At 34.5% G+C, this 953,135-nt stretch overlaps 5 protein-coding genes and 1 non-coding gene across 17 annotated transcripts; 2 read left to right on the top strand and 4 right to left on the bottom strand.

Moving 5' to 3' along the window:
• Nucleotides 1-60,431: 60,431 nt before the first annotated feature.
• LOC141482444 (uncharacterized) lies at nucleotides 60,432-130,206 on the bottom strand. Of its 2 annotated transcripts, none has more exons than XM_074175766.1 (5): nucleotides 129,852-130,206; nucleotides 128,513-128,663; nucleotides 124,049-124,294; nucleotides 123,113-123,344; nucleotides 60,432-60,745 (listed from the first exon to the last, which is right to left on the bottom strand). In XM_074175766.1, exons 3-5 carry the CDS (start codon nucleotides 124,237-124,239, stop codon nucleotides 60,707-60,709), a joined length of 462 nt encoding a protein of 153 aa, XP_074031867.1. In that variant the 5' UTR covers nucleotides 124,240-124,294; nucleotides 128,513-128,663; nucleotides 129,852-130,206; the 3' UTR covers nucleotides 60,432-60,706. The 2 variants fall into 2 exon arrangements, with proteins under 2 accessions (XP_074031867.1, XP_074031868.1); XM_074175767.1 differs by lacking the exon at nucleotides 60,432-60,745 and adding an exon at nucleotides 103,275-103,816.
• On the top strand, nucleotides 80,369-942,818 carry heph (polypyrimidine tract-binding protein 1 heph). Of its 11 annotated transcripts, none has more exons than XM_074175760.1 (14): nucleotides 220,768-221,014; nucleotides 352,838-352,881; nucleotides 503,783-503,834; nucleotides 549,796-549,897; nucleotides 871,514-871,606; nucleotides 884,035-884,328; nucleotides 931,524-931,706; nucleotides 932,523-932,574; nucleotides 933,962-934,258; nucleotides 934,995-935,209; nucleotides 936,880-936,913; nucleotides 939,999-940,091; nucleotides 940,221-940,515; nucleotides 941,140-942,818. In XM_074175760.1, the coding sequence occupies exons 3-14, from the start codon at nucleotides 503,823-503,825 to the stop codon at nucleotides 941,270-941,272; spliced, it is 1,803 nt and encodes a 600-aa protein (XP_074031861.1). In that variant the 5' UTR covers nucleotides 220,768-221,014; nucleotides 352,838-352,881; nucleotides 503,783-503,822; the 3' UTR covers nucleotides 941,273-942,818. The 11 variants fall into 11 exon arrangements, with proteins under 11 accessions (XP_074031864.1, XP_074031863.1, XP_074031861.1 ...); XM_074175756.1 differs by lacking the exons at nucleotides 220,768-221,014; nucleotides 503,783-503,834 and adding exons at nucleotides 345,153-345,180; nucleotides 424,698-424,736 and having other exon boundaries at nucleotides 931,539-931,706; XM_074175755.1 differs by lacking the exons at nucleotides 220,768-221,014; nucleotides 503,783-503,834 and adding exons at nucleotides 345,153-345,180; nucleotides 424,698-424,736.
• LOC141482457 (F-box only protein 39-like) lies at nucleotides 144,465-159,364 on the bottom strand. The gene is made up of 5 exons (XM_074175778.1): nucleotides 159,346-159,364; nucleotides 157,589-157,754; nucleotides 150,565-150,810; nucleotides 147,443-147,674; nucleotides 144,465-145,016 (listed from the first exon to the last, which is right to left on the bottom strand). Exons 1-5 carry the CDS (start codon nucleotides 159,362-159,364, stop codon nucleotides 144,756-144,758), a joined length of 924 nt encoding a protein of 307 aa, XP_074031879.1. The 3' UTR covers nucleotides 144,465-144,755.
• On the bottom strand, nucleotides 181,416-192,020 carry LOC141482456 (uncharacterized). Its single transcript, XM_074175777.1, has 5 exons — nucleotides 192,002-192,020; nucleotides 188,924-189,074; nucleotides 187,578-187,823; nucleotides 184,845-185,067; nucleotides 181,416-181,953 (listed from the first exon to the last, which is right to left on the bottom strand). Exons 1-5 carry the CDS (start codon nucleotides 192,018-192,020, stop codon nucleotides 181,594-181,596), a joined length of 999 nt encoding a protein of 332 aa, XP_074031878.1. The 3' UTR covers nucleotides 181,416-181,593.
• On the top strand, nucleotides 740,273-740,345 carry TRNAR-ACG (transfer RNA arginine (anticodon ACG)). Its single transcript has one exon. It is a non-coding gene; the product is annotated as a tRNA-Arg (tRNA).
• LOC141482442 (uncharacterized) lies at nucleotides 785,436-787,437 on the bottom strand. Its single transcript, XM_074175753.1, has 3 exons — nucleotides 786,936-787,437; nucleotides 786,753-786,833; nucleotides 785,436-786,639 (listed from the first exon to the last, which is right to left on the bottom strand). Exons 1-3 carry the CDS (start codon nucleotides 787,162-787,164, stop codon nucleotides 785,585-785,587), a joined length of 1,365 nt encoding a protein of 454 aa, XP_074031854.1. The 5' UTR covers nucleotides 787,165-787,437; the 3' UTR covers nucleotides 785,436-785,584.
• Nucleotides 942,819-953,135: the final 10,317 nt, after the last annotated feature.

Below are 953,135 nucleotides of genomic sequence, written 5' to 3'. Positions count from 1 at the left end.
GTACACAATCGAAAATTCCCATATTAATTCCAAAATTTGATTGATAAAGAAAAATATATTGTTCATTATAGGAATCTACAGGCAAGCTGTCAAAAATGGTTTGATTGTAATGAATACACATAGAGTATTGAAAATTCTAACAATCATGCTGGATGAAACCCTATATAGATCTTATTACTGAAATGCGCTATAATAGGTTCTAACAACAAATCTGTTAAAGATTTCTATAAAACTAATGAATAATGCGGTGTATGGAAAGACAATGGGAATGTAGATAATCGAATTGATGTTAGACTCGTTACACATTGGGAAAATATAAAGAAAAATATAGTGCCAGCACTCTCATAGCCAAACCAATTTCAAAAATTGTTCTTTTTTCACTGATATTTTCGTTGCCATTCAATTGGGTAGAGTGAAGGTTCATTACGATAAACCATTATATTTGGGATTTTCCATATTAGAATTATCTAAAACAGTCATGTATGACTTTTTCTATGGATGCATCAAACAACACTTTGATGAAAATGTCTCTTTACTTTACACAGATACCGACTCGCTCATTCTTAAAGTAAACACAGAAAATTTTTATGAATTCATAAAAACTAACATAAGTAGATTTGATACATCCATTTAGTATATAGTTAACCAATTCAATATTCCAGTAACAAGTTCAGTCTTGGGTAACTTCAAGATGAATTTCCAAATGATCCAATCATGAGTTTTTATGGTACAGGTGCTAAAGCATATTATGTGAAATCTGTTGATGGTGAATTTAAGAAAGCAAAGGGGTTTTAAACGATCTGTAATAAAGAATGAATTGACATGCGAAGATTATCAAAAAAATCGTCGAACAAGGTGGTATGATATTCAGAAAGATGAATTCATTTAGAAGCGTGTTACATGATATGTATACTGAATTAAAAAATAAAGTTGCATTATCATATCACGACGATAAACGATTTAACATTCCGTTCCGACTACACACAACTCTTCCTTGGGGTCATAATGATATTGAATTTTATGGAAAACGATCCAAATGATGAACATTCGTTGGATAAGTAATATTAATATCACAATCACACATCTCAGGAGACTCCATTGGATCAATTGATTAATTTATTATCTGCCGAGATCAATGATTTGATATATATTCAATATCTTCAAAACCGGAAAATTCAATATTGATATTTATGTAGCCATTTATAATTAATAATATTATAGAAGTAATGTGATATTAATGTATTATGTATGTATGTATATGTATTACTGTAATGAATATAAAATGATTAAAATTTTATTTGTATTATTTCTATTTCCCTAATCAATTACTGCAATATATAGTATAATGTAAATGACAGAAATATCAGTTTGAAGAGAATCATCGTAGAGTGCACAATGTCTAAAACAATCGATAAGTTTGGTAGAAAAAGAAAATGGGGTGGTAATGTCATTCGAGGTCCTCCTGGGAATGGTTTTAAATTAACAAAAGATGGTCATTATGACATGCAAAGGAAAATATTGAAAATTACAAGTGAACCAATTGACAAGAGTGATTGTGTAACTGTATCATATCTTGAGGGGGAAATTAATGGAGCAAAGGAAGTTATACTTCTAGCCCTACAAGCTGCAATACAATCCACAATAGGCAATATTGCTCGGGACGCCCGGCAAGCATTTTAACGATAAAATTGCAGAGGCTCGGATAACTTTCACTCGTAAATTTGACAAACTTACAAGTGATGTAGACATAAAAATGTCTGACATAACAGCGTCTACAAATAAAAAATTTGATGCTATGTCAAACATAACAGGGACTACAATGAAAAAGTATGATGTACTGGAAAGAGAGTTGAAGTATTGGAGAAAAAACATAAAGAAGTTTTGGGAGAGAAACTATAAAGTCAGGCCATCATCATCAGGTGGACTGGGATATCCAGGACTGAACATTAATCCAAATCATAGAATAATACAACCAAAACAAAACCAACTGATGATGTATTAATGGAACCAACATGGTGAATGTATTCCCTCGTTAGGTTAGGTTAATAGCTACGTTAGGTTAGCTGCATACTTACGTTAGGTTAGGTGTTAGGTTAGTATTCCCTCGTTAGGTTAGGTTAATAGTTACTGTAGGTTGGTTAGGTTAGGTTTAGGTTAGGTTAGGTTAGGTTAGGTGTTCGGTTGCATAGCGGTAGGTTAGCGTACTAGGTTAGGTTACGTTAATACATACGATAGGTTAGGTGTTCGGTTGCATAGCGGTAGGTTAGCGTACTAGGTTAGGGTACGTTAATACGTTAATAGTTAGGTTAGGTGTTCGGTTGCATATTATGTTACGAACGCGCGCGCGAAGAGGGCGTAGATGATGTCTCTCCAGATGTCCCGCCTACCTGGGGCCGGAGCCCACCCACCTGGGCGGAGCCCAGGCAGTGGGGGCCCGTTAGGGCCCCCACCCCCCCCCCCCCCCCCCCCCCCCCCCCCCCCCCCCCCCCCCCCCCCCCCCCCCCCACCCCCCCCCCCCCCCCCCCCCCCCCCCCCCCCCCCCCCCCCCCCCCCCCAACCCACCCAACTTTTCGGATACCCGCTTTCCGAAGCCCGCCCCTTTCGAAGCCCCTCCCCTCCCCGAAGCCCCGCCCCCCGACTCCCAACATTTGCGCATGTACACCCCTACCCTCATCGCGCATGTGCGCTCCCACCATTTTCCCACCGCTCACGCATCGAAGTCGATACCCTCCGGAGAGCACTCCACAACATTCAGTTCGAGAAGTCATCTCATCGAGAGCAGTCCACTCCACAACAAGGCAGTACGTTCCAACGACCAACTTGATATTTGAGTAAGTAAATTAGGAATGTTATTTTTTATATCAACTAACTTTGTATTATTTCTTCTTTTTCAGAATGGCAACCAATACACAGGAGGTGAATAATGCTGTGGCGTCTATTCTGCGGTGTCCGCTGACCAGGAGGAGGCAGCATCTTCGAGAGCGGTGACGGTTGACCAGCCAACCACTTCGCGTTCGCGAGTTAGGTGCAGATCTTCTAGCCCTGACTTATTCGAGGAGGAGGAGGAAGTCAGGGCTGTGAAGAAGGTTTGCCAACGACCTGCAGCAAAGGTTGGTCCTATTTCAAAGTACCGAGCTACTTGCAATAGGACTAATCCTTATGCAGGTAGTTTTTCGACCTCTCGTAAGAGGGCCTCCACACCAGCAGCAGCACCAGCAGCAGTGGAAATTCCGAGGAGTCCTTCTCCGGAGTTGGTGATATTGTCGCCGTTGGTGACGCGACTACCACCGCTGCCAGCGACACCGGCGGATCCTGAGGTGTTGGTGCCACAGCCTATCGGAGAGGTTAGTGAAAAGATGAGTGTTTTTCTGCAGAGATGCAAGAAAGCAGAACGAGCTGCCCGATCTAGCGAGGCCGAGTTGGTTACCATGAAGCGACAAATGGCTGAAATGGATAACCGACGGAGGGAACTCCAAAAGGAAATGGCCGAAATAGATCGGAATTATGCATCTCTGCAGGAAAGGTGTAAAGCAAAGACCTCTTCGATAGAGCTGTACAAAAAAGTAGTGACAGTTATGGACACTCTTTTTGTAGATGAAGTGTAAATGTAAGATTAGTTTTAGGTTAGTTAGGAGTATTTAATTATGGTAGTTTTAAGTTTATATTTGTTAAGTTTATATTGAATAAAGGAAAAGGAAGTGAAATAAAGGGTGTACACTGTTTTTTGGTTTGGTACACATTGAACAATGCGATGGTTGGAGCATTTTTCTTCACTTCCTCTTATTATCATTATTATTTTTTTTATTTCAATTCCAAGTTCTTCTAGACAAATACCTCACATCAATTTTTGTGTTCTCTAATCACTTGTAAATAATTTCATGTGAAGAAAATTTAAAAAATAAAAAAATAGACATGTTTCATAGTGAAATCGACAAGTATATTTCATTTGTATTTTATCCATTCAAGTATCTCTTTCATTGAATATGTCTTATGTCACTTTGCAATTTACCCCTACTCATTGAATATGTCTTATGTCACACTACAATTTACCCCTACTCAATGTTCCACTCCTCTCCCACTCCCTCTCGAAAGTATAAAAGTAGAAATCATCTGATGAAACATTCAGTTGATCAGCTAGCATCGAGATGGAACCCGATTCAACCTCCGAACCCTATAGCTGCCCGGATCAGGGGTACAACTTCAATTACTGGGATAACAGCCAGGTACAGGTTGTCTCTTCCACCACGGAACCCCACAGTCCGCCATACGAATACCGGGATCACGACATCAGGATGCAAGTTCAGCATGTCACTGGCAGTGACGAAGGACACTTGGATGACTCGGAATATCCAGATCCTGACGGATGGTGGGACCCTGCTTATGATGACATTGTCCCAATGAGTAGCGACGACGACGATGATGACGACGACGACTCTGGTGATGATGCTGATGACGAGCTTGACGTTAGACGTCCTCCACCATCCCCTATCCTCATCGAGGATAGTCCTCCGCCATCCCCAATCCTAATCGATGATGATGTCCTCAATTCCGATGATGACATATAATCATCTACTCGTCCATCATTTCCTTTCCTTTCCTTCCACGGAGTACACACTTTTTGGTTGGTGTACACGAGGCACTGCGAGGCTGGGGCAGTGTCTTCCTCCCTTCCTCTCCCTCTTATTAGTTTTTTTTCCATAATAATCACTAGAATTTCTCCTAATAATCGCTCAGAGTTTCATTCTTGATGTTTTCGAATCTCAAACACTGTTCTACATTTCACCCCCTCCATTTCATTTCTTCCAATATAAATATAGCAACAATCCCAGTTCTATATCATTCTTCCACAATGTCGAGTACAGGACCCATCCAAGTACATGAAATAGATTCAACGTCTGATCATTTGAGTACAACCTTCGCTCAATTTCTGCAGCGAATCTATGATCTTCCTGATGATTTCGCAGAACGAGTGGAACAAGGTATTCAGGACGACATAGATGCTGTTGACGATAATAATGCGGATGATGTGATTAGTATATCATCTGATTCAGCTGATTATGACGACGACGACATCATGAGTATATCATCTGATTCAGATGACTACTATGAGGATGATATCATTAGTATATCATCTGATTCAGATGACGATACCATAATTATTGTTTCTGATGATGAGGAGCGTTAGTCCATATCATTGCATGGATTAATAAAAAAATAACAGCCCTTTTCAGGGCTACAATTAAAGACTGAAACAATAAAAAAAATAGCTCTTTTCAGAGCTACCATTATACTTTCAAACAGAAACAGATTCATACCATTGTTAACATTATGTTAACATTATAATCTCAAACGAAATATATGTATGTGAAAGTATTCATCATTATATGCATATGAATGATTGACAAATGCCAACTTCAACTTTCATTTAAAGTAGTACTCATCATATGCATAGATATTCAATGACTATCAAATTCCAAATTTCGACTTTTCAGTCAAAGTAGTAATTTATTTGTCATAGAATGTATAGATATTCAAAGACTAACAAATTTCCCACTTAGACTTTTATTAATCAAAGTATTCATTTGTCACATAATCTATGAATACTAATACAACTAACTACTGTTTGTGTGAATAATGTAGCCCTGAAAAGGGCTGTTGTTTTTTTTTTGACCAGTAGGTCCACGGTTATTGTGCCACAGGTTGGACATTATTACATATAATACATGTAGATACTCGGGTGAAGTTTGTTAGTGGCCTCTCGCAAGCTTCACACCAATTCTGTCCCATTTCCATAATTGAGACAGTGTTGTGGGTGTTGACATGGGCATACCACCCTCCATTATTGTTTCTATGCGAATAAAACCGAAAGCAGCACCAACATAGTTTTTTGTTCTCTCCATCTATTGTGCTGATCAATACGTATGCATCCAATGCACAATACAAATCCAAGGGATCTTCCAGTGTCTCACTGACATTGAGTGTTCGCATACCGATCCTCATAGCACCATCACCTTCAGTTGTGTCAGCTTCTATCCCTTCATCATCTCCTTCTTCATCCATGACCCTCTCAAACTCCATCACGTCATCATCTTCGTCGCTTTGGTTGGCCTCGTTTTCAACTTCGTCTATCTCATCTTCATCGACTCCAACATCTTCTGCTTCAACTATTACTTCCTCTAGCGGAACATTGACATCCTCATCATCTGATTCGTCTATCCAATTGTTTTCATCAACAGCAGCTATTCTATTTAATGCAGCATTTATTTTTGCAGAATTCATCTTGTTGTTGTTTGCTCACAGTTGTAGAGAGTGAATGAATGAACTCTAGGTTTGCAAGTCAACTTATATAGGAGGTGATGCGACTCCCACTTGACTCGTTTAGAGTGGAATAGTAGGAGAAGTTATCCCACTATACTTCCACATGATGTTGATTTGTATAAATAGAGATCGTAGGTATAGGAGAGAGCATTCAGAGTTTCTGTAAGTCATCTCTTTATATTTCTAATCGAATTAGTAAAATGCCGTTTCCAAAAGAGTGGAATGAAAAACCAAAAGTGTGTGTCTACCCAATGATGATTGCAGGGGCTATTGTGTGCTACTTTTGTCAAATAAGTAGACCTAAGGATTCAATCAATCCATGTACTGGTATGTGTAGTGATTGCGTGTTGCGGATTCAACTATCGCCTCCTTCTCATCCACCGAAGCGAACAAAATCGGATTATCGTCAACAACAGTTACAGTGTCTGAAGTGTTCCGAACCTATAATATTTAACAATATAGGTATCTGTAGAAATATTTGTGGTATCTGTGCTGCCGTTCCAACTCCACTGCAACGTTGTTTGCGTTGTGATACATATTCCATGAATTGTTGGAATCATGTATGCAATGCATGTAGAAGTACTTGGGATCTGTGTGAGAAGGTTGGTCAACTCTACCCCAATAGGAGAATCCATTTTTTTCAATGTTGGTGTTTGACGCACGAGCAACAACTATTGAGGAATAGAGTCAAAGAACGTTCCACATCCACAGAGACATATTAACATTTTTCATTTTTTATTATCGTTATTGTCCTCTATTATTAATAAATATATATATATTTTGAATTTATTTGTATTATTTTCTAACATTTAAAAATACATGCATGCAACACAAAGTTTTCCTCTTAAATGACAAAGATTGTTACATGCGTGAATAGTTTAGTGAGAGAGCGCATGTGCCAGTTGATGAAAGAGCGCATGCGCTAGTTTATTTTCTTCTATAAATGGTGAGGTCTCAGTAACATCATCACCTTTCCTATCCACATTCTATTGCTATCACATATCATTCCTCAGACCTTAATAATCATGAGCTCTATGCCGCTATTGATTGCTGAAGATGGTTCACCACTTGTTGATATCGATCAGACTGATTTTGAAAATATTCCAGTATTACATTTATCGAGTCAAGATTCGATAAATGATTTTGATATTAACGACTTCGTTAACTTTGCAGATGTGCCAGAACCAAATGAGCAAATTATTATTGAAAATCCGATCGTTTCGCAATTATCATCACTCAAACACTCTTCATCTACCCTTCCTCTTGGTGTTGATAAGAAATCTAGAACAATCAAGAGGAAGGTTACTAAGGCATCTTCATCGATTGTCACTGACTTTAAAGAAAAGAAAGAATCCAAAAGTGTTGTGCGACAGAAAAAACCCGCAACGAAAAGTGACAGATCGAAGAGGAAGCCAAAAGGTACTCCTAAAGAAATGAAGAGTGATTTGAAAGCTGAACCGCTATCTTCTTTCAGCCCCCTCCATCGGTTTGGGGAAATGAAAAGGAAAGCAAAATGCCGTCTTGTAAAGGCACAGATGACTATTGCTGAACTTGAAAAGAGTGAGCGAGCTATTAATGCTAATAATGAAACTCTTGAAGCATTAGATGCCAAGATTGCATTAGCGAAGGTTGAATTGGCTAGAATGTCTAAAGATGCTGATGAACTCCGTTCAAAAATTGGTAAAGATAAGCAATTCCATCAACGTTCGAGAATGCAAGCTCAGGCTGAGCTTGAGGAGTCGACTAAGCTTTATGAGACAGCATTATCAGTGAGAGATAATTGGCAAAAAGAGTTGGATACTGCATTTCAAAGTGACGGCGATTAGTTTTGGGAATGATAATGTGTTTTCAATATCGTGAGTTGAAAAATATAAGCGGGAATGGAGTATACAATTAATTTGGTTTGGTATACACAGAACATTGCGAATGGCTGGGGCAATGTTTACCGCTGCAATATTTTTCAGTTCACATACTTATAATTGAAATGAAAACAATAATGAACTTTAATATTACTTTATTCATAAAAGTCACTATTATATACATTTAAACCATATTTGATTCATCAATCCAAGAATTTTGTTCGCTAGGAAGGCCTAACCACTTTACATATACTTTATTTTTTCTTCTCTTCAACACCTTCTCAATCAGATATACGTCAGGATTCTCGGTTCGTAATAACTCTTCTTCGTAAAAACATCCTCTAATCGGCTGTTCATTCATATCTTCAAGATTATAAGTCGTTGGGATGGTTTTATTAATTTTAACAATCTTGAATAGCTCCGTGGTAAAATTCGCAGTGTAAGACTTTTCAAAAATATGTTTGTATTTACTTATACGTACAATATCATTTAATTGGAATTTGGGTTTACTTTGTCTTCCTCCAATTCCATTGATACCCTTGAATTTTAATTTTGTTGTTGAATCAACATTGATGGGTGCCATACCTATTGTACGATGAACTTTATTATTATATCTACTAGTTATAATTGGAAGAATATCAAGCCATTTGTGGTGACCTCTCATCGAAAATTCCTTGTAGAGCCATGCCTTTATTGTACGAATCACTCTTTCTGCTATAGCTGCCTTCTTTGTGCTAAATGTTGAATAATGATTGATATTATATTCTCGCATGAGAGATGAGAAGCTTTTATTGAAAAATTCTTTCCCTTGATCGCTTTGTATGTGTTTGGGGGAGTATTTGGCTTCTTTCAGTACATGTTTCATTGCATTAGTTACTGTACTACCTGTTTTATCTTTAACTGCTACAGTCCACAGATATTTGGAGTAACAATCTATCACTACAAGTATATATCGGTATCCTTCATTACTTTTTGCATAAGGTTGCAGTTCAGCTAAATCTATTTGCCATAGATCTGCAAAACCTTTGATGGTGGTTATTCTTCTACGAAAATTACGTCTTGCAGGTTTATGTAATTCATTAACAACTTGTCGTTTGACATCACTTATTTCATTAGTCATTCTATTTCAATATGATTAAAGAGAAAAGGTGATAATGTTACTGCATTGAATGATGATGTGACAGTGATCATTACATGTGAATATGTTAATATATTATACCTTCTTCACGTAATTCTTCAATTATTGAAATTATTTCATTATCATGTCCGGTATGTCCGGCTGACTTTGAAGCTACCAATAGTCGTAGGCGAGCAACTAACTCTTTCGGTGAATTCCAGTACACATAATTCACAGGTTTAGAATTATATATTTTCTCCATTTTCACTCGTTTGAGTGCTCCACCAATTTTACTTCTACTTCTTATTGGATATTGTCGTGAGTCTAATAGAGGTTTGATAACTTCACGAAATTTTTTAGAATTTGTATTTTTAAAACCATTCTTCAGATGATATTGTTTATATGGAGCATTCGTTATTTTCAATATTTTGGAATATACTTGACGAGTTTCTTCATTATCAACATCTTGTGGATTCTTCAAAAAAATCATATCATACAATTCTGGACTACCTGCGCATTCATATTTTTTCACTTTATTAGCATCCCAAAATGAAATGTTTCCATCTTTGAAATTTACCACTAGACTTCCCATTTTCAGCTTTTGTGTAATTGGATCCATACGTACGCCAAATGTTCCATCATATGCTGGATTTCTAGATTTTATATTATTCAAATGTTTCATCAAAACATCTTCACCACTTTCATTCATAACAGGTGAGATGTCAGGATCCGAGGAATCGATGTGGGACGATGATGGTGTTTCGAATAGAGTTGTTCTCATATCGTCTTGAAGTGTGCTCGTGTCACTATTCACAGATGATACACTACCAAAAGATTGTTTTCTTCCTATTGGAGTACTCATGGGATAATTTGAAGTAGATTGAACAGTTCCATGATTTGGTGATAACACTGGTGATTTAGAAGTAGCGTTTGATGATAAAACATTCAATGGTTTCATTATGGGCTCATACAATCTTTCAAGTGTCGTACGATTTTCAATATTATCATTCTTGATAGAGTTGAATTTCTGCCTGACAGCTTCTGTTGTCTCTACTAGTTGACGTTTCAAATTTATTTCATTGTTTTTATTTTCAGGATCTTTTTTTGTATTCATAATGCCCTTTTTTTTTGAATTAAAGCTTAATTCGTTGGTGAAGTGACCACTACAATATTCAGTGATCGAATAAGTTCCAAAAACAAGATCATGGGTATATAAAACTATCGAATCCTTTGCGATATCTACCTTCATCTATTTTTCTATCCTTATCAATGACTAGAAATCCATATTGGTCCTCCCAGCATTTAACACACATCAATTGGAATTGTTTGAATGTTACATCGGGTGAAACATGATCTGAATAAATGTGATGTAAATTCGTCTCATCTTGTTTGAACATTATAATGAAATTGGTATTGTCACGCACTAACTGTTTGGGTACCCGTGAATATGTCTGTGCTAGATAAAAACAATCAACATCCTTATGACGTCCCATACAGAAATATGATCTAATAATATCTTGCTTTTCACATATTACATCATCGAAAATGAAAACAGAATTAGGCTTAGCGTCGGAGGGTTCCACTATTTCTGCATTATTGCTGAATGTATAAAAACCTAATCCTTTTATAGGTTCCAAAACACTTCGCAAGTACTGATATTTAGGTTGATTGAGTGATTTCGAATAGAGATACACATTTCTAAATCTCAGTCCTTGTGGATGTGTTAATAGTGATATCATTGCATTCGTCTTTCCACAATTTGAAGGTCCTATAATGAGTCCTCGAACTGATGATGGAAGTAGTGGACCATGTCTGAATACCCTTTGTCCATTCAATCCACAACCAAATTTCTCATCTAGATTATCTACAGCAAACTTTTCTTTCTGTTTTACAATGCGCATCGTGCCGTGGTTGGAGACTATATAAATGTTATTAGCTTATTCATTTCAATGTGTACCATCAAACGATACGGACGTATTGAAAGTGATCGTAAAATTAAAAGAGGTTGTGGTTTTGTTAATGATTTAATAAACAAACTTCCTTTCGAATTACATCTACCGGAGGTTATCAATACTGTGGACCGGGTACAAAATTGAAACAACGTTTAGCTCGTAACGACCCTGGAATCAATAAATTAGATATTGAATGCAAAAAACACGATATTCAATATTCTAAGCATCCATCCGATCTTGCAGCAAGACATTTAGCCGACAAAGAACTTGAATACAGCGCTTGGGATAGAGTTAAATCGAAGGACGCGAGTATTGGGGAAAGAGCAGCTGCATTACTTGTCACCAACATTATGAAAGCGAAAAGACATATGGGCATGGGTTGTAGTACCAATAAGAAAAAATGTAAGAGGAAACAAACGAAGAAAAATAAAATTAAAAAAGTTGCATTTGGTGCTGGGATAGTCCATAAAGTGCGAAATGTATTGAAGAAAGCTGGTGGGAATCAATTTGTGACGAATAATAGCAAAAAAGCTATCACTGTGGCATTGCAGGCGGCACGTAAATACCTTAAAGCTGCCGGTGGAAAGAAGAAAATCCGCACACCACGCATAATTCCTGTTCCCAAGATCGGTGGACTTTTACCATTGATACCAATTTTTGCTGGACTATCCGCACTAGGAAGTTTGGCGGGAGCTGCTGCTGGTATTACCAAGGCCGTGAATTCGGCAAAAGCCAGCAGAGCGGCTTTAATGGAAGCCAATCGTCACAATAAAACCATGGAGGCTGTAGCATTAGGCAAACGCGGAAGTGGAATATATCTCAAACCATACCGTAAAGGTTTAGGACTATATTTAAAACCATACAAAGCCACAAACAAAACAAAAAACTAATTGAACCCCTACCTCAGAGGCCTCTTACTGATCTCGATCTCAGTTATTATGCACAAAAAATGAAAATTCCACATTTTCGTGGTGTTTTTATGCGTGATAGATTACCATCTTCAGGTCCAAAACAAAACGAGACAGCTATTGTTAATTTAGATGGAATAAGTGGACCAGGAACACATTGGGTGGCATATAAAAAATGTGGGAAAGAAGTCACATATTTCGATAGTTTTGGAGATCTACCCCCACCATTGGAATTGACTCGATTCTTTCGAAAATGTTCGAATGTAAAAATCAAATATAACTATGATCGACAACAGAAATTTAATACAGTTCTCTGTGGTCACTTGTGCTTGCAGTTTCTCTCTAAATAATTTTCCAAATAAAAATGGATTCAACACCAAAACTGGATCGGGAGGCTATCAAGGGAATGGGGTTTTCACTTAGAATGTTTTCAAAATATGGTACCTTGAAAAAAATGGATAAAGTGATGCTTGCAAATATGCCTAAGGAAGTGATACTTGCATGTGTTGCACATGAGATTGCATATGTTTGGGAAAAGTTGCCTAAGCATCTGCAAGATGACATCGATATAATGAAACATAGATATTGTTATGAGCACCACCACCACGATCAAAATTCAGAATCGGATGTTAATGACGGTCCTATACCTCGGAAATCTATGTGTTGTATTTGTAATATAGAGGATGTGAATATTGGTATCAATAAAAATGATACTTATTACAATACAACACCTTCCAAAAAGTGTAAATTGTCTCAAATGTGCTGTTGCTGTGTACAATAATAAATTGAAATGTGTTTCAAAATATTCATCAGTCATGTCACGAAAGTTCGAGCTACAAGCTGTCGGGACAAGTGTCTTGAGTGCGGATTTTTTTCCACCAATTGAATTGGATAGGAACAGTCGTTATGGATTAGGACTTTTGGGATTCTATGGATGCAATACAATCAATAATATAACTGAAGCTAATAACTTAGTTAGTTTTAGAATCAGTAATGACAACTCATCGATACCCCAAAAGTTGACAATTGAAATTCCATGTGGTGCTTATGAAATAGAAGAGATCAATGCCGTCATACAGAAACATATCATGTTCAGATTGTTTCATGATAAAAAACCAAATGATGTCGTTGCAGATGATATTTTCTATCTACACGCCAATAATAATACATTCAAATGTGAAATGCGATCCAAATATGAAATTGATCTGACACATCCAAATTCAATAGCAGAAATGATGGGGTTCGCTCATGAAATATTTCCACCAAATCAGATACATGAATCATCATTACCAATAAACATTACAACTGTGAGACTTATCCGCTTAGATTGCAATATAATATCTGGTTCATATATAAATGGTGAAGAATCCCACATTCTTTTCTCATTCGATATTGATGTTGAACCTGGCTACAATCTTACTAAAGAACCACACAGTATTATATATATGCCTGTCAGTCCAGAAGGTCGTCAATTGATTCACAACATTACAGTGCGTATTTTGGATGAAAAAAATAACCTTATCGATTTTGGAAGTGAAGAAGAGATTTTCATTATTTTGGAATTGAAGAAAATCGAATAACTGTTGTTATGGGTTTCATTTATAATAGACAAAATCGCATTGAACAATCCCAAACGAGTTGCACTATCAAAAAGAAAGGTGTGCATAAAAAGAAGCTCATTCCACAAGTGTATGCTAAACAGTTAGCACATAACGCTCTGTCTGTGAGTGATCTTAAATTTTTGAAATCGATTGGATTGAAAGTGAGAAAATAACAATGGTGCTCGAAACAAACAATGAAAAGTTGAATATATTCAATGAACCAGTGCTCGATCATTCTCTCATAAGTTTACATGAGCACACATATAAGCCCTATGGATCACCGCTATTCAGGAATTCGGATGAAATCAGAATTGCAATCAATAATCAAGATGTTATACTAGATATTGCCGAGAGCTTCATTTACATAGAAGGTAAATTCACCCCCAAAGATGTAGCGAAAACATGCTATCTCTCGAATAATGCAATTGCATTTCTCTTTGACGAAATTCGTTATGAAATGGGAGGTGAACAAGTGGCTGTTGTTAGAAAACCTGGGATAACATCTACAATGAAAACCATGATATCATTTGGACAATCTCATGCTAACACATTATTGACATCTGGTTGGGGACTTTCACAATTGAAGCAAGATATCTTGGATACAAACAGTCATGTTTTTAGTGGAAAACTACCACTGAAATATTTGATGGGTTTTGCTGAAGATTACAACAAAAGTATCTTGAATGCCAAACAGGAATTGATTTTGATTATCGCTCGATCATTCAAAAACTCATATATAGGTGAGGTTGATGCTGATTTGGAAATAAATAAAATCGAATGGAAAATAAGGCATATTGTACCAGATGATAAACACAAGCTCAAACTTTTGAGTAGAATAAACAAAAGCGGTCTGAATGCCAAAATCAAGTTGGCGTATCGTATGTGGGACCTCTATGAACTACCATCATTACGTGGGACTTCTTCAGACATATGGGCCATCAAAACAACTAACGCATTGGAAACTCCTCGTTTTGTCATCATCGCATTCCAAAGTACTACCACATCTGAAGATAGAACACAAGATATTACAAAATTCACAACTGCTGATATCAATAGTATTCGAGTATACTTGAATTCTGAAGTTTATCCATATGAGCGTTGGAATTTGAATTTCGATAAAAAACTTGATGCTCCTGCTTATTATGCTTTTGAGAGTTTCCAGCGAAGTTATTATGATAAAGATATGAGTGAACCTCTGATGGACATTGGACAATTTAGAGAGAATCCACTATTCGTCATCGATTGTTCCCATCAACCGAATGCAACAAAATCATCAACTATTGATATAAAGATTGAGTTTGAGACGAGGAAGACCAAGTTTCCAGACAACACTAAAGTATATGCATTAATTTTGCATGATACAGTTTTAACATACAATGCATTGGATGGTTCAGTTCATAGCAGATATTGACACTTTTTTTTCACTCTATCATGTACTGTTTTATGATCTTTTTTTTTTTTTATTTGTAACTGACTTATATCATGTATTGTATTTTATATCATATTTATTGTTTTGTAATCATTTTCTATTGTATTTCATCAGATTTAAATAAATAAAACATGAAAATAATACAAAGTTTTTTATTTGACATTATTTATGATTCACAGGAACATACAGACTATCTAAAATAACTTCTTCCTCATAATCATCATTTTCGCGACCATCTTCAATTTCCTCTCGATTTTCATCATTCAATTCAAAGTGATGAATAATCCATTCTGGCAAGTATGGTTGGAGGCTATACAGGAATCTTCTTAGGTTCAGTTCAATCATAACCTCACAAAGTTGCCACAATTCCAATTCATTATCCAAAAATTTGTTGCAAACTTCTGCACCACTCCAATAGTTCTCAGCATCACGAAGGCATAATTCGATTTGTTTTTCATCATAGCATACACTCATATCATAAACGCTTGCATGTTCGGCTCCATCACCCAACACCTTCAATTTAGACGACAAATGTTGAACCGATGATTTGAGATCTACAATATCGACCCAATCTTGACTTGCGTACTGCATCCACATCTTTAAATGGTGGAACTGAAATCGAACAAAAAAAAAAACAATAAGCAACCTCCAATTTTTCAGTGATATAATACTCACATTCCCATTTTACTTGTAGTTACAAAGTGAGTGTATTCAACTAAGTTAGTAATGTTTATATTTCCATATAATTATCATCTAATATATGAATATTAATAAAACAATAAGAAATTCATTATAATTACTATTATTATTCAATCATATTGAATTTGACTAGAGTTATCGTTTTCACACCAAAAAAAACTTTGTAAGCTATGACCTAAAGAAATTCACTATAAATTATTACTATTATTCAATCATATTGAATTTGACTAGAGATCGCGTTTTCATGCCAGCAAAACTTTGTTGGCTCTGTCCTAAATACATCATCGTATATTTACCACCTGATGAGTTGATACAAGATATATCGTCATCACTGAATTGCAACGAAATACGTTTTGGTAGCCATGTTTTAAATAATTTATCATTGCTCACATCTTGCAAAGTTAATAAAATTGATTTACCAAATCGTGTAGAATAAGTTGACATATTTTTAATTATGTACACTTCATCAATTGGCAATGATGATAAGGCCTTTTGCTCTAGTATTTCAACCTCCTGTACAATCAAATTATTAATTTTATTCAAGTCTACTTTTGAAACGGACATGATGAAAATATATATGAAAATATAAACAATTTCCAACAGACAAATACACTCACCGTCTTCCTTCTATTACGAACTGAATAACACTCTACCAATTGCTAACTGCTGCAGATATATTCGTCTACTGATTTCATAGTGTGCCAGGCATTTCTTTTATATTAAACAGTGTGAGTCACCCCCACCATGAAACCGTGAAAGATTCACATTGCTAGTTGCTATCCACTAGAGATGCCTGACGTCACAGCCAAGCCCATCTCCCAACTTGATGCGATAACAGTTGCCGGTACGAGCAAGCAGTGGTCGTTGCGGTCTCGGAGAGGGTAGACGCTAGGCAAACAGTCCTCGGCTGCCGTTGTGTCACCATGGATAGCGGGGCTAGAGCGAACCTTCATCGCTTCAGGAGAGGTGAGGGCAGACCGATGAATACGCATTACTCTGCCACACGTCGTGGAGTGAACATGTCGCTCTCTAGCCGTTGAACGGTTATTGCTGTGACGTCACTCCACTACTAACTTGGTGCCCTAACACCGATGGAGCATTTATTACTTGGAGGATCTTCGAAGTATGCAGACGTATGTTTGTACATAGACAAACAAGCACATGATGAAACCCTGTACCGTGCATTCTCCTACACACACACATAAACACACAAAATCTCATATGAAAAAAAAATCTGAACGATCCATGCACCAGACACTTCAAGGTCACAACGCCTTGACTTCACTGCACAACAAAAAAACTTCACCAAACAACAACCAATAAAAAAAGCAATTAATACGTCATAGTGGTGGGGGGAGGCCGAGAATCAGCTGTAAACAACTACTCTCTAGCCACAGATAAACCTTCAACTTATCTGATAGACAGCTCCGGATTTCGTTCAATACAACTTCTGAACCATGCAATTCCAGCCATTTTGTTTTCGTGGTCGAAATTGTGTTTTAGCTAAAGCTTTTCAGCAAATTGATAAACTAACATGCGTATGGCTTGTCTATTTGGGGGAAATCCTGCATCACCAAGCTTGATAATGTGCTTTACTAGCCTTTTCTCGTTGTCAAAATCAAAAATAGGATGCTTTCCTAAAAAAATGCTTATGTTAATGGATGTATTGGAAACTAGAGACACCAACTAGTTACTTGTGATACACTGTTTGGAACCTTTGGTATAGTAATTAATATTACTGGAGTTTCATCCCAACACCAAACCGTTATTTTTAACACCTAAACTACAGTTTAGTCTTCCTCTTGAAGATGATCACTTGGTGATCGAAACACGTGTCGAGATGTTAACAATAACGATTTGGTGTTGGTATAAAACTCCAGTAATATTCAACAATTAGTTAATTGAAAGTTTGTAATGTCCTGTAGTTCATGGATACAAACACAGGGTCAACTTTGTTGTATTTCTAGCAGCATAGGTGCTCATAGGGGCATGTGCCCCTAAGGGCACCTATACCTCGAAAAATCAGGGCAACTATCCTTTCTGATAGGGATAGATTCCCAAGTATTTTTTTAAAATAAATTATGAAAAAAAAAAAATCTATTTGCACCAAGATGTAGACTCAATGAACCAGTCTAATGACGTAATGAAAAATATAACTGAATATATTACTAATTATAAAGTTACACTACGCAAAATACTAACCTTTGGATCTTTGACGTGTGTCTGAACTAAGTTATTGTGCTAAGAGTGGTACTACTTCTGTTATTTTCAAAACAATGGATGAAAAACAATTTCGTTTTAATTTTACACTGCTTCTTGATAAGAAAAAAATACTGTTCAAGCGAAGTGATGGCTTGAAAGGTATTAAAAGGACTCCGCTCTATCTGAAATAACCATTAAACTTTGGTTTGCTGACTTCAAACGTGGTTGTAGACAACGATTATGCAGAACGCAGTGGACGTCCAAATGAGGCAGTAAAACCAGAAAACATAAACAAAATAGTTTTGAATGATCGATAAGTTGCTTGAGTTAGCTGACATTGTGGGGATATCGATAGAACGTGTTGGTGCACAAGCCTTTGACTATGAGAAAGCTTTATTCAAAGTGGGTGCTGCGCGAGCTCACTGTTGATGATTCTGAGTAGTATTTGTCCATGGTTAAACATAACTAACTGGAATTTTTGAGTCGGTACGTGACAATGGATGAAACTTTGATCCATCACTTCACTCCGGAATCAAAACGATCGTCATCTGAGTGAAGAGCAACTGATGAATCTCGTTCAAAGCGCCGAAAGCACGACAATCAGCTGGAAAGGTTATGGCCTCGATAGGATGTCAATATTCATTGACCATCAACATTGAATATTATATAGCGTTATTGGAGCGTTTGAAAACCGAAATTGCAAAGAAACGACCGCATATGACAAAGAAACAAAAAAAAGGGTTTCATCAAGAAAATCCACCGGTCGGATTGCAGACACTTGATGGAGCTGTCACTCGACCATGCCGTTGGCTGCAGGATGGTATGCTGTTGTTGTCCGTAGATGGTCGATACCCATGAGTTTATTGAGGCACCGGAACTGGTGGAACTCAAATTGTCTACCTTGGTTTGTGGTCAGGCGGAGTGGAACGCCGTAACGTGGTATCCAGGTGGAGTAGAATGCTCTGGCAACGGTCTCGGCTTCCTGGTCCTGGAGAGGTATTGCTTCTGGCCATCGTGAAAAGCGATCGACGCAGGTAAGACAACACCTATATCCCTCGGAGAACGGCATAACGATGAGGTCGATGTGGACGTGCTCGAACCGTCTAGAAGGTGCTGAGAAGTTGCCAATGGGTGTTGATACGTGTCGTGAAATCTTAGACTGCTGGCACTGGATATAGGCGCGAGACCAAGCGCGACAATCTCCGTTGATGGAGGGCCAGACATAGCGCTGTCTGACGAGCTTGGTGGTCGCTCTGGCACCAGGATGCGACAGCCCGTGGATGGCATCGAAGGCTGGTCTGCGAAATGCGGCTGTCAGGAATGGCCGCGCCGTCGTCGTGGAGACGTCGCAGAAGATGGCAGCGTTGGATCCAGGGATGGTAACTTGGCGCAGGAGTAGGCCAGAGTCATTTCTCTGACAGAGTTCCTGAAGCTGCTGGTTCTGTTGTTGAGACGCTGCGAGGGCTTCAAAGTCGAGTGGCGTAGTGATGGCATCAACTCGGGAGAGAGCATCCGCGACAACATTATCCTCACCAGAGATGTGCTGGATATCGGTGGTAAACTGTCCGATGAAATCCAGGTGGCGGAAATGACGCGGGGAACACTTGTCAGACTTCTGGAGGAAGACGAAAGTCAGTGGCTTATGATCGGTTAGGACTGTGAAGTGGCGTCCTTCGTCCATGTGTCGAAAGTACTTGACGGTCTTGTAGATTGCTAGAAGTTCCGGTCGTAGGCAGAGTATTTGGCCTCAGCGTTGCTCAGTTTCTTCGAGAAGAAACCCAGAGGTTCCAATTTGCCGTTGTCCATCTGATGTAGAGCGGCTCCAATGGTATGATCCGACGCGTCGCAGACCAAGGAAAGTTTGGCGCCGAGCTTCGGATGGGCAAGAAGTGTTGCGTTGGCTAGGGTGTCCTTGCAGGCAGTGAAGGCAGCTTCGGCGGTGTCGTTCCACGTAATTGGCTTCTTCCTCTTGATTTTCTTAAGTAGGTCATTGAGTGAGGCCTGGGTCCTAGCAGTCCTACGCATGAAACGTCTGTAAAAGTTAATCATGCCTAGGAACTGCCGGAGGTCTTTTGCTGTTTTGGGCCGTGAATACTCCTGGATTGCGGAGACCTTCTCAGGAAGGGGTTGCGTGCCTTTGCCAGACACAAGGTATTGAAGAAACTTGACTTCTGGTTCTCCGAAACAGCATTTGGATGTATTGATTACGATGCCGGACTCTTGTAGACGTTCGAACAGCAGCCGGAGATGTTTCTCGTGTTCTTTGTCGTTCTCGGATGCAACAAGGAGGTCGTCAATGTATGCGTAAACGAAGTCTAGTCCACGTAGTTTCTCATCGATGAATCGCTGGAAGGTCTGTGCTGCGTTGCGGAGACCGAAACTCATTGCTGGGAACTCGAACATCCCGAATGGCGTAGTGATGGCCGTTTTCGGGATAGTCTCTGGAGCTACAGGAATCTGGTGATAGGCGCGGACCAGGTTGATAGTAGATAAAACTTTTTTTCCCGCGCAGCGTCTGGGCGAAGTCCTCTATGTGTCGTAGTGGGTAGCGATCCGGTATCGTGCGGGCGTTGAGAGCACGGTAGTCGCCACAGGGACGCCATTCGTCCTCTTTCTTAGGCACCATGTGGAGAGAAGAAGCCCAGCTACTCTGACAAGGGCGGCAGATGCCCAGTCGCAGCATGGACTTGAACTCCTTCTTGGCGGCGTTGAGTCGATCCCCTGCCAGTAGTGAACGATATAACATTGAGAATGAATATGATATATGAGGAAAAGAAAATTTCGTGAACTAAAGTATTGAGAAAGAATACTAAGTGCGAGCCATTTGAGTTGCTTATAGGTGAATACATTTTTGCGACAATGAAACATATATACAGGGTGTTTCAGAATTCGACGGACAAACTTATACCACGTCATTCCTCTTGCAAAATGATGAAAAATGAGGTAGGACATGTGTGTCCGGAAATGAGCCGTTTCAGAAATACAGGGCGTTGAAGTTGCAAAATAAAAAGACCCTTTTCGTCGTAGCTCCCGGACTAAAAGGAATAAATTAATGAAACTCAGCAAATCGATTACGAGCTAGAATGTGCTTCCTCCAGTGGTATGTTTGCTTCAGTATCAGTAGCCAGTGGCGTTCCAGCGGGGTAATAGCTTATATTTCCCCCCTTATTTTTTACGCCACTGACTTTATATCCACAACCGTCTTTTTTTTGAATTCCTTGATCAATTTTACGTAAAAACCAAATAAACATTCACTATGAAAAAACCAGTAGTTTTCGACAAAAATTGAGTTGAACTGATACGTGCATTCTTATATGGGAATAATCGATTAAAATAATCGAAATTCCAAAACCAAAATTATTTGAACTCTTTTATGATTTTACCATTAATGGTAAAAGTGATGGTAATTATTGTGGGTTTTCTATCATCGTACCAATTTTTGTTATGTTTAGCATATTGTAATGACAAATCATAACTCTTGAGGCTTATTTTCGTGCTTGTCAATAGATTTCATTGTTGAAATGTTTTCATTGTTCTCAGATCTTCGAGTGACTTTGTGATCTGAAAAAAAGTGACCCCAAATAAAATTTGCGATCATTCGGAATCTCGACTGAGTTAGGCTCCAATAATCCTAAAATAACACCATTATTCTGGATTTTGGGAAAATTATTTTTTGTTCACAATTATCCTGTCTTTCCCATTCGTGAAATCACACTTCTCTTTGTAGAATCGTAAATATCTTGAAGAATATTCATTAATAAGAAAATGAAAAACATTCTCAAAGTATACAGTGTTTTCAAATTTTCACAGATGAAGCCGAAAAACAAAATTTCACCAGTAGACTCTAATTATACGCCTGAAAAAAAGAAATGTATTTGGAAGAAGTCAATTTATTTGAATAACCATCTGATAAGATCTTCGCTAACTCTAGTCAGTAAATGAAGTTTTTTAAATAAATGAAGAAATGGAAGTTGTCTATTTACAGCTAATTACATAACTCTTAGTTGGATGTCGGTCATCTTTGAGTAGAAATATCATGTTCAAAATATACCTTCTCTACACATATTTTAGATAATGTGATAAGAAACAATACTGTTGAAATTCTAGAACAGTGAGTCATAAACACGAATTTCTTTTTGAAATTTACATTGAAAATTCAAATGTGCTTTTGAATAATAATGAGAACATCTGATGAATAATCAATAGGGTAATTGTTCGAAATTTTTTCCGTCAACACTTATACACGATCTGCAACGGCGCAACATAGAAAATCGCACTTTTTCAAATGATTCTAAATTTTCGGCAATCGTTATCGATGCAGCTTGAATGCGGGCGACTAATTCTTCTTGACTTTTTGGTTCTGTTTCATAAACCAGTGACTTCATATGACCCCAAAGAAAATAGTCAACAGGATTCAAATCTGGTGATCTGGCAGGCCATTTGTGGGGTCCACCTCGACCAATCCAATTGTCACCGAATTTCCGATTTACTTTTTTCCCTTGTATAATAAATAACTATTTTTGTGTGATTTAGGGGAACTCAGCCGACACTGTGTTAGATTTCAACAATGAAACTTTGAAAAACTGTTGACTATAATAAATTTTTGGTAAATTAAAAAGCTTTGAATACAAAGACATTGAGGTAATCAACGCGTCACTAGATTTTATTGGTTACCACATCATGTGCTACAAAAAAGTTACTGCAGTGTCACCATTAAAGTGCGCACCATATGGAAAACTTTTTTTTCGAAAAGTTTCAATGAAGTTTAACTTCCGCACTTGTTTGTGCTTTAAATTCAACTTAAAATGATGCGGCCAACTGGGACCCACTGACGTTCAGTGTTTGTCAAATTTAACTTTTTTTTTTATTGAAAAAGTGCATTTCTAGATCGAATTTAACAAAAAGTTACTTGAAAAAGTTGTGTCTACGGCAATTTTATATCCATATGCCAAATTTTATGCAACTAGAATAAAATTAACGTTTTGCTTATTTTTGACAGATATCCCCTTTATTTTAAAAAAACAAGTTCGGTTAATTGTCATCAATTCATGTATACATAACAAACTCATCATGGAGTTTAACTTTTCCGATACATTTTTACATATACGGACATTTTTAGAGACAAATTAAAAATTTGCTATAAAAATTTTAACATGACTGATGCAAAGTTTCAATCACTTGGATATTTTCTTAAACAAACGTCAGTACCTTCAATTCTGAAAAAGCAGACACAACTCAAAAACTGCAATAAGTATTAATAAAATTACTAGAGTTGAAATTTGTCTTGACAAACCTACTTAAAAATTTGACCATGCTATGGTAGTGTCAAGTTGTTGATTTAATTGTCAAATTTTTAACAGTTATTGTTGCAATAATGTTATCTCTTCAGGAAAGATTAGAAATAGTTTTAATATGTGGTGAGAATACACCATACCGGCACCATTTTTAATGAACGGCATCCAGGAAAAAATGTTCAACATACTACTGTGTCAAGGATAATGTCGAAATTCAGAAAAACAGAATCCGTAGCAAATCAATTCAAGAAAAAGCACACTCCAAGTAAATATGATGAGGAGGCCCTACATTTGTTTAAAAGTTATTGAACACGGGCAAACGAGCATAACCGATATTATAAAAAATACCGATTTCAAGAGAGAAAGTGTTAGAAAATTTTTATTAAAGAATAAATTTTGGCCTTACAAGCGAAAATTTATCAACACATTAAAAGAACGAGATTTTGATGTCCGTTTGGGGTTTTCATTCTGGTTTCAAGGAGAGAGAGAAGAAAATGTAAAGTTTCGAAAAAGCAGAGGCAACTAAAAAGAAATGCAAATAATTTCGATAGAACTATTATATTATTATTATAAATTTTAAACAACAATAATAATATTTAAAATACAAATGGGTACAAAAAATTACTTATTGATCTAAATGAGGTTGTCGAACACTTATAGCCTACATTTCAGTATGTCGTCCTCCACGTTCAATACAAATTATGGTCCTTCTACTGACATCTGTAACTGCATTTTCAATAAATTGGGGATTTATATTTGCACAGCATTCGCGAATGGTATTTTTCAGATGTATGTCAGTAAATGGTCTACTTTGGTACACTTTTTGTTTCAGGTAACCCCATGTTCTGTCTTGATATTAATTTGAATATCCTAACAGAAAGATGTAAATAAAATCCAACTAATTTGAATTAGAGTTTATTCATTACTGTTGAAAATAGGAAAGTCTGCGATCGTCGGTCGCAAATCAGAATATTAAAAAATATAAAAAAATACTTCGTTTTTATAATGCTATCCTGACCACAAATACAGAGTGATTCAGCTGTACATATATAACACCCCACAAGAATAATTCTAAAGGCGTCAAGTCGAGTGCTCTAGGTGGCCAATAATGTTCCCAGTTACGTCCAATAACTTTGCCTATGAACATTTGTTGGAGGGACTGTTTTATAGCAACCGTGTAATGTATTGGTGCGCCATCAAGCTGATACTATAGGTCGTATTCAATATTTAAGGGCATATCATCTAAAACTTCACTAACCTCATTATTTAAAAGGTTGAGATAACCGATGGATGATAAATTTTCCCTAAAGAAAAATGGCCCAATTATTTGGTCGTTAAGTATCCCACACCAAACATTAATTAGTTTTAAAGGAATACTGATCACCACATTCAACTATGAAATTGGGATTTTCTTGGGCCCACCATCGGCAATTTTGAGAACTTACCGTTCCATTTGAAGAGAACGTTGCCTCATCTGTCCATAAAATTTCATACGGAAACTTTACATTTTCTTCTCTCTCTTCTTTAAACCAGAATGAAAACCCCAAAGGACATCAAAATCTCGTTCTCTTAATGTGTTAAAAAATTTTGGCTTGTAAGGCCAAAATTTATTCTTTAATAAAATTTTTCTAACACTTTCTCTCTTGAAATCGATATTTTTTATAATATCGGTTATGCTCGTTTGCCCGTGTTCAATAACTTTTAAACAAATGTTCAGTTGGGCCTCCTCAGCATATTTACTTGGAGTGTGCTTTTTCTTAAATTGATTTGCTACGGATCCTGTTTCTCTGAATTTCGACATTATCCTTGACACAGTAGTATGTTGAACATTTTTTCCTGGATGCCGGTCATTAAAAATGTTAGCTACTTGCTGGTATGGTGTATTCTCACCACATAATAAAACTATTTCTATTCTTTCCTGAAGAGATAACATTATTGCAACAATAACTGTTAAAAATTTGACAATTAAATCAACAACTTGACATTACCATAGCATGGTAGTGTCAAATTTTTAAGTAGGTTTCTCAACACAAATTTCAACTCTAGTAATTTTATTAATACTTATTGCAGTTTTTGAGTTGTGTCTGCTTTTTCAGAATTGACGGTACTGACGTTTGTTTAAGAAAATATCCCAGTGATTGAAACTTTGCACCAGTCATGTTAAAATTTTTATAGCAAATTTTTAATTTGTCTCTAAAAATGTCCGTATAAGTAAAAATGTATCAGAAAAGTTAAACTCCATGATGAGTTTGTTATGCATACATGAATTGATGACAATTAACCGAATTTGTTTTTTTAAAATAAAGGGGATATCTGTCAAAAATAAGCAAAACGTTAACTTTATCCTAGTTGCATAAAATTTGGCATATGGATATAAAATTGCCGTAGGCACAACTTTTTCAAGTAACTTTTTGTTAAATTCGATCTAGAAATGCACTTTTTCAATTAAAAAAAAAAAGTTGAATTTGACAAACACTGAACGTCAGTGGGTCGCAGTTGGCCGCATCATTCTAAGTTAAATTCAAAGCACAAACAAGTGCCGAAGTTAAACTTCATTGAAACTTTTCGAAAAAAAAGTTTCCCATATGGTGCGCACTTTAATGATGACACTGTATATTAAAAAAAAATTCAATGAAATAGAATGTAAATGAAATTTTAGAATAATTAGCACCTATGGTTTTATGATTTTTTGTCATATATTTGCTTTTTAATATGGCTTCAAAAAATAAATCTCAAAAATCCACATTCATAATTTTTTTTGATTTATACGTTCATTCGTATCATTATTTATGATGGTTTTTTTTGTTTAACTACATCAATGAAATTGTATATAAAAGTTATGTATAAAATATTTTATCATAAAATTAATTTTTCAGGTGCGTGTCGGTACTTCTGTTGCTGGTGCAGCTCCAAATAATACATATACTATAGTTTGTCGCTATCTTTCTCAAATTGACGTATAAAGAGCTTGCGCACTCTTTCTCATTCGACACACGCGCCGAACACAGCTGTAATGCTGCGCCCTTTATTATCGCATTAGATATATTTCTCGGACCTCTGTATCGCACGTATTCAGTTCCACAAAAATTTAGATTTTTGAAAATCGACAACCGGAACTTTGCACAAGTTTTCCGCAGTCAACCCTATACCATAATGTTTGCAAAAAAATTCACTTTAATTTGATATAAGTTTCATTGCCTAACTCGATAGTTGCATATTACTACCGCGACTTACCTGTATACACCTGGCTACCTGATACCTTCACAAGAAAAAATAAGGCAACCCAGCGTATGCATGTTGCCCATTACGTACTTACGATTTGTATAAAATTTAATACGTAACGGAATAAGTGCAAAGTTGCAACAAGTGCAACAAGTAGGTATTCGTGAAAAAATTGTATTTGTTGAATATCCACCTACTGGATTCGTTGGGTTCATTTTCATCCGATGAACCCAATAGTTTATGTCAATTTACTAATTTGGAGTTCAAGCTGTCTCATATTCATATGAAGTCTTAGTGCTTCTTAAACTTTTCTCAAATTACATAAAACATTGTCAAAAAAAATATTTCATACATATCTATTCACGAAGAAGAGTATGTGGCGTGGTATAACATTAATAACGAACGTAAAACGAGACTAGATATCAGGGTTGCACAAAATTAACGGAGAAAGTATCAATTTTAGTATTGCTCGATGAACAAATACTGGTGTGAGATTACTCGTCGCAGACAGATCCATTTCAGTTTTTCCTTATAGAAAGGGGTATCACAGGAACCCTTTTTATTTGGGAACGCAATCTATGAATGTTTTCTAAAAGTGTTTCTATATATTGTTAAGCATCTTTAGTTTGTTGGTGAAAGGCATAAAAGTTAGAAGTGTTTTGCTTATTCGGCGATTTTCTGCCATCGAGAAAAATGAATCAAAGAATTTGAATCTAATTTTGTGTAAAAAATTACATTGAGCGCTCAAGAACATTGGAAATGTTGACAGTGGCATACGGTGATTGTACTCTAAGTCAGAAAAATGTTAACCATGTGGTACAAGCTTTTCACGTCGAGAAGATGTGAATGACGACGCTAGCTCTGGAGAAAATTGAAGAAAATTGTTAATGTAGAGTTGTTGAATCACTATTAGAGAAGTTGCTGAGGATGTCGTCATATCGGTTTGCTCATGCTATGAAATTTCCTCGTATATTTCAGGCATGAGGCGTGTGACAGAGAAGTTCGATCCAAAACAACAGATTTTAAGCAAAAAAACTAACGCTCAGTCATTGTTGAATAACGTCAACGGCGACCCAAATCTGCGTGAGAAAGTGAAAGTAAAAACGTTATTTTTGAAATATCTCGTTAACGTTTAAATTTATGAAAAAATTCTCCATATGTACTCGAAAACCATGGTTCTAAATAGAATCTAACGAGCTATATTTTTAAATGGTTCTCGAAGTCTCATGAACCCTGATAAAATAAATAAATTATGCATTCATGCCACCCACCAAAAATAAGAAATTCAATGTTATATATTAGCCATATTGCCAACCAGTCAGCTATCTCTCTTGAATGTATGAGACAATGTACTCTTTCTAATGTTTCATAATTTCGCATTTTTGTTAAAATAATTGGCACATGGCAACACCGCTGTAGACACGATCAATTTTATTGGTCAACAGACAAGCGGCCAATTTAAACTCTTGCTTCTAGAATTTTTTTCTGCAAGTATGAAGAAGTATTGTGACCAATCATCCCAATGGAAGAGCCCAGGAGAGCCAAGACCAAAAAAGAACTCCAAGTTCACGATAAGGCACTAGGTCACTTGTCATTGCTTGTTCCCGGTTGTTTTGCCAAAAACAACACCGTAATAAATTAGTGTAGAATAGAGAATTGAAAGAACTACCAAATAAGGTAAAAGATCACCTTTGTTTAATAAAAAGATAATAGAGTTAATAAATTGATGGATGTAGCCGTTACTGCGTGGTAGGAAATCATAATGAAGAAAAGAGAAATGAACCTTTCTATGTTTTACCACTTTTATTTGTAACTAACGTTACTGCAATTCCCTCCTATACGGACATTTTCAAACTTATACAATAAACTTTATTGTTATATTGAATGAGTTTATTGTTTATTGGATAAGTTTGAAACTTTATTGTTTTATTGTATAAGTTTATTGTTTATTGTATAAGTTTGAAAATGTCCGTATAGGACGAAACTGCAGTAACATTAATTACAAATAAAAGTGGTAAAAAAAATAAAAAGTTTCATTTCTCTTTTCTTAATTATGATAGAGTTAGTTCTCTTAGTGATGAGTGTTACTACTACCATTACAAAGTTACTGAAATTAATGCCACATACACCTTGTCGGACCTTGATATCTAGTCCTTTTCAAAAGTTCAGAGGACGGGGTACTTTTCACGTCCATACGGTATGCTCAGTTTAATCAGTGATTTAACAGGTCAATGATGAATACAGAAGGAAAATGTACTCGTTATAATATTGATTCATTCAAAACCTTACGTAACAATTTTATTCCGAGTCGAAAACATCGTCGGCTCCAAGGAATATGCTGTATTTCCATTTCAAACATCCATCCAATTACTTAAGATTTCTCATATTCAAGGCTTCAAAGCACAGAAATTCGAGCACGTTTCTCGAACACTCCTAATCTTAGAAATATTGATGGTATAAAATGAAAACCGAGCATGCCATTCAATTATAGATAGATGAACTAGTTCTGGTAATAGAAATTTGTGTATATTAAAGATTAAGATCGTTCGATTAATTCACGTCGGATATGACGTTTCATGAAATCAGAATATTCGAAATGGTGTTGGTTTAGCCTATAATGTTTATGAAAACTCATCGTAGAACTCGGGGAAAGTAGATAACTTTTTGATTATCGATAGGGCATTCCTGTCAACAGCGACAGTTGGGTTTCCATACAATACTGATTATTCCTAAGTTTTTTGTTTCACTATCGCTAGTATACAAAATGAAAGTAGTTCTTCATTTATGATGATTTTTAAATTACGTAAAAATATTATTATATTATACCTACAAGTGACGAATAATATCTAAGAATGAAAGGATAATGATAATCTACTGTATTTAAAGTGTTGCAAACAAAAATTTAACAGCTCCGTACATTTTTTCAATAAGTATCTATGTCATTCTATGAAACACTTAACTCCTCAACAAAAATAAATCTATCGCATAGGAATTTGGAATGGATGTTATTTTTGGCAATAAGATCATACTTATTCAAATCAATTATAATAAATGGTTTAACCGAAGAAGGTGAAATTTTGACAAAACTTTCACAAATTTCATTTCTGTTCGACAAGTTTTACAAAGAAATTTGAGACAGTTTTTCACTATCTGTGATATATCAGGAACTATTGATGAAATCATTAAACCCCCAATATTCCACATTATCTTTAAAAAAGTGAAATTATCAAAAATATTCATAGAACAAATTAATTCTTCTTGACGAATTCTATAAAAAAAGTCAACCTTTTTTTTTCAACTTCGACAGATTCGCATTTATTGATGAAAAAGTGTACAGGGTGTACAGGGTAGACAAAATCAGCTTCTTTTTTGTGATATTGATGACTTATTTATTTTGTGCAAATTGATCTTCAATTAGATTATATAAGTTTATTCAAATAACCGATACAAATATGAAAATCATCAAATAAAACGAATAAACGAGAATACAAAATCACGAAGCGTCAGTGGTGAGACCGTTGCTTGTATGTGATAGATTAACCTAAATATAATTTATTGTAGTTTTAAGACTAAAAGTGATTTATTTACCTAAATATAATATTTAGATATATAATATAGATATAGGAATAACATACTTTGTCTAATTTCTACTTACTCAATGTATTGATATTAATTTATTGTGTTTATTCCTATATCTAATTAAAAGCAGCTCCCTTAGTCGAATAGAAAAAAGTGTAGAGAATAATGACAATGACACTATGTTTTGGAATTAACCAGCAATATGGGGGCGTTCAGTTAATCTGTAGATTACCAAAGTTGTTTTTTTTGCCGAAGGAACAATTTGTATATTCTTGTAAAGAGTTGTACTTGAAATTATAAAATTTTCAGGTTTATATCATGTGGTTCTGAAGTAATGGTGAGATTTATGTCATGAAATGCACTCAACAACCATTATCTCCTACGCGAGCACATGGAATGAAAATACTCTCAACCAAACATCCTTCATTTTTCATTCATAATTTCATCGAGTGGCGTTTTTTTCATATGGGATTACTTTCATCTCAGGGATTTTAAATGTAAAGCCCTGCAAACAGGGCCATGTCAGTACATCCCACATTATGAACTTTGAGAAAACGAAAATGATTGGAAATGTATCTTATTCTTGAAGAATGCATGGAAAATGAAACCAGTATCAATTTTCTATTCAGTGTCAAAAACAACTCAATCAATTTCAGAAAGCATAAATCCACGGAGATTTTAAAAAAATCTTTTTTTTTAAAGGACAAATTACAAGCACTACAGGAAAAGTAGCGATTCACATTGGATATGAATCGCTGGGGATTTAATCCATTTGGAAAAACGTTCTTAGGAAGTTTATTACACTTAAACGCAGTTCTCCAGTTCTTAAACAGTTAGGTTCGAGGTGTACTGAGTTAAACCCAAAACAATGAGGCAGCCACAGTCCGTCGCGAATTTCTTATATGTATCGTTTTTGGTGGAATCAAATGTGTCAGGTCACTGGAACACAGTTTTCTGGTTCGGAACAATGTTCCCCTTTTTTTGGAAGCAGCCTCTGTAATTCCAGCGACATGATTGTGCCAAGACATATTGGTGTCTTTTAACCCCCAACAAACTTATCGAAGCAGAAAGCGGAATTGTCTGATCTGACTTTATTATATCCAGTGTAGAGACATTTAACTTTTTAGAGAAAATCAATGCCTGAGTTTTTGTGGCATCGAATTGAATCTGGTTACTTTTATCTCAATTCGAAATCACTTCTAGATCCTCATTAAGATATGTAACCTCTTAGTGCCGGTGAAGATGTGCCTCCATAGCCGATTTCCTGGAATTCAAGTGGAATGACGAGACAAGTGTGCTGTCGTCAGCAAGGCAATATATTTTGGTTTCTTGGTTTTTTACAATAAGTCGTTGACATACAATAAAAGGAGGGTTGGACACAATATGGATCCATGGGAAACACCAGCATTTATAGTGAAAGTATTCGCGGGATATCCATCGACGGCCACTTTCGGGGAACGTTTTTTCAGGAAGCTGAAGAGTAAAACACGAAAATGATCCGACAAGCCGTATCATCGAAGTTTGGCCAGCAAACCCTCATGCCACATGCGGCCAAAGGCCTTAGAAATATCAAGCGCAACAGCTCTTGATTCTCCATGTTTCTCGATTGCGTTATTCCAAATATAGATAACATACTATAGAAGATCGCCTGATGATCTTTGTTTCTGAAAGCCATATTGATGATCGCTCAAGATGTTGAAGCTTTTCAAATATGAGGATAAGGTGGTTTACGACTTTCTCCATGATTTTTGATATTAACGATAGCAAAGCGACTGGTCTATAGTTATTTGGAAGATTGTTTTTGCCCTCTTTGAAAATAGGCTGAACGCGAGCAATCTTCCAATAAGAAGATAAAACCCCTTTCCTGTAATAGCAGGGGAGCCCACGATGCAAAATGGGGATTTACTCGAGCGTCATAGAGACCTATCAGGTTGCGAAGCTTAGATGATAAGAAGAAAAAAATGTTATATAATATATGCCTTTCCATCGGTGGGGAAAGCTGCTATAGATGATGTGGGTGGTTGTACGTAAGGGTTGAAAATGAAAAAAAATTCAATCGAGCGCGTCAGATTTAATAAGGGGGTGTTAAGTGCGCCAAAAAAAGTTCTCATTCAATAATCTGACGATTTAGATCTGACGCAAACTCGTGGCCATTATTATAATGTGAAAAAAATCGTCATTTTGAAATACTCATTCAAGCGCGTCAGATTAAGATATATATGGATCATCATTATGTTTTAGACGTGTTGTCTCATAATCTGCCGATTATCCAGAGGGATTCGCATAATCTGACAAAAAATATTTTTAATAATTTTTTTTTCAATCATTGAACTTAATTAATTGAAAAGCTCAGGAAATAGCATGCAAATAAATAAGTGTATGTTTTTTGAGTAGACAACTTGTATTTATAAGAAAATAATTTTGAAAAAATGCTCAAAAAAATTAAATTTTTTATAATCAATTTATTAATTAATGAAGAAAAGAGAAATGAAACTTTCTATGTTTTTTACCTTTCTATGTTTTTATTTGTAACTAACGTTACTGCAGTTACTTATACAATATATAAGTTTGAAGATGTCCTAATAGGACGAAACTGCAGTAACGTTTGTTACAAATAAAAGTGCTAAAAACATAGATAGTGTTAGTTACAAATAAAAGTGGAAAAAACCATAGAAAGTTTCATTTCTTTTTTCTTCATTATGACTTCCTACCACGTAGTAACAACGACTACATCCATCAATTAATTGATTAATTAATCATCATCTTCATCACGAAGGAGTCTCTGTGATCAGCTGTGATGGCGTCATGGCAACAGAATTCAGGGTGGGGACGGATTGAGAGAGTAATAAATAAAGAAAAAGTGAAAAAGTAGTAGAAACGCGGAGAGGGAAATATAGGCATCACGCAGCGGCACGCATTAAACTTTCTCGACGAATTTTTGCTATTTCGGCTTGCGGAAATCGTCAGATTATATATGTTTCGATATCCTTGAATTATTTTCTTCAAAATAATGAATAAATTAGCTACGCTCGAGAATGTCGAGATGATGTTTTTTTTACAACTTTGCTGCACTCCCCTTTCTTTACGTCACTCTCAAATTGCCAGATCATTGGAATATACACTTTTCAGCATGTTATTAACTCACCCTACCTCAATCTGACGCGATCGATGATGATTTTTTTTTACTAATCTGATCCTTTATGGGGCTCATATTTGGTGGAGGAACTTAACCGGGTACAAGGTTGGGATTGGCAAGTCTATCTTGTAATTACTGTGAGAAACCGACAGCACTGGAAGAAATAGAACCAGAGAAGCGTTCCGCTCTGTTATAAGATATGTATTGAATGAAGTTCGAAAAAAACTGAAAATAGACCCCAATTTTTGCCTAGCTGAAAATGAAGGATTGTGGATTTTTTTATTTCGAAACTGTTGGATTTCATTTTGTTTTTTGTTTCTTCTAGCATTGAGTAAAAATCGTGATTGCTTCGATATAACGACTTTTCCTTAGTCAAATTCCACATTTTAAAATTTCCTTAAAGCTTATAGTCTGGTATAGACAATGAACTTTGGGCACTTTATTCCATTGAAAAAAATGTATGAAAAAATCCCAAGTTAAAATAAGTAATCACGAATTGATAAAAATTTGAATAAACTCGATATTATATAACTTTCTCATCCTCTTGAGTCCTTACGAGAAGTTAATTTTTTGGTAACTGTAATACGGAACACTTCAAAGAAAAATTGCATTTCCAATTTCATCCCGTTTTCTGGAAACAATTTAAAATATTAACGTTTTTTGTGGAATTGGCCGCGGTGGTAGTGCGTCCGACTCACGGTCGGAAGGCCGTGGGTTCGATTCCTGCCTCGATCAGATATTTTCTTGAGAGAATTTATCTGGTTGAAGCTGGGATGATTCTGCAACCGTGTTAGGAATCACATGTTAAAAGGTAAGACCTCGTTAGTCCTTAGCTCGCACAAGTTTCTCAACTTCAGAGTTGTTGTTCGTATGGGAAATTTTAAAACAGATTTGAACAGATTTTGTTTGAAGGTGGTTGACAATGTTTCGTGGTGCATTTCATCAGTTCGAACTTCCATTGTCTAATATGATATAAATATTTGTTTGGTAGTTTCTTGCATGTTATTTCATTGTAATTTCATTTTTTTGCCTCATAAAATTGTTTATTTTTCAGCTAATCTTTTTCATTTCTTCAGGGATTTCAAATCAATTTATATCATATTAGACAATGGAAGTCCGAACTGATGAAATATTAAAATATTAAAATGAAGAACCAATTTCCGTTGTTAATCAACTTATTAATAATCAAACAATGAACAATTGATGCTCCATCGGATTTAATGATGGTGTGTCATTTTGTTGAACGGCTACTTCGGATTACTCACTTTTCTCTCGATTTTCTAGGGAACCAGGTTGAGAGAAGCCGCAGCATTGACCGACCCCCGCGGGTAACAAATTCGTTGCTTCTTGATTTATTTTTTCGGGATACCTGAAAACACAACTAACGTCTTTGGAAGATTTGCATAAAAAAATTGTCAACGAGTTCCGTCGAATCATGACTCCAAAAATGTTCGGAATGTGCAATAATATTTTCGAACTAAATTCTTTATTTTTGAGAAAAGTGTTGTTTCCCTTCAATGAAAATTCTGTGTCTATTTCTCAAAAAGTTAATGGCCCTGTTTAGTTTCTGTTTCGACACCTGGTATATTGTGACCGATGTATTTTCATTTAATCTTAGCTAGCTTTCGGTTGTTCTCGTTTGAGTTGAAAAGAAAATGAAAATCGAGAACAAAAGATGTTGCGACGTCTGTTTCAAAGACAGTTTATGAGTGACAAGAAAAAGAAAAGAGATTTCCCGGAAAGCTGGTTAAAGTTTTCTTTACCTGCGCTTGATGTTCACTGACATGCGGTTATTCTTTACTGAAGGAAATGAAAAAATAACTTCCTACTGTTTCCGAATACGTGAATCCTCCAAGATTGACGAGGGAATATAATTTGAAACAATTCGATTCGCTCTGCCATGAAGGAGTGAATAAAATTCTGTATTTTGTAGTTCTTCAAATCGAGGAGCTCGTTTTCATTTTTTTTCTATGAAACCGTCTTTATCAAGATTTCAATTTCCAACAGAATTTGTTCGTTTGCAAAAATAAATTTTATATGGCAAAGGTTAACGAAAAAATGAAACAGTTTAGTATATTGCACAAGTGCAGAAAGAAGGCTACTACACACGATATGTGAAAGTTGTGCTAGTACACTAATATGGAATAGTATAGATTATCTGCACGAACTTCAAACTACATAATTTACAACTTGAAAGCTACGAGGGTGGTTTGAAAAGTTTCCGTCTAACAAAGATACAAGATATAAGTGTCTCTTGTTTACTCTACACACTCCTTTCAGCGATGCTCCCGTCTCTGTAACCCGTCCAAATAGTACTCTGTTTTTTTCTCTGCAAAATAATTGTTCACAAAGGTGGTTGACTCTTCATTCGACGAAAATCTCTATCCTCCGAACGCAATTTTCAGATGAAGGAACAAAAAGAAGTCGCTTGGGTCTAGATCTGGTCAAGCAGTTCAAACCGTAATTCATGGATTTTCGCCATGGTAACCGCTGAGGTGTGAGACGGTGCGTTGTCTTGGTGAAACAGGATTTTTTTTTCGAATGTAACCATTTTTCCGAGTTCTGCCATCAGCTTGTCGAGTAATGATGCGTAGTATACTCCTGAAATGGTTCTTTTTTGAAGATAATCGGTTAAAATAACGCCATGACTATCCCAGAAAACAGTATTTTTGTTTCGGGCATACAATGGTGTATCCAAATTTCATCTACAGTGATTAATTGGTGCCAAAACTTGAATTTATTGTGCCTGAACTGGGCCAACAGGGCGTTGGAAATGTTCATTCGAACACGTTTTTGGTCAAACGTGAGCAAACTCGGCAACCAACGTGCGGACAGCTTTCTCATGCATGAATGTTGATTTAATATGAGACAAACACGTTTTTTCGACATGTTGATAACCTCTGCTATCTCTCTCACTTCAATTCGGCGGTCGTTTAGCACATTTGGTGAACTTTGGCGAAGTTTCTGTCGTTAGTTGCAGTTTTTCGACGTCCCGAACGTTCATCGTCTCCTAACCTCTTACGGCCACGTTCAAATTCAGCTGCCCAAAATTTCACTGTTGTAAATGATTGTGCAGAGTCCTCATACACAGAATCCAATTAATCTTCAATTTTCGTGGGCGTATTGCCTTTCAAAAATAAATATTTAATGACAGCTCGATACTCGATTTTGTCCATTTTCATGAAAACACTCACATCGACTCACTCAAACGACTGTTACATAAGAACTGGCTGAAACTAAATTCACTAGCTTTTATTCACGACTGCTGCTTCCGTCAGGTTGAAGTTGGAAATCTTTTAAACCACCCTCGTAATTATAACTGCAAAAATCTATATCAGTACCGCAGCAATAATAATTATAGGTACATTATCTTGAATTTTCGTTGTTATTTTTTTGAAAATATATATTCCATTAGCAGATGCCACTTTTTTCCAACAATATTTCATTTGCTAATGACATTTTGCTTGACAGACTGTCATTGATATGCCCCTCTGCCATTGCAGTTGATATCTACCCGCCGTTTCGCTCAAAGGTTTTTTGTCTGCCACTATCCTAGCTTATGATTGTTGAAAACAATTATTTGTTTAGTGTTTAGTGTCTGGCAACCTTGAAAATTGAGCAATTTGCTGAGCCATGTTATCAAATTGGTTTATTACAACACATTGAAAACCCACATCGAATATGTATGTACTCTTGATACAAAATTGAAATTTCGATACTGTTTCTAAAATTCCAATACGTTGATATGCATTTCGGAATTCAAGTTCGTTATCCTGGTTTCGTTGAGGATGTTTCGTTGAGTACTAATAACCATTATATACATGAAATTAGTTATTACTATGTCTGTCATTTACTTTTCGAAAGAGTTTGAATGATCCTTATTGATGTTCGATGATAGTTAATTAAAATTTTGAACAATTTCATTTTGGCTGCAGTTGTGGTAGTAACTTTTTTGTTTGTTTCATTGCTGATAAAGAAAATATCTCTTCAAAAGTCATCACTTGATCCTATTTGAGATTTAAAGATTCTATCACACTCCGTTAGAATGTAATAATGATCATAATAATAATAATAAGAATGAGTGCTTCATTACCTCCTACGGCACTTTCGCGGTATTGACAAGGTACCGGTGTTGTCCTACGTTCAGAGAGATATTGAATCTGTTCTGGAACTATTCTTTCCTCACCCTCAGACTCATAAAAGCCAATAAACCATCAGAGCAAGACGATATTTGTTGTGGACTTTTACCTCCTGACGAGACGAATATCATTTGAAAAAAGGAGGAAAACCGGATAACATCAAGATTTCCCTTTCGAACTCCACAGGCTCTATCAGACTACCCTGTTAAGATGGTTGTTTTGAATATTGGGGTCTTTGGTGGAATGATACCCTTTCAAATTTCAATATCAATCCGGTTTGCCGCACAAAGGCAGAAATCTTGGCCGAACAAATGCAGAAAGCTGTCATTCTCTCATTGCTCACATGAATTTTGGACCCAATGATCACTTACCTCACGGTGTGGGAAGTGGTCTTTATTCACTTGGCGGAGTTTAGCATAGTTATTCTTCCACTCAACCAAGAACTATCAGTTGATAATCATACTACAAATTAAAAACAAGAAAAGAATGAAAACAAATCATATAGTTTTATATTTGTTTCGTTTCACTGTTCACTGGAAATTATTTCTTTGATTTCATTTATGAATAAAAATAATGATTTTATTTCCATGTAATCAAATTAGATATTTTTCTGATTGATTTGGCCGTTACTTGATGAAGATCCTTAATAATTTCATAAACTACACCTCACGATTTGATCTTCACAAAAGTTTTTGGAGATCAAATCGTGAGGTGTAGTTTATGAAATCAAAGTAGATATTGAAACAGTTGCTGCCTGGGAAGAAAGTGAGCTTACATTCGTACGTGTGAGTGTGAATAATATCTGGGAATTCTTAGAAAATTTATAAAACGGAAGTTTCTGTCATCTGAGTACAAATTCATTCATGAGATATTCTGGAGAGTATGAACAAAGTTTGTTCGGTTATGCTCACGTCTATTACATATACAAAATTCGGTTGTGGTCGATTGTTAATCATAGAACGTTTACTCCGTGAACTAATGTTCACCATCGAATTGCAACTTAATATTTTATATGGTCCTCTGTTGGTGTTTGATAATTCTCAAAGATATGATTCGTCTATATTTTGATTCAGTAGTGTTTTTAATACATCAAGTGTATTGATAATTCATTATTAAGTCTATAAGATTTCCAATTCGTACGAATATTCGTGTTGTATTATTTATTCAACAAACTATTCATCATTATTTGTGCACAAATGCACCAAGTAGATCCATTATTATTATTGATATTATATATTATTGATAATAATTACCGAATATCATATGACAAAAACGCAAAAACTAACTTCAAATCATGAAGATCTCATTAAAATGCAAGAGTAAAAACTGGGTAAATGAGTTTATTGGACCTATGGCAGCTAGGGACATACACACAACTTCAGACCACACTAAATTTGGATAATATGATTTTAATGATCAAAAAATAACAAATATATTGAGGGTATTTAAAGCATTATTCCAGATGACCAGTAAATATTTTTTTCCAAAATTGAGCGATATTTATGTAGCTACTCTGGAAGTACGTCCAGAAATATTTCAACGTACTTACTATAATAACACTCTTTGTACAAATGTATGCAGGGCGAATAAGTGACATCTAACAAGGTCAAATCAAATCAAAATGTATTCAATTCAGATTAATATAAAATATAAACCATTACAGCTTATTTTACAGAACTATAAATATCATATATGAAGGATCCTGGCTATCTAAGCCAAGCTTGTGTTACAGCCACGAATCCAATACATTTACAAACTAAGATAAATCTACTAATTAGTTCTGGGAAGTCCTAGAAGGACGACCAAAATGATGAGCAGTCTTCTAGCATAATAAGAGCATCAAATACGAAAGAAAATACAGAAACAACAGCTTGTGACATTGTATTGAGTGATTGCAGTATGGTTAATTAGTCAACTATCCAGTATTGTTTTCAATCTGTGGTAGTTGTGATTGATGAATGTTTTCAATTCTATTTTCAATTTAGTATAACTTCTGATACATTTAAGTGACGGCGGTAAAGAATTGTAGAGTTTTGGACCAATGTATGTAATAAATTTTTGATTGTGAGTGAGTCCGTGGACCCTTTACATTCTGAGAAATGTTCAAACGAGTATTATATATATTCTGAACAAATGTACTCATAACACTGGTTATCCATAATATACAACGGAAAGTATACAGTTTTCTGAGTGACTTTTGGATCATTTCTAAATTACATAAGGAAGATTTGAATATTCCTCCCCATATTATTAGACAATACCGTAAAATTGATTCGGCCAGGTACGCCCCTGGTCATTAATAGAGGTTCACTAATTGAATCATTTATTTTAACTCTCTGAAACCTATTAGACATATAATCCTCAAAGATGTTTAACGCTACTCCTCTTACACCCGAATCATGTAAACGCTGAAGAAGTAAATTATGATCCACCGTGTCAAAGGCCTTAGCTAAATCTGAAAAAACAGTAATAGTTTTGTCTTGATTTTGAAAAGAATTGTTAACTAAATCAAGTACTTCAAAGATGGCTCTTTCAGAAGACCTGTTTTCTCTGAAACCAAATTGACATTGAGAAAAAAAATTATTATTTTCTAAGAAATGCACCACTCTTTTTTTTATAAATTTTTTCAAAATTTTTGCAAAATTGTTTATGAGTGTTATAGGTCTATTATTAGTTACAAGTTTTTTATCCCCAGACTTAAAAATTGTACTGTAATTGATTCTTTGAAGGAGGCTGGTATTTCTCCTACTACAAGGATTAAATTTAATATATGTCAGAGGGTTGAGTGTGATACTTTTTAATAATATCAACAGACATTCCATCAGTTCCAGGAGATGTGCTATTTTTGAGTCCAGCTATAACATTGATTGGTTCTTTATTTGTTATCGGTTGAAGAAATAATGAGTTGCACATGTTTACATGGTTTTCAACAATGGTAGTTTTGGGTTTCTCGATTTTTCGGGACATGTCTTCCCCAATTTCAACAAAAAACTTATTAAAATAATTGGCTTTCTCTGTATCTGATGGAATTTCAAGTTCATTGTCAGCTACAATATCAAAATGTTTCAATTTTATTCCTGGTTTGCTTAGTTATTTCATTCATATTGCTCCAGATTTTTTTCATGTCATATTTTGCTTCCACAATTTTATGTGAATAATACTCATTTTTTGATACGCATAGGAGATTAGTTGAGTAATTTCTATACAGTTTTTATTCAGTTTCATTTTTTATTGTAGAATTCTTCAAAAAAAATTGTTTTAATTTGTCCCTGTGAGTTATTGCTTTAAGCAGACCGTCTGTCATCCATGGTTTTATTTTAAGCAGTTCCTTTGACTTCATCCTAATTTTTGTACAATTATCTAAATACTTTGATAGTTTACCAAAAAATAGCTCGTAGGCCATATGTGGGTTTTCTGAATGAAGTACTGTTTCCCAATTCTCTCGTTTCAAATATTTTTCAAATTTGTTATGATTCAAAACTTTATACGATTCACATGTATTGATATTATTAGTTTAAGTGTCAACTTTGATCGACATGAGTACTAAATAGTGATCGGTTATATCGCATTTAAAAATATAGGGACTGATATCTGTTTTCTTCATCATGTTGCTGGAAAATTTCACATAGGCGTGATCTATTGAAGTTTTACTAATAGTAGTAATTCTAGTAGGTTTGTTGATACATGAAATAAAACCTAATTCAGCCATTGTGCATGAGTATTTGTTAAGTAATGCATCAGTACTGTTTGCTATAATGATATTTATATCTCTCCTAAATACTATCAAGTCGGGCCCTGTAAGAGATGATAAATAGGATTCAATTTCTGACATGTACATTTCCATATTGGATGCAGGAGGGCGGTAGGAGGTAAATGTAATCATGTAGGAATAGGTCAGTAAAATCAGAGCCCAATAAAACCAAGTATTCGTGATCAAACAACATACAGTGCTGTTCCGACTCGCCATATATGTCTGATCATTGGTGTCATGCTGAACCATGAATGCATTCCATCATCTAAGGTTGAGTTTCCTGAGACCTAATATTTCTCACACGGTTACTATGTGCAGAAACCAGAATCTCTTCCATCAACCCTCGCTCACTTCCTAGCGGTACTCAATTTGCTTCTTGCCACTTCATCAAGATTTATACTTACATGCTTATGGTCTATTTTTATCTGATGACTTGTTAAACCTGACTCTAGTGTGTATAGTGTAGGCATGGTGGTCCCCTGTACGTAGCTGGAGACGAGTGTGTGTAAGAACTGGATTGCGTGTGTGTACGAATCGGATTTTGTGTGTTCTGTGAAGTTTATACACTTACCGGAGTCGTCTAAGGCGACTCTCAGATGTGGTCTCTGGTTCTGCTTTGTCGGTCTCGTATGCTTGAACCTCTCGCGATATCTGGGGTCGTTCCTGTCTACAAGATGCACTCTATTGCATCTTTGAGATCACGCAGCACTGGGCTAGGGTGTGTTCAAATTCGCCCGAAAGTGTTCTCAACTTGGTTCATCGGATGCATCTAGGAGCGTTTACGGCCGCAAGCAGACGTTCATGAACTTTTGGATCAGTATGTTTCTGCGCACTTGATCAGAAGCAGTTTCACATGAAGATCCATGTTACTTCTGCATCCGATGATGAGGAAGAAGTTGTGCCAAGCGGCTTCCACCAGCCCCAGCCTTTGTGTGATATAGGACCTTCATGTTAGATTTCGGTCGATGGTGACTCCCAGGTATATTGGTTTGTTTGAGCAAAGAATCTCCTGCCCATTTGAAAACGACGTGTTCTTCCCGGTGAATCTTCCTCCAAGTAATAGTATCGCCTGACTCTTGTCAGGGTTTATACAGATATTCTGTTATCAGCGCATATTTGGTGGATTTTGCCAGCAGAGCTGTGTCGTCTGCGTAAAGAGTCAACTTGTTGAAGATGTTCTTTAACTTGGGCACGTCTGCTTTATACACCGAGGAAAGGTGTAGAGAAAAAACTGCACCTGGTGGCACTCTTGCTTCCAGATAGAACAAAATTTGGCGACCTTAAAAATAGTTGAATCGTTGAGCATTTTTTGGAGATTCTCATATGGGCAACTAACTCTTATACTTATTCGTAAAAATTTAATCAGTGAGTCCACTAATTTTATAAATTCAATTAGACAGAAATATTGTTCAATTTGAAACCTCGTAGAATTTCCAAGACTTATCACCACTGCGTTTCGTTCTAGAAATCCATGGAACGTTGCCGACCTGGCAAATAATTAAGCTGCTATACCATTTATTATGTATTGCTTGCCTCTGAGCTCCACAAACGCTTGACTTATTATTCATAACAACATTATTACTACTTTGAATAATTGAAGTGGCTCGAAAATCCCGCGGTTTTTCCTTTGGTAGCATTGTCGAGTTATTTCCGCTGAGTAATCCACCAGCAACAATGACCATTCGTTTTGTTGTTTTCATTCGTCGGTGAAATTGATATATACAGGGTGAAAAGCTCTACTTATTATCACTACATTTTATAAAATAAAGCCCTGCCTCCGCGTCTGCTTGTCTATCTGTTAAAGTCAAAAACTATCCAATGAATATTCAAACGGTGTTCACAAATGATAATAATAATAATGTTTATTTTCAAAAATAGAAAAATACAGAAAGAAAAAAAGGCTGTCCAACTTTGAAAATAGACCTCACTGAAACCTTAAAGCTTGTGCGTGATATAAATGATAATATTTATACAGTATAGGATACAACAGTAGGTAATACATATAATTATCATTAATAGTAGAACAATAATATTTACACAGGTACTATTAAACTAATTTCATAAGTTTTTTGTTTTTTTTTCTTGTTTTTTTTTGTTATTATTGTCAAGGTAGGGTTTTGGTGTTTATTTTGGTAGGTGGGTGGTGTGATTCAAAAGAAAAGTTTATGTGTATAATGGCAAATTTCGAAAAATGAATAAAAAACTTTGAAGAATTCGAAAATTTCTTCTGAACTTTAAAAACTAGACTAATTTCAATTTTGAAAATGATTATTTTAGGGTATATTTTCTTTTGCTGAGTGGAATTTGGAATCTCTAGTATGGAATGGATCAAAACAAAGGTGTTGGAAAACTCGAAAGACAGGACGACGGATAAGGAAAGTTTCTTGATTTACGAAATGAGTTGTGAGGATTGCAATAAAAATATATCGGTCAAAGTAAGTCGACTATAATAGCTCGCTACAAGGAATATATCTCACATTTTCACTTTTATAGAACAGAGAAGTCCTGTGTTGCTCAACATATCGTAGATAATGGCCTTAGAATAAGTGAGAAATGACTGAATTTGTTGAGACCGGTACAAGACAAGGTTTTAGATGCCTTCTAAAGTTTAGATATAAAAAAATGTGGAGTAATATGAAGGGTGATAAAGGTCCCATTTCTGACAGTTTATCGTTCGCACTAGTACATAATTTCAGGTGGAAAAAAAGGTGAAGATTAGGTATCAGTCAGGTAGTAAATAACAATAGGACGATAATAAATTAATGGCAATTAATCAATTAACTCTCATTATGCAAGGTAATGATTCATGTAGATGCATATAAAAACATTAACATTACTTGTGAGGAGTAGTCATCTCCACATGATACAAACAAAGAAACAATTTTGTTCTGGTGGAAAAAAAATATTTCATATAATATTTTCTTTAAGATTCCATATGATTTCTATGATAGTGTTGGTTCTGATAAAAATTGGCTGCTGTTTCTCTTCTCAACTGGTTTTGAAAAAAAATTTATGAATAAATGAATTAACTATATTTTTTGTGCTTCTACTGATCACTCCACTTTTTCCTTTCACTGTATAGGCACAGGTATTCTTTGTTAAATAAAATCAACGTGATATGAATATATTTGCATATATCTCAGTTTGCTATGAGGAGCAGTTGCCGGGAAACTCATTAAATATTTTGATTGCCTGATTCTTTCACTCATGACAAAACGCCAAACAGAGATTATTGTGATGAAAATATTCAAAAATGACAATGCAATACCATACTCATGAGTTTGCTTTCATGTATTTCAATATGAACTCATTGTTGGCGAAGTACAAGTAACTAGACATTTAATAATTCAGAGTTGTTTTGTCTGCAAGAATTCAAATTACATTTTGAAAGGAACGGTGTTCATAGAACTGAGCTAAATTATTTATGTACTCCTTTGTAAAAGAACATGGTTATGAATTAGAGCTAAAACATGGCCGAATAATATCAGAGCCACAAATAAATAATTAACCATCTCAAGTTTTGTAACGTTGTCTAGTATACAATTACAATAATATCTGGCTTCACAGTGAATCTAGGATTATTTAGGATTTCTCAGCAATGATGATTTTCAGTTATTGATCAGATATGAACAAATGAACAAAACATAACCTTATGTAAAATTAGTATGGTGTTTCTTCTCCATTTATGTGAAACAAAAAAAAATTGTTTGAAGCACAGAAATTAATGAATAAAAAATATAATTTTTAAATAAAAACTGAAAAAATAAGACCGTCTGCAACAACTAGTTTCTTCAATGAACATAATTATATACAGTGAATTTCTTTAATTTCCCACCCCGTTTTATTTTTGTAACAAAATTGAAATTTGGGATGATGAAATTAATGCATGAAGTGAAATTGATAGATGAAACTTTCGAGATGGCGACTGAGCGCCATCTGGAAAAAAATTTAATTAATTAAGGAAGGGTCTTGCGACACATCATTTCGAAGCTCCTGACGAAAACTTCACAACCCTAGAATATGAAATCAACATCTTCACCTATTGCAAAATGACGGAACTTTTGATAATTTCCTGAAGACAAACACATTAATATCGATATTTCTAGAAATATTCCTCCTTTTTATCTGCCATATGGCAATTCCAACAACCCAATAAGGTTTGTTAAGTTATTTTTTGTTTATAAAAACGACAAAAAATGTCAGTACGACAATGAACATCATTGTTCAGTTGGAATAGTCCCATTTAGTTTTCGGTTTTCTCAATACCCAGAAAAAATTAACGTTTGGCCAGAAATATTGGAAAACCATATTGTATGACCTCTATTCATCGATCAAAATTTAACAGGGGAACTGTATTTGAATAGGCTGGAAACTACTGTTGACCCTCTCATCACTGAAATCGTCAAAACTAATCCTAATTAATTCGATATGGATATTGTATTCCAACAAGATGGAGCACCACCACATCACTCCAGACAAGTAAGAAACTATTTGGATACTACTTTTCCCGGTCGTTGGATTGGACGTCGAGGACCTACAGAATGGTCAGCCCGCTCACCAGATTTGATACCTTTGGACTTTCTTTTATGGGGCTATTCGAAGCAAAAGGTGTACGAAGCTGAACCTGCTTCAATATTGGATATACGGCAGAAAATAGTAAATCTTTGTGGAGATATTGACGTTACTGTGTTCGAAAATGTGTGAAGTATCGAATAGGCTGTTCATATGTCAAGAAGTTTAAGGCAACCATTTCGAGCATCTTCTGAACTGACTCCAAGTGTATTACCTCTCATTATGTAGTTGAATGTCAATGTATTCAGGCAATTATTGAATGTTCCGCCATTTTGTAGTAGGTATAAATATTGATTTCATATTCTAGGGTTGTGAGATATTCGTCAGAAGCTTCAAAATGATGTGTCACAAGATCCCCCTTTCCATTTAATTTTTTTCCCAAATGGCGCCCAGTCGCCATCTTGAAAGTTTCATCTGTCAATTTCACTTCAAAATAACGTATTCATGCATTGATTCCATCCTCCCAAATTTCAATTTTTTCCGTTGACCCGTTCAAAAAATAAAGGGGGGACATTAAAGAAATGCACTGTATAACTTGTTTAAATAAAAGGGGGAAAAAAGCTAAATTTTTAAAACTTCTGAAAAAAATAAGAATCAATTACTTTCAAAAATAAATTATTCACAAAGATGTGCAAATAAAGCATAGAAGTTACTTTCAGATACAAACTGGAAGAAAAAGCCCTTTTGAGACAACTACTGTCACATGAACATTGAATTGTAGGAAAATAACTTTTTTCTATTCCAGTTTGAGTACAAACTCGTTGAGAATATAATGAATGACAAAGTTACGATATGAAATTTCACTTGGCGAACTTCGAAATAAGACACTTCTAGTACTACCTCATCAGCACCGTTCTTGATAATGTAACAAGAATAAAGAAGCACTCAGTTCATTTATAACATTATAACTTCATGTCACGGATGAAACAAATCTACTTTCGATGATAGAACGTGAAGACATTCATACACTTATATGATTCAATCCCAGCCATCTGACAAGCGTTGCGTGACTTTCTCATCAGTTACCCAATTTGGCCATTTGGCAATTCTTACTTCGAAAGCTGGTATATTAAACTTGGGAATTGTACGTTGAATATCTGTAACATACTACGTATTCTAATCTGTCCATTATTATGGAATATTTTTCCTTAGGCTCGGTTATATTATCTGCAATAAGAAGGCGAAAACATAAATAAGTTTATATTAGGAGATTATAGAGGTTTGTTTCTTGCCAAAGAGATTTCTTTTAGATAGATACGGGAGGTATAGATAGATATAGAGAGATAGATACGGAATCAGTGCTAGCGTTCCAGTGAAACTGGTGCTATCTACTGAATGATGCTTTATGATTTCTAAATGCCATTCCTTAGTCCAATATACGTCTAGGCCTTCCAAGGTTACGCTTGGCATTACTATGGCTTTTCTGATTCGGAATATTTTCTTTCTTACTACTTATGAGCTGGAAAACATTGTAGCACCATGGACTTATTGCGTTTCTTTCCCATCTTTTCTATGACAGCCATTCAAACAATCTCATGACCCGTACTAGTTTGTAGTTTCTGGATGAATGTCATATACTCCTGAACAAAATTTCGGTCGTCCATGAGTTTTTGTGTCCTGAGATCCAGTGTCCCACATCCGCATAAAATATTACAAGCTGTCTCTGTTCCTTCGTTGCATTGCCTACAATTGAGTTCTTCGTTCTACAGCCCTATTCCTTGTAATTGTTCTGAGCTGATCCCTTCTTTGTTGAAGTAGTTCTTCTCTTCTAGGACGGTCCCTTCATTAAGGTTTCCCGTGCGATCACGGGTGTGTTTTCCTAGTACGCTCGATGTTTCTTATAAACCTACTTTCCAATCTAGTTCCGTACTCAAGACTCTAGTTCAGTGCCTATATATAGAGTTGATGATCCATGTCTGGCACACTCATCAGTTTTTTCGTTACCTGCGATACCTGATTGTCCTGGCACGCAATATATATACAATCAGTTCCTCAGTTCATCACGAAATTCTGTCTGGATGTGACTTTTGGGTTCGTCAGTGCTCCAAGTGCAACGTGGCTGTTCTGCCCATTTCTTTGAGACCCCAAATTAATGTTCCTTAGGCATTGCAATTTTGCATATTCTCCGCACAGTCAGTTGAGCTTCCGTTTCATGTACGATTTTCGACCCGTCTGTATACCAGGTGTTCCTGCCAAACTTGTTCTTAGGACGACTGTTTATTCTCCACTCTGGTCGATTATAGACTTCAACCTTGTTTCGAACATGTATTTCGGTGTTATGTGGTCCGGGAACACGTTCAACATTCGTTTCTCCATATATTTTGGGATATTGTGTTTATTCATCAGCATATATTCAGAACTCTGAGTGACCATGACGGTTATGTCATCCGTAAAACCTGTTGCCGTCCCAATCAACCCCGTTATGATAGTAGGCACGTTTCATTTTGATTTCTGGAGTCTTCTGGAACAACCGTTCAATGCTGCCGTCTCTATTTGAATGACGTTCCTACGCCCACTTTATATAGCGTTGCAATGATTTTTTCTTCGTACATAGCGCGCGTTCGAAAATTGGTTTCCATCCGATTTGCACTCACTTCCGATTATTCAACTATAATAAAATGATTGTTCCATTGTGCCCGTCGGGCCAAGGCTCGATCGCCGGAAACTAATCAGTTACGATTTAAGCGACGAATAAATGCATGACATGTTCCTCTTTTGTCATCATTTTGTCGGCTAGAAATTGCTTTAATTCAATATCGCGAAATCGGGTAGGCGGAGGTTTCGAAACGGGGCACAAAAATACATAAAGTTTCAAATGAATTTTGAATAATCAGTTGAAAGAATAGTAAAAAATATTTAAAACCGAATTATTCACTGTGTTTCAATTATTAGTATCTATAATTATGTGTAGTGTGCGCCGCGGCGCCCTGGGGTGCCGTGGAACCTTTACTGGGGCGCCGTGGGCCACGGGTGAGTCTCAAGGTACAACGACTTACAACATAGATAACTGAGAGTAAAGGTAACACATAAGTACCTATTAATAATAATCCTCTGATAATATGATAATATCGGTAATTGCAAAATGCAATCCGTTCAGACAGCCACCTACCTACTTTTATTAATTAAATATCTAGTGTAGTCTTTACGTTCGGGGCGCCGTGATAACCTTCCTTCGATCAGTAAGAATACAAACTAAGAATAGAATGCTTGTGTTTTACACTTTTTAATGATCATCCAGAATCTAGATGATTTTTTAAAAATCGGTCAAATGCAATTTGCTCTCTCTCGTAATTTTTAATATTTCCATACGTTTCCAATTTCTGTACTGAGTTGAATAAATGCATTGTTGTAAAGTATGCATACGGTCTTTTTGAACATTTTTAGAAACCATTATTCCTCTGTCGTAAACTTCGGCTTGAGTCTGGTTGATATTGTGCTGATAGGTCCAATGATCCCATGTACTGCTCCCATGTACTACACAATACTTCTTTGAGATATTTTCATTCATCATACTTCCACAAGATGATGAATACAAACAACCAAAATATAATTGAACACCGTTTACTTATGAACGTCTGAATCTAATTCCTAACCGGTTCCGCATATCTGGTGACGTCATGCCCCGTTTCGCTGAACCGCTTCTTTGAGTTATTTTATGAATCATCGAATTTTCCATCCAATAATCTTCAAATCACGTGCCGATTCCATTTTTGTTATTAACAAATTGAAATGGCCCTTATTTAGGCCCTTATTTAGTCTTCTCGTTTGTTGCCTTGGTCTTCCTGGGGTTATGGCGGATTATTACCAAGATCACATTTTTTCGCTTCGTTATTTCCTCATTTTTTGTTCTACCAGATTTTTGCATTGATTATGTTGGAGATTCCTTTCGATATACTCCAGTTCCTTGTTGATGCTTTCCGTCCTGTTACAAAAGATAAAAGCTTGAACAAGCAGCATTATATTCAAAATTCAGATACTGCACAGTAGTTTTCTCCTTGTAGCGATTACATTATTTATTGGCGATGGAAATCTCGCTGAAAAGAAGGATATACAATTTCCTGGAACTGATGATCGGTCTAAATAGTCTAAAAGAAACTTCCTTTTTGTAAATCTTTGGTAACCTTTACAGTTGAAGAGGCATGTTCTGTGTCAGTGCTGATGCCATACATCTTTCTCTCTGTCGATACAGTGGGATATGTTATGGTAATTTCTCACTTTTTGAAGGATGCTTTCGATTTTCTGCTTGCAGAACTCTGCGTTCATGGGTTTTTTTCCTTCGTTTAGAGGTAGAGTCTTTATAGTGTCTCCACTCCGCAAACTATTCAGTGTTCCTCTTTGTCCATGGATAGTGTAGGATGTTGGAACTTTGCGTTCCTGTTGGTTAAAGATTCCCAATATTTTGCAACTCTGTTTTGTCTATTCTTTATGCCTTGGCGGATCTTGGAATTGCTGTCGATCTTCGCGGAGATAACACCGTCTCTCATAAGATATGTCTAACGATTATTGTTAATCTTCTGTTGGTGTCCTGTGCTTCAAATCTCTGTCATGGTAAATGTCTTGAGGATACAATCAATTCAGTGCTATGTCGTTCCGGTATACGTTCAAATTTTTTTTGGAAGACTGATTTTCACTGAAACACAAATAGTTTCAGCGATGATATCTCTTGCTTTGCACAGAAAACTAAGATGAGTTTCTTCGTTTTTAGATGCCTCTTCTTGTAATCTTGAACTCTTTTAATGAAGTTGAGAAAGTTGCTGAAGATTTCATAGCCGAATCTAAAGCAGGTTATGAGTTGGAATCAGATCCGATTCTCTCCGATAGCTTTTTCACATAGAGCACAGTTAGAGAGCCTTTTCTCTCTACGTTCTACGTAGAACTATAGATAATGTTTGTTTCACGAGCTCTTGGTATAATCTATCTATCCTTCTTGATGATGTATGTCGTTCAGGTCCTTGTTAAAACTTTTATCATTTTTGCATATGCTGATGCAGAATAATTAGCGTGTTAGAGATTTTGTGTTGATCTAGTTTGTGGAAGATCAAATCTTGAAAACATCACGAAACAGTGACTACTGACAGAAAATATTTGTCAAGAAATCTATTTATATAAAAGGAAGTGGTGTTAGTTACACTATTTATAACTCAAGAACAGATGAACCGATTTGGCTGAAAATTGTTGGAGAGGTAGCTTAGAACGAGGAGAGGGACATAGGATACTTTTTATCCCGTTCGACCGCGTTTCCGTGAAGTCACTAAGAAGTCACTATAAAACGTGGTATAACAAAAACGCATCTGACATGGAATAACAAAAAAGGTAAATGACAGCTAAACGTAATTTTTTCAATAGTTAATGAAGGCAATTGATGATGGAAATGGTGGTTTATATTTCCTGGATGCCCCTGGTGGAACTGGTAAGACATTCCTGATGTCATTAGTTTTAGCTACTGTTCGTGCGAGATCCAACATTGCGCTTGCAGTTGCTTTTTCTGGAATAGCAGCCACATTGTTAGGATGCCGTACGGCTCATTCAGCATTAAAATTGCCGTTAAATCTTCAAACTATTGAAGAACCAACATGTAATATTTTAAAAAACTCCGCAATGGCCAAAGTTTTATCAGCATCGAAAATCATCTTATGAGACGAATGCACAATGGCGCACAAACGCCATGCAAACAAACTTAACCGAATATTGCAAGATCTACGCAATGACTCGAGGTGGAGGTGCAATGATTTTACTGTCTGGCGATTTCCGCCAAACACTGCCAGTAATTCCAAGATCAACGGCTGCCGACAAAATAAACGCTTGCCTCAAATCATCGAATCTATGGCGCTATGTGAAGAAACTTCAGCTGACAACAAACATGAGAGTTGCATTGTCTAATGATATATTTGCTGAAGATTTCTCTGAGCAATTGCTGACTCTCGGTAATGGTCGAGTACCGAATCGAGCGGATTGATTTCATTTCCTCAGAATTTCTGTTACTTTGTCTCATCGAAAATCGAAAGACGAACTTATCAGCAAAGTATTCCCAAACATAATACTAACTACAAAAATAATGAATGGTTGAGTGAACGAGCAATTTTACCGGCTAAGAATGAAGATGTAGATGACCTAAACTACATAATTCAGAATGATATCATTGGAACAATGCATTCATTCAAATCAATTGACTGTGTAACAAATGAAGATGAAGCCACCAACGGTGGCTTACCACCGCACAATTTACGCCTGAAGGATGGCTCTGTAGTAATCATGCTTCGAAACATAAACCCACCAAAACTTTGCAACGGTACACGTTTGGTGGTAAGTAAATTGATGAACAATGTGATTCACGAGACGATACTCAAAGGAGAATTCGAAGGTGAGGAAGTTTTCATTCCGAGGATCCCGATGATCCCAACCGATATGCCGTTTGAGTTCAATAGACTACAATTTCCAATTCGTCTTGCATTCGCCATGACCATTAACAAATCACAAGGCCAATCCTTGAAAGTTTGTGGATAATAAAACAAAAAATGTCGAGTATCACAAGGTGCTTAACTGAAGAGTGCAACCTAATAAAGAATAATTGAAATACTTGATTATTGAAAAAAATAAATTAATAAAATCATATATGTGCTTTTTTATTGCCTCTAAGGCGCAGGGTCAGCTAGTAATAAATAAAAGTTTTGGTTTTTAAGGCAAACAATTATTTCAGATGAATAATCATAATGACAATACAAAATTGATTTTGATAATATTGAGTCATCTAAATTCAAACTCAGATAAGGCACAACATTTTTGATAATGATATCAACATTTTTTTTATAAATAAAGATTCTTTTTTTGAGTTCCAAAGTGTCTACGTGTAAAATGGTGTGAATTCCTACGTTATGAGATGTTGTGAAAAAGTATTGTGTTTCGATTGGAAAAAATCAATTTCATTAGTTTTTTGTCTCCTGAAAAATTTGTTGAAAGTGACTTATCTAGTAATGAAACCAGATGGACCGATTTATTATTCGTTAATTGAAATAAACGTAACGCAATATAAAATTAAGACGTGGGACCTTAACGAGGTAATATCGACGACATATCAAACATTAATTCAGAGATATATTCAATAATTTCAGTGAGAAAATTATAGAAAAACTCACACATACACTTGGTTATACAAATATTTTATTTATTATTTTTGATTATTTGTAATCCTTTTACGTTTGCAATTATTGAAGGGATCATTGTACTTTATTTCCATTCGTATATGCTATCAAATTAACGTCACGAATTAATTCTCCGGTCTCGCTCAGCGAATAATTTTTATATTCGACTGTAGTGTGGAGGTGAAGAAATCCCACAGTAATCCAGAACTTTTCGCTCCTAATTAAATAAATTAAAAATTAAAGACGTGTAAAAGTTTCAAAGGGAATATCATATCAAATTAAAACTCAAAGCCGCTCGAAAATCAGGGAGTTTCTAATTAAGGAATTCGGCGACAGAAGATGCGAGGGAAAAACACTCAGATATTGAAAATTACTTTTTTTACTGTATCGAGACGACCTTTTTCTAAAGGCAACAGTTGTATTCTTTGAAGCTGACGACCGTTCCAATGAATCAACTCTGCTTGAATGAAGTGGAAAAGAAATATGGAGGATTTAATAAATTTTATAAAACACTGAACTGTCGCTGAGTAAAAACTTTTTATGCAAGACCCTTCGATAATCCATGGTATTGAAGTTGCTTTCTGGATAAAACCCGGCAATCTCAGAGGAGAAGTCCAATAAATGTGAGCAATATTCTAATATTAAACATCTTTTTAAAATCTGTTTTTCCGTTGATCAGCTAATCAGCTGTCGCCAACAACAACTTTCAGAATTTGAGAAACTTGTGCGAGCTAAGGACTAACGAGGTCTTACCTTTCAACGTGTGATTCCTAACATGGTTGCAGAATCATCACAGCTTCAACCAGATACATTCTCTCGAGAAAAATATCTGGTCGAGGCTGGAATCGAATCCACAGCCTTCCGATCGTGGGTCGTGCGCACTACCACCGCGGCCAAATCCACAAGGTTTAATGTGAGCTTCATAAATTATTGAATAACTAAAGTGTTTCCAATTTTCTAGTTCGAAACAGCGTTTCGAATTTTTCAGAAAACTCTGGCTATTCCAATATTATGATTTTGTTAAGACACGTTGACATTCAGTTTGACACCAAAAAAACCAATAGCAGAATGATGTCTTGACATCATGCCCGGTTCCGCCACATCTGTCTCCTTAGAGAAGATTGTGCCTCAGTTTTCGTAGCATTAAATACTACTTGTTTCTGTCACCCCTCATTTGATTTTTTCCAACTTCATTGACTTGTTGTCGGCGAATATATACAGGGTGTTTCAGAATTCGACGGACAAACTTATACCACGTCATTCCTCTTGCAAAATGATGAAAAATGAGGTAGGACATGTGTGTCCGGAAATGAGCCGTTTCAGAAATACAGGGCGTTGAAGTTGCAAAATAAAAAGACCCTTTTCGTCGTAGCTCCCGGACTAAAAGGAATAAATTAATGAAACTCAGCAAATCGATTACGAGCTAGAATGTGCTTCCTCCAGTGGTATGTTTGCTTCAGTATCAGTAGCCAGTGGCGTTCCAGCGGGGTAATAGCTTATATTTCCCCCCTTATTTTTTACGCCACTGACTTTATATCCACAACCGTCTTTTTTTTGAATTCCTTGATCAATTTTACGTAAAAACCAAATAAACATTCACTATGAAAAAACCAGTAGTTTTCGAGAAAAATTGAGTTGAACTGATACGTGCATTCTTATATGGGAATAATCGATTAAAATAATCGAAATTCCAAAACCAAAATTATTTGAACTCTTTTATGATTTTACCATTGATTTAGCGCTTGCAAGTGATGGTAATTATTGTGGGTTTTCTATCATCGTACCAATTTTTGTTATGTTTAGCATATTGTAATGACAAATCATAACTCTTGAGGCTCATTTTCGTGCTTGTCAATAGATTTCATTGTTGAAATGTTTTCATTGTTCTCAGATCTTCGAGTGACTTTGTGATCTGAAAAAAAGTGACCCCAAATAAAATTTGCGATCATTCGGAATCTCGACTGAGTTAGGCTCCAATAATCCTAAAATAACACCATTATTCTGGATTTTGGGAAAATTATTTTTTGTTCACAATTATCCTGTCTTTCCCATTCGTGAAATCACACTTCTCTTTGTAGAATCGTAAATATCTTGAAGAATATTCATTAATAAGAAAATGAAAAACAATCTCAAAGTATACAGTGTTTTCAAATTTTCACAGATGAAGCCGAAAAACAAAATTTTACCAGTAGACTCTAATTATACGCCTGAAAAAAAGAAATGTATTTGGAAGAAGTCAATTTATTTGAATAACCATCTGATAAGATCTTCGCTAACTCTAGTCAGTAAATGAAGTTTTTTAAATAAATGAAGAAATGGAAGTTGTCTATTTACAGCTAATTACATAACTCTTAGTTGGATGTTGGTACTCATAATTCATCTTTGAGTAGAAATATCATGTTCAAAATATACCTTCTCTACACATATTTTAGATAATGTGATAAGAAACAATACTGTTGAAATTCTAGAACAGTGAGTCATAAACACGAATTTCTTTTTGAAATTTACATTGAAAATTCAAATGTGCTTTAGAATAATAATGAGAACATCTGATGAATAATCAATAGGGTAATTGTTCGAAATTTTTTCCGTCAACACTTATACACGATCTGCAACGGCGCAACATAGAAAATCGCACTTTTTCAAATGATTCTAAATTTTCGGCAATCGTTATCGATGCAGCTTGAATGCGGGCGACTAATTCTTCTTGGCTTTTTGGTTCTGTTTCATAAACCAGTGACTTCATATGACCCCAAAGAAAATAGTCAACAGGATTCAAATCTGGTGATCTGGCAGGCCATTTGTGGGGTCCACCTCGACCAATCCAATTGTCACCGAATTTCCGATTTAGGTACTCTCTAGCAGCTAACGAAAAATGAACAGAAGCACCGTCGTGCTGAAACCACATTCCATTCCGGATAGTCAGAGGAACATCTTCTAACAATTCAGGCAATACTTCTCCCAAGAAAGTGCTATAATTGTCCCCATAGTGCTATAATTGTCCCCATTCAAATTATCTGGTAAAAGATAAGGACCAACTAAACGGTTTTCTACTATTCCTGCCCAAACATTCAATGAAAATTTTGTTTGATGGCCATGAGGATGAATAGCAAAAGGATTTTCCTCGGCCCAAATATGGCTATTGCGAGAATTGAAAATACCTTCCCTTGTGAATTTTGCCTCATCAGTGTATAACACTTGCTTGATAAATTCCGGATTATTTCTCCACATACTTAAAAACCATCGGGAAAATTCAATTCGATCTGGATAGTCCTCTGGTTTCAGTGCCTGAACTTTTCTCAGTCGATATGGGTATAACTGCTGTTCATGCAAAGTCCTCCAAACAGATGATGAAGACACATGCAGCACTCTAGCTATAGATCTACTACTTTTAGACGGATGTTCAGCAGCATAGTTCAATATCTCCTCTTCTGTGATATAATTTCTTACAATTCTCTGTATACCTGCATTCCTTCTGGTAATTAGAAAACTTCCTGTTTCCCTGAGTCTTCTGTCCACGTTTTCGAACGTTTTCCAATTAGGAATTCTATTTCTTCCAGGAAAATTTTCACGATACATTCTTTGTGCCAACCTTCCATTTCGTCCCGATTTTCCATAAATAAGGTGCATGTCCGCTAACTCTTCGAATGTAAAATTCATTTTTATTATACGAAATACACAATCAAACACTTTCTGACAGCTACGTTAACTTGGAAGTGTCATACGAATCTCATTTCATTTCCACAATCCCCTAACAAATTTATTGTTGTCAATGAATAAAGTAATCCTCATCGCTTAGGTGGATCAAAGATTGTTATAAGTCACGTGAATGTATTCTGAAACTATTCAACCAGTGGCTGAAGAACTCGAGAATATCGATAAAACTTGGATTTTTACCCAGTGAGAGAAGATAATTCGATAAAACATTCTGAGTTCATCTTTGCCAACTATTCGTAATTGTCTTTGAAAATCGTTTGGATGGAACATTTTATTAAAAAATAAATCTCGAGGTAAAGCCATTCAGTAGGTCTGCGGGCTCACAACATATCTGCAAAAAAAGTTGGTAAAATGATAGAAAATCCGCAATGTGTTGCCGAAGTGAATAATTTTTCAAGCACACAATGAATGGTAGAATGATGAAAGAGTTCAAATAATTTCGGTTTTGGAATTTCGATTATTTTACTCGATTATTAATATTCCCATATGAGAATGCACCTATCAGTTCAACTCAATTTTTCTCGACAACTACTGGTTTTTTCATAGTGAATGTTTATTTGGTTTTTACGTAAAATTGATCAAGGAATTCAAAAAAAGACGGTTGTGGATATAAAGTCAGTGGCGTAAAAAATAAGGGGGGAAATATAAGCTATTACCCCGCTGGAACGCCACTGGCTACTGATACTGAAGCAAACATACCACTGGAGGAAGCACATTCTAGCTCGTAATCGATTTGCTGAGTTTCATTAATTTATTCCTTTTAGTCCGGGAGCTACGACGAAAAGGGTCTTTTTATTTTGCAACTTCAACGCCCTGTATTTCTGAAACGGCTCATTTCCGGACACACATGTCCCACCTCATTTTTCATCATTTTGCAAGAGGAATGACGAGGTATAAGTTTGTCCGTCGAATTCTGAAACACCCTGTATATTGGCAGCAGATATTCGGACATCTAAGTATGCAAAGGATTTGTTGTCTATTCCAATATATCTGGGAAATTCCAGCGTTGACGGTAAAGAGAAAACTTTTGAACAAAGCCGATCTGACAAGCCTTAATATCGAAGTTTAATTAGTAAGCCCTCTGACCCGACATGCACTTATGCCTTGGAAATATCAAACACAACAGATATTGCATTGTTCCAAATGTGGGTGATACCGTCTGTTGATTTTGCTGATCGCTTGAGATGTTTAAAAGTGTGTTGATTTCTGAATGATGATATCACTTGATGATATCAGGTTTACTTGCCCTTTCAACTCATTCCCAATAGGTTGACAAATGTGGCTTACTTTGGTTTTTGATTTTGATGATCGCTTGGGATGTTGATTTATTCCAAATATTCGAGAGTGTGTTGATTCCTTAACGATTTCTGAGGTCACTGATAGCAACCGGTGTATAGTTACAGTCAATAGGTGGACAAAGGTGAGTGGTATCGCATTTTGATTTTGATGATCACTTGAGATGTTGATGTATTCCAAATGTTTGGAATGTATTGATTCCATAATGATTTCTGGTACCACTGATAGTAAAGCATAGTGATTAGCAATATTTTCTTGCCTTTTCAACCTACACCCAATAGATTAACAAAGATGAGTGATATCGCCTGTTGATTTTCGTGATATCTTGTGATGATGATGTACCTATTCCAAATGCTCAGGATTCTGTTGATACTCTAATGATGTGTGGATTCACTGATAGTAAAGCAACTAGTTACTTTACTAGATTGAAAGGGCAAGAAAATCTTGCCCTTTCAATCTACACCCAGTAGGTTGACAAAGGTGGATGAAATAGTTTGGTAATTTTGATGACAGCTTGAGATATTGATGTAGGTACTCAAAATATTTGAGTATCTGTTGACTCCTTGTTGATTTCTGATTCACTGTTAGTAAAGCAATGGTTCTATAGTTATTTGCAATATTTTCTTTCCGTTCAACCTGTATCCAGTAGGTTGATAAATGTGGGTGTTATCGCCTGTTGATTTGATGCTCGTTCAAATATTTGAGAGTGTGTTATTTATTTCTGATGTCAGTGATAGTAAAACCAAATGGTCTATAGTTATTTGCGAAATTGGCTCGCCTATTCAATGTTTACCAAATAAGATGACAAAAGTGGATGATATCGCCTGTTGATTTTGATGATTGTATGTTGATGTTGATGATCGCTTGATATGTTGATGTATCCCAAATATTTACAAGTGTGGTGTTTTCTTAATAATTCCTGATGTTACTGATAGTAAAGCAACTGGTACGTAGTTATTTACAAGATTATGTTCTTTCAACTTATACCCAGTACCTAGGTTGAACTCCAACAAGAATTTTCAACAAAAAGGAAAAACCCGTGCTAACTGATGATATATAAGAATGGGATTACAAAAATAAATATTTAATGATCTTCTTTGGACATTTGCATCTTTCATTTTACAAAATTCAGAAAATATGAAAAAATTATTATGGAGAACTTTATACAGATGTAGAAGGAGCAAACTTCCTAGTTCATCCCGATAAGGTATTCCGAACATTCAAAGAATTTTTCACAAAAGAAAATTTTTATTTGTCAGTGATTTTTGGTGTTTTATAGTTTTATGTACCAAAGAAATTGTTTTCCGGAGGCTGAAATTTGCATCCGTCTTCAGAATTGGAAAATTTCTGTTGACACTTGTTTTTTTATCATGGTGTATAGGCTTTAACGACAGTCAGTTGTCTAACAAATTTTATACCTGACGTTTCGTCTGCTACTGCGGCATATCTTATCAAAGACGATCTAGCAACGGTCGAAATGATGTATCTTGCTGCTATTCGTAAACTAAATTTCATTGGATCGTTCGGTAGATGCCAAAGTAGTAAGATAAGTAGGTATGTGTATAATTTTTCAGCTTTCACATACAATTTTTTTATATTCTTCAGATTGTCGATGGTGAAAATACCCAAAAAAGTCGATAAAAATCGCTGATTTCTTCCAAAAGCAATGTCGATCAGCATAAATAATTGCCTATTGAAAAATAGAACAAGTGAACTTCAAAAAAAGTCTAATTTCATTCTACGGATATGAAACATCGAATGTTGATTTTTTAGTAAAACTACAATAGTACTACTGCTAGAAATCGCACACGGTTAGTTAGAATAATTCCCAATCAGATATTATGATTACCGTATTAACCCGTTAAACCACGGCTACAACTGAATCATCTCGTCTGATTACCCTTTCATATTAGTCGGGGTGCATCCCAAACAGAAGCAATCATAATGGGGATTAGCAAGCACGTGCAGGAGATTACAAAACGTCCACTGGTGGAATAGGATAGTCAGTATACGAAGAGAGGCGTTTGTTCCTTCACTGCTGAACATCTGTGCATGTCGCAAACTATCACCTTATTTTCATAATGAAATCGTTTTCATGACTTAATTTCGTTTCAAGAATTTAAAATAATGAAAATTGACAAAACACTTACGGTAGAAGAAAGAACCGTCTTTACTAGCATTATCTAACCGAGTACGAGAGGCATTAAGCCTATGCAACAAATTTCGTAATCCACAATTCAGACAGTAGGGATAGCGCCTGCACAGACCACCCTCACTCCTTTAGTTTTGCCATCACATAGTCGACCAATCAGAAGCCACCGCGCGCACAGCCGAGAATTCAAATTGTTTTCACTTCAACGAGATAGACCACCCAGCCAAGCGGCTGTCACGTGTTCCCAATGGCGAATGGCTGGAAATTTCATAGGAAATTGAAATTTTAAAAAATCGGTATGAGAATTGAACCCAGGTCGTTAGCGTCTTGATCAAAATCAAAATCTTCATTAACCAATTTCTTTCTACAGTTCCAAGGTATTTTGTTCACAGTCTATTTACAAAAATAAAAACTTATATACATTCCTCCCACATACGGGAGTGGTGGGTTTGGGGATTAGGAAAAGGATAGGTATAGGAAGAGTGGAAAGGGGAATCAGGAGGAGACTTCAATGTTGAGCCCCAGGATGTCCGCAAAGAGAACGTCACCACATAGCCCCACGGTAGGGTATGGGAGACGCCCGCCGCTGATGGTGACGGGGTTGGCTCTATGTCCAACAGAAATTCATCTCGTCCTTCGTTTGTCCTTAGCCTCGACAGCAACCTGAAATATTGGAAGTGAATGAGAACTGATGATAGTTATGAGGTCGGCGGTTGTTTGATATCATCAACGATTATGTGGAGAAAACGAAACAGATCGAATATTCATTCAATCTGTTTCGTTTTCGGTGCCCCACCCTGTATGATAGCAGTGTATTTCAGTGAGCATGAAATCGTCGATTCCGTCGCCGTTTCAAGGGCAAAATCCCATGCTTTTTCTTATGGTGCTTTATTGCGGTCATTTACGGACCTCCCAACGGAACCTTGTAGAACACTCCATCTCATTTATCATATAGAATGACCCATAATTGAACATCAAGGGAAATAATTGATTTGCATTCGAAATATGGATTGGCATTTCGAGGTGTATATTGGGAACAGCTCATTAATTCAGTAATTGTGTTGCAAAAAATATGTTAGATATCTGTACAATGCAAAACGGATTCAACCACCTCTTATTAATAATGACATTTTCACTGTGTTTCCATTATTTATCAACGAAACTTTCTATCTCATGGACAATAACAAAAATAAATATTTGATCTAAACACGTCGTTTGATAAGAAAGACACATTAGTTGAAAATACCTATTCCGACATCTAGTCTCATAACTATATTTATTTGATAAATTTCGATCAGCAATGACAGAAGCCGAAACATTTCTAAAGATCGAAAAAGAGTTGAAGGAATTTCTTGTGAATTAAGCACACTATATACTAGAGTGTTTTTATGAAAATTTAGGATTGTGATATTTTACGCCATGTTGTAGTTTTTTAAGTTATGATTTTTTTTAATGTTTTTGCTGTGTTAACTTAATCATGTTTTGTCAATAATTGTTCGTGTGGTAGACGAGATGGAAATAATAAACTTTCCAATGAACTGCATGTAAATAATGTGAAATGTCAAACGACTGTAATACGGATAGCTATCTCTCTTCTATATGAAAGCTCATACTATTTTTTTTCGTTTCTCAAGTTGAATTAATGATTAGTCATACTGTCATAATCCTGGAATAAACAACATTTTTATAGCAATTTTCCTCAATTTTCGTAAAGCAAAGCTTCCTGCGTCCAGACTACTGTACCACGAGTCAGTTTCTTAGGATTCGCAATAATTTGCAATTTCAAAAAATACAATTTCATGAATTTCAAAACATATTGGATATTTCTATCTTCTTTTCTCAGGACGGAAACAGAACAACTTGTTGTAAAATACAAAAATTGTTTTAAAACATGTCAGTTCATCAAAACAATTGATTCTTAGTAAAAATGCAGCTTCATGTCTTAAATAGTGTTGACACCTTAGAACTGACGTGTTTTGAAACTATTTTTGTTTTGTTCTAGTCCCATCCTAGGTCGGTGAAGATCAAAGAAAATGTCATACATATTCTGAAACGTTTTCGATTTTAATTTCTGAAATTGCAACTCATTGCAAAATCTGAGGAAGCGAACTGTTCTGTATAAAATACAATGTACGGATGGTTATGTTTGCCTCGGATTGAAAATCGATGAGTGTTTGTGTTTACCTCGCATTGAAAATCGATATGAGTGTTGACAGTGTTGATATCAGAAGTTTTGTCCATTTTAATATCATGCTTTTCTATAGATCAATATCTCAATAAATATTCATTCTACTGTGTCGTACTGTCCGTATTTTATGTCCTAACACTGTTTCCAACGTATTTGTAATAAATTTTTATCATGTCTCTTGTTTCTTCATTGTTCATTTTCATGCATTTTTCGTCAAAAATTCAATGACTTGTGCAATAACAAAATGTCATTGAGTGTAACAAACTGAAAGTCAAATATAGAAACATCCAAAGTCAAAGCCTATGATGATAAGAATAATTTTTTTTCGATATCTCCAATTTTTTTAAAAAGAATGATAACTTATGATACATCATTGAAAAGGTAAAATCTGGTTCTTGTCAAAACAGAAAGAATCCAATGTAGCACCCCTAAGAAAAAATAAAGTTGATAATGGTGGCCGGAAGACGAAACGTCGGATACCATAATGTAGCAAGCCAAAAGTGGCAATGTGGAAGTGCAATTTATTTTCGAATCTTTCGAAAAATAAAGCCGAAATTTCTGTTTTTTCCGGATTTCTCCGGATATATCCGGAAAGCAGTAGGGAAATCGACGAAATATTCCGAAAATTGCGTGAGCAACAGCCATCAACGGTCAACAGAAGATGTCCGATCCTGATCAACGCCTTTCCGCATGGCATAAAGAGACGTACTTTTTAATTGGAAAAGTGATGACGTTTGCGACCTTCTTCGTATAATCCTTATCTGAATGATTTGGTTTATGCTGAAACGAAAGATCACTCCAGAAATAACGGCAACTTCATTTTCAACCAGATATTCTGATGACTTCTTCGAAAACGAATGAATGGCAGAATTCAACGACTCGTGAAAAAATATATTTCAAAGGAACCAACAGTAGATATAGTTGTTAGGCAGATTATATCAACTTGAACGAAAACTGAAGTGATACAGGTAGTGTTAAAATAAGAAAATAATTTTGTCTGCAATAAACAAATTGAATGAACAAATGAATTAAATGGATGGATCTATGTCACTTTGTAGATTGTGTAATATATGTGAAACTCAATTCCTTACCTGAAAATTCATTATGAATCATTCATTCAAGAATATTTTCGATCTCTGTCTCTTTTGAATAGTTACTCTTTCAATATTTCTCAGAGCTTAAGCCAGAATGATAGACTTATAAATTGTTTGCCAACAGTAAAATGAAATTCAAAGTCAGAAATCATACCTTGAATATGAAATTCAAAAAGTAACTAAAAGCAAAATAGGAATCACTCAAAACAAATTTCGGGAATGTGTTTATGGATAAACTTTGTATTCATTATACTTGGTAATGAATCTTCATTTTTCGGAGACGACTCGAAATTTCATCTATTTTTACTGAATGCGATCGCTGAACGCTATTAATACTTCAATAGATCCGATTAAAATTGAACCACTCAAACTTGAAAGTTGCAACGTATTTCTTGTGGCACTAAAAGTTTGATTGCTGAACTTTAAACCTATGAATTATTTGAAATTATCGCTGGATTTATTGCCGAATCGAGATACGGCCGAGTATTGATCTCAATGTTATTTGTGAAATGTAACATTGTTACTATGTTAAAATGAAAAAATTACTTTGGAAACAAGTTTGTGCTGAAATTTTGGTAACAAAACTGTAAGGAAGTAAACAAAAAATGAAAGTCAGATTTTCAATTCGCTTATTTTCATTTGATTTAAAGTTTATATTATTTATATGATAAGCTGGAGCGATAACTGCGTCAACTTTATGAAAACTTTGAGATTTAAAAAAATGTCAGGCTTTTTTCCTTTCGGTTATTAAGTTAAATTCTTATTCAATATTTGTTTTTTCGACAGACACCAATATCAAAAGTTAAGAAAGTCTTGATTTCACAATATTGATTTATAATTTACTTTCGGTTTGAAGGGAAATATCATAAAATGAAAAATGAATGTTTTCACCTAACTAATTGTGAGTTATGAAATATAATAACTGATGACTCATAAACTCTCTTGGGAATGTTCTTCCTACGAGTACCTTTATGCATGTGTCTTATGGATTACTGCATTAGTCTTTTTCAAATATAGTTCGTTATTATATAGGGTCTTTCATTGAGCGCTTCCTATCTTTATTTAATATATGAAAATGGATGTTTGTTAGTTTGTTAGTTGGTTGGTTGGTTGGTAAGTGATAAACTTCTACATCGTTCAACCGATCATGATGAAACTTGACATGTATGAGTAATTTTTCATAGAGAAGGTTTTCAAGCTATCAATTGCTCTGTAACTTGCCACTAGATGGCGATGAAGAATAATTTTTTAGAAGCACTGTTCTATAACGCTGCGCACACCTAAGTTCGTTGATTCTGATTCTGTCAAAACATTGGAACAGCAGCTATACAGCAACATAGTACTAATTAGTACTACAACTACCAAATTCTAAGCGGGCGAAGCCGCGGGCAACAACTAGTATTCATATAAAACAAAATATGTGTGGGATATCAAATTTTTTATTCGTCTGAAAGACTTAGGTAATAATGGCATTATGCCATTGCACGGATTATGTTGGCTTTGAAGACCACTGTGATTTGTGGCTTATTCGCATACACCCCACAAGAAAAAGTCTAACAGGGTCAAATCACACGATCTCGGTGGACAGTTCACATCACCTCCACGTGAGATGACCATGTTCTCAAATCGCTCGTGTAGAATATTCAATGTGGTGTGAGCTGTATGACACGTAGCACCGTCCTGTTAAAACCATATAATCGACTTATAATGTTCGCCGTTGACAGTGATGGCGTGCCCAACGTTGTTCTCAAAGAAATATGGACCGATCCACATCAAACAGTGACTTTCTCGGGATGCATTGGACACTCTTGGATCTCATGTGTATCGTCCCAAATTCAACAGTTTTGTTCGTTCACGTATCCATTCTTATCAGAAATGGTAGGACGATTATGGCGACCGTAGAATGGGCGAAGCGCGCGGTACGTTGCTCGAACAGAATACCCATTTTGATGAACAATTTTATTATTTGCACGTGTTGTTGAATGATATATGCATTTGTGACGATTTGGCAAAATGTACTGAATAAATGACAATTTATTTGACATATATAGCTTCAACGAGATGGGTTATCATTGGGCTCATTTAGCAATTTTTTTTTATTTCATTATTTGAAAGTTTATGTTTCAAATAGTACATCTGCAAAAAATCTGAATTTTCACTCTTTATCTTTCCCCTCAAATTAATTGTTGAATGTGGCGTTCACCGAAACGGGGCGTGGTCAATCTTGGCATCACATCAGTCGACTCGGCGACAAGGGAGTGCTGGCGGATAAGCGAAATACGTGTGCTTAAGCCGCAGAAAGTAAGTTTTGTATTGTTTACTGTCGTGTGTCAACTGCGTGAATATGAATAATGATAAAAAAGGGCGTTACATCGTTCCTAAATGCAAGAATTCTTCGGTAACTGCACCAGAAGAAATGTTTATTTCACTGCCAAGTAACTTAAAATCACGAAAGTTATGGCAGCGTGCTATGCGGAGGGCCGACTTTGTATCTGCCGAAGGGACGCATTTTTGTTGTGAAGATTATTTTAATGTGAGTATGAATGATAATGAATAATAAAAAAATTATAGTTAACTCTGAGTACTACTTTGAATTTTAGGTTGGAAAAGACTTAGAAAATTACATGAATGTATGTCAAAACTATGAAAGTGGGAAAATTTATATTGAAACCAGGCGTGATTCCGCATATATTTGATTGCCAGATTGATAGACCGACGGCCCATACATCGAAAGCTCCACCGTTTGTTCAAAAAAAGGAAAAAAAATTGTTAAATACTTGTAACGAAGATATCGCTGAAAATCAAAGCATGTCTGATGAAGCAGATTCACAGGAAAACCTTCGATGGAATTCAAGTTAATAAACAGGTTTTTCGAAGATCAAAAGCCACACAGACCGTAAATATTATATACCACCGAAAAAGATATCGTTCTAAAGAAGTAAAAAATACAGAAAGTATTGGAAAAAAATTACGACTAACTTCTCCGAGGACAGTGAGAGTTCGAGTACATCAGACGGACTTCTGTTCATACATCATCAGATTCTTCTTTGTATGGAATATTTGTTCAAAACTGGAATTCAAAAAACAATATTGAGCAAAGATCTCTTCACGTCATAAAGAAACCTCCAAATGTATATCTTGGAATCCCAAGGGACTCTTTATTTATTCTAGAACTTTTGTCTCAAAAATGGCAGTTACCCAGAATTTATATATACATTACTTGGAAGAAAATTAAATTGAATTGCTCTTATAAAATTTTGGCGGACGATTTTTGTTTAGATGCTGCTTCCGTTGCTGCTGCCATTAAAAGAACACTTCCAAAATTAGCAGTTTGTTTGAAAACATTCATTCCATGGAAAGCTGTAGAGGAGGTTAGGGAAAATCTGCTTAAAAGATACATTGCATCGTTATAATAACGTACAGTGCATTATTGATTGTTTTGAGACATCAATTCAGAAACCAAGTGACCCAGTTCTCTACTAAAGCTGTCTTCTAATGAACACATAATGGTCCTTACATTTGAAATTGTTTTAAAAACAAAAAAATTGAAAAATACGTAACACGTGGTGTTTTCAAACCAGCAAATGAAACAAAATCCGACGATGGCAGCGATTCATGATCTCCAACTACAGGCCCGGTTGCCACCGCTCGAAGCTCGTTTGGCTGGTGTGACGTCAAGATGTACCGCGGGCGATCTCACACTTTCAATTGCTCTTGCTCAGTTGTTAATTGACATATAAACCGAAAAATTTTGTGGGATACTTGGGAGATGATTTACTTTTATAATACATAATTTTCAATCAGTAACTAAATTAGACTGAATGAGCCCATTGGCAAAGTTCAGAAGTCCTTGTTGGAAGAACCTGTTGATATCAGAGCCCCAAAGCAAAGCATTCATGATCCAATACTAGACACCGGTGTTTCGACCTGTCATAGGTCTCATCAGTGCCTCTGATTATGGGTTGTACCACGAAAGCATCGTTGGACTCGGCTTTACTTAAAGAACAAGCCTGAGTAGGTAAAAAACATCTCTGATGAAGACACCGTTAGACATTACTGATTTTATAAACTTGCCTATTTCAACTACGAACTGGTTTAGTAATTCCGATACTGATTTTTACCCGACTTGGTTATCATGAGATAAACTTTGGATAAACCCTTCTCATCAAAGGTGAAAACTACATGTATAATTATATCTTGTTTTACATTTTGTACAAATTTTTCGTCAGAATTTTTTTCAAAATCGAGTATAAACGATGGTCGTGACGTACTACTGGTGATGCACTGAGCAGTACTAGTTGAATAGTTATGTCGTATATTTCTTTAAGGCCTTTTCCTGATATACAAAAGTCATATACATTTTGGAACGTGGTCAAGAGAGGGAGTAAGTCTCAATATTAGTCGTAGTAGTCTCAATAGTAGTCGTAGTCTTTTTCGAAATTCCGATTTTCCTTCGAAATGGAAAATTTTGGGTGTTACTTCCTGATGAATGGGCCATTTCCTTATACAACTAACGATGATGTTATTTTTGTTCGGGAAGTGTAAAGGTCTATTCTCCAAAATTCGTTGATAATATTATCTGTCCTACTTCTTTTCACTCAAAGCTCAAAAAATATTCAGCATCATCTGCTTCACCATCTGATAACCTCTTACATAATATTTTCTTTTCACATCAGCTTCAATTTTGAGATTATACCTCAAATCCGATTCCGTTTTATCTTTGATCCCTTGTTGTCACAGAAATGGATCAGATGGCGTAGGCTCCAAATACGAATTCCTCTGTTATTAAGGTTCTACATGCATGTTCACGCTCGTGTTTATGTATTATCGTTAATAAGCGTCTGTCGGTGAAGATAGGTGCTACCTAGCTTATTTCCTTAAACAGGAACGGACTGGAGTTTTCTGCGAATACAGATCTAACATGTAACATGCAATAATATCGTACCTATCGTAAAGTAGGGGTGAATTCAACTTGAATAAAATACGAACATTGTATAATTTTTTTGAGTGACTCTATAATTTCGAATCTGTTCAACTTAGATAGTTGTAGTGTGTAGTGTATTCAGTTGTGCTCTGAGAAATTAGCATACTAACGTTGTTGAAGGATAATAATGAAGTAATAACGAAATTAAAGCAGATATCAAGCAAATAAAAGACGAGTTGAAAAGCAAATCAAATAAAATAGCAGAATTGGAAACAAAAAATCATGAATTGAGTACTAAGAACATAATTCTTGTAAGAAATTTGAAAACAACGCAAAGCAAAATAAGGAAAAAAATATTGTCATCTATGAAATACCCGAAGACAAGCACTCGGTGACAAACACTCGGTGGGATTTTTCTCGAAAATGGTACGTGAAAAGCTAGGCATCCAAAAAGAAGAAGAGCACGTTGTATATAAATACAGACTTGGGCCAATGTGTGAGGTGAGAAATAGACCAGTAATCATTGAGTTCCTCAGAAACAATAAATCTCTCCATCTCTAAATCTCTTCCAGAACATAGTGAAATTCAATGGATCTGGAATAAGTATTACCAACGACCAAACTGAGGAAGAGAGAGAAATACAAAAAACGTTATACAAACATTTGAAGTGGGCTAGAGAAAAACAGGCAAAAATTGTTAAGAACCACTTGATAGTAAATAGATGAACTTTCAGCTACAATCAATTAAAAAAAAAGACACAAACAATCACTGAATAAGACGCGTTTGAGAAAACTTTTAACCAGAAAAATAACAGTGAATCTTCTAGGCCAAAAGCGGGACAAAAAGAAACAGAGAGGGCGACTAAAATGTAGTAAAATAATAAGAATCAAAAGTAAACTGATTAATATAATGTTTTATTTGAAATATTCCGCAACCACAACCAATACATATTAAACTTATTCTCCCCGATCGACCATGCCAAACGCTGTCCCATCTTACTCATCGCCTGCTAGCCTTTTTTCCGTTATCAGTTCGTACTCGCGCTCAGCTACTTTTTATCCTTTGATATCCATTAGCGTAACAGGCAACTCTCCCAGAGGGTAGACACACGGAGTCGATCTCCTAACATTCGGCCATCCTACCGTTCAGCCTGTCCTCAGGCGAACTCTCAGCAGTTTCATCTATAAGAAGAGAAAAATATTTAATTTCATAAAATACCACAAGTTTCCTCAGTTTTTTTTTTTTGAGCTTTGTACTTATAATTTACCCATCCTATAAGTGATTGAGACTTGTACACATATCGTACCCATCTCGACAGCCACACATACCCATATATGTGATTGAGCCTTGTACGTATATTGTACCCATCTCAACAGTCACACATCCCTATGTGTGATTGAGCCTTGTACATATATTGTACCTATCTCAACAGTCACACATTCTCATATGTGATTGAGCCTTGTACATATATTGTACCCATCTCAACAGTCACACACACACCTACATGTGATTGAGCCTTGTACATATATTGTACCCATCTCAACAGTCACACATTCTCATATGTGATTGAGCCTTGCACATATATTGTACCCATCTCAACAGTCACACACACACACCTACATGTGATTGAGCCTTGTACATATATTGTACCCATCTCAACAGTCACACATTCTCATATGTGATTGAGCCTTGAACATATATTGTACCCATCTCAACAGTCACACATCCTCATATGTGATTGAGCCTTGTACATATATTGTACCCATCTCAACAGTCACACATTCTCATATGTGATTGAGCCTTGCACATATATTGTACCCATCTCAACAGTCACACATTCTCATATGAAATTCTCTCTCATATCTTGAACTTCATATCGGTCATTGAATAGAACCTTAGTGACTTTAAATGGACCTTTGTACTTTGGTAGAAGCTTTTTACTGGAACCGGTACTTGGAGAATCTGTTATCAACACCATTACCACATCATCTACCGAATATACCTTGGCTTTCGCCCTCCTGCGATCATACCTTTCTTTCTGATCCTGTTGATCCTTTGCTAGTCTTTTCTGAACCCTTTTCCTCAACAAAGGTAACTCAGCTCGTCCTAAGTCCTGCTGTACTTCTCTTAAAATTTTGCTCTCCGCCATAGTTTTACCCCTACAACCTGTCAAGGCTTCCATAGGGGACATATCTATTGCTTTATTATACGTGGAGTTTATAGCACTCTGCACCTGTTTAATAAAGCTGTCCCACTTGCTTTCGGGGGCACCAGCCGCAGTACAACGTAAAGCATTCAAAATAGTTCTGTTATATCGCTCACATTGTCCATTTGCACGTGGAGTAGCTACAGCATTAAGAATATGTTTAATCCCGTAGGTACTACAAAATGTTGCAAAAGTCTTTGAAGTAAAAGCTGATCCTCGATCCGAAATTATTCTGACCGGTACTCCAAAAATGTGTATTATATCCAGCAAAACTTTTACAGCCAATTTCGTGGTAGTATCTCTTACAGCTTCGACGAAACAGAACTTTGTGAACCCATCTACGACTACAAATATATATTTGTTTTTCTTACTGCTGATTACAAATGGTCCTATGTGATCTATATGTAGTGTATGGAATGGGATTGGAGCCTTTACAATCGGATGTAGCATGCCTTCTTCTTTTCCGCTTTTCTGTTTGTAGTAGAGGCAATTCAAACAAGCATTGACATATTTTTTTTACAAACCTTCGCATGCCAGCAAACCAATAATTTTCATTGATTTTTTTCAACGTTTTCTCTAATCCAAAATGCCCACAATCATCATGACAAAGTTTGCAAATTTGCCATCGTGAAGACTTAGGAACAACCCACAAAGCTTTTCCATTTGCCATCCTTCTGTAGATTTTGTCGTCCTTCAACAAATACATATCAAAATATTGCTTAGTGTCTCTATTGATAACCCCCTTTTGTAGTATACTTCTAACTATCTTCAACTGATCATCTTGCAATTGAGCAGCAAGAATCCAATCACCTTCGGTAACGTCGATACTCATGATATCAATATAATTCTCAACCGGAGCGCGGCTAAGTGCATCGACGTGCTCCATCTTCGATCCAGGTCGATGGATAACCTCAAAATCGAACTCCTGAACCTGTAACCACCATCTTCCGACTCTAGGTACGAGATCCCTTTTTGCGAATGCAGATCGAAGTGCATTACAATCTGTGACAACTTTAAACTGAATACCAATCAAATATACTCGAAACTTTTGAAAGGCTAGTACAACTGCCAAAGTTTCAAGTTCATAGGAATGATAATGTTTCTGTTCAGGGCTCGTTTGTTTGCTAAAATAGGCAACTACCCTGGACTTCCCGTCTTTCTGCTGCAACAACATGGCACCAAAACCTACAGAACTTGCATCTGTATGCAGTTCCGTCTGCAGCGTTGGATCGAAGATAGACAATATTGGCCGGGTCGTTAATGCTACCTTGACGTCCTTGAAAGCTGTTTCTTGTTCGTCCGACCACAGAAATGGTGTACCTTTCCTAAGTAGTCGTGTAAGAGGTGCCACAACTTTGGCATAGTCTTTAATGTACTTTCTGAAGTATCCTGATAGGCCTAGAAATTGACGAATTTCTCTAACGTTTTTGGGAGATCTCATGTTTTTAACGGCCATCACTTTCTGCTCACCTGGCCTAACTCCATCATAACTAATCTCTTGTCCTAAATAATTTAAGTTACTTTGAAAAAAACTGCATTTACTCAACTTCAGTGTTAGGTTAGCTTCTCGTAAATCACTTAGTACATCTCTTAACCTTTCGATTCCCTGTTCAACACTAATGGAAGGTATTATCAAGTCATCTATGTATGCAAACACCGTTTTATTAAGTCGATTTTTCAACACAGTATTTATCAATTTTTGAAAAACGGACGGCGAATTAGTGAGCCCGAACGGCATTCTCAAAAACTCATAGTGTGAAAATGGCGTAATAAAAGCAGTCTTTTCGATTGAGTCTTCTGCCATTGGTATTTGATAAAAACCCGAGGCCAAATCTAAAGCCGTATAGTATTTATTTCCTCCCAACATATCTATCTGATCGTCTATGAGCGGCAAAGAATACTTGTCCTTAATAGTAACAGAGTTTAAGCGTCGATAATCTATACATAACCTATAATCACCTGTTTTCTTTTTTACCATAAGAACTGGGCTAGCGTATGCAGAACTAGACTCCCTGATAATGTCATTATCAAGAAGTTCCCGCAATAACCCATTGAGTATATCCTTTTCTTGAATTGACATACGATAAGGATTATAGACAATTGGTTCTTCGGATTTGCATCTAATGTGCATCTGAATGATATTAGTTTTTCCAAGGTCCTTCAACGTAAACGCTATTCTATCTCTGAAAGTTTTCAATAATTCAAAGCAAAGCGACTTTTCAGAACAAGTTACATCGCCGATTTTTATCGTGCTTTCATCTAGTACGGATATTGGAGCTATTGATTTAATTTCACAACAGGTTGAAGAGGAAATTCGTCTAAGGACGATGGAATCCCCAATTTTAACGATGGCAATATCTGCATTATTCAAATAATCGCAGCCGATAATGACATCATATTGCAGCAATTTGTCTTCAACAATATATACATTTACTTGGAATGAAACTTCATCTACACTCAAATCTATATGAACAAATTCATCACATAACATCATATTACCCATAAAGCAGCGCAAAACTATACCTTCACGCATTTTTTGTAGGGTCAGCTTAAGTTTTCCAGCTATAGATTTTTTTATCAAAGTGCACGAACTACCTGTATCAATTAAACAATTCTTCAAAGCACAATTATTTATATACGCAGTTTTCAAAAACACATTTGAATTCTTGGACTCAGTAGAATTTACATCTTCGCTTTTTGTTTCATTTCGACTCAAACAGTGTTGATGTGAATGTCCAGCTCTTTTACAAACTGAACATCTAACTAATGGTTTTGGACAATTTCTCATTAAATGATTACCCTTGCAGTTATAACAACGTATGGCTTTCACAAAGTTTTTATTCAATTCTCCTCTGCTATTTTTTTGAAAACTCCGCATATTTTTTTTTATCATCAAAATAAGAACTCTTCGATGTACCGGGCATATCACGGCGAAATGATTTGTTATATATACTTGTAGTAGGCCCTATACTATTTGCATTGTCCAGGTAATTAGCCAGATGTCCTATAGACGTAAACTTAGCTGCCCTAGCGGAAAGTTTAATGTGTTCATTTCCTATACCTTCAATAATCGAATCAATGATATTTGTCTCGTTGATATCTAAATTCAGTTTTTTAATTTTGGCAAGTTTTTCGAAACAATAATCATTCAGTTTTTGTCCCTTCTCATGTGAATAGTTTGCAGCTTCAATAAACAATTTTCCGAATTTAACATCACTAGGAAAAGTTTCGATAAGAGATGATTTCATATTCTCCCACAAAGAAAACTCTTCTATTAAAGAGTCGTACCATTTCCTCGCATTCCCACGTAATCTGCTAGTTGCCAATTTTACAGTTAACATATTGTCCCACTGATATATATTTTTCAGTTTATCAACTTTCCCTACCCAACTCACAGAGTCAATGACTTGGCATGCCGGATCGAATTCGAGAATCAACGATTCATCAATACTCAGACTACTATAAATGTTTCTACTCACGGTTTTTCTGTTCAATTTTCTTTGAGTTGTTTTCAACTTTTTTTTTAACCTCCTTACTTCCGACGAAGAATCACTGGATGATGATGATGTGGAAATACGTCGGTTCCTTTTTTTTGATTTTCCTTTCGGCATTGTAAATTTTCGGCCTCTAACAGCTTTGTTACCTTCTCTCACGTAGATCACTATCCCACTTCTGACTTGTAGTAAAATAATAAGAATCAAAAGTAAACTGATTAATATAATGTTTTATTTGAAATATTCCGCAACCACAACCAATACATATTAAACTTATTCTCCCCGATCGACCATGCCAAACGCTGTCCCATCTTACTCATCGCCTGCTAGCCTTTTTTCCGTTATCAGTTCGTACTCGCGCTCAGCTACTTTTTATCCTTTGATATCCATTAGCGTAACAGGCAACTCTCCCAGAGGGTAGACACACGGAGTCGATCTCCTAACAAAAATTTGTTAGGATAAAAAGAATACTTCAAACCCATCTAGGATTAAAAAATCCAAAACACAATTTAATGAAAAACAATTTTGTAAGAAGACTAGCATTTGAAAAAAAGGTATTTTAGAAAGATTTGAACCTTCCATTGAACCCTTTGCATTGTTTTCAAAATAGTATTATTGTAAGTTGATATATAGTTAAAAGCATGATGAAACTACCTCGTGATATATAAGAAACGTTCGTATGTTCACCTGAATGTCAACTATTACTCACACCTTTATCAGTGCAAACAAGAATTCTTACAGCAACAAAAAACCTAAACAACGATTCATATAAAAGAACCACAGTCAGTTTGTAGAGGAGACCATACACTACGGTTAACGACAAAATTTAAAATGCTAGAATTGGATGCTGCGGTCAAAAACATTAAAGAAGATATTTTAAATACCCGCATCGACATAAAAAACTGTATTGAAGCTAGTGAGGCCCGACTTCTGCTGAGAATAGAACAACTCAAAAATACAGTATCCAAACTTGAGAACGAAAATAGTGAACTTAAAGAAGTAGAACACCTCAAAAGGATACAAAATAAGAAAAATATATTGATATTTGGGCTAAATAAAAAGCGTGAAGAGATTACGGCAGAAAATTTGTGTGGGGATCTTAAGGAATTACTTGGTGTGGATATAAAAGATAGTGATTTTGGTGATTTCTATCCACTGGGAAAATCAGACAATTGCCCTATAAAAATCGAATTCAACTCAAACTCAAAGAAGAGAGAAGTTCTCAAAAATTGCAGTAAGTTGAAAGGAAAAAATATTTCCATATCGAATGATCTAACCCATAATCAAAGACAGGAATTTAAAATTTTGAGGAAACATCTCTTGCTTGCTAAGCAAGAGGAGAAATATAAAGACAGTTATATAAAAGGAAACAAACTTATTGTGAAAGGAATTGCTTATGGAATTGAAGATCTCGAAAAAGAAGAAAAATTGGAACCTAAACACAGCAGTGCACCTTCCACTCCCACGGTCGAAACTATTAAGAAAACAACTTTGGAACAACTAAAAGCTCCCTGTACCCCCAAGGCCCCAACAACAAAGAAACCGATTCAACTGATTCCAACCCAGAAAGTACCACAGGAGAAGCCAAGAACACGGTCAGTAAACAAAAATTAGGTGCAATAATGATATTTCAACTGTTTTCCGTCCCATAATTAAAGCATGCACTCTCGAAATTTCTAACTGGTTGTGAATATTTTCTATCGAAAAATGAACACATACATTCGCGATTACGAATATAAAATGAAAATAGCCAAAGAGTTTACTACTTTCAGTGAATTTAACTTAATTTCAGAGCAACGGGAAAATATTCCTGAATTTAATATAATACATCAAAATATCTGTAGTCTTTTCAAAAACTTGGATGAATTCAAAATATATCTAACTCAAGTTCACCAGCAGTTTGACTGTATCATCTTAACAGAGACGTTCAAACTTCCCTGCCTGGAAATATTTAATTTGGATAACTATGATATGATTTACAATGAAGGTGATGTTAATAAAAACGATGGCGTAGTTGTTTATATTAAAAATGGCTACGACTTCAACTATTCAATAATAAGTATTGGAGGATGCAAGTCTATTGAAATGGAAGTTAAATCTAAATCAGGACAAAATATTTTGATTTCAGCTATTTACAGATCGCCTGCAAATAATGTGACTGACTTCCTCATAGAACTTAGGGACTATCTGTTAAAAACTGCATCTAAAAAATGCGGCTACCATATTTTCACGGGCGATATAAATATAAATATTTTAGAAGAAGATCAAGTGGCAGCGGAATATTTGAATACACTTTATGAGTTTGATTTCATGTCGTACATTAATAACGTGACAAGACCAAAAAGCGGAACATGCTTAGATCATTTCTTTATCAAATCAAAATCAGAAAACACTAATATTAATTCATACGTGATGAAAACAAACATAACAGATCATTACACTATCATGGCAAAAATACAAATGAATAAAGATTTTCAGCAAAACCACTCTAAACTAATGATAAAATGTATCAACTATCCAGGTTTGAGAAGAGACTTACATGACTTCGATTGGAACCAGTTGGTGTCGATTGATAACATAGACGATGCAACAGTATTCTTTCTCGATGTGTTGAAGGACAAAATTGAGGATAATACAAAACATAAAAAAATCAAACACAAATTCATTAAAAGAAAAGTTTGGATAACCGACGGCATAATACGGTCCATTATCGAAAGGGATAGACTATTTAGAAAGTACCGAAATAACATGTCTGACACAGTTTCCAAAGAAGAATATTGGAATTACAGGAATACACTGAATAGTTTGATTAAAAGCAGGAAAAAGAGTTATTACAGACAAAAAATTGAAAATAATAAAAATAGTAGTCAAGCATTATGAAACACAATAAAAACATTGAATAAAAATCAAAATAATAAAGGAATAGATCAAATCATTGATGAAAACGGACATCTCACTGTTGATAAGGAAGAAATTTCTGACATTTTCAACAATTATTACATCAATGTCGGTGAAAATCTGGCTAGGCAGGTAATATTTCCAGAAAATCCTCCTCTGAGTAGATATTCTTCCCGTCATTCTATGTTTTTTCATCCAACAGATGAAAATGAAGTAATAAATCTCATCGATTCCCTCAAATCCAACAAAGCACCAGGAATTGATGGAATCAAATCAGAAACACTGAAGGAAATCAAAAATGAAATCGCAAGTCCGCTGACACAACTTATAAATAAAGTATTAATAGAGGGTCATTTTCCATCAATTTTCAAAGACAGCATTGTCCAGCCTCTCTTTAAAAAAGGCTGTAAAAAGAACCCAGGTAACTATCGCCCAATTTCTCTTATTAGTAATTTAGCAAAAATACTAGAAAAAGTCATAAAAATAAGAATGATGAAGTATATAGAAAAATATGATTTTATTTCAAATAGATAATTTGGGTTCCGAGATGGTAAATCTACGGAAGATGCAATCCACTTAGTTACAACCAAAATCTATGAAGAGTTGGATAAAGGCCATCCATCCCTATGTGTTTTTTTAGATCTTGCAAAAGCTTTCGACACGGTCAATCATACGCAATTGTTAGAAGTATTGCAAGATCTAGGATTTAGAGGAAAATCTTTTGAATTACTGAAAACTTACCTTCTAAATAGAAAACAATGTGTTAGAATAAACGAAACATTGAGTAAAAAATTAAAAATAAGATGTGGAGTACCACAAGGAACCGTACTCGGTCCAATACTTTTTATAATTTACATAAACTCTATACTCACCTTCAATAGCTTAGGTACGGTTTCCAGTTTCGCAGACGACACTGTCGTTATGTATGAGGATGATACTTGGGACGGGTTGAAAGAAAAAGCAGAAAAAGATATGGCAAATTTAATTAAATGTTTTGGACAAAAAGTACTTTCAATAAACTATGAAAAAACCTGTTTCGTTCCATTTTCTTGTTACGTCAGTGGCCTCCCGGACTACGATAAGTTACAAATTGATATAAGCTCGGATGAAACTATTACGATTAAAAGAGTCAATAATGCGAAATATCTGGGCATAATAGTGGATTGTCATCTTAGATGGGATAAACACCTGGTGCAAGTCTGTAAAACTCTACGTTCTCTCCTATACAGGTTCAAATTCTTTCAGCAAATACTGGATTTCAAATATCTCAAAATTCTTTATCAATCATTAGTGGAAACACGACTTACTTACGGTATTCTAGCTTGGGGGGCAGCAACGAATGCTCACTTGCAGAATCTTGAAGTAATACAAAAAAGATTTTTGAAAATTATATCATCCAAACCAATGAGGTATTCCTCCGACCTACTATTTGCAGAAACGGAAGTCTTTGATTTGCGTCAGCTTTATTACTATAAAATTGTGATAAGACAATTCAAAAACAGATTTAATCTCCCACTCATCAGCCATAACTACCAAACTCGTCTGAAAGCGAATAATTCTCTGAAAACGAAACCAGTCAGAAAGAAAATAGGACAGAGAAATCATTCTTTTTTATCTAGTAAATTTTATAACTTTTTGCCGACGGAAAACAAAGAAGTCTCAAACATATACTCCTTCAAAAAAAAGACTAAACATTATATTCTTTCTTTAGAACGTAAGGCTATCCATTCATTGTTTGAATATTAGAATATTCCATATATTTTATTTTGTTGATTATTGATGTTCGTTACCTATGTTATGATATTTATGTTTCAATAATTATGTGTAAGGCTCATTAGCCTAATTTTATTAAATTGACTACAATTTTATTATGTCACAAACATTTTAGTGAATTATACATGATTTTATACATATAACTCTCATATAGAAATGCAACTGAGCCCTATTTTGAAGTGAACTAATTATTGTCAATATTTGGAATAAGTAAATCACCCACGCACAGGCACTGCCTTAGTGGATACTTGTTTATTCGAAATATCTCTGAATAAAAGTGCACTATTATTATATTATTGTATTTTATTTTAAGAAACTTATTATTATTTTGAGAATTTATTGAGAATAAACTTATTATTATTATTATTATTATTGAGAATAAACTTATTAAGCTTTGATGTTTTTAGTGTGTTTCCAAATGTTACAGTAGAAAACTCATTGAATGTTATGGAAGAAAAATTACAAATGATATTTTCGGTTACATACAATGATAGAACCACAGTTTTTATCCATAGCACAAAATTAGAACAAAGAAATTACTTCTTGGGAATAATAATCATTCCAAAAATCAATTTTACAATAACTAACAATGGAGTGCCTACTTTACGTACCTGTAGAAAGTTTCTAGAGAATAATAATCATTCTAACTTTTCAGATAGTTTATGAAAAATTATGAATAAAATAGGAGTTGTGTGGAAAAAATTGAAACAAACCGAAAAGTTTCAATAGAGAAATCGGATATTCAGCAGAAAAGAAATAGTTGAGCTTGTAATGACACAAATGTAGATCTTTGAAAACTAATTTCTGAAGGACAAAGGCTAATCATTGTTAATGCGGGCAGTGAAAATAGTTTTGTATCAACTGCCTGTTCAATATTGAAATTTTCTTCGATTGACGACTTGTTTATTTTGTGGAAATTCATGTTCACTGAGGATACACTACAAAAACACACTTTTGTAGTGTGTATATATACATATATATCTATATATATAATGTTGAGCAACATGTCGCTCAAAAAATGGCGATTTTTCCAAGAAGTAGAGTCATATGAAAATTGCTCTGTCCGTGAATGGAAATCGCTTTGCGAACACATAAAAATTAACGAGGAGTTGTATCTGAGAAAAGAACCACTTCATGAGGTAATTATGGAAGATATTATGATAAAGTCAAATGAAAATGAAAGTGATATGTTTGATCCAAATACTAGTGTCTGGAGAAGTGATAACATAGACTAGAAATTTCAACTGGAAACACGAAATATACTAAATTTCATTTAAAACGTACAATTACACTTCATTACCTGCATTCAATTGTAATAATTTCACCATATTTATTTTTTATTATACCTTCACCGATATTTTTTGAGTCAGAGATCATCAGGTCACGAAAAGCAAGGTTGTATAAACTCCAAATTTTCGATTCGTTCAATAAAATATTGATAATAATCATATCGCTTCGGAAATTAATAGCCAATTGACATTCAAGGTTGGGACTCGAAGTTTATATGTCCGCTTCTTGGGAATTGGAATCAGAACTATTCGAAGACGGACCCCCATCATGTTTGCCACCATATAGGAATTTTGAACCCTCTCGCAAAAAATAAAACTAAATATTCCCTTCTTTTTTAATACCCCACTAATATATGAAAATTAAATATATAAGTGGATTCTTTTGTTTCAGGTAAGAAGTTGTTGCCAATCCGGACGGATTCAGTGAAATAAATTATGAAATATGAGGTAATTATTGCATACCCTGTTGTTCTCCACATTTCGAATCTAATGGCCTTTTAATTTTTCGTGTTTCTTGTTTCAAGTAGAAATAATATGTACCTATATCAATGTTGTGCATATTATTCATCATAACATTGAAGTTTGAATTGAATAGGAGAGATTAATTTTTGAGAAGGAAAGGTTTTGGCTTCTACTACTCCATGTGGGTATCTTCCAAAGGAAGAATGAAAGCAGTCAATTTAAAAAAAATATTTATACAAATATACGAAGAGCATGCAAAGAAGTAACTATCAGGCATAAACTGGAAGAAAAAGCCTTTTTGAAACAACTACTTTCATATAACCATAAATTCATGAACAAACATATAAACAAACATAACACGAAATAATATTACTTTCGAAATATACGACACTGAAATATACAAAAAAAGTTTTTCCCTATTTGGTTTGTACTCCAAACATTCGTTATGGAATTGAATCAGATATCATTTATAGGATTGCTACACAATATAAATATAGTATATGGAAGAGGTAAAATTTCACGTACATGGAACACTGTCATTTTCAATGGTGGATTTTTGATGTTTCGGAATGAGATACTTGCCTTATTACCTTTTCAGCACCCATCTCGGAAACATCATAAGATGAAGCACTCAACTCATTCATAAAATTACGACTTTATGTCAGAAATGAGTTGAATCTACTACTTATATCATCGATGAAAGTATGTAATGACATTCATTCGCTCATTCGATTAAATTCCATCAATAGGATTTTTTTATAAATTTAGAGGGGTAGGTATATTTCTAGAAAACATTGATTTTTGGAAAAAATGTTTCGGATATCTACTTCTCCATCTTTTTACAAAAAATATGGGAATCCCCCAAAAAAAGGAGCAATTATTTGTGTTATTATTCATAACATTCAATAAGTATACCTCCCTAAATTGTTCCTATTTATTACTATTTGAATATTTTAAATTTGAATGTTATAAAAAAATTAATTATATATAAATAAAGATAGTTTTTAGTTTCAACATACTCATACTCATACTCAATATCTCCGTTCGGGAAAAATCGGAAACACTTCATGTTAAAAGAAATGCCTAAGGCTATTCACAATTGAGGGGAAAGTTTGAAAATGGAAAAAGGATGTTTTCCGAAACGTCGACCACTAAAGTTGTAGTGGGTACTGACTAGTTGGACTCTTCAGTGCTTTATATTATGCAGTAACTTTTCGGGGTGAACTTTTCAGTTTGCCGTTTGTCCTATTGATATAGCTTTATTTATTGTGGAGAGTTGTATGCAAAAAAAAACAGAAACCAAGATATTGTAGAATTTCTATAATTGAACGGCTTGCGTAAAATTTTTAATTTGTTTTTTTTCCTCACCACATTCGTCCGCTGTTGACGAGTATGTAGTCAAAATTTGTTACAAGCAATAAAGTTTGCAGGGCATCGAAAATCTTATTTTTCAGAAGCTGCACATTGGCCATATACTATTTTTTCACGATCGCTTGCTCTGGACGGTAATTAACTTGTTACATCTTTTTATTTCATGCAGAATCGTTAATAATTTTAATAATTTCCTAAAAAACAGATTCTTGATCAAGTAACCTATCAGAGGATTTTTATTGTGCTAAAATACGTATCAGTACAGTTATTTTCTTGATATGCAGCCTGAGTCTGACTATGTGTAAGCTTTTTTTGAAATGCATGGTATTGATAATTCTGATGAAATTAATCTTCGCAGTGTTCAAAAGTTATGCTAGCTGTATAGTTGAAAGAAATAGCATTCAATACATTTTCAACCATGTATATAAAATAAAATGGTTGATCCGCATAAAATTGTTTTCTTAGTTCTTCAACAAAAATATCAACAATTTGGCAAACTTCAGACATGAATGAATTGAATGTTTCTATTTATCGATACCCATTTTATTAGCCATATTATTACAAAATAAAATTATCTGTGAATCTTCAACGCGTTAATATAACTTCATATACGTTTCGAATAAATTACAAATGTTTTCCATTATGGTTGTAACTGTAGATGTTTTTACCAAACAAGACTTGATTTTAAATAAACTGTGTTTTTGCGCTATTGTACAATCAAGTTAGTAAAAAACATGAAATGTCGCATCTCATTCTACCATACTTATATTTCATATATGAAAGCCCATGTTGTTTTGGGCTATATAATAGTATATTATACCTAGGGTGAGAAGTGAGCTATTATTTACCGAGCATTTTTATACTGATGCGCGTAGCGCCGAGGAATATAATGTGCGAGGTAAATAATAGCTTTCTCAGCCGAGGTATATATAGAATTTTTTTCACTACTAACATTGATATATTAACAATTTTAATTTGTGCATTAGTAATGTTCTAACAATTTGTTGAATATATCGGAATATATTTGAAGTTTTTTAATAAAGCAAATTTCATAGGAACAAAATGTATCAAGTGACCCATTTTTATTATCAAGTAGAGTGGAGCGTGTTTCTAATCATACTGGCTTTATTTATTCAAAAATTTGGCATGTGTCAAATTTTGATATGAATCTAGGAAATATCTCATTGCATTTTAGATATATTTCAATGTTCCACTTCTCTCATCGCTTCTGTATGTTCAGAACTTAGAATTTCTCAATTCTGCATTATAGTGAGGAAAAAATTTCCTTGGTTATATGATAACCCAAGGCAGCTATGAATTGTTGCATGTCAAATTGAAACAACGGTACAGTTTCCATGTTGAATACGCGATGTCGATGATAAGCGCGCAACATCTACTTAGGCCATGAAAACGTTTGCCGAGGTTTCCATGACAACCAAACACTGTACAATGATTATTGCTGTCAGTTTGCCAAATGCGATTTTAATTCAAATTTAGATGTCATTTTGAAGAAGTTAAAAGATCTTTATGAGTAAAACTTCATCATTAATTGAAAAATGGGTGAAAATTCAAGTGACGATGATTTAGAGATGATGTGTACCCCGCCTGAAGTTACGAGTGGTGGCAGCTAGCACAAATAGTGATTTATTGCCAGAAAAATCAAAGAGACTGTACATGAATGCATGTAACCAACTGAAAACATGCTGTGAAGAAAGGAAAATTACTATAGTAACAGAAAATGTTTTATTAGCGTATTTCAAAGAGAAATCTGTGGACAAATTATTCAATGCTGAAATCGACACTTGCAATAAAAGAAAATATTGACATCTCAAAATTTTTCAAGCTTGTAGCATTTTCAGAACGAAAAAACAGTAATTAAAAACCTAAGAAATCAAAAGTATTTATAAAGGAAGAAATTGACAAATTTATAGTTGAAGCTCCTGATGACGAATATTTACCAAAAAAGGTATACTTTTTCATTATTACATTTTTCAATGGAATAATATTTAGGTTGTTATGGTATTTGGTGTTGCCGGTGCCTGCAGAACAGATGAATTATGCAATATGCTCCTAGACGATTTAGATGTTTGCGATGATATTATCATAATAAATATTCTCAATTCAAAAAACAGAACATCATGTTGAGCTACAATGGGTTTATGCTATTGAAAAATACTTAGCTAATAGACCAACTGACATTACAAAACTATTTATTTTATACCGTAAACATATTAAACAAAATATTGGACACAATACTATTAGTAAAATACCATATGTCGTGGCTAATTATCTCGAATTAGAAAATCCTGAGTGTGATACTGGTCATTCTCTAAGACGTAGCTCGGTAACATTTCTCGCAGAAAACGGAGGAGACTTAATAAGCCTGAAACGGCACGGTGGGAGGAAGTCGGCTGCAGTGGCTGAAGGATATATTGAGGAATCAATAGCTGATAAGAAGAGAATCGCCGAATTAGTTCAAAAATGTAATTTACCCAATGAAGCTTCAAATATAACTTCTTCTGCAAGTCAAGATTCTGTATTAGAAAACGTCTATGCTGAAGATAATTTAGTGGAGAAAGGTAATGAATGCATTCAAAATACGAGGATTGTTTGTAACACAGAAGTGAATTTACCTGGTCCAAATGTTAGTTTCATTAATACAGGAAATGCTGGAATACACATGATTTGTCACAATTGTACAATCAATTATAATTTTCAAGCGTATTTTCTAAGTTCAATTTCCTACTTCTAGTTGATAATCAAGTTAACAAAAGTTTCTGTGAATATCTTTAAAATTATAGAATTGTTCACATTATTTACCTAGGTGTTTTTTTATTATCATTATTTACCAAGGGTGAGAAATATTAATTCTCATTAGGGGAATAGAGTAAATAATAGCAATTTCTCAGGTTAGTAGTGAAAAAAATTGTTTTTTAGTTAACAAGTATTTGTAGTGTTCGATTTAAAAACTATTCAACAATTGTATATGTGATTTTTGTATGATATAAAAATGTGTGTATGTCCTGGGTGCACAAATTTTTATATATATTTGTAGCTTCAAAAACCCTGAGAAACTGAATAAATTCTTTGAAATCAGGTAACAATATTTTCTTTTCTGTATAGGCAATAATAATAAAAACTTTAGTGGGGCAGCAATATTTCGTATAATATAATAATATCAAAATTTATGAATAAAGCTAGAATGATTTTTTTGAAAAAATATAGAGGAAATATATCCGATCAAATTATGAAAATTTTAATTGACAATAATATTCATTACTTCGTTTAAATTCCGAACAAATGGCTTCGTTTATCATCAGTTTCTGACCATTTTCTTCAGTATGCATTTCCAAATAAATTCATTGGTTTAAAAATCCCGGTATTTCATTGATTTATCCTGAATTCAATAAAGCCAGCCTTTTCGCTCAATCCGAATCTGTGAAGCCGTGGAAGAGGTTTAAATCCATGCGTATATAGATTCAAATGATCCGAGGGTTTACTCCGTGTAAATTAGTTTGTTTATTTTCTTTGGAATTTGGTTTTGAACGGCCTCGGGTTCGAGCAATAATTATCTTGTGTTTGGAGATTTGTTGTGGAAACTAGAATATGTTTTGTCTAGTGGATAACGAAAAAATGATCCTTTAATTCAATCATTTGAATTCGTAAATAATGAGAAGCAACTGTAACTTTTTGTGGGGTTTTCATGTAGTCGACGGAAAAGTAATATTCACTCTTTGAGAATCAATTGTTGATTTCGGACATCAAACTCTGATAATTTATGTTGTTGGCAGTATTGAATTGTTATATTGCCAACAATGTTTATTTTCCTGTTTTCTGGAAGCAAGTCGAGATCGAACAGTAAAGCGTGGTTGTTATATTTCCGTTTCCCTTTCTGCTCAATAGGTTATGGGCCCAGAAACGAAGTTCACGCGTTTATTAGGGCTTTTTTCAACTTTCAAGTTATAACCAGAGTTTGTTGTGCGTATTACGTAGTTCAAAATATCTCAGGAATCAAAACGGCAGTGAATTTTTTGTCCAGTATCCCGAAGCTAAAAGGCCGATAGAATTACAGTGACTGGTCGTTCGCGGTGCAAAATATGGTGGATGACTTGAAGGGCTGTTTGGACGACAGTGCAGAGGACCAGGTTAAAGATGAAAAAGTCAAAGCCAAGCTAATTCTAACAATTGACCCATCATTGTTCGTGCATGTGAAAGACGCTACGTCGACAAAGGTCTCATGGACTAAGCTTTAGAACATTTTTGACGACAATGGCTATTGTCGAAAAGTCGGGTTGTTGCGCACTTTAATTTTAGTGACTTAGAACAGTGATTCCATAGAGTGTTACATTACTCAGCTCATAGAAACGGCTCAGAAGTTGGAAGGCTCCGGTTTTTAAATAGATGATAGCTGGATTGGATCATTATTATTGGCTGGGTTACCACGTAACAAACATTTGAATGAATAATTCATGGGTACTCTTCACTTTTTAAATAGACAACCAGTTCATCGGGGAGATTTATAATGGGTTGCATATCAAACAGCAGAAATAAAAGAAAACTAAAATGGCATAGTTTATATGAGAAGAAAAGATTATCATTTACAACACAAGAGAAAGAGTACCTCTAGATACACAAAGAACCATAACAGAATGCACGGTACTTGAATCATCGAGTCGTCTCTTATGAAAAACAATTTCGTTTAGTATCAGGAATTATCTCTCGAACACTAGTTGGCCACGATTCGTTCACCGATGTAGGATGCCTATGTTATATTGATAATTCTAGTAAATATGCATCCATTCGAATGCTCGTAGCAGTAATTATTGAAAATTGATCCGATTTCTGTAATTTGTTTACATTCTTTGTGGTCGATTATTCACTGGTCCAATAGTACCTGGAAATAAGATTAAGAAAATAAGTCAGAGAAATATAATGATTCAATATTATGTAGTAGTATTACTTGTTACTTACCTAACGAATATTCATTGTACAAAATCACACATATATAATTAATTAGTAAATTGTGAACTTTATACGTGTTGTTTGTCAAATTCTTGTCAGCTGTTCAATAGCTATTTGATGTCACTGATTATGGATGACTGAGATGGTAAATTCAAGTTCCGGGCGGCAGTATTTGAATTTAGTTACTTAAACGTATCACAAGTGATGTTACGCAACCGTTAACCGTCACAACTGTTGTTATTGAATTTTCCATGAATTTTAGAACATATAGAACACATGAATAGATGAAGGTAACTCCAATGTATTGTGAGAAGCATAAAAAGGGACAGGAAGAGGAAAAGAGGTGGGGAAGGGGGTCAGTCATGGTTGTGCATGAGAGCAACACGTCTTCTCTGTATTTTTTGGTGGAATTTGTGGTTTTTACCAATTACGAAAAGCATTTCGAGTTTCAAACAGAGCAGACAATTCCAGGCGCAAGATTTAGTGTTTTCTTGCGACATCATCGACAGATTTTCGGATCCAAGGTTCCATGCCAAGTTCATTCCGAAGTCACTCCTGCTTTCTACACTGCATGATATATAGCAGTTTAGCAGCCCTCCATATTGCAGGAATAAGTTACAACAAGATAAGTGCTAGGTAACGCCTGGGGCGAATTATCATATCTTTCAATTCCTGCATGCTGCAACCTTGCGTGTTGCTTATGCGACAGTCAACAGGTGAATAACAACCAGTAATAGCCATCATCGAAGAATTTCCAGTTAGCTTGATCACACCGATCGCTTCATGCATGCTTTGCATAGACTATAGTGCACATAATAGTGATATCCGCTTTGCAGACAGCCATCTCACCGAATTAGTAATTGTTGGTTTCATATTGTTCATATGTTTCATATTTATAACAATTTTATATACAACTGTTGTATCTGCCAGTGTAGATAGGGTGTGATCACATAAGCTCTTATTTTTTTTCAGTTAGATTCAGAAGGCCTTTCCATACTATTGTTGTCTATTCATTTATAGATTAATAAATCAGGTTAATTTCAAAATATCACCCTAGTGGTGGATTCATTTACCTTACCCACCCCCTACATAACCGCTAAGCTAGCCGAGTGGTCGTTCTTAACTAATCACCACAGTAACATATATTTTGTGTTAGAAGTGACCATATAAATAAATGTGTTACTTATCGAATATAAAGGTGAAATATCATCGATCAGACCAAGATTATAATTATCAGAAATTTTATCGTAACAAACGTTAACGACAGATGGCATCAAAATTAAGTTGTTGGATATTGACTGGCCGGTAATACAGGAAACGCTTTTGTAAGTGCAACCACACCAACGATTATGTCCATAATCATTGAAACCAGACTGCATGGAAAGCGTCATTCGGCGAGTAGTTCAAATATACTGGTAACATCCGACAATGTCAAAGAAGTTAACCTCAAAAATGTGAAATGTTTTGGATGCCAACAAATGCATTACAGAAATCAGTGCCCAAAATGAATAGAAATGGCAGAAATAAGAGCTCAAATGCTTTTAGTGCAGTATTTTTGAAATTTGTGCAAGATACAGGCAGGTATTGTTGAAGGAATGACTTTCAAGACCAAATTTGACATTACAATTTGACAGCAAAAATGCATTGTTTGCTGTGAAGGCAAAACAATCGCGACATCCATTCAAGCATCAGGGCACAAGAGCAACTTCCCTGTTGGAGCTTGTGCATGAAGATGTCTGCGGGCCGATCGAGAATCGATCACTAGGAGGTTCCAAGTGAAGATATTGATTTCATGTTCTTGGATTGTGAAGAATTCGTCAGGAGCTTCAAAATGATGTGTCACAAGACCCCCCTTTCCATTTAATTTTTTCCCCAGATGGCGCCCAGTCGTCATCGTGAAAGTTCCATCTGTCAATTTCACTTCAAAATAAAGTATTCATGCATTAATTTTATTATCCCAAATTTCAATTTTTTGAGTTGACCCGTTCAAAAAATAAAAGGAGGGGGATATTAAAGAAATGCACTGTATACCCCTTTCAATTTAATTTGGATCTGTTTGAATCTGTTTAAAATCTGTTTAACCGTTAATCAGCTGTCGCCCCCATACGAACGACAACTCTCAGAAATTGAGAAACTTGTGCGAGCTAAGGACCAACGAGGTCTTACCCTTTAACGTGTGATTCTCAACAATTCAATTCAGATATGTCCATCATTTGGAAATTTCTGATCGGAGGTACTCACGGATTAAAGGTTCCCTGACTAATTAGAGGGCGGATTATTTGTATGTCAAAATTTCGCAAAATGAAGCTGATATTCCTAAAATAAGCCAAAATCAGATATCCACCTGTGAGACACTGTTGAAATGTTGAAGTCGTTTTGACCCTTCGCCTTCCAGCCCCGCCGATGGTGGCCCTCATTGAGCATTCGAAACCTCTACGCTCACTAATCTACTATATTCTCAGATAATTCATATTTTGCAGAAGAGTCTCGTTCAAGTCGTTTGAAATTAATAAATTTTGAGGGTTTTCCCAATGTCTCGTGAATAATTTAGTTTTACAGCTCCATAAACTGATGATATATGAGTATATGGGTGGTATACTCGCGTTATGATTTTATAGACATTAATTAATCGTATATGAAGTTTGGAAACGAATTTCTTAGTTTGCGGATTATAACAAACATATGGGGGAAGATGGTGCAATAGAGTTGAAGTAATTTTGGATTATCCATTCATTTGTTCATTTATATCCAAACATACCTCGAAAATCGAAGGCCACATTACAAGAACAAGTAAAATCATCACGTACTGTAAATCACAATAAATAGTTTTATAACATATCAGGAAAATTGAATAATTCATAAAATCTGTCATATTAGTAGGTTTTGATTATAATGCAGCACGTCGTAAGCTTGTTGAAACATGGCTACAAATGGCTGATTGTAGTAAATATCGGAAAATTGAACCTGGCAGATTAATAAAACGACGCGGGAGATTGAACCTAATATTTCTGGGGAATTGATTTTGAAGTGGATAATTTCAAATGGAAAGAGTGACATCGACTTGATATGCTGATTTCTTAGCGATGAAATTTCAACTCATTTCTGAAAGTTGTCAAAACGTGCCTGAAGACTGTATCGAGGAGAGATATATAGGTACAAGAAAATGAATATTTTGAAATGAAATTTCCATATATTCATTTCTCCCAACTACCTACAGAGTAGGTTCTGGTAAATGCTTGCCGGAAGACAACTACTTTTCCTGCTAATACCACACTGGATATTCAATTATATTCGACAGACATTTATACCTCACAGAGGCTAGTCTCTCAGGTATTTCTCGTTCATTCAGCAGCAAAACCACGGTGAAATTATCGATGTAAACTCCAATTTTGTTTTAGTCAGTGTTATAATACAGAAGTTTTATTGATTATATATTATTGAAATCCATTGTGTGCTTTATCATAAATCTAAATGGTTTGCTAAACGACCGAAACCGGTCGTAACAAACAGTAGAAATCAGACAAAAGCTATTCGCTTTATCATATATTCAATATCAGAGAACACTTTGTACTACATCGAATGTTTCAGAAGCGGATCAATAATATTTACATAATATTTTACGTTTCAAAACTCCTTTGACATCTGTCAAAGACCGATGAAAAAATACTGAATGTTACATTTGATTTTTTCATTTCTGTGAACGCAGGTGGATTCCAGCAAATTTTCTGGCAAATTTATCAAATACGATAAGGTAGTGATGAATAGAGCGTTTTTAAGTTCACCTGTATGAAGTTCTCCAGTACAATTTTTATATTAGGGCGTTCCAACGAAAACTTGACTCCTCCCCAGAAGTCATAAACGGACGTATAATCGAAAATTTCAAAGAACACGTCAATTTTTATTTCTAGGGGGACTAATTCTGATATGGAAATCATATCCGAAACTTCATCCCCTGCGGTCAGCAACTACCCCTTATTTTTTTCAATCGCATAGGGGGTCGAGTGATCCATCATTTGAAAGGTTTTTTGTCCCTTTATTACTTCTGCAATTGTTTTCGAAATTGTTCCATTCGTTATTGAGAAATTAAATGTCGAACGTTTTATTTAAGAAAAAACAGAAAATTTGCTGTCGTTCATTTCAATCAGGAAATCAACAACAAATAATGTCAGTGGAAACAAAATCAACGGATAAATTGTTCAAAATGACCTCCACCTAGTTCCATACAATAATACAGCCTACTCTCGAAAGCGTTCCGAACATTATTCAGGATGTCCGGAGTCAGCAATCGGCATTCCCGAACAATTCCCTGTCGCAGGTTTCCTAGATTTGTAGGCTTAGTATAGTACACTTTCGACTTCAGGTGTCCCCACAGAAAGAATACCATCGGTGTGAGATCAGGTGATTTAGCTGGCCACTCTACTGAACCCCTCCTGCCGATCCAACGTATTGGAAAGCGTCCGCCCAAGAAATGTCTCACACGAACATCAAAATGTGGGGGTGCACCATTCTGCTGGATTATTATTCCATTTTCTACTAAATTGTCATCTTTTGTATAATTATAGGATCTACACAGTCTTTTAATAGCTTTAAGTATGTGTCTCCATTGGGATTACCTTCAACGAAGAATGGTCGGTCCAACAATATGATTACCAAGAATGCCGGCCCAGACATTCAATTTTTTTGGAGTTTGTGAATGTGTTTCCAACACCAAATGAGGATTTATATCGTTCCAGTAAGAACAATTATGTCTATTCACTTCACCATTCAACTTTCGTATGAAAAACATGTATTGGTTTGGGTTATTGGTCAATTTCTCGCTGAACACCTCATAAAAGTGAAGTCGACGATCAGGATCATCTTCGTTTAATTCCTGAACTAGTCTTATTTTGAAAGGATAGAATTTGTAAGCTTTCAAAACCCCAAAAATACTAGTAGCTGATACACTAGACGTTCTGGCAACTTGTCTGATAGATTGTCGATTATCCATTTGTACATGTCCTAAAACTGCAACTTCAACTCCGTCATTTCTGACAGGACGGGATACTTCATGTTTTCTGTTGTGAACAGAACCTGAAGTTCGAAACTTATCCATTAAATGTTTAACGTATTGATGGCTCAATTTGTGGTCTTGATGAATCGTATTATAAATTCTTGCAGCCACTTTAGCACAGTCATTATTTCGATAATAGGTTGCAACAATGTCTGTTCTTCCTTCAGTAGAATAAATCATGTTGGAACACAGTGAACAAGGATGACTGAATAATAATTCGTGAAGAACTGACTGCCTACTTTTTGTTCTGCGACTACTAGATTCAACAAGAACTACCAGTGCAGAAAATACTAACAGTGTCGTTCATTTCAAAGCGTTTACTAAATAAATTCTACAAATCTAGAATACCTGCGACAGAGAATTGTTCGGGAATGTCGATGTTTAACTCCGGACATCTTCAATAATCTAAGGAATGCTTTCGAAAGTATACTGTATTATTGGATGGAACCAAATGGAGTTCATTTCGAACACTTTATCCGTTGATTGTGTTGCGATTGATATTACTTTTGTTGATTTCCTCAATAAAATGAACAACAGCGAATTTTGTTTTTTCTTAAATGAAACGTTCAACATTCAATTTCTCAATAACGAATGAACCAATTCTGAAAAAAATTACAGAAGTAATAGAGGGACAGAAACCTTTAAAATGATGTATCACTCTACCCCCCATGCCCTTGAAAAAATAGAGGGGGTAGTTGCTGACCGCAGGGGGGTGAAGTTTTGGGTATGATTTCCATATCAAAATTAGTCCTCCTAGAAATGAAAATTGACGTGATTTTGAAATTTTCGATTACACGTCCGTTTCTGACTTACAGAGGGGTCAAGTTTTCGTTGGAACGCCCTGTATTTTTCAAATTGTGGAAGATGAAAATCTCCAAAGGTCGTTAAAAACCTCAATTCACTCCTCAAAAAAACAATTTTGTCAAAATAAAATTTTTGATCAGGGTGCTCTTAAATTAGTATGTATCTAGTTAAGCTAGACCCGTTCTGTGGATAATCACATATTGCGTTATCATAGCAACGAAAAATAAATTACTTATTTAATGTTGGACTGAAGTGAAAAAGCCAAACTAGAGTTGCTCAGAAACTTGAAAAAAATTAACCGAAAATGTGTGAATTGAAAAATCTAGTATCAAGCAGACTCCCTAAGTTGTGTTGTTACTGTAAATGAAACCTGGGTACATTTTTATGACCCAGAAATAAAGCAGCAATCGATGGAATGGTCACACCCTAGTTCTCCAAGGCCTGCGAAATATGTTCTAAACTGTATTGAAAAGATTTTGCTTCAGCCAAGAAGTAATGATAATTTTCTAGAAAATGGTTGAAAAATACCTATGAATCACCTACTATTCGTCATTATTAATCACAATTCGAGAAACAAAAAAGAAAGAAGACGCGGAAAGTTTCTCCAGCGATTCAAATCCAACGTGAATCGCTTTTTCCGCACAGGCATCGCTCTTAGAGCGCCGTGAGGATTCTTCTGTAGTGCTTGTGTTTCGACCTTAAAAACAAGGTGATAGAAGTTGTGAAGGCCTAGTTTGCAGAGCAATTTTTTTTCAGGTTTGAATGTGTTACAGGTTCGCTGTAATAAATGTATGTATGTTGATAATTAATCTTGACTTCAAAATTTCATTCGCTTCCATAGTAGACTGAGAATTTTTCAATACATTCCCGTACACCCGTATTGTATTTCAATCTGTTTACTTCTGTACGTAATATAGTCAAGTTAACATATAAAACTTTATACCAAGACGGCTGTAACATCTGACCACAGTTTCTCAACATTGTTCCTCATCTCGAATTAATTAAGAGGTTTCTCGAACAGAGGAAACATATTGTGAATGAAACGTTTCAAAAACAATATACTCAGCTCAAATTCCCAAAGTTTTAATTAGCTATCCTTTTTCATTCTCATTTGGTTTCGTTAATGAACGGAACAGTTATGTTGAAACGAATGAAGAGCTGCAAAACGAAACAATGAACTACCGGTAGCAAACTGTAATCTACTCGAAAAGTTTTCCACTGATTTCGGCCGATTGTTTGCTATACGAATGATATTTTGCGTTACATTTAGTTCACTATCAAATGGTAACGTTTTGATAGGGGTTCGTTTTGTTCTATTCAGTCGCGGTATTACTGTAACTTCGTGTTTGACAATCATCGTGACGCTATCTCTTTTGTCCCACTCCTGATACCATATTATGTAAGTTTCAGCGTGAATGCGTATACAGTTAATTGAGTACTTATTGGTTTATGTTATGGGCGTCGATTATCGATTTTGGTGAGAAGTCACAATAAATTATTCATTGAACGGAACGCCTTTTCATAAATGAGCAGTTTTCTTGATATGGGAGAATCTCCGTTCGTGAAAATATTATTCATTCAGCATCTTTTTTGGGTAGACATCTGCATTTCCTATTTCATGATCCGTGAAAAATGATTGTTGGTGTAGATATATGATGGAATCATCAAAGGGTCGCTAATTAGTTTTTGAATTTTTCAATCGAATCTTTTTGCAGTACACGTTCGATAAATAGTAATGTTCAATTGTTTCATTTAACATTAGTTTGAACGTCCAAATAACATGCTATAAAAGCCATAGTTTATTTTCATAAAATTTGCTTGATATAGTTCCTAATATGCCTGCCTAATAATTATACTCAAAAATGATCTTTTATTTATCTTGTACCTAGGTTTAATTAACACCATGTATTTTTGAACGAAAGAAAAAAATAGTTTTTCTCGCAACCAATTAGCGAATAATTAGAGCAAACTGATGATCTTTTTCTATAAAGAAGAAGGAAAAATCTTCATAGACTCTGTGCCGGATTCCTACCGACTAAAATTATTTCCCTGTTGCTTAGCAATACGTACCGGAAACCCCTCTCGCATACTAGAAATACTTACATTTGAGTTTCTCATCACCTGTTCACTCCTTAGTTTCCATTACTGCTTTTATCGTTCTGTAGGTTTCATTCCAAGTCTATTCACCACATATGAGGATTTCCATCATATTTTCGGCTTTGGATATCATATTTATTTCACGTGTAAACAGAAGTCTCATTTTTCCATCTTAAACAAACAAAGGGGTAGGATGTATTCTACATCATCATTTGCATTGCAGTAAATACAATCTGAAGATACTGCTCTCCTGCGATCATATATACATACGGAAATAGCCGTGTCTCGATAGTGCCTGGCTGAGGCAATAGTCCACTTTCTTATGGTTTCGATTCAACCAATTAGTCGGAAGGCTCATCTTCCGTATTGACCGTTGTCCCATTTTCATTGCCACCTTTTTATCAAATTGTTCGTGGCGACTCCTTTGGAAATGCCTACATTTCGTTTTTATCTCTCGATGATATGAAGCTTTATTGATGGAATTCCAGCAATAATACATGCTGCTTCTTCAGATATAGTTCTATATGCACTACATGTTCTAATTGTTAGTTTCTTTTGTATGCCGATGAGTTTTTGGGCTAGTTTTTTGTTTTGAGTTATTGTGTGCATGAACCGTACAAAATCTGAGAGTGAACCACTCCAGACACAATATTTTCCTTAGAAGACCTAGGACCCCCAACATTTGGCATCAGATTGAGTAACGCAGAATTCGTTCTCTCTTCTTTGAGGATGCTTGGGGATTCGTGTTCGGCAAAGGTAATCTTCGTGTCAGGCCATACCCCTGGATACTTAACAGTTTTGCTCAGTACTATATTCGTGCCTTGCAGTTCGAAAGTTATTGGTCTTGGTTTTGTCCTTTTTGGTAATCAGTACTGCTTCGGACTTTTCTGGAGCTGAACTAATGAGTCTATATCTAGTCTGCTACCAATAACAATGCAGTGTTCATTAATTTTTTTTTCTGCAACCAAGATATCCACCTTATCAGCAAAGCCTACCAATGTGACTCTTTCGGGCATTTCTAACGAACGTATAGAATATTCCATAGGTAGGGCCAAGAACTGAGCTCTAAGGCATGCCGCTGTTAACACTAACAAATTTTGCCCCTTTTTTAGTTTCCAGAGGGATCTCCATTTTTGATAGGAAGTGCCTGCTCCTTAGTGACTCCACTATCAGCTGTCACGATTGAAGGCATTTTTTACGTCTACAAGTGATTAATGTACACAGTTTTTGATGGGCGGCGCCTTCCTGTGCAATACTTATTACCATTTTGACCGCGTCTACCGGCTATCGGATCTTTTGATCCGATAGTCCTCCGGTACGCATTAGTTTTCCATTGAGCTAATTTGACTTTGCATGCCAGTAATTCTATGACAGTTGACAATTCCTTTGTCGATTAACAGACAACTATTAGTATAAAATTTCACATCTACAATGAAATTTCGGAATAAATTTTCTAAGACCCTATTGTAATAGTTTAAATTTGTATATAATTGGACGGTAAGGGAAAAAGAACATAACTTGATGACGCATTTCGGTATTGCGTCATATGCAAAGTGATGAAACAAATATTCCATCAACTAGAGGTGAGGAATACCCATAATCAATAGTTAATTTTTCATACATATCGTCATAGCAGACGATGTTAACCGGTCAGATTCTCTCACAGCATCGGTATCTGGTCTCATCTAATGAAGGCAGTTTCAGCAGCACACCACAGATCTGTAACACTTTTCCCATTGCATTTCACCAACTGACTGGCATTATCAAAATATTATCTAACCTAGGACTCACATTAAAAAATATAACTGTAGACGATTCACCAACCACAATATTTCATGGCGAGAAAATGGCGAGCTAATCGTTTTGTTGGAAGTAAACTTGATCCAGTTCGTGGTCTACTAACACTTGACAAATATTGAAATAGCTATCCAAATTTTGATATGGTCGTGCCAACTAGATGCTCGTTAGAAGACGGTGAGAGAATTCAGTTGTGATAATAATCTCGTAGTGTATACATCGAATAGATTCCATTATCCCTCATATTTTATCAGGGAACGTGATGGTGGTGAGAAATATCAAGTCTCTTCTAGCATTCAGCAAGTTGTACCTCCTAAATTTGATTCTTTCGAAATTTGACAAACGGTTTCGTTCTAGGCATACTTCGACTTCTCTTAAATAATGATTTGTTTTAATATCTGGTCGAAAGAAATTGTGCAATGATAACAGTTGGATAAATAACATAGAATCAGTGTGAGCAATTCATTAGAAACCATAACTTAGATCTTGTTCAAAATGGTGTAGTCAAATCTTTCAGTGCGCAGAATATTACAAATTTTTTCTCGCTATATTTTCGACTACTTGAATTCTGTTTTAACTCTTGTGTAAACCTTTCTTTTCCAGCCAAAACATTCCTTGTCTAGTTCAATGGGGTGATGTCACTTTCAGACGGTTCCTAATAAAACTCAATCAACCAATTTATTTCAATTAATATACGCCTAGTGTATTTGTTCAAGATGACGCATCAATTCAGGTTGAGTAGATATAAATTGCCCAAGTAAGATACGACGTTTGACCCTATTCGAAACGATTTGATCGAATTAAAACATAGACGAGGTGAAGTTTCATTTCCCCATGATCAATCATGGGGAGTCTCAAACGATTAGTATCTGATAACTATAACTTAATATAACTTTTATAATTATATTTATTTTATTGATAAAAATGATTCACAATCTAAAATTAAAATAGAAGTTAAGCTGCGTGGTTTGAAGTTAAGAAATTTATGAACAGCAGAAAGGTCAGAAAGGCAGGTGTATAGTTGTAATTCGTTAAAATGATGGTGTATCTAAACTATAATAATGATTATAAATCAGACAGTGGAAACTGAGGTGCAGAGCTGACCGTGAAGCGCCGTGAAGACCCAAAGTGACCCATTGCTTCTGTTGCGGAACAGACGACTCTGTTATACAGAAGAATGAATGAAAACCCCAGCAAAACTTTGATAATCCCCTTCAGCAGGAAGAGAAAATTGGACGATCTAACGTCACTTTCCCTCATTGGTGAGGTCATTCCATTTGGAACGGAGGTGAATTATCTTGGCATTGTCCTTGTTAAAAAACTCACCTGGAACGCTCACTTAAAAAATGTTTTACACAAAGCCAGACTGTCCCTATGGAAGGATTTGTGGTAAAACTTGGGGTTTAGGTCCCAAACAAATCCATTTGAATTGTGTGCGGAGAGATTGGAGGAATCCTCATACACAAGTCAATAAAAATATTCTCGGATAGTCAAGTGGCGTTGGAAGCTCTTGGCGCCTACCGAGCAACGTCTAAATTGGTAGCAAATTGCCAAAAACAACTCTTCTCGATAGGAATATAGTCTGGTTCACATGTACTCGATTTAGCTCTTTTTGGTGACATTTTTCAGCCCTGTCCAAAAATTACGACCAAGGTGTCATTCGATTCGTATTTTTGCCTAGAAAGTTTAAGGAGAGGTCCGAAAACGCGCCGATAAAAATTACAAAAGTTATAAACAATTAAGTGAAAAAACGATGGGGCTTTAGTTTTTCTTAATATCTCGGAAAATTTTCAAAATTTTGGAAATTTGAAAAAAGAGTTGAAAAGATCAATGAATTTGCGTAAAAAAAGTCCCGACTCCCGAAACTGTATCTCGATTATTTATAATTTTTACAGAGCCCTGAAAATAGAGCCAAAAGCGGGTAGTCTGGCTTCCGCGCGCCTTTCGTCACTCTGACATAAAAACAAAAAAAATATTTAAACATATTGAATGTGAATATTAAGGAATGAAAAAATCCATGTAATGTTGGGATACATCAATAAACAATAATCCGCAGTCAAAACATTTTTATCCCAATTTTAACGTTGATTATAAATTTGTTAATTAATAACTTTTTCTGAATTGAAAGTTAATATAAAACTCCCTTCAATTATTAAACTAAAACCCTGGAATTTTGTTCCTCTGGTGAAGTTATCCTTAATAGGCAAAAAATAGATTACCGTTGCCAAAATAAAAAAATTGTTATTTTCTATTTTTTTATTAACAATTGAAAATTATAATTTTATAAAAAATACATCACAAAATTTTTTTTCCAAATTTTTTATTGTTTCAATGTCTCATGGCTAAAAAATAGTTGATAATATTTTTTCTTCATTTTTTACAGCTATTGTTGATAAATTTATTATAAACAAATACATTGTTTATAAGCAATTCGAATTTTTTTTTGCATTATGGTAATTGAAAAAAATCATGATTTTCAGGGAAAAAAATGGATTCTCAAAAAATTTTCTTTGTTGCTAAAAATGCGTTTGTTAATTGACAATGGTTTTTTGCCCAGCTTTTTTACATCTACATCGATTATTACACTCTTTTATGCAGGCACAATTAAACAGCTTAAGTAAGTCGTCAGGCGCCAGTTTTTCCGGTGTTTTTATCGGCAGGAACATTGTTTCAGATTTGATCCAACCCCAATCTTCCGGATTCAAATTATAATTACCAATCCGAAACTGAACTTGGCAATATGTCCTAAATGAGTGTAAATGTACACATACAAATATGACAATAAGTGAATATTAATGATCCTACAACTACTAAAAGTGCAAGTAATGAAATCCTTAAGATTTATTGTTACATGACACGAAGTTTATGTTGAAAAGACTTAAAATTTTTTTTTTTTTTAATAAATAACGATCAATAATCAAATAAATAATAGGACTACAATTTCAGTAAAAGGCTTAAATTGTTAATAAATTCATAATGAATAGAAAAGACTTGAAGCATATTTATCATAACTGCAATAGTTTGAAAGTTATTATAATTATAAAAACGAAGGAGCGAATGAAAAAGACAAGTATCAAGGTATCACATTATTAAAAGTTTTACAAAAAATTGAATAAATTAAAAAAAACACACATAGTTACTTTTATTATAGAACAAAGTATTGGAAAATGTGAAAAATGTAAAATGTTTATAACAATTTTTTTTAAATAAACAATTGAAAACCTCAAAGAACAATAGAATTTATGATTTAAAAAAAAAGGTTCCTTAATTTTAATATTTAGTTGCAAAAAACGATTGTTAATTAACAAACGCATTTTTAAGCAAGAAAGACATTTTTTTAAGAAACCATTTTTTTTCTAAAAATCATAATTTATTTCCATTAACATAATGCAAAAAAAAATTTCGAATTGCTTACGAGCAATGTATTTGTTTGGAATAAATTTATTAACAATAGCTGTAAAAAATTAAAAAAATATATTAATAATAAGTTTTTAGCCATGAGACATTGAAACAATAAAAAATTAGAAAAAAAAATTTTGTAATGTATTTTTTATAAAATCATAATTTTCAATTGTCACTAAAAAAATAGAAAATAACAATTTTTGTATTTTGGCAACGGTAATCTATTTTTTTGCCTATTAAGGATAACTTCACCAAAGAAGAAAAAAAAATGCCAGGGTTTTAGTTTAATAATAATTATAGGGATTTTTATATCAACTTTCAATTCTGAAAAAGTTATTAATTAACAAATTTAGAATTAACGTTAAAATTGGGATAAAAGTTTTTTGACTGCGGATTATTGTTTATTGATGTATCCCAACATTACATGAATTTTTTCAATCCTTAATATTTACATTTAATATGTTTAAATTATTTTTTTTTGTTTTTATGTAAGAGTGACGAAAGGCGCGCGGAAGCCAGACTACCCGCTTTTGGCTCTATTTTCAGGGCTCTGTAAAAATTATAAATATCGAGATACAGTTTCGGGAGTCGGGACTTTTTTTACGCAAATTCATTGATCTTCTCAAATCTGTTTTCAAATTTCCAAAATTTTGAAAATTTTCCGGGATATTAAGAAAAAACTAAAGCCCCATTTTTTTTTTCACTTAATTGTTTATAACTTTTGTAATTTTCATCGGCGCATTTTCGGACCTGTCTTCAAACTTTCTAGGCAAAAATACGAATCGAAGGACACCTTGGTCGTAATTTTTGGACAGGGCTGAAAAATGTTACAAAAAAAGTACATGTGAACTAGACTAAAACTTAACAGATTGTCTCTGATCTGGATTCCTGGCCATACTGGCCTGGAAAGCAATGAGGCTGGTGACTCCTTTTCAAAGGAGGGTTCTGCAAGGAACTTCATCGGAACAGTACCTGTCATTGGCATCGCTTTAGGCTTTGCCAAACAAAGATTGAACACCTGCATGGCAAGATGATTTATGGACTTCTGGCAGAATCACCTGGGAGTGGCTCACTCCAAGGCGTTTGTTCACCCTTCGAAACTTGATACCAAACAGTTTTTGGACTACAGTAGAGATGAACTACGATGTCTAACAGGCCTTCTTGCAGGTCACTGTCATACTCTCACCCTCTGGGTTTATTTGGTCGAGCGTGAATAGGGGCCATCCATAAAGTACGTCACACGAATTTTAGGACTTTTGAACCCCTCCCCCCGTCCTTGTCACAGGTTGTCACATTTTTATAACCCCCCCCCTCCTGATGTGACGTCACACATTTTTTAAATTTATGTATGTATTTAAAAATAATCGAGAGAAAACAGCTATTTTCATTTTTTACTTATTTTTATTAAATAATAATCTAATAAAATCAATATAAAGTCCAACATTTCATAAAACCGAAAAAACAAACGACTAGTTAGAAAATAATAAACGATTATATCAAATTCAAAATTCTCGTGAATTTGAGAATCTCACTTGTATTACAACGCCGCTCTAGAAGTTAAATGACGTTGCATGAGAGATTATCTCATAGCAAGAATGCTAACTTATTAATAAATATATATCAAGTTCGTAAATTTTTAAAATTTTCAATTCACATCCAAACTTTGCGTTTTAGTATTTTAAATTTTAACATGTGACGTCACAAAACTATTGACCCCCCATACTCCTTGTCACACGATGTCACACTTCGGTGATACCCTCCCTCCCCATTAACGTGTGACGTACTTTATGGATGGCCCCATAGGTGTGAGCAACAATAAACCCTTGCGGATTGCGGTGGAGGGTCGAATAGAATCACTCACTTTGGACCTAACCTAACCTAATCTAACCTGCCGTATATGTGAAGGCGTTAAAACGTAACTTCCCATTCCGGTACTGTAACGATGAATTCCGCCAGGCGATTGCAGTTGAATCTGATTGGCCAGCGTAAGAAGGCTTGTTCATTTTACCCAATAGATGCAAATGAGTGTGGTGATCATTCTTTCATCATGCATCTATTATTGTTTGAGTACTTTGTTTGTTGGTTGGATATAGTTTAATCTGAACAAACTATCTGTAACGTTCATTCTTCGTTTCTGAACCGAGTATGTAACAATATCCTTAGAAAATCGCTCGACTAGTATTTCCCGTCATCGTCTCTTCGGAAAGGTCCATAAATATTCCTCTCCGCCGAGATGCACGTAACACATGGAACATCCCATTCCGAGAACGAGCCACTCACTCTCCCCTTTGATTCCACCGGCTCGTCTTGAGGGGCCACTAAAGTCTTTCCTTTTTGGTCCGTTGAATCGGGGTCTCTCCTCCGTTCGACCGTGAGAGAGCAGGTTAAGCAGATAAGGCAGGCAAATTGAAAACGTCATGTGGGTATTTACTCCTCCGGGGTAAGAAAATAATGAAGGAATTTTCCATTCCTTGAGGCCGTCCGTCTTTACAACGAGAACGACTTTCCGTCAAGAGCTCGTTTCAGTTTTTTCGTCTTGTTAGAGAAGTCGGCACGAGCATACTTCAAAGCATTAATATTGGAGGTTGTTGGCTAATTTCGTAGCTAGACTCTGAGGTAGCTGGAACGAGCGTGTTCCGGTTGTTTAATTCGTTCAGGTCGCTGGAGAGAATTCCACTCAAGTGAATATCACACCAAGGTGGACAACTTGTAGTTGATAATCGTGTACAAGATGAATATAAGGTGGATAAACGAGTTTGAAGAGAGAGTTGGTTTACCGATTTGAAAGTTTCTTCTTCCAGATATAAATGCGGAGTGATTTCGAAGGGTTCATCAGCATGTTTCCGGTGAAAAATTACGAGAATCTAACGGAAAATAAGCTTAACATGTGCTACCATAAAAAAAGTCATTGGCAATAATTTGTGAAGGAATTCCTCAGTTTGTTGGGCTAACCATGGACGATAATTGTTAATGTTTACAGTATTTCATACGTACAAGAAACTGAATATAAGAATGAGATATCGGGAATTCACAAAAATGTGTAATGTGTAGCATTGAAATGTTCTATTATTCTGAGGTCGTGTGCGTCTTGTATACTTATCATTTCAAGTTTTTATACATATGATTTTCTGCAACGATATGTGTACTAATATTCATTTCAGAAATATTTGTTCACTTTTAGTCGATCATGTTCAGTTGAAAATTAGCAATTCATTTCAAATAGTCGTTATTTAAGGTAAAATATCAGTTTTTCAGTCACCTTGAGGAAGTCGAGTGACGAGATTCAAGTTCTTCTAAGGTGAAAATCTAGGAAGCATTATTCAAGGAGGAAGCATTATTCAAGGACATGAGACGTTGGTTCGCTCGTCCCGAACATATTTTCACAGTTTCGGCTGTTTAGCACGTTTAGTTTTTTGATGGGAGGCATAAAAGTTTGAAGTATTTCGGCTATTTTCTGCTGTTGAAAAATATTGATCAAAGAATTTGCCTCAAATCATGTGTAAAAAAGGAATTGAGTGCTTCAAGTGTTAACAGTAGCATACTGTTGACAGTGACATACTGTTGACAGTGACTTGAGATGTTGGCAGTGGCATACGGTGATTGTCCTCTGAGTCAAAGTATTAAGTATGCCTCACTGGCTACCAACAATATAAAATACTCTATACCACATACTTTTCAATATTCATTGCTCTACCAACAACAATGTCAGTTCAAAACTGTTAAATATTTCCAACACAAAGAAATATAGCATCTTCTCATGTAAACTTGCCAGGCGTTGTTCAGGGCTGTCCCATCCAGTACTCCCAACAAAAGGTTATGCACAGGGCTTTACTTAGCGCAGATCCTAACGCAATGTCCCTAACATTCGGCCATCCTGCTACTCCGTTTGGCCTCAAATGGGTTCAATTACCCATCATGATCATCTGTAACAAAACTTTCCAATAAAAACCTATCTGTATAACATATTCTGTATGTGTGTGTGTATGTGTCATAACTTATTTAATCCCTAAATTATTTATGTCCGTTGGTTGAATCCCCAACTTCAACTCCTAATCATGAATTCAGTTCAAACCCTAAATTATGACTGTTTTTTTCATAACTGGGTCAATCCGGAAGTTATCCTTGTCAGTTGGTTTAATCCCCAACGTTACATCCTAATCATCAATTCAGTTCACTCTCTAAATTATGACTGAATTTCTTTTCATAACTTTGTTCAATTCCAAGTTACCCTTGCGTTTTGGCATTTTGGCACCTTCCTGACCATAATTCTTCACGTACTTTATGTATATCATTTTCTGAATTCTGTTTTTATTTATATTTTTCCACTAATTTCTTACTGTTTCTATCGTTTTTGAAACTAGATACTTTCACAAGCACCAAATCTTCTATTTCGAACATTTAATTCTGCCTTTCTCGATTTTTCGTCAGTCTTTTTGCAACATCCTGCATCAATTTTGTTACGTCAATCGCTGGGGGTTCGTAGACATGAGTGACATACTGGTTGTTTCCCAAGTTCCATTGAAATCCAATTAAAATTACACTTGATCTCGTTTGTATTGTCATATTATTATTATTAATATTGAATGCTAACTGAATTTTAGATGAATTTTTGTCCCATGATTCTCCCTCCAAATAGTACCTATTGCTGCTGCAGCGTCTACAATTGTCCTGCTGTATCGTTCCACCTGACCATTTGCGCGAGGCATCGCTATTCAAAGATGAAGGGAAAAAAACGACTTGTATCCCACTAATGAGATGTAAACCTCACTGGCTAAGAACAGTATAAAACACTGTACCACAAACTTTACAATATTTATTGATCTACCCAACAACAATGTCAGTTCTAGACTGCCTGACTTGGAATATTTCCAACTCAAAGAAATGTATCATACTCTTATGTAAACTCGTCAGGCGTTGTTCAGGGCTGTCCCATCCAGTAGTCCTAACAAAAAGTAATGTACAGGGCTGTACTAAGCACTGATCCTAACGCAATGTTCCTAACAAAAGACATGTTCATAAGTGGTGCAAACTTTTTACAACGCTAACAACCGATGAAAATGTTGAGAGAACTAGAAAAGCCAATACCAAAAAAGCACGCCAAGTTCAAGCAAATGTGAAGGTTTTGCTCACTGTTTTCGTCGATAACCGTAGCATAGTGCATTAGGAGTTCTTGTCTCATGGTCGTACGGTCAATAGGGAATATTACCTTGAAGTTATGCGCTGCTTGGGAGAAGCGATACGGAAAAAACGTCCGGTATTGTGTAACAACAATTTATGGTTTTTGCATCACGATGATGCATCTGTTCAGTCGTCATTGCCATAAACAGCACCATAATCATGTCTCAACCACTGTATCCTCCAGATTTGTTTCCTGTGACTTTTTTCTGTTCCCATGATGAAAGAACGATGTTTTGCGACGATTGAGGGGATGAAGAACATACCAAAAAGTTCTTATCAGAACAGCTTCAAGGATTGGAAAAAACGCTGGCCCAAGTGTGTCATATCCGAGGAGAACTACTTTGAACCAAATAGAAATTGTTGAACAAATAAATATCTTTTGAGAAAAATGAAAATTCGCTTTATTTTTTTAACAAATCTCGTATAAGGTTAAGCCTAAAGCACACTTCAAAACTCATCGTGTTAGGGAGGTGTGAAGTAGTTGAAAGCGGTTCAATGCCACACCCAAAAACACTCTCTGAAAATCGCCATACCAAGATCGTGTGACGTAGCTCAATGCCATTTTCAAGATCAACTGATGAGGGGGCTCTGAAATCGGAATGAGTCAACTACTAAAAGAGGACCCAAAAACTGGAGAATCAATTTCATCATACCCGCATTGTGGGAACTAAATAAACCCTTTTAACGAGGGCAGAATCACTAACAGCAACAACAAAAAGAAAAATCTTTTTACTTTCTGTAGCCAGTCTTAACGGATCATGTACCGTCGGCAATCTGAGGTCGTCCTAATTCATCTATTTGGTCCGTCCACAAATACCAAGAGAAAGTATACAGCACTACAGTATAAAGATAATTATAAAACTATACTATTTTCGTAAATGACACTATTTTTTGTTGTACACTAATCAATTTTACACATCCGTCGTTCACAAAGCGAGCTGAATAAAAAGTCATTCACGGTTAATTACCCTAACCCCGGCCCCTTGATCTTTACTTATTAAAAAAATGTACTGTTATGGCATAAGAGGGACATGTCTTGAATGGTTTAAATTGTACCTTAAAGGTAGATCCCAGCTGACGAAATTCGGACATGCGTATTCGGACATTTCGGCTATAGATTGCGGAGTGCCTCAGGGCCCATTTCTAGGGCCCATTTCATTCCTATTATACATCAACGATCTTGCTACAGTCGATATTGAAGGGTCATTCACAATTTTTGCCGATGATACCACATTGTTATAGCATGAAAAAAATACTAACAACTTGAAACAAATGATATCATTAGATTTAGAAAAAGTCAAACAGTGGTGTGATTCTAATTTACTCTCCTTCAAAGTAGACAAGACCAAAAGTATAAACTTCGAATTTAGCTATGACAACTTGCTATTAGATGGTAGGAAGATAGAAGAAACGACTTGCACTAAATTTGTTGGTCTGCATATTAACAATAAGTTAAAATTCAAAGAACATATCATATCTTCATGCACAAAATTGGCTTCAGGATCATTTGCTGTCAGAATTGTCTCCAATGAACTTGACATATTCACTGCTAGATCGACTTATTTTGCCCTAGTAGAGTCTCATCTTAGGTATGGCATAGCATTTTGGGGATTCTGTAGTAAACAACTATTGAATCAGGTCTTGCAAAAGAGATCTTTGCAGTTTTATGTGGGGCAAACCATAGATATGGTTGTAGACAACTTTTCGTTAAATACCGAATCCTCACTCTATTCAGCATCTTGATTCTCAAAGTTGTTTGTCTGATTCATAAAAGATATAATACACTCCAGATCTACAAAGAATCCACAACACAAAACAGAACAGTAGTAATTATATCCATCTGCCAATACCCAGATTAACTCTAACAAAACACTCTAACATGTACGAAGGGAAAAAATGTTCAACCATTTACCACAGGTAGTTAGGGGGATATAATAGATCAGAGACGTTTCAGGGAGTCGGTCAAAAATATTCTGCTAATGAAAGCTTATTATAGCCTGCAGGAATATGATGATGACAAATTGTAAATATTCTCAGTGTTCTGCCAAGATAAGCTTAACAATATTATGTATAAACGATCATGTTTTTATCATTATTATTATTATACATATGTTCTTGTTTTATTTCACATCAATATGTGTACTCGTAAGTGTAAATTGAATTGTGATACAATAGCATTTATAATGAACATGTAAGGTTTGTTTTTTTTGACAAATATGTTTTACATACTTTTTAACTTACTGTTTTACTTATTTATATTTTTATATATAACTTCACAAATATTTTCATCTTTCATCACACTTTTTCAATGAGAATTCATTCTTGGACAATAAAGTATATTTATCTTTCATCTCAATAACAGGCTATACCTAATAGGCAAAAAAACTTCATATGAAATGCAATTGATTATAGATGATTTTTTTATGATTTCTGATGGAACTGAAATATTTTGGTTGATTATCTCTACCAACAATGTGAAAATTAATTTAGTACGAGGTTTACGAAGAACTTAGCAGGTGAGGATGTGCGATGATGGATTATTCTACTAAGTGTGCCGGAACTATCTCAATTTAGTCATGAAGTTTGAGTTACCCCACTTCCTGGCATTTTCACTATGTGTACAACGCGTCAAATTCTGCGGCAGAAAACGGAATGGAAAAAGCTTTGATAGTGATGTTGTCGTTATGATATAAAATGATCATGAATCATTCGCCTTTTTATTTTCTCATCAAGATAATAAAAACATAGTGATTCGTATCACATCTCATTTGAAATCGATGAAATAAAAACTCACGTGAAATCATTCTTCTCACAAATTGGAACTGAAAATATATTTGGGTGATTTTTTTAGACACTGGCTACTTTTCATAAAAAAATGTAATTAGCCTCACGTATTTTCGTAAGCTGATCTTGAATTAGATGTTAAAACTTGGTGCTATGATCTACTTCAGGAAAAAAATTCGCTGAGAAGTCGAAAATTTGCACTGTACAAATTGTGTGGATTGAGGGCCATGCAGGAATTCCGGGAAATTGAAATTGCGAATAAAATAGCAGTTGGGAACAATTTTTCTGATATCAAAATGCCATGCACGGATCTTACGAAAGTGTTCAGGGAAGAAATGCTATACAGGGTGTCCCTGGACTTCCTCTTTTCCTCTCGGGAATGTATAGATGGGGTCAAAATATCACCAGTACTTCATATAACTTTTTTTCCTAAAAGTCTTCGTAACCAAGTTACGGGCCCTCGAAGTTACAAAATGAAAAATGTTTTTCTTTGATAACTTTTCAAGTGAATATTCAAAATCATCCAAATTTTGGTAATTGACTAAACAAATGAATTCCGTCGATGAGCTTTCATGCAGGAGTCAGTTGTTTTGCTACAAAGTCAGGAACGGACTACCCCCGATGGTCCACACCCCAAAACTTTGAAATGACAGATATTTTTCAATATTTTTCAACAAAATAAGGTTACTTGGACAATTTTATGAATAAAAGTACTCGTGTGGAAAGTCGATCGGAGCAACGAGTCTTGATAAAAATGTAGTTCTACTCGACGACATCAAACCCGCTCGTCCACCATTATTTGAAATGAATAATTATCAAAGCAGAAATAATAATGATAACGTTAATTCAACAACATTTATAACAGGAATAATACAAAGTATGCTAAAATGAAGTCGTAAACAAAAAGTACAGTACCTATATGGAAGTTTAAGTCACAATTGTGATAGCAGATATTTTTTCAAAAGAAATATCAAGTTCTGTAGATTCGTGGTGTTTTTAAACAAACAAGCTACTCTACTATGAAATATCGAATTCATTCCATATTTTGTATGTACATAATACGTGTGGAATAATCACGTTTTGTGTTGATCAGTTATCTGAATCTCATGAAACTCAACATTCGAATGTTTCAAATTCTCCTTCACAGCTTAAATGTTGAGGAGTTTCACTGATAATTATAATTTTATGGGAGAAATTCTTTAACAGAATCTAAATTTAGCTGAAAAAAAACGCACATCGGAAAAAATATTTACTATACTAATAAAAAGCAAACGAATGAACTACAAAAACGGATGCACATGATCAGGTGAAAAATATCCAGGGAATAATTATGTTCCATTTCTTTCACAGATGTTGACAAAAAAACCTTTTAGAAAGTTTTGATAAAAAATGAGAAACTGGAATGCGATTTTGTTTTGTTGAGTGGTGCGTTGTCATATGACTATCATTGTATTGTCAATATTCTATAGGATATTTTGAATTTTTTTGATATGGCCGAACAGTTTACATTCAATGAATATGCAGATATGCATGTATTTTATGGACGAGCATTTTATAATGCTGCAGAAGCTCGTCGTCTGTATTCCGAGCATTTTCCCAATCGAACGGTACCGTCAAGAGAAACATTCGAGCGTGTCGATCACAGCTTGAGGGAGACAGTTATGTAATAATTGATAATTAATTTGAGCACGTTGTTTTATTTCGATATTATTGTAGGTACAGTTTTGCCAAAACGAGGTGGTGAGGGCGCTCCTAGGACTGTACGTACCGTTGTATTGGAGGAAAATATTTTGGAAGCCGTCGCTGATGATCCTTCAATGATCATCAGAAATCTATCAGAACAGTTCCATACATCCAAGTCCACTATTCATAAAATAATTAGGGAACAACTGCTCCACCCATTTCACATCCAGAAGGTACATGCCATGACACCTCAAGATTTTCCAGCACGACTGGAATATGCCAATTGGTTCATGGATAGGCAAAGAGAGGATATGACTTTTATTAATCGAGTTTTATTCACTGATGAAGCAGGTTTCAGTAGAGATGGAGTTATCAACTCTCATAATCTCCATATATGGGCCGAAGAAAATCCCCATGGGATATTGCAAACCAAACACCAACGGAAATTCAACGTGAATGTTTGGGCTGGTATCATAGGAAACCATCTTATAGGACCATTCGTTCTACAGGACCGATTGAATGGAGAACGTTATTTGGAGTTCATTCAGAACGATTTGAATGGACTTTTGGAACATGTTCCATTGCAAACCCGAAGAGATATGTGGTTTATGCATGATGGCGCTCCTCCTCATTTTAGTTTGATTGTGCGTGACCATCTGAACCATATTTTCCACAATAGATGGATTGGTAGAGGTGGGCCATATTCATGGCCATCGCGGTCTCCGAATTTAAATCCATTGGATTTCTTTCTGTGGGGGCATCTGAAAAGCCTTGTTTACGCTACACCTATTCACACAAGAGATGCATTGTTGAATAGAATAACATTACATTGTGAAGCCATACGAAACGACCCTGGAATGCTATTTCAAGTACAGAGAGGGTGTCTTCGCAGACTAAGAAAATGTATAGAGAGAGAAGGTGGTCATATCGAGCAGTTTCTGTAGCGGATTTTTCATTTCTGTTTGCTCTTGAGGTTCTTGAGTTTCGTTAGTTAAACGTGTTTGCATTATAAAAATTCGTTATGAACATTTCACTTATCATTTCTATTTTCCTTAAAAACTAATATTTTCGAATAATGGTAGACATCTCAGGATAAATGTTGTTGAATTAACGTTATCATTATTATTTCTGCTTTGATAATTATTCATTTCAAATAATGGTGGACGAGCGGGTTTGATGTCGTCGAGTGAAACTACATTTTTATCAAGACTCGTTGCTCCGATCGACTTTCCACACGAGTACTTTTATTCATAAAATTGTCCAAGTAACCTTAATTTGTTGAAAAATATCTGTAATTTCAAAGTTTTGGGGTGTGGACCATCGGGGGTAGTCCGTTCCTGACTTTGTAGCAAAACAACTGACTCCTGCATGAAAGCTCATCGACGGAATTCATTTGTTTAATCAATTTCCAAAATTTGGATGATTTTGAATATTCACTTGAAAAGTTATCAAAGAAAAACATTTTTCATTTTGTAACTTCGAGGGCCCGTAACTTGGTTACGAAGACTTTTAGGAAAAAAAGTTATATGAAGTACTGGTGATATTTTGACCCCATCTATACATTCCCGAGAGAAAAAGAGGAAGTCCAGGGACACCCTGTATAACTGGCTGGAGTTATAGTCTGTATCAACTTCTAGTCGGAGATACAGGATAATTCAAGAGATACCGCAAAGGTGTCCGTGGTATAAATATGAAATGAGTAGAAACTTCAGCAGATCAATCTGCTGAATACGAACTAGACATGAAATGTATCCAGAACTGTAATTCAAAATAGAATTAGCCAAATATCCAAATTGCCTCTGTAGAAAACTTGGCCACAGCAGGAGCCTCGCAAAGAAGAGAAGTCGTTACAACCAGTGCTTGCACTTCCCTACATCAGAGGATTATCGGAGAGGATAAGAAGAATTGGTTCCAAGTACAACATTAGAACCTGCTTCAGATCCGGTAACACTATCCGTAGCAGCCTACCGAAAACCAGGCCACCAAACGCGGACTGCGATTCCAAGAATTGCATTTACCGGATACCCTGTGAGTGCAGAAAATCCTATATTGGTGAAACAAAGAGGCCATTGAATGTTCGCATTGCCGAGCACAAGAAACACACACAGCGAGGAATTTCATTGAAATAGGTGTAATGAACAGAAACACCGCATTGAAGAAAAAGCAGGATTATTACATTTACGATGGTAAGCTAACATCCTAAGATGAAATGTAAGTATTTGTATTTTGTTTGAGAATGTATTACCGGGAATACTATCCATATCAGACTCACGAAAACCAGGCCACCAAACGCAGACTGCGATTCCAAGAATTGCATTTACCGAATAACCTGTGAGTGCCTCAAATTCTACATCGGTGAAACTAAAATGTCATTGAAAGTCCACATTGTCGAGCATAAGAAATACACACAGAGAGGGGAAACCAGCAAATCAGGAATAGCAGACCATGTTTGGACCCATCAACACAACATCGAGTGGTCCCAAGCTGAGATCTTGCACAGAGAGGAACATTGGTTTAGGAGAAAATTCAAGGAAGCCGCATACATGTTGTCCAACAACGTATTCAGCCAAGCCAGCGTAGAAATACGCAACATATGTAAACCTATCATCAAGCGAAAAATGGCCAACTCCCGCCAAAACGGTCATCTCCCACGGAACCAGTGAAGTGGAAAATGGAAAGCGGGGATAAGTGAAACTACTCGAACGACCTATGAATAGTCATCTCTTGGAGGAATCAGTCCAGTCATTACCCGAAGACGATTGTAGATACTAACAATCGAAACGTCGTGAACTAACGTGACTTGAAATCTCTCCACTTCTTATTTTTATTTTCTTTTTTCATTTCTTTAATTTTTATATATTCAATTGTTCTATTTTTACTTGTATTTTATTTCACTATTATCTCATTTCAGGTTTATGTTGCTTAATATAATTGTTATTTTCAGCTATTCATTTTCAATTCTTCTTTTTTTTAGTTGTTTCATGGATTTCGAATCATTTTATAAATTAGACAATGGAAGTCCGAACTAGTGAAATTCATCATGAAACATTGTCAATCACCTTCAAACGTATCGTTACCAGTTGAACGTAGATAAATCAATGTCACTCGATACTAAAATGAGAATCACAGCGTTATGAGCGTGATGAGCCCAATGTAGGCCCTGTGTCACCTCTAGACTTGATCACATTCCAACAAAAACTATCTTGGAACAAGGAAGTATCACAGGGTTATTTTGTACAAGTCGCCGATGCGTATCTGAATACGCATCGGCGACTTGTACGCATCGGCGACTTGTACGCATCGGGGATAGATATTTGGAACCTCAAATGAACAAACTTTGTTTTTAAATTTGTTTTTAAATTAAATGAGTTTAATAGAATAGACTTTGACTGTGAAAAACATTCGATCCTTTTTTTCTGCTAAATAACCTGTTTCTGTATTTAAGATACGTTAAAGTTGTAAAATTTACAGGACCATTACATTGGATGTTTCACTTCGTATATCCTAGACTTTAAAACTCGCACAGAAAAAAAGTCTCAACCATGAGAGTGCTATTCCAGCAATGCATACAGCTGGAGTTTGAAGACTCAGATACATCAACATAAAATGTGTCGTAAAACAAAATAAGCATGTATATTGATTGTCAAGCAAATAAGTTTTCTCTTGCTCAACAGGAGATTGGATGCTGGTGCGTTCGTTATGGTTGAAGTCATATTTGGGATTGTTGTGAAAACCTTGGCCTATAAAATCAAGAATATTTTAATAGTGTGCATGTTATTGAATGTCGTGTAGAAAATATTTTCATACTGTTGAATTGTTCCTCAAGCTATGAATCATTTGAAACAAAATATAAGAAATATTATTTGAGAAATGTGAGATTCGTTTTCACTGTTCATTTTTGGGTATATAACCTTCCACAATCAGAAAAACGAACAAAGCCAAATCGATAGAATTATGAACCCTAACTGAATTATCATAAAACATTCAGTATACAGGCACTTTCTTTTATCATGTGGTAACATTCGAAGTGTACTATAACGATGTAATAATAAATATTCGATAAAACGTTTCATGTCAACATGACCCCCTTTTTTTTAATGCGGACCTGTATTTTTTATTACAGATATTGATAAAACGATAAATTCACAATCCAAGGGTATATTTTTATAGCGTTTCATTTGAAATAACCACCATCATTGCTGACAACAATCAAACAGAAAAACAATGTATTTTATCATGAACTTTTGAGAAAAATGAAAACAATACGGAAAATCAAAGCTACATGGCAATCTACATTAAATGCTCGAATTGACGACCTATTTGTTGAAACCACATATCTAAGTTGTCGGTTCAGACAATTTCTGTGGCAATTTTCTAGCATAATAGGTGTAAGTCTAATACATGAATCTCTTATTTTTTGTTTGAGATGGTCGATATCTGTACTTAGTGTTGATAAAACTTCTTATCCTTTATGTATCCCCAGACAAAAATCTAGAAGTGTAAGATCTGGGGATCGAGTTGGCCAGTTAATTGGTCCATTGTTTCCAATTCATTTTCTTGGGAATATTGCATCTAAATGTTCCCTTACTATTGCTGCATTATGGAGAGGAGCGCCGTCTTGTTGAAAATATTGTATTTCATGGCAGATATTCAGTGGCAATTCATCTGAGTAGCCATCTAATTCATTGAATGAAGATGAAGATACCCTTTACTATTCAAATGATCATCGTAAAAGAAAGAGCCAAGGATGTTTGTTCCCACAGTTCCCAAGCAAACATTCATTCCGAACCTTCTTGGAAATTGGTTTCCCTATGTAAATGTTCATTTTTTGTATTATTCCACTTATTATGGATATTTCTGTTAAACCACCCAATGTTGGTAAATTTTTATTCGTCCGTCCATATCATATTTTTACAAATATTTCCAACTTCCCTATTTCTACGTCTTAACCACTTCGCAAATCGTACTCTCTTTCCATCATCCCTTTCATTGAGGTGATAAATTTTGCGTATTCTGTAGGATTTATACTTGTTCTTTTTCCGGTGGATTTTACAGAAATCCCCATTTCGTGGGCAATTTCTCGTGAAGAACAATTTAGATTAACATAATTTTTGTAACTGGCTAATCCTAAATTACAAAAAAAAATATTTTCACTATGTAAATTTTTATGTGATAATATTTGCTTACCCATAACATTTATTTGATTCCTCACACTTCCAGTAACCACACATTTTCTTGTTTTCTTTCTGTCAAATGCACCATAGTCTCTCAAATTTCTTTCTGATCGTCTAAACATTTGGATGTTCGGAATAGGACGATTCGGGTATAGCTCAACATACATATTCCTTGCCAAAAGAGGATTTCTATTTGATTTTGCATAACTAAATAGCATATCAGTCCTTTCATCATTTGAATACATCTTTGATATGTTCATAAACGTCTGACAGTTCTCAACAGATATCAACAACGCATTAATTTTTCCTGCCATAGAAACCAAGCAAAGCCTACGCGTTTAAGATGGTAAATGAATTGAGATGCTATTTGATCATACCAAATTATACAAAAATCCAATTTTAACCAAAAACTGATATTTTCGTTACTTTCAGGATTGAGAATTATATAAATATTACGAATTATAATTAAATAGGTAGAAATAAGCCTTGAAAAAAGGATTACGGCAATATAAAAATTTACAAAACAAAAAAGTGCGAATTTTCATTGTATTAGGGTACCTACCTGTCGTATTTATTGGGTTGTCTGAATTATATTTTGAAGAAATCGAAACAATTTACAAAAAAAGTAACGACAGAACCGTAATTTAAAATTGTTGTCACTGATGATGATAGTTATTTCAAATGAAACGCTATAAAAATATCAAATGTGATATACCCTTGGATTGTGAATTGATTGCTTTAACAATATCTGTAATAAAAAAGACATGTCCTTATTTGATAAAAAAGGTGATGGTGGCCACGTTGACACGAAACGTTTTGTCGAATATTCATTATTACATCGTCATAGTACACTTCGAATTCAATAACATTTTCCTTTTCCATTTTTTGATATTCTCCGAAATAACAATTCCATTCGAAAAAAACGAAAAACAGCATTTGAGTTTTGCTAACTGATAAAGATTCTCCGAAACGTCGACCACTGAAGAATGCCAAGTATAGAAATTTAATTTTTTTCAATCGATTTCTAGTTACTGACTAACTGGACTCTTTTGTCGTAACTTTTCGGAAGGAACTTTTTAGTTTGCCCTTTATTACACTTCAACAGAATCTCCACTGATTCAGCTTCGTTTATTTCTCAGACTGTGGAAGTTTATATACCCAAAAAACACCAAGAAGTATTGAGTCCTCCACAAGAAAAATGTCTTTCAGAGAAAGAGATTCGTGTTTTCGTTTTCATAAGTTCTAAAAGATGATGATGATAGAAATCATTGAAATTTCTTTTCGGACAAGTAGTTGAAAAAAAGAATCCTTTCGAAATGTTATACTGGGTCGAAAGCAATCACTATTCCCACGCATCAAAACTGCAACACTATTCTCGACACTCGTTTCATCAATCAACTTGGCGTCATTAGAAGATAAGTGTCTAACTTAGACTAGATTAGACTAACCGACTCTGGTCCATTCTAGTCTTTGACATGACTCTGGTTCATCTCCTGATGACGGCAACTTTGTAAGAGAAAGTGTGTCGAAGAGAGTGTTGCGGTTTTGCATGTGGTAGCAGTGATTGTTTTGGATTATATAGGGTATTTGTTTGAAACTGAGGAAAGAGAGCGCCCTAAGCAGAGATGCGATTAATTCGTTTTTCGCTTAAACTAACATTCAAATTTCGAAGCGATAATTCAATTGAATCGTTGTGTTATCTGAATTATCATTGGGAATGGCAAATTCGGCATTTTTAAAAATGAATAATATTTTTTTTAACAAAACAGAAGCACTACAGGTGGTGTATACAGTTTTCTGGTTCTGATCAGTGTTCCCAGCTTTTGAGAGGCAGCCTTTGCAATTCCAGAGACATAATTGTGCCAAGCCATATTGGTGTCCATTTTGACCTCCAACAAACTTATCGAAACAGAAAGCTGAAATATCTGTGCTGACATTATTATATCCGGGTCGGATACATTTATCTTTTTGGAGAAAACCGATGCCTGGGTTTTCGTGGCATTGAATTGAACCTGGTTACTTACACTTCAATTCGAAATCACCTCTAGATCTTCATTGAGATATGCAACCTCCTGCTGCCGGTGAAGAAGTGCATCCGCAGCCGATGTCTTTGAATCAAAATGAAATGACTAGATAAGAGTGCTGTCGTCAGCAAAGCAATATATTGGATTCTTGGTTTTTTTCCACCAAGTCGTTATATATAATAAAAAGTGGGTTGGAGACAATATGGATTCCTGGAGAACACCAGCGTTGATGATAAACGTATTCGAGAGATCTCCATCGACGAGACGGCCACTTGCAGGGATCGTTCTTTTAAGAAGCTGGAGAGTCATAAACAAAAATTATCCAAAAAGCCATAGCATCGAAGTTTGGTCAGCAATCCCTCATGCAACACACGGTCAAAGGCTTTAGAAATATCAAGTGCAACAGCTCTTGACTCTAGGTGTTTCTCGATTGCGTTATTCCAAATATGGGTAACATACGATAGAAGGTCGCCTGTTGATCTTTGTTTCCGAAAGCAATATTGATGATCCCTCAAGATGTTGAAGCCTTCCAAATATTTAAAGATGTGGTGAATTATGGGTTTCTCCATGATTTTTGGTATCACTGATTACAAAGCAACTGGTCTTTAGTTATTTGAAAGATTTTTCTTGCCCTTTTTGGAAATAGACTGAACGTGGGCAATCTTCCAACAAGAAGGAAAAACTCCTTCCTTGTAAGACAGGTTAAAAAGTCAATATAATACTGTTGCGAGTTCATTGGCGCACTTTTTAAGAACGATGACGGGCACTTCATCAGAAACAGACACCTTGTTGATATCCTCTAAAACTTTCATTTCGGTACCTTAGCTGCAGGCCTGTTTCGGCAAAAAAAAGCCGCTTGTTTATGTAATTTTGCAAGCTTAGGGTTCCGCAAAGAAACTGTAGAATATTTTTCAGGTATGATTTTTTAATATCTTTGAAACCTGTCCCAACTTTCTGTAATTTTATAGAGTTACTTATTTCATTCTATAAAAAAAGCAATGTTCATGTTATAAAAAAATTACGAAAAAACCTCTCTAGAAAAGTTAAAAAATATTTGAGCCGGCCGGAAATTCTCATAAAAACAATGAAGAACTCATGACTCAAAAACTATATATATATATATATATATATATATATATATATATATATATATATATATAAATTTTGAATGTCTCTGTTTGGACCACCCTGTATATTCAAATGCCGAATGAAATATTATTTACAATCAACAGTTATGAGGTTATTAATACAAACACAACATTCAATATAAAATAATTCACGAAACTCTTTTCGTGAAAGCATCAATTAGTGATAATGGCTTTATATTGGCTTATTTACGCAGTCAAACCCACACCTTTGCCATAATATGATTCTGAATGGAATCAATTACTGCGAGTTGATCCCGTTTCCACATACTGTAAATGTAATTGATTCCTGCAGGAAGTTGCATTTTCCATACCACTGATGTAAAACGTAAGCTGAAATAATGTTATGACGAGTAAGTCGATGTGAAATGGCATATCGCGTTACTTCATACTTCATACAAGAGATGGTTTATCCACACAGATAAAACATTACTAATAATGGATGTACAATTTCATACTGAAGAGCTCTTGAAAGGTGAATAAGCTAGTTCATTTTAGTTCAGCGATATTTTGTGGCTTTATTTTATGACATAATTTTCTGAAATAAAGCATAAAAGATGAGAAGAATCAAGTTTCGACTCATCAACAAATATGTTTTATCTTTATCAAAACTTTGCAGGATGTGTGGGATGTGTGACCAGTTGACAATCCGTTTCGAAAAGGCTTTTTTCCAGTTTGTGTCTGAAAGTTACTTCTTTGCATCATCTACCACATCTTTGTATGAAGTTATTTTTTTTTTTGAGTTATTGCTTCCTTCCTTTCTTTGTATGGAGCTGGAGAAGTAGAAAGCCAAGAACTTTCTTTTCCCAAAAATCTAGATAAAGTAGCTCATAGATTTTGACCGTGACTACTTCGGGTTATTAATTTTCTCAACTATATTATAAAAATGGTAGATGCCCTAACACTACAGAACAGATGTTTAATGACCAATAGGCAGATAATGATCTCAACCGAACGTATGTGCTTGAATTCGTAGCCAAATTCAGAAAGACAGGAGCGGTGGCAAATCGAAGAAGGAATCCCCAAATTAAATAATCGGAAACGATGTTATGATAGTTGCTGTGTTGTGTCACGTCAGTGTCGATGATATGTTAAGTACCAGACATTTATTCTCAGTTTCCGGCAATAGAATTCGAATAATTGTGAAATTCCCCCACTATGAAATTCATCTTGTGTATGAATTAATTGCAGACACTTTAATCAGTGGGTATACTTGAAGACTGGCTATCAATTAAATCATCTGAAGGAAAAATTCGTTCAGGCCAGCCTCAACTTCCTACACTGTAGGTTAATAAACTGACACCTATCAGAAAACAACTACTTCCCCGGATAATATCATGAAGAGCGTTGGATTATATCCGACAGGTGTCAGTGCTTGATTCTTCACTGAAGTGTTTTCTGCATATGCTGTTGGCGATACAACTGCCGCAATAGATTTTCAATCATTGGAACTCACGTGCATTATGGTTTCGTCTTGTTTCAGGCTGTTTGGCCTCTCGTCTGTGCAAGGCAGTGTCTATCATCAACATTAAGTCGATGATTTCCGATAATTAAAACTCGATTTGTTTTAGCGTATCATTCCTCGAACTAGGCTGAAGCGGACAACAAACAACAGGTTTGTCATCGCCCCATCTGCCTGTGAACGAGGTAACCAACCGCATATACGAAATTTGACCAATTCCTCGAATAAGGAACATTATGTTGATGATAGACACTACCTTGCACTGACGAGTGCAAAAACAGTCAGATGATTTGATCTGATTTGATTACTGAAAATTTGTTTCTGAGATGAGTGTTCCTGTATTTTGTAAACGGGACTGTTATTCATCATACCTGTCGATATTGATCTGTTGAAAATTCATACTGATTTCATGAAGTTCATAGTCAACATTCTGAGATGCTAAATGTATGGCCAGGAATCTATGGCCTTTATCTATATATATATATATATATATATATATATATATATATATATATATATGCATGTCTAATTGTTACAAGGCATTCTAGTTCCTGCATTAATAGACATTTTTAATATAAGGACTACTATAATGACATTTTCATTGACATTCATTGACAAAATGTACCTTTTTCCTCCTTCTTCTTTGATGAAAATGACATTTGAACATTTAAACCGTGTAAGAAACTTGAAAGAGACGAAATAATTGGTATTTCTGAATTTTGAAAAGGAACGTTTCGTCTGCTACTGCGCAGTGGTATGTGAGTTGACTGCGAAGGCGAAATCTCCTTGAAGTTCTTCATTATAATTTTTATTTTTCTCAGAATATGATGGTGGAAAAACCCAAAAAAGTCCTCCACAAAAAATGACCCGTTCAACATCACCTATTAATACACCTCATAATTGTACAAATAGAATTAAACTATACCAAAATGAAATATTTTCATTGGCAATGAGTTGGTTTTCGTACTGTAAAATTTGAGCTTTGGAACAAGCCGATAAGTTCGAAAACAAAAACTTCACCGTGAAATATCCTACTGGCAATTAGATCTAAATCAAACCCATATATAATTACCAACCAACGCCAGAACTGGGGTCTTTCGACCTCTAATCACGAGAATCGCGTATTGACTCATGAGGATCAACTTGTGAAATTTAACCGAACGCGATCTTTGCTGCGGGCGATTTACTTAGTTAGATTAATAACATCCCAGATAAATTTCATATAAGAAAGCTCAGGAAAGGAGGGGTGTGTTTGAGAGGAGACCGTGAATCCGATCCCTTTCTTTGCCCTATGTTCTTCATCATAGTCTCATAACTTTTTTTTATTTTACTGCACGAAATTGAATGATATTTACTCAAAGTTTATTATATCACCATCTTTAGGTGGAGGGCCGAATGGACCCACTCACTTTTGACCTTTAGTGGTATATGCGGTCTTCGAAACGGATCTCAACATTTTTATTTGACAAGAAAGAAACCCACTTGTTCAGAATCGAATAATATTGTTTTTTGGAAAATTCTGACGTATCTGTTTGTCCGTCTGGCAGAACTGTTATTTGTCTGTCATATTTCGTATAAGGAATCACACGTTAAAAGGTAAGACCTCGTTAATCCTTAGCTCGCACAAGTTTAGACTTCTGAGGGTTGTTCGTAGGGGTGCGACAGCTGATTAACGGAAAAACAGATTTGAAACACATTTTAAACAGATGTCAAAAATGAGTCACCTGGATATCTTCCGAACGGAAAGAGATTGGAAAGAAAATTGGTAACCAATGATGTGGAAGTGAGCATTCATCATTCCAAAATGATAATAATAATGTTTATTGGTCTAATCGTATCACAAAATATATGAAACAATTAATGTAGAAATAGTAATAGAAGGCTTATGAACAAATAAATTACATAAATTCACTGCTTGTTGATGATATAAGAACGGTATTTTAAGTTTGAAATTTTTGAAATGTTAAATACTGATACGGCTGAAGAAACTGCTTATTAAAGTATATCGCCCGACACACAAAATCCATGGAAGCATATTTGTTTATCATTGTGATTCTGTGATTGTAAGTGTGTTTGGTGTAGAACAACAAAGCATTTTACAAAGAGAAGTGCAAATAAAGTAGCTCTACAATTTTTTTATGTGAGAAAATCAGTGATGTTTCGTCTTTGCTTTCCTTCGAAAAGTATTGTTTGAAATAAGCTTTGTTATTGTGTTTGTGAAATTTTTTCATCTACAGATTACGCTAATGTATTTCTTGATCCTACTTTTCAGGGATCCATCCAGTATTTTCGTAAAAGCATGTATTGTTCATAATGCCATGTTTTAAATGGCTGAAACGATGCACTAAGGTTTATATTTTGAAAAAAATAAAAAGTGAAAATATCAAATTGTTTATTGAACAAATGAGAAATTTTTAAAAAATCACAGAGCTCAAAAGAACACTAGAAATATTAATTTTTCAAAATATTGATATTGACTTGCAGAAATGAAAAGTTAATGAATGCGCTTTTATGCATTAAACATTTAGTCAAAAACAAATTTTTTCCAACCATATGATTACCATATTCCTCAAAAAAATTTCGATTAAAATTTCAACATCTCCGATTGTTCATAAATGAAAGGGAAATTACATTTCTTCAATTTCTCCTGTGAAGATATTTTCAGAAGTCTTGAAAGAACAACTCCAAAAAGGAAAAAAGAAGTACTATTTTCAAAGGTCATTATGTAAACTTCCTATTTGGAAAGATTGATTATTTGATAAAAGCATAATTGGATTACCATTTACTCTACTCATCAAATACCATATTTTTCATTTCTTAATAATCACATTTGATGTGTCAAAATATGTTTTTATCTCGAACGCAAATCGGTCCACCCGTTTCAATCAGTATATAATAATAACAACCTGTAAGGATTGTTTTCGGTAATTTTTGCTCGTCAATGAGCTTTTTGTCAATTTGGAATATCTGCAATAGTTTCTGAGATATTCGCAAAATCGAACCCCTCTCTTTCCTTAAATCAAATTGTTTATAACTTTCAATCTATGTATTAGCGTAACTTGAATCAAATCTTCAATTACTTTGTGTAAAATTACGATTGAGATATCCTCAATCATAATTTTCGATGAAGGCGAACTAAAAGTATGTGAACTGGACCAAGATTTCCCTGGTGGATGACCAATTTGTGAGCAAATGGTCATGCCAAGATGGCGGAATGTTGATATAATAAATATTGTTTTGTGTTAGGAATATTCAAGTGAGTCAGAAATTGTGGTTATTCAAGAGTGAGTGAGTGAATATTATATACTTAATGTTATAGTGTGTTCATTTGTTACTAGCCAGGAAGCATTCCTTATACACATTGATCGTCATTCTGAAATTATCAATGTGTATGTTTTATTAATCGTGCAGCTAATGTAATTTTATTTTCAATAGATAAATAGAAACAGCTAAATAAAAGACTCTGTACATTACTCTTTACTGATAATAACAAAATTCTGTGAAGGTTTATGAAAAATAAAATTAATTTTGAAAAGAAATTATAGCAGTGTATATTCATTTTGAAAACTTTTGAAGGTATTACTATGCACCTATTCGACAAATAAACTGAAATACCTTTTAGAAAATTGACAGATTGTTACAATAAGACGTCATTTTCTCCAGAGAACTAGTTCGTTGATGAAATTATTGTATAATCAGGAACACATCATATAAAAGTATTGAAATTTTTACGGAAATATATACGAGTATACTCTTGAGTATGGCTTACCTGTAATTTTGAAAAGCGTTGTAAATGGACGGGATTGAATAGTATTTCAGAACACTTCAGTTCGAAAGAACAAAGACTTATGTATGATGCAGAAGTATTCAGACTCATTAGTAAATGGTCCAAAGAGCAACTTGGCAGATTTGGTCCACAACCCATGCTGAATTCGTTAAATTTTGGTAAACATTCCTTCAGCGTAGCTAGTAGTTCGTCCGTGATGTAGACCAATCCCAAACTGAAAATAAAAATATAGCATTAGCAGCTGCTTTAGATTTGAGGATGACGCCATGTTGTCGATAGCTAATTTTGCGCTTTGATAGAAGCTGTTATTTGGACTACAGGAATATGTAATTATGTCTGTACGGTTGCACCCTTCCCTTCAATTTTGTGTAGTGATTGTGCACTACTAAGTAACTTTTTTAAGTTAAGTACTACTCTCACGCTGCTTCCGTTACTTACGCCACTGGAGCAAAAGACGGCAATGTTGAACAAAAGTCATTTTTTGGGACCAACTAGGAATTCAGAAGGACAACAGATAAAAGAGGCGAATTATATACCCGAGTGGTGGCATGAACATAATATATATACTATAAAAAAGATATCTAATACTCGACTTTCGGACTGATTTGGCGCTTGTCTGTAAATCAACTTGATTTTTTTTTCGATACTTCAACTCACCTGAAATGTAATTGTGTACAATCACCAGGAAACATTCGGTATTGAAAGAACCAGAAAGTTGTAGATGTTGTTGTGATGCTCTCCAGTAAGAGAAGAAATATTACACTAATCAACCACTTATCTTTGCCGGCTAGTCAAGACCAGAGTTGAACCACTATTCGAGTAAGATGTAAGCAGCATACAAAATAATACTCATAAGATCTGTCAATGTCACTTGGTGATTCTGAATATAATAATTCGAAATTAAACTACGAGACTCACCGTAGATGATATACTATTTTCGCTGGCTTTTTGAATGTGCGAGGATCAGAATGAATGAACAGACTCTTCAAATTGTTGTTCTTCTTCAACTGCTGCAGCAACTGAATAAATGCTTCCAAACAGTGCTTGGATGTAGTGACTAAGGTGACTTTTGCCTTTATTAGACTTTTTCCAAATGAGTTGGTGAGCATCCTAGCTGCATCAAGATTTTTAGGTATGAACGAAAATCTCACTGAGGGCCAAAATCTGGAAAAAATCGAAGTTGTATACAAGCTTTTCATGAAATTAAAAAATAAGGGGCAATGATGGTGAAATCTCAATACATTATTATAAAGTTCTTATCGTGCACAACATGCAATTTTGGTTCGGGTGATACCAATGAATTCAGTAATCTTAGAAACGTCCTCATTGCCCTCGTTGTCCATTACTTGGTCTTTGAAAAATACAACGGTCATATAGGTTTATTGCGTTTCAGAACATCAATTTCAACCAAGAAATATGAATTTTTACGGTCGGAGATAACCACGTCAAAGGTATTTTCTCGGTTTTTGATCGTGGCCTATACGTTTTCATAACTGACTTTTCATATACAACTGCGGTAGGCAATATTAAAGGTATCTTGAACCCACATGTGATCAAAAAACCATATTGAATACAAAAATACGTGCATCAATAATCGACAGGTAATGGTAGATGAAGAGATTTAAAAAACTGCTTGGAATATATAATGCTGATCCAAGCCGCAAGGACAATATTTCAATTATATTTGATAACTTCTGGTCATTTGTTAGGATGAATGCATGTAACTCCTCAAATTATCCTCGTTCACGTTACCTGTTGATAGAAAACCACTTTCCTAGGAAATCTGACTCTTGATAACAACAGGCCTCCCCATCTTCGATGGCGTTAAACGCTCAAAAAAGAACGTTTGGGAGGTCGTCAAGAAGGTTATCAGAGCACCTGCAGTTGAATGGGCTATCAAGTCGTTTCAACCCTTCAAATCTCCTGGAGAGGATGGTATACTCCCAGTTTTTCTTCAAAACGGACTAGGAATAATTTCACCTATTCTCATAAAATGTTATAGAGCTAGTCTGGCGTGTAATTATATACCACCCAGTTGGTTGGCATCAAAAGTGGTATATATACCTATAGTGGGTCGGAAAGACCCACACCCTGAATCGAAACACCCTTACATCCTTCCTGTTGAAAGGACTTAAGAGGATACTGGACGGACACATCAGGAGGGTGGCATTATATGCATCCCCCTGAATAACCACCAGTATGCTTATCAAACCGGCAAATCGATAGATTTAGCATCAAACAACCTTGTAGAGAAAGTCTCCCAATCCCTTGACAACAAAGAGATTGCGGTTGCTGTATTTCTCGATATTGAAGGAGCATTTGACAATGCACTACCTGAATCTATAGGATCGTCTATTGCTAGGTAAGGTATAAAATCGACCATAACTGGCTGGCTCTATGTCATGCTGGTAAACAGAACTGCAACCGGAACTTTTCAAGGCGAGGCCTCCGGTCACCAGAGGCAGCCCTCAGGGTGAGGTACTATCTCCACTTCAGTGGTCGCTCTTGATGGATAGTTGGTGCCTGAGGGAGCAGATGTCTGTCAACCCCAGCATAACTGGATAATCCCCTTCACCAGGAGGAGAAAATTGGACGATCTAACGTCACTTTCCCTCAATGGTGAGGTCATTCCATTTGGAACGGAGGTGAAATCTCTTCGCATTGTCCTCGATAAGAAACTCACCTGGAACGCTCACTTGGAAAAAGTTTTCACAAAGCCAGACTGTCCCTATGGACATGTCGAAGGATTTGTGATAAAACTTGGTGTTTAGGTCCCAAACAAATCCATTGGATTTATATCATGATTGTCAGACCAATGATCACTCATGGTGCAATTGCTTGGTGGCCAAAAGCTTAACAGAAAACGGCCCAGGCGAAGCTCTCTGGCTTACAGAGACAGGCTTGTCTGGCCATCAGTGGTGCCATCAGTACCACACCGTCAGCGGCTATGGAGACCCTTCTAGATCTACCTCCTCTCCACATTTTTCTGGGGACAGAGGCTAGATGGACTGCATGTACACTTGTGCACAGTGCTAATTGCACAAATCAATTGAATGCAGAATGCAACAGACTGTTGGTTGACACTGAAAGTCACAGCATTCTGGGAATGACCTCTGACCTTATGCTTCCAACTGTCAACTACGAACTGCCTTATAAAGTACTGTTCCCGGGTAGAGAGGACTGGATCCTCCGGGAGAAGTAAATATTAAGAGCAGATAGTTGTTGATTCACAGATAGATCAAAAACACCTTCCGGTTCTGGTGCAGGTGTTTTCAGTCGCAGACCCAGGATAGAGATATCTACCTACCTAGGAACCTATGCGACTGTATTTCAAGCGGAAATTTACGCTATTGAATTGTGTGCGGAGTGATTGGAAGAATCCAACCTCATACACAAGTCAATGAAGATAGAGCAACATCTAAATTGGTAGCAAATTGCCAAAAACGACTCTCCTCGGTAGGAAGACTGTCTGTGGAAGGCAATGAGGCTGCTGACTCCATTGCAAAAGAGGGTGCTGCAAGCAGCTTCATCGGATCAGAACCTGTCATTGGCATCGCTTTAGGCTTTGGCAAACAAACATTGAACAACTGGATGGCAAGAAGATTTATGGACTTCTTGCAGAATCTTCCAGGATTGGCTCGCTCCAAGCTTCGAAGCTTGATACCAAACAGTTGTTGAACTACAGTAGGGATGAACTACAATGTCTAACAGGTCTTCTTACAGGTCACTGTCATTTGAATCATCATATGCAAAGACTCGGACTGTCGGAAGACAGTGTGTATCGCCTCTTTTTGGAAAATGATGAAACAGTAGATCACATACTTTGTGCCTGTCCCGCTGGGGACTCAATCAGGTTTTTAGAGTTCGACAGAGCCGTACTCTTACCATCTGACCTGACCATGCAAACTAATCGGCTTCGGTGAGAAGCTTGCGGGTTGCGGTGGAGGGTCGAACAGACCCACTCTCTTTGGACCTAACCTAACCTAATCTACCTGTTTGGCAAATCTTCTTAATGACCTTGTGTCTAGTTTACTTTCCTCCATAAATTAGTATACCTATTGTAGACAGTAAAATATTCAAAATACATGAATTTAAGAAAATATTTTCATTTCTCCGACCAGGTAATACGGAATACTTACAATGAAATACTTAGGGCGTCTTAATACTACCTAACTACACTATAATTCCAGAATAGTAGATACTAAATTCTCAGAAATGACTGAACGTTTTTGCCTGAATATCTCTTGTAGTGGCGTACGAAAATTGTACCAAACAGATGAGAAAAAATGATGTTAAATTATACAGAATCACAACCTTGGCAACAATGTTTTCATTTTAATGCAATAATTCTGAGAATTTAGTGACTAGTATTATGGAATTGTACTGTAGTTCTCAATATACAGCTTGTCAAATGTAGTAAGAGCTTTCTGAATTCCGTTAAGGTCCCGCTACTAGATATGGAGAGAAAAAGAATTCTCAAGTCTCTTCCTAGATTTGACTAGCTGTAATAAAATAAGTTTTTCCATCTACTCAATGACTAATAACTTTACCTGTGTTCACACATGAACTCATTAGAAATTTAAACGTTAGGAAATCGACAAATAAAATGATTTTACAATAAAAGCTGAAAAAGGTTTTTGTTTAACGAAACAACTGTCGGGGTTTTCTTAAACTCTTCAGTTAAATTTCACAATGAAATGTTAATGGAATACGTTATCATTGTATCGACCAATTCCATTGCATGTTTGATAAAATTCGTTATTTTCGGAAGCATTCATTTGTCAAGCATTTTCATCAAAACTAGAATCATGCTTTTTGAAATTTTAAATTACAGAATGATTTTGGTGAGAAAATTGGTGACTCAGTAATGATATATATGACAGAAAAAGTGATATCGAAACAAAAATATACTTTTTTTTCATTGACCTTTTTAAACTCTCGATCAAAAATATACTCTCAGAGAATAATATATAATACTAATAGAATGTTTTCAAAGAAAAGTATGTTGAAGGATATCGAATAATCTTTACCAAAATAAGTTAACCGCCTTGAATATCAGACACAGGACGAAGCTCTTCCAGAAAAACTACTTGTTTGTACTTATGATGGTTTGAATATTACTGGAGTTTTTTCCCAACACCAAATCGTTATTTTTAACACCTCGATACGTGTTTCGATCACCAAGTGATCATCTTCAAAGAGGAAGATTAAAACTGTTTGTATGAATATTCTTTTTAGCAACGCTTCGGTTCAAATTGAATTTATTTGTATCAGTATATTTTCCTCTTTTCACGTTATGCACGAATAAATTTGTTCTGATTTCTATAACTATATATTTTCATGGGTTCCTCCTAATGCCAATATTTCAAGAAATACACTTACCTAGGATGAAGATATGCTTCTCTCCACGTTCTACAGACAGCTGAAGCGTTTTTTCTGTCCTTAGTGTTCAGTATATCGAAAAGTTCGACCAACACTACTGAAGGTAGGTGAGCCCAACCACTGAATTCTTCTGTTTCCTTGGGTTTCTTAACTGTGAAAATAAGAGCTGGTGAATTATCATAATCATATCGAAGGTAGTACATTTTTAATACCATCTTGTTATTCACTTGTGATTGATTGTTCATTTTTATACCGTGTGAATCAGCTATGCTATGCTTTTTTTCTTTCCGAAAATAGATCACAAATCAAAAATAAGGATTCTTGGTAGAAGATATAGAGTTTTGAAATGCCGATGAAAGAAGCAAACGTCCGGCAAGTACCCGGTTATTACTGACCAAATGATTCATTTATTTATTTACACACTGTTCTACAGGTTACACACAACTATAGAACAGAGATAGCTGAAGTGAAAAGATCTAATCTAGGATATGAAACATTAAACAATGTCGAGCTGACAACTTGCAGAATTGCATTTGACACACATGTTATGCAGAGGTGAACGTTTCAGAATATTTGTACGTGGTGTTGTCAGATAAAAATGATTAACAACTCCAGAGGTTGGTCTAGGTACATTGAAATTCAGTTTTTGCAGAATATGTGGGTCGATAATTAAATTATTAATCACGGAAAACTTTGCCTAATTCCTTCGAAATATTACAAGACAATTCGCTACAAACTTTGTTTTTCTTTTATATGTCTACAAAAGAGTCTGCAATGACATGTATCTAACTTCAAAGGTAGCTTCACAATAACCATTTTAATGTTGATAATAATGTCATTCGATTCTCCTTTTTATGATTTTGCTTGGCAGAACAATAATACAATAAAACTATTGTAAAAAATCCTGATGACTCTACGATTTTTTGAAATTAACAGTTTCAAAATACGACTCTATATGATCCACTTTTAAATTAATATCTATAACCCCTGAAAATATGAAATATATTCTGATAGTTGATTCTCAAAATTTTTTTCTCAAATCACAACTACCTGTTCTCTGTTTGAAGGTAGTTGACAATGTTTCGTGGTGCATTTCATTAGTTCGGACTTGCCTAATATGATATAAATTGATTTGAAATACCTGAAAAAATCTGTAAAAAAATTAAAAAAAGGAGATTATCTGAAAAAGAACAATTATATTAAGCACTGAAATTACAAAGAAATAAAATACAAGCAACAACCAGCAATTTATCATGAACTATTAACACTAGACTATGCTTTCGGGCTCTATAATATAAAGGAAGGTCTCGAAAAGGAACTAGGCATCATCAAAAATTACCTTCAACGAAACGGGTACTCCAAAGTGATGGTGAAATAGACTTCAGCTAGAAGACAGCAAGACCTACACGGAAGAGAAGCCGCCACAACCAGTACTTGTACTTCCCTACATCACAGGATTGTCGGAAAAGATAAGAAAGATTGGGTCCAAGTATAACATCAGAACCTGCTTCAGATCTGGGAACACCATCCGTAGCACCAAACGTCGACTGCGATTCCAAAAATTGCATTTTCCGGATACCTTGCGAGTGCGGAGAATCATACATCGCATCGTTGAAACTAAGAGGCCATTGAAAGTTCACTGAGCATAAGAAACACACACAGCGAGGAGAAACCAGCAAATCAAAAATAGCAGAGGAGTGTTGTTTTAAAAAGTGTTAACCGCTTTTTCTAAACCTTATCGTATTTGTGTATTTAAATTTATTCATATTCTAGTTGTTCTTTTTTTCGGGAGGTTTTAGAAAGTAAGTGACCCAGCTGCCTTACTTTTTTAGGATCAGGCCCGTACTTAGCATAATTATTGGAATTATGGTTAAATTGAACGACTGAAAACGATGAACGAAGAAATATTGAGCGAAATAATCCAAGAAGCCCAAACCACAAGTAACCCTACCACTCAAGCAAGTCAAAACTCTATCAGTCGATCATATTCTTCACCATTGAGTCAATCTTCACCCATCAAGTTCCCTACAAAAGATTAAGCATTTGTTTTCAGCGCTATCGAGAATGCAAAATTACAAGATTATCTTCTACAACTCGTTCCATTAGTTCAACCTAGAAACATACTTTTCTCGTCCAGAATTTCTAATAACAGAATCTGTATATACCTGTCCAGCAAGCAATTTGTAGACAAATTTCTCAACTACTATGGCTCTATAAAAATAAATGGTGAAATTATTTAAGCTCGGAGACTAATATCTCCAGCAGAAAGACTAGTAATATCCAATATTAGCACTACCATACCACACGACGATCTCATCACCAAACTGAAAGAAATTGGACTTACAATTATGTCACAAGTAAACTTTCTGAGAATCGGAGCTACCAATCCTGAATATAGCCATATACTCATTTTTAGAAGGCAGGTTTATATAACACAACCGGAAAATCTGGATATTCCAGAATCAATTGAGATATTTCACGATGATGTCACATATCGTGTGTTTCTATCAGAGATAACCAAACCTGTTTCAAATGTAAATAAATAGGTCATATCGCCTCCAAATGCACAACCCAGACTACCTCCCCTTCCCAAAACAACTTTCCAGTACCGAACCAACCCATCCTATCACATCCATTGGACACTAGAGAAGCTCCAAAGGAAATACCAAATCAAGCATCTACAAGTTAACAAACGAACGAAAATGTAGACAATTCTACATAGCAGAATAGTAAGAAAACCGGAAAGAGGAACCTTTCAGAAATCTTGACTCCAACGTCAGAAGATTAAGAATTCCTAACTCCCAAGAATACAGATCAAAACATGAAACCAATTAGTCGAGTACTTATTAAACCTATCAAGGATTACATTGACAAGCAACAATGAGAGTTTGTAATCAATTCAGAACAACTGAAGGACCTGTTCGAGAACACACATGGATCGAAAGATGTATTGAGTTCAGCAAAGTACAATACAGATAATATCCAAGGACTGATAGACATGTTACTTGAGATCCATCCAAGTATTGAAGACAGAAACTTGAAAGGGAGGTGCACGAAATTGAGGAAAAAATTACAGAGACAAGTCGAATCCGAAAAGATCAACAGATCAACTATTTTAAAACGTTTTCTTCCAATAATATTCAATACTACAATGGAACTTGAATGGATATCATGTCCATTTGAGTATGCTTCAAATATTGCTAGCAGAACATTTCCCAGATATTATTTCCCCACAGGAAACCCATTTTCATGAAAATAATATTCACCACTTAAAACAGTACAAAGGATTCTTTCAAAATCACACTTTTGATGGAGAAGCTAGTGGAGGAACAGCAATATATGTCAAATCTAATATAATTGTTAGCCAAATAAACCTACTCACAAATTTGGAGGCTATTGCAGTTGAAATCTTCACACCAAGAAAAATCCATATATGCAATATCTATATACCACCAAACGTCGAACTAGACGAACAAGAACTGGAACAATTGTTGGGCCAAATTCCGACACCGCGTTTAATTCTTGGAGACTTCAACGCACACAACATTATTTAGGGATCGAATTCCTCAAATGGTAGGGGACACAAATTGGAAAATATTTTCAATAATTCAAAATCTGCCATTTTGAATGATGGATCGAATACCAGAATCAACTCCTCCAACGAAAATTCTTCGGTACTAGACCTATCAACATGCGATCCAAATCTTTTGTGCCAATTGAACTGGAAAGTTATGGAAGATCTCTATGGAAGCGATCATTATCCCATATTAATCACTGACATGAGGAAAGGATACATTAGACCAGAGAATTGCAAATTACCTCCAAAATGGAATTCGAAAAATGCAAACTGGTCTCAATACTCCAACTTCATTGAGGACCATATTTCCCAAATGGAAATTTCCGATGATATCGATTTGACAATAGAGAACTTCAATAATTTGATAAAGGAGGCTGCAAATGAAGCAATTGGTGAAACAAAACATTTACAAAAATATAAACCAGTACCATGGTAGAATAATGAATTTTGTGCAGCAATAAATGCCAGTAAACATGCTCTGAAGCAATTCAAAAGGTTTAAAACGGAGGAACTCATGATCGAATATAAAAACAGAAAGCAAAAACGCGCAAAATAATAAAAGAGGCTAAAACTATTTCGTGGAGGAAATATGTTCAAACTATAAACAGTAATACCCCAATATCAAAAGTATGGAAAATGGTTCGAAACATATCAGGAATTAATGCATATAAAGGAATACCGGCATTAGAGAAGAATGGTCTAATGATCACCCAAGAGAGAGGAAATAGCTGAAGAATTGGCGGAAAATGCAAGCAATACTCTTCCAATGACAATTACGACAAAATATTCCTCTCGAGGAAACTGAAACAGGAACACATCCCATTTATAATTCAAAATATTCAAGATCCAATAAATATTCCTATCACTGAATCGGAAGTCATTGAATCGCTGAATTTACTTAAAGCCAGCTCACTAGGCCCAGATGATATTCCACCACCATTCTTGAAAAATTTGCCTAGAATCGCGAAAAATATACTTATAGAAATATTCAATTTGATATGGACTAGACAGAAATTTCCACGAATATGGAGAGAAGCAATAATCATTCTCATCTTAAAGCCTAACCAATCTGCAATACGAACGGAGACCTATTTCTCTGACATGTACAATGTGCAAATTGTTGGAGAAAATCTTGAATAAACGACTGATGTGGACACTCGAAAGTAAAAACCAAATCATCCTCGAGCAATCCAGATTCAGACCACACAGAAGTACTCTAGATAATATCTTAGATCTAGTAAGTCACATACACGACGCCTTTGCCAATCAACAGAAATGTATGGCTATTTATTTTGATATTAATAGAGCCTTCGACACAGCATGGCGTCACCATATCCTAACCAAATTTCCTTCATTCAAAACTTCTTGAGTGACAGAAAATTTCGAGTTCGAGTTGATGGATTATTATCTCAACAGAAAGATCAATATAATGGCATTCCACAAGGGTCCATTATTAGCCCAACTTTGTTCTTGATAGCAATCAATAATTTGTTACAATCACTAAAAAAACCGGCTCAGGCGAGGCTATATGCCGATGATTTGATACTGTTTGCAAAAGTAAAGAACATCAATAACCTAGGAACTCTTTTACAACAGCAAATAAAACTCTTTGAAAATTGGTCCAAACACACGGGTCTCAGATTTCCGCCAGAAAAAACCAAATGCCTATTATTTTCAAAAAAACTAAGTGAAACAATCCCAGTTATCAAACTGAACAATGTAACTTTGATTTCTGTTACCACCATAAGATTTTTGGGAATGATATTCGACCAAACACTGAATTGGAAGCATCTTATTGAGCACCTAATTTTATCATGCGAAAAGGGTTTAAACTTACTCAAACATTTAGCTGGTAGACAATGGGGGGCGGAAGGGTCAACTTTACTTCTACTTTACAGATCACTGATACGTTCAAAAATAGACTACGGAAGTATTGCTTATGTTTCAGCCAAGAAAACTACGTTGAAGCCCCTGGACACAATACATAATTCTGACGGACGTATCATTTTAGGAGCATACAGAACGGGTCCAGTTGAGAGTTTAAATTGCGAAATTGGGGAACCATCACTGAGTCATCGCAGAATGCAGTTGAGTATATCGTATGCATCAGCCGTTGCATCACCATCCAACTTACAAGAACACGATAACAAATCGGTTTCTTACCTCATACGATCGACCAAGAACAGACTCCCCATTACGATAGGATAAGACAATATCTTGACTCGATCCAAATCCAGAAATTTCCTTCTGTATATCCCACAAATATTAGTACTCCACCACCATGGCTGATAAACCCACCAATATTCAACTACCAGCTATCCAAGTCCATTATGCCACAAATACTAACATCATTATCCAGAACTTCAGGCAAGTGCTCATTAAGTATAAGGGCTACAAAGAAATGTACACAGATTCCTAAAAAACTGATGTAGGAGTTGGTGCCGCAGTAGTAATTGATCAGATGAATTTAACTTTCAAATTTCCGAAAACGGTAACAATCCTCACAGGGGAACTTTTTGCCATTCTTCAAGCACTTCTTTATGCAAAAGCAGATGAAGCTGAAAAATTTATAATAATCTCAGACTCGATCAAAAGTCCCAACATCCAACCGGTTAAATTATCAAATAAATTTGCAAATTTTGAATAAGCAAGTTGTCCTACTTTGGATCCCCTCTCATATAGGAAATAAGAGGCAACGAAACAACCGACCGAAGCACACGTGGAAATCTGATAAGAAGAGAAAAAGTGATAATGACTCGACTCAGAATAGGACATACAAGGCTTACCCATGAATACCTGATATCTTGAGAAGAAGAACCACAGTGTCAAATTTGTGAAATGCCACTCACAGTAAAACACATCATAAAGGAATGTCCGATGTTCCAAATAGAAAGAGACAATTACAATATACCTCAAGATTTGAAAGAAGCTCTAGGACGACATCAAGTGAAAAATATTATTTACTTTTTAACTGCTTTCAACCTCATTATAAAATTGTAAATACTACTCAATGATTTGTAACAAATACACTCCGCCGCTAATAACCATCAGGTTGATGCGGATGATTTTAAATAAAGAAAAGGAATAGCAGAGCACGTTTAGACTCATCAACATAACATCAAGTGGGTTCAAGCTGAAATCATCCACAAGGAGGACCACTGGTTTAGGAGAATATTCAAAAAAGCCGTATATATGTTGTCCAACAACGCATTTAGCCAAGCTAGCGTAGAGACACGCAACATATGGAAACCACGAATCAAGCGGAACACGACCAACTCCCGCCTAACGGTCAGCTTTCGCTAAAACCGATGAAGCGAAAAGAGGTGATAGGTGAAAGCATTCGAATGACCTATAAATAGACAGATATAGGAGGAATAAGTCCGGTTATCACCCGAAGACGATTGTGGATACTAACAATCGGAACGTCGTGAAGTAATTTGGTTTGAAATCTTTTAATTTTTAATTTTCATTTCTTGTTAATAATTTTATTTCATTGCAATTTCAGTTTTTTTGTATATTATAATTGTTATTTTCCAGCTAATCTCTCTTTTTTTAATTTCTTACAGATTCTTTCAGGTATTTCAAATCAATTTATATCATATTAGACAATGGAAGTCCGAACTAATGAAATGTAGGTGTTCTATATACGAAGTCAGAAAAGATCTTTTCAAAATTTCATTTTTCACACATTGAATTGGCGTCGGTTTGAAGTTCAGGCAATACTACCACCTTTCAAATCCGTCCCATCATCCACAGGGAGCCCACCGATTTCAAAAATGACAGTACTTGAAGTAGATATCACTGTCTGTACCTCACATCTTCCTTCAATCACTATGAAAAACAGTTCTATGACTGAGCAAATGAAGAAAAGTATTTGTTGATGTCAATTTGTATAGCAACTGTAACATGAATGAAAATAATCAAAACAAACAATATACACTTCAAATAGGTGTCAGCACTCTGATTATAATTCATTTGGAGTATCACTGTTGACTGCTCAGAAGAATCTCAGATCTGTGAAAATATCAAATAGAATCTTGTTAAAATTGAAGGGGGTATATTTTTAGGAGAGGTTCATCTTTGGGAAAATCACTTTTTTTGTATGGAGAAGCAGAAAGCCAAAACCTTTCTTTCCTATAAAATAGAAATTTGAATAATTTGTTTGTTAAAATCCACAAGTTAAAATTGGCAAAAAGTTTTCTTTGTATTCAGATTATCTCGGAAAAATGAAATGTTACAGTCTACAGTTGGATGCGATATTTTTTCTCCTCCTTTGAGTGAGGGCTTTACGATTGCTGTCTTGTATTCAAGGGGGTAAAAACATCCACAAGATTTTTTATTGATGATCAAAATGAGAGGTGATGTCAATTCGACAACTTCTGACAATATTTCCGTTTTTATATTGTCAGTGCCTGGTGACTTTCCATTTGATAATATTGGTCATTTCAGTTTCATTTGTGGGGTTCAAAAATATCGATTTTGGTTTTCTATACCGGGTGGAGCCGCAGATAGTTTCAGTATCTTAGTCGCGAGATTTAGACCAATTTTAATGAAGAAGTCATTGAAAATGTCAGCTATTTAATATTTTTTTAATGTATTGTTGGAGTCATCAAGACTTGGTTTTATATTGTTTTCTTTGGTATGTCTTCACTTATTGTTTGCTATCATTTTTTGGCATTACCTTTATTCATTTTAATATGACGTTTATTGTAATCAATTTCTGTTTTCGTAATTAAATTTGATAAGTGGTTTCTATATATAATAAAAGTTAAAACTAATACAGTTTATTGTATGATTTTCAGTATAAATGGTTTTACAAAAACCGCGACACGTGTTTCGCTATATAATAGCTTCCTCAAGCGTAAACTAAAAGTTACTTCTGAATTACAATTATTTTATACTCTAATATATTTCCTACTCGTATGTCTAATTTCTAATGAATTAATTTACCTGAAAAGGTCAGGTATTAACTAATTAACAATATGAATACATTTTTCGAAAGTACGGCAAATATACTCAACTATTCAATTCATAAAATATTGAGAGTTTTTGAATTTGTTTATTTTCATAATCTTCAACAGGTTAAGTTTCGAATATTTTTTCTGGAAATGGGGAGGCTTGAATTCAAGGTTGAACTCATGTCCCTCTGTGATTTAATGAGTGGCATATGTGGAATTTATTTTTTCTATTCTGGAAACTATTTTTGTGTTCCTTTATGCGGGCTCTTAACGTTTTTCCAGTTTTCGAGAGCTTACATAAATTGATTGTAGACAGTAAAGTCGCATTCGCTCATAACTTTCAGGTAGTCCAAAGTACTTGAATCATTTTTGTTGAAATTTATATTAATTTCACCGAGAAACACGTCCTCATCAAAATTGTTCTCTTCTTTAAAATATTCGTGTAGAGTCCCGTTATGAAGTAAAGCTACTCGCCTATTTCAAAATTGATGGGGGTAAATATACTTTTGTTTGAGTGAATTTTGTCAAAGGTGCCTATTTTATTTAATTTTTTTCTTTCGTTCATTACAAAAACATACCCTCGCGCATCGTCCTCCGGCGTCTTACAGTAGACGCGACGCGTAATGGCTTACTGAGTTATTATTATCGTGATAACTTTTCAACTAACGATTCGTTCGAATTACCCAGTGTTAAATACAAAGTTCATCTATATTGAATACTTAAGACGACAATTGTATCAATTTTTATAAGAATTTGACAGATATTTTAAAAATGTGCATTGTAAAAGAAGTTTCCAATTTAATTGTATTTATGGTTCAGTATTTTGCGTATTGTGGCTACCACATAAGAGGTAGATGAATGCTATTATCAACATTTATTCAGAACTATTCAAGATGAACAAATTTACGGTACATTATCTTCATGTAACTCGAACGGTATAGCCAGCGCAAGCCATGATAGCTCTCAGGCAGCAAGGCTTTTAAATCTGTTTAAAATCTGTTTTTCTGTTAATCAGCTGTCACCCCCATACAAACGACAACTCTCAGAAGTTGAGAAACTTGTGCGAGCTAAGGACTAACGAGGTCTTACCTTTTAACGTGTGATTCCTAACACGGTTGAAGAATCATCTGTGCTTCAACCAGATAAATTCTCTCGAGAAAACTATCTGGTCGAGGCGGGAATCGAACCCACGGCCTTCCGATCGGGCGAACTACCACCGCGGCCAATTTGCCACTTACTTTATACTTATCGTTATATTATGACCAAAATTATACAAAACTTAAATTGTAGCCTATATGTTATTCTGATGCAAAACCTGTATTTATGTGAAGTTTCAATAAAATCCGTTCAGTCGTTTGGGCGTGAATGAGCTACAAACATATATACATTTATCCATCCTAATAAACTTTCAAATTCATATTAGTATAGAATAGTATAGATAGATTCGATAAGTACACATAGGAAGTACACCATAATGCCAAAAAAACCGACAAGAAAAAAAAGTGATCTTTGAAACATCGATATTTACTGGGTATACAACATTCATTCTGGTAGAATGAATCATTTTATTATTCAAAAAGTAACAAGTACGTATCTTTAGATTGAAAATTCAAAAGTCCTGACAGTGAGCAAAGCTTCATTGTGAACTTGAATTTGAACGAATTCACAAAAAACTTTCATTTTAAATTTGGGAGTTATGAAAACTTGTTGATAATGGCTAGTATCGACATTAACGACGCATATTATATATATGGTATTAATTGACTTTCATTAGGTCTTAATTTAGCATCATATATTTCAAACCTTCATATCTGGAAAATATTGATTAATTATTTTGATGATTTCTTGTTCTTTGACAAAAGCAAAAAATTGTCAACTGGCAGTTGAAAACACCAACTATTTATTGATTAATTTAGGGTTTCTCATAAATTCAAACAAAAATAAAGTTATACCCACCTGAGAATTACAAATTTCAGGGTTTATATGTGATAAAAAAATTGGCAATGATTTAATAAATTCGTGTAATAAAATAATTCAGTTCTGACATAAAAGAAGATGCTCAGTAATTTACTTGGAGGCATATTTGGATTGGCATATTTGGATTGCAGCAAGCCCAGTGGTTAAAATATAAATTGAATTTTTTCAATTGATAAATCCATTTGTAGGCAAAATTTATGAATACTGACTGAGACTTCAGTGGTTCAAGAATAATTACTTGGTCTCTCGGCTCTACTAGACAAATTGCAACATTTCATGGCTTTCATCATAAAATGTGTACGCTGTAAATCTTTTAGGGAAATGCATTGTATTATTTGACGTTACACGCATAGCCGCCTTCATTAAAGTCAGTGTTATATATTTCATCGTTAAATGCAACAGTTTTTTGTATTTTCAATTTTTGTACAAAAAGCACTTGTACTTATTTCCATAAGAAGATATTGAGAAACCATCCTAATTTATGTAAGAGAATGTCTGAAAAATATAAGATAAGATATAATAATTTATTGATCTTTTATATATATATATATATATATATATATATATATATATATATATATATATATATATATATAAATAAGATAGGTCACATATACACACATACAATATTACTGTTTCGCCGTTCATTTGTGTTTCTTTGGATAACACAGTTATATACTCGTCAGTAGAGTAAACACAATTTGTAATTAATAGATATTTCAGATACTTTTTGAAAAAGTATTGATTTTAACTTTTTGACATGGGGAGGTAGCATATTGTATAAGTTGACATCGATAGAGTTTCTGCTTGACTTTTTCAGTCCGAATCTAGTGGTCCTCAACAAATCACATCCTCTAGTCTCATAATCGTGAAAATTACCATTTCTGTTTAATGTTGATTCATTATTATGAATATCTATCAAAAGATGATACAGATAAATAGAAGGTACTGTCATTAGTTTCATCGAAAGGAAATGAGGTTTACAGGAGTCTAAGAAACCAGCCCCAGATAATATCCTTACGGTCTTTTTTTGTAACAAAATATACTATTTGCGTTAGTACTATTTCCCCAGAGAATTGTTCCATATAAGATCTGAGAATGGAAAAAAACGAAGAAGAAATGTGTGATTCGACAGTTTGATGCTAAGTTGTTCAATGTACTCTAACCAGTTCACAGTATCATCTAGATGTATGCCTAAGAGTTCAACACTGTGTCAACCCAAGAAGTGTTTGATGTAAAAATTATGTGTTGAGTTTTATTTTCGTCTAACATTAAATTATTTCTTTTGAACCAAATGTCAGCATTCTTTTGAGTTAGATTTATATCGCGCACAAAATTATCCTTGATTTTTCCGGATGTTGTAAGAGTAGTATCATCGGCGAAAGCAAAACAATCATGAGGTGACATGAATGAAAAGTGACCATTTATAAAGGTTATGAATAAAACATCATTTATTTTATTTATAGGTAAATTTTTTTAATACAAGTTACTAATTGGACTTTTCAAAAATGTATGTCACACATTAACGTTTCGAAGTAAACATTTAAGCTTAGGCTTCATTATACTTGAGGGCAGATTATGTGTTGATCTGTTTTTTTAGATTGTGGATCATGAAACGTTACTTCTCCCAATTTTTTCAATATTTAAATCTTTAACAAAAAATGTGTTAACATTTGTTTGTCTATTATTCGATCATGACACGCAGTATGCAAGTTTTCATTTGAAAATGGAGAGTGTATCTATCTTCTGTGTGGAGCATCTGGAGTCATCAGTGCCTACCTATAGTTGTAGTAGTTTGGGCCTCCGACTGGTATGTGATCAAAGGAAAGTAGAAATTGGAGAATTTCTTTTGAACGCAGATCCTCAAACTAACGATGAATTTAGCTTGTTATTTGACGATGAATGAGATGATCAAAGCATTGACATCGCATCAGCGGCGGCTCGTCAGAGGAGGCTTAGCCTCCCCATAAAATTTGAGGCTATTCATCGCAATAAATTTAAAGATATTGACAAATAATTATGATTATTTTTTTCTAAAAATTCTTGGTTATCATTACTTTACCATTAATTTTCAATATAAATACATAATATGCCCGAAAAACACTCACTCACTCACTATGTAGTACGTACCACACTGTATCCTGCATCAACAAAACTCAAACGCACCGCCCTTGAACGAATAACGAATAAACCATCAACCCGAAATAATAAATGTCATACCTTGCAAGGGAGCCAAGCCTCCGACCGCTTTAAAATACACAGGCTGCACGAGACCGATCCAACCAGCGAAATACGTCCCGAGTTGTAATTTCGATTGCAGAAATTATAGCGTTAGAGGTGGCTAACCTCCAGTTGGTCTCCGTTAGTGTACGACTGCGTTTGTTTTTTATTTCATTATTCGGAAGGGATGCCGTGACGGACCGGGACTGAAAAATATTTCGGTAAATCGTTTTAGTGTTTCTTGATAATATTTGTTATTTGTGTATAAAACAGGCAGTATTGTATTGTAGCAGTGCTTTTTGGTAATATTTTTAATGTGTTTTAAGGTGTTTTCTTTCAATTTCAAGGTGTTTTCAGGTTTTCACTTCTCGGTAGGTTTTCTTTTTCATTTATTATGGATAAGTTGGACGAAATTAAAAAATCTGAGATATAGTCGATTGGTTGCTGACAAATAATTTTAAGTCTTTATCTTATGATAATAAATTTTACATTATTAAAACTCTGGGAAGGCCTCAACCAAATTTGATTTCAATTAAAACGTCAGATAATCGACAAAATCGAGGATTTAATATTAGTTGGTACAATAAATGCGATTGGTTAACCGGCTCCATTAAACGAGAAAAATTTTTTGTTGGCCCTGTGTTTTATTTTTCGTGCAAACCGAATACCAAACGTGGTCTAAAATAGGATACTCAGATTTAAAAAATTTACCTCATTCTACAGAAAGACATTTCAAATCTAAGGAGCATATATTTTCGTCTCGTAAATTAAAATTGTTTAGCAAACAAAATATAGCGACAGCTTTAGATACAGCTCAAAAAGAGGCCATAGTTTCTTTTAATAATCAGGTTAGGGAAAATCGGTCGAATTTAAAAAGACTTATCGATATTACGATTTATTTGGGTTCTCAAGAATTAGCTTTTCGTGGACACGCCGAAACCGAAGATTCGATTAATCGCGGCAATAACAAGGAACTTTTAATGTTATGGGGCAAATATGATTCACAATTTGTCACTTTTTTAAACGGTAGCGTTTTTTCGGGCACCTCAAAAACCATCCAAAATCAGCTTATAGACAGTGTGGCATATATTATTAAGTGTTTCTATTTTTGCATGGGAAATTGATGAAACTACCTATATTACCTGTACATCACCACTTTCAATTGTTTTTAGATATGTCGAAGATGGTAATGTGGTAGAACATTTTATGGGTTTCCATGATGTTTCATCTGGGCGCACGGCTGACGATTTGTTTAATTTTTCAATTCGTACGTGTGACACCTATAATTTTAGGCATAAAAATTTTCCGACCTCCGGCAAGATTTTCTGTGTGAATATAGCCTTTATGACTTTAGCCCCCCTGTTCTCCAATGTACGAGCCATCACTGCATCGGATCGACCATATAGAAAATGATCATCCACAAGTGATTGTACGCTTTCTTTCTACTTATAAGATACCTTTTATCTTCTTGAAATGAATGCAGAACTTTGCATGATACATTTGCAATTTGCGAGGAAAATTGCATGAATACTTTCTTGAGAATTTTTTCGTCTGATGTCGCATCATTGTTGTTTTTTGTTTGTATTTCACTTATCATAAATTAACAAGTATTTGTACTAATATCCCATCCATATTCAGATTTATGTACAATGTTATGAGGGTCATTAATAAATATTATTGATTAACGAGCTCTCAAATTGGATCCCTGCGAGACTCCTGAGTTGCCACGTAACATCCCAGAGACGTCACTATCGTTGCGCGACAAATCATACAAATAACTATTTAGTGGCTTAACAAAATCATCGAATAGTCCAAACTTCCATAAATTTCTCCGCAAAATGTCATAATCTGCATGATTGAATGCTTTCCGAAAATGACTACATGACTCATATATTTCCATGGCGCATTTGCTTTTTCAGCTATAGAAAAACCTGCAGCACCACATCACCTGAAGATCTTGATCTGCCAATGTCCTCTCTCTCTCTCTCATAAAACAAAATGTAGAGTATCTCCAGAGGCTCCAATTAATTCGCCAGAACACTCAGTGACATGAAAATTAGTAAAATCTGTTTGGCAATTCTGTTCAAATACATTGAATGCTTCATTTCCGATAATAAATGAATTGGCGTTGATAGATTTGTTTATTTTGAAGTCGTGTTATTGAAAAACTTTGTAAAATTTTCAATAAACCATATATTAATATGGTTTATTGAAAATTCATTGTACACAATTTTTCTATTGTGCATTCTTCATATAATCAGATCTGAAATTTTCTATGCACACCAGATTTATTGATAGGTTTAGTAATAGTTATTTTACATTGAATTGTATATACCTCTGACTCAACAGTTCTAATAAAAATAGCCAAATTTCAATTTTTGACGTTAAAAACATATTTTATAGTAGCTCAGCTTCGCTTAGCCTTAGGGTAGGAAAGCTTACTTGTTATTGAAAATAAATAAAACACAACTGTGAAGTTACGAATTTGCTCATCTGTGATTTGCAACAATTCAGTAATAAGTTATGAATCAGTAATCAGTTGTGAATGGTTCGAAAGTGTGAGTTATGGGATCATTGCCTCATTACGTAACAAGAAACAGTTACATAATCAATGCTATTTTCAGTTGTCATAAAAAGCGTATTTCACAACTTTCATTTTTGATTCAATACTTTTCCAGCATTGTTTCTTACATGTATGTCTCGTAGGTATCGATAGTTCAGCACTAGATAGTTCAGTGCATCGATACAATTTGAACCATCGATACCGTATATTGATATTTTAAAGTATCGCCCTACCCCCAAAACCCATGGAAACAATTTTTTTTATCATAATTCTGTGATTGTAGAAGGTGAAAATACTCAAAAAAGTCGATAAAAAACCAGTGATATTTTGATCTACCAAATTATTTCCTAAATTCAGAAAATATAGGAAGAATAACATTGCTTGATGATTAGGAAAAATTTCTTTTCGTTTTTGCTTTTCTTCAAAATATATCATTTCAAATAACGTTTGTTATTGTGTTTGTGTATTTTTTCTATCTTTAGAATACGCCAATGCATTTCTTGGTCCTCCTTTTCAGAATTTCATTCAGTATTCCCATAGAGAATCTATGGTGAATACTTCAGTTCCTGAAAGTATTCTCCAAGAAAAATGTTTGTTGGGAATTGAAAAGCCACGCTTTACACTGAAGGACTTGTTAGGTATTCAAAAATAGGAAAGTCTATTGTATCGATAAATATATTTTTTATATAAATATTAATATATAAATATTTAATATATAAATATGTAATAAAATAATTTACTTGAAATATACTAAATCTACTAAATAAAATCTGTTAACAATACATAACAATTTTTGTGGAGAAAACATTGTTTTGTTTGATCTTTATATTGGCACTTAAACTCTCAATTGAAAAAAAAAGTTCTAGTACAAAATAAAACACTACTAACTCCAGATAGAAAATCAGAAAGTAAAAAAAAATAAGAGCGATGACAATTTGGTAAAAACGCCTACTCTTCTGGCGATAACACAAATCCAATGTCTGAATCGAGTACATCTGTGTTCTGCTCATTATAATCTAACCACCACCAAAACTTAAAAATAATAGACACTCGCTTGCCTTGCCTGCTTTTTAAACGTTGAAATTCTTTAAATTTTCTGATATGAAGAATCGATTTGTCCACGTGTATTATAATTTTCTGCAAAGCTTCTGCATGCTGCAATACCATAATTACATCTTCAGATACTTGAGACAAGTTGATTCGTAGTACCTGAAAAAAATAACGATTTCATATTTATATGATACTGTTACAAAATAAACAAAAGATGCCGTAATATTCATTATACAAACAGTACAAACATCGTGTTCTTATGACAAAAACATAATTTTATGTCTTCAGCAGTCATTTGTTACTATATATTGTTGTTCAAAATACCTATTAAATATTTTCCAAACTTCAAAGTAAAAGCAGTGAAGTCCGTAAATATACAGTGCATTTCTTCAATAGGGGATAATGAAATTAATGCATGAATACTTTATTTTGAAGTGAAATTGACAGATGAAACTTTCAAGATGGCGACTGGGCGCCACCTGGGAAAAAAATTAAATAAAAAGAGGGGTCTAGTGACACATCATTTTGAAGCTCCTGACGAATACTTCACAACCGTAGAATATGAAGTCGATATCTTCACCTACTAGAAAATGGCGGAACATTAAATAATTTCCTGAAGACAAACACATTAATATCGATATTTCTAGAAATATTCCATCTGGCAATTCCAACAACTCGATAAAGTTATTTTTTGTTTATAAAAACGACAAAAACAAAAAAATTAACGTTTGGCCAGGAATATTGGGAAACCATACTGTAGGACCTCTATTTATTGATAAAAATTCAACAGGGGAACTGTATTTTACTGAAATGGATATGGATATTGTATTCCAACACTAGGACCACCACATTACACCAGACAAGTAAGAAACTATTTGGATACCACTTTTCCCGGTCGTTGGATTGGCCGTCGAGGTCCTACTGAATGGTCCTCCCGGGCTATTTGAAGCAAAAGGTGTACGAAACTGAACCTGCTTCCTCCATATTAGATATACGGCAGAGAATAATAAATATTTGTAGAGATATTGACATTAGTGTATTTGAAAATGTTTGGCGTGAAATATCGGATAGGCTCTTCATATGTCAAGAAGTTCAAGGCAACCATTCGAGCATCTTCTGAACTGACCTCAAGTTTATTACCTCATATTATGTAGTTAAATGAAGTGATTTTTTTGTGTTGGAAATATTTACTCTGATATCGAGATTATTTGAGAGTGGATGAGTAAATATATTGTAATTACTGTTATAGTCTGTTCGTATTATGTTACTAGCGAGGGAGCATTCCTTACACATTTGTTTCAGAAGATAAGATGAAAGTTCAAATTTGTGGGGCTGCTGTTCATGTTGGTACACTCATCTCGAACATATGTTCACAGTTTCAGCAGTTTAGCATGTTTTGTTTGTGGGTGAAAGGCAGAAAAGTTAGACGTATTTGCGTGTTTGACGATTTTCTGCTAACAATAATATGGATCGAAGTATTTGCTTCAAATTTTATGTAAAATACGGAATTAAGTGCTCCAAAATACATATGTTGACAGTGGCATATGATAATTATACTCCGAGTCATACAAATTATTTAAAAGTGATTAAAGCTTTTTACAGAAGATAGAGAAGATGTGAAGTACGAAGATCGCTCTTGAAACCCCATCAGATCAACAACCGATGAAAATGTTAAGAATGTGAAGAAAATTGTGGTAAAGAATCGTCGAATCACTATAAGAGAAGTTGCTGGCGATGTCGGCATATCGGTTGGCTCATGCCATGCATTTTTTTGAAAATTTTGGGCATGAAGCGTGTGGCAGCGAAGTTCGTACCAAAATTGCTGAATTTTGACATCGCTCAGGAATTTTTGAATGACGTCAACAGCAATCCAGATTTCACATATAGTCAGTGAGCATACTTGAAGACTGGCTATAAATCAAATTATCTATGAACAATTCGTTCAGGCCAGTCTCAACTCCCTACACAGTAGGTTAATGGACTGACACCTATCAGAAAACAATTACTTCCCTGGCTAATACTAACGAAGGGCGTTGGATTATATCCGACAAGTGTCAGTGCAGGATTCTTCACAGAAGTTATTCCTGCATATGATGTTGGCGATTCAACTGCCGCAATAGATTTTCAATTATTGGAACACACTTGCAGACCGGTTTCGGGCTGTTTGGCCACTCGTCAGTGCGAGGTAGTGTATATCATCAACATAAAGTCGATGATTTCCGATAATTGAAAATCGAATTCCGTCAGAGTATCATTCCTCGAACTAAGCTGAAGCATACAACAAACAACAGGTTTGTGGTCGCCCCATCTACCTGTGAACGAGGTAACCAACTGCATATCCGAAATTTGACAGTGTATATTTATTTTGATGACTTTTGAAGTCATCAATATATGAGTTTTATTAATCGTGCACCTATTGTAACGTTAATTTCAGCAGATAAATTCAAATAGCTCTTTGAAAATTGAGAGGTAATTTTCCCCAGAGAACTAGTTCGTTGATAAAATTATTGTATAATCAGGAACACATCATATGAAAGTAATAAAATGTTTACGGAAATATATAAATATATAAGTATTTGGTTTACCTGTAATTTTGAAAAGCGCCTTAAATGGGCAGGATTGAAAGGTAATTCAGACCACATTTTGTCGAAAGAACAGAGACCTATGTTTATTACAGAAGTATTCAGACTCGTCAGTAAATGGTCTAATGAGCAGCTTGGCAGGTTCGGTCCACAACCCATGGTGAATTCGTCAAGTTTTGGTAAACACTTCTTTAGCGAATCTAGTAGTTCCTCCGTGATGTCAACCAATTTCACACTGAAAATAAAAATATATAGTTGGCAGCTGCTTAAGAATTGATGATGATGACTCCTCCTAAGAAGACGCCATGTGATCGACAGTTAACTGAAACTACGATGATCAAAAATAAACGGTTCTGTTAATTTTGCGACCTTGATAGATGCTGTTATTTGGACTGTGAGGATGTGTAATGTACTGTTGCATCCTCCACTTCAATTTCGTGTAGTGATTGTGCACTACTAAGTCACTTTTTGTGAGTTAAGACAAGTATTACTCTCACCCCGCGTCTGTTAATTACGCCATCGAAACAAAATTCCGGCAATGTTGAAAGAAATTCATTTTTTGTGTTCGAAATCACTGTTTTTCTTCAGTCTCCTTTGGGTATTTGAATTATCAAATATGATAAGTTACTAATAAATGTTAATACTCCTTTAACATTTGTCGAAAAAATTTGGAAACATAAGGGAAATCAGCCAAATGAAACTGCTATTATACTGCTATTATTTTTTCAATTCTGAAGACGGAGGCAGATTTCAGAATCCGAAAAGCGAAAATAAGTTTGTGTATAATTCCTTAGCTTTTTTTGATAGTCAATATGATCAGATAAGATAAGTAAATGTTAGTAAGAACATTTTGCTTTGTGAAAAATACTTTGACAGTAACTTATCTGGGTGAACTTCAAAGTTTGCCGTTTCTACACGTGTTTAAAGTTCTCCATTATATTTTTTTATCGTAGAAGGTGGAAATACCCGAATAAGCTTGATGAAAAACATGGAAAATGTACTGAAACATTGAACTGCTTCTGAGTAGTGAATGTAGAAGAAGTAGAAAGTGATCGAACACACGAGAAACGTGGAATGTGTTTTTTTGGCTGATCCCACTATTGCTATGACTGTTGATTGAATTAGGCAAAAGTAGCAAATTTGGGATGACGATACAAGTACATTGTTCGGCCAAAAATCACTTTCGAGCATGAGCTCATCGCACTCCTTTGTGACACCCACTTTAAATGAACTATTATTACCTTTGGAGTTTAACCTGTAACATTTAATTCTTTGATTGGGGAAGGATTCCTGCAGGAATGCCTGCATCACTTCATTTTCAACATGACCTGATACTCTGCCAATGTACAACCACTCCAAGTCTTTGGCGTCACTCTGGATTTTAAAATTTTTATTTGTATTTGAACCCATTTTCAGTATTCTTTGTGCGTTTGCGGTGAGTTGTCGACGAACACTGGTGTCTGCATTCTGTTCGTTTATATGGGAAAGTTCAGTCTCCCGAATCGGAGAAGTGGGTTTTTTGATGCTATGTTTAGTTTATGTTTTTGTGCTGCCGATAGCGGAGCCTATCAACTGTCACACAGTTTTTATCTCTGTTGGTAGAGATGGCTGTATCGACCGCCTTATTTTGGTTCATGATTAGATTTTTCAATAAAAATATAATCTCTTCCTGATTATCAAGCCTTTTTACCATTTGATCATTTAGATTTTCGGTCAATAGGAGCTCCCTTTCAATCTGCTTACTTTTTATAACGTTGAACTGTGACTGGTGTTTGTCAGGATCTGATGCATCAACTGGAGTAACATTTTCACAACTTACACATTTCACATTGTTTTCACAAGCTGTTGTAGTATTGGATTTTCAGAAGCACTCTCGGGAAGAGCTTTCAAGATGAAAAGATCTATTAAGTCACTTTTTTTAAGCTTATTGAGTTCCGCAACAAGAGCGACATGTTCACTTGACGACATGTTGACTTACACTTACACTTGAATAGAAATTGTACATTTGAAATTGAATCACTTGTTTAAGAAACCACTCTTGTCCAAAAATCAATTTTCGTTTTTTCGATTATTTTATATTATGTAATACAGGTTTCATCAACGACTGATTCAATTGTCAATTGTTCCACGAGATTGAAATGTTCAAAAGAGATGTGGAATGGTGGACGTATTAAATGGCCACCGCGTTCACCTTACTTCATCCATATAGTTTCATCATTGGAAAACTTTATCAAATAATTCAGTTCATCTTTTGATAATATTGATGAATTGGAGGATCCTCTGAAAAATTGACATAATAATACTGTTGTGAGAGTATATAAAAAAAATATGTAGTATAGAAACGATGAATGACAATTTGAACTTTTAATGAGATATCCTGTGAGACTTTGATGATATTATTCTAATTATAACTAACCCCTTTAAATCATTCAGATATCGTTTGGAGATATTTCATGCAATTTGTTTTTTTTTTCGACGTTAAATCCTATCAAAAACTTCAAAGTTCAATTCTGAGTTGTTAACCCTTCAATGAAGGTTACGTTAACTGGAAAACTGTTGAAAAGTTACTTTATTGAAACTGTTTTTTGGAAAAGGCTCCATCTGAAAGCGGTAGGATTTGAGATTTTAATAATTGGTGTTGATATTTCAATTATTGGTGTGATGCAAATGCAACCAGATTGTGAAAATACAGATAATTTGGATATGTACACCGAAGCAAGGGATTCCTACAGTTCCTGAAAATACTGTACGAGATGTGGTTTCGTCGGCAGTTGAAAAGTAAGGTTGTACAGTGTGAGTGCTAGCTAGGAATTCAGATGGACGATAGTAGAAAGGGGCGAATCGAATACCCGAGAACAGTGAATGTTTAATGTGAATTCTATTCTTTTTTTTCGTTTTCAGTTAGTATCTAGTACTTGCTTGACGTAATTTCATTTGGTTATTTTTGTTACGTTCATTCTTTACGCAATATTTTGTGAACTAATCTTTGCTGATTAGCCATTACCAAAGTTGAACCAGTATTGGGGTGAGCTGTAAGTAACATGGAAAAGAATACTCATAAGATCTGTCAAATTCACTTGATGATTCTGAATACATCTATTTGAAATTAAACTATACAGACTTACCGTTGACGATGTACTAATTTAGCTGGCGTTTCGAATATGCGAGGATCAGGATAAATGAACAGACTCTTCAGATTGTTGTTCTCCTCTAAATGTTGCAACAACTGAGTAAATGCTCTCAAACAATGCTTAGATGTAGTGTTTAGAGTCACTGTTGCCTTCGTTATAGTCCTTCCAAATAAATTAGTGAGCATTCTAGCTTCATCAAGTTTTTTAGGTGTGAATGAAAATTTCAAAGAGGGCCAAAATCTGGAAATAATCGAACTTGTAGTCAAGCTTTGCAGATAATTGAAAATAAAGCAGAATGATTGTAAAATCTCAATACATTGTTAAAAAATTTCCAAACATAACATGCAATTTCGGTGCGGGCAATAGGTCACCAATTTTAGAAACCTCCAAATGCAAAAATCATTTCGAATACAAAAATACGTCTAGTTTATTTTCCTTACAAATTTGAATTCCTCTATCAAATTGCTATTTCAAAAACCAAAGTGCCTTTCATTTATGAACCATTTGATACTAAATCAGATTTAGGAAACAAATGTTAAATTTATTCGATACATGGTCAGATTCGCTCATTCACCATTTATCATTCATTTCAAAACTAGGGGGTTCATAAAGGGTACTTTTGAATTTATAATGTTAAGATTGTCGGTATTTCATTGAAAGGTGATAGCAGTTGAAAATTAGATGTCGGAGTATTCAATTAATTGAATAGAACTGGCCGATACTTGATGAAAATCCATATTAAAACTAATTAATACAGTTAATTGTATGATTTTCACTATAAAAAGGGTTTTACAAAAAACACGACACGTGTTTCGCTATACAATAGCTTCCTCAAGCGTAAACTAAAAGTTACTTCCAAATTACAACTATTTTATACTCTAACATATTACCTACTTGTATGTCTACTTTCTAATGGATGAATCTATCTGAAAAGGACAGGTATGAATTCATTAACTATATGAATAAATTTTTGGAAAATACCAAAATAGTATATTATGCAACGATCATGTAATGATGGTTATTAAGACACGAGCATTAACCGGGATACGAAACGAGCCGAAGGCGAGTTTTGTATGGTATATGCGAGTGTATTAATAACCTTTACATGAGAGTTGCATACGCTATTTTTTCTAAACCCGATAAATAATGAAAAACTATAAATATTATATTTGTATTGAACACATTTACAATAATTAACTCATATTTTTAAAAAAAAAACACAAAATTAATGGTATTATCATGGATATATGAAAACTATAAAGATTCTAATTATATTTATATTGAATATAACAACTGTAATTAATCTGATCTTTTAAAAATATTGGAGTCGATGGTATTCCTTCTATATCGCTGTTTTCAGACATTTTGATAATATAGGTAGGTGATATGAAAACTGATTTTGACAAATAAAGGAATTAGTTACTTAGGTTAGAATCTAGGACAAAGGAACAGGATTCTTGATTGAAAAATTATGGGTTTCTATTGGTTGATAATCTGTATCGTTATGAAAAATCTGTATCATAATGGATATCATTATGAAACCGATTATGGTCATATAAGTGTATTGTTAGAGTAGGTACGGGTGTAGAAAAAAAAAACTAAACTATTCTTACCTAGAAATAAATAAATTCAATGCTGGCGAATTATTTAATTCAGTTTGATCGTTCATAAGAAATTGAGAGTTTTTGGATTTGTTTATTTCCATACTCTCCAACAGGTTAAGTTTCAAATCTTTCTTCTGAAAATGGGGGGCTTGAATTCATGGTTGAACTCATGTCCCCCTGTGAATAAATGAGTGACATATATTGAATTTATTTTTCCATTCTGAAAACTATTTTTGTGTTCCTTTATGCGGGCTTTGAACGTTCTGTCAGTTTGACCTTTACTAAACTTTGGACATGACCTACATGAAAAATTATACACTCAATTTTTCTGAAACTGAGATTTTATCTTTGTTATTCTTAATGTGCATGCCTAAGTTGTTAGTTTTGAAAGCAATATTTACACCTTAATTGTGCAGAAAATCTGAAATATTTGTAGTTGGTTGGCCTAAGTAGGTTAATGTTCTATAACTTTTATCCTCTCCTCTTCGAATTGGGCAAACTTCCTTCAAAGCTTGGCTGTTTAAATTTTTTGATAATAAAGAATGTATCAGACTGTTATCGTTATCATTGTTGACGGCTATTTATTTTACTATGTTCAGTTCTTCATTGAAATTCGCCACTGACAAGGGCACATTTATCAGTCTGTGGATCATAATGTTGAATGCTGCTACTTTGTGACGATACGGGTAGGTGGACGAATTATGAATGAAATATGTATGTGCTGGTTTACGATAAATTGAAAAATCATGCTTATTGTTAACTTTTGTTATTGTCAAGTCCAAAAAATTCATAGAGTCGTCTTTTTCCATTTCCATGGTGAATGTGATAGAAGGGTGGAGAGAATTGATGAAATTCAAAAATTTAGTCAACTGTCTGTTCGTTCCTGTGAAAATATACTAGATGTTTTTTGTATTCGGAATTGTATTGAATCTGTTTATTTTCTGGTAAGAATAGTTAAGTTTATTTACTGTACTTTCGAAAAATTCATTCCTATAGTTAATTAATTCATACATGGCCTTATCAGGTAGATTCATTCATTAGAAAGTAGGCATATAAGTACGTAATACGTTAGAGTATAAAATAGTTGTACTTCAGAAGTAACTTTTGGTTTACGCTTGAGGAAGCTATTGTATAGCGAAACATGTGTAGTGGTTTTTGTAAAACCATTTATAGTGAAAATCATATGATGAACTGTAATAACTAGTTGGAATATTCAGTTGTTTCATAAAACTCATTCAGGTAACACTTTCTTGTGAGACTTTTGCTGAATAGTTTACAAAACCGCAACACTTATTTCACTTTACAACAGGTTCTTCAGGCGTGTAAACACTCATATGAACATATCATTAAAAAAAACTCATGTTTAGCATGAACATGAAAAGTCCTTCGGACTAGGTAAAAATGATTCGACGTTTTCAAACCCCTTGACATACGAATGAATCCACAAGGTCCCGAATCTAAACGAAACGGAAATTTTGCACTATGCAAAGAACGGTTGTTCCACATTGTCCCAACTAAACAAAATGCAGATACTAAGTACCTCTATTATCACCTACAGTGGTGTTATATATAAGGGCTAATGTAATCAATCATTGTTAGTTTAATAAATTAGTTTGAAAAAGTCCTTACAGAACGAAACTGCAGTTACGTTAGTTACCAATAAAAGTGGTAAAGAAAATAGAAAGTTTCAATTCTCTTTTCTTCATCATTTGTATCAGTTTTTTTTTTCACGTTATGCACGTTATGTTCACATTTCTATTATGGAAGCTTTTCGAATTGAAAAATGTAAAGTAATATTTTCAATTTTCATACATTCCGGTACATTCTGGTCTCTATTCCTTAAATATAAATGGGGAAGTGGAAATTAGAAATGAACAAAATATAACTTTGTCTGGCAAAATTTATAAATTTTATACAATCTCACATAATGTAAGTAAGAAACAAATAGGTGAACTTACCAAAAATGAGTTATTCATGTCAAAAAACGTTTAAAATATATATGTCAGACAACATAGGTACAGCCAAATGAAATCACATACACCACAGACACATTAAAAATAAAAAAGATATCAAGGGAGACAATCTGATTAGAAATGGACGTTTTTGTTTGCCTCTAAAAAAAATTGTAAACAATAGAAGGATATCAGATTACACAGATGGTGGAAACTTATGTATATTAAAATATTGAGGAATACGATTCAGTAAATTAAAATAAGCACTATTCAGTCCTTCTATGTCCCTTCTAGTGTTGACACTTTTTTGTTTGAAAATGTGGATCATCTCACTAAACAGTCGTTTACCTAATAAAGGTTGAATATCTAAAATCTTGGGGCTTGTAAAGTCAAAATTGGTTGTATTCCATTGTGTGTTCAACGAGGGCTGTTGGATTGGCAACATTCAACTTCTTTGTATCTCTTTCATGTTGAGACAACCTGTTTTTTAAGTAACGTCCCGTTTGCCCTACATAACATTATGGACAATGGTTAATTTTATAAACGACGTTTGATTGCATATTAATCGGAGTTTTTGTTTCGAAGAAAATCTTTTTACCTACAATGTTAGCATTTGCAAACGCAGTATTTATATTTTGAATTGTTGATGTCCAGTGTAGGTTGTCTATTTTCATTTATAATTTTTCTCACCTATGAAGGAGGGTAATTATTTTTAATAAGAAAATCTTCTATAATTCTGATGTTTTTGTTATAAAACTGAGTATCAGAAATTGTGAGTGCTCTTGATTTTAAGTTCCTAATGATATTAATTTTATTGTCAAAACTGTGTTGTGAAAAATAATTAATAAACCTTTCTGAAAAAATAGTTTTGTGGTACCAGTGAACTTTTAAAATCTCGATATCATACTGTCTAAGAAGGCTAGAAAATTGTCTTTTTCCAATTCTGCTGTAAATTTCAAATTTGGGTGGAAGCTTTGAAAAATATCAATAATTTGCATTATTTTATTTTTGGATATTGAAGCGAAAATGTCATCAACGTATCTTTTGAAAAACGGAACTGAAAAAGACAATTGTTCTAGTATCGTTGTTGGAGTTCACATCACTAGATCTACACATACAGTACTAGTCAAAAGTCCCCTCCCCCCCTCGTATCTTTTGAACGGGTATACTTATAATAATGAAATTTGGAGTGTGGAAATAAACGGATGTAGGCTTCTTAACTGGTCATAACAGGTGACGCAATAGTCATAAATGACGTCACAAGGCCACTGTGACCAAAAATTTTAAATGGGACCCTATGGCAAGTGACAGCTCGTTTGAAAGGTATTGAAAATACCTATTCAGTCATACCAATTTTGTTTGGGTTTCGGCTGATTTTGATTGATAAATTGAAGAAATACGAAAATTATAGTTTCGCATTTAATTAATAAAGATTTAAGAACCAGTTCTTATAATAAGTGTTCAAAATGTGCTCCATCTACTTCCTGGCAGTAATGCATCCTATTGCTAAACTCTTGTCGTACTCGTCCCAGTGTGTCAGCGGAAATTGCCCTACATTCTTCAACAATTCGTTGTTTCAGAATGGCAATACTGTCAGGTGCTGTAGCGTAAACCTTAGATTTCAAGTACCCCCATAGAAAAAAATCTAATGGTGTAAGGTCCGGTGACCGAGCTGGCCATTCGATCGAACCTCGTCGTCCAATCCATCTACCACGATATTCTTCATCTAGGTAACGTCTTACTGCACCGTAATAGTGTGGAGGAGCACTATCTTGTTGAAACGTTATTTCCAAGTTGTCGAATTCATCTGGATTATCTTCTAGAATTTCAAGAATTAACGCCTCACTATCACTTTGTAACATCTCCAGATACAATTCACCGGTTAAGTTAGCATTGAGAAAAAGAGGCCCATCTATGTGGTTTCCCAAAATACCTGCCCAAACATTTACTTTTTCTGGAAATTGAGTATGTTTTTCACGAAAGATGTGAGGATTTGTGTCACTCCAATACCTCACATTTTGAGTATTAACATTTCCATTGAGAAAGAAAGTACTTTCGTCACTAAAACAAATTGTCTGTATGTAGCCTGGTTGTTGGTTCATTTTATCGGACATAGTTTCACAGAATTCTAGTCTTCGGTCGGGGTCATCATCTGAAAGTTGGTGCACCATTTTTAATTTGTATGGATGAAATTTGTTTTTAGCCAACACCCTATGTACTGTCCTTTGACTGACTTCACAGATAGACGCAACTTGGGCTGTGGAAGAAGTAGGGTTCACTACCATTTCTCCAAGTATGTCAATTTTTTTATCATCACTAATTGTTGGTCGACCAGATCGTTTGGCATCTTGAACACTACCTGATGCTTCAAACTTCCGAAGAAGCTCCCTCAAATAAACCCTCGATATAGGGCGATCGGGGTACCTCTCATTAAACAGTCGTTCCGCTGCATGGAAATTGTTTCTCCATTCACCAATTATTAAGATAGCTGCTACTTTGTCGGCTACAGTACGTACCATTTTGCCTATGTAAACACTTAAACGTCTCGTTAAACAATAGCTTAGGTAAATTTTCAAGGTATAAACACTTTTGACAAGTAGATAATTCAAACACGTCAACTTTTTTGACAATGAACCAGAGGCGTACTTTAAAATCTTTATTAATTAAATGCGAAACAATAATTTTCGTATTTCTTCAATTTATCAATCAAAATCAGCCGAAATCCAAACAAAATTGGTATGACTGAATAGGTATTTTCAATACCTTTCAAACGAGCTGTCACTTGCCATAGGGTCCCATTTAAAATTTTTGGTCACAGTGGCCTTGTGACGTCATTTATGACTATTGCGTCACCTGTTATGACCAGTTAAGAAGCCTACATCCGTTTATTGCCACCCTCCAAATTTCATTATTATAAGTATACCCGTTCCAAAGATACGAGGGGGGGAGGGGACTTTTGACTAGCACTGTATAGGTGACATACAGTTTCCCATTCCTAGTTCGGATATTTGTTTATACAAAACTCCGTCGTAGTTGAAATAGTTCGAATTAATGCAAAATTCAAATACTTTAATAAACTCATATAGAGGTAAACTAGTGAATTCTGAGATTTTGGGCCATCTTTCAATAATTATAACAACAATATATATAGGGGAATTTATAAAACTGACAATTGATCTTGAAGGCATCCCTTCTTTGTGGATTTTAGGTGGAAAATACATTTTGGGAAACACTCCAGTTTTTGTAGTGAGGTAGTCAGCACATTTTTTATCAATATATTCATGATCTAGTAATCCTTTAATCATTTTATTGGACTCATTTTGTATTTTTATGGTAGGGTCATTAGATGAAATTTCATATACTTTTCTGGCACGCAACATTTCTCGCAACAAAAATATTTCTATCTAGCACTACTGTTACATTGCCCTAAAATGCCAATAAGAAGATACATTTGAAACTCACCTAGGATGAAAATATATTTCACTCCACGTTCTACAGACAACGGAGGCGTTTAATCTGTCCTTAGCGTCCAGATAATCGAAAATTTCGAACAACACTACGGAAGGTAGGTGAGCCCAACCACTGAATTCTTCTTTTTCCTTAGGTTTCTTAACTGTAAAAATGAGAGCTGATGGATTATCATAATCATATCAAATTTAGTATATATTTTATCATGCCATCTTGTTTTTCACGTGTCATTGCTCATTCCTTACATCTAGCAAACCATCTAGACTGTGTTATTTTTTTACAATAACAGGATAAAAGATTACATATAATAAAAATGTTGTAGAAGTGTGACACATCGAAAACAAGCATTCTTGGAATCTTGCATAAATGGCCAAGAATGGTGTAAAATATAGATATTTGAATTGCCGATGAAAAAAGCAAAAGTTCAGCGAGTACCCTGTTATTACTTGCCAAATGATTCATACAGACTATGTCTGTAATATTCTGTATCGTGAAGTGTTCAAAAATGATTTTATAATATTTCAAACTCACCAGTCATGAGGTACTCAATTTCAAAGGAGATTAACCTTCATTTCTAAAACAATGAATGGGGAAATCGGGTTTCCGAATTATTCACCAACGACATTCAGACATTGGATTTAAATCGGATTAAAATAGAAAAACGGGGTAAAAATCCTGTACTTTCACTAAATAGAACGTTACAAAATGAAGTGTATCGCACTCTACCTGTCTCATTAGAAGCCCTGCGAAGACGTAAGTTCTCCAAAATGTTCGGCAACGGGTTGAAGACAGGTATTTACGGATTTTGGGTTACTGGAGTATTCTAACCTTTTTAAATTTGAATAATTTGCTCCATTTTATTTTTAATTTTTTTTCAGCAAATATTTTACTTCAAGTAATTTACAAAATGTTTATATTCGTTTTCAATTATTGGAGAAAATGGTTATTCGGAATAATCATTTACCACTAGTCTGAGGAAAAAACATCCACCACTAGTGTGAAGAAAAATATTCACTTGATTATTCTTATGAAAATCAATTCTTGCATAGAGAATTTTGTGACGACAGAGACGTACTCTCCTAACCCGCCACTCAAGAATAGGTTACTATATTATGGAAATACTCCTTTGAAAGAAGTAAACGTTATTTTCACTATGTTATTAACATAATTGAAGAATATGAATTCTGTTGAATAAGTAGAAATTTCTGATACTTTCTATTCATTTCCGATAGTTGTACCTCTAACAGGTAGAGGATTAACAGTATTATGAAGGATTATCAAGTCACTGAAGAAAATTAAAAGGGAACAGTATCTTTCTCAGTATCTGATTATTTTCCTCAATGCATACTGAAAGATTAAACAGTTCAACACTAGTCAGCATTTCTTGAGTTTATATCGTCGTCTACTATTTCTGTCGCTCGATCTAACGTGCCAGAAATTTATCAAATTATTATATGCTCAAGCTTAGTAGATTTTCGAAAATTATGACTTTGCAGATTTTAACCGATTAAACTTGGTGTACTTGTGACGTAGCCTTTGAATGTTGATAGGCAAAATTCATCAACAAGTGATGATTATTTGAATTTTGTACTCTCCATATACATCCTTTTTTTTCAAGAAATCATAAAATTTTCACTGATCATGTATTAGAGAATTGAAAGGAAAATTAAGAAATTCAATATATAAGTGATAATGGAAAGTTACTCTATCATATTTTTTCCCTCAAACTGGTACCAATTAAAAAAACTCACCTGAACATATCTGACCCATTTTTATTCCAGACAGTCACTATTCAAATCACACTTTCACAATAGGTATTTTCTTAATACTGAGTCGGTTGTTAGATGTATCAAATCTGATATGGTTCAGTTTATCGGTGGCTTTATATAGGAAATGGAAACATCGAGAAACATTTCAGGGATGCCAACACAGATCTGCTAGTTAATTTTTGAGATTGTGAGCTTATTGAATTAATATGTTATTGAGCAATCATTTCCTAGGAATGCAAAGCAAAGGAAATTTTCGACTTGACTATGACCTTGAAAACGGAAAGTATGTGATGATTTCGTTCTTATTTTCAAGAGAGGCGATTTAAAATCTTTACTGACCATGTGGTCAAAATCACTAGATGATTTCATTTAGTAACTTCAAACTAAGGGAAATTCAATAACATCCACAGGGAGTCTACCGATTCTAAATATGACTGCTTAAAGTAGCCTCACTTCTCACTCTACTTTGATCAATATGAAAAACAACTCAATGACTGAACGAAAAAAGAACTGTATTTTTTGATGTCAATTTGTACACCTAAGCGGCCTTTCGCGCATATTAATTAATTGATTTCCAATAGGTCTTAATTCAGAATCATATATTTTCAAACCTGTCGCTTCATATATGAGGAATATTGATGAATAATTTGGATGATTTCTTGTTCTTTGACAAAGACAAGAAATTGTCAACTGGCAGTTGAAAAATATCAACTATTCATTGATCAATTTGGGTTTTCTTATGAATTTGAATAAAAGTAAACTTAAATCCACCTGAGAATTACAATTTTCAAGGTTTATATATAATTTAAAAAAATTGGTAATGATCCATTTTTCTCGTAAAGATCACATTCATGGAGGTTCTTCCATTTTTGTGAATGAGAATTATAAAATGACAGAAATCAAAGAAATTGTAAATCTTTCTGTTAAATGTCATATTGAAATGTGTGCAATTAGTTTAGAGTATGGTGACAAAAAAGTATTTGTTCTCAATATGTACAGACCAGGAAGTGGTGACTTAAACTGCTTCAAGGATCGTTTAATGCACGCACTCTAATTATTATATTCCAAAAACTCATATATTGTTTTATGTGGGGATGTTAATATACATTATGATAAAGGGAATTCTTCTGACACCAAGTCTCTCTATGATATCTTGGCTTGTTTTGACCTTACTATGACAACAAATGCTCCTACCCGTAAATTTAGGGACAAAAATGGAATCTTGTATGTTGGTACCATAGATGTCTTGATAACTAACTTTTCATCAGATGTTTATAGCAGCGAAATAATTGATTTCAACTCGGGTGATCATTGTGGTCACTGGTCAGAAACTGGATTATTCGCGGAAAAATTTACTTAGCAATTACACTATGAAAATATGCAATATGAAACATTCAAATTCAAATGAGTTTAAATTTCTAGTTAACAAGATAGATTGGTCGAAACGTTATTTACTCTCAAATCTGGACGATTGCTACCGTGAATTCTTTGAAAATATCAAATGGTGTTTAGAGGCCAGCTTTCCCCTCACAGATATCAAACAAACAACTGTATCAGCAAATTTGTGGATCTCAAATGACATTTTATCTATGGGGCGACAACTTTCAGATTTGGCATTGGCGAAACGTGCTTTCTATACTAATAAAATCAATAAGGCTACAAATAAAATGAAAGAAACGTGGAGAATAATAGATAGTATAAAAGGTAAGACAAAAAGAGATAATTCAGAAATTTGCTTGCAGTTAAGAAAATTGGTGATTACTGATAAATAGGTTATAGCAGATACTTTTGCAAAGCATTTTGCAAATGCTGGTACTGCTATGATTGCAAATGTTTTTGGAAACGATAAAATCGTAAACAGTTATTTATCCAGTCAAATAAATAGTGTTTTTATACCATATTTATCAGAAAAAGATATAATAAATATTGTGGTCTCTCTGAAGAACAAACCTAGTTCTGGTATAGACGGGATATCTCCGAAGGTTTTCAAAACTATTTGTGAATCTGTTTCATCTCCACTTACGTACTTGATTAATTTATCATTACATTGGGAAAATTTCCAACTGTAACAAAAACTGCTGTTGTATTTCCATTGTTCAAAAAAGGCGACCCCCTTATGATAGATAATTACAGACGAATTTCCTTACTGCCCACATTCTCAAAAATTTTGGAGAGAGCTGCTTATAACATATTAATACTTTTTTTGGAGAAGTATCAGATAATTACTTCTTCTCAGCATATCTTTAGAAAAAATAAATCTGTGGAAACAGTTACAAATCAACTCCTAAATTTTGTGTATTCAGAATTTGACCAGAATAAATATGTCGTCTAAGTTATGTTCGATCTGTCCAAAGCCTTCGACAGTATTGATTTAACAATTGTCAGGAATAAACTTTATTACCTAGGTAGAGGAAGCATGTTGGATTGGATAGAATCTTACTTGCAAAATCGATCTCTTATTGTAAAGATGGGCACACATCTGTCTAGTAGATCAAATTTTCCGTTGGGAGTTCCGCAGGGATCTGTTATAGTCCCGCTAATTTTTTTATTATACATTAACGATTTGCCGTGTCATATCAGTAGTGGTAGAGTAGTTATTTTTGCTGATGACACCACCGTCACTATATCAAGCCAAACCACAGAGGAACTTCTGGAAAAAGTGCACTCCACATTAGAAGAGATGGACATCTGGTGCAAATGAAATCGTCTTGTCTTAAATACTAAAAAAACTGAGTACATACATTTTTATTCTAGATCTATGCCACAAAACCTGGTTATACCAAATGTCCCTTTTGCAAAATGTGTGAGGCTTCTTGGAACCCATCTAGATTGTGACCTAAAATTCAGTTCACATATAGACCATATATGTTCTCAAATAAATAAGGCTTTTTATATGATCTTGCAGTTGAAGTATGTGCTAAATAGAGAGGGACTTCTTGATATGTATTACGCTTTCGTCTACAGTCACTTAGCTCATAATATGGCATCGTGGGGAGGGGCATGCGACTGGAACAGAGTTTTCTGTGATCAAAAGCTTACAGTGCGGTTGATCTTCCACTTAGATTATCGGGAAAGTTGTAGAAATTGTTTCACTGAAAATAAAATTTTGACTTTTCTGTGCATTTACATTTTGAAATGTGTCACTTTGGTCAAAAGTGTTCAAGAGGAGTTTCAACATACAATTAGTAATAGAAACAATAATTTGATTGTACCAATACATCGCACATCATTTTATGAAAAATCACCGCACTATGCGGCAGTTACTCTGTACAATTCACTACCAAAACCATTACAAATGTTGAGAACTTATGAGGCTTTCAAAACTGGCGTTAGGAGGTACTTGGTGTCGGAAGGATTTTATAGTGTGAAAGAATTGTTAAACAGGTAATTTTGCCCAATTATATATTTTTAAATTGTTAAATTATATTTTTAAATTGTTGGTAATGTAATACTTCTGTGTTATTTTTTCGACAAATTATAATTATGTTTTTTGTATTTACCTACATATTTATGTGTTCCTTTATGAAATGTTACTTGTAAGACGTGCCTATGTACTTTGGTATGACAAAGGGTGAAAATAAATGACTATGACTAAAATCAGAATAATTCACTTCCGATATAAAAAAAATGCTGAATAATAATTGATTTGGCACGAATAATTGGATAATTGATTGCAGCAAGCCCAGCGGTTATATTTTGATGTGCCTATATAAATTATATTTTTTTAAAATGTATGAATACTGAGACTAACTTGACTCTTCAATGGTTTATAACTTTTCATCTCGGAGTGAACTATTCAGTTTACTCCGTGTTAGGAATCACGCGTTAAGAGGTAAGACCTCGTTAGTCGTTAGCTCGCACAAGTATCGACTTTTAAGGTTTCTGTTCATAGGGGTGCCACAGCTGGTTGACGGAAAACGGAAAGACATATTTTATTTGTGATGTATGATCAGTTTCATTACATTGTAAAAATTATTCATTCATAACAACGAACAAATATACCGCGAATGCTGATATTTCAAGATTAATTACTTGGTCTCTTGGCTCTACTAGATAAATCGCAACATTTCATGGCTTTCATCATAAAATGTGTACGCTGTGTAAATCTTTTCGGGCAGTGTATTGTATTACTTGACGTTACATGCATAGCCGCCTTCATTAAAGCGAGTGCGATTATTTAATAAAAGCCTGTGAGACAGCGGTCATATATTTCATAGTCAATTTGTACTAATTTCCCATAGCACTCACTTAAATTGAAAAATCAATACTATTTGAATATCAAGAACTTACGTTTGATACAAAAAATATAAAAGAGGTCTCATTGATGGCATCGGACGCCTCAGATGGTGAATTCTACACCAATTTTATAAGACTAAATAACGATGAACATCAATTTGAGAATTTATTTACAAGATGACGTCTTAGATTCTATTACATTTGCATGATTGAATATCATTCATTCTTCAATCATAACACCTGAATAGTTGGCGAATGCATTGTTGAAAATATCTTAAAATATAAGGAGGAATAAGCTTTCCCTTCCACCATCACCAAAACTAGAGAAAGTGATGTTCTTACCAAATACAGACATGAGTCATTGTAAACCGTTGATACACCGAACTGAATTGTGCTACGATGTCTTCGTGTAACCATTTGACCAAAATTTAATTTGTGAAGCTCAAATCTTCAAAAGTTCAGGAAACATTCCAATGGACTCTCAAAGTTTTCTTTTCTTAAGTCAAAGTTATGAAGGGCATAAACACTTTCCGAACCGTTACAAGTGACTGTGAATTGTCTCGGAAAGAACCCAAGAACGGATTTAATCAACAAAAACTCCGTAGGGATTCTCGAAATCGATTGCACCGAGTGCATTTATCGGAATCACAAAAAATCAGGCGGGTTCCAGATTTTCAAAATTGTCGAACGTTTCGTATGGATCCCATCCAGTTCTAACTCCATACAATTGATGTAACGATTTGGATATCGCCAAGCATAAATTGGATTTTTATTCAAAAATTCTTGACGATTTACTTTACCATTACACTCATGGTTGTACTAATAAGTTTGTACATTTTCTGTAAATGCAGAAGAAGGCGCCACTACCCAGACCTTTCAGACCGCTGAAACGTATGGCCAGTATTTTCCCAACAAGAAGATTCAGTCTCAGAGACGAAATTCCAGAGAAAGAAGAAATCGACCTCAACGCAATGTGAAATGTCCCGTTATTTTCCATTCCACTCCCAGTTACAAAAAGGTGCCGCATCGCACCAGCTTTTTGAATATGAAGAGAGTTGTTATATGTTGTTTATTGACCTTCCCTATTCATACCCAAGGTAACATGGAATAAACAAGATCAATGCCAATTTTGACTTTGCTGAATCGACATTCGGCAATACGCAGTTCTCCAAACGACCACAATGGATCTTTATTTCCTTTGTTTAATTTTTAGAACATGTAATCATTTATTTTGCTATAAATATGTCCTGCGTGGCGAAATGAATCAGTTATAGTTACGTTCAGATTCTGTTACTTTTAAGTGATAATGGCAGTTGTAAAAACAGATTAAAGTACTTTTATAGTCAGTGTCTGTTCAATTTTAACTCAGGGGATTTCAGAGTTCAAAATAAATATGTTTTAAAAACCTATATCTCCAAAGTGAGATATAACAATTTTTTGATTGTGCATTTTTCTTATGGTCAAATCTGAAATTGTCTATGCACATTTTCCCACCTTTATTTTGATCATTCCTGCCGTGCAACTTCAGTCTCTCACTTTTCAATACATAATAATCCCTAGTAAATCATGAGTTATTGAAAAAGAAACAATTGTGAATCTTTTTTTTTTATTAAATACCCTACAATATTGATTTTGTTTATTGAAAATAAGTTGTTCAAAATGTTTCGCGTGTGAAGTGCCTGTGGCTGCTAAGCATGTTCTGGTAGAGTGCCCGCTCCTAATAGTTGAGAGAGTGAACAATAAAATCCCCTCCAACCTAAATGGAATTTTCCAAAATACCAACACGAAAAATATCATTGAAATTTTTAAAGAATGTAACATTCCGTGTTAGGAATCACACGTTAATAGGTAAGACATCGCCAGTCTTTAGGTCGCACAAGTTTCGACTTCTGAGGGTTGTCGTTCGTAGGGGTGCGACATCTGGTTAACGGAAAACATATGTCAAACACATATTTTTGAAATGTAGGTGATTTAAACAATTACATGATATTTTAGATATATTTTATATGTTTGAAGCTAATAACTACGGCTGATGCGATTTTTTCTTAAAATAAAATGATTGTGCATTTTTCATATAGGTACTCAGATCTGAAATTTCATATGCACACCAGATTTATTGATAGGTTCGGTAATAGTTTTCCATTGAATTGTAAATACAGTTCTATAAAAAATTGTCAATTTTCGAATTTCTGGTGTGGCACACTCGTTTTCAATTCTCAATTGTATGCGTTCATTCTTGTTTTTCGTTACAAATCATATATTTTAAAATAAAGTGTCAGTGATTATGTTTGACGTTTGGGAACATATTTTAAGGTAATTATATTCCCAAAGCTCATTTGCTATTGAAAATAATTAAAACAACTGTGACATTTGTTGAATTTTTGGGTTCCTAGACGGTCATCTAGAAATAGTGTCAAATTTTATCTCAACACTCCGCGTACAAATATAATGAAAAAAATCTCCAATCTATACAATGTGCGATACCTCTAATTCTGTTAGTCATATCCTAGATGTATTCAACTTCCAGATTATACAAATCAAAAGACATTTCTTAGCTAACTAACAGTTGACAAATAATATTATGTAAGTACATATTTGAAAATACCACTGTTACTCCCTATTCTGTAATTGGGTTCATCCTGTAGAATGGTGTATGAAATAAATGAATGAATAAATAAATATATATTTTCATTATACGATAAAATAACTTCAATGAACTTAACTAAATAATAATTACATATTAACAATACTTTTTGATAGTATGAAACATTAACAGTACACTTTTTATTGAGAGTAATTTTTGTGAAGAAAACATCACTGTTTAATTCTTATATTGTCACTAACAATCTTGATTGAAAGGAGGAAAAATAAACTTTTACTTCAAAATAAAATATTAATAACTCCAGATAAAAAAAAATCAAAAAAATAGTTTCTAAGTGAGATGAGAATTTGGCAAAAAAACCTGCTCATCTGTCGGTAATGGAGTAAAAGTACATCTGTGTTCTGCTCATGATAATCTAACCGTCTCCGAAACTCAAAAACAATATACACTCGCTTGCGTTTCAGAAGTTTGAAACCCTCAAATATTTCTGAAACGGAAACGTTTCTATTAATCCATTTATCCATGTGCAATATAATTCTTTGTAAAGCTTCTGCATCAAGCAATGCGGTAATTAGATCTTTAGATACTTGGGACAAATTGATTCGTAATACCTGAAAATAAAAATAATAATTTCATGTTAATACGATACTATCAAAAAAATTAAAAAATGCCGTAACATACATTCCATAAACATTGTGTTCTTATAAGAATATCATAATTTCATGTCTCCACCAGTCATATATATATACGTGATATTCTTTTTGTCAAAAAACTTTTGAATATTTTCCTGAATTTAAAGTAAAAGCAATGAAACAGTAAATTATCTATATTGGGTATGGAATGAAGTAACTCTCATCTATTCAATGCGGTCCAGAAGTTCAATTGTTATTTATACGCCAGCTAACAGAAATAACTACTTTATAGTTTAAATTTCAAAAATACATCTTCATCATAATTTGGTGATAAAATGAATGCATGATTATGCGTGCAAATTAATGATCAGAGGAACTAAAAACAAAATTAAATATTGTATGGGATAGTCGGTTATCGGATAGTGCTACAGATAGTCGCCTTCATCGATAATTGTAGTTGAAGTGTCATTCAATTCATAATTTCATACAGAGTAACTTACGATCTGAACCACAATATCTCAAAAACTAAATACAGGGTGGGGTACCACATACGAAACGGTCCCTGTAAACCACACTATTGATTTCTTTGAGAATTTCCCCATTTCATTATATGTATATTGATCGAGGCTGCAAAAGGAGTCTACAGGGTGACTCAAAATAGTGTGGCATATCGATGTTGTGTGTGTGTTGTGTGGAATCATCCAAACAAATTGAAAATGAGGAAAATGAATTTCTTATTATGGTATCAATCATAGAAAACCATGATACAAGTACACGTAAGATCGAGAAAGATACAGGGATAAGCAAACGGAGCATTCCTAGGATAATGAAAAATACAAATTTCACTCGTACCGTATTCAGATGCATCAGGAATTATGAGAAATAGACTTCCATCGACGAATCGAGTTTTGTCTATGGGTTCTGGACAAGTTTAGTGGTGATGAACATTTTTTGGATTCCATTATCGTAACAATGGCTTAGTGAACAGACCCAAATTCCTTTATTATAGTGATGTGAATCTTCATTTTTTCCACTCTGGATTACCAGAATGGATGATCTGTTAACGTATGGGAGGGAGTTATAGGTACACAAGTTATAGGACATTAATTTTTTCATGGAAACTTGAATGGTCCAAATTTTTTACAACATTTTCGAGATAATCTGCTTGAGCTTCTGCGGCATATGCCGTTAATTATCAGACAACGAATGTGTTTAAAATTGGATGGAGCTCTGGTGCATTTCAAATTCAGTGTCAGACAGTTTTTGAAATGTGCTTTCCGAAAAACATGGATTGACAGGGAAAGACCACAAAATTGGTCAGCGAGATCACCAGATTTGACTTGCCTCGATATTTTTCTAAGGGGATAGATACTTGAAGAATGAGGCTGACGACACTCCTCCAATCACACTGGAAAATATGGAGAGAATAACTGCTTTTCGACGCCTCTAAATGTTTATAAATGTTGTGCAGTCTTTCATAGAGAGAGTGGATCTGTTTATTAAACAGGACGGTCGTTATTTCGAGCACCTATTCTGAATTGAATGAATTTGTGTTTCATATTGCTGTTTCGGTTGAATAATAAAAAAAATGTATAGTCTGTTCAGTGAACAATTGTCAGAATGAAAATGTAAATGATAAATTCATTTTTGTGAACAGTAACTTTTTTCGACGAAGTGAAGTATAACAACTGTCAATGAGAATTATGTGAGCAAATCAAATAAATGTCGTTTCAAAACTATCTTGATTCAAACAATGCATTGAAATAAGAACTACTATTTGTAAAAGCCAATATCTGAAAAACTATTTAGGTTAGGTATAGAGAACCCCGAAATGAACTGGAAGATAATTGAATTTTATATTGTTCATATCAAAAGAATACAGGGTGTTCTATTTGGAATAGCAAAGTTATTTTTGTTAGAAAGTATAAAAAAGTGACAATAATTTTTAAACATTCTGAATGATATTGAAATACGGATTTCATCGGAATCAATAGCCAAAAACCTCTATGAGAGGGACTACTTTGAAGGGGACAAAATAGAAATTGATGAATAAATGATTTTTTTGAGAAAAATTAAAATTCACCTTATTTTTTCAACAAAACAGTGTATATTTATTTTGATAACTTCTGAAGTTATCAATATATGAGTTTCATTATTAGTGCACCTATTGTGACGTCAATTTCAACAGGTAAACAGAAATACGTCTTTGAAAATTGACAGGTTGTTACGATATGATGTCATTTTCTCCGGAGAACTAGTTCGTTAATGAAATAATTGTATAATCAGGAACACACCATGTGAAAGTAATGAAATGTTTACGCAAATATATAAGTGTACATTTGGTTCACCTGCAACTTTGAGAAGCGCCGTAAAAGGACAGGATTGAACTGTAATTCAGAACAGTCTTTTTCTAAAGAACAAAGGCTTATTTTTAATACAGCAGTATTCAGACTCATCAATAATTGGTCCAAAGAGCAGTTTGGCAGGTTTGGTCCACAACCAATACTGAATTCGTCAAGTCTTGGTAAACATTTCTGTAGCGAAGCCAGTAGTTCGTCGACTAATTTCACACTGAAAAGAAAAATATAGAATTAGCAGCTGCCCAAGAATTGAGAATAGTGATGTTCATCAAGAAGATACCATCTAATAGTTAGCTCACTCAAACTATGATTATGAAATATAAACGGTTCTGGAGAGGTGACTCACTGTTATTTGGACTGCGAGGATATGTAACTGAATATGCACGTTGCATTCTCCAATACAATTTTGTTTAGTGATTGTGCACTACTGAGTCACTTTTTGTGAGTTAAGACAAGTACTACTCTCACGCCGCGTTCGTTAACTACGCCACGAGCAGAACTCCGGCAATGCTGAAAGAAAGTCATTGTTTATGTAGGTGTAGGAAATCATAGTTTTCCTTCAATCTTCTTTGGGTATTTGAATGGCACTTGATGATTCTGAATACATTAATTTGAATTCTGATATGTAAAAATGGATGTTTGTGTTGGTTGGTTGGTAATACACTTCTACATCGCTCAACCGATCGTGATGAAACTTGACAAGTATTAGTAATTTTTATAGAGACGGTTTTTAGAATATCAATTTTTCAGTAACTCGCCACTAGATGGCGCTGTAGAACATTTTTTTGAAAGCACTGTTCTATAACGCTGCGCACGCCTAAGTTCGTTGATATTGATTATATGTTGGAACAGCAGCAATACAGCAACATAGTACTAATTAGTACTACAACTACCTAATTCTACGCGGGCGAAGCCGCGGGCAACAACTAGTTAAACTATAAGACTCACTGTAGCGGATGTGCTATTTTCGCTGGCATTTTAAGTGTACGATGATCAGGATGAATGCACAGACTCTTCAGATTGTTGTTCTCCTCCAAATGTTGCAACAGCTGAATAAATGCTCTCAAACAATGTTGGCATGTAGTGTCTAAAGTCACCTTTGCATTATTTAGATTCCTTCCAAATAAACTAGTGCGCCCCCTAGCTGCATCAAGTTTTTCAGGTGTGAAAGAAAATTTTATAGATGGCCAAAATCTGGAAAAAATCGAACTTGTATTCATAATTGAAAAATAAGGGAGAATAATGGTAAAATCTCAATACAGTCTTATAAAGTTTTCATCGAACACATCATGCAATTTCGGTGGGGGTAATATCAATTAAATCACCAATTTCGGAAATTTCCTAATCTTTTTGCGCGTTAGGAGAGGATAACTTGTTCATTATTCAGTGTTTAGATAATACTATAGTTATACAGAATGATTAAATATATACCCTCCCATCTTTACAGAACATTAATTTATACCAAGGAATGTGAACTTTCACGGTTGGAGATAACCACGTAAAAGATATTTTCCGGGTTATTGACCAGGGCCTACAGGACAAAAGACCAAAAATACATTTTCAATACAAAAATTCGTCTAGTTTACTTTCCTCCATAAATGATATACTTGTTGTTTTCATTGCATTTTCATTTTTCCGTTGAAGTAATACTCAATACCTGCTATGAAATACCAAGAAAATAAAATAATAAATTCTGTTGGAAAGTTCAAATCCCAAAGTACCATTCATTTATAACGGTTGTGAAGTTATCCACATCCACAAATTACACTGTGAAAAAAATATCGAACTATTATTTTTTCATTTACCGACTCTGTACACCTACCATTTTTCAATATAATACGCTTATTGACTGATTTAGTGAAAAAATAAGAATCATCCTAGTTTATTAAACTGTCTAAAGGAGTGAATAAAGGGTGGAAATATTTTAAAAAATCGTAACATGAAAAATCGACTTTGTACACCTACAAAATTGCGATATATTATTCCTGATGATCTATTTTCACCCCATTTTCACCTCCTGGAAAACTATGACGTGAAGTTTTTTTTGTCGAATAGAATGGATAACATATCTCAAACTCATATATGTACACATTCTATTTTTGAAGATACGATTTTTTCAACTTTCCGCCCCATTTGTTTGAAAGTGGTTGACAATGTTTCGTGGTGTATTTCATCAGTTCGGACTTCCATTGTCTAATATAATATAAATTAATTTGAAATCCCTAAAAAAAATTTTAAAATAATTAACCGAAAATAACAATTTTATTAAACAAAAAACTAAAATTACAAAGAAATAACATACAACAACCAAAAAATAAAAAATTGAAATATTAATAACAGCTGAAAACTAAAAAACAATAAAACATTAAGAAAAAATTAAAACTAAAGGACTTCAAATAAGTTACGTCACGACGTTTCGATTGTTAGTATCCACAATCACCCCACAGACTGTCAGTCAGTCTGTCAAATAGATCATCAGCAATATTGTAGATGTACAAAGTCGATTTTTCATGTTACGATATTATTAAATATTTCCACCCTATTTTCATCCCTTCAGAAAGTTTAATAAACTAGGACGGTTTCTTTTGTTTTTCACTAAAAATGGTAGGTGTACAAATATTAGATGTTGGCATATTCAACGGTTTTATAGAACTCATTTAGATAACACTTTGCTGTGAGAGTTTTGCTGAACAGTTTTCACAACAGGTTCTTCAGGCGTGTTAACACTCATATAATAATAATAATAATAATAATGTTTATTCACTAATAAACAATGAAATAAACAGTAAGTAGACAGGATTACCAAAAGAGTGTGTATTATTAAAAATATTTTGAATAAACATGAATGTGTCACTGAAGTGTGTATAAAAAACTGTAGGTTTCTACACCACTTGTGTGTGACTTCTCATGTCATTGTGAATGTATTAGCATACTTATTTCTATCTCTATAATTTCTATGGCTATAATTTCTATCTCTATAATTTCTTTCTTTATAATGTTGAATAATAAAACAGAGGTTGTATAAGGTAAATAAACGGAGTTGGTAAAAATCTTGACATATTTGAAAAACAGGGACAGTAGTACGTATGTATTATCACATTCAGGCAAAAAAATGTTGAATAATGAAATAGGTACAGGAGATCGGTATAATCTTAAAAAATGTAGTAAAATATTGAAATATATAGGTACGCATTCAGTAGTACACAATTAGTAATACATACAGATATTTGAGGTTGACTGGTTACAAAATTCAAGAAATAAATATATATTTAAGACATTAAAATTAGGTAAAAAAAAGTATAGATACACAAGATTTTAAGGTGATATTGAATAAAATTCAAGGTTCATAAAAACATAAATAATTCTATTACATCCAGTAGTGAACATTGATGAATATCAGAATTATACCTGATTATACCTAGTTTCATTGTTAGTGTATTTTATAGGTATCGGTAGAATGTCATAAAGCCAAAGTTCAAGGTAATATGCGTTATGTTTTCCTATATATTTTTCTCAGCGAGGATGAAATACATTTTTATTTTTGTTCCTTGTAACATGGCAATGGTTCATAGGCTGTAAAGTTATGGAACCTTTTCAATATGTTTCAAAATAATTAAGCAATAGAGATTCTTTATATAAGTTATCACTAGGGTAAGTAGGTATTTTTCGATATATTATTTTAAGTTATATTTTTGCACAATATTCAGACTTTCTAGATGAGTATGAGTCATCCCTCCTCATCCAATTATTCCGTACTGCAATTGAGACTCTGCTAGTGCATGATATAATGTTCTTAAATTTCCAATATCAAGAAACCTTTAGTTTTTATTTCGAGTAGATCGTTTATGTAAATTGTAAATAATAATGGCCTTAGTACTGTTCCCTGTGGGACTCCATAGGAAACAGTCCTAGTCCTACACCTACTAATCCATCAATACTAACTCGTTCACTTCCAGTTGAATGGCTTTTCAGTATATTATATACTTTTTCTCTCAGTCCATAGAATGACATTTTTTAAGGAGTTTCTGGTGACAAACAGTATCGAATCTTGAATATCTTAAAATATATTTTTTCAGTTAACCAGCTATCTTACCCCTACGAACGATAACCCTCAGAAGTCGAAACTTGTGCGAACTAAGGACTAACGAGGTATTACCTTTCAACGTGTGATTCCTAACACGAGCTGGGCGATAGCAAGAGAAAATTCTTTGGATAAATCGACAAATATACATAGAGTGGATTTTTTTTAAAGATTGCATCATTAATGTAGGGAGTTAAAGCAAGTATTGCATCTTCCATCGATTTACCTTCCCTGAAGCCATACTGCCTGGTCGAAATAACTCCATATTTATCAATAAAAATCAATATCCTTTGTTTCAGTATCTTTTCTCTCATTCTTAACACATTTGAGATCAGAGAAAGTGGTCTGTAATTTGTCATTTTTGTTTTTTCCATGCTTTTATACAATAGTTTGATGACTCCTGTTTTGAGAATTTCTGAAAAACACCCTGTATCCATGCATCTATTTATTGAAAATATGTTAATAGCATTTTGTTTTAGTGTTTCAGCGCGGATATCGGCCTAAACTCTATTATTGCTTGTTCAACTTCAGTTTCGTTAGTATGGTATAAATACAGAGTGTTTTCAATTTTTGTCTCATTGCTGAAACATTTTCTTGGTTCGATGATTTTATTTTTCTCCTAATTCACTATAGTATTTATTAAAACTGTTAGAGACTTAATTTTTGTTATGTTTTATTTGATCGTTTACTTTAATTTGGGTTATATTTGTAGTTACTTTCTGTTTATTGCAAATTTCATTGACAATGTTCCAGAAACCTTTTGTATTGTTTTTATTCTGCTTGATGATTTTATTTACATATGCCTTTTCAGCCATATTTATCAGTCTATTTAATTTATTTTTCTGTTGTTTGTATTCTTCTCCGAGTTCTGTGTTTTCATATGAATGTCTGAGTTTTGTATATATTTCATTTTTTGTATTCGCCATATCGATGATTTCAGATGTAATCCATTTGGATCTAGGCCGTTCTTTATTTTTTGATCTTATGATTATTGTATTTTTTCCAATGTATATATATATATATATATATATATATATATATATATATATATATATATATATATATAAAATAAATAGATAAGTACTCTTTGATCATTCCCATATTGATTTCAATTTAAGAGCCACCGGTATACAGCTGTTTCAGCCTATTGGGCATCGTCAGTACCGGGCAGGCGGTCCTCGATTGAAGACAAAATGAGAAAAAACCAAGAAAGTACTTGATAAAAATAGCTGCGTAAACGCAAGCGAAACATAAGTGGAACCACCTATTGGTGTGACACCCAAGTCAACTTGCCAAGTTTTTATGTCAGTGTTGGTGGTTTGACCAATCAACCGACAACTGCGGTAGCAGTTTTTTCTCATTTTGTCTTCAATCGAGGACCGCCTGCCCGGTACTGACGATGCCCAATAGGCTGAAACAGCTGTATACCGGTGGCTCTTAAATTGAAATCAATATGGGAATGATCAAAGAGTACTTATCTATTTATTTTTTGATTTTCATGGAATTATTTTCCAGCAGCTTGACTGCATTAACCTTTCTAGATTTCATATCATTTCTAGAAACATGTGGATTCGTTTTCCGATGGCATTTCAGGTTAGCTTCCCAAATTTCTGCTACCGCAGTTGTCGGTTGATTGGTCAAACCACCAACACTGATATAAAAACTTGGCAAGTTGACTTGGGTGTCACACCAATAGGTGGTTCCACTTATGTTTCGCTTGCGTTTACGCAGCTATTTTTATCAAGTACTTTCTTGGTTTTTTCTCATTTTGTCTTCAATCGAGGACCGCCTGCCCGGTACTGACGATGCCCAATAGGCTGAAACAGCTGTATACCGGTGGCTCTTAAATTGAAATCAATATGGGAATGATCAAAGAGTACTTATCTATTTATTTTTTGATTTTCATGGAATTATTTTCCAGCAGCTTGACTGCATTAACCTTTCTAGATTTTATATATATATATATATATATATATATATATATATATATATATATATATATATATATATATATATACATACAAGCCAAACACGAAAATAACACAAAAAATAAACAGCTATGAAAAAGAAGAAGACAAACACCAAAATGGGATATACAGTATACAATGCTCGGACTGCAACAAATTCTATATCGGCCAAACCAAATAGTATATAAATCAAACCTCGCAACACACGCCATACAAAACAAGCATGTCTATTTCGATAGTGAATATCGAAATAGAAAATAATCAGACCCTTCCTTTTCTTGATACAAAAGTTATCGGTAAAACTGATTATTCTTTGATTACTACTAATTGGTATGTCAAACCTACTAATTCAGGAAGATATATTAATTACTATTCTTTTCATGAAAAATCAGGTAAAATCAATTTAATACTCTGTTTGAAAGAAATAATAGAAAAATTAGTACACCCTTCCCTCAAGCAAAAAATCTCAAACTTCTTAGAGACAAATTGATCGAAAATTCTTATCCCAGAAAACTTCTCAATAAAATAATTTTCAATACTGGCAATAATACAAATTCCAATATAATCAACAGAAATGTATGTAATGATAGTTTACCTATCAATTTTTCTTATAAATCTATACCTAACCTTGGAAATGTATCTTCACATATCATAAAACTATTTCATAATGAACAAAATATCAAAATATGTCAAAAAATTATTAAAACTATAAATAATTTGAATACTAAATTGAAAGATGAAACGGATACCACCAAGAAGCCAAATGTGATTTATAACATTCTTTGTAACAACTGTAACTTAGATTATATTGGAACAACATGTTGTGGAATTGGCCGAGGTGGTAGTGCGCCCGACTCACGATCGGAAGACCGTGGGTTCGATTCCCGCTTCGACCAGATATTTTTCTCGAAAGAATGTATCTGGTTGAAGTTGGGATGATTCTGCAACCGTGTTAAGAATCACACGATAAAAGGTAAGAACTCGTTAGTCCTTAGCTCGCACAAGTTACTCAACTTCTGAGAGTTGTCGTTCGTATGGGGGCGACAGCTAATTAACGGAAAAACATATTTTAAAACAGACAGAACATCTAGAATTCTCAATGATAGAATAACTTCACATAAACGTGGTATAAAGCTTAATAAAAAAAATCATGCGCATTAGCACAACATTCTATAGAAACAGGACATAAACCAAATTACTCTAATATCAAAGTTTTACATACAGAAAAAATATTTCTGAACGCCTTTTTCTTGAAATGGTTGAAATTAATAAGTCTTCTGTTTGTATAATATACAAAAAATATATCACAAAGCGCCCATGCTTCTTTTACAATAATACTAGTATTTTTCGTTCGTTTTTGTTTTAAGCTCGTTTAAAAAATAATAGTTTTAACTGTTTAGTTCGATTTTCTTTAAAAGCGTGTTTTTTAGTTTATTAAACTATTCATTTTTCATTTTTAAGTTTCGTATGCTATAAAAGCGAGTTTTCTAGTCTGTTTAAACTATATTTATTTTATCTTAATTTTGGGATCAATCAGCCGTATATTGTTTAGAAAAATGACCATTGATATTTTCCGATTCCGGAGAGGAAGCCTGAAAATCAGCTACTAAGCCCAAGGCAGCAGGCGTGCAAATGATGGTTACAAATAAGGCAGCAGGCGCGCGAGTTAATAAAAAAATATACTTTTTTCAAATAAAGAAATACATGTAAATTGAGTTCAAATTGTATCAGGAGGTCACGTGCAGCGCCATCGGCCCGCGAATAGATCAAGCAATAATGTTGATAATTCTGGAGTTACAAACAAAAATACATACATACAGGTGAAGCTAATCAAAGCGTATAATTCATTATATTTTTATAATCTTCCATGCAATCAAATTCTCTATTAAATTGTATGGTGCAGGAATTTGGTTATCCATATATTGCAGTGACTGATATTTTATTTTCATTAAAATGGATCTGTATAGTTTTCATTTCCGCGATTTTCTAATATTATGAGAATAATCGTGATTCATTTATAAACACGATAACGTCATCATTTTTTTTCAAGAAGCCTTCATTATATAACGTTTGATATCCATTCATATGTATAATATAAACTCTTAATTTGGAATACCTATATACATTTTTCAAACCACAATGACACAATACATGAGTTTACACATAAAATTATTAGCAATTTAAATATCAGGTAAGAATACACATTATTCAGTTGAAACTTACCTAGGATGAAAATAAGTTTCTCTCCACGTTCTACAGACCAAAGAAGCATTTCTTCTGTCCTCAGCGTCTAGCTTATCAAAAATTTCTGTCAACATTACGGAAGGTAGGTGAGCCCAACCACTGAATTGTTCTATCTCCTTAGGTTTCTCAACTGTGAAAATGACAGTTGGTAAATTATAATAATTATACTAAAAGTAATACATATTTCAAGTTTTTCTCGTGTTTCCTTATATGCTGTATTTTTTCCCTACGAAAATAGGAAATAAAAGATTATAGATCATAAAAATATTGTAGAACTGTGACAAATCAAAAATAAGGATACTTGGAATCTTGTATAAATGGTGACAAATAGTTTTGAAATTCGGATAAAAGAAACAAAAGTTTAGCGAATACCCGGTTATTACTTCCCCAATGACTCATAGGTTATGTCTGTATAGTCTGTTTCGTGAAGTATTCAAAAATTATGTCACAACATTTGAAATGTATCAGTCATGAGACAGGTACTCAATTCCATAAAAGATGAAAATGTTTAATTTTTATTTCAAAAATAATGAATAGGGAAATCGGATTTCTGAACTATTTACCAACGGCATTCATGCATTGAAACTAAATTGGATAAAAATAGAAAAGCGAGGTAAAAATTCAGTACTTTCATTGAATAGGTTAGGTTAGGTCCAAAGTGAGTGGGTCTATTCAACCCTCCACCGCAACCCGCAAGGGTTTATTGTGGCTCACACCCATTCACACTCGACCAAAGTAACCCAGCTTCTTAGCGAAGCCGATTAGTTTGTATGGTGAGTGGTCTTTCAGGTCAGATGGTAAGACTACGGCTCTGCCGAACTCTAGAAACCTGATTCGGTTCCCAGCAGGGCAGGCACAAAGTATGTGCTCCGCTGTTTCATTTTCGAAACAGAGGCGACACACACTGTCTTCCGACAGTCCGAGTCTCTGAATATGATGATTCAAATGACAGTGACCTGTAAGCAGGCCTGTTGGACATCGTCGTTCATCCCTACTGTAGTCCAATAACTGCTTTGTATCAAGCTTCGAAGGGTGAATAAACGCCTTGGAGTGAGCCAATCCTGAATAGGGTGATAAGTGTAATTGTACGGTCTCTTCAGGTACTTGACTTGAGTCCAGTGAATTTTTAGTGGGGCTTGCAAAATGAAATGTATCACACTCTACCTGACAAATGAAAAGTCCTGTGAAGACGAATTGACAACGTAAGTGCTCCAAAATGTACGAAAACGATTTGAAGACAGGTACTTACGGATTTAGGATTATGTGATCGAGGTAGGGGTTATTTTCACTATTTTATTAACATTATTGAAGGATGTGAACTCCAGGAAAGTCTTTGATTTATATTTCTGTTGAATGAATTGAATTTATATTTGATTCTAATTGTTGTACAGGTAGAGGATTTATATTATTGTAAAGGATTATTACCTGACTGAACGAAATTAAAAAGGATCAGTGTCTGTCTCAGAATGAAGGAGTCATAAAAATTTTATTATAAATGAAGTATATCATCTTTTTTATGTAAATTTTCAGATATGGAAATTGCCAATTAATATGTATAATATGCAAATATTGTTTTAGTGATTAGTTTGAGAAACAATTTCAATATTCTGGATCCATTGTCGCCCGCGCAACTCTAGATAATTTTAAATACTAAAAAAAAGAAACTACTCTCATCTGAGAGTTGTTTTATTTTTTTCCATTTTCTCTTCATTTTTGTCTTTATATTTTTGTATATCGTTGACATTTTACTTGGACTGAACTAATTGCTGATTATTTCATTCATTTATTTATAAAATCTCTATTTGTGTATATTTAGAGATAAATAGAGATTTTATCGAGTGTGCATGATACAAATCAAAAATGAAACAATTCGTGGACACAACACTCCAAAAAAGGAGGGCAAACCGCGGACACGTGTTTCTGGATATTGGCCTCATGATGCACACTCGATAAAATCTCTATTTGTATTTATATCCTGGACCCGGATGTCACGCAGGTAGCTATAGCAGGTAGAAACCATAAAATTTTTACTGATTGTGTATTAAGGAATTGAAATGAAACTTGGGAAATTTCGTCTCTGAAAATATAAGTGATAATGGAAAGTTTCTCTATCATTATTTTTTCCTAAGGATTAGTCAAACTACACTCTCAAACGGTTACCAAGTAGAAAAAACTTACCTGAAGAAACAAGACCCATTTTATTCCAGGCAGTCACTACTCAAAACACTTTTAAATTTTTTTTCAATACTGAATCGGTCGTTAGATGAATCAAATCTGTATGGTTCCCTCCATGCCCCCTCCCGGATGGAGTGCCCTGAAGTAGGAGCTTCCCCCCATTTATTTAGCGAGGAGAATCTACTACCCCACTCCATCCACCCCCGCTCTCCGAGCGGTCTTCAACTTACTGATGGGCACTTCAGCAAGATTGACATCTGACCTCTTTTGGTCGAAAGTCAGCCTTTAGGTGCTATTCTTTCGCGATCGGTAAAAATTGTTTTGTCATGACTATTCCTGACTGAATTTTTGCATGGGGGCCCCCAAAAACTAACCGGCGGCTATTGTTATTAATGTCGAGCGTTCCTCAGTGAGTCTAAGGATTCTAGAATCGCGGTCGATTTGTTCTGATGTTGTTCAGGTCATCGGTGTCATCTTATAGGAAATGGAAACACTGAGAAATCTCTCAGGGCTGCCAACACAGATCTTTTGTTTACTCAGCGAATGCTCATGTTATTGAGGGAATATATCTTAGAAATGCAATGGAGATAGTCGACTTTACTATGACGTTGAAAACAGAAAGTACCCAATGATTCCATTCTCTTTTTCAATATTTTTACTATTTATGGCCTAAATATCAAAGGATTTAAGAACCTAACCTCAAATTTAAAAAAATAAAAAACCAACATGATGAAGGTATCAACGGAACATGAAAAAGAACATCTTTTTTCAACTGCAGAAAATTAACTTAAAAAGCTTAATCATAATCATATAAAAAATATTTGTTCACCATGGATTCATTGAATATGAATAAGTCGCATCCGTCTATCGTGTCTGTATGTCTGAATGCTTTAAACTCAAAAACCAAGGGAGTGGGTCAAGAAAAAAATTCATGTGTATAACTCAACATCGTTTTCTGTAACTTAGTTGTATTTTTGTTGGGCCATGCTTTACACTGACAGAAATTATTATATAGTAGCGAACCACCAGGTCTCCGCCTGGTGCGATCGCTGCTAATAATAAAGTGCTATAGGGCGAAGCGTGGCCTTTGACGCGCTATTTATAGGCATGCGCCTTCGGCTCCCCGGCCGGTACCGTCTCAACCGCTTTGTCCCTGCATTTGAAATCTGTAATATCTTCTAAAATGTTCATTTTAATTACATGCTGTAAAAGGCCATATATATCAAATGCACAATGTATTCAAGGTACTTGGTTTAATGCTGTATTGCTAAAAAGTGCTTTGTCAATAAGTCATTATTTCTCGAGGATGAAAAATAGTTATTGGGGTTATCCCTGAGAGATTAACATATACCATCGAGTACCTTTTTGTAGACTTTTTTAAGGTTTACAATACTGTAGTATTGCGTTTGCAATTCAAGCGCAGAAAACTGTGTTTATTATATATGATGGAATTGGCCGATAGCTGACGTATTCAACAAACATTTCACTAAACGATTTTTCAAAAACGCCACACGTGTTTCGCCATACAATGGCTTATTCAGGCGTGTCTTTACTGTGTTTATTTACGACATCACATTAGAAACCTCTTAAATTACCAGTGTTTCCTATATTATGCATGTTATATACGTTATAAACCTTCCTCTATCACTCCATCTATTATCTATCTATTAAAAAAACCCGCATCAAAATCCGTTGCGTAGTGTTAAAAAGCATACAAAATTAGGCAGCGGGAAGCGATTAAAATCTACAGTATCCATGAATATATATTTTTATTATATGATAAAATAACTGGAATAAACTTAACTAATTAATAATTACATATCAACAATACTTTCTGATAGTATGAAACATAAACATTACACTTTTTAATGAGAGTAATTTTTGTGAAGAAAACATTACGGTTTTATTCTTATATTGTCACTCACAATCTTGATTAAAAGGTGTTGAAAAAATGAAATTTCAGCTCATAATAAAATATTAGTAACTCCAGATGAAAAATATCAAAATAAAAGTTTTTAAATGGGATGGCAATTTGGCAGAAAAGGCTACTCATCTGGCGGTAATGGAGTAGAAGTACATCTGTGTTCTGCTTATCTAACCACCACCAAAACTTATAAACAATATACACTCGCTTGCCTTTCTTGCGTTTTAAAAGTTTGAAATTCTCAAATATTTCTGATACGTTTCCATTAATCCAGTTATCCATGTGCAGTATAATTTTTTGTAAAGCTTCTAAATCAAGTAATACGGTAATTAGATTTTCAGATACTTGCGACAAATTGATTCGTAGTATCTGAAAATAAAAATAACAATTCCATATTAATACAATACTATTAAAAAATAAAAAAAAATTGCCGTAATATACATTCCATAAACATCGTGTTCTCATAAGAATATCATAATTTCAGGTCTCCACCAGTCATTTGTTATATTTTTATGTTATACGTTATATTTTTTTTGTCAAAAAAACTTTTGAATATTTTCCTGAATTTAAAGTAAAAGCAGTGAAGCAGTAAATTGTCTATATTAAGTAGTGTCTAATGAAATAGCTCTCATCTATTCAGTGGGGCCCAAAAATTCAATCGTTATTTATACGCCAAGTAACAGAAATAACTATTTTATAGTTTAAATTTCAAAAAAAAAACATCCACATCATACGTAAATGTATGATTATACGTGCAAATTATTATTTAGAGAAACTTAAAATAACTTAAGAAATTGACAAACGTGAAAAACCAAAATTAGATATTCTATAGATAAGTGTTTATCGGATAGTGCTGCGGATAGTCGCCTTCATCGATAATTGTAGTTGAGGTGTCAATTGATTGATAATTTCACACAGAGTAATTTACGATCCAAACCAGAATTTTTCAAAAACTATATACAGGGTGGGGTACCCCATACGACCCGGTTTCTGTGAAACACATTACTGATTTCTCCGAGAATTTCTCCATTTCATTATATGCCTGTTGATAGAGGCTGCAAAAGGAGTCTACAGGGTGACTCAAAAAAGTGTGACATATCGAAGTTGTGTTTTTTTGAAAGAAACACTCTGTATTTCGTAACACTTTTGAACAGATCAGGAAAATATAATATGATTTCATAGGACGTACTATGTATAGTTCAAGTAAACGATATAGTACAACCTACCTTCCAACAGCTCCCCTTTAATAATATTGTTAGGGAGCTGATTAATTTCGTTATTCAATAATCCGGGTTGAACCGCACTTGAAGCTGAACACAGCAAGCATAGAGACTTGGGGGCAAGGGAGATTGCGACCTCGTCCTTGAGTCATCTAAGTATAATTCCAAGTGATTCTTGAAAATGGCTCCAAAGCAGGAGCCGAAACGTCGAAAAGATGAAAATTACAGACGCGGTTCAACTCGTACAACATTATATTAAATTACTGACCACGAAAAACTATCCAAACACACACACACAAATATATATATATATATATATATATATATATATATATATATATATATACCGGTCTATCGGTTGGTCGATCCGACCAACCGATAGACCGGTTTTGGGGTGATTGCCCCATCATCAGTACCGGGCATGGTCTCTTCTGAACGGTTTGAACCGTCTGAGTATCACGACCAAAGAAATATAATTCCATTATTATATAGTGATGTGAATCCTCATTTTTTCCGTACTCCAGATCACCAGAATAGATGGTCTGATAATGTATGGGGGCGAGTTATATGACCATAATTTTTTGATGGAATCTTGAATGGTCCAAATTTTTCACAACTTTTACAAGATGATCTGCCTGAGCTTCGGGACTATATGCCGCAAAATATCAAACAACTGATGTGTTTACAATTGGATGGAGCTCTGGCACTTTTCAAATTCAGTGTAAGATAGTTTTTGAAATGTGCTTTTCGAATAAATGGATTGGTAGGGGAGGACCACAAAATTGGTCAGCGAGATCGCCAGGTTTGCTTTGCCTCGATATTTTCCCAAGGGGATACATGAAGAATGAGATTTACGACACTCCCCCATACACACTGAAAAATATGAAGGAGAGAATGAGAGCTGCTTTTCGAAATAATAATGAATGTTGAGCAGTCTTTCATAAAGAGAATGGATCTGTTTATTCAACAGGATGGTCCTTATTTCGAGCACCTATTCTGAATTTTCTGAATAAATTTGTGTTCAATATTTTGTTGTTGTATTGGTTGAATAATAAAAAAATTGTATAGTCTGTTTAATGAACTACTGTCAGAATAGAAATGTAAATGATAAATTAATTTTTGTGAACTGTAAATTTATGTGATGTATGAAGTATAACAACTGTCAATGAGAATTCTGTGAGCAAATCAAATGTCGTTTCAAAACTATCTTGATTCAAACAATGCATTGAAATAAGAACTACTATTTGTAAAAGGCAATATCTGAAAAACTATTTAGGTTAGGTATAGAGAACCCCGACATGAAATGGAAGATAATTGAATTTTATATTGTTCAGATCGAAAGAATACAGGGTGTTCTATTTGGAATAGCAAAGTTATCTTTGTTAGAAAATATAAAAAGTGACAATGACTTTTGAACATTCTATATGATATTGAAAAACAGGTTTTATCGAAATCTATAGCCAAAAACCTGTGTGAATAACCGGACTGTGTTATTCACAGTCCGATATTATTTAGTTTCCAATTGTACCTAGCAAAAAAAATCAATAACCCCAGAACGGTTTTAGGAAGGTAAAGAGTACCTCTAATAAAATCATAGTACTTTTTCCGACCTATTCAAAATTGTAACAATATACAGGGTGTTCCATTCAAAAAAACACAATTTCAGTATGCTTCGAGGATTGAAAAAAACGATGTTATGAGAGGGACTACTTTGAAGGGGACAAAATTAAATTGATGAATGAATTAATATTCTTTGAGAAAAATCAAAATTCACCTTACTTTTTCAACAGACAGTGTATATTCAGTTTGATAACTTCTGTTCACATTAATATGTGAGTTTTATTATTAGTGCACCTATTGTGAGGTCAATTTCAACAGATAAACAGAAATACGTCTTTGAAAAAATTGACAGGTTGTTACGATATGATGTCATTTTCTCCGGAGAACTAGTTCGTTAATGAAATATTTGTATAATCAGGAACACATCATGTGAAAGTAATGAAATGTTTACAGAAATATATAAGTGTGAATTTGGTTTACCTGTAACTTTGAGAAGCGCCGTAAAAGGACAGGATTGAAGTGTAATTCAGAACAGTCTTTTTCGTAAGAACAAAGACTTATTTTCAATACAGCAGTATTCAGACTCATCAATAATTGGTCCAAAGAGCAGTTTGGCAGGTTTGGTCCACAACCCATACCGAATTCGTCAAGTCTTGGTAAACATTTATGTAGCGAAGCCAGTAGTTCGTCGACCAATTTCACACTAAAAATAAAAATATAGAATTAGCAGCTGCTCTCAACTGAGAATGACGACTCCCCTCAAGAAGAGATCATCTGATCGTTAGCTCACTCAGACTATGATTATAAAAAATAAACGGTTCCGGAGAGTTGATTCTGCTACCTTGATAGAAGCCTTCACTACAATTTTGTGTAGTAATTGTGCACTCCCGATTCACTTTTGTGACTCAGGACCAAAAAAACTTTTTCAATTCTGTAGACGGAGGCAGATTGTAGTATCTGAAACGTTAACATAAGTTTATGTATAATTCTTCAGTTTTTTCTGATAGTCAAAATTAATAGATACGACAAATAAAACATTTTTCTTTGTAAAAAATACTTTGAATCTACGCAGTAACTTATTAGAGTGAACTTGAAAGTTTGCCTTTTCTACATGTGTATAAAGTTCTCCATTGATTTTTTTTTATTGTGGTAAGTTGACATACCCGAGGAAGGCTGATAAAAATTTTGGAAGTGTACTGTAGCACCAGATAGCCACGCGTGAAACATTGAACTGCTTCTAAACTAGAATGTGACACACGAGAAACGTCGAATGTGGTTTTTCTGACTGATCCCACTATTGCTGTGCTGAAAATGGTAAGACTCACAAGGTTGGTTGAATTAGGCAAAAGTTGCAAATTTGGGAGGACGATACAAATCATTTTCCACATCGCAACTATCAATGATAGTTTTTGAAATATTCGCAAGAAACCTAATTTGTTGGATTTTGATTGTTGGTTCAGCGGAGAGAAACGATTCATAGTTTCATGTCCATTATCACCGGATGTGAATCAATTTTCAATGAAACGTTTCGTTCATCGAGGTTTTTTTTGGAAAACGGGTGTATAGTGTTTTTCATCCACTATCATAACAAATTCAGCAATGTATCACAACACATGTATTTTTGACGTTTCTTTTCGGAAAATCATCTTGTTATACCATTTCCAATCAGAAGTACCTCGAAAGGAAAGCGAACTGAAATTCGAAGACATACGTTAGCTCCAAATATCTCTATAAAATTTGCATTTTTTCGAGTATACAATTAATGTTTAGAAAATAAATTTATATAGAATGACTACTGTTTTGTGGAAAATAAAAATGTTGAGGGAAAGTTTTAGAAAGTTGTTTAATGTAATGCAGATGTACGTACCTTTCTGTCCTGGCTCAAGAAAACATTGTAAATTTGATAAAATGTTCTCATCAACATTTCGCAGGTTTAGAAAAATTTTTTTGGTGTTTCCTTCAGTTTCAATTTGCGGACAAGTGCGGTTTCACAAACGACTGATTCAAGTGGAGAACTGAGAAATATCAGAGAGTGATGGACTACGTCCTTCAAAAAAAAGTTGACAAGAAATAAATACAGACCATACAAAGTAATGAAAATTCACAATTTGCATTCATTAGACTACGACAGGAGGAAAATATTTTTTTGTAGGCGACTACTCAGATAATTTCGAGGGGATAATGAAATTTATATTGAAATTTTGTGGGGTGACGAGAGTAGATGGACAAATAACGGATGGTTTTTCAGAAATATCCATTATTTCATGAGGTGGAAATTTCCAAAAGAGATGGAGAGTTAGTTGATTTTTGACATTGACATCTTTTGATAATATTGTTGGATTGGAAGATATTCTGAAAAAGTGACGTAATAATACTACTGTAAGAGCAAATATGTATTTTAGAAACGATGAATGACAATTTTAACTTTCAATGAGATACCGTGTGTGACTTTGATGATATTGTTCGAATTGTTATATTTTTTTAAGGACAAAACACAAGCACTACAGGAAAATCCTTAAGGCGCTTTTAAAACGGTGCCTGTGCGAAAGTAGTGATTCACATTGGATTTGAATCGCTGGAGATTAAATCTATTTGGAAAAACGTTCTCAAGTAGTTTATTCCACATAAACGCCGTTCTCCAAATGAAAGAGTTCTTAAACAATATATATCAATTGGAGTTTTTTTTGCGATTTGTTTTTTTTATTCGTAGTTAAATACTATCAAAAACTTCGAAATTCAATTCTAAGTTGTTAACGTTTCAATGTAGGTTACGTTAACGTGAAAAAAGTTACTATATCATAACTGTTCTTTGGAAATGAGTTCATCCGAAAGCGAAAAGATTGAGAATCCTTTCGCTTTCGAAGAAAGATACTGAAAATATTCTACGAGTAGATAATCTCCGCATCGTACAGAATTCAGGTGGACGAGTAGGTTACTTCCTAGTTGTGTCAATTGAGAACATTGAGCATTCAATATGAATTCTATTTTTTATTCGTTTTCAATTATTATCTAATAGCTGCATAATGACGTAATTTCATTTGACTATTTCATTACGTTCATTCTTCACGCAATATTTTGTAGACTGGTCAAGACTAAAATTGAACCACTATTGGGATCAGCTGTGAGCAGCAAGGGAAATAATACTCAAAAGATTTGTCAATGTCTCTTGATTCTGAATACATCTATTTGAAATTAAACTATTATTAGACTCACCGTAGTTGATGTGACATTTTCGCTGGCATTTTGAATGTGCGAGGATCAGGATAAATGAACAGACTCTTCAGATTATTGTTCTCCTCCAAATGTTGCAACAGCTGAATAAATGCTCTCAAACAAAGTTGGCATGAAGTGTCTAAAGTCACTTTTGCATTTTTTAGATTCCTTCCAAATAAACTAGTGAACCACCTAGCTTCATCAAGTTTTCCAGGTGTGAACGAAAACTTTATAAATGGCCAAAATCTGGAAAAATCGAACTTGTATTTATAATTGAAAAAATAATGGAGAATGATGGTAAAATCTCAATACATTCGTTCATTCTTATAATGTTTTCATCAAATACATCATGCAATTTCGGTGGGGATAATATCAATTGAATCACTAATTTCGGAAACTTCCTCATCTTTTCCCTCGTTGGGAGAGGATGACTTGTCCATTAGTTAGTGTTTAGGAAATACTTCAGTTACATAGAATTATTAAGCTGGCTCCCATATTTCCAAAACATCAATTTTTACCAAGGAATGTGAACTTTCACGGTTGGAGATAACCACGTCAAATATATTTTCCGAGTTATTGACCAGGGCCCAGGGCCTACAGTTTTTTGTGACTGACCTTTCATATACAAAAGATCAAAAACCATTTTGAATATAAAAATACGTCTAGATTACTTTCCTCCATAAATGATATATTTGTTGTTTATAGTAAAATATGTACAAAACATGATTTTGAAAAAATGTTTTCATTGAATTTTAATTTTTCCGTTGAAGTAATACTCAATACCTACTATGAAATACCAAGAAAATATAGAATATCATGTTATCATTTGTTATAAATCTGAATTCGTACATGAAATTGTCATTTCCTGTCGCCTCTACCTATAATGGCTAATAAATCCTGCTGGAAAATTCAAATCCTAAAGTACCGTTTATTTATAAATCATTTGATACTGAAACAGATTTGGGAAAAAAAAATTTGAAATTATTCGATAAATGGCCAGAAATCATTTTCTCTGGAGTCATTCGAAAACTGAAAGATAGGGAGGTCGTAAGGGAAACTTTTCAATTTATATAGTTGAGATTGTCGGTATGTCATCAAACGGTAATAGAGATTAAAAATTAGATGTAGGCATATTGAATGCTTTTAGAGAACTCATTTAGGAAACACTTTGCTGTGAGATATTTGCTGGACAATTTACAAAATCGCAACATGTTTTCCACTATACAACAGCTTCTTCAGGCTTGTTAATATTCATATAAACCCATAATTTGGAGTATATAACTTTTTCAAACCACAATGACTAATAACTTCACATGAGTTTACACATAAACTTATCAGAAACTTACCTAGGATGAAAATATGTTTCCCTCCACGTTCTACAGGCCAAAGAAGCATTTCTTCTGTCCTTAGCGTCCAGCTTAATGAAAATTTTTGTCAACACTACGGAAGGTAGGTGAGCCCAACCACTGAATTGTTCTATCTCCTTAGGTTTCTTAACTGTGAAAATGAGAGTTGGTAAATTATAATAATTATACTAGAAGTAATACATATTTCAAGTTTTTCTCGTGTTTCCTCATATGATGTATTTTTTTCTTCCGAAAATAGGAAATAAAAGATTATAGATCATAAAAATGTTGTAGAACTGTGACAAATCAAAAATAAGGATACTTGGAATCTTGTACAAATGGTGGAAGAATAGCTATGAAATTCGGATAAAAGAAGCAACAGTTTAGCGAGTACCTGGTTATTACTTCCCCAATGATTCATACAGACTATGCCTATATAGTCTGTATAGTGAAGTATTCAAAAATTATTTCATAGCATTTCAAATGTATCGGTCATGAGGTAGGTACTCCAAATAGATGAAAATGTCTACATTTTATTTCAAAAATCATGAATAGGGAAATCGAGTTTTCGAACTATTTACCAACGGCATTTGGACATTGAAACTAAATCGGATAAAAATAGAAAAGCGGGTTGAAAATCCAGTACTTCCACTGGATAGGTTAGGTTAAAAGTGAGTGGGTCTATTCGACGCTCCACCGCAACGCGCAAGGGATTATTGTGGCTCACACCCATTCACACTCGACCAAAGAAACCCAGCTTCTTAGCGAAGCCGATTAGTCTGTATGGTGAGTGGTCTTTCAGGTCAGATGGTAAGACTACGGCTCTGCCGAACTCTAGAAACCTGATTCGGTTCCCAGCAGGGCAGGCACAAAGTATGTGCTCCGCTGTTTCATTTTCCAAACAGAGGCGACACACACTGTCTTCCGACAGTCCGATTCTCTGAATATGATGATTCAAATGACAGTGACCTGTAAGCAGGCCTGTTGGACATCGTAGTTCATCCCTACTGTAGTCCAACAACTGCTTTGTATCAAGCTTCGAAGGGTGAATGAACGCCTTGGTGTGAGCCAATCCTGGATAGGGCCATAGATGTAATTGTATGGTCTCTTCAGGAACTTGACATAAGTCGAGTAAATTTTTTAGTGGAGCCGCTTGCAAAATGAAATGTATCACACTCTACCTGACTCTTGGAAAGTCCTGTGGAGACGAATTGACAACGTAAGTGCTCCAAAATGTACGAGAACGGTTTGAAGACAGGTACTTACGGATTTAGGGTTACTGGAGCATTCTACCTTTATACGTTTGAATAATTTGCTTTATTTCAATTTTCAAATTTGTTTTAGTGAATATTTCACATTCAATAAAGTATAAAATGTTTATATTCATTTTCAATCATTGGATATGGTAGAAAATGGTTGATTTGGAATAAATATTAATCACTAGTCAGAAGAGAAAATATCCACCACTGGTGTGAAGAGAAATATCCACTGGATTATGGTTTTGAAAATCAATTCTTGCATCGAGATTTAAGTGACAATAAAGATGTACTTTCTTTATTCGCAACTTAAGAATAGGTAAAAGTTTCTATTTTCTGGAAATACTTCCTTGAGAGAGTTAAGGGGTATTTTCACTATTTCATTAACATTATTGAAAGATAGATATGAACTCGAAAAGACTTCTGATTTATAATTCGGTTGAATGAATTGAAATTTCTGATGATTAGGATTTATATTATTGTAAAGGATTATTACCTGACTCTGAACGGAATTGAAAGGTTTCATAAAGTACACCTCACGATTTGATCTCCACAAACTTTATTTGAAAAATAAAATTTGTAGAGATCAAATCGTGAGGTGTAGTTTATGAAATTACTATGGACCTTCATCAAGTAACGGGATCAGTGTCTTTCTCAGTATGTAGGAGTGATATCATTCATTTAATATCAATGAATACTTTATTATAAATGAAGTATTTTCATTCATATTATAAATAATGTATTTTTTCGTATCAATTTTCAATAATTGAAATTTTCATTTGATGGTAGGATAAAAATATTCGGCACTGGTGCATTGCAAATATTCTTTTGAACAAAGTACTAAAAAATCCTGCCAGAATATATTTTATAATTTCATAATTCAGGATGCTTTGCCGCCCGCGGGGGTACAAATAGATGAATACTTTATCGGAAATGGTTCTATTTTGTTGAATGAAAAGTTCATTACAATGATCACCTTCATATGAATGTATGACATTTGTCAAACCAAAAAAAACATACATGTTGAACTGTCTTTCCATTATAAGCAGAGAAGTAGAGCAGAGTTTTGATTTTTTGACTGAGAGACCCCGTTAATCCAGTTTACTGTACATTTCTCCAGTCGCTAAGATTCTCAACTATATATATATATATATATATATATATATATATATATATATATATATATATATACAAAGTATTTCATTTTTTCAAAGCTCTATATGCTTTAGGTGGATAGAAATATGTTGAATCACTCTGAACTAAAATAAAGGAATTCCAAAAAATATTTAATTCGGTTTTCTGTTGATTTTCACCATGATCCGAAGCCTTGATCAACAGAACATGAGCGATCAAACGGCAGTGATATCAATGAAACTCATCATTATTAAGTATATTTATCTGATTATTTCCCTCAATGCATATAAAACGATGAAACAGGTAATTATTAGGCAGCGTTTTTTGACTTTATATCGTTTACTATTTCTGCCACTCGCTCTAAGGTGTCAGAAATTCATCAAATTATTATATATTCAAGACATTTGCTTAGTAAATTTTGAAAAATTATTATTTTGCAGATTTTAACCGATTAAACTTGGTGCACTTGGGATGTTACCCTCGAATGTTGATGAGAAAGATTCATCAACAAGAGATGATACAACCTTGTTTTTAGAAACCATACAATTTTCATTGATTGTGTATTAAGGAATTGAAATGAAATTTCGGAAATTTCGTTTCTGAAAATATAAGTGATAATGTAATAATTTTTTCCCAAGGATTAGTCAAACTACACTCTCAAACGGATATCAAGTGGAAAAAAACTTACCTGAAGAAGTAAGACCCATTTTTATTCCAGACAGTCACTATTTAAAACACGCTTTCAAAATATTTTCTCAATACTGAATCGGTCGTTAGATGAATCAAATCTGACCTGGTTCAGTTCATCGGTGGCATCTTATAGGAAATGGAAACACTGAGAAATCTCTCAGGGCTGCCAACACAGATCTTTTGTTTGCCCAGCGAACGCTTATGTTATTAAGGGAATATATCCTAGAAATGCAATGGGGTCGACTTTACTATGACCTTGAAAACAGAAAGTACCCAATGATTCTATTATCTTTTTCAAGAAAACCAGTGTAACATTTTTATTCTTTCTGGCCTAAATATCAAAGGTCCCAGAGGATTTGAGAACCTAACTTCAAATAAAAAAAAAATGAAAACCAACATGATGTATGTATCGTCGTAGGTAATCCAGAGCATCGTTTTTCAACTGCAGAAAAAATAACCTAAGCTTCATCATGATCATATAAAAAACATTAGTTCACCAAGGATTCATTGAATATGAGTAAGTTGGCGGTACTTCCCTTGCATATTCCCTTTTATTCCAGACAGTCACTATTTAAAACACGCTTTCAAAATATTTTCTCAATACTGAATCGGTCGTTAGATGAATCAAATCTGACCTGGTTCAGTTCATCAGTGGCATCTTATAGGACATGGAAACACTGAGAAATCTCTCAGGGCTGCCAACACAGATCTTTTGTTTGCTCAGCGAACGCTTATGTTATTGAGGGAATATATCCTAGAAATCCAATGGGGTCGACTTTACTATGACCTTGATTCCATGATTCCATTTTCTTTTTCAAGAAAACCAGTGTAACATTTTTACTCTTTCTGGCCTAAATATCAAAGGTCCCAGAGGATTTGAGAACCTAACTTCAAATAAAAAATAAAAATGAAAACCAACATGATGTATGTATCAATGAAATAACAGAACATGAAAAAGAACGTCGTAGGTAATCCAGAGCATCGTTTTTCATTTACAGAAAAAATAACCTAGGCTTCATCATGATCATATAGAAAATATTTGTTCACCAAGGATTCATTGAATATGAGTAAGTTGGCAGTACTTCCTTTGCATATATTTCATCGAAAATGGTGCTATGCTGATACCAAATATATATACAAACGCGTGCGATCGCTGCTAATCATAAAGTGCTATAGGTCGAAGCGCGGCTTTCGACGCGTTATTTATAGCTACGCGCCGTCAGCCCCCCGACCAGTTCCGCCGCAACCGCTATATCCCTGCATTTTGAATCTAATATCTTCTAAAATATTCATTCAAATAACATGCTGAAAAGGGCCATATTGATCTATATTAAATGCACATTGTATTCAAGGTACTCAATTGGATAAGGATTATTGCTGTATTCCTTGAAATTTCTTCGTAAATAAGTCATCATTTTTCGAGGATAAAAAAATGGTTATTGTGGGTATCTCTGAGAGATAGACACATACCATCACGAACTTTCTTGTAGACCTTTTTAAGGTGTACAATACTGTAGTACCTTTTTTTAATCTATCTCGTAGGGTTCAGACACCGTTTGCAATGTAACCGGAAAAATGTGTTTTCTGCAGATCATTATTAACGAAGTTGCGGCTGAGTGCACCATTTTTTTTTCTGCAACCCTAGGCTGGCGCCATTACCATCTCGCCCACATATACTCAAAAGGATCATATTTACGAAAATGAACAATGACTTGGGAAATCAGTATTGTTTCAAAATGTTGTGGTGGGTACTCACATTTTTTCCATACCTCACTACTTGTGAAACTGTGACAAAAGAAGAAATTTTGCAATTTCTGTATCTATATGGATACATTGATAACAATTCTCTCGTGGATTCTGGATCGGCTATGTGTAGTTTATGAGAAAAATGTAATCTTGCCGTTGATGGTACAATGAATTCATATGCTCTGAGTTTGATTCAAAGACCAAGATATGTAATCGCTCAAAAAGTGTTTACGATTCAGGGTAAATGGAAAAAAAACATATATCAAATGATAGTTTTCCTCAAGCATCTGCCAAAATGTAGCTTCATGCTGAGAAAACATTCAGTTCACGGGAAAATATTTCCAATTATACCTAACTATATCGCAGGTACAAAGAAGACATCCATTCCACCGAGACTGCATAGGTAATGGAGTGTATCGATCTGAATTTGATGGCTCCAGGACAATTTTAGCTTATGCTTATCCACCTGTGAATGATGCATGTAGAGAAATTCATCTAGACAAGGACGAATCGTGAGATCTTGATAGAAACGTAGGTAAGAATTTTCTCAAGACCCTAACACACGAAATTGGGCATGAACTTAGATTGGGAGATAGCGGTGAAGAAACTTCCACTATATTTCCTTGGTACCTACAAAAAACAATCAAATTAGGAAGAGATGACGAAATTGCATTTGAATGGCCGACGTACCACCACCACAGTAAAAATAAGTCAGCGTTCTACTTCAACAATAAAAACATCAACGACAAATACTCCTCAAATAACAAAAGAAAACATCCGACACCCCTCAAACTGAAATAAAATAACTTTATTATGTGAAAATTCCAGATTTTATGTTTTTGGCAAAAGCTTCTGAAGTTCCAAATCACAGACTACATGTAGGTTACAACAAATATTTATGGAAGCTGGATTTGAATGAGATGTTGATACCTGCGAAACCTGAGAACTTCGATCCTTTCTGGGATTTGTCACTCCCATACCACAAAGAACAGGCCAATTGAGTTTATCTCAATGCCACAGTTTTTGTCATTCATTTCAAAAGATTCTCTTCAACAGAAAGATTTAGAGGCAAGTTGAATGTTGCCATCGAATTTCCTCTAGATGGATTAGATATGAACAATTATGCAGCAGATCTTGTTATAGTCTATATGCATTTATACTGACAGTGGGTCTACTTACAGCGGACATTATACAGCAGACTGCAGGCATCCTTACTCTGGTACGTGGCATGAAAACAATGATTCACACGTGTCACCAAATTCACCAAAATCGTTTTTGAGTGGAGATGCATACATCCTCTTTAATGAAAAGACGGAAACGATTTCCCACCTTTGAGCGTTTTGAAATTTTATTTTTGAACTGTTGATTTTAATGTTATAACAATGTTGACTTCCCTAAATTCGTTGAATATAAACGTTTTTTATTCTCATGCTCTCCACTAAAATTGTCAAGTGACAGTATCCACACACGTCTCTGTATCTCTAAAAATTAGCAAATTCAGTTTCCTCGTTCCGGAGACGTCCCTAATGTTTTTCGAACGGTGTATTTTGACGCATCGCGTATACGTTACTAATTGGGATCAGACACACACACACATTCATACCCGGTATACGTTCCTGATTGAAATCGCACATTGAAACGTTAGATCACTTCATCGTTAAAGTGTCATGTATATATAGTAAACAATGTATTTCAAGACACCCTGTACATTTTTCCAGTTTTATTTACTCACATCTAAGATTGTTTATTCTTAGGCATGATGATGCTAACTGACTGAAGGCGCTTTAGGGGGTCTTCAAATATCCTAAGTGCTTTTCAATTATCTGTCCATAATTTTTTCAATTTTGAGGATGGGACAGTATCTGAACCACGAATCCAACCACCATCAATCGACAAAAAGAGGAATCATCAAGACTCTATTAGACCGTGCTTTTGGGCTCTGTAATACAAAGGAAGGTCTCGAGAAGGAACTAGACATCATCAAAAATGATCTTCAGCGGAATGGATACTCCAAAGCGATGGTAAAAAAGACTTTGGCTAAAAGACAGCAGGAGCCTCGCAAGGAAGAGAAGCCGTCACAACCAGTGCTTGCACTTCCCTACATCAGAGGATTATCGGAGAGGATAAGAAGAATTGGTTCCAAGTACAACATTAGAACCTGTTTCAGATCCGGTAACACCATCCGTAGCAACCTCACGAAAACCAGGCCCCCAAACGCGGACTACGATTCCAAGAATTGCATTTATCGGATACCCTGTGAGTGCGGAAAATCCTATATTGGTGAAACTAAGAGGCCATTGAATGTTCGCATTTCCAAGGACAAGAAGCACACACAGCGAGGAGAAACCAGCAAATCAGGAATAGCAGACCATGTTTGGACCCATCATCACAACATCGAGTGGTCCCAAGCTGAGATCTTGCACAGAGAGGAACATTGGTTCAGGAGAAAATTTAAGGAAGCCGCATACATGTTGTCCAACAACGTATTCAGCCAGGCCAGCGTAGATATACGAAACATATAGAAACCCATCATCAAACGAAAAATGACCAACTCCCGCCAAAACGGTCATCCCTCACGGAATCAGTGAAGCGGAAAATGGAAAGTAGAGAAAGTGAAAGTATTTCAACGACCTATAAAATAGTCATCTCTCGGAGGAATCAGTCCAGTTATCACCCGAAGACGATTGTAGATACCAACAATCGAAACGTCGTGAACTAACGTGATTTGGAATCTCTACACTTTATTTTTATTATTTTCTTTTTGCATTCCTTTAATTTTTATTTATTCAATTATTATATTTTTACTTGTAGGTAATTTCACTATCATTTCATTTCAGGTTTATTGTTGCTTAATATAATTGTTATTTTCAACTATTCTTTTTTAATTATTCTTTTTTACTTGTTTCAGGGATTTCAAATCATTTTATATAGTAGACAATGGAAGTCCGAACTAGTGAAATTCATCACGAAACATTGTCAATCACCTTCAAACAATTTTTTTATCGAAATCTGTATGGGTGACAAGAAAACAGTTTTCACTTTATCGATCTACCCAAGATAATATGAGAGTTGTCTGATTTTCATGAACGCACATTATATGGTTTCAATTCTACAAGGTGTTTTAAAGAGTGAGTCTGATTGTTGCAACAATTTTTTTTCTCGAAATCTGTATGGGTGACAAGAAAACGGTTTTCACTGTGTTTATCTATCCAAGATTTTATGAGAGTTGTGTGATTTTCATGAACGCACATCTTCTGGTTCCAATTCTACAAGGAATCTCATAAAATGAGTCTGATTGTTTCAATATTTTTGTTTTCGAAATCTGTTCGGGTGACAACAAAACTGTTATCACTACGTCAATTTACCCAAGATTCCATAAGACTTTTGCGATTTTTATGCACGCACATCATCTGATTTCAATTCTACAAGTGGTTTTAAAAAGATAGTCTGATCGTTTCAACAATTTTATTCTCGAAATCCGTATGGGTGACAAGAAAACTGTTTCCACTGTGTTGATCGACCCAAGATTTTATAAGAGTTGTGTGATTTTCATGAATACAAGGAATCTCAAAAAATGAGTCCGATAGTTTCAACAATTTTTTTTCCAAATCTGTTTAGATGACAAGAAAACTGTTATAACCAAGTTAATCTACTCAAGAAACTATGGAAGTTGTGTGATTCTGATGGACGCACATCATCGGACATCATTTCTATATGGGGTATTGGAAAGTAAGTCTAATATTTTTTCCAATTTTATTATTCCCTAAATCTGTATTGTTGATGAGAAAACAATTATCAACGCGTCAATCTACTCAAGATTCTATTAAAAAATTAAACACCAAATAGTCCTAATAATTCCACGTTCAACCTATAGTGAATAGGTATTTCCAGCCACAGATATTAGTACGGGTGCTAATAATTTCGTATCCCAACCACAGATTTTTATTTTCCTCTACGTCAGCATGTATGGCCAGAAATCTTTGGATAACTTCACGCCAATATTTTTTGATGTGATTAAAGTGTCAAAAAGACCGTTTCAACCCATTATATTTTTTGCGAAATTTTCAATGTTTTTTCGAGACAAAAATGAACGCTTCATCGCATTATATTCTTGTAAAATTTTCGATACGCGTATCAAAAAATCGTAAATTACAAATGCAGCCAATTCGTCATCTCCTGATGATACCAACTTGGTTGAAATCATAATTGACAAATGATTGTACACTTCAAATAATACACACTGTAAACGGAGAGGATTGCATGTAGAAACGCTAGAAGCAGTTCTTTTATTTTTTTCATAAACTACACCTTACGATACCACATGAGTGGTATATTTCTCAAATAATGTTTGTGGAGATAGAATCCTAAGGTGTAGTTTATGAAATAACTATGGATCTTCATCAAGTAACGGCCGAATCAATCAGAAAATTTTCTGTTATGTGCACCTAGAAAGAAAGGAAGAGTTATTTTTTGAAATTGATTGCTTCCTTCCTTTCTTTGGAAGATTCCCACATTTTTTGTATCAAGATGGAAAACTGGAATGCCAAAAACTTTATTTCCCAAAAAAGATACTATTTCAATTTAAATAAGATGAGTTGGTTTCGATTTCATTTTGTTTTTGCATACTTCCATAAATATTTTCACGCAGGGTTAGCGATGACTATGAGGTGTTTGTTTAAAAATTGAGAACTTTCTCGAAGTTTACCAAGACATACCGCGATATTCCCACATTCGGAATAGAGAGAAGCGAATTCGAATAACTCGGTGTACCATGTGGACTAGAATTAATTGTCAACTAATTTAGAACACACTCATAAACGCATATTCGGCGCTGCTAGCATCAAAAGGAACACACACACACACACAGACCGAAGCTTATATGTTTGAATAACACTTATGCACACACGGCAATACCTAATGAAATTCCTGGCGGGATCATTGACAGCGAGAATTGGATTCAAGATTGAATTCACTTAATCAAAGGGAATTGGAATTGATTTGTTAAAATGCCGTGTGTGGTTGATTCTCTATTGGTCATGGAAGTGACGATTTAGGTAAAATTTCATTTCATTCGATTTGGAATTCCAAATATAATTTTGGTAGGTTATGAGGTTTGGTCAATTTGTCCTTCTTTTAAGAATTTAAAATTTGTAATCTCGAATATCAGCTATCTTTTTGAATATAGTTTGATGAATGAGATTCGAATTTCCCATGTGAGTAATTATCAAATTTGAAAGTAGAGATATATGAGGAAATACTTGATACTTGATGAAAATCCATAACTAACGTATTCAAAAAACATATCTTCACACACATGAAACGTATCTTCACACACATGAAGAAGCCATTATATGGCGAAACACGTATTGCGTTTTCGTAAAACTGTTTAGTGGAAATCTCACAATAAAGTGTTTTTTGAATATGAAAGTAGAGAAGATATTTTTTTGAATATTTTGCAAATTTTATTCAAAATGTATGCTTCACATTTCACTCTATCGTAAGGAGATATATATTGCTACGATTCAATTCACTTCAAAATTATAACTGTTGCATTTCTGATCTCATGAGATATATTCAGAATATTTTCATTTCCTACATGTATTATTGAGTAAAATTCAATCACATACGCCTATTACGAAAGATACAGAAGTGGCAAGGCTAGCAAGGGCTTGCTCCAGGGGAGGAAAATTCTATAGAACCTTCTAGTGGAGGATTTACTATCTATTTTGTACCAATAACGATATAAAGCACTGGATAAACTTACGATCCAACACCAGGCAGCGCTTATTCAATTCGCCAAGGTTTCATTAGTGGTGCAATAAAGAGGCCATCTATGGGATCAACAGAAGACTCAATTCCCGAATATTAAAGACAAACGAGGTTCCCAAAGGGAACAAACCTGAGAAGGCTTGTTCTTTTCAGTTCATGACATTCACTTACTTAGCCTCGCAGCACTGATGACATCATTGCGGGTCTGATGTTGGATCATAAGTTCATCGAGTTGCCTTGCAGTGAAAGTCAGGACGAATCTTGTTCGACGATCGATGTCAGAGTTGGCTTTGCAACGGAATACCTCAGGTAGTGTCGTTAATCCTTGATATTCAGGGATTAGGTTTTCGTCGATCCCACTATCTTCAAATAATGTAGTGGGCAGACGATATCGTCATGCATTGCGAATATGGTAATAAAGACCCTCAATGTTTCAAAAAGACGTATCAAAGAAAAAAGGCTCAGCATACGTCTGGTTAAATCAACTATAGTAAAGATTGAGAGATCAGGAATTCTACAACACCGAAGTCTTGGCAGGTGGAATATCTGGAAAAGTACTAGATCTCAGACTAACCTAGACCTGATCTTCAGGACAAAATGAAAACAAAAATCATTAATGCTGGTCAGACCCTTCTAGAAAAAACATGAGGGCTGATACCAAATGATGTATTAGCTATACTCATTGGTGGTTGAAACCATGATTACACAATTCGGAATATATGAAATAACATACATTAGCACAAGCAGTAGGAGGCTATTGGGTTGCAGCCTTCCTAACAAAAGTCACGAACAAAAACAAATATTTCGAAGAGATAATAGTATTCACTTAATTCAGCTGTAGCCATGTGTCGTGATGTTGAAGAAATGATTTCCTTTTTTCAAATTGATGTCAACTTGTTATCTAGTCAGTTTTATTGCTCAGTTCCATGAAACGGGTTAATTGTTGCGGTTGTCTGGTCGTCGTTGGTATTGACGTCACAGGTCATTTATCGAAAATTCATATGAAGAGTAAAAACTTGATTGCATAGATAGAATAAAACACACCTCACCGATTCAACCGATTAACTATAGAGAGATACGTACGTACAAGAAAATACGCAATAAGCTAATGAGTTTGCCATATTTTTTGGAGACGTCTAAGAAACGAACAAGTCAAAGGGCTGCCTTGCAGCCAAACAAAGGGCAGTGTCCGAGGTATGGCTGATCTCCAGATATCTCTACAAACACCCAAGCTTTCAAGTTAGTACGAATACATTCAAAAGTGTATGTTAATAATGTATGAAGGGATTTCAATCTTTACTTTGATCTAGTGGAATAGAAATATTTAATTTTTATGTTTTATACTCATTAATTATTTATCAATATCATTTTCTTCCTCAACTGTATCATTATTAGCATGTATCTACTTTCTGGTACAACTTGTTTTTAAATGATGAAAGTGCGAACCTCTAAAATTGGCCAATAAACATGGTCAACCACTTAGATCATCAAAACACCAAAAGTAGTAAAAATGGTGACTTGTGAATATCTTTTTCATAACTAGGAAAATATGCGACATATGTATATAGATTAAGCTAAATTACTGGCTTTTATATAAGGTGGCTTTTTTTAAAAATAATTGTATGTCAATTCAATATAACAAAAGATAATTAGATATTCACATGGTAATATAAAAACATTGAAAGCTGATTCTGAGGAAAATACTTCGTTGAGTTGACTAAGGTTGCTTTCAACTCAGTTCAGTAATTTTCCAAATAAACAAAACATTCAGGTTCTTATTATACACTCAGAAAATAATCTAAAAAGTTTAATTCAATAGAAAATTCAAATCTTCAGTGATGTATTTCCATGAAATATACTTGTATTTTCTTGAAAGAATTATGAAAAATTTCATAGTTATTTGGATTTGTTGTCAATTTTGTATCCATTTCTATCCCATTCATTTCCCTCTCATGAGTAGAAAATTACTTTGTTTGTTTTTTTTCTTTTTGAATACTTGCAAGTAATCACATGTTCTTGTGGTTTTTAACTGTTCATATATGTATTGTGATAAACCATCAGACATTTAATTCAGAAAAACGAATTAACATTATTATTATTATTTTTACTACCACCACTATACGAATGCACCACTATACGACATTAAATACCATTTTGTTATTTTTCTATCATTAAAATTGGATATATTCATATATAAATTTTGATTATTCGATCCTCGCAACAATAATTTGATGCTCTGGATGAATCTACTCGTGTATGTTCATGAACTCTAATTATCTGCTTATTCCCGGTATCCATCCGACATATACTATACAATACAATACTTCATCAAGGATCATTCAATTTAATGATCCACAATATCAATCATAATCGAACTTTGACGTAACTCAATTTAATAACTGCTATTAACAATAATATAAAATTACCCCCCGGAAATTACCATTAGTCTGTTTGGTTTTCATATGGGAATTTATTCTTTGCAAATTTATTAAAAATTCAAATGTATCGGGATGATTTGAAGCGCGCTATAACATTTTCTGGATGAATGGTAATTTGAGTTGATTAATTATTGTTTTATTTCATTGGATTCGGACAACCTCATTATCAAAATTTATGCCGTTTTGATGCTCTTCAAATGATTCTCAACCAAATTGGTTCATTTATTTCGGTTGATTTGTAATTGGAAATTATACATACGTACTAGTTTTTCATTATCCATCCCTCAGGAACAAAATTTGCAGAAAATTGATGATCCAGCAATGAAACTGGTTACAAAAATGAAACGGTTGTATTTTTATAAAATTTTTATGGGTTTGTCGGAAACAAAATATTTATCTGTGTGTTGCCGACGTTCATACTACCCCATCAAACTTGCCCATCGTCAAAAGCCAGATTCAACATGTCATTGAAAAAATATTATTGTTTACATTTATTTGCAGTCATTACTGAAAAAAGTATGTTGATTCAGTCAAAATAAACATTCCATCGTAATAAACTACTTGCACGTCTTGGTATGTTTGCCCGAATGCCATACAGATGTCTACATGAATACACATGCTGGATGGTTTTTGAAAATTCAGTTGGCGATCATATTTTTCTCAATGACAAAACACAAGCACTATATACAGGAAAAACCCATAAGGCGCTCTCAGAGCGGTGCCTGTGCAAATGTAGCGATTCACATTGGATTTGAATCGCTGGAGATTAAATCCATATGGAAAATGCTGAGGTATGTATAGTTTTCTGGTTCGGAACAGTGTTCCAAGCTTTTGAGAAGCAGCGACATTATTGTGCCAAGACATATTGGTCTCCATTTTAACCCCAAACAAACTTATCGAAGCAGAAAGCGGAATTATCAAATCTGACATTATTATATACGGTTCGGAGACATTTATCTTTTTGAAGAAAACCGATGCCTGGGTTTTTGTTGCATTGAATTGAACCTGGTTACTTTCATCCCAATTCGAAATCACTTCTGGATCCTCATTAAGATATGCAACCTCCTGCTGCCGGTGAAGATGTGCCTCTGTAGCCGATTTCCTGGAATCCAAATGGAATGACGAGACAAGTGTGCTGTCGTCAGCAAAGCAATATATTGTATTTTTGGTTTTTCAATAAGTCGTTGGTATACAATAAAAAGTGTATTGAAGACAATATGAATCCCTGGGGAACACTAGGCGTTGATGGTGAAAGTATTCAAGAGATATCAATCGACGGTCACTCACTTGCAGGGAACTTTCTTTCAGGAAGCTGGAGAGCCATACACAGAAATGATGCGACAAGCCATAACATTCACGTTTGGCCAGCAACTCCTGATGCCACACGCGTTCAAAGGCCTCAGAAATATTAAGCGCAACAGCTCTTTATTCTCCATGTTTCTCAATTGCGTTATTCCAAATATGGGTGACATACGATAGAAGGTCACCTGGATCTTTGTTTAAGAAAGCCATATTGAGAATCGCTCAAGATGTTGAAGCCTTCCAAGATTTTTGGTATCACTGGTAGCAAAGCGACTGTTCTATCGTTATTTGGAAGATTTTTCTTGCCCTTTTTGGGAATATGCTTCTTCTTCTTCTTCTTCCAACAAGAAGGAAAAACCCCATTCTTGTAAGACAGGTTGCAAAGAGAGGTTGAGAAGAGAGGTTGAAAAACGAAATATGAACCTTAACTGAACTCACAAAAAACATCCAGTATATGTATTCATGAAGACTATCGCATATGACATCTGGACTTTTCATTATTTTGACGTATGTCCAAAGAATTAGAGCTATACACATTTTGACGCGAAAATTTTGAAGAGAATTTCAGGTTTTGAAAACGAAAAAAGATTGTTTTCGTTAACGTCGATCACTGAAGAAAACTAAATATGAGAATTTAATTTTTTTCAATTTGTAGGCAGAAGTTACTAATTGAATTATTCACTAGTTTATATTTCGCAGTAACTTTTCGTGGTGAACTTTTCAGTTGTCCTTCATTACACTTCATCAAATTCTCTATTGATTTAGCTTTGTTTATTTTTTAGATTGTGGAAGGTTATATGCCAAAAAAACGGTAAGAAGTATTGATCCTCTACAACAAAATGTCTTTCAAAGAATATGTCAACATATTGTTTATGGAGATCCATATCATCCATATTATTTCTATTGGTAAAAAAGATTTTGGCTTTCTACTTCTCCAAGTAGAGAAGTAACGATAAATCTCTTCTAAAAAACCCACTTTCAATTCATTTCTATCGATTGTATTGTAAACAACTGCAAAATTTATTAGATTTTTGTTTTATTCATTTCATTACTTTATTGACCCCAGGTATATGTCCCATTTGCGATTTATGATATTATATCCAATTTTATAGACTGTCTTTTGCCATGTGTTGTGAATCTCAAATATAAAACAATTTCTCGTATCATTCAAGTACTTCCAAATTGAAATAAAATATTCTCTTGTTTCTATGTACAAAAGATGAAGTATTTATTTACTATGATTCATATCTTCCATAGTTCCGTTGTCTGAAAGTATGCCGAAACGTCTTTTTCTTTTGTGAAGTATAATAAAATGATATGAAACTGAATTCCTTTGTTCCAGGTAAGAAGTCATTGTAGTGCCGTTTGGATCCAGTGAAATTAATTATGAAATATGAGGTAATTATGGCTCACTTTATTCCTGCATGAATTTTTAATGCAATATCTCAAGCCTTTCATGCTCTTTTCTAATATTAGGGAGATAATATCACTTTGCACGTAATATATTTTTAATAGCACAATAATGCCCTTGCTAGCCTTTTGTTTCCCTTTTCTCAAATGGAAATGATATTCATGTTGAAGGTGTAGACGAAATATGAACTCGATCAAGATAAAAAATGAATGTGACTGATGCAGAAAAATTCTTTTTCACTGTTACTGCAGTCCTGGCACTGTAAAGTTTATCGTATACTCTAGCACTACTCAACTTGTTCCATGTTTTCTGCATAAAAAAGTAATAGTCTCAAAGTTCAATGAAAGGTACGATATTGTTATTAAATTCTACTAATTTCTCATTCCTGTTCAGGTTCCTTATTGTTCACATAATGACATAAAAAATCGGGGACTATTACGATAGAACTGGGTTGAGTAAAAATATTGATTCAGAAGAGTTGTAGCGTTTCAGCAGAAATTTTTCATTCGGGATTTGTATTGGTTTATTTCTAACAAAGTATGTCAAATTGATTGAAAATTTCATATTCTGGATTAGTATCTTTCTATTATTTTTTGAAAATGTAAAAGATTTTACTTATTATTTACTTCAAATAATCCATTCTCTTCGGTTTGGTACCACTGGATTAGAGATTGGACGTTTCTTTTAGCAACTTTCAACATTTTCATTGTACACGGGTCGAAATATTTCACAGCATTTTTCGTGCCACTCTGAGGTTACTGACACTAGTCCAAAAATCACGAACATTTCTGGCTGATTCGACCATCGTGAGAATTTCATTGTATCAATTAACATCGTGGGCGATCATCAATATGGCTTTCGGAAAGAAAGATCAACAAACAATCATCTATCGTTTGTCACCCATATTTGGAGTAACGCAATCGAGAAACATGGGGAATCAAGAGCTGTTGCGTTTGATATTTCTAAGCCCTTTGACCGTGTGTGTCATGAGAGTTTGCTGGTCAAACTTCGATGCTATGGCTTGACGAATCATTTTTGGGTATGGCTCTCCAGGTTCCTGAAAGAAAGTTTTCTGTAAGTGGCCATAGATGGATATCTTTCGAATACTTTTAACCACCAACGTTGGTGTTCTCCAAGGATCCATATTGTCTTCAACCCTGTTTTTATTGTATATTAACAACTTATTGAAAAAAAACGAAGAATTCAATATATTGCTTTGCTAATGATAGAACACTTGTCTCGTCATTCCATTTGGATTCCAGGACGTCGGCTGCGAATGCACATCTTCATCGGCAGCAGGAGGTTGGATATCTTAATGAGGATCTGAAAGTGATTTCGAATTGAGATGAAGGTAACCAGCTTCAATTCAATGCCACAAAAACCCCGGCATCGGTTTCAAAAAGATAAATGTTTCCGGACCTGCTATAATAACAGACTATTCCGCTCTTTGCTTCGATAATTTTGTTGAGGGTTGGGATGGACACCAATATATCTTGGTACAATCATGTCGCTGGAGTTGCAAAGACTGCTTTTCACGAGATTGGAACAATGGTTCGAACCAGAAAACAGTACACACCTCAGCAATTTTTGATGCTTTATAAAGCTCAGATCAGGCCTTCTTTGGAGTATTGTTCTCATGTATGAAGATCCGCCCCTAAGCATACCCTAAAACTGCTAGATTCCGTCACTTGCAATCTTGATAGTCGAGAACATCGAAGAAAGGTTGGGGATTTGTCTCTCTTCTATAGATACAAGAGCGATACATATCAGAAATACGCGACGGACTTCGGAGAACTTCGTTTATATGAAATCAACTTCCTGTTGATTCCAAATGGATTCAATCTCCAGCGATTCAAATCTAATGTGATTCACAACTTTCGCACAGGCACCGCTTTTAGAGCAACTCAAGGTTTTTTCTGTAGTGCTTGTGTTTTATCCCAGAAAAACGAAGAAATAAATGTTGAAGTTTTGAAAATTTTTCTTCAAATTATAAAAAAATTCCTATCACATTAGACACCAAAAATTAATCATTTCAATATATTATTCATGATATTTTTTTGCCATTCTACTTCAAATGATTTTTGGAGCAATTAATTTCCATTTCCTAAATTGTAGTCAGGTGGCAGATCATGAAAAATGTATAAAAATTAGAATCATTCTCATTTTCCAACGTTCCTACACACTAGGATCAGGCCATTGTCTGTCAGGAACGAATAATTCTCTGACTAATACCATAATTGACATTCTATTATATATGACAGATTTTTGCAAGTTTCCACCATCTGAACCTCTCTGAAATCAATCGAATGATCGCTTACAGACCACTTTGGGAGGATTACTTAACGCACGATTGGTCTAACCAAGGCAGCGTTGCTGCCTGGTGCTCGATTGATTTCGACGTCGCTCCACTGTATATACTCTTCATCTCCTGGACAAAGTCCCGAATGGAAAACATTATCTGAGGTACCAAAACTATTTACAGAAATTATATAAGTCTGGTGACTCTATCGAGGAGAGATACATTTTCATCTCCAGGTGTGTGAGTATGATTAGAAAGAGGCATTCTGTATTGGAATCTTGTTGAATCTTCAGATTTATTGACATATTCATACCTCCGTGAGCGTTTTCCGATTATTTCATTTCGGAAGGTCTGCATCCAAGGATGTGCCCTGGCTTTTTATTTTATTGAAAACAAATATTGGAGTTGTATCAGCAGTCATCAAATTTCTAGGCTTTTTTTTATAACCCCCCCCCCCCCCGGCATCAAACCGGAGTTTATTTTGCCACAGAATTAATCATTAATCAATTAATCAATCGAGTTACTACTTTTTATATTGATATTTTAGATTTAAATATGAATTTTAGAATTATGTCGTATATTTTTTCACTTAGTATAGCTGAAAGCACTGTTATATTAGTTGGAAACGAAACATTCGAGGAAAGCAAATTATTTAAGAAATCCGTCCAGTACAGTTCGAAGTTGGGACATGTGAGTAGAATGTGATTTATATCCGCTAAAGAAAAATTGTCACAAGGCCATAATGGATTCACATCAATGTCTATTTTTGCCAGATGTGCTGGGAACTTACAATGGTTCATTTTCATTCGTGATGGTAGTGGCGTAAAATCTTGAAAAGTATAAGTTGCCTATGTGGGGGATACTTTTAGGGATAGTGGGTGGATTAATGAATAATGATTTTTTGATTTAGAAGAGAATTCTTTCCAGAGTCTTCCGCAATTTAGTCGTATTTCATATCTAACGTCTGAGACTATATCTTCCGGGGAGCTGATATCAGTTATCAATTCTAGAGAGGTGGCTTCTTCCGCTGCCACGTCTACTTTTTCATTTCCGGCAATACCCGAATGCCCTTTGATCCAAATGAAAACAATGTCAATTTTATAACTGAGGAAGTACTCTAAAGTTTTTATAATTTCAAAAATAAGTGAATTTTTATTTTGATATGTCTTTTGTAGTTAGTAAGGGAAAGAATGAAAGATTTGGAATCCGATAAAATGACTTAACTAGCTTCGCAATTATGTTTAACCCACATATGAGCTTGAAGTATAGCATAAACCTCTGCTGTGTAAATCGAAGTCTTATTGGGAAGGTGGAATTGAGAAATAATTTTTTGTTTTGTATATAGAATGCATGCACTTCCAGTGCCATGATCACTTTTAGACCGATCACAGTATAGTGTGTTGGAAGATTCAATTGTTCCCAGTACCGATTTTGTTAGAGCTTGATTGCGTTGAGAATTCACTGAGAAGTTGGGGAATATGACCGTTGGGTTGAACATCAACATAGGAAATTTCAGCTGAAACTGAAACAATATGTTCTGAGAGTTGATGTCATTCATCTTCTCTGATATTGCGGCGAAGGCTTCAGCTAAAGGAGGATTGTTTTTGTAGTTCTAGTATTGATTAACAAGATTTTCAATTGATATACTGTCAATGGCCCCCATTAGGTTATTACTATATAATTTGATATTGACTAATTTCTTGCAGGCCAGAAAATGTCTGCGTATGAGGATAGGAGGTTCCTGAGATTTCGCAAGTATAGCTGCGGTTGGAGATGATTCAAAGGCGCCAATACAAATTTTTATAAAGTTTTGCTTGCACTCGGTCTATTAGTAACAGATTCGAATCTGCGGCTGATCCGTATAATATACATCCGTAATCAAGTATAGATCGAATGTACGACCTGTAGAACAATAATGAAGTTCTGGAATCTGCCCCATCGGTTTCTACAGATACATTTGACAATGTTTATGCCTTTTTCACATTTGGTTTGAATATAGTTGATATTCTTCTTCCATGTAAGCTTATTATCTAAAATTAACCTTAAATATTTACAATTGGGTACATCTGGGATAGACAGAGAGCCAAGATTGATGTTGTCTTCGGCTCTTAGTCTATGCCGAGTAAAGAACATCATAGCTGATTTTTCTGGAGCAAGGGAGAAGCCATGTTCGATTAACCAATTTTTGAGGCAATACATTATGTATGTAAGGTCGACTACACATTTGGAATACGTCTCACAGACTGTATAAAAATACAGATATCATCCGCATATTGAATACATTTTATGGGATGATCGAAGACTTGATGCAAGTTTGCTGTGTAGATGTTAAATAAGATAGGACTCAATACGGCTCTTAAGGAAGCCCTTGGTTGACAATTCTGGGTCCATACAAAAAACTTTTATGGTATTTAATATAAATACTCCTGTTTCTGAATAGTTCAGCAATATTGGCTGGAGTTTTCGCATTAACTCCAAAGTTATTGAGTTTTGACTCGAGTATGTTCCAAACAACTGATTCATATGCCCCCTTTAAGTCCAAAAACAGTCCTGCTAAATAATGATCATCTGAAAAAGCACACTGTATGTCTGAAAAGATTTGGTAACATGTCTCCATAGTGCCTTTTGCCCTGCGAAATCCGTACTGAGATTTAGGAAGTAAGGAGTTAAGTTCAAAGAACCATTCTAATCTCGCCTTTACAATTCTTTCATAATTCTTTCATTTTGACAAGACATGAAAGAATCGAAATCGGTCGATACGATGAGGGGTCATCAGGATCTTTTTTAGGTTTGAGAATGAATATAACTATCACGTCTTTGAGTGCTTGGGGTATTTTACCTTGTTGCCTGCTACCATTGATTATATATTTGAATTAGCAGATATTTTGATTTTTCTGGTAAGTTCCTAATTAAAGAATATGTGAAACTGTCTTTACCAGGTGCGGTGTTGCAAGTATTTTTGTGTGCTATACCTAATTCGGATGAAGTTAATTTAGAGGATATGTAGATTTCTCTTTCTATATTATTCAAGATATTGTTATTGGGTTCAGGGTTGACAAAAAGGAGTGTTACACAATCAAATAATTTTTCTATCAGGTCCGGGGGAATAATGATTTTATTTGAAAATTCATATTTATTGGAAATACTTTTGACAAATTTCTGAATGTGAGATATAGGTGTATTTTTATTAATATTATTTAAAAACTTTCTCCAGCTATTTTTAGCTTTTTATTTGGAAGTTAATTTAATCTTTTCTAAATTAGAAATTTGTTTGAAATTTCTCAAAGCCACCTCTCTACTTTTCACTAACTCGGAACACTCTGTGTCCCACCAAATGGGGGAATACTTTGAAGGTATGAAAGGCTTGTTTCTTGTTATGAAAGCATCCGAAGCGAAAGAGACGTCCTCAATGAATTGTGAAAATGATATTTAGGTGATTAATTGTGTTTCATGTTTATTATTGAGGCAGTTTTGAAAAGTATTCCAGTTAGCCTTTTTTTCAATCCATATATTTTTTTTTAATCTCTGTTGTTTGCTATTTTAATAAATATCGGAAAATGATCCGAGCCCAATGAATCATGGTGAATTTTCCATTCACATCTTGTAGCAAGAGTTGGAGATGTTAAAGTGAGGTCTACTGCCGAGGTATGAGAGTTCAGAACGGTGACACGAGTAGGAGAACCATCGTTAAGAACAATTAGATTTTGTTATTAGTCAGTGGGCTATGCTTGAAGACTGGCAGTAAACAAATCTAAATAAATGAACTTTAAACGTTTAAGCCAGTCTCAAATATACCTACACAGTAGGTTTAATGGACTGACGCCTATCAGAAAACAACTACTCCCTTGGCTAATACCACGAAGGGCGTTGGATTATATCCGACAGGCGTCAGTGCAGGAATCTTCACAGAAAATTTCCTGCATATGCAAATTGGCAATACAACTGAAAAAGTCGATCTTCAATTTTGGAACGGGCACACTTGCAGACCGGTTTCGGGCTCATTAGCCACTCATCAGTGCAATACTCTGAAAGAATTTCGATTTTCAATTATGGAATATCATTGACTTTAGGTCGATGATGGTGACTATCTTGCACTGACATAAATAATTTGAGACCGATCAGCATATTAAGTACAATGCCCAAACTACTTGAACACATCATTTGTGATAATATAAAGAATCCTTTAAAACAAGTGATTATCGACGAACAGCACGGATTTAGTGAAGGTAAATCTACCAACACTAATCTACTGTTGTGCACCCAGTATATTTTGAATGCTCTGGAAAATAAACAACAAGTGGACGTAATTAACACCGATTTTTCAAAAGCATTTGACATCGTGAACCATAAAGTTCTTTGTGAAAAATTAAAGGCAATTGGCTTATTTGGGAGTTTGCTGGACTGGTTCTCAAGTTATCTTTGTGATAGATCACAGTTTGTGAAAATTAAAGGATTTATCTCTGACGAGATATCTGTTACCTCAGGAGTACCTCAAGGGAGTCACTTGGGACCTTTTCTATCTTTGTAAATGATATCAAAGAAAAAATCACTCACTGTGAAATACTGATGTTTGCAGATGATCTAAAATTTTTTAGAGCAAGTGATTCGTTGCAGGATTGTGCGAAAATTTAAATGGACCTTAAATCTGTTTCTGATTGGTGTAAGATGAATTATATGGATGTCAATGTGGTAAAATGTAAAAGTATTTCTTTTTCAAAGTCATTAAACCTTGATACAGATGTAAAAGTATTTCCTTTTCAAAGTCATTAAACCTTTATACAGCTGGTTATAGTATTGCAGGAAAGAAGTTGGAACGTGTACAATCTATAAGAGATCTGGGTATTATGATGGATGACAAGATGGACATTTACAGTTTGAACACATATCTAACAAAGCGATGAAAATGTTAGGATTCATATGCAGATCAACAAAAAATTTCACCAACATTTTTTCTATTAAAATACTATACTTTGCATTGGTTATTGCACCTGTATCTGGTCTCCAACATACTTCAATCACAGTTATGATATTGAGAAAGTTCAGAATAAATTTCTTAGATATGTTGCCTACAAAATGAACATGAATTGTTCAAACTCAGTACAAGACAGGCACCTGCAGACATAATATTCCTACATAAATTGTCTGTCAAGTCAATCTGCATGTTCCCCCGAGATGGACACATAACAACCAAACTTTCAGTCTCGACTTTCACAGGTGTAATTATGAAAACATTCTCCTTTGTCCAGAATTCTATCGAATGCTAATGGGACCAATATTGATTTTTTTCATATCTCTCAGAGCACTCTTAGATATACTCTGCGTGGTTTAGATTTATAAGACTTTTTTTTATTACAATTTTATTTTAATTTTCTCTATGTAGGTTGATTTATTAGATATGTAGATACTAGAATAGTTTACTTCCTAAAAATTGGGGGTTACCCGTTGAATAAATAAATAAATAAATGAACATCGCCATATCCGTCGGCTCTATTTTTCGATATAAGATTATAACCTTTGATGGAATTATTTCCACCATCTTTGAACCATGTTTCTGAAACATTAATCACATCTTAACAGGTTTTTTTAAAAAGAAGAAGATTTGGTTCGTTTTTATTAAATGATCTTGAGTTCCAGCGAATGACAGATAATGAGTTTCTATTAGTAGATTGAGTCACTGTCGCTTAGTATTTCTATAGGATCTGATGTAAACTCTGGGTTTATCAGGTTAGAGACAAAACTGCTTATATCTACGAGTATTTTTGCTGATTTATCTAGTTGAATATTAACTGTGGGGATTAGTGAAGTGACAAGGTTTTGTACATATTTACATAGTCGTTCAATAATACTTTCCTTGTATTCCATAAAATCTTTCCTGTATGGACTGGGAATATTGGGTTTCAGGGTGATACGTTTCTTTGCGAAATGAGGAGAGGGATTGTGGAGGAGATATGGCTTTTGGTTTCTATCCAAGGGGATTATTCAGTATGGGTTTGGTTGATAGGTTATTGAATGGTGAGTGGTTATGACTATGAGAAGGAGTTGGCAATTCAGGGAAATTGTCCAAGTTATTCAGTAAGTTGAATCTATTATAAGTTGTGACCTTGGCGTAAGAGGGGTTGTTTACCATATTTTCGGCATATCTAAATGATACATTTTCTTAGGCCATTTTTTCTTTTATTTTATACTGCAGTTTGTATTGGGGATATTCTTTTGAGGTTGGAGAATCATCGTTTCTATTACAGAATAAGCATGTAGGTTCTATTAGAGTCGCAAAATACTGTAATGTCATGATTTTCAGAGCAAATTTCACATCGGGATTCTTCAGCTTTACATATCTTAGCTGTATGACCAAATCTGAGACATCGAATACATTGTATTACGGGTTGTATATATTTTTCCAATGGAAAGTTTGGCAAGTTTATTTTCACCGAATCTGGTATTGAATTACCCAAAAATGTAATAATGATAATTTGTCGGGGGACATAATGTATGTTGCCTTCTGAATCCACTATTTTTCTTTTCATTCTTTGAACGTTTACCACTTTTATATCAGATTCAATTGCAGATTTGAGATAATCTTCATCAAAGAAAGTGTCAACTTCTTTGATGACACCCTTGTGGTGAGTGAAAAATTTGGGAATGTAGGCAACTAATTTATAACGAAGTATACAGTCATGATTCACTAAAGAGTTTGCTCTTGAATACGTTTCAAACAAAACCTTCACTCTGTTTCTTCCTGCTGAGATGATATCTATGATATCTTTTTTAATGCTGTATTCCGCATCCATTACCAATAAAAAACTTACCGACCTATTTTTATGTGACTACTATTTGAAATTATATAAATTTGAGATGAGATCTTATTTTGAAAATCACTTAATCGACCAAAATAGGTAGCACTTCTCAGTATATCACTCCAACACGAACGAAGGACGATACGGAACTCAAAAGGCAGGCTTAACTCATTGATAAGTGACGTCTGCGCAGAGTGTATTATTGGAGTGAGAATTTAATTTAACGAACGTTTGGGAGGTAATTAGTACCTGTTCACGGTGCTGAACAAATTATTTCATGGTTATTTCTCTTGTGATAACAGGAAGGCCATATACTTTTGAGTTTGACCTATCTACACATTAGAATAGTGCTGAATGGAGCTTATTATGACGTCTCCACAGAAGTTCAAATATATTTCTCCACATGATCCGCGGTAATGAGAGAATAGAAACTGGAACATTGTTTTTCAAGGCAATTGATCGAGCGGCTGATGGTTTAGGTTTCGAAATTGAACGAGGTGACCACAACTCATGTCAGCGAGTTGCTATCCGTTCTCCAAAAAGCCTATATCAAACCGTATAGATCACTCCTTCAGCTTCACATGGATACGCTTTTGCATGAGATCTCCTTTAACAAAGACTGAGACTCTGCATTCGCTGTCAATATGTCCAGCGTATCCATCAACTAACAGACCCTAAGAGTTATTAACAAGACATCAATGTTGAATTATACCCCCAAGGTAAAATTCAATACGATTTGCGAAAGTTATTGAAATTATTTATTCTCTGCCCTCTACCCTCAGCCTGTTTTGATTCTCTCCGCCTAATGATGTAAGGCGATATTCATCGTGTATAGTTTTCCACTACGGGTGAGGTGAATATCGTTAGAGAGGGGGTGGAAAAACGATAAAGTATGAAATATTTTGCTTTGAACTCCACAGATTCCATCCAGGCTATTGAAATAGTTGTTTTCATTATTATTCATCATTTTTCATCATTATTCAAAACGGGTTGCTGAAATACGGAAAAAATACAGAAACCTGTCATTCATGCCTTATTGTGTCTACGTCTACTCAGGAAACATGGCTCCCGAACCCAATGAACACTTACCTCTCGGTGTTGTGAATAGTCACCTAGTTGTCTGCTTGCTATGAAAGCTGCAGAGAATGGAAGAGTGGTCGATGTCGAAGCTTATCTTTTCAATGGCTTTCATTGGAACTCTGATTCATTTTGATATGGTCGATTTGAGTAGTCCATTAATTTCATAGGGGGTGCTTCTGAGAAGGGAGTCGTCATCACTATTTCTCGAACAGAAACAAATATTAAATGCAAAAAGTGAATATATTTGGTAAAATTATCACATACTGATGAGATGCGTTAGAAAAATCAAAACCTCATTAGCGCGAAATGTGACATGAAATGTAAACTGAAAATGGTTGGTTATTGGTAGTATAACTCCCAAGTACCTTCTAGATACATATTTTGATTTCATTTGTACACTCGTTTGTATGAATGGTACGTCTCGTATATACTTTGATATACTTTCAGGAATATCGACATATAAAGTAATATTTGATTTTCTCACTAGAAACAGTATAAGAAACTTTTCAATACCTACGTCGTTTGTAAAAACTATACTGTTTCCGAGAAGTTATAAAAATGCAAACGAATATCTTGTTTGGTCTAGGCCTTGGTGAAAAACAAGAGCAAAAAATGAACAATGTGGCTATTGTTCTCTCAGATAAATAACACAGTAGACAGTTCGCAAAAACACCTATTCAAAATATTTTATATTCTGAATGACCGGGCTCGTATAGCAGTGTTGCCAGTACTAGTTAAATATTTGATAAATATGTAGAATTTCCTTTTTAATTAATAATATTGTTACAGACAAATAATAATTCCACAGGTCTGCGATGAAAAAATTGTAGGATATTTAACTAGTGATTTTACCAGTATTTTGTGTGCAGATTACGGAAAAATAGTAAAACAATTATATCACCTATAAATAAGTAACAAATTTCACCTGAAATTTTCTTATTAAATGGATTTTTAGGTTCAGTATGAGTTCGAAGTTTCTGTATTATATGGCCTATATAAGCGGTAAATTTAGTCTGAATTATGGAGCTTTTATGAACAAGTTACTATACAATGTGTACGGTTTTAAAAACAAAACGAATCTTAACTGGGAAAATCCAGTTCTTACTGGAACAAGGCATGTATGTGTCAGTCTGTCTGCCCCCTCCCTGGGCCTCCCAAAGGACTCAGCAGAAATTTTATGGTCTAGACTTAAAGAAAGACATATGCTAGCCTCCGGTGTTTAATTTTCATGGTACCGATTTAGAGAAAGGGAATTTGTTCTGCAACAATGTACCCGGCGTCATGGAAATGTTCAACATAACGTATGAATCAGAGAAGTGGAGACTTTTCATCGATTCATCAAAAAAAGTTTGAAAGCTGTACTTCTTCACAAAGGCAACCAATATGATCATGTGCCTGTTGGACACTAGTCCATTTGAAAGAATGCTTGAATTTGTTCTTGATAAGCTCAGCTACTCTGATCATAAATGGACCATTTCTGGAGACTTGAGAGTTATTTCAATGTTACTAGGCCAACAAAGTGGTTACACTAAGTTTCCATGTTTCCTATGTGATTGGGATAGCCGTCACAGGAAACAACACTATGTCAAGCAGGTGTGGCCAATAAGAAAGGGTCTTATTTCTGGAGTTAAAAATGTTGGAAAACAAAGTTTAGTGGATCCTAAAAAAATCTTACTTCCACCACTCCATATCAAATTGGGGCTAAGAAGGAGATTGTTTCAAGTATCTTTCTGAAAAGTTTCCTTGTCTATCCGATGCTGATCTAAAAGAAGGAGTCTTCATCGGGCCTGACATAAAAAAAAACTTTTTAAAGATGAAGTCTTTGTCACTAAAATGGACATGAGAGAAAAAAATGCTGGGAATTCATTTAAACTTGTTATGACAGGCTTTCCTGGAAACAAAAAAGACCCAAACTACAAAACTTTGATTGCAGAATTGATACAAAACAACAAAATGTTGGGCTGCAACATGAGTGTTGAAGTCTATTTCCTTCACTCACATCTGGACTACTTTTCCGAAAGTTTGGGGGCTGTAAGTGAGGAACAAGGAGAACGGTTCCATCAATACATAAAAGAAATGGAACGCAGATACCAAGGTCGGTGAAATGTTATCATGATGGCAGAATACTGTTGGATGTTAAAAAGGGAAAATTCACAAGAACATAGCCGAAAAAGTAACAAAAGAAGCTTTGACGGAAAAAGAAAACGTTTTTACAAATACTTTCAATCACTTTGCAAACACTTATGTATCACTATTATGCTTAGTTTAGCTATGTAGCATTGTTTTTTTGCTTTTACTCCATATTAAAATAATAAAAATTAATCCACAATTCCTAGTTTTTTTGTACTTTTTCAAGTATTTCATCCTTATTTTGTATATAGGCATACCTTACGTGATAGATAAAAACAAATGTCATTTTTGCAATCAGCGCAAAAAACTAAATAAAGATCAGTTAACGAAATCATAACAATTTTTTAAAAAGTTTTTTTGCTGACCTGTGTTACCGTTCTTGGCGTTACGATTATCTCTTGATGCAAACTATATTTCAGTAAGCGGGCATCCAGATTCTAAAATGAGTCAAATATTAACTTGAAAACTATTGGAAAAACATGCCTTCCGCTTCATTATTTGTTATTCATAATTTTTTAACGACTTTTTTGTTTTTTTTTCACTCTCTACGATCTGAAAAATATAAAAATTGTAATGAACAACTTCATTCAGGTGCAGAAGGGGTAAATTTTTAAGTTCACCGTGATAAGTAACTACGTAAATTTAAAGTATTTTTCGCAAGAAAAATGTAATTTTCATCATCAAGCTGTTTATTAATTTCGAAGAGATAAGAAATTATACAGATACTTATCTTAACGTTTCAGATACTGAAATCTGCTTCCGTCTTGGAATTGGAGAATTGGAAAATCTAATCAATCTTAAATTTTTCTTTGTTTGATTTCATTTTGAAACTTTCCAGATAGATGTGAAAGGAGTATTGAAATGTGAAATATATCAATATTGTTGATTGACTTCTGAAACATGTCATGTGGTATACTAGATTTTCTCTGTCTGTTTTCTCTCAGTCTATTGCAATTTCAACACTCTTCCTTCAAGACGGAATCGATATTGTCTCCAACCCTTTTTTTATTGTACATCAACGACTCATTGGAAGCAACGAAGAATTCAACATATTGCATTGCTGACGATAGCACTTTTGTCTCGTCATTCCATTTGAATTCCAGGACATCGGCTGCGGATGCACATCTTCACCGACAGCAGGAGGTTGCATATCTTGATGAGAATCTGGAAGTGATTTCAAATTGGGGTGAAAGTAGCCAGGTTCAATTCAATGCCACAAAAACCCAAGCATTGGTTTTCTCCAAGAAGATAAATGTCTCCGAACCGGATATATTAATGTCAGGTAAGACAATTCATCTTTCTGCTTCAATAAGTTTGTTGGGGGTTAAAATGGACACCAATATGTCTTGGCACAATAATGTCGCTGTAATTGCAATGGCTCCTTGTCAAAATCTGCTTGGAACCAGAAAACTGTACACACCTCAGCAACTGTTGATGCTTTTTAAAGGTCAGATTAGACCTTCTTTGGAGTATTATTCTCATGTATGGAGCTCCGCCCCTAATCATTCTCTGAAGCCGCTGGATTTCATCCAGAAAAGAGCCATTCGCCTGATTGAAGACGCGAACATCACTTGCGACCTTGATGGTCTGAAACATCGAAGGATGGTTGGGGATTTGTCTCTCTTCTATGAATATTTTTACGGTAAGTGTTCAAGTAACTTGGCACATTTGATTCCACCAAGACGGTACATATCAGAAATATGCGACGGACTGTGGCTGCTCATTGTTTTGAGGTTCAACTCAATACACTTCGAACTTCCCTCTTTTAGTTTCATTTGGAGAAATGCCTTTATGTAGAATAAACTTCCTGAGAACATTTTTCCAAATGGATTTTATCTCCAGTAATTCAAATCCAAAGTGAATAGCTACTTTCGCGCAGGCACCCGTCTCAGAGTGCATTGAGAATTTTATTGTAGTGTTTGTATTTTGTATTTAAATAAAAAAAAATGTTAACCAAGTACGATCCATTTCCAAGGAGCTTTCGAAATAAAATTGTGGTGACCCTTACTACATCTGTGTGAAGTCCTTCATCACAATTTAAATATTTTGCAGATTGTGGATGGTGAAAAAAGTGAAGAAAGGTCCAAAAATGTTCTATTTATCAGTAAGTTGTCGTATTAAGGTACTGAGACTTTGATTTCTGAACATGACTAAACATGACGAAAATGAAAGTATAGACAAGAGAGTCTCTATATGAATTTTGAAATGAATTTTCAGATGCAAACTGTTTCATTTTGGAACTTTTTTATTTTGCTTCAGGATCAACCAACTTATAGAGTAGGTTGATCAGAATCAGTTCTTTCAGATATGTATCACTGTCGCATGTCAATATTCGAGATCCGAATTACGCTGAAATTTGTATTCCAATTGTCCATTCCACTGTCATTCGCGATCTAAAAAGAAATTGTAGTTCCTCAAAATTGGAAATTTTTGTCCAATTCAACCGACTTTATAGGTTTTACCGTTTCCAAAATAGCAATAGTAGGATCAGTTGAAAAACGGCCTGTATATAAAAGCTCTAATATTCCTGTAAGATTTAGGTTTTGTCATATCCTGAAGATACTTACATTGTTAGCGGAATTAGCGTCGGGAGTGTGAAAAAAGTGTTTGGAAAATCACGATTTCATGCCAAGGGCCTTCATTTACCCATTTCGAATATTTTTACAGAATAAGAATTTTTGTGTTACTGGAAATCAAAATAAAAAGAGTTGTAATTGTGTCAAGTTTCGAATGCAGAAAGCAACAAGATCAACGCTTTTTAAAATATTTCTTATTCATTAATATGTAAATGGTATTTGTGTTATCAATTCAGCCTCATTTCTACTCAAACTAATAATTTCACAATATCGCATTCATTACTAACGGAACTAAACGTTTCGTCTACTACTGTGGCTCACATCACCAGGGGTGATGTCTCATGTCTGTCACAGAAGTATACGAAACGTTTAGTACCGCAAATTCTATTCGACAACGACCTACCACCCTGGCAATATTTGTTTTTCTCTAATCGTGACTTCGGCAGTGGGAGCCCATGTTCTTATATCGCATTCAATTCTAGTTCAGTTTTGTAACACTGCCAATAATCTCTAGTAAAAGTATCATTCTCATAAATAATTAGTAGTAGAAGTAGTAGTAGTGGTAGTTTTCTGGAGAAGATACAGTTTTGAGGAAATTAAACATTTTGTATGGAAGAAAATAGTAGTGCTAAGTGAATATTGGCTAGTAGTAAGAGATCGTGAAAAAAGGTATCATTTTACAAATTTTTATCATCAAAATGTCCATTTTTTACAGTTTTCAGTGGCCTTATTTTCGAAAAAAACACCGGAGCGATATCTTGTGACGTTTGATTCGTGATCAGCGGGCGAATATATCTACGCAAGTCTAATTGAAATAAATTCAAAATGGCCGCGATTCGTTAAAACAAAATCATTAGATATCGGACAAAAATGCTTGGATCTAATTGAAATTTTTTGAAAAACTGGAATGAGCTGCTTCACAAACCGAAAAGCTCGGGAATTTTTTTATTTCGGAAATATTCAGAGCATGCTTTCCTTGTGACGTTCTGTTTATTCAGCAGCAACCCAATGTTCATCGACATCGAATGTCTTAAAATTACACACACAATTCAGTTAGCCTAGAAGTTACCCATCCAAGGAGAAAAATCCAAAACTGACAACTCCGCCCCATCGCGATCCCAAAATTTCGGTCCCGTCAAAGGACCAACAACAGGTAAACACACGATGCTCGCGGCCAACCGTTTTTTTATGATCGTCGCATTTCGGCGAATTCCGATTCGGCTCGTCGCCCTCACGTTGCCCGTCTGAGTTTGAATGGCGCGTCTCTCGCTCAAAAATCCGACCGACCATCCAGTACTTTACCTACTAAATACTGTCGTGTATGCGTTTTCATCAGATCTCGTCGCGAAACTACAATCGATTCAGTTTCGGCAGTGATACACGGTTTTGAAGTTTTTTTGTGCCTAGTGTAGTTTTTTGCTGGTGGATTATCTCCTGTTGATTTGGATTTACAGTGCGAAATCAAGGTATTTTCAGTTTTTATTTGTTATAACCTCAAAGTTGTGCATTAGCGGGAAATGCATCTTGTTCCATTGCACTTGGCTTAAGTGGATTCTTTGTCGATGAGGTCGACTTGTTGTTTATGACAATTGAGTTAATTTTATACTTCTAGGCTGTTGTTGGTAAGGTAGCAGGAAAGGTGTGTCATATCTCTCTTTCACAAACTTCTGGCCAATAATCTATACGATTTCAGTAATTTTTTAGTCAAAGCATTATTAATTTCACCAACACTCCTATTATTTTATCATTAACAAGACATATGAATATGAAGAAGTTCACTTCTTAGAAATACACAAAATAATGTCGGCGCACTTTTTCTGGCATAGAAATATCGTCTTACAACTATAAATAATGGAACTAGTGGAAAAGCATAATTGTTTCAAGATGGAGAAATAGAAAGTCAAAACCTTTCTTTCCCAAAAAAGCATCCTTAATTATCTGTTGTTATAAAACGATCAAAAGTATTTGTATGTTTTCATTGTAATTTTTTCATGGCCAGAATATTTTTCTTCATTGAAAATGCTTTTAGGACCTTTCATTCCATGGGATTAATACTGGTGGATTACGTCGAGCCGATTTGGATTTAGAGTGCAAAAAACAGATTAGGTTCAGAGTAGGTATTTTATTTGTTCAAACCTAAAAGTTGTGTGTTAGCGGAAAATGCACCTCAATCAAATGCACTTGTATTGAGTTGATTCTTTCTCGATGATTCGATATTCGTTCAAAAAAGTTTACAAGATTTTGGGTAGGTATTTTTATTGCTTATTTCACCAAGGAATGCATTCATCATGAACAATAAATCGAGCCAAAAACTCCAAGACTCACTTACTTCCATTCTCAACCATACATTTCTTTTCATTTTATGTCAATACACGTGTGGTCAATAAAGGTCATTATCATTATTATTATTACTATTCAGCCAGACCATTCACCCATTTTGTAATTTGTTCTTTCTTTTCACTGGTCACTGTTGGTGGTGGTCCAATACTTGTATTATTCGTTAGTTCAGTCTGCTAGATTCTCTCATCCTCAAACTCTGATTTCATGCAGATCATTTTTCATATCTTCATTTAAGTTGTTTGTATCGAGCTTGGACAAATTGGATTTTTCGTCGATGAGGTGGGCTGGTTGTTTATGACAATCGAGTAAATGTTATATATTCTAGTCTATTTTTAAAAAGATAGCAGGGAAGATATGCTAAGTATTTCACTGATTCACAAAGTTCTGACCTTGGTTAGATATTATGTTTTCGAAATTTTCACGACAGTAGATGTTAGATGAAGAGAGTTATTGGTGGCTCCTTTTTTTAAGAACAAAACACAAGTACTACAGGAAAATCCTCAAGGCGCTCTGAAATCGGTGTCTGTTCACATTCACATTGGATTTGAATCGTTGGAGATTAAATCCTTTTGGAAAAACGCTCTCAGAGAATTTATTCCACATAAACGCAGTTCTTTAAATGAAATATTTCTCAAACAATGAAGTTTGAGGTGTATTGATTTGAACCTCAAAACATTGAGCAGCCACAGTCCGTTGCGTATTTCTGAAATGTACCGCTTTTAGTGAAGTCAAGTGTGCCAAGTCACTTGAACACATCTCCAATCAGGAAGATGGCTCCTGTCAGGATGGAATTCAGCAGCTTCAGGATATACCCAGGGGCGGAGCTCCATACATGAGAACAATACCCAAAGAAGGTCTGATCTGAGCTTTATAAACCATCAAAAGTTGCGAAGGTATGTACAGTTTTCTGGTTCAGAACAGTGTTCCAAGCTTTGGAGAATACAATGAAAAGAGAGTTGGAGGCAAAGTATTTGAGAGATATCCATCGACGGCCACTTGCAGGGAACGTTCTTTCAGGAAGCTGCAGAGCCATACACCAAAATGATCCGACATCAAAGTTTGGCCAGCAAACCCTCATGCCACACACGGTCAAAGGCCTTGGAAATGTCAAGCGCTACAGCTCTTATCTCTCCATGTTTCTTGATTGCGTTATTGCAAATATGGGTGACATACGATAGAAGGTCGCCTGTTGATATTTGTTTCCGAAAGTCATATTGATGATCGCTCAAGATGTTGAAGCCTTCCAAATATTTGAGGAAATGGTGGTTCACGACTTTCTCTATGATTTTTGATATCATTGGATAGCAAAGCGACCGGTTTTGTAGTTATTTGGAAGATATTTTTTGCCCTTTTCGACAATAGTCTGAACGCGAGCAATATACCAACCACGTTCTTTTATGACAGGTTGAAAAGTATGTTTCAATGTTCGCCTGACTAGACGTCGAAAAGTAATTGTATTGTATATAATTGTATATTTGATTTCGATGCCATGTCTGTTTTATTCAATCTAGCAATAGCGGATTTAATTTGGAAGAAAACTTGGAACTGATTTATCTCATGTGAAAAAGATCACAGTCGGATCTAGCCTTTTCATACAGGAGATAGATTGGTTTTTGCCATTTCTGACAAATCTCGGCTGTTTAAAAAACTGCGTCTCTTTATTGATAATATGCTCTTCAATATACACAAATGAAGTCTCTAGAACGAAAAAAAATGTTTTCATCGAGCAAATATTGAAACAAATTTCCCGTTCCACGTTTTGCCAATGAAGTTGGTGACATCAGAAAATGATCAATACTTATTTCCAAAAACTAACTTTGTACTTTTATACGAAAATAATCACTTCAAAAAAAGCCTGACTGGCTTGAGTCTAATTAATCAATATTTAATTAAATTCATTGTGCGGTACCTAATTTATCAACAATAGATTAAAAAGCGGACAAATTAATTTGCAGGTAGTGGTTCCACTAGTTAATTACCGAAAAATCAATTGGGATAATCATCATTTAACAAACAAAGTCCACATCGGACCAAAAAACTTTAGGTATATAAACAGCTAACCCGTGTCTTTAGATTCAGTATCAATTTGCTTATCCTGAAGATGCTAATCTTGTTACCGAAACGCGCGTCGAGTGCAAAAATTTCAGTATGGTGTTAGAGTAATTGATCTCTAGAAAAAGTTTTCAACTTTTACACCAAAGGTTCCAATCTCATCGTTTGAACCGATTTTTGTGAAAATCTCAGTAATATGGGAGTTTACGAAAGTATCTCGTTCAACAGTTCTTCGAATCATTAAAATAGGGGATGTCATTGACCGTGCAATGAAACGAAAACAAAGGAATAAAAAATTCGCAAACGTTGATGGTGCTACAAAAGATGTGATTCAGCGAACAATTTATGGTATATACCAAAAAAATTAAGTACCAACCTTGGAAATGATTTGGTATAAATTACTCGACTATCCCGATTACAATTACAAATCTTTAGAAACTCTTCGAGGTGTCTTATGGTTTCAAATATAAAAAATTGAACAATCGGATGGTCATAATGGAATCGACACGCATTGTTCAACTCCGACAAGAATATTTGAGGCGAATGAAAAGCTACCGAGAATCCAGCAGACGACATATGATCCACCTCGATGAAACTTGGTTTGACACCCATGATGTTGTCAAATATGGCTGGGTACACGAAACCAAGTATTGTGCTTTGAACACACCGTCTTCAAGGGGAAAATGTGTTATAATTTTGCATGCCGGGAATGAAAGTGGTTTCGTACCTAACGCTTTGCTTATGTTGGCCAAAAATATAAAAGATTCGTCTGCTGATTACCACGAAGATATGACTGCGGCATTATTCGAAACCTGGTTCAGTGAGCAGCTTCTCCCAAATATTCCTCCAAACTCGGTTATTGTTATGGATAACGCTTCGTATCATTCTCGGTTATTGACTACAATACCAAACAATAACACAAAAAAGCAGATATTGTTGATTTCATGCGAAATCATGACATGGAAATACCCGAAAAGATTCCAATGAAAAAGGTATTACTGGCGACCATAAAACAACGTAATTTCAAAAAAGAGTATATTATTGATTCGATGTGTGAAACACGTGGTCATATTATCTTACGTTTGCCTCCATACTATTGTGTGTTCAATCCAATTGAAATGGTTTGGGCCACGGAAATGTAATCAGTCACTGACTTTGAATGCTGTAGTGCTTGACAATATAAGGCGAGTGGTGAATGAAGTAGGTAATTGTGATGTGTGGAAGAACTGTGTGGCCCACGTTATAAAAGAAGATAACAAATATTATGTGCAAAGTTCCATAAATCCGATCGTTATTCAACCCGATGATGATTCCACCTCATCCGAATATAGCGAAGAAGAATTTTGATTTTTCTACCCGGTTAAGTACCTCCACCAAATATGAGCCCCATATATAAGGCCGCCTGTGAGGGATAAAAGATCAGATTATTAAAAAAAAATGATCATCAGAAATTCTCGAACGCGTGTCAGATTAAGGTAGAGTGAGTTAATTACCTGACAAAAAGTGTATATTCCAGTAATCTTACAATTTGAGAGTGACGTAAAGAAAGGGGAGGGCAGCAAAGTTGTAAAATCATCTAGTTGCCTGTTGTTATTAACTTGTCTAACTAATCTTAATGAAATGAAGTCTATGGAATGGTTTTGTTGCAAAATATGATGGGCGACTGCTGATTTTTCAGATCTTCCATATATTAAGTGTGCTATGTGTTCCTTATATCTTACTGTAATAGATATTTTGTCTGTCCATAATATTGTCTGCGATGCAAAATATTATGGATAGGATGGTATACCTGTATGGGTGGTACGCTTGGATGGTTTACTTGTATGGGATACCTATATAGCATAAATAGGGTTAGCTTGCATTAGTTTCTAGTTTTAATCTTCCTCTTTGAAGATGATCACTTGGTGATCGAAACACGTGTCGAGGTGTTAAAAATAACGATTTGGTGTTGAAAAAAAACTTCAGTAATATTTGTTCTCTTTGATCGTGACTCCGACCGTGAAAGCCTATGTTCTTATATCGGTCAATTTGAATTAGGTTGAAATGATAAATATTCTGTAGAACAAAAATATCATTTGAACTGCAGAAAAAAGAGAATATTTTGTGCCCAGACTGAATGCGAACTGCAACTCAAACCTGATCCTGTTGAGGGCCTTTTACTAAACATAAAAGTAATATAGCTGCAAGCGTCATTTCGACATTCTCGAGCGTAGCTAATTTTTTTTTATTTTGAAGGAAACAATTCAGTGATAACGGAAAATATATAATCTGACGATTTCCGCAAGCCGAAATGACAAAAATTCGTCGATAAAGTTTAATGCGTGCAGCTGTGTGAAACCTATATTTCCACCTTCGAGTTTCTATTCCTCTATTCTCTATTCACTTTTTCTCTATCTATTACTCTTTCACTCCGTCCCCACTCTGAATTATTTTGCCATGACGCCATCACAGCTGATCACAGAGACTCGTTCGTGATGAAGGTGAAGATGATGATTAATTGATCAATTATTTGATGGATGTAGCCGTTACTACGTGGTAGGAAATCATAATGAAGAAAAGAGAAATTAAACTTCCTATGTTTTTTACCACTTTCATTTGTAACTAATGTCGTATAAGGACATTTTCAAACTTATATATTGTATAAGTTTGAAAATGTATTCATAGGACGAAACTGTAGTAACGTTAGTTACAAATAAAAGTGGTAAAAAACATAGAAAGTTTCATTTCTCTCTTCTTCATTAATTAATCAATTGATTATAAAATATTAAATTTTTTTGAGCATTTTAAAAAAATTATTTTCTTATAAATACAAGTACCTATTCTACTTAAAAAACATACACTTATTTATTTGCATGCTATTTCCTGAACTTTTCAATAAAATTAATTCAATGAATTGAAAAAAAAAAATTGTTTTTGTCGGATTAAGCGAATCCCTCAGATTCGTCAGATTATGAGACAGTACGTCAAACATAAAGATGAACCACATATATCTTGATCTGGCGCGCTTGAGTATTTCAAAATGGCGAATTTTTTTCGCACATTATAATAATGGCTGCGAGTTTTTGTCAGATCGAAATCGTCAGATTATTGAACGAGAGCTTTTTTTTGTTGCACTCAACACCCCCTTAGAAAATCTGAGCGCTCGATTAATTTTTTTTCTTTTCACTTTTAACTCTCACGTACAACCACCCACATCATGCAAACGATCAGATTAACATACCAACAATATTGAAAATACGTAGGACATTGATGCTATCAATATCTGACGCGCTCGAGTATGTCCATGCAACAGTATTTTTTTATATATTTAAAAATCTATAGCCGCTTTCCCCAACGATGAAAAGGTATATATTATATAATAATATATATTATATTAAATTTTTTTCTTCTCATCATCTAAGCTTTGCACCCTAATATGTCTCAATGACGCTCGAGTATATCCCCATCGTGCATCGTGGGCTCCCCTGCTATTATAGGTAAGTCGGTTCAGGTGTTACTAATATGAATGTGGATGCAATTCTGCCAAAAATGAAAAATTGTTGTAATGAGCAGACTGCATCATTTCAATACTTCAACACCTGCTATTAAATATAGGTAATATTCGCGAAATGTTTGATTTCAAGCTCGGTAGTAGTATTCAAGTTACTATAAACAAACTAGTTATAATTCAGAAAATATACGATAAATATTGATATCTAGGGGCTGCTGACTAACTTATTGTCATAATCTTTAATTACCTACAGATTTCAGCACAAAACCATACCCCAATACAACTGAAAAAAATGTCAGCGTTATTGTACCTTGGAAATCAAAGTTATGGACAAAAACACAAATAACATGATGGAATTTCTACTCCTATATACGGATTAAAATTGGAAACTTGAATAATAGGCTGATTATATACTACACAGAATCTTGTTTGAAAACACAGAACTAATTGCCCCCAACCAGGGATACCATAGCCGACTGGTACGGGAGGCAATAGAGATCCACAAACACACGGATAATTTTAACAGAAAAGAAGAAGCGGTGAACATCAATCAAATATGGAACCCCATTTTAAGGAATTAGAGAATAACGAACAGGACAACAGGCAGCAAGATTGTTCTAGGTTCAAGTTAAGGTACGAATACAGGTAGAAATGCAGGTACAAATACAACGGATTACCTGACAAGGAATAAATACTCTTTACGAAGACTAAAAGGTAGTCATCGGACAGCAAGCCATGATGGTTAAACCTCTGAAGAAGCTAGCCACTCGCGCCAGCGAAACGTCAGGAAGAAATTCCAAAAATCCACGGCTTTCAAACTTGAAAAGCAATGACACTAAAAACCCCAGCCGTGAAAGTGTGAACCATTTTGTGTTTTGATATTTCCAATAACTTCAATATTCTTGTTAGAAATTTCGATATCCTTTTCATTGTGAAAAACTTTAATTATCATTATCATTCTGTCTTCTATTCGACCATGAGCATTATCATTTGTACTTTCTGTCTAACTGATAGAAATAAAAATAATTTCGTAAGTGATTTTTCTGGAAAATAATTTTCCATCAGAATATTTTTCCAATAACAGTACATTTTTTTTGTTTTATTGAGTGATGAACTAGTTTTTTCGATTCTATTTGTTAGACAGAGGATTAGATTTATTTTCATTGATTTTTTACGAAACTCATTATAAGTAAAATATTTGAAAATTCAAAAATTGTACAAGGTGTTGCATTTGAAACAAAAAAGTTGGTATTTTCACAAATCACAACATGTGTAATAAGTCTTTATTGAAAAAAAATTGTAACTGAGTTCAAGCGGTTTTTTTTATGAATAAGCTACCATTTTTTCATTATCTAATTTCTTCCATTTGGCTGAAACAAACTGTATAACTCTTTGTACTCATACATGTATTTTTTACTTCAAATGCACTGAATATTGAAATAGATTTCATATGAACACCTGGAATCACACTCGTTACAAATTTTATTTCGCATTTTCAGACCAACCTACTCAGAAACCTATCATCATCGATTGTGATATGAAAGGTGTTATTTGTGTAACTAATTCAGGCATTAGAAAGTGTAAATATGTAAATAGATAAGGAGGATAAATAACACATATGTGTGACTGTTTTCCATTGAACTGTTCAATGCTCCGTATTTATTGTTTCTTCAAATATTGCACACCTACCTACTTCGATAGTAATAATATTTTGATCAGTTTTTTTCGTAGACTAAACACAATTGTGTATCGGCGTGTTTTTCTTCAATAAAGAGGAATAAGAAATATCATATTTTTTTATAAATATTGAGCGGTTGTTTCTTGATACTGTAAAACCTACATTATTTTAATTTAGCTATTATTTGTGTCAGGTATATACCGGGTGATTCCCTACCGTTTACATTTTTTGACATATTTACTTGCTTTGCCGTAATTCCGATTTGACCGGAAATGACCCTAACTTTGGATTTTTGAATGGGACATCCTATATATTTTTACTTATTTCGATCGATAATGACATTCTTAATTCAACAATTCTTCACTTGTCAATATTTGACAAATAAAATTTTTTTTATTCCAATTTATATTTTTTTGATCTAGAATGCCATGGATCGTGTAAATCGCTTTATTCTTGATCAAGTAACATGGGAAAACTACGACTTTGAGGCTTATGACTTCACAATCGTTTTGAAAATTATTTCACAGTCACAAATATGAATTTTTCCAGTTAACTTGATTTTTTCAAATGGAATGGGGGTGGCTCGTCGGCTTTTTGTGAAAGATCATTTTCTTACGAATAATTTGATGCCACACATTTTCACAAAAAGCCGACGAGCCACCCCCTTAGCTTTTAAAAAAATCAAGTTATCTGGAAAAATTCATATTTGCAACTGTGGAATAATTCTTAAAATGACTGTGAAGTCATAAGCCTCTAAATCGTAGTTTTCTTATGTCACTTAATCAAGAATGAAGCGATTTACACGATCCATGGCATTCTAGATCAAAAAATAAAAATTGGAATAAAAATGATTTTATTCGTCAAATATTGACAAGTGAAGTATTGTTGGAATTAGAATGTCATTCTTGATGGAAATAAGTAAAAATATATAGGATGTCCCATTTAAAAATCGAAAGTTGGGGTCATTTCAGGTCAAACCGGAAGTGTGGCAAAGCAAGTAAATATGTTAAAAAATGTTAATTGAACAATAATACACAACTTCCAAATTTCGTTTTTCTATATCTCTAATAATAAAAAAGTTGTAGGGGTGAACCACCTTAGAGAATCACCCGGTATGTATTTGATGAAACCTATGTACTTCAATGAATTATTTTGTAGACAAATTCTCTATCCATTTTCTCTGCTAGCTGTTTCTTTAAGTAATTGGCCGCTCCCCCTCCTAGAAACTAGCAACTTCATGTAACATAACCTACTTTATGTTCCTTTAAATCCTTAATTGAAAATTATTCCATCTCCCTTTCACTCTCTGAGTGTATCATCAAGATGATCAAATACCTAATATATTATGCAGGTTTAATGGAGAAGTTGAATGTAATTTTGAGTAGTGATAATTAAATAGTTTTTACTAACATAATTGTCAGCAATAAGACGAGACATTCTTATTTTACATACGTCATTATTTTAAAATAACTACCTACGTATCATAAGTGTGACAAATCAATAGACGGGACTGTAATACCTATTCGAAAAACTTTCCGAATTCGATGATTATAAAAACCTTGATGAGATATTCAAATTATTGTCATAAATAACATGGTTGCAAAGTGGCGAATACCTGCAAGATAACGGATGTTAAATTAGAATACCGTGGTCGCCGAAAACAAAAGGTGAACTTCACCTACAAGTTTTTTAGGTTATCTGAGGAGGAGTGGAGTTGTATATTCTGGTGATCGCGTTGAACATATTTTTAGGGCGTTGAAATTTGGGTCCAAAAATGGTTTTCATTAACCATTGTATACCTGTGATGCACTGTTCGGAACATTTGGTATAGAAATGAATATTACTGGAGTTTTATCCCAACACTGAACAGTTATTTTAACACCTCGACACGTGTTTCGATCACGAAGTGATCATCTTCAAGAGGAAGATTAAACAGAAATTAAAAAGAATACCTCGACACGTGTTTCAATCACCCAGTGATCATCTTCAAGAGGAAGATCAAACAGAAATCAAACAGAAAATTACACAGTTTATTTTAATACCTCGACACGTGTTTCGATCACCCAGTGATCATCTTCAAAAGGAAGATTAAACAGAAATCAAACAGAAAATTAAACAGTTCAATCTTTCTCTTGAAGATAATCACTGGGTGATCGAAAACGTGTCGAGGTCTTGAGATAACGATTTGGTGTTGGGATAAAACTCCAGTAATATTCAACCATTGTATACTCTCTATCTAAATTAAGGAAAATGAACCATGGTCTGCTAACCTTGAAGTGGACTTCACAAGGAAATTTGCCGCTGACTGGATCAGGTTTTCAGTGCTTCCTGACCTAAAGGAATACTCAACAAATAAACTATCCAGGTTCTCAAGAGGCTGGTCTATTTTGAATAGGTGTGGACTGAAATAAACCCTCGCGGGTTACAGCGAGGGACTAATATATCCACTCACTGCGAATCTACACCTCTAATATATCCACTCACTGCGAATCTACACCTACTCCAGGTGGATGCTACTCTGCTCGATTTGGGTGGGCCTATGTGAAGCCCTTCTTCGTTGGTTTATTTTGTTATAATAGTTTTGTCCTGGATTAGAATAACTATGAGCCTAATTTTGAAGGCTCTTCAGATTCCTTTTCGGAATCCATCCGGTCTAGGCAAGTTTCCAGATCTGCCTTACGCTAGTTGCACACACACCGATTTTGGACGGCCGACTTTGTACTGGTCGTCCAAATTCCAATAGTGAACCACATGTGGGAACGGGACCTTGCACACACGCCGACCGGTGATCGTCGCCGGTAAAATACCGGTGAGCAGCCGTCCACTGCCACTGTATCGCCGGCAGTACCGGGAAGTAGTGGCGTACATGACTAAATACACTCTTGCATACTCACCGGTTTTTTACCGACCATTCAAGTCTCGAATGCTCGGTGAAATTGTAGTTACTACGCATTAACTTCGTTTTGGTAGTGCGTGCTAATTACGACAACAAAGCAACTGTGTGCAACTAGCGTTACGCTAGTTGCACACACACCGATTTTGGACGGCCAGTATAAAATCGGCCGATATTTTATTGGTAGCGGGTGCTTGCATACACACCGGATTTTTATCGGTCAAACAATCAGTTGCTTTGTTGTCGTAATTAGCATGCACTACCAAAACGAAGTTAATGCGTAGTAACTACAATTTCACCGAGCATTCGAGACTGGAATGGTCGGTAAAAAACCGGTGAGTATGCAAGAGTGCATTTAGTCATGTACGCCACTACTTCCCGGTACTGCCGGCGATACAGTGGCAGTGGACGGCTGCTCACTGGTATTTTACCGGCGACGATCACCGGTCGGCGTGTGTGCCAGGGCCCGTTCCCACATGTGGTTCACTATTGGAATTCGGCCGTCCAAAATCGGTGTGTGTGCAACTAGCGTTACAGTTTGTTTTCGTGAGAATTTGATAAGATCTAATCGGGGTACGATTTAAAACGTATCTGTCCGAAAAACTTCAGTAAATGCGTACCTCTTTCATTTATGTTAGTGCACTAAGTCAGGAGGGTAGGCAGGCTTGGCAGGTCGTCAATATCTCTTCCACATGGTTGGTTGGCAGGTAACGGTTCCAGAATTGTGAGGGACAGTACGCTAATTCACTGATGGCTATTCTTCACCAGCCTTCTTTGATTTTATTGCAGTTACTCAGTGGCAGTATATTTAGTTCTTTTCGGTCAATTATAAACGTTCTTCGGTTCTCCGAGGTTCTGTTAAAATTTTGTTCCCTTCAGATCCCTTCCAATCTCATTATCTCTTTCCTTTAGCCCTGGGCTGTTGTATAGAGCAATGTCGAACTTCAGTTATGAGGAAAAGAGATAAAGCTTGAATCTTTTCTCTGGTCTTGAGAACGACTCTGCGAACAATGCGGCCCACCTAAGCAGTCCGCTCTGTTCGTCATGGCTGAGTTGATAAACTAATTTCAGAACATTGGATGATAATTAAATTTTACTTGGCCACATTCATATACTTTTGAGATAATTTTTAGACGTTTACTTTCCGTGCCTGATGTCCAATTCTCCAAAAAAATTAAGATATTCGAAAGATGCCCCTTTTGTAAGATTCCACTTAATGAAATGGTCTGGATGCAGAAATGATTTAGTTTCATATTTTTTGCTGCCATTTAAAACATTTTTTTTTAAATATAAAATAATACGAAAACGATTGCAATTTTTTTTTAAGAATACAGTAATTTCACACTTTCAAATCTCGACAGTAGCTCAATATCCGCTGGATATCGGTCTTTCAGCTTCTTCTAACCTCAAACCATTATGCTTTTGTCTTAGAAATCAAAACTTTTGGACGGCCCTGTTAGAGAGACAAAAATTTTGGCCAAATGCACAGTACATATTGTTAGTGAAATTATTAATAGCGAAACTGAGATTCTAAATTATTAATAGCGAAACTGAGATTTGGCATTATTGTTAAGATAAAATCAAGAGTACATATACACTCGTTTCAGTTGCATGTTGTCAGGTATTATAAAGTAATATATTTTCACCTTGCGTTATCTTTTTTGATGCCTTCATTATGTTAGATGGTGAATGTCTCGTGCTTGAAGCCGAAGAGGAATTTTGTTGATGTTTGTTTATTGGATGAAGTTTCTATTGAATATGTTGCGTAAAATCCACTCAATCAAACTTTCACTATATTGTAATCACGGAGATGTTTCTCATTTTATGTTATTATGCAATTTTCTTACTTGTTAATCTATTTTTTCGATTCTTATGTACACAGTTTTGTTTCTAACTGAAGAATACGCAATGTGTTCCGGAAATGAATGGATAATCTAGTAACTATCATGCTCTAGTAACAAAATATTGTACATTTTTGGAATATTTCAGACATTTCATTCCATTTTATAAATTCCAATTTTTTGATTATCTATTTTCAATTTATTTATTCATATTAATTTGTGAATATGCTGTAGATGAAACCGTGCAAATGTAGGAGATATTTCAAAAATTATCTTTTTTGATGATAATTTAAGAAGTGAGACTTTTACTGTAGCCATTTTTTTCCATTGGTAGGGAGGACATGGATAAAACTATAGCCCTATGGTTGTAGGGCTATCAATTGATTTCCGTTCTTCTATATAGAATTGTATATATAATTGGAAGATGTAAAATCTGTGTCATTATGGAAAGTATTCATTGTTAATGTTGTTTTATATTTGTTTTGTTTCGTAATAAAGATATTTGTTTTATCAATAGGAGTAAATTTTTTGGCTATGATGTCCTGAGATAACCCTTTGAAAAGTCTATAATTATTTACTCAAGCTTTTCAAAAATAACTAGAATTGAAATGTCGTTGGCAAAACCTCCCTAAACTAACATTTAAATATATAAAAATCTGATCAACTTGTCTCACAATCAATAAAATCTGGCCAAGTCGGAGAATCTAGAACAAAATCAGCATAGGACTTATTTATTAAATTAAATCCTCGTTTACTACATTTTTGTATATTGAAGGGTTTTTTGTCATTTCAAATTGATATCCAATGTCGCTACCAAATATAAACTTAATTCAAGCAAAATATTTTGGATATCAGGTTAAAAGTTTGATAATATGTTACTACCCTCAGTGCTGCATGGCAATTGCATTGTTATTCTGCCTTTTATGAAACATCTTGAATGCTATGAAATATCTAGAATTTCGAGGTAAAATCTAGAAATCTCATCTGAAATGCAGAAATCCAAGTAAAAATCCTGAAATACAATCGCATAAGACAAAACGTCATTTGTAGAGGGAAAATTTACATAATTGCTTGGGCTATTAGGGATACATGCATGAATTTGGTGTGGAGAGAGTAGTTTATAATCTTAGTTGAATACGATCATACAGTTCAATGAAATCGTATGCCTTTTTTATTTCATCATAGTGATTGACATCTGCTGCAAACAATTTATTATTGATAGCATTTACCGTTTTCAAGATACGTGACTTAAAAATGTGCGTCTTCCGTACTTTATTCAAAAGGTTTGCAACTTCCAAAACATAGCTCACTTTGAATTGAAGGGGTTATATTTTTTAGGAGTGATTAATTTTTTGGGAAAGAAAGTTTTTGGCTTTCTACTACTCCATCTTGATATATAAAAAAGAAGGATGAGGGAGTCTTCCAAAGAAAGGAAGGAAGTAACTCTATACATGGATGTGTAGATCATGCAAAGAAGTAACTTTCAGACACAAACTGAAAGAAAGTCCTCCTGAAACAGCTACTTTCATAAAAACATTGAATTATACGAAAGAAAAAATTCTTTCGAAACAAATACTTCTATATGAACACTGAATTATACAGAAGATAAAAAATATCACCCCTTCAATTCAAATAAGATTCCTCTTGGCTGGGGTTAAGTCAAATATGTGAATGAATGTCATTACGATGTCATCGATGACATAAGCAGTTCAAGCTTATTCCGTGACATTAAAAAACGTAATTCATGAATGGAGTGTATGTATTTTCTATAATGTTATACAATTTGGTACTGAAGAGCCTTAGGGCAAGTGTCTTAAGGCGAAACATCGGTGTATATCAGTGAGGACGGCAGTGTTCTATGTAAGTGCAATTTATTACCATTCATTAAAAGTAGAACTCATGTGAATGATATCTGATTTTTATTCCACAACGAATGTTTGAAATACAAACTGAGTAGAGAAAAGTATCTTCTGTATAATTCAGTGTTCATATAGAAGTATTTGTTTCGAAAGAATTTTTCTTTCCTATAATTCAATGTTTTTATGAAAGTAGCTGTTTCAGGAGGACTTTCTTTCAGTTTGTGCCTGAAAGTTACTTCTTTGCATGATCTACACATCCATGTATAGAGTTACTTCCTTCCTTTCTTTGGAAGACTCCCTCATCCTTCATTTTTATGTATCAAGATGGAGTAGTAGAAAGCAAAGAACTTTCTTTTCCAAAAATAGCTCACTTTCTTAATTAATCTTTAACAATGTATTAATAAATTTTTGATTTGATAGAGGAGCTGGGTAGAGAGCCATCAAATTATTCAATTATCTCCCGGTTGACAACAAAGAAGGATGTTTAATCTTTGTTTTTATTTCATTGAAAAATATTATGTTCCTTGATATTTGAGTTGTCTAATTCCAATATCCGCTAACTCCACACGGAACAAATTTTCATAAAAAGCAAAAAAGTTTATCTACTATTCCCGAGTATCTGTCTGAATGAATTGTAATTATTCCAATAGAGAATGTAATTCAAATTGGTATATAGGTAACCCTGATTTATGTAATTTAATTAATAAAAAAGACTTTTTTGTGTTAATTTTGTTGTAACAATATTTGTGCTAAGTCACTGTTAAGTAATGTAACTTAGAGATTGTGTCTGTCAACATCTCTTGTAGATTCAATGATGTCAATAATAAAAATTATTAATATGAATCATAACTGATCCTCTCTAGCGGAGATATATTTAGTATTAACATAGATTCAATAGATAAAAAAAACAATTGAATTGAAGAAAAGTCAGGCCTTATGATCACAGTTTAGATTTCGCTTTCTAGTTTACAAACTTCATGATAAAAACAATGAATATTCACCATGGTCATACTCTGAATGGTCATTCCAACTTAAGCAGTTTTTCTATGATAACCGCCCTAGCCTTTATCATCATCCTAAATACCGTAAAAATGTGTTCTCAATTAAATTTTCTGGGCTGGTTTGTTCCATTACCACCAACACAGTCTTAGATGATAGAAATCTGGGTTTGACAATGCGCAACTTAAATAATCATCGAAAAAACATATTTGCGACTGCTTTGGAATTATTTTCGATCACAGCTTTGGCTGTATTTCTTGATTCGCAAACTGAACTATTTGCGACTAGTTTAGGATCTATAATATTATTAAATGAAAATATTCTCAACATTGAAGCATATCGAAATGGAGTCCTCATTACAACCGATCCATTTTGTGAGGACCGTCCTGATAAAATACAATTTATAAAAAGTTGTTACGGGGACTGTCCCTACAAAATACGTTAGATAAAAAAACGTTGCAAGGACCGACCTCATAAGCACCAAATGTCCCCATAATATACGAAAAATCCCACACTACCTCCTCATAACTGCCGCTTGACATATATGTATGTATAAATATATATATATATATATGTATATATATATATATATATATATATATATATATATATATATACGCATATAATATATGCATAAATCAATATGACCTACACGCCTAAAATATTTCAGACGAAGCGGCGTTGTCGCTTCTACTATAAAGTAGCGGCTTATTTGATTTTTCAAATGGAACACCCCGTATATAATATCATATTATGATTCATTATCACTTTGCCAACAAATTCATATACTATTTCCCTATACCTATCTATCACCGTTTAGAATATATCTATTATATTTAAAATTGGATGTAGAGCTCAAAAATGTTGAAATATACAGGGTGTTCCATTTGAAAAATTGAGTTCCACTCATTTTTTCATGAGATCAAAGTATCTGCATTTTTTGAAAACCCTGTATGAGGCAAATGAAAATATGACTCTGAGTGAAGATCCTCATTGTATCACTCCACTCCATTTCAAATTTGATCGTTTTAGTGCAAGAGATTATCAGCATTTATAAAAGTTCATGTTTGGTAAAAAAAATATCGAAATTAATTTATATCTTCTAAACGGTAATAGTATAGGGAAATAGTATATGAATTTGTTGACAAAGTGATAATGAATCATAATATGATATTATATACGGGGTGTTCCATTTGAAAAATCAAAGAAGCCGCTACTTTATAGTAGAAGCGACAACGCCGCTTCGTCTAAAATATTTTAGGCGTGTAGGTCATATTGACTTATGCATACTGTGGAATTTTCAGGTTGATCCGTTGAATAGTTTGCCAGAAACGGCTAATTAACGCTCATCATGAAAAGCCCTGTATATTCATTTATAATATCTCATGAATATTTATATTTCAGTAAAATTATTTCAGTGTTATAAAAGTGAAATAGACACGAGTATTAATCAAAGGAATGAGTTAATTATAGGTTGTATAGATATTTTAGCAAAAATTTCAAATTGTTTAATCGTTAACCTTGGCTAACGCTAGTTGAAAAGCATGAAGGTACCTAATTCTAGTGTAATCTGAGATAATAAATCAATCATTGGTTGATGTACAACTGTCGACATTAAAATACTTTCAAAGCAGTTCTGTCTGAAATACTAGTGTATGGAAAAACCGACGGAAAAACATAAAATTTGGTAATCCGTGCTGTATGATATATCATCAGTTCTTTCGTCAGGCTTGATGATTTAAATATCGAATAGAATTCAGTTTTCCCTCTAAAGAATTTTTGTGTGTGTTTAAAAAATTAAGTATTCATCGACAGTTTATTTGTGTAATATAAGTACATGTTTACTACTTCGAATGTTCACGTGTTCCGCATTCGAGGCGATATTAGGTTAGTCATGGATTCATGGACGAATAATATATACACAGTTCTTACTGATGCGGTGAGAATTGAAAATGAATTTTACTAACTTTTTTTTATAGTTCTGACATTTGTTGAATAATGAAAACATTACGGTATGTCTTTTTATATTCACTTATATGAATCTCTTGGAATTACCCAGTGTTTCCATTTATAAAATACAAAAATTAACAAGCCCCTCTCTCACATTTTTGAGGGAAACATTGTTACCATTTCGAGATTTTAATGAGTTTGATCTCGGCGTGGTTATTAATAAACAAATAAATGAGTGGTATGCATATTCAAATTCAGTAACTTTATTTGATCACGCAAATTGCACTGAATAAACACAATACATCAATCGCACTTGATTCTCGCTTTCCTCGCTTAAAATTCAACCCTCTCATTTAAAACTGATTGTTTGCCGATGCGATCAGTTATATATACTTTATTCGTAGTTTGTTCGACGGCATTTTATGGGCCTTTCGTGGAGTAATGTATATCCGATGACTTCACGCACGCTGCTTTAGCGGTTTTGTCAGTGTCAGGTAGTTTGGTCGATTGTCATGGGCCACGGTGCGTAGCATCACAATGTGAACAGATTATAAGTAGTCCAGAAAACTTCAGTAGTCACTTTGGTTCTGTTTGAATCTGAGAGGAGTCAGGGATATTCGGTGGCAAACACTGATGAGACCTATGGTAGGTCGAAATGATGCTATGCGGAATTGGATCATGGAAGTAACGGGCCGTTGGTATTATCGTTTAACTGAAATATTCGTGGATAGAGTTTTCTGTCGACGCCGAATGATGAGTCTCCGTAACGAGACTCAAATTCATATTTATCATTTTATTTACTATTTCTGAATCCCTCAATTTTCTGATGTTCACCTTCATAACACACTGCTGGTTTTTTATTTCGTTGATGAGGACCTGCAGATAAACAGTTCATGAGATAATGTTAAGCTGAGTTTCCCAGATTCAAATAGTTCTAGTACACATTATTCTATTTGCCACTATAATGACCAACACATGATTCACGATATGGAAATAATAACAATACTCACGCGAAGAAATTGCGTTCTTAACATCTGTAGAATTTACCAATTACATTTGTATTGTGCAATAGCAGTAATATATTGCCCTGTAGGAATTTGTTGGGTATTAATATTTATAATGTCGAGGCCAAGCTACGAATCCGTAATGCGGAGAGTTATTAAGGTCAGTGGATAATTTACAGAATTCAGGGGAATATATTGTGTACGTCAGGGATTGTTTTGGATTGTTCATTTTCTGTTTTGTCATCTTCTCAAAATGATCGTATACATGGACATTTATTTATATACACTTAGTGTAACATATTATGAAATAATTTAGACTTTTTCAAATTTGTTATATAAATATCTGAACCTGTCTTAGTAAAAAGTGTTTTTTATAGAGGTAAGTATAGAACTTTAAATTGGCAACACTTTTTTAACTGACGGTCATTTTGTCATGAATAGACTGACGCCAGAACAATCATCGTTCTGTTCGAAATACGTATCGCACACTATGTCCATTTTACGGTCAATATAATCGTCCATCAGAGCAATTAATTTGACTAACAATGTAACGTTTTCGCATCACGTTTACTCTAAATGATAATACGTCGTACAGTGCGTACAGAAAATCATTGCTGCTAAGGAGCATAGCGTATAGAGGAAGACCCGAATCAGTCCATCCGCCATCGTGCATAGGAAGTGGATATTTGTCCATCCTCTTTGTGGAAGATTTTGCGGAAAGATCTTGGTTTGCGTGCTTACAAAATCCAGCTCGTGCAAGAATTGAATCCTCACGATCACCTAGCAAGGCGTAGATTCAGTGCATGGTCCCAAAACAAGATTGCCGTTGATCCTAATTTTCATAAGCGAATTTTGTTCAGCGATGAAGCTCATTTTTGTTTGAATGGATACTTCAGTAGACAAAACTGCCGTATATGGAGTTATGATAAACCTCAAGTGTATGTTGGGACACCGTTACATCCATAAAAACTGACTGGTGAGCTTTATGGGCTGGTGGAATAATTGCTCCGTACTTCTTCAAAAACGATCTTGGTCGTAATGTTAGTTAATGGTGACCGCTATAGAGACATGATTACTTATTTTTCGTTCATCAATTGATCAACGATGATGTACAGAAGATGAGGTTTCAACAAGACGGCGCAACATTTCATATAGCTAGTGCCACAATTGATTCATTGAAGGAACCGCATAACTTCACGTTTCAGACCCGTGAATTGGCCTCCAAGATCGTGGGATTCAACACCGCTAGCCCGAAATGATTGACCACTTGGAGGACAACATTCGCCGCGTTATTGCCAATATACAGCCACAAATGTTGGAAAATGCCATCGAAAATTGGACCTCCACATTAGACCACACGTCCGAGCCAGCTGTGGCGGTCATATGCTAGAAGTCATATTCTAATTATAATGCCAGAAGATTATCTTTGGAATAAGGTAAATTTCATGTCAATTCAAAAATTCATCTTTGTTTTATTCCATTTCAAAGTTCTGTACCTCTCTAAAAAACACGCTATACTTTCTGACAAATGTGAAGTTAATTTTTGTTTGATTTTCTAAACACAAACAAAACCGAGATCAAAACGCATATGAAATCGCCAGGTATATTTTCATATGTTTCATAATCTCAAATTTCAATGAGAAAAAATGATTATATAAAAAATGCATTTATTTTTTATCGTTGTTTATGTTCAGAAAACGTTTATCTTTAATGAATGTGCATACATATTTTTTCACATAAAAATTTTATCAGTACCGAATCCGAATACCGACCACATGAATTCAGTTGTACATAGGAAATTACAGACATTCGTTCATGAATACTTCATCCCAGTTCTTGGTCCCAAGTTTTTCAAGAGTATGGAAAAACAGGTCTCCTTCAAAGAAATCTCGTACCAAGTAGTGGTAACTTATGAGCAGAAGGTATAACGTTGCCTATTTCCATTCAGAAACATTTACCTGTTTAAAAACAATCTGTTCAAAATATGTTTTCCGTTAACCAGCTTTGCATCCCTACGAACGACAACCCTCAGAAGTCGAAACTTGTGCGAGTTAAGGATTAACGAGGTCCTACCTTTTTACGTGTGATTCCCAACACGGGTTGGACGATAGCAAGTGAAAATCGATCGTTCAGCCTGGGGCTTGTACCACTGACCAACACGGCGGTCAATTCGAGTGAGTGAACAAAGCACCCATGTCGAACCGACCGGCTACCGACCGACCTATTGGCATGTTTTCTTTTTGAGTTTATTTATCTGTCTATTCCATAATTTATTTTTTCGACATTTTTCTTCATTATTTTTGAAAGCATTTCATCATTTTCATATCGCTATAAATTCACATATTTCCCTACATTTTAATAACCATGCTTTTATTAGCTTTACCTGTATGTGTGTTAGAATACTTGAGAATGGTGTAAAAACCGAAACCTTGGTCGTATTAATATCAATACATTAAGTAAGTGGAAATTAGACAAAGTATTTTATCTCTATATCATTAAATTGAAGATTGAATCTCCACAAAATAAATAAGCATCAATATCACAAATTTTACCTGTAAGTTTGTTTGTAACTCTTTTTTCCTGTTTGAATGCTCGGTATCTGTATATTTGACAGAATTATCGACATTATGCTTGATCCATTCGTGGATAGATGGCGCTGTACGTAACCTCCTTGATATAATAATAATAATAATAATAATAATAATGTTTATTGTGCAAAAACAGATTTTATACACAAAGGGAAAAGGGTTAGCCGGAGGCTATCTTCCACCCGTCCCATAATTAGGAAAAAAAATAAGCATACAGTAAGAAAGACTACCTATAACAATAACAATTACAATAGACACAAAAATAATATAAAACAAACTATTATGAGATTATAAAGATAACATAAAAGATTACAATCGTTTTTGAACATCTAAGAAATTAATTTTCAAAGTACTTTTGAATTGATATATAGACAAATGCATATACGGTAATAAATTATTTAGATACTTTGGTGCAAAGTAAGAAAAACATCCCTCAAATTTGGTGGTAACATGATATGGAATGGTAAATGTATCTTTTCTTAAATTGATAGAATGATTATCAGATCGCTTACTAAGTAATCTGAACAAGTAATTAGGAGTTTTGCTTTCCAATAGTTTATATAAGAATACAGATATGAGATAACGAATTCTAAACTCAATATTCAGCTGATCTAATTTCAATAAATATGGAGTTACATGATTACGGTAGTTTATGCAGCACACAAATCTCATACAAGCATTTTGTATACGTTGAAGTTTGTGTTTATTATAGTCTGGTAAGAAGTTGTAATACACTGAGCTGCAATATTCAATATGGGGATAAATCAATGATTGAACTAATTTCAGCTTTGTTTCTTGGGAAAGCTGGAACTTAAACTTGTATAAGGATTTCAGTTTAAAAAAACAAGTTTTGTAAATGTGTTTAACGTGCTCGTTGAACGAGAGATTGTTATCAATATATACCCCTAAATTTTTTGCTGAACTCACCCAGTCAATCGGTTCATTGTCAAGAAAAAGATGAAAATTTGTTTCAACTTCATTTCTTTGTAGATCAGATCCCAAACATAGGGCTACTGTTTTATTTGGATTAATTCGAAGGCCATGATTTTTAGAAAATAGAAATGTTTTTTCTAAATCCAAGTTCATCCTGGTGATAGCATGGTAAATATTATTAGATTGACTTGACAGATATAATTGGTCGAACTCACTCTACATGTATTTCTTCATTTGAAAAAAGTATTTTTTTTTTAATTAACACGCGCGCCTGCTGCCTTCCTTGGGCTTGGTCGCTGATCAGGCTCCCTCTCCGGAATCGGAAAATATCGATGGTCATTTTTCTAAACAATATACGGCTGATTGATCCCAAAGTTTAGATTAAAATGAATATAGTTTAAAAAACTGAAAAACCCAATAATACTAGTATTTTTCGTTCGTTATTGTTTTAAGCTTATTAAAAAAAAATATTTGAAATTATTACTGCAAATTTTCTCTTTACTTCGAAACAAATTTTACAACTGTCCGCCCTCTGTTGAAGATTTACTATACTACCTGCATCTCAGTATTACTATAGAATTTAAGACCTCAAACTTTATTATGTTGTTTGAGTGGAATTTCACATTCGCCGTCTGTTAAAGATTTATAATACTAGTGACTCGAACTTGAAAAAAAATTTTTGACAATAAATCGGACTAAAAGTGAAAAATAAATATAGTTTAAAAAACTAAAAAACATGCTTTTATAGCATATGAAACTGAAAAGTAAAAAATAAATATTGTTTTAAAAACTAAAAAACACGCTTTTAAAGAACATTGAACTAAAAAGTTAAAACTATTTTTTTAATAAGCTTCAAACAATTAATTAATTAATTCAATTGTTTTATCAAGATCTTCAGATGATGTGGTGCTGCAGATTTTTCCGGGTTTTTCTGCAGCTGAAAAAGCAAATGCGCCACTGGAATCAATGAAGTCGCCCCGGAGCGCCAATTAATTTTTATTGTTGTTTTTATTTTATTTTTATCGTTGTTTTAAGACAACATTTATTAATTAATAATATTAATAAGCTTAAAACAATAACGAACGAAAAATACCAGTGTTATTGTGAAAAAAGCGTGGGGAGCTTTGTGCCATTTTTTTTTGTATATCAAGTGCCCGTCGCTTTTTTCACATCAATACTAGTATTTTTCGTTCGTTGTTTTAAACTTATTTGTAAAAAAAATATTTTTAACATTTCAGTTCGATGTTCTTTGAAAGCGTGTTTTTTTAGTTTCTTAAACTGTATTTATTGAGATATTCATCATATCACCGACGACACTGAGTTGTTTACTAGTTGGGAAACTAGGTGTTGTTGAAAAATGTTTTGCAAATTTAATACTTGCGAACTATTTCTTATCTACCCGAGTACATGACTAATTGAAATTCTCCGATGATGCTTGCTCATGGAATATCGAGGAAAACAACTTTGAATGATTGCTGTTATCGCTATGATTGCTGAAAAGAATTTTTTTAACAAGTTAGTCAACACGTTACACAATGACATTCTTAAAGAATTTACTTTCGAAAGAAACAACACAATTTTGATTTATCATTTCATAATTAGGGAACTATTGTGAGTCTTTTCTCAGTTTTGTCAAAGAATTGGCAAAAAAATGATGCAAATTCATGATAAGTATTTCACGATACATCATTGTGAGACATTCTCGAAAGAGTTTACAAAATCGTTGCATATGTTTTGCTGAATAATAGGTTTTCAAGTCGTGTTTCATATAAATTAACTATAAATAGTACTCCTTGTACAGGGCGACAACAGTCAGTATTTAATAATTGATTCAGGAATAAATTTCTACTTTGATCGAGCTTGAAGAAATCCAAAAAATAACAACGTAATCAGCAATACCTGTCTGTTGAATTTTAATTTTTGTCAAAAGTGGAGCTATTGAAAATATTGAAAGGTTATCGGTAAAAGTTTATCTCTGTCAAATTTTCAGCATTATAAAATATACAGGAGTTTTTTCCCAATACCAAACCGTTATTTTAACACCTCTTAAAGATGATCACTTGGTGATCGAAACCCGTGTCGGGGTGTTAAAATAACTGTTTGGTGTTGGGAGAAAAAACTTCAGTAATATTCAGTATAAAATTATATTGATTTTTTGCCAATTTCTGATCAATTGGCAAGCATTGTAACTGGAACATTTTTGTTTTTTTTATTTATTTAATTTGCCAGTGATCCCCCATTTCTCAAATACTTTCATTTAAATTCATTTAATATGATATAAATACTAGAAGGGTGTTCGTGCCAATAATTTTTTGTTTTTTTTTCATGTAAATAAGTGACTAAGTGAAAAATCCAAATAGCGTTTGAAAGTCTCACCCTCCAAAGGGTTTTCGTAGTACCTACTTATAACTTTCATATTGTTTGTGAAAAATGTTATTTATTTCTAATTTTGTGCATCAGATACATAAGGAATGAAGCATAATCCTTGAAATTGGAGTGATAGGAATATCCAATTATTTGGTTCACATCCAACAATCCGATGGAAAATAACTATCTACTTCATCACACTCGAAAAGTTTATTGGTCATCTTAATAATACGTGAAATGACTAACCATAACCTAAATCAACATACACGCTTAGATTTCCATTATAATTGATCGTTCAAACAAAACACCATTAACACACCTCGGCATTTAATATTCAAAGTAAACTACAGATTTACGATGGCAACTGCACCAAATCTTAATCTTAATAGCATACATACGAATGCGAATCACCTGCTTCTCGCTAGAGATTGTTATATCTTAATATCCTTATGCCTTGTGTTCTCAGAATAATAGGTCATAAAATTTAGTTATGGTCCTTACTGGGTATTGCAATTTTCGAAAAAATCAATATTAGGAATTAGAAAATGTAAATTTTTGATTTCAAATAAATATTTTCTGAGGAGGTACTCTAATAAGTCAAATTGATCAAGTCCATTCCTGTACACTTGTTGCAATCATTCCATATACCAAATCAACTTCTACTTTGAAAATTGTGACATACCAGATAAACGGAAAGACTCAATGAAAAATCCTGTCTTTGAATGAAAATTAACAGACTCAAATTCATTGATTTTCCAATAAACAGACTCGGTTAGACTATACAAGATGCAATGATCGATCTAGTGGAGCGGGTGGTGGTAGCCCTGGAGTAATTAACAAAAAGTGTTAGTTATTTCTTTACGGTATGAAAAGTATTGCTAAGTATAGAACTTAAAAATAGTTTATCGATTTTCGGAAATAGTGTTTTATCGAAACACAAGAAATGAACATTTTATCGATTAATTTCCATTAAAAAAAAAAAAGTTTGAGTTTGAAAAAAGGAAAAATGGAGAAAACTTTCAGGTCGAGTGGTATTCGTAAAGATTATTTCCTGAAATATAATTTCTCTTTATCTGAAGAGGTTGCGCTTGTCGGGGCCTGTTTCCGAAACGATACATTCCAAGGGCGATCCAGCATTATCTAATGATCACACTTCGTGCAGTGGGTGGGTGATCATTGGGCCCGAGAATCATGTGCCCTTAGCAGACGGTAAGTTCAAAGAATCACATCCTTCTGCATTTGTCCGGCCAAGTTTTCTGCCCTATTGCGGCTAACCAGCATGATCTTGAGATTCGAGAGTAGTGACGGCATATTCCATTAAGGACTCCAACAATCAGGACGACCATTTTACCAGTGATCTGAATAAAGTCTGCGGAGATGGAAGAGAGGATCTTGACATTTTATACGTTTTACTTTCTCTTTTCGCACAATATTCGCCTCACTGAGCTGAAATCTCCAGTGGATATTTCAAACACAAGGATTATTAGCTTGTATCATCCTGAGGATGGGGAATGAATGGTTTCAATAAAATAGACACTTCTTATTCTCCACGAGGGATTCAACATCCTCAGAATAAAAGGCAACAAAAGTGTGTCGTCTAAACCGTAAAAATGACGTAGGTGGTAATGAAGCACTCTAAGGGTCGTGTTATATCGATGTATATAGGTTGAGACCGCATATGCTGAATATGCGGTCTCAACCCTAATGTACCCTAATGTACTTGCTGACAGCAAGTACATTAGGGTCTTGCGGCAAACCCTGTTCTTGGTGTCAGGAACCTCTATATTCATCACGCGATTACGGTAGACTGATGAGTTGGCATCACATGACAGGTCATCATTTTCATTATGCTTATAATTTTTCTCGATGCCTGGATGATTCATTCAAAAGGCTTATAAGTAGTTTCTCTAGTGTTTTCAATGCGAATAACATACTAATGATTGAACTTATGTCCCACGTAGAATCCTGTCCTATTTTTCCACGTTTCGGAACGAAGATTTCGCCAATCAGACTTCATGTTTTATGGAATGTTCTATGTTTGTATCCTGAAACCAAACTGGCTGAAATCATTAATATATTATGAAGTTTATAGTGAAAGGGTTATATTTTTGGGAGTGACAAATTTTTTTGTAATGAAAATTTTTGGCTTTCTACCACTCCATCTTGATACAAAAAAATGTGGGAATCTTTCAACGAAAGGAAGGAAGTAATCAATTTTATGAAGTTGTTAGACGACAACTATTACGAGTATATAAATTTTTTGGAGCGTTACTGTATACTTTTTTTTTTTTCGGTCCCGGCGATTTTTGTGTTGGAAGAAAGACGTTGAAAGTGGCAGAATGACAAGAAACTAATATTAGAGAACATCTGACAATACATCGAATGTTTCCATATTCACATTTTTCATAGTTTTTTTTTTATACCTTGGGAGCTGTCTGACTTGTCCATTTAATCCAAGTCTCCAGGAAACACTGCAGCCTCTTGGGCTTATTGCGTTTGTTCTCCCATCTTCTCATGACACCCATTCCATCAGTCTCCATCAGTTTAAATTGCCATTGATATTTATTATAGGAATTTGGAAGATCACGAATTCTGAGAAAAGAACTTCAATATAATATAATAACTTGTTTGATTCTAATTTACTTATGATGCACTGTTTGGAACCTTTCCCAAAGTTGGGAAAAACTCCAGTAATATTCATTGTTTGATTCTGATAACAGAGATAGATTTCAGTTTCCTAAACATCAAGATAAGTATTTTCAAAATAGTTAGCCCTTATTTTGATTGACGGAACTGATCAATGAGACTACTTTCCCCTGAATAGCACAATTTTTCTTGAAAACAAATTGATATGTGCTGTTACTAATCGGGAAGAACTAAAAGCTTACCCTCTTTACAGCCGTATAAAGTTCTTTATTACCATTCTGAATTTTTTCAGGTTGTGAAAGTTCTCAAAAGGGCATTGATATCTGACTCGATTCCATCACGAATGTTTGGAATACAAATGGAATATAGAAAAGTGTTTTAATTCAGCGTTCATATAAAAGTATTTGTTTGGAAAGTCATTTTCTTTCGTACAATTCAAGATTTACATGAAAATAGCTGTTTCGTGAGAGAGCTTCTTTATCCAATTTATGTCTGAAAGTTACTTCTTTGCATAATCTACTTAATATGAATATTGAGGAACGATTTTTTTAAAATCATAAATTTTATTTCTCTTCGATATTCTAAAAAAATATTTTAATTTATTTGATAAACAATTTGTTTTAAACAAAAATTTTTGCGATATATTTTTTTAATACCACCAAAAAAACCTAAACAACCTTCTTTCATTTTTTGTGTAAAACGTTTCTCTCTATTTTTTACAATGTTTTTAATATTATTCTATTTTCCTCATGGTTCTCAATCATTGTTATTAAAATAACTCATAAACTAATGGAGATAGGACAAAGATACTTTGTCTTTTCTGTTAGTAATAGTTAGTAATAAGTTTTAGTAATAAACAAATAAGATTTCAGACAAATGTTTTAATTCAAATTTTTTGAGAATTGTTCATTAAAATACCCCCAAATCTGTTTTTTATGGCTTTTAAATAATTTATAACTCATAAACTATTCGAGAAACAACCATGTGTCACTTTTTGTGTAAAAAATTCTCAATTTTTCACATATTTTTCCATTTTGCGTTTGGCAATTCCTCATTGTCAAAAAAGTTGATAAATAAGAGTGTTAGAGCATTTGTTCGAAATGTTATTTGTTATGATTTAAAAAAATTGTTCCTCAATATTCATATTCAGTAGCAAAAAAAATTATTAATCAACAAATGAGTTTTTGAGCAATGGCATTTTTTTTTGAGAAATGATTTTTTATAAATCACAATATTCATCACTGATAAAAATCCCCCAAAAAAATTTCAAATATCTTATAGAAAATACATTTGTTTATAACAATTTTTTAAACAAATAGAGCTAAAAATTATGATAAATCATTTTTATGTAACTTTAGATAAGAATACGAACAAATTTGAATGTACATTTGCTTCAATCTTTAATCTTTGATTATATTATTAATAACAAAGTGAAAATCAAAATTTTTCAATTTTTCCAACGGGAATCTTTTTTGAAGACTTTCAAGAAAAGCTCCAAGAAGTGAAAAAATGTTTACGTTTTCAGTTGAAAAATTATCAGAGTTTTTATGTAAATTTAAAACTTGTAAAAAGTAGTTGGTCAACTAAATTATATCTAATAAAATAATCACGAGAAAAAAATTTTTTCCTGCATTTTCGTTTACTCAAAACTCTAAAAAATATTTGAATTTTTCTTCTTAATAATGATATTTGGGTTAAAATAATTTTTATCGTTCAAAGGTGCGTATCGGTCAGTGGTCAGCGTATCGGTCTGTATCGGTATCGCTTGTAAATTAAAATTATAAATATTCGTGATAGAATTCCGGGAGGTGTGACTTTTTTTAGTAAATTTCCTTCTCTTTAAGGATCATTTTTCAAATTTCTTATATTTTTAATATTTTCCGAGATATTTGCAAAAAACCAAATCCCCTTTTTACAAATTGTTAATAACTTTTGCAATTTTTGAGGCCCTCTTGAAATTTTTTCAAAAAGTTGTTAGAGGTCATTCTAAATCGAATGTGCCCTGGATCATAATTTTCATTGCCCTTGGAGAGAAGTTCCAAAAAAAAGATCTTGTGACCCAGACTATGAGTTAATTTTTGAAATTAATTGCGTTTTTTCTTTCTTTGGAAGTTTTCCATTTTTTTTGTATCAAGATGGAGTAGTAGAAAGCCAAAAACTTTCTTTCCCGGCATCATAAACTCTGGATAAACAAGATTTTACATAGATTCAAGATCTATATTGATATTCATTTCTGATCATGTGGTGTATAACAAGTAGTTTTTTGAATATTCAAAAAACTTTCCAAAAGATTTTCTTTGTATATATTTTTTTATCTACTACACTCGAGAATCGCCTCGGTGTTAAATCATACTTATCAGTAGCGATCTGTCAATATTTCCGACATAATCTGGCACGCAACACAATGCCCCAATTGTATTCATTTTCCAAAATTAAACTGGAGCAGCAATGTCTGTCTCGTCCCTCGAACATAGAGAAACGCGGCTGCCTTATTATCTCATTAAATAAACAAATATCGGTTTAATGATTGAGCCTCATGTTCGCTTGTGATTTCGTTTTTGGAAACGTCCCAACGTTCTGGTTAATAATACGGCAAGACCCAGTGCTGACGTTTATGTTAGTCAAATATTTATCGCTAGATGAGACGAGAGAAATATTAACGATCTCGTTTATCTTCCAGCGGATTATCGTCTTTTTATTTATTGTACCAGGGAATTTATTCGGAAACCATGAAATGAATGAAACGTGGTCGCACACATAATTTTGCAGTGTAGGTTTTTACGATTTACGAATGATTAAATATGCTGAAATGTTTTTGTGAGTGTTTATTCATTACCCTTTTTCCAACATCATATTTTTCAATCTTTTTGAACAATCGTTATTCTTTCTAGATCGTGACATATGTCGAAAATTAAAAAACTTTGATGGGATAACATCCAGAAAACATTAAGGCAGCCCTTTCACGATCAATATTATTGACGCAAGATATGATGAAAAAACAGTAGCCTTCACATGACTCAATAACATTGATTAATTTCAAAATTTGAGAATTTCACTCGGGTGGATTAAAAACGGCCGCTTAAATTTTGATATTTAAAATCTCCTTTGTTTTTGGTCCGGTTTTGTTAACTTATTCAATAAATGGAAGGAAATTCATCCCATATTAATTCACATTAACCAGATTTCCTAATATGGTTCAATTTTCACACATTGTACGAGAGAAAACCCACACATGAAAAAAATTAACGTCGTTTTGCGGTCATAGAGGAGTCGAATAGAATGCTCCAGGAATATATATTCGAACGGTAAGTGGAAGCTATTGTCCAAGCTAGATATTAGATATAGCGATATTAAAAATTGGTTCGGCACTAACGTTATCGTTTGATTTTTAGTTTTTTCATAATCACAGTAAATTATCTCTAAATCAATAAATTGTTAATAAATATTAATCACCACGATATATTATTCTATTTGCACGAAATTTGGAATGGGAAATCATAATTTCGTATTAGTTTTCATGTAACATCTAGAGGGCGTTGCGTACGTTGTCATATTATTTCACTAGTTCGGACTTCCATTGTCCACTATATAAAATGATTTGAAATCCCTGGAGCAACTAAAAAAGAGAATTAAAAATGAATAGCTGAAAATAACAATTATATTAAGCAAAATAAACCTGAAATGAAATAATGGTGAAATAAAATACAAGTAAAATAGAACAATTGAACAAAAATAAATAAAAATAAAGAAATGAAAAAAGAAAATAAAAATAAAAAGTTGAGAGGTTCCAAGTCACGTTAGTTCACGACGTTTCGATTGTTAGTATCTACAATCGTCTTCGGGTGATGACTGGACTGATTCCTCCGAGAGATGACTATTTATAGGTCGTTCGAGTACTTTCACTTTTCCCCGCTTTCCATTTTCCGCTTCACTGGTGAGATGACCGTTTGGCGGGAGTTGGCCATTTTTCGCTTGAGAGAGGAACATTGGTTTAGGAGAAAGTTCAAGGAAGCCGCTTACATGTTGTCCAACAACATATTCAGCCAAGTCAGCGTAGAAATACGCAACATATGGAAACCCATCGTTTCGCAGCAAGCTATGATGCGATCCATCAACATTTCCTAGTTTTCAATGGGGCTAGCATAAACTAGTGATTTAGGTGTCCCTTAAAGAAAAAATCGACGGAATTCAGGTCCGATGACTTCGGGGGCCAATGCTCAGTGCCTTCTCTTCCTATCCATCGTTGGAGATATGCTACGTCTAAAAAATTTCTTGCTATCACACTAAAATGAACAGGAGCTCCATCGTGCATAAACCAGGAGTGATTTCGGAGACCAATGGTCTCCATAAGTTGGGGAAGCTCGTGTTCCAAAAAATGTTACTAAGCATCTCCATTCAAACGTAAGGGGAAAAAATAGGGCCCAATTGAATAGTCCCCAATTATGCCTACCTATACATTGAAAGAGGATTTCTCTTGGAAATGAGTTTGCGTTATCGCATGTGGGTTATCTTTCGCCCAGATGTGGTTGTTATGGAAGTTCATGATACCATTTCTTGAAAAATTAGCCTCATCTGTGAAGAGGATTTTCGATCAAATTTGCAGATGTTGTTCGACTTTTCTTTGAAGCCATTAAGCAAATTCGATACGTGGTTGGAAATCACGTAGCGTAAGTGCCTGGACACGCTGAATATGATAAGGATATAATTGCTGTTCCTTCAAAATTCTGTAAACTGTCATGTGACTCACATTTAAAGTTTGACTAATTTTTCTTGTACTTGTCTCTGGATGTTCACTAATTTCTTCGAGAACCGCCTCCCCCAATTCTACAGTTCTTGTAGTCCGTGGCCGTCCCACTGCAGATTTCGTTTCAAAGCTTCCATATTCGGAAAGTCGCCGGAAAAGATTCGCAAATGTCGCTGCACAAGGAGTCACGCGTTGGGGATACCTTTCCTGATAGCATTCGTGAAGTCAAAAAAACACTTTATAAACTCCGAACTGTGAATTTGTCAGATAATAGTTGAAAATGTGACAGCAAACTTCTATTTTTATAATCAAACTTTCATAGCCTACTCGATTTAATTAACTTAATTTGCAAGTGGAGAGTGACAAACATTATTGAAATCAAATTTGGCTATAAAGTAATATGCATCGATATAGAAAATTGTAAATATCTCGAAAACGATCTCCTTCAGCGTTGTTGAGGAGATGTATTTTTTTTACTTAGCAAAGGTGTAGGAATTAGGTTTTTTTATGAGAAGTACCAAAAGTTTACTGTCAAAAAAGTTAGGACAATTTGAAATAAATAATGACAGCGTACGCAGCGCCCTCTAGATGTTACATGAAAATTGATACGAAATTATGATTTACCACGTCAAAATCCCCGGCTACCAAATTTCGTGCAGATAACTTATTTTTTGCAAAAGTTATCTTTAAAAACGAACAAAAAAATTCAATTTCAACACCGCGTATCTCCAAAACGAAGTATTTTCAGACAAAAGTTCACATTGACTTTTTTTCTTAAAATTGTATCAGGAATACGTCACTGGAATATTTTAACGTACTTATGTTACATCCTGTATATATTTCATTGGGACTGATACAAAACACGTGTTTTAGGTTCAAAAACACTTGAATAAGTATCGTAAATATAGTTGCCAGTTGTTCACGCAAACATACGTAGATGTCTTCACTATTACTTTGTTGGTAATTTTTTTTGAAAAACTAAAATGTTGACTAGCTACTGAATTTCAGGGACTTTATTTCCGATCGCGACAGAGGACGGTTGTGCCGATAACGATTGTTCTCAAAAATTGCACGTGGATGTCGTGGTCGGAGTGGAATCCGAAAGTGAAGTGTTTTTTTAAAGTCATGTTCGAATAAATATTGGTGTGAAAGACAATTTGAGAGAACTGGCGGTTCCCTACGCCAGTAACCAGGCTGGATGTCGACGGATTCGACGAGGTCGTCAGTGCGATGACAGATATGTTATTTCTGTGGAAAAGTGTTTTCATAAAAGAAAAATTGAATGAGAAAACTTAGGGTGGTAGCATTGCCTTGAGCAAGACAACTGCGCCCTCGGACGAAGCTTCTGTTCACTATGGACAGGAGAAGTCTGGCCAAATGCGCGCGACTGAGAAGCAACGGCCATATAAATTGAAGACGGAGCTACCTTCAGGGTTTCGATTTTTTGTGACGGTGAGCGCGAGCATCGTAAAATTTACTCACATCATTTTTCCCTAACTTGCCAGAAGAGGTATAACTTCAAAAAATATCAAAATGGTGCTATAAATAAACGTATTACTGCATTATATGGCAATCAATATAGCCATCACACCCGTCAATGATATTGTTGCCGTCTTAATATATTGATGGGTAAAAAAAGAACTGTTTTCATTTTCTTCAATATTATTGCACCAATAATATTTTTTCAATATACTTACTCTTTACACGTTCAATATATTCAATAAACTCGATATGTTCCTAGTAGCAAAAAAGCATATATATGTACCTAAGGAGAGATGCAGTTAACACATTTTAAAGGCATACTTTACTGTATATTGCTAAAAAATAAACCTAGTATTAAGAAAAAAAAAACGCATATGTTTTAAATTCAGAATTTGAATTACTGCCATTGAATTATATTATTGGATCAGTAACGGTAACGAAATGATTATATAAATTTTCGATTTGACTAATTGTTATTACTGAATTTCAATATATTTGCAGTTCTTTTTTTATCGAGTTGATCGTTGAATTTGGTGATATTCAGAGGGTACTGTCGATTTACAATCATGCCAAAGAAACTTAAGTGCTATAAAATAGAATGACCTGAAGGGAATCTTAGCACCACATGTCTCTGTTCTGAAGCTAAATAATTAAAAACGTAGAAATATTAACTCCAGAAAATCTTAAATTTGTTTCTATTTCAAGTAGGTGGTTTTTCTTATATGTTCTTTCGAACAAGAAATTTTGAATCCACATTTTTGTACTGGAAATTCCAGGAACTCTCGATAATTATTAATTATGATAAGAAAAGTCATCCATAAACTAAGTCACTATTGAGTGGTATATTTAGAATCAGTTGTCTTGTAATCCAATATTGAAATAAATTTGCTTCGGTATCTGGATGATATTCCAGCGATAAATATTTCTGATCTGCCTGTCCAATATTTCTTGGATTTTTCCACATTGTATGTAATTACAGATGTGGATGTCTTCGAGAACCATGTTAAAATCGATATTTCAGTTACAGCGTCTGTCCGATTCCTTAAACATTCAAATGCATTTTTTACTATATCTTTATAATTGAAAGGGGTATATTGTTAGAGGAAATAAGTTTTTGGGTAAAAGATTTTTTGCTTTCACTTCTCCAGCTTTATACAAAAAATGTGAGAAACTTCCTGAAGAAAAAAAGCAGTTAAGTTTAAAAACTCTTCACAAAGATGTCTAAACTGCATAGAAGTTACTTCTTTGATTGACCACTCAAAATTTCAATCTACAAACATCCTACACATCCAACGGAAATTTAAGAAACAGATTATTTATTGCCAAACCTAAAGGGAAGAGGTTTGGTATATATCGACTAGAATGTGGTAAACGCCCCGCCATATATATAGGCCAAACTAGTAGAAATTTTGATATAAGGTACCATGAACATGTTATTTCGGATAAAATATCATTAGTATATGAACATCTTCAAAATTCGAATCATAAAATAGTTAAAGATGATTTAAGAATCCTCCACACATGCGATAAAGGGAAAATGATGACTATTGGAATCTATGGAAATAAACAGGTCTAAGAAAAATCCCGATTCTATTATCCCCAACGAACAACTTAATCTAAATAATAGTCCTCTCCCAAACCTATAATCCAGTTCCCTAGACCTACATTTTATCAAAATTTTTTTTATGTTCATTGATATACTGCTATTAATTGAGGTCATCCCAGGTATACACAAAGTAGGTATCAAATTATTTACGATAGGTATAGGCAATGTAGGTATAGATACTCAGATTTGAATGTAATCTATTTAGTTTTGAAAATGGTGTAATGACCGAAACTAGTCAACAAATATAAAGTTATCATGGAAAATAAACATAAGTGTGTTTTTATAGTGTATCCTCAGTGAAAAAAAGCCTTTCCGAAATCTTGGTTTTATAATTAACGTTTAAAAAGGCAATTTGATATATTTCTGGAAATATTCCAATATTTTATTTTTTTTTGTTTATACGATTTCACACATTTAGAGGTATAAAGAGACAGCATATGTATGAACAGCTGTCACATAAATGTTAGACATACCAAAATGAATTATCTGCGATTTACAACAGATGTAATAGACATAAGTAGTTTTTTTGTTTTCCAATTAAATTCATTTCCCAAATGATTTCGTAAAGAACTGTATCATGATTTCTGATTCCGGTTTTTTTAATCTTGAAACGTTTTGGTGAAACAAAATTATGTGTTAGCGCCCTTTAGAAAAGAAAATTTGTATTCGTTTGCGTTGAAACGTTTCTGAAAGTACGTATGAAAGGTTTTTGTGAATTTTGAATATGTTATTCAGTATCTCAATATGTGTTCAGAATACGTTTCCGAAGTCCTGATTTTTCGTCACATGAAATAATATAAAAGGATTAAACAAAGAACGTTATTGATTAGATGAATCATATTACAGTTGGTCTGTGTATTCAATGGAATGCTCTCGTCCACAAGGAGAAGGCGAGGTGTGACGAAATAACAGATTGATAACCCCAGATCTCATGGGAAAAATTATATTTTCACCTACATTTAGATCTTATCAAGTTTCTTCTGATGCCTAGATGAGCATGAAGATGACATCTATGAGATGGACAGAAGACAAACCACCAATATCAATGATATACAAGGTTTCCTGAAGTGATTCCTTGATGCAGAGTCAAGCTTTGACATTGATCGCCACATGAGATTCGTCTTCTATTTTTCTCCGAAGTTTTCTTTCACTGCAAGACAAGAGGCCGGAAACGAAGTATTCGTGATCCAACACCAGGCAGATCTTTTTCGATCACCACAGGTCGAATTAGAGGGTCTAGGCTGAACGATGAATCCATTGTTGAACTCCACTATCCAAGAAAGAACATCTCTTATGAAGATGTCATCTATGGAATCAACAAAAAACTCAAAATCTAACGCTGAGCGAGATTCGGCCTCTGTCATTCTCTGCCCCTTTCTCTCTAGGGCTCTGGTTTTAGCTGGTTGCAGTGGAAGTTACAAAGAAAGATACGAATTTCGTTCGGCGCGGCGGTCGATGTAGATGATGAGATCTATGGTAGGTCAGCGCTGTATTGTATTGGATTTCGAGACATTTAGGTTCTAGTCTAGTTACAACTAATCTTGCCAAAGGTAGATGAAGGAATATGAATCATATTGATATATCCAGATACGGGGTTTTCATTGCTATTGATACCGGTGATCTAGTAGGAACTATCACGGAATTTGATGGGTGTATAATATATTCAAGAATATTTACTAAGGAGAATTTATTCATTGAGAAACTGTTCAACAAATAGAATTTGCGTCTCGAGTAATTAATGGAGTCATTGTTTCTGATCAAAATGTAATGATTTATTCAATCGAAGATCTTTCTGACATAATGGAATGGATGAATTTTTCCAATGGATCCTAAAATATCATCATTACTAGCGACTTGCTACGGCCCTGCACGGGTGCATTTTAAATCTGTAATATGTTCAAAAATATTCATTGAAATTATATGCTGTGAAGGGTCACATTGATGTATATTGAATGCACAATGTATTTGAGGTACTTAATTGGAACAAGGATTAATACCGCATTATAGTCATTCGAAATGAAAACCTTACTGTCATCAAGAAAGGCCCAACGATAAAATAGTCGAAATGAACTGAAAAATTTCCTCTTAGATACTAAAATCATTTTCACGGAATCAAAGAAACGAAGAATCACCAACATGAACCCCTCTTGCCCTAAACTATATGGCCTGATAAAAACACATAAAAAGTATAACCCTATAAGACCGGCAGTTTCGGATATAAATAGTCCGGTAAAAGAACTAGGAATACGTCTCTACAAGTTGTTCAAAAGTATTACCAATTTCGTCCCACCTCACAGCATTAAAAATTCACTGACTTTAGGCGAAAACATAAGAAACCAAACCACGCCATTTAATTTAATTTTAATTTCATTCGATGTAAAGAGTATGAGTATGTTGTACATTCGTACAACGAATGAAAGCCCCTCATTTTAGACATATTAGATCAAGCCAAAGTTTACCATATCACTTTCTTTAAAGTTTCAACAACTTTCGATGTGTGCCTAAATCAGAGCTACTTACAGTTCAACAACAAATTTTATATACAGGATTCAGGTTTGTCAATGGGCTCACCCCTTAGTCCACTTTTAGCAGACATATTTATGAACAACTTGGAGACCACTATAGTAAATTCCGACCTGGGTAAAAAACATATTCATTTTTGGTACAGATATGTAGACGAAATTTTCGAAGGTACTACACGACAGCTGAACCAATTTATGACATTCATGAATAATCTCAATAGCAACGTTCAGTTCACACTTGAAACAGAGATAGAGAAACAGATGAATTTCTTAGACCGGACCATTACATACAATCAGAATACATTTGAGTTCAATGTTTTCAGAAAACCTAGCTTTACAGACATCATCATCCCAAGCGATTTTTTCCACCCAAACAGTCATAAATTAGCAGCCTTCAATTCAATTTTGCACAGAGCATTCTCACTGCCCTTGTCTGCTAACAATATAACTATGGAAATTGATGTAATTACACAGATAGGTCATAATAATGGTTTCAACGCAGATACTATCCAGAAGTTAGTCAGAAAACAAAGCCGTAAGTAAATTCACTTACAGATTAATATACCTACCCTCAGGTCAAACAACCAGAAATCAAGAAATGGGTAACTCTAACATATTTAGGAAAAAGAACAGAGATAAAAGCGGGTTTCTTCAGAAAAAAACAATGTGGAAGTGGTATTTAGACCACATGCCAGGTTATCTCATTTCCTTGTCAATGCCAAAGATGAGGTGGACAAGTTGGAGAAATCTGGAGTTTATAAACTCAAGTGTCGAAATTTCCAAAAACGCTATGCTGAACATGAAAGGTCCTTTAGACTAGAAAACAATGATTCGACGTTTTCAAACCATTCCTTGGTATGCATCTAAATGAATATAAACGATACGGAAATTTTGCTCTATGCAAGGAAGGGTTACAAATACAAACTAAATTATTTAGGATCCTTGGAAATTCACAAGCATAAACATTGCTGGTGCAACCTGTTAAATGATCAAATCGATTTAGTTTACTGACCGGTTTTCAAATTAGCATATCCGCATTGTAAATTGTAAATTTAGGTACTCAATCAAGCCAAGTACCTGAATTATTACCTACAGGGGTGCTATATAAAGGCTAATGTAATAAAACATTGTTGAAGAGGCATGAGCCTATAGCAGGTTCCTAACAAATATTCAAACAAATTGTAGATTACTAACCCAAAAAAGTGAATAAACGTGAGAGATAGAGAACCATTGTTGGTTTAATGTATAAGTTTGAAAATGTTCTTATAGTACGAAACTGCAGTTACAAATAAAAGTGCTAAAAAACAGAAAGTTTCAATTCTATTTTCTTCATTACGATTTCCTACCACGTACTAACAACGGCTACATTCATCATCTCCAAAAAACCTCTAATAATACATATCTATATATCACAGTAAAATAAATAATATTGTTGATAACGTTCGTTAACATAGTAACTAACAGTAATAAAAACAATTCGTTTTTATAAAATTTATTTCGTCATAATATATGCTAGACACTGAAAAAATGTAGCTAATAGTAGTTGAACGATTTCAGCAATAAAATGACTCATCAGGTTCCACAGTCAAAACCAAGGTTGAAATTCTTCTCAGTATAACAAAGCATGTAATGATTATAGTGTTTCTCATTTACTGATGTAGAAAGTTCCTGATGAATAAAAGTGATTATTGATATCCCCCCATAAAAAAGGTGTGTACTTGATATCAAACAATTTTTTCCATTCATATAATTTTTCTCTCATTCAAAAGTTTTAGATTTGATTTCAAACGTCTAGCAAATGAAAAATATTTTGTTGGCTACTATTTCACCAAGTGCATGATCAATAAAATTATTTTCATGATGGCATTTACGACTTGGGTTATTGGAAACATATTGATTGCATCCAACATAATTCAATTAGTTCGCAAATTTCATATCTTTCAATCAGCTAGCAATTGCTGTAATTGATGTTTTCGCTTGATGTATTGAAATGAATTCGTGATTTGCAAACAACAACAGAATATATTCATCACAGGTGAACATTCTGTATGGCCTGGAAAAACAGTAATGTGAAAATAAATTGAAGGGTTTTGTTTTTAGGAAAGAGTAGTTTTCGGGAGAAAAAAGATTTCAACTTTTTACTGGAAACAACTGCTTTCAAATGAAAATTGAATTATACGAAAATACTTTTTGATGTGAAACACTCATCCGCACGTAAAACCGATTGCTGGCGTGACGACGCATGCCGTGGCGACGGGTCGCTTTACGTATGCGACTGTGCAATTCTCTTCCCACTGATTCGGCTTTACGCTATCTCTCTCGCCACACTGAGCTCGGATACCTATAGTGTATGTTAACAGTTGTGTTTAGTTAAGTATACATAACCTGTGTTTTAATAAATAATTAATTTTTAAAACTGATCAAAAATAAAATATATCTGACAGTGATAACTCAGCAAGTGCGAAGAATGCAAAATCACGCTACGACACACTATCAAGTCCTCAGTACGTTAGGTTAGGTTGGGTCCATAGTGAGTGGGTCTATTCGACCCTCCACCGCAACCCGCAAGGGTTTATTGTCTATTGTCTATTCACACTCGACCAAATAAACCCAGCTTCTTAACGAAGCCGATTAGTTTGTATGGTGAGTGATCTTTCAGGTCAGATGGTAAGAGTACGGCTCTGCCGAACTGTGTTCGGTCCCCGGTGGGACAGGTACAAAGTATGTGCTCTGCTGTTTCATTTTCCAAACATAGGCGACGCACACTGTCTTCCGGCAGTCCGAATCTTTGCATATTATGATTCAAATAACAGTGACATGTAAGAAGGCCTGTTAGATATCGTAATTCATTCCTACTGTAGTCCAACAATTGTTTGGTATCAAGCTTCGAAGGGTGAATAAACGCCTTGGAGTGAGCCAATCCTGGAAGATTCCGCCAGGAGTCCAAAATTCTTATTGCCATGCAGGTGTTCAATCCAATGCCAATGACAGGTTCTAGTCCGATGAAGCTGCTTGCAGCACCCTCCTTTGCAAGGGATTCAGCAGCCTCATTGCCTTCCAGGCCAGTATGGCCCGGAATCCAGACCAGAGACAATCTGTTTAGTCTTCCTATCGAGGAGAGTCGTTCTTGACAGTAAGATAATGTGTATATTTAGTACCCATTAACATTAATCATTGTGAAAATATCAACTCAATGGTGGATCATTGTAGTTTATCGAAAGTATGTGAAACTGGTTGTTTTGAACCTATTCTCGAATCTACAGGCTCTGGTCACGAAAGTGACAACCAGGTGATTGGATGGCCCAACAACGAACACTATTGAAAAACACTATTACAGCGTTTGACACAACGTGTTAGGAATCATCCGTTAAACGGTAAGACCTCGTTAATCCTTAGTTCGCACAAGTTTCGATTTCTGAGGGTTGTCATTCGTAGGGGTGCGCCAGCTGCTTAACGGAAAAACAGATTTTAAACAGATTTTCAAACATCTGATAATTTTTAAGTGTGATCAGAGATGGGTGTAGGTTTGTGCATTAATTGTTGAAGGTTTATTATGTGCCTGTTCTCTTTTGAAGGCCAAGTTCAGGTCCTTACCCGCCAAGAGATCACATGTCAGCAGTGAATTTGAGAGAAAATCGTGAGATTCAGTTTGACACAGAGGAATGTTTTCATCTGAGGGACAGACTGGACACCAGAAATTGAAGTTTCGTCCACCGATCTTCAACGAACTCATTGCGTGTGAATCATTTGCTGTTTCCGAGTTCACTTCCCTCACAACCCGCATACAACTTTAACTTCTGGCTTTGAAATGAATGAAACATTCGCGTCAGCGACAACAAAGAATTATCGATTGAATAAAAAACGACCATTAGGTGGGTCAACACGATACCTCCCCCCTGCAACGCTGTACATATATATACGAGTTCAACACACATAAAGCGGTCCTGTTGAATACGTATATTTCTTTGTTATTTTTGTGGCACATGAGATATTGCGTGTTACACTATACCGTATGCAGACATCAGGGCCAACTGTTGATCCCCTGTTCGGCGGGTCTGTGCACCCTGGCGCCCGATGCGACGCGTCCTTTTGCCACAGGTTGCTTGCTTAACTGATATAGAAGGCTATGCGGATCACGTAGCCGTGGCGCAACAGTTTGAGTGGCCTCGTCTGATGTATTTTGTTTTGAATATTTTTTTGTCGATGTTTATGTGGAAGAGCTGTTCAAAAGACGATTGTTGTGAATCTATAAAGTGTAAGGTAAGAGACTGGAATTTGAAGTGATTGTTGATTTTGTAGCATATAACTAGGGCGCACCGTAAAAGGAATGAAGTAAAATATCTTTCTTGAAAAATGAAATGGAATAGTTTTCTCAAAATAAGTATTTGAGTATTCTATTTGTGCATAATTAGTGAATAGTCGCGTCTAGGTATCCGTAACATAGGCAATCCTCTAACGTTCTCATAAACGGCTTTGATTTTGATGTTTTTTTATTTGAAGGTTTTTTTAAATTATTTGAAATCGGAAACCTGAAGCGAAAACAGATTTTTTTATAGTGTTTAAACAATATTTATAATATTTCAATGAGAAATGCAGTTTTGTCTGGTTTATTAATTAGGAGGTATTAGAGCATTATTCTTTCATTGTTGAATTTGCTAGTATAGTCGAAGTAACTGATATAGTAATCTTAAAGGTGTCGGCGAAGTCAAAGGCCAAAAAAACTAATACAAAGGAATTATGCCGCAACGAATTAGTCCACGTGAACTGAAGAATTGGCGGTTCGTATTGGATAATTTTTACTAAACGAGTTTTATGATTGGCTGAAGTGTCATAAAATTCAATTTGAAGTCATGTTACGGTGACGAATAGAATGCAAGTCGTCGTGTTGTCAATGTTTACTTCAGGAAGTAATCGCGATTTGAGTGTTAAAATTTGATATTGGTGTGGTAATGATTAATTTTTGTTATAATTAATTTTTGTTATCTGTTTAAAATGTGGCGTTCTTGGACAAGTACTGATAGTAATGACGAGTGTGATAACAACGAAGACTTTCTCCTGTGTAGTGATTCCAATAATAAGTATTGCTGAAAAGTATGTTCACACCATACTGAGACTTCCTCCCTATTTTTGTGTTTTCAATCCCATCGAGTTGATTTGGGAAATAGCGGCCCTCTCCCTTATTTACAAAGTTACGGTCCTTCAAAGTTCAGAAAAGGGCAACTTTTCAGCCTTCTTTTCAACAAGATAAACTATTTGAAAACACAAGCATTTATTCACTAGGTCACCTTTACACCTTATTCCTCAACAATCAACAGTTTTCTTATAAAAAACTTAATTTAAAAACGAATGCTTTTTCTGGTGACATTCTTCTATTTCTCTGTTAGTTACTAGGGACATTTCAGAAAAAAGCGGTTGGTATTTGCCGCCTCCTACTATTTTAAATTCGTAGATTTGTATTTTTAGTTTGACGTGAGTGATAAGAAAAACACAAAGAATGAAATACTTTAACAATATTGACAGCATCAGTCGTACCAACTATACCATTAACCTTAAAAACGTAAAATACAGAGATATACAGTGTGACCCATTTTTAATGGAAACACCCCCCTAAAATTTGAAGTTGTAAATCGAATTTAATATTTTTTTAAAATGTCAAGTACTAAAAGGTCTATCTTGGGACAAAATTTGGAATGTTTATTAAAGTTTCAGGGCATACTACGATATTTTTTCTTAGTCGAAAATCGGGATTTTTTATTAGCGATTTTTTTATTGAAAAAATCACTACGCCACTGGATTCAGAGTGCCTCTAAATAGGTGTGACCAAAATTTCATGAAAAAATTATTCATTATTAACAAAGTTATGACAACTCAAAAATTCGAAAAGTCACACAGCTAACAGTCACAATATATCATTTTTTTATGATTTCAACAATAAAGTGCCGCCAGATGAAGAAAAAAACAAATAGCGTAAATATTTTTAATGAAAATAACGGAATTACTATAGTTAGCTCCCTAACTATATTATTAAAGGGGAACTGTTGGAAGGTAGGTTTACTATCGTTTACTTGACCTACAATTCTGCTTCCTCTGTCAGAGGTATACTTCTTCAAAAATTCAATCCAGGGTAATTAAGTTAGCAGGTAGGTACTTGATAGAGATTGAAGTTGAATATTATTGTAAATACTTGCGCTTTTTACAGATGAATATAATGCGTGTCACAAATGATCTGACAGTTAAACTGCTTACACACATTACGATTTTTTGTACTGCTTGCAGTACGATATGCATCGGTACTGCCTCATTAACGATAAATCATAAGGTGTGTAGGCAAATTGGGTGTTGTGCAGTATGCAGTCGTCGAATCGTTCGCAGTACGGAGCTTCCATAAAATATCGTATCAACGGTCGTGTTTGGGGTGGGGTTGTAGACAAGTTGGAACGTGTGGAGCTTATTGCTGCGGCAGTTACGTTTGATATCGTTTAAAGCAAATCATTTAGGAAAAAGGGTTTTATATACAGGCTGATTCACGGTGGATGGCACATTAGACGTTTCTGGTGAACCAGACAACGGATCACTTTGAAAATTTAATGGAGGGCATATTCGGACACTCTCTAGCCAACTAAAATATTTTCGACAATGCGGTATTGCCGCTTCTATTAGAAAGCAGTAGCAACTTTGATTTTTCAAATGGAACACTCTGTATATAATATTATTATTGGAATCTCCAACAATTGCCCGACAACTTTTCTTGATATTTCCCTATACCTATCTGTTACCGTTTTCGAAATAAAAATTAATTTCAATTTTTTTCTTCGAAAATCATGACTTCTAAAAATGCCGATATCTTTTAGTTAAGAAGTACTATGATATCGAAATTTGGTTTGGAGTTAGGTGATACTTGGACACTTCCCACACGTCAGCCTAATCTCCGTTACTTCAATACAGGGTGGTAAAAAAATACAGTTTTTTCGTTTGCTTGAAAAAGTTGCTGAAATTTGATTATTTTAAATGGAACACCCTGTATATTATTGAAAATTCGGAAAGCTGCTGAAATTTGCTTTCTTTCTATGTATATCATACCTATACCTAACTAGTCAAGTTTCGGACTTATGAACATTTATTTGTGAAAATGTCCCTTCAGAATGGTATTTCCATTCGGTATTTGGTAAGCAGGCCATGATTACTATTTGACAGTAGCGTTGTGACATTCTCCTAATAATATCGACATTTTCGTCACTTCAGAAGTTGCAAATACCTTCAAAACGATGGAACAAAACTATTCAAACGAAGTTCTTATGAATTTGTTTATTATTTTTGGACAGTGTGGCAAAATTATCAGCAGAACATGTAGAAAGTTCAATGAAATGTATCCGAATCTACCGCCAATGAACCTCAAGAAATTTATACGAATTCAGAACAATTTCAATACATTTGAATCAACTTTAAAAGCACCAAGAAACTTGCCTCGACCCGTAACTTTCGAAGACAACCAGATTAATGTATTAGCATATTTTCACGCATTTCCCGAGTCATCGATAAGAAGTGCTGAAGAAGATTTGGGTATAAAATATTCATCGGTTCAAAGAATCTTGCGAAGACATAAAATGCATGATTATTAATTCACCAAAATTCAAGCAATGAAGCCTCAAGATCCTCAACAGAGAGTAGAATTTCTTGAAATGTTGTTGACACGCATTCAAGAAGATCCACTTTTTTTAAATAAAATTATTTGGACTGATGAATCGAAATTTTCGAGAGAAGGGATTTTCAATAGAAAAAATCGTCATTATTGGTCCAGTGAAAATCCTCACGTCACAAAAAAAGCCAGATTTCAAGAAAAATTTAGTTTTAATGTCTTCTGCATGTTGATGGACAACAAATTGAGGTACGTGATATACGAGGAGTCATTAACATCCAGAAGCTACCTGAATATTTTGGAGAATACTGTAGACAGTTTCGTGGATAATCTGCCACTCGAAGATTATCGAAACTGTTGGTACCAACTAGACGGAGCTCCTGCATATTGCACAAGAGAAGTGAGCGCAGAACTGGATAGACTATTTGACGATCGGTGGATGAGGCGCTTGGGACCATGGAATTGGCCAGCGAGATCACCCGATCTTAATCCATTAGATTTTTATTTGTGGGGAATGTTTAAAGAAAAAGTTTACAAAATACCCGTGCGTTCGAGAGATGAATTGTTAGAAAGGATTGCCCAAACATTTGAAGATTTGGATCCCAATGAAATCAGATCTTCCACCACGAAAGCAGTCAACACCCGTATTTTAAAGTGCTTGGAAGTGAACGGCCAGTGATTCGAACATATTTTGAAATATTCCACATGATTGTTTTACTTTTTTATAATTATTCATATCAATATTTCCAATTTCAAGTTTCTTGGTGCTTTTTTAAAGTTTATCCAAACATATTGAAATTGTTCTGAATTCGTATAAATTTCTTGAGGTTCATTGGCGGTAGATTCGGATACATTTCATTGAACTTTCTACATGTTCTGCTGATAATTTTGTCACACTGCCCAAAAATAATAAACAAATTCATAAGAACTTCGTTTGAATAGTTTTGTTCCATCGTTTTGAAGGTATTTGCAACTTCTGAAGTGACGAAAATGTCGATATTATTAGGAGAATGTCACAACGCTACTGTCAAATAGTAATCATGGCCTGCTTACCAAATACCGATTGGAAATACCATTCTGAAGGGACATTTTCACAAATAAATGTTCATAAGTCCGAAACTTGACTAGTTAGGTATAGGTATGATATACATAGAAAGAAAGCAAATTTCAGCAGCTTTCCGAATTTTCAATAATATACAGGATGCTCCATTTAAAATAATCAAATTTCAGCAACTTTTTCAAGCAAACGAAAAAACTGTATTTTTTTAGCACCCTGTATTGAAGTAACGGAGAATAGGCTGACGTGTGGGAAGTGTCCAAGTATCACCTAACTCCAAACCAAATTTCGATATCATAGTACTTCTTAACTAAAAGATATCGGCATTTTTAGAAGTCATGATTTTCGAATAAAAAAATTGAAATTAATTTTTATTTCGAAAACGGTAACAGATAGGTATAGGGAAATATCAAGAAAAGTTGTCGGGCAATTGTTGGAGATTCCAAAAATAATATTATATACAGAGTGTTCCATTTGAAAAATCAAAGTTGCTACTGCTTTCTAATAGAAGCGGCAACACCGCATTGTCGAAAATATTTTAGTTGGCTAGAGAATGTCCGAATATGCCCTCCATTAAATTTTCAAAGTGATGCGTTGTCTGGTTCACCAGAAACGTCTAATGTGCCATCCACCGTGAATCAGCCTGTATTTCATACCATTATAATGGATATGAAAAATAAGACGTTCTGGGAAGAGTTCATTGCTGTATATAAAGAAAACAGCTGCCTGTGGGATGTAAAATAAAAAAATTACGCGAATAAAACAAAAAGAAATTTAAGTTACGATATTTTATTTGCAAAATTTTAAGAGTTGTTCCCAAACGAATCTCAAGAAGTAATGAAAAAAAAAAACAATATAAGACCTTTCTTCAGACGTGACTTTGGAAAGATTGAAATCTAAACCTCGGCAGTATGAGCTGTTGTGAGGTGTGGATGAAACATAGCTGTATTGCATGCCGTATGATTTTCTTTACAATTCGCAGTTCAACATGCAGTACGAAAAATCGTAACGTGTGTAGGCCGCTTAATTCACTTCACAGTCTCTGAAAACACTAACGCTCTTGTCCTTCGATGATGCTATGAAACATTTATTTGTATTACAGTTCATATCAACACCGTTGAAGTTGAAGTTATTTTTCCTTTTATTGTGAAAAGCAGATTGAGTATCACATCCAGCGCCATTTGAATTAGTGCACTTTTGCCAACGTAACACGAGTCGATTAATCGAACGCTTGGGATTTGATGAAGTCGACGGAGACCGTTTTTGCCTGCACCTGATTGGCGAAGGTTCTAACTGTGAAAAAGTTGTAGAAGTTTTTGAAAAGATAGTAGTCGATTGACCTGAGTTTTGGGGAAAATGGTGGGTGAGGTATAACATCGACGCCCACGACGTCGTTGTGGAGCAGAATCGGAACTTTTTTGTTTTACCAGTGCCGGCTGCTACCTACTAGTTTCCGATACATTTCGTCAATTTCCACACAATAAAACTCTGCTATGATGGTTTGGCCCGGTTGCAGAAAGTTATAGTGCTTCACACCAGCCGCTGACCACCATACAGTAACCATGGTTTTTTTGGACAGGTTTTCGCCTTAGGGAAGTGCCTGGGTAGCTCATCGGTGTCCAACCACAGTCCTGAACGTCTGCTGCTGTCGTAGAGGATCCATTTTTCATCACATGTGACGATAGGATAAAAAAATGATAGTTTACTTTTCAGAAAAGTAATTTCTATCGACCATTTAAATCGTGCAGCACTCACCTTTCGAGCTTTTTAAGCTTTCTATTACGTTTTGGACCATCAAAACCCGACAAAAATTGTTCAATGATATCATATAGTAATAGGCTGAAGGGGGGCAAAAAATTAGAATTTGGAAAAAATGAACCTCATCGATGTATATAGAGTACAAAATTCTTCATCAATCAGTATACGAGTTTACCCCGACACAGTTGAATGAATATTTATCGCGATATGGAGCTACAAAAACTATAACATCAAAACGGACGAAACTTTTGAAACAGAATAAGTTGCAGAATAAGTATAATAACGTCTTGAATGGAATGTTTTTATTGAAAAATGTATCAGAATTGTCAGGAAGATTTACAAACGGGTATGGAACAATAAATTGCATTTTAGGCAAAGCCCTATGCCACATTTGATACACATTGTTCTCATTATTGACTTGCATTGTTCACCAGGACAATTTTTCTCTTATTATTTGGTACAGAAGTCAGGTAATGTCCGATATTATCAAATCTTATGTCGTCTGAATAAGCCATTTACAATGTTTCTTCCAGAGTTAATCCATCTCTAACAACAAAATGAAACATCATATAAACATGCAGCCTGTGAAGCCTGTGAAGCCATATGGCGATTCTGAAGTTAAGAATCATATAAATAAATATACGGGAACTGTACTATAGCAGAAAAATGTAAAAATGGATTATGTTTTTTTTAAAAAAACATTATAGATGCCAGTCTCTTATGGGTTAATATTATTATTAATTATAAAATCAACTTCCCGCTTCAAAAGGTTCCTGGTTTCAAATAATAAAAAAAACATCAAACAAACGTTTTTCGTGAGGACTTCATTGATTCGACTGGAATGTAATAAAAAGTGTGTTCTTCTTAGTAAATATTTTTTGTTGAGAGCTGTAAGTTGTCCATACTAATTATAAAGTTTTGAAAATTCTCCATTTTTATTCATAAACATCTATTTTATCAATTTTTCTTGCAGTATGACCACAACTGGGGAGGCTATTGTATTTTGAAACACGTGTTGCGGTTTTGTAAACTGTTCAGTGAAAATATCACAAAGTGTTGTTACTTGAATATGTGATATCACTAGAAAATGTATTTGTGATTAATCAGTCAGAAATGATAATGATTACTTTCAATACCAGCGGCAGTACGAGTAAACACTATGACTTTCAGTACCATCGCGTAAAAAAAACAACTTCTTGCCCGAAAAACTTGAAACAGAAGCACTGGATTTTTAACACTGAAATCGACTAAAAAATTATAGCTTTATAAGATATCGTGCACATGGATTTAATCTCCAGTAATTCAAATTCAATGTAGTTCAATTCAATTCCTGTAGTGCTTGCGTTTTGTCCTTAAAAGAAGAGAGCTGACTAGGTTTGTAAAATATTCAATATCGAAGTAATTTTGAATGATATAATGTAGTATTATGTAGCGACAGCTGATTAACGGAAAAACAGATTTTTTTAAACAGATTAGCTGAGCCCGTTAAAAGAAAATCATTCAAAATAACGAATTATTTATCACTTCTTCATGTATTTTACTCTGTATCTTCTAACGTAAAACTATGAGTACATACCATATTATTCGTAATATGAACACCTTTGACAGCTTCTGTGGCATTATCATATTTTCCTGCCTGAGATTCCAACTCATTCACACGGACATAAATATCCCAAATAATTAGAGATTGTTTTGAAAGCCTTCGCTAGTGTAATCTGATCTGTCAGCTCTGGTGTCATTTAATTCCAGTAAAATCAAATCCTGTAAATCAAAAACGTCGGCAATCCCACGTGCAACGGAAACTGTCAGCAGAATTGTTATCACAAGAACTGTCTATAATAACAATTTAAATATCTGCTGATACGGTGTCATCGGCCGACTAGCATTGTCATTAATAATGCGAATGGACTATAAATATTTTGTAAGCTTCCTGTTGAATAAACGACTATTCGGATTAATGGTGGGTTTTAGAAGTTTGCTTTGATAGTGGCGGTTTTGTAGATTCACGCCAGAGTGATTTACGGTTCCCTTAATATATTTAAATTCATGGCTGACTATAATTTTTTGAACTCGTGTTAACGCGGCTGTTCCACTTAGTCGTGATTAATTTGTGTGTTCATCAACAAACACAAAAATAATGGTGTGCGGTCAGGTGGAGATCCCATTATTGACAACTTCCACGACTTGAAATGTTTTAATTGATATTTGTCTATAGATTTTGTTGTATGTTCTATGTACCAATTGTACCTTGTTTTCGACTTTTACCTCATTTAAAATTTCCCTTCAATTTTCCTCACATTCCTCTACAGCTTTTACTGAAAGGGTCAACTCAAAAATTGAAATTTGACGTCTGGGCGTCATCTGGGGAAAATTAATTGGTCCAAAAGTGTCAAATCTGGCGAGCGGGCAGGCCCTTCTATAGGCCTGGGAAAAGTAGTATCCTAATAGTTTCTTACTTGTCTGGAGTAATGTGTCGGTGCTCCATCTTGTTGGAATACAATATCCATAACGAATTCATTAGGATTTGCTTCGACAATTTGAGTGAAGAGAGGGTCAACAGTAGTTTCTAGCATATCAGAATACAGTTTCCCTGTTAAATTTTGATCAATGAATAGAGGTCCTACAAAATGGTTTCCCAATATTCCTGCCCAAACGTTAATTTTTTCTGGATATTGCGTATGCTTTTCCCAGAAAACGTGAGGGTTGGTGTTACTTCAATAACGGCTGTCGTACTGATATTTTTTGTCGTTTTTATGAACAAAAACTAACTTGACAAACTTTATCGGGTTGTTGGAATTGCCATATGGGAGATGAAAAGGAATAGGTATTTCTAGAAATATTGATATTAATGTGTTTGTCTTCAGAAAATTATTAAATGTTCCGCCATTTTGTAGTAGGTGAAGATATTGACTTCATATTCTAGAGTTGTGAAGTATCCGTCAGGAGCTTCAAAATGATGTGTCACAAGACCCCCCGTTCCATTTAATTTTTTTTTCCAGATGGCGCCCAGTCGCAATCAGCCCTCTATTATTTTGTGTATTTTCGTTTCGTCCGTTTCTTCAACAAAGGATAGTTGGTTTTTCGGGGAAGAGTAACTTTTTTGACCTATTGTTTTTGAAGTTATTACAGTATGCATTCTTTGATCTTTTCGGGTTCCTATGGCTTTGAGTGGTGAGTTTGTTTTGTCGGGACTGGTGATATGTGAATTATTACTTAGACGAACACAGCGTGTATCAGGAACACAATTTATCAACAACAAAACATAACGATAAATAAAACACGAAAAAGAAAATTACAGGGTAACCTCGAGGAACTAATGCTAAGTCTTTTCTCGATCAGCAAGGAGACAAATCAAGAAATAATTCTCGGCCGAAATGTCAGAACAGAATGAATGCATCGACTAAGGCCTCTTTTACACGTTGCGCGTGCATTTATGAGGTTTGCAGTCGAACGGCATAAAACGCTCAAAAATTATATACGTAGGAGCAAGTGCTTCCTTTTATGCATTTGCGGTCAAGAAATTTGCGGTCGGATGTGGCAAACGTGCCGTTCTTCGTCTAACCATGCCGTCGAAAATATAGATTTGGACCGCAGACGCCCGACCACATTTTGTGGTTATACATCTTTAAATACACGTATCCAGATGCAGGTTTTTATGCAGACGTTCAACGTTTTTGTTGATGCTATTCGCTCTGTTGCCATCCCCCGAGTCCCAGTGAATAGTTTTGAAAATGAGTTCAGACGAACAGACGTCAACACAGAACAGTTTATTGGGGAAATCAGATGTCGGACGGCTTTTTGGGATGTATCATCCGAATATTATAAAGACAGGAATATCAAAAAGAATCTGTGGATGGAAATTCGTCTGACATTTTATCCAGATTTCGAAGTAATTTCGAACATTTCTTCTGATAGAAACAATAAACTTTGCACCAATTCCGGTTGGCGTCTGATAGTTTCTCTTATTTTGATAGCAAGCTCGTCGAAATATTGAATAGACATTCTAAAATAGTTGAAGAATTTTTGTCGATCCTCTCTTAACTTTATGTACAAGTTTTGGAAGGCCTCCATCAATATATCGTGTTCTAATAATAGGATGGACAGCCCACCGTTTTTGTCTTCTTTGCTTTTTACGATATATTAATAAGTAATATAACACGCACGGATCCATTCTACTTCTTTTGTATGACAACACTCTATTAATAGATCTACCAGCCGCATGGACGGTTGCAACTTGCATAAAAAGGTAGCGACGGCACCACACCGAAACGTCGAACGTTGTGCCGTTCGACTGCAAACTGCACAAATGCACGTGCATAAAAGAGGCCTAAGAAATGTGTTCGGAGTCACTCTCGAACAGTCATCACTGACAAAATGGTCGGGATCATAAATATAGTCGAGAAGAGTCAATCACTTGTACCCAAATTTTTTGTGTTAATCCATAAATGTGTTAACCATGAGTATCTACTCGAAACATCCCAAGTGGTGTCGTTCTAAATATTCATCTGTTTTTCGGCAATCTTTCGTTTGGAGAGAAGAGAGCATTTCAATGATATGCGATGAGAAAATACGAAATTAATAAGTAAAAATAAAAATAATAGAATTAACATAAAAACCCAAGCAGATGGATATTTCGGACGACTGCTCGATTATGCAGTTATGAAAAGTTAATTTTCTAACAAAAATTTATAATACAAAATAAAAAATCAATATAGAAATAAAATGTTTCTAAACTAAGTAGTTGTAGGAAAAACTCTACAGGTTTAATTTTTATACTGCTGGCATCCTATCTGAATAATGAATAATTGTCTTATACAGTGTGGTCCAACGAAAACTTAACACCTCGATTTTCCGGCGTTAACATGAAAATGTGGAAAATCGCTCGAACCCGTCAATTGCTGATTCGAGGGGGAACAACTTTTCCGCTGTTTTCATCCCCGTGACTTCAACCCCCTAACGGGGGTGAGCACAACCCCTTGATTTTGAATAGGGATGAGGGGTGTTGAGATACCTCATTTTGAAGATCTTATCGTGTACTATCTGCCCGTAAAATTTCACTTCAAAATATCCATCGATAATGAAATAACAGCGAAAATAGTGAAAGAGGCAATATGGAATTTATCTCGAGAATATTATTCGTATCCGACGCATTTCAAAGGTATTGAGTGGTTAATTTTTTGTCCAAAAAAGTAGACGGACCTTGTTTTTGTACCTTAGTCTATCGTGAATTGTTAAGAACGGTACAAGTGTGTACAAGCGATTGTAAATTTGTAGTGGAATTAAAATGGTGTATTCCGTAGAAGAAAGGGTGGAAATGATAAAATTATTTTTCCGAAATAACGACTCTGCGCGCACAACAGCGGCTTTATTTAACGAACGACATCCTGGAAAAAATGTATCCGCTGCTTACGTTGTGCAACTGGTTGCCAAATTTGACGCTACTGGGTCAGTTGGAAACAAAAAGAGGGTGCATGAAAGAGACGAAGCGAGGGACGTGGCTGTCTTAGGTCATATAGCAATGGATCCGACCGTTAGTACTAGGAAATTGTCCGAGGTATCTGGTGTTTCACGCACAACAATCATGAGAATCCTGAAACAACATAAATTCCATCCGTATAAGATACGATTGGTTCAGGAACTGAATGAGGATGATCCCGATCGCCGACTCCAGTTCTGTGAAGTGATCAGTGAAATAATTAACTGCAATCAAAACTACATGTTCGATATCTGTTTTTCGGACGAGTGTTCATTTTACCTTAACGGCATTGTAAACCGGCATAACTGTCGGTATTGGTCAGATGAAAATCCACGATTATTTCGTGAGGTGTATACACAGCGCCCCCAAAAATTAAATGTTTGGGCGGGTATTTATGGAAATCACATAATCGGCCCTTTTTTTCTACCCGGTGATCTCACAGGCCAACTTTATCTCGATCTATTGGAGAACGCTATTTATCCAGCCCTCGTGCAAGTATTGGAGAATGCAGAAGACCATCAAACGATCATTTTCCAACAAGATGGCGCACCACCTCACTTTGTTCAACCGGTGCGTCAGTTTTTAGATGACAATTTTCCTCACGCCTGGATTGGAAGAAGGGGACATATTGAGTGGCCACCCAGATCACCGGATCTGGCTCCACTGGACTTTTTTCTATGGGGTCACCTGAAATCCAAGATTTACGCTACCCAGCCTGAGTCACTGGATGATTTGCGAACTCGGATCATTAATGAATGCCGTCAAATTACACCAGACATCTTGAGTAATGTACGTGAACGTTTTCAGCAAAACTTATATTACTGCATGGAAGTGGATGGTGCCCATTTCGAACATTTAATAAAGTAATCACAAAAGTACGTACTCTTCCACTCTTTTACCTGTCATGTCGTTATCGATGGATATTTTGGAGCGAAATTTTACGGTCAGATAGTACACGATAAGATCTTCAAAATGAGGTATCTCAACACCCCTCATCCCTATTCAAAATCAAGGGGTTGTGCTCACCCCCGTTAGGGGGTTGAAGTCACGGGGATGAAAACAGTGGAACAGTTGTTCCCCCTCGAATCAGAAATTGACGGGTTCGAGCGATTTTCCACATTTTCATGTTAACGCCGGAAACTCGAGGTGTTAAGTTTTCGTTGGACCACACTGTATCTGATATTTGACGTTTCAGTGTAAACTAAAGCACTTCAATATAGTGTAGGTTTGTTGGGTAGGTATCATTTCGAAGGCATGTAGTTAGTTTTTTTTTGAAATTCCTCCCCAGCAAATAATGCCATAATTAAGGGGTGACTTGAATCGAAACAAGATATTACGGAGTTTTTTTTATTAAAAAATATTTCATATGATGGTTCCATCGTAAATGATTGTCTATGTAAGTTCCCAAGCATTTCTTTGTTATCATTGAATAATTGAATCATAAGGAACTCGAGGAAAATTTTTTGGCAGATTACCAAAGAATCCAAGCAATAATTATAAGGAAATTTAAAAGATGATTACAGAGATTTCATTAATTAAAATTTGGGAAATCAAAAACATCTATACAGACAATTGAAAAAAGAACACCCCGAATTGAGAATCTGCCGACTCGATTACGTATGTAACATCAAAAAAAGTATTCGAAAAAAAAGCTTTTTTTTTGTTCAAAATTAGCTTTATTCAGCAACGTAATCTCCTTCAATAACCACACAATCATTCAGGGCCACTCTAAATTTCAATATAACTTTTGTAGATTCATCTTTTGCCTCAAAATAGGCCTCAGTTTCAGCAATAACCTCTTCATTCGAGCAAAATTTCTAACCGGTGAGCATTTTTTGAGGTCTGCTAACAGCCAGTAGTAGCTGAGAGTCAAATCTGGTGAATATGGTGCGTTATCTTGATGAAACAATTTTCTTTTCTTTGCCATATGCGATCGTTTCTTTGCAATTTTTGCCTTCAAACGCTCCAATAACTCTATTCACTGTTGATAGTATTTCCCTTCTCAAGATAGTTGAATATTACATAACGCACATCCCAAAATACCGAGGTCATAACCTTTCCAATTTAGGAATGTAGGCCTTCACGGCTGGCGTCAATGTTTTGAATGGTTTCCGAGTTTTGTCGTGGTCTCCTATGGTTACAATCTCCAAACGTTTCGACTGCAACTGAGTCAGTCATCTTCAGTGGCGTGGTCAAAGTACTCTTCTTGACGTATCAACTGAAACAGTTTTAGTCAGGAAAACCACGGCAAAACCCGAAAACCAACCAAAACATAAACTTTCCAGCCGATTGTTATGCTTTCAGGTGCTTTGGACGAGGTCACCAGTTGGTTTCCATTCAAATGACGATCGTTTTGATTCCGAAGTGAAGTGATGGATTCATGTTTCATCCATTGTCATGCACATATCGACGCATTCCAGTTTGTTTTGTTTAAACATGGCCAAACACTGTTCAGAATCATCAAGACGTTCTTGTTTTTCGTCAACAGTGAGCAGTGAGCTTTCTCACAGTCAAATGCTCATGCAATATATAGTCAACACGTTCTTTTGATATCTTAACAATGTCATTTAACTCATGCAACTTCACTTTTCGATCTTTCAAAACGATTATGTGCATTTTTTTGTTTTCATAATATTTTTCAAGCCATTGCTTCGCTAGAACGGTATTTTTTCTTATCACGAAATTGTTTTTCATCCATTGTTTTGAAAATAACAAAACTAGTATCGTCACTCTTAGGACAATAACTCAGAAAACTGTGAGTAGAATATCATGAAATTTCAACAGCTTTCTTCTGAAGGTTAGTACTAACTAAAAGAGCGGTGAATACAGTAACACTAGCGCCATCTATGTAATAGGCCCAAAATTTTTCATGCCAGGTAGTATTTGTCGATCGTGCACAGGCCTTTCTTTCAGATACAAACTGGAAGAAAACGAAAATTACTTTTTCTTATTCATTTTGTACAGTTTATAGGATCTCTATCGATACACAACACAATATATGAAAAAGTGTACATAGAACATTTCACCTCCATAGGAAACTAGCATCTTTATTAAATTACTTCTCGAAGTTTCATGTATTTAAAAATCGTTCATGGATGGGGTTGATCTGATATCAATGTAGTTTTGAATGAACTACATTTCTATTGTCCATATTTCAGACAAAAACGGACCAAAACCTTTTGATTTGCAGTTGAAAAAAATATATATCCTTTGAATTTCAAATTAAAACTGTACATACATCGAAACGTAAATATTCCTAAAATTATCTTTTTGTTTCAGGTGAGTTCTCTTATTGCAATCATTTTGAGACTGGGTGAGTGATGCTAGTATTGATTAGTATGTTTTTTAGTTTCAATTAGTAATGTGGATTCAATTCAGGTATATTCGAACAGTCAATTTATAATTTTTCCATTCCATAGGTGAAATTAATCATTCACGTTCAAAATTTTGAGTCCTATGAAAATATATAGTTATTTTGTTTCATAATTTGGCCGTATGCAATGATGTTTCGAAAGTTTTTGTAAACTTCTCATATTGTGCAGAACGCATGCTTATATTGTTTGTTGCTAATCCATTTTTATGATGGAGTCATTTTGTTTTTTCGACTGCTGAAATACAACAAACAAAAATTTCTGAATTTAATATGTATTATTAGTTTTCATTGAAATCCTATTTTATTTTGACTGACTCGAGATTAGAGAAATATTACCTCGTTTCAATATATTAATGTTATATGGAATTTCTTTGGTGACTTTCAATGCTGGAAAATCAGAGTCGGGTCGTCAGGGGTCATATTAGATGAAGTATTTATTATGAACATTCTCCACCACTTTACAAGTTATAAATCGATTTTGATTTTATCATTCCAGTTTCAATAATGATATGTTTTTTTCATCAATAACGTCATTGTTTGGTCGTTAAGAAATGCTGAAAAAGACTTTTCTTATTGTCTTATCTGTTTTATCAGTTACTGTGTCCGCGGATGATTCAACATCTTTTTTAGATTTTTTTTTGTTGGACATTCTTTGCAGTGTAGTGTTGAATAATTTTTCCAACATCAATTAATATCTGAATTTTGTGCAAGAATCGAAAAGAACTATATCAAAATTTGTGATTCACTATTTGGAACCTTTGGTGTAGTAATGAATATTACGGGAGTTTTTTCCACACCAAACCGTTATTTTAACACCTCCACATGTGTTTCGATCACCAAGTGGATCATCTTTAACGTGCTTTTGAAGATGATTCAAGATGATCTTGAAGATGATCACTTGGTGATCGATACACGTGTCGAGGTGTTAAAATAACGGTTTGGTATTGGGAAAAAAGCTCCGGTAATATCCTATGAAAATAAACATGCTTCAACTATGAAGCTATGCATTAAGTGAGCTGTATTGTCTGATTTCTGGAGAAGGTTGTCACAGGTTTTGGAGATGAGAGAGAATACATCCTATTTTCAACAAAAATAGGGTTTATTTTGAACTTGCATTGACTGAATACTTTCAGTTCCCCAGAAAATAAAGGAGGGGTTAATATCATTTCAATGTCACTCTCACGCAAAAAATAGAACTTCCAGTTTTCGACCATTGTCCCCTGAGCAACAATTGGGAGAACAAATTCCTTGTTCTTCATATTTATCCATGGTTGCCTGCGGCTCTAGCAGTTCCAACTCCTGTTCAGTAATAAAATATTTTCCTTTAGAACAACGCTCACAAATTTCACTAAAACAGAATTGTTTTTCCGTCAGGTTTAATTTCTGAAATATCTACATCTTCTTCGTCGATAGTACATGAATTGATACTGTCTGATTACTCATGCATCGGTCCATTTTTTCGACTTTTGTTTTCACTTATTTTCATTCATTTTATTTTCTCTCACTTCACTTTTTTACAGCAGTGTTTCCTCTTTCATAGCATCTTTCATCTGACTATCTTTTAGTACAGTTGTTGGTCGTCTCTTTTTGTTATTTCTTTTTTCATTTTTCCTTTGAGGAGTCGGAAGTTAAAGCAGCAGCCTAAGGACCTCCAGGAGTGACATTAAAAGATTTGTCAATCTTCCACCATCTGGTATTTCAACGTTTTCTGATAATAACAATACTGGCTGTTCTTTCCAACACCTAACAATCTCTGAAAATTTAGTTTTTGCATTCGGCTAAACCGACACTTCTTGGGGTGCATCGTTCATAAAATGAACTATATGATTTTGTCAATTTGTTTGGAACCTGTTCAATGATACTATCAGTTGATGGTGATCCTCATTCCATATATCATATGCTTGAAAGTAATGAGGGTTCCATCACCTTTTTCTAGGCTGTCAAAGAAATAATTGACGTTGTGAACATTAAGTACTTAAATTTTAGGCTAACTGGTCAGTTCAGGAGTTCGAAACTAAAATTTATTTTTTAAAAGGCGGTGAAATAAACGGAGCCGGTTGTTTTGGGTTCTAGCCAATAATTTCTCATTTTCTTTAGAGAGACCCAAAATACATATCCACGGCTCTTTTCAATCAAATCCGGGATAAAACTTAGTCGTTTTATCCCGGATTTGAGATATATTTTGCAGGATATAAATACTCATTTATATAATTGTATTAACAATTCATGTATCTACAACTCTGTTACTAAATAAACTTGTATCTATAATAGACGAAAAGCTGACGGGGTTTTAATTCTGTGATCATTTCGAATGAACATTCCAAAAATTCATTTTTTCCAACTTGCCCATATGGAAATATCTTTCAAATACTTGCGAGAAAACAACTGTTTTCCTAGATAATATCTTGACGATTATTAGATTTCACCTTACATTTATTCGTTTGAAGTTTCTTAATTGAAAATTCCTTCAAAAAGCTATCATTGGATTATTCTTCATGTTTCTCTGGTCTAGGAACTCTGTTATTTGTATGGATTTGGAGTATTTCACTGGGTGGGGTGATATGAAAAGTAGATTGAAAATCACGTAGAATCTTGTTCCGACCAGAATCCCGTCTTTATTTGAATATCGTTTCTCACTCAAAGGAAATTCTAAAGTTAACCCATACATCCCTCCATTCAAAGCGTGTTTTGTAATTATACCGAATGAAATAAAACCATGACTACCTCACCCTTCGACAACTTAGTTTATTAAAGCTCAGCAGCTGAATGAATATTTGAGCATTTGATGAAAAGCTCTATTCTGGTATCAAGAGTGCCATATCAAAAGCCAAGAAGTGGATTATTGAATTCAAAGGATGTATTTTGATATTTGACCTCTTTTCAGTTGTGTGTATGTGTATGAATGGCGGTTTGCATTTGAATTGATGTATGACATCCGTTTCATTGGTCTGATTCTGGAACTTTTTTAACAATTGTCGGTGTGAAAAAATGCAGTGGATAATTTTTCTAAATAATATTACTCTTATTACCTTTCTGATTAACCTTAGTTGTTTGATGTGTTTGTCTTTATTATTGCAAAAGAGAAAATCTGTTTAAAAAAACTAATCTGTTTAAAATCTGTTATTCCGTTAATCAGCTGTCACCCCCATACGAACGACAACTCTCAGAAGATGAGAAACTTGTGCGAGCTAAGGACTAATGAGGTCTTACCTTTTAACGTGTGATTCCTAACACGGTTGCAGAATCATCCCAGCTTCAACCAGATAAATTATCTCGAGAGAAATATCTGGTCGAGGCAGGAATCGAACCCACGGTCTTCCGATGGTGAGTCGGGCGCACTACCACCGCGGCCAATTCCACAACAATAACTAACAAAATAACATAAATGCTTATAACTATGTTTCAAGTTTGTTAATCAAATTCTCAATTTAGAATTAATCAATGATTCAATTGGTATTGATACAACAAAAATACCAATCGAATGATTGGAATTCAGAAGAATCGATTTTATCCTAGAAAGATATTCTTATGTCTTCGAAATATTATGCTGGTCTATGGGATGCTCTCAACTTTTCTATTTTTGCAGCTTACAGTTTGACAAATATTTGAGACAGTAAAAAAGTGGCCCTAGTGAAGGCGGTATTTGAATTCCTGCTATAAAAAATTTCTGTAATTAACAATCAGTACGTGAGAATAGTTTTCCAGTTATCGGAAATAATAACCCCTAATTTTCTTTGAAAAATCAAATCAATTATTCATTCACATCTTAAATGTAATGAGCACATAAACTTCATTTGCAGAAAGCTGCGAAGTATTCTACACAAATTTAAAACCTTATGAGAAACATTGTCCACTCATCACCTTAAAATTCTTTACCTTGCACTAGTAGAAAGTCATTTACGCTATGGGATAGCATGTTGAGGCGGAGCATTTCGAATACACCTTCGTCCTCTTGAAGTATTACAAAACAAATTTCTAAAACTGATACATTCGAAAAGACAATTTAATTTCTGAAGCCGGTGTTTTTGACATTCGCCAACTCTTTTATTTCAATGTAATCTTAACGTACCACAAGAAGAAAAGTTATCTCTTACCGTCACACAATTACAACACCCGAAAAAAAAATCATCATGTAATTCCATTAACACAAAAATCACTTTTGCAGCATACATATACTTACCTGGCTCCAAAATTATTCAATACTCTTTCCAATACAATAAAAAACTAAAATAAACTAAATAAGTGTAAAACATTCAAGGAGGTGATTCCTCATCGAAAAAAAGATTGGATCTTTCATATAAAAAAATTTCATTAGAGCATCCCTTGTTAAGATACAGCCCCTTGAAAGGGATACATAAAATTTGTATGATAATTTTTTTCACAAGCACTAAAAAAGTTACAATATTGAAATTAACCTGACGTTTTGTACTACCAAAAAGACACTTAGCCAGAAATTTATTTGGTTTACCCCATGGCTGTAAGGGGTGGAAAACGCAACCCCTAAAATTTATCTCCAATGTAACTTTTTGTCTTATTATTTGTTTACCATTTAAAAAATTATTTCCGATAGCCTGTTTCATTCTAAACAAAAAAAGTCTCTTGGGTTTTTTGCTCAAAATAAACCAGTTCATATTTCATTATTTTAACAACTACAGAAATACATCGTCATAAATGCCAAAATACGAAACTAATCTATCTAGTAGGTCGCTATTAGCGATAGTGACAATTAAATTGGTATGACACTGTCAGTTTGTGAATTTTCGAAATTGAATTATTACTGATTGTGTGTTGTTGTTCTGTTCTTAATTTGTTACTTTGATAATTCATTTGTTATCAAAATGGCATACACAAATGAGGAAATGTCTGATATGCATTACAGGGGAATGGGTTAGAAGCTTCTAGAAGACATGCTGAAATGTATCCTCAACGGCAGCATCCTACATATAAAATATTTGCTCGACTTCATCAACGATTACGAGAATATGGTTCATTCGACAAAAGAACGCAGGATTGTGGTCGCTATCGAGAAATACGAACACCACAGCTTGATGAAGCAGTACTTAATTTGATTGAAGAAGAACCTACTACCAGTACTGGAAACATTGCTTTCCAGCTGAATGTTGATCATATGACGGTATTTCGAAGTTTAAAGGAACAACTCTTATACCCCTACCATATGCAACGAGTACAGGCACTGTTACCGCGAGACTTTCCGAAACGTCTTGAATTTTGCAATTGGATGCTGGAAATAATTAGAAGAAATTGTGACTTCCTGAAGACGATAGAATTCACAGACGAATGTAGTTTTTCTCGGGACAAGATTATTAATTTTCATAATTACCACATATGGGCTGATGAAAACCATCATGCTATTGTCGAAACTAACCATCAAGAACAGTTTTCTCTTAACGTGTGGCTCGAAGTTATTAGGGATGATTTAATTGGGCCTCATTTTCTACCTCCTCGATTAAATAGTGAGGCATACGTTCAATTTTTAAGAGAAGTGCATCCAGCACTGCTAGAGGAAGTTTCTTTGAGAGTCAGAAGGGATATGTTTTTTATGCATGATGGGGCTCCCGCCCATTTTAGTCAAGTAGCACGTCAGCATTCAACTGAAACATATGCAAATCAGTGGATAGGTCAAGGAGGACCACAGAACTGGCCCGCTCGATCCCCGGATTTCAATCCTCTCGATTTCTCTATTTGGGGCCATTTACAGCATTTGGTTTATCGTACTGCTGTTCGCGATGTAGAGGACTTAAGAAACCGCATCATAGATGCCTGCAGGGTAATCAGAGAGACTCCAGGAATATTTGAGCGAATACGTAGCTCAATGCGCCGACGTCTAGATGCATGCGTAATGTCTGAAGGTAGAAATATTGAAAATTTACTATGATTTCTACATGTTGTGTGTTTTGTTATTAATAAATTAGTTTATTACCCTTTAATCGTTTAATGCAGGTACTAACTACAAAATAACAATAAATCCAGTTCGCATTTATGACGATGTATCTCTGTAGTTGTTCGTAAAATAAATTTTTGCTGCAAACTAGTTTATTTTGGGCAAAAAACCCAAGAGAGATTTTTTGTTTAGAATGAAACAGGCTATCGGAAATACATTTTTTAATGGTAAAAAAAATAAGACAAAAAGTTACATTGGAAATAAATTTCAGAGGTTGCGTTTTCCACCCCTAACAACCATGGGGTAAACCAAATAAATTACTGGCGAAGTGTCTTTTTGGTAGTACAAAACGTCAGGTTAATTTCAATATTGTAACTTTTTCAGTGCTTCTGACAAAAATTTTATGTACCTCGTTAAGGGGCTGTATCTTAACAAGGGATGCACCAATGAAGTTCTCCATATTTATATATTTTTTACAAGATATATAATCTTATACGGGTGTGAAGTTATCCACATCCACAACGTACACTGAGAAAAAAATATCGCATTATTATTTTTTCCTTTACCGACTCTGCACTCCTACCATTTTTCAATATGATACGCTTATTGACTAAATTAGTAAAAAAACAGAACCGTCCTAGTTTATTAAACTGTCTGAAGGAGTGAAAATAGGTTGTAAATATTTAAAAAAAGCGTAACATGAAAAATCGACTTTGTACACCTACAAAATTGAAATATGTTATTCCTGATGATCTACCCGACAGAAAAAACTTCACGTCATAGTTTTCCAGGCCGTCTGAGGGGGTGGAAATGGGGTGGAATCTTGAAAAAATCATATATTGAAAAATCGACTTTGTACACCTACAAGATCAAGGTATGTTATTCTTGACACCCGGTTTGACGAGAAAAACTTCACGTTATATATATATATATATATATATATATATATATATATATATATATATATATATATATATATATATATAAGGATTGTCCATTTTACCCTATTTATTCATTATAATTTCTAACACACCGCCTATAACATTTGCGTCATTTAAATGTCATACAAACAATCTTATAATTGTCACACGCATCAACCATTGTATTAATGAATAGTTACACATTTATATGCGTGTGTGCGAATGATTTGTAAATATTTATTTTTCGATTAAGACTCAGACTGATACTCATTGGATTTTTTCATATTTCCGCATTTCTCAGTCAGTATCTTTATTATTTATAATTTTTATTGCATCGAAACAAGTGTGAAAAACACTTATCAAGTACTCATTTATTCATAGCAGGGGAGCCCACGATGCAAAATGGGGATTTACTCGAGCGTCATTGAGACATATTAGGTTGCAAAGCTTAGATGATAAGAAGAAAAAAATGTTATATAATATATAACTTTTTATCGGTGGGGGAAGCAGCTATAAATTTTTAAATAAATGTAAAAAAATACTATTGCATGGACATACTCGAGTGCATCAGATATTGATAGCATCAATGTCCTACGTATTTTTGATAACGTTGGTATGTTAATCTGATCGTTTGCATGATGTGGTTGTACGTAAGGGTTAAAAGTGAAAAGAAAAAAAATTTAATCGAACGCGTCAGATTTTCTAAGGGGGTGTTGAGCGCAACAAAAAAAAGGTCTCATTCAATAATCTGACGATTTCGATCTGACGCAAACTCGCGGCCATTATTATAATGTGCGATTCACTCAATCTGACAAAAACAATATTTTTTTATTTTTTTTTTAATTCATTGAACTTAATCAATTGAAAAACTCAGGAAATGGCATGCAAATAAATAAGTGTATGTTTTTTAAGTAGAATACTTGTATTTATAAGAAAATATTTCTTTTTAATGCTCAAAAAAATTTAATTTTTCATAATCAATTGATTAATTAATGAAGAAAAAAGAAATGAAACTTCCTATGTTTTTTATACTTTTATTTGTAACTATCGTTACTGGAGTTTCGTCCTATAAGGACATTTTCAAACTTATATATTGTATATGTTTAAAAATGTCCTTATATATTGTATAAGTTTGAAAATGTCCTTATAGGACGAAACTGCAGTAACGTAGTTACAAATAAAAGTGGTAAAAAACATAGTTTAATTTCTCTTTTCTTCATTATGATTTCCTACCACGTACTTAGTAACGGCTACATCCACCAATTAATTGATTAATTAATCATCATCTTCATCACGAACGAGTCTCTGTGATCATGTGATGGCGTCATGGCAACAGAATTTAGAGTGTGGACGGAGTGAGAGAGTAATAGATAGAGAAAAAGTGAATAGAGAATAGAGGAATAGAAACTCGGGGAGGGAAGGGGAGGGAAATATAGGTGTCACACAGCTGCACGCATTAAACTATATAGACAAATTTTTGTTATTTCGGCTTGCGGAAATCGTCAGATTATATATTTTTCGTTATCCTTGAATTATTTTCTTCGAAATGAAAAAAAAATTTGCTACGCTCGAGATTGTCGAAATGACGTTATTGTTTTACAACTTTGCTACCCTTCCCTTTCTTTACGTCACTCTCAAATCGTAAGATTACTGGAATATAAACTTTTTGACAGGTAATTAACTCACCCTACCTCAATCTGACGCGCTCGAGAATTTCTGATGATCAATTTTTCTTACTAATCTGATCCTTCATCCCTCACAGGTGGCCTTATATATGGGGCTCATATTTGGTGGAGGTACTCAACCGGGTACAAGGTATCCCCCTGTATATTAATCTGCCCCGCTCTAGTAAATCCTGAAATTTCCGTTTGGGCTCCCCTATTATCACCTTTATCTTATTACTACATTGTTCTGTATTCTTCTTTCCTACGTGAAAAAATATTATTATAAGTATTATTATTGCTATAACTGAGGAAAAACCCTACAGTTGATACCGAATCGAAACATATCTGTAACTTATTTACATCAATGATTTGGCATTCTTTAATTAAAAAAAGGCCGACTTTAAAAAATTGAGTGTCCAAGAGATTAACGATGTCTCAACTCAAAGTAGAGTTGATAGAGACATCGTTACCTCTCAAGAGGTTTGAAGGAGGAGGCTGTCTGTAATTTCAGCTATAATAATGAAATATTATTTTTGAATAAGGACAGATGAATGAAGAACTATCGAAATTTCACTACATTATATTTATTTTTGTTAGTTTTGAGCTATTTTTGTTGAGTCCTTCCATAGAGACCCATAAAAATTTCTAGTCGAAGATTATAACAAAGTGTGACGTAATTTAGCGCATTGTCAGATTTCCATTGTTATATAATCGTTTGATTATTTTTGCGAACCTACCAAAATTTATTTACATTTTAAAATATCACAATTTGATTTCGCAGTCTTTGAAAAAAAAGGCACATTACTGACATGAGACAGTCAAATTATATATATAACAGTATTTTGTCCTTTGTTCTACATATACCAATAATTATATGGTAACATTATTTCAGGCAATCAGTTCTAGATATCTCCTGATGAAGCTAACTTGATTATCGAAATGCGCGTCGCAAGACTTAAATAACATAAACACAGAAATATTTTTTTCCAAACCATAACATGTCACATGGTATCTAAACAAGCGTCATTAATTTACTTCAGGAATGTCCCTGTATGAAATATGGTTCCTAGAATTAGAGTTGTCGTGTCAACAAACTGTACTACAAATAACTCATTATGCTATTTTGGAAAAATGTCTTAATCGACTTCCTTGACGTTATAATTAGCCAGTGCTGGTACTATTTGGCCATAACTTCAGTCGTAAATATGCATTTGATGATTTATTTTCCTTTTTAATACTTCCGCCAGATATATTTTGCTGAAATGACGGAGCAAGCCTTGATGTACGTCATGGAAATCCTTATAATATTTATTTTGTGAGTAATTCTCGAGAATTCGGTAACTTTGCATGTAATATATCGACCTAAGATATCAACTTGAATTATTCTCTTTCCTTCATATTTCTCAGTAGACTTTATATTTTCCATTATCATTTTTACGATCCAGTCTTCCCTGTTTTTGGTTCTGACCTTTTCACATTTTGTTTGTTTTTCACATTTGTTCGCAACTTTTTTCATACGTAAATTCATTAAAATGAAAAGAAGTTATATATTCAAACACACATTTCATTATGATTGTTGATCTATCTAATGGAAAGATTCGAGCTTTACTTGGACAACTATTGCTTTTCTATCCAACTAGAAACAAAAATTTATTTCTGTGTCGTTTAGTATCAATAATTATTTCAGATAGTATCTTTCTTATAGTTTATATCTGAAGGCAGCGTCTGTAGATTCGACAACTGTTTAATTTCGTAAATACGTTTTTCCCTATTCTTATTACCGTGGAGTCAAAAATTGGCACACCTAAAACTATCACAAAAGTAACAAGCTTCGTTATTTTTGGAGTACAGTTAGCGATCCACTTCCAATGCTTTTCTGTCGGTATAAACGGCAAATACCGCCGTTTAGGTTTTTCTGATATATAATTTCACAAGAAAAAGACTTAAACGACTTTGGAAAAAGTATTACCTTCAGTTAATTAAGATAACCCACAAAATTGTCAATGATAACGAATTTGAAATGCACGTCAAACTAATTTCTAACAAAACAGTTCAGCTCTCACATACCACCCTTCAACTAAAAAAAAGAAACTTGCACCAATTTTTTTTATCAATTATACTTTCCCAACTAACTATGGATGGATGAAATGCACGTCAAACTGATTTCTAACAAAACAGTTCAACTCTCACATACCACCCTTCAACTATAAAAAAAAGAAAGCTGCAATTGATTTTCTATCAACTATTCTTTCCTAACAAACTATGGATTCCCAACAAACTGTCCTAACTATTGTTGCAACCGTTTCTGACTCTAAGTGAATAACTAACTCATTAACTAAACCACTGGGTAGTTAAATAGGATGCCGACCACTTTAGGCACAAGGCAATTTAACTGTTACACATTCTTATCGGATCGAAACATATTTCATTGATCAGAACGCCTCGTAACGAAATATATGATGAATAGCCGGCCAGATGGTCAGATAGTAAGTAGGCGGTTGGTTAGTGTGAGTCGGACGATGAGTGATCACTGCGTATCATTTAAAACGTGCTAGAAATCGAACGTTGAAAGATGAGGCCTCGTTGATCCCCAGTTACCAGTTGTATATATTTCTGAGGGTAATCGTTCGTATTAAGATGGCCACTTTCATGTATCACGGTGGTTTCCGTGTTATCCAATGTTTGTGAAATTAGTGATATCATTGATATTTTTATTTAATTTTTATATTTGTGCGGCCCTCACTTTCCATGAGTTGATGGAATTGCAGAAAATCAAAAAAGGATTTTCTTTTTCACAAAAATGTTTTTTACAAATGAGTTACAAATTCTGTAAGTTCGGAGTATTACATAAAAAAGCGAGTAAAAAAATTAGGTTGTGAGTGTATTGAACAGGAAGTATAGCTGAGATATATGATGGAATTTGCCGATATTTTATGAAAATCCGTGACTAACGTATTCAAAAAACATTTTTTGTGTATTTTCACGCAAAACATGTTTCGCCATGCAATGGCTTCTTGCGTTACGATACGATTCTGTTCAGTTCTCACACTTTGGTGTGATGTACTGTCGATGACGAAATCACTAATAACTTGAATAAATAAAATAACTTTCTGATGTTTCAACTATAAGCATATCCATGGCTTTTAATTGTTAAATACAAATTTCATCAGGTATATATAGAGTTATTTTGGGATTTTTTTTTGATAAAAAAACCATGAGTTGATGATTGATTCTAATGAACAAAACGTCGCAATGCTAATTGGTATATATCAGAGTATAACAAATATGAAACGATATTGAAAGTTTCTCTGCCTTTTCTTGATATCATCCGAAATGGTGGCGGTAGAGACAAAATATTAAAAAAATAACCACTGATTTCGTGGAACTGAGAAGAGATATTTCTAGTTTCCCAAAATAGGAAAATTCTTTTCAATTCAACCGACATTGTAGGTCTTACCGTTTCCTACATAGCTTGAGTGGGATCAGCTATAAAATTAGCCTGTATAGAAACTCTATATATACCAGTATATTTCTTTAATACCTTCGTTACCTCATAAACTTTTTTGGGTTGTGAGATTAGAAAGCCCCGTCAACCTTTCTATAATGGCCTCAGAAAATTTCGAAACTTGGGATATATATCACTAATTAAAAAAATAAATTGAATAGTAAAGCTTTGCATATATCTATCGGCTATTGTCTAGCTTTCATTCGGTTGGGTTTCACTTTTCCTCTTATTCTTTGGCAACTGTCCGATTCGTCCAGTTACCCCAAGAAATGGACAAATGGCTCATTACATTCTCTCCCATCTTCAGTTGCAACATTGTTGTTTCTTGTACTTATTAGTCAGATCCTTTTTTAGATGTTGCTCATTTTCTTTTGACTATGTTTTGGTTGTCGGTAAATTGCTTGCCCCCCTTTTTTCGTTGTAGGTCTCCTCCATATAGCCCCTTTTTTCAGCTGTCGTATATGAATGAATAGTATCTACTGCGTAACACTGTAATTTTTCTGAATCCGTATTTATACTGTCTTTGTTTCTCATTGGTCCATTTACAAAAATGGTTCCGTACCAATGAATTTGGTACCTCTACATGTAATACTGACACATTCATAAGTTTTTTTTTGTTTTCCCTGGTTGGTTGATGTATTGATAGCCACGCCATATATGGAGATTGTCCCTCAGTGTAAGTCTGAATCGGAAATGATAATACACTATTCAGATTCTTTATTAACCATTTGTAGCCAAGCTGTGCTTGGATATGGCAAGTCATATTACACTTAGTAGCACATTGTTAATGTTATGCAAATCATTTTTTTTTAAATTAGAAATTCAATAAATTATTTTGAAAGTACAATATTCATACAGGGACATACTTACATACAAGTATTAACATAAATTAGGTACTTTTGCAATAGTTCACAAATTCTTCAAGTCTGTAGAAAGCATTCATTGCCAGCATTTTTTAAATTTTTTTCTTGACAGGGAGGGTGCGATAATTCTTTCACATTATTTGATATATAATTATATAGTGTAAGTCCATTATGTTGTGGTGATTTTGTATAATATGTGTGGTTGAATTTTTCGATGCGAAGGTTATCTTTGTTTCTTGTTTCATACCTGTGTCTATCACCATTTCTAGCATAGCAATCTTTATTAGTATGAATATACAGTAATATATTTAAAATATATGCAGGGAAATGTCAATATACCCTTTTGTTTAAATACTTCTCGGCATGAGTCAAAAGGTTTCATATTATATATAATTCTTGTTATGCGTTTTTGGACAACGAAGATTCTAGTCCATTCATTCTCGAAGTTAATTGGTTTCATTCGTTCGAGTAACAGATGCTTGGTGTTGAATTAACCCATTTTGTAACATGAATCCCAGTATAATTTTCGAACCACCCCGAACAACAACCCCTTATTTTCGAGAACGACTCCTTAACTCTTCTGAAGGATATAATCAAGTGGAAATGATAGGGTGATTTATTTGAAATATCATAGTAGATAAATCCCACGTTCATTAGACACCCCATATTTTCCATAACATGGCTTTATAAAATTTTTTTTCAGACACTTTTCCCTATCTCAAAATAGAAAAGTAGGTATTGTCCACCCACGCCGCATACACCCCAAATACAAGATTTTTCTCTACCCCGATCCTCCATTTCGGGTTTACATCGATATAGTTTGTTTTTTTACTTGCCAAAATAACAGATTCATCATCAACTCTCTTATTATCTGAAGCCCAAATTGAAGATAAAACTAAATTTCCCATGCTTAACAACAAATACAAAACAGAATCCAAGTCCGTAGTGAAATAATTGATTGTCAGGATTTTTTTTACGTTCGGATCGTGAGTCGTGATGAACCCAACTCCATATCTTACATCCATAACTCTTTGTAAGAGGTTACGTTCATGTTTACGAGGTCTTTCGTAATAAGAAAGTTGTTTGCTGAAGATGATACGAAAAGATCGTGTAGTCGTTGTTGACGAATGTACAGAGAGTATGTAAACCAATCACATAGTTTGTGTGATTATTGAATTTTGAAGATTTTCCGGATCAAACAATATGCCTTGAATCACTTACTGAAAATAACTTTCTGAACAGTAATGACAGAAAAGGGTTCTTCAAGTTCTTCAGATTATTTTGAAGCAGACATTTTCAAGGAAACTAAATAGTTTGAGAACAAATATGTAGACACGAATTGGTTCAAAGAATCCATATGACATTACTATTTTCCTAACTATACCACAGTGGAATAATACAACCAGTAGGCTCTCTTACTACGTGAACCGCCCGAGTTGCCGGGGACCTTCAACCGCTATTAGGGTGAGATTCTCACCCAACGCGTTCAGTGCTGTAGTATCGAAGGATTCGATGGTACCACGGGCATCGGATTAGTTATAATGAACGGTCGTAAATTGATATTGTATTTAGGTTATTCGCTGTTGTTATTATTGTTTTGAGTTTTTGTAGTTGATTATAAGTAACTTACCACAAAATCTTCTATAATATCCTTAAATTTCGATTTATATGAGCGCACTCCTATGGAAAAAGAACGAAATTGGCTCCGCACTTCGTTTCGAGGTCACCGAGTGGGTTCTGTTTCCGATATGGTGGTGGACGGACGTGCTGATAGCGACCGTCCACAAAGAAGGTACGCGGACGCCATTGTTGAAGACGGAATTCATTTTGTGTTGTGAATGTCCGCCGTTTCATAACGAGCCAGCAATCGTAAATTAATAATAGTGTTGATGAAAATTGTTTGTGTTTTAAAATAATTAGTACTACTCCCATTCACGCCGGGTGGACCGGATGTCCACGTATATATATATATATATATATATACCTGCTCCCGTTCACGCCGGTTGGAGGCCGGGGTGGACCGGATGTCTACGTGTGAGAAGGATCGCAACAATAATATTTTATGAAGAAGACGATAGTTTTATTTCTAAGCACTGTAGACCTCATTACGGACAAAGACTTGCAAACTGCAAGAGACAGTCTTTGTCCCCCGACGAATCTTTTGTTATGTAACAGCCAGTTACGTAACGGGAGGAGCATTGGTCAAATGCGACCATCCAAAATAGAGAGAGAGAGAGAGAGAGAGAGAGAGACGGGGGTCACCGAGAACTTTGTGAATTTATTAATGAAAGTCGTGGGAGTGGACTTACTGGTTGATTTTTACTATGACTATAAATTGAACGAATTTGGAAACTTTTCATCCTCAATATCTTTCTTTTAGGAATAATGTGGAAACTTGATACTACACAACAATTTAATTTCATGTTCCAAAGAAAGTCTCAACACTCTATAAGGGATAGATGTCACTCTTGGAAGTTTTAATAGTATGGGGGTAAATGGCACATTGTTTTAGAGAGTTTTCAATTATTTTTCCAAGAGTACCCTAATTTATTACTTTTCGACCAGCAATTTCCGAAAAATTGTTCGACGAACCAAGAACTTGGTTCGCCGAAATTGTGGTTAGACTATTACATTTGAAAGTTTTTTCTTTGATGAAAATGTGACCAATGTATTTATTACTATAGAAATATTTTTAAAGTATTTTGCGATACTCTCTGAAGTTTTGCTTCTGAGATGGAAAAATTGGAATAATTCAATAATACGTATTGATAAGTTGAGTTAGTTATTTCCTGATGATCACAACATTGGTCGAAACATACGCCAAGAAAAATATATTGTTACAATTCTGTCGTGAATATTATTTTTCTCAAATTGTTTTCATTCATAATATTCAGAATACTTTTCAAACATGTCCGTTTAGTTCATTAATTCCAGATGGCGATTGAAGGATTTTCTGGTAGTGAACGAAAGTGAAATGAAATAATATTTCAGCTCATGAAACAAAACAGAACATCATTCTAAATTCGAATGGTAATAACTGTCTATTTCTGAATGAAATATTTCAGATGTGTTTGTAAATTAGTTCGATTCGACGACTCGCTAGTCGGAAAAAATATGACCCTACAAGATTGATGAGCTTTTTGATGAAGGATTGGATTTTATTTTCATTTCGCTATTAGGTTTCGAAATTAGCAAGCGATGAATGAAAGCAGTCATAATATAAATATCGTTTTCATTTTTATTGACTTCTTGAAAATCTGACGTAATGGTAATTGATTTGTTTAATATCAATACAAGAAGCATTTGGGCGGTCACTTTTTAATTGACTAACCTTGGTGATTTTGAAGGTATAACATACTGAAGGCCAGTTGCAGAGCACTCTCTGAATTTTTAATATTGAGTATACTTTTTTGTATTCATAATGAGTATAGTCGAAGTAACCGGTATTATGCATAGTTAAAGCTGTCGGCGATCTCAAAGGCCAAGAAAACCAATACAGAGAAATAAAGCCGCTGCCAGCTAGTCCATGTGGACTGTAGACTTGGCGGTTCGTATTGGATGATTTTTACTAATAAAGTTTTATGATTGGCTGAAGAGTCACAAAATTAAATTTGAAGTCATGTTACGGTGACGAATAGAATTCTAGGATGGTTATAAGAGTCGTGTTGTCAAAGTTCAGTTCAGGAACTGATCACGATGTGAGTGTTAGAATTCAATATTGGTGCAGTTATAATTACTTGAAATTTTTGTTATCTGTTTGAAATGTGGCGTCCTTGGACAAGTACTAATAGTAATAACGAGTGTGATAACAACGCAGACTTTGATAAATTGTTGAGGCCGAGATTTTCATTGTTCAATCTTCCAGTGTAGTGATTTCAATAGTGATGGTGAACAATGAGAAAAAGAGGTAGCAGTGAATAATAATAAGAAAACACAGAGAATATGTTTCAATGTACATAAGAATCTACATCTCAAGTTTGGTTTCGAGGGAAACAAACTATTACAAGCAACATCAGATTTGACCGAAATTCCTTTCTCAACTGTACGTATAATAGTCAAAAACAAACGTTATGAACGCAAGATGTGATGTTTTACAGGATTACCAAAACCTTTATATGTTCATCTAATAAAATCATTGAAAAAAACAATATACGACTGTTACCAAAGCAATGAGATACCTACAATTGAAATCATAAGGAAGAAATTGAATACTTCCGGCCATAACGTGAGCTGCTGTGACAAAACTCTTCAGAATTGGATAAAGAAACTAGGATTTAGATTTAAAATAATAAACAAACGTCAAGCAGTTATGGAAAGCAGAAGAAAAGTGGAATTGCGTAACAAATACTTAGAACAAATAACTAAATATAGAAAAGAAAAATGGCAAATTTTCTATTTGGACGAAACTTGGTATGACACTCACGACACAGTTACGAAAGGGTGGCCTCATGTTTCGAAAATGTGTACGCCTAACCTGCCTGCAAACAAAGGATCGCGACAAATCATTTTGCATTGCGGAGGAAGTAAAGGATGGGTTCCGAATTCTTTGAAATAATGTGGAAAAAAACTTGAGGACTGCAATGTTGACTATCATAAGAACATAGAAGGTAATATTTTTTAGGAATGGTGTGAATACACATTGATCCCAAATTTATCCAAGATGCTGATAAATTTAGATGCGAATAGTGTAATAGATTTTGACAACGCTTCCTATCATTGGCGATAGCTTATCAAAATACCGAATAAAAATTCGATATGAGTAAGTAGTATTGAGAAGTATTTTCAAATATAACCCTGTTATTTGAATCTCTACTTTCCCACTCATCTATAAAAACGAAGTATTTATTATAAATGCTAATAAATTTACTATTTTCAAGAATCACTTGGAACAGTACTTACATGACAAGGACGAGGTCGCAATCTCCCTTGCCCTGAAGTCTCGTCACTAGCTCTATGCTTGTTGTGTTCAGCTCTAAGTGCGTTATTCAATCAATCAATCTGATATCTCCTATGTAAACCTTTTTGTGAATCGGTGAATATAAGTTCTTGCAGTTCCAACCAGGGAATCAATTTTAATTTGCTTCAGAACAGGTTTCAATAGATGTTTTTTCAATTCTTAGTGATATTAAGGAGCCAATGTTGTATTTCATTATTTCTTGGAAGTCAGTACGCAGATTCGATCGTAGTACTTCCACCAGACCTACAATGACTCATTTCGACAGAGTTTGGTTGGTTTTCGGATCCTGAGTTGAATTAAGCTTTACTGTATGGTCCTTGCTGTTGTTCAAACTAAATTTTTTCGTAGTGCCAGACCCAAGAAGATTGACTTTCAAAGCTTGGTAACAAGATTCCCTCGGTCGATTGCTATCAGGGAAAAGAATTTTACGAATTGCTCAATGTTTTTTCGCAGTCATATCGATAAATACTATCTTTTAAAATTATTTTCTCGCATACTGAGTGATTCAGTCGAGCGTGGCCAACCAGTGTTATATTTTTTTAAACTGAACACCCAGTAAATGAATACATCATTCGATTCCATACTTTTTTAGCCTTCTAAGGAATTTTTGTTTTCGAATTTCCATTGCGGCATTGCCAAATTATTTCAGGAAAACCTATTTTGCAGACAATTTTTTTTACTTCACCACCCGCATGTTAACAGCAATTAAGTGGATTTTTTCTAGGAATAGTTAGTCAACATCGCGGGAATCTGAACTTTCGGAAACAATATATAGGGTGCTCGTTAAAACCGGTCATGTTTCATTCATTTTCAAACAGACATAATTCAAATTTTTCAAATGGAACACTCTGTATTTTTTCATTTGTTTGAAATGTTTCAACATTTCACTACATGTTTTCTCAGGGGTATACTATACGAAAAACAGATATTTTACAAACCATTTCCACTTTTATTAATTGACTCTGACCAATCACCATATGCCATTGTCAAATTGATTCCATTTTTCATACAAAGTTCGATGAAATATCTTTCATCTATTTCGTTCGATGGCAGAAAACCGTCGAACACGTAAAACACTCCTAACTGTTATGCCTCGCACCAACAAACTAAACCTGCTAAACAGTGTACACACAGAAATAAAAAGATCGCTGATCGAATTTACGTAGTTCGCAAAATTTGAACATTCAGCTCATTTTTTTAAGAGCCCACGTATATTTCGTGGATACCCATTAATTCTCTGCGTCGATATTCTCTCTGGCTCAAAACCTAATTGGCGGTATAGAATAGTTTCCCGGATTTATACATTTCGGCGGCAATCTGTATAAAAATTTTTGAAAAAAGTAAAAATAGTCAGTAGCTTTATTTCAATTTTTTTTTCTTTTCTAGGAATCGAACATTGAAAGCACAAGTTTTGAAACTGATTAATACAGTTTATTGTATGATTTTCACTATAAAGGTTTTAACAAATTTCAAACCTTTCTTCTGGAAATGAAGGGGCTTGTATTCATGGTTGAGCTCATGTCCCCCTGTGATTAAATAAGTGGCATATGTGGCGTTTATTTTTCCATTCTGGAAACTATTTTTGTGTTCCTTTATGCGGGCTTTGAACGTTCTTCCAGTTTGACCTATATAAGACATCGGACATGACCCACATGATAATTTATACACTTCCGATTTTTCTGAAATGAACTTTTATCTTTGTTATTATGGACGATCAAACTGAATTGAATAATTCGCCACTATTCAATCTGTTTATTTCCAGTTAAAAATAGTTAATTACATTTTCGGTACTTTCGAAAAATGTATTCATATAGTTAACGAATTTATATCTGACCTTTTCAGGTAGATTCATTCATCAGAAAGTAGACATACGAGTAGGTAATATGTTAGAGTATAAAATGGTTGTAATTTAGAAGTAACTTTTAGTTTACGCTTGAGGAAGCTATTGTATAGCGAAACACGTGCAGCGGTTTTTATAAAACATTTTACAGTGAAAATTATACAATAAAGTGTATTAGTTAATTTTAATGTGGATTTTCATCAAATATCGGCCAATTCTATTCAATTACACAAGTTTTGACTTTTGAAGGTTGTCTTTCGTGTGGACACGGGATCTGATTAACGGAAAAAACTATTTACTATTTCATTATTGATTTTATTGTACATTTACAAGGATCCAAAACACGCCAGGATTTTTTGATGTTTTTAATAACTGGAAATAGTAATGGGTGGCATGACAACTGTAAAAAAAGACAAAGACCCTATTTCAAAAAGCCCATTTTTTACTTTTATGCGAATGGTGTACCCTGTTAGATAGAAATAGAGACCAAGTTCAGAGTTAGGAACTCCTGAAGACGTTAAATTGATTGACGAAACGCGCTTCGAGAAGAGAGTTGCAATTATAGTGTTTGGAAATAGTGCTTGATTCGCAAATAAAAAAGCCACTACCAATAAGTATTATTGAATATTCGCAAAGATATCGAAAGGGAGATTGAGAAAACCAAACCATATTTCAAATTATAGAAAAAACTGAATCGAGACAGATTGAATTTGACGTTACTTCCACTATCCAGAAGCAGTTCACTAATCCATCGAATATTTAAACAATGACGAATTGGCCAATTCATACAAGCAAGTAAGTTAATCTATTAATGGATTATGGAAAATAACACCCGGACTCGATTACATCACAGACACAGTCTAGGAGTGCACATATCTGCTGAGTCAAGTAGAGTCGTCCTGATTATTCATGTTGATGGTGCATTCGTTTTCGTCCTTGAAGAAACGATGAACACTGCAAGGAATATTTGATCCGTATTTTTCTCGACACATTTGAGTATGGTTCTGTTTCTGGTATATTTATTTTCACGTTAACTAGATATGAGATCTAAAAATACGTGTGACCTTGAAGTTTCAGAACTTTGGTGCACATTAATGGGTTTTTCTAGGAACCCTATTTTCGAACATGCCGGTCGGTAGCCGGGCGGTTCAACGTGGGTGCTTTGTTCACTCAGTTAATCTACCGATGTGTGAGTCTGTGATTCCAGCCGCATGCTGAATGATCGATTTTCACTTGCTATCGTCCAACCCGTGTTAGGAATCATACGTTGAAAGGTAAGACCTCGGTAGTCCGTAGCTCACACAAGTTTCGACTTCTGAGGGTTGTCGTTCGTAGATATGCGATAGATGGTTAACGAAAAAAAAACTTATTTCAAATATATATTTAAATAATCATGGAGCCTCAAAGTGCCATATGAGGAACATTTTTGACTGGATGTAATGCCTTCATCCAATCAGATTGCTTTTGATATTCAAAATTTTCACATTTCTGTAGGCGGTAACAATATTTAGTGAATATTTTTTCCACGCCAGACCGAAAATAGCGACTGTCTGCTCGCGTTTGGCTAACCAAGTTAGCATCATCAGGAGATGACTAGACATGAATATCATAGCTACGTTAGCAGTGTTAAATTCAGCAGAAGGTTTCATCTCTTGTGGGAGACATATCAGTCTCATATCTGAATAATGATTTTAGGGTCTTCTAGTGAAAAAGATTGCATTTATTTGGTTACTGTGGTTTATATTCTAGATGATAGATACTAATTGTAACATTATTTTGATTATATTTCAACTTTGCCATATTTTTGTTGATATTATGTGATCTTAATAATTTTATTTGGTATTCGTTTGACAAGGTTTTCACAATTATTCACAATTACAGACGAAAGTATGGAACGTAATTTTTTTAAATGGATTCTTCCATTGATAATAATTTCTTCGATATCGATTACATGGGAAGATGCGTAATATCATGCCTTCCTCCGAGGTTTTCTGATGCTAATTATCAACTTGAGTTGTCAGTAGGTACCTGGGGTCGAAACTTTTAGGACCAGTCATCTAATTTGATCAGGGACACCAATATGATCAAATATATAATATATAATCAATCATGAAAAGAGAATCATAACATTAAGCAATAAAATGAATATAATAAATATCGAACTGGAACTTGAAAATAAATATTTTAAAATACCTCCTTTATATCGTCGACCTTCAACAACACCTGAAAATGAATTTATTGATAAAATCAATCATTATTTAAATAACAATGAAAATAATAACTCTACAATAATATTTTAATTGGTGACATCAACATAGACATAACAAGAAACACACATACCACTAATGAATACCTGAACATCATAAATACGAGTAGTTATGGATGCAGATCACATATTAATGGATACAGTAGAATAGGAAGAGATACAAATTCATGTATAAATAATTATTATTTTATAAAAGATTTCGCAAAAATGTTTAGTTACAAATGTTCAGTTACAACCCAATAATACTAGAATCTGATGTTACTGACCATTTCTCAATAATTATACTACAAATAATATCTGGAAAACAAAAACAATATGGTAGTCATGAGATATATAAATATTTTGTTGACGGTAAAGAATTACTGAGATTTGCATAAGAAGAAACTTGATCAAAGTGTACGATGTACATAAAATTGAAAATATGAAGTAGAGCCACAAACAAAGTGAGAATTAAAAGCGGAAAAATCAAAAGAATTTTTTGGATGACAAAGGTCTAATAAAAGTGACAGAAAAAAAGAGGAACTTTATAGAAACATGAAAAATTATCCTAATCTAGAAAATAAAAATTATATAATTAGTACAAAAAAATTTCGGGAAACTTGTAGAAACAGCAAAAGCAGACTATTACGAAAAAGAATTGAACAGTAACAAAACGGATGCATTGAAATTATGGACATCAATAAGTAAATTGACAAATAAAAAAACACATGACCAAACTATAGCATAAACAAAACTGAGCAAAGGGTACATAACAATTTATAAAAAAGAGACCTTTGAATCATTCAATGAAACTTATTCCGTGACATAAAAAATCGTAATTCATGAATGAATTGTGTGATTTTTCTTATATCTTATCCAGATTGGTATTATCGCAAGTGTTTTACGGCGAAACATCGATGTCTACCAGTGAGAATGACAGTGTCCCATGTAAGTGAAATTTTTATTTTCATTTAGTATATCGTGAAGAAACCCTGTGAATGATATCTGATTTAATTTCATATATTCAGTGTTCATATACAAGTATTTGTTTCGAAATAATTTTTCTTTCATGTAATTCAATGTTTATATGGAAGTAGCTATTTCAGGAAGGCTTTTTATTCCAGATTCGTGTCTGAAAGTTACTCCTTTGCATGATCTACACATCTATGTATACAGTTACTTCTATTAAAATTGATTACTTCCTTCCTTTCTTTGGAAGATTCCCATATTTTTTTGTATCAAGATGGAGCAGTAGAAAGCCAAAACTGGCTTTTCCAAAAATACTCGAATAACTTATCTAATCAATAAGTCTTTCAAACAAGGTATTGTCCAACGGCCTTCAAAAAATCGGTTGTTAGCCCAATTTACAGAAATGGAGGAAAGTAGAAATTGAATATGGCTAACTATACTCCCATTTCATTAATATCAATATTGGCTTTCTACTACTCCATCTGATACAAAAAAAATGGATGAGAGAATCTTCCAAAGAAAGGAAGGATTAATCAATTTGAAAATAAGTAACTCTATACATGGATGTGTAGATCATGCAAAGAAATAACTTTCAGACACAAACTGAAAAAAAAAAAAAAAAAAATATAACCCTTTCAAATCAATATTGGCTTCTGCACTGTGTCATATTTATATACAATAATGTAAAATAAGAGGAGAATATATTATAATTATTATTAATATTATTAAAATAATGAGAAAGTAGAGGAATGATGGACAACTTATGGTATTGAAATATTCATCACAATTAAAGATAAATTATATCAATAAAAAAGACATTGGTTGAATTCCCCCTCCCCCAGAAATAGGGGGGCCGTAAAATAAAAATTTTCAAGTTTTAAGTACCCTCCTGTTTCTTTTTTGAGTTTCATTTACTCTATTCCTTTTCCTATGAATTGTATAAAGTACTTAGTTTTTATATTCCTGTAGTCTTCTTTCTACTTTATTATACAATGGAAGTTTCATTTACTCTCATGTTCGGATTTGATGAAATGGAGTTTATTGGCATTGTTTTTGGTATTTTCATTATGTTTTTTTTGTTCGGGTGTTGGCCTAATGAACTCGGCGAATTTTTGTCCAACTGAAATTTCGAGATGGGAAATGAACGGAAGCCCTGGTGAAAATAATAGGCAAATTCAAGCATTATGCTGCTGGTCAGTTATGCATTTATCCTGTTTTGACGAAGCAAGCATTTGAAAATCCTTTTTTATCATAATGTTAACAATATACAGGGGAATCTGAGGTATCCAGAACCAAAATAGCATTTACATTAACGGTTTATTTTCGAAGTTAAGTTGAAATCGAACTCTGCAAACCACCACGCACTTTCTCTCCCTTACCTTAAATATAGGATAATGAAAATAACTTTTGTATGATTTCTACTAAGTTTTTTATTTGTTATGATCGGTTTTGGTTCGTTAAACCATTCTCAAGTAAACAACCGAAACCGGTCCTAACAAATAAAAAACTGCTGCTGCTCATCAACATCTTTTTCGGGTATATTACCAAGTTCAAGTGTGGCTTGGTTATCCTACAGACTGGGGTTGGAAGTTGGTCAATAATTCATTGGAACCAGTCCAAACTTTACTTCCACCTGCGCAGGGACAACTGCTGAACACAATTTTTTGCAACTGCAAAAATGGGTACAGTGCTAAATATGGTTGCAAAAAAGCCGGACTGTTTTGTTCTCTGGCATGTACACATTGTAAAGGCCGATCGTGCTCTAATATTGAATCACCAACAGAGGAGGATCCGTTTGATTCCAACGAGGCGACATGCGATACATCACTATTATTGCAGTTTACTTGTACTCAGGATGAAGATGACGAACAACAAGGGAAACAAAAACAAGAAGAACAAGAAGAAGAATTTGAAAGTTGCGACTCGGGCGATTAAATTTCACAACTTTTTTTAACTTGAATTCCTTTTATCTTTTCAATCTCTGCTAATATCCATCATTTTGCAATAGTTTCAAATTAAACAGGATCACAACTGACCCGTGGAATAGGCCTACTGGGGAAACCACGGTGAAAAAACGTTCAACACTACCTCATAGGTGACGTGGAATCGTGTGCATATTATGACGATTACAACTCTTGCAACTTTTTGAATCGTTATATCTCAAAAACGGTGGCCCGTAGAAAAAAAGTATTAATACATTTTTTGTAGATAATTTTATGATCTACAATTTTTGTCTGAAGTATTTTTTTGATAAAACTTACCGAACTAGTGAAATTCATCATGAAACGTTGTCAATCACTTTCAAACAAGCACTTACCGTTTTGATGAAAATCGCGATAAACTTTTTTTTGACCTCTGACCTTGAATAATTTTTTTTCCATACTGGGGTAAGATGGGGAACTTTCAAATATCATTTTCAATCCTTTTTCAAACAGTCTTACTGATTTTCAGCTTGCTGGGAATTCAGTAACTTCGAATGTCTAAATTGACCGGACTATAGGAATTTCTATAGAATAAATAAGTCATCAATAGAACAACTCACCTTAAGTACCTATGATATTACCAAATATCTATTTGGTGGAACTGAAAAGTCCGTATTCGTAATCTGCAGCCCATTGCCTCTAGCAGAAGTGTGGCTACGACAATGTGTAATAACTTTTTATTTGACCAGGTGTACACTCAGACTCCAGCGACAACATAACTATTGTATAGCGATTCCTTCGTTGACGGAGGAACCTAATAAAAAAAGACGTTTGTTTTGCAATTTCAAGTCACCATTGAGCAAAAGAAGAATATTATTGTTTTATTATATTTTTTATTGAAAACCCAGCATGTCAAAGTCGGGGCTTACTCAGGGGCTGGAAAGTGCTTTCGGGTCCCTCAGAATTTAACACTAGATATTTCAAAATTACGAAGGATTCATTTCCTTCCTGAAAGAAATCACTGTAGTCAATAGTTAATTGGGTTTAGTCATTGAAATATACATATTAGTATCTGGATTCAAACCGCGGCGTTTTTTATTTAGGTTCTTTATCAATCATCTCGGTATACTGAAAATTAATTTTTTTTTCTAAAAAAATATAGTGGAGAAATGCATTCGGATGATCCTTGTAGAACCAACCCATCTCTGTTTTTTTATTCCGTTAGTTTTATAATTGAATACTTTTTACGGGTGATTTCACTAAGTTATGAAATTGAATTACTCGTCCTGTACAAACATTCACACTCCTGCATTCCAATAAAATTCTTCTTTGTTTTTCCTTATGCGAGTTGGTCTAATAACCATTTCATTCGCATAATGGTAAAGTGGCCTATTACACGAATTGTCATATTTCCGTTTCTGAGTCTAATATGTTGGTAATTACGTTCTTTATAATCGGGTATAATGGTAGCCTATTCCATTTCATGAACGTAGTAATGTAGAAATAATTTGAAATGAAGTTTTGTCGTTGTTTCCCTCTAGATTTTTCAAAGAATAAAACCTGAATTAGCAAACAGAGGATAGAAGTGATTTTTTTCAAATTCTATTGTGAAAATTCAAACTTCCATTTTGATCTTTGTCAGTTTAGTTTCCAGCTGTGACAGGTCATAACTTTCATTACCAATTTATAGATGCATCCAAGATTATGCAAATTTACTTTACTCACTCGAAATTACAGTTGAAATTTCGGGTTTCAAAAGTTGTAATTTTCAAGAAACAAATAATAAACGTATGTGACCCTTCTGTGCTTCCGTAGAAAGGAGTGAGAAAGTCAAAACACATACACTACAGAAAAATCCTTAAGGCGCTCTCAGGGCGATGCCTGTGCGAAAATAGCGATTTACATTGGATTTGAATCGCTGAAGATTAAATCCATTTGGAAAAACGTTCTCAGGAAACGCAGTTCTCCAGTTGAAACAGTTCTTGAACAGTAGGTCCGTGATGTACTGAATTGAACCTCAAAACTATGAGCAGCCACAGTCCGTCGAGAATTTCTGATATGTACCGCTCTCGGTGGAATCGAGTGTGCCAAGTCACTTGAACATTCCTCGAGAAAGTATCTATACAGTCTGTCTCACTTCTCATGGAAACACCCCCGTATCTTCCGTAATATTCGAGGTAGAACGTTGAAACTCTCAGGACTGATGGAAATGCTCAAAATGCACTCACCACTTGAATGGGGTTGGCCAAAATGATATACACTGTCCGCCACTCGCGATGGAACACCCCATTTTTACGGTAAAACATATTAGGGGGCAAAATAGGCTCATAATTCCTTCAGATTCGTGATCTGGACTACCAACTTACTACGAATACACTTTTCTCCTGAAAAAATTTCAGTCCTGAAAAATTCGAATTTGTCTCACTTCTCATGGAAACACCCCCGTATCTTCCGTAATATTCGAGGTGGAACGATGAAACTCTCAGGACTAATGTTCATGTTTTGATGTCAAAACCAAAAAAAAATCTACTTCAATTATTACGGAAGATACGGGGGTGTTTCCATAATAAGTGAGACGAATTCGGATTTTTCAGGACTGAAATGTTTTCAGGAAAAAAGTGTATTCGTAGTAAATTGGTAGTCCTGATCACGAATCTGATGGAATTTTGAGCCTATTTTGCCCCCTAATATGTTTTACCGTAAAAATGGGGTGTTACATCGCGAGTGGCGGACAGTTTATATCAATTTGTCCAACCTCATTCAGGTGGTAGGTGCATTTTGAGCATTTCCATCAGTTCAGAGAGTTTCATCGTTCTACCTGGAATATTACGGAAGATACGGGGGTGTTTTCATGAGAAGTGAGACACACTGTAGAAGAGAGACAAATCTCCATTGCACGTGATTTCGCATCTCCAATCAGGCGGATGGCTCTTTATTGGATGGAATTTAGCAACTTCAGGGTATGTTTGAGGGCAAAGCTAAGAAGGTCTGATCTGAGCTTTATAAAGCATCAAAAGTTGCTAAGATGTGTACAGTTTTCTGTTTCGGAATAGTGTTCCCAGCTTTTGAGAAGCAGCCTTTGCAATTTCAGCGACATGATTGTGCCAAGACATTTGGTGTCCATTTTAACCCCCAACAAACTTATTTAAGCAGAAAGCGGGATTGTCTGACCTTACGGTTAGGAGACATTTATCTTCTTGGAAAAAACCGATGCCTGGGTTTTTGTGGCATTGAATTCAACCTGGTTACTTTCACCTCAATTCGAAATCACTTCTAGATCCTCATTAAGGTATGCAACCTCCTGCTGCCGGTGAAGAGGAGTCTCCGTAACCGGTGTCCTGGAATCCGAATGAAATGATGAGACAAGTGTGCTGTCATTAGCAAAGCAATATACTGGATTCTTGGTTGTCGTTGATATACAATGAAAAGAATGTTGGCGACAATATGGATCCCTGGGGAACACCAGCATTGATGGTGAAAGTATTCGAGAAACATACTTCGACTGCCACTTACAGGGAACGTTCTTTCAGGAATCTGAAGAGTCATACACATAAATGATCAGACAAACCATAGCATCGAAGTTTGGCCAGCAAGCCCTCATGCCACAGACGGTCAAAGGCCTTGGAAATATCAGCGCCACAGCACTTGATTCTCCATGTTTCTCGATTGCTGTATTCCAAATATGGGTGACATACGATAGAAGGTTGCCTGTTGATCTTCGTTTCCGAAAGCCATATTGATGATCGCTCAAGATGTTGAAGCCTTCCAAATATTTGAGGATATGGTGGTTTACGACTTTCTCCATGATTTTTGATATCACTGATCGCAAAGCGAATATATGTGAGAAGTTTTCTTTCCTTATACAGTGGGGCTTGTCAGCTAAAACTGATGAAGTGTTTGTTATTCAGAAAAAGGTAATCAGAATTCTGGCTGGGGCATCTTCAAGTGCAAACTGCAGGCCATTATTCATTCGTTAAAGTATATTAACAATGCCTAGTTTGTATATCTACCAAACTCTGATATATATAAGAAACAATATTTCAATTATTCCTAGAAATGAGCAAATCCATGAACATTTCACCAGAAATAACCTTCAACTTCATCAGCCTTATAGTAGATTGACAGTATCGAAGAATCACCCCATGTGCTGTGGGATTAAACTATATAATAAGCTTAGTAATGACATTAAGTCCTCAAACATCAATGTCTTTAAAAGGAAGCTTAAGGTTTTTCTATTGCAGAAAGCATACTACTCTTAATTTTATTTTTATTTAAGTTATGCTTTCTATAATAGTTTGACCTGTTGCATCAGCCAGTATTTTATGATGATGTTTGCCTTATGTGATTGTAAATGAAAACTGATTCAATAAATGTTTGATTGATTGATTGATTGGTCAAATTTCGGATATGCAGTTGGTTACCTCGTTCACATGCAGATGGGGCGATGACAAACCTATTGTTTGTTGTCTGCTTCACCTCAGTTCGAGGAATAATACCCTGAAGGAATTCGATTTTCAATTATCGGAAATCATCGACTTTATGTTGATGATATACACTACCTTGCACTGACGAAGAGCCAAACAGCCCGAAACCAGTCTGCAAGTGTGTTCCAATACTTGAAAATCTATTGCGGCAGTTGTATCGCCAACAGCATATGCAGGAATAACTTCAGTGAATAATCCTGCACTGACACCTGTCGGATATAATCCAACGTGGTATTGGCCAGGGGAGTAGTTGTTTTCTGGTAGGTGTCACTCCATTTAGCTATACTGTAGGAAGTTGACACTGGCCTGAACGGATTGTTCTTTTAGATAATTTGGTCTATAGTTATATAGTAGATTTTTCTTGCTCTTTTTGGGAATAGGCTGAACGCGAGGAATCTTACAACACCAGTGAAAAACCCCTTTCTTGTTAGGCAGGTTGAAAAGTCTGCAAAATACTGGTGCGAGTTCATTTGCGCACTTTCAAAGTACGATGACGGGCACTTCATGAGGGCCAGACGCCTTGTTGATATTGAGCTGTTTGAAAGTTCGCGCCCACCCCACCGACTGTGGGGTGGGATGCAAATTGCTCAGCTAGAAGATTTGCTTTTTATATGACTGTTCTTGCAATAGAACCATTCGCTTGTGTTAGTGGTGAAATTGCGGATTTTGTTCTGATCAACAGCTTTAGCTACCGACCAGAAGGATCTAGACCCGTTGAGATTGGCAAGCAAATAGAAGGTGCGTGTTTTATTTCCCAAAAATATTCAGACTTATCACACCTCCTTCATTATTAGTGTTTTCAATAACACTCTGTACAAGATAGAAAATCGACGGTAAGTGCATACACCTCTGACTGCAGTGAGAGTATTGGAATACTACCTGTTACACCCGTGCTGGAAATAATCAGTTGTTTCAAATGAGACTCACGTACCTGTAGCAATCGGCCAATCTGCACCGGAATTACATTTTCTAGTCGAGCTGCAAAAATATTTCAGCTAAAAAAAGAAAATTGAAAGGTAATTCAGGTCGGAGTGGTCTCGATTACTTCTTCAGTTAAAATGGAGAGTGAAAGAAATTTAAATATAAATGAAAGGCAAGGCAAAATGGGTAGGTACATTCTAATAAAAATCGAATGCCGTGGAAACAATTCCGCTATTGAAATTTACTAGTTTCCTTGACGTAGTTTGTTAGTGTATGATGACTTTATTGGAGATAAATTGGTGCTCAATTTTCAGGATTCTTCAGAAATTGCTAATGAAACTATATTTCACTTAAACAAAATTTTAATGACTTTTCCAAAATAATTTTTGGCAATCAATAACGTCTATTTCTGTATAACGAATAAAGGATGAGATAAATAATAAAAGAAGCAACAAATTTAATATCAAGAAAATTTGAATAACAGGTTTAAATAAATATATTATTGTCAAAGAAAGGATGTTTCTTTTAGGTACAAACAGGAACAAAAAATGTTTCCAATTTGAAAGTTTTCCATATTTTTCTCACATAAAGATGGAGTACTAGAAAACCAAGAATATTTATTCTAAATACTAATTCGAACTTTTTGAAATGTATTTATTATAATTGGTATTGAGAGGGTATTGAAGTTACTTGATGTTACAAATCCTCATAATAACATTTTTTCTGCAAGTCTCAATGTGAACCCCAATGTGAACGATTACTCTGACCCTAAATGCGTATTATTTTCAAGAAGGAACTTTTTTTTATTGTCGACCTTATAAATCAGAAATCCATTTATGACTATTCCGATCTTTCTCCCGTTTAACCCGTTATCCAGAAAACAGAGTGTTATGGAAGCTTCTTTATTACAAAGGAATACTTAATATTATCAATACTAGATAATTTTACAAAGGGTCTTCCAACAGGGTCTTTCAAACTTTGTCGTGCTAGGAATCACACGTTAAAATGTATAACCTAGTTAGTCCTTAACTCACAAGTAGCGACTTTTGAGAGTTGTCCTTCGTAGGGGGGGGGGTGACAGCTGTTTAACGGAAAAACATATTTTAACAGGTTTTCAACAGAAATGATTGAATTCAACGTTATTAATGAAGTCCGAGATATGAAGTAACCCCAAGTATCAGAATTTAACAAGATTCTGTTTCCATAATTGTGCACCGATACATTATTCGTGTTCACCGTTTCTTCTATTCAAGTAATATAATCCTGACTTTATCAAATGAAAAGACCGATTCGATTAGAACTGGATATAATAATCCCTTTTGTAATATGACAGCAAAAGTATTGTGAATTCATTCTTTGTCAACTGACGTCGCTAAAGGTGACATTCATTCAAGAAATATAAAACACGCTAAATGGAAAGTTATTAAATGCTCTTCTTGACGGGTGGCTAATAAAGAAACGAGAAATATTGAATAATAAATTTTTGAATGTATTAGACGGAATAATCGTTTCAAGATGGAAAGAAAAAGAGATAGGTATGTACTTGTTCGCTATCTTGAAAGGAACTTTTCGTTTCCGGTAGGATGTTGTTTATAAGTATCATAGATGATGTAATGACTAATTTCAACGGTTGAAATACTGTGACTTTGGATATATCATATTCACTGGCGTTTTGGAGTTTACCTCTATTTGAAATTTCCTTACCCTATATTCCTTAGGGATATAATATACCTTTTCATATCCATTCTCCATCCATTCATACTATGTAGCAAGTTCTATGTATATTGTTGTCTGACTCAAAATGTGTCTTATTTTGAAGAAGGAACTATTTTTTCTATTGTGGATTCCCAGTGAGGACCTTATAAATCAGAAATCCAATTATGACAATTCTGATCGTTGTAACCTTGAATCCTTCCATCAGTTCGGACTTTCGATCTGACTATTTATAGGTCATTCGAGTGCTTTCACCTATCCTCTCTTCCCTCTTTCCGCTTCATTGGTTTTGGAGGGAGGTGACCGTTTGGCAGGAGTTGGTTGTTTTTCGCTTGATTAGAGGTTTCCATATGTTAGACAATGGAAGTCCGAACTGATAAAATACACCACGAAACATTGTCAACCACCTTCAAACACACCTTGAATCCTTTACTTTATAATGAAGACGCAGCAATTTATATTTTCTGTAATAACCTAGGAAACAGAGTGTTATGGAAGCTTCGTCATTACAGCTGAATAGATATATTTTTCGAGGATTTTGTCTTGCAAAGGGTCTCCCAATAGGGACTTCCAAACTTTGACAACTGAATGTAAACGACCACAGACAATGTCGTGTTTTCGCTGAATGGGCTCTGGAGCAGTTGGCAAATGACCCTAATTCTCATCGAGAAATTATCTTCAGCGATGAGGCCCACTTCTGGATGAATGGGTACGTGAACAAACAAAATTGTCGAATTTGGTACGATACCAATCCACATAACATCCAAGAGCGTCCAATGCATCCCGAAAAAGTCACTGTTTGGTGTGGATTTCGGGTTGGTGGCGTCATCGGTCCATATTTCTTTGACAACGACGTTGGCAAGGCCATCACTGTAAACGGCGAGCACTTTATGTCGACGATTACCAACTTCTTTGGCCTGAATTGGATGATCTCGACACCAACGACATGTGGTTTCAACAGGATGGCGCTACAAGACACACAACTCATGTCATATTGGATATTCTGCACAAGCGATTTGAGGGTATGGTCATCTCACGTTGAGGTGATGTGAACTGGCCACCAAGATCGTCCGATTTGACCCCGTTAGACTTTTTCTTGTGGGATATTCTCAAATCACAGGTATATGCGAATACGCCATAAAACACAGTCCTGAAAGCCAACATAACCCATGCCTGATTCACGCGCCAGAGTAATGGAAAATTGGACATTTCGGATGCGCTCCACCCAGAGAAGCCGTGGCGGACATTAGAACGATGATATATTCCACACATAATGGCATTATTACGTGTTTCAAACGAATAAAAAATTTCAATAATTTCTCACACACACTTTGTTTTATTCAAATTTAAAGATAAAAAGCGTCTAACCCAATAGTATTGTTGTAAACCATGCCAGAAAGGAAATAACGCCCGCCGCCACTGGTAACCATAAACCAAACGTGACGTAGCCAAGAGCGCGGGAATGCCCAATGTTCTCTGTCGCTCGAGAAGCAGCGAGAGTCATGCTACCGATGTCGATGGAACTTCGGCGAACATTTTACGATGTTCGATTACTATATTTAAGCGCTGGTGGCGGGCATATCCCGTCAGTCAAGTGGACGTTACAGTGCGGCACGCGAAGTGACCTAGTAAGGCGATAGACATTCAAATAATAGTTGAAGTATTTGTGTATTTAAAGTGAAATAAAGTTGAATTTAATTATTCAGTGTAGTCAATTATTGGTGAACCCACGGGGAAAAACGTAACAGTATACTATATATACAGGGTGTCCCTGGACTTCCTCTTTTCCTCTCGGGAATGTATAGATGGGGTCAAAATATCACCAGTACTTCATATAACTTTTTTTCCTAAAACTCATCGTAACCAAGTTACGGACCCTCGAAGTTACAAAATGAAAAATGTTTTTCTTTGATAACTTTTCAAGTGAATATTCAAAATCATCCAAATTTTGGTAATTGACTAAACAAATGAATTCCGTCGATGAGCTTTCATGCAGGAGTCAGTTGTTTTGCTACAAAGTGAGGAACGGACTACCCCCGATGGTCCACACCCCAAAACTTTGAAATGACAGATATTTTTCAATATTTTTCAACAAAATAAGGTTACTTGGACAATTTTATGAATAAAAGTACTCGTGTGGAAAGTCGATCGGAGCAACGAGTCTTGATAAAAATGTAGTTCTACTCGACGACATCAAACCCGCTCGTCCACCATTATTTGAAATGAATAATTATCAAAGCAGAAATAATAATGATAACGTTAATTCAACAACATTTATAACAGGAATAATACAAAGTATGCTAAAATGAAGTCGTAAACAAAAAGTACAGTACCTATATGGAAGTTTAAGTCACAATTGTGATAGCAGATATTTTTTCAAAAGAAATATCAAGTTCTGTAGATTCGTGGTGTTTTTAAATTAACAAGCTACTCTACTATGAAATATCGAATTTATTCCATATTTTGTATGTACCTACATAATACGTGTGGAATAATCACGTTTCGTGTTGATCAGTTATCTGAATCTCATGGAACTCAACATTCGAATGTTTCAAATTCTTCTTCACAGCTAAACTGTTGAGGAGTTTCACTGATAATTATAATTTTATGGGAGAAATTCTTTAACACGAATCTAAATTTAGCTGAAAAAACGCACATCGGAAAAAATATTTACTATACTAATAAAAAGCAAACGAATGAACTACAAAAACGACTGAAAATGATCAGTTGAAAAATATCCAGGGAATAATTATGTTCCATTTCTTTCACAGATGTTGACAAAAAAACCTTTTAGAAAGTTTTGATAAAAAATGAGAAACTGGAATGCGATTTTGATTTGTTGAGTGGTGCGTTGTCATATGACTATCATTGTATTGTCAATATTCTATAGGATATTTTGAATTTTTTTGATATGGCCGAACAGTTTACATTCAATGAATATGCAGATATGCATGTATTTTATGGACGAGCATTTTGTAATGCTGCAGAAGCTCGTCGTCTGTATTCCGAGCATTTTCCCAATCGAACGGTACCGTCAAGAGAAACATTCGAGCGTGTCGATCACAGCTTGAGGGAGACAGGTATGTAATAATTCATAATTAATTTGAGCACGTTGTTTTATTTCGATATTATTGTAGGTACAGTTTTGCCAAAACGAGGTGGTGAGGGCGCTCCTAGGACTGTACGTACCGTTGTATTGGAGGAAAATATTTTGGAAGCCGTCGCTGATGATCCTTCAATGAGCATCAGAAATCTATCAGAACAGTTCCATACATCCAAGTCCACTATTCATAGAATAATTAGGGAACAACTGTTCCACCCATGTACCATGTACCATGGCATGTACCAGAAGGTACATGCCATGACACCTCAAGATTTTCCAGCACGACTGGAATATGCCAATTGGTTCATGGATAGGCAAAGAGAGGATATAACTTTTATTAATCGAGTTTTATTCACTGATGAAGCAGGTTTCAGTAGAGATGGAGTTATCAACTCTCATAATCTCCATATATGGGCCGAAGAAAATCCCCATGGGATATTGCAAACCAAACACCAACGGAAATTCAACGTGAATGTTTGGGCTGGTATCATAGGAAACCATCTTATAGGACCATTCGTTCTACAGGACCGATTGAATGGAGAACGTTATTTGGAGTTCATTCAGAACGATTTGAATGGACTTTTGGAACATGTTCCATTGCAAACCCGAAGAGATATGTGGTTTATGCATGATGGCGCTCCTCCTCATTTTAGTTTGATTGTGCGTGACCATCTGAACCATATTTTCCACAATAGATGGATTGGTAGAGGTGGGCCATATTCATGGCCATCGCGGTCTCCGGATTTAAATCCATTGGATTTCTTTCTGTGGGGGCATCTAAAAAGCCTTGTTTACGCTACACCTATTCACACAAGAGATGAATTGTTGAATAGAATAACATTACATTGTGAAGCCATACGAAACGACCCTGGAATGCTATTTCAAGTACAGAGAGGGTGTCTTTGCAGACTAAGAAAATGTATAGAGAGAGAAGGTGGTCATATCGAACAGTTTCTGTAGCGGATTTTTCATTTCTGTTTGCTCTTGAGGCTCTTGAGTTTCGTTAGTTAAACGTGTTTGCATTATAAAAATTTGTTATTAACATTTTACCTATCATTTCCATTTTCCTTAAAAACTAATATTTTCGAATAATGTTAGACATCTCAGGATAAATGTTGTTGAATTAACGTTATCATTATTATTTCTGCTTTGATAAATAATTATTCATTTCAAATAATGGTGGACGAGCGGGTTTGATGTCGTCGAGTGAAACTACATTTTTATCAAGACTCGTTGCTCCGATCGACTTTCCACACGAGTACTTTTATTCATAAAATTGTCCAAGTAACCTTAATTTGTTGAAAAATATTGAAAAATATCTGTCATTTCAAAGTTTTGGGGTGTGGACCATCGAGGGTAGTCCGTTCCTGACTTTGTAGCAAAACAACTGACTCCTGCATGAAAGCTCATCGAAGGAATTCATTTGTTTAGTCAATTACCAAAATTTGGATGATTTTGAATATTCACTTGAAAATTTATCAAAGAAAAACATTTTTCATTTTGTAACTTCGAGGGCCCGTAACTTGGTTACGAAGACTTTTAGGAAAAAAAGTTATATGAAGTACTGGTGATATTTTGACCCCATCTATACATTCCCGAGAGAAAAAGAGGAAGTCCAGGGACACCCTGTATAACCACAAGAACCAAGAATTTCAATCAGTCTAAAAGTTTGAACCTGGCTAGTTTATAATAATACAATAAGTAATAATGAAACATTTAAATTTTTTTTCACTGTTTGTGAAATCGGATCACATGAATCACTCATTGAAAGATATGGCATGCCATGAAAATTTTTCCCTATGTGGAAAGCTTCACATTAGTCATAAAAATCCATTTTCCATTAGCTGTATAAAAAAAATGAGTAAATTCGAGCGACCAAATGGCTCCGACATTAATAAAAAATAAAGTGTGTATCATGAAGCCATCAAATTTTCAATTGCGATAATGTGTATACAGTTCCTATGTAAATAGATATCATGGTCGGAAAAAGTTTTCGAAAACAGGTATCATTTTAAGTACTTTTGGATAAGAGAACAATAGCGTTGCATCACTCGTCGTCGAGAGGGCGCTACTAACTTTTTTCCTAAGGAAAAGGGTGTCTCACGACGCACCTTTCTATAGGTATTTCAATTCTCAATCCAATACTTTTTTTATTTTTGGATATCGGATTAGCCGTTGCCGAGTGATTAGCAGTTTTATATATGTTTCAAGAAATCGCAACCTTTTCAGTTCACCCCTATAAGTTACTTCATGAATTCAAAGTATTTTTCGCAAAGAAAATTGTTCTGTTTATCAATCATTTGTATTTAATAATTTTGTTTATCGTAAAACGAGTAGGGAAATTGTAGAGATTCTTCTCTTTAACGTTTCTGATGTGTCCGCTTGCAGAATTGAAAAATCTAATAACTTGCAGTTTTCTCTTCGTTTCGCTTTATTTTCAAACTTCCACTACAGACAGAGTTCCTTCACAAAAAGATTACTTTCTTTCAAAAAAATAAATACGTTCAAGAATTGTTTGAGAAGTCAATGACTTACTTGAAATGGTTATAGTGTCAGATGTAAATTATTGCATGAACATTTACACAATTTTGTTTTCGTAGATATTTTATATTTTGCTTTTAGAACATTTTTGCAGTCGCTCTGAGTAACAACATGATGACTGAAAACGTATCAACTAAAATTGTTAGTTGGATGGAGGTTCCATTGAAAAAATATTAATTTTTTGTACAATCATTATGAAGAACATACTTGTATAGAGTAGGTAAGTTTACTTAGTGATTTACAATATTTCAATCGTTGAAAGGATATAATTACGAAACATATCAAAATGTTTTGTTATATTATTCCTAAGAGGCGTCGTATCATTCATTTCCGATCAAGCCCCCATTGTTATCAATGACGACACATTTTACTTTTTCGTTTTGTAAATCCACATAGATTTGACGACTTTCACCAAATTGTCTCTTTTCCTACGTTGTCGAACAAGCGAAACTTCACGGTGACTGAAAAATAGTTGATTATAGTTTAGAAAGAAACAGACACACTACATTGAATTGTTTTCATCAGAAATCGAGTTGGCGTCTGTTCAAATTTGAGCACTTGTTGATTTCATGTTAGATGAAACGTCTCGACTGACGCTGACAATTGCCACGACGGGGGGTGGGGAGACTTCCAGTGCTACGCTCGTCAAATACTATATTGGATTCGAAATCAATTGGGTGTGAATGAGGAGAGCACTCGATGCTCTCAAAATCAGTTTTATTAGGGTTAAATTGGATTGTACGGTGGAAGGCTGCGTATTGACATCGCCTTTTGTTTACAGAGTAGCGTGGATTGAATATTATTTTAGTGTGTGACCACCAGCAGAACGGTCAGTCCGAACCAGAACTGAGTAATACTTGAAATGTAAAAAATCCTGGCATTGGTAAATGTACTTAAGTACTTTTTTCAGTGAGTGAGTGTTTTGTTCTTCTGGTGCTGTTCAAAAACTCTGTCGCAAGCAGTCTCTTCAACTATTATTTTTTTGTCAATCAAGTCCAAGTTATTTCAAATAGAACCCCTTTCTTCATGTCCATTCGTAATATACGAAGATTTATAAAATGATCATTGCTTGCAACGTCCAAAATTTAGTACAACAACAGAAAGAAGTTTGTAACATGTTATTGGCTGAATGAAAACTTCAGTATGCACAAATACACAGATCAAAATATTCGTAGCAGATCTGTTATTTCAACAGTAAGATCAGTTGCGCAAGTTGTACAGTGCTTAATTAAAATTTGGCAATACTTTAGGTAGCAAGAAAGCAATAGAAAAAAAGGTGTTCCACAAGAGAGGAAGGAAGAAATACAAATTCCCAACATGAATGAAATTTGAAAAAACTCGCAAATAGAAGTCCGCGGGAGTGGTCAATACATTGTTTGGATGCACATTTAGTCCACCTACAGCTACTATGCGGAATTCATATTATAATTCGTATGATAAGTATTAGAAAAATTGTCTCTGAAAAAGATAAGTTGCAACGGGAAGGGACGTTCCTGTAGATTTAATCTGCTAAATTAGTCTGTTGTTAAAGTTAGTCTGTTGTTTCCGGTAAAATTCTTGATCTTGGCCATTTTATAAGACTAATTTCGTTTGACTTGATGATTGGTATGTTTTTTTATTTGGTCCACCCATAACTTGATAATGATTATTTACAGGAAGTGATATATATATATATATATATATATATATATATATATATATATATATATATAGAAATACGGAATAATGTTGGGGATGCAGTTAAAAATTGCTGGGCTGTTGTTTAAAGAATACTCTTTGTTATATGGTCGAGCTTTCGAGAATGTTTATTCCCTTTATCAAGACATTAACTTGAGGTTATATTAAAAAGTCGAAAATTTCACTGAGAAACACAAAAAAGTCCTTTTCATTATGTAGAAAAGTGTCACACATTAAAATTTTTATGGTTTAAAGAAAATATATATATATATAAACTTTATTCAGAAATAACATTTAGAGGATTTGAAATTGCTACCACGCCACTAGTAAGTGCCATGCATGGCCGTTAAAATAAAATTTAAAATTTCAAATCCTCTAAATGTTATTTCTGAATAAAGTTTATATATATATTTTCTTTAAACCATAAAAATTTTAATGTGTGACACTTTTCTACATAATGAAAAGGACTTTTTTGTGTTTCTCAGTGAAATTTTCGACTTTTTAATATAACCTCAAGTTAATGTCTTGATAAAGGGAATAAACATTCTCGAAAGCTCGACCATATAACAACATAACAACAGCCCAGCAATTTTTGACTGCATCCCCAACATTATTTCGTATTTCTCCTTAACTAGTCAGTCAAGACTATATATATATATATATATATATATATATATATATATATATATATATATATATATATATATACATATATATATATATATTATATATATATATATATTATATATATATATATATATATATATATATATATATATATATATATATATATATATATATATATAATTTGAGCCATACAAGATAATTAGCCCACAAATGATTAGGTCAGCGACTACTTATGAGATTAATATCGATATGATATAATTTGACATCAAGTTCGATATTTTTCTCATGTGGAATTAGGCTTTCTAGAGAAATATTACGAGTGATGATGAATCCATTATTTGTATACTTCAGGAAAAAAACGAATACATTCTATAAAACTCTTTTCCCCTCTGTAAATACGAAAAACAAACGGTAGAAATACTGGAAAACAAACGGTAGAAACTTTAAATACGGTGAAATTATACTGGAAGTCGTTTCGGAGAGTTCTAAGTGATTATGATGCCATGTTCTTCAGCATGAATTAATCTATTTCATCAATTAAGGTCGTTTAGTGTTATAGAGAAGATAACCGATGTGAGTAGCGAAGAAGTATAAAAAAAATTACTGCATGTCAATAGTTCTATTTTATTCAGATAATTCAGAGTCTGCATAAAAATATATAAAATTTTTTTTTCCATTTCATTTCATATACGTTAATAAATCATTTTCGAACAATTTCCTCATAGAATTCTACTGCTATAAAAAAAATTCAAGCAAAGTGGTTTTCATAATGCTGGGTCGCCGAAATATACTTCATTTGACCAAAATGTTTCTCCTGAAAGTAAGTGAGGTAAATTTCCTCTATGAAAGCCATTTGATACTGCAGATGTTCAACCACAAGAATGTATTTGTATTCACAAATATGGAAAATCTATTCAATTTAAATAAAAAAGCTTTTTCATGCGTTTGAGCATCGGTGATTGCTTTTTTTGACTTAATTTCTGTTTCGTAAAGGTTGTACCGGACGGTCCCCAACAAAAAAAAGCACTCCCCACGCCGTGAGATGCGTGATAATTGGGTCTGAGAATCGTGTGCCCTAAGTAGATGCCATGAACCAATCCGGCATGACCTTGAAATTTGGTAGTGAAGAGAGTGTCTTCCATCAACACCGGTGTCTCGTTAATACCGTAAGAGTGCCGTAGATGGTGATATATCACTATTAGGGCCGCGCTATGTCGATGGATATAGGCCGAGACCGCATATGCTGGTCATGCTGGACATGCTGATAGCAAGTGCATTAGGGTATCGGGCGCCTCGCAGGAGGCCCTGCACCTTGTGTCAGGAACCTCTATACCCATCATGCGACTGCGGTAGACTAAGGTGTTGAAGACACTATCCTGGCAAGCCATGTTGAACCCCTCAGTTTCCGACGTCAGCCCACTCGACCTGAGAAAAGCGAACGTCAGGCGCTTTGATAAGCCAAAGTCTCCAATGTTATTGTAGAAGACCCCATACGTTGGCTTATCCTTGTGTTTCCGCAGAAGTAAGGGGATCTCTGCGACTTTTATCTCAGCTTTTTGCTGAACGGGTTCCAACTCAGTGACAGAGTTGTGGTCACCTCGTTCAGTGTCGAAAACTATACCGAGTTCATCAGCTGCTCGGGCAGCTGCCCTAAAGAGAAATGCTCCAATTCCTGCTCTCTCATGGTCGCGGACCATGCAAAGAAAGGGATCCGAACTCCTGACGACTTTACAGGCTGTATCTAGTACCATTCTGTCATGTAGAACTCCAAACTCAAAAGTCCACGGCCTCACTGTTGTCGGGGGAAGTACAACCGTGGAACGGGCGATTTGGGATGCAAACTCCTATAGAGATGCATCATTTTTCGGGTCTTTACGTCGAGTTGATACAGCTCCTCCCGAGTCCACTTCACTACTCCAAAGAGTAGAGTAAGATTGGAACTGTAAGCATATTTGTTGCAGCAACTTTGTTCTTCCTCGACAGTTCCGATGACCAGTTCCAGAACAAGTTTTTGCTGATACTTGCCGCGGAGAGAGTTTTTCACTGCTGTTACCTCTTGTGAGTGGCGTTGTTCCACCCCGAGGTAAGTATACGTCTCTCCGGCATCCAGATGGTGTAGGATGCTTCCATCTACGAGCTGCACATCCTCTCCGTAGTCCCCGCATTGTCCTCTTTTGAGATGAACCACTGCACATTTGTCTATCCCGAATTTCATACCGATAGCATGCGTGTACTCTTCCACCACCCTCAAGGACTGATGGAGATCCTTCTCTCCAGAGGTATAAAGTTTAAGATCATCCATATAAAACAAATGGGTGACCTTGTGCCTCCGGTTTCCGAGGGTGCCACAGTTATACCCTCGAGTATTTTTGAGCGCAACGGATAATGGCAATAGTAAATGCAGAAGAGAAAGGTACTAAGTAAATCACCCTGAAACAAACCCCTTCTGAAAGTGACCCACTCTGTTTGGACTCTTGCTTGACCAGATGTTATGGTGAAGCGAGTTCGCCAAAGTGGTATCAGTTGTTCAATGCATCTCACTATTTTGTCGGGTACCGCATGGCATCTGAGCAAATGCAAGATGAGCTCATGAGAAATTGTATCAAATGCCTTACGGTTTACGGTAATCGATCCAGGCCATAGAGAGCTTACGCTTATATTATATCGAGTCCTGCGTTATACATCTATCGATGTACTCAGAATTAGTGATGTACCGAAGGTGGAATTCAGCTGGAGGCCGAAGTCAGTAACTCCGGCACTCTTTGGCCGAAGTTACTGCCGGAGGTAGGCCAGAGACTGTCAATTGTTATTAAATCAGGTGCCTGAACGTCAAAAATAATGGGCGCTGAAATGTCAAATATTTTGGTGTGAATGCCTATCTTCGTTTACACGATGATCGTAAATAATTTGAAGATATTTTGACAAATATCTTCTACATGGCAATACATTCCCCAATTTTCACTTGGATCTTATCCATTTACACATTTCTAGTTACATTAGTAGTGGAAAAAACAATTTAATCAAGATTTGGATGTATTAAATATAACAATAGTTCTTTACACCTCCATGTAAACATATAATCTATCAGCTGATTCACACCAAAGATGTGACAACACTGTTTTCTTTCATTGTACCGGCGTTTAATAACATAACATAATAACCTTATTTTTTACCTAAAATAAAAGTTGTTCTTCACTCACTTCTTTCCTAAACTAAAAGCATAAAAAGTTAATTTTCAATAAAAACTTAAAAACAAATGTCAAGACAAAAGCAGAGCATCATCTGGAGTCACTTCACAATAAGTGAAGATGATAAAAGCAAAGCAGAGTGCAATTACTGCAAAAAATTAATTTCAAGAGGAGGCATGGGCAAAGTAGCGTCAACTACACCTCTTTTTGGACATTTAAAAAGTGTGCACCCTCCAGAATTCAATAAATTATTCGAAGAAAAAACCTTAAGCAGAATGAAAAAGAAAAAACCAATATTGAAAACGTAAAAAAAGGAAGCAACACACAATTATCATTGGAACAAATCATCGATTTGGGACATAAACGACACTCGTGCTGTTAAGTTACATTATAAAATTGCTGAATTAATGTGCCTAGATAACCAACCGTACTCAATTTTTGACAATCAGGGTTTTAAACAATTAATGTCGCATGTTGTACCTCAGTATAATTTGCCATATAGATAAAAATTTTTCACAAAGCATAATTCCGGATATTTATTCCCGATTGATAAACAAAATAAGTTTATTAGTTGGAAAAGCAGAGCACATTTCGATTACTTCTGATATTTGGACTTGCCAGGAAAATAACGAAAGTTTTCTCAAGTTTAACTGGTCATTGGATAGATCCAATTATGTTTACAAAACATAATGCTGTTTTAAATTGTGAACACTGTGTCGGGAATCACACGGGTCTAAATATTTGTGCCAAGTTTGAAAATTTACTAGAATCATGGAATTTAGCGAAATCTCAGATACTCCTGATAATTAGAGATGGAGGATCAAATATGGTGAAAGGGTGCAATGACTTAGGCTTTGAAAGTTTTTCATGCTTTATACATTCATTACAATTGGTGGTTTTGGTTTTGGTGGTCTTTAAAATCGCAAAGGGCCGTAATTGACGCAATGGCAGTGGCAAGGAAAATAGTAGGTCATTTTCATCATTCATCATCATCAGTGACAAACTAAAACTTATTCAAAGTGACCTCCGCTTACCAAACAAAAAATTGATCCAAGATGTGACTACAAGATGGAATTCTTCGTTTTATATGCTAGAGCGTCTCTATTAGCATAAAAGGTGCATATCAATCTACGCCAATGAAAACAATATTGATAATTTAACCAAAAACCAATGGGATTTAATTGGATCACTGTTGACTATATTAAGACCATTTGAAGAACTAACTAAACAACTTAGCAGCGGTACAGATTCTTATTTATCCGATGTAATACCTTCAATTGTTATGCTCAAAAAATATCTAAAAAAAGTGCATCCATTTGGTCTGGGCACTCTGCAACAAACATTGGTGGAAGAAGTTCACAAAAGGTTTGGCGAATATGAAAAAAAAAGAAAAATGTTCGGTTGCTACAATTTTAGATCCACGTTACAAAGTGGCATTTTTTTCAAATGAAGGAAGTGTCGGATATGTTAAACGTTTGCTCTTAGTAGAGGCACTAAAACTTCGAGAAGATGAACAATCCAATGATGGATATTCAAGTGAATCCAGCAACAGTTGAAGTTTTGGGGATTTTCCCCCCTCGAAGAGGCAACGGAAATCTATTTTCGACTGTTACTCAGAAATTGCTCAATCAGCATCGACATCGAAATCTAACTTAAACATAGCAGGCACATCATCAGGCGATGCATTAGCTATTCCCAAGACATATTTCGGCGTATTTAACCCTTCCATTGAACGATAGAAAATCTAATCCTTTATTATTTTGGAAAGATAACCAGCACGCGTTTCCTGATTTGGCCAAAGTAGCAAATAAGTATTTTTCATGTCCACCAAGCAGTGTGTATTCAGAGAGAAGCTTTTCTGAAGCGGGAAACATTTACGAAGATAAAAAAAATAGATTGACTCCAAGAAATGCTGAAAAATTATTATTTATACACCATAATCTTGCCCATTTGAATTTTGAATACTAGTAAGTAGTTACGACTGTTTGTTTATATAACATGTAAATATGTAAAATAAAGTTTTGCATCATTTTTAGTTTTCATTTATTTTTAAAATAAAGTAATACCTCCGGCCTGCATCCGGTGCCTTTATTGCCGGAGCCAGTACATCCGGCCGGATATGGCCGGAGTCAGTAAGTAAGCCGAACCTTCGGTACATCACTACTCGGAATAGTCTAGAGTACTCTAGAGTTTTGATTATTTTTACTGGAGTTAGTAAACACGATACTCAAAAAGGATCGTTTAATAAGGATAATAAATATCTTTTTCTTTTTAATGAAATGAAAATTCCATGCAAGCTTTTTTGGAGGTATAATTTATTCAAAAAGTTTCTTCTTGAAAAAAAAAATTAAAAGTGGGACTAACTCTAAAGTTTCAAATATATTTTTCTCTTTCTCTCTCTCTAGTTTTCATAAATTCTTTCATGGATTTTGGAAAAAACTACCGAATTGAAGTTTCTTATCTGTTCGATTCTACACAGACGTTCACCTTGTATTTCACCCTAGCCTAAACAACAACCAAAAAATATCGTCGAAAGTTAATTCACGAGCCATCTACGAGAGAAAATAACCCCATTGTCAAAATGATTTACGGGCGCGAGGAATTAGCGCATTACGGCGTGGGAGTAGGAGCTCGCTGAGAAAAATAGACCAGACTTTTCATTTTCCGAAAGCGACTCGGTGTTTTGACAGAGCGATCCATTCGGCTGGCCCGCTTCCAAAAGGTGGCCTTTCACAAAAGGACGCCTCGACGCCTCGTAATGTGTCCGATGACAAATTTGCGTATTGATGCAAAGAGAAAGTTAATTGCTAAATGGAGCCAGTTGCAGGATAATTTTGCGTTAAATTTCGTCTCGTAACGCTCGTTTCTTTCGGCGTGCATGAAAGCGGTAACGCGGCAGGTGATTGCAGATTTCGTTTTGAAATGTGGCGGTATTTTTAGGAATTTCAGTTGTTCTCGAGAGTTTACTATGTCCGGTTCCATCAGTTTCGATAAATTTCATATTGGTTCTGTGGTGTATTGAAATATTGATATGATATCAATGTCCGAAGTTTTGAATAGATATACGTGCGGATTTAGTGACTGATATCGCTGGTAAATAAGTCCAATTTTCTTATTGCATAGCGATAATACGTCGAAATTGAGATATACAAAGCGTAAGAAATAAATACTTCAGAGATACGCCATTGTTCATTTCTATTGTAAGGCGGCATCAACGCTTAAACGAAATATAACAAACTAATAATGTACGTTAAGGCCAACTTTGGCCTTAACAAAAAAAAAGAGCAAAGAAAAAAAAAGAAAAAGTCGAAGTATTACTGAACGGAGGACAAGGTGTTGGATGCAAAATAAACTGCATACAAATGGACCGGTATAAATGAAAATAGTAATGTAACGAAGCAAACATGTAGAGAATATATAGACCAATCGACGATGGAACAATATAAATAAAAGCAGACTTCTGCTTCATCGACACAATAGAAAATATTAGCGGTAGACTACTAGCAATAGAACTTTTAAACAGGCGGTTAGGGATAAATGATAAATAGTAGCAACAATCGAGGTATACGGACAAAAGATAAGAAGCAATAACGGACAAAGACAGATTAACATTTGTCTGATTAGTAACTTGTAATTTGATTCTTCAAAAATACAGACACCCATCAATTCGCAAGAAAAGTAACAAGCTGAAGAAAACAATCCGAAAACAAAATCTTTGAATAGAACAGAGAAAGTATATGATGTAACAAAAATCAATAGAACCAACGAACGGGGGGCAAAGAAATGAAACAGGAAGATATAAATTAAAAATTTTAAGGTCAAATCAATTTTCGTAATAGGAATATCGACACCTACAGAAACAACAAACAACCAGAAGTTGAATAACTAGTGAGTTATGTAGATAAGACTAAACCTTTGTATACGTTTGGTAATAAAATGGCAATCGTAGCCATAAAAAAACCTAGACTGGTTGTATAATGATAATGTGAGGAAATCAATAATAAAAATTGGACTATATAAGTGTAAATACATCTGAGCACTAGATGGAATATACCAATAATGGAGGTACCAATTATGGGTCACACGTTCACACTTTCATTAGATTCACACTTTAATGTACCGAAAAAATCCACAAATATAAAACATTCATATTTATCATGACGAATTTCATGAATTACTCAGTTCATAATAATTTTCAATATATTTTTCGTATACGAATTGGTGTATCCATTCGTACAGCTGTTGGACTGAATCATGGCCGGAGAGAAGCCCCTCCCTCAAGATGTGCAGTAGATGTGTAGAAACATGTTATCAGTCTGTAAACATCCAAATTCAGGACCGAATTCAGTTAGTGATGGAGTTTAAAAGTATATTGCATAAACATATTTTGAATAGTCAAACTCGTGAAGATACGATATGATTTCTCCCAACGGCTATGACTCAGTCAGGTAGCTGTTTAAAAAAAAATCGGTTTTTACGTTAACCAGCTGTCGTATCCCTACGAACGACAACCCCCAGAAGTCGAAACTTGTGCGAGCTAAGGATTAACGAGGTCTTGTCTTTTAACTTGTGATTCCTATCACGTAATATTTGTTTGAAGGTAGTTAACAATGTTTCGTGGTGTATTTCATCAGTTCGGACTTCCATTGTCTAATGTAATATAAATTGATTCGAAATCCCTGAAAAAAAATAAAAATATTAACTGAAAATAACAATTTTATTAAACAAAATTACAAATAAATAACATACAAGCAACAACTAAAAAAATAAAAAAATTGAAATATTAATAAAAGCTGAAGAAAAAAATTAAAAAATGTTATTAACAAAAATCAAAAATTAAAAGATTCGTAACCAAGTTACGTCACGACGTTTCGATTGTTAGTATCCACAATCGTCTTCGGGGTGCTGGACTTATTCCTCCGAAATCGAGGTCATTCGAGTGCTTTCACCTATCCCATCTTCCCTCTCTCAGCTTCATTCGTTTTATCGGGAGATGACCCTTTGGCGGGAGTTGGTCGTTTTTCGATTGATTAGAGGTTTCCATATGTTACGTATCTCCATGCTAGCTTGACTAAATGCGTTGTTGGACAACATATACGCGGCTTCTTTGAACTTTCTCCTAAACCAGTGTTCCTCTTAGTGGATGATTTCAGCTCACTTGATGCTCTGCTATTCCGGATTTGCTGGTTTCTCCTCGCTGTGTGTGTTTCTTGTGCTTTGCAATGCGAACTTTCAATGGCCTCTTAGTTTCACCGATGTATGATTCTCCACACTCGCAGGGTATCCGGTAAATGCAATTCTTCGAATCGCAGTCCGCGTTTGGTGTCCTGGTTTTCGTGAGCCTGCTTCGAATAGTGTTCCCAGATCTGAAGCAGGTCCTGATGTTATAATCCTCTGATATAGGGAAATACAAGTACTGGTTTTGGCGAACTGATGAAATAACGTAATATGTTCACCGATTCGTTAATGGTCATTTGTTACAAATAGATATGCGCCTTAACAATTGATCTGTGATACGGGTCATATATTACAAATGGAAACGAGACTTCACAAATGATACGGGACTCTAACAATAGAACGCCCGTTATTCTGAAGTTTCCTGACACGTGTATGTGGACATTTATTGTTGTTTGTCGTTCCAGATTAGAACAAATATGAATTAAACAAGCCAAACGAGGTGAGAAAGGATAACGAACTTTATTGTATCGTCTTAACTTTTTTTTGTACATAATTAATTAAATGCAAGTATTTAAATATGTTTGTCTGATTATATGGAATGATAACCCTTCTTTTACACTTATCCCCCCATTCTGTATGATACTCTTATCGCGCGGATACGACTGTGACTACCTTTCTCCGAATGAATAGTTTCGCGTATCCCAATATAGTAGTGAAAATTTCAAGAGTCGATCCGTAGACAATGACATAGCTGCAGCTGTCAATTTTTGCCCTCCCCTAGATCTACACGTTGTGGTAGGAAATCACAGTGTCGTGCATTCTCTCCCCTTCGAAAGGAAATTTTGTAACATTCGTTTACAATAAACTATTATACTGGAAACTGAGAATGGTCCTTCGGGCCGGATTTTTCTTACTTTCTGTGAAAACATGATGGTTTTCTTTATCGTTCTGTTTTGTCCCTTTTATATAATTGGACGAACACCACTCGGCTATTTTATGAATATTTATGACTCTTGTACTTTTTTATCATCTTTGCCGATTGTTTTACATCTACTTATCTCGGTGATTTCATATCCATCTAATAAATACGAAATAATCCGATAAAGTTATTTTCTACGTTCTTTGAATACCTTGTTCATGAAGAAATATATCTTTTTTTTTTGTTTGACAATATTTATTCATTTTGTATATCTGAAAAATTGAAAAATTCAGTTTAATATCAGTAATTGCAATTAATTTTTTTTTTATTTTAAATTGAAGATGTTTCAACATGTCGAACTGAAGGAACAATTCAATGGAAATATTGACCTTTAAATTTATGGTTCCCAGTTTATTCCATCTATAATCAAATTATCTTTTTCTTTGCAAAATATTGATTAATTATGAATTATGTAAATAATATGTAATAATTGAAAATTTCACAACAAATCTGCATGGATCATATGAGTGATTTAGCCGAAATAGCAGAGGTTGCCATAACGTACTCAATCTCCATACTATTTTCAATGCTAGATATTCTCATCTAGACACCTGTGATTAGAAAAAAATCATGGTAATTTCTAGAATCTTCTTTGAAAGTTATTACACTACGAAATCAATTTAACTGTTATTCGATTCAAACGCGATAAACAAAAGGTCGAAAATTTCAATACTCAAGCAGTCATTTTTAATTATCTAAAATTATTTCCATTACACTTGATGGTGATTTCAAATAGTTGAAAAACGAGTGGAAAACTTTCATTGACGTATTCGAACGTACAGTTCAGGCAAATCGCAATAAGCCCATTAGACTTCAGTGTCTTTCGAATGAAAAAAAAAAAACACTCCTCAAACACCAACTATCTGGAATTAGAAAATATTCGACAATTTTTTCAGATTGTGAGACATTTTAGTGACATTTGCAGTGGAAATATAGCAGCATTAAAAATTTAGATTTACCAACTGGCTGGTTCAGTACCTCACTCTAGATATGCTTCTAAGACTTTAAGATACCAGCCAGATTTGAAAATTCAATCAATACAATGTTCATTTTCTTCTTTTTATAGCATGCAAAAAAAACTTTCTTTTGAAAATGTTTGTATAACAATTCATTAATTATTTAACCCACTCGTCTAAAATCAATCTCCTTTCGATCGAATGAAGTTATTGTGTAACGGTTGAAATATTTTCATTTGTAAGTCAAACTCCATTCAAGTCCATTCAGATATCTACTTCCTATTTTTACATTCACATCACAAGTTTCAAGATTCGCTATTCATGTAAAGTCATGCAGTATCCCAAAGTTTCGTTCATCAACCGCCTACACTATTGATGAATAATTTAAAATAACCCTCAACTTCCTATACACCTCTCGGGATCACGGTATTAAATTTATTTCGGTAACAAACCGAAAGTTGTTCTGAAGTTTGATGACTGAATCTTTCAAATGGGTGTAAGGTTAATTTGGCCTCGGGCTTAAGACCCTTATCATCTTACAATATGAACTTCGTACCTATTATCCATCAAAATAATGAGGAAACTAACCCCTTCTTAACAACAGTAAATTTAGGGGTTTTGGATATGATATTACAATAATTATGATTCACAATATGAACGCAATCTTTGTTCACTGAAACTTTCATCTTTAGATCACACTTCTCTTGATAACATAAAGAAAAGAAGGAAAATAGGGTACATTCGGAAAAAAATGAGTAGAGTAGAGTAATTTATTTGACCACTTAGCAACAACGTCACTAGATTGAAGTAATAAATTTTATAAATAAATAAAATAAAACTGGCATATCAAAATTCCTCAAAATGACCACAGTGTCACATGAATGACAATAAAATAAAGAAATCAATATAGAAAGGTCAACAAACATAAGACTATATGCCAGCTTTACAACATGAATCATTCTTCAAGAACTACAGCACCATATTCTTCAATTTTGTAGAAACAGTGGTTGAGAAGATAATCTCTTGATATTATTTTTGTAATTTCTGAAATCCAAAGATTAAACTAAGGGATGGACACAGTTGTATAAATTCAGAATTAGGGAGTTTTTTTGACTGACTGCTAAGCTATGTCTTGTATTATTCAATAAACAAGCAGATCTTGTAGAATAATCATGATTGTGAGAGTGTTTCGGAAACATCTCAATATTAGTTTTTTATCGACCTTTTTTGGGTATTTGTTACCTTCCACAATCTTTTACGTTTCGGAGGCCAAAATCTGCCTCCGTCTTCAGAAATGGATAAAAAATTCGAATATATTCGCAGTTATTCTTTTTTTTAATAGTTTATTTCTTTACTTCTTCGACAGATGTCAAAGAAGTTTTGAAATATAAAATTATATATCTCAATATTCTTTTGAATCTTCAACAACACAACATAAATATATAATGTAGGAAGTGGCATGATTTCAAATTGATTGAAAAGAGGACGACAGTGTTCCCTATATCCTACGTTTGCCATAATTCTCATGGCTTTTTTCTGACATCTGAACATTGTGATTGAGTTTGTGGAATGTCCCCAAATCAAGACTCCATATGAAATAACTGCGTGGAATAGTGAATGATATGCTTTCTTCAATGTCATCAAACCTACGCAATTCTCAACTTTCTAAGAACAAATAAAACACTAGGACAGTTTACGAGTAGTTGCTTCAATATGGCAGGACCAACTAAGTCTAGCATCATAATAAATACCTAAAAACTCAACACTGTCTCCTAGAGTAACACTGACTGGTGTTTGAGGATATCACAATATTCTGGGATTTTTATGTTTGCTAAGTTTTTATTTCTGTCCATCATTAGAGGTAAACTGGTATGTGATTTGTCTGAGCACAATACGGTTGTGTCGTCGTCAAACAAAACACATTTTGTTGGTGAAATAAAGCTACATAAGTCATTCATATAAATGATGAATAATAAAGGGCCGAGGACAGAACCCTCAGGAACGCCATGACAAAATTACTTCAAATCTGACTTGATATTGTTGACGGCGACGCACTGATATTTATTTTGAAGATAAGACCATACCAGATCCAGAGCAGTGCCTCTTATGCCATAATAACTCATTTTTTGAATGAGGATAGAGTGGGAAACACTGTCGAATGCCTTGGTCAAGTCACATAGTGTTATTGGAGTATGTTTACCCTGATCAAGACCCTCGACTATGTTCGTCACGACTTGGTAAGCAGCTTGAGTAATGGATCGATTTTTGCGAAAACTGTATTGGGATTCGCTAAAATAGAAGTGACTTTAGAAATAAGACCACAACCGATTTTCTGAAATCTCTATCACCTTTCCGATAATTGTAACAATGCCAATAAGGCGGTGGTAATCCGGTGAAGTTCTGCAGCCCTTTTTAGACAAGGGTATGACCCTGGATATTTGAAAAACATCATGAAATATTTCATTTGGATACATTTGATTTATTATCGATGTTAAAGACACTACGAGTATATCAGTGAGGGTTTTGGGATACTTCTGCCATGGTTTTTGCAGCCTCAACTTTATTTGTCTTTTGTTCCAATGCATTATCCTTTGGTTACTGAAAATGCTTGTATGAAAAGAAGTTTGGATAGCAGTTAGAAAAATATCGAGGAGAGATTGAGACAGAAGATTTACCTCGATGTTTTCACATTCAAAATAGCTCCACAGTCTAGTTTGAGCAATGAGTATCTAAAAGCTTCAAGTCCTTTGGAGAAGGATAGTAAATTGATTAAATATTATTACTTATATAGAACACTCAAATGATTTAGAAAAGGATAAACACATCCAAGATAAAACTAGAGACATGTTAATTGAAGATATTGAAATTATGGAATGGTGAAAGGAGTATTTCCAACAATTCCTGAAAACAAAAACAGACATAGAGAGAGTGATACTTGAAATAATATGATACCAGAAAACAATAATACCAGCAATGGAAGAACTGAGAGAAACAATTGAAAAACAAAAATGGAAAAGCTGCAGGATTCGAAAAATTGACATAAAAAATGATAAAGAACATAAAATAGAATGCGATGAAAATACTATTAAAAATATATCAGAACCAATAATTATAGAAGTATTTCATTTAATGTTGCAATGAAAATCTACGAGCAAATATTGGACCAGTAATAGAAAATACATTGTCACAAAGCGGATTTATGAATGGAAGATCATATTTATACCAAAAAACATTTAAGGGGAAATAAATACAACAGAGAAAGAGGGGTTTTATGGTATTTATAGATTTGGAGATAGCCTTTGATGAAGTTCTTATGAAAAAGTTATGTGAAATATTATTCAGAGGAATCGACAATATTATTCTCCATATACTTCGATGATAAAAACCAAAAAACCACATGTGGGATATAGAAACATAACAAGATATATTATAAGGAACGTTTGCTGAGCATTATGTCATAATGACTAAGAAAGGAGTAGATTTAGTAACATAGAAACCTGGAACATTATACTTAGGAAATACGGTATGACTCTAAATAAAAATGAAACAAAAGTAATGGTAGTAGGAAAGTGAATTGATGATACACCCTAATTATTTTACAATCTCAAAATAATTTGAATACAGCGATCCTCTGGAATAAAAGCAGTTTTTTGACATTCTCGAATTTTGTTTTCTTTACTGAAACTTACTTTAACTTACTGAAAATTCATAATGAATTGATCTGTAACTTTCGCTTAAACTGGACCATACCTATGTAAATTATAAGGGATATCCGTTATATATTTTGATTCATTGAAATTCATCTCAAAATTGTTCTATAAACGATTCCATTTGTCAGTTAATATTCTCAAGCGGTAATTATGGTAATATACAAATGTGCCATCTAGGCATTTTGCAAGACATCGATCATCATTTGGAACTATGCCAGCTCACAGAACTAACGCTGTACCACTTTGAACTCAAAATAAATTAAATTGAAATTTCCATTGATTTTTAGGTTTTTTTTTCTAATACAGGACAACTGTATCCACATTTCTCTACACAAGTTTGTCTCATCAGGAGATATTTCCTATATGGTACTCATTTATAAAGTACACAGCTTATAAAGTAAACAGCTGTCGCCCCCATACGAACGACAACTCTCAGAAGGCCTTCCGATCGTGAGTCGAGGGCACCACGGCCAATTCCACAACTACGAACAACTGGACAACAACTATGTACAGCTTGTCAAATCAAGGAAGAGACTAGAGAATTATTTCTCTCGCTCTCATAGTCTTCTTACGAACGCACATCTAGTGGGCGGGACCATGACGGAATTCAGAAAGCTCTTTCTATATTTCACAAGCTGTACAACTATTACGGCAAAATAAAAAACCTTCTCAATAACAGATGACCATAGAATTTGGATTCCAAAAGCTCTAGAAAGGCAACTCATCAGGATATCTTGGTCATGCACGGAAGTTTTTTCAGACAGGAACTGAGAGAAAAAACCCTTTCGAAACATCAACATGAACATTGCATTACACGAAAATTACTTTTTCCCATTTAGTTTGTATCCCAAACAGATGTCATTCATAGGAACACTACACAACGTGATATATGAAAGATCATTGATGAAAAACTTCACTTGCAGAAAACACTATCATCCTTAATAGTGTACTTCGAAAATAATTTCCATGTAACAATCTCTAACTGTGGAAGGTATGTTGACTAAGTGCTAGGGTCCGTAGATAGGCCCTGGAAAGGTGGATCCTGCAAAATCACAAGGAGTAGCCATTTTGGACTGGGTCAAAATAATGAATGGTTCAAAACTCGTTGGAGTAATTCCCGTTTTGGAACAGTGGAAGAACTCGCCCCAAGAAAGTATTCAATAAGAATCGTAGTAGTGCGAATTAAAATTTGCAAAATGTAGAAAACTCACATTTTGTTTAGTCAGTACCAGGTGATAATTTCATATCAATTCGTTTCTGTGTCTGACTCTTTATGTTATGAACAGTCGAGTGCATTCTCAAATTTTAATAAATTGATGAATGTAGCCGTTAGTTGTTGTGTGGTAGGAAATAATAATGAAAAGAAGATAATTGAAACTGTCTGTGTTTTTTACCACTTTTATTTGTCACTAACGTTATTACAGTTTCGTCCTATAGGGACATTTTCAAACTTATACATTAAACTAAAAATGATTGATTGATATAAGGGCTAATGTAATCAACCATTTTTAGTATAATAATATATAAGTTTTAAAATGTCCTTAGAGGACAAAACTGCAGTAACGTTAGTTACAAATGAAAGTGATGAAAAACATAAAAAATTTCAATTCTTTTTTTTTCATCTCAAATTTTATCAGATTGAAACTAAATATATGAATATTTTCCCCTGTTTTCATCATCAACATTGAATGAATTATATATAGCAAGAGCGTGAATTACATCTCTTTTTATTATCGCTAAAACGAAGTTTCGGTTTAAAGGGAAACCGTTTCACGGTTTGCGAGTTACTTTTAATTATAATCACGGTGAACCTTTTGGGAGAGCTAATTCTACTTCTGGTGCTGCTATGATTTAATATGGATATGTTGGTGGAATTTTGACGGTGGTTAGAATTTGAAAGTGAATTATGATCGTAATGAACGTAATCGAGTTCTTTACAATTTCCCAAAATCCTTCTTTACTGAGTGTGCTAATTAAAATAATTGCTCGCTTAGCGAAGAGCCTTGTTTGTGGATTAATTCATTAATAAATTTGTCGGCAGGGTTATTTACAACTTCGCTAACCATTTATCTATCCTACCTTGTTATTTAGTCATCTACACAGTGTGTTTTTTGCAATAGTTGGCTTGTCCATTTCATCACTCATTCTACGTTTGGCAGAGATAGATGTTATTCGACTGAAGTTCATTATACTCGATATTATACTGTTTATTCAAGATACGAAGGAAAATCGGAAATCGTGAGGGATACAGAATTTTAAAAATTAGGAAAAGTTGCCAATTTCAGAGCTTATGTGATTTTGAAAGTTAGGAAATTTCTCTGGAAGTTGCCATTAGTTTCTCCAATTCCATTTTATTTTTTCTTACTTCATTCAAGAAGAGGTTAAAAAACAAAAACACTTTCTGATTGCTGCTTTTCAAGCTGTACAAGGTGTTTACATATTTTCGATCCAACGTTTCGTCTCCGAGAAACACTCACCAATTTTAATTTTTAATATGGATCGGAAGAAGAATTACTCGTAATAAATTAGCTTTCTGACTTCACTGATGTTTCACACGTGATCGAAATTTCCTTAAATTTCAAAACGTTATCTAGATAAGCTTTACTAATTCAACCGATTTTCTATCTCTTTTCTCTTGCTGGCCCTACTTATCTTGAACATATTGATTGAGCTATACTTCAATCGATTATTTAATCGATTAATTCATGCATTGCAGAAAAAACAAATAGAAAGTAGCAGGTTGCTTCAACTCAACAGGTTTTAAGTCGATGTCTTTTTGCCAACCCTATTTTCAAGAGATATTTTTCGATTGTTGAACTTGCAAATAAACACTGTTGATATGTTTGTTATGTTACATCATCTCTATGGGAGGTGATAAACGAGTTGTAAGTTGTTTTCAAAAACAATTGATAATTTGAACTGAATCATAAAACCAACAGAGATTAATAGTATATTACCTGCCAATTAGGATAAGAAGCCAATTACCCACCAGCGAAAAATCGTAAGCACGAAGCATAAGCCGAGTGCGATAATTCGCGATAATTCGCGGAGTTGTGGTACATTCGAAAGTTCAAGTTCTTGGCAGTTGTGTACAGAAGATTGTATAACTACAATTAATAATTTCATTAAAGAGTACTTCTTCAGTGGTTTTTCAGCCGTGAAAATTTCAGCGAATGTACTTATAAAAAGTGGATGTGGTATCACATTTAGGGAGGGCAAGAATGACGAAGAGGTGATTTGTTGTAACGTGATTTCTGTGGAATAAACTCGTAAATCATTATTTTTGACTGGTTCAAAAACTACATCTTGGAAAATTGAAAGGGTTTTAATTTTTGAAGAGGTTACTTTTTGTAAAAAAATGTTTTTGGCTCTCTACTCCTACATCATTATACAAAAAAATGTGGGAAATTTCCAAAGGAAAGAAAAAAATTCAGAATGAACTCTTTACAGAGATCATGTATAGACGTTACTTTCAGATGCAGACTGGAAAAAAAAGCGCACCCGACACAATAAATAACTGCTTTCACATGAACATTGAATTACACGAAAGAAAAAGTAGTTGTTTCAAAAGTATATGAACATTTAATCATACATTTAACATTATTATGAGAATATTCAATGTATTGTTATTTCAATTACAAGAATATTTTTGGAACAGAAGCAACGCATATGAATAAATTTTGATTTCAAATAATATAAAGACAAAAAATGATTCTTGAAATTAATCCTAAAATTGGATCTGTTTTTAGGGACTTTTGAGAAAAAGTATTCATTGATTTGACTCTCTATGTTATTGGAACGGGGGTGTTTAAAATCCGAAGTTGAATCATGATAATGAACGATATTGAGTTTACAATTTCCCAAATTCCTTCTTTGTTGAGTGTGCTAATTGAAATAATTGCTCGCATAGCGCGGAGCCTTGCTCGAGGAATAATTCGTTAATATATTTGTCGGTAGGGTTATTCACAACTTTGGTTCATTGCGACTTGTCTTAGCTTGTTATTCCATTATGTACTTAGTGTTTTTGCAGTAGTGGGCTTGTCCTTTGTCTCATTCATTATCCTCTTGGATATGTCATTCTACACGCATTATTTCACTTATTTTTCTTGGAGGAAAAACATAATATTGGGACTGGTGATAGGTGAATTCGTATTCCGCGTATTCAACGATAAAATTTATTAACACAAAACACAATGACAAAAAAACACGAAAAATAGGAAAGTACAATGTGGCTTCGAAGAACTAATCTCGAAGCGAACAGTTTCTATGACTCGCATCAAAAAAAAACAATCCTTTCTTCTTCAGCTTTTTTCTCACGTGCCAAAATCGGAAATATCTGTCCTTGTTGATGATGAATCGCGAGTTTTACAATGGAATGATAAAGCGAGAGAAATTCGATTTTTGAATATTTGAACGTGAATGTGCAAAAATTTATTGAACTGTATTGGATTCTATAAGAAAAAAAAAATGTTTGCGAATTATTTCATTTTGTGATTGTGATTGGAAAGTACAATGTGGCTTCGAAGAACTAATTTCGAAGTGAACAGTTTCCACTTTTCACCAGAATGCCATGTTAACAGCTTCAAGACTCGCACCAAAAAGAACTATCCTTTCTTATCCAGCTTTCTTCTCACACGTGCCAAAACCGGAAATCTCTTCCATTGCATTAATCCTCGCCCACACGGTTCTCGAGTGTTCGACCTTCGGTTCTCGAGGGTTCGACCTTCGGTTCTTGAGTGTTCGACCACTCGGTTCTCGAGTGTTCGACCACTTGGCTCTCGAGTGTTCGTTTTGGATTTTGCAATTATTTCACACTGAAATAGTTTGTTAGTTTTTGGGAAAATTTTCGTTGGTTGGGTGTGAATGTGAAATTCCATGTGTATCTTATGTCGAATTTCTGTAACACTCACAAGGTATGGGCTTGCATATTCTAAATTTCGCTCTCAACCTCAAGGGGTGATAAATATCCCTACTATCAGGCATAAAGTTAAAATTAAAAAAAAAATTAAATAGCTAGGTTGCCCCTGATTTGCAAAGATGATAATCTGATCAACTGATAATCCCAATAAAACGTGATACAGAACAGAAGGAGGCTAAGATACAGACCCCTCTATTAGTTTCAGGTCATTAGTTTCATAAATAAGTGGTATTATAAAAGCAATAAACCATGATGCAAATCAAAATAATTCTGATGAACAGATCCTTCTGTATAAACTTCTGTTTGAACTATAGCATTATTGGCATGAGTAATTCGAGTCTTTCAGGACTATAGTAGTTATTCAAGGTACCTCACTATTTGGTCAAGTACCACAAGACATCTGAGTAGATTCATGATGAGTTCGTGCAATGCTGTATCAAATGCCTTAGGGTGATCTATCGATTCTATAGAAAAGTTACGCTGTGCAATGTGCTACCTTATAGGTACACCTATCGGCAGATTCTCCTAACATCCAGCAACCCATATCTTTGACCCATTTTATTCTTATATTCGTTCGAATACTGGCTCAACTGCGGAGATATACAAAATGCTGGCAATACGAATTCACACAATTCCGGCATTTGGTAACAACATATTTTTATAATGTTTCATCTTTCCGAGTTCATCTTTCTTGATAATTTGCAATAAAATGAATCCATATAGCATCCTGATGGTTCATTAATGAAAGTTGACATGCCCTATGATATACTTATTGAAAAACTGTGATTTTTCCTAAGATTTTTCTCATGTAATTTTATAAGGCTATGAAACACATCTTTTCATGGAGAGACAGTCAATTGAAAAAACATTCACATTTCTTTCTTGAATGATTCTGTGACTGACGAATCTAGAGATTTGATGAATTCTTATCATAAAACTAAATCGAATCGTTATTTAGAATGCTGTCATCTACCAGAAAACCGCAATTAATTTTCCAGCGGAATCGCAGATGGCTTTGGTGTGTTTACTCAGTTCTTGGCCCGGCTACAACTCATTAAAAACGAAAGGGGAATTATGAGATGGCGCGAACAAAAATAGACTAAAAGATCAGATATTGTTGTCCTAGAGAATAACGGCTTCTAACATAAAATAATGATGAAATCGTCGCGTCGGCGTCGGGGTGAGATTTAAACACGGATATTTTTGCATGCGGCAGTAGATCGTTTGTCAAGTCGAACAAAATAGGTTGCTTACTGGGCCAGATGGGTTACGCTGTTATAATAATACTTTCTTTGAGAACAATTAATGGAGGAATGAAAACCCCGACAAAAACAAGATAAATATCTCATGTTGATTAACACGTTATTTCGAAATAAACATTCAGCATTCAATTTTTCAACAGACTGCAGTATTCAAAATATAAGTTGTTTAACTTTATTTAAAAGAACACTTCAGCACAGTTGGCGTGAATGTCAATTAGGTACACTTGCCTCAGATATGCAAATTCAATTCAGAAAGACTATCACCATCTTTTTCAAACCAAGCCTAGGTTTTTGGCCTTCTACTTCTCCATTTTTATTGCTGACATTCTGTCTTCGTGACAAGAGTAGATTTAATAATGGTGCTGATGAAGAAATGAGATGAGTACAGTGTGTCTCACTTCTCATGGACACACCCCCGAATCTTCCGTAATATTCGAGGTAGAACGATGAAACTCTCTGGACTGACGGAAATGCTCAAAATGCACTTACCACCTGAATGGGGTTGGCCAAAGTGATATACACTGTCCGCCACTCGCGATGGAACACCCCATTATTACGGTAAAACATATTAGAGGGTAAAATAGGCTCAAAATTTCTTCAGATTTGTGATGAGGACTACCAACTTACTACGATTACACTTTTTTCCTGAAAAAATTTCAGTCCTGAAAAATCCGAATTTGTCTCACTTCTTATGGAAACACCCCCGTATCTTCCGTAATATTGGAGGTGGAACGATGAAACTCTTAGGACTGATGGAAAAGCTCAAAATGCACCTACCACCTGAATGGGGTTGGCCAAAGTGATATACACTGTCCGCCACTCGCGATGGAACACCCCATTTTTACGGTAAAACATATTAGGGGGCAAAATAGGCTCAAAATTCCTTCAGATTCGTGATCAGGACTACCAACTTACTACGATTACACTTTTTTCCTGAAAAAATTTCAGTCCTGAAAAATCCGAATTTGTTTTATTTCTCATGGAAACACCTCCGTATCTTCCGTAATAATTGAAGTAGATTTTTTTTTGTTTTGACATCAAAACATGAACGAAATTGTTTAAGAGAAACTTGACTTTTGTTTTCACATAAATAATTCATTTTTTATTTTGTTGTCAGGAAAGTTATTCCTTCTCAATAAGAGAGAAAATGGTAATTTTATAAGAGGAACGGAAACATGTAATCAGTGAGGTTTCAGGATGGTGAATGTTAGTTCATATTCTCATTTTCCCATTATTTAAAGAAAAACAAGGATATTTTGTGGCGAAAAATGTTATGTAGCTCAAAATTCTTTCGAAGTACTACTTTCAAAATCACATTTTCAATTAAAAAACAAAACAGTCAATTTCAAATGATTCAACTGTTGACAATTTTATATTTTCGTGCCTTCTATGAAATTTCCCTCCAATCAAACACATTTTTCTATAAGCCTTCTATTATTTCCTCCAACTTTTCTCAGTTCTCTAGGTGTGATTTCTCTACACGCTTGTATAATTCTTGCACGGAGATCTTCCTTATTTGTTGGTCTATCCTTATAAATTTCATTTTTCAAGTTTCCCCATAAATAAAAATCCAGTGGAGTTACATCTGGGGATCGTGGTGGCCATACTACGAGAGGACTATTGGGTCCTATCCATTTCATAGGTAGATTCCTATTCAACTAAACCCTTGTTATGCCACTATTGTGAACTGTTGAACCATATAACTGAAAAATCATGCTGTGTCTCACATCCAAAGGTACTTAGTTCTTCCAACACATCGGAAAATGCATTTTCGAGAAAATCAACGAATAGTCGTCCGTTTAAATGCTGATCGAAAAAAATGGCCCGATGATATTTTCGTTCAGGATACCACACCACACATTAACTTTCTGAGATATTTGGTCTCTACAATTCACCACCCAATTTGGATTTTGTTCAGCCCAAAACCTCATGTTCTGGGAAGATACAACACCATTCGTGGTAAAGGTAGCCTCATCACTGTATAAGATATACTTAGAAAAATTCCTGTCATTGAGATAATTTTCCTGCATCCATAAACAATACTTCATACGGCGGATTTCATCTACTTCGTGCAAAGTATGTAAAAATTTGGGTTTGAATGCATACATTTTATGCCTCTTTAAACACCTCCATATTTTACTGCGGCTCATATCGAGTCAAAGTGATAAGTTTCTCAAGTTAATTCTAGGATCAGCTTGATGAGCCGTATCGTATCATCATCAATATGATGTTTTGCAATTTTTCGGTCCTTTGTTACTTGGCCGGCGCTCACGAATAGATTATATATTTTATGTACAGTTCCAGGGTGTACAGCTACCTCTAGCGGGTGTCTTCTATCAAATTCAGCGGCCACTTCACGATAAGACCTCACCCCTTTACCAACAATTAAAACCATTTCAATTTTTGCTTAAAGTGACAGACGTGTCATGTTGAACTTTGTCAATCAAAATGAGCTGATATTAGTTAAAATGGGAACTTCAGAAATATTGAAATATGAACAGGAATTCACGAACAGAAAACAACTGGAACACAGGAACAATATCCAACACAAATACAGGAATAATAAACACAATGGGAACAAAAACACGGCAGAAACAACAGGAACAACGGTGATTCAAAGAACAACAATACTAGAAACAACAAATGAATGAAAACTGGTCTGGGGGTTAATACAACAAGATCTTTCAACAATATTGTCAGGTTGACAGTAAATATCAATGAGCAACTGTTTTCCATGGTGATTTCAGAGCACCGCATGATTCAATGAAACTGATGTAATTCAATTCCTTCAACTAATTTCAGACAACAATTCAGCAAGTAGGTAAAATAATCTAAATTCTACCTGTTCACCGTGTGCGATTTTTTCTTTAAAAATTAACAGTTGTTTCAGTGTTGCAATGAGTATGAAGATTAATTTTGTTTCGGATGGTAAAATGTTTCCTCAATATTTTGATAAAGGACCCCGCACATTTCTTTTGAGAAATGGCTTGCCTTGAATTTTGCCGAAATTTTGATATGTTGTAGTTCTTGATGTGCTGATTGAAAGTGTCCACAGCCAAAGCTCAGAATTGTACAGTTTTCGAGATGTGAACCTTTGAATATATATTTTTTCCATTTTTTGCAGTTTTTGCTCATCAATCGAGAGCTCTCACTTCTGCGATAGAATTTGGATGTTCAGCAACCAGAATTAGTTTTACGAATAATCTTCTTCAGTTTTAATAGATGCCGTCATCGATACTTTTTTATACACTGCTTCACACTATCTCGATAATCTGAGAATGTGGTGCTGTGACATTTTCCTCAGATAGGCTCAAAATGGATGATAGCATGTCACAGCATCTGTATCTTTCATACCTGAGAGTACTCTCCAGAGAGTTTTATCGTTCCACCTCGAATATTACGGAAGATACGGGGGTGTTTCCATAAGAAGTGAGACAAATTCGGATTTTTCAGAACTGAAATTTTTTTAGGAAAAAAGTGTATTCGTAGTAAGTTGGTAGTCCTGATCACGAATCTGAAGACATTTTGAGCCTATTTTGCCCTCTAATATTTTTTACCGTAGAAATGGGGTGTTCCATCGCGAGTGGCGGACAGTGTATATCACTTTGGTCAACCCCATTCAGGTGGTAGGTGCATTTTGAGCATTTCCATCAGTCCTGAGAGTTTATCGTTCTACCTCGAATATTACGGAAGATACGGGGGTGTTTCCATGAGAAGTGAGACACACTGTATCTAATTCAGAAACTTCGAAGTCCGCCATTGAGGATGATAGTGTTCCAAGTTTGTGAAATCTTCTCTCATAACTCTTTCATATATTATATTGTGTTCTCAGTTCCGTAACGAATATTTTGAGTACAAACTGGTTAGAGAAAACTGATTTTTCACATTTTTCAATGTTCATATAAAAGTAGTTGTTACGAGAGGGTTCTTCTCTCAGTTTGTATCTGAAAGTAACTACTATGTATAATTACACCTCTTTGTGAAGAATTAATTTTCAACTTAATTGCTTTCTTCCTTTCTTAAACATTTTTGTATAAAGATGGAGAGTAGAAAGGAAAAATTTTTTTTTTCGAAAAAGGATACTTATTCAATCAAGAATTTACAGTGGTTTATGTTTGAGAATGAGGTTGAATAATTAGGTTCTATATTAATTTTTTTCAGCTTTCACAATAAGAAAAAAATTAATAAAGGTTATAATGTAGAAAGGGCAAACATTTTAGTGAAGCCCGATAAGTTACTGCCTGAATTCAAAACATTAATTCCATCGCAAAATCTTTTTTCCATCAGTAACCTATCGTATTTAATGATTTTGTGTATCAAAAATAGCTAAGAAATTATTAAAATGAGTTTCCTAATGTTTCGGAAGCTAAAAATTGACCCCGTCTCTAGAATATATCTATTTATCTATATAATGTAATATAAATGTAAAATTTTGCGAGGATGGATGTATGTTTGTTGCTCTTTCACGTCTAAACAACTGAACGGATTTAAATGAAACTTTACATAAATACAGCTTATACATCAGAATAACATAAAGACTACAATTTACGAAGGTTTTGTGTAATTTTGGTCATAATATAACGATAAGTATTGCGTAATATAACGATAAGTATTGCAGCGCACGCCAAGCTAGCTCCCTGAGAGCTAGCTTGGCGTGCGCTGCGTGTACTGTTGGAGTTACATGCAGATAATGTACCATAAGATTGTTTATCTTAATCAGTCCGTGATAGTATATATCTACCTCTTATGTGGTAGATATTATATTCAAAATACTAAGCCATAAGTACATTAAAATTGGAAACTTTTTTTTACCATGCACATTTTAGAATATCTGCAAGATTCGTAAAAACTGTATACAAATGTTGATTCAAGTATTTAATATACATAAAATTTGTCTTTTACACTAAGTAATTTGAACGAATCGTTTAAAAGTTATGACGATAAAATCAACTTTACGCAACGCAGTAAGCCATTACGCGGCGTGTCTACTGTAAGGCGACCGGGGACGATTTGCAGGGTTAGAGGGGCGGTTTCAGCAATGAAGCGCCATCGCCGAGAACGCCACCCGAACGCGGACAGATGCGTGAGAACAGACGTCGTTGACGGTTGTGTTTTGCGATTTTTTTCATAATTAACATAATTCGATTCTCAAAGCTATTCATTACTCAGTGCAGTTAGCATATTTTTTAGGTACTGTATTTTTAAAGTAAAAATATAAATTACTAGCTGTTGTCCGCTCTTATATGAATGTGCAGCCGAAGCTACTGAACCTATAATCTTGAATTATGCGAGTAGGTTCTTTGTATAGCGTAAATAATCATCAAGAAAGGGTCTCAGGAATCCCCAAGTGTGAAAAATAGGGATTCAAAGGTTGTATTGAATTTCGTCAGTTTTGAAGTTGTAAACCTAAGTTTTGGGTTAATAAAAAAATATTGTAACTATTTGTTTGAGATGGTCTATCACGAAACTGTGACACACCAAATTCTACCCAGGCGAAACCGCGGACAACAACTAGTTGGAAATGATCTAAAGAATAATACAGTTTTTTCTTTGGTACGTTTTATTTTGAATCGTTCTCGATAGATGTCAATGTTGTTGATCGACTTCTGAAACATTCGATGTCCAATTTTAATTTTTGTTACATATTTTTATCTTATTTACATTTTCATTGAATATAAAATGACCCACGATAAAGGTCGATCCACATCATTATAAATTCCAAAGGATTTTTGGCGTTTTCGCCACAGGCACCATAATAATTTCATAAACGATTTGATCTTCACAAAGTTTGTGAAGTTATTCACCTATAGCTTCACGAATTTAAAATGTTTATTCATGTAAGCATATAGATGATATAGTTCTGGGAGGAGATTCTCTGAAAACGGTATCATTAATGACAATCCAAATGATTGAACCACTATATCAAGTGAGCTAGTAATGAATTCTGTCTACTCTCGGATTTACCGAAGGATGTCATACAAGAACAGGCATTTTATTTGTATCCAATACCTTTCTGTCTGCTGTCTGGGAAAAAGCAGGTATGCTCAAAAAAAGTTATACTTTCTGAACTTGCTAGAATATTTGATCCTCTGGAATATTCAACTCCGTCATCAATATTAAAAAAGTATCAATTCACTATTTATAGATTCTAGGATTGGGTTGATAGTTTTCACTCAGTAATATTTTTCGTTGGTAAATACTTAAATCGAAACTCAATTTTCTCTCTGATTTGAAAATTTGTCGTCATTCAGAAATGACGTTGAATTGCACAATGCAAATTCTTCGCAAAAAGGTGTTTGTGAAGTGATTTATATTCTAGGAATTTTGTATGGCTTAGGTACCTACATATTGAAATTTACTGGTAAAATCAATTTTTTACTGATAGTACTGATACACTTTCTTGCATTAAACGGTCACCACACCTATGAGCAATATGATTTCTTTCATCTAAGAGAAAATCTCACCCACTGAATTGAAATTACGTTCCATTCCAGATGAATCCAACAGCATGAGGAGTATTTCTAACAGGGCTTGCTCAAGCGTTCGTTGGATGGGAAGGACCTTTCTTTTAATTCCTTTTACTTTGAATTTTCTGCCATAGGATACTCCAGAAGTATCCGAGGAAAAAAGAAATATAATTTTTTTGAGTTGAGATGTGTAACTCAATGATTTTCCTTCTTTATGTAAAATCACGCGACGTTATTCAAGAAAATTATACTAAAATAACTTACTCCACTTACCATAACAGAAATAAATTATTTTGAATCACAATTGACCTTGAATGAAAATTAATAAAAAATCGAAACCCTTTCGCAAACCGAATCTATTCTTTGATGAAAATGTTTTTTTTTCGTGCAGGAGGCAGCAGCTCCAAAATCGATAATGGCAAAAATTTGTCAAATATTCCATACTGCTGTCAAGTTTTTCGAAAATTTCATAGTTTATTGGAATTTTCCAGTGCTACTTGTGTCAGGTGATGACATTTTCATTCAGTTGAGCTTATAAATTAGATTTAATTATGGGTTAGATAACGAACGTAGGCGGTTCGTATGTGAGATGCTGTAGTAAACGAGAAGTATTATCAAATCGAAAATGAGGTAATTTGTAGAATGATAAATATTGCCGCAAGCTGAATGATTTCATTTCTCGTTCACCTTGGGGGATATTTTCAAGACGATATTTGCGATGATTATTGTGTATATATGCTAATTTGGTTAGTGTGAAGATAGACGTTGAATAAATACGTGTTCAAAATTGAAAGCTGTTATATGAATTCACCAGATGTTGCCGTCAGGTATTCATCATGTAGATGTATAATCGTTATCGATTTCAGTGAAAAAGATATATTAGAATTAGTTTTGTGATATTTTTTTGGTAAAAATTAACGAAATTACTTTTATTTTGTGAGAGTAAATATATTCAGGAAGAGTAAATTATTGTCAATTCATTCTGTACTTGAAAAACAAATGACTCAATTGTTATGGTATACCGTGTGTAAAGCTATGGAATGTTGGTATATGACCGGGTATCACAAACTAGTTAGATTTTCACAAATATCGTGGAAGAAAATCAATATTTTTAGTTATCATAGCCTCCTAGTGGTGATAAAAAAATAGTTAGCAGTATTTTTATACCAAAATACAATGTTTCCATGTAACATGAATTGCTAAAATGTATTAATATAATGGATGTTAAATGAAATACCAAAGCTATAGTAATTTTCTGTGAAACTGTGGAAATGCTACAAAAATATTTTTCAAGGGAAGCAGGAGAAACAGAAAAGGTGAAGGGTATATTGGACATGTCAGTTTTCATTTCAAGACAACACGTTGTATTCATAATTTCAGTCCATTATTTGAAATCCCTTGATGAAGTGGACTTAGCATTTCATTTTAAAAAATATTGTGAAATCTAGTTGAAGTTGAAAACTGTCAAATTCATCGTCAAATCCAACGTAAATAATCATTATTCGATGAACTACAGATTGATGACTAGAAATTGAAATAACCCACACCAATATGTTTGTTCATTAGTGCAATGAGAAAGACGAGTTTTTATATAACGCCCATTAAGAAAGTATTTATTTTATGTGGGTCATTTATTCGATAATATAATGTTTTTATGTACATTTGTCCAATATATGTCCAATATATTAAAATGGAGAACATGTTTGCATTAATAGTTCTTGAAAAATTAAATTCCGTTAAAGAGACCACGTTTCCCAAAAGTCAGTTCTGGTCCATAACCTGCTAGGAAAAAGTATACTAAAATCGTACAATGATAGATCGTTTCAAATCTATTTCATTTCTCTACTTACAATGCAAAATGCAAGAAAGAATTGAATATTTTCGATACAAACCATTCGTATATAAAACCTAATCGTGATAGGAAGACGAAATAAAAAAGTTATGTGAGTAGGCAAACGGCACCTTCGAAATAACAATTAACATAATTAGGTATTTCTTGAAAAAATGTCAACTATGTTATTTTCTAATTTTTTTTAGGATTCTCTCATAACAAAGTCCTATTTTCATAAACTTCAATTTCTAAATCTACTAATTAGTGCAACTTTTCTAATGATTGTAACTTTTATTAAAACATATTCATAATCCAACATTTTTCTCCCTATAAATTTGAAGTAAATTGTCCAATACTTATCTTTTTGACAGCTTGTAGCAAGATTTTATAGTTAGGTTATAATGTTACCTCAAAATTCTGAATTCATAGCCGAATTATATTAACTGAAAGTAGTTTTCCTCAGTGATAATAAAAATTATTTGCAGACATATTTTATTCAGAGTCCTGACCCATTGTCGGCTTCAGGAGGAGGCTACCCGATCTTAAATTAATCGCAAATCTTAATTGTTTGTAGTTTATAAATAGTTATTTAAAAAAAATAATTTTATAAAACTGTTGATGAATGAACGAAATGTAATTATTCATCTTATAACTATTAGGTTGTTCAAATTATCTAAAAGAACAATTCGTTCAGGCCAGCCTCACCTATACTGTAGGTTAATGGACTTACACCCATCAGAAAACAACTACTCCCCTGTCTAATTCCACGGAATCGATTAGGTTGTTTCAAAGTTTTGTCCGTTTGTCTACTTCAAACTGTAATATCTATCAAGGCTATCAAGGTTGCTCGTGATGTGCCAATCAGGCAGATGGCTCTTTTCTGTAACAGTACTCCACTGAAGACCTGATCTGAGCTTTATAAAGCACAAAAAGTTGCTGAGGTGTGAACAGTTTTCTGGTTCAGAACAGTGCTCTAAGCTTTTGAAAAGCAGCTTTAGCAATTCCAGCGACATGATTGTCCCTAGACATATTGGTGTCCATTTTAACATCCAACAAACTTATCGAAGCAGAAAGAGGAATTGTCTCACCTACCATTATTATATCCGGTTCTGAGATATTTATCTTCCTGAAGAAAACCGATGCCTGGGTTTTTGTGACAGCGAATTGACCTGGTTACTTTCACTCCAACTCGAAATCACTTCTAGATCCTCATTGACATATGCAGCCTGCTGCCGGTGAAGATGACGAGACAAGTGTGCTGTCGTCAGCAAAGCAATATATTGGATTCTTGGTTTTTCCAATAAGTCGTTGATATACAATAAAAAGAGGATTGGAGACAATATGGATCCCTGAGGGACACCAGCGTTGGTGGTGAAAGTATTCGAGAAATATCCATCGACGATCACTTGCAGGAAACGTTTTTTCAGGAAGTTGAAGAGCCATACATAAAAATGATCTGACAAGCCATAGCATCGAAGTTTGGCCAGCAAACCCTCACACGGTCAAATGCCTTAGAAATGTCAAGCGCAACAGCTCTTGATTGTCCATGTTTCTCGATTGCGTTATTCCAAATATGGGTGACATACGATAGAATGTCGCCTGTTGATCTTTGTTTCCGAGAGCCATATTGATGATCGCTCAAGATGTTGAAGCCTTCCAAATATTTGAGGATATGGTGGTTCACTTTCTCCATGATTTTTGATATCACTGACAGCAAAGCGACTGGTCTATAGTTATTTGGAAGATTTTTCTTACCCTTTTTGGGAATAGGCTGAACGCGAGCAATCTTCCAAAACCCCTTTTTTATAAGACAGATTGAAAAGTCTGCAAAATATTGGTGCGAGTTCATTTGCGCATTTTTTAAGTACGATGACGGGCACTTCATCAGGGCCGAACGCTTTGTTGATGTTGACCTCTTTCAAAATTCGCCTGACTAGACGCTGTCGAAAAGTGATTGTGGATTCTAGTGTGAGAATAGTGGGTGGTGCCTTTCCCAGAAAATCGACTGTGGGGTGGGATGCAAATTGTTCAGCTAGAAGATTTGCTTTTTCTATGACTGTTGTTGCAATCGAACCATCCGCTTGTGTTAGTGGTGGAATTGTGGATTTTGTAAAGTTCTGATTAACAGCTTTAGCTACCGACCAGAATGATCTAGACCCGTTGAGATTGGCAAGCAGTTCATCCCTAATTATCTAATTGTGAAGTTCTTTGCTTTCATTTATCCTAAGTTTGCAGCTGTTGCGAGCATTAATAAACCTAGTTCTGTTTTCGGGACTGGGATTTTTGCGCCACTGTCTGTTGGCGGTAGTATTATAGGTAGTAGTACAGTTCATTAAATGCCTTACTCTTGATGACTGGTTTTTTGGTAGACGATGACATTTTTTCAGAAACAACACAAATTATTCAGACAATGCCAAACGCCAACAGTATTGGAGGACAAGTAATGATACGCCTCTGTACAGAGCGTTTGTATGTTTTGCAAGAGCTGTAGTGGAAGTTACATTGAAAATGAGTTTGTGCGCATGGGGGTGGGCTCGCCATCGCGTTTGGCGTTTGCTGTAGACCCATTGCTAGAACTGCATATAGAAAAAAATACACATTACTCAATTCAGTATTAGTTTTTCTGAATACATAATAAAATTCGCCGAAGGAGTGAACTGGCCCGGCGCGCCTGGATTGTTAAGATCGGCCCTGCCTTACCCAACACTTGGATGACGATTGATATATTACATAATTTGTTTATAAAAACTTTACAAGAGCTCTCTGCTTGGAATGCTAATATAATAAATATATGTCATCATTACTTAGTTTCTGTGATAGATTAATTATGTAAAATTGATTGTTTGAAAGTTTTGTTAATAACAAGTTGGTAATGATGTGTCTCCCAGTGCCACGTACTTTTGCAGAACAAAATTGAAAAGACAGCTTAATCCCCTGATATTTTTTGTTTCATCACTTCTCATATAGAAATAGTAGTATGGTTACAGGCAATGAAAATAAAAAAATTAGAATCCAAGTTCAGTGCAGTGATTTCGATTCTCCTTATTTATTTGGTTGTATTCGTAATTGTCACTAAATTGTCACTTTTACTAAAATAAAAAAAAAGAATTGCAGGTAGATGGTAACTGACGACAACGTGTTTAGGATTATTGTAATGAATTTGGTTATTTATACGTGTTCATGTTTATGGAGTCGATAAATTCTTTTCCCATTTACGAGGCTATTCATATTCACTATGAAACATTGAGGAGTATGTATTTGTATATACGTATGATGAAGGCGAATGAAAAGATATTGATGTTTTGGTTTCTTTCTTTCCATATTTTGAAATTGAAGTATGTAGTGTCCCTGCTGAGCCACCAAGACTCATTGCTGGTTTTTATACATGTTATGCGGTTTTTTTCTAATGTAACATCATATAAAATTGTATTGTGAAACAACGATAAAAATAAAAACAACAATAAAAATTAATTGGTGCTTCTAGGCGACTTTGTTGATTCTAAAGACACATTTGCTTTTTCAGCTGCAGGAAAACCCGGAAAAACTTGCAGCACCACATCGTCTGAATATCTTGATCAGCCAATGTCATCTCTCTCATGAAATAAAATGTAGGGTGTCTTCAAAGGCTCCAATAGATTATCGTCATGACTATCATCAAACTTGAACCAGTTCGTTTCGTCTTTGACCAAGGCGTAATAATGACCAAATTCAACGCCAGAACCACAGTGAACAATGTCTGCATGAATATTGTAATAGTGGTCTGCTAGATTGAAATGTTCATCTATTTCGAACCTTCGAAAGAGTTTCTTGCTTCCGTCAGAGGTTAAGTCTTGTTTGAATTTCATCAGTGTTATTATTAGATTGACTGGTGCCTCAGATATACTTGTTTTCTTATAACAGTCAGTTTAGCACATGTTTGGCAATACAGTCGATCATCGCCTGTTAAAAATTCCATTTTCAGATGATTTAACAATAAACTTATTAGTCATATTAGGAAACGCTAGATGAAGTTACAGAAATTCACATAAGTTTTCACTACCTCTCGAACATTTATTGCAAAGTAAACAAGTGAGGATTTTTCCAGCAAAAGATTTACAAACACAAGACGAGATGGACTGTACGGAATCATTCAATCCAGAGCGGTCAGGAGTATTGATTTTGCTTTTGTTCTGCTCACGAAGAGTATTACAACAAGAACCCCAAGAATTCGGAACAATCCTCTTGTTGTTCTAACGAGTATCTAGTGGACTTCAAATACTCCAGGAAATCTGTTAGAATGAAAGATGATACATTCTTACGAAACTGTAGCTGCATGAACAGGTGTTTGAGTTTGATAAATAAGTAGGGAACATTCCCGTTCTCGTTCATCATTAAAACCTCGTTCTTGAAATTCTTCGTCAGTACAGAAGTTGTCGTGGTTACATCTATCAATTATGGTCCAAATCATATAATTTTCTGTTCAAGGTTTCGTTGTTTCAAAATTCTGATGAGAACTCAATTGATAATGTACATATATATTCTACTCTGTTTTGTTATGGTGAAAAGTAATAAATGCTCATTATTAATGCAAAACGCTTAAACAAAATGTTGTGATTTCGTTATGATTCGCCACAGCTCGTAACAGGTACGTTTATGATATTTCACCAGGACCACGCTGTAGCAAACAAAATATTTTATAAATTTTAGGGTCCTTTTACTACCTGCAGTTACGTTTGTTTGGGTTTTTAATTAAAAATACTGGGTGAAACTATTCATATTCGACATTTTTTAAAAACTCCCAAAAGAATACTTTGAAATTTTTCATTTTATGTGTCGTGTTTCTTTTCTAGTCCAAATGAGTTCAATTGAAATGATTTCTCCATGATAAGGGGGCAGACGCAGAATAATAATATTTCGTTTCTGTGTCATCGTATCGACTACACATTTTATTTGACATACCATGAACAATAATATTTTTTCAATTCAATACTTTCATCAAATGGTATGTTTTTTCGCCGAAAACACTCAATGATACCCGCTTTTTTCTATGCATTAGTTGGGATTCATTCAACACTTCTGGAATGATAAATTGCATTGTCAGAAATAATATCTAACATTTGCTTAAATATTCTCCAAACACATCGCCATACATGTCATCATAGTTATTGCCAGAGTGCTTTGACACAAACATCAATAAACCGCATTCAACAAAACCGTAAACACTTTCAGTGTGGGTAATAATCTACGGAGGCGCAGAAGGGCCACATATTTTTATTGTTTCTTGGATTCAAAGTCGTACTTTGAATCTCGAAATTTCGAAATTACTACTTCAAACTCGAAATTTCGACTTCATTCTCGAAATTTCGACTTTAATCTCGAAATTTCGACTTTAATCTGGTAATTTCGAAATTACGACTTCAAACTCGAAATTTCGACTTCAATCTCGAAATTACGAGATTAAACTCGAAATTTGGAGAGAAAAGTCGAAATTTTGAGATTAAAATCGAAATTTCGAGATTCAAAATCGTAATTTCCAAGAAACAAATTATTAAAATATGTGGCTCTTCTACGCTTCCGTAATAATCAGTCGCTTTCCTTTTCCAGAAATTTATTTCTCTGAAGTTTTTCACCTTTTCTTCCTGCCTATTATTGGGAAATACTTTGGTCTTGGTCGAAATTTATATACCGATGATTTGAAACTCCACGTGAGTATCACGTGCATCATATACATTATGAGTAATAATCTTTTCGTTTACAGAAAAACTCAGTTGGTAGTTCGCTTTACTGGAGAGAAAACTGAAGTAGTCATTTTAATTCACACATTATCTATAATTTACTAATTTCATAATCATCATCAATTCATATTCTTCAGGGCATAAAGTACCTATTTAAAGCACTATTAGATCTGAAGTCATCCTATTGTCTAGTGAAAATGGAAAATATCTTAGGTGTGCCTGATTGAGGTAACCTGTGCTAACTATGTGATAACTATGTGATACATTTAAAAAATGCTTTTTATAGAAATGATTGATAAAAAATTCAAAGGTGAAACCAATTTGGTTTGTTTAATTGAAAATAAAATCTAATAATTATCAATGGGGGTATTTCATATTTTTGTTACTGTATACATACAACCATTAAACGTATTTTGAGATTTGTTATATAAAAACATACAACATTGAATGTTTGAAATGAATACTACATTTTTCACTTCAAAACCTACTCAGTTATGTACTCCTATGGATAAGCCACTTATAAATGATTTATCACTCTGCTGTTCGAGGAAATAGACTTGATGTAGAAATATGATCAGTGTCATATTAACCTCATTCGTTAATTTTTCTAGTAAGACAGGAAATATAATTGGATAATTTTACCATTGGATCCGAAATGCCTGAATTTTCTGAATTGACTGCATTGAAATAATCACAATTTCCAAGTGACTACTTTCTGTAGTTCGTAGAGTGAGAACTTCATTGAAAAAGTTTAATTTTTTTTTAAAGTTTCACTATACAAGTGGATCTATTTTCTCTATTCTCTAAATTTCTTTTTTTTTCTGTTCAGTTTTTGTTTTTTCTCCTCATGTTGAGTAATAGTAAAAAATCGAATAATGAAATAATTCTTTTTTATTCATAATTATATCATTAAAAACCAATTTATTACTTTTGTTTCAGGTCAGTCGATTATCTGCATCCGCAAAATAGAAGTTCTCGTTCTGGTAAGATGATATTTTATTATTCCAGTGGTTTAAAACACGATATAAATCATTCGAATGCCGTCTATATATAACAAATATTGATTGCTGTTTCGAAACAGCAGCCAGACTTCTCAACTGTCCATTAGCTTCGCAAAAATAGCGCATAGCTGCATCGAAAACAAAAATTCCATACTTCCGTTGATAAAGTGTGATTTATGAAAAATTAAAATTTGGTCGTTTGCCAGTATATCAGTTTTCAGACAGGGTGATATTCTATTTATGCATACGTCACTCTCGACTAATAACTAATAATGTATTTTTAGGAAAAAATCATTTAGATTTCATACGTCTTCATTTTTGTAAAGAAAAATGTAAATTAGTTCAAAACAAACTCTCAATAATTATTATTCAATATTTTTGTAATATTTTTCTTACGTGTAATTCAATGTTCATGTCAAAGTAGTTGCTTTAGAGGCCTCTTCATTCCGGTGTGTATCTGAACGAAACTTGCGTACCTACATGATCTGTACGTATTTGTTAGGAGTTTATCTTGAACTTATTTGCTTTCTTTTTTTCTTCGAAACTTTCTCATATTTTGAGTGTGAAAATAGAGAAGTAGGAAGGCAAAAAGCATCTTAAAACCAATATCCCCTGTAAAATTTCCCTTTTTCAATGAATAGTATATTATTCTCAAAATTTGAATACTTACTATGTTTTATCAATAATTTTTCTATTTGGTATTCGTCCGAAATAATATCTATTAATTTTTATTCATACAACAATGACGTAAGTTTCTGTTTTTTTGGCATCTTCAGCTTCTAAAATGATATAAAATAAAAACAAAGCAAAAAACGAGAACTTTCACCCTCAGTAAATTGATCAAATATCGACCAAGCTGTTGTTTAGATAAATTAATTATGGAAAACATAAACGAGACAAAAAAAACATATAAAAGCCTGTTGACATGGGTATAAAGAATTAAAATCCTGATGCTTCTACTTCAACCAAACATTCGCTTGCAACTGCCTATCATTTTGAATTCCAAAATACTAAGTTTATTGCTTCTGAGTCTGATTGTGAGAGAAGAATAACGCTTCATACAGGGTGTTTCAAATAAGATCCTCACCATTGGGATCTCCGAAAGTATGAGAGATACCTACGAAGATGGTTAAATTGGGGCAAAGTTGTGCATTTACCTGACTAACAATATGCTGATAAAAAAATTTTGAAATTCCGAGTATATCCGGAGATATACGGAAAAAACTGAAATTTCGGAAAATTGTTTTTATTTTTTTGTCTTTATTTTTCGAAAGATTCGAAAATAAATTGAACTTCCACGTTGCCACTTTTCCCTGCTACATAATGGTGTTTTAATATTTGCTATCCGACGTTTCGACTTCCGGCCACTATAATCAACTTTATTTTTTCTTATGGGCGCTACATTGGATTCTTTCTGTTTTGAATTGAGCCAGATTCAACCTTTTCAATGATGTATCATAAGTTATCATTGTTTTTCGAAAAATTGGAGATATTGAAAAAAATCAATTCTTATAATGATAGGCTCTGACTTTGATATTTCTAAATTTGACTTTAAATTTGTTACACTTAATGACTTTGTTATTGTACAAGTCATTGAATTTTTGGCGAAAAATGGCTTTCACGAATGAAGAAAAGAAAGATTTGATACAAATTTATTACAAATACGATAAAAACAGTATTAAGACATGTATTTAAACTTGTATTTCGAAAGACGACAACCACATCTAACTATTTTCAAGTTATTGGATCAAAATCTCACCGAGTTTGGTTCGTTTAAAAAGCCAATGTTAAAATAAGAAGACAGAATCAACAATCAAAATTTGATAAATGAGGTGTGTATAAGGTAAATTAGACATTCTGTCCTTTTCAATGAAAATAGAACAAAATAGAACAAATAACAATAGTCAACTGAAATGTAAAGAAAAAAGTAAGTCACAGTGAATTCTCAAAATGCTGGCCTTGTTCATGATAACACAACTGTCTCTTCTTCGAATATTATTCACTGCACAATTAATTTCCCTTCTCCTCAATCTTCCGAACTCATTAACGATGATGTGTTGAAGGTCCTCAATATTTTAATATTCCCTCTGACCATAAACTCTATTTTTCAGTGCACCCTATAAGAATATATCCATAACACACAAGTCTGGAGACCTTGCTGGCCACCTCACCGGCTCATTTTTTCCTATCCATTCATCACCAAACCTTTCAGTCAGGTAATAAGATACTCATCTGGTAGTGTGCGGCGGAGCACCATCATGTTGAAACCAGATGTTGTTATAGTTAGCCAAAAGTAGATTATACAAATAGTCTTCGAAAATCTACATTAAAAACTGGTGACAGGTTTCTCCATTCAGAATTCCGTTAAATAAATGAGGATCCAAAATTCTATCTTTTTAAATTCCTGCCTATACGTTAATACTAAATCGCACTTTAGGTCGAATTTCTCGGAACTGCATGGGGTTGTTTATGCTCCAAATGTGTTCGTTATTTCGGTTGAATATCCCACAATTCGTATAAGTGCTTTCATGTGTCCAAATTATATTTTCCAGGAAAACAGGAAAATCAGGTCTTCTTATCAGCCAATTATAAAATTCTAATCGCTTTTCGGGGTCACCTGGATGCAATTTTTGAGATATGTGTAATTTGTAACATTGTAAAACGCTTTTTTTGAGATGTCTCCAAGCACTTGTATGACAAAAAATATTCATTTCGGAGGAAATTTAACGTTAAGATTTCCCCGGGTTCATGTTTATCTGCAAATTATTAAGGTTTGTTGAAAAGGACACAATGCCTAACTTACTCATACATACCTCATTTATCAAATTTTCTTTAGTTTTCTGGTCCATTGTGTCTCCGTATTTTTTCCTCGGCTTTTCAAACGAACCAAACTCGGTGAGATTTTGATCCAATAAGTTGAACATAGTTCGATGTGGTTGTCATCTTTCGGGATACAAGTTTAAATATATTTGCGAGGTCCTAACACTGTTTCTATGGTTTTTGTTATAAATTTGTATCATATCTCTTTTTTCTTCATTCGTGAAAGTTGTTTTTCGCCAAAAATTCAATGACTTGTACAATAACAAAATGTCATTGAGTGTAACAAATTGAAAGTCAAATTTAGAAATATCAAAGTTGAAGCCTATTATGATAAGAATTAATTTTATTCAATATCTCCAATTTTTCGGAAAAGAAATATAATACCTTGAAAAGGTAAAATCCGGTTCTATTCAAAACAAAAAGAATTCAATGTAGCGCCCATAAAAAAAATAAAGTTTATGATGGTGGCCGGAAGACGAAACGTCGGATAACAAATCTGGCAACATCATTATGTAGCTGAAAAAAAGTGGCAACGTGGAAGTTGCCAGAAAAAAATAAAAACAATTTTCCGAAATTTCCGTTTTTTCCGGATGTCTCCGGATATACACGGAATTTCAGAACTGTCTCAACGACATATTGTTAGTCAAGTAAATGCACAATTCTGCCTCAATTCAACCATCTTCGTATCTCTCATAGTTTCCGAGATACCAATGGTGAGGATCGAATTTGAAACACCCTGTGTAAAAAATAGGTCATAATTTGGTTGATATTTGATGTGACATCCTTGGTTTACCTCATATCTATAAAAACTTGATAAACGCAGCCTTACCTTCCTTATTCTACCTGAATAAAAAGTCGCATCTTACTTATGAACCCCTTTTTCCCCATTTTTCATTTCATTGAAATTGGTAGCTAGCTTCCATTTACATTCGGTATTATGATATTCTAAAAACTGAAAACATATTTTTTGAAAAATTTAAAAATTATCAAGTTGAGAAAGTTATCCTCGTTATTAGATTTGAGAAAGTGAACGAAATGAAATGTTTTTCACAAAATACCAGTAACCCTAAAAAAGGCGCTATTTACAATAAACTCGTTCACAAAAAGAAAATAATTCTACAAATCCCGAACAACTCAAGTTCAATTTTTCATTCTACAAATTATTCCTTTCTGAGAACCCGGAAATCGTTGAAGAATTACTTTCATTGTTTCCACTTTAATACTAATGCGATTTTAATACAGGGCTTCTGATTGAAATTAGAACATGACAAATGACCTACGGAATATATATATATATAGGAAATTCATCACGATACCCTACTATTTATTTCTTTTGTGATGTATGGCTGAGGCCAAGCTGAGTGGCTAGCGACCTCAGAGGTTTATACATCCTTTCAACTTGAAATTGAAAGTGGTATATTTTTGGTAAAGAAAAGTACCGAAAGAAAATCCTTTTCGATACACCTACTTTCATATAAACACTTTCGAAACAAATTCTTTTATATATACACTGAATTATAAAAAAAACACTTTTCTCTAATCAGTTTGCATTCCAAACATTCATTATGTAATTGAATCAGATATCATTCACAGGATTGCTACACAATATGGTAAATGAAAGAGATGAAATTTCATTTACCAGGAACACTGTCATGCTCACTAGTGGAAACATCCAATGGTTCGTCGTGAAACACTTGTAAAATCTGGATAATATTATAAAAAAAACACTGAATTCCTTCATAAAATAAATAATAGTTTAAAAATCAAAAAACACGCTTTAATAGCAACACAAACTAAAAAATAATTCGAAACTGATTCAACATTGTGTTCAACATCGATAATAAATAATATGGCTTGATGTAACTGATGACTTTTAATGAGTCTGAAATCAGAATGAATCTTTAACAAAAAAAAAATAATTTTGTTGTAAGAAGCGTGGGATACTTTAAATTATATTTTTAATTAGGTTCCAATCTGGCAAACAGCTCCTAATCACGTATTTATAACAATGGAGATATAGCACCCCACGCTTTCTTACAACAAAAAATTTTTTTTTGTAAATAAATTTATTCTGACTTCAGACTTAAAAGTCATTAGTTGCATCAAGCCATAGGACTTATTATCGATGTTGAACAATATCTTGAATTAGTTTCGAATTATTTTTTAGTTTGTGTTGCTATTAAAGCGTGTTTTTTAGTTTTTTAATCTATTATTTATTTTACACTTTTCAGTGGTTGGCTTGCTATTTCAAGCGTATTTATTTTAATATAAAATATATACGTATGCGCAAACAGTGTGGTTGTCTCACTTTCTGTCACAGAGACTGTGTGAGGATCAAGATAATGAGATGAACTTATGAAATTATTGTAATTTCACGGATTCTTAATGAGTGTACGAAGTGTAAAATACATATGTCCATTCAAGTTAGTCAAAATCGAGTCCAAAGGTGTAGGTAACAAACATAAAAAAGTACAAGTGAAGCTAATGAAAGCGTGTTAATTACAACTCGATGTCACGAATGAGTTCAATCTACTCATGTCATCGTTGACAGTAAGTACGTAATGACATTCATTCAGCCATTGTACATCCTGCCGAAGAGTTGTCCTCCTAGGTCACTGTCCATCCTGTCCTTTCCAGGAAGGTGGACAGGTCACTGGGAGACATATCTTTTATATCGACAGGTGTAGGCCAAGACTCGCCGAACACACATCTCTCTTATTGACGACAACTCCGGACACTCGCATAGGACATGCCTGACAGTTTCATCTTCCTGTTCACATATCCTGCATAGAGGTGTCTCCACTAGCCCCATATTATGGAGGTGTTTCCTTAGTTGACAGTGGCCAGTCAGAAATCCTACTGTTAAGCATAGATTTTTGCTGGTCATCGCCAGATATTTCTTCGACGCCAGCTTCCCAGGGTTGCCCAGGGTGATCTTGACAATATTGTATCTTTTGATTTCATTCCATCTCTTTAGGGATTGAGCGTGTAACATTTAGGAGATATTAATTTTCAGTAAAGAAAGGTTTTGGCTTTCTTCTTCTCCATCTTTATACAAAAATTGTAGGAACTTTCCAAAGAAAGGAAGGGAGAAACGAATTTCAAAAAATTAACTTTATAAAAAGATGTGTAGATCATGCGAAGAAGTAACTTTCAGACACAAACCGGAAGAAAAGGCCTTCTCGAAACAGCAACTTTTATATACAGGGTGTAACTGAATGAGTGTAAAACATTTGAAAAACTGATTCCTCAAGGAAAAAAAGATAGGATCTTTCATATTAAGAAACTTCATTGGAGCATCCCTTGTTAAGATACAGCCCCTTAAAGGGAGTACATAAAATTTGTATAACAATTCTTTTCACAAGCACTGAAAAAGTTACAATATTGAAATTAACCTGACGGTTTGTACTACCAAAAAGACACTTAGCCCGTAATTTATTTGGTTTACCCCATGGTCGTAAGGGGTGGAAAACGCAACCCTTAAAATTTATTTCCAATGTAACTTTCTGTCTTATTATTTGTTTACCATTTAAAAATTTATTTCCGATAGTCTGTTTCATTATAAACAAAAAATGTCTTTTTGCATTTTTGCCCAAAATAAACCAGTTCGCAGCAAAAAATTATTTTACGAACAACTACAGAGATACATCGTCATAAATGCGAACTGGATTTATTGTTATTTTGTAGTTAGTACCTGAATTAAACGATTAAAGGGTAATAAACAAAATTAATTTATCAATAACAAAACACACAACATGTAGAAATCATAGTAAATGTTCAATATGTCTACCTTCAGACATTACGCATGCGTCTAGACGTCGGCGCATTGAGCCATGTATTCGCTCAAATATCCCTAGAGTATCTCTGATTACTCTGCACGCATCGATGATGAGGTTTCTTTTAAGTCCTCTACATAGCGAACAGGAGTACGATAAACCAAATCTGTAAATGGCCCCAAATAGAGAAATCGAGAGGATTGAGATCCGGGGATCGAGCGGGCCAGTTTTGTGGTTCCCCTCGACCTATCCACTGATTTGCATATGTTTCAGTTGAATGCTGACGTGCTACTTGACTAAAATGGGCGGGAGCCCCATCATGCATAAAAAACATATCCCTTCTGATGCCCAAAGGTACTTCCTTCAGCAGTGCTGGATGCACTTCTCTTAAAAATTGAACGTATGCCTTACCATTTAATCGAGGATGTAGAAAATGAGTCCCAATTAAATCATCCCCATCAGTTTTCATCAGCCCATATGTGGTAATTATGAAAATTAATAATCTTGTCACGAGAAAAACTACATTCGTCAGTGAATTCTATCGTCTTCAGAAATTCACATTTTCTTCTAATAATTTCCAGCATCCAATTGCAAAATTCAAGACGTTTCGGAAAGTCTCGCGGTAACAGTGCCTGTACTCGTTGCAAATGGTAAGGGTATAACAGTTGTTCCTTTAAAATTCGAAATACCGTCATATGATCAACATTTAGCTGGAACGTAACATTTCTAGTACTGGTAGTAGGTTGTTCTTCAATCAAATTAAGTACTGCTTCCTCAAGCTGTGGTGTTCCTACTTCTCGATGGCGACCACAATCCTGCGTTCTTCTGTCGAATGAACCATATTCTCGTAATCGTTGATGAAGTCGAGCAAATATTCTATGTGAAGGATGCTGCCGTTGAGGATACATTTCAGCATATCTTCTAGAAGCTTGTAACCCGTTTCCCTGCGACAGACCGTAAACGTAATGCATATCAGCCATTTTCTCATTTGTGTATGCGATTTGAATTATTAAAGTAACAAATTGAGAACAGAACAACAACACACAATTAGTATTAATTCAATTTCGAAAATTCACAAACTGACAGCGTCATACCAATTTAATTGTCACTATCGCTAATAGCGACCTACTAGATATATTAGTTTTGATTTTTTGCATTTATGACGATGTATCTTTGTAGTTGTTCGTGAAATATTGGGCAAAAAACCCAAGAGACATTTTTTGTTTAGAATAAAACAGGCTATCGGAAATGAATGTTTGAATGGTAAACAAATAATAAGACAAAAAGTTACATTGGAAATAAATTTTAGGGGTTGTGTTTTCCAATTGGTATTTCTTTATATAAAAGATCCAATCTTTTTTTCGACGAGGAATCACCTCCTTAAATGTTTTATACTTATTTAGTTACACCCATAAATTTTTTTTTAATTGATTGCTTCCTTCCTTCCTTCCTTTAGAACATTCCCATATTTTTTGTATCAAGATGGAGAAGTAGACAGTCAAAACCTTTCTTTCCTTTCAACTTGTTCAATCATTTTTTTCTATTATCCTGTTCTTCATTTTAACTTTTATCCAAAATCTGACAGATGTGAATGTTTGAAATCTGCCACGAATGCAGCACTTTGGCAACTCCGTGCTGTCGTGGACACAATGCGATGTATCTGCTGATGACGTATTGTTCTATAATTCACTTGTCAACCGTACACATACCGCAACATAGTTTCCTTGTTCCCTCGAGTAAATTGACGCAAACAGAAGGCATAAATGGAACGACCAATAGGTCGTTAATTTATAGGTTGGTGCCGTTATTCCCTTGATGAAAGATGAAAACACAACCTGACGTATTTGGTAAGTTGGGGGATACTGTAAATATGTCCAGCTTCTATTGTTAAACAAAGTTCGGAAGTGCTGTAGTGCCGAAAGGCGCAGACATGTGGGTAATGAGAATAATCCGGATGCGTCATAGTTTTAGTTTAGTGACACAATGTAACAATTCGGCCTAACGACGCGACGGTGAGATTTTATAATTTATGTCTATTCCAAATGAACCCCTCGTTGAAACCCTTATACATAATTCAAGTTTGAAAAGTTTCTCAGTACTATTAAACACTAGAGAGACGTCAATCTGCTGATGATATTGCAGTGGACTAACTTTTTTACAAGACCGTTATTTTGTCATGGACCCTCTGAAAAGTTCGAGCAAATCCGAATAGAACTTTTTTATTCTTTGTCAAAATTTCAAAACTCCGGAATCAGCTTGTTTTTTGTAGAAGTTATCGTTTTTAGGATCTCAATTCATAATGTAGAGATGCTCCAGTATAAAATATTTTCTCAATGGCACTACAGACATAAAATTGAAGTGTTTTTTTCTTGTACTTTCTTCAATGTGCCTTATTTAATGATTTTTGAATATTTTCACCTTTGAATACCATTACAAATCATACTTACAGTAAAAATGAGTGAAAAACAATAAATTGAAGATATAAATTGAGGTGAAAGTTTACATGTATACGGTCCCTATATATATATATATATATATATATATATATATATATATATATATATATATATATATATATATATATATATATATATATATATATATATATTGTTATGATATTAAATATCATATATAAACAATAAATTTTATTGTTTATAAGAATCTTGACTAATGAGACTAGTTAATAAGTTTGTTCGTTTAAGATATAGGTTAGAAATTTCTTATCTTTTGTTCTCAGTAAAATGGTTACGCACACAATGTAACAACTAAATCAGTCTTCAGTTGGTTTCCATTGAAATTCAAATATCACAATCCAGTATTGAAAAGATCAGTCACCAGATATATATTTTCCTGAAACACAAAAACAAATTAATAAAACCATTTAGATCAATATTAGAAAACAAAACAACATTACAATTTATTCAAATTATCCAAATCAATATTTTGAAAAAGTTTCAATTTGTGAAAGGAAAAAAACTCAGTATATGAAAAAACCATGTAGCTAAAATATTGTCTAGCCTACTAGGTGAGAGAATTGGAGAGGAGCTCATGAATTTTGCCAAATGCAAATTTCAAAAATTAATTTTGTAAAATACAGAACATGAATTGTTATAAGACAACCAATATTGTAAATATTAGATATTAGATTTTGTTTATGAGTACAAATGATTAATAAACTAAGTGTAGTTTGACAGCATCTAGAATTTTCGAAAATTGGTTGCCAAGGAGATTAGGAGTTTGTTGAAAGGGGAAGCGAAAAGAGTGGATGATCAACGCTGGAACGAGAAGCACGTACAATTTTTGAAAATTGAATTAAAATTGAGAATAAATAAATATATATAGTGGAAAGCAGACAACTGAACTTACCCATAGTACCAATTGGGAAAATTGGATTCGAAAGAAGAAACATCCAGATCAATTCACCGCACCAAAAAGGAAAAGTTCAAGGTATTTAGAAATCATTTATAAAACTCAAACCGCCATCACTGAACCTGTTTGCTGATAGAAGGAATCCAGGAGAGACATTTCAATTTCTCAGTATTTGAAAACTCACTGAACATTCATTCACCATTTTAAAACACATTAAGAACGATAACCATTTGTAAAATTGATATTAATGATTAATTTATAAACATTCACTGAGCAGCCATTTTAGTAATCTGTCATAAGGCAGAGAACGTTGTAGCATTTTAATCTAAGTTTGTAATGAAATAAATTACCTGAGCTCATGTACCAGTTTCCACATTTGAAAAAATATTTAGTAACGGGGAGTTATTCGAATTCCTGGATCTATTGATTTCTTAACATTCTAGAAGATTGAGTTTCAAACTCTTCTCTTCTAAATGTAACACATCATATTCATGATTGAACTTATGTCTTTCCGCTGAAAGATTGTTTGCAAATGTGAAATTGGTCTTTCTATTCACAAAACTACGTCTATGCTCTTTACTTCTTTGGGAAAATGTTCTCCCCTTTTGACCTATATAAAGTTTTCGGCAAGAGCCACAAGTCAGCTTAAATACTCCTGACCTATCCGACACCGAAGTTTTGTCTTTATTGTTTTTAATGAATTTACTTAGACTATTATTCATTCTGTAAGCTACATTCATGCATTCTTTCTTCATAAAACAGGCAATATTATAGGTTGGTTCACCCAAATATGACAATGTCCTATAACTGATGTTATCGCATCTTGAATTTCGGTAGACCAGGTCCATGCTTTTGTATTCTTTTGAAAGTTATTGAGTCTATATCTACCTTGTAACCGTTGTTAATCGCGATTTGTTTGATCAAACTCAGCTCTCTCTGGAAATTACTGTATGGCGAAACACGTGTTGCTTTTTTGTAAAATCGTTTAGTGAAAATCTCACAATAAAGTGTTTTTTGAATATCTGAAATTCAACTTCAAAAAGTTTTCTCTTGCACCTCCCTGAAATCATTTTTTCCCATGAATAAAATTTATTAACACTTTTTCATTCACCATCGAAGCCTTAATTCACTTATGTTTTCCATCCAAATTCTTCGTCGAAAAGATACCTCTAACTTAGAAATGGGAACATAGCAGCAGAAATGTTTTCCTTCGTCTGAGTGTAATGCACATGTTCTGAAATGATCTGTGAATATTTGCGGCTCTTTGATAGTTCTACCTTTGCCAGACCCATATCTGCGCGAGAGGCATGCATGTGAAAGTTTGACTAATTAAAGTAAAAGGCATTCGTGTTTGGCTGGCGAATTTTAATTAACCAGTGCAAAGTACCTTTGTTTGAAGCTGATAGTTATTTAATCGCATTGTTTTCGATAAATAGAGGACCAAGAATATGTTTGAAACATTCCTGAAAACGCTTTTTCTAGGCCAAAAAGTACAGCAAAGAGGAATGACTGCGGGGCAAAACATTTTATTCCATATCAGTGTGAATAGATCCATTTCAGAGTACCCCCACATGTCCACTTTTTGTCATCACCCAGTCAACCAATCAGATGTTACCTAGATACAGAAGCTTCATCGAGAGTATAGTTCAAGTAAAGGATATAGTGCAACCTACCTTCCAACAGTTCCCCTTTAATAATATAGTTAAGAAGCTAACTAATTTTGTTATTCAATAATCATTTCTGATTATATAAGAATCACAATAACTATATTATTACGCCTGAGGCTTCGTTTAAATTTTCCCGAAATCAACTCTTGGGGTTGAAAACACAAAAATAGGGGGAAGTTTCAGTATCGTGTGTCCATACTTTTCAGCAATACTCTCAAGGGCATACACTTTCTCAAATGTTTTTGTGTGTAAAACTCCAAATAGTTGGTTTTTGATATAGCTATCTTCAAAATACAAATTGTTATCCAACTTTGTATTTCATCTTTCCTCGAATTTTTATTCGGTACTTTGATGAGCTGTCGCGAAATTTGAAATCAATTGGTTTTCAAACCATTCCTCAAAAATATTAGCTTCCATGTTCTTATGATAGTCAACATTGCAGTCCTCAAGTTTTTTTTCACATAATTTCAAAGAATTCAGAACCCATCCTTTACTTCCTCTGCAATGCACAATGATTAGTCGAGATCCTTTATTTGCAGGCATGTTAGGCGTACACATTCTCGAACCATCAGTCCACCCTTTCGTAACTGTGTCGTGAGTGTTATACCAAGTTTCGTTCAAATAGAAAATTGTCATACCAAGTTTCGTCCAAACAGAAAATTTGCCGTTGTTTTTGTCTATATTCAGCTATTTGTTCTAAGTATTTGTTACGCAATTTCACTATTCTTCTACTTTCCACAACTGCGTGACGTTTGTTTATTATTTTAAATCTAAATCCTAGTTTTTTTATCCAATTCTGAAGAGTTTTGGAATGTATTCAATTTCTTCCTTTTGATTTCAGTTGTAGGAATCTCATTACTTTTTTAATAGTTAAATATTGTTTTTTTCAATGATTTTATTAGATGAGCATCTAAAGGTTTCGGTAAGGTTTGTTTTTGACTATTTTACGTACAGTTGAGAAAGGAAGTTCGGTCAAATCTGATGTTGCTTGTAATAGTTTGTTTTCCTCGAAACCAAACTTGAGGTGTAGATTCTTATATAGGTACATTGAAACATACTCTCCGTGTTTCAGTATTCAAATGATCCGAATCTTATTCACTGGTATCTCGTTTTCGCATTGTTCACCATCGCTATTGGAATCACTACACAGGAAAAAGTCTGCGTTGTTAACACACTCGTTATTACGGGTAGTACAATACTCAAATCGTTCAGTTCCTGAACTGAACATTGCCAACACGAAATGTATAAACATTCTCGCATTCTATTCGTCACCGTGACATGACTTCAAAATTAATTTTATGACTCTTCAGCCAATCATAAAACTCGGTTAGTAAAAATTATCCAATGCGAACCGCCAATTCTTCAATCCACGTGGCCTTTGAACTCGCCGAAAGCTTCAACTATTCACAAAACCGGTTACTTCGACTATACCTAAGAGACAGGGCACCTAGTTAAGCGCACCAATGGTCTCCCACCTGATGGCTGGAAATAGGGAATGAAAAAAATATCGGAGAATTGAACTCAGGTTGTCGGCTTGGTAAGTTTGGTCGTTAACCTCGCACCAACGTGAGCTATTGATAGTGCTACGGGGTCGGCGGTTGTCGGATGTCATCGGCCCGTGGCTCGATAGCCAAAGCTAAAACCCGCAGAGTCCGCGAAGATAGGGGTGGTTTTCGAGTTGGTCGTCGATTGGGACCTCGGTATGGTACTCCAAAAATTTTGCTTTAAATATCCCCAACAAATTTTTTTGGGCCTAGAGATAGGACCTTGACTTGGTCCTTGATTTAACCCTCAAATTATTTGGTTGACAATGTTTCGTGGTGTATTTCATCAGTTCGGACTTCCATTGTCTAATATAAGATTAACCGAAAATAACAATTTTATTAAACAAAATACTGAAATAACATACAAGCAACAACCAAAAAGAAATAAAAAATTGAAATATTAATAAAAGCCGAAAATTAAAAAATTACAAAATATTATTAACAAAAAATGAAAAATAAAAATGGAAAGATTACAAACCAAATTACGTCACGACGTTTCGATTGTTAGTATCCACAATCGTCTTCGGGTGATAACTGGACTTATTCCTCCGAGAACTGACCATTTATAAGTCATTCCAATGTTTTCACCTATCCCCTCTTCCCTCTATCCGTTCCATTGGTTTTAGCTGGAGATGACCGTTTGGCGGGAGTTGGTCGTTTTTTGCTTGATTAGGGGTTTCCATATGTTACGTATCTCTACGCTAGCTTGACTAAATGCGTTGTTGGACAACATATACGCGACTTCTTTGAATTTTCTCCTAAGCCAGTGTTCCTCTTTGTGGATGATTTCAGCTTGAGCCCACATGATATTATTATTAATGAGTCCAAACATGCTCTGCTATTCCAGATTTGCTGGTTTCTCCTCGCTGTGTATGTTTCTTGTGCTCAGCAATGCGAACTTTTAATGGCCTCTTAGTTTCACTGATGTATGATTCTTCGCACTCGCAGGGTATCCGGTAAATGCAATTTTTGGAATCGCAGCCCGCGTTTGGTGGCCTGGTTTTCGTGAGGCTGCTCCGGATAGTGTTCCCAGATCTGAAGCAGGGCCTGATATTATACTTGGACCCAATCCTTCTTATCCTTTCCGATAATCCTCTGATATAGGGAAGTACAAGTACTGCTTGTGGCGGCTTCTCTTCCTTGTGGAGTTCTTGCTGTCTTCTAGCTAAAGCCTGTTCTACCATCACTCTGGAGTAACCATTCCGTTGAAGGTCATCTAGTAGAGTCTTGATGATTCCCCTCCACCATCAATCGACTAAGAGAATAACTAATAGACTAATTTTTATTTTCAATTTTTTGTTAATATATTTTTTTAAGTTTTAGCTTTTATTAATATCTTAATTTTTTATTTTTTTCGTTGTTGCTTGTATGTTATTTCTTTGTAATTTCAGTTTTTTGTGTAACAAAATTGTTATTTTCGGTTAATTTTTAAAAATTTTGTCAGGGATTTCAAATCAATTTATATTATACTATATGTTGCTGTATCGCTGTTGTTCCAATGTTTTGACGGAATCAGAATCAACGACCTTAGACGTGCGCAGCGTTATAGAAAGTACTTTCAAAAAATTGTCCTACAGCGCCATCTAGTGGCGAGTTACAGAAAAATTGATAGCCTACTTATACATGTCAAGTTTCATCACGATCGGTTGAGCGATGTAAAAGTTTATCACTTACCAACCAACCAACCAACCAACAACCATTTTTATATATTAGATTAGACAATGGAAGTCCGAACTGATGAAATACACCTCAAATTATTTCTTGAATTGGCACTCGAATATAATTATGAAGTATATTGGTTTTGGAAATTAGAATGACGGAATAGTATTTTACGTATAATTCCGGTAGGTGACTTATTAGAGTGCGAGTTGAATACAATTGAGTACTGTTATAACACATAACAGATAAATATGACAGAACCATAATGAAAATCTAACGTAACGTTTCAAAAAACAAGGTTTTTGAATATCTAATGGATATGTTTTTCCACTCTTGGAACTTCTTTGTGTTCTATTTCCACACTTACTAAATCCAAGGTCCGTGATGGTGTTTGATTGTAGCCTAAATGGTACTTAATTCCTACGAGGTAGTATTAGAAAATAAGGCATTGTACTATTTCCTATAACATGTATATATAGACGAATTATTGGCGATTATAAATACACACATCGGAAAAGTCTAGGGATATTTTTAAAAATGGCAATAATTTTTTTTTAGATCGCTTTAGGGAAAAAAAGTTGACGGGTGATTATTTAACGAATGTAACTTACAACAAAATTTATTAAATGGTCAAAAATACTGAGTGCGCATATAAGCAAAACTAAAAAAAAATATGGCTCTTCTTTGGCACCCCGAAAAAAAAAATCATAATACAAAAAAAATTGGAATCAGTACAAAGTATGGCCTCCACGCTGGTTTATTACGGCCCTACATCTACATCTACATCGACAAAATGAGATTGTCAATGTCTTGTTGAGGTACATTTGCCCATTCAGCGATTAAAAGCTCTCTCAATTGAAACGTTGTATGAATGTTCCCCATATGCGGAGTAATTCTTCGTTGAAGCATGTCCCACACTTGCTCGATGGGATTCAGGTCCGGTGATTTTGCTGGCCATGGCAATACATCAACTCCTTCGTTGGTGAGCCAGTCAGTCACTAGACGCGCGACATGTGGACGAGCATTATCGTGCATTAGGTGGAAGTTTTCACCAACAGCACCAGCAAACGGACGGACGATAGGTAGAAGAATGGTGTCGAGGTACTGTCGAGCTGTGAGGGAGCGATTTGGAAAAACGAGATCGGTTCTGCCGCCGATTATGATTCCGCCTCATAGCATTACTGTACCACCTCTGTATGTGTGGACTTCCTGGACGTGTCTCAAACGTTCATTATTTCCAGGTCGTCTCCACAGTCTTACTCGACGAGAATCTGGATGAAATCCAAATCTGGATTCGTCTGTAAACAAAACTGTGGCCCAATCATTTGCATCCCAGTTTTGATGTTCTTGACACCACTCTAATCTTCAACCGCGATTGCCTCTCGACAAAGGTGGACATCTAAGTGGCCTTCTGTTGTGGAGATCTGCTTCATGCAGTCGATTTCTGACAGTATCACTACCAATGGTTACCTGGTGCGTCTGGTGCAACACGTTAACCAATTCAGGTGCTGTGATTGTCGGTTGTCTTCTTGCGGTTAAGACCAAAAATCGGTCTTGAACTGCAGTTGTAGCGCGTCCTCGCCCTGGATGTTGTTCGGCTGGACTGCCAGTTTCACGGAAACGCCGCCACAATCGACTGATAATACTTTGGGAGACCCCCAAACGAAGAGCTACATCATTTTGTCGCATGCCACCTTGAAGAAGCCCTACAGCTCTATCTACAGCTCTATTCAGCTCAGCCAATGGTAAATGATGGCCTTCCATGTTAAAGCACAATATTTCCAGTTTAATTGCTGAGCAAGAACTGCATAGAATGTACAAACTCGACACTTTCAGATTATTCATTTTAGCCGAAAACATACAGTTTGTAAAAAAACTTGATAAAAGATTAGTTACCGTTTTTGCAGGCTTTGTTCAACCCATAGAAATCTTCAGGGTGGCCGAGTGTACCAATTTAATCGAAATTAAACGACCTCATGCATTTATTGTTATGATATTTAGTATATTATAAAAATATCCCTAAACTTTTCCGACTCAAGATGTTTCAGACCCCGATTCAAAACAGTCATTCATGGAGTAATCCTATAACATTATACAGTAAACTCCCAAGAGGAAATATATTTCAATACTTTATCATGGATTATATTCATGTAACGGCATATTTCATTACATAAGGCACAGTTGACACATAAGTCAAAAATACATCCCTTGGAAAAGGTGTATTTTATAGAAAAGTTGTCCCTAAAGTGGTTACTGTGTTTATACTAGGCACTAACAGATATATTAGCGTATGTACCGTAGGTAATGCAAAATCAATACCCAACTAATTCATAGATTTCATTTTTGTATCAGAGGTCGACACGAAACTTTCTGTGAAGCAATTATATTTACATTTTCCTATCTTTCAGCGTGTCAGTGATTTTGGTAATTTCCTGGGAATAGCTAATGATCCAGAAAAACACTAATAGAAATATAGAAATTGATTCGACAGAAAATATATTCAGAAACAAGCACTTTTCCTAATCAATAGATATGCAATACTCTAACGCACGTTTCACCAACTAAGTTGGCGTCCTCAGGAAATGAAGGTAATATACTGTATTATTTATTTGTAATAACTACAGTAAACTGCGAAAGAATAAGTCATTTTTACGATTTGTCAACTATTGAGAATCAAATTTACCTACAGTTTCTTACTAAGTTCTCACAATTATAGCATTTACTATCGATACCTCGAAATTTCGGCTTTAATCATCTATAATCAAAGTCAAAATTCCTATATCAAAGTTGAAATTTCGAGTTTAAAGTTGAAATTTCGAGATTGAAGACTTTCTATTTTTAAATCACATTTTCCAAGAGACAAATATATGTGGCCCTCTGCACTTCCGCACAAATTCAATAAATCTCTAATACTCTGTGAATATTATATGAATTCAATGAATTGCGACAATCTTAGAGTAAATGAATACAATCAACTCAACTTGAAAATAACGTATTTAAATGTTTTCGCACAGCAATACCTTATGCTAATTCAATGAACATATATATGTTTATTTAACCATCCTATACTTGTAAATTACAACATACGATGCATAGGAAACAATAAGGAAACACATTTACATGGAGAAAGTTGTTTGATTCAAGGTTCCTTCAGTATTTGGATTGGTGGCCAAGGGTCAAGGAAGAGTATACGACTGTTTTCTTCAAAACGAATGAAAAACAAAATAAAAGAGGGAAGTGTTACGAGTTGAAAAAGTGAAAACTTGCTCTGCTTTAAATAAATCGCTTGGCTAGGTTAAGTTGTTCAGCCCCGGCTGAACTTCGCTCTTTCATTGATTTTTATATCTACTTCTTCTTTATAAACAATCTATGTCAATGAATATTACTGGAGTTCTTTCCCAACACCAAATCGTTATTTTTAATACCTCGACACGTGTTTCGATCTCCAAGTAATCATCTTCAAGAGGAAGATTAAACTGGAAACTTTCGTAAGCTAACGCTATTTATGCTATACAGGTATAAGGTACAGGTAAACCATACAGATATACCACCCATACAGGTATATCACCCTAAATTAATTTTACCATTTGCCTTTTCTATTATTTAACAATATGTCCTTATGTAGTGTTTAAATGTTACAGTTATATATAAAACAATTTTCAGCTATATAAAAATCAATTTCACAATATTCCTATCTAAATTTAGATACTTTTATACAAAGTTGACACTTGATTTATAAAAACAAAGGAGAAAAAGTAGCTCCTACTTTCTTTCGTTCTTGATCTAAGAGGATACTTGCATGTCGCGCTATTCTCATTCAAATAACCGTTCTAGTAATTACAACGACATGTGTTTAATTGTTTTATCGAAACAAGTGTGTATTTGCTACGAAATCCTGATGATTATTTTTAGTTTTGCTTTGGATCAAAACATTGTCTGATTGGTTGATGTCTGTATATTCTACACCAGTATCTTTCATAACTAGTAACCGTTAACAAAGTGAAGATTTTATTTAATCACGTCAAATCTGAGACATGTCAATATTATTGAGAGAATGGAATGGTCCTCACAAACGAACTAACTCATGACCCTCTGTGATTAAATGAGTGGCATATGTTTAATTCACTCTTCCATTCTGAAAACTCTTTTTGCGTTCCTCTATTCGGGCTTTGAACGTGCTTCCAATTCGACCTATATGAAACATCGGACATGACCCATGTGATATATTGTACATTCCCGATTTTTCAGAAACTGAACTTTCATCTTTGTTATTCTTTGTTGTTGGTTTTGATAGCAATATTCACTCCTTTGTTATGCAGAAAATCTGAAATATTTATAGTGGATCGACCTAAGTAGGTTAAAAGGTTCTATAACTTTTATCTCTTGTCTTAGAATTGGGTAACCTCCTTCAAAGCTTGGCTCTACAATTTTTTCGATTGAAAAGAATGTATTAGACCGCTATCGTAATCATTGTTGACGGATATTTGTTTTATTATGTTCAGTTCTTTATTAATCATACTATTGTGGATCATACTGTTGTAAGCTACTACTTTGTGCGGATACGGGTGGCTGAACGCATTAATAAATGATAATATCTGTATGTGCCGGTTTTCGATAAATTGAAAAATTATTTTTGTTGTTAACTTTTGTTATTGTCAAGCCAAAAAAACTTATAGAGTCGTCCTTTTCTATCTCCATTGTGAATGTGATAGAAGGGTGGAGATAATTGATGAAAATCAAAAACTTAGTCAACTGTCTGTTCGTTCTCTCCACTCTTATATCACATTCACAACGGAGATGGAAAAGGTCGACTCTATAATTTTTTTGAATTTGACAATAACAAAAGTTAACAACAAACATGATTGTTCAATTTATCGTAAACCGTTACGCACATATATTATCCACAGACTGATGAATGTGCCCTTATTAAAGGCGAATTTCAATAAAAAAACCGAACAAAATTAAACAAATAGCCGCCAACAATGATTGCGATAGCAGTCTAATACATTCTTCATTATTGTAAAAGTTATACAGCCAAGCTTTGAAGGAAGTTTACGCAATTCGAAGAGAACAGTAAAAAAGTTAAGAATCTTAAACTACTTAGGCTGACCTACTACAAATATTTCAGATTTTCTGCACAACAAAGGAGTAAATATTGCTTTCAGAACCAACAACAACTAAGGCTATCAAAGATGAAAGTTCAGTTTCAGAAAAATCGAAAGTGTATAAATTATCGTGTAATCATGTCCGATGTTTTTTATAGGTCAAACTGGAAGAACGTTCAAAGCCCGCGCATGAAGGAACATAAAAATAGTTTTCAGAATGGAAAAATAAATTCCACATATGCCACTCATTTAATCGCAGAGGAACATGAGTTCAATATCTTATGAACGATCTAACTGAATTGAATAATTCGCCATTATTGAATCTGTTCATTTCCAGGTAAAAATAGTTGAGTATATTTATGATACTTTCGAAAAATGTATACATATAGTTCATGAATTCATACCTGACCTTTCCACCTTTCCAGGTGGATTCATTCATCAGAAAGTAGGCATAATATGTTAGAGTATAAAATAGTTGTAATTTAGAAGTAACTTTTAGTTTACACTCGAGAAAGCTATCGTATAGCGAAACACGTGTCGCGGTTTTCGTTAAACCCTTCCATAGTGAAAATCATACAATAAACTGTATTAATTAGTTTTAATATGAATTGTCATCAAGTATCGGCCAGTTCTATTCAATTAATTTCCGAACAAGTTTAATAATGAGATAGCAGGAATTTATAAGGACTTACCATATCTCGAATACTTATTATTACCACTTTTCCTATTTATACTTTTCCGAAACGAGAAGTACCCAAAGATTTCTTTCAGAAATATTTATTTTGTTTCGTGAAAATACTTTTTTTCTGAAAAACTTGAGTCAACTCTTTAGTCGATCATGGGAGATTAGGAATACTTATTTGTTTGAACTTTTTAAATATTCTGATTATAGTATACATACAAATGGAATCAAATCTTGATGTGGACCATACCAAAGAATCAACTAATAAGTTGGGTACAGCGAAATTGTCAACTCCTGCAGTTTTCGATTGTTATCAAGATAATATTTGATAATTGTTCACTTTGGAATTCAGTTTCGTCAATCTAATGAAAGTTCATTTCTTTTCAATATTGTTCTATGTCGACTCTCAACGACTAACCCATTCCACATGATTCAATTTCAATTTAAGTATTTTCCTTTATCAAAAAACTGTTATTATTAATCAAACTCTATTCGACAGATTAGTAGCGCCTGTGGTTTCATCAAACCCTTCCTATGATGCCCTCTATTGCTTTTCCTTCATTATATTAAAAGACGGAATTTTCACAAAAGACCTCTTTTCACAAAGAAGCCGGCGGTAATAGATCATTACAGTTGATGTTAGGCGATGTTTTACTTGCTTTTATTCTGCGAAAAGTCGGAGGGAATGGTTTCCAACGAAGCTCAGATGTTTGGTTGCTTAATTAGCCCTGTCAATGACGGCAAAGAAAATGAGAAGGAAAAGAGGACCTCGAGTTCGCTCGCTTATCAATTTGTCGAACACTCCGCAGTGATGATCTGTTTAATAATAAGTTCAATGGTTTAATACTTGTTTATTATAACTTTAAAATGCCAATTTTCAACTCAGATTTGAATTGTTGAAAACGTTCTTCGTGATGTGAAACTAATTTTTTCATACTGAATTACGTAAAGGATTGTCCACTAGTACAGCTTAGCAAATTTCAAACGAAACGATACGTCATAAGTAGACGTCTCAAAAGTATAGCCAGAGAAGAAAGTTGAATTAGTGCAATGCTATTTGTGTTGTAGCAGTTGCAGCGTGTACTTCGGTATGGGATTCGTATCAAATTTGACATTATTCCAATATCCATTATTAAAATATCAAATGATAAAATTGAGTTAGTAAGAAAAATTAAATATTTGGGTGTAATTGTAGATAATAGAATGTTTTTTAAGGAACATGCTTCATATATTATTAAAACAATAGCATTCAAAATTAATTACTCAAGTAGGCAATCTAAGCACTTAAACCAATGGTCGCTTTTACTTTTGTATAATAGCTTGATTTTACCTCATTTTACTTATTGTGGAACCATCTTGTACTTACTAAACCAAAATGAAATTGGAAGACTCCAGAAACTTCAAAATAGAGGAATGAGAGTAATATTATCTTGTGATAGAAGAACACATAACATTAATGTTGAATACATTAAAATGGTTATCAGTAAAAAATTACTTTCGTTATTTAGCATTAATATTTATTTTTAAAATTAAAACTGGTGATGTTCCTGTATATCTACGTGACAAATTAAAGTATAACTTTGAATATCATGAATACAATACAAGAAGTCGCAATAACTTTCATATACGTCAGACTAGTAATGTCAATTCAAATAATACAGTTTTCATTAAAGGAGTTCAAGCATTCAACGAACTACCGGAGGATATTAAGAATGCTACCTCTCTAAATATATTTAAAAGAAAATTAAAAGTGCACCTTTTAGACCTACAAAGTGTTTAGTATAGGAACCTGCTAATACAGTTTTTTTTTCTTCTTTTTATTTTATTTATTGTGCTGTTTTTATTTATATGTTTCAATGTACATGATTTTAAATTTTAAATTTTAATTGTGACATTTAAATTTTTAACCTAGATTAAGACTAATATTGTAACTGCATTAGCTTGTGCTAAATAAACGATACATATATACGTTTCATGAATCGATAAAAAATTTAAACAAACAAACGAGAACCAGCTGTGCAAGCTACTGGCCTTGCTACCGGCGTACGTCTTCGAACCTTTTACAAAATTGTTAGAGAAAAAGCTATAAAATAGCGGATCATTTTCAAGTCCACGAAAAAGAAAGAGAACCAGTCCAAAGACAGATTCAGAGACTGATGTATGTGCCTTTTTAAGTTATACAATTATAATTATACAGTAACCCTGAAAATGGATTTTCATCGAGTATCGGCCAATTCCATCATATGTCAAAAAAAAATTGACGACTTCATCTCTTGAAACCACAGAAAGTTCCAATGAAAAGAAGAGGATACATTTTTGAAGAAATATAAGGATATCGTGCCCATACCCATGTGAAAGCTTGAAATGATGACGAAAATGAGGGGAAACCAGCAACGAGTGGTCCCAAGCTGAGATCTTACACAGAGAGGAACATTGGTGTAGGAGAAAATTCAAGGAAGCCGCATACATGTTGTCCAACAACGTATTCAGCCAAGCCAGCATAGAAATACGCAACATATGGAACCCCATCATCAAGCGAAAGATGGCCAACTCCCGCTCTTTATTTTCATTTTGTATTTCTTCATTTCAAATTTTTGTACAATTGTTTTATTTTTACTTGTATTTTATTTCACTATTATTTCATTTCAGGTTTCTTTGCTTAATATAATTGTTAATTTTTGCTTAATTAATTATAATTATTCACAGCGATTTATTTTCAATTCTTCTTCTTTAGTTGTTTCAGGGATTTCAAATCATTTTATATATTAGACAATGGAAGTCATGACGAAAATGAAGGTCTTTGAAAACCAACGTCTGAAGGATAAAGACTAGTTATTGTTGATGCTGGCAGTGACATTGGTTTCTTTTCACAAACTACACTTAAACGATTTGATCTCCACTAACTTTATTGAAAATAATCATAACATGTTTCGCTAAAACATTAGCTTTTTCAAATGAAAAAGCTAATGTTTTAGCGAAACATGTTATGATTATTTTCAATAAAGTTAGTGGAGATCAAATCGTTTAAGTGTAGTTTGTGAAATTACTATGGATCTTCATCAAGTAACGGCCGAATCAATCAGAAAAAGACATTGGTTTCGATCCAAAAGCATGTTCATTGTTCAAATCTCAAACAAAAAAGTAGAGTCATACAGAAACGAATTTTTTAAAAATGTATCTGTCCGTGCAAGAAAATCGCGTTGCGAATACATATAAAACATGTAGTAAAGAGCCCTTCCATGAAGTATTTATGGAAGATATTACAATTATTTCAAATTAAAATGTGTCTGATTTAAATACTAATAATTGGGCTTGTGATAGCAGCATAGTGACTTGCAAGAAACGTTGTTTCAGGGAGCTGATACATAAATGATTCGACAAGCCATAGCATCGAAGTTTGGCCAGCAAACCCCAATGCCAGATATGGTAAATGCCTTAGAAATATCAAGCGCAACAGCTCTTCACTCTCCATGTTTCTCGATGGCGTTTTTCCAAATATGGATAACAAACGATAGAAGATCGCCTGTTGATCTTTGTTTCCGAAAGTCACATTTATGATCGCTCAAGGTGTTCAATCCTTCCAAATATTTAAGGATATCGTGGTTTACGGCTTTTTCCATGATTTTTTCTTGTCGTTTTGGGAATAGACTGAAAACAAGCAAAAAGGAATAACCCCTTTCTTGTAAGACAGGTTGAGAAGTCTTCAAAATACTGGGGCGAGTTCATTTGCGCATATTTTAAGTACGATAACGGGCTCTTCATCAGGGCCAGACGCCTTGTTGATATTGAGCTGTTTGAAAATTCGCCCGACTACACGCTGCCGAAAAGTAATTTCCGACATTGTGAATTCAAGTGTGGGAATAGTGGGTGGTGTCTTTCTCAGAAAATCGACTGTGCAGTGGGACGCACATTGTTCAGCTAGTAGATTTGCTTTTTCTATGGCTTCTGCAATTGAACAATCCGCTTATGTTAGTGGTTGAATTGTGGATTTTGTAAAGTTCTGATTAACAGCCTTAGCTACCGACTAGAAGGATCTAGACCCGTTGAGATTGGAAAACACTTTATCCCTAACTATGTGATTGTAAGTTTGCAGATGTTGCAAGCATCAACGAACCTGGTTCGGTTTTCGGTACTGGAATTTTTGCGCCACTACCGGTAGGCGAGATTTTTGGAGGCGACTGCTTCATCGCAATTTTTGTTGAAATATGGTTTGTCGTTAGAAGTTACATTGAAAATGTAATGTTTGTATCCATGAATTATTGAATAACTTCCATGACTTGGAAGCACAAGTTGAAGGACCATCCGAGCTGAAACGAACATCTATCCAGGAAAAATTTCGGAAATAGTCTTGAAGATCCTCCCACTCAACAGATGTGTAATGTCAAACTTTGTGCGGCTTAGATTATATCCCAATATGTATCGGTCTTTCACTCACCACTGAAATGAGTTTGTGCTTAGAAGATCCCAATGAAGATCTCACGGTGACTGTGTAAATTTCTGGATTGATTGTAATGTATAAAATTATCATCTGAGTGAGTCCGCTGCTTATTGCGAAAAGGTAATCTTATCAACCTTGTTCGTCGTTAATATTCGAAAATTTGAGCTATCGATATTGTGGGTATTGAAGTCACCGAATATGGATATTTCGGCACTGAAATGATTGATTTGCAAAAAGTCAATGGTGTTTGCAAGTGAAGAGAATAGTGCCCCTATATTGTGTATCGCTTGGTGGTCGATAAACGCAGCATATGAACTTGGTGATCTTCTGTGATATTATTTTAAACCACATGTCTTGTCCTTTCAAATTGAAATTTTCGACTAAATCACATTGAACTAAAATTGAAATAAATTGAAACATTTTGTGTTGAAAAATTTGAACAAAACTAATGTAAGTCATATTCTTCAACCTTTGTTGATCGGTCAACTAAACTTCACCCGTGAGAACGCGCTTTAAGTTTTCACGACTTTGTTTAAAAGTCATCGTGTTATTGTTGACTCGTGTACGGCGTGCAACGTTCTCAATGGAGGATGGAATTGCGGTTAGCCGCAGAGGAAAACTGACAGAAAAACTGCCTGTTAATTACCAATTAACATGGTAATTTAACGAGCCCGGTGCCGCACAACCGCGGGTGGTTGTTTTTGCGAATGGGTAAACTGTTTATTAAATATTTTTGGTCGATAAGCTTTTTACATCGCTTTTCTGTCATGTTTTATTCAGTTGATATCGTTTATGGCATTGTCGGTGCGGTTAGCTACCCAGTCATCCTGAAAATGTACTCTTTATTCTACAATTTTCAGTAACCCGCATTGTGGTGACAAATTTAATGATTTTGATTATGATGGGATATTTTTTGGTGGTTAATCACTCCAGCTTAGCTTCGACGAGTCCCTAAAAGAGAACTCCCCTTAAATGTATACTCCATGAAAAAAAATTATTCATGTAACGCTTTATTGTGAGATTTTCGTTGAACAGTTCACAAATCCGCAACACGTGTTTGGCTATACAATAGCTTTCCCAAACTTTTTCATGAAAACTATTGTATTAAGAAACAAGTTGTGAATTTGTGAACTGTCGAGCGAAAATTCTCCCAATAAAATCATCTAAAGGAACAATTCGTTCAGACCAGTCTCAACTCCCTACACTGTAAGTTAATGGACTGACACCTATAAGAAATCAACTATTCTCCTGGCTAATACCACGAATGACGTTGGATTATATCCGACAGATGTGCAGGATATATGTCAGTGTCGAATATAATCCGACGCCTTTTCGTAGTATTAGCCAGGGGAATAGTTGTTTTCTTATAGATTTCAGTCCGTTAACCTACAGTGTAGGGAGTTGAGACTGATATGTGTGATTGATGACTTGTTTACGGTAATTCATGATCACTTAAATGAAATGAATTAAAACATATTTGTCTAAATACCACTGGTAGATTTTATTTATATGACCGGTTTGGGGTTTGACCTCATCATCAAGTATAAAGCTTGAATTTTATATTTGATAATGGGGTCAAACCCGAAACTGGTCGTATAAATAAAATGTACCAGTGGTATTTAGACAAAAGTGTTTTTATTCATTTCATTTAAGTTAGTTGAGACTGGCCTGAACGAACTTTTCCTTCAGATGATTTAATTTATAGCCAGTTTTCAAGTATGCCCACTGGCTATATGTGAAAAGTTCCCTCAATTCCATCACGTATCCATTAAAAAAGTGGGTTCAGAAATTCAGCTTCAAATAATAATTTGAAGATTCAAGAAAGTGCTATGCTATAATTCCAAAATGAAATATTAGCAGTGGTAAAGAAACAAATCATTCAATTTCACTGTTTTTCATTTAGTATGTTTTGCTATTTTTTTTTTCAGCACTTGAGGTTTCAACCCATCATATTCATTAAATTCTTCAATTTCAGACAAATTTTTTTCATATTTCAACACTTTCTGTATCACTGCCGTTTGCGTATTAGTTGATAATAGGTAATGTATATATGATTGAATCGCCAGTTGTTAACAATTCAATGTTAGAAAGTGGTAGAAAAGCAGCATAAAAAACAGTGACCGAAAAAATAATTTTCTTCTCAAAAGATGAACTATTAGTTTATTTCAAAAGTTTTGTCCATTTTAATGTCATGTGTTTCCCTTGCTCCACATCTCAGTAGATATTTATTCTACTGTGTCGTAGTGTGTAGTGATCAACAGAGAGTTTCGTATTCTATACATCGATGCTGTTAATTTTTTTTCAAAATTCTAATTTAGTGTTTCAATTCACCGTATAACTGTATGAAGTCGTTTAGCGATTTTTGGCCAATTTTTCTCCAAAAGTGAGTTCCGTACTATTTGAACAATCGACAGAATTTGTCACGTTTCGAAATCTGTTCTTCTTTGCTTTTGCGTAACCAAAACAATACTTTTTTGGATCGGACCGTCGCGTGTGATGAGTGAATCCTCTACGACAACAGGAGATATTTGGGACAGTGGTTGGATACTGATAAGCCACCCAGGCGATTCCCAAAGGCGAAAACTCACAAAAAAGACCATGAGTGTATGGTGATCAACGACTGGATTGATTCACTATGACTTTCTGCAACGGGGCGAAACCATCACGTATCGAAAATTTCGTTAGCAGCAGCAGGCACTGGACAAAGAAGTTGGATTCTGCTCCACAACGCCCATCCCCACGTTTCATAAATCACTGTCCAAAAGTTAATTGAGCGTTCTGTTTCATGCACCGTACTCCCCAGGCCTCCCGCCAACCGACTTCCATGTTTTCAAACCCTTTTAACCTTCGCCAATCATGACCAGGCAAAAAAGGCCTTCGTCGATTTCATCTAATCCCGAGTACGCAATTTTTATGCTGATGGAATCAATCAACTTGTGTTAGTTGGCATAAGTGCACTAATTCAAATGACACTTATTTCGATCAAGTTGAATAAGCATTCATTGTGATATAGTTTAAAGTTAATTCAAAAATGAACAAAACTTTTGAAACAACCTAGTATCTTCGATTTTAAGTCATGTTGATGTAGAATTAATGAAATGGTTATTTGTTAAACTAGAAAGAAAATTAAACAGATTCACTGATATCAGGGCCATGCATCAATTGTGATTTTAATTTTGTTTCAAAATGATGAAAGGACAAAATTTATTTTGAATAATGTGGAGCGAAAAATTAGAAGCAGTTTTCAAAATCAGGAGTTATATAGTGAAATATACAAGAGGAATAATTTTACTGAGTAAATATCATACCGCCCGTTTCGCTAACAATACAAATAAATATGAGTTGTCGTAAAATGAAATGACTAATTTTTGATTCGATTTGCGACATTTAACTCTTCCAAATCAATCGGATTCAAATTATACAAAACGATGCGATTAATGAATGCTTTGAAGAGATGGGATCTTATACCCGGGGCCCTTGTAAAGAAAATTAGTTGGCGACTAGTTCACGCATATACATTAGTTCATAGGGCCATTCATAGAAAAAAACCGCCTCATGTAGACGAACAAAAAACGTTTCGTACAGATATTCATAATCCTAATGTTTGGTTTAAATCTTGACCCTCTCCACCTCTGCTCATTGAAGTGAGTTGCGGAACTTTTTTGCGTATGACGTTTCTAAGTTATACAATAGGATTCCTGATAATCAAAAAAACTTATCTATTTTCAATTTCGAATACAAACTTGAAATGAGTCTGTTATCAGGAGATTTGCCTTTTTAATTTTTTTCCACGCAATGTCAACCGTGTCTTATACAAGGATTATGGTTTCTTGGATAAACGTTGATTCTGCTATGTGAAAATCATTTTATAATTGATTGATAGTTGAATATTGATTTTGTATCTATTGAGCTACTGTCGGTAATTTTGTCACGCATGCGTTGAATAATCAAGCACTTTTCTATGGTAAGTGTTAACATTTTTCTATGGTTAAGGAAAGACATCACCTGTTCTGCCTTTTATTATTTATGAACAGGAGCACATTTGATAGATAATTTATTAGGTTGGATCAGCTTTGCAGTCAGAGGCAAGAAAATGAGAAATCTTTTTTATGTTTTATCTTTCGAGACTTGTAACAGGCTCTTCTTCAAAACTTCAGTACAATAACGTGTAAATGTAATAATAAAATTATAACCAGTAAAATGGTACTGAAGAAAGTTTAGATTGATAATGTAAATCTTGTAGATACTGAATGAGAACACATTTTTAAATTCAAACACACGGAAAGATTTTCTACTTATTGAAAGGCACTGGATTAGTAATGAAAAGTAGATAATTTGTCACAAAATATTGGTAACTGTTGAGGAGGACTTACCCAAGTAAACTGACCGTTGTCAGTGTCACGTTCAAGACGTTTATTTATAGTAGGTTTACATTAGTTTTTTGTTACATTGGTTGTGATGAGGGGACTCCTAAAGGCTCATGCCTCTTCAGGTTTGGGGTTAGTTTACAAGTTTTTATTCTTATCTATCTTATCTATGTTAATCTTGTTTTATTAATCTTATTGTAAGTTTTCGGTTCGGGTAGTCCGGGTCCATTGCGGTGATCGATTTTGTCTTCAGGTTCATGTTAAATTAAGTCGAGTGTGGTGGGGGTAAAACTTTAGACTACTGCAGGCTGTCTGCTGTCCACTATCTGAGTACCAATGGGTTTCAACTCGAGGATGTCCTGGATCTACTCCGTCGGGTCTTCCATTGTTCCCAGGAGTCTGGTTGGGGAAAACGGGAGCGTCTTCTTCGATATCCTTCTGGAGCCTACACGAGGCGTTCAGGGGGTGGTCAGTGTGTTGATGGCTGCGGTGTTGTTGTTGTTGTGCTATGGTGTTGTTGCTGCTGCTCGTTGTCCTTGCGGCGTATCGGCCTTGAAGTTCCTGAAATCTTAGGTTGATTGGGGTAATATTTAGTGTGTTATATAAATCTTGGGAGGGGTATCGGTATGGCAGGTTATGGATGTCGCGTAAGATTCTTCCCCGGTTCACGTGTCGAGGTATCGAAGTAATATACATTACCACACCAAAGGTTCCAAACAATGCATAACAAGTATCGAAGAGGCAATTCAAACTTCGTTTTATAATTCACTGTTATATGTTGGGCGCTCAAGACAAAAATATTTACGACTTCAACTTCACCAATTTCACTTTCATGGCACGCCATAGAAATGCCAAATTTCCATTCACAACTGACCAGTACAAAATTTCAGCTAAATTCACACCCCGAAACCAATAACATTTCATTGCTCGGGGAAATATTGATGGATTTTCATCTGACCGGAAAAATGTTATCTGTTGCATTTTTCATACCTCGCAAAGCGTGAAGTTACGAAACTGTATATACGGGATATCGAAGATGCCATTTTCTATATAATACGAAATGAAAACAGTTTAGCGAACCGTAATTTTTCCATTCTGCTCCTTCCTGAAACAAGACCCTTGGACCCGTGAAACAGAATTCATACAGTATCGTCAAAACATGAGAAGAATGGAATTATTTTTTGAACTTTGTTGAGAAATGACTATTTTTTTGCAAAACTAGTATTTCCAAAAAATCAATCATAACAACTTTCAATGGCATTTCGGGACGGGTAAATTATTTGGTGCAGTTTTACCCAATTTTTGTGACCTTCAAAACCAGTTAGACAGTCGAATATTGTAATGATAATAATAATAAAACGTCTCTTCGAACTTCGCAGATTCTATCCAGACCACTCTGTCAAGATGGTTGTTTTTATTATTGGAGTCCTTGGTGGAATGATGCGCTCTCTACTCTCGAATCTTGAAATCATACCGGTTTGCCGCACTAAGGCAGACATCTTTTGGCGACAGATGCAGAAGGCTGTCATTTTTGGCTCACTACGCTTGCTCAGGGCACATGATTCTTGGACCCTATGATCACTCTTACTCCACGGTGTGGGGAGAGAGATCGTTGGTTGATAATGCTGGCGCTCCCACCCGAATGTATCGGGGCTTCGGGGAATAGGGCCTGACCAGCGCATACTACGGTAAAAAAAGTAAAACGTCTTCATTCACCTAAAGTAAGAACATACAGAATATACAAAAAAAATATTGAGGTGAATGGACGGAGTGTCAGCAAAGCTGTTTTTAAACTCAACCTTTCATGAATATCTACTTCGATTAATTGTTTACTCTTTTTCCTTCGTTTTTTTATGACACTGAGAATTAAAATGATTAATACCTTTTATTTTATGAGGGTCGATAGAATTTTGGTGTATTTCAATGCAAATTTTTAAAACACTTCACATATGTTGTTATTCTTTCCGGCCTAGTCATATACATCCTATACCTCCCTGAAGAAAAGAGCCATCTGCCTGAATGGAGACGCGAACATCACGTGCAACCTTGATAGCCTGGAACAACGAAAAAAGGTTGGAGATTTGTCTCTCTTCTATAAGAAATACACGACGTACTATGGCTGCCCATCGTTTTGAGGTTCAACTCAGTATACCCTGAACTTTAGTGTTTAAGAACTCTTTCATCTGGAGAACTGCATTTATGTGAAATAAAATTCCTAAGAAAGTTTTTCCAAATGGATTCAATCTCCGGTGATTCAAATCCAATGTGAATCGCTACTTTCGCACAGACACCGCTCTGAGAGCGCCTCAAAGATTTTCCTGGAATGCTTGTGTTTTGTACTTGAAAAATTAAAAAAATGCGTAGGGAGAGCTGTAAATTCATGTTTATCTCGAAACCGATTTATCAAATAATTTTCAATAAATCATGAGAAAACGTCTCTTATTTATACCTCTTGATAGCGGGTGAGACAAACGCATTGTATACTTACTGAATTTAAACTATCCATTGTATTAATTTAGCGGAAAATAAAATAATTCAATAATTTTTTATGGTTTCCCGGTTCATCAAAGAAATAAGCTGAGAGAAAATGTCACCCCCTCTGGCACAAAATCTAGCAACAACCAAGGTTGCCATGAAACCAAACGCTAGTTGCACACACACCGATTTTGGACGGCCGACTTTGTACCGGTCGTCCAAATTCCAATAGTGAACCACATGTGGGAACGGGACCTGGCACACACGCCGACCGGTGATCGTCGCCGGTAAAATACCGGTGAGCAGCCGTCCACTGCCACTGTATCGCCGGCAGAACCGGGAAGTAGTGGCGTACATGACTAAATACACTCTTGCATACTCACCGGTTTTTTACCGACCATTCCAGTCTCGAATGCTCGGTGAAATTGTAGTTACTACGCATCAACTTCGTTTTGGTAGTGCGTGCTAATTACGACAACAAAGCAACTGATTGTTCGACCGATAAAAATCCGGTGAGTGTGCAAGCACCCGCTACCAATAAAATATCGGCCGATTTTATACTGGCCGTCCAAAATCGGTGTGTGTGCAACTAGCGAAAGGCATAATAAAACATGTGAAATCAGCCGAGTGTATAATATACCAGAAAAGTGGACTACGGAGCATAAATTACTAAACAAGAAACTAAAAAGAAATTTAAGATAATTTGGTTCATTTCATGAACCGCGTATATAGTCAAATCGATAGAAAACAATGTATCGCCCGTATAAAATTCGGAAGGTGCATAATTTAAAACCTGATGACTACATTTGCAGGATTAGATTCTATAATTATGAGGACAGTTGAAAGTAGGTTCACCAAAGATGGCATGTTCAATCGCAGTGTTCAATTTAATTATTTCTACAAGACATTCTCCCAGACTTCATGGAAAATATTTTCCTGAAAATTTTACGGAATTTTCTAAATTGTCGACAATATGGTGCACCTGCTATGTATTATGCAAGAACGTATAGATAGGTGGAAAGGAAGCATCTATATTAATAATAATAATCCGATTATTACATTATACAAAAAATACATCATGGTGAGGGATGTCCTAGTTTCAAAATAAGTTTTATACACTTCCATTTATTTCAAACTTTTTTATCTCACAGCGATTTAGATTTTCTCGATTCGACCTGGACTAATTTTCTATTTACCATGGTTTAATAATTGTCGTGTCTTAACAGAATGCCCCTCCACTACTAACCGGAAACGTTTCGAACAAATTAAAACGGTTGACTTCCGAGTACGTTTTCCAGAGCAAGAGGTTGAAGTTGCGGTGATCATCTTGAGCGGAAGCTCTGAAAAATGTATTTCCGTAGGGAGAAAGATGGAATTATTCAGTTTGTCCTTTTTCATTAATATTTGTCTTTTCATGAAATTACCGTTTCGTCAACATTATCCAATCCAGGTGAAAAAAACCAATAATGATATATCACCAGAAACTCCAATTCAAAATTCCACATTCAGTTCTTCTTATTGATTTTTTGCTTGCAGGATCAATAAATGAAAACTTTTATTAAAATTTTGTAATTTGAATATGTAACGTCGTGAAATATAAAGGTTCTTGTTGAGGTCATTTATGTGAAGAAGAAACAGAAGCGGTTGAGAAATTTGATCCTATGGTGGTTAGGTTGGTAGGTCTTGAGGGAGTGGGTCTATTTGATCCTCCATTGCAACTCGCGAGGTTTTATTGCGACTCACCTCTATCATAAAATGATTCAATTTCATTCAAGCAAATAAATGAATTGAAGGATGTTTCAACTTCAACTTTAGTATTCTAAAACAAAAACACTCAGTATTCACAGTTCCATCTTTTAATATTCCAAGTTCATAGACATCATCATGATACGATAACAGGATATAGAAATATAAAACAATCTCCAAATACGCAAACTTGCACGGATGCGTATTGAGCAATTTGCCTTGGTCGGAACAAAGTTGGAACCTCAGTATAATAATGTTCATAAATAAGGGGGGGAGGTCAAGATCGCCAACGGGTGTAAAGAAATTCATGCAGTATGCATTGATCACTCTTCAGAAACGGTTCCACAGCCTTTTTAAAACGCAGCACATCTCCTTTTCGTGGATCCTGCTGGGTAGCAGTATGTATATTGTAAGTTATTGATTATTCTTTGTATTTTTCTCTCAACCATTCAATGTTAGTTCGTTCCTGGGCGTATTTTTGGATGAGGGAAACAGCGGGTGAAATAGCGAAAAATCATCTCGAAATAAGCAAAGCGAGCACTGAGTTGAGACACAATTCTATTTGCTTTCAAAGACAAAAATGTCCTTGTGAATAATAATCCACTTCAAGGTTGATAGACCATGGTACATTTTCGTCATTCTAGATAGGACTTGATCGGTGGCCAGTCTGCCATCACCTGCATTAGGTAGATAAGCAACACAAATATGTTGCTTGCCTATGACGCATATCAGGGACGCTTTTTTTATGACTGCAGGGTACTAACTGCGCTCTCTTCATCATCGCAGGTAACCTACAGCTATCTAGGCTGGAATCATACCTATGGACCATCCTCTGGAATATTCTCTATAGCAAACTGAAGATATTCCAATAGATTCGGTATTGAGGTTGTCAATTGTGCAAGTTTTTATCTCAATGACAGCAACAACCTTTTCATATGAGGACAAGTGTAAGTCAGCTAAAGCTGACATTGCCGGAAATGAGAATCAACCTTTCTTTAATTTGAGGATTTTATGAGGCTAATGTGAACAAAATTTCAGATCTAGTTAACTTACTTTTAATAACAAATATCTGAGATTTTTTTTGGTAGTCGACTTCACATGAAAAAATATGTCAGGGCCTTCAATAATCAAAACTAGGTAAGCTTCAATCAAAGTGGGGATCTTGACGATATCGAAACACTCTACTACAGGAAAATTAGCAGTATCCCTAGTTCAGCTTCGACCGATATCCTATACATAAATTTCAGTAGCGTAAAAATTCAATAACCCACACAGGATCCGTATTAATACAGATTCGGAAATGAATCGGGCCTGGAGGGCCCTTTCGAGGGCCCCTTTAATAAGGATTGAGTTATTTACATCGATCCTGGGTCCATTATTTACTTTAATAGGAATCGCAGGACCTTTATTACCAAAATAAATCTAGTACGCGCCGTCAAATTCGCACTGGAAATTAAAATGCTTCTAAAATATTATATTATAGGAAGTTTTGGGTCCGTGTCGTTAAACTCGAGCTGTTAATTTTTATCATTTCTCTTGTGAAGGTGATCTTTTCTCATTAACAACTTTCTGATAATTCAGTTAGCAAAGTGACGTTATATGTGTAGTTTCTCCAGCAATAGCAGATTGAATTTTATATTATAAAAGAAAATATTTACTAATTTATGGTATAGGTAGGTATATTTTTTCCATTATCACAACATACGCGTGCGGTATTATAGGTTCGGATTAATGTTGTCTGAAACAGATTTCAAATATGAAAAAATGTAAAATGAAATCAAAATATGAAGAAAAAATAATGTGTATAAAACGTGAAAGTATCACAACGCTAAATTATGATGAATAATTGTGATCTATATGAAATGATGATATAACATAACATTTGAATTGAAAGGATTATTTTTTCAGGAATCCTATGAATGATATCTGATTCAATTCTATGACGAATGTTTGGAATACAAACTGAGTAGGGAAAGGTGTTTTTTATATAATTCAGTGTTCATGAAAAAGTATTTGTTCGAAAGTATTTTTCTTTTGTGTGATTCTATGTTTATATGAAAATAGCTGTTTCAGGAGGGTTTTTTTCTTCCAGTTTGTGTCTGAAAGTTACTTTTTTGCATGATTTGGTTATCTATGTTTAAAATTACTTCTTTTAAAATAGATTGCCTTCTCTTTTTCTTTTTGGAAGTTTCCCATTTTTTTTATCAAGATGGAGTAGTAGAAAGCCATAAACTTTCTATCCCAAAAATTTAAAACCTGTTATTTACATTAGGTGAAATGTTATTTGTATACGAAATAAAAATACAGAAAAAATAATGAAAAGAAAAGAGTTCAAACCAAATACTTCTCGAGTTTTTTAATTTGATATCCACAACCGTGTTCGTGGATTATTCCTGATAATTCTATTCACACATTAATTGAACGTGCTGCCCTGTTTCTCCTTCCGAGTGGCGCTGTTTTGCCCGTTTTCCTGCTTTTTTAAAGATTCCCAAAAATTTCAGATCTCCATAATGATCTGGCTGAATGCGTCCTTGTTCTATATGTGCGCATTTTCTTCAAACTTCCAATTGACCCTGTGTTCCACTTTATGAATGATTTCAGCTACAAGTTATGGGATGTTATGTTGGTATGTCCAAACAGTGTTCTTTTTCTCATTAACATTTCATGGTTTAAGATAAACGCAATTCTTGGAATCGTCACCGAGTAGTGGTTTGATTTTCATGAGGCTGCAAAGAATGGTGTGCCGGGGTAGCTTAAATGACTTTCATTAGGTAACGGGTCGGAGTATTCATAACTGTTTACTGTGATTGTCCTCTGAAAAACAGGTTTCACATGTCGTTAATATAATTTTCAAGTGAAATATTCAGCTTGAAATGAAAAAGTGAATTTGGATCGACCAACGCAATTGTATTTTTCTTGATGTCGATAATCCAGTTTACTCTGCTTTGAACAAATAAGAGAGCTATTTTCCGGGTTCTTTGGTCGTGGTTTGCAGGTTTCATGCCTGACGTTTCGTCTAGTACTGCGGTAGATATTATCAAAGATTACTTGACCTTGTTTGTGAGAACACCTGTCCTCAGAGGTACACAAACAATGTCAATTATCCTAAGGCAGGCATAAAAATCTGCAGACCACGAAAAAAAAACCGGAATATAGCTTTCACAAAGTTATTCTGCTTTCTCTCTCAATACATCTTCAGGCTTCAAACATATTTGTAAGAGACAGTTTAGTCCGATGTGAACTAAATTTCCGTGGAGCTTCTAAGGGAAAAAATCTTGAGAAAAGTATTTCTGAAAGGTAGAATAGCTTCAGTTACATAACCTCGTCTTTAGTGAAAACTGAATTTTTCGTCTTATTGATGAGTAACCTGTAACATACGGAACTTGAGAGTAGGTATGCCATGATCTCATAAATTCGTTTTGATCTTAAATTGTCCATTTGCTGCAAAGAAGGTCAACCAATCAAAAATAGATGAGATTAGTTATATTCCGTTTTAAAGTACTGTTTTGGAATCTTCATATTTCGACCTGGTTTTGCACTTGATGACCGCCATTTCGTTGGGTCGACTTCCGTTTTTGGTCATCCTTGATCTACCACAATGATCTTCTTGATGACCATTGCGGAGGAGGTCACGCACCAAGAATAGTCTCTTTAATTCGAATTTGTGGAACACTTTCCTACTTTTCGTTTCTTCAAGATCGCCCGTCATTATTTTCCGTTTCTTTGTCGGCGCTCGAGGAATGCGGTCGAAGACCTCAGTTGAGACCGGTTCAGCTACGGGTACGTACATAGGCGGCGCATAAGAGTATTTTATCGGAAAATAGGGAAGTTTCGGTTGAGTACTTTATCCTGACCGCCTTTTTTCTGATTTTATTATTTGTGCAAATAAAATATTTCTCTGGTTGTTTCATGACTATAAGATACTAGCGGGTCGCCCCGGCTCCGCATGAGTGCAATGTTGATACTAAATATACATATAAACGCGTGCGATCGCTGCTAATCATCATATGCTATAGGGGATCGACGCTATATTTATAGGCAGTAGCCGCCGGAACCGCCGCAACCACTATGCTCCTGCATTTCAAATGTGTAATATCTTCGAAAATATCCATTCAAATTACATGCTGTAAAAAATCATTTTCTATATTGAAAGCACAATGTATTTAAGGTACTTAACTGGATAAGGATCAATACTGTATTGCTTGAAATTGCTTCGTAAATAAGTCATTTTTTCTCGAGGATAAAAAATGGTTATTCTGGTTATCACTAAGGCGTCGTTCCCACTGGAGCGATACGATAAACCATGCAACATGAGCAATCTTTTATCGCCCGATGCAACTTTTATCCTCGCAACACTCCAGTGCACACCAGAGCGATACGATAGCCTATAGGCAGGCCTATAGGATGAGCAACGGAGCAGTTGTTTTCATCAGTCGTCATGAGCTCCTCGAAGGAGGACGTTATTTTTGCTTACCGGTACTTGCAGAAGGGGAAACGAGAATCTTGAAAATACTGGGTACACCCATATAATTTCATTAGTTCGGACTTCCATTGTTTAATATAATATAAATTGATTTGAAATCCCTGGAAGAATCTGTAAAAAAATTAAAAATATTAACTGAAAAGTAATAATTTTATTAAGCAAAAAAAAACTGAAATTACAATGAAATAAAATGCGAGTAACAACCAAAAACTAATTTGAACTATCAACACGAGTTGAAAATTTAAAAAAATTGAAAAATTCTAAACAAAAAATGAAAATTGAAAATTAAAAAATCCAAACCAAGTTACTTCACGACGTATCGATTATTAGTATCCACAATCGTCTTCGGGTGATAACTGAATGAAAACCAGGCCACCAAAAGCGCACTGCGATTCCAAGAATTGCATTTAACGGATACCCTGCGAGTACGGAGAATCATAAATCGGTGAAACTTAGAGGCCATTGAAAGTTCGCATTGCCGAGCACAAGAAACACACACAGCGAGGAGAAACCAGCAAATCAGGACTCATCAACATAACATCAAGTGGGCTGAAATCATCCACAAGGAGGAACACTGGTTTTGAAGAAAATTCAAAGAAACCTCATATATGTTGTCCAACAACGCATCTAGCCAAGCTAGCGTAGAGATACGCAACATATGGAAACCTCTAATCAAGCGGAACACGCCCAACTCCTGCCACTAAAACCGTTGAAGTCCATAATTCTGCCATTAACACAAACGGGGGGTTTGATAGCAAACTTGTTTTATAGAAAAGGGTATTTCTTCTTGTTGAAAAACTGCTTTTGTCAACCGGAAGCAAAAATGAACCTGCGACCTTTTTATATATCTCACCCTCCTTCGGGACAATTCAATCGAAAAGCACGGAGCATCTTGGATTGTTGCACTTAATATTTCCAAGGATTTTGACCGTGTCTGGTACTATCTACACTTCATATAATTACCTATTAGATCGTTTCTATTCAGCCCTAGCTTTCTCAAATAGCGTTCCTCGCAGGTAGCCACTGATAGTTCTTTACTATCGAACCTGTCTATATGAGTGCTTTTAGTACTGGCATGATGGCATGAATATACATCATTTATTATTATTGGATTTATATGATGAATTATATTTTGCTGTTTTATGGAATATTTTGTTGTTGCCTCTCCATATCATTTCATTATTCTAAAAAATATTTCATTTCATTTGAGCATATTTCATTTAAGGTAATGATTACGTTATTTATAGATAAAGATAAATAGATGAGTACTTACTACTTTTCAGATAATTCACAATTTGATTTCAATTTAAGAGCCACCGGTAGATAGCTGTTTCAGCCTGTTGATCATCATCAGTTCCGGGCAGGAGGTTCTCGATCGAAGACAAAATGCGAAGATCAAAAAGAGTACCTACTTGATGAAAATCTCTGCGTAACCGCAAGCGACACATAAGTGAAACTACCTATTGATGTGACACTTAAGTTAGCTTGCCAAGTTTTTATGTCGGTGTTTGATATACATATCTGAATTTTTCTGAAATATCATTCTGATATACGGATAAATACATATACCATCTAGCCATCTCATTTTGTCAAATGGTTATGCTTTTCTCCAAATATTTCTCCCTCCAATAATGTCTCGGAAGACGCCCATGATTGGCAACTGGTTTAGCTACGTAAGAATAAGGAAACTGGTTTTTGAACTACTATGATGATCTTGACCACTTAGTGGGTAATCAAGGGTACCTGGTGTCTACAGCATTATATAACAACGATGAGTGTTAGTGTCATGAAAAGTGAAATTATTTATTATCGCTCCGATAGATTGCCAAAAATTTTATAATTTATAATTAGTTTCACTTTCGGAAAAATAATTCGGAATGACCTAATTTATGTTATGAGTAGATATCAAAAAAGAGTCACAGAATTTCAGACAACAGGTACTGACACACCTTGTGAAATAAAATGTATACAGATGCACAGATATTCTTGAAGGTCAATACACTTTGTATACTAATTTGATTCCATTCTTTTCTTCCATCCATAAGTCTTGAATTTATGTTTAAAAAATTAAAAGAGACCGTGAAATCATTTTTTATTGTCTCAAAACTTCCTGTAGTCCATAGAAAAAATTAAACCTATTCAATAATTTTCATATGAATGATTCACACCGATATTTCAATACATGAATTTTATAGTAAGTAAATATAATAAGATGAGTAAAAACAGGAAACAATTCGTAAGCTAGATATAATAGAATGGATCATGAAAAAACTGGATTTTATTTCACCAAATCGACTGCCAATAATATTAAACTTTTCTTAGCATACCGCGATTGCCTCTCGACAAAGGTGGACATCTAAGTGGCCTTCTGTTGTGGAGATCTGCTTCATGCAGTCGATTTCTGACAGTATCACGACCAATGGTTACCTGGTGAGTCTGCTGCAACACGTTAACCAACTCAGGTGCTGTGATTGTCGGTTGTCTTCTTGCGGTTAAGACCAAAAATCGGTCTTGAACTGCAGTTGTAGCGCGTCCTCGCCCTGGATGTTGTTCGGCTGGACTGCCAGTTTCACGGAAACGCCACCACAATCGACTGATAACACTTTGGGAGACCCCCAAACGAAGAGCTACATCATTTTGTCGCATGCCACCTTGAAGAAGCCCTACAGCTCTATTCATCTCAGCCAATGGTAAGTGATGGCGTTCCATGTTAAAGCACAATATTTCCAGTTTAATTGCTGAGCAAGAACTGCATAGAATGTACAAACTCGACACTTTCAGATTATTCATTTTAGCAGAAAACCTACAGTTTGTAAAAAACTTGATAAAAGATTAGTTACCGTTTTTGCAGGCTTTGTTCAACCCATAGAAATCTACAGGGTGGTCGAGTGTACAATTTAATCGAAATTAAACGACCTCATGCATTTATTTTTAAGATATTTAGTATGTTATAAAAATATCCCTAGACTTTTCCGATGTGTGTAATTCTCGAAAGACAATCCAGAAAAATTTTGATGAGTTCCAAACGAATACAACCAATTTCTACAATAACATGAACTTCTCATCTGATAGAACTAAAAGACTAATTAAATAAGTATCCAAAAAAAGTTATCAAGAACTATTGGACATAAGAAAACCAACTACAAAAGTTTATTTATTTTGAAATTAATACAAGTCATGAAATTATGAAACAACAAGAAAAATTAATTGGCGCTCCAGGGCGACTTTATTGAATCCAATGGCGCAAATTAAATTATTTCAATAATATAGCAAGACTTGTTTTGGTAAACGGAGTACACCCAACAGTATAACAAATGATCTATTTAGTATAAAAATTTTAGTAGAGCCAACAGCAAAATAGATGTGTTTTAGCCTTACGTCAGTGATGGTTAACACAAAATAATTGCTCCAACTGAAAGGTGCATAAAGCTTTGCCTGAAAAAGCTAATGTGTACCGAAATACACAATCACAATAAAGTGTTTATCCAATACGTTATAGATTTTTATCAAGTATCGATGTAATCTTGCCCGAAAACATGTTTGTCACTAAGAAATGTTGATTTTCAGACAACAAAGTATATTCTCTCTCTTCCCCTACATAGTCTTTCATTTACGAACAGTTATCCTGAATGAATTTTCATTGTCAACCGGTCTTTCGTGCACCTTTTTTTTTCAAAATATGGACGCAGGACATTACCTGTACCTGAGGAAAAAAACTGCCTCGCAATATTTCTGGTTTTAATCTGCATTCCCATTTCCATCCTCATCCTCACAAATATTTAGTTTGATGTGCTTCCAAAATCAATCATAAGGAAATTACAGATACAAAAAGGGTACTTCCATTTGTTACTACAAAGGAACATGTTGCAGTAACAAAGTTCTGAAATTAAAATAGAAAAAAATAGTCACGGCTTGTATTTCGTCTAAACCGTATACAAAGTGAAACCGACACATAAACCTGTCGACAACATATTGTTCCCACACTGTAGGCTGGGTGAATGACCGAATGCATACATACACGTTCATTGATATCTAAACTTGACATAGGCTTGCCATATGCTCTTTAGCGTCATTAGCCCTGGTACTATTTCATAATATGTATTATGTTATTGCATTACATAACTGGTTCCTGGAAGAAATATACTGCGTTGGAGCACAAGATATTGCAAGTTTTTACGGTTGTTACCTGCTTGAAATACTTATTAAATGATGATATCATATGGTCGTGCTTTCTGCATATATACATCAAAATGATTTCTTTGTTGTTTTTTTTGTGAGATAAGTACTTGCACAACATTCCCAATTATTCAGATTCAGTTATTTCCGGAAAACTTTTAAAGATTTGAGGTTTTTTTCTGATTCTTTCCTGAAAATGTTTGCAGTTTCCTTAAATGAAAAGGTAATACAGTTTTAATCTTGCGAGATATGGGGTATTCAGAAATGCGATGTGGAAATCTGAAAGTTGATTCATTCACTGGTCAACGGTGTTTATGTCACATGAACTTTGTGATGTTTTTTGTTTATGTTGGCGTACCCTCATCATGAATATATAATAATTTTGTTTCAATCACATCCAGTTTCTCTGTGACAGCTATATATTCATTTCTGACCTTATATACATACGTGTATTTGTTTGAATAACAACATTTAGGCGGCTGTAAAACTATTGCATCAACTAACATACATTTTATTTTCGTTAGGTACATTGCAAATATGTCACGAAAGTGTTCTAATATCCCCGACAGTTTTTGTTATGTGTGTGGATAGTTACCTTTTCCATCTCAGTGTCGAAATTTCACCCCATTAATTGAACAGTGCTATTTAGACTATTTCGTGTAACATATGTTACATCTGTGAGACTCCTTCTAGGTTGGGCTAAACAAGAACCTAACTTTTGCCATTTGTTATACCAATGATTTGGACGGAACCAACGGATCATGTAAGTGATTCTTATTTTTGTTTGACTGAAACAAAAAGCATTACAACGAAGTTCAAACATACTATCATCCAGTATCCAAGCTTGTATTCGACCAACAGACCCATTCTATATAATGCCGAACTGCCTGTGCCAAAGGCTCCAACAAATCGACCAGAAAGTCGGGATTCCAGTCCGGAACTTGTTATAAGTTCGCATGAAGAATATGAAGATATTGATCCAAGTGATGAACCGCAAATTTCAAAAGAACCGCACTTATTGACACAAACTGATTTAAAAGATTCAGTACACGATTTGAATCTGTCTAAAAAACAGGCTGAGCTTTTTCGGTTTAGATCAAACGACTGGAATTCACTTTCTCCTGATACGAAAGTTTCTTATTTTCGAAATCTTGACGATGAAATAAAAATGATTCAGTCTATTTCTGTTGTGATGAATTTATAAAATTTTGAATATGATCCAAGTCACTGGCGATTGTTCATTAACTCCTCAAAAACTAGTTTGAAATGTTGCTGCATAACGTAAACAGTCTCTCTTAAGTGCCGGTTGCTCGTGGTTCAGATATGAAAGAGACTTACGAAAATATGAGATTATTTTTTGAAAAAAATCAACATGCTTCAAACAGTTGTGGTGATTTTGAAGTTATTTCACTTTTGCTAAAACTACAGCTTGGTTACACAAAATTTTGCTGTTTTATTTGCAAATGGGACAGCAGAGACAAAAAAAGTCATGGCCCAAGATTGAGACACTCCAGCCCGAAAAAATGCTAAATATAAGCCTTTAGTTAACCTTGATGAAATTTTTTCACCACCGTTGTACATAAAGCTCGGCCCGATACAAAATTCTGTAAAAGCTATGCGCAAAAATGGCAATGAATTTTTATATCTGACACAAAAATTTCCCATCAGTAATGCAAAAATTAAAGAGGGAATATTTGTGGGCCCACAAATACGAGAACTAATAAAGGAAAATAAAATAAATGTTTGTTGCCTGGAAATGTTTTGTAATACATGAACTTATAATGTCATATAAAGCTTCGGGGTGAAATATGTCTTTAAAAATACATATGTTGGATTCTCATCTGGATATCTTTCCCACAAATTTGGGTGCTGTGAGTGACGAACAAGGAGAGAGGTTTCATCAGAACATTTCCTCAATGGAAAAGCGTTATCAAGGAAAATGAAGTCCACGAATGTTAGCAGATTATTTTTGGAGACTTTGAAGGGACCTACCAACAGCCAAATATTCACGAAAATCATAAGTATTTATTGTACATTAAGTAATAATTTCTCTGAGTGCAGTTGATTTTTTTATTTTTCATGAAAATATATGTTCAAGGTTTAAGTTTTCGTTCCATAAATGGCGTTTTCGTCAAGGGAGATGTCCACAATCACTTTTTTAGCGGCATCAATTCCTGGATCTTCAGTCCGGTCAAATCAAAATTATGATAACCATAGAAAAAAAGTTATACTATCTGCTTTCTCTAAGATATTGGTTATAGTTCATGTGTCTACCAAAAATAGTTCAAATTTAGCAAGTGTTGTTGGTAAGTTATCCGAGAATGTGTTGCTGATAGGATAATTGAAAGCAAAGAACTCCACAATCAGAGAATTAGGAATAAATTGCTTGCCAATCCCAACGGGTCTAGGTACTTCTGGTCGGTAGCTGAAGCTGGTAATCAGAAATTTACAAAATCCACAATTTCACAAGCGGATGGTTCAATTGCAACAACAGCCATAGATAAAGCAAATCTAGTAGCTGAACAATTTGCGTCCCACTCCACAGTCAACTTTCTGGGAAAGGCACCAACTACCATTCATACACTAGAATCCACAATGCCGGAAATTACTTTTCCACAGCGTCTATTGAGGCGAATTTTGAAACAGACGTCTGGTCCTGATTAAATGCCCGTCATCGTACTTAAAAAGTACGGAAATGAACTCGCACCAGTATTTTACAGACTTTTCAACCTGTCTTACAAGAAAGGGGTTTTTTCTTCTTGTTGGATGCTTGATGCGCGTTTTGCTGACAAGGTTAGCATTTGAGGAGATGTTTTGGTAGTATCTTGGGATGGTATGGTATGGAGAAAGTATTCCCAATAGATATGGTTATATCATCAATCTTCTACGCAAAGTGTTATCTAGGGACCGTTTAGGCAACGATGTGTGGTTGGGTATCTAATATGGGGGCAGTATTCACATCTCGGCTATCGCCCACCAAAGAGCACAAACGTCGTTGTAGGGCGTGTATTTTCGATGCTTAGGGAAGCGCTTTTTGCCATACAAGCTTAGATAATATTAGCATACTAGATTACCTCCTCGTAAAAATGGAGGAGCGCATATTGATACTCCTCTCAATGTAGACCATTTCACATTGAATTCAATTCAACCACTATGGTTCATTTCATTATATGGCAATTGTGATGGTCAAGGTGAGCCTTGTTCCAAAGAAGTGCTTTGTTGAACAATTCCTCAATAAGTTGGTTCTTCTGCATACTTTTGTCTCAACAAAAAATAACGTTACCAGAAAATCACACAAACACAAACTGTACTCACTGCATATAAAGCTTGCCTCGATAGTGTGTTCATGACAGACAGTGACAGACGTAGTCGTGAACGCCAGCTGCGCAAGCACTGTACTTCAGAGGGTTGTCGTTCATAAGACAGTTGTTTAACGGATTTACTGATATTAGGTTCAATTTATTTTGGTTTAGTTTTTATTCAGCAATATTTTGATGTCGGTATGAGAGACCATCAATGCTAGGGTTGAAGAAGTTGTCCATTAACCAGCTGCCGTCCACTTATGAACCAGAGTTGTTGAAATTTCAATTTATTTGGAATTAACTCAATTTATTTTCTATCCTATTACTCGTACACAGACACTTCTTCACAAAATGAGTGGGCATACTTGGAGACTGGCTGTAAATGAAATTATCTTACCTACATTGTAAGTTGATGGTCTGACACCTATCAGAAAAAACTACTCCCCTTGCTAATATCACGAAGGGCGTTGGATTATATCTGACAGGTGTCAGTGCCAGATTCTCACTGAAGCTATTCCTGCTTATGCTGTTGGCAATACAACTGCCCCAGTAGATTTTTAATCATTGAAACACACTTGCAGACCGATTTCAGGCTGTTTCGCCACTTGTCAGTGAAAGGTAGTGTCTATCATCAACACGAAGGCGATGATTTTCGATAATTGAAAATCGAATTCCTTCAGAGTATCATTTTTCAAACTGGGCTGAAGCTAACAACAAACAGCATGTTTGTCAACGCCCCATCTGGAAAATCATCGACTTCATGTTGATGATAGACACTACCTTTCACTGACGAGTGACCAAACAGTCCAAAACCGGTCTGCAAGTGTGTTCCAATTATTGAAAATCTATTGCGGCAGTTGTATCGCCAACAGCATATGCAGGGATAACTTCACTGAAGAATCCTGCACTGACACCTGTCGGATTTAATTCAACGCCCATCGTAGTATTAGCCAGGAAATTAGTTGTTTTCTGATAGGTGTTAGTCCATTCACCTACAGTGAAGGTAATTTGAGAATGGCCTAAACGAATTGTTCTTTTAGATAATTTGACAGATGCTTCTCTTAGTAAAGATGTTCATTCTCCATCCTGGTGGAGGAAGGTAGATTCGGAATTCACAAATAAAATCCACTTGCCATCCTCCATCCTGGTGGAAAGTTTGTTTTGTTTTGCGACAATGAATAATACTACTAAAAGGAATAATATATCTGACGACAATTTTGACAAATTGGTGATCTTAAAATCAATAAAGGGTTTGTATTGAACATTTAAGTCTTCCCAAAGCTGTAATTATTCTTATTATTGTGATTTTATGTAATAGTTGATAATTTTTCATTTGTGAATAAATTGTTTATTGAAATGAATGAATTGACAATCATAGATGTGACCAGATTTTGTTGAGTATTAGACTGTTGAAGCACTGTTTCAAGAAGATAACTCCAAAATATCATATTCGTAAAAGTAGAACCGGTGGTTTTTTTATGTGACGATATTAAATTATCCTTGAAATGATACAAATTCATATCTATATATTATTATATCATATTCATTTTTGAAATGCTGATGATATTAAAATGAATTAAAGTTTTTTATGTAACATTCAAACTATGTTGCTAACAATCACTTTGCGATTTCATTTTAAAGTTATTATATATATTTTTTGTGTTTTTCAAAGTTAATGTGTATTTTTTTGTTGTGATAAATAAATGGAGAAAGGTAACCCAATAAAGTTTTTTTTCTGGTAAATATGTAAAACGAATTGTGAGTCGTTGTTTTCGACAATTCTACCTTTCTAGCTAGCTTCTGTCCTCAAATATTTTCGAATGAATTTCCAATTCATGAATCGAATTAGTTTTTCTCATGAATTGTGACTTGTGAATTCAATTCACAAAACTAGTGAATTCGTCCAACTCTGTTGTGAACGTCAATACCCTACCAACCAGTCCGTCGTGGTTGACTCCCAAAACTAATGATGCTCAGTTTGTAGATTAAAGTGCAGGTGTGCGAAACGAATGTAAATAAAGAGTCAGTATGGAAAGTCATCTTCGTGTTAGTCAGGTTTGGAGTCCAGCTCCCCTACCCTTTCGGCTGATAAGAGTCAGTATTAATTTCGTCAGTTGAATTATGAATTTCATTCCCCGAGAAGGGGTCTTCCGCACGATGTTCAAGAGCTACTCAACTCAACTTTCTCTTGGTGGTGCTAGAACAACACTATCTTAACAATGTGTATCGAATACAATCCAGTAGAAGTTTATATTCGGTTATATGGTAAGCAAATATTAAATAAATGAATACAAAATCAATTGCAACTCTTCTACTTTACTTTTTCTTCATTTTTTAAGAGAAGCCTGTTTTCGCATTTAATATTAAAACTATTTTAGCTCAATTGCGCATTACAATCATTTTTCAAATTTGTCTATAACATGGACCATCCTGTAGTGTATCCAAGACCGGAAATGAAATATTTCGGTAGAAGAGAATTCTCCAACCGCTACATATTTATTACCTCAATTAATAAAGGATTTATCCGATGATTAAGAATAATATTATATTCATGATTGTGGTCCTTCGAGCCGCATTCACCGAATTTGAAGTTTTGAAGCGAAAATGCCTTTTCCTTTCCGTGGTGAACGAAGCGGGCAATTGTAATGGAAAGTATTCAAAACCGTGGAAATTCCAATGTCTCTGCCATTATTAATCCAATCTCACCGAAACCCCATTCTTAAACCCTAGTATACTCGTTCCCTTTCCCTTACCGTCATTAATTTGTATATAATTATGTATCCATTGTGCTGGAGAAATTTCATGGAGATTCATTTAAATAAAAGCCCGGCACAAAAGGAGAGAAACTTGAAACAGCAGCTTTCTAGGGAGAAGAACAAACGGAACAAAAAAAAGAAACATACTTGCACAATATAGAAAAATTTCGAACAAAAAAGAACCTGGAATATGCATTAGGATAATTGAATGTATTTGCGAGTTGGAAAAGGAGCGGAGACGAAGGAACAGGTGAGTTGCTTGAGAAACAATTGAGAAGTGGTTGTATAATAGATGATGTTGCCAAGTACATGAATTTGTAAAAATTCAAAGTGTGACATGTTACATGCCCAAGACGGATACCATTCTACCATTCAAAATGAATAACCAAGGTGTTTCACGTTATGAAAGAAGTAGTTACAACGAAAGCATTTCAAATTATGAAGGGAATTATTTGTATGACTGTATTTTTGTTTCAATAAACTCTAATAATAATAAAAAATGTCAATATGCTTCAGTGCGGAAGACTCCGAAACAAACACGAACTGAATCCAAAACAAGCAATGTGTCTTTACCTACACCAGAACTGCAACACGACGCGCGTTTCACCAACGCGTCGCTATGAAAGTTCCCGATAATTTCAACAGAGCGATTCATGGGCTGTGTGGAATGATACCTTACCAGACATTCGAAGGCATCCAAAAATCTAGTGATCTGAAATTCAAGAAGATGTCAAGTCATTCACGAGGGTTGATTTTTGGTCTCAACGGAGCCAAAAAACAACCCTCGTGGAACTATTGGCTGCGTTTGATGACTATTTTCTACCGAGAAGAAGCGTTCCTTTGGAGTCATTCAAATTCATTAACCTAATTCAAGGTGAATCACGGACCAATGAGCAGTATCTTACTGAGCTAAAGAAGCAAACGTTTTGTTGTGGCACTAGTGTTAGTTTTCGAATAAATCAATTTTATTCATAATGATTCTCCTAGTTCACCCTGTATCGACTGGCATTGAACAAAATCCTTTCATACTGTTTCATCTTCACATTCTGAAAACAATCTTACGGTTTCTGTTGTGGCACTCGTGGTAGTTTTTGAATAAATCAGAATCAATCATTAACATTCTACTAGTTCTCTTTGCATTGATAGGCAGCTATCAAAATCTGTTTATACTGTTTCATCTTTACATTCTGAAAACTATAATGGTTCTTGTTGTGGCATCCATGGTAATTTTCGTATAAATCAATTTTTATTGTAAAAATTCTCCTAGTATACCATGTACCGGTTGGCATTATTTCAAATCCTTTTACACTATTTTATTTTTATATTCTGGGAACTATCTAACGGTTTGGTGATTATCAAAATCATTTAATTAAATCACCACTACGCCCTCTTAATGTGAAGCCAGGTGCAGCCGTTATGTGAAGCCGTTCTCCAAGGCGTTTTAAGCAACACTAAGTTTTTCTGTTCTACGATACCGGATATATGGTACGTGTTTTTTGAAACGAGTTTTAATAGCTGTCTCAGTCTGCACGATGTCATTTTTGTCGCAGTCCTCTCAGCTCATTTTTGGAAATCTACTTTCACGTTCAATTTTTTGAAAATGCGATCCAAACTTTTAATGTTTGTTTGAAGGTGATTGACAATGTTTCGTGATGAGTTTCACTAGTTCGGACTTCCATTGTCTACTATATGAAATGATTTGAAAACCCTGAAACAAGTAAAAAAGAATAATTAAAGAAGAATAGTTGAAAATAACAATTATATTAAGCAACAATAAACCTGAAATGAAATGATAGTGAAATAACCTACAATTAAAAATATAATAATTGAATAAATAAAAATTAAAGGAATGAAAAAAGAAAATAATAAAAAAATAAAAAAGTGTAGAGATTCCAAGTCACGTTAGTTCACGACGTTTCGATTGTTGGTACCTTCTACAATCGTCTTCGGGTGATGACTGGACTGATTCCTCTGAGAGATGACTATTTTATAGGTCGTTGAAATACTTTCACTTTCTCTACTTTCCATTTTCCGCTTCACTGATTCCGTGAGAGATGACCGTTTTGGCGAGAGTTGGTCATTTTTCGTTTGATGATGGGTTTCCATATGTTTCGTACATCTACGCTGGCCTGGCTGAATACGTTGTTGGACAACATGTATGCGGCTTCCTTGAATTTTCTCCTGAACCAATGTTCCTCTCTGTGCAAGATCTCAGCTTGGGACCACTCGATGTTGTGTTGATGGGTCCATACATGGTCTGCTATTCCTGATTTGCTGGTTTCTCCTCGCTGTGTGTGCTTCTTGTGCTCGGCAATGCGAACATTCAATGGCCTCTTAGTTTCACCAATATAGGATTTTCCGCACTCACAGGGTATCCGGTAAATGCAATTCTTGGAATCGCAGTCCGCGTTTGGGGGCCTGGTTTTCGTGAGGCTGCTACGGATAGTGTTACCGGATCTGAAACAGGTTCTAATATTGTACTTGGAAAATGGGAAGTAGAGAAAGTGAAAGTATTTCAACGACCTATAAAATAGTCATCTCTCGGAGGAATCAGTCCAGTCATCACCCGAAGACGATTGTAGATACCAACAATCGAAACGTCGTGAACTAACGTGACTTGGAATCTCTACACTTTTTTATTTTTTTATTATTTTCTTTTTTCATTCCTTTAATTTTTATTTATTCAATTATTATATTTTTAATTGTAGGTTATTTCACTATCATTTCATTTCAGGTTTATTGTTGCTTAATATAATTGTTATTTTCAACTATTCTTTTTTAATTATTGTTTTTTACTTGTTTCAGGGATTTCAAATCATTTTATATAGTAGGCAATGGAAGTCCGAACTAGTGAAACTCAAACTTTTAATGTATCTTGTGGTTCATACGGAAGGACAATGAACATTGAATACCTATACAGGGCTTTTCATGATGAGCGTTAATTAGCCGTTTCTGAAAAACTATTTAACGGATCAACCTGAAAATTTCACAGTATGCATAAATCAATATGACCTACACGCCTAAAGCGGAGGTGTCACTTTTACTATAAAGTAGCGGCTTCTTTGATTTTTGAAATGGAACACCCCGTATATAATATCATATTATGATCCATTATCATTTTGTCAACAAATTCATATACTATTTCCCTATACCTATCTATTACCGTTTAGAAGATATAAATTAATTTCGATATTTTTTACCAAACATGAACTTTTATAAATGCTGATAATCTTGAACTCTCTTGCACCAAAACGATCAAATTTGAAATGGAGTGGAGTGATACTATAAGGATCTTCACTCCGAGTCATATTTTCATTTGCCTCATACAGGGTCTTCAAAAAATGCAGATAATTTGATCTCATGATCAACATTTTTGAGCTCTACGTCCAATTTTAGATTAACTTTGTTCAGATAATACTGTTTCTATTTTGAACCGTTTTCGAGATAAACTGTTTCAAACGGAAATTGACATGGCTTCCTTGTTCATCACTCATTTTTGTTTTCGTTTGATGTTTCTTAATTAGTCACAGATAATACAATGAAAAGATAATTATTAAAATACTCCTCAACCATCGAATGAAACTTCTCTCCAAACAATAGTTTTATTAACGCTGAAACACGAACTCTGAAAAGCTCATCATGAAAAGCCCTGTATATCTTTCTGAAAGGCCTAAGATTAACGAAAATTCTCCCTAAATTTGTGTTTCCTGAATGTCTTATCAACTTCATTTGAAGAATGACCATTGGTTTCAGTTATGTCCCTGATAACATTTTTCTCGATATCGTATATTTCTCTACTCAAAGGGAACGTAACAAGCTTATTAACTTGCAATTTTGTGATAGCTAATGTATCAAATTGAGAAAAGTAAGAAGTGAAAATGCAAATAACGCTTGACCACCAATTCTATTCAACATTTCAAGGGGGGGAATGGAGGGGGAAAGAAGTGATAAGGTTGAAGATATGCATGGAATTTGACAGACCGAGTAATTTTTTTTGAATGCCATTGGCTTTGTTTCATTTCATTTGGCCCATAGGGCATATGTAATTTTCAATCACCATTTTTATAGCTTTTGTTAACAACAAATTCAGTGTTAGTCCAAATTCAACTATACCCTGTCCATCTCAGCAAAGGAGTGTTCCAAAACATTATCATGCATAGTGTACGTGATCTCCCAGACAAGGCTGCTTGTACAGAGTCGCACTAAGGAACGACTGATTTATTTCATTAATATGCGGCTGGGTATGGAAAAAAATTTTGATGGAGTGAACGTACACAAATTAGCAGTTTCTTCAGCCGTATCAGCACTTGACATTTTAAACATTTTAATCTTCAAAATACCGTATATGTACCCAATACAGGCGTTAAAACGTAAATGACTATTCCGTCAGCCGATTGCAGTTGATTCTGATTGGCCAGCGTAAAGAGGCCTGTTTATTTTACCAATAGATGCAATAGATGATGTTTGGGTTGCTTTGTTTGTTGGATTTATATAGTTCATAGTTTAGTTTAGAGAAGGCAAGGCCTCGGCAACTTTTGATGCTTCATAAAGTTCAGATCAGACCTTCTTTCGAGTATTGTTCTCATATATGGAGCTCGGCTCCCAAACATACCCTGAAGCTGCTGAATTCCATCCAGAAAAGAGCCATCCGACTGATTGGTGACGCGAACATCACTTAATAGCCTTAAACATCGAAGATAGGTTGGAGATTCATCTCTCTTCTATAGATACTTTCACGGGAAGTCTTCAGGTGACTTGGCACATTTGATTCCACCAAAAGCGCTACATATCAGAAATACGCGACGGACTGTGACTGTTTGTTGTTTTGAGGTTCAACTCAGTACACCTCGAACAACTTCACTGTTCAAGATTTCTTTCATCTGGAGAACTCCGTTTATGTGGAAGAAACGTTTTTCCAAATGGATTTAATCTCCAGCAATTTAAATCCAATGTGAATCGCTACTTTCGCACGAGCACCGCTGTGAGAGTGCCCCAAGGATGTTTCTGTAGTGCTTGTGTTTTGTCCTTGAAAAAAGGTCGAGCATGCCCACTGCGCCAATTCACCGTTTTATAAACCGTATTATTATCTCATTACCAAGGTGATTGTAAAGCACTATTTCGATCTTGTCATTTGGATTTTTTTTTCCAAAACTATCCTCCCTCTGAATTCGATCAATATTACCCTCCTTTTCAAGTATATTGAAAAATTCTTCCGATCATTTCTAAACAACGATAACAATTTGGAACCGCTCTAAAACAAATGGAATCCTCGAGAGCATTTTCCTTGTAATTCCCAATGCCAATCCTCCGGATGAAGGTATTAAAGAAATCCAAGAAAATTTTTATCGTTATTTGACCATATGCGCTTTACTCTAAGTCTTCACAAGTAGCCACGTAATAACTTTTAGAAATCTTATATCTTCGATCCAGGAAATAGCTGGTCTTTATCCAGTGGCGCATCGTAGATCAAGTGTATTTCTCAACATTCTTCCGAGACACCTCCAAATCATTTTTGATTTGAAATAATAGCTAATGAATTGTATGATTTTCACTATAAAGAGATTTACAAAAATCGTGACAGGTGTTTCGCTATACAATATCCTTCTCAAGCATAATGAATTTGAAATGAAATTATGTTTTAATTAAATTACTTTTCTAAAGGCATTTCTCAAATATTCCTAATCTTGAAGACGTAAGTCGTTCAACCCAGACAGCAAAATTTTCGACACGCGTTTTAACAACCAAATTGTCGCCTTCAGATGATGAAGAAGACTGGGCTCATTGGGAAGAATGTTCTCTGGTGGCTAATAGCAGTGGTTTGCTGAATACCTTTTGCATGTCCGACGATGATTTCGTTGGACTAGTGTAATTTTTTATGAGGCAATATAAATTCTCGGGTTATTATAATATTGTCTATTTGGTGAGGGATCATTTTGTTTGATGGCTCCCTCAAATCCACAATGGATATTAGAGGTGCATAGCCAATAACCTGTGTGGGCTGGTATTATAACAGGTTCTCGATTTATTAATCCTAGATTGAACGCTGATTACTGAACAGTACCTTAACTTTCTCCGAGATGATTTGTATTTTTCTTCAGCAATACGGCAAACTAGTGCAGAAAAGTCACAGCAGGTATGTACCTACACATTATGCACGTCAAGTTTGGGAATATCTCGATCTGGTGGTTGGCAGACCGGAACGTATTACATGGCTAGCAACATCACCAGATTCAATATCGTTGAAAAAAATATAGTTTAAAAAACTAAAAATCACACCTTCGAAGAACATAAAAAGTCATTTTCTTTAACTAAGCCCAAGGCAGCAGGCGTGCAAATGAGGGTTACAAATAAGGCAACAGGTGCGCGTGTTAATAAAAAAATACTTTTATCAAATGAAAAAAATACATGTAAAGTGAGTTCGAATTATATCAAGGAGGTTACGTACAGCGCCATCTACCCGCGAATAGATCAAGCAATAATGTCGATAATCCTATCAAATACAGATCCCGAGCTTGAGTGTTACAAGCAAACAAACATACATACATACAGGTGAAGCTAATAAAATCTAATTGAAAATTGACCAGATTTTCGGTAAAGCACCTCCGAAGAAGTACACACGTTTTTCTATGAATTGGTTGTTTTTTACAATCCTTGATTGAATTCGTTCTGGTGAATTTCTCCGTTTTCAATAATTGATTTTGACAAATTAATACTTATATTATCGAGTACAAAAATATGTTGATTAAAGTATCACAAGGGGGTATTTTCATAGTTGGGGCTGCCAATCCTTGAAGGGGAACGGGTCAAAGATTGAAAGATGCACTCAGAAAATTTAAAATGAATGTTAAAATGAACAGCAATGTTTTCGTCGAAGATTTCACATGATTGATCTGTTGTTTGCTTAATATTGATTTTCTTTGTTGTGCTTGAGTTTTGCTTTTTATATTTGTTATTCCTGATGTCTTTTCTATATCATGCAAATATATTTGTTTAGTGAAAAATCTGGTCAATTAGAAAATAATTTCGAATAGTCTATAACAAAATTCTTGAAATCAATTATTTAGTAGTCAAATTTAAAGCAATGCTATGGTTCTGACAGTCAATAATTTTTTCCCTGAATAAAGGAAGTTGAAAAATTGAACTGCTGCTCATTTTCGAAGTCAGAAACATAAAATTTTGAAAATTGTATTAGGTCTGATATCTTCCCAAAGAAGTTCATTACCTCAAGAAGCCCAACGCAACATCAAAAGTCTTTTGGGTAGGAAGGTTAAATTATTACTCGGGCCCTGATTCACCAGGTTCGTTTAGGAAATACAAAGGAATCGAATGTTATGTTGAAAAATATGTTAGAATATGTTTTTTCCGTAAACCAGCTATTATTGCACCCCTACGAACGACAACCCTCAGAAGTCGCAACTTGTGCGAGCTACGGATACAATTTGTAATTTTCAAATGGAAAATAAAACATTATTATTATTATTATAATTACCTTTTAAGATGTGATTCCTAACACGGTTTGGACGATAGCAAGTGAAAATCGATCGTTCAGCATGCGGCTTGAACCACCGACTCACACATCTGTCTGTTTTTTCTAGAAATGCACAAACTTTCTCTACTCATTCTGAATGAGCCGATATTTTTAAGTTGAGAAATTAGTTAGTCAGTTTTAGTTATAAATAGCGCAATGGTATATCGCTACTTATTTCAGAAGCATCTTAAGATCTATATCACTAGTTCAATTCACTTATTGTGACTGCTAGGCCTTACTTCGAACTGACTGGTCTTGGCAATTTATTTATACAACAGTGGAAGGATATCGAAAAGTCGCCGCGATATTCGCTATATATTTCAGTATGATCCTTTGATACCTTCAATATAATCTTTGAATCTGATATGTAGTTACCCTTCAGGACCGGTTTCGCAACAGCAACTCTCGTTGAATATGTCTTAGTTTCTACTTATTTAAAATTACTTTTAGATATATTATGATTACGAGTTGTGAGTGTTCCCAACTAATCCAAAAATTGAATATTTTTTCCTCGGCAGATTTTTTTGTTAACCTTAATACGTTGGAATGGCGCCACTCCCTTTCTTTCTATGGTACACCTACTCACTTCTTTTCCAGATGCAATGATTTCATGTTATGCGTAGCTCGGGATATAAATAATTTGCTCGGACAGTAGTTGAACTCAAGCCTAAGTATGTTTATGATGAATGTGTATATTTTCATTTCTTTTAAATGAAAACAGTGTAAATTTTTTATAATGAGTAATTTTTGAATCACTCCGTTCTACACTGCAATACGAGCTGACGTTTCTAAACATCATTTGGAGATGTACAAGTACTGTTGGAAATTTTATAAACCGCTTCAAGACCAGCCCTTATATCAAGTTACGTTGGATTTGAATATCTGTAAATTATATCCATAACTAAATACGCTTATGGATAGTTTATTCTTCGAAGACCCCGTTCAAATGAAAGAGTTCTCAATTGTAGTTCAAGGTATATTGCGTTGAACCTCGAAGTTATTGTCGGATATAGTTTGCCGCATACTTTTGTCATTCACCTCTCTTGGGGGAATCATGCAAAGTAAGTCACTTGGAGGCTTTCCGTGAAAGAACATGTAGAAAAGAGACAACCATATTCGATGTTACAGACAATCAAGGTTGGTTGTGATGTTTTTATCTCCAATGTGGCAGATGGATAGAGCTTAACAGTAATAGAGAAATGGATCACCATAAATTCGAGCTTTATAGTTTGAATAAGCTGATATTGTGTTATTCAGTAACGTTAAGACTTTCATTTAGATTATATTCTTCCAAACAAATTTGATACACTTCTTGGAGAGGTGTAATTAATTTACAGGCGATTATTGATATTGAAGTGGGTGGTATTAGTATCAACTTTTCTCTCCGATATAAGAATATATTGTGGCTTGATGAAAAATAAATCGTTCCCGCCTGATTGTTTTTAAAATAGCTGGAATTGCGAATTCCAAAGAACATCATTTTATATTTTCTGTTGTCACCTCTTCAGAGATGTTCGTTCTTCAACAGATATTTCCATGTATAGGTCAACAAGGTAGCCAAGTGCTTCTCTGACACCATGTATTATTCAAATTGAGAAACTATTCTGGTTTTTATATCAACATCTGATATTTGCAACTTAAATTTTCCAAATCAATCAATTCAAAACAAGTTTTCATTCCAAATCATATATATTCAAGGCTACATGATATAAAATGATTTGAAACTATTAATGCCATCATCCATTTTTTTTATTGAAGAAATATAATTTTATTTATGTGTTTTTAACGTCGGATCTATCATTAGTTTATGTATGAAGGTGATTTGTGACTTGACAAATATCAGTTGAGAGAACTTAATTTAAATGAATACACATACTTCAAAAGTACTTAACATTCATTATTTGTCTTCCTTTTTTGCAGAATGTGTTGAATTGAGTGAAGACATATGCGGAATATGAAAATAATTGAACCACAAACCATACTACTTTCTGATGGAACAAAATAATCTTATTATCAATTTTCTATTATTTTCACACTTGTAGTGTATATATTAATTGTATCATAATCATCCGTGCAAGTACTTTGCTAACATTTTGAAATAAATGAAATAAGAACCATGTTTGCTGATTGTTGAGTCTTTTGACTTATTTTTTCTTTCAAATCTCGAGAAAGCAATGGAGCATCAATGGTTTTTTTCACATCTTTTCATGACACCGACTCCGATCGCCGCTCTGTTATTTTTTTGTATTTTGGCAGGTTATATATATTCACACCATTCTTTATGTGTCTTATTGATTCATTTTTCGATCTAATCCAGTACCAAAGATTTTAGTTTCTCCATACCTGATTCAGGCTCCGTATATGAAGTTGATGATCGATATCCAGAATAGACAGGTTTTTCATAACCTGAATAATGAAGAAGAATGTTCGATATAAGGAAACGAACAGAAAATTAAGTAGCAAAATTGGTCATATTTTTAATTTGCCTGTGGAAAAATAATTGAATGACAAGAACAACTGTCCATTACACGAGAAATGTCATTTCGGAACCTGAAACAATTTTCAAAAACAGACTTTCAGGCAGAATGTCCACAAGGAATTTGGCAAGGTTTCTGGTGACATCTCTGATACTCTGATAAATAAAGTGTTTGCTTATTTCTGAAATGCATTCTCTAATTTCATTTTCTAAAAAAACTTTGTTAAAATACAATAATTTCAGGAAAGATTAATTGGTTTATTTTTGATTTCTGTTTCATTCATTCAAATTTCTGAAGGTTTCCTCTAAACCTCAGATTTCCATCAGTCACCTCAGTTGAATTCTATTTGTATATCTGCATATGCATTCTCGAAATAAACCAATGCGAAACAATCTTTCGTATTCGTAAGTACTTATAAATATCTCTTAAAGATTACAACTATTATAGTTCCTCGCCCGATTTGATTTTGTTTTGTAAAATAATATCCAGCTGCCAAGCTGTTAATGCATTTCCTCGGTAGATGACACCTGTTATTACATTTGTTGGAATCTATTTTACAATGGACACTCTTTCTGAAATTCCCAATCTGTTTGGATAGATGCCAGATTAAACGTTCAAAATATAGTTTTCACCATCGGCTGCTAGAGCGAATATTTTCTTTGGTGAGAGCAATTCAATTCTTTATACTTTATATGGTATATTTTTATTTATAAAGTAATACAAATTATTAAACAACAACAAAAATTAATTGGCGCTCCGGGGCGACTTAATTGATTCCTGTGGCGCATTTGCTTTTTCAATTGCAGGAAAACCCGGAAAAACCTGCAGCACTACATCATTTGAAGATCTAGATCTGCCAATGACCTCTCTTTCATAAAATGAAGTGTAGGGTGTTTCCAGAGGCTCCAATAAATTCAAGATATCGCCAAAATATTCAGTGACTTTATTCAAAATATAGTCTCTTCCATATAGTTAGCATTTTAATGGAGATGAAGTAACAGTTATTGTCTAATACATATTGAGTTTAACAAAAATTCATTTCGAACTTTGCAAATATTTGACAAAATTTCAAATTTATGACCTAGATGAGAAATTTATAAAATAGAAAAGCGTAAATTTCGCTTTTGGATTCCTTGGCACCAGAAAATAATACCTTATAGTTGTAAGGAACGCTACGTAAAAAATATTTTAAACGATTTGAAGTAATTGATAAAGCAATTCATATTTCCCGAAATTCTAGAAAGACTGACATTTATTGTCAGCAATGAATCACAGCTGGGTAATAAGCTAGAGACAACTTTTTCGAGTTCACTTAGAGACAGCTTTACATTAGCTTTTGGTGGCCGATAAATAACTCCAAAAGAAAAAGTTTAACCAAAGCTATTCACAGAAATCCATAATTGCTCTACATATTGATCGACTTGCGAAAAAGCAATTTGAAATTTCACGGACGATTTTATATACAAGCCGACTCCACCTACTCTACCATCTCTATCAGCTCTAACTAGGAAATACTTTCGAATTCCGACTGTAGATACTTGAATCAATGTATGAACTAAGTCATGTTTCGGAAAATGCAAATATATCTATATTATTCGTTGTGATACATTCTTTAAGCCAATCAAATTCAGTGAATATGGACCTAACACTGAGGTGAGCGAATTTCAGGCTATTGATCATCTTACAATCAAATATTACCAAATATTTTCTGTTAACCAGCTGTCGCACCCCTACGAACGACAACCTTCAGAAGCCGCAACTTGTTCGAGCTGAGTACTAACGAGGTCTTACCTTTTAACGTGTGATTCCTAACACAGGTTGGATGATAGCAAGTGAAAATCGATCGTTCAGACTGGGTTTTGAACCAGCGATCAACACGGCTGTGCTGCAATCATTTGCAATTGAAGCTCTTTTCTTTCTTCGGGGGAAGACTAGGGAGATCTGATGAGCGGGACGCTGCTTCTCTTTAACGGTACGTGCGTATCAAGTTCAATGAGATCACCCACCAAATACTGCTTTGAGCCCACGAACAATCGATATCCTCTATTGTAAGTATTCGGTTTTTTCTAATGATGGGCAAGATGTCTTTGTGAATCTTCAAATCCGCCCGTTGACCTTGAGTCGAATCGTAAACGATACTTATGTCAGTCCCTTCGAGATTTTTTACCTTCGAGAATAGTTTGTTCTTAGCTAAGCTAGGTATAAATTCAACCTTGAATGAGGAGTTTTTAATTTTTCCTAGACAGTAGACGTTGTTTAGGTCCTGTTCGCAAATATGGGTTCCCAGTAGTTCATTTAGCTCACTACAAATATACAGAGTAGTGATATCAATGCCGTTCTATCTTGAGGCAAAATGCAACAATATCATTTAATCTATTATTTTTTTCTAGAGTCTCGAAGAAAGTTCTGTCTCTCTCAATTATTCAATTTTGAGTAATATCATTGTTTCACAAGCAATCATTATATTCTTGAGTTTTTCTTCATTTTCATTCATTTCCTTTAGGATTATTTGTACTGCAGGATCATTCATCGTCCCTTAGTCTAAACTGCCTAGGCGCCTTATACAAATTATATGTGTCGGCCCCTTTCAGCTTTTTATTGAAATGGGTTTAAACTTTTACTGTATTCTTGGCCGTAGTAGCCTGGAAGGCAATGAGGCTGCGGACTCCCTTGCAAAGGAGGGTGCTACAGCAACTTTATCGGACCAGAACCAGTCAATGGCATTGCTTTAGGCTTTGCCTAAGAAAGAATGAACATCTGGATGCCAAGAAGAATTATGGACTTGTGGCAGGATCTTCCAGGATTGGCTCACTCCGAATCGTTTATCCACCCTTCGAAGCTTGATATCAAACAGTTGTTGGACTACAGAAAGGATGAACTACGATATCTAACAGGCCTTCTTACATGTATATCAAGTTGATGAGACACTTTTCGAAATTTGCACTAACTAGACCATTGGTTTAGTATATTTATTCGCTAATTAGTTGCGGAGAAAAATATTTTTTCGCTCCTTTCTTAAAAAAATACATGTTGTCTAGCTAACTTGATATCAAGTTAGCGATACCACTTTTTTATTATAAAGTTTTCCAGAACTTTGACTAGACCATTGGCTTTTTATATTCAGTCTCTAATTAATTGCGGAGAAAAATATTTTTTTTGAATACATGGTGTCTCGCTAACTTGACGTCAAGTAGGTGATACGACTTTTTTATTATTAGGTTTTCCAGAACTTTGACTATAACATAGGTTTGATATATTTATTCGCTAATTAGTTGCGGAGGAAAATATTTGATTTACCTTTTGGTTTAAAAAATTCATAGTCTCGCTAACTTGACATCAACTTTTTTTAATTGAATTTTTGACAACTTCAACCAAAATATTTCCTTTTTCTTATTTTAAGCATACATTTGAGTTTTCTGCAATTTTGACATTAGTCTAATTGTCGGTCAGATTGGGATACCACAAACTCTCATTTCGGAACAAACCAACAACCTCAGCTCTATACAGAATCTACCTTGAGGCAGGACACCAAATCGAAAAATCTCTCGAAATATCACCACGGGTGACGGGGGATGTAGCGAGATAATCACGTGTATTTACAAATAAAAGTTATTGACAAATTGTCTTATGACCTATACCCTATACTGCCTTAGCCACTTATTAGTTTTGAAAAATATCAGGCCACTTCGTGGCCTGAGGACAATGTAATTGTAATGTAATGCAATGTAATGTTTGGGATCATGGTAGAAATATAATTGATTTTTGTGTATGTTAAATCAGGCTGATTTAATATTTCGTAGGAGAACCTTCGAAAAACGAATCAATTACTTAATGAATCAATTTGAAGCCGAATTCAGGAAAGGTTCGTGAACACCCCAATTTTTTTGTTAGTAAGTAGTCATATAATGTCAAGTCTTAGTATTTGTGGATGAACATTTTATTTTCATATTTTCAACAATGTTTCAATGTGTTAATGAAGGAGCCTCAAATGAGCCTAAAATTATTGCATATTCAAAATTTCTAAGAAGTGAAGGATTTAGATTCGGTTCTGCTAGCTTAACGGTTAAGCCAGCAGAACCCAACATTTTTTCAAAAAATAGAACACCTAGATGATCGGCGATAAGAGAAAAGATGTGCCTAAAATGAGCCTGAAATTATGATGGAATCCGATTTGACAAAATTTTTTTTATAAGGGTGGATTCTGATAGCTTAACGTTAAGCTAGAAGAACCCATGATATCTACGTTAAACGAAGAGCAAAAAATTCGTAAGTCAAATTACTTTGTCAGGCAAAAAATCAACCTCCATCCCTGTTTTCATTCATTTCCAAAAAACATTTGTGAATTTATTTTTTTATTCTCTCCACGAATGTTTGGAAGGAGTTGAAAATGGATGAAAACAGGGATGATTTAATGCCTGACAAAATAAATTTGACATGTGTAACTTGTTTATAATACATATGTAATATAATATATGTTAATGAGAAACAATTTACGTCCACGAATGTTTTGAGAGAGTAATGGATTGATAAAAACATGGGTGAAAGTTGATTTTCCGCCCTACAAAAGGTCTTACATATAAAGTCCGACATCTGACAAAAAAATGCAAATGTCATCGGGGTAAATTTTAGGTAATTGAGTTAATTCATTGGAGATCTCTCGCATCGCATCGGTTCGACAAATCCATGACTGAAACTCGTGGCTGTTTTCACATTGATTAATAAAAAAAGGCGTTAGGTCAGCGAGACACCATGTAGTTTTTCATACAAAGAGTAAGTCAAATATTTCCTTCCGCAACTAATTAGCGAATGAATATACCAAACCAATGTTCTAGTCAAAGTTCTGGAAAACTTTATAATAAAGAAGTGGTATCGCTAACTTGATATCAAGTTACCGAGACACCATATATTTTTTAAATAAAAGAGATGAAAAAATATTTTTCTTCGCAACTAATTAGCGAATGAATATACTAAATAAATGGTCTAGTCAAAGTTTTGAAAAACCTAATAATAAAAAAGTCGTATCTCTAACTTGATATCAATTTAGCGAAACACCATGTATTTAAAAAAAAAGAGTCGAAAAAATATTTTTCTCCGCAACTAATTAGCGAATAAGTATAATAAAACAATGGTCTAGTCAAATTTCTGGAAAACCTAATAATAAAAAAGTCGTATCGCTAACTTGATATCAAGTTAGCGAGACAACATGTATTTTTTTAAAAATAGGGGCGAAAAAATATTTTCTTCCGCAACTTATTAGCGAATAAATAGCGGCAAATTATGAAATCATTCGTTTTGCAAATTTTGAAAAGAGTGTCGTCATCTTGATATACGTCCTTCTTACAGGTCACTGTCATTTGAATCATCATATGCAGAGACTCGGACTGTCGGAAGATAGTGTGTGTCGCCTCTGTCTGGAAAATAATGAAACAGCAGAGTATATACTTTGTGCCTGCCTCGCCGGGGACCAAATCAGGTTTTTAGAGTTCGCCAGAGCCAACAAACTAATCGGATTCGTTAGGAAGCCGGGTTTTTTTGATCGAGTGTGAATAAGTGTTAGCCACAATAAACCCTTGCGGGTTGCGGTGGAGAGTCGAATAGATCCACTCACTTTGGACTCAACCTAAACATTTTAGTAGTGCTGCCATCCCACACATTCCATACAGTTCATGAATGGATTGTATCAATCAAGTTACTAAATCAACCTACACATTCATGCAAACATTTCCAGATATTACTCGGAGAAGTATTTGCCTATACAAAGGAGAAATTTTCACAAATTTATAATAAACACTAGAACGGATTTCAAGCGATTTATTGGAGCGAAACAAAAATATGTTATCACCCGCACTGGTTTTCGACACATCTGAATACCAGTGTCTGCCGAGCATTTTGTTGGGATAACTACAACCTATTCTGTTCCAGATTTCAACCGCGAAGTTCGTGTCGATCCCTTGTAACTCGGTAAGTTTTCCAGAAGAAAAAGAAGATTCGAAAGTGTCTCCAATGCAGCTGTTGTAGTGGTTTGCGTTGTCTCATTTATTCCAAAACATATAATTTTTACATTCCTTAGTTTGTTAGTGGTGGTCGTTACGTTTCATCTTCGGTCACCATCCCATTTATGCATATATCAACATAGGTTCAATCGCAATGCTAGAGCAAATACATCATGTCTGGTTTCAGCCCCATGCCTTTTCATGGGTGTGTCTTTTAGGGGTACCTACTTCAATTGTGGAAAGTTTTTTTATAATTCAATTTTAGCAAAGAGAACAATTCTTAATACAATCCTCAATGGTTAGCAGCGGCAGGGCCATAGTCACTCAAGGTATGAACAAAAATTAATGTTGTGTAATGAAACATGTGTAATTTTCCTACTCCCACTATTTGTGAGTATCCTTGAAAATATTGACATCGGATGTTTATCACACATTTGAAAATTTATTTCGATCGTAAAATTCCCAAAATGTCATTTTAATTAACCACTTGCTCATGATTAACGAGATATTTGTCACGACGTTTTACGACAAACAAAGCTTTATGTTTTTTTTACGAAACAGCAAGGTTCTTTCAAATGAGTTTTATGTGTCTGAAACTGAAGGAAGTGACTATGAAACTAACAATTGTGTGGTTTCAAGAAGGCACGAAAATAAATTGAATATTTTTAGTTGAAGAGTACAATTAACACTATGAGAATGAAACACAAACAGGCAAAATTTGAAAGGGGGAACAATATGCTGGAAAAGTGACCCTTACACCATTAAATGATATTTTTGCAATTTTTGTCGCCGATTAGTATAAAATAAATATGTTTATCAAGTCAATTGACATTGCAAAAGTAAATTTCGATACATTTTTAATTGAATGAAATTCGGGCTAATAAACTATTTGTTTAAACGAATTCTAGTCGTAGATAAACCATACATATGAAACTTTTTGTTTTGTTTATATAGCATTGGAAACATTAGCCCACTTATTGCATTTGTAAAATTTTTTTTTTCAATATTGTAAATATTCTTTTTAGTGAAATTTGGTGAAACGTTATTTTCAAAAATAAGAGGTAATTTTAGCCTCAATTAGATACAAATTACTGAGTCCAGTGGCGGCGCAGGATACAGTTTAGCCAATATTATTGACCAAAATATTTATACATTTCTTGAAACTTTTAATTTCATTTCGGATAAAATATTTTGGTGTCCTGGTGTAACTAACAGCTGTAATGTATGTCATTTGCTAAGTAACATTAGTTGTTGTTATGATGGAAACTCATAATATTTTAAATATCTTTTTTAGTGAAATTTGGTGAAACGTTATTTTCAAAAATAAGAGGTACTTTTAGCCTCAATTAGATACAAATTACTGAGTCCAGTGGCGGCGCAGGATACAGTTTAGCCAATATTATTGACCAAAATATTTATACATTTCTTGTAACTTTTAATTTCATTTCGGATAAAACATCTTGGCGTCCAGCTGTAATGTATGTCATTTGCTAAGTAATATTAGTTGTTGTTATGATGGAAACTCACAATATTACTACAAAAAGGGAATTTTTTGTGAATTTTCAACATAACTGTATCGTGGGAACAATGCAATTCCAGACCTATGTTTGAATTGACTTTTTCCATAAAATTGGAACGTACTCTTATATTTTTCACCGCGATTGAGGATCACTTCAACTTCATACAAAAAATTATGTGAAACTGCTAAAGGTAGGAAAAAAACAATTAAGTTTGAAATATATTTTTTACTTTCAGATACTAACTGGACGAAAAATCCCTCCCGAAACTGAACATGAAATGAAACATGAAACATGAAATGAAAAATACTTTCGAAATAACTACTTTTATGTGAACACTTTCTCCTATCAGACCCATTCCGGGACTTACATCTCTACGCCTTTGCCACGATAGATGACGTCACTCACGTTTTATTATTCACGATTCTCGTGACTAGTTGAGTCGAATCGATTTTACATTCAACTAGTGGGTTTTTGGTGTTTCGCGTGTAACAAACACATCCCGACTATATTTTTTGACAAAACTATCCTAGCCGTGAAACGAATGTACATAATACCGATAATGTATTTTTTATGTTCCCAAAAATATATTCGATCTGTTTAAATAGCTATAACGGCAGGTGTCACCTCATCTGAAATTGATATTTTGTGTACTCTGCGAATGTTCCAGCACAATGGGCAACGAATATCTAAACTGTCTTGTTGAAAAAGAGATCTGAAAATAGGAATATCGAGGGTTTTTTATCTTGTTCACTCGATAAAACCAGAATATAACCTCAATATCTCTTTGGAATGATTTGAAGCAATTATTATACAGTGCATTTCTTTAATGTCCTCCTCCCCCATTTATTTTTTTAACGGGTCAACTCAAAAAATTGAAATTTGAGATAGTGAAATTCATGCGTGAATACTTTATTTTGAAGTGAAATTGACAGGGGAAACTTTCAAGATGGCGACTGGTCGCCATATGGGGAAAAATTAAATAGAAACGGAGTTCTTGTGACACATCATTTTGAAGCTCGTGATGAATACTTCACAACCGCAGAATATGAAGTCAATATATTCACCTACTTCAAAATGGCGAAACATTTAATAATTTTCTGAAGACAAACACATAAATATCGATATTTCTATAAATATTCCTTTTTATCTGCCATATGGCAATTCCAACAACCCGTACAACAACTTCAGATATTTGTTTGAAGGTGGTTGACAATGTTTCGTAGTGTATTTCATCATTTCAAAATATTAAGCATGGCGTTCCATAATGGTCTGTTTTGAGCCCGGTATTATTTTTCATTTATGTGAATGACTTATGCAAATATATGATGCCGTTCAAATCGGTTCTCTTTGCGGACGACACCACTTTCATTCTGTCGGATAAAAATAATGTTACAGTCTCATCTCGACGAGGTAAGTATCTAATAGTGCTAATTATTGGTTTCTATCTAATAAGCTGAAACTGAATGGTCAGAAGACACAATACATCCAGGTTTCTGCTAATAATCAAATTATCTCCAATTGTGAAATTAATGAAGTTAAGTTACTGGGCATTACATTAGACAATATACTCAACTGGTCTGCACATATTTCTCAACTGAAGAGAAAACTCTCGGGTTCTCTATTTGTTCTTGGCCAATTGACGTACATCACTAGTGCAAATATATTGAGATCCTTATATTCTTCACTGTTTCACTTCCATATTAGTTATGGTGTACAACTTTGGGAAAATTCATGTCATTCCATTCAAATATTTAGGATGCAAAAGAAGGCATTGAAAGTGCTGGCTAATATTGGATACAGGGATCTCTGTCAAGAGTATTTCAAAAAATTCAGGATTATGCCATTGCCAAATCAATTTATATTATATTAGACAATGGAAGTCTGTAAAATAAACTGTAGATATATTCTGTAGCCGTTCTCCAATAAATTTTAAGCGACACTAGACTTCTCTGATCTATATAACCGAATATGTGAAACGAGTTATTATATAGCGTGACGTTTTAGCAACATACATTTTTTTGTCGCAAATCTCACATCTTGAATCTCCGACTTTTTCGTTTCCATCATTCTGTCTTTCGGGTTGCCCATCAAATTATGGGAGCAGTTTTTAAAGCTAAGGTAGTCCAAATATCCGGATGAAACCAGTGGCATATTCTGTTTCTAATGTGAGAATTATGAACATCAAGTCTTCATATTTTTTATGAATTGAGAATTCACAAAGGCACTCTCACTATTTTCGTTTTCTAATTATAGATTATGTCTGAAGGATACCTGTTACTTTCGGCTATTTCCTTGATAACCGTTTTCTTGATGTCATATCTTTGGATGTTGTAAATATTATTCATTGTAAATCTGCCACCAGAAGAAGAGGTACTGAGTTTTTTTATAACTCATGCACAATATCATATTTTTTGTATTCCAGTCGTTTTTACAAGTACTCGTTCTGTGTTTTTCTAATTTCGTTTGTCCATTCTGTAATCGGCATACAAATGGTAATTTTTATAATAGTGATTCGCATCAATTCCCACAATTTTTCCACTCACAAATCATCTTGTACGTATTTCAGGGTCTGAATCAGTGTCACATCGTCTGCATATCACTGTAATAGAATGGATGTATTTAAATAGCTAAACAAGTGGTCCCAGGACTGAATTTTGTGGTACCCCAAACTCGATTTTACCCACAATTACCTACTATAATTGTCGGAACCCAAACTGATCTGTTGAATTGATGATTACATTTAAAAATATTTTTAAACTGGTGTTTCAGTATTATTTCTAATGTTTCGAAAAAATTGTATCAAAGATATTTATTTCACTACGTTACATAATACAATATGTTTGTAGCAAGTCATGTTTGGCTTTATATTTAAAATTTACAAGTTAAAATTTACAAGTAAATAACAACAATCATATATGTAAAAACTTTGAAAATCAAAAAGAAGTAATGTGTTCTGAAGTCATCGACAGAATAGAGGCAATGCCTCAATAAACAACTTTTCAATGTTCTCTTGTAAGTATCAGACTGAGCTCCTTGAAATATTGGGGCAAAATATTGTGCAGAGAGTAATCTATGGAATTTTTTTGCGATAAGTGAAGACGAAATTGATTTATTCTAATGTGGTGAGCGTTTCATGTGTTATGTTCGTGGATATGACATTGTTTCGCCAAGGATGGTTTTTTCTTATGGATTTCAATCAAAACGTAATAAAGAAAAGAAGTTGGCAATGACATAATCCTGAGTTTTTTTTCAATACTCTTGACAGAGATCCCTGTATCCAATATTAGCCAGCACTCTCAATGCCTTCTTTTGCATCCTAAATATTTGAATGGAGTGACATGAATTTTCCCAAAGTTGTACACCATAACTAATATGGAAGTGAAACAGTGAAAAATATAAGGATCTCAATATATTTGCACTAGTGATGTACGTCAATTGGCCAAGAACAAATAGAGAACCCGAGAGTTTTCTCTTTAGTTGAGTGCAGACCAGTTGGGTATATTGTCTAATGTAATGCCCAGTAACTTAACTCTATTAGTTTCACAATTGGAGATAATTTGATTATTAGCAGAAACCTGGAAGTATTGTGTCTTCTGACCATTCAGTTTCAGCTTATTAGATAGAAACCAATAATTAGCACTATTAGATACCTCGTCGAGATGAGACTGTAACATATCATTATTTTTATCCGACAGAATGAAAGTGGTGTCGTCCGCAAAGAGAACCGATTTGAACGGCATCATATATTTGCACAAGTCATTCACATAAATGACAAATAATACCAGGCTCAAAACAGACCATCGCGTAACGCCATGCTTAATATTTTGAAAGTTTGACAAGGTACCGTTGAGCATCATTGCATAATGATACAAAAATGTCGTATAGCAAAAATAACATCCTTAACTGTAGAACAACGTCTGAGCTCTTGCCTACTGAAATATCGATTTTGAAGTGTTGATGGTCGTTCATCTCGCAATTCATCTCGCAAGGGTTTCTGCATCCCTTGCTGAACAGATGCGTAACAGATGGGTCTGGACAAAGATATCAAACGATAATTTCCTTAATTATATGGGAAATATTTCGGTCTTTGAAAAATTTATAAATCAACAAGTAGTAATACATTTCAACATTCATGAATGATTTAATATTCGAAAACATACCAATATTATAGTTTCAAAATATTCGAAACGAAAAACTCAAGTGGATACACAACATGAAAAATATAAATAATTATTAATAACGTTGTTATATTTGTCAATGATTATCAAAACTATATTGTTTTCATGATTTTTATATTAGGTTGAAATCAATCATGGATTTTTAATATTCAAGTCCTGTAAATAGTCACGTCCAAATAAATTCAAATGTTTTTAAACTACTACGCAATATTCTATAGAAATGGTCTGAATGAAATTCGTTCATTAGAGTTTGTTTACTTTAAAAACCATGAAAACCTTTATTCGACGCTTAACAAATAATATTATCATTGAATTTGATTGGTGTAGCCTCTCGAGTGATTTAATTTTTTTGTGAAAATGGATGAGGAAAGTGAATATACTTCTTTTTGAATGTTATGAACGTTTTATCAAGTTATGCTACGATCTTTCGGATTAGTAATTTTTTCGACCTTTGTGTCGTCTCATTGTTCTTTTATCTGACTGTCGTCCGAAAAAGAATAGCTCACCAATACTTCCGAAGAAAGACATCTCCACTCATCTAGTTTCCAAAAACCGTCGATTTTTCCGACAAAATATCTTAAAACAGAAAGAGGTATCAGAAAATTTCAAATTGAAGAGTTATACACTGTAGTGAATTCTACCAAAAATGTTTTATACGATTTTTCTGTAATTTCAATAGTATATACGGAAAATATCGCGAAAATGTATTTCAGAGACGACGGAAAAAGTCAAAGAGCAATGTTGTACCTCTCAATCATCATCACATTCATAATAATTCGGAAATAATTAAAAAATTTCTAATTTTTTGTGGACGGGAGACAAGTTGAAACACAAGGAGATTAACAAAATACCTCAGTATACTTTTTCCGTAATTTTTAGATTTGGAAATTTAATCAAATCTCATTTTGCGTACAAAGTAGTGCAAATATTCAAAATTTCCATATGTTCATCCAACAAGTCCCATAGACAAGGTCATATAAGTTTTTCTCGTAAAAGGCATAGTGTAGGGATTAATACCTCAAAATTATTTCTGACAATTCCCTTCATATTTCCCGAAGAATTGGAAATAAACAAATGACATTCAAGAGCTTTTTTGTTTGCTTTGGAAAAACTAGCAAATCACAATTTTTACGCAAATCTCCTAATTCAGGAATTATTTCTGAAACACTAGAAAATGCAATTAACTTGAATATTTTCCAATTTGGAGGCGTAGTCGTAATATTTATATTAGTGATATTCAAGTTGAATTGAAACCACTAACTATACTGTTCACGTTCGGCCATAGCATTCACAAAACTAATGAATTTTGAGGTGAAAAATAAAAGCGCTACCGTTCGTTTTACGCTTGGTCGTAGTATTTCCATGCAAAAAATGTTCGAACAAAATGTCTACCGCCGCAGCTTCATCTTTATCTTTATTAGTTTCGATTCGATGAATTTTTTCGATTGATCTTTTAGAGAATTCGTCTATCGTTAATTGACTAACAATTTGAAAGTTCTCATTTACATTAAAAATTGGATTGATGTTGAACAAGAGCTCCAGAAATTATACAGCTTTGTGTTGACTTTTCACAACTATACCCAACTTTAGTAATTTGTTGTAAACTATGAATTATCAAAAAACATTACAAATTTTAAAACACTATATACCTGTCACATTGTGTATATGAAATTAAATTATTTGGTTTCAATTATTGAATTACATACTCGATTAAGAATATAAAATTTTTTGTTTCAGGTAAGAGAGAGTCTCATTCTCGTCCTGTTCAAGCAAGTGGTAAGAATGCATTTTTATTTTTTTCATAAATCATTTCTCTCCAGACATGTGTTCAGAATCCAATTTCTGTCTCAATAATTTTTTATAGACCAAAATATGTCTGATTACTGTATGGAGTCGAAATAGAGGACTTCAAAAATTGAGGTAAATCTTTAAATTTAGCGGGCTATGTACATTATAAACGCGTTTTTTCAAATTTTTTCTTGTTGGTACACTCGTTGACGGTGCCATACGGTGATTGTACTCTGAGTCAGAAAAATGTTAACAAGTGGTTCTCACAGAAGGTCAGGACGCCCCAGCACATTAACAACCGATGTAACTGTCGAGAAAGAAAATGGCCCACGCCATGTCATTTTTTTGGAAGCATAAAGCGTGTGACAGCTAAGTTCATTCCAAAAATGACGTCAATAGGGATCTAGATTTGCTCAAAAGGGTCATAACTGGTACTTATGATGCACTGTTTGGAACCTTTGGTGTAGTAATGAATATTACTGGAGTTTTTTTCCCAACACCAAATCGTTATTGTTAACACCTCGACACGTGTTTCGATCACCAAGTGATCATCTTTGAAGAGGAAGATTAAAACTGTTTTAATCTCCCTCTTTGAAGATGATCACTTGGTGATCGAAACACGTGTCGAGGTGTTAAAAATAACGATTTGGTGTTGGGAAAAAACTCCAGTAATAGTCATAACTGGTGACAAATCATGGGTACCTATATGGTTATGACATCAAAACCAAAAGTCCAATCGTCCCAATGGACGAGTCCAGGAGAGCTAATATAAAAAAGCACGCCTAGTTCCATCAAATGTGAAGTTTTTTCTCACTGTGTCCTTCGATTACCGTGGCGTTAGTGCATCAGGAGTAGTGCGTCAGTATTATCTTAAAGTTCACAACTTTTGCATCACGATAATGCTCACTTTTTTTTTCACTCGTCATTTTTTGGTCATGCCTCAGCCATTGTATTCGCCAGATTTGGCCCTCTGCGACTTTCTCCTGTTCCTAAGATTGAAGAGACCCATGAAAGAACGGCGTTTTGGGATGATTGGGGAGATACAAACTGAATCGCTGAGAGAGTTTAGTGACGTCTGAAGGGGACTACTTCGAAGGAACAAAATAAAAATTGATGAATGAAATGAACAAACATCGTAAATACGTATAGAAATATTTCGAGAATAAATTTCGGAATTTCGAAACATTCATCTCTTCCAACGTTCGTTTACAGTTGAACCTGGTGAATGTCTGACACAAAGCATCTTCTTTTCCGGTTTATACCACGTTGGACATTGAATTATATCCGATAGACTTTTCATTAACTATATATTATTCACTTCATTGAAAATACGCTTTATTCGGCTCCAATGGTGTATTGTACATATGGATTGCAGATAAAAAACAAAACAGTGTCCTCATTCAGATATTGAATTGAAAGCAAAACACTGTTCTCCAGTCATTTCAACTCCAATACTGACGAGTTTTTTGTTAGATCCCAATTATTTCTCTTTTGGCATTCTTATGTAACTGTCTCCTATGACCTTCATTCTTCTCGGCGGAATTGAATTGTGTACTTCTCTCGTTTATGCGATATCTTTCCCATATATCGTTATCCTTGGAGAAAAACTCTCAACTGGAGTATTTGCAGATATATGTCCAGATACGACTGAAATATTCTAATATTTAGCTTTCTTGCAAGCATAAAATATGTCAACGACGCAAGAAAAATATCGCTGCGTATTTGCAGAAAAGACTTGAGGGATTTGACGTTGAGTTTTCCACGGAAAATTTTCCACATTTTCAATAACAAACGCTTCGAACAATAGGTATGATGGATGTGTTCGGTGATTCTTCGGAACGTCGGCGCATAAAAGAAATATTCAAAGGGAAGTTTTCTCTGAGTCATAAGCAGTAAAGGGCTAGTTACCAAGAGATGGAAGTTTTTGTATGCAGGATATTTGAACAAACTCGGATTTTATGTGTGCATCGTGATCGTGCGTTTCTCAACCGAGGTTTTGCCGGTTTTATATGTTACACGCCACTTTCCCTCAATAGTGAGGTAATTCCATTTATAACGGAGGTGAAATATCTTGGCATTGTCCTTGATAAAAAACTCACCTGAAATGCTCACTTACAAAAAGTTTTACACAAAGCCAGACGGTCCCTATGGATATGTCGAAGTATTTGTGGTAAATCATCACATAAATCAATTGGGATTTATGATCACTTATGGAGATCACCAATGATCACTTATGGTGCAATTGCCTGGTGGCCGGAGGCTTTACAGAAAACGGCCCAGGCGAAGCTCTCTAGCTAACAGATACAGGATTGTCTGGCTATCAGTGGTGCCATCAGTACCACACCATCAGCGATCTTGGAGATCCTTCTAGATCTACCTCCTCTCCACATTTTTCTGGGGAGAGAGGCTAGATGGACTGTCAATTGCACAAATCAATGTAGTGCAGAGTGCAACAGATTTTGGTTGACACTGGAAATCACAGCATTCTGGAAATGACCTCAGACTTTATGACTCCAACTGTCAACTTACGAACTGCCTTATAAAGTACTATTCCCGAGTAGAAATGACTGGATCCTCCGGGACAAGGAAATATTAAGAGCAGATAGTTGTTGGTTCACAGATGGATCAAAAACACCTTCCGGTTCTGGTACAGGTGTTTTCAGTCACAGACCCACGACAGAGATATTAACCTGCCTAGGAACCTATGCGACTGCATTCTAAGCAGAAATTTTGAATTATGTGCGGAGAGATTGGAAGAATCCAACCTCATACACAAGTCAATAAAAATATTCTCGGACAGTCAAGCGGCGTTGGAAGCTATTGGCTCCTATCGAGCAACGTCTAAATTGGTAGCAAATTGCCGAAAACGACTCTACTCGATAGGAAGACTTAACAGATTGTCTCTGATCTGAATTCCTGGCCATACTGGCCTGGAAGGCAATGTGGCTGCTGACTTCCTTGCAAAGGAGGGTGCTGCAAGCAGCTTCATCGGACCATAATCTGTCATTGCCATCGCTTTAGGCTTTGCCAAACAAACATTGAACACCTAGATGGCAGGAAAATTTATGGACTTCTGGCAGAATCTTTCAGGATTGGCTCACTTCAAGGCATGTATTCACCCTTTCAAGCTTGATACCAAACAGTTGTTGGACTACAGTAGGGATGAACTACGATGTCTAACAGGTCTTCTTACAGGTCATTGTCATTTGAATCATCATGTGCAGCGACTCAGACTGTCGGAAGACACTGTGTGTCGCCTCTGTTTGGAAAATGATGAAACAGCAGAGCACATACTTTGTCCCTGCGCCGCTGGGGACCGAATCAGGTTTTTAGAGTTGGGCAGAGCCGTACTCTTACCATCTGACCTGAAAGACCATTCACCATACAAACTAATCGACTTCGATGAGAAGCGGGGTTTATTTGGTCGAGTGTGGAAAGGTGTGAGCCACAATGAACCCTTGCGGGTTGCGGCGGAGGGTCGAATAGACCCACTCACTTTGGACCTAGCCTAACCTAACTTTCAGACAAAAACTCATAGAAAAGCCCCCTCGAAACAGCTACTTTCATATAAAGAATGAATTACACAAAAAAATTCTTTCAAACCAATATTTTTATATGAACACTGAATTATCCAAAAAACACTTTTTTTATTCAGTTTGTATTGTATTCATAGAATTGAATCAGATATCATTCACAATTATTGATACACTAAACAATATCGTAAATTAAAGAGGTGAAATTTCACTTCCTTCCTTTCTTTGGAAGATTTACACTTCATTTTGTATCAAGATGGAATAGCAGAAAGTCAAAACTTTTCTTTACCAAAAATTAATATCTCATTTTTTAAAGGTAAAACACAAGCACTACAGGAAAATTTCTGAGGCGCTCTAAGAAGGGTGCGAGATTTGCGATTCACGTTGGATTTGAATGTCTGAAAATTGAATTCATTTGGAGAAGAACGTTCCCTGCAAGTGGCCGTCGACGGATATTTCTCGAATATATTTACCATCAATGCTGGTGTTCCCCAGGGGTCTGTATTGACTCCAACCATCTTTCTATTATATATTGGAAAGAAACAAGAATCCAATATATCACTTTGCTGACGACAGCACACTTGTTTCATTATTTCATTTGGATTCCTGGACATCTGCGGTGGATGCACATCTTTACCGACAGCAGGAGGTTGCATATTTTAATAAGGATCTATAAGTAATTTTGATTGGAATGAAAGTAACCAGGTTCAATTCAATGCCACAAAAACAATTCCAACTTCTGCTTCGATAAGTTTGTTGGGGATTAAAATGGACACAATCGTGTCGCTGGAATTGCAAAAACCGCTTCTCAAAAGCTTGGAACACGTGTTTCGAATCAGAAAACTGTACACATCTCAGCAACTTTTGATGCTTCATATAGCTCAGATCAGACCTTCTTTGGAGTATTGTTCTCATGTATGTACCCTGAAGCTGCTGGATTCCATCCAAAAAAGAGCCATCCGTTCGATTGGATACGCGAACATCACTTGCAACCTTGATAGCATGGAACATCGAAGAAAGGTCAGATATTTGTCTCTCATCTATACATACTTTCACGGGAAGTGTTCAAATGACTTGGCACCAAGAGCAGTACTTATCAGAAATACGCGACGCAGTGTGGCTGCTCAACGTTTTGAGGTTCAACTCAGTACACCACGAACTTACTGTTTGACAACTTTTCCATTTGGAGAACTGCGTTTATGTGGAATAAACTTCTTGGCAACGTTTTTCCAAATTGATTTAATCTCCAGCGATTCAAATCCAATATGAATCACCATTTTCGCACAGGCACCGCTCTTAGAGCACCCTAAAGATTTTCCTGTAGTGCTTATGTTTTGTCCTTGAAAAAAAATTAAAAAGAAAACACTTTTTTTCCCCAAAAAATTAATCCCTTTCAATTCAAACCTACAATTTGTTTGACGAAAGAAAAGAACCAATAATAATTCATAACTAATTTTATTTCAAGTAGGTGCTCAAACTGTTATACGCTCACGTACATAGAGTGTATTTCTTTAATGTCCCCCCCCCTTTATTTTTTGAACAAGTAAACTCAAAAAATAGAAATTTGAGATAATTAAATTAATGCATGAATACTTTATTTTGAAATGAAATTGACAGATGAAACTTTCAAGATGGCGACTGAGCGCCATCTGAAAAAAAAATTGAATGGAAAGGGAAGTCTTGTGGCACATATTTTTGAAGCTTCTGACAAATGCTTCACAATCCTAGAATATAATGTCAATATCCTCAACTACTACAAAATAGTTGTGAGCGCTGTCGAAAGCGCTCGCATATAATTAAATAGGAGTTATAAAGCTTCAAATCCATGTTCCAAGTAAGCACTTTATTTGCTTCACTCTTACATAACTGTTCTTTAGGCTTTTCCGTATATAATTTTTCAAATTAAATCATAATATGAACATGGAAGATTCCCTCATCCTTGTTTTTTGTATCAAGATGGAGCAGTAGAAAGTCAAAAACTTTCTTTCCCAAAAATTAATCACCCCTAAAAATATAGCCCCTTCAATTCAAATAAGATTCCTCTTGGCTGGGATTAAATCAAATAGGTGAATGAATGACATTACGATGTCATCGATGACATAAGCAGATCAAGCTTATTCCAATTTGGTACTGAAGAGCCTTGTGGCAAGTGTCTTAAGGCGAAACATCGGTGTATATCAGTGAGGGTGACAGTGTTCCATGTAAGTTCAATTTATTACCATTCATTTAAAGTAGAACTCATGTGAATGATATCTGATTTTTATTCCACAACGAATGTTTGAAATACAAACTGAGTAGAGAAAAGTATTTTCTGTATAATTCAGTGTTCATATAGAAGTATTTGTTTCGAAAGAATTTTTTCTTTCGTGTAATTCAATGTTTATATGAAAGTAGCTGTTTCAGGAGAGCTTTCTTTCAGTTTGTGTCTGAAAGTTACTTCTTTGCATGATCTACACATCCATGTATAGAGTTATTTATTTCAAAATTGATTACTTCCTTCCTTTCCTTGGAAGATTCCCTCATCCTTGTTTTTTGTATCAAGATGGAGTAGTAGAAAGCCAAAAACTTTCTTTCCCAAAAATCAATCACTCCTAAAAATATAACCCCTTCAATTCAAATAAGATTCCTCTTGGCTGGGATTAAATCAAATAGGTGAATGAATGAAATTACGATGTCATCGATGACATAAGCAGATCAAGCTTATTCCATGACATTAAAAATCGTAATTCATGAATGAACTGTGTGTATTTTCTATAATGTTATCCAATTTGGTACTGAAGAGCCTTGTGGCAAGTGTCTTAAGGCGAAACATCGGTGTATACCAGTGATGGTGACAGTGTTCCATGTAAGTGCAATTTATCACCATTCATTTAAAGTAGAACTCATGTGAATGATATCTGATTTTTATTCCACAACGAATGTTTGAAATACAAACTGAGTAGAGAAAAGTATATCTTCTGTATAATTCAGTGTTCATATAGAAGTATTTGTTCCGAAAGAATTTTTTTTCTTTCGTATAATTCAATGTCTATATGAAAGTAGCTGTTTAAGGAGGACTTTCTTTCAGTTTGTGTCTGAAAGTTACTTCTTTGCCTGATCTACTTACACATCCATGTATCGAGTTACTTATTCTCAAATTGATTACTTCCTTCCTTTCTTTGGAAGATTCCCTCATCCTTTTTTTGTATCAAGATGGAGTAGTAGAAAGCCAAAAACTTTCATTCCCAAAAATTAATCACTCCTTAAAATATAACCCCTTCAATTCAAATGCATAAATCTGTTCTTGACACACATAATATTTATAATTGCGCTATAAACTCTAATATTTCAGAATTTCTTGGCAACATCTCGTTTACTTCTAATTTATATACCGAGCTTTTTCATAAAAACTATATTATTTAAAATCTTAGCCGTGTGACTATTTGGCAGAAGAAATCAAACAGTTTCATTTTATGTTTTTAACTACGTTATTTATTTACAATGTTGCTGCATACTGTGGATGCATATTTTTTAAAATTAGACACCACAAAAATACCTATAAATTCTTTATCTTTTACTGCACGATTAATATATGATGATTCTAGGGTTTGTGATGCAACATTTTTGGCAAGATCCATGATATATTTGTTTTTATGTGAAAAGTTTCACTACGTACTCCATAAATATGTCGCGAATTCACTAGTTCAATCGTTAGAAATGTATGCAATTCCATGATTTAAATAATATTAGCCTTTCCAATATTTCAGCACTCTGGCAAAGTGACAACAGAAGCAAATATTTGGTTTCTTCTTGAAAACTTGCACATTCTATACTCATTTTGTCTCCACTAAATCGTATACGAATAAATACGTTTATAACTTCGAATCGACATACATTATCCGAAACATCGCAAAATACCCATCTTGCCTTTCAAATAATCATCCGATGAAAAGAACCTTCTCGAATTGAAGACGCAGTAATTTATTCAGTGCTCTATATACGCGGAGCCTCTCTACCGTCTGAAAAAAATTGGAATATTTGCCGAATAAAAGCACACAGAAACGAAATCAATCGTATTCCGTACCCACATGCTAATGTTGAAGAGAAAATTCTCTCTCGACGAGGGTGGATTAAATTACCTAACGGGACGGAGAAAAGAGTCCTTTTCAGGATGAGGCATTGAATGTCACCCAATAAGATACTTAGCTTTAAGGTGGAAATCGTATTCGGAGTGGTTTTAGTACGTATGTTCAACGGTAATATGATTTGTTTCGAGGCATTTTTGGTATTTGTCAATTTAGGGCAATTTGTTTCCTTTTTTAAAATACACAAAGTGATATCAAGAATCGCCATATCCTTGAATATTTGGAAGACTTCACATCTTGAGCGATCATCAATATGGCTTTCGAAAACACATATCAACAGGCTACCATCTATCGTATGTCACCCATATTTGGAATAACGCAATCCAGAAATATGAAGAGTTCTTGCGCTTGTATTTCTAAGGCCTTTGGCCATGTGTGGCATGAAGGTTTGCTGGCCTAACTTCGATGTTATGGCTTGTCGGATAATTTTTTTATATGGCTCTCCAGCTTCCTGAAAGATTATTCCCTGCAAGTGGCCGTCGATGAACATCTCTTGAATACTTTTATCATCAGCGCTGGAGTTCCTAGGAATCCAACCCTCCTCCTTATTGTGTACCAACGACTTATTGGAAAAAAACAAGAATCCAATATATTGGACAATTTCGCTTTCTGCTTCGATAAGTTTGTTGGAGGTTGAAATGGACACCAATATGTCTTGGCACAATGATGTCGTTGGAATTGCAAAGGCAGTTGCTGAAAAGCTTTGAACACTGTACCGAACAAGAAAACTGTATACACCTCAGCAACTTTTGATACTTTATAAAGCTTTGATTAGATCTTCTTTGGAGTATCGTTGTCATATATGACAACGATATATATATTGTGATAAGCATATCCTGAAACTGCTGATTGGAGACACGACAACACCTTAAATAGTCTGGAACGAGATTTGTCTCTCTTTCATAGATACTTCAACGAGAGATGTTCAAGTGCCTTGGCACATTTGATTCCACCAAGAACGGTACATATCAGAAATACGCGACGGCTGTTTTGGCTCATCGTTTCGAGATTCAACTCAGTACACCTCGAACTTCACTGTTTAAGAACTCCTTCATTTGGAGAACTGCCTTTATGAACTATCAGAAGACATTTTTCCAAATGAATTTAATCTCCATCGATTCAAATCCAACGTGAATCGCTATTTTCGCACAGTCACCGCCTTAGAGCGCGTTGAAGATTTTCCTATAGTGCTTTTGTTTTGTCTTAAAAAAACTTGAAAATTGAAGAGTTTTAACAAGGATATCTACCTGTTAACCCCGTAGATGAATATTTTCTTAATTACAACCCTGATAATTCTTTGAAATGTTAAAACATCATTCGTTAGGAGGCGACAGCATGCCAATGCCGGATAGAAATACGTTGCTCTCACTTTTTATTGAAAACTGTTATGTGATATAAAGGTAATTTAATGACGTCACAATACGGGATAAGATTAATATGAAAGAGCCATAGGAAGTGAGTAGTCTATAAATTTTAAAATTATTGCTACCGAATTTATGGGAAATTCCCAAATAGTTTTCATTGATTGTCTGTTGTTCCTTTCCTTTTAAATTTCCCATTATTTGTAAAATTGTTTTCCAGTTATCGAATTCATTACTAGTCCAGTCATTATAGTAAGTTCACCTCGGAATTCGAGATACCCAGCTGTAAGTCTGTAAATACTTGTATATTGACACCCTAAAAGTTGTCTCAAAACCTACATATGGTAGGGTCTAAGCAACTATTAAATTTCAAGGTCAAAGGTCACAAAAATCGGTTTTTTGCGCTTTTTTTGGAAATATCTCATTTCCTATGGGTTTTTTGCTACTTGTATTTATTATCAATATTGTAGAATACAAAATTCTCTACAAATTTTGTTTAAAAAAATTTTTTATACGGTGAACCGTTTTCGAGATAGAGGGCGGAGAGCACGCGGTCACAGCATCACTTCAGGTCAACCGGTGCCTCCGGTCGAAAACGATGAACTATCGATAAATTAATGATTATAAATATTTGTCAATTTTTATTAACTATTATATTATATTTTATCATTTTTTTCCTAACTTATCCACTTTTTATTCAGTATTAATTTATTTAACAACACTTACCTGCCCATGTAATTGCAGAATTGTTAATGAAAATATAGGAATTATATTTGAATTTTAACCTAATTAATATTTATAACTTCTTACATGATGAAAAAAAAAAATAAATTATGAATTAATCTTTTTATTAAAAAATATCATTGAATACATTTATTTTTATTGAAAGTAAAGAAATCAATCATCTTCTTCCCTTCATCGTCGTCTTCTGGCTGCTGGTAAATTTAAAACTGGTCTTCATTATCGTCTTCAACGACATTTGTCTCAAGTTCTTCCATGATTTCGGGGTCAAAGGTTCCATCTTCGTTAATGTCGCTCTGATATGGTAGACCATTGAGACAAGCTTGCCCATTACATTGGCCACAAGCTAAAGACCATTGCAAGCCCGCTTTCCTGCATCCGCATCGCGAACCACAACCACTCTTGCAGTTGCAGAAAATTGTATTTAGCAAATCTTCTGGAGCAGGTGGTAAAATTGTCATGATAGGCTCCAGAAAATCGTTTCGCATTGCCCAACCCCATACCTGGGGTTCCAAATCATGTCCTAACCAAGTTTGAACTTGATAATATACACGGTTGAAATGTTGATGAGCAGCTGCACTTGTTGGTGGAATATTTGAAAGCTGCACAGGTTTATTAAGTTTTGTAGACTTGACGTAATGCATATAACGAAGATGATCGAGACTTTTCACAGATTTCGGAGCATTATAGACTGCCAATAAGGTTTGAGTTCCACTCTCTAATAATCTCTGGGCCGAACAATTTTCTTCCTCAAATGCTGCAGCTAGTTCATCCAAATTTGTCAGTTTCTCAAAAACTTTTAAAAATGATTTTTTTCCGTTTTTAAAAAGCGCAGAAGTTGTGTCACAGCCACTTAATGCGTGCAGAAATAAAATATGTTTTTTAGAATGAGGATAATTATCAAAACTTTTAGTCGAGTATATCTCCGTTTTTACATTACCTTTCCCAACTTTTTTAAAGAAAATTTCTTGTTCGTAAGACAGTGTTCGCCCAATTAAAATGACAAGTAAATCAATATCTTGTCCTATTATAACTGCAGTTTTTTTAGACTTTGATTCTTCAATTGCAGTTTCAACAATAAGAACATCTGCATCATCTCTGGCTTGTTTAGTAGTAATATTTGCAGCTTGTAATTTTTCAATTAACATATTAATGAACTTATCTTTGTTATTTCGATTTGACGTAGTGAAAGAATTTTAAAATTAACAGATTTTAAAGAGGCACTAAATTATTTTCTATTTAAAATGTCATTAGTGTAAATGGGAATGTAATTATATTATGATTTAAGTTTTTCTCTTAATTATTTTTTAATTTTAGTAAACGGTTATCAGTATTATTGAATAGATATAGATTTAATGCATGAAGAAAATGATAAAATATAATATAATAGTTATTAAAAATTGACAAATATTTATAATCATTGATTTATCGATAGTTCATCAACTATATATGGCGCGTTTTCGACCGGAGGCACCGGTTGACCTGAAGTGATGCTGTGACCGCGCGCTCTCCGCCCTCTATCTCGAAAACGGTTCACCGTATAAAAAAATTTTTGAAACAAAATTTGTAGAGAATTTTGTATTCTACAAAATCGATTTTTGTGACCATTGACCTTGAAATTTAATAGTTGCTTACACCCTACCATATGTAGGTTTTGAGACAACTTTTAGGGTGTCAATATACAAGTATTTACAGACTTACAGCTGGGTATCTCGAATTCCGAAATTCTTACCTAATTTAAGCTTAAATGACTGGATTATACCGAAATATAGCTGAAAAGAAAACAATATTCATAGGGACAATAAAGGAATCTGAAGTGAACTCAAAGTTATCGCAAACTAAGTTTTATTTTTGTTTTTTCCTCTTTTCTTTTCAGGGTAAAGTGGAGAAACATCTTCTGTGGTGCATTACATTGCAGTCCTTGAACTCCGCTCTTTATTTCACTTGATAGTATTATTATACAGGCTGTTTTTCAAACATGCGGAAAAAATTTAAGGGACTATTCCTAACGATATTTTGTCGTTTGATGTTTTTTGATAGAGCGCTTCGTTTCGAAGATACGGAACGAGAAATAATTTAGACAATAACAATTTTGCTAATTTTAAAATTATTAACGTAGCCGAAATAAAAGTAAACGATTTAGTAATCCTACCTTCCAACAGTTCCCATTTAATAATATAGTTAGGGAGATAACTTATTTTGTTATTCAATAATCATTTCTGATTATATAAGAATCACAATATATATATATATATATATATATATATATATATATATATATATATATATATTTCATATTATCTTCTATTAATTGTCCTGTATCCTGTCGTCTGCCTCTTTATACGGTCAGAACGTCTCAACTCAGGTATTTCAGGTGAATTTGCCTGTATTCGTACTGCATCAGGGACTCTTCCTTGTGTTAGATCTTCTCTAGGAATGTGTATGATTTTGTTTAATATATTGAATGTTAAGGTCTTGTTGTGTTTTGATTTGTACTTGTTCCTCGATAAGTGATTTATGACTGTTAAATTTATGGATGTTCAAGTTTTCCCAAATGTCCATGCGGTTTCCCTTGTTAACTCGTTTCATGAGTTTCATGTTCTCTGGTGGGGGGAAATTATATTTGTTTTGTATGGCGTGTGTTGCGAGGTTTGATTTATATACTATTGGATTTATGTATGCCTTTTGTGCTCATTGTACCTGATCCAAAGGTAGTAATCATCAAATTACAAAATATCCTTAGGATAGTCCGAGGAATAGTCCCTTAAATTTCAGCCGCATGTTTAATAAACACCCTGTATAACGTATATTGGCTTTTTTGTGCATAAAATAATGAAGACGATATTAGTATTATCTATGAGTGTTAGTAAAATTATTGTTCCTTATTTCACAAAGAGTGAAAAATATGATTTTTTTTGTCAAAAGTCGAAACTTAGAAAACTGAGTATTACATGTCTTACTCTTTAACATGCGATTCCTAGCGAAAAATCGACTCAAAAACCGATTCGGTCCATTCGCGCCAATCAACACTTTTCATAAGACAAACCAGACCCTCCCCCACCCCTATGTTCCGTTACCCTAAACAAATCATTTTCTATTCAAATACACATTTCACTCCACCATAGCGCCTCTCTTCGCATTTGTAAACGTACAAAGGAATTCTCCGAAGGAAAATGATTTTTCAGATAGGCACGTTCTCCATAAACACTCGTGCATATAGAGGATGATGGATTTAACGAGTACCTTTGCCTTGCAATACTCGAATCGAATCGAATTTTTATGCGAACCAGCGACGCTTTTCGCGTTTATCTCTATGCATTCTGTTCGTTTCTATCTACCTGTTGACGTGCAAGCTGCTAGTGCATAACGTTATATGTATGTAAACTTTTGGTTATATGTGTTCGATGGCGTGTATATTATTGCTGTTCAGAGGTCCCGGAATAGTTTCTTCAAAATGCAATTGAATGTCACTGTTCGGCAATTCGTCACAGTTTCGGTCTAATATTGACAATATTAGAATAATTATAATGACATTCGCTGTGTGCCTTTATAAATCAAATGGAAACGGAGGGGATCCGAAAATTCTCAGTACGGGTTAATATCTCCGATGTCAGTGAATATAGAAAAATGAAATTTTGGCTATTGCATGTACAAAGATAAATACTTCTTTGCGAATCCGCAGCGTTTTCATCCATTGCAGGGGTGCATTAGGGCGCTGCACCCTAAAATCACATATGACACTTTATGTCGATATTGTAACAAACCTGAAGCCGCCCCTGATCAGTACGCCGGCCGAATCATGTCTAGTCAAGTACCGAACCGACTACAGATTTCTAGAAAGCGCTGTTACATTATATAAGCACGCATTCCCGATCCAAGAGGCCAGTTCAGCAAGTGAATCGAGCAGCTAAACGAGAAATTCAAATAGTGGAAATAAATTAACCCTTCATTGCATGATTTTTCATATTCGTCTTGTTCATCGCTCATGAGGATTATTTTTGCATGAGAATGAATGGAAAAATATTTTAAAAAATAATTTCATTTCTATACATTTTTTTATGTGTTGTAGAAATGCAACACCATGTGTACGCTATCAATATTCAGGTGGTATGAAACTGAAGAAAACAATTATTTTTTTTGTTGTAACAAAGTCCAACGCCACACTTGGAACAAGTTGTTCGTGAAATTCCTGTACAGTTTGGAACTTCACATCTTACCCTCTTCTCTGTCCAAATGGGCCAATGTCCAATTGAATCTTGTCCCACGTCTTTGGGAGGTACATGGTGGGCGGGACCCCTCATTTTTTTCTTTTGAATGTCTGTTTCGAAGGATAAGGACGGTCTACCTCTTTTTTCTCTTTCCCGCTGTGCACCAATTCTACACATACATTCAGCTATTTCTGTTTTGAACTCAGACAAAGTTGGCAATTTGTCAGTACTTGAACGCTGAACCAAAGCCTGCTTATGAAGTACCCAAGAATTGACCACTGCCAAATCTAACAGATGATAGAACAGTCTAAAATACCACTTTTTACTGCGTAGTAATATTTTGTGCCGTGCTAAATGACTGTCCAACAAATCAACACCACCCATGTACCGGTTGTATTCCTTCACAATGTATGGGCAATCCACTTCAATTCTTTCCTTTCTCTTTCTATCAAAACGCTGAACTTTACTCAAAGATTTTTCTCCAGCAAAATTCAGTGTTACAGTTTTATTGTCTTTCCAGGCAATATTTGTGCCCTTATATGAGGCAACATATTCATATGTAGCACCTCTATCTGCTTTTTTCATAGCTTTCTCATCTGGCAACTTACAGTTTGATATTCTATTTCTGCGTACAATACCCAGGCTCAGTATTCCTCTTCCAGCTAAGTATGATATCAACGGAATCGAGGTATAATAATTATCGAAGTAAATTGTGTGATTCAAGTTGTCTGGAATCATTTGTGCCAAACGAACCACGACATTGCTGCTAGCACCCAAATCAGGAACTTCTGTTGAGTAATTGCCATTTTCTTGTCCTGCATAAATTTCAACTCTATGAGCAAATCCTGATATGAAGGATAGAACGAGAGGTTTGAGTGGTAAATATTGTTTCAGAAAATGTCTTGCTTTTGTAAAACAAATTTGCTCATCAAGGGATAGGTACTGCTGCATTGGAACTTTTGAGAAGTTTCTGTTCAGTGCATCATAAAGAGGTCTTATTTTATGCAGTCTGTCAGAATGTGGCTTGTTTGTTTCATTATTGTTGGAATGAAGAAATTGTTTTATCTTTTCGAAACGGTTCACCGACATTGTTGTTTTTATTGCATCAAATCCCAAGATCTCAGACCAATAGGATCGGGTGTTCGTATATTATGAAACAATGACATGTAGAAGCAAATTCCAATATATGGTCTCACCTCTGTACTGGTTATATTGACAGGTCTACTAGGATCCTTCTGTATTGCATATAGATTTGACTGTTCTACAATATTACTGACTATATCATCGGTGAATAAAAATGTGAAGAATTGATAAGGAGTATTCAATTCCATGATATTAGCTGAAAGACTCGAATTCCCAAGAAATTTCATCTGGGTTTCAGTATGAGATTTTTTTTCTTCAAAATAATATTTTCTTTTTCCTTCTGCTGTCCTTTTCGATTCGTTTTCTTTCCATTCGATGATCTTTCTGATGTGGAAGGAACTGATACTGTCGTTTCCACAACATTAGTTTCTTGCTGGGTTTCATCAAGGGTTCCTTCTTCATCGGTTGTATCATCCAAGTCCAATTCGTTTTCACCTTCTTGATCTTCAAAATTTGTAACAAAATTCTCCAAATCCTGATCGCTCGGCATAAAATTCGGATTTGCGATGTCATCAGAAAAATCATAGTCGTCTTCACTTTCACTCAGATTCTGTAGTATTTCTTCCAAATCCTTATCTGAGAGGTATTTCTTAGCAGTCATGCTGAAAACACCTTTCATATGAACTTATCGCATGTTGTTGCACATATGCAACAAACTATATTTATAACATAACGAAAAAAATTGTTTAAAAAAACAGCCTGCGATTTATGGATGTCATAAAATGTATCTTACCTGATGGTTTGGTAAATTATTCGTATTCTTGAACGCTAGGAGAGAAATAAAATATCAGCATAATCAGGTAGGGAAATTCTAACCTCACACTCTCAACGGAAACACATTTCAAACTAAAACCAGGGCCGTTCAGAGGCTTTTTGAGGTACGAAATTCCGTAACAGACATTGTTGCAGATATGTTACAACGTGCACGAATACTTCTGCTTATTGGAATAGAAACTTTGAACGGTATGTTGCATTTCTGCAACAGAATGCAATGAAGGGTTAAGTGTTAATTGCTATGTGTTGTAAATAAATTAGTTTATGATTAGTGAAATATTGTTGGAAATAAAATTGTTCAAGACAGGTAATTCATTAATTTGTTACAATATGTACTTCATTTCTGCACACTTCTGCACAAACTGGAGGTCTGTACGAAAACCTTTTTTCGAATGAAAACGACTACAAGCAATCCAATACGTTTTGGTAATTTCATTTATACACGAAATTTCTTTATCATTGGCATTGAAAATACATTAGTGAATTTTGTGATTTCTGACTCGAAGTAACTTTATTTCATTTTTAAAACCGAAAAGCTTTAAATTCAAAATAAATTTCATTCTCTCAGATGCCATCGTCTACAGAGTGGGCCAAATTGGACACTTTCAGAAGGGAAACTCCTGGGTAGATGAAAACTGATGGCTGTGTTTGAGGGTCAAATTTTATGACAAACTCAATGGTGAAAACCGCATATCGATATCTATCATCGTTTTTGAGTTACAGCATGTTTTTCGAAAATGTTCATTTTCATTACATTGTTTAGTAGTTTTTCTTCAATTTTCAAACACATTTGCAATGAAGTATGAGAATTATGAAAAATGGGATATAATAGTCTGGGAAACCAGGGAAAATAAAGAAGTAGCACGAGATGTAGCCAGAGACAAGACAACCTTTTAGAGACAGTTTCGCAAGATTACGAAACAACCAAATTTATGGTGGTCAATTTGAAAAGAAAAGGTCAAAATTATATGAATAAAAAAACCACAAATTCTAGCTATACGGGACCAGAAGAGTTCATCAGACCAGGATATTTTGAACGCCGCATGGCTTTTTGCCAGTCGTTCCTGGAAAGTTGTAACTAAGTGCGTGACTTTCCATAAAATTGTTTTTGAACAGACAAAGTTTATGTGAGCAGTACCGGCATTTTCAACCACCACAGTTCTTATACTTGGGCACAACAAAATCCCCGGAGAAGTAGAGAAGTCAAGGAAAATTTTGGTATGGACTTTTATATCTGAGGAAGGTTGAAAGATCTTTTTAAATTGCCGACCAATTCTAGATACGAATTGATAACGGCAGTGATGCAAAGTTTTGCTTCTCTTACTCCTATTGAACTAATTCGACAAAAATCGTTAAGAAAAGGTATCGCCAGTGTGTAGAAGAAACTGGTACACATGTTGAACACCTTTTCTGAAGAAATATATTTCATTGTCTATTCTTCATCATTATTATTATTTATTTGTAGTAAATATAATATGAGTTGTTTTCAGTTTCATTGCAACTATGCGTTTTAATTTATGCTTTGAAGAGCTTTCTCAACATTTGATAGCTACTACTAAACAATTTATTTGTTTCATCACCGAATATACAGGGTGTCTCATTAAAAAATAGTTTTCCATCAATAACTATAGATATCTCATTTTCCTGACTATTAGATAAGGCAACATTGTAATATTAGTTTATGGATAGTAGATAAGGCAACATTGTGAAATTAATTTAAGACAATTAAGACACAGGTACCTAGCAGAGGTATCTATCGTCCTCTTGAAGATGATCACTTGGTGATCGAAACACCTGTTGAGGGGTTAAAAAAAACGGTTTGGTGTTGGGATAAAACTCTAATGATATTCATTACTTGAAAGCAGGCAAAAATGTTGGTAAATATACATTTTAGGATATCAAGTTGTGATTCGATATAAAAAACATGAAACGAGACTGCGTTTGTATACGGAGATTCCCCACGATAGCAGCTTAACGCCACGTAATGTTGCCAAACTAAATAAAAACTAATGATAAGAAACGAAGAACATGAGAAATTTTTGATTATTCAGTTTTACAGTATAATTAAATTCATCAGAATAAGAAATATACTCACGAATTTTTTATTCATATGCTTTCGTGCGCCGAAGAGTTGAATATCTTTGTGTTGAGCGTTATTTAATGTATTATTCATAAAGAAAATCATGGCAGGGACTTTCGGATTTTAAATATTTTTTTGAAAATTATTATCGGCACCGCCGCGTGGCGGTGGCCACGCCTCACGCCGTCTCTGTCTATTTTATGTAGTTATGTTTGATCTAATTTGGAGAAAACCGATTGCCATCTGAAAAATTAGTACAAAGCATTTGGGTCCGTGTTAAGCCTTCTAAATTTCACACATATTCGACAATGAGATTTAGTTAGATACGCTGTCCTTTAGGACATATATGTCAACTATGTTTGTCAACTTGTGAGTCTTCAGTGAGCATAGATACAAGTTATCTCCACAGCATTTATCGAAGGACAGAGAGAGTATTTTTGTTGCTCAAGGCACAAATTAGTTGGCTATTGATTCCAGCTAGATTCATTAAATACCAAATCCAAAAAATCGTTGGCCATTTTCGAGTGTTTCTTGCTACATTGTACAAACTGTTTCACTATCTTTTTCAATAAATGTTTCCTCATCGTGATGACTATCTATAGCTCTTTCCTCTAGCAGTTGTTCCCAACGTGGTCCAGGTGAACCCTTTAGATTCCCAAGGGACTCGACGGGGGTTTACGTTGGCGCAAAAAAATGGGGGTTCCAAGGTTGTAAGTAGGGGTATCTGGTTCAATAGTAAAGAACAAAAATGTTGGCTTGGATTAACTTGTCAATGTAGGAATATGACAAACAACTCAAAAAAAAATGAAAATTTTCAGTGATTTGCGACATGTTGTATTTCAACGAAAAAGCATTTTGAAGCTTCGAAATTCCAATTGTCTAACGTACATTAAAATAATGAATAAATCATAAAAATCGCAGAGTGTTGACGTCTTTCTTTCGAATTTACAGAAAGGTATTAAAATATGATTATTCAAAAAATTGATTTACTTCAAGGTTTCAATTGTTATTAGTGATTTTTTAATTTTTAGTTTTTTAGGAAGAACATGGGTAGGTATTCATTCATCTGCGATAGACATACTAGTTCCATTCACTCGTTTCTGCCACGAAAATCTAAATCACACCTTTAAATATAACTTCTACCCTTTTCCCATTTAATAATGAAGAATAATTAATCGCTCCAAGTGAGGCTATCAAAATCTGCTACAGAAACAATTTATTTTCCGCTTTTACCCCATAAACAAAAACAAGAGACAAGCGAAGCGGATCACTCCTTGAAGTGTCTTAATAATCTCTGACGCACATTCTCAGATCAAATTAATTCTCTTCTTCTTAGTCCATCACGCACTTTTAATCTTCTGTTTGAATCACTTCTTACTTTGCAAGTAAGCAAAACTTCGAACAAAACAACTTTTGAAATATCGCAATTACTGGAATATAATCCGATTCTGCTGTCATAGGGGATGAATTCAGATGTCTTTTGATGATTTCGGCCGAAAAATCTGATGTGAAAATAATTGAGGCAGAAGAGCCTTTGAAATCCACGAGGGATTAGAAAATGACAAATTTGCCCTCTTTTTGTCAGGCGTAAACTAGTCTGACAAGAGGAGGTTTCATGGAACAAACAGTGCATTTCTTTAATGTCCCTCCCTTTTATTTTTTGAACGGGTCAACTCAAAATATTTAAAATTGGGATAATGAAATCAATGCATGAATACTTTATTTTAAAGTGAGATTGACAGATGAAACTTTCAAGATGGCGACTGGGTGCCATCTGGGGAAAAAAATTAAATGAAAAAGGGGGTCTTGTGACACATCATTTTGAAGCTCCTAACGAATACTTCACAACCCTTGAATATGAAGTCAATATCTTCACCTACTACAACCTACACCTACTGGCGGAACATTTAATAATTTCCTGAAGACAAACACATTAATATCGATATTTCTAGAAATATTCCTTTTTATCTGCCATATGGCAATTCCAACAAACCGATAAGGTTTGTTAAGTTATTTTTCGTTTATAAAAACGACAAAAAATGTCAGTACGAATATTCAGTTAGAATATTCTCATTTAGTTTTCGGTTTTACTAGTGGAAAGGTACCACATCAGCAATCACTAAAATGGTCATTTCTCGTCCATTGGAAGAAAAAATTGAAGCGATTTTTATTTACGGTGCGACGCGTAACTTTCACGAGACCGAAAGGATTTTCAATGAACGTTTTCCGAATCGTAGAAAATATTTGAGGGAACTTGTATCCAAATTCAATACACTACCGGTACTGTACATTACAAAAAGCCCCAGGTCATCCGTCCATTCCGGAGGAACAGCAAGTGGAAATAATTGGTGAGATGGTAGTAAATCCTGAACAGTCAACTTATTCCGTCGCAAATGTTTGTGAGGCGTCTTCCCTCTATTGTGTGGAGAGGAAGAGGAAAAGGTGTCATCCATACAAAATTAAAATGGTTCACCAATTAACTGAAGATGGCCCTGATAGAAGAACAGAATTCTGCGGAAACCATTGCAAGGCATCCTACCTATCTCCACAATATTTGTTCACAGACAAAGTTGCCGTTATTGGAGTGACACCAATCCTCACGTTTTCCGTGAAACACATACCCAATATTCAGAAAAAATTAACGTTTGTGCAGGTATATTGAGAAACCATATTGTAGGACCTCTATTTATTGATCAAATTTTAACTTAACTTAATTTGAATTTGTTGTATTTGAATTTGTAGAGATATTGACGTTACTGTGTTCGAAAATGTTCGGCGTTTCTTCGACGTGTATTCAGGCAATTATTAAAAGTGTCGCCATTTTGTAGTAGTTGAAGATATTGATTTCATATTCTAGGGTTGTGAAGCATTTGTCAGGAGCTTCAAAAAGATGTGTACAAGACCCCCCTTTCCATTCAATTTTTTTCCAGATGGCGCCCAGTCGCCATCTTGAAAGTTTCATCTGTCAATTTCATTTCAAAATAAAGTATTCATGCAATAATTTCATTATTCCAAGTTTCAATTTTTTGAGTTGACCCGTTCAAAAAGTTAAAGGTGGGGGGACATTAAAGAAATGCACTGTAAATGAAAACAAACCAGTATTTGTAAATTGAATATGAAAACTGTCGAGGAGAGATTCCATACGTATAAGGAAATGAATATTTCGAGATAAATTTCGAAATTCGAAAGACAACTACTTCCACGGCTAATACCACGCTGGATATTGAATTATATCCGACATACATTTATGAAAGATACCTCACAGTAGATCACTTGCAGACCAAAGTAGTTGTTTTCCGACAGACGTTTACCAGAGCCTACTGTATAGGTATTCTAGGAGAGTATTTGTGAAAATTTGTATATCTATCAATAAAAGACGTTTTTCATTCTTTTCAAATGGTGGACTATATTTCGAGTCTATGAGTAGACAGTCTCTCGTAACAGTGACAGTTTTATTAATCAATTTCGCATCAAATCGAAACATCAAAATCGTCTCAAAACAATAACAGATTATTTTTTTTGGTACTCAACGTTCCATAATGTGAAGGAATAATCGAAGCTAATTCAAAAAAGAATCTGCTAAAGTATTATCAAAGCAAACTAAACCCAGGTCTCCTGTTCTCGCATTCACCAACTACGCTACCGGATGTATTTAAAAAATAACACTTCATTGTGAGATTTTCACTAAACAATTTTACAAAAACGCAACACGTGTTTCGCCATACAATGGCTTCTTCGGGCGTGTCTTTACTAACTTATTGTACATATTCAATGGTTAATATCTACTTTTACAATTAGAAATACCTACATTCTGAGTACCCGATTTTCAACTAAGTTTGTAATGAATTATATTACCTGAGTTTATTTCAAGGTTCCCACATTTGAAAAAATATTTAGTGACGGGGAGTTATTCACTTCTAATTGATCATTCAGTATATTACCCGAATTCCTGAATCTATTGATTTTTAAACATTCTAAAAGATAGAGTTTCAAACTCTTCTCTACTAAATGTAACACTTCGTACTCATGATTGAACTCACGTTCTTCTGCTAAAAGGTGGTTTGTCTATGTGGAATTGGTTTTTCTATTTACAAAACTACTTGTATGCTTTTTAATTCTTAGGAAAAATGTTCTCCCTCTTTGGCCAATATACAGTTTTGGGCAAGAGCCACAAAACAGCTTATATACTCCTGATCTATCCGACACCGAAGTTTTGTCTTTATTGTTTTTAATAAATTAACTTAGACTAACATTTGTTCTGTAAGCTACGTTTACGCATTCTTTCTTTAAAAAACGGGCATTATTTTAGGTTGGTTAACCTAAATATGATAATGTGTTATAACTCGCGTCATGGCATCTTGAATATGGGTAGACCAGGTCCATGGCTTGCTTTTGTAGTTTTTTGGAAATAATGGAGTCTATAATATCTGCCTTATAACCGTTGTTGACCGCGATTTTTTTCATCAAACTCAGCTTTCTCTGGAAATTACTCTGAGGCAGTGGAATATTCAATAGTCTGTGAAGGATACTATTGAATGCAGCAACTTTATGGTGGCAAGGGTGTGTGGAGGAATTATGTATGATAATGTCCATGTAAAATGGTTTGTGGAAAATTGCAAATTCATGTTTATTGTTATTTTTCGTAATGGTTAAGTCAAGGTAATTTATTGAATCATTCACCCCCTTCTCAGTGGTGAATTTTATTGACGGGTGGATGGAATTGACATATTCAATGAACTTGCCTAATTGCCTATCTGTACCTTTACAAGAAAATGTTAGTTAACTGATTATTATAGATTTCATATTGTACGTTATCCATCAAAATTTCAGCCAGCAAGGGTTCCCCATTATTAGTCCTTCACTACATGAATAGAATTTTTCCTCAAACTGGAAATAATTTTGAGGTAGACAAATAGTAAGTTAATCTGAGAGACACTCAACCAGTCCAATTGTTTCAATTGGCGGAATACTGGGAAATAAATTTTGGACATCAAACGATATTAATTTTACGTTATCAGGAAGGATTATGCATTCAATATTATGCGCTAATTGATAAAGAATTATTTATAGTAAAGTTCGGCTTGAAATTGGTATAGGTTTGAATCCGTTTAATAAGGATTTCTGAGATTTTTACAGTAGGTGCCGTTACAAACGACACCACAGGAAATCGGGAAATTGGTTTTGTGTAATTTAATAAGAGAATACAGTTTTGGTGGTTGTGGATTCATGATCAATGCTATCGGACTCTGCAGGCAGAATTACAGCCTAGTCACATCTCCAATTCAGTTCTTCGTGGTGCTAGTTTGAAGAATATAAAAGTCATCATTTTTGGTGGACTTTCTTGACCTCAACATTGTGAAGATTTGAACAGAACCCAATCAAAATTATTTTCGTGAACTACACTTTACAATTTGATATTCACAAACTTTATTTTCAAAAAATAAATCACATGTTTCGCCATTACAGTAGCGTTTTCATAGTGTATTCACTAGGAACAAGCTACTTTGATATCGAAACATGTCGTGATATATTTTTTGAAAATGAAGTTTGTGAAGATCAAATCGTAACGTGTAGTTTAAGAAATTACTATGGATCTTCGTCAAGTAAAAGCCGAATCTGTTTTGAAAAAATCTCTTTAAAACTCTCAGAAGTTGAGAAACGTGTGCGAGGTCTAACAAGGTCTTATCTTTTAACGTGTGATTCCTAACACGTTATGAGAAAAATTATTTTCAATAAATTGATGGATGTAGTCGTTACTGCGAGGTAGGAGATCATCATGAAAAATAAGATATGAAACTTTTTGTTACCACTTTTATTAAAATGGAAAAAAAAGAAAGTTCCATTTCTCATTTTTCAAAATTATTTTCTATTGATTAACGGAAAAACAGATTTTTTTTTGCTACGAGGCGTAAATTCTTCTTTTCTGAATTGATAAGCGATTGTTTGTCCATCATAAATCCATACCTATTTGCACTCACAGCCGATTATCTTTCATTTTTCAGTTTATATTTCATGCGAGTTCACTTGTTAAATCGACAAAATCAAAAAATATCGAGTGGGATTTTGAACTTCTCCCAATCAAAAGTTCTATTCAGTTCATAAAATATTCTAGTGTGTTGTGTTTCACCCTACTGAATGGCATGGTAGTCCTTTTTAGGCCTTTGCTTAACGAGTGTACATCGAGGATTAGTGGATGAAATTCCATATCTCATGCCGTATTAATTTCAAACACGGATAAAAAAGAATGCACAAATGAAAAAATCAATCTCCAACTACAATTCCTCAATTCCGTCTGTAATAAACACGCCAAACGTATATATCGCAGACTTTTCAAAATTAAAATCCCCAATTAACGATCCATGTTTCAGCAAAAAGTTCGAATGATAGGTGGATCACTGCCGAAATACGAGAAAACGTAAATAACGAAGCGAAAGCGATGCGCTATTATGAATATTCCGGAATAGATAAATCACTCCGGGAGAGTATACACGTATATATATATCAGCGTTTGCACAGCCACATCATCACTCATCGATGAATGATGAAATTCTTGAATTGAAATGGATTTCGAATATATGGGAAACCGCTTGTTCGCGATAAAATCACTAAAAGCTCGACAGATACACAATATACGGACACGAAACTGACAGCGAAAAGTTTGGATAATGAAGATATACTGCTAGTATTGTTGCGAACTGAGTATTCGCACTATGTCATTTCTATTACTCTTACAAATTCTGTCTCTCGGTGTGACAACAGAAGGCATTGATATATGGTGCATGCACAATTAATTACTTCTCATTTTTGTCAGGTGTGGAAACGGGAGTATATTACCAGTTAACAAATCAGTAGGGAAAATTCGCTTGCTAATGACCAATCATTAATAGTATAGAAGACGGAGATATTTCTTCGTTAACTGTGAACAATACAGTGTCTAAAATCTAAAGCAAATGTACTTCAAACATTCAAGCCAGTCTCGATATACCTACACAGTAGGTTTAATGGACTGACGCCTATCAGAAAACAATTACTCCCCTGGCTAATACCACGAAGGGCATTGAATTATACTCGACAGGCGTCAGTGCACGAATCATCACATGAAATTTCCTGCATATGCAATTGGCAATACAACTGAAAGAGTCGACCTTCAATTCTGGAACGGGCACACTTGCAGACCGATTTCGGGCTTATTAGCCACTCATCAGTGCAAGATAGTGACCATCATCGGCCTAAAGTCGATGATGTTCCACAATTGAAAATCGGAATTCTTTCAGAGTATTTCATTCCTCTTCCGAAGTTGGAGCGAACATCACAAAATGTCACTCCATCTAGTGGATGAGGTACTAACCAACTGCATATCCGTAATTTGCTCGATTCCTCTGAATAAGGAAGAAAAACTTTCTTATTAGTCAGTGGGCTATGCTTGAAGACTGCCAGTCTTCCAGCATAGCATAAAAAAAATACAGTGTCTGTTAAATATAAAAGAAGATTGTGATATCAATCGTCGGGATTTCAACATCCATTTCTGGAACGTATTTACACGGATCAAGCGTACCAGCGAATCTTCCTTGGAAGAAGCCATTTCTGACTACCATCATTGGTCGAGTTTGAATAGGTTCGAGCCACAATAAACCCTTGCGGATTGCGGTGGAGTGTCGAATAGGCCCACTCACTCCTGACCTAAGCTAACGTTACGTACCACCACTGCCATCATAATATTCAAATAATTGATCAATCATTTACCATGTGACCTGTCAAACGTTTAGGCTTATTTCTTCTATGAAAGGAAAACTTTATGGAAATACCTTTTGTAATGGCACTTTTTTCTAGAACCAATCATTTAGGGGTTTATTTTAGGACGTAATATATTCTGTGGGAAAATGAATAAAAATGCTGCTGCTCTAAAAATTATCATAAATTACCATAAATTAATTTTTATAGCGATTATAAAATCATAACTTGATATTCTAAAACGTATATTCACCTACATTTTTGCCTGCTTTCAAGTAACGAAAATTACAGCCGTTTTTTTAACACCTCGAACACGTGTTTCAGTCACCAAGTGATTATCTTCGAGAGGAAGATTTATACTAAATCTACATACTGTGTTGTCCTTATTCATAACATAGATATAGTTCAAGTAAACGATATAGTGTCCCCTACCTTCCAGCAGTTCCCTTTTAATAAAATAGTTAGGGAGCTAACTAATTTTGTTATTTGTTATATATATATATATATATATATATATATATATATATATATATATATATATATATATATATATATATATATATTAAATCGAGAAAGGTTAATGCAGTCAAGCTGCTGAAAAATAATTCCATGAAAATCAAACGATAAATATATAAGTACCATTCTGATCATTCCCATATTGATTTCAATTTAAGAGCCACCGGTAGACAGCTGTTTCAGCCTATTGGGCATCGTCACACCAATAGCTGGTCCCACTAATGTCTCGCTTGCGTTCACGCAGTTATTTCTATCAAGTACTTTTCTTGGTTTTTCACATTTTATCTTCAATCGAAGACCGCCTGCCCGGTACTGACGATGCAATTGAAATAATAAAAGCTGAAAATTAAAAAATATTATTAAGAAAAATGAAAAATTAAAATTAAAATATTCCAAACCAAGTTACGTCACGACGTTTCAATTGTTAGTATCCACAATCGTCTTCGGGTGATAACTGGACTCATTCCTTCGAGATCTGACTATTTATAGGTCATTCGGGTGCTTTCACCTTCCACCTTCCCCCTCTTTCCGCTTCATTGGTTTTCGCGGGAGATGACCGTTTGGCGGGAGTTGGTAGTTTTTTGCTTGATAAGAGGTTTCCATATGTTACGTATGTCTACGCTAGTTTGACTAAATGCGTTGCTGGACAACATATACGCGGCTTCCTTGAATTTTCTCCTAAACCAGTGTTCCTCTTTGTGGATGATTTCCACTTGATATTATGTTGATGAATCCAAACATGCTCTGCTATTCCGGATTTGCTGGTTTCTCCTCGCTCAAGAAACACACACATGACACGACACACATGACTTCAAATTTAATTTTATGAGTCTTCAGCCAATCATAAAACGTGGACTAATTCGTAGCGGCATTATTTCTTTGTATTGGTTTTTTTGGCCTTTGAGTTTGCCGAAGCTTTAAAAATTACTATATCGGTTACTTCTATACCTCTGCTGAGCACCTGCGTCTTAATTGTCTTAAATTGAAATTACTATTTCAACAAGCCATATAGTTGAACTATTAGGTATTAGTCCACCATCGTCAATCATAATATTAGTGTGTTGACTTATTTCTGAGCTTTCATAAGCATCTAGATGCCTGTTGTTGTTAACTTACTAATCGTATATCCTAATTTCCCAAGTTTCACATATTAACAATGAATGAATTACGTCTATTTGTTAACTCCTCAGACAACAAAAACAATATTCATGAGATCTTGAATTCCAAAATGCTCATTTTTGAAACATGTGGACATATAATTTCAAACCTTGTACATACTTCTCTTATTCAAACTTCTGAAATTTCAAATCCTTTAAAAGTTAGTACCTACTATATTTCCCATTCAAAAGGTAAGCAATACAATCAAGGCCAGTGAATATAGACCTATGAATACATTACCACCAATAGAAAATGTTTTTGAACTAGCTGGTTATAAGCAGGTACTTGATGGTGTTGAAAAAAAATGAAATTTTAATAATCAATCTGGATTTCGTAAAAAATATTCATGTGAATCCGCATTATGGCATTGATGATGATGTTTACCAATGGTTATCTGACTATGTCTGACTATGTCATAGAAAGCAAAAAGTCAGAGTTCACGATAATATCTCACAGGAATTGAAATTACATATAGATTTGCCGCAGGGTAGCGTTTTAGGACATCTGCTTTTTATCTTATACTTAAATGACATGAACTTTTTTTTGTAATTTTATTTGCAGATGATACACTATTGGCATGCTACGATACAAGCTCAGATAAAGCTATTGATAAAATTAATGCCGCATTAAAGGATGTAAATGAGTACCTCATGGCAGATAAATTAAAACTGAATAAAACGAAAACTAAAGGAATGATTATTACAACAAAATATAAATGGAACTTTGATTTGAATAAAATAAATCTACAAATTGATAATGAATTCTAGTTAGATAATTTATTACTTTTTGGCAATCATCTCGATTATATATGTAAAAAAAATATCTAGAAAACTATATTTCTTTGCAAGAATTTCTGGTAATTTATCCACTCAGTCTAAAATTACTGTGTACAATGCGATTATCCAACCACATTTTGATTACTGTGTTTCTATTATTTTCTTGTTTAATCTAAATCAAGCATCTCAATTACAAAAACTTCAAAATCGCGATATGCGAATTGTTCTAAAAGTGAATAGATTCACTGAAATCGGAATTATGTTACAAACTTTGCGATGGCTACCAGTTTCTGTACGGTTGTATTAATTAACTATGACATTTATATATAAAATTTTGAATAATTGATCACCTTCATATAATTTGTTGTGTAATTGCCGCGGTGGTAGTGCGCCCGACTCACGATCGGAAGGCCGTGGGTTCGATTCCCGCCTCGACCAGATATTTTTCTCGAGAGAATATATCTGGTTAAAGCTGGAATGCTTCTGCATCCGTGTTAGGAATCACACGTTAAAAGGTAAGACCTCGTTAGTCCTTAGCTCGAACAAGTTCCTCATCTTCTGAGAGTTATCGTTCGTATGGGGGCGACAGCTGATTAACGGAAAAACAGATAAAAAAACAGATTCATATTTTTCTGAATTTATTAGTTTATATTCAGAAGTGCACAAATTTGATACAAGAAATCATGCTAATTTGCATTTATGCAGAACAAATAAGAGAAGTGCCATGAGTTCTTTATTTTTCAAAGGGTTTGATGCATACAATAAATTACCAAATGAAATTAAATTTACTCCATCATTAAGTATTTTTCAAAAACAGTTATTGAAATCCATCCATAATGCTATATAGAATAATACTTTTTAAGGTAATATTAATAAATATAGTATTTGTATGTTGTTTTCTTTTTTATCATTGTATTTTTAATAGCATATATTGTTATTTTTCAAACTGAAAATTTTTATTTTCCATTTTGAACTATTTCTAGATTTTAAGTTTTTGTATATAATTAGTTTTCAATTTCTTCTCTCTTCAACAAACTGTCGTTGATTCACTTGATGCTATCAGGTCCACATCAAGTACTCACCGTCTCTCTTCAACAAATTGTCGTTGAACCACACGCTGCAAATCGGGCGTCGAATGGAATGATTTGATGAATAAACCAATAGGATTCTGGATCGTAGGTTGTGTTTGTGGTCTTGCCGAATGAGTCACCAACTCCTTGAACTGTATTCTATTCCAGGGCAAAATGCAGGTGATAATCAGATAGTGAAACTGGAGTTTCCTCGTTGCATTGGTATCCGCACTCACGAATACTGGCTTAGGTCGGAACCACTTTATACTGGAACAGCTCCTCCGAACTATGAGCAGTGCTTCAAGAAGTTTCACACTTTATGATGTTCTAATTATACTTTCTATGGAATATTGCTCGCATATCTAGAGCACCGCCCCTAAACATACCCTGAAGTGGCAATATTCTCTCCAGTATTGGAGATCTAAACGTCACATGCAACCTTGATAACCTGAAAATTCGAAAAAAATTTGTGGTTACTTTTCTATGGTTACTTTTTCGGAAATGAATTACCCGATGAAAGACAAACATTTAATGGTGTTCCACAGGGAACTGTGTTGGGATCGTTTTTCTTCATAATATAAATTGATTCTCCTTTATCATTAGAACCTGACTAAAAGATACATCATTATGCTAATGATATCCAGCTCTACAAGGCATGTTTCCCAGGTAATTCTCATTAACTGTATGCAAGTGCACGTCACAAAAAGAAATGTGCTTCTTACATGCAATTTTAAACCCTATATAAATCTGTCTGTTTAAAATCTGTTTTTCCGTTAATCAGCTGTCGCCCCCATACGAACGACAATTCTCATAAGTTGAGAAACTTGTGCGAGCTAAGGAATAACGAGGTCTTACCTTTTAACGTGTGATTCCTAACACGGAAATACAAGTACCTATTTCATTTCTTCGGACTTCCATTCTCTAATATCATATAAAATAATTTGAAAGTCTTAAAAGAACCAATACAAACAAAAAAGAATAGCTGGAAATAACAATTATAATAAGCAAAAGAAAAGTGAAATGAAATTATGTGAAATAAAATACAAGTAAAAAATAGAACAATTGAACAAAAAATAAAAATTAAGAGATTACAAGCCAAATTAATTCACTACGTTTCGATTGTTAGTATCCACAATCGTCTTCGGGTGGTGATTGGACCAATTCCTCCGAGAAATGACTATATATGGGCCATTCAAGTACTTTCACTTATCTCCTCTTTCCGCTTCACCGATTTAGCGGGAGATGACCGTTTGGCGAGAGTCGGCCATTTTTCGCTTGATTATGGATTTGCATATGTTGCGTTTCTCTCGCTAGCTTGGCTGAATACATTGTTAGACAACATGTATCCGGCTTCTTTGAATTTTCTCCTGAACCTGTGTTTCTCCCTGTGTATAATCTCAGCTTGGGACCACCCGATGTTATGTTGATGGGTCCAAACATGCTCTCCTATTCCTGATTTGCTGGTTACCCCTCGCTGTGTGTGTTTTTTGTGCTCGGCAATACGGACTTTCAATGACCTCTTAGTTTCACCGATGTAGAATTTGCCGCACTCACAGGTTATCCGGTAAATGCAATTTTTGGAATTGCAGTTCGCGTTTGGTAGCCTGGTTTTCGTGAGATAGTGTTTCCGCAAATACGTCGTCAAATAAAATACAAGAACTTACATTTCACCATAGGATATTAGCTTACCATCATAAATGTAATTCTGCTTTTTCTTCAATGCGGTGATTCTATTTATTACACCTATATTTTAATGAAACTCTCAAGAACAAAAGACATAAACTACAGAATATTTGCCTGAAATACTTTTATCTTCCTATTGATAGAAGAAACCATATCACCCCACATTATAATAAGTTCCATATTTTGAAAATTGATCTGAGGTTTGAAATTGCTAAAGTTTAGAATTCCGACATATCATTTTTTGTGGAGGACTCAATATTTTCTGCCGTTTTTTGAGTTTATAACCTTCCACAATATAGTCAGTAATTTTCAACGTACTCATCACTGAAAGAACCATGTTTGTAACTTTTCAAAGCATCCCATTTGTGCAGTGTTCGAAAATAATCTTTCGTCGTTTCACAAACGACGTCGAACACGTTGAAACTGCATATGAAAGACATTTGTTGAAGAAGTTATTTACTGAAACATCGTAAATTTATCCGGTTCGATAGAAATGGAATCCTGAAGCGTGAATTGGAATAGGTCTCGACACGATTCGTAATGTCAGAGTTCGAAGAGTTCCTCAATATCGAATCAGGCAATGGTTCGAAGAACTGAATAATTATGTATGAATGAAAGTCCAATCTTTGCACTATTCATCATCGTAAGACTTTCATTAAAATAGAGTCGAAAATAGTGGGTATTTTTTTAATGAATGTGGAACCTTCAAATTCAAATATAAAATCACGAAATTTTTGAAAAATTCTTCGCAAAAATATAAACATATTACATGTGTAGGCAGGACGAATTTATCAGTTCATCCCGATAAATAACTGCGTTTCAAAAGTCACAAGTTACTGCGAATATTTTAGAAGGCAATTAACAACAGTGATATATTTCACAATTAAATTTTTTTTCACATCTGTCGAGGTCGTTTTGAAAATGAAAAGAACCAAAGGAAAAACTGCAAGATCCATTGCAAATTTCAGCATCTGAAATATTAAGATAAGTATGTGTATATATTCTTAGCTCTTTTTCTGATGGTCAAAATCATTGAATGTTACTGATACCAAAACAAGCACTTTTACCAATCACCAGAAATGCAATACTTCTCTGGACGCGCGTTTTACCAACCAATTTAGCATCTTCAGGAGATGAAAAGTCTCCTTTTGGAAAAACCTCAGAAACTTCGATAAAAATCAGTTTGAGATTATTTTCAGTGCATTTATAAACTCAAGAATGCCGTGAAGAATTGTCGAAGAGGAACAGATTGACGTCAGATTAAACTGGGTACCAGGACAGTGAGAAATCACATAAAATGAAAGTGCTGATAATTGGGCCAGACACAACTTAGAATATAGGAGTTATACCAACTTCGAAAATTTACTGGGAAAATAAATCTAGATACATATAACAGTCTATAAAAGGGCTGTCTGAGGAAAAAACTCCAAAGTATTGCCTCGACTCGAATACCACAGGAATACCTCAACCAAATGGAGGTGTATAAGAAAAACATGATAAATCATATTGGTATGGGTATCATTAGATGTAAGAAAATAAGTCTATGGTGTTTTTCTGAATCTAGAAAACTTTTCAACAGAAAAGGCATCTTAAATTTTAGGTTTCGATAACTGCTTTGAAACTTCTGAATTGTTCGCCATACCAGCAATACCTTCAATATCTTATTTTTCTAATACATTCTTCTGATAATCATTTTTTTATGAAACACAAGCACTACAGGAAAATCCTCGAGGTGCTTTAAAAGCGGTGCCTGTACGAATGTAGCGATTCACGTTGGATTCAAATCGCTGGAGATTAAATCCATTTGGAAAAACGTTCTCAGGAAGTTTATTCCACAGAAACTCAGTTCTCCAAATTGAAGGGTTTTTGAACATTAAAGTTCGAGGTGTACTGAGTTGAACCTAGAGACGATGAACAGCCATATTTCGTCGTGTTCCGCTCTTGGTGAAATCAAATGTGCCAAGTAACTTGAACACCTGTGAAAGTATCTATAAAAAAGAGACAAATCTCCAAACTTTTCTGGATGGAATCCAGCAGCTTCAGGGTATGCTTAGGGGCAGAGCTCCATACATGAGAATAATACTTCAAAGGTATGATCGAAGCTTTATAAAGCATCAAAAGTTGCTGAGGTGTATACAGTTTTCTGGTTCGGAACAGTGTTCTAAGCTTTTGAGGAGCAGAGTTTGCAATTCCAGCGACATGATTTTGCCAAGATAATTTGGTGCCCAATTTAACCCCCAACAAACTTATCAAAGCAGAAAACGGAATTGTCTACCCTAACATTATTATATCCGGTTCGGAAACAATTATCTTTTCGTAGAAAGCCGATGCCTGGGTTTTCGTGGCATTGAATTGAACATGTTTACTTTCACCCCAATTTAAAATAATCTCTAGATCCTCATTAAGATATACAACCTTCGACTGCCGGTCGAAATGTGCATCCGCAGCCGATGTCCTGGAATCCAAATGGCATGACGAGACAAGTGCGCTGTCATCAGGCTGATGACATTAGCAAAGCGATATGTTGTGTTTTTCGTTTTTTCCAATAAGTCGTTGATATACAATAAAAAGAGGGTTGGATATAATATGGATCCCTAGGAAACCTCGGATAGTATCACATCCTGAAGTATCATTCCGGGTGTACATTGCCATTATATAGCATGAGAAAGCCAACCAAAATTGAGAAGACCGACTGTCTAAGCAAGAAAGATGACGTTCACTACCTCTCAGCTGCATGTAAAACCATCATATCCAAAATCAAGGCCAGTTCGCCACCAACAGCAAACACACAATAATCAATATGTCTCCACTCCTCCAGTCGAACGTGACATTACCCACCACCAACCAAATACCCAACCAATCAATCGAAACGCTTTCCGCGTGCACATCGTCGACAATCAGGACTTTCCACGCCACAACTACTGCCTACCGTAAAGTATAAATAGAAAAGCACCAACAAGGATAATGTCAGTTTCAAGTTCCGCTACCAAGCAGAGGCCAAGAATATGGCAAGTGTAATATTGATAACGTCAAAGACGAACGGATTCACACTTGGGAGCTGTCTGTCTTCTTCATTTCTCTAAAATTTTCGGGAAACAGTGAGACCTCATGGGCTCATTGCATTTCAACAATCTTGGTACTTGGAGCACTGATAAACCTGAAAGCGATTGATCTGGAAATGCCGCGAGGAAATCAGAAAACTCGTGGACAGGAATACATTGACTATATGCTGGGTGCTGGGTCACTAAGTCATCGCAGGCAAAAAAAATACATATATAGACCTTGAACCAGCTCTGGTTACACCAAGATATTTACTAAGGAACCAATTAGAAAGGGGATATGTGACAAACATAAAGAGTGCAGGAAAATCATACTCAGGAACACACGGGAAAACATTTCAAAAAGGACCGTCCAAGAAGAGAACTGAAAAACTGGTTCAATGAAGCACGGATTGGCTCAGAATAATTACACGGCTAATCACAACTCGTATTTCATGCGAATGTGAAGCACTGGATCACGGGAGGCAAACAAACAATTTGTGGAGAACCCAAATTATATCCAAAATAATATGACATACATCCAGCAAGGAATCGTTCATTTTACTATCATCTGTTTATTATCAACCCTATAGGCTGTTGGAATATTAGAGCGGGGTGAGGTTGAAAAAAAATTGATGTCTGTTTCCGTTTTTAAAATGACACCCTGTATTATTATTGTTAATACACTTTCAATTAGTACTGAATCTTTATTACATGCTCGTAATAATCTCCATTGTCATTTTTCATTAATCGAATGTTTTAATCACCGGAAACTGTAGTTCATTGTGGAAAATTATTTAAATGCGTTACAATTACAATGAGATGTTATCCAATTTGTATGGTTTAATCATCCATTAATAATTCCCTTTGTTCGATCGAACGTTATCGATTAGTTGGTCTTAGTAATTAACGATGAATTTTGACAGGGAAACGTTATATGCTTACAGTGGGTTTGCCTTTGAGCCGACAGTATGAACTCTGGCTATAGATGATTTGAATAAACATCCAAGTGCTATATTTGTTCTGTTCGGCGTTAATGATTTTCGTATTTACAAGCGTCGATTGAAAGAATCCGACAGAAAATTTATTTTGCCGCTCAATAACGATTGTGTTAATGTCTGCGTTTTATTCACAAATGCTTGTTCTGTTATCTTCTGTATTCTTGCCAACTGATTGTTCGTTGTCATGAATTTGTTCAGTAAACAACTTGGTACGTGACAAGAAACTTGTTCTTTGATTTCATGCTGATTATAACAAACATTTTTTTCAACAAACGTCCATCAATCAAATGCTTGTCAGCGTTTACATGGCTTCACTTTGTTCTATACAAATGGTTCAAATTGTATGGCATGTTACTACATTTGTAACCTATCTACACATCAAGGAGCAATTGTGGTGAATGAATCATTTTCATGAATTTGTTTTTACCAAAAAAAGTTCATTACTTAGACTCACCATGAGAAAATTGATCATCAAGTCTACTTTTATTGTTGAAAAATGTTACATCGTGTTTATTCGTTTATGTCTTTTTCTCTACGAAAATGAGTGGAGTCAATTTACCCGAAATTGTTGAGTACTATCGAGTCATATTTGGCCTTGTTGGGCGTGAGACTGGTGTCATTGACACCCGTTGAGTGCCTAGTACAAATTTCCTTTGGAGAAAGGTCAGTTGACTTTGCTTATGATGTTGTCGAATAAGACTCTGTACAGTTGGTTAGTTTGATTAGGAGTAGGGTGCTTTGATGTAAACAATATTTTCAGTAGATAATTTCATATGTTCAGTTGCCTCAAAAATACTTGCTTCGTTTCCTGCTTTTTCATGATTATGGCCAATAAAGACAAGGGTATCCAAACTTCTGATGATTATAGAGCCTTCATCCATAATTTGAACAGTCCAAAATACATGGCTTATTTGTGGGGAGATATTAGTTCTTCATCTTCCACCTCGATATTTCGAAAAAAATAGGGAAAGATTGGAACTGCAAACGTAATTGTAGTATAGTTTCAACGCCGAATTTTCGAATTTTATGCTGATACTAATCATAGAGGGAACTTTTCACTGTGCTCTTGTGAGTAGTATTGTTCCACCTAAAGGTAGTAACCTACGATCTGCATAACGTTTAAGGTCTTTTCAAACTTGATCAACGATTTCGATATACGGAGTAGCTGTTCCTGCAAACTGAATGAAGAATGATGAGTTACAGGAGAGAAAAGGAATAAGTAAATCACACTTCCTCTGAAGTTACCTAGTTTGTTTGGAATCTAGACCTAATGTTATCGATCAAGTTTTCAGAGATATCACGATTACACGGATTTCTTTGTTATATCTGTCGAAGAACAGGTTTACCTTGCATCTAGTTACTCATTTTTTGATCCTTATGATCATAAGTTCGTTCGTATTTCAGGCCAACCAATATGATTATGGAAATATAGAACAGTCTTGATTTTCAATACAAGACATACTTTCAAATCAGAAAACCGTGTAGAAGAAAATGACTATCATTCAACATTTTTCTAGTTGCTTGAAATGTTAGGCAAAATAAGAATTTTTTCTGAAGAGCTTGTAGTAGAATTGTGCACTTCACATATTTCCTAGTACCTATGATTGTCACATTTTTGTTGCATAATATAATAATAATAATAAATGGGCTTTATTTATTGACATACATTGTTTATAAAGAAGAAGTAAATACAAAAATCCATGAAAGGGCAAAGTTCAGCCGAGGCTGTTTTACAACTTAACCTGGAGAATAGCATGTTTTGTATAAAAATATAAAAATAATTACCTAGTATACATTGCTAAGTGAGTAGTTCATGAATCTTTGTGAGACTAAGAAAAAACAAAGGTTATAAATTCCAAAGTAAATATTAAAAATCTATTTAGCTTGAATAAGGTAAAATATAGCAAAACATACACAAAGATGAGACAAAGGGAAAACCATATGAGCAAGGCTTAACATGAATATATTATCTATCCAGAAATAATGTCATTGTACAGGAAGTTAGCTAAGGCCTATTTTCATGTTGTGCAAGTTACTGCCAATGAAGTAGTTAACCAAGAACGACAAACGTAACATACAAATTGCAGAAGGTTAGACAGCTGTTGAAAAAATGTTCATTAAAAATATATTGATCCCTTCACTACAATGAGTTTGAAACTCTGAAGGTGGCACTAGTGATAAGTAATTCTACGGACAGCTATTCAAGCCTTGAGCTGCATAGTTCTTGGAACCTACGAATGCTCTTCAAGGGTTTAGGTCGAATGGCTGCGAGTACACAAAAATGTCGCTTTAATAGAATATTAGCTGATCAACAGTCTGTAATAAATTTACATCAAATGGAGGCGCTTGAAATGAGTCAGAAGTTTCTCGCGAAATGTTTTAGGCTTCAATTTTGGCTTGCCTCGAAGGATATATTACAGAAACTGCCATTTAGTACCTCAATCTTACCTAATTTTTTTTAGTCCTAAAAATATCTATTCTCGAACTAGTATAGTAGTAGTGCACATGGCTTTCTGGCAACAGGTCAGACCAGATATTTTCTTGCAAGGTCGGATTGATTCTGAAAAAGCGCTTGACAGGACTGCAGATAATCGGAGTAACACTCCTTGAGTGTTACTCCGGTTATCTGCAGAAAGAAAACTTTAAATTATGTCAATTTTCATGGTAAAAATTTCGAAAAGTTGGTAAAAATTGATTTATAGAAAAGAATTTTTAAGTTGAGAAACCTTGAAAATAGTTTTGGGAAAACGGATCAATTTCGCATGTGAGAAATCGTAAGGACAGGTCTATTTAGGAAAATCGATAAAAAAAAATTTAAAATTTTCAAGGTAAGAAATCTAAAAGTAAAATTGATTTGTAGATAAGATTTTCTCAGGTGGCAATCCTAAAGAATAAGAAAATGAGAATTCCTTTGAAGAAAAATCTTGAAAATAGGTCGATTTCGGGTTATTGATTGAAAAATAAAAATTTCTTGGGTGAGAAACCTTAAAAATATGTGGATTTGAGGAAATCGATTGAAAAATGAACATTTTCAAGGTTAAAAATCTTACAAGTCGGATTTGATTTGAGTAAATTGATCTGTAGAATAAATTTCTTGTTATGTATTAGAATGAAATAAAACTCTTTCGGCTCACAACTACACATATATTCCTCATTCGAAAACCAAACAACAACTGAACTTTGTTTTCCACGAGTCGGTAGCCTATGTAAAAAAATGTACAATAAAAACCTTTGTTTTTATACATGATCCGATACCTAACATTTCTCATGAGAGAATCCTTGAAATTAGGTCTATTTAGGAAAATCAGTCAAAAAATAAGGATATTTCTAAGGCACACGAGACATCACATGAAAATTATATGATATTGAAATTGAAAACATGTTTTTTTGTTGCTATTGTCAAAAATACAAATTGTTACTTTTTTGGGAAAGAAAGTTTTTGGCTTTCTACTACTCCATCTGATACAAAAAAAATGGATGAGAGAATCTTCCAAAGAAAGGAAGGATTAATCAATTTGAAAATAAGTAACTCTATACATGGATGTGTAGATCATGCAAAGAAGTAACTTTCAGACACAAACTGAAAGAAAGTCCTCCTGAAACAGCTACTTTCATATAAACATTGAATTACACGAAAGAAAAAATTCTTTCGAAACAAATACTTCTATATGAACACTGAATTATACAGAAGATACTTTTCTCTATTCAGTTTGTATATCGAACATTCGTGGAGGAATAAGAATCAGATATCATTCACATGAGTTCTTATTCCTCCACGAATGTTCGATATACAAACTGAATAGAGAAAAGTATCTTCTGTATAATTCAGTGTTCATATAGAAGTATTTGTTTCGAAAGAATTTTTTTCTTTCGTGTAATTCAATGTTTATATGAAAGTAGCTGTTTCAGGAGGACCTTCTTTCAGTTTGTGTCTGAAAGTTACTTCTTTGCATGATCTACACATCCATGTATAGAGTTACTTATTTTCAAATTGATTAATCCTTCCTTTCTTTGGAAGATTCTCTCATCCATTTTTTTTGTATCAGATGGAGTAGTAGAAAGCCAAAAACTTTCTTTCCCAAAAAATTAATCACTCCTAAAAATATAACCCTTTCAAATCACAAATTGTTACATTCCTGAATATTATGTTTAACCAACAACTAGATTCCCAAATTCCCAAATCAAATCCTAAACTTCTCACATGACAGCAGAAAATAAATATTTATTAGATTTTGAAAAAACCTATCGGTGAATGACCCTCCAAAGTCTAGAAACGTTTCTAACTCCTGAATTTTTCAACCTCTCGCCACCAACGAGCATTGTTTCTTGATCGTGATAAATCCCGCGGCGTGTGCCCCGAAGCTAAATCATCAATTACGACGTCGGTATGTATGTACTGTGTGCTCCTACTCCTACATACTGCATCCCATTTTATCGGCGGAGAAACTGAAAAAAGATGGCGCCCGTTGCATAACTTGAGCAGGCACGGCTCCCCCGAGACCGGTAGACCGTTCGTATGCGAGACTTTTATTATTCTGTGGGATAATTTTCGTTTGGCATTGTTGAATGAGGAAGTGATTTCTTGCATGGAGCGGAGATGCGTATGAGGTCCGATGGGCAATCATGCAAGACTATTTACTCTCTAGACCGATTTTTTCAAGGACAAAACATAAGCATCCTTAAGGCGCTCTCAGAGCGGTGCCTGTGCGAAAATAGCGATTCACATTGCATTTGAATCGCTGGATTTTTGTCGCATTGAATTGAACCTGGTTACTTTCTCCCCAATTCGAAATAACTTCTAGATCTTCATTCAGATATGCAACCTCGTGCTGCCGGTGCTGTCCTGGAATCCTAATGGAATGACGAGACAAGTGTACTGTGTGCAGCAAATCAATATATTGTATTCTCGGTTTTTTCTAATGAGTCGTTGATATACTATAAAAAGAGGGTTGGAGACAATACGGATCCCTGGGGAACACCAGCGTTGATGGTGAAAGTATTCGAGAGATATCCATAGACGGCTATTGGGCCCATTGGGCTCCGCGATCCCCAAGACACCGATATAAATAATTGTCATATGTTGAGGTAGGAAATTTTCTCCGTCTTGGTATATTGAAACTTTTTTAGAGCTATCTTCTGTAAACTTCGCTATACTAGATCTGCAAATTTTACAAAACAGTTCACTGGAAAATAATTTCTGGTTTCGGACTAAATGATTTCTCAAAACTGCAAATAACTATAGTTGGCTTTTTGATTTTTGACTCAACTTCTTTCATCTGATACCAACTAGTTCCTTTGTATATTTTCTGGAACTCTTTTGGATTTGCACATATGCCTGCATTTACATACACGTGTACTGAATAGAACATGTTTGGTTTGAACGTGAAAACAATTCTGTGAAACTACAAAGACCCATTTCCAGAAAGTTTTTCCTTTCACTGATTTCACCATGGAGCATTGTGCATTTTCTGGAACTTTTCTGGGTTTGTACACTTTGCCTTGGTACATGGTCTAGTTGGACCCATAACTTCATCTATGTTACCCTTGGATTGATCAATTCTCCATCGAACTGAGCATTAATGAGATGTTAACTTTCATAGTGCAATTCCTAGCACGAGTCAGATGATACGCATTTGAAATTGAGAATCCAACTTTTCTATAGTGGTTAATTGGATGAGTAGAAAGAAGCAACCTCGCTAACCAAACGGCCACCTTCTGTGAAAATATCATTATGTTTGTTTCGTTGAGTCCTTAAATTATTAATTCCCGCACATTGCAGAATTATACTTCCGCCTGTAAGATACACGTGTATTGATCGGATAGTATTAATCTTATGTTTCCACCCACACATGGCGTGATTTGGAGACAGTTTCAGAACAGTCCAAAATATTCAAGAATCTTCGAGTGCGTTCTGCAACATTCCAGAACATTCCGAAACAATCTGGAATATTAACGTCTGGAAGAAGTCCATTATATCTCGAAGTGGAGTGCAGTAGATTTTCGAGGAATGAAAACTCAAAATCGTCTCCACAATTTATTATCACCCTCAGATGTTAGAACGGTAAAACCATCAATCAGTTCATGTTTCGATCATATGTAGGTTATTCATCAGCTAATTATTTAAAATTCTACAATAAAATTAAAAAAACATATATAGTTAATACAATGAAGTATAAAATACTTACATGGAGAAGAAAATATTTTACTTCATAAGAAAAAATTGTTTTCACATGTTACCTATGAACGACGGAAGTTTATCACATTATATCGATAAAAGATTGAACTATGGGAGGCTTGGAGCTTTTATACCCACTCATCAACATCAAAATCATCAAGCGGTACATGAAAACGACTTATAATGAAAGATATCCGGACTGAATTGAATGAGGAGAATCAACTGTCAAAAGTATAATATATAGGGATAAGAATCGACATGGAACAGTGACAAGATATTTACAAACACAGAACACAACAAGAGAAGGACTATCGCATGCATAGATGGTATGGGATCAGTTTGCTCAGATGGTCTTTCTCCTGTTGTGTTCTGTGTTTGCAAATTTCTTGTCATTGTTTCATGTAATGTCGATTTTTATCTCTTTTTATACTTTCGACACTTGATTCTCCTCATTCAATTCAGTTCGGATATCTTTCGTCGTTTTCATGTACCGTTTGATGATTTTGATGTTAATGAGTGGGTATAAAGGCTCCAAACCTCCCGTAGCTCAATCTTTTATAAATATGATGTGATAAACTTCCGTCGTTTATACTATCTTTAGAGAATATTTTTTTCATTATTATTAACATTAACATTGTCATTATGACCATTTGTTCATAACATGTGCCAATTTTCTTTTCTCCATTATAAAATAAAATATTTTCTTCTCCATGTAAGTATTTTATAATTTATTGTATCAACAGTTGTACTGTTATGTTGTTCTTCTTTTATTGTAGAATTTTAAATAGTTAGCTGATGATGAACCCTATATATAGGGATTTCTAGAGTGGTCCAGAATATTCGAGAGTATTGGGGAACAGTCCACAACTATACAGAATATACCGGAACATTCTGGGATATTGTAGAATTTTCGGGCATAGTCTGGAACATTCCGGAACATCCCAGGTTATTGTGGAACATTCCTCATATGCTGTGGGAACAATTCTGGAACTTTGTGAACCTTTCGAATACTTTTTTTCATGGGTGGGGCTATCCATTAGTAGGGATATGTAAAGCAAGTTTCGTTAACTTCTCATCATTTGAAATTTATGTTTGTATTCCAGCCACTTCGACAATCAACTCCCTGAACGAAGCCGGATTTCCCAAATGCTAACTAGTTATAATGAACACTCAAACAAGATATGTTCACAACTATAAGTTTTAATTTTGAAATACGCCTATCTACCTAAAGACAACACAAAGTAAAAACATCGACCATTACTTTCAAAATAATTCACTACGTACAGTAAGTCAACGCAGTTGCACCCTTTCTTCATCGTGCGTATCGTATCGATTTGTTAGGATTCCTCGAAACCACTTTTTGCGCAATAGAATGAGGATTAATTTCGTATTATATTTGACCATTATTTTAAATATTGAAATTGGTATGATCTGGTGATAGATAGACATATGCCATCGCGACTTTTTGTAGACCTATAAAAGGAATACAATATGTAGTGAATTGTTGTGTTATAAAAAGATAACGAAGCGTTTTATTCCTGAAAGTTCGCAAGTTTGGGACCTTTGATAGTGTTCGGTTTAACACACATTACGGAATTTCCGATTTGGTTCAATCACTTGAAGCCCAGTGAATTTTCCGGCCTGTATAATAATACTGTTCCTCCTAGTATTTAACAATGTAAGGGGGTATATTTGGACATATTTCATTGCTGTTGTTGGTGTGGTTAGAATAGAATAGAATAGTTTATTAACTACGTTACATTTTCATGTTTGTAGCAAGTCAGGTGTATAGGCTTTCTTAAATAAACATATAAAATGATCGTAGTATTCCGAGTCAGAGTAAAAACATTGGTTGAGTAGCATTTCCTTGATGGCTCTTTTGATTTTGGTGATACTAAGCTCTTTAAAGTTATTTGGTAGAGTTGAAAAGATTGTAATCAATAGAATTCATTTTTGATCTGCTCAAACGCATGTTCTTACCTTGTCCGCATTTCTCGTGAAGTGTTAGTGTATGTCAGACTGTTTTCAAGAACTGAGCATTTTTTCTGATTTCCAGTAACGTCTGATAAATATATAATGTTGGCAACGGCATGATACGTAATTTTTTTAATAATGGTCTACAGTGCTCCCGGAAACCTGCACTTGCCAATATTCTTACAGTTTTTTTCTGTAGTTTGAAAATTCTCATCGAACCAGGAGAGTTTCCCCAAAGAACAACACCTTAGCTGATGTGTGAGTGGAATAATGCAAAATACTTAATTTTTAGAATCTCACCGCTTGTGATGTTTAGCTGTTGACGAAGAATATATATTGCACTAGATAGTTCATTTGCGAGATCTGTATGTTGATGCCAAGATAGAGTACTGTCGAGAGTAACGCCAAGTAATTTTACACTTCTGTTAGCTGAACCTACAGTGGTGAACTCAAGATTTTGAGTTTTGTCACTATTCAACTTCAATTTATTTTCTAGAAACCAAGTGTTAGATTGATTTTCAACTTCTTTTATCACTTGTGAAATGTTAGATGATAATTGATCGCTGTATATTAAAGTTGTGTCATCTGCATAGATAATGGACTTATATAGGGAGACATGAAATTACATATGTCATTAACATAAATAACAAAGAGCGTAGACCCAAGTATTGAACCTTGTGGAACACCGTGCTCAACAGATTCAAAATTCGATGCAACACTAACACCTATTCATTTTTATTTTTCTTCTTTGATTTTTAATTCTTCTTTTTTAGTTCTTTCGGGAATTTCAAATCATGTTATATAATATCAGACAATGGAAGTCCGAATTGATGAAATTCATCATGAAACATTGTCAATTACCTTCAAACAATTGATGTAACACCATTACACGAAACCGCCTCATACCTATTTGAAGGGTATGATTGATTCTATGAGTGAGAGAGATACCCCTCTAACTCCATAATAACACAATTTTTTAAGGAGTAAACTTTGTGATACACAATCAAAAGCCTTTGACAAATCAAAAAGCGTTGTGGCAGTGTGCACATCCTTCTCGAATCCTTCAACAGTAGATCCAACAACATCAAAGACAGCTAAAGAAGTAGAACAAGTTTTACGAAACCCATATTGACCCTGAGAAAAGAAGTTGTAACTCTCGAAGTAATCATACAGACGCTTTTTCATTATTCTTTTAACGACTTTGGAAAAAATAGATATGATAGATATGGGCCAGTAATTGTCCAGGAAATATGGATCCCCCTTTTTGAAAACTGGAATTACCTTCACATATTTGAAAACGTATGGAAAAGCACCTGTCTCAAATATGAGGTTGACTAGTCCTGTAAATGGAGAAATTATAATATGTAGTGTTTCCCTGATGATACGAGCTCTGCTCTTGAAGTACTTTTGATCGCATTCTCTGATCCAGATAATGTGACTGCCCATGAAAATCTTCACGGTTTCACAGGACTGATTATCACTATAAATAACAGTCAACGATATTTCTGGTGTCGTACTCTACACCGTCTATGCATTTCCAGTTCATTGCGCCACCTATAACTAATACCATAACAGTCATTGAGTCGTCGACCAAGTCCACATTCCTTGTGCGTGGAAAACTGAAAGTTGCCTACGAGGTTCAAGGTTCGATCCTGAACCTTACTCACGAGACCATAATGGTCGACGAATCGCTTCTCTTCGCCCCCCAAGGTGATTCGTTCCGTCAGCATCAATCGGTGTGACGACCTCGTCTGGTCGTGAATCGCCAGCCAGCTCGGATTATTTCATACTTTTACTTTTGATACGAATCGGCCGATACTGGCGATAAATCAAGTTCTGAATCCTGATTTTCAAAGCGGAAATGGCAACTTCGATAGATCGCTATACCATCTGCCTACAGAGTGGTCTAGCTAAGAGGGGTTTTTGGGCTGCTGCTCAAACAATTGAAACATTTTGAATAAAATATGAATTTATGTAGTTGAATAATAAAATACAGGATGTTCCTCAATAATATGGTCGGCTCACACTGACAAGTTAGGAAAAACGTTTTCTAGATATATCTTACTATTTGAACAACTATTTGACAGCTTCAGTAACTTTTCATCATCATGTTAGGCATTTTTTCATTAGCTAGGAAACGTTCTCATTCTTCAGAATCGTGTCATCAGAGTAATTTCAGGCACCAATTTCAGAGATTTCTTTCGTCCCATTTTCGAAAAACCAAGTATATCGGTAACGTCTATATATATATATATATCCATCAATGGCTGCTAGAAATGCATAAGAATAAGCGAGAACTTTAAAACAATTCTCAGTTCTGTGAACATAATATGATGGAAGCTAATCTAATAATAATAAATGGGCTTTATTCATTGACATACATTGTTTATTAACAAGTAGATACAAAAATCAATGAACGGGCAAAGTTCAGCCGAGGCTGTTTTACAACTTAACCTAGTAGATAGCATGAATTATATAGAAAAATAAAAATAATTACCTAGTATACATTGGTAAGTGAGTAGTTCATGAATCTTTGTAAAACTAAGGTTATAAATTTCAAAGTAATTATCAAAAATCTATTTAGCTTAGGTAACGTAAAATGTATAGCAAAATATACACAAAAGTGAGACAAAGGGAAAACCATATGAAAGGCGTAACATGAATATATATCTCCCAGATTCAAATTAGTAAATATGTAATCAATTCACCCAATATCGTAATATATATATATATATATATATATATATATATATATATATATATATATATATATATATATATATATATATATATATAACGAATTGCCGTATTTTTGAGGACCTTCATAATTTCGCCAATGCTGATGAATATTTCGCAATTCCCTCCCATATGCTTGGTTTGCTTTAAATCGAAATATTTTCTTTTGTATAGCGTGCTTGAATAAACTTTCATCTAGCTGTGGCAATGTGAAAACCGTTCGGTTAATCAAAATAAATTAAGAAATCAGTTTTTTTCGCATAGAATAAAAATTGTGTTTTACAGAAAATACCTTCTGGTGCATAGCAGATGTGAACTATGTATCACAAAAAATATCTAATATCATACCAAAGTTATCATGAAAAAATTTCTTGAATACGAATAGTACGCTCTAGTTCAAAAAATGTCTTTCAAGACATGTTCATGTGCGGTTTTTTTTCAAAACGGGTCAAAAAATGTGCTCATTAAATAATAGCATGTTATGAAGAAACTCCTTGCATGAAAGGTGTAATAATTATGTTCACAGAGGTTATTCAATTGTTGAATTATTTGATTACTTAAATTTGGATTTGGAATTCAAGCGAATTACCATCTCTCTTGGAAACAAATATCATCGTCTGCAACAACACTGATGATTGTATATTAACGGCATTCAAACCTGTATAAAAAAAAATGTAAAACTTAATTATTTGAATTAATTTTGTCGCTTGTTTTTTGGATACCTAACCTTCTAATCTTTTATCAAGACACTAAGTACGTTAACTATTTGAATTTTCTGAATCTGAAACGTTCAAAATATTTGAAACACCCGTGAGTGTATTTCCAATATGTTAAGAGAAACGTTCACTATAACATTTCCCATCTTACTCTTCACAAATCACCATTTTTAAAAGGAGTTAGTTTTGCTAACTCTAACGGTTTGTATTATTGAGAAAAGCACATAATTTCATGCAGAAGTTGTCAAACCTGCGTTCGCGAAAAATATGACTGAGCCCCTCTCATTAAAAAGAACAAATTTTAGGCTGGTAGGCCGTGATCGAACGTTTTGCCTACTACTGCGGCTCACTCGTTGCTGAGGCTTTGTGACATTAACCTTCTTCCTAGAATCGATGCATATACCACTGATGATGTCTCCGCAGTAGCACACGAAATGTTTGGGACTGAAAGTTCCATTCGACCACAGCCTACTACTCCAGATTTTGTTCCCTTTTATCATGACTCTGGCCGTGAAAGCGTATTTTCTTATATCCACTTCGTTTGTCCAAACAAAATGCTGATAATAGAGTCTAAAGCAAAGATCGTGACTTAGAATCCCCGAACTAGTGGATTGATTGAGCTACGCAACATGGCTGACAGGGCTGCAGATAACCATGATGTTTCCCAGGTGGCTTAGGAAATTACTAAGATAATCTACTCAGAACATGAGCTCAGTAGTCAAAGGGGTACACTAAGTATGGGGCGTTGATAAAGCAAGAAAAATTCAAATAATTTCAGTTGTTCTGAAATTTCTAGAATGAAGCATTTACATATAAAATTTCAGCTGAAACAGGATTCATCTAACTGAATGGCTATTACATCAATTTCGCGGATTATAAATATTAAGCAAGTATAATCGTGAATCATGTGAAATATTTTTAACATTTGAATGTTTTCGGTGATCATTGGCATTTTATTGCCAGTAAAATTTTCGTAATTTATGTATGTGCCCTGCTCCAGTAAAAAACTATCGTAAACTATTCATACTTCTTCAAGACGATCATAAACCGAGGCGTTCATGTTCGTATTTATGACGAACCAACTCAAGAAGTGAGTAAAGAAACGATTTATTTTCCTTAGTAATATTGGAGAGTTTTCTATTTATGGTACAATGGAAAAATGGACGAATCATTGAAATTTTTACGCTCATTTTGATTATATAATTAAATTATCCACATCTCAACGTAAACTGGAGAAAAGAATTATAAAACTGAACTCTTTTCAGGAGTTCGACAAATATTTGACTTTTATTAGCAAATTTTTGATTCCTTGGGTTGCATTAATGCAATTTTTGTAGAGATCTCAAATATTTTTTGAAAATGTTATGCGATATTACTATATTACTATAGGTGAATGAATTTGTGAAATGGGTTAAGTAATTTTCAAGTTTATTAATTTCAAAGAAAACAACATTGAAACATATCTTTTTTCTTTTCAATTTCAATTCGTTTTTTTTCTTCAGTGCTTTTGTACACTTACTATCCTTCATTATAATTTGCTTATTGATTGATTACATTTTTTTCACCTCCTCAGACAGTCTGAAAAACTCAAGTTGATTACCTATATCAGTTCGGACTTCCATCGTCTAATATAATATAAATTGATTTGAAATCCCTGAAAAAAATAAAAGATCAACCGAGAATAACAATATTATTAAAATAAAAAACTAAAGTCACAAGGAAATAACATACAAGCTACAACCAGAAAATAAAAAATTTAAATATTAATAAAAGCTGAAAGTTAAAAAATATTATTAACAAAAATAATAAAAATAAAGTGATAACTGGTTATCACCCGAAGACGATTGTGGATACTAACAATCGAAACGTCGTGACGTAACTTGCTTTGGAATCTTTGAATTTTTGTTTTTATTATTTTCCAGTTTTGTTAATATTTTTTAATTTTCAGCTTTCATTAATTTTTCAATTTTTTATTTTCTGGTTGTAGCTTGTATGTTATTTCCTTATGATTTCAGTTTTTTGTTTTAATAAAATTGTCATTTTTGGTTAATCTTGTATTATTTTCAGGGATTTCAAATCAATTATATTATATTAGTATTATATTAGACAATGGAAGTCCGAACTGATGAAATACACCACGAAACATTGTCAACCACCTTCAATCAAGTTAGTTAAATCTATCCTAAGACTAACAAAAATCATTCTGGTATGCGTACAAAGACGATTTTTCATGTTACGAGCTTTTTAAATATTTTCACCTCATTTTCATTCCTTCGGACGACATGGAATACTAGGATATTCCAATTCCAATCAATAAACACATTATATTCAAAGATGGTAGTTTTGAAGCCACATGCATTTTTTCTGAGTTGGTTACTTCGTGTATTCGTTGATGATCTATTTTGGAGTTTCATTTGCTGTTTCATTGTGTTTATTTTCCATTTCGTGTCGGTAAACTGACACAAATGACAAAAACACAGAGTAGCTAACTCAGAAAAAACACATGTGCTTAAAATAAGAGTAGCTAACTCAGAAAAAACACATGTGCTTAAAATAAACTCCTTATTCAATATAGTTTATTGAAGAATATTTAAAATGTTTCCAAACTTGTTCGAAACAGAATTACTGAATTATTGGGTACGCAGCACGTAAAAAATACTCTCAGGACATGAATTCCAATATTTCGACACGTTTTATTGTCATCATCAGTGAAAGTAAAAATGTCTGTTGTTTACATATTACTTAAGTTTCGATAAAAATACTTAAAATATCCGCGAGGTTGTATGCAAAGGGTGGAGAAAATCGTCCCATATATGTACAAAAAAACATTTAGGTAAAGTTGACAATACATTCTTGAATATTACAATCAATACTCAAAATAAAAGTCATTATTGTTGAATTGATTGCGAACCAACAACAACTAGAATATTCGAAAATTCAAGTTTATGGATGTATGACTTTTTTCGGTTTTCACATCAAGGTCAATTCACCAGTTGTGCCAATATATTCAGTTGAGGCAACAAAAAAATCAGTTTCATAGAACACTAAGTTGAAATGTATTCATCAAACAACTAATGGAGAAGAAATTGACAGGTGTCCTAACTTTTATCTGATTACTATGAAGTTTTGTTTGTTTCATTGTGTTGAAAAACGCTCAGAGCAATGGAAAAAATATGAATAGGTACCTAAAAATGAAAAAAACTTCCGAAAAACCCTACGGTTCATAGGGAGACGTGAAAGTTGCTATTGTGTTTTTATTCAACTCAGTCAACCAATTTCCAGGGCCGTAATTTAAAAGGGAATAATTCACATAATTATAATCGAATATTACCGAAAAATCCCGAAATATAAAATTGAATTTAATTTCTCAGTATGAAGTGAACGTCTACGTCTACAACACCCTGTATAAAAGATTCATGTATATATTCTGAGAGCCCACATCAAGTGCCAATAGCAAAATGTGGACAGATTTTCAATATGTCTGCGAATAAAGAAGATATAGGCAAAAAAATAATTTGGGATTTTTTGGTTTTTCCTATATACCTCCAGAACCAAAGGAGCTATATTCGATTTCTTTACATCATTGAATATGTCTCTAAAATACGCAACTTTGCCACAATTCAACCGACACTGTATCTCTCATCGTTAACGAGATCCTCATGTACATAAACGAATTTGAATAGCCCTGTATATGTACCTACCCACCTTTTGAATTTTTGAAAATCATCCTATATCCAAAGCCTAGTTCGATCCAGTTCTGCACATAACTTTGCATTGTTTACCTTCAACGACGGTCAACGAATCCGACCGTCTGAGCACTTCTAACAACATTATCTTTGATATAATGGTTTATAATCAAGTGGCAGGCACATTCCAGGTAAACTAATTAAGTCTGTATATTACATGGCTGAACTAACACAGCTTTATGCGGTGATATGATTAAATATTCCGGAGTAGTGTATTTAGTCACAAGATACAAAGCCTCGAGCAAAGCTCTATCGATGTACCTCATTAAATTATGTGTTCAAAATCAATGGTGTTTTGGAAATAAATTGAAACGGAAAAAAACAAGTAATGGAAGGTAGAACTGGAACCTCTGGCGTAGAATAACTCTGAAAGAACTGTTTCAAAACACCAGAACTGCAACACTCTTCTTGACTCGCGTTTCACCAGCCGAGTTATCGTCTTCAGGAAACGAAATAGTCTAATTCAGTCATGTCAAAGATACGGCCTGCAATGTGTCACAGAAAGAAGCGCGTGCCTAGACAAGCGAGAGAGTGTTAGTCAGGTACCTATTTAGTTCTAGTAAACAACTCAATCATAGACAGTAACGCCGTCTCTTAGTAGCAAGCGGGAATATTCTATTATTTTTGTTGGGAACAATAGAATCTTCGTTCGTTGGCTCAGTAGAGGAGCAATTTTAGAAAGATTTTTTGCATTACGTGACCCTATTGAAGCTTTCATGTTAGAAAAAGGCAACCCAATGAACCTTTTTCCTGAAGTACGAAAAATCATTTACTAGCAGCGCAATAGTCGGTAGGGACAAACACTGCCTAATCCTCATATAAACATATGGTAAAGTATAATTAAAAAAGAATGTTTTTAACAGAAGAAAATGTTCCTGGAGCAAAACTAAAATTTGCAATGCAATGATAACAATGTTTTAACATTAAAACGTTGGCTTGCATGCCGTAATTTAAAAGGAACTAAAAAAAAAGTGAATTAATAGACAGGTTATTATACAGACTCTAGTAAACTTGTAGCGGTAAATTCAAACAGTAATAAAAGAAATTTAAAATAATTAGAGGAATTTCAGATTTATTTCCAAGTGAAATATGAATCAAATATAGATGGTAATGACATAAATTTAATTAAATATAATAAATGAATATAATTTAATAAACGATTGAGGTTATATCTCATTCTAATCAATAGTAATTACCTATAAATTTTTTTATTCATTTCATGTTTAGAGCATACATATGAATATTTATTTTTTGCACTGTTAAATCCACTCTCCTCGAAGCATTATCCATTTTTTACATCTAACCTCATTGATATTAGGTTTTATAAATGGTATAAAAACACGTTTTCTTCCGAATATCGATTATCCGACATACAATTCGCAAAACAACAATGCTTTGTTGGCATTATACTAGCACAAAATGATTTTTTGAGAGGTTAACAGTTTATACACAATATTTCAAGAGTTTAGATAACTACCCGGAATTGGTAGTATAGTATTTCCAGTACCAATTGGAACAGCACAGAGAAAGAATTCCCGCCTCGACATAGGCGTCGGCATATTATTATTCAGTGGTAGTTTTTCAGTTACTCGAAATTTAAAGTAGTTGATTTCCGAGTCGAAAACACTAAAATACAATGGAAACACAAATAATCGTACCGAATTCTCGTCAAACATATATTTACAAAATAATAGAGGCCAACAAAATTGCTAGAAAAATCGAAATTCTTCTTCGCTATATTCGGATGAGGTGGAATCATCATCGAGTTGAATTGAATAACAATCGGATTTATGGAACTTTGCACATATCTTCTTTTATAACGTGGCCCACACAGTTCTTCCACACATCACTATTACCTACTTCACTCACCACTCGCCGTATATTGTCAAGCACCACAGCATTCAAAGTCGGTGACTGATTATATTTCCGCAAGCTTTCTTTCATTGTGGCCCAAACCATTTCAATTGGATTGAACACACAATAGTATGGAGGCAAACGTAATAGAATACGACCACGTGTTTCACACATCGAATCAATAATATTCTCTTTTTCGAAATTACGTTGTTTTAAGGTCGCCAGTAATACCTTTTTCGTTCGAATCTGTTCGGTTATTTCCATGTCATGATTTCGCATGAAATCAACAATATCTACTGTTGTTTTATTGTTTGGTATTGTAGTCAATAACCGAGAATGATACGAAGCGTTATCCAATAACAATAACCAAGTTTGGAGGAATATTTAGGAGAAGCAGCTGCTCACTGAACCAGGTTTCGAATAAAGCCGCAGTCATATCTTCGTGGTAATTAGCAGACGAATATTTTATATTTTTGGCAGACAGAAGCAAAGCGTTAGGTACGAAACCACTTTTATTCCCGGTATGCAAAATTATAACACGTTTTCCCCTTGAAGAAGGTGTGTTGAAAGCACAATACTTGGTTTCGTCTACCCAGTCATATTTGACAACATCATGGGTGTCAAACCAAGTTTCGTCGAGGTAGATTATATGTCTGCTGGATTCTCGGTAGCTTTTCATTCGCCTCAAATATTCTTGTCGGAGTTGAACAGTGCGTGTCAATTCCATTATGACCATCCGATTTTTCAATTTTTTATATTTGAAACCACAAGACAATAAGACACCTCGTAGAGTTTCTGAAGATTTGTAATTGTAATCGGGATAGTCGAGTAATTTATACCAAATCATTCCCAAGGTTGGTACTTCATGTTTTTGGTATATACAATAAACTGTTCGCCGAATCACATCTTTTATAGCACCATCAACGTTTGCGAATTTTTTATTCCTTTGTTTTCGTTTCATTGCATGGTCAATGACATCCCCTATTTTAATGACTCGAAGAACTGTCGAACCAGATAGTTTCTTTAACTCGCATATTCTATTCACAATAGCATTCTGTGAAGTGTGACAGTTTTCCTTCTTCAAGCATTCATGAATATTTAAAATCGGTTTAAACGATGAGATTGGAACCTTTGGTGTGAAAGTTGAAAACTTTTTCTAGAGATCAAATAAATGGAAATTGGTTTCCCTATGTGAATGTTCATTTGTATTATTCCACCTATAATGGATATTTCTGTTAAACAAACCATTGTTGGTGAATTTTGATTCGTCCGTCCATATTATTTTTTTGCAAATATTTCCAACTTCCTTTTTCTACATCTTAACCACTTTGCAAATCGTACATCGTACTCTCCTTCCGTAATCCCTTTCATTGAGGTGATGATCTTTGCGTATCCTGTAGCATTTATATTTTCGTGGACAATATCTCATAACGAACAATCTTGATGACAGTTACCTTTTTTCCCATTTAATCGTTTTGGTATCTGTTACGCTTTAGAATATAGCAATGTTACCACATGATAAAAGAAACGGCCTGTATAATCACATAAATAAAATGTTATAATAATTCAGTGCATTTTTTTCATTTGAATCTGGCCCGCCTACACACTAAATTAAATATATGGCCCTCTGCAAAATTGAGTTTGACACCTCTGGTCTAGTTCATTCCTTGAAGACGCCATCTCCTGAAGTAGTTTACTCCATCTCAACCTTCTGTAATAAAAATATTCGGTTGTCATTATGTTTCTGAAAGAGGGAATGTAACACTGGAAAACGCAAATCGTGCACTCGTGTTTCAAGTTATTTTTTTCTTATCAGACAGTTTTGTGTTGTTAGGCCTATGAATTTTTGCAATAAGTATATCCATAATAATTACCAACAACATTCTGTAATACAAACACTTGTCAATAATACTTCAGATTCAGTCATTCGCTTTTTCTATTATATTCCTTCAGTCCTAAAGTAATTCTAAAGATAAAACTGGAACCTTTGCTGGAGAATAAATCTCTTGAAGACGCCATCTTGGTTAGTGGGCCATATGTCAAGAAGAGTGTTACAGTTCTGGTATTCGAAAACAGTGCTTGTTTCGAAAGTAAGTACTTTATTTGCTTCACTTTTACATAATTGTTCTTCAGGCTTCTCCGTATATAATTTTTCAAATTAATTCATAATATGAACATGAACATGAACTATCGAGTATATCAGATCAAATTACACCCTTATTTTTCTTTAAAATCCGAGATCAATCAAATCATCAATACATCGCAGGATCTCTGCTCTTGAAACTTCAAGGAAAACGACTTTTTTAGCTCTCAATCGCGACCCTCTCTATATCATCATCTTCGAGGGGTGCTCATCCTCCGACGCCACACTCGAAATTAATTTCAGCCTCACGTAGCCATATTGTTTTGATTTAATTAAGATACCTACGGCTTACTTTATTAATGGAGACCGTTCGGATTTGTTCTTAGGTGATAGCTCACTCTGATGTCGAGGATGTCCTTCAGGGGCGACACACAAAAGATTTTATTAAGGAGACTAAATTGAGATATTTTTATTCGCATTTCGTTCTCATTTTCAAACAGCTTCGACATAAAAACTGAAGAATTGTTTGTCACAAAAAAATTTCAGAGGCAATTTTAATGTGTTTAATATTCCAGGACAACGGACAAACATTCACAACATACAAACATTCATAACTTTTGGTACTATAATTTTCAGGAAAAATTAAAAAACACGTCCACTATAGTATACAGGGGAACACATTTTGACATATTCACATTTGATGTTACTTCCCCCATCGCACCCCTAGAGCATGTCACTAATTTTTTTCAAATGGATCACCCTTTATTGTTTCGCATTATCAAATGCAGATTTCAACAAAGTATAAAACATATGGTCCGAAGCTTATGGTTCGGGAGCTACAAATTATTTGAATTCAAAATGAGCCACCCTGAATAACTTTTGAAACAATGATTTGCAGGAAAAATAAAAAAACAGGTCAACAATTATACAGGAAACAGCATTTTGAAATACGTTTTCTAGAAACAAATATGGAAGCAATAAATCAGAAAAAGAGATTTTTTTATTAATTCTTGAATCAAAATCTGTTGACTGGACAATGAGAAGAAAAAAATTTTCTATAGTAGATGTTCAAAAACGTTTCCACCAACTTTCATACAATGGTACAAACGAGCTTCCATTGCCAACCTTACATTGTTGAGAATCTCGGGAGTTATTTCTCTGCAATGCCTCATGCTATTCTCTCTCAAATCTTCTAATGTTGTTCATTCTCGTACAATTTAGACTTCAAATGACCCCATAGAAAGAAATCTACAGGAGTGAGATCCGGAGACCTTAGTGGCCAATTGTCGCACTGTAGCTACATAATGAGGGGGTGCACCATCCATATTTCCTTTTCGCATAAATTCATATCCTCCTCAATTGCCCTATGGATCCACGGTATTATTCGATTCTCCATCATAACCAAATATTTATCATCCGTCAAATTATCATCGATAAAAAAAGGTTCTATGATGTGGTCACCTAGAATTCCTGCCCAAACCTTCAGTTTTTGAGGTCGTTAGGTATGAACTTGACGATATAAATGAGGATTCGTATTACTCCTATATCGACAATTTTGCCGATTCACCTCTCCATTCAAACTAAATGTACCTACATTCATCCGAAAATTTTATACAAGAAATTCTAATGCAAGTTGATCCGTTCAGTGAGACTTTTACAAAACTCGATATGTCTATCGAAATCATCTTCATTCAATTCATGAACTAGTCTTAACTTATATGGATGAAATTTGTACTTATGAAGGATCCTGAAAACATTCGTACGACTGATTCCTGATTCTCGAGATAATTTAGTAAGAGATTGCGAATTTTCCAATTATTTTAATCAGTACAACGTGTCCTAAAACTGCAGTACAAATAGCTTCATCGTTGACAACTCCTGAACGGTTATGCTTTTTATTGTTAACAGATCCAGTTTCCATAAATTTGTTCGAAAATTCCGAAACGTATTTGTGTCGTACATATCTTCCTGGATGATTATCATTGAATATACGGGCAGCTAGCACTTTTTCCATTCTGGTAGTAAAAACTCACAATTTCAATCCGTTCTCGAAGCCTATAAACAATTGCTTCACAAGAATTCACATAAACAGAAACACCTATTGGTAAACTTCAGCTGGTAGGTAATCGTTATTGTAGAATGAGACAAATACAAAATGAAGAGAATATCGAATTCAAACTTAACTAGACAAAAAAGACTTTTTGAAGTATATTCCACATTAACACCTATGAAACCTAGGTATAGTCTATCCATTCCCAATTGGAACGGCAATAAAAATAAGAGCACTACAGGTGTGTTCATAATCACTGCCCAACAAATGGGAAATGTATATACTACCAGTGCTTTTATGTTCAAAGCGTCCTTGGTACAGTCATAAACATTTCTTGCCTGTGGCCCCTAGTTTAAAAAAATCGTGGTTTCGTACCTAACGCTTTGCTTCTGTCGGCCAAAAATATAAAAGATTCGTTTGCTGATTGCTACGAAGATATACTGCGGCTTTATTCGAAACCTGGTTCAGTGAGCAGCTTCTCCCAAATATAACACAATAACACAAAAAAGCAGATATTGTTGATTTCATGCGAATTATGACATGGAAATTCCCGAAAGGATTCCAACGAAAAAGGTATTACTGGCAACCATAAAACAACGTAATTTCAAAAAATAGTATATTATTGATTCGATGTGTGAAACACGTGGTCATATTCTCTTACGTTTGCCTCCATACTATTGTGTGTTCAATCCAATTGAATGGTTAGGGCCACAATGAAAGAAAGCTTGCGGAAATGTAATCAGTCACCGACTTTGAATGCTGTGGTGCTTGACAATATAAGGCGATTGGTGAATGAAGTAGGTAATAGTGATGTGTGGAAGAACTGTGTGGCCCACGTTATAAAAGAAGAGAACAAATATTATGTGCAAAGTTCCATAAATCCGATCGTTATTCAACCCGATGATGATTCCACCTCATCCGAATATAGCGAAGAAGAATTTTGATTTTTCTAGCAATTTTGTTGGTTTTTATTATTTTGTAAATATATGTTTAACGAGAATTCGGTGTGATTATTTGTGTTTTCATTGTATTTTAGAGTTTTCGACCCGGAAATGAACTACCTTAAATTTCGAAGTGTTTCATAATTACCCATGGTGGAAAAATTCAGTTGAGATTACTTTTTCATGGGGTGATCAATTGCTATGATTGTAAGAATAAGTAACTGAAAAACTACCACTGAAAAATAATATGCCGACGCCTATGTCGAGGCGGGAATTCCTTCTCTCTGTGCTGTTCCAATTGGTATTGGAAATACTATAACAGATTGTACAGGAGTTCATTCACGGTGGCTCGTTTTCAACTAAAATAATTTTTAGCTTCCAAACTATGAGTTTCAGACCATTATGTATTCTACTTTGTTGAAATCTGTTAATCATGGAACATCTGATAATGCAAAACAATTGATCTATTCAAAAAAATATTGGCATACTCTGGGGGTACGATAGGGAAAGTTAGATCAAATGCGAATATGTCAAAATTTGTCCTCCTGTATACTATTGAAGAATTTTTTTGTTTTTCCTGAAAATTATTGTTCCAAAAACTATTCAGGGTGACTCGTTTTCAACTCAAATAATTTGTAGCTCCCGAACCATTAGCTTCAGACCTATGTTTTATACTCTGTTGAAATTTGCTCATCATAGAGCATCTGATAATGTGAAACAATATAGGGTGATCCATTAAAAAAATTAGTGACATACTCTGGGGGTGTCCCCCTGTTCACTATGGTTGATATGTTTTTTTTATTTTTCCGGCAAATCATTGTACCGAAAGTTATTCAGGGTGGCTCGTTTTAAATGGAATGCACTGTATTATGAAAGGTGGAAAAAAAAACATTTCTATCAAAAATCAGAACTATAAGACCTTTTTCGAAGCCATTTCAATGCGCTAGCCGAATTGGCATCACCAGGAAATGAACTAGTATTACTTCTTTAAGTCTAATTGGACCTATTTATATCGTAAGAGTATAAACCTTCACTTGCACTATTGTTAGTCACACTTCAGTGATTTCCCAAGTACAAATTAGCGTACTTTAAAGTAAGTGGTTCAAAAGAGAGTAAAAAGTTGTCTGTTTTGAAGGAAATTTTTCATACTGACGTATTGAGGAACTGGGGAAGCTATTATTGTATAGCGAAACATTGCGGATTTGTAAACTGTCCAGTGAGTTACTTGAATGAGTTATGCATTTTCATCAAGTTTCGGCTTTTTCCATAACATATGTTTATTACTGCTACTATTTTCTATTTCCTATTCAAAAGTCTAGTGGCATGTATCAGTCGTAAACAATTCAAGTTGTTTTCCAAAGCTTGTTGAGCGATACCAGATTTTTCTGATCTACGAACTCATTTATCCACATTTTTTTGAAACGATTTTCGATAGATAATCTTTTCTTTATCACCATTACATATTTACTAATTATAATAACTTGGTTTTCATATATATCATTATTTTAAAAACAAGTACTGAAGCAATTAGGATCTCTTAAAAGAAATTATGAACGATCCTAAAATAGTTCGGCCTCCCAAAGTAGCCACCTCTTTTCAATGCAAGGCAGTATTTTTGCGAATGAGAATAAAATTTCAGTAATTTTCGAGAAAAAAACTACAGTTACAAAACTTTAGTATCAGAAATGTCAATCAAGAAGGTGTTGACATCTTGAGAAATTTTTTGACTTCGAACTCTTGATACCATTTAATTTTCAATAAGGGGCGTCTCTTTGGATATTTCCTAGTTAATTTTTCAGTGATACCTACTCTCGTTTTCAACATCGAATACTTTGACCATAATGTTAAGGGCCTAAAAATCTCTGGACCTCCGTTCAAAATTGTTATTAGCACATTTTTTGACTATGAACTTAGATTCTGCGTAGACCAATGCATGTTTCCTAATAAATAAGACATTTGAAATTTGTGTATATTATCCACTCATAAATCACCGTCAATGGGTACAATTTGAATTACCTAATCGGAAAACTGTCAAATTGTTTATAATAATTAATGACAACATGAAATACATGTTGTGGTTTCGTAAACTTATTGTGTTATATCACAATAGTTGATTACATGCGTTTTGAATACTAAATTCCGAATTCAAACTTAATGGTGAAAATAATTCATGTAACTATATAAATTTTGAATGATGTAAAATAACAAATAAGACTTACGTATCATTATACGAGTACAAATATTTTTCATTCGCTACTTTCGGTCGATACCTGGAAAGTTTTTCGCAGCTATCAAAAATTCAATTTTCAAATCTCACTTTGCATTATTGTCATTAATAAATATCACTTTGAATCTTTCGGGGCTCATCTTCGGAACGGAATTTCGCAAACCAGCGTCGAACAGTGCCTATCATTGCCAAATGCCTGGTTGATTTTTCGAGTGGTTTTGGTAGCGCTTTGGTTCAATTTGAATTCTCAAAATCCTCTATCGATCAGTGTATATATACCACGACACAGTGCAATAACTATTTATTGAGATATGGAGCTTCAGAAACACATGACATTGAAACGGACAAACGTTTTGAAACAACCTAATATTTCTGCGATTGATTCCACTGCAGTACTACAATTGACCCTAACTTGTTTTCTGTTTCATGCATTGTCAATATTTGAACATCTTTGAGCCTTTTCTTCTCATTATATCTTATTCTAATCCTTCCATATTGCATACACATAAAATGCCAAAAACTAGACCGACTAGCATCAGAAATAAGATAAGGAAACCTCAATATTTGGCTTTGAATAATAAAAAGGCCGTGATTTCGTTCTAGATACTTATACTATATGTTGCATAGAAAATCGGAAACCTTCGCATCACTCTGTATCTATAATTTTCGTAAAATGAGTAATTGACCTTGAGGCGATAAAAAAACAGAAACTTTTATTTCTCATTTTTCATGATCTACCACGCAGTAATTTTTTTTATGGACAAAACACGAACTACAGGAAAATTCTTGAAGCTCTCTAAGAGCGGTGCCTGTGCGAAAGTAGTGATTCACATTGGATTTGAATCGCTAGAGGTCAAATCCATTTGGAAAAACATTTCCAGGAAGTTAATTCCACTCGAGCGCAGTTCTCCAAATGGAAAAGTTCCTAAACATTGAAGTTCGAGGTATACTGAGTTGAACTTCAAAACGATATGTACCGCTCTTGGTCGAATCAAATGTACCAAGTCACTTGAACACTCCCTGTGAAAGCATCTATAGAAGAAATACCAATCTCCAACTTTTCAACGATGTTCCAGACTATCAAGATTCGTGTCTCCAGTCAGGCGGATGGCTCTTTTCTGGATGGAATCTAGCAATTTCACGGATTGCTTAGGGGCGGCTTCATACATGAGAGCAATTCTCCAAAGAAGGTCTGATCTGAGCTTTATGAAGCATCAGCAGTTTTCTGGTTCGGAACAGTGTTCTAAGCTTTTGAGAAGCGGCTTTCGCAATTCCAGCGACATAGTTGTGCCAAGACATATTTGTGTCCATTTTAACCCCTAACAAACTTATCGAAGCAGAAAGTGGAATTGTCTCACCTGACATTATTATATCTGGTTCGGAGACATTTATCTTTTTGGAGAAAACCGATACCTGGGTTTGTGTGGCTTTGAGTTGAAACTAATTACTTTCACCCCAATATGAAATTACTCCTAGATCCTCATTAAGATATGCAACATCCTGCTGCCGGTGAAGATGTGCATCCGCAGCCGATGTTCTGGAATCCAAATGGAATGACGAGACAAGTGTGTTGTCGTCAGAAAAGCAATATATTGGATTTTTTTTCCAGTAAGTCGTTGATATACAATAAAAAGAGGGTTGGAGACAATATATATCACTGGGGAATACAAGCGGCTACATCCATCAATCTAATAATGAAATTTTACATTGTCGGAGTGAATGTTTCCGTTGTAGATATAGTCGAAGTAATCTTTATTGTGAATAGTTGAAGCTATCGGCATCTCAAAGGCCAAAAAACCAATACACAGAAATAATGCCGCTACAAACTAGTCCCATGGACTGAAGAATTGGCAGATCGTATTGGATAATTTTTACTAACCGAGGTATATGATTGGCTGAAGAGTCTAAAAATTAAATTTGAAGTCATGTTACGGTGACGAATAGAATGTGGGGATGTGTATCGCCGTTGTGTCGTCTATGTTCAGTTCAGGAACTGATCGCGATTTGAGTGTTCAACAGTGAATAAGATTCGGATGCATTTGAATACTGAAACACAGAGAGTATGTTTCAATGTATATAAGAATCTACATCTCAAGTTTGGTTTCGAGGGAAACAAACTATTACAAGCAACATCAGATTTGACCGAAATTCCTTTCTCAACTGTACGTAAAATAGTCAAAAACAAACCTTATGAACGCAAGACGCGATGTGATACGGGATTACCAAAACCTTTTGATGTTCTTCTGAGTCATCATTGAAAAAACAATATACGACTTTTAGAAAAGCAATGACATTCCTACAATTGAAATCATAAGGAAGAAATTGAATACTTTCGGCCATAACGTGAGCTGCTGTGACAAAACTCTTCAGAATTGGATAAAGAAACTAGGATTTAGATTTAAAATAATAAACAAACGTCAAGCAGTTATGGAAAGCAGAAGAATAGTGAAATTGCGTAACAAATACTTAGAACAAATAACTAAATATAGACAAGAACAACGGCAAATTTTCTATTTGGACGAAACTTGGTATGACACAGTTACGAAAAAGTGGACTGATGGATGGTTCGAGAATGTGTACGCCTAACATGCCTGCAAACAAAGGATCACGACTAATCATTGTACATTGCGGAGAAAGTAAAGGATGGGTTCCGAGTTCTTTGAAATCATGTGGAAAAAACTTGAGGACTGCAATGTTGACTATCATAAGAACATGGAAGCTAATATTTTTGAGGAATGGTTCGAAAACACATTAATCCTAAATTTGGATGCGAATAATGTAAAAGTTTTCGACAACGCTTCCTATCATTCGCAACAGCTCATCAAAGTACCGAATAAAAATTCGAGGAAAGATGAAATACAAAGTTGGATAACAATTTGTATTTTGAAGATAGCTATATCAAAAACCAACTACTTGAAGCTTTACAGACCAAAACATTTGAAAAAGTGTATGCCCTTGAGAGTATTGCTGAAAAGTATGGACACAACATATTGAGACATCCCCCTATTTTTGTGTTTTCAATCCCATCGAGTTGATTTGGGGAAAATTGAAACAAAGCATCAGGTGTAAAGATAAATTTCCAAAATTTGATGAGAAGGTAATAGAGCTAGTTAAAGAAGTAGTATCTAATATTACCGAAGAAGACTGGCAGAAAAGGATTAAAAAAATAATTTTAGTTGAAAAAGACTATATGAAGATTGGACACTTCCATATCAATGGTGTTAATGAATTCATTATTGATTATATATAATATAGTTATTGTGATTCTTATATAATCAGAAATGATTATTGAATAACAAAATTAGTTACCTCCCTAACTATATTATTAAAGGGGAAGGTAGGTTGCACTATATCGTTAACTTGAACTATACACTGTCACCGACAACTATTTTTTCATGACAATTTTTTTTCATACAGTGTGGCCAGTAAAGTACTCTTATCACATGGAATTATTTTTATTTTTAGCTGTATTCGAAATTTGTCATTGGTATCAATTTCTACTTCTATCAAGATAAAAAAAACCCAAAAATTTTAGTAACTTGATACGCATTATTTTTTCACATGAACATCGCACAAGTACTCGATATCCAACAGGATATATGTCAAAAAGAAAAAAAAGTTGGCCAGAGATCATACTTATCACCAATAATATACATCTCCCTTCTCGAAGAGTTGAAAAACCTACCAGATGTGCTTAGTATTCGCGAGAAAGCTCGAATTGTTTGTATTCAACAATAATTCTAGAGTCAATATCCATAACATAATAGATACAACAATATCTTATTGAAATCATACTTAGTACGTTTGTGTTGTAATGTAGTTATTGATATGTCTATTTTTTAGATGTATGATTGTCTATATTCTTTTTTTCCGACTATACTTATTATTTACTTCAATTCCTGCAACTGTTGATATGTCATGTACATAGTTTATATTCCTCATTGCTTACTGGTCTCGAATCAAATGTTAATTCACTCAAAGAGTATTTTATTCACAGTTATCTCTATTTAGTTTTTAATGTAATTTTATTGATAAAGGCTGTCAATAAGTTTTTTTTTATTTTCATCTCGAATAATAAACTCCACATGGTTTTCCACATGGATTTTACTGATCACAGTTCACAAGACAATGATTGTTCACATGTTAACAGTTTCAATCTCTCCTAAATTGTTTGGACCCTTAAAAAATTAATTTCGATATCGGGATAGCCTCCCGAACGCGCATATATCTTCTCATCAAACCTACCGTGTTGTTAAACATTCAGGTGTTCTCCGAATTCCATTCGCATCTTTGCCAGCCACAAAAAAAAATCGGAACAATAAACCGGTCCGCCGACATTTCGAAGATCAGGCGGCCCGTAGCACCCTACCCAACTAGTTGAATGGTCACCCCATTTCACTTATAGGCCCATTCCGAAGCCCTTCACAGATAGTTAACTCTAACACAGGCCCTAAAGTGGGTATTCAACTTCTACGAGTACAGTGACAGTTCGGTTATGACGCTGCAAACACTAAAACTGAAAACGGTAAATTTAGTGTGACAGTTTCGCTTATTTTCCGACATCGTTGGCGTTTTCCTCTTCGTGAATTGTTATTCGATTTGTATTGGAATTTTATTTGTGTTCCGAGTGAATATTTTAGTTGGTTTCTACTCGACAGAACTAGGTGCATTTATAGTGAGTATGTTGATGGTGATTTGTACATTTTTATTTTTGTTATACACGGTTTAATATATTAGCCTTCCTATGATCCAATAACTTTATTTGCTGGTTATCATGGTGCTGAATACAGTTGTGAATGCTTGATTTGAAATTTTTAAGCTATCCACACAAGTAATGCTTGAATTTCTGTGTGTACTGTGTGTTCTACAAAAAACTTGTACTTGTTACTGAATAAACTGCTCGATTCTCAAGTGTTTCACAAATAATTCCTGAACTATTGAAAAGATACACAATAATAGTCTTTTGTATAGTACTCATTTAGATCTAAAAATTTACTCTATGGAAATTTTAGATATTTTGAATCTTTCGAACATAAAATCAAAGTTTGTCAATATTTGACTAACGTTTCCTGAACTATAGCAAATACATCAAAATTATAAATGTTGTTGTTGTTTAAAAGTCCTATAAGTTCCGTCAATATTTTCAGTTTTAGATCCGTTTGTCAGTTCAATGGTTGACTCTGAAGTTATGAATTGGTTCATTTGTGATTGACCTTGAAGGTAGTAAATTATAAATATGGTAAACTCTGATTGGTTCAAAGGTGTGCTAACAAATTGAAGATTAATAACCTTCATTTACTCAGTTACTTTCTTACATAATTATTGTTGTCAAACATTAAAACATATCTCAACAACTAGCTGATAATCAATAAGGCACAGCACATAATGATCTTGTTTCTGCTGTGAGGAGAACTGATGCACTGTGTCCGTTACTTTTGATAATATCTACCGTAGTCGTAGACGAAACATGGGACATATACATTTGCAAACCACAACCAGCATCCGGAAAATAGTTTTGACACAGTAATTACTTCCGTAGTTTAAAAGTGGTTGTATTTAAATTGCATATATCTCATTTATGTACATTCCAGAACTGTCTAGGTTACATACAAATATAAAATTTGATGTCTACGGACCTAAACTATAGACTTGAGGCTTACAAACTTTCAAACCTAACCTAGTCTATGTAGTGGAAGAGAAAATATTCTCATCAAGAACTAAGCTACTCTGTAACCTTACCAAGTCTTCGAAGTTGATGAAAAAATTGTATTATCAAAAACTCACTTAACCTGTAACCTAACCTAGCCTACGGAGGTGAAGAGGAATGCAGTGGGCTAATTTACATAAGTATTCGGAAAATATCATGTTCAAGTATGAAGATGATGATCCTTTTTGTGTAGCGAATCTAGACATGTATCTCGCACAAGTTTCGACTTTTGAGGGTTGTCGTTGGTAGAAGGGTGATAACGGAAAAACACATTTTAAAAGACAGAAATGTCTGTGGCAGCAACACGATTCCGTATTTGTAGAGGTATTTTGTTTTCTTACCGTCTATGACCTTTAAAATATTGCGCGTCGCTGCTACGGTGACACGCACAAAATTGGTCATGTGAAATCTGACATTGACACAAGTATTCGTTTAATAGAACTACAATAGTTCAGACAAAATTCACTATGGCCGATTGATATTTGGCTAAGTAGAAACTGTTATTATATAAGTAGATAACAGATTTTTACATTTAAAACAAATATAACAGTAACAGCTCTGTTTTTATCGTTAAATTTATTTTGTGTTGTGTTGAAACTATGGAGGGCTTATGATGAAAATGTCGGTATAATCAGAAATAACCCAAAGTCTACCAGTGATACAGGAATTTAAAAGATAAGAATCGGAAAATTTAAAAAAATTTATGGATTTTTGTAGTAATTTATGTAAATTTCAATTGAGAATTTGATGTTTATGATTTTAGATTTAACAACAAATGAGTAGTGACATTTCAGAAAATATCTCTTTTTAATAAATATTATTTATAAAAAATGAAATAAGTTACGCTACAAAGAACAACCAAATGCATATAGTGCATTCGTTTTACTGCTGATGAAAGTTTTATGAGCGATTAGAAACAATTTTTAAACAGCCAGTTGTAATATTAATAAGAAAACATGTTCAGATTTTTTTCATACATTCATTAACAGCTTTTCAACAATGAAACTAAAGTAAACTAACCTATATCGAGAACACAGCTTTTTAACAATAATGTTAATAGTCTATTTCAAATTGAAAATACAATTTGACTGTACTATCATATAAATTGGATCCGTATTGAAGTGTGCCAGGACGATCTTCAACCATAAACTGCTACAAATCGAATGCCATGTTTTAAAATGCCTAATAGAGGAGTATTGAAGCCCGAATTCGTAATCTGCACCGGTACGAGTCATAGCCAGCAAGAAAATCTACTCTCCATCTATCTATTGATTTTGTCTTAGGAAGTAGGAAGAAAAATATTACAAAAAATAATATTTGTTTCCTCACATAGTAAATTTCTTTCAATGTTTCAGTGTGATTTGGAATTGTAATTTGCATATTATCTCAAAAAAGAGTTGAACATATATATGTCTACAATTCCAACAGTGTCATTTTGTAATGCGTCCTGAACTGGGTATTTAAAATCATTCTGTGAGGGTTAGTATGAAATGAAATGTTAAATATTCATTTCTTTGTATTATTTTTCTAACTTCCTCTAAATAATAAACTTTTTTCTCTTCGTCGTTAGACTGAAAATGTACAAATACAAAATTTCGTCATCGATGTGGATATGTGTCTACCTGGGTCAACCTGATGTAGCAAATTATTACCTGACAGTCAAGATTTGGGTTGATGTGTAGATATGAGAAATGAAAACATTCTCATGTAATGGTGTATTTACCTTTGGAATACCTCAACAATGTGTTTGTGTGTGTTCTTTGAGAAATAAACGGAAATTTCGGTCCCAAAAAGCGTAGTTCATTACATTACGTTATATACAGGGCTTTTCACGATTAGTTTTTGGCAAACCAGACAAAGGATCAACCTGAAAATTTTACGGTATACATAAATTAATTTGATCGTCACACCTAAAATATTTTAAACGATGCGGCGTTGCCGCTTCTACTATAAAGTAGCGGCTACTTCGATTTTTCGAATGAAACACCCTGTATATAATATCATTTCATGATTTCTTATTTTTTTTTCAATAACTTCACATGCTATTTCCCTTTACCTATCTGTTACCGTTTAGAAGATATAAATTTATTTCGATTTTTTTTGCCAAACAAACTTTATAAACGCTGATAATCTTGAACTCTCTAGTACAAAGACGATCAAATTCAAAATGAAGTGAAGTTATACCATGAGGATCTTCACTTTGAGTCACATTTTTATTTGCTTTATACAGGGTCTTTAAAAAATGCAGATATTTTGATCACTTGAAAAAATGAGTGGATGTCAATTCTTTAAAATGTACATGTATATTTTCATATTTTTGAGCTGTACATCCGATTTTAGATTGAATTTGTTCATATAATCCTATTTCGATTTCGAACCGTTTTCGAGATAAACTGTTTAGAAAAGACACTGACTGGTTTCCTTGTATTCATCACTTCTGTTTTAGAAAAAACTCTTGTTTTCCGTTAAAATGGCTGTCGCCCCCATACGAACGACAACTCTCAGAAGTTGAGAAACTTGTGCGAGCTAAGGACCAATGAGGTCTTACCGTTTAACGTGTGATTCCTAACACGCTTGCAAAATCATCCCAGCTCGAATCGAATTCACAGCCTTCTGACCGTGAGTCGGGCGCACTACTACCGCGGCCAATTCCACAACAACAATTCCACACTTATTTTTGAAATTTAACAGATTCCGTTTCATGTTCCTTCATCAGTCACAGATAATACAATGAATACATAATTATTTAAATACTAAATACTCTTCAACCATCAAATGTAACTTCTCTTCAAATAAAAGTTCTATTAACTTTTCATAAAATACATCTCACGATTTGATATCCACAAACTTTAATTGAAAAATATATCACAAGTTTCGCTAACACAGTAGCTTTATCAACAGTAATCACAACAGTATCACTGTTGATAAAGCTACTGTGTTAGCGAAACATGTCGTGATATATTTTTCAAATAAAGTTTGTGGAGATCAAATCGTGAGGTGTAGTTTATGAAATTACTATAGATCTTCATCAAGTAACGGCCGAATCAATAAGAAAAAAAGTACTTTTAACGCTGACACATGAACTGAAAACACTTTCATGAACTCTCGATTTCATATCTTCCATTATTATTACTGGGTTGGAGTAAACCATATTTTTCAATGAAACCCCACTCAAAATAATCTAATGGATTTGCATCTGGTGTTCTAGGAGTCCAAAGAAAAGGTCAATTATTACCAATCCAACTTTGTTCGAAGATTTCAGTTAAAGCTTCGCTTACTGAACTAGAATTATCAGGTGGAACTCCATCCATTTGGTACCATACACGTTCTCTTCCTGGCCTATTATTAAAAATAATTTGAACTCTATTTCTAAGTGAATCTTTATATTTTGTTGCATTCAAATTATCATCATAAAACTCGATATAAAAAACTGACACATTCTTTATGCCACAAAATACGTTAAATTGCCATCTTTCTTGAAAACCTCTTTGGCGAGCGATATGGGGATTTTCTGGCGCGCAATAATGACTATTGTATCTATTGAAAACTCCATTTTCTCTTGAATCTTGACAAGTAACCATTCAAAAAATTCCAGTCTACGAGGCAAATCAGTTTCTTTCAGATGTTGGGACAGTAGAATTTAAAGGGATGCCACAGTCCGTCGTGTATTTGGAATCAAATGTGGAATCAAATGTGGAATCAAATGTGCCAAGTCACTTGACCACTTCCCGCGAAAGCATCAATGGAAGGAAGACAAATCACCAATCTTTCTTCGATGTTCCAGGCTATCAAGGTTGCAAGTGATGTTCGCATCTTCAATCAGGCGGATGGCTCCTTCGAAGCATAAAGCAGAATTGTTTGTCCTGAAATTATTATATCCGATGTCCTAGAATCCAAATGGAATGACGGACAAGTGTGCTGTCATCAGCAAAGCAATATTTTGAATTTTTCGTTTTTTTTTCCAATAAGTCATTAATATACAAAAAAAAGATGGTTAGAGACAATTTGGATCCTTGGGGAACACCAGCGTTGATGATGAAAGTATTCGAGAAATATCCATCGACGGCCACTTGCAGAAAACATTTTTTCAGGGAGCTGAAGAGCCATATACAAAAATGATCCGACAAGCTATAGCATCGAAGTTTAGCCAACAAACCCTCGTGCCACAAACGGTCAAAGGCCTTATAAATATCAAGCGCAACAGCTGTTGCCTCTCCATGTTTCTCGTATTCTAAATATGGGTGACATACGATAGAAGGTCGCCTGTTGTTAGGGATATGGTGTTTTATGGCTTTCTCCATGATTTTTGATATCACTGATAGCAAAGCGACTGCTCTATAGTTATTTGGATTTTTTTGCCATTTTTGGGAATAGACTGAACGCGAGCAATCTTCCAAGAAGACGGAAACCCCATTCCTTGTAAGACAAGTTGAAAACTCTCCAAAATGCTGGTGCGAGTTCTTTGCGCACTTTTTAAGTACGATGACGGGCATTTCATCAGAGTATACCTATCTTTCTCTCAGCCTCGTCTAGATAAGCATTTGGACCACATGACTAATTTACATAGTTTCATCTATGAGAACACTGTTTTTCATGTAATAAAGTATATCTTAACTTATTGATTGATTACATTCTATGGGATTTCTCTTATTAACAGATTTACAGGAAACTGATCGTTATGCAGCGGGGCACGTTAAAATACCCTGCTGGGTGAGATATCACTCGAGGTTATAGTCCTCCTAACTGACGCCTCATCTTAAGGTGTGTGTACATTAAAAACAAAAAATTCATTTTCATCTCATTCAAACTAAAGATTGCATTTCGCAGATAGCTACGTTGGAAAATTGATAAGTCGCTTCAAAAACGCCAAAAAATAATAGAATATTCTCTCATTTGAAACTTTAAACATATTTTGTTTAATAAGGTTGGGTATTATAATATTTATTCACACGACATTGAAAAATGAAACATAAAGACGCAATTTTTGTTCGAAGAGATGTTTCATAAAAATACTAATCTACATTCATGCAGATGGCACGGACATTTGTTCTTTGTTTATATGAAATCCACAGCTATCCTGTCGTCAATACTCTTTCAAGCGAATTTTTTTCAGTTCGTTCCATTTGAAAGGACCCTACTATTTTTCATCTGACGGCATGCCGAGCTCCACTTTATAAAGGTTCAATTTGCTTTTGAACTCTCTCTGACCAATCTCTATGGCAGACGTAATTAATAGTGAAATTATTAAATTTTTCGCGGATGTTTTAATAAAGAAATTGAACCTAGACTTCATTATGATTCACAAAGGGGATTCAACTAGTTGGGCTTATTTTGCAAAATAGTTTTTCACTTTTCTGGTTTTAATACATGAAGACTTACTCCACGAACAATATTATTATATCACAGTTTCGTTTTAGAATTTGATGGAAGGTTCTTTGAAGATTTATCCTGGAAAAATTATTCTGAATTTAAATCAGAAAAGAATATATCAGTTCATAATTTCAGATGATATTAAAGGAGCAAAGCAAAGGAGCATAACAAAATGATTTCTACCAAGAAAAAAAGTTCGAAGTACAAAACTGCGTTACATGCAATATAATTTATACAGAGAACCTTGTTTTTTTCTTCGAAAAAAAAGACACAATTTCAAAAAAAATTTCGGCAAAGCCAAATTTCACTATAAATTGTTTTTTTTTAAATAATTTTTAATATTTTTGGAATGAAAATTCATTTTGCCTATTCATTTCAAAACAAAAATATATGAATTTTAAATGAAAATAAACTCCTCTTGTATAATATTTGGGAAACTATGTCTGTAGAATAATAATGGATAAGGAGAAAGGCAAAAAGTTTTTTTCCAAAAACTGAACTTTCCTAAAAAATGTTCCCTTCTCAATTTTTCTTCTGTCTCCTTTCTTGAGTATTTGAAGAAACTTTGAAAATTGACCTTTAAATTATACTTTTATCAATTCAATATCTATCAGAGTTTAAAATTATTCAGTTGATGGAATTCCAAATAACATTGGAAAATTGCTTATGTCAAACCGAGGCTTTTGTTACCCATCTTATCGACTTCAGATTCGATGGGTGGCAGAAGGAACCATTTCAACTTGTGAGGACCTTCCCATTTCTAAAAAAATGTTCAAGTGAATCTCTGAGGAGGGTGAAAAAGGCGGAATTCATTTCTCCTCTGTAGCGTAACTTAATGTCTCAAATGGAGATCTCAAATACCAGGAATCTCCCGTGTTAAAAATCGCACGTTGTATGATAGGGCCTCGTTAATCAGCTCGTACAATCGTTTTCTGAAGGTTTTAATAGGTATACATATTTAAGTAAAGTTGATTCAATATTCAACAAGGGCATGAAAACATTCCTGTGGTGTCAGATCAGATTGTTGGAAAATTGATATGTGAAAAATATCTCTTGCGAGGTATTTTTCACAGAGGTGATCGTATATCAGAGTTGTCAGAATTCCTGGAAGAAAAAGCTATTTATAAACATAAAATTTCATATGAACATTGAATTACACGAAAAAAAAAACTTTCGAAACAAATCCTTTCATATGAACAGTGAATTATACAAAAAACACTTTTCTCTATTTATTCAATTTGTATTCCATACATTCCTTATGAGGTTTGTATATTTTTCAGATTGTGAAAGAATTTATATTTGAGAGCAGAAAACTTGCACTTTCTGCTTTCAAATATCTCGATTGACAATTGATTTGGAAACAAAATTAATTTAAAGGATTCCACAGCTAGGCAATATTGATAAGTAGACAACACTGTCGTAGACAGTGTTGATGATTAGACTACATTTCGTTGAAGGAAGTCGTTGGGAGGAGGTTGTTGACTTGGATGAATTTGATGAATTTTTATGGAAATTGATTGTTGTTTTTTTTGATAGATTAGTTCATCAAGCCCGATTGACGGTATCCTCAAAGTTGATGTTCAAGGATGTCGATGTTCTCCAAATTATTTTTCTGGAGAGGATCAACTAGGAGGGTTGTATTACTTTCGTATTCTACAACTTCAAAGAAGAATTTTTTCAGGATCTATTATTCTTTGGGTGGTTCATTTTTATTGACAGTTGCAATTCTCATCTCATATACGAGTATAAGTAAGTACGAATTATTTGTGCATCTCAAGAATAATGGATGGATTTATGTCAGAAACCAAGGTTTTTTTGAGGTAGGTATGACGAGATTCAATGACATCAGTGCTGTGAAAGTGTGAGGACATACATTGAAATTATAAATGGTAAAGGATGTCACATGTCAATTCCCGTTGTGTTTGAGGAGAAATATTGTGTAATGTACAAGCTCATAAATAAATCTTTCAACATCAATTTAGACCTCTTCGAACAAATCACCAAACAAAGAATTTTTGTTATTATTACGTCATAACTAGCATCATTATAGAAGTGTTTTGAATAGGCTTTCCTAGTATAACCGTGGCAAACCCAGATATTAAAATACAAACAGTATGAATTCGAATGATTTTCAGGTTTTTTTTTCACAGGTAGTGATAACCCATCCTATTATTTATCAATAACTATTATCCAGAGATTATGCCAAAAATTGTAGGGAAAAATTTAAATTAATTAAATTTTGTGCATTAATGAATAGGACTGTTTCAGATAATCCAAATGACTGAACTGTACAGTTCACTAGTATTTTTTTTTGCAGAAATTAATAAAGGCAGAGTCTAAAGTTGAAGAATCTTGTACAATCGACATAACGTATTACGTATTTTTTTCCTAAAACCTAGAGAGAGTATCTCGAAGAGAAATAAACTGCATTTTCGTACTGAAGTCGAATGTTTCCTGCTCTTGGATTTTACGATCGTTTATTTAAATTTTTCATACTCAAACATACACATATATTTTCGATAATGACTATTTTGCGCGCAATTTAATAACGTATTTTGATTTATTTTGAATGGTTTTGCAAAAATTGGTTTTCATAATGAGATTTTCCAGTTGTCCAGCTGTCGTCTCCATTCGAATGACGCCCTTCAAATGTTTAACTTTGTGCGAATTGAGGATTGCAATTTTCAGCTCTCATATTTTATCATATCAAAAATGTTGGTATAGGATCAAAAAATGGAGGTATTTTTTGAGGAAACCAATCGAATTCATTAAGCTGATGTGAACATGGGACAAATTGTTTCTTGGATTGAGCAAGACATATCTGAATCACAGTGATTAAAGATGTCTTACAGGGCGTTGTTTTAAAAACTCATACAATACTTGTTGAGTTAAGAATCATTAACAATAAACCACACAAATTCGTTCAACTGGACGAACTGTTTCTGCCAACTGTTTCTCATCTAGAGATTTCCTGGTGAAACAATAAAACAAAAATGTTCATACAGCAAGTAGCAGCAGAAATTCATTCCTGTTTGCAGATTCAGATTGGATTAAGAGCAGATCACCGTCAAAATAGAGCATTGAGAAACCATGGCTGATATTCAGACTTCTAGCGGCTATTTGTGCTTTCTATATGGCAAGAACAGATCATTAATTTGCTACTGAAACCTGTTGTTGTACTTTAGATAGGTTTGACCCGGCATAATTTTGTTTTCGTGCACAGTAATGCCACTCTACCGAAGTTTTCACACTTCTGTAGTGATCTGTCAATTGGTTTCATCTCAATCACATAAAAAATATGATGGTCTTACTTAAGAGAAGAGTGAAAGCTGGTAAAAATGATATAGGAAATACAGAACAGCTGGAACAATGGACAAATTGAGACCAAATCAAGTTTTCAATTTGATTGGGAACATGTTCCATTGCTTTAAAACTTCATCATCGTCGGAGTTGGAAATACTGAACATTGAGCTGATAAGAATGAAAATTGTGTTTAGTCAACATTGTCATGTTGATAGCTGAAAGTCGTGACTTTTCAAAAATATATGTTTTTTCGGTCATATCACAAACTTCTAAAGGGCATTTGTTAGTTCTCAAACTATCGCTTTTGAATTTCTTCTCCATATCGACCGTAGTAAGACCAGGATTTAGTTCATTCGCTTCGTGATCCCTTCTTTTGTTAATTGCAGTCAGCTGAGAGAAAAGGGGTAGGAAGAGTGAAGGGGTAACTTATTCTCTGTAATTTAGGGCCCACTTCAAACAGCCACTTGAGCAACTGGGCCCTTTCGAGGGTCCTATCGAGGGACTGCGGAATTGCCAGAAAGGGGGAAATCTGTTTCAGTGCGACAAGTGGTGAAAGAAATCCATCGAAAAATCAAGCCGAGGTTGTTTTTATAGTTGTGAGGGGAGACGTGCATGACTTTGAAAATTTTCAAGGTGTGTTTAAAATCAATATATAAATTAGTTAATATGATTTGTAAGTGATTGCATATGAAATATTATTTGTTTTATGTAATTAATGGCCATAATGGTAAACAAGTAATAATTAAATAAATTGATGGATGTAGCCGTTGCTACGGGGTAGGAAATCATAATGAAAAGAGAAATGAAAATTTCTGTATTTTACCACTTTTATTTGTAACTAATGTTACTGCAGTTTCGTCCTATACGGACATTTTCAAACTTATACAATACATTATATTTCAATGATATTCAGTTTCTTTTTGTATTTTCATTTTTTGACGTTTCTATACTAATGGAGAAGTTGAAAGTCAAACTTGTTTTGTATTCCTTGAAGTTTATTTCATACGAGGTTTTTCTTTCAATATTTCATGTCCTTCATGTTCTATAATTGGCACTGAATCGAAAAAACCTCTTCAAAATTGAAACATAATTTTTCAGCCACAAAAAAATCAATTCGTTTCTTATACTGCACTTTTAATCTAGGAAATATGACTTCGGTGCTTGATAAACAATTAAGAAAAGCTAAATTTGTGTCGTTTTCATGAAACTGTCATTATGAAAGTTTCAGTCACATAAAATAAAGGGTATATTCGATGTATCTATTTTATACTTTTAATACTTTGAAAAACTTCAGTTCACGAGTTCATAAATAACCTTTGATGTCCCTTTTATAGTAAAAATTATATCCCATTAAATCGAAAATATCATAAAGTCTTCATACATGAAAGTCTATTCAATTTGTTTGGCAATCAAACATTAAACAGCACATTTTGTGAACCTATTCGTAATAAAAATTTTATATCTATCTATCTCTATTGATAGCGCCTGAATACATGAAACCGAGTAACGACGATCTGGCTTGATGAATGTTGAGAAACGAAAACGTTTATTTGTAGGAAATTGTGGAAGGTGAAAATACCTGAAGAAGTTCGATAAGCCACTGATTTTCCTTTACAAAAATTGCTTTCATTCAAGACATAGACTGATTTTGCAACTTACGGATAGTAGAAAAAGGTAGCAACTTTGACATAAAGCATTAAAAACGTTAGAACCTTTTTGTATGACCCCATTGCAAAGTGATTGTTCATATTATTGGTTCACTCCAACTTCATTCAGATTTAAATGCGGAAACATTCCGAATGTGCCAAATTCAGACCTATGCATCAAAGAAAAATCTTTTGCACGTTTACGTATAGTGATCCCAGAAGAAATGGTAAATTCGGAAGAACATTGGTTTATCGGTTTGTATAGAGCCGTTGAACGAGTTAAGATCATTTCATTTATAAGTTGTGAACGATTCGAGCAACTTTGATAAAACCAAAGTAAACTAGGAAAGGAAGTAAGTATGTATATCTGATGAATAAGAGACATTCAGTTATCTCGGTAATTATTATGTTAGTTATTTTTTTAAATTCAGAGACATACCTTTTCCTAAGGATCCTAAGATGTACCCAAGTGAAGGCCTTCATTCTGAGTATTCACAGATTGGTCGTACAAAAATTAATATAACTACTATTGAGAATATTTTACTGGCAATCGGTAATTCTCCAGTATTGTCTTCTGAAAGGTACTACAAAAACCTCTAGAATAAAAAAAACTTCTCCCATATGAGATCTGCAGTATTTTTTCGGCACGCGTTTCTCTATCCAAGTTGGTCTCATCAAGTAATAATATAAAAAAATTCATAAACAATTATTGATATCCGTCATGATAACCTCCCATTCCCACAATTCATTTTTCACTCGTATATCAATTAGTTTTTGAACACAATTTAGCAGAAAAATAAATTCAATCAATGCAAGGCGACCCAGATCATATGGGCAGTATAAATCAATGAGAAACGTAACGTGTGCGTCTCGGGACGCCCGGCAAAAGTGATAACTTTTACTAATCTCATTTCAACTATTTGAAATTGAAACTGTTTAACTTAAAAAAAAGCTTAGGTTATTACTCAAATTTTATTAATACCTATTAATATGATAATTTAAGGAAAGGTTATTCATTAATAAAATCTTTTATTGATTATTTTGTGTATGTAAATATATTATAGCTATCATTTTCTAATCTAATAATAATGAAACTAATAGATAATGTACATACACAAAATTAGAAACATCATTTCTGAGCCAAGTTTCACATGATAAAAATATTACATGCTTGCTGGTTGGATTTTTATAATAACATAATACTGTCAACAGTATACGCCTAGCGCACACTAAACACTGAACGTCTGTCTGACGAGAGAGGAGGCGCCTGCCTTCCGCTGACGCATGAGAGAAAGGGAAGCCAGACAAACTGACGCCGTTACGCGTTAGGTAACGAAACGGTTCACCCTTCCATAAGAAATCGTTTCAAAAACAATACCACACTAATAATGCTTCTATGTACGTTATCACTTCTGGTCTCTCAGAAATTGTTCAACAAGAGAAATAAGATTGACGAGTTTAAAGCTCTTTATTTTGTAATAGTTTCAAATTTCGTTGGCAGTAATTCATCATTAGAAATTATAACTAATTATAACTATGAGCACAATGGTATTTTCTCTTTTCTTGATAAATTATCAGAAACACACTTAAGAAGTGTCAAAAGTTGTTGACAAAAATTTATTATTCTTATATACCTTAATTAGAAGCCCACATGAGTTTATAAGTTTATGCGTTTGGGAAGAATACCAGTTTTAAAATATATTTGAAACAGTTCATACCATTGTCTACAGTCCACAATAAAAACTTAGGAGACTGATCTTCCATTTCCTTGAGTAAAGAAAGGGGCGGTATTGAGAAGAACGTTATCCCGGACAAAGCGGAAAGTAGTGGGTTTTCTTAAAACATAGTCGATGATTCGTCATCATCATCGTATACTTTCTTGTCATGAAAAATGTTCAGGATTTTGTAGATGAAGTAAATGAAGTATAGATATTAGGTACAATGTATCACCCACGGTGTCGTCATAAAAATTTACTTCACAGAAGATTTATATTTATAAATAATTGAAATACATATAGATTCGAGAACATAAAACAAGAATAACTAACAAATAATGTAATATAAAAACTTCAAAAAGTTTGTTCAAAATTATCAGTGAAAAAATTCAGCTAGTTTATTATGAAACGTAAATGTAAATGTCTCCATTGATGAGTCGAACTGAACATGAAAGGTTCTATTATTCACTGGTTTATATAAATCACTTTTCAAATTAGCGGCAAATTTCTTGATAAAATTGTTGAATTTTTCGTACGTCAAATCACATTGTTCACATTGATCGAATTAAGTGAATCATATCAGCCGTTACCAACATTGCTATTTGTATTGATTTTTGTTAACATAACTAAAGAGACTCTTTCCATTCGTGACTCATATTTCACCCACTTTTTCCTCTTTTGTATGCGTTAATTTCATTAACAGTAATATATCGTGTTTCACGGCCGGAAATCACCATAATTTCTTCCGCTTGAATATACTTTTCAGAATTGAAAATATGGATATAATATCCCTTCATTAATTCCAGAACAAAATTCAAATCACTAAAAAAATGCGATATATATATATATATATATATATATATATATATATATCTATATATATATATATGAAAGTTATTGAGTGTCTTGATATAGTGTCTATGGTTTCTATATATATATATATATATATATATATATATATATATATATATATATATATATATATATATATATATATATATATATATATATATATATATATATATATATATATATATATATATATATATATATATATATAAAAGATAGAGGGATATTGAGTGAGATGGTATTATCAATGGAAAAAGGTTATTGGACAAACCACTCATAGTAAGGTGGGCAAACCGCAGACACGTGTTTCTGGCTATTTAGCCTTCGTCAGTACGGTCAGTACGCAGTTACATCAGTTGATGATGAATCCGAAGTATATAAGTATATTTTATTGTTAAGTATGAAGCCAATTAGCTTCTTTGACACCAACTTGTAAGCTTCTTCTTGGAGTAGTTGTTAGAAAGTCGGAAATATTTTCCAATAAATTTTGTAGGGTGCTTTTTGTTATGAAATTCCATGGTGCTATTCTGACTTGGGATATCCTTCACAAGTAAGTTTTATTTTGAAATATTCCTGTCATAGTCATAGAAACCATATAGTATTCTACCAACCAATAATTGAATAATACATCATAAAAAATCTAAGAGAATCATCAAAATCATTATCCATTTAATTCTAAAACTTGAGGTTTAATGTATTTGCAATACTCTGAAACTTAATTGTAACATTCAATTAATATAACAAAACTACTGCTGGCTGACTGTTATAAATCTGTTATAATCTGAATTAGCGAATACTCCACATACCTCGGTTGAAAACTTCTATTATTTACTTATCACTATTGTATTACTCTTGTTTCATAAGAATTAATATTCATCGAATAACAGAAGTGGCAGTTTTTACCTGTGCATACTCATTATTGATTTTCTAGTATATAAATGCTGGTCTCTGTTTTTTATAAAGATAACTATCTTAATAAAGTATAATCAGTATTTTTTGTTTCAGGTAAATTTCGGGCTGAAGATTTCGATTTACTGCAGTTGAGATGTCTATTTTGGTAAATATTTTTTGTTATATTCAACTTCAATTCCAGAAATAAAATGAGTCAACAGAATCCTTTACATTATTATGAAGAAAAGAGAAATGAAACTTTCTATGTTTTTTACCACTTTTATTTGTAACTAACGTTACTGCAGTTTCGTCATATAAGGACATTTTCAAACTTATACTGCAGTAACGTTAGTTACAAATAAAAGTTGTAAAAACATAAAAAGTTTCGATTCTCTTTTCTTCATTATGATTTCCTACCACGTAGTAACGGCTACATCAATCAATTTACTTTACATTATTCTTATCTGTTTAGAAAATGGATGATATATTTGCTATTTTCGACACAAATAGGAGTAATGTGAAAAATTTCATAACTAATTTCAACAGCATATCCCCAAATATATATTTCACATATAAAATTGAAAATATAGAGTTACTATTCTTGGATGTTCTAGTTATAAGAAATTCCGATAAGGGTTTGAAATTTGATGTATATGAGAAGAATATTAGCACTTTCAATTAAAATAAAAAATATTTACAAAGTTATTATATTATTTACGTTGCATCTGTATCTCATTTAGTTACTTACACTCACGACCTCACGTTGTTAGTAAGTGAGATACATACATACATACATACATACATATTTTCAACCCAGCTGAAATGCCTTCTGACGCCTCTAGCGTCAGCTCACTCACGTTCAGTTTTATTTCTGAGACTCCCGGAAAAAGCACATGCAAAAAACCGGGTTGGAACAAGGTTAAGTCTGGTTGTCGGGTTTCTAATGAGCCTATGGAGATACGTTTGTTTGTATAGCCTCTTCAAACATATGCTCATATATGGTATTTCAGTAAGCTTCTCCTATCGTTAAATTTAATTAAAACAAAAATGTGTGTGAGGTGTCGTCAAAATTTTGTATTTGTTTGAAAGACCTATTATTGCCATTATGTGTGGAATATAACACCGTTCAAATTTCCGCCACGGCTTCTCTAGGTGGAGCGCATCCGAAACGTCCAATTTTCCATAACTCTGGGGCATGAATCACGCTGAATTTGACCGATGGCATGAGTTATGTTGGCTTTGAGGACCGCTGTGGTATGTGGCTTATTCGCATACACCTACGACTTGAAAAAACCACACAAGAAAAAGTCTAACGGGGTGAAATCGCACGATCTCGGTGGCCAGTTCACATCACCTCCACGCGAGATGACCATGCCCCCAAATCGCTCGTGCAGAATATCCAATATGGCATGAGTTGTGTATTATGTAGCGCCGTCCTGTTGAAACCACATGTCGTTGATGTCCAAATCATCCAATTTAGGTCAAAAAAGTTGGTAATCATCGACATACTAAATAAGTGTAAAACATTAAAGGAGGTGATTCCTCATCGAAAAAAATATAGGATCTTTCATATAACGAAATTTCATTGGAACATCCCTTGTTAAGATACAGTCCCTTAAAAGGGGTACATAAAATTTGTATAACAATTTTTTTCACAAGCACAAAAAAAGTTACAATATTGAAACCACCAAAAAGACACTTGGCCGGAAATTCATTTGGTTTTCCCCATGGTTGTAAGGGGTGAAAAACGCAAACCCTAAAATTTATTTCCAATGTAACTTTTTGTCTTATTATTTGTTTACCATTTAAAAATTTATTTCCGATAGCCTGTTTCATTCTAAACAAAAAATGTCTCTTGGGTTTCTTGCCTAAAATAAACCAGTTCGCAACAAAAAATTATTTTACGAACAACTACAGAGATACATCGTCATAAATGCGAAAATACGAAACTAATATATCTAGTAGGTCGCTATATAGATAGTGACAATTGAATTGGTATGATGCTGTCAGTTTGTGAGTTTTCGAAATTGAATTAATACTAATTGTGTGTTGTTGTTCTGTTCTTAATTTGTTACTTTAATAATTCACTTGTTATTAAAATGGCATACACAAATGAGGAAATGGCTGATATGCATTACGTTTACGGTCTGTCGCAGGGGAATGTGTTAGAAGCTTCTAGAAGATATGCTGAAATGTATCCTCAACGGCAGCATCCTTCACATAGAATATTTGCTCGACTTCATCAACGATTACGAGAATATGGTTCATTCGACAAAAGAACGCAGGATTATGGTCGCCATCGAGAAGTACGAACATCACAGCTTGAGAAAGCAGTACTTAATTCGATTGAAGAACAACCTACTACCAGTACTAGAAAGATTGCTTTTCAGCTAAATGTTGATCATATGACGGTATTTCGAATTTTAAAGGAACAACTCTTATACCCTTACCATCTGCAACGAGTACAGGCACTGTTACCGCGAGACTTTCCGAACCGTCTTGAATTTTGTAATTGGATACTGGAAATGATTAGAAGAAATTGTGACTTTCTGAAGACGATAGAATTCACAGACGATAGAATTCTCGGACAAGATTATTAATTTTCATAATTACCACATATGGGCTGATGAAAACCCTCACGCTATTGTCGAAACTAACCATCAAGAAGAGTTTTCTCTCGATTAAATGGTGAGGCATACGTTCAATTTTTAAGAGTAGTGCATCAAGTACTGCTGGAGGACGTTCCTTTGGGCGTCAGAAGGGATATGTTTTTTATGCATGATGGGGCTCCCGCCCATTTTAGTCAAGTAGCACGTCAGCATTTAACTGAAATATATGCAAATCAGTGAATAGGTCGAGGAGGATCCCGGATCTCAATCTCGATTTCTCTATTTGGGGCCATTTACAGCATTTGGTTTATCGTACTCCTGTTCGCGATGTAGAGGACTTAAGAAACCGCATCATCGATGCGTGCAGGGTAATCAGAGAGACTCCAGGAATGTTTGAGCAAATACGTGGCTCAATGCGCCGACGTCTAGATGCATGCGTAATGTAGAGGACTTAAGAAACCGCATCATCGATGCGTGCAGGGTAATCAGGTAGACTTCAGGAATATTTGAGCGAATACGTGGCTCAATGCGCCGACGTCTAGATGCATGCGTAATGTCTGACATATTGAACATTTAATATGATTTCTACATGTTGTGTGTTTTGTTATTAATAAATTAGTTTTGATTATTATCCTTTAATCGTTTAATGCAGGTACTAACTACAAAATAACAATAAATCCAGTTCGCGTTTATGACGATGTATTTCCGTAGTTGTTCGTAAAATAATGTTTTGCTGCTAACTGGTTTATTTTGGGAAAAGAACCCAAGAGACATTTTTTGTTTAGAATGAAACAGGCTATCGGAAATAAATTTTTAAATGGTAAACAAATAATAAGACAAAAAGTTACATTGGAAATAAATTTTAGGGGTTGCGTTTTCCACCCCTTACAACCATGGGGTAAACTAAATACATTACTGGCTGAGTGTCTTTTTGGTAGTACAAAACGTCAGGTTAATTTCAATATTGTAACTTTTTCAGTGCTTGTGAAAAAAATTGTTATACAAATTTTATGTACCCCCTTTAAGGGGCTGTATCTTAACAAGGGATGCTCCAATAAAGTTTCTTTATATGAAAGATCCTATCTTTTTTTCGATGAGGAATCACCTCCTTAAATGTTTAACACTTATTCAGTTACACCCTGTTTAGTGCTCGCCGTTTAGTCCAGTCATTTTAGGGGGTTTGCCTAGGAAAGTGGACATACACAGCTGTATATTTGTATTTTGGCATCATAAAATGATTCGACGGCCGCAATCAAAAATTGGGGGTCAAAAGTCAAAAAAAAACGACTTTTTGCACGTATTTTGCCAATATCTCGTTTCCAATGTGATTTATGCTAATTGTATTTATTGTCAATATTGTAGAGAATTTAATTCTCTACAACTTTTGTTTCAAACATTTTTATATTTTTTATAAACCTTAAATGAACTGATTTAGATCGAGACAATCAAATAATATTTAATCTGCGCTCGCGCTGCCCTCTATCTAAAAACGATTCAACGTATGAACAAATGTTTGAAACAAAAGTTGTAGAGAATTTAATTCTCTACAATATTGATAATGAATACAATTAGCATAAAACCCATTGGAAATGCAAAAAACGTGCAAAAAGTCGATTTTTTTGACTTTTGAAGTTGCGGCCGTCGAATCATATGTGAATTTTGAGAATACTTTTATGATGCTAAAATACAAAGTTTATACAAATTTACAGCTGGGTATGTCAACTTTCCGAAATACAGGCCTAATTCGACCTAAAGTGACTGGACAAGTAAACGCCTGGCCAACGTCGTTGTCAAAGAAATATGAACTGATGACGCCACCAGCCCAAAATCCACACCAAACAGTGACTTTTTCTGGATACATTGGACGCTCTTGGATCTCATGCGGATTGGTATCGTCCCAAATTCGACAATTTTTTCAGTTCACGTACCCATACATCCAGAAATAGGCTTCATCGCTGAAGATGATTTTTCGATGAAAATTAGGGTCAGTTGCCAACTGTTCCAGAGCCTATTCAGCGAACACACTTCGTTGTCTATGGTCGTTTACCATCAGTTCCTGGATTACTTGAATTTTGTATCGGTGAATTCCCAAGTCATGACGCAAAATTTGCCAAGTTGTGGTCTGCGGAAGGTCGAGTTCTTGTGAGGGACACGAAATTAGCTGCCTCGGATTCTCCTGCACACTCTCACAGACAGCGGCAATGTTTTCGGTTTTGTCGACGCACAGGTGTCGATCGTTTACTGAACCAGTGGACTCAAAGTTATCCACCACATCTCGAAGAGTCCTAGCGCTAGGACGATTATGGCGGCCGTAAAATGGACGGAGCAAGCGGTACGTTGTCCGAACAGAACACCCATTTTGATAAAAAAAATTCATCATTTGCACGTGTTTAATGCTATATCGGTCCATGGTAACTTGGCAAAACAGACTGAATTAATGACAACTAATTTGTGAGATGTAGCTGCGGCGATATGGTCGTAATAAAGTTTCTGAGTTCTTGTTGGAAGACTCTATATATGAGTTCGAAGCTTGTAATTGTTAATGTTTTGGAGAAAGTCAATAAACGCCCTCCACATCTCCAGGGGTCCCGTTGTCTTCTCCAGCAAGCGAATGCGGTCTGGACTCATTCTTCGCCAGATGTTCCACTCTTACCTTCTATTTTATATAAGGAGAATGTTTCATACATTCGGTTTCATAGACCAGAGAAGTCTGGTGCTGTTCAGCATACCATAGAGAAATGCTACAGAATGTTATGCCAAAACATAATTAGAAACATGACTAATTCTGGCAATTCTACCTGTTTGCCTATAAAGAATATTGTATTGTAATTGTTTTTCAAAAATCTACCCGTTTTACCAGAATTAATACCTAAACTAATTCAGTTTTTCAATTAACTAAAAGACATTGTACCGGTTCAACTGATGAGGCTACCGTGTAGCGAAACGCGTCTTAAATAAAATTTATTGTGGAAATTGTATAATTATTATCAAGGACTTTCAACATCAAACGTTACTTTATCAAAGTAACGATTATATCGGACAATGTGATCATGATGAATCTGGCAATGCAGTCGACGTTCACGAAAAGAAGAAGAACTTGAAACAAACGTAATTCCGCCTCTTCCTCCCACTAGGTCCTCTTTCGTCCCCTTTCCTACAGAATAGAGCCGCTGGTAAATTAGCGAGGGAGCCACTAATGATCGCCAGAATCCACGAAGTACAACTGCCACGAACACGTTTGTCTTTTGTTCATCGAAAAGTGATTCTCATTTATTATCATCGCCTTGGCAAACCAGGCTGGATCATCGTAAGGAAAAGATAATAGCCGCAGTCTTGTAAATAGGACATTTTTTCATTTGAAATAACGGACGAGACAGTATTAAAGAAAGGATGCCCAATTTGTTCGTGCGTTAACTAAGTGGGATTAATTATAAAAGTTACTTGGTGTTATTATGTTTAACAAAAATTGCACAAAAAAATATTGAAAGTGAAACGTCCAAACTTAAATGCATGGGATGTTTTTGTATAGATTATATATTCGAGGCAGAATGGAGTATTTTGAAATATTGGGGTGAACATGAAATTGGAAAACATAATAAAAAACTTAAGCAAGACTAAATTTCAACTAGAAACTTCAATCCTCTATTCAAAGGTGCCATAGTCTGTCTTGTAAATTGCAAAGTGTTCAAAAATTATTTCATAACCTCACTTCTCTGACTTCTTGAAAAGGTGCAAATGATTGAACGTTTTTTGAAAATATAGAGTTTTTGAATGATTTAATCAAACAATTCGAAACTGGATCGGCTCAAAATAAAGAGGTATGGTGGAAATCTGGTACTTAATGAAGCTTCAGAGCTTCAATAAATATAGGCTCTATAACTAATTGAGTGAGCTCTAATGACAAATTTCAGTTTATAGTACACTTAGTACAGGAAAATTGTTCCGTGTTCCGTTCAAGTACCTGCCTGGTGAATAGTAAAAATGTTTTATTCGTACAAGATGCGGTTAGTGAAAGGGTTATTGAACTTTGTGAAATTTTGATTATACTTTATTTTTAACGGTTTAGTCGTTACTGGTTGCATAAAAATTCCTTTAGAGTTATGCATGAGCTACTCATACAAAACGTTCAAAAGTTGAACGAGTGAGATAATATTTTTGAAAATTTTCTTCTGGTACTAGTTATCAAAAATGTCGATTAATCACGTGAGGCTTGAAAGGGGAGGAGGGGGTTTAGCAAAAATCACGAAATATCATAAGGGTGGAGGGTGTAGTAAGATACCAAGTGTATTTATTTTTTCGTGAAACGCGCGATTTATAAACCGAAAATCGGCGTCTAATGTGACTTTGACTCGCCGTTGCTAGGCAACGAACGAAGTCACCATGCACCACGACGACCGCCCGGCTCGGTTTGCCAGTTATATTCTGGTATTTCGGCGCCGAATACATGCATGCATACATCGTTACCTCGTACGTTTTTCATTAAAACAATGTCTAAACTAGGTGATCAGTATTCTTTGTAGGTACTAAAAAATACCCGTGATTTGGGTGTGGGGAGGGGTTAGTCTTAAACCTCACCACGTATCACCAAAGGGGAGGGTTGATAAAAGCTAAAAAAACGTCACATGGTTCATGAACAGACCCTATATAGAAAGAATCCGAGCACTTCCAGGTATATCCCTGACAACTTCCACCATTGCCCACAACAAAAAACTTCTTGTCCCTAGTCTGCTCACATTCGCCTTGAGTAAAGAAAGGTTTGAGATTGAGGAAAAAGTTGTTAGGGAGGTGTCTGAAAGTAACGGCATCTATCAAACATAATGAATAAATTAATTAGAAAACACACTTCACACACAGGGAGTATCTTCGTAATGCCTAGACTTCTTGTCATTGTCAGGTTAGGTTAGGTCGAAAGTGAGTGGGTCTATTCGACCCTCCACCGCAACCCGCAAGGGTTTATTGTGGCTCACACGTATTCAACTAGACCAAATAAACCCAGCTTCTTAAAAAAGCCGATGATGCAAATGACAGTGACCTGTAAGAAGGTCTGTTAGATATCGTAATTCATCCTACTGTAGTCCAACAATTGTTTGGTATCGAACGGTGAATAAACGCCTTGAAGTGAGCCAATCCTGGAAGATTCTGCCAGAAGTCCATAAATCTTTTTGCCATCCAGGTCTTCAATCTTTGTTTGGCAAAGCCTAAAGCGATGAACATTAATAGTGCTTTCATATGAACCCAAATAGACTAACGGGTTGGTCAGAAAATTTAAAAAATTCGATATAAGAGTGGCTTTCAAAACTGCACCTACACTTCAATAAGACGTTGAAAAAAGAAAAGTGTGGGATTCACGAAAAAAGCTGCGACGATTGTGATGAGAAATACATATGTTGATCAAACCAAACGGACTATATTAGCTTGCTACAAGTAACATGTTTCCCCGGAGAAATCTATTGTCGCTCAACAAGCCATAGGGAACGACCATAGATACGCGAGAACCGTACAGACAACAGGTTTCTAGATACCTTCGAAAGCTTGGAAACCGAAAAATACTGAATTAGTTATATGAATAGCAACAAAGATCCTATTTCGAACAGCCGTCTGTTTGGTCTCATACGTAATAATTCTAAATAAAAAACAGATGAATATTAGAGATAATCACTAACTTATAGGCAATACATAAATTATAGTTAGGTAATACTGAAAGGTGTAGTTTGGTAATACTAACAGGTAGTAGTTAGGCCACTAAGCACGAGCGAGCATTCGTGTATGTTTGTTCGTGTTCGCTCATTATTGATTATTGATGCAGAATGTTCGTTCACTCTTGTTCGCTCGTGCTCGCTTTTCTGGTGAATATGCACCTTTACGAATAAACGACGTGTGATTGTTATCAAAATATATCCTCTATCTTGAAATAACGATGAACCAAATTCTAAAATAGATATTTCAAAATCTGTTCTGTATTCGTTATACACAAAATGTTGAGAACATTTTTGGACTTAATATGAAGAAGTAGAAAATCAATACTCTTTTTTCCAATAGCTGATCTCACCTGAAAAATATACCCCTCTCATTTTAAAATGTTCTTGTTTCATTGTTCTTGTTTAGTAATAGAATTATGATTTTTTCTTACGTTCATGCACAAAACTTAATTGGTATTTGACGAAAACAGGTTTTGTATTAATAATTAGCATTAAGTACCGAGATGCATACATTGATTAAGCCAGGTAAACTTAATTTACCTGAAGACGATATCCACACAATTTACCTCTACGTTATCAAAAGATTCTTTTGCGTAATTAGAACATTTTTGCACCCAGATTACCACCGTCCAAAATATCTGTCGAATACAGATATCTGCCTTTGTTTTGTAAATGGTTTGAAATTTCACAGTGTGACTTGTCACATCGAGATATTTCCGATAACACGTTGAATATTTATGTAATTTTTTTCTGCAAAGTTTGCCTTTCTCTCTCCTACTTTCCCTCTCTCCTGGCGCATTCTTCATTTTGCACTACACTTGAGCGTAAGACCGTTGCACAGTATTTACCTACATTGTTGGGTAGTTTACGTTTCTTTCCGGTAATTATTCCGCGAAGTCTCAACCTTGTAGCTAATCGCACTTGTTTGAATGTTTATCGATGAATTGAAGTATCAACAGGCGTTTATTCCGGTGGCCTTCTGCGTAGTAGCTGCGTGACATCGATATTTCATAAGGAAATGGGTTTATGTTGTACAACCGGTCACTATTAGCGTTCCGATCAGATAGGGTGTTCCACCCGTTGTAGGGGCGATTAATGTCAGCTCGGCACGAAAATTTCATTGCTCGCGTAACAGGTGAATAACGAATTTTGTTGAGTCTGTGCGGTGTTGCCAAATGCTGAGGAATATTGAAATGTTTAATTTTTTACATCGACTGATGGTGTTGATGATGGTGAGGAGGTGTAGTGTACAAAGAAACGCTAACTCCTGAACGATCCATTTTTTTGCTAGGTCGTTCTGATTGATCCGTTGTGCGTTAGATTTTTACTTCGAGGTTAGTTCTGTTATTTCTTATGGATATTTCTCATTTACGAGGCAACAGCTGGAATCTCTCAATTTATCAAAGTAGTAACCTTTCACGCTAAATAATTGCTGTAAAATCAAAAATTGTTCGCAACCGACCGACCGGCATTCGGCAAGTGTAAAATTCATGAGCGAGTTCTGCTACTGAATTCGTCCATTTTATGGGATAGTTTCACTCACATATTTTCATGTCAATTTTTTTATTTAGTTTTGTGATAAAGAGTACATGGTGGAAGATTGATATACTTTTTAGAAGGATTATATTGTAAACTGCAGACCAGTTTGCAATTCCAGAACATTCGAAAAGAATAGCCCCATCTCCAACAAGATATACTATTTTCTCTGTTTGCTGAACATTGGTTCCTAAACATATGAATAATTTTAGGCTTGTCGTGGGGTACGATAACCATATAACCATAACATTTTTGCCTCATGAAAAAGAAAAAATTATAGAAGTAGATTTCTTATCGAATCTATGTTTTTTTGAGATACTGAATCGGAAATATAACTTTATTACCTCGTCAGACTTTTGCTTCGAATCAAACATCGCAAAAAATGAAAATTTTGTCACTTTTCTTAGTTTTTCGAATACTAGGAAAACCCGTTTAATACAAAATTAATGGACATAAAATAGGTGAACCCTTCTACATTTGCAGTTACTTGCACATCCCTTCTGGCATTTACATATTATAAGCTTCACTAGCTCCTTAGAGACTGGCAACTCAGGGGTTTCAATGGACTTGAATATAACAATCAACGATCACAAGTAGGTAACATCTGATGTGAGGTGGTCATGAGAAGGAGCCCGAGGTAAGGAAGGAGCGCAACAAAGCAAAGTCGCGTTATGGGAAAACAGGAAATGGGCCTCATCGCTGAAGAATATTTTTAGATGAAAATTAGGATCAATTGCTAACTGCTCCAGAGCCCATTCAGCGAACAGACGTCGTTGTTTGTGGTCGTTTACCTTCAGTTCCCGCTTCAGTTGAATTTTGTAAGGGTGCAGGTCCAAGTCACGACGCAAACTTCGTCAAGTTGTGGTCTGCAAAAGGGCGAGTTATTATGAGCGACACGAAATCTACTGCCTCGGATTCTCCTGGACACTCTCATAGACAGCTAATATGTTTTCGGCGGATGTTGCGTTTTGTCAACGTACGAGTGTTTCACATAACATTATTTTCGTTTTTTTATACTTTTACTTCGTTCAATAAACATTCATGTTGGTTTTTCATGTATGAAATAATTAATCTCCTTCATTTCTAAGGCAGATAGCTTCATAAATAACGATGTCACTGAGGCGGCGATATTGACATCATAGGAAATGGCCGAAACTTCCAATCTGTATCCGTCCACACATTTTCCTGATTTGATCGATTTATGATTTGAATTGGCAACGTCGCAAATTCGATCCTTTCCCGAAGGATCGCTCCCGTCACTTCTGCTGACTAATCTCTTTCTGATTGCCTAACTTTGACATATTTATTAGGCTACCGTGTCGACGTTAGGTGCTACAGCGCCAACCATTGTAACTCTCGTGATGTACGGAAGATCTAAAGAGCATAACCCCCGATGAACGCTGCGATATTTCTGTTACGTTCCGTTGACGTTTCGGCATGCGAGACGGATTGAAGGGATCAAAAGTTGTCGGACGTGGGAATGGAACATGGAAAGTTTCAAATTAGAGATCGATAATGTTTTCATTTCTCTCTTGGAATAATTGAGGGGGTAGGTATATTTAGTTCATTCTGAATTGAGGAGTGGTTTTGGTAAAATGTGGAAATTGTTACTGAAATTGAAATGCAACTATTTTATGTCCTGGTGGCAGAATGAACCAGTAAGAACATTCCACTGATAACCAGCCAGTTTTTCATAATTCCCAAATGTGTATTCGGCAATGAAATTGAATAAAACAGACATTTTATCATTGTCACGTTTATTTAGTAGCGCCTTCCCTCATTAGGAAAATATATAATTGAATGGAAACAAAGTATCACAGTGTTCAAAAATTTCACGTCAGTATACCGAACGTTCCATTAATTTGAACGTAGGGGAGAGTGTGTATGAAAGAGCCAGGCTTTGCCAAAGTCTTACCATAATTTGATTTTAATGTATGTATAGCAACACTGAATAGCTGTCATCCTCAAACATTTAACAGTTCTGCAAAAACGAATGGCGTCGGTAGACTACATCAAAGATTTTAGGACCAAAAAGTAATTTTTTTGCGTTCTCTCAATTTGTTTTACAAAGAAAAGTGCAGCATAAGTTGATAAAATTGATATGTTGTATTGTTAGACATATATTTAGCATTATTTTACGATAATACTGATGTCATAATGTTTACGCGAAATAGCTGTATTTCGAGGTTACAACTTGAATGACAAAATGTTTTGAAAGAGCCACTTGTGGAGGCTTTGAAACAGCCGGGGTCAAAACAAATTGGACAAGTTATTTCTGCTGATATTTCCACCTCATTGTAGCCATAGACTCCAACCTCTAGATGTTGCGGTTTACGGGCCTTCCAAAACAAGATATTGAATAGTTATGAACGAGTGGATTGTGATTTAAGACTTATAAATAACTGATTTTCACAGAAATGCGCAATTTTACAGTTTGATAAGATTTATATAACAGATAAATAGTTTAATAGATGATTTTTATTTGCTAAAAGACTGTTTTTTTTGTAAAGCACATGCCCAGCTATTTCATATACATGTTGCTTTGAAAGAGCCGATTTCAATTTTTTCTTTAAGTTGCCATATTACTAATTTCTGTCATGGTATCTCTTTTTATTTTGATTGGATAACCATGACTATTAAACTAATTATTTACAAAAAGCAATTTTATTCAATAACCATCACCTGACGTTAACTTTTTTTGATGTTTTTCAAAACTGGCTGTTTCATACACATTCTCCCATACCTTTCACTTATGTTTCTTTGAAAATGTGTTTTTGGTTCCATTTTTATATGGCAAATCTTCAAGAATTACCGTTAATTTTCAAAAAAACTCAAAATTTATGTGAGAGTTGAGATGGATATTTAGGAATAAAATAAAAGGTGTTGCAAAATATCAATTAATGAAATAAAAATACACCGTTAAAGCAAGAAAGTAACCGCTGCAATACATGTATGAATATATTTTCATTTTATTTACTTCAGTTGACTGAAAAGCGTGATATTCAAACCATACAACCGTTATTTTATTATGAATACTTTTCTGGCGGCATCTGTACATGGAAAGCAACATATGTCACTAGCGACTCGCCCCGGCTTCTCACGGTGGCAATTCATAAATTCACCCACCGGAAATTTAAGGGCAAGGATAAACACTTTTACGGACGCGACTTTTCCACCCGCGGTTGGAGCCCCAGTCGAAATATTGAAAAATCCTTTCTTATTGCACATCTACAACATAGAATGAACCTTCATACAAAATTTCAGCCTCCGAAAATATAGCGGTACGGAGAAACGGTGTGATGAAAAGGTTACTTTATTTTATGAATGCACCTTTTCCTTCGCGGCTGGCGATCCAGTTGGAATATTGGAAATGCCTTTCTTATTGCACATCTACAAAATAAAACGAACCCACATGCAAAATTTCAGCCTCCAAAATTATAGCGGTATGGAGAAATAGCAATGATTATTTGAAAATCCTTCCAAAGTGCGCATCTAGGACTTGAAAAGCATATACATACGAAATTTTAGCTTCATAGAACGGAGAAACAGAAATAAATGCTTTGAGTGTTAAGCGAGTGACTTTCACATATGAGTAGTTATAGATTTCATTAAAAAATAAACATAACTTTGATATGCAACGCTTCTGCTCGGTACCCTATATATTGCAGAATATTTCATCAATACAATCCAATGGCTTGATATCTATAAAACATTTATACGAAACATTTTTAGTTCATTTCTCTTTTCATCTCAAGCTGAATGTAATACAATGTATTCATTGATTGATTCCACATAATATGAATATGAATGCACCACTTTCAATGGTGCTATCACATTGTTGGTAGAGGTGAGACGGAGAGGGGCCTATAGTCTGGTTTACATGCTTATTTTTATGAAATTTCACAGATGGGTCCAAAAATTACGACCAAGGTGTCATTGGATTCATATTTTTACCGTTACCGGAAATGTCCGAAAAGGCGCTGAAAAAAATCACAAAAGTTATAAACAATTGAGTGAAAACAAATGGGGCTTCAGTTTTTTTTTAATATCTCGAAAAATTTTAAAATTTTTGGAAATTTGAAAAAAGATCTAAAAAGATTAATACATTTGCGTAAAAAAGTCCCTACTCCCGAAACTGTATCTTAATTATTTATAATTTTCACCCAGCTCTGAAAATAGAGTCAAAAACGGGTAGTCTGGCTTCCCGCCAGATGCATTCATTTTCAAGCTTTTCATCAAAACTAGTTGACCCTGTAAAGTTGTTAGAGTAAATTAATATCGTGTTGAGTTACGATCGGGTTGACTATTTTTGTAATGTACGCGGCATTCCGCACGTTTATTGATAACAAATAAGTGTCTCCTGGTTAACTTTTTCGTCATTCTAGAAACGCATTTCTTTTAGTGGCTATACTTTGGTGGGTGCACAGATATTGTCCTTCAGAATTTATATAACAGGGCTGCACCATGACATCTTACCTCATAACTTCCACTGGAGCTGTAATAAACAATAACAATTTTGAAAGAACAATATTATAGTGTTTTTTAGCTCCTTGCATGAACTTTGATCCTGACCTCACATTATTCGATATCCCCAATCAAACCACAATCTCACATGTGTTTTGATGTGTGACTTTTTGCATTTCTCTCTTCTAAACAAAAGTGTCATGAAATAAATGTTATTCAGATTTGTCGATGACCGTTCTTATTGTTAGTATATTTTTCATCGGTAGTTTTCTATTCGAGTGTAGAAAACTAGTTTTCAAAAGACATTAGTCCTTATATTTTAGTCTATGCGTATCAATGCTGAACATGAAACCATCAAAAATCAGTCCAGTTGCCCATTATTCAAATGGCATTTTGACATTATCGACAAAGACATCATAAAAAAAAATTGATTAGTTCCGTAGATTATTGAAAGGAATACGGCAAATTCGTTCTTTTTTCTGGCATCATTCAAGAAAATACTGAAAAACGGAAAATACTTTCTCATTGTTACTTTTCGAGCTGTATGGCGTTTATAAATTTTCAATCCGCCAAAATACCCTCCGTCTCCAAAAACCTCTTAGCATTTTTTTATATAGACAGGAAAAAAGAATAAGTCACTATACAAGTTGATCAATCCCTCATTACAGAGTTCGATCTGCGGAAATGTTTCTCATATCTACTTAATCTATCACTCAAGGTTTCAACAGTGCAGAAAAATTTGTGCTGTTTTTGATGATAATTACTACGTCAATTATGATTAATCAATCTCTTTCGACAGAGACAGGTATCACTAAATATTTAAACAGATACTTTTATTCGCAAAGGAAAAAGAACGTCTAAATTGGCAAAAGTTTTCCGTTTTAATTATAAGTTGACACTGGACGGCGAAATATTGTTTTAAAAAGTTAGTAATTTCCACTTTCGACGTCTACTTCCTCCTCGTTGTCGAAGATAAATTAAGTTTTTCGAATAAAAATTAATTCCTCGATTGTTTTAGTTACCTAATCTAATTCCGGGAGAGTTGCAACTCATTTGCATGATCATTTTCTCATCTCTGTCTTCTCGCCGAACCCCGTCAGTTTTCTTTTCCGAGTTTTCATTGCGCTCTTCGAAGGAGTTTTTAGTAGATTATTATACGGGAATACACATCGTAAATGAAGAATTAGGTCAGTGCAGGACATTCGATGGAATATTCGAAGATAAAAATGACGACTTGATCAGTGGAATTGATTATGAGATGAAAATTTTGAAAAAACTCCATTAGAATATCCTGTGAGAAACTATACGAATAAGCTACTTGCATGTCTTGCTATCAAACAATACAAGTTAATTTGTATCTCTCAAATCAAAATGTATTAAATGGTTAGATGGAAGAGCAATCTCTGCCTTGATTTATCATGTGCAAATGTGTGTTTTTTATTGAAAATAACCGCATCAACCTTATGGTTATTAGAGGCGCAAAAGTTATTCACAAGCAGTAACTACATTAATTGAAAAATTATATTTTGTTGCAAATGTTGATTCCTACCATTTGCTAGATACTAACCTAAGTTAGTATCTCTTGTACTGAGTAATCTTTCAATGAAAGCATTCATTTTAATTTTTTTAACCCAAGCTTGCGCTGAACAGGCCTATTCTCCAAAGCCACGATACAACGACCACTCCCCACACCGTGGGGTATGTGATCATTGGGCCCGAGGGTCATATGCCCTGAGCAAGCGCAGTGAGCCAAGAATGACATCCTTCTGCATTTGTCCGGCTAAAATTTCTGTCTTAGTGCGGCAAACCGGCATGATTCCACCAAGGACTCCAATAATCAGAACAACCATCTTGATAGAGTAGTCTGGATAAAGTCTGCGGAGTTTGAAGAGAAAATCTCTCGATATTTTATCCATTTTTCCTTTTCGAACGATATTCGTCTTGCCAGGAGCTGAAATCTCCACGACAAATATCGTCTTGCTCTGGTGGTCTAGAAGAACTACATCAAGATTATTAGCAAGTACGAACCTAAAGGTGGGGAACGAATGGTTTCAATAAATTCGGCACTTCTTGTTCCTCACAACAGATTCAATATCCCCCGGAGAGTAGGGCGACACCGGTGTCTCGTCAATACCGTGAGAGTGCCGTAGGTGGAAACAAAGCATTCTTAGGGCTGTGTTATATCGATGGATATAGGTCGAGACTGCATATGCTGGACATGCTGACAGCAAGTGTCAGGAATCTCTATACCCATCCTGCGACTGCGGCAGACTAAGTCGTTGACAGCATCCTAGCAGGCCAATTTCCGACTTCAGTCCACTCGACCTGAGAAAAGCGAAAGTCAGGTGCTTTGATAGGCCAAGGTCTTCAATTTTGTTGAAGACGATCCCATGCATTGGCGTATCTTTGTGTTGCCGCTGGAGTGAAGTAATCTCTGCGGCTTTTATGTAGGCCTTCTGCTGAACGGGTTCCAACCCGTTGTGAGCATCCCGTTCAGTGTCGAAAACTTTACCGAGTTTACCAGCTGCTCGGGCAGCTGTCCTTGGGAGGAATGCTCCAATGCCTGCTATATCATGGTCGCGAACCATGCAGAGAAGGGGATCCGAACTTCTGACGACTTTACAGGCTCTATCCAGAACCATTCCGTCATCTAGAAACTCCAAACTCAAAAGTCCACGGCCCCTGTTGTCGGAGAAGTACAACCGGGGAACAGTTCGGGATATAAACTCCTATGGAGGTGCATCATTTTTCGGGTCTTGATGCAGCTCCTCCCGAGTCCACTTTACTACTCCAAACGAGTAGAGTGATATTGGGACGCCAAGTATATTTGCTGGAGCAACTTTGTTCTTCCCCGACAGTTCCGATGAACGGATCTGTCGGAGTTTGTGCTAATACTTGCCGCGGATAGAGTTCTTCACTGCTCTTGTGAGTGGCGTTGTTCCATTTCTATTATTATTATATATGTTCATTGTTATCATCACTATAAAATTCTTACTTTCGATTCCTTATGGTGCGGACGTCACTGAACTCCTTTAGTCTAGATGGTATTTTTACAATTTGGCATAAGGTACTTGTAAACGATTATTTTTTTTATAGAAGACTGTAAAATTACACAACTTAGATTTCATTATATATTCAATAACTCTAATGATTAAAAACTAAAACCCGCTCAACAAGCATAATAAAAAATCTATAAAATGTGGCATTACGAAATGATAGATTCTGACTCCGTGTTGCCAAACTGATGGCGAATACAGCTCCAGAAATTTCTGCCGCTTCAGATTTTGATCTCTTTTATAGGTGTATACGCTTCCTAATGTAGCATCAACAGAACATAAAATAGCTGGTCTTCAAGAGTATGTTATTATTATTATTATTATTATTATTATTATACAAATCGACTAAGTTGTAGGGTCAATGTATAGAGATTAGAAGCTGTAAAACTTTGACGTGAAAATTAATTTTATTGAATAAGTATAGTGCTTCAACAGGCTCATGATAATTAATAAATTGATGGATGCATAGCCATTACTACGTGGTAGGAAATCATAATGAAGAAATAAGAAATGAAACGTTCTATGTTTTTACCACTTTTATTTGTAAGTAACGTTACTGCAGTTTCGTTCTATACGGACATTTTCAAATTTATACAATAAAATACCAATGATTCATTACATTCGCCATTATATACCACCCCTGTAGGTACTAATAGAGAAAGAGGTACTTGGCTTGATTGAGTACTTGAATTTACAGTTCACAATGCGGATGTGCCAATTTTAAAAACCGGCGAGTAAACTAAATCGATTTGATCATTTAACAGGTTGCACCCGCAAGGTTTAACAGGTTGTGAATTTCCAAGGATTCTAAATAATTGAGTTTGCAACCCTTCCTGGCATAGTGCAGAATTTCCGTATTGTTTAGATTCGGAAACTTGTGGTTGCATGCCAAGGAATGGTTTGAAAACGTCGAATAATTTTTTCCTAGTCTGAAGGACCTTTCATGTTCAGCATACCGTTTTTGGAAATTTCGACCACATTGTCCACATAAACACTATTACACTCCCGAAACTTAAACTCATAAACTCCAGATTTTTCCAACTTGTCGACTTTATCTTTGACATTGAAAATGAAATGAGATAACCTAGCATGTGGTCTGTATGCCACTTCCACATTGTTTTTTCTGAAGAAACCCGCAATTATCTGTGTTCTTTTTCCAAAATATGTTATCGTTACCCATTTCTTGATTCCTGGTTGTTTGACCTGAGGGTATATTAATCTGTAAGTGAATTTCCGGCTTTGTTTCCTGACTAACTTCTGGATAGTATCTACGTTAAAACCATTATTATGACCTGTGTAATTATATCAATTTTCATGGTTAGATTGTTAGCAGATAAAGGCAGTGAGACTGCTCTGTGCAACATTGAATTGTAGGCTGCTAATTTATGACTGTCTGGATGGAAAGAATCGCTTGGGATGGTGATGTCTGTATAGTTAGGTTTTCTGAAAACATTGAACTTAAATTCATTCTGATGGTGTCAGAAATTTATCTGTTTCTCTATCTCTGTTTCGAGTGTGAACTGAATGTTGCTATTGAGATTGTTCAGGAATGTCATAAATTGGTTCCGCTGTCGTGTAGTACCTCTGAAACAGGCGAGAATATCGTCTAAATATCTGTACCAAAAATGAATATTTCTTAGACCTGGCCATTGCACACAATCAGAATAAATTTGAGTTCGATGTTATGTCAGGTTATCTCATTTCCTTCTCAATGCCAAAGATAAGGTCGACAAGTTGGAAAATCTGGAGTTTATAAGCTTAAGCGTCCTGAGTGTAATAGTGTTTATGTGGGACAATGTGGCTGAAATTTTCAAAAACGGTATGCTGAACGTGAAAGGTCCTTCAGACTGCAACCACAAGTTTCCGAATCTAAACGATACCTAAATTCGGCACTATGTCAGGAAGGAATGGAAACTCAATTATTTAGAATCCTTGGAAATTCACAAGCATAAACATTGCGGGTGCAACCTGTTAAATGATCAAATCGATTTAGTTTACTCGCCGGTTTTTAAAATTGGCAAATTCGCATTGTGAAGTGTAAATTCAGTTACTCAATCAAGTCAAGTACCTTTATTTCTATTAGTACCTACAGAGGTGGTATATAATGGCGATCGTAATGAATCATTGTTGGTTTATTGTATAAGTTTTAAAATGTCCGTATTGGATGAAACTGCAGTAACGTTAGTTACAAATAAAAGTGGTAAAAAACAGAAAGTTTCATTTCTCTTTTGTTCAGCATGATAATTACGTGGCTACTTAATCGACACTATTTTGATAATGTTAGAGGCAAAGACCAAGAGAGAACAGAGGAATATGGCAAATATTGCAGCAAATGTTCAGTATATTCAATTTTTGAATAAGCCAATCAGGTGCTCTTCTATGAGCAACCTTGCTTAAAGCCTAATATATAAGTTACTCTTTGAGACTTGAAGATGGACCGTAATATTTTCAATTTAAGAAAATTATTGTTTCTAGTTGTGATCTCTGTGTGAACGAGGGATTTTAGAAAGACCGAATTTCATTACACAACTTCCGAAAGTGAAGCTCATGCAAAACTACGCGAGAGTGTCTCATCTCAACTGACAGCCTACTCCTAGTACGCCACTGATTGTATACCGTCGTCTAACAAAAGGATAAGATTCTTCGCCATCCCGGCAGTTACGCAAGACGTAGAACATAAATAAAATCTCCCATCTGCTGCGAAATACAAGTGATTCTTTACAATGGCTCTAAATAGAAAAGTTTTCAACTTTGCTTGGAAAACACCTGTTGTAATCTTTCTGGGAAAAATTATAAAGCCTTTTCCTCAGTATTTATGGTTATTCCAGAATGTAAGTCCTTCCGCTTAATTAATCTCAAGTACTGTGGCTAAAATAAAGTATACCGAGGCCTAATGATTACGTTATTATTCTAATCAGCCAGTTTTGAGCAACCATCAAAATGGCTTGATTGCGTTCAGCAACTGCTATGAAGCTGTCGGTAGTCTGACAGATTTAAAAACTTGCCGCTGATGAAAAATCATAAAATGAATCACTAAAATTATGTGTTTTCCAAAAATAAATTTGGTTGATGTGAAACGTATATGAAATGGAATCAAATGATTTGTGTTATATTACTTTCCAAGTTATAGGTTACTGGATATCATTTGATAGATTACTATGATATCATATGATAGATTGCTAAGTACTGTTCAGTGTTACTTATTTTACGTTTGAGACTGGAAACAACAAATTATTTTTGGTGTAAATAATTCCGGGGTATCTGTTAGACAGTTATTTGCATCTTACTCTGGCTGAAAGACTTTTACATAACAGAATCACCGCCAGTATTCAGTAACTTGTATGTTCAGAATCAAACCCTCTCTTACACAGCATTCTGCATTTATCTAAATATCAATTGATGAAGAATGGGATGGAATTCTTTCAGATATATTTGATAGACTTATTTTGCTCTATTCAAAACAATACCATATTTAACAGATTGTTTGCTATATCTGAGAATATTCAGAGTGGTCTGCAGGTTTAGCTTGACGTTTCGTCTGCAACTGCGACATACATACTGAACATGATCCTGATATGTTTTTGTTTTTGATGGGCCTGGATTTTGGACGCCGATTGTTTTCTCACCTGCTTGACCCGAGGCTACTTGAATTATTGGGATAATCTATGTGTTCGAGAGTGCAATGTTTTATGATATTTCTGCTCTCTTCCTTGCGGATGAAGTTATTTACATGTTTACGGATTTCTATGGTTACTATCTAGAACTTTCGTAGAGTCATGAATGCATGGGTTGGTTTTGTATAAACTTACACATCTGAAGATGCGATTCCGCTTTCACTTTTCTTTCCATAGTGAACTGGATTTCCAAATATTCCAGCTCTTCTACTTGTGACCCAAAACCACGAAAGTCTCAATATATTGAGACTCAAATTGTTCCGTCTGACAGTCAGCTACTAGACTTGCTCAAATAAGGTGGTGACGTCTGGAAAGAAGAATAAGTTGATTAGTTATAGGGTTTTACTAACCGCGACCATTGTATATACAGATACCAACAGGTCAATGGGTTTCAGTTTTCAATCCTGAACCTTTTAAATGGACAAAATGAGGCAAGTCTCTGACGAACGACTCTGCGTTTCCCATTAGTGGCTATAGCAGACTTGATAAGTACTTGGTGATGTCAAACGTTGGTGACTCTATAGTACTGATGATAGGTTTCAGAGGGACATTCGCCATGTGAATCTTTGGTAGTCCATATAAACGAGGTGGTATTGCCTCTGTTCTCTGCTGTATTCCTCTTTCCAGACCATTAGCTGGTTAATTTATCTCAATGCTCTTTTGGATAAGATCAATCGTGCCAGAAAGAAGCTAAAGCATTGGTGACAAACAAGTATTGGTCATTATGTGGATTGTGAAGTTTTCAACATTTGAACTGTACGCTTTCTTGCGGACTTCATATTCTGAAATAATTTTCACTTTATACAGCCAAAATACAAATTCCGCCTCTTCGCCCGACGTCCATTCTATGTAAACTGGCTCTGAGGCTAGTGCATTGAAAATTCTTTGGTTTGAAGGAATGGTGATAACGTGAAGAGATGGTTATGGAATTGGTGTACAGGGAGATCACCTTAGATGGCTTTCATCTCATCTTACACAATTACAGTCAGCTAGTGAACGTAAATGGATACAGATTTACTCCATTTGTGGTAACCTCGAGGGTCCCTCAAAGTTCATATCTGGATCCGTAAATGATTCTGGTTTTCTAGTATTTGAAAAATTGCTTCAAGCATTCACAAGTACTATTTATTATATGCTGATGACTTGAAAATCTTCAGAAAAGTAACGACGATTAGAGATTGCTCAAAGATTCAATAAGACCTCAATGCTTTTTACGACACTGTAACCTCAATAAATTGAAACTCAACATTATTAAATGTACATGTATATCTCTTTGTAGAAACAACATACTGATACATTTTCAGTACTTCCTGGGCAATGATATTATCAACAGAGTAGACCAAATTAAAGGTCTTGAAATCTATTTTGATACAAAAATGACTTTCAATCCCCTTTTGGACGATGTAATGAATTCCTGCAGCAAAACCTTGGGATTTTTCTGCGGAATATGCAAAGACTTCAACAACGAGGCAGTAATCAAATTTCAGTAAACTTAATTTTGGAAGTGCCATATATGGAGCCTACATTATAAAACACATAAATTTAAATTAGAAAGACTCCAGAACAGATTTGTAAGGTTTTTACACTTCAAAATAACGCATTAGCGAAATTTGCTACAAAATACAGCTTCTAGAACAAGGAAGAATAATAACCAACTGTTATGACTACTCTATCTAGTATCAATGACTTTTTATCACGTTCCTAAAGGAACACTTAGAAACAGAAAATTACTTGCCAGTCCGAATTTCAACACAAATTTGTTCAAAAACTCTCCAATTACTAGAATGTGTCATTCTTTCAACAAATACTGTAGTAGCATAGATGTTTTCTCTATTACGTGGACTCCCTTTGAAATAACTATAAAAAGAATATTCAACACAGCAAAAATAATGAAAAATTGGTTACTACGTACGAAATTTATTAATTTAATAATTTTTTTCTTGTATCTGTGTGTCTCTGTAACCACTTCTATTAGTGGATGCTTCTATGGGTGTTTACCTGTTTGTATCCCAAATTTTGAATAAATGAATAAATCCCTCTCACACTATGCATTATCACTACATCTACCAGACGCTGGCAAGCAACGACCGAAAAACCATGTCTACTTGTGCGTATCTCCCCATTCTAAGGATCATTCCCAATTGTTTAACTCATGATCATTATAGTTGGTGTGAGCTACAATAAATTATCGGTCGGTTGCACTGGAGAATCAAATGAATTCACTTACCTAAAATAAATATGTTTTTACGGTTTTGGTTTTTAATTTGTGAGAACTGCATGAGAACCGCATGAGAACCCACTGATTTTGGGTCAACTCGGAATGATTCTAGGATAATTCTACAGCTAAAACAAACCCACTACTCGATTCATTCAATATTTTCTTGGTCTCATGTGTCACGTTCCAATACTTTCATAATAGCTGCTGCTATTTTTTTGAGGACGCACAATTTTTAGTCGTTTTGTCATCGGCCAGTGGCATTCCTACTCAGTTTTCAATATCCAGTAACTCTCATTCGTTGCGTTTATCCTTCGGAATTTTTCTCAGAGTTACGTTACGTCTTGATACAAGCATTCAAGGCATAAAAAGGCCATTGCCCTAATATGTAAATGTGCCCCACCTCTCTCGAGGTACCTGTTCTGGTGATAATTTGATTAAACCAGTAGTGAGACAATCGCGTAGCGTGCGTCATAAAAATACCGCCAATTCTCTCACTCGTCGCTTTTTGCTATGCTACAATCAATTCCAAACAAGTGATACATAGTCGAGCCACCTGTACCCCCCTTATATACGCAGCAAAGGTGTTCACTGGCCTTTTCAAGGTTACGTAACCAAAATACCAGGTAAAACATTCGTTTTTTGATACGCTCGATTCAGTCGACGGTACGTTCTTCCGGTGGATTTGAATGTTTTTGTGTGGCGTGTAGTGGAACAGGTTAAGTGATTGTTGATATGAACTAGGAATAGACAAAAGACTCGTGGATAATATGATATATGGGAAATTACTTTCATTAACTGATGAAGACAGCTTTTTATATAATTATGTGAGTAATTTTGGTTTAATTTTTTTGTCTGTATACATAAACATACATACATCTACGTAATATAGCGGTGCTAGAGTAATCAAGAGTGATGGACGAATGAGTAAATCAAAGATGAACATTTTTGCTTGGTGAAAACATTAATAACTTAGTAAGAAAAAGCGACATCTCCTCTTTAGAAGACACTCTCTATGGGTTCGACAAAAGATTCAAATTACGAATACCAAAGATAAACTAGGCTCTGGTTTCAGTAACAGACACATACAGAAAACGTACAGACACTCATTCAAATGCAAGGAAAGCGATGAGATCGAAGGTGAAACAATTGATGCCATCAGGTTTATGGAATGTACATAATGAATCATAAACCCAAGATTTCAACCTCTGAAAATCAACGGTAGTGTTTCCAGTATTCAACTAACAATCAAAAGCTTTGGTCAAACCAAAAGTGAGCATGCGCCATTTTGATTTCTGTATTTGCATCTGTCACCATGTATAAAGAAATTAAACTTTACCTTTTCAAACTACTAATAGTGCCTTTGTTCAACAGTCATGATTTTTGAATAGAATGTACAAAAAAATATTGATATAGAGAAATATCAATCGTTGAATAGGTTATTAGGCTTAGTTCTTAGGCAGTAATGCCTGAAACACCTATTGATCTCGGATTCATTATAGGATGAAATAATGTAAATTACTTAATAGTAGAAAGCGTATTCACTAACAAGCTTTCATTAACAAAAGAAAAAAATCAGTTTTGAAGTAATCAAAATCCATCAATTCATTACATTACACAATTTATGTGATATGGAAGCTTGTCGCGATTATTACCTATTTTATAAAAAAAAAATTCTCACCTGTCAATATCAATTTTACTAGCCCGCGTAGAATTTGGTTTGTCGCATCAAGTTTCGTGACGGACCATTTTGAACAAATAGTGACAATATTTTTTCATTAACCCAAAACTTCAGGTTTCCAACTTCAAAACTGAAGAAATTCACTTTGAACCTTTATTTTTGGGTATGGAAATTCCTGATTCCCTTTCTTGATGCTTATTTACGCTATACAAAGAACCTACCTGCATATTTCAAGATTCTTCGTTCATTAGATGGGCTAACAGCTAGTAATTTATATTTTTACTTCAAAAATATAATAACTAATAAAATATGTCAACTGCACTAAGTAATGAATAGCTTCGAGAATCGAATTATGTTACCTATAAGGAAATTCGCATAACTAACACAACCTTCAACGACATCTGCCCTCACGCGTCTCGGCGATGCCGCTTCATAGATTAGACCGCCTCTCTACCCTCGCGCATCGTCCCCCGTCGACTTACAGTAGAAGCGACGCGTAATGGCTTACTGCGTTGCGTCAAGTTAATATTATCGTGATAAATTTTGAACGATTCGTCCAAATTACTTAGTGCAAAAGACTGAGATTAAATAGTCAAAACGACAATTGAATCAATTTTTATAAGAACTTGACAGATATTGTAAAATGTTCATTGTAAAAAAGGTATCCAATTTGATTGTATATTTGACTCAGTATTTTCCATATAGTGGCTACCACATAAGAGGTAGATATATGCTATCATGGACTTTTATTTAGAACTATTCAAGATAAACAATTCTATGGTACATTATCTGCATGTAACTCTAACGGTATAGGCAGCACACGCCAAGATAGCTCTCAGGAAGCAAGAATTTTTCCGACTTACTTAATATTTATCGTTATATTGTGACCAAAATCACACAAAACCTTTGTAAATTGTAGCCTTCATGTTATTCTCATGTATAAGCTGTATTTATGCGAAGTTTCATCTAAATCCGTTCAGTCGTTTAGGCGTGAAACAGCCACAAACATACATGCATCCATCCTCACAAACTTTCACATTTATAATAGTATAGATAGATTTGCCAAACTCTTCAAAATTGCTATGAACATCGGTTGGGCCCCAGACTGAATGATCGATTTTTACTTGCTTTCGTCCAACCCGTGTTAGGAATTACACGTTAAAAGGTAAGATCTCGTTAGTCCTTAGCTCTGACAAGTTTCGACTTCTGGGGGTTGTCGTTCGTAGGGGTGCGACAGCTGGTTAACGGAAAAACAGATTTCAGATTTCAAACGTCATTATGGTTTTCTACAATTTTATTTTTTCCTCTTGAATCTCATTTGAATCACGTCCATACGTTGACTCGACAAAAGTACCTCAAATGTTTACTCTTGCAATGTAACATTACCAACAGTTATTTTCCTAATGAAAACAAAGAAATGTGTAAATTTTTCCATTCATTTTTATCACCTGTTTGTTGACCATATCATATTTGATTCTGAAAACCTACATGTATAATTATGTTCAACTAGTTCATGGAGATCTCTGATGCTGGGTAATAACGAAATATTTCATTTATTATTCATTCAATACAGGAAATGATATTGTTGTTTTGGTTGTATGGTTATGTGAATATTGACACTTATTTATATTTCTTCTTCTTCTTCATTTAGATAGATGATATTTGACAATGGAGATTGAATATTTGTGATATATTAGTCAAGTTAGCGTTTCATAAAGAAATGGTTTACTGTGTCCTGTGGAAAATTTTTGTTAAAGCACAAGCGCGTCGAAATTTCTATTCTGAATTTTTTATTTGAATTTCAGTTTTGAATTGAAGTGGGTGGAAATGCTTTAAACGACCATTTCCTGCCCTGTCTTCACTATGAACTCATGTGAGGTTAATACAGTTTTAATAACCATCCCCAACAATTAGTGAAGCCCATTCATTTGGGAGGTACATATTTGAATATGATTATTTGAAGTATTCATTTGGATAAATTTTGACACGCTTCACGAGAATGAGGTATGACAAATGTTTCTTTCAGACATGTTTTATATATTTTTCGTTTTTTCTTTTAGTTCTGCTAGGCACAATATGATTCAAAACTGAATTTGAAAATTTCAAACACTTGAAACTGAAATTGAAGTGAAAAAGACTAAAATGGTTCAGATTTGAAACACTACGTGGTAACAGAGGTAACCAAGATGTCTAGAACATCCCTGGTGTGATCAGTTTGATCCCTTCCCCATGTAAAATATTTTGTCAAAAACTCTCAACCTATGGTACTTACTCTTGATAAATAAATGGATGGAATGTGGAAGAGCAATTTCTGCCTTGATTTATCATGCGCAGACGTTGAATTCTGCCATTTGTTAGGTTAGATTAGTATCTCTTGTACCTTTCAATAAAAGCATGTATTATTATTATTATTAAATAATAAAGAGATCCAATACATTTCAGCATTTCATTCACAGAGGTGAATGGTGAATAATTATAGAGAAACGACTTTTCCGAAGTCTCAAAGGATAAAATGAAATTAACGGTTAAATTAATTTTCACTTTTATTAAAAAAAAATTCATCAGATTTATTCATTGTTCGCAGTTCAATTTATCCAATACTGGAACATATACTGGCGATAATATGTGAGGAAACTTTTCCAGAATTCATTACAAATGCAAATACCGTCTATCCTTGAAACAAGAATAACTTGTAATGAATCACTTAGGTATAAATGTATCCATGACGAACAAGTTTATATACATTCATCATAGATGTGGTTGATAATGTTTCCTACTGTGAAGCAAACAATTTTATTGTTACAAAAAAAATTGAACCATTCGACACGTGGAACTTAAATATATTAAGATTTAAAATTTCATCAGCTCTGCATGAAATGACGGAAAAAATTGTGTAACTTTCGAAAAAAGTACTTCTTGACTCAAAAAAGACAATTATTCTGAAATTAAAAACAATATAACCAAAAATGAATTAGGAATATTTCAAATCGTTTTATTTTTGACCCCTTTCCTGTTGACAGATTGATCTGATACTTGGTACACACATTTAGTTTTGATAACAATACAATTTAATAAATTTTGTATCATTATGAATCTAAGATGGCCGCAGCTACATTATGGCCTATTACATTTTGTTTAACGACTATCTCAATATGGGTATTAAAGCATAGGGATTGACTATAGAATAGTAGTGTACTTTGAAAAAGATGCAAATTTAAGATGGCCGTAAATACAAAATGGTGGCATACATATTAATATGGGTATCAAATGACAGGGCTTGACTAATAGAATAGTAGTTCACGTCCACAAATGTGCAAATTCAAGATGGCCGCAACTACAACATGGCGGATTACATATCAGTTTGTAATACTGAGGCACTGAATGAACTAAATAGAATGAGAACAATTAAGTAACAGAATATGAAACTAAAAACTTGAAAATAAATTAGGTAAACAAACATTATGTTAAACGGTTTTATTGAAAAAAAAAGATGATTATGATATAGATAATGTTCTATAAACTAAAAAATAATTCGGAAGGTCCTAGGTAGCAGTCATTCCACCACTCACTTCAGCATTCTACGGTATTGATCAGATAAAAAAAAATAATGAAATCGTTGGGCTTAGTATTCACATATTTACTCAAGCTACGCTACGTCCAACGGTTTTATTATTTTTTTACCTAATCAATACCGTAGATTGCTGAGGAGAGTGCTGTGATGGCTGCTACCTAGGACCTTCCGAATTATTTTTTAGTTTTCAGTTCATTATCTACATCATTATTATTTTATTTTTTATTCAATAAAACTGTATACATCGTTTGTATACATCGGTTTCAGGTGCGAAGTTCCAGATAATACAAACTATATTTTGATCAAAATGTATTTAAATCGGTATAATGATGATATTTACTCAATTCTGCAGTGAGGACTGTTTTTTTACAGTTATCAGTCAGGTATAAATGTTCAAAATATTCAAAATTATTTGAGACACGATGATTACATTCTGTTGGCATCATTAACTCCGTATCTTACCTCCCAATGAAAATAATCCTTATGTGTAACAAAATTATTTGATTGCTAGAACGTATTTTTCAATACATCATTTGTGATAATGCTTTATTCGATTAGTAGAATACGCTAATCAAAATAGAGCATACAATTAGCTGTAATAGTAGAATAGTATATTATTCTACGAGCGAGAAATGTGCAGGTCACCGTTCCGCCGTCGCGTCGCCTCGCCATCGCTCGGCCGTCGTCATTTTCGTGCCCGCAACCTTACTCGTGAGACGCGAACTGCAATTGAGTGATTGATGAGATGAGATTTATACCCGGCACCACTAGCACTCACCAAGGTATCAACTACTCCAACAAGCAGTTTACAATATGACACGAAGCTATTCATCGTCGACATAATTCAAATATTTTCACTCAAAAATATATAATTAGGAAGTTAACTAACATTAGGTACTTGCATTTGATCATATATCTACGAAATTGTCTTTGTAATTTGAACGGAACACAGATAATGTTTTCTCGTGCATTGAAATTCGTGTTTTTCGTGAAAAGTTATATTTTTAAACAATGATGATTTCACTTCAATGAATCAGACGTATCCGGGTGGATTTCTGCTTCAATGTATGTTAGGTATCCCTCTGTGTATTACATGTATAAAATAATTGAATCTCAGTAAAACTCTATTAATTTTTTTTTTCTATTTCACCAGTTTTGGAAAATCGAATTTTAATTATTTATATTACTTGTATTCCGGTAGCTATTTGCATTCAGGTATCAATAAATATCAATGGATTATTTGTGGCGTCTAGACATAACGATCTAAAATCTAATTTGAATAACAGTCTTGTTCTATTGAAGTTGTTTCATGAAGTATAATTTATATAGTTATTGACTTTGACTTTCTAATAATATCCAACTGACATTTTCTTCATTTGGGTCTATATTTGTGTGTGGTAAGTTTTGACTTTTTGTATCAGGATCTGAATTTTTTTTTTAATAATTTGCTCTAATGTGTATTCTGATTGTGGAATTGGCCGAGGTGGTAGTGCGCCCGACTCACGATCGGAAGTCCGTGGGTTCGATTCCCGCCTCGACCAGATATTTTTCTCGAGAGAATATATCTGGTTGAAGCTGGGATGATTCTGCAACCGTGTTAAAAATCACACGTTAAAAGGTAAGACCTCGTTAGTCCTTAGCTCGCACAAGTTTCTCAACTTCTGAGAGTTGTCGTTCGTATGGGGGCGACAGCTGATTAACGGAAAACAGATTTTTTATAAACAGATTGACCATGTATTCCTCTTCTTTGGTATTCCTCAATGTTTTATGTTTATTTATATTCAGTGTTTTCTAGATTTTCATGGTACAAAATTACGACTTTGATGCCTGCGGCAATTTTCCCATTTGAGGGCATATATGCGTTACCCCGTTAGCTATTCCTGACGATACATTAGATTCAACTCCGGACTTTTTCACCTCTGGTTTGAGTGAATTATTCTTTGAGCTTTAAGGTCTCTGCCCACTATGCCGTACCAACCATGGTCATGCTAGGACCGTATCAGACACGAAAAATAACACGACACGGTTTACCTTGCCCACTGTAATGGATCAGTCGTGTTCTACCGTATCATCTACCGGTCATCATACGGGTATGATTACCGTTAGATACCCCTTTGTTTTTCCGGCTTACACATCAGTGTAGTGTGTAGTGTGAATGTGTTGAAGACCCACGTCGCGTGTCATGCACGTTGCGTATCAGTACGGGCAAAATATTCTCGGCTCTTATACTGCCATGGCACGTGCATGCTACGCTACGGGCCGGACCGGTGACGGAACGGTCTAGTGGGAGTTGGTTCATGTAAATCGTATGAAAGAATATTTTTTAGCATGTGCCCGGTACGCTTACGGTCATGGTTTGGTACGGTATAGTGGGCAGAGACCTTTACCTTTCGCAGGACCTCAGGGGGAGATTGTTTCCTTTCCTGATGCAGATCCTGCTTCTACTGCTTTTCAGCAAGACATATTTTATAAGGTATCCTGCTATCGAGGAGGCGATAAGTCGCTTCCTGGCTGTACCATAATGCCTTCTACATTTATTCGAAAGTTAAAGAACTGAGTAGCTCCTGCTCTTGATCCGATGTTACAGTTGGAGTCGTTTTGGTCAACTTCTATCTCCTCTGTAAACTCAGTTCAAAAGGTGCAGAAGTGAGAAGCTCTTTCTTGGAATTATTTGTTATAGGGATGGTAGTTGGGGTCGTTTATTTCCTGTGCAGACACAAGTTCGGATTTTTTTAATTACTTCGTGTTCCATGAAAGGTTCCACGAGTAGCTAGGGAAGGAAGATCCATCAAAAGGCTACGTTTGCTACGACGAGAGGGCTCCCAGTATGTTGAAGGTTTCGTCAGTGACACAGAGTTGAATCAAAGTCATACATCCTTTTGGCACGGAGACACATACGTCACACGGGTGACACTTCACACGACAGGAGTATTCTAACCTCCCGCTGCAGGGCGGAAATCAAATGGGAAAAGAATTGGAGAGGGTGTGTATTTTTCGGAATCATTTGTGATGAATGATTTGAGAAGGATTATCCGTATCCAAATTGTTCATTTTTTGCAAGAAAATCCACTGAAAGAGAGTATTTTCAAATGAACATGAAAGGATAGTTTTCTGTTAAAAAACTGTTGAAATCAGTTTTTTCTTCAACCAGCTGTCGCCCCCTATGAACGACAACTGTCAAAAGTCGAAACTTGTGCGAGCTAAAGTTTACCGAGGTCTTACCTTCAAACGTGTGATTCCTGATTCATATCAGACCACATATTATGTGGCGTCTTTCTTATATAGTTACTGTGAGAACGTTATCGTTTCTTATCGTTTGCCATTTTTTATCTTAAACTCATTTCTCCAATCATGATCCTACGCTCTCACTGTAAGCCTAAATCAAGATTCCTCTTTTCCATTTCCCCCTAACAAAGAAGTCAACTCGAATTTGACGAGCAGCAAAATTCAATTTTCTTTTCTTTTCGGAACACGTTATTTGTTTTTGAATACCTTCGGGTATTGTAGCTTGTAGCGCCTTTCATATTTTTTCAAATGATTTTCAAGGCGCTGTTTGCGGCACAACCCTCCATTGTGCGGCCCGAAAAAGGGCCTTCGAACGGTATCGATAGCGCGTGTAGATGAATATTCAGACCCTCCGAGATTATATTGGGGCCCTGATAAAGTTTTATGAATGTTTAAAGAAAATTGTTCCTCGATTGAATTAGGTGACCTGTAAATAACTTTTTTATTAGGCGGTTTCTCACGGGGGATATGAAATATTGAAAAACGACCAAAAGTGATAAAATGAAGTGGTTTGTGTTGATGATGCGTTGAAGGAGAATTTTCCATTAGGTGGTAATTTGATAGCTTCAAAACCAGTAACGATAAGGTATTGAGATGAGGAACTGTACCATGCGGGATGAATAGAAACTTCAAAAGTTAGGTTCATACATTCTTATGTATTATACAGGGTATATCTTGTCGAGTTAACGGTATCTATATATAAAAAACTGAAACTAGGGCGATTCTGAAAATTGATAGGATGGATGAAGAACTAATGGAGAATTCAACTGAAATATTTTCGTTGAGGTGACGTTTCGGGTTTCACCAGAAGTGACGTCATCTTCGTTATTTTTAATGGCACACCCTGTATTCCATCTCATTTTTTAATTTTTCCCATAATTCAGATTCTAACTCATGTATCATACTCTATGCCCAAAATGAACCGTTTTCAAGTAATTCGAGTTTTTTTAGAAAAAGTGACAGATGCAGCCTCTCGAACATACGTCATTTTCATGTAAATTAACATTTTTGAAAATATGCAGCTAGTGAATCGTGATAATTGAAGGTTGAACGGATCACGCATCATTTTCACGTTCACGGAATAATCCACAGGGTGCGCAAAAATTAGGGTCCAATAAGTGAATCAGAAAAATAAAAAATCTCAACTTTTTCACATGGGAATCCCCATTTTTCCTCTAGGTTCAATTATATTATGAAAATAAGCCCTAGTTACGATACACTTCCCTATACCCAAAACTTATAATGATATTCCGCAATAAAAGTTATTATTATCACGCGAGGATTTACGTTTTTACCCCCCAATTTTGTCCAATCAAATTTCTTTGTTGTCTGGTTTCCATTGAATATCTCATGAAAAATAATCCTATATTCAAGACAAAAATCATGATTAGAATAAATAACAGTTTCAAATTTAGTTTCAATGCTAAACAAGAACAGACACTTTTGTCAACCGTTTTCTTTGTTGCAACAAATGTTCTAATACATTGCCTCCAACTTTAAGCATTTTACACTTCTCCGTATGACATCTCCTACAGCTCGTCTTATCATGTCCTGTGGAATAGAGTTGAAAGCAGTACGAACTCTCTCCTGAAAGTCTCTTCTTTTGTTGTTAGCGTGTTAGAATACACCTCGTTTTTTATATAACCCCAAATAAAAAAAAACCATTGGAGTTAAATCGGGCGATCGCGGTGGCCATAATTTAGGACCGTCGGTTCCAAACCACTGGTAGTAATAAGTTTCTTCTAAATACATCCTCACCATCTGATGATTATGTGGAGGTGTTCCATCAAGTTGATACCAAATTTTTCGATGGTCAGCGAGCGTCAGTTTTTCCAGATGATCCGTATCGAGATTTTTAAAAATATCTAGGTATCGTTCACCTGAAAATAAGAATACCTGTTGGTCTGTTACGTATTTTCTAGATGCTACGAATGTTTATTAAATAGATACCTTGATGCCATTTTCTTGAGTGATGTATTTTTTTTTTCAAAACAATGAAACAATACAATTCTCAACTTCTCAACTAACCATTTAAATTTTCGTCATAGAAGTGAAGCATCACTATTGTGTCGTCTTCAACAGCGCAGTAAACATTGAAATTTCAACGGTCTTGAAATTGACGTTCCCGAACTGAACGCGGATTTGTATCGCTCCAGTTGTGAGAATTTCGCTTGTTGAATATACCGTTTTTGGTAAATTTCGCTTCGTCGCTCCATGTAATATTCCTCAGAAATTGGCCGTTTCCTTGATTTTTCATAATGAAGAAATCCGCAAAGTTAATTCTTCTCTCATAATGGGATAGCTTCACGCCAGCTTAGAGATCTAATCATAAAAATTGATGACACTGTTTTACCGGTTGTAAATCAGGTTAAAAATCTAGGAGTTTGTATCGATGATGAACTCAAATTCAAAAAACATACTTCAACATTGATTCAAAGAGCATTTGGGAAAATGAAAGTATTATACCCTCATAGGCATGTCTTGAGCCTAAAAACCAAATTACTCATTTGTGATTCGTTGATATTATCTATTTTCAATCATTGTGACGTAGTGTATCATTATTTTCTGAATAAAAATGAGCAACAACGAATTCAAAGAGTTCAAAACTCTTGTTTGAGATTTTCATACGGTATCAAGAAAAGAGAACCGATTTCTCATACACTCAAAAAAGCTAGGTGGCTGAAAATGTACGATAGGCGGACTCTTCATTCTTCGACATTATTTCATAAAGTTATTGTCAATAGAACACATCCCTACCTTTATAACAAAATAACTTATCGAACTGATATTCATAATGTGAACATCAGGCACAAAATGATCCATGTTGTTAGACACTCCATAGAACTTTTCAAAAGGTCATTTACATATACGATAGCTGAATTCTATAACAACCTACCACCTTCCTTTCGGTCGAAATCTGTTTCCAGTTTCAGGTACTGCCTGAAAAAACACCTTCTGAAAAATCAATAAATCCCGAATATATTCTATGACACATTGGCTCTTGTAAGCCATAGCTAAAATATTTGTAGTATTCTTATGTTTGTATCGATATCCGCCTCATGAACTGAATGTTGTACCCGCTATCACAATTCAAATTTTATTTTAGGTCCTTTGTTTTTTTTTGTTTTTCATCTTTTTCATTTCTTTTGTAAGGTGCAAGAGGAAGAATGAACTCTGTTCAATCTTGTAACCTATTGACAAATTTGTATTTTGTTTTTCTCCATATTGTATCATTTTATTTCAGCTGTCAATAAATTCATTTATTATTTATTATTATTATTATTATTATTATTATTATGTACTAAAGAATGAGAATACGGATGCCATTTATGTTTTGCTAATATTCTCTGCATGGACATTTTATTCAATCCCAAATCTCGTGCCGCATCTTTCAAAGATGCTTTTGGAAAATCAGTGAAGTACCCTAGCACTGTAATCGCATTATCTTCATTGTCAACCACCGTTTTAGTTTTGATAATTTTCCTTTCGGATGATCCAAAGTTCGTAAGATTGAAGATTAATCTTCTAATGATATCTGGAGATGGTTTCGGTTCTTCTGGATACCTTGTAGCATAAGCATCACATGTTCTTGTTAACACCTTATTGCATTCGCCATAAATCACCAATAAGTTGAAGAAATCGTAATTATTATAAGCAACACGAGCCATATTGTACCTTCTGAGAGCACGAATCTGACAATAAACAACTTTATTTCATTTGTCACCAAACATTGTGTTGCAGCCTACTAGAAATATCAACATTTCGGGAAAGTATGTAAATATAATGGAATATCTCCAAAATTATAAATTTCGGGTATAGGGAAGTGTATCATAACTAGGGATTATTTTCATAATAGAATTGAACCTTGAGGAAAAAGAATGGGGGTTGCCATTTGAAAAAGTTGATATATTTAATTTTTCTCATTCACTAGTTTTTGCGCACCCTGTGGATTATTCAGTGGACGTGAAAATGATGCGTGATCCGTTCAACCTTCAATTATCATGATTCACTAGCTGTATATTTTTTAAAATGTTATTTTACATAAAAATGACATATGTTCGAGAGGCTGCATCTGTCACTTTTTCTAAAAAACTCGAATAACTCGAAAACGGTTCATTTTGGATATAGGGTATGATACATGAGTTAGAATCTAAATCATGAGAAGAATTCAAAAATGAGGTGAAATACAGGGTGTGCCATTAAAAATAACAGATGACGTCACTTCCTGTGAAACCCGAAACGTCACCTCAACGATAATATTTCAGTTGAATTCTTCAGTAGTTCTTCACGCATCCTTCTTTTTAGAATCGCCCTACTCTCAGTTTTCTATAGATTGCGTTAACTCGTCAACGTATACCCTGTATAAATAGTGGATGGTTGGCCACATTGTACATAACACGATAGTTGGCTGTACTTTAGTAGTGCCATGCCACTTGACAATAAGCAGACAAGAGGAACATAAAATCGTTTGTAATGTCTTAATGTGCTTTTTTGCATCTTTTCAGCTTATTACTATTTGATGTCGTTAAGCGATTTTCTGCCAATTTCTCTCTACGAATTCGAATTGAATGAAAGCGCTGCCGAAACAGCCCGAAAAATTAACGAGGCCTTTGGCATTGATGGTGTTAATGAACTGTTCGACGTTGGTTTGCAACATTTCGTTCCGGTGATTTCAGCCTCGGAGACTATAGGCTTTGAAGATCCTGATGGAGACTGACCCAATTACAAACGGTGTCTGGGATGACGAACGAACTGGGCGTCAGGTTTTTGATAGTTTAAACCGTATTGGAAAGACCACACAGTTCGAAAAGTGGCTGCCACACGATTTGAACGATAGAAAAAAATTGTCACGTTTCGAGGTCTGTTTTTTGCTTTTGCACATCCAAAACGATCATTTTTCAGAACGAATCGTAATGTGTGATGGAAAGTGTATCCTCTACGACAACAGGAGGAGAATTGTTGGATAAGCTACGAAGGTAAAAAAAAAATCATGATTACTGTATGGTGGTCAGCGGCTGGTGTGATTCACCATAACTTTCTACAACCGGGCCAAACCATCACAGCAGAATCTCATAATGTAAGGAAATCGACGAAATGTTTCGAAAATTGCATCAGCAGCAGCCGTCACTGGTCAACAGAAGAGGTCGTGTCCTGCTCCAAGACAACGCCCGTCCATTCGTTTGACAAATCACCGTTCGAAAATTAAACGAATTGAGCGAATAAGTTCTGCTTCACCCACCATACTCCGCAGACCCCTCGCCAACCATCTTTTCAAATACTTCTATAACTTTTCTCCCGGTAGAACCTTCGCCAATGAGGACCAGGCAAAAATGGCTTTCGTCGACTTGATCGAATCCCGAGCACTCAATTTTTATCCTGACGGAATTGATCGACTTGTGTTACGTTAGCAAAAGTGCAGATTCATATGGCGCTTTTTCGATTGAATTGAGTAAGAATTTACTGTGATATTACAATTTGAAGTAGACTCATAAAAACGGGCAGCCTTATACATGGTGTCAGGAAGATTGAATTGAACTCTTTATTGTGAAATCGAATCCCCGATACATCCGACCCTTGAGCGTTGAAGGTAACCTTGCTGATAACTGGAAGAAATTTGAACAGAGATTTGATTTGTTAATGGCGGCAATGGAATTGAAAGATGTCAAAGAAACAGCTGTGGTTCTAAGTTCAATTGAAGAAGATGAGTTAGATATATACAACTCATTTGCTTCAAATGAAGAGTAAAAAGCATCTCTGAGGAGAAGTATTTGTACATTGCTGACACATTGTCTCGTGCTTTTCTTACTAATATTGAGACAAATGAAAACCTAGAGTACTATGTATATTCTCTCAAAAATTAGTTGCCGATGGGAGAAGAGAAAAAGATGAATTGACAGGGGGTAGGAGAGAATAATTTTTATAAAGATTCGATTTGGTTTTCTACTTCTTCATCGTTATTCAAAAAAAGGGAGAACTTTCAAAAAAACAATTAATTTCAAAATAAACTCTTTAAAAAGATGTGTAAAGTATGCATAGATGTTACTTTCAGACAAAAGCTTTCTTTCTTCCTTTGGAAGTTTATATCCACATTATTTTCTTTTCTAAAAAGAAAAGATTGAAGAAATGACTAGAAATAATGGTCAATTGCAAACTATAATGAATTTTATTCAAATAGAATGGCGAATTTCTAGAAAGAAAGTTGCATTATCTGTCAGTCATTTTTATAAATTTAGAGGTGAGTTGTCAGTATCTGATGGCTTAGTATTTTTCAATCATAAGCTAATTATTCCTAAGAATTCAAGGAGCGACATGTTATTAAAACTTAATGAAGAACATTCGAGAACAGAAAAGTCAAAGTCAATATAATAAATTCGTCGCTTCAACTTTCTACCTAGGATTATGTCTTCTTGAAAATTAACTTCCTAGAAGTAGTACTCATTGAAGAAAATGTACACATTTATTTCTTGTTTTTCAGAAAAGTTGTTTGATTTACTCCATGTAAACTTTTTCTTAGATAAAACCATTTCGCATCAACCTTTTCATTTCAGCAAAACTTCACTTATTAAAATCTTTGATACAGAAAAAATGAGCTCAACGAATTCTTTCCTCTTCCTTCAGAAGTTACTTGATTTGTTTCATCAAAACTTTCACGCAAACGAAACCATTTCTCGTCAACCTTTTCATTCCAGCGAGACTTCACTTATTAAAATCCTTGATATGGAAAAAATTAATATGTTCCTCCTGTAGAATATTTCCCAAGTAATTAGTAGGTGGTATATCATAACATTGAAAAGTTTCTGCTTTGAGATTCTGATATTTCAGGGGTAATTACAAAACTCTTGTACACGCATTTTTATTTACGTGATATCTGGAAAAGGCTCTTTCATAGTGAAATATTCACCGAACCTAATGAAAAACAAACAAAAATACGCGCGCTTAGTCCTTGTCACTAACAGTAAAGGACTTTCGTGAAACAAACGGTACGTAATCCTGTTTTGATAGGAAGTGCATTTATGTTTTTTTACGGCGCTCAGCTTTGAAACGTGACAGGTGTGATTCTTTGATGGGATCTCTATGGGGACAATTTAATTTTCCGTGATTCCATCTTCTTGATCTCCATGATTCCTGAGAAGGTTTTTATTTTAGGTGAATTGCTAATTATAAAAGTAATAATTATCTTCCATCGAATACTGCAATAGAGGTATCCAAGTCGGCGACTATGACGAAAAGCAACTCATAGTAATCCATACTTGGAATAACAAATTTACTTTTGGACCATTATTTCAGGCCAATTTGTATCTACTCTATTTCAGAATTTTTACATATCATGAGTTCTGTTAACTTATGGTTGGTCTAACCGTAGAAAAACTACCCCTATCTCTGATTCTGATATTTTAGTTGCGGAAGGCAAGACTAAATTTAGGAAAAAGGAAGCAATCTCAGAGGTGCTGAATTGAAAATTTCCTCATCTGTAGCACAGATTGTAAAAGTGAGTCAATCTGACATCCTGTCAAAACAGCGAAGCAATATTTTTTAGTTTTTCCCAATATGCCATTGAAGTATGTTGTAAAGGAATGATTTTTTTTTGTTTTCTCTTAACTGTCACAGGAAAACATTCAGAGTGGAATGTCAATCTACACCTGTTCTCATCAGGTCCACAGGTTTTCAGTTTACTCTTTCCGCAGAGTAAATCTCAGTCTTTTCTAGGGTAGAGTTGAAACAGTCTATATAAAATAAGCGATACGTACTCTACTTCAGAGTTCACTATTTACTCAAGGTATATTTCATCTGTCTGTTGAAATCTGTTAAAATCTGTTTTTCTGTTAACCAGCTACAAACGACAACTTATAAAAGTCGAAACTTGTACTTAGCTACTAAGCTAAGGACTAACGGGGTCTTACCTTTTAACGTGTGATTCCTAACACGGCATACCAAACACTCAATACTAGTTATAACGAATTTGTTTAAATGACTTTAAAAAACTAATTCCCTCCATAACATTTATCACTAAATAAAAATCATCCGTGTCTCGGTGAATAATGAGCTTGAGTTCAAATATATTTTGATTAGAGTATTCATAGGCCAGGCGTACTATATTTTTTTGAGGAAAAAATTCCTTACAGCGCAAACTCAACGGGAATGGGTTGGAAAGGTAGTCAGTAATATTGGGGCAAAAATTCAACAGCTGTATGTTTGCAGGGGCGGAGGCGTGGGGGTGAAAAGGGGTGAAAAACGGTTTTTCGCGGTTTGCGGACAAAATAATTGTTTTCAAGAAAAAAATTAAATGGGAAATTTGTGAATAATAAAAATATCTATAACTTTTGTATCCATACTTTTTTCACATGAACTCGAAATTTTCGAGTAAAACGCGAAAAACCACTTTTTTCGTTTTTTATTTTTCATTTCACGAAAAACAAGCGTATCACTATGAAAATTTGAGCAATTGTACTATTTTTTATCACCAATAAGTAGCAATTTTTTTCGTAATCACATCAGCTTCCAGAGGAAAAAATAAAAATATACTACTTTAAGCAAAAAAAATCGTTTAAAATGCAAAAAACTGAAAAATTGTGCGTTTTTTCGTGATTTGTAATTAAACGGTTTTTAAACTACAATACAGTTGAAAAATTTTTATTATAAAATATTTAGGATGCTTTGAATTAATTATCAAGGTTTTATAGTGGCAAATTGAACAAATAAAGCTTCAAAAAAATGTCAATTTAACAAAGATGCAGGTAACCATACATTATACATGATAATGAGATAAAAAATTGTCCTAATATATATATATATATATATATATATATATATATATATATATTAGTGGAGTGTTCTGTCCACTAATTGTTCTATTTTTGATTTGTAAATCATACACACTTGATAAAATCTTTGTCTATATATATATATATATATATATATATATATATATATATATATATATATATATATATATATATATATATGGCGCGGTGTTCCATATCTCTATATAGGAAGCAGATAGGAATCTAATTTTCTATAATATTACCTTATTGCTCGAGCTCGACAAAATAAAAATATTGGCGGTCACACAGGGTGTTCGATTTTTTCTGGGCGGATCCCAACTGTGTCTTTTTAAATGGCAACCTATATTTTTTATCGCTTTTTCGGTTTCTTCATAGAAAATAAAATAAACTTTATGTATATCTGCACTTCGAAAATATTGACGGTTTTCGAGATATCTAGCATGACAGGTTTTTTTTTCCAATATTCGTCACTCAGAATATTTGAAATTATAAAGTGGTGCCAAGTCCAGTTGAAATTTTTTTTTGGTCGAATATTCTACATTGGTAACTCTCTCAAACAATATATCTGAAATCGACCTGTGATATACAGGGTATGAAAAACCGCTTGTCAAATATTGTAAATGAAAATTTGCAAAATCTTCCTTATATTAAATGGAACACCCTGTATATTATTGATCCATAAGAAGCGCCAACGAAACCTCTACAAATTTCATTAAGTATTCCCTATGGTTAAGTTCAATAGTTTTTCTTAAATGAGCATTTCTTTCGAAAAATGGTCATTTTTTCAAAGCGAAATCCATTTGACGACTGATAAAAATATACGAAAGATATCTTGTTTCAATTTTGTACATTAGAAGGTGTCCAAACAAATATTTTTTAACGAAATAAATGTATGTACCTATCACTTTTTGCTAAATGGAAAATTATTTTTTCATTGGATGCAGAATTTCACTCATAAATCATGCAATATCAAACCAAACAAGTTAAAAGAAAGAAACATTATAAATAACTATTTTTTTCATGCTATTATATTCATTCAGAGCTTGAGTTCTAGATATTCAAATTTGTCAACTGGCAAATTACAAAACTACAAAAGGGAGAGTTTAATTAAGGTTGATAATGAAACTTTTATAAAATATGTTCAACATGTCTTCCATTTTCTTGAATGCAGAGCTGAAGTCTATGTTTGAAAGACTGTTCTACCCTGCGCAAGACAGCTGGTGTAATGCTGCGAAAAGCATTCGTTATTCTAAGTCGCATATTTTCGGGAGAAGTTGGTGGCTCAACGTAAACCATATTTTTTATGTATCCCCATAAGAAAAAATTTAGTTTCGTCAAATCTGGTGATCTAGCGGGCCACCGTACAGGCCCATTCCGTCCTATCCATTTATTGGGAAATACTTCATTTAGATGATCTCTCACTTCTGCCGAATAGTGAGCAGGTGCACCATCATGTTGTAACCACATTCTATTGCGGAGGTCAAGAGGAATATCATCTAACAAACCTGGTAAATCATTTCGTAAGAAATTGAGATACATTGCACCATTCATATGTCCCTCAAAAAAGTATGGACCAATTACATATTCTCCAATGATGCCTCCCCAGACATTTATCGACCACCTATGTTGATAATCCACCTGTCTCAATAAGTGAGGATTTTCTGTCGCATAATAATGGTAATTATGTCGATTTACAAATCCATTTTTATGGAATGTCGATTCATCCGACCATAAAATATTATTGAAAAAATATTCGTTTCGACGAATTTTGTTCATGGCCCAATTGCAAAATCTCACTCTTTTCTCGAAATCAGCATACAGTAGTTCTTGATGTAACTGAACGTGGTATGGATGCAAGCGATGTTTCTTCAATACTCGTTGCACTGATCTCTCACTTATATCCACTATTTCCCCAATTTGTCGTTGACTCCTACTAGGATCTTCTTCAACAGCAAGAAGAACTTGCAATTCATTATCTTCATTAGTAGCTGGCTTGATGCGCTCATGTTTGGAATAATTAATAGATCCAGTTTCAACGAATCGTCCCAAGACCTTTCGGAAAGATCTTTCATCTGGATGCCTTCTATCTGGATACCGTTGAGAATAAATTCTACTTGCCAATAAACAATTCCTGTCTGATTCACCTAATATGAAAATCATATCAATCAAATCACTTTTTGATAACAACATTCTGATGAAATTATACCGACAGTTCAACTTCACGATTGACTAAAAATTTCAATATTCATTTGCAGCCAAATATTTTGTTCTGTCATTTGCCAGACTACTTGATTTCCAATAAATATTTCATTCGCTGAAAGGTTGTTTTAGACCGAAAGAATATGGCACAAATTCCGAGATTTTTGAAATTATTGTAACTATTCAAGAACGTCCATTTTGTGGTGTAATTCGCAACTTGTTTATCTAGCAACAGGTAATTTTAGGAATGGGCGATATTTTAAGGAAAGGGTATTTTTTGTATATTCTTATCAGTCGTCAAATGGATTTCGCTTTGAAAAAATGACCATTTTTCGAAAGAAATGCTCATTTAAGAAAAACTATTGAACTTAGCCATAGGGAATACTTAATGAAATTTGTAGAGGTTTCGTTGGCGCTTCTTATGGATCAATAATATACAGGGTGTTCCATTTAATATAAGGAAGATTTTGCAAAATTTCATTTACAATATTTGGCAAGCGGTTTTTCATACCCTGTATATCACAGGTCGATTTCAGATATATCGTTTGAGAGAGTTACCAATGTAGAATATTCGACCAAAAAAAAATTTCAACTGGACTTGGCACCACTTTATAATTTCAAATATTCTGAGTGACGAATATTGGAAAAAAAAAACCTGTCATGCTAGATATCTCGAAAACCATCAATATTTTCGAAGTGCAGATATACATAAAGTTTATTTTATTTTCTATGAAGAAACCGAAAAAGCGATAAAAAATATAGGTTGCCATTTAAAAAGACACCGTTGGGATCCGCCCAGAAAAAATCGAACACCCTGTGTGACCGCCAATATTTTTATTTTGTCGAGCTCGAGCAATAAGGTAATATTATAGAAAATTAGATTCCTATCTGCTTCCTATATAGAGATATGGAACACCGCGCCACTGTTGCAGGACCCTGTATATAGGTAGTCTCTTTGCTGACTAGTCAGAAAATAAGTGAAACAATATTTGGGTGTGCAGCAGGCCAAAACTTAGTGTACTCTTATAACAAAGATTCCAAGCTTTCGATAATCTTCATTATCATCATCAGGGATGCTAAAATAAGGGTAAAAGACAGTCTTATTTATAAAATAATAATTCAAAACAACTTACAGTGTATGTGAGGTTATATGGCAGGTTGAATGAAATATGGACGTAACATATATGAAAAATTACTATGGTGAAACTCAGGACGTTACAGACAAACAATATATAGTAGAATATTATTGGAGTTTGTTTTTCCCAACACCAAATCGTTATTTTTACACCTTGACACGTCTTCAAGAGGAAGATAAAACAGTTTTATCTTCCTATTGAAGATGATCACTTGGTGATCGAAACACGTGTCGAGGTGTAAAGAGGAAGATAAAACTGTTTTATCTTCCTCTTGAAGATGATCAATTGGTGATCGAGGTGTAAAAATAACGATTTGTTGTTGGGAAAAAACTCCAGTAATATTCATTACTACACCAAAGGTTCCAAACAGTACATCATAAATATATAGTAGATTTAATGATATATCATTGTATTATTAAATTAAAAACCACCTGTTCCTTGAAGAGGAAACCCCGTGCATGATTCAAAAAAGACATATGACATGTAATCCAATCCCGCATGCGCTGTATAAGCCAATTACGGGGCTCAAAAACGAATTGACATTCGACATCAACAAAATTGTTTGATCTGTGACATAAAATCTTAACCCTGTTGCCAAATGATTTTGGGCGATGTCTGGCTGTAGATATCGCATGTTAATGCGATGCGATGTGTAATGGAATCTGTGTGTAATAGAATCTAAACTATATATTGTTTGTCTGTAACGTCCTGAGTTTCACCATAGTAATTTTTCATATATGTTACGTCCATATTTTATTCAGCCTGCCATATAACCTCACATACACTGTAAGTTGTTTTGAATTATCATTTTATAAATATGACTGTCTTTTACTCTTATTGTAGCATCCCTGATGATGATAATAAAGATTATCGAAAGCTTGGAATCTTTGTTATAAGAGTACACTAAGTTTTGGCCTGCTGCATACCCAAATATTGTTTCACTTATTATATATATATATATATATATATATATATATATATATATATATATATATATATATATATATATATATATATATATATAGGTAGGTAGAGAAGAGCGAATTAATACCAACGACAGTTAGGGAGTACATTAGGTACATTAGGGAGTGTACATACATTAACAAGCACAATTTTTCAGTTTTTTGCATTTTAAACGATTTTTTTTGCCTAAAGTAGTATATTTTTATTTTTTCATCTGAAAGCTGATGTAATTACGAAAAAAATGAGCGGTGTGAAAGTTGTCTAGGCAAAAAAAAACCTTTTTGACTAACTTGAAAAAATGTTTTTTTTTTCGTAAAACGCGAATTTCTCAGAAACTAATTAACTTATCGCAAAAAAAATTGCTCCTTATTTGTGATAAAAACTAGTACAATTGTTTAAAATGAAAAATAAAAAACGAAAAAAGTGTATTTTTGCGTTTTACTCGAAAATTTTGAGGTTATGTGAAAAAAGTATGAAAACAAAATTTATAGATTTTTTCATTATCTACAACTTTCTCATTTAACTTTTTTCTCTTAAATAATCATTTTGTCCGCAAATCACGAAAAACCGTTTTTCACCCATTTTACATCCATCCCTTCGCCCCTGCAAACATTCAGCTGTTGAATTTTTGTCCCAACATTACTGACTACCTTCCCAACCCATTCCCGTTGAGTTTACTCTGTAAGGAATTCTTCTGAAAAATCAGTATTTTTCAACATAGTACGCCTGGCCTATCATACACGCAATGCTTCTTCCCTATTGTGGACTTTGTTCACGAGCCTGATGAAGTCAGGCGAGTCATAGACACTCTGCTATCTTGGTCAATAATTTGTATTGAAATTGAGAAGTATAACGAGGACGAGTAGCAGCGTTATTTGCATTGATGACGCAGTTCCGTATTACGCATGAGCAGTCTATTTATTTTACACTGAAAAACTGTAACAATAAGGGAAATTTTACACTCAAGATGTTCTAGTAAGTTTTTTGCAATTCCGCAGACTGAATATTCAACCTATTATGGACTATTTACACTTGGAATTTGAAAATATATTGGGAAAGAAATTGCATTAGAGAGGCAGATCTACTTTTTTATTGGTGTGCAATAAAAGTTAATCAAATACTCTGAGTGGATTTAGGAGTACTTTTACTCCAAAAATTATATTCCCAGACTCCTTTTCGTAGATGTTATTTGTTGCATGGCTCTTTGAAATTGTTTTCTGATTCTTTTGTATGAAGTTTTCAATAATTTTTTTCAGGTTGAAAATATGATGTCCTGTTCACTCCCTGTTGTTCCAGTCATACAATCGCTACCGTCTTTGAGCTCAGCACAAGATTATCCCATTCATATTGGAACTAAGGTAAGACACTCTTTGATGTTACTCGTATATCATTCATATGGCGCAGAAAAGAATATGTACTTTCCTAGTGGGCATAAATGAAGTGATCATCTTCCTCTTTGAATATGATCACTTGGTGATCGAAACACGTGTCGAGGTGTTAAAATAACGGTTTGGTGTTGGGATAAAACTCTAGTAATATTCATTTCTAGACCGAAGGTTCCAAACAGTGCATCATAAGTTTTTAAATATGAACAATGTCAGATGTTGAAAACTTAAAAGCATAAATGAAGCATCGCATTGATTTATTTTCTCATTATTAGAAGCTACAGTAACATTTTTTTCCTAAACAAATGTTATGAACAAATGCATTGTTTTAAATTTTTTTGTGTGGAATCTGATAACTAGATAAGCAAGTAACGATGTGAAAAATCGTTTAAAAGAATATATATATATATATATATATATATATATATATATATATATATATATATATATATATATATATATATATATATATATATATATATATATTGCATATTGACGTATTTATCAATGAAATTTAATTAAATTTTTTCAGTAAATATCAGTACATATGAAATGTTTGCAAAAATTGTTTGATTATTACCATGGATAGTGTTATTAACTTTCAATAAGCAGCGGGTTAGTCCATTCATCATCATAATTTGTCTTGAACAAATGAATTTTCCCACTTTTTTGGTAGTAAAAAATTGAATAATATTATTGTGTAATACTTTTTCTGTTTTCCTTTTTTTTTCTTTCATCAATACATGGTTATTCTTATTGTATTTTGAAGAAATAGGTGTGAAAATTTATTTGTTTCTAACCAGTTATTTTCAGATAGAAAAATACAAAAATAGATAAAATAAAAGTAGATATTTCAGAAGGATTTTTTTCTTCCAGTTTATGTGAAAGTTATTTCTTCGCATAATCTACACATCTATGTATATAGTTACTTCTGTTGAATTTGATTGCTTTCTTCCGTTCTTTGGAAGATTCTCACATTTTTTTGTATCAAGATGGAGTAATAGAAAGCCATAAACTTTCTTTTCCGAAGATAAAATGGTATATTTTTGCCGAATACCAAACTGCAGTGAAAACGGTGCGGTGGTAGTTCAAAAAATCGTTTCTTCAAAAATGTCTGGCAAAAGTCAAGTTCTTGAATGCGTTTTTGTGCAATAAAATCTAAAAAAAAAATATTTTTCAAAATCACCACTTGAATATTACAGCTACCGGACTGAGTCATGGCCGGTGAGAGGCCCTCAAGATGTGCAGTAGATGTGTAGAAATCTGTTATCAGTCTGTTGAGGTGGCCCTAAACGATCAATCTGCTTGATCAAACGATTGAGTCAATCGATTGATGCGCGATTCAATCAACTGCAATCAGCCCTTCAATCAATTGCAATCAGCCCTTCAATCAACTGCAATCAGCCCTTCAATCTTTTAATCAAAACCTTCTTCTTCCCAGAAATGGGACTAGTGCACACTTGTTGTTCGTTCGCTGGTGGTTCATATCGGTGAGCCTCAACAGCTTCACAGTTGAATCAGGTTTCAGCACTTTCAACGCACCCACGATTTTGTCTAATATGCTGTTTTTTTGTTCCTGTTATGATAGTCCTTGCTCTTCACTTTCCCTAATTCCGGACAATCGCGATATAATTCAATCAACAGGTTAATGAATTCCCGCTCAGAGTTTTCGGGAAGCTCACTTTCCATAGCGGACGCTAGTGACTGACGCAATGCTTGACGAAAATTTCCCTAGACGGTCAACCCCCTCCTTGAACCGCTTGAGTCATTCAAACTTTCTATCAATCACTATCAAGCCTCGCTTCAAGCGTCAAACAGGTTCCTACACGGTCAATCACGCTTGAGTCAATCGATTGACTCAAGCTTTTGATCAAAATGATTGACCGTCTAGGGCCTCCTTTAGATTATCCGAGACGTACTACATTAAATTGCAAACAAAAGTGTCTTTTTTTTCTTATACTTTCTTTGTAATACACCACCCAAACTTTACGCAAATACGATTTCTCCCACCGGTCATGACTCAGTCCGGTAGCTTAACATAATCACATTCTCAATAAAGTTCAATTATCTCTCCAACAATGAATTGATTTCTCAAAAAATAAGAATGAAACTTTTAAAAAATCGTATTGACGTAGCTTGTATGAATAAGAAAACAAACCAATCGAAATATTTGAAAACAAAAATTATTAAATACGTTTTTATGCAATTAAATTTAAAAAAACAACGATTTTCAAAAATCATTACTGGAATATTATGTAACCAAATTCTCAAAAAAAACAATCACATATCCCATAAACACATTTGCTTTTCGAGAAATAAAAATGAAAATTTTAAAAATCATATTGATGCAGTTTTTATGAATAAGAAAACAAACCAATCGGGAACCTTTTTTAAGAATAGGTCCAAGAAAAAAATCGTGACTTTTATTTTGAAAAACATATCAAAATTTGAAAAAAGTGTTACTTAACAAAAACCTAATTGAGAGGAAAATTGCGATAGAAAATGTTTTGTCGGCTCACTATTGTTATTCAACTCCCAACCAAATATCTCTATATTTTTTCATTCCTTAATATTCATACTCAACAGGTCACATGAGCGAACCAAACCATTTGTTTAACATGTTTTTCACTGTGCAATTAGAACTATAAGTATTGGTGTTTTGGTTGGTACGTCAGTTGATACGTCAAAAGGAACACTTCGATCTCGCCACTGAAGATGACTGCCGCAGTTGTAGTTGAAACGTTTGGAGATTGTAACCAAAGAAGACCACGGCAAAACCCGGAAACCAACCAAAACGGTGACGCCAAACAAATGCCTACATTCCTTTATAAATATTGGTGCTATAAAGTTCCGGGAGGAGGATCTTTTTTCAATCAAATTTTGAATGAATATCTGCAGTACTTTTTGAGATATTTGCAAGAAACACGAACATCTCTTTTTCATTGAACTAAATTGTTCATAACTTCTTAACTATTCGTTAGTACAATTGGACTCGAATCGTTAATTGAATGACACCACCACCACTTGTGAATTAGATTACATGAGGGTGTAGTATTTTGGAACCTTCAAGAAATGGAGAACAAGCAAGACATTGTTTTGGACACACTTTTCCATAGTAAATCCGACCTTTAAGCTAAGTTCCCCCATTTTCGCGTTAATCTCCCAACTCTCCCACTCTTCATCCTCCGTGCTAATTTCGAATCGGACATTCCAAACGAAATTTGATAAGTAGGTAATGATAAGATCAATTTCCCGGGCCCACTAATTAGAACAGTAGTCGGCTGGCGAATGTTATCGAAACTCTATAAGCGAACTTTGCGAGTTCGGCAGTTGTGGAAGTTTGTCTCGGCGAAGGTTAAATAACCACATCAACAGTACCGCTCCCTCTCTCACTCTTTCTCTCTCTCTCTGTCTCGTATTTTGTAGGAGCGTCGAACTGAACGTGATTATTAAATTTAATAATTTATCCTCTCGGTTATAGCGTTAATGGTATACGTACCGCAAATTTCGCAAACCTTTATAAAGCTCTTATGATGATCCACCCTCAAGAAGGCGGGGAAAGTTTGGTGAGCCCTGTGAGCGATTTTCAACAGAAAATGGGTTGTGTTTCGTTAAGGTAAATTTTCTTTCGTGGCTCGCGGTGGAATGAATAATGTACTTGGAGAGGCAGGTAGGATTTCTTGGTTTTGAGTTAATGCTCTCTGCTACATGTTCGAGTTTCTGATGAAGATTCATATCCTATACAATTTCATGGTAGATTAAGTAGATTTAAAATAATACAGTTACAGTATACGTCACGGCTGATGGCGAGCGATCGCGCAGGTATACTCTCGCAACTACAACTACATAAATTCCTACCTATAATTAGTTTTAATTAGGGTAGCAAATGGAACCTGACTCCTTCCTAATTTCTTTTCATATTTCATTTAGTATTATAGATAGGTACAGTTCATTAAAATGTTAAATAAAGATACACTTATCCAGAAATAAACTTTTGTTAGGCGATGACATTTTTTCAGAAACAGCACAAATCATTCAGACAATGCCAAACGCCAACAGCATTGGAAAACAAGTAATGATACACCTCTGTACAGAGCATTTATATGTCTTGCAAGAGCTGTAGTGGGAGTTACATTGAAAATGAGTTTGTGCGCATAGAGGGGGCTCTCCATTACGTTTGGTGCTTGCTGTACTTCATTAACATAGATCTGTATGTTCAGCTTTTAGGACTGCTGAACATACAGCGCCAAACGTGATGACAAGCGCCAAACGTGATGGCTAGCCCGCCCCCATGCACCCAAACTCAGTTTCAATGTAACCCCCACTACAGCTCTTGCAAGACATACAAATGCTCCGTACATAGACGTATCATTACTTGTCCTCCAATGCTGTTGGCGTTTGGCATTGTCTGAATAATTTGTGTTGTTTCTGAAAAAATGTCATCACTTGACAAAAAACCTGACGTCAAGAGTGTATCATTATATTACATTTCAGTGAACTGTACCTATCTATAATACTAAGTGAAATATGAAAAGAAATTACAAAAAAGTCATGTTCCATTTGCTACCCTAATTAAACCTAATTATAGGTACGACACTGGCCGGCAATGGGCTTATGGTAATCCAATAGTAATTTAGATGAGAGAGTCTATACCTGTGCGATCGCTCGCAATCACGTTTGGCGCTTGCTACATATAGTTATATTAAATTAATTATAAAATTGTTGTTGGTAACGGTACATTATGAAACTTTCATGAAATATCACAAAGTTATAAAATTTCCCCTAATGTTCTGAAGTATTCATTTATACTATTATTGCTTATCTCAGCAAGGAAACTCAGCAGTTCGTTTTTGATTAGGGTTAGCTTGATTTAAATCTAGTGATTTTTTTCAATTTTCACCATTGCTTTTAATTTGAAATAAACTACAAAATCAAGTTTTCTTTATTTCAACGAAAATTAAAATCATAAACTAATAAACTACAAACTATCGAAAAAAATGCTAAAAAAAGCAAAGTAATTTTTACGAAAAAACTTTCATAATTGAAAGTTAAATATAAAGTACAGAAATGAAGTGAAAAGCCTATTTCATGTTTTTACTCGCACTGATTTCTGTTATAATAATGATATGAACAAAAATATATAATTTCATTTTTAAGATATTTCGTGTTTTGTTGTGTTATGTTTTCTGTCATCGCCTAACAAAAAACCAGTCATCAAAAGTCAGGCACGTGAAATAATTTTTGAAGTGTTCAATTATTTTAAAAGTGTTGAAAGTGAGTCAGATACATTATCAAATGTGAAAAAAAAACATCCTTCGCTACAGGTTACATTAAATAAATTTAAAAAATAACTATTTCAACACAAATCTTCATTTTGTATCAGGTATATTAATTAGAACCATTGAAAGGGTGGGTAACGAAGGGGAACATTTAATTTCTGCAAATAACGAAGAAGTAAAATTTTCCACCCCAAGAAAAAAGCAGCCTAGAAGAGTACCAGTAACTGAAATGAGTATTCAAATATAAGATGGATTATTTACCACTTGTATAAGACGAAAGGGTGTCGTATTACAGTAAAACAGTTCCAACACAAAATGATTGACGTTTTGGGAATTGTGGCTTCCGAAACTTCTCTACGTAGAATTTTAAAGAAAATAGTTTTCAAATGGAGAAGGATTGAAAATAATAGAAAAATTTTAATAGGCCAGTTCAATAGACCGATGGTGTTTCTTGATTTAACATACCTTCATAGTGAACATACATCTTCCAAGAATTGGACGGATGAATCAACCAAAGGGTTATTTGAAAATGTTGCGAAAGGCACATCAGGGGATTATCATGCAGAAATGAATCCTGAAAATTATGGTAAAAGATTACAAGAAAAGTTAATTCCAATTTTACCCGTGAATTCGGTAGTCATGACGGATAATGCTCCATCTCATAATATTCAAATTGATCCAACCCCCGACACAATTTCTAGGAAGGCTGACATGGTGAAGTGGCTGCACGAAAAAGCATCATGTTCACCACTAATGTCAACCTCGAATTATACGAGTTGATCAAGGTAAATAAAAAGCATCATATTAGATACAGATTTGATGAGGTTCTGCTTGAACACGGACATAATGTTTTGCGACTTCCACCTTACCATCCGGAATTGAATCCCGTTGAACTCATTTAGGGTACTGGTAGAAAACCACGTGTCCCGAAAGAATGTAACTTTCAAGTTGGAAAATGTGAGAAAACTGGCGGAGCACGAGTTTGATAAAATTACTTCCGAAGAATGGCAAAAGCGTTGCCGACATGTAGTATATATAAGCCGTAAATATTGGGGTAAAAAACAGACGTAAATCCAGTGATTATAAATTTGAATGACGATAGCAGCACAAGCAGCATAGGAGATGAAAAAAAGTTGTGTTCAGATAGTGACTGATTGAAGTCATTCATAATACTAAATAAAATATGAAGAGAAATTACAAAAAGTCATGTTCCATTTGCTACCCTAAGTTAAGCTAATCATAGGTATGACCCTGGTCGACAAGGGGCTTATCATAATCCAATAATAATGTAGTTGGGAGAGTCTATAACTCTACGATCGCTCGCTATCAGCCGTGGTTCTGTACTGTATGACATAATTGTTGAGAAGACGAATAGATTATGGAAGAGCCGAAATTATGGCAGATTTGATAAATGATAATTAATGGAGAACTGATATCGAAATTTACACTCACCACAGATTAACACTTCAAATGAAGTAATAATGTCACATCTAGTCACACATCGAAACAAAATTGTGTACTGAATAGTTGCTTGTTGATGTCGCCCACCGTTACCACATAGCGAATTCTGTTTACAAAAACAATAACAAAACATTTTTTGATCTTTCTGCCTAATGATGGGACAATTTTTTTTCATTTATTATGACCAGCAGTTTATATTTTATAAATGTCAACGAAATTAATCACCTGCCTAGACCTATTTTTTCAGTTAGCTGCATTTTCTTGTAAATTTCATGGTGGGTTGGTAATCGTAATTATTCCTTGAAATTCTTCTTTATATTTATTGCAAATCGCTGTGTATTTACTTTTCCCTTCTGCAGCTTTTTCTATGAAAAGTTTCCACATTACATCCTTCTTTCTTGTTGGCATTAACATTATTTATCTTTCTGTATTTTGAAACATTTGAACTGTAAATTTTTAAATAATTGAAATACATTTCACAACAGCTTAATTTATATTCTCCCATCAGACCTCTGAATCAATTGATTTAGGTTGATATGAAAACGATAATATTAAAGTCACAAAATTTGATTTTTGAAAAAAATCATTATTTTTGAAGCATTTTTTTTTTCATTCTTAATACTTCCGGAAAAAATACTGAAACTTGTTGCCAGTATAGGTCCACCATATGTATAGATAGGTAACTTTTTATATGCAACCGAATTGGTTTATAAGCTTGGTTATCACAGTTTTGTAGATATAGATGCAGTAATTATCAAAATATATTTGTAAATATACGGTATATCCCAAGATTAAAATCACAAGTGGTGCGATGGGTTAGAAATTTTTCATTTTTATTTCAATATCATGAAATGAAATTCTGCTTGGTGGAAAAAGAAATATTTTCAGTTTGTGAGAAACAAACCATTTTTGTCGATAAACCATTTGGTCCAACCATTTGTGTCGATAAACCATTTGATCCAACCATTTGGTCTTCAGGTATTGTTTTTGAGTCACGATTTACGATAAAAAAAAGATTGAGGTTGAATTATTATGCGAAGATGGGAAAAATTATTTTTGAAATATCTTCAGTAATAACAGAACAGACCCCTCATTGGAAATATGGACGATTGAAGAGATCAACTTTCTGCTTTATCTTCTGAACCTCATGCAATAGGTAATGTATTTTCAAACGTACTACGAATATGGAGAGCAGTATATCTAATTTCATGAAAAAAATCTAACTTTGATAAAACACTTTTGTACAGGGAAATCTGTATATTGGAAAATAATTAAAAAAGTCCAATGCAATCCTGAAACTTTTATACGAAACATTTTCTCATAACTCTGCTCCTTCATCTGAAAGCTTGATGTGACAGCGAGTGGACTTCAGCGTTTTGGGAAAGGACAGGACCATACTTTCTCAGTCGTTAATTTATTGCAAAATAACTATATATACAGCTTGTCAAATGTAGGAAGAGCTTTCTGAATTCCGTTATGGCCTCACCCACTAGATCTGTGTTCGTTCAAAGAGAGTGAGAGAGAGAAATATTTTTCACGTCTCTTTCTAGATTTGACAAGCTGTAGTGTGAGTTAGTTTTAGGCATTAATGTTCTCGCACAAGAAACGCTTTCTCAATCTATAACCCTTTGTTTTCGTTCAGTCGATCCCCACACACCCTTGAAGTGGGCCTTCTCTGAATTAATAATCTGAGTGGCACAATTAGTCGCACTGGGTAAACACGGCTAGGCCGCCAAACAAGAGAAGAACGCGCCAAAACGACCGGTAAAACAAAAACAACAGTCGTACTAATTGAATTACTCATCGAAATTAGCGCACAACCAAGGCAGAGCAAAACAAATGAAGAAGGCAAGCGGAAAGACTGCTTAGATAATTGTCTCAACCTATCTCTCGAGGAACTAGATGGGAATGGGAGTTTTACGAGATTGGTTTTTGATGCGGATGAGAAAGGGAGCAGTGCGGCGGCAGCCTACTTTGTTTTAATATACGGAAGTTTCTTATTTGTATACTCGGAGGGTGTTTAATTATTTAGAAATGTAGTTGCTCTCCGCAGACAGTGATTGAAATAGCTGGGACCTTGTTTATGTGTTACGTGGTATTCGGGATATCGCTATTTTTTTGTGATATCGGTGGTTTTGTCTCGTCTTATAGGTGGTAGGTGCATTTTCAATATTCTTTTATTGCGATAATGATTAATTTTATCACTGATGAAAAAATTAACTCAAAAATTGTGTAATTGAATTTAATTTAATTTTTGGAGATATCTAAATTGATGATTGTATTCTGTATTATATTGATTGGGTGTTATTGTGAGAGAAATTGAAACTTACTCGTGAAAAACGGAGATCTATGTCGAATACAACTTTCCTGTCAACGTCATGCGTCAATAATACCTGACACGATAAAATATCCTTTTGTTTAAAGGTCATTGACAATGTTTCAAGATGAATTTCATTGGTTGGGACTTCCATTGTCTAATATTATATAAAATGAATTGAAATCCCTGAAAGAACTAATAAATAAGAATAATTAAAAAAGAATACCTGAAAATAACAATTATATTGAGCCAAAAAACCTAAAATGAAATAACATTGAAATAAAATACAAGTAAAAAAAGAACAATTGAACATAAATTAAAAATAAAAATAAAAAGTTATGAGATTCTAAGCCAAGTTACTTCACGACGCGACGTTTCGATTGTTAGTATCCACAATCGTCTTCGGGTGATGACTGGACTAATTCCTCCGAGAGATTACTATTTATGGGTCATTCAATTAATTTCACTCATTTTCACTCTCCTTTTTCCCGCTTCACCGGTTTAGTAGGAGATGACCGTTTGGCCGGAGTTGGCCATTTTTCGCATGATTATGGGTTTCCATATGTTGCCTATCTCTATGCTAGCGGAGATAAGTGAAAGTACTCGAATGACCCATAAATAGTCATCTCTCGGAGGAATTAGTCCAGTCATCACCTGAAGACGATTGTGGATACTAACAATCGAAACGCCGTGAAATAACTTGGCTTGGAATCTCAACTTTTTATTTTAAATTTTGTTCAATTGTTCTGTTTTTACTTGTATTTTATTTCACTGTTATTTCATTTCAGGTTTTATATAATTGTTATTTTATATTATATCAGATAATGGAAGTCCGAACTAATGAAATTTCATCAAAACATTCTTCTCTTCTATATGTAAAAAACAAAGACACAACAATTACCGTTTGCTTTCAATCAGAGAGAATCTTTTTTCAAATTCGGCAATTGATGACGTACAAGGATCACCCAACAGTTTAATTTTATTTATTGAAGAGAGTCAACGGTTTCAATCGTTTAACATTACACATAACTAATAAGCTCTGGGCTTTTCATAGTTCATAGTAATTAAACTTCAAATTAGGGCTCTGCCCAATGTTCTGCATTGTGAAATATTTAAATTGACAGGTGGGGGAGTTGAAATGAATATGGAATAAATATATAATGTACTTGCTACGCACTAAAGGAGATTAACTTCCAAAAAAATCATAAAGGAATATCTCTCGATCCAAAAAAGTTGTCGCTCTAGGTCCAACAACATTCTTTAGCTGAAATGATGAGGGTACGGAAAAACTATGAGAGACTTGTGAATTCGACCCCTTGATCTTCATTTTCAAGGTTAAACTCGTATTTTTTCATATTTTCTCATAAATTCTTAAAATTTACAAAAATCTTTTTTTTTTTCTTATATGCTGTATTTAAGTAGGAAACACAAAGAAAATGAGTGAAAAAATATTGAAAAACAAATGTACTATGAGTTTTTTTAAATGTATAAACTACAGACGTTCGTTTGCCATATTAGGAGCTGAAATTTGGCAATTAAGCATCAGCGAATTCTGTAAAAATTTCATACTGAACCACTGTGGAAACTACCCAGAAACTACCTACTTCTTGTTATGGGTGTCCGAGCTGAAAATCATTCATTTCCATATATACTTGGCAAATATTTGAGTTAAAATCAAGTTGTCATTCACTTTACGCTATTTCCAAACAAAAACTACAGTCATCGCCCGTATGGCGGCTCATTTTTCCTTATATTCAATTTTCCATCATGGATATTATCGTCCTTTGTAGGAAAACTTCGCCCCCAGAGAGTGATTATTCTGTTATAGATTAAATAGTTTGACAAGGAAACATCAGCCCGTATAATAGTGAATACGCCCCTTCTCTAGTATGCCGTGTCATACGTTTAAATAATGACAGATGAAGATAGAGGAGATCAGCGTAACAATAAATGACGACGTTCTAACGAACATTCTGTAATATATCACTGCGTTCGGATATTATTTGTACTCCGACGAACGCTTCAGCTGAGTATCACTTGCATTTAGGCGAGCGGAACACTCTAAAAATGTCTCTGTGCGAAATGTGGCCAAGTCGTTCTAATGTCTAGCATAAGGTTGCAATCTGAAGTTGATTGCTATCTGAAAGGGAACAAATGAAATGAAATTTCAGTTATTTCTCAAAAGTCCACGCTCCGACCACAGCTACCTCGGTTGTGGATATGGGATACTTGCCTCAAGTGTCCATATTTAATCTAATTACAGCACTGAAATTAAAAAAAAAGATAATTCCAACTGATGATTGCTTTGTTTGATTCTTATCCAAAGCTGTAACAGTCTGTAAGAGTCTGTTTGAAGGTGTTTGACAATGTTTCATGGTGAATTTCACTAGTTCGGACTTTCATTGCATAATTTGATATGATCCGAAATAACAAATGAAAATTAAAAGTAAAGAATGAAAAAGAATAGGTAGCTTTGAAAAATAATTATATTGAGCAAAAAACACTGTAATGCAATTACAATAAAAAAATTGAGTAAAAGTAAAAAAATTGAACAATCAAAATGAAATAAAAATTAAAAGATTTCAAGCCAAGTTACTGCCCTACGTGTCGATTGTTAGTATCCACAATCGTCTTAAGGTGATGACTCCTCCGAGAAGAGACTATTTATAGGTCATTATAGTACTTTCACTGTTTGGCGGGAGTTGACCGTTTTCCGTTTGATTATGGGTTTCCATATGTTGCGTATCTATACGCTAGCTTGGCAGAATCCGTCGTTGAACAACATGTATGCTGCTTCTCTGATTTTTTTCCTAAACCAGTGTTCCTGTGGATGATCTCAGCTTGGGACCATTTGATGTTATGTTGATGGATCCTAACATGCCTCGCTATCCCCGATTTACTGGATTTTCGTCGCTGTGTATGTTTCTTGTCCTCGGCAGTGCGGACTTTCAATAGCCTCCTAGTTTCACCGATGTAGAATTTCCCGCACTCACAGGGTATCAGATAAATGCAATTATTGGAATCGCAGTCCGCGTTTGGTGACCTGTTTTTCGTGAGAGTGCTACGGATGGTGTTTCCAGATCTGAAGCAGGTTCTGATGTTGTACTTGAACCCAGTTCTTCTCATCCTTTCCGACAATCCTCCGATGTGAGGGAGTGCAATCACTAGTTGTGACGGTTTCTCTTTCTTGCAAGGCTGTTGCTGTCTTTTAGTCAACGTCTGTTCTGTCGTCACTTTGAAGTAATCATTCTGTTGAATATCTTTTTTGAGACCTTCTCGAGACCTTCCTTCGTATTACAGAGCCCGAAAGCACGGTATACCAGAGTTTTGATGATTCCTCTTTTGGTAGATTGATGGTGGTTGGACTCGTGATTCAGATACTCCCGTGTGAATGGTTTATTTTGCAAATTGAATAGAAATACAAATTAGGATGGCTTGAATTTGAATTATTCAAATCAATTGTCACCTGTTTCGAAGCTACATGATTATACAATACAGCCGTTCTTTGATGCAGCGAATCAAACATACAAACTTTAACAAATATTTCATTCACTTTATACAGAATTATGACTAATTAATTCTAGATTTTGATTATGAATTTTAGTGTTTAGTCATATTACAAAAAAAATGGCCTAGACTTTAAAACGTCCCTCCTCCCTTATAGATAATTTAAGTGTAGTTCCCGCTCATCTATTTCAAACGATCTACTGATTTTGTAGCGAATGACGTCAGGGACATTGAATACCTTTTAGAAAAGTTATAGAATATCAAGTTAATAATGAGTGAGTGATCATCAGGAATTATACTAATATTTCAATTGAATTAATTATTATCGACGTACTTCGTTAGTATAGTATCATTGATTATTATTAGCATGTTGAAACATCAACATACCGGATGTCACCGATTTACGTTAAATTTTCTTTCTTTTTTCATCGTAAATACTTACGATTGATTACAAAACAATAATACAAAAAAACAATATGGAATTGTTTAAATAATTGAATATAGAACACAAGTGTATTTAGTCCAAATAAAAAAAAAAGAACTCGTGGACATAATCCAAACCAATGAAATGATTTTCTGTGAGTGTTAAACTTCTATATTTTTATTTACAATGATGGGGTGAATCTTTCCAAAAATCTATTCAAAAACTGTTTTTTCGTTACCAGCTGTGCGAGTTGATGATTAACGAGGTCTTACATTTCAACGTATGAGTCTTAGAACGAATTGGACGATGCGCAGAGAGAAAATTGAGCGTCAGCCCCTTGGTTACGAATCACATAGCGGTCGACTGACTGAGTAGAATTTATCACTCACGCTATCCCAACCTGAATCAATTGCCCATTTATGAAGTAAATTCAAATTTTTCTTTTTGGCTCATATAAAATTTTAGAAGAAGTGTAAGTGGGCTATGCTTGCTGGCAGTAAACAAATTGAATGTCAACTCTTTCACTTGTATTGCCAATTGCATATGCAGGAACTTTTCTGTGAAGATTCCTACACTGACGCCTGTCAGATATAATACAACGCCCTTCGTGGTATTAGCCAGGGAAGTAGTTGTTTTCTGATAGGCGTCAGTCCATTGAAACTACTGTGTAGGTATGTATATTCGAGAATGTCTTGAACATTTAAAGTTCATTTCTTTAGATTGTTGAATGACGTCAACGGTGATCGAGACTTGCCTTAAAGGCTCATAACCGGTGGTGAATCATGGGTATATTCATCCCAACCCAAGAGCCCAGAAGAGACAAGACCAAAAAAGTTCGATCAAATGTCAAGTTTTTGCTAAATGTTTTCTTGGATTACCGTGGCGTAGTGCATCAGAAGTTCTTGCCACATGATCGTATGGTCAATAAGGAGTACTATCTTGAAGTTATGCGCCGTTCGCTAGAAACAATACGAATAAACCGTACGTCATCGCTTGTTCGTAATTTTTTGGTGAAAAACAATACCGTTATCTTGCCTCAGCCTCCGTTTTCACCAGATTTGGCGCGCTGCGACTTTCACCAGATTTGGCGCGCTGTTTTCAAGATTGAAGAGACCCATGAAGCAACGCCGTTTTGCGACGATTGAGAAGATAAAAACCGAATTTCTGAGAGAGCTCAGCATCACAAAATTGCTTCGAGGATTGGTAAAAACGCTGACACAAGTGTATTATATCTAAGGGGGACTACTTTGAAAGGAACAAACTAGAAATTGATGTATAAATAAATATTTTTGGGAGAAAATGAAATTTTGCTCATTTTTTAAACAGAATTCAGTCCCTATCGTCCAACCTGTGCTATGAATTACACGATGAAAGGTAAGACCTTGTTAGTCCTTAGTTCGCACAAGATTCGACTTTTGAGAGTCGTCGTTCGTAGGGCGACAGCTGGTAAACGGAAAAACAGATTTCAAACGGTTTTAGTCATATTTTCATGTTATTGTCCTTCAGAATTCTCCTTTCAAATTCACTGCTGCCTATAATGTTATAGAAGACGAATAAAACTTGTATGTTTGGTTCCACTCATGAGTGGACGATCAACAGAGATGTAGCTCGCCCTTTATTTTCCTTGTAAAGTTTATAGACTCATATTTCATAGTTTAAAACTTGTAATAAGAAATAGTATCAATCAATCAATCAATCAAGATATGCTTTATTGTCAGAAGAACATAATTCTTGTAGACAAAGTTATACAATGTGATTTGGTCAAACAATTAGTTGGATTACATCTACGTAAAAAATCTCAATATCTAAATCCTAATACTAATATACATAAATTAAGATTTATACATGTTTTACAACTCTACACATGATTTTTATATTCATATATGGATACATGCTGAGATGTTTTACGAGCAGCCCACGTAGTAAACATACAGTTATGAAGATAATTAGTCAAAAGTGGAGGAAAAATATTCATTAAAGGTATAAGGTGAGATTTCAGGCAGTAGTTTTTTGGACGATTTTCTGAAACGGTTAATGCATGCGCTGTCCTTTATAACTGTTGGAAGATGGTTGTAGATTTTAATCCCATTATAGATGATTGATTCCTTTATTAAATTGCTGAACGGGATAGGTAGTCTGAAGAGAGAGCTTTGCCTAGAATCACGATGGTTCAGGGATCTATTCACGGATCACCGTCTCAAGTATATAAAGTGATATTACTGTTAATATTTTATGATGCTTAAATAAGTCTCTACACGAGCATCTTCGATCCACTTTATAGATATATTAATGCTCTTCTTTGCGGAATAAACACACTATCACTATCATATCTCATGTGGGTTTCAATCAGAGCGAAATAAGCAGTTCTGGCCGTGGAACTACCCAAGTCATTGGAGATTATACGAACTGCGTAACAACCTGATGCGAGTTTTTTACACAAAGATTTATGTGACATTCATATTGTCAATTTCGAACCCAAGAAATTTCATTTGTGATTTATTAGTTATTAGTTCATTTGACATTGGTATATCAGGAAGACTGCAGCGGAAAGTGACTATGCTAGTTTTATTTAAATTCAGAGCTAGAAAATTTGAGTCACATCATTGTTTTATTTTGCACATATCCTTTTCTATTTTATTAAACAGTTGCTGTGGTGTTTTGCTGTGCCACAGTACAGTGGTGTCATCCGCAAAGAGGGTAATTTTTGCAAAGATGTTCAATTTAGTGTCATTAATATACAGTAAGAAAAGTAATGGGCCAAAGTAAAGACAATTATTATTATTTGCGTTTGACGTATTGGAGTATTGTTGATTCATTTCAAAAACCCTGTCGTATCTATTGGATTTGCCTCGGTCGGCAATTTTTATCGAAGGTAGTAACCCTCGCGTCGTATATCGAGAGCCCCCCTTGCGGTCCATCCATCAATTAAGGTCCGATGTGCGACAGTCTCAGCGTGCCCGACGATCTGTCACCGACAAAGCAGCACATGGTCGACCGCACATCACCCGAACGTACAGACCGACCGAACGACCGCTTTCCATTTGCCAGCCACCGTAATCTCTTTCTCTCTCTATTCGGTTGACGGTCTTTTCCGTCCTGTTTCCCGATACCATTATCTATTCAAGGTTTGTCTTGATCTGGGATCCAGGAAAGCTGAGGGATTGTTTTGGAAGGTGCGTTTTATAATTGTTTTCGGCAGTGGGATAGCGGCAGACAGCAGGATCTTTGTGAACAAACAATGACTGGCTCTCCACGGAACGAAAATGAATTGTGGTCCACTCTTAGAATGAGTAGATTTTGGAGCTGGAGAGATTCGAACCGTACGAGTGTCGTAAATACACTCGCACCCATATCTCTTGACTTCTTTCAAGTTGGTTTCAAAAATAAATACAGCAGCAACAAACGGCAGCAACAAATGGAGAGCAATGAAAGTTTCGTTCTAAATAGGAATTTATCCGTATCCTTTGTGTTCTTTTTGATACGTCGATACCAACAAATCAGAATAAAATCCTTCTTATCACTTGAATTGATTATTTTCAAATGAAATTCAGAGAGTGACTCGTTGCATTTTTCAATTACCCCGTGAGTATGATGTGTACGAAGTCAATTCGAATGGCATAAAAACTAAATACTTGCCGAACGTGGGAATTTTCTTTGTATGGCATGGGCGGCGTGGTATAAATACCACGCCGCAAAGAAGTCAATTTGAATTGCATAAAAACTAAATCGTTACCGAACGTCAGCAGTTTATTTGTATGGCATGGACGGCGTGGTATAAATACCACGCCGCAAAGAAACTGCCGACATTCGGTAACTATTTAGTATTTATGTCATTCGAATAGACTTCGTACACACCCTAGATGACAACCATATAAAGCCAAATCCAGACCAAGGAGGTAACACAAAACATTCGTGAACTTTTGCAAAAAGCATATCATTTATCGAGAATGATGTCCCAACGGCTGCAACATTTTCTGTTAATCAGACAAAGAGAGTACTAAAAAAGATTCACATAAGTTTTCGAACAATTATTGGAGACCAATATCCAATAAAGCGCTCATAGTGACAGTGATCATCTGATGTGATAAATTCTAGTTGTTGCAGGCATTTAATGCGAAAGTAAGTCTGGGCCAGATTAGGAACGATTTTCCACAGAATGGTTACTCCAAAAGGCTGGTAAAATAGAAAGTGGTCAAAAGACAAAAGCTCTGCAAAGAAAAGAAACCGTCGCAACCAGTACTATCCGCTCTTTACGTGAGATGACTAACGGAAAGGAAAAATGATTTGAGTCTGAGTGCGATAGTAGAACCAGCTTCAAATCCGAGCTCACCACCCGTTGCAGCTTCACAACAACCAAGCCATCAAAATGCAATCAATGACTTCCAAGCATTGTCGGTATTTAGTTTTGCGGCATTGTAAATAAAAGTGTGGTGGATATTTCAGACTCTTCTTCTATCATGAGACAACAATTATGCATTCGCATATAATCGAAAATGTCGTAACATCAATTGTTTTTGCACCGGACGTCGTCAATTAGAATCATCAATTTTTCTTTCTTATTTACTTAAATGTTTGAAAAGTTTCTGCTATTTGGGTCGAAGACATCTCCAACGAATCAGAAATCATGAGAATTGATCCAGCCGTTCATGAGTTATAGATGGTCTGGAAGTAACAAGATTTTGTGACTTTTTTTTTATATATGAGGTAAAAAGAAGTCACTAAAATGAAAAACAAAAAAAATTAATCATAAAAAAAAATATGAGCCATAGACGAAATCATAAGTAGCAAATAAGATGATGCTGGTGCTGTGTTTCGGAGGCTGTGGCACTTTGAAAGAGTGTCGTGAAGACCATATTGGTCTTCCCTGGTTAAAGTTCATGGACCAATGAACGTCTGTTGAGATTACTATTTGGGACTTGAGTTTTCAACTAGTGACAGTGAACCAAAAAAAAATCTGGTAAACTGGTGAACTGCCAATTGAATTTTGTTTTGTTCAAGTGAAGTTGCGAAGAATATTTACATCGACAAACATTTTTGTTGTAAATGGTCATCACTTTTAAATTGTTTGCAGAGAATTTCAATTCCGATTCAAATCTTGATTTGAATCATAATTATACATTGGAATTGGACTATTCTGATTGGTTTGTAATCAATGTCATTTTGGTGAACTTTGCTTAGATATGTTCCCCTTATGAAACGCCATCTACGGAATCGACACAAAATTAAATCATCGATAGGCATGATGACTTCATCAACCTTGTCAAGGTGGTACTATTTTTTTTCAACCATTTATAGAACGATGAAATATTCAAGTTGTTATTCTCTTTTGAAGTTATTTAGTTCATATTGTTTTGTTTATGTTCTCCTGATTTATGGTAACATATTATACATGTATCACTTTGGTTATTTGTTTTTAATTTAGGGTAATGAATTTGGCATAGAGATCACAGAAAAAGTTTGTTTCCCGCAACTACTAAGGGATTTTGAGATTTAAACCAGGAAAAATAAACATTTTATTGGCTTTACTGAAAATTATATCATGAGGAACTTAATTTTATTCTTTTGAAGGTCATGGCGAAGTCGGATATTTCCATTATCATGTGCATGAAATGCCTAGCGATGAGAATTGATATTGTATCCGTTCAAATACCTTTCCAATGATCACACTATATGTGACCATTATCTTAAATATTATAACGGACAGAATAATCTATATTTGAAAGATGGACATATGCCATAGCAGACTTTTCTATAGTCATATAGAAGAAAAAACAGTTAACTGAAAACAGCGTTTTCAGTTAACTGGCTTCGCAAGGGTATCATCATCTCCCCGGCCTCACAATGATAACATTGTTATATTTCTCTTTACACAAAATAATTCTTTAATATACACACAAACCGTACAAAAATCCGTTCGGTAAATTTTCAGTTTATCACGTTCAGACAGAAGGACAGAAGACATGGCATGTTGTTTGGTTTATAACATGAAGTGATGGCAGTTAGGATCTCTGAAGAAAATTAAATATTATATAGGATTAACTCTGCAATGGACGCATCGGGTCTATCAGGCCCAAGTAATCATAATTGCTTGTGGCATTTTTACATAAAAGCGCGTACGGTGCTACGAGCCTCATTAGCTCATTAGCCAGCTAGCCCACGATGCATGTACTACAGTAGTTTCAACACAGTGTATTAGAGAACAACGATTTTAGAGCAGATTTCGGTCTTTCAGACCCGACGCGTTCCTTTGTTAAAGTATTTTTTATATATCTGAAATACTTTCATCTCTATTTTTGTAATCAAGGTTCAATTTTATTCAAATAGAATTTATAGTCCTTACAGAATAATGGAAGAAAAAGACGTTGGAAGATAGACTCGGTTGTTCGAAGAAGTTTCATCTGATCTGTTTGCTTTGTTTACCATTGTCAAAATCTAGGAGAAATGTTTCAATGGATAATTGGTGCACTTCTGTTGAAGTGGCCAATAATTTACTAAAAAATCATCAGCTGACAATTGTGGGAAATTCCCAATGATTTTTTTACTAAACGATCAGAAAAGTCGACCATGTTTGGTTTTACAGAAGATATGACTATCGTTTCATATATACTGAAAAAAATATGCAGGTTATTTTATTGTCAACCCTTCATCATGATGATTCTTCTGGTGCAGAGGCGAAACCAGAGATAATTACTTTTTACAATTCGACCAAAGGCGGAGTTGATATAGTTGACCCACTTTCTTCTTTCTTTCGAGAAATACACGTAAGTGGCCCATGGTAGTTGTATATGGGCTCCTTAAAGTTGATGGTATAATCGCCATGTTTATACAGAAGTAATTCAAATGGAAGTAATTAAAATATCTGCCAAGAGAAATTCGACAGCTTGCAGCTAGAATTAGTGCTACTGTGTTGGTTGAACGTGTCGAAATTGAACAAAATAAACGTGAAAGATGTGCCTTCTGTAAAGATCGGAAAACAAGATATATATGCCGGTTTTGTAGAAAAATATAATTGCCTAGAACATTATGTATCTGTTAGTCAAGCATGTACGGCAAATTTTTCGGAATAAATGTTATACATGGTGTTTAGTGCAATGATACCAAAATGCATACCGTTTTTATTTTAATTCGATTTTATTTTTTGTTTTCAAAATAGACCTTTGTTTCCCGTTCTCTTCATAACTATTTGTCCATATAAATGATTTATGTAACACCTTATCAGATATAAAAATTCATTTAGAAAATTAGATTTTTCTTCTTTTAGGTATATCAGACCCAACGCGTTCTTTGATGTAAAAATTAATGACGCGCCTCCTGCAAGGTTTGAAAATTTAGGATAATTAAGATGTTTTGTGATCACCTGAGGAGAAACGATGTTAGTGTCTTGAAGATTTTCAATTGTATTCTGTATATCATTCAAGAAATTATCTGAATGAAGGAAATAAGTTTGTGTCATCATGACGTAATTCTGCTGCATCGATTTATTGTACAAAGTGTTTCGCAAAATCTGTATAACCAAGAAATGTCGTTAATTTCACTACCGCCCCGATTTCTCCGTACTTTCAGCCAAATCGATTGCCGGATCCCATATTTACATCACCAATTAGCAAGCAATCAAATAGGTGCAGCTTTAGTCAGACAAATCCGTCCGTATATCCCCATAGCATGCTGGGGGTATTGTGAATGTTCGAATGTTAACATGACCATTCGAAATATGGCCGCGCATATAATGCTCCTGAATTATATACTCAGGTGAGCAAATCCCATCGACCTTTGTGTGGCATCGCCCGCTATATGAAACATTTGACAGAAGCGATTCCGCGATGAATAATTTGTGGAGGTCTTTTTTTCGAGTATTACCGTCGATTCAGCACTCACTGCTGATGGAGAATTGTGTAATTGGCATGAGATATATTTTTGTGGAACAATTGATGTACTAATTTCATTTCATCAACCAATTATATTGGGCAGTGGAATATAATATGAAAGGGTTTGAAAGTAATTGTTTTTTTCAAAAAAAAATTATTATTTGGTTTTTTGTTTAATAATCATGCCACATCTACATATGAAAAATTGAATCAATTGAATATGGTAAATTTGGAAATTAACTCCTTCAACATACCTAGCCACCGTACTTCCAAATTTCAAGGATGTTTTTCTTATATAGCCCCTTCATATCTGAATGAAATTTTACCCCTTTTAAATCATAATATTCATCAATTCAAAAAAAAAAAAAATCACAGATGCTTACTGCTCAGTGCTAATTTAAAAAATTTAAAATTCAATGTATGGTAGTGCAATGAAATCGTTAAATTGACCAAAATAATGTTAAGAATATTAACGTATTTACTATCATTGTTATGATAATATTATATAATATGATTTGAAATCGTTGAAAGAATCAATAAAATTAAAATGAATAGTTGAAAGTAACAATTAAATTGAGCAAAGAAAACCCTGAAATGAAATTACAATGAAATAAAATACAATAAAAACAATAAAAAAGGAATGAAAATTAAAAAATGTCTTGGCTTGAAATTGTTTCACTTGAACCGTTTCTTTTTTTGTGAAGTCTTACCCAGTGTAATCATATCAATTCGAGTTATAGGAATATATTTTTTAACATGCAACATCCTAACTCTGATTGAAGTTCAGATTATTAGATTCCAATGGAGGTAGGTACAACTGATGTAGGTTTCTAGTAATAATCCCTGTATTTTATGAAAACTATTAAGAGGGTTCATTATGTCAACTGGAATTCCCGGAATTGGATGTGACTGGAGATCCCCATATAGCTACTCTGATTGTTCTCCACGAAGCCCGGCTTAATATGTGGATGGGTCACTGACCTATCCTCTCCTTGTATGAGAATGTTCAGTGGCCTGTAGTTGGAGAAATAGTACTACTTTTAAATGGCATTCAACACACTAGATGCCTCCGCAGATAAAAAATAGAGTTCACAGATTTGTTTTAGTGACCAGTATTTTTTCATTCATTTCTTTTCGTCGATTGGTATATTCTTAAACAGTGCTTCCAAGAAGTAACGGATAAAATTCCAGAATGAACAAGTTTTAAATTACTCTTATCAAAGGAACTGAACTTGTTAGAATTTCCTATTTGTTATTTTTCTCTGAAGATAACTTCTGAACTCGATAAGTGAAACACCTACGCCCTGCGTAAATAAAAAAAATCTCACATCGGCCACTCCCAAATCGAATTCATTACCCGAAAAGATTCCTCTTTTGATAGCCGTGAAGGAAAGAAATACCGCTACCTCTCAACACGTGGTTGTTTTATCTTTATATTCCCCACGACCCTATTATTATACCTCCGTTTCCACCCCTTCGCCCTGTTTCGAACATTAAATTTCAGATTGAACGCTGTCGAGGTATTTTTTACGTCAGCGGTCGTGAAAAGAAAAGCTTGAATGGTATCGGAATGGCTTTTGGTACTGCAAACAATCGATTTAATGCGATTATAGTAAACTTGAATTCGGTGCATGACGACAAAAAAATTTACATCTATTTTTCATTTAATTTGTTTGTTTTTGTGCCAGTAATGTAACATTCTAATGAATTTTGTTGATTAGAGGTAGCGTTCTGTTGAGGTGTAGTTCAAGTAAATGATATAGTGCAACAGCTCCCCTTTAATAATATAGTTAGGGAGCTAACTAATTTCGTTATTCAATTATTATCTCTGATTATATAAAAATCACAATGATAGTCATTGTGATTTCATATCATTTCTAGAAACATGTGGATTCGTTTTCCGATGGCATTTCAGATTATCTTTCCAAATTTCTGCTACTGCAGTTGTCGGTTGATTGGTCAAACCACCAACACCGACATAATAACTTGGCAAATTGACTTGGGTGTCACACCAATAGGTGGTTCCACTTATGTTTCGCTTGCGTTTACGTAGCTATTTTTATCAAGTACTTTCTTGGTTTTTTCCATTTTGTCTTCAATCGAGGACCGCCTGCCCGGTACTGACGATGCCCAATAGGCTGAAACAGCTGTCTGCCGGTGGCTCTTAAATTGAAATCAATATGGGAATGATCAAAGAGTAGTTATCTATTTATTTTTTGATTTTCATGGAATTATTTTCCAGCAGATTGACTGCATGACTGCATCAACCTTTCTACATTTTATATATATATATATATATATATATATATATATATATATATATATATATATATATATATATATATATATATATATATATATACAATCGATCGTTTCAAAACACTTCACTAACTTTCTTCGAAAGCTTGTGATAATTCCTTTTACATATTCTCTGTTTCACTATCACTGTCGTCGTACTCTCAAGGGCATACACTTTTTCAATTGTTTTTGTCTGTGAGTAGTTGGTTTTTGGTATAGTAATTTTCAAAATACAAATTGATATCAATTAAAAAACTTTCCTCGAATTTTTATTAGGTACTTTGATGCGCTGTCGCGAGTGAAGAATCGTTGTCAAGAACTATTACACTATTCGCATCCAAATTTGGGATCAATGTATTTTCGAACCATCAGTCCACCGTTTCAGAACGATGTCGTGAGTGTTATACCAAGTTTCGTCCATATAGAAAATTTGCCGTTGTTCTTGTCTATATTTAGTTATTTGTTCTGAGTATCTGTTACGCAAATCCACTATTCTTCTGCTTTCCATAATTATATGGCGTTTGTTTATTATTTTAAATCTAAATCGTAGTTTCTTTATCTAATTCTGAAGAGTTTTGTCACAGCAGCTCACGTTTTGGCCGGAAGTATTCAATTTCTTCCTTATGATTTCAGTTGTAGGAATTTCATTGCTTTTGTAACAGTCGAATATTGTTTTTTTCAATGACTTTATTAGATGAACATCTAAAGGTTTTGGTAATCCCGTATCACATCGCGTCTTGCGTTTGTTTGTTTTTGACTATTTTACGTACAGTTGAGAAAGGAATTTCAGTCAAATCTGATGTCGCTTGTAATAGTTTGTTTTCCTCGAAACCAAACTTGAGATAAAGGTTTTTATATACGTTGAAACATAATCTCTGTGTTTCAATATTCAAATGCATCCGAATCTTATTCACTGGTATCTCTTTTTCGCATTGTTCACCATCGCTATTGGAATCACTACGCAGGAAATAGTATGCGTTGTTATCATACTCGTTATTACTATTAGTACTTGTCCAAGGACGCCACATTTTAAACAGATAACAAAAATTTTAAGTAACTATAACTGCACCAATATCGAATTTCAACACTCAAATCGCGATCAGTTCCTGAACTGAAAATTGACAACACTGTTACTATCATCCTCGGATTCTGTTCGTCACCGTAACATGACTTCAAAATTGAATTTTATGACTCTTTAGTCGATCATAAAACTCGGCTAGTAAAAATCGTCCAATACGAACCGCCAATTCCTAAGTCCACTTGACTAGTTGGCGGCGGCTTTATCTCTTTGCATTGGTTTTTTGGCCTTTGAGGGCTCAGGCACTTTAAGTATGCACAATACCAGTTATTTCGACTATATCTGCTTTTTTATCTAATACGTTTTCAAAACTCGAGAGTTTTTGATAAAATAATGTAGCAACGAATTTTTTCTGATTATGATGTATAAAGGGACACTTTTCAAATTTGTTGCAGATATCGAAATGACATTTTAAAACCATTTCCTCACCAAATATAAAAAACTAAATCTCATATTTCTGGAGTGGAATGATTTTAGATTTCTGAGGTATAATAGAAAACAACTGTTTTTACCATCTTTTCTTTAGAAGACAAGAGGATTGATGAAAATAGTAACAATTCTTTGAATCGATAAATTGCTTCATTTCTCTATCAAAATATAAAAACAATGGAAATGGTTTTGATGATATACCTCGGAAAATATCTCTGAAAGAATAAACCCACCAAAGTCAAAATTGGGTTATTCGAAACCAAGTTTTAAATATTTTGGTATGCAAAAATATCATCAACGATCCTCTTCTATGATAAAACAGGATTCTCAAGTAGGGAAAGCTGAAATGATGACAATTCCTTTTGTCATGTGTACTCTAGGTAATGTTTTGAATCGCTGATGTATCATAGCCGTCATAACATTTGTCATTGGAGTTGTTTTACGCAGTTTGGAATTTCCTACGAAGGGAGGTATCAAGATTACACGCTCTCTACAAAGCAATTCATGGACCGAATATCCTTGAAAGCTATGAAGGCACACGAGATCCCAAAGGTGGACTTCTAACAACCAATGTTACTAGAACCAACGTTACTGTCTTTCAATCAAAATCGCTTTATTAACGCAAAACTTTTTGGAAAAGGCATTAGCGTTATAATACCAGATTTATTATTACTTTTTTAACGGTGTATAAATTGACATCTGAACATATTAGAGTGCCAAAAGTCGAATTTTCTTTTACATTTAAGTAAGGAAAATGCAAGTGATGATGTGGTAAAACCTAATGGTAGTGGATATCATTTAGGGAAAACTAAAATGGTAATTGCGTGTATGTGTGGCGCTACAATACAAATGTCGAAATAATATGGTTCTAGAAAGAGAGTATTTCCTATCAACACCAAAGGTGTATTTCATGAAAATTTTACAAAACCCCAACTTTCTGACAGCATTGTCTCCAAAATTTAAAAACAATTAGTCAAAGGTTGATAATGATGGTAGTCAGGGACGGATTTTATGTAGATGGATGTGAAAATAATTCCCAGAGAGTGGATGACATAACTTGATTTTTATAACAAAAATGTTATATGCTTCTATAAGCGCTCGGATAAACGTAGTACATGTAGGGTATATTATTTATATCCAGGAGGTGCTGTTTCTCAAATGAATCGGAGACGTTTCGATGGCCATTTCAAGAACAGTAGTAGAAATTATTGTTGAAATCAGGTCTTCAATTTCAAATTAATAATGATTCATTCTGCGAAACGGCCATAAGATTAGCTGAAAATCGTGAATATCGTCGTCAAACAAGATACAGACATTTTTACAGATTGTGATAATGGATGAGAAGTAGCACTTACGAAGATGCCAACCAAGTTTCAACCTGCTGTGATGAAGAAACCAATTCTTAAAACGAGATTCGCAAAGTTATGTCGCGTCGTTTGAAAGGAAGCAGTTGTTTTTTTGCCTTTCAGCTATGGATTAGGCTTAGAGCCATTTTAAGCTAGATCAGCATTATCTGGATGTTTGGAGAAAAAAATATTGAAACATTTCTCTAGACTAGTGATGATATCTTCAAAGTTTACAATATATTGAAACGAGTTATTTTCGATCAAATATATGTAATGCGAAATCAAATACTTTTGTTGTTCATGAGAACTATAAACATTTTAGAAAACATCCATTTTCTCGCTAGTCTAATCTTGGCGTAAAAATGATTTAATGAAAACAATGTTATTGTCGAACTACTCGCTCTTTTTCATGAACAGATCAACGTGAAAATATTTGCCAATTGAAATTCAATCAGCTACATTCTATGTAGAAAAATGTGTTCCAAGTCAAAAACAATATCACAACAGCAATCAAATCGTTCAAATATGCCATGAAGTCCTTTGTGAAAAAACAAAAGGCCATTGTTGAAAATGAACGTATTGTATCACAATGTGTATAGTTCCATTAATAAAAGAGAGACTTCAAATGCACTTTGAAAAAATGGCCGTAGCCGTAGCTAGGTCATAGGGGTTTAACAGTCCTGTTTTTATGGCTCTTTGTATGTTTATTTCCAATTTCGAACCATCAGTTTAATTTCGTAAATTTCTACTGTTTTCTGTTATAAAACGCGACATAAACGTTTATGGCTCACTCGCACGGGATTGGTCTGCAAGACACGATTTTAATTAGTCCACAAGATATTTCGTCATAAAAGTGGCTAGATGTGTTTATGACCGTATGGAAAATAAATTATTTGATGGAAGAAACTACTTCTAGCTGGGTCAGTTATCAAATGTATGTTGTAGGAAATGTCGAGAAGGCAGAAAGGCATTTTGTAATGCAATAATTTTCTCTTTGTACACGTTTGAGGTGAACATGACATTTTCATTTCAATATCTAATTCGAATGTATTCATTATGCCATCAAAAAGGATACGAAAAATTCAAAATTCTAGTAAAAGTGAGTCTTCACATAAATCACAGACTCTTCTTTTGACCAGATTCCCACTTGGACCGAGAAGGAAAATAATTTTGATGATATTTAAAGGGCTCACAGACGATTCAATTTATTTTACTTATATTTGTTCGATCTTAGTTGGTTCAACTGTTTGAACTATATATAATTTCTACATGTAAGATGTTGTTTTTCAACCAGTCGTATGTCGCGGTTGAGACCGATGTGAAATTATCCACATAAACATGACAATACTTTTTGCTTTTTGAATAGGTTATTACGGAAATATCAATGCTATGTTATTCGACTCCTTTGAAAGATACAAGTGAGCAATATTTTCAGGACTTGATATAATATAGGGGTTGGAAAGAAACTGTGATTAACCCTTTTTTGGACAGGAATTGGTGTAATTCTGTAGATGGAATAGTACCACATTCTGCTTCTGAAATATATTTTGCTGGTAGAGAAGAACCCTGATAACATATTCTCCAAAGGGGTTTCAAGAGGGCTTTGTTGGGGGATAGTTAGTAGTTACTCTGAATAATGGAATAACTTCATTATTACTTCATATGTATATGTCTTTCCCTAAAAAAATCCTGATGATATATTCCAAATAACTTCTAAAGACTCAGGTGGAGGTTGGAGGAGAAATTTGTGTTGTTTCTGAAAAAGTGTTATTGCCTAACAAAAAACCAGTCATAAAGAATGTATCATTATATAAGATTTTAATGAACTGTACCACTACCTATAATACTGAATGAAATATGAAAAGAAATTACAAAGAAGTCACGTTTTATTTGCTACCCTAATTAAAACTAATTTTAGGTACGACACGGCCGACAATGGGCTTATCGTAATCCAATAGTAATTTATTTGGGAGAGTCTATACCTGCGCGATCGCTTACCATCACGTTTGGCGCTTGCTATAATTACATGACTTCGGAAGGCGGGGTAATTACTCTAAAAAATCGAATAACTCGTTTCAATTAAATAGTGCCTCTTTCTAATTTCAATATTCTATGTTTTCACCGTATAGCTTGCGGGGCATCAGGTGGGGGGTATTGGGAGTTGATTCTCTGACTAATTAAGGAAACTATCTCTTTTTTTGTGATAAATACATTCGACTCAAGTCAGTCTTTGCTGAGACTTCAAAATTTAACACTCGTTCACGCATTCAGACACAAACAGCTGATGACATCTGCCACCGTAGCATCGAAACGTTTGGTTCCATTCGAACAAATTTTGCTCTCTTTAACCTAAAAGCAACAGTTTACCTACTCACTGACGAATATGTGTAACAGAAGTCTTCCAACAAAAGCTCGATATTTCCATGATTCCAAATATTTGACATATCTCTGATCAACAGTGCCAGCAGAGATTTTTTATTTTTTTTCATTTCTTTTTTTGTTTATTTATTTTCCTGTTGACAAATATACATTGTGTAGGGGCCGTCAGTGATAAAATCTTAGGTACTACTTACAAACTAATGGGACATGTACTCTTCAATAGTATAAAAACTATGAGAACATAAAAAATATTTCAAGCGATATTTGAATTCGGCTTGAGACCTGCTCTCCCTTATATTCATTGGTTAATGGTTGAATATTCGGGGAGCCAGCTTCGTTCTGGCATATGGTACAAACAAATTATTATTTTGACGAGTATTCACATTGCGGATACATCTATTCATCAGAAAGATTTCATTGTCATTTTTAAAAACATGCAAACACAGTTCAAATACAAACAAACAAGGCAATGTTAGAATATTAAAATTAACGAACACATTTTTGCAGGAATCCCTTGTTGACAATCCTGTTATGGTTCTCAGTATGCTTTTTTGCACTAGGAATACCTCATTCCAACGTGACGATAATCCCCAGAAACATAGGCCATATCTGAGTCTGGACTCAACTTGAGCATAATACAGCGTCAGCAACTGACTAATATTTAACACTTGTCTTACATTTCTGAACTGAAATGTTATCGAATTCAACTTCTTCATTAAAAATTCACAATGATTATGCCAGCCTAAACATTTGGTACTTTCGGTGCCTGTCGTTATAGAATCTCCCCTCTCATTAATCTTGAAACTGATTGGTGTATAATATTTCTGTCTGTTATGGAAACGGATCAGAACAGTTTTATCCATGAATTTAAGTTTCGAAAAACTTCAGCACATTTCTCTTCCAGGTCAGAATCAGACCTATCCGAGACGATAATAGAAGTGTCATCAGCGTACATTATTACTGTTTCTTCCGTTATTGAGTTTGCCGAATCATTTATATAAAACAAACAGTATTGGGCCTAATATGGATACTTTTGGCACCTCAAGGTCCGTAGAAATTATATCAGATCTCATTTTATCAACTTCTACAAACTGTTTTCTATGACAGAGGTAATCCGATAACCAAGACAGCGGAAGACCACGTATGCCATACTTGTACAGTTTATCTTTTAGAATTTGATGATCTACACAGTCGAATGCTCTGCTGAGATCACAAAATATCCCAACAGGGCACTCTCCTGCATCGAGTGATTATTTGCTTATAAGATGAATGTATTGCTGTTATGGTTGATTTCTTATTTAAAAATCCATGTTGATTTCTGGCAAAGACGTTATTATTATCACAGAACAGTGTCATTCGATTGAAGAAGGCGTATTCAAAAATCTTCGAAAAGCAAGATGGGATTGTCACGGGTCTGTAATTTTCCAAGGATTGGCAACAATTTTTTTTATGGATTGGAATAATTTTTCCCATTTTAAGAGGGTCGAGAAGTGATCCAGTGGTAAAGAATAAATTCACCAAATAGACCAATAGCCTCATCAAGATTGGTACACATTTTCTCAAAACAAACATTGGGACCTCATCAAAGCCGGAAGAATATTTATTTTTCAGTTTTCTTTGTAAAAGGCTATATAGTTCAGTCTCCGTATAGGGACTAAGGTATAATGAGTTCGTAGGCGATACAATATTCCTCAAGAAGAGCTCATACCCTACAGATTACAAATTAAGTGTAACTGAAATTGAAATGAAATCGCAAAAAAAGGAGGAAAACTACTAGGGAGAGAAAAATGGGAAAGTGAAATCTAGGTATTCAAAAAAGATAAGAACATCAATCATTATTATTTGCCTTATACAATTTATCGTTGTGTTTCAAGAACCCCCCTTCAGTCAGAATCAGAAGCTAATGCAAACCTCTTTTTATTGTATATCAACGACTTATTAGAAAAAAAACAAAAATCTAATATATTGCTTTGCTGCTGACGACAGCAGAGTCATTTCATTTGGATTCCAGGACATCGGCTGCGGATGCACATCTTCACCAGCAGCAGGAGGTTGTTTTTTTTAATGAGGATCTTGAAGTGATTTCAAATTGAGGTGAAAGTAAGTAGGTTCAATTCAATGTCACAAAAACTCAGGCATCGGTTTTCTTCAAGAAGATAAATGTCTCCGAAGGGGGTATAATAATGCCAGGACAGACAGACAGACGGATGTTTTCTGCTTCGATAAGTTTGTTGGAGATTAAAATGAACACCAATATGTATTGGCACAATCATGTAACTGAAATAGCAAAGGCTGCTTCTTTCTCAAAAGCTTGGAACACTGTTCCGAAGCAGAAAACTGTACACACCTCAGCAACCTTTGATGCTTTATAAAACTCAGATCAGACCTTCTTTGGAGTATTGTTCTCATGTATGGAGCTCTGTCTCCAAACATACCCTGAAGTTGCTGGATTTCATCCAGAACAGAGTCATCCGCCTGATAGGAGACGCGAACATTACGTGCAACTTTGCTAGTCTGGAACATCGAAGGGAGATTGGATATTTGTCTCTTTTTTACAGATACTTTCAAGGGAGGTGTGCAAGTGACTTGGAATATTTGATTTCACCAAGGGCGATACATATCAGAAATACGCACTGACTGTGACTGCTCATCGTTTTGAGGTTCAACTCAGTACACCTCGAATTTCACCGTTTGAGAACTCTTCCATTTGGAGAACTGTGTTTATGTGGAATAAACTTCCTGAAAAAGTTTTTCCAAATGAATTCAATCCAACGTGAATCGCTACTTTTGCACAGGCACTGCTCTTAGAGTACCTCAAGGATTTTCCTGTAGTGCTTGTAGTTTGTTCTCGAAAAAAGTAAATAACATGATTAACGTAGAACCTATTTTTAGAGAAAAAATTTGTCCATTATGAACCATAACGTTGATCGATTCCTACATGAATACATATCAACAAAAAACATCTTGATTACGGAAATAATACTGAAAATCGAGATTAGAAAAGTTCAAATTATTACGATCAAACATAGCTATCTCTCTTGAAAAGGAAAGCTGTACTAGATTCCATACCATGTGAAGTTCTCAGCATCCATGTGTATAGAATTATGTGCAATTTTTATAAATAATATCTCATCATGATAAAGTCACTTCTCAGTTCAAGCAGAACAGCAAAGGATTTCATACCACTCGTTCATAATCAGTATCAAGAGGAAGGTAATTTGACGGAAAGATAATCAGCCTAATGACACCCAACAACCGAATGAAAATACACATTTCGTTTGTTTTCATTGTGTTGAATTAATTCCCGAACGACTCCAAAATTCCTCGTTAAAATACACCTCCAGAAGACAGGTTGTGGTTCATTTATCACAATTTTCCTTGATTAATATTAATGTTTCCCTTGGGTTAAATAATAATAGCTTTCCTACTACTTACACGTGTTCCGCTTTTCTGATCAAATGATACGCCGAAATGGTAATGGCGTTATTGATTGCAAAGTGAGTGATTTATAAAAATATTATAATGTTTTGTATTACTTTTCATTGTTAGATCAAGAGTTGCCACTTCTGAAAAGTTTTTATCATCACACTCAACAAGAGTCGAGTTAAATAACTTCATTTGCAGCTTACTTGTAATGTAAGAGCAAAAAATATCTGTAAAGAACTATTATACATGGCCTACATATCTTTATGAAAAGTTATTATAAGAGTTTATATGTTATATGGAAACTTCCTACATTTTTTGTATAATCATGTAAAAGTAGAAAGTATTTTCGAAAAAACTAATCTGTTGAAGAGTCATATAATTCTACTTCAGACCTGGTACTGTTTTCAGTGTATGTTCATAATAATACTGCATACTATTAAATTTGAAATTTTTATCTTTAGGTCGATAACACCCAAATATGTAGTAGTTTTCTATTCAGGCGGCTGAAAATTTGTGAACTATAATCTAATTCATTTTCATCATCAAACGAAAAAAATTATCAAACACCTTGTTTCGTTTTCTATAATTGTAAATATAGCTTTTTTATTTGAGTCCAGATCTCTGAGGATGGTAGTTGATATTTTGAGTTACCTAACATATATAATTCAAAATAAATTGGCACTTATGAGTTCCTGAAACTCACATCCATTTCAGGGTAGTGTGTGACTTTATGAATTCTTCATCGGAATGTGTAATCAATAAAGTTGGGTCGATGAAATATTGCGCATACCTCATCAATTTGTGCATTTCACTGACACAAACTAATGAAAACGAACAGACTAACGTTCAGTGTAGAATTGCTTTTATTTTCGAAAATCAGCAATAGTGGAAGCTCCATGTTACGAATATTATATTAAAACATATTTTAAATACGAATATATACTATTATTTAATTTCGATATCTGAAAATTTAAACTTTCCGGTATGTGGAACAATAGATAGATCCATTTTCAATTTGAAGCTGAAATTTATATTTACCAGCCGATTCTTTACGAAAATCCATAACGTATTCAAAAATCATTTTATTGTGAGATTTTCAGTGAATAGTTTTACGAAAACGCAACAAGTGTTTCGCTTCTTCAAGCGTGTCTTTACTCTAAAGTAAAGTAAAGACACGTCTGAAGAAGGTATTTTTTAGCGAAATACGAGCTGAGTTTTTGTAAAACTGTTTAGTGAAAATCTCACAATAATGTGTTTCTTGAATTTCTAATCATCATGAAATGTCTAGAGTTTATTAGCCAATAGAGTCTCCGACAGCAATATCTGCTCCAAATTTCCACCTGTGTGGATATTACTATTGTAATATTTCGATATTAAATTTAATAATATCATTTATATATTTTTCGTAACATGATTTTTTTATTTTAATAAACATATGACGTATCCACATCATAAAACGCCACTTTGCAGCATTCGCCATACACGATGTAAAAAGCAGTTGCTAATCGTATTATACAGTGCATTTCTTTAATGTCCTCCCCTCCTTTTATTTTTGAACAGGTCAACTCAAAAAATAAAAATTTGAAATAATGAAATTATTGCATCAATACTTTATTTTGAAGCCCCTAACAAATATTTTACAACCCTAGAATATAATGTCAATATCTTCAGCTACTACAAAATGGCGGAACTTTTAATAATTGCCTGAATACATTGAATTTAACTACATAATATGAGGTAATAAACTGGAGGTCAGTTCAGAAGATGCTCGAAATGGTTGCCTTGAACTTTTTGACATATGGACAGCCTATCCGATATTTCACGCCGAACATTTTCGAACGCAGTAACAGTAATATCTCTACAAATATTTATTATTCTCTGCCGTATATCCAATATTGAAGCAGGTTCAGTTTCAAACACCTTTTGCTTCGAATAGCCCCATAAAAAAAGTCTAAATGTGTCAAATCTGGCGAGCGGGCTGGCCAGTCTGTAAGATTTCGACGGCCAATCCAACGGCCGGAAAAATTAGTATCCACATAGTTTCTCACTTGTAAAATATCCATATCGAATTCATTAGGATTCGCTTCGACGATTTCAGTGATGAGAGGGTCAACAGTAGTTTCCAGCATATTGTTGTGAAATTGGCCGCGGTGGTAGTGCGTCCGACTCACGATAGGAAGACCGTGGGTTCGATTCCTGCCTCAACTAGATTTTTTCTCGAGAGAATTTATCTGGTTGAAGCTGGGATGATTCTGCAAACGTGTTAGGTATCACACGTTGAAAGGTAAGACCTCGTTAGTACTTAGCTCGCACAAGTTTCTCAACTTCTGAGAGTTGTCGTTCGTATGGGGGCGACAGCTGATTAACGGAAAACAGATAGACAGAACAGATATTCAAATACAGTTAGGAATACGTGTTAGGAATCACACGTTAAAAGGTTAGACCTCGTTAGTCCTTAGCTCGCACAAGTTTCTCAACTTCTGAGAGGTATCGTTCGTATGGGGTCGACAGCTGATTAACGGAGAAACAGATTTATAACAGATTTTAACAGTTCCCCTGTTGACTTTTGATCAGTAAATATGGTTTCCCAATATTCCAGACCAAATGGTAATTTTTTCTAGATTTTGGGTATGTGTTTCCCGGAAAACGTGAGGGTTGGTGTCACTTCAATAACGGTATTTTTTCTGTGAACATTGTCGTTTAAAAAAATATTAATTAGTCACTAAAACAAATATTGTGGAGATAGGGTCATCTTCGGTTAATTGGTGTACCATTTTAATTTTGTATGGATGATACCTATTCCTCTTCAAAAGTCTCCACACAGTAGAAGGAGACACCTCACAAACATTCGCGACGGAATAAGTAGACTGATCAGGATTTACTATACCATCTCACCAATTATTTGCACTTGCTGTTCTTCTGGAATGGACGGGTGACCTGCGGGCTTTTTGTTATGTACACTATCGGTAGTTGTGAATTTGGATACAAGTTCCCTCAAATATTTTATATAGATAGTACGATTCCGAAAACGTTCATTGAAAATCCTTTCGGTCAAGTTACGCGTCGCACCGTAAATAAAAATTGCTTCAATTTCTTCTTTCAATGGACGACAAGTGACCATTTTAGAGACTGTTGAGCTGGTCTTTCTACTTGTAACACCGAAAACTGAAAGTGAATATTCTAACTAATCTAACTGAACAATGATGTTCATTGTCGTACTGACATTTTTTGTCGTTTTTATAAACAAAAAATAAATTATCGGGTTGTTGGAATTGCCATTTGGCAGATAAAAATGAATATTTCTAGAAATATCGATATCAATGTGCTTGTCTTCAGGAAATTATTATTAAATTTTTTCCCATTTTGTAGTAGGTGAAGATATTGACTTCATATTCTAGGGTTGTGAAGTATTCGTCAGGAGCTTCAAATGATGTATCACTAGACCCCCTTTCCAATTAATTTTTTTTCCCAGATGGCGCCCAGTCGCGACCTACTAGTGGGTCGCTGAAGCAATTTGGGTAGGTCGCGGAAACAGATTAAAAACACTCAATACTTTTGGATTGTTTTTCCCATTTTGGATAAAGGCTGGAGGAGAGTAACCAGTTCTTTCTAATATAGCCTTAATAGAGCTGATGGGGTTTTCAGCCACATATTTGTGTGAGGGAGCATTCTCCACTTTGCTATATTTAAAAAATGAATATAAAAATCGGCTTTGTGTGGAAAATGACCTGCGATTAAAGCTTTCAACTTTCAACCCAGATATAGAATATCTTGTAAATCGTAAGCACCAGCTCCACGAGTCACATTAGTTACATAAGTCTCATTTTTCATTTTTTTGTATTTGTTTAGTTTTAAGATTCTGAATTGAAAGTCTTTTTTCGTACTGTTATATTTGGGTGAAACTAAATCCATCCCAATATATTCCAGTTGTCACCAAAAGTGAATCTCACTGTATTTTCTCACCAAGAAACCCAACATCTTCACCGGAGCCTATTCATTAAATATTTCAGAGGCATATTTTCCACTCAGGGGCCGGACAGCGTTCCGTGAGTCGTAATCCGTGTTAGTGAAATAAATATAACCCTTGAGTACACTGGCGCAAAATAAAGAAGAATAAAAAAAGGTCGGACGACGGCATTACGTATGGCGTCGAGTGGAAATTTATCTCAATAAAAGCAATAAATCTCGACGAGGCGAAATCAATTTGGGCCGGTGACGTCTACCGGTGAACGAAGGAACTCCATGCCTGAACCGGATCAACCAATCCACTCGCTAATCAGATATATATCAAGAGTCCGGTGCACTGAAAAATGTCTGTTCATTTATGTTTCAAGGCAAAAAAAAATTACTGTTTATCGAATCTATCACTTGAATAAAGTTTTTTTTTAATTTTATACAATTCACAAGCTTTTTTTAACAATTGAAAATGCTAAAAATGAAATGACGGCACCCTAAATGAAAAACGTGGGACTCCCAAAGATGGTGAACTAGTTATTTTTTAAACTTTCGAGATATGCATATCAAATGAAAGAGTTTGCTGAGAGGAAGATGAAAAATAAAATAACTAAATCTAACATGGTGGACTCCCAAAGATGTCGGCCTAGTTATTTTTATAAATTTTTATGAAGTGATTTCGAATTGGGATGAAAGTAACCAGGTTCAATTCAATGCCACAAGAACCCAGGCATTGGTTTTCTCCAGGAAGATAAATGTCTCCGAACCGGGTATAATAATGTCAGCACAGACATTTCAGCTTTCTGTTTCGATAAGTTTGTTGAGGGTTCTGTATCTGTAGAGTAGGGAGGATGAGTGTAAGCTCACAGCACTTAGGCCACATGTGACCCATTGTACATCCTCCAGAGGAGTTGTCCTCCTAGGTCATCGTCCATCCTGTCCTTTTCAGGAAGGTGGACAGGTCACTGGGACACATCTCCGTTATATCGGCAGGTGTAGGCCAAGACTCGCCGAACACACACTCTCTTATTGACGATAACTCCGAGCACTCGCACAGGACATGCCTGACAGTCTCATCTTCCTGTTCACACATCCTGCATAGAGGTGTGTCTACTAGCCCCATATTATGAATATGTTTCCTTAGTTAACAGTGGCCCGTCAGAAATCCTACTATTATTCGTAGATTTTTCCTGGTCATCGCCAGATATTTCTTCGGCGCCAGCTTCCCAGGGTCGCCCAAGGTGATCCTGGCAAGATTGCATCCTTTGATTTCATCCCATCTCTTCAAGGATTGAGCATGGGTGTAACATTTGACTAGTTCCGCAATTGTCGAAGTCATCAGGCCTTAGGTGCCACTGGGTCCTAAAATTCTTACTCCTGTCGTGCCCTTTAACCCACCTCAGGATAATGTTATTATCTACCGAGGCTTTGGCTAAATCTTGGTGACACTCTAGTACTAGCCCTGAGGTTATACGTTGTCTGTTCAAGGCTAGTAGGGCTTGTCTGCTGTCAGTGCAGGGGGGTTAAAATGGAAACCAATATTTCTTGGCACAATCATGTCGCCGAAATTGCAAAGACTGCTTCTCAAAAGCTTGGAACACTGTTCCGAACCCGAAAACTGTACACACCTCAGCAACTTTTGATGCTTCATAATGCTCAGATCAAACCTTCTTTGGAGTATTGTTCTCATGTATGGAGCTCCGCCTCCAAACATACCTTGAATCTGCTCGATTCTACCCAGAAAAGAGCCATACGCCTGATTGGAGACCCGAACATCACCTGATAGTCTGGAACATCGAAGAAAAGTCGTCGATTTGTCTCTCTTCTATAGATACTTTCACGGTAAGTGTTCAAGTGACTTGGCACATTTGATTCCACCAAGAGCGGTACATATCAGAAATACACGACGGTCTGTGGCTGCTCATCGTTTTGAAGGTTCAACTCAGTACACCTCAAACTTCTCTGTTATAAGACCTGTTTCATCTAGAGAACTGTATTTATGTGGAATAAACTTCCTGAGAACGTTTTTACAAATGGATTTAACCTCCAGCGATTCAAATCCAATGTGAATCGCTACTTTCGCCTTAAGGATTTTCTGTAGTGCTTGTGTTCTGTCCTCAAAAAAAATTATAGGTATTGTTGAGAGGAATATGAAAAATAAAATGACGTCACTCTTAATCCAATATTGTAGACTACCAAAAATGGCGGAACAGTTGTTTTTATGAACTTTGGTGATATACTTATCAAATGAAAGAGTTTGCTTAGAGGAATACGACTCCTGTGGACTCCTGAATACGGTAGTCTGTTTTTTGCACCTAATATCAGATAAAAGGGTACAAAGATAGCAAAGCATTGTCCTAGCGGCGAGGAGCTATGAGCTTAGCTACTTGCCGCTGGTCAAGCGTACATAGATAGTATTAAGTAGAGAGCTAAATCACAGGAAGGCTTCCTTATTGAAAAAATAGACTGTACTAAATCACCCGGTAAACGAACGTAAACCAATAAAATGAAAAATCTGATATTTTCAGCGATAACTGAAAAATGACTTGATATTGGAAAAATATTTTTAAAAACAAGCCTGTATTTTCGTGTTCCAGAAGGTAGAAATTGAATTTGAAATTAGGTCAAACTTATCAACACAATCCATACGATGTAGAATATTGTCAGTAGATTCACCTGAGTAGGAATAATATATTAAAGAGTAAGACCCCGTTAATCCTTAGCACGTACAAGTTTCGACTATTGAGAGTTATCGTTCGTAAGGAGGCGATAGCTGGTTAACGGAAAAACGATTTTAGCAGATAATCAACAATATACAATATAACAAAATTTGTAAAAAATATACTTTTTCAAATGAGCAGATATCGCGACAAGTTTTTGTATCATTCTAGCGACTCGTCACGTTACCGCACGGATAGCACAGCACAGATGCCTGAATATTTTTTCTGTCAAAGCATCGGCTTTACTTTGAAATTGGTGCGTACCTATTTACCTGAAGACAACAAAAAACAAAATTGCGATCTGACCACCACAGGCGTTAAAACGTAGCTCACCACTCCGACCCTGGAGCGATATTCGTAAATGAATTCCGCCAGTCGATTGCTGTTAAATGTGGTGGCATGGGTAAGGAGGCTTGTTGATTGTACCCAATAGATGCAAATGTGTGATGTGATCATGCTTTGATCACGTATCTATCATTCTTTGGGTTACTTTGCTTGTTGGATGGATAGAATTTAGTATCCGTCTAAATAGCTTTCCAATTACTGCATTATGAGGGATTATTATTTCAAATATTTAAATGGATATACTAGAAACCAGAATATTCCTAAAAGATAGACATATGTTAATGCGGACTTTTTTGTAGACCTATGATAATGGACGAACAATTTGTAGCGGTAACGTGGTAACCCTGATGCCCCGACTTTGTAGACCAACAGTTTCCGGTTGCTCAACACGTCTTGGGAGAAACGTCACTAGAAGTAGATGAAATCGTACATAACATTTGAATTCATAACATTTGAATTTTGGAAGCTTTCGAAAGTATTAATTTACTGAAGTTTGACATGAGAACTATGACCAGTGACGAAGAACTCATTCCAAAAAGCCTTTTGTTTATTTTTTCATGAACTCTCTTCAATATTGAGTATGTAATGTTTTCATCACTTACTTAATGTTAAAGTAAGTAATGTATATAATTGTTCAAGTAAGTTATGTTTGGATTTATTAGTTTTTATACAAAAAAGTATTGATGTTCAACTTGAGAAAGTTGGGATTCTCCTCCCAAATTTGAACAGACGAAATAGATGGGTCATTGACAGTCACGAACATTATTACCTGGACTATCAATACTTTAAAGAAAAATCGAAAGGATGCGCATCTAGGTAACTAGGACTTGGCGAAAACGAAAACCTCGGCCGAGCCAAAGCTCGCGGGACCGCGGATTACGGACAATTTAGTGCGAGCGCTTCTTATGCGCCCGCGGGGTGCGATAGTTTAGCTAGCGAAGCGCCTACCAAAAACATGCAGCCGTTCTACCGTTACCTGGCCACCCACAATTCGGGGGAGCGATCACTCCGACCCGCTAGCGTTTGATTTATTTTTCGTTCGGAATCGGTTGATACGCGGTTTCTCTGTGGTCTCCCGAGTGATTAGGGCTCGGTCGACGGGTACGTAATTTGTTTTCGGGATATCCTAGTCCGGGAATCTGGAGCGGTAACTTTCACTTTTTCCGTTGTTGTCACTGAAACCTACTATTCAAACTTGGGGGCTATTTAAATTCGAGTCTGTGTAGAGAAATATCGTAAACGGTAAGAGATAGAAAGTCGAAACTCCGCCAAATACTTTAAACTTTAATCGAGCAGGCTACCAGGATCTGAAATTTTACTACATAGAATAATCCACTGAAAGGTTGACACCATGGTTCATTTTCCTCACTCTAGTGAGGACTTGATCAGCGGTCAGTCTGCGACTACGTTAGTCAGATAGGTTAGCAACACAGATATATGGCTTGGGAGACGCTCCCAAGAGAAGCTATCCTGATTCTCACATCTAACATGTATCCATTCAGGCTGGAATGTGCAGAGTCGTATCTGTGGACCATCTTCTGTAACATCCTCTACGACAGCCATTATGGCATACTGAAGAAATTCCTGTTGATTACTCGATACTAAGCTTATTAAGACTCTCGTCTCGATGACCGTGGTAACCTTCCAATACGAGGGCATCTGAAAGTCAAACATACTTGATAATACATGAAACTCAGCCATGCAGGGCTTTTTCGCTTCTGATTTATATGACTCATCGCTTGAGCGTAAGCGTTTGCTGATCTGCTTAGGAGGCATTTGTTTTCTCCCCGGGTGCAGGTTCTGCTTCTGTTACTCAAGATTCTAGCGCAAGGCAGATTTATAAGGTATCCTGCCCTTGAGGAGGCGACTGAGTGACTTTCTAGCTACATCACCTAACTGCCGAGGTTTGTTAGCAGGACCAGGAGTTAGAGAAGTACAAAAGCGATTCTGATCCGATATTACAGGGAGGCCAATTGGGGTCGTTCAGTAGACTTCCATCTGTTGTGTAAATTCAGAGTTGGATCTATAGTGTCCACAAGGGAGTCACAGTATTAGCTAGAGAAGAGAGGTCCATCACAGCATTACCATGACATATAAAGCTATTTGTGGAGGTTCTATTAGTGACTAATGGGCTGAGAGTCATTTATCCTTCAGGCACGAATGCACATACCTTTAAATGATGCCGTCATTGAGATGTCATTTGATTAAGGTATAGTTGCACCATCAAACAGTGATACCATGAACAAAGACAGCCAACCTCACCTGTCACTGTTTGGTGATAACAAATAATATAGCTTTTTTGTTTCCTGAGATATTTCAGGAACATGTGAAAACTGTTTATATTTTGTCATACGAAATTTTAGTGAACTATAAGATTAATCTCATAAAGTATGTCATCATGTAGCTCAACTTTTGCTCCCTTCAACTTTGAAATTTCAAATGCGTACTTGTATTTTTGTACCAATTTGATGCTGAGCATATTATTTTGGAAAAATTGAACTGGGCCAGATATTCATTATGGTCCTGATAATCTCGTTCGAATAATATTTTCAGTGGGGTTTTCCCACGTCGTGTCGTAGGATCTACAGAGTTCAAGCAAAATTCAGGCTGTCCAATTTACTAGGCTTCAGGATTCAATTGTGATTTCATCTCTGAAAACACTATACAACTCAGTTCGTTCCTTTCGCCAAAAAATAACTACCCAAAGCCAATGAAAATGATGCATCTGTTTACTAGGAGTTTTTCGTAAAAGGCAGCACTTTTTCAAATGAATAATCGTTTGAAACAACTTCAATGCTGGTAGCATAGTAATTATCTGAATATCCAGTATACTGTTGTTATATCGAGAAGAATTTTTTCAATTAAAACCACACAAAACTGCATGTCTTGTATGAATGTTATGCAAATTGTTTAGAAATAATTCTGTCCCCTCTTCAGAGATTTCTGATTTCAAATAATATAAAAAAAAGAAAATTCAAAATGATCATCAAAATCGGAACTGTTTTTATAATTACAGGTTTTATGCATTTTTTTGACGCGATTTAGTATTTCAGCAAAACGTTCTAGGTTTGAGAATCAAACATTATTATTGAAGATATCCGGAGTCAGAAATCGGCATTCCTGAACAATTCTCTGTCGCAGGAACAGTCCAGTTATTTTTGTGTCTAAAACATACTCCCACTTCTACATTTTGGCAGTTTTTTCCACGAATTTTGTGATCCTTTGCCCATCCAGTCCATCATTCGAATCATTCTAAATGTTTTCACTACTGGACTAATCAATGAATCTGTTACTTTATCCCAATTGTGTTCTCATACCCAATAATGATACCAAACTCCAATCGGTTCGCCAAACAATGCTAAAGGACCTTTTCAGAGGAAAATCGATTGTAGTGGTGCTTGTTATGTCGATATCCTAATTACATGATGGGTACTTTATGTTATTCTGTTCAATTGCGAACAATGCATCCATCGTTTCGCTTGTTAGGAAATTCCAATAGAAGCGAAATTGTTGCAATATCCCATGAAGCACGTAATTTATATACACGATAGAATAATTAAGTTGTTTTTTTGTATCGAATCAGTTACACGGTGTCTTTTGATTTTGTTATAGTAATTGTCTATAGGCCTAGAAAGTGCTAGAAAATGTTTGTGACCAGTGTTTATGAAAATGGATTTAGCTGACAAAAAGTTTTCATCTGCTTCTCTTATTGTTTTTTAAAGAAGAAAGTAGAGGAGAAAATGGGACTCTTCAACATTTTTCAGTTGATTGCCTACGCAATTACAACAAATATGATTTAATATTGATTTTTCGTTCAACAAAAAAGGAAAACTATATCCCTATCCCCCCTTGGTATTGTAACCTCTGGTCGAAAGTATACTGGGTTAGAAAACTGGTCTCGATTCCATCAAACTAAATTACTTTCTGTTAAAATTTTCTTGGTAGATGAGATGCATCTTCCCTGTTTAAGGTTTTTGTTCATTAGTTGGAAAAACTTCATTATATTTATAGATTGTGCATTCCTAATAGTGAGGTTAGGTTAGGTTAGGTCCAGAGTGAGTGGGTCTATTCGACCCTTAACCGCAACCCGCAAGTGTTTATTGTGGCTCACACCTATTCACACTCGACCAAATAAACCCAGCTTCTTGAAGAAGCTGATTAGTTTGTATGGTGAGTGGTTTTTCAAGTCAGATGGTAAGAGTACGGCTCTACCGAACTCTAAAAACCTGATTCGGTCCCCAGCGGGGCAGGCACAAAGTATGTGCTCTGTTGTTTCATCATTTTCCAAATAGAGGCGATACGCACTGTCTTCCGACAGTTTGAGTCTCTGCTTATGATGATTCAAATGAAAGTTACTTGCAAGAGGGCCTGTTAGACATAGTTCATCCCTACTGTAGTACAACAATTCTTTAGTATCAAGCTTCGAACGGTGAAACCCCTTGGAGTGAGCCAATCCTGGAAGATTCTGCCAGAAGTCCATGAATCTTCTTGCCATCCAAGTGTTTGGCAAAGCCTAAAGCGATGCCAATGACAGGTTCTGGTCCGATGAAGCTACTTGCAGCACCCTCCTTTGCAAGGGAGTCAACAGCCTCATTGCCTTCCAGGCCAGTATGACTAGGAATCCAGACCAGAGACAATCTGTTGAGTCTTTCTATCGGGGAGAGTCGTTTTTGGCAATTTGCTACTAATTTATACGTTGCTCGGTAGGAGCCAAGAGGTTCCAACGCCGCTTGACTGTCCGAGAATATTTTTATTGACTTGTGTATGAGGTTGGAATCTTCCAATCTCTCCGCACACAATTCATTACCGTAAATTTCCGCTAGAGATATACTGGTCTAGAAAAAAAACCGGTCTGAATGACTGACGAAAAGGCAGAATAAGCGTCTGGTGTTACGAAATTCCTCAAATTAATTTAATTTCTGTTAGGAATTGTTTTGGTAGATGAGGTGCATCTTCTCTGCTTAAGGTTTTTGTTCATGAGTTCGTCGGCTTTTTTTTTCGATGCTGTGTCTTGCCACATTATTCTATTATTATCTTAGTTGATCAAGTTCCTAATTGTCGACATTTTTCCAACAGGTATATTCAGTAGATAGATAATTTTTGATTTCACGGCTTTCCAAATATTTCACGACGTATACAGGTTGCCGCTGTAACTTAGGAGAAAATTTTAGAAGGATAAAGTATATACACTTCTTTGGGAAGTATAAGCTGAGTTCCGTTTCAAATTGGAACTCTAATTTCTGTTCACTTTTGCCTGCTTGGAAACAGAACTTATACTGTTTTGCTGGATTGATGATTCCTTTCTTTAGATTTGAGGACAATGCACATATAGCGATGACTAGATCATCGGCGGAACTTTCTTATCAGATCTTCTACATTCAGCAACCATGAAGGGGATTATTACCTTTCCTTGAGGAAGGGTAGCTACATTTTTTTCGCTACAAGACTTTGTAATGACGTTATCGTGGCATTAAGAATATGTTTGAAATCTGTTTTTCAATAACCAACTGTCGTTGACGAACGACAACCCTCAGACGTCGAAACTTGTGCTAGCTAAAATTAACTAGGTCCAACGTTTTAACATGCGATTGCAAATTTTGAGGCAATTTGGTGGTTGTTAAATATAATAAATTAGCTTTTTTATTAAAAATATGTTATGTAACGACATTACCGCACTAGTGATGTAGTACATGAATTGCAGTTAAACTATATTTCAAGAGTAAAGCAAATATGCAGTATGTTGTACTTTTGTGTCACAAATATTATATTTGGTCGCTTCAGTTCATTTCAGGGCTTCTCTCCTTTGATTTTAAGCATGAATGTGTACGTTGCTCTTTAGACCGAAAGTAAAACGACAGCAGGAATTTACGAGATAAACTTGAATCCAACTGCCCATCTTTGCAATACTTCACTGTGAACGTGTTATCCATATTTATGTAGCTGTTTCTCTTGCACCATGTTCGTAACACGACTTGAAAATAAAAATCGTCGCTTTTGCCTTCATTATGTAAGAGCAAGAGGAAATTATTTATCGGAACAGTTGCTACGGGGTATCGATAGATTTTTTTCCGTTCGAAACGGAAAACAGATATGAACTGTGGAGTCATCATTCTTTGAAAGCTCTCTCGGTAGGCATGATATTATGCTGAATAATCCTGTCACGGGCTTATAGATTCTATAAAAAAATTCGTATTGATATCGAATCACAAACGAGACGGCCAAATGTTAAGTTAGAAAACAATGAACCTGGAAGTATTCAATAATTTACTATTGATAGAGATGTATTCAATGTCTTTAAGTATGAGTATACGAGTATGAATTTGATAAAAATGTTTTGGAATAGAACGCGAAACATTTATATTCTTCAATAACAAAAAACTTACAAAACTTGAAGTGTGTGAAAAAATAGTTCAGGGCGATAAAACTGCAATAACAATGACTTCGACAAATATAGAGTGGTGTTAACTTAGTTAAATATTTATCTGACATTGACAACCAGAAAATTAAATACGTACCATGAAATGTGTTCAATGAGATTAAGGAAAACCGAAATAAAAATAGGCGAATAAAAGTAACTCAACTTTTTGAAAGGTGGAAAATTATTAAACTTTCCAGAGAAATTCTCAAATCGGAACTTGAATTGATAATAACCTGTTTTGACAATTTACTCGTTTTCAACAGTCCCCAATATACAAATTTATTCTCTCCGCAGTAACTTCTCAGATCTCCATAGTAACTGTCTACAAGAGGAGTTGAAGACTGAAAGTCCTCCTAGAGAGTTCTCCTTGTGACTGTTATGCTATGTTATACCATTTTGAATATTATGTTGTGTAGCGTTCTTGTCTTGATATCTTTTCCAATTCAATTATGAATGTTTGATGTTCAAACAGTTGTTCTGGATTGATTTTTTCTACCTGTTTCATCCTAAAGGAACTCCTCTGCGTGATCTACCCATCTTTGTGACGAGTTTTCAATGATATAGTTATTTTTTCTTGCCAAAGAGTATATCGCTGGAGACTCAGAAACAAAATATCGGTTTGAATTGAAAGGGGTATATTTCCAGAAGAGATTTATTTTTGGGAAAGAAGTTTGTATGGCTTTCTACTTCTTTATCTTGACACAAAACATGTGGGAAACTTCCGAAAGAATAAAGAGAACAATAATGTTCAAAATAACGTCTTGCAGAGATGTTGGAGTTTGTTATCCATTCCGCTGAAATACCTGTTTCATCAGTATTCCATAATTTATAATTTCGCAATCTGACATAAATTGATGTGATGGGTACATTGCTCTCATGGGGCCAATCTGAGTTAGGCGTGGTGGATATTTTCTCAGTATAGTGAGTACTTCCATTAGTTCGGATTTGCATTGTCTAATATGATATTAATGATTTCAAATCCCTGAAAGAATCAATAAAATTGAAATGAATAGCTGAAAATAACAAATATATTAAGCAAAAAAACCTGAAATGAAATCACATTAAAATATAAACATTATTTGAAAATTGAAAAGGAATAAAAATCGAAAGATTTCAAGCCAAGTTACTTCACAACGTTTCGATTGTTAGTATCCACAATCAAATCATCTAAAAGAACAATTCGTTCAGGCCAGTCTCAACACCCTACACAGTAGGTTAATGGACTGACACCTATCAGAAAACAACTACTCCCCTGGCTAATACCACGAAGGGCGTTGGATTATATCCGACAGGTGTCAGTGCAGGATTCTTCACTGAAGTTATTCCTGCAAATGCTGTTGGCGATACAACTGCCGCAATAGATTTTCAATTATTGGAACACACTTGCAGACCGGTTTCGGGCTGTTTGGCCACTCGTCAGTGCAAGGTAGTGTATATCATCAACATAAAGTCGATGATTTCCGATAATTGAAAATCGAATTCCGTCAGAGTATCATTCCTCGAACTAAGCTGAAGACTACAACAAACAACAGGTTTGTCGTCGCTCCATCTGCCTGTGAACGAGGTAACCAACTGCATATCCAAATTTGCCCAATTCCTCGTAAAAGGAAAGAAATCTTTCACGTATAGTCATTGGGCATACTTGAAGACTGGCTATAAATCAAATCATCTAAAAGAACAATTCGTTCAGGCCAGTCTCAACACCCTACACAGTAGGTTAATGGACTGACACCTATCAGAAAACAACTACTCCCCTGGCTAATACCACGAAGGGCGTTGGATTATATCCGACAGCATATGCAGGAATAACTTCAGTGAAGAATCCTGCACTGACACCTGTTTTCCGATTGATTATGGGTTTCCATATGTTGCGTATTTCTACGCTAGCTTGGCTGAATGCGTTGTTGGACAACATAGATGCGGCTTCTTTGAATTTCCTCACAAACCAGTGTTCTTCCTTTTAGCTTGAGCCCACTTGATGTTATGTTGGTGAGTCCAAACATGCTCTGCTATTCCTGATTTGCTGGTTCCACCTCGGCTATTCATTTCAATTTTACTGATTTTTTCAGAAATTTTCAAATCATAAATTGGAAGGATTATATTTTTGGGGAGTGATTAATTTTTGGGGCAGAAAGTTTTTGGCTTTCTACTATTCCATCTTGATACAAAAAATGTGGGAATCTTCTAAAATAAGGAAGGAAGCAATCAATTTTTAAAGAAGTATGTATCAAGATGGAGTAGTAGGAAGCCGAAAACTTTCTTTCATAAAAATTTTATATAATATTAGACAATGGAAGTACGAACTAATGAAATTCATCATGAAACATTGTCAACCACCTTCAAACAGACATAGTGAGTACTGTTATAGTGAGTACTAAAGTAGTATATTACAAAATATTGAAAATTGTATTACCAAAACCACAGTAGGTGCAACTCTAAAAGCTAGCAAAATTAGGTAAATACTCTCAGGTGAAGTAGCAAAGCAAAAGTTATAAGGGGCATTACAATATTAGTCTACTTAAATTCTTGGAAAGAATGCTGTATTTCCTAATTTTAAAAATTTCTTTTTTTTCCATGTACTCAAATACGAAGTAAACAATATAACTCGCAGCTGGTATCAGTCAAAATAGAATTATATTATCAATAATGATGGCTAGCATTTAACTCCAATAGAACTGACATTGAGGTGAAGTTAACACCAGAGCCATCATTGAGCGTCAATAGCAACGCAAAGCACCTGAAAGAACAATAGTTGGTACATAGCCTCTTTGGTTGAGGAAAGCCTTTTTGGCTTTAAAAACGTATATTATACTAGTTATTTGTGCAACATAGATTCTTCCTAAGATAATTTCATTTGATCTGATAATAATGAAAACATTTCCGTTCTACAAGATGAATCGCTTGAGGATTAATAAGTAGCAGTAACTGAATGGTCTGATATAAGTGATTTTGCCGGCAAATGTTTCACACAGGTATATTCTAAAATGCTTAAGCAATATTTAACTCTATCAACTGAAATATTGGAGACCAAGGATTTGAATTTTTGGTTGCCAAAATATTTTCAGATTTAGTACTTCGAGGGTTCAGTTTACAACACTGAAAGTCAGTCATTCTATTTATAGTACCGAAATTAATAACGAATTATATAATGATAACACTTCCAAAATACAAATCATGGAATTATAAAACAACATCAAAAATTAATTGGCGCTCCGGGGCGACTTCATTGATTCCAGTGGCGCATTTGCTTTTTTAGCTGCAGGAAAACCCGGAAAAACCTACAGCACCACATTATCTGATGATTTTGATCTGCCAATTTCCTCTCTCTATAAAAACAAAATATAGGGTGTCTCCGGAGGCTCCAATAAATTCAATACATCGCCAGAACACTTAGTGACATGACTATCGTCAAACTTAAACCAGTCCGTTTCGTCTTTGACCAAGGCGTAATAATGACCATATTCAACGCCAGAACCACAGTGAACAAGGACTGCATAAAGAGTATAATGATGAAGAAGAGTATTCAACAAGAACCCCAAGAATTCGAAACAATCCTCTTTTTGTCCTAACAATTATCTAGTAGACTTCAAAGACTCCAGAAAATTGGTTGGAGGAAAAGATGATACATTCTTACGAAACTGCAGCTGCATGAACAGGTGTTTGAGTTTGGTGAATAAGTAGGAAACATTTTCGTTCCCGTTCATCATTATATCTCGTTCTTGAAATTCTTCGTCATGAACAACACTTGTAAAATGCTATTCATGTAGCAAATGTTTCCTAAATTATCTAATCCAATTTTATTCTCAAGATTTTCAGGATAACTCTCTACTGATTCGTATGGAATAACATGTTTCACAGAATCTGCATAGAAACCATTTCTCAGGTTGCAATCGATCCTTCCAAATGATGAAGGGTTTCGTAGAGAGATCGATTCGGCTCTTGCTTCATGAAGCTCTTCCACTGAAAGGGAACCAGAACCACGAGGACTGCAGCTCATATTTGGGGGGCAAGAATGACCCAAGTCCATTGACCGCACTGAAAAAGAAGAAGGTGAATCAATCACTTGCAAATTAACTTTGATAGGAGACTGATGAATATTCACATATCTCGCCTTGTTTCGAAGATATTTTAGTTCTGTACTGAAATAAGGGCAATGCATGATTTCATCAAAATTTTGTGTAGGAGGAAGAGTTCCATGATCCGAAGCAGCATTACTACATTGAATGGCAATACTAATTATTTCTATCAAAAAAGAGATAGAACGGTGATTTTGCTTTGCTTGGCCTATTCTCCTTCCTAGTTCATGAACGAATAACAGAGACCCCGGGCCATAAACACCAAAAGTTTCAACCGCTACTTTTGAAAATGAATCTCCCAGAGAAGATATCTGCTAAATGTTCTTGCAAATTGATGGTGTATCCTACAGTGATCAGTTTTTCCAGCTTGATTAGATGACTATCTTAAGAAAATATACAAACTCCAGAAATTTAATTCGAGGATCATTATCAGCACTCGAATTTTTCCCCACTTTATAGATTGTTCTCAACAGAAAATCGAGATCGAAAATCTCATTTCCGTCGACCGGTCGTTTTCGGTCTATTCAGGGATGAAAACGCCGTTCTGCGAGACACGGCCATTTCGTCTTCTCCTCCACTTCTTCGGTGCGGCCTGGCGTGTCGCAGTCCGGTCATCTAAAAGTTCTGAAATAATGATGGGATTTTTATTATTTCGCTCGAAAAGAAGTATCACGTACAGGCTATCAGACGATTGGTGCTTCGAAGGAGGTTATACGGCATTGGCCGAGTGATGGCCTTTAAGTCCGAAGAGAAAACGTTTCTGTCGTAAGTCAGACGGAGCATGCTAAACGTCGGGGAAGTGTGTAATATGATAATGTTGAATCTTATCACAATGCCCAACAGAAGATGGGATCGAAATTTATTAAGCGGTATATTTCATTGGGTGTAAGCACCATTAGTACTCTTTCAAAAGGAGAGCTTCACTCCTACCTACCACCCATTCATACCGGAAGCCTTTTTAGTTCCTGGCTCCTTGAACCCCGTCGAGCTGTTGCCATATACACAAAACTCCACGAAAGAAACGTCAACGATCACGAATTGGATTATTAATGTTGCGAAATCTACGTTGAGTACTTTGCAGACTTCCACCCAACTTTTTACGATTTTATTTCGATACTTTTATCCCAAAGAGCGAATTGGTTGCAGACATCACCAATCAAAAGCTCCACATCGTATTCTGCCATGATAACTAGTGTGAAGCGTGTGAAGAGCAGTTTTCACTTCTCTTGTGGAAGCATCCACTCATTCTTATGCATTTTGAGGAGTAGACGTGGCTTCCCGGCTGGAGGTGCAGGAAACGTGAAAGCTCTCGTCTTCCGAGACGTGGCGGCCTCCGCTCTTCGTCTGAAAGCTCCATTAGACTCAACGCATTTTAGCACCAAGAGCATTCTTCTCTTTCGGGAGCGAGAGACGTGAAGCTTTCCGTGTGGAAGAGGTCTTACAGCAACTATTATATAGTAGTAGATCCTCATTCAGGTTTGTGCTTGTCTGCCTTAAAGTTGCTATAACGTTTTCAAATACGTTCATATGCATCCTTCCTGTAGAACTACCAGCATGATTCATGATACATGAACATTTAGCATGATTCATGATACATCAACATGTAGCATGATACATGTAGGAAAAGCCACCTAATTCCTCGTCAACAAGTAAATCTGGTGATCACTGAGAATGGCTTATAATTGACCATTTCTGACCGGAATTGCCCCATGCTCACAACGGTTCTTCGTCAGGTTCAAGTTCATCAGGGGTTCACTTCAGGACGAGGTGCTATCCTCATCTATGTTGTCACTCCTGATGAACAGTCAATATTTTGCAGAAGAAATTCTAAACAATTGCGCTTTATACTTTGCCAATTTTAAGTTGCTGTTTTACACACCTTTGCAAACTCCATCGTTTCTACCTGTGTTGTGGGCAGGAGCTGAGCGAATTTCAGCTGATTTTATAAAATAAGGAATGTCTAGCATTCACAAGCTCTTGGACTAATCAGTGAGTAAACTAATCTACAATTCTGTAGATTTGTTTACTGCCTGTCTTCAAGCATAGTCCACAGACTAATAAGAAAAAAAAGATTTGAATAATAATATTCAAATCAGCTGTTGAAATAAAAAATCATTGAATGTTTTGCAATATATTGATGATTACCTTTATAATTTTTACAGTGGAAAATCACGATGTTATAAGGTATCAAGAGACATGGCAGGTCTTTAATGCATGTAGAATTACAGGACTAAAATTTATATGAAAATGGGCTGAAAATTATTCATTTGTTGAAATAGTTATGGATAAGCGATATAGGTAAACATTGAATCACGATTGTGCATTTATATTTTCCCATTGATTTCTAAAATTTACTGGACCTAAAATATTCTCAAGTGATAAAATTGAAGGTATTATGATCCTCTTTACTATTCGACCGTAAAAGTTAAGTTTTTACCATTACGTGTATCATTTGCAAAACTTTAATAACATGAAATCTGAAATTCCTAATGAATTTCAATTTCCGAGACATTATAAAAAATTAAATTGAATTTTCCTTTGAATATTTTCATTATAAGTACCTACATCGACATTGTTTTATTAAATTACAGCTATGAAAATCCTTAAAATTTTTAATATCAGCCCTATGCTGCAATGAGATGAAATCCTTTCAAACAAAGCTATGAAATGTACTTTTTAAAAATCAATTCTCATTATTGTATTCAAGAGGTACTCCTCATTGTTACCTTCAAAAAGTAGAAAACTTTTATAAACGTTGAAAGAAGATTAGAAACTCTGAAGAGGGTATTTTAGAACAATACACAAAATGCATTTTTTAATATCCAATCATTTAATCATTAAAGAAGATAGTAATACAAATCATGAAATTATGAAACAATAAAAATTTATTGGCGCTCCGGGGCGACTTCATTTATTCCAGTGCACATTTGCTTTTTCAGCTGCAGGAAAACCCAGAAAAACCTGCAGCACCACATCATCTGAAGATCTTGATCTGCTAATGTCCCCTCTTTCATAAAACAAAATGTAGGGTGTCTCCAGAGGCTCCAATAAATTCAAAACATCGGTAGAACACGTGTGATACGACTATCGTCAAACTAAAACCAGTCCGTTTCGTCTTTGACCAATGCGTAATGATGACCAGAATCAATGCCAGAACCACAGTGAACAATGACTGCATGAAGATTATAATAGTGGTCTGCTAGATTGAATTGTTCATGTTTTTCGAACTTTCGTAAGAGTTTGGTGCATCCGTCCGAGGTTGGGTTTGAAGATCATCAGTGTCATTATTAAATTGACTGGTGCCTCAGCTATACTTGTTTTCTTATAAAATAATCAGTTAGTTTGACTCATGTTTGGCAATACAGTTGATCATCACCCGATAAATACTTCTGTTAATCTGTTTCATATACAACTCATTCAACATTTTGGTGCGTTTTCATCAACATTTTTCAGTCATATTATATGTCATGCAAATATTGCATTCATCATTTTCCAATATTTCAATTTGTAATAAAATTAGTGTATTTTTAATTTTCACAAGAAATTATGAACATCATTTACTCAGAATAACGTGCTTGTGGGATGATAATGTATTGTTCATCAGCATCCACACTAATTCACATGTTTCAACTCATCTATTTATCAAATTGAAAACTTTCCTTTTTAATTTTTGATGGGGTATTAGTTCATTAAAGTGACATACACTTTATATTTGGCCATCTATATGCACCATAATTGCACTGAAAATCATCTGAACAAATTGAATTATGAGATTCTCGAAATTTCACCCGAAACAAGGATGCCGTTACCTTGTGTTTAGTGTAGTGCAATTTCAACGGTATTGTCAGAGTCGAGAGCAGCTGGATTCATTAACTAAACACATAATGAAGTTATATGGGAAATTATTATTAGTTCAAGGAAGTTTCAGGCTACTGCTTCAGGTGATTTACTGACAACTTTGTAAGAATAATACGTGCAGCATATGAGGAGCGGTTTCATAATACTCACAACAGGAATTACGGAAGGAAATTATACCTGGAAATTTTCATAAAGTACATCTCAATTTATTGAGATAATAACAAATGTCATTTTTGTGGAGGAAATCTGAGTTTTCAATGGATTTTTCTGAAAATTCTCATCTTTCACTATCTGGAAAAATTAAATACTGTAATAGAAAACTTTAAACAGGCGTAAAAAAAGAAAACTACCAGTTCACCACGATAAGTTACTGCATAAATCCAATGTATTTCCCACTGTTGTAAATCATGTTCTAAAGAAAATAACGCCGGCCGCCACTGGTAGCCATAAACCAATTGTGACGTAGTTAAGAGCGCACGGGGAATAATGCTACTGGCTTCGATGGAATTCCGAGGAATGTTCCAGCGCATTCGATTGCCAAATATAAGCGCCATTCACCCACTCATCGAGACAGTGAAGTGGAAGTAACTGTGCGGTAGGCGGAGCGTAATAGTAGAAGTTTTAGTTGAAGTATTTTGTTATGTTAATAGTGAAATGAAGTTGAGTTTCATTGTTGTTCAGGGTAGTCAATTATTGGTAAACCCACGGGGAAAAACGTAGCAATACACTTGTGCCAGCATTCTTTCCCATCCTCGAAGCAGTTATGATATGCACTTTTTGGTATGACCTTGAGCTCTCTCAGGGATTCGGTGTGTATCTCCTCAATCGTCGCAAAACGCCGTCCTTACATGATTTCAGGGGGCCAAATCTGGTGAACACGTTGGCAAAGCCAAGAATTGTTTTTCAAAAATACCGGACGTTTTCTAGATATAACTTCAAGATGATACTCCTCATTGACCGTACGACCATTTGGCAAGAACTCCTGATGCACTTCGCCACGGTAATCGAAGAAAACGGTGGGCAACACTTCAACATTTAATCGAAGTGGGCGTGCTTTTTTGGTCTCGGCTCTCCTGGGTTCTTCCATTGGGACGATTGGATTTGGGTTTTGATGTCATAACCATATACTTATTATTCGTCGCCAATTATGACCCTTTCGAGAAAATTTGGATCGCCTTTGACGCCATTCAATAACTCCTGAGCTACCACACAATTTTCCATGACTATTTTCTCCAATTTCTCAAATTTTTCATCGATTGTTGATGTTCTGGGGTGTTCAGGGCGAGCGTTGTCATACACATATTCTTGACCTTCTGTGAAACGGTTTTACCACTTTCAAACATTTATCAGACTCAGAGTACAATCACCATGTTACACTGTAACTATTTAATGTGTTTATGAGCACTTTATTCCATTTTTTACACATATTTTGATAGTTATGATTCGTCACCAATTATGACCCTTTTAAACAACTTTGAATCGCCGTTGACGCCATTCAAAAATTCCTGAGTGATACTTACGCGACGGTTTTTTGGTAGAAATTCAGCAATTTTGGAATGAAATTTGCTGCCACATGATTTTCCGTAACAATTCTCTTCACTTTCTCAACAGTTTCATCGGTTGTTGATGTGCTGGGGTGTCGTCATACACTTCTGTGTATGACGACACCTTCTGTGAAATGCTTGTACATTGTACATATTGTAAATATTTATCCTGTCACCGTATGCCACTGTAAATATTTTTAAATATTTTTGAACATTCAATTCCATTATTTACACAAACTTTGATTCAAATTCTTCGATGCATTTTTTTCAATAGCAGAAAATATCTAAACACGCAAAACACTCCAACTTTAATATCTCTCACCAACATAATGAACAGCTAATACTGTGAACATATACTAAGAGATGAGTTTACCAACATGAAAATATAAAAAATCGCTAGATAAATGTATGTAGCCCGCTAAATTTGAACATTCACCATACTTCTTAAATTAGCGTGGACTTGCTGTTTTAGTCATGGAGTGTTTTGCAATTCATGTCCACACTGAAACCCTCAAAAAACTTTATTTTAATATGATTAGAATATGCTTGAAAGTACTGCTATTAATAAGCATTCAAGAGAAACGATGGTTTCCAAAAAAGGTACACTGGCTCTCTGCCTATAGTAGAAAATTCATCAAATCCGAATAGATTTCCAAACGTTCTCCGTTGCAAGGTAAAACTAGCATTTGATTCGGGCGTCACGTTTCGCGCAAATTTCCCACCCGCCAATCCAGATATCCCCAAAAAGGCTGCGAGATGATCCCTCGTCGACCACACCTGTCTATTGGGAAACCATTAGAGATGTATTAGAAGGCATAAATGCCATGTAAATGTGATGTCTCCCTTCGAGATCGGACTCGGGTGATTACAATGTTGCCAATGTGTGTGTCTCCTTGTTGGAAAGGGATGCAACTTTCCCGGTGTCTGGATGTATACAATGCGGTTGCTTCTATTTATAGGGTAGGATTTATGTGGTATTGAATTCGGAATGGAAATAAGTAATCAGGGCTGAGATTGGGCTCTCTTCGAATGGCGGCATACGTTCATTGTTTCTAGAATGTAACAAACCTTTGTTTCTGGTAGAATTCTCATTAATGAAAAAGGCGAGTTTTGGCCAAGGATTAAGTCTCTGACAAGAGACACATTTGATAGTGTATTTTGACAGCGAAGCGACAAACTTTAATAACTGATTATTTGGTTCATGTTCAGCCACATTTCATTTGTTTTCTAGAATCCAGTATTATACTAATATGTATACTCTTTTTTATGGCACTACCAGAAAGTCATCTGCGAAAGTAGCGATTCACATTGTGTTCAAGTCGCTGTAGATTATATTCCTATGGAATATATGGAATTATATTCCTATGGAATATAATCAAACTACACTTTTTTCATTTGTGAATATCTGCAGGATGACGTTCACAAATGAAAATATTTTTCAAAAGTGAATTTGGAGGTGTGTTGAGTTGAATCTCAAAGCCCAGCTATATGGGGCCGCTCACTTTTGACATATATCGTTCTGAGTGGAATCAAGCGAGCAATGAAACGTTCTTCAATGTTTCATGCTATATAGGTTATTTGTGATGTTTGGGTCTTCAATCAGGCAAATGACTTTTCTGTAAAGAAATCAATTGCCTTGGGATATTCTCGAAGCTGAAACTTCATTGTGAGATTTTACAAGAACGCAACATGTATGGCGAACCAACATTCCATCATATATCCACATATTTGAGCAATATTTCAAAGGTCACTGCCATTTCTAAAATATTTTCCAGTCTGGGCAAATCAATAGGACGAAAATTATTCGCTTCTATTGTGCGCGTAATTTTTGGTATAGGTGTTACTGTTGTTAATTTTAATTTCTCTAAGAATGAATCAGTTTGTAGAGAGACATTAATGAAGTTCAGAATTTTATTGCCTATAATATCAAAAGTGCTCTTGATAAATTTTATACTCAATATTTCATTATTGTTTTTATTTGCTGGGCTAGATACAATATTCTCTAATTCTTTGATACTCCAAGTTTTAAATTTCGACATCTGCATTTTATTTTTCCTTTCTTTCTTTCTTTTCAATCCATGTTTGATTTTGTACACTTTCAACAATATTGTTTATACTCTACCCAAAATATATAATGAAATATCTCGTTATCTCATCTTCCTTTCTCATTATTTTGATTTCGCCGTTGATATTGAAGATTACATTTTCAAAATTGTTTTTGGTATCACATTTTATAAGTTGCTTCAAATATTTCCACATTTTTACATCTTATCTACAGGGTGTTTCAAATTCGATCCTCACCATTGGGATCTCGGAAATTATGAGAGATACGAAGATGATTAAATTGGGGCAAAGTTGCCATTTACGTGACTAACAATATGCCGTTGACAAAGTTCTGAAATTTCGAGTATATCCGAAGGTATCCGGAAAAAACACAAAATGGATTTTATTTTTTTCAATAACTTGAACATAGGTCAAGTTATTGAATCAAAATCTCACCGAGTTTGGTTCGTTTGAAAAGCCGTATCTCTCATAGTTTCCGAGATCCCAATGGTGAGGATCGAATTTGAAACACCCCGTATATTCATCGATTTAATTCTCATAGTACATAATTTTTTTCATTTTTAATTTGTTTACAAACTGATTTCTATAATACTCAGTTTTATCAGTATCCGTTTTTATGAAGTTTTTATATGCTCTATCTCTTTCCCTTGCAATATTTGTCAATTCCTCATCATACCACGGAACTGCATCTATTCTTTTTAGCACAGATTTAATCGGCCCTATTTCGTTCATAATCAGTTCACAGTTATCATACAGATTATTCATTAAAGAGTTAACATTCACATCATTACAAACTCAATCTAAAATATGTAATTGATTATTAAAAACTGATATTACCATTTCAACTCAGTGTTTATTTTTGCTTTGTGTCGTTAATACACATTTCTTTTGCACACATTTCTCTGACAATACAATGTGAATCAATTACAGTTTCACCATTTTTTCCAAAAGGAACAAATTCAAAGCCCAATATCGAATCATTGTTAAATTGTCCAGACATCAATTGGATTCATAAATTTTTTTCAATTCAGTTATTTTGTTGGAAAATAGCTCGAATGTTCAATTAAACTTCCGATGGCAATTTTGCGTTTATGTTCTGCGATTTCATTGCTCTAGGCCCTGTTTTATGTGAAATATTGATACCAGACTTGATTAATTTTTTATGTCCGCATTTGCTTTATATTATTCATTCCAATTGAATATAATAGTGTACCCAATCAACATTGAAATTTACTACTACTTGGCAAATAGAATATAGGTTATACAGGGTTTGTAAAATATTTGGACACGGAAAAACGGTTTATGTATTGGAAGAATTTTGAACATTGTGAAGTAGCCATCATTTCAAAAGGCAGCAAAAATTTTTCACACTGTCACTGTAAGTTAGCAGTATCCAGGATTTTCCTTTGACTAGTAGCGGTAATTTTGCCGATTAGCATGACCGTTAACAGACAAAGTTCACTCATCAGACATTAACAACATTGAATGTAGTGGATGCTTGTCTACTCGATGTATGTGGGTTTTTTCAAACTCAAGCATCACATCTAATTTGAGTTTGTCACTGATTGCATTGGCAGCTAGCTGCTTTTTTTATCTATCCAACATGACCAAGCTCGCGAAACTGCTAATCTATTTTGCTTATTGTTCCTTGAGATATGGGCGGTAAATTAGGAAATTCCTCATGAAATAGGCTAGCTACTTCCTGTTGTGTTCGGGTTTTATCTCCGTAACCAATCATTTCTAAAACTGTTATTTTATGCATTTTCGTTAATCTAACCATTTGTCAGACTTGAAGTTAACGAATTTTAAACTCAAATTAAAATAATGACAACTAATGTAACAATCAAAACTAGTTGACAAGGCGTTTTAAACTAACGTTGCCACGGAAATTATTAACAGTTTTTAAAAGGATACCATCGTGTTAGGAAACACACGTTAAAAGGTAAGACCTCGCACAAGTTTCTCAACTTCTGAGGTTTGTCGTTCGTATGGGGGCGACAGCTGATTAACGGACAAAAAGAACAGAACAGATATTAAAAAGAACATTGCTATGGTTTTTGCTTACTTTCTTATGATCGATACCTCAATATGAAATAAGTTTTGAGTATATTGCAATGAGTTTTTAGTGTATTTTATCGAATTTCGATAACCATATGATTTCAATTTATTTTATCTTGATTGTTGCAATAAACTTGAAAACAATAACATTTTTTAATAGAGAATGAGGAGATCTTTCAAACGATATATCACAAACCTATATTATCCATTTAAAAAATTTGTGGTTGTACCTGTCATTCGAAGGGGGTTGAATGTAGGGGTGGCATTTTTACGTTGAAGAATGTAAAATTAAAATTTACATTCGACGTGTTTCGGGATTTTGTTAAAATATATACAGTAACCGAAATAATGAATTTATTCCATTTGGCTTTTCGCACTGTATAGAATTTTCCTGGTGATAAAATACGTAAATTAAAAAGTCATAGTATAGAAAGCATAACGAAAGTTTTGGTCTCATAATATGTATTACCTCTTACCTATGATATAGGTGAACACAGTTAATGAATGAAAAGCTCTTTGGTTTCAGGTTATTATAATTAGTGCAAATGGTGGAAAAATATCCGTTTACTTGTTACAAATTTTACCTACATTTTCATAAACGAAAAAAGCTGTTTTTTTTTTTTTGATAACTATTTGGAATCATGTCGTGCTGCTTCGATTCAATTTCACTAAATTCATGTGGCACTTTTTCATAAACCATTTGAACTCTTCACAGATACAGCAAAATACGCAGCTATAATTTTATTCAGTATCTAATGACTCAAAATTGAAATGGAATGACAGGGTTTTATACCGGATCCAGTGTGGCCAAGCTAATAGGGAATACAACCCACATAAATCCGCATCGATCGCGTAGCTACTTAGATTTTGATGCCCCTCCAGTTTAAATTTATTCAAAAGTGCACACAAATATACACATTTGGCAACACTACGAAACCATCGATGCAAACATCTTTTCTGTCGTCACAAATATTTTTGGCGCGTTTTTATCTGTTTGAATTTCGATCGTTATTTTCATCCAATAAAAGGATCCGTGCATGCGGAAAATTTTCCTTCCAAAATACTCACTCATCATTCTCTCATTCTCTTTTATTTTGAAAGCTTGCAGTCAATCTTTCTTTCATAACTTCCAAATTTCACCGTAAATTGTTCTGCTATCATCATTTCGTCTCCTGAACCTGCGATCCACGCGACATCAAAATGGCATTGCCAACCCAATAAAAAACTACTTCTGACGATACCACGCATCCATCAGCCTTTATTACGCCAAAGTAAAAGAACCCAGCAATCTGTATTATTTATTTCTCCATAAACATAACCTGTAGAGCAATAAATAACCTAGCGCTCTATACAGGTAACACATTAGAGAAAAAACTCGTATAACGCCACGTCAGGAGATAACTCAACCTTTGAGGACGCCAACGACTTATTTCTGTCTCATTTTCTGCCATTTGATAGCCGCAGTGCCATCTTTCTCACTCATAGTTCATGAGGTGACACCAAAAGACGACTGAATTTGTGTAAAATTGGGGTTAAGCGGCAACATTACACGCACCTGTTCGCCTTTAGAAATACTGGAGAGGAAACCAAGATACGAGGTAATAAAAAGAGGTAATTTGGCGTTGTGATGGGTAAACTTGGCCAATGTGCTCCGGAACTTGTAATTGAGAGGAATAAAACAAGAGATATATTGACGATCCGGCGCGAAGGTCCTTCTATAATAAAAACCTACTTTCCGAGATGTATAATAGCTATGATAATGTATTATTGATTTTATGCGTACTTCTGCTCGCAATAAAGCAGACATAACACTGAGTCTAAATTAATATAAATGAAAGTTGCAGCAGCATCCACCAAGAGATTGGTACTTTCTTTCTTGCTTTTTCTTTGATTTTTCTTGCATTCTTGCTTTTTCGTTGATTTCTCCAAAGTGTTCAATACAGTAAAAAACTTTGAGGCATAAGGGGTAGGTAAAATTTTCCACTTGAGGGAAATTACTGACAGTTTCACCAGCAAAGACAACTAATTATCTAAGGTGTACCACAGGGTATTGTTTGGGGAGGAAGAAAAATGAAGGTAGTTCAAAAATCATTTCGATATAATGAAACTATCAGACAAATTAGTATATTAAATGAATTAGTGCTTGTTATGTATTCGAAAATGAAGGAAAACAACGAATTTCAAAAAATTAACCACAGTTTCTTTCATATAATTTCAAATAGTAACTGAATTTACTAGATGAGTAAGTGGATATCAACAGTGTAAATATCATAATATATTGAAAAATACATTGTCATTTTTCATTTTTTTTGAGAATCTTCTGAACTATACATTTGAAAAAAAATTCTTCAGTCATTGAGTTCAACAGAAACAACCTAGGTATTTTTTATATTTTCTGAAGTGTCTGGAGATATCTTGATATTTTCAATTTAATTTTCATGTTATATTTATTCGATATCTCTTTAAGACATTATGAATACACAAGTAAATTTTCAATTCATTCATCATTTGCTGACTTACTATCTATGGCTGAAGAAATATTACTAATTTCATTTTTATTAAGTCGATACAGTATTTTCTTTTTTTTGTCAAAAATTATTTACTCCATGAAAAATATTTCAGAGAAACTGCCAAATACCAATAAGTCGTTTTGGTTATTTCAGAGATTTTCGATAAGGTGCCCAAAAAAGCTTTTCCATTTTTAGATTTTCTTCAAAATAAATAATATTTTCATTTCTTGGACCTTCGCGTATATATATATTGGCGATATATACGTTCTAAGACCTTGTTAATTTGTACTGAAATACGATACGATAGAAACCCGATTATTTAAAAAAAAATTTTTTCGAATCACAGATGAGCAACTAACCAGTGTTTGAATTCCTTCCATTTGCAAGTATGCCTTGAGAATCAACCTACTTCAAATTGTTTCTCAAACGTCCTACTTAGGCATAGTTTATTTTCTTATGCATCGGAGTAGTGAATCATTTTCAAGTACTTGTTCCAAAGGCGTACATAATTGAGTCGATTGAAAAGTGAAAGATGTTGTTTTCATCTCAAACATTTAAGATTTTATTAATAATTTATATATTTTTCTTAAATGAACACCGAAAATTGTGTTTTCCTTTGAATTCCGATTGAATTTGTCAATACTTTAAATCAAGCATATCTGATTCATTTTCGAATAGGGTGAACCTGGTAAAGTATTATAAACCTGTATATACCAGTTGAGTCAAATTCTGCTTTCAGAATTTATTCCAGTTGAAATTAATTGCACACCGTAATGGTAATAATGGTAATCTTGACCATGCTCATCAATTTAGGAGATATTGACCACTCATAATGTTAAAATCGATGTTTTTTATTGAAATTGTATGTTGCACAGCTAACGGTGGTATTAACTTCATCATAAAAACACAGCATTCTTGAAATAATAATCAAATGAAGTGATCCAAAATTTTTAATATATTTTCTTGTTATGATTATAACCATTCACTGCGAATATGTAACAGATTCGAAAAAATTACGTCGAATAGAAAAAACAAATTGAATTATTTATTTTATCAAATTCGTTCTGAATTTTTGAATCTTAGTGATGCTGTTGATAGATTTATAATAAATAGATATTTTCACTTTTCATGAAAATATGAATTGAATTTTATTATTGTATCAATATTTTTGGTTTTTTAATTGAGATGATTCATTTTGTAAGTAATATATTTGGCAGAATCCACAAACGAAAGTTGTGGGATATAGTAGATATACTAAATAGTCTTCTATCTTTCGAATTTTGTCAAATCCCGGAAAAATTCTACAATTTGACAACTTCATATTCAACAGATTCGAACTGTATTGACAACCATCTCTGGTAATATTTTAAAATTTTCATGTTCATTTTTCATGGCGCCATTCAATTGTTTGTGGGCTGGGAAATTTGAGATTCGGAATGAAAGTATAGTACCATATCTAACGATAAAACAATTGAAAACTAAAAATAAACCCATGTCAAGAATTTTAAATGGAACCCTATAAATTATTTCAGACTAATTGATATGATATAATAGTTTTCAAGGAAAAATTCAAGAATTGAGTTTGTCAACATATCGCATACATTGTCTTTAATGACATTTTTACCCTCATGTCAATAGTAAATTGTATTTTTCGAAGTATTTGTCTTCAATACAATAAAATGTCAAAAATACCATGTGGTTCATTTTTCTGTGCCAGTGAAAAAGTGAATAAGTAGTTATCAACTTGCACTATGAGATAGACTAGTGTTGAAACATTCTCCTTTTGATATTTTTGTGGTAAAAGACGTACATTTCAATGTTGAAGTTTAGAAAATATTATTTTCTGTTAAGATTTTTCAGATAGGGGGAGTTGAAAATGGTAATCAATTCAAAAAAAAGATTCGAAATGTACTCTTGTAATCTTAAATTTATACTTGGAAACTGAGCAGTTTTGTCTTTTGTTTCTTACTGCATCAATTCGAGTTTTAAGCAGTCATATTGAGTTGTGGAAAAATGGCTCCAAAGCCGTCAATTTTTTTAAGACAAAACACAAGCACTACAGGAAAATCCCTAAGGCGCTCTAAGAGCGGTGCCTGTGCAACATAAAGCGGAATTTTGTGATCTGACACAATTATACCGGTTCGGAAAAATTAATATTTTTGGAGAAAACCGAGGCCTAGGTTTTTGTGGCATTTTCACCCTAATTCGAAATTATTTCTAGATCCTCAAATATCTACCAACTAAGTATAGGACGAATCTATTCGTATTGAAACTAGGTTCGTGTCGAAAATAATCATAGACAGAACATTAGAGCTATTGAACTTCCATTACCTATTGTACGCCTTTTCTCACAGCACAATAAGCAGGCACGAAATTTTCACTCCGACTTTTATTACATATAACACGTATCGCCTACCTTGATCCCTTCTCCGTTACTCAAACTTTTTCCCTAATAACATATAATCTTTCCGACGCTGTTTCCGTCAAGAATTCCACGCGCAACAACTTTTTAATTAGTTATCGGGAGATTATTGTATATAGTTTTACCTCGGGCTCTTGTTGTTTGGTTGGTATTAATTGTCGGCACGATTTTAATTATGGTCGAATTGGTCGATAATACATGAGCTCAGTTCATAACTGATATGTATTTAGTAAAGTTATGGAATATTTTGGAACATTTATTCATGTACAGACTGGAAATCAAATTGATAATTTTGACTTCAAGGCCGAAGTTTGAAAAAATCTGTTTAAAATCTGTTTTTCCGTTAATCAGCTGTCGCCCCCATACGAACGACAACTCTCAGAAGTTGAGAAACTTGTGCGAGCTAAGGACTAACGAGGTCTTACCTTTTAACGTGTGATTCCGAACATGTGACCTTATAATTTATATATTCCTATAAGTGACCTTATAACTTATAAAAAATCCCAAATATCTGAATAACACAGTGAAAGTTCCAATTTTGAATTAACAGAAATCTAACTAAGGGTACAACCAATCACATGGATTCTATTTTAGAAATATATATGGTTTAGTTGTCACCACTAGTATGGAAACTTTAAATTTGTAATAGAAACTGATCACCAATAATACATATTGATATTATACTCCCAACAAGCAAAAAGGTGCTCCAAAAATTATTATTTACAGAATCGCATTTTGGAACCGACCGATTTTTTTTAATAATATGCGGCTGGGTATAGGAAACATTTTTAGGTGGAGTGTTGGGACACAAATTAGTAGTTTGTTTCGCTGTATCAGTACTTGATATTTTAAAAATTTTAAACTTATAAATGCAAAAGTCTTTCACTTGATACTCTCTTATTCATCTCTGTTTCTTCGCACTGGTAAGTCCTAGGAAGCTAAAATTCGGTATAAAGGTGCTTTTTAGGTCTTAGATGCGCGTTAAGAAAGGATTTTTAAATATTCTAACTGGGCCGCCCCCCGTGGGAGTAAAAGGGGAGCGTTTACATATGAAAATTATCATTTATCACTGTTTCTCTGTACCGCAATATTTTCGAAGGCTGAATTTTTGTACATAGGATTGTTTTATGTTGTAGATGTGCAATAAGAAAGGATGTGCCTTTTCATAACGATTTCTCCATACCGGTATATTGTCGGAGACTGAAATTTTGTATGTAGGTTCTTTTTATATTGTAGATGTGCAGTAAGAAAGGATTTTTAAATATTCCAACTGGAGCGCCAGCCGCGGGAAAAATAGCGCGTTCATAAAACACAATATTTTCACTGTTTTCCATGTTTTTCCACACCACAGGCGTTGAAACGTAACTGACCACTCCGACACTGTAACAATGAATTTCGCCAGGCGATTGCAGTTGAATCTGATCGGCCAACATAAGAAAGCTTGTTTATTTTACCAAATAGGTACAAATGTGCGTGGTGACCATGCCTTGATCACGCATCTAACATTGTTTGGGTTGTTTTTTTTTGTTCGGTAAATATAGATTCGGTTGTTTCAAGAGTTTTTTACGTTTTCATGAGTCTAGTTCAAACTGTAATAACTCAGTGAATACTTATTCAATTCAATCGAAATAAGCTCCATTTGATTTTTTCCGCCAGCATAAAAATGGGTACTCGGGATTCGATGAAGTCGACGAAGGACGTTTTTGCCTGGTCTCGATTGGCGAAGGTTTTACCGGTGAGAAAGTTATTGAAGTGCTCGAGAAGATGGTAGCCGGTTAGCAAGAGGTCCTCAGAGTGTGGTGGGTGAGACAGAACTTCAGCGCCTAATTCGTTCAATTTTTAGACGGTGATTTGTGAAACGTCGAAACGGCGTTGTCGTGGAACAACATCAGATCTCTTCTGTTGACTAGTGGCGGCTGCTCACAATATGACTCTGATGTGATGGTTTGGCCCGGTTGCAAAAATTTGTAGTGGATTACACCATGTTTTTGCTTATGGAAAGTGCCTGGGTGGGTCATCGGTGTCCAACCACTGTCCTGAACGTCTCCTGTTATCGTAAAGGTTACATTTTTCGCCACACGTGACGATCCGATCCAAGAAAGGCTCGTTTTGGTTGCGCAAAGGCAAAGAAGAACAGATCTTAAAACGTGACAATCTCTGTCGATAATTCAAATCGTGTGGCACCCACATTCCGAGCTTTTTGATATTTCCAATAAGTTTTAACAATCAAAAACCGCATGGGTGTTGACGCCCAGTTTTTTCAGTCTCCACCAAGGTGGAGACTGACCCATCACAAACGGGGCCCATCACAAACGAGCCCATTGGAGCTCACCTTCGAGGCTAAACTCTCCGGCACGAAATTTCGAAAACCAACATCGAACAAGTGCTTCATTAACACTATCATTGTCAAATGTCTGGTTAATTTTTCGGGCTGTTTTGGCACCGCTCTGGTTCAATTTGAATTCGTAGAGAAAAATTGGCAAAAAATCGCCTAATGACATCACTCACTATGTAAATAATCAATGTAATCCTGATTGATGACTGCAACACAAGTATTGCTTAGGTAAGCTCAGTCTGGACTCACAATTTCCAGTTTTAGTTAGTTCTTTTCTTTTTCTCTTCTAGTTTCTCAAATTATCTAGTTTTAATTTTGAATTTATATTATAGATTATGCTGACCTGAAAAAAATTTACTGACCTACTTTACTTACCTAACAGAAAAAAAAAATGAAGAGGCAAAAAATTTGTATTTGAAAAAAATTAGTAACATCAATGTGTAGAGTACAAAATTATCTATTGATCAGTATATTCCACGACACAGTAGAATAAATATTTATGGAAATATAGAGCTACAAAAACACATGACATTGAAACGGACGAAACTTTTGAAACAACCTAATAATATGAGTAATTACTAAAGTAAATGTTGAAACGCGTCAATCCGCTAATAAGAGATTGTGGTGAAATTGTTGACACTTGTGAATCGTTGTATTCAAGCCATTTCCCTGTATGTAGGTGTTTACAGTATGTTGTGTAATGTCCATTTTGAGTGGTCCCATTCCGGTTAGATATTGCATAAAGGTTATAACGAAAGGGTTGTAGACTGTCTGCTGCGTACTTACTCATATCTATATATTCTAGAGCAGGGGTCTCCAAACTTTAAAGCCTTCGGACCATAATGATTTTTTCAGTTTGTTCCAAGGGCCAATTTCTGCCCTTAACTATATTTCTAGACTAGGATAGTCGCAAAGTGACCTATGCAAACTAACGCTTTTTTTGCATTTCAATTATTATTGTGTATTGTGACACTTAACGACATCTAGTGGCGAGTAGTGGTACTATGTACTATCTTTCTCAGCTACCCGCTAGGTGGCATTAGGCGTAATTAAATATTTGGAATTACTGCGTTGGTTCGAGAAAGTTGTGGTTCTAGCTAGTGTATTCCGATAACCTCGAGATGGCAGTAATAATTGCATATAAAAAGGCTAGCGGCGCAACTGCGAGTTAGTCTGCGTAGGAAAGGCGAAGGAAGCGAAACTGTCCATTGTGAAATAAAGTAACACCCGTCAATGAAAGTATTTTGATTTGACTTATTGTTTTTATGTGTGATTTGTTAGTATGGAAAAGAAGCGAAAAATCGACAGTGAATGCAGAACGTTCCAAGACAAATGGAACTTTCAGTATGTTGTGATTGAGTCCAGTAATAAGGCGCTATGTTCAATTTGTAATGAAACCATAGCTGTTCTCAAAGACTATAACATTAAACGACACTGAATCTAAACATCTTCAAAGTTACTTCAAGTATACAGGAAGTTTGCGGAAGGAAAAATTTGAAGCTTTGAAACGCGGACTAAAATCGCAGCAATCTTTGTTTACCAAAGCGAATACTGAACAAGAGTCTGCAACTCGCGCCAGCTTTCGTGTGGCTCTTGAAATCGGAAAACGTGGCAAACCATTCACCGATGGAGAAATGATAAAAGAATGCTTGATTGCAGTAGCCGAAGAAATATGGCCCGAAAAGGTAAATTTATTCAAAAGTGTCAGTTTGTCAGCAAACACCGTGGCTTGGAGGGTGCAAGACATCCCAGAAAATATATCATCTCAACTGTCTGACAAAAATGGACATCATGAGTGGTTTTCTCTAGCATTGGATGAGTCAACGGATGTGTCAGATACTGCTCAGGTGTTGATTTTTATTCACGGAGTAGATTAAAGCTATGAAGTGTATGAAGAACTTCTTGATATTGATAGTATTCACGGCACGACAACTGGGGCAGATATTTTTAAGGGAGTTGAAAATGCCATTAATAAAAAGAACCTTCGATGGAGAAATTTGAAATCTATAACAACTGATTGAGGCAAAAATATGTATGGTGAAAATAAAGGAGTGATTGCACTTGTGTCAAAGGCTGTAGAAAATGATGGTGGTTCAAAACCATTAGTCTTACATTGTATCATTCATCAACAGTCCTTGTGCGGAAAATGTTTGGATATATCTGAAGTTCTAAAACCAGTCATATCAGTTATTAACTTCATCAGATCCACTGGGCTGAATCACCGACAATTTCGCGAGTTTATTCAACAGATTGGAGAAAATGATTTACCATATCATACTGCCGTACGCTGGCTTAGTTGCGGAAAAGTCCTTAAGCGCTTTTTTGAACTTCGAGCAGAGATCGAAATTTTTTTAAATGAGAAGCAGCTTCCTTTTGCCGATTTAGAAAATAGTGAATGGATGTGGAAGTTAGCCTTCTATGTCGATTTGACAAATCATATGAACGAGCTGAATTTGAGATTGCAAGGAGAAAATCAGTTTCTCCCTGATTTATACACCAATATCAAATCCTTCAGGCAGAAAATAATACTATTTCAATCGCAATTACCTAAAAAATGTTTCACACATTTTGAAACATGTGAAATATTCAGCCACACTACAGAGACTGAATTTCCCGTCAATTTTGCAATCGAAACTTTGAGTGCTTTGAAGATGAATTTTGATACTCGTTTTTCAGATTTTGATGTCATTGCGAATGAAATTAAGCTTTTTCAAAATCCTTTTGATTCTGACATTGAAACCCTGGTTCCGGAAGTCCAAATGGAAATTTGTCCATTTTTCATGATAGTTTTATATTTGTTGCCTTAGTGTCGGTCATTACACCATTTTCATTATTTCGAAAATGGTGTAATGACCGAAACTAGTCAACAAATATAAAACTATCGTGGAAAATATACAAAAGTGTGTTTTTATAGTTTTTATACTGTATACTCAGTGAACATTAATTTACACAAAATAAACAAGTCGTCAATCAAAGAAGTCCTTTCTAGTCGCCAGTTATAAAAGACAAGAGATGAAGGGATAGCGTGGACTATTTCGGCTTCCAGTATCTTATTCAAAATAATAGATATAATGTTCTATGATTGAAATTTTTAAAATAACTCCTACAATAGCGTTAAAGAATAGTGATAGTAATTTCATTATAATTTATTATATTTCACCTCCAGGTTCACCGAGAGTACAGAAGAGATAATTACCAAGAAAGATTAATGATGAGAGCTTAGTTAACATCTGGCGGATAAAATGCCCCAACATTAGTATTCATTCATAAATTCACAAGGACTCATTGTATTGCCTTATACGAGGAATTTTATTATTCAAATGTTATGTGGGAAATTCGTTATTGGTTATTTTTTCACCAGCACAAAAATGGGAAACTATAAGGAAACAATGAGAGATGGCCGAGATTAAACTCATTCGACTTGATATGCTCTGGTTAAGGGGAATTTTCGCGTTTGAGGTTATTGACTTGTGCCTGATAGGAACAATATGAATTATATACTATGTGAGGCAATAAATGGTATGAAGTCAACGAAGTGATACATTTGTAAGTTTTGTATGGTTCCTGTCCGGTAATTCATCACGAATTCTTTCTTTATAAACTGTTTTAGAGGTATAACCCTTCAGAACTGTAAAATTAAAAATGTGTATTTCGGGAATTCAATATATACCATATTCATTTGCTTGTAGGTGTTTGCATAAGTCACAAATACAGGTGACCAAACGAAAATAAAACATATTCGTTATCAGTAACCGTTCTTAGATTATTCATTGAAGGGGAAACTCTTCTCGATATCTTATTGAAAACATTGATGCTCATTACGTTGTATACCTTCATAAATATAAATAAAAAATAAAGCTGAATTCCCTTTCCGGACTTTATGAATTGAAATAATATTTTGGTCATATTCGAGCCGATTTGAATAATTTTCGTCATATGAATTGTATATTTAATTAACAGACAGTGGTAATCTACTCATTTCAAATCGTTTCAAATAATTATCTAGACTGAAAATTATATTTTCAAAATGTTTCGCCTGAATTTACAGGTAGAATGTAATTCAGCAATGTTCAGTTTTTCCACAAATATCCGAACGCAATAAAAACGCACGTTACTATAAGTCTATTTTAACGAAGTTAATTAGTATGTTTTTTGACTACATTCATAGCAATTTGTGTTGGGATGAAAATTCTAAATGATTGATTTGTTTGTTTCAGGTATGCAATTTGATAATATGGTGCTAGGATAATCAAAGAGTGAGTCAGTATTGAATTATTTGTTTTCTATTTTTCAATTTTGATTTAATGAGTGGGGCAGAATGGAATTGTTTTTAAACAAATACAGAAGTTACGACTGAAAAATCATTAATATATCATCGATCTTGGTAGTAAATAACACACATTTTGTTGAAAAGAATATGGTTATTAGTTTTCTTCCTAATGCATTCAATTTTCAAAAACTAGTCGAACCATGAAATTATATAAATTTCAGCTCTGAAAATTATTATAATTATTATTAATACGATATCTTAATGCCTTGTAGACTCGAAATTGATATATCATTCAACGATTATATAAACCATTGTAATTATGCGCATTATGAATGTGAATGGCCTCAAATAAAAGTTGAATGCACTGTTTTCTTGCGTTCTATCACAATGATTGAATATGACGATATTTTTTTGAATTACTTCTATAAATATTAAATAGAAAATAGAAATAGAAGAAATTGCAGAACATTCTGTGAATTTTTGTCAGTACGTTTTACCTTCCATATCAATTTGAACAGTCTGAACAGAACTTTCTATTTGCATGAATATACTTTTTTCGATGGAAATATTCTACATTCCATGTCGTATTTAATAATTTTATCACAATTTCACCTTCTTCTCACTTGGAACTTTAAACAGCTGCATTTTAATATAGGTCACTTTTATGGGACAAAGATAAATAGAATATTTTTCGTTGGACGCAGAACGATATTGGAGTTAACCAGAAAATTTACCCTTTCTATATCTTCATAAAAGTCATCTTGGTTTTAATTTTTTCCGATTATTGAAGATGAAATTGATTTTCGGTTCATCAATTCAGAAAATATGATTTATAAAATTCATTTGTAAATTTTCAATTTAACATATGTACAGTGGATATTGTTTTAATATTGGCTCATTAACATTCCTACTTCCGTTTGTTTTCTATATAACTGTATGTCATGATTGTAACAGACAATTGTACTGTAACGAATCTGAAGCCGCCCCTGACCGACATCTCAGCCAGCGAATAAACACATGACATCACCGCAAAAGGAATGCAGTCGACAAACCGACGGTTAAATTCTAGTTGAGTACCGAAACCACTAGAGAAATCTAGAACGATCGTTATCGATATATAAGGCCCGCTTTTCGTCCAGAGATGGTAGTTGAATTCAGAAAGTGAATCGAGCGGTTAAACAAGGAATTCAAATAGTGTAAATAAATTAGGCGTTAGTTGCTAAGTTTTGTGAATATATTAGTTTGTGATAGTGAATGAAGTATTGTTAGATATAAATTTGTTTAAGACAGTTAATTCTTCAATTTGTTACAATTGGTTTCAGAAGTGGGATTTGTAAAATAAATCTGTGAGCGCGTGGTGGACAATCATTGTATTAAACAAAACTGGTGATTCGTTGTGTTTCGCGAAGTAGACAGTACCGGACTACGGAAACATAAACCCTTCTCCCGAAAAATAGACTTCTGAAAGTAAATAAGTGTTTTTCGGGCTCGATTGAAATAAGTGGACATATACAGTTTTGTGGAAAATAGACAATAAAAGACAAAATGTGTTCGAGGAAAGTGCGCCTAGTGGACTTGAAAGTTGCCGAATTGAAGCAAGAATTGGAGAAAAGGGAGCTAGATTGTTCTGGAAAGAAATCAGTACTCCAGAAGAGACTTTGGGATGACTTGACTGAATCAGGAGAAGATCCCGAAACATATTTATTCGAAGTTTCTGGGGGTGATTTGAATTCAATAATGAGCAAACTCGATGAGAATACCAAATCGCTGAAAAATGAACTGCAACAAAATTCGGTAAGTCTGGAGGAGAAGCTTCGCGAAAATTCGGTGAATTTAAAAGATGAACTACAACAAAGGTCGAAGTGTCTGGAGGAGAAGGAAAAAGCTTCTGGAAAATTCGAAGAGTTTGGAAGACAAACTTCTAGAAAATGCAGAAGGCTTAAAGAAAGAACTTTGTTGTGTGGCGAGTCTACTCGAAGAAAGGATGGGAATCATCGAGACAGAGATAGACAAAATCAGGAAGGAAATGAACATAGAAGTAGAGGAAATCAAAGGCGGAGTTCAGGCAGAAATCAGCAAGATGAAGAAAACAATTAGCAAGTTGCAAAACCGAATCGTTAATTCTGCCCACACCACAGAAAATGTTTCCGAAAACTCAATTCCGGAACTGAAAGATGTCAAAGTCAGTTCTGAACCAGGAAAGCTCTCCATGAAGCCGCCCCAGTTCGACGGAAAAACATCTTGGACAAATTACCTACGACAATTCGAAGCTGCGGCCAGAGCAAATGGATGGAATGCAGAAGAAAAGGTAGCATTAACACTGGCGTTGCGTGGAGGAGCAACGAATATTTGGCAAACCCTCACGTCCCAAGAATAGCAAGACTATGACATACCTATTAAACATCTTGTGGAAATAAATTATGTGTTGTAAATAAATTAGTTTGTGATAGTGAAATATTGTTAGAAATGAATTTGTTCAACACAGTAAATTCTTTAATTTGTTACAGTACGTTTTTTCAACGTTTTGTTTAATTCTGCTGGAATTGATAAAATAATGCTTCTTTTATTGACTTTTTTATTTTGTGAAAATTCATGCTCACTGAGGTTACACTATAAAAACACACTTTTGTCTATTTTCCACAATAGTTTCTAGCACTACACCATTTTCAAAACTCACTGGATTACATTGAAATATGAGTATTTATACCTCCATTGCCAATACCTATCATAAATATTTTGATACCTACATTGTCTTCACCTCAATTAATAGCAGCATATCGATGAACATAACACAAAGTTTGATAAAATGTGGGTTGTGAGAACTGGGTTTTAGGTTCACGATAGATCTAAACAATAGTATATGAACAGTATCTGAAATTTCAGTATACGTCGAAAAATGTACAATTGAGTCGATCATTTTTTTAACAGATTTTTCTTTAACTGAATTTGCAATTTTGTAATCATCTGATTGCATCCTCAGATTTAGAAAGATTCGAGACCTCTTCTGGACTTTTATATTTCTGTATTAGGCTGTAATTCTTTTTCAGCGATCAAGAAAGCCCTGAGAGAAATTGTATCATTTATCAATGGAAATTTTAACATATACGTATTTTATTCTTCGATGTTTTTACTTTGATATCTCCTCTTCTTTGATATTTCTTCTCATCTTTGATAATTTAAATATCATCTGCTGCGAGTAAATTTGAAGTTTCAATTAAATATTCTTAGTGATTTCTCATGTACATTCGGATAGTGGTATTGAGCAGGTTGTCTGCTTACTTGAATTATTAAATATTAAATTACAGCCATAATATATGAGATATATGCGGAAAGTTGGGTCTGATTTAGTTCTGTGTGGTAGCTTTTGGCGCTATTAACTCAGATAAGTTCTGTTTCATGAGGTTTCGGATGCAGTTAGTCGCTTATATTTCATTCAATGAGATTCTTAGTGAGAAAATATTTGGCGACAAAATATACGAGATCGTGAAAATACTCAATACCACATTCATCTAGAGAGAGAGGTGGATGATTTTCAATTTCAGTGCCACATGCAGAAAACTTTCAGAGAAAAGAGTGCCCTCTCTTTTTCAGTTTCTTCGAAACTTCCTGAGCAATTTTTATTTAGAATGAGATGAAAATAATAAAACACTAAAAGTTCATAGAATTTACATGTTGAGTTGAATCAACCAATATTGAAAGATATTTTTTGTAGAGGAATTAAAACAAGGTTGATTTGAACTAATTTGCATTTTCGAAGAGTTCACCCTCAAAACCTAACAATATTCCTATATACTGAAAAAAAAAGTATCAAATCTTTATTCACCACTTTTTCTGCAGGCTTAGAAAGTTAGTAACTATTTTTGTTATTGAATGTACAGTAAACTGGATTAACGTGGTCTCTCAGTCAAAAAATCAAAAAACAAAACTGTGCTCTACTTTGCAAAGCGTTCGCTTTTAGTGTGAAACCAAAAAAGTCCAATAATGTTTAATTTTTTTTTTCGTCGATTTATATGTCCAATTCATTGTTATTTACTTTGTCAATGTCTAATAAAAAGGCATAGATTTCACTGAGGTGATCAATGTCTGATCTTTCATTAAGGCAATTATTGGATTGTAATATAAATTACATTTTCAAAAACAATCTTTTAGATGTATTTCTTTCAGTTTATTAAATTTTTGTTGAATTGTAGTCCATTTTATGACCTTCTTTGGAAACATGATTACTGAGAGCACATCTCTCAGGATCTAATCTATTATCACTTCTATGTGAGCTGATTCTGTCTTTGAGTAATCTTGACGTTTGACCAATATATGTGTTCAAGTTTTCCCAAATGTGAACCAAATGTGAAACTTGAACATCCATGAATTCAACAGTCATAAATCACTAATCGAGGAACAAGTACACATCAAAACACAACAAGACCTCACATTCAATATATTAAACAAAACCATACACATTCCTATAGAAGATCTATAGCAAAGAATAGTACCTAATGCAGTACAAATTCAGGCAAATTTACCTAAAGTACCTGAAATACCTGAGTTGAGACGTTCGGACCGTATAAAGAGGCAGCCGACAGGATGACAAGTTCAGTTTGAGGAGTGCCTAGAAGATGACAGTACGACCAGCTGTCGAAAGCGCTCGCAGATAATTAATAGAAGATATAAAGCTTCAAATCCTTTTTGTGAAATTTAATATTGAAATACTGAAAATAAAAGAAAATTAGTTGCATCATTCAAAAATATATATATACATACATATATATATATATATATATATATATATATATATATATATATATATATATATATATATATATTATATTTACATACATATATAGGTGACTGTTGATATGCCTTTTTTTTTCACTAGAGAAGTAAGTCTTTGTCGACGTATTTTGTCAACGGACGGTCGCTGAAAAATATTTTTTCATTCGTGGAAAAAGAATTATTACTATTTTCTGAACTCCCACTAAAAAAGTCATTCCGTTCCACTCTCGAAAAAGAATTAGCAAACACCGTAAAAATAAGTAGTTCGACGTTCGCTTTTTCCTGCGACGTAAGTGATTGAAGAGGTTTTAAAATAACAAGAAGAAGGTTTGTAGATAATAAAACTTCTCTGAGGGCTTCACGAAAATAAATTGTTTGATAAGTGCCAACGGAAAAGTTGGTCCGCGTGCCGAAATAACTTTTCCGAAGAAGATTTTCCAAGAATTATTTTGTTCGTCTCATCGACGCTTTTTGACCTTATCGTGTTTCGGTTTGTTTTTGTTTGTTTTTTTCGGTAATTGGTAAAGGGGGATGGCTGGTTTAATTTTGTTACTTCGTTCATTCTTGAGAAATATTTTCTACTATCGAGCCGACCCGGATTCGCACGGGTAGCAGAACATATATATACCCTAGATTTTGCTATCAAGTCAATTTGTTAATAAATAGCGAGATAATGTAGAAATAAAAGCTGGAAGTTCCACCCTCTACAAAATTCTGAAATTCCAGAATAGTTCAAAACATTGAGGAGTATTTTAGAATGTTATGGAATGTTCGGGAATAGTCTAGAAGATTCGAGAAAATCCTGAAACAACACCGATCATTGTGAAACTATAAAGGGAGTTAGTTATATGTTGTGTTATTCCCATCCGAAAAGAAAGTTATCTTTTTTACCTGTAGGAGGTGTTTTCAAATATATATGGGCTGGAAGTCCAGAATATTGGACAGTATTCGAAATAATTCCAAAAAATATCAGAACATACCATATTTTGGAATGTTGTGGATTTTGCGGCATAGTCTAGATCTAGAACGTTCGTTAACATATCGGAGCATCCAAAGTCTTCGTGGAATTTTCCAGAAGTCTTGAATGCTGTGGATTGTTCTGGAACACTGTGAACTATTCGAAACCTTTTTCTGTATGGAGGACTACTCAGTGGAAGGGGTATATAAAGCAAGATCCATCGACATCCCATTATATTGTTGAAAAAAGTACTTTATCTATCCTTTCGGTTTTATCTCCCTTTCCACATAAAGTCTAATTTTTGAGGTGATACAATCGTACTTCAACATGTGCTGTGAAAGAAAATCATTTTGGTTCGAAGCGTTGTTACATTTTTTTCAGATCTAGTTCACAGCTGTCTCGATACAGAGTACATTTTTGTTATTTTAGCCCCCCCTGCAAAGGGAATTGAACCAACGGAAATATTTATAGTTGTTAGTGTAGTTGCAGTGATTAATTGGTTATATAGGATAGGCAAACTGTTCTCTGTGAATAGTGATTAACGGATTACTAAATTTATATAATTTGCTGGTCTTATTCTTTCTGAAGTGTTTGGTAAACATGTACCCAGGACATTCCAATATTATCTTCATATTAGAGGTTCAAGTTTGGGACAATGTTGTTTCGTCAGTTTGGCATTCTCCCAAACGTCTAGTTCTGTTCTTTATTAGGGGCGTATTGCCGTTTGTATATATTTCATTTCATGGCGTTATATGTTGAGTAATAGCTTGGCAACCGAGTTAAACTAGATATGTTCAGGTATAGTGGAAAGGCTCATCTCTATGAGATTGCACTGTAACAAACCAAACAACGGCAAATCTCTCTGTAAGCCCGAAATCGAATACGAACTCTATTCCACCTAAACCCCTTCCGGCAACGTTGTGACGACGGGGTGCGATCGACCTTCACCCTTCTCGCGTTGCCATTTTACGCTGTTCCGGAGATTTCCATGCCTGGGAAAGGATTATTTTCAGAAAAGATAGATAGTTGTATATTAACGATTCCAAAAAGGGGTCATCTCCAATCTCACTGGGATTTATACAAAAAATCTGCCAAACATCTAATTAAGACAGATTCGAATGAAAGTATTTTGGAATTTTGTTTCAATATTCCAAAAATATGTGGCAAGATTTCCAAAACCTTTATAATGTCCCAACTCTTTTAAACAATCGTGAAAATATAAACATTTTTTATCGTCTATGATACAGATAGCTCTTAAATTGAAATCAGTATGGGAATGACCAGAATAGTACTTATCTATTTATCTTTTGATTTTCATGGAATTATTTTACAGCAGCTTGATTGACTGCATTAACATTTCTCCATAGCAAATATATGAACCTATTCAGTTCCATTTTCAATAAGTTGGCTATACCACATACAAGAAACTCTTTTGAAGTTTTTTCCGTGATGCCTTGTTCATTTTATTTTTTTACCAGTAATATTATTATTATTATTTTACCGTTGTGTGCGCGGGTCAGGCCCTATCCCCCGAAGCCCCGATACATTCTGGAGGGCGCGCCAGCATTATCAACCAATGACCACTCCCCACACCGTGGGGTAACAGATCATTGGGTCCGAGAATCATGTGCCCTGAGCAAGCGCAGTGGGCCAGTGACTTTTAGTAACAATGACGATGATTGGAATAAAGTATCATTAATATTGAGGGCAGAATAAATACTCATATAGTATTACTTGATCAGTCTCTCTCTCTTCTATTCTGAAGCAGACATTTTTGGACTACGAAATACTCGGTTTTTCGATAACTATTGTTATTGGTTGTGAAAATACCGCAAAAAGGAACGGTAATATGTGGCATCCCTCAAGGCATTTAGATGTATGCAGATGTATTCATCAAAAACAGGGGATTATATAATTTGTCAAAAACTGAACTGAGACTTGCATATCATAGCTTTTCTAATTGAATCTGATAATTTCCAATGTCCTCTTCAAAATTGCAACCTGAGTTTTTTATCTGTCTTGGAACACGAATTTGCAGAACGTCAGATAGCCATCCTGGGAGCCGTCCATTTTTTCCAAATCTCCGGAAAACTCTACGTCCATTCCTATAGTATTCTCTGGACTAGTTTGTACAGGCCCCTTCCTAACTGTGTATCACATTCTTCTGGACATAAACATAAATTGTTTTTATCCTTTAGTGCTTTGCACTGCAATTAAGTTCTCTGTTATACTGCCCTATTTTATTCAGGTGTCCACTAAGAGGACAGTATTCAGTCTTGACCAGTTCTAGTCGAAAGAGAAAGCGTTTGCTGCTTTTTTGTAGAAAGTTGTAAGAAAGAGCAATTCTCTCCATCTAGTACTTCAATCTGGATTTTAATATCTATAATAAAACACATTATTTCCAAATCATAAATAATGATTACAAGGTGTTTACCGCAGATTTCATATTTTCAATTGTATGTTATTTCTACATCTCTTACATAAATTCACATTATTTTTTGCACAAAAATATCTTGTCGGTCTACAGACTAGGCGTGTTCCAACAAAAAACAGCAATATCAAAAATATTTCTGGAAATGTACAACAAATAATATTTTTCAATTAATTTCAAGTGTAGCCTTGAAAATGACAACAAACGTCGTCGAAACGTTGATAATTGAATTGTTGAATATAATAAATTGAATTCAATTCCGAAAAAATACCTTGCAAACATCAATCTGGAAGTAAAAAAATGAATTAGCAATGGCATTGAAAGTTTTCGGAGAATAATTTTTGGGTTTTTTAGTTTTTGGATAATTGAAATAGTTCCACATTTCCATTTTGAAAGATTAAACTCCTGGCCTCAACTCAATCATTTTCAAAGCTATTCATCCACGCTGCACATGTACTAATATTGGAAATGCTGCCGGATTATCGTATTCCAGATAATTTATCTTTCCGTAATTATGATTGTAATACGCATACGGTTCGTACCGGGTTTAATGTCAATATTAAAATCGATTCATTTGCAATAGAAATGCACGCTCGCAGCTTATCCTCGGCTGAAACTTGATTATACGTAACGAAAACAGAACATAACTGTATAGTAACGATGAGAATCTAAATGAAACAAAAATTGCCGGAGGCCCTTCGGAATTGAAAGGGTCGCTCGTAGATGTACACTTCAGATGAATTATTTCAATTTCTAGAGGACGGGAAACTGTGATATTTCCAGATAGTGTTTTTTTCTGAATAATTAGAAAGTTCTGTGAGCGAGGGTCATCTAAATCCATTTCCAATTTCTGGCATCTCTTTCCCTCTCTATCATCCATCATGTGTTTTTGTTTTTGAAATTGTACTAACAAAACTTCGATATAGTGTCTCCTGGAATCAGAGTTGTTGAAAATTAAATACGGTAGATTCTGTCAGTGTTGGCTGGATTTCCAATGTTGGGGCAATGAAGAACAAGATCATATATAAAAATAAAAAAGTCACGGAAGATATCGTAAATAAACAATTATAAGCTAGCCATTTTTCTAATTCATTCAACTCTTGGTCCAACACCAAACAGCTCTGTTTCGACCTGCCGTAAGTCTCTTCGGTGATGTTAGGCTGAAACACAAATACATTGTGTTTCAGTCCTGTCACTGTCCTTCAAGAACAATCTTGACTATAATGTAGCTTTGCAGACTACTGTGGGGATTCTTGTTTTTTTGGGATAGAAGGTTTGAGTTTGGTTAGGGACCAATTGACTTGGTTAAACCCGAGGTGAAACCAGAGTCCAAAAACAAAATATTCTGATCCACGACTAGCTTTATATCTCTTCAGTGGTATTAGCCTGAACCATTGATTTATTTTTGGGCTCAACTGCCCTTCAAGAAAGTGGGCTTGGCAGACCATTTTGAGGATTCTTATTTATTTTGGGTCAGAAGGTTTGAGTTTTCTCACGAACCAATTGGCTTGGTGAAACACAAGGTGAAACCAGAGTCCAAAAACAAAGCATCAGATCCAAAACCAGGCAATTATATTTCGACCAGCTATATATCTCTTCAGTGGTATTAGGCTGAACTATTCAACCCTGGAGAAAGGTGCGATGGTGAAAGTTGTTCATAAAACTAGTTAGGAAACCAATGGTTATATAATATCTTCTGAAAATACACTCTCTTCGCTAATTTACTAGAATTTATCAAATTGATGAAAATCTTGAACTCTGAAACGTTAATCATCTGTGATAAAATATTTCGAACTTCTGATGGACTTTTCTGTCGGAAAGAAGTCCAATCATACGTACTTCTTATTTTGCTAGTATCACTATATTATTTCAGAAATGTAACTGCTTTACGATTTCGATAACATCTCAGACCCTTTCAAGGTACATTCAGTGAAATAATTCTAATTGAAAAGGTTCAGTTTGATTTTTATTTCATTCAACGCGCACAATAAAGGAAATTTGCCAGCAAAGAAGTTCAAAGTACATTTCAACTTTAATTAGTTCTGAAGGCGAATTGGTAGCACTTTCGCAGTGCTAGGTGGTGGAGAGTGAAATGTTGATTTATTGTTTTTCAGAAATGGATTGATGTTGTTCCAGAAGTGGCAGTGAAGAAATAATAAGTTTTTAATAGATCTTTCCAATCTAATTTCGGTGAAGTTGTCGCCAAGATGGATAACTTGTACCTTGTGGTTCTTTTCTCCGGTGCATATACAAAATTGGTGATGGTTCCTCGAAGACCAAAGTCGGCTTGAGAATCTGTACAAGTTATCTTGATCAGATGAAAAAGTAGCAATGGGAGAGTGTTTTTTGTTAGCGGAATTTTGGTTCTCTTCGAATATCTCTGGAACTAATCGCATTTTCCTAAATCACATTCACATTCAAATATACATCAAAATGTATAATGTTTTTCTAATTCATCTAACTTTGTATATCTCACGGTATTCGATTTCCATATATCAGCCCTCATAGACACAGAAAATGAGTCTCAAAACACATGTCTGCATGTTTCTACCATGCATTTTTCCATTTACATATATATCGAATTTACTCAAGAAACCACCTCTTCATTATATTCTACTTGAAGTTCTCCACAAGTAGCTCTTCAAATCTATACTCATAAATGCGAAAGTCACTCACTTAACACTCGCTTATTCATCTCTGTTTCTCTGTACTGGTAAGTCCTAGAGAGCTAAAATTTGGTATATAGGTGCTTCTTACGTCTTAAATGCTCACTAAGAAAGTGTCACTAGACACGATAAGTCGACCAATCCATCTGCCGCCTGTCCCGTATCTAATTAGAGGAAAGTAGCGAAAGTAGAATTGAATAAGATCATCTAGCAAATCATGCCGCATCAATTTTACAAATAAGTTGTTATTAAGAGATCTATTATTCAATTAAATATCAGCAGTTAGTTTTTTCCCAGAGTGTAATAATAGTGTTCCCAAGAATACCAGCCGAAACGTGCTCTTTCTCTAGATACTCTGCATGACCTTTTCTAAAAAGTCACAGATTTTCATTGCTCCAGTAGCGACTTTTTTTTCGTTGAGAAAAAATATAGACTCGTCTTCAAAGCAAATATTCTGCAAAATATTTCAGTTTTCATTCGTAACATCCGTGATTGTTTCACAAAATTCAGTATGTATTCCTCAGTAAGTTTATTCCACATAAACGCAATTATCCAAATAAAAGAGATCTCAAACATCGAAGTTCGAGGTGTACTGAGTTGAACCTCAAAACTATGAGCAGCCAGTCTGATATGTACCGCTCTTGGTGGAATCAAATGTGTCAAGTCACTTGGACACTTGTGAAAGTATCTATAGAAGAGAGAAAAATCTCCAACCTGTCTTCGATGTTCCAGACAACAACAAAAACAATCTTCAGAAAACATATATTCATCTTGCAAACCGGCTCTACAATTACTTACCTCTGAAAACCAGACTTGCACCGACAACTATTTCATTCAAAATAGATGTGTTTCATTTCAGAAACAGATGGAATTTTTATACATCGATTAATTGATCCCTCGAATACATGAAATGCGATCATTTGCCCTACTATACTTACCCAGAAAAAGTGAGTTCATGTTCATATTCCTTATATTTCTGCATATTTTTTTAAGCTCCTTTAACCGCATACATTACTTAAGTGTTCCTTAAATGCTGCCGAAATGTGTATATGTCTACGAGTCAAATACACTATTCAATGTCTAATGTCACTACTCCTTTTTTTATATTAGGTATACCTATAATTATTCAATAAGCGTATACGACAAAAGAACACCCACCCCCAGGCAAGGCCTTAGTAAGTGTTCCTTAATCACTAACATTATTTATACCACATAAGAACACTGCTCAAACAAAATGGGAATATTTATTTGCCAAATATTTGTATAAGATTCTTTCCATGATTATTATTGTAAAATCATGGCGAATAATGGCAGATTTTACAGCCTAACTTGTAGCAGCTTCAGGGTATGCTTAGGAGCAGATCTCCATACATAAGAACAATACTCCAAAGATGGTCTGATCTGAATTCGTAAAGCATCAACAGTTGCTGAGGTGTGTATAGTTTTTTGGTTCGGAACAGTGTTTCCAGTTTTTGAGAAGCAGCCTTTGCAGTTCCAGCGACATATTGTTGTCCATTTTAACCCCCAACAAACTTACCGAAGCAGAAAGCGAAATTGTCTATGTTAACATTATTATGTCCGGTTTGCAGACATTTATCTTCTTGGAAAGTGGCATTGAATCGAACCTGGTTACTTTCACCCCCATTTGAAATCACTTCTAGATCCTCTATGCTGCCGGTGAAGATGTGCCTCCGTAGCCGATGTCATGGAATCCAAATGAAATGACGAGACAAGTGTGCTGTCGTCAGCAAAGCAATATATTGGATTCATGATATACAATAAAGAGACGGTTGGAGACAATATGTATCCCTGGCTAACACCAGGTGGTGTTCGTATGGTAAAAGTATTCGACAGATATATATCCATTTGCAACGCCACTTGCAACGTAATTAGTTTCGATAAACTCAACAACTGATTACATGACATATTTATGATTTAAATTATTGTTGGGATATCTGTCATTGAACATTGTTCTTCATGCGCATCTTTGACGTTTCTCATAAATTACAATAATTATAAACAAAAGATTATAAACAAAATTATAAACAATTATAAACAAAGGATAATTCAACAAAGAATAGGAATGTAGGCTTTCACGGCTGGCTCCAAACGTTTCAACTGCAACTGCGGCAGTCATCTTCAGTGATGTGGTCGAATCACTCTTTTTGACGTATCAACTGTTTGAGATGAGTGCCGCAATTGCAGTTGAAACGTTTGAAGATTGTAAGCTAAAACGGCCACGGTCAAACCCGGAAACCTCTCAAAACAAATTCAACAAAGAACTCAAGAATGCTTCTCCTGGGTTTTTTTTACTAATGATTATAAATTATATTCAACTTGTGAAATGTATCAAAATAAGTAGAACGAACAAATTGATGATTAACGATTTTTTCTCTATTTTTTTGCTTTTTAACTAACTTGACATTTTTGACGACGACAAGTATTGTTTAGGTAAATTACATCCTTCACATAGTAGGGAAGCCCACGATGCAAAATGGGGATTTACTCGAGCGTCATAGAGACATATTAGGTTGCAAAGCTTAGATGTTAAGAAGAAAAAAATGTTATGTAATATATACCTTTTTATCGGTGGCGAAAGCGGCTATAGATTTTCAAATATGTAAAAAAATACTGTTTCATGTACATACTCGAGCGCGTCAGATATTGATAGCATCAATGTCCTGCGTATTTTTAATAATGTTCGTATGTTAATCTGATCATTTGCATGATGCGGGTGGTTGTACGTAAGGTTTAAGAGTTTAAAGAAAAAAAAATTATCGAGCGCGTCAGATTTTCTAAGGGGGTGTTAAGTGCAACAAAAAATAGCTCTCATTCAATAATCTGACGATTTCGATCTGACGCAGACTCGCGGCAATTATTATAACGTGCAAAAAGATTTCGAAATTTTGAAATACTCAAGCGTCTCAGATTAAGATATTTATGGTTCATCTTTATGTTCATAATCTGACGATTATCTAGAGGGATTCGCCCAATCTGACAAAAAAAAATAATTTTTTTTCCAAATCATTGAAATTAATTAATTGAAAAGCTCAGGAAATAGCATGCAAATAAATACGTGTATGTTTTTTAAGTAGAATACTTTTAAGTAATTTTTAATTTTAAAAATATTAAATTTTTCATAATCAATTGATTAATTAATCATCATCTTCATCTTCATCATGAACGAGTCTCTGTGATCAGCTGTCATGGCGTCATGGCAACAGAATTCAGAGTGGGGACGGAGTGAGAGAGTAATAGATAGAGAAAAAGTGAAAGAGGAATAGAAACTCGGAGAGGGAAATATAGGTATCACACATTGGCACGCATTAAACTTTTTCGACAAATTTTTGTTATTTCGGCTTGCGAAATCGTCAGATTAGGTATATATTTTTCTTTATCTTCGAAATATTTCCTTCAAAATAAAAAAAAAATAGCTACGCTCGAGAATGTCGAAATAGCATTATTTTTTAACAACTTTGCTGCCCTCTCCTTTCTTTACGTCACTCTCAAACTGTCAGATTACTGGAAAATACACGTTTTAGCATGTAATTAACTCACCCACCCTACCTTAATCTGACGCGCTCGAAAATTTCTGCTGATCAATTTTTTTTTACTATTCTGATCATTTATCCTTCACGGGCGGCCTTATATATGGGGGTCATATTTGGTGGAGGTACTTAACCGGGTACAAGAAATCCCCTCTATATTAATCTGCCGCCCTTTAGTAAATCCGGAAATCCCCACTTGGGCTCATCTATTAATAGTAATAATTTCCAATGGAATATTATGCTTCTTTATATTCTTGTGGATATTGGAAGTGAAAGTGTTGTTTATACCTAAACTTGTACACCAGAAAGTTCCATAATGTAGTAGATACTTGGAAGAAGTGGACAAGTTAGATAGTTTCCAAATACTCACCAACGAAAATGTCAATTTCGTTATAATCTTGTAACATCTACAATCATACTCTCTGAAGGTTTAAAAAATTCAAATTATAAACATTTGAATGAAAAATAATTCTAGGTTCAATCAAAACTTTTCCTCTTCAAACTAGTTATGATATATCTAGGTCTGATTAATGTAACAGCTATTTTCTTGGTACAAAAAATTTTCCTTCACATATGTCAAACTAAAGGTTCGAAAGTCCAATTCGTTTCTCCTGCCACACACGGTCCGATTTAACGTTTTTCCGACATTTAACACTCGCGAAACTTTCGAAACTCCCGTCCGTTAAATAACAACCGCACGTAAAGTATTTCGGACTCGATAAACTTTCTCGAAAGTCCGACCTAATGCCCTGCGGCTAAATACTGCTAATACGCGGGATGAAGTTTGAAGGCGACGCTTTCGGTCGAAAGGAAATCCATATTTAATTCACGACGGTGACTTTGCACTTCTCCCTCATTTTTTTAGCAAAAAGGAAAAACTTACGAAGACATGTGATCCGTCTGAGACTCGGACGTGTCGCCGTTTGGTGGTTTGGGAGTTGCGGTCCATCTAGTTTGCCAGGTGAGTAGAGGGAGAGGGAGATGCTAAGTGGATTTAAGACTGATGTAATACTTTCAATTTGTATCAACTTCCATGAGCGTTCTAAGAAAAATTCAAAGATGAGGAGATCTTTCACGGACCACATCGAAAAACTGTTTAAACGTCACAGCATTAGTAGTATTCACAAGTCAACTAATCAATTACGCAACACTATCAGACATTTACCGGTGTTTACGGGATTCCTTGTTCCTGTGGCTGTTTACATTGGAACGACCAAACGCAGCATCAACACCAGGATACACGACGGCGATTGCTATACAGGGTGTCCCATATAAAACTCCGCGGACAAATATCTAAAAAATGAAAAAAAATATCCATATTTCGTGAAGGCAGCTGATTTTGATGTCAAAGGATCCTCATATTCTTATTTGCGAAGAGATCCAGCAATAGGCGTCATCCATTATGGCGTCGCGACACCGACGCCAATTTTTTTAAACAGTAACCTAGATGTTCCAATTCGTTTTTGGATTCTGCATTAAATTCTGAATTCAGCCTTATAGCACACTTGTAGTTTTCCTTGAATACTGATGGAAAAAGGCAATTTTATTGCATATTATAAAGAGGGCCATGAATAAGTGAAAATGAATGGAATGATACGGGTTTAAGAAAATGAATCCATCAGTTATGATTTCATTGTCTGTTCGATTTTATCTAGTTGCGTATTTCTGTAAAAATTAAAGTAAATGTTTCAAATTACCAAAAAATATGTTACTTTGACCATAACTCGACTAACATGATAAGGAAATCAATTAGTGATAACAAGAATCATTTTAGTAAGTGTTCGAACTGCCTCCCTTCACGTAGAATACACATATTGCATCTTTTTACTAATTCTCGATTTCTGACAACTAAAAGCGTCTCTCGCGTTATGGAAGCACAAACATTTGTGATACTATTTTTCAAATCCTCTACATTTTATGAACATCGCATAGAAACTAAGTCTTTGATATATCCCCACAAAAATAAATCTAGTGGAGTAATATCTGGACTTCGAGTTGGCCATCGTATTGGACCCTTATTTCCAATCCATTCCTCATTAAAAGTATCATCCAAATATTGGGTAATTATTCTATTATTTTATGGAGGTGCCCCATCTTGTTTAAACCACATATTCAGTCGAGTTTGTATTGGTAAGTTCCAAGAGAATCCAAGAGAATCGGCAACACATGTTGTAGAAAAACCAAGTACCTCTCCCTATTGAGAATTCCTTCGAAAAAATGAGGTCCTATCAAGTAACCATCAATGATTCTGCACCAATCATTAACCCCCCATCCAGACTGAAATCTCGTTTCTTGCACCCAATGAGGGTTCACGTCAGACCAATAGTGACAATTATGTTTGTTTATTATACCGTTGTTATGGAAACGGCTTTCATCACTCCATTAATATTTTTTTTCAGAAACTGATCATCATCATGAATACGGGTGGACAACCATGCAATGAAGTTCAATCTTCTATCAGCATCTCCTAAATTTGGGAATATATTTTAGTTATTAAAAATGAAACATGAAGATTATTACCTGGATGTAGTCCTTGAACCAAATGTATTTTGTATGGATGGAGTTTGTTTTTTGACAAAATACGTTGTATTGACGATTTCAAAATGTTACAATTCATTGCTACTTGTCTGGTAGAACTTGTATGGTTCCAACACCATTTGACCTAGCACTGCAACACTGTGATTCTCATCAGTAGCCGTTTTTGGTTTTTTTCGCTTCCGTTCATTAAAACATCCATTTCGTGCCAAAGATTTGACTAAGCCAGCGAATGTTTTGTCTGACGGTAATTTTCTGTCAGGATACCGATTAGCGTATATTCTCACTGCTTCTTTTAGATTCCTTCTTGCTTCGCCATAAATACATATCATATCCAACTTTTCAGCATTTGAAAATTGAACCATTTTTCAATTTTACGAAAAACCAACACGAAACTGAATACACTTTCATCAAATCTGACAGGTCTTCTAACAGATCGATAAATACATTATTGCATTTATTTTGACTTATTCATGGCCCTCTTTATAATACGCAATAAAATTGCCTTTTTTTCATCAGTATTCAAGGAAAACTACAAGTGTGCTATATTACTGAATTCAGAATTCAATGCAGAATTCAAAAACCAATTGAAAATACCTTTGACACCAAAATTATCTGCTTTCACGAAATATGGATATTCTTTTTCATATTTTAGATATTTGCCCGCGGAGTTTTATATGGGACACCCTGTATATGAGTATCCCAACAATTTCAACAGAAAATGATCGGGTGAGCAGGTCAACAGATTCAGTTGTATCCAGTACTCAAGAAGGCCACAAATGAACCTAAATACAAATCTGATCGACATACCACCAGTAGCTTACCTGTCAACAACGTGGACCAATCAGAACAACCTAAGTAACAGTATGGACCAATCAGAACGACCCAGCGATCAGGATTGAGCATTTAAACCCACACCGCTCCACCGTCCTTACCATCCTTTGAAATTATAAATACTAGTGAATGCGTGACTCTTCAGTCAGTCGTTGCTGCCGCAGTTGCAGACAAAACGCCCGCTACTTTAGGTTCCACTCTACTACGGCCTACCGGATTTTGTTATTTTCAATAGTGAATCCGACCTAAGTTCTTGTATTGAAGAGAGCTTTTATTTGAATGAATGCATATTTTTTGCTTCGTAAAATTACGACCAATCGCCAACTCCAATTTTACCAAATATGAACACCTAATTAATAATTTTAAGAAAACAGTCATTTCTTATATTAAAAACGTGTGACATGTTTTGCAAATCATGTGAATACAATTTTTGATTCAGTGCAGAAAACCTAAAATGTAGTTTTTCTAATTATAGCTGTAATCGCTCTAAATTTTCAAAAATCATTTGTACCTGCTTAGGAAAACAATTCAATATCACTACACAATATCTAATAGAAACAACTGTAGCTATAGGTACTTGAATTTGGATTAAAAAAAAATTTTGTTGTGTTTTTCGAATCCATAGAGTGAAAATTCAATCTTAAAGTAATAATAAATAACACCTGAGAATTATAAAAGTACTCTTGATAAAGGGCCAGTTTTACCATGGATTCATTTAAATTGAAATATAGAAAAAGCAATTCAAAATTAACATTTTCTATCTATAAAATTTTTACCAAAATATTATTGAGGCTCAACAATCAAAGCATTAAAAGTGAAATCCTTTTTCATGAAATGTTTGCCCAAAACTTCTCTACTGACTGTTTAATTCATCAATGATATTAAATTCTCTGTAAAACTAGCCGATTGGATTTTACGGCATTTCATATATTTTATTATTTTGTTGGTTTGGGGTCTGAATCAATGATTCATCGAACAAAATTAACAAATTGACTAAAACTTCACTACCACCATATTGAATATATCATTTTTGAAGTCTTTGTTTTCCATGTAATGTAACAACATTAATTTCAACTCTATATTCAATTCCGCAATGTCCTCAACAATAACGAATTCTGTGCTAATAGCCATTGTTTTGTGATGATTAATATTTTACATTGGCCAAATGAACAGCATTTTCAGTAAAATAACAATGTTGATTAGGTCCCAAGAGGAAATTTGAAATAAAATTAAACGTAAATAATATAATATTTTTGAATAATGAGCTGTTAATAGCTTCCGTCATACAATGTGTTTCCTTAACTCCACCTGTATAAATTAGTGATTGGAACAACTGAGAATAAAAAAACAGTTTGGTGGAAGGGGTGTTGAAATAAGATATCTGAAACATATTTGAGTTTCAAGGCATTAATGGGGTATGCTTGAAATATTTCCCTCTTAGAATAAAAATGACGAGTTTGAAATTAATAATTTGTTGATATCTCCAGTGATATGAGAAATATATTTTGAATAAATTGAAAAGGTATATTTTTAGGATAGATTAATTTTTTTGCGAAACTGGAAGAAAAAACCCGCTCGAAACAGCTATTTTCATATAAACATTGAATTACACGAAAGCACAGGTATTCCATTTATTCTTTTTTTTTAGTCAACATTTTTGTTCTTCTTATTCTTTTTTAAATTTTTTTCCTCTAGATGTTTTAGCAACTTCTCTTTGTCTTTTTTTTTCTCTTACTCAGTTAGTTACTAGTGCAATTATTATACATAACTGTATCTACTTTGATGTGTTTTTGTTAGTACCAGAAAGCAAAGTAAACAGAAAACATTCTCCTTCATTTACAATTCCTTCTAGTTTCATCTAGAATGACGATACGTAATCGTAATGACTTTTCCCTAGTAGGCAGGGTCGTACTTGCACTATTTTAATTTCTAAGATTTATTTATGGGATTGACAAACGACACAACCCATGAATATCAAAGATTAACGATGCTTACCTAATCTACTCCAGAGTCTCAACCTCTCTCTAAAAATACATTACTATCATTAGAGAATTCTCAAAGAGAAAGTACGAGCTTGTGATCTGGGCATCGAAGTCTTCTTTATTATCCTCTTATTATGAAAGTTCAAATTATATGAAAAAAATGAAGTATCCAAACTGGTAGCAAAGAAAATTATGAAGAAGAAGAATATCACCCAAGTGGAAGGATATGCTGTGTAAAGCTTCGATGATTGAAGGTTGGTATATAGTTCACTTGATAGAAATTTTAAATTGAAAAACAGTGTTTCATCTCTCTAAGTACCGTAGTTTTCCCGTAATTAATTATGGAACATCGAATTTGGTAGGGTGGTGACGTCACGACCCTATTCCCGCTTTTTGTTCGATTGACCAATAGGAACAATAGAAATAACCAACATTGCCAAATCGTAAAATTTACGGAGCCTATAATTATTAATTTATTTATGGAAGTGTATATGAACCCGTTAACGTTTTAATTAATGAAAAATTCTACACATGAAATAAAATGTATACGAAAAATTATGTTTGGAACTATGTTCTATATCTAAAATCAGTACACAAAACCGAAAGATCACAAAATATTTACCTAAACTATTATTTTATGCATTATTTAATAATATGCAGTAATAAAAATCAAAAAATATAGCGAACTTGATTAAAGAAACATTTCAAATATTCAATGTATTCTACAATCATCAATCTGTACAACTGAAATTTATTATACAAAAAACGATTCCTACATACGTACCTCTTTCTAATATTGCTACTAAATTCAAGCGTTATAGGCTCGCTTGGGTAATCTGTTGAATCTTTCAAAATTTGAGAGAAAGGTTGAATGAGGTCAAGTATAGACAGAATCAATTGTATTCGGACTGATCCAACAAAAGCTTCTGAGGTGATACCATTAATCATATGATAAAATTTAATGAAGTGAAATGAAAATCATTCGATTTTTTTGCAAAAATATTAATTCATTTTCTTTCATACTTTTAGCGACAGTATTAACTCCACATAATACTTCCTGTGGAGAATACTTGAAGTTGAAATAAAAAATGTGTCATTAAATGCCATATTTTCGTTCCCCCGTCATTTTATCATATGATCAAATTTTATGAAGTAAAATGAAAACCATTTGATTTTTCTGCAAAAAAATAATTCATTTTTTTTCATACTTTTAGCGACAGTATTAACTCCACTGTGGAGTTAATACTTCCTGTGGAGAATACTTGAAGTTGAAATAAAAAACTGTGTCATTAAATGCCATATTTTCGTTCCCCTGTCATTTATAGTCAATTTTTAAATGATTTCTTTAAAGTCTTGAAAGAGTGGAAGGATTGTAGTTATTTCTTGTCAATACTTCCACTAATTTTTTTCTCATCATTTTATCCTTTGGGAACCTAAACTCATTACGAAATAACTCACCTATAAACCAATGCGCTTTCTGTTTTCTTGTGCCTTGTGCATAATTAAAATTAGCACAAGAATGCACCATATTAATATTCAAATATATCACTTTAAAAACACACACAAACTAAACTCGATGAGCTGCCAGCTCATCTAAGCTGTCAGCTGAGAAAAAGTTGAAACTCAATGTTGCAAAAACAAGCAGAATAGATCCGATATGACATACATTTTCAATGCCGAATAAACCAATATGGGTGATATGGGTACTCCATTTTCCTGAGGAAATGAACGATAAATTAAAATTTTCAGTGATTATTCATTCATTTTTTTAAAGAATAAAGCCAGCAAACAAATGAATATACAATAATAAGATCGTTCGAATCCACGAATTGAGCATAAAAATGGACAATAATATTTTCCTTGATAACTGCTACAGTACAAGTTATATCTAAATATGATTCTAAATAGAATTTAACGAGCTGCATTTTCAAATGATTTTCGAATGCTCATGAACCCTAATAAAATAAATCAATTATGCATTCATGCCACCCACCAAAAATAAGAAATTCAACGTTACTGGTATATTAGCCATATTGTCATCCAGTCAGCCAGCGCTCTCTGTAGTGTTTGCGACAATGTGTTCTTTCTACTGTCAATGGTTTCCACACATAACTTCGTATTTTTGTTAAAATAATTTCAAAATGAATGTTGAGCCTAGTTTTGTTAAAGCTGACTCCGACAACTTGCCAAGAGTCGATTTTGAAATGATCGATGAATTTTACTTGAAAAATTTGCAATAATTTGGTACCGAAATGAAGAATAAGAATAAGAATGGAATGGAATAAGAATGGAAAGTTTTGATTTAATTTTTATTTTAGCTCGACCAACTAAAGAAAACCATAGATCTCTTAAAGTTTCGTTTTTTGGAACACTGAAAAAATTTTTGTCTGGTATGGATGATCTGTTTTTACAACTCAGTATAAAACATATTTAACCATTTTGGTGGTTGTAATGGTAAAATTCAATCCAAAAATAACCTGAAAAAATATTTTTCGGAATGTAAACTAATGACACGGAATATGCAGCAAAATATGCACCCGCCGAGACCTACCTTTTACAAAAAAAAATTCTTTAATTATATAATTATAACAGTTGTATTCACACAGAGTTGACAACAATAACAACAAAAATGGCATCTGTCAAATTAGATCATCAGATCTGTGATTGGATATTAAAAACCAATACACTTGGCAACTCCGCTCTAGACTCGATCAATTTTATTGGTCAACAGACATGCCCCGCCAATTTAAATTTTTGCTTTTCGAATTTTACTTTTCTCTGCAAATATAAAGAGATTTTGGGACCGATTAGGCTTGATAAGTATAATATACCCCTGACTATAATAAGTCTATAAGCAAATCAGTATAATTTTCCATAGCATGAAACAAGCCCATTGGGGATCTTGCAGATACGTAGGTATCGTGTAACTCGATTAGGAGATGAGATGAAGGATTCTGATGAGATCAGTTTTGAAAGATATTTAGTGTTGGTAGATCGCATAGCACCTAGAACTATCCTCAAAGCTTGATATTGAATTCTATCAATATTAATATCTATTTGATGGAAACACTTGTCTAGAAAAAATGTCTAGATGCGAACGAACCAAGGCATAATAGAGCATAATAAATGTTCCAATAGATTATGACAGTTGACATGATGCACGCAATGATAACTGAAGTTATGAATTTGTGATTGTGCGAATATGAGTAACTGTTTTGTCATAACGAAAGCGAGAAGTTCGATTCTTTTACTACGAAGCCATAATGCCATTAGACTGCGGAACATTGCGAATCAATTCACTGCAGATTTTAATAAAAATCGCAGGAGAGGTGCGCCGTGTTCAGTGTTGCCAGTGTTTGAGAATTCAAATCTACTGATGAGTCAGTTTACTTTCTATAATAACCAGTGTTCAAAATGACCTGGCAGCTCTGGCTTATTTCGTGTTTCGAAAACAAAATATAAAAAAAATTAATATACGTCAACCAATAACTTGAATAACATTTATTATTGTCAGCTGGTTTTTGATTAGGAATGTTTTTATGTTGATTTAATATTTCTTGTAGTTTTTCTGGTGTACTGGAAATTGAATGTGATTCAATGTCAATTAATTTTGGACTCTTTTCAGAAAACTTGATAAAGCAAGTTGTCGTTCATTTTTCTAATACATATTTCAACTGAAGAGTATATCGTTCTTGATCGTCAGGGAAAAATCACCTAGGTACTTACATAATAGAATCAGTTAATATCACTGAAATTATTATTATAATGAAAATTTCGCTCCATCTTGCCCGAAGGGAATCCCCACAATATGCCGATCGAAAAAAAAAGACTTGTAGCTTGCTTTCGACGTTGGCATAATCAAAAAGAACGAACACGATTCCCTTTTATTCATCATTATCCTCGTTCCTTTTGTGTAAACCTATTGAGTCGTCATCCCAATGAAAAGCTTCTATTTTCCGACAGGATATCGTATATCCCATCAAAAGCATCCGATTACCTGCGGTAAATTAATTTAGCGCAACAAAAGTCCACCGCCGACTGACTGACGAAAGATTCCCGAAGTAATTCTCTGATCTTTTGGTCGCGGCTTTAACTCGCCAACTCTGATGACACAAGATGTCCGGAAAAATCAATCCCGGATTGAAAGGGATCACCGCGGGATTCGTGGTGTACCAGAAAGGGTTCTATAATATATATCCTATATTTTATCCTTGCTGCGGTCAGGCTATTGTGAGCGGGGTTCGATTATGTTCCGAGAAAATGTAATTTCAACCGGCGAACACGGGGATTTTAATTTGGAGGCGAAGATTTCTCTATGTTAAAATCAAGAAACCTTGTTTCAAAAACTATTGATAATTGTAGACTGTAAAACCGACGTATTTACTCGATTATTGTTTCTGCCAAATCTATTGAAAAGTACTTTTCACAGATTAGCCAGGATGAATACCTGAAAAGTCTGGAATTTGTGTGATCAGTCATGGAAGTTATTATTATCATCATTATGTTGGCTGACGAGACATGTATCAGATTTCATTTATTAATTGATTTGATTAAGAGAAACATATAGAAGTCGAACAGAAGAATAGTTGATAATAATAGAACTATAGTGTCTTTCAACACGAACTTTCGAACTTTGACAATTGATAGGAATCACACGTTAAAAGGTAAGACCTCGTTAGTCCTTAGCTCGCACAAATTTCACAGAAGCCATCTTGTGGATGCACAAAAACAAAAATGCGAACACTACGGGAAATGAAATTCACAAGTACAATACCCGCAACAAAGAATTGTATAGAGTCTATACGATTCTTAGTTTTTAGGTAGTCTATACTATAGACTACCTCGAGTCTATACTATAGACTACCTCGAGTGAACTATACTAAAATAATGAAGCAGACTGACTATCTGCCAATTAAACTTATAACATTATACTGGTGGATTGGAAGACATTCACTACAAAAAAAATTGAAACACTTTTAAAAAAAATCACTTCTTGTAAATCCACTTTATAATATTGAAGATGTTTTCTCCCATATATGGACTTGCTATTTAGTGCTGTCTATTCAACGTACTACCTTACACAAAGCCTAGTTTCTAGGATTACCTCTTTTTTACAGAATTCACTACTTCTATTTCTACATAGACCTACACATTTTATACATTTTTATATTACTACACTGCACACCTCCCCAATTATGTTGTGAATTTATCTCATAAATATTTTTGTTATTTTTAAAGCTCAATAAATATCTTATCTTATTTTAATGCATCCCAAAAACGTCACTGTTTGGTGTGGATTTTGGGCTGGCGGGGCATCGGTCCATATTTCTTTGAGAACGATGTTTGCCAGGTCATCACTGTTAACGACGAGCAATATAGGTCGATAATTACAAACTTCTTTTGCCTGAATTAGATGTTTTGGATACCAAAGACATGTGGTTTCAAAGGAACGGCGCTACGCGTTGGATATTATGCACGATGATTTGAGGGCATGGACATCTTACGTAGAAGTGATGTGAATTGACCACCGAGATCGTGCGGTTTGACCCCGTTTGACTTTCTTTATGTTACAGGTAGAAATTTTAGCCAATCAAAGGTAGAAGGATGGTCATTCTTGGTTCTCTATGTCCTTCTCAGGGTACATGATTCTTGTACCCAATGATTACTTATTTCACGGTTGTGGGCAGTGGCCATATGTTAATTATTCTGGCATGCCCTTCAATTGGGTCGGAACTTCAGGTACATGACCTAAATAGCAACTTCTTTCAGTTAAAAAATACTAAGGGCTTCGGTTAAGAAGCCTAATCTAAATCCTTCGTAGGTGAAATGATAAAACAGTACACAAAACTACATTAGTGCTAAATATCACCCACGTGTATACCGCACAGCCCTCAAATATACTTTAATTGACTATAGAAAGTAGAGCAATTTATCTCATTGGTGACTTGGACCTCATTGCTCATATGAATAAGGCGCAGCACTCGAATATACCTTTTTTTCATACGTGTAGAGCGCTAGGACAGAGCAATCCAATAAACTTTGAGACCGATCGATGACACAAAGTAGAGCTATTTGTCTCATTTGGTAACTGCCAACTTATTGCCCACGTGTAAAGCATCTGACTAGAGTCTTGGATTTCTGATTAGGTTCAGTATTATGGTCTAAATATGATTTTGTTTCTTTCAAATGCAAAAAATTGTTTTTATTTTTGATCAGGCCCCGTATAATTAATTATTTAACTCTGTTGACGTAATCATGGGTCAATCATTTACTGAAATAGAGAAAATGATAAAGATCATCCCTCACTTTACCAAGAGCGTGTCACTGTTGGATCATAGAAAAGCGATTATCTAAATCTAATATTCGACGAAAGTATCGCACGTCGTTTAAACGTCGATATTTTTTGTACCCTCAGCTCGAACTTCATTTTTATGTAAACACGGTGATTGGGTGATTGGAAATTCCGTATATGATTGATTATATTTGCTCCATAATATAGGCGGATAAATCGTACTGAAGCCGGCTTCATGTCTGTTTAATAATATCAAACTTCATCCTGTGTAAATAGGATTTTAGGCGAAGTTTTGAATGTAAATTCGTTTTTTTTATGGAATCGGGAGGAAATATCCAGGCGAAAGATTTAGTTTGGAACTCGTTGTGGAATTGATATTTTATTGAAGGAGTTTGAGATTTGTTTTACTCGAGGTTGAATTTGAAAAGTGAATAAGCCCCAACATGTCGAACTCATTACGAGTTAATTATATATCGATTGAAAATTTTTATTTCAAATGTTAAAGATGTAGGTAACAACAGAATATTTGATAAAACAATGAAGATACATTCATTTGATTTGATGATTGCGTTCTGTTGATTTGATGTTCAATATTATATGATATTTTATGATAAACATCAGTGATTTTGAATTATTGATTTGAACTTCGCCTTTGACGTCAGCTTTAGGATTAGCAATAATTTTCCAAATGTAAGAAAAATTGTATACGTATCCTAGATTGACAGAATAAAAGACACATCATTATTTTAATTATATATCATCTGAAGCGTAAAGTAATACTGGTGTTTCGTTAGTATAAGTTTACCGAGGATGATACTGTAGTAGGTATTCATGAGTCGATGGATGTAAAGTCCTGCATTTGGGGTCAGAAAACTCAAGACACCCTATGACAGATCCTTGGTTCCTTACTTCGCCAAATCTATCCGGGAAGGGCTCATATCAGGCCTTGATTTCAATGTTCATGAAAAAAACTCCGTACATCGGCTAATCATTATGAAGCCAAAGTGAATTGTTTTCTGCAGCTTTCGTGCAGGGTTTTTGCTGGTTGTGCTTCTACTCAGAAACAAAGCTGGTCACATCCTTGTTTTTACTTTCTTGTTCGCTATGGCCACAGACCAATCAGAAAAGAAGGCTAAAACTTCACAAGCTCTAGAGCCAGAACCATTTTGTTATGTAGACTTTCCAAACTTGAAAATCCATGACCTGTCAGTTGTTGGGTAATATGTAACTCCTAATACGTAATGAACTTTCACAAAGCTGCCTTCACATCAGATTCACTTGACTACGCCACAAGAGTGAAGTTCGAAACGACAAGTGTATATGTGACTTTGATCTTTTCTGGCGGTTTCGATGACACTAGATTCACCTATCTCGTGTGAATATAATAATGATAATAATTATTCAATTCGATACTGAATTAGAACCACTCATTTCCAAGAAGGAATTCAATCCTGCTCAAAAAGAATACACCACGGTTTTGTTCAACACGCATACAAATCCGCGAAAAACATTACCGCGCAAAATACTTGGGCCAATGAAAATGTTGAATCAAATTTTTGCCGTATTTTTGAGGAAGTACGCTAAATTTCATCCACGTGGTGGTATTCATTTCTGCGAAAAACTATGATTAGTAATTGAGAATGGGTGATTGAAACGTTGGGTGAGAGGGCCCGATGTATATGTGAACCTGAGAGTGTTCCTGAGGGACACAATCATCTGAAAATGCCCAAGAAAAGGGACGTCAAAGTAACCCTAGCCCGTGAAGGAAAAAAGATTTCCTTTCCTATGTTAAAAATTATACAGACCAGATTGGCTAAATTTTACAGAAAAATAGCATGAAACCAATATTCAGGCTAATGAAAACAATATCAGAGAGTCCAGTCAGCTGAGAACCTCAGACAGGTTTTAGCAACACCCGGGGAATACCGGATCCCTTGTAGCTGCGGGTGTGTCTACATTAAAACCACGAAAAGATGTATAGGTTGGGTTTGGTTATGTTCAAAGTGAGTAAGTCTATTCGACCCTACAACGCAACCCGCAAGGATTGGCTCACATGTATTCCACTCGACCAAATAAACCAAGCTTCTAAACGAAGCCGATGAGTTTGTATGGTGAGTGATCTTTCAGGTCAGATGGTAAGAGTACGGCTCTACCGAACTCTAAATAAAAACCTGATTCTGTTCCAAGCGGGGCAGACACAAAGTATGTGCTCTGCTGTTTCATCATTTTCCAAACAGAGGCGACACGCACTGTCTTCTGACAGTCAGAGTCTCTGCATGAGATGATTCAAATGACAGTGACCTGTAAGAAGGTCTGTTAGACATCGTAGTTCATCTCTACTGTAGTCTAACAACTGTTTGGTATCAAACTTCGAAGGGTGAATAAACGCCTTGGCGTGAGCGAATCCTAGAAGATTCTGCCAGAAGTCCATAAATCTTCTTGCCGTCCAGGTGTTCAATCTTTGTTTGACAAAGCCTAAAGCGATGCCAATGACAAGTTCCGGTCCGATGAAGCTGCTTGCAGCACCCACCTTATCAAGCGAGTCAGCAGCCTCATTGCCTTCCAGGCCAGTATGGCTAGGAATTCAGACCAGAGACACTTTGTTAAGTCTTTCTATCGAGAAGAATAGTTTTGGCAATTTGCTACCAATTTAGATGTTTCTCAGTAGGAGACAAGAGCTTCCAACGCCGCTTGACTGTCCGAGTATATTTTTATTGACTTTTGTGAAAGTTGGATTTTTCCAATCTCTCCGCACACAATTCAATAAAGTAATTTTCCACTTGAAATACATTCGCATATAGGCAGGTTGATATCTCTATCCTAGATCTGCGACTGAAAATATCTGCAACCGGAAGGTGTTTTGATCCATCTGTGAACCAACAACTATATGCTCTTAATATTTCCTTCTCCTCCTCCTTCTCCTCTCCTTCTCTACTCGGGAACAGTACTTTGTAAGGCAGTTCGTAGTTGACTGTTGGAGGCATAAAGTCAGAGGTCATTTCCAGAATGTTGTGACTTCCAATCTGTGGCACTCTTTATTAAATTGATTTGTTCAATTGTTCCCCAGAAAAATGTGGAGAGGAGGTAGACGTAGAAGAATCCCTATGACCTCTGACGGTATGGTACTGATGGCACACCTGATGGCCAGACAAGCCTGTCTCTGTAAGCCAGAGAGCTTCTCCTGGGCCATTTTCTGTAAAGCCTTCGACCACCAGGCAATTGCATCATAAATGATCATTGGTCTGACAATCATTACATCAATCCAATGGATTTGTTTGGGATCTAAACCCAAAGTTTTACCACAAAGCCTTCGACATGTCCATAGGGGACATGTCACTTAGAAAAAGTTTTGTGTAAAACTTTTTCTAAGTGAGCGTTCCAGGTGAGTTTTTTATCAAGGACAATGCCAAGATATTTTACCTACTTTTCAAATGGAATGATCTCACCCTTGAGAAAAAGTGACGTTATATCTTCCAATTTTCTTCTCCTGGTGAAGGGGATTATCACAGTTTTTCTGGGGTTGACAGACATCTGCTCCCTCAGGCACCAACTGTGAATATCGTCCATCGTGCTTTGGAGGATATTACAAGCTATCCTTCCCGACGTGGACCTTGCTAAGATGTCAAGGTCATCTGCATGAGCTTGCAGATCTACTCGTCTCTATGAGAAAAATTGTCCCTTCGGGCAAACCGACAAATCAGCCGCAGTCGAACATGCTTTCAAGGAAGAAGGCATACACAAATACTCGATAACACTCAGAAACACTATCCAAGATTATATAAAGAAGCGATAGAAATTCAGGAACATAGATAATTCACAATGTTCACAAGAACATTGATGGGTAAAAATCTGGCCTCCTGTCCTCAATTGTAGAAAAATAGAAACGTTGTAGTTTCTGCATTGAGAAAAACTCCGACCGTTACCTTATCACCTTTGATAATATCTACCGCAGTAGTAGACGGAGCGTCAGGGAAAAAAAACCCGAAAACCCTGAAAATATTTGATATAGTCAACCCAGATCGTTTTTTTGAATTAGTCGTTCATATAATCATACCTCCCCTACTCTCTGATCCCAAGATCATACTAGCTTGTCATAATACGGCAGGAATCTTGACTATGCAGAAGACCTGTTTTGTTATCAAAATAAAGTTTTTTTAATTCTCAAATACAATGGATTTAACAGAAGTTTTCAACCTGATGGCAATAAAAGTATATTTTTTTGACTTACTTAATATTTATGTATTTGTTGAAACAATCTTCAAAACTACTTTGTTCTTCTTTTCTGTACTACGGTTCATCACTGTATATCGCTGTATATTCTGTTTAAAAAATTTGTTTTTCCGTTAACCAGCTGCCGCACCCCTACGAACGACAACCCTCAGAAGTCGAAACTTGTGCGAGCTAAGGATTAACGAAGTCTTACCTTTTAACGTGTAATTCCTAACACGGGTAGGACGATTGCAAGTGGAAATCGATCGTTCAGCCTGGGGCTTGAACCAGCGACCAATACGGTGGTTGAATCGAATGAGTGAACAAAGCATCTACGTCGAACCGTCTGGCAGAAACACATTGAAGGATGAAATCCACGGCTTTCCTCACCTCCTAAAGACTTCTTGTTTATGAGTCCCTCTTGGTTCTCAGTTCGGATATTTTGATGCTCAGTTAATATATAATTTGCTTGTTGACATCATTTGTCAATGACATCATTTGAGGTAACACAAGTGTAACGTGTTGCTGAATGTTGTATTAAGGATGGATGAATGAATTAATTACTTTATTATAAACACTCTATCAACGTAAGACTATACACTTTACCAAAAGTATCCAAATATCCAGAAATGTATGATAACAAGTTTCAACTTTAGAAAAATCACGTAACAGTGTTTCCAGCTAGCTACCTACCTCAATATATATTACATTAGAATATGACTAATAATAATTCCGTTGTATTACTTTCAATACGAAGAAGTTGGTTCAAAATAAAGATTACGATTATTCGAGAGGACAATAAGACACTAAATAGTCAACGAGATGAAACCCTTCGAGAAATTTTGCCATCTCTGACTATTTTTTTATGAATAAGCTGGTAGTACATCAGTGTATCTGAATTTTGCTTCACTGGTTTGCTTTGTAATTTCGTGGCAAGAGAAGAATCGATACTCCACCGGCATTTTAGCATCGATTATCCATCGAATAGGATTGTAGCTCCACATTCAAAGCATACTTCAAACAAACCATAATCTGTAATTATCGATCCTCTCCGGATTTCAAAACAATGAACCACACCGAAGGTTGAACTAATCACAAGTTGAATAATCCTTTGATGATCTCAACCTTCCTAACAATTAATCGGGCAGACAACAACAATTGGTTTGCATATGTAATTCATTGCGGTTAACAGCTCAAACTTCCTCTGTTTCAAATTAAAATTTTTCTATAGTCAGAAGTCGTTCTATCATTGTATATAACCTTTAAAACAAACTGTGAGTTCTGGAAAAATTCCAACAATTCTAGAACCATTTTTGTGAGTCGAGAAGGTAAAAATCGTTCTGATGGTATATCGTTAATACCTTGGACCGATTGCTCGGGATTTTACCTTCAAATTTCCCGATTCAGCCGCACAAAAGGATCTGTAATATAACATTCGATAACTGTTACTGAGTTGACTAGACAAATTGTAGAAATTTCCTGTAAATAAAACAAACAACAAGCCAATGAAACACAAATATCCAATATCGAAATATTCCCTTCTTCAGAAAACGTAAAATTCCAGGAAAGGTAGTATCGGTGAACAGAGCAAAAATAGTTTCAATATTGCACATTCTTCAGTCAGAACTCTTGATCTTAATGGGTTTAAAAATATCGGTAGCATGTATTTCATTAACAGTGTAATGTAACAATGTTTATTAGAACCCTAGATGGTTGCTGGAGTATCTATTAAATGATGCCTACGTTAACGACATTTTTTCAAAAACTACACCTCATGATTTGATCTCCACAAACTTTATTTGAAAAATGTATCACAGGTTTCGCAAGCACAGTAGCTTTGTCAAGTGATTTGAATACTTCAAGTTGTTTCTTACACTAATATTTATACACTACATGTAATCATAACCATATGAGTCGAAACAACAAGTTTTTTTGAAGGTGATTGACAATGTTTCATGATGAATTTCCTTTCGGACTTCCATTGTCTGATATTATATAAAATGATTTGAAATCCCTGAAAGAACTAAAGAAGAAGAAATTAAAAATTAAAGAAGAATAATAAAAAAGAATAGCTGAGAAAAAAAACAATTATATCAAGCAAAAAACCGGAAATGAAATAATAGTGAAATAAAATACAAGTAAAAATGGAACAAATTGAACAAAAAATAAATAAAATTGAATTAAAAAAGTTAAGAGATTCCAAGCCAAGTTAATTTACGACGTTTCGATTGTTAATATCCACAATCGTCTTCGGGTGATGACTGGACCGATTCCTCCGTGAGCTGATAATTTATATAGGTCATGTAAGTACTTTCACTTATATCTTCTTTCCTTTTTCCGCTTCACTGGTTTAGTGGGAGATGACCGTTTGACGAGAGTTTCGCTTGATTATGGTTATTCATATGTTGTATATCTTTACGCTAGCTTGGCTGAATACATTGTTGGATAACATGTATGAGGCTTCTTTGAATTTCCTCCTAAACCAATGTTCCTCTTTGTGTATGATCTCAGCTTGGGACCATTCGATGTTATGTTGATGGATCCAAACATGCTCTGCTATTCCTGATTTGCTGGTTTCTCCTCGCTGTGCGTGTTTCTTGTGCTCGGCAATGCGAACATTCAATGACCTCTTAGTTTCACCGATATAGGATGTTCCGCAATCACAGGGTATCCGGTAAATGCAATTCTTGAAATCGCAGTTCTCGTTTGGTGGCCAGGTTTTCGTGAAGCTGCTACGTATAGTGTTTCTGGATCTGAAGCAGGTTCTGAAATTGTACTTGGATCCAATTTTTCGTATCTTTTCCTATAATCCTCTGATGCAGGCAAGTGCAAGCACTAGTTGTGACGGCTTCTCTTGCTTTTGAGGCTCCTGCTGTCTTTTAGCCAAAGTATGTTCCACCATCGCTTTGAAGTAACCATTTCGTTGAATATCATTTTTGATGATGTCTAGTTCCTGCTCGAGACCTTGCTTCGTATTACAACGTTCGGAAACACGGTCTAATAGAGTCTATTGATGGTGGTTGGATTCGTGGTTCAGTGGGTTTTCGGTATACAAATGTTTCCCATTTAGTGTCGGTCCTATTCACCAATACGTCTGTTTCATCATTAATGAGGTAGTCGGATAGTCAAGCTGCACCTTAATAACCGCGCCAACTTTCCCATATGAGGTTTTTTGCACGTCAGCTACTCCTGGCGATGCTTTAGATTCAACCGTGCAGGGCTTTTCCGCCTCTGGTTTTAGTGAATCATTACTTGAGCGCAAACGTTTGCTAACCTGCTCATGGGGGGGTTTGTTCCTCCACATGAGACAGATTCTGCGTACGCCGCTCAAGAATTTGGTGCAAGGCGGTTTCATAAGGTACCCCGCTCTTGAGGAGACTACTCAGTCGTTTCCTAGCTGCACCGCAAAACCTTTTTTTTAGGTTGAGTTATTGGATCGGGAGTTGGAGAGTTGAGAAGCTCTCGCTCCTGATCTAAATTTACAGGGAAGTCAGTTGGAGTTGTAAGCTCGACATCCATCTTCTCTATAGACTCAGCGTCAGAAACAATTTTTAAGTTTACTCTGTCCATAAAAATCCCACGAGTAGCTGGGGAAAGAAGGTCAATCACGGCAGAGCCCCGCATTACCGTGACAAGGCGATGCTACGACGAGAGGGCGTCCGGTATCTCGAAGGTTCCGTAGAGACAGCTGATAAGCTCAGTGTCATTCATCCTATTGGCATGGATACACACACCTTAAGATTAAGCCATGGTTGGTATGCTATTCAATTAGGGAGTAACAGATCCACAAGTGATTCTGTCATTCCCGTATCCAGCGGGGCTACGTGGAAGCAGGCATCCGATTGCCGGTTTGCTCAACCCCCACACCCCAAGCCAATGCCCTCGCCAAAAACAGCATTCACAGTGGTCTAGGCAAGATGAACAAGGACAGCCAACCCATGAATAAGTGTAAAGTATAAGTTGTCAAGGTTACGCACCATGTTGCATGCCTCTCTTGATAACTATTCTACATTCGAATTTTTGACTTCATACATATTTTCTTTAATAACAATATGAGAGCTTTTCCTAACCAAATAGTTTAAGAGCCAGCTTAAATCTGACAACACATTTTTACGGCATCTGAATTTTCGCTCAGTGAGACTCCTATACCCAGTAAACAAGCAATGGGTACTAGCTAAGCCGGGCCGCGGTAGGTTTGGTGTCCTTCAGGTGAGTCAGCTATGAAAATTAATACGGCGTCTGACGTTTCAATATGTACCTCTAGAAAAATTGAAAAATAACTATGGCTGCTGATTTTCAAGTTGCAACATCCCGGCAGCCACTTTTAAAAATTCGAAAAAAAATTTTTTTCAAAGTATTTTACGGCGTCTGCCATTTTAATATATTATTTATTGAACTATTTCTAGCTGATATTGAAAATGGCTGACATTTTTTCCGGTTGTAACTATCCAGTTTACAGCTAAACATTAACAGTAAGAGTAGTAGTAGCTTGCTAAATGTCTTGAGACAAAAATCGGCCATGATCCACCAAGTCAGGCTGATGTATATTTGATTGACGGTTTCTTCATTCTACATGTTATGAAAGAAGTACTCAGTACTTTTGGTAATATTTCAAAGACGTTTTTGCAAATGATTACTAAATTTTCAGCATCCAGAATAGATGTTATCTTTGATCAATATTGGTACCCTTCCATCAAAGACAACGAGCGGAGTCTTCGACATGAAGCACCACTAATTGAATTCTCGATTTCTGGACCAGACCAAATCATACCAAGTCACTTTACGAAATCTGTTTAAAATCTGTTTTTTCCGTTAATCAGCTGTCGCCCCCATACGAACGACAACTCTCAGAAATTGAGAAACTTGTGCGAGCTAATGACTAACGAGGTCTTACCTTTTAACGTGTGATTCCTAACACTTTACGAAAGAAATGCGAAATCCTAAAGGAATCTCTTATTGATTTCTTCACTATACATTGGTGAATGGATGATGTTGTACTGTTTATTGGAAATAAACTGATCCATTTGAGTTTCAAAAATTGTTTTTAATATAGATCCAATAACGGCATAGTCGAGTCAAGTATCGTCGAAGATTTGTGTTGTAAATTTCATGAAGAAGCAGACGGTAAAATTGTTTTTCATGCTTGTAATATTATTGATCAGTCTAATGTTGTTATTAGAGGTTCAGATACTGATATTTTAATAATCATGCTGGGCAATATGGTTATCTTGAAAAATATTTTCTCTCACATTTGGATGCTAACCGGGACAGGTAACAACGAAAGGTTTATTGATGTTAGTAAAATATAAACACAACTTGGTCCACTTCTAGCTAAAAGCCTAATTCCACGCTTTTACTGGTTGTTATTACAATCCTGCTTTTTTTTAATCGAGGCAAAAAAAATATTTGACGTTACTGAAAAATAGCATTGGCTACTTTCGGTGACATTAGTCTTACTGAGGATACCTTAGGTGAACTGTTATCCAGAAGTACACTTACAGTATGTACAATGATAAAAAATCCATCGATGTTAATGACACGGGAGATTTTAGAGATGTTCGTTAATTCCTATGAGGCTGCAGTTATGAACGAAAATTTTAATAAAGATGTCCGTTACGTGTTTAAGTAGTTCAAAGGAGACCAACTTCCTTGCTTTGTCAGCGACTTGATTCTGAATCCTAAAGGTAATGCCAGATTGTAACATTTGTATTTTATTTTCACAGAATCTGACTTTGAGGAGACGATTCCGAAGATGAAAATTAATTATAAAATATTTCATCATTAAATCATCTGAAAATGGAATTTTTAATAGGTTATGATCGACTGTATTGTCAAACATGCGCCAAACTAACTGACTGATATAAGGAAACAAGTATAGCTGAGGCTCCAGTCAATCTAATAATAACACTGATGATTTTCAAACAAAACTCAACCTCTAACTCAAGCAAGAAACTCTTTGGAAGGAAATGAATGAACATTTCAACCTAGCAGACCACTATTATAATATTCATGCAGACATTGTTTACTGTGGTTCTGGCGTTGAATTTGGTCATTATCACGCCTTGGTGAAAGAAGAAATGGACTGGTTTAAGTTTGACGATAGTCGTGTCACGAAGTGTTCTGGCGATGCATTGAATTTATTGGAGCCTCTGGAGACACCCTACATTTTGTTTTATAAGAGAGAGGACATTGTTACATCAAGATCTTCAGATTATGTGGTGCTGCAGGTTTTTCCGGGTTTTCCTGCAGCTGAAAAAGCAAATGCGCCACTGGAATCAATGAAGTCGCCCCGGAGCGCCAATTAATTTTTATTGTTGTTTTTATTTTATCATAAATTATTTTCAAAAATAAATATATTCTGATATAAGTAAATGGATATATTCAATTAATGTTTGATTTTTTTTACATCTTCATAATAATTTAATATTTGTTACAGCCTTATACAATTTGTTACAGCCATAATATGGAAAAAAGTTTCCTTATTATGCACGTTTAGAGTAGTAGATGTGTAGATATTCATAATTTTTTACATTCGCTAATATAATTTCAATGTTATATAAATTCTACGACTGTGAAAATTACAACTGTGGACATACAAATGCACAGGCTGCAGGGAATGTTCGCTGTAAACTGGATAGTTACAACCGGAAAAAATGTCAGCCATTTTCAATATTAACTTAAAATAGTTCAATAAATAATATATCAAAATGGCAGACGCCGTAAAATACTTTGAAGAAAAATGTTTTTTTCGAATTTTGAAAAGTGGCTACCGAGATGTCGCAACCTTCAGAATCAGCAGCCATGCTTATTTTTCAATTTTTCTAAAGGTATTAGAAAAATATAATATATTAAAACGTCAGACGCCGTAAAATACTTTAAAATTTACTTAATTTTCATAGTTGACTCACCTGAGGGACACCAAACCTACCGCGACCGGGCTTAGCTAGTACCCATTACATGTTTACTGAGTATAGAAGTCTCACTGGACGAAATTTCAGATACCGTAAAAATGTGTTGTCAGATTTAAGCTGGCTCTTAGACTAAAAGACATTTACTCACAGGTTGAAAAAATAAATATAAATTCATCAACTCGGAGAACATAGGAGCAACAGAATAAACACACTATACAATTAATTATCATATTTCCATTAAATTCTCGAGTGCGTTGTTCTTTTCACGGCGTTCAAACGCAAACAAAACCTCTTCATCGCATAATTGATAATCAAGTGGGTCGGTGGAAAGAACAAACAAAAAAGTGGAACGTCTAGTTACAAAGCGAATCAGTGTTGCAGTGCCTGACGATGTTCGAATGTTTGATGTGCATGCGTTGGAAAGCTCAGGAAAAAAGAGCACAAACACAAGCTCGCATTATAAATTCATTTAGACGCGGGTAATTAACCGTGCGTTATTTTCTGCTGGACGGCATGAGTTATGGATTTGCCCGATGGAATGTATAGGTGTGTACACGTGATTCGTGAAAGAATGTGGAGTCATGGCGAAGGGGGTTGGTTGAGTCTCGTGTAACAGAAACTTTCAACAGTGTATTATTCGTTAATTTATGAAAGAAAATCTAAAAGAAAATGTCAGTTATCATTATTGTAGGCCATTGAAAATGTGGAATTGGTCTTCACATTCAAGAAACTACTAACATGTTAGTTTTTTCTTTTGGAACATGTTCTTCCCATTTGGCCAATATAAAGTTTTGGACAAAAATCACAAGTCAACTCATATACTCCTGATCTCTCAGACACTGATGTTTCGTCTTCATTGTTTTTAATACATTTTTTTTAAATATCATTTGTTCTGTAAGCCATGTGCAAGTCTTTCTGTTTCAGGGTACCCAGTGTTACGTATCAAAGTAAAAGCCTTTCAAAGTCTTCTGGAAGAATCCGAATCTCTCCAGATTCGGATTCTTTCAGAATAGTATTTGATAAATTACAGGACTGTATGGGTTTTATACCGTGCGTTTCAGAAGTTATGTTAAAAAATAACGTCCAAAAGTTGATCTAATTAGCCCAAAACCATTCTGAGAGAAAACCCATTTGAAGTATCTCTTTTGTTATGAAGATGTTTTGAAATTGTAATATTCTCATAATTGAACAATGAGCCTTTTTACTGAGAATAGTACAGCGAACGTGTCACGAGAGGCAGCACTATTATTAGGGACAAACATAAACTATTCACATGTAAAACAGTGTTATTTACGTAATATTAATTTATTATTTAAAAATATAAATCTGATATTGAAAATTATTTTGTGCTAGTATAATGCTAACAAAGCATTACTGTTTTGCGAATTGTACGTCGGATAATCGATATCCGGAAGGAAACGTGTTTTTTATACCATTTATAAAACCTCATATTAATGAGGTTAGATGTAAGAAATGGATAGATGCTTCGAGGAGAGTAGATTTAACAGTGCAAAAAATAAATAAATATTAATATGTATGCTCTAAACATGAAATGAATAGTAAATTTTTCATAGTTAATTACCATTGATTTGAATGAGATATAACCCCAATCGTTTATTAAATTATATTCATTTATTATATTTAAATAAATTTATTTCATTTCTTTCTATATTTGATTCATACTCCACTCGGAAATAAATCTGAAATTCATAATTATTTTTAATTTTATTTATTGCGGTTTCAATCTACCGCTACTCTTTTACTAGAGTCTGTATACTAATCTGTCTATCAATTAACTTTTTTTCCAGTTATTTTTAAATTACGGGATGCAAGCCAACGTTTTAATGTTACAACATTGTTATCCTTCACAGTTGCAAATGTTAGTTTTGTTCCAGGAACATCTTCTGTTAAGAACATACTTTTTTAATTGTACTTAACATATTTACATGAGGATTAGGTAGTGTTTGTCCCTACCGAACTACTAGCGCTGCCAGTGACAGATTTTTCGTACTTCAGGAAAAAGGTTCATTGTTTAACAAGAATCCTTTTTTCTCATTGTAACTTGAAAATAATGTTCCCTTGTTTTTTTTTGAATGGGACACCTTATACTCCATTTTACATTTATTTTCGTGATTTCATGTTATGATTATATCATATAAAGTCACAAAACCATTTTCGAACACAACTGACAAAGTTATTCTTCCTAGAAAAATACGTCAAATGATTGTTTCTTCAATGTTGAAAAGTGAATCTTCCTAGATATTGAAGAACTTTTGAAAATATTCTTGTCCTCATTCTTTAGTAAAGAAAACGTTATGTTTTTGCAATTTTATAAGAAATCTGGATACAATTTTTTTTTGTAATATCGTAGAATATTTCCCTATGAGGGTTTTCAATATTTTGTATGATTTTTTGTGTTCAATAACATCATCAAGTTTGAGTCTCTGTATCAAACTGTCAATTATTGTTAATATAAGTTTTTTCTTTTATATAAAGAATTAGTTGATTTAATAAAAACACAGATATTTAAAATGAGTTTTCTTTCAAAATGGGTATGGTTTAATGGATCAACTTCAAATGCTCAGTAGATACACACGCAATCTTATATTGTTCAGAAAAAACAATATCAGGGCTGATAGGCCGTGGTCAAATAGCACTTGTAAGTACCAAACGTTTCATATTCAAGATCCTGTTATTGTTTGACAAAAAGGTGAAAACAATTGTTTGCAGAAAACTTGATTGTATGTGATTCCAGCGTCTAAAAAATTACATTCTGAATTTAACTCTTCTGAATTCATTAGTTACTCCTATATGTTATCAAAGTGTACATGAATAAATCCCATTTCTATATTGCCGTTGAAGGAGTCGATCCAATTTGCATATAGAGGAGCCTGTATTTGCATGGGCTCGAGCTGTTATCTCAATAGAATAACCAATGAAGAAGCACTTGGAGTATGTTATTTTGACAAAAAAGAGAAATACTCGTAAAGATAATTTCTTACATGCAGAAAATTGTTTTTTGTTTTATTTGTGAATGTTTTTAAAAGTTGGCGGATGCGCAGGGTATAAAAATTGATATTTAATTATCCCGAAGTGAAAATGAGTGTTGATTAAAGAAAATATGTAAAAAAAAATTATCTCAAATAATTTATCACAATTTATCTACTTCTAACACTTATTATTATTACCAATACCTCTTCGACTTCATTGTCCATATATAACAACGTCGAATTGATGTGTTTATTCTTCAGATTCATGTCCAATTGACATTCAAACGAAAAATATGTGGACAACGAATTTTATCACTTGATCTTCGGATGTCTCCTCCAGTTCACTCAGATTTTGTTTAAAAAAACAAATCAAATACTTCATAACCTCTTCTTTCTTTTATACCTAAATAGTGACCGATTCGACGTTGGACCGCTCCTTCCATTTTTTACTCGAAGGCTCGACGGACATCCCTTTATATCCTTTCTGGACCTTCTAAAAGGATCAAGCAAGAACGAACGTCTAATGCCTGTTTTCGTTTCGTTCGAGACCGCTGCTGCGGCGGCCAGAAATCCCGGATTGTACCTCTGACGACATTATTTTTTCAAAGGATTATCAATCTTCTTTGAAAGGTAACTGGCCGCAAATCGAAATCGGGAGAATTGGAATTGTTGGGAAACTGTTGGGTCGTCGGTTTCTTACCGAGAAATATGTTTCTTATGTATCTGTCGAGTTGTTGTAGAAAGTAATTCCTCTGTAGAAGAATTTATAGGATGTAAAATGTATGTATTTGATTTTTGACACATTTTTTTTACCTCAGTACATGATGGAAACAATCAGGGTAATCCATAATGAGTGAGCACTTGTTTAACTTGGATATACCGGGAGACCCGAAAACAAATATGACACTCAATATGAAGCGCATTAATTTTTTGTATTTCAAATGGAAAGTATGTATTTTTTTTGAAAATTACGATTCGGTATAGAATTAGGTTTCCAATGATATGTCACAATCATACTTCCAATTCACCGATAAAATTGAGATGTATTTGAATAAATTTCAAACGCTGCTAAAACAGTGATCTCCGTATCTTTCCCATCATTATTATTCCGTTCTTTCCTGAACTGTGACTCCAGTATTGCAAAATAGTTTCTACCACTCGGTTGCGAACGGTTAGGATATCTCTCCTGGTACAGGAGCTAAACAGGAATTTTTCTTGCTTCTCCTTAAATAAACAGCATATCAACTTTTCTATTTCGGGTAAGTCGGTAGTAGTGTTTGTTTGAAGGTGATTGACAATGTTTCGTGATGAATTTCACTAGTTCTGACTTCCATTGTCTACTATATAAAATGATTTGAAATCCCTGAAACAAGTAAAAAAGAATAATTAAAAAAGAATAGCTGAAGATAACAATTATATTAAGCAACAATAAACCTGAAATGAAATGATAGTGAAATAACCTACAAGTAAAATATAATAATTGAATAAATAAAAATTAAAGGAATGAAAAAAGAAAATAATAAAAAAGTGTAGAGATTCCAAGTCACGTTAGTTCACGACGTTTCGATTGTTGGAATCTACAATCGTCTTCGGGTGATGACTGGACTGATTCCTCCGAGAGATGACTATTTATAGGTCGTTGAAATACTTTCACTTTCTCTGCTTTCCATTTTCCGCTTCACTGATTACGTGAGAGATGACCATTTTGGCGGGAGTTGGCCATTTTTCGTTTGATGATGGGTTTCCATATGTTTCGTATTTCTACGCTGGCCTGGCTGAATACGTTGTTGGACAACATGTATGCGGCTTCCTTAAATTTTCTCCTAAACCAATGTTCCTCTCTGTGCAAGATCTCAGCTTGGGACCACTCGATGTTGTGTTGATGGGTCCAAACATGGTCTGCAAATCAGGAATAGCAGACCATATCAATAGTTTGGCGTAAACACAACGACAGAACAATTCAACAAATTCAATTCCATAGTCAACTAACACGAAGTTGAAAGGTTCAATGCAAATGTAGTTATACCATTGAAATTATCTTCATAAAAAATAAATAGGAAATAAAAATATGTATTTCAATATGTATTGGAGTTTCTAACCAACTTTTAAAATTCCTAAGTTACCATTTAAAAGGAAATGAGTGTATTGATGTTGAAAAATAGACAAAAACTAAAATTGTAAAAATAGTTAGTCTGCATAAAACTTATTGCGTAAAAAGTTTGGCCATGGATTATTGTTACTTACAACGATATTGTTCAATCTTCCAAGTATACTTTCATCAAAATATTCCGAGGGGAATACAATAAGTAATTTTTTATAAAATCTCAATTATATCGGTAGATCGTGAATTGGAAGTATGATTGTGACATATCATTAGAAAGGTAATTCTTTAACGATTCGTAATTTTCAAAAAAAATACATACTCTCCATTCGAAATATAAAAATTGGATGCGCTTCCGGTCAAACCTGAAATGTCATATTTGGTTTGATACTTGTTAAATTGTACATTCATAACAATCAAATCAAAGTACTGAATTTGAAACGTCCATATAAAATAACAACGAAGATACAGGGGGTACATTGGTTCCGGATCACCCGATATAAGATCGCTTTAACTGATATTCTGATATAACTGAACTAATATACAATATAGAGTAAGCAAGGCTGAACGAATTGTTCTTTTAGATGATAAGCAAGGTTACTTGTGGTAAAATTAATGCAAGATATTTCTGTATTTGTGAAATTGTTTCTAGATTTGCTACCTTAATGTCTAGTTGGAACATATATTTTTTACGTGTTGTAAGAAAATATTGTATCAAGGAAAACCGCAATACGTGTATTTGTTTCTTTCAGCATTGGTTGTTAATATATCTGCGTTGATAAAATCTATCTTAGAGAAACGATTTACTTGAACATTTCAGCGTCCCGCTGTTAAAGGTTCAAGAGGTATCTTTGTGAGCGAAACATGTTAGGATAGTAGATAAACAACCTGGTTCTATCCTAAGACCTTCACTCTTTTGATTCGAGTTGATAATATCACTTGAAATTTTATAGCAGACTTGTTTATAATCTTCGCAGATGATACTAGCATGATGATACCTGCTTCACGAAGCATAATGGCATCTGGAGAATACGGATGTGAAAGCAATTGGAAGACCAAAATTTTGTCATCGTTTTCATTGTATTGATGAAACCACTTTTTTTTTTCAAATAGGTCCGTTTTTCGCGATTTCGTCTTCCAAACGCTCCATTAACGCTACGGAATAGTCGCTGTTGATGGTTTTTCCCTTTTATAATAATAATAATAATATCTTTATTTCTCAAATTAAAAAGTACAGTTGTTGCAAACATGTTACGGTGTACAATAATTGGAGAAGAGTCGTCAAAAGCAAATATTTATTTATAAATACAAAGTGTAAAGTCGAACAAAACTAACAAATAAATAAGTAAATATAAAATTAATTTAGTAATTTATCCCCGTAGCATTGAAGTTGATGAGTCATCGATATTATGAATATAAATGAGCATTTACTGAGTGTATAATTTATAGTTGTTCGATAAATTCCTGAAAAGTGTAACAGCTCATTTGAAACAGCAGTTTCTGCAACCTATATTTAAACACATGAGAACTGGGAGAATCCTTGATATCTTAAGGAAAAATATTGTAGAATTTACATCCATTAAAATCTACACTTTTTTCATACAATGCTGTTCTATGAACATTTGACACCAAGAGATTATTTGATCGAGTATTGTGGTTATGTTGATGTGGTTGAATGATAGATTTATGTCTAAATACATATGCACAAGATTCTAATATATATGCGCTGGCGACTGTCAGAATATTCAGTTCTTTGAATGCATTTCTGCATGACTCCCTGTAACCTAGTTGAGCAATTATTCTTATCACATATTTTTGAATTAGGAATATCCTTTACACAGCTGCACCAGTGCCCCAGTTCAGAGTCCCATAATGAATGTGGGAATGAAAATTGGCATGATACAAAGTTTTCAATACATTGATACTACAGTGATTAGATATGAACCTAATGGAGAAGCAACATTTTTTCAATTTAGTACAAAGTGCATCAATATGGAGATGCCATGACAGTTTTCGGTCCAGAACAACTCCCAGCATATACAGCATACTGTTTGAACTGGGCTTATCATTTCATCCTTTAAATATATCTCCACATTGTTTAGGCTACGATTAGAGAATAAGATGATATTGGTTTTGCCTTTGTTGAGTTTTAAGTTATTCTTTTCCGACCAAAGATTTATTTTACTGTGTTGTTCTTCTCAAGCTTTTCATGTTTTCACAAAATACTGCTACCATACCCTTGCCAGCCGACTGTTCAGTCTTTGCATGTTTTGGAATCGGTGCAGCCCACTCAGATTACGATCGTTTTTGATACTGGTGTGAAATCATGGAGCCATGTTTCATCCATTATCACAAACTCGTTTTTTTATGATGAAACAGCTTCAAACACTGCTCAGAATAATCAATTCGTTGTTGTTTTTGGTCTATTGTTAGCTCGCGCGGCACCCACTTTGAACAGAGCTTTCGGATATCCAAATATTCATGCACGATATGCCCAACGCGTTACTTTGATATTTTCAGACCCTCAGCTATCTCTATCAGCTTCTATTTGTAGTCATCCAAAATTATTTTGTGGGCTTTTTTGATGTTTTCGTCGAAACAGCTTCGTTGGGGGGTACATCGAGTGCATCGTCCTCGATCCACATTTCACCTCGCTTACAAACCATTTCTCAAGGGTTCATTTTTTTGGGGTAAAGTCTGAATAATGATCATCAAGCTAAGCCTTGGCTTCAACAGTAGGTTTTTTCGCCAAAAAGCAAAGCGTTATCGACACACGAAATTCCTTTCTGTTCAAACTTACGAAAGTTGCTTCGCCCAAAACGGTCTTACAAATTAATAATCCGACAGCTGTTAAATTTGTACACGTGTCTTTTGAACTAAAAATCATATGGATTCAATACTAGTAGCGCCATCTGTGTGACACACATTTGAATACTTTTCTACCTTAAGTTCACTTTATGCTCCAAATTACGTTTTATCAAAAAATCATAAATCAATTTAACAACTTTTTATATATTTGAAGTATGTGAAATTTTTGAATATGTTTTCTTTAGTCATTCTTTATTTGATATATAACATCGTTAGCATTCTATTAATGAAGAGAAGAGAAATGAAACTTTCTATGTTTTCTACCACTTTTATTTGTAACTAACGTTACTGCAGTTTCGTCCTATACAGACATTCTCAAACTTATACAATAAACTAAGTAACTATAGTTACAAATATAAGTGGTGAAAAACATGAAAAGTTTCATTTCTCTTTTCTTCATTATGATTTCCTACCACGTAGTAACGGCTACATCCATCAATTTACATTCTATTACTGTATTTTTAATGAAAGATCAGCTATTGTTTTCTCTCTAGTTAGTTGTAGACTCAAAAAACTATTTTGAATATGTTGTCTAAATAAACGTAAAGAATCTTCCCAAATATTTTCCATTCAGCGAATCAGTAGACTTTTATATTTTCAACAACTGTTTTCCACTTTTTAGAGATTCAGTGAACAAAGGGTGGAGAGTAGAACCAAAATATTGTTATGTTTTCGTGGATTCAAACAAGAGTTACAGTCAATACAACAAATTAAAACAGTTCAATTTCCTAATCAAACGAAATTTTACTCATGATATGTAGAACTGGAACTTTCAACCTAGTGGAATAGATCGAAAACAAGCACGGCTCCCAAGCAACAGTCTTCTCGACCCGCATTGGCGTCTTCAGACGATGGAGTAGACTAATTCCTATCTCTAAATCCTAACTGACTTATTTATATCTGAGTACGCCGTCACTTTCAGATACACATACACATCAGTTACTTCGGGGTGAAATTGGTAAATTTTTTTCATGAAATTTCCCGCTAGATTTTTTTATAAAAGAGTGATTCATATTAAGATGAACAATAGACTGTTTGCAATAGGACCTTTGTCACTGTTGGTCTCTTCATTTGGTGTTGAGGACGATGATGTTTGAGCTACCAGAAATGTATCGAAAAGTACCAGTATTTTTCCTCTGGGCACCAAATTTTAGAATATGACTACTTTAAATCACTAAGATATCCAAAAATGGTAGCTTCTTGTCGTTCACAATTTCATATGGAAACTTAAAAATTGAGAATCTGTAATTGAGGGTCGAAAGTCTTACCTTAGATTGTGTTGCAAATACATCATCTTCGTATCGGTTCCAATTTCGTGGAATTGGTCCCAGAAGTACCCGACCCAACAAGGAAAACACAAAAATTTTGAAAAAAAAATAGTTATTTTCCAACATACTCTCCTTATACAGCTCTATACACTTTTTTCAGCGATGTTCAATAAGTTCGATACCGTTTTTATCTCGAAATAGCCATCAACTGCCGAAATAATTTCCTCACCGTTGAAACATCTTTAACCACTTCAAGTTTAGGAATAATCCGAGGGGTCTAAATCTGGCGAATAGCGTAAGCTAGTGAATTGTCTTAATGACACTTCCTTCTTAGCAAAATGCAGCCGTTTTAGCTTGATTTCTTCACTCAAACATTGCAATAAGTTCGCATAATACTCGCCATTGGTAGTTTTCCTTTTTGATATCAACGAAAATTATCCCACGCGCATTCGAAAAAACTGATACCATGACCTTACCTGCAGATGAAATGGTCTTTGCCGTCTTTGGAGCCGGTTCACTCTTTTGAGTTCACTGTTTTGATTGTTTTTCTGTCTCGGGTGTAAGTGATGGACCCATGTTTTATTCATGGTTATGAAACTACGCAACAATTATGTTATGTTGCTGTGAAACTTCGCTAAACACTCAATTGAAACATCTGTTTCTGCTCGAGTGTGAGCAAACGCGGCACCCATCTTGCACACAGCTTTCTCATTTACAAATTTTTTGATAATATAAGATGTACCACACTTTTTGATATGCCTACTAAGTCTGCCAGCTCGCGTACTTTCAGTCGACGATTATTCAGTACCGCTTTGCGGGTTTTCTTCACCGTTTCTGGAGTTTCCACCTCATTTGGTCGATCACTGTGATGCTCATCTTGGCAGCTCGTACGGCCTCATTTGAACTCTGCTACCCAATACTTTACTTTTGTAAACAAAGGAGCAGACTTACCCAGAGTAGAATTCAGTTTAGCTTTCGTATTGGTTGGGCTGAGGCCTCTCCAATAAAAGTATTGTACCACATAACGACGACCAATTTTTTCCATTTCCACAAATTCACCGAAAATGTTCACTATTGATGACTGCCAAACAAATACTAAACAACGCAGCGTCTTCACACTTGAAACATATACTTTATTGATTGTGTACTTTTAGTACAGTGATATTTTTCAAACAAAGAGATATTCTAATTAAAATGATATAGTCCATTGTATGTTCCTCAAATGTTCTTTTTTGAAACTCAATCGAAATATCAAGCTAGTTAATCATTTGGGAATGGCTTTGAATTGAATGAAAAAAACCTGAGGCGGTCCAACTACGATTCTAATTTAAAAAAACTCGAGTCTTCGTGACTACGTCGTAAAAATTTTGCCCCAATTTTCCATTCCTGCTATTCGCAAAGGTAAATTTAAGAGATTTCGCTCAATTTTACGCACTTTCCATATATTTTCCTTTGGAATCCCTATAGGAAAGGTCCTAACTTACGTCTGTGCGTCAAATGCTTAATAAGGATAATCTATGCTGGGGCTTTTATATCTCCAGAGGACGAAGCTTGCTGTTTTTAAGAAATAAATTGGGTTTTCCTCTGATGTGAGACTTCTTCGAAGTTTTCCTGTTACATTCGCCAGGTAATGTATTTGAGAAGTAGCAGAGATCAAGAAAACATTGATTGATGGTGTTTTGAGGTTGTTAGCGTCCTTTTATATAACTTGATAAGATATCTAGTTATTCTGTTTCGTTTAATGTATGAAATATTAAAAAATCTAAAGAAATGAACTTTAAACGTTCGAGCCAGTCTCGAATATACCTACACAGTAGGTTGAATGGCCTGACGCCTATCAGAAAACAACTACTCCCTCCCCTGGCTAATACCACGAAGGGCGTTGGATTATATCCGACAGTCGTCAGTGCAGGAATCTTCACAGAAAATTTCCTGCATATGCAATTGGCAATACAACTGAAAGAATCGACCTTCAATTTTGGAACGGGCACACTTGCAGACCGGTTTCGGGCTCATTAGCCACTCATCAGTGCAAGATAGTGGCCACCATCGACCTAAAGTGAATGATATTCCATAATTGAAAATCGGAATTCTTCCAGAGTATTTCATTCCTCTTCCTAAGTTGGAGCGAACAACAAAATGTCACTCCATATAGTGAACGAGGTACTAACCAACTGCATATCCGTAATTTGCCCGATTCCTCAGAGGCTATGTGGGCTATGCTTGAAGACTGGCAGTAAACAAATCTAAAGAAATGAACGTTCAACGTTCAAGCCACTCTCGAATATACCTACACAGTAGGCTGAATGGCCTGACGCCTATCAGAAAACAACTACTACCGTGGCTAATACCACGAAGGGCGTTGGATTATATCCGACAGGCGTCAGTGCCGGAATCTTCACAGAAAATGTTCTGCATATGCAATTGGCAATACAACTGAAAGAGTCGACCTTCAATTTTGGAATGGGCACACTTGCAGACCGGTTTAGGGCTCATTAGCCACTCATGAAATATTAGTTTGTGATGGATAAGAATACTATTTTTCATTGAGAATTGTTTAAAATATCGCAATATTCAATGATTCTGTTAGAAATCTGTTGAAATCTGTTTTTTTCAAACGACCACTCTCAAAAGTCGAAACTTGTGCTAACGTGTGAATCCTAGCACGGAAGTAAAATTCGATCGTCCGGCCTTGCAGTTCGAACCACGGGTTCACACAGCGGTCAATTGGGTGAGTGGAACAAACCACCCACATCACCCCAACCGGTTACCGTCCCAAAAGAAAAGTTTGTTGTATCTCATATTGAACTATTAATTTATCTTCATTTCAGATAGAATACCGAATAAAATATTAGCATATAAAAATTATTCCATCCCAATTCATGGGAACATATCTTGAAGTTTTTGAATCAGCATAAGAACAATTATTCATTATATTTAATATACTGTATTTATAATCATGAAACTTCCAGAACAGCATTTAATACCCAACAACACCTGTTCGGGATGTAATTAATAATGCATGTTTATTGAATAGAATTACCTGGATATTTTTCTGAATTTTTGAATCTATTTCCTTTTTCCTAATTCAAGAAAGTTTCAAATCATCTAAAAGAACAATTCGTTCAGGCCAGTATCAAATTCCTACACAGTAGGTTAATGGACTGACACCTTTCAGAAAACAAATACTCCCCTGGCTAATACTACGAAGGGCGTTGGATTATATCCAAAAGCTGTTAGTGCAAGATTCTTAACTGAAGTTATTCCTGCATATGCTGTTGGCGATACAACTGCCGCAATAGATTTTCAATTATTGGAACACACTTGCACACGGTTTCGTGCTGTTTGGCCACTCGTCAGGTCAAGGTAGTGTTTATCATCAACATAAAGTTGATGATTTCCGATAATTGAAAATCGAATTCCTTCGTATTATCATTCCTAGGCTGTCATCGCCCCATCTGCCTGTGAACGAGGTAACTAAACGCATATCCGAAATTTGCCCATTCCTCGTATAAAGAAAGAAAACTTTTCACATATAGTCAGTGGGCATACTTGAAGACCGGCTATAAATCAAATCATCTAAAAGATAGTTGTTTTTATAGCCTGTCTTTAATTCGTGTTTTTCGTATACTGGTTTCATTTGAGCCAGCATAAATCGTTGGTTCATTTTTCAGTTTTAAAAACTGCTAGAACATGAAGTATGAAACCGATTCGTTTTATAATAGAATATGGTCAGTGGTGATTGTTGTGCAGGGAAGTTAAAACCCAAGGCACGTACAACCCTGCCTTGTTTACTGAACAGATTATTCTTGTTTGATAATGACTATTTGAGAACATTATGAAATACATCTGATTCGATTTACTGACTCTTTTTGTGCTAATCTTTTATATTCAATATGTCTTTACCACTTTTTATTAACATTTACTTTTGTTTGTTTCAGGTTGGTAGCAATTCCTTCGGCAATTCACCATTTTGGTACCGGTAAGAATTAGATCGTCATCATGCGTTACAAATAAGAATCCTGAAAAAAAAAAAGTGGAAATGAACTATCTTATTCTCCATAAAAATTCTTCGCATACAGTAGAAACTTCATTAGCAATTCTGATATTATTGAGTCGGAAGTCGTAACAGATTATGCAAGAGAACGCGATATTAAAAACAAACGGCTGAGGTCAACAGACGTAAAAAATTACAGTGCTATGCGAGACAATGTTAATTGCCGGTTGAGAATGTAGCAATGATTTTTAGCTAATGAGACGGCTTAGAGTCTAAGATCGGGCGGCTAATGAACTCGATACAGGATGATTATAAAAACGCCGGCTTGGAACAAGATCAACTTTTTTGTTCGATATAGAGGAAGTCGTTAGTCATTATTGGTAGCAACTTTGATTATTAAAGCAAGTATGTCTGGATATTTCGTAATCATTCAGTCAATGATCTTGGTATGGATACGAAATACATTTATTTAACATCAGCTCGAAAAGCCCCACAAACCATAGATTGTCACGCTCCTATTTTTCTAAACAATGAATTCCATGTTTAGATACAAATAATGTATAAATATTCGTGATGGAATTGGCCGACACTTCATGAAAATCCATAACTTATTCAAGTAAAAATTTATTGTGAGATTTACACTAGACAGTTCACAAAACCGCAACACGTGTTTCGCTATACAATAGCTTTTTTCAAGCGTTTTCAAACTCTCAATAGAGCTATTGTATAGCGAAACACGTGTTGCGGTTTTGTAAACTGTCTAGTGAAAGTCTCACGGAAAAGTGTTATCTGATGATTTTTTCTCCTTTTTTCGGTAGTTTCAAGTAGACTATTTTTTGCGCTAGCTATGAATAAATAAATATACTAGATATTCAAAAAGTTCAATGATTTTCCTGTTTCTCTTATTTAGATGTTTAGAACTAATCATTTGGACTGAACCCGAGATGTAAGTAATGTGACATTAGTGTAGGGGATAATTTTGAACGTATTGAACTTTATATACATGATATGTTTGAAATTTTTCAGCATTTCAAATGATGATAAATATAGTTTTCGCAAAGTATGTCGGTGAGACGCAGTTAACCTTTATTAAGTATTATTGAAGTATTTTGTATACAAGTATTTGTCTCTTATGGTAATTGGAAATATGGACGTGGAGAGATAAGAGGTAAAAGGAAAAAAAGAGACATAGCATACAGGACATTCAAAACTAACAAGTCTGATGTCAACTGGCAACAATACAAAATATTGAGAAATGAGTGTGTTAACTTATTAAGAGTAAAAAAACAACAGTATTTCTATGATAAAGTAGATCTCAACAAGAATAATCCCAAAGCAATGTGGAAAACTCTAAAATCTTTGGTTGATACAAAATCTGAAGTCCCTTGTTTTGATAGTGGAATACAATTTCAATGCCATGGTGCTGAATTATTGCTGAATTATTCAATACGTATTTTGTTAAAAGTATTGAAGAAATATTGAACTCAATTGAAAAGGCCCCAAAATGGAATAGCCTTACTACTGTTAACAGTCACTTTTCTGAATTCAAACAAATTCAATTACCCGAGCTTTCCACAATTATACATGAACTGGAGAATAAGACTGCTAGTGAAATCATTGACATTAAATTCATAAAACAGACCTTTGGAGTTATTGGTCATATATTATTACACTTTATCAATATCTTACTATTTTATGACAAACACTAGCAAAGCATGGGAGTTCTGACCAATCAATACATAACCTGGTATAGAAAAAGTGCTGGAGATAGTTGTTTACCAATAACTACTTGATTATCTAAACCAAAATGATTTGTTAATGACTTATCAATCAGGCTTTAGACAGAATCATTCATGCGAAGCATCACTACAGTTAACCATAACAAAATGGAAAAAATCAATTGATAGTGGTGATTATGTAGTTGCAGTTTTCTTCGACTTTTGAAACGATTGATCGCCAAATACTGATTAATAAGTTGAAAGCCATAGACATCTAAGGCACTGCATTGAAATAGATCAGAAACTACCTACCAGATCGCAAACAGATCACTAAAGAGGAAAATGTATTATCGGCCCCCATCACCAATAACTTCGGTGTACCACAGGGAAGTGTCTTGGGTCCTTTATTATTCCTATGCTATATCAGTGATGTACAATACTATCATGACTGTGATTTTCTCAATTTATTTGCAAATGACACGTTACTGTCAATCTCATGCAATGCTCTGTATGGCACTATCAACAAGATGAACGATTCCCTATCAAAACTACAAGTATATTTCAATATTAACAAAATGAAACTCAATGTGACAAAATGTAAGGCAATGATCCTAACCACGCCCTTTAAATATAAAAACATCAACTGAAACCAACTCAATCTGGAAATAGATAACAATAACATTGAATTCATAAACCACTTCAAATATCTTGGATTCATTCTTGATAATAGCCTATTATTGCATGAACATGTTTTCTACATAAGTGAAAAAATTAGTAAGAAACTTTACTTCTTCGCTAGAATTTCGTCATGTCTTTCAACATACTCCAAAACTACAGTATATAACACAATTATCCAGCCCCACTTTGATTATTGTGGTAGCTTACCATACTCCCTTCATTCTAATAAAATTTCACAACTACAAAAGCTGTAAAATCGCAGTATGAGAATAATACTGAAGTGTAATCGTTTTACCAGCATTGCAGCGATGTTAGATTGTTTGCAGTGGGTATCGGTGAAAAACAGATTTTATAAATTAACAATGATTTTTATTCATAAGATATTACATAAGCTACTTCCAGATTATCTAAGTGAATTTACTACGATTAACTCCCAAATACATAACTATACTACTAGAGGAAATAATATGTTTCATCTCCCTAATTGAAAAATGGCAAACTCAATGAAATCGCTATTCTATAAAGGACTCTATAGTTCAATAAGCTACCACAAGACATCAAGCAATCTAATACCATTTATGTATTTGAAACGAGGATCAGTAAACATATCCAGTCACTATAAATCACCAGAATGTCACCATAATCAATCTGGTTCACACAAATTTATATACTTCAAGTGCATTATTTTATTTTTCAGTATTTGTCTTTCTTTTCTTTTTATTATATAACTATCAGTCTAGAAACATGTTTGTATAGCTATTTTTTTATTTTTACATTAGGACATTTCCTACTAAATAAATAAAGTTCTTCTTCAAATTACATATCACTCAGTTCCAAAACAAGTCCTTTTCCCAATCACCAGAAATGCAATACTCTTCTCTATGTGCGTTTTACCAGGAGATGAAGAAAACAGAATCTCCTGAAGACGTCAACTTGTTTAATAAAATGCGCATTTTCGTTGATTGGTAGAAGTGCATGTGTTGGATTTATTCTTCACTAGAGGTTCCGGATTTACCGTTTATCAACGTTTAATTGATTTAGCGACACTGCATCATTGAACTCAAGAGTGACATCGAAACCGATCTGTCGATGCCTTGAAAAATTGAAGAGACTGTCAGATTATAATTAATTGCTCATATACTGATAGCCTGGATACATAGAAATAACAATGAAAAACATGATGATGATACGGTTCATCAGCTCCATATAAGGCCTTGAATCATCTGTGGTTTACCAAAATGGTATCGAATTATCTAAAAAAACAATTCGTTTATGCCAGTCTCAATTCATCTGAACTGTAGGTTAATGGATTGACACCTATCAGAAAACAACCACTCCCCTGGCTAATATCCCGAAGGGCGTTGGCTTATATCCGACAGGTGTCGGTGCAGGATTCTTCACATAGAAGCAATTCCTGATATGTTATTGTCGATACGACTGCCGGAATCGATTTTCAATTATTGGAATGGGCACACTTGTAGACCGGTTTCGGGCTATTTGGCCTCTCGTCAGTGCAAGTTAGTGTCGTTAAGAGTACTGGGAAAATATCAACAACACGCACGGGAAAACATTTATAATAGAAAAGTCTGACGAAAGAACTGAAAAATTGGTTCAATATATCAGGAATTGAACAAAATAGGGCTGCGTAACGGAGACCTTAGCTGCAGAAATTCATGTACAATTCAAATTATTTCCAGTAGAATATGACAAACATCCAACTAGGAACTTATACACGGAACAAGATTTTTAGAATTGATGTCATGAAAAGATGGAAGGAAAAATGCAAATGAGTCCCTGAGACAAACAAAAACACATTTGTTTAACAATCTCAACATCGACATCGGTAGGTATTCTAATCAACAAATTATATCACTCCTACCTCTTTTTCTCTTCCAAGTTGTTATGACCGGCATGTTTGTTATATGTTTTAAGTTTATAATGTACTTACTGCACATTTTCACAAAAAAATCTAGTCTTCTAAATCTAGCGGCGAACAATTCATTATTGAAATTACTTAAAACGCGGAACCACACCCCCTCTTCTCCCTGTGACACATCCTAACTAGCCCGCATGTCGAAGACCTTATCAAAAATTACCTGTGTAGTAATCTGGTCCGAAAACGGGACGCAAAAAAGGATCACTGGTGGCGCGAGCGGTGTGGCCCCATGCAAAACAAAAACGCGCGCGTGTCCGTCCAAATCAGGGGCGGCGCCTGATGTTCTACCTCCCGTACATGCCGAAACAGCATCTGGAGCAACTAGTTGGCCATGCATCAGCGTTCTCTTCTGTTTCACGCGCCGCTTCTTCCACCTTGTCTACCTGTGCACCGTGTACGCGGCGTTGCCAGACGTCAGAGGATGGATAATGTTACTCGGAGTGTTGCAGGACGAGCTTTCGTGGAAAACTTGTGTGAACATAGCAATGAGAAATGTTTTGGATTGGTTTGTTTTTCCATATCGCCAGTTCGTCAGCTTTCATATTTCAGTTACTGTTAGATGCAGAAAAAATAATTTCTTGTATATCTTCTATTTATATCGGAATTTCTTGAGATTCGAATTTGTTGATATTGTCTTAACTGATATTATAAATCAAAAGTACTATTATGAAGAGAAAACAAAATTTGTATGTATGCCTGGACTGACTGTGTTTCTTTGAAATGAATGAACTCAAAAACTGCTCAATCGATTTTGTAAGTTCATTATTTCCTAATAATTCAAAGTATTGGTAAATGCTCCATGTAGGTACCTTTAGTGAAGTTTTCCGAAATCCTCAGATGATATCATCCAAATCCTTACATAATAGCTATAAATTTCAAGTTCTTCATTCTACTTTTAACCAAATATTATGAACTTAATAATGTCGAAGTGTGTTGTCGAATTTCCCATTAAACGACTGACAATAAGTTTCTACATGAAAATTTTCTCAACCACTTATTGTTCCTAAAATTCTCTTACCTACCTAGAAATAATCGTTATTGATCAATCAATTGTATTGTAAGTTCTTATTTCTAAAATCTCTTTTTTTAATAGAATTAAATAAAAAAAAATAAGTTATGAATTTCTATAAGTTGTGATAAAACTGGTGAATAATTGATAAGAATTAATTATTACATTTAACATATGAATGTGAGATTTTCACTCAACACTTCACAAAATCGCGGCAGGTTTTTTGAAAAACAAAGGTTTGAACGTAACTTACAGAACAAAAAATTGGAGTAAATGTATTGAAAAAAATAAAGTGGGAAAACGTTCCCCAACAGTATAAAATAACAGAATAATTCTTTTGAGTTAAATCAATAATTCAATATTTATAATCTTTCTTTTGAGCATAAATTCAACCTTTGTTATGAAGTTATTGCATTTGGAAAAGGAAGGTTCGAAGCTCTATTTTGTGATATGCTTATGAATCAGTAGATTGAGGAATTCGAAACTATTGCTCAATGACGAAATAAATTTGAATAATTTCTCTTCATCAAATTTGTTTTGTAACTATGCAATTTATAATTAGGGTAGATCCTATTTTATAAAAGCACGATATAGAAAGTGTCAGTTAATATTGAAAGCTATTGTAAAACGAGTGTTACGGTTTTGTAAACTGTTCGGTGAAAATCTCATAATGAGTTGTTACTTGAATAGTATCAGTATAAATGAGTCTTGAAGACGCAAAATAATTGGAATATGGCAAAATATAATATCGACGACAATCACATTTCTTTTCACTTTCTGCTCGTGTGAATTTCATTTGAATATGCTGACCTTCTAAGGTGAAGTTTATTTCTTCTCATGATGCAGACTCTACTTCTGCATCTCAAGAATTTGGCTTGAAGCAGATTCATAATATACTCTGCTCTTGAAGAGGCGATAATTTGCTTCCCAATCTCCTAGGTTTATCAACAAAATCAAGAGTTTAGGAACTGAGAATATCTTTTCCATTTCCTCTGTAGTTTCAGGGTTGGATTATTTAGTAAAGCCACACCTGAAGAAGGCATTGTATGATGAAACACGTGTTGCGTTTTTGTAAAACTGTTCAGTGAAAATCTCACAATGAATTGTTTTTTGAATACGTTAGTTATGGATTTTCATCAAGTATCGGTCAATTCCGTCATACATAATATTTGGTTTCTTCATATCCATAAAAGGCCCCACAAGTAGCTAGGAAAAGAAGGTCCATCATAGCAGAGTCCTGAATTGTCGTGACAAAGCTTTCTACGATTAGAGAGCTTCTGGTATCTCGAAGGTATCTCGTTAGTGTGAAATTGATTGGGCTCAAAGTAACACTTGCGGCACAGATACACACACCCTAATATTTATTTTGGCCTTTCATCAATGAAATATCAGTATCATCCGCACCACATCACCTGTAGATGCTTCTTAATCATTCAACGATAAAATGCACCAATATAATTCTCACTTTATGATTATCACTCTTTTCATTCGAACAACTACAACCTCTGTCGATTTCATTCTAAAATTTTTCACATTTTTCTGAAGATGAAACTTCCTGTCTACATGTAAAATCATAAGAGACCTTGTGAGTTATAACTATCGTTCTTGTTAGTTTTGATGGGAAGCACTTCAGTTTGTTTAGGACTGCATGAAGCACGCGGGCTTCAATCCATGTTCTGCGGTTCTACTCATTTTAGAACTAATTTCACTGTACTAACACCCAGAATTATCACCTGAACGTGAATCGTAAGTACATTGCCATTCGATTAAGTTCGTTTGGCAACGTCGCATGCCCGCATGCATCAGGTTGTATTGACGGTCGCCTTGGTGGGGGTGATAGGGGCAAAAACCGGCGTGGTACGCGTGCGCGCGCGTGGCTCGCTCCACTACCGGAAAGCGGAGTTCGAAGTCTCTGCCACAGTCCGGGCCCAATTCGCTTAGTGTGCGGCGGTCTAATTTCTACAGTCTAACACTTCCTACGAACTTATACTCACCACTTTTAACCCAAGTCCAAAAATCTCTCCATTACCGGTCGTGTGACACTTCTCTCACTGATATCGCCTTTGCCTGTCGTCTTTTTTCTTCTCTCAGTGTGTTCAGCACGGTTTACCCTACGCATCACCGCAAAAAATTGTAATACATATACTTGTAATATATCGCACCCGTATCTGTGTGAAACGTTCCTTTTTGAGTACAAAATTTTTTCGTTCCGACGTTTTTAAGGCAAAGACGTGTCGAGTCTTGTCCAAGAATTTAACGACAATCATCATAAGTGTTAACATAAGGTAATAAGTGTTTAGACTATAGTTTTGTCAACTACGTTGACCGTTTCAGACCGTCCTATTTAGGCTAAAAGAAAGTAATAAAAGGGCCCAGTGCAATATAAGTTTGTGCCCCAGTCACTCGAAAAGTCAATATCCTTAGTGGACAATCATATACTTTGTGTATATATAATCCGGAAGCAGTACTATCTTTGAAAGGCACACGTACCTACAAGTTTCAATTAAAAACATATCTTGACAATCTCCGTTTCTCCTTGACCAATAAAGGGTTGTGTGCAAAAAATTGTTCAGTATTAGCGTAATTCTCAAAGCTATTTATTTGAATCAGTAGTGTACTCTTAGAGTAATTCGTGTGAAGAACATATCTGTAGGTTAAAGTACTTAATGTTAAGGAATATAATATATTTTACGTAAAATCAAAGTTTATATCGCTCAGTTATATATTTATTACAATCAAAATAATTGATATTTATTGCTAGGCTGTAAGTGTAATTGATAATCATTAACTTTACGGAGACAATCGTGCAATATAGCAAAGGATACCAAAAATTCCAATAATCTCTAGAAGACAATCTCTCGAAAGACAATCCAACGCGCGGTGGAAAAGCTTAAAAATATTCTTCTCGGCACTTTCTTAGATTCGTGTAGACGTTTATCTGTCGCGCTCCGCGATTCAATCAATCACGACGTACTTTTTTAACGCTCCCGGCCAATATCCCTACGTAGTACCCCTGTGTCCTGTCGTACCTTGTCCCGAGATCCCTCCGGCATACGCTCCTGCTCCTGTACCCTGTCCTTGCGGCCAATGTGCCCCGCACATGTACAATAATCATCATCTGACCGCCCCGAGTACATTGATTGTCAACCGTTTTACCGAAATCAACTACTTTGACAACCCTCCAATTGCCACTTCGCCGGAAAAATACGCCTACGAAATGGTAAGAAGCTTTTTTTTTCTGTTGCTTACCTTGGTGTTGTGATGCTGTGTTGCGGTATATCTGTTGACTGAAGTAGGTCAAACTGATTATTTTCCAAAACAGCTGATTTGATTGTCATTGTGCTGAAAAAAATGATAGGTGTTTATCATTGTTTTTGTGTTTTTTGTTTCGAAATGTATTGAATTGCACCATCTTCATCAATAATATAAATATATGCTTTCTGCTGTATAATAATGACCTGAAAGAATTTCAAAAAACCGCATGGTGTAGAAATTGCAGAAGAAAAGAAAGGTTTGGATAATTTAATTACCTTTAATGAAGACCATGGACTGTTTCATGACTGAATAACGTAAAAATAGATTTTTTTAAAACAGATTTTAAAGTCATTTAAAATGTAACTATATCAGTTTGACATGAAATTTCAATGCCGTGAACTATTCACTAGTTTTTAGAAGATGATAACTTGAAGAAGCTAGATAAAATTGGAGATTTTCTGATCACATTAAATACTTATGTCGAAATGGTCACTTTAATTTCTTACCAGATTCCTGCTCTGAGTTTCCTGGATGTATCATGAAAACGTCTGAATATTTTTCTCTAGTTAAATGTGTAAGTAATAGTATATCGAAAAGCACTTGTGGAAGTGACGTGTTTGGAATCCTCAATATATTTCTACATACAACCAATAGTTCAAAATAAGTTTCGTATCTGCATTTTCAGAATGTAAACTAGAACTAGGACAAACAACATCCCTTTCAGAAGAACAAACTGTGCTTTGAACTATTTTATTATGCTTTATTTGAAACTGGTAATTTCTTAGTCGAAATTAAATGGAAATTAAGTGGAAATTTTTCTTGGTCCCAAAACGACATGAAATATCATTGAGGATATTGATATGCATATAAAACACAATTTAACAATGGATTGTTTAAGAGTAGCTTATTTCGCCATTTATCACAGCATAATGACATATGCACTGGTAGTATGGGGTTCATCATGTCATCTAGATATAATATTTAAATTATTAAAAAAATCGTCAGAGTTATGGCACATCCTAAACACGCCGATCATTGTAGATAAACCTCTTTTCAAAAATCTCCGTATATCAACTCAGCGATCTTGCTTTATAATATGAATGTCTGTATTATGTCAGTGAAAATAAAGTGACTAAGCAGGAGCTAAAACGAATGTAAGGTTACCCAAATATAGATTATGTAAATCGCAGAAATCTTATTTATATATCTTTAAATTTTTTTAACTTGTTTCCATATGAGTTACAGACTTTGGACATGAGTAATAACACTTTTAAAGTGAAAATTGAGAATATTCTTTTACAAAATGTCTTTTATACATTCGAAGAATATTTTAATTATTTCGACTTATCAACTCACTTGTCTTATGATAGATATATTTTTCTATAACAATATTTATGTATTTCTACGTAGGTCTTCATTTCTCGAGATACTACGAGTTGCTTATAGACTGTATTGTATTACATTGATTTCAATTTATATTTCTATTTATCCCATTTGACGTATGCGAACTATTTACACTGTTTATTTACGATATCAAACAAATTTGATGTTTCCTTTTTTGTAGTTGATGGTGTATCTAAATTAAATATTATTTTAGGTGTGACATTTTTTTGTAAAATCACAGATTCTGATTTGGGGCTTGCCCTGTTCGTATCTCGAAATTATGTTAATAAATAAATTGAATATATAATCGTTCACTGATTTGCTATCAAGCGGAAAATGAATACTTTCTGAGAAAAATTGAAAGAATCTTATCATAATGAGTAGTGCATATTCCAAACCCAATCGAAAGAAACTAGCAGTTGTGAAATCGCTTCATTATATTCATTTAGAGTAAGTAAGTTGGATAGTTAAAAACACAAGCATTCCTAGATATAATTTCTCTATCATGAAAAATGATAGAGAAATTATATCTAGGATGATAGAGAAATGAGACCTTTTTTACCACTTGTATTCGTAACTAACGTTACTGCAGTTTCGTCCTATAAGGACATTTTCAAACGTATACAATAAACTGAAATAATCAACAATGTTATTAATCAACAGTGCTCAATGACTTTATTACCTGAATTTTGTTTACCTGTGACAACGTGGGTACGCTAATCAGGAAACCGGCATATAGACTAGGTCGATTTGGTCATTTAACAGGTTACATCCGCAATTCTTATGCTTATGGATTTTCAATAATTCCAAATCATTGAGTTTCCAACCCTTGTTTGCATAATGCAAAACTTCCGTATCGTTTAGATTCAGGAACTTGTGGTTGCATCCCAAGGAATAGTTTGAAAACGTCGAATCATTTTTACCTAGTCTGAAGGAGATTTCATGTTCAGCATACCGTCTTGAGAGATTTATCCATCTTGTCCACTTTATCTTTGCCGGAGTCTAATAGTGTTTATGTGGGAGACAATGTTGCCGAAATTTCTCAAAACGGTATGCTGAAAATTAAAGGTTCTTCAGACTGAGAAAAAATGATTCGACGTTTTCAAACCATTCCTTGGAATGCAACCACAAGTTATCAAATCTGAACGGGTTGGAAACTCAATTATTCTGAATCCTTATAAATTCATAAGCATAAGCCTTGCGGATATAACCTGATAATGTCCAAATCGACCTAGTCCATTCGCCGGTTTTCAGATTAGCGTACCCACGTTGTCACAGGTAAACAAAATATAGGTAATAAAGTCTTTGAGGACCATCTGTTATGTCCTACAGTGGTGTATACGGGTTAACATTGTTGATTATTTGAGTTTATTGTATACCTTTGAGAAAGTCCGCAATAACAATAGCGTTTTTTAAACTATGAGTAAAGTTGAGTTTACATTCAGATAGATACTAAATATTTTCGAAGCAGGAATGCGGGCACGCTAAAATATTACAATATTGAAAATAAACACTAGGAACATAATACAAATAGACATACAAGCATAATACAATACGTAATAAAAAACAATACAGATTAAGCTTTTTATGAGAAGGTAGTTCTGATTGCTGTTTTGTTTGCTTGAAGTAACATATCTTTGTCACCTTGTTCTTGGTAATAACTTTGTGAATGGATAATGTATTTATTGATATTTTTGTGGGTATAATTCATAACTTTCAAAAGTTTTTTTTTGTTGTACAATGCACTAGACCATAGTAGCGTAATGGGATATTACTTTTTTGAGTATACTCATAACACATCTACTCTTGGTTAATTTTCTACAGATTTCTATTTGATTTTCAAATCGGTATCATTTAATAGCAAAATTTTACAGCATCAACTGATGTTTAATTTTGCTGAATTGTATGTATACGTATATAATTCAGGAAAGCTCAGCTGCATCAACCTTTCTTCATTGCTAAAGTGTTATATCCCACATACGTTCGTTTTTGACATTATCACGATGTTTGGGTAAGATCACACTTGCCAGTGTACTCTCATAACACAAATTATTTCAATTTTTCGATAAAATTAATTATCATCTTCAGGAAAAAGCTACGAAAGGTAAAGGGTGTTTTTTATAGAGGTATAGAACTTTAAGTTAGCATTACTTTTCAAGATGGCGACCGATTTAACAGCTGTCAAGTGATTTATTCTTAGTTTGGTTTGGCAATTCATCATGAATAGACTCACGCCTGAACAACGCTTGCAAATAGTGCCATTTTATTTCGAAAATAATGGTTCTGTGCCGAAAACGTATCGCGCACTACGTCCATTTTATCGTCGACAAAATCGTCCATCAGAGCAGTTAATTCGATTAACCATGGAACGTTTTCGCACCACGTTTACTCTTATTGATAACTCGCATCCCCAGAGACGCCGTACGGTGCGTACTGAAGAAGCTCTTGCTGCTGTACAGCGTAGCATTGGGGAAGACCCGGAGGAGTCCATCCGCCATCGAGCACAGGAATTGGATCTGTGTCCATCCACTTTATGGAAGATTTTGCGGAAGGATCTTGGTTTGCGTGCTTACAAAATCCAACTCGTGCAAGAATTGAAGCCAAACGATCATCAAGTAAGGCGTAGATTCGTCGAATGGGCCCAAAACGAGATTACCGTTGTTCCCAATTTTCATAAGCAAATTTTGTTTAGCGATGAAGCGCACTTCTGGTTGAATGGCTACGTCAACAAACAAAACTGTCGCATTTGGAGTAAAGGTAATCCTCAAGTGTATGTCAAAACACCGTTACATCCACAAAAACTGACTGTTTGGTGCGCTTTATGGGCTGGTGGAATCATTGGTCCGTACTTTTTCAAAAACGATGGTGGCCAGAACGTTACAGTCAATGGTGATCGGTATAGAGCCATGATTACTAACTTTTTCATTCCTGAATTGAATAACCATGATGTCCAGGAGATGTGGTTTCAACAAGACGGTGCAACATGCCACACAGCTCGTGCCACAATAGATTTATTGAAAGACACGTTTGGTGACCGCCTAATTTCACGTTTTGGACCTGTGAATTGGCCTCCAAGATCTTGTAATTTAACACCGCTAGACTACTTTCTGTGGGGCTATGTAAAGTCATTGGTCTATGCGGATAAACCACAAACGCTTGACCATTTGGAAGACAACATTCGCCGTGTTATTGCCGATATACGGCCACAAATGTTGGAAAAAGTCATCGAAAATTGGACGTCCAGATTGGACTACATCCGCGCCAGCCGTGGCGGTCATATGCCAGAAATCATATTTAAAATGTAATGCCACAAGATTATCTTTCGGATAAATAAAATTCATGTCAATCGAATAATCCATCGTTGTTTTATTGCAACTTAAAGTTCCATACCTCTATAAAAACACGCTTTATTAATGATAGTAATATTCAAGATTTACCTTAAGATAAAACAATAAGAGGCACAATCATTACATGAATCAATAAAACGTATTGAGAAAATATAAGAAAATATTTAAAATTATAAACGCACATGTGCCTAGTACCTCAGCTGAAGTATTTAATAGCGTTGTTACTAATTCTAAGTTCAGCTAGGTAGCTGAGTGATTTGCACTAGTGGATCACTCTCTTCTATATTTCGGCCCACGTGATTATACGTGTGTACTTTGATTTATCAAATGTTGAAAATATACTCATTTAGATACCTACTTTTTGTTTACAGTATAATTGTATTTGTATAATATGACAGACATGAATTCGGTCAATAATTCAGAAACAAAAAGACTCGTACAACTGCAAATGTCAATTCAATTATTTCCATTGAAAAAACAAGTGTGTAATCTTTGTTATACGTTAATGTCGATAGAAAACCCAATTTGTTACGTCTAAGGCTTCTAAATTGGTTATCTGCTATATTCGTAAAGAGTGAAATAAGTCCTGAAATTTGAAAATCTAGTCAGATTTGAATCGAGTATTCATTGCAATATAAAATAAAGAATTTCGGAGTTGGGAGATTATCTTGAAGATAGTAATTAAACCACTCCCGCCTGGAAACTTATATTGTTGACAAAGCTTATAAACCTTAAATAAAATATTGAGGTGTAAAGTGAATGGAAAATGTTATTATAACAAATTGCAAGTAATCCGTAATTATTGTAACATATCTTCCTCTGTTTTTCCATAAAGGTATCAAGAAACGGGTTCAGCTACCTATCTGTTTATCGCATCAACTGAAATAGCATGTAAACAGTATAAATACCCACTGTTTGTAGTAGCTCGTGAAATCGAGCAATGAAGTTGAGAGAAGAAATAAGACGTAAACATAATTTCCATTTAACTATTTACATCACTCGAGAAGATTTGGCATCGTTCATCGTTTTGTGTTTGCAATTATTTTGGCTGTGTGTTTAAAAACAACTCCAGTATTTCACGAACGATTGTTACCATTTTCCGCAAAAACATGTTCTCACGATACACCCACTTGAATATGCCTAACAATTAAGGATGCTGTGGCTTATAAATAGCCTTCTAGATAAGCATCGTTCGGAAATTTCAGAATCATAACGACAAAACATTTGCCAACAGCTTTTCGTCTAAATAACTGAAATAGCTAAAGTTGGAGAAAACTTGCTGAAAGAAATGTATTCAAAATTCAAGAGTGACTAATTACCTTGTAGATCTTTGTGAAGAGTGTCCATTGATGAATTAAATTTTTTAAACCAGGAATTACCGCACCTTGTATGTATTGATGTAGAAGCTTTTGGTATTTTGGATGGGCATATGTGCAGGGTTTTTTTGAAAAATGCCTTTGATTTTCTATTTCTTCATCTGTAGATGGAGAAGTAGAAAGTCTGGTCCATGAAGGTTCTACCGATGAGGAAGTATTGGAAGTGCTTGAAAAGATGGTAGTCTGTTGGCGAGAGGTTTGGGGAGTATGGTAAGTGACGCAAAACTACGACGACGCCATTGTTTAGCGAAACATGTGTCGCGGTTTTTATAAAACCCTTCATTGTGAAAATCATACAATAAACTATATTAATTAGTTTTTTAATTGGTGTCCATGTTAACCCCCAACAAACTTATCGAAGCAGAAAGCGGAATTGTCTGTCCTGACATTATTGTATCCGGTTCGGAGACATTTATCTTCTTGTAGAAAACCGATGCTTGAATTTTTGTGGTATTGAATTGAACCTGGTTACTCTCACGCCATTTTCAAATCACCTCTAGATACTCATTAAGATATACAACCTCCTGCTGCAGGTGAAGATGTGCCTCCGTAGCCGATGTCCTGGAATCCAAATGGAATGACGAGACAAGTGTGCTGTCGTCAGCAAAGCAATATATTGGATTCTTGGTTTTTTCCAATAAGTCCTTGATATACAATAAAAAGAGGGTTGGAGGCAATATGGATCTTTGGGGAACACCAGCGTTGATGGTGAAAGTATTCGATAGTTATCCATCGACGGCCACTTGCAGAGAACGTTCTTTCAGGAAACTGAGGAGCCATACACAAACAGATTCGACAAGCCATAGTATCGAAGTTTGGCAAGCGAACCCTCATGTCACACATGGCCAAAGGCCTCAGAAATATCAAGCGCAACTGGTCCACATATGGGAGACATACGATAGAAGGTCGCTTGTTGATTTTTGGTTCTGAAATCCATATTGATGATCGCTCAAGATGTTGAACCTGTTCAAATATTTTAGGATATGATGATGGTCTAAGGCTTCCTTCATGATTTTTGATATCACTGATAGCAAAGTGACTGGTCTATAGTTATTTGGCCTTTTTTGGTAATAGGCTGAACAAGAGTAATTTTCCAACAAGAAGGAAAAACCTCTTCCTTGTAAGACAGGTTGAATAGTCTGGAAAATACTGGTGCGAATGGTTCATTGGCGCACTTTTTAATTACGATGACGAGCACTTTATCAGGACCAGACGCCTTGTTGATATTGAGCTGTTTCAAAATTCGCTTGACTAGACGCTGTCGAAAAGTAATTTCCGGCATTGTGTATTTTCGTGTGGGGATAGTGGGTTGTGGTTTTCCCAGAAACTCCACTGTGGGACGCAAATTGTTCAGCTAGTAGATTTGCATTTTCTATGGCTGTTGTTGCAATTGAATCACCCGCTTGTGTTAGTGGTAGAACTGTGGATTTTGTAAAGATTCTATTTACACCTTCAACTACCGACCAGAAGGATCTAGACCCGTTGGGATTGGCAAGTAGTTTATCTCTAATTCTCTGATTGTGAATAGTTGTTCGTTTTTGGGTAGAACTTCCAAATCATTAGCAATACGAAAATATAAGAATTGTCTAAATATATCTTATTTATAGATGGTACACATTCTGTAAATTAGGATCACAAAGAAATTCTGATGGCTAAATCAATCGAAAATAACTGGAATGGAATTGCATAATGCTAAATGGATTGTTATTATGGCAATATGTTCTAACATAGCTACGCTACCACTTATGAGAAAAGAAGTTAATCTGGGAAAATTTCACGTCATGTAAAATTTACAACTTGCACGCGAGACTACTTGTCATTAAGAATATGCTTCAAAACCCTGAGGTTTTTTTCATGATGATATATTCAGTGTTTTAATGTATAAGGGAAATTAGCAATAGTGGTTAGTGTACTTCCATAATGATAAGAATTTCTCGTAATTATGTATATTTGCAACCTTGATAACGAATATTTTTTGAATAATTTGAATGCTGGTTGGAGGATTACTAATAATAAATTTGAATATACTACAAAGTAAATATTCCAGGTAGTGGAGTGTTACTCTTGAACCTGTGAAAGCTATGTGAAAATGATTAAGAATGTGAGAAGCAGTTCCAAATTTGTTATTCGCTATTTTGCCATACTTTTCATTTTCGAAAGGTTGAAACCTGAATGCTTGGAAAATCATAATTTAAATGAAATTGTAGCGTATATCTGTGAAAAAGGACATTTCTTCGTTTTTGTTGGTAGTAGCAAAGATCTCTCGAAATTATAACCAAATAGTTAGAATCACTTTTTCAAAAAGTCTCACATTTCTGATACCTACTCATGAAAAATATTATATTGTTAACAATTCAAAATTTCAAAGAGTTTCATCCTCGGATATTCAATTGATTTGTTCCATCTAGGTTAGAGTAGATATGTTCTCGGGTGATGAACAATCAATAGGAACTTTTCAATCGCCAGTGTGTAGAGACAGGTACGAACATTTTGCTGACAGCAATTGAATCTTCAGGAAAATTGAACTTGTTGACTTTCTTTAGTTACCGCAAGTGATCAATCAATGACATATGTCAGAATTTTCATAATAAATAATGTCTTTCAATCTTTTTTTAAGGACAAAATACAAGCACTACAGAAAAATCCTTAAGCTTCAGAAGTTGCTGACGTGTGTACAGTTTTCTGGTTCGGAACAGTGTTCCAAGCTTTTGAGAAGCAGCCTTTGCAATTCCAGCGATATGATTGTGCCAATACATATTGGTGTCCATTTTAACCCCCAACAAACTCGAAGCAGAAATTATCTTCTTGGAAAAAACCGATGTCTGGGTTTTTGTGGCATTGAATTGAACTTGGTTACAGTTAACAGTTAATTTGAATGAAGTTGCCATTATTTTTTTTTAAACACTTCATTCAATTCATAAAAGTAGTACAATAGTAGTAGTAGAATTTAACTATTATCACAGTGTGAGAATTTATTAAAAGAAATAAATTTTATAAGAAAAATCAACAATATTACCAGTCTGTATCATATTCCACCTACTTTTTTGAAATGTATCTATAAAACCAGTCAAATCTTTGAAACTTTCTAAATTGTTATACAGTAAAGCACTGTATATCTAAAGCCACACATTTGTATGAAATCTATGTTCATAAGTATCTAGTACGTCGCGTCGTACACTGATAATACACTTACCTAGTTACTTTTAGTTTCCTGATGAAACTTTACAAAAAGTTTTTATACTTTTTCAATTACATTCTGTATATCACTTGAAATATCTCTATTAGAAGAACTCACACTTGAGTCTGTACACTTTCAATGAACAGTGAAGATTAGTGAACCTTTCTGTTACGAACAAACAGAAAATCATTTTTTTTCTGTATTTCGCTTTAGTTTCAGATTAATTTTTCCTCTTTGTTGGAATCTCGGATGATTGTCTATTAAAATACAGCAATGTTTCTGGACCTGTACGTTAAGAAGGTTGCGTTAATGGCCATGTTACGATTGTGAAGGCTGGTGTAAACCTCGAAGTAGAAATGGGTAAATTGCGGCTTAGCCTATGACGAGAAGCGCTTACTGCGCAACCTCTGCTGCAGGCAACCAGTGATGCAATTGAACCCAGGTTTGTGTTTAATAAACCCTACAAAATACAAATAAAACAGAACACAGAGTCAGATGCTATAAATGCAATACGCATATATACCGACGTCTCAAAACAGAGGGCTCAGGATGTGGAGTTTACTCCAGATCACTAAGCCTAAAGATTAAGTGGGGAATGAGAAAAATACCAGCGTAGTTCAAACAGAACTGGCTCAATCGCCACAAAAGAAATTACCAAGAAAGAAATTTCTAGAAAAAACATAAAATCTGCATTGATAGTAGACAAGCCCTATTAGCCTTGAACAGACAACGTGTTATCTCACGGCTAGTACTAGAGTGCCACTAAGATTAAGTCAAAGTCTTGGTAAATAATAACAATATCCTGAGGTGGGTTAAAGGGCAAGACAGGAGTAAAGGCAATCGCATTGTCGACTCTTTAGCCAAGGAAACTGCTGGACTATAAATTTTAGGACCCAGTGACACCTACGGCTTCATGACTTCGACAATAGCTGGACTAGCCAAACGTCACATGGGATGGAATCAAAGGATGCTGTCTTGCCAGGATCACTTTCACAAGACTGCATCAATAAGAGAGTGTGTGTTCGGCGAGGCTTGGCCTACACCTGTCGATATAAAGGAGATATCTCCCAGTGACCTGTCCACCTTCCTGGAAAGAACAGGATGGACGATAGGCTAGGAGGACATCTTCTCGGGAGGATGTACAATTGGTCACATGTGCCTGAGTGCTGTGGCCCTACACTCACCCTCCCCACTCTACAGGGGAGGGTGCTAGTGAAAAAAATTACTGGAGATTTGATAAGCATATACAGTGTGACACACCTCTGTATTTTAGTCGTTTTTAAAAGCGTTTATTTGATTTTTGATACAGGCGTAGACATTCATGGGCCGCACTTTTTGCAATACTCAGCCTGAATGACAGCATTAAACCCAACCTACTGCGATTCCGCGAAAAGGACAAATTTTCAACATTTTTCTTCACCTTGATACCGAAATAAGTTATTTAATCACACGTTAAAAGGTAAAACCTCGTTAGTCTCTAGCTCGCACAAGTTTCGACTTCTGAGGGTTGTCGTTCGTAGGGGTGCGACAGCTGGTTAACGGAAAAACATATTTCCTATTTCAACATAATAAAGTTGCTTTCAAGTACGATTCAAGTTCCGAATAAGAAGCTACTGAAATCATAAAACAGTCGGAATCAATGAAATAAATGTATCTATTCATAATAAATATTAGGTTTTTCATTCTTCTTCGAACATCATAAAGAATTTATTATTTTCGTAGTTTCTTATTTAGAAACATTAATTGAAAATTGGACATGAATATGAAAATTACGAAATCAAATTTAAACTTCGAATTTTGCGTTGGAATTCGGTATGTAGGGTCAAAATCCATATCTGAGCAACTTTTTTGAATATATTATTTCGGTATTTTCAACGCGAAGCAAAATATCGAGAATTTGTCTTTTTCATATGAACGCAGTGAGCTGGGTTTGAGGCTGTCACTTGGGCTAAGTATTGCAAATGATCTGCTTTCAATAGTGACTAAAATATAGGGAGTCTTCATCTTAAGTGCGTCACACTGCATAAGGATTCCGACGTTCTTCGCACCTCTTAACACCCTCGTACTCCTGACACCGTCTAAACCAAGAGGAAATCAATTATATCCGTTTCCATTCCTTCCCAATATCCCTGATTTATTAATTTCCGATTCATTAGAAACGCACCCGGAGAGAAAAACCTCCGAAGACGTGAACCAACTAACAAATTCTCGAATCCCACTCCTGCCGCGTATCCCGTGAACTGAGTAAATACTTGTGGAAGCGTTACATGAAAACCTAATAAATTCGACTCTGTTGAACTGCTAATTGAAAGCTACAAATCACGGAAAACCGCGCTGTTTGAATAATTGGTGACTCCCGATCCGCCCGTAAGTTTGGCAATGCTGCCACTGGTTGGAGTGGACCTTTGGACTCTGGCCAAAATATCCATGAATTATTCGAGTCAATTGAAAGAATGGCATATGTTGTGGGCGGAGGGTGTTCTGCGTTGTTGGATTCATATTCGAGATTTTATGATGAGTGATCAGCTGAAAAATTCACCGCAGTCAGGTATTAAGTTAGAAAAATTTTTGTTCGTTATTTGAAACATGAGTAAGTTCTTTACGTCAGCAATTTATATCTTTTTGGTCCGTTCGTCAGATAATTTTTTTTGCGTATATTCCGTTAGGTTTTAAATTTATACATTATTTTTATTCAATAACTTAATTAGTTTACCTTATTGAGTCTCAAATTTAGCCTTGATTACTTCCTTGAAATGAGAAAAATTGTGGAAAGTGCATTCGTCAGTTCAAGCACTATATGCGCGTTTGACATAAGAACTATGCTTTGGTTGGATTCCGGGTTTTGCCGTGGTCTTCTTTGGTTATAATCTCCAAACGTTTTGACTGCAACTACGCAGTCGTCTTCAGTGGCGTGGTCGAAGTACTCTTCTTGACATGCAACAAGTATCGAAGACCAAGCGATTGAAGATGACTGCCTCAGTTGCACTTGAATAGTTTGGAGATTGTAACCAAAGAAGACCATGACAAAACCCTAAACCAATCAAAACATTGACGCCAGTCGTGAAAGCCTACATTCCTATACTACGACCATGCTCTGTAGATAAAACCAGAACCCAAAAAAGCATGATTGATACAACATCGCTATTTTGACCTGCCATAGGTCGAATCAGAGTTGCAATGGTACCGACAAATGCTTTCGAGGCATCATCTCGATTTGGAACCAGCTGGATTCCAATAGTATCTTGCCCGTTTATGGAACTGCTCGCAAGGGAAACATGGACTCACCTGTCCTTGAAGAACGAGCATGAACATGTATCTGTGCTAAGCATTTTTCATAATATGAACCGCAAGATGGAAAAAATAATTTGACTGAACTTAAATTCGAATAATCCATCTCTCCCGATGTTCCTACACAGTAGTATCTTGTATTTGGGCACTAGATAGACATTTGTGTTTCTTAAACAATTGCATCCCACTCCACAGTCGATTTTTTGGGAAAGGCACCACCCACTGTTCCCACACTAGAATCCACAATGCCGGAAATTATTTTTCGTCAGCGTCTAGTCTGGCGAATTTTGAAACAGCTAAATGTCAAGGCGTCTGGCCCTGATGAAGTGCCCGTCATCGTACTTCAAAAGTGCGCAAATGAACTCGCACCAGCATTTTGCAGACTTTTCAAGCTGTCTTACAAGAAAGGGGTTTTTCACTGTTGTTGGAAGATTCCTCGCGTTCAGCCTATTACCAAAAAGGGCAAGAAAAATCTTCCAAATAACTATAGACCAGTGGCTTTGCTATCAGTGATATCAAAAATCATGGGAAAAGTCCTAAACCACCATATCCTCATATATTTGGAAGGCTTCAACATCTTGAGCGATTATTAATATGGCTTTCAGAAACAAAGATCAACAGGTGACCTTCTATCGTATGTCACCCATATTTGGAATAACACAATCGAGAAACATGGAAAATCAAGAACTGTTGCGCTTGATATTTGTAAGGCCTTTGACCGTGTGTGGAAGAAGGAATAGTCTAATCAACAAGTTCAAAAACATGAAAAATAGAGATAAAGGTCCTAAAAATATGAGCGATAGCTCATTCGATTCGGAATCACCTCTAGAAAAATGTTTTTGATGGATTTTGGATTTGGATTTTTTTACAACAAAATACATATACCTACATAAATACAAAAATATTGAATGACTCTATTTGTTTAAAACAAGTTATTAAACAAATTACGTAAAAAATTCACATCCCATGTTAACAACTGCCATTGTTTAATGTGAAAACAGACATAGCTAAATATCAATTTAAAAAAAATTATCAACAATTTTTAGAAATTTCATTTTGCAATAGTTATAAAAAATCATAAGAAATTAATACATTTTTATGAACTTTTATCACAGGATCGTATGAAGTATATATATTAAAAGGGCTCCACGAAGTTTAAAATATATAAGCCAATTATTTATACCTTTTATCTCATTATTTATGCCAACGGAGATTGGCATAAATTGGCAATAGTTATCAATTGAATACCTTTTTGAAAAATAGTGATAAAACTTTTTTTTCTACGGGACTCGATTCATTCAAGTGTTGAGAAGATACTAGAATTTTTTCAAATTTTCAAAATGACATTTTATGTTATGAAAAAAATATTTCTTTTGATAAACGTCAAATTAAAATTATAAATAATGGAGATAGAGTTTCGGGAGTCGGGACTTTTTTATCGGAAATTTCCTCCTCTTTAACGAGCTTTTGTCAAAATTGCTTAAATAATAATATTTTTTGAGTTATGAACGAAAAACTAAATACCATTTTTTTTCAATCTTATTTTGTTAATAACAATTGCAATTTTTTAGCCGCACTAAAATCTTTCAAAAATCCTTTTCTAGAGGTGATTCAGAATCGAATGAGCTATCGCTCATATTTTTAGGATCTTTATCTCTATTTTTCATGTTTTTGAACAACTGCTTTTCATCCCGTTTTCAATTGATGTTTTAAAATTTTCGATACTGCTTTTTCAGCGATTTTGCCACTATATTCGTTCTTTCAACTTAAAAAACTATTTAATGTTTCAATACCCAATGATTATATACAAGAATCACATACAGGTTTTTAAGTTTTATATATATATATATATATATATATATATATATATATATATCTATTACTTCGTCTTCTTTGATATTTCTGCTTCTACGCCTCTGAAAACGTTCCTGATCCAAATTGGTTATTTATCAGTTTACCTTCCTTCTCCCATTACCTTCTAATTGGCAATTTATTCGTACTAATTTTCGACATTTAGGAATTCGAAACGGTGCTGACTGTAAATTGAAAAAAAGAGTCGGTTAAGAATGTAATACAATTTTAATTAATGTTGAAACGATGAAATCGACTCACAAATGTATCCGATACAACCAATCGTTTTTTACCAAACTTAAAAATACTTAAAAGGGTAAAATGTTGAATTTCAAGAAATATTTGGGATTCATCTGTAGGGGAAACTAAATGGAAAGGTTCATAATTGTCAAATAATATGAAAGTTGAAATTTAGGTTTTTTAGGGATAGGAAATATACTACAAACTAAGAACTAAAATTATATATAAACGGACTAACTTATCCTTGGCCCAGGTTGATCATGAATTATACTCTACTAACAGCTTTATTGAACAAATGTTGTGAAAACCTAATATCATTCAATATGTTTTTATATCAGTGATTAGTCATATATTACATTACATTTCGTATATATATAATTATTCGTCTTTTCTTCAAAAAGTAAATCAGGGTTAGTCTTGAATTTCAAACAGGTCATTCAAACAAATGACACATTTTGAAAGAGTCCCTTTACCTCTCGAAGAGCTGGCTGTGTTAGAACATTTAGTACCAGGTATTTCTTGATCAGAAACATATACTATCGAAACTCAAGTATCAATGTAAAACAAATGCATTTTCCACCCATCATCTTCACTTAATTCACGGACCCAGTGATTTTATATTACTGGAGTTTTATCCCAACACCAAACCGTTATTTTTAACACCTTGACAAGTGTTTCGATCACCAAGTGATCATCTTCAATAAGAAGATTAAACTAAATATACATACAATATTGTCCTTATTCATACCACAGATACCTCTGCTAGGTACCTGCGTCTTAATTGATTTAAATTAATTTTACAATGTGGCCTTATCTGAGAAATAGTTCAGATTAAAAATGGATGAGATGTCGACTTTTAGAAACGACGAAAACCAAGATGAATATATCTCAGTTCCATACCACCAATACACGAAGAAATTTGGAAATTACGAAATTAAACTATGTATTAAAATGAGATATAAGGAACAGTAAGCATACCCAGCAGTTGCCCATCATATTTTGCAACAAAACCATTCTTTGGAGTTTAGTTCATTAAGATTAGTTAGACAAGTTAACGACAACATGCCTACGAGAGTGTAGATGAAAGTAAACATAATAATATGAATAACAATGGTGGACCAATACCTAATAGTATACTATATAGCTTGTTGAAATAATATTTTAATTATCAGATTTACCTGTCTGTTACAGAAAGCCACATTGTAAAATTAATTCCAGACTAGTAGATATGACAGACAACATTGTAAAATTAATGTAAGTCAATTAAGACGCAACTACCTAGCAGAGGTATTTATGATATGATTAGGGACAATATTGTATGTATATTTAGTTCAATCTTCCTCTTGAAGATGATCGAAACACGTGTCGACGTGTTGAAAATAATGGTTTGGTGTGGGTATTAAACTCCAGTAATATTCATTACTACACCAAAGGTTCCAAACAGTGCATTACAACCAATCATGTAATCAAAAATAGTTTTTAATTAGACATATAGCCACAATAACTTTCAGTTATTTTGAATAGGTTTTAAACAGTAAAATAAAACTTTCAACTTTCAATGTGTAAAATCCCACAGAAATTAGTTTTGTTACCTATGCATTAAACGTGTTTCTTGTTTCTAAAGCTATTAATGAGTAAAAAATGTGTTGTTTCGCTCTTTTCCTAACATTCACAAAAAATTCATAACTTCGTGTTATATACCCTAAAATTTCTGTGGAATATATTATTGAATTAATATGTCAACTTTGGAGTCATAGGACAGTGTCCAAAATGAGGGTGTATATATATCGTGGTAGGAATTTTGTATAAATTATTCAAAGAGAAGATGAGGTTAAATGAGGTTATGAAATGTCCTCACACAATTTAAATAATCCTACTACTTCATGCAAAAAATTAAATCCCAATTGATTTGTCTAGATTTTGATTTAGATTTAAAAAATATTGAAAATTCAAAATATAAGTAAGCACTTCTAATATAACTATTATATTTCCTATTGGGGAGAAAATTAAGTGCATGCCAAATGAGAAACACAATTATTCTTGCCTAATATTATATGGATAACGCCTATTGAGAAAACCACACGAAAAACACCTTAGATATGTTAAAAAATGCATTATCATAGAAAAGTACATCCGTATTATAATTTTTTTTTAAACGGTGGGTACTACAAAAAACCAAGATAAATTTTTGTAGAGAATTTCTTGATAAATGGAAAAGAGTAAATATAATTTTATTATAACTTTGTTAGTTTGGGAAATATTTAAATTGTTAGGTAATTTATGTTGATAAATACCTCTGGAATAACATTGTCCCACGATTTAATACTAGATTAAATTTTAATTTCCTCCACGAAATATAACATTTACTCAAGTTATGATTTCAATGCAGACTTTTGAAAAACTGATAATTCTACCAATTTTTTTTCGTAAAATTTGAATTTGGGTATGTTTGGCCATATGACGCTTTTTTTCTCTTTCTCTCTCTCTCCCTATGATGAAAATGTTTGGTAAGAATTCAGTCCTTCATTTCATCATCAGATGAACTTATTAAGTAACTAATAGTTATGTAATAATATACAAATAATTTTTGAGATCATCCTAAATTTTTTTGGAGAATTCAAATTTATTATCTGCCTACAAGGTGTCCTCACAGGAAATTTCATAATATATCGTTGGAGACAGTATGGAAATATACAGGAAACATAAAGAATTCAACGTTCCCACAGATTTTGGTAGACATCTTTTAAAATCCAATATCGCGATTTCTCCCTCTTCCCGCCCATTCCCGTTTCGTGTCGTTAAATCGAACAAGCCCCATGAAGCAATTTCCACATCCATTCGGATTTCCCTAAATAATTGAATAGATTCGAGCGGCGGTTCGTTTTCGGGACGGGCTCAAGAGAAGGGCTAATCTTAACCTCATGAATACAAATATTCGAATTAGTATTCGACTTAAATTCACATATAAATTCATATCCGGCAAACCTTTTCGGAAGTCACCAGAGGCAACAGCCGGTCGACCGGTCACTAAACCCATACTTATGGCATGAGCGATGTGTCATTGAATTTGACGACATGATTTAGAAGTCAAATACATGATTTATGTGCCTTCTTTTGCGATCTTGATATTCCACATCTTAACATCAAAAAGACAATACAAAATCAATCCAATCAATTCAAGTTTCTTGAAAATTAAGACTTTAAAACTCGAAATTTTTGTATTCATTTCGAAATATCCCGTTTAATCTCTCCAATCTGTGGTTTTAAGTCGAAATTCAATAAAACTTTTCAAACCTTTCATTAAAATTATAGGAATGTTGTTTCTCACTAGTTCGGACTTCCATTGTCTACTATATTAAATGATTTGGAATCCCTGAAACAACTAAAGAAGAAGAAGTGAAAATGAATAGCTGAAAATAACAATTATATTAACCAAAATAAACCTGAAATGAAATAATAGTGAAATAAAATACAAGTAGAAATCGAACAATTGAATAAATAAAAATAAAGGAATGAAAAAAGATAATAAAAATAAAAAGTGGAGAGATTCCAAGTCACGTTAGTTCACTGGACTGATTCCTCCGAGAGATGACCATTTATAGGTCGTTCGAGTACTTTCACTTATCTCCGCTTTCCATTTTCCGCTTCACTGGTTCCGTGTGAGATGACCGTTTTTGCGGGAGTTTGCCATTTTTCGCTTGATGATGAGTTTCCATATGTTGCGTATTTCTACGCTGGCTTGGCTGAATACGCTGTTGGACAACATGTATGCGGCTTCTTTGAATTCTCTCCTAAACCAATGTTCCTCTCTGTGCAAGATCTCAGCTTGGGACCACTCGATGTTGTGTTGATGGGTCCAAACATGGTCTGCTATTCCTGATTTGCTGGTTTCCCCTCGCTGTGTGTGTTTCTTGTCTCGGCAATGCGAACATTCAATGGCCTCTTAGTTGCGTAAATCCAATATAGGATTTTCCGCACTCACAGGGTATCCGGCAAATGAAATTCTTGGAATCGCAGTCCGCGTTTGGTGGCCTGGTTTTCGTGAGGCTGCTACGGATAGTGTTACCGGATCTGAAGCAGGTTCTGATGTTGTATTTGGAACCAATTCTTCTTATCATCTTCGATAATCCTCTGATGTAGGGAAGTGCAAGCACTGGTTGTGACAGCTTCTCTTCCTTGCGAGGCTCCTGCTGTCTTTTAGCCAAATTCTTTTCTACCATCGCTTTGGAGTAGCCATTCCGTTGAAGATCATTTTTGATGATGTCTAGTTCCTTCTCGAGACCTTCCTTCGTATTACAGAGCCCAAAAGCACAGTCTAATAGAGACCGTGCCGTGACTACTAGGGTCGATTGAGGTCACACAGGAAGATCAACTAATTAGTTTCGACGTGGAAAGCCTTTACACCAACGTTCCGGTCGAAGAAGACGGGAACCTGAAAGAGAGAACGAATCTACCTATAGAAGTAATCATGGAATTACTAGGATGTTGTGTACGAAACTGTTATTTCCAACTGAAGGACGAATTCTTTACACAAGATGAGGGACTGCAAATGGGATCGCCATTTTCACCAGTCATAGCCAACATATATATGGAGTGGTTTGAAACTCTGGCCATTGAAGAAGCCCACAAGAAACCTCGAGTCTGCTTGAGATATGTTAACGACACCTTCATAATATGGAACCATGGGAATACTGAACTAGACGCCTTCCTGAAATACATCAACAGCGTGAGACCTTCCATCACTTTCACAATGGAGAAGGAAATCCACAATGAATTGCCATTCCTAGACGTTTTGGTGAAGAGGACAGACACTAAGTGGGAAACATCTGTATTCCGAAAACCCACTCATACGGGACAGTATCTGAACCACGAATCCAACCACCATCAATCGACTGAAAGAGGAATCATCAAGACTCTATTAGACCGTGCTTTTGGGCTCTGTAATACAAAGGAAGGTCTCGAGAAGGAACTAGACATCATCAAAAATGATCTTCAACGGAATGGCTACTCCAAAGCGATGGTAGAAAAGACTCTGGTTAAAAGACAGCAGGAGCCTCGCAAGGAAGAGAAGCTGTCACAACCAGTGCTTGCACTTCCCTACATCAGAGGATTATCGGAGAGGATAAGAAGAATTGGTTCCAAATACAACATCAGAACCTGCTTCAGATCCGGTAACACTATCCGTAGCATCCTCACGAAAACCAGGCCACCAAACGCGGACTGCGATTCCAAAAATTTCATTTACCGGATACCCTGTGAGTGCGGAAAATCCTATATTGGTGAAACTAAGAGGCCATTGAATGTTCGCATTGCCGAGCACAAGAAACACACACAGCGAGGGGAAACCAGCAAATCAGGAATAACAGACCATGTTTGGACCCATCAACACAACATCGAGTGGTCCCAAGCTGAGATCTTGCACAGAGAGGAACATTGGTTAGGAGAGAATTCAAGGAAGCCGCATACATGTTGTCCAACAACGTATTCAGCCAAGCCAGCGTAGAAATACGCAACATATGGAAACCCATCATCAAGCGAAAAATGGCCAACTCCCGCAAAAACGGTCATCTCCCACGGAACCAGCGAAGCGGAAAAAATGGAAAGCGGGGAAGTGAAAGTACTCGAACGACCCATAAATAGTCATCTCTCGGAGGAATCAGTCCAGTCATCACCCGAAGACGATTGTAGATACTAACAATCGAAACGTCGTGAACTAAAGTGACTTGGAATCTCTCCACTTTTTATTTTTATTTTCTTTTTTCCTTTCTTTATTTTTATTTATTCAATTGTTCGATTTCTACTTGTATTTTATTTCACTATTATTTCAGTTCAGGTTTATTTTGGTTAATATAATTGTTATTTTCAGCTATTCATTTTCAATTCTTCTTTTTTAGTTGTTTCAGGGATTCCAAATCATTTTATATAGTAGACAATGGAAGTCCGAACTAGTGAAATTCATCATGAAACATTGTCAATCACCTCCAAACAAATGTTGTTTCTGTTGTGAAAGGGATCAAAAATTGTCGTAGATGAACAAATTATTCATTGCCAATGAGAGTTATCAGAAACTTATAATAAGGAACTACATCGTAGATTAATATTATATACTAAGCGTAATTATTATCAGAATAAAATAATGTCATCTGACAACCCGTAAATACAGATTGGCAAGTGAAAAATGATATTAACAGTTCCTCAAATATAGAAAGAAATATAACTATTCTCAATAATAGAGAGTCTATCACGAATTCCTAAGAAATTTCAGACCTGAATTCTTTCTCTCTATACTCAAGAAAATCACCGATGATATAAAATGTAATACCCTAGTAAACAATTATAAAAATTCTCCTAATATTCGAGAAACTATATTACTCGACCGTTTTGTAGAAACAGAACTCTTTATCACTCTCAATGAAGAAATTTAAAAATTAACGATCGTCTGAACCTGATGACGTTTCTGTATTTCTAATCAAAAAAGTTTACCATATATTATATATCCACTTACTAACTTAGTTAATCTGTCCTTTAGATCAGGAGTTTTTCCTGAAAATTTGAAAATTGGTAAAGTTATACCTGTTCATAAGAAGTCTGACGCTTATCTTTTAGAAAATTACAGGCCTATCACCGTGCCCTCTGGTTTCTCAAAAATTTCGAGTATGCATATTTAGAAAGAGTCGTGAATTTTGTTAAGAGTTATAAAATTATTTCGTCTACTCAACACGGCTTCCGATCTAGAAAATTTACCAAACAGCCGTCACAGCATTCTATGCAAAATTTCTGGAAAACATCGAAAATGGCGAATGCTCTGTTGATCTGGTTAAATAAATTATACTCTTATGACATTAGGGGTAATACCTTTAATTAGATCGAGTCTTTTAACAAAAACAGAGGATGGTGTGTTTCAGTTACTGATCATCAGTGTACATTCAGATCCGGAAATCAAATTTTGAAAATTGGGGTCCCTCAAGGGTCTGTTTCGGCACCATCATTATTTATATTATATTGTAATGATATGAATACCGCAGTCGCTGATAATACATGCATTATGTACGCGGATTATACTTCATTATTGATATCTAATAAACGCGATATTACCTCGAATGAGGTTTGTAACCGGACTCTAAATAATTTAGTCTCATGGTATAATTCTAATTCTCTATATTTCGATTACGGAAAAACCATTCCGTATTCGTTTTCACCATCGACAACAAACTTGTTCTGATATTGAATTAAATGCCAACAACAGCACGTTCTCTTATGATTTTAACCAGTGAACAAATAATGAATTATTACCATGCCCATGTAGAATAACGAATAAGATACGGCATTTGTCCATGGGGCGGTTTTTCATCAGTGATACGTGTTTTTGTCGCACAAAAAATATTCTCCCAATCTTGGCTGGAGTTGACCCACAAGCATCATGCAGAGACCTATTCAAGCAATACAAAATATTAACTCTTGTGGATGTATTCTTATTTGGAGTGTGTGTTTATATTCATGATAATCAACTAAAGTTTGGACGACATAGCTCATATCATAGTATTGAGAAATCGTAATAACGTTTACGTTAAACCTATAAATACAACCTAACTGCTAAGTATCCTATTTGTTTGGGAATAAAAGTATTCAACAAGTAACCTGTTTCTCTTAGAGAAATTGATAGAATCCATGTTTTCAAACGAAATTTGAAAATGTTTTTATTGAATTATAATTTCTACACTCTGCAAGAATGTTTTAATATGACTATATGATTTCTTTTCAGTATTCACATACTTGACTATTCCAATACATGTTTATGTCCCATGGAAAATAAATGTTATTATTATCTATGGTAAAAACTTGAAGAAATTCATAACAGACAACATGAATACGAAGACAAACGAAAATAAGGAACTAAAAACGTGAAACTCACACAACCACGACACTATTATTGTGTAAGTGGTGTTTCTATGTAACGCATCAGGTATAGTTTTAGTAAACGATATAGTTCAACTTGTTCCTCATACAAATCAAAACACAACAAGACCTAACATTCAATATATTAAACAAATCAATACACTCCTGGAAACAGTAAACTTAGAGAAGATCCAACACAAAGAATAAATAGTACCTGATGTAACCCATATACAGGCAAATTTACCTAAAGAACCTGGAGTACCTGCATTGAGGTGTTCGGACCGTATAAAAAGACATACAACAGGATGACACGTTCAGTTTGAGTAGAGCCTAGATGATGATAGCACGACCAGCTGTCGAAAGCGCTCGCAGCTATCAGTTTCACTATAACTGTCATCATTTAAATCAAAATGAATTTATTTCCACCATTAATATAAAAGTATTCAATCTCCATATAGTCTTTTTCAACTTATTCTTTTCTGCCTGTCTTCTTCAGTAATATTAGATACTCCTTCTTTAATTAGCTCTATTACCTCCTTGTCAAATTGTGGAAAATTGTTTTTATGCCTGATGCTTTGTTTCAATTTTCCCCAAATTAACTCGATGGGATTGAAATCACAAAAATTAGGGGGGAAGTCTCAATATGGTTTGTCCATACTTTTCGACAATACTCTCAATGGCATACACGTTTTCAAATGTGTTTGTCTGTAAAACTTCAAGTAGTTGGTTTTTGGTATAGTTATCTTCAAAATAAAAATTGTTATCCATTGAAAAACTTTGTATTTCATCTTTCTTCGAATTTTTATTCGGTACTTTGATGAGCTGTCGCGTATGATAGGAAGCGTTGTCACACACTTTTCGCATCCAAATTTGGGATCAATGTATTTTCAAATCATTCCTCAAAAATATTAGCTTTCATGTTCTTATGGTAGTCAACATTGCTTACTCAAGTTTTTTTCCACATAATTTCAAAGAATTCGGACCCCATCTTTACTTTCTCCGCAATGCAAAATGATTATTCGCGATCCTTTTTTTGCAGGCATGTTAGGCATAGACATTCTCGAACCATCAATCCACTCTTTCGTAACTGTGTCGTAGGTGTCACATCAAATCGCGATCAGTTCCTGAACTGAACACGACGGCGATAACCAAGGTCGTATTCCTCGATTTCTATTCGTCACCGTAACATGACTTCAAATTTAATTTTATGACTCTTCAGCCAATCATAAAACTCGGTTAGTATAAATTATCCAATACGAACTGCAAAGTCTACAGTACACCAGGACATTTCTCTCTATTGGTTTTTTTAGCCTTTGAGAGTGCCGACAACTTTGAGAGTGCACAATATCGTTTACTTCTACTATACCGTAATGTTCGATTTACCGGCTGTAAATGACTATATAGTAAGTTGATTTGTTGGACAGACTGAAATGACAATCATATCTTAACTAACAAAGGTGGCCTTTGAATGGAAACGTATTCGAAGTGAGTTGCAATCTATTTTCCCGATACATTTCATTTTATTCATGAATGCACTGTGCGGCGCACTTCTTAATTTATTCAAACGATGGCTTGACATTACGATACAACTTTTTCGCATCAAAAACTTTATTAGCGACAATAAAATTAGAAAGCAATATGGAGTCGGCGTAGCGCAGGCGACGTCTTCATAGGTACTGCGATATAACCGCGCCGAGAAGGAAGAAATGAAGAAAACTTTGTCCTACCAGCTAATGTAATTAAATATAAACCGACGAAAGCAAAGCAAATAAACCTCCGGTGAAAAGTTTGGGAATGAAAAGTTTTGATACGCTGCCGACGCGCGTCGTCACGACCGACTACTTTGAAATTTCACTCGTATAAGACGAATATTAAAGACTGGAAGCTCGAGAGGGTATTGTCGACGAAATTGTTGCTATATTAAAAGTATATGACCTGCTATAAAATGCAGAAGATGTGGGAAGGGAAAAGAAACACAGTCATTGAGTTGAACTCACCATCGGCACAGATTAAATGGATATACAGATCGGAAGCTGTTGCCTTTTATAAGATATTGTATATGAAATATATGGTCATGAAGAATTGAGTTTTTGATGTCTTTGACTGGCGAGATGAGTTGACGGGTAGTCTTTGCCAGTTGAAAACTATACTTGGAACTTATTTGGGTGAACAGCTGTACGGAAGTTACTCCAATATTTCAATAATGTTTTTTATCATCTTCAGGGAAATCACAATATTTTTAATGTAAAATACATGTTGATAATTTAAAAAAACAAAGGCACAAGTTACTGGAAATGAGGTTGACTGTGTCACAAATGACGTTCAAGTTATATAAATGAAACATGGCAATTTAGCTTTAAGATAAAATTTGTTGAAATGAAAACATCATGCATAAAATTTTCATAGAGTATTGAAATCAACTGAAAATATTTGAAAAATAACCAACAGGTGGAAAGCTCATGTGCTCGGTAACCGGGAACAAGAAGACTGAAGCATGGCATAGAAATAAGAAATGTGTTTATCAAAGAACAACACGGAACTTATAATGTTGCCAACAATGATACAAATGTGATGAGGGATATCTGAACGTAGGAGTACCTATGCTTAGAAGTGAGACACATTCCAAATACAAAATTAGTAAAAATTAATTGTCACCAAATTTGAGAAAGGGTTATTTTTCATAACAATCGCTTATTCATTCAATTTATATAATTTATATGTCATAAATGTCATCATCATTCTGAAATTTTTTAGCAATTTTCTGACTTTCTTTGAAGAACACATCTTTAAGGTTGTAGTCTACTATCATATATCATATTCATACGGTCTTAAAATAGTCTCGACATTTGACGTATATATTCACTCCTAAAGTTATGGCGGTGCTTGGGATAAGTTACTTCATAATACTAGAACTTTGAAAAATTTAAATCTCAAGTTTGTAGAAAGTATGAAAGTTCGAGAAAAATGTAATTATTGAAAGGTGTAAGCAATCAAGAATCTTTGAATTTGAGCATGTACACGCCTTCTGTATTTGTACGCAATCCATACAGCTTTTGGGGTGTCCGCAATCTAGATATACCCAATCAGAATACCACCATTTTTTTTTCATAACGTTATGAAAATATCCACACAGCAGTATTCTATGTTATTCCTTCACCAAGCGCTTAACTAATATTGCAATAAACTAATGTCAAAAACCAACAATTTGTATCTCAAAACGAATGATTTTTCGAAAATCATGTCATAGGAAAAAGTTGTTTATTTTGACGAGATCCACAACATACTTTTTTTTTGAAAAGTACCAAACGTTTACTGTCAAAAAAGTTAGGGCAATTTGAAATAAATAATGACGACGTACGCAGCGCCCTCTAGATGTTACATGAAAATTAATACGAAATCATGATTTCCTACGTCATAAAAACCCCGGGTACCAAATTTCATGCAAATAACTTATTGTTTTCGAAGTTTTTTAAAAGTTTTTTTCAAACGAACAAAAAAGTTCAATTTCATCACCTTGTATCTCCGAAACGAAGCATTTCCGGACACAGGTGCATTTAACTTTTTACTTTAAATTGTCTCAGGAATACGTCACTTAAATATCTTAATATACTTATATTACACCCTTTACAAGTTTTCTATTTTTGAATAGCCGTTGTACAGCTGTCGGACTGAGTGAGAAGTTCCCCCCTCAAGATGTGCAATAGATGTGTAGAAATCTGTTATCAGTCTGTTAGATCATACAAGCCGTAAACGTAAAATTGTTCTATTCCTTTTTTCCTAATACTTTTTTTGTCATTCACCTACCAAACTTTTTAATTCTATTCTATTTTAATTCAAAGTAACTAAAATCAAATCATTCCAACATAACTTTTCCCAAATTGAAGCCGTTTTGAGAAATGTACTTGTATTTTGTTTACCAATGATATCATTCATTCTTACAAGTTACCTTTTGTTTTCAAGGTGATATTTTGAAGAGATTCAAATAATTTCCTCTTATACATATCTTTCTTTTCTAATGCCCGTAAAAACAAGCGATTATCACATAAGTTAAATGTATCAAGAATTCAAACTATTCATTACTTTTTCAAGTATTGGTTGGTGTTTTTACCGTATTACTTGTTAAATAGGAAGAATATTGCTAACTGGTGCAAATCTATGGTTGATTAATATTTTTTCTGCGAGATTTACCTACTCAGCATCAATAATTCGTACTCAATTATTCCCATGAGAATGTACATGACAGTTTCATAACCAAACCATAATTATTACTGACAGCCAATCATTATCCCACTATATATATTTCCCCGATATATATTATCCGTGTACATAACTCATCATACAAGCCGTCAATGCTCTATCGTTGCGAAGTCAACACCAATCGAGAAAATCGTCAGAAATTGTGCCGCCCGAAGCGGATTTCTATCAAAGGGCGACAGACTCGACGTAATCTCGGCAAATATTCAAGTCGGCAACTCAAACAAAAGTCGAATAAGGAAGATACACCTAGACATTTTCACAATAAACAACACTATAGTGAACAAGGAAAATGTTGTTATAGTAGGTTATTCAAATCGCCACTGGATCCAAAAACAAATGTATCATTGTGGAAAAGTATTTGTGAATTTTTTTTCTATTCATAACTGTTAGGATTATACAAGGTATTCCTCATGTCTTAACTTTTGAACTACATGGCGCTGAAGTTTCAAGAGAACATTCTTCTTTTTTATGATAACTATTCTGTTGTAACGTAGAGCACATCTTCCATACTTCAAAGGACAATTTCTGCTGTGCAACATAATTTTTAACACGCTTTCATTAGCTCCACCTGTATGTATGTATATTTCTTTGTTTGACAGTTTGTAACTCTCAAGCTCGGGATCTGTATTTGACAGAATTATCGACATTATTGCTTGATCTATTCGCGGGCAGATGGCGATGTACGTAACCTCCTTGATATAATTCGAACTCACTTTACATGTATTTCTTCATTTGAAAAAAGTATTTTTTCAACACGCGTGCCTAATGCCTTATTTGTAACCTTCTTTGCGTGTCTGCTGCCTTCCTTGGGCTTGGTAGCTGATTTTCAGGCTCCCTCTCCGGAATCGGAAAATATCGATGGTCATTTTTCTAAACAATATACGGCTGATTGATTCCTAAGTTTGGATAAAATAAATATAGTTTAAAAAGACTAAAAAACACGCTTTCATAGCATACGAAAGTAAAAAATGAAAAATAAATATAGTTTAAAAAACTAAAAAACACGCTTTCAAAGAACATCGAACCAAAAAGTTAAAAATATTTTTTTTAAATAAGCTTAAAACAATAACGAACGTGGGCGCTTTGTGCCATATTTTTTGTATATCAAGCTCCCGTCGCTTTTTTCACAATAATACTAGTATTTTTCGTTCGTTATTGTTTTAGGCTTATTTAAAAAAAATAACTTTTCAGTTCGATGTTTTTTGAAAGCGTGTTTTTCAGTTTTTTAAACTATATTCATCCTCAATAGTGCTTTCCATGCCGAATACGCACTGCTGAGTCACTTTATAAAGAATGGTTGAAAGTTACTTCGGGATCATCATCAACTAAATCCAAAACAACTACCTCCATAACTTGTATGAAATTTTTCTTTTTTGGGTAATATTACCATCTTCCATAATCTGAAAATATATGAAAATTTTTATAGGGATTATGAAAAGGTGAAATACCCAAAAAAGATCGATAAAACTGATTTCTCCCACAAAAAAATGAGTTTCGATCAATATGAATTTCAGGTTCGTTCATCCGTAGTATTTCTATTTGGAAAAGAAAAATTTTGATTTTTTTCTCTATGAAATGTTTGCAGAATATCGAATCAAAAATAGTAGTTAGAAAACAATGTATTTACCTCACTTACCTTTTACATTATTTTGAAATTTCACCTACAAATTGAGACTTCTTTATAGAACATATTTTATAAAACAAAAAAATTATTAACTATGTGATAGTGAAAATATGAAAATATTTCATTACATCAATCTGTTTTGAAAAAAATATGTTTTGTCTTGTTAAAATAGAAATTCATTTAGTGTGTGTATACACCATATAACTTCATCACCATTTGCTCATTTGACAAAATTCAAAGAGGAAAATTTTTGATTCAATCATTTTCTCAAGTTACAGTTCTCATAAGCTCAAATGTAACAAATTTTATTTGTTAATTATATCTCTGTCTGATTATCGTTCCATTCTCAACAATTGAGTTACAAACTAAAATGCAAATCTCAACCTGAAAAGTGTTTATATGAGTTATTATTTTTCAAAACCAGACATAGAAAAAAAACGGTGTTCCGAATTTGAAATTTGTGATCATCAATTCAACTATATTAATCAACCGTTCAGCTATTTTGATTGATTCAAATGTGTTTTTGAATACCTGTTTCGCTTATCGCTGGCATCACTAATTTAAACATGTAGAGAGAGTATTTGTTCTTAGGTTCACTTAGGTTCACTTTATATCCATTAATATTTTTAAACGATATAACAAAAACTTTTTCCGTCCAAATTCTTCTTTTATTATTGACCTATTGCCTCTATACTTGTTCATAGTTACCAATTTTTTTATTAATAGTGTTCCACTTAAATAATTAATTTTTTTGTTATACCTTACCCATGGATCAAAATTTTGGACAGAATACCTCAACGTAATAATAATTTATTAGTTCAGTGTTAGTCGTATGTAAACAGCATTGCGTTAATTTTATTGAATTTTTTTTTTTCAGCAGTATAATGCAATTCCATTTTTTCAATGTTTGTGGGCTGTTTATTCAAATCTATTCGCATTTTTGTATGATATAAAAATCAACAAGAGAACCCCAAAAACAAAGCATTCGTAATCTAACAGCAAAACAGCACTATTTCGACTCGCTGTAGGTATCATCAGGGGTGCTAAGCTGAATATCACGAATGTATGTCTGTACTCAATAGTCCTTGAAAAAATCTTGTCAGCTGGTTGAAACTAGCTTTATCTTTTTCGACGAGGAATTTAGTATCTTGTATACATCCAAATTATTTAATTTCATGATTTGTATTACTTTCTTCTTTATGAATATAGTATTGAGACTATAAAAAAATATCGTAGTCATTCCCGCATAACGAATTGTGAGGTTGGATCATCTAACAAAGAAATGTGTAGATATTCTCAGATTTACTTCATTAGTTTTTCACAAATAACGATTTTTCAATCATCTGATGAAGAAGGTTCAGAAGTTGTTACTCGAAATATTAATTTCTAACATAAGTTGTATTAACTACATTGCCTATTATGTAATGTTTTACCACATTGCACTACGAAACGAAATTAATTAAATTTGTACAACAAGTTTCATTTATTTGATCACAAAGTTGTGTATGTTTCATTTTCATTCACCGTAATTTTGCAATATTAGATGAGTTACTATGCAATTTTAAATCCCATTATGAATCTACCCAACATACAGGATAACAGTGAAGATGCGTTTTGTACGAAAGGGTTCTAATTAAAAGTTTATTGAAATACATATAAAAAGGTGTAAAATTCGGTTTCAATATTCTTTCTTAACAGCGCACAACAGAATACAAAAAAAAAACATCATTTACATATGATCCAAATAAAAACCCTGAAAATATGAATAAGAAAATAAGATATTACAAATCTGTAATCTGTAATCTTTTTGTACGTGAGTTACACTCTGTATAAATACTTCATTAAATGATGTATGTAAAATCTTTTTCATATAGGAATGTAGGCTTTCACAGCTGGCGTTTCAGTTGACTCGTCAAAAAGAGTAATACTTCGACCACGCTAATGAAGACGACTGTCGCAGTTGCAGTTGAAATTATTGCAGATTATAACCAAAGAAGATCACGACAAAACCCGGAAACCACCCAAAACAAATCTTTTTCAAATCATCTAAAGGAACAATTCGTTCAGGCCAGTCTGAACTCCCTACACTGTAGGTTAATGGACTGATACCTATCAGAAAACATCTACTCCCCTGGCTAATACCACGAAGGGCGTTGAATTATATCCGACAGGTGTCAGTGCAGGATTCTTCGCTGAAGTTATTCCTGCATATGCTGTTGGCGATACAACTGCCGCAATACATTTTCAATTATTGGAACACACTTGCAGATCAGTTTCGGGCTATTTGGCCATTCGTCAGTGCAAGATAGTGTCAACCATCAACATAAAGTTGATGATTTCCGATAATTGAAAATCGAATTCCTTCAAAGTATCATTCCTCGAACTAGACTGAAGCGGACAACAAACATCTGCCTGTGAACGAGGTAACCAACCGCATATTCGAAATGTGCCCAATTCCTCGAATAAAGAAAGAAAACTTTTCACATATAGTCAGTGGGCACACTTGAAGATTGGCTATCAATTAAGTCATCTAAAGGAACAATTGGTCTCAACTCCCTACACTGTAAGTTAATGGACTGACACCTATTAGAAATCAACTACTCCTCTGACTAATACCACACTTGTCGGATATAATCTAACGCCCTTCATGGTATTATCTAGGGGAGTAGTTGTTTTCTGATAGGTGTCAGTCCATCAACCTACAATGTAGCGAGTTGAGACTGGCCTGAACTAATTGTTCAGATGATTTGAACTGAATAAGTCTGTACTCAAAAATGAAAGCTCGACGAATTGTATGAATAGAGATGGTTTGCTTTTCGAAAGCTCATTTGACCGAGAATCCATTTTTCCCTGGATACATCAGTAACCTCATTTTAAAAATGAAAAGGTTTTATTTGAAAGGGTTATACAGGGTGTAACTAAAACATTTAAGAAGGTGATTTCTCATCTAAAAAAAGATAGGATCTTTCATATAAAGAAATTTCATTGGAGCAAGATACAGCCCCTTAAAGGGGGTACATAAAATGTGTATAACAATTTTTTTCACAAGCACTGAAGAAGTTACAATATTGAAATTAACCTGACGTTTTGTACTACCAAAAAGACACTTAGCCAGTAATTTATTTGGTTTACCCCATGGTTGTAAGGGGTGGAAAACGCAACTCCCAAAATTTATTTCCAATGTAACTTTTTGTCTTATTATTTGTTTACCATTCAAAAATGTATTTCCGATAGCCTGTTTCATCCTAAACAAAAAATGTCTCTTGGGTTTTTTGCCCAAAATAAACCAGTTCGCAGCAAAAAATTATTTTATGAACAAATACAGGGATACATCGCCGTAAGGCTAAGCCTTATGGTGATGTCTACCAGTGAGCATGACAGTGTTCCATGTAAGTGAAATTTTTATTTTCATTTAGTATATAGTGTAGGAACCCTGTGAAAAATGTCTGATTTAATTCCATAACGAATGTTTGAAATACAAACTGAGTAGAAAAAAGTGTTTTCTATATAATTCAGTGTTCGTATAAAAGTATTCGTTTTGAAAGATTTTTTTTCGTGTAATTCAATGTTTATATGGAAGTAGTTGTTTCAGGAAAACTTTTTCTTCCAGATTTGTGTCTGAAAGTTACTTCTTTGCATGATCTACACATCTATGTATACAGTTACTTCTTTTAAAATCGATTACTTCCTTCCTGTCTTTGGAAGATTCCCATATTTTTTTGTATCAAGATGGAGCAGTAGAAAGCCAAAAACTTTCTTTTCCAAAAAAAAAAAAGTTTTAATTTTCACGAATTATCACTTGGTGCTTATTGTGACATGTGGTTAGGACCACAACTTTTTTTTAATCCATGTTGTGTGAATCATTTCATGATAATATATTGATATCACACTCACCAACACTTTTTTCCTGAAGGCGATAGTAATAACTATTGAAACTTTTGGCTCCATATTTGATATTGAATTAAAATATGGCTCCAACAGACCAAATACTGAATTCTCTAAAAATCTTGTGTAATCGATGCCTCTACTGTAATAATTCAGATTGTGATTTGATTGAACTTCTGCTATAGAAAAAAAAATCTTCATTAATTAATAACTTCATTGACTGCTTGAATCAAACAAAACAATTCGTATCGCTAAGAGTCTACGGACTCGAACCGTTTTATTATCTTTTTTCTCCTTCGCCCTCTCATTCGTTTCGTTATTTCGATATCATACAACGCGGTGTTTGAAACAAATTGATTGATATATTATTTTATACCGCCTGATTCAATTTCGCTGCCGTCTATATACGTCCGCCTCAGAACAAAGCTGTTTCTAACTTGAATTATACTCGAAATGTACGAGAGTATTTCTGAATGTTACGCGTCGTTGGAACAACGTTTCGTATTTGTGGAATATAAAGACGTAGTCGAATGTGAAAACGTTATTCAGAGGAAATAAAATTCTATTACTTTGTCATCATTCGAGAACTTTTCAGTTTTCGCGGTAAATTGGTAATGCACTCATACGTACCTGTCTTTTAGGTTGTTTTTTCCAAGTATATTGGGCGGATATATAATTTGAAATTGTGACAAATCTACTGTAGATTATTCATAGCATACCTTAAGTCACATGTCACTAATATTTATGCGGATCTTGCAGAAATATTTGCAAAACGAAGTAAATTATGGTGAATTATGTAATCAAAAGAAACACATTAGAAAATTTGAGTATTGCATCATATAAAATGGACAAGGGTAATAAAAAGGAATGTATACAATTTTTTTCACAACAACATGAAAATTCACGCAGAAATCATACAAAATACTTACTAGAACTACAATAACTTTCTCAAACAACGCAATATGAAGTAATTTTCGGCATCCTGTGAGGAAAGAAATATTTAAGTTGGTTTCCGGGTTTGCTGTGGTCTTCTTTGGTTACAATCTCCAAACGTTTCAACTACAACTGTGGCAGTTATCTTCAGTGGGGTAGTTAAAGTACCCTCCTTGACGTTTCAGTTGATACGTCAAAAAGCCCATACAAGGAAAATTGTTTTATAATTTCATGGTGCTGCAACAGTTTTATTTTGTTGGTATTTTATAATTACTTCCAAAATGCTAATTGATTATATTAGACAGGCCGTGAATATAATACAGTTGTAGGCAATAAAAGTGTTTTATGAATTTATCGTAGAAACGTTTATAAAATAAAGTTATAAATACGTTATAAAATAGTGACGAAATTATCACAGAAACTTTTTTACAACTAACTTACAAAACATATTCTCCTATAAAATCAAATTGTTTTGTAGCAGTTTTACAGCACTTTTCTGTGAGGTTTTTATGCTCTTTAATAAAACTATTTCAAGATTGTTTTATAACTGCTTCCTGAAGCTTTAATAAAATTATTTTATTGGATAGCTTTCAAACACAATTTTGTTTTCATTATCATATTGTCACTTTAATGATAATTTCCCAAGTATTTCATAGTATGGTGTATTTACTATTCCAAAACAGTAAAATAACTGTTATAAAATGAAATTGCTTCCTCCAGAGGCACACCTTCACCGGCAGCGGGAGGTTGCATATCTAGAGAGAATCTAGAAGTGATTTCGAATTGAGGTGAAAGTAACCAGGTTCAATTCAATGCCACAAAAACCCAGGCATAGGTTTTCTCCAAGAAGATAAATATCTTCGAACCGGATATAATAATGTCAGGTCAGACAATTCCGCTTTCTGCTTCGATAAGTTTGTTGGGGTTAAAATGGACACCAATCATGTCGCTGGAATTGCAAAGGCTGCTTTTTATCAAAATATTCTAGTTCTATAATTGACTATGTTTGTTCTAACATGAAGGGTTTCAAATGCGACGTCATCAATGCAGGCGTATCGGATCATGAAGCAGTAATGTTTTATTTACCTCAGATATTTGAAAAATGTAGTAAGAAAAATGTATGAGTAGGATATTTAGCAAGAAAAACTTTGATGAATTAAAGAAGAATTGTAATATGCTCGACTGGGATCAAGCAATGATATGCAAGGATCCTTTATCCAAATTTCATTCAATTTTTTCTGATGTATTTAATAGAAGCTTTTCTCTTAAGCTAATCAAGAAAAATGTTAAAAAAACTCTGGTTGACAAAGGGTATAAAAATCTCGGCAAAAAATTTAAGATCCCTACATATGATTAGAAAATTTGCCAGTGAAAATGAAACCTTCATTTCTTTCTGTAACAAGTATAGGTCCATTTATAGAAAAACCTTGAAAACGGCTAAAAAGGTATACTATAAGAACAGAGTAGAAAATGCAAGTCACAGGCAAAAAGAGAGCTGGAAAATTGTCAATGACTTGAGATGTAGAAACAACTCTGCTCCTGTAAAAACAAATTAAGAATGAAACGATATCAATGAATATTATTGCTCAGTTGCAGAAACTGTTTCTAAACAGATTATTTCCTCAAATGATCCACTGATTTATTTAAATCGCATATCTGTTTCTGAATCATTCTTTTTCTCGCCTACGGATACCGTAGAGATGAAACAAATTTTTAATGAAATTAATCTGGTTGGAATGACTTATCTATAAAAATTTTTTCACATCTCCCCGACTCAGCTATTATGGTACTAGTTGAATCAGTAAATGTTTCATTTGCAACAGGAGTTTTTCCAGCATGTTTAAAAAACGCAATAGTAATTCCAATACATAAGGGAGGTGATACTGATAATCCCGCAAATTTCAGACCAATTTCAATGTTACCCACACTTTCAAAAACAATAGAGAAACTCGTGAAAAAAAGAATAATGGCCTTTCTGAATAAGCATTACACTATTATTTCTACACGATTCGGATTTCAAAGAGAGAAAGGAACAAATGATGCAATTTTAACCTTCTTCAAAACGTTCATCTGAATCTGAATGATAAGGAAGTTGCAGCAGCAGTTTTCTGTGATCTGACAAAGTCTTTCGACTGTGTTAACCACGAAATTCTGTTGCAAAAATTAGAGAAATATGGGTTTAGAGATGTAGTAATCCAGTGGTTTGAGTCTTATCCGGACGGACTCAAAGCGTATATCTTCAATACAAATCATCACACAAGTTAGAAATTAAATGTGGGGTACCTCAAAGATCAGTTCTGGGACCCATTGACGCCAGCCGTGAAAACCTATATCCTGAGAAAAGAAATATTTTTTTTAATTGAATCATGAATTTGGTACAATAACAAACCTTCATTGATACCTAGGGTATAGCAGGGCTTGATGGTATGCCGTTAAAAAGTTTCACCTTGCCCATCTTCGTAACTAAAATTCCTTTTGGGAACGAGCCTATACAAACTAAAAGTAGTTGCCAAAGGGGTACACATACTGCTCTGCAACTGCCTTCCGGAGGCTAAAATCTAACTACGAATAGAAAAAAATCTAATGTGACTTGCAGTTATTTCTTCGGTTCATAGGCATGGATACTTGCGGAGATGTTATTGGCAATAACATACTATGTAGTCAATGATTGTACTTCAGATTAGGGTTAATTAGGTTTTATTTTAACATCAACCTTTCGTGTTGACAGTTGACCGATGTCCAATTGTTTAGGATGAATAATAATTGAAATTTATAGACATATGCTACTATTCTGAGAAGTTATTCATCGAAATACTGTCCACATTCATTTTTTTTAATAACTCAACACTGGTCCTTTATGCCCCGAAATGGGTTACGAAGAACGACTCGACGCCTAAAATCGCCCTAGTCTGGTGAAACAGATGAATGTCGGTCATATCAAAATGACAATACTTAAGAAATAAAGAAATGCTCTTCCCACTGGCATTAAGTTTTTTCCAGGATATATACCATCCAAAGTCGCGCCCTACTCTACCCATCGGAAGTAAAGAAAAAAAATTTCATTATTATTATTCACTGAGTTTCCTTCATTTATTTTGAACGCGTTTGGTCGCAGTGACTTTTTCCAATTCAGCTACTATTGGCAATCATTCAAATAATTTTTTTTCTAAAACATTATCTATTTATAAAATTATAATAAAAACAAAACTTTGGAAATTTTGTTTTTTCATAGTCCTACAAATAATGACGCTCTCAGATTTTTTATGAATAGCTGTACCCACGGCTATCTATTTCAACGTTTTTCCCCTAATTGGTCTAAGTCAATTCCAACTATAAAAAAAAATTATTGAGAACCTGTAATAACAACCGGTTTATGATTCAACTGAAATTTGATTTTGGCTTTCTGGCAAAGGCGATGCAAATAAATTCAGGTCACAAGTTATTAGAGATTTCCATTATCTTCCATTCAATCCTAAAAGGAGATCAGATTAAGGTAGATCTGACGAAATGGAAAATAGGTGAGCTCGAAGTAGAAAGAAAAATTAATGTTTTTTATTATGAATTACTCAAGATTAGTCTGAGCTTAAAACTTTCATTAGCAGCTGAAAATTGCACACACCTTTATGTTTTCATTTCAGTGTTTCTTTGTAATAAAGAAATAAGAATACTTGTGTTTTTCCTGACCTACTATACAACTGAAGCTCTTCTATATACTTTTTTCAAACTAACCGTACCACTTCTGAAAATATTATATTCAATTGATAGAGAAATTGATCAATGGATACATTTATGATATCACTCAGTGGTACAGTAGTAAATGAAATAATCGTCTCAAATATCATTCATTGAAGAAAATGAACATTATATTCCTATTAAATTAGTATTTTTGAATGTTTTGGTAAAAAAAGTTTTGGCTTTCTACTTCCTCATCTTGATACAAAAAATATATGATTCTAGCAAAGAAAGGAAGAAAGCAATCAATTTCAATGTCATCCTCACTGCTAGACATACGATGTTTTGCCATAAGAACTTACCGGCTTACCGGTTTCAATAATAAAAATAATAATGAATGGGCTTTATTGATAATGTATTCTTGCGGCCAATTTTCTATACCTTTCTCTGGCAGAAAAGTAAACTATATGATTAATTATATATATAATATAAATCAGTCCCAGAATTGAATAAACTTTTTGTATCTCAATACTGAAATAGGTTTCTTTTCATTTCAATAAATTCATAAAATCCGAGTTGAAAATAGTCCGCTCACAAATCTACTTTTCCTGAAAAGGAAACACTCTAGTCCGAGGTAATTTTTACTGAATTCCTGAAGTTGGACGGGTTTTTTTATAGTGGAAAATCGAGGAATACTCTTTAGAACTACTCAATTCAATAAGCAGTCTAATAATTCAATATGAAAATCATTACTCGAGTGCTTGATAGGCATTCGCCTATTATCCTTGACTTTGATTGGAAATTATGCAATTTAATATGGTTAATTCTCTTGAAATTTGATGTTATGAACGTAATTACCAAAGAAATATATTGATGCTCGTGAATTCGGTAGTGGAGAAGTTGACGAAATATATTTAGTTGAACATTGTTGTTGTCAATGCAAATATGTGCTCCAAATATCAATACTACAAAAGTAGCAATCATCAGTGTGGTTTCTAGGTTCCCTTCTTTTTGGACCATTTTCTAAGATCTTCAACACAAACATAACATACCTTATGCGGGGCCCAAAATTTATCCTGATCACCAAGTTTAATTCCAAAATCTCAGAAATAAACCTTTTTCACAAAGTCTGTAATGTTTCTTTGATGTTTTTTAATAACGAACTCACCACAAATATAACAAAAACTGTAAAATAAGGTTAGGTTGACAGTAAACAAAATATCAGCTGTGAACAGCTGGACAGTAAATGTGTTTCAGCAGTGCTTCCAACTCTTCTACATCCAGCACAAATTATTTTACAATTGTATTTGTAGTATATAAAAGCTGTTAAATTCTGTAATGAATAAAAAAATTAAATATATTGATATGCAAATGTGAAAAAAGGGTAGGTGATACGGCTTAATAAGTGTCATATTTGGATTTAGCACCCTAAAAACAGAATAATAAGGTGTTCTACGTAAAAAAGTTTTTTCATCGTTGGCCTGATAATTATCATTTAAAATTTTTCGGAACTTTTCAATGGTAAAATTCATCAGAACCATGAATGTAATCGAAGTATATAACAGTGGTGAAAGCGTGGAATAGTGCACGACAGAGTTGGAATGAAAAAACGGTTAGACAGGAGAACATTATTATCTATCTATAGCAGTTACTACTATTAGGTCTATTTTTGGGTTGTTTTAAAATGAATTACTGGTACAATTATTCAAATTGAATACTTGAAATCACAACTGAATGCTATATTTCAATTATACTCAGTAATTAATGCACTTATTTCGTTGTTTCACCGTCGTGATATCATGTTGGTAGATATGTTTCTAGATTTATATGCCAGGAGCGTACGCAACAACCACGGCGTAACACTATTTCTTGTATGTATGTATCCTAAAACAACTAAGTTCATGATTTTTTCATGGTATACATAATTTGGTGATGGGTCTGTAGCTTGTGATATTTTGCATATAAATACCTTTGAAAAATGGAATAACAATGAAATATTTTCATTTACAGACTGGAAAAAAATTCAGGTTTTTTTTTCAGCTGAATCATTTGAAATATCCCAATCGGAACATTTCCGTTTGATTATTCATTCATTCTATCGAATACCTCTGAAATTGTCATCGGTATATTTGTAAAGAGTATTTTCTACTGTTTTTTGGGGTTCTAATCTTCCACAATATGAAAAAATCAAGTGAAAAAATTAAATAATAATACTCAGCTTCCTTACCTGGTTGACGTGTCGGAAAACAACCCTTTTCCGTTTTCAAAACTTGAGAACTCTAATTTCTTTTGATACAAGTCATTTTTTTGATGAACTTATAGCTCTTGTTTCTTTAGGCAAAAGTCATTATTTTGTCTTGTGTCGAAAGAAATTAGAGCTATCATAGTTTGGGGCGAGATTTTTATAGTGAATTTTAGGTTTTGAAAATGGAGAAAGCGAAATTTATGAACACAAGTTACTGACTAAAGTCAGTAACCTAACCTAACCTAAACTAAAAATAAGTCAATTTAAACCGACCCTCAAGCAGCACATTCAATAACATTCAAAATATTTTAAAAATACGAAAGAAGACTCACCTCAAAATTCTGCATCGCCGATTCCTATCCCTTTCTCTGCATTATCATAATCATCATGATTACTAGTTTTATTACCATCATTATTTTCATATTTTATTATAATTTCTGTTTTCTAAAAATGTATTATTCTTTGTATTCTTTGTTTTCGTTTACATTCTCATATTCAGTCTCGACCACTGCTGTTATATGCATACAAAATGTTATTACAAAAGTTGAAGACTAGTTCAAGTGGGATAAAAAAAACACAAAAAGGCGACATACGCCCAGGTGTAATCTACTCCACTCTGGAATAAGCAAGATTAATGTTGTATAAAGATATATACATTGTATTATTATTGTATATTATTATTATTGAAAAAAAATTGGACTTTTCAGTAGTTCATATTACCCAGTAACTTTTCAAATTGTGTAACGTTATAAACCTAAAGAAAGAGGAGAAAATATTAGTCCTACACAAAAAAATGTATTTTAAAGAATAATTATAGAGTAATTGTAAATTAATCAGCAAGTTGGTCATTGATGACTGCGCTTTGAAAGAATATCGTTGATTATACGATGATCACGAAAATAATTCATTTCATCTAATACAATTTTCCTTCGGCCTTATTGCAGGATCGATATCCGTTTTTCACTCTACATTGAAGACGAATCGTGTATCCGAACAAGCACAAATAAAAAGAAAATAATGGAAATAGTAACTTATTTCCGATCGTATGTTTCTTTTTCAGTCGACCACCACTTCCCAAGGACATTTTCGTTTCCATCAACGTAAAAGTCAATGGATAGAGTGTTCGCATCCTAGCATGTGTATCAGCCGGGAAATTCAATTTATTGTTTTGTTTGCTGTAAAACCAACACTCCGCAGTAAATCGACCTTTCGGCATTCTCGAAATTTTCTGCTGTCACAGTAAAAGTATTCTTTCGCTTGGGTTACGTCCCGAAAAAGAAAAAATTGTTTGTGGAATTTCAATCGTTCAGAGATCGATACAAAATTCTTTCAAGAAAACACTCGATTGAAAAAAAATATGTAATTATTCTTCAAAAAAATGTTACTATAGTTAGTATATTATTAACTGCGAGTTAAGTGGATGCAGAGGTCCATAATTAGTTTGATTATTGTGAACATGAATTCAAGATAGAGATCAAGACTTGCATACAATTTCGAAATCAAATTTGTTCTGGACTGCAGCAGAGCGGCTAATAGACTCTATATTCATGAATATTACTGCAGTTTTATCCCAACACCATACCGTTATTTGAACACCCCGACACGTGTTTCGATCACCAAGTGATCATTTCCAAGAGGATGTTTGAACTAAACTTATTCTTATTTATATCATAGATACTTCTTTTAGTTACCTGCACCTCAAGAGTCTTAAATCAGTTTCACAATATTGCCTTATCTACTAGTCTTAAAATTTAATTTTACAATGTGTCCTTATGTAATATTCAGGTAAATCTAACTATTATTTTAACAAGCTATAATAATAATATTCATTTAACTGCATTACACAATACAATATATTTGTAGCAAGTCATGTTTGGCTTTACATTTAAAATTTACGCAAATAACAACAATCACGTATATGTAATAACTTTAAAAATCAAAAAGAAGTTGTGACTTGTGTGTTACCATAAAAATGAAGTCATCGACAGAATAGAAACAATACTTCAACAAATAATTTTTCAATTTTCTCTTGTTAGTGATCAGACTGAGTTCTTTGAAATCTCGAGGCAAAATATTGTACAGAGAGTAATCTATGGAATTTTTTTGCGATGAGTGAAGATGAAATCGTTTGGTGTGGGAAGAAACTCCAGTTATATACATTACTACACCAAAGGTTCCAAACAATGCATCACAAGTCTATATTCTTGTTTGATAAATTGATGTGGTTATATCTCATTATCATATTAGGTGTACGGCTGATAAGCAAGTAGTTCTGCTTGATAGATAACAAATTATAAGTTTTGGCAGTTCGTTTGACCGTGGCTAACTAGCACGTACAACCATCGTTTTGAATGTTTGTACATCTCTGCGGACTTTATAACAATGAAGAACACTTTTGAAATAAACTTCGATGTTGAAGTCGCCATCTATGAAGAGTGGATGGTGATCAGTTATCCTAAGAACATGCACGGCAGAAATACCAGGTATAGGTACAGCTGAAACAAGAGCCCGAAGTTTCATCTAGTTGCCTTGCAATGAAAGGCAGAAATAAACTTGTCAGTTTTGTAACTGACCGCTTTTGGGGACCTCGTTTATCTTTTATAGGTCTTTCATTAAGCGCTCCATATCTTTAAGTTTGAATAAAATAAAGAGTGCGTGAGATATCATGAAATATCTGTATTCGTTCGAAAGACCTATTGATGCCATTATGTTCAAATGTCTGCCACGGCTTCTCTGGACGGAGCGCATCCAAAATGTCCAATTTTACATGAAAAAAAAAACTCCACAAGAAGAAGTCTAACGGGGTCAAATCGCACGTTCTTGGTGGCCAGTTCACATAGACTCCACATGAGATGACCATGCCCTCAAATCGCTCGTGATGAATATACAATGTGGCTTGAGCTTTGTGGCATGTACCGCCGTCCTGTTGAAACCACATATCGTTGGTGTCCAGATCATCCAATTCAGGCCAAAAGAAGTTGATGATCATCGACCTATAGTGCTCGCCGTTGATAGTGGTGGTCTTGTCAAAGTCGTCCTCAAAAAAATATGGACCGATGACGCCGCCAGCCCAAAATCCACTTCTAAGGGTGACTTCTTGGGATGCATTGGACGCTCTTGGATCTCATGTGGATTGGTATGGTCCTAAATTCTACAATTTTGTTTGTTCACGTACTCGTGAACAAACCCAGAAGTGGGTCTCATTGCTGGAGATAATTTTTCGTCAGAGCCCATTCAGCGAACACACGTCGTTGTCTATGGTCGTTTACCTTCAGTTCCTGGGTCACTTGAATTTTGTACGGGTATAGGCCCAAGTTATCACGCAAAATTCGCCAAGTTGTGGTCTGCGAAAAGCCGAGTTTTTGTTAGCGACGTGAAATCGACTGCCTAGTATTCTCCTACACACTCTCATAGACAGCGGCGATGTTTTTGTCAGATCTTGTGTTTCGTCGATTGTTTGCTGAACCAGCTGACTCAAATTTCTCACTACATTGCGAAAAGGCCTTTCTGCAGGAAGATTATGGCGACCGTTAAATGGGCGAAGCGCGCGGTACGTTTCTCGAACAGAACACCCATTTTGATAAACCAATTTCATTATTTGCACGTCCATGGTGATTCGGCAAAACGGACTGAATAAATGAGAACTCTTTTGACAGATGTAGCTTCAACAACATGGCCGTTATCAATTGTCAAAGTTAGGAAGTCCCTCTTAGAAGACCATATTATATTCGCGGCTTGAGTCTTCTGTCGATCCCATAGCGGATCAACAGGGGAGATATCATCGCCTTTACGAATCTCCTATATAGACGAGTCAAAAACCGAACATTTTACTACTCTAAGAGCATTGATGAACCCAATACTGACGAAACTGGTCTACCAGGACATTCAAAAATCGAAGGAAATGAAAAGCCGATGAGTATGTCAGACACTGAACCAGCTCTGACGCTACCTGGAAACTCATGTGGGACAGCTTTATGAATCGAAAAAGTAATTGAAGAACTGCTTCGACAGAAGCATCTGAATTGAGTTCAGAAGAGTAAAAACATCCAACAAAAGACTTGTACAAATGAATATAGAAAATAAAATTGTTGGAAGGTATCGGGAAAGTATTGGAGATAAAACGCACAATTGAGAATGGAAACTTGGTTCCCAAGCAAAAGTTCACATGAATACTGTAGAAAACACTACATGTGCGGTTACATGAAGATATGCAAATACACAGTGTATTCGTTAATAAATTTGTTTCGATGACATTAAGAAACTCCATTCATCTAGGTTTTTCTCGGATCGTAGGCTTGAATGCTAGCTAGTCAGATCGAGGGGATGACACTTCATGGACCGCCAAGAAAATGAATTATTTATTTGATTCATTGAAATGACAGAATCATTCGTTCCATTCGTTAGACTGGTATTTTCAATGACCCTTAGAAAATTGAATTGAATTATTTTCAACGGAGCATACTTTTTTTATTCATTGGAAACATCATTTTTGACATTAAAAAAACAGTACACCTGTTTGAATAGAGTCATGATATACCGTTATTTATTCATCGCCTGCTTGTTTGTGTTTTTTATCAGTTGTGATACACCTGCCTTTTGTTTTAACATAGTAATAAATTAATATTCAACTTCAATATCGCAGTAGTTTTAAAATTAGTGTCGCGTTCCTATTGACATGGCTCGTATTAGGTATTATAACAGAAGTTGAATATACATTTATCATATAGTTTGGTGTAGATTGTTCAGTAAAAAGTGGAATGAAGCAGTAACATTCATAACTTTTGTTTATATGGAAGTTAGAGTCTGATTTTCTGCCAACTCGGAAATACTGTTTTCAATTTGATTTTTTGTTTAAACGTATAGTATATTTCATCAACCATAAGATGACGAAAATCAATAAGCCACAGTTACCGCAATCATAGAATGCCAAGAGAAAGACAAACAAAGGTAGGCAGAAAAAATGGAGGCATATTCTTTTAATAAAATTTTGGTTGTTATAGATTCTATAAATCGTTGTATGTACTTATAGTCTTATATTTTGAAAAACTACAAAAAATAGTTATAAGAAAATGACCTGCTGCAAATATTTCATTCCATTTCTAGCAGGCAGATATTCCGAAGTCGATCCAAACAAATTATATACCTTCTAATAATGTTTCTCCCCAAGTAAGAATATACACGTGGAATTTGAATAATTAATTAACTTACGAATGTTTCTTCATAACAGAGTAGCTTCACTTTGCCGCTCCTTTAGTTTCGTGCCTCCATTCTGTAACAAAGTAGCGTTTCACACATCTTCCCCTCTATGTATATTTCACACACACACATACATCCTGCAGGTTACTCAAATATTGATTGAGGCTCTTTGGGAAAGCATACGGAATGGAAAATGACGGACGCACGCCTTTATTGTGAGGGAGGAAAACAAGGGAATGTACTGCATCAAGTGATTATACGGGGTGTATAATAATGAGCTTACGCTCATTGGGGAATTTGGCATAACTGGGCTGTTTACCTACTAATGAAGTTGACATGTATGGGTCGATAATTAAAAAATGATCTTGAATGATCCCATAGATGTGAGAATTGCATGCTTATAAATACTCAGGCTTGTTCTTGGAGGATAGTTTAGCCCCACAATGCATTTGTGGATCAGCATAGCACCAATGATGACGCCTATGGCAGATCGAAACAGTGCTGTCCGGTAGGATCACAAACGCTTTGTTTTTGAGCTCTGGTTTCATCCAGTTGTCTTGCAGTGAAAGCTGGAGAGAGAGACAGAAAGCGAGTATTCATTTCTGTGAAAAATATATAAGATTGGTTGGACTGCCGTGTAGACCCTTGTTTGTCTTGGACAATCAATGTTAGAGTTCCTTCATGTTTCCTCTTTTTGCTAACCTTCCATAATACTTTCTTATTTGAGCAGATTCTCTTTCGATCTTCATTAATTCATTTTCCATATTGTGGATGATTGAAAATTCAGAAAACGTCTTGGAACACTGACTAATCAACAAAAAAAAATTTCAAGGTTTGACTTTTCATCCTTGTGAGCCAATATTTGTCCCAACGATTTCCATTTTTCTTCAATTTTACTAGTACATTAAGTGAACTGTGTTCATCTTTTCCATCAATTTTCATCAATTTAAGATTCAATTTGATTGCATTTTTCATTTATAATGGGACTAAGAAAATGTGTGAATATGTGTATGTGATATAAGAAATTAGGGAGATATACTTTCCGTAATATACGAGTATTTTGACATATCATAATGAGTAGTAAGCTGGTAATGATAACTAAAAGAAGGGTTGTTCTAGCCCAGACTCAAAATTAATAGACAGAAAACAAAAAATATTGAAAATCGGTATCATATCAATAACCGAAGTGGGTATGCACGTCATGCGAGTTATGCACTTTTCTCTATTCAGTTTGTATTCTGAACATTCGTTATGAAATTGAATCAGATACCATTCACAGAATTCTTGTACAATAAAGTAGATGAAAGAGGTAAAATTTCACTTACATGGAACACTGTCATCCTCACTGGTAGAAATCGATGTTTCCACGTAAGACAGTTGCCTCATCAGCTCTTCAGTACCAAATATTCTTTTTCAAGGACAAAACACAAGTACTACAAGAACATCCTTAAGGCGATGTAAGAGCGGTGCCTGTATGAAAGTAGCGATCCACATTAGATTTGAATCGTTGGGGATTCAATCCATTTGGAAAAATGTTCTCAAGAAGTTGGTAGGACGGTAGCCTGGTGGGTTGACATGGGTGGTTTGCACGACACACTCAGTCGACCGCTGTGTGAACCGGTGGTTCGAACCGCAAGGCCGAACGATTGATTATCATTTTCTATCGTCCAACCCATAATAGAAATTACACGTTAAAAGGTAAGAACTCGTTAGTCCTTGTCTCGCATAAGTTTCGACTTTTTGAAAGTTGTTGTTAGTAGGGGGGCGACAGCTGGTTGACGGAAGAACAGAATAAATTAGAACATATTAGTGTATTCCACATAAATACAGTTAATTGAAAGAGTTGTTAAATAGCTGAGTTCGAGGTGTACTGAGTTGAACCTCGAAACGATAAGTAGCCACAGTCCGTCGCGTATTTCTGATATGTACCGCTCTTGATGCCAAATCATTTGAACACTTACCGTGAAAGTATCTATAGAAGAGAGACAAATCACCAATCTTTCTTCAATCTTCCAGACTATCAAGGTTGGAAGTGATGTTTGTGTCTCAAATCAGGCGGATGGCTCTTTTCTGGATTGAATCCAGCAACTTCAGGGCATGCTTAGGGGCGGAGCTCAATACATGAGAACAATACTCCAAAGAAGGTCTGATCTGAGCTTTATAAAGCATCAAAAGTTGCTGAAGTTTTCTGGTTCGGAACAGTGTTCCAAGCTTTTGAGAAGCAGCCTTTGCAATTCCAGAGACATGATTGTGCCAAGACACACTGGTGTCCATTTGAACCCACAACAAACTCATCGAAGTTTCGGTCCGGACACATTATCTGGTTGGAGAAAACCGATGCCTGGGTTTTTGTAGCATAAAATCGAACCTGGTTACTTTCACCCCGATTCTTATGAAGATGTGCAACCTCCTGCTGTCGGTGAAAATGTGCATCCGCAGCCGATGTGCTGGAATCCAAATGAAATGATGAGTCAAGCAACACAATATATTGGATCCTGTGTTTTTTCCAGTGACTCGTTGGTATACAATGAAAAGAGGATTGGAGACAATATGGATCCCTGAGGAACATCAGCGTTGATGATAAAAGTATTCGAGAGATATCCATCGACGGCCACTTGCAGGGAACGTTCTTTCAGGAAGCTGAAGAACCATAAACAAAAATGATCCGACAAGTCATAGCATCGAAGTTTGGCCTGCAAACCCTCGTGCCACACACTGTCGCTTGACTCTCCATGTTTCCCGAAAACATTATAAGGAAAAACACTCAATTCATTTATAAAATTACGACTTTGTGTTACGGAATCAATTCAATTTACTAATGTCATCGATGGCAGTACGTAAAGAAATTCATTCGCTTATTTCATTAAATCCCAGCCATAGCACAATCTTGCTTGAGTGGGATATATTTTCCCAAAAATTAATCTCTTCAAAAAGTATACCTATTGTTATTCAATATGAGAGGCAAATTATCGAAATCAATGAAAGAATAATGACAATGAATAGAGCCTTTCATACAAATGAAATGAGGAGAGAATTGACATAATTATTCCTGAAAACAAAGGTGAAAATGAATAGCACATCATTCAGACTAATAATGATCAATGGTGCTGAAATAAATGTTATAATTAAGAAGGCAGAAGGAAGACCGAAAGAAAAATAATACATTTTTTGGTGTGGAATGGATTGTGGGTTCGAAACCAAAAATAATTCTTCGAGGGATTTTTTTTTAGTTGAAGTTGGTTTCACTCTGCTCACATATATCCAACTGAATCACTATAAATACTATTACTTATGATGTATCAAGAATGTAAACTAAATCACTGAATCAAACTTAACGTAGAAATTAATAAGGAAACATATATCAGTTGGGATGAGAAACAATATTCACATTTTCATAATATATACTCATTAAAGTATTTTACATTTTATCTTCTCTATTTTGACTTGAATATTCACTTAGACTAACCCCATTTGACATACTGTGTCGGTGTATGTTTGAAATGGTTTTTAAATGGCTTTGAAATGGATTCTTTTCAAAGATTGTGCATTGAAAAAAATGAGTGTCCCAACAGTCATTACATAACTCAAGAAGAATAGAATGATACATATAATAGGGAAGCCCAAGCGGGGATTTCGGGATTTACTAAAGCGCGGCAGATTAATATACAGGGGATTTCTTGCACCCGGTTAAGTACCTCCAGCAAATATGAGCCCCATATATAAGGCCGTCCGTGAAGGATAAAGGATCAGATTAGTAAAAAAAAAATGATCATCAGAAATTCTCAAGCGCGTCAGATTAAGGTAGGGTGAGTTAATTACTTGCTAAAAAGTGTATATTCCAGTAATCTGACAATTTGAGAGTGACGTAAGGAAAGGGGAGGGCAGCAAAGTTGAAAAAAACGTCATCTCAACATTCTCGAGCGTAGCTAATTTTTTTTTATTTTGAAGATAATAATTCAAGAATATCGAAAAATATATAATCTGAAGATTTCCGCAAGCCGAAATAGCAAAAATTCGTCGAGAAAGTTTAATGCGTGCAGCTGCGTGATGCCTATATTTCCCTCTCCGCGTTTCTATTCCTTTTTCACTTTTTCTCTATCTATTACTCTCTCACTCCGTCCCCACTCTGAATTCTGTTGCCATGACGCCATCACAGCTGATCACAGAGACTGGATGTAGCCGATACTACGTGGTAGGAAATCATAATGAAGAAAAGAGAAATGAAACTTTCTATTTTTTTTACCACTTTTATTTGTAACTAACGTTACTGCAGTTTCGTCCTATAAAGACATTTTCAAACTTATATATTGTATAAGTAACTGCAGTAAGGTTATCATTGTAAATGTATGACGTTAAAAATGTCAAATTATCACAAATATACTATGTAAGTTCATAAAATAGTTGATCGTACGAGAAAATGTTATTCCTCTAAACCAGCTAATATCTTCAATTCCACCTCTGTTATTATTATCAACGATAACGACTTGAATATAAGACCTCTAGGAATGCACACACCGTACAACTTTTCTTGTTCGAAGTCAACCACAGCCCACTTCGACCTTTCAGTCGTGTTCGATCACACCCACAACTTTGTACTCGATGGAAACTTCAATCTAAAACGTTGATATAGGTTTCTCTAGAACAAAATTTGACAATTGAATAAAATTTATGTATGTAAATGTATTTCCTATTCGAATTTGACTGTTTCAGCTTTTATCTGAATCTAGTTGCACCAGCACTTTTATGTTTAGCTTCACAGATTTCATCTTTAAGCTGAGGTTTGAGAGAAACCTTTGTACAGTTCTACCTTAGTTGTCTAAGGATTGAAATAAAACAGTGGAATATGAAACTATCACATCAGGAGTGTGAAACTCAAAAAGAATGAGTCAATTTTCGCAAGGTCACCAGTTTTTCTAAATATCAATTTATTCGAAGTGTTTTGGAAAATATAAACTTATACAAGAAAGAAAAAAAAGTTGCACATCCCAAATTTAAAAAATCGTACATCAAGATACAAACACGCAAATAAAAATTACGGTTTTTCAATATAGTTTGAGTTCTTTTGGAAAAAACTAAATTGAAGAAGAAGTATTAATTCAAAAAATTGAATACTACCTTCATTTTTTCAATGTTTAGTATTTCAATTCCTTTCTTATAATTTTTGCTATTTTTCTGAGAATATTTTTTTCAAATTTGGTCCTTTTTGTCTGTCATACAAGTGGTAGTTTGGAAGATTTCTGAAAAAAATATTCGTGTTCATATTTATTTGCGAGGCCTCAATAAAACTAAATTAAGCAATTGATTTTATTTTGAAACTGGATATAATGTAAACTTTTTTGTGTACTTTAAAAAAAATCGAAAAACTGTGGGAAAAACATAAACCAAAAATTGTATTCGTTGTACTATGAAATATTTACCAGACTGTTTCCCGTTTATGGCTTCTCAACAAGTTGAATTTAAATATATGTAATATTTTTAAAGTTCCATGCATTGTTCACAGACACTATATTGAAAATTATTTGAAGAAGCCATTCAGAAAATCCTACAAATCTTTTTCATAAATTCCATCATTCAGGAAATTTTTGAGAAAAATTTAATTTCGATGTTTCCTTCTGAAAACGGATGGATATCAAAAAGTATCTAGACATTTTGCTGAAACATAACATCATTGAAATATGATACATGGTCTGGCATATGTTAAATCATTCTAAGGTTATTTATTCCATGAATTAAGGGTCCGATAGTGAAATTTAAAAAATCACCCCGGAAACATTCCAAATGTATTAAATGCATTTTTAAATAGATTTCAATATTATCGAAAGAAAAAAATATAAAACTGCTAATCAGTCATCAGGAGAGGTATCCAAACCATTCTGGTCTTGTGATGTACTGTTTGGAACCTTTAGTGTAGTAATGAATATTACCGGAGTTTTTGGGAAAAAACTCCAGTAATATCTCTTTTCTATTTGATAAAAAACAAGTTGATAGCCTTTATTGTATTCGATGACAGACGACGTCACACGTTTATTTATTTTTCATAAAAATACTGAAAGGATGCCTTTTTATGTTAATTCTCTACGATTTGATATCTAGTCCCATTCAATTAGAAGATAGGACTTATTATGTCGGCTCTGTATGAAAGAGTATTGATACAAAATTTCATTTACAAGGAATGCTTTGACATTCTAGGTGATGTAACAGATGAATATAACTTTTTTTTTCAATATCTATATTAATTGAACAGTTCGTCAAATAGTATCCCCTGTACATCGTTTCTTATTCTCAATCATAACGTGCTCTTGAGATAATTTGCCAACATTTGCCGAGAGAGACGATAATAAACCGTTATATAAGCATATTACCCGATTTTCTGGGGATTACTTCTATTCTTGAAATGCCTTAAGAACTTCTAATCGCATTAAGGAACGTAAATATCAAAATACCGACAGGGCGCTATATAAAGTGGCTTGGTACCTTATCTGTATGAAAGGGGGCCAAATATAACCCTATAACCCTCAAATACCCTTGAGGTATTTTGATCGATATCCACAGGTGATTGTATTTATAGAAGGAATAAATATAACTGTTTACAATGATTACAATAAAATGATAATCATTTGCAGAAAAATATAAAAATGTACACTACTTTTGTTTCGAAGGAATCCAGTGTTGATATGTTACCCAAAAAATGTACCTTCTCACGGGTAAAATCATCAAAATCGGAGCAGTTTCTATGGACTTCCGAGAAAAATACTTCGTTGATTAGACTGCCGTATCATGAACTGATAAGGCAGTCATACAAAATATAATAAAAAAAGTGTGTACCCATGAAAAAATGCTGCTTCCGCAAGTACCCTACCTAGTATTCAAAAGACCTGATTCGTCAACTAAAAGTAAAAAATTACTACCTGAAAATGTATAGACATCATAAACTACTTTTTTATTGTGATAACTTCAGAGAGATGAGGCATTCAGTTATACGCGATATAGATATTTCATATAAACGTTTCATTGCGAACTTCGAGCAAAACCTGAAAAAAAATTCCTCCGGTTTTTGGAGCTATGTGAACTCAAAGAATGATAAATCTCGAAGTCCAGGACATAAGTATTATAATGATCAATTATTGTCATCACCTAACGCTATAGTTAATGCATTTGCAACGAACTTTCAAAGCGTATATATTTCTAATGATAGCCTAAAAAATTCAAACTGGAGTAATGGAGAATGCGTTTCAACACCGGTGATTGTGTCATTGAATTCTCGGAAAATGACATCATCTCGGCTTCCAATAAATTGAAAAATAAATTGACAGTTGGACCAGATGGCATTCCAGTTAAACTTGTTGAGAATCATATTGCTCTTTTTGCGAAGCCTCTCTGTATCATTCACAACCTCATGCTGAAAAATTGTTACTTTCCGAATATATGGAAGCTGTCGAGGGTATGCCCTATCTTTAAAACCGGCAAGAATTCGGAAATAGTAAATTATAGACCGATTACCATAATATCAATGTACTCGAAATTACCTGAAATAATTTTATCGGACCTCATTTATAAGCACCTAAGAAACATCATTTCCGAATTCCAACATGGTTTTGTGAAGTGTCGTAGCACTGCATCAAATCTTGGTGTCAGAAAAATGAACTATCATTAAACATGTAATGTAATGGCAAATGTAAAATTATGACTTTTGCAAGGAAATCCTCAGTACAAATATATAAATACAAATTGGGTATATTTCACACCTTCGTCATATATCTTGTAAAAAATATATAAATATGGAGAACTCACTAACGTGAGAATAAAATATAAAATGGTTCAAAAATAGATAGAAAAACATTAAATAATGACAGTTGATAAAAATTTTGGCTGACAAACCTCACGAATTAAACCGATTTATATATATATATATATATATATATATAGAGGAAGGGTAGTCGTTGCTGACTAGTTAAGAATAAAAACTATTGGATAGTGGGGTATTGCAGCATGTAAATGAGTACTCTTTTAAGTTAGTCCAAGCTTTCGGAAAATTTTATTTCCATCATCAGGGAAACTACAATAATATAAGTTTTAAGGTAAAATCAAAAATATTAATTGTTCATGACTTACATCTTATGTGAGGATGGTTACATTGATGTTAAAGAAAAATGTTGATACATTGGAGAAGATGAAACTTGATACACAATTCTAAATGCTTGAGATTATTTTTTATAAAATATTGTTATTCGTCAGACCGTTATTCATACCATGCGTGCAGGATTCAAATGAACGAGTCTGAGAATAGAACGTTAAAATGCCAGAGTGACATCTGTCAATTGATAAAACTTATAAGCTCTCACTAGGAGTACCAAGTGTACTCTAGTGTATAATGTAAAATTTATGTTTGGTAAAATTATTATGAAAGATTAAATTTAAGATATATTATACAATGGAATTGTTTAAATTGATATTGTTTTTGTAAAAGCTTTTATCTAGAGTCAATAAGTAGGAATAAATTTCACTCAAGTGATTAATGTCTGTTTTTTTATTCATACAATTGTTATTTTCAAAAATGTAAGACATTTCTAGAAAGGACCTCTTAACTGAGGTTGATTCAGTGGCTAATACTTTCATTGCGTTATAATTTGGACCACCTTATGAATTATAACGCAATGAAAGTATTAGCCACTGAATCAACCTCAGTTAAGAGGTCCTTTCTAGAAATGTCTTACATTTTTGAAAATAACAATTGTATGAATAAAAAAACAGACATTAATCACTTGAGTGAAATTTATTCCTACTTATTGACTCTAGATAAAAGCTTTTACAAAAACAATATCAATTTAAACAATTCCATTGTATAATATATCTTAAATTTAATCTTTCATAATAATTTTACCAAACATAAATTTTACATTATACACTAGAGTACACTTGGTACTCCTAGTGAGAGCTTATAAGTTTTATCAATTGACAGATGTCACTCTGGCATTTTAACGTTCTATTCTCAGACTCGTTCATTTGAATCCTGCACGCATGGTATGAATAACGGTCTGACGAATAACAATATTTTATAAAAAATAATCTCAAGCATTTAGAATTGTGTATCAAGTTTCATCTTCTCCAATGTATCAACATTTTTCTTTAACATCAATGTAACCATCCTCACATAAGATGTAAGTCATGAACAATTAATATTTTTGATTTTACCTTAAAACTTATATTATTGTAGTTTCCCTGATGATGGAAATAAAATTTTCCGAAAGCTTGGACTAACTTAAAAGAGTACTCATTTACATGCTGCAATACCCCACTATCCAATAGTTTTTTTTATTTTTATATATATATATATATATATATATATATATATATATATTTCTGAAATTTCTTTACTGAGAAAAGCATGGTTCTTACCCCATAACAAAGCATAGCTATGATTTACTCTTGGAATAGTTCAACTATACATCACTTAAAAATGTCGCCAAATTAACGACATAATTTTTATGTTCAAAATCATACATAATCAAATCGACTCTTCTAACTCTTTTACTTTACTTTCATCATTGAATTTTAACGTTCCTCGTATAACTTCCAGGTCACATATAACTTTTTACATCGACGTACCTAACTCACAACACCACTGTCCTTTGACATCTATGTGTAGAAGCTACAATAGTCTACAAAACATCGATATATTCTTCTTACCCTTATCTCAGTTCAGGAAAGCAATATTTAATGCACTACTTAACTGATATAATGTTACATGGTATGTAATGCTAATATAGATTACGTTTTATGTTTAATTTTTGTTTTTCGGGACTAATATAAGCTTTTCATGTTGTATTATGTACTCCTGTAATTGGGTCTTTTCTCAATAAATAAATAAATAGCAATCGAGAACTGAAGTGTCTCACCAACTCTGGTAAACCAAATCAACTCGAAATGAAATTATTGATATTGAAGATTGGATTCTGTTAGGATCCTTTAGAAATTTAAGTGAAGATCCTCATAATGGTGGGAACATTTTTGACATGAATATATTTAATTTATAAGGCCTGCTTATTTATTTCAAATTAACCCTCTACCCGGAACATCTCTAAGCCACCCTTTACACAGAACACCCGTCATAATGACCGCTATCGCTAAAAAAAGCGAAAAACATACATTCTAGAGATTCATTTTTTACATATTTGGCATTTTTTATCTCTTTACTGTTTCGGAAGGGTTGAAATGAAAATATAAGCGAATATAAGAAAAAAATATTAATATTTTATTAACAATAGGAACAAACAATTATAAATAATTTGTATTGTCGGGCTTAAAACATTGTTTTTATTTAACTTAAACATAAGTAATACCTATTGTTTTTATTTTAATACGAGACTCAAAACAATAGGAATCAATTGACAAAACCACACATTTTGTTGAGCATCCAAAAGGTATAAAAAAAATACAAATCTTTTTCCAATGTCTATTGACCTGAAGTATCAAATAACTCAGAAAAAATTAATTCAAATAAAACAATTCTTTGAAAGTCTCATTGAAAATAAGAAGAAAATACAAAAAAGGAACAAAATAGTACAAAACATTTGCAATAAAATGGTAAAATCAGAGTCAAAATGAACCTAGAAAATTGTAAGAAACTACAAGAAAAAGAAAAAAAAAGCAATGAAGAATTACGAATTTCAGGAAAATATGACAAACATCAATAAACAGAACATAGGAAACATATATATGATTAGCTATATCAAAAGGAAACAAAAATTCAATAATTAAATGCAATATCGTTAGTTTATCAGTCTTCTGTAGAATAAATCACTTTTTTTACTACTTATTTTGAATTTAATTAGTAATTTTCTTAAAAAGTTACAATTGAACTATAAAAATTATGTCACAGCCTCAGATTGAGGATCAATGATCACATATCGAAAAAACAATATAAAAAATTATCACATTAGGAATAAGAACTTGGTGGTCAAATTCAACTAATAAGTCTTTCAGTTTGAAGCACAATCCAAACAAATTTTTCTAGAGCACTCCGCGCAAGTAGGTTCATCGCATTTGAGACACTTGTAGCCCGCTTTTCTTTTCTTTTGATAGGGACAGAACCTGCAAGTTACCCTGCGTTCAAGTTTATCCTTACGTGGTCCAATAGAAGACGTTTTTTGATGTGAGCGCGAGGTTGAATTTCCATCATTTAACGGTCGTCGTTGCTCTGTACGATTTTTCAATCCTGAAGACTCTTCAACAGTCTTTAAAATGAACTGCTTCAAATCTTTGTTCAAATTAGGGATGTTTGATCTAATCTTCAAAAAATTGTGCACCAGTCCTAATGCCACCTCCTTAGTAAAATCGTATCTCTTCATTTTTTTGGAGTCTTTGAACATTGCATGTAAAGTATGGCCGTTAGAGCCAGCCACAGCTAGCAAATGGTAAAAAACCGCCAGTGGCCACCGTCTTGTTTTGCGGTTGGCACAATAGTTATTACACTTCATATCGAGGGTGTCGACACCACCTTTTGTGGCGTTGTAAAAGCCAATGATTTCTGGCTTATTTACTCCTTCGTCAAAACATTCACTGTGGTGCATTGAAGAGAGGAGTACTACGGCCTGATTCTTCTTTGGTACGTAAGAAAGGAGCGTGAGATCTTGGGTGAATCCATAGAGACTTGATGGTACTGCTCTTCCTTTGCTGGGTTGAAATTCAGGGGGAATTTGGGGTTTATTTTTCTTGAGTGTCCCAACCATCGTTAATCCATTTTTTAGCAGAGTTTCAGCTAATTCTATTGAGGAAAACCAATTATCACAGGTGATATTTCGGTGCGTCCCAAATAGATTTTTTGTGAGGCGAACCACAGCTTGAGTTGGAATCAAAAGCTTTTTATCACTCCCAACAAGAGATGCCCCATCGCTTCCTTTGCCCGTGTATATGTAGGCATTGTACAGATAAGAATTGTGAGCGTCGGTTAAGCACATTATTTTAATGCCATACTTGGCTGGCTTTCTTGGGTTATAAACCAAGAATCGTACTCTGCCTCTAAATCCAACCAGAGTCTCATCCACCGTCATGTGAGCACCAGGGGAATAATTTGTTTGGCAATTATTGATAAAATCGTCAAAAATGCTTGAAATACAAGCACTTGGGTCCGTCTTTTCTCTTTCGTCTCTGGAATTTCTGTCATCAAACCTTAATGCTCTTAAAAGGACTGAGCATCTCTTTTCTGGCATAATTGCTCGGAATAACGGTCGCCCAGTGATTGATGTATTAAATAATGATGACATATCCTCGCGAGATGATTTGAAAATTGGGCAAAACACTAGAATCCCAAGCAAGGCATCAATTTCAATTTCATTCGTGTCTTTGTATGATATGTCGTTTTTGTTCTCTATTTTTGCTCGCATTGATTCTAACTTGATATTAGTGTACATAACAATTTTGGAAATGATATTTTGGGTTATAAATAAACGCCATACTTCTTCAGGAGTAGGCCGAGAACCCAGAGCTAGAGCAGGGCCAATTATTTTACTTAATCTTATTTTTATAATATTATGCGCGGTTGTTTTGGCATTTGGTCGCTCGGGAATCGATGTCCAGGAGAAACAATTTTTTTTACCGAAGTATGTAATAGGTGCATCTTCACTATCTTCATTTGATGAAGATTCTTCATCACTTTCAATAATTTGACGCCGGCGACCTCGCCGACAAGGAACGACCTCTTCATCACTCTCATGAAATTCATCCACACTGCGAGAATGTGATGGAAGGGGGCTCTGCTCTGGCATAAGATTAGCTACTAAAAGGGGAAATTGACCATCATCCAAAAGGGCGTCATCATCTTCGGGAAGAACGTCACCATCTTCAGAAAGGACTTCATGATCAGCCTCCTCTTCAAGAACCGGAGGGAAAATAGTCCTAGATTCAGGAATATATGAATCGTCCGAGTCAATGTCAGAGTCTGTCTCTTCTTCCTGGTTTGCTCGTGCTAGAGCAAGACTAACAATAAATTTCGTCCGCTTTGAAATATGTGGAAGATTTCTGTCAGCCATCGCTATTGGTATTAGGCGCTTCCTAAAAAAATATATATATCGTAAGTATATGCCATATACTAATTAGAAATAATAATTGTAATTCATTGGTGGAAGACGATAGGTAATTAAAAATCGCATGGAATAAATTTATGTCACAAAAACTATTACAATTGAAAGATGTATGCATGAAATACTGATTAGACGGATCACCCGTCATTTTGACCGGTATATCAAATAACGGTATGACGGAACATCCGTCATTTTGACTGATACATGAAACACTGATTAGACGGAACACCAGTCATTTTGACCGGTACATTTAACATTGCTTAGGCGGAACAACCGTCATTCTGACAGGCAAGGTTGTACAAAAATGTGACTTACCAAAAAACTGCTGACGGCAACAGATCCCCGATGTTTCAGGGGCAACGGTAGACGCCTGACTGAGGAACTCTGGAGAAGCCGGACAGCTGGCACGAACGAGTGCGCCTCCACCGGCGAACAATTGAACTAGAGCGGTCATAATGACCGGTATTCCGGGTAGAGGGTTAAGGTTGTTTTTTACTCCTATTGAGAGTTGAAATTGCTGAAAAACTTACCTACCTAATTGTAACTGGACATGAAAAATGAAACTGGAACCTTTAGCGTAGAATGAGTCCAAAACAATCGCTGCTTCTAAACACCAGAACTCAATGTAACATAATTTCAGTATTCCCGGAAAGTAATTGATTATGTTTTTTCTGAATGTATCATTAAATTTCTGAATTGCAGTAATCATATGTTATATAGTAGGTATGTCTTATCGGCATTGCCTTATTTATTCTGCGATACACATCCTGTAGTTCGTTCAAATTTATTACAATCACAATATTGAAATATCAGTAGTTCCTATTATAGTTATCAAGTTTCGTCGAACGTTAAAAGTACATAAATAACATTATCGTCCAACAATTGATTCGAAGTTTGCAAACTTATGGATAGAATACATTTATGTTCGTAAGTATAATTCATGTTTATAGAGACATATCTAATACTCGTATATGAAACAAAGTCTCAATGATTATGATGAAAAGTCTCATATTTTCTTTCTTTTTCTGCACTATGGTGCCACTAACAGACGTCGCGTCGACGAGATTATGTAACTTTCTTATTCAATTAAAACTTCTCATGATGAGAGATAGGTGAAAATAATAATATTAAGCAACAAAAAAAACCTAAAATGACATTACAGTTAAATAAAATGCAGTAAAATAGAACAATTCAACAAAAATTAAGAGATTCCAAGCCAAATTACTTCACGACATTTTGATTGTTAGTATCCATAATCGTCTCCGGGTGATGACTGTTTAATTGTTATTTTCAGATTTTTTTTTTCAAATTTTCTTTTCTATTGGTTCTTTCAGGGATTTCAAATCATTTTATATAATATTAGAGAATAGAAATCCGAACTAATGAAATTGGGCTTAACTAGTAGAATAGCAGTAGGTAGGTACATTATGAAAAAAATGAAAATCCAATATAATCTATACAAAGAACTTCAATTCAGAAGTCAAAATGATACGTCTTTATCAATACACCACCCAATTTAAGGTAAAATGTTAAAATCTGCCGAGAACTGTGTGGCATTAGGGTGGATGAAAATCAGAAACTAAAAAGTTGAAAATTAAATGAATAAAAATAAATATGTTGAACGGTTTCATTAAAAAAAGGATTATAATGATGTAGATACTATACTAAAAGCTAAACAATAATTAGGAAGGTCCTAGGTAGCAGTCATCACACCACTCTCCTCAGCAATGTACGGTATTACTACATTCATTATTAAGGAGAGTGGTGTGATGACTGCTACCTAGGACCTTAAGACTTATTTTTTTAGTTTTTAGTACATTATCTACATCATTATTATTGTTTTTCAATAAAACTGTTCAACATAACAATTCTTTTCAACTCATTTTTTGGAGAATCACTTACTTTAGATATTGTCGGGCTGTTCAGTGGCGCATTTGCTTTTTCAGCTGCAGGAAAACCCTGAAAAACCTGCAGCACCACATCATCTGAAGATCTTGATCTATCAATATCCTCTCTCTCATAAAACAAAATGTAGGGTGTCTCCAGAGGCTCCAATAAATTCAATACATCGCTTAGTGACACGACTATCGTCAAACTTAAACCAGTCCATTACGTCTTTGACCATATAAAGTAAAATTAGAAGTCATCTCCAAAATTGTAATAGCTTAGAGATCAGGGTGGAATACGTTTGTCTTAGCAGAGACTATTTTCAATTAACCTTCCGGCGAGTGCGCGGTCTACTTTCCTTTGAGCGGGCGCTTGTCGTAAATTTTACGTCATGATTTTTTTTTACTTAATCGATATTTTCTTGGCATAAGTGTTGTGAAAATGCGTTAAGGATATGAAAAATTATATACTACTATCGTATATCTATGAAAAAAATATAAATGTTTTTGATATTCGTGAATATAAACAATATAGCACTTCATAAATTTAAATATATGAACTTGAAAAATATTTAATCAGGCTATTGGTCAGAATCGGCATTATCATCCTTACAATTATTGCAAACCACCTCAACTGCAGAATGGTTCTTGCCCGTAAAGGACTGGCAATGACAACACTTCATTGGAGGCTTCCTTTTCTCTGGGGGATTCCTTTTCTCTTCTATTATCGGTTCAACACCCCAACCGTAATTTAATTTAAGGTACTTCACTTCGAGGTAAATGTCTGAGACTTGATCTATATGTCGATGATTTGGAAGAATGCATTTAGTTCATTTTCAATACCAACAGCTCGTTGAGTCAGTGCAGTGGGTACCGTAATTTTATTTATTGACTAACTTTTTCTGAAAATTCAGTATGTTGTCTTACGTCATTTGGTTGATTTATTCTTTCCAACTAAAAACTCTTCCATGGGTTCTTAATCTTCTTCAGATTCGTCTGAAGTGTATTTTTCTTTGGTAACTCTCTTGAGTTTGTTACTGGATTTCTTCTTCAGAAAACTCGAAATCACTCGAAGGAAAGTAAGTTTCATCATCTTGCTCTGGCTCATCGAATAAATCTTGAGCAATTTTTTGTGACTCAGTTTGTGTAAGGGGTTTACCAGCCATATTGGGACACAACAGATATAAAGGAAACCATATATGAAATAGATCAGAGAAAAAAGTGGTATATTTAAAAGACTTACACTTGAACGCGCTTGTTGTAAAATTTATATCCAACGAAAAAATTTCAAATATCAATGGTCAACGAAAACTCTCATGCACACGCAATATGTTGGTAGGTTGGGGAGACAATGATCCTCGACAATGATCCATCGAGCTCCCGATGGTGTTCCGACCCATTTGTCGGAAATTTCACGACAAAAATGGGTATTGGTGAACCTCATTTGAAGTATGAACTCTATCCCAAGTTTATAATTCAGGTTAAATGTTGTCGTTACTAATATTGGGCTCTAACTTTTAGGCATTTACCTGGCTTCGGAAACAGACGACGATATGTTCAAAGAAAACTACATGCAAGCTTTCTATTAATAAAAATCGGTTATTTCAATGTATCAACGAACATCTGGCACTGACTCCACGTCTGAAACTGTATATTTCTGCAAATAAATCAACGGTCCTGTGGCGCAACGGATAACGCGTCTGACTACGGATCAGAAGATTCCAGGTTCGAATCCTGGCAGGATCGGATGTTTTTTTGGTCTGTCTTTTTGTTTTAATTATGAATGAAATGTTGTCAACCAACCAAAATTTTTTCTTTTTTTATTGAATTGTTCGGTCTCTCAACTCGAGAATATTGGATCTCGAGTAGTAAGACCAAGAGAAAGACAAAAATATTAATAATATTATGTTAATGTTGTTTCGAAACGGTGTATTCTGGCTGTAGTACTTGTCCTGAACAGTGTAGTCATTTCAGTACTTTTATTATAAACTCAATACATTTGTATTCCGATTAATGTATCATTACTTTTTCACCATCTTGTTTATCAGATCAGTCTAACTAGCTCTCACGATATCACCATTTAATATGCACGATATATGTGTTAGTTTTAACACGAAATCATTTTTGTTCAAACCAAGAATGATTGTTACCATATATTTTCATGTCAGTTGTAACTTGGTCTCACTCTCACTGTCTCACTGTTTAAGTAGTAACTTCATAGAGTATTTAAATATTTCTCGTCAAAAGTAATTCATTCCGGAATGAACGATGACAATAATAACAATAGAGAATTGGCAAACAAAAACATCTCTAAATTTCTGCTAATTTACCGTTAGTAAACTATTTCTTGAGAGTAGTAACTTATATAACTGTAAATACTTTTTATTTTCCCAAATACTACCGTTTTAAAGTTGTAAACCAAACAATACTTGCAGCAATGAAACTAGTATAAAGTGCTTATATTCACTTGAAGCGTTTTTATCATCGCACACAAAAATAATTAAAAGCCATAAATCTGCTTTGTAAGAAATTTGTTTTAGTCTACTCTGAATTGAATTTAATTCGAGATTTGACTCATCGCGAACGTGATTTTAAAAAAGACAGCTGCATTGTAGGATTGAGAAGCAAAAACACGGGAAACGATGAGATCAGTGTTATCATTTTTTATTTGTCTTTTGTTTCCATAGCGACGACTGTATCCGATTTCAATTTTTTATGTGAAGCTTCATTAGTTTTAGCATTTGCAGGGTTTAACAAGTTACATTTCCGAGAGAACTTGCAAATTATCACAATCAGGATATGAACAGAACATGTTTATTTTTCGAAAAGACATATTTAATCATATGCGTTATATACATTTCATTACTCTCAGTATCAAAGTATATTTTTCCTCGAAGAATAATATATTACAATCAATTTTAATCGAACACACAATTCTTAAAAACAATTCTGAAATACTTCCCACTAGCTATTGCTTACGATATCGTTTACGTGTAGTACTGCTACTGGATCTTTAGAGATTATCTAAAAGCAATATGTTCTCATGTATTCCACTTCCTGTGATTTATAAGTGAATTGATCTCGAAACTATGAATGTAGTCATAGACAAATCAACTAATAGTTATTTTTATATTATTTTTTTGTCAACAAATGTTTGACGTTATTCGTCAAATTGATATAACTTTTTTATCTATTGATCGAATGGAATGAATCAAACGCTCAATTTGGGAAACGTTTAGCCGTTTTTGATATTACAGCTCGTACAAACGCAAATTTTAACAAAAATTTGAGTTCTATTGCATTAATTAGGACTCGTACTTATTATTTTTATTGTATTGATTTTGACCATCAACTTTGTTTTGAATGTTAAGTGAAGCTTATCATAAGACATTAACGAAAACCGCACCAAAATCGGTGGAACCAGTTTTGAGATTAGCGCTCAAAAACGCAGACAAACAAACAGACAGACAGGGATCAGTTAAACTTTTACTAAATGTATTGATTTATTATAATGTCATTATCTGTATGTCAGGACCGTGTTAGAAATCGCACGTTAAAAGGTAAGACCTCGTTAGTCCTTAGCTCGCGACAACTGGTTAACGAAAAATAGATTCAACAGACTTTTTTTAACAGATCATGTACGTTTCTGCATGTCACGTGGTGTTATAAATAGTGGTGTACAAATGTATCTCATTATTAATTTTGTTTGTTTCAGGTACGTAACTGATATGTGTCGTCTTTGTCTAGAATCTTCATCCAGTGGTGAGTCTTTTGAAATACATTTTTGTAGGTATATTTTATTGTTCATAAATTATACCAATAAATTGTTAAAAAGAATAAACCGGAATTGATAGCTGTAAACGCTTTGAGAATATTGAAAACGGATTTTTTGCGAAACGAGTAGTAGACAAAACATATACAAGAAAATAATTGACTATCTGAAGTAAATATTCCTGCATCTCACATTTATTAGACAATGCAATCGTTTTCCCTCATTGACCGATGGTCTTGGTATAACACAGATCTCAATTCTCGATCCCTTATTGTTTTTGTTGTTTTTCAATAAATTTGGGCACCACATCTGTTGATGTTCGGCAACAACGATATTGTTATGATGACAAAAACATGGTAAAAAAATGACGATTTTTGTGATCATTATTTTGGCTTTCACCACATTCTATGACATCTGAATAACATTTTTTGCAGTATAATAATTTCAAGGACATATAGGCTTCTTCCATGAAATTTTTAACATGATCAGTGGTGCCAAGCATCACCCCTAAGTTTTTAACTGTATGGACATGAGTGTAGTTGATATGACCTAGTTCTAACTGGAAATTGTCTTCTGCGATTGAAAATGCATCATCATTGTTTTATCAGGAATAATTTTCAAATATGTTGACAGGTAGTTGATCAAATCTAAATCAGCATTGATGAGATTTTGTGCCTCAGCTTCTTATCGATTTTAAAATACATATATGTCATCAGCTTAAGCCTGAATTTTACAATTCTTAATGGACGAGATAATGTCAGTAGTATACATGATGAATAATAAAGGTCCCACAATGGAACCCTGTGGTACTTTAGATAGAATATCAAGATATAAGGAGTGGTAACCATCAACAAAAACGTTTTGAGATCTACCCAGTAAATAAGGTCAGATGAGAAACATGGCAGCAATAAAAATATTCTATGTATAGCTAGAGTAGTAGAATTAGCGACACACACTGTCTTATTCTGACAGTCCGAGTCTCTGTATATGATGATTCAGACGACAGTGACGTGTGAGAAGGTCTGTTAGACATCGTAGTTCATTCCTACTGAATTTCAACAACTGTTTGGTTTCAAGCTTCGAAGGGTGAATGAACGCCAATCCTGAAATATTTTGCCAGGAGTCCATAAATCTTCTTACCATCCAGGCGTTCAATGTTTGTTTGGCAAAGCCTAAAGCGATGCCAATGACAGGTTCTGGTCCTATGAAGCTGCTTGCAGCACCTTCCATCGCATGGGAGTCAGCAGCCCCATTGCCCTCCAGGCCAATATGGCCAGGAATCCAGACCAGAGACAATTTGTTGTGTCTTCCTATTGACGAGAGTCGTTTGTGGCAATTTGCTTCCAATTTAGACGTTGCTCTTTTGGAGCCAAAAACTTCCAACGCCGTTTGATCGTTCGAGAATATTGTATTGACTTGTGTGTGAAGTTGGATTTTTCCAATCTCTCCGCACACAATTCATAGGTCTCATAAGTCCCTAGGCAGGTTGATATTTCTGTCCTGGGTGTGCGAATGAAAGCACCTGCACCAGAACCTGAAGGTGTTTTTGACCCATCTATGTTAATGGGTTATTAATCATTCTATTGTTTCTCGAGAAAAAATGCAATGTGATATATAATATAAATAACTGATTTCATTCCTTCCTCAGTTATTTATTGCCTACATTTGGTCCAAATATTTCGCCAAATTCATTAACGACTCCACACAACCCCGCAGGGCATCCTCCATCACTAATAATCAAATCCGTTCTGTTTCATTAGCAAAAAACAATTCGTTCAGAAAATATGTACGCCGTCGTGGTGTCCCCCCGGGCCATATTCAATACACATTCGGCCTGCGGGTCCGGCGGGTCCTCTGCATCAAATTTGATGAGTTTTTAATGGATATAAATTAGTCTGTGGAGCAAACGTTCCCGGTCAATGTGACAGCTTTATCGCGGTGCGGTCCTTTGTATCAACCGGAAAAAAGTACAGACGTTCGACTTTATATTGGGATGATGGTTATTTACTGATGACGAGTCGGGATTTTTGATAACACGTGTCTTCAACTACCTATCTGAAAGAAACCTTTGTACATGATCTGCACATTTTTGCAGAGTTCATTTTGGATTTTTTTTCTTTTTTTTTCGGTAATTCTTCTCATTTTTTGTTTGAAGAAGAAGAAAGCCATAATGCTTCTCTCCAAAAAAAAATGTGTTTTCTAAAAATTTTTTTTTTATAAAAAAATCTTATGGGTGAGTCCTCTCATCGTGACAAGAGTAGACTTGCGTCTTTCGGTGACATTCATCGAGATACAATGTTCCTGTAAAATGTTCATCATTATATTTCGCATAAAGGCATGTTGAAGTCGTTGCGAATAAAACTCTTGCTTCTAGTGTGAATTTTCATCAATTTGTTGTACTGTCGAAGAGTGCAACAAAATAAATTGTTATGCCTAAACTGATAACGATAATTTCTACTGTTAAGTATGATGGAAAGATCAAGTATTTTCTCTATTTTAGTTATTGTGTGTTTTTTTCCAACATAAACTGTAGTTTTTTTATAAAATTCAGATCACGAATCCGTTTTTTTTAATTCTGTAATTCTTGTAACTTTCCTTTCTCCTGATTTTCATCTGTTCCATCATCATCAGTTCTGAGTTGATATTTTTTGTTGAAAAAGATAATAATTTTCTGTTACTACGTCTTAGTAAAATGTATGTTTTTGTGGTACTTATGAACCTATTTACTTCTGGTGAACCATAAATCCGATTTTTTTTTAATAAATCATTCAATGTATTATTATGTCTGAAATTATTCAACTCTGTTAAAATGTATTGTTAACAACAAGAGCGAGGTCTCAGCAACGATTGACTGGTGAGCACTTGTACTAGGTGGCTTTTATTGGTTCCCGTTGTTGATTGGTGTGCTACTAGTGGAATGTCGATGGAATCACACGATCTGCTACTGCTAGGTTATGTTCAGCTATTGCGGTTTTCTCCGATTAGATAAGGCGGCAGCTATATTCTTATATCCTGGTGTTGATGTTACGTTTGGTAGTTCCGATGTAATTTGTGCCACAGGAACAGGAAACCCCGGAAATGCCGGTGGATAACAGATGCTCTTTTTGGTCCTTGGACTACCTAATAGTGTTGATCAGTTGGATTGTAAATGAATATTTCATTAATAACAATACAGAGGGACAGAAGAAAAAGTTGTTCTGATTAGAACCAGTGCGGACCAATCAGAAGTTAGCCTTCTTATGGATACCCAGCCTCCACCACTCCTCATTACTATAAAAACGAGTTAACACAGAGCTTCACTGTCAATCGTGTTACGGGTTATGTTAGTTCCAGAGGTTAAGGAGATAAAAATAAGAAAAAGGATACAGTTTTTTATTTCTACTCACTGAACTTTATTATTCAACTTCTATTTTTTACAAAATGTGTATGTTCAGAGCAGGGATAAGCTGATATTTCCATGCCTAAAACAGAAAGATCTATTAACTACGATTGTTATAACCATTTTTCGTTCAATACATATCAAAGACAAATCCAGCGAGGTCGATAGTACGGGTAGGATACGTCAGGTATGTTGATTTGCTTTTGAGTAGATAGCTAAAAAAATTACCGTTTACTTATTGTTTTCATCATTCAGGGAACTCATAACAAAATAACATAACCTCATTTCTGCTTGTCATTTGAAGGTTTATTTGAACTATCAGGTCAATTCATTATAAATATCAGGGTTCCCAACCTAAAATATAAAGAACGACACTAATGAAAAAAATTGAAAACAAGCGGGTTTTTTTTGTTGAATTGAAACACAGGAGAGTTGAGGAGAATGATCGTTTTTTCAGTACTCTAAAATGATTGAAAAGACGTGTGTCGCTTGTTTGCGGATTTTTCATTGAAACTCTGTAATTATTGCGGAAAAGTTAGTCAAAGGAAGGTCCTCTTACTATTTCAAAAAGATTTGTTCCCGAATTACACAAGTTTGCTAAATTCACATTGAATAATTACTACTCAAGACCATCCATCATCGAGGTAGGTTTTGTCATCCTTGACATGTATTACATTCAAATTTAGGTGAACTCGATCAAACTTTTCATGTATATGTTCTTTCTAGGATCTTTTTTTTGTATTTGCTATTTTACGTTACGTGGGCTACTTTACGTCACTTTGCCTTTGCGTAACGGTTCAGTTCACCTTGGTTTTACTTAACATTAAAGATAAGGGTCGAATATTTAGTTGAAGATAGCCCAGGGTAGTATTCATCACCCAAGCCTGGATCATTGGTTGGAAAATAAGTTCATCCGGGAGCGCAATCTCTATCCAATTTTGGACATTCAGTCGAAGTGATTACGTAGTGAGTATTTTGGATGCTTCGTTCGAACGCCTAGGCCTACCCTTCTACGCTATCACTCTCCATAAGGCAACATTCTCCTACGAAGCTGTACCCAGGGTGAAAAACACAATAATCATCACAAGTGAGTTGTATCGTTATTGATACTGTACTTGGCTAAAACTAAAGTTTTTTTTTCTACCACATATATCTTGCCTACTACATATGTCTTGTGCTCCTATTATATACTTACTTTTGTGAACTTTTGGGATCGATACCTTAAGGGATCGATATAGTTATACCTTACTTGGTATAACTATATCGTTTACCCCTGGCTATTTATTTGAATAACGTTGAAATAGAGAGCTAGAGCTCGATTTATTTTGTTGTCCTATTTTCACCCCGAGTTTTTCTCATTAGAAATTATTCAGCTCCCTGCAATCACTCATCATAGTGTTCGAATCTTAATCTACTGACTCCTTGAGAGGTTTTCTTCGAGTAGTTATCTACCTTATATCCTCTATTACATATTTTCCAGAAATTGGAAGTGTAATGGAAGATATGGAAAGAAGGAAAGAGTACGAGTAACAATCGTTGCCGACACTTGAAAACTCTACCTTGTCCCTGTGGATTGAATGTGCCTTCCGCACAAATAGACGATATATTTGGTTCTACCTTAATTCATTTCATTTGAAATATTCTTGACCTTGTACAGGCGTTGATACCGATCAGCCGAGCTAGAATTGTTTACAGATCCTCTAATAATAATCATGCGAATGTAGTTATCTTCCTTTTAAATCAAGTTATAATTAAATTCGTAATTAGAGATGTTAAACAGGTCTTAAAGGATGTTCAAGTTCGTTTACCTTTCCGTTTACTTTATAGAGCGTTGCATCAGTCGTGCCATTATACAGAGTTTTCTCACAAAAGGGATCGCGACGGGCGGGGCAAAAGAGTTTATGCAAATACGTTTTTCATCAAGACGGGACAAATAGCGATGTTTCTCTGAGTGTCTTTTGTATGGATTTGAGATTATTCTTTTCATTATTCGTTTTGTTTAAAAAATCGGAGGCGACAGTTTCAATGAAGTGAAATCTTAGGTGCGCAAGATATCTATTGCAGTCTTTTGGGTAATATGATTTTTCAATTATTTTCAAAACTAAGTATTTTATTTGTTTGAATGTGTTTGACAGTATTTTTGAGTTAATGTTACGGATTCGAACTTTCATTGTCTGAAAAATGTTGATAGATTTGAAAACAAGGAATAGAAAACTTCAACTTCAAGTGCATTTTGATAGATTCTGGGACAGAAATATTCGGTTGAAAGAAATAAATAATATGTAATAATGAGAAGAAATAAACGATGAATATAAAATGTTGAAGTTTATGAATAATTTGGAAGGAAAATTACTACTGTGGATCGCTAATGTCGTGAAGAAATTTTATTTGAAATCAATTTTGTCTATTCCTGAGTGTGAAATTCAGTTTTAAATGGGATTTTTCTATGACCACTGAAAATTAGTATCAATTATTTTACTGTTTCTTGTTCAATTGGTCAAAATAATAATAATCATCAAATAATAATCATTGTTGCTTGCTAGCGAAACATGTTGTGATATATTTTTCAAATAAAGTTTGTGAAGATCAAATCGTGAGGTGTAGTTTTTGAAATTACTATGGATCTTCACCAAGTAACGGCCGAATCAATCAGAAAAATAATAATCAAATTCCTAATTTCATAGTTGTATTTCGATTTCTTCAAATAGGTTAGTTATTGAACTGATGGTTGATTTTGAAATATACCGTTTCTAACAGAAAATATAAACAAAAACGTGGACAAGGAAACGTAAAAATGAGTTTACCTCTCTAGAATTTTGTAATGTGGTGAAAAAATTCATATTTTTCAAAAGTTCACTTGAAAACAAAATGAAAATGATAAGAATCTCGAATAGCTTCATGTTGAAAAGCTAGTGAAAGCTTTTTGAAGTAGTGGTTAGTTAGAACTCTGGGCTAGTGTGCCGGTAGTTCCGGGTTCAATCTCAGATCAAGTCATACCTTTCACAGTTTTTTCTTCACTCAAATTTCAAATTATTTGAGAATGAATAAAATAGGATATATTTATTTAAAATATTCGTTATCAGCCATAGAAAAAGCATAGTATTCTATTCTACAAAAATAGCCATTACTCGCTTGAATGTATAAATTAAAAATGGGATGACATACCCTATTTGGAATCAATCTTTGGCATACTAAAACCAAAGTAACAAGAATATTCAACATTGCAAAATATTTCGGAAATATATAGAAAGTAGGTATGTGATCTAAAATCATAGAAGTTATAAAGAATTTGTTTTTCCATCATTTACTAATCTAGCAGATGTATATAATAAATTAGTTTGACTTGATTAGACATGTTTTTATGGTGTGATTGAGTTTATATGAATTTGGTTTTTTTTAATGTATTCATATGCGTATTTAATTGTTCATTGGATACATATTTCAGATGTACATCAGGTTCTATTCTATTGAATAGTACTAATGTTCCCTCAAATTTATCATTTTCAATTGACTGAAGTCTAGCTATTGATCTGAAATCGATTTATTTGATATTTGAACAAACTTTAAACTTTTTGTATCCGGTTGAGACACACTCTGTACATCAGACAAATGATAAGAACTCAAATTTTTCAGAATGCCTGAAAGGCTATTCATGGAAAATGATATAATGCAAGTGATTAGTAATTTGCATTGGTCCAACTTGCTGCAAGCGTGTTTAGTAGATTGAAAATTGTTTTGCGAATTAAATATTAAAATTTCAACCAACGAATGCATTATTCAAATTTGATTTTGAATATAGACTGAATTGACTGATTCCAAATGATAATTTTGAAATGGCTGATGCATTCGCATTTCCATCATGCGAATAATTAACCGACAAAAAAAATTGAATATAAAAGAGTTGATTATTTGATAGAACTATACTGTGAATAATTTTAATTGATACTGAAATCTCACATCTGACTCCAATAAAAAGAGTATCGGTTAACTGATTCGTGGAAATCAACAACAACATTATTAATCTATCTATTATATTATGATTGTGAAAGTTTGTGAGAATGGGTGTATGTATGTTTGTGGCTCTTTCACGCCTAAACGACTGAACTGATTTAGATAAAACTCTACATAAATATAGCTTGTACATCAGAAGTACATATAGAGTACAATTTACGAAGGTTTTGTGTGATTTTGGTCATAATATAACAATAAGTATTAAGTTAGTCGGAAAAATTCTTGCTCTCTGAGAGCTATCTTGGCGTGCACTGCCTGTACCTTTGGAGTTACATGCATGACTTTTTCCTTTCCGTTTGTGAATGAAAGTAACTCCTACGCACCATCCAGACATCTTTGTGAAGAGTTTATTTTAAACTATATTGCATTTTTCTTTCTTTTGGAAGGTCAACACAATTTTTGGAAGTGGAGTTTTTATCGTTTTTAATAATTTACTTGAACAATCATTCATTTTGTAAGCAATATTATCGTGAGTTCTTCAAAGTAGGTCAATGTTCTCTCATGATTACCCTTGTTTGAATAGAATTGTTTCATAGCTTGTCCCGGAGTTTTTTATGATTGAATGGAGTCATTAATTTCTACCTCGTAACTTCTGTTGACAACAATTTGTTTAATGATATTAATTTCTTTTTAAAAATTGCTTTGTGAAAGTATAATAAGTAGTATGTGAAACATACTATTCAAGGCTGCTGCTTTTCGCTGAGGATATCTTGAAGAATTTTTTATAGTTTCTACCAAAGCAACTTCAAGTATTTAAGGAGATGACATCATATACCTAGGTTAATCTATAAATCGCGCTCTGAAGATGACACAGTGTGTCGAAACAGCTGTTGACATTGAATGTTAGTCTTGTGTAAATTGTGAAGTATTATTTTCACCCTACCCATTCGATATCTCGAAAAATTATGTATCATAATGCCCGTATAAGATGGTTTTTAGATCCACAACTGAACAAATACATGTCTTTCATTTTGAGTGAACTGCTTGATTAACCAACTCAGGAAAGAAAATAGAGCGATATATAATAATTTTCTTGAAGATGCCAGAAGTAATTCCAAAAATATTGATAATTTCCCTAGGAACAAGAACATGAAATGATTTTAAGAACTACACCTCACGATTTGATCTCCACAAAGTTTATTTGAAAAAATATAATCACAACATGTTTCGCTAGCACAGTAGCTTTCTCAAGTGTATGAATACTTCAAATTGTTCTTACATTAATATTTATATACTACAGGTAACCATAATTGAGACTACCTTCAAAAAATTACCTGAACCTCTACCTAAGGTACCTGTTGAATTATGATTACCTAAAGTATATTACCTCACATCTACATCAATAATAATTCTTTCTCGGATTTTAAAAAAACAATTGCTTCTAAAGGATTCAGTTTCAAACCTGTATTTTCTATGTGCAAAATTTCGAACTCTTTGTTAAAGATATGATTTTCTTCTAGAAGATGATTTAAATATGTTTAATTTATTTTCTTATTTACATAGCTCGTATGATGTTTCTGGATTCGATTCCAAAATGTTCTGCCAGTTTGACCAATATATACCTTAGGGCACGTTCCACACTTTAATTTATATACACCTGATTTCTCGAATTTAGATGTCTTGTCTTTATTATTTTTAACTAACTTTCCCAACGTATTACTTGTTCTATATGCAATTTTAATATCTCGTTTCCTCAAAAATGAAGCCACTTTTTCCGCTGGTTGTTCAAAAAACGTTAAAGCTCTATAATTTTGATTATCTACCTTATCAATAGGAAAAACGTCTCGAATCGCTTTTGCGTAGACTTTTTTGGCAAGTATTTTGTTAATTAATTCGGCTTTAAACCCATTGTTAACCGCAATTGAAATTATCTATTGAAAGAGGAACATTGACTAATCTGTGAATCATGCTATTATAAGCTGCTACTTTGTGTTGATAAGGATGGGTAGAATCGTAATGTATAGTAATATCCGTATAGGACGGTTTGTGAAAAATTGAAAAATCATGTTTGTTGTTCCTTCTACTAATTGTTAAGTCCAAGAAATTGAGTTGTCTGCTTCTATTTCAATAGTGAATTTAATGTTTTCATGAATTTTGTTAATATCCCTATGAAAGGTATCTAATTGTCTCTTAGTACCTGGAAAACATACCAAAACGTCATCCACATATCTATGCCAATACAAGAAATGCTCAATCAAAGGATGTTTAAAGATCGACTTCTCTAGATTATCCATGAAAATTTCTGCAAGTAAGGGGCTTAATGGATTTCCCATAACTAAACCTTTTGAGGAAGCATAATTATTGTTGTTGAACTGTCAAGTAACGGTCGAATCAATCAGAAAAAAAAACATGAAATGACTTGAGTTTAAAATCTGTTTTTCCGTTAATCAACAGTTTGAACAATAACATTCTCGATATGCACTGTAGAGAAAAAAACTAGAAAAATTCTACGTGTTACTGTTCCTTGACTCTTTTCGTAGCGTTTCTCTTTTGTCTGACTTGAGATTATATCCTTTCTTGTTACAGTTGCCTCCTTGAAGAAAACAAACTCCTGAGTTTTCTCACCATAACGTAGTTACTGTTATCCAAAGCTAAAATTTCTTCATCAAGATGTGGAAATTGGTGTTTCACCTTTTATGCATTTCTCACAAAACTTGCCAGAGCGGATGTCCAACTAAATGCATCAGTGTTGATGAGTCACAATCAAAAATTATTCGAGACTAATATTTCTCCGAATTTCTCGTAATGTTTAATGAATTTTATGATGTTATTAAAACCTCTTAACCATCATAGCATATCCACACTCGTCTCGAGTTTAATTGTTGAACATGGTACAATTAATTTTATTTTCTTGGGGCACCAGAGTTATTCGTCTTATTAAAGGAAACGACCGTATCTTGTTCATCCTCGAGTAATCACAGCAGTCTAGAAATTCCACTTCGACGGGCTGCCAGGTCAGGATCTAAATGGATTGTGAAACAATTACAAAATAATTACATATTTGAGGAATACAAAAGGTATAAAAAACAAAATCGCAATATATAATATGTTTTTTTTGTCAGGATTATAATAAACAGAACCAAATGAACACAGTTGCTGTTGATTCGTTTCGATTTATGATATAAGCGCTCACAAATAAGTGAACAGAATCACATAGATCAAATTTTCCAAAAATTATTATTGCTTTTTCTATAAGTAGAACAACCAACAAATATTTTTATTATTATTAACACCGACACGTATTATCGCTTCACTACAAAAATTAGATATCAATGGTACTAGTTGTCGCATTTTTAAAATGATCAGTTAATCAATGAACTTATTAACATACAGGCACTTACAAAGAAAATAGATTTATTTCATCAGAATTCCTTTACGGTCCAAAGAATGAACGAATGTGGAAACAATCACAATAAATATAAAAGTGTGATTGAAAAAATTAATCACATAAAAACAAATGACAAGATGTTCAGTTTAATCGGTTCAATAACCTTGTAGATTGGGTACAGCTGTTGCCTTTTTGACATTATACTTATTTTGGCACGTTAGGGAAAAATGATGAGAGTAAATTTTTACGATGCGCCCGCACACCGTCACATAAAACCGACACCCTGAAGTTAGCTTCTTCTTCTTCAATTTATATGGTCGTTGCTTCTAACTTGTCTTGAAATCTTTTGATTTTTAATTTTTATTTCTTGCTAGTTGTTCAATTTTCAATTATGCTCGTATTTTATTTATTTGTAATTTCTTTTTTTTTGCTTAATATAATTGTTATTTTTTTTAGCTATTTTTTAAATTTTATTGATTCTTCTGGGGATTTCAAATTATTTTATATAATATCAGACAATGGAAGTCCGATCTAATGAAATTCAGCATGAAACATTGTCAACCGCCTTCAAACCTGAATTATCTACCCTCCGAGATATAGGATAGCAAATCATTCATGTATACATAACAGGAAAAATAGTGGGCCCAAAAATGCTCCTTGTGGCGTCCCAAGGCATCAGATCTGTTTGATGAAGTAAGATGTTAATCCTCAGCTTAAATATGCTTAGACTTTCTATGTTTGCCGATCAAAGGGGGACGACAGCTGATTAACAGGAAAACCCGTTTGAAATACATACATTTTAAAACCAAATGTTTGTTTTCAAACCCGTTGAAAGTTTCAACAGTATTGCCAGGCGGTTTGACGTGGGTGATTTGTTCACTCTCTCGAATTGACTGCCGTGTTGGTATTCGAGCCCTAGTCTGAACGATCGATTTTCACTTGCTATCGTTCAGAATATTTTCATTCAGATTTTAAACCTACGAGTTTTTTCATATATTTTGTCATTCTGCAATTTCAGCAACTATTTTGTTGTACATTTTTGTTTATAGTAATTGTTTATTCCAATTATTCATGCGTGTACTTTGGAAAACTCATCCTTCTGCGTGTATTCATAATTGTTGCAACAAAGCTTAAAAATCAATTTCTATCAAAAAAACTATTATTTTCCTAGACTCTCTTAGCTTGACGATAATATTTACATTATAATAGTTTTTCACTTCAGTTTTTGAATAATGAACGAATCTTCGATTAAAACTATATACAATTAACTCCCTGCATCGATCTAATTTTCCATCAAATGGAATATTCCATAAATAATTAATGCATGCTTTTCGATGACCATCAGAGAAACCATGGCCAACGCATTAGTATATTGAGTTCCACAAAAGCCTTTCAATAATGCTGAATCCATTTGGCCGAGAAACTTTTCCTCACAAAAGGCATGTCTTGCATTGTAACAGAACATTTCTCTTCCTGTGATCTTTCAGATATATTATTCGAAGAGATATAATAGATGTGTAATTTGATAATAGGTACGGCTTTGTCGGATTTTACAGCAGAATTCGCGAGTTTCAAAAGGATTCGGAATAGTCATGTAACGGAAATAATAGGATTATAGTTTGATAAGTTTCCATTGGATTACTATACTTATATACACTGAAAGGATGTGTTCTTAACAATAAACTCATTTTTATTATGAAAATTTCGTTTTATAATTTTTTTACGTCTATACGCTGTCTGTTGAAAAAATAAGGTGAATTTTAATTTTTATCAAAACATTTATTCATTCATCAATTTCTATTTATTCCCCGCCAAAGTAGTCCCCCTCAGATATAATACACTTGAGCTAGTGTTTTATCTAATCCTCTCTCAGCGATTCGGTTTTTATATCCTCAATCATCGCAAAACGCCGTCCTTGCATGGGTCTACACAATCTTGGAAATAGGAAAAAGTCACATGGAGCCAAATCGGGTCAATATGGTGGCTTAGGCATGATTATGGTGTTGTTTTTGGCCAAAAAATTATGAACAAGCAATAGCGAGTGCAATATCGAGATGCCAAAGCCATGAACTGTTTTTTCACAATACTGCTCGCAAGCGAGCAATATTGTGTATTGTGCTCGCTTGCGAGAAGCAATACGAAGTATTGCTTCTCGCAAGCGACGCATGACTACAAGATAATATTCCTTATTGACAATACGACCATGTCGCAAGAACTTCTGGTGCTCCACGCCACGGTAATCGAAGAAGATAGTTTATTTATTTATTTCGAAACAAACAGGCAGAGCCTAGTTATATGTTTCTTATCACCTAAAAAGGAAACCAAGTGAGCGGATATAACGCAGTAGTGAACTAGTGAACTATAGGGGTACCTACGTTCACACTCGTCAGCAGAATCAGGAATTGATAACCTCTCTTAGGTTAGATTTGAGTTTTGAATATGATACCTCGAAGATACCAAACCTAATGATATTTGCGTATTTATTATACATTGAGCAAATTCTGTCAGTGAAAGATTTATGTTGATTGACATGAAAAGTAGTTTGTCGCAGACGAATACCTGGCAGTGGAACATAAAAACAGATTTGACTGGTGAGAAAAATGCTACATGGCCATTCAAATTTTTTCTCTGTTTTCCAGTAATTCTATGTGAAATTCATCTCTGATCGGTCCATACGATATGAAACATGGCGAATGTCCGTATTTTTTAAAATACAAATATTTCAAAAATTTATTTTGTAATGTTTCTAGAATCTGCTGTGATTTTTTTTGGTTTGATTCCCATATAACACTTGCATATTCTAGTTTACTTCGAATAATTGTATTAATCAAATATTTTATACTGTTTATGTTTTTGAGTTCGTAAGTGGTATGTTTTAAAACACCTAGTCTTTTATTAGCGTCATTAGTAATATTTTGAATATGCTGGTTGAATTTCACGGCACTTTGGAAAAGTACCCCGAGGTGACGTATTTCTTGAACTCTTTCTAAAACTGTATTCTGCATTATATAAACAGAGTGATGTGGAATCTTATTTCGGCTGAACGTCATAACTTTGCATTTAGAAATGGTTAAAGGTAATTTATTATCCCTGGACCAATTAGATATTTTATCTTTGTTTTTGGAGTTCTAAATACTCATTTAGGTATGTAATGTTTCCAAGCATTTTGAAATCGTCAGCATATAGCAAACAGTCCTATGATATTTTTTCGGGAGCTCATTTATGAAAATTAAATAGAGCAATGGGCCTAGGTTCGATCCTTGGGGTACTCCCGACCCTGCCAGAAATATTCCAGATTTTTCTCCTCCATAGATGACGTGCTGTATTTTTTTTAATTTGGGACGAAAAAAGTTATTAGACACAGTCTACTTGAGTTTTTTTTCCCATATATTCAGATAATTTTGTCGTGAAACAAATTTGTTTCAACCGATTTATTTTTTGTGAAACCATGCTGGTGAACCGAGATATAACTCTGAAAATGAGAATATACCTTTTCATGAATAATGAATTCAAAAATTTTGGCAATGGAGTTCAGAACTGCTATCGAACGATAGTTGTTAATTTTGTTTTTTTCTCCATTTTTATAAATTGGGGTGATCCTAGCCTCCTTAAATTTTTCTGTAAATTTACCATTCTTCAAAGATTTATTGAATATTACTAGTAAAGGATATGTCAGGGAGTCTTTACAAGCCTTGAATGTATAACATGGGATATTATCTGGTCCGGATGACCTTTTTGGTTTTACTTTCCGAAAAGCTTGCTCTAAGTCATGTAAGGTAATATTGTCGAAATGTATGTTTTTGTGGCCTCATCTAGCCAGTTTTCAGAAATTTTTTGTATATCATTTAAATGGTATGTAGAATTATTTTCAACAAAAATAGTCCGCAAATTCTTGTGAGATAATTTTCTTGTCACTTACTCTTTGGTTATTGTTGGTGAACGAAACCTTAACATTTGATCCAACTTGGCGTGCTTTTTTGATCTTCTCTCTCCAGTGCTCTTCCATGATTGAACTTTGCTTTCGATGACATAACCATATACGCATGATTCGTCATCAGTTATGACGCTTTTAAGCAAATCTGGATCGCCGTTGTCGTCATTCAATAAATCCTGGGCGATGCGACGATTTCATTGCTCAAAATGCAGCAATTTTGGAACGAACTCCACTGCCACACGCTTCATGCATAAGTCAATCCATATGCCGATATCCTCAGCAACTTCTCTTACGGTGATTCAACGATTCTCCATAAGGATTTTCTGCACTTTGTCAACACTTCCATCGGTTGTTGATGTCTGGGGCGGCTAGGGCATTGTCAATCACAACTTCTCGACCTTCTGTGAAAAGCTTGTACCGCTTGTAAACATTTTTCTGACTCAGAGTACAATCATCATATGCCGCTGTCAACATTTTGAGTGTTTTTGAGAACGAAATTTCATTTTGTACACAAAATGTGTTACAAATTCTTCGATCCATTTTTTTCGATAGCAGAAAACACGCAAAACACTTCTAACTCTCACCAACAAAATAAACATGCTAAACAGTTGAAACACTAGTTGGTATACTAGTCTCGAATATATGTTCGAGTGTACCAACTAGTGTACCAACGTAACAAAATTTAAAAAAATTATCGAATATAGCCCGCAAAATTTGAACATTCACCTTATTTTTTTAACAGTACACGTATCACCACAGTGCTATCCTTCTTATAAAGCTACATACTGAGATAACCAGAACAATTGACCAGTGGAGAACATGACAAATTTTTGGGAAGGCAGGCTAATTCCGAAGGGCTCTGATTATCATATAAATCCAAATAGAATATGTATTATTTGCAGTCACAATTCTTCCGAAACAATACAACATAATCTTGAATTCCCAATTTCACGGGATATAAAACCTCCCAACTCTGCATATCATAAAGAGTCCAAATCTAATAATCTACTAACTGAAAAATATACGCCTTCGATTTCAAAAAATATTAAAATTGAAATTGCATCTTTTCTCGCCTCATTGTGTTTTCATATTTATCGAAGAGAAAAATACACGCTTTAAAATACACAGGGAGGGACAATACCTAACTTTCATAATTTATTCGATTTCAACTCTGTTAAAATGTCTCCAACTTGCAACTTGATCTACCGATTTTTCCGTTACTAGAGTTCAAGTACTAAGGCTGTGGGCACGAAAATAGCAACGGCCTAGAGATGGCGACTGCGGGGCGGCGCGGGGCGATGACAAGTATATTGCGTGTTGAAACGCCACCGCTCGTTTCGTGTGCGTCACTTATACCGTCGATGTTGTTGTATGCATCGCCATCGTCTCGCCATCACTGAGCCGTCGCCATTTTCGTGCCCGCAGTCAAAAAGCTGAGATTTCAATCCAACGTGCGATAAATAATCGCGAATTTATAAATATGAAAGAAATTAACTAACTGATGATTTGTTATGTACTTCAATGGAAAATATAATCAAAATTAACTTTTTTATTCTTTCACAATAATAACACTCTTATAAATTACACGTTTGAAAAAGAAACATCCAAGTATGAGATGATATTATGGCATAACGAAAAAGTGTTTCGTCAAATAATAAAAATAACCATTCTTCAGTCTCACAGTGCTCGAAAGGTTTGATGATTTTTTGAATAATTTGTCGCCAAATTTACAATCAGATTTTTTGAGTCAAACTTGTGCTTATCATTTCTACAGTCCGCATCAATAACGGTAAAAATAAATTATTATCGTTGAAATCATGATAAACATTTAATTTTAAAGTTTGTCAGAGCATCATATGTGGAATATGTAAATTCCAAACGAACAAAATATTGAAAGCAAGTGTTTCTTTTTTGCCACTTAACGATTCAACGTATTCTACGAAACTTTTATAATTTAGTTGGCACTCAGTCAACTCGACAAACTTCAAATGCTTCACAGCATTTTCTGATATAGACCTACGAAACCGTAGTACATAGTACTCCAAGTTTAACTTCACCATATATCAACCAAATTTACCCTATTTAATTCAGCTGGGTTTTGCATTTAGCGGATAATTTAATTTCCTTTGCTCAATTTAAACATTCCTGATTAAATGATCTGGCCTTCAACTGATGATAACCAGAAGACAAAATATCCGTAGTACGTTTGATATCTTTATTTCGGTTGTTAAAGAAAACATAAATGTTCGAGACAATTAAGAAAGAATGGATATTCGATAGACATGAACACAACCAAAATTGAAGAGTGAAATTTCACAGCCGGAGATAATTGTGTCAATGCTGTTTTTCGGGTTTATTGGCCATGATCCGCGGGTTTTAGTACTTGACATATTATATACGGCTGTGGTAGATATGATCAGAGAGAAAAGTGCTCATTGAATGAATGTTTTGTTTTCCATTTAAAGCATTTCGGTATCTCCATTGGTGTATATAGCCACTCTGATGTACAAAATAAAAAATATAAGTTAATATTTGGATGTAGACTTGATATAACAATCGTCAGTTTCTGAAGCAGAAATTTGACTATATTGATATTTTTATGTTAGGTTAGGTTAGGTCCAAAGTGAGTGGGTTTATTCAATCTCCACCGCAACCCGCAAAGGTTTATTGTGCCTCACACCTATTCACACTCGACCAAATAAACCCAACTTCTTAACGAAACTGATTAGTTTGTATGGTAAGTGGTCTTTCGGGTCAGATGGTAAGAGTATGGCTCTGCCAAGCTTTGAAAACTTGATTCGGTCCCCAGCGGGGCAGGCACAAAGTATGTGCTGTGCTGTTTCATCATTTTCCAAACAGAGGCGACACACACTGTCTCCCGAGAATCTATATTCCGACAGTGACCTGTGAGAAGGCCTGTTGGATATCGTGGTTCATCCCTACTATAGTCCAACAACTGTTTGGTATCAAGCTTCGAAGGGTGAATAAACGCCTTGGAGTGAGCCAATACCGGAAGATTCTGCCAGAAGCCTATACATCTTTTTGCCATCCAGGTGTTCAATATTTGTTTGGCAAAGCCTAAAGCGATGCCAATGACAGGTTCTAGTCCGATGAAGCTGCTTGCAGCACCCTCCTTTGCAAGAGAGTCAGCAACCTCATTGCCTTCCAGGCCAGTATGGCCAGGAATCCAGACCAGAGACAATCTGTTAAGTCTTCCTATCGGGGAGAGTCGTTTTTGGCAATTTGCTACAAATTTAGATGTTGCTCAGTAGGAGCTTCCAACGCCGCTTGACTGTCCGAGAATATTTTTATGTTACTGAAATACAAATACACCAATTACTGAACACGAAAGACAACCCTCAGAGGTGAAATCTTGTGCGAGCTAAGAATTAACGAGATATTACCGCTTATAGTGCGATTTCAATACTAGATATAATAATTTGAAGTACACACTTCGAATGCTGCTTCAGAAGTTTCGAAAAATTGACCTATTGTGGAAAATTGCTCTGCAAAATCTGCCTTGGACAAGGGGCATATAATAGAAAATGAGCTAGCTTAGTTACAAATTGTGAAAAGAAGATACAGACTTTATTATCATATAAACTTTTGTTTCCAACTGATAAATCACAAATCAAACAAAAATGAGAAATGATCATGAACTCGATAATCATAGGTGAAAAGATTTATTCAGGTAGAACAAATTTTTCTGTATCAGTTGAGGCAAGATGTCCATTCATCTATGCGATTTATGTTCTTCTTAAATGTTTTCATCATGATCTTCTACTATGTTATAATACGGATTTTGAATTTCAATTATGTTTACGAAACTGAGAAAAAATCGGTGACAGCAAATACCAGAACTTTTCCTCGTTTTGCTTCCAAAGTGTTTTCATTGTTTATTTTTTGTTTTGTTCCGCAAATTCTGTTATAACCACAATCTCAATGTCAGAAGTGTGTCAGTGCATTGTCAATAGAAATTTTTTGATAAAACTAGTAACGAATGTGATTCTGATTCATTCACAAGGAAATTCACTAGGTATCCGAAAGATCATTAATTTTCGACATAGGGTGTCATATTATATTTTCTTTTAATTTTCATTGTGTTGTAGATGTAATGAAAGAGATACACCCACCACGATGTTCAAAAAGCGAGGTTGAACACAGAATTCTTCGAGTCCATTTTTTGATAAAAATCGTTGTTTTTCGTGTACCGAGAAACATATGGTTCGACTTCAAATTTTAGGTGTGGCGCACTTTTTCAATACTTAACAAACATTATACGTATACGATGGTCGACTGATAATCTTCAAATGAAGATATCTGATATGAAAATACTTTTATTGTCCCGCTAACCAGATAATTTTTGTCTAATTTCACAAACCTTATTAATATTTTCGAGATAGCAATAGCGGGATCAGATAAAAAAACGGTCTGTGTAGAAAATAACATTTTTTTTCGAAAAATAACCTGTAAGGCGACTTCCGAGCAGTTTTTTCCAGCCCGGTTTCCGAGCGGAAATTGCTGAGTAAAAATCGTTACAGTGTGTACCTGACAGTGTCCACGATTTCCTGGCAGTCCGGATTTCTGACTGGAGGCGAAATACCCCCTTGTCGTCCTCTAGTATCGTTCGCGCCTTCAAAGCAACCGCTTTGCTGTGATATTTTACCATCATAGTTGTATTCCTTTGCGCTTTGGAAGCAGAAGGCGCTCTTGCTGGAAGACGCTACAAAAGGAGGTACGTCGTGCACCGAAAGAGGGACCAGGAAGAAAGGTTTTCTGTTACCACCTACCACCCTCCATACCTTATCTCTTTCCAGTTTGTTAGCAAAACCGGGGTAGCTTTTGTCTCACAAACAATTAAAGTTTCCACTTATATTCTCGAATCGCTACTGTATAACCGCTTGGAAGTAGCCAACTTTATCGGGTCCCATTCGTTTACCTGGGTACTCCCTCAACTTGGTCGCCCTTGAACGACTAGTTGGATGTAAGGAATCGCCACTGATAAAATCGTAAAATCTGTCAAGTTCCATTTAAATGCAGGGGTTGGCATGAAAAGAAAAAAACGCGCTGGAAAAAGCCGCTCGGAAATCGCGAAGTATGTCACCCGCCTAAGGATAAATATTCTGCAAAATACGGCATTATAAGATTGTCAGTTAAAATTGAACTTGAAGGAAAAACAATTATAGTTTTTTGTATCAAAAAAGTACCATTCTTAAGATTCAAAATTGAAACGATTCATTTTCAGTTCACGAAATTTACGATTTCTGCAAAAAAAAATATGGGCTCCAAGAATTCTTTATTCAACTCCATTATTTGGACACCATGGACTTTGATCTATTATATTGATAAGAAGCTGGTAATTAATTGGATCATTTCACATAATGTTGAAAGGTCAAGTTATATAACTATAGGTTATTTTTCAGTTGGGTATTTCAGTCAATCTCTGCGGGCTATAAAAACACATTTTTTTGCTATTCAAGCTTTTGGAAATTTATTTTTTCCTTTATCAAGAATATCTACAAAATAAATATGATGCTAACATTATTTAGTAGTAGAAATGTTACAAAAGACTCGCCAAAATTAGTTTAAAATATAAAAAGGCATATAAATTCAAACATAACAACCGAAAAATCAAATGCAAATTTGTCGTTGAAAATTTTATTGCAGCACCAGAGAAAATGTGATTATTATGATATTTGCATATACAGTGAGATTTAAATGTAAGCGAAGAATTATTAGCGATCTATGATTTTTCTCATATTGAAATTATTTGTTTAATTATATTAAGTTAAAATATAATTGTAAATTTGATATAAATTTTGTATTTCTGATTTTTTGTTTAAGTTATTATTATTTTTACTTATGTGAACCATTTCTAGAAAAAGCCTTTTGATTTTATTATTTTCAACTGTCAAAATTTTTGTATTTTCATAATCCATAACATGATCTGAAGAGATAGCATGTTCAGCCAGTCCACAAGAACGTTGAGTCTGCAGTCACTTTTATGTGACGTGATTCTTCCAGATAGATTACGACTGGTCTCACCAATGTAAATTGAATTACAAGAAGAACATAGAATACTATATATGACATTAGATTTTTTTTTGTTGATGAGAAGAGTTTTGATTTCAGAATATAGGAATGAAATTGTTTTATAATTTTTGGTAGAAATTCTAATACATTTTATGTCTCTAAATATATCAAGTGACTTAGGGGTTAAATTAGGAATATATCTTATAGAATAGTTTGATTATTTTCATTAGAAGAAGGAGAATTATCTGTTGCGGAAATTGCATACCTAATACTGCGTGAATTGCGTGAAGTTAGGGTAGATAAATTAGGATAACATGAATTAAGATACTAATCAATACAGTTTATTGTATGATTTTCACTATAAAGGGTTTCACAAAAACCGCGACACGTGTTTCGCTATACAATAGCTTCCTCAAGCATAAACTGAATTAAGAAGAGGATATGAATTTTCCATTAGAATTCTTCTTAACAATTTCAGATCACTTTCAATGAAATCCGGGTGAGACAATCTAGTGACCCTTTCTTTAAGAGATAAAATTAAGTTGGATTTCATCCTTGAAGGATGCTGTGAAAAATAACTAATAGTAGTATATATATATATATATATATATATATATATATATATATATATATATGAAATCTAGAAAGGTTAATGCAGTCAAGCTGCTGGAAAATAATTCCATGAAAATTAAAAAATAAATAGATAAGTACTCTTTGATCATTCCCATATTGATTTCAATTTAAGAGCCACCGGTATACAGCTGTTTCAGCCTATTGGGCATCGTCAGTACCGGGCAGGCGGTCCTCGATTGAAGACAAAATGAGAAAAAACCAAGAAAGTACTTGATAAAAATAGCTGCGTAAACGCAAGCGGTACTGACGATGCCCAATAGGCTGAAACAGCTGTATACCGGTGGCTCTTAAATTGAAATCAATATGGGAATGATCAAAGAGTACTTATCTATTTATTTTTTAATTTTCATGGAATTATTTTCCAGCAGCTTGACTGCATTAACCTTTCTAGATTTCATATCATTTCTAGAAACATGTGGATTCGGTTTCCGATGGCATTTCAGGTTAGCTTCCCAAATTTCTGCTACCGCAGTTGTCGGTTGATTGGTCAAAACACCAACACTGACATAAAAACTTGGCAAGTTGACTTGGGTGTCACACCAATAGGTGGTTCCACTTATGTTTCGCTTGCGTTTACGCAGCTATTTTTATCAAGTACTTTCTTGGTTTTTTCTCATTTTGTCTTCAATCGAGGACCGCCTGCCCGGTACTGACGATGCCCAATAGGCTGAAACAGCTGTATACCGGTGGCTCTTAAATTGAAATCAATATGGGAATGATCAAAGAGTACTTATCTATTTATTTTATATATATATATATATATATATATATATATATATATATATATATATATATATATATATATATATATATATATAGTCGAGAGAAACTCCACGTTTCATCTGCTACTGTAAAGTAAATATTTAGGATCAACGACACTAAAGAGGGCATTCAAAAATGAATAATATTCATCGAATGAATAGTTAGACTCTCCAATATTCCAATCATCGACGTCTGCATGATGAGAGCTCCCACTTGTTCCTTGAGACTAATGTAAACAGTAAGGCTAGTGGCAGACATACCTATTGAATTTGTACTGCCGTGAGAAAGTTATGTCAAGCACTGCAAACGTACGAGTATATTCACTTCATCAACAATTCGATGAAATCCATTCGTCGTCTTTGTTGTAATTTTTTTAATTACATCCGAACGGAGTAATTGCGGCTCCCATCTACCGTATGCCGTATAGTTATTTCTTGCCATCCATAACGCGCTTTTCCTCTTCTTCCCAGCTATGAAAGAAGTAAGGGTCTTTGGCCGCACTTCTAATTCAAGGCCAACTCGATGAATGCTTCGAGCCAAGTTCAACGAATAGAACTAAGTACACACATACAGTGCCTACTTTGATAGAGCGTGTTTTTTCTCTTGTTTTATATAAATAGCGTGCTCGCCGAGTATGGCGTATAATACCAACGTTTTCTCGCGAATGGCCTCGACTTTGAAGACGTAAACGGACTATGGTTTTATCGACGAAAAACTTAAGAATCTCACTGAAATGGAAAGGCATTGATACTCTGGTTGTCAGGTATTCGATGCGGTAATACCTGGAAGATACTGAATAATGAACGATGAGGAATGGCCATGAAACATAAACTCTCAAAAAATCTACATTTTCGTTTCCAAAAATACAAAAAAAAGTTACATCAGTACTGGTAGTACTAATATTACGAAATACCAGTTGAATACAATTTCATAAAAAGCACATACTGAAACATCCAAGTATTCATACAGCGAAGGGCTAATAATAGAAAAGTCGTTGAGTCTTTTGCTAATAGCTGAAATTTTTATGGATAACCTTGACAGTGAAATTCATGATAATCAGTTGATTAACGGTTTCTTATAGGTATTTGTATATATACAATAGCTTCCTCAAGAGTCAAATAATAAGTTACTTTTAAATCACAATATTTAATATAATATTTTTTATAAAACCGCTACACATGTTTCGCTATACAATAGCATCCTCAAGCGTAAAATAATGAGTTCTTCTACATTACAATACTTTATGTATTATTTTTTATAAAAAACGCGACATGTGTTTCGCTATGCAATAGCTTCCTTAAGTGTAAAATAATGAGTTACTTCTAAATTACAATATTTTATATATTTTTTACAAAAACCATGACACGTGTTTCGCTTTACAATAGCTCCCTCAAGCGTAAAATAATAAGTTACTTCTAAATAACAAATATTTTATATTTAAAAATATCTTATATTTATATAAAAATATTTTATATAAAATATCTTAAATATAATAACTCCCTCAAGAGTAAAATAATAATTTACTTCTAAATAACAAATATTTTAAATAAAATATTTTATATGAAATATCTCATGAAAAATATTGTAATTTAGTAATAATTTAATATTTTACGCTTGAGGAAGCTATTGTATAGCGAAACACGTGTCGCGGTTTTTGTAAAACCCCTTGTAGTGGAAATCATACAATAAACTGAGTTATTGAGTTTTAATATGAATTTTCATCAAGTATCGGTCAGTTCTATTCAAATAATAATAAAGGTGATTTTGCAATTGTTCACGGTTCATCTTATAAGGACATTGTCATACATGATTCCTCGACACATTGTTATCAGCATTCAATGGCTTGCTTCACATACTATTGAATATTCCACCTCCAGAAAGTTATTTTCAGCGAGTTTTGAATTTTATTGTACACATTGCTGTCAACAACGGTTACATGGTAGATATTATCGACTTCATTCTTTCCAAAAATGTACGATATCTCACTTCAAAAAAACCATAATAAGCGTCATAAGACATGACATTTATTGGTGAACCCAGCAATAACATGGCTGGTTTTTTTTCGAGACAGATATGAGTATAGCTCACATAACAAATGATAGTTCAAACAAATTCATCAAAAACGATAAGGACAAAACGTCAATGTCGGTTAGATCGGGAGTATATGGATTGATTTGTGGTTTTTGCCCGAAACTTTAAATTGGCTGAACATGAAGAACCTTTTCTCAGAAAATAAAAGAGCATATCAGTAGTTTCTTGAATGTAAAGACTAATTCCACATTTGCACACTATATTTTGGCAGATGGCTATGAGTTCAACCATGAATCTGTACACACCCCAACCTTCAATGTTCAATAAAGCTTAAATTAGTCCTTTGGAAGCTCAAATTAGATTTTCTTTGAAATACTGTACACTTTTATGGCTAATACTCCCTTTCAAAATGACTGCCGTTTCGGGAAAAATCCATTTCCGTTTTCGAAAACAATTTTGCAGATTTTAAAAACGGAAAAGGCGTTTTTTCTATAACCCCAGTCATTTTTGAAAAGACAGGTATTAAAAATTTCATTTTGTCAATCAATTAGTTATTGATTAATCGAATTCTCTTTTCATGTATATTTATTTTTCATACTTTGAAAGGTCAGTGACCTAAGAAACATTTCGGAAAAAAATGCATGTTCTTCAAAAAATATAATTTCATTATTGTCTTCAGTATGTAGAAATAAACTTTATCGAAATGAGTAATACAATTATTCCATAAAAAAGTTAGGAATCCCAGTTCAAATGAACCTACCAATGGATGATGATTATCTTCTCTGGCAATAGTTTCTTTGATTCCGATTAACGTCTACTTTCATTCAGGAAATGCCTATTTTCTAAGTAATTTCTATATATCAACTTATCTGAATTTCCTATCATCATTACTGGAATGATTGAAAATTTCATAGTATGAAACTAATTGCAAGTTATATATCATTACCTATTTCCTCTTTAATTTGAAGTGAAATGGGGAATTTAAGTTACACTCTCTAAATACATATAGAAAGAAAACTAACAACAGCTAATAACTTGAAACAACTAAAACTAAAGAACAATTTTTCTTGACACAATATCGTTTGTATTCTTACTTATCATGCGTACAAATTACGACCAGAAGTCCTAGAGTGGATCCCCGAGGGACCTCATTCTGAGTACCAAGAAAACTAGAGTTGATTTTGTTCAAAATATTACGCACTGATATCGATCTCTAAGATAATTTGCAATAAGTTCAACTGCTTCTGTTAACGACCTAAGTTATTTATGTAATTTTACTAGTTCGGACTTCCATTATCTAATATAATTCTAATATAATTCGAAACCCACTAAAAAACAAATCAAAATGTGATAGAAATATCAATTATATCACTGCATAATATAAAAGAAAGTCGCTTCCCGCTGTCTGTCCCTATGTATGCTTAGATCTGATTTTGATGCGGTTTCTCAAAATAGATAGAGTGAATCAAGAGGAATGTGGATATGTATATAACATGCATAATATAGTAGAGGAACACTGGTCATTTTAAAGGTAATGCATGTAATTTAAATGAATATTTTCGAAGATATCACAGATTTTAAATGCAGGGATATAGCTGGTGCGGCGGTACCGGCCGGGGGGCCGGCGGCACGTGACTATAAATAGCGCGTCAAAGGCCGCGCTTTACCATATAATACTTCATGATTATCAGCGATTGCACGCGTTTATCTGTATATTTAGTATCAGCATTGCACCCGTGTGGAGCCGGAGCGGTTCGCTATTTATGCAATAAAATGTGAAATGGAAATACATTAGAACGAATAAAATAATTATTTATGTAAGACTAGTACGAGCCGTGAGCTAATGATGTCAAAAGCCTTAAAATATTAATCCAGTCCTTCGAGTACACATAAATCAATTATTACTATCAAAGAAAGTATGAATGTTGTCTGCACATTTTTAAGAATGCGATTGTGCAGCTGAGGTGCAATATAACAAAGTAAAAGGTTGGACCTTGTTCATCCTTATGTCGCATAAATTTACAGTTTTGAGGATTGTCGTTCATATGAAACGAGTACATTTTGATTCTACTTTTCCATATAGAACCCTATATTGGAAAATGAAATATAATTCAAGGTTCATGAAAAAGTAGAAAAAAGTAATAATTTTACTACTCTTTTCGTACCAAAAAAACTAATTACGAATTTGCAATTTTTCATTCAGAAATGGAATTGAGCCCCCTGAAAAACAACAGATTAATCTCCATCTATTCGGTAAAACTTTCTACCCAACCACAACACCACCCACGATCGGATCCGGACAAAAAGTCATAGTTGCGTTGCCGAGACGTCAAAAACAAAAGTAAAAACCCGTATGAATTACCGTCGTCGTGATGTAAAGGTGGCCATTATTTGCGAGTAGAACACGTACATATAGAAGGCGGTGAATATTGCATGTCGGGACATTTTGCGAGTACCCATTTAGAGCAGGCCGTGAGTACATCTGGTGCCGGTTAATTATTTATGTCCTTTTTCCTGGGAGAGCACTCTAGCACGGCGATCTCCCGATCTCGATGCAAATTTCCTCCACCAGAGATTGAGGGGAGCTTGGCGGTCAGGGCCGGAATCAGTTCGGTTGTTGACGAGCTTTTATCAACCAGCTCCGATCACTCAGTACCTTTTTTATGAAAAAAAAAAATCGTGCCAACTTATAATGCTATTGAATGAACGTTTTCAGGAGTTCTGCAGTAAGTATATAGCGTACCTCATCTACGAATCTGGAGACGATTCGAAACCATGTCTGGGTCTGCAAAGGCAATCAACATCCTAAGTCATGAGCCTTTGCTAGGTAAACTTGAACACCTAGAAATGAGGAGTCTTCCTAGTCTTGGAATAATTGACGAACTTTCTAAAAAAATCGTAAGCAAATGGTGAAACTGAATAGTGAAATTAGTAGACCGACAACAGTTCTATGTCGAGTTGCGCAAGGCACTGTTTTTGGGCCTATACTCAATATATTTAATAATAATAATAATAATAATAAATGTTTTTATTGCTACACAAAAAGCAGTTACAAAGAACAAGGTTGATTGATGTTATGTAGCAAATGGCATCGTTCGCTCTTCTATCTTCTGAGAAAGATAGAATAGCGCTCTTCCACGCAACCACTCACCTCAAAATCTCCTGGTATAAATATTGCATTTGTAAAAGATATGACTGAGGTGAAACAAAAAGCTGAAAGTGACTTAGGAAATATGTAAAGAATAGTTTAAATAAAATTTACTTCCCTTAAATGTAGTAATGCCTGATAATTTTGCCTTTCACTTCCAAATAACTCTACCAAGCTATGATTCACAATAACTAATAACTTGCAACAACTAAAACTAAATAATGCTCAAAACCGTATCAAAGTAATGTTTTTTTAAAGGTATTGATAAGCCTATTTCTTCCAAAAACATATCCCCCAAATCTTGAAAGAGAAGGGGTGGAATGTTTGAAAGAACTGGTTCCCTAGATCCTTATTTTCTCAAAAATAAATACGTTAACCTTTTTTAATGAATTACCTATGGCAATCTTCAAATATTTTACTTGTCAGTGAAAGGTTTTCAATTTTTCTTGAACACAATATCGTTTGTATTCTTATTGATCATGCGTACAAATTACTAACAGAAGTCTGAGTACCAAGAAAACCAGATTTGATATTGTTCAATATTACGCACTGATAACAATCGCTAGGATAATTTGCAATAAGTTCAACTGCTTTTGTTATTTATGTGATTTTACTAGTTCGGACTTCCATTATCTAATATAATTCTAATATGATTCGAAACCTACGAAAAAACAAATCAAAATAAGAATGAATAACTGGTACAAATATTCCATTTATAGAAGATATAACTGAGGTGAAACAAAAAGCTGAAAGTGACTTAGGAAATATGTAAAGAGTAGTTTAAATAAAATTCACTCCCCGTAAATGTAGTAAAACCTGAGAATTTTGCCTTTCACTTCCAAATAACTCTGCCAAGCTATGATTCACAGTTTTCAACGGCAAACGATTCAAGATTGCAAACAACGTACGCTATCTATAAAGATTTTTTTTCGGGCATGAACCTGAAAAAAAATCGCTCATTCCTCTATAAATTCCGCGCGATACGCTACATATTTCCCTTGTAAAAGTGGAAAATTTTGTAGCAGCAAGTCTTGGCGAAGTCATTACCTACTTATAGTATAATAGTTAACGGCCAATGAAAACACCCTTAGTTATTTTTGCCTCTATACACATTCTTTTATGAAAACATCTCATACTCCACAAGTACTAATGTATAAATAAATGTATATATCTATTCACGAAACAATTTTTTTACACCGATAAACTTGACATCTGATGAAAATTTTCATTTCTTGTATTTGGTTTCTTTGTGTTTATTTCATACGTACTTGGGATACTGATATTATACTGCATGTAATTTTCCATATCAGATGAAAGGAAAATAAGTAGTTCATTAAAATTGATAACAAGAAACAAATATAACCTCAATAAATTGCTTCTTGCATTTTATCACATTTTTCTGTGCGAAATATACTTACATCGAAGTGGACCTGACAAAAATAAATTGACGAATTCCTAGCTACATGTGCTAACTTTAACCTAAACCACTTTTATCTTTATGTTTGGAAAATAAACAAATACTATTATTGATTGGAGGAGTGCGCAAACCTATACTAGAGAATGCTAGTTCATAAATGAGATTGAAAATAGTATCATTCAAACCGAAACTCTATGATTCTGATTGATTATAACAGGTCTTTTATTGAACGCTTTCTATCTTTAAATTTAAATAAAACAAAGTGTGTGAGATATCATCGAAGTTTGTATTCGTTTCAAAGACCTACTGATGCCATTATGTGTGGAATATAACATCGTTCAAATGGTCGCCACGGCTTCTCTGTGTTGAGCGCATCCGAAACTTCTAATTCTCCATGATTCTGGCACATGAATCAGGCTGAATTTGACCAATGGCATGGGTAATGTTGGCTTTGGGGACCGCTTTGGTTTGTGGCTTATTCGCATGGACCTGCGACTTGAGGAAACCCCACAAAGAAAAGTCTAATGGGGTCAAATCGCACGATCTCTGTGGCCAATCCCATCAACTCCATGTGAGATGACTATGCCCTCAAATCGCTTGTGCAGAATATCCAATGTGGTATCAGCTCCGTGGCACTTAGCGCCGTCCTGTTGAAATCACATATCGTTGGTGCCAGATCATCCATTTCAGGCCAAAAGAAATTGGTAATCATCGACCTATAGTGCTCGCAGTTGACAGTGATGGTCTGGCTAACGTCGTTCTCAAAGAAATTTGGACTGATGACGCCGCAAGCCCGAAATCCACACCTAACAGTGACTCTTTCGGGGTGCATTGGACGCTCTTGAATCTTGTGGATTGGTATCGTTCCAAATTGGACAATTTTGTTTGTTCACATACCCATTCATCCAGAAATGCAGAAGATGATTTTTCGATGAAAATAGGGTCAGTTGCCAACTGCTCCAGAGCCCATTCAGCGAACACACGTCGTTGTCTATGATCGTTTACCTTCAGTTCCGAGGTCGATTGAATTTTGTACAGATGCAGGCCCAAGTCACGACGTAAAATTTGCCAAGTTGTGGTCTGCGAAAGGCTTAGTTGTGAACGATGTGAAATCGACTGCCCCAGATTCTCCTGCACACTCTCACAGACAGCGGCGATATTTTCGGCAAAACTTGCGTTTCGTCGACGTACGGATATTGGTTGATCGTTTACTGAACCTGTGGACGATTATGGCGACCGTAAAACGGTCGAAGCGGTACGTTGGATGTCCCTCAGATTTTGTTAACTCAAACTTGAAAATATACGATATACTTCAACAACCTAAAGCAACTTATACTACCCCAGAATTCACGAGAGCATGCTTTATTTTCACGAGAACATGTTTTACTACAGGCTACTGGTCAAAAATCATCTATACAAATTGCGCCTAAACAACCCTGCAAAAGTGGATTCCTCAAAATGACAGAGGCTCCATTCTTCTGATCATCATGAAACACCTCTTGGATCTGTTGATATTTGATGAAGATTCATTAAAACGTATTGAAATAGCACTGTATCATCTCTCAATCTTAATATATTAATGCTGTGTTAGTTTGATACAATTTTTGAAGAATTCATCTCTGTGATCAAGTACATTCATGCATTGTGAGTTCAGCAGTAAAGCATCATTTGGTGAAATTTGAAATCAATCGTATGAAAAACGAAAGGGAAAGTTTATTTCCTCTATTTGATTAGAATGTTCCACTAGCAGTTATGATACAACTGTCAATTGATAATCATTCTCTTCTACCATTATTGCCGACCTAATCCGGCCTGGATACCGACGTGAATTTTTAATACGAAAGCGGTCGATTTGTCATAAAATAATTGTTTACCTTTTTTTACTTTGTACACCAATTTTTCATTTGTCGCAAGTAATTTTTAACATCGGTCTTTTTACACAGGAATTTTATTGACATACTTCGATTAGAAATTCAATAAATTTATTCTGGTAAAAAAGCATTAAATATCAGTTTCAAATACTCAAATACAGAACTCATCTGACTTTAATTTTCTTTGATTATCCGCCAAGTTTTTTGAATTGATATTACTCACTCGGACGTCAAATAAAATTAATTGAATGTTTATCATTTAGTTCTCTATTCAGTTCACGCACAGTTTGATTGACGATTTGATAACGTTTTAATTAAAATATATAGCGGTGTTGAAGTTCGCTTCCTTGCTACTCCACGAAAACAGTTCTGGTTATTAATGAACCATATCTACGTCATAAACATAAATTCATTCATTTTTTATGTTGGCCCTCTCAAAGGAATTTAAGTAAGTTCATTTTCCTTGGAAATTACATTCATTTAATCACTTCGTCCCCTTGTTTTGTTTCATTATTCATGATAGGACTACATTCACATGATACATTAACAGAGAAGATATTGAATATTTTGTTGAAGCACAACTAATGCTTTTGAACACGAACAAGAAATTTGTGAAAAAAGATGAGAAAGTGCAAAATAGCTTTTTGTGATATGATTTTTAAAAATAAGGTTTTATTTTGTGAGTGAAAACGTTTCACGACCAAAATAAAACTTACTTTTAACACAAATACCATACAAAGTTTTCTGTACAACTGTCCTGTTATCATAATAAAATAGGTAAATTCAATATTTTTATAAAAACACATTTAGACATTTCTTGCCAGTTTAATATTTTCATGTTATCGCATTTGCTGTAAAGTAGCCGTGTCAGGTGATGCCGAATCACCTCGTTACCAACAAACCGTATTGTTTACAGCTCACGTGTTTTGTTGAAAGTCATATTTAAGGTTCTTGCTGGTGTTTGATGTCTTGCATAATGAAGAACAATATTGAGGTATTGTGTGTTCCTGACGAAATTGAAGAGGCTGCAAAAAGAGCTTCAATTGAATTGTTACCAAAAAATCGGCTCAGCAGTAAGAGACATCGCACATTCTAATTTTTTTAGCTGGTGTAGACTTAAAACGTCAAAAGAAATTTCAGCGAAACCTTCTTAGTCTATCTAGAAGAGAAATCAAAAGTATGGAAGTCGTCAACTTTGTGGAGCAAGTTTTCAATGATAAAGTCGAGTGCGCTCGTTAAAAATGGTGTCAATACAAGCAAATATTTCAAGGTAATAGCATTCTTAAAGCAGAAAAATGAAAGTTGTAGCCCTAAAAATTCAAAAACTCTTACGTTTGAATAAGTTCAGAGGTTTATAAATGAGGCGCTAGATGAAAAATATTTGTTGATAAAAATTGCTACTATTTTCGAAATATATGAAGCCTGCCGGCGTGAAGAGCTGTGGCAATTGTTAATAGAAGACATTAAATTAATAGATGAATCATTGATTGTTCAAATTCCAAATACAATAGGTCGTTCTTTTTGCATTGTTGGAAAAAACATTGAATATTTCAATAAATACGTTGCATTACGACCTTCTGTTATCAAACATCAACGTTTTTTTTCTGAAATACTCAAATTATAAATGCAGTGCCAACCCAGTTGGTAATGAGTGATTTTTTTGCTGGTATCTTTTTGGCAACACTGTTTTTGACAGATCACGCGTGAATCGAGTCTTGTGTCATTGTCAGACTTGTTCAGTTTGGTCTATAATTTAATCGTGAATCGATGTACAACACTTGCAAATTATTGAATTTCATTATCAAAATTCATGCTCGGTAAAGAAAGTGCATCGTGCATTTCTTCCAATTTATGGGCAGTTTGGTCGGCTCACTGAGGGAGCTATTCCGAAGCTTTTGACTAAATTTCGAACCCAATTTACATTATTGGACATTAAACCACCAACATGCATTAGTAGAGTAAGGGCTGAAGAAAATATTGCGGCCGTATCCGCCAGTGTTCGTGATGACCGTAAAATGTGGATTCGCAGCCGTTCGCAGCAATTGGGCATCTGTTACTCCACTACGTGGAAAATTTTGCGGAAGGATTTGGTGCAAGCTGGTGCAAGAATTGAAGCCACACGACCTCCCACAACGTCTAACATTTAGTGAATGGGCGCTGGCAAAGTTGGAAGAAGATCCACATTTTTATCGAAAAATTGTGTTCAGCGACGAGGCTCATTTCTGGTTGAATGGATGCGTTAACAAGCAAAATTGCCGCATCTGTAGTGAACACCAGCTACAAGCATTGCAAGAGCTACCGATGCATCCCGAAAAAGTTACTGTTTGGTGTGGATTATGGGTCGGTGGCATCATCATCGGGCCGTACTTCTTCAAAGACGACAATGACCGGAACGTTACTGTGAAAGGCGAGCGCTACCGTGTGATAATTGACGACTTTTTATTGCCCAAAATGGAAGAATTGGACATGCCTGACATGTGGTTTCAACAAGACGGTGCCACATACCACACGGCACGCGAAACAATGGCCCAATTAAGAGCCGCCTTCGGTGAACAGTTTGGAACAATTGGCCGCCTAGATCGTGTTATTTAACGCCTCTAGATTATTTCTTGTGGGGTCATGTTAAGGATCTTGTCTTCAGGGATGAACCAGCAACAACTGACCTTCTGGAAGCCAATATTGAGGCATTTATATGTGAAATACCGGTCGATATGTTAGAGAGAGTGTGCCAAAATCGGACCTTGCGCATGAGCCACCTAAAGCTGAGCCGCGTACAATCTTTGCATGAAATCATATTCAAACATTAAATTATATTGATCGTTCTATCGATTCCAATTAAGATATCAATTTTTTTAAAAAAATTTGTGTTGTTTTGAAAATCAAATCCTATCCCTCTTAAAAAATCACCCGTTATAAACACATTTGGGAAAATGCCCTTTAGCATTGCTGAGTTTCTGAACCTCCCGGAACCAAAGGAATATACAAATCACTGTTTCAGAAGGTTTTCTGTTTCTTCGCTAGCAGAATCAGGAGCAAATATAACGTATATTAAGAAGCACGGAGGATGGAAGTCTACAACAGTAACTGAGAGTTACATCGGTCAATCTATTTCTTATAAAAAGGCCATTAATGGAAGAATAATCCCAACAGCCAACTCCAGCGTTACAGCATCGCTCTCTTCACTTCAAGAATTAAATGTTAATACTCATGAAATTGTCAATTCAACTAGTTCAAATATATTACAAGGATTTTCAACATCGCAAGGTATTAATATCAGCAGTTGTTCTTATTGTACTTTTCATATTAATGTTCATAAATAATAATAATGCTGTAATTAATGTATATAATACATTTGTAACAGAATTTAATTGTATCTATATCTATTGTTCATAATAAAACTTCCCTGTTTTGTTTATTGCTATTTCATCGAAAAAAATGTTGTTAAAAATACTCTTAACACTATTGTTCAAAATATTTTTAACACGCTACTTTGTAACCATCATCTTTCAAATCTCTCAACAACCATTAAAAATGTCACTTTTAATGACAGTTGTACAAAAACTGATTCTGAACTAAACTTACTTTCATTTTCTTCAATTATCTTAGCGGAGTTTTTATAGTTACATTCCAAAAAAATAATAATGTACGTATGTTTGAGTCTATACATTCATTTGTATGAAATCGTTGGTTATTAGATAAGTTTTCTGAGGTAGCTTTTCAATTAGATAGGGCTTCTTTTCATTGCCTTATACCAGTGCGACAGTTATTTGTAGAACTGGAAGAAGAAGTTCTCAGTTCTGTTGCGTCTCTGCGAGACGCATCCAAACAGAAGATAATTTAGAGAAAGACATCATCAGATGCTAGAGACTACTTAGCTTGACGATCATCTTCATTTCATTCAGGATTTGGAGACCAGCTCCCCTACCCTTTCGGCTGATCATTGGCCTTGAGATGGGCCAATGGGTACATGACTGAGGGATGACGGCATGAAGTCCTTAGACATCAGTGCCGCCCTTCACGGGATACCCCTACCTGGCTGGGGTGGGATGGATGAAAAAGTTATTCATCCTTTAACGGGGGACATGAGGGCCTCATTCGACAGAGTGTCGGGGCCTTCTATATCGGGAGGGGTCGTCTACAGCATAATCTGTGGCTTCCCTAACTAACGGGTTTTCGTGAGTTTCCGTTTTTTCGAAAACTCTCTCATTCCTCGACTGAATGGACTGCCGAATGGAAGGCAGCTGCAAATCTATGCGGATGGCTTCATTCCGCACGAACCAAGGAGCATTCACAATCATCCTAATTAGCTTATTTTGCAACCTTTCCAAAATGGAAATGTTGGACGGAGCCGCTTGTCCCCAGACGCCTGAAGCGTACATGATGACAGGCTTGAACATCGAGTTGTAGATCATGATTTTGTTTTTAAGACTCATCTTGGATTTCCTGTTGATCAGAGGGTACAGACCGGCTATCCGACCCTCGATCTTGGACTTAACGTACATGATGTGCGGGTTCCAAGTGAGCCTACGGTCTATTAAAAGGCCGAGGTACTTTACCCGCGCTTGCCAGTCAATCTCCCTTCCAGAGATTCTCACTTTTCTGGCCGGAGAAGATAGTAATCTCCCCATGGTTATCGCCTGAGTCTTTTCCGGGTTTACTCGGATCTTCCATTCGAGGTACCAGCGCTCGAGGTCGTCCAATGCACGTTGCATGTAGACGACGCCGAGCTCACGCCCCATGGAAGATGAGAGCAGAGCCGTGTCATCGGCGTACAGGGATATCTTCACTCTATCGGACCTGGGCAGGTCGCTTGTATAGAGTGAATACAGCGTCGGAGAGAGCACGGCCCCCTGTGGCACTCCAGCGAGGATCTCTCTGTTGTCGGACAGAGAGCCCTCTACTCTAACCTGAAAGGTTCTGCCTCTCAGGAAAGATCCGATCCACCGGATCAGGCCCCGAGGCAGGTCGAGCGCGTTTAGCTTATGTATAAGGCCTTCGTGCCATACTCGGTCGAAGGCCTTTGAAATATCCAAAAGTACTATATGTACTTTTTTGTTGTTATTCAGCTCGCTGATGGTGTTCTCGACCAACCTTAGAGCCTGTAGTTCAGTGGAGTGATCTCTCCTGAAGCCGAATTGTTCATTAGGCAGAACATTTCGGTCCTCAACTTCTTCGTTGAGTCTTTGCAGAACGACTCTTTCAGCCAGCTTAGCCGCCGACGAGAGTAGACTGATCGGGCGATAGTTCTGCGGGAACAGCTGGTTCTGACCCTGTTTCGGGAGCATGACGACGATCGCATGCTTCCACCTTCTAGGGAAGTGTCTGAGGGCCAACGAACTGTTGATAAGACTCAGCAAGAATTCAACGCTGTTTTCCGGGAGTCTCTTCAACAACTTGTTAGTTATTGAATCGGCTCCCGGAGCTTTCTTTGCTTTCGCAGCCTTGATGAGACCCTTCAGCTCCTCCATAGAAGCTGGACGGATGTCGTCGTCGTCATCCTCCCTGAGAAGTCGGTGAACCCGGTCTTCCAGCAGCATATCGCGGTCGATGTCGTCGTCGTCGTCAACGTTAAGTTGAAACTGACGTTCCATCGTGTCTGCAAAGGCTAACGCCTTGTCGGCGGGGGAGTAGCACACTCCGCGCTCTCCGTGAATGGGTGAGAGAGCAGTCTTCTTCCCCCTGAGCCTACGAGTGACTCGCCAAAGCTCGTCACTCCCAGGTTCGAAGGATTCCAAGAGCTCTTCCCACCTTTCGTTTCGATGTTCATTGATGGCCTGTTTGACACGATTGGCCATCCTATTCGCCGCTGTTTTGTCCCCTGGGAAAAGGGTTCGCTGGTAGAGCCTTCTCAGGCGGTTTCTCTCTCGTATCAAGGCTTTGATACGAGGGGGAAACTCGTTGTAGCTCTTCAGCGGACACTCTTCCCTGGAGGTGGCCGCTCGAAACGCATCATTCACGGAAAGCTCGAAACGCTCAACTGCCGCGTCGAGTTCGTCGGGAGAGTCGAGTACCTCAGGAGGGGCGCGCATCTCTTCGAGCTGGGCTGTGAAGACATCCCAGTCCGTCTTAGATCTCACGCGATACTCAGGGGGAGGAAGATCATCACCCAGTACCAGGATTACTGGATTATGATCAGAATCCAGTTCCGACAGAACGTAAATTTCGCTAGTCAGAGTGACGTTTCTGAGAAGCGCGATGTCTAGTACGTCAGGCCTAGTCTGCCCGCGATAGTACGTAGGCTCATCTGGTCCCAGCACGAGATATTCATGTCTGTCAACATGCGCATGGAGCGCTTGGCCGTTTCGATTTGTGTGACTACTTAGCGTTCATTAATACTTCTTCATGCAAGTTAATGGTGCACGGTTCAATTCAAATTTTTATTTTTCATATTCAATTGAAATTAGTTACAAACTCAAAAAAGCATTTCATTTTGTTTATGACATTGCTGAATTGATAGATAATGTTCGTATTTAATTTTCTTATATAGCTCCAGATTTATTACATGAAAGATAATTTTCTTTCTACATTTTTTCCAACGGAATGAAGTGGTTCATGAAATACACTGGCTATTGGATTTAATAATTCACAATATTACCGGTGCGCAGATGAACACACATACATGCGAATAGAAGAAACGTTTCAGAAGATGTCTCTCGAAAAGATGAAAATTAATAATTCAGAATCGAGGATTGCGATTCTATGAATTCTCTAATTCTTCATGGCCAAGCCGGAAAAGTATTGCGATAGTTTGGTGTATCCTAGTTGATTAATGATTTCAGTGATATAATTTAGGAGTTATATGATATCAGAAATGGAATGAGACAGATGGGTGGCAAAATCTGGATTTGAATTTGTTGAAAGTTTCATTGAAAACGATGAATAATGTTTGTTGAACTTTGTTTGGGGATGAAATCATCGGAAGGTGTCAACATGTTTGTTTTCCAGCAAAGCCATTGTAGTCTTCAAGAGTTTCAAGTAGTTATTTATATCAGTAGAAGCATATCTGAGTGAACATTTACACTGATATTACGGTAACCGCTTAGGTTAAAACTATTTATGTTAATAGTATCTCACAGTTTTTTCGAAATCGAGTGAAAATAATGGTCTGACATCGCTAACATTCGTTATGAACTTGGCAACATCGTAAAACTTATTTATATTGCATAATTTGATTTTTTTTTCATTCTGTATTGTTGTTGTCACTATGCATGCAACATTGCCAACTTGGGGTCCATTTGAGATCTAAATTGAGAGGCATTTCAAGTACCAAACAAAGACATTATATTTGGAATTTTGTAAAGAGATATTTGATTGAATAGTACTATCTGAATAGTTATTTCATCTACACACATCTGCTTTTAACTCAATCTTGAACTGCTTCGAAATCATTTCTAGTGTTGATTATAGATTGGCATGCTCAGTTGCACTAGAATTTGATTGCAAGCCAAGTACAGTTCATCAATTCTCTTTACATGACTGAATTCGCCGATAAACATCGTAAATCACTTCTGAATGTGTTCGGGTAACAAAACAATGATTTGCTTGAACCGGCGCTTCTCGTTAATATTCACGATTCCAGCAGAATTGTTAGGATATTGAGATATAATTGTTAACACTTCGTATAACTACGGCGAAGCAAAATAAACAAAAACATAATTTATCGTCTATTTAAACCAAAATTCGATAGCTTCCGTGTTCATTTCTGCAGGCTTGGCATTAAAATGCAATCCGAGAGCCAACGTTTTATTCCTCTTATTAGCTTAACGAAGGTATGTCTTTTCCGTCATATTTTTTCCTTTACTTGCAACTCGTTTTTTTGTTGATGTTTTGGCCCAAATAATGATTAGGTTTTAATCTAAACTTCAAAACTCAATGACCGACTGACCTACATATGTCAGTGGTATAGTGGTGTAGTGTGGCATAAAGTCATTCGACAAATTACAAATTTTGGGTGGGATACACCCGTTTTCACTTCCCGAGTTCTTAGAATATTCAAATAACACTGTGTTGTGAGATTTTCACTAAACAGCTTGAAAAACTGCAACACCTGTTTAATTATAGAATAACTTCATCAGGTGTGCTCATACACTTGGATGCGTTGTAGATTTTCATCAAGTATCCGTCAATTCTATCACATAAAAACTATATATTTCAGTACAAACTGTCAGTTCAATGATGAGTTTGATGTTTTAGAACAATTTTGATATAGCCTAACTGCTAATGAAATAATTTAAATGGAGCTGTAAAGTAATGGATTTGCTCTCCTTCGATTGGTAGTGAGTTATGTATCTAGTCAATATGATTGGTTCAAAAGTGTTGGGTTCTGGACCATTTCCCAACGGTTTTTTCATAGAAGAAAATGGCATTTCTGCCGGTACAGTCCATGGGGATACTGGAGTTTCAGAAATAAAAAACTGACCAATTCACTAGGCAGAAATGATGAAATTCCATTTCAAATCTAGTTATAGCCCTCATCAAATTAAAAGCTCCAAAAATATTAAAATTGAAACGAAACAAAATAATGGACATTTCACAACATTAATCCGAAACAATTCTTCAACAGATGAAAGAGTATAACGGCTGACAAGACGAGAATGCTGGAAAAGATTTTAAAAAATTGTTAGGTTAGGTTTGTGGATACAAAATTTTCGTACTAAAATTCGACACCAGCTTTGCACATAGTTCTGAAATCTCTTTCATTTCATTTCGGATGCAACAGTTCTTGATTTCACTACAGTTTTAAAACAATAACCAATTTTTAAGTTTTGTTAATGTTTGACAGTATGCCTTCCAACAAATTTCTCTAATATTCCTACCTCTGCCGAAGTGAGTAAAAGTTGTAGCGCCCCAAAAAAAAGTCATTATATTATTCACTCAAATGACAGGGGCGAGCTCAATTTGAAATTCTTAATGAGTTTTATTGTGTTGCATTGCAGTCTACTTTGGGGACATATTTTAAAAATCGCCAAATTATATGCATTAATTACATACATGAGTATCGAGATTGTGATATATTGTATTCGTCAATTCAAAACATTTATATATTAGATAGTAACCTGAAATGGGATTATCATATATGATATTTCATTAAAAACCTATAATCAGTCCTTTACAAATTTCGCGCCTAAAAAAAATGTTTACCAGATAGAGAACTAAAATTTTTGTATTTTGCCCTTGTTAAAAGTCATTTGAGTTACTGTATAATTACCTGGGGTTCAGCCGCACGAGAACATATAACCATTTAGAGACACTACAAAGAAGTTTGCTTGAAGGTGGTCTAAATATGATATAAATTGATTTGAAATACCTGAAAGAATCTTTAAAAAAATTAAAAAGATTAGCTGAAAAAACAATTTTATTAAGCAAAAAACTGAAATTACAATAAAATAGTACACAAGCAACAACCAAAAAACCAAAAAAAAAGAGAACTATTAACATGGTTTCATTGGTTTTAGCGGGAGCTGACTGTTTGGTGGGAGTTGTTGGACAACATATATTTGAATTTTCTCCTAAACCAGTGTTCCTCCTTGTGGATGATTTCAGCCTGAACCCACTTAATGTTATGTTGATGAGTCCAAACATGCTTCTCGCTGTGTGTGTTTTTTGTGCTCGGCAATGCGAACTTTTAATGGCCTCTTAATTTCACCGATGTATGATTTCCCGCAATCGCAGGGTATCCGGTAAATGTAATTCTTGGAATCGCAGTCTGCGTATGGTGGCCTGGTTTTCGTGAGACTGCTACGGATAGTGTTCCCAAATCTGAAGCAGGTTCTGATGTTATATTTGGACCCAATCCTTCTTATCCTTTCCGACAACCCTCTGATGTAGGAAAGTACAAGTACTGGTTATGGCGGCTACTCTTCCTTGTGGAGTTCTTGCTGTTTTCTAGCTAAAGCCTGTTCTACCATCATATTAGACAATGAAAGTCCGAACTGATGAAATGCACTACAAAGAAGGTTCCTCAAACTGATAATGTCAAAAAAATCAAGATATCTAATGGGAAAAAAGATAATCATACTTCTTTTGTACCAACGTGAAGTACCAATTCTGTGGTAACAAAGCAATCTTTATAGAATCCACCAATATAACACTTATCCCACTATAGTAAAACCACAATTTCATGAACATACTCTTTTTGCGTAACTAAATTATATGACACATTACCGGAGAATATAAAAAATATAACATCAAAACCACTGTTCAAAAAAACTAAAATCGTTCATTTTTCGTACCAACAAAGAATTTGTGAGAAATCTGTTGGAATAACTACTGAAAAATAATAAATATTACCTATATCCCTTTCCGCATCATCCCAAAACTGAAAATAAAGTTTGCAAAGATCAAATCGTAAGATGTAGTTTATGAAATTCACATGACATTAAAACGGGAAAACTTTTGAAATAACCCAATAGTTTTCCAATTCCAAAATAGTCAAGGTTAATAAATAATTATTTGAAAGAAGACTTGTTTCAAGAAAGGTTTTCAATGCGCCATATAAGTCGAAACCTTGATCGAGATATCTACAAACAACGTATTGCACTTTGGTTGAAAAAACAACTAGAATTAATAATATACTCAGTTACAGAGGCTTCGAATATATGCGTATTGCGTTTACTTTGAAACCTCAAATAATGTGTCTGGCTCTCGAACTGTTGCTCCTTTCACATCAATTATTCCATTTCCTCCAAATGTTTACAAACAGAAGTCCCAATTAAATGGCTAGCTAACTGGTCACGTGAAACTTGTTCTCTATTCAAATATTAATGTTCTCTCCTAGGACAGTTGTGCCGATGTAACCTGATTTCTGGATTCGGTACTCGGTAGGGACACTGGACAGAAAGAGAGGGAAACGCATAACGAAGTTATTCACAAATGTGGGGCCATAATGACAGTTTTGTGCTAATTGCTTTGAATAATTACATTGTCAGGGCTGGGCTTGCACGTGCTAACGGGCAGTGTTTTGGAGTACAAATTTTATGCCTATTTAACTGTTTTCCAAATTACTGCTTCAATAATTTTGTTTTCGCTCAAAAATAACTAGTAATATCTGTTGATTCTGAAGAGAAATATTACTAGCAAAAAAACTATTTCAATTCTCAATTATCTGGAGAATTGAATGTAGAGACAAATGAAATAGTTTTTCTAAAATTGAATGCATTGAATCACTGGATACCACATCAATATTTCTCAAGTAAAACCTTGTTATACTTAACCATTAAAACCACTGAACTATCGATAAAATCTAAATCAACATAAAGTATGAAGAGTACAGGCCCTAAGATGTATCCTTGAGGTGCTTTCCAGTTGAATTCTGATAGTTGATTTATTTTCCAACGTATTGTTGATTTTGTCTTCCATACCTAAACTTTAATTTATATAAGTGGAATAAGATGATCAAACAAATGGTATAATTAAAGCCAAACGATGTTTTATCGCAGTATAGAGAGAATTAACGAGTTTTTGAAAATTCCAATTTATCGAAGTTTACGAAAATATTACTTCACATTCATATTAGCAAAAAGAGGAAAATAAACAAATATTTCATATCCATAATAAAAAACTCCAATTTCCATCAAGCGTAGTAAATTTGCTCGAGTTTTCAAATGCGTATATTTATAAAATATGAAAGAAAACCTGATGTTCGCTTTCAAGTATGTAAAAATGCACTCGAACGCTTTCGAAGACTTATTTACGATTTCTACGGCGTTTTATTAGTTTTTTCCAATTATTAACGTATGCCGCGAAGTACATTCGTTACCTACATGTCGGTTCGTTCAGATGTCGATAGCGTCGTCTTCGTTAAAATTTACTGCTGTAAAGTACCTACTCGATCGAGATTTTCCCTATATATTTTTCCATTTCCGGAGTATTATAAAATGGAAGAAACACGCTTGTGAATGTAGGTTCGATCTTGGTTACTTCTAAATTTTGGTTCGTGTTTCGAATAGAAATAAAAATAAACAAGAAATTTGTTAATGATTATTTCGTGTTTAAAGTGTAGAATAATTCAAAATAATAATAATTTGAAATTTGTTAAAAGTCAGTTTTCATAATCGACCCAGTAAAAAGTGGGACCTTTGAAGGTCACTTCAAGGTTACTCTAAAGGTATTGCCAAAGTTTACCGAATACTATAAGTTGGTTCACTCCAAGGAATTCGTTTGTCGGTACGGCTCAGGATTGCATTTTTTGCGATTTCCATAAATCATATCGCCGACAGACGATGTCTGGAAGCCGCCGGCCGCATGACAGTTATACGAGGGCAGTTCCTATTCGCGATATCTACAGGGGACGTTCCGAAGTTGAAACTTCGCTTGCTCGGTTGTATCAGACAGATAAACAAAGATACGAAAGTAGTTGTTTGTCGATCAACTTCTATATAATACAATTATATAATGTTATATGTTTATAAATGATTTAAAATATTCAATTTTACATTGCATGATTTATGTTTCCTAACAATCTTCATGTCCTGGTTCATGAATTTTAAAGTAAAGTATATCCGAACTCTTGTATATAAAGATATATAATAATGGAAGAGGAATTTTTGACATGGATGTGAGAAAAGAATTTTCGAATATTTTGTTTTCAAATACTGTCCAATTCCCTTCTCACTGCCGATTTTATCAAAATTTTCAATGAATATGTTTTCCATCTCTATTACATGGTCAACAATATCTCTTGATGGGAACTTGGGAAGCCAACGTGACTTTCATTTTTTGAAAATTATTTCGATAAATGTGGTCATTATTAAGTTTAAGAGCCAATTTATATTGTTTAGTTCTATCATAATTATACATTGTTTCTATGTAATGTTTTCTTGTTTCTCCACCCTGAAGTAAAAACTGATAGGAAAACAAATTGTTTCGTGTCGACTTCAGCAAGTGCGGGATATCAAACAAATATACAAGTTTATGATCGTCTATCAGAAATATGGGATTTTCGTCTGTAACATTCAAAGTTTTCACCAACTTCTGAAAATTTGAACCCTGATCGGAAACCACCCCCATGACATTTAGGCCTATACTTTTGCATCTTCGTACCGTTTTGAACAAAATATCTTTCAAATCATCAGAAGTTGCTGATGTCTTATAGAAAAAGTATGCAAGTGGTATTTTCCAATTGCTTGCCAAACCTCTGACCATTACTGTTAGAGCACTACTTGCTATGTCAGTAGAGGTCCCATTCAAACTTGTTTGGAAACCTACTATTTTGTCTCTGGAAATATCATAATAAAGATGAGATTTCAAAGATATTTCGTCTAGGCATAAAATACAATATCTTTCTTTCTCCTTCATGAGCCCAATCCTGAATTCAATAACACGAAAAATAAAATCGTTGAAGCCTGGTTCAACAATCCAATTTTTCGTGAAACGATGAAGTGTACTTTTTGACGGTAATCTACAAATTGTTGAAAATTTTTTGTATGCTTTCGGACCAAGAAAATAAAGAGTCAATGCAAACTGTTTGAATTCGTCACTATACCTGGACCCTTTTGGTGCTTTATTTATCAAAGAAAGCTGTGCTTTCAAGAGCTTACAATATTGCTCAGGATATTTTCGATCCAGAAACTTGAAAACATCATCCAGAGTAATTCCGGTTTCGTCCAGTGCTCTTTTTGATGTTGAAGCTACTGTTTTCTCTAGTGATACAATTTTTTTTCGTAATGCCACTTTTCTTGGAGTTCCCGAAGAGAGTTTAGCAGATGTTTGGCTGCATTCATCTAAAAGAAAGATGTACGTACTTTCAATAATTGTTTTCTTGTCATCGTTTTTTTTTCCGAAGCATATAAAAATAGATCAGGTAAGTATATAATATAACGAAAAGATATTTCACCTCGTGATCCTAATTGATCCGTTTGAACCTGAGCATCAATGTAAATAAAATCCTTGCTAGTACCGGCAATGGCATCATCATCTGGAAGGTTTAAACAACAAAATTGATATTGTAAATTTCATATGTTAAAAAGTGGAATAAGATTTTTTCATCATTTGAATCTATAAACTTCACTGAACCAACCTTTCTGAGAACCATCTTGAGGCAGACGCAATGAAGGAACATCATAGCTATGAATACGAGAATTCACAATATCATCGGCTCTAAAATGTAAGCTGCAAATTTTAATTCTATTGTGACTCTGCTCTGGGGTAAGAGTAGCATATCTATGATTCCCAATGAAGCCTAATACATTTTTCCAACGTTGACACCTAAAAAAAAATTCAAGTATATCAATCGATAAACTGAACATTTTGAAAAAAGATTGAAATGAGTTTGGATTGGCAAATGCCGGCGGTATATTTCGTTATGAATAATTTTATACAACAAAACCATAAAAGGTATAGATAGGTAAAATAAAAATTAATGGTGAATATATTGAATGCATACCTTTCACTGTACTTTGGGCAGCGGAAAAACGAAATACCTGGGCTTCCCACCGTACTCAGACAACCATCCACTGAGCAATACGTCGACATTTTCACAAAATAAATATTTCGAACTCCGAACGCACACAACACTATCACAATACCAAAGTTTACCGACTCTGTAGTCTTTGACAATACCAAACAATACGGACAACCTTTATATCTCGTGTGCCGACGAGAACTGGTAACTTCAAGCGACACACTGTACTACCCGCTGTCGCTAGCGGGCGGCGAGATTTCTCAGATGTCGAAAAATGAGCGAGTGACACGTCTTATAGTATTCTGTAGTCTTTGGTATTGCAAAGAAAATAGACTCATGCATGATGCATGACTACGATGATGACGTTCAAGTTCATTTCTAACTAAAAATAAAATCAAAGTTTTCTTGAAGAACCTCATCTTTGTTTTATTTTCATTTGTTTTAATCAATAAATATTTTCATTTCGTTGATTTACATTTTATCAAACAAATATTTAAAGAGAAGTTGTAGGTATAGATTTCAAACCAGCTACTTGAACTAATTTTCTAAGCTTTTCAAAGAGAAATTTAGAAAACAAGTTTGATACAAACTGGATCCTAACAACACATAGGTACAGAAAACTTCAAAGTACTACTTCAACGAAAAAAAATAGATTAATATCTTTGTAGGCGCCCAACTTTACCTACAATCCCATACTCAATTCACTTTTATTGTTATATTTTAATATATATGTTTATAAAAGATAAGTAAATAAGTACCATTCTGATCATTCTCATATTGATTTCAATTTAAGAGCCACCGGTAGACAGCTGTTTCAGCCTATTGGGCATCGTCAGTACCGGGCAGGCGGTCCTCGTTTGAAGACAAAATGTAAAAAATCAAGAAAAGTACTTAATAGAAATAACTGCGTAAACGCAAGCAAGACATAAGTGGAACCACCTAGTGGCACAGAAATTAATTATCGGCTCCTGCTGGTGGCTCCGTACATTTGTATTTCTTTGTTTTGGTAACCAAGTATTGCCCATCCTTACACTTTGCTGCACCATACTGATGCTATATCTGATAATTAACTTCTATTTTGCCTTTATTTGCCTGTATTTGCCTGTATTTGGATTACATCAGGTACTATTCTTTGTGTTGAAACTTCCCTAGGTTTATTGTTTCTAGGAGTGTATATTGATTTGTTTAATATATTGAATGTTAGGTCTTGTTGAGTTTGGATTTGTACTTGTTCCTCGACAAGTGATTTTTGACTGTTAAATTTATGAATGTTTAAGTTATCCCAAATGTCCATGCGGTTTTCCTTATTGTTTTTTTTTATGAGTTTTATGTTCTCTGGTGGGGAAAAGTTATGTTTTTTTTTGTATGGCGTGTGTTGCGGGTTTATGTATACCTTTTTGTGTTCATCGTACCTTTGGATCAGTTTTTTCTTGGTTTGGCCGATATAGAATTTGTTGCAGTCCGAGCATTGTATACTGTATATCCCGTTTTGGTTTTTGTCTTTTTCTTTTTCATAGCTGTTTATTTTTTGTGTTATTTTCGTGTTTGGCTTGTATGTGATATTGATGTTCAATGGCTTGAAGATGTTTGTTAGTTTTTTGCTTTGGTGTCCTGGTGCTTAGTTGTGTTGTTTTGTCTGTTGGGTTGGCTTGATCCTTGTTCTGTATTTTTTGTTTGATTCTGTTTTCCAATTTATCTATTGTCTTTTGGGTGTTCCTTTTTCGTTCGCTATTTAGTATATGATTTTCCGTTTTTTGTTCCGGGCTTCCTTGCTGAGTGGTATCCTTAACATTCTATATATGCATGCGTTATATGCAGCCATTTTTTGTGACGGTGGATGGTGAACTTGCGGGTATGGTGGAATTTGTTTGTGTAGGTTTCCTGTATATTTCCATTTGAAATTGTGTTTTGTTGTGGTTATATCCAATGGTTATGTCCAGGTAGTTGAGTTTTGAGTTGTTTTCTTCCTCAATGCTGAAAAATTGTTTTTGATTTATTTCGTTAACGACCAGCTGTCGAAAGCGCTCGCAGATAATCAAATAGAAGTTATAGAGTTGCATCACCCAAAATATATATATATATATATATATATATATATATATATATATATATATATATATATATATATATATATATATATGTATATTATTATTTTTACTTTATTATTACATTTTATAAATCATACTCATGTTTTAGTAGCATACTCATGCATAAGGTTTCACCTTTTATGGGTTTTCTATTTTATTTGCTATTATTGTTACTCACTCTGTTGTACATCTAAATATTATGGGCAAATAAATTATTATTATTATTATTTTATGAATAAAATGTTTGTCCTAACTTGCTTCGTATCAGCACCTGAAATTAATGACATCATTCTAGATACACTCTGTACATCTAAGTCAATTACTATGCAGGTTCATTCAATATTCTGAAGTCTCAACGGGTATGTCATTAATATCAATTATCGTTGTTTCGTAAATGAGTTTTTGAACATCCTTTTGGATATATATGGAATATTTCTTCATACTGTATACCCATTTTATTATTTATGGATATATTTCTGAATTACATTTCACTGGCATCCCCAAGAAATAAAAGCAACAGTCTGCTATATATTCTTATTTCGAAAGGTCTTTTTCATATGAATTGAAGCACTTGCAGATAAAAATGAACCTATTTTCTTTCTTTGTTTCCTTCAACATGTTGAAAACGAATATCAATCCTAACTGGCGAAACCACTCTGGTCCATCCCAACTGACCCTTATAAAACTGGGAGAATATTTACACCAAGATGTTTGCCGAGTGTTTCTAAGAGGAAAACGTCGAACTTGATTTACGAGCGTTCCATGAACTATAGCAAAAAGGCTTGAATGGATTTCAATTAAGGAAATAAAAGCTACAGTGAATGTATCCCCATCGCTTTTATGAAATTCAATTAAAATTTCGAAGGATTTTCGCGTCTTATTATGGTATATTTATTCATTTATTTTTATACAAATCTTTCGGATACATAAGGAAAGTGCATTAATTATTTTTCTTCTTGTATGTTCAAAAAAAAATTATTTTTGTACCGTAATAACACAATGATGGATAATGGAAACTACTCTGGAGATATTTTATTGGATGGAGGTAGTTGTTTATTCAGTCTTGAGACATCAGAATAATGCGGTAAAAATTCAGTTCGGCAAATTGAACTGAATCAATTTTGTGTTGAAATTATTTGATCATTAAAGTCAATGCACTTGAAATTTTCAGTGGAAATAAAGGCGAGTTACAACAGCATGCCTGTTCAAAAACATACCTATAATTCAATTTAAATGAGTTTATTTTTTAGGAAAGTTTAAAAAAAAGGTTTTGGCCTTCCAATTCCCCATTATTATGCAAAAAAATTTATCTGAAAGCCATTATTCTCAGTTTTTTGTAATAACTTCTGTAATGAAAATAATTTAAAGCCATTTGAAATGATGTTCCACTTGGCCTTCTCTCTTATTTCAATGTAGAATTGAGAGATACTAATAGAATAGGTGAGGATATGCTGTCACTATTCAGCTCATTCAATCTTATTCAAACAATTGTCGAATATACTCGAGTAACACATAACTCCAGGAGTTGTATTGATAATATATTCACAAATTATGATAATTTCAATATTGCAACAGTTTTAAAAACTCATATTTCTGACCACTATGCACAATATATAGAATTTTCTATTGATATTATGAAGGAAAACAAATATACATACCGACGAATTTTTAGTGAACAAAGCAAAATTGACTTTAGTAACAAATTGAAGAATGAAAATTGGATTGAAACGTATAGTCACAGTATCTCCTCAGTCGATTTGCAATGGAAATCGTTCATGAGCAACTTTATCAACATCTTCAATGAATGTTTTCCGCTTAGATACATAAAAACTAAACCATACACCCACAAACATGTATATATCGATGATAATGAAGAACTGAGCCAGTGTAAACATAATCTTGATGTATTGCTAGTTTTGTCTGGGAATAATCCAAATTTCAAAGATCAGTATAATATTGCTAAATCGAAATATAACGAGTTGTTAGTTAAAGCCAAAAAAGATACGTACCATAAAAAACTGCAACGTACAGATAACAAAACTAAATGCATGTGGAGCTTTTGCAATGAACTTACAGGTAAGAATAAAATTTCTCATTGTCGAATAAAAGGGAAACCACAAGAGGTTGCAGAAGAATACAATCTGTTCCTAACGAATACTGTACCTAATATAATAAGAAATATCCCAGATGTACCATTTCAGTGTAATATAAATGAAAACAACCAGTCAATTTTTTTGAAACCTTTGTCTATGGAAGACTTAATTAATTTATCACGCAAGATTAAGAATAAACAAAGTAGCGGGATGATGGTATACCTTCAGCATTAGTCAAAGAAAATATTCCTAACATGAAAGAAATACTCACGTATATCGTAAACAACTCTTTGAAATTTGGCATATTCCCAGAACAACTGAAGGTGTCTTTAGTTACACCTATATATAAAAACGGTGATATAGAACTCATGGAAAATTATAGGCCAATAAGTCAACCTCCTAGTTTCTCAAAATTGTTTGAATTAGCATTTTCTGAACAACTGATAGATTTCTTTAATGAATGTAACATTTTCAGTAAGAATCAACATGGTTACATCCAAGGTAGATCTACAATGTCAGCCATCTTCCAATTCACTCAACATGTATTGAATTTCATTGAAAAAAAATATTTATCTTTAGGAATGTTTTTAGATCTTTCTAAAGCATATGACTGTTTGGACAGATCTCTTCTGATGTATAAATTAGAGAAGTATGGAATTAGAGGAAACGCTTTGAAATGGGCTAGTTCATACCTGAATGGTCGAAATCAGAGAGTTTCCATTAAAAGTGAGGGAATGATTTATAAATCACAGATAATTCAATCAAATATTGGAATACCGCAAGGTAGCATTCTCGGACCGATTCTATTTATAATCTTTACCAATGACTTATGCTCAATGGATACCAGAAATGATCAGTTCATAACAAGCTATGCTGATGATACAAATATATTGATTGGCGGTGAAAATTTCCCAAAAATCATAGAAAATACTGAAAATCTCTTTAAAAAAACAAAAGAATGGTTTGATAGCAACAAATTAATTCTTAACGAATCAAAAACCCACACAGTATTGTTTCGCTCAAGACAGTTGCAGTTGGAATGTCCACCGACAATCAAAATAGCTACAAAAGAGAGAGAAATAACATCAAAATCAAAGTTTCTTGGTTTATATATCAATGAATTTCTGACCTGGTCAGAACATATAGAAGATCTATGTATGAAACTCAATAGGGTGCTTTATGCTATAAGATCTCTCAACAAATATCTCCACCCAAACTCAATGAAAATAATATATCATTCCAGCTTCGAATCGGTGGCAAAGTACGGAATTTTGTTTTGGGGATGTAGTCATGATGTTCAAAAAATTTTTGTAATACAAAAAAGAACCTTACGGGTTATGTTAAACATGGCCTACATAGCATCATGTAGAGGGTGTTTTCGGAAGAATAATATAATGACAATTTTTGGCATATATATATATGAATGCTTAATATATTTTTTCAAAAATAAAGATACCTTTTTGACCTATAATATTTCACACGGGCATGAAACAAGAACGAGAAATATCATGTATCCATTACACAGACTCTCTATAACAGAAAGTAGTCCTCACTACATGTGTATAAAATTTTTCAATAAACTGCCAGATCGAATAAAATCAATCAATGGCATCAGCAAATTCAAGAAAGAAATTAAAAAAATTATTATAGAAAATGAACCATATAATACTGGTGAATATTTTAATTGTAATTTTCCCACCTGATAGGCAACACTATATGTCTTCAATATATGTTTATGAATATTTTTGCAACATATTTCATATCTACTTTATTATTTAATTTTTTTTAGATTTTATATATACAAATGGTTAATGTTTTTCACTGTGACGCCTTTTCATTCTATGTCTTCATTACTGCTTCAGCTGTATTAGTCTGCATTTTTTGAAATAAAGTATATTATTATTATTATTATTATTATTCAAGATTCTAAGGGTAAATTACATTCATGGTTTGGAACACGAGGCCTAAAAATATTCAATGAAAGTCTGCATTTTTAATGAATTTCCGATTTTTCATGCCTATTATTTTGTGGAAGAAAGGTTGGGGTCCGGTTATAGAATACTCTTTGTTTTCATCAACCTTTCGGCCCTGTTTAATGCCTTCCTCACGATAACTAAAAATCGGTAGTTGGCAATTTGATGTTTTACAAAAAATGACGGTCTGAGATATCGTTTGATATATCGTCTGAGATATCGTTTCATATCTCAGAATATAAGTGTATATCTGACTGAGATTATTCACGTCAGTTTTTTTATTCATTGACACTATCAAAATCGCAAAAACGAATGTATTAACCATATCAAAATTACATATAGTAAAGTGAACTATCCCAAGCAAACAAAAATATTATTTTATAATTTGTATGAGATCTTGGAAGCTCTTATTGATAACGACTATGCCGTCGCTATCCAGTTGTTATTCAAAATGGAAGTGGAAACACCCGTTACTGAACATTTTACAATAATTTATATTTTTTCATTATTCCCAAGTTCTAATCAATTTTTTTTCTCTTTTCAACTTCAATTTTTTTATTATTGGCTGCACATTCACCAATAATAAAAGTATAAAAAAACTCTGGTTCAATCAACTGTTTTCTCCTTGATGTTTCTGTATATCTTGTAAATAAAACAGAATATATATTGAATCAACTTCATATTAACTGGCATTTCCAACAGATTCCAATCCTATTTGGTGGTTAATTTTTATAATTCCTACAAAGGAGCGACTAAACGTTCCAGAGAAATCGAATATAGTCAATCACAGTATCAGCCGAGCATAAAGCCGTCTCTTCATTAAGATTATAATCAAATAGACGTTGTTGAGTGTGCCTTGAAACGTATTAATACCCAATCTTTGTCAGAAACGTTTACTGTTTCAAATAATTTCGGTGATTTTTTTATTATCTTCGAGACGAAAGTTTTGATAACTTATTTTAAAAGATTCATATGCAAACTAATTGATTGGCATATTTCAGAAATTATTTTTATAGGTCCTTCGAGCCGGATTTATTTCTATTTAAACACATTTGACAGACAATAATTCGCTTAACGCAATGTTACATTGTAACAAATGATTGTTTTTGTATTAGGTGAATTTATATTGGCTTGAAATCGAACGGAATGAAGTGTTTTCTTTTCAGAAAGTTGAACAAAATGTTTTTAGAGAAGTTATGATTAAATACAAAGTCATGACTTTCCATTTATATTCTAGATGCATTATTAAATATTTATCGAATCTGCATTAACTGATTTCGATTGTTCAAAAAATAAAAAAACCCATTTGTAATTTATTGTATGTGGAGCTTGACTCGTCAGTGCCAGAACTGAATTCGACAATACCATTTCAAAAAATAAATGACAGTTATTGAAAAACATCATTTCTTCCTATCCATGGGAAAATGCAAATCCTTTTGCACACTTTTCGACAGCAGGAGGATATTATTTTGAGCGCGATTGAGGCCTACTATGGCGTCGAAATATCTTTTAATCTCGCGAACAATATGCCTCATTTAATTTGACAGGTGATATAAACCGTTTTGTTCTTTATTTGTCACGAGGCGGAACAACGTCGCCGTTGTCGAGAATAGAGAAGACTGTTTCCTTCGAAATGGAAATATCCAGGACCGGCTCTGTAGAAGGTTACGTTCGTTTGTGGATTGTGTAGTTATTAAAGTATTTTGAAAGACTTTAAGAAGTGTTGTCAGGGGTGGGATATTGGTATTTTGGAAGTCGTTAAAAAGTTGTGTCAGGTGTGGATAGTAGTATTTTGAAAGTAATTGAAGAATGATCTCAGGTGTAGCATATTGTTCGCTGAAAAATCTAAATAATATCTTCATATGGGAGAAACCGAAATACATTGAATACAATAAATATACTTGTTCACAACAATGATCACAGTGGACGTCATGAAGGTATTATTTTGGTAGAAAATTCCACGTTATATTTAGTTATCAATCAGAAAAGGTTTGTTATGAGAAATGGGAAAAGTTCATATTGAACTATGAGTAAGAAATGCACAAAAATAGAGAACTTAAACTTCCTATGTTTTTATACCACTTGTATTTGTAACTAAAGTTACTGCAGTTTCGTCCTATACGAACATTTTCAAACCATTCCTTGGAATGCAACCACAAGTTCCCGAATCTAAACGATACGGAAATTTTGCACTATGCAAGTAAGGGTTGGAAAATCGATTATTTGAAATCCTTGGAAATTCATAAGCATAAGCACTGCTGAATGACCAACTCGACCTAGTCTATTTGCCAGTTTTCAAATTAGCGTACCCTCATTGACACAGGTAAATAAAACTCAGGTTCTCAATTAAGTTAAGGACCTCTGTTATTACCTACAGTGATGTACAGATATATAAAGATAAACATTATGGATTATTTCAGTTCATTGTATTCGTTTGAAAATGTCCGTATAGGAAGCAACTGCAGTAACGTTAGTTACAGATACAAGTGGTATAAAAAGATAGGAAGGTTTGTTTCTCAATTTTCATGATGCAAGTTTTTTATTTTTGCGAATTTGAAAACTTAAAAGATATTATATAGAGGCAGACACCTCAAGATCATATCAACTTCGATAACCATTAAATTGTTTTGTTGGTACGACTCGATATGCAATTGATGGTTTAACTTTTTTTTCCTTAGAACAGCCTTCACCAATATTAATCAGATTAACGAATGTATCATCTTCAAGATGAAGATTAAACTTTTTTTCAAAACGACCTAAAAAGTCACCCTCTGAAGTTTCGTACCGTAGTTGGGAAACACCCTGTATATTCTCAACATATAAACTCTGATTTTTTGGTAAACGTAGGAAAACTTTCAAACATCACTCATAACATATTCATTTTGAATATCTGTAAAATACAGTGAAGTGATTTTCTGAAAGTATCAAGATGATTCAGTATTTATTTGTGTTCTTTCAAAATTAATAATATATAGCTAGTCAATGAAAAGGCTTTACTGGGAGAACGCGCAAACGAATAGTTCACCCCTCCTTGACATTTTCCGCTAACAGAATGCCACCTGAAGGTTGCCCTGAGAGGCTGTCTATCATTTTATCTAAACCTTTGTTTATGCATCTCGCGCATTTGTCTTGTTATCTCTCCTTTTCCTGGTGCTCCATGCTGCGAAACCCGTTCGCTGAGGCGCTATATAGATGTGGAGACAGGGCTCAAAAGATCTCGGAGTATACGTGGAAGGAATTAATTTTGTATGGTTGGATTTCCAATTTCCCACTCACTGAATATCTTGTTCGTTTCGTTACTGTGGAGTTGATTCTATTTTGCGATAGTGAAAGTAATAATGATGCCTCTCGAGGAAGGTTTAGTACTTATAATTATTTAATCATGGTCCATAGACATTGTTGATGTGTTGCACAAAATTTCGCGAATCCTCTCTACAAAAAAATATCTGTTTAATGATTGAAATCATCATTATTGATGATGAGCAAGTTTCCTGCAGCGAAGTTTTTCATTCACTCAGATTGAACACTTTCAACCATTCATCAAAATGTTACTATTGCTTATTATCTAGATACAATGCATTCCAGTTAAAATCGGAATTGAGGCTGGGAAAAAGTCGTGAAACGCATCAATGTTATTCCTTACTGTTTTTTTTGCAATATAACCTTCCGCAATCTGAAAAATAAACAAAGCTAAATCAGTAGAGAATCTGCTGAAGTGTAATTAAGGGTAAACTGAAAAGTTGATCCCGAAAAGTTACTGCGTAATATAAACCACTGGAGAGTCCAATTAGTCAGTAACTTGTCATATTCATAAAGTTTGCTAACAAATTGAAAAAACCAATTGAAAAGAATTGAATATTCATACGAAACTTTTTTTAGAGATCGACGTTTTCCATTTTCAACCTCTCTTATTAGTGATGGCAACTAGGTAGGATCCATATATATTCCCAATGTTCATTTTTTCTCACATCTACTGGTCTTAAGGTTTCACCTATATAACTTTTTCCACAGGAACAAGGTCTATTGTAAAAAAATCTTTCGTGTATTCAATGTAAGAACAACTATAAGTCCAGTTTCATTTATTTATATTCTTTTTAAATGTAGCTATTTTAAATTTATATCTTAGTACTTAATTTAACGCATGAATCTCATTCAATGTCAGAGTCAGTATTCACATTCCTTACACACAGGCAGATAATTTTGCCTCGTATTTTATTTCTATATGAACATGTATGTTATATTAGAAAACATAACATGTATATTTACTGTAAACAATCTTAAGAAAGTGATTAAATACATATTATTATTATAATGATTACTCACGCTTACTGGATGAATTTCAGCTTTTATTTCAATTCAATTTTCCAATAGTATTATTGTATTTAGATTATTCTCAGATGTCAAATGTAAATAATTAAAAGTTTAGATATAACTTTCTTCATTAAAGATCTTCTTCAAAAATTATAATACTTATATGAAATGCATCAATTCCTCAATAATAAAGTTGCATATATTGGACTTTGATTTTACAATATAACAGAACTTTGCGACATTATTTTTGACGGAGGAAACCAACTCATTTGCTTTCTTCTTTAATTCGGAAGTTTTCCACAATTTTCGTATACCTAAAGATGTAGAAGTAGAAAGCGAAAAAGCTTTTTTTCGAAATATGCCTCAAGTCTTTTTATATTAGAAAACTCATATTTAGGGATATTGGATCCACTTTTGAATTAGGGTTGTTACTCAGTTAATTTGAAAAAAAATCTCGAATGAAAAAGACATTTGAATAATAAATTGCTAAATGTGCAAACTTTTACTCTATTTTTTTTGCGGCATCAACTGCTAGGTTATTAGCCGCGGACTTGTTGTTTGTTTTTCAAATGTTATCTATTATATTGGCAGCTTTCAAAAATGCCATCATGTTGCTCAACGTTCGTCTATCATCACATAGAATTTCTTTCATTTCCCCAGTTATATTATGTTGTCTCCTGGTTTCTTCATATTTTGGACATTCTACAAGTATATGTTGTACCGTTAGTACTGTTTGGTAGTAGTACATAGAGGTTGTTGTTCTCCTAAAAGCAAGTAAAGGTGTGTTATTTTTGTATGGCCGATTCGCAGACGCGTGAGAACAACTTGTTCTTTCCTGGTCAATTTCAGTGGTGAGATTCACTTATTCACACTTGGTTTCGAGCATTTCAGTTTCGCATCAGTTTCATTCCAAAGAGTCTGCTAGTCAGATACTTCTTTGGTTTTATTAAAATTCTTCAAATCTTCTAAGTGGAATGGTACATTCTCATATTCGTTAGAGTTAGCAATCATTCTAGCTGCCTTATCCACATCCTCGTTGTTCTTTATGCCACAATGACTAGGCACCCACATGAAGCTGACAGTTCTACCGCTTTCCTTCATAATATGAATATTCTGGCAAGAATAATCCTTACAAGGGGTCAACAGTAAATTTATTTTGGAATGATCTTATGGAACTCAATGAGTCGGTACAAATTAGGAAATGAGTTTCGTTTCGTGCGAATTCACAGAATAATAAAGACTGGTATATAGCGTATAATTCTGTTGTATATACGCTGGTTGTTGAGTGCATCGACCAGCTATGGAGGTGTCCATCTACAAGGAATGCACAGCCCACCCCATACTCGGTCTTTGATCCATCAGTATATATTTTGCAGTAGTTTGGAAATTTACTGATGTTATTGTAATAGTTCAGTTTGTGTTGTTGTGAAAACTCTCGAATCTGGGATAATACGTTGTTCTTTTATACGTGTACCTGTTGGTCTGGTTGCCGTTGGTTTTTGTAGGAATAAATCATGGATTTTGTCATCGAAGAAGATGAATATTACTGGAGTTTTTTCACAGCACCAAATCGTTATTTTTAACACCTCGACACGTGTTTCGATCACCAAGTGATCATCACCTGGAAGATAAAACTTTTATCTTCCTCTTTGAAGATGATCACTTGGTGGTCGAAACACGTATCGAGGTATTGAAAATAACGATTTGGTGTTGGGAAAAAACTCCAGTAATATTCATTACTACACCAAAGGTTCCAAACAGTGCATCATAAAAAAAATTGAAGAAGATATCATAATTAGTTATTATTCAGTTAATAAAAATAACGAAATAACTCAAGATCTTTCTTGTTCTCTAAATATGATGATTAGGCAGAGTACCTCGAACAAAAAATAATATTCATTCGGTGGACTTATTCTTTGCATCACGGTGATATACTTTGAATTGTTTTCGGTCAATATAAATGTAAGAACAGGATCAGCTGCAATCAAAAGACAATTATCGACGACTATATTCATTCTTTGTTCTAAAAGATATTGTAAAAGCGGACTATTTTATATGTGATTCGTGCTCGTTAACCCCTATCGAAAAAAAAATATTTGAATTATTGATAAGACATAAAGGTAGACTGGTAAAAACACTCTGATAACATCAGGCTATGTAAATTTGTATATCGGTATAGTTGATTTTGAACATCCGCATCACAGTTTCCGATGTTGTAAAGGAAATAAATACACTTGTTCTTTATGCAGTGTGGCGATTGGTGCATGATCAGTCAATTTTCTCAAATATTGGACGCTTTACAAGTGATCGAAAGTTTATTTTCTAAGCCAAACCATTTCTAGGAAATGTTCTATCTTTTTATGTCCTGTTTTTGGCTTTGGCACAGCAGAAAAATTCTCAAAGCACTCTGAGAGCGATGCCTGTAAGAATGTATCTATTTACTTGGAGTTCAGTTGTTATAGATTGTATCCACTTGGAAAAAACCCTCTCGTAAAGTTTATTGCTCAAGGATAAGGGAGAGTTTTCAAAAAATATTTTTCGAGGTGTATAAAATTGAACTTCGAAGTCATAGGCAGCTGTATTTTGCCACGTACTTCTGCAATATATAGGTCTGTGTGGAATCAAGCGGACTGAATCAGTCGAAGACATCCCGAGAAATTATCTATAGAAAAAACAAGTCATTAGCATTCCTTCTACATTTCAAGCGTTTATGGTGGATTGTTATGTTTAGGTGTTCAATCAGTTCTTCACAGTCACCTTCTTAGAGGAAACTAAAGTCAGCTCCAGCCAAATTTCTCTCCAAATCCTCTTTGAAACTTGAAATTTTAAACATATTTTTATCACCAAAGACGTGCATTGACAGCTGAGGTTTGGACATCCTTATGGAAAGAAATGACAAGTGTGCAAAGCAAAAGATTGGATTTGTGTTCTTCTCCAGTGGATCGTTGAAATATAGTAAAAAAAGATTATGAGCTGATCTGGATTTTGGTAAATCACCAGTGTTGATGGAAAATGCTTTCAAGAAGGAATCATCAGTGGTTACTTGGGAAAACTGGAGAACCACGGAGCAAGAAGTTCTTGGGAGCCATAACATCTAAGTTCAATTAGTGAATCCACATGCCAAAAATGGTCAAACCATTCGAGACTATCCGTGTTCCTCGAGTGAATTGTTTCAAAGGGGTGTGATATTAAGTATGTCAGAAAATATATTGTTGATCGCTTCGCGTCTTGAAGCGTTTTGGATATTTTTGTTGCTTGTGTTTGCAGTTAACTATTTGCTTGAGTGAATCATGGAACTGTGGACTTCACCAACAGTTGTAGCCACTAACTAGAGAAATCTAGAACCGTTAGGACTGACAGAAAGTTTATTCCCTAGCCTCTAGTTGTGCAGTTATATATTTCCGTTTATGCTTGATTTGCATTTGTTGCGAATGTTAACGTTTTTTGAATGGTTTGTTTCTAGAAGTTCACTTCATTGAAAAATGGTTACACCCATCAATGCCCGGTGGAATAACTTCAGTTAAATTAGAAACACTTGTGGACGGATCAGTAAATTTGAAACAAACGTCCAGATAGAAACCGAACGAGTCTGAAAATTCTTTATATATTTAGCAGTAGTGTAGGGCTAAAATTAAGCGGTTTGGGTTGTTCTTGAACCCTTGTTAGTAATTCACCTAAAATGAAATGAGTTTGTTGAAATATGGTCCCAATTATATAAAGTTCAGGATTGTTTGTCAAATATAGACCTAGGAGAACATATCTGACTCTCCATCTCGGTCAGGAATTCTTGTTTACTCCTTTATGCGTAAGGCCTGTACTTATTAGAATATAATTGATCACTGATATGAAAAAGTATCCGAGAAGATAGAACGCAGTTCCTCTTCTGTTAGAATTATGGAGAAACACAACGTGAAACCAATATTCAAGTCAACGAAAAGTGTCAAAGAATCTAAGGTTTGCTAAGGACTCTAGAGAGTATTGAACAACGCCGTGGTTTCTATATTGGAACCAAGAAAAATGTAAACTCCTAGGTACCCGGCGTTCTGATCATAAATGAAATTGTCGCCTTGGATATACCTATAAATCAGCTGTAGCCGAATTCTGATAATGTGCTATTTTTTTCATGGTATTTTTTTTTATTTTCGGGAATATGGATTTCATTGAAATTTTTGGAAATTTAACCATTTTCAAATCCATAACCAAAGAACTATCACTGACGAAAGACCTATACTTTCTTCAACTTTGCACTTTCATCAACTTTGCACTTTCATCATACAGTAAGTTGACCATAATGATTATCATGCCACTTCCATATCGTTGCGCTACCATCTTCCTACATAGACCTCGTGCGAAATGTACCAATAACCACCGCAAAAATGGTGTTATGACTATGACGTAACACTAAATGAGGCAAATTTAATCTTTTATAGCGGGTATATAATCTTTTTATTCTCATGCACAAACGGGAAGGCAAACAGACAGAAATTTGCCGTTCGCTAAATGTTTAATAATTACACGTTTTAAAACGGAGTTTGTGTTTGATCTAATTTTTATCTTTCTTTTCCAGGTGAGTTCATCATACGGTGAATGTTTTGCGATTCTAGTTGGAAATGTAGTAAGTGAAGTAGTTTTTAGTTCGGTATATTTTCATAACCCAGCTTCTGGTTAATAGGTAAAAGTAAAATCTGTGCCGTAAAATAAATATAACACAGAATTGTGAAAACATTTTTGATGAAACTCCGAAATAATTTTATCACATTTGGAATTAAAATTATCTAATCTGAGTTTTCACCCAGAAAATTTCGTGAAAATCAGATTTTCTCATGGTCTATAATAAACATATTTTAGAGAATTTTTTAAAATAATGGAGCTTGTATTTTTTCTGTGAAGTGAAACTTCTTAACTTGGGGAGTGAGCTGCTGAATGCGTGACGACAGCGTTACAAAAAGTGTGATCGGGCGTGGCGAACGTGAGTTGAGAGGGAGGTATAAGTAAGTGAAAATAGAAAGAGAGAAAGTTACCTTTCGTATATTATTGTGGGGGCAAGAGAGGTGCTAGCACACATTCACGGTCGAGTAAACTCTGAAGAATTAAGAGAAAACTATTATACGTTGCCACTAGTTTTAGCCGAAGATTTCAATGTTGATTTCGAATCCGAAGATGGACAACTCTTGGTAAACGTTCTACAAGATAAATTAGAACTACAAATGAATAATAATCGAAATGACCCTACCACAAGCTTTCTCTAGATATCTTCGTAATTTTCATTCGAAATCATATGTATCTTATTTCTCATATCATAAGTCTATTGTATCGGTCTTACAATCAACCATAGTAATTACTGATGTATCTGATGATAAAAATAATGGAAAAAAAAATAAAAAATATGTTCAAAAATGTTTATTTACTTACTGTTTTTGGGTTTATAGCCTCCCTTAGTTTGAAAAATGAACAAAACTAAATCAATAGAGGATCTACTAAAGTTTAATTAAGGGCAAACTGTTGCTGCTTAGTAAAAATAATCCTTTTCCATTTTAATAGCCTAAAAAATTTACTTGCGAACAGTGCCTCAAGAAACAGTTGAAAACAAACAAACAAACAAAAAAAATGATAGTTTATCATTGAAGACACCAAATGTATGTATTGGCACTTGGCAAGTTTCTTGTTGAATCTCAATCCTAAACCAATTCTGGTAATGTTCTATACTATACTATACCTGTATAAAAATTTCATTTCAGAAATTGAAAATGCTGAAGCTAAATCCAAATTAGTTTTTTCAAACACATTCAGAATCTTCAATATTGTTGAACAAAAATTCTCCATTGCATTTTTTTCAGATTGTGGAAGGTGAAAATTCCCAAAAAAGGTCAATAGAGACCTTTAATTATATGCGAGCGCTTTCGACAGCCGGTCGTGCTGTCATCATCTAGGCTCTACTCAAACTGAACGTGTGTCAACCTGTTCGTCCTTTTATGCGGTCCGAACGCCTCAGTGCAGGTACTCCAGGTACTTTAGCTAAATTTGCCTCTATTTGGATTACACCGGGTAATATTCTTTGTGTTGGAGAAGATCCAACACAAATATTCCAACACACAATATTCTTTGTGTTGCGGAAGAGAAATACAGAACAAGGATCAAGTCACCCCAACAGACAAAACAACACAACGATGGACAGCATTCACGTACGTAGGACACCAAACCAAAAAACTAACAAACATCTTCAAACCACTGAACATCAACATCACATACAAGCCGAACACGAAGATAACACAAAAAATAAACAACTATGAAAAAGAAGATAACAAAGACCAAAACGGGATATACAGTATACAATGCTCGGACTGCAACAACTTCTATATCGGCCAAACCAAGGAAAAACTAATCCAAAGGTACAATGAGCACAAAAAGGCATACATAAATCCAATAGTATATAAATCAAACCTCGCAACACACGCCATACAAAACAAACATAATTTCCCCCCACCAGAGAACATAAAACAAGTCAACAAGGGAAACCGCATGGACATTTGGCAAAACTTGAACATCCATAAATTTAACAGGCATAAATCACTTATCGAGGAACAGGTACAAATCAAAACACAACAAGACCTCACATTCAATATATCAAACAAAACCATACACATTCCTAGAGAAGATCTAACCTGATGCAGTACAAATACAGGCAAATTTACCTAAAGTACCTGATATACCTGAGTTGAGACGCTCTGATCGTATAAAGTGGCAGACGACAGGATGACAAGTTCAGTTTGAGGAGTGCCTAGAAGATGTCGAATGCGCTCGCAGATAATTAATAGAAGATATAAAGCTTCAAATCCTCGACCAAAGGGTCGAAAACAAAACAAGCGGATTCACCATCAGGGAGCCAACTGCGGTTTCGTGTCATCGTGTCTACGGTTTGCCCACTTTCATATGAGTGCTTGTCCAAAGAATGCCTCTTCATTGATAATATATCCACTCAATATTTCATCTTTCATGTTTTATATATATATATATATATATATATATATATATATATATATATATATATATATATATATAAAACATAATAACGTGCTATGTGAGGATATTTAATACGGCTTAACTTCGCCTTTAAAGAATGGTGAGCCACCCCAGGCAAAGCCCCGTACTCCAATAAAAAATAAATAAAAAAATCCGTCCAAAGTTCTTCCAACTGTTGCTCGAATAACCCTTTTGCTGCGGCATTATTAATTCCTTCTCACAAAGTATATTCCAATTATAATTCGAGCATTCTCAACTATATAAAGGACCAGAAAACCTCTGGCTAATTTCAATGGAAGTTTATTATAAATCCCTCTCCGACAGCAGAAGTAAATGAAAAAAAGAAAAAGGCCTGGTTTTTTATCAAAGAGCGAAGAACTGTAATTGTGTTTTGATATTATGTTCAGAGAGTGCATAGAAACATTGACATTGTCAAGCACCTGGGGCTGATATTTCTTTCTTAAAGTACGAGTATTGTTGAGTTGTTGAATAACAGAGATTAATTTAATTGTGATAATTTTTCAAAAGAGCTTATTCTTCCAAGAAAAGTATAATTTTTTTTTGAGAATGAGTGGACTCTCGAAGCAATGTCTATGTAAATATTGGTCATTCTTGCATAATAACTTAACATGTTCGTACATTTTAGTTGTTTTATGGAGATGATCTTCATTCGACAAGACAAAATTCAAATAAATATCCCTACCCGACATGAAAGAATTATTTCTGTACTTTATATCGTTCTTCGGGAGAGAGTAGCATCATGATAATGTATTCTGTTCACTGCGACATATCCACAAAGTCAATTGAATAGTTCCTCTCACTCGAAGATCTCATAGGAGAGGAGCAATTAAATGATAATTAAAATTATGTCAATATGCAAATTCATCACTAATATCTTATTCAGATCTGAGATGAATAATATTCATTCAACTACAGTTAGGTGATAACGAGAAATTCAATCGCAGTTAGTTATTGGTTGAAAATGATATTTCTGAAAATTTAACAATATTGTAGATATAACCAGAAACCTTGCTTGGTACATCACAGTCTCGTAAAGAAGACATGTACGAGGTCTGTTCAAAAAATAAGCTGTATGTTCAAATTTTTAATGTTGATACTCGTCTCGAACATATATCTGCAGTTTCAGCAGCAGTTTGAGTATTTTTAGTTTCTTGATGAGAGGCATAAAATTTCCCCGTGCTCGGCGAATTTCTAGTATCGAAAAAAATTGATCGAGGAATTTTGATAAAATTTTGTGTAAAAATTGGTATTGAGAGCTCAAAAACACTTGAAATGTTGACAGTGGCGTACTCCGAGTCAGAGAAATGTTTACAAGTGGTACAACCTTTTCACAGAATGTCGAAAAGATGTGACTGGCGACGCTCGCTGTGGCCGCCCCAGCACATCAACAACCGATGAAAATTTTGAGAAAGTGAACAAAATTGTTATGGAGAATCGTTGAATCACTATTAGAGAAGTTGCTGAGGATGTCAGCATATCGGTTTTTTTGTAAATTTGGGATATGAAGCGTGTGGCAGCGAAATTCTTTCCAAAATTGCTGAATTTCGACCCAAAAACCCGTCGTATAAGCATCGCCCAGGAACTGTTGAATGACATTGACAGCGATCCAGATTTTCTTAAAAGAGTCGCAACTGGTGACGAAGCATGGGTATATGGTTATGACATCGAAACCAACGTTCAACGCTACGTTCGATCAAATGTCAAGGTGTTGCTGACTGTTTTCGATTACCGTGGCAAAGTGCATCAGGAGTTCTTGCCTCATGGTACTACGGTCAATAAAGAGTATCAACTTGAAGGTATGTGCCCCTTGTGATAAGCAATACGAAGAAAACGTCCGGTATTATGGAAAAACAATGTATGGCTTTTACATCACGATAATTCACCTGCTCACTCGTCATTGCTTGTTCGTAATTTTTTGGTCAAAAACAACGCCGAAATCATACTTCAGCCACCGTATTCAGCAGATTTGGCCCCCTGCGACTTTTTCTGTTCCCAAGATTGAAGAGACACATCAAACAACGGCGTTTTGCGACGATTGAGGAGATGAAATCGAATCGCTGAGAGCTCAAGGACATACCAAAAAGTGCATATCAGAACTGATTCAAAGATTGAAAAAAACAATTGGCACAAGTGTATTATATCTGAGGAGGACTACTTTCAAGGGGACAAAATAGAAAATCGTATTGTGATATCTGCCGAGCTACGTTTGTTGCTAATCCGAGTGTTTGGGTGGTGGTGTTTCTGGAGTATTTGTACTTAGTCTTCAATTTCATCAAGGATAACAACTCAAACCACCAACTGAGAACTATATATATTATAATTCAAGACTTTTTGCTCGTAATTCAGAGCATCTGAGTTTTGAAATGGAGAAAATGGAAAATATAAGGTAAATTTTCATTCGATGCATTTATATTCGATGTGGTTCATCAAAAACGTCTGCAAGACAGAGCTGCCAGAATGAGGACTCCTCGCAAAAATCCAAAAACACGTTAAGTTTCTTGTGAGGGGGTCAAACTTTAGCATAAAAACCATCGCAGAATCAAAAATTTTAATGTAACTGGCTTTGATTTCCTTTCCATTGGTACTTCGTTATTGGAAACCTGTCCAACTCGTTTAGAAAATTTGGAAATTCGAAATGCCAACAATACTTTTTTCGGAAGTTACATCGATTATGAATAAAAATGTATCGTTATACTCAGAAGAGTCTGTAGATTTTTCCGTTCAGCGAGTATCGGGTTTTTACCAGAAGATTCAGATAGGCATAGCCTGTGTTGAAAATTGTGGTGAGGTATTTAAAAATGATTTAATCATCTTTGAAAGTTATCATTTATGAAGAATCAATTTCAATAAGGGTAATGAATGTGGAAATTAGGTTACCGAACCATATAACCAACATCCTCCTGAGAAAAGTTTTTGAGTATTAGTGGCAAAATTTCGCTATACTGAATCAGTGTGAAATAAAAAGAAGCAAGATAAAACATAAGCTTACGGCCAAGAGTTACGATCAGATAGAACAAAATCCGGACTACTGGGCCGTGATCGAATGAAATTTGTAGTACCAAACGTTTCGACTGCTACTGCGGCAGACATCATCAGTGATGTGTGCGTTAACTGCGATGTCGAAGATTATATCTCGATATCTCAGCAACAACTAACTGGCCAGCTTCGTGTTTACTCGTTTTTATAATAGTAGACGGTGGTGGGGGTGAGGGTGGAAATGGTGGTGGGGTGTATATGCAAACGCTCACTCCTGTTTGGTCTGCTGGTGGCATGATCAGTAAGGGTTTTCATGGTAGCATGTTTTTCCTGGATGGTGATTTGAGTTTTTGTTTCCGATTAGTCGCACTTGGATTCTGGAATTCGTAAAATGTAGAGAATTCGTTACATAACCGCGATCTGTTGATAAAATGGCGCTCCTAATTAAATTACTCCGGAAACATTCTATAATGTGAGAAATCAATCTGTAAATGAAATTCATTATTGTCAGGCAATGTATTGGTGAACATTTCAAACATTTATTGGGATAAACTGGTGTGAGTTTTGGATACCTTTTTTTTAAATTATATATTTATCGTTTCTCTGCAGATTCTTAAAACAAATATAAATCTGCTAATTGATTATTCAGGAACGGCTGATTCATTTGCCAAAAATAACGTAGTTTTGATAGAGAATTGAAATATATGTCAAACTCAGTTTCATTTTGAATGAGGAAGTTGTTAGCACCCAAGTGACGTTATTCTATTCCCTCTGACTATACATAAATAGTATATCATACAATAAACTTCAATGATGTCAATTCAAAAATTGAAATCTTCATCATACTTGGATATTGAAAACCACCTTACCGCATTCCTTTGGCTTGTCATGATTTATTGTGAGAGAACAAAAAAAGAAGCAGAGAAATATCACGCACAACTGAGTATGTATTTATTATTCGTAAAAAACTTTCTCAAGTTCGATTATACACCATTTTTTGTTTGAGACGTGTTATGTTCAAGGTTAGGAAGTCTACTAAGAATTTGCATTTCGGCTCTCCAATATACCGGTCGTTTCAAAAAGACATGAATTTGAAAATAGGAATTGAAAGTAGCTGACAATTTCGTTGTAAATTATCGAATGGTGAATAATTTTTTGGCGTGAAAAGTATGTTTCCTAATTGTTTTCGAATCTGCAAAAGTATTGACATTGACAATTTTTGTATGTTATGAAGGTATTAAATCCTGGATGATACTCAAATAAACTTGAAATTTTTATTTATATTATTATAAAATTTTCAATTATATTAATTTCATGTTGTATGCTGTGCTTTAAAAAATAATTTAGTCTGTTCTTTAAATAATATACAAAAACCTTAATTGTGAATTCTGAAAACTTTAGCGAATGAAAATATCGGAAAAGTCATAGATTTCACGAATTAAAAAATGTTTTGAGAAATATATGAAAATGTAGATGAAATGAAAGGGGGTAAAATCTATGAAAAAAATCTGTTTTAAATCTGTTTTTCCGTTAACCAACTGTCGTACCCCTACGAACGACAACCCTCAGAAGTCGAAACTTGTGCGAGCTAAGGATTAACGAGGTCTTACCTTTTAACGTGTGATTTCTAACACTTAATGATTCATTAATAAACAAATTCCCACCTCTTATTCAAATCGGTATGTTTTCTGAGTAGACTGACTAATTCGTCATGCAAATGATGTTGAAATACCGAAATATTTGGATGAGATTTTTTTTTCCACAGACAATATTCATTCCTGTAAAGTGAACATGTATATGTATAGTAACAGGCATAATTTTTGAAAATGTAATTTTTGGTAGACAAATTATCGGGCCCACTAATTCTTTCTCAACCTATTTCTTGTAGTTGACATCGTATCTTGTTGAATACAAGTGTGTGGTACTTCCTTTGTTTAAAAAACTTTGAAAAGGTAATAAATAATAAAATTAAATATCATAATAATCGTAAAATGTATCTTCAGTAGATTAGTTCATAAAGAATTAAACCACTGCGCATTATTTCTCTTTTTCAAATCTAATGTTGTCATTTATTTTATTTCCCGTCCTTCACTATTCATGAAACTACTATACACAATATTTTCAAAGCGCAACCTTGACAGGAAAATAATATATATTTGTCGGACTAGTTTAGCGACGAATGACTGTTCGATTATTCAATAGGAGATTACCTTAATACGGAAAGGGATGGTTGAAAATCGTTATTTCCTATTGAATAAAGTTATTTGTTGGAATGTTAGCAAAGAAAATCGTTTGTATCTATAATTATTTTTTTCGTCATTTCCTATCAGAAGTGAACTTGATAGATAATTTGATATATTAGCCGCTGAATATCAAGAAGTACCTGATAAAAAATTAAAAGCCAGAGAAATACCACCATGTGAAGTGTAATATATTTTTCGGATGTCAAAGTCCTTCTTTTAAAAGTTAAAATTTATTACAAAATACAAAAATTCTGAATAAATATATGAACTCTTTTGTATGCAAAACAAATGGTTACTTGTGGAACTATTTGAGATATTGCGAATATTTGTGGCGAAGAGAGACGAGTTGAGTTGGAGATAAAAATAAACAAAGATAACAAATTAAACAGAATATTTCATCGCAGTTGTTCCGCAACTAATATAGTTGAGAAATTTTGATCAGAAATCGAAAAACTCACGTTTTACGTTAAAATCATTGAAAATATCCAAAATTGTTATAGTTACTATTCAAGCTAGCAGAACCACTTTGGATTTTCATATTTATTTTCAGGTCATAATTTTACGATAATGTCTATATTTCATTGCAGAAGTTTTTGCTATTTATTTAGCGGTGAATCACAGAAACAAAAAACATTTTGTTGAATCAGATTACGTCATAATTTTAGGCTCATTTTAGGCTTTTAGTTCCTCTTAATGTTTTTTTTTTAATTGGTGGGTTCAACAAGCTTTACAGTTGAACTAGCAAAACCAAATCGAAATCCTTCACATTTTGGAGAAATTTAAGATTAATTTCAGGCTCCTTCATTATCTATTGAACGATTTCCTGTTCCTGGTTTGAGTTGAATATTTAGGTATTCACATAACTTTACTATATTTGAAGGAATTTAAGTATATTGTTGTTCCTCATTGTTTCAATACTTTCCAATTTTAAATTACTTGACTCTATCAGTTATGTAATATTCTTATAAAAATTATGCCTGCTAGTTCATATTGACTACTATTTTCAAAGTAATTTTTTTATTTTAAAAATGTGTTCCATCCAGTAGCGGTTGAAATAGGCCAAGCAACGAAAGATCACCGTTCTACCTCTTTTTTTATAGAAAGAATTAGTATTGTTATTCAACGTGTCAATGCCACTTCGGTCCTTGGAACTATTCCTCCTTCACATAATTTTGATGAGATCATGCATTGTCCTAATTTCAGTAAGGAACTGAAATATCTTCGAAACAAGCCGAGATATGTGGATATTCATCAGTCCCCTGTCAAGTTTAATTCACAAGTGATTGATCCACCTTCTTCTTTTTCAGTGCGGTCAATGGACTCAGGTCATTCTTTCCCCCCAAATATGAGTTACAGTCCTCGTAGTTCTGGTTCCCTTTCAGTGGAATAGCTTCATAAAGCAAGAGCCGAATTATGTGAAACATGTTCTTCCTTACGAATCAGTAGAGAGTTGTCCTGAAAATCTAGAGAAGAAAATTGGATTGGATAATTTAGGAAACACTTGCTACATGAATAGCATTTTACAAGTGTTGTTCATGGCAAAGAATTTCAAGAACGAGGTTTTAATGATGAACGAGAACGGGAATGTTCCCTACTTATTCATCAAACTCAAACACCTATTCATGCAGCTGCAGTTTCGTAAGAATGTATCATCTCTCCCTCCAACCGATTTCCTGGAGTCTTTGAAGTCCACTAGATACTCGTTAGAACAACAAGAGGATTGTTCCGAATTCTTGGGGTTCTTGTTGAATAGTCTTCGTGAGCAAAACAATAGCAAAATCAATACTCCTGACCGCTCTGGATTGAATGATTCCGTACAGTCCATCTCGTCTTGTTATTGTAAATCTTTTGCTGGAAAAATCCTCACTTGTTTACTTTGCAGTAAATGTTCGAAAGGTAGTGAAAACTTATGTGAATTTCTGGAACTTCATCTAGCGTTTCCTAATATGACTGATAACCAGTCCGTGCTAAGTTTATTGTTAAATCTTCTGAAAATGGAATTTTTAACAGGTGATGATCGACTGTATTGCCAAACATGCGCCAAACTAACTGACTGTTATAAGGAAACAAATATATCTGAGGCACCAGTCAATCTAATAACAACACTGATGAATTTCAAACAAGACTGAACCTCTGACGGAAACAAGAAACTGTTTCAAAGGTTCGAAATAGATGAACATTTCAATCTAGCAGGCCACTATTATAATATTCATGCAGTCATTGTTCACTGTAGTTCTGGCGTTGAATTTGGTTATTATTCCGCCTTGGTCAAAGACGAAACGGACTGGTTTAAGTTTGACGATAGTCATGTCACGAAGTGTTCTGGCGACGTACTGAATCTATTGGAGCCTCTGGAGACACCCTACATTTCATTTTATGAGAGAGAGGACATTGGCAGATCAAAATTTTCAGACGATGTGGTGCTGCAGGTTTTTCCGGGTATTCCTGCAGCTGAAAAAGCAAATGCGCCACTGGAATCAATGAAGTCGCCCCGGAGCGCCAATTAATTTTTATTGTTGTTTTTATTTTTATATAAAATTATGTTCAATTTCAAAAATTCAATTCTATGCACCATTGAGTACACTAGTTTTCTCAAAACATCATTTCATTTTATAAAAAACCTATACAAAAGCATACTAATGAGATCTAATGAGATCAATAGCAGATCAAAACAGCACTGTCTGGTGTGGGATCATGAACATTATTATTCTTGGGCTCTAATTTCATCTAGTTGCCTTGCAGTAAAAGCTACAGTAAAAGACAGAGGACAAATCTTGTTTGGCTCTCTATGTCTCTACTCTACTCTACTTTTCTACAAATTATTCATTTCCTACAGTAAAAGAAGCATTGTGAGCATCGGCAAATAGCCACCCCACGAAGAGATAGCTTTTTTCAGTAAAAGCTGTTTCCCATTATGAAATGCAGTTGCAGAGTGACCTGCATGCCTTCAGAAAACAGCTGCCATTTTTCAGAAATCCTTTCGCGTTGGTAATACGCCATACAGCGCGCTTCCCTTCGGCCCGTGTCATTAATCATCGCCACCCTCAAAGTGATACCTATGCCACGAAAAAAACATGTTTTGATAAATGTACACCCATTAAGGTCAAAATATCAACAGTGAAAAGCTCGCCTTCTCGCCCACCCAAATAAATTAAACAAAAGTAAAATATGTCCTCGAAGAAAAGTCCTCGAGCGAGTCGCCACAAGTTTTCCAGTTAATCATTGAAGAAGCGACAGAAAAGAGACGTACAGAAAGGAAAGCATCACCAAAGTAGCGCACCGTGAAAGTTCTACCAAACAAAATGAGTCTTATGTGTTATTACCGAAAATATAGGCGAGTTTCTTGTTGAATTTCAGAGGTACAGATGTGTGTTTTAGTAATAGAGTGTAAAGTTTCACGGCCGGAAATAAATGTATCAAAGCTCCGGATCTGTTACTTGTGGACTGTAGGTTTTTATACATGACGGTTCTCCCACCATTACGAAGAACAGTGTCGCTCTAGTTGTCCTCCACATCCAGGTCTCCGATTACGTTCCGTCGGTGATAGGCGTGACTTCATTTGTTTCGCTAACTGGCCCGATGTCGTAAACAGTTTAATGCAGGTAGCCAGACTTTGATTCTGTTGAAATTGTCTTTGATTTTTTGAAATTCATCCACTAATAAATATTAGCTAAAACTGTGACAAGTGGTAAAATACGATGTCGAAGACTTAAAATATTACATTACGAAGGTTGGATTGAAAAAAATTTCCATATTTTTACCGAATACTTCATTATTACCCAAATGAAAACTATTTATATTTCAACTCAATTTATTCATTATCTGATCTTTGGGTCATATTCACTCTTTTTCTTATATGTAGGATAGTTAATTCAACAGAAGAGGAATAATTCCAAACGAAAAAGTGTTACAAAAAATTTCAATTTTTATGAACTACATGTACTAGTACTCGAATGAAAACACAATCTCATATGAGACACTAGCAGATATTTAGCAACTTTTATCAAAGCTTCGCAACTTCTTCCAATAACAAAAAAACGTGACACATATTCTGTCGACACAAAGAAAACGTCTGCACCAGCTACCTTCGCGAATACTAAATTCACGCCTGACTTTCCAGCCGATATTGTTTCACTACGTTGCACTCGAATACTTTTCTTAGAATCGCCGAAAATATTCATTTTTTCTCGGATAGCCTGTGTCCTCTTCCGTCGACTCTTTCAGTACTGGACTGACACTTTCAATGGTCTTGAAGTTTCATCAATGTAACTTTCACCTTAAGATCAAGGTATCTTATGAATGCAATTCTTGTCAATTCGGAGAAACGATGGGATTTTCTGTTGGAAAATAGAGACTTTGCTTTGAACAGTGACAATAACTGTTGGATTCGTTGATTATGTGATATTCAGAATCGGATTTAGTCAAACATGGCGAATATTTAAGATCGCATTATTGGCAACTCTAATGAAAATTCTCCCTTTTTAAAAAAGTTGGTTTACTAGCTTCAAATCTATATGTCATGACTATCGGATAGTATCTCATTTGTCCTCATTTATCTCATTGTTGTGGTGAACCACTTGGCTCTTTCCGGCCCAATCCGTGCCTGAAATCTTTTACGATTGACCATATTTATTTTCAGTCTCCGGGTTACGGACACGTTCACGTTTCAGAATTACGCTCACACCTTTTGTGTTTCCCTTCGTTCCTTTTTTTCGCGGATGCAGACGTAATGTACTCTCTAACGACGAAATTTGAATGATGTGAAGAGAAGGGACCTAACTCGAGGATGGGTCGTTCAGTAGGGCATTAAAAAAGATCCAGTTTTGAAAGACTGACGGCAGCTCTCATTGTTTTCGTCTAACGAGGGCTATCAATAGGATGTTCAGTTATAAATTCGAAGCATCGATGGGATTTTCTGTAGGGAAATATTATTGAGGGATATTTTTCAGATATAACCGATCGATTGTGATGTCACACTGATGAAGTTAATGTAAAGGTAAGTTCAGATGAAGGTTCGTTCAATAACAAAGCTCAAACGCAATAGTCGTACAAACGTAATGATACTGATGACCGGTTGATACTGAATTTTTTATTTTGATAGGTGGAAATTCTAAAAGAGAAAACATATTTTTACAAGATATCAGGAAGCTTTTTAGCTTTCTACTCCTGGTCTGAACGTCATGTACCTCAAACAAGCAGTAATTTTGTGATTTTTCATCCTAGCTGTGAACACAAATAATAATTGGAAATGCCATTATGTTATTTACTTATTGAGGCCTTGTGGGAGTTGTGAATAGACGCGAAAATATTCAAGTTCATCAGGCATTTTCAATTTTCTTCATCGCCTTCATCTCCTCATTTAAAAAAAGTTGAAAATTCTGGGGCAACTGCATTATTACTTATCCCTGAATATATGGCATCCCCCATATGAATCTTGTGAAAACTCCCCAGAGAGTGGGTATCTCTGGTATCTGTAGAGTAGGGAGGGTGAGTGTAGACTCACATCACTTAGGCCACATGTGACCCATTGTAATTCCCCCGAGGAGTTGTCCTAATAGGTCATCTCCATCCTGTCTTTCCAGGAAGGTGAACAGGTCACTAGGAGATATCTTCTTTTTATTGGCAGGTGTAGGCCAAGACTCGCCGAACACACACTCTCTTTGGCAACCTTGAGGTGTCTCATGGTTTCACGGTGGCCTCCGCGGTTTTGGGAGGTGCAGCGATATTACTGTCTTTGCGCGGCTTCTTCAACCTTCTTCGGGTTCCCTTCGTGGAGGTGCACAAGTGAGGGAGCTCTCCTGCAGGGGCAGCCAGTTCCTTGCCTCTTCCCTTGCTACTTTTCGGGACACACATGAATGAAACAACAGAAATAACAAAAACCAATCCCGAGGTTGTTAGTGGGAACGTATGTTACGAGACACACGGGGAAAATCTTTCATAAAAAACTATTTCAAGAAGATCTGAACTGACCGTCAAAAAATAGAACTGAACTGATTCATCAGTGCTGGGATCGACTCAAAATAAGTGTGAAATGACCATTTGGGGTCACTTCAATCCTGTCACTGTGAATGTATCCCAGGAGACACAAAAAAATGCTTTATTAAGAGTCCGCCTTAATAACAGGGGAGCCGAAGCGGGGATTTCGGGATTTACTAAAACGCGGCAGATTAATATACAGGGGGATACCTTATACCTGGGTAAGTACCTCCACCAAATAAGAGCCCCATATATAAGGCCCCCCGTGAAGGATAAAGGATCAGATTAGTAAAAAAAATTGATCATCAGAAATTCTCGAGCGCGTCAGATTAAGGTAGAGTGAGGAAATTACGTGCTAAAAAGTGTATATTCCAGTAATCTGACAATTTGAGAGCAAAGTTGTAAAAAAATAACGTCATTTGAACATTCTCGAGCGTAGCTAATTTTTTTTTTATTTGAAGGAAATAATTCAAGGATAACGAGAAGTATATAATCTGACGATTTCCGCAAGCCAAAATAACAAAAATTCGTCGATAAAGTTCAATGCGTGCAGCTGTGTGATACGTATATTTCCATCTTCGAGTTTCTATTTCTTTTTCACTTTTTCTCTATCTATTACTCTCTCACTCCGTCCCCACTCTGAATTTCAAATTCATTTCCAGAATCAAAGCACTAATTGAAATGCTGAGAATCGCATGAATGATGCAGATTCTACGATCCTGAGATATATAACATAATGAAAAATTTTTTGCAATCCAAATCGTATTGCTCATTAAACCTCACTTAGGCGAAAATGAAAAATAAAACACTGGGAACTCATCCTGCCGGTAAAAAATAATACGATTTTCAGGAAGAAATCTCGGTTATCCTTAATTGGATTTTTCTTGCATGTTTCCTTTTCTCAGGAGCTTGTCCTTTTCAAGTTCTCCATGTAAATGTTATTTTTATTCGTTCTCTAAAATGATATAATTGTGGCCGCCAGCTAGCTTGCAGAACTCTTGCGGCTCGGTTTTTCCTTAATTGAGTTCTTGTACCAATGAAAGAGGTTAAATTTTTCTCCATAGTTTTCCTACTTGAAACGGAACTGAATAAATTTCGGTTTCAGAATTTCACTGCCTCACATGAAAGAGATTCCTCAAAGCATTATTTTGTAAAACCAATAGTGGGTTTAAATGATAAATGACGATAATGATATGAAAAATCAATTCATCTATGAAACAAAATTATAGAATAGAATAGAATTTTATTGGCCACGGTACATATCCATACAATACATTTTTAGCAAGTCAGTGTTCCACCTTTCGGAACAAGTAATATACGATTAAAAAAAAAGACCAATGCTTCCATTGTAAATAGGAAAATCACACATTCACATGAATATACATATACCTCCATAGGCTCATCCTACACGGCTGATAGTAAAAATACCTACAATACAAGTATAAAAAAAGTAAATACTATAAAATAGTCTAAAATTGTCTAAATTCACCCTGAACCTCAATATCATTTGGAGTTGTCGTTCCAAGAAGCTTTGACATTCATTGATGGAATAAAAACAATATTTTAATAATAGTACTTTGCATTTTCTATTGAATAATCCTAGAGAAAGTTGTTTCAAACTAGCTGGTAACTTGTTGTATGAATGCAATTAGGTGTATTTTAGTTTAGGTATTTTGAACAGATTCGCTGATCTAGTACTATGATTATGAGATTCGGAAACGTTCGAATAACAATGTTTGTTTTTGTGAATATCTATCACGGCATAATAGACAAACAGACAAGGTAGAAGCAGGATGCCATCGAAAATTGGCTTGCAGTGAGCATTGAGGTCCCCATCAACCATTATCCTTATGGTTTTTTTTCTGTAGGGCATAGCTTGAGTTCCCCCACATGATCTGAGAATGTATCAATGAGTAGTTCGCAGAGAGCAGAGTGTTATTGTTAACAAGTTTTTTTAGTTGTCGCATTAGATAATTTTAGCTCGATACTTTCTTACTAAGTTGTTTGATGTGCCTGGACCAGTTCGTTTTATCATCCAAAACAACTCCAAGCAATGTGACGTCATTGCCTGCCGCAACTTTATGATTTGTTGAAATAACGAAATTTTGAGTTATCTCTCTATTTAATTTCAAATTATTGACATTATACCACACCTTCGCTTAATTTTTTGCCTGTTCAATAATAATCTCAAAGTTTTCCGTATTTTTATCCGCGTTTATGAGTGTTGCATCATCAGCAAACAGCACTATATTATTTGGAAATAAATGAAAAAACAGATTATTGATGTAGATACAAAACAAAAGTGGTCCAAGAACTGACCCTTGTGGTACACCGTGTGTTACTGGCTTGGAACTAGTGTATCTGTTGTTAACAAATACCCTCTGCCACTGTTCGTGAGATACGATTCAAAATATTTAAGCGGTAGTCCTCTTATACCATAATGGGATTATTTTTTCAACTAGAAAACATGGGATACACAGTCGAAGGCCTTGCATAAATCACGCAGCGTGATGGAAGTATGGAAGGCCTTCGACAATATTTTCCACAATTTTACATATCTCATCTATTGTGGAGCATTTGCTCCTAAATCCAAATCGATTTATGTGCAATAGACTGTATTTTTCGAAATACTTTGTCAGCTTGATAAAACTGGAATTATTGAAATTGGTCTATAATTACCAGGGGTTGACCTCTGACCTTTTTTGCAAATAGGAATAACTTTTGTGAATTTGAAAATATCTGGAAAAACTCCTTCCCTAAAACACTCATTGATAATGCCGGTCAAGGGTTCTATTAAAACGTGCATAGTCTCCTTTATGATGTGAGAGTTTAGATCGTGAATGTCGTAAGTATAAACATTTTTTAAAGATTTGATTGCATCAGCCACCTCTTCGGGTTTGACAGGATCTAAGAAAAAAGAAGTGTTTGTATTTGGCATTGGGACATCTTTCAGAAACTGCGTAAATTCGGTGTTGTTCACAGGGAGTGACTTAATCAAGTTATCTGCTACGAAGGCAAAGAAGTCGACAAAGGCATCAGCATTTAAATGAACATCCCCTGATTTTTTGGATGAGGCATTCCTTTCATAATTTATAATCTTCCAACTATCCCTAGCCTTGTTTTCCGAGCTTGCAATGAAATTGTTATATGCATTTTTTTAGTTTGTTCAATAGTGTTCCTGTAATTTTTTTTGAATCCATTAAATATGACCTTATCAGTTTCCTTTTTACCTACGTCACATACAGTTTTCAACCTCGATAACGTTTCTCTCCATTGTCGAAGCTCTTGGTTAAACCATTCTACGGGTGAATCATTCTGCTTCTCTACTTTTACCATACTCGTATGATAGTATAGTTGTGAATGTCATTGAACTTTCTTTTTCAATAATTAGTTGAGTATTTTCTTTTTCGTACACTTACTTGCTTCTTCACTGACATCTGTAAAAGTCAGTTATTGTGAAGAATAAACGAATTACATAGATAATAAACTGAAAGGTTGAAATAATTTTTTTCTCTTGAAGAATGTTGTCTCTGTGTAGAAGTAAATCGCAATTGCAAGAACTAATCAATATTTAAAATGTTTTTTATCCTAGAGAAATTTCATTGATGAAACTTGTAAATATTAAATTCTAGCAGAAAAATGTAAGGATTAGTAACAAGAAAATATTCATTTCCAATGAAAATCCTCTTTTTTCTTCTCTGCAGAAGACAAAATAATCTCCATATTTCTACCGGTTTTTATTTTTGCACGGAACGAAATGTCTTTTCATATTTCACACTTCATTAAAATGTAAATCCGTATTTACATTCACACCGTGTGAGAGAAGATCTAGCGCGATTTACAATTCTGTTTTGATGTATTCAAGCGATCGAAAAGAAACGTAGCAATCATGTTAATGCTTTCCGTATCGCGTTCTAAACATATGCACGTTTATAAAGGTTGAGTTATCCGAGCTTCTAGTGAAGAGGATGAAAACAAATTCTCATCGAACCTCTCCATTCGACCGTGCCATATTTTCAATAATTCACTCGGACTCTGAAAGGGACTAGTGCGGTCGATTACTGAAATTTATGTGGAACGGTGACAGTTTCGATTTTTGGTCTCTGATCCCAAAATAAAAAGAAACCAATTTGAAAATTATAGTAGATTCTTAATCAATAATTTCTAAGTATGGTAGATATATATATATATATATATATATATATATATATATATATATATATATATATATATATATATATATGGTATATATATATATATATATATATATATATATATATATATATATATATATATATATATATATATATATATATATAAAATAAATAGATAAGTACTCTTTGATCATTCCCATATTGATTTCAATTTAAGAGCCACCGGTATACAGCTGTTTCAGCCTATTGGGCATCGTCAGTACCGGGCAGGCGGTCCTCGATTGAAGACAAAATGAGAAAAAACCAAGAAAGTACTTGATAAAAATAGCTGCGTAAACGCAAGTGAAACATAAGTGGAACCACCTATTGGTGTGACACCCAAGTCAACTTGCCAAGTTTTAATGTCAGTGTTGGTGGTTTGACCAATCAACCGACAACTGCGGTAGCAGAAATTTGGGAAGCTAACCTGAAATGCCATCGGAAAACGAATCCACATGTTTCTAGAAATGATATGAAATCTAGAAAGGTTAATGCAGTCAAGCTGCTGGAAAATAATTCCATGAAAATCAAAAAATAAATATTTATTTTTTGATTTTCATGGAATTATTTTCCAGCAGCTTGACTGCATTAACCTTTCTAGATTTCATATCATTTCTAGAAACATGTGGATTCGTTTTCCGATGGCATTTCAGGTTAGCTTCCCAAATTTCTGCTACCGCAGTTGTCGGTTGATTGGTCAAACCACCAACACTGACATTAAAACTTGGCAAGTTGACTTGGGTGTCACACCAATAGGTGGTTCCACTTATGTTTCACTTGCGTTTACGCAGCTATTTTTATCAAGTACTTTCTTGGTTTTTTCTCATTTTGTCTTCAATCGAGGACCGCCTGCCCGGTACTGACGATGCCCAATAGGCTGAAACAGCTGTATACCGGTGGCTCTTAAATTGAAATCAATATGGGAATGATCAAAGAGTACTTATCTATTTATTTTTTGATTTTCATGGAATTATTTTCCAGCAGCTTGACTGCATTAACCTTTCTAGATTTTATATATATATATATATAGAAAGGAGATATATCACGGCAGATCCCTGCATTTACCTGACAAAGGTAATCATGTAATTCCCATATTCAACTGTGCTACGAAAAACCAGACAACCGATTGTTCATTCATTACTCCAAGCTAACGTGTAAGCAAAATATTGTAATCAGTAGTTCAGGTAGTGACATAATGAACGAAACCAGTCTACCCAACCACAAATGATGGTAGATTTCCGATTCATAATGAAATATTGCCTATAGCAGAGGAAACAACGAAATTCATTTTAGAAAACATGTGAATCAATTGTACAGCTACATATGTACACGCCCTGTATATATGTACAGGGTTTTCTAAATTCCAATATAGTCCTGCTCAATTGATGCGCGTTAGAAGACGACAAAGATGCTCAGTTACAATAATGATCTCGTAGTCGATACATCGGCTAGCTTCCAACCTCTTTCATCTGAATGCGTACTCAAGGGATGTGCAGGTTGTGAGAATTCTCAAGTTTTTTTCTAGATTTGACAAGCTGTACCTGGGAAACATGAATTGGATCTCCTTCTAGTAATTTGTAAACTTGACCACTGTGACTGCATTTGTGGCCCAGCACTGACAAATAGAAATCAAATCGGACTTCAAAGGTCACCGAACCCATGTCTATGGTTCTCTGTTGGAATAAAAAAGGTTCGACAGCATAACTCCAGCTTTCAGATCTACAAATACATTGACTCCAAAGTCATTGAGTAAGCTACATCTTAACTAGGTAGATGAAGAACGATATTCATATTTAAGGACCAAACTGAAATAATTAAAAATGTAATAATGATTCCACAAGAAATAGATACGAGTTGATGGTTCCACAACGCTCTTCTGTTGTTTTCCAGCGTGGTTTTTCTTAAATGAATCAATGATGTATAATTCATTATCAACAAATTTTAGGGATTATTCACTAGTCAATTTCAAGAAATAATTTGAAGCATCATCTTATGACTCCATGTAATAGATTGTAGATGTAATAGATTATTGCTTTGATGTTCATGCCCTTTATCTGCAGTTCAAGGCAACTCAAATGTTTATCACTTTAATATTTTTTGGTATACATACACTATATAGCATATAGGAAATTTAGTTCTGATTGTTACTTTGCAGTGTAGATAGTTTATTATTTGGTGAATCATCGAAAACAAAACTTGAATGTTCAATGGGTTATTATACATGTATATAGGTACTTTTCATTCCTTGATGGGAATAAAAAGTAACTTATTATCTATTACTTCATTCATGTTGGCAAACAGCTCGCATTTCAAATTTCTCTCAACTAATCCGAAATTCCAGAGCCGCAATTCTAGTAAAGCTAATATTTTGACAATAATTGCCGTATAATACATGCATACTTGTTGACTTGTAGTCCGGACCATCCGGTATCATCAGTTGTAGTTATTCTCCCTACTTTCCAGCAGTTCCAACTAATGAGTAACAAATAGCTTTTCCTATGATCCACTTTTCCCTATCATAAACAAGTGAATTATCATAATTTCAATATATATTACTCAATTTTGTGTCCATGACATTTTGAAAGCTCGCTTGGTCTTTATTCTGACCTATTTACGCCGTTCAGAGTTTTATATAATGTGAAATCGATACGTTGTGGAAGTAAAGTATCCACTTTCCATTATTCTCTATGGCATCTATTTTCAGATACACATTAAAATCAGATCATTCGCAGATATCGGGTTTATAATCATATGTTGCCGCTAGAACGAGAATGAATATTATACGTTATTTGTTGCCCTGAACAATCAATATTTTGATTATAAACCTACGTGTATTTCCAGACATAACTAACTATGAAGCTTGATCATTGGAATAACAGTAATGTTGCAGGTATTTCAATTTGTCACTCACACGAGTTCATTTTAATTAGAAATGTAAATGGTGATAATGGTTATAGGTTGAATGTAGCACAAAATTCAAAAATACATAACCTGTGTTGATGTGATCGGATGCCTCAACAAAAACCGACAGATATAAGTGTACTTGTGGTGCACTGTTTGGAACCTTTGGTGTAGTAATGAATATTACGAGTTTTTCCCAACACCAAACCGTTATTTTAACACTTCGACACGCGTTTCGATCACCAAGTGATCATCTTCAAGAGGAGGATCAAACTGATATAAGTGTGTAAATATAAAATTATATATATTAGACGCTAAGGATTTGATAAAGTCGACGAAGGACATTTTTGGTAAAGGTTCTACCAGTGAGATAGTTATCGAACTGCTTGAAAAGATGGTAGTCGGTTGCCGAGTGGTCTGGGGAGTATAATGAGTGAGGTAGAAAACTCAATTTATTTAGTTTTCGGACGGTAAAATGTGTTATTGTTGTTGGGTTTTCGCCTGGGTGGCTCATCGGTGTCCAACCACTGCCCTGAACGTCTCCTGTTGTCGTAGAGAATTCACCTTCATCACACGTACACGTAACGATCCGGTCCAAAAAAAAAATGGTTGCGCAAAAGCAAAGAAGAACAGACCTCGTGGGGCATCCACTTTTCGAGCTTTCTGACCTTTCCAATACGTTTTAGACCATCAATGAAATGACTCACGTCTGCTGATTTGAATCTATTCTATTCGACACTTCATTGATAAAGAATCGGTAACGTATGATTTAGAAAAAAATCTGTTCCAAATCTGTTTTTCCGTTAACCAGTTGTCGCAGCTCTATGAACGACAACCCTCAGAAGTCGAAATTTGTGCGAGCCTTGGATTAACGAGGTATTACCTTCTAACGTGTGATTCCTAACACGGGTTGGACGATAGCAAGTGAAAATCGATCGTTTAGCCTGGGGCTTGAACCACCGACCAACACGTCGGTCAATTCGAGTGAGTGAACAAAGCACCCACGTCGAACCGACTGGACCATAATATGCCAATTGTTAGAAATGGTATCAACTAATAATTTTTCGAATAAAAATAACAATATAAAAGTTTCTATTCAACGTTCTTTATCCTCTCAAAAGCTAATTTTAGTATGTGAGTCTTTCTTCGTTATTCTGTTCGAAACAGTAGCTGTATGAAAATATTCATTGAAAATGCACATCATTGTGTGGAACTTTCAGTCAATCGCCTTTGCTATAGCAGCAAATCGAAAAATCCTCGATAATTTAAACTCTCGAGTGGGTTTTGCCGAATATCGCAGATACCTGTCGAATATTTGGTACAAACACAATGTTATCGGTCTCTTCCAGTCCTCCATCGTTTATAGAAATTTATATTTACGGCGCGTCTCCACATTTCGATATTTCGTCAGCAAGATTTAAGAAGATTAGTAAATTAATATCCATTCCCTTTTACAAGGCCCAAACAAACAGAGTAAGTCAATCGATTTTCTAAAAACGACTGGAGTTTGCATTTTCTCTCCTGATAATACATGCTCTCGTATTTATAAGGGCGCAGAACTTGAATAACGTTCTCTCGCTAAGCTGGGATAACATTTAGGAATAACGTTTTTAGGTACTCTAGTTGATGACATTATTATTTCTTGAAATACTTATAATCAAGTGTATTTTTATCAGTCTTTCACTTTTGCTTTTAGTATAACCGTATGCTATCGATCTTTCAGTATCTCCATCACCAATCCAATTTCTACTTAAGGTTATACACGAAAAAAGAAATTCCTCAGGTTCAAAGAACAGAATATTGAAATAGTTATTAATATAATAATTTATATTAGAGTCAATCACTACACAAATGTAATTGGATAGTATCACACACGGTGTTCCCCAGAGATTCATTTTAGGCCCTGTAGTGTTTCAATTTATATAATCGCCATCAAAACCAAAAGTTTCTCAATTATGCAGAGATAACATAAATGTTATTGAATGTTCTGTGATTCACCTCAGTTGGAATCACACAAATTTACATTGAATTTTGGAAAATTGTCTTTCATGGTCAATACCAAAATTTGTAAAATTATTGATATACTAATATTCATTAATAATCAAATAAACATGCCTAGACAACAGAACTTATCGGAATGGTTTAGACTTTCGCGGCTGAGGTTTTCAGCATGGCATGGTATCGGACAGCATGCCATGATGGTTAAACCTCTAAAGAAGCTAGCCACTCGCGCCAGCGAAACGTCAGGAAGAAATTCCAAAAATCCACGGCTTTCAAACTCGAAAAATAAGGACACTGAGAACTTATCGGACTAACAAGACAAATATTCGCCATTATTGGGAATATTTTGATCAATACTTTCATTCATATCTTTACAGAACATATATTTATCGTTTGTTTGAAGGTGCTTGAAAGTGAATTTCATTAGTTCGGATTTCCATTGTCTAATATGATATTATTTGAAATCTGTGAAATAACAAATGAAAATTAAAGTTAAAAAAGTAAATGCAACACTGGACTCAATGAAGTCGCCCCGGAGCGCCAATTAATTTTTGTTGTTGTTTTATAATTTTCGGTTCATATTTTCAGTTATTCTTTTTAATTTTGATTTTCATTTGTTATTTAAAAGATTTCAAATGATATATTAGGCAATGGAAGTCCGAACTAATGAAATTCACATATATTTAACGCTCACCTTCTCAGAATTCACTTCAAGAGGAAGTTTAATATTCCTCTTGAAGATGATCACTGGGTATCGAAACACGTGTTAAAGTGTTAAAAATAACGATTTGGTGTTGGGCAAAAACTCCAGTAATATTCATTACTACACCGAAGGTTCCAAACAGTGCATCACAAGTTCTTATCTGGTGTAGACTCAAAAACTTCGAAGAAAATTTCAGCGAAAAAAATATGGAACTGGTCAACTTTGTGGAGCAAGTTTTCAATATGAAGTCGGGTGCCCTCCTAAAAATGGTGTTGATACAAGCAAATATTTCAAAGTAATACTATTCTTAAAGCAGAAAAATGAAAGTTATAGGTCCAAAGAATCGAAAACTCTTACGTTTGAACAAGTCCAGAGGCGCCAGATGAAAAATATTTGATGATAAAAGTTGCTACTATTTCCGGAATATATGGAGCCTGTCGGCCTGAAGAGCTATACCATTTGTTAATAAAAGACATTAAATTAATGGATAAATCAATGATTGTTCAAAGTCTAATTACAAAAACGAAAATAGGTCGTTCTTTATGCATTGTTGGAAAAAACATTGACTATTTTAATAAATACGTTGCATTACGCCCTTCTGTTATCAATCATCAACGTTTTGTTTTTCTGAAATACCCAAATTATAAATGCAATGACAACTCAGTTTGTATAAACACATTTGGAAAAATCTCCTCTACCATTACTGAGTTTCTGAATCTCCCAGAACCAAAGGAAGATACAGGTAACTGTTTTGGAAGGTCTTCTGCTTCTTTGCTAGCAGAATCAAGAGCAAATATAACGAATAGTAAGAAGCACGCTCAGCTACAACAGTAGCTGAGGGTTACATCGATCAATCTATTTCTTATAAAAAGGCTATTTCTGAAATAATAATCCCAACAGCTAGCTCCAGCGTTACAGCATCGTCCTCTTCACTTCAAGAAATAAATGTTAATGCCCATGAAATTGTCAACTCAGATAGTTCAATACATTACAAGGCTCTTCAATATCGCACAGTATTAATATCAGCAGTTGTATGTAATACTATATTTTAATAGAATTTAATTATATCTATATCGATTAAAAAAAACTGCCTAGAAAATTGAATAACTATGTTTTGTTTATTGCTATTCGGTCGAAAGAAGAAAAAAATTTCAACACCAGTGGTAAAACTATTTTTCACTCTTAACAATATCAATTTAAAAGCCTCAACTCCTATTGGTATCAAGGCATACAACTTTTTTGTTCGATGAAGTGAAGCATAAAATGTTGATTTATTCGAATTCTTTTGATAAACAAAAAGAAAAATTTGTGACCTGTTACAATCTCCACGACTAAATTAGTATGAAAGACTTCAAAGAGCATCGACGCATTTCTTGCTTTATTGAAATTTTCAAAGGAAAAAGTCAATAGAGAAGAGCAATAGCGTCCCGATAACCGGAACTTTGTTAAAAATTCATTAAAGGCATCTGAGATCCCCGGCCGGCAAATGCTGTAAAACAAAGGCCTTCACAAAGGCTTTACTGTTTTGGAACACACAAAACACATTAAGCCAATTTATGTGTGGCTAGAGACAAATTAATTGATCCCCGTTTATGAACTGGTACAGAGGGGATCATTTCAATCGTTTGGAACTCCAATATCGGTGGGTTCATTTCGGAATTTGAGATGTTTATAGTAGCTACAATTTCTACGAATTACAACATCGAAAATAAAAATATATAACTTTGATATTCAATAGATCTGTTTTAAAATCTGTTTTTCCGTTAATCATTTTTCATGAAAATTAAAGAGTTTGAAACATTGATTTATGAAAAAGAGGTGCGCTTCTGAGATTTTGAAACTCAAATTCAGAAAGAGGGCACGGATAGGAGAAAATTATATTTCGAGTTTATTCTGTGACAGAATTTTGTGGAGGAATACAAGAATCTTATAATTTGTTGAATGATGAAAAATTGATCACAAATTGACATCTCTACTTTATTGATACCATTATCCAGCCCATTTTCATGAATGATACAGTGATACATCAAAAACGTATCGCAAAACATAACTTCCAGGGAAAGAAATGTTCGCAAATCCAAAAATGAATCAAGTTTGTGAGAATCTAGAAACCGTTGTGAAAGCTTCAGTTTTCCAAAGAGATTATCACCCCCCAAATATTCTTAAACAGGAATGTAAATCTACTAATATTCCATTGAAAAAGAATTTCAATTTCCTAACAACGGAAAAATTGAAAAGATCTTACTTAAAAACTTTGAAATAGGCGTTCAATTTTCCCATCAGATAGATCTTTGTGAAGATACCGTTTGGTAATATAACTCAGCAAACCGATTTTCACACTGATCATTTTCATATTGAAATTCAATAATTTCCACCCTTTCTGGAATTGAGTACTCCATAATTCATAAAGGTAATACAATGATTTTTTAACACTTGACAGAACATACTACTGAATCTTTGGCAAGCAATCGATTATAGCTTCAACATTTATATTGATACGATAAGATCTCAACCCCCATTCTTATTTTAAGAAATAAAATGGTAACCTCTACTCAGGAAGTTGAAGGTATTACAATTGTTTGTTTTTCCTCTTCAACATTTTTTCATTTTTCCAAATAGTTCCTTTCCTGGCAGTTTTTGGTAGCTCACGCCGTAAAAATTCAGTTTTCAAAAATACAATTTTTTTCCGGGATTACTTCATACCTCTTCATCTACCAGAAATACTTTCTTTTCTATTGCATATTGTTTGTTCTTGAAAGCGTGAAAATTGCAAAGTTACTTCTCAAAAATTATACTCAAATTTCGTACCGATTAAAAAATTGTTCATCTTTGATTTTCAAAAAAGATTTTTGCCTTGTAGTGAAGTCCGAACCACTTCAATTGTCCAGTTTTCTGAATAAACCAGTCCGGGCAGAATATCATTCGCGTCTATATTGTGTACTGTCGTCATTATGAACATTTGATGCAATAGTTTCAGACCGCATTCACCTGTCTAGGTTTTTGACATACATGCGGGCTTGTTCGAAAGCTTTAAACTCGCGAAACTTTGTCATTCGATTCGATGCCCCCCTTGATTAAATATCTAAGCAGTACAATGGAAGTAATTCTCATCTGTGTCGTTAACTTTCATTCTCTACTCTCTGTTAGTGAAATAGTACAGCGATACACATTCGAGAGGAATTGTAGTATTATTTTAGTAAGATTTTCGCTGAATAGTTCACAAAACCGCAACACATGTTTCACTATAGTGTGTTTATCCTAACTAAATTGTACCTAATTAATGTTTGATATGATCTAACAATTTGACTAATATTCTTACTTCCTACCTAGTAAAATGACTAATACGTTTACCTTTTTTTTGGTACCTTGGGAGCTGTCTGACTTGTCCATTTAGTCCAAGTCTCCAGAAAACACTGCAGCCTCTTGGACTTATCGCATTTATTCTTCCATCTTCTCATGCCACCCATTCCATCAGTCTCATTCCCTGTACTAGTTTGTGAAGGTTCCGTGTTGGATGTTCGTTTATTCTTCTGGGCGTAATTTCGTACGTCCTATATTGCCTGCCTCCTGTGATTCAGTGCCTCACATTCGCATAAGATGTGTAGAGCTGTTTCCATCCCTTCGTTGCATAATCTGCAGCTGAAGTCTCCGTTGTACAGCCCCATTTTATTCAGGTGTCCTCTAAGCGGACAATGACCGGTTAGTAACCTTGTAATTATTCTGAGCCGATCCCTACTATATTGTAGTAGTTCTTCGGTTCTTTTCTCGGACGGTTCCCTAATGAAAGTTCTACTGTGTTTGTTGCCAAGTACTTTTGTACAGTACTCTGTGTGCTTCTTATTGGTCCATGACCTAATCTGGTTTCGTACCAATGATTTTGGTACCTGGAGCTGGTTCAGGACCTATATATGAAGTTGATAATCCGCGTCTAGCGCATTCATCAGCTTTATCATTACCTGTGATTCCTGAATGCCCCGGCACCCAGTACAAAGTTAATTTGTTCCTGTTTGCAAGTTCATTTAGTTCTTCATGGCATTCCCAGACCAGTTTTAATTTCACCTTCGATACGTTTGTTTACCTCACTTGTGATAATCTGTATGGAAACTTTGGTGTAGTAATGAACGTTACTGGAGTTTTTCCCAACACCAAACCGTTATTTCAAACACCTCGACACGTGATCATGACATCTTCATCTTGGGATTAAACTCCAGTAATACACGTTTACCTATACCTAAGTTATTGTATAGTGTTTATATCTTGACATGTACGGTGTAAACACGTGTTGCGGTTTTTTAAACAGCAACACGTATTCCATTATACACTGACATGTTGTATAATAGTACAACATGTTGCAGTATTGTATGTATATTTTACAATTCCAAATCTGTTCTGACATAAAGAAATATTAGGTAAATATCATTTTTTTAAAGCGTCTGCGCCTGATTTAGACGTAATTATGAGTTCTGTAGTATCCGTCAAACTTAAACATTAAGTTTATTATGAGGCAGTTCAACTGTGACTTTCGATCACTATACATGTGTGTTAATGTGATAATTTGTTTATTACTCCTGTTCCAGAGGTCGTAGAAATATTTAATTTTTGCAAGTGAATGTGAACTTGAAGTAGCCTATATTGTGTATTGGGTGAGCTGCTATACTGTTGCATAATCTGTTTAATTTTGCTATACCGAAAGTACCTCTGAAATATTATCAAAACTATATTGTAGAAACGAACTGAATAGCAGGGGTGCTGCAACCGAAAAATTAGTGTAAACATGTCACAAACTAATGTTTTTGGAATAAACACAGAAATGTCCCTTGCTGAAGTTTATTAAGTTCTAATTAACCTTGAAAAAAAAGACACTACTATTGAAACTGTAAAGGAAACGAAAGAGGAACTGCAGGTGGTTAATCACAAAATGTCTAATCTAGAAGCTGAAAACACCAAATTGGCGGGGCAAATCCAAACTTTGGACAGAAGACACAGAAAAAATAATTGTATTTGGCACCGAAACTTCAGAATAATCTGAGGCACTGATATATCTCAATAACAAGTTAGACGTTGATATAAGAAAAGCTTATCTCAATAACGCCTGCTTTTTTTCGACTAAAAATAAAGGAAACGCTTTGAAACTAGAACTTCTATCGTATATAAAGAAAGTTGAAATAATAAAAACTTTACACAAACTCAAAGGCGAAAATATCTACATTGTTGATGATCTGAACCAAGCAGATCAAGCAATCAACAAAAAACTCAGGAGTTATCTGAATACTGCAAAAAACACGGAGTAAAGGCCGCCATCAGAAATAATCAGTTGTATATCGACTACGAACCTATACTCTTGAATCTCTAATATCCAGTCCTGACATCTATACCAAATACCTGTACCAATAGGCTATAGAAATGAACTGAATTTTTTATACTCCTCTCATTGTCGTTTGTCGATTATGGTAAATATTGTAAATATTAACACTGAAATACTGTTCGAAGATTATTTGGTAACACAATAAGTAAAGAATTCCCATGCACAACCTCAGTGTTTTATTGGGTTCTCTCAATGTTTATTACCAATATCCAGGACATTCCATTCAATTGATTGTTTTTCTTTTTTTTTGTATTCAATCTGAAATTGCATATGATGTATTGGTAACTCTTTTTATTGCTAGTAAAGAAACATATTATTATTATTATATTATTATTATTATATTATTAGTTTTATGTATACCCACAGAACTCATAATTATTAGTTCTGTGGTGTACCCGGTTAGTAACTGATGTTCCCTGGTGTCGCGGTAGTGGTCAGACATGACTATAACGTCTGTTCACAAATAAGGTATGCGGTTGCCATGTTCTAACGCGGTGCCTCGTTTGCGTTGTAGGTATTTGTCCATTGTGCAAATCATTGTAATGAGTGAGGTTTATTTATTATTATTATAAATATTCATTATTATATATTATTAATTCATTCACAACCGTATCCATGCCGGGTTGGATCGGATAACCTCGTAATGGAGGCCATAAGTGTGAAAAGAAAATCACATGGGTCTCCCAAGGAGGCGATTCTTTGACAAACTAAATATTTTCATAACAAAAATTGTACGAAAAATAATCATGGTGGCAGCTTTGCTTCGAACAAGACCCTGTATCCCCCTCATACCTTCTGTTAATTATTGACAGGTCAAATGCGCCATGTTAGGAAGCAACAGCTATTGAATAATAGAAGGAGATAGAGAATCCAACCTGATATTGTACTATTTTTCAAAAGTTGTGGTATCTTAGGTTCGAAAGCAAAATGTAATTGGGGCTTTTTGTTGCATCGACTAGAATGAGTTTAATCCTGCCCCCTCCGTGGTCGGTTAACTCGTTTTTCTTGTATCATTTTCAGGGGTGGAACACCGTACTAAGAATTCAGTCTGTCGAGCGACCGGAAACTACTCATAAAACGTTTTAACGCTTATCGAATGTTATTTAAAAGAAAACGCACATGGCCGCTTTATGCTTTGCGCTCGATTCAAGTAGTAAAGACGTAATGTTTAGAAAATCAAAGCACTATATTTAACCGGCATCGAACGTAGTGTGGTAAAACGATAGTTTATGTTCACATGGCTGACATGTGCTTTTATGTTATTGTCTGGTTCGTAGAATTGCATCAAAATTACCTCATTGTTTATCGAGGAGACGTAAGCACGTAGTAGTATTTTTCATGGTTTTCGGCAATTTGTTGCTGATCGCCATTATAACTTACACGTTAAGATATTTTATTTACAGACAGACATATATACAATCTCAGGGTGTCATTTGTGATACTAAAAAAGGAAAAGTTCAAAATTGGAACCCGTCTAGCGATAAATGAAATAAACTAAGAAGAAAGAAGTGAGCGGTGCTGATTGATATCATTTTTATTGAATTAGGCAAGTCTATTGATATGTTACATATTATTGTTCATGGAGTTATACTGTAGTGTTTCATATTGAAACATTATACCTAGATCTATTAAAATACATCCATTGGTTTTATTTGCACAATCATGGCATTTGAATTTAATTGAAATTGTTTTCATGAGAATGTTCCAAAATCTTCACTAGAAATAAGTAAACAGAAATATCTAATATTTCAATAGACAGGTTTCACTCAATTACACGATTATCAATCAGCATCTTGTTTCTAAATATTAGTTGTCTATTCATCTGTTCTCAGTGTTACAGTTTTCAAATTTTTTTAATGATAACTTCTTATGGGGGGGGGTCAAACCGCTTCGTTACCTAACGCGTTACAGCGCCAGTCTATCTGGCTTCCCTTTCTCTCATGCATGTGTCAGCGGAAGGCAGGCTTCTCCTCTCTCGACGGACAAACGCTCAGTGTTTAGTGTAGATATATACTGTTGACAGTATTATAAAAATCTAATCAGCAAACACGTAATATTCTTTTACTATGTGAAACGTGGCTTGAAAATGATGATGCTAATTTTGTTCATGTACATTATTAATATCATTACTTATTCCTACAAAAGTGACAATTTGCTACAGTGTGTAAAAGCCAAATGAAATAAATTCATTATTTGGTTTATGGTACATATTTTAACAAAATCACGAAACACGTCAAATTTAAATTATAATTTGACATACTTCAACGGAAAAATGTTACCCCTATCTTCAACCCCCGTCGAATGACAGATACAATCCCCAATTTTTTTAATGGGAAGTATAGACTTGTGATATATCGTTTGAAAGGTCTCTTCATTCTCTATTCAAAAATGTTATCGCTTTCAAGTTTATTGCAAAAATTAAGATAAAATGAATTATAATCATGTGGTTACCGAAATTCGATAGAATGACGTGTTCGTTTTTGGATTATTTCGAAATATTGAGCTGATACATCTGCTTCACAGAAAAATAATCAAAGCACTTCTAAACTTTGAATAAACAATAATGCCTTTTTGAAAGAAACGAAATCACGAAATAATTAGTGAAGTTAAATTTTTTTTCACTGATGTTATTCTGAACTACCGACAGAGAGCACTGACTATTGAAATTTTCTTTCGCCTGATATATTTTTGTATTGTGATATTCAATTTTCTTCTCTTTCATTTGACATCTCATTCTGAGGCACCACATTTTTTTAATGTAACAATCATCTTACTGATTCTGTATACGAATTGATACTTGATACACAACTAATTTATTAAAATTGGCTTAGTACACATATACATAGGCCACTAAACTTATAACCGTTTCTTTTGCCATTGCCCTATAGTCTGGTAGAAAGTTTTTCATGATTGATTTCTATGGAAAATAAACATTATATAGTTTTCCATATCGAATATTTATTTTAAGGGTTATTCGAGTAATTTATCAACAAGTTGGAAACTTGTTAGAAACTTGTTGACAAATTACTCACCTACGATTTGATCCCCACAAACTGTATTCAAATAAATGTATCACGGCATGTTTCGCTAACACAGTAGCTTTTTCATAGTGATTTAGGTACTATAAGTTTCCCCCGTCCCCCTCTGGGGTTAAGTGCCCTGTGACAGAATCTTCTCCACACGATTACTATGTCCAGAAGCTAGAATTTTGTCCATCCACCCCCACTCATTCCTAAGTGGACCTCAACCTGCTGATGGGCACTTCAGCAAGATTGACATCTGACCTCCTGCAGTCGAAAGTCAGACTTTAGGTGCTTTCACTCTCGTGGTCTGTTGATTTTGATTTGTCGTGAAATGAAATTACTGAAGTAAAATATTATTATGCTGGTCGTGGGTGACATTCGGTATAACAAATTATTACATTTTCCACATTCCAAATATAATACAATCTCCAAAATTATCACATAGTATTTCGACTATTATATACGGCATTGAACAACTGAGCGTCCTCGTATTTCACGTCAACTGTCGCTGTCAGATAAATAATTGACTGTTCTATGATTGACATCTGTTACATAGTGTTCAAGAAAGATCTTTTAAGTCGCTGTCATTCTTTCTAGAATTTTCCAATTCACAAACGCAGTGTTGTATATAAGAGGTAGGTCAGAGTGTTCTAAGCCGTTGTAAGCAATGAATTTGAATTTAAGTTGGAACATTATTTGAAAAAATACATTGACACTATTGACAGTAATATGTTCACTCACTTAAAGTTAGTTCTGAACCTTTTTATCTTTAGGTATAAATCCGGTGGTTTCGATCTGCATATTCATGTATGAATTGATTTCACATTTGGATTAGGTTCTTTATGTTTTCCCTGTTCAGCTCTTGATTTTCTATCAAGTTTTTGCTGATTGTAAGGTTTTTTAGAGAGTTTAATTTCCAACTTTGTATATAGTATTAACAGTTTTTTTTACTTAAATTTTTTTTCAATGCAATTTTCCACAACATTCATTTCAAAAATCTCATTAGAAAGTTATACCTATTTTTTAAACTTCAACAATAAATCATTTTTGTGGTACAGAAGATAGGTACACTTCAATTATAAAGTTCAAAAAATATTACTTTCTCTTGAGATTTTCGAGATAAAAGAAGTGAAAATGGTATTTGAGAATAAAGTACATAAATTGGTAAAAAATTTCAATTAATTATTTCCTCATTGAAAAAAAAAATCGGTTTTGTTTCCAACTGCATCAAGTTGTTGATATTTAAATGATGTCTTAGTGCTGTCATATTGAATTCTGAAAAAATGGTTTATACGTCGCCATTTTGAAAAACCATTTTGACACAATTCACTAATCAAACTTTCAACTGAAATCTTTCAGTCTGTTTCTGAAAGAAATATCATTCATTGGTTTACTTTCTTCCAAATGTTTGTGTTAATATTTATCGGATTTCTTAATTTTTGCTAGTGTTGGTCGATCGGTAGCCAGGCAGTTCGACGTGGATGCTTTGTTCACTCACTCGAATTGACCGCCGTGTCGATCGGTGGTTCAAGCCCCAGGCTGAACGATCGATTTTCACTTGCTATCATCCAACCCGTATTAGGAATCACACGTTAAAAATAGGACCTCGTTAATCCTTACCTTACACACGTTTCGACTTCTGAGAGTTGTCTTTCGTAGAGGTGCAACAGCTGGTTGACGGAAAAACAGATTTTTTTCATTAAAGGATAAGTTTATCCGAAATACTTTTTTGAAACATAATAATAATAAGTTAGGTTATTGACAGCAACATGATACAAATTTGTCAATAGGATACCAGATTGAACAGAGTTCATTCACCTTTCATCAACATACATTGTTTCTATTCGAAACGATTTCGTCAACTGAACAACTTTCTAGTTGAATATTTTCAATATAGCGAGTATATTTCAAACTCGAAGTCAAACATATAATTATTTCACAATTCGCCGCAGAGGTATTGAGTGCGGCATAATTGAAATATGAATATTTCAAGATATTTGGATTTTACGGACAAACATCCATTGTGAGTATTAAAACCATTTTGCCATTACCGCAATATTGTTCTACTTGTATTAACAAAAAAGTTTTGTTGCTTTCCATGTATATACACCGATAATATTCTGCTGTGTTTATCGATGTAGGTGAATTTTCAAAGGAAAACTTTCCTGAAAAAAACAATTCTCAAACGAATCTAATGGAAAAATAACATCAGCAGCAGACGTTATGCTTCCTTAATTGGCTGTCTGAATATGTTGGATATATTACTCAGGAAACCGAATAAAATAAAATTTCTCTGTTGTGAAATGAAAGTAATTTATTCACTGCCTGAATATAATATTCCCTCGTTATATTACCAAAAAATAAGCAAGCATGCTGTTTTCCAGTTTGATGTGTCCAAAAGTTGGAAGTACTTTCTCGATTCAGAATTGAAACATAATAACTAGAATTCGTAACTGGAAACATGGTTATTAAAATCTGGATATTTCATGCGCTCAGAGAGTGCTTTATTGTTTTACTGCTATAGTTTAGTTCACATGTACTATTTCGCAACTTTTGAATTCGCATTCACAGAAAATCATGATTTAACTGTCAAAAGATGTGACGCACGTAATTCAAGCGATTCAACAAAACAAATTCAACCCATCGAATATGAATTTCAAGCAATAACACAAATAAACTTCATAGTTGAATAAACAACAATCTGCCGGCGGAGAAAACCATCGTAGTTTTCTTCTTAATTATTTTTCTGTTAATTAAAATTTTTCCATGTTTTCCCATTTTTAAACTGAAGCCTAGATTTGTTTTCATTTCATTTTCTTTCAAAATTTACATGATAATTTTTGTATACTTTTTTTACTATTCAGAAAAAATAAGTGTGAAAATGTATTTGTTTATAATGAGTTGTTTATTGAATGAACCAATGAAAATTTAATTTTTTTTACAATACAGAAGAGTAGTAAAAATATTAATTTTGCAAAAATGTTTTTGTCTTTCTACTTCTTCATTATTTCATAAGAAATGTGGGAAACTTCCAAAGAAAGGGGGAAAATAATACTTTTTACAAAGGAGTATATGTCATGTACAGAAGTTTCTGGTAGATAAATCCCATCTGGAACAACTTCCTTCAAGAATAAGAATTTTGAATTACCTACACGGAAATCAGATTTTCTTTTTCAGTTAGTAGGTACTCCCAACATTCTTAATGTTGGGAAAAATAAATAGTTGAAACAACAAATGCGTTTTCATTCAATGAACATTTTTTTTATCTTGAACGTCATTATTTGCGTTAATAAATAGAATTCCAAATGATTTTTTCATTATCTTACAAAAATTGTATTTGATTACAACACTTTTAAATTACATTCATATAGTTTTATTGATAAGGAAACATGAACAATCGGTATTTTTTTTAATCGATGCCTTATGTGTTTCATTCATCAATTTTTAGGATTGTTTTTATTTTTCAGCTCTAAAAAAGAAAAAATCTCGAGCATCAATTTAAAAAAAAAGGTTTAAGTGAAACTCCAATACGAAGCAAATTGTTGATTGACAGCAGTATACTCCAGAAGAAAATTGCGATAACATTTTTTTGCCGGCGGATTATTGTTCAATCAACTATCCAACAATTACATAAATTTTTTATCCATCAGTTTTCATTTCTAATAGGTTAAACCACCTGCTTTTATCCGTATTCTTATCGCTCAATTGAAACAATAAATATTGGTGCTATAGGTTTTAGAGGTATAAGACTATTTTTTATGAATTTGCTGCTCAGTTCAACTCAATTCATTCATTACTTTTTTTCCATAAAAATATGTTAGGTTCGTCAATACACAAATAGATAAAAAATAGTTTATCCATACATCTATGCAATGAAGACAAGTTCAAAAACTTGAAAAATAGAGATAAAGGTCCTAAAAATATGAGCGATAGCTCATTCGATTCGGAATCACCTCTAGAAAAATGATTTTGAAGGATTTTGGTGCAGGTAAAAAATTGCAATTGTTATTAACAAAATAAGATTATAAAAAAATGGTATTTAGTTTTTCTTTAATAACTCAAAAAAATTTAATATTTAAGCAATTTTGAAAAAGTCTTGTTAAAGAGGAGGAAATTTCCGATAAAAAAGTCCCGACTCTGGAAACATCTCCATTATTTATAATTTTAATTTGACGTTGAAAATAGGGTACCGCTCGGTTATCATGGCATGCGCGCGATGCCACTTATCAAAAGAAATGATTTTTTTATAACATAAAATGTCATTTTTAAAATTTGAAAAAATCTAGTATCTTCTTAACACTTGAATGAATCGAGTCCCGTAGTAAAAAAAGTTTTATCACCATTTTGCAAAAAGTTATTCAATTGTTAACTAACAAAATTTTTCCAATCTCCGTTGGCATAAATAATGGAATAAAAGGTATAAATAATTGGCCTATAAATTTTAAACTTCGTGGAGCCCTTTTGATATATATACTTCATACGATCCTGCAATAAAAGTTCATAAAAATTCAATAGTTTGTTAATTATGATTTTTAATAACTATTGCAAAATGAAATATCTAAAAATTGTTGATAATTTTTTTTTCAATTGATATTTAGCTATGTCTGTTTTCACATCAAACAATGGCAGTTATTAACATAGTTATTTACGTAATTTGTTCATTCAATTGTTTCAAACAAATAGAGAAATTCAATATTTTTGAAAAATTTTTTTTTTGCTATTTTGTTGTCTACAGTAAATAGTGAAAAATGCTTACTTAGTTCAATGTTCTGTACACATAGTTGTTTTGTTCAGAGCATCAAGCTAATCAACAGTTTAATTCAAATTATGAATATAATCCATAATTTTTGACATATTCGCATAAAACAAACCCCTCTTTTTTATGTATACCATTTGAACTATTTGTTAACAGAATTTGGCTCAAATCGTAATACACTCTAGCTGGATTTACGAATAAGGTGACATCTCGATCACAATTTTTTCTGAATTCGAACTCATAATTGCGAAATGACACTTGTGAACTCTTATACCGAAGAATACATGTACAACTCGAATCAGAGCGGGATTCATTTGAGAGATAAACATTTCCGCGAAACCGCATTTTGTACAAACAAAATCTTAATATTATGTCTAGTGTACACGCTTCTATCTCAAACGTTTTATTAAATATTGCCGGGAACTGTTTTCCCGGAGAGTTACGGATCTGCGAACTCTAAGATTACAGAGAAAATCAGTCAGTGTATCAAGTCTTTGAAATCAAGTAACTGCATAACATCTCTTGTATCTAGATATCTTGAAATGAATATACATCGGATGCATGGAATATGAAGTTGGTAAATTGGTAAATATGGTTCTTACAAAGGTGTAAGCCGGGCGCTTATGTAATGTTCTATATTCTACGACGTAGGCTTGTTGCTTTGAAGTATTTCAAAATGTTCTCTACTTCAATACATTTATCACATCCTACTTTCAAATTATCAGATATTTCACCTAACTTTCGCATGCTCCTGCATGCATTTTAAGCATGTAAATAGGACTGAAATCTAATACAAACAGGGCCGGATTTGGACGTCTGGAGGTCCCGAGGCAACGAGGGAGTGGAGGGTCCTATTGATTAATTATTTTTTCGGATTTATTTCACTTATTTTAGCCAGTACAGTCACGTCACACATATAATCGGTTTCAATTCAGAATCCGGACAGTGTTTCCATCTGTTCCATCAGTCCCTTCAAACATATACTCAGAGGACCTCCACCGATTCTCAGTATGACATTATTAAAAGTAGATATCTCTGTCTTTACCTCATTTCGCAGTCTACGTTAATCACTATGAAAAACAACTCTCACTAAACAAAAGAAAAAGAGTACTTGTTGACGTCTATTTTTTCAAGTACAAAACATAAGCCCTACAGGAAAATCCTTAAGGCGCTCTCAGACCGGTGCTTGTTCGAAAGTAGCGATTCATATTGGATTAGAATCGCTGGAGATGAAATCCAATTGGAAAAACGTTCCCGGGAAGTCAATTCCACATAAACGCAGTTCTCCGGATGGAAGAGTTCTTGAACAGTGAAGTTCGAGTTGAGTTGAACCTCAAAACGATGAGCGGCCACAGTCCGTCGCGTATTTATGATATGTACCGGTCTTAGTGGAATCAAATGTGCCAAGTCACTTGAACACCTTCCGTGAAAGTATCTATAGAAAAGAATCAAATCACCAACATTTCTTCGATGTTCCAGGCTATCAAGGTTGCACGTGATGTTATCGTCTCCATTCAGGCGGATGGCTCTTTTCTGGATGGAATCCTGCAAATTCAGGGTATACCTAGGGACGGAGCTCCATATATGAGAAAAATACTCCAACGAAAGTCTGATTTGAGCTTTATAAGGCATCAAAAGTTGCTGAGGTGTGTAAAGTTTTCTGGTTCGGAACAATGTTCCACGCTTTTGAGAAGCAACCTTTGCAATTCCAGCGACAAGATTGTGCCAAGACATACTGGTGTCCATTTTAACCTCCAACAAATTTATTGAAGCAGAAAGCGGACCTGTCTGACCTGACATTATTATATCCGATTGGGAGACATCTATCTTTTTGGAGAAAACCGATGCCTGGGTTTTTGTGGCATTGAATTGAATCTAGTTACTTTCACCCCCAACTCGAAATCACTTCTAGATCCTCATTAAGATTTGCAACCTACTGCTGACGGTGAAGATGTGCCTCCGTAGCCGATGTCCTGGAATCCAAATGGAATGACGAGACACGTGTGCTGTCGTCAGCAAAGCAATTTGGATTCTGGTTTTTTTTCCAATAAGTCGTTGATCTACAATAAAAAGAGGGTTGGGGACAATATGGATCCCTGGGGAACACCAGCTTTGACGGTGAAAGTATTCGAGATATATCCATCCACGACCACTTGCAGGGAACGTTCTTTCAGAAAGCTGAAGAGCCATACACAGAAAAGTTCCAACAAGCCATAGCACCAAAGTTTGGCCAGCAACCCCTCATGCCACACCCAACTGTAAAATGAATAAAAGTCAAAATAAACAATATGGACTGCTCCAAAGAATCCCAGAATAGTGAAAATGGAAAATAGAAATTTAAATAATTGGTTTGTCAAAATCTACCAAGTAAAATTTGGCAAAAGGATTTCTTTGTGTTCAGATTGCCACGTAAACAGTATAAAATGAAAAAATTTGATGTTACATCATGAAGTGAAGGATTGTCATTTGTGGAGTAGGGGGAGGTAAAGGAACTGAGAGTTCTCATGATCTTTTCTTGAAACTGGTTTGGAACATTTTTATTTTCTCAGTTTCAACATATTTTGACCGGTTTGGATTCAATGAACATTTTATTATGTAATATTATGCAAACAGTTCCATACTTCTTTTAGGAACAATTTGCATATATGAAGTTGACGCCTCGAATGCAGCACAGGTGTTAGGCGATCGAATTTTTCTCCTCGTCTTTTTCAGTAATCCCCAGACACATCTCACAGAACGTATTTATCTGAAAGAAGAGGAAATAAATACAATTCCGATTTTATTTCTGTGAATACAAGCCGTAACATACGATCTAAGTAGTATGGTAAAGCAAATTGGAGAGAAACATCGTTTCTCTCTTTACCCACCTTGCCGAGCTAATCGTATTTATCCTGGCTGAATCGATGGAGCAACCAGTTGATTTCACGTGCTAGGAGGTTTGAGAAGGAAGTTCTCGAGTAACGTCGGAAGTTTTTACCTCGGTTATCGTGCGTTACATGTTTATGAATAGCTGGAATTTCATTGTTGTTAAATGATTTCGTACATATGAGAAGGATAAAGATTGATGTCATAGTCCTTAAATAACGCGAGAAACTGTCTCAAGATCTTAGTAAATAGCAGAAGTTCAGAGAAAATGCTTCCAGCACTATTTACGAATGTACCAAAATAACCTTCCATAGCTTTCGTCTATTGTCTAAGGTCGAACTCCTCTGAAAAGCACCTCTCCTAAACAGCGACTACAAAGAGTTACAGTTTTTCTTCCTTATATGGATTTAAGATAAGCGATACCCCCCTGGTATCGATATTGTGATCTAGAGACAAATACATTGTTCATCTTAGTAGTCATTAATGACTGTTTATTCTTGTCGCTGTTACATTAATTCGTATAGTGAATTGGTGAAAATTTTGTCGATTGTCACTTTTTCTTGATTCATTCCTTATTCATTACTTATTCAGTTGATTGCCAACGAATCAAGTAATAGGACCAAATCAGAAAACATAAATAAAAATCAACGCGAAACATCGAAAACCAAGTTGAGTGTTTAGTTTGTGTTGCATAATTATGAGTGACTGACTCGTGTTTTGCACTTTCGCCACCATGGCGCTGGCATCTAATTTTGAATTCCCAATCTCTTCATCTTCGAGAATCATATACTGCTGAAATTATACAGTTGACAAAATTAGCCCAATTGTTAGATGCACGAAATAATATTTCATTATTATTATCATTATGAGAGAGTATAAAAGTAATTCGTGTTTTTGGTCAAACTATCAAAATGTATTCAAAGAAAAAGGGCGCTCTTGAAGCATTACATTTGAAAAGTCACACAGGATACCCACTCCATTGAAAATTGAAATGCTACTGGGTACTGATTAAATATGTTTTCTCCGTTACCCAGCTGTCGTACCCCTACGACAACCCTCAGAAGTCGAAACTTGTGCGAGCTAAGTACTAACGAGGTCTTACCTTTTAACGTGTGATTCATAACAAGGGTTGGACGATAGCACGTAAAAATCGATCGTTCAGCCTGGGGCATGAACCAGCGACCAACACGACGGTCGATTTCAGTGAGTGAAAAAAGCACCCACATCGAACCGCCCGGCTACCAACTGAGACTGAACAATCGAGAACAAACGTGTGTCCTAATGATTTCACCAGGATAAAAATCACATTTTTCTAAATTTTTTTTTTGAATATTTTCCTGATAACATTTTTATCACTATCAAATCTTTTTCGGTTGAAACAATGGCAAGTGAAATTAGTCCCGCTATTTTATGTTATGTATGAGGGAGCGGGATACAGAGGCCAGTTTGTAATAATTTTTCACAAGTGGGGTACATAGTCAGTTTCTAGATTTCACCTAAAATAATTATCATTGAGTTCATGTACCATTTTTTTCCTTCAAATAAATGTTTGTTAATTTGAAGGTGATTGACAATGTTTCGTGGTGCATTTAATTAGTTCGGACTCCCATTGTCTAATTATATAAATTGATTTGAAATCCCTGAAAGAATCTTTAAAAAATTAAAAAAGGTTAGCTGAAAAATAACAATTGTATTAAGCACAAAAAAATGGAAATTACAATGAAATAAAATACAAGCAACAACCAAAAAATCAAAAAAAATGAACTATTTACACGAGATGAAAATCAAAAAGTTATTAACAAGAAATGAAAATTGAATTTGTTTTGACTTTTTGGTTGTTGCTTGTATTTTATTTCATTGTAATTTCAGTTTTTTTTTGCTCAATACAGTTATCGCCCAAAGACGATTGTGGATACTAACAATCGAAACGTCGTGAAGTAACTTGGTTTGAATTTTTTTTCATTTTTAATTTTCATTTCTTGGTAATAACCTTTTAATTTTCACCTCGTGTTAATAGTTCAATTTTTTGGTTGTTGCGTGTATTTTATTTCATTGTAATTTCAGTTCTTTGCCTAATACAGTTATCACCCTAGTGTGGATACTAACAATCGAAACGTCGTGAAGTACCTTGGTTTGGATTTTTTAAAATTTTTAATTTTCATTTCTTGTTAATAACTTTTTAATTTTCATCTCGTGTTAATAGTTCAATTTTTTTGATTTTTTGGTTGTTGCTTGTATTTTATTTCATTGTAATTTCAGTTTGTTTTTTGTTTAATACAGTTATCACCCGAATACGATTGTGGATACTAACAATCGAAACTTCGTGAAGTAATTTGGTTTGGTTTTTTTTTTATTTTTGATTTTCATTTCTTGTTAATAACTTTTTGATTTTCATCTCGTGTTAATAGTTCAAGTTTTTTGATTGCTGCTTGTATTTTATTTCATTGTAGTTTTAGTTTTTTTTGCTTGATACAATTGTTACTTTTCAGCTAATCTTTTTTAATTTTTTACAGTTTCTTTCAGGGATTTCAAATAAATTTATATCATATCAGGCAATGGAAGTCCGAACTAATGACATGCAAATGTTTGTCAAGTTGTAAAAATTATATTTATTATGATTCTGTGAGCTACGTATCAGTGCAGGCACTCACAGAAGAGAAAACATATAAATAAAAAAGATGGCCTCTGTGACCCGCTCTTCCTTACAAGTAGCTACTGATAATTTTTTTTCACATATCAAATTATAAATCGTGGGCATTTCTAATAGCACGTATACAGGGCTTTTCAGATAAAAGTATCCACCTTTAATAAGTTTTGTAATACTGGTATTTAGGAAAAATCCAAAAACACGTCAATTTATGTTGGAAGGAGCAAGCATTATGGCTTATTTAAACTTACTGGAAAAGCCACCCCCTCACCCCTAGCATCATCCCTTTTTTTTAATTACTTCTCATATTTTTTATGTAAAATTTGGATACTCCTCTTTTAGCTGATTTCAAAAATGTATAATACTTGTAGGTTAAAGTGGTTAGTTTATGAGATAAACAATGTTTCTTTTAATAGCACAAATTTTACTTATTTTTTACTATCACCTTATTTGCCTGTAATAAAATGGGTTGTACAACAGTTCAAACTCTTTAATCTTTTCAACTGTGCTATTTATTATGAAGTTACAATAAGTGTTCAAAATGAGTACCATTCACTTCCATACAATGGTATAATCTATTTTGAAATGCCTCTCTGACATTGCTTAATACGGCTGGATTTAATTGTCGACATTCATTTTCTATCCTCTCTCGTAAATCATCCAGAGATTCTGGTTGGGTAGCATAAACTTTTGTTTTTAAATACCCCCATAAAAAGAAGTCTAGGGGTGTTAAATCCGGTGACCTAGGTGGCCACTCCATCATCTGCCCTCTTCTACCTATCCAACGAGCGGGGAATGTTTCGTTTAAAAATTGTCGGACAGGCATAGCATAGTGTGGGGGAGCTCCGTCTTGTTGAAATACCAGTAAATCTTCGGAAAGGTTATCATCATTTTCTATTATTGTTGTAATACGTGGGTCAACCCCTTCCCTGAGTAACTCAAGATATGATTCAACATTTAAATTTCCGTTGATGAAGAAAGGTCCGACAATGTAGTCACCTAGGATACCACACCAAACGTTTAACTTTTGGGGATGTTGTGTATGGAATTCACGCATAATATGTGGATCACTTTCAGCCCAATATCTACAATTATGCCTATTTACTAAGCCATTTAATGAAAATGAGCATTCATCAGAAAAGCAAATATTGTTTAACAATTGTGGATTGTTATTGATAAATTGCGTCATTGATTCGCAAAACTCTAGACGACGATCAAAATCATCTTTATTCAACTCGTGCACCAACTTAACTTTGTATGGGTGGTACTTGAATTTATGTAGAACTCGGAAAACTGTAGAAGATGAAACACCGATCGCTCTACTTATTGTTGACAACGATTGGGGTTGTTGAGCCTCTAAGCTGACTTGCCCTAAAATTGCCACTTGGATTGCTTCGTTATTTACGAGTCCCTCTCGCTTATGCACTTTATTGCAAACAGACCCTGTTGTGGTAAATTTCTCCATCAGTTGAATTACATACTTATGAGTTGCATGTCATCCATCATGTAATTCGTTAAATATTCTAGCAGCAGCTCTTGCATAATTATTATTTTGGTAGTATAAACCTACAATTTCAATTCTTTCTTGCAAAGAGTAAACCATTTCAGCGAAACAAAATAAATAATGTATCATGAAGGGGCATGCTTGCCCCTTCCAACATAAATTGACGTGTTTTTGGATTTTTCCTAAATACCAGTATTACAAAAGTTATTAAAGGTGGATACTTTTATCGGAAAAGCACTGTATTTCAAGTTTCACTGTTCCAATGATATGAATGATTTGTAACGGTGACTTCTTCTATGCGACACGGACTCTCATTCATTCATATAATTCCGCAACTAAAAATAACATCACTCAACCCAACATACGGGACCTGACATTCTAATCATTTAAAGTACACATTTTTTTTTCGTTCACGTCAAGCAAATTCAACATCCATCAAAGCTTTCTATCGCTGACACGGCGACTGTCAATCACATCAAAAAACAATAATGAATTACAACAGCCCGAACATATTTTCAAAGCAACTGCTGGTTTCAATTACCTAAATTCAGACGATGAAAACAGGAAATACGAAGCCAGCGTTCAGCCAAATTTGATGTAGAGCCAAAATTTCGGAATTATACCGGAAGTTTACAGGACGGGCGTTTTTTCAATCATTTTAATACCATTGCTGTTTTTTGTCAAACAGATATAATAAGTATACTCAAAAAATGTCGGGGATTATTATTATCATTATTATTATTTGTACCAAATGGTGCTAGTCAGGCCCTCTTTCCGATATACTCGGAAGGGCGCGCCAACATTATCAACCAATAACCACTTTCCACACTGTGGGATAAGTGAACATTGGGTCCGAAAATTATGTGCCCTAAGCAGTTGCAATGAGCTGAGAATGATAGGCTTCTGCATTTGACTGACCAAGATTTCGGTCTTAGTGCGACAAGCCGGCATGATATAGAGAGAATAGAGAGAGCATAATTCCTACAAAGTCTCCAATTATCAGAACAACCATCCTAACCGAGTGATCTAGATACGGTTTGCGGAGTTCGAAGGGAAAATCTTGATATTTCATATAATTTTGAAAATAATCAGGGTCGAAGGAGAGTTCTCCTAGATCTCCAGATTTACGTTCATTGGATTTTTATAATTAAGGTTCGAAGATTCTGGAATTATAGTACCATCAGTTGTTTGGCATAATTGCTTTAGCTTCATATAACTGAATTGTAAAAAACGTCTTCACAAAAGAACTATATTTTGGTTCAAAAATATTATATAATTCTACGACCAGAGAGTGACCCTTTGAATGTCTGAAAATCTGAATTTGAAAATAAATCTAAAAGATCATGATGATAATGAGTTCAACAGTTTATCAATTTATTTACTCAGGTACTAAAAACATCTAGTCGTTTTTTGTTAGTTTTTCATTTCTTGGTCAAGAATCACAAATAGTCCAATCTTTCGAGTAAACACTAGACCCTGGTGTCGGATTCAGTGCTCGGCTATCGATTTTATGTGGAATATCCTAGATCATTAATCTTCTCTGACTATTGCTCATTTGTACAGCACAAGAAGCCTCTGGTTAAGCGTTATTCAATTGTTTTCCTATTTATCGCTGCAAGTGACAGTTCCGTTTGTCTTGCATGTCAATTCGGTGTCCACTTTTCATACGGCTTAAGTGGTTTGTTGTGGAAAATAAGTGGTGGTTGTTGTTGGAAAATAGGCGTACTTTGAATAATGAGGGATTTTTCGATGGGAATGAAAAGACGATTTGGTGGCTGGGTGAGTTTCATTGATATTTTATCTATTTGTGTTTTCAATATTCAAAGGTGACAATCTTAGTTCAATAACATCATACTTATCAGGGAGGCACTTAGGGGAGGCACTTTCAATAAAGATTTATTTTTGATGTATATTTTTCACTAAATTATCAAATCAGATTAAAAAAAAAGGTAAATATTCGTTTTGAAAGCACCCGGCGATTTTGAAAAAAAAATTTGAGTGTACTTAGGTATTTTTATGCGTCGGTTACAAATCCAAAAGAAAAAAGCGACGCTCCCCCTTATTTACAAAGTTACGACCCTTCAAAGTTCAGAAAAGGGCAACAGAAAAGGGCAACTTTTCGGCCTTCTTTTTCACAAGATAAGCTATTTAAAAATACAAGCATTTATTCACTGGGTCACCTCTACACCTTATTCCTCCTTAATTGACACTTTTCAATTCAACAATCAAAATTGTGGAATTGGCCGCGGTAGTAGTGCGCCCGACTCACGATCGGAAGGCCGTGAGTTCGATTCCCGATATTTTTCTCGAGAGAATTTATCTGGTTGAAGCTGGGATGATTTTGCAACCGTGATAGGAATCACACGTTAAAAGGTAAGACCTCGTTAGTCCTTAGCTCGCACAAGTTTCTCAATTTCTGAGAGTTGTCGTTCGTATGGGGGCGACAGCTGATTAACGGAAAAACAGATTTTTTTAAACAGAATCTAAACAGTTTTCTTATAAAAAACTCAATTTAAAAACGAATGCTTGCATCAGTCGTACCAACTATGCCATTAACCTTAAAAACGTAAAATACAGAGATACATAACCAAAAAGCAACTCCGTACATTTTTTAACCTTTTTATTGGAAAAATGTTGATTGTTGAAGTGAAAAGTGTCAAGGAAGAAGGAATGAGGTGTAAAGGTGACCTAGTGAATAAATACTTGTGTTTTTAAATAGTTTATCTTGTGAAAAAGAAGGCTGAAAAGTTACCCTTTTCTGAACTTTGAAGGGCCGTAACTTTGTAAATAGGGGAGAGCGCTGCTTTTTTCTTTCGGATTCGTAATCTACGTATCAAAATACGTAACTACACTCAAACATTTTTTCAAAATCGCCGGGTGCCCTTAAAACGAATATTTACCAAAAAAAATTGCACTTAGTCAAATGGAAAAAAACCTTTTTTTAACAATAATTAAAATCTATGCGAGCTATTTTCATAAAATATTACGATATTTTGTAAGTATTGAAGTTAATTTATCAGTATATTTCAGAAACTGGTAGTTTAAAATGGAAGAGGTGTTGCCAAAGTGCTGAAATAAACCAAATAAAAGTGAAATAATTTTCAAAGTTTTTGTTAACACCGAAAATTACTCAAAATTATACTGTGTTGAAACAATTGTAATATCAAATCACAAAACATCAAAATAAAACAGGTATTTCGGAACAAACTCATTTTCTTGTCCAAAATAATTCGCCAAAATAATCAAGAAAATCAATGAGTTGGTTCCAAAACACCAATTTTATTTTGATGTTTTGTGATTTGATATTATTGAATATTAAGTTCTTGTTACAATACAGAATAATTTTGAGTAATTTTCGGTGTTAACAAAAAATAAAAATAACTTTGCACCAAAAATTTTGAAAATTATTTTACTTTTCAAAAAAATTGATCGTGGTTAACACCATTGTTGTGTTATTTGTAATATGGCATGCTTTATAAATAAACGGTCGTATACAGGATGATGTCTATTAATCGTTTTAGCAATTTTTTTTTGTAGTCCCCATTTTAAAAAATGGGTAAAAAATAAAACTCCCCGTAGATAGCCATGACTTCAAATCAAGATGCTGGAAAATTTTTTTGAATAATATTTCTCGAGATTTTTCAAAATAAGAGTACTTTACTCTTGTCTCAAAATCAAATATTTTAAGGCTCCTCGTATATTACGTGTGTTTTACTATATTTTGTTGGTGCATGTTCAGTTTTAGGGGATGCACAAACTTTTATCTAGAATATTTTATTGTCGAAAAACGCTCAATAAATAAGTTTCCCATATGGTGCATACTTTGGGGATGACACTGTTTATATTTTTTTTCAAATGCATCGACCACTGAGGTGATAAGCCATTTTATGAGCAATTATATTACAAGATTGATGTTTTCAATGGGCCTCCGTTTAACTCGCATGCCTAAAGTAACTTGAAACACATGGTGTTGAAAAGGGAAAAGTGCGAGTAAGACGACAGGGGTAGGAAAAGGTGTAGATTTCGTTATAGTCTCCTAGTTCTACAAAATTTTCTGAAACTCTGGAAACAGCCCTGAAATACTAGATAAATGAACAATTCGTTTAATTTTCGGACGAGATCGGACATCGGTTGGACATCGGCATTTAGTGCCGGCCGCTGGTAATGCATTTTTTGGTACATTTTGTCGATTTCCTCATAATGAGACTCTGCTGTGATGGTTTGGTCCGGTTGCTGAAACTTGGAGTGAATCACACTAGCACCATACCACTATACAGTAACCATGTTTTTTGGTGGGTTTTCACCTTTGGAAAGTGCCTCGATGGCTCATCCGTGTCCAAGCACTGTCCTGAACGTCTCATGTTGTCGTAAAGGGTGTACTTTTTATCAAACGTAACGTACCGATCCAAAAAAGATCGTTTTATTTGCGCAAAAGCAAAGAAGAACAGACATCATATATTTATAAGCTGAGAAAAGGCAAAAAATTTGAATTTGAAAAAAAAAATGAACAGCGTACAGAGCAGCAATATAGAGTATACCAAGGCATAAATATTTTTCACATATAGTCAGTAGGCATACTTGAAGACTGGCTATAAATCTAATCATTCAAAGGAACAAATCGTTCAGGCCAGTTTCAACTCACTACACTGTGAAGAATCCTGCACTGACACCTGTCGGATACAACCCAACGCCCTTCGTGGTATCAGCCAGGAGAGTAGTTGTTTTCTAATAGGTGTCAGTCAATTTACCTACAATGTAGAGAGTTGAGACTGGCCTGAACGAATGGATCCTTCAGATGATTATATTTATAGCCAGTCTTCAAGTATGCCCACTGACTACATGCGAAAATTTTTTCCTTATACGAGAAATTGGTCAAATTTCGGATATGCGGTTGGTTACCTCGTTCACATGCAGATGGGGCGATAACAAACCTGTTGTTTGTTGTCCGCTTCAGCCTAGTTCGAGGAATGATACTCTGAAAGAATTCGATTTTTTCAATTATCGGAAATCATCGACTTTATGTTGATTATAGACACTACCTTGTACTAACGAGTGGCCAAACGACCCGAAACCGGCCTGAAAGTGTGTTCCAATAATTGAAAATCTATTACGACAGTTGTATCGCCAACAGCATATGCAGGAATAACTTCAGTAAAGGATCCTGCACTGACCCCTGTCGGATATAATCCAACGCCCCTCGTGGTATTAGCTAGGGGAGTAGTTGTTTTCTGATAGGTGTCAGTCCATCAACCTACAGTGTAGGGAGTTGAGACTGGCTCGAACGAATTGTTCCTTTAGATGATTTGGCATGTATATTTATTGAGATATGGAGCTTCAAAAACACATGACATTAAAACGGACAAAACTTTTGAAATAACCTAATATTTCGTGAACTTGGATCGTCACCCAATGACATGTTAGTCATTCATGGAATATCAGCTACGATATAAAATTCCATTCATTGCAATACAGATATTGATATATATATATATATATATATATATATATATATATATATATATATATATATATATATATATATATTAATATAACTACATGAATCATGTAATTCAATTTGTGTAAATGATATGATTTGAGTTCAAGAAATTCCACTTCAAAAATATACAAAAGTCTGTAAACTTTGATAGGAAAAGAGAAAATACGATAAGCAGAAACTCATCTTTCATTGTTCCAATTCATTTCTGACTGAACACCTTCTGATGCAACATCTTAGCTTCAAAACTAATGATATAGTGGGAGCGTTTTTGGTCCCTTGGGAGCTGTCTGACTTATCCATTTAGTCCAAGTCTCCAGAAAACACTGCAGCCTCTTGGGCTTATTGCGTTTATTTTCCCATCTTCTCATGACACCCATTCCATCAGGCTCGTCAGCTAGTTTGTACAGGTTCCGTGTTGGATGTTCGTCATTTTCTTCTGTACGTAATTTTGTACGTCCATGTATTGCCTGCCTCCTGTGATTCAGTGCCTCACATTCGCATAAGATGTGTAGAACTGTTTCTATCCCTTCGTTGTATAATCTGCAGCTGAGGTCTCCGTTGTACAGCCCCATTTTATTCAGGTGCCCGTTAAGCGAGCAATGACCGGGTAGTATCCCTATAATTATTCTGAGCCGATCCCTACTATATTGAAGTAGATCTTCGGTTCTTTTCTCGGACGGTTCCCTAATGAACGTTCTACTGTGTTTGTTGCCAGGTACTTTTGTCCAGTACTCTGTGTGCTTCTTATTGGTCCATGACCTAATCTGGTTTCGTACCAATGATTTTGGTACCTGGAGCTGGTTCAGGACCTATATATGAAGTTGATGATCCGCGTCTAGCGCATTCATCAGCTTTATCATTACCTGTGATTCCTGAATGCCCCGGCACCCAGTACAAAGTTAATTTGTTCCTGTTTGCAAGTTCATTCAGTTCTTCATGGCATTCCCAGACCAGTTTTGATGTCATTAGACTACCTTAAATATACCTTGTGTCCATTATGTTAGGTTTTAGATAATGTAGCTTTTTTGTCTATCTTTCACCATCTACCAAACCATAATTCTTTTAGATAACTTGCATGAAAATGTATCTGTTAATATCACACAGAAACGAGCGTGAATAATAAATTATGTAAATGGTAACGTTTGCCCCAATAAAATTATTCACAACTTCTCAAGTTGCACTTTTACTATGCGTATCGTCCTGTGTCGCGCGAAAGGTTATATCCATTTCCAATTCAAACAAACGGAATTAGCTATTCAAAAAACTTTGGGCATATAACAAAAAAGTTTTCTATTCCCCGAGTAGTCTACAAATGCATTACAAACTTCTACGTGTCAAAGTTCGAGTTTTCAACACAAACAGCGTAAAAAGGGTATTCATACATTAGCGTATGAATGGATCCATTTGGCAGGACGCCTCGAAAATTATTCATAACATTTCAGAGAGTAGAAAGACATATTGAAGTTGGGAAGTCGTTCACGTGTACGGGGAATAATCGAATAAATTTAACAACGAGCTATTTATTCTCGATGGCTTTCTGACAATTCGCATGTCGAAAAGTTAGCTGTGTCCCGTAATTAATACAAGTGAAGTGACACACTACTTTTATGTTTTGAGCTTACAAATTGAAATTCAACACTTTGATTTCATCTCTTCTTGGATCTTTCGGAACATATTTTGTATCATTGAACTGTTATTGATTTTATTGTTAATTTTTATAGTTCATAACCTACCCCCATGCCAATATTTCATATTGGCTTGGGGGTAGGTCCAATTTGAGCAATTTAAAATATCGTAAATGTTATGCAAATTTGATTTTCCATCACCTTGAAAATTCACTTTTAATTTTCGTTCCAACAGAGAAATGATTATAAGAACTCCTCTTCAATCGATTGAGAGATTTGTATTTCGATAGCATATAAACAATACGGATTTACTGATATATTCCGGATAACAATACATGAAACCTGTATGATACATTTGCCTACTCGATATACCTCATCGAATATATTATACCAGATCCGATTATAATACCAGTTCATTTGATGGCTAACATGTTACAAAGATATCGATTTGCAGATTAACGGTTACAGGAAATTCTATTTGAATCGGAGCTAACTGATTATTTATTGAAACAGTGATATGTATTCCGTAATCTCAATATCAAAGCATTCGACTAATCTGAAAATGAACATCCTATAAATTTATTATTATTATTCACATGTAAGTAATTATTCATGCATACAAAACTGCTGAATTCGTTAACATTTTTCTTCAGAAAGGAAAAGCTGCATACTTTGCATAATGACATAATCACCATTATCCACTATTAGTACAAACACTAAAAATAACCTTAATTTTGAAGTAGCAAAGTGACGGATCTGGGAGACAAAGGAGATAAGTACCCCACATGCCTTCTAGTTCAAATACTTATCAAAATATCGCATATTATGTTCTTCAATCGAATCCAACTCTGAACAGCGAATATGATTTCAATTGGACATATATTAGTAAGTTCTTATTTTCATTATGAATTAGCAGTTCGCCCCGCGTGATAACAAAACTTGGCAAATATTTACAGAGACATTGAAAAAGTAAAAAAAATTAATTGCATTGAATAATCAACTTTTATGGATGTATCAAAAACAATGTTTTTGACCTCCATTCTACAAAGCTGCCACTATGCAAGAAACAGCTATCAAATATACATTTTTTATATTGTAGCAATAAGAATATCTGTAATGGGTCGACATATGATCTCAGATAAACGGGTGTCATCTATTAGGAAGATTATAGAACTGAAGATACAATTCCACTGGGGCAATATCAAGCGAATTAAGTGTTGATGTTGCTGAAATTGTTCCACAAAGCTGCTAAAAGTTTATGTTTGTTTCGGTAACAAAAGTTGCTTATTGATATATGTTGCTGGTTTCCATTTTCAAACGATATATTTCCTAGGAAAATTGGAAAATGAAGCACAACCTGTGCAGGGGAAATGGCTGACGCAACTCAAGTAATAACAAAAAATGTTATCGCCTATCGAATCATAAAAATGCCGTTTATATTTACAAATGATAGTGTTTGCGAATTGTATGAGTGAGAATCCCCTGTTAACATAAATCGCAATGTCTTAAGCAATCGTTCTATTATCTACAAGTTATGGCTTTTTTCTAAATTCATGGAGCAATTTAACATAATAAGCCATTCGATATCGGTGACATAGATTCTCAAAAAGTTCGTTATTTGTTTTTTCCCCATTCAGATCACCTCTTTTATGACGCCAACTAACTGCATGTCACCATATTTCAGTTTTTCTTCAAGACTGGGCCTACAGTATTCATATTTTCCTTTACATTTATTTGATAATACTTAATATACGTATGCAGCCGTTTTTGGAGCTATTTTTTGATATCAATCATAGAAAGATTAGCTAGTATAAACACACTAAGTTGCATTCAACCACTGTAATCACTTCAATTAAAACAATAAGTTTACATATGTTGTCAAAAGTTTCTTGCATAGAGCAATGAAAGAAGAAAAGCAACAAAACTGGCTTTAATATTGCTCCAGTGGTTAACAAGCTATGTGCACAAAGTCATCGATAATTGTCTCTCAGATACCTTTACCTCGTGTATCTCTGGTATCTATACAGTTTCCAACCCTCTTCTATTCTATATCAACGACCTTCTGCAAGAGACCAGAAAATCAATACGTTGATTTCTTAGTTGATGAAGATCTAAGTTCTAAGCTATGATGAAGATCTAAGCTAAGCAAACTTAGGCATCAGTTTTCTCTTAGTGGCATAATCGGACAATAATCTTAGGACAGACCTTCGCTTCGTCAATTAATTTGTTCGGTGTTAAATTTGATATCAAAATTTTTCGGCATATTCACATTACTGGAATTGCAAAGGCAATTTCTCAGAAACTTGAAATACTATGTCGAATTAGGAAGCAACTCAGCTAATTTTAGAGCTTCATATATTTCTTATTAGTCGTTTTTGGAAAATTGCTCGTATATATGGAGCTTCTCTTCTAAGGATACGCAGCATACATTTAAGAGCTCAAACATCACAAGCAACTATAATATACTGGAACATCGGAGAAATGTTTAAGAATTATCTTTCTTCAATAGATAATTTCAAGGTGGATATTGGACTGACCAGATCTACTTGAGATTTCACCTCGAACGATACCTTCTTAGAAATTATTCAATTTGAAGAATGGTGTACTCGCGGAATAAACGTTCCTTGAGGATTTTTCCACAGTGTTTGTGCTTTTCCAAAAAAGAAAATTTTTCCAATTATGACAATATATATACAACTCACCTGCCGAGTCAGTCATCAGATTTGCATTTTGAGGTGAAATACTTTACAATCGGTCGGTTGGTCGGTAGCCAGGCGGTTCGACGTGGGTGCTTCATTCACTCACTTGAATTGACTGCCGTGTTGGTCGTTGGTTCAAGCCCTAGTCTGAACGATCGATTTTCACTTGCTATCGTCCAACCCGTGTTAGGAATCACACGTTGAAAGGTAAGACCTCGTTAATCCTTAGCTTGCAAAATTTCGACTTCTAAGGGATGTCGTTCGTAGGGGTGCGACAGCAGGTTAATGGAAAAATAGATTTTAAACATACAGACGGAATAGCTGAATAATTTATCGCAGCTATATTGCTTTACTTTAACTGCATATTGGCCGTAATATTTGTCAGATGAGTATGCTGCCGCAGAAATTATAATTTAAATTACATTTGTCAGATAATTTTCTTTTTCTAAGGAAGTGGATATAATCGAATTGTTCCAAACAGAACTGGCTGGTATCTCAATCGCCACAAAAGAAATAACCAAGAAAAGAATTTCTGGCAAAAACATTACAATCTGCACTGATAGCAGACAAGCACTATTAGCCTTGAACAGACACCGTGTTACTTCAGGGCTAGCACTAGAGTGCCACGAAGATTTAGCCAAAGCCTCGATAGATAATAACATTATCCTGAGGTGGGTTAAAGGGCACAACAGGAGTAAAGGTAATCGCATTGCCGACTCTTTAGCCAAGGAAGCGGCTGGACTAAGAATTTTAGGACCAAGTGGCACCCACGGCCTGATGACTTCGACAATTGCGGAACTAGTCAAAAGTTACACCCATGCTCAATCTCTAAAGAGATGGGATGAAATCAAAGGATGTAATCTTGCCAGGATCACCTTGGGCGACCCTGGGAAGCTGGCGCCGAAGAAATATCTGGCGATGACCAGGAAAAATCTACGCCTTACAGTAGGATTTCTGACTGGCCACTGTCAGCTAAGGAAACACCTACATAATATGGGGCTAGTGGACACACCTCTATGCAGGATGTGTGAACAGGAAGATGAGACTGTCAGGCATGTCCTGTGCGAGTGCCCGGAGTTATCGTCAATAAGAGAGTGTGTGTTCGGCGAGTCTTGGCCTACACCTGCCGATATAAAGGAGATGTCTCCCAGCGACCTGTCCACCTTCCTGGAAAGGACAGGATGGACGACGACCTAGGAGGACAACTCCTCGGGAGGATGTACAATGGGTCACATGTGGCCTAAGTGCGTGGGCTTACACTCACCCTCCCTACTCTACAGATACAGATAATCGAATTGTGGCAAATATAAAATATTCAAGCTTCAGCATGGGTGTTTGAATAGAGATTACGTGGGGATTGTGAAAATTTAAAAAATCAAGTAAGTTACTGTAACTTTGCAAACATGTCTCGTAGTACACTTTTTTTCAAATTGAAATTTATTCGTAAAATTTCAAATAGATAAGTATATAAATTCAACAGCTTCTAAATCAGTTATATGTAACATATTCCACAGTTTGCTTGGTCTGTTATTTTATTTCCTGAAAAGAATGCGGAGTAACCACAAAATTGTAATTCTTCCTTGATTCTTTAATTCCAATGTTTGATCGTTTGAAAAAAATGCGGGATAACCTTTAAACTGTAATTCTTTCTTGATTCTTCAGTTATAATGTATCTGTCCGTTTGAACTATCGAATAATTCTTCTCCGTCTCAGCAAGTATCCTCCTAGTCTGACGCGATCGCAAGAATAACGTGGGCCAAACAAAAACGCTAATGCCCATCCGAGCTAACGAACATCCATTTATCAGCGTCACGCGCCGCAGACACCGGCACTCCAAAGAGTCTTACTACGGTAGTGGTAATCATTTTTACCTCTGTAATGTCGTAATAAATTTCCTTACTCTCTGACGTGACTGACTGACGTCGACAAATTATTTGGCGAGGCAGAGCTTTCCGTAAGAAATGCTTTTAACCGGGAGCGATATGGGTATGCGGGATTCCTTTATTCCGGCTTTTCTATCGAGAAAATGTGTACATATACATGTGTATGTGTGTAATCCGCGGAATTCCTGAGAATCGTCAAAAAGTGGAACAGATGTAAATGAGAGAAAATAGCTCGCGGGAACGAGTGGTTTCCTAGTCGGAAAAGGGTATGTTTTTGTACTGTTTTTTAGTGCGGGTCGTTAGTATGATGTCAAATATAGAATCTATTCTCAAAATCGGTGTCCACGTGACTCTCGAAGAATATGATAATAGGGGTAGGAAATGAAAAAGATGAAAATTCCTCAGAAAATAAGAGAATTTGTATCCAACCGTAAGAACAAAAGAAAAAGTAAAAAGAACAGTATGATATCAAGAACAGTGCCACAGTATATACAAAGAAATTGAAATACACAATATATTTTTTTTGAGCTTTAGAAAGGTTAATTGATTTCTACATGATGCGATTAGTTGAATCTATTTAGTGTAAGAAGATATTTTTTTATCTTTCGTTTGAAGCTTCTAAATGGCCTCTGGTGGAATATATAATTTTCAAATTTACATACCTCGTTTCCGAATTTGCGAAATATGTGTTTTGAAACGAAGACAGGCCCAAGTTTTTTGTAACTTCTTTCAAGGGAAGTTCTGTTCCATCTATTACAATATTCATGAGGCCAGAACAACGAATTCTTGCCGCTCTTCTACCAAAAAGCATGATATTAAATTTAGATGCCTCAACAGTTAGGCAATATTTAGTTGACAAGGATAATAACGTATCGAGATTGTTATTATTTGCCATAGGCCCTCGTACATGGAATTCTCGTCGAATTCCATGTACAGCTGAGTATTTTCAGCATAACAATGCATAGTTGCAAATTGCAGTGACAGATGAAATTGAGATATATATGAAACAAACAAGAGAGAGCTCAATATGGAACCTTGAGGAACGCCGTTTTTAATTTGTATAAATCGGATTTTTCGTTATTATACACAACTCTTTGAAAAAGATTGCAAAGGTAACTTTTTAGTAGTGCTACAGCATGGATTAATAACCCTTGGTAGCCCAAAATAGCAAAGAGGAGTTCATGGTGTACGCGATCAAACGCCTTATGGAAAAAACTTCGAAACCACTAAGTTATTTCTGTTTGTGAGGTTGTAGTCAATTTTAGGATGCCAGGGAGTGAGAAAGAAACTCTTTGTTATTGCGTTAAGCTTTCGAAAATGTTAACTTCTTTCTTCAGGACTTATATCATGAGTTTGAGAGAGGCTAGTTCCTCCATAACAATCAAATTTTATCGGTTATCTTATGCAGACAAACAGTGTAGAAACATTTAAATGTCAATTGAAATCTTTAAAAACTTAATTGTACCGTACAGAATGGTTCAATTATGAAAAGTAAAATTTTTTCTAATTGAACAATGTGGATTCTATTATTAATCAAATTAACGCCGTAAAGCTTGTTTTTGGCATTCTCCAATATTATTTTCATTATTTTAATTTATATATTCGATATTTCATTTATTGGTTCATTTTCATTTCAGGTCCCAATATAATTTGTTTGCTTCACAGATCAGCGTTCTAACATTTTTCATTCTTATACTCGTTGGTTTTTCAATTTTACTATTTTTTCCTGTTTCAATTAACTAGTCCAAATATTTCGATCCGATACTTTTTAGTTTATTCAATAATGACCACATTTCATTCACTTTTGGTTTATTTGTTCGTCCATGAATTTCAAATATGTAAACGCCTTTTTTTGACAATTGAAGTTCGAACTTGTAACGTTCTCTATCCAAGTGTATAACCAAAAAAAAATGACAACCCTTCCCAGTATTTGAGAATCTCATAGGGGAAATACCCATAGAAATTGTTGCTCTCTCCCTTTCTCCTCTCGTTGGTTAATATGTTCGCAGCTTCTTTGAACTTCCTCTTGAACCAGTGTTTCTCTTTATGGATGATCTCAGCTTGGGACCACTTGATGTTATGTTGATGAGTCGAAACGTGGTTGCTACTCCCGATTTGCTAACTCCGAACTCCATGAGTATGTCTGTTATTAGAACACACTGAAAGTAATGTAAAAAATGGAACACAACTGGCATTTTTCAACTATTACCTCCCGTGCTATGAACACTTAAGGATACACCAGCATAAAATCCGCCCCGTCGAAAATTTGAATAAATATCTCGGAGGAATCCGGATGCCTGTGAATAGCAGAAAGTCGAAGAGATAATATATGTGGATCGTGCGGTAAAGGATGCGTGCATCAAGGTTTCAATGGAAGTGAACGCGCTCACAAAGAGCCAACAGCCATCGACTTGTAGCGGTGAAGAAGTTGAAGGGCCTGATGGAAGCCACTTGAAATAGAAACTGGTTGCCGTGCGAGTGAGCTCGGAAGTAGATGTAGCATAAGGAGTAGCCGATTGAGAATTCGATTATTCTCAACGAAACAGGAATCATTCTGGAAACGGGGTTGCTATTGTGATTGGCTGTAGGGTTAACATCGTGGAAGAAAATTTTACCACTTTTCTTGCCATCGAGATCATTAGACCAGAATAGTCATTTTTAGTTTTTTTGCATCAAAAACCTATGTCATATTCTAAACACATTATAGTTTAATGAATAGCGATGACCTGATATCAGGATGTTGAAAGATTTGAAAATTAATGTCGGCTGTCGATTGATAACTGGCCATGATTCATAAGAAAGTGAACGATACAATGTTTGAAATGCGACCTATTTATTGATCTATTCCTAGTCTGTCAAAATAATTCAAAAGTCTTGTAGCATGTAGATACCAATACCATCAATTTATAGAAAAGTTCGTTATTATCTTTTCGTTCTTCAAGGTGCTGAGTTACACCAAACTTTTGTGGTCTATAAAATCGGATGGTACATGGTACATATGTTGCCTTTGAAATTAGTTTCAGTGGCTTGTGCAATTTGACCAACATAGTTTTTACTGCAGTCCTCACAACGTAATTCATACATTCGAATTCCAATTCTTGTCCAGAATGGTTTGTTTTAGTACAATACGTTTTTTTCTCATTTGAATAATGCCTCATATTGATATTTTCATGGTATAATGGACATGGCTAACCTAATGTGGGCAATTTTTGTTTTTTTGGGGGTAAAGATTATCTTTCCTACACTTTTATAAAATAAAAATAGAGTGTGATAATATCTGTTACTGGGATGATATCCATTTTTTTCCATAATAAGTTCTTTGAAGTTTGGTAGATGTGTGGGAGGAAAAAGGCAAATAATTGTTTTTTTACATTTTTTAATTTTAGTCTGTGGTCAAATGAGTTTGTGCACATAGGGGCGTGCTCGCCATCACGTAACAACAGGTTACATCTGCAATGAATTCCAAGGATTCCAAATGATTAAGTTTCCAACATGTCCTTGCATAGTGAAAAATTTCTATATCTTTTAACTTCGGGATCTTCTGGTTGCATTTCAAGAAATGGTTTGAGAATGTCGAATCATTTTTATCTAGTGTGAAGGACCTAATTACACCGGACACATGAGCTAATAAACTCTTTGTATACTTTATTTTTGGCATTTAAAAGGAAATTAGATAACCTATCATGCGGTCTGAATGACACTTTTGTGTGTGATTTTTCACGAAAATAAGTTATAGTTACAAATTTCTTGATTTCTGATTGTTTGATCTGGGGGTATATTGAGGCTTTGTTTTCTGACTAACTTCTGAATTGTGTCTGCGTTGAAACCATTTTTATGTCCTATCTGTATAATTTTTTTAATTTCCCTTTCTAGATTGTTAGCACGTAAAAGTATAACTTTGAATTGTTATATTCAAAAAGATTCATTGCCAAAATCCAGAAAATTTACTCATTCAATGTTTCTACTGTAGTTTTTCAGGCCACTGACTACTGAAATAAGTCACTACAAGTGAAAAATGTTGCGCCTACAGACAACTCTAAAATGCATTTCTACGATATTTTGCAAAAGAAATTTAATTTTACGACAATGGTATTGAATCCAAATAATACATAATGGATATTCTCATTCTCATTCGCTGTCGATTTCATTCAATTCATCTTTACGGAAATGATTCCCATCTTGTATTCCTATATTTTTCCGAACTGTTGGGTGGCAATTACTACTTCGACATCCGAAGAAACGGTTTACGAGAAATGCCAGATTTGTTTCGGATTCCATCCTCTTTAATGCCGTTATGTCGTTTTCCGTTCGGCTTTGAATCATCTCTTCTCTCGTCCCTCTTCTATCTTCGACTTTTCTTTTAATAAGGTGATCCATCTGGATCGTCAGAAAGCTTAGCCAAAAAACGAGATAAAGGATACGAAAGAGGGTAGGGTGGATAGTTGAAAGGACGACGTAATTGGGATTTTTGCAAATAGTTACACCGGTTTAAAACGGGGAGAAAAATCGTCTTCGATTGTTCGGTCCTAATGGCGCGTTTTGTCAAATTGATTCGAATGATGGGATTTTTTAAGAACCTTTAAACTCCCCTTTTTTCTGACTGGGAAAGTTTGCTGACCGACAGCTACTTTTTAATTTGAAGAAGGGTTTATAATCGTGTTTTTTTAATCATTAACTATATGGAATATACGAGGTATGTTCAGAAAATAACGGGAATTTTTAAATTGAACGGGATCGGAGAGTTCGATTGTCAGTTTTTATTATGTTGACATAGTTTTCAACTGTATTCAGTGTTTACTTTTTGTCTATGGTAGCCGCCACAACCAAATGAATGAAAGAATGTATATCAAATTGTGCGTAAAAATGAAATGAAATATAAAAAAGTGTTTGATATGTTAATAAAGTCTATAGTGAGTCTGAGTAAAACATTCATTTGTTTCATGCCATTTTATGTTCTGTTGGTCTTCAATCTTTTTTTTTGTAGAATATTGATGTATCTCATATGTATCTAACACGTCTGATTATTTTTGAATTCAGTTATAGTTTCAACATAAAAGAATAATTTAATTAAATTGGAAACGATAATTTGATCCTGTTACCCAATAAACCTTTTTAATTAATAAATTAATCCTCCATTGCAAATGAAATTAAAATCTTTTTGGAATTGTGTGAAACTGTTTCCTCTAATTCAAGATTCTAAGGGTAACAAATCCGTCGTGGGGGCATTATAACATATCTCTTCATATTATTTCCTGGGAAAAATTAAAGGGTGGAGAGTTTTCAAACAGACACTCTGTACATAAAATAAAAAAACTTTCGTTGTCTAATATGATGTAAATTGATTTGAAATCCCTGAAGGAATCTGTATAAAATTGAAAAGATTAGTCTTCGGGTGATAACTGGACTTATTCCTCTGAGATCTGACTATTTATAAGTCATCGAGTGTTTTCACCTATCCCATCTTCCGTCTCTCCGCGTCATCGATTTTAGCGGGAGCTGACCGTTTGGCGGTAGTTAGTCGTGTTCCGCTTGATTAGATGTTTTCATATGTTGCGTATATCTGCGCTAGCTTAGCTAAATGCGTTGTTGGACAACATATATGCGGCTTCTTTGAATTTTCTCCCAAACCACTGTTCTTCCTTGTGGATGCTTTCAGCTTGAGCCCACTTGATGTTATGTTGATGAGCCCAATACTATTCCGTAGCTGCCTCTCGAAAACCAGGCCACCAACCGCGGACTGCGATTCCAAGAATAGCATTCACCGTATACCCTGTGAGTGCGGTGAATCATACATCAGAGAAACTAAGAGGCCATTGAAAGTTCGCATTGCTGAGCATAAGAAACACACACAGCGAGGAGAAACTAGCAAATCAGGAATAGCAGAACGTGTTTGGGCTCATCAACATAACATCAAGTGGACTCAAGTTGAAATCATCCACAAGGAGGAACACTGGTTTAGGAGAAAATTCAAAGAAGTCGCATATATGTTGTCCAACAACACATTCAGCCAAGCTAGCGTAGATATATGCAACATATGGAAACCTCTAATCAAGCGGAACACGATCAACTCCCGCCAAACGGTCAGCTCCCGCTAAAACCGATCAAGTCCAGTTATCACCCGAAGACGATTGTGGATACTAACAATCGAAACGTCGTGAAGTAACTTGGCTTGGAATCTTTTAATTTTCATTTCTTGTTAATAATTTTTAATTTTCATTTTTTGTTAATAGTTCAATTTTAATTGTTACTTGTATTTTATTTAAATGTAATTTCAGTGTATTTTCGTTTAATATAATTTTTCAGCTAATCTTTTTAATTTTTTACAGATTCATTCAGGAATTTCAAATCAATTTATATCACATTAGACAATGGATGTCCGAACTAATGAAATGCAAAAAATATATTTTCTCAAAGTTACTTCAGGTGGCGGAAAATGTGTAATTCACATAGAATAGAATTTTCAGATACGGCTACAACTTTTCGCTAAGGATGCACGAACGGAAAGTGTTTACAAGAAAGTTTTAGGGATTTTAAATTGTCTTAGTGTGAATTGGAAAATACATTTACGTAGTTTGATGGAAGTTCCGCCGAGCTTCTTTTTTTAATAAACAAGAAATTCCTTAAGAAAACTGTGTTTGGAGAGAGCGTCAACTTCGTTCTTATGAACTTTTTCATTGTTGTTCTAGATGGAATGAATTTAAAATTGAAGTAGTTCGAAAAGAAGTGTGCCATATTTTGCCACTCCCTAGAGGTATTCGGTTGAAGGCTTAAAAACGCGCGAGGAAGTTTTTCAAAATCCTCGGGAGACAATCATGAACTTTTTAGTAAGGATTAGTAAGATTACATCAATAATTGTTGTAATGGTGTTCGCCGTTATATAGGTAATGGTGTAATGCACATGGACTCGATGATGGTTTCGGACACTTGAAAGCATGCTCTTTCACGTGAACTTCTTCGAACTTGCGAAAAAAAAGTTTTACTGCCTTTTTTGGTAATCGTATGTTCGAACCATTCGCTGAAAAAATTTAAGGTACACGTACAGCAGACTCTTCAATTTCTACGATGCTAATTCGAGAACTATTTAAATTAAATTCTTGTCAAACTCAGCATATTCCGTTACACAATTTTCTAACCAGAACTTGCAGAAGATTAATTTTCGTTATACCGCACCCTACTCATATTTTCCATTAACCGCTTCGAACTCTTCATCGAAAACCTTTTGATTCTTTTTAAAATCGTCACTCGCATTCATTTCAATTTATTGAAATTAATAATTCGCGATGAAATTCTCACGAGAATTACTGAAAGAAAATATTTGGGGTGACAAGATAGAAAACCCAGAAAAGAAAAGGTTACTTTGGAAAAGGTTACTTTGATCGGCTGTATTGTAGCCTTATCACAGACTCGATAACTCCGCCACACTACAACGAGAATGAACATCGCAGATTAAAGGAATGATGTCACAGATACCCAGATGATATCAAAACCTTATACCCCACTGAAGGCGTGTACATACTAGTAATAAATACACTGCGAAACTCACTCGTACACTATATACCTTTTTTCGGCGAACACCACTATGAAAAACGATTTGTTGAAGATTTTCTATTTATATAGGAACTAGTTTGGTTCAAGATCAGTCAAAATCGTAGAAAAAAATCTATTTAAAATCTGTTTCTCCTTTAATCAGCTACGAACGACAACCCTCAGAAGTCGAAACTTGTGCGAGCTAAGGATTAAAATTGCTACTTGGGCAATTCTCAGCGAAGACTCAGGATTATTAAAATGACCCGAAATGAAACTTGAAACCTGTCCTTTGACACAAATTGGGCGTCTCATTAAAATGAAGCTACTCATTGAGATTAAGCCTCTAAGTAATGATTTTAAAAACTGGGTCCATCTTGAGCGTTGGACTGGGACAACGTAGCATTCAATGTGTAGGGCATTATGACCATTTTATTATACATATATTATTACTGAACAACAGTGATTAGATGCGCTGATCAGTAATATTTTTCATAAACATATCATTGAAACATATTTGGAGTTAGGGTTAGGTTAGGTTCAAAGTAACTGGGTCTATTCGACCCTCCACTGCAACTTGCAAAGGTTTATTGTGACTCACATCTATTCACACTCGGCCAAATAAACCCAGCTTCCCAACGAAGTCGATTAATTTGTATGATGAATAGTCTTTCAGGTCAGATGGTAAGAATACGACTCTGCCGAACTCTAAAAACCTGATTTGGTCCCAAGCAGTCCCACAAAGTATATGCTCTGCTGTTTCATCATTTTCCAAATAGAGGCGACACACACTGACTTTCGACACTCCGAGTCTCTGCATATGATGATTCATATGACAGTGGCCTGTAAGAAGGCCTGTTGGACATCGTAGTTCATCTCTACTGTAGTCCAACAACTGTTTGGTATCAAGTTTCAAAGGGTGAATAAACGCCTTGGAGTGAGCCAATCCTGGAAGATTCTGCCAGAAGTCCATAAATCTTCTTGCCATTTAAGAGTTCAATCTTTTTTTGGCAAAGCCTAAAGCGATGCCAATGACAGGTTCTGGTCCGATGAAGCTGCTTGCAGCACCCTCTTTTGCAAGGGAGTCAGCAACCTCATTGCCTTCCAAACGAGTATGGCCAGGAATCCAGACCAGAGGCAATATGTCTTGCTACCAAGAAGAGTCGTTTTTGGCAATTTGCTACCAATTTAGACTTTGCTAGGTAGGAGCCAAGAGCTTCTAATACCGCTTGACTGTCCGAGAATATTTTTATTAACTTGTGTATGAGGTTGGATTCTTCCAATCAATCCGCACACAATTCAATAGTGCGAATTTGAGCTTGAAATACAGTCGCATAGGTTCTTAGGCAGGTTGATATCTCTGTCCTGGATCTGCGACTGAAAACACATGCACCAGAACCGGAAGGTATTTTTAGTCCATCTGTGAACCAACAACTATCTGCTCTTAATATTTCCTTCTCCCTACTCGGGAACAGTACTCAATTAAGGCAGTTCGTAGTTGACAGAATGCTGTGACTTCCAGTGTCAACCAACAGTCTATTGCACTCTGCGTTAAATTGATTTGTTCAATTGGCAATGTGCACAAGTGTATATACAGTCCACTTAGCCTCTCTCTCCAGAAAAATGTGAAGAGGAGATAATGTTAGAACTAGGGCGCTATCATCCTTTTTGAAGGATTGTCCAAACAACTAACTGCTAGCAATGCATTTTTTGCACTCACCAAATCTACAGACTTGACGCCTGCGCAATTTATCAGCTACCTATTTCAGAAGTTTTTGAATAGTGAAAAATTGGGCAGCTACCTCTATTATTTGTGAAGTCGATTTTCTCTTGAAATCTTTCGAAATGAGAAATGGCCTCCAGGAAGGGTGAATGTACTGATTTTTGTTTTTCCATTAAAAGGACATGTACTTGTTTGATTCATATAAAACAGGTGGACGTCCTACCTTAGGTTTATTTCGTACATATCTGACAATCGTGAAATTTGTTCTCAATACGACCTACTGTTGATTGCAAATTTGGAGGATGGTTTGGGTGAATGAAGTAGTAATATAATTTATCCGTTTATCCATTATTCTTCCGAAGTACTAAATGAATTTTTCATGAGCCATGAAGAATATATTGCTATTGAGGTTACTATACATCCTCAAATTATCAATAATAATGGTCATATATTATTAACATCTATAATTTACCATTACGTAACTTATTTTATTTCCATTCCGCCTCGGTAAGGTGACTCTAAACGTAATTGCAAAAAGTTATCCCATGCTCTCGATAGCGAAATGCATCATCATTACATTCGCAATAGAGATCCAAATATTATTTCCTTCTCATCACTATCATTTTGAAGTTCTCGTTCGAACCGGAATCGTGTATACCGTGAACGTGTCTTCTCGCTAACAACAATAGACAATGGAAAGCATGTAATGATGATGGGGTAATTGAACCTATAAACTAGAAACGTCATTACTTGCTGGATCTAATGACTGGCGACGTTCGGTATTTGACTGCGTTAAGAATTGTTATGATCGCCGTTTGCCTCAGGAAAATTAAATCAAAAAGCTGCTATGAGAAAATGAAAAATGTTTGTAATGGAGAAGCTTTTACACTTGAAAACAGAACAAACTTTTAATTTACTTTAATAAAATTGAATATATTTTTCTCAGAGAAAAATGTTTTGCTTGGCAGTGTTCAATAATTTCGTTCTATTCTCTTATAGGAAAGTCGTTACATTTTCAGATTTCTTCGAGTGTCAGAAAAGATTTAAGGAATATAAAGTATGCCGAAGTTATTCATTAATTTTTCAGTCCCTTTGTATACTACAACGTATTCTATGATATTTCTTTAGTGACGTTCTGCCACTTGATCAAGATCTTTAGATGAGATGGTGCTGCGCCATTGGAATTAGTCAAGTAAAATAGAATAAATATAGTTATTTATTTTATATTTATTGACACTAATTATGAATGCATAGTCATAGGAGATATGACTCGTAATTTTTTGGATTTTTTTGAGTATAATAGAAAGTGAGACTTTTCTGAGACTTTTCAAATAATTGAAATTAATCATTATTATTAATAATTTCATCATTTACAAAACAAAGATACATTTTCTGTGAAAATTAAGAAAAACATTTATGAAACACTTTAAAAAATGTATTTTGTGTAATACACTATTTCGATATCTCGCTCGTTAGACAAAAAAAACTATTCCTAAGTGATTGTCTAAATACTCATTCAAAAATAGAATCCACAGCTTTAAAATTCCTATACATCCATGACAATAATATTTTCCTTGAAACCTCCTCATTTCCTTGGAGGGATTGTTTTGGGTTTGGAAATGTAGCTGAGGCTTTGCACTGAGAGGTCGATCTCTACTCGATTTCTGATGTTGTTTTATTTGAGAAAATATTTGATTACAACCACGATATTTGCTTACAAATGAACTGTTTGATTTGTGTTTACCGCACCGAGTATTATAGACTTAGGGCCACTTCGGTTGAAAGTTGTGTGAAGTGTTAAATGCTTTCATCAGAATGCACATTCAACTTGAATTATATTGTATATTGAGTGTATATCAATTTTATTACACTTTTGACTTTCCAAAAATTATGTAACAGGTCATTCCATGTTGAAAGATGTGGAAAAAACAACAAAAACTTGGCCAAACCTGCTAAGTACGATAAATTGGAAGAGATATTATTTCGAATTTTATTTTCCAAATTTGATCAGTCAACTCACATGTGACCAAAAAATGTTATACTTCAAAACTTTTAATAGTTCAATTTTTTGGTTTAGAAGTTGCCTTGAAATTCCTGACGAATCCAGAAGCGGTTTTCTAACAGTTCGTAAAGATGCAGAAAAATCACTTCTAAGTATTTCATGACTGGATAATGATGAATAATTATTTCTTCATTTAATGAACCTCGGGGATCAAAATTTACTTCAAAAAGTGAGATAACTTCAATAATTTATAAATGATTGAATTCGAAACCTAGAATAAGGTTATTTTCAGTGGGATCTTTCGAATTCATGAGAGACAAAATCTTCGTAAGTATGACAGAAGTGTACAGACACAAATCCGGCATCAGGGAATAATTCAAAAGTGCACTCCACTCACGTGGGGGAATAAACGGAAAATTGTAGAAACGTTGTATTGGAGTTTGGGTCAAATGCATGTATGCATGGAAAACCTATTATTATACACCGTACGAGGAAATACATATTTCGAAATTCAAAGTTACATTGATGGATGATTGATGGAATAGTTCACAATATTTAATAAAATATTTCATACAGAGATATTCAATACTCCGTTGAAAGCGTAGACCAAGGCGCACTATTCTTTTCTTGGAAAATCTGGATTATCCCAGAATTATACAGGCCAAATACCATTACTTTGCTCTGTTTTCCGAGGAAACATATATAGAGTTGATGGAATGTAATGGTTTATTGTGTATTGAGCAGGAAACTAAAACTTTCCCGGATATTCAACTCCAAATAGAAGTAGGTTTAAATATTTTTCTTTCAATAGATTTGATATATCTGAGCAAGTTGAACAGATAAAAACATCTAAAGCGAAAACACTTTCTACGACCCGATAATCTCTGTTCAACTTCTTTCTACCTGTTCAATTTTTCTGTTTCTCGGTCACAATCTGAAAATTACTGATCTTCTCTCCAGTAGGAAATAGATATAAATAAAATTTGAAACTGACATTCTCACGCTCTAAAGACGCATGTATTAATAACTGGTCCTAAGTGCTGCGAGAGAAAAGAATAATTACAATAAAATTTCCAAAGTTATGTTTACGTATTGCTTATAGTTCATAAGTCAATAAATTACTAAGCTGTAAAAATATGAATGAAACTCACTTCATGTATTATTTAAAAAGATATTTTATGTTTGGGACTGCTTCCCTGATCCCTGATCATTTTTATAATAGTGAACTTTTTGGAAAACTTCTTCAATTATCAAATATGAAAATATTTCAATTTTTACAAAATGAGCCATTGTTCAAGGTTGAACCCAAAAAAACCAACAAAAGCCTTCAAAACTCACTCCAATTTAAAGACGCGTTGAATCCTACAAATCCTCGGTTTTTCTTCGTCGTTATTCATCATATTTGTTTCATTTTCATTTCTACATATTCCCTTCAATATTTTTAATGCGACCCCTTTTTGTATCCCTCTTTACTTATACAAGATATTTTCTTTTAACAGCCTGTACTTCACTTTTCTGCATTGTTGTCAGTACTCAGTCAAATGACAGACACAAAAACACTCAGCTCAGTTAGTTGATTTTTCTTCAATTTATTTTACTGTGAATACTCATGAGAGTACTTCTACTTTCCCTGAAACCACTAGGTCTTTGTTCTACTATCCTTTCTTTGTCTAGTCTATTTTTTTGTTATCTTGTCACTCTTATCAATTGTACTTTTTTGGCTGCTATGCTGTTTCCCCGGTTGTTTCTTTCTCTCCTACTCTTTCCTATTATTCAGTTTTCAGAAGGCCTTTACGGTTCGCCAAAGTATTTCTTAGATCTCTTAATATTTATCAGTCATCAGTTACATTATTTTATAATCTTGGTTTATAAGTAACGGGCTAGAAATTGAACAATGAAAAGTCACTCCTCTTAGATCGCACAATATTCAACTTCTAAGGTCTGTCGTTCTTAGGAACAACAGTTGATTATCGGTTTCGTTTTTGGCCATTTCCCTTTTTCTGATGACAATTCAACATTTTTCAATTCGTAATATTCTGCTTTTTTGATATCCATGAAGTTTTTCTATATTTCCTTATCATATTTGCAATCTTTGTCTCTCTCTACTTTAGTATCACTTCTAGTAGCACCCCACTAATCTGTATATCTATATTTACGTATATTCATCATGGAGAAAAATAGGGTTATATTTCATATCACCAATAAGCGGGCAACTATATTTAGCGATATAATCCAGAGTGATCGTAAATTTCACTCCAGTCGAGAGTTATAAGTGTGTATACGTTCATGAAAACACAAAAGGCTTTCACAAATTTTAGTAGCGGAAAATAATGCGAGGCATCGAGTGTTTTACGTACTTTGCATTTATAAGCGTACGTCACTATACCTTGAAGTGTGTCTCTAATATGGGATCAGATTCGCTTAGAGGAATTTTATGTAGTATTAGTTGTGAAGGATAGAATGCTCAGCTATAAACTGCACGTATACGTTGTTAATGTATGTAGTCTCGGATACACAAACACAAGTACACCAAAACATCGAGAGGTACAGTAATTTTTCAGTAATACGTTGTTTTTGTTACAGAGAGGCAGTGACGAACTATTATCGCAATCCAACGTAGTCATGGCCCCTTCTGCCCCACACACGGACAACAACAATCAGGAAAATGCCAAAAAGGTATGTTTGAAAGTTTTTATCTGGACTAATCTGCCAATTAATATGGGATCTTCCAACAAAGACTTTGACAATTGATAACGACCATCTTGTTGAAGCTACATCTGTCAAATTAGTTGTCATTTATTTAGTCTGTTTTGTCAAATCACCATAAAAGTATATAGCATTCAACAACACGTGCAAATAATAAAATTGTTTTATTAAAATGGGTGCACACTTCGGGCAACGTACCGCATGCTTCGTTCATTTCACAGTAGCCATAATCGGTCTACCAAGAGGACTATTCGCAATGTATTAGATAAATTTGAGACCACTGGTTCAGTAAACGACCAACCAACACCCGTACGTCGAAGAAACACAAGATCTGACGAAAATATCGCCGCTGTCTGTGAGAGTGTACAAGATAATCCTAAGCAGTCAATTTCGCGTCGCTCACAAGGACTCAACCTTTTACAGACCACAACTTGGCGAATTTTGCGTCGTGACTTGGGCCTGCATCCGTACAAAATTCAACTGATCTAGGAACAAAATTGTTGATTTTGGGGCGATACCAATCCACATGAGATCCAAGAGCATCCAATGCATCCCGAAAAAGTCGCTGTTTAGGTCGATGATTACTTTTGGCCTGAATTAGATGATCAGGACACCAACGACATGCGCTACGTGCCACACAGCTCATACCACATTGGATATTCCTCACGTGTGAGTCTCACGTGGAGGTGGTGTGAACTGGCCATTGAGACCGTGCGATTTGACCCCGTTAGACTTTTTCTTGTGGGGTTTTTTTAAGTTGCAGATATATGCAAATGAGCCCACAGTGGTTCCCTAAGCCAACATAACCCATGCCATCGGTCAAATTCAGCCTGTGTTGTGTTCAACGACAAAACATTTGGCGTATTTTGAACTCCATTCCCACAAAATTTAATTTACACAAGAACTGAATGAAGATGATTTGGATTGACGTGTACATTTTTGTGAGGTAATAGAAGAGCATGCGATTACAAATACAATTTCTTTTCAACATCTGTTCTAGTGATGAATGTTCTTTTTTTCAGTTAATCACCATAATTTTGGATATTTGCATGATTCGAATCCTCAGCTCATTTACTTTTTTCTGTTTTGTTGAATTTTCTTATACGTTAATCGAATGGAATAACTTTTAGTCAACCATCTTCTTTTGTTTATTATCGATGTAATTGGGGTACAAGGTGACATACATATTGTAATTAAAAAAAGCACCAAGAATGGTAATGTACCAGTCAAAACTCAAAAATTCTCATCAAAGCTTCCCGCCTTATCATTTTCACGTGACCATTTTCCTTCTGAATTCAGTTATCAACAGTTGTTTTCAGTCAGATAATGATGATTTGGGAAGAGAATTAGAAATGATCTTTAATATATTCGATAGTTCAAACTGATATGGCTAATCAATAGTTTCAGGAACTAACAGAGGGTTTCGATAACTTTGTGACTTTATAAATTTCTGTTCAACTTGTCGTCACAAGCTGAGAAAGAAGAGTTTGGAATGTTCGGTTTTGTTCTGTGAAGAGTGTATAGATAGTAAAACAGTTATTGAATTAGCTCAGTTTAGCCAATTTCAAGTAGTGATTGGGGACATAGATGCCCAACTCATTGAAATCAAATGAAATGAATGAAAATTTACATGAAAATACAAACAATATTTTCGTGGGTCGTCTTTAGCGAACTATTGCATTTTTTATACGTATTTTAGAAGAAACCGCTCACTACAGCGCAGTTGTTGAAATAAATAGAGAAGCTAGATGATGATTTCCAGATGTCAAGTGACATTTACAATACATTTCCTGGAAATAACAGATTTGATACAGTTGCTAATCCTGGTGATACGGTGATACCAACAGGATCAATAGTTAGACGTGAAAGCAGAAGTGAATCTAACCAACGAAATGAAGAATAGATGATTCAGAACAACGGAACGTTGGGTTAACAACATTTTCACGAAGAAATAAGAAGAAATCCGAACAGAAAATGAATTGGACCACCAAGACAGTTCTTGAAAAAGAAACCATGAACGTATTCAGTAACTCTATGTCTAATCTAATGACTGTTTTGAGAACAGCAAACCTGTGAAATTTTCTGAGTATTTTATTGCATGATAAATATTTTATATAATATTATTAATGAATTCAATGATAAGTACCTCTGTTAGTTCTATAGAATGTTGAAAAATTCATGAGGAAGATATTGTATAGTGAAACGCGTATTGCGGTTTGTGAACTGTCCAGTGATGATGCCACAATGAAGGGTTACTTGAAATGAAAGAAAGTATTTCAGATTTTTTCACTTAAATGGCCCATATCAAAAGTTGAAAAGGACGGGTCTGAACTATATCCATCCGACAAACACAGTTACCCAAACAAAGACAGATGCGTGATCAAAGCATGATCACCAGGCACATTTGCATCTATTGAGTAAAATAAACAAGCGTTTTCATGCATGCCAACTGCGATCGGCTGACGAAATTCATTGTTACAGTGTTGGAGTGGTCAGTTACGTTTTAACGCGTGTTACATATAAGGTATTTGAAAATTTAAAATTTTTTAAAATGTTAAGTAGTGATACTGCTGAAGAAACTGCTGATTTGTGTCCCTACACTCCACCCAGAGGCTCATTATTAAAAAAAAATCGGTCACCACTTAGTGCGACTCTGTACAGGCAGTCTTGTCTGGGAGATCACGTGCACTATGCATGACAATGTTTTGGAGCACTATGTTGCTTAAATGGACAGTCTATATTTATTTCCAACATTTTCATTGTGTTATATGATGTTGATCAAATGAATGTATACAGAAATAATGAAGATTTACAACAAAAATAGTTTTGGGCATGAGTAGGTTAATATCATTAGCCATTTATCGGACAAGTATCCAATCTTCCCTTTTTTCACTTCGTTCACTTGTTTTTGATTGCTTTTCATTCAAAATTTCGTTTCTCGACTTATTATTGACTTATTGATTCGTTCGAATGCACACTTGAAACAAGTAGCTTGTTCGAAGAGTATTATTAAAGTTGAACCCTCGCTGAACGTAACAATATCGTTACTTTCGCGTAACTGCACTCGCTGAAAACTGCGTGAAAAGAGAACAAAATTTCTGAATTAATCCCTCGACATCTCTCGGAGAGCCTATTGAGGCAGAAACCCCAAGATATTCAATTTAATTTGAGTGAAATGGCCTCGTCTTAGGGCTTCACATTTACCTGTCTCGTCTCTGAACAATAGACGGAGTTTCAATACAAAAACCTCGGTAATGCGTCTACATTATGGACGCGCGGGTCTACTGCAATTACGTTGTATAGAAACAAATGGCGACTCCTATAAACTGCCATAAATAAAGACTCTAGATATTAATTATCGCAATAAAGATTTCCACCTTTTCCCCGTCCCTTGAGCGGTCTATTTCTCTCCTGCTCTCCCGCCTGGTAATACTCGTTACCGCGAACAAACTTGCGGCTATTGTCTATTGTATTTTATTACATGGCGAAGAGATTTCATCTAACAGCTCATCCTGTTCGGGACGAAAAGAGTTATCTGAACTTCGGCGGGAGTTTGTTATATATTAAATGGAATATGAAAAGTTTATTTCGTCGTTCATTGTTAGTTTTAAAATTTCTACCTCGTCTTCACGCTGCCCGAAACAGTAAAATAGTTTGTTGGAGAACTGATGGAGCAAACAGTGACGCCATGTTTGTCCGGGCGGACATCCTTCTTGTTAATGAATATGGACGAGATGATGAAGTGCCCATTGTTATGTTTGTCTTTGCTGATGTAATTCGTTCAAGCTCGAAAATCTCGAATTGCATTTTTATCTCTCGTTTCTGTAAAGTAGAAATCAGCAAATTGAAATTTAACTTTTCCAATACCCAACTGGGTAACATTCGAACCTCTAGTGACATTACAGGAATGAATAAATTACAATACATATTGTCGAGAACTGTAAATCACAAGCGGTTATCAAACATTTCAATGAGATTAAATCATTCAGAAAATATGTCAATGAGAGAATCCCAATCTAAATTGGAGCATCCAAATGAGAGCATTGAAATTATTGGCTAGTCGAAGTATGGCTACAAGTGGAGATTAGGTTGTACTAAATATTATCGGAATTTTGAAAATGACAGATGTACAGGTTTTACGAGGCCGGACATTCAACCTTGAACCTTATCATGGCTGATATTTCTGGCGAATTGATTTTATAGTTGAGCGATAAAATTTTAAACTCATTTATCAAGAGAGCTGTTCGTATCATATCATAGTGAGCACTTCTATGGAGTATTCAAGAAATGTATTTTGAATTCATGCAATAAAATTTGACTCCTCCCATACCAAATTATCTCTGCAAACTACAATTTAGGTCCAACCAGTGTATACCAGAGAAGTTTAATTAATTCTTTATCTTTGAGATCCATTGTTTGTCTTATTATAAAGCCCAATACGCTGAACGCACAACACCTTGAATGATGTGGTTTTGAAAATGATAGCTCATCGCTATACGTGACACCCACACACCAAGTTGAAATATAATTTATTAACACAGCTCCATTTATGAGCTTGGTGTCTATCCTTTTATAATTTCGTGCAATCTGTTACATTTTGAATATAATGAATGAAAAAGGCCACAAATTAGAGCCTTGAGATACACCCAAATTAAATTTTCTATTTATGTTAATACATGCTATTATCAGATAAAAAAAATTAGCACTAGATGGACATATACAAGAAACAAACCACACAATAAAGAAAACATGAAAATTCTCCATACGTGCAATAAAGGAATGAAGATGAATTTGTTGGAGACATTGGAAATAAATAAATTGTATAAAAACCCCAATTTCGAAACCCCAACGACCAACTAGAACTAGGCAGTTTTACCTACCTTTTTTGAATTTGTAAATTTTGACAACTATTTTAGAATCCTTTGGTAGTTGGATCAATCCACAACTAGTGCTTTTGAAATCAATAGTTGGTAATTTTGATTTGTTGTAAAAAGTAAATAATTATTGTTCTGGTATTGATAATTCAGGCAACATTTTGTTACTTCATGTACCTATTGCAGGTACCAAAAGCACATCGACTGTATCATTTTACATCTAAGTTTACTTGAAAATGGTTTAACATACTGAAACCGCTATTTTCTTTATTCTATTTTCGATTTGAATTTATACAAAATAAAGAGTCCATCAATCGAACAAATGTAATAGAAGAAACTATTTGTGAGAAAAGTACGTTTTTCATTTTAGTCACCCCACATCTGACACCATTTGAATTGCCAAAACAATAATTTATAGTTGCCACAACTTTGCAGATATATTTCCTAGAACTTGGCACAGATTCAGCAAAAGTTATCTCAGAGGCCAAATCCTCAAAGACCAAAACCTATCACTTCGATGTTAACATCCGGTCACGGTTAGGCCGGCGAATAGTTTCAAAGTCTCTGTCCCTTCATATATGAAATTCCTAGTGCACAAACGAAGATACTATATTAGGGAATAGGACCACTTCGATTTTCTCCTGAATTCGACATTCCGTGTTTGTGTGGTTAGTCGGCTCTATTCTGTTCCCCAACAACAGGAGGAACACGGGCGCAAACAAGCAAATTGATCACGACCCGATGGCCGAACAATGATGTTTAGCGACCCTTGCTCGGCCCCAAAACAGCCCGAACGGGTCGAATGCGATAATGGAAAGTACGGGAGAGGGAGTGGGAAACGACGTGGCACGTGTTGCGATACCTTTCGTTAATGGGATGTGTCGAAATTATTATTGTAAAATGACCGGGTAAATGTCGTGGAACTAATTTCATCAGATGTCCTTTACAGTTTTATCGTCAAGGGCTAATCTGGAAAGGGGCGTTTTTGTTATATACCGAAAATGTGTACTAATTAACTGTTGATACATACTAAGTACACAATAATGGTTCCCGATTGAGATATTGAACCGAAGATATCTTCAAATTATGGTCTACTTGCATGGCTACAATGAATCCCTACTATAAAAGCATATGGAAATAATTAGTGAGAATACCTAAGCATAGAACGGCTTCATATCGAAGAGTAATAAAAGCATTCAACGAAATAAAATATTCTTAATTGATTACTGTTTCGACTCCCTTGATGAAGGCAAACTGCCAAAAACGACTCTCCTCGATAGGAAGACTTAACACATTGTCTCTGGTCTGGATTCCTGGCCATACTGGCCTGAAAGGCAATGAAGCTGCTGACTCTCTTGCAAAGGAGGGTACTGTAAGCGGCTTCATTAGACCAGAACCTGTCATTGGCATCGCTTTGGGATTTGCCAAACACTGAACACCTGGATGACAAGAAGATTTATGGACTTCTGGCCGAATCTTCCAGGATTGGCTCACTCCAAGGCGTTTATTCACCCTTCGAAGCTTGATACCAAACAGGTGTTGGACTACAGTAGGGATGAACTACGATGTCTAACAGGTCTTCTTACAGGTCACTGTTATTTGAATCATCATATGCAGATACTTGGACTGTCGGAAGACAGTGTGTGTCGCCTCTGTCTGGAAAATGATGAAAAAGTGGAGCATATACTTTGTGCCTGCCCCGCTGGGGACCAAATCAGGTTCTTTGAGCTCGGCAGATCCGTACTCTCACCATCTGACCTGAAAGACCACTCACCATACAAACTAATCGGTTTCGTTAAGAAGCTGGGTTTATTTGACCGAGTATGAATAGGTGTGAGCCACAATAAACCCTTGTAGGTTGCGGTGGAGGATCGAATAGACCCACTCACCTACCTACCTACCTACCCTTGATGAAGACTACAGCAACTGTCCCCTGCGTTATCCAACTTTTGAATGCACCAAGACATAAAAACTAATATTATCCTCAACTTCAATACTTCACCTTTATATGTATAATTGACTTGATCTGTATATTTTGTATTTGAATGACAAAATGAATATTAGATTTTGGCAATGAGCCAAGAATGATAGGTTTCTGCATTTTTTGGCCAATATTCCTGCCATAGTGCGTAGTGATTCTGAGTTATTGGAGTAGACACCATTTCACCAAAGACTGCAATAATTTGTAAAACCACTTCACCATTGGACTTAGTCCAAGAGTTCGAATATCTTATGATGCACTGTTTGGAACCTTTGGTGTAGTAATGAATATTACTGGAGTTTTTTCCCAACACCAAATCGTTATTTTTAACACCTCGACACGTGTTTCGATCACCAAGAGATCATCTTCACACATTGAATTCGATATCTTTTGGATCATTAGGCAACAACAATATCTCATCAATACCGTACTACTAATGGTGGTGGTAAGGGAGAGCCGTAGGGCCGCGTTACATTAATGGATATAGGTTGAGACTGCATATGTTTTTTCAATTTTATTCATCTCAATTGTGAAGTACAACTATACATATAAAATAATTCATATTATACAATTCATTCTGAAATGAACAAAATTTGAAGTGTACAATAAATATTGATTTGACATTTAGTAATTAGTACGCACTACTTATGATGCACTGTGTGGAACCTTTGGTGTTGTAATGATATTACTGGAGTTTTTTCAGCAAAAAACTCCAGTAATATTTATTATTTAGTACACACTAGTAGAAAATAAATGAATACATAGATATATATATATATATATATATATATATATATATATATATATATATATATATATATATATATATATATATATATATAGAAAACAGAGAAAGAGAGGATAAACATAGAAAGAGGGGATGTCGGGAAAAAAAGCAATGGTTTTTCGAGGCAGTGTTAACAGCTATATTGATTTCTTCATCAAAAAATATTAATTATTACTGTATTTTCGATAAGATGTTGTTTTACGACCGTTTTGAATGTATTTATATTATTGATATTAAAAATAAATTCAAAACTTTCGTAAAACAACATCTTATCAAAAATCCAGTAAAAATTAATATTTCTTGAAGAAGAAATCAATATAGCTGTTAACACTGCCTTGAAAAACCATTTCTTTTTTCCCGACATCCACTCTTTCTATGTTTTCTATGTATTCATCTGTTTTGGATATGCATTGTTTGTTTTAGTTTGGCAATTACATCATAAATGTATACATTATGTCTTTATTACAAATAAGGAATATGTATTTATTGTTACGTAATTTATCTGCAAGAAAGATACACCAACAGGACATTGTTTGTAGACAAGCGGGAGAATCGTATACAATCAGGTTCTTTTGGCATAATACGATAGCAGCGAGATTATTATGAAAACCAATTACAGTGTTAACTACAAATTTATAGTTTGAAAAAATGAAAAACAATGTATATGATATCACACAAATTTGAAATCAAATTGAAATTATTGCAAATGCTAAAGATAGGTGACTTGGGGTACAAATTGGTTCTGGCCAGTCGGCAGTAAACAGTTTTTGTACTTCTATTGCTAAAATGAAGCATACAGAAATTCATAAGAGATAACACCTCCAAAGCATCCACATTGCTGTAGAGTAATTTATATAGAAAAACTATTCCAGCAAGTTTTCTGCCTAACTGAAGATTTTCAATATTGAATGTTATAGTTAAAAATGTACATAGAATACCTCTATCAGGATAGGCACCATAAGATCTGCAGTGAATAAACTTTAGGAAACGGACGGTTAGAGCAGATATGTTTGAAAAAGATCTACAATTGCGAACTATAAAGCCGTAAACTCTGAATGCTTCACTTACTTTCAATGTAATATTTTGGATTTCTACTTCTCCATCTTGTTTATTTTTTAAACAATGAATGGATAGTGATTGACAAATTTTTATTGGTAGTCTCATCGTAACCATAATGGTAGGTTAGTTTAAGAATATATAGGGCGCTTTGTACTTTCAAAGCGATCAGTACGTTAGGTTAGGAACAAAGTCTATTTTCTCCTAATGTGAGCCACACAAGCGAACAGTATATACCATTAAATATACCTACCAACTAAGACCGGGAAGCATTATCTACTTTTCGTGTAACTTGAAAATGTCATAAAATCGCCCCCTCATCGCTCTGTATTGCATCCAATCCATTTTCCTTTGTTCGTATACCATATGCGTGTCAGAAAAATAATTTCGTTTTTTGTGAAAGGAGTTTCTCCATCATCTCGATAACGATTCGTCCGACCAAATGGGACATCTGAAGAATCGAAAATTTATATTAGCTTGTAAACCTTAATGGATGTAGCAGAAGGGCTCCGACTATCGTTTATATTGGCAGACTTAAGAAACGATTCCGTGATATACGGATATACAAGTGACGGACAGGATGAAATTGTGAAGGAAATATTCCAACCGGTCCAAAATGGTGACGTCGAGGTGTATCTTCAAAATTCTACTGGTTTGATACCTACTTTTATAAAAAAAACATATTTTAGTTGTCGGTACCTCAGATAAACTTTATATGATGCAGTAAGTAGTATTTACTTTGTCTTTGCAATTTTTGTTGTACAAACTTTATGAAGAAAGTAATTTACAGAGTATTATTTTTGTACTAACATTAAAATTTAATAAAATGAACTATAAAAGTTTTCAATAATTTTTGTAGAATAATTCAAGCTGAGCTAATGTACTGCTTGGCTCAACTTGATTATTCAGCAATTCGAAATATTCTTCATCATTCAGTTTTCTTCCAAAAATAATAATCCTATCATATGGTTACTCAAAGTTCCTGCCCAAACATTTAATTTTTGGGGATATAAGGTGTGAATTCAGCATATCTCATTGATATTTGATCTACCCAAGTATCGGAAATGTTGGCGGATAACTTGACCGTTCAGATAAACCTAGAACAAATAAGTGCCTTCATTATTGACTATTCCTGAACGGTCATGTTGTCTGTTTGTTATTGAATTTACCAGTTTTCATGAATGTATATAACAATTTCAATACATATTTATGACTTACATTTCTGCCTGGATGAATGTGGTTGCAAAGTACAAGTAGCATATTTTCCATGTTCGTACTAGAAACTCACTATTTCAATCCGTACTTCAAGTGTACGAACCTATTTTCAAATGAGGTATCACTAGACTATTATGTCCATTCGAAATGGGGGTTGTTTTTTATTACCAGGAGTTCTTGCCACACGGTGGTATAATAAGGAGTATTATCTTATATTATGAGCGTCTTGCGAGAAGCAATACGAAGAAAACGTCGTCATTGCTTGTTCGTAATTTTTTGGCCGAAAACAACACTGTAACCATGCCTTAGCCACCGTATTCACCTGATTTGTCTCCCTGTGACCTTTTCCGGTTCTCAAAAATGAAACAACTGTGTTTTGTGACGATTGAGCAAATAAAAACCAAATCGCTGAGGTAGCTCAAAGACATACCAAAAAGTGCATATCAGAAATGCTTCGAGGGTTGGAAAAAACGCTAGCAAAAGTGTATTATATCGGAGAGGGACTACTTTGTAGGGGACAAAATAGAAATTGATGAGCAAATAAATATATTTTGGGAAAAATTAAAATTCACCTTATTTTTACAATATGCTCTGAGTACAGCTTAAACACACCGTCTATTGATTTTTCATCTATGATAATGTCTACCTCAATTGTAGAGTAAAATTAGGTATAAAAACCACACTTACCTGCGGCCGTGAAAGTTCACGTTATTTCACCTGAACTGATATTTCTCATCACACCAGCCAAAACAGTAGTTTTTGTACTTTCTTGAGTGAGAAATTTTTTCATCCAATAAGATTTTTTTTGTTCCAAATAATTTTGGGCTGTCGACGTTATCGTTGAAATAGAAGGTCGTTTCTTAGCTTCAAATAAACCTTGAACCAAAAAAGCGGATATTATTTGCCGAAAAAAACATGACAGTAATCTGGAAATAATATCTGTGAGCAATTCCTTGTGTAGATCAATTTTCAAACTAGTGCATATAAAAGCTAGAATAAAAAAACAAGTTTTATTGTTATTATCAATACGTTATATACTTGAATATACATTGAGAAGCACTTCTACCGTTAAAATATATGTGAACAATTTTTTGTACATTTACAATATACGCTACATAAGCAAAAAAGTAGTGAAATTTGAAAGAATACTCATTTGAGACAACTCTGAAAGTGTGCGGTAAATATTTTTCATCCGATATAATGCAGTATTTCAAAAGAATCATTACACTCTGAAGTTTACGTGCTTGATATACGGCTTTCATGTTCAGATAAAACAGATTGTGAACATACATTACTTTGGCACGCAGCACCGTCAAAGAAATGCATTTTCCAGTTGTTTAAATTTCAGTTTGGCTCCACTCGAAATAAATCGAATTTTCCATGATTGGACAGTAGGATTGAAACTTCATAGTTGCATGTTTTTTAATCTGTTTTCAAAACACCGTAATATTTTGTATGATTTTTAAAATAATCCAATCTCAATGCGACTTCGAAAGATAGATATTTGAAGTTCCAAGATGTGAACATATAATAATTGTCTGTAATTTTCTAAGGTTCCCAACTTGAACACAATCTCCAGAATCAAATTCCTATGAACTGGCAAAATGCATCAAATTCAAAAACATTCAATGTAGAAAAATGAAACAAATGTAGGAAGTCTCTATATTTTTAGTTTTGTCATAAATATGTTATAATCGAATCAAACACAATTGAATTATGAATATTAGTTTGTTTGAAGGTGGTTGACAATGTTTCGTGGTGTATTTCATCAGTTTGGACTTCCATTGTCTAATATAATATAAATTGATTTGAAATCCCTGAAAAAAAAATCACCTGAAGACGATTGTGGTTACTAACAATCGAAACGTCGTGACGTAACTTGGTTTGGAATCTTTTAATTTTTTTCATATTTTGTTAATATTTTTTAATTTTCGCTTTTAAATTTATATTTCAATTTTTTATTTTTTTTTTGTTGTTGCTTGTATGTAATGTAATTTTTTTGTAATTTCAGTTTTTTGTTCAATACAATTATTATTTTTAGTTAAATCTTTTTAATTTCTTTTCGGGTATTTAAAATCAATTTATATTATATTAGTTAATGGAAGTCCGAAATGATGAATATTAGTCTTTCAGATCGCCTCTAAGAAGAATATATGTATTTTTACTTGTACAACGTTTATTAAAAGGCTCTATACTTTTTTGCAATATAAAAAGTTTCGTCAACATTCTTCGGAATATTCTCTCACCGCTCGGAAAGACTTCAATCGGCTTCAGCGCATAATCTGTTCTCGACTCTTCCGTCAGTGTACATTATTTTGAATTCCTACATGGTGAATCATCCCCGATGAATACAATCTTGGTCCAGTTAATACATTGGTGGATCGTTCACCCTCCATGTTTTCAACATTGCTAAGAGCGTAACAATATTTCTCTTTTTCATTGAGCTTTCAAACGGTAAATGAACTATTTCAATTCTTATTTTCAGCTAAAAATGGAGCAAAGCGTGGGCAAACCCTCCCGGGTAATCCATATCAGAAACATTCCGACCGACGTTTCGGAAGCGGAAATCATCCACCTCGGTTTGCCTTTCGGCAGAGTGACGAACGTCTTGGTGTTGAAAGGAAAAAATCAAGCCTTCCTCGAAATGGGCGACGAACAATCTGCCACCACGATGGTCAACTATTTTTCCACATGCATAGCCCAATTGAGGGGACGGGCAGTGTACGTTCAATATTCCAATCACAAAGAACTCAAAACGGACCAGACGCATTCGAATGCGGTGAGTGTTATTCTTTCTGTATGGATTTTTATATTCACGCAATTGTCGAAGGTTTGCACTCTATCCTGCTTTTAATTCTTTTTTTTTTTGCTCAAAAGTTTTTTTACCGGACATTGTACTAGAATAATGAATATAATATACTTTTATATATAGAGTGAGCGAATAAAAACGAAGAGACAGTTCACTCTTTATCGCATACAAATTTTGCTTTTTATAGTTCGCCAACCATCATTCTGCCCTAACTATTCACAGTCAATCCTATATCATTTTGTTCAGTTCTACAGAAACTCACAAGGATCCACTCTGCACCGAAAAGAGATGAAGACAAGATTTTTCAATACAAGCGTTTTAGTATTGAAGAGAAGAAAATCCGGGCTAGTAGGCCGTGATCGAAATGGACCGAAAGTTACAAATGTTTCTTCTGTTGCTGTGACAGACATCATCAGTGGTATATGCGTTGACTCTGGGGAAAAGAAGGTTATACCTCGAAGTCGTGGCATCGACTGACTGGCGAGTGGCTTACGTGTTCACTCGTATTTATAATTCCAGATATTGGTAGGGTGATGGTGGGGATGATGGTAGGGGTTGTGTCCATTGGAATGCTCACTCCTCATTGTTGAGTCTTTCTGAGTGTTTCTGTTACTCGATTGTTCTATTTGGTCCACGTACGTTGCTGAAAGGATGTCGATCGAAATTATATTCTGATCAATTTCTGGATTTCTTGAGTACTGGATACCACGTTCCATTGACCCGCATACCTCATGCACCTGCCACCGAATATCCTGGTGTTGACTGTGCATTTAGTAGTTCCAAAGTAAACTGGGCCACAAAAACAGGCTCACTTTTGTCCTTGGCCGATCTATAGTGAATGTTCCTTATGATGTAATGTTTGAACAGTTTTCCAATGCGGACCGACCGTGACTTTGTTCATGTAAGACAAATAGACTGTACCATCCACTGACGGCTGGATCGAAGTATTTCTTGTTATAGGATGTAGAGCAGCATTAATTTCTTGCAGTGTAAACCCATTGATCTGTAGAACTTGGTCTAGATGACGATATTTTTCTTCAAAAAATTTGGCACACAAATCCTGGTGGTAACAAGGGCATCGTAGCAAGTTTTTGCACTGGATGGTGGTTTGCGTGTTCGTTAATATATCCATCATTATAAGTAGATTTGCGATAAACAGTATGACCTAGTTTTCGTCATTTTTCTGTAGGCCAGCACACCCAAAAATGGTATATTTCCTTCGGTTTCCCTTTCCATAGTAAACTGGACTCGAAGATGACTGGAGTTGATGTGGCGTAGACTGTTGAAATGCATATTGCCCGTGAATTCAAATAACAAAGGTGACATCAATATATAGTAAAACCACTACTTCCATGTAGAAATTTGTAACGGCAGGGCTGAAAGGACTTCCCTTAACGACTCCATTCATTTGTTTACAGAAACTACATTGGAAATATTTACGTCGAAAATAGCTGTGAGCCCTGAAAAATTAGTTGGATCTGCTCCAACGTCTCCTTGACTGGTTACGAGTTTTCTCGAATAGACCAAGAATTGTTGCCTATTCACATATCTTTAAGCAATCGATCGTATCACTTTCAGTTCTGCCTTAGTCAAACGAAACGGTTAGTACCAGCCCGGATTTTTTTCTCTTTAATCGTGACTCCGGTGGTAAAAGCATTTTACTTTCTACCCTCCATTTTTCATGGATTGGATAGAGTAGGAAAATAATCTTGCCGCGAGTCTAGGCTCTGATGTTCTATGACTTGTAACCTCGAAGAAGATACTGTATCATGTTTATATGTTCAAGAAAATCATAACGACCACTAAGACTTCAAATTTATGGAGTAGAGAATGAGCGTATATTCTCATACGAGTATCTGAAGAGAAGGGTATTTCGATCAGCTCCTTAGAAATGGATCGTACTTGGTTACCCATCTCGAAGAAAAATATGGATAGTGGCGAAATAGCAACAAACTGATATCAAGGAACACCTTGTACTACATCGAATGTTTCAGAAGTCAATCAATAACATTGACATTTCACATTTCAAAAATCCTTTTCATATTTTTCAGATTGTGAAAGGTAAAAATACCCTGAGAATGTCGATAAAAATAATCAAATTGTATCATTCAAAATAAAAAAGCTTCCATTCATCCTGGAGACCTTCAAAGATTGTAATTTACTTTTCGCTACCTCCACTTGAATCCACTCACCCTTTTTCCGGAGTTAATTTTCCACATTCCGCATATATTTTTCTCATAATATTATTATTGCCTTAAGTAATGATGTATGCTCTTCCGTCCCATCTCATTTAGCCTACTAGAGCGATCAAAATTACTCGAATCTGACTTCAAAGTTCCTTTATGTCTGGATCTTGCAGAGCGGCGGTGAACTGAAAAATCGGGTCGGAAAATTTAATGATGCGTTTAAATTTTCTTTTCGGCTTCTCGGAGTTGGTTTAAGGACTCTATTCTCGTGTCGTTGCTCGGGATTTATTGGCAATGTGGGATTCCGGAATTAGGAGTAACAGAATGTACTAATTTAGCGAATTGAAAACTTTCCGATTGGGGTGAAAAACTCGGTTTCCACATTATCTTCGACAATTTTAGGATTGGGTCTTAGGTGTGTGGCTTTAGTTTCATTTTGATGATTGTTGCTAGAATGAATGAATGTGTTTTATAAATGTGAAAAATCAACAAGTTTAGTCAGATTTATTCCTCTCGAAAAAAAAAAGAATTAACCACGAGCACATTTTTGTCACAGAGATTTATTTTTTATCAAATTGCTTTTTTCCGATACCTCCAAAATACTTTTCATATTTTGTCGTCATTTAGGTGAGTGATAACTGAATATGAAACATTTGTGTCACTTCAAGGTTCCAATTAAATGGTTTAGGTGAGAAGGCGAGTTCATCAAAAAATGTTCTATATGAAAGTTTCATATCAATGCATTGGCTTTTACAAATTGTTTGCCAATGTACAGGATAACGAGTAGAAGTGTTGACTATCAAAATTAGGTTTTTTAAATAAAATGTCATATATTGCAATCCATCAGAAAAGTATTTTTGAAAATAGGTATGGGTATAAGTAATAGGTAGAGTATATACCGAGTAGTCCAACAGTTATGCCAAAAATATGTCAAAAAATCGATATATTCACGATGGTAGAAATCAGTTGAAGAGTATAACCTTTAATGGGAATATTTCAAAAATTTTGGGGAAAGAAAGTTTTTGGCTTCCTACTACTCCATCTTGATACAAAAAAACATTGGGAATCTTCCAAAAACTTTCTTTTCCAAAAATTAGTCACTCCTAAAAATATAACCCTTTCAATTCACTTCAAAAATGTTTTATCACCGCATTGAAACTAAAAAATGAATATTTTTTTTTCAAAATGAACACCTGAAATATTTTTACACATGTGAACTCCTCTTGAAAAGCAGTTGTCGAAAATATGGACATTAACAGAATATTATAAGCGACTAGTTGATTATAACAGAAAATCAGTAAAAAATACATTATTTTTAACATTGCAAAAACTATAATCAAAATGTGTGGTTGATATAAATTCCAATCAAATTATTATATCTTTAGATGGCCATTGGAAATTTTGAAAGAAGTGATGTTAGTAATGACATTTTGATAATGCAACTAGTCTGAACCCAAAAACAATTAAATTATTAAATGTGGAAAAATAATCTACATAAAAACTCACTAGTTTTATTCAGTATCAATGCTGAAACATTTAATTGCTTTGCTATAAAATTATAAGGTGAGATTTATAAAATAAGGAGATGAGGAAAAACAATATCTCTGTCGAATTCATCTTTCACACTAAAAAAACTTCATCATTCAAAACCTTTTTCTAAGAACAGAAATCTGTGTTGATAATATTGGAAAATTGTTTTTATATTATTCACGGTAGAACTCACAAATGTATTCACACAGACAATCCAATATTTTTAGAAAAGCACTTCGAAAGGAAAACATATGTAAAATGAGACAGGTTGTTTAATTTGAAAAACAATAAGAAATTGTTTTTAATTCACATAGAACAAATATTTTACTTATTTTAAAAAAACTACATCACCAAAAATTCTCTCAAATAGGGAATACATCAAAGACATAATCTTTGACATAACTTTTTACCATTTAATTATATATTCTTCGAAGTACTTTTCCGAATATAGAAAACAATACGAGTATATGTTATTTAATTTGCAAAGTTTGTACTCATTACCTTGTATATTGGTGAATAATTCAGAAGATCCTAATGCATTGATAACTTGACTTTTTTCATTCCAACTTCTAATGAATTATCAATGTGACACAAACAGACTGTATATTAGTGAGAAATCTCAGTCTTTTATTCCAATGATTTATTATTTCCTAAAAAGTATCCTCTTTTTTCAAAAAAGTATTACTGTATTTCTTATACAGATATTTTTTTCTAATAAGCCTTTCAACACTTATTCAATCCAAATAATTGAAAGTATTCCAAGTAGAAAAACACAAAGTTATTAATTGCTACATCATATCTCGTTACATATAAGGTATTTTTTTAATTTCTTGAATATACTTCCACAGTGTGCAAGACTTTAAATAGTCAACGGAACCCCTCTTTTGAAATTACAAATAGAAAAGTTCATTCTAAGTCGCCAAATCTTATATTATATGAAAAAACAATAAACAACCCCACATGATCTGAGAAGCAGAAATCTCTTCCCTCTTAAATCACTATTGATTCTAGCACTAATCAACCAATTCAGTTCATACACCTTTCCATTGCCTTCAATTTGTTATACTCACTTCTTTATTAGTTTTCTTCTTCGTTTTGATTTTTTCATCCATTTGCCTTGTATATTCAAATCAAATTTAGTTTCCCTAATATCGATTTTTCGATTATATTCTGACCCTCTTACAGAGTTGATAATAGTTTTGATTTGTTTTAAATATCCTACTTTCACTCGTATAATCACCATAGTATACAGTAATATCGAATTCTGGAAATGGAGGGGCTAGAAATTCATGAACTCATGTCCTTCTATGATTAAATGAGTGGCATATATGTGGAAACTATTTCTGTGGTCCTTTATTCGGGCTATAAATGTTCTTCCAGTGTGACCTATATAAAACATCATACATGACCCAGATGATAATTTATACACTCCCGATTTAAAAAAAAATCAACAAAAACTCAGGCATGTACATTAAGAATAACAAAGATAAAAGGTCAGTTTCGGAAAAATCGAGAGAGTATAAATTATCATTTGGTTCATGTATGATGTTTTATATAGGTCACACTGGAAGAACGTTCAAAGCCCGCATGAAGGAACACAGAAATAGTTTCCAGAATGGAAAAATAAATTTCACATATGCCACTCATTTAGCCACAGAAGGACATGAGTTCAACCATGAATTTCCAGCCCCTCCATTTCCAGAAGAAAGGTTTAAAACTTAACCTGTTAGAGAGTATAGAAATGAACAAATTCAAAAACTCTCAATATCTTATGAACGATCAAAATGAACTGAATAATTCGTCGTTATTGAATGTGTTAATTTGCAGATAAGAAAAGTCAAGTATACTTACAGTACTTTGGAAAATTTAATTTATTCATATAGTTAATGAATTTATATCTGGCCTTTCCAGGTAGATTCATTCATTAGAAAGTAGGCATACAAGTAGGTAATACGTTAGAATATAAAGTAGTTATAATTTAGAAGCAATATCATTTTACACTTGAACTAACTATTGTATAGCGAAACACGTGTCGCGGTTTTTGTGAAACCTTTTATAGTGACAATCATACAATAAACTGTAATAATGAGTTTTGAAAGTGATTATTACTTCAACTATAAATTCAGTTATGAAAATTATCATGGTTGAAGTTTTTTACTTCAAAGGTTTCTGACACTATCCAATTCTTTTACGCCAACTTCTGATTCGTTATCGTATTTTTTTCAAAATTTTGCCACCTCCATTTTTTCACTTTCTTTTATTTATCTTGTTCGTAATTTGGATATATGCATATCATAACACGAATGTGGGTTTTTTAATTTTAGCACATGGATACGAGTAAAAACCTTGCCCTAATGAAATAATAATGCAAGCGACCTATTTTCACAACTTTTTTTGTATATAAAGTTGAACTTAAACAATATTGCAAGAATTGTCCTGCAAAGTGTACTTGAAGAGTTTCTCTATGTTATGATTTGAAGGATTCTCACTCATCTCATTTCATTCATTCATTGTCGGCGATGGAAACAAACTATCCGACTTTGTTATATTCAATGTTTATGCAGCGATACATCCAATATTCACTGTTCGTTATTTGCTATTGAATTCATTAAAACCCTATCGAAATAAATTCATTTGGGATCGATTGGAAATTATTAGTTTATTATGAACTCATAAAAAGTTTTCGTATAATGAATTCCAACTGTGCCTAATGAATTTACAATGGAATGCTGCGTTGGAACTTGTGTTTGTTCGGAAATATCATCAAATGCAACGGGATGTAAATGCTGTAATAATGAATGCTGCATGAAATGGTTCAAAAGGGATTTTTGTAGGTTTTGATTTCGGGGTTAAAGCGTCCGGAGTAACGGATTATTATTGATATATCACGTTGGCAAAAATAGTCGTTTTGGGGGTATAATGGTAGTCGTTTTTTTGATTTATTCGTATGAGATGTATCATGAAATCAATGAAAACCAAAATAACAGGAAGCCGGTAGAAAAAAATGTGCTGTATTGTATCTCAATATTTCGATAGATTGGCATTCTACTATTATTCTTGCCTGAAATCACGCTTTTTCAACTTGGAATGCCAATTTTGAACTAGTAATTCTAACTTTAGCGTCACAATTACAAGCCGACTCAACCTAACTTGATATAAACTCACATGACCTAATTACAACTAGCACACCTTACCCGATCATTACATAACCTCACATAACCTAGCGCATAATAACTTAGTCTAACATAACCTATCCTTATCTTACATAACTGGAAGCTAACTGACCAATTTCTGTTCTGGAATTCAGGTCGGAATCCTAATTTTGAAATTGGAATTGAAAAAAAAACACTTGTTCAAATAGGATTGTGAACTCCAAGGGATTGGCTTAATATTTTCAGGTACACTATGTCTATTTTAATTAAAGTCAAATTTTATTTAGGTAACCAACTCCATTGTGAATAGTAGAAAGATTCGTAATGAAAGTTTGTTCAGAACTCACCATTAGGGTATACATCATTAACTAGGTTTTTATACATCGGTAGTCCCAAAAATGTATCCTCATAGTAGCTAATTTTCTACAAAATTAGAATGTAAAATCTGTAAATTAACAGTCACCTATCCATAGAAAAAATGCAGGAAAGAAAATTTTCTTTCTGTCTCTTTAACAGACCGATAGATATATATTCATAAACTTTAGATATTTATTTAAAAAAATTTGCTTTTCGAAGAGAAATCAGAAGAACAAATTGGGTAAATTTTCATTCCGTAACGAAAAAACTGCCATTTTTGAAACATAAACTCTGCAAAATAGTCTTGTCAAAGGATGTTTTATTGAAAACGATTAAATAGAATTTCTTGGCATTATTTTTACAGTTACTTTTGAACTGTTCTATATATACCAAAATAACCCCTACATATTTCAAAGATACTTTTCTGTTGAAATTCCGATATAGAATTTATCTATGCCATCTTATTTCAAAAATCAAACTTTCATAAAATCCGATTCTAATGAAATGCATTATCAGATTTTTATACACCAAACATTTTTTGATAACTTCTTTGCAATTCCAGATTCTAAAATTAATTAATATTATTCTATAATGCTAACTTGGATTGCAAAGTATCCATAGGGAATAGTTTTTTAATAGTCAATATAAAGGAAAACATTTTTTTTCAGATTTCCCTAATATAATTTTCATACTATCTATCAATTTATCACGTCTTAATTATATAATTATAACACAGAGAGATGAGAAGCTCCAAGAATTTCCTTTGATGTTTGATTTTCCGCCTTGATTTGTAACCTCAAAACATTTCATTTGGTTGAAAATCTTGTTACCTGTTTGATAAACGGTGATAACGCTAATAGATTCATAACGAGTATTTTCTTTAAGCCATTAAAATGATTTCCTGCACATTATTTTCCCCGCTTGTGTTCATTTATATTTGAAATATACTAATGGATTTGGTACTTTCGGTTACGAATAATTTGGGAATATATTCGACCGAAACCACATGACGATATTAATTAACAAACCGGATAACAATAATCGCCAATAAAAACCTAATTTGTGTTCAAATATCACATGGAACCGCATTATTAGTCAATTTAATTGATGTGGTTTCTGTATTTGAGCAGCTCTGATGGGGAAACGCATTAAAAATTCAGCGAGGTTGAGATAAAAGAACTTAACAATATGGTGATTAATATCTCCCTTGTGGCGTCATTCAATTATTTATGAGGTAAACATTTGAAATTGGAAATGAGGTTGAGTTCATCGAAGCCGATATTTTCAATAGAGAAACACTTGAATATCTATGCAGAGTTAACCGGAAATGGACTCAAGTCAAGAATTTCGAATCGAGATCAGTATATCTTTTTCGACCATTTGATGGGATATGAAATTTCTTTTTCAACACATGTGGCCATTTCCATTTAAAATGGCGGCGTAGGAGCCATTTTCTATACCTAAATTCAATATGATGGTACTATGACATCATCTATAGAAATATTGTCAAACAACTCGACGTAGGGAGAAACAAATAAAATTTACTCAGTTTTTGAATAAAAATTCGAAAATGTACATTTTTCACTAATCCAGGTTTTTTCCTATTTTTGTTTATACCATATTTTACTTCATCTGGAAAATCTTAATAGAAAGTGATATTTTTTTAACTTTGACATCGAAATGTACCCCTTTTTACTAGAAATAAATGCTGAAGATGCTGTTCATTTTTCTTTGCCAGTGGAAAAGTGAAAGTGTCAAAACTGTTCTATATCATTTTGAGTTGGTGACTGCTTACTCACTTTTTCACGGCACACAGAATTTGTAGTTGATATCGATTGCAGTTGTTTCTGTTGATTTAGTAGAATACACGTGTTAAACCCTTTTAAATGAATGATTTCATTATCAATATTAATCAAGACTCTTGGTAAACAGTTAGCTTATAATAATACATAATCTAACTAAATTATTGATTTTATTATTAATTTTGCCGAAGGAACAAGTTATTTTGGGTGCAAGCTAGTTCATTCGCCATAATATGTAATTTGTCTCGGATAATCATTAGGTCGTACTATATATTATAGCCCATTGGATAATATAGTTTGTTATTTAAATTATAGTTAGAACTATTTTGCAATTTCAACGAATACTTGAAAAATTACTTGTCACGTGTCATCTGTGACGGCATATGAGTGTTGTGGGAAACCTGAAAATAATTAATTAACGTTCCGGAAAATAATAAGAAAACTGGCTTCATCTGACCTGCAGATCATTTTAATCTAAATTATGATGGTAATGATAATGGCAATCAATAATTTGTTTACTTTTGATGTTTACTTTATGTTTCTGCTTTTCAGAGATGAAAATTAAAATTCTCAAGTTGCAATCAATGTGTGTTAGGTAGGTATCATAAATTAGTACTTATCATCGATTCTACTATTCTACTTACATAGAAGTCCTCACAAATCTAAATTCAGCATAGCAGAAGTTATTCTTTTTCGCGAAGAAATTGAATACCGTGAAACAATAATCTCTCGGCAAATTTGGCCTTTTTACTTCAGTGAATCCATTTTCCATCATGGGAAAACTAATAAAGTAATATAAATGAAGATAAAGAAAATTATTATGTGTATAAGAGTGATCGATGCAATATGTATGTGTTTACGGAGGAAAAGGTCAATGTGGAGTAGAGAAAATCAAAGATGCCAAAAAGATGGTATGCCAAAGGGGCACTAAGCCGTATCTTCACTAATAAAAGTCAGATCGTCATATATAGCACATCAAATGAAAGGGAAAGTAATGAAGAGTTTATCGACAAAGAAACAACAAATATGACGCAATGTGTTAGAAGGACACTAAGCCGTATCTTCGCTAATAAAAGTCGGATCGTCACGTGCAGCACATCAAATGAAAGAGGTTGAGATATTGAATATATTGACAAAGAAAAATCAAAGATGACGCAACATGTCAGAAGGCCACTGAGCCGCATCTTCGTTAACAATAATCTGATCGTCACGTGCAGCACATCAAAAAAGGGGAGGGATGCAGAATTTATTGACAAAGAAAAAACAAAGATGACGACTGAAGGGCACTAAGCCGTATATTTTAATAATAAAAGTTGGATCACAACTTGTAACATATCAAATGAAAAAGAAGGTAATGCTGAATTTATCGACAAAAAAAACAAAGATGGCACAACATGCCAGAAGGGCACTAAGTTGTATTTTCGTTAGTAATAGTCACATCACGTGATGCACATCGAATGAAAGAAAAAAGGTATGTTGAATTTATTGACCAAGAAAATAAATCAAATATGGTATGCAACACCAACACGTTGATATGAAAAATGTTTACTATCATAGTGACATGCATAGAAACTACATATTCATACAAGAAGATTGATGATATAATTAAAATAATATGTCTGATAATTTTAAAACGTCTTACCTTTTATTTATTTACTCATACCACTTTATATTTCAAATTTTAAATTGTATTCATTAGTATTCAAATTTCTGCAGACCCCACGCACAGGTATATCCTTCTGTGGGAATTCTATATTTATTTGGAAATTGACTCGTACAATTTGTATCATTGAACAATGTATCTTTGCCAATAAATATTATTATTTTTATTATTATAACATGTTTTGATCAATTTCGTTGCTGTTGATTGGGGTTTTATTTAGATAACTATCTATATTATTGATTTTCTGTACACAATATCTCACCTTCACGTCTGGTCACCAGTATATCCAAAAATATTCAGTGTATTTCTCGCTCTATTGGAAATTGGATTTTCAAGTTCAGGAAGTTCAGATATGTGAGGAATACGTTCAGTTTTTTTTTTTCAAATTTCCAAAGTATCAGCAACGTAGCACAGCTAACAAAATATTGTTTTTTTTTTAGTAATTCTTCCATGGGAACCACCGTTTCTAACAAAATTTCATTTTATTTTTTCCTCTCGAAAATCAGTCTACGGAATATCCTCCAAGATTGCTCCCGTGCATCGCCCATGTCTGCAATCAGTTCTTTTCCGAGGTACATTATGATAGATCGCCAAGAGCTGTTACCCATCAGTGTAGGAATCGCGAACAATAACATTTTCCCGTTCGAATTCTTTTGTTTCGAAGACAATAGCCTCGCCTCGAACCGCACAGAGTTTGAACCCCGTTGCCAATTATTTTAATGTGCATTCTCGTTATCATCGCGAGGTTTCGTCCTTACGGCCGAACCTTGATCCTGTGGAGCGTTCCTCCCGTCCTTCAGATGTTTTTGATCCGGATTCAGATTAAGAAACGCGGTTTAATTTACTAATGTTTGGCGTCGTGTGTGTAAGAGATTTCCTTCTTCTGTCAGTCAAGTATACACAGAAAGGCTTCGTACAGAAGTTTTTGGGAGATTCGCTGGAGAGTAAGCTTTGAGATGTGCTCAATGTGATGTGAATTCTGGAGGTCCTGTCTTGTTGTTTATTCAATTATTTATATTTGATGATATTTTGCAAAACGTCATGGTTCAGTGTTTTTCTAAAGTAATATTTCGAAATTGTATTTTTTACATCTAGCATACATATCTATTGTATATTATAGTACATCCACTGTACATATATTCTCAATGTATCATGTTTATATCGAAATGCTATGTTTGCATATCTCGCTATATTCACTCAAAAACCAATTAAACTCTACATTTGTTCAAAATTTGCTGAGAAGTCATTCTAAACTACATAGATTATTGAAATAATTTCAAATTGAACTGTTTTTTTAATGAGCCGAAATTCTTATACACCGTGTTTCAAATTCGATCCTCACCATTGGTATCTCGGAAGCTATGAGAGATACGAAGATGGTTTAATTGGGGCAAAGTTGTGCATTTACCTAACTAACAATATGCCGTTCAGAAAGTTCTGAAATTCCAAGTATATCCGGAAAAAACAGGAATTTAGGAAAATGGTTTTCATTTTTTTTGGCTTTATTTTTCGAAGGGTTCGGAAATAAATTGCACTTTTACATTGCCATTTTTTTCCTGCTAAATGATGATGTTTTCAGATTTACTATCCGACGTTTCGTCTTCCGGCCATCATTATCAACTGTATTTTTTCTTGTGAGCGCTACATTGAATTCTTTCTGTTTTGAATAGAACCAGATCTTACGTTTTCAATGATGTATCATAAGTTATCATTCTTTTTCTTTGGTGTTTCTAAATTTGACTTTCAATTTGTTACACTCAATGACACTTTGTTATTGTACAAGTCATAAAATTTTTGGCGAAAAATGGCTTTTACGAATGAAGAAAAAAGAGATATGATACAAATTTATTACAAATACCTACGATAGAGAAAACAGTGTTAGGACATCGGAAATGTATTTAAACTTGTATCCCGAAAGACGACAACCACATCGAACTATGTGCAAGTTATTGGATCAAAATCTCACCGAGTTTGGTTCGTTTGAGAAGTCAATGAAAAAATACCTAACTACATCGGTTAGCATTACCTAACTACTATCTACCTTTTATTGTTGCTATGTTGAACTACCCGTTTTTTAAAACAGGTAGTAGTTAGGCCACTAGCATATAAAAGTACTAACATAGTAGTAAAATTTACTCATAATGATCTCCTGAGGACGCTAACTTGGTTAACGAAACGTGCGTCGAGAGACCGTAATTTTGTTTTGGTGTTGAAAAAGTGTTTTCAATAGATGTTACTTCATAGTTTTCATGGCATACTTCACATCAAGTTTTCACATTGTAGGTATATTCTGAAAATAAGTATTCTAATGTATAAATACCATTGCATTTTTTTTAAATAATCTGAATATATAAATTTTATTTTGCTGATGGAAAAGTTGCAAAAACATATGCTTTACATATTATAGAAAAACTGTTGGAATTTCTTAATCAGTTAACATTTTAATTTAACTATATTAAGGAAGAAAGTAATACAAATCTAATAGGCCTTCTTACTGGTCACTGTCATTTGAATCATCTGTTTGGAAAATGATTAAACAGCATATACTTTGTGCCTGCCCCGTTGGAGACCGAATCAGGTTCTTGGAGTTCGGCAGATCCGTACTCTTACCATCTGACCTGAAAGACCACTCACCATACAAACTAATCGGCTTCGTTAAAAAGCTGGATTTATCTGGTCGAGTATGAATAGGTGTGAGCCACAATAAACCCTTGCGGGTTGCGGTGGAGGGTCAAATAGACCCACTCACTTTAGACCTAACCTAACCTAACCTAATACAAATAATGAAATTATGAAACCACAAAAATTAATTGGCGCTCCGGGGCAACTTCACTGATTCCAGTGGCGCATTTGCTTTTTCAGCTTCAGAATAACCCGGAAAAACCTGCAGCACCACATCATCTGAAGATCTTGATCTACCAATGTCCTCTCTTTCATAAAACAAACTGTAGGGTGTCTCCAGAGGCTTCAATAAATTCAAGTCATTGCTAGAACACTTAGTGACACAAATATCGTCAAACTTAAACCAGTCCGTTTCGTCTTTGACCAATGCGTAATAATGACCAGATTCAACGTCACACTGAACAATGACTGAATGAAGATTATAATAGTGGTCTGAAGTGTTCATCTATTTCGAAACTTCGTAAGAGTTTGGTGCTTCCGTGAAAAGTTGAGTCATGTTTGAAGATTACAGTGTTATTATTAGATTGACTAGTGCCTCAGCTATACTTGTTTCCTTATAACAGTCAGTTAGTTTGGCGCATGTTTGGCAATACAGTTGATTATCACCCATCAAAAAAGCTCCATTTTCAGATGATTTAATAATAAAGTACCTCTTAAACATTTACTACAAAGTAAACAATCACTCACCGAATCACCCAATCCAGAGCGGTCAGGAGCATTGATACTGCTATTTACCACGTTGAATAGCAATACTAATTATTTCTATCAAAAAAGAAGTAGAACGGTAATCTTTCGTTGCTTGCCCTATTCTCCTTCCGAGTTCATGAACGAAAAAGATATACTCCTGGCCATAGACACCAGATAGTTCTTACCAAGATTTTGATATTTTTTCGTAATTTTCCGCCAGACAATGCTGAAGTTCCAGCAGACTTCGAACTTTCTGCTAGATGGGAAGCCGCGACCATGTCAACGCAATTGAAGTCCCATACCACAGATATGACCATGAGGTCATATTTAGGATAATAACATATTTGAGATAATATTGAAAATGCAATTACGTTCCTACCACTCAAAATTGATTATTTTGTAAGCAGATAAATTCAGAGACTTTTTTATAATTAAAGTAAGGAATTCGACTGTATCTGCCACAATATACTACAAGAGAAACTACACTATTGTAAATTTCCCGAAATGAGAATTGGACTAATGCAATTTCACCTTGAAGTAAAAACACACTGTAAAATTCTTGCTTAAATTTCAATCGAAAGTTGACTTGTATGTCACATTAAAATGCTTTCTAATTGGTAGATGCCGAAAGATTTCTTCTTTATCAAGTATTTGTAGAAACTATTTCCACCTCGAAAGGTCCAAAAAATTATGTAATAATTGTGAACACCCACTTTTTTGTCTGTGTGACTTTCTAGTTTTTGTGCAAATGCAAATGGTAGAAATTAATCTGGGGAAAAATTCGAGAAGTATAAGAGTAAATATTTATACGTCGCATTGTCTCAAATTCAATTTCGACGTCACCTAAAAATGTTTACATAAAAAATGCAAGAACACTTTTAGGCTTTTTAATTCCGGAATTTGTCTTTGCAGAACACACAAAAGACACAGAGAATTAAATGATGAAATATTAAGAGGCCATCTCGTTCCGCCGTGGATGAGAAAAAAAATTAAATTTCCTTCAGTAATTTGATTCGCTTTATTCTTGAAGAAACTTTCCGTCAAAGTGGCGAGAAAAAAACAAACGAATTCACCGTGGACTATTCATTACCCCAAAATGGCTTGTCTTGAAATTAGTAAAACAAAAGTTACGGCGGTGGGGGTTGGCTTTTTCGAATCGGTGAATTATATAAGGGCGCTGAAGTTAAATCAACTTGGTGATTCGCGCGTTTCAAATATTAAAACCAATCGGCACCGTTTGATATCTGCTCTGATCGTTTTCGATGGATAAATAAATTATTGAGGAACGTTTTCCGATTGTTTCGCAATTTCCACAGAAATGAAGTGTGCTCCTTTCTGAAGAAAGCCGAATGTAAAACTCGATTGCTCTTTTGATTGAAATATTCAATGAATGTGAAATGAGGTAGACGTCTTCGGGATTGGGCAATTTCGATCCAGCGCATTTGAATTTGATAATTGTTTATTTATTTACCTCAATAGAGATATTCGACTTCTCAGTAACCGTCGAAAAAAATTAAAGTACTCAATACATGTATATTATTGTACTTTATATATGTCATATTATTAATTTAGTCAATATTTGTATCTTCTTAGTTTATCAATAAATATCATAGTATAATGTGTAAAACTTTAATATTTGTTATCCTCGCAAACAAGTATGAATTTCCGTGATCTATCTGTATGTGGTTGTTTGTTTCTAACTTTTTTTGTAACCTTTGATTTTTTCTATCAATGCGGGAATGTATGACATTGATATTTTATTATATTTTTTATTTTTTTTAGCTATTACAACAAATTGTTTTACGTGAGTAATTGTGATTTAACCACACACAGGGTTAAACCCTCAGTGGATTTGCAATTTATTCATCAATACCTTCAAGATGTTAATTCTATTTTGTATGCAACATGGATGAAAAAATGTTATTATTATTGTTATAATTAATGCATCCTTCTTGTAAAGTGAGCCATTATAAATACTGAAATTTGTGTAGAGTATTATGGAGACGATGCTTTTTTATAGCGGTGTCTACATAGTCTGGTGATATTAGTAAGTTCACCTTGGAATTTGAGATATCCAGCTATAAACTCGTGTAAATTTGTATTTTGACATCCTGAAAGTTGTCACAAAACCTACATATTATGGTAGAGTGTACGTGACTTTTAAAAGCTATGTCAAAAGTCACAAAAATTGTTGTTTTGCACAATTTTCGATAATATCCCGTGATATTATGGGTTATTTGTTATCTCTCAATAATTGAAGAACTCAAATCTTCTCTAACTGAAAAGAATATGGTTTTTCTGAGTAAAACAATTATGTTTATTAATACATCTATATTACAAAAAATTGATGTTGAGTACAACTCTTTATTATTATATTATATATTATTATATTATTTATGATCAGGCATGAAAAACAATAGGAAAATCAATTGTAATTTGTTTAAAAATCTGTATATTTGCTATTTTTCTGATCAGCAACCATGTCTCATCAATAAAGACTTCAGTGTCCCTGATCACGAAATAATTGTTGTGGTCTAGTCTTCATGTAGGTATAATGTTGACCTATCCTATAGCAACTTGTGATCTTGAAGGATTTAATAAATTATTATTATTATTACAAATGATGTGTTTGAAGACAAAGTTCCTTACAGAATAATACAATCTACAATGCTGTCTTGAATACTTGATGAGATAAGGAAAAAAAATGGCAACTAAAACTTTGGAAATTCAATAGTTCAAGTGCCTAGGTACAAAATGTAATAATTAATTAACCTTTTTTTGCTAAATTCAAAACGCAATCATAAAGGAAAATTCATTTCCTATAAATGAATAAGGTAAAATAAGTATAAAGTAAAATTTATCTAATTTGTATAGGTTCGGCAAGAGAGAAGTCAATATAACTCTGTCAGTGAAAAAAACGCAAAAAGAAAATTCATTCAAATTTATTTATCAAACTTCAATGAGAGATAAAAATTTGTGAAATCGTTCTACTGATAATAATTATTCATTTGCATATAACAAAATGCTAGTACCTAGTTTCGCAAACCACCTGACAAAAAATAATATACAGTAGGATTGCTCATAAAAGCTTGGATCTTATCTATGAGCATTACTACTAAAAATACACATTTGTGTATGTAAATCCATCTTTAGAGTAGTGAATGTGAAAATAGGGTTTTTTATTGCTTGATACCTATTCCAACATTCTTGTTTCCGGTACTAGCTTGTTTAGGCTTATGGATGTTTATCATGTTAGGAATCACACGTTAAAAGGTAAGACCTCGTTAATCCTTAGCTCGCACAAGTTTCGACTTCTGAGGGTTGTCGTTCGTAGGGGTGCGACAGCTGGTTAACGGAAAAACAGATTTTAAACAGACAGATCATATTCTTTTGAATATAATCCATTACATGACGAGCTGTGTCTATTCCTCCGTTTCATTGCCTACTGTCCTTTGCACAGCCCTACTTTGTTCAGGTATTCACTTAATTCACAGGGTCCAGTGAGTATATCTTCAATTATTTTAAGACTTTCTTAGTTGGAACATTCTTTTTGTTCTTTTCTCTAACGTCCATTGGAATTCAAGGTGTATTTTCTCAGTATTTATTTTTCTTATTGACCCGTTTTCTAATCTAGTTTGGGTATAATTTCATTTGATTTGTAGAAGGTGGAGAAGTATCAGATTGAAGAGTCGATTCGTGTTTCCGAAAATCATGTTGATGGTCGCTTTAGGTGTTGAAATATCCCAAAGATTTAGAAATATATTGATTTACAATTTTTACATAATCTTTGATGTCATTGATAGTGAAGTAACTCGTCTAAATTTTCAAGTGAAGCCTGAACAGTTTTTCAACAACAAGAAAAAACCCCTTCGTTGGATGACTTTTCAGAAAAAAATTACAGAACACTGGTGCAACCTCATCGGCACATCGATGTTGAGCCTTAATGACAGTTGGTTATAGACTTTCTTTGGTTTTGTTTACATTCAGAATTTTTATTTGTATGAGCTGTATTGCTTAAACATCATTCATATTATATCGATTCTATATTGTCGTTCGACCAAAAAAGTCACTCAGTATTGATATTTCTTTATCTTCAAAAAATCTGTCACAACAACACAATTGAGGCCCAAACAATTCTGAATAAAACTCGAAACAATTTCATAGAGAAAGCGCCTCATTAAAAAATCCGCTTAGAATTGTGCTTGTGTGTGAAATATCTCGCGGAAAACTTCAAGCAGCCGTTCTGTTTTGTTACAACGAACAACGGAAGTCGTTTATGCGCTAAGTTACATTGTTGTGGAAATATGTCGCTAGCTTTTCTGTGTTCGATTTTCCATTTTTCCTTTTTGTCTGTTTCTTCTCGTCGTATTGCTGCGGAAATTACGAATTCTCGATCCAGAAAAAATGGATTGAAGTGGTGTTATAAACCACGAGTTTACCGGGTGGTATAATTTGTATTTGAACAACTGCTTGAATGGAGGAAAATAAATGTTGATATTTCAAAGTGATCAAAAACAATATAAAATATTTTTTTGTAACCGATCAAAGCTCTCGTGACAGATGTGGTCACTCTCTGCCAGTTATTGAAACGTGTAGACGTTTCCTAAATTGTCACATCAATATGGCTAAGTCTAGTGGAGTTTTTGAAGCCTATTTAGCTTTGAGCAAAAATGTGAATATACCATAATCAGGTTGTGAATCGTATATAAATTTCATTTCGCAGTGAAAGCAGCATTTTGAAAGCAGCATATTTTATAGAAAACAAAAATATGACATAAGGAAAGAAAAAACTATAATGACTTATATATTACTATATCATATTCAAGTATAAAAAAACAAGTATGATATACCAAATTTCGTTGAACACTGCATTTCTGCAAACTGAACATTTTTTTAAAATATTTGAGATTAGGTGATTTACTCGACTCATAATAAATTATATGACAGTAAGTTCTGTTATTTAGTTGAAAAACTAATCCATTTACAATAGTAAATACATTGTCACATTATAAATAAAATAATATAAATATGAAAAAATACAAACATTCTGATTAAAAATACATATGTATAAATAAAAAGTTACATAAGAAAGTCATACATAGGAATATACTATATTTTCATTAAAAAATCGTTCAATCGTCTTTTGAATATATTTTGAATATATTTCTTGTGGGAGGTCATTAAAACAATCTACTCCTTTATCAAATAAAGAATTACGTGTACTATTTTTTTTATATTTTTCAACTTTTATATTGCTTCTGTTTCTAGTATTATGCCCATGTATTTCAGCCACATAAGTTAATTTATTCTGTAGATATACAGGTGAATATCCAATTTTGATTTTAAGAATAAATATTAGTGTTTGGTACTCGAAGGGTTTGCAACATATTTGCTATGGGTGTTATGCTCGAACATTGTAAGATTAATCGCATAGCACGATTCTGCATCTTTTGTAGTCTGTTTATTTCATTTTGATTGAGAAAAAAACGGAAAGGTAGAGCAATAATTCAAATGTGGAAGGGTTATGGAGTTGTAGACTAATAATTTTCATAAATAGTTGATTTTGTAAGCTATTGTTTTGATAACTTGATTAGCATGTTCCTTGAATTTTAAGTTGCTGTCAATAGTTACACCAAGTATACGAATTTGTTTACCTTCTCTATATTACTGTCATTCAATCGTAGAAGTAGGTTTTCATTATTATGATCACGTTGTTTCACTAATAACATCCATTTTGTTTTATCTACGTTCTCCTTCAGTAAATTTGCAGAGCAATATCTATACACCCTTTCAAGACTAGCGTTTTTGGTATCAACATACTCATGTACATCTTCACTAATAAAGTACAGTAGGGTATCGTCGGCAAATAAGTGAATTCTACATTCTTGTGCTATGGTTACAATGTCATTTAAATATATGAGGAATAACAATGGTCCCAAAATAGACCCTTGGAGTACACCTATATTATTTTGCATTTTATCCGAATAAACTTCCTCTATTTTCAACCTTTGCTGTCTATTGCTCAGATAATTATGATCCAGTTTAGAGCCATTCCATCAATACCTACGCTTTCAATCTTTCTAATCAGTCTGCATCTATCTACAGTTTCAAATGCCCTTTGAAGGTCAAGAAATACTGCAATAGTATACTGATCCATTTCCGCACCTTTCTTCCAATCTGTTAATACACATTGTAACGCAGTTTCACAACTATGTTTGCTCCAAAAACCTGATTGGTACTCTCCAAACAATCAACAATCTGTTCATATACAGCCATTTCCAATACTTTAACTGTAGCATTAATCATGTTTATTGGTCTCAATTGAATAGCTTGGTTTGTATTTGGTCCTTTCATATGGGTATAATAGTAGATAATTTTAGTTCAGTTGGTACTTCACCTTTCTCTAAAGAACTGTTGATCATGTTCAACAATGGATTACAAATGGCACTGAAACACTTCTTCAGAAGTTCTACACAAATTTCATCGGGACTACTTTCATTTTTCAAAGAACTAACAATTCTTTCTAGATCTACCATATTGATAAGACTAAAGTTGGACAATTTATTATCAGTTATTCTTGCAGTTATAAGAAAACTGAGAAAATTTGTTGTCAATTGCATTAGTTATATTTATTATACTTTGATATAAAATGCGTTCAGGCCATTTGGCCTGAACACATTTTGTCTATCAGAAATTATTTCACCATTACCCAAATCAATAGTTGTAAGATTGTATTCTTTGTTATTATTTGGTATTAATGTAATCAGTGTATTCCACATTTGATTGGAATTGTTTTTGTTTGATTCAATCTTTGTCTCTAAATAGTTCTTCTTTTCCTGTCTAATTGTTTTCATTGCTATATTTGTTTTTTGTTTATACTTCACCCAGTTATCCGTTATTTTATTGATTGTATACTGTTTGTAACTCATATCCCTTTCTTTTGTAGCTTGCCTCACCTTCTCATTCCAGAATTCCTTATAATGTCGAAATATCTTGACCGTTTTTTTTTGGAGTGACTTCATTCAATATCGACAATACATTGTCCACAAATTGTTCATATCTATGATTTAAATTCCTTTCTGTGTAGTTCCACTTCATAAGTTTTAGTTTTGACTCAATCAGTTCATAATCAATTTTTTTTTCCCTAGTTTCCCTAGTTTTGACTGTTTTTTTGTAGACTGTTCGGTAACGCTATTTTTATATTTCGGTGTGTACTTATTTTTGGTGAATCAAATACAGTAACATCTATGTCAGTATTTGTGAAAACTGCATCTACCATTGACCCTTCTGTAGCATTGAATGCGTTATCTCATCAATTGAGTTCGAAAAACCCACGTCATCTATAAAGTTCTTTAATCTTGAAGTATTTGTATTTGATTATAAAAAATTCAAATCAAAATCACCACATTATTATTCTAGAACTTCTTTTAGTTACATTTTCTTCACACTAATCTTCAAAAATCGTGATATGCTACTACTGAAAAACCTGTATAAAACAACGACAATATAAGTTTTTCTTTGGAATAACATGGATACTCCCGTTAACCAAAACACTTTATCAATACACTCCTTGAACACTTCAACTATCGTTAAACTTTTTTCAGTCAATATTAAAGTTCCCCCTGTATATCTGCTACTACTGTCGGTTCTAGTCAATATATAGTTTTCTATACTAATTTCTGAATTAAATATATCGTCAGTAACATGCGTTTCCGACAAACATACTACTGAGGGTTTTTTTATATCCACAAAAGTCCTAATTTCATCAATATATGCAGGTACACTTTGAGCATTGAAATATAAAATAAAATTATCTAAAGTAAAATTATTGTCTATACAGGATGTTTTCGGAAATCTTCTGTTTTTAATCTGTTCCTAATCTTCTGTTTCAAATTATAACCAATAGTTTCTAGGGATACTGAAAAATGGATCTCGCCGAAATCTTCTCCTAATATTAATATTAACATTATCGAATTCGTATCATGCACCTGACAATTCTAACATGATTATAAGTATTCGAACACAACATAGAATCAGGAGAAAAAGTCAGTAATTAAACCTTACTCTTCATTCTTCATTGGTCATACAATGAAGAATGCCATCAAGATTTTTTTTCTAACTAATATCATAAAAATGATGCCTGAAAATTAGAAAAAAATCATGAAAAACAGGTGGATATTCCAGGACTATTACACCCTCTAAAACTCTTTCTTCAACATATTTCTACAGCCGATTACAAGTTGCAATGACAAGTCCAAACAGTTTTCTGGAATCTGTTAGTGAAAGAGTAGGTACATCGAATTTTTCGTTTTTTTATCTTCTGAAAAAAGCGCGTTGAATGAAAGCAAAGTTAGTTTCTCTGTATCTCCCACCATTTTCGAGATCCCCATACTTTATTCATAATTCATATTTTAAGTCATAATTTAATAACACCCCCCAATACAATTACTTCACCAAATCACTTCGCCTCCTCTAGAATCACGAGATAAAATGATTTTAATGGCCCACTCATAATTTACAGTTTGGCCGCATACAATCGTACACACACCGTATTCTTGAAAAATATGTATGAGATAGTAAAGGGTGTTTTTATAGAGGTGTAAAACTTTAAGTTGGCAACACTTTTTCAACTGGCGGCCATTTTGTCAGCTGTCAAGTGACGATTAACTAGTGGACGGATGTGCTGATAACGTCCGCCCACAAAGAAGGCACGTGCTACCGTTGGGCTCCGTTTCGTGTTGTGTGTTAGTCCATTGTGATAATAATTAAAATGTGTGAGAGTCTTTTCAAAAATGAAGAATAAGGGGCCCCCTTTATTCACGCCGGTATCCAGGCCGGGGTGGTTCGGATAACACGTAAAGGGAGTTGTATGTGTGAAAAAAAAGCAAAAGGTCTCTCGAGCAGGAGGCGACTTGATAATAATTTAATCGCAAGATTGTGCGATTTAACGCCTCTAGACTATTTTCTGTGGGGATATGTGAAGTCGCTAGTCTAGGCCGATACGCCCTAAATGATTGACCACTTGGAGGACAACATTCGCCGCGTCATTGCTGATATACGGCGACAAATGTTGGAAAAAGTAATCGAAACTTGGACCTCCAGATTAGACTACAGCCGTGGCGGTCATATGCCAGAAGGCATATTTGAAGTATAATGCCAGAAGATTCTCTTTCGAATGAAGTAAATTTCCTGTCAATTTGAAAATTCATCTTTTTTATTTCTTTTCAAATTTCTATACCTCTATAAAAACACTCTATACAAACGACATTTATGAAATCGCTATTTAAATGTTGTTTCGCTTCAGAGCAATGAAATTCCTCTAAACAATTTAATGTATATAGCAACTTAGTGACTTGTTAAGATTATATCATGTAGAAGCAACCCTCAGAAATCATAATTAAACTGTTGTGAGCTAACGATAATTTTTTCAGTAATAGTAAGTTCGTCCTGTACTTGTAATACCACATCTAATTCTCCCACCGGAGACGTGAACATAGGTCCTAGTTTACACCCTATGTTGCTTGTTTGGATAAACAGAGACCATCCCCCAAGCGTAGTTCCGCTCGTATTTTACATAACAATACCAGATCTGATGAAGTGACATGGGAAACATTATTTTGATGCTGTAGAGGCAATTCTGCTGCTAGTTATCTTATGATTGTGTAATTAAAAAAATATAGTCTGTTAGAACATGCTCTATAACAAACGAATTATTGATTATACTAAAAGTGTGGGTATTTTGTTGCCTCAGTGAACTTTTTCCCACGAGTCATCAGGAACCCTCCGATTTAATGAATTTTCTCGTTTTTTTTTATTATTCAAAATCGGAAACTTCTTGCAGTGGAAACAGAATTATTTTAATTGTTTAAACAATATGTATTGCGTACTGTGTGACCCGCTCTTGATGACTTCCAAAAATTGACTCTTTTACATATTCATTGACGCGACTAAATCGTCTAACGAATTGAATTTCATAATAGTGTTTTTCAAGACAATTTTTCTTCAGAATGAACAGATCATTAATTATATTGAAAATGTATTCATTTTCTTGCGAAATTGGTATTTTACATGTTTTCCTTGTTGCGCGTTTCAACTATTGACTAATAATTCAAACAGCAAAATCAAATAGATGATATTCGTATTGGAGAACGTATTGCAGTTTCTATTGAATTTGATCGGGGAAAATAACAGGCCATTGCGCTTTTCATTGGTATAAGCGAAGTGTTTATCTTCCCAAATCACGATCCACTCATCAGAAATCACGAATTTCTAGGAATACGTGGTTGTACCTGTAATTGGAATTCTGAAAAATGAAATTCATCCCCGGAAGGGCATTGGCTTTGTTTGATTTATATATTCGTACACGAAACTTCAGCCCCTTGCTGGCATCAGCTACTATCCATATAAATGGCATGGAGTGTCGAGTAAATCGTCATAGGTGAAAACTACATGTACCTTGTTTTATATTTTTTACAATTTTTTTTATCAGTAGGTTTTTCAGAATCGAGTATTAACAATGGTCGCTAGCGGTTAATATGAACTTGGCAACACCGTAAAACTTATTCATATTGATAATTTTCTTCTTCCTGTATTCTTGGTGTTCTAGCTGTGCGTACGGTATTGCAAACTTGTTTTGCATTCATTCACTTATCAAAACCTCCTATGGTTTTTTATAAATATAGAGAAATTAAAAAGCAAGAAATCATACGATTATAACCGGATCTAATGAATTACAGTTACTACAAAACTCCTTTCTTTACAAAAAGTCATACACAGATATCTCTTTTTTATTTGGGACCAAGTTATTTCGAAAGTTTTGTCCGTTTTTATGAATCGATTTTAAACTGTAATATTTCAGTGAATACTTATTCAATTTGATCAATATAAGAGCCACTTGAATCAGTGTACTTTTGCCAACGTAACATAAATCGATTGATTCCGTCAGCATGAAAATTGAGTGCTCCGGATTCGATGAAGTCGACGAAGGCCGTTGTTGCCTGGTCCTAATTGGCGAAGGTTCTACCGGTAAGAAATTCATCGAAGTGCTTGAAAAGCACTTTGGCGAAAGATCTGCGGAGTAAGGTGGGTGAGGCAAAACTTCGACACACAATTTGTTTAATTTTCGAACGGTGATTTGTGAAGGTCGGGCGTTGTCATGGAGCTGGATCGGACCTCTTCTATTTACCAGTGTCGGCTGCTGCTGACGCAATTTTCGGTACATTTCGTCGATTTACTCACAATAGAAGTCTGCTGTGATGGTTTGGCCCGGTTTCAGAAAGTTCTAATATATAAATCACACCTGCCACTAACTACTATACCTGTTACAGAAAATTATAGTTAATCACACCAGCTGCTGCCAACCATACGGTAACCATGGTATTTTTTTGGTGGGTTTTCGCCTTTTGGAAGTGCCTGTTTGGCTCATCGATGTCCAACCACTTTCTTGAACGTCTCCTGTTGTCGCACATGACGATCCGATCCAAAAAAAGGGTCTTTTTTGTTGCGCAAGAGCAAAAAACAACAGATCTCAACCTCGAACGTGACAATTTCTGTCGATTGTCAAATCGTGTGGGCGCATTTCGACCTTTACAATACGTTTTAATCAACAATAATCGAATGGTAGCTAACGCCCAGTTCTTCCGCCATCCCACGCACCGTTTGTGATGGGTCAGTTTCCATCAGGGTCCTCAAATCCTCGTCCTTGATTACTGTAGGTCGACCATTTCGGGGCTCATCTTGTGGAATTGGCCGCGGTGGTAGTGCGCCCGACTCACGATCGGAAGGCCGTGGGTTCGATTCCCGGCTCGACCAGATATTTTTCTCGAGAGAATTGGTCTGGTTGAAGTTGGGATGATTATGCAACCGTGTTAGGAATCACACGTTAAAAGGTAAGACCTCGTTAGTCCTTAGCTCGCACAAGTTTCTCAACTTCTGAGAGTTGTCGTTCGCATGGGGGCGACAGCTGATTATCGGAAAAACAGATTTTAAACAGAAACGGATCTTAAAGGCTAAAATATCCGTAACGAAATTTCGAAAGCCAACATCGAACAGTGCGTTCATCAAGACTTTTATTGCCAATGGCCTGGTAAATTTTTCGATCTGTTTCGGCTTCACTTTGGTTCAGTTCAAATTCCTAGAGAAAAATTCTCCAAAAATCGTTCAACGACATCATATAGTGATAAGCTGAAAAGAGACAAAACATTGAAATTTGGAAAAAATTAACAGCATCAATGTATGGAGTACAACATTTTCTATCAATCGATAGGAATCACCCATTAGAAGGTAAGACCTCTTTAGTCATTAGCATATTTATTTTAATATACTACGACAAAGTGGAATAAATATTTATTGAGATATGGAGTTACAAAAAACATCTATCCGCTGACCTCAAAGCTATTACAAGTGTAAAAAAGTTTAGAAATCACGTAAAAATAAGCCCACTAAAAAAATTCAATATTATTTTGTTCTGTTCTGTTCTGTTTCACAAACGCTCACGAGCGCCGCTCGTGAGTGGCCCCTCCATTTCACGCAAATAAAAAAAATTTGTTTCTCTATCAAATATAAACTTCAGTATCACGATGTACATGTTTCAATTATCCCACTGTTTGAGAGGGATGAATTTATGTGCCTAGGTGTAACCTATAAATCCAGTAGAATATCCTTCAATACCAAATATATTATTTGTTTGTACTCATTTTCTATAGTGAATGAATATATTGAAATTGAACGTCATTTTTTGTGGGGGAAATCACAGTTTTTGTGAACTTTCTTTGGTGGCTAAAACATAAAACGAATCAGCAAAGAATAAACTGTGAATATGCTAAGATTTTTTCAATTCTAAAGACGGAGGCAGATTTCGGCCTCCTTCTACACCTTCTATATAAAGTTCTCTATTAAAAGTTTCATATCATTCCAGATTATGGAAGGTAAAAAAAACAAAGAAAGCCGAAAAAAATGAACGGAAATAGTCAGAATCTCTCTTCTCTCTTAAGGCACTCTCAGAGCAGTGCCTGTGCGAAAGTAGCGATTCACATTGGATTTGAATCGCTGTAGATTAAATCCATTCGGAAAAACGTTCTCAGGAAGTTTATTCCACATAAACGCAGTTCTCCAGATGAGAAAGTTCCTAAACAGTGACGTTCGAGGTGTTCTGAGTTGAACCTCAAAACGATAAGCAGCTAGAGTCCGTCGCGTGTTTCTGATATGTACCACTCTTGGTGGAATCAAATGTGCCAAGTCGCTTAAACACCTCCCGTGAAAGTATCTATAGAAGAGAGACAAATCTCCATCCTTTTTTCGATGTTAAAGGCTAACAAGGTTGCACGTGACGTTCGCGTCTCCAATCAGCCGGATGGCTCCTTTCTGGATGGAATCCAGCAACTTCAGGTTATGTTTGGGGGCAGAGCTCCATACATGAGAGCAATACTCCAAAGAAGATCTAATCTGAGCTTCATGAAGCATCAAAAGTTGCTGAGGTGTGTACAGTTTTCTGGTTCGGAACAGTTTTACGAGCTTTTGAGAAGTAGCCTTTGCAATTCCAGCGACATGATCGTGCCAAGATATATTGATGTCCATTTCAAGCCCCAACAAATTTATCGAAGTAGAAAGTGGAATTGTCTGTCCTGACATTATTATATCCGGTTCGGAGACATTTATCTTCTTGGAGAAAACTGATGCCTGAGTTTTTGTGGCATTGAATTGAACCTGGTTACTTTCACCTCAATTCGAAATCACTTCTAGATCCTCATCAACATATGCAACCTCCTGCTGACGATGAAGATGTGCATCCGCAGACGATGTCCTGGAATCCAAATGGAATAACGAAACAAGTGTGCTGTTGTCAGCAAAGCAATATATTGTATTCTTGTATTTTTCCAATAAGTCGTTGATATACAAAAATGATCCGACAAGCCATAGCATCGAAGATTGGTCAGCAAACCCTCATGTCACACACGGTCGAAGGCCTTAGAAATATCAAGCGCAACAGCTCTTATTCTCCATGTTTCTCGATTACGTTATCACAAATGTGAGTGACATACGATAGAAGGTTGTCTGTTGATCTTTGTTTCCGATGATCGTTCAAGATGTTGAAGCCTTCCAAATATTTGATGATATTCATATAATACGTATCTGCTCATTCGATATTCATAGAATACGGATCTGCTCATTCGATTCGCTTGATTAGTAAGTGACGGTAATTCAACTTACTGAACATTAGCAGATTGAACTACTCGTTCGGCGGAATCGTCTCTCGTGGTTGAGATAGTTCAATTTACAAAATCAATTGCCACGGGCAATTCCCGATATGATAACTCGGCAATCTCCTCAGCTCCGAAGTTCCTAGAAAGACTTTTACAAGTTTCAAACGATTCGAATTTTTCTCATTTCCGACGGCGTTCGTCGATCTCTTTGCTGAAAACTGCAACGGAAACTTGGTAACGCAATACGTCAAATTAACGAAGTGGGGACTTCGATTTCAGATTATTTACTCAAAGAAAGTCAATTTAAAAACGGTATATCGAGTCGCAGTCGGCAAGGTAAGGAAGTCTCTTGTATTTGAATATTAAATGGTTCTTTTGAAATTTGCTTTTTTTATAATGTAAAAGGATGGAAGTTAGGATCGTATTTTCTACAATGTGGCAAGATACTCACTCGATACGAGTAATTCAAATCCATTATGATAATCTGATTGTGGACTGGAGGCTTTTATTCATTTGAAATTTCATAAATTGTCGCGTATCGTTAATAGGATATTTGTCATTATTGGATTATTTCGAATGGATTCAATTTTAAATGGAAAAAAGAGAGCTGCCGTTTGTTCTTTGTATAAACATATAATAGAATGGCTCCAAATTCGAACGCATCTGTTCGATATAATTCTATACATTATCAATTTTTACGAAACAAATGGTTCATAGTTCGTGAAAATAGGATTTATTTGTTCATTGTTTCCTGCTTTAATTCCTTCAATTCTCTATCAGTTCTTCCGGCGAAAAAGCACGTTGATTTTTCACTAAGTAAATGAATGTTACGAATAGTAATTTAAAAACCAACCAGTATCACTTATTTTCTCAATTCACATAGAATTAATACAAGCGTTATAACTTATATAGCTAACCCTCATCAAATGATAACATCTATATATAGGAATTATTCCTGACATACTTATATTCAATTTAGTCTACATCCTCCTCACCTCCAGACCTTTCAACCGCAACATCCCTTTCAGGAATGGGACTGTACCTTATCTTTCAATGATCACAAGAACTTATTGTCGATTCTGGTGGCCTGCAAAAGCTATCTGATTTGGAAAATGAATTAAATTCTGGAGAGAGAGGGAGAGATAATAGCTTTTTGAACATACGTTCCATGAAATGTTCGGTCATCTGCAATTGTTGGCAATGGGATAGTGACGATGTAAATGAAATAATACTTATTGTTCAGACTGCTCCTACTTGAAGCATCGATGGCAGTGAATGGATTTGAGTACCACAATTATGTAATGGTGATTTGTCGAAAGGTGTTTCTCAAGGTACAAAATTGGGTCCGTTATATACCAGTCAGTATACAAGTTTTTTTAATACTGCCAATAATTTATAAAGAATAGGTCCTATGAAAAATTAAAACAATCTCTATTTTCGGAGGAATGGAATGTAGGTATCTCAGGAACTTTTGAAATTGAAAACTTCATATTTTGGTCAATATAATTTCATTGAGACAGATATCAGCAGTACGAATTCAGTAATGTACACCAGATTCAGTTCACCCCGGACTATTATCATGTTTAAAAAAAACTGTTTTTCCGTTAATAATTAATTATATTATATTATTATATATTATATAATTATATATAAAATATATATAATATATTATATTATTAATTATATATATATATATATATATATATATATATATAATTTTAATAAACGTAACTAATAACTAATTATTGAAATGTTTCGATTCAGTGCAACAATTAATTCTAACTCATATTCTAGTAGCCTCTACTAATCGACCACGTATTTCGATACATGTGTCGTAGCGCTTACGAATGTTTCTGATTACGTTCCTTAGTTCTTGAGGGCTAATATCTGCACATACCTGTCGAATTCTTGCACAAAGTTCATTTCTATCTCTTGAGCGGTTTTTGTAAACCTTTTGTGTGAGAAGTCCCCAGAGAAAAAATTCCAAAACTGCGAGGTCTGGAGATCTGGGTGGCCACTCTATAAACGGACTACCACGGCCGCCTATCCATCGGTTTGGAAAATCTTCGTTAAGCCATTGCCTCACAGCTCTGGCATAATGAACTGAACACCCATCTAACTAGACAATTAAATTTGATCGTTCATTGATTGGCAGCTCGTGAATAGCATCCCAAATTTCTGTGTTTAAAAATTCTAGAAACCTCTGCGCATTAATGATTTCCTCAAAAACGAAAGGACCAATAATTCGTTCGTTCAATATCCCACACTGGGAATACTGGCTTTTACAGTTTATTACCCAATAGCGACAATTCTGTGATGACACTACTCCATTTGTAGTGAAAGTGGCTTCGTCGGTATATAAAATATTTTTTAGGAAATTTCTATTGTTTAAACAATATTCCAGGCGTCTTGCTTCGTCGCCTTCTTGAAGTGTGTGTAAAAATTTTGGCTTGAAAGGTTTAATATTCTTCGCCTTGAGACATCTCCGAATAGTTTCTCGTGAAATATTCAAATCTAAAGTGACATTCCTTATACTGGCATTAGGATTATTTCCGAAATAATCTAAAATGATTTGATCATTCCTGTTATTCCTGTTTCGTCTTTGTACAGGATTACTTTTTAACATCATTTTTGATACTGCACCAGTTTCATTGAATATTTTATTTATTTTATTTACGGTACCGCAGCTAATACGAGGACGATCTGGATGTCTCTCATTAAATACTCTACAAACCTCTCTAGCACTTCTAACGTCATCTCCCGAAAGGCGTACAATTTCAATTTTCTCTCTTACGCTTAATCTCGCAGCCATGACTCAAAATAATTCGAAGAACTGTAAGGTGAATATTGTTGACAATAGTACACTTAAATCTTTCACAAGTGTCGAACTGTAATATCATTTCCATGGCATGGTCTTAGTTTTAGTTAATTTGCGTGAAAAATTGAATGTAATTCCGTTATTTTCATTAAAAATATTTACGTTATTTTTTTTTTCATCTGGTGGCACTTCATTTTTGAAATCATAAAAAAATATTCTCATGGCTATATCTGTTGATATAGGGTGTTTTTTGTGACTGTTAGCTCTGTGAGTTTTCGAATTTTTGAGTTGTCATAACTTTGTTAATAATGAAAATTTTTTCATGAAATTTTGGTCACACCTGCTTAGAGGCACTCTGAATCCAGTGGCGTAGTGATTTTTTCAATAAAAAAATCGCTAATAAAAAATCCCGATTTTCGACTAAGACAAAATATCGTAGTAGGTATGCCCTGAAACTTTAATAAACCTTTCAAATTTTGTCCCAAGGTAGACCTTTTAGTACTTGACATTTCAAAAAAAAATATTAAAATCGGTTTACAACAATTTTAGGGGGGTGTTTCCATTAAAAATGGGTATATCCATTCCATTAAAAATGGGTATATATATATATATATATATATATATATATATATATATATATATATATATATATATATATATATATATATATATATAGCAACGGCTATCGGAAATCGCATAATTCATATCTAGCATTTGAGTTTTCAACGGATCATATAAGTATTTATTTTAATTATTTTCAACCCAATTTCTTCTTGAAGAATATCGAATAACTAGTATAGACACTACGATGATAGTAGTTATCGAGTCCTTCAACTGAACTTCGTAATTTTTCTCTCAAGAAAATTATTAACCCTGGATTTTTTTCTGATATATGTTAGAAGTAACAAAGTCCATGTTTTGCGAATAGAATGGCTAATATACGCGAAGCCTACGACAACTACCAGAATCTGTTTAAAATCGGGTTTTCCCTCGACCAATTCACGAACGACCTCCCCCAGAAGTCGAAACTAGTGCGATTATTGAGATCTTACCTTTTAACGTGCGATTCCTACGACAACTACCACAATAAATGATGTATCTATAATTCAATTTGAGAGATGTGATATTGAAACTGCCATTTTCATCCATTTGAAAGTTCCTCGCTCATCAAAAGTTCATCAAACCCTGAAAAGCTAAATTATTCAATGAATCACTAAACTACTTTCAGGAAATTCAGAACGTCAAAGTCGCCTCTCTGTTCTTAAATTGGATTTAACAAATATCTGCCCACATCCTCATTGTCCTTTCTGTACACTCTGCAACAGAAAATCAAACAGCGTCTCCTGTATGAAAACCCCCCTTGTGCTTAATGTCACAACCGAATGACGCGATTCGCAATAATTATCTCACCTGATGATGGATCCGATTGCATTGTGCCGAATCCCTGTGAATTGAGGCCGGTAAGAATTGATAATGACTCGGTTCTGTTTCTGTCTGAGGAAGAGAGAGAGTATTTTCAGATCGACTTCGTTTTAATTGGGGGAGCCTTGTCTCGCTTTGTTCGTTTCCTCGTCGATATTATTTTTGTAATACAGATACGTTGTGATTATGCCAGAATGTAATTTGTATAACAAATTCTTTTTTATTTCGTTGGAATTAAAATTTAAAAAATTAGCAACAAGGATAATCGCCACTAAACAATAATTATTTTGAACAGCCTCCAAACAAACGAAGAGTGCAATAAAATACATCAAACTAATGATGAATAAATATTCAGATATGAAATAGCGTTAAAAATTCAGTATGGGGACTATATATTTTTTTTCCGGAAGTTAGTTCCTTTCAAAAATTTGATTGGATATCACCCTCTCCTAATAACATCAACAATAATAATTCAGAAATGTTCATAATCTCAACGGTTGTGAGGAGGTTCAAATCAAATGAAATCAAATCATTTAATGAAAATCCATAACTAACGTACTCAAAAGGCACTTTATTGTGAGATTTTCACTACAAAAATGCAACACGTGTTTCGCCATACAGTGGCTTCTTCGGCGTGGTAAAAACACATTTATTATTTAGACTTGTAATAACAAGTATAGAATAAAAAATCTGTTTTCCGTTAACCAGCTGTTACCCCCCTACGAACGACAACTCTCCAAAGTCGAAACTTGTGCGAGCTAAGGACTGACGAGGTCTTACCTTTTAACGTGTGATTCCTAACACGGGTTGGACGATAACGAGTGAAAATCGATTGTTCAGCCTGGGGCTTGAACCACCGACCAACACGGCGGTCGATTTGAGTGAGTGAACAAAGCACCCACGTCGAACCGACTGACTACCGACCGAGTAAGGTTATGGCCGACCCTTTTTGAAGTAAAACTTGTTTACGCGCGCTTGACCTGGAAAGTAAGCTGGTGAATGTGTGACGAGAGCGTTACGAAAAGTGTGATCGGGCGAAGCGAACGGAAGTTAAGAGGGAGGTATAAGTTTGTGAAGATAGAAGGAGAGAGAGTTACGTTTCGTATATTATTGTGGGGGCAAGAGAGAGAGGTGCGAGCACACATTTACGGTCGAGTAGGCTCTGAAGAATTACCACAAGACATGGAACAACAGCTGATTTCGTACATACATATGATGAAGCTTAACACTTTAGTCATGTGGTCTAAAGCACACTCGCTTTTTTTACCCGAGTAAGTAAAATATTAGGAATATATAGTTTGTTTGAGTTTCTTATGGTTTAATTATTGGCTTCGCCAAAAGTTTTGATATTGTCTAGGTCTAGGTTATCGTGAATGAAGCATACCTATAAATGAATATACCTAGCTACCTTTAATAATGCGCACATAGCTCTGTTTGTGATTTTTCGAGATGAAAAATGGCAACATTTTTGAACTTAATTATTTTCCAAATTATGAGTGTGGGTCGCTCAGATTAAGTTTTGATTCACGAATGCACCTAATAAAAAAATTGAGTTTATGAGGAATACTTTATAATTTTTCAAAGTGCTGAAAAAGCAAGTGCTCTATTTCATGCCAGCAAATTTCCTGAAATACATAATTTAAAGTGACTACACACGTAACATTAAATTTGACAAAGTCAATTTTTTTTACAAGCGTGCATACAATTCGTTGTTTCGTTCGTTAGATTTCATCATCAACTTTTTTTTAATACTGACCTATAGTTTTTTTCATGGATTTTTGTAGCCACTGTAATAACTAGTTCAACTATGTATTACAGTACAATTTGCAATTTATCAACTTAAAATATAGTGAGACTAATGCAGCATATATGATGTTAAAGCTTCCACTGTTCAAATTGATGCTCTCCAAGGCTTTGTTTTGGGACCGGTTCCATTCAATTTATATTAAAAAAATTAAATTGAATAATTATTTTTCTACCGTAAAATTGACCCTCACATAAATTTTTGATCATATCTCAGAAAAAAAGTGACACCACTTTGAACCTGCTCGCTTCGTGGTTGTATCAAATACACCTCTGTCATATTTTAATATCTCAGCTCTGCCCAATTCAATCAATGCAATGCGCAATAAAAAATCTCCCCTACTCTTACGTCATCTTTTTCTGGTTATACAGTTGGAAAAATCTACGCTAAATCCGTTTGAATCGTCGTACGAAATTAATTGCATCTTGTATTTCCTTGAAACAGTAACATTCAATTTTTATTTCGGTATTTCCTCGTAATTCAGCTGTAAAATTACCATCTATTATGTTAAACCTTGAACGGTAGCAATTAACAACCCTTTCGTTGGCTACGCTCGTGTTATCAAATGGGAATAATCAAACCCTTTTTCTCATTAAATGCGTAAAATGAAATATGTGAGATCATTTAAAGAGATATGGCAATTTATCTGGAGTAGCGCACTTCTTGAAAAAGCAGTAAAGAAAAAGCCATTTTCACTTAAACGACGGTATAATTTATATTTTCGAGTTCGTTATATTTACGTAGAATATAATGGAAAAATGGATGGAGTGTTTATTTAAATTTGATTAAGTCGAGTTCGGTATTTTTCGCCGTCATAATTTGAATGAGAGCTGATGCTATTCAGTCTTGAAGTAAATTACTACAATGGCGAAGCCTGATTGAATTTTTGAATACTCGTTTTTGAAATGTCTGTGTTTAGTTTTTGTAACGTCATTTTGTTTAAAAATATATTGAGTATTATTGGAAAATTTTTTCATCACTGATTTTTCTAAAAAAAAAAATTCTTCATAAAAGTTGGTTTACGAAGGTGGTCAGAAATATCGAACATTTTCACAAAGAAATGTTGATTATAAGTAAAATCTATACCCAATATTTCTAATAAGAAACATTTATTTTTCAATTTTTTCAAAGTAGATACTGACAACCGTTACAATTTGTAATATATTTTTTTAACTCCTCCTAATACATTTTGTAAAACTCTCCACTTTTTCTTTACATTTCTGTATACATTTGATAGCTTATGGTGTGAAGTGAAGATAACATTAAAAAAACTGCCAACAACAACAGCCAATAAACGTTTTTGAATCCTTTATCAATACTTGGAAAGCTTCTGCTGAATGTTTCTAAATAACTCTGCTTCGTAATATCCTTCTGAATCCACAAAAATAATAGCACTTTAAATCAAAGTTATCGTTAACATTTTCCTTTTTTCAAGAATAATATTTGAATAATGCAAGCTTTGTGAATTTGTAGAACTTGTAATATTGTCGTTAGAAATCTAACAGGGATTTTGAGTCTGTTTTCTTCGAGACATACTGTATAATAAAAATGTTTTTTTGGATATCTCAATAATTTAAATCGATTATCCATATATACAATTCATACAATTCACTTCCATACAAAACTGTACTTTAAATAACTTTCATTATATTAATACCACGTTTTCTCTTATTTATACTGTTTCAATCTTGGGATACTGTTCGTTAACGAGTTTATAGAGGTCGAAACGTCGAAAACGTAATGAAAGTTGTTTCAACTCAGCCTAATTCAACTCAATTGTTTTTTTATGAAAATGTATTTACGAATTGTGACCGAATTTCATTTCATCGTGAGATTTTTCACCGCAACAAGTGTTTCACTTTACAATAACTTCCTCAGGCGTATCTAATATTAGCTACCAATGGGTAGATATCGTGATATAAGTCATTCGAATGAATAATCTGTGGATTCCAACCCTTGAGTGATTCAACGAAGAATCAAGAAACTGATCTATACAAAAAGTAATCGATCGACTCTGAGACAAACAATGTTTTCATCACATGTAATAAATTTCATAGCAAGAAAAATGTAACAAACTCCCAACTCATGAATACGAAAAATAATCGTTAACTGTTCCATTCATGACAAAACTACCAAACAACAAACTTTTTCCAGCTAATGAAAAATTCTATAACGATACCCCAGAAGAATTAAAACTCACAACAAACAAAATTAGCGCTTGAAGCAGCGCTTGAAGCAGTATTCAAGAAAATTCAAGGCATTCAATACATTTTGTATTCTCTGTTAAATGCCTCGGGAATTTTTAATGATGAATTCGATGAATTATTTGTGAATATCTGTACGGCTATTTGAGAACATTTATTTTATGCATAAATTGTGTTCCTGCACATTATGATTTCAACCCCATAAATGCATTGACGCTACTGTTAATATTTTATCATCATCGTTTCGTAATTTCAAATATCTTTCATTCGATATTCTATTTAACATTTTAAATATTTTTTTTTACATTTAATTCAGTACCTATTTGATCGAAAGAGTTGGATCACTTATCGAGGGGATCCTTTAGAGTTTATTCAAAACTCTACTGAGGATAATTTGTAATTAGAGTTTCGAACTGAATATGTGAGCAAAATTGTTATTCTCATCATCATTATTAATGTATTGGATACAACAGAATGATACTTGATCTGCGATTGTCACTGAACAGTTTACAAAACCACACCATCTGTATTCCTATACAATAGCTTCCTCATGTGAATCTAATATTATCTATCAATCGATAGGTATAGCTAAGGAGTGCTAAGCTATTTGATTTGTTGAAGTTGGGATTACCAGCTCTTGAAATATGTGATAGAATTAGCGATAGTTGATGTGACATTGTGAGATTGCCACTAAACACTTTACAAAACCATACCACCTGTACTACTATGCAATAGCTTCCTCAGGCGTATCTAATGGTATCTATCAATTGATAGATATAGATAACTAAGAGGTACTTCCATTTGAATTGTTAACGTTGAGGTTGCCACCCCTTAAGATAAGTGATGAAATTTAACGATACTTGATGTGAAATTGTCACTAAACAGTTTACGAAACCACACCGCTCGTATCACTATACAATAGCTTCCTCGGGCGTATCTAATATCAATAGGTAGATATAAATACCTAAGGGACACTTCCATTCAAATTATCAACTTTATCGTCTCCACCCCTTAAGATATGTGATGAAATTGAATGATATTTGATGTGAGAATGCAAGATTGTCACTAAACAGTTTACAAAACCATAACACCTGTGCCTGTATACAATAGCTTCCTCGAGCGTATCTAATGTCATCTATCAATCGATAGATATAGATAACTTAGGGGCACTTCCATTTGAATTATTAACGTTACAATAGCTTCTTCAGACGTGTTTAATGCAGTATTCTTCTGAACAATATAGTTGTTCTACTATCTTTACAATATTCAGTTTCATTTTAAGAAGAGAAAATTCCAATAGTTATCCAAAGTTTCATGAATGTCATGGACGTTTTTACGTTGTATCATCTTTGAATCGACACAAAACGTCTACCGGTCGTCATAACTTCACCGTAATGTTTGCCAGCAAAGTTCAAATAACTTGCAAAAATCATAAACTCAAGAGTTTATGATTTTTGCATTGTTCCCTCGTTTTCTAAAATTATCTTTATTGGTTCATTAAATGCGAAACTCTGTAACGAAAGGCGTATTAAATTTGTTCTGAAATAGTTGTGACCCAGAAATAAGTTTAGTGTATTTCTAATTGATGAGGTTTTTGGTTTTCGAGTTATTTGTAGTTCGGCTATGAAATTCGATAGGTTCATGTCAATTATTGTTGGACTCTTCTGAATAAATAGTACGAAAATTAATCTTCCTGGAAAGAGAAAACACAATTGCCACTTTTGATCCCGAATAAATGAAAATAAATACTCGAATAAATTCAAGAAAAGAGTTAACATTTAGTACTTATTATGTGTTGATTATTATGTGAAGTAATTTCGCTGATTACTCTAGTGTGAAAAAAGTACTGAAAAATATTAAACGTTTAATATTATTTGTAGTTACTATATTTATACTTACTTTTCGTAATGCGATTCCGATAGGAGTTTCAAATACGGTTGCAAGTTGTAAAAGATTTTTATCTCGGGGGCGATCATTAGTAAAATATCAAATTTATATTCGCTTGTACTATAACTCTCACAAGAAAATGAGTTTATAAATGAAGAGAATATTGATAATTTGAAACTCCATAATTGATTTTTGAAGATCTGCAGATTGATTTCTATCTAGATGAAAACGTAATTCAATTAATGTTGAAATCCCAAATAAACAACTTACATTTCCAGAAAACGAAATTTTCTGATTAACATTTTTGAAAATTTTTATGTTCCTGGCAGTTAAAAAAGATTTTATCGATATTTTTTTTCTGAATTGTTTACGAAGAAATTCATAATCGCAAACCAACAAAAACATTCATCTAAATCTTTTTTTGTTTTATTATTGAGATAATCGAAGAGAATAGTCAAATATATGATTCATATTATCCATAAAATTGATAAATCAATTTTTTCGAAAATATATCAGAATTTGTTCTATGTGCAGTTATAAAATCCAAAAAATGTCTTTCAAATATTTTTTTTTTATATACTGTTACACTTATGACTTCTATTATTTTCAGCAGGAACGCTTACCAATTCCTCCTTCTTAAAAATTTCTGAAACTGAAACAACTGTCAATTGAGTCAGGTTTAAAGATACCTCTGCGAAACATTATTATAATATTTTTAGATTATCCACTTTTTTGCTGATCTCTGAGTGTCCCCGTATATTCTGGCCCAAGAGTTCGGCAGGCCGTGTTAAATTTTTAATTAACGGTATCCCGCTTAATGAATTTTTTATTCAAAAAATGCGCTTCTGCCGCTTAAAGGATTCAAATTGAGAGCACATATATTCTTTAATGAGATTTCCTAAATTGAAATCTGAAAATTGGAATGTATTTAATTTCAGGCAAAGTTTCGTTAATTACGGAAACAGCATTGAAAGGATTTTTCTGGATTGAGCAAGGCGAACTCCTCTCTCAATTCGATATTTAATCATTTACTCGAACCTTAATTGAGTACATATTGTTCGCAGATTAAAAATTTCGAGCGGGGTTGTAGTATTGACATACCTGAGAATACCGATTTTAATTACGGCATGAGATTTGCTACATCCGAAACTGATGTACGGCATTAAACGTGGACCACCGCATTCAGGTTATTGTAATTTTTGGGTATCATTGTTTGGTTAAACTGATGAAAATATAATTCCTGCGTATAAAAAAACGAACAGTGAATAATGGCAAAAATCTGGATTTTGGTTAAGGGTAAACACCATTTTTCGTTTACTTCGTATTGTACACAGATACATTTCGGAACACAATTTTTATTAATCATTCAATATCAATTTCGAAGCAATAGCTTGTACTTTTCCCTATTTCATAATAATAATAATAATCTTGAATCTAAAGATCGTGCCGGCTTGCCGCACTAAAGCCGCGTTTACACGTTGCCAGTTGAGGAGACAGTTGTCGGGGCCAGTTGCGTGAATGTCTGAGGCCAGTCCAATTGAATGAGAACTTGTTCCCACGACGATACTATTGCCACGGCAGTTGGTGACGAAAAATGGCAGAGTCCTCATCATCTCTTGTGTCTCGTGATGAATTGATGTGTGAGGATCTTTGTCGAGAATGTAACGCTGAGGCTTGCGAAGTTCTCGAAGAAGAGTCAATAAGAAGAGGGAATGGTCAAGGAAATGGTTATTGAAAAGTGACAGTCACGAAGCTTCATCGCAATTGATAAAAGGGTTACGAATGGAGGATCCACTGGAATATAAAACTTGTTTCAGGATAAGTCCAGAGAGTTTTGACGAACTATTGCAGCTTGTTGACACAATAATAAGGAAAGCACTGCCTCACAGATGTAGACGTCTCGACTGACAAAGGCAAACTGGCCCAAAACGAGATAGCCAGTGCCCTACCATGTTCACAAGGTGCCAACTGTCAAAACAGCTGCCGCAAGGGGGCGTGACTGCGCCCAGTCAGTTGTCCTCTGTCTACTCTGGAGACAGTCGAATTTCAGCAACTGGCAGGGCAGTTGGCACGCCAATTGGCCAGACGTGTTCACACGTAGCCTATAATTTTATATCAGCTGTCCTCTGTCAGTTGTCTCCTCAATTGGCATCGTGTAAACACGGCTTAAAACAGAAATCTGTTATTCTTGGAAAAATTCGTCTGTTTAAGGCACATGATTCTCGGTCCCAATGATCACTGACCACACGGTGTGGTGAATGATCATTTATATTTTTTAGGTATAAAAATTTATATTTTTTTATTATTTGCTGTTTTTGGGTTTATTAGCCGAGATTTGCAGGGCCTGACGTATAACGATTTATACTATGTAATGGATGTCGGATGTCCGCTTGTTTCCGTAACTTCTCGATCCTACTCTACTTGAACAATTGGAAAAATTTCTGTGTTCTTAAGGTTAGCTAACCATGTTTTATTGATATTCAAACCTCCATAATGTTTAAAACTCAGAAAAAAGCACAATGGAATAAATAATAGGAATAAATGAGAATAACAACAAGCACTTTCCCCAATCGCCAGAAATGCAATACTTTTCTCGACGCGCGTTTCACCAAGTTTATCTTCACCTTCATAAGGTGGAGGGTTTTTTCATCTCATCCTCAGAGAAGGTCCAAATATCTGTAAGAAGGAAAATACATTTTTTTGTTGTAGTTACGTTCTTCATTTCTTTCTTTAGAAGTTTTCTTTTTGTTTCTATTTATGGAGAAGTAGAAAGCCAAAAAGTAATGTCATGACAAAAATAAGTAATGTATTGTTGTTTTTCAAAACGGTACTGATGAGGTTATAAGACAAGTATATTTGTTTCGAAACTTCGAAATACACCATAGATTATGATAGTATTCTACGCGAGTGAAATTTTATAACAATACTCTTTCATATATTACATTGTGTAACATTCTATTTTACTTCCATAACGAATGTTCGAAGTACAAACTGAATGGAAAAAGGTAATTTTCCCTTAAATTAATATTTTTATGAAAGTAGTTATTTCGAAACGATACATTCTTTCGCACAATTCAGTATTCATGTAAAAGCAGTCGATTCGAAAGTTGATTTTTTCTTCCAGTTTGTATCAGAAAAAAACTTCTATGCATGATTTTAAGGTTTTTTTTTTCAATCGTTTTCTCTTTTTTTTTTCGAAAGTTTTTCACATGTCTTGTTTTATGATGGATAAATAGAAAATCAAAATGCTTTTTTCCCAAAGTCACTACTGAAAATATCCGCTTTTTCTTTATATTTATAATGTTTTTTCGTTCGCAACAAATTAGTGCTCCAAAGTTCCGTGAAGACAAGTCACTCAAACGGACATTTTCTCTTCTCTTATTTCGAAAACATATAAAACAGCGATGAATCACCGTGGAGGAATTAAACGAACTGCAAAGGAATCATCGAGAGGGAGCCAGATACGACGATGAGTCATTTCTATTGCTCTGTATATTTCGGGCATTTATAGAAGATTTTTATTGTAACAATTACAATCATTGAAATATAAATGTAATTGAATATAGTTGTTTATATTGAATAATATTTAATCCTGTGTCACTCAGAGAGTAAGCGATAACGAACGAATCATTTATTCGGTGGCGCCTACTTTCTCAGTTCTCAAATAGCAATCATTTCTTCAGAATCTTATTCTCACTTCTATATTTTATTAGACTTCTTTTAGTTTGAGAAATGATTGGATATTTTATTTCATCCAATTTCGTTTGCACATTTGTCTTTTGCAAACAATATGCTACCCGCCGCTGGTTTGAATATACTCGTATCATCAAAGCGTTAACTTTACCTTATCCTACGGTTGTTATTCAATAACTCCACGAACAGTAATAAACAGCATATTCATGTGTTCCATTAGTTCATTAGTAAAAAGATATGTTTGTAATATATATATAGGGCATTATTATGCTTAATGGATTTAGCTTCTAGCGAATAAACTGAAACGGTATATGTTCAGTCATCACAAATAGCCTGTTTAATCAAATTTTATCCATTCTCTGATGAATCATAAAATTGGGATGATTTTAAAAAAATACTCCGTAGATTAGATGTTTCTATTTTACTGGCATTTGAATTCAGAAACGTCGATGTATATATTGGCGAAGGTGTAAGGAACTTGGATTTGCAAAAATGGCGAAGGTGTTAGTTAATGTAAGCGGTCCAATACTGAAATCTTCAAAATTTCTAATATATAACTAAGTTAGGCGAAAGCAAAACTTATGAAAAAACAATCACGACATGATCCTTAGAATTATCCAATATACAGGATGTAACATAAGTACGTTGAAATATTCAAGTGACGTATTTCTAAGACAATTTTTAGAAAAAAATTTATATAAACTTTTGTCCGGAAATGCGTCGTTTCGGAGATACGAGGTGTTGAAATTGAATATTTTTGTTCGTTTTTAAAGATAACTTTAGCAAAAGTTGAAATTATGAAATTTGGTAGCCGGGGATTTTGACGTGGGAAATCATAATTTCCTATCAATTTTCATGTAACATGTAGAGGGCGCTGCGTACTCTGCCATTATTTATTTCAAATTGCCCTAACTATTTTGACAGTAAACTTTAGGTACTTTTCATGAAAAAAACGTAATTCCCACACCTTTTCCAAGTATTAAAGGTACACTTTCTCAACAATGCTGGAGGTAATCGTTTTAGAGATGTTTTTTCGGAAATCATGTTTGTACTTAATACTTTGACCTTACCTACATTGACTTTCGTTGGTTTTCGCTCGTCATGGAAACATTCGAATAACTTTTTGGTTCTTACCGTCACAATCACTTTTTCCTCTATTTGATACGGGTTTTTTAGGGTGTCCGTCAAAAAGGAATCTAATATTCACACAGGCCACATGGATTACTTTTGGTTCATATTCTGGAATTATTAGAAGGTATAAAGATACCCATCAGTTAATAAAACAGCAGCAATTGCAATCTAAAAGTACGAGCAAAAAGACACATAAAAAATCAATATTTTTTTCGTTTTCTTGCCTACTGAGAGTACGATAAAATTTGTTGTTGTATTTTTGTTTATTATGAAATTCTCTACAAAAATATCTTTGTACGTACTCTCGAAATCGGAAATAGAAACACCTATGACGAAGTTAGTCATGCGTACTAAAAAGAAATTAGATATGACAGCCCTCAAAGCCGGAAAAAGATATGTATATAATTTTCATAAATAATATGTAATGAATATATTGCGCTCGTAAAGGTAGGAAAAATGTATATTTGCAATGTTATTGAAAATGATATCACTATCAGGGTGTGAGAATATCAGTATGAAAATATTATATTTTCAACACGCTAACATTTCCAACAGTATCCGAAAAAATATTGTACCTATTATTCACGTGAGTTTCCAATAATTCCCAGTTGTATACACTTACTGTTGATTTTGAAATCACATAACAGATTTTAAACAAGGGAGATTCTAAATCAATATACGAGTATGTTGAAATTTCATATAGAACGCACGTGATCCCTGCAAAACATCTTACAGTCTCTTCACATATTGATGAAATAAACCAAAAACAAAATTGATACGACCTCATTTGGAAACTTAATTAAATATTTATTATAAAGAAACGGAAAAAATACTATAGGAATAAACTCACACTCAAATGTTAATAAAAATATACACTAAAACACCAAAAACTTACATTATACTGCCACCCAGCAGGGTTGAAGATAAGGAGATGTGCTGCATTGGTGATGATCAATTGATACTCAAATGAATCTGTTTGAAATCTGTTTAAAATCTGTTTAAAATCTGTTTTTTCCGTTAATCAGCTGAATACTGTCTGTTCATGATGTTGACCTCCTTTAATATTTATGAAGATTTATACGCTGACATTGCAACTTTGATCCAGTCACTGTACTAAGGTAAAATGCTCAGCATGCAATCTATGCAAAGTTTGCATATTTGGCGTTTTATACTCTATGTCCTGTGATCGGATCAATTTCGATGTCTATGAACTTGGAATATTAAAAGATGGAATTCTGAATACTGGGTGTTTTTGTTTTAGAATATTGAAGTTGAGGTTGGAACATCTTTCAATTCATGTATTCACTTAAATGAATTTGAATTATTTCATGATTATTTTTCATATTTGACAATACAAAATGTATGTGTTTTGAATAAATTTCGACTTCTGGATTTGTTGTTCAACAGCTCGTTAATGAAAAAACAGAAATAAACTTTTTTTTATCCAAGTCTGAAACGAATGACGAATCAGCTGGATTTATCATTCGTGGGTATTGTTGTGAAAAGGTCCGAGACTTTCTTTATAGCCCTTTGTTGGATTTTCGTAGATGAACGGTAGACATTCTCTGGCAACCTTAAAAGAAGCCTCGAATTCAATTTAGGGAACCACTCGTTAATGGAATTTAGTTTATTCGTTTGTATTTTTTTATCGCTACCTGAAACATTCCTGAAAGGTCTGCCGTTTGATTCTCATTAAACGAGTTACTCTTGATGAAAGGATTTTTTTAGAGTTGAAACGTTATATGACTTCAATAATGTGCTAATGAAATGGGATATTTTATTCACTTATACTCGGCATCATCCTACTAATTACCAGATACCAGAGAGAGTAGTTTTGTCTTTCACGTGTGTTCGCTACTGGATATAGAATATCAATCGCATTGAGTGCATTTTAATGAACTTAGTTCATTGACGTTGGACGGCCGACGATTCTGCGATATCTGAATCAATCCGTATATCGTAATGTTTTTCTACCACCTCAACTAAGGTATAAAATTACCTTGAATTACTATAGGCACAATGAGTAATTGGTTCCTGAGTAGAAACACCTGATTTTATCGAGTATCGAGAGGGATGTCAAATGAAAGAGGGGAAAATTTTGAATCTATTAGTATCGTTCAATTCCAAAACATATCACGCCAAAGATGCATGATGTTTCGTCTACTACTGTGGTAGACATTATCAAAGGCGATAAGATAACGATCGAAGTGCTCGAGTTGTTCCCAACGTAGAAACATATATAAGAGAATATATTCACAAATCTGTAATCTGACTACCAAATTGAAGGAAAAATACAAGAATCTGTATAACTTGACTAGAGATAAATTAGGTACTGATTGTGTCCTCATTTTATTGACTATGATGTGTCCTTTTGATACGCTTAATATCCCAGTTTATTTAGTTCTATTATAGATTTCTGGCATTTTCACTTTAATGACTTCTTCATGAAATGAATATCATATAAAATATAATATAAATTATTTGTCACATTACATGCCACCACCGCACCGATTTAACATAGTTTTCAGATGGTTCGGAATTTGTATCTTTCTTTAAATTGAACGAGTATATTTTTAGGAGGGAGTAATTTTTGGAAAAGAAGTTTTGCCTTTCTACTTTCCCATCTTGATACTGAAAATTTGGGAATCTTCCAAAGAAAGGAAGGAAGCAATCAATTTCAAATAAATTTACTCTAAACAAAAATGTGTAGATCATTCAAAGAAGTAACTTTTAGATTCAGACACAAACTGGAAGAAAAAGCCTTTTCGAAATAGCTATTTTGCTATTTTCATATAAAAATTGAATTACACGAAGAAAAATACTTTAGAAAGAAATACTTTTAGATGAACGCTGAATTATATCAAAAACACTTTTCTCTATTTCGTTTGTATTCCAAACATTCGAAATGGAATCGAATTAGATATAATTCACAGGATTCCTACACAATATAATTAATGTAAGAAGTAAAATTTCACTCAATTCACGAATTCACGAAGAAAAGTGTTTTTCGTATAATTCAGCGTTCACATAAAGGTTTTGTGCTAGGGGTTTTTCTTCCAGTGTGTGTCTGAAAGTTACTTCTTTGAATTATCTACACATCTTTGTATAAAGTACCTAAATGTTTTTGAAATTGATTGATTCCTTCCTTTCTTTGGAACATTCCCACATTTTTCGCATATTTCATTTGGGAGGAAGGAGGTATTTCTTGCTTCCTCAGCATTATGGTGCGTTGACATTACAGAAAAAGTTATCGTAGTATAATATGGCCGATATCATGATAATATCATCTTACATGAGTTTACTGTAAATCTCAAAGATGACGTTTACAAAGGTAGACACAAGCTCAATTGTTAGTTTGAAATGATGAACAAAAAATCCAATTTCAAATCTGCAAATTCAATTTCAGTTGATCGTATTATTGTTCATTATGAAAATGTTCGCACAGTATTGTGCATTTTCAAGCAGGGGAGTACCGAAGAGAGGGCTATCAGGCTCAAGTCTCCTCGAGAATTGAAAAATTCAGGTGGGTTCGTGATTTTTTTTTATTTTCAACATATTTATGGGAGTCGTATAGTTCAGTAGCAATAGAAACTTAGAAACATTTAACATCATCGACTATTCTCATTAATGTTCAAAACCTCCGAAACAAAATCATGTATTCATAGAAAGAAGAGGTGTAAAATCAGAGGATTTTGCTGGCTAATCAGTCGGAGTACCTACTATTGCATTTTTTTGCATATCGCTGAAACACTCTGGCAATTTTTGGGCCAGACCACCAACTGTCTTTGCCTCTTTGCACGCTGTATGTGACTTTGTTTCGTACCTCGTTCGGTTCGGATACGAACAAGACTTTACTTTTCCCTCAAACGTTTCGGTTGATTTTCCGCTTGCAAACCTTCGCTTGCTTCATATCTTCCAAAATTGAACTAATCTTCATTACTTCCAGAATGCGTCTGCACAGGCGGCCTTGCAAGCAGCACAGGCGATCACAAACAATTCCGGTACACCAGCGGTCAATTCAGTAACTCCAGTCACTAACGGGCAGGACATACAAGGTGGACCCAACACAGTTCTCAGAGTAATCATCGAACATATGATATACCCCATCAGTTTAGATATTTTACATTTGGTAAGTGAGGATTTGTTAGCAGTTTTGCAAATATGTATTTGTATCGTAATTAATTTACAAGCTTTGACGTTTCAACAATTGCTGCTACCTCTTGATTGAATTGAATAGGGTATATTTTTAGTTAAAAAATCATACCTCTCTATTTTTATACAAAAATTATAGGAACCTTCCGAAGGAAGGAAAACCAATTAAGTTCAAAATAAACTGTCTACAAGTTGTGTAGATTAAACTGGACTAATCTTCCTCTTGAAGATGATGAAGATGATCACTTGGTGATCGAAACACATGTCGAGGTGTTGAAATAACGGTTTGGCGTTGGGATAAAACTCCGGTAATATTCATCATCTATATAATGTTACTCTTTTTTGTAAATTGATCAAATTTAGACATATCTCAATCTCATTTCGCCATTCTAAGAATTTTTTATCTTTCTTTTTGAATGAAATAATAAAAATAATATGTTAATGAGAAGTGTTTACCTATCAGTTAAATATTTTCGCGATTATCAACATACAGTGAGCCAAAACCGAACCTTGTGGAACACATTTCTATAATTATCGATTGCTATATACTGTTTTCGATTTTGAAAATAAGTTTTTGATACCATTCATATCAGTGACTACATTCTTCTGAGTGGTATATCTAGTGAAATTTTATGATTTAGTAACCGTATCAAATGCTGTTTTGAATCTAAAAATATTACAATTCCTTAGTTATTTATATCTTAACTTCTTAATAAATAATTATTGATAGTATTTTCATAATTTGTCTATTATTATTCTGAATTCCTATTTGTTAATTTATACTTTTTTGCAGATATTCCAGCGTTTTGGAAAAGTACTGAAGATTGTTACTTTCACAAAAAATAGTAAGTATTTTCAATTCAGCATAATCATCATAAAATAAATTGGCTTGGTAATACAATTCAGTTATATATCGGGTGTACTAAAATTAGCGAAACAAGGGAAAACTTTCAAGGAATGCATTTTAGAAAAAGGTGGTTCAGAAAAAAATTCAAGGATTTTTATGGCTATTTAATGTGCTACCAGATTTAACCTTGACAACTACCTCAATGGTCCAAATAATTTTTAAACGGCAACCCATATTTTTCATCCCGGATTTGATGTGAATGAAAATTTCATGTCCTATTATTGCCTTGACTTTGCCCCTAAAAGTCATCGAGTTATTGATATCAAGGTCAGAACTATAACATTATTCTCGACACATGTTTTATTTAGATTATCTCCTGATGTTGGCAATTTGATTGGTCAATTGCGCGTCGAGAAGAATGTTGCAGTTCTGTTATTTGGAATAAATGTTTGTTAGAATTTTTCATATTCATATTGAACTTGAAAATTTAATAAAGATTTTATTACTCATTAGAGACGAAAATTGTTACCGTAACAGTTTTTATAACAAGAAAATTATGTGAAGGAATTGTGACCGATGCTAGTAAATAAAGTGTTAAGAACAAAATATACTAAATGAACAAATAATTATTACGATATTAAGTTGTATTTTTGAATAGACCCATCACATTTCAAATATTTTCATTTTGCAATTTGAATCTAAATTGGAGGATGAGCAGGTATTATCATTACATCGTTATCACTAACGCAAATAATAAGATTTGTGATGTTCCTCAGGTTATTCTTGACCATCTTCTTTTTCTATCACCTTTCATTTCATCTTACTCTAATATATAGATCAGAAATAAGATGGTCAAGAATAACCTGAATATTTCTAGATTATAGATTTTTCTTGAAGAATGCACAAAGAAGGTGGTCAAGAATAACTTGAAGAAACACCCAATCCGTTTTTTTCGTAATTGTGATAACAATGTAACAATCGGTGAATCGGTGTATGAAACTCCAAAATGTTTGATAACTCAAACATTTTGGAGTTTCATACAACATCAGTCATCCTATGGATATCCAATCAAATTCCAATTCAGGTCAGGAATATTGTTGTTGATCCCTTAGAGGACTTGGAATGAATATCCTTCAGTGGATATCCTAAGGACATGCATTAGATATCCACAATATGTATGACATCTATGGGCCTAGCCTATAAGTTGATATACTCCGAACGTCCATAAGATATATTTTGGACATAATTTGAACGTCCATTAGATATCCACTGTATGTCCGTATCGTATTGTATTGGCGAATATAATTGATTTTGTATCTCAATTTTTTTTATATGTTACCATATACAAACCGCCAACCAAACAAATGTTAACTGTTATTTTTCAGGTTCATTCCAAGCTTTGGTGCAGTACCCTGACAACCAATCAGCGCAGGCAGCTAAACAGGCCCTAGATGGCCAAAATATTTACAACAGTTGTTGCACTCTTCGCATCGACTACTCCAAGATGACGTCTCTAAACGTCAAATACAACAACGACAAGTCAAGAGACTACACGAATCCCAACTTACCAACAGGAGATGGCAATGAACAACTGGCGCTAACTGGCGGTCTTGCTGGTGGTTTGGGGGCCGATATTTTGTTGTTGGCCACTCAGCCAAGGCTTGCAAGGGAAAGATTGGCAGGTGAGGTTCTTTCCTAAACTTGTTCACGGAAAAGCATGTCACAATTCGAGAATGTATATTTATGATTATGATGATAAATATTTTATGATTTAATGTTCAAACTCGTTTACTTTTCAACAGTATATTATGCTACAATTACTGTTACGATTAATGTCAACAGTATATAATATAAATTGATTTGAAATCCCTGGAAGAATCTGTAAAAATTAAAAAAGATTAACCGAAAAATAACAATTTCATTAAACAAAAAACTGAAATTACAAAGAATTAACATACAAGCAACAACCAAAAAAATTAAAAAATTTAAATATTTAATACAAGCTGAAAATTAAAAAATATTATTAACAAGAAATGAAAAATAGAAATTAAAAAGATTCCAAACCAAGTTACGTCACGACGTTTCGATTGTTAGTATCCACAATCGTCTTCGGGTGATAACTGGACTTATTCCTCCGAGATCTGACTATTTATAGGTCATTCGAGTGCTTTCACCTATCCCCTCTTTAGCAGTAAACCAAAAAAAATCAATTTGACCTGAGGGTTCAAGATATCTCTTTGGAAAATGTGGAAGAATGCAGAACTTGTTTACACATTTTTCTCGTTGTCATCAGGTTGACCCACTAGTAAGATATTTGAATGACGTGTCTTCAAAATTCAATAGATAATAGACGAGAACAATCTTCAACATTTGAATTTTGTGATGAGCATTTAGGTAAATATTTAAATTTCTTTACAGATTCAATTCTCTCAGGTACTCCAGGTGTCCTCAGCAATCCATTTATGCACGGTCTTGCGTCACCACTCGCAGCCCCATATGGAGGTGGGGTAGCCGGTGGCATACCCGGTTTGGCGAACTTTGCTCTCGGCCAGACCGCTCCTGGATTACGAGGATTGGCGACTCCTGGACTTGCAATGGCAACCGTCCTGCTTGTGAGCAATCTCAATGAAGAGGTTGGTATAAATATGAAGAATAATAATAGAATTTAATGGGGGTTTTTGACGTTTTTTACATTACTCTGTAGCAGAAAGAATATTTTTTATTGATATTCAATTCAACGAATCATTTGGCTTGGATCTTCATACCCAAGCTACCCTTTTGATAAAACCTTATGGTTTATTTCCTTCAATTACAAATTTTGTTTATTAGAACGATTTTTTATAAGTACTGAAGCATAGTTATGCAGGATTTTTTATTTCTAAGCTACTGTTTGGCTGGTTAGTCCCTTGCGTGGTTTTCTTTATAGTAATTATTGAATTTATCTCTTTGTGATCATAACTTTCTCAATCTCACTATGGTATGTTCCATTGAAGAAAAGTATATTCTAAAAGTTTCATTCAAATAACCTAGTTTTACTTCATCATATTATTGACCTTCATTCTCAATGGATTGATAATGTTTCTTAAGAAAGAATGCATTGGAGTGAGACTTTCCCAGGTTTACTCATTGTTCCCATAGAATTTGCTATCGCTAATTTTTTTTATCATATTATTTGAGTGTTCAGGAGCAACTTTTTAGTGGCAATTGCCTTTTTATTTAACAACAAATAACAATATGATTCTATGTACGATCATTCATTGACATAGCAATAAAAAAAATCGTTTCAATAAATTAAACAGAAATGTTATAAATTGTTTTCTTTAAGGAAAGCACCAAATGAATTATTTTAAGAATGATTCAAAAACAAATGAAACTTATCAAATATATTCCCTGAGTAGAAATTCCGATATTTTTCTAACAGTCTTGGTTATTGTTGAATATAATTTTTTATCATTCATAATGGCCAAGTGATTTCTTGGAAATTTAATATTTTTAGAAATTTCAAGGAAACAACATGAGAGTGAAAGTTACTTGTTCAATTTTGAAGATATTAGTTGAGTTGTTGTATTCTGTATTTCAATGTATAATCTAGAAAGTAAATGAGATTTGAGGTATATTAGATACTTTTTTATTCCAATTGATCTAATATTTTTTCCATTGATATTGAAAACTTCAATTATTTCATTTTTTGAGCCTGAATTTATATATTACTGAAAACTATTACAAGTAAAAGTTGTCTGTACCATTCCTTCTGTTTTAGTAGTTTGTATTAGACTCGATTCCTTCTAGAGTACTATAGATGAATTTTAGAATAGAAAATAGCAGCCATAATTTTTGAATTTTGTACAGTTTAATTTTTTTTTTCAAATTTTCACTTGATATCTGAATGAAGTGAACTAATTGTATATGTTATTAAACTGGTTATAATTTTTTAGTAGATTTATGTATATAGCATTAATCATCTAATCATAAAATATCTTCCATGCTCCTATTAACTTTAAAATTTCTCTAATATTTCAATTGATTAATATATCTATCTGATGAGACATGCTATATATGTTTATAAGGCTTTTTTGAATTATTTTCATAAATTACACATAATTTTACAATAACATCACACGGAGTGGCCTTATGAACTTTTTTATTGAGAAATGCATTGGTACTATTTTTAACAGTGTATACATTTTTTATTATACAAAGTCTAATGCTGTTTTTCTTTTTTTACATCTGCTGCCCCTCCGGTGGCATATACGCTACCTCTTTGTGCCACGTTACATCCTACTGTCATCTTTCTCTATTGTAGATGGTCACGCCTGACGCTCTCTTTACACTATTCGGTATGTTTTCACACTCAATTATATCGTTAACGCTACTAGGTAGATTTATGTTATGAATATTTCTCATTTCTGAATACCTCTTTTACCATTCAAAATTATTTTCACCTCAACTACTTTTCATTGTGTGGTGTTTTCATCTGTCCTTTATTAAATGTCAACATAATGTCAACATAAGAAAGAGGTCAGAGATATAGTAGACACCTTACTTTTCAAATGGTATCCAAATTTAATAAATTTTAAATATATCTCCATTTCAAAATCAACTTATATTTCCTTGTTAAAATTTGATTGTACATTTTATAGTTGCCATGTCAATTTGGATGGTTTTGACAAGTTTTCACATAAATTACAAACAACTTTTTGAACAAAACTACAGCTACCGGACTGAGTCATGGCCGGTGGGAGAAATCATACATACATACATGACTCAGTCTGGCAGCTGTAATAGGTTACTCCAATCGAAAAAAATGTACAGAATACTTTTCATTCACCATGAGTGTGTCTGTGTAATGCAACATTCAATGTTTTCAATTTGTTTATTTTGAGATATCGATATTGAAATTATTGTTTAGACAAATGATTTTGTAAGACTGGAAAACAACAGTTGGATGTTTTCGATTTTTTTGTGGTTATCCTATAATAGATCTATTCAAAATTTATTATATTACCATACAATTAACAACAGATGTGTATATATTTTGATTTATATGACTGTGCTATTAGTTTGGATGCTATATTTTTGTTCAAAAATGCTCAGAACTCAATATTTACCAACTTCACTTGTTTTTTGATAAACTTTCTATTAGAGTTTCCATAGTATTTGTCTTAGTACAGTTTGAAACTAAATGTACACCAACTCTATATTTCTGAAAAATGCATGACAAAAAAATTTATTTTAAAAAATTGATATTTTCCTTCCTTATTCTTTTCTATACCTGATTTTACCACAGTTTTGGATCAAATCCTCACTTCATCTGTTACATCTGGTATTCTGTTCATTCGAATTGTTTATAAAAAATTTCAATGAAAATATATATCTACCTAGTACATTAATTTGAAGACTCTGTTCTTTTAGTCAAATAACAAGTAATATGTTTCTTCCCTATTGACTAATCATAATATTGATGCATATATATATATATATATATATATATATATATATATATATATATATATATATATATATATATATATATATATATATATATATATATATATATATATATATATATATATGTCTAGGAATATTTTTAAAAATGTCAATAATTTTTTTTAGATCGCTTTAGGAAAAAAAAAGTTGACGGGTGATTATTAAACGAATGTAACTTACAACAAAATTTATTAAATGGTCAAAAATACTGAGTGCGCATATAAGCAAAACTAAAAAAAAATATGGCTCTTTGGCACCCCGAAAAAAAATCATAATACAAAAAAAAATTGGAATCAGTACAAAGTATGGCCTCCACGCTAGTTTATTATGGCCATACATCTATCGTGCATCGACAAAATGAGATTTTCAATGTCTTGTTGAGGTACATTTGCCCATTCAGCGATTAAAAGCTCTCTCAATTGAAACGTGGTGTGAATGTTCCCCATATGCGGAGAAATTCTTCGTTGAAGCATGTCCCACACATGCTCGATGGGATTCAGGTCCGGTGATGGCCTGGCCATGGCAATACATCAACTCCTTCGTTGGTGAGCCAGTCAGTCACTAGACGCGCGACATGTGGACGAGCATTATCGTGCATTATAGGTGGAAGTTTTCACCAACAGCACCAGCAAACGGACGGACGATAGGTAGAAGAATGGTGTCGAGGTACTGTCGAGCTGTGAGGGAGCGATTTGGAAAAACGAGATCGGTTCTGCCGCCGATCATGATTCAGCCCCATAGCATTACTGTACCACCTCTGTATGTGTGGACTTCCTGGACGTGTCTCAAACGTTCATTATTTCCAGGTCGTCTCCACAGTCTTACTCGACGAGAATCTGGATGAAATCCAAATCTGGATTCGTCTGTAAACAAAACTGTGGCCCAATCATTTGCATCCCAGTTTTGATGTTCTTGACACCACTCTAATCTTCTACCGCGATTGCCTCTCAACAAAGGTGGACATCTAAGTGGCCTTCTGTTGTGGAGATCTGCTTCATGCAGTCGATTTCTGACAATATCACGACCAATGGTTACCTGGTGCGTCTGCTGCAACACGTTAACCAACTCAGGTGCTGTGATTGTCGGTTGTCTTCTTGCGGTTAAGACCAAAAATCCAAAATTTTCCAGTTTAATTGCTGAGCAAGAACTGCATAGAATGTACAAACTCGACACTTTCAGATTATTCATTTTAGCCGAAAACCTACAGTTTGTTAAAAACTTGATAAAAGATTAGTTACCGTTTTTGCAGGCTTTGTTCAACCCATAGAAATCTACAGGGTGGTCGAGTGTACCAATTTAATCGAAATTAAACGACCTCATGCATTTATTTTTATGATAATTAGTATGTTATAAAAATATCCCTAGACTTTTAAGATGTGTATATATATATATATATATATATATATATATATATATATATATATATATATATATATATATATATATATATATATATATATATATATATATATATATATATATATATATAATGAAATATGTTCAAAAAATTATGCTATAATAACTCGATTCGAAGATAAAACAACAGAGTTATTCATCCAAATCCAATTTGCTTGTAATCATCGAAGATTGAGTTTAATGTTTCAATTTTCAAGTGAATTGGATCTCCCACTTTTTTCTCATTTTCATTTTTTTAGATCCAACTATCTTGATTTGTTTGTTGGAGCTTACCGCTTAGATTCGTCTAGACATTGTTTTAATTTTTGAAAAGTTATTTACTCTGTTTCTATGTTTTCGTAGAATCTATGAATTTCTATCTAATTGTTTTGCATGTTTTATGTTCCTCAAGTTTTAATTGATTTATTATTTTAATAAGTCTGTTTCATTGAACCTAAGTTTTCTCTTTTTTTATAATCATTTTGATGATCCCTACTGAAACTTTTCAAGTAGAGTAATTTTCTGATATTTCTTTCTTAGGAGTCTATGGCGACGTACAACGTGTGAAAATTCTCTACAACAAAAAGGATTCTGCTCTAGTTCAACTTGCTGAGCCTCATCAAGCACATCTAGGTGAGATTTTCTATGGAAATTTGCGTTTTATGTAGTTTTGTAAACTCTCACTCAAACTCGGAATTTATCGATTTTTTTTTCAAGTCACATTTTTCACTTTTTTTTATTTAGATAAAAAATTCATTTCAGCCATTACCCATATGGACAAATTGAAAGTTTTTGGAAAAAACATTCGGGTAATGTTGAGCAAGCACCAGTCTGTACAAATGCCCAAAGAGGGGCAACCCGATGCAGGGCTTACCAAAGATTATAGCCAGAGTCCTTTGCATAGGTTCAAGAAACCAGGATCCAAGAATTACCAAAACATCTACCCACCATCTTCTACGCTACATTTGAGCAACATTCCAGCCACGGTTAACGAAGAGGATATCAAAGAAGCTTTCACCAAAAATGGTTTCACAGTGAAAGCGTTCAAATTCTTTCCGTAAGTTGGTTTGATTACATAAAGGTATAGTCTTTAACTCTATCCCGGAGTGCTGAAATAACCTCTAAAGACTGAAGTGTATTTGAAGTTTATGAAGGTGTGCTAAATGAATAATTTATTTAATATTATTGGGTTTTATATCTATTATACTACTCATGTCATATACATTAAAATTATTGATTACTTTGACTATTGCATTACTCAAATAAATTTCACTTCATTGAAATTTCATCATCTTTATATTAAACCATATGGAGACACAAATCATATTTTTTATAGGATAAAGAAAATAACATTTGTCTAGTTTCTACCCTGATTTGTATTCGTTACAACAGGTTTTGGTTTGTTAAACTATTTTCAAGTAAACTCATGTGTGTTAACTTGAAAATGGTTTAATAAACCAAAACCGGTCATAACGAATAAAAATCTTAGTAGTAGTTTATGTATTCTTTTCTAATAATGTGTTAATATATTTATCCATTTTAAAAATATTTTTTCCTAAATACATTAGGGTTCATTATAGAAACCCTATTAAAAAATGTAACACAGTATGTTGTGTATCAAAAAAATATATATATAATTCATTCATAAGCATATAAGCAATGTATTCTTTACACTTTTCAGAAAAGACAAGAAAATGGCCCTAATCCAGCTGCCTAGTATGGACGAAGCAGTAGTAGCACTAATAAAGATGCACAACTACCAGTTATCAGAGTCAAACCATCTGAGAGTCTCCTTTTCGAAGTCTAATATATAATGAGTCGAATAAATCGAAAACAAAAGAACAGTATTCATTCCATTTTAAACAGTGTCAGAGACACAGTATCGACATGGTAGCTAAAATGAAGTTGTAACACAGCGCTTATTTATTGATTATCTATACATATATACATATATATATATATATATATATATATATATATATATATATATATATATATATATATATATATATATATATATATATATATATAGACTGTTGATTTGGCAGGATTAAGCTTTTTTTTGACAAACAGTATGATCTAGTATTGTATTTTTTTATGTAGGTTAGGTTAAGTTTGTTAAGTTAGTATTATATTTTTTTAGTCTTTGTATTCTTCTTTACTCATTCGATTAAGTATTCTTTTTTCATTCTACTTTTTATTTAACATTCTTTGTATTGCGTTTGATTTTTCAGTATTGAAAAGCTTTAATACTGTTAGAAAAAATTTAAGGTTATGTCAAGATGGATACGCGTTATTTTTTGTAAGTTTATAGAAATGTTTATCTCATGTTGTATAGAAAACATGTAAAACTTGGGGGGTGTTCTTGGAACTCCTCCCGCAGTAGTATTATATATACATATAAATTATATATGGCTAGTATTGTTAGTGATGTCGCGGAATTTTTAGGAGTAACTTTAGTTCTTAGCCAGTGACTAGAATAGGAATACCACAGGGTCTAGTTCTACCCTAGAAATATGAAGATCTTTCTCAACATGTATCACCAAAAAACGATTCATATTTTTTTCTAGCAGGCAAGCATGTTCCTCTCCCAAATCTCATATAGTGAATCTTCTTTTGTTTTAATAACTCGACTTGCTTGTCTGCAGGACTAACACAAGTGTCTTTGTGTGGAAATCGTCGTTTGACCTGAAATAAAGCAGACAAAGTGGTAATTGTTATCAGAAGAGGGCAAGACGATTTGCTTCCCATTGACTCTTTGTTGTGCATGATACAGGCTTCAAGTGCTCGTCATAAGATCGAAGTCACTACTGATAGAGCAGTTGAGGTTTGTTCTCTTCAATGTAAACTTATATACTTCTCTTGAATCTATATAACTATATACTTGACAATCATTGATCATACTTGCAAATACTGAATACAAACGCGTGATCTGAATTTATCCTTTCCTATAGGAAAATGAAATTGTGTAAATGCATTGCTGAAGTTGTGTGGAATTCAATAGAAATTTTATTCAATGGGGATGTTTCCTGAATGATCAAATTCAAATATGGATTTCACGTTGTTTCAGATTGCAGCAGCATTTTTTGCCAAATTTGAAGTCAATATCTACATAATCTTTGTGTATGTGTTGGAGAATATATTTTTTTAGCTTACGTAATTTTTTAAGTACACGCACAAGCTGGCTCGTGTAGTTATCGTAAATTTGGAACTTCATTTTCGAATGTTCCCTTTTGCTTCTTTCTTTTTTCATTAGCTTCTCAGGTTTATTTTTACTTGAAATTATTATAATTTTCCATGTATTATGATTATTCATTTATATTTGATTTGATGTTTAATTATTAAAATTCTTCTTTATTATTTTTTTGTTTTTTTTTATTTAGTTTTTTGAAGTTCTCCTGTGAAGTTTTTGTGAAACATGTCATATTTAATCTTTGAGTAGACCGGGCCTAATAATCGAGCTGAAGGGTAATTGAAAGAATAACTTATATTTAAAAATATTGAGTTAGCAAAACAATATTCTTTATATAAATATTGTAATATAAATATAGTGTAAATATGAGTTAGGGGAAAATATTGTCTTGGTAGAAGGCCAGTTTTCGTTCTCCTAGGCGTCGGTTAGCATAGACTTTAGCTTCTGACAATCATAGTAATTGATTGTATGAAAATTGAATATGTAATATAGATTGATAGCAACAAAGTGATCGATAATATTCGTGTAATAGTAATGGGAAAATAAAATAGAGCCAAAATTAGTTTGGAAACAAATATTACTCGACCCAAAAAAAATTTAGAATATTCTAGAATGACGGACTGTTTGGAAGACATTTGGTGTACTGAATCAGATTTCATCTTGAGAAATTCCGATCACATAAGGAGTTTGAGTTGCTCTGAACTGAAAGTACAAAAAATATATACTTGAGGATAGATAACTTTGTGATTTGAAGAAATCTGAAAGAAAAACTTTTGAATATTGATTTCACACTTACTCTTGCTGATAAAATAGAGTAACACAACAAAATAGAAATAGAACAACAACAAAAGACTGAAGTTGAGTGACAGTTTTATGAAATTATGATTAGCAACTGAATGGATATACATTTTTGTTTCTAATACACAGATATTGTATTTTTATTCATCTGCACTATACAAGAATACATTTAGAAATATCATACTGCAGTGAGCATCAACATTTTTGTTAAATTTTATGTGCAACATATCATAATTGTAAGAATTTAGTTGCAATATGTTTCTGAAAGTATTGGAATAATGAGTTCATATGGAGTATGTTTATAAATAATGATAATGATGATCTTACGAACAATCATGAGTGAGGTCATCATACTCCATAAAGTTTATGAATGCAACTCAAATGATAAAGCAATTTCTATTGGAAAATCAATTTGCTGTGTAATATAACCCCAAATATGTCAGAAAATTTGTTATTTGGAACTTTCCCCTTTAGGAAAGAATGGTCTGATTTCTGATTCTGAAAAATGGCCTGCATATTTCTAATCTTCAAGGAACCAAAATAAAAGCTATATATAAATATAAAATTTTCTAAAGTAATATACTCTTGATCTATAAAGTTCTCGAGTGGAATTATTTATTTGTAGAGATTTGGAACTCCAAAGTTCGTTTTTGCACTTATTGTCCAAATGTGCGAAGATATGAATTTTGAACATGAAACGGGAAAATGAAAATCAAACTAAATTAATTTCAATGCATAATGTTGTTTCTGAGTAGAATGGAATTCAGTGAAAAGAGGCAAATAATCATATTTTCATGTTTTCCCCACAATGAAAAATGAAATTATATCAATTAAAATAGAAAAATTTGAATTAAAAAAGAATGTTGGAAGATGAAAATTCAAATATGAAATAAGACATTCGAAGTTGTATTTCTTTCAAAATGGAAAATGTAATATTGGAAAAACAGAAATCTATTAGGCTGAAACATCTTATTATTAGATTGTGAAACAATAATACAATTTGAACTTTTTTCTTCAATTTGTTATTCCAATAATTTGTTTTGTAAGTTTTCAACTTCGTAATTTGTTTTTTATTTGTTATCAATGTAAATTATCAATGTTGGTATTTCAGATTTCCAACATTATTTAAGTGGTTTTTCATAAGCTAAACATTAGAGTACTATTTTTTCATTGTTTTCAGACAATGAAATTCCTATCCTCTACCACCGAACAGAAACATTCAAAATTATATTTTTAGAAAGGGATTCGGTAATTAATTTAATAAACTTCAGTTATTTCTGCTTTGCAGTTGAGGTTGACAAAATTATTACGTATCCTAATATTTTAGAAACATTAACAAATTTATAGGAAACTCAAGTATTTGTAGAAAGCAAACATATCGAAATTTTTCATTTTCTTGTTTTAGACAGATAAGAGTGTAATTTTAAATGAAATTTCCACATGGGTTTCATGAAATATATAGAAATATTTTTCACTTTTTGATTTTTCCATGGGGTACCTATCTTAAGTACTTTACCTAACAATGGTAATGAATGATAAGAGTGAGATGTGTACTCATGTAATAAATTTCAGCCTGTAAATAGATATCACAAAAACATCGCAGGAGAACTGGTTGAGCACATAATGTTTTTTGATTTTGAGTGTGAACTGGCACACGCATTCTAACTTTTAAAAACGCTATCGGCCTCTGTGCCTGACCGTGGGATCAACTTGAACAAATCATTGATAATAGACAATTTAACACGTTGTATTATCAAATGGCATAATTATATCATTGAAAACATATATCTATATCTATCCTCACATTGTACTCTCTATATTTAAATTACATACTAGGTAACTTTAGGAATAATTGTAGGGTTTTAGCTTAAACTTACGGGCACAAATTGAATTTAAAATATGATGAATTTTTTGCACAAACACAGTTTGTCTTATTAGCTATTTTGCCTTTCTTAAAAGGTGCACGTGTTTGCAAGAATATTTACATCTAAATCAGTCTGATGTGGATGTACTATCTTTGTCAGAGATTTGATTTCTCTCTTATTTTCAAGTTGTGTATTGCTATATGTTTGATTAAATACCAACTTTTAAAGGTATCTCGTTGAAGATTTGTTTCATTAAAAGTTGGGTTAATTTGGGATTGAACAATTCAATAATAAAATACATTGGTAATTTTCCAAAATTATCAACAATTTGTATTTGTTAAAAAAACCCATATATATTTCTGATTGACTTGGATGTAAATTACAATACTTCATTCTTTTCCCATTTTTCCTTGCTGAAATTTTCCCTTCTGATTTTCATATTGGGAGTCCCTTGAAATAAATGGGTGCCAAGATCAGTATTAGGAATATTTAAAAAAGATCGGCCAGTTCCGTTGGAGAAAAATTCATTTATAGAAGAAGCATGAGTTGATTATCGAGATGTATATTGATTAATTTAGTTAATACATCTGTATCATGATATTTAAATACATATTATATCTATATCAAACATATATTATGATTCTGAAAAGTTTTAGAGTTATTCTTTGTCATTTTACAATAAAAAGTTGAGATAAGATGTTTTTGAGTATTTATTACCCAACTTCTACCTTATTTGCCCCACACTGTTTGAAAACCAGGTCACCAATTTACCTACATGTTAGGAACGAACCGCATTGGTTCATCATCCATCCTTGTAACACCATTCCAGTACATACCAATACTAGACATCAGTTAAATTGTCACAAATATTGATAATACACAGAGGAAATAGCATAGAGGAAATTATGCAAAAAGGAAGTGTGTTAAAACACAAGATCTATGAAATTGATTTTATTAAAGAGTTCTTGAAAATATATTGAAAAGAAAGTGAATTGCAAGATCAAATAAGATTATTGAAAATAATATGGCATGAAATTTGAATGTCTGAGTTTGAAACAGGTCATTTGAAACCATTTCAAATGCAGTTGAGAACTTCCCTTCTGTATAATTATCATGATGAAAGATGATTGAAAAAAAAGAGATTTGTAATAAATTGAAAGATGCATCATCATTTGGTAGGCCTAGTAGATCAGCTGCGATTGGAAATCTCAATTATAAAGATGTCGTCACAGTTTTACACCAAGATTTATTTTTAATACTCAGAAAAGTTTAGGATTCCAAAAATAGTTCCAATAGTGTAAATCAATAGTTTTGTAAGAAAAATACGAATAGAATGGCAGACAATCAAGTTTAATACTTCAATATGGAAAATTTCTATTTTATGATGCAGTCCACATCCAATTCCAACAGATGGCCGCACTTATAGAAAGCTATGGAATACTTAGTTCGAACTATTAGTTCGAACTTGATTTATTAAATCAATGCTCACTAGATAGCATGATACGAAGGTCATAAAGCAATAATCTCAGAAGCACGAGCGTCTTGGCAGGTGGATTCAAAATCTTTTATGAATTCATTCAAATCTATTCTATAATGCACCAGATGGCCGCACAGCTATGGAATACTTAGTTCGAACTAATGAAGCAAGAGGGTTATTGATGGGATAGCAATCTCAGAACCACGATTGTCTTCACAGGTGGATTCAAAATCCTCTTTAAATTCAAATATTTCTATTTTATAATGCAGTTGATATACAGTTCCAACAACAAAGCAACAATCTCAGAACCACGATTGTCTTCACAGGTGGATTCAAAATTCTTTTTAAATTAAAATATTATTTTATTATGCAGTTAATATATAGTTCCAACAGATGGCCCCACTTACAGACAGCTATAGAATACTTAGTTCTAACTAATAAATCAACGCTCTTTTAGATGGAAAGGTGTGTAGTCAGGGAAGCTACGGATTATACTGTAGACGACCCCTCCCGATATAAAAAACCCCGACACTCTGTCGAATGAGGCCCTATATCCTCCGTTGAAAGATGAACAACTTCTTCATCCAACTCACCCAGCCAGGCAGGGGTACACCGTGAAGGGCGGTCTTGATGTCTGAGGACACTCATGGCGCCATACCATTAACACCCACATCAGTTATGATCCGTTTGTCCTTCTGGCAAACATCACTCCAAAGGGTAAGGGAGCCAGGCTCAACCTGTCTGATGGATTCCGCCTGGAAAGGTGGGCTCCATTCAGTTAAGGAATCAGCGAGTTTTTGATTGAGCAGAAACTCATGATGATCCATTAGTTAGGGAAGCTATGGATTATGCTGTAGACGACCCCTTCCGATATAGAAGGCCCCGACACTCTGTCGAATGAGGCCCCCTATGTCCTCCGTCAAAAGATGAACAATTTCTTTCGTCCATCTCACCCCAGCCAGGTAGAGCAACACTGATGTTCTGAGAACATTCATTGTCGCCATCTTACCATCAGTCAAGACCCATTTGTCTCTCTGACAAACATCAGTTGAAAGGGTAAGGGAGCCAGGTTACAACCTGAACGAAACTAAGACGCTTGCTCGGTGGGAGGGTCACAAAGCAAATACTCTCAGAACCATGATTGTCTTCACAGAGGAGTTCAAAATCCTTTTTAAATTCAAATATTTCTATTTTATAAAGCAGTTAAATACAGTTCCGACAGATGGCCCCACTTACAAACAGCTACGGAATACTTAGTTCGAACTAATAAATCAACGCTCCCTAGAACGGAAAGTGGGAGTCACAAAGAAACAATCTTAGAACCACGATTGTCTTTACAGGTGGATTCAAAATCCTTAATAATTTTAATCAAAGATTTCTATTTTATAACGCAGTTAATATACAGTTCCAATAGATGGCCCCACTTACAGACAGCTGTGGAATACTCAGTTCCAACTAATAAATCAACGCTCTTTAGATGGGAAGGTGGGACGATATAGAAATCCTCGACACTTTGTCGAATGAGGCCCCTATATCTTCCGTTGAAAGATGAACAACTCTTTCATCCAGCTCACCCCAGCCAGGTAGGGGTTACACCGTGAAGGGCGGTACTGATATCTGAGGACACTCATGCCGCCATACCATCAACACCCTCTATCAGTCATGACCCGTATGTCCTTCTGGCAAACATCAGTTTAAAGGGTGAGGGAGCCAGGCTTCAACCTGATTGAAATCAAGACGATGTGCAGGAAGGTGGGAGGGTCACAAAGCAACAATCTCAAAACCACGATTCTCTTACAGATGGATTCAAAATCCTTTATAAATTTAATCAAAGATTTCTATTTTATAACGCAGTTAATATAAAGTTCCACTAGATGGCCCCACTTATGGACAGCTGTGGAATACTCAATTCCAACTAATAAATTAACGCTCTTTAGATGGAGACAAGGCAACAATCTCAGAACTATGATTATTGAATCCACCTGTGAAAACAATCGTGGTTCTGATTGTTGCTTTGTCACCCTCCCACCTTCCCATCTAAAGAGCATTGATTTATTAGTTGGAACTGAGTATTCCACAGCTGTCTATAAGTGGGGCCATCTGTTGGAACTATATATTAACTGCATAATAAAATAATATTTTAATTTAAAAAGAAATTTTGAATCCACATGTGAAGACAATCGTGGTTCTGAGATTGTTGCTTTGTCACCCTCCCACCTTCCCATCTAAAGAGCGTTGATTTATTAGTTGGAACTTAGTATTCCACAGCTGTCTATAAGTGGGGCCATCTTTTGGAACTATATATTAACTGCATAATAAAATAATATTTTAATTTAAAATGAATTTTGAATCCACCTGTGAAGACAATCGTGGTTCTGAGATTGTTGCTTTGTCACCCTCCCACCTTCCCATCTAAAGAGCGTTGATTTATTAGTTGGAACTGAGTATTCCACAGCTGTCTATAAGTGGGGCCATCTATTGGAACTGTATATTAACTGCGTTATAAAATAGAAATTCTTGGGAAAGAAAGTTTTTGGCCTCCTACTACTCCATCTTGATACAAAAAAAAGGGATGAGGGAATCTTCTTTCCCAAAAATTAATATTTATTAGTTGGAACTGAGTATTCCACAGCTGTCTATAAGTGGGGCCATCTATTGGAACTGTATATTAACTGCGTTATAAAATAGAAATTTTTGGGAAAGAAAGTTGTTGGCCTTCTACTACTCCATCTTGATACAAAAAAAAGGGATGAGGGAATCTTCTTTCCCAAAAATTAATCACTCCTAAAAATATAACCCCTTCAATTCAAAATAGAAATCTTTGATTAAATTTATTAAGGATTTTGAATCCACCTGTAAAGACAATCGTGGTTTTGAGATTGTTGCTTTGCGACTCTCCTACCTACCCATCTAGGGAGCAATGATTTATTAGTTCGAACTAAGTATTCCATAGCTGTGTATAAGTGGGGCCATCTGTTGAAATTGGATATCAACTGCGTTATGAAAAAGAAATCTTTGAATTTATGATTTTGAATCCACCTGTGAAGACAATCGTGGTTCTGAGATTGTTGCTTTGTGTCCCTACTACCATCTCACGCCGAAATCCATCTTGATTTTCTTCAGGTACTACCATCCCATTATAAAGAACGTTGATTTATTAGTTCGAAATGAGTATTCCATAGCTGTTATATAAGTGAGGCCATCATCTGTTGGAACTGTATATCAAATGTATTATAAAATAGAACTCTTTGAATTTATGATTTTGAATCCACCTTTGACAACAATTGTTGTTCTGAGTTTGTAGCTTTTTGTTCATTCTATTATTTAGAAACGTTGATTTATTAGTTCGAACTGAGTATTTCATAGCTGTCTATAAGTGGCGACATCTGTTGAAACTGTATATTAACTGCATTATAAAATAGAAATATTTGAATTTAAAAAGAATTTTGAATCCGCCTGTGAAGACAATCGTGATTCTGAGATTGTTGCTTTGTGACCCTCTCACCATCAATGTTCGTCATCTTGATTTCATTCAGGCTGGATTCTAGCTCCCCTACCCTTTAGACTGACCTCTCACCATCCCGACCAAGCGTCTTCGTTTCATTCAGGTTGGAGCCCAGCTCTCTTACCCTTTTAGCTGGTTTTTGTCGAAGAAGGACAAATGGGTTCATGACTGAGGGGATATTGGCGGTATGAAGTCCTCAGACATCAGTACCGCCCTTCACGGGATACCCCTACCTGGCTGGCGTGGGAGGGATGAAAAATCTATTCGTCCGTTAATGGGGGACATGAGGGCCTCATTCGGCAGAGTGTCGGGGCCTTCTATATCGGGAGGGGTCGTCTACAGTGTAATCCATAGCTTCCCTGACTAATGGGTTTTCATGAGTTTCTGCACCATCAAAAACTCTCTGATTTCTCGACGGAATGAACTGCCGAATGGAAGGCAGCTGCAAGGAGCATTCAGAATCATCCTCATTAACTCTTTTTGCAATACCTCCAGAATGTAGATATTATATTTCGCCGCTTGTCCTCAGACGCCTGAAGCATACATGATAACAGGCTTGAACATCATATTATAGATGGTAATCTTGTTCTTAAGAATCATTTCAGATCTTCTGTTGATCAGAAGCTACAGACGTGCTATCCGACCCTCGATCTTTGATTTGCCGCTCATTATGTGCGGGTTTCAAGTGAGCCTACGGTCTATTAGAATGACGAGGTACTTTATCCGCGCTTGCCAGTCAATCTCCCTTCCAGAGAGATTCTCACTTTTCTGGCCGGAGATTTCAGTATTCCCATGGTTCTCACCATTCTCCCCATGCCCCCTCCCAGGTTGAGTGCCCTGAAGTAGAAGCTCCCCCCCCCCCCAGCTAGTTAGCGAGGAGAACCTACTACCCCACTCCATCCACCCCCGTTCTCCGAGCGGTCCTCAACTTACTGATGGACACTTCAGCCAGATTGACATCTGACCTCTTTTGGTCGAAAGTCAGCCTTTAGGTGCTATTATTTCGCGATCGGTAAAAATGTTTTGTCATGAATATCCCTAACTGAATTTTTGCATGGGGGCCCCCAAACACTCGTGTGTGGTCGTATATTCTGTTTCATCGGCCTTGGGTGTTTGTCCCTGTCTCGGAACCTGGGGTCATCCATGTTCAACGCATCGTGTAATCCACCTGTGAAGACAGTCGTGGTTCTGAGATTGTTGCTTTGTGACCCTCCTGCTAACTCATCTAAAGAGCGTTGATTTATCAATTCGAACAAAGTATTCCATAGCTGTCTATAAGTGGGGTCATTTGTTGGAATTGGATATTGACTGCATTATAAAATAGAAATCATTTGATAGGAATCAGTCAATATCCCATTCCAACAGATGGCCCTAGTTATAGACAGCTATGGAATACTTAATTCGAACTAATAAATCGACGTTCCTTGATGGGATGGTCACAAAGCAACAATCTCAGAACAAAGACTGTCTTCACAGGTGGAATCAAAATCCTTCGTGAATTCAAATATTTTTATTTAATAATGAAATAAAAAATAATAATGATAATTTAAAAAAAAGAAACCAGGTAATTGGATACTTAACCTGAGATTGTTGCTTTGTGACTCCCCTCCACAACCCCACTTAAAGAGCGTTGATTTATTAGTTCGAACTAAGTACTCCATAGAGGCCATCCAACAGATGGCCTCTATAAGTGAGGCCATCTGTTGGAATTGAATATTGACTGCATTATTAAATAGGATTTGATAGGAGTCATTTGATTTGAATTCGAAAGATTTCGTTATCTATAAGTGGTATCATCTGTTGACATTTCACGTTGTGCTTTTGCATGTTTTTTCTAGCTATATACAACAAATTTTCCGACAACCAACGACGTGCTTAATTAGTAGTGAATAAATTATTTCAAAAAAGCCCACCATCCCATCTAATTATTGATATTTAACTCTTTGTAATATCATACAGTTTTTCATCTATTGCACAAATTTTCATTTGAAAACACGTTTGGGTTTTTGTCTCTTCGAGGTTATACTTTTCCATAATTCACTAACGTATAGGAATCGTGCTGATGACAACGCAGATTGTCACTTCGTGTGATCATGAGAACTGAGTGAAACATGTACACTGCACTCTCAGTAAAATAATATCATTCCACACCGACTCAATGACAATGACGGAGTCGAATTAAAAACTACATGTTCAAGGTCATATGACATGCACATATCTCAAGGTTGAGAAAGGCCTTCCAAGCTCAAATCCCAAAGTTGAATATCAAGGTCAAATCGTACTTTCAAGGTCATATTGAACTGCATAGATCAAGGTAATGAGGCATTTTTCGAGGGCAAACCTCAAGGTCACATACCGAAGGCAGAACAGACTCTCAAGATCAATGTACATGTTCAAGGTCTTACGCTCTGACACTTAACTCAAGGTCATATGACGTCATTCAAGGTCAAGTGGTGGGAGGTCATCAAACGGCCTCAGGCCACTACTCGCATATGTATTGAAAATTTCAAAAAACGTGTACCTATCTTCATTCAAATAAATATTTGCTGATGAAAGCAAGTATTCAGATAGTAGTGGCAAATTAAATAATATCGCATAAAATGTATTTAATGTCAAATAACTCTCAATAAAATACAAGTAGTTGTTATATAACAAACACTCTTGCCAATAGAATGATTTTTTGCAAATCATCCATTTAATTGCTTTCAACTGAAAATGCGGTTGCTCTTGATAGATTTATGCTAAATAAACAGTTCACTTGGACCATATTTTTCTGTGCACATTGAATCTAGTCTTGCTTCCATCATTTAAAATACATAAATTATAATTTTTATATTTT

Source organism: Leptinotarsa decemlineata, unplaced genomic scaffold (assembly GCF_025532065.1).
Source record: "Leptinotarsa decemlineata unplaced genomic scaffold, Ldec_3_MD MMD2_tig00001064_RagTag_RagTag, whole genome shotgun sequence".
NCBI classification, from domain to species: Eukaryota; Metazoa; Arthropoda; class Insecta; order Coleoptera; family Chrysomelidae; genus Leptinotarsa; species Leptinotarsa decemlineata.
This window is presented reverse-complemented; position numbering and strand designations above follow the sequence as displayed.

Coding starts and splice junctions, on each gene's coding strand:
- LOC141482444 (XM_074175766.1), bottom strand. CDS start 124,239: ATGCTCACCAACTCATTTGGAAAAAGTCTAATAAAGGCAAAAGTCACC. Junction 123,345..124,048: donor AAAATAGTATATCATCTACG/GTGAGTCTCGTA, acceptor TTTTATTTTCAG/TTTGGGATTGGTCTACATCA. Junction 60,746..123,112: donor AACGCTTTTCAAAATTACAG/GTAAGCCATACT, acceptor CCAATATTTCAG/GTTGCTGTCGAGGCTAAGGA.
- LOC141482457 (XM_074175778.1), bottom strand. Junction 147,675..150,564: donor AAATTAGTACATCGTCAACG/GTAAGTCTGTAT, acceptor TTTTATTTTCAG/TGTGAAATTGGTTGACATCA. Junction 145,017..147,442: donor GGCGCTTTTCAAAATTACAG/GTAAACCAAATA, acceptor TATTTTTTTCAG/GTACTACGAATCAACTTGTC.
- LOC141482456 (XM_074175777.1), bottom strand. Junction 187,824..188,923: donor GAAACATATTTTCATCCTAG/GTAAGTTTCTGA, acceptor CGATTTTTCCAG/ATTTTGGCCATTTATAAAGT. Junction 185,068..187,577: donor AAAATGTCACATCAACTACG/GTGAGTCTAATA, acceptor TTTTATTTTTAG/TGTGAAATTGGTCGACGAAC.
- heph (XM_074175755.1), top strand. Junction 934,259..934,994: donor TGCAAGGGAAAGATTGGCAG/GTGAGGTTCTTT, acceptor ATTTCTTTACAG/ATTCAATTCTCTCAGGTACT. Junction 940,516..941,139: donor AAAGCGTTCAAATTCTTTCC/GTAAGTTGGTTT, acceptor TACACTTTTCAG/AAAAGACAAGAAAATGGCCC.
- LOC141482442 (XM_074175753.1), bottom strand. CDS start 787,164: ATGTTCAGTTTATCGATTGATATACTTGAATTTTTTTTTAGGTGTCAA. Junction 786,834..786,935: donor TCAAGATGGTTCTCAGAAAG/GTTGGTTCAGTG, acceptor TAAACCTTCCAG/ATGATGATGCCATTGCCGGT. Junction 786,640..786,752: donor GGATCAATTAGGATCACGAG/GTGAAATATCTT, acceptor TCTTTCTTTTAG/ATGAATGCAGCCAAACATCT.